This window comes from Microcebus murinus, chromosome 30 (genome assembly GCF_040939455.1).
Source record: "Microcebus murinus isolate Inina chromosome 30, M.murinus_Inina_mat1.0, whole genome shotgun sequence".
In the NCBI taxonomy this organism is placed as follows: domain Eukaryota; kingdom Metazoa; phylum Chordata; class Mammalia; order Primates; family Cheirogaleidae; genus Microcebus; species Microcebus murinus.
The window spans coordinates 5996677-7150109 of NC_134133.1; the positions used below are offsets into that span (position 1 = coordinate 5996677).

The 1153433-nt window shown below is 42.2% G+C and overlaps 3 protein-coding genes, 1 long non-coding RNA gene, 2 other non-coding genes and 1 pseudogene across 7 annotated transcripts; 2 read left to right on the plus strand and 5 right to left on the minus strand.

Moving 5' to 3' along the window:
• Window positions 1-12550: 12550 nt before the first annotated feature.
• On the plus strand, window positions 12551-16507 carry FEZF2 (FEZ family zinc finger 2). Its single transcript, XM_012748375.3, has 5 exons — window positions 12551-12825; window positions 13197-14097; window positions 14440-14574; window positions 14797-14929; window positions 15831-16507. Exons 2-5 carry the CDS (start codon window positions 13255-13257, stop codon window positions 16088-16090), a joined length of 1371 nt encoding a protein of 456 aa, XP_012603829.1. The 5' UTR covers window positions 12551-12825; window positions 13197-13254; the 3' UTR covers window positions 16091-16507.
• Window positions 16508-24625: 8118 nt separating this feature from the next.
• On the plus strand, window positions 24626-112986 carry LOC105862199 (uncharacterized). The gene is made up of 5 exons (XR_001149941.3): window positions 24626-24861; window positions 86684-86762; window positions 89154-89209; window positions 110930-111065; window positions 111720-112986. It is a non-coding gene; the product is annotated as an uncharacterized LOC105862199 (long non-coding RNA).
• CEP15 (centrosomal protein 15) lies at window positions 49506-66885 on the minus strand. The gene is made up of 6 exons (XM_075998839.1): window positions 66674-66885; window positions 65646-65760; window positions 64948-65028; window positions 63477-63600; window positions 51958-52032; window positions 49506-49696 (listed from the first exon to the last, which is right to left on the minus strand). The coding sequence occupies exons 3-6, from the start codon at window positions 64998-65000 to the stop codon at window positions 49562-49564; spliced, it is 387 nt and encodes a 128-aa protein (XP_075854954.1). The 5' UTR covers window positions 65001-65028; window positions 65646-65760; window positions 66674-66885; the 3' UTR covers window positions 49506-49561.
• Window positions 83903-782943, minus strand: PTPRG (protein tyrosine phosphatase receptor type G). 2 transcript variants are annotated; one of them, XM_012748370.3, is made up of 30 exons: window positions 782465-782943; window positions 612311-612415; window positions 385540-385719; window positions 374530-374678; window positions 303885-303980; window positions 254832-254898; window positions 232895-233052; window positions 221740-221932; window positions 199982-200166; window positions 195873-195981; window positions 189963-190012; window positions 187033-187819; window positions 172520-172649; window positions 157104-157190; window positions 143158-143249; window positions 131598-131689; window positions 123626-123722; window positions 117538-117620; window positions 117211-117345; window positions 115944-116078; window positions 113605-113777; window positions 111630-111765; window positions 110912-111058; window positions 108167-108260; window positions 107234-107310; window positions 106631-106759; window positions 100715-100861; window positions 99897-100039; window positions 88895-89030; window positions 83903-88323 (listed from the first exon to the last, which is right to left on the minus strand). In XM_012748370.3, exons 1-30 carry the CDS (start codon window positions 782547-782549, stop codon window positions 88177-88179), a joined length of 4344 nt encoding a protein of 1447 aa, XP_012603824.1. In that variant the 5' UTR covers window positions 782550-782943; the 3' UTR covers window positions 83903-88176. The 2 variants fall into 2 exon arrangements, with proteins under 2 accessions (XP_012603824.1, XP_012603823.1); XM_012748369.2 differs by lacking the exon at window positions 157104-157190 and having other exon boundaries at window positions 782465-782726.
• LOC142865609 (U2 spliceosomal RNA) lies at window positions 110460-110651 on the minus strand. Its single transcript, XR_012915809.1, has one exon. It is a non-coding gene; the product is annotated as a U2 spliceosomal RNA (small nuclear RNA).
• A 225710-nt stretch (window positions 782944-1008653) lies between the features above and the next one.
• Window positions 1008654-1009517, minus strand: LOC142865601 (3-hydroxyisobutyrate dehydrogenase, mitochondrial pseudogene; annotated as a pseudogene).
• A 16425-nt stretch (window positions 1009518-1025942) lies between these two features.
• Window positions 1025943-1026074, minus strand: LOC142865617 (small nucleolar RNA SNORA18). The gene has a single exon (XR_012915817.1). It is a non-coding gene; the product is annotated as a small nucleolar RNA SNORA18 (small nucleolar RNA).
• Window positions 1026075-1153433: the final 127359 nt, after the last annotated feature.

Here is a 1153433-nt window from a genome sequence, read left to right on the forward strand (position 1 = left end):
CTCAGCAAGAGTGAGACGCTGTCTCTACTAAAAATATAGAAAGAAATTAGCCGGACAACTAAAAGAAAAAATTAGCCAGATGTGGTGGTTCACACCTGTAATCTCAGCCACTTGGGAGGCTGAGGCAGGAGGATCACTTGAGCCCAGGAGTTTGAGGTTGCTGTGAGCTAAGCTGATGCCATGGCACTCTAGCCCGGGCAACAGAGCAAGACTCTTGTCTCAAAAGTGAATGAATAATAAAATAGAATATCTGGCCAAGGCCAGAGCACAGTTGTTGGAAGAGGCACAGACCTCCATGGGCTCATTAGCCTAAGGCTCCCACTCACTGAGCTACATCTCTGGCTTGGGTCAGCATCCACGTGCAAGACCTAAATGTAGAGGCGTCAGCAGCTCATTTTCTTTCTTGTTTTTTTTTTTGAGACAGAGTCTCACTCTGATGCCCAGGCTAGAGTGAGTGCCGTGGCATCAGCCTAGCTCACAGCAACCTCCAACTCCTGGAGTCAAGTGATCCTCCTGCCTCAGCCTCCTGAGTAGCTGGGACTACAGGCATGTGCCATCATGCCCAGATAATTTGTTATATATATATATATATATATATATTTTTTTTTTTAGTTGGCCAATTAATTTCTTTCTATTTTTTAGTAGAGACAGGGGTCTCGCTCTTGGTACAGGCTGGTTTCGAACTCCTGACCTTGAGCGATCCTCCCTCCTCAGCCTCCCATGGTACTAGGATTACAGGCATGAGCCACAGCAGCTCATTTTCTGAGTGGGGGTTCTGAAGAGCAGGGAGTTAGAAGGCTTCTCAAGAAAATGTTCGAAACCTAAAGCAATCTGGGATGCCAAAAGAACTGTGACACTGGTCTCCTCTTTCTCTGGATGCTTCTCTCTCTGGGACATCTTTTCCCGTATGTCTGTCTCTCTTCCATCACCCAGGTCTGCACCATTATTACATTCCAAGTTCTCCATAATTTGGCACCTGGGCCAAATTCTACCCTGGGCAAAAAGACATGGGCAGAAATAGCAATGAGATGCCATTTGGGACCTAGCAAATGGGTAAGGATTTTGTAAATGATGATGCCTAGTGTTAGGGAAGGTGCTGAGAAAAAGGAATTGTCGCATCCTGCTGGTTGAAGTGGGGATAAATATGTATCCCTTTCGGAAGGGCAATTTGTCAGTTGGTATCTAACGCTTTAAAAATGTGCATATCTTTTGCCATAGTAATTCTACTTCTGGGAATTTGTCCTACAGGAATTAGCTATGCACAAAATTCATGTGTGAGAATGTTCGTGATGGAACTCCTGCAAAAAATGGTGGAAAACCCAAATTTCCAGTGACAAAAGACTATTTAACTCATGTTAAAGACATACAGTAAAGGCCAGGCGTGGTGGGTCACGCCTGTAATCCTAGCACTCAGGGAGGCCGAGGTGGGAGGATCGTTTGAGCTCAGGAGTTCAAGACCAGCCTGAGCAAGAGTGGGACCCTGTCTCCAGTATAAATAGAAAGAAATTAGCCAAAAAACTGAGACATAGAAAAAAATTAGCCAGCCACAGCTGTAGTCCCAGCTACCCGGGAGGCTGAGGCAGGAGGATCACTTGAGTCCAGGAGTCTGAGGTTGCCGTGAGTGAGGCTGACACCATGGCAGTCTAGCTCAAGCAAGAGAGTGAAACTATGTCTCCAAAAAAAAAAAAAAAGACATATAGTGAAGTACTACTACAGAGAGATTAAAATCATGTCTTATTAGCATATTTAAAACATGGGAAAATATTCATGCAATATTAAATGGAAAAACAGATTACAAAACCATTATCATATGATTTTATCTTATAAATACATGGAAAGAATATACACCAAAGAGGCCAGGCGCAGTGGCTCACGCCTGTAACCCTAGCACTCTGGGAGGCCGAGGCAGGAGGATCGCTCGAGGTCAGGAGTTTGAGACCAGCCTGAGCAAGAGTGAGACCCCATCTTTACTAAAAATAGAAAAAATTAGCCAGGCATTATGGTGCACACCTGTAGTCCCAGCTCCTCCAGAGAGTGAGGTAGGAGGATTGCTTGAGCCCAGGAGTTTGAGGGTGCTGGTACTCTAGCTTGGGCAACAGAGCAAGACTTAGTCTCAAAAAAACCCAAAAAACAAAAAACAAAAAAACAACATACACCAAAGAATTGCCTGTGATTTGGTGGTAGTAGGATTTGCACAATTTTAATTCTCTTCTTTGTAATTCTCTGCTTTTCCCCAATTCTCCACTGATTACATTGTAGATCAGGAAGGAAAAAGAAAGCCCCACCTTATCTACAAAAGCAAGTAAATCAAGTAAAAGCAGAATAAGAAAGAAATATATTTTGTCCCGTTCCCTCTGTCCTCACTATTGTGATTGAAGGACTGTTATCAATCACGATAGTTATTGTGACAACAATAGCAAATGCTCATGAGGGCTTTTTCCACTGGTGCGGAGAACTTCTTGTGTGTTTTCTTTTAGTCCTTGCCACTCTGGGAGTAAGCAGGTATCCATCTTCTGTCCAAGATGGGCAGCTCGGGCTTGCAGGGAAGTTTAGAACCTCACCCATGGGCAAGCAGCTTCCTGATGAGCCAGGCTTCTAACTCGATCTGATTCCAGAACCCACACTGCCTAAAAGACTCTTCACCCCACAAAACCCAGAAAGAAGTTTCATGTTGCCTCATAACATGTTAAGAAATGCCGCACTCTGGGAGGCTGAGATGGGCAGATTGCTCAAGGTCAAGAGTTCGAAACCAGCCTGAACTAAGAGCGAGACCCCCGTCTCTACTAAAAAATAGAAATTAATTGGCCAACTAAAAATATATATATATATAGAAAAAATTAGCTGGGCATGGTGGCACATGCCTTGTAGTCCCAGCTACTCGAGAGGCTAAGGCAGGAGGATCGCTTGAGCCCAGGAGTTTGAGGTTGCTGTGAGCTAGGCTGACACCACAGCACTCTAGTCCAGGCAACAGAGTGAGACTCTGACTCAAAAAAAAAAAAAAAATGCCATGCTCTGGTGAGACCCAAGTCCACCCAGACCAGGATTCGATCACGAGAAAAGGCACCAGGCAAAGAGCTACCTATGGGTGAGTCTAACCATTCATCATGGAAATGCCTGCTGAAACCGGTATGTGTGATTTCAGCCTGTAACTTCTGCTGCAGTGAGAAGTTTCTTAAAACTTTTAATCTCACGACCAAGGAGCTCTTTGAGTTTGTTTGTGTTTGTTTTTTATTTTTTTTCCCCCTAACTCCACCCTCTTTGAAAGTCTTATATGACTCTAGGCACACCCATCATCCATTTTCCAATACTTGGCACCAAACTGGTTTACAGAAGAAAGTATTGTGTTTCCCCGAAAATAAGACCTACCCATAAAATAAGCCCTAGCAGGATTTCTAAACATTTGTGCAATAGAAGCCCTACCCCGAAAATAAGCCCTAGTGCTGGGCGTGGCTATGAAAATAAGCCCTAGTGATGGGCGTGGCTATGAAAATAAGCCCTAGTGATGGGCGTGGCTACGCAGCGCATCTGCACAACCCATACATGTCGTTGCGGAGTGGGAAAGAAGACGAGCAGCCCTTCTCATCTGCACCGTGAGAGCAGACAGGAGAGATTGGGGCCAGTGGTTCTAAAGGAAATAGAGTTGCAAGGCATTCAGGATGGAATTCGGGGTTTGGAGGGTGATGATGATGTTCCAGAAGAAGATGACTTAACTCTATTTAAATCAATGTAGATGGTTGTACTGCACTTAAAAAAAAAAATAACACATCCCCTGAAAATAAGCCCTAAGGTGTCTTCTTGAAGAATAATAAATATAAGACCCCGTCTTATTTTCTAGGAAACATGGTATCTTCTTTCTGTTCTGCACGCCTATTGGTTGAAGGATGGAGTTCCAAAAGGACAAGAATTGTATCTATCTCAGGAAGCACTGCACCGAAGTCTGGTGTATAGATAGCACCCAGTATAGACAGTCTCAAGATAAGTGTGCTGGCTAATTAATGAATGAATTAGATAGGTCCCAGCTCCTCTGTTCTTTCAGGAGAAGAGCACTATCGTTTTAGTCCATCTGAATTGGAGCACCAGATCTTATTTTCTTCTCGCTTCCACCTATATCGCTTTAGTTGTAGGTTCTTAGCATCTCGAAGTGCTGAGCTCAGAGGAGCCACAGAATTCACCATGGATTTGCACGAAGGAATCGCCACGTCTCTGGTTTGGTTTCTGTGTTTCAAGGCTTTTGCCTGCGAAAGTAAACTTCCCCACCCTCTCTCCCAGAGTAAAACTGCTAGTTCTGCTAACTGGGTCACTTGCCAGAGAGCCAAGATTCTGTCTTTTTACCCCTAGGGCCAAGACCCAGTGAGTTGAGCTCTAAGGACTTACCAAGGCTTTCGATGAATGCCAGTTCCTACAAATATCCCGTACCCTGTCCTCCTGCCCTCAACCACATCTTCCACCTCCAAAGGCAACCTGCCAGATAGTGTCTCTGGAAAGTTCGAGGCAGTCCCTAGCCTCGGGTCACTCACCTGGAGCCCTGGGCAAGGGGTACAAGTCCAAGTTCAGAACTGCTGGCCCTCAGCATAGGTCGTGGGTAAGAAGAACATTTCAAACGAGCTGCCTGATTAAGAATTCTTGAGCCCATTGCAGGTTTCCTGGGAAGCTGGATCAACTGCACAGCTCCAAAGACAACCGTGTTAGAAGTTTGGATGCAGCGTGTTTTTAAAAGTCTATACGAGAGGCCAATTAATTGATGTGTTTGTCTGGTCCAGAAATTAAAGGAGCATTACTCAAGAGGTAGGTGAGAAGCAGTGTCTCTTTGGGGAATTAGAGGAAGGGGATAAGTGAAACCAACTCATGCTGATTCACTTATTTGACAGATACATAGATATTATAATGCATATTATAATTATAGATATCATAGTGCATATAATGCATAGATATATAATATAATGCATAGATATTATAATGCATATATGCATATAATGCATATATAATGCATATGTAGAAATGTAAACAAATAAGTATATGTAACAGATATATAGAAAAGCATACAAATAATAAGTGTGCATAACTTGATGATCATTCATGAACCAGAACCCGGATCAGAAAAGAGACTTTTCTTAGGACATTAGAAGCCCCTCTTAAGTCCCCAAATTTTGCCTATTTTGGATGGAATCATGCAGTACAATGTATTTGGATCTGCTTTTGCTCAACATTGTGTTTTTGAGACTCATACATGCTCTTGACTCTAGCAGTAGTTACTTGATTTGTAATGCTTACAGTATTTCATTTTGTGAACATACCACTATTTATGGGTTTCACTCTTCTTCTTCTTTTATTTATTTTCTTTTTTTGAGAAAGTCTCATTCTGTTGCCCCAGGTAGAGTGCAGTGGCATCATTACAGCTTACTGAAATCTCAAACTCTTGGGCTCAAGTGATTCTCCTGCCTCAGCTTCCCAAGTAGATAGCTGGGACTATAGTAGGCACCTGCCACCACACCTGGCTAATTTTTTCTATTTTTGGTAGAGACAGGGTCTTGCTCTTGCTCTTGCTCAGGCTGGTCTGGTCTTGAACTCCTGACCTCAAGCGATCCTCCCTCCTTGGCCTCCCAGAGTGCTAGGATTACAGGCATGAGCCACCATGCCTGCCTGAGTTCCACTCTTGATGGTTATTCAGACAATTTCCAACTTAGGGCTATTACAAATAGTGTTACTATGACCATTCTAGTACATGACGTGTTTTGATGAACATAGCCACACATTTCTGTTGGGTATATACTTAGGAGTAGTATTGCTCGGTCATAAGTAATGCAAATACTCAACCTTAGTAGATGGTCCCATCCAATTTTCCAATGTGTTTGTGCCAATTTTCATTCCACCAGTAGTACAGTGACTTACCTTTGGGTTTTTAGCATGGTGCTTAGGAGTACAGTTCTGAAACCATCTTACCAGCTATGGGAGCTTGGACATGTTACTCAGCTTCCAAGAGCCTCAATTTTTGCATCTGTGTTATGGGAATGTCAATTATATGCACTGGCTTCAAAGGATGATGTAAAAACTGGCTAGGGTGGGTATTTAACTTAGTGCTGTGTGTGGCATGCAGTAGGCCCTCAGTAATAATTTATCATCTACTAATTGCTCCCCTAGCTTCTTTCCCAAAGAGGGAAGGTCTGTATGTGCCAGGAAGACTGCAATAGAAGCTGGAAGAGATTGATTCGCCTTCGGAGGCACTTGCTACAGCATGTTTGGAATTCCCATTATGTTGTTACCTACGTCAGACTCCAAACTCCGGGGGGTGGGGCACCCAGAAATCTTTACCCAGGTAAGAAAAAGACTGGGATTTGGCTGAAAGCTCCAGAGACAGGGCAGGAAAGAACTTTTCCGTTTGCACGCGGGCACACACTAAACCCCCAAGCAAAATAAAACAAACAAAACAGAGCCGAGGAATTCTCTTGCAAAAAAAATGATCACAACGTTTCAGGTTCTTCTCCAATGCACCATCCAACTCAGATCCACGCTGCCTGCCCAGCAAATTTACAGAAGTTTTTTGGGGAAATCTGAAATGGTCTCGTCTCACCCTTTTCCCCCTTCCCATCCCTTTTCCCTGCCGGCTTAACTCCTGCTCTCAGCACTTAACGCTAATACCTTTGGGCAGCCTCCACCTCGGAGTTTAACCAGCTGCCAAGTTAAATAACGCCGGGGATCCTAAGCCGTCTCCTTCCCAGGGAGTCGGAAATCGACCAACATCTCCAAACTATGCAGGATCAGTCACTCACAAAAATGCCCTTTTATTTCGAATATACAATATGTGTGTGTCTATCTGTGCATTACATCTTATACAGAAATATATAATTGCTCTTCATGAACAATTATTTCCTTCGGGCTGCACACCAAAATCACGTAGCAAAAGGAAAACCCAGGCTGGGCAAGACTTTCCCTCTCTGCGCCCACAAAATGCCAGGTCCGCCGGTAAATTGTTGCAAGCGAGTGTTGGATCAGACTTTCGATTAAAAGGCATTTCTGGTGAAGTGTTCTCGACAGTATAAGAGCATATACATGCATGCATATCCACGGCATGCAAGTATAGGTTTGTGATTATATACGATCCATCCAGGGCAGAGAAAAGAGCCCACCAAACTTGCACAGATAGAAACTGTAGATCTGCTCTTTTGGAAGACTCCCTCTGGCCTAGGAGCACTCAAACGCGGCCCAGATTTCTGAAGACGCAGGGAAGGTCCTTGGATGTGTGATCTCGGAGGGAGTTGGAAGGATCCTGAAAATCCTGATTTAAGTTTGCTCCACGGCCCCTCCTCCCCTCCACACCCCCGCCCCGGGCTGCAAAGCCGGTAGCCCCTGGCTATTAGGAGCCTCTGCCGTTCCAGGGTGCAAACTAGTCTGTGGGTGCACTGAGATTTGCAAACCGGTGCCTGAATGCGACCGGTGCTGGAAATCAGCCGCGGGGAGCCGTGAGACTGGTGCTCGGCCACCTCGGCTGCGATCACAGCAGCCTCCCAAAGGATGCAGGCAGATGCAACGGTTCTGGCCCATCTGTCCCTAGAGGCCCGGGCCTGGGACTGTGCTCTGGTGCCCTGCGCCAGTCCCCGGGACCCGGGCGCTCTCTGGCGCGCCCGGCCGGGGTGTCTGGGGCTCTTTGTCTCCTGACAGCACTAATCCCAAGAACAAGGCACACCGAAGGCACAGAGGCCCCTACGTCTTGGACAAGCCTGCCACCGGCAAGCCTGCTCGAATGTTTTCAATAAAATGCTTCCTGGGGAAAAAAAAAAAAGGAGAATCGCAAAAGAATCTCTCTTCAGAAGTTAATCTATTTTCAGCAGCAGTTAAGCGCGGCACCAAGTAAATCAGATTCTAAATGTCCCTCTTGAAAGAAGGAAGAGATGGAGAAAGGAAGGAAGGAAGGAAGGAAGTGGGGAGGAGGAGGAGAAGGACATTCCTTAATCCATAAAGTTTGTTTGGTTTTTGGTTTGGGCTTGGGGTTCCCCCCCCAGAAAAAAAAAAAACAAGTAACGGAGGAGCAGGGTGAAAGAATATCAAATCTGCCCAGTGCAGTGTTTTTCCCAAACTCAGCAGTCCTGAGCGACCCTTCTCCCCCAAGCAGCTCAACACCCCGAGAGACCACATGCATAGGATGATGTGTGTGCATTGCAACCAGATGAGAAAATAATAATGATTTTAAAAAATATAGTGCCCCTTGGCATCCAGAGCCAGCGGGACTGAAATTGCAACACCTTCTCCGAGTGGAAATGCTTGCCTTTTCCTTGGGTGGTGCAAATGTGTGAGCTTTTTGCACAAGAAAGGGATTTTCCTCTGAAGCTGTCTACACTGCCGATGGCGGTCTGCTCAGTAATTTGTCCTAAAGTGAGGGTGATTTCTGGCATTAAAAAAAAAAAAAAGCAAAAAAAAACTTTTTTTTTTTTTTTAAAAAAACAAAAAGTCATCATTACAGTGGTTCGGGTTAGTGACCATAAAATGGCCAGAGGGAAGGGGCGGGGGGGGGGGAGGCTCAGCTCTGGCTGCGCCAGTCATATTTAATATGCTTCCCACAAGAGAAGCTCCTGTAAAATCAATAGACAGCCGCCAGCTGTGCTTAAACCTGCGATTTCAATTAAAACGCTGTTGCTCCAGTCCTTGGGGCTGGGCCGGGATCCGCAATCAGTGGTGTGCCGCTCGCTGGGCCGGGGCGCAGCATCGCACCGCAGTGGATCCCAGAGGTCGCGGCCTGCCCGGGTCCCCGAGGTCCCCTGGGCGCCCAGCTCTGCAGCGTGGGAAGGACACAGGCCACAAAGAGGCTTCAGGCCTAACCCAGGCGGTGTTTCCCTAAGGCTGCCGGGGTGTTGGGGCCACAGCGAGGGCCACATGGCTGGGGCTCTCCGAAGGAAATAGGCCTGAAGCCGAGGCCTGGGGCTGGGGAGCCCCCCATGGCGGATCCAGGCCCCCGGGGGCCTCGAGCCAGGCTGCCTGCGGTGGGCCTGGGTGCCCCGGAATTTTCCATGCACGCCCTGGGAATCTGGCCTGCGTGGTGGAGCGAGCTGGGGCCTAGCAGGCCTTTGCTGGCCTGGCTTGCAGCTGCGACCACGACCACGTGCCTCCCCGTGGTCAGGTGGCCTGCTGGGTCCCCTTCTCCAAAAGGCAGCAGCCCCTCCACAGTTGGAGCTCGTGTTCCAGTCTGGATTGGGAGCGAGACTGAGCCTTCCAGAGTGTCACCATGGCCTGGGCCCGCTTCTACTGGAAAATCAATGGCTTTAAGGGACAGGACTCTTCTACTGGGAAATCGTGGCTTTAAGGGACAGGACTTGTGGTGGGTGGAGTGAAGGGGGTTAGGAGAACTATTTTCATGAATGGATCCACATCCCTGAAACATCTGCTTGTCCCTGGAGCCTTGTATTGCTTGCTCTTCATGTCGAGTTATTTTGGATTTTTCCCCACTGAAAATGTGTTCGCAGAACAGTCTCCTCTAATCCCCCAGACCCCTCCATCACACTCCCTAAAATTGCGAGATTTTAAACATTTCTATAGTTGTCCCTCTTTTCCTAATAAGCAGTTCAGCAAAAAAAAAAAAAAAAAAAAAAAAAGATGCTGGGAATGAGAATGAATTTGGGGGGTGGGGGGCAGGGAATGGAAATCTCAGCTCTGCCTCCACCAAGAGCCACGGTCCTTCAGTCCTCTATTATTCTGCCTGAAATCATCTCGTTTACAGAAAATATTTGTTTGCACTATTAGTTGGTACTGGAGTTAATTACTCAATGTGTTAACGTGAAGTAATATGTATAAAAGTAGGATCAGTGTTTATTGTGTGGGTGAGCTGTTGAGCGGTGCTTGAATAAACTGCAATTAGGGTTAGATAGAGATTAATTAACATGTGAGTGGCAAGGTGTAAAATAGTTTCCAACCCTCCACTTCAATATAATCTGCAAGGGAGGGAAGGGAGAAGTTTGTGGAAGCTAATTAAATACTTTCATAAAAGCCAGTGTATTCACCCAACATTTGGAAAGAGAGGCACATTAGAGGCAACTTGTTTTTACCCAAATGTTTTCTTTCTGTGGAGGTAGCACTCCTTTTGTGATGCCGGCGGCGAGAGAGGGAGATGGCTTATGCAGCCACAAAAAGCGCTAGGGATGATGGCAAGGCAGGTTCATGGGAAGCCCCTGGAAGCCTTTCAGCCGGATGGAGCTTTCAAACCAGCAGATCTTTCAAGCTGCTGCTGCGGAGATCAACAATTACCCAATTTGGAAAAAGGGTTGGGATGCGGTGGCGCACTGGGGCCAAACGGGATCCGCAGTGAAAGTCGGGATAGAAACTCGGGTCTCGAGATGGCTGCAGGGGTATGCAGGGGCATTGACATTGTTTCAATGTCGGGGTGAGTTGGTTTGTTTCGTGTGTGGTGGGGAAGGAGTGATCTGGGCTCTCCTGTTCACAGGGACATAGGGATGGGGGTGCATTAGGGCTGGAATTCCGCCTCTCTGAACATCTCCTAAATTAAATGGGCTGTGTGGAAATACTTCCTCCAAACATGCAGAAACCTCTTTCTAGCTTGGAAATCTGGAAACTGGGGTGGGGGTGAGATTAAAAGAACACACCTAATGATTGCTGAATTTTGTAGGGGGCAGTTTCAGAGTCTGGCAGGGTGACAACATTAACCTGCTGCAGTCCACCTCCGGGTCACTTTCTTCCCAAGGGGACTCCTCTTTGTTCGCCTCTTTGCTTTCCAAATGTGCTCGTCCTTTTCCTTACCTGCTAAGCCCAGATCTTGCCTAAAATTGTCTGCTAAGGGAGCTGCAACTGGATGGGTGGATAGAAAGAGAAGTTCTGAAGGGAAAACGAAGTGATTTCCGTGAAATTAAAACTCGAGCTGTCCCTCACCATGCCTTGGTGGTTTTCTGGAGATGCTTTGCAGAGCAGAGGGGGCCTGGGATAGGACACTCAGCCCCCCCATGACCTGCTCCCCAGTGAAGGAGGGGAGGGTTAGCCTCACCAGCACTCTCTCTCGGGCTGCCCATGATCGTGTGTCTTTGGAGATGGAATTCACTATCAAACCCTCAACCCTGTTTGCTCATATTATACCCACCGTAATCCTCTTAAACTGTGGCTGCGGCCACAAAGCTCGTGGTCTTGCAAAAGCCGGCTGGCAAGATATAATTGTCCCGCGAACAAAACCGGCCAAAAGTTTTCAAAAAACCCCTGCACCCCCTCCTCTCTCTGCCCCTAAACCTAATTCTCTCGCTGGCTCTCTGGCTAGCCACCCCCCCAGCCCCATAAGAACCCTCAGCCTCGACCACTTTTGTTGTAGCCAAGAGCACCCGGCCTGTTGAAAGTGCTGGAGCGTCTTTGAGCAGTTTGTTGTGATACGCAGGTGGAAGGGTCTGCAAACATGAATTCAGCCCCTCCAAACCGAGCGCGGAGCGCGCTGCTTTTGTGCGCCAGGCACAAAACGCTGAATTCCTCCGAACTTACTTGGGGCCTGTCTAGAAAAGGCCCTTTTCTTCCCTCTGCTTGTACCTCTGGCCACACTAAGTCTCTGCCCGCCCCCCTTCGGGGCCCCCCTCCCTCTCCTCTCTGATAATCCTTCTCTTTATTTTAGAAAAACACAAAACCCGGTTCCACGCGGCGCTTTAGTGGGTAAAAGTGAAAGAGCTGCCTTGGCAGAATTCAGCCCTATGAATCACTTCGGAAAATTGGTTCGACTGAATGGCATTAGGAGGAAAAACGTTTTAATAGGATCCAGGGGAGGTTCTGCTGTTTCAATCTGCTCCTTAAACAGGTGGAGATTGGACCTTATCAATTATACAAACAGTAAGTACCCGTCCGCGGGGAGGGCCGCGCTCCGAAGGCTCCCCGCGCGCGCGCAGCCCCGAAACCCGCAGCAGCGCCAGGCTGTGCCTCGGAAACCCGATCAGAAATCAGCCATCCTGATCGATCAGGGTCTCAGATAGTCTTCGGGCCCCCTCGCTGCAGTCCCCCCCACCCACGCCCCCCAGTCTCGGACGCGGGGCCAGCCGGGACGCTGGTACCGCCGGTCCCCGCGCGCGGCCTGGCTCCCGGGGACGCTGCGGGGTCGTCGTTGGGCGGCGGGAGCTCTCTCCCGACCTCCGACGCCAGCCCAGGCGAGCTCGTTGCTCTTGCATAAATTAATATTTCCCCATTAGCAAGTCCCCCCCCAGCCCCCTCCGAACGCGGCTCCCGCGTTCATGCGCCACATCCTAATGAGGTAATTATCTTTTGCGCGTGTTCGGGGCTGGCGCCGGCTCCGTGGGTAAATGGCAGTTTATTAGCACGATGCCCAGCTCGGCTGCGGAGGGCTAAGGGACACTTGGGCGACGAGGCTGACACCCAGAGGGGCCCCATGGGGCGGCGCGCCCGGGACCCCCCCGCCCTTCCCGCGTCCCCCAAACCTGCAGGCCTCCAAAGTTGTGAATCACGCACGGAACTCCGCCTGGGTTTGGGTTTGGGCTCCCCCCCCTTTCCTTCCACCGGCAAAACCATCACGATTCCTCCCCCTCCCCCTCCCGTCTCTTCCCTCCTTCCCGATTCGCAAACCGCTCGCACTTTCCCGAGGGGAGCGCGGGCGCCAGTTGCCTCCTTTTAAAGTTTGAGGGGCGGCGGCGGCGGCGGCCGGCAGGCGCGGGGGAACACAGGGGCCGCTGCCGGAGCTGCGCCGCCACCCATGTCATTCCACTTCAAGTGACTTCATGTGATGTCAGCTGAATGTAAAAGACAGTGATCTCACACGCGGAGGGGAAGATGTTTGCCATCAAAATGTGACAAGAAGAGACACGCTGCATGGCTCGGAACGCATCGCCTTGGTGGTGGGGGAAAGAGGTAAATGCGAGGTGGCTCTCCCGGTCCTCTGTAACTTTGCCCCTTCGCTGTCCAGTCCCCAGCGCGCGTGGCGGAGGCCCCGGTCCAGGGAAGGGTTCAGGGGGGTTAATTTGAGGCTCTTTCGCCCCCCCCCACTCCTTTTCCTTTGTAAACCCTCCCCCTTCGTCCCCTTTTCAAAGTCCCAGGGCAGGGGCTGGTGGGTTCCTTTGCGCGCAGGGTTAATGGGCGGTAATTTGGTACCCTTGGGTGCACTTTGTTCTGCCCCCGTTCATTTGAATGCAAATGGGTGACCCGGGCCCGACTAGGTGCTTATTAAATTGCAGTTTCACCCAGCCACCCACCCACCCACCCCTGCCTTTTCCGGAATGCAGACTTAGAGGAGAGAGGCTGCGCCCCGGCCCGGCCCGGCCCGGCCCGGCTCGGCGCGTCATGGCAAGCTCAGCTTCCCTGGAGACCATGGTGCCCCCGGCCTGCCCGCGCGCTGGAGCGTCGCCGGCCACTTCCAAGACGCTGGCCTTCTCCATCGAGCGCATCATGGCCAAGACGTCGGAGCCCCGCGCGCCCTTTGAGCCCCGGCCTGGAGCGCTCGAGGCGGACGGCAGCCAGAGCAAGAAACTGCTCAACCTCTGCTCGCCGCTGCCCTGCATGATCCCGCTGCAGCCCCTGGGCTACGAGGTGCCGTCAAAGACACTGCTCAGTTACTCGGAGCTCTGGAAGAGCAGCCTCCGGGCGGGCGGCGGTGGAGGCGGCGGCGGCGGCGGCGGCGGGGGGGCCCCGGTGTGCGGCGCCAGCGGCTTGTGCAAAACCAACTGTGGCGTGTGCTGCAAGGCCGAGCTGGGCCTGGCGCCGTCTGCGCTGCCCACGGGCAGGGTCATCAAGCCGCAGGTCATCAACCAGGCCGTGGGGCTGCCGGCCAGCGGCTCGCTCTACTACTTCAACTACCTGGACTCGGCCGCGTACCCGCCGTCTGAGCTCCTGGGCGGCCACCTCTTCCCGTCCGGCCTCCTCAACGCGCAGGCCCCCGCCGCCCTGGCCGCGCACCCCAAGCTCTTTCTGCTGGAGAACGCCAAGCTGGCGGGCCTGGCTGCGGACAAGTTCCCCCACCCGGCCCCCTACCCCCACAAGGAGCGCCTGCCCGCGCCGCTGGAGCAGGTGCTGAAGGAGAACTCGGCCCTGGGCGCCGAGCGCGGCGGCGTCAAGGGCCACAGCAAGCTGCCAGGGGCCTCCGCGGACGGCAAGCCCAAAAACTTCACCTGCGAGGTGTGCGGCAAGGTGAGGCCGGAGTCGGGGAGGGGCGGGGAGGGGCCGCCGGCAGCTGGGGCAGCCCGGAACGCCCCCTTCTCTAGCTGGGGAGCAGCCCAGTCGCTGCCTGCTCACATTGGAAACCTCGCTGGGACTCAGTTTCCCATTCTGTAAAGTGGGGATGCCCGCGTCAGCGGCCACACAGTTTTGGTGTGAGCAGCAGGTTGGGAAACACTTTTTACAAACCAGAGGAGGCTCTGGTTTCTGAAGGGGGGGGTGATGGTTGGGGGAGACGAGGCTGTGATCCCCAGAGGCTGATGGGAGGGCCCTGGGACGGACGCGCCACAAGGTCCTCTCGTGTCTTTCCATCAGGTGTTTAATGCTCATTATAACCTCACCCGCCACATGCCGGTCCACACCGGAGCCAGACCCTTCGTGTGCAAAGTCTGCGGCAAGGGCTTTCGCCAGGCCAGCACACTCTGCAGACACAAAATTATCCACACCCAGGTACGTGGCCCCTGCTCGGGCCCACAGGGTGCCAACCTCCCTCCCACCCCAGCGCCCGAGCCTCAGCGGTGGATGGCGTTGGGGAGAGGTGGCCAAGGAGTCCCCTTTACCCTCTGGGCTTGGGGGGTGTGTGGGGGTAGGGAATGTCCCTTCGAGGTGTGCCTGGGGTCGCCTCTCCAGGCCAGGGGCTCGGCCTCACCGTGCGCGCGCCCCTCTCCGCAGGAAAAGCCGCACAAATGCAACCAGTGCGGCAAAGCCTTCAACCGCAGCTCCACGCTCAACACGCACATCCGCATCCACGCAGGCTACAAGCCCTTCGTCTGCGAATTTTGCGGCAAAGGCTTCCACCAAAAAGGTAACAGGCCACGGCCGAGGCCCGCTCCTCACCTCGGCTCTCGGGCGTCGGCGGAGAGGGATCCGGAGGGAGGCGGCGCGAAGGCTGCGGGCGCGGGCGCGGGCGCAGCTTTTCTTTGGAATCGGGTTGTGCCGGGTGTAGATGGAAGCTCTTCCGGCGGGGTGAGCAGCCCGCGCTGCGTGCAGGCTCGGCGCACCCGGACAGCCCGCATTGGGGAGGGAGGCGGGATGGAAGGAGACAGAGGGAAAGGAAGTAGGGAAAGGAAGAGGGTACAGCTCTATAGGAAAAGGGTCCCTTTGTAGCCGGGACTCCCCTTTCAAATGAAAAAAAAAAAAAAAATTCGAGACCAAATCCAGCTCCAGGGAACAATTTAAGACTCGCGCGCAGCCTGTACGGTCCCCAGAGCCCCCAGGCCTGGTGCCCAGCACGGGATTTCCAAGACACTTTTGGCTGTCCTGGTGGTCGTTGGGGGCCCGAGAGGGAATAACCTTAAAAATTTTTATCAGGGGGGCAAAAAATAAGCGACAAAGCCTGGGTTCGTGCGAATTTCTTGCAGCAAGGCGTCAGCCGGGAGAAAGAGCCGGGGCGTCTCGGGGGCTGCTCAGAAGTGTCCCGGAGCGCGGCGGGAGGGACGCTGCCCGGGCCAGTGTGCCGGGCAGGGCAGGCGAGCGGGGCAGCTCCCCGGGACTCAGCCCTGGGTCCTGTCGAGCGAGCCCCGGGCTTGACGCATACGAAGTTTGACAACTTCTTCACTCGAAGAGGTCGCGCCCGACTAGCCAAGCTTTTTTTTTTTTTTTTTTGCTTTTTTTTTTTTAAATTTTGCGCAGGCACCTGGGACAATCCTCCCCCCGCCCCCCTTTCCATTGCATACCCCTACTTTGTCCTTTTTGGTCTCTTGCAGGGAACTACAAGAACCACAAGCTGACCCACAGCGGCGAGAAGCAGTACAAATGCACCATCTGCAACAAGGCCTTCCACCAAGTCTACAACCTGACCTTCCACATGCACACCCACAACGACAAGAAGCCTTTCACGTGCGCCACTTGCGGCAAAGGGTTTTGCAGAAACTTTGACTTAAAGAAACACGTGCGCAAACTCCACGACAGCGTGGGCCCGGCGGCCCCCTCGGCCAAGGACCCGACCAGGACGGCGCAGAGCTGAGAGCTGCTGCCTCGCCCTCCCTGCCCGCCCCTGCCGTCCCCAAAACAGATCACACGTATAAACTTATTTCTAAAAATTAAAAGAGAGAAAAAAAAAAAACAACTATAGCAGAGAGGCTAAAATCTATTTATCGAAACCAGCATATTTTTGGAAAGCGAAACGTTTCCTCGATGACTGGCAGCAAAAAAACGCGTGGCTCCCACCTTTGTATATTCAGGAAACTTATTTAAACCCGGTGCGCTGAAACATATTTAATCCGAGGCCTCGGCTTCTCCTCGGGCAGCCGGTTGTAACCCCAGCCTGTCACCGTGAGCGCCCCGGAAGAGCTCAGCGCCCCCATTCATCTTTATACAGCCATGTAAATCCTCCTGTACAAGCCAACACGGAATATATACACATATGACTCAATAAACAGAATCATGAGTGCGCGTTTTATTTCCCCTCCGCCCTTTCCCCTCGCCGTGGGGTCAGCTCAGCCACCCCGAGGAACGGGAAGGACACACGCGTCTCTAGGGCGTTCCTTCCCAAATGCACTGGATTAGGGGCGCTGGGGCCAGGGTGAGGCCGGACCAGCGTCCCCGCAGCGTCTCTGTGTTTAGCCTCCCGGGAGCGAGGGCGCAAAGGCCTACAGCTGCCTCCACTTGTAGGGGCTAAGTTTTTATTTGGGGACTGTTCAGACGCTTGAGATTCTGGGCGAGCAAATTAAAAGAAAAGGGTCAAACGCGGGTGCAGAGGAGCAGGTTTCCAGCGCGTCCTTGCGCCAGGGTGAGCAGCCGGGCACTGCCCTGCGGGGGGCTCTGGACACACTCGTCTCCGACTCGGGCGACCTAAGCAGGGTGACCGGCGCTGCCCGTCCCCCCTGGCGGCCAGAGCCGGAGGGCCAAGGATTCCCCAGCGCGCCCTTGAGCTCCGGGCTGCCCGGCCTGCGCTGTGGGGCTGGGTCTGGCCTCCCCGGTCCCGTGCGCCCTGCCGCGGGAGGGCGCGCCCGCGGCTCCCGAGCTCGCCGCCGCGGCCACCACCGCGTCCCGGCCCGATCGCCGCTCGGTTAGCCCCATTTCCTGAATAGCTATCTCCGCCGCCGCCAGCACGCTGGCGAAGTGATCTCACGCTTGCTTTCTAAGTAATGACCCAAATTAAGAGAGAAAACAGAGACCCTTCAAACAGCATTACATTAATCATCTAATCATTCCCAGGAGGGGGCCGGCCGCCGCCGCCCCGTTTGATCCGAATCTGGATAATCAAGAGCTCGGATTACTGGCGCGTCGCGCCTTGGGCCTCCCCCTCCCCAACCCCCCACACGCACTTTTAATATCCGCGCGGCGATTCAGCCCACGTCTTCTGGAACACCGTTCCCCGGCGCCGGGAGGAAGCGCGGCGCGGGCCCGGGGGTGCGCTTGCACGCCACCGAGGGGGCGCGGGGCGCTGGCCCCACGCTCGTTTGCGCAGCAGGTGCGGGCTCTTTGGAGGGAAAGGCCTGGTTCATGCAAAGGGCAAACCCACTAGGTAACTCTGAAAGTGGCTGCTTGAGCGCGGGTTAGCCCCCACGCCTGGTATACAGCAGGCGCTCAGTGGTGAGCGCGCCGGTGGCTTCCACAAGCAAAAAGCTGCCATTTCCCCGAGCGCCTGCTGTCTGCCAGGCACTTGCCACTCATTCTTGTCGAATGGGAACAGCGACCCGCCAGCTGGTGGGTGGTGGTGGTGACTATTCCCACTTTATGGATGAAGACGTAGAGGCAGAGACGAGCTAAGCGACACGCCCAGGGTCACCAGGCTACGAGGAGCCGGGGCTCGAACTCCTGGCTTCCAGGAGACTGACGCTGCCTTCTGGCCTCGTTCGTGAAGGAGGCATCTCTGGGTGGGGCCCAGGGAGGAATGCCCGAGAGCAGGGTGCAGGCTCTGCCGGGGTCCCTGTCCCCGGCCCCCCGCCCAATCCGCAGACCCATTGCGCGGGGAAGGAGAATTGTCGATTTTGTTTGCACAGAGGACCGCGACAGCTTCCTCAGGCTGTCGCGGGGGTATTTTTAGTACCTCCGATTCAGAAATAGGAACGCGTACATTAGAATTCCATTTCCTGAAAGGAGAGCGTCCTCGTTTTTTTGTATTCCTCCCCTTCTCTCCTCCCCCCCCCCCCCGCCCCCCAAGTCTAGGAAGACGCAGCCAGGGGGAGGGGGGAAGAGGAAGCGAGGGGGAATTTAAATGTTAGCTCGTTCTGGCTGCAGTTCGCCGAGGGGAGATTGGGACCCAGAGGAATATGCAGATTTCACTCCGAAATCTCGGTGGATACCACAAACCCCAGGAAACCCCAGGACGGGCGAGGAGGGCTTGGCGGCTAAGGGTATAAAAATATCGCCTTGCTTCTACCAGACATGTATCCCCAGGGAGGCTGCAGGCTGGTTTGAGGAGTCGGCTCCTTCCCTTGTTCGTATCCAGTGTTTTATTAGCGCCTCCCCCTGCCCCCACCCCTGCACCTGTCTGGGAGATCCTGGGTGTCCTATGACGGTCATCCCAGCCAAAGTCCTTTCCTTCCTTTAGAGAGAATCCTTTTCAGATGCGTTTCTTGGAGACCAGACAATGGTCAGGGCAAGCCTACGCTCTTCTTAAATAGCTCCAGAACTTTGGGCAAGGGGCAGACAGACACCATGAAATTGAGTGGCAAAAGCATCCTCTTAAAGAAGTTGGCCTGCACGTGGAAATCATGGTCAAATGCTCCTTAAGATAAATAAAAGAGGGGACACCTCCCTCCCCACCCCCAGGGAAATAATTTTCTAACCATCAAGTAAGAAAACTTTTCTTTAAAGCGAATCTGTTTTTACAGAAGAGAGACTCAAAGGGTCACCCATGTCATAAAAACTGGAGAAATTTGTTCCTGGGTTGACAGTTCTGAAGAGGGGGTAGGTAGGTCGATTGCTTGTTTGCAAACGGGCAGCAAATGCAATGACACTCTGGGTTAGAGTAGAAGTCATTTCTCTGGGACTGCTTATCCCCGCAGTGGAGTACCTGGCTCAGAGGCATATCTGAGCTGAGTCTCGTGCACACTTCAACCTCCTTGGGGGTCGCTTCCTGAGAAGCTGATTGTTATTTAACCTTCACGCTAGCTTCTCACCTCTCACCTGAGAAGGTGTGAGTTCACATCTCGAGGTAATTGTGGATAAACAGAGTTCTGCATCTACTAGGCTTAGCTGTGCTTGCCATGGGTTTGAAGAAGTCTGCTTCCGAAATTCAGGTGTGGGGTGGAGGAAAGGATTCCTTCACCTGAAAAGCAGTGGGAGGAGAAACGGAAACTTCTGCTGTGAATTACTTACTAAATACCTTTCACAGCCAGCACGTGGTCTGAAGCCAACATCCAACCCTTTCACTAACCATCTTAGCTGGGATACTTCTTAGTTATTCACCATGCATCGGAATTGATGGGTGAAGGGCTCTGTTTTCTGATATTTTCCCCCTCCTAATATTAAACTGTTTGCATGGCTTGTGGTTTACAATATTAACAAATGACTTAAACAAGGTAGTCATCAGCTGCATATTAATATTCTAACCTTGATTAAATTGAAGAGGCCGCCCTTAAAAAATATTTAAAAAAAAAATCAAATTGCGGGGGAGGGGAATCCTGTCACAGACACAAAAAAGACTCCAATTATTTTTTCCCCTACAAGATGTTTGTTCTGTCCATGACTGCTCACACTTCAGCAGTCTTGCCAGCAAGACTCAAAAAAAAAAAAAAAAACCTTCTTCCAAAGCCACAGCCTTGTACATAACAGATTGTACAGTCCTATTGCCTTAGGCGGGTTAGAGGTTCCTCTCTGCAAAGAGCGACACAGAAAAGTTGCCAGCATCCAGACACGTTTTGGGGGGCACCGTGTTCGTTCGTTTTTCTGCCTTGGCCGAAGAAGTGTGTCTGTATGGTCCTCATTTTGCTGTTTGGCTCACGAGAGGGTAGCGGACTGCCTAAGCCAGGCCCAATAGTTACAGCAATAAGGTGTCCAGGTGTGATGGTGGCGCATGGCTGGGGGAGAGGAGAGGGGGTGATAGGAGGGAGAGTGGGGAGTGGGGGGGGGCAGCTGCCAGGAGAGGACAGGAGTCTTGAGAAAACGCTGGGAAATAAACAACCTCAAGGCAGCTGCGTTGCCCTTTTCCCTGCACTTCCCTCACAAACGTCTGAGCAACCAGTTTGCTCCTAGAAACATGTTAATTGCCAACGGAGCTCATTAAGGCATGCACATGCAAAACACAGCAAGAAAGATTAAGTGGACAAAAGCGCAATAATGAACTGTCAACAATCGGGCCCATCTACGCGACCAGGATCACTCAAGAATGAGGCATTTAGAGGCAACAAAGGATTGTCTGGGACAGGAAGAAAAGACGACCTAGACTTTTGTTTAGTCAACACAATTGATTACAAATGAGAGATTAACAGGATAGCTTCAGATTTTTTTAAAAAGAGGCAGAAAAGAAAAGTCCAATTAAGTCCACCGAATGTTAACTACATTGCGTTCCATGCCTAGCCCCAAAGAAATTCTCATTAAACCATCCCTGGCGATCCCTTTTGGAAAGTAATTTGTCTCCCTGATGGAGCAGAGAAAGAGAATCGTGTAAAAGAAAGCGTTAGTTCTTGGCACAATGAGCTTAGGAGACACACTGGAAAGAGCCAAAGGGGGAGTTAATGAGCATCTGACAAACTGCTTGGATTCAGGCCTAGAGAACAGCGATGAAAAGATGAAATTGGCCAACAACTATTCTTTATATCAAACATAAAAAGGCCAATCTGAAATGGGGCTGCTCAAAACTGGTTGAAAAGTACATAGCCCAAGAAAAAGGAGCCATGGCCATGTCCCCTTGGCGGACAGTGTGAAGAACTCAACAGGCCGAGAGTGACGAAATAAGCGGAAAAGTGGCCTCTCTATCGGAGAGAAAACTCCAGCCACCGGCCCCAGGCCTTTGGAGGTGCTGATTTGAAGCTCTTGGTGCCCCCACCTCCCACCCTCTGGATGTTTCTTTCATAGTTGAAAACTGTGTCAGGCTAGCATTTGAGGGGTCCCCAAAAGTTCTGATAATTTGGTACTTAGCCCCAGCATTCGCCAAAGCCACTCCCTTCTCTTCTAGACCCCCTGGGGGTACCATATGTTAGCAGCTCACATTCAGTTTTTTCTACTCTCCTTTGTCCTAGTGACCATTCAAAACTCTCACCCTCAGGTGACTGCCTTCCTAATTCTGCCTGGAGCAGAAGTTGGCAAGGAAACCGAAGACATTGATTACACCATGGCTTTGTGGAACAAGTCCTGGAATACTTAAATTATTTCTCATAGCTGTTCATCTGGCTTTACGAAACCACCTCATTTTAATGTTTCCTTTTTTGAACAAAGTAGGTCAATGGTATATGTCTATATGAAACACATATTACATCTTAATTAAACCTAAACGTCTAGGCATCCCAACAGCAGAAGTGTTTGGAGGTTCTTTTTACACTCGGGGTTCAACAGAGCCAGGTAAACAGAATTCTAGAGGTGTGATAGAGTTTTCAGCTTAGTCCACCAGTTAAACAACCCAGAACAAGTTTCCTGGTTTCTTAATGCCTTATTGATTCCATCTTTGAGGTGGATGGGTGCCATCTCAGATACTAGAGTGCAGCATTTAAATCTTGATTCTAGGTTTTGTATTCTTACTCTCAAATTCTTGGTAACAGCTATCACATTTCTGAGGGCTTGGCTTGCACTTCAGGCTTTGCTCATGCATCAAGGAAAAAATATACTGGTGTCTAGAAGTAAGGAAGGAGGAAGGAGAAGTATACCAATTCAAAATAAAAACAGTCATCTAAGATTAGAGACTAGTTCTGGTTTTCAAAGCACAGAGTGTTACAGAACCTAGAAAGGTGTGTTTCAGGAAAAGGAGGCAAAAATGAGAGTTTTCCATTGCAGAGAGGCCAGAGTGTGATGTGATTAGTTTTTTACCAAGGCATCAAGTCAAAGCCATATGACCTAACAGAACTGTCATTGTTTTCCTCCTTTCTTCAGTGATTTTGGTTCAAGGTCGTGTTTTGAGTCTCTTTTCCTCGATTAGTTTCAGTGTCCTCATTTTGCCCCCAAAGTGGCTAGTGGTGAATTGCCTAGGGAAGGATGACATGTTGTCTATGAAGAACGAATAGCTGGGAGCCTGGGATCTGGTATCAGAGCAGCTGAGTTCGAATCCCGTCTCAGACACTTACTGGAAAACAATTTTTATTTCTGTTTCTTCACCTATCTCACAGGCTTTTTGTGAGGATTAGATGAGAACGCATATAATTAGAACTTTAAAACAATTACCAGTACATATTAATATAGACTAAACATTACAGAAGCTAGCCATGATTATTAGAAAACCTCAAGTAGGAAAACTTGAATACAACACTTTATTAAAGGAAACTGCTGGTGTTATCTCATTGACTCTTCATTACATACTTATCAGGTAGTTTTCTTAGCCCTGTTTTTTGTTTGTTTCTGAGACAGGGTCTTGCTCTGTTTCCTGGGCTGGAGTGCAGTGGCTTCATCATAGCTCACTACAACCTCAAACTCCCGGGCTCAAGCAATCCTCCTGCCTCAGCCTCCTGAGTAGCTGGAACTACAGGTGAGCACCACCACACCCAGCTAATTTTTCTATTTTTTTATAGCGACACAGTCTTTGTTGCTCAGGCTGGCCTCGAGCTCCTGGCCTCAAGTGATCCTCCCACCTCGGCCTCCCAAAGCACTAAGATTATAGGCGTGAGATACGGGGCTTGTCCAGCTCCATTTTAAAGGGGAGCAAATTGGATTGATGACAGGCTATAACTCCCTTTAGTTGACATAACTGGAGCATGATGGAGCTAAGACTTACACTCAGATGACTGTCTATGGTGCCAAGGTTCTAGCAGGAATGTGCATAAGAATCACATAGAGATTTAGCTAAAAATGCAGACATCTCGGCCAGGTGTGGTGGCTCACGCCTGTAATCCTAGCACTCTGGGAGGCCGAGGTGGGCGGATTGTTCGAGGTCAAGAGTTCAAAACCAGCCTGAGCAAGAGTGAGACCCCGTCTCTACTATAAATAGAAATAAATTAACTGGCCAACTAATATATAGAGAAAAAATTAGCCGGGCATGGTGGCGCATGCCTGTAGTCCCAGCTACTTGGGAGGCTGAGGCAGGAGGATCGCTTGAGCCCAGGAGTTTGAGGTTGCTGTGAGCTAGGCTGATGCCACGGCACTCACTCTAGCCTGGGCAACAAAGTGAAACTCTGTCTCAAAAAAATGGGGATATCTGGACCCCGTTTATGGAGATGCAGAATCAACAGATCTGGTCTATGGCCCAGGAACCTTCGTTTTGATCTAATGCAGGTGGGTTCTTCCAGACTATGCTTTGAAAAACACGTCTGTGTTCCTTCCACCTCACCAAGCTGCTGCCTTTGAAAGATGAAATAACATCACCAGCTATTCTTAATTAATACATTGGATCATTCGCTCAACAAATATGTTTTGAACACCTTTTGTAGGTCCGGGCACCCCACCGCGTCCTGGATTTACAAAGAAGAGGAGGACACAGCCTCCGCCCAAAACGAGTTTATGGTTTTACTGGTGGAGAGAAACACACACAACAAAAATCCCCAGACAGTGCTTGGTTGAGAAAATGGGATTGGGAATTCAGCGCAGTCTGGGTTGGTGTGTGTGGTGGCCATCCATTATTTTTGCCTACTTATTGATCATCATCATCCTGACTGGTAATCACACCCAACATTTCCTCTGGAGACGTCACCTCCAGCCCCACTCTCAGTCCCAGGCTCCACAAACTACGGCACACGCAGGTATTTTGCCCGTTTGTTTTTCTACTTCAAAATAAGATATGTGCAGTGTGCATAGGCATTTGTTCTTAGCTTTTTTTTTAAACTACAGTCCGGCCCTCCAACGGTCTGAGGGACAGTGAACTGGCCCCCTGTTTAAAAAGTTTGAGGACCCCTGCTCCACATGGTTAAGGCAGAAGCTGGTTCAGCCCTCCATGCTGGGCATGTGACCCAGGCCTGGCCAATCAGAGCTCAGCATCTTCCTGGCCCTGCCGTGAATGGCTCAGGCCTGGGCACCTGACCTGACTGGAGGCCAATGAGAGTCCTGCCCAGGACTGTTACCCGGATGAAGCCTTCTTTCTTACTGGTTTCCAAAGGAGGCTGGGTGTTAGTTAGTCTGGGGGCGTGTCTGCTGTGACGTCAGGAGGGACCTTCCGGGTACTTAGAATATCAGAGGGGAAGAGTGAGAGGAACCGAGACCTGCCCTTTGACCTCGTGGGACGCTGGCGTGGCTGACGCTGCAGGTAAGCGTGCTACTTGCTGTAATGGCGTCTCTCTGCTCTCGCGCCGAGACTCCCGAGGGATGCTGGGAAGGAGGGAGGTGAGTCCGCCATTCCTCTCCAGGGGAAGGGGATGTCCTGAGGAGACTTGGAGGAGTGGCGGGTGTTGGCTATGGAGGAAAGGAGGGAGAGGTGACTCCGGCGGCCTCCGTGCTTTAACGAGAGCCGGCGAGGCGACGGCGGCTAGTCGCAGTTGGATGTGGCCGGGCCGAGTGCCAGTCCATCAGACTCTGGGCCCTCGTTCTGCTTCCGAGCGGCTCTGGGTCTCGGCCCGAGGCTCGCCTTCAAGTCTCGGTTCCCCCTCTGCAAAACGGGCGCGGTCACGTCGGCTGCTCAGGGCTGTTGGTGATGCTCCAGTGCGACGGGTCGAGTTCAGCTCCTGCTCCACTGCAGGCGTTCAGACGCGCGGTTGCGACTATGGTCGTCTGAAGGTGAGGCCTCTCCAGAGGGGAATGCACCGAGTGGAGCTAGAGATGGGAGAACAGCTGCCTGTGCATGAGTGAAGCAGTCGGATGTAGGGCTTTGGAGTCACGTAGACAGCCGAGTTCAGTACTCAACCAGTTGCATGACCGCAGGTGGTTTCTCTTGGCATTCTGAGACCCCAGTTGCCCCATTTTGTTTTTTAGGGTGTTTTTTGAGACAGAGTCTCACTGTGTTGCCTGGGCTAGAGTGAGTGCGTGGCGTCAGCCTAGCTCGCAGCAGCCTCAAACTCCTGGGCTCAAGCGATCCTCCTGCCTCGGTTTCCCGAGTAGCTGGAACTACAGGCATGCGCCACCATGCCCAGCTAATTTTTTTTCTGTATATTTTTAGTTGGTCAATTAATTTCTTTCTATTTTTAGTAGAGACGGGGGGTCTCGCTCTTGCTCAGGCTGGTCTCGAACTCCTGACCTCGAGCTATCTGCCTGCCTCACCCTCCCAGAGTGCTAGGATTACAGGTGTGAGCCACCGCGCCTGGCCAGCAGTTGGCAATTATGGTCGTCTGAAGGTGAGGCCTCTTTAGAGGGGAATGCACCAAGTGGACCTTTGGAGCTAGAGATGGGAGAACAGCTGCCTGTGCATGAGTGAAGCAGTCGAATGTAGGGCTTTGGAGTCAGGTAGACCAGTTGATTTCAGTACTCAACTAGTTGGGTGACCGCAGGTGGTTTCTCTGGGCATTCTGAGACCCCAGTTGCCTCATCTTTAAAATCTTTATATTAACAGGGTTGTTAGAAAAGATTCAAACGAGATAGAATGTGTAAAGCACCTGGCACCTAGGTGTTCAATAAATTATAGCTGTTTACTCTTACTGCTAATTACTGCTGCTAATGTTGTTGCCACTCTAATCTTGGGGTACTTGGCTGGCAGAGCAAGTAGGACTATAGCATTTTTCAGCCAATAAAATGCTATAAGCACTGCAAAGGCAAGGACTGTATCTGCTTTGTTCCCAACGCTTGGCATGTATCAGGTACACGAAAGTTAAGAGTTGGACATCAGCTTCCACTCCTCCCCATGGGTGGTTAGGTTACCCAGCCCAGTCTTGGGGACAGCCATGTTGCACTCCATCCTGTAGCAAGTCAGTCATGAAACATTTATCGAAGGCCTGATGTGCCAGGCATTGGGTGGTGGCATGCAACTGTGAACAAGACAGCCTTTGGCCGTGTGGGTCATACATCCTAATGGTGGGAGACGTGTGATAAACAGACCAAGAAACGTGAAGTAATTTCAGATAATGGAAAGCACTAGAAAGGAAATAAAAGAGGGTGACTGGATAAGATGTGTCTGGGCGAAGGCTAATTGAAATAGGTGGTCAGTGCCACTGTTGGCATAATTAAAGTCCCTAATGCACCCAGAAACTTAAGAGAAGCATAAACACAACTCTACTTGGTCCCTTGATTTAATCCACTTGGATTTAATCAAAAAGCCTCCCCCCCCCCAGCTCTAAATTGTCCATTGGTTGGTCCAGCTCAAATTGCTTGGGACTCAGAAAAAGTGTTTTCCAAAGTATGCCACAGAAAACAAAGAGTACCCCCAGGCAGTGGGTGGTGTAGGCCATTGACCCACATACCATTTTTCCACTGAATGGAATGGTAATTGATCAAAGTAAAAAAATTTATAGAAAGAGATACTGCTGCCATGTTTTTAAACCGTGCATTTCCCAGCCAAGTCTCCAGATGGAATCACCGAAGCAACACATCCTTGACTTAAATGTGACTGTTTAACAGTTATATTGGGTAGGCCATATTTTTCCACAAGGAGGTGGTTGCTTGTCTTAGGAACTTGAGACTCTTAACAGACTTTTGGGTGAGAGCTTTCCAGGATACCAGTCTTTCTCTCACACTTCCTGAAGTCACAGAAGTCAGAGACCTAGCTGGAGTGTCAGGAGAGGGGAACGACAGAGTGAACTGTTACACAAGCTCATAGAATGATGAGGTTTGTAGGATGTCTTAGTGCCAGTGACTGCCGCTAATGAACACTTCCTAAATACTGGGATGGTTCTGTTGTTTGTTTTGGCCTGACCAGCCTCCACCTTGCCCCATTCTGGTTATCAGCATTCTGGTTTTGCTTTAGGGCAGCTGCCCTTTCTGCACTAAGCTCAGACCGCTGGACTTGTGAAGCGAGGCCCTACCGTGCCACTTCCACGGGTCAAGGGACAGACCTGAGACCCAAGCTGGATCATACAGATGCTTTCTCTGGGATTTGACCCTTGAGGAGAGGGATAAGACTGCACATAACTGATGCTCATTCATTCCGAGGAGACTGGATCGTCTTGTTAACTTACATGTCCCGAGTTTCTCTAATTTCTGACCTTCCAAGTCTGACATTACAGCCTTCCCTTTCTGCTGTTAGTACCCTCATAAAATTTAAGTGAATTATTTTTCCACATCATTGGCCAGAGTTGTTTGCCATGGCTTGCAACCAAAGATGTGGACCAATGTAGTAATTTTCCTGTAACCAACATTATCAATATAGTAATTTTCCTGCCGATAACCCATAGCCCACCTTCTCTTTGCCATCCTACAAACGGGACATCTGAAGTTCAAGATCATATTTTCCTTCCCAGCATTGTTATTGTCTACCTGAAGCCCTTCCCACAGTTCTGAAAATCTTTCAGGTGGCATGGCCTAAACATTCAGTGCTCTCCTTTGTTTCTGGAAGAAAATTTTGGAGGAAGAACACCCTTATGCACATTCTACTTTTATATTTAGAATAAAAATGCTTTCAGGGTAAGGTGTGGCTGAGGCTGGTTCTAGCGGCTCAGGGTTGAGAAAGGTTAAAATAATGGGATTTAAGGTGGTTTTGCTTAGAAAGAGCTCGTAGGACATAATCTAGTGGGGTTTTTCCCCCCCAGCACTCCCGTGATGTTAGAAACAAGTTGTTAAATGTAGTCTACTAAAAAAGAGGACATCTTAACACACATTTTAGATAGTTGCCTGAGGCCAAGCAGTAGGATGGGAGGAAGGCTAGCTTCTAGGATCTGAGCCTAGAAGTCTGTGCTTTGTTTATTGAAGAACACAAATCCTAAGACTTGGTACACATTTGGGGCAAGAAGATTTATCCTTTGTTCCTTTCTAAAAATGAGTAAATATAATTTTACCTAGAATCCTATGTATTCAAGAAGGTTGTCAGTATAAATAGAAAATCAAGGAGAAAACTATGCTAGCTACAAAGATTGCTGAGAGAGAGGACTGTGTTTGACATGAAATCTGGTAGCTGAGACAAAAAGGGGAGGACATTGGGTTATATTGTACTGTTATCCTTCAAGAGGCTACAGAAAATGAACAGAACAGCTTCCTCCATCAGATTTTCTTTCAAGTTACCTCTTCCACCTTGAATATTGTGATGTGCTCACGAGCCCTCATATGGGCTCATAAACCTTAACCCAGGCGTCCTCAAACTACAGCCCGCGGGCCACATGTGGGTGTTTTTGCCTGTTTGTTTTTTTACTTCAAAATAAGATATGTGCAGTGTGCAAAGGAATTTGTTCATAGTTTTTTTAAACTATAGTCCGGCCCTCCAACGGTCTGAGGGACAGTGAACTGGCCCCCTGTTTAAAAAGTTTGAGGATCCCTGCAGCTCAACCTTTAAGATCAAATTCTGGTAGGTTAGCACCAGCTGGGTTGTATAACAGCAGTTAGAAGGTGCCAGCCAGCTTCAGTCATGGCACAAAGTTCGTGGAAAAAGAAATGCAGGAAGCCAAAGCTCTGAGTATCGTGGCTGATTCATGAAAAATGCATGACTTTTAGTAAAATTGCCCTCTTGGCCAGAATTTTCTCTCATAAATTTCTCATACCTTAAACATCTATGATAACATTTGCAGGGTTTCTCCGGGGATGAGGGCAGAGGAGAGTTGGATGTTCTGAGTGAGCCAGAGTAAACATGGGATTTAAGCTGTAGGTCTAGGATTAATTTGAAGAAGATGCACAGGGTCTCCACGGTTTTCTCTCAAATCTATAAAATTGACATAAGACCACTGACTATCTACTGCAAAAGAATATTGTGTTGGAAAAAGAATGTACCGGTGTTTGCAATTGCATCCCTCGAGGGGTGCTTTGTATAACTCACAAGTGGCTGCTCTGAGCTTAAAGTACTCATCACATCGCTTCTGGTTAGATCGTGGGAAATCAATAGCTTTGGAAGTCAGTGTTATACATTCCGTCCTCTGGGAAAATAAATGTCGCAGTGTCTGTTAAGAGGGAAGAGACGTGGGAGTTTTCCGTTTCTCCATGAGTTCTTTGATGGTGGCTGATTTCTTCCTTGGTTTGCATTTCCCTCCCCAGTATTTTGTACATGCTGTTCCTTTACCCAGCCCGAGTGAGTGTCGTGCTCCCTCCTCTACCTCACTCTTCAGAGGCTGGCTCCTTCTCATCCTTGGAGTGTAGCCTGTTTCTGAAGAGCCTTTCCTGAAAAGAAAGGAGTTAAATAATACTGTGTAGTTAACGCTTGGAATAAGTTTGTCTTACAAAAGTGGCTTATCGATAGAAAAAGCCTTTGTCTCCCTTCACTCCACCTCATTATCCTGGATATCCTTTCTTTTTCCTCCATCCTCCTCCTTCTCCTCCTCCTTGCCCATTTCTTCCATTCTTTTCCTTCATAGTACTTATCACAAGTCATGCCTTTCCTTGTTCATTTCTTGTTTGCTCCCCAAGTCCACTGGAAGTACCACAGGGCAGGGGCCTGTTGTCACCAGGCCCCTGCCCTGTGTATGTCCAGTGCCAAGCTCCACGCCTGGGTCCTTGTTGGCACTCAACAGGTTTAGGCGGGAGGTATGAATAAAGCTATGTGGGATTTCTTTATTGTGTGTTGTTTTTTTTTTTTTTGAGACAGAGTCTCACTTCTGTTTACCAGGCTAGAGTGCCATGGCTGTCAGCCTAGCTCACAGCAACCTCAAACTCCTGGGCTCAAGCAATCCTCCTGCCTCAGCCTCCCGAGTAGTTGGGACTATAGGCATGCGCCACCATGCCCAGCTCATTTTTTCTATATATCTATCTCTCTCTCTCTCTCTCTCTCTATATATATATATATTAGTTGGCCAATCAATTTCTTTCTATTTATAGTAGAGACGGGGTCTTGCTCTTGCTCAGGCTGGTCTTGAACTCCTGACCTTGAGAGATCCTCCCGTCTCAGCCTCCCAGAATGCTAGGATTGCAGGTGTGAGCCACCACGCCCGGCCAAGCTATGTGTGTGTTGAAAATGATATGTAAGGTTCAGACTGTCGCTGCTGCTGACTGCATGCTCTCCCTCAACCATGGGGGTAGAAACTCCAGTCAACAGAACTTACATTCTGTCATGATAACTGTCATTTATTTGGCACGTACTGTGCACAGGGAATTTTATGAACATTGTATTTAGTTCTCCCAAACCTGCAAGGTGTAAGGGTCATCATTTCAACTAGGTAAGACAGAGCCTCCCAAAGGCTCCAGTTTGGCCCCAGCTGTTACTGGCTGAGTTGGCATTTGAGGCCAGGTCTGAAGAGCCACCCATCACCCCCACCTCCTTGTGGTGTCTTCCTCCTCCTGGATGTGGCCAGATTCTGTGCATCCTCAAAGTATGGTCACAGCCTTTCATCTGTAGCGCTCTCATGATGTCTGACCGTTTCTCTGCCTCCCCAGTTTCATATTTGGGCTCCTGTACTAGCCTGGTTTGGCTCCAAACTCATCCCGTCTCCCTCTCTCCTGCACGCTCTGGGAACTAGCTGGGCTGGTTTCTTTCTGTCCTGGCAAAAGCCAGGCCCTTTTGTTTCTTGGGAGCCCTTGAACATGCAGTTCCTTCAGCCTGGTGTGCTTTCCCCCAGCCGCATATTTAGCTAGAGCTAGCTCCTCTGCATCCTTTTAAGACTCACCTGAAATGTCACCTCCTCAGGGAAGTCTTCCTTGATGTCCCTGTGCCAAGTAAGCTTCCCTGAACTCCTCCTTCACTACGTCTACTCTTATGCAAGTGCCTGAATTTTTTTTTTTTTTTTTTTTTTTGGTGTGATAGCCTTATCAGAACTAGAAATTCTCTCTGTGAGCTGTTTCATTTGTTTTTCGTTCTTTCCCACTGGGATACAACGCCCAGGAGGGCATGGACTGTGTCAGTCTCATTCATTAGTATTTTCCCAGTACCCGAGTATGTGACCCAGCGCAGTGCTGGCCCACAGTAGGTGCTCCGTAAATACTTGTTGGAAAACGTTGGATCAGGCCACTCTTCTGCTCAAAGCCCTCCAGTGCTTTGACCATCGCCACTCAGGATAAAAGGCTTACTGTGACTTTCGACACTCTCAGCCTCCTCATTCCTTCCAGTGGATGTTCTGAGCTCACCTGCCTTCTTCCCCTTGCTCGAGCTACATGGCCTTTTTGGTGGTCCTCGTGCATGCCAAGCAAGCTCCTCCCCCAGGACTTTGCATTTGCTGTGCCTTCTTCTAGAACCCTTTCCTCCCTCCATGGATCGTGCTTCTCTTCAAGTCTTCGCTCAGATCTTGCCCTCTGACATCATGGTAGTAGGCCTTCCCCTACCAATCTATTCGACAAGTGAAACCTCCCCCATGCAAATTTTCCCTCTCTGCCTCTCCCAGCCCTACATATTCCCTGTCTCCATTCCCTGCTTTATTTATTGTCTACCTCCCCCTACTAGACTGTAGAACAGGGTTTTGTTTTGCTTTGTTTGAGACAGAGTCTTACTCTGTTGCCCAGGCTAGAGAGTGCCGTGGTGTCAGCCTCGCTCACAGCAACCTCAAACTCCTGGGCTCAAGCAATCCTCTTGCCTCAACCTCCTGGGTAGCTGGGACTACAGGCATGCGCCACCATGCCCGGCTAATTTTTTCTATATATTTTTAGTTGTCCTGCTAATTTCTTTCTATTTTTAGTAGAGACGGGTCTCGCTTTTGCTCAGGCTGGTCTCAAACTCCTGACCTTGAGCGATCCTCACGCCTCGGCCTCCCAGAGTGCTAGGATTACAGGTGTGAGCCACCGCGCCCCGCTGAGCAGGGGTCTTTATATGTTCTGTTTGCTGCTGCATTCCTCAGATCCCAGATAGAACCTGACGCATAGCAAGAGTTTAGTCAGTATTGCACGAATGGTGGTCTTGCTCCTTCTGACCCACCCTGTTGCTCTTCCTGGCCTCCAGAGTCCCAGCAAGTCTTCATGGAATATCATGTCAAAGAATCAATAAGCCTGACACTAGATACTAAATATTAAATATGGTGCCTTCAGAGTATACCAGACACACTTCATTAAACTGGGAAAGATCTTCAGCAAACATGGACAGGACTTTCAGAGAAAATCCAAGCCCGAAATAATACTGCAGAGCCTTCACTTTTTGCTTTCTGCCGTCATTGATGAGGCTAGCTGATTATTAATTAAGCAAAATAATGTCTTCTTTCGCCGTCCCGTCTCCCCTCCCCACCCCCTGTTCATGGCTGACATCTCATGGTTTCCTGCCTGCAGACTCGGTTTCTTTTTGTTGCAGACCATTTCTGGATTATGTAGCTGGCTTCTGAAGGTGGGGCAGTTCTAGCCATTCTTGGGTTGCATAAACTTTCGGTTTAGCTCTGCCCTTAAGAGGGAAGACAAAAAAAAGCAAGCAGGAGTTGGAGCGGTTGAATTTATGTGAAGGGGTTTTCCAACCTTATTCATCCGAATCAAAAAGCTGCATTTCAAGGGTTACCTTAATTAGTGTGGCTTTTTAAGAGCTTCAGGTCGTGAGGGATGGGATGGCGCGTGCTTTCGTGCCAGCTGGGCTATGTGATTCCAGAGTCGTCTGTGACTTTCGTTGTTGTTTGTTTTAGGAAGCAACTCCTTTCTGTGTCTATAACTTTTCCTTTTGGAGAGCTCTCAGGACCCTTTCCTGTACCCGCAGTCACCTCCCTTCATGCTCTGCCAGCACCTTCAGCTCTCCCCATGGTGGCCCAAGCCTCTGCCACCTTGCCGGTTTCCTCATCTGCCCACCCTCATCCATGGACCTCTTGAGCACAGGGTTAGTAGGGGTTCCACAAGTTCATTGAAAAAAATTGATAAATGAATATAATTCATTGTCTTATTTCCCTTTCATTAATGATTTCAGTTGCTAACTTTCGTTTGACCTAAATGGGAGTCACACCTTAACTACTACTCTTCTTAGATAATTAATGACCATAAAATGTTTCATTTCAGCTTTTTAGGATATGTAGAGAAAAATGTTAGCAGAATGTGTACTTATCTAATTACCTGATTTTTTTTTTTCCTTTTTTAAACGATTATACTGTTAGCACAGTTTAAATGCTTCCTAGGGAGGCCTGATTAGGAATGCATTCTTTATTTTTTATAAAGTATAAAAATTGGCATTTTTTTGAAGGATTAAAGATTAAAAAAGCCGTGAGTTTCTGTGAAAAATTCACTTTCGTTAGTCACAAGTGACCCTTGAGCCAGATAATTGCTAAATCCTGCTCCAGAATTTGCTTCTGTTCGGCACTTAGACTGATCAATTTTCAGAAATTGTAGGAGAAGAAAATAAATTCTGCCTCCAAATGATGTTTATAATCTCATATCTAAATTAAAACATGTCGATTCCACAGCAATAGTCACTATGGAAATAGAAACATATAGGCCTCGATTCTAAATCAAGAGAGTGTTTAGCTGGGTGGTATATATTTTCCATCATGTTTTTAAAAAATCTGTTACAGTGTATGCATTTTCAAAGGTCTAGATTTGATAAGCTTTTAAGAAATAGTACATGTGTGGGTCAGATTAGAATTAAATGTATTTTGTGCTGTTTCAAATATGGTTTATAATGTCCTGCCCCACTAATGAAAATCCTGTTGGATTATTAGATTTATTTTATGGGATTTTTAAAAATAAAAGCAAGAGTGTATTTGAAATAAATCCATAGAAGACTCCATAGCAGGCAGATATGCCTAAACATTATCTCCTTTCAAATTCTTCTAAAATTCAAATGTATTAAGAATACTGACAAGTATAGAATGGATTTTAAAGAGTTTAAATAGAATTGCCACTCACATCTCAATTTACACCTAATTATCAAGCTTAATTTAGTTTTAGAAACTGTTTAAAAATATATTTGCTAGTTTAAAAAAAATTGCCAGCTTTAAAAAAAACCCAAAGGTAATAATAGAAATAATTTATGCTAAAGTTATATCATGCAAAAAAAAAGGCTTTAAACTTATTTAGAAGTTTTAGAAGTTAAAGTCTTTTCCCCTCATTCAGATGAATAAACAACATATCTTCATCCTTTTAAACTTTTTTTCTGGCAATTATTTAACAGATATTCCCTCAACCAATATCTGTGTGCCTACTATGTGCCAGGCAATGTTCTAAAATCGAATGTCACTTCCCAGATCATATAAAACAAACATATGCTGTGATCATTTTGCTTTAAATATCATAAGCCAAGCATATAACTCTTTTACATAAAATATATAATTATTCTCATTTTAAAATTGCATGGTTCCTTTCTTTCAAGGAGCTCAAGATGTTTCTGGAGTCAAAACATATTATCTTCATATTACACCCCCCCCAAAAAAATGGAAACCAAGTCCTACCTACCTTTTCTTTCACCAGGCATGCCTTTCTAAAAATTAGAAATGGAAATGATCAGTTATACACTGGCTTGGTGAAGTCAGAGAGTGATCCAGCGATTATGCTAGTTCTCTATTGACTGCAGAATGATGAGGGTGGCCTAGCCTGTCCTTTACCTTAAAAAGATCTGGTGTCAAAATTCAGTCAATCTTCCCTCTTTTTGTTTTTTATCTTTCTCCAGGTAGTGGATTAGATCAGCATCTCTCCCTCTGCTGATATTTAACTTCAGAAATTGCCTGCTTGTATACATACACTGTGCAGTGCCATGTACTGAGGTATATAGGGCATCCCATCTCATGTATGTGTTCAGAACTTTAGCCATTTGGACATCCTTTTTAGAGTACAGCTTGTCTCATAATTGGCCATAATGCTGAGATCTTTCTCAGTAGCAGCTGACATCTTGCAGTCATGCTTCCAAACGTATTGGGGATAATGATGTGTGAAATTCAGATGTGTGAGGTTCCCCTCCTCCTCCTCCTCCTCCTCGTTCTAATAGAGTTAACTTAGGCATCATTCTTCTTGTTTGCCTTTTTTGCTTGCTCTATAAAGTACCCTCAACTTTTCAGAGACTTGCACCTTTAGGGTCTTTGCTTGACACCCTATCAACTCGTACGCTTGTTTTTCTGTTTGGAACTGAAATGACCAGCTGTCTGGGAGTCATACTAATCCACTCTTAGTTGACTCTCACAAATGGCTTAACAAATAATGGGTTTGAAGTTTTGCCTGAAATTCTCTAAAGTGAATGTGTCCTTTAGCGCTCTTAGTTGCAAGTAACATGCAAATAGCTTAAACACTAAGGAAAGTGATCATTTCATATTACAAGAAACCCAGAAGTAAGGGCCTCAAGTCTGTTTTAGTGTGATTCTATTATAGATTGTTTGTCTTCTGTGTGAGGTTTCCTTGAGGCTGGTAGAAAGATGCCGCTGGAGGTCCAGCCTCACCTGCTGGACCTCAACTCCAACAATGTCCAGGTGAGCAGCCTTCTGTCCCCTTGGAGCGAGAGAACCTTTACCAGAAGCCCTCCTGGCTGACTTATTCTCCTGTCTCATTGGCCAAAATTTTATCCCATGTCTGTTCCTAAACCAATCAATGGCAAAGAGAAGGAGATATGCACGCCTTGTTTAGATCAGTTGGAATGTATCTCCTAGAAGTACCAACTGGGGTGGGGCAGCTTCCCTGAAGCACTCAATGTCTTGGGAAAAGGTGATAGCTGAATAAAATCTAGTCGTAGTTGACAAGAGGGAGATAGGGGAGCAATGAAAGGAGAGCTAGATAGACAGCCAACAGTGTCTGGTACATATGGTTCTGGGAAAACAGGGCAAGGAAAGTATTCATGAAGTCAGAGTGACATTTTAGAACTGACGGACACTTTCCCCTAGGTTAGCAAAAGGAAGGTAGAGAGCAAATATATCTATCTTTTGGATCATAGGGTTCTTTTTTAAATCCCCATCTCAGCACAATAAAAACACTGGGTATAGATAGATTTATTTAATGTTGGAAATTCCCACATAGTACAAAAATAGCATTTGTCTTTTAAAAAATTTTAGGTTATACAGTTTAACTTGCTTTGTAAATTAGCAGCTCTCAGTAACAACAGAAAGAAAGCATTTCACAACCTTTGTGTCCAAAGTTCAAAATGTTATCAATGGGGAGGATTAATTAGCTGAAGTCATCTAAATACACTTTGTAATTTGTTTTCCTCTAAATTTGATTTGACATTTAGATTAAACCCAGATTTTGAAAAAAAAAAAAGTCTTTGATGCTACTTGGCATATCTTTGTACTACATTATGTGTTGCTGCAGAATTTACAAGATCAACATTTAGATGTCACCAGAGAGACATATATCCTTGTACTGTGATAGACATTATCAGGCACTCCCAAAGTAGCAGCAGCTATTTACATTGAACTTAAATAGACAACTATGGAAATGTCAAGAAGCATTACATTTTTAGAAGCTGGAAACACAGAGACTTAGGCTTTCCATTTTGAATTTGCATTCAAGTGACCAAAAAGTGTCTTTTGTGTTCAAATGATTCCGTACGGGCAGAATGGAGGTGGGAGGTAGCTAGCATCTCAAACCGGGCATCACAAGGCTTTGGTGCATCATGAAATTAGCTGGAGGCTCATCACTAGTATTTTTTTTTTCCCCTTCTGTTTTCTTAAAAGAAAAAAAAAAAAAAACCAGAAAAATATCAGAAAGCATTGTTCACAATAAGGGTAAGAGTACGTTCATTTCATTTTAACTTAATTATTTTTTTATTATGGAAATTTCAAACATATTCAAAAGCAGAGAGAATAGCAGAGTGAACCTGCACACACCAATTGCTCAGATCTAACAATTCAGTTTTTATTACCTTGGATTCTTCACATTAGTTTCTCCTTAGCTTAGCTTCTATGTCTTCTTTTTTTTGCAGACATATTTTAAAGGGAATCCCAGATATTCATTTCACCCCTCTATACTTTTGTGTGTATCTTTAAAAAATACAGACATTTTCTTAAATATCCACAATGTAATTATTATCATTGCTAATAAAATTTTGCTATGTCTATATTCTAATTTCCCCAGTTGACTTTTTAAAGATAAATTTTTTGTAGTTTTATTTGAAACACAAAACTTATGTATATATATCTGCCTATATATCTGTTTGTGGTAGGTTATAGTGTGTAACAGATTTCTTTCTTTTTTTTTTTTTTTTTTTTTTTTTTGAGACAGAGTTTCACTTTGTTGTCCAGGCTAGAGTGAGTGCCGTGGCGTCAGTCTAGCTCACAGCAACCTCAAACTCCTGGGCTCGAGTGATCCTTCTGCCTCAGCCTCCCGAGTAGCTGGGACTACAGGCATGCGCCACTATGCCCGGCTAAGTGTAACAGATTTCTTAATGTGGGTTGCACTCAAAAACATTTTGGAAGGCTGGTTGTGGTGGTTCATGCCTGTAATCCTAGCACTTTGGAAGGCCAAAGTGGCAAGATCACTTAGGCCTAGGAGTTTGAGCCCAGCCTGGGCAACATATAGTGAGGCCCCTTCTCTACAAAAGAATAAAAAAAAAAATCAGTCTCAGCTACTCAGGAGACTGAGGCCGGAGGATTGCTTGAGCCTAGAAGTTTGAGGTTACAGTGGGCTATGATGACACCACTGCACTCCAGCCTGGGCAATAGAGCGAGAGACCCTCTCTGAAAACAAACAAAATTAAAACATGTGGGAAACGCATTTCTGGCAAGTTTTTGTTGGAGTCAGGAACAGACTTTTCTTCTTGTAGGCAGGCAGTTTCTACAAATGAAAATAGATGCAATAAAGTAAAAATCTTAGCAATCAACTGCTTGTTTCTTCTATGTGGGGCTAAAGAAATGCTTTGACTTTGTATCAGAATTTTCTTATTTTATGAATTATATAAGCTGCTCATTCTCAGAGGCTATTACCTTGATTATTTATGGTACTTTACTAATTAACTCAGACTAGAGAAGATGCACCCTCAGGTGTAAGAGTCTTATCTTCAAACAGATACTGAATTTGCAACTGTGAAATAGGCTTTTGCAGGGGCAAGATGGCAAGGTAAAGTGTTTAGGTATGTGATCTATTTGTATTCTCTCCCTCTTTCTTGCACTCAGGAAATTAGAGAATAGCAAGAAACAAAAACTGTGTTCTTAAAGGTCCATTGAAATACCAGCATTACACCTTTCCAGCCACAGGGCCTTTGCATATGCTGTTCCATCTGTCAAGAATTTATGTCTTCACACACTGCCACTTCTCCAGGGTTTTTTTTCTTTCATTTTTTTTATTTTTTATTTTTTAAGAGATGGAGTCTTCTTCTGTTGCCCAGGCTGTGGTGCTGCGGTGTGATCATAGCTCACTGCAGCCTCAAACTCCTGGGCTCAAGCGATCCTCCTGCCTCAGCCTCCCAAGTAGGTGGGACTACAGGCATGAGTCACCATAACTGACCTTCTTTTATTTATTTATTTTATTTCTTGAGACAGAGTGTCACTTTTTTGCCCAGGCTAGAGTGAGTGCCGTGGGGTCAGCCTAGCTCATAGCAACCTCAAACTCCTGGGCTCAAGCGATCCTACTGCCTCAGCCTCCCGAGTAGCTGGGACTACAGGCATGTGCCACCATGCCCGGCTAATTTTTTCTATATCTATTAGTTGGCTAATTAATTTCTTTATATTTATAGTAGAGATGGGGTCTTGTTCTTGCTCAGGCTGGTTTCGAACTCCTGAGCTCAAAAGATCTGCCCACCTCAGCCTCCCAGAGAGCTAGGATTACAGGCGAGAGCCACCGCACCCAGCCCGGCCTTCTTTTAAATCTCCAATTATCCCAGCTAATTTCCTTATACTTTAAGAAAAAGGCTGCTAAAAAAAAAATTTAAAAAATAGCCAGGTGTAGCGGCATACACTTGTGGTCCTAGCTACTCAGGAGGCTGAAGCTGGAATGTCACTTGAGCCTCGAAGTTTGAGGTTACAGTGAGCTATGATCATGCCAGTCCACTCCAGCCTGGGTGACAGAGTGAGACCTTGTCTGTTAAAAAAAAGAAAGAAAACAACAAAAACCCCCAAACCCACACATATACATATATTCATGTATTATCTGTAAAATACTAAAGTGCTGCAGATAAATTAGATAAAGTCCCTTTTGACAATCCACCTGCTTTTGTGCCCTCTGACATACAAATATCCTTGTAAGACACATAGTAATATTGTACATTCATATTTTTAGTAGACATGTTATAGCGAATCATTCTGCAAATTTCCCTTTTCACTTAAAAGTGTGTCTTGGTGAGGTGTCTATATTATCACATGTAGATATACTTAATGCCTTATAAATATTATATGTTGTTCTATCATATGACTACAAAATGGGACTTTTATCCATTTCTCTCCTGATGATGTCCAAGTTGTTCCTAATTCTTTAACTATTACAAACCAAGCTTTAGTAAGTATTCTCACATGTTTCTCATTGTCCAACTGTGTTAACATTTCTCTAGGATATAAGTGAAGATGTTAGGTCATACATAGACCAAGGTGTGCGTTTTCAGGTTTTGTAGATGCTACAAAATTGCCCTCCAAAGTGACCATACCCATTTATGCTCCTACCAGCAGCATAGGAAAGAACGTTTTCCCTGTCTTTAGCGACAATTAAATCACACTCCGTTAATTTTTCCAATGCCATGGGTAAGAAATGGTATCTTGGGCATATTCACATTTCCCTGGTTATTGTTGAGATTTAGCACCTTTTCTTGCCTTCATTGACTGTGATCATTTCCTTCTCTCTGAATTCCTGGCTCCTGGCCACCCTCTCTGACTGACTCTTGTTTGGCCTCTCTGCTCTCTTTTGCTTCTTTGATGTTTCTCTTCTTGTTTTTAAGCAGGGTTATATAGGTATTTGCTTTTTTTCTCTTCTACTTTATTAAAAATATACTCATCAAGTGCCTTTTAGCTGCCAGATACTACTGTGTTTCCCTGAAAATAAGACAGGGTCTTATATTTATTTTTCCTCAAGAAGACACCCTAGGGCTTATTTTCAGGGGATTTGTTATTTTCTTTTTAAGTACAGTACAATAATCTACATTTATTCAAAGAGAGTTGTTGTCTTCTGAAACATCATCATCACCCTCCAAACCCTGAATTCCATCCTGAATTTCTTGCAACTCTATCTCCTTTGGAACCATTGGCCCTGATCCTCTCCTATCGAGCACTAGAGCTCTCATGGGGCAGATGAGAAGGGCTGCCTGTCTTCTTTCCTGCTCCTCATGAAATGCATGGGTTGTGCAGATGCGCTGCATAGCCACGCCCATCACTAGGGCTTATTTTCATAGCCACGCCCAGCACTAGGGCTTATTTTCATAGCCACGCCCAGCACTAGGGCTTATTTTCATAGCCACGCCCAGCACTAGGGCTTATTTTTGGGGTAGGGCTTCTATTGCACACATCCTTAGACATCCTGCTAGGGCTTATTTTATGGGGAGGGCTTATTTTCGGGGAAACACGGTATTGACTGTGATAGGGGCTGCTGCTACGCCAGTGACAAGTTAGTCTTGGCCATAGTGGAGCTAACATTCCAGTGAGAGCAACAAACATATTAATAAATGAGTACATGACACAATGTCATGTACATTGTGTTATGTACTGTGACGATAAGGCAGTTTTGAGGGAGGGAGTATCTTATTTTAGAGAGGGTGGTAAGGGAAGGGCTCTACTAAGAGGGGAGATTTGAGCAGAGACCTGAATGAAGTTAGGGAGAGAAGAACCTTCCAGGCAGGTGCGTTAGCAAGTGCAAAGGCACTGAGTTGGGCGGGAAGAACGTTGGTGTGGATGGAGCTCAGAGGTCAAGGGTAATAATGCTGCAAAGGTAGCCAGGATCCAGATCATGCAGAACTTTCCAGGCTGTGATAAAAGGTCTGTATTTTATTTCAAGGGTGACGGGCGGCCTTGGAGGTTTGTAGGCAGGAGAGTGTCATTCAGATGACTCTGTGGTGGAAAGAGGGAGAAGAGTGGAGAAGACTCAGGTGGGGGTTGCAGTAGTCCAGGTGAGGTTGTCCAGGATCCTGGTGGTCATGAATAGTCATATCTGGGACATGTTTTGAATTGGTGCCAGCATGACTTGTCGATGGATTATATGTACGGTAGGAGGCGGACAAAGAAGAGTTGAGGGTGATCCCAAGATTTTGACCGTAGCTGTTGGAGGAGGAGTAACAGCATTTACAAAGATGGAGAACACTGTATGGGAAGAGTAGGCTCGAGGGGGGAAATCTAGAGCTCCATGTTGGACATGTTAATTTTGACGTGCTTATTAGATACCTGAGTATAGAGTGGACATTCATTTGAAGGGAAAAATCAGAGCCGAGGATATGCATTTAGGAGTTGCTCTTTAGGGGATCGCATTTAAAATCACGGACTGGTTAACATCACTGGCTAATATTAAGGGAATGGCTAGAAAGGGGAATAGAGTCAAAGACTGAGCCATGAGGTACTCCAATATTTTATGAGTCAGGGCATAGGAAGGGGAGTGGTCAAGGCTAGGGAAACGAAAGGAAGAAGCCTTTCAAGAATGAGAGGGTGATTGATTGTGTCAGATGCCGCCAAGGGATTGAGAAAGATGAGTGCTCGGCCGACGCTGGCTTTGGTAAGGTAGAAGGCACCGAGGAGCTCAACTAGAGCAGTGTTCCTGGAGAGAGCTGGGGAGGAAGCCAGGGGCGAGGGTGTTGAGACGTCTCTTGTGTGCAAGGGCTGGGTGCAGAGGGAGCGGTGGATCTCTTAGCTGCCTTCTTGAAACCGGAAATCTCCTGGCTGATTTCTGTTCTTCCACTCATCTCTTTTTTTTTTTTTTTTTTTTTTTTTTTTTTTATTTTTTTTTTAGGGGAGTTAATACAGTTGTATCACTCATCTCTTAAAATGTAGCCCAGGTTTCTCTTTGTTCTCTCCCAGCTTCCTTACTTTCCCACCTTGCTCACACCTGTTTCCCAGGTCATGTTAGAAGCTCAACCTCAGTCTCTTCGTAATACTCCACTTGTTTGCATACACAGCTGACTCCCCAGCAATAAAAAGCTGCGAGAAAGGCACACTGTTTACTTATACTCATAATTCCTAGTCCATTCTGGGTCTAAGTAATAAATATTTGTGGAATTAAACTTCTAATTCAATTTTAAAAGGGAAGATGTGGTAGCAGGAAGTTTGGTTCTAATTATGGGAGTTTCTGAATTTGACATCTGTATAGGGGAGTCAATAAAGAGAATAAGATCTGTTAGATGAGTCAATCACCTAATTGATGCAAAACCACCATTTCTCAGGTGATTGGTGTTGCCAATAACACTAGGGCAGGACACTTTGAGGACCTGGTATATTTGTAAAAAAAAAAAATAAAAATAAAAAAAGCAACAAACTTAATTTTGACTGAAGATGTTAATACAAGGGTCTTTGCCCAGAGCCTTCAACTAGTTAGTGACAATGATGTTAATTCCCTCTTGGACTCTGAGCGTGTTAAGGTTATGAAGTTAGAACACATGCTTCGTGAAAGCCGTCTTTATTTGCGACCTCATTTTAACTGGTAAATTGCTTCTCTGTTTCCTCTGGAGAGCCTGTCGGGGTGGTATGAGGAATAGGGGAGAAGGAAAAACTAAGAATGCTGAGTCCCCAGGTAGAAGAGGGGAGCCCCCGATGTGACTTCGACAGTCACTTAATGTCATACTGCTTCCCTTTCGCCATCTATAATTTGATGATTAATAGTACTCATCTACAACGCACTTTTCCTACGAAAGATGCTTTGCTATCGCCAAGTAGGAACGTGACTTCCAGTGATTTTCAAAGTCCTCTGAGGAAAAGCAAACCTTTGATTTCAGTGTCCTGGCTTCATTTTATCTCGTGCTGTATGAAAGCCAATGCCAAATTATTTTCTCTGGCTTGCAGCCTCATGCTGTTTCGTCTTTAATAAATGTTCTCATCAAATGTACTTTAATTAAGAGTCTGGTCAGAATGCAAATCTTGGTTTTAATATTCACCCCAAAATACTTATTGAGCATCTAATTTCTGCTAGGCACTGTGTTTGGGCTTGGGACCTAAAAATGAACACACATCTAAATATAATGCTGAGAACTAAATAATACTCTACTAATATAAACTTTTATTTACCTTTGTTCTCTTACGTTTTGTTGGAAGTATAAAAATATTAAAGTATTTAACCTTTTTACCCAGATTCAGCAATTATGGGCTTCAGTTTAAATAGCAGAGTGGTTTGTTTTGTTTGTTTGTTTATTTATTTATTTATTTATTTATTGAGACAGAGTCTCACTTTGTTGCCCAGGCTAGAGTGAGTGCCATGGCATCAGCCTCGCTCACAGCAACCTCAATCTCCTGGGCTCAAGCGATCCTGCTGCCTCAGCCTCCCAAGTAGCTGGGACTACAGGCACGTGCCACCATGCCTGGCTAATTTTTTCTATATCTATTAGTTGGCCAGTTTCTTTCTATTTATAGTAGAGACGGGGTCTTGCTCTTGTTCAGGCTGGTTTCAAACTCCTGACCTTGAGCAATCTGCCCGCCTCGGCTTCCCAGAGAGCTAGGATTACAGGAGTGAGCCACCGCGCCCAGCCAGCAGAGTGGATTTTAAAAAATGCTTGTAAAGGTCCCCAGAGAATTGCAAGGGCTCTTAAGAATTGTCTAGCTTAATGCTATTCAGTAAAATATGTGCATCACATGTATTTTTGAGTTTTCTAGTAGCTACTGTATAAAAAGTAAAAAAGGAACAGGTGAAATTAATTTTAATATATCTATTTACTGTCTGAAATCTAATGTGTATTTTACACTTGTAGTGTAACAGTTTTCATTGGAAAAACGTGATCTCTATGGATTTTATGAAATTTACAGTTGAAAAAGTAGAGTCACATACCCATGTTGTCCCAGACATACTTAAAATTTTTCTAATAACTGAAAATACATAAATTTAAGTTTCTCAGTTGCACTGGCTTCATTTCAAGTGCTCACTAGCCACCTGTGGGTAGAGGCTGCCATGTTAGGCTGCAGATATAGAACCTTTCCATTGTCACAATGCAGGTCTAATTCAACTCAAGAAACTGAGCAGCAGGTGTGAATTGGGTCTCAACCTTCTTTGTAGGGAGTTTCATAACCATAAAAAAAACCAAAAAACAAAAAACCACCCAGAACACTAACTTTTCAAAAGGCAGGCATTCGCGGGAATTTGAAGACACGGAGTACACGGAGTACAATGTAGACTGTCTAAGTATGTATAGAGACATTTCCCAGAAGGAATTGACCTTGTGTGTATGTATGCTTATATATATGGTGGTCACAAATGACAACATTTCAGTCAAGTAGCTTAAAACATGGAAGTGTTCAGGTTATGTTCAATGAGGGACTTTTTCTTTCTTAATCATGGTAAAACATACATCACATTAAAAGTTCCATTTCACCCATTTCTCAGCATACAGTTCAGTGTCATTAAGCCTGGTCACATTGCTGTGCAGCCGTTACCACCGCCACAATCCATCTCTAGACATTTTTCATGTTTCCAAACTGAAATTCTGTGCCCATTAAATGCTTCACTCCCTATTCCTCCTTCCCCTCAGCCTCTGGCAACCACCATTCTATTTTCTGTCTGTATACATTTGATTTTTCTAGGTACTTCATATAAGCGAAATCATGTACTTGTCCCTTTGTATCTGGCATATTTTCACTTAGCATTATGTCTTCAAAGTTCATCCATGTTGTGGCATGTGTCAGAATTTCCTTCCTTTTTAAGGCCAAATAGTACTCCATTATAGGTACATACGCACCACATTTTATCCATTCATTGTTGGACAGTTGAGTTGTTTCTCTTTTGGCTATTAGGAATAATGCTGCTATGAACATCGGTGTACAAATATCAGTAAAAAGCAGTGAGATTTTGGTTTTTTTACATAAACGTATTCGTTAAGCTTATACAATTTCCAAATAAGTAGCAGTGGAAATGTGGCTTTCACTAGACAACCCCAATTCAAGATCCATGAATAGTGGTTCTCAGTTCTAGTCATATTATCCGAGAGATTATGAAGTCTGCTTGTTTTCTTGCATGGAGAAGACATTTTCCATGTTCATTCTATGTTAGCCCTTCTCACCATCTAATATGCCACATGTTATTTTTTTGTTGTTTATGTTTACCTTCACCCCACTCTCCCTGATTCTTCTGCCGGAACGTACATTCCATGAGGACAGATTGTTTTTACTGTTTTGTTCACTGTTGGATTCTTGGTGCTTAGAACTGCCTGCTGCACAGAAAGCAGTCAGTAAGATATGTTGAATGAATGAATGAGTGAATGAATGAATGGTGCTCAAATGTTACCCACCTCTGTGTTCACTGGATATCATTTCAAAGGGCTGTAGATTTGGCTTCTTTTGCACATCTCAGTATATGTTTTTTATCTGGGGTAGAGCATTCTAGAACAAGGAAATGTTTATAAGTGTTGTAGACCTTATAAATCCATCTGAAAGCAAGTCATGAAAAATAATTAAGTGGTATTGGGATATGAAAGAAGATGGAGATGTACTAGATAAAATACACAAAAGGAATTTTTATCTCCCTCTAATTTGACTGTATTGCCCCCAAAGTGGTATTGTATAAAACATCAGAAAAATCTCTATTGATAACATAGATTTGGGGAGAGATAATAAAAGAGTCCTTTGACCTTAACAGTGGAGGTGAAATGACCAATTATTATAAAAAAGATAGAAACAAACGAAATCATCACTTTCTAAAATATAAGAACATTTAATTGTTTCCTCTCAAGGCAGCTATCTGTTGGTTTTTTACTGTAGTCAGTCTAGAAACTACTTTGCAGAGTCTCAGTCTCTGTCTTTTTTGTGAGAGACACACATTTGGGTTTTAAAAATAGCAAGAATTTTAAAACATTATTATAATTTAGGGGGGCACCTGGTCTCTCTTTTTTTTTTTTTTCCCCTAAGCAGGGAAACTTGACCCTACAAGGTAAAATGACATCGGAAGCAGTTTCAGCCTCTGGTTTTGTTGGAGTGGTTTTTCCTTTGCTTGGATTTTAAGTAAGGATATAATCTCAGTTCCAGTTAGAAAGAGAGATCACAATGCCAGGTGTCAAACCCACAAATCAGTCCTCTCCTTAATTGCCAGAGTTGACATGTCCCCATGTCTGTCCCAGAAAATTCTAAACGCTCTTTTATTGACGATGGGGAATTAAATTTCCTGTGTAGACAAATTAACTTCTAAATTATAAGAGAAACAAACAAAAACACACAGGGTGGACTAGTGGGGGGGTGGGAGGAATGCTTGTTGCAACTTGAAGCCGTCTTAAAGTCATCTCTCCTTTTCTTTTCCTCTCCATTTTTTCCATAGATATTTCCCCCCCTATTTGAACTCATCACCTAGTTATTACCTCCATTGAAGAGTAGGCTTTGGTCTCCAACTCTAAAAAAACATCTCTTTATGCTAATTGAAATGAAAGAGGTAAACCATAGGTGACTATTGAAATGAGGAGCGTTTTAAACCATGTAGCTGTTACTGTACGTGTGGGCAAGGCTTGAAAAGGAGGTGGGGGGCGCCTCAGAGGGCTTGAAGACTTTATTGTGTTTTAAATAAAAGGCCAGCTTAAAAAAAAAGATGTGAATTGGCTTAGAGTAAAAAAGATAAATTAATACACTAATGAAAGAAAAGAATATGTTTTGTAGATAGGCAAATTATGCATTAAAATTTTACACACTAAATCCTGCCTCTGAGAGGGTTTCAAGCTTAATATTGTCCCCTGAAACTGGCGATTGCAAACCCTGGTTTTTGTCACACACACACACACACACACACACACACACACACACACACACCCATGTGTCTCCAATGATCTCAGAAATGAAAATAATCTCCAAATAAGTTTAATTTTGATTCAAAAATAAGTGTGCCCACATGCCCTCTTTATTATTTTTCTGGTTGGAAAAAAGAGAGTGATGCAGAGAAGCCAAGGTTGTGAAGAAAGTTAAAGATTACCCTCATCTGAGCCTTAAACTGACACGTTACAACACCTTGCGCAGGATGCAGAGAAAACCGTGTCCCTTTGACTTCACTGCATTCACACCGCTCCCTATGCACAAGAAAGACCAGATGTCTGATTTCCAGAATATTAGGCGTTTTTTCCTTAGTACTTAAAATTTATTTATTTTTTGAATTTTGAAGAAAAACTGCAGCTCCTTCTGATCTTTACTTTTTAGTGTTTTACAGTTTAATAATTTCATCTACCAGAAGTGTTTCAGCAGAAAATGAGTTTTGAATATTTATGCATTTGTAACAATCCAAAAAAAAAGGCTTGGGAAAAAATTCTTTTGAGTTTTATTTTGAAAACTCTGTTCTAAAGAAAACACAAATTCATAGTTTTCGTGGAGAATAGTGGGCACAATGTAGTGTGTGTGAGGACACTGAACTGGGAGGGGAAAGGTATGAGTAAACAACACTTCCTTTCTCTGATTCCTACTAATTGTAGAAAAAATATATACCTTATATATGGTATTCCTTCCTTTCTTCCAGAAAACAATGTTTGGAAATTCCTGTGTAAAGCTAATTTGCCATGAGAATATAAAGCCCTTTAATGGGACATCCAGGTCCCTATGGGAATTTTTTTCAAAAAAAAAAAAAAAAAAACAGACACCATGTGGTGCAATCTGTTACAGTCTACAAGGCGGAGGTGGGGAGGGGAGCTCCGTAGGGGCCAGGAATAAAGTCATCTCTGGGAGTTTTCGAGGTATTAGCTAAAATGGGGAAAATGGTCCAGCCGAAGCCTGCAAAAACACCTTCCCTTCTGTGCTCATTTGTGTCCCAAGGCGTATTAAACTCGGGCTTAAAAAAAAAAAATTATTTAGCAAGTTAGTCAAATTAGGGGAGAAAAAAACCTGAACCTTTTCTGAGATGGTTACATTGCCATTCATTTTGTATTTTAATCTAACCTACTGGTGATTTAATTTACAGATCTCAAAGGAAGTGTACACTCAAATATTTGAGGACGTTAGCGTATCAACCACTGTGTAATTTTGGAATGTGCCTACTCGCTTGACACAATATTTTACCATCTAACAAATGTTTAGCCTTTTTTTCACTTGACTAAAGAGAAATAAGTTTCACATTGCTTCATTCACCTTCTTATGTGCATATGCTGGGAAAGATTGGATGTTAAAAAAAAAAAACTTCCTCATGTTCCTTTCTACTACATCTAAATCTGTTTACCAATTCAAAGCTGCTAAAAAAACCTGCATTCTCCTGCTAAATCAACTGGATGGCTAGAAACCAAACTGTAATGTAACAGAAAAAAAATTATCAATTTATTTTCATGACAGAACATTCTTGAGAAGGTATAAAATTGTTCTGGTTGCTATGCCAGTTTTCTTTTTTCTTCCTTTCTCTGTCTTCTGTTTTTAAAGGATTTCAGCTTTTAAGCTGATACTTTTTATAGTTGTATAACAGTTCTAATATTTTGTGATTTGTATTGTGACACTATAGATGAAATTGTCATCGGACTGACACCCTGTGCTGTTTATTCCTTAATTACAACTGTTAGCACTGTAGAGAAGTGTGCTAATCTGCCAGCACATATTATGAAAACAACGTTATTGTTACCCACACCAACACCCACTCAACAGGATATTTCCAAGATGGTAGTTTAAAGGGACTTATCGGCACAATGGACGTGTCAGTGTAGTTTTTGTTGTTGTCTTAAGAACACAAACCAGCTTGAGATTTAAAACATTTAATGACAATATAGCATAGATAGATACCTTTTACTAGTGGATACTGCCTGTGTAGTTAGAAAATTATAAAATTTTTTTCTAGTGTTCCAAGAATCTCAAAGCTGTGTAGGGTTGTGACCCAAAGCTTTCTGACTGACAGGTTTTTTTCAGAAATAATGAAAATAGAAGGGAGCAGGAAGGGCAAGTTTAAAGATGAAAAGACAAGAGAGGGGGGTGATTTGCATTCATGGCGTTGGCAATCCTTAACCAACCAAGTCAAAATCCGGTAACCACTCCCAGCTCCAATAGTTCTCCTTTTTCAAAACCATAGTCTTATAGTCCAGTTCTTTCTGCCTCCAGGACTTTTAGAAGGTTTGATTATCTGTGAAGCACAACATTTTATGAGTTTATTTTCTGGGAAGTAATATTATTTTAAAGCAGTTAAGTGTCACTATCTTTTCATGTGTTAAAAGAAACCATAATAGTAAGCAAAGAACAACTTTGATTCTATACCTTGTCCCTTTAATAAAATAACTGAAAAGTGGAGATTCTAGAAAACTTTAAGATCAGAACTTATATAACTCTTTAGAAGAGAATGATTGTAATTTTTTTTTTAAAACACACACTGACTTAAAATAATTTATTTAATAAACTGGCCACCTTTTAATATTAGTTTTGAACATGTCCATGGGTTTGGTACAAAACACACTCATGACCTTGAGAGTCATAGGTGATAGACTGAGACTTCCCAGTACGTGCTCATGTATTCCTGTCATTTAGGAGATGATGGAATAATATGAACATATCCAATTCCTAAAGTCCTTGCAATCACCTACATAGTCTTTAATATTCAGCTTTATTAAACAAGTTTTTTGAAGTAGCATGTGAAGAAGTTATTGCTGTGCCTCATTTTGAATGCTTTTTTCTGCTTCATTTTGATTTTCCACATCAATGGGATATGGTGCTCTTCCTAAAAGAAACTGTTCCCATTTGGGAATATGTTCTTCTACTGATGCCCAGTAACGAGTCTGGAAAAAAAAAATCCAAAAGTAAAAAAGCATATCAAGCAATTGAACTTGGCTCTTCATAATAGTCTAAATGTTTATTCACTTAAGTGTGTGTGTGCGTGTGTATACACACACACACACACATATATGTAGAATGCATTTCCTCTACAGAATATTTTATGTTAATTTTAGAAAAAAATCTGGCTACTTACTAGTGTTAATTTTCAAATTTCTCAGTAAAACCAGAGCCTGGCAGAATTACAGGTTTTAAAATTTTATTGTGATTTTACACGCCCTCTTGTGGCCAACTTTGTGATAATTGCCAGTAGTATGCCAGCTATATGGTTGCTAAATGTTTAATATTCTAAATCCCATACCAAATGATTACCCATACTGAAATTACTTCAGTAAAATTATTTAACATAAATAAATGCTTTAGACTTGACATCAAAAGATTTGACCTGGGATGAGATCAGGAACTAAAATATAACTGGTATCTTGTAGTGTAGGATTCAGATAAATTAGATCCTTGATTGTATAGGAAATATGTATCCACTGTACCTTTTATTTTTACTTCTAGAGAATGAAGAAACCCACTATATCTTTTAAAATAACATTTTGATATGACTAACTTTTTTCTCCCACTTTTTGGTATCAGAAAATAATATAACTTTTATCATTTTTAATACGAGTAGCTTAGAAGTTAAGATTGTGTCACTTGTCTGATGGTAGTGGTCTGTAGGCTATAGAAACTCACGCAACGCTGCCATGCCGAGTCTAAGAGCTTTGATAGTTTCTTGGGTGACTGCCCTAAGGAGGTCAAAGAGAACTGCCAAAAGCTCTGTGTCACAGGAGGGCAATTTATATTAGATCATCACTATCAGTCTCATTTTGGGAAATCCAGCCAATGAGTTAGCATTAGAAACAAGTAATTACTCAAAGAGTTAAAAAGTACGGCAGTTGTGAAAGTTGATCCTATGTATCTATACATTTACGTATGTGGTCTGAGAAGCAGTGCAACATAGCTGAGAATAAAGGTCATCCTGCCGTGCTAGACTAGTTAAGAAACACACCATCTGGGGCCTGTGGTTGGGAGTTTCTCTGCCATTCACAGCTGGATTAACCCCTATTGTGTGGGCCCCCTACGTGCCAGAGTGAGGTATTGGAGAATTCAACAAAGAAAAAGACATGCCCAGGGCACAACTTTGTACCAGTTTTTTTCCTGTCCTTGATCACTGCCTTTTTTTATTACCCTAGATGACACTGAAAATTGAGGGGCAAATTGTCAGCCTTTCATTTTGAGTCTATTCATATCCCTGGTTGGGCAGAGAGCAAAACTGTATTTGAAAAAGGTCATTAAAAATACAAAAGGAAACTATTCTGTATTTAGTAAGTTTCCATTCATCACCAACACATTCATATACAAAATATAGTTTATTTTTGCCAACCATCGTCTCAATCTGTTCTTGAACTGAGCAAAATAAAATGGACAACAGCCATACTACACTGTATGATAATATGCATTTAAATAGCTTTGGTTCAATTGTTGGTGAAAGGACTAAACTGCTACTTCTAACATCAGCCAACAGGAAACGTACTTGGGCTAGGCATGCTGTCATCCTAAGAGTTAGTGCATACTGTCCGTGATGGCTTCGCAGAAGAGCTGCTTCTAAGTGACGAGATGAAGCCACACAAATCTTTATAAAATTTCCACGTGACAAAATTTTTTTAGATCAAGATACTTCTCGGCTGGGCGCTGTGGCTCACGCCTGTAATCCTAGCTCTTGGGAGGCCGAGGCGGGCGGATTGCTCAAGGTCAGGAGTTCAAAACCAGCCTGAGCAAGAGCGAGACCCCGTCTCTACTATAAATAGAAAGAAATTAATTGGCCAACTGATATATATATAAAAAATTAGCCGGGCATGGTGGCGCATGCCTGTAGTCCCAGCTACCCGGGAGGCTGAGGCAGAAGGATCACTCGAGCCCAGGAGTTTGAGGTTGCTGTGAGCTAGGACGCCACGGCACTCACTCTAGCCTGGGCAACAAAGCGAGACTCTGTCTCAAAAAAAAAAAAAAAAAAAAAAAAAAAAGATACTTCTCAATTACCTACTATATATAAAGCATGGTACTGTGGACATATAAATATCAATCAAACACATCTTTATTTAATTGAATAAATAAATCTGGGAAATACATATAGTCATTGTTTAACTTAATATACACTCCTAACAAAACAGGATCTCTTTTTTCCTTAAGATTCCTCTTTGTTCCATAATCTTCTTACCTCAAGAGAAACCACCTCAGGCCGTGGAATTGGGTGAATCCTGGTCTCTAGAGACTTTTCTGCTGCTTCTATATCCTGTAACACATACCAGCATTTTATAACCAAAGTGTATTTGTATAATATGAATGACACCTCTAGTAGCAATATCTGTATCCTAAATTGCTCACCTCAGCTCTTCTCTGGATAATACGATTCGAACTGATGGAGGGACATTTAGGTAGGAGAATTGATCATTAACCCATTTCAAATAAAGAGAACAGGGTTTCTTATTTTAACATAGAAGGAGGTGTGGTCCTTCTAAGTTCTGTCTTTTCACTTTGAATAGCTAGTAAATGCCAGTAATTCATGGCAAAAAGAGCTTCCTCTAAAACTGCTCAGAGCATTAATTTAGCTCTAAAATCACCTAAACACAACCAGATGGATAATTCAGATATAAAAACAGTTAACATACGCAGACTCACCCTGTGCTAACCTTAAAAGTGAAGAGTTCTAGTCTCTCCAGATGATGCAAATGGTATACTAATGGCACACATTTCACTTGTTCAACATTCCGTTTTAAAATTTTACATGTATGCAAATATTCTACACATTTAAAAGAAGCTCAGTGAGGTACCTCAGTGCTTTGTGACAAGAATCTTTTCATTATGCCATGTAGATTTTTTTTAGTACTAGATTTCTAAGTTAATTTCCATGGCAAGTTTTACTGCTAGGTAGTATATCATTCAGCTGATGGCATTCAAGCACTGTGTATTGATTTGTAGTTTAACTCGTGTGTATTTTCTCTTGTAGTTGTTTTAATAAAAACACCAGGGTAACTAAACTGAATTCATACCCTGGTAAAGATTTTTACCCTGATACATACATGAAGCACATGCCCAAAAAGGTAGGACTCTGGAAGTTGTTACCGAAAGCGTTTGAGCCCCATTTGATAAGTGCTCCCCAAATCAGCACGCATGTTGTGTTCTGCCCCTTATTATGTTTGTCAGCTTCACAGCAGCCTCGGGGTCAAAGGCCACATAAATCTTGTCTCTCCTTTGAGCTTAGTGGCTTGATAGAAAAGAGAAAGTCCTCTGATCCATGTACAAGCACTGGAGCAATCTAAACAGAGGGCTGTTGGACAGACGGAGAGAGATGGAAAAGGGCGTGGGAGTGGGGTGTGAAGAAGCCAATGCTGAACAGGAGAAAAGAAATAGCAGATGGTAGCGGCGGGAGCAAGGAATGGGTGTGAAATGTAAAAGGGAAAAACAGGAAATTCCCTAAAGGGACTCCCCAAAGTTGCACAACCATTAATGCACCTGCTGTCTAGAGGAAGTTGATTTGAAGGGGAAAAAAAGCCATCAATTTAGGGATGAGAGGCCGATGTATTAGCATGTCTATCCCACACCAGAAGTTTGCAGCTGAGAAGCGTGCTAAAGAGCTTCTGATGCCTGTACTGCAACCGAAACAGAAGACTAATAACGTCTCTGTGATTACATTGAGATTTTACCAGGTCCTGGAAAAAATTTTTAGTTGTAGAAATCAAAACACAAATAGAATAATCACAACCTGAATTGTGTCATTATTCTAATAACAGTTACAAAGTTAGTGGCAGTTCTAGGTGCCATCAACATTGTAGATGAATATTATAAACATTTTCCTTGGAGACAAGAAAATAAGGATACTGAATATCTATAATAGAAGAGCAGATTTGTGAGCAGAAGAGCAGATATGAATAGGGAACATGTGGTCTGGTAAAGCAAGCCTGTGGTTAGACACTTGACTGTCATCTCTATAGCATTTTGGCTAAGGATTATGACTCTTCTGAGAAACTTCTTCCTGAGCTTAAGTGATATTTACTTACCTCTTTGATTCCTACTTTTCTTTCTCTTCAGCTGGCTCATTTTTCTCTCATTGCTCCTAAGCGTGGGCTTGCTTAAGATTTGTGACATCTGTCTTCATATTTTTACTTTCTTTCTCTCAAGATTGTCTCTTATCTAGCTTCAACTACCTTCTACTATAGAGGGATGGCTAACCTTTCCAGCCCTTAATTTCTCAACCTAATAAAACTATGCTCATCTTATTTCTAATGATGTATTTTTTTTTAATTTTTTTTTTTTTTTTGAGACAGAGTCTTGCTCTGTTGCCTAGGCTAGAGTGCCATGTGGCATCAGCCTACCTCATAGCAACCTCAAACTCCTGGGCTTAAGCCATCTTCCTTCCTTAGCCTCCTGAGTAGCTGGGACTACAGGTGCACACCACCAGGCCTGGCTAATTTTTTCTACTTTTAGTAGAAACGGGGGTCTCACTGTCTCACTCAGGCTGGTTTTAAACTCCTGAGCTCAAGCGATCCTCTCCACCTCAGCCTCCCAGAGTACTAGGATTACGGGTGTGAGCCACTGCACCTGGCCTCTACCAATGTATTGAACAAATCATAGTGGGAATTCTATCCACCCAGATACCTGTGCTGAATCCTCTATCTTTACCTCCTCTTATTCTCTGCCGCTTAAAATTTCAAAGCTCTATAGATTGTTCCTTTGGGATGTCTCTTCTAGCCTTTCCATCTCATTCCCAATGCTATAGTCTTTCTTTCTTTCTTATTTATTTATTTGTTTGTTTGTTTGTTGTTTGAGACAGAGTCTCAACTGTCACTCGGGTTAGAGTGTCGTGGCATCAGTCTAGCTCACAGGAACCTCAAATTCCTGGGCTCAAGCAATCCTTCTGCCTCAGCCTCCCAAGTAGCTGGGACTACAGGCATGTGCCACCATGCCTGGCTAATTTTTTTTCTATATATGTTTAGTTGTCCGACTAATTTCTATTTTTAGTAGAGACAGGGTCTCGCTCTTGCTCAGGCTGTTCTCACTCTTGACCTTGAGTGATCTGCCTGCCTTGGCCTCCCAGAGTTCTAGGATTACAGGCGTGAGCCACCACGCCCGGCCCCTACAGTCTTATTATTACACTTATTCATTAAACAAATACTTGCTGAGTAAGCGCTTACTCTGACTCATGCCTAAAGTACTCTCATTTTATTTCAATCCATATCTAAAATGGGATTGATTAGTTTTTCTAGAGAACTACTTTAAATATGTCCTTCCCTACACTAAAAAAATCATCAATAGCCACTACATAGAGGATGAAGTGTGAGTTCCTTAGCTTGACTGAAAAAAAAATCTCTGCAATTAGATCCTGGCCGTTTGTAAGGCCTTAAAAGTAAGTTGTATCCTAATACTTCCATCTAAAAATTTTTCCTTTAAGACTACATGGGACTATGTCCCATACAACCTCTATGCATCAGAGTATCTAAGAATGCAGGGCTTACAATAGGTACCTTAAATATTCACTAAATGAATAAATTTAAGATGTCAAAGTTTCCCGAGTATAAACTAAAAACTTCAACAACAATAAAAAAAGGCATCCAAGGTGGGGACAGGAAAAAGGGGAGAAAATGAGAGGTGAGGTTTATGTGACTGCACCTTGTTACTTACTTGGTTTTATGGATTTGTCGCTAGACCATTTAACATTTTATATAGGTATAGAATAAATAAGTCATCCCCCCAAATTGGAAACCAAATGAAACAAATCTATTATCTAGTTGGTGGCATAACCACACAGAGAAGAACTACATCAAGGAGTCTTAGAATACAGTATTTACTGGACATGTGCATTATGTCCTAGAGACAAAAAGAATTGTAAAAGTATCTTGCTGAAAACCACTCTCAGTAATCATATTGTTGATGATAGTGATGTCTGTATCATGGAATGATTCTTTGGGCACTGAGATTTTTGGTGTGAGAAAAAGAAGTGAGAGGCACAAGATCAATGATTTTAAGAAACTCGGAATCCTATAATTGAATTGGAAGTACTGATATATGAGCTCTTGATATATTTTATCTTAAAAAACAAAACAAGTTGTAATAAACACCCCCAAGTGTCCAGATTGAGGGCTCTAAATATACTTCCTGACAAAAGGAACCAGGGCTTCTTGGAGCAATGGCCAATTCTAGGTCTGGGCAACAAATGTACACAGTAAGCCTGGAAGAGCTCATCACATCAGAAAGAAAGAAATTATCCAAGACTGTGAGGATCATGTCAAAAGCATTCAGGAGCTAACTTGAAGAGTCTTCCACTTGGGAAAAATGGAACAATCTGAGCATAAATAAGAATAAAAATTGCAAGGGATCAAAACAATTCAGATCCAGATAGATTAAAAACAAAACACTTCATTGGCTACCTTTAGAGAATGGCAGAGAACCAAACAATTATTTTGAAAACTACAGGGAAAGAATCAAACACTAATCGTACTTTTTCTTATATGAATTGTACTTCAGCGTAACCAAGAAAGTGATGAGAGGATTATCTTCATATAAATAATAAGCAATTAAATGAGCAGGAATAAAAGAATATATATGTAGTTTTTGAGGCAGGGTAATCTTACTCTGTTGTCCAAGCTAGAGTGCAGTGGGGCAACCATAGCTCACCATAACCTTGATCTGCTGGGCTCGAGCAGTCCTCCCACCTCAACCTCCCCAGTTGCTGGGGCTGCAGGCGTGTGCCACCACACCAGGCTAGGTTTTTTTCTTTTTTTTTTTTGTAGAGATGGGGTCTCCATATGTTACCCAGGCTGGTTTCAAAATGTTTCAAAATTTGCTATAAAAATTAGTAATTAGGTTGTTTTGATGGTAGTGGGTTATCAGACAATGCCCCACTGCTAAATTTGACTGGCTTTAAGAAAAAAATTAGTAATTAAATATCTTATATTTTTTCTTCCTAAGGCCTCAGAATTCAGTGTGTATTTTACACTTACAGCACATCTTTTTTTTTTTTTTTTTTTGAGACAGAGTCTCGCTTGTTGCCCAGGCTAGAGTGAGTGCCGTGGCATCAGCCTAGCTCACAGCAACCTCAAACTCCTGGGCTCAAGCGATCCTCCTGCCTCAGCCTCCCGAGTAGCTGGGACTACAGGCATGTGCCACCATGCCCGGCTAATTTTATATATATATTAGTTGGCCAATTAATTTCTATTTATAGTAGAGACGGGGTCTCGCTCTTGCTCAGGCTGGTTTCGAACTCCTGACCTCAAGCAATCCGCCCGCCTCAGCCTCCCAGAGTGCTAGGATTACAGGCGTGAGCCACCGCGCCCGGCTTACAGCACATCTTAATGCAAACTTGCCACACTTCAAGTGCCTGGTAGCCACATGAGGCTAATGGCTACCGTTTTAACAGTGCAGAGTTAGAAGTCTGATCAGATTCAGATTCAGTGTTTTGGGCAAGGAAACATAATGCCTGGTTGTCTCTCATTTTGGAATGTTGGCAGTCATTGATGATCACTGCCTAGATATATTCATTAGTGGCTTACAAAAAGTGATACTCACATTCTTTTATTCATATAAAAGAATAGCTCATGCCTATAATCCCAGTGCTTTGGGAGGCCGAGGCAGGAGGATCGCTTGAGGCCAGGTCTCATAAAATATTATTAAAAGTAATTTCATCTGTTTCTTTCGACTTTGTTAAAAGTGGTTACTATAAAATTTAAAATTACATATGCGCTCACATTGTATTTCTGTTGGACAGCACAGCTCTTGATCTATCGATTTATAGGAATTATGGGGAACACAGGGAATATGCTAAATGATACTTCAGTACTGTAATTAGCATTATCCAGACTGGGAAGCTCTAGAGGACAAATGACCTAATCCTGAAACAAATAAAAGGGGGGGGGGAAAGGACAGGAGGGATCTTTTAGAGTATTATAAATCAATTACAATGTTGGATTTTACTTGGACTCTAATTCAAACAAATATAAAAATATGTACATAAATTAATCAGGGAAATTTGAGCCATGATTAAATATTTGATGAATTACTGATAATTTCTTAGATTGGTAACAGTATTGTGATTTGGCTTAAATAGTTCTGATCTTTTGGTGATATACACTGAAATATATACCGTGATGTATATTGAAATAGATGAGACAATATGATTTCTGGGAATTACCTTCAAAATAACTTGAGGGGTTGAGAGAGGGGATGAGGCATATAAATGAAACAAGATTGGCTGTGTTTTGATAATTATTAAATCTGGGTGCTAAGTACATGGAAGTACATTCTTCTAGTTCCTCTTCTACATAGGCTTGAAATTTTTCATAACAATTTAAAGTTTCCAAGGTGGATAGTGGCGTAAATGTTACTGTATAGCAGGATTCAAAAGCCTATATTTAAATGAATTGACTCTTGATTAGTAAAGGTAAAACATGAGCACAGAAAGTCATGTGCTGAGATCTCGTTCTCTCCCCATCCCTACATATGCCCCTGCCTCCCAAACTGCTGTGTTTCCCCGAAAATAAGACAGGGTCTTATGTTTATTTTTCCTCAAGAAGACACCCTAGGGCTTATTTTCAGAGGATGTGTTATTTTTCCCTCAAAGCCTCAGCTTGCAGCACGCACAGGATGGCCGGGACCTGACTGGGGGAGCCGACCTTGTTGGTGGGGCTGCCCGCACCTTTCCGGTCACCTCTGGGATAGTAGCAGTCACAATGGGGCAGATGAGAAGGGCTGCTCGTCATCTTTCCCTGCTATGCAATGACATGCATGGGTTGTGCAGATGTGCTGCGTAGCCACGCCCAGCACTAGGGCTTATTTTTGGGATAGGGCTTATGTTGCACAAATGCTTAGAAATCCTGCTAGGGCTTACTTTAATGGGTAGGTCTTATTTTGGGGGAAACATGGTAGCAATATATTAGTATATATATATATATATCTCACTACAGAGATATATAGTGAACACAGCTATGGCCAGGCTGGTTTTAATCTTTTAATCTGCTGGAGGCCCAATTTCTGGGATAAAAAAATAAGATACTAAAGCATGAGATATGGGGTCACTGGTACAAGGAACACGTAAGCATTAAAAGGAGAAGTATGCCTAAATCCTGACTAGGGAGCCTGCCTTATTCTTCAGTGACTGGAGAAAAGAGGAGGGATGTGGTCGGGTAAGTCACTGGCCATCCTGGGTGGCAATGTTTTGAAGGCCCTGTTTAACTGTCATCTGCCTTGTGAAGACTTCCAGAGTGTTCTCCAGTGGAAGGACTTGGTAGAGTGCTTTCCTACCCTTTCTTACCGTGCAGTGTCTGGCTTCCTCGTGAGATAATGTTACTCGCTACAGAATTTTTCTGTGTAAAACTAAATTTTCTCGCAGGTAAGAGGGGAGAGATGACAGTTTATATCATGGAAGTATTTATACATAAAACAAATCCTCTTCAACAAGCCATGATTTTGGGGTATATAAAAAACAAAAAAAATGAAATTAAAAAGATTTAAAAAAATTTTTTTTTTTTTTTTTTGAGACAGAGTCTCGCTTTGTTGCCCAGGCTAGAGTGAGTGCCGTGGCGTCAGCCTGGCTCACAGCAACCTCAGACTCCTGGGCTCAAGCGATCCTCCTGCCTCAGCCTCCCGAGTAGCTGGGACTACAGGCATGCGCCACCATGCCCGGCTAATTTTTTCTATATATATTAGCTGGCCAATTAATTTCTTTCTATTTATAGTAGAGACGGGGTCTCGCTCCTGCTCAGGCTGGTTTCGAACTCCTGACCTCGAGCAATCCGCCCGTCTCGGCCTCCCAGAGAGCTAGGATTACAGGCGTGAGCCACCGCGCCCGGCCTAAAAAAATTTTTTAAAGTAAAAAAAAATCCTTTTTAAAACCCATACCAATTATGTTTATGTTCTTAAAAGGCAAATAAATCCTGTTTTACTAATACTAATAGGAAAAATCACTCAGCCCATGTTTTCAAAGTTCACTGTCTTTTATGATAGTTACTAAAGGCTGAGTGTGAGTTTTCTTCACTGCTTATATTCACATCCATTCATTTACTAATATGTTTGGATATTTGATGGAATTAGTCTCTCTTTCTTGTTCCTTTTTAAAAAACATTCTTTGGTATTAGATATTATTGCTAGTTTATTTTTCTAAATGAATTTACAGAAATTTTATTGAGTCAATGCTGATTTAATGGGATTATCTTTTTTAAATCTAAAAATAATTTTGTGACAACTGATTTAGAAAAACAATAGTCTCTAGTCAGGATTAAGGCATACATCTTTTTTAAGTTTTCTTTTAAAGCTCCCATTTTAGTGTAATAATTGCTTTTATACCAATCATGCATATCCCTCATTTAGAGCATTCCCAAGTATTTTAGGATTTGATAGCCAATGTGAATATGATCTCTTGCATTTTCCAGCTGTATTTGTAGGATTGCTATTGATTTTTGTACCTTTTATCTATTAATTTTACTAACCATATCATTTCAAAATGCTAGTGTTATATCTTCCTTTTCAAAAGTTCCAGCTCAGGATGGGCATGGTGGCTCATATGTATAATCCCAGTATTTTGAGAGGCCTAGGAGGGGGAGGATCACATGAGGCAAGGAGTTTGAGACCAGCTTGGGCAACACAGCTCATCTCTAAAAAAAAAAATAAAAATTAAAAAAAATTAGCTGGGCATGGTGGCTCATGCCTATAATCCCAGCTATTGGGGAGGCTGAGGCAGAAGGATTGCTCTAACCCCATGAGTTTGAGGCTGCAGTAAGCTATGACTGCACCACTGCACTCCAGCCTGGGTGACAGAGTGAAACTCTGTTTCAAAAAAAAAAAAAAAAAAAAGGCCTCGTGGCTCACACCTGTAATCCTAGCTCTCTGGGAGGCCAAGGCAGGCGGATTGCTCGAGGTCATGAGTTCGAAACCAGCCTGAGCAAGAGCGAGACCCTGTCTCTACTATAAATAGAAAGAAATTAATTGGCCAACTAACATATATAGAAAAAATTAGCCGGGCATGGTAGTGCATGCCTGTAGTCCCAGCTACTCGGGAGGCTGAGGCAGAAGGATTGCTTAAGCCCAGGAGGTTGAGGTTGAACTGTGAGCTAGTCTGACACTACGGCACTCACTCTAGCCTAGGCAACAAAGCGAGACTCTGTCTCCAAAAAAAAAAAAAAAAAAAAAGTTAAAGCTCATTCCCTTTTAATGTTTATTTTATTGATCAGAAGATATAAATAAGGTCAAATAATGGATGTTAACAGAGGTCATTCTTATTTTGTTACTATCATTATAGGAATGCTTTCAAGTTTTACTGGAACCCTTTTAAAAGTGTATGCTGCATTTCTAAAGTAACTATCCTTAGATGTAACTTAACCCCTTCTTGATAAGGAGCATTAGGAGTAGTTACCCTATGGTTTCCTCATCTCTAAGTTAAGGAATTAGTCCAGATCAGTGTTTTTCACATTTTTTTATAGCCAGCCTGGCAGGCAAGAAAAGGATGGACAGGTAGGGCTTTGAGCCAAAGCAGGTCCACTTTTATCTATTTTACATTACTGAAAAAAGTTTTGATGCTTAAAAAAAAATTGGAAACCTTTAGATGAGACTCTGATCTAATATTATATAATTTTTAAAGTCTCTTCCAACTCAAAATTCTATAATTAAGTCCTATTTAACTTCACACGACCACAATGAAAATTATTTCCAAAGCTTAAAAAATTGACGAAAACCAAGATAAAAAAATTACCTATGTGAATATTCAAAGAATGCCAAACAAAAAAAAATTAATAAAAGGGAAGAGACTACATCTTTAGCAGAATGCATTGTATCTGCAATGTGATAGGTGCTCAATAAACATTAAAGTACTGAAAGAAAATATACAAAAATACACTACTTTTTAGATGAGTGGATGATATGGGTATGCTATTTCATCTTCTTTACCCTTTCAGTTTTTTTACAGTGAGAATATATTATTTTGATAAGCAGGGGAAAAAATATACCAAGTTGAAGTCTCAACTATGAAACCAAGTTCATTATCTTCCTTATATATACAACAATGATTTCTTAGCTACCCATCTTAACTCTAGTCTCTCCATTCTTGAAATCACTGTGCATCTAAATAGCAAATGAGTCCTTCTTAACTACCCTCTCATTTGGTTCTTAAATAAATCTATATTTTTCTTTTGCTTAGACACTTTCAGAGTACTCTCTTTTCTCTACATATCAAGTCTCAAAGTCTTTGGTCCCACAACAAATATCCAGTCTTGTTTCCTGTGAATTTCCAAGCTAGTTAGCTCACACTCCCATGATCATTAACAGGGCCATTCATTCTTCTGGTCTTGGCTCTTTTGTAAGAATCCAACAGTATGCCTTGCCTTCTGCCTATCTAAGCACAGCTCAAGCTTAGCTTCCTCTCTGAGATCTCTCAGAATATTCTAGCTCTCCAAGATTTTTTTTTTTTTATTCTTACTCTATAGTCCTGAATCTATTCCATGTAATTTAATGTTTGGTCACGTCAGTCTAGTTGGTATCAGGGAGCTTTTAACCTTCTGTCGTCGACTACACCCGTAATCTCCTTGATATCAAGAACTCTGATTTATACTTATTTTGTTGTCCCCACTTTCTGTCCAGAACTAGCTCAACAGTAAGGACCCTCTGAGCAGTCATCAAATACTTGTTCATTAAAAGGAAAAACACTTGAAAACCAAATATCATATCCCTTGCTGCAGGTAGGTAGCAATCAAGCCTTCTACTTTAATTTTTCTAACTTTTCAGAGCAAATTCCAGATTATCCTATATATTTCCATTTAAAAATAAATATTGCTAACACCATTGGGCAAGTAAGACATATGGCAATATAGAATGCTTTGGTAGCACTATGGCTGTGACTTAAATTACTGTGGATCAAACTGCCAGAAGCTGAGAAGATAACTGAATTTTCCTCTTCCTTTATCCTCTAGTGAGGACAGAAGATAACTATATCATGCCTATCGATGAAAATATTTAACAATAAAAACTGAAAACACTGCTTTATAACTTAAATAATATAGTCTTACTACCAAATGTTTTAGTCATAGACTCTCTTGGAAGCTTGAATGGAAGCAAACTTTAGGGTTTTAATTATGGATGAAGCCATACAATTCTGGAAGCAAAGTATAACAAGCAGCCAAAAATGTTACACATATGATTTTACTCCAAATGGGCACATTGGCCAAATGGTGAGGCCCCACACAATCACACACTTTGACCACCTCCTCCATAACCACCAAAAGGGGGATCAGAGAAATCTGTTATCATAGATATGAATTCTACGTGTTCACTGTGGCGCCAGTGGGGCAGAATCAAATTGTTCTTGTTTTTCTGATGTTTGATAGTTTTGAGTTGGATCTAACTACATTATAGCTATTTAATGGTCTATCGGGATCTCCCTTCAAATAAAAGATGAAAAAGATACATCTTCTATTTCTTGCACAAAGGTGACCTTAAAGTTCCTCCCGTAGTCATTGATTTTTCTGTTTGACTGAAAACATTTAGCTTAAGAAAACTTTTAATGTTTTTCATTTTAATAAATGAGAATCTATATGCTACTTATCCATCTAACATGGGTTTACAAAAAAGATGCTGCATCATTAATTTTACTTATTACTCAGAACAGAGAAGTTATATAAATCAAAATTATAAAATTCAATGGAAATGTTTTTGGAAAGGTGAGAAAAAAATCTCTATACCCAAGTCACAGAAACTTACCTTTAAAAGACTAAGGTTCCTTTTAAAAGCAGTCTCAGCTGCTTTCAGCTGAGATGCCTTTTCTGTGTTTTGATCTCCACATTTATTCTCCATTTGTTGAAGTAACATTAATCTTTGTGATACTCTAGAAAAATGAAGATTATATAAAGTTAAAGAAAAAAGCAAACATTTTATTGCCTGACAAAAACTCATTTCTTAATTGCACTTCAACTCTAACCTAGTAAAGTCAATTACTATGTCAACTAAGAAGACACTTAAAAGCAGGTAGTTCAGTAAGTCTTAAGTCAATTTGGATAAAATTATTTTTACTTTCATTAACATATTCTTTATATATGCCATAAGTACATGCTTCCGTTTTTTAGCCTCTCTGGTCTTTTGAAATTATTTTAGAGTGCTGAAGATATGTTTTAATTTTTGGTGAAAATGCAAACTGTAATACATATCCCTTTGTACACATAGTTATATATACCTCCCGACACATACATTGATATAACTTGCTATATGAAACCTTCTGCTTAACACTTCAGTACCCCTGAATCTCATGTTACACATTTAGAATTGTGCTAAACTTCCATATGTTTGAAGAAGCAATAAAAATATTTTTTCCCTCTTTTTCCAAGGGAAAGATGATAGTTTGATATATGAGTGAGAAGCTGTGTATATGTACGCATACTCACAACAAGGTATAACAGTAATTGCAGAAAGATATAAAAAGTCATAAGTAAATTCTCAAATTACTTTGATATATATAATATACTTTAAAAGCTTCTTGCTGGTCAAATGCTATTTTACAAGCTTTTGGTCCTCTTTGAATGATTAATAAGAAAATATGTCAGATGATTAAAAAAAAAATACATAAGTGGTATACATAACAGTCAAACCATTTCCCAAACAGTTGTGGAGGGTCTCCAGACTATGTTTCACTGGGCTGTCTTGAAAGTAGAACTACAATCTTGGTCTTTGAACAGTCATTTTGTTTTGTAAAGAAAATATCTTAGAATCCAAGGATCAGGGCCTGGTAGTTAATTAAAGAGAAAAATTTGAAGGCTCACAGAGGAGGAAAATGGTTAATATTAAATGTAAGAGCAGGACTGGCTACACAATTTGCAGGGCTCAGTGCAAAATGATTTGAGACTGTGTCATTACAGCATTAAGCCACGTGCAGAGCCTGTGACTGTATAGGTCACATACCCATCAAGCCAGCCCTAAGTAAGAGGGCTAGAAAGGGTGAGAGAAGGGCAAATTTATCTAGATATTAGTAACCAAATGTAAAACAATATAGAACATAATTATACCTTTTAATCTTGGCTATTCTTAAAAGACAATGAAATTCCCTAATACCAAAATCTCTTTAAGAGTCAGAAAATTAAAACGACCCACTTTCCAACATTTGTCTTCTTGTGCACACAGCATTTTACTAATAAAGCCAGTACAATTTCCATATTTGAATTATCCTTTTTAAAAAACTTACATTTCTTCATGTCTTTTAGAAAGGCGAATTTCTTGAACAAACAAGGACGTCATCTTTAATCAAAGCTGTGTTATCAGCTTTCTGTTAAATAATAAAAATATTTAAAGTTACTTCTACCACATGTCCTCAGCTTTGCAATGTTTAATTACTTTAGTACCTCAACCCATTGGTTCTCTCGGAGGGGAAAATAAAACTTAAGATGTAATAAGGTATAAAATGAGAGAATGCAATTAAACTCATTTTTTATTCAGGATGCATAGTTTTTCATATGCCAGATGCATCTTAGAACACCATGAATCAGGTAAGTTCAACATATTTCACATTTTCCCTTCCTTTTTTTCTCCCCAGACTCTAACCTTAATCAGAATTGAAAAACAAACAAGCAGCTGGTACTAAGACAAGTAAACATTTTATTGTATCAACAGACAGAAAAAACATCTACTCTGTAAAATTCAACACAGGAAGACCATCCCTCATGCATGTGCACACACATAGAAAAGCAAACAAGTATGAGAACCAACTGGAAACTCATGGTCTTTCCTTTATTGGAAAACTGCCCAGTTCTACCATCTCTCTTCCAAACAGGAAAGTATTTTTCGTTAATAACTTTGAGCAGAAGCACAATTAAGTACCCTCATCTTACCCTGGCTGCTCAGCACTCAGTCACCTGTGCACACTTTAACCATGAGCAGGCTCACCTTGGCTAAAGAGGCTGGCTGGGCCAATACACACAGAGGTCTAGTGGAAAGCTCTGAAGGCCCCAAGCCCGAAGGCAAACCATCTGGCTGGGCGCACAAGCTGAAGGTGCTTGTCCTAAGGAAGAAGAAGACAGGAATAAAATTCTTTCTTGGAATGAGGCTTTCCTAAATTTTACGAAATGAAACACCGATTGTCTATTAACTGCCTGAGTGTCCAGAGCGGATGGAAACCACACCCCTACTGACTGTGGGCCCTGAACCCCACCTGGGGACCCCTACTGAGTGTAAAGCGTTGAACTTCCCCAGGGGTTCCCTACTGAGTGTAGGACTGTGAACCCCGCCGGGGTGTGGGGGGTCCCTACGGAGTGTGGGGCGCTGAACCCCGTCCGGGGACCCCTACTGAGTGTGGGGCGCCGAACCCCGCCGGGGGGTCCGTACTGAGTGCAGGTCGTTGAACCCCGCCAGGGGGACCCCTACTGTGTGGGGTGCTGAACCCCGCCGGGGGAGCCCTCCTGAGTACGGGGCGCTGAACCCCGCCGGGGGACCCCTCCTGAGTGCGGGGCGCTGACCCCCGCCGGGGGAGCCCTCCTGAGTGCGGGGCGCTGACCCCCGCCGGGGGAGCCCTCCTGAGTGCGGGGCGCTGACCCCCGCCGGGGGAGCCCTCCTGAGTGCGGGGCGCTGGCCCCCGCCGGGGGAGCGGGGACACCGCCCTGCCCTCATCCGCTCTCCGGCTCGGGGCGCGGCGGGCCCGTCGTCAGCACCGCGGACAGCGACGCCACCGGGCTCGCCCCCGACGCTCTAAGGTCAGGTAATTCCCCCAAAAGATCGCGGCGAGCCAGCCTCGCCGCCGTCCCGTCGCTTTCGCTTTGCGGCGGGGCCCATCCGGGCAGCGCGGGGCAGTCCCGGAAGGTCGGCCCGGGAACCTTCCCGCGGGGCTCGCCAGCGGCGCGGCGGACGGGTCCCGGGACCCGAAGGCCCGCCGACGGTCCGCGTCCCCCGCCCTCCGGCCGCCCGGCTCCCGCGTGTACCTGCAGGGCTCGTGACCTCTCATCACCCCGGCTCTTCACCGCGACCTGCAGGTCCTCCGCACACGCGCCCGCGAGGCCGCGGGACAGTCGCGGCAGCCGCCGCCGGCCCTCCCTCGCCGAGTCAGCCTCTCGGTCCTTCCGGGAAGGCGCCGGTGACGCCGCTGACGCCGGCGCCTGGGCGTGGCCGTGCCGCCATCTTTTTTTCTCGCGCGCGCGGCGGGGTGACGTCATCGCAGCTTTATAAAGCGCGGCCGGCGGGCGCGCCTGGCGCGTGAGGCGGCGCTGCTCTGAGGAGCCGGCGCGCGCGCGGCCCCAGACGGTTCATTTACGATCCCCTGAGGGAACTCCGTTTAGCGTGCGGTGGCTCAGTGTCAAGGCCTTTTCCCGCGAGACCTGCATGTTGGGAAGGGGATTCTGACAGGAAAGCTGGTTTCTCAGGAGCCGGGTGTCCCAGTGTAGAGGCAAAACCCGCGAAGGGACCCGAAGGGCTCGAGCGGAACTTTCCAGTTCTTCCAGCGAATGCCCGCACTTAGCGGGGCGGCACGGAGCCCTTCCCGCGCCCGCCGGCAGCCCCGCGGGCCGCATCCCTTCGGCATGTCCCGCGTTCCGTGTGGCGTCACGCCAGGGTCGTGTCCGCGCGCCGTCCCCTGGGGTCCCCGCGGCGCCCTGTGGGCCCGCGTTTGGCCAAGGGGGCGGCCCGCGGCCGGTCCAGCCCGCTCGGCGGCGGCAGCCCCTCTGGTGTGCACGGGGAAGCACGGAGGTTCGGGGCGGGTCGTGCCGTCTCGTTCCTGCAGGTTACTCTGCAGGTGAGCAGAGGGCACAGATTGGGACGCCAGTCCAGGTGTTTCTCATTCTCTCCACCCCGGCGTCTGCGTGAAGCTTAGCTCCCGCCGCAGGGGCTGTTGCGTGTGCTGTCTCCTCCGCTCGGGGCGCCCTCCCCGGCACTCACGCGGGCTCGCTCCTCTGCCTCTCCCTTTCCCATTTCCTCCCTTCCCTCCCCTTCTCCCTCCCGCCCTCCCCCTCTTCCCTCCCTCCCTCCCTCCCCCTTCTCCCTCCCTCCCTCCCTCCCCCTCTTCCCTCCCTCCCTCCCTCCCCCTTCTCCCTTCCTCCCTCCCTCCCCCCTCTTCCCTTCCTCCCTCCCTCCCCCTCTTCCCTTCCTCCCTCCCTCCCCCTCTTCCCTTCCTCCCTCCCTCCCCCTTCTCCCTTCCTTTCTCCCTTCCTCCCTCCCTCCCCCTTCTCCCTTCCTCCCTCCCTCCCCCTCTTCCCTTCCTCCCTCCCTCCCCCTTCTCCCTCCCTCCCCCCTATGCCCTTCCTCCCTCCCTCCTTTCCTTCCTTTCTTCCTCCCTCCCTCCTTTCCTTCCTTCCTCCCTCCTTTCCTTCCTTCCTCCCGCCCTCCTCCCTCTTCCCTTCCTCCCTCCTCTCTCTTCCCTTCCTCCCTCCCTCCCCCCTCTTCCCTTTCTCCCTCCCTCCCTTCCTTTCTTCCTCCCTCCCTCCCCCCTCTTCCCTTCCTCCCTCCCTCCCCCTCTTCTCTTCCTCCCTCCCTCCCCCTTCTCCCTTCCTCCCTCCCTCCCCCTTCTCCCTTCCTCCCTCCCTCCCCCTTCTCCCTTCCTCCCTCCCTCCCCCCTCTTCCCTTCCTCCCCCTTCTCCCTTCCTCCCTCCCTCCCCCTTCTCCCTTCCTCCCTCCCTCCCCCTTCTCCCTTCCTCCCTCCCTCCCCCTCTTCCCTTCCTCCCTCCCTCCCCCTTCTCCCTCCCTCCCCCCTATGCCCTTCCTCCCTCCCTCCTTTCCTTCCTTTCTTCCTCCCTCCCTCCTTTCCTTCCTCCCTCCCTCCTTTCCTTCCTTCCTCCCTCCTTTCCTTCCTTCCTCCCGCCCTCCTCCCTCTTCCCTTCCTCCCTCCTCTCTCTTCCCTTCCTCCCTCCCTCCCCCCTCTTCCCTTTCTCCCTCCCTCCCTTCCTTTCTTCCTCCCTCCCTCCCCCCTCTTCCCTTCCTCCCTCCCTCCCCCCTCCTCCCTCCCTCCCTCCCTTCCTCCCTCCTCCATCTTCCCTTTCTCCCTCCCTCCCTCCCCCCTCTTCCCTCCCTCCCTCCCTCCCCCCTCCCTCCCTCCCTCCCTCCCTCCCTTCCTCCCTCCCTTCCTCCCTCCCTCCCTCCTCCATCTTCCCTTTCTCCCTCCTTCCTCCCTCCCTCCTTTCCTTCCTCCCTCCTCTTCCCTCCCTCCCTCCCTCCCTCCTCCATCTTCCCTTTCTCCCTCCTTCCTCCCTCTCTCCTTTCCTTCCTTTCTTCCTCCCTCCTCTTCCTCCCTCCTTCCTTTCCTTCCTTTCCTTCCTTCCTTCCTCCCTCCTCCCTCTTCCCTTCCTCCCTCCTCCCTCTTCCCTTCCTCCCTCCTCCCTCTTCTCTTCCTCCCTCCCCTCTTCCCTTCCTCCCTCCTCCCTCTTCTCTTCCTCTCTCCTCTCTTCCTTTCCTCCTCCCTCTTCCCTTCCTCCCTCCCTCCTTTCCTTCCTTTCCTTCCTTCCTTCCTCCCTCTCTCCCTCTTCCCTTCCTCCCTCCTCTCTTCCCTTCCTCCCTCCCTCCTTCCTCTTCCCTTCCTCCCTCCCTCCTTCCTTCTCCTTCCTTCCTTTCTCCCTCCCTCCTTTCCTTCCTTTCTCCCTCCCTCCTTTCCTTCCTTTCCCTTCCCCCTCCCCTCCCTCCCTCCCCCTCCCCTTTCCTTCCTTCCTCCTTTCCTCCCTCCCTCCCTCCCTCTCTCCCTCCCTCCCTCCCTTCCTCCTTTCCTCCCTCCCTCTTTTCCTTCCTTCCTTCCTTCCTCCCTCCCTCCTCCCTCTTCCCTTCCTCCCTCCTCTCTTCCCTTCCTCCCTCCCTCCTCCCTCTTCCCTTCCTCCCTCCCTCCTTTCCTCCTCCTTCCTTCCTCCCTCCCTCCTTTCCTTCCTTTCCCTTCCCTTCCCCTCCTTTCCTCCCTCCCTCCCTCCCTTCCCCTCCCCTTTCCTTCCTCCCTCCCTCCCCCTTCCTTCCTTCCTTCCTTCCTTCCTTCCTTCCTTCCTTCCTTCCTTCCTTCCTTCCTTCCTTCCTTCCTTCCTTCCTTCCTTCCTTCCTTCCTTCCTTCCTCCTTTTCCTTCCTTTTCCCTTCCCCTTCCCTTTCTTTTTTTTTTTTTTTTTTTTTTTGAGACAGAGTCTCGCTTTGTTGCCCAGGCTAGAGTGAGTGCCATGGCATCAGCCTCGCTCACAGCAACCTCCAACTCCTGGGCTCAAGCGATCCTCCTGCCTCAGCCTCCCGAGTAGCTGGCACTACAGGCATGCACCACCATGCCCGGCTAATTTTTTTTTTTATATATATATATCAGTTGGCCAATTAATTTCTTTCTATTTATAGTAGAGACGGGGTCTCACTCTTGCTCAGGCTGGTTTTGAACTCCTGACCTTGAGCAATCCGCCCGCCTCGGCCTCCCAGAGAGCTAGGATTACAGGCGTGAGCCACCGCGCCCGGCCCCCTTCCCTTTCCCTTCCTCTTCTCTTCCTCCCTCCCTCCCTTTCTCCTTCCTCCCTCCCTTCCTCCCTCCTTCCTTCCTTCTTCCCTCCTTCTCTTCCTCCCTTCCTTCCTTCCTTCTTCCTTCCTTCCTCCTTTCCTTCCCTTCCTCCTTCCCACTCCCCTCCCCTCCCTCCCTTCTATTCATGATGGCTAAGTTCCTCAATCTTTCAATGCTGGTTCCTCACAGAAGTCATCCCTGAACCCCCAATTATTAGATCCCCACCTCCTGGCTCCCTATCCTCCTCCTTCAGTTTTCTCCGCAAGACAGTAACATTTCTATAATATAGTCACTTGTTCACCATTGCACCCACCATTAGGATTTGAACTTCCTAAGAATGGATATTTTTGTCTCTTTGGTTTTCGGCTGTATTCTTAGAAACTAGAACTGCTTGACATACAAGTGCCCCAAAAATATTTTTGGATGAATGGATGAAATAATTCCCCCCATGGAAAAGCTATCGTAATTTCAGGGAGCTCTGTTCAGGTGATTGGACCTTTGATTTCACTGTTTCACCCCCTTACCACTTAGTACAGATGAAATGTGACCCTTGAACTGTCCTGTGTTCTACGAATGAAATAAGCTTTTGTATGGTTACAAGAATTCTTGTTTGTTTTTTAATGGAAATTTAGAAATAAGGATTTTTCTTAAGTTGGTAATAGGTTGCGTGAAATAGCTGAGACACTGTGCATCACAGCATTTGTATGTCGCTTAAGACAAACTTTCCTGACCCCTTGCTTTGTGTAATTTTGCATAGCGACACAGCTGGGACAAATCCAGCTCTTTTCCACTTTGAGCCCAGCTCTTTTAGGTCATTGTCTGCCTTCGCTGTGAACCAAGGAATACCTTGGGAATTCTCTTGCAGTTTTTAGGAGAGCAGTAACCAGAAATGTACCACACTAGAAGTCAGGTAGATATACTTTGATGATGTATAGCATATGATAAAAGTGCTTGCTCTCTGCTTAAAGGTCTGCTGTGACAGATGCCCTTCTGATGACATAGCCCACAGTCGGTCCTTTCTGTAAGGGACTCGGCTGGTTAGGGACACTCTCTGGCAGCTGCTTCTGTATTTACCAGGTACGTTTGGGTACTTTGTGGAGTGAGGTATTCATGGCTTGCCTTGCAAATTACGACAGCCTACTAAGTGACACCCAACCCATAATGGGACATTCTGTGAATGTGCAGTGAAGTTAATGCTTCCTAACCCTTGGACTAGTTCTCTGTACCAACGTGTTATAATTATCCCCTTAGCCTCATATCATCTTCTGTAATTGTCCCCTTAGTTTCATTATGTAGAAATCATTGTGTCATTTAGTCATAAATTCTATAAAGATGTATTAAAACAGCTGTAAGGTGTAGTCTGGCCTTAAGAACCTAGATCTGGCTGGGCTTTTCAGATACACACAAAAAGCTAGAGGAGGATGCTGACAATATAAAAATAGCTTTTATTGAGTGCTGTTCTGCACCAGGTACTTTGTATGAATTACCTTATCTAATCCTCATGAAAACCCTATGAGCAAGGGTGCTGAACTCTTACCATCCGCATTTATGTAGCTGAGAAAATTGAAGCTTAGAGTAATGATTTCCTTAAGATCACGCTGACAGTAAATGAACTCCAGCCCGTTTGATGTTAGTATTCTAAATGTTCTGTATGTTGTCTTGAGAATGTGTGGTTAGTGTCACACAGAGTATGAGGATGCTAGACAAGAAAGGAGACAGCACTGCAAGCTGGAATAGCATAAACAGCATTTGGGAAGGTAAAGTGGACTTGGAGAAGTGGGAGGGATTTGGAAGTCTGATTTTTGTGATCGTGTGGCAGGTGGCAGGAGAGCGTGGTATGGAATGTTCTAGGTGAAGGAAGCAGTTGCGTGTAATGTGTGCATGAGAGTACATCCGGTGTGAGGCCCAGTAGAAAGGAACCTTTGAGAAGAATGTTTTCTCCTTTTCCCCAGTTTTGAGGATTTGATTTCTAGTGCCAGAAAATTTGAAAATGAAGGTTCGACAGTAGTAAGGAGAAGGCATTATTGGAGTAGGTGAGGCAGGTGAGTAGAGAAAAGAAATGAGAACAGACAAGGCGTGGGGATGAAAAAAGGAAGGACCAGCTTTAAAGGATGGGAGATACTTGAAAGAATTGCAGAATCCTTGACTGTTTCAAAGACCCCAAGTTACTAACAGTAAATTCTGTTATAGTTTATATAGAGACCATCCTTTTACCCACCGTCTTTGAGTTCACTTTAGGTAGACAAGTACTAAGAAAATGAAGGACTTAGGACTGAAATGGAGTTAGTTTTTCTTCCTATTTCAGGAAGTCCTGGATGAAATTTGTTAAAGTGGGTCCAATTGCCTGTATGTCTGCGTTTCTTCACTTTGAAGTAAAATCATTGGAATTTTACCTTGTTTCATACTTGACTGTCCATTTTATTATGGTAAAATATTCTCAATTCAAAATGTAACTGAAATGCTTTAAATTGGCCCTTGATGGATTTTGACCAGAGAGAATTTATAACTAGATACCTCTTTAGGAGCTTTTGTTAGTGAACTAGCTACCAGGCTAGGTCCAATCAGATAAAACACTGCAGTAGAGAAATCATTATCACAGCTGGTGTCTGTGTTGTAGCTATTCTTGGCTCAGAGAACAAGGTCTTGCTTATAAAACTGTGTTCGATCCGAGATTTCTAGTGAGCATTTGCATATGCCTCTTCCTTCCTTGGAAGAGCAAATTATAAACCTCACTGGTTCTAAAATTCACTTGAGAAAGCATTAGAAATTTTAAATTGAAAGCACACATGATAATTCTTAGGAAATCTTTTCTTTTCCCTTTTTTTTTTTTTTTTTTTTTTTGAGACAGGGTCTTGCTCTGTCACCTGAGGTAGAGTGCAGTGGCATGATCGTAGCTCACTGTAACTTCAAGGTGGGCTCAAGTAATCCTCCCACCTTAGCGTCCTAAGTAGCTGGGACTACAGATGTGTACTACCACACCTGGCTAATTTAAAAAAAAATTTTTTTTTTTTAGAGATGGGTCTTGCTATGTTGCTCCGGCTGGTCTTAAACTCCTGGGCTCAAGTGATCCTCCTGCCTCAAAAGACTGGGATTATAGTCATGAACCACTGTGCCCAGCCTGGTGTAGAAGCAGATGGAAAGCTTCCCTTCCGCCCTCTTTGAAGGTTCAGCCGAAATGACTGACAATAGATTAGCAGGAGAAAAAGGCATACAAATTTATTTAATGTACATAAACACGGCAGCCGTGTAAAATATGAGATTCAAAGAGGGGCCTGATGGTTGAGGCTTAAATACCGTCCTCATAAGGGAGAGAGAAATGGAGGGTGGGGTGCTGTAGGCAATTTTTAGAAGGATAGTAAATGGTTTTAGGGAAGGTGAACGGACCCGGGAGACAGAAATATTAGTTTGTAAACGATTCTCTTTGGAATTTGGATGAGCCCAAAAGGCAGAACAGGTGTGGCTACATCCCTTAGTCTTCCTGGGATAGGTAGTGGAATCTCAGGGAAGGGATGGGAGGCAGCTGTGTTCCGTGGTGGGCAGGTCTTAAGGCAGCTAAGGGGATACTAGAGAAAAATTTCACCTTGTGCTGGGGATGGGAGGAGGGAGGACAGGGGAGGTCTGGAAGTCCTTGATTCTGAGGCAGCTTCTAAGGCTTTTCTACTCTAGTTCAAAGTGCTCAGCACCCCGAAGTGCCTTACTTTTGGGGGTGTTTTTTCTGAGACCCAACAGTATGTACGGCAAATATGCACACAGATGCTCCCTAGCTTACAATGGGGTTACCTCCCAATACAAACCCCATTGTAGGTCAAGAAATATCATAAGCCAAAAATGCGTTTAATACCCCCAAAATGCATTGTAAAGTCGAGAAATCATAAGTGGAGCTGTTTTAAGTTAGGGACCATCAGTACTTTTTGCTTCCCAAATTTCAGTAATTTAAAGCTCACACAAACCTTTTGTCTGAAACTGACATCCTTCCAGCTGTTGTATAATTTATAAAAGCATTTTCTTTTGCAATCCTGTCTCCGTGATTTTTCACTGTCTCTCAATACTTTCACTCGTCACTCTATGATTGTTTAACCCAGCCTTTTCTTCAAGGAGGCATTTTTTTCCCTGCCTGTTTTTTTTTTTTTAAGACAGAGTCTCGCTTTGTTGTCCAGGCTAGAGTGAGTGCCGTGGCGTCAGCCTAGCTCACAGCAACCTCAAACTCCTGGGCTCGAGCGATCCTTCTGCCTCAGCCTCCCGAGTAGCTGGGACTACAGGCATGCGCCACCATGCCCGGCTAATTTTATATATATATATATCAGTTGGCCAATTAATTTCTTTCTATTTATAGTAGAGACGGGGTCTCGCTCTTGCTCAGGCTGGTTTCGAACTCCTGACCTTGAGCAATCCGCCCGCCTCGGCCTCCCAGAGAGCTAGGATTACAGGCGTGAGCCACCGCGCCCGGCCTGCCTGTTTCTTTTTTTACCGTGTTTTTTCCCTTTGCTCTTATAATCCTGTAAAAACTTTATCATTAGTCCACTATTGAGCAAGCAATTAAGAGCCTTTTAAAAATGCGCATTATACTTGACTACTGTACTTGGTAAGCATTGTAGTTTGCCGTTCACCATCTTTTTGTGAAGCTCTACCATTGTGTTTATTGAAAACATCCAAAGCTCTTTGCACCAGCCAGTTTTTCATCATTATTGTTTGATATGTGCATCCACTTGAAAACGTTCATATAATTTCCTTTGAAAGAACAAGAGTTGCAGTTTTAGTGGATTGCAACTTCTTTATTTCAGGATCTAATGATGTGTAAAACTACTGTCAGAAATGGCTGTTTTGGCTTAATGCATTTGGGCCGTTAAAAAAAAAACCAAAACACCAATACCCTTTATTTATGTGAGAAGAGCATTAACATGTTTTACCTATTTTTTTTAACACTTTGTGTGAAATACATTTCTTTTGTTAGGCATCAAGTCATTTTCAAATCTGACTTAAGTATCCCTTTTTTATTTCTTTTCACTTTCTTATATCAAAAGGTTGAGTAATTGTACTGATGGTTTATTTTTATAAACTCTGTCCACATTGGGATAGGAATGCCGCTTTTAACATAAGAATATTACAAGGTTTAATTAGTTGAATATACACTTGGAATTTAGCTAATTTTCTTAATCATATTTTTCAGATATAAAAATGAAACAATATCTTTTTATTTGGGTCTGCTTTTCTTGGACTGAAAAAAAAAGTACAAATTATAGGCCATGAAATAGATTGGAAATTAACTCGAACTTTTTAATGTTATTTCCCTAAGTCCAAATGTGTATTAAGTTGTTCCTTGGCTTGTTTAAATGATAAAAAATAGTGTTTAAATTAGTTTAAATGCAAGTCTCAATCTTTAGTCAACTTTAAATATGTGCAGCAAGTGGACATGTTAACAGTAAATTGAAAAATTAGATAAGATTAGCCTTTTGCAGTTTTGTTGTCTGAAGAATATTTGTTTGATATGAAATAGGGATTAAACATGTTGGCTTATGTGGCCTAAAATTTTGAAGAGGAGTAGCAGAGGGGGAGAGAAATGGATTCATTTTAACTCTAGATGGCAGTTAAACACAACTAACAAAGACTAACTTTTTTTGAAATACAGAAACACAAAATAGTAAAACATACATATACACACATTCTGTTTTATTATCCAGTTAATTATATTCTCAAAATGATGTCTGGGATTGATATTCCTAAACAAACATGTATAAAGTGTAATTATACACCAGCGAAATAAATAGTGGGGGCCTGTAATTGCAGGACATTTTTTCAGCTGGTAATATGGCATACACCCATGCCATGGTTTATATTGCTTGTATTTTATGTTGTCACTTTTACTAACATTTAGTTCAGTGCAACTTCATTTTATGTATAATTATTTGCCAATATCAATTCAAACCATACGCCATTGGGGAAACTATTAAACAGTTAATGTTTTGAAATGTTTAAATAGAAGCAAAGCCTATTTTAGTGAAGAAGCATGTCTCATAAAACTCCACGCAAATCTGGCATTTGCATTTTACTTTCCTTTGTGTTCAAAACTGTATTTTTACATATATGTATTTAATTCATAATGTTATTAGCTTGTTGCTTTATGGGGCACTAAAATTATGTTTCTGATAGTATTTATACGGGAAAGGAAAAGCTTGTCAGATCATACTTTGTTCTCATCCTGTGTTCACAGCTGCCTGAATTTATTGTCATATCTGTAAACTTGTAGAGTGTTACTGACTCTTGTTTATGACTACAGTACATTGGCACGATATCTAGCAAATAGTACAAAAAGAACTTAAAGTAGACCTAAAGAGTCTCATCTGACTTGTCAGATGGCTTAGGAAAGGAAAAGATGTGATATATATATATATATATATATATATATATATATACACACACACATACACACACACACACATATATATATATTTATTTATTTATTTTATTTTTATAGAGATGGTGTCTCACTATGTTGCTCATCTGGTCTTGAACTCCTGGCCTCTAGGGTCCTCCTGCCTAAGCCTCCCTAAATTCTAGGATTACAGGTGTGAGCCATGGCTCCCGGCTGTGGGATGTGATATTTCCCAAAGCTATATAATTTATGGTTCAAATGAATTTTGGATAGCTGTGAATGCTTTTGGATTTCCTTTAAGTTCGCAATTTTTTTCTCACTGATAGTTTTAGATATAGTCTGTTGAGAGTACTTATGCAATTTAATGGAAAGGTCTGTGAAAAAAATTAGTTTATAAAAATTTACTTCTCTGCCAACTTTGCTCTATGTGGATATATCCATATAAAATTTCTACTTGATTGGGTAAGGATAGAGCATGTACAGAAAAGTAAATATAAAAGTAGTAAACTTATCTTCCTATCCCAGACATAATAGAAATAACTCAGTTTATGCCATAAAATAGACCTAGGACGTTTAGCCTTTATAATCGAAATGTGTTGGAACCTGGCAGTGATATTTGCTAGAGAGGCTGCATGTCGAAACAGACCTATTACCAGAAGAGAACCTGGGGATTCTAGCTCTTGGTTTGCTACTTAAGAATGCAGTTTCATCACTGGTAAGAAAGGGCAAATAATAGTACCTTCTTTCAAGATACTTATGAGGGCCAAATTAGATAATGCATAGGAAAGTGCTTTTAGAATCTAAAGGCACTATAAAATAGAAGGTGTCCATTTTAGAGTGGGATTAACAGTAGACTAGATCTATTTTATTAGACCATATCACACACATAGTCTCATTAGTAAGACGGTATAAAAACCTTTATTATAAATCATTTAACTTAGAATGTGGATCTATCTCATGGACTTGGTTTTCCTTGGTAGCGAGACTCTGGTGTATTTTAGTCCTAATTTATTCTATGAATTTCCAGTCCGTATCTTTTCAAAGATAATATTTCCTCTCATCTTTGTAATAAAATTAGCTGAAAAGACTGATACATTCTAAAGCTTAGTTAGCATGTGAATAAAGATATTTATACATTTATTTAACATGTAAATAAAGGTGAATTGTTGATAGTAAATCTTAACAGTAGTATCCTTAACTTTACATTTTTTGTTGGGCTTTGTGAACATTAGTCTTTCCCATGTCTTTTAGACTCAAAATTACTGTCTATTCATTTTTTCATCCTAGAACTGAATTCTTAAAATTCACTGATAAGTAAATAATCTAAACTTAGTGTAAGACGTTTTAAAACTCATAGAACAAAGTTTCCAAGGAGAGTAGAATTAACCAATCTATTGAACTTGGAGGTATTTCTTGAAAGCACAGAATTATAATACTATTTAACCCCTAGATGTATGAAACAGATTCCATTGCTTTTGACTTACTGTTTAAAAGAGAGCTGTAATATTTGTATTTAAATTTGGCAGTTATTTTTACAGGCACTTTTAAGTAGAGTGAGCCTTACCTAAAACTGTACAAGAAAATTCTGATCTATGTCTGAGAAGCGATATATTTTCAAGAGAAATATATGAGAAAACTGTACTGACTCAAACTAATAGTCTATTTTATAGTCTTTCTTTGATAGTAATTAATGATCTGTTTGACAGACATTAATGATATACCTGCAGCTTCACTGAATCTCATCTTCAGACAAAGTCCAAACTCTTTAGGTTGATATTCAGGGTCTTCCATGGTATAAACCTCATCTTACTTTTCTAAGTTCTTCTCATTTATTAAGGTGGAAATTTTGTTTGTGCAAGGCTTTCTCCAGCATTCACATCAACAGAAATGTCCTTCATTGCCTATTTGGCCACTCAGTATTTATCCATCTTCTAAGGTCCAGCTGAAGTCTCCTATCCTTTTTGAAGCTTTTCCTCCGAAATCCCGTGGTACTTATTCATGTTAATAGTACTAGTCCATTTGGGACCTAACATTAAACTGTCACGTGTTGTTATTTATCTTTTCAAATCTGTATATATTGTGTGTATATGTTTGTATGGAGACTACGTTGCATTGTTTCTATCTCCTACGGGTCTTAGAACATGCACAGAGAAGTATATAAAGTGTGTTGATTAATTCTTAAAATGGTTGTGATAGTTAGCTTCTTTACCTTCTTGGCTGGAAGGCTGGCTTAACATTTGAGGCTGGGCTGACCCCAGTCGTCCCCTCCTAGAAACTAGGGCATAGACTCTTAGCATAAGAGTACTCTCTCTGCAAAATCATAATTTTGGAAAAACTCTGCAAAAGTGTTTAAAATTTAGGAAAATGAAGAGTACTTAGTGATTAGTTTCTTTATACAGCTCTCAGTTGTTGAAAGCCCCACCCCACATAGTGGTAATTGAGAGACCATCTTCTTGTCGGCTTACAATGTTGAAGGGACACCCCCCACCAAGGCTATTTTTTGATGTGTGGGACATTCTGTCTTTCAGTGCTGGTTTCTCCTTACAGGGTCAGACGAATCTCGCGTCGCCTTTAGCTTCTGAGAGGCAACTAGGCCTGACACCATGAAGGGCAGACTTGGGATTAGTTGTCACAGCAAGAGTACGAGAACCAGGTAGTTCATCTGACTAGTAAAAGTTAGAGGTTAACTGGTCAGAAACGTTTTCGCAGCGACAGTCGCCATCTGAGCATTATTGAATAGCAATGAAGGGGAGGGCGTTCTCAGGGTTGCTTGAGGGCGCGACAGCCGTGAATTCTCGGGTGTGACGGGTGTAAATGTGTGAGTGTAGGAATGAAGCAGGGAGTTTGTGAATCGGTGCATAGATTGGATTGGGCTTGGCTTGAACAGGGGTGTGAGTGGAAGAGGAAATACAAGGTTAGATAAATGGTGGTAGTAAAGGGAAGGGGTGGTACCTTTTAAAGATAAAAGTTGACATTTGCAGGAAGAAAGAACTATTAAATGTTCTAAGGAAGATTGACAAGATTAAATTAGTTGATTTTTAAGGGAGATTAACAGAACTTTGTAGTTGCATTCTCTAAAAATGTTTTCCAAATATTAATACATCCATTAGACATGTTGGCTTTTATCCCTTTTGCTCCATATCTTATGTGGCTTACCATAGCCTGTGTGATGCAAACTTAGCAACGTACTTTGGTTTCTTCAGATTCTCTCCCAAAGTGGTTTTTTTTTTTTTTGGAAGACATACTGGTTATTTATTCCTCAATAGCAGATACAATTCTGAGTTGATAGGGTTTTTTCCTTTAAATATGTCACTGTTGCCTTCTGGCTTGCATGGTTCATGAGAGAATCTCCTGTAGTTCTTATCTTCTTTCCTTTTGGGTAATATATATTTTTTAAATCTCTCTGGCTGCCTTCAAGATTTTTTGTCTTTGATTTCCAGCAGTTTGAATATGATATGCCTAGGCGTGATTTTTGGCAAGGGGAAGAAGGTCATCCTGCTTGGTGTTCTCTTAACTGCTTGGATCTGTGGTTTGGTGTCACAAATATTGGAAAATCTAGGCCATTATTTCCTCAAGTATTTCTTCCACCTCTTTATCTTCTTTGTTTATACAATATGTACCTCAGTCGATATTGTTCCACAGCACTTGGATTCTCTATACTGTATTTGTTCATTCTTCTCCTCTTTGCATTTGGAGTTAGAGATATTCACCTGTCTTCAAGCTTACTAAATTTTTTTTTTTTTTTTTTTTTTTGAGACTAAGTCCTGCTCTGTTTCCCGGGCTAGAGTGCAGTGGCGTCATCATAGCTCACTGCAACCTCAAAGTGCTGGGCTCAAGCACTTCTCCTGAGTAGCTGGGACTACAGGCACACACCACCATAGCCAGCTAATTTTTCTGTTTGTTTTTAGTAGAGATGGGGTTTCAGTCTTGCTCAGGCTGGTCTTGAATTGCTGACCTCGAGCAATCCTGCCTCAGCCTCCCAGAGTGCTAGGATTATAGGCGTGAGCCACCTTGTCCAGCCTCACGTTAGCTATTTTTTTTTTTTTGTTCTTTATTTACGTTAGCTATTTTTAAATGGTCAATTTGGAAACATCTTCAGGATTCATGAGTCATGAAAATGTTAAATATTGGAATATATTTTAAAATTTGTTTAAACACTAAGAGTTATAAGAAAAATAATCATAACTTAAACTAATTATTTCTTCCATCAATCAATAAAGTTTTGGCATAGAAACAGATGATCTTATTTATATAGTAAGATACTGTCCCTATTAAAACAAGAAATGCCTCTGATTCATGCCTACTTCTTCATAATACAATGGGGAGTGGTTAATGAGGCCAAGTAAATGTAGGGTGAAGGATGATGGTTATAAGGGTACTGATCTACTGAAAGCAGTGTGAGATACAGGAGATAAAAACTGGCTGAGGAGAAAGGAATTACCACTATTTGTATTGGTTTACAGGGTTGTGGGGCAGAGACAGAACGCTGCTGCCAGCACTGTGCAATATTCCGTACTCAGTGGTTGACATTAACAAATATTAGGAAGCCTTCTGTTTCACATTTTTGAAAGTATGGAGCTGTTTTCTTTAAAAAAAAAACTTTCTTGGAATGTACTGAGAGATTTAAACAATTAGAAGAGAAATATTCAAGCTTGGGGGCATCATGCATATTTGTCTGTTTCCTGCTTCTGCCACTCTGGTTTCTGGACAGCAGGATCTCCGTGCTGTTTTCACTGCCCGCCGTCTTTCCCACTCGCCTCTCTTGGATCCAGTGTGACTTAGCTTCCTCAACGGTGATGGCAGTCTCTCAGCACTGCTGTTTAGTTGGGCCAGCGAAGGTAGTTGACTTTTTGTTTCATGATTGACACAGGGGCTGCCAAGCAATTAAATAAAGCAAGATTACAAGATGTTTGTAATGGCCGATATTAATTGCTTATTATGTGCTACCCTAAGATCTTCGCATGCATCGCCTCGTTTACTCCTTACCGTGGTCCTAGGAGGTAAACGTTAATTTCTGTATTTCACAGATGAAGAAAATTGTGCTTAGGAAGGTGAAGTAACTTGGCCCAAATCACTGTCAGCGAGTAGCAGGACTGATGGGTACCCTTGGCTGTTTGACCCTGTAGACCTCCTTCTTGAACAGTTATTTCCTCTCTGGGAAAATGCTAAGTTCCAGTAACTAATGTAATATAGAATAAATAGAATTTTGTGAGGGGATTTTATAATAAGAGAATGTGGTTACAGGTCTTACTTGCTCACACTAGTGCGTAATTGTCTTTTATACTGTTTCCCTAAAAACCATCTCTACTATAGTGTCAACTGAATATTTTTTTAATAAATTGAAGAACTAATTTTAAGACTAAATTGTAATATTTGCCTCATTTGACTTGAAATGCCCTGCCAACAACTTTACATTCTAGAGAGTATAACTAACACGTGGCCTGTATTAGACATTCAGAAAATGCTTACGGAATGGATTCTAACATAATGCTGCAGATGTCTTTAATTTAGAATGTTCTCCTAAGCTTTGCAAGACCTAATGGATATTGCCACAAAGCCTGACCTCACACCTTGCAAATGCAGGGTGTGGGGAAGGGAAAATAGTTTATAGACCAGTAATTACAAAAGATTTCAAATTACCACAGATCAGATAAAATTAATTTCTTTTTCCATTTTTACGCAACATAATTATTACATTGAGATAAACTGCTGCACTAATTATCTTCCCTGCCAAATTTAACTTCATAATCTCAGAAGCCAGTCTTAACTTGCTGGTAACCAGCTCTGGTTCCCATCCTCTACTGTGTTTATTTGATTTCACCAATATAGGCAGAAATATAAAGTGAGTGTCTTTAATCCAGTCTCTGAATCCAGGCATGGTTAGTAGTGACTTGTTTCTAAATCTTGAAGTCTGTAATTAGCTGTTTAAAAATGGATCAGTGGCTTTTTGCACTCTTGTTTCTTTGTGCCATTCTTAGTAGCATAAATGATGATTCCTTGTCTCGGGTTATATTCTGGGCAGTAAATGCCACGGAGTAGAAGACTGATTTGTTAATTATTTTGGACAGTCATAACTGGTGCTTACTGGAATCATGTTGGGTGGACGAGAGGTAGCTAGGAACGTAGAAATCCACTTTGCTCCATGTTTGTTGACTAGGATTTTTTAGTGATCGAAGACTGACAGAAATATTTCTACTGCTGCTTTTGGTTGTTGGTTTACCAGTGTGAAATGGTAAATTCAGGATTCTTGCTGTATGTCCCAGAGGCAACTGCTCACAGGACCCAGGCAGGTTAATTAAATGACTGGCGATGGCCAGACATCGGGTGACAGGGAGAGGTGCAGCCTGAACCGGAGAGCACAGACCCCACCTACACGGGGCCATTGCTGCTCCCCTCCAGCTTGTTACTGCCACAGGGGACTCAGAACCTGCTGTCATGATACCACACTTTTGAAAGGAGCTTGAAATCTGAACTTAATGTCAAAGTTTTCTTTTTTTTTTTTTTTTTAATGTTGGTAACTAATGTGAATTTTTAAAATTATGGGCCAGATCTGTGGACTGAACACAATCTACAGGCCACCGGTTTGTGACCTCTGGTGTACTCTGTGATAGAGAGTAGTAAGGTCCCCATGAGTATATGAGGAAGACGAGGGTTGTATCATCAGAGATTCATTCTGTTGTGCTAGAGTTGTTCTTTCTTCCACATAGTCCTAGGAGGGATCAATACATGTTTCTTAAAGTCCTAGTAACTTAGGGAGAACGAAGTATTGGCTCTTATCTCTGAAAAGCAACACAGGAGCCTTGGCAGGAAGAGCTCAGTATCTGATGTGGAGCCACTGGAAGTTCCCAGAGAATGGTGGACCAAACCCGCCAAGATTAGGACTATGTCCTCCTGTTTGGAAATGTCAAAATTCCTTGTAGGTAGAAGCAATTTTAGTGATCCTACACATATTTCATAGATTGCCCAAAAGTCTTGCCTAGATAATCCTTCATCATACATGGTAAATATTAAGAAAGAGAAGTTGCTACAAATCTAGTTGACCTACTGGAAAAAACAGTAATTCTGTTTACAACTTAGCAGCAGTCAGAAAGTAAATAAAGTTTGATTCAATATGTGGGTGAAACTTTGTCATTGTTTACTCTTTACAGGAGAAAGAACATTAATACATCATCCCAGCAAAGACTTCTTTTTGGTTTATTGCCTGTGTAAAGATCACTACTAATGTGCATTTTACTCCCATGAAAACTGAGAGGGCTGGTGATTATTAATGAGATCTGTTAAGGGAGATTAGTAACCTGATTTTATTGGATACAGATATTTTCATAGAAATGCTCAACACTAATGAATACATCAAAAACCATACTTTATTTTATGTATAGCAATACAATTTACATATTAAATAACACTATAATAGAATGATTTGATATAGTTTTAAACAGAAGAAAAAAGGGAAAAATTTCAGGTTACAAAACCCCTCCCCCCGAACAAATTAAAAAAAAAAAAATCACTTTTTCCAAACGGGTCAATGCGACGAATGTATTCAGTGACTAAATATGTCTAATTCCTATTGCACAAATGGTCAATGGAATTAAAATAAAACCCAATTTTCACAATCACTGCCTCAAAGAAATAACACATGTTGGATTCTTTTGGAATGCAAAGATGGTTCTTGCTACTTCAATACACAGAAAGTTGAATTCACATATCCACCACAGAAAGGAAAAAAAAAAAAAAAAACTATGACGGAGTTGAAACTAGAAAAAAATTAGCTTTATATGAAAATATAAAATTCTATGATTATATACCATAGATACAAAGTTCCCAGAAGATGCTTACCCAAGCAACAAAATATTTACAGTTTTAATGATTTTAGCTATTTCAAAACGAATTGAAAGAAACAGGAATCAACATGAAGGCTGAATTCTTTAGAAACAATGGCTGCTTGCTAGTTTCAAATGTTCTAACAAAAAAGGAGTCACTACCCCAAATGTTGGAGAGTTGCGACATTTTATAAAATTGACTGTCTCCTTTTCTGGAGATGTTTATTTCTTAAAACTCAAGATATTTTTCTTGAAATTAATTATCCTCTGTAGAAAATGCTTCCCTTTGCAAATATTTAACAAAAATACTAAAAACAGTTTAACAGCTAAGACAAAGTAGAGGCCAAATATTATTACAATTCCTTCCTATTTGTAGCATGCCTTCTTTCTAGAGATAAGTAAAGCCAATATTGTATGTTAAATGGCAACTAAGGGAAAGCGCAAGGGGTTAAGTGAAATTACAGCTGTTAAAAAAAAACAAAAAGCAGGCATTTCCCTTCATATAAAAAGTCACTGGCACCATTTGAACATAAATTTTAGAACATAGGAGTTGAAAATGCATTTTCCAGTATAACTGTTAAATTCTTAAGACAAACTACACTTTGATTATTTTTTCTTAAATTATGATGAGTTTGGGTTTCTTTTATTTTTTGCTTAGAATTAGTAATATGTATCTTTGGTAAATTGGTATCTATATTTTAATTTTAAATATAGTATATATGCATTTAAGAAAAAATCCGTAACAAGGCAGTTGTGCTGTGTCATTATAAAGTAAGGTTATTTATTGATTCCAATGTCTCACCCTGGGCTAAAAACTCCCAACATCCAGACCTTGAACACCATAAGCTTTCTTTGACGTCGCTGGACTCTCCTACTTGAAATGGACTCTAAGAGCTCCAAGGCATAAAAATGAGGAAAACTAATTAATCTTATTCTTCTTAAAATTCAGAAGTTAGCTTTTTCTTTTTTCTTTTTAAAGATGGTATTGTGGCTATTGGGTGCAAGAAAGAGTTCTCCAGATGGCAGCAAAGGGTCTTTTCTCTGATGTCCAGCATGGCCGTGTGGACAGGTCATTACAATTCGGTTTTGTATGATGTGTACATTATATTTACCTAGAGGTAAACTCCTACACAGAAACAGCTTGTTTTATAAAATAGCACACATGAATTTGCAGTAGCTATTGCCTTTCCCCTTGAGTACAAGTGGTGGTGACCTTGTCATGTACTTAGGCAGTGTGCTCATGTCTCAAAGCAAACACCATCTCTGAAACTCTGCATTCTGGAAAGACACAAGCACATTTTTCCTAATAACAAATTAACCATAGCGAGGATATACTCTGCTGAAAGCACAGAACTGCTGAATGTCACTGTCCTCAGTGAAGAATGTCTGGAGCGCTTTGGCAGAATGGGCAAACAGCAGTCGCTTGCAGTTCTGTAGACTTTGGTTCAAGCCCACCATAGACACAGATTGCTCTCAGAGAACTTCTAAACCATGCGTATTATATTTCTGTCCTATTTACTCGCTGTCTCATTCTTTTATAAATGATTGCGATGCCCACAGAATTGCACTGGAGGGTACGCGTCTCCATGAGTTGAGCCCTCTGCAGATGGCACAGAAGGGAACACTTGTTATTCATCTTCTAACCAATGTTTACTCTTAGTAAGCAAAAATTATTGAGCGAGGGACCATGAACCCTACATTGAACACTACTTTTGTACATCAGGCCAACACTGCCATCTACTAAAAAGAGTCAGCTCACATCAACACTCAGTACAACTAAAATAAACTACTTCATTGACTAAAAAACAAACAAACAAAAATCTAGTTCTTTCCTTCCCTGACTTCCTTCAGCGCCTGGCAGTTGTGCTCCTGTGTCCAGGCTTTGCTCATGCTCGGTGGAGCTTCCCGCAGCACCACGGAGCAGAAGGGCTGCAGAAGGTGTGTGCCATCTAGCACGCACATCAGCAGGCTCTGCTCACTTGAACACCTTGTCTCAAGACTGGCCTACACAGTTCTTGAAGCGCAGACTATTCCGGGTTGTTGAGTCTACGTGATAAAAAGCTGAAACATTTATTGATATGGCCTTTGCATTGAAACTATTGAACTTGGCCCGTAGACTCTCTCCTTAGCAACTTTGGTCCTCCAGCACCATGCTGACAAAGGTCATAGAAAGCCACCTCAAGGTAAATAGAACCTCAGTGTTGATCATAATTAGTGTTTAATGCCTACTCTGATAGTATGATAGCCAGTGTGGCCTTTCTGTTGAAATTTATTGACATAAGAAATAAAACCCTGTTCTTCTAACAGGCCCAGTTCTGGTGATGATTTTACTTCCGATAGAAGCCGCCCCTCAAGAGCAAACATGCAGTAGAAGAAACAGATTTCAGTAAGTAGCTTATTTTTTAATTTAAACAAACTCTACAGAAATTTCTTATTAATGCTCCTAATTTTCCCATTACGGTGAACAGGGTGAATTTGTTTCCAGAGGGTGAACCAGATCGCTTTCTTGGGCTCTCTAATGATTATTGGCATCTTTTACTGAAGTGTATCTGCCCTTGACACTAAACCACACAAAAGCATACAAAGCCGTCTCCCTCTACACTACCTGAAAACGTAGGTATCACCTTTTATGCAAGATTTTAATATTCTCCAAATCAGATTTATCCATGTGTGGGATTTTAGTTAGTCCCAAGACTTTTGCTTATATAGCATTTTCAGTTTAATCTTAAGTAGAAGAATATATATTGTTAAGGGATTTATTATGAAACATTTGGCAAAAAAGGAAAGGAAAGGAAAGATTAACTATATAGGTAGTTTTTATTAGATTGCTATATGACTAATAGGGGAATTTTTAGAGGACTAGTTTCAGAATTACACACCTGCAAAAATTTTCATTCTACCTACTGTAAGGTATGGTATTATAAACCCAGAAGCATTAACGGAGAGTAACTAAAGGGTCTCATAACTGAGTTTTGTAAAATGTTGCCATCTCTCTGTTGTAAAAGCCCTGGTTTTTAGGGTGTAGCTATTTCAGAGAGTCAAAATGGAAATAACACACACTGTCCACATAGCTACTGTGAAAGCTGTAATACAGAGTTATTTATTTTGACACAATTTTTTAAGCTGTGAATATAATTTTGTAACTAATAGGAGATGTTCACATGAAGCAACTCTTAAGCCTTCTAACTTTTTAATGGATCTTTTAACCATCATAAATGGAACTGTTTCAAGGCCACGGTGTTAACAGACCTCCTGAGTAGCTCCCAATAGCCTGCTCATCTGTAAAAGAAAACAGTGCCCATCCACTCCATTAAAATACAGAAGGCGCACAGTATTGAACAGTGCCTTAAGAAACGGGAGAGGAGGACCGAGGAGAAAAGCACAGCATTGCCTGCTAGTAGAATGCAGCTGCTTTAGCAATAATAATAATAATAATAATAGTAAAATCAAGATTCACTGTCATAACAAAGACCTTCACTGTACTCAACTAAAAAGTAGCATGTATGTTGTCATGGAATGTCACATCAGGGCTTGCTTTAGCATCAGATTATAGGCAGTAACACTGATCATATAGTGCAAACTAGGTCAAATTGCGTTTCACGGTGTGAAATGAACAGAGGTGCAAATGCTCAGTAGGATACCATTAAGACATAAAATGGCAAAAAATAAATATCAAAACTTTTATCAGTGTAAAAAAGTAACTGGGTTATTGTATAACCTAGAGTCTGGCAAAAAAGGCCTCAAAAAAGTTCTCAGTCTTCAGAAGTTTACAAATTGTAAGTGCCCTTTCAGGATTCCGGTCACACGAGCGACTCCATGCTCTCGGCAGGGTCTGACTCGTCTGCAATTAGAACAGCACCGTTTCTGTCCACTGTCATGGGGCCGTTTCCATTCTCTTTAGTGCTGACCAGGCTGAGCATTGCCTTATAGACAAATTGGTATTGTTCCTGAAAAACAAGAGGAAGACAGTTTGAGCCAAATGACAGCATAGTCATTTCATCTAAGGTGGAAATACCAATAAAAAAAGTAAGTGTGGAAAACATGCTGGAGAAACAGGAATAGCATAAATGGTATCTAAGAAAATTAAAAATAAAATGCCTTGCATCCTTTAGAATCATGACATACCTTCTTCATGTCCCTTTGATCTCTATTAGCTTGGAACCAATTTTCAATGTTGACAGTTGATAAGATAATGGAACATCCATATCGTGTAATAGAGAACACTATTCTCTAAAGCGGGTTCTCAACCTCAGCACTGCTGACATTTCGGCCCAGACGATCCTGCGTTGTCGGGCCGTCCTGTGCACTGTAGGCCACTTAGTGGCACCTCTGGCCTCCACCCACTAGATGTCAGGGCAACCCTCTCTGTTCACGTTTGTGACGCCTGAAAAAGTGTCCCGACATGGCCAAATGTCCCCCAGGGGGCAAACCGCCCCCAGTTGAGAACTGCTGCTCTACGGTGTGAGTCTGAATTTCAGGTGGTGGCGGACAGGTTTCGCACATAAGCAAAGTACTTACAATGTCTGTGAACACCCCAGGCCTCATGAGATTGATCATTTTTGCAACCTGGAAAACATCCACAGCATTTTCATTCTCCAGCTGCTGGGACAGGGTGGTGAGGGCACATAGCGTCCCTGCTGACACTGCTCCATACCTGGGGGAGAGGAAAAAAAAGAGATGTGATTTCAGACTGACAAAGGGACTGAATGTGTTGGAATGAAATTGCCATCATGCATTTTCATAGAAACTAAGTAGATTGTATTGACGTCTCTTCTAGAAAACGAAAATGAATTAAACGCTGGACAAGAGAGGGATTTGGAAGCTGGCGTAAAGGTAAGATTTGTTTACGAATTTGAAATAGCCCAAACTGGTTCATCAGATGTTTAGCTTGATATCTATGATGAAATGAGAGGTTCAAAAGTAGACTTGGGAGAGCTATAGAAGATTTGGTATTAGGGATGAACTGGGTGGTAAATGAGGAAAAACAATATAAGAGAACCTTAACTATAGGTGATTGGACAGGTAGCCAGTGGCGAAAGGGCTCTGAATTTTTTTTCTTTTTTAGCAATCCTAAAGAGCTAAATTGAACTTACAAAATATGAAAAGGAAAAAAGTGGAAATATATGGCTCAAAAAGCAGTCACAGAATTTTCAAAGTTAGTTACATATTAAGTAATTATTTTTGGCATTGAAGTGGAACTTTCCAAATGAGACCACCTTCTATAGAGTCCTTGGAGAAATAAATATGGTTCTCTTTGCTTCACACAAAAAGGCTTAGAAGGGCAGTAGACTGTTTCATCAGGGCCAGGCTGGCAACTTCATTTTCATAGGAAACTGTGATGGCATATAGTTCTCATATTAGTGGTGAGAAAACGGATGGATTAAATGAATTGTTCAAGGTGGTATTGCTGATTGGTGGCAGAAATGAGACTAGACTTCCAATACCCTGTACCTACTGTTCTCTTAAAAATGAGTCAATATGGAGTTTCTGAATTCATTCTTATGTGAAATAAAAAAATGACATGTTCTGCATCTTTTTTTTTTTTTTTTTGAGACAGAGTCTCACTTTCTTGCCTAGGCTAGAGTGAGTGCCGTGGCGTCAGCCTAGCTCACAGCAACCTCAAACTCCTGGGCTCAAGCGATCCTGCTGCCTCAGCCTCCCGCGTAGCTGGGACTACAGGCATGCGCCACCATGCCCGGCTGATTTTTATATTATATATATCAGTTGGCCAATTAATTTCTTTCTATTTTTATGGTAGAGACGGGGTCTCGCTCAGGCTGGTTTTGAACTCCTGACCTTGAGCAATCCGCCCGCCTCGGCCTCCCAAAGTGCTAGGATTACAGGCGTGAGCCACCGCGCCCGGCCGTTCTGCATCTTTAATACAAGTAAGACCAAAGTCCTCCCTAACCCCCACCCCAACTTTAGAGCAAACCTCTCTAGAGGTAAAAATTGTTTGCACATTTAGATACAGCCTTCCAGGTTCCGGTATATCACAACATTTCAATCCAGCTCATCACTTCATCTGCCGCATGCATACCAGATTCACTCATTTCCCCTTGTTGGGCATTTAGCTTGTTTGTATCTTGTGCACGTTAGCACAGGTGCCATGAATACAAGCGCTGGGGTCACAGGTGTGCCCATTTGTAGTTTTAAAGACACTGCCATAGTTCTTTCCCCAGTGGATGTTACCTGTTCATACTCCTCCCAGCATGAGAATACTGGTTTCTCCTCCTCATTTTAAGTGCTTTTGCCAATCTGATGGGTGAAAGATTGTATGTTGCCACTGTTTTAATTTGTATTTCCTTGATTACCATGGAGGCTGAATATCTTTTTATGTTTATAGATCATCTGTATTTCCTTTACTGAAATTGCCTAATTAATATACTTTGGACACTTTTCTATCCAGGTTGTCTCTTTCAATGGATTTATAGGAGTTATTTTATAATATCTGTAGTACATGTGGCAGGCATTTTTTCCAATCTCTATTTCTCTTAACAATGTGGTCATTTTTGTTATAGTTTAGATGAAATCAAATTTACTAGTCTTTTATTTTTGGCTTTTTGAATCTTGTTTGAGAATGCTTTCTTAGCCTAGTATTTTAAAGATATTCTCCTACATTTTCTAGTTTAATTTTTTATATTATTCATCTCATTCTTATTCTTACTGTGATAAGTAAGGGGGGGTCTGATTTTAGTTATTTTTCTAAGAGATAACCAGTTGTCTGGCATTTTTAATTAAATAGCCTGATCTTTTCTTGTTGGCATGAGCCTCCCTTTTATCCTATACTAAATTTTCATATATGCAGGCCTGTTTCTGAACTCTATTTTGGCCCTACCCTGTATTCTGTTTTTTGTACCTCTCCACAATTGTTTCAATTCCTTGATAAGTCTTGATATCTGATAAAGTTTCTATAATAGTTTTGGGCCTTCATATTATTTTTAGTGTTTCAAACATATATTATTAATTTTCATTCTTTACTTATACACTCGTTTCCAAATATCTCTAACCCTACTCTGTCCTGTTTCATAGTAATTTTGAAGGCAGATTGTCAAGGAACACAAAAAAATTATTGGAATTTTGATTAGGTTGCATTGAATATATAGATGGATCTGAGGAAATTAACATCTTTTCAATCTGGAGTTTTTCTGTTCATGAACATGATGTCTTTTCTCCATTTATTCAGGTCTTTTATAGCTTTTAACTAGGTTTTACAGTTTTCTTCATAGTCTTTGCCAATTTCATTTTAGGTTAATTCCTAGGTCCTTTGGAGTTTCTATTACCCCTAAGAATGGCCTCTTCTTGTGACATTTTCTGTTTGGTTTCAGTTGATGTTTAGGAATGTACTGATTTACACATGGTGAACTTGTGCCTAGTCACACAGCAGAACCCTGTTTACGTTCTAACAGTCTGTGGATTCACCAGGTACTTGGCCACATCTTTATTTGCCAATATCTTTTGCTTTAACGGTGTTGGTTAGAACCCAAATAGTCTTATGTACTAGCACTGAAAACAGGTATCATGTCATTAATGGTCAAGCTTCTAAGTTCTCAAGAGTAAATGAAAATACTTGGTATACAGACTTCTGGTAAATAACATCAAGTTAAAGAGGATGCTTTCTGTTTTTAGTTTACTAAGAGTTTTCGTGGTCATGAATGGGTGTTACGCTATAGTATGCTTTCCAATAGCTATTGCTTTTTTTTTTTGAAATCACTTTAATAATGTCCTGAATTCACTCATAGATTTTTGGTAATATTTAGCCAGCTTTACATTACCAGGATAAATCTTAATTTTTTTTTTCATAATGTGTACTTCTTTTAATATAACGTACTGGGTTTATTAAATGGTATTTTATTTACATTTTTTGCATCCATATTAAAATAAGTAAGATTGGCCTATACTTTTCCATTCTGGTGCTAGCCTTGTTTGTTTACATTGAGGTTGCATTAAATCTTCTCTCTGTGTGTTATTGTTTAAATGTAGCCCTGGTCAGGACTAGTGGGCCCTAACAGTTGGAGAACTCATTCTTTAATTCAGTTCTTGGTAATCACTAACATGTGCTGTGCTCTTACTATGTGCCAAGTTCTCTTCTAGGTATTTTACATGCACCCATTTGATCCTCAGAATAACCCCATGATGTGGGTGCTATTATCATCTCCATTTGAGATTAAAGAAATATGATACATTAAGACAAAGTAACTGGCTACAATCTCATAGTGAGACTAGAGCTTACATTTGAGCTGATACATACAATATATAAGTGGCTCAAAGCAGAGATGTGTTCAATAAATGTTACTTTATGTTTTTATTTGGGCTTAAAGTTTATTAGTGTAAAGTTATAAATAGTCTCAAATGCTTATTTTATTTCCTTTAAAATATCTGCATTATTTTTAGCTTTAGATTATCAGAGATGTTAAACACAAAAGCCCAGCAGTACAGTATCCTTTAGGTAGCCTTCATTCAGTTACAACACTCATCAGCTCATGGCTGCTTTTGTTTCATCTCTCTTTCCTCCCCCATGTATTTTGAAGCAAATCCTAGGTATTTTATTCATAATTACTTTAGTATGACACCCTAAAAGATAAGGACTTAAAAATGGACATATTATCACACCTAAGCAAATTGACAATTCTCAGACATTTTTAACGTAACTGTAAATGGTAGATTTCTTCCTAAGATTAATGTATGCCATCTGAAATTTTTTTTATCTTCATTATATTTTCCAAAGTTGAACTTTTTATTACACTTTATTGCTTAAATTTTACTGTTTCCTTCCCCCACTTCATTACTGTTTGCTTTTGTCTTTTCATTCCTAGGATTTTTTATGGATTTATCTGGTTCTTTTTATGGCTTGAGTTGAAAGTTTGGTTTGTTTATTTTTAACCTTTTCTTTGACAAATATGGTTTAGGCTATAACATTTTTTTTTCTTTGAGTATAGTTTGGCTCCACTCTAGCAGGTTTTGAAATGCAGTACCTTCACCAAAGTATTTTGCAATTTCTGTTTTGATGACCTCCTTAACCCATGAATTATTTGTAAGCAGTTCTAAAGGTAAGGATTTTAGTTTCTAGGTGTAAGGATCCGGGATCTTACTTCATTGTTAGTTGCTAATATTAATGCACTGTAATCATTGAATGTGGCCTTATATTTGTTTGGGGGGAATATATTGGAATTCCATTTATGGTCAATTTATATAAATAAACCATTTGTGTTTAAAGAGACTATAGGTGTCTCCATACAATCTCTCTTCAGTGTAGAGTTCTCTACATCACAGTCAGATCCAGCTATTTAATTGTGGTATTCAAATCTTCTCTCTGCTGCTGTTAAAATGTATCCTGATCATTCAGTTTAATTATTCAATACTTGATTCAATTCTTAGAAAAAACTCAACTGTTATTTGTTCCTGTTTAACCTGTCTTTTGTCTTCTCGTGGATCACTTCTTAGACATACATTAGAACTTCTATAGCTGGCTTCCATATCCTAGTTTTATTTCAGCTTGGTCCATTTCTACTACTAGCCCATCTCTTAAAATTTTAATTTCACAAATTTTGTTATTTTTTCCATTCTTAGGCTCTAATTTGTTCCTGTTTCATAATACATGTTCTTAATTCATTTCGTAAAATTTACATTTTTTGCATCCATATAAGTAAGATTGGGCTATACTTTTCCATTCTGGTGCTAGCCTTGTTTGTTTACATTGAGGTTGCATTAAAGCTTCTCTCTGTGTGTTATTGTTTTTTTTTTGTTTGTTTGTTTTTTTTTTGAGACAGAGTCTCACTTTGTTGTCCAGGCTAGAGTGAGTGCCGTGGCGTCAGCCTAGCTCACAGCAACCTCAAACTCCTGGGCTTGAGTGATCCTTCTGCCTCAGCCTCCCGAGTAGCTGGGACTACAGGCATGCGCCACCATGCCCGGCTAATTTTTTATATATATATCAGTTGGCCAATTAATTTCTTTCTATTTATAGTAGAGACGGGGTCTCGCTCTTGCTCAGGCTGGTTTTGAACTCCTGACCTTGAGCAATCCGCCCGCCTCGGCCTCCCAAGAGCTAGGATTACAGGCGTGAGCCACAGCGTAGCGCTAGTCAGGACTAGTGGGCCTGTTCTCTTAAAATCTTCCTTTCGACCCCTGAGCACATTATTTTAATATCCTATTATGATTGCTTTGTTAACTCTGATTCATTGTTTCTTTTTTTCGATTCTTGTTCATCATTTTGTCTTTCTCTAGATTCTAAAGTGTCCTGAGTTGACCTTCTTATTTTAGCTGGTAAGAATTTAACCTTTGCTTAATCTGTTCTAACAAAACAGCTAGACTGAGGACCGCCCCTGCCCCCATCCTTTTTCTTAACTCTTTCTTTCCCTTTTTTTTTTTTTTTTTTTGAGACAGAGTCTCGCCCTGTTGCCCAGGCTAGAGTGCCATGGTGTAAGTCTAGCTGGCTCCAACCTCAAACTCCTGGGCTCAAGTGATCCTTCTGCCTCAGCCTCCCGAATAGGTGGGGCCATAGGCATGCACCACAATGCCCAGCTAATTTTTTTTTATTTTAATTGACTGGCTAATTTCTTTCTATTTTTAGTAGAGACCAGGTTCTCACTCTTGCTGAGTCTGGTCTCTAACTCCTGAGCTCGAGATCCTCCTGCCTTGGCATCCCTGAGTGCTAGGATTACAGATGTGAGCCACCACACTCAGTCTTTAGCTCTTTCTTAAAGCAATTAGCTACTCAGAAAAGTCAGGTAATGTGTATCTTTGTTGGTAGGAATGCACACTCCACGTGGGATTAGTCTGGCCTTTCTGTGGGTTGCTTTTCCTATAAACAAGGCTATAAATATGGCAAGAAACTATGAAACTGCAAGGCAAATCAATCAAATGTACAGATACTTTTAAATATGCCCTACATACCAAGCATTATAATGAAAGAATAAAGTTAGGAAAAAATAAAGATCATTATCTTTCAGAAGTTTAGGAATTAAGTAGGATTAAAGGGTGTTTTTTGAGTTTCGTGACTTTGTACTTAAAACTATAGGGACTTGGTGCTATAGTAATGCAAGGAATCCATAACACAGATAAAATGAAAGTAGAATATAAATTCACTGGTTTTGGTAGTTTGTTTGCCACTTCCTCTAAGGGTTCCATTAAAAGTAATGCTTGTTTAACTAGTGATATTAAGAAAAAAATCAGAAGTTTTTTCATCTTTCCCTGCCTGTACTCAAAGAAATTAAAGTACTTTAAGTGCCTGATGTACAGTAATGTTGTAAGTGCTCTGTCTATATTCACCTTAAACACATTGAGGTTCCTTGTATAGTCAGTGTACATAATACTTGTGCCTGTTTAATCATATGTTTTGCTATTTAATATCATTACTTACAGTTATTACAGCTTTTTGCTTTTAAGACTTTGTTTTAAAACTCATAACCAAGAATGTAATCTAGAGTTAGAATGCCGGCAGTGTGAGGGAAGTGAAGCTTCCCTCATAAATCAGTAGGGCAGGAAAGAAAACAAAGGATTAAGGCCTGAATAGGTATCAACCCTGGGGAAGAATGGAAGACTTGGGAAGTCGATGAGAAAATACAGTAGGAAAAACTTGAAGCACAATGTGAAGAGGTGAGGGAGACGCGTGCAGGAGGCTCACTGTGAGGACCAGAGGGAGGCGGTGTTCACCTGTGGGGTCAGACATTGATAGACGGTGACCACGGCCAGCTTCCTGGCTGGCCACCCGTGCAGGCGCATCAGGCCCTGGGTCTCGATGGGCCCGACTGCCCGGAAGGGTCCTGCAGTTCGTTTCATGCTCTGCCGTTGCCATCTGGAAATCCTTGACATTTGAGCAGGGGGCCCTGCATTTTCATTTACACTGGACATCACCAGTTATTAACATATAGCTGGGTGTGATATTCACTAACTGCATGTATACACAGGTCCCGGGCAAGTGACTTAACTTCATTCTGCCTAGTTTCTCATATGGAAAGTGGGGCTCCTAAAACGACCTTCCAAGTGGGGTGATTTTGAGGATTAAAAGAAATAACTAAATTAGTTATGATGTGTGGGTGTCTTTGCAGCAGTTGGTATATCTTATAGAATATCTCAGCAATCTCTGAACTCTTTGATCTCAGGACCAAATAAAAAGTTACTAAGGATCACCAAAGAGCTTTTGCTTATTTGGGCTGTATCTATCAATATTTACTCTATCAGAAATTAAAACTAAGGCAATGTTAGAATATAAGAACACATATTAGCCCTTAGGGTGATGATGTCATCACATTTCACGTAGCTCTGGAAAACTCTGTTGACCACTCATGACAGAATGAGACAGGGGACAAGGCATGTAGTACTTTCTTATTGTTATTAAAAGTGGGTTTGACTTCTTGGATCTCCTGGTAGGGCCCTGGAGATTCCACCCTTCCCCCAGTGGTTCTCAGCTCACATGTTGAGAACTATTAATTGAAATTTGCCTGCTGTGATATTCAAAAGGATGACAGATTTATCTCCAGGGTGAATAATTATTTGCAGAGGAAACTATTCTTCATTCTATGAGTAAAGGAAATAATTTGGGTGAAAATCTAATCCACAACTGCATATAAGACTGTGTACGAACCATGCTTATGTTCCAACATCTTCTGTAGGAACATAGGTTGTTTCTAAATTTTGACAGTGATGATAAAGATTAGCCTCTGAGTAGGGTGCTGAGAATGATGCAGTTTGCCTTTAAGCTGTGCCTGTCCTCAAACAGAATGAGGTTTTTTTCTGGTGAAGGATTTTTTTTTCCTTAGCTGATTTATCTAGAAAGGTCATCCATGGGCACATAGAACCCCGAAAGTAGGTGTTGAAATGATCTGTGAAGACCAAATAGATATCATGAAGTTTGTGCACTCAAAGTTCAGCTGTTTCCCTCAATATCGGATGTATACAGGCCTTCTAAGCTTGCTCATTCTCTACTTTTGACAGCTTGAAAACACTTTGTAAACTAGTTTATGGTTCACAGAAGAATTTAAGCAGGCAAAATGACTTTGAACAGTAAATATGAGAAAAAGTAAGGCTCTCTGGGGACAGAAGTACATAATCTTATTTTGTAAGTCATTTGAAAGCACAGTACCCATTCATGCAAATACTTATCCAGCACCCACTCTGGCCCAAGCATGGGGCTTCACCCTGTGGAGACTAGGGTGAATTAGTCAGCACTGCCGGCCTCAGCAGTGCGAGAGTGGCAGCCATGCACACAAATGGTTGTAGCATCACATGATAAACAGGAATGACATTTAGCTGGTATGCATTGGGAAGGATGTGCTATTAATGATTTTGATTGGCACCTCTGGGATGAATTAGAGATGGTGTCAAAGAGGGTGACTTTTGAATGAAATGGTGCTCAGAGGAAGTAGCATCTGCAGGGGCAAGGTGGTCCGCAGGAAGTACTTCAGTGGTGGACTTGGATGATAGTTAGAAAAGTAAATTTAGACCAGACTATAAAAGATTTTGAAAAGTCTGTTAAAAGACTGGATAGCACCAACAAGACAGGGTAGCCAGTTAGATGTGGAGGTGAAGGAGGCTCAAAGAGGACGAATGTGTTTCTGTTTGTACAACTAAGTGGGATAGTGTCCGGCAGGGGAGATGCTGAGTTTGAGGTGTGTGTAGGCCATCAGCAAGGGGTGTTTAGAGGTATAAAAAGTAGGTGAGATGGAAACTGAGAAGTAATGTGTTCAGAGTATTTATTATACTGGAGCTAGCAACTGTTGTCTTGAGTAATGTGGAAAAATAATTTCTATGGAATCAACTTATCCTCTGCAGGTGGAAGATAAATGAATAATACATTTCTATAGGTGGCTTTTAACATAGGCCACCTACATGATATTTGCAGATTTACTGGTTTAGGATTAATATGCTTTTTTCATATTTAGGCTTGAGACAAGGTACATTTAGTTAATTACAGAGATGGCATATTCAGCATGTGACATAAAATGAAAATCACTGAAAAAGATAAATATACCCAAAAGCTGTATATACATAAATGAATCAAACAGTTCTGTTTACTGTTTAACTGGTGATGGTGGTTTTTCTTTCCCTCTTTCCTTCCCCTGATTAGCTGCATTATTGACGTCAGGACAGAATTCCTCAGGTTACTACCATAACATCAAAATTAGTCATGGATCTGGGCAGCAACATTAGAATCTGGCCTGAGTCGATACGAGCTGGTAAAACCCAGAAGGCAGTTGAAGAACAGATCCAGATTGGGGGGGCAGGGAGAATCTCTAGAAGTAGCCCTAACTTTATGCTGTAATTGCCTACCACAAAGTTCCACAGACCAACAGCAGCTACCCGGTTACTTTGAGACTGGCTGTTGGTGGTTGTCTCATTTCCAGGGATCACTTTTTGTGTGCTACTTAATTAATGTTTCAAGTCTAATGCTTTTCTAATCTTAATTTTTAATCTTACTAATTAAGAGTTAGGCCAACATTTTGAAATAGTCACTGTTTCCCCGGAAAGAGGGCAAAACTTTTTGGAAATAGCCAATAACGTGGCTTACTCTTCAGGTAGAAGTAGAAGCTGCTATGATTGGAGGGCAGGGTGCCGACGTGGGCCTAGCGTCTTTGTGGGCCTCATGTCACCGTGTCAGTGCAGGGAAAACAAAAGACTTAGCAGTAAGTTTTACTATCACATGTGTTAATACCTTATGTGACTAGAGTAGCTGGTAATTTAATGAACACAATGGATGCACTGAGAATCTGCTGACCACGGGAGCCACCTTGGAACTAAAATAGAAATGAGGATGTATGATTGGTTCCGTATTGGCTAAAGGTTGGTGAGGTTCTAATGGTCCCGGGTTCCACGATGGACTTACAGGCATGAAGTCTGACTCCAAATAGGCATATCCCATAAGGTATATCGGTGACCCTTTTCAAAAAGGAATACCATTCTTACACTTAGAAACTTTGAGACCAGGTGCAAGTTATTTGTTCTCTTTGAGATTCATATTCTTTACCTTGAAGTCCCAAAAGACAGTACTGTAAACTCTCAAACATATCACCAATTCTAAATATTATCAGTAGTAGCTTTAATCCTTACTAGTGAACTAATCCATACTTTACATGGCTTCCTCCCTGACAAGTATTTGCTGAAATTCAGTGTAAGGATTTTAAGATAAATAACTATTTAATTAATGTAAACACAGTTTTAAAATTAATTATTTACTGTTTATTAGTTATTAAAACATAAAACCTCAAGAAGTACTCAAGTCTACTTTTGCATGCTAAGATATATTAATAGTATCCTCTGCTTTCTAGAACATACACTCTAGAATAACCTGGAGTCTTGGGAGAGTTTGACATATTAAAGTGTATACTGAACCACAATATTAGTACACATTAGAAATAACATGGATACATAAACTAAGAACAGAAATAAAAGAAAAAGTGAAAAAAAAAAAAAAAAGAAATAACATGGAATTGTCAGTAGGTTTTAAAATTCTGTCTTCGCTTTCCTCCACGATAGCAATTCAGCAAGAGAAATGTCTGCATCTTACAATTAAGACACGGATACGTACTCATCATGAACAATGGTGGGGCCATCCCTTGTTAAGGCCTCTTCCTTGATGACATTGATGAGTTCGAAGGTGCTGCTTATGGGGGCATCTGGGTTAGGCCATTTGGGACACTGGAAGTGTCGAACTTCTAGGACATAGTCATCCTGTAACCAAGGCAACACAAATCATCTTCCACCCTTGATTATTTCACATACCTGTACTCTGACGACTGGAGCTTGCTCTGGGGGCAAGCATATGTTATAATTTTGAACAATGTCAGGTTAACCAAACAGCAGCTGGTAAGAAGAATACCAGGGAGGTCTGCCTGCCATTAAAAAATGAGCACGTCATGCTAGTATTTCGAGACCTTGTATCCTGCTCTATGTTCTTATTTTTTTAATTAAAATTAAAAAAAAAATAAGGGGTAGAGATCATTATTTAAATTACTAAAGAGGGATTCCTGCCTTACCCATCCCACAAGAAGGCAGCTATTATACGTCAAAATGTTTACTAACAACAAAAAAAATAATTATCGTCTCTGCAACACACTGCAAGGCTTACGTTTCTGATGGCAAAGAAAATATTGAGGTCTAGTATATTGTTTTTATAATTAGGTCAGTAGTCCTATTTGTATGCATGCTGAATCAAAGGAACTGTTACATTTCATCTAGCCAGCTGGAAAAAGCAAATATGTGAAGGAAAAAAAGGGAAATGTACATATTTAAAATTAAGTCTTAAATGCCTGAGCATGTCTTGAGGGCAGTGAATTACTTAACTCTTAGAAGGATGATCCAGGGCTCAGGTATGTGCTATTACTGAGGAGCTGAGGTTTAGGTTACCTGTGTAGCTTCAAGGATAAAGTCATGGATGATAATTTGTTCTTCATTAGAGAGGCACAGCCTGTCTTTGCTGATAAGGGTGACAGTAAAGGCCTCACAGTTCATGGATTCTTCTCGACTTGGCCAGTACACAAACTCATCTTCTGCCTTCGGGAACCAAAAAAATAAATAAACTTCTGCAGTGCCATCAAACATTTCTTTTTGAATTTTCCTGCAAACTGATTTCTTATATTTGCCATTTCCCATACCACTCAAACCATCGTTTAAATGGAATTCATACAATTATACGCCCATCTAATCATGCCATGTTCAATGGTCATTATATTCTCCTGTAAAACATATTTTGATACTAACCATTTACTAGCACCTCTCACCTGTCACCGTAGCAACCCTAAATACTTCCTTTAAAGGGGATGTATTACCCCCAGTTAAGAAATGCTCTGTAATACAACTGACATAGTAATAAAGGAGACAAAATCTAGGTCAGTTAATTTTAAATTATCATTTCACAATCGCTTAAGCAACCAAGACATGCTAATTGTTATTTCCTAACAATTGAGTAGCATTTTGCAAAGGACTTTCATAAACAGTATCTTATTTAATACTTACAATATACTTTGAAAAATTTTTATTGTGCATGTTTTAACATGATATATGGGATATGTATAGATAGTAAAAAGGTTACTATAGTGAGGCAAATTAACATGTCTGTCATAGATATATTTTTTTTGTGGCACGAGCAGCTAAAATCTCATTTACCGTGAATCTCAAATACAGTGCAATTTTATTACCTATAATCCTCATGTTGTACATGAGCTCTCTAGACTTGTTCATCCAACGTGGCTGTTATTCAGTGTCATCTGGCATCCATCGCCCTATTTATTTCTTCCTTACCCAACCCCTGCCTTGGTAATCGCTGTTTTGTTCTTTATTTCTTTATTTCTTTTTTTTAAAAAAGATTCTACGTGTATGTGAGTTCATGTAATATTTTTCTTTCTGGGTCTGGCTTATTTCACTTAACATAATGTCTTGTAAGCTCATCCCCATTGTGGCATATGGCAAGATCTTTTTTTTTAGGGCTGAATAATATTCCATTATTCATCCATTGTTGGGTACTTAGGTTATTTCCATACCTTAGCTACTGTAAATAAGCTTGCAATGAACACGGGAGAAAAGATGTCTTGATGAGGTAGGTGATGATTTCACTTCCTTTGGGTATATGCCCAGAGCAAGGATTGCCAGATCATATGGTAGTTCTATTTTTAGTTTCTTTAGACATACCATTTTCCATAAAGGTTGTGCCAGTCTACATTACCACCAACACTGTATGAGAGTTCCCTTTTCTCCACACCCTCACCAACATTTGGTATCTTTTCACTTTTTATTAATCACCATCCTCAGGAGTGTGAGGTCGCATATTTCATAGTGGTTTTTTTTTTTTTTTTTTTTTATTGAGACAGAGTCTCGCTTTGTTGCCCAGGCTAGAGTGAGTGCTGTGGCGTCAGTCTAGCTCACAGCAACCTCAATCTCCTGGGCTCAAGCCATCCTCCTGCCTCAGCCTCACGAGTAGCTGGGACTACAGGCATGCGCCACCATGCCCGGCTAATTTTTTTTCTAGATATATTAGTTGGTCAGTTAATTTCTTTTTATTTATGGTAGAGACGGGGTCTCGCTCTTGCTCAGGCTGGTTTCGAACTCCTGACCTCGAGCAATCCACCTGCCTCGGCCTCCCAGAGAGCTAGGATTACAGGCCTGAGCCACCGCACCCAGCCTTTTTTTTTTTTATTTTTTTATTTCAGAGTTTCAAGCGTGTCCATCCCCTAGACACGGTGTACATTGCATTCATTACGTATGTATATTTTCATCCCTCCGCTCTACACCCGATAAATGTGATTCCTATATGTCCTCTTAGGTACTGATCAGTAAAACCAAATTGCTGGTGAGTCCATGTGGTGCTTATTTTTCCATTCTTGGGATACTTCACTTAGTAGGATGGGTTGCAGCTCTATCCAGGAAAATACAAGATGTGCTAGATCACCGTTGTTTCTTATAGTGTGTCTTTTGTTCTTTTGGGTAGATGCCCAGTAACGGGATTGCTGGATCAAATGGTAGATCTACCATTTGTATCACTTTGAGGTATCTCCATATTGCTTTCCACAGAGGCTGAACCAGTTTGCAGTGCAGGAGTGTTCCTATCTCTCCGCATCCACACCAACATTTGCTGTTTTGGGACTTGTTGATAAAGGCCATTCTCACAGGAGATTAGTGATATCTCACTGTGGTTTTGATTTACATTTCCCCGATGATTAGAGATGTTGAGCATTTTTCATATGTGTGTTGGCCATTATTCTGTCTTCTTTTGGAAAGTTTCTGTTCATGTCCTTTGCCCACTTTTTGATAGGGTTGCTTGATTTTTTTTCTTGCTGGTTTTCTTGAGTTCTAAATAGATTCTAGTTATCAGCCCTTTATCGGATGCTTAGCTTGGGAAAATTTTCTCCCATTCTGTAGGTTGACTGTTTGCTCTTGTGACAGTTTCTTTGGCTGTGCAGAAGCTTTTTAATTTGATCAGGTCCCATTTATTTATTTTTGTTGCTGCTGTGATTGCCCTTGGGGGTCTTCTTCATAAATTCTTTGCCTAGGCCAATGCCTAGAAGAGCATTTCCAACATTTTCCTCTAGAATTCTAATAGTTTCACACCTTAGGTTTAAGTCTGTTACCCAGCGTGAGTTGATTTTTGTGAAAAGTGTGGGTCCTGTTTCAGTCTTCTACACGTGGCCATCCAGTTTTCCCAGCACCATTTATTGAATAAGGATTCTTTTCCCCAGTGTATGTTTTTGTCTGCTTTGTCAAAGATTAGTTGGCTATATGAGGATGGTTTTCTATCTGGGTTCTCTGTTCTGTTCCACTGGTCAATGCCCCTGTTCTTGTGCCAGTACCAAGCTATTTTAATTACTATAGCCTTGTAGTATAGTTTGAAGTCTGGTAAATTTATACCTCCCATTTTGTTTTTATTGCCTAGGATTGCTTTTGCTATATGGGGTCTTATCTGGTTCCATACGAAGTGTAAAATTATTTTTTCTATTTCTGTGAAAAATATTGCTGGTATTTTAATAGGGATTGCATTGACTCTGTAGATCACTTTGGGTAGTATAGACATTTTAGCAATGTTGATACTGCCGACCCACGAGCATGGTATGGTCTTCCACCTGTTTACGTCCTCTGTTATTTCTTTCCTACTCATAGTGGTTTTGATTTGCATGAGTTCTTAATAAATTTTGGATATTAACTCCTAGATAAGAGATTTTTATCATCTGTCTTTACAAGTGAGGACAAGAAAACCCCCTGGGGGGTTCCATAAATTGTGTAAAATCACACTGCTAATAACTTGTAAAAAATAGAACTTTTTTTGCAAAGAAGTTGTACATAAATAAATGTGTTGGCTGTAAGTAGAAGGCACTCTTTGAAAGAAAAGTTAGATTTCAGGAGGGAATAGGGTAGAAAGTCTTTTAGCCTTGAATCAGGCAAGCTTTAAATGTTCATCCATTTTAAGATTAAAGCTTGGTACTTGAATTCCATCCCTGAAAACTATGGATGCCTAAGAAAAAGTTAATTGTTGGCATAGGTCGGAGACTGTGAGAAAAATGATGATGTTACCCTCCCCCCAATGTCCTCATCAGCTCAAGTGGCAAACCACAGCCTATAGAAGTCTAGGGGCACTTTCCTGAAAATGCCTAGCTACAATCGTTGAAGTCAGAAATAATTCGTAAGAATGTTCAAAACAAAGAAAGCTTTGTTTAATCTTACATTGTTGCATTAGAAATGAGCCAACAGTCCAATAAGACTTATCACCCTTTCAAGTTTCAATATAGCTTATTGCCAAGTACATTTTTATTTTTAAAGCTCAGCATAAGGGGAAACAGATTAGCAATTGGGTTTAGTCTATACAAAAGAAGTCTGTAACTGTCGTGGGTTTTAATATGTTTTGTCCAAGGAAACAGATATTAAAGACATAAGGTAATGACGGACAGGGCATCTAAATTTAACCAGTATGCACAGATTAAGCATAGGCTGTATCCAGGATAAATTAATTAATCTCTCAGAGCCTTAATTTCCATATCTGAAAAGTGGGAATAATAAAACTACTTACCTAGAAGAAATATTATGATAATATGAAGAGTAAATTATCTAATTAGCCTCAAGGTTAGCAAAGGGATTTTAATTATGATGAAAGAAAAGGCAGAAAAAAAACTTGAATAGATACTGAACTAGGGAATAACAGTAAGAAAAATAAATGCTACTGCTTAATTCAGCAGACACTCTGGTCTCAGGGCTATTTTGCTTACACATATTTTTATAGGTCAGAGATGTCCGCACACCTGCAACAGTGCTTTCTGAGTTAAGAACCAGTGACTTTTGGGCTATTCACAGAATTATGGTCTTATAAAGTTATAGAGTCATAACTAATAATACAAGAAACAAAAAGAATGCAGAGAGATCATCTTTAGGAGAAAACTGTGCAATGGTAAAACGCTGAGCTGAGAGAGCAGACACCGCATGATTCTAGCCTAGCCTCCTCAGAGAAGACGTGGTCCCTGTGTCCTTACTGTCTGCAGAACGTGTACCCACTTATTTGGTCCAGTTTCCCCCACCCCTCCCATATAAATGAGCCCTTGGGTAGATGCTTTATGGTGATTGCCCTCTGTTAAGTGGCACTAACAAAATACTGACTCATCCAACAAACGAGCGTTTTAACAACCTTAAATGCCTCCAATTTCCACATGCCAAGCAGAATAGACCCCTGTTGCCAGCTAATTTGAAAATTTACACTCCAGCTTTTAGTTTAAGATTCTCAACTTTGTTGCCATTCCATCATACAGAAGCAGTCTCGGTACCCTGAAGCTGGAGCAAAATGCGACAAAGTGAAGAAGTTCCTACTGACTGGGCACACAGTCAAACGCATGTCACCAAGACTAGGGGTTCAATCACACGCTTTTCTTTCTTGATTAAAAAACTCATTAATCTGACACACATGGAGGCATCTCCTCATTGTTTTTACCTTGTGGACTCACATGTCCACATAATCTTTGAAGACCCAGCTAATTGTGAAACCGAAGTATACGTAAGATCTAAGCAGAAACATTTAAGTTTATCAACTTGCTCCGCCCTCTATATGGAGAAGGAAGGACCGAGGGAGGGGGAAGAAGTAGTTTAGTCAAAGTCTTAAAAGGGTCTTTAAGTTGGAACAAAATAGCCTTTCCTTTTATCCCTTAGTGGATCTGACACGCCTGTGGAATGGGAAAAAAAATACTCCTGATAACAATTTTTCCCTTTTTTTTTTGCTGGAAAACATTTCTATGATGCGGATAGGATATAAATTATAGTGAAGTGATTAAAAGCATGGGCTGTGGAGACAGATGACTCAGATGAAATCTTGGCTTCCAGTTATGTGTGAGTGTTCTTGGGCATGTTAGTTTCCTTAGCTATTAAATGAGATGATAATAGTACCCAGGTCATTAAATTGCTGAGAGGATTAAATGAGCTACTATATGTAAACAGTTACATCCATGTAACTTTGTTTACATACATGCAAGCTACAATTATTTTTCAAAAGTGACACACAGCAGATAAGAGGTTGGTCATATTAATGGCGTTAGTAGTAAAAGGACCTCTTTCAAAACCTCGCACGCTACTGCCGCGTATGGTACAATTGAAGGGTGATATCAGAGACTCAAATACTGGAATTGACAGGGACGGTATCGTGACATTATGAAAGGAATCTCTTCAGACTTCAGGACGAGGAGTCTCAATTTCCTCCCTAGCATATACGGTTGCTATAGGCCTATGGCAAGGTATCAAAGTAATTTATGCTTGTAGCCTCATGGGCTCATTAATATATAGCAGATGTGCTTTACTTACCAAGCTCTGGTTGTCTGGCAGCATGACAATGATCTGTGCGTTGTGATCCCATATCATTCGCCAGAAATCTTTCGTAGTGTGTGGCAGAGGGTGCTGGGTTATAATAAATTCATTGCTCCTATAATAGCCCTTCAATGGAGAAGATGAAAATCAGTGATTAAAAGCGTTTCATTCTAACTTTGTGGTAGTAAAATATATTCATGAATTAAGACAACACTCTTTTGAGTGCACGAGAATAATTGAGAAAGGCATTCAGTACATTTGGCTAATTTTTAGATCTACTTCTGCTAACACGGGCAGACAATTTTCTCTCCACGTGCAATTCACTTCTAGTTATCCCTGCTGTTTTTGCTTAACAGTAATTTCAACATTTATTCAAAACTAGATGGGTGAAATTAACAGTAAAATTAATTCCTTAAGAAGCATTTTGCTCAATTTAAGCATTTTTGTACCCCCCACTGATTAGGAATGTTTTGTTAAAAGTTTCAAGAGACAAGAAATCTCCATACACATCAAGAATTATTTCGTTCACATAGGTGGTATCTGCTCTTTAACACTTTTCAGTTTGATTGACTTCATTTATAATTAACTGTTGACTCTCACCATGATATAAGAAGCATTAATGTAATCTGTTCCTTTCATTCCAGGCAGTGGCGCAAGACCCACTCGAGCACGCTCAGCTATCATATGGAAAAAACAAAAACACCACATTTGCCGTATTATACACACAGAACCAACCGCTCTTTGGGATTTACTTGATGAATAACATATTCCCCTGGCTTTCCTTTCTGAGTCTTATCTATATTTTAAAATAAACTAATGTTATCAGCTAAAGCAGAATGTAAAATGGAATTTTGCTGCATATACCCAGAAGGACACAGGCATTATAGGAATAAAATTTTACTGTGGGAGAGGTTTTCACAGCAGATCGCTAAGAGACTACTCTGTACAGACATGACAGAGGGTTTTAGGTAGCTTTTGACCCTAGTTTGATATTCCTACAATTGTACCAACATATTCTACTCCATTCTTTTTCCACCCCTTTCTCCCTGCCCATGATGGGCTTAGAGAACAGTGGCTTTTTTCAGCAGAGATAAAGGTCTCCAATGGTCGCCCAAGCCAGTGTCTTCAGCGTGTACACAGTGTCCTGTGCCGTGTCCCAAGTTAGACAAAAGTCGCCACCAATGAACAATGCCTTGATCTCAAGAGGCACAGTAATTTAGTGATGCAGTTCTGGTTGTACATGTTAATCTAAGACTCTAAGTTTTAAAAGTATAAATGCCACAGTGACAACAGCTTTAGTATTGTATTTTAAGTTAAAATACTGTAGAAGTAACCTAATTCTTGCATTTTGAGGTAAACTGAAGCTAGTCTTTGTGTCAGATGGAGCAACTTGCTGTTACTGACAGCAATCTCGCCCAGTTTCATCAAACTGCCTCAGTTGAACTGAGCACAACATTTTCCCTTTGGTAGTAGCTGCCTCTTTACATAGTACAGAAAATCCAGTTTAAAAAAATACTGATTTTAAGATCTTACATGGCACGACTGAAGAGTTTCTGTTCTTTTCTTTGTTACACTCTTTCTGAGCACTAAAGCATTCCACATATTTTGCATTACATTGTGTGACCAGCTGAAAGAAAAGCAACATTTTTAGTCTTCATTCAAAGGTATAATTGATAGCATTTGCTTGAGGCTTTGGCAAACATTCCAATAATCAGATTACTGATGGACAAAAACACTTTTGTGCCCCAAAGAACACTTTTATGTTTCACTAGTGGTACTTTTCTCTGTGACCTTAGTTGTATCCTTGTATTATTTCTACGGTCAGGCTTCTTACAGATAGGTACTATGTATGCAACAGATATTTACTGAATTACATTTTTCTGTTACATGTCACTGCTGTTGTGAATTTTATTTCAGCAATTCCTCACTGGCACATAATACTCAAGTGAGTTTATACCAGAAAAGATTGCTTAATGCTATTAAGAGCTAATCATGGGTGGGTGGGGCATAGTGGTTTATGCCTATAATCCGAGCATTTTGGGAGGCCAGGAGTTCAGGACCAGCCTGGGCAATCTACAAAAAATAGAAAAACTAGCTGGACATGGTAGCATGTGCCTGTAGTTCCAGCTACTTGGAGACTGAAGCAGGAGGTTCACTTGAGCCCAGGAATTTAAGGTTGAAGAGAGCTATGATAATGCCACAGTAGTCTAGCCTGGGTGACACAGCAAGATGGTGAAACTAATGATGTTTCTTGAAAATAAAGAGAACTCAGTAAGTTCTCACCACATTTCTGTTGAACTGAACTGGCATTGTCCTAAGGCTGTAAATCGCCTAGTATTTTGATTGTTCTTCCTGTTTATGTAGCTTGGTTGAGCCATTTTGTTAATCTTACTTTTTGGGGGAGGTCCATCTTAAATGGAGTCTATGGGAACAGTCTCCTTCTCTGAGGGCTTTTGCAGTACTGTCATGTGCCCCAGATGTAATTTTCATTTGAGGTTCTGATTTTTGTTTTTTAGTTCTGAAATGATTGGTACCTGTAAATAAAACCAGTTACCTGGTTTCTAACTAAATAGAGGTGTCTTCAATGAATTTTTTAAAAATATGTGTAAACAAATATTGCAGAAATGGAAATCAAAGGCAGAATTTAAGAAATGTTGGTACTTTTTAAACATTTAAAATGATACTGCTTCAGTCTCCCGAGTAGCTGGGACTATAGGTGCATGTTACCAGCTAAGTTTTCTGGTTTTTTTGTAGAGACAGGATCTCACTCTTGCCCAGGCTGGTCTCGAACTCCTCGCCTCAAGCAATCCTCCCACCTCCACCTCTAAGGCCTTACTATTAATTACCTCATGGTTTTATTGTAGTTAGGATGTTAAAAGGAGAGAGCAAGAAATTTAAAATTATTGTTATGACTGAACTCAGTGAGATTAATCTATTTTTTATTTCAGTTCACTTGTTATAATTTGCTTGGCAGTCTTGCTTCTAGAGCTGAGATTCAAATGAAGGTTTCAGAATCTATGGAAAGTTTTACCATGAAGACTGAAATTGCACAGATTCATTTACTTCTTTCCAGCTTGACACAAAGTGAGAAATTACTTACATATAGCATAATGTGCAAAGAAACAGAATTTAAAAGACTAAATAGCAAAGTACTTTGTAACTGGAGAGACAGGCAACATTAGAAAGTTACAATAAATTCTGATTATCAGATGACTGAGCTTTTCTGATCTTAATTGCTTTAATAGTCCTTTTAGTCTCTCTTTTTTACCTTCACTTCAGTCAATTCCATATAAACTTTAATTGCCTCTAAACTTATGCCCCATCAAAGAAAAAGAACCACCATTTAGGAAAAGCTAACTTTTCTCTGGTATTGTTTAGTAACTCTTTTTAGTTTCTAAGTTATCTTCTGGAATAGTTTTTTATTTTTTATTTTATTTTTTTTTTGAGACAGAGTCTCGCTTTGTTGCCCAGGCTAGAGTGAGTGCCGTGGCATCAGCCTCGCTCACAGCAACCTCCAACTCCTGGGCTCAAGCCATCCTCCCGCCTCAGCCTCCCGAGTAGCGGGGACTACAGGCATGCGCCACCATGCCCGGCTAATTTTATTTATTTATATATATATATATATATATATATATATATATATATATATATATATATATATATATATTAGTTGGCTAATTAATTTCTTTTTATTTATAGTAGAGACAGGGTCTCACTCTTGCTCAGGCTGGTTTCGAACTCCTGACCTCGAGCAGTCCGCTCACCTCGGCCTCCCAGAGTGCTAGGATGACCGGCGTGAGCCACCGCGCCCGCCCTGGAATAGTTTTTTAAATAGGCATATTTTTAGGATGGTATGTCCACAAATAACTGTTCCTAATAAAGGTAAGACAGGAAAAAATATAGAGAATATTTTTTTTGGACTAGAATGACTGAGTCATGTCACTGTGGCCAGGGGCTGATATTAAACTGATAAGAACAGATACTACACTTGATCTTAGCCAAAAGGCCGAGAAGCGATAGGGGCTAATACTTATGTTCAGATGAAGTCAATAAATTTCTCAGAAGAAAATACAGCATTATGGTATCTACCTGAATATCAATGACTCATATATAGGTCAAAACTTGATTTTCCTTTGCATTAATTTTAAGGGGAACGAACAATATAAATAGTAATCCATTTCAGCCTATAGAATTAACTCAAAGAAGACATGATCCCTAAACTCAAGGCATTTAAAAAATTCCTTGCGTTACACCAAAGAAATTTATTCAAAGCACTACCTTGAATTGTTTTTCCAGTCTTGTCTTTCCTCCTACTCCTGGTATGAGGATACTGTTAACGTAGCTATGCAGCTGATTTGAAGATACTTCAGTCTCCTTTCCAAGAATGGCTTCCAACAAGGCATCATGGATGAAAATGTACTGCTCCTAAAAGGTATAGTACACAGTAGTCACTGAGGAGGTGTGAACCATTCATGATGTCTACCTTAGGTTAACTTTGCCCCTAATGGGGACCTCCCAGTGAATCCTTTCAAGCATTTATAGCTAGGCAGTTTGCTCCAATACTCACTCGGTTTGCTCTAATACCTAACTTATTTTAGGGCAGAGACTGTGTTAAACTTAGCTCTGTATTCTGTACTGCACCTAGAACAGTAGGTTCAATGCAGAAAGCAATCGAGAATGTGTTCAATGAAGGGCTTTCGAACCATCCTCTCCTATGTATTTCTCAGACCAGAGAACATGTTGAACTGCCCCATAGTATCTAACATAGCTCTTGATACAGCTTCCTAAGTGCTTGTGTAGTTTTTGAGAAACCCAAATGTTTAAGATCCACACAGAAATGGAAAACTGTGATCCACAATATCACGGTCAGGATATTGTCTAATACAAACCTGGAAATCCCTTCAAGCCCTAAGAATGAATCTGTCTCTTTGGTATCATTCAAGTGTCAGTTACAGCACGTGCCAGAATCTCAGGAGGGCACGGGCACAGCCCCTACCTCAGTCTGGACGAGGTAGTTGCGCTGTGTCCTGATATGCTTCAGGAATCCCAGGATGTTAACTGTGCTTTTGTCTTTGATCTGCTGCAGCATGCTGTCGATTACAATGTAGGTGCCTGTCCTGCCCACGCCAGCGCTGGAAGACAGGAAGACACTCAACTAGTACTTTTTGCTTTGCCGTATTGTTAACTGTGGATTAGAAAGATTATAATCTGATGAATTTAGAAACCACTCCATTGTTTAGATGAGCTGGTATACTTGATGTAGTTTATTCACAAAGATAGCACCTAAAAACTGAATTAGGACATTTCCTACTTTGTAAGACTGCTATTGGACCACAGGAGCCGGAAGAAAAATGTTGTATACTTGTGATTTCCCAGCCTCGTTTGCAGCTCTAGCAATGGCACAGAACTCGGTGATACAAGGGACTGAGAGGGGTCTCTTGTGGCAGCAGCTATCTCTACCCCTCAACCAGACCTGCTGATACGTCCTGCAGGGAGTTTTTCCTTGCTGTTTAGACACGTGTTTGATTCTCCAACTCTCCTGGTGGTTCTGTGAGTACCCACTATCCTTCTAATAAACCCTTTTCTGTACACTTCCCTTAGTTCTAAACCTGTAGTTTATAACTTGAATAATGTCCTCAATATGAGAAAGTTTCTATTTAAAAGGGTGCTTTCTCTTAATAATCTCAGTGTAGAAGGAGATGATACATCTGGAAAATTTGGCCTCTTTTAGTCACATTTCTTAATTGTTACTAAAAAAGATACCCATGCGATCTGAATTCTATGGTACTGAATTAAACAAGCTGCTTTTGGCAGAATCCCCCAGCAGGCTCCCCATCTCAGACAGCTCTGGTGGTATCGAAGCTATTTGATAGACTTTTATCTTTTAGTGATTCCTGAATGGATCAGCGAAACAGCAAATTCTCATGGGATTTCAAGCCAGAAGATGGGCTCCAACTTCTGCAGAGGTCTTGCTTTGTGAAAGCATGCTGTAAGAACAGCCCCAAAATGCTTAGAAAATGCCATGCAACATAAATCACATAATAAGCCACATCTAAGGAAAAAAAAAAAGTAAAGCCAAGAATGTCATTATGAATGAAACACAATAGAAGCACTTTTTAAACAGCCAACTAATGTTGTTTAAGGTAGTTGTGAGGAAACAGGCTTCATATAAGGCCTTCCCAGTGTTTTTCCAAAAGGTATTTTATATGGTACTTACAAACTAAAAAGTTTATTACTATTTAGAAGAAATCTTCAGAAAAGCCATTTACAAAAGCTCTAAATAACTAATGTGGAGAGATTAGACCTTAACTTGTGTTTAAGGTCAGATTTTTATTTATTAGATCAGTGTACAATTTCCCTATACACAATAGGGATTTTATTAATAAGATGATTTTATAAAAACCTTGAGTTTCATCTAGTTAAGCAGAATTCTTTTTAAATTGCAGAAGCAGCAGATGATTTCTTTCTTTTCTTTTTCTTTTTTTTTTGTTGACACAGAGTCTTGCTTTGTTTCCCAGGCTAAAGTGAGTGCTGTGGCATTAGCCTAGCTCACAGCAACCTCAAACTCCTGGGCTCAAGCGATCCTCCTGCCTCAGCCTCCCGAGTAGCTGGCACTACAGGCATGCGCCACCACGCCCGGCTAATTTTTTCTATATATATTAGTTGGCCAATTAATTTCTTTCTATTTATAGTAGAGACAGGGTCTCGCTCTTGCTCAGGCTGGTTTCAAACTCCTGACCTCAAGCGATCTCCCACCTCGGCCTCCCAGAGTGCTAGGATTACAGCTGTGAGCCACCGCACCTGGCCAGATGATTTCTTAATGTTATGGAAATACCGTTACTACACTCTAGGACTGTAACAGGTTTTAGTCGTCCCAGTTTTCAGCGGAAAACTTGGCTCCTAGGTCAAACAGAGCAATGCAGAGCCCAAGTCCACTCTCTGGCCACCTCCCGCCCTGCGCCGCAGCCCACCTGCAGTGCACCAACACGGGCCCCATGTCTGGCGTCCGGGCGGCCGAGGATCTCCTCACGAAGGTCAGGACAGGCAGGGCGTACTCGGGGACTCCCATGTCAGGCCACTGCGTGTAGTGATACTGGATCACCACCCTTTCGTTCTGGCGCCCTTTGGGGTTTCCCTTCTGACCCTAGGAGAAAGATTTAAAAAAAGAAGATGTCCTTAAGCTGAGGGTGGGCATTCTGGATAAAAATGACATAAGGTGTCAAGGAAACATGACCTTGGATCTCATTCACCTTAATCACCGTTCCTAGGCCAGGTCATTTCTCTGTGTGGCCAACTGTCATGCTGTTAAATGGAGACGCTGCCCTGGCTGGATATGAAGCGTCAGTTTCTTAGAAGAGGAGGCTGTTTAAGATTGCACCACGAATGAACATTTAATATTGGTTTTTTGGATTTGGAACTATCCAAAGCACTTTGTCATTTTCGTACAAGGCCTCCATTTCCTGACTTTGTTCCCTGACCCCAGACGGGCCTAGAGCTTTGTCTCTGTCTGCCTACGGGCCATGACTCCGGCTCCGCTGTTCAGGTGGGACCTTCAGAAGCCAGTGTGCTAAGTTTCTCAGTCTCTAGAGTTAGAGGCAACATCTCATTTATCTGTCACTTTCATAAATGACTTTTTTTTTAGAGTAGCTTCCTTTAAGTGACTGAACTTTTTACATTTTTAACTACTTTGAATGACAAATTTCCCCACACAGATCACTTGCTGTGATATATTTTCGTATTACTAATGCCTCTAAAATTTATACTGTTTTTGGATGACTTGAGGTCATTAATCAGTCAACACTGAAGCTTGTAGGGTGTCTGGCCCATGATGGCTTTGAATTTTTAATTCTTCTGTTAACTCTCATTTTTCTACTTTTATTCCTTGTCAATGTGCAAAACACGTAAAGTTCCTACATGACTTCTTCCTCTGACTTTAGCTGTTTCTAAAACAAGACTAAGTAGGCTCTTTTTAAATCCCCGAAGGGTTTCTATGAGTTGGGCTTTGTAAGTTTAACACTGGTTATTGGTAAGAAGGAGCCAGCCAACCGCTCTATTATAGAGAACGCGGTTATAGTGCTGCTGATTTTCATACTATTTCTGCCATTTTTGGAAACTACACAGAAAAGACTGGTAACCTTTGGAGCATAGAATGGGCTTCAGAGCCACTGAACTTGCACATAAAAAAATAAGTACACATGTATTCTTCTGGGGCAAGGAGGCTACAACATTTTCACATTCTCAAAGATATCCAAGATGCCAAAAAAAGATTTAAGATCCCATTGTTACAAGCAACTGCCATACCTAAGTTTCTGTGGGGTAACAATGAGCATTTTTCTAAATTCATGAAGTTACCCCTCATCTTAGGTTTTGCTTTCTTGGGGTCAACCATAGACTGAAAATGCTATATAATATTTTCTGTCTTGAGAGAGAGCGTGCTAGAGCATAGTCATATAATTTTTATTACAGTATATTGTTATAATTGTCCTTTTTTAGTATTAGTTGTTAATTTCTTGCTATGTCTACTTTATAAATTAAATTTTATCATAGGCATGTATGTATAGGAAAAAACATAGTATAAATAGGGTTTAGTACTATTTGAGGTTTCAAGCATCCACTGGGGGCCTTGAAATGCACCCCCCATGGATGGGGGTGGAACTATCATACTGCTGTGATTATCTGTGACTCTTGTAACAGTGGATGTTGAAAAAGGTAAGCTGAGACAACTTGAAAGCAGTATTTCCATAGAGTATGATTATTAGGATATTAGTAGTTCTATAGAAAAGAGTTTTAATGTGAAGTCGCAGTAGAAAATACTAGGCAAAACAGTTATGTAGTTGTCTTAACTCTAGCACTCTGGTGACTTCTGTTCACTGTAAATATCTACAGTTGTGGGGGAGATACGCATTATATAGCATTCACTTCCTATTCTTATTGAATAGCAGAATCAGACTTTTACAGGCCACAGTGGGAAACAATGCTTTAAAGTTGTCAGAAAATTGGACTTAAAAAGCTAAATCAAACGGATGCTGCCATATTTGCAGAGTATTACCAAAACCTAAGAGGACGATTAAAAAAACAAGCCTTGTTTATGAAAAGATTAAGGAACTCAATCAGGCCAGTTAAATTCTATTATGTGCTTTGCCAGTACCTTTCACACCATCCTCTGTTGTCAATCAAAAGAGTTGTGAAAAAATGCTTTAAAAATACTTTTTAAAAACCAAGTTGGTTGTGATATTTGGCCTTGGTTGTAAAGTGATTTTCATACAAGTATAAAGAGACGCCTTGGCCGCCTACCCAGTTCTTTCAATACCTTTTTCACTTTTGTATTTCTGACTGAAAAACGACGAACAGTATAGCAGGCATGTACTTTTGTGCTCTTCAGCGTGACAATAATGTTTCCATACTCCTCACTATTCTCTGTTGGCCAATACTGATCACATTTTCGCTGCAAAAAAAAAAAAAAAAAGAAAAAAGTTGTCAATTATAACTGCCATTTATGGCACAATTCTGTAGATAATGTAATTTCAAATAATGTTAAAATAATAGGTAAGACTTATTTACTTGACTGAAAAAGTAACACATGAGCTGACTTGCTTAAAGGCAGATGTCACCTCTGAAGAGGTTGATTGATGGCTTGGGACAAGATCATCTGAGAAAAGGACCAAGTATTTATGATCATCTCTCTTTCTCTCTCTTTTTTTTTTAGAGACAAGATCTCACTCTATCACCAAGTGGAGTGCAGTGGTGCAATCATATCTCACTGAAGCCTCAGACTCCTGGGCTCAGGTGATATCATCGTCTTTCAATACATGATGTATTTTAAAGAGGGCCTAGGAAAGAAACCTGTATGTCTGACCTCTAAGAAATGAGGGGGCAGGAGATGTTATAAAGGGAGTTTTAGTATCATTTAGAGGCTGGGCTGGATTTATGGAAGGTCTCTTGTAACTGTGAGAATCTTCATGTTACAACTTGGGTCACCAAAGGCAGAACGGGAACTCTATAAAGTAAAGCAACAGTGATTTTGAGCAGGAAACCTGAACCTTAGCCTTTATTCCAGCCTAAGTAAACATCGTCTAATGTGAGCTCATAATTCAATACATTCTACATTAGTCATCATTTTTGTTTAAGCAATTTTCGCTTCCCCTAGTTTGAACTATTAGCAGTTCCTTGGCTATATACCATGCTTCTTCCAACTTCCCTGCTTTTTGTTCTTTCTGTCTCCTATACTAAGAATGCCCTTTCCTTCCCTTTTTAGCCTTTGTAACTCTTCCTCACTGTTTCTCAAGTCTCACCTCAAATATTAGCTCCTTTACAAAAATCTCAGTCCTAGAGGCTGTATTCATTGACTGTACAGCATTCCCCTAATACCTGGTTCATCTCTATCACCACATTTAATTTACTCTTACAATACCATCACTGTCTTCCTACTAGGCCATAAGCAAGCGAAGAGCAGAGAGAATGCTTTTCACTTCTATAACTCTTTACGCCTGCTCAGGTTCCCACCCTACAGCAGGTACTCCAGAAACATTTTTTGAACGAAGGTGCATGATTAAGGTAGTAAACCAAGAGGCTCTTACTCTTCCTTTTTCCACAAGGTTTGTAATCATGATGATGACTCCAGCGTTTTGTTCCCAAATCATCCTCCAGAAATCTTCAAACGTAGACTTGAGAGGCCCCTGGGTGGCAATGTAGGCTTTTGCTTTGTTGTAACCCTTCAGAGATGACATAGCACAAAGTAAGATGAAAGCAGTATCACAGAAGACCAGTTAATAATTCAGGTACCTTCCATATCGAATAGGCTGTGTTTTTAGTGAAAGCTCTGTACAGTATTAAAATATATTCAGCAGTTTCTGCTGCAGTCTTCAATTTCCAGAAACAGGTTTATAAAGACATTTGTGACTTACATCAACGTAGTTTGCATTTATGTAGTCGCTGTGCTTAGAGTCTTTTCCTGGTAAAGGTCTTAACTTCACCCTACTGTGATCATCTATAGAGGAAAAGGAAAGAAAAAAAGCAGAAACAAAAGGTATAATTCAGAAACTAGCAGCATTCTAAAGCACAAAACAAAGCAATCAGGTAATGTGGCATCACCCAGAGTGCCCTGAACCCATCTCAACATTACAGGGCCACTTCTACCCCATGCTGTGACCTGTGAGAATCCAAGATGCAAATTAAGGTCCTTATTAGTTCATGTGAAATTGCAATCCTGTAAAATTTCCTTGTCCTGTATTTTGAAACCCAGTTCAAATGTCTTTGATTACTCATCTCTCCATCCCCTCCCCATTGATTCAAAAAAAAGGTGACTTATATCACGTTCAGAGTATCTATTTCCAGGAAATTCCATTGCCAAGTTCAGCTGGATTCCCTGCCACCTCAATAGAACCCACGTTACTGAGGGAACCAGACTTTCTAAGAGTAATCTCATTACGGGAATCCGAAGTCAGTGATCAGATTTGAGGGTCCGTTTAACCACAGCTTATGAATAACAGGTGGAGGGATGCATGATAATGTGTCTCTAGTTGCCCAACAGAGTGATCCTGGTTTTGAGGATGGCCAAAGGAAATAAAAGGAAGCTGATGTCACAATTTTATTTTCCTTAGCTATAAAAGAAACAGACTGGGCAAAAGGCAATTAAGAAGTCCAATGAGTGGATTAGCCTAGACATGACTGACCTCAGACTACACTAAGCACTTTTTGAAAGCCCCCTACATTCTTGGAATTGTGAATGGCTTTCGTTATTCTGGAAAACTCTCAGTCTAGGGATTACATGAAATAGGGGCTGCCTGATATAAATAGGCCCCAAATGAAAAACTTCTCCTAAGGCATCTGGATCCAAACTGCAATGCCTTAGTAGCCATTATAGTACACACTGTTATTTCTTAGACTGACAAATAATGGGACATACTCTTGAAGTTGCAAATTTCTTATTTAACTAAAAAGTAATAGACAGGTTAATAGATCAATATGGGAGGGTGACATCCACATATGTTTCTGGCACATTCATAGTGTGATTTCACGTGCTTTCATGACATTCCTATGCTATTTTTTGTTTTACAAAGGCTTTAGTATAGGGGTAGATGAAGGCACATGTCATGCCCAGAATGAGTTGCCAAGAGAACACTAAAACCCAACTCTCTGAACTTGTGAATGTATAACATTTAACCAGAGATGATGGGTTTCTAAGAAGCAAAATACCCTGACCCTTGGGCACAACACACAGAAGTTCACACAGAAATTGCTTTGATTTTCTCCTCCTTGGCCACATAATTTTAGCCAAGGCAGTAAGGTCGTTTGAAGTAAAGGTGGCTACGGTGGAGAGATGCCTTATCTACATCACACATGATATGTGTGATGTAGATAAGGCATAGGTATGTATACATTGCTGCCTGATTTGTCTGGTTAGAAAGGAGGTATGTGGATAGACAAATCCTCACAGTCACAGTACAGTGAGCATTGACGGAGTTGGCCAACAAATACTGCCACAATCAATCCATTCAGAGACTAGGGAGAAAAAAAAAGTTGGACTCTTTCTTCCCCGTTCTCTTTTTTACCTCCGTTATATTCTCTTAGATAAGTGAAACAAACAGTCCTATTCAAAAATAACTTTAAAACATTAGTTGGAAGAAGTAAAATTCTATTTGAAGATGATACCATCTTGTATATAGAAATCCAAAAGAATCCACAAGAAATAACTGTGAGAATAAATGGGTTCAGCAAGGTTGTAGGATACCAGATCAATATACAAAAATCGATTGTATTTATATACACTAGCAACAAGCAATCCAAAAATAAAATTAAGTAAACAATTCTATTGACAATAGCATCAAAAAGAATAAAATACTTGGGAATAAATTTAACAAAAGAAGCACAACACTTGTACAATGCAGACCATAAACCACTGTTGGAAGAACAGCCAGGACAATTACAGCTCCCAATTTCTAAAGTTATTGCAAAACTACACAGTCAGTAATCAAGACAGTGCAGTACTGGCATAACGCTAGACATACAGATCAGTAGAACAGAATTGAGAGTCCAGAAATAAACCGTTAGACTTATGGTCAGCTGATTTTCAATAAGGATGCTAAGGTAATTCAACAGACAGTACTAGGACAACTGGATATCCACATACTTAAGATTGAAGTTGGAGTGCTACCTCATACTATATATAAAAATTAAAATGGATCCAAGACCTACATGTAAGAGCTAAAACCATAAAACTCCAAAAACAGGTATAAAATCTTTATGATCTTAGATATGATACCAAAAGTACAGGCAACGAAAGAAAGAAAGAAATTAGATTTCACCAAAATTTAAAAAATTTGTGCTTCAAAGGACACCATTAAGAAAGTGAAAAGACATGTACAGAATAGAAGAAAATATTTGCAAACTATATATCTGATAAGGGATCTGTATCCAGAATATATAAGGAACTCTTACAATCCAACAGTAAAAAGACAAAAGTAATCCAGTTAAAAAAAATGGGTAAAGGGTCTAAAGAAGATATACAGATGGCCAATAAACACATGAAAAGATGTTCAACATCACTAATCACTAAGGAAATGCAAATCAAAACTATAATGACATACCATGCCACACCCATTAGGATGGCTATTATCAAAAAAACAAAATAACAAGTGTTGGTGAGGATGTGGGGACTTGGATCCTTCATATATTACTTGTGGTAAAATGGAACCGCTGCTTTGGAAAACAGTTTGGTAGTTCCTCATTGTTAAACTGAGTTACCATATAATCTGGCAATTCTACTCCTAGGAAGACTTGAAAATATATGTCAGTATAAAGCCTTGTACATGAATACATAGCAGCATTATTCATAATAGCAAAGAAATAGAAGAAACCCAAATATCCATCATATGCTGAATGAGTAAATATTATGCATCCATACAGTAGAGTATCATTCATCCCAAAAAAGGAATGAAGTGCTGATACATAGTACAACATCGATGAATCCTGAAAACATGCTAAATGAAAGAAGCGAGACACAAAAGGTCACATACTATATGATTCCATTTATATGAAATGCCCAGAATATGCAAATCCACAGAGAAAGTAGATAAATAGTTTCTTGGGGTTGGGGAGAAGGAAGAATTGGGAGGGCCAATTAATGGTATAGGTTTTCTTTTGGGAGTACTAAAAGTGTTCCAAAATTAATACCCTTACACTGCTGTGGGACTGAAAATTAGTGCAACCTCTGTGGAAAAGAATTTGGAGATACCTCAAAGAGCTAAAAATAGAAATACCATTTGATCCAGCAATAGCACTCTTAGGCATCTACCCAAAAGAACAAAGGACATTCTATAAAAAAGACATCTGCACCTGAATGTTCATGGCAGCACAACTCATTATTCCAAGGATGTAGAAACAACCCAAGTACCCATTAATTCATGAGTGAATTAATAAAATTTGCTATATGTATACAATGGAATATTAATTATAAGAAATGACAGTGATCTAGCACCTCTTATATTTTCCTGGATAGAGCTTGAGCCCATCCTCTGAAGTAAGGTATCACAAGAATGAAAGAATAGGCTCCACGTGTACTCGCCATCAAATTGGCACTAACTGATCAACACTAAGGTGCTCCCATGGTAGTAATATTCTTCAGGGATTGAGGGGCTAGGGATGGGTAAACTCACAACTAATGGATGCAGTGAGCATTGTAGGGGGGGAAGGGCACACCTCAAATAAAAATGTTCCAAAATTAGATTGTGGTGATGATGGTACAATTCTGAATATACTGAAACCTGCAGAATTGTACATTTTAAATGGATAAATTGTATATTACTAAAGCTTTATTTAAAAACTATATAGTACTGTTCAAATTATAGGTGATCCAATTTAAATATACTATTATATAAAATTCTGTCTTATGTGGTCCTTATCATACTGTATAGTAATTATAATATCTGTGCCCTGGCCCTTAATATCAAAACATACAGCTATCATCTGCCAGTGACTCAAGCCCCCCCCCCCACATGTCCATGAAATGTGGTCATCTAGCCACAAAAGTAGCTTTTGATCCTAGGGATTCTTTGAGGCTTTGTATGAAAAATGCCTATTTGTTTGAGTTCCTAACCTCCAGGATACTCCTGACCCTGGAAATTTGTTGGACAGGGCTAAGCACATGGGCCAGAAGGCCTAGAGGCCCATCACTTAACGTAGAGCCCAATTACTTAGTCTTAGAAAAGACTGCTATAGAGGAAGGAAATTGGAGAGGGCATAAACAGGTGGAAAACCATACCAAGCTCAGGGGTCAGCAGAGTCAATATTGTTAAAATGTTTGTACTACCCAAAGTGATCTACAGATTCAATGCAATCTCTATCAAAATACTAACACCACAGGCTTACACCTGTAATCCTAGCTCTCTAGGGAGGCCGAGATGGGTGGATTGCTCGAAGTCAGGAGTTCGAAACCAGCCTGAGCAAGAGTGAGACCCTGTCTCTAGTATAAATAGAAAGAAATTAATTGGCCAACTAATATATATAGAAAAAATTAGCTGGGCATGGTGGCACATGCCTGTAGTCCCAGCTACTGGGGAGGCTGAGGCAGGAGGATTGCTGGAGCCCAGGAGTTGGAGGCAGGAGGATTGCTGGAGCCCAGGAGTTGCTGTGAGCTAGGCTGACGCCACAGCACTCACTCTAGCCTGGGCAACAAATGAGACTCTGTCTCAAAAAAAAAAATACTAACATCATTTTTCACAGATCTAGAAAAATAATTCTATGCTTCATATGGAACCAGAGAAGACCCTGTATAGCAAAAGCAATCTTAAGCAAAGATTAAGATTAAAAGCAATCTTAAGCAAAGATTAAAAAGAACAAATTGGGAGGCATCAAGTTACCAGACTTTAAGCTATACTACAAGGCTATGGTAACTAAAACAGGTTGGTACTGGCGCAAGAACAGAGACGTAGACCAATGGAACAGAACTAAGAACTCAGATATAAAACGATCCTCATATAGCCATCTAATTTTTGACAAAGCAGACAAAAACATATTCTGGGGAAAATAATCCTTATTCAATAAATGGTGCTGGGAAAAACTGAATGGCACATGTAGAAGACTGAAACAGGATCCACACATTTCACCTCTCACAAAAATCACCTCATGGTGAATAACAGACTTAAACTTAAGGCATGAAACTATAAGATTTCTGGAAGAAAATGCTGGAAAAACTCTTACAGATATTGGCTTAGGCAAAGAGTTTATGAAGACCCCAAAGGCAATCACAAAACAACAGCAACAACAAAAATAAATGGGACATGACCAAATTAAAAAGCCTCTGCACAGCCAAGGAAACTATCATGCGAAGTATCACAAGAATGGAAAAACAAGCACCATATGCACTCACCATCAAATTTGTACTAACTGATCAACACTTATGTGCATATATAGCAGTGACATTCATCAGGTGTTGGGCAGGTGGGGGGAGGAGAGGATGGGTGTGGTGCACGCACCTAATGGGTGTGGTGCACACTGTCTGGGGGATGGACACGCTTGAATCTCTGACTCGGCTGGGGCAAAGACAACATATATAACCTAAATATTTGTACCCCAATATTATGCTGAAATAAAAACAAAGAAAAGACTGCTGTAAAAGTCAGCTTACTTGATTCAATTCCCAATATTTCTATTTGTAGTAAAAACACTTGGCCCTCACAGGTTAAAACCAACATTAAGATAGCCAAGTGACATTCAAACTGTGGCTCCCGCATTTCATGTGAAAACAGTGAAGCTCAAAACATTTTCTTTCAGTCACCTTATTAAGCTCGCTGAGATCTGACAGCGAAATGCAAGACTGGAGGGAAGAAAGTGTCCCCACTTCCTCCTACACACTGCTGAAGACGGGCTAATGAGAGGTTAGCTTACAACCATCATTTTTGGCATCCTGCTTCTGATTGCTTGGCTTTCAGCTTATACCCAGCATGAAAATTTAATTTCCTCGCAGTTGAAGACAGTTTAAAGTTTATTACTCACATGCTAAAATGTTGATGTATCTGTTTTTGTGCTTGTTTTCTGGATGATTGGAATGTTCTGCAGTGATGTTCATATCAGCCGTACAGCGCTGGACTTCCTAGTGAAGAAAACAGTGAGATTTTAGACACAGTTTAGAAGGAAAGGAACATACTATATCTGTCCAAAGGCATAAAGTAGTTACTCACTCCCTAGCCACAGCCACCGTTACCTCCTCAAACCCACTGTCAGATATAATGACCGACATATTCATAACAAGCATATGAAGAATGTGAAAAAGGTATAAAGATTTCATTCTTTACTAATTCGTCAATCATCTACTTTATTCCAGATTTTGACCTAGGCATTGGGATGTAAAATAGTATCTCTTTTTGAATAAATCACAGGTCTGTGGCTGAGTAAAATATTTAAAAAGATAATGCCAGTCAAATATGATTAATGGAAAAGAGGCTTGAAAAAACTGATGGGAGCATGGAGGAACAGAGGAAGGCATTAGACAGCCGAAGATGATTCACCCAAGTCTTAAAGGAGGGACAGGAATTTCCAAGAACTACATTCTCCACCGTGATCTGCAATACGCTGTGGGCCCGACAGCCTCCCTTTATACCCACGAGACTGCAAGCTAATGTAAAGACTCAGTCCTGCAATGACACGAACACACAGCCCAGCTAATTACCATTGTCTAGCTCAGATATGTATGACCACCACAAAGTTATTTGTGAACTCTAATTTTATTTAAATTATCCTTCTTTAGAATAATAGCAGAGGCAGACAACTGTCTTCCATCACCTTGACCATGGATATAAACATCATCCGTTAGCCTAATAGAAGGTTGCTGAAAAGCCAAATTTTTCTACACTGTATGCTTCAAATCCAAGACGGTACTAGAGCTAACTAATAAGGGAAGTCATTAGCAGTGCACAGCTGCTACAAAGAGCAGGAGCAAAGTAACACAAAATTATCAGGAGAAATGTTTTACATGTAACAGATGTAGCAGAGTTTAGGAACATGCAGATTTTTTTCCACAAAGGAGATGCATGGCAATTATGGATGTTTTCCACAGCATTTACATTAAGCATAATGAAAACAAGGAATGGGTTGTCTTTTATATTTACAAAGTACTTCCCAGTGAGGAGTCCCCTTCTCTCTAAGGAGGAACTAACTCACTGTAATCAAAGAATATAAGGTGTAGAGACAAAGGATTTCTGTCTGTTCAAAGACACTATATTCACTGACTGTCCAATGCTTGGATGCTGCGTATTGAATCTTTCATAGCTGTAGGCCTTCCCAGCTGTCCATTTAAAAACAAAAAGCCCAACAGGCATTAATCCAGCCCACCTCTTTGGGGAAAGTGAGATTCATGACAATTCTTACCCATTTCTTTCTCTAACTAAATGTGATACACTCTGATATTTCCTGCTGTATTATAAAATAGTTTATATAACCTGTGGTTTGGAAAACACTGGTTTAAGGAGCCTTAAGGCTGCCTTTGGCTCTAGTCTCTAAAATGAGATAATAGTGTGGTCATAAACGAATTATTCTCTGATAGGTTAACAGGGGTCCTTTTTAAACAGGGGGCCAGTTCACTGTCCCTCAGATCGTTGGAGAGTGCGCACTGTGGGCCTGGGATGAGTCGGCTGCTAAGCAGGACAGGCAGTAGCGGCAAAAACACCCGGAGGGCTGGATAAATGTCCTCTGCGGGCGGCATGTGGCCCGCAATGTCCTCTGCGGGCGGCATGTGGCCCGCGGGCCGTAGTTTGAGGACGTCTGAGTTAGCATCTATAAGAACATAAGCAATGCTAGCCAAACTTGCAATATTAGAACCTGCCTTTTGGAATTGCCTTAAAAGCCTGAGGCATGTTCTTCTGGACAGTTTCAAGGGCAGAGAACTTTTGGAAACGCATTTGAAACATGTTGACATCCTTTTGTTTCCTGGTTTTGAAGGCCGTATGTTTGGCACGTACCTCTTCAGGGCTGCGCTATTTAGGTATTTTATGCTGAGAGACTGTAGCTTTTAGTATGTTAGTCTGAGATTCGCTCTATTGATTTTTTCTTTTCCTGTTGTGTGGATCTGACCACCCTCGCCATGGACAAAGGCTGGGCCTCTGTTATAATGTAATGCAATTGGCCAAGACTGCTTGGGAGCAGCTGTCTGCATTGTTTAAAGTAGTCATTCAATATGGCCAATCAAACTCTTTGTTATCTAAAACCCCTGGTCTGATCTGTTGTCTCTATTTCACTTTTCCAATTATGTGAATGACAGAAAACAAAGAAGAGTCATAAATAATGTTAAATCTGATTTTATAAGAACCCATGGGGTTTGCCTGAGGCCTTCTGATTTTGTCTTGTAGATAATAATGTCATCTGTAATTCCTTGCCATACTGCTTGGCTCATTTAGATGCTGATAATATCTTCTGATCCTGGAGTGGCTTTTCTCCATCAGAACTGGCATTTCAAAGTTAATGTGATTTTAATAGGTGTTAAAACCTTTTAAAGTGACACTGGCCATGGAGTATGTATACTGAAGTTTCCTACTCAGCAGTCTGATAAATAGTTTAAGATTTAAGCTTGTTTGTATTTTACTGTCTGAATAATAATAATAATTATAATACTAGACATACAAGCCAGAGGAGAGGGCCAAAGGAAAACAGGAGGTTTAAAATAAAGTAAAAATCAAAAAATGAACAAAGAACAACACTGAAATTTGATATGCCCCAAATTCTTAGGAGGTGACAGGCTGAATCACCCCCTGCATGGCGCCGCTGACGTGAGAAGCTGTCTAAAGAGCGCTTGAAGGCCAACTGCCCTTCCATTCTGCGGCTCGCTTCGAAAAAATAATTCAACAAAAACACATCTAGAAATCTTTCAGATTACTCAGTTCCACAAAACAAGCTGAGAAGAAAATATTTTGGACCTGGTCACCAAGTATTAGACCGAGTAACACGCCTAGCGTCTGAGTTCAGGCAGCCGAGGCTGTGTCAAGGGCACTGCTGTGCAGAACGGCGACAGGCTGAGGTCACGACTGTGCCCAGTGCTTGTGCCATGTCGGACACAGAGCTGCCCCGGACAGGTGCTGGTTACGCTGCGTCTTTCTGCTTCTACGTGCGCTTGCTCAGGCTACAAACTGCTGCCAGCCTGATTTTCCCCAAATGTTGTGTTGACTTTGTTTTTCCCTTCCTCAGAAACCTCTGGAGAGGTTCCAAATTCCTCAGCCAGCCTTTCAAGGTCCCATCCTCTTTTCCACCAGCTCCCTTCCCGATCCCAGACAGTTTTAACTCCATGCCCTTTGAAAAGCCATATGATTTCCTGCTCTTTGCTTCATTGCCATTTACCTCGCTAAGAATGCCTGTTCTCTTCCCCAGTCCAAAGCCACCGATCTTTGCCTTAAGTGACTGCTTTCCCATCCCGAAAAGCAACCCAGCGCTGGAGGGTGCGACACGGCACCTTATCGTCCTGCAGCTGGTTTTGAACAAAGAATCACGTTTCATGTATGGTTTGTGAATTTGGCTCCCTTTTTTCCTCCCTTTTCATAAAAACCTTATCCTTATCTTAACTATGATTTTCTTGATAAAAATGGTTAAAAAATGTTTTTCCTTTAAAATATTTAAGATCCAAACTGACAATTTGTCACAGGGCTCGGGAAAGTCTAGAGCAGGGGTCCTCAAGCTTTTTAAACAGGGGGCCAGTCCACTGTCCCTCAGACCGTTGGAGAGTGCGCACTGCGGGCCCGGGACGAGTCGGCTGCTGAGCAGGACAGGCAGCGGCGGCAAAAACACCCGGCGGGCCGGATAAATGTCCTCTGCGGGCCACATGTGGCCCGCGGGCTGTAGTTTGAGGACCCTGGTAAAGGGTCGTTTTCTGTCCTCTTGCAGGCCGCAGTCTTTGCACAGCACTGTACCCCTGACCAGGACACCCTCATTCTATGTCAGCAGCAGCCCTGCAAGCCGCCTTTCATTACTTACAGTGATTGTGGCCAGTGGTCCCTCAGAGCGTGGGCTCAGGTGGACAGAGCTTTGTTCTCTTCATTTCTGATGAGCAACCAGCCCAAACGTAGCTCAGCTGGTTAATTGTAATAGGGGCGATCCCCCAAAGGATCTTGTCAGGAGGCTGTGGACCTCATCTCTGCACTCGGCCTTTCAACTTTTGATTCTCCCAAGTCCTGCCTATTAATCCTTTTGACCTACGGAGCTTTGGAGCGCCCTTCTTTCGAAAGAGTATGCTAGCACTGCGCCTTTGGAAGCTTCCTGCCTCACGATTGTGGGGGCCGTGGAGGAGGCTGTCAATCTCTTAGTACTCCTCTGGGAAACCATTGCTTGGGAAGGACAGCGAGGTTGGAATTAGTTCAGGTAGGCGAGGGAACACCATCGTGAGACAAGGATTGATGTTATTTCCACTACTGCAAAATCTGCTACAGGTATGTCGTCACCAGCTTTTCACAGCCTCTAAAATTCACCTGACAAGGACGAAAAGCTAGCTTTCTGCATCACTTCTAGACAAAGACTCAAAATTACCAGTGAATCTTTTTTCTCATTCTTTAAGCAGCTAAGTTCTGAAACTTTGACAGCTTTAACAAAATTTTTTACGTCTAAGACTTTTAAACAAGGTGTGTAAATAGGACTTTTGCTGCAATTATCAATCAAAATTCATAGGAGCTTTTCTTTTCTGCACTTATTCAGTACTTTGTACCTGCATTACAGTACTTATTTTGCTTTGTCCCATTTTCTACTTTAATTGCATATGCTCTGGTCTCTCCTTCACCCTTCAGACTGAACTCTTTGAGGGTAAGGACTCTGTGTCTAATTCATCTCTGTACCTTATATTATGGCCATAGCATGGTAGGTACTCAGTAGCTATTAGATGAATTGTTTTATCTCCTCTTAACAGCCAAATACCAACTTTTAAGTGGTATTTCTCTATAATCTTAGCACTTTGACTAATTTTAGGCCTCTATTCAAATATTGGATAAGATTTTAGTAAGTCAGATTCTCAGCTACTTGAGAAAGCTCTGACGTCCTCAAACTGCGTGCGGCCTGTGGGCCACATGCCACCCGCCAAGGACATTCATCTGGCCCTCTGGGTGTTTTTGCCGCCGCTGCCTGTCCTGCTTAGCAGCCGACTCGTCCTGGGCCCACAGTGCGCACTCTCCAACGGTCTGAGGGACAGTGAACTGGCCCCCTGTTTAAAAAGTTTGAGGACCCCTGGTCTAGACCATAAAGATCATGTAACAGGCACCTCTTAGTGTGGACTCCTAATTTTAGCTGGGCCCCCTCCCCCCTGCCCGCCTTTCCTTTCTTTCATCCTTTCCTTCCTCTCCTCTCCTCTCCTCTCCTCTCCTCTCCTCTCCTCTCCTCTCCTCCCCTCCCCTCCCCTCCCCTCCTCTCCCCTCCTTTCTTTCTTCCTTTCTTTTTTTGCCAAGGCACAGCTGCATGATCACTTTTAAATAGTCTGACAATCTGGTGATTTCTGTTTCTGACTTCAGCTCGATATGGGACATTAATGAAGAGTCCGGATGGCATCAAGGTTAACTGTGTGGCTCGGAGTCAGACAGCCCGAGTCTTAAACCCTACTGCTGCTATTTCAAAACTCAGCCACCCAATGCCTCTGTTTTCTGATGACTAAAGGTCTCTCATCTGTAAAATGGGGACAATAAGATGGCATAGGGTAGATCTGAGGAAGGAGTACAATAATCCATGTGCGGTGCTAGGTAAATGCTGGCCATCATTATGCCTCATGAATGGGTCAGGAAATCTGGGGTTGAGATTACTTTAACTCTCTTATCATAGTACAGTTTTTAAAATTATTACACAAAATCTCTTTCTGCTTGCTCTTTTATCGTCTGTTGTTATCTCTGTTTATAAAACAGCCTTAATTACCAGTTTTCCCTTTTAGCAGAGTTACCGAAGAGGAGCATTACTATTTTAAAATACTTAAAATTTTCGCTTTCTTGTTAAGATGGCAGTATATTGGTGAGCGTTTCTACTACCTTATTCTCCCCTTTATGTTGCTGCTTTGCTGTTTGTTTCAGAAGAAAGGACATTCTTCCTATTCTGAATAGCTCTGATTTTAAACCTTTCAAACCAGGAAAGACTGTGAAATGATAACAGTAGAACAATGCCCCCTTCCTGCCAGCCCTCCCCTAGTCCCCGCCTACAACCATCAACTAATAATACTTGAACTGGAAAGTTCAATGCAGGCAACTAAAGCTTTTAGCCACAGTATTTCTTTCTTTTATTAAGGACAGAAATAGGGTACAGATGCCCAGGATTTGTTAACAGGCATGATTTTGAGGCAGCAAAGCCCATTTTAAGTCAGATCAAGTTTGCAGAGGTGTAGCTGGTTATTTTGAATAATTAAATGGTGTCAAAACCAGCTGTGATGAATAGCACAGGGGTCTCAAATCATAAATAATTGAGAAACCGGAGTTGCATTTGATCATCCTGATCAAATTCTGCTCTCCAGAGGATAAATGTTTGTCCTGAATACCATCAACATTGTTAAATGCCTCAATATTCTTGCTCAGTCATCCGGCCAACAGTCAATTGAACTAAATCACTTTAACACCACACACATTTGCTGTCCTCATGAATACAAAATGTTTGACTTAAACCATGTTCTTTGTAGCTGAATAGGCCCCTTTTCTGGGTAAGCATCTAATAGCGGCATTACATACTTGACATGCTTTAGTTTGTTCCATAAAAACATATGAGTTGGCAGAATAAATCAGAGGTGCTTTCTATCACCTTTGCTTTCGTTTTGCTAAAGAAACAAAACACAAAAATAAGCCCAACCAAAAACTAACAACAACAACAAAAAAAACCAAGGAGAGTTAAATTAAAACGAGTTTGTCGATATAACTGCCTTTATGATAGCCTTTGGGGATTCCAAATTTGCATAGAGACAGGTGCTTACAGTCCTGTTTTTATGTCTCATTGCTCATGCCAGATAATTGCGCCTTCCAGCTGTATAACTCCTACGCATCCCAAAGTGCTTACCTTCCATTGCTTCATTTGAGCCCCATAACCAATTTTGTTAAAAGAGGTGGGCAGGCTAGCACCATCATCATCATTTCCATTTTAAAGTAGAAATGAGACAGAGAAAGGAACCCACTTATCCACAAAGCTAGAAGACAGCTGAGCTGCCATGAAAACTTGGCCTCCTCGGCACAACTCTTGCTGCCAGAGATGTGCCTTAGTTAAGCGCCTCAGTGAAGAAAAGGGCAGTCTGTTTAATAGCTCCTCATTGACACCCTGTCACTGCTGAACTGGCACGGAACCCGGAGTTGGCAGGGTGGTGTGTGCTGCTCTCTACCTTGTTTCCTACACACCAGTTCTTAAAATCAGAAGGCTGTGTTAACCCGTGTCTTCTCCCCAAGGATTAATAGTCATGAAAACAACAATCAACCTTTGCTTGGTTCTTAACACTTAACCCAGCACTTTCAATGATGTTACTCATTTATTTTTTCCCCAATAACTTTAGGATGTGGCTAACATTAGTGCTATTTTTTTAAATGGGGAAACTGGGGTGATTGGCCCAGCGATAACAAAGCTCACTACTGGTGGAGCCAGCACCGAGTTCCAAACCTGCTGTCTCCGCTACACTACGTGCATCTCAGAGAACTCATGGAATCAGGGAGCTATGCATTGTGACTCTTGTTCCTGGTTAGAATTAAGACGAAGAAAGAATCTGAAAAACAATCCTCACCGGTTTGCCTGTTTTCAACCACTAAGTCTGTGTTCAGGACAAATACAACCAACTCTTTTTCACCTAATTTTACTGGGAAAGGAATGCCAGTTAAAATGACAAGTGATACTCTGGTTTCCCTTGAGATCATATAAATCTTTCACATTTTACTAAAACTACAAGTGAAAAGAAACACGATCTTTGGTTACTCTTCGAATACATTCAGTTCAAGTTGACAAAAATCTCTGTAAAACAAGAGTTTTCTGGAAATTAATTTCCAGTTTTGAAACATACCTCAAAATCCTCGGAGAACCCATGCTGGTTATTAGAATAGAGCTCACCGATGTGTTTAACAAACTGTTTGACAGGAATGGCTTCCATGTCATCTGGGGAAATAAAATGATATTCAAAGTCACATAGAATACTTCCATAAAACAAATGACACTGATAAAGCAGATCACACTTACCTAAGACAAATGTTTGATTTGTGCAAAGAGTGATATAATTAATTGTATCACCTGAAGTAGATGTCGTGAAGAAAAGTCTCAGGATTTACTTTATGTTAGGATCTCATTGTGACTTTGAATGTCTATAAGCCAGGTTAAATATGGTTTTGAAAAAAGGTACACAGAGAATTCCCTTTACTTTTTATATTCATGGCAATTTACACGATTAGATTATCACATCGTACTCTTTGCAGTCTGAATTTATCAAGGGTACCTATTTGCCAAGAAATTTTATCGCAACCTAATTTTTTTTTGGTTTTGCTTTTTAGAAAATTGCTATTCAATGGGGTCCAGCTTGGACTGGCAGCCATTAAGTTCTGTTTCCAGTCTTTTAGAAGTCTAAGCAATCTCTTAACCACAATTACAGATAGATGCCATTGTACCAGCTGGCTCCGGGTACAATGCCATCTATCTTTAAGTGTTCAAAATTTTAGCTCAAGACAGCTGTGTCTACAGGATGCCAAATAATCAGTTTGACTGAATTAACTGGATTTTTTTTTGGTGTTGACAGACTAGGTACCGATTCAGGAAGACTCCACATTCCAATCTAGTGTTGTCACTTCAAAAGGACACTTTCAAGTTCATGAGCCCAAAGTATGTTTTAAGCCTGTTTATCCGGTTCTTGTCTGGTAACTCAAGTACCTTTGTAAAACAGCCACACCCGACGAACTGGAGCTCCCCAACCTCCTTCCTCCCTTCTCGCTCGACCCTCCCCCGCAAATATTTCCTTTTAAAAATACTCTGCTGAATTTGAGATAAACAACAGACATGACATTTACTTTATTCAGAGTGAAAGATCTTTGGCAAACGCACAAACATCTAAACTGCCACAGATGCTTTTCTTAGCAAAGGGTATGAAGATCTGTATGTGTAAATGAGGTCCTACTTTGGCAAGAATTTTATAGATCCAGGCCTGACAATCTGATTTCTCTTCATCTGGTGACAGTTAACATTGACTATGTCATTCCTTCTCTTCTTTCTTTCGAGAGAGCAAAGCTCTAGGGTGGCTTTTTGCATCTATTGACATTTTCAAACTTGAATCATTCTTAAGCGGAAAATAGCATCTCTTATACTTTGTTTAAGAAAGGTGACTTCTATGTTCATAATCCAAGTTGCTTAGCATAGAAATGTTACTTATCAAACTGGTGGTGCTCTGTAAGCACAAATTCTTTCTGTGTGAATAATTAAAGTCCTAATCATTTTAATAGGCAACCTTATGAAAAAAAATTGCCAAGTTATTTACAAATATTTCAGAATTGAAGATGTTCATGAATATGCAATCATTTTGCATGCCCAAGAAATCTATAGCTCCCATGATGTAACCAGCATTAACAGAGTAAGCACAGCCAAAATGTTTCTCCAGAATATTTAGCAGAATGCACAGTTCAAGAAAAATTTCCAAAATTATCTGATCACTTCACTTAAAAGGTTTAGAAGTAAGCAAATTCTACAATAATGATCAGTGGCCATGAAATGATCTCGGGTTAAGTTGAGAAAAGGGTTAAGAAGTACAAAGTTCGAGAGTCTCTAATAGATTAACCCAAGGAAAAACTCAATTTCAAAGAAGAGGCAAAATGAGTAACAAATACCACAAAACATCTTAGACTATAGACTACACCAGTTCTCTTCTAGTTATGTAGAAACGAAAGGTACAATAGTTTTCAATGGCAGAGTAAGGTACTTAATAGTGTAACAGGTAAAGAGCAGCAGTAATTCCATCATGATAATTTAGAATTTTAGATGCCCAAGAAACTTAGCCATGATTAAGGACATGGCCTAGTTCAAAGTAAGAAAAAGCCTGTCAGCTTTAGAGCTGTTTTATTCCGCAAGGTAAAAACTGCTGCATTTGAAAGGCCATAGCCTACATTAAATCATTAAAAGAAATGCTTTCAGGTTGACAATTTATTATTTTTTCCTGCAAACTGCTCAACTGTAATATCCAAGCTAATGTCACACATGCCCAGAAATCAGTATGCCTGCTACCCCCATGGCTAGATGCAGCAAAAATCTAGCAGAGCTCAGTATGATAATCATGGAAATATATGACTCACTGGTCTCTCTAATTTGCATCTTTATCCAAGGAAACGTAACCACACCCTCTGGGTTTCCAGGCATGGCAGACAGCATCATAAAACTACCAGACAGGCAGATACACACAGAGACGCGTGCTGTGCCGGCCACTGTCAGCTACCCAGATAACACATTATTTGCCTTTCAATTAAGATAAATAGCCGGGGGTGCATACATCCTTTTTTCTCTATATTAAGATGAATATAAGTCCATGACTAATTAGAAGTCCTAATTGCTTTCCTCTCCATAGTATTTCTATTAAATTCTCTCAACATAAACCAGAGAGTTACAAAATTAATGTAACTAGCAGAAGGCCAAGCAGTTAGCTCTGCTCAGTTTTTATCTGGAAAGATTTTATGTGTTTTAAGAAGATATCCATCCATGAGATGTTATCTCCACCTAAACATCTGAATTTCATTAAAGAGTGCAGAGAATATTAGCAGCACTAAGTAGGCCAGACACTTTCTATGTACATTACATATATTAATATGTACTCTAAGAGATAGGTAGTATTTTCATACCCATCTTACAGTTGAGAAAGGAAGTTCAGAACAGCAGAGGAAGCTGGCTACAGGCCAAAGGGAAACAGACTGCTCTCGGAGACAGAATAGGAAGCCACTCGATGAAGCATTTTCTGAAAACCTAGTACTCAGCCAGATATTCGGAGATGGTGTCTAATCAAGGGCAGCATTTGTGTTGCAGAAGAGATGACCATTATTAAGTCCTTACTGGTTGCCACAGATTGGGCTTAATGCTTTTCACACATTTACCTTCACAAGAACCACATGAAGGGAACGTGTTATCACAATACACATAAGGAAAGAGAGGCAACTTGTCCAAAAAGACACAGTCAGTTAAGTGGCAGGGCTGAGATCTGGACCCAGGTCTGTTGAGCCCAAAGCCCGTGTTCCGGTGCCCTGTGACATACTGTTTGTCTTCATTCTCAAAGCACCGCCATTTCAAGGAAGAACAAGGAGTTAAACAGAATATCTTGGTTAATCTGATAAAATATTACCATATAATTTTGTACCAATATTTTTACTTAAAGAATTTCAAATACCAAAAGTTTAAAGTAGGCAAAAATAGGACCACTACCATTATCACTAAATCATCCCATTATAAGATATTCAGTATAATCGACTGAGAATCAGTAAAGAGTAGGCTTATTGTTATTAAATATTATTATTTATGCTTAGTTCCAAGATTTTAGCTTTTTGTGATTAGAATTAAACTGTGTAAAAATGCCTTTTATTTTGGTCAAATCCACAAAGAACCTTCCTTATGTACCATTTCTCGTGGAGCTTGAAATTAGTCTCTGGTTTGTAGGTACCAAAAGCAGAGCATTAAAAGAGGGTGAATTGATGATAGAAACTTCTACTGAAAAGGAAGCACCAAACCTAAGGTAATGCTGGCCTCAAATGTAACGGTATAGGAAATAAAGAACTGTGCATTTGAACATGTGGAAAAAGCTCTTTCCAAAATCTATGGTTATGTCTCTGCTGAACTTGCACCTTTAAAACTATTAGAGGGAAATCAACACTTTAGGCTTCTAACTTACTTGTATATGATAAATTTGCTTTCTCTTAATCTTAAGGAATGACAGAGATACATAAAAAAAAGTTAGTTTTTTTTTCCTGTAATTTTTGGTTTGATATGATGAGAAAGGAAAAGCCAGCCGCCAAGGCTGTCTCTGAACACACGGAGGAAGGAGCGGCTGGGAGGGCCCGGCCTGGCACGCTGCTCAGGGCTGGCGCTCTGGGCCTGTGACGCGGTAAAACTGCACAGCTGTCACTTTCGTCAGCGCCACTGATGGAATGCATCCCGAGTTTCAGGCACCCAGAGGCAAAGGTATGAGTGGAAAAGCCAGAGCCAGGCTGTGTGACTTCATGTCTCTGTGAGTCCCTTTCCTCATCTGTAAAATGGGAACGATACTACCCAATGCTTAGTGCTATGAAAAGTAAACAAGATAACAAGTAGTGGAAATAGTGCTTGGCATTTAGTAAATATTTCATAATTATCATTTCCTGTTGGGTGCTGCTTGCTTTACACTCAAAGCCCTATGATCTGGGGACCCTGATTACTCCCATTTTATTGATGAGAAAACTCTGGCTATGAGACCAAGGAGGTCGCCCGAGGCCCACTGTCATTATCAAGTGATGGGGCCAGGCTCACGCCAAAGCCCTGGTTCTTCCACATTGTACTGCCCCCCGCCCAGACTGTACATTGGAAAGAAATGTTCTAATGAAGAAAGACTGAAGCGATACATTTTGCCTTTAAGGGTAAGCTTCAATTACCTGGAAAATTTACCTTGGAGGACCGGTCACCTTGATGCCTGGTAAATAAAGTGTCACAGCATTTACCTTCCTGTCACGATGCCTAGCTGCTGGGGCTGACTGGCTTACAGTCTGTTTAAGAAAAGATCCCTTCTTGCTTCTTCTGGAAGTGTGTGGGCATATATATGCAAATACTGTTAAGATTCCGGAAGTCCTTTAAGTCACTGGCTCTGTGAACAATCCCTGTAGAGTTCACTTAAACCCTTAGCAGACCTCCACCCCATCCCAAATTCCAACCAAATCTCCCCAGGCAAGGAGAACACAAAGGCGCTATCACGGTTCTTGGCTCAAATCAATGCTGCCCAGATCTTGCCCGCCCTCCTGCCCTCCTGCCCTCCCGCCCCTGCCTCCAGTCCCCATGCCTTTCAGGTCCTCTTAACCACACCTCAGGGGGACAGACCTCAACTGCTAGAACCCGGCTCCTCTCCTGCTAGAACCCGGCTCCTCTCCTGCCCGCCCTCTCAGCCTCCCAGAGGTCAAGTTCAGGCCTCTCTTTGTGCCTGGTAATACTTCTGTTTCAACTTAGCAAGATAAAGCAAACATGGGATAAAAGAACATTATCAAGATTGTAGTTCCTGAGTTAGGACACAACAAATAGATTTTTGTCTAAATCAGACTCTTAGGATGCAAGGAGGGTTGTAGAGATTGGAACATTTTATTTCCTGCCATAAAAAGAAATCTCTTTTCATTTACAACACAATGAAGTCAATAAAGAAAGGGCTTCATTATAGTCAAAAGACCAATGAATCTCCTTTGGAGATAATCTCTGTATAAATAAAATATGCCAACAAGGTTGGTTTAATCCCAAGGGTTTTAAACTGCACGTTTAAAACGCCTTTATATTCTGGCACCCTGCTGGAGCCGGTGACCTTCAAATTATTAAGATGTATTTTAACTGCTGGAAAGGCATGAATCATTTCTGATCTCTAAGCTAGCGGTTAGCAGCAGCATTTCATTTTGTAATGCTTTTATTAGAAAGTTAGATTTTTTAATTTCCAGAGAAAAGCATTTGGTAAGGACATTTGTGTTTGACAATTTATACATTTGGAAAGCTCTTTCAGTATGCTCTATAAACAGGTTAATTTCATTAGCTAAGTTCCTGATTTTAAAAAGTGTTATGTAAATGAAAGTCTAAAAGAATAAGTAGTGAAATACAGTGAACATCATCTGTGGATGACATACGTAGGTAATGCTTCATCAACAATGGCAAAAGTATTATTTGAGTTTGTTGTTTCAAAAGAATATCCCAAGGTTACCAGATTTTTAAAAGTGCTTGTCAATGTTAAGAAGAATGTGGATCTTAAATATAGAATTTTGTGACCACTTCAGCATCTTAGAGGATAGAAAGCATATGAAGGGACTGTCGGCTGGGTTACTGCATTCAATTATGCCATGTCCTCACACAGCAAGAAACCAGCAACTATGGGACAACATTAGTGAAAAATATTGAGAGTCAAAGCCCCTTTCACTTTGCATGTCAGTTCAACTTATCCCCCCCCTTCTTTCTCACACATCAAACATGGAACAGGCACTACACTTCAAAAATCTTCATGATAAAACAAGTGATGTAGGCTGGACGTGGTGGCTCACGCCTGAAATCCCAGCGTATCGGGAGGATTGCTTGAGGACATGAGTTTGAGAGCAGCCCATACAACATAATGAGACCCATCTATAAAAAAAAATAATAATTTTTTTTTTAATTAGCCAGGCCTGGTGGTGCGTGGCTGTGGTCCTAGCTACTTTGGGAGGCTGAGGCAGGAAGACTGCTTGACCTCAGGAGTCTGAGGCTACAGTGGGAGACCCTGTCTCAAAAAAAAAACAAAAAAAAACACAAACAGCGGACTGATGTCATTTTTACAGGGATTGGAAACCAACCTCAAAAGCACTTCGCTCTTGCTAGATAAATACTCTTACATTATGAGTTCTAACACATCTAACCTTAGCCATCATAGTCACAGTCTATATAACATGTCTACATTATCCTTAAGTGTGGGTGAGACCAGGAAAAAAAAAGCTTCCTTAAAAGACTGTCTTTTCTATATTAAACCACAAGAACATACTGACAATACTAAATTTCAGTTAGAATTAAAAAAAATAATAATAATTCAAGGTTCTCCAGTAAGTCCTATAAAATGCTGTCTCCAAGGGATAAGTATCAAAAAGTTAGCAGCTTTCCTTAATTGCTTGCCTATTTTATAATACTTTTCAAAAGTCAGTGTAACTTACTGATTCCACTTATGCTTTGGGATTTAATGATAAGAGCTGTTTGTTTATGAATTTCAACCACAGCAGAATCATTCAAAAGTTGCTGATTTAGTGTCTGAATTTGTGGAGTATTCAACATGTCTGTGAATTCCTCCCTACGTCACTTAAATCACACAGACCTGTTTTTGCACAGGGAATAGAAGCATTGTTGGATTGAAAATCTTTTTCTTAGGAAGGAAGAGAACAAAAGTAACTAGACAATAGAGATGAGAGGGGAGATTTTTTTAATATGGAGGAAACTTCAACCCCAAAATTATGAAACTCCCTCCAGGAGGACAAAAGAGAATTTAATGTAGAAGCAAATAACTGGCCAGTGCTAGTGAAAGAGACAATGATCAAGAAGTCAGATAAAACTAAGGAGAATATTCACAAGTATTTGAAAATGCCTTGAGTTAATGAAACAATATGCAAATGAGGAGTCTGAAGTCTTGAGATTTCAAAATTGTCACAGTACCATTCCAAGAGGTGGCAGAGCCATTTCTAAGCATCTGTGCTTTGAAGTCACACAGACAATTCCAAAGTTTGCACCACTATTGAGCTATGTAACCTTCAGCTAATTAAATAATGTTTCTGAACCTCAGTTTCTTCTTCTGTAAAATGGGAACATCAATGCATCTGTCTCCATAGGACTATAGTGAAAATAAACTAACACTCGGTAAATGCTTAATAATTGTTAGATAATGATGATTTTTTTTAAAAAAGGCTAACTGTAAAATTAGTTCTAGGAACAAACTATTTTATTATATATTCTACAATCATGACAACCCTGGAGAGCTCTAGTTTTGTAATAGTTTGGTACCTGATTTTTCAGTCTCACCCCATTGCACATATTTTTAACCAATATAATGGTTCAGTTTACTGGTGGTTGTCTGGAAGTATCTTTTTTATAAAAAATCACTTATAGAAAATGAAAAGCGCAAGTGATAAAATAAGTTGATAAATCTGGGGTCCAATACTATTGTTATTAGGTTTTGAGAAAGTATAAAATATAAGTAAAATTGAATAAATATTCCATAAAAGCTCTATAAATCTCATACTATTTATAGAAATAAGAACAACTAGATATCTCTAAGGTAAATCATTTAAAATAATCCCATGGAGATCTCCATAAAGAAGAATTATGGCGAAAGCTTTAATAGAGTGAAAATAACTAAGGAATTTATTTAAAAATTGTATTTTTCTTATGTAAGACACACTTGTACAGCTACAACCAGAAGAAACCATAAATATAAATAGAATAACAGATTGTTAAAAGAGTTTAATGAATTATATTTTATAAATATAACTATTAAATAGGATGTGGGGTTTTATTTAAGAAAAACAAGAGATTGTGATCAAGCTGAAAGCTCTTTTAGGAAAGGTCATTTAGGGTAAACCTTTCCCAGGTAAGTAAGCTCATGTGTTTAGTTGTGCCCCTATTAAGGCTATGCTGTCTATGAAAACCTGAGAAAATAGAGAAAGATTAGCCTCACTCATAGTTTGACTAGGTAAGCCCTTTAGCATCACATTGCCTTACAGCGTTTAAAGTAATTCATTTTTATAGATGTGTTACAAATCATCAAGAATGCATCTCCTATGCTAAGTGAGGTAGAACTAAACACCATGGATTTCTCAGTCAGTGGAGAATCTGAACAAATTTTCTTCCCATATACTTATCCTACCAATGAGTATGAATTAGGAGAAACTCACATTTAAAAGAGGAGAAAAACACACATTTAAAGAAATGCCTTAGGGTTGCATTAAACTTGGTAATTAAATAGGTAGCTGGGAAATGAAGCAGAAAACATTCAAAAGCAATTTCCGGTCTGAGACACCTACTCAGAGGTGTAGCAAGGCAGGCACAATGTATGGCATTTTCAGAGGATTCTAATGAACTGAAAGACTAAAGGCCAACAAACATATGAAAAAATGCTCAATATCTCTAATCATCAGGGAAATGTAAATCTTTAAACCACAAAGAGATACTATTTAAGACTGGCAAGAATGGCTTTTACTAAAAGTCCCAAAACAAATGGTGTAGATGAGGAGAGATGGGCACACTGCTGGTGGCACTGCAAACTAGTACAACTTCTAGGGAAAGTAGTATGGAGATACCTCAAAGAACTAAAAATTTAGACATACCATTTGATCCAGCAATCCCACTACTGGGTATTTACCCAAAGGAAAAAACGACATTCTATGAAAAAAGACATCTGTACTCAAATGTTTATAGCAGCACAATTCACAATCACAAAGATGTGGAAACAACCCAAGTGAGCATCAATACATGAGTGGATTAATAAAATGTGATGTATGTATACCATGGAATACTACTTAGCCATAAAAAATGCTGAATACCTCTTGGATTAACTGGAGGGAACTGGAAACCATTCTTCTAAGTATCACAAGAATGGAAAAACAAACAGCACATATATTCACCACTAAACTGGAACTAATCAATCAACACTTATGTGCACATATGGAAATAACATTCATCAGAAATCAAGCAGGTGGGAGGGGTGGGGATAGGTAAACTCACACCTAACAGGCACAATGCACACTATCTGAGTGATGGGCACACTTATAACTTTGACTCAAACAGTGCAAAAGCAATCCATGTATCCAAAACGTCTGTACCCGCATAATATTCTGAAATAATTAAAAAAAAAAGTTCTAAAGCCCAAATCAAAGAAGAGCAGGGCAAGGGAGGGCACACCCAGTGTATGTGGTTCAGTGTTAGGGACAGTTTTCACAGCAGAGCTGTGCAAGTGCTCTTTCTGCACGACTGACAGTGCCATGATTTGGGAAGGAAAGTTTCAACGGTTTACGATTCTGGCTTAATTTACGGCTGCCAATGTGCTTTTACATGTATTATCTCATGTGATCTTTACAGCTGCCTCAAGTGTCCGGGAGGGCAGGCAGTCCTGTTCACTCTATGGATTCTGGAAACTAAGGCTCAGAGAGGTCAAGGCACTGACCAAAAGTTTCAAGGTGGAGCCAGGGTGGGATCCTGGGTTTCCTGATTCTTAATCCAGTGGTAAAAGAAAATAAAAATTTAAAAAGCAGCCCAAGAAGTATTTCACCATTTAACCTTTTAGAGGTGGATTTCAATTGCACAATCACCCCACAACTGTGCTTGTCAGACAAATCAGGTCAGAGGGGAGAGCGGCTGCCAGGAATTTTCCAGTAGTCAACACGTATTCTAGGTGATTCAGCAAGACGACAATGAATATATGCATGCTACTGTGCAAGTCTGGTAGATTCAATGAAACTACTTATTTCGTGCTGATGAAGACTGATGATTCCTGTCTGCTTTCTCTCCTCTCAAAGGAAGAGTGCAGTTTCCTTCACGAAGGATAAAGGGCTAGGATTAGCAGAGAACGCACAGTAACATGAAACCTATCCCCTCTGTACGGGAATCATTTAGCAGCCACAAGATGATACAGTAGGAACTTAATCAGAGACTTTTCTGTTACCCCTCTTGGTTCTGTGTGACAAGTTTTAGTGAGAAGAGCTGACTAGAATGGACAGAGAACATAGACAATCCCAGCAATGTCTAATAATTTAACAATATACTGACACATAAGAGGCCAGTTAAGTCCCCAACCATAACCACACCTAGTGACAGTCTGCAAACAATAGAAGCATTTCATTTTGGTACCCAAAGAATGACTGTACCTCGGAGTTTCACAGCCATGACCTTTTAAGAACCTCAAGGAAGTCTTGCTGACATTCATTCATGGAGTTAAAGAGTGCCTACTATGTGCCAGGAATTATTCTAGCACTGAGGACATAGCCACTTGTCTTTATGAAGCTCTCATTCTAGTGAGAGCCAACATTCTAGTGGGGGAGCCAACAGATAAGCAAAATATATATCATCTTAGTTGCTGGAAAGTGTTATAGAAAATGAGTCAGAAAAGCAAAGAATAATGTCAAGGGGAGAGATGTATCTAAGATATCTGAAGATAGGTATTTAGAAGCATATAATGAAACCCAGAGGTACAAAGTTCAAATTTGGCGAAAGAGAAGGGATGCCAAATAAAAATGGTGGTGAGATGTTCCAATCCCACATCCTATCAATTGCACCCAATCCACTGCCCAACTTCCCAATGTCTATGGCGTTTGCCAGGATCCACTACAGTGTAACTCCACCAGTCCCTACCGCTAACACTTACACTAAGTGTGTTATCCTTTTACCCAAGGACAATGAAATATACACCAGACCAATAATGTAACATACTTCCACACAAACATCCTGAGAACCAAAACTTCTAACATTAAGTTACATTATTTTCAGAGTAAAGAATCTTAAAAGAAAAATCACCTTCAAAAAACAGTGTCACAAATTGTGACTGGACAATGTAATATGCACAAATTGCCGATTCAAATGAAATTTAGTCCAAGTAGATTATATACATTTTTCGTAAGTTTTCCCTTTTTTTAAACTGTTACTTCCCTTCCCTGCATTGTGACTCTATACCATATTAACTCAGTTATTTGTTCCTCTTGAGGAGGATTTTATTACTTTGCACATATGTAAAGGAGAAAAGATTTCATTAAATTACCCTTAGTTAAGGATCTCTAAGACAGAGCAAGCTTTAAAACGGCTATAAAAATATTTTGTCATGGCTATCACATAAAACTGAAAATACAAGAGAAAAGCAATTAGCGTGCTGGAACTAAGAGTGGAGTCTTACTTACCAGGAATAGGAATAATGGGAATACTTTCATTGGGGACCACCCGAGGGGAATTGCTATCTTCCACGTAGAAATGAGCAGTCTGAAAACATTTTCTGTGTAGATGAAAGAAAAACATGTAAACAATAACATACACTTTTCCGGAATCTGTCATTTTTCAATTCTTCTTTCGCAGAATTTCCCACCTTTAAACATCACACAGCACTGAGGGCAAACCCGTATAAAAGTAACAAGATACAAGAAGGACAACATTCAGCCTATTAGGGGAGTCCCAAATAGCTGAAGAATATCCATTTTTTATCATAACCATATGCAACCGATAGTTAAAAGGGAAAGGGTTAGAACTGAACTACTCAATCCATGAAAACTTGGCACAGAGTAAACTTGCTGCACAAACTGCTAGGATTACCCCATAATATTTCTAAAGTTGACATGTTAGAGAAATAATGTGCTATCCTAAACCTCCAGCACCAAGTTCAAAACCACACTCTGTACCCCTCACGCGTCGTCATCAAAGGGCCCGAGTACACAATGGCACCGCACTGTTCGTGCTTAGCGAAGGTCCCCGAAGCCTCAGGCAGCTCTGGAAGGAGGTCAGAGGGCTCCGGGGGGGCAAGCACTCAGAATCAGAGGCCCTGGCCAGACAGCATCTGAGACAAGGTCCTGAAGCCCTCAAGTGTCACCTGCCTGATTGTTTTGTTTTTACCTGTACTTGAGGCAAAGCAGGGAGCACACACCGGTCATCATGGGACAGGCAGTGAAGAGAAAAGCCATCAGCAAGCAGCTCACTCAGCCCCTGCCTCCCGATGCCGGCCGGCCCTCGGCGTTCCAGCGTCCACGTCACTGCTCCTTGCGGCCCTAATGAGCCGCCGGAAGCACAGGCTGAATATTTAATGAGGCTGCTCAGCGTGAATGGCCATTGTGACCAGAGAAGGGTCCCTGTTCATCTGGCGGAGGGGCTTTACAATGGCCGGCCCCACTGCTGGGGCTTTTAGCCGAGCAGGCGGCGTCCTTCTGGTGCCCGGCGTCCCTGGGCTCCGGCCTCCTCCCCTGGCATCGCACGTCAAGCAACATTTGCACACACTACAGCTCTGCTTTTCCTCGGGGCCCTATTCCAGCTACTAGAGTAAGTCACCTTTTCTTCCGAGTTCTTCCTGCTCCTCTAATCGAACGCATCCTGGGACGGTTGCACTGGATAGCCAAAGAAGGGGTTTTGGGGGGGAGGTTTAAAAAAAAAAATCAAGCAACTCTATAAACTAAAGAAGAACTCTGTGCGAGTAAGGAGATCTCAAAGTTATCCAAATATTTCAGTCTTTAAACAGGGCTATTAGGACCCCATGTAATCAGCACAGTGTGAAGCGCTGTTCTTTAAGCAGTGCCTGTGTTCGGATGGAAGGCAGCTCTAACCAATTGTTCATTTGGACACTGCTCTAGAAGCAATCTGGGTTGCTACTCCATACGCCATTAGGGGGTTTTGAACTTAAATGACTCCAACTCTTGGCAAATATCTCACAGGGCTACTCTTGCTGAGCACTGAGGAAAAATGATTTCTGTCTATGCATTATTTGGCATTTGTGATACAAGCATTGTATCACAAAAACAAGTTTTTGTCCCTCTCACTTAGCTGCCTAAATTTGGGAAGAATATCAATGAGTCAGGCTTAAGCTACACAGATATGAAGTATACGTGATATTATAGGGCTGTGCTGCTAACCAAATCTGGTGAATGTAAAACAATGGAAATCCATGTGAAAGAAACATGATTTAGTTATTTGAGATAATAGCTTCTCTTTCTAAATTAGTCATCTAGTATTCTACTCTTGGATTACTTTCTTCCCCCCTCCCCCCCAATTTGTGGATTTCCAGAATGTAACATTAAAGTCAAAACATGAGTTATGAATTTCACAAATGAGCTAGAACTTTAACCACCCAGTGTCACAGCTAAAGAAAACCTGTTTTTGCTGACTAAAAGGATGACCATTCAAGTACTTAACAGCCCGAAGAATTGCTCTAAGTCATTCAGATGAATGGGAGGAAATTTACAGGGTCAGCCTTTAATAAACAGAAAAAACAAACAAACAGAAGAAATAACTTCTATTTTAAGGCCATAATTCCTACGCCTCTTAAATTTCTAAGATAGAAAGCTATTAGAAAACAGAGTCATTATTGGCCAACTTACTATTAAAGCACAGATTTTTTTTTTCCCTAGAAGACAGGCACACAGTTGAGCCAGTCTCTTGTTACATGTGGAACTAAAAGCTCCACATTATCTCTGAAAAAAAGCAGTGTGTGCTGAAGCAAATCACACTCCAGTGCCCCATGTGCCGCTGTTTATAATGGATTTTCCCTGGAGCAAAATAACTCCGCGATTGCCAGAGAAAAGCACACAACTGGGAATCCGAGGGTCAGAAACTCGGGAGACAAAGCTCTGTACACATCTGCACCTTGCTGCACGCACGCCGTATGCTCTCCTGCCACACAAAGAGTGGGAGGGCAGCGAAGTACTGAGCTTTCGGTGGAATGCCTTCCCTTGCAACAAACACTTCAGTGGATTCAGCAAATGTTTGCACAGCACCCACTGCACAGCGTCGAGTGTGTAGATAACACATCCTCTGCAACTGTCTATAATCCTTAGAGCCACTTCCTGCAGCCTGGCTAAGCGCTGGGGTAATTGATAAAGAAGACTCTAAGTAACAGATGATCTTTGCAGAAAAACGAGGAAATACAAATGAACAGAAAGAAAAACAATCAATTAAAATCCCCTGAAATCCTTTCCCTAGCGATAATCACTATTAGTATTTTGGGGTATATATCCTTCTGCACTTTTCCTCATGTATTTATTGACTGACTGACTGACTTATTTATTTATTTATTGTCAGAGTCTCACTCTGTTGCCTGGGCTACAGTGCCGTGGCGTCAGCCTAGTTCACAGCAACCTCAAACTCCTGGGTTCAAGCGATCCTCCTGCCTCAGCCTCCTGAGTAGCTGGGACTACAGGCATTGCCACTGTGCCCTGCTAATTTTTTCTATATATTTTTAGTTGGCCAATTAATTTCTTTCTATTTTTAGTAGAGATGGGGTCTTGCTCTTGCTCAGGCTGGTTTTGAACTCCTGATCTTGAGCGATCCTCCTGCCTCGGCCTCCCAGAGTGCTAGGATTACAGGCGTGAGCCACTCACTGCGCCTGGCCATATTCCTTGTATTTATCAACCATCTGCAGTGAAGGGCTGGGAGCAGGATAATACGCAAGACACACAAGGCCCCTGCCCTGCTGGCGTTTATGGCTTCATGGGGAAAATCCACAACAAACAAGTAGACAGTTTCAAGTAGTCAAGAGCTATGAAGAAAATACAACAGATTACCATGGTTATAACTGATGAGGGGGAAGGAAGGGATTTCACCAAGGAGCTGGCATTGGAGCTGAGGCCCGCTCAAGGAGGACTGGCCTTGGGCAGTTCTAGGGTAAGACCATTCTAGGCAGATCGAGCAGCCTGTGAAAGAGCCTTAGAGTGGAGGCAGCTTGGCATGCTGTAGAACTGAAAGGAAGACTGAGGCCACAGAGACGGAGGGAAAGGCCACAGAAAGTACGGTTGCAGGTTGCAGAGGGGGACAAGAGCCAGGTCACATAAGATCCAGGAGGCCACAAGGAACCTCCACTGGTGTCTTAAGACCAACGTCGAGCCCATGAAGGGCTTTAATCCATGGAGTGGCATGGCCTGGTTTGTCTCTTTCGAAAAGCTCACTTTGGCTGCTAAGTGAGGAATGGATTAGGGGGCAGCAAGAATAGGAGGAGGTGATCAGTCAGGGGCTATTGCTGAAATCTCACCCCAAAACAGACAGGCTGTTTTTTGGTTTTTTTATTTCTTTAAAACAAAATACACATATCTCTTTGATAACAAATATAGATTGACATCTTCTTTCCTCATGTTTGCATAATCTTCCATTTCATAGGGTGCTACATTGCTGGTATTTAGTTTATTCTTTTAATAAATTAAATGTAGCTTTCCTCTTGACGGGGACTGATAAAGGTGGTAGGTTGCTGTCCACTTTTCATTGCCATTGATGACGCTAAGACGGTCCCCTTTGCATGTACCTACTCTACATTGTTTAATACCCAAGAAAAGCAGCTTGATAGTGCGAGGCATTGTATTTTTAACTTGATCATTTTTGAGAAGTCCCCAGAGAAATTTTGTTTCTTGATATTCAGTGGTATCCTACAATAAAAAGGCAAAGGAAGGATTTTGGAAAAAAGGAAAAGAAAATAGAAGTTTTAAAGCCTCTAAACCTCTAAACGGAGGTACGTTCAAAGAGGCAGTATTGTCTCTCATTTTGAGCTCAGGGGAAGGGAAATGGAATTTCTGAAAGGGCTCAAGTGTGTCACTGAGCATGCAATTTCAATTTTCTCTCTAGGTCCGACTCTCTTTCAACTAACTTACCCTGAACATCCCTCCCTCAATGAAACAGATTTCTAGGATCATGAAGAGCCATTTTCTAAAATTATGATTTCTTTGCAATGAACATTTGCTTGTACAAGGACCCTAAAAAGGGAAAACGATGAAATGGATTATGTTTGAAATGAAAAACTACATTGACAAGTTTAACTATAAATTCTCCCTTCTCCCTACCTCCCCACCTTCCCCTGGGTGCTGTCTGTCTCCTTTGAGGAACTGAGGTCAGGTGACATCATTTTCATGGACCCCAACTGCCCTAAATAATGATCCAAGTTAGTTATCTTCTGCTTCCCCTATCTACATTTGCATCGTCTATTTTTCTGACACTTGCATTTCCCTAATAAAGGTAAAGTGGTTCCTGACAGTGTCCAGCACTGTCACTAAGAAGCCACTAAAAAAATCAGTCTTACATGGCAGTTACCATTAAAGTCCTCATAAAAGTAAGACTAGAATTTATAGGATCCTACATGGGATGGCAAACAGTGGTTAAGACTTCAAGGGGGTTAACATAATCATCTCATACAGAGAAAGAAAACTAGTATTGTATATACTTGAATAAGAACTTGAAGAACTTCTCCATTTCTGTTAGAACCTTAGTTCTAAGAGATGGGATGGCATTCTCTGAAGCTGGAGCGAAGTGTCTGCCTTCACTCAGAAAATCTTTTCTCTAATCACAGAAAACACTTAGATTTCTCAAGTGAAAGTTTTTCCTCCTAAAGCTACCTTGTAAACCACCCTAGTGGGTTGTTCTACTTGTCTCATGGCAAAATTCATTTCAGTTTCTATAAAGCAATGGAAGTTGTCAGTATTAAGTAGTTCACGATGTTCGGACATCCTGAATTCCAAGTGTCCTGCCACTAGAACAAACTGGAAAACCGCTGTGTTGGATGCTTCCTGAAACCCACCCCCGTCAACGAGGGAGTCACTCACACGAGACATTCCACTGAATTCTCCCAGAAGGGAGCAAGAGACAGCCCAGTTTGCACAAGTCAATCCAAACTCAACGGGTACGTGGGCGAGAATGAGAATAAAACAAATGATGGGAATCCACTGGTCCCCAAGCTGGTCACATTACTCGCATGTCTCTCACAGAGCAAGCATCTTGCCACACTGAATGAGAACCCCTGTGTAAAGTACGCATTTCTCTCACAGTGCAGCCCCTAAATGCCACTCAGATGCTTCTGGCACTTGACCAACGATGGCCAACGTATGAGATCTACGCACAGCTCCACAGAAAGTTCTAAGGAGCAAGATGGGACTGAGCTTCCTATATTACTCTTCACTCATTCATTCCTTTTTAGAAAACATCATGGGGCTCACATATTTTAAAAAGAAACACTTGACCGGAAGTCAAGAGGGCAAGGGTAGTGTGTGATACCGTCTCCACAGCTCATCAGATCTGTGGGGATTCTGGTTGGCAGCTGCCTTGGTCGCAAGCCCACGCCCCACAGCTGAGGTCCAGATCTGTGGGGTTTCCAAAGGCCTGGTGGCAGGGCTGTGCACGCATGCACGAGGCTGGCTTGTAAGAAGCCCAGGGGACACGGGAGACTTAACGACACGAGAGACTTACGACCACTCGATCTTGGGCTGGAATTTCTAAATACAACTTTCCATCCTTTCAAACAAGGGAGATATTTGGAGGATAAAGACCTCTCCAAAAATCGAAACTTTTACTCTTGAGAAAGCAGAGTATACGCGTGTAAAGGGCACATCTTCTATTCCAGACGCAGTAAACATCAACCAGCATCAGCTGTCAACTTTGAGTCCCTGAGGTCCCCACTGAACCACACACTGCCAGTACAAGACAGGTCGCAGTGCCTCACTGGCCCTCCTGTCTAATGAAACCCGCTCCCCCAGCTGCTCTGACAGTGCTTTCTATTAATACGTATTCGTAAAATCCAAGTCATAGAGGTTTACTGTTCAAACAAAATGTAAACTGAAAAATCTCTAGACTTCCAAACCCCCATTTCCTGCCAGGAATCTGCCACATTCTTAAGGCAAAATACCCAGAATGACCGAATTTTTGCATAAAGGCCTTCCTTTCTGCTGCCTCTGTTTTTCTAGGTGCCTGTCGAGATAACCTCCAATATGGGCTAACAATTCTCTCGTATCTCTTTCCACCTCTCGGACGAGAACCTGGAAATAGTTTAGGCGACCAACACTTTCCAGAAACAAAGTGCCTGATGTCCAGAAAGACTGAATGATAGAAACGTCTGGAATTCCACTCAGCACTGCTATAGAAGGCAGGCATCCAAACCTGCTTACCCAAAAGGGGGTTTCTGGGTCAATATATAGATCTCTTTCGACAAGTGTCAGATTGTCACGCCGCTGTCAAACAGGGTCCTTGGCTAACGACAACGATATATCCTCCACAGCACCACGACTGCTGGGCACGGGCAGGAAGGGGCATCACAATGTGGTTTCCAGACGCTTATGAAAACCCAGAATTGCAAACTAACCAAATGTTGACATACAGGGATTAGAAACCAAGTCACTGTCTTCAAATTAAACTCAATGGTTTCATAATCACATCGGGGTGAGAAGGAGTTTGTTAGCTACGTGCAGCTCCAAATTCTAATTGCAGACGAGAGCAGGTGGTTGGCTGAGCTGCTGCTGAATATTAATGAAGCAATCTTAACTGATTTATCGACTGCCCTCATTTAAATTTACAGTGGCATGGCCGCTAATAATCCCATTTATTCTCATGCTGTCAAGAACAGAAATCACATTAATATTTACTTCTATGAGTGGATTTGTTGTAGTAAAGCCTGTATGAATAAGAGCCACTTTACCAAGTTGAAAATGTTCACGTGTCTTCAAGAAAGATGTCTGAGAGCTATCTCAAAAAGACATGGATTGATTTATTAGGGCAAGATGTTTTAAGACATTGAAGTGACAAACACAACAATAGAAAAAACAGGCTGTTGATGTTGTTGGGCTTTTCCTTAAAGAGGAGTGTCTGTTTGAAATAACTCTGGGATTCCACTTGGAAAGGAGCCCAATTTAAGTTCTAAGTTGAGATTTTTTTCATACACAACAACTCATTGCTGTTATGTTTCCTTTACTGCATGTTAAAGGCTTCAGTTTATGAAACTCAGTTTATACTTTTAGTATCTTTTCAGGAAGGGATCTTGTAAATAAAGAAAAATTCGGAAACTAAAATATGCTTTTGGTGGTCATATTTTCTAAATCATAAAAGGGGACCTGAGATTTGACAAATGCAGATGTGCTTTCATGTTTCACAGCAGGGCCATCCTGGGAATGGTGGGGCATGTGGTTGTCATGCCGTGGATGAAATGGGCTCATCAGATACGAAGTGGGGAGGAAAGGAAGGGAAGGGAAGAGAGAGCATCACACAGAAGATGGATGGAGCATGAAACAGGATGCAGATATCAAACTTAAAAGAGGAGAAAATGTTTCAAAATATTGTGGATTTCCCATGAGTAAGAGCGAGGTCCCAGTTCACTCTTGTTACAGCTGGAAGTGACAAAAAATTGGATTCCCACAGTGACAATGTTATTGGATGATTCCTATGGCCTGCAATTAACATCTTTAGGAAGGCGGGAGAAAATTAACAAGTTACAGACACAGAAGTGGTCTCCAGACAATATATTCTCTTGCTAAAAGCTGAGTTTGCCAAGAAATCCTTGCAGACACCCAGGGCCAAATGAAGTACTGGTAATATAGTCTCCAGGAGATAAAAGAGCAAAGGTCTCTTCATAAACCACAGTTTGGGGCCTGGTGCGGTGGTTCATGCCTATAATCATAGCACTTTGGGAGGCTGAAACAAAGGGACTGCTTGAGCCCCGGAGTTCAAGACCAGCCTGGGCAACAGCGAGACTCTGTCTCTACAATAACAAAACAAACAACAACAACAACAAACCAAAAACCACATTTTGACCAGACTGAGACCCTGAATATGATGGTTTTTATATTATAGTTGGCTTCAACTGTTGGCTCCCAACGGTAACCTATAAAAGGCGGCTTGCAGTCGGGGGCTTTGCGGCAGGTGTCTTACCCTTCAGACCCTGGCCCGGCGTGTTCTGGACATCTGGCCGGAGCCAGGGGGGACTCTTGACCTCATCTGGCACTGTTCTAAGGCCCTGACATAATCCCCCGCTGATTTGGAAAAGTTAATGATGATGGTTAATAGCCCAGCTCTTTTGGGGAAGGAGGTAGGAAATGAAATTCACATTTTATTTACTGCACTTATTATTCAGTTTTTTTTTTTGTTTGTTTGGTTTTTTTTTTTGAGACAGAGTTTCATTCTGTTGCCCGGGCTAGAATGCCGTGGCGTCAGCCTAGCTCACAGCAACCTCAAACTCCCGGGTTCAAGCAATCCTCCTGCCTCAGCCTCCCGAGTAGCTGGGACTACAGGCATGCACCAGCATGCCTGGGTGATTTTTTCTATATATATTTTTTTTAGTTGGCCAATTTCTTTCTTTCTGTTTTTAGTAGAGACAGCATCTCGCTCCTGCTCAGGCTGGTTTCGAACTCCTGACCTTGAGCTATCTGCCCGCCTCGGCCTCCCAGAATGCTAGGATTACAGGCATGAGCCACTGTGCCTGGCCAATTATTCAGTATTTATAATCTAACATGGTCTGGCAATAGCTTTTTGGCAACTGCTTATTTTAATATACCGATTGACTGTATTTTGCTGTAAGAGTGGTATTACAGGGATCTAATAAGGTATTATGAGCCTCTTCACTGGGCCCCAGATGGCAGTACTTTGTAAATAGCTGGGACCTCCTGGGGAAAAAAAAACGTTGATTCAGAGATCACATTATCAACCAGGTTAAATTCCAAATGACTTAAGAATTTACTATTAAATTTTGAAAACTTAGGTTGGGCACGGTGGCTCACGCCTGTAATCCTAGCACTCTGGGAGGCCAACGCGGGAGGATCGTTTGAGCTCAGGAGTTCGAGACCAGGCTGAGCAAGAGCAAGACCCCATCTCTACTAAAAATAGAAAGAAATTATCTGGACAACTAAAAATATATATAGATAAAATTAGTTGGGCATGGTGGCTTGTGCCTGTAGTCCCAGCTACTCGGGAGGCTGAGGCAGGAGGATCGCTTGAGCCCAGGAGTTTGAGGTTGCTGTGAGCTAGGCTGATGCCACGGCACTCACTCTAGCCTGGGCAACAAAGTGAGACACTGTTTCAAAAAAATTTTTTAAATTTTGAAAACTTAGAAGCACTTTTAAAAAGTAACCTCTGAATGAATAGATTTTTCAAAAGGATAATTCACAATCTAGAACACAAAAAAGAAAACACAGATACATTTGATTCTATGAAAGTCAGAGAAGCAGTATAAATACAGTTAAAAGGCAAACTACAAGTTGGGCAAAATATATTTGCTACTCATATTGCTAACAAGGGATAATATCTCTCTATATTAGAAAAAGACCAATAGCTCAAAGGAAAAATGGACAAAAGATATAAACAGTTTATAGGAAAAAAAAGAAAACCAAATGGTTCAACCTCACTTGTAATATAAGGATGTTCAGCCTTACTTATAATAAGAGACAACACAGTAAAACGACACTGGGGCATTGATTCTTCTTTACCTATGAGGTTATTAGCAAAAAGGCCCCCCACCCCGTCTGGCAACACGCTGGCTCGGCAGACTGCAGGGAAACCCACCTTGGTGGCCCACCTGGGAGGGCAGTTTGGGATCATCCACCAAAATGACAAATGCACACACCCTGTGATACAGCCATTCTCCTGAATTTATCCTACAAATACACTTATGTGCTTGCAAAATGACATACACACAGAGCTATGCACCACAGTATTGTCTGCAATAACAAAAGACAGGGAATAACCAAAATGACAGCCACGAGGGATTGGTTTAGCAAATCATGGCACAGCTATACAAAGGAATACCATGCTTCCATAAAAAAGAATGAGGACACTATACAGGCATAGGGAAAAATTGTGTTAAATAAAAACAGCAAGGCACATGATAGCGTGTGCAATATTATTGTACGCTGTTCAGGGGATAAAGGGGTATGCATATTTGCTTATCTATACATAACACTCTCTGGAAGAACAGACAACAAAGTAGCAATAGCGGCTGCCTATTGGTGAGCAGTAGGCAGCAGGGTGCATACGTGATGGGATGGAGATTTAGGGGTGCATATACTTTTAAACTTTTTGATTTTGAACCATGTCAAGTTACTACCTATGTAAAATTTAAATTAGCTTGATTGAAAAATAAAGTGCTTTGGCCTTGTTTTTATTGTTTCCCCGTCTCCTTTCTGGGGGAGATAATGAGCTACCGTGTTTCCCTGAAAATAAGACCTCCCCATAAAACAAGCCCTAACAGGATGTCTAAGCATGTGCGCAATAGAAGCCCTACCCCGAATATAAGCCCTAGTGATGGGCGTGGCTATGAAAATAAGCCCTAGTGACGGGCGTGGCTACGCAGCACATCTGCACAACCCATGCGTGTCGTCACGGAGCGGGAAAGAACATGAGCAGCCCTTCTCATCTGCCCCATGAGAGCTCTAGTGCTCCACATGAGAGACTGGGGCCAATGGTTCTAAAGGAAATAGAGTCGCAAGACATTCAGGATGGAGTTTGGGGTTTGGAGAGTGAGGATGATGTTCCAGAAGAAGATGACTTCACTCTATTTGAATCAATGTAGATGGTTGTACTGTACTGAAAAAAAATAACACATCCCCTGAAAATAAGCCCTAGGGTGTCTTCTTGAGGAAAAATAAATATAAGACCCTGTCTTATTTTCGGGGAAACACAGTATCACCTCTCTCCTGCTTTTAGCAATTCTCCCTGCGCTGGCCTCACCTGGTCCAGTCCCTTCCTTCCTCGTGGGTCAGGGAGGCGACAGCAGCAGGAGGGCAGGGCAGTGTTAACACACAGAAACCTTGTAACAGCTCTCGCAGCAGTTTGGAGGGTCACAATTTAGGCCTCCCTGGGGGCTTGTCCCCTGATCGTTGGCCACATTTTGGATGGAGATGCAGCCAGGAGAGGAAACGAGAAGGGACAACAGAGGCCAAAGTGGAGGGCAGTCTGGAAGGGCATCCCATCCACAGAAGGCTTCTGAGGAGCAGCAGCAGGATGGCCTGGGGAGGGGACGGGGGAGGAGGGGACAGTGGGCTGGTGGGGAATCAGGAATCCGGAGGCCCTGGGGGAGCAGCGGGGCGGCAGGGGTCAGGAAGAGCAGAGACTATAAGCTCCCCGAGGACAGGCTCTGTATCTGGCCCATCTCTTCCTCGTGGAGCACGTAGCACAGCACTGAGCAGAGAGAAGGGGCCTGAGTCGGGACTCAGACCACGGGAGCAGGGTGACCTAGCCACGTAACCTAGCTTCTCAGAGCCTCAGTTTCCTCATCTTCACCATGGGCAACAGATTTCACACGCTGAGCACTTTATATACACTGCCTCACTGGATCTTCAAAACAACCTCATCAAAAGGAGCTGTCATTACACCCACTTGCTAGATGAAGAAACTGAGGCTCAAAGGGCTTCCCGGTTGCAGAGCCAAGAAGTGGGAGAGCTGCGATGAGCACGCACATCTCCCTGAGCCAAAGTTATCTTTATCCAGTTCATCAAAGTTGCTGCAAAACAAAAACCAAAAGAAAAAAACCCCTAAAAAACAGGTCTGTCTTTTTAGCTGCTACACTATTAAAAATAGTAAAGTAGATTACATGATTCACAATCAGGTAGAGTCTATAAAAACTCGCTATTTCCCAAGATGGTCCCCAACTCCTAGACTTACATGAAACTGACTTGGGAAACCCAAGTTTCCCTCACCAAGAAGTAGGGAAGATATCAGAGGGACTGGGCATCTCTCATGATCTACAATATGTCTGGAACGAGCTCACTCCCACACCGGGGCCAAGTACATAAATGAGACAGTCTAGCAAGCTATAGCATCATTTCTGGGGAGAACTTAGAAACTGGATGTACATTTATCTTTGTGCTCTTCACAAGCTGATGCTGGCTCTTTAAATCATTACAGTCAAAAACATATATTTATAATGGACCGGGCAGGAAAGTTAGGTGCTTAAGGAATGTCTAAGGTCTCCTTCTGTTAAGTTTAGATCTGTGAATGGAACCTACACAGAGGGGCTTCTGTTTTAGCTTTTATCCTTGGAATTGTGAAAGTGTATTAGAAATCAAAGATATCAATAAGCAAAAAGCGATCACAGAATAATTACATTACCAGTGCCAGCAGTTACTGCCTTCCCTATAAGGCCAAATTTGCACCATACAGCTTAAAAGAAGACAGATCGTGGACTCTTTTTTTTTTTTTTTGAGACAGAGGCTCACTCTGTCGCCTGGGCTAGAGTGCCGTGGAGTCAGCCTCGCTCACAGCAACCTCAAACTCCTGGGCTTAAGCGATCCTCCTGCCTCAGCCTCCCGAGTAGCTGGGACTACAGGCATGCGCCACCATGCTCGGCTAATTTTTTCTATATATTTTTTTAGTTGTCCAATTAATTTCTTTCTATTTTTAGTAGAGGCAGGGTCTCGCTCTTGCTCAGGCTGGTTTTGAACTCCTGACCTTGAGCCATCCGCCTGCCACAGGCTCCCAGAATGGATTCTCATTAGTCTGTCACAATTCCTCAACTATACCTTCTCGGATATTACAGGTATAGCTGATTATAATGGATAGCTAAAATTTCATCTCAATAATCTGATTTACCCACAACCAATGGAAACCAATCATTCTATGTAAAAATTCTAACATAACTCCTATAATTGGTTCACTGAAAGTAAAAAGGGACTGTCTTGACATAATATGGATTAGTGAATTAGCCTAATTAGCAATTTAATATTAAAAGATTATCATATTAATATTAAATAGATTTTGCCTAAGATAAGCCTTACAGAAATATTATCATGAAGCTCAAGTGTGGTGATTAAGGCTGTACAATCATGACTTCCAAATGTTTGTTATGAATCTTTCTAGGACAATAATTTTTCCAACTATTCAAATTACCCAGAAATCATGTGTTTTTGCTTTTTAAAGAAATTTCACCCTTCTTATGGGAAAAACACATGGTATTTCCACACCTGCTCACTTCTTTCTCTCCTTCCTACTTTTCATCCCTAACTCATCTATACATTTAGGTGTCTAAAAGATATTTTCCACCAAACACATGCATTATGTGCTATTTTGAAAGCTCTAAAGCATGCAAATATTTGAAAGTTTGGGAAGCAAAAACGGATGCAATACACATACAGACACACAAACACGGAGCACCCCGGTACGCACAAACCTAGAAACAAAAACAGCCCCCCCAAAACCACAACATAAAGCAAAGCAGGCACACAGAGGACAAAGTGTCATCGGCCCCAGCAACCCACAAGCTGAACTGGTCATCGCAAGTCTTGCTTTGGCAAGTTGGGGTAGAGCACGTGGGTGGTCAGCATTGTGCTCTCTGGAAGACTCGAATCCCCATGGCAACAAAACAAAAATTCGGCAAGCCAGTCCCGGGCGTCAAGACCCCCCCTTAAGCTTGACCGCCCCTCACCTGCTCCCCTTCTCTCCTGTCTCCCCAGAAGAAGGCACTTCGCGGAAACGTCTGGGAAAGCCCTTGGACTTTATTTTGTTACACCCTCTGAATGGACAAAAAACAAAAGAGAACAGGTGTAGAAGACAGTATTGTCACACGGCCACCAAGAGTTCCCCACACATGCCCTCCCTCCTTCTGACAACAGACCCAGCGGCAGGACTCGTTTGGGACATTTTCCAAAGAGGATGCTTAGGCACCACAGTGGCTGATTGTATGAACGGCTTTTACGTGGGGCTGCAAGAAACACCAAACGGGAAGTTTGCTCTTACAAACGAATTTACATGTTGGAAGCCTGTATTACCCAGGGCGTTAACAGAAGGTAAGGACATCACAAGCACAATCGCGACCTTTCTCGTTCCTGTACCCACTCTTCCGCCTTTGACACGCTGCCCTGGCAAACGGGGTGGCTTCAGATACCATGGGAATAACAGTACTTGGCAGAAATCTACCAGGGACCATTTGGACCTCCCTTCTGCCACCAGTTTCTCAGAATTTGGTGCCATTAGACAAATCTGGGGTTCTGCCTTTTCCCCACGCATTCCTCTCAGCTCTGGACAGACACTTTCCCGATTCGCAACACAGATTTGTAGAACACACAGGAGAGGCACTTCAGGGAGAAGGGAATAGCAACTGGCAAGTTATTTCTATAGCTTGAGTCCTATCGCCAGTTTCCCCTTAAAACTGAAATAGCCGTAACATCTCTCTTACATTCTGAGACTTGGCCACAGAATTTGCAAGATACACTTTTGTCACACAGTAACACTGGAAAATATCTGTTTAATTATATTTAATCACCCCAAACCACCTGGGCTGTAGGATTTCACACTGTAATGATTCCTGCTCTTTGCAAACTCTCTTGACAGAAGAGCAATGACAAAACTCAGATACAGGGATGTCCTCTTTCTTAGAAGCTCTGTTGAATCCCACACAGAACTCTGAAGTCAAGTGCGGAATTCCAAAGAAGTTAATATTTTGTTAATCTGTGAGTCACATGATAGTCTTCTGCTTCTAGAAATGAACATTCTCTAATTCAGGGGTCCTCAGACTTTGTAAACAGGGGGCCAGCACACTGTCCCTCAGACCGTTGGAGAGTGCGCACTGTGGGCCCGGGACGAGTCGGCTGCTAAGCAGGACAGGCAGCGGCAGCAAAAACACCCAGCGGGCCGCATGTGGCCGGCGGGCTGTAGTTTGAGGACGCCTGCTAATTCTTGAGTGTTTGTTAGGTTTTTCTGCACCCTCCGTACAAGCTTTCATTTATTTTGATAATTATTAGACTTCACATTGGGCAAAAGGGCTTGGCACTGGAAGCACAAATTTGGGGAAGCCAAAACTTGGAAATAACGATGACAAAGGGGAGAGAGATGGCTGTGATTCGGAACTTCTTGTCTCCCTCTAACGAGGACAGTCTGCAACTACAGCAACCGTCCTCCCGACGTCACGGCTGTGCTCGGCGTGGCTATGAACATTAATCTGAAGAAATCACGAGTGTGTTGGAATGTTTTTACCGATGTTCATAAAAACTTGAAATTTGCAGCTTCCTAAAATATTTAGACTTTTTCTCAACCCTTAGCCCTACTCTTGAATACTGCCAGATTCACTCTTTCGGGAATTTTGGAGCCGAGCCGGGTATCTCCGCAGTTTTTCCTCACACACAATCACGGATGCTTAAAACCACCACCCGTAAACTGACAACACTCAGCTGAGAAGCAAATGCCACACGATCGATAACTAATATCTCGACTAATCGAGGGGGCTCCCCGAGCAAAGCAGCAGACACAAGCAACCCTGGGGGGAGAATGCAGTTAATTCTGAGAATTTCCAAAGGAAGGTGGCTGTTCCCCAGAATAGACTTGAGCATAGAAGGAGTTTCCCTTTCCTGAAAAGTGAGCTTGGTTTAAAAATTGACCCACCCACCACTTCCCCCGACAGAATCGGTCCAGCCTTTTAAGTGCCATGGAGCATGTTTAAATGACAATCTTTAGCAATGAATCTCTCTCCCCGCTTTTGTCTGATGACTCTGTGTGAGCTTGTTCCAAGAGCTTCCACCGGCATGTCAGGGCCAACTCGACAGCAGGGGGCCGGTTACTATAACAACGGACAGCTCTCCTGAATTCTGAAAGGCCCCGGAGTAGCCATTTGGGAAACAGTTATTGAGCAAAAAGTTGCCTGGCGTCTGCAGCATTAGCCGCCAATGTGACCCAGATCTCCTGTACACAGTTGCACAGAGAAAGAAAAACAAAAACAAAAATGTGGCCACCTCCAGGAACAGCTGGGGACCTCAAAAGGCTCCCCACCCCCAGTGCTTTTAGCGGCTCAGAGCAAGACCGTTTAATGCCACGGTGTCACCATGCCGCATTCGGGCATCACGAAATGTGCCCGTGCTCTCCCCGCTGGCTCGACACGTTGTCAGGATTTGAAGAGCTGAACCGTAAAAATTATTCCTAATGATTAAAAAAAAATAACAATTCTTGAACTGGAGCCACAGATACAGGTTCCAGAAAGAGAAGAATGGCACAGTCACTAGTCTTAAAAGAAAAAATAGTGCCCAGGACACCTGTGGTCCAGGGAAGGGTCTGTTTGCAGAAAAGATCAAGGTGATCACACAAGGCCACCAAAAGTTACGACTTGGAAACTCAGATTTCTCCAGACTTGAGAAAAGTTTTATGTAAACCTGTTTTTTTTAAAATTCTCATTCTCTCCCTTAGCACAAGAGGACACTGAGCAACTAGGACAGATCCAGTGCCTCTATACATGCAGAACCTTCTAGAAAAGAATCTGATTTTACCCATAAAAACAGAGTTTTCTTTGCACAAAGGGCAGTTTGATGGAGCAATACTGGATGTGCCATGATCCAGTGCTTCCAGATCAACTCCTACACAGTAGCCTCTATCTGGAGCACTTGTCTTTTTTTTTCTTTATTCTGTAAAAATCACAGCCCAAATACCCTCTCCTCCAAGAAGTCCTCCCGGACTGCCTTTCCTTCCCACCCCACCCTGGCTGCGGTCAGAGTGCCTTGCAGAGCACACTGTTTTCCTTTAAGCACCGCCGCAACCCAGGGGAATGCAAACTCCGCCACCCACCAGGGCCACACAGGGGGTGGCAGAGACTGGCAAGTGGGCAAAGGAAAAGCTGCCACTGTGGTTAGCTATTTTCTAGCGACCAGTGACACAAAGGAATCTGAGAACAATGTTGCTAGATCTTCCAATTTACCATGAGAACAGCTGGGGTTTTTGGTCTAATCTATTCTCCAAAAGATTCAAGATTCTAAAAACAACAACACATCAGTGTAATAAAACTGGTCTGCAGACTACCAGTTTTTGACCTGTAGTTGGGGAAACTGTGGTTTACCTGCTCATCCCCACCCCCCACTAAGCTCTGAGCCCCCTGAAGGCAAGCACTCTGTCTCCAATGAAACTCCAGTGTCTGGTCCACACTGGGTGTTTAAGAAACGTTGAATGAATGAACAAAGGAAGGAATACATGGGCCAGCTCTACAGGGTCTTGGGTCAACAAAACAAAATCAAACTCCAGGTGTGACTTATGAGCCATATGGTCCTGGGCAAGTCTTTGCCCCTTCTGGAAACGACTTCCTCTCTGGGGACAAGGGCGATGAGTCCCTGATGCCTTTCGAGCCACACGTGGTTGATGGAGGATGGAATAACATAACGTTCATGCAGCCACTATGGGTGGCGGTTAAGAGTGTGTTGCCTCCTTCCTGGCTCAGCACAGGTACCTGCATGGGACACATCACCCTCGCCACACCTGTCTTCCTTTGTGACCTCTTTGCTGGGGGCAAAAGGGGGCAAACACCCAAACCAAATCAGACATCAGTGAGTGAACTTGGACGTGAGGGTGTCACAGAATGGATGGGGAAGACCGCGAGCTCACTACGGCAGCAATACAGGAGGGATCCGCATCCCAGTGAGGCACACGTGGTCACTCATCCCCGAGCAAGAGAGGGGTGTCCCCACACATCCCGCAGGCATCTGTTTACCTGCAACTCCGGGATGCAACACAAATCTGCCACACGTCGCGGTTTGCATCGCTTCACATTTGTTACACTCTGTCTCCCACTGAACACCCAGGGAAGAGACAAACTGCAATGTCAACAAAACTCACTTGTTCCCATGAATGGCATCCTTGATGAGGAGGCACCGACACATGGCAATGTTTCTGAATATCTAAAGACGGGACGTCAAAGAGAGACCCCTTTTCTTACCTGCTTGTCTGGCTACGCTGGGGTTGTCTGATTGGCCACAAGATTTACAGATGGCTCCGTCACATGCTCAAGGGGGACATGAATCTACCAGATCAGAGTGGGAGGTCCTTCAAGGACCAAACTTCAGCCAAGCTGGGTCAGATGTCACAGTCCCACGCAAAGAGTTTCCAGTTTTCTGTTCCAGAATCTACACCAGGGGTCCTCAAACTTTTTAAACAGGGGGCCAGTTCACTGTCCCTCAGACTGTTGGAGGGCCGGACTATAGTTTAAAAAAAACCATGAACAAATTCCTATGCACACTGCACATATCTTATTTTGAAGTAAAAAAACCAAACGGGCAAAAACACCCTCATGTGGCCCTCAGGCTGTAGTTTAAGGACGCCTGACTACGCGGTTAGCTCAGCCCTGTCTGAACCCGAGAGGTGAACCTATTCTACACTTTGCAAAACTGTAGAGCAGCTTCCTAGAATTTGCTAGAATTATGGTCAGTAAGATACTAGGCCGGGCACGGCGGCTCACACCTGTCATCCCAGCACTATGGGAGGCCAAGGCGAGAGCATCGCTCAAGGTCAGGAGTTTGAGACCAGCCTGAGCAAGAGCTACACCCTGTCTCTACTAAAAATAGAAAGAAATTAATTGGCCAACTAAAAATAGATAGAAAAAATTAGCCAGGCATGGTGGCTCATGCCTGTAGTCCCAGCTACTCAGGAGGCTGAGGCAGGAGGATCGCTTGAGCCCAGGAGCTTGAGGTTGCTGTGAGCTAGGCTGATGCCACGGCACTCTAGCCCAAGCAACAGAGTGAGACGCTGTCTCAAAAAAAAAAAAAAAAAAAAAGATACTAAATTACCAGTAAGAAAATGAGCATTGATCAGCTGAGACTACGACAGATCAAATAGGCTATGTTATTCAACATCAGAGTCTTTTCAAGAGCAATAAAGATATAACTGAGTGGACATATCATTTGTCAGCTTCCAAAACACCTGAAAATAGACTTGCCCCCTGAAGTTTTCTTCCACATGATTTTGGCAAATTGAAGCCACAGGATGGTGTGTATCTGGCCTTCCAAGCCAGCTTACCACCGTGTAGCTGTGAGACAGGCCCTTTTCCTAGAGTGTCTTTCTGATGCATAAACATGCACTATAAAAGCAGGCTGTGGAAGGAATTAAATGCCTCCAGGCACGCTACTCCCATCTAGGCAAGAAAACGTACTGACTAAGACAGAGGGCTACAAAGTCCAAGATGCTGGGTTCAAATCCGGGTTCTACCAAAAATTAACACTGCAACTTGAACATGTCTCCTGATCTTACTAAGCCTCAGTTTTCTGATCTGCAAAATGAACATAATAATAATAAATTTCCTAGTATTTGTAAGCTGATTAGGTGGGGGTGTAATCTGTTGAGCATATTTGGTATGCAAATATTCAATAAGAGGTTCTTGGCTCTATACGTCTTAACCCTTTGCAGTCGCTTGTTTTTTTCTCATTATCCACTCGACAGTATCCACACTCGATATCCGAGTGCAAAGGCGTAAGACGTCCAAAGCCATGATGGAAGTAAGACTTTGCCCATCAGGGAAAGAAGAGCTACCTTTGAAATAACTTTCCTCAGCATTACAGTAAAATGCGAATTTAAAGTATTTCTGTAATATTCACAATTCCAAGTGGATCCAAGGGTCTTGTTTTTTTTTTTTTTGAGACAGTCTCACTCTGTTGCCCAGGCTAGAGTGCCATGGCGTCAGCCTATCTCACAGCAACCTCAAACTCCTGGGCTCAAGTGATCCTCCTGCCTCAGCCTCCTGAGTAGCTGGGACTACAGGCACCCGCCACCATGCCCAGCTAATTTTTTCTATATATTTTCAGTTGGCCAATTAATTTTTCTATTTTTAGTAGAGACGGGGTCTTGCTCTTGCTCAGGCTGGTCTCAAACTCCCAACCTTGAGCGATCCTCCTGCCTCGGCCTCCCAGAGTGCTAGGATTACAGGCGTGAGCCACCGCGCCCGGGCAACGGTTGTGTTGACCCTGGCTACACTGTTCTCCAGCACTGAGGATAAACAAGCTGCACGCTGATTGGACACTCGACAAGTAGATCCTTCCCCAGCATCTACCTCCAATTATGCAAATCAAAGAGAAACCTTCCAAAAATGTTCCTCTGCTCTGAGTGGCAGCAGCTGTGCTGCTCTAAGTCACTTCAGGAACGTCAGCACATTAATGCCACATAAACAGCTTGTCTTGCTGAGGCAGGGGTGGCACTTGGAAGGCACTTGCGCGCTGCAGTAATTCAAAAGGTATGTTTTGTTCACCAGCGTCAGCGGTAAGGACAAAATGGCATGCTTCAAAAACCAACGAATGGATTCCTTCTCCCTCGTTTGCAGTAGCTCTGAATCACTACATGGCAGGTATGGACTGTAGCATTTATAAGGCACACACAGGGTGCCACTGACAAAAGGAGGCACACTGTAATTGTTAGTTGATTTTATTTCCATTAGCTGCCTCCCAATCTTTTTTTTTTTTGAGACAGAGTCTCACTTTGTTGCCCAGGCTAGAGTGAGTGCCGTGGCATCAGCCTAGCTCACAGCAACCTCAAACTCCTGGGCTCAAGCGATCCTCCTGCCTCTGCCTCCCAAGTGGCTGAGACTACAGGCATGTGCCACCATGCCCCTCCGGCTAATTTTTTCTATCTATTTTTTAGTTGGCCAATTAATTTCTTTCTATTTTTAGTAGAGACGGGGTCTCACTCTTGCTTAGGCTGGTTTGGAACTCCTGACCTCGAGCAATCCGCCTGCGTCGGCCTCCCAGAGTGCTAGGATTATAGGCGTGAGCCACCATGCCTCAATCTTGTCGCTTGTCCAAATTCTCTTTGCATGCATCTCTTCCGAGCTTCATAGCAACTTCTGCATTGTTGCAGATTCTGGTTCCTACAGCTCTTCCAGCAAGAAGCATTCAAGGAATAACTGCAGCTTCTAGCCTACCTGTAACATCTCAGCTAACAACATTGTAAAATACATTTCTCCCTACAGACCCATGTTACTGCATGCAAAAATACTGCTCCAGTAGTCCCCAGTGGGATTCTGTGTACCTGAGGTCTCCCAGACATACAGATTGTCTGAAATTTCTACCCCCACATTTTTTATTAATAGCAGGTTACTAAGTATGAAATGTCCAATTTCCTTAAGTACTAAGTTTGACAGTTTCCATCTCTGACATTTCACTTTGGCACTTGTTTTTTTTTTTTTTGAGACAGAGTCTCACTTTGTTGCCCTGGCTAGAGTGAGTGCCGTGGCCTCAGCCTTGCCCACAGCAACCTCAAATTCCTGGCTCAGGCGATCCTCCTGCCTCAGCCTCCTAAGTAGCCGGGAATACAGGCATGCGCCACCATGCCCAGCTAATTTCTTTCTATTTTTAGTAGAGACGGGGTCTCACTCTTGCTCAGGCTGGTTTTGAACTCCTGACCTCAAGTGATCCACCCCTCTCGGCCTCCCACAGTGGTAGGATTACAGGTGTGAGCCACCGCGCCTGGCCTATACCTCTTGTTTTATTTTTATTGCGAAGGTACATTCTTAGTATTTCAAATGCACATTTTGGCTTGTGATTAGCTTTCAAATTTTTTTAAGAGTAATTTTTGTGGCATCACGTATGAGTTTGTAGTGGAACCAGCACCGAGCGGACAGCTTGAAATTATCAACGAAGCATTTGGGAAGGATGTGATTAAAGAATGCACAGTAATGTTGATGGTTTGAGAAGTTCCATTGTGGTGATTTTAATTTTGAAAATGAGCCATGTGGGCGACCTGAGACCAAGGTGGATAATGGTGAGCCGAAAGCTGTAGTAGAAGCTAATCCATCTCAAGCTACATGAGAATGAGCAGCAAAGTTTGATGTTACTATTCCAACAATATTGGGACAACTGAAACAAATCGGCAAGGTAAAGAAACTGGATGGATGGATTCTTCGTGAATTAAATGAGTGTCAAAAGAGAAATCATCTCAAAGCTTGCCTTTCTTTGCTATCACGACATAAAGATGAACCATTTCTACACTGTATTGTTACATGGGATGAAAAATGGATTCTTTTTGATGATCACAAGTGTTTGGAATAATGGTGGGATAAAGATGAAGTGCTGAAACACAGTCCAAAATGAAATATTCATCAAGAAAAGCTAATAGTGTCTGTTTGGTGGTCTAGCGCTGGTATTATCCACTACAGCTTCATGAAATGTGGTCAATCGATTACAGCAGATGTCTACTGCACCCAGTTGGATGAAATGATGAGGATGCTTGCGATGAAGCAGCTGAGACTGGTCAATAGAGACAGGCCAATCCTCTTGCATGACAATGCTCGACCACTTTGCACAAACAACGCTGCTCAAACTACAGAGGCTGGACTTGGAAACTCTCATCCACCATATTCCCCAGACCTTGCACCAACTGATTTCTTGCAAGGAAACACATTCAATTCTCAAGAAGCTTTGGAAATGCCTTTCATGGTTTCATCACCACTTGCTGTTCAGACTTCTTCGCTGCTGACGTAAAACAAGCTACCATTAAGAATTACTTTGAATAGCTGTACTGCTTCTTGTTTGAGATATAATAAACCATGCTTTTGATTCAAAATTGGACATTTCATATTTAATGATCTAATAGTTTCAGCCAAAATTGAAGTAACGAGACTAATAATGGGTCTCCAAAGCTGTCTCTTCCAGGAGACATACATGCAACCCAATGACGCCAATGGGTTTAAGTATCTAAAGATACTAGTGGCAGTGCTATATAATTAGCCATGTGCTCCCCCACCTCATCTGTGTCCCTGGGGTATGTGACCATCTGCGGTCACCAGTGGGTGAAGGCGTGAAGGGTTCACTTCTGGGCCAAGCCACTGGGGGACTGGGGTACGTCTGCCATAGCAGCCGGTGAAGTTTACTCTAGCAAAGATAGCCCTGAATTAATGAGGCTAGTCACTGCGCTTCACAGTTGTTTACCGGAGTCCTGGTGGGAGAAGGGTCACGTCTTTAACCCGGTTACTTAGGGATGTCCCTTTCTGGAACTGCCTTTTGGCCCCTCAGGAGCATTGGCCAAACCAGTTTCATTAGCTTTATAGTCACCCCTTTCCTTTTCTGGCCCACAGTGGTTCCACTCCATTGGTTAACCTACATTTATACTATATTTAGCTCCAAACAGATGACTTTTAGCTATTTCTGGGATAAAGACTTTGCACAACTGAGATCCTTCAAAAGAATGAACCTCTAGAAAGAAATCCCAACAGTTATTTTCAAGCATGTTTTATGCAATGGACCTATTATTGGAAATTGTGTACAGCTACACAATGTGATGACATTTAAGGGAAAACATTCATTTACATCTGTACATGAGATTCTACTTTATTTTTTTTGAGACAGAGTCTCACTGTGTTGCCCGGGCTAGAGTGCTATGGCATCAGCCTAGCTCACAGCAACCTCAAACTCCTGGGCTCAAGCGATCCTCCTGCCTCAGCCCCGAGTAGCTGAGACTACAGGCACGTGCCACCATGCCTGGCTAAGTTTTTCTATATATTTTAGTTGTCCAGCTAATTTCTTTCTATTTTTAGTAGAGACCGGGTTTTGCTCTTGCTCAGGCTGGTTTCGAACTCCTGAACTTGAGCGATCCGCCCGCCTCAGCCTCCCAGAGTGCTAGGATGACAGGCGTGAGCCACCGTGCCCGGCCTCCCAATGCAATTTTAATACCACTAATACACAGTACGTCTGTGCATGTGCTGTATGTGTATCTGTGCTTTGTGCACAAAATAGGTAAATTTTTTTTTAATCTCCCAGAACCAATTCCCACCCCGGGTGGGGTGACAGCACCCGTTAGGAGTACATGCTTTCTGGCTACACTGGTAGAGAGTGGCGGAGCGTGGCTCCAAATCCAGGCTGTGGGATTCTGGGCCATGTCTGGTATTGGGACACAATAGCGCCTTTTTCTGGTCTTGCCCCCCTGCGGCTTCGGCTCCTTTAATGCCTTCCTGCCACCCCCCTCACCCCAGTAAGGCACGTGCCCCTGCTGGTGGCACCAGGCCTTCATGACCTGGCCCTTGCTGTCCACACACACTGCTGCAGCGACGCTGAACTGCATGTTTCTGCTTGTGGCAGGCCAGGCTTTCTCTCTGCAGCCTCGATCCTCCACACCAGGGGTCCTCAAACTTTGTAAACAGGGGCCAGCTCACTGTCCCTCAGACGGTTGGAGGGCTGTTGGTGAGTTCGGCCCACACTTACACATGCGCACTGTGAGCCCGGGGCCAGTCGGCTGCTAAGCAGGATGGGCATCGGCGGCAAAAACACCCAGCGGGCCAGATAAATGTCCTCGGCGGGCCGCATGTGGCCCTCGGGCCGTAGTTTGAGGACGCCTGCTCCATACCCTCGTCCCCTGGCTTACCCGTAGCTGCTTGTGCTGGAAGACCAGCTTGGACATCAGATCCTCCGGGAGCTTTTCCTGAGCCCAGTCCCCTCCCAGCTGGGAGAAGCCCTGCCTCTGTGCTCTTATAGCAACTTGGGCTCAGCCTTCTCCAAACACTCCCCACATGCTATTGCATTTACTCATCTGTCTCTGCCAATGGACTGCAAGCGCCAAGGAACTTCATCCCTGAATCACCAGGCCAAGCACAAGGTGTGGCAGGAGCTCTGTACACAATGAATAAAGAACAGGAAGCTGCAAATGGGGCCAATGCCCACGCAGTAATAGAAGCAGCTTTATGGCTAGGTATGGTGGCTCATGCCTGTAATCCTAGCACTCTGGAAGGCTGAGGAGGGAGGATTGCTTGAGGTCAGGAGCTCAAAACCAGCCTGAGCAAGAGCGAGACCCCATCTCTACTAAAGACAGAACAATTAGCCAGGCGTGGTGGCGTGCGCCTGTAGTCCCAGCTACTCGGGAGGCTGAGGCAGGAGGATGGCTTCAGCCCAGGAGTTGGAGGTTGCTGGGAGCTATGATGACACAACTGTACTCTACCTGGGGTGACAGAGCAAGAGGGAAAGGAAAGGAAAAAGGAAAGAAGAGAGAAAAGAACACAGAGGGAGGGAGGGAGGGAGGGAGGGAGGGAGGGAGGGAGGAAGGAAGGAAGGAAGGAAGGAAGGAAGGAAGGAAGGAAGGAAGGAAGGAAGGAAGGAAGGAAGGAGAAGGAGGAGAGCGAGGAAAGAAAGGAATAGCTTTATAACTTCCTAAATAACAGAACACTTAGCTGAACTAGTACTCAGCATATACTATTCAACACTAGCTGAACTTCTAAAACTAGTCACCTTTCTGGGCCTGGGTGGTTCTCTGGGAAACCACCCCTTGTCTGGCTTCCATCCAAAGTGTTGATGACAATGGCACTGATCCTACTTCTGGGCTCCACAGTTAAATATAAGACACAGGATCTACAAGAACATTCCATCCCTTTGGTGTCCAAAAGACTAGAGATGGACAGATGACCCAAGTCAGTCATAGGAGACACCTTGCTGGGACTCAAGTGGAGCAGTTTGAGAAGAGAAAGTCCCTTTCCACTGGAAGGAGAGATGCAGGCCTGTCGTGGCCAGAGGCCACTGTGTTGGCAGAAAATCTGCCTGAGAGAGAGACCACGTGGGGAGCAGATCCCGGAGACTGAGAGCAGGACAAATAGAGACAGACCAAACCAGCCAGGTCCCCATCTGTGTCCTTGCTTCATCTTCTCAATCCAGTCAGGCCTCATGCTTCTGATCCTTTCAATTCCATGAAAAGGTTTTTCCCGCTTGTGTTTAATGCATTTATTTATTTATTGAGACAGAGTCTCACTCAGTTGCCCGGGTGAGTGCTGTGGTGTCAGCTTCGCTCACAGCAACCTCCAACTCCTGGGCTCAAGCAATCCTCCTGCCTCAGCCTCCCAGGTAGCTGGGACTACAGGAATGTGCCACCATGCCTGGCTAATTTTTTCTATTTTTAGTTGTTTGGCTAATTTCCTTCTATTTTTAGTAGAGACGTGGTCTTGCTATTTCTCAGGCTGGTCTAGAAGTCCAGAGCTCAAACGATCCTCCCACCTTGGCCTCCCAGAGTGCTAGGATTACAGGCATGAGCCACTGCGCCCGGCCATTTAATGCATTTTGAAATGGATTTTTGTCAACTGCAAAAGAGAAGGGCTGTGACCACACAGTAGATGATATTGCATACCAGTTGGCTCATAGCAGGCATTTAACAAATGTGAATTCCCTCTCTCTTCCCTGGTCAAAGAAAGTGGTAGTAATAGTACCTACCATACAGGTTTGTTGTAAGAATCATACAAGACGATGTCACCCAAGTGCTGGGTATAGTGTGTGGAACTCAAAAAGGACTCACTGAACATTAGCAAGCACTGATATCGCTGTACAGTGAGAGTCTGGGGCAGAGACAGAATTCAGAGACCTTGGGTCTAGTTTCCACTATTTCACAAACCTAATAAATCAGAGTCAATAACCCCAAATGAGCATACTCAGAAAGCAGACCAATAGCTGCAAAGGACCAATCTTCAGTTGTGGTAGAAACTGCTGCCACAGGGAGCTGGCTGGAACCCCTGGGTGCCAGGCCTACCACCTGAGGAAATGATCCAGAAGGTCCTGATCTGCCTCAGTGCTCTACTTATGTCAAGTCAGTTTGCCAATCACCTACTCTTATGGTGCTTTGGAATGCAGAAGAGAAGTGCTTTTTTTCCAGCTTCAAAACTGCATTGCCAGCTGGGCGAGGTGGCTCACGCCTGTAATCCTAGCACTCTGGGAGGCCGAAGCAGGAGGATTGCTCGAGGTCAGGAGTTCGAGACAAGCCTGAGCAAGAGTGAGACCCCGTCTCTACCAAAAATAGAAAGAAATCAATTGGCTAACTAAAATTATATAGAAAAAATGAGCCAGGCATGGTGGTGTGTGCCTGTAGTCCCAGCTACTCGGGAGGTTGAGGCAGGAGGATCACTTGAGCCCAGGAGTTGGAGGTTGCTGTGAGCTAGGCTGACTTCATGGCAATCTAACCGGGTCAACAGAGAGAGACTCTGTCTCAAAAAACAAACAAACAAAAAAACTAGTTGGTAAAATACATCTTGAATTGGAAGATTCTAGAGCTGTCTTTATTACATGACACAGCTGTTTTCTCCAAGAACCTCGCCCTGAACACTCATGCTTTGTTGGCCAGCCTGGTATCTAGGCCTGCTCAGCCACATGGTCCTTCTTGGTCATAGAGGGTAGAAGTCTCCAGCTCAATCAGAAACAGCCCTGAGACTTTTTGCTACAACTGCTTGGTCCAAGGTGTGCTTTCTGTGGGGAATGCGGACCTGGTATCACTCAGCGTGCGGCAGCTGTGGGACCCCCTCCCTGATCCTCTGTGGGGAGAGTCCAAGACAAAAACTACCCAGCACCAAGCAGAACCAACAGATGGGCACACAGACCTTTGTCATTTTACATGCTCTGTTAAACTCGCATTAGGTGGCCTTCAGTTTTCCAAGAGGTTCCAGACACATATGTTTGCAAACCACTTTTTCCTGGAGAAGGGATGACACAGAGGTGGGGCCGATGGCCTTGTGCTCACCCCAAAACACGAGGTACTTCATACTCTAGCTCAGGGGTCCTCAAACTTTGTAAACAGGGGGCCAGTTCACCGTCCCTCAGACCGTTGGAGGGCCGTTGGAGAGTGCCGCCCACATTCCACACGTGCGCACTGTGGGCCCAGGACGAGTTGGTTGCTAAGCAGGACAGGCAGCGGCAGCAAAAACACCCAGCGGGCCAGATAAATGTCCTCGGCGGGCCGCATGTGGCCCTTGGGCCGTAGTTTGAGGACGCCTGCTCTAGCTGGTCTGCAGTACTAACAATCCTAAGGTTACTGTCAGACAACTGGGGAAGTCCAAAATGCCCCCCTTCTTTATTTCCCTGATCCAGCTAATTGAGAACAGACCCAACGACACACAGCCAGGCTGTCAGCAGAGACTCTTGCTCCCACCTTCGAAATATTTCTATAGACAACTGATCCTCCCCAACTGCACTGCGCCCCTGTCTGAGCCACAATGACATCTTTCTTGAGCTAGTTCAGTGGTCTCCCAGCAGTCTCTGCTTTTGCCCCTGGTCCCCTTAGGTCTGTGTGCAACACAGCAGTCAGGTAATCCTGAAGTCAAACCACGATACCCTTCGGTGCCTGTCCCCGCTCATCTTAGGAAGAAGACAATGCATTACCAGAGACCCCATGTCCAGTTGCACGTGACTTGATCCTCCTCTGCCCTATCCCTTCCTGATCTCACACCCTCTTCTACCACTCTCCCCCTGTACCCACGTGCTCAGCCACCAAACAACCTCCTGGCTGTTCCCGGAACACACCAGACATGCTCCTGCCTCAGGGCCTTTGCACGTGCCATTTCCTCTGCTTGGAATTCACCCCAGATGGGGCCCATTTGGATCCCTCCTCCTTCAGGTCTTTGCTCACACAGCACGTCTCAGTTGGGCACTCCCTGATCACTCTCAACACCCGGCCCTGAGCCCCCGCATGCCTCGCCCCTCTCCAGAGTGAGTTTTCCCTATTACACACTTAACCCCAGCTCAGAAAGTACACGCTTTAGACATTCACTTTGTCTGTTGCCCATCTCCTCCACCAAAATATGAGCTCTCTGAGAGTAAGGATGTTTATCTGTCTCGCTCACTTTTGTATCACCAGTGTATACAGTAGGAGCTCAAAATGAATTGAGCAAATGGAGAGAAGAGAGAGAGGGAGAGATGAAAATACAACACCTGTTTCTTACTGGTGAAGCTTAATTTTCAGCAAAAGGCTCTAACAAAATTGTAAGGTCAAGAGGAGGAATTATGTGGCTACAACCAAGGAACGCGGCATCTCAGAGACACTGGAAATAATGTGGAATTCATTAACTCATTTTGCAGGGCCAGAAACTGAAGTTCAAGGTGGACATGGGATTTGAATCCAGCAGAGCTGGGATCTGAAGTTTCTGGATTCTCAAGCAAAAGCCTCTTGGGTAGTACTAAATCCCAGATACTCACCGTGCAGGCCTTGACCTCAAAGGCAGCTTTGGCCTGCAGCGCCTTCCAGGGACAAGAGGGTCTCCCAGGAGGTGGCACTAGACACATTCCAGCTACCCCACCTTCCTGAAGGCAGCGGCTGCGGGCTGCCCCTTGTGGGCCCCCGGCCCCGGCGTGCTCTGTGGGCGCCGCCTGGCTTACTTACCTCCAGTAGACGAGCACAGCGATGAGAAGGACGAGGCACACGAAGGTCAAGGCTGACACCACGATCAGAGGGATGATCCACTCCATCCTGCCCGGGGCGGGGCGGCTAATCATTCCAGAAGTGTTCTTTTCTGCAGCAACGAGAAACCAGCCGAGTTAGAAGACAGAGGGTAGCGGAGCTGGGGAGCCAGAGCCTGGTGCAGAGTTCTGCTTCGGTTCTGCGTGGTTTCTGGAGAACCGGGCCACCTGTTCTAGGTGCCCGATGACAGAGGGACAGTCCCAGCCCACACCTTTTCCCACCCTGTCCCAACCCAGGCAAGGCCCCTTCCGCGGGCTGCATTCTGGAACCGGCAGCAGGACGGATTTGCAGAGGTGGTTCGAGATGCTTTCGAAGAGCAACGTACAGAAGTCACAGACGTCCAGCCTTACTCCAAGAACGCCACCCACACAGAGGGGACCCTGGGTGCTCTGAGGACATGTGCTTAAGTCTCTCAAAGGAGCAGGGGCAGAACAGCCACTGGAGAGCCCCTCCTGTACCCCTTCCTGCACTAACAACACCCCAACTCTGCTTTGGGAAATCGCCTCTCCCTAACAGACAGTCACGGTGAGGGGCTTCCTGCTGTCTTGGCCAGGGCTGGCTGTGGGACTCGAGCTGGGGCAACGGTGCTGTCAGCCTGCACTTTCAACCAGGGACGCACAGACTGGCCGGCACAGCCCAGCAGGCACGCCCACGTGATCCTGTGCGTAGGGTCCCCCGCCCAGATCCCCAGGTTGTCCCCAAATCTGGTTCTCCAGCTTTTCCTTCAATCCCATCCCAACCCCAGATCCCTCCAAAAGCTTCTGACATAAACGACACAGGAAGCCACGCCTCACCCCAGTCGCCCAGCACACGTCTGCCCAGTCCTCTTACCCAGGCAGCTCCTTCCTATCACTCTCCAGGCCCCTGAGTCCTTCAGATGTCCCCAGGAACCCCAGCAGGAGATCCTACAGTCCCTTGGTCTGTGGGGTAGATGCCCGGCAAGTGCCAGGTGGCCCAGAGGAAGCTCAGGTCCAGTGCCGGGGTTGGGAAGGGCACAAGCACAGGGGCAATGACAGGAGGCAGGCAGCGGCACAGCAAGGGTTAACTGGGACTGCAAGGAGAAGCCCCTAGAAAAATCCAAAGCAGGCTCTGACTTGTGCTCAAGCAAAGATTCCTCCTGCTCTGCAAAAAAAAAAAAAAAAAAAACAAAAAAAAAAACGAGGCCAGCGTCCAGGCAGCCCAGCTAAACGCAGAGTTAATCAGGCCAGGTTTTCCAGGTGCGGGGAGGTGGGCTAAGGAGGGAAGAAATAATTGGCTTTGGAGCAGAGTTTTAAAGAGGCAACACGCCCAAGTCATAAAAAGTGTGTCACTGCGCGTTTCTCTGGGTTTCCTCTGATGTGCTATTTTATTTATTTTATTTTTACATTTTTTGAGACAGAGTCTCACTCTGTTTCCCGGGCTAGAGTGAGTGCCGTGGTGTCAGCCTCACTCACAGCAACCTCAAATTCTTGGGCTCAAGAGATCCTCTTGCCTCAGCCTCCCGAGCAGCTGGGACTACAGGCATGCGCCAACATGCCCGGCTAATTTTTTCTATATATTTGTAGTTGTCCAATTAATTTCTTTCTATTTTTTTTTAGTAGAGATGGAGGTTTCGCTCTCGCTCAGGCTGGTCTGGAACTCCTGACCTTGAGTGATCCCCCTGCTGCGGCCTCCCAGAGTGCTAGGATGACAGGCGTGAGCCACTGCGCCTGACCCGCCAATGTGCTTCATAGCGAACACTTTCTTTGCTTTTGGGACAGGCCGGTGAAACAGGCGGGGCTCGATTCGTCCCCAACTCCCCCAGAGGACACAGTCCTGCAGGTGGAGCACAGTCTGCAGGAAAGCCACCACTGAGTGCTGCACCATTTACAAAGCGCCCACCCACTGGCCGTGCCAGCCCGTCTCTCAACCCCTTGCTCCAGGTTCCCATTTGATTGCTATTTGCCAAGTCCCTGCTGAGCACCAGGCGTGGGGCCGCGGGGATGCAGGATGTCACACTGGAGCAGCCCTGTGCCCACGGGGTAAGAATCATTCCAGGGGGCCAAGGCGGCATGTGAATAGGTAATTAGAGAACAATGAGTGGGTGCACGGGCAGGCCCAGGGCGCTGTAGGGAGTCGCTGTCCACGCCCAGGTCTCCACAGGATGCCCAGAGGAAGTGGTATTTAGGGGTTTGGGGCAGGCTCTGCAGGATGAAGGAGAGCTGGCCAGGCTAAGACCAGGGAAGAAGTGTGTTCCGGAAAGAGAGTGTTATCAGTGGGAATACAAGAACTCGAGGGAGGGGGGCCAAGATGGGGAAGTAGGAGGCTGATTCAGCTCTTAGGCTGAATTAAGGGACCAAGTCTGGCCAGGTGAGGTGGCTCTTGACTGTAATCCTAGCGCTCTGGGAGGCCAAAGTGGGAGGATCACTCAAGGTCAGGAGTTCGAGACCAGCCTGACCAAGAGCGAGACCCCGTCTCTACTAAAAATAAATAGAAAGAAATTAGCTGGACAACTAAAAATATACAGAAAAAATTAGTCAGGTGTGGTGGCGCATGCCTGTAGTCCCAGCTACTCGGGAGGCTGAAACAGAAGGATAGCTCGAGCCCAGGAGATTGAGGTTGCCGTGAGCGAGGCTGACGCCACGGCACTCTAGCCCGGGAGACAGAGTGAGACTCTGTCTCAAAAAAAAAAGACAAGACTGAGTCTTAGCGCTAAGGGCAGCAGAAGCCGCTGCAGGGTCTTGAGCCGAGACAGACAAGGATCAGACACGAGTTCTCTCCATCGACACGATGCTTTTATCGCAAGGCGCTGGTGGCTGGCCAGAGGAAACCGAGCTGCAAATGAGAATAACTCTGTGGGGTCCCAGCACAGGGGGCAGATCAGCCAGGTAATTATCTGACCAGTAGTGGGGGTATCTCAAAGGCCTGGAGGTCCTGTTAATGGAAAAAAATGTCAAGAGGGCTGATCTTCCAAGCTACAGGTCCAATTAACTTGGTCTCCACCTTGGGGAGCCCTTGGGTACTGTGGGTGTTTCAATGTCTTATTTCTCTACCTGCTCTTTACAGAAAAGGATTCTTGGCTATGCTGCTACCCAGAATGCAAACTCCATGTCCTATTTGACCTAAACCACTGAAAAGGACTCTTGGCCAACAGTAGTCCCTTCACACTTCTATTCCTAAACAGTCAGTGGAAACATCAGCTCCATGGTATTTCTGCCAGCCTAAAACCAGTCAACAGGGACCATTCCAGAATTTTTGGGCCTTAGGAGGGGCTTAAGACTGAATATCTGGCCAGGCACGATGGCTCACGCCTGTTAGTAGGATTAGTAATTAGTAGGATTAGTAATCCTACTAATCTGGAAGGCTGAGGGGGGCGGATCTTTTGAGCTTAGGAGTTCGAGACCAGCCTGAGCAAGAGAGAGACCCCGTCTCTGCTAAAAATAGAAAAATTAGCCGGGCATGGTGGCGCATGCCTGTAGTCCTAACTACTCAGGAGACTGAGGCAGGAAGATCACTTGAGTCCAGGAGTGTGAAGTAGCAGTGAGCCATGATAACGCCACGGCACTTCAGCCTGGGCAATAGAGTAAGACTCTGTCTAAAAAAAAAAAAAAGGCTCAAATCCTGCTCCTGCTCCGCTACTTTGCACATGAGCTTTAATCAATAACTTAAACCAGTTTGGGGCTGGACTTCTTAATTCTTAATCTATAAAATGGGATCCAAAGAACCAACTTTATAGAACTGTTGGGAAAATCCAACGAGAAGATGCACGCAGAATGCTTGGAAGCGTCTCTGGCATCGAGCATACGCTAAATAAGCGTATCATCACCATTGTCATCATCATCATCTTGCGTTGCTCTTACTGCAAACAGCACGCTCGATTATCATAGGTCCCCGAAGGCAGGGCTGATTTCCATCTGCATATGGAAGAACAGTAATAAAGCTCTGCCTCCTACAGGCTTTGCAACTCTGGGCAAGCGACCTAACTTCTCTGATCCTCAATGTCCTGCTGTGTGAATGGAAACAGCATTTCCTACCGCACGGTGGCGCTGTGAGGATTATAGGAATTCGTGTGTCTAAAACACTCAGAAGGTTGGGGGGCACCCACATGGACCTGGTTCACGTCTGCTACTATGATCAGTGACACGCCATGCCTGGCATCAGCGTCTCCACTGCCACCACCACTCTCTTCTTTGTCAACGTCCTCACACAGCACCAGGCTGATCGTGAGCGCTCACTGGGTGGCGGCCGAATCTGGCTGCTCTTTGTGACACCTGAGTGCATAAGTGGCAGTCACACGGAGCTCGGGACAGGCTGGGCATCAGAGAAGGGGCTGCATGCGGTGCCACTGCTGGCGAAGAGCTAGGACCTCAGAGTTGGCCGAGGCCAGACGTGTAGGGGACTGACACATATTTTCCTAGTTTAAGAATTAAAGTTAGTGAGTAATGTACGTGTTCTGTCCAGAGTGTTTGAAAGTAATGTGTTCAGGACAGGGTCCTTGTGATAAACAAAGGTGCTGCCTAGAGGCATAACAAAGGACCTGAGCTGCAAGTAGCAAGAGTGGCCCCACCCCATGGCATTAGGGGTCTGGAGGCTACTCAATAAACACCCCATAAGATGGCTAGTTAGTCAATGACGGGTAAGACCCCTCAAGGGAGGGGCGACCTAAGCCAGGCACAGCCGCTGGAGTTAATAGAAGCTGGGGATGAGAAACGCCCCCTGTGGCTCACCTTGCCCATCCTTGCTAATTTCAGTCCGTGATCTATGCCTACCACCTAGAGCAACCACCTTGAATTTCTGAGTCAGGGGATATCTGCTTCCCTAAGGCTACCCATTCCGGAATTTATGGCTATCGCTGCCACGCCTGGGTGGTTACGTACAAGGAACTAACTTTAATTTTTTAGAGTATAAAAATAAAACTGACCCAGTATATTACTCGAGTCAACCGTTTGTATGTGTGTCTGTGTTTTTCCTTGTGTTCTAAGTTTGTGTTTTGTGTTCTGTGTTCATCCTCCGTCCTGTAAACGGGCCACAACAAGACGAGCTGTCCTTCACAAGAAACACTCATCTGCTGCCTGGCTAATTCAGTGGCCCTAAGAAAATGACAACCTGCTAGGAGCATACAGCATGCTGCGCTGGCAGAAGGGACATCCTCCTCCTCCTTTTCTTGTGCCCTCCGTCCCCCAACAACCTTCCCTACGCCCAGGGCTCCAGAGACCAGAACACGCGATAGCACCCGAGGCCATGTGACAGATTCTGACTCATCTTTCCAGCTGTGTGGCTTTGAGTAAGTGACTGCCCATCTCTGAGCCTCCGGTCCATCCCTCCTCTATCAAAGGGGAACAGAGGATAACACTCACTAGGGGAGTCAAGAGGATTAAACGAGATAATCTATGTGAAGCAGATGGTATTAGCTACGACTACAGAATTTAGGGGCCAGATGCACAATGAAATCATGGGGCCTCAGCGGGAGGATTGCTCAAGGTCAGGAGTTCGAAACCATCTTGAGCAAGAGCGAGACCCTGTCTCTACTATAAATAGAAAGAAATTAATTGGCCAACTAATATATATAGAAAAAATTAGCCGGGCATGGTGGCGCGTGCCTGTGGTCCCAGCTACTCGGGAGGCTGAGGCAGGAGGATCGCTTGAACCCAGGAGTTGGAGGTTGCTGTGAGCGAGGCTCACGCCATGGCACTCTAGCCCAGGCAATACAGTGAGACTCTGTCTCTAAAAAAAAAAAAAGAATCTTGAGCTCAAAAGCAAAAATAATGGTTTGATACATTTCTGCCCATGATCCTGACTGTCCACTAGCCTGGATCAGGGAAGAGGCTGTCTCTGTACAAAGCAGTTTTCTCCAACTCAATTTGTTTTGGAAGAAGTTTTATTTCTCGACTGATTAGAAACTAACCATGCTGTTGCTCTGCCCATCTAACACGGTCCATTCTCCTCAATAACTCTGGGCTTTTTTCATCGTCTTTCTAGAACTGGGTCTTTCTGATCTGTGTGCAGAGGATGAGAATGAGAAAGGGGCTATCAAGTGACTGCCACATCCCCCCAGGGATGTGACGTGCAGATGAATGGCCGCTGGGTCAGAAGATCTGAGGACAGCCAGGGCCCAGGCTCAGAGAATGAGCCTGCTTCACAAACGAAACCTGGGGCAAATGCTAACTAACCCTCTCTGAGCATGCGCAGGAGGGAGGTAAGGTTTCACGACTTCCCCACGGTCTCTTCTGCCCTCCGTCTTTATTTCAGCACCCAGCAGAATCTGAGTAAAGTGCCTCCATTCTGCTTTTAAAAAAAAAAAAGAAAAAAAAAAAAGAAAAGAAAAACAGTTTTCAGTGGCATATGTCATCACTGAATTAATGCTGTTTGCCTTTTACTGGCTTGGCTCTCATCCCAGTAGAAGCAAATAGAAACGGAGTACAATGTACTAGAAATGCGACAGGCAGCGACGCACCAGAGGGACCCATCTGAAACGCCTCCGACCCCCCAGGAAGGGCTGGACGTCTGCTTCAGGACAAGAACCCCTCTGGTGTCAAGGTTAAAGCTAGCTTGGATCTGAGAAGCCACTATCAGGAATAGAGAAAAGCAAGATTCTTTCGTTTGCAAGAAGGATAAAGAGAAGGGCAATCTGCACATTCAGAAACGTATGGCTGGTTTCCATCGTGAGCAACTTCACCAAATTTGTCCTACGTGACACCACTCATTAAAAACTGCCTACATCTGTGAATTAAGGTGGCTGCCTTATTTTTTTAAATTGTGGTAAAAAAGAAAAACAAACACCTCACATAACACAAAATTGACCATCTTGACCATTTCTAAATGTACAGCTCAGTGATTTTAAGTATATTCACACCGTTGTACAACCAACCTCCAGAACTTTTTCATCTTGCAAAATTAAAACTCTATAGCCTGGCTGGGTGCGGTGGCTCACACCTATAATCCTGGCACTTTGGGAAGCTGAGGTGGGAGGATCACTTGAGCTCAGGAGTTCAGGACCAGCTCTGAGCAAGAGTGAGACCCCATCTCTACTAAAAATTAAATGGGCATAGTGGTACGCACCTGTAGTCCCAGCTACTCAGGAGACTGGGGCAGGAAGAGAGTTTGAGCCCCGAAGTTTAAGGTTGCAGTGAGCTATAATGATGCTATTGCACTCTAGCCAGGGTGACAGAGCAAGACTCTGTCTCAAAAAATAAAAAAATAAAAAAGTTCTGTAGCCATTAAACTTTCCATTCCTCCCTTCCACCAGCCTGTGGCAGCCACCATTCTACCTTCTGTTTCTACGACTACACTAAGCACCTTGTATAAATGGAGTCATATAGTATTTGTATTTTTGTGATTGGTTCATCTCACTTAGCTTAATGTCCTCAAAAGGTTCATCCATATTGTAGCATGTAATGGGATTTCCTTCCTTTTCAAGGCTGAACAGTATTCCACTATAGGTACTATATATCACTTATCCACTGTTAAAAGCTTGGGTTGCTCTCAGCTCTGGGCTGTTGTAAATAATGCTGCTGTCACCATAGGGGACCAAGTATCTCTTTGAGATCCTACTTTCAATCCTTTTGGGCAGGAGTCCTCAGACTTTTTAAACAGGGGGCCAATTCACTGTCCCTCAGACCGTTAGAGTGCGCACTGTGGGCCTGGGATGAGTCGGCTGCTAAGCTGGACAGGCAGCGGCGGCAAAAACACCAGGAGGGCCGGATGAATGTGCTAGGCAGCCCGTATGTGGCCCGCGGGCCATAGTTTGAGGACGCCTGCTTTTGGGTATCCAGTTGGCCCTTGAGCAATACAGGAGTTGGTGCAGCAAACCTGGCACCATCAAAAATCCGTGTATGACTTTTGACTCCCCCAAACTTTGCTACCAGTAGCCTACTGTTGACTAGAAGACTTACCAATAACAGTCAATTAACACATATTTTGTATGTTATGTTATTATAGACTGTATTCTTACAGCAAAGTAAGCTAGAGAAAAGAAGGTGCTATTAAGAAAATCACAAGGAAGGGAAACATTGACTATGCATTAAGTGGAAGCAGATCACCGTGAAGGCCTCCATCCTCGCCGTCTTCACGTTGAGGAGGCTGAAGAGGAAGAAGAGGAGGGGCTGGTCTTGCTGTCTCAGGGGTAGAAGAAAATCCATGTGGAAGTAGACCTGCACACCTCAAGTATGTGTTGTTCGGGGGTCAACTGTATACCCAGAAGTGGAACTGCTAAATCTTGTGGTGATTCCATTTTCAGCTTTTCGAGAAATTTTCCACAGTGCTTATCCACAGCAGCGACACCATTTTATACTCCCACTGGCAGTGCCCAAAGGGTTCCCATCTTGCCACATTTTTACCAACACTTATTTCCTATTTTGTTTTTTTTTTAATAGTAGCAATCCTAACGGGTGTGAAGTGATATGGTAGCTGCTCTTTTAGGGCCACAAAACTGGCCTTGGTTTTTCTGGAACCCTTATGTTACCTAAACGACTGCTGCAGAGGAATGACTGCTGGTTAGTTACAGACACATGCATTCCCCTGCAGCGGATGCTGGTACTGTGTTCACACGTATGGGCTGAATTAGAGCGTCATTCGCTTCTATGCAAATCACTGCCTAGACTTCCCATGGGTAAGTGCTCCTTTGCCATCTCACACAGAGCGTAACTCTCCAGACTCAAACCATCCAGCGATAGTCTGCCACCTCTATTTCAATTAGGTGGTGGGAAATCGAGGGCATTTGATAAATCCCAATTTAGTTCCAGGCCCCATAAATCCAGCAAGTCCTAACCCACCAGAGACACTCGGTTGCGACATTACGTGGCTCCGAAGTCAGTCCCGGACAGAAGCTGTATACTGATCTTATATCTAAGCTGCCACCTCGGACAAACTGAATTCTTGCCTCCAACCTGTCTGGAAATCTACTTGTTCTCAGTGGGTTCTGGTTTTCCACGCCAAGAGATTCACAATCTTAGTTCAAAGATTAGTAGGTGGAGAACAGAAACTTCCATGAACCTAGATACTTCCTGGGAGGAAACTAAACCATATTGGTAGCCAAATAATCCCTTCAAGCTAATCCTGACTTAGTTCCTACAGACACGCTAGGAAAAGGGACAGCCTGGAGCAGGGACAAGCAGAATTATAAAGGAACATCTCCTGAAAAAGGAACGCGACCAACAGAACTAGGCTTAGCTGAAAAACTACTTCTGACAGTCCATACAAGTGCCGGATGTAATTTATTTTAAATAACATAGCTACAGTCTTCCCAGTGGGTATCACATTCGTGACTTCTGCGCTATCTTCACAAACCTATACTATTACTTCTTTTTGTCTTTAAATTAACTACTCTTTTTTTTTTTTCACTCAAGTAAACTTCTTCAAAAAGTAAACCTTATATTAATACTCTAAAAATCAGGGTTTCTCAAACTTGGCACTACTGGCATTTCAGACCAGATGATTCCTTATCTGGGGGGCCATCCTGTGCATTATGAGATGGTTAGTGGCCCACTAGGTGACAGGAGCATCTCCCACCCTAGTTGTGACAGCCAAAAATGTCTCCAGATTCTGCCCAGCGTTCCTGAGGAGAAGGACACAATTGTCTCCGGTTGAGAACCTCTGCCATAAAGGAAAAATTGGTCTGTTTTTATAAGCACACATTAAAATAGTCCCTTAATAATTAATATTTCATCTGAAATCACCTTGTGTTGCTCATTCTGGAATCTAGCGCCAAGGCCAAGAGGAAGGGAGCGCCACTGGGTTTGGGCTCTGTGTTGCCATGTGCTGTGTGGCCTTGGCCCCATCCCTTGACCCTGTGAGTCTCAGTTTCCTCGCTGGCTTGATGGCAACAATGACAGCACGGTCCCCATGGGAGAGCTGTAGGGTGAGTGACATGCAGAGGTGGCCTCGAGCAGCACAGGCAGAGCTATCAGCACAGAGCAAAAGGTAACTTGGTGACACTGTTATTTCTATAATCTACGGTTTTCAAGTGGGGTTCCTTAGAGCTTGAGGGTTCCAAAGACACACCTAAGGGTTTGCCCAAAGGGGTGGGGTGCTTGGAGCTTAGCACCCCCACTCTGGCTCAAAGCAGAACAGCAGCCCAAAGTCTCTGTCCAACTCTGTCCATTCTTAGCTCATGGGCCACGAAAAGCAGACGGCCGTGGGCAGCATGTGGCTTATAGGCTAGAGTTTGCCGACCCCCTGAACTGGACACTCCCCTTAGCACCTGGCTCAGAGCTGAGCCAGAAGAGACCATCAATAAACCCTCAGGGATGAATATGGATACACTGGGACTCTGAGCAAGATTTAATCTGGGGGAAAAAAAACAAAAGAGTTCCCCTGACTTAAGGAAACAAAAATGGAAACCCTCAGCACTAAGTGATGCGTTTGTAGACTGTGCCCACTCTGAAATGTTTTTGCTGGAGTGCGCTGGCCTGCACCCACCTAGAACATTCCATGGATGCATCAAACGGCTTCTGGGTCTGCCTCCACATTTAGGATGTGGCTCCCGAGGGAGGGACCATATGCTGAATTTCCACGTAGCACGTGCCCAGCTGAGGGCTTTGCACTAAAAAGATGATATGAAAAGGCCTGGTGACAGGCAGCGACTGTCCATGGGCCTTCAGTCCCCAAGAGGCTTCAAATGCAGTTGCCACTACAGCAATCCACACTGCTGTGGAGGTCGGGCACCCATGGCTCCTACCTGGCCCAGGGATGTGTTTAGTTTGGTACTTTTTTTTTTTTTTTTTTAAAGGGAGAAATTGTTTTTAAAATTTGAACTCAAAAATAGGGGGCTTCTGATCCTGGACTTCTGATCACTGGGTATTCTTGCTGGCAGTCATCGCTGGATTCCCCTCCTCCCTGCGAGATAATACCAAAGCTGCTACTCATAGTACTTAAAGAAAGATGTTATCAAACATCGAAGACATGTAAACAAGCTTTTTGGGGATGCCTGTAAAAATATAACATAGCTTGTAACTTTAAACATCACTCTTTTCGGACACTATTGATAAAAATAATTGTTGTTACTTATTGTAAGGAAAAAATAAATGTAGGCGCAGTGGCTCACACCTGTAATCCTAGCACTCTGGGAGGCCGAGGTGGGAAGATCACTAAGGTCAGGAGTTCGAGACCAGCCTAAGCAAGAGTGAGTGAGACTCCATCTCTACTAAAAATAGGAAGAAATTAGCTGGACAACTTAAAATATATAGAAAAAAATAGCTGGATATGGTGGTACATGCCTGTAGTCCCAGCTATTCGGGAGGCTGAGGCAGGAGGATTGCTTGAGCCCAGGAGTTTGAGATTGCTGTGAGCTAGGCTAACGCCATAGCACTCTAGCCCGGGCAACACAGTGAGACTCTGTCTCAAAAAAAAAAAAAATTGTTGTTACTTATTGTAAGGAAAAAATAAACGTAGTACAGATTGAAACAAAGGTACACACAAAATCTTTAAAAAATAAACCACCACTAACATTAAAATGATGATGTTTTCATTAAAAAGAAATTGGACAGATCGTGGACCAAATCAGGCCACTGCCTGTTTTTGTAAACAAAGTTTTATGGGAACACCATCACGTCCACTTGTTTTACGTGTTGTCTACGGCTGCTTTCGTTCCACAAGGCAGAGCTGAGTAGCTGCGACAGAGACCCACGGCCTGCAACGCTGAAAATACTCTCTGGCCCTTTGCTGAAAGTTTGCTCATCCCTGGCTTAAGTGATCACCACCGCTGCTTTCAAACTTGCACTGCCTGAAATTCTGCAGGAAGAGCTTTCCTGGCTTTTGGAAGAGACAGACTTTCTTGTTGAGCTGAAGGTGTGAGGAAGCAGCCCTGACCTGCCAGTGCTGGGGATGGGCTGGCAGTCCTAGAGGTCACTTTCGACGGCAGCTAATGGGGACCAGTGTCAGCACGATCTCTAATGTCCATGGACAATGGCCAAAGAAAGACCTACTGGGCCCTCCCCACAGTTGCCACTGTTATTTGTGTTGGCATCTTCTTAGTCAACAGCAGCAAGGGATACTCGGTTTGTCTATACCACCTTTTACACTGAGGACTACCATTAACCCACTTAAGAGACAAGGATACTGGACAAAGATGTGCCTGAGGACCCTGAGTGAACATGGGGCAGAGCCTTCTGGGTTGATCCGACCCCAAAAGCCACTCTGCCAAGACCGTAGCTGCCCTCAGATCCCCGAAGGATTGACGCTGAAGATCCACACGTCCCAGAGTGGGAGCTGGGAGTCCTCAAGGTTCACCATCTACTTCTCCATCACTTTCCTTGCAATCTTCCACTCACGTGGAGCAGAGCCGGTCCCTGCCTCTTTCCCGTCTCTCCAACTGAAACACTCCCATCCTAAGCTCGTGGCGGCCGTATTTTCCAGGACCGGGGTCAAGGAGACGTTTAAGAGGCGCAGGCTGGGAATATCACTTTGCTAGAGCTTAACCCTAACCCTCAGGCCAGAGGCTGGATCACTCAAGCTCATAAGCCAATTCCAAGTCCACCACTTGTCCCCAGAGAAAACACTCTGGTCTAAGCTGTCATCACCGTTGCCTCCTCACTGGGCTTCCTGTGCCCACTCTTGCCCTACCTGTCTCATCTCTATGCAGGGGCCCGAGTGATCTTTTGAAATAGCTCACCAGATGAGTGACTGCAGAGATCTACCACTGATTTTCCATGTCCAGTAGAACCGAATCCTCAGCACGGCCCCTGAGCTCTGAACTTCCCCTCCCTTTCTATGGTGGAACTATACTGGCCTTCTGGAAGCTTCTTAACCGATCCAAATTCATCCCCACTTTAGGGTCTCTGGACCTGCTAGGGTCTCTGGACCGCAGCCTGGAATGGCCAGCTCCTTCTCGCCACTTGGGTCATCCTTGACCACTCAGCACGACACCATCCTCCTCCCCAACTCTGCCAATTAAGGCTGTTTAATGGCATGCATTTGTTTTCTAGAATATTCTCACCAAGCTTCCCCACTAGAATGTAAACCCCGGGAGAACTAAAGTCTGTCTTGATCTATGTTCTATCCCCAATGCCTAGTCCTGGGCCTGTTATACAGTGGGCATTCCATAAATATTTCCTTAGTATCTTCACAATGCAAGAAATTCAACGTTGTCACAGCAATTCCCGGAGGAAATGTCACCGTTCGTACAGAAATAGCTTCCCACGTGGCCCCATACTGCCGTCACTAGATTCCACAAAAGGCTATTCTGCACCTTTCCCCCAAACAAACCACAGCAAAACTGAGCAACGCCCACCAGAGACCCCCACTTCAAAAAATTAGTTCATACCAGCTCTAAGAGCAAAGTAAATTCAAAACATGAAAATTTATTCTAAGTTGTATCTTAACATACGAGATCTCAGCTTTAGATGAATTTTAATGTTTACAAGCGCAAAAGCAAATAAATATTTACCAGTTGCTTTTTTTTTTTTTTGCACTCTTATAACTCCACAACAGCTTAGACGCAAAAAAAATTGTTGCTAAACATCTTGTAGTCTGGCAAAAGGAAGAATTTCTTATTAAGAAAACTCCTCACAACAATAACAACGCCTCGCGCTTATGGCTCCCTTGCAGATACCGTCAGGGTGGCTCATCAAGATTTGAGAATATGACAGAGCAACAAAATTGCTGCCGGTACGGGGGTGACTAGGACCGCAAGCCCTGGCCTCACTGTCTGTGAACTGGCTCGTGAGCACAGCCACAGAGAGGCGCCCATCGCTCTTGGGCAGTGACCATGGGACCAAGGGCCAGTTCTCCCCAGACTGAAGCTTTTCATTCTTTAGGATTCAATGTAAATGTCATTTCCCCAGAGTGGCCTTTCTTAGTTAAGGTAGGTCCCTGGCCTCTCCATATATAATTCTCTTGGACAGCATCCTGTCTATTTATTTCTTCTATTACCATTTCACAATCAGAAACTTCCATCAGCTAGCTGGCCTGCTGGCCAATCACTTATCCAGCGTGCCTGCCTCCTGCCTTCCTGCTACCTAACTCCCAGGCACATGCTCCATGCCAGCCACCACCTCTGGGCCGTGACATGCAATAGGCAGGGACTGTGCTCCCTGGGGACACCACCTCACCCAGTGCCTGGCACGATACTGGCCATCCATAAATAGACGAGTTGAATAAAATGACTGAGGAGTGGATTCTTAATGAATAAACTTCTTAAGATCGATGCCTTTTTTATTCATGCACATCATTGCCTGGTTGAAGTCCCTGGAGTTATTTCGAGGCAAGGAAACAAATATCAAGGAAAGACTTATTCCAGCAAAGACGACAGGTTCTTTTTCTTAGAATAAAATAGGAACACACACACACACACACACACACACACACACACACACACACACACACACACACAGAGACAGTTGTGTGCACCCTTTTGATATCAGGGACATATAGGATTCCAAGAATATTAAGCACTTTCTGAATCTGACCTGCGGCTCCTAATTTGCAGAAAAGGGTCCGGGTGTTCGCGGCAGCGCGGAACAGCAGTGACTGGCGCCACTCACCTGGATTGACAGTGATGAATCTGCTGTCCTCGGAAAAGCGGTCGCCTCGGGACGCAGGCTTCTTGGATGGCGCTTCGGGCCTCCTGGGATCTCCCGCTGTGAACTGCTCCTCCGTGGCTGTGGCGGGCACTTGGGTGGAGGTGACCGAACCGGGGCCCAGGCCTGGGCCGGCGTCCCTGCGCCCCCCTGGCCAGTCGGTGGGGACGGCGGGTGTGTGGGCTGGCCCGCGCCCGGGTATAGTCTGGTGCCCCCCGTCCTGGGCGGTCCTGCTGGGGGAGGCGGCCGTGGGGCTGGGCTCCGCCTGGGTCCGCTCCTCGGTGGCCTGGGTCACCGCGCCCTTCTCCTTCTTCTCGGAGTCCTTGTCGCTGTCCTCCTCGTGCTCGCGCTCGCCGTCCTCGCTCTCGCCCTTCTCGTCCTTGCCGCCGCCGTCCTCCGCGCCCTCGCCGTCCTTGGTGGGCGCCGAGTCATTGTCTGGCCCTGGGGAGGCCGCGGCCTCCGTGGTGGCCAGCACCGGCCTGCCCGCCTGCTTGCTGGCCGCCGCGGCCGTGGGCAGGCGCGTGGGCCACACGGTGCTGGGGAAGGAGGAGATGCCGCCGCCGCCAAAGCCCAGGCCGGCCAGGAGCGTGCTGGTGACCACTGAGGCCACTGTCGCCTGGCTGCCGCTGGAGGAGGGGCCCATCCCAGTGGCCATGGAAACGAACGAGAAGGGGATGCCAGAGGACGTCCAGGTAGAAGACCCTGAACTGATGGGAGCCATGTCGGCGGAGGAGGCAGGTGACACTGTGGGCTGACAAGGGTCATCCGGGTGTTTGGAGAAGCGGCGGGAGAGGAAAAAGCAGAGACATGTCAGTGATGAGCACCGGGAACAGGGCCCTGGCTGTGACCCTCTGAGGGTTTCACTCTTATCCTACAGAGATTCCCACAGCATGGTGTCAAAGGTGACACTGGGTGGTCCATGGGTATCCGACTTTTATTTTAATGGGTTTATAATTACTTTGAGCCCAGGAAAAAAAATGAACAGTGTATCAAACTCAACTTTTCACCAATATTACTCAAGGTGAGATAGAGTGGCAAAAACGTAAGTTAGTTGGCTTAATGACAAACAAAGTCACATGGGCATCTGTTCTCGGGGTGACAGAGGCAGGATCCCCTGGATGCCAGGTGTATCCCTGACGCTCCAGGAGAATGCACAGCTGTCGGGGCGGGGAAGAACTGGGAGGCTCTGGTCCAGCTCCACCGTCTCACAGTGAGACAGTGGGTGGCCCGGGGACAGTGGCCTGCCCACATCTGTGGTGGCAGCCCAGACGAGGGAGCCCCACTCTGCACCCCAAGCTCTGGGTGCTGCTTTGCATCTCCACACTGGGTGCCATGGAGTCACGGTCCCTCCCAGAGTGTCTGGGCTTATCCGTGGCAAAATCTGCGTCCGTATAGATGACAACATCATCAACAAGAATAACAAGAGTTGCATTTGACAAGTGCCAGCTGTGTACTGGGGCTTTCTATGCTACCCCGGGGGCAGGCGTGACTGTCACCCCATTTTACCTCGGGGAAACTAAGGTAGAGAGACGTTAAGGAGTCTGCGCATGTGTATAGCCAGGAGGGTGGGAATGCAGAGCTGCCTGGGTGCAAACCTCAGCTCATTCTTCCCACCATACTAAACTGGAGCTCAAAGGTGGGATTTTAATTCACATACAGTATTGTAGGAAAACAAGAAGTGTTGCTTTGAGATACCAGTTTAATAGTTCTTATAATCTGGTATGCAGAATCCTAAAGTCCATCCTGTTATTTATATAGTTCAAAACAATAACTGGGACAGCTTAGGTTTCATGCTTTCTCAGGAAGTTTTACTTTGAAAACTTTGTAAGTTCTGAAGGTGGCTTATGAAATGCCAAAAATCACATAAGAAAAGGTGCTCGCCGGGCGCAGTGGCTCACACCTATAATCCCAGCAGTCTGGGAGGCCGAGGTGGGAAGATCGCTCAAGGTCAGGAGTTCGAAACCAGACTGAGCAAGAGCAAGACCCCATCTCTACTAAAAATACAAAGAAATTAATTGGCCAACTAAAAATATATAGAAAAACGTAGCCAAGCATGATGGCACATGCCTATAGTCCCAGCTACTCGTGAGGCTTAGGCAGAAGGATTGCCTGAGCCCAGGAGTTTGGGTTGCTGTGAGCTAGGCTGATGCCACGGCACTCTAGCCCGGGCAAGAGAGTGAGACTCTGTCTCAAAAAAAGAAAAGAAAAGAAAAAAAAAAGGCGCTTGACACAGAGAAGTCAGCCTGTCTGGGTGTGAGTTGATGATTTCTCACTTGCTTTCTGGGTGATGCCGGAACACATAGCTTTAGCTCACAGAGCCTCAGTTTCCTCAGGCATAAAATGGGAATAATAGGAACATTGACTTTGTGGGCTGCCTGGAGGAGTAAATAAAATAAGCTGTGCCTGAAACTCAGGAAGTGCTTAGTGAATTTTAGGCTATTATTTTTATCGCTGCCAGGGTGATTAGCGTTGTAATTATTGGTTGTACCAAGAATGGGGAAACAGAGATATTAATTCAGGCTCCAGAAACTTTCGGATCCATGTAATTTTGGGAAAGTGACAACCTCTGAGTTTTAGCAAACATCCAATGAAAGGGTTGGAACAGATTAACTCCTTTGCATTCCTGCACTGTCTGATTCCACAGATCATAAATAATTATAATCTGGCAGATTTTTACCTTGAAAAAATTATATAACATAACCCTCTAACACTGTTGCACAGCTTGTTTTCATAAAGTATTGAATTATAAAAAGTGAACAATGTCTTTTTCTCTATTTTAACCTTGTTACATCTAGCAGTTTAACAACATTATACTGCCACCTGGTGGTGACAGTTTTAACTGCATGCAAATTAACAACCAGCTGTGACAAAAGCCATTACCATGCTCTACTTACCACTCCTGTTTTCACAATTCTGGTACCTTGGAATATTCGAGTGGTATTAGCTGAGAAACAAAGAAATTACATTGTAAACAAAATTTTTTGTGATTACAACAAAACAAAACTTTACTTATGGACTCAAGTCCGAATTACATGTAATTTTCACATGTCAAGTCTGGGTGTGGTGGCTCACGCCTGCAATCATAGCATTTTGGGAGGCCAAGGTGGGAGGACTGCTTGAGCTCAGAGGCTCAAGACCAGCCTGAGCAATAGTGAGACCTCATTTCCACTAAAAACAGAAAAATGAGCAGGGCGTGGTAGCACGTGTCTGTAGTCCCAGCTACTACAGAGGCTGAGGCAGGAGGATCGCTTTGAACCCAGGAGTTGGAGGTTGTAGTGAGCTAGGTTGATGCCACTGCATTCTAGCCAGGTGTGAGACTCTGCCTCAAAAAAAATTTTTTTTTCACATGTCAAAATATTCTTTTGTAGATTTTTTCCAACCATTTAAAAACGTAAAACGCTTCTTAGCTTATAAGTCACAAAAACATGCACAGAGCTAGATTTGACCTAGGGGCTATAGTTTGCTGACCCTTGTCTTAAGCTTTTATTTTTTTTTATTGCTTTCTGTTTTATTGAGGTACAACTTACATACAGTAAAATGCATAAGACTTAAGTGTATAGTTCAATTAATTTTACATATGTAAACACTGTGTAACTGCTACCCATATTAAGATATATTTTCTAGTGTTCTGCAGGGAAAAGGTTTGCTTGTGCCCTATGCAATCAATACCCACCCCACCCCTAAAGGAAACCACTATTCTGACCTCTGTCAGAGTTTAACCTATTTTTGAACTTCATTTAAATGGAATCATATTATTCTATTGTTCCTCCTCTAGTATCTCTTTTGTCATAATTTCCTGTATTATCCGTTTAGTGATTCTAACATGCATCCTTACTACTGTTTATCTTAAATTAGTACTTTTTATCTGAGACAGAGTCTCACTCTGTTGCTTGGGCTAGAGTGCCGTGGCATCAGCCTTGCTCACAGCAACCTCAAACTCCTGGGCTCAGCAATCCTCCTGCCTCAGCCTCCCAAGTACCTGGGACAACAGGCATGCACCACCATGCCCAGCTAATTTTTTCTATATATTTTTAGTTGGCCAATTAATTTCTTTCTATTTTAATAGAGATGAGGTCTCGCTCTTGCTCAGGATGGTTTCGAACTCCTGGCCTTGAGCGATCTTCCCACCTCAGCCTCCCAGAGTGCTAGGATTATAGGCGTGAGCCACCTCACCCAGCCTTAAATTAGTACTTTTACTACTTTGTAAAAATGTAAGAACTGTATAATTTAACTCTATGTGCCTGCCTTGTCTTTTGTGTATTATCATATATGTGTGTGTGTCTGTACACACACATACACTAATTTATTTATTTAGAAAGCAGACTCCAACTCTATCATCCAGGATGGAGTGCAGTGGTATGATCATAGCTCACTGCAGCCTCAAACTCCTGAGCTCAAGGGATCCTTTTGCTTCAGTCTCCTGAGTAGCTGGGTCTATAGGCACATGCTACCACACCTGGCTAATTTTTAAACTTTTGGTAGGGACATGGGTCTTGCTATGTTGCCCAGGCTGGTCTCTAACTCCTGGTCTCAAGCAAACCTCCCACTTTAGCCTCCCAAAGTGCTGAGATTATATAGGCATGAGCCACTGTGCCCAGCCACAGATAATATAACATTTGAAAAAGCCATAATACACTGCTTCTTTGTGGGTATTTTAAGAAACAATAATGCTTCATAAACTGAAAATCTCCCTCCTATATACATGGCATCGAAATATTAGCAAAAAAAAAAAAAAAGCTAATTACCAAAATAAATGCCACTTGTAGCTGCTGTGATTTTTTTTTTTTTAATCTAAACTAGAAATGGCAAGTGACCTACATATACTTTTGTTTGGCCTGCAAGCTTTTTTTTTTTTCTTTAAAAAAAACCCAAAAAACAAGTTTTCCACCAACATCATAAACAGTAGCCCTTCATCTAAAAATCCTAATCTCCTGCTTATCTGAAAACACAGTTTTGGCCAAATTTGGCTCACCCTCCCATAGGGCAACAGTTTGTCTGCGGCGCTTGCCGGCTTTCCATTAGTCTTGAGCAATCTCCGCCGGGGTCAGTTAGAGCCCTGGTGACTAAGACGTTTCCACAGGACCTTTCAGATCATAAGTGCTTAACCTGTGGCCCCCGGGCCTCATGGAATTCAGGGATGGGGGAAACTGCCACCTGTGTCCTCACTAAGCTCTCCTGCCACGGTGCGTGCACTTTTTTCTGCAGTGCGTGTAGTCATCCGATCCCAGCTGCATTAGCAGGACCCGCGACTTTGTCTCTGATTGAAATCACAGATATTTTCATACTGCCTCATCGCTGCTGGAGCTATTTTGGAATATCATTGAAGTTCATCACTACTCAGAAATCATGGTAGCTCACAGACAAGCTACTTGTCATTTAATGAAAAAAAGCACATATATTACTACATCCCAAATTTGTTTAAAATATTTTGACAACTGCATTTGAATGTAATTGGTTCCTTTCCTATGTATTTTACTTATTTATTTGAAATTGTTATGAGAGAGGATGTGTGGGCCTTGAGAGGGACGGGTTTGTGGCTGGAAGAACAAGTTTGTGCGAGGTTTTCCATGACTGCTGGGAATTGCAAAATGGCTTTGAACACTTCATCATCAATCTTTTTATCCTTCTGTTGAAGATTTGGAGGACTGGGTAATATTTACTCTCTGGGGTGATCCAGGGCTGTGTATAAGCGATTGGGCTTTGCAGTCAAAAAACCAAACTCTGCTTAGTGGCCGAGTGATTCTTCTTGAGTTACCTGCACTCTGAACATCATTTCCTCGTTTGTAAAATAACACCTACATTACAAGCTGCCACGGAGTGTGGTTCGGATGAAATGATTTATGTGACAAGGCTCTGAAACTGCGAGCCACTCTACAAATCTTGCTTGCTGTTATTATTGTTATTATATTTACCACAGTAAGGTAAATACAACAATATGGATCGTAAATATCATTCTATTTACTATAATAAGGTAAATATTCCATGTGGCTTCCTCATGCTCCCAAGCCAGATGTCAGTTTATTATTGAGAAACCTAATTATTCTGAACAAGGCTTCTGCGGAAATCTCTGTGTTTTTTTTCCTTTCCCTTTTACAAACTTAAGTCTTCATCGTTGATCAGTTTTGTACATGGGCCTCTATTGCTAATGAATTCCACGCTGGCCTACCAGAAAAGGGACGGTTGCTTACCTTAAGATTTGGGGTGGGGGTGGGGTGTGTGTGTGTGTGTGTGTGTGTGTGTGTGTGTTTTGAGTCAGAGTCTCACTCTGTTGCCCAGGCTAGAGTGCCATGGCATCAGCTTAGCTCACAGCAATCTCCAACTCCTGGGCTCAAGGGATCCTCCTGCCTCAGCCTCCCGAGTAGCTGGGAAAACAAACATGCGCCACCATGCCTGGCTAATTTTTTCTATATATTTTTAGTTGGCCAATTAATTTCTTTCTATTTTTTTAGTAAAGACGGGGTCTTCGCTCTTGTTTCAGCTGGTTTCGAACTCCTGACCTTGAGCAATCCTCCCGCCTCCGCCTCCCAGAGTGCTAGGATGACAGATTTAGTTTTTTACACCGCTTGCTTGGACGTGGCAGGGACAAGCTAGAGCCACTGTGGGAAGGTGAAAATAAAGGATCCTGCCCCTTGATCTACACGTGGGGATAAACACTCACATAAATATCGAATACACTCACGTCCACCTCCGAGCAAAGAAAGTCTGCAGACCACGTAGACACTGGCCATTTTCGGCAAGTCGCTGTGATCAGACATTCAGAATATTCTGTGCTTTGAATTTATTAGCTGATCGGGCCTTTTTGAATTATATTATATTACAAACATTTAATTTTTCAAAGTCCACGCAGAAGCTAGGGAGCTCAGGGCCTATTAATCAGGCGAGGCAGTTCTGCAGAGTCGAGGCTCTTGGTCAGAGCACACGGGAGGCCTAATCGTGATTTATGTGTCCACAGTTCCAGGACCTCAGCCTCAGTAAGCACCTAGTCTAGAATCTTCTCTCCCCCCACTTGGCCGGCACAGACCTGGCCTTGGTTTGTAGTCCTTCCTCGACACAGAGAAAGAGACCAGTATATTCAGGGTAAAAGTAGAGACAGTAAGTGTGATTTATTTATGACAAAATGTAGATTGGCTGTTTCCTTTCCTTCCCTCTTTCTTTTCCTTCCTTCCTTTCCTTCTGAGACGGGGTCTCACTCTGTCACCCAGGCTGGACTGCAGTGACATAGCTCACTGCAAGCTCGACAGGCGTGAGCCACTGCATTCTGCCCACCAATTTCGATGAGTTTCAATGGAAGGATGACATCAATGTGAACATTAGCAAAGAATATATAAAATACCAAATGTAAGATTTTCAACCTAGAAGGGATCCTTGGAAAGGGAATCTAGGCTGGAAGGCTTCTTACCCTGGGATCATCATTTATAAACTTTTTTATATCAAACCTAATACTAAGGGGATGTTTCCACGTGGTGGTAGTAGCCGGCTATGCGCACTATGCAAATTACTTAAAATGTGTCACCCATGTCATTCTACAAGGACCCTGTGAGGTTGTCGCTGTTAATACCTCCACTTTTTGGATTAGGAAGCAGGAGCTTTAAGAAGTTAAGGAGCATTCTCAGAGTTGTACAGTCACTAAGTGGCAGCTGGGACTCAGACCGAGGGCCCTCACTCCAGGGCCCCTACCATGCAGCCGGCCACCAGGGCCACCTCACTAAAACTCAGATTCCACCCCCCACCCCGAGATTCTGATGCAGCTGGTCTGGGAAGGGCCTGTGAAGCTTCCAGCTGAGGCTGCTGGTCTACGACCTACACGCCTTCCATGGGCCCTGAAGTTGTATGCAAAATTCTAGGGAAACGGTCCAAATCCTTCCTAAGACCCACGACTCAAAAAGGTTAATAAGCACGACTAGCCTGCTGTGTGCGTTTTTCATTTTATGGATGGGGAAACAGAGGACCCAAGAAGTAAAGAACTTGACCAAGGAGGGCCTCAGGCTGGCAGAGCAGAGCTCTACTTCCACGCTGTTCTTAGCACGTATCACATTAAAGAAACCACGTCAGCAAATTATGGCCCCCAGGCTGGCTGCCTATTTCTGTAAATAATATTGGAGCCAAGACCAGGATTTCGGTAGGGTAGGACAGAGTGCCTCCTGTGCAGCTTTACCTAAAATCTTGATATTTTGTTCCTGAAATGTTTGCATTAATTTTGCTTTAATAAAACAAAACTCCCATTACGGCATCGTCTCTTGATCACTAAGTTTGCTGGCACCCCTTTAAATTTTGCTCCAAGGCAGATGTCTCACTTGCTGCACCTTAGTTCATTCGTAGAACTTTCCATGAATCCCTAAATCAGCAAGACCACGTATCTAGATCCCAGGAATCGCGAAGATCCTGGAAGAAGGGGCTCGTTTGTGTGGCTGAACCGTATCTGTTTGAGGCTGCAGTTCTGGGGAGAACAGCTAACTGACTCATGTCAGGAAATCCAAAGAGGACATTCAACGACACGACTTGGAGGTGATATTGTGATCTGACACAGCCACCGTGCTAGGGGTGAGAGAAAGGTCCAAATACTTGGCTCTCCACAGCTGGAAAATGACAATAAAATAAAGAGAAAATAAGCTTTGCTTTTCCCCTCTTCCTCTGGCCTAGGAAACCTCCAGCCTAAAAGACAAATCCAAATTAATGACTGCGGCTTTCCGCGGGGGGTTTAAAACCCTATACTGGTTGTTAGGCCAGGCTCGCGAGCACCTTGGCAGGTAGGAGGACAAGGCACAGCAAGCGCCCAGGGCACATTCAGGGGAGACCAGCCTCACCTTGAAAGAGCATCGTCTGGCTGAAGTCGCTACGCATGTCGTTCCGACACACAGCCTGCACGCGGAACAGGTAAAGGCTGTCGGGTGAGACGTGGCTAATGGTGGCTTTCTGTAGGTGAAGAAGGACAGGCGGTGAGTTGGGTTTGAAGGCCAGCGCACGCTTTGTATCCTCAAGACAAACCTGGGTACCAAGGCAAAGCCGGACAGAAATGATGTCGCCCTACGGACAAAGGCTCACTTTGGAAGGCCATTGAGACCTTGCGTGTGAATCTGTTTTCATGACTTTGCCTAAAAGCTGTTTTCAATGTCGAAATGTGCAGGATAAGAGAAATAATAGCATCATTCTTGACACTGGCTTAGAATGTGTCTTCAGCCCTCTTTACACTCACAAGGCTTGGACTTCTGTGATGATTACTGTACCTGATAAACTATAATTATTCTTAGACAGCCTCTAGCATCATCAAGTGTACCTAATCTCCAGAGCCATGCAGAGTTTAGAACATCCACGAAATAATCTCTGCGTGTTTCTTTCTTTGCAGTCTAAAGGACTATGGAGAGTATGGGGCACGGTGCAAGGAAAGCCACCAGGCTAGTGGGCAGGGGACACGAGATCCAGCCTTTCACGCCACTCATGAGCAGTGTGATTCTGAGCCAGCTCCTCCAAGTCTTTCAGCCTCTACTCAACTTGAACTGTTAAGGTTCTTGTGAGAACTATGTGACATAGGCCAGGCAAACCTTGCTCATGGATAGACCACACTGAGCAAGGGAAAGACTGCCAACGGTCTAACCAGGGGTCGGGGAGCTCCGGCCACCATCTGTTTTTATGAATCAAGTTTGTTTGTTTTTGTTTTTTATTTTTTTTATTTTTTTTTTTTTTGAGACAGAGTCTCGCTTTGTTGCCCAGGCTAGAGTGAGTGCCGTGGCGTCAGAGCTCACAGCAACCTCAAACTCCTGGGCTCGAGTGATCCTTCTGCCTCAGCCTCCCGAGTAGCTGGGACTACAGGCATGCGCCACCATGCCCGGCTAATTTTTTATATATATATATCAGTTGGCCAATTAATTTCTTTCTATTTATAGTAGAGACGGGGTCTCGCTCTTGCTCAGGCTGGTTTTGAACTCCTGACCTTGAGCAATCCGCCCGCCTCGGCCTCCCAAGAGCTAGGATTACAGGCGTGAGCCACAGCGCCCGGCCTATTTTTTTTTTTTGAGACAGAGTCTCACTCTGTCTTCCAGGGCTAGAGTGCCGTGGTGTAAGCCTAGCTCACAGCAACCTCAAACTCCTGGGCTCAAGCGATCCTCCTGCCTCAGCCTCCAGAGTAGCTGGGACTACAGGCATGTGCCACCATGCCCGGCTAATTTTTTTTATATTTATTTTTAGTTGGCCAATTAATTTCTTTCTATTTTTAGTAGAGACGGGGGTCTTGTTCTTGCTCAGGCTGGTTTTGAACTCCTGATCTCAAGCAATCCTCCCGCCTCAGCCTCCCAGAGTGCTAGGATTACACGCGTGAGCCACCATGCCCGGCCACAAATCCAAGTTTTACTGGCACATAGCCATGGCTGTTTATGTGTCATCTATGGCTGCTTCTACCCTGCAATGGGACTCGCTTGAGTAGCCGAGACAGGGACTGTTTAAATCCGTAAAGCATAAAATGTCTAGAAGTTTGCCGACCTATGGGCAAACATCACCAGCCAAATTCTGGTCCCCATTCCTTAAAGTTTCATTCCAATAGCCTTTAAAAATGAGAAAGAGCTGGGCATGGTGGCTCATGCCTGTAATCCTAGCACTCCGGGAGGGCGAGGCGGGCAGATCGCTCAAGGTCAGGAGTTTGAGACCAGCCTGAGCAAGAGTGAAACCCCGTCTCTACTAAAAATAGAAATAAATTAATTGGCCAACTAAAAATACATAGGAAAAATTAGCTGGGCATGATGGCGCATGCCTGTAGTCCCAGCTACTCTGGAGGCTGAGGCAGGAGGATCGCTTGAGCCCAGGAGTTTGAGGTTGCTGTGAGCTAGGCTGAGGCCACAGCATTCTAGCCCGGGCAACGGAGTGAGATTCTGTCTAAAACAATAAAATAAAATAAATAAATAAAAATGAGAAAGTAGAAAATACCTAAGAAGCAGGCAGCACTCGCTTGCTGAAGAAACAAAAGCAACTGATTTTCAAAGATTCTTCCTAATGGATGGATGTCGCCATCGAAGCATGTATTTTGGGCCTAGTATAGATGCAGCCCCGTGTGAGCTTAGCCACTGCGTGGGTCTTCCTGACACAGCCATTGAAAACCTCTGAACTGGCATTAAAATGTCACTGTGGCCCCACCTGCAGCCGCTGCCTCAAAAACAGCTTCCCGGTGACAGTGGGTAGGTCAGAGTCATGTTATTTCGCTTTAAGCCTCATTTATCTCTTTTGGAAGAGGTGGGTAATGACACCTGCCTCGCAGGTTTGTGGCCAGGCTGAGCAAGAGGGACGCCCACTAGAAAATGCTGCTCGAATGTTAAGCATGACTTTTTAGGTTTCTGGGCCACCCTAACCACAAGTTAGAGAAGAGCTTTGTTGCCACTAAGTCAGCACTCTAGACTTTGAGGAGTTAAGCAGATTCATTTTGTGTGTTCCGAAAGAAAATAACCACCCCTAGAAATTCTTGCAAAAAGAAAGAACTTGCTGTCAAAGCATGTTTTTCTCTACATCTCTTTCTCCGAAACTAATTTATGCCTCGTTTCCTAAACCTCTGACCCCATCTTCCGTTCAGAGCAGAATCTTCACTCCGTCTATCGCAGGGATTTATTAGAATTCACTCCAAGCCGCTATCCATTCATCTTTGCATGTTTAATTATTTCCCACTTAGAACAAGAAACCGCCTAAGCGCCTAGATAGTTTCTGCTGATTAATGCAAGCCATCTTTACTTCAGAAAGGGAAAAATCCCTTCTGGACTTTTCAGTTATGACAAGAGAAAGGTTAAAATACATCATAACCTTGGGTGCCTTTCAACAGATTCCTCTCTGATTTCAGGAAGCTCACCGTTCCCCAATGTGGTCCAGATAACAATGTCTAGTGGGGAAATTGAAAATATAAATGGAAATGAAGTAAAATAATCTTCATCTAAAGAAATATGGAAAGTATTATTCCATAACGGATTGAATGGGCCCTGAGGATTCTGTATGGGGAGAAAAAAAAAAAAACTGATAACAGTCATTAAGAATCCCACTTGGTGCTATTGCATTTTTCATGTGCATATACAATTACGGGTCTCATTATTCCAAAGCCTTCCTTTGATTAACAATAAACGGGAGGCTTCTGAGCCCAAATGTGTCACTTTGAGTTTCTAGGCAAACTCTTCAAGGCTAGCGCTCGCTTGTTGGAGGGTTTGCTTTTACGGGGAAGAAGGTGGCTTCTACAGACATCCGTCCTGAAGGGCCTTTTTGGGCGTTGGACACTAGACATTTGTGTAAATTTTAAGACGAGAAGATGAATCGGGCACGTGTGGCTCTATGTGAGGCCAGACAGTATAGTGTCTGAGAGTCTGAGAGCAGAGATAAAAAGTCACATGGCCTCAGGGACCCAGCAGGTACTGGTGATGCATAAGGCAGGACAGATGTGACAAAAAGGAGTTGTGTGGCCAGTGGACAGCTGCTGGTGCTGGTAGCTGCAGTATAGGAGGAATAATTGTAATAATAATAATAGTTAATATTGGCATAGAGCTCACTATATGCTGGGACCGGTCAAACATCTGTATAACTCAGTTACAATAACCGTGTCATATGAAAAAAGGCTTAATGGAGGTTTTCTCCTTGTTAATATCGAAAGAGAAAGCAGTCAGTTTTGAAGGACCTGAGGCAAAGGGATCACTTGGCCCTCCCGGTCACGAGGCTGGTAAGCGTCAGGTCAGAATGGAGCCCGGGCAGGCTCCAGCCACTGCCCCCCCCCACCCCCCTGGGTCACTGCCAGGCAGCACAGCCCGCCGCGGTGGCACCTGCGCTCAGCGGGCAGCGTGAGGACAGGATGAGGCAGGGGTGGCATGCCGCGCAATGCCTGGCTGAGAGGGCCAGCGGGAGGTCCCCTCATCCCCGCAAGAGCAGCGCGCACGCACCCCGAATCGGAAGGGGGCCTCACCAAGTCCTTGTCGCTGTCCTTGGTGAACGTCTTCTCCTTCTCGTCCTCGTTCTTGGTCCAGCTGTAGGAGATCATGTAGTTCATGATGGGCGGGTGGTAGACGGTCTCGGGCTGGCTCCAGGACACCTGCAGCGCCGTCTGGTTGAGGGGCTGCACCTTCATGTGGACGGGTGGCGAGCTGCAGACTGAGCACACGTACGGCCAAGCTCAAAGGGCTTCTCAGAAGAGGCACCCTTCACCCTGCGCTCCCAAGGACTGCAACCTCGAGACGTTGCAAGAGTAATAACACAGGAAACACACCCCCTTCACCTGGATCCTCCTTTTAGTATTTTGCCCCATCTCGTCTTCTGTCCCTCCCTTTCTACACACACACGCTCATAGGGCTGTTTTTCTGCTAAGCCACTGACAGCGAGTTGCAGACATTGTGACATTTCCCCCTTAAATACTCCAGCCCACGTCTCCTAAGAGTATAAGGACATTCTGCTGTAGAACCGTGATATCACTATTACAGCTAAGAAGCGAAACACGATTTCAACGATTTTATCTCATGCATAGTCCACATTGGCCCAGATTCAGATTTCTCCAGTTGCCCCCTCCCAAAATGCTTTATTACTGGCCCCCGTCCCAACTTTGGCCTTTTATTCCCACGACAGCCTCAGTGAAGAAGCCAGGCCACTGGACCCAGCAGAGTGTTCCAACTAAAACTGGAGAGGAAATTTTACTGCCAACACATGAGACTGTCAATATATACTATTTATTTATTTATTTGAGTCAGAGTCTCACTTTGTTGCCTGGGCTACAGTGCCATGGCGTCAGCGTAGCTCACAGCAACCTCAAACTCCTGGGCTCAAGTCATCCTACTGCCTCAGCCTCCTGAGTAGCTGGGACTACAGGCATGTGCCACCATGCCCGGCTAATTTTTTCTATATATTTTTAATTGGCCGATTAATTTCTTTCTATTTTTAGTAGAGATGGTGTCTCGATCTTGCTCAGGCTGGTCTCGAACTCCTGACCTTGAGCGATTCACCTACCTCGGCTTCCTAGAGTGCTAGGATTACAGGCGTGAGTCACCATGCCTGACCAATAAATACAATTTAAAATGAGACTTTAGGTAATTTTAAAGCAAAGGCGCACAAAACAAGATGACTTTCTCTAGAGCAGCAGACGCCGTGTTATGATTCTGATGTGGGGTACAAAAACAGGTGAGGCTAATTCGTCCTCTCATTGCTCGTGGCTGGGAGGCTTTGAGGGACAAGGTGGCTCTATCCGTGGACAGACCTGTGGAAGTATTGAGAGCTTCGAGCCTCTAAATGGGTTCTTCCTTGGGGTGTCTCTGTCCCAGTGCCCGTGGTCCCTGCATTCATGGGGCCTGTGGTCCAAGGCTGGGCTTAGCCTCAGCACCACTGACCCCTCGAGCCAGACAATTCTTTGCTCCACGAGGCGATCCTCGGAGCAAAGGATGCCAGTAGCACCACAAAGAAGGGAAGACAAGCAAAGGGACGGCAGGAGGAAGGGGCTAGATCCAAATTCTGGCCTTTCTCCCGTAAGCCCTTGGAAGCCACTGGAAAGACCTGAGCCCAAGAACGACCTCATCAGGTTGCCACTATGCAAAGATCCTGAGCTTCAGCCAAGTGTCGCAGGCCCTCAAGAAGCCAAGTGTAGATGGAGGTGCCGTAGACCACCTGCTGCTGGTGGACCAGGGAGGAGCGGAAGGTTCCAGAACTCGCAGCTGAGAGGTGAGACCCAGAGGCCTGGCAACGTGCCGGCTGAGGAGGGAGCGAGAGGGAGGCTGTGAGGACGTCCTGCTGGCGTGGGTGCAGGAGCTGGGTGAGCAGGAGTACGTGCTAGACACACGCCGGGGGACCGTGACTTGGTTCTGACCGGCAGGCGCCTCCTGGAGCCACCTGGAGCCAGACTCCCCCATTCCCTATCCAGGATCCCCAAACCCAAGGCAGCCCTGGGGAGCAGGATGGCTTTCCTGCCCAAGAAGCCCAGCTTTAAGCCTGGCTGCTGGAGAAAAGCAGAGACAGGTTTTGATGGGGCAGCAAACTATGGCTCAGTCGGAGACGTTGAGTGTATGTCACCGAGATAGGAAGGACAGGACAAATGAACGAGGCATTCCTACTGCCCCAAAGAACCCCAGGAGGCATGGCGCTGCCTGCCAGGCAAAAGCCACCAGAGCAGGGACATCATCAAACAAAGAATCTGAAGGGAGAATTCTGCAAGGCACTGAGGGTGAGATGACAGAGCACCGGCACTAGGTGGCGCCAACCTACTATCTTTAAATACCCCAAGTCGGCGGCTTATTATATTAATAATTTCTCAAGACAGAACGTGGGGGGACTGTGGGGGAAGATCAGGAAAACAGTTACACCCTCATCTTTCCAAATACTAATAATGAAGAAAGGGGATTTATAAATTGGGAAGCCACTATACCTCATCATGATGACCATGTCAGATTTTCCTAACTTCTCCATTTTTTCTCACCTCCTACCATGTTCTTATTTATCTTCCTTCTTGGGAAGCCCTTCACTCCCCTGCTCTGATCCATTGTGAGCTGTGGGGGGATGCATTTCTCCAGCAGTTGCATCATAGTGACATAAATAATTCTATCACCCACATGCACATGCAATCATCCTCCTTATTTACTTTTGGAAATGAAAATAGCTGGGTTTTTCGATGTGGATTAAGATGATTCTTGTTAATGATTTTTTAAAAAGAAACCCAAGTAATACAAAAAAGTATGAAGAAGAAAAAAAATTACCCTAAATCCCAGGGGGTCCAGAGATAAGCACTGTGAACATTTTAAGGGTCCAACATGCATGTATCTATCTCTTTATACACACGTGAAGTGCATACACACAACTTGACATCAATGGACTAGGAGAAGTATGGCACTGTAAGTCATTTTGTTGTTGTGTTTTACTCTTTAATTCACTGATATATTTTCCTTATCAATAAGCAGAGCTTGGTATCATTGTCTTGAATGAAGGCAGAGATTCCCCCCGTCTCAATGCATTAAAAAATATCGAATTAACCTCTCAAAGGAGGTAGAGGTCTGGACTCACTTTAGTGGGATCACAGGCCAGGAAGGGAATTCCAGAATTGAGGGGTTGGTTGCCAAAGACCGGGGCTTGTCCTAGCACATCAGACGGGGGGTTGGCAGGCTGAGAAGTCACACCTGGCCTATAGGAAGAGCATTCTCTCTACTCCCCAGCCTGAGCAGTGAGCATTTTTCTAGGCACGTGGGGTTGGATTTGGAGGAGGTACTTGCAAAGTACTGGGAGGACCTAGAATAGTGATTGGCAAACTTTGTCTGTAAACCGCCAAAGAGGAAATATTTTCAGCTATGTGGGGCACACTGTCTCTATTGCCACTACTGATTGTGTCTTGAAAGCACAGAGCAGCATAGATACCATGTAAAATTGAATGAGTGTGGTCATGTTCCAATAAAACTTTATTTATGGACACAGTTTCACTTTCATATGTGATTTTCATGTGTCACAAAATATTCTTTTGATCTTTCTGAACTGTTTAAAAATATAAAAACCATCCTTAGCTCATGGCTACACAAAAGGTGGTGAAAGCCAAGTTTTCGCCTACAGATCAGTAGTTTGCTGATTCCAGACTTAGAAGATAAAAGGAGGCCAAACCTTACTTGAAACATGGTCATCAACTGCATTTGTATTTATTTTTATTTTTTTGAGATGGGGTCTTGCATGGCACCCAGGCTAGAGTGTAGTGGCGTCATCATAGCTCACTGCAACCTCAAACTCTGGGCTCAAGTGATCCTCCTGCCTCAGCCTCCTGAGTGGTTGTGCCTACAGGTCCCCACCACTGCACCTGGCTAATTTTTTTTTTTTTTTCAATAGAGATAGGGTCTCCCTGTGTTGCCCACGCTGGTTTCCAACTCTTAAGCTCAAGCGATTTCCCCGCCTCAGCCTCCCAAAGTGCTGAGATGACAGGCATGAGCCACCCGGCCTGCACTTGTATTCCTGACACCAAAGTCTGCCCCTCAGAACGGCCTGATAGGCCTGCTCTTCACAGGGCTTAGATTCTCCCTAGCACTTACCCCCACACGGTGGAATTACACGACTGACTTCATTGACTATCTGCAATGATCTGCCTAAGTATGGCACCTTCTCTGTCTTGCGCCATACATTATCCTTGGGTCTAAGAAAGTGCCTGTCCCTAAGTATTTGCTGAATGAACGCACATTGGCTGCACGTGAAATAGAATCCATCGTCTTTCCCCTGGTCCACAGGTCCTGTGTGACATGATCCATCACCCCCACTCCCCCCCTGCTTCCATTTTCCTCCTCCCTCACCCACCTCCGGCTGGCCCCCACCGCAGCATGTCCTGCTTCCCCTCTTTGTGCCCGATGGGGCACTGTGTCCCCTGCACCCTCTACGCCTCCCACCTTGCAGTGCCCATCACACCAAGTCCCCATCACCCGCCCACCCCTCTGTCCCTCTGATGGAGCTATAAGCACCTCCAGGGTGGGAAGCAGGAACCAAGTTCCTTACCCCATGGCGGGGGCTCACACTTCCTTGTCAAAATGAGGGAAGGTCTGTGTGTGCTTTTTTTTTTTTTTCTTTCCCCGAGACAGAGTCCCATTCTGTTGCCCGGGCTAGAGTGCCGTGGCGTCAGCCTCGCTCACAGCAACCTCAGACTCCTGGGCTCAAGCGATCCTCCTGCCTCAGCCTCCTGAGTAGCTGGGACTACAGGCATGTGTCACCATGCCCGGCTAATTTTTTCTATATAGTTTTAGTTGGACAATTAATTTCTTCCTATTTTTAGTAGAGATGGTGTCTCGATCTTGCTCAGGCTGGTCTCGAACTCCTGACCTTGAGCCATCTGCCCGCCTCAGCCTCCTGGAGTACTGGGATTACAGGCATGAGCCACCTCTTTGATCAGGATCCCTGACGTTTCTCCTACACAATCAAGTGCCACACCATTCATTCCTGCAGTCACCTTTAGGAGCCTCCTGTGCATGTGAAGATCCTGTCACCAGTCACCTACGCACACATTCTGCACGGGCTCTCTGCCCATCAGAAGATGAATTCAGTCTACGGAGGCAATGAAGACTCCAGAATGCTCAGCGGTGGGGGCCAAGGCACGTGTGCAAACGAGATGCAAACGAAGTCCTGCCTGCTTTTTAAATGATGGAAACCCTTCTTTCCAACAAAACCTCCCTCAAAAGGCCAAATATAAAACAGACAAAAGAGCAGCATTATAATGTTTTATGGCCAAGTCCGGAAGAGCTGGTATAATAAAGAAAGTGTGGGCTTTGGAGCCAGACCCATACAAACCCCTATGTTCTCATCTGTAAAATGGGCGCGTAGGGTCCAGCAATTAACTTAATCACAGGGCTGGGGAGAGGATTATAGGGAACACTTTGGATAAATGAAAGGTTGTGGCCCTCAGGCCCAATGGTGTATACAGGGGAAAGCTATACAGCCCACACTGTGGTTTTAAAAATTGATGTATTTTACATATAAATCTGGATTGTAAAATCCAGCCTGTATGCACACAAGGCAGTGGCCAGCTGGAGCAGCCATCTCTGTTAGACTCAGGGTGTGTGCGCATGGGTTGTTTTTCCAAAGTCCCTACCACTCCGCGTCGCCTCTCCCAGTGGCTGACCAGCCCCCAAGACCAAGTGAGTTTTCTGTTGGTCTAGAACAAGCACTAGGAGTACTCCAGGAGGCATACTGCAGGTGCTCCATTTGCACTTTTCCCACCCTTGACAATGGCCGTCGCAAACCACGCCTAACACAGGAGTCTGCCAGACTTCCTGATACGTCCTTTTGCACAAAAGGGAAGCCTTTTAACCATTTGGGAAGTGCCACGCCCGGATCTCGACACAGATATTCCCTGGGAGGAGCTCTTGACATCAGCCTTTGCCTTCACAGGGGCCTGATTACGTTCCCACCGGCATCTGATTGCTTTTCCCAGGCATCTTCCCTCCCGGGATGATGCTTGTTGCCAGCTCTGAGAGCTTCTGCCTTCACTCTGAACCACCTTTAATTATGATCCCAGGCATCGTTAAATAACGAAGAGGCTTCTAGCAGAGCACCCAGGGGCCTCTGGTCCTAAATCAATGTCAAGGACGTTTTCTCAGTGGTTCCAAAGTAAATGGTAGGTCCCCTGTCTGTCATCTCCCCCACCCCATCCTCTTCATTTGGGGCTTTAGACAAGCGGATGTGATATGCTCTGTCTGCAGGCTGATGCCATTGCCAGGTGCCTTAAACTATTTGGAGGGTAAGGCTCCTCCCTGGTGCCTTCTCCTGGCACCTGTCCCCTCTGAGTTTCACACCTGAAGGCAACTGGCCCAATATCGATCAGGAATCAAGAGACAAAACTGCTCAAACAATGCAGTGTGGTGCAGATTCGCTATTTCGAGATGCTTGTCAACAGAAATGCAACTGCTGCCTCTGGGGTGGCGAGGGGCGGGAAGCGGGGAGCACCACAAGGCATGCAGCGGGTGGCGTCCGAGGGACCCACTCCACCCACTGCAGGGAGATGCCTTCCCCCGAGGGACTGCCTGGCATTGGCAGGGAGAGGGCAGGAACTATCTCCTCTTAAAAGCCGGGAGAACCAGTCAGGTGGAACAGAGCTGAGCCTTGCCTCGGACTGCTTAAATGCCTGTCACCTCTTTATCACCTGGCTCAGCCAGTTCAAGAACCCTCCAACCTGGAATGTGCTAGAGGGAATTTCCAAAGACAAGGGCTCCGGGAGGGAGTTCTCCTTTCAAAGGGCTGTATCAGAGAGGTCTAGGGACACGCAAACGCCCACAGCAGACCTCGTGGGACTTCAACCCTGGGATCTGGGTGCTCTGGGTGTTGCCTCCCCCCTCTCCCCATCCAAGAGCTAATGGAGGGCAATCCGCACTGAGGAAAGACCTGGAATGACGGCCTCAAAGCAGGACCCAGCACCAGCATTTCTGGAGTTACATGTGAATCTTGCCTAGCTGGAGCTGCCAGCTGCCACGTGCGCGCCGTGGGCTCCAAGCGTTCGTCGTGGACCATCCACACACACATAATCACTGAACCCAAGAGGTGGGTTCAACCCCCTCCCATGACAGATGAAGATACTGGGTTCCACAGAGACCACATCACCGAACTGGGATGAAAACAACAGAGTGGGGCGGTTGTGTGTGTTCCCCCATCTGTTTTCCTATCTGCACGATGAGAATAAAGATGTCAGGAGAGCTCATCAAAGAGCTTAAAAAGTGAAAAAGCCCAACAGGCCCTATGCATCCAGCCTCAGCAGGTTAACAATCCCTTGCTCCCCCTTCTCTGTTCTCAATGACACATGAGGGTACAGGGTCTCTTGACAATTTCCAGAGCAGCCTCCAACTCCTTTGAGTCCCTCTAAAACTGGACACAGCCCAGTCATCAGTCCTCACCCAGCGGACATCATACTGAGCTCATGGACCTCAAGCCACCATGGGGATGCAGGAAATAAGATGCATTGGTGGTGGGTGTCATCCCCAAGGCCTTAGCTTGCTGCCTTCTGTGCTGACATATCAATAGTAATGAGTCGTATGTGATGAGCCTGGCTCTGGGTTGAGTCAGTGCATTTCACAAATTATGTCATGAATCCTCAATGTAATTCTGTGGGGGCTGCTGGCTCCATCACCTTGGCTTAAGAGACTTGGATCTAAGAGGGTCATCTACTCACTTACTCTCTCCCTGGGGTCAAAATGCTTTGGTTCTAGACAAACCAGCTGTGTGGTCTTAGATAAAAAGCTTGGATAAAAGCTTTTGAGATAAATGCATGAAATGCACAAATGCACACTGACATACAGCAAGTGCACTGTAAGAAATATCTATTGTTAAATATTTACTGAGCACCTGCTATATGCCAGGCCCTCAGGAAGTAGGGAGAAAGGTGAATACAGGTGACAAGGCCCCCCGATGTCCTGGAGACATTTACCAGACTTCCAACTATATTACAAGGCTACAGTAATTAAAACAGCTTGGGACTGGCACAAGAACAGGGACATTGACCAGTGGAACAGAACAGAGAACCCAGATAGAAAACCATCCTCATATATCCATCCAGTGTGAGAACAGACATCCCCCTACAACAGAGTTCTTAACTTGGGGCTCCTTAGGGGCTCTGGAGAGAATTCACAGAAGTCCGTACACTTGGATTAAAAAAAATAGTACACTTTTCACTAATCTCTAACTAAAATGCAGCAATTCCTTACATATTGAATGGTGGCAACAGACTGCAGTAGTGTTAGCAGGCCCTGTGTTACATCACATTTAGAAATGAGAGATATATTCCTATTAGATTATGGGGTTTGCCAATACAGTTGACCCTTCAACAAGACGGGTTTGAACTGCCCGTGTCCAGATTTCCTTTCACCGCTGACACCCCTGAGACAGCAAGACAAACCACCCCCCATTGGCCTACTCAAGGTGAGGACGATGGGCATGCAGACCTTTACACTGATTCACTCCCACTTAATGAACAGTAACTGTATTTTCTCTTCCTTATGATTTTCTTAATGGCATCTTCTTTTCTCTAGCTTACTTCACTGTAATGATACAGTCTATAATACATATAACGTATGAAATATGTGTTCATTGACTGTTTATGTTATTTGTAAGGCTTCCAGTCAACAGCAGGCTATTAGTAATTAAGTTATTGGAGACTCAAAAGTTAAGTGAAGATTTTTGACTGTGTGTGGGCTAGCACCCCTAACCTCTGTGTTATTCAGTGGTCACTTGCATGTCAACATTTTCTTCATATTCATCATTATTTCAACATTATAATGGTTATAAGACCCACTGCTGGAACTTGTAATTTAATGCCTTCATTAAGAAGTAGATAAATTAGATATTGCAATTAAAAAATAATTTGATAATATCTGAAGGTAAATGGCTTCCTTTGCAATCTACTGTATTTTATTTTATGCACCTATCAATAGAACTATAAATATGAAAAGAGATCTACAGGATTCATCAGATGGCTAAAGGGGTCCCTGGCACCAAAAAAGTTCAATGCTCCTAGCGCTAACAAATATATAATTACATGTTTTTAAGGACTATATTATAGTAGCTCTGTATAAAGGTTTAATAATGGACCCTGAGTAGCCTTGGAGGGTTGGTTAGGGAAGACTTCATGAGCAAAAATGAAGTTTGAACTGAAGTCTGAACAATGAGAAGATGTTCATAAAGTGAGCAAGAAAGGAGGAGGCTTGACTAGGTCACACCACAAAAAAAAAGCTTGTGCAAAGGCCCTGTGATGGGAAAGACTGGGAACGAAACTAGAGCAGCTGGCAAGCAGAGAATGAGGAGGAGGGTAGTCCAAGGCTAGGTTTCAGAGCTAGCAAGTGTTGGAGCCAGGGTCCACCCTAGTCTGGCTCCAGAGGCCAGACTTTGCTGCAAGCCCACCTTCTTCTGATGTGGGAGACCCTGGTGCTCAGCCGCCCCCATGCTCTGCCAAGGGCTAGGACAATTGCTTTCCAAGTTTTAAATCCATGATGTTTTCACTGATGTAACCTATGGACTTTTTTCTATGCCACGTATGCTATGGCATCTCCTCTGGCAAACAAGAGAGTATTTATGAGACGCTGCTCTGTGCTGCAATTACCACGGAAGACAGCAAATTTGAAAACTGTTTCTTAGCCCGTTGGTTGTCTCTGCTGTGCACGGAACCAAGCTCCACATTCAGAAAACAACAAAAGGCAACATCTGGGAAGGCAGACTTGGGAATACAACTCTCCAGTTCTCCAAGCATGTGGTTTTGACTTTCCCACATTGTGGGAAAGTCTCCTGCCTGACCTCTCCTGCCTCCTTGGAGTCTTTTTCCAACGTGATAGCTCTCTTCCTCTGAGAGCTAAAGGCCACGGGATGGGTACACATCCTGGGGAGGAAAGAGCATTGTTCAGCTCCATGCTAAGGGAGGTGACAAAGTTCAGACTGATACATCTTCCCAGCCCCACTCAATAACAGCTGTGTCTTGGATGTGGTGTGGAAAGCTAGATCCCAGGTACCCCAGGGCCCTTGTCTTTCAACTTTACGATGATGTGATTTCCTGCCAAGACAGCTAAGTGGACCAATCCCACTTTAACTGAGCACAGCATACTTTCCACCTGGTGAAATTTCTGAACTTCTGAACTTCCGTTTTCTCCCTCTGCCTTGTGCTAGTCATGGGCTCCAAAGAAAGGTCTAGACCGCAGATCCAGGGTGGGCGAATGTCCAGTCCCTTTGCCGGTCCTTTTTATGATGACGAAACCACTGGGTCCCTTAAAACAGAGCTGCTCTTAGCAGTGCTAAGCCAGTACCTGAATATCATCTAAGAACTAAAATCCTACAAGCTCTCTTTATAAGTGATCCCAACAGCTATGTCAAGAAATAAGTGACCCGTACGAATGGGTTTAGCTAAGGCTTTTACTTAAATAATTGATTGTAGATGATTTTATTGGTTAAGATACCTCCATTTGGACCCTAAAATAATTTCTCTCTTTGAAATAGGTATCACCTAGGCATGGTAACCACTATATAGTAGTACCCTGGCTCTTGCCTTACATTCACTTTATTAGCTTGAAGTTCTCTACTTCTTCCCTGCCACTTGCCACTCTAATTTGTTCTCAGTTCTGGCCGAGTGGCGCAGGGTGGTAGGATGCGCTCCACTGTTTACGTGCCAACCTTGTTTCGATGCTCAGATCTGGCACCTGAACCAACTGGTCGTTTGGTAAACATGGCCCTATATGGTATGGTTTCAGAGTCTCCGTGCCTGGGTACTGTCCTCAGGTAGCACCTACAGGGATTGGACATGGGGATGGACCCAAGAGGGAACTGGGAGTCTGCCACTCACATGGAGACCAAGCATCGCCCCCTAGCGGGCCCAGCTAGAAATCACCAATTCAGCACATGGAAGAGACAGCCAGCATGGGCTCTGGGCTGCCCCTAGCAAACAGGGCCATGTGCTCAGAGGAGCTTGGGCTTTGCAGCTGACTGGTGAAAACCAAGTTTTACATGGTCGGCATGCTCCTCATCGAGAAGGCTCCTCTCCTCCAGGAAGCCTTTCCCGGTGCCAGCCCTGAAGCACAGAGACCAAGAGGCTCCATGCACTTGGTGACACCCGATGGCATTTAATGCATTTAATGTCAGAGGTTCAGGTAGCGCCTTCTCAACACAGGCAGGGATTTGAAAGGTGGCGGCCAAGACATTCATCTCAGTCCAAGCCAGCACTTTGGAGTCACAAGGGACCTATCCAAGACTGAAGCCACAATCGTAATGACCCATGGCTGCGCTGAGAAGGAAGCAGGAAAAGACAACTTGAGAAGACACACGATAGAGCTCCTATATCTCTGTCTTCACGGTTGCTCTTTGATCCTCAGGCCACAGGGCCCGGGGAGGCACCGGTGCTGGTGCCATAAGAAGCAAGGGCTGTGTTCATATTCCTGGACAGGGACCTGGGAAAAAACAATCTCGGCCACCTCGGGTTAGTTTGAGGAATGATGAGTGGGAAGAAGGGGGAAGATGAATCGTCTGTCTCCCAGCTGTTTCTCCTGTGGCTCTGAGGAGAGGCACATGAACACCTCTCGGCCTTGTGTTTCATGGGCTGTGCATGCTGGTTAGGGAGAAAGAGGAGGCATCTTGCTCTGGAAGGATCTATTATTAATTTCCAGATTGTTGTTTATGAGCACCATGGTGCCTGCACAAATAAACCCAATGACAGAGAAGATTTTTCTAGCAAGTAAAGAAAAGCAGGCCGGGTGGGATGGCTCACGCCTGTAATCCTAGCACTCCAGGAGGCTGAGGTGGTAGGATCACTCGAAGTCAGGAGTTCCAGACCAGCCTGAGCAAGAGCGAGACCCCATCTCTAATAAAAATAGAAGGAAATTAGCCAGACAACTAAAAATCTATATAGAAAAAATTAGCTGGGCACGGTGGCGCATGCCTGTAATCCCAGCTACTTGGGAGGCTGAGGCGAGAGGATCGCTTGAGCCCCGGAGTTTGAGGTTGTTGTGAGCTAGGCTGACACCATGGCACTCTAGCTCGGGCAACAGAGCAAGACTCTGTCTCCAAGAAATAAAGAAAGAAAAGCAGAAGCCATGGGAGGGTTGCTAAGTTGGCCCTGAAGATTAAACTTTGCCCTACCTGCCTGGAGACAGAGAGTCTTAGGCAACTAGGTAATATTTATACAGTGTGGAAACGAGCGCTGGCCCCTGGCATCTGCCACCAGCCTCTGCCAAACTGCTCCAAAACCATAACAGCGGTTCTGCCGGGGAACATGCCCACACCAGGGCCTGACACTTTACGTACCCCCATTCTCTGCTTATAGGCTGTTCCTTGGGCCAGGGAGCAAAGCCCTACATCTCCATTTTTTTTTTTTTTTTTTTTTTAGTGAGTGTTTCCATCCCAGGTGTCTTTTGGCCAGAGAGAAAAGAGGGCTTCCCAAATCCCAGGAGCATGTCTGAGCTTAGGAACTGGGAGTGGCATGGAATCCTATTCCAAATGCCGGGCTATGCTCCGCACAGGAGAGCGGCACTTAACCCAGGCTAGATCATAAATACCCCAACTGTGCCAACTCTTGTGGAAAGAATCTTTATTGCTGGCCACCTGGCATGGATGGGTTAGCTCCATCCACCCATGAATGCATGCATCCACCTATCCTATCCACTATCTACCAAGGAGCCAACAGTGATCACAGCACCTCCTGTCCAATTAAAAAAAAAAAAAGAGAGAGAGAGAGAGAAATAAGACAGTTTCACCCCCCGTGGAGCTTATGGGGTGGTAGGAGAGCTAGATATTAGGGCAAAAAAAAAAAAAAAAATCACACACTTCAATGTGAAATTCCAAATGCGATGAGTACCATAAAGGAAAGGTATTGGTGCCCTGACACAATGGCTGGGCCAATGCAGTCTGGAAACTTCCATGAGGAAGGGACTCCTGAGCAGAGCTATGAAGACAGAGGAGGGGTCAGTTAGGGACAGAGGTGGGGCAAGGGCCTTCTGGGCAGGGGAAGAGCCACTGAACTGAAGGATGGCCGGTGGATGCCAAGGGGAGGGGGACGGGGCGTGCCGTGTGGGCCACGTCCTCATGGATTTCTCTGGGAAGGGTGCAGCAAGTGCAAACAGCCTGGCTTCACACTTCCACCGGGAAGGGCGCATAGTCCACTTGCTCTGAAGTGTCTTCTCCAGTGATCGCGGTACAAATAACAGGCTGTCAGAGCACACAGAGACATCACTGCTGTCTTAAGACAAGAAAGTACAATTATTTGTCCAGTACTTTCCATGTCCAAGACCTGGCACTATGCATTCCATAGACAGTCTGACTGACAAGGCCACAGGCTGAGGAAGGGTGTGTGTAATTACCATCTCTATCTTAGAGACAAGGAAATGAAGGCTTAGATATTAACTTGAGTAAACAAACAGGTAAACAGTAAAGGGAGGACCAGGCCCTCAGTGGCCTATGATAACCAGACAAAATAGAGAAAGTCAAGCAGATAAAGACTAATAAGCCCAGTGATTCCTTTTCGGAATCTAAGAGTACCCACAGATCATACTTAGTTTTAAAGCTCCTTTATTCAGGGAAAGAGTGATACACTATGTTGTTCAAACCATCCAATGACATTTAAAACAGTCTACCACTTGTGGATTCTTCTGGAAGCTAGAAAAGAACGATGCATTTGGACATAAGAGGATCTTGGTTCACATCTTGGCTCTACCTCTTGGCTCAGAAGCTCCTACTCTGAGTCTTAGGCCCCCTCTCACCTGTTAAAGAGAAACAATAACCTGCATTTCTGTCTTTATTCACCCCCACCTGTTCTCCATCCAAACTGCAGTAAACGCCTGAGGCTCTACTCCAAAATCCATCCCTAACTAATCGCTTCTACCTCTACACCATGATCATCACATCCAACCTGGAATATTCCTGTCACCTCCTGTGGGTCCTGAGGACCCCACTGCTAGTCCCCTGCACACACAGCCAGAGTGATGGGTTTACACACCTGTAAGATCATCCCACAATCCTGCTGAAAACCCTCCAGAAGCTTCCAACCACCACAATAACACAATCTGAACTCCTTACCAAGACAAGTCCAGACAGACTTGCTCTTGCCCACTTTTCCCCAGTCTCTTCTCTGATCTTGCTTCCCCATTGTTTCTGTGACTTGAGCGCCCTTGAACTTGACCTCGCCCCTCCAGATCTCTGCAGAGCTGGCTCCTTATCACCACCTGCCCCATCCGAGGAGCTCCGCTGCGCCACTTCCTCCTCCGCCCCACCACGTCTCTCTGCCCCACCACTCTTAGTGCACAAGCCACGTGATTTCCTTCAGAACAACAGTGAAGCCTCACCATCAGTTGTTTATTTCACCCCTCTAGAATGTAAACTCCATGATGAGGGACATCTCTCCTTTATTCACCTTTATTTCTAGTGTCTAGAATTAGCTTAGAGTAGACACTCCACAGATATTTAATGAATGAAGAGTGAATCCTGGCAGAGGTTGTTTTGAGGATTAAATAAAGCGTATGAATGGAGAGCTAGCATAGTGCCCGGTATACAAAAACCTCTGCCTACCCTATTTAACCACAGGTGTTTTGGGCACAATAAGCTTTTCAAAGGCAGATGAAGATGTCTGATGCTTGAAAACAAAACTTACTGGCTACAAAATACAAAGAAATATAGTTAGTTAATGCTACACTGAATGTCTATAAAACATCAACATTGTGTCAGCCAATCAAAGGCAACTTATACCAACTCTTATCCATTTATATAAAATTACAGAAATCGTGGGCTATCTGAGCATTTAAAAATGTTTGATATAACATGGCAAGACTTCCCAAAGTATGAGAATTTAGGGTCCTCTAAGGTTTTAAAACAGACCTACTTTTTGCCTTCTTTCTTAACCATTCGTAGGGTTACAAAATAATGGCAAATAAATGTTATATTTGAAAGAAGGGGGTTAAAAATTATCTAAAGAGGCTGCACCAAAAATGTAGTTTTGTTACCACTTTTTTGTGCTGAAAGTTTCTGGAAGTAACAAGATAACTTTTTGGAAGATGTTCTGGGAGGGCAGCTACCTACAAAGGAATTAAGTGTTCATATCAGAACTTCTTTTAGTAAGATAAAGTAATTCAAGCTCATTAATCTGGTGAGTGGAAATGATTAAACTGGAAATAGAACATTATTTTCTCCAAAAATAACGGAAAACCATGATTTCGATGTTAAACTTTTTTTTTTTTTTTTAAAGCAATCATGGACTTCTTTCTTTGCTAATTTGGGTGGAAAAATGTGATGCTCTTTGTCAATGTATCCATATTTAAAATAGGCTAGTCACTTAGGCATTCTCACACAGTGGTGTATGTTCTTTAAAACTGCTTTTACCCAAAACAGGAAGCAATCTTTGGTATGGAAAATGCAGCTTAAAAAGAGATCCCTCCATCAGCAGAAGTAAAAACTGTTCTGCAAAAAACGCAGCATCGGCTCAGGAGACGAGAGGGTGCGCAGGCAGCCCGGTGTCCTCTCAATTTCCTTTGCTTTTATTACATTATGCAGTGTCACTTTAATTAAGCCATCAAATCAAATTATCAGATCAAGTGGTTTTGATTCCACTGTGGTTTGAACAGGTTTCGTTAAATTAATAAACCATATGTTCCATGTTGTTGGAAGGAAAGTTATTTTTTCTCTATTCACCATTCCAAAAGTCTTCACAATGGACAGTATTCAGCACTTAATCATGAGAAGCTCTTCCATGTGCCCGGGATGTGTTACAGAATAACTGAAATGACAGCCCATTAAATCCTCAAGTCTGTCCAAATTATTTACTGACAAAGGGCAGAGTTGCAGATTGGACGTCCCCTGAACAAGCCACCAAGCCTAAATATTGTTTCCATTTACTGGAACTAAAGCTTTATATTTTTTATGGATGACATCCACTGTAAGTCTTTCTTCGGCAAGAATGCAATATTAAGATGACTTCCTCCCCCTCTTCCCTTTGTTGTCATACGGGGCCTATGCCTCCCAGGCTTGCACTGAGAGGCTGACTTCTGTATTCTCTATTCCAGGACATCCAATCACGCTGACGGGGGGGCAGGACAGGGGTGCATTAATTCACCCCCCACCGCAGGGCTGCTCTCATTTCATGATCACAGCCAAGGGAGGGGGTGGCAGGGAGCCAGACTCACTCAACTGAGGCTCCGGTTACCCCTTTTGTGAGAAAGGTGACCAGGTGTTAGGTGGATTGGTAAGTGGTTGGCTACCAAGTCAGTAAATCTCTAGTGGGTCCCAGGGTCTTGCAGTGCAATAGAAAAGCAGAACCAACCAAGTTCACAGTCATGGCCACTGCCATCTTCAAGACAGAAAATACTGATCTTAAAACAAGTCTAGGGGTTTTCACTCAGGTCAAGTCTGGTCTGCCACCTGTTTTTCTAAAGCTTTAGGGGAAGACATTTTCTACACTCATTCATTTACTTTTTGTCTACAGGTGCCTTCTCGCTACAACACGGAGTTTGTACGGTTTGGCCATTGCATCCATGCGTTCTACATCTGTGGCTTCAACTGACCACGGATGGAAAATATTTAGAGGACGAAAGCCACAGTAAAAATATAAATATAGGCTGGGAGCGGTGGCTCATGCCTGTAATCCTACCTAGCACTCTCAGAGGCCGAGGCAGGTGGATCTCTTGAGCTCAGGAGTTCAAGACCAGCCTGAGCAAGAGTGAGACCCCATCTCTACCAAAAATAGAAAAGAAGTTAATTGGACAGCTAAAAGTATATAGAAAGTTAGCTGGGCATGGTGGCACCTGCCTGTAGTCCCAGCTACTTGGGAGGCTGAGGCAGAAGGATCGCTTGAGCCCAGGAGTTTGAGTTTGCTGTGAGCTAGTCGCTGAGCACTCTAGCCTGGGCAACAAAGTGAGACTCTGTCTCAAAAAATTAAAAAAAAAAAAATATATATATATATATATATACACACACACACACATATAAAATAAAAAATAATATAAATTTAAAAGTATAGTAAAACAACCACTTATATTGTATTAGATATTATAAGTAATCCAAAGATGATTGAAAGTATATGGGAGGATATGAGTAGGTTTTATGCAAATGTTATACCATTTTAAATCAGAGACTGGAGCATCCAATAGTTTTGGTATCGTGGGGTTCCTGGAACCAATCCCCTGCAGATACCCAGGGACGAATGTCATTGCAATACAGACCATACGGCCACAAGGACAAAAATATTTACTATCTGGCCCTTAACCAAAGAACTTTAATGACTCCTGCCTTCTGCCATAGAGGAAATAAGAAAAAATAAAAATAAATGACTCCTGCCTTATGTAATTAATTTATTCTTCTTTCTTCTGTGACAATAGCACAATGAATGGAAAAAACACTGCAGCCTTCCTGGGAATTGAAAATTTCCAATACTGACTAGAGAGAGAATGCCAATCAGACAGGGTTTGTTCTTTCTGAATTACCTTAAGATTATAGAATATCACCCTTCTCTTTTTAAATCATTTTTCACAGAAGACTGGAGAAAGAAAACGACTCTTTCCTTGCACTGGTTCTTTATTTGTTTATATCTCTGAGGCCAATAATTGAAGCCCTCCAAGCTGCCTGATGACTGCTAGTCTCTGTGCCTGGCTTTTGGCCAACAGAGCTGTTGAATTATCTGAGTTTTCTTGAGGTGGGGAGAGAGGGGACAGCATTTGATCATTCAGACTATGACTCCATGACGTGTGCATGTAAAAACAAATAGGGCCATCACCAATCATTAAGGAAATGGAAATAAAAACTACAAAGAGAAACTACTTTATGTTCACAAAGATGGCTAAAAAAAAAAAGATGCACAACAACAAGTATTGGTGAACATGTAGAGAAATTGGAACCTTCACACACTATTGATTGAAATGCAAAGTGGGTGCCATTGCTTTGGAAAACAGTTTGGTGGTTCTTCAAAACTGTAAGCAAAGGGTACCATAGGACTCAGCAATTCTACTCCTCAGCTTATACCTAAAAGAACTGAAAACATTTGTTCCCACAAAAACAGGAACATGAATGTTCATAGCAGCATTATTCATAATAGCCAAAAAGTGGAGACAACTCAAATGTCCATATCAACTGATAAAGGGATAAGCTACATGTGGCGTATCCATATAGTGGCATAATATTTACCCATAAAATGGAATGAAATTCTGATACATGCTCCAATACAGATGAGCCTCGGTAATATTATGCTAAGTGAAAGAAGCCATAGATAAAAAGCCATATATATCATATGATTCATTTATATGAAATGTCTAGAATAGCCAAATCCATAGAGACAGAAAGTACATTAGTGGTTGCCTAGCACCAGGCGGGGGAGGGACAGAGGAAGGGACAGAGGAGGGAATGGGGAGTGAGTGAGTGGCTGCTAAATGGTATGGAGTTGCTTTTTGGGATGATGGAAATGTTCTGGAAATAGTGGTGATGGTTCACACAGCTTTGTAAATATACTAAAAACTACTGATGTGTACACTTAAAAAGTATGAACGTATGGAATATGAGTTAAATCTCAATAAAGCTGTTATTTAAAAAAAAATAGGGATACTATTCAGCAATAGAAAGGAATGACCTGCTGACACATGCCACCACACGGATAAATGTTCTAGAACAGGACTGCAGTGATGGTTGCACAGCTACAAATTTACTAAAAATTATTGAATTGTACATTTACAATAGCTGAACTTTATGCTATGTAAATTATGTCTTTTAAGAAAAGGCTATAAAGACATAAGAAATTTTCCTATACTGCTGGCAGAAGTGTAAAATGATCCATCCAATCACTTTAAGAACGGTTAGGCAGTATCTAACCAAACCTGAATGTGTGCGTACTTGAGGATGCAGCCATTTTACTCCTGGGTAGACACTCAACAGAGATGTACGTCCATATATTCATAAAAGGCATGTTCAGAATTTTCATAATCATGAAAACTTGGAAATAATCTACATATTCATGTATGCTGAAATGAAGAAATAAATTCAGGTAGAGTCACACAATGGAATTCAGTAATAAGAAAGAACAAACTGTAACTACAAGTAACCACATAGAGAACTGTCAAAACCAACGCAGAGCAAAAGCAGCAGGATGCAAACCAGGACATACTAGATGACTCCATTTCTATGGAATTTACAAATAGGCAGAGCTAATGGCTGGTAGTAGTTACCCTTGGGAACAGACAGTGATTAAGAGGGTGGATGTGGGGGGAGGTTCTGGTGAACCTGATCTTCTTGATCTGAGTGCTTGTCACTCAGGTGTATTCAGTTTGTGACAATCCATCAAGCTATGCACATATTACACGTGTACTTTTCTGTATGTATATAATTCTCCAGTAATAAAAGCATGAATCAAGATTGCACCTAGATCTCTCTCTGCCTCTGTAAAGATCAGAAAATATTTCATTTTATTTATTTATTTATTTAGAGACAGAGTCTCACTTTGTTGCCCAGGCTAGAGTGAGTGCCGTGGCATCAGTCTAGCTCACAGCAACCTCAAACTCCTGGGCTCAAGCAATCCTGCTGCCTCAGCCTTGCTCAAGCTGGTTTCTAACTCCTGACCTCGAGCAATCCACCCGCCTCGGCCTCCCACAGTGCTAGGATTACAGGTGTGAGCCACCACACCTGGCCAGAAAACATTTTAATATTCACACATCTTAAGAGTCAGCAAGGAACACTACAATAATTGGAAAAAACCTTGCAGGATGAAGAACAGATTCCTCATATTTACGGACGGGTCCATGGCTCTGGGCAAATTCAGAAAAAGCATGTTCGGTGGAAGATCTTGCCCACTTTGACAATTTCATGCAACCGAAACCATTACCGTCTCTAGCTCTCCTGGATGATAAAGGCCATGCATTTTCTCCGTATGGCTGATCTATTATATGCTCAGCTCGTTTTTCAGCAAAGAGCTTTGTGACTGTCATAATTTCAGTAATTCTGAGCTACTAGATTTTGCACTCACTTGTGCTATAAATCCCTCATCCCCCTACATGTCCTCTACACACGCATACTCTCACAAAACAGTCAATGCCCTAGACACCTGATTCCCTCCCCCCTCCACTTCCCCCAAGTCCTCTTGGGATAAGGCCTTCAATTTTGACTACTTTTAAAAAAAATTTTTTTAGCTAAGTTAAAAAAAATTAGCCCATGTGAGTTTTTTTTTTTTTTTTTTTTTTTGAGACAGAGTCTCACTCTGTGGCCCCAGCTAGAGTGCCATGGTGTCAGCCTAGCTCACAGCAATCTCAGTCTCCTGGGCTCAACCGATCCTCAGCCTTCCAAGTAGCTGGGACTACAGGTATACGCCACCATGCCTGGCTAAGTTTTTCTATATATTTTTAGTTGGCCAATTAATTTCTTTCTATTTTTAGTAGAGATGGGGTCTTGCTCTTGCTCAGGCTGGTCTCAAACTCCTGACCTCGAGTGATCCTCCCGCCTCGGCCTCCCAGAGTGCTAGGATTACAGGCATGTGCCACTGCACCAGGCCCATGTGAGGTTTTCTATGCCAGCCCAACCTAAGATATTTTACAGGTCTGAGAGCTTCTTAATTCTCCAATTGTTCCCAGAGAACAATGCCCCTGACAAAAAGCATTGGCCCCAAAGTACTTGAATCTCTGCCGTTTCTCTAGAGGGAACCAGGCCAGACTCACTTCTGCTTGCTAACCTCAAACAAAATCACACAGGCAGGAAGGAAACGATCACATTCTTAAACTCCTTTTCCTCTTCTTTTAGCTCCTTTTCAGATGCATGAGCTTGGAAAATGGCTCACTCTTATCATCAAAGTGCATGCCAACGCAGTTATTTCTGGAATATAATCTCATTCCCCCATCTCTCAGAGATCATACGCCAATAAACCAGTTCCTTTTGTTACGGGTGGGGACACTCTTGAAACAAAGCCTCACACACAACTGACCACACTAACAATACCATAGTCTACTTCCAGTGTTGAAAAATGAGACAAGCTCTTCCTATATTACCCAAGCTCCCAATTTTGAAGAAGGAGAGCACTGGGTTGGGAAATATCCATCTTTTCACACCTAAAAGAAAATTCCTTCTTGTTTCTTCTTCCCTTCCAAGTACTAGGGCTTGCTTTATTCCCCTAAGTGTTTCCTGAGCTCCGGGCCACAATTATGACAAATCCCAGAGCCCGAGAGAAGGGGTGTGAAGGTAGACTCAGACTTTCTAGTTTCCTGGGAGAGAAGCTCATGTTCATTTTGCATGAGAGAATAGAAATGGAAAATACTGAGGTGCCCGAAAAGGATAAACTCATGTTTATCAGATACAGGAATTAAACTGTTAAATAATAGTTGGAAAAAAGCAAGGGATTTTCAGTGGGATTGAAAGCTAGAGTTGTATTAATAGTTCTTGCCTGGGGTGAATGTTACTAAGAATGCCACATACTGGGGTGCTGGAAGTAATTCTAAGGTCCTAATGTCTGAACTCAGAGATAAACACCAGATCAACAGGGAAACAGTTAAAAAGCTCTGTTTAGACACCACCAGTTAGTTTTGAAATTACAAGGTTAAAAATGCGGAAAATGATCTATTATTAGTCAAAAGTCAAAATATCACATCCATCTAACACAAGTTCTTCCCACAGCTGCTTCTATTTATCATCCAGACAAGTTTCTTTTAGCAGAGAAGCATATGCACTTAACACCAAGTTGCAATTCTTGGCTGGCTTTGAACTCCTTTTAATTTAGTAATTTATGATAAGGCATCTTCCTCTGGGCAAGGGCACTTAATCCAAATATACCTTTAGAGGCTTCTGTCCCTAGTGGGTTTTCTAAGAAGTCTGTCATGTCATGGTTCCAGGCATCACGGACGGCGGATTTGGACACCACCCTGTTGTTCAGATCCTGCTGTGGTCGAAAGTTATTTCTCAGATATTCCACCGACTTGACGTGGTCTTGCTGCTCCGTGGTGAAGATGGAATAAAAAGCCTCGAGCTGAACAGAGAACCAGGGAGGGGAGGGAAAAAAAAACCAACATCAATTAGAAAATCTATGTGGTCCAAAGCAGGCAGGGGTGATAAGAACACAAACGGTAGGAAGCGCCTGATGCCAACACTGATAAACCCAGCAGGGCCTGAGGCCGCCTGCTGGAATCGCTGCCCAACAGGTTCATCTGGCTCTGGTTTCTGTCCTGCCGACTGACCAGGAAAACACTGCTTTTGAGGGCTGCACAAAACTCTCTGTGAGTTTGTGTCTCAGCAAGAGTCCGGGTCTCTCTGCAGTACCCACCCGGGAAGACCTTTAGTATTACAGGAAAGAACACGGAGGTGCGGTCAAACTGGTAGGTTCTGGAGCCAGACTGCCTGGGAATGAATTCTACCGTGTTTCCCGAAAATAAGACCTACCCGTAAAATAAGCCCTAGCAGGATTTCTAAGTATTTGTGCAATAGAAGCCTTACCCCAAAATAAGCCCTAGTGATGGGCATGGCTACTCGCGCATTTGCACAACCCATGCATTTCGTTTTGTCGCTGAGCAGCCCTTCTCATCTGCCCCATGAAAGCTCTAGTGCTCGACATGACAGACTGGGGCCAATGGTTCTAAAGGAAATAGAGTCGCAAGAAATTCAGGATGGAATTGGGGTTTGGAGAGTTAGGATGATGTTCCAGAAGACGACGACTTCACTATCTTTGAATAAATGTAGATTGTTGTACCGTACTTAAAAAAAACGACACATTTCCTGAAAATAAGCCCTAGGGTGTCTTCTTGAGGAAAAATATAAGGCCCTGTCTTATTTTCCGGGAAACACGATAGCTCCATCATGCACCCAGTCTGCAAACCTGAACAAACTGTTTAACATCACTGAGACTCCATTCTCCTTCAATAAAAAATGGTGATAATCACAGTATTCAACTAACAATAGGGCTTTTGTCAGACTTAAATACTGACAAAACATTTAATCCATGTATAGTGCTTGAAACAGGTCCTAGCACATAGTAAGAGCTCAATAAATAGCAGGGATTTAATTCTTATTAGCAAGCATCCTGTGACATACCAGGAATCAAGTTCAGCAAAGTTGCCAAGATGCTAAATGCATGACTTGCAAGTTAAATTGCCCATGTTCAACATTTACCAGATGGGTCATCACAGAAAAGCTTTCTCAAGTTTCCTCAACTGTAAAACATACAACAATAGTACCTATCTTATAATGTTGTTGAAAAGATTAAAATCTATGTAAATTACTTGGTACACAGTAAGCTTTCCATAAAGATTAGAGGCTATCATTATTATTAATATTATTAAAAAACACTTTCCACAAGACTGCTGATCAAACTCTGAGGGAATACAAAGAAAAAAAAAAAAAACCAGGGCTCTAGGATCATATTTCTATTAACAAAAGGGATTCTTTGTGGCTGTCAACATTCTGATCATTAAAAAAGGTCATTCTATTATATATGAGGGATGGAGCAGTGATTGAGGCTTCTTCTCAAAGGGTCACAAAGTTTATTCTTGCCACCAAAGAAATGAACCATAACCTAAAATGCCCAGCTGCCAAAAATACTAAGTCCTTTGAGGTAGGAAAAGAAAATGACAGGAGGAAGAGAAAAAAATGAATAAACTGTTTCTGGCAGGTCTGGTTTCTCCAGTGCCGAATAAGAATGTGATCTCAAGGAGAGAATGACAAAGTCAGGTGTCAGAAAGAGGGTTCCAAGCAGGCATTGAGTGACTGCCCTGGGCCTCAGGGAGCCAAGGTAAAACGCCATTGTGTAAAATGAAAAAGAGGAATTTGACTTTCTGCCCATTCTGGGTGGTCATCTTGAAGCCTGGAGCTAACTCCAGTGTTTCTCAGATAGCCAGGAGGATTGCTTGAGCCCAGGAGTTTGAGCTTGCTGTTAGCTAGGCTGACACCATGGCACTCACTCTAGCCCAGACAACAGCAGAGTGAGAATGACACAGAAAGTGACCTGCTTCCAAAACAGCCAGAACCACCCTCTCTTTTGCATGAGAAAGCCATGAATTCACACAGTGATTTTAGCCAAGAAAAATCATTTCAGAACGTGGATTCACCTATCCTTCTACCTCCCCTCCAACTCTGCTGCTTCTGTGAAGTTGTAATAAAGCATGAAACTTTTTCTGCCTTTTACATTAAGACAGGGGTCCTCAAACTTTGTAAACAGGGGGCCAGTTCACTGTTCTTCAGACCGTTGGAGGGCCGTTGGAGAGTGGGGCGCACATTCCACACATGCGCACTGTGGGCCCGGGACCAGTTGGCTGCTGAGCAGGACAGGCAGCGGGGGCAAAAACACCTGGTGGGCCAGATAATGAACGTCCTTTGCAGGCTGCATGTGGCCTGCGGGCCGGGCCTAAGTTTGAGGATGCCTGCATTAAGGCAATAAATAGGGACAGGACCCAGGACGTTCTTTCAAGCAGGGTGAGTCTCTTCACTTCTAACAGCTCATACAGTCTCCAGACAGAAGACTGCCTTTCCATTTTTCTCTCTGCTGTTCCTTCTTCATTTATAGCAGAGAGAGAATGGCAATCAATGACAGAAAAATTAAGAAAATTGGACTGCTTACTCTGTCCAAATGTGACTCCCTCAGATGCAGACAACTAAAGATGTTGAAAGAAATCACCTCTACCTAGTGATGTGGACCCAACTTGGTAGGACTACCCAAGTCAGAACTGAATGCATCAAAAACAAACAAACAAAAAAACCCGAGAGATTTCTGATTTTTTAAGAGAAAATAACTTCTTCAAATTCTATGAAAGGAACCAACGAAGACCCTCTGGAGACAGTCCAGGGAAAGACAAACCAAAATGATGAAAAGGACGGAGAAGAAATCCTGTGATGAAAGGTTAAAGGAAGTGGAATTGTTTAGTCTGAAGACGAGGCGAATAAGGAGTAATTGGATTAAAGGCCCCTATATGTAGAAGATGCTGACTGGCTCTTCTCCATGTCCAGAGGCCAGAGAAAGGAACTGGCTTCCATTAAAGGCTTAGAAGATGTGAGTTGAATAGAAGGCAGAATTCCTTAACTTTATTTTATTTTTATTTATTTATTTATTTATTTTGAGACAGAGTCTCACTCTGTTGTCTGGGCTAGAGTGAGTGCCATGGTGTCAGCCTAGCTAACAGCAAGCTCAAACTCCCGGGCTCAAGCGATCCTCCTGGCTTAGCCTCCCGGGTAGCTGGGACTACAAGGCATGCACCACCATGCCTGGCTAATTTTTTCTATATATATTTTTTTAGTTGTCCAGCTAATTTCTTTCAATGTTTTTTTGGGGGGGTCTCGCTCTTCTTCAGGCTGGTCTCGAACTCCTGACCTTGAGCGATCCTCCTGCCTCAGCCTCCCATAGTGCTAGGATTACAGGTGTGAGCCACTGCACCTGGCCTCAGGCTGATTTTTTAAAAGAAAGGACTGGGCTGTCATACACAGCAAGTTAGACTGGAAATTCTCTGGAAGAGATAGCTGTCTGCCCATGAAACAGTTTAATTTCTGAGATGCCAGAAAAGGAAGGCCTGGAAGACTGTCTTAGCAATAGACTCTGAGGTTTATTTATTCTCTAGAATACTTGCTTCCTTCCACAGCTAGCATTTTAGTTCTCCGAAAAAGTTTATTTCTGATGCCTCGGGAAAGAACAAGTCATATCACTGTAAAAAGAGGCAGGTTCTGAATTTAACACAAAAATACTTTCGCTTAAATTGCTCTTACAGCTTAATGACATCCTATGGCTTAAAAGGTTGGTGGCTTCCCTTGTCATTAACTCAACTTGCCCAAAGATTTTGAAGGAAGGAAGTGATGGTTCTGAGAGTACGCTGATGACCTGAACGATATTATATTGTCAACTGGATCATAGCTTTGCTTGACAGTCACACAAAGGAGGAAAAGGAGGACAAGCTCATCAGATGTCCTTCGGTAGGCTGGTGGCATTTACTAAAACCCCATCATTTCTCTAAGTTGAATGAAAATTGCCAGTGGCCTCTTTGGCAACTGGCAAGCTTGGTCAGTGAGTAAAGACCTCCATGATCCTTGGATTGGTAGAAGGAGCCTGCATTTCTCACTTTTGTCAGATGAGGACAGCGATCATCTGGGCCAGAAATCTACTGATACATCATTACATAGCTGCTTTAGGCTAAGCCTTGACCCTCACCCTTGCCTTGGACTTCCACCTACTGGACTCCAAAGAATGCCACACGACCACCACGAGAAGGTGGCCCCTACGATCATGCAACATGGAAGTCTTGTGCAATGCTAGAGCCAGAGAACAAACTGTACAAAGTTGTGTCTCTCTGGGCCTCTGACCGGTCAACATGGTTGCTGCTGAATCTGTTTGACCCGTGTAGATATGGTTAGCAGCTATACAGTGCTTCCATAAAAATGTACATGAGATTGTGTCATGCCTCTGTTCAATACTTTTCAACAGCCTTCCATTCTTAACTGTCAGGGCCCTAAAGATCTGGCCTGTGCCCAATTCTGCATATTCAAAACGCTTACGCTTGCTACTTGGATTCAAAATCCTGTTTTTAAAACCCTGCTCCCTGAATGTGTGATCTTGGTCAAATTATTTACTCTTTCTGTGCTTCAGTGTCCTTATTTGTACAATGACGATAACAGCATTACCTGCCTCATGTGGCTTTTGTAACTATTCAGTGAGTTACCATATATATATAAAGCATTTGGAATAATTCCTGGCACACAACAGGTGCTCAGCAAGTGTTATTACCACTCCTATTGCTATTATTATTGTTTTATGAGGAATGTGGTAACTATTACTACGATTGTACTCCGAGGTTACAACAACTGTAAGATCTGCTTTCTACTCCTTTTCTTCCTTATAACTCATTTTGATCCAACCTATTATGTACCAGGTACTTTGTTAAGCACTTTGCAGACATTACTTGGGTTTCTAACTTTTCTTTCAAAGCTTAAGATAGTAACATTAAAGCAACATTACGAATAACACTATTATTATAGCATTAACAGTAGCAGCTCGTATTTACTGAGCACTTACTATATGCAAGTCATCATACTTGCATAACACTAAGAGTGTTATGTACTTTCTCTTAATCTTCACAGAAATCCCATAAGGTCGGTGATATTATAATAATGAATACTAGTATTAGTATTAGCGTTATTGACTAATAAGGAAAACTGGGTTTGGAGACATTAAGTAACATGCCTGAGGTCACACAGGAAGCAAGGTGAAGTGAGGATTAGAACCTTAGGTCCGCGTGACTCTGTTTTGCATGATCTCAGCCACTTCATGACACACACACACACACACACACACACACACACACACCCACCCCCGAGCAGGATTGATGGCAAGAATAACACTGTGGTAGAGAAATTGAATTCGTTGATAGTAGAAGTGCCCAAACAATTCCCTTTAGCTGACCCCACAGCCATTCCATACAGGGCACCCAGCCCCGGCGACATAAATCTATGCCTTATTCTGCACTCTGAAAAGAAACCACCCATGCCCCAGCACAGAAAGCACTGGAAGCACAAACAAGATGGCAGGCACAGAGAGAAAATGTTCTCCACCTCCCAAAGCTTCCATTCACCTGACCCTTTTCAAACAAGGGTAACAAACACGGTTGGATTTATCTTTACTTTAATACAACTAATGAAGTCCTTACCATTTAGTAAAAATAAATGAAAGTTTTTATTTCCATAATGTTAAATTGACTCTTAAACTTTCGAAGGGAAAGTGTAAAACATCTCTTTCTTTTTATCCCTGCTTGGGGAGTTGTAATTGTGGTTCAACTGGTGCTGTTTCAAGAACAATTTTAACCTTGAATTGCAAATGTGTTGGCTGGAAGTGTATATAAATCACTTCAACTTAGTTTTTATTACAAAAGTATTACAGAGAATAATTAGTTTTTAATCTGTCGGTTCGAATCAAAGGAGAGTTGAAATTTATTCACGCCACTCATGCGTGGCAGGAGCTGCTGTCCCCAGGACCTGGGCAGGGGACCACTGTGGATGAAGGGAAGAAAGGAGAAAAATCCAAGAGCAATATGATTATGAGCCATTAAAAGGCTGATACACACAATATTTTAAGGGGTGGGCATATAATAGCAATGAAACAAAACCAGAGTCCATTATTCGTGCAATAAGAAAGCCAAGGAAAAGCATTAGGAACTAAAATGTATCACCTAAGGTCATGGAGTGACTTCAGCTCCATCACACATTTGAAGGATGACAGGCTAGGCTCTGTTTTGCTGCCTCATTATTAAACCAGACAATAATGATGGGATATTAAATTCTCAATAGCCTGGAGCATCCAAAGTTTTACTTACTGAACCATAGCTGCAAAAATGAAATCTGAGAAGAGCTAGCAAAACGCATGGCCATGTCCATCCTGCAGTTATGGTATTTCATGAAGGCAATTTAAGGACTTAACCATAATGAACAACAAAATCTCTCTCTTTTGGATTAACGATGGCATCGTCACCACCATTTAAGAACCTTCTTTATTCACATGCACTGCACACTCTGTGATGGAACAGAAACTTCCTGAATTGAGTGACTCACCAGTCGTTGTGGCTTTGAGATAAATCTTTAAGAGCTCTGACAGCTGGTAGCCACACGTGGCTATTGCATTTGGAAATGTGGCTAGCTGCATGTTGAAATGATACCATCATGGCTCTATTGGGTTAAATAAACTATAGTATTAAAATCAAGTTCACCTGTTTCTCTTTTCCTTTTTTTAAATGTAATGTGGGTTTTATTTTATTTTTTTAAAAGATATTTGATATAATTTATTTTTAATGTGTTTTTATTTTTTATGTTAGAGACAGGGGTCTCACTCTTGCCCAGGCTGGTCTCGAACTCCTGAGCTCAAGCTATCCTCCTACCTCGGCCCCTCAGAGTGCTAGGATTATGGGCATAAGCCACCATGCCTGGCCTCTTTTCCTTTTTTAATATGACTATTAGAGACTTTAAAATGATGTATGTGGCTTGTTTTATTACCACTGGATAGTGCTGCCCTAGAAGCTTGGTTATTTTTCAATAACAGCAATAAAAAGCCCACCTAAGTATTTCCCAAGTACTTCCTGTGGTACCAGGTGCTAGTCTAGGTGTTTTTATTATTACCATCAACATTTGCAGATGAGACAACTGAGGTACCAGGTAGAAAAATGAGTAATCTGGCCAAAGAATGAAGCCATGAAACCCAGGCAGTTTGCCTCCAAAGCACATCTTCATAACACCAAAGAGCTGCTCTACTCTTTCCAACAGAGATACCTTTGGTTTAAGAGAGTCATGCAAATAAATTTTTCTGATCCACTCCAGCTTCCTATTAGGGAAAAAAAAAAAAATCAAATGCCCAAAGGGAAATCAACTGGATGCATTCAGACTTATTTACTGCCTTTTTAATAGTACCCCCAAGAAGCACTTTAGTAAAATTCATGCTGGGGAAAATTATAGGCAGTGCCATATTTTAACCTAAAAGCAGCAAACAGTCCTGGCAAGGGAGGGTTGGGTTAGCTGGCAATGGGCAAAGAACCATCATCTGAGAACCACTGTTCTAGAATAAAACAAATCCCAGGACACTGGATACAAGTCAAGAGTGTGTGCTAACCACTATGGTTTATGGAACAAGCTCTCGTGTTCACTGTGGGCAGGCACCCACGCTGGACCAGAGAGAAGAGAAGAAACAAGAGACTTTAGGGGAGGAATGAAGGACTAGGAATGTTTTCTTTCTGATAGAAGAACTGCTCGGCTTTCCCGAGTTGGCTGTTGGCCTTTCTGAGACGAACATTCTGTGCTAACTTCAGAAAGAATGTTGGCAGGGTCAGGGTGGGATAATGCTTGGATGGCTAACGCTTTCCTTTGCCAGGGCGGACACAGCCGTGACCTCTACGATGCTGGCCAGCAATGATCCAGTTTGGCCAAATGAACATGGGTTGTTTCCTCCCTTGGAAGAGAGAGAGAGGGACGTAGGAAGCAGTGTCTGATAAAGCCAAGTGTTCTCCGAAGATGGTTTATAGTAGAGAAACTGGAAAGCAAATAGGATTAGTTTATTTCTTTTCTATTTTCCTGAAAATAGAGAAAACTCTTCCATTATTTCTTCTTGAATGTATGGATGGCAGAGAGTGGGAAGCTAAACAGATCTTAAGAAAGCACTTTTTCAGAGCCCCAGCTACCAAAATGGGGCTCAGAATGCTTCTGTAATTGACGAGACATGCAAGCCCCAAATTCTGTCTTTTGTTAGAACCCACCACGGCTCTGGAGCTGCAATGAAACCTTGTCAATGTTAATGGTCCCTATTTCTTTCCAGTTGATCAACTACTGTGTTTCCCCGAAAATAAGACAGAGTCTTATATTTATTTTTCCTCAAGACAACACCCTAGGGCTTGTTTTCAGGAGATGTGTTATTTTTTTTTAAGTACGGTACAGCAATCTACATTTATTCAAATAGAGTTAAGTCGTCTTCTTCTGGAACATCATCATTACTCTCCAAACCCCAAATTCCATTCTGAATGTCTTGTGACTATTTCCTTTAGAAGAACTGGCCCCAATCTCTGGTGTTGAGCCATAGAGCTCTCATGGGGTAGATGAGAAGGGCTGCTGGTCTTCTTTCCTGCTCCGAGACGAAATGCATAGGTTGTGCAGTTGCGCTGTGTAGCCATGCCCATCACTAGGGCTTATTTTCATAGCCACGCCCAGCACTAGGGCTTATTTTCATAGCCACGCCCATCACTAGGGCTTATTTTCGGGGTAGGGCTTCTACTGCGCAAATGCTTAGAAATCCTGCTGGGGCTTATTTTATGGGGAGGTCTTATTTTCAGGGAAACATGGTACTACCCTTTGCTTCTCCTCTCACCTGGCATCCAGCAAAAAAGGTGCCCAAACCTGTACTTCTTAACTCCATTATCTTAAACATTAAAATCCTCAAAGACAAAAACATTTATCTTAATTGACCAAAAGGAGCCTTAAAAACAAAACAAAAAACAAAACAAAACAAAACAAAAACAACCCTCTCACCAACTCTGTAGATAAAAATATTTGGACTGTCATTTTATTTTTTTAAATAAAACCATGTTGACTTCACTAGTAGGAAGAAAACTCTTTCCTCATTTCAACATCTTCTTAAGGCTGGCAGATCCTGTTCAGAAACCAAATCACCAAGCCCTTCCTTTTTCTCCAGAGTGGAATTAGAAGAAGAAAAAAAAAATCTCAAAGGAAAACGAGTGCCAGCAGCGGTGAGGCCAGATAAATCTATTTAGCCTGGCCCCAACCTACCTACCTTTGTTAGCAGGATAAAGTGTCTCTCTTGCCCCTCCCTCCTTTTAGACAACCTGTTCCATTTGTCCCTAGAAGGGCAACCCTGGATGTCTTAGGAGGCCACCTGGTACCTCTGATGACTCAAGACCCAAGGCCAGCCAATCTGGTGGCTGGCCAACATCTATTCATACCTGTCTCCTTGAACACTTGTCACTAGACCCAGTTTACTATCAGCTGGTAGCCAGCCCTTGTAACTAGTATTAGAGCAATCATATTAGGGGGGGAGTGTCATTCCTATGAAATGCCCTGATATGAACCTGGTTAATGGCTCAAATCTACTTTCTTACAAATCCTACCTATTGTGCCTGGGTCTATTTTGCAGAATTTTTCAGAAGAAATCTTGCTTTTTCTAACTCAGTACATGCTAAATTTTGGACAGCTAATATAACCCTTCTAAGAATTCTCCCCTTCCATCTATTAAATCCTCACACGGTGACTTTTAAAGACCCCTCATCTCCCTGACAGTTCCCCTTCCTCTCACATATCTGAACCCCATCTGCGTTTTACCAATTCCCACCTAAGGTTAGTGTTCAGCCTAAATCCTGCCTTCCTGTGACATTTGCTCAGGCCACACTCAGAGAAGCAGTACAGGACAGCGCTCAGGAACGTGGGTTTTGGAATCAGACAAACCCAGGCTTGGTTTCTGGCTTTGTCATTCACCAACCATGAACCTCCGGGCGTGGTACCCAATCTCCCCATGCAGTGACGTCCTCTGTGAACCACGGTAGCGTGACACCCGTCTTTCAATGCTGTTTTGCCACTGACTCAGTCGACATGTGTACAGTGCTTAGTGAAGAAGGGCTTGGCACACAGAAGAATCCAATCCATGGTATGTTTTATTTCATTTCTTTATGTACCCAAATCTCTCTCTTTTCTGAACTGCGGGCTGGCTTAGTGGTCTTTGGGATCAGGCACGATGGCTTGGTTACCAGCTATATGGCCTTGTGTCTCTTGGTCTCCTCTATAAAATGGGGGTGCAAATAGTACCTACCTTGTAAGGCTGCTCTTCATGAAGATTAAATGGTGAACGCATATAAAGAGCTTAGAAGAGTCTCTGGCACTAGATGCCATCATTGCACACTTTAATTATTATCCTCTCCTAAGACAGAATACTTAATCAACATATAATTTTATTACATTTGAGATAGGGTCCCATGCTGTTGCCCAGGCTGCTGGGGTGCCATCATAGCTCACTGCAGCCTGGAACCCTTGGGTTCAAGTGATTCCCCTCACCTCAGCCTCCTGAGCAGCTATGACTACAGGCATGCACCACCATGCCTAGCTAATGTTTTTATTTTTTTTTTGTAGAGATGGGGGTCTCACTATGTTGCCCAGGCTGGTCTCGAACTTTACAGGCTCAAGCGATCCTCCTGCCTCGGCCTCCCAAAGTGGTAGGATTGCAGGCATGAGCCACCGCGCCTGGCAGTATCTAATGCCATGCCTGCAATTTCCCTCAGCTGGTTAATTTGCAACTGAGAAACCGTGTCTTAGATTTTACAATTCTTGGGTTCAAAAACATGTTTGTTGGAAAGACGAAAGCAATCAGTGAAGAGCAGAGTGTCAAAAAATAAAATAAAATCCACACTGGTGTATTCTAGCAATGGTAGTTCAGTTGACACAAAACAAGCGAGCACGGAAGTCCCGTTTGAGGAAGAATGTCTACCTGGTGGTAGGAGATGGGGACGGGTCTCCGGAAAACTATCCACTCCACGATCTCGCTACACGGCGGGGTGGTCAAAGAACCTGTGTACCGGTAATAGCTGCCCAGGGACGCGGGCAGGAGGTCCCGGAGGACGAAAGGATCCAGGAAGGTCTCTTTCTCTGTTGGGGGAGAAAGGGAAAAGAAAAGCACACTGGTAAGTCGCACCATGCCGCAGACGCACAGTCAAGCATCGCAAGCCTTATGTTTGTTTACATCCTGGGAAGCCTAGCATTTGGCGGTGGGAGAGACTCAGAAAACAAAGCCGCATTTCTCAGGGTGTGTTCTCAGCACTCAGCACCACATTATAATTCACAGAAAACAGGTTCCATGATGAACACCGCCAGGTACCATGACCTTTCCCTCCCCGCTCCCCAGGAAATAGAACACTCTAGCATAGTCGAGGCTCTGAAAGTCATGCAAAAAAAGAAACAGGCCTGACTGTGTTTAACCCACCCCTTCCCAATCTCGTTTCACCATAGAACTCTTCTCTAGCACCATGAACTCATAATCCATGGTACACATTTGGGGACATAACGAGGTCATCACTGTAAAAAGAAAAATGTCGGGCCACTGGTGATGTGCAATACCAGACCTGGCTATGTGTCACTATGATTCCACCCGAGCCTCATCCAGATCTAAGTGAGACCCAACCAAGGCACAATCCTGAACTTGAAAAAGACAGCCCCAGAAATAGGCTGCTGCTTTTTTTTTTTTTTTTTTTACAAAAAATAGAGTTATCTCCCCTTAAAGGGAAGAAGTGACCGTTAAGCTGAGACACAACGATGTCATGGAGTGGGTTAGTGTCTGCCCAAGGTCACGCAGCTCCCAGGAAGCGAAGCTGGATGTGCATCCTGGCACTTTGACAGCAGACACTGCATGGTTCTGACATGACATTCATTAGGTGAAAATTAAATAGGAGCAAAAAGGTGAAGAACAACATTTTAGGTAGCAGGGACAGCATGTGCAAAAGGCTTGTGGCAGAAGGAACAGTGTAAAAGAGAAGATTACTACGGCTACTGTCTTATAATGCTCCCAAGCAGGCTCAGAGATCAGCCAGCTTCCTTCATGAGTCAGAGAAGGTTCTAGTCGCTGAATGCATTCTCCAGAGATCTAGCCCTGAATTTAAATCTGGGATTCTCTCTTCATCCTTGTTAGGTATATAACAAGACTATCAGGGTCCCACTAATGGGTTAACTTAGCTCCTAAGTGGGCTTCCACCATGGCTTCCAGAACATTCCTAGGCCACCTCAGGACTCTAGTGACTGCCCAGGCACACCTGTGACTATAGGAATATTCCTCCCAAGCTTGATGCCTCCTCTCTCCTCTGCTACCTTCCACGAAGAACAACCAGCACAGATGTTTGGGCAAATGTGTACCACTGCACTCTAAAAGTCTAAGCAACTGGGGGATAATGCAAAAACCCCAACAGAAATCAACTAGAGTAGAATAATTAAAATTTCAATTTCCTTTTGGAAGAGATTAGTTGAGCAAGACTTAATATTTATTTAGCTTTTCGTATATGCCAGGCACTTGTTTGAGAATTCATAAGCTGCAAACATTTAAACAGCCCTTACTATAGGTGCCAGGCCCTGTTCTAAAAGCTTTATAAAGATTAATTTATTTAGTAACTTAAAATAGTTCCATGAAGTTAGTTCTATTATGATCCTCAAATTATAGAGCTGGGATACAAAAACCAGGTAGCTGAGTTCAGAATGCAGGATTTCGTTATTTACTTCACTATGTTCTCCTATTTTACAGCTCCATGAAGTATGTACTTTGAATACTCCAATTTTACAGATACGGAGATCAATGCACAGAGAGGTTAAGCAACTAGGGTCAAGTTCAACAGCGAACGGCGGAGTAAAAGCAGTTATCCATGAAGCTCACGGTCCCTGGCTGATTCCCACACAGGCTTTTGATTCATTTTTCTAAAAGGAAAAATTTCCTATTAACTGATCAACGCAAAAGTCTTCAAATCATAGGGTTCTCTAATCAAAATGACAAAAACAGTTTCTGTCAGACAAAAGGCTGCAAATAACGGAATCACCCCTCCGCCCACTGGCAAGTCTGGGCTTTAATTTAAACCTGGTCACCAGTGGCCCTAATGACAGGGGAAATCTCTGCAAACGTGCTTGGCTGCAAGTGGTCTGGCCGGGAGGAGAAAATATTTTGGCCTTTGCTTGCACTCTCTGGGCTGTGTCAATAGTCAACCAAAGCTCCAGCCATCAGAGGATGCACGCAGGCTTGGCCACCACCAGCTGCAAAACTGCCACCTGCACGTCTCCCTTGTGTTGTAGGTGAACTCAGCGTCATGTAGCAACACAAGGACCTACCTGCCTTAGGATTAAGGGCTCCAGCTGGATTGACTAGAAAATCTGAGGGGTTCTCCCCAGGGGGCCTGACCCAATATTAGGGTTGCAGTTACACCGTGTATGCCAACAGGAAGCGCCGAGACAATCCCTGCAAGACCCCAGGAGCCAAGCCCCCATCTAAAGCACCCACTCTTAGAAGCATCTTTAGCCTTAAAGAACATAAAAAGAGAAAGCAGAGACACCTGCCCCACCAACAGGAGACTAGACTTCAAAGGGGAACGCTGATTCAGCAGGATCAAGACTCTTAAGCAGGGGCCCTCAAACTTTTTAAACAGGGGCCCAGTTCACTGTCCCTCAGACCGTTGGAGAGTGCGCACTGTGGGCCTGGGACGAGACGGCTGCTAAGCAGGACAGGCAGCGGCGGCAAAAACACCCGGTCCTCGGCGGGTTGCATGTGGCCTGCAGGCTGTAGTTTGACGACACCTGCTCTTAAGTGACTTCTTCTTCTTCTTTTTTTAGACATAGTCTCACTCTGTTGCTTGGGCTAAAGTGCTGTGGCATCAGCCTAGCTCACAGCAACCTCAAATTCCTAGGCTCAAGCGATCCTTCTGCCTCAGCCTCCCAAGTAGCTGGGACTATAGTCATGCCCCACCATGCCTGGTTAATTTTTTTTTATATATTTTTAGTTGGGCAATTAATTTCTTTGTATTTTTAGTAGAGACGGGATCTCGATCTTGCTCAGGATGGTTTTGAACTCCTGACCTTGAGCGATCCTCCCACCTTGGCCTCCCAGAGTGCTAGGTTAAGTGACTTCTTGTATGGGCTCATGATTTGGCAGGCACTGATGGAACCCCCAAGCCTGACCCCTACTGCACGTGCAGAAGGACTTCCGGAGGCAGGTTCTGGCTTTCGGTGATTAGAGAACAAAGTCAGACCTGTGGGCTGGGTAGACTGGTGTCGGGTAGGGGAGGAGGGCCTGGCTTCACTGCTTCTTCCTCCCTCCATTATCACCGTCACTGGATCTGAGGACTCTGCAACCTGCAATGGCCTTAGACAGCCCCAGCTCATTGGCTTTTGCAGTCAAAGAAGCGTTTCTTCAAACAAAATCCTGCCTGGGAGCCCAGGAACTCAAATGGCTGAAAGTGCAGCCACTGTGGTTGAAGCTGAATTGGGGACTCCTTTGAAAGCCACCAATTTAGTCTAATTCTTTAATTTTAGGGATAGGGAAATGGAAGACCAAAGTGAAACAATAGATCCAAGGTCAAAGATATGAGGAGTACGCAAAGACTTGCATGGGATTCTTTCTTTAAGGAAATCACCAAGGCTTTATAACAGTATGCCTGGAGAGCAGCTTCTCAGACTGCCTGAGTTCAAATCCCAGCTCTACCACCTGTGAGCTGTGTGAGCTTGGGCAGGCTATTAAACCTTCCTAGGCTGCTGTGAAGATTAAATAAATCAATACAAGAAAAAGGTTCAGAAAGACCCTGGAACACAGTATACATCTCATAAATGATAAATATTATTCTTATAATTATTATTACTTTTGTTATTGCTGTTATTATTTCTCTAAACCACCAAGGTTTTACCATGTGCTTCTTTTAATATTTTGTGCATATGCCTTATTTCTTTTTGTAACTGGACTACTAGTGCCTTAAAGGTATACCATGTCGCTATATTCTCCATCAGCATGACCGATATAGTATAGGTTAGAATTTTCTTTGCCAAAGCTCTAGCATGGGCTCTGAAACCAACTGACATTTAAAGGCTGTGTGACGTTGGGCAAAGACCTTAACCTCTCTGAGGCACTTTCACTTTCTGTGAAATGGGGATAAGCAGAGTATTTACCCCCACTGTTGCTGTGACAATTGAGCGAGCTAACAGACGTAAGGGGCTTACGTCTGCACAGTACCCGGCCCACTGTAAGCCCGATTTATTAAGGCAGCACTTGGCTGAGAGCAAGCCCGGCTGAGTTACATGCTGGCTCACTTTGGGTGTTAAGGCAGGGAATAGCAAATGTTCTCTCTAAAACACTAGATAGCAAATATTTTAGGTTTTGCAGGCCAAAAGGCAAAATCGAAGATGTTATGTAGGTACTTAAATAGGAAACACACTTCCACAACCTTATTAAGCATATTCAAAATGCTAATAATAACTGAGTACAATTTTCAAAATATATGTCTACTTAATGAGAAGAACAGAATTCTTTTTGGGTAGGAATAACATCTCACTGAATTAGAGACAGAACACACAAACTTTTCTTAGCTCAGGAACATATGGAAATAGGCAGTGAAATGAAGTTGGCCCCGAGGTCATATTTTGCCCACCCCTATTTTAACACAAGTGTTGGGGAGGGATCACAAGGATTAAAAAGTCGCCGTGATGGGCACAGCCAGACTTTTGGGGGAGGGAATGGTACTACATGTTCAGGTGCTGCCATCCTCATACAACACTTTCTTTCGTGAACGTGAACAATATATATTATAGAATTAACTCTTGAGTTGTTTTTGCCCCCTTGGGTTTTTGTGGTTCCAATTAAACATCAGTTTACACTGATCTTTCTGAAAATTCCATTTCCTGCTCAGTCCCATAGGCAGTGCTCAAATGACCAATGGGGTGCTCAGAATGCTTAATTATAAATTAGAAGCAATTTTAGAAATGGTAGACGTATATTTTTAATACCGTCCATGAAGCCAGCTTAAGCCATATGGGCCTCAGCTGACCAGATTCAAGGCTGGGAGGTCCTCAGTACAGCCAGTAGAGAACTTCTCAGTTGAAAACTTAAACTCTTCCATTAAGAAAATCTTAATAGGCTGAACGTGGTGGCTCACGCTTGTAATCCTAGCACTCTGGGAGGCCAAGGTGGGAGGATCGCCTGAGGTCAGGAGTTCAAGATCAGCCTGAGCAAGACCAAGACCTTGTCTCTACTAAAATTAAAAGAAAAATTAGCCTGGCATGGTGGCATGTGCCTGTAGTCCCAGCTACTCAGGAGGATGAGACAAGACAATTGATTCAGTCCAGGAGTTGGAGGTTACAGTGAGCTATGGTGAGGCAATGGCACTCTAGCCCAGGGCAACAGAGAAAGACCCTGTCTCAAAAAAAAAAAAAAAAAAAACAACAACAACAAAAAAAGTCTTAATAAATGTAGATATTATAAAACAGGGAGAAGTACTAGGGGTATGCTCCCTGGATTGGAATCCTAACTAGTCTACTTAAAGACTGACCTAATACAAGTTATTTAATGTCTCTGTAACTGTTTCTCATCTGTAAAACGGGATAACAGCAGCACCCACCTCCTAAGGAGGTTCTGAGTACTAAATGAGTTAACAAAGTAAAGGGCCCAGGAGAGTGTGTGGCACATAAGTGCTTGTTAAATAAATCTTTTCATAAAAGGGCATTGTGACTCCATGCCCATCCCACCTTCAACTTTCATCCTAATTAGTGATTTGAATTCAAAACATTCTTATCCCAGCCACTTACTGGTTAAGAAAAATATTTGAAACACTCTACTTATACCACCATTCATTCTATTATGCCATAATAAGCAAGTACTGTGCATAACTACATAAAAGAATTGAAAAGGAATGACTCTCGTATTCCACTTCCCAGGATCTCGGGTGCTGTATGCAGACAATATTGTATTTTAATAATTAATTGTTCATCAAAGAAAAAGATGAGGAACAGGGATGCTAAATTCAAAGTTATTCAAATTGCAAAAATGAATAATGTATGACTTTTATATTAAATACACACTGTATTAAGTAGTCTACATTTCACCCAACTCTGTCTTTCATTTTTAAGCATTTTGAACGACAATATGAATAATCAGTTAGGGGAGGTTTATTTAGAAAAAGAAATACCTTATTTGAATGCAAACGGATTATAGCTGAAGATGATTAAATTTTCTTATCAATTAGGAAATTTTGTATGAGGGCTTTAAAGTCATGGTCAACCACTAAACCCAGCGCAGGCCAGTTATCCTTTGAGTTTCCTTTCAACATTAAATTATATCCGGCTGATTCTGTTCAATTTCTTATTTCTGATAGCTGTGCCAGGAGGCAATTTTTAATTAAAGAAAATTTGAAAGATTCAAACATGCATAATTGGATTAAAAATGTGATCATTAAAACATTAGATGATAATCAGCTGATTGATTGCATTTTTCAGTGTGTTAATAACCTAATATTTTCAATGCTTCGGTTATATAGGGAAAAGGAGAGCTCTTTATAAAACACGATGAACGATCAACTAATAGAAGAGACCTGTGCAAGTAATCAAGAATTGTGGGGAAAAAAAAAGAATTGTGGAATTATACTGAACACTCACACATACATGCGCGACAATGAACAAAGTAGTACGCTGGAAGGTGTTTGCCCAGAATGTGGTAGTTTATAGTGGATAAAAATCTGCAGTATATCCCCAAAACAAGAGACCCACTAATTTTAGGGAAGGGTATGAGAGCCCAGGCTTCTAGTTTTAGCACAATAATTGTTTCATTTCCTCAGGGTTTCCCCCAATTTTTTTTTTTTAAGGAAAAGCGATTAACTTTTCTTTAAATGCTTAGGATTGCTGGGGCAGGACTGGCCTTCTGCTTGTATTGGGAAGGGAGGGAGGTGGGAAGAGGTGATAATGGAAAGAATTAGGCATAAGTCACTCTAAATGGAGGAAAGATTTATGACTGTGCTGTTCAGTCTTCAGCGTGCATGCAAATCACCTGGGAAGCTCGTTAAAATGAAGATTCTGCTCTGGCAGGTCTGGGGTGAGAGCTGAGATTCTGCATTTTTAATGATGTTGATGCGGGTGGTCTGAGGACCACCCTCGACTAGCGAGTTCGTACAAGGACTATTATCAATGGGCTCCTTACACCCTCTGCAGCCTCATCCACTTCTGCCTTCTGATTCTTAGGTCTAGCCACACTGGCCTCTCTGTTGGCCCATGAGCACCCTACCCCAGGCCCTTTGCACTGGCTGCTCACACTGCCTGGAATGCTTCCTGGCTGGTTTCAGACCAAACACTTTGCAGCTGCTGACAACTTAGTCATATATGAACGACCCCATTTCTCAATGAGCTCTACCCTGACCACTGTTCTGAAAATACCAATTTCAAGAGCAGAATCATAGAGAAGGAAGCATTTGATTAAAAACCTGAAGGCAGTGAGGAAGTAAAACACGTGGCTACCTGGGGAAATGAACATTCCAAGTAGAGGGAAAAGCCACTGCAAAGGGATTCTGCCTGGCACGTGGCTGGAGCGAAGTGAACAAGAGGGAAAGAAAGAGGAAAGGTTCAACAGCCCCAAACTTCACAGGTTCAAGTGGGGAAAACCAGCTGCCGGAAAGCGCCGTTAGTAATTTGGCTAAAAATTATGCAGAGGCTACTGAGTGGAGTGAATCACCAGACATGGAGTCAGCAGCTCTGGGTTAAGTCTAGACCTGCCATGAATGTTGCTTGACACCTGGGAGGGTCTCAGCTCTGACAGCCCACCGGTTACAGGAGGGCTTGCCAAACACAGGCGTGGGACATGGTAAATCAGGAGGAAATAAAGAGTCTGACGGTCAGAATCCAGAGGTTTTAGGACTGTAGCACCCAGAGAGCTTCAGGGAGGTGAGAAAGTATTATAATTAAGAAGATTATAGGCCGGGTATGTGGCTCACACCTGTAATCCTAGCACTCTGAGAGGCTGAGGCAGGTGGATCGCTCGAGGTCAGGAGTTCGAAACCAGCCTGAGGAAGAGCAAGATCCCGTCTCTACTATAAATAGGAAGAAATTAATTGGCCAACTAATATATAGAAAAAAAATTAGCTGGGCATGGTGGCATATGCCTGTAGTCCCAGCTACTCAGGAGGCTGAGGCAGTAGGATTGCTTGAGCCCAGGAGTTTGAGGTTGCTGTGAGCCAGGCTGATGCCACAGCACTCACTCTAGCCTGGGCAACAAAGTGAGACTCTGTCTCAAAAAAAAAAAAAAGATTATATAATGAAGATGGTAGCTGACGCCTCCCAGAGAGAGCCCAGAAGGAGTTAATTTTATGATCTAAATACAAGCAAACATACTCACTCTGTATAACTGGATGGTGATTATCAGAGCATCTCAACTCTCGGCCATCAATGAGGAAGATGAAAGGGGAAAAGACAGGGCAGGGGACAGGGCTGTCCTGTTTGTGAGTGCAGCCATCTGCCCCAAGTCCTCATGGTAAGTGATTTTTAAGGAACAAGCACTAGTCAGAGGTTATAATGATTAGTTGATCCTGGGCAAATCACCCAGAACCACAGACAACTGCTGGATCCAGAAAGTTCTAACACATTTTACAAAAGGAGGTTTAGAGAGGGAAAGAGAGTGGACAAAGGCCACACACAGTGACATGGGAGGGGCAGCTGGGTGTCCTTGACACCCACCGTCCTACCACCTCATTCTGGAGCCCTGGGCTCTAAGTTTCTCACTTGCAGCTAATGTAAACATGATTGGGTAAGGGAATCTCACTGAGGACTGAAATTCTCTCTGTTATTTTAACATAGAACGAATTCTGACACTGCCCAGCTTAAATCTTCCAGTGGCTTCTCACTTCATTTAGAACACAATCCAAACTCCTACATGGCCATGGCCAGGAGGCCCTACATGATCTGTCCACCCCTGCCGCCTATCTCTCCCTGTTGACCACCCACCTGCCGCACCTTGCCGTTCCCTCTGCCTAAAATGCGGATCCCCTCTTCCATCTGGGCGATTCCTTTTCATCCTTCAGGTCTTGGTTCACATGTCCTCATCCTGAGTGCCTGCCCTGACCAGCCCATCTCAGTATGCTGCCTCTGCTACCACCTGTCTATAGCATACCCACTTCACTGCCTTGCTAAGAGTTCTTTACTGTCTCTTCCTCAAGAGCTTGATTATTCCACGAGGGCAAAGACATGCCTGTAAATATATCCAGCAGCTGAAACACTTCCCAGAACACAGTAGGTGCCTAATAATCATGCGAAAAGAGAATGGAGAAGCAAACGAGCACAATAGCAATTGGCATATTTTAAATAACCGATAAATCCTAGATACTGTATTCACCATCAGTCACAAGATGCATCATTATTTCAAATACCACTAATAAAGGCAACACGTTGCTAATTAAACAATGATTTGCTATCAACTCCAAGATGCATTCTAATTGTAGAGCTGTTAAAGTAGAGTCACAGAATTGATGAACTAGGATATTGATACGACTCAACAGGACTCAAAGCATAGGGTCCCATCCGCTAAGTCTAGAAGCAGCAGAGCCTAGGGCTCATTTGATGTGATCGCAGAGCAGGACGACCCTAAGGCCACGTGGCACAGCACACTGACTCTCATCTCTATACTGACTGTGCTCTCCGGCCTCAGTTTACCTTTCACCAACCTTTCACCCCAGGACTCCATTCTGCGCTGTGGGATGTGCCTCGGTCCACCTTTCACCAGTTCACACTTAGGGTGCCAGGCACGGCTGTGGCTTTTCTCGAAAGGAGGCCCTGTAAGCCCAGGAAGGAGGCATCCACATCGATGAGGGCTGAGAACGCACCAGGTCTGGGTTGTACAGACCTGGGTCTCGCTTACAGGCAGTGCGACTGGTTAAACCAGGGCTCCTCAAACTTTGTAAACAGGGGGTCAGGTCACTGTCTCTCAGACCGTTGGAGAGTGCGCACTGTGGGCCCTGGACGAGTCAGGTGCTAAGCAGGACAGGCAGCGGTAGCAAAAACACCCCGAGGGCCGAAGAAATGTGCTACGCAGCCCCCATGTGGCCCTCGGGCTGTAGTTTGACTACGCCTGGGTTAAACAGTCTTGCTGGCAGGCTGGAGGCTGAGACAGCAGGAGAACCATGCCTCCTGCCATACCCTCAGCACCCAACACACAGCTTTAGAGAGCAGATCCTTTATATACGGCTGAAAGAAATTGATCAAACAGAGTCACTAAGTAACTCTAAGACAAAAGTAGGATAACAATGGCCCACAGGCCAAATCTGGCCTAGTGCCTGTTTCGTGAATGAGGTTTTACTGGAATACAGCAATGCCTGTTTGTTTATACATTGCCTGTGGCTGCTTTCAGGCCACAACTGCAGAGCTGAGTATGTGCAACAGAGAATATATGGCCAACAAAGCCTAAAATATTAGCTGTCAGCCCACTTATGGAGAGAGTTTGCCAACCTCTGCTTCTACATCAAGGGCAGGGTATTTAACAAAGAAGGCCAGGTGTGGTGGCACACACCTGTAGTCCCAGCTACTTGAGAGGTTGAGGCAGGAGGATCACTTGAGCCCAGGAGTTTGAGACCAGGCTGGGCAACATTGCTAGCAATAAGCAATCTGATTAGAGCATAAATAGGGCAAACTACACATAGAGGTAGAGGTGTGGAGCTTATTTTTGCATCTGAAACACTCTTCACCTCCAGCAGAGGATTAAATGCATGCCTCCTGGCCTTCCCTACAGGCAGAGGCCAGAGGAAATCCCAGAGGCCTACATTTGGGCATGAATAACTATTGTCGTGGTGTGGTATGAGCAGGGGTAGCTTGGGAGGGGGAGAAAGCCGACCTGATTAAACAAGATTCCCATCAAGCACCTGGCAGGCATGCTCCAGGGTCATGGCAAAGCCACCCCATGTGGTTCAAAGACATCTAACCTCCTTGAACTTTATGAGTGGCTTCAATGACCGAGTGTGGAACTGTGACTTAAGGGTTGATGTTTGAATGAAACCTATGTTGACATTAATATTTCCAAAGAGAAAGTACATAAAGATCACAGTCTTGTCGACAATTAAAGAAATGAACATGACATTGAAATGATACTGAGTCACATAGTAACAAAAACCTAACTCAACAGTTGTCATTGATTGTCTTTCTCCCCCAAGGGGTTCTGGTGGCCAGAACTGACATGAAGTGTACATTCTTTTTGCTTCCTTTTGACGCTCAGTCAATGACCTAATTCACAAAGGAGAAACCAAGGTACTTAAGAGCTAAGTGATTTTGACAACAATCAGGAAGTCAGCTGTTGCTGGAACTGATAAGCTGGCCCAGTAGAGTGGACAGAAAACACATTTCAGAGCCGAGTACAACTGGGTTCAAACCCTTGCTCGACTGCACAGCTGGGACAAATTAGCCAATCCCTCTGATGCCTCAGTTTACCCATTCTTAAAATGAGATTAAAAATGCTCATCTCCCTGAGTTGCTGCTGCAATTAAATAAGAGTATAAATCTATAACACACAGGCAAGGTTAGGGACACAGAGAAGGGTTAAGAGTTGAGAGGCTGCTGCTTCTTTCTTTCATGTACCTCTTGGTTATCTGTCCACTAACTACCCTTCTCTCTGATCTCAAAAGGACTGGCTACCCCAGAGCATTTTTGTCATCATCATCTTCAACATTTTATTTTTGTATCATACCACTAAGTCAAGCAACATACATTCTATTTCTTTTTTGAGACAGTCTTACTCTGTTGCCCCAGCTAGCGTGCTGTGGCATCAGCCTAGCTCACAGCAACCTCAACTCCTGGGCTCAAGCGATCCTCCTGCCTCAGCCTCCTGAGTAGCTGGGACTACAGGCACGTGGGCACCATGCCCGGCTAATTTTCTCTATATATTTTTAGTTGGCCAATTAATTTATTTCTATTTTTAGTAAAGACGGGATCTCGCTCTTACTCAGGCTGGTTTTGAACTCCTGACCTTGAGCAATCCTCCCACCTTGGCCTCCCAGAGTGCTAGGATTACAGGCGTGAGCCACCGTGCCCAGCCCATACATTCTGTTTCAACAGCCAGGTGGTGAGGGTGGCAGGACTCAGAGCTCCCCAATCATCTCCTGTCATTGCAAGGTCCCCATGCTCAAGTCGACATGTGACAATGATAATGACAATGATGGGCCGGGATGGTGGTAACAGCTGACAACTGAGCACTCACCAAGTGAGCACTCACCACGGGTCAGGCACAGTTAGGTACAGGAAGTCATTGAAACCTCAGGATAAACCAGCTAGGCTGATGCTGTTATCACCTCATTATACAGCCGAGAAAACTGAGCCCCAGAGAAGCCAAGCGCGTTGCCCTGGTTGCACAAGTTGTCAAAAGCAGACCTGGGCCGGGAGCAGTGGCTTACGCCTGTAATCCTAGCACTCTGGGAGGCTGAGGCGGGTGGATTGCTCGAGGTCAGGAGTTTGAAACCAGCCTGAGCAAGAGCGAGACCCCGTCTCTACTATAAATAGAAAGAAATTAATTGGCCAACTAATATATATATCTAAAAATTAGCCGGGCATGGTGGCACATGCCTGTAAGTCCCAGCTACTTGGGAGGCTGAGGCAGAAGGATTGCTTGAGCCCAGGAGTTTGAGGTTGCTGTGAGCTAGGCTGACGCCACAGCACTCACTATAGCCTGGGCAACAAGCGAGACTCTGTCTCAAAAAAAAAAAAAAAAAAAAAAAGCAGACCTGGCATTCAACCCTGATGCCTGTGCTCTTGGCCACTAGGCAACAGTGCCTCTCCTATGATAGCCAGGTGACATTTGCATGGTGTGCAGGCAGGGTCAGAGGAGCACGCAAGGTACCTCCAAGTACTTTTGTGTAGACAAAGGATATATTTTTAAACTCTATGCTTCTTACGTCCCATTCAATCAGCCAGGAAAAAGGCATTTCCTTGGATTTCCACCAGCCCATTCCAGTGATAAAATACTGACGAAGAAGCTGGGCCGAATGAGAACCAGCCTCAAATTCAAATCTAACCTCAAAGGAATCACTTTTGATGTCTTTTTACGTCTTAACGTTATTGTTAACCATACTATTAGCGATAAAAGTCGCACATTATCCCATTTCCTGGCTATGAAAAGAAATGGAAATAGCTCACGTCTAGGGTGGTGGTTTAGATACACTGAAATCCCGGAAACTGTGGAAATGGCTTAAGTGTGCCTGTTTCTAGAAGATTCTGAGATCAAAAGTGTTCAGATAAGCATCAGCCCTTCCTGGATTCTTAACAGACATGAGCCAATTAGCCGAGATCAGTGTGCTGCATATTTATAGCACACTTCAGGAAAGTTCCACGTAATTAAATGCCGGAAACATAAACTTCAAACGGGAAATTTTGTCGCATGTTAAGATGTTCAAAATTGTCAGTGAGCTGCAGATAATAGAACATTGGGTTTCCCATTCAAAGGAGGAATATGATTTGAATGATTTCTTTAAGTTAAACATTAAAACAGAGCCTTCATTAACTCAGTTGAAACACATTTGGATTATGTGATGATCAAAACTGAAGCCTAGGCCGGGCGTGGTAGCTCACGCCTGTAATCCTTGCACTCTGGGAGGCCCAGGTGGGCGGATTGCTTGAGGCTGGGAGTTCGAAACCAGCCTGAGCGAGACCCCATCTCTACTAAAAATAGAAATTAATTGACCAACTAAAAATATATATACAAAAAAATTAGCCGGGTGTGGTGGCACACGCCTGTCCCAGCTACTCGGCAGCTGAGGCAGGAGGATCGCTTGAGCCCAGGAGATTGAGGTTGCTGTGAGCTAGGCTGATGCCACGCACTCACTCTAGCCTGGGCAACAAAGTGAGACTCTGCCACAAAACAAAACAAAACAAAACAAAAAAAACCTGAAGCCTACCTTGGTGAAGTCTAGCAAATGGTAAGTAATGACCTGAGCGGGTATTTACATTGTCCCAACATAAACACATCACTGGGTGAGGGCAATATTATTATTAGTAGAGCTCTTACAATTGCTACAGTTTAGATGAGGCAGGGCTGACAAACTTTCCATAAAGGGCCAGAAAATCAATACTTAAGGCTTTGCAGGTTAGAATTTCTGTCACAGCTACTCAACTCTGCCATTGCAGCCCAAAAGTAGCCATAGACAATATGTAAACAAACGAGTGTGGGTGTGTTCCAATAAAACTTTATTTATAAAAACAAGCAGTGGTCCAGATTTGAGTCAGAGATTACAGCTTGCTGACCGCCAATTTAGAGGGCACTAGATACATGCCAGGTACCCTTCCTTCTCTGTTTTCCCTGTCCTAATGTATTTAGCAGTAATACTCAAGTTCCCTCAGAAACTCAGGGACAAAGAGAGTCAGCAATTGGTACAGGATCACACAGCTCTTGAGTTGGAGAGCTAAATGCAAACCCAGTCCAGGCTGAACTCTGCAGCATTGATCTAGAATCTTCATTTAGTTGTGTTCTTGAGAGTCAAATTTCAAGCAAAAACATAACAAAATTCCATGTCTTTAAAAGTATTCCATAATGCAGACTTTTTGGAAAAGCTTGTTCCAAAGGAAAGTCCAACTGCTTATTTGTGTGAACACGAGATTACTTTGCATGCAAATAACATCAGTCTTTTTAGCACTAAGATGGCAAGGGCCAAAAAAAAAAAAAAAAAAAAATTCTGCAGGAGATTAAATTTACCCAATTTAGGGACAAGGGAAATCTTGTTCATTTTGTCCTTAGCACCTTGACTAGCACTTACTAGGCACTCAATGGATGGAAGGATGGATGGACGGACAGACTTTACCACGATAGGAGTTCAAAGTTCACATACACAAAACAGGCAAGAACCCCTCAAACTGCATTCACTCACATCTGCTCTATCTTCTTGCTGCTGGGTTATAATGACACAAGACTACCATGTCTGCCTACTGGATTCATTTTTTTTTCCCCAAAAGTCCCTTGTTCTATGATTGTCTTGTCTTCTTCTTCCAAAGTCCCCACAAGACGTTTTCAGAAACTTGAGCATTTAGCCTAAGATAGTTTATTTCATGATCTTAGACCCCCAGGACAGTCACAATGGTGCTGGAGTGACAATGACAGATTATGGTCCTGTTAAATGTGCTCCTTCAATAAACCCTGTATGACGAGCCTCAATCAAAACAGAAATCCATGGGCAGGGATCATGGCAGAGAACAGAGCGGGAGACGGCTTACGAGTAACAAGGGCCAGTTTGAAGTCACGAGGACCTTGGTTTGACTCTGGGCTGGGTCACTTCTTAAGGTGTGGCCCTTGGGCAAGTCACCCGGCCACTGCCTGCTAGAATCGCCTTTCTGAACAACCCTCAGAGGGTTCTAGAGGGGTCGGTGATGCCTGGTGGGCCAATCAGACGCTTAGCCAGTGCCCAGCAAGTGAGCGCCAGCACAGAAGCAGGGAGGGGCCTTCTGTCTTTTGACTTGTCCCCTGCCACCCCATCCCCTTTGTTTCTGATTTCCTTTTTCTAAACTCCACAAGGAGATATTTTGCTTCCAAAGTCACTGCTTAATGATACAATTCCAAGGCAGCCACAGTTCTTTCATTGGCCTGCAATCAATTTGCAGAGAGAACAAACAGCTTGTCAGGGGTAGTTATGTTAAGAAGTTTTTAAGAAAGTGCTGTCACTCCCCTCTTTGCTTGCTGTGAGGCCACTTGGTACACGATGCGTCCCAGAGGAACGCGCGCTGTCTGAATCTCTTACTTTCTAACCCTAATCGTTGTCTTCTTTGATTGTGAAGTCGAACACCCAGGCAGAAGGGTGTGCACTGTAGAGAAATAATCCTGAAATGAACCCTGGTGTGTGACCCCCCACTCAGAAGAAGAGGAGACCAGGCCACCCCTCCCTGGGCCAGGCCCTGGCCACTCTGCCATCCTGCCCTTAAGAAGTAATCGCCAGCCTCATTTTGAAAGAATCATTACTTTGCATTCCTTTTATTAATAGTTTTACCACCTGCATGCACATTCTTGAGCAATACAGGTTGGGTTTTTGCATTCTTTTAACTTGATGTTGAAGCATACACAATGTCTTCCACAGAATCTTGCTTTACTTGCTCAATCTAGGGATCTCGGATGCACCTATGTTGTTGAGTGGCCGTTCTTTCGCTCGTAGTGAAATGACTCCGTCACGCTGTATTTATTCAGCCTGCTAATGAGGGGCGTCGGAAGCATTTCCGGGTTTGGGCAGTTAGGACATGCAATGCTACAAACATTCCTGTACATAGCTCTTGGCATGCTTACATCTGTCCCTTCTGTAAGGGACACACACAGGAGTGGGACTCCTAGATCAACGTTACTAGATACTGCCGAACCGTTATCTAAGGAGTGGTCATACTAAGTTATCTGCCCAACAGTGACGTATGAGAGTTCCTGCATTCTTATCTTGCCAACGCTTAACACTGTCGGGAACTTTATTATTTGAGCCTCTGCTGCACGCTGCTAGATTTTGTTTTTAAGCTTTGTGGCTATAACATCCTTGAGAAATTAATGTTTTTTATATATAGGCTATTCTTTCATTTACAAAGAGTCAAATGCACAAATCTAAGGGAACGGATGGGTAAATTTGTACATACCTATGTAATCATTCTCCAGATCAAGATATATTTAATACATTTTTATCACTCAAGATTAATTCCCTTGGGTTCCTTCTCACCAAATACGCCAACACCCCACTATTGTGACTTTTACTGCCATGGGTTAGTTTTATGGATGGACCTGTTCTTGAACTTCGCATAAGCAGAGTGATGCAACGTGGGCTGTTTCATTTTTGCGTAAATCAGTCGTTCATTATTTTTAATTGCTGTATAATATTCCACCATATGGATATTCCACAACTTGTGTGTCTATGCTCCCAGTGATGGACTTTTGGGCATTTCCAGTTTGGAGCTATTGTCACCAAAGCTCATATGTAACAAATCTTTTGTGGACATTTTCCCTGGGATAGTCCTACGCATGGAATTGGTGGCTCAGAGGGACGGCACGTATGTGACACTGGCAGAAATGGGCACAAGGCCTTCTGAAGGGGCTGTGTTATCCACACCTTCCTGCAAGGCTGGCTTCTTTTTCAACAGTGTATCTGTGGCAAGTGGTACAACACTAGCCATGTAAGATGAAGGCCACCCACTGCTTTAGAAGGTATTCAGAAGTGTACCAGGTCTGAGACCCTTCCACGTTACTCTTTATTGTGGACACCTGAGTCGCAGCAGGTGGAACAGAGAAAAGAACTGATGTACAGCTTCTTAAATAGTTCTTACCACGGGTCTGAAAACTCTTGGCCGGGCAGACAATACATATTTGCAAATTTATTTCTTCTCTTTCTGCTAGAGGCCTGCAGTGCCTGTAGCTATTCTAGAACTTTGTCCATAGATTCAGCAAGGAGATGATGAGTGTCACAGGACTGGGAGAAAAAGGCGGAGGGTGGGGGGCACCCCCAGAGGTGAGCCCATTGAATAAACTAGTCACTCAGAGAAGCTATTTCTGCAAGGAAACTGTTGATCTTGTCATAGTCCCAACTTCCAGTGCTGAGTTTTGACAAGAAAAGCTTGCAAGAGCCTCATTTTGTGACATTAATAAAAGGGTGTTCTCAGGTGATAATGTATTTGGTCGTTCACTGATAGCTTTTCTTGAAAGGGCCCAGGAGGGAGGACAGGGAGAGCAGCCGTCCAGCTCTGACCGGTGGAAGATTTCGCTGTGTCTGAGGCGATTTCTAACCATCCCCGTCACATTTTCTCTGAAAGAAAAAGAAGATTCCCTGTGCCTCGCTAAGGCAGTACATCCAGGGGAGAGGAACGTGATGGTGAGAATTGGAAAAAGAGGGACAAACAGACAAAACTCAACAACCAAACAATTGCCACTGGCAAAATTCCTTTCAAGAATAGAAAAGAGGTCTTTTTGTTGTTGTTAGACAGTCTCACTCTGTTGCCTGGGCTAGAGTGCTGTGGCATCATCCTAGCTCACAGCAACCTCAATCTCCTGGGCTCAAGCTATACTCCTGCCTCAGCCTCCCAAGTAGCTGGGACTACAGGCATGCGCCACCACCATGCCTGGCTAATTTTTTCTATATATTTTTGGTTGTCCAGCTAATTTCTTTCTATTTTTCGTAGAGTCGGGGTCTCGCTCTTGCTCAGGCTGGTGTCGAACTCCTGAGCTCAAGCCATCCTCCTGCCTCGGCCTCCCAGAGTGCTAGGATGACAGGCGTGAGTCACTGTGTCCAGCTAGGTCTTAATGGTCACGTTGTTAGAGACACTTCCAACCCTCTGGTCTGAGTCAGGTCTGCTGCTCCGCACACGTTGATGTCACTGTGTGCTTAACCACGTGTCTCCCCCAAGAGCCTATCAACACAGTGAAGGGGAGTCCACGTCCCCAACGCTTAGCCTTGTGGTGTCCTTAGATTAGGCACCCAATGACTGGCCCAAAGTAACCAGCATTGCTTGTGAGCATCTCTGAACATTTTAAAAGTGAGGAGATCCGGCAGAAGAACCTTTGGGAGCATGAGCAGGAGGATGTCTTGGAAGGAAGACACGGAGCTCTGTGCCAGTCACAGAAGAGCATCCCTGGGATGAGACCTTTCTTCTAGAAACATCTTCCCTCAGGAGGGTCATTTAGCTGACAACAGCCTGCGGCACCTGCACCTCCAGGATCCACCAGTGTCCATACTCAGGCTGCTCTTCTGGAATGTTTCAGCCAACCCAGGGCGCCTCTGGGGGACAGTCTTTGCTCTGGGGTTCTCTGATAGCCTGGCCAAGGCCTCCTTAGAGCCGCCTTCAGCCAATGCTCCCAGCGCCCCTCTGTCCTTTTGAGGGTGTCAGAGTCCTTCCCTGCTGAGAATCTCTCTTGCCCTTAAGATGCCCCCTGGCGTCTGCTGTACCAGGACCCCACTGACCAACGGCCACCTACGGTCGGCAGGTATGACCGCGCTGCTTGCTGCTGTTTCAGCTGAAGGAACATTGAAAAAGACATTCTTCCTTTTTTTTTTCTTAAAAAAAAAAAAAAAAACCTCACTTAATGAGAAATTAACATTTGAAGATACAACTCCCAGAGCTGAAGAAATAAAAGCCATTTCTGAAGCGCAACAGAAATCCATATTGATTTTTCTCTTTACACATCTCTGTCATCCTTCCCAAGCAGGAGACTCTGTGAAGGGCGCAATTATTTATGTCCCTTCAAATTAACAGATCATTCAAATCCCTCATAGGACCTTCGACTGAAAAAGCTTACAGTGCCAATAAAAGTTTTTTTTAAAACTATTTCAAATGTCTATCCCATTCTGGAAGAATGACAGACTCCTACTCCTTTCTCTTCCCAACCAAAGCAAAACTCGTGTGGGCTTGAGTTCCTCTTCGCCTCCACCCGATTTTATATTTTGATATTTTCACTTATTGATGTTCACTTGATTCCATCACTTGCCTAGTATTTGCTGAGCACCGACTGTTCGTCAGGTACAGCGGGCCACAGAGACACGGCCTCCCGCCCTCACGAAGCTGACACTCCAGTAGGTGACACGGCAGCGAATGGACAAACATGTCACTCCAGACGTGTTTAAGTTCTTTGAAGAAACAAACTCGGGGCGATGTACCAGAGTGATGGAAGCGGGCAGGGGCGAGTCACTGCACAGGATAACTGAGAAAGAACTTTCCAAGGAGGCAAGATCTGACCTGAGACCTGAAGGCATAATAAGAGGGCGACACTCTCGGTACAAGCGAGGGAGGAGTTGTCCCAACAGAGGAAACAGCAGGTGCAAAGGCTGGGAGAGGTGGCACCAGGCAGGCTGGAGGAAGAAGAAAGCAGCGCTTCGCCTCCATTCTAGGCCCATGAGGGCTGGCCTGTGTCTACATTTTATTTTTTGAGACAGAGTCTCACTCTGTTTCCCAGGCTGGAGTGTCCTGGTGTCAGCCTAGCTCATAGCAACCTCCAACTCCTGGGCTCAAGCGATCCTCCTGCCTCAGCCTCCTGAGTAGCTGGGACTACAGGCATGTGCCACATCACCCGACTAATTTTTCTATTTTTGGTAGAGACAGGGTCTCGCTCCTGCTCAGACTGGTCTCAAACTCCTGACCTCAAGCGATCCTCCCGCCTCGGACTCCCAGAGTGCTAGGATTACAGGCGTGAGCCACTGCGCCTGCCCTTTTGTCTGTATTAATAAATGCTCCAATTCCCTGTTTTCACTATGCAGTTTGCAACATATTTTGGCTGAGTAAATAAGTGAACTTCCTTTGTAGGTAATGACTTTTTGCAGGTGGCCTCTGACTTAAGAGAGTAGGGCCAAAATCCCATCCCAGGTATCCCCATAACCACTCCCAGAGCCAGGTAAAGTATTCCCACATGTAACAGCCTATACCATGGTCTGAGTGTGTTCCCCCAAATTCCTATGTTGAAATTCCACCTCCCAAGTTCAAGGTATTAGATAATTAGGTCAAGAGGGCAGAACTCTCACGACCAGGATTAGCACTCTTGCTGAAATTGCGAATGGGAAAGAAGCAATGGAAACTTCCTGCAATGAAAATGTTTGTGGGGTGTTTTGGGTTACCCTGTTTTCCTTCTTTCACTAGGTTTATTATTGTTACCTGCTGCGTGAGTGACAATTTTTTTTGGAGACACTCTCTTGCTTGGGCTACAGTGCTATGGCATCAGCCTAGCTCACAGCAACCTCTAACTCCTAGGCTCAAGCGATCCTCCTGCCTCTACCTCCCAGGTAGCTGGGACTACAGGCACACGCCATTGTGTCCAGCTAATTTTTTCTATTTTTAGTTGTTTTGGATAATTTCTTTCGATTTTTAGTAGAGACAGGGTCTTGCTCTTGCTCAGGCTGGTTTTGAACTCTTGGCCTCAAGCAATCCTCTCACCTCGTTCTCCCAGAGTGCTAGGATTACAGGTGTGAGCCACCACACCCGGCCTGTGAGTGACAATTTTGAGAACAGAACAATCAATCCAAAAATCTTACTTGCTTCAATTGAACCCTAACAACTCGTTTTAGTTTCCCTGAAAGAGAACGGGGAAGAGGTTTGCTCAGCTCTACGGAGTTGGCTAATGTCTAAAGACAATCCTCCCCCAAAGGTGTGAAGACATTTTATTGCAGCTGCGGAGATGGAGGGAGATTTATTATGGTTCCTAATGCTATTTCTGTCAATGTCTTTGGAATTCTAATTAGACTGTTAAAACTTTGCAAATCATTACATCTAGACTCCATACCTCACTAAGACAAGGATACTTTTGAAATTAGAGGAACCTGCTGTCACAGGTAATGATGCAGTGCTGATAATGAAGTTGCAGGGAGATTCTTCCAATAAAAACCAGTTGGAAAAGACAGAATCCATTTATCTTACTTTCTCTCCCAGCTTCATGCCCGGGGATAAGAGGTCTGCCGCACCGAACAGCAGCCTCGCCTTTCTTTCCCATTCTAGCAGCTGCATGAGGTTTGTTCACACGCTGCAAAGTTTTTAATAACTTCTTAAATAAACTTAATAAACAAAGTTTTAATAACTTTCATGGATACTTAATTTTTTCCCCTACATCTGAGACACAAATGAAAAAACTGTATAAATGAAAAGACAATGGAAAGAAGGATATTTTGAGGGGAGAGATAGGAGACCCATGGCAAGCTCAACGCATAGGAATAGTACATCTTAGGACATTTTGATTTATAACACATGCATTCGAAGCGGTACCTGAAGAGAAACAAATTGCTCACTGTTCACCCAGACCCATTTGCAGGTAATAAATGGGCGTGCTCTTTACCCATCAAATAATGGCTCTAATGCCCTTCAGCATCAGTAGATGAGGAATGGGTGTCACCCTCTGTCTTCTGCAAGATAACCTGATTCCTTTAGGTGGGGATCTGAGCCCTTCACATCCCAGCAAAAGAAAGTGCATGTGTCGTACTCACCGTGATGTACGACGCCCTTCAACCCATGGATAATAGGATCCAGTGCAGAATTGTCCCTTGGACTGACCTACATGTAAAGGAAACATGATTGGTTAAATCTATTCTGGCATCAGACACAACAGCCTCAGTTTAATCTTCTAAAGAGAAGGGGGGGGTGGAAATAGATGTTATCAAGCACGCTGCGTGGATCTCACATATACCATGGCGCTCACCAAATGCAGGAGATTTATGACATAATAAAATCAAGTGAGGAAGTCTAAATCAAAAGAGAGAAACTTCTCAGAATACATTATAAGAGGAGAGAAATACCATAGTCCTAGCAAAATCTTAAGAAGTAACTGCAAGACTTTCTTCTTGCTTTGTTTTATTAAAAGTAGACCCTGACGGGCGAAAAAGTCATTGGAAGTCATCAGAGAGCAATCCATCATTGACTAAATATTTCAGTACCTTCTGGCGATTGTGTTTTCCCTTTCTTTGGAGAAAATGGATCAGTTCTCTGCTAGCCTATTCTCCTTTGGAAGGACCCTGGTCCTCTGGGAAAAGTCACACATTCTAAGGGGCATTTCTGAGAGTAACGCAAAACAAGAGAGAGTGCCTCCCACCTTCATTTCCTTCTAGGGTCTTTAATCCCCCCAAAAGTCAAGCCTCTTTGGTCTTAATCCCACCCAATTTTCCCCCTTAACTTTCTCATACTACTCAGCAGAAGCTCTCAATCTTGTCCTTGTTCTAGAAGATTAAAATTCTACGTGCATATTACAGTTGTGGCTTTTGGCTACTTTCATATATATATATATACACATACACACACATATATACACACACACACATATATAAATATATATATATGAGAGAGAGAGAGAGAGAGAGAGAGAGAGACAGAGAGACAGAGAGAGAGAGAGAGATTTATAAATGAAATGAAATATCTAGAATTTGCTTCAAAACAATATAAGAGTGAACAGCAGGGGGAGTAAGTGGGGTACAGATGCCACAAGATTGCCCTTGAATCAATCATTTAATGACCTTGGGTTATCAGTATACGATGGGTCATGATACAATTGTCTCTAGTTTTGTGTATGTTTAATTTTTTCCAAAATTAAAGAGTTTTTTAAAATCCATCATCTGTGGTCAGACAACTCCTGCTCCCCCCTCTCCCCCGGCCGCCCCGCCCCAGGGATAGTGTTTCCATCGACTCCACTTCTAACATAATGAACTTGAGATATTTTTTTTTTTTTTTTTTTTGAGACAGAGTCTCGCTTTGTTGTCCAGGCTAGAGTGAGTGCCGTGGCGTCAGCCTCGCTCACAGCAACCTCAAACTCCTGGGCTCGAGCGATCCTTCTGCCTCAGCCTCCCAAGTAGCTGGGACTACAGGCATGAGCCACCATGCCCGGCTAATTTTTTATATACATATCAGTTGGCCAATTAATTTCTTTCTATTTATAGTAGAGACGGGGTCTCGCTCTTGCTCAGGCTGGTTTTGAACTCCTGACCTTGAGCAATCCGCCCGCCTCGGCCTCCCAGAGAGCTAGGATTACAGGCGTGAGCCACCACGCCCGGCCTGAACTTGAGATATTGATGAACCTTTCACTGTGTAGCTTGACCCAATTTGATGTTTCCAAGTTAGTTCGGAGGAATCCAGAGCCATCCCTAGGTTGAATTTTAATGTGGCTGGACATTCTCTATGCCCTTTCTCACCCTTACACAATTTCCCTGTTGGGTTGCTGCCCCTTATTTGTTCTCTCTGACAATAACCCATACTCCTCCACTCTGCCTCGGCATCTGTGGGTGACAGCAGTGGTTCTCAACTGGGGGTGCTTCTGCCCTCCCAGGGGGACATTTTACCAAGTCTGGAGACAGTTTTGGTTGTCGCAACTAGGGGGAGGGAGAGGCTACTGGCATCAAGTAGGGTAGAGACCAGGGTTGTTGCTGAACATCCTACGATGCTTGGAAAGACTCCCAACACAAAATGTCAACAGCATGGAGAAACCCTGGTTAGATGCTCTGTGAATTAACAGTGATTATAGCCTAACGTCTGGAGCCCTGAGTTACACCTAAATTCAGAACACAGGCGTCATTATACACAATGTCATGTTTATAGACTAATAAAGTCATGTGGAATTTGGTACTATATCGTAAACACTACAAAAAAAAAAAAAAAGGATCAGTAGATGGGAACCTGGTGTATCAGATCACAAAGGTTGAATTCTGGGAGCTGGCAGGAATGTACATCCAAATGGCCTGAGGGCAAGCTCAAGCCAGGGGTTAAACACACTGGTTAAAGCATGAAACATTCTGGAAAAGGCAAACATGCACCACAGAATGCACCAAATAAAAATCATATTTGAAGAAAAATCATATTTGCACCACAGCAAGTATTTGATCAAAACTCAAAAACATGGTCAAAAAATGCAATCACAACTCCAGAGTATAAGATAAGAGAATCTAACCCGTACATGTGGCTAAATTTCAAAAGGCTAGAATAGAATAATATAAGAGCCCAGAGAAAGATTCTATATCAAATTGAAGTTGTAGGCAAAAAGCTGGTCTCTTCGATTCATGTTCATGCCAGTAGAATTACCTGTAGTTACTGTAATATCTGTGGGAGTTAGAATAAATGGCCACAAATTCCTCCCATTCCTGTCACATGCACCTGTGTAATTTGACTTTGCCCTGCCCCATCAAGAGTGTATGTGAACTTCTGAACCCTTTGAAACTGGGCTTGCCCACAGGACTCGCTTTGACTAATGGAAAGGGAGTGAACATTGCAGACAGACACTTGCAAAGCACTTGGATTCTTTGGAATCCTGAGAAGACCAGGTGAAGGATTCCAAGTTATCGTACTGAAGGAAGAGAGATCACGTACAGAAGACACAGGCTGAGGCTGTTCTAGACTCACCAGCCCGCCAGCTACCAGACAGGTGAGTGACTGTATTCAAGACCACCAGTCTCAGCTGAACCCTCTGGAGTCCACAGAGACAAGCTGGGCTGACCCTAATCAGACAAATTGACTAGACAACCTACCAAATCACAAAAACAAACAAACAAAAAAAATGATTTCTGTTTTAACCAATTGGATCATTTGTTATGCAGCAAAATTTAACTGTTAGAGTTTCTTTAAATGTGTGTAGAGGTGGAAGATGGGGGACAGGCCATGATATCAATAATTTTTTTTAACCGATACACTTTGCTTATGGTTCGTCTTAAAGGTTTCTCAATGAAACTACACATCACAGGACTGAGCATTTGCTATCCACCTGACCAACTCACACGGTCCTCCAAAACTACGTTATTCCTCCTGTATCATGGCAACATTTCTCAGATACTCTGATCTTCAATCCCAGCCGAGGGCCTATTTTGTAGTCAGGGGTTTGCTATGGTTTGGATGCATCCCCTAAATTTCATGTGCTAGAAACAATCTCTAACACGACGGTGTTGAGAAGTGGGACCTTCAAGAGGTTATTAGGTCTGAAGGCTCTGCCCTCATGAACAGATTATAGGCATTATCTCCAGAGCAAATTTGTTATAAAAATGAGTTTGGCCCCCTCTTGCTCTCTCTCAGTCATGTGATGCCCCTCCATCATGTTTGGTTATCACAACTGGGGTGCTGGGTGGGGGCTACTGGCATCAAGTGGGGTAGAGACCAGGGTTGCTACTAAACATCTTGTGATGCTTAGAATGACTCCTCACAACAAGGAATTACCTCTCCCAAGATGTCAATGGTGTGGCAATATGGCCCTCACCAACGCCAGCACCATGCTCTTGGACTTTGCAGCCTTCAGAACCGTAAGGCGATAAATTGCTGTTCATTAGATATTACCCAGTCTGTGGTATGCTGTTATGGCAGCACAAAATGGACTCAGATAGGAACTTTTAAATGCATTTATTCTTATCTGATGATATGAAGGCCCAAAGAAAGTGTTTCTATTCCTCCACGACTAACACTCACCAATAACATTTATAGACCATGCAAAAGGAAAATAAGAGGGCAACCTAGCTACTCCAGGTTCAATTTGTGGTCACTTCTGATTATAGCATCTCTGTGCCTGATACTCAGACCTGGCCTCATCTGAGCTGAAGGATTTGACCCCAGATTCTAAATGGAAAGACTTCTACAATGTCCATTCAGCTCCACAGCTGGTCTGTATGGCTGGGGTTGAGAAGAGGGATGAGGAGAAAGGGAGAGAAAATGGAGATTATTGGCTGGTCAAAGGAACTTACTAGTAATACTGAGCTCATTCTCCGGTCTATGTCTTGGTTCCAAAACTCAGGGTGGGGAATTCAAATAGCATGCTAATAAGTGGATTTGTTCCAGTAAGGCATAACCCTAACTGAAATAATCCCTTTCACTCACTGTTTCAATCAATTTGCCACTTAGGAAAAAAAAAAATTCATGAGCATAAGCTGAGCAATTTTGGCAGCTTTTAAACATGACAACAGTGAAGAAGGCTGTTTGAGCAACCTGTGTTTGCATTTCGTTCTCCATCCAAGGTGGAGGAGGCCAAGGAATAAGGGAAATATGGAATTCGGAGTCAGGCATCACCCTTCAAGCTTCAGTGTCTTCATCTGCAAAATGGGGATACACAAGCTCATAAGGTTGTTATGAGGATTAAAAGTCTAAAGCTTTGAGTGCAACACTGACTAAAATGCAGCATCCAATGAAGGGGAGATAATATGGGCAACAAGCTAAACACTCAAATTTAAATGAATGTCGAATAACATCGGTTTTATCCCTGAGCCCATCAATGTGCTTGGCTCTAAAAGTAATACCTCCTTGAGTTCAACTTTCGAAAGAATTAAATTTTATGTTTTATTTGATATCCACGCAATTTTGTAATATGCTGCTCCTTTGAAAGCCACACGAGGCGTTTTCCTGGCCCTTGAAATTTGCTTCCTTCCACTTTAAGATCAAAGGAGTTACATGGTAATACTGAGAAGGCAGCAATTGCACAAATGAGCTTAAAATGGACTGGAAGAAACAGACACCCCCTTTCCCTGCAGAGTTAGTGCTCTCACTGCAAAACTTAGCTCCTGGCACTTGCACTTCAGAGGAGCTTTCATGGCATTAGTCATCTTCAAAAGGATGGCACGCAAACATGAGAGAGGGCCCTGAATTAAAGCTTGTCAGTTGTCTTTAGACAGAGCCACAGCACACAGAGACACTGACGACACGGAAAACCACAACACGTCAGGCTGGAGGGCAGCTCTGCCAACCCCTGCCCCACCAACGCATGCTTCAGTGACAAGCAGGTTTGGATTAAAGGCCACCGTCATATAAATGGGGATGAAATCTAAACTTCGTAAAATTTTCTTTTCAATTAATAGCCCGCTGCAACGATCCAACCAATTATGAAATTAGTAGCCAAGTTATCAATAATCTCTAGAGATATGTTAATAATCCAGGCCCTACAGGAGGGCTGGTATTTATTCCCGCTTGAAGCGAAATGAAGTGGAGGCAGAGCAGGCCCCACGGGACCGTATGTGCCTCTGTGCTGCCTGCTGTCCCCTCTGCTATCTGGCCCTAGACTTGGAGCCTCATACATTTCGATCCATCAAGTCCTGGACATCTGCTAAATAGGATGGCCACGATAACCTGCTTGCCTTGAATCCGACATCGCCAGCTGCTCCTTTAGTCCTATAAACATCACATCCAGCCAGTAACACCTTGTGTGGAAAAAAGATTTATGCCTGCTGAGGATGGAATGGCTACACCGTTAACCACGGCCGTGGAAGAAAGTGACAAACAGTGGGACCAGAGAGTCTACGCAGCCCTCCTGAACAGCAGAGATGATGATGGCCTGCTCCAACAGGTGGCAGGTAACTGCGCATTCAGAAGCCAACTTGTCATTGCAGGCAAGCAAGTCCCAGGAGATCTGATTTCTCATCTGATTCTCCTTTCTATCCATGGCTCTTACCTAAAGAGCTGTGTAGCAAGGATGTGGCAGCTTCTTCCATTTTAGCTTCAATATCCTGGTTACCATTCTCCAGATTTTCGTTCAAGTTGCTATCAAGAACTTTCTGGCACAAACCGTCCATAATTTGGCTATCTTCCGCCACTACATTTCAGTTTACCCTTACCCAGAGACAGAGGACTAACTAGCTTCCTTTATTAATAAATTAAACACTTGTCAATAATTTAGGGAATGTGTCTGTGTTCAAGAAGACAATCCTAGGCTGGGCACAGCGGCTCACGCCTGTAATCCTAGCACTCTGGGAGGCCGAGGCAGGAGGACTGCTCAAGGTCAGGAGTTCGAAACCAGCCTGAGCAAGAGTGAGACCCTGTCTCTACTAAAAACTAGAAAGAATTTAATTGGCCAACTAAAAATGTATAGCAAAAATGAGCAGGGCATGGTGGCGCATGCCCATAGTCCAAGCTACTCGGGAGGCTGAGGCAGGAAGACTGCTTGAGCCCAGGTGTTTGAGGTTGCTGTGAGCTACATTGATGCCACAGCACTCTAGCCTGGGGAAAAGAGTGAGACTGTCTCAAAGATATAAAAAAACAAAAATAAAAATAAAAGAAGACAATCCTAGCATGAAAACCACTAACCACTGAGCTGTACTGAAAACACCCTCCTTTTCCTGACTCTTCTTTTTAGAGCTCGCAAATATTACTTTTCTTCTTGTACAGGCTGTGGTCTGTTTCTGATGTGGACATTTTTTTTTTTTCCCTTCTGACATCCCAGCATCATTTTCTATCCTCTTCTGACCGTTCCTGCTGCAATGGGATCCTAAAGAACGGAATCAGAGGTGTTGGTGCATGTAGCATCGCAAACTGCCACGGAATGAAGTCAGAGAGGAAAGCGGAGACACAGCGCAGAGTGCGGCATGCCAAGGAGAAAAGGAGTTCTGCAAAGCTGTAGGAGTTTTTGTACATTTCAGCTAAAGGCAAATAAGCAAGTGTGGATTCCTGGTCAGGAGGAGGCTTACTTTAAATGTGACTACCCACATTCTACGATCACACATCATGAGGCTTCTTATAGGAGAGGAGCGAGCCCCTGCCCAAGGGGTAGCGGATGGCCCTGTGTCATCATCTGTTCTCTAGCACTTGACAGGGACAGATGCCTGGGACTGGTTTCCATCAGCAGATGAGAAAAACTCTTAATTCCTCAGCCACGAGAAGGGATTAATATGAAAAGAAAACACAATTATAAATGCTAATAGGATTCACCGACCCTTCCCTTCAAATGGAGCTTGCGCGCTGGCATGGCTTGCTTACTGCTAATTCACAGCATTAATGGAAACTAGTCAGTTCACAGGTTATTCATCTCCAGAGAATTGAAAGTCATGGCCACGAAGGGCACTGCAGAGATGCATTTTATGCTCTTGGTCTACTTAAACCGACCATTCTCTGTCCCTCTGCCCCTACCTCCCTCCCATGCCACCAGAATATTTCCCAGCTAACTGTCAGACTTGGCTTGGAGGAGATGCATTCCTGGAAAAACCAGCCCCTGCAGGGTGACGGGAGGCCAGGAGTGAATCTGTGCACTGGCAGGTCCTGCCAGCAGCTGGCTTGTCTTGTCAACTCGGGCGATCTCTCATATTCATGAGGATCAAACTGTCCTGGGCTGGGTATACAAATCCCATTTCCTCTGGATTTAGACTCACTCACCACTCCATTTCAAAGCCAGAGCAAGAGAGAGGGAGGAAGTAGGCAGGCTGGGGTTTCCTGGCAAATGGTGCTACCAGAGTGGCCACATGGTGATTTTCGTCTTTTTTTTTAATGCATTGTGTTTCTCAGCCAAGAATGTGGTGGTGAAGCCTTTGTAAGCGGTTCAAGACAAGGTCCCAGAACCTGCCTTCCCCATTCCTGCCAGTCTTCTCCAAGCACAGGTTGTTCTTGAACAGGAAAGAGGCAAGAAAGAAATTGCAATCTCGCAAAGCACAACCTAGAGAGTATTGAGCTACAATGCAAACCATTTCACACAGATGTTGTCATGACCTTTGAATTAAAAAAAAAAAAAAAGTATGAGATCCGGGGGAAGCCTGGGGCAAGAAAGGCTTATTTCAGGTTCAGTGACTTTCCTGCCAGTTTCTCTCCGGTCGGTGTGGCAGCGCTGGACTCTCCCTCGTTAATAATCGTGCCATGCACTGATCGGCCCCAACAATATCAAAGGCTTAGCGGAGAAAGCAGAGCCGACTGTTTTCACACATAGTGAGTGACTTCAACCGCAACACATTAGGTATGAACTCTCACCTTGTTTTTTCATTCCCTCCAAGCAAAAAGCTGCTCGGGGCACTCCATGTAAAAAGACTCAAAATCCAGAAAGCATAGAGTGGGGACTGCTTTAAATCCCTGCCATGCATGCAGCAAGAAAAATACAAGAGACGAGGCATACTGGATCAAAGGGGTTGCCAGACTGATCCTTCTGTTGAAAAAATTCCTCCCTGGGAGTAGGTAAGATCCTCATTTTGCATTGTTGGTATGGGGGAAGACTGTAAATATCATGTAGGTTTCACATATGAAATATCAAAATGAACTGAATGACCTTAAACATCCCTTTACAGTTGTATAAACAAATGACAGAGGAAAAATGGTATGGTGGCTTCAGCCCAAATTATTAGCACCCAGCTCTTTAAGCTCATTCATTCACTCAACAAGTATGTTCCAAGTGTCTACTGCGGCAGGGGCAGGCTGACTGTAAGGTGGTCTCCAATGACTCAGGACCTAGGTATTTAGGACTTTGTGTAATCTTCTCCCCTTGTGGGTGAGTTACATTGTGAGGCAAAGGCAATGGGATGTAACTTCACTCCTGTGATTAGGTTACAAAAGATTCTAACCCCCATCTTGCTAGCAGGTAGCAATTTCTCCCTACTCAGCTTGCACGCTCTGGAGGAGCCCACAGTACAAGGAACTGAAGGTGACATCTGGCAAAAGCTAAGGGGGAAACTCAGCTCCTTAGTCAAACAGCCCTTGAGGAAGTGAATTCTGCCAACAACCTTAGTGAGGAGCTTGGAAGTGAATCGTTCCCCAGTTGGACTTTCAGATGAGACCATAGTCCCAGACGACACCCTTTTTGGCAGCCCTGTGAGAAACCCAGAATCAGAGGACCCTAGAAACTGTGTGATGACAATATGTGTGTTTTGTTTTCTTTATTTTTTTGCAAGGTGGGCACCCTATGTGTTGTTTTCAGCTGCTCAGTTTGCAGTCATTGGTTACACAGTAATAGATAACCACATGCCAACAACTGGGTATCGGAACAGGATATGCCACTGAAGGAATCACAGCTGACCGTCTAATTCTAGCTCCCACAGAAGAGTTGTGGATCCTGGTTTCTGAATTCACACATCACCATTATTATTATTATTATTTTTTTTTTTTGAGAAAGAGTCTGGCTCTGTTGCCAGGACTAGAGTGCCATGGCATCAGCCTAACTCACAGCAACCTCAAACTCCTGGGCTCAAGGGATCCTCCTGCCTCAGCCTCCCGAGTAGCTGGGACTACAGGCATGCGCCACCATGCCTGCCTAATTATATATATATATATATATATATATATATATATATATATATATATATATTTTTAAGTTGTCCAGATAATCTCTTTCTAATTTTAGTAGAGATGGGGTCTCGCTCTTGCTCAGGCTGGTTTTGAACTCCTGACCTCAAGCGATCCTCCCAGAGTGCTAGGATTACAGGCATAAGCCACTGCACCCAGCCACCATTTTTCTTACACTGCTGCATCCGCTATCAAAAGGCAGTTCCCATCCTTCTAGATAAGTGCTTGGCCCCCTCATGGGCCTCTGTTGCTATGCTACCTCATGGCTATGAAATGAAGGAGTAAGCTTAGAATCCAGGCTCCAACCAGGAAAACTTGGGCAAAAATAACAAGCAAACCCCAAATGGAGTCCATACACATTGATGATTCTGGGCCAAAGCATTTCCAGTAGCTTTTAAGTTCAAATAAACATAGAAAAGCAATTAATTGCAGCACTCAACCGAAGGCCTTCATCATGCAAGAGGTCGCTGGGCAAGGCACAGGGCGTACACAGTGGCGTGAGCTGCTGTGGGTTCAGATTCCCAGCTACCGAGTTAAGTGCAAACTGAGTATAGACTTGAATGCTTTTTTTTTTTTCCTTTTTTTGGAGGGGTATTTTGTACTCTGTGCTTCCTCTGGAGCCCTGAATGATTACTTCCATAATGCAGTCTCTGAAGAATGATTAAGTATCAATTCACTCTCTTAAGCAGTACCTCATAAGCCATTTCCTATTCTAAACCGTGTGCTCACGTAAAGGGTTTGGTGCCTGATACTATAAGACGGACTTAAGCTCCCTGTCACTGTTCTCTGAAATAAGCCTGTTGACGCATCTAAACATTACACTTCATTCATGGACAAATCAATGAAAATTGCTTTCGGGGGGCTACGGTGAAAACTATCAGAGCACCTGATTTAGGAGCCTTAATTCAGCAATGTTGGAGAGGGGCAGGGTACAAATGGCTTATTTAAATGGACAGACATCTTTAAATCCACAAATTAAGAGAATTCCTTTCTAGTAAGTTGTTGTCTAAACAAAGGCCAGCCCCATCTCAGGGAGGATACAGGGTAATGCCAACAGAACAGTGTGGCTTTGTATTTAAAATGCACCTGAGTTCAACAGAGAGTAAAATTAAATTGCAACAAGGAAAGGCAAAATCCTTCCCAGCAGGCTTCGATGGATAAAACGTGCCATTTGTAGCAGAACAAAATGGAAAACCAGAAAGTTTGTTCCCAGCAATCACTGCCTCAGTGGGCTCTTTTTCCTATGAGAAAATAATATGATTTCTTCACAGAGCATGTAGTCTACTTATTCAAGCTACAGTGCTCAGGATCTTTCAATTCCTCCAGAAGTTCAGTTGGAAAACAACTGGTCCTAGTGGGGGCAAAAAGGGTAGGAAACATTTAGGCAGGGAGAAGCTGATCTTGTGAAAACTGCCATTGACAATAAGCTAGGATAAGATAAAAACGCAGATGGATCTCCTGTAGTTATTTGCAATTAGCTCATCTTCAACAGCAACTTTAGCATATGAGACTGGTGCAGTGGCTAAGTGCAGGGTTTTTGAAGCCAGGTGGCAGACACTCATGGTCACCCCCAACCCCACCCCCCAACTTAACAGCTGTTCGGTCATGGGAAAGTTAATTACAATCCAGTTATGCCTCAGTTTCCTCATCTGTAATGTAGGGATTAAATCCAAGATCCTTAAAAACTGTAGCTACAGCCATTCTTTCCCCCAAAGAGGCAGGCTGGTACCCAACCAGGCATACACAAAGATCCAAATACACTTCTAGTTCTGGTTACAGACTGACCAATTGTTTTGGGATCCTGAGCCTAAATTTAGTCAGTCATGACCCCCTCACCCCCACTCCAATCTTTCATTTTGATAGGACTATAACATCTTTTCACCATGCAGATCAAATCCCCAAACCTAGGAGTTATTTTGATTCCTCCCGTTCTGGCCACACAGCAAGTCTGGAAGATTCTACCTCATGAACATATCTTTAATCTGACACCACGTCTCTCTAGCTCCTCCATTCTAACCCTAACCTGAGTCAACACCACCTTGAACCTAAACAACTTCCAACAGCTTAACCCAGAGGTCCTCAAACTTTGTAAACAGGGGGCCAGGTCACTGTCCCTCAGACCGTTGCAGAGTGTGCACTGTGGGCCTGGGATAAGTCGGCTGCTAAGCAGGACAGGCAGTGGCAGCAAAAACACCCGGAGGGCCAGATAAATGTGATAGGTGCCCCGCATGTGGCCTGTGGGCCATAGTTTGAGGACACCTGGCTTAACCAAACTGGTTTCCCTGCTTCCCCTGCTGTACCCTTCGACTCCTTCTCTGCCTAACTGCCCAGCGGTTCTCATCCTGGGTGCCCCCACTGGAAACATCTGCAGTCAGCATTAGACAACAAGCAAGCAAACAAACCAGCAAAAGCAGATGACAAAACAAGGTTCTGATCAACCTGGGGTGTGGCCTTGGCATCTGGATGTTTAAAATCTCCGCAGGTTATTTTGATGTGCAGGGAAGGATGAGAACCACTGGGCCAGAATGATCTTTTATACAATAAACCTTATCACAACACATGGCTGCTTAAAAGCTCTCACAGATCTGGGCCCAGCCAACCTCAGATTCTTACTGCCATGACCCCGAGGGTTCACTATCAGGCCCAGGGGAAGGAGGCCCCCCTCCTCTTCCTCTGAGCATTTCACTGCCTCCAGGCTTGTTCCCGTGGCCTGGATTGCCCCCTCCTCAGCCCCTTGCAGGGCAGATTCTCAGTCTTCAGATTTCGGCTCGATGTGACTCCTATGAAAATCCTTCCCTGGCCCAACCCCAATGTTTGCCAAGTCAGCACCAACTTCATCTTGTCGATTCCTGAAGCAGGGTGTAGCCCAACGGGTTGGGAGGCTGGAAGGTTCTGGAAGTTTAAGCAGGTCAGCGGTCTTCATGCCCATAGGTGTCACCGGGGTACCACCTATAACACATCCTCTCATGGCATTTACTACATGTCACTGTAATTACCTGCTTCCCTGAGTGGCCCCAAATCTCTCCTGCCTGATTTGGTCTGAGCTCACATCCCCAGCTCCATCTTACTGCTGACAGTGGTCCTGGTGCCAACCAATGTTTGTTTTTTGGAAAGAACAGCAGGTGGCTGATTAAAGAGGTGAAGAAGGAGAAAGAAACCAAGGGGAAGAAGTTAAAAGAAAACTTTAGCCAGGGTATCTAGAGAGTTGAGAAAATTCTGGGCATTATGGCCAAAGAATCTGATTCGAGTCCTGGCTATGCATTGGCTGTGTGACCTTGGGTAAGTGACTTAACCACTCTGACAAACGGATAATGACGCACACTGCTGGGGTAGTTCTCCAGGGATATAGTGACACAGGTGTTAGTCCCCGGATCCTACCTGCTGAATGTTTCTGTTCATAAAGTTTTATTGGGACGTAGCCATGCCCACTTGTTTACATATTGCCTGAGGCTGCTTTTGTGCTAAAAGAAAACAAACAAACAAACAAACAAGAGTTGAGCAGTTGGGACCGAGACCTCATGGCACGCAAAGCCAAAAATATTTACTGTCTAGCCCTTTAAAAAAAAAGTTTGGCAATCCCAGTGCTGTACAAATAAATTACCTAACTTGCCTAAGCCTCGGATTCCTCAATCTGGAAAATGGAGATATTAACAGTACTTCCCTTATAAGATTGTTGAGAGACTCAAAGGACACAATCCACACAAAATACTTAGCACAGTGCCAGACACATAGGAAGAATTCAATAAATATTAACATTAAATATTACTGTTCCAATTATCAGTGCTAATCTCCATCCATTCAACCATAATCCATTCATTAATTCACTAATTCATATACTCAACAAATAGTAACTAAGCACCTAATAAGTGCCAGCAATTGTACTAGGATATATTATACTGTATCTCTATCAGTTAGATGCACAAAAGCAAAAGAGAAACATAAAATGAATTTTTTCTGCCTATTAGGTGCTCAAGTCTGTAAGATATGTGATAGTGATATAGGTATTAGTAGATACAGTATTAGTACTATGGCAACTAGACTGTGAGTTTTGTTTTCTTTGAAATGTACTACAATAGAAAGCCCAATCCCTCTTCCACAATAAGCCTTCTTATTATCTTTGTAGAATGACTGACAGATTGATGGTTGTGACAGAGGGTTCAACTACCAAGCAGGGAGGCTTCTAATGATGGTGCAGAAACTGCCCCGGTTTTATGGCATAGTAAATGAACTGTATCTGTAAACATCACATGAAAATCTCCAAGAATCTAGAAACAGCTTTTCACGGGTGGTGATTCAGATCTTGGCATCACGGCAAAAGTAACTCAAAAGACTAAGAGTGCCCTGAGAAATGTGAGGGTTGTTTTAGAACATTAAGTTTGCAAAGTTCATCCGTGTCATATGAAGCACAGTGCAGTAATTGTGTTGGCAGAATAGTACAGAGAATGAGCCATATTAAAGCAGTTTCTCATCTCACTGGGAGAGGTCCCCTTTAAGTTCTCAAACTTTATTCTTATATTTCCGATGAAACCTTTGTAAAAGGTATTGCATGCTTCCATGCATTCTTAAACATAACCAAAGTCTCTGTAGATGACTAAAGGCGGTCTTTCTGAATAATAACTGGGTGACCAGGTTCTGATAGAGCAAAAGTCTTAGGGCATATGCTTCTGTGCTAAGTGTCACACAAGGCAATGACACCGAGAACCTTGGAGAACCCTCTAGTGAACAGAGTGCATGTGCTTTAGTGTGTGGACACAGTGATATATAAATTGATTCCTGTGAACCTTCAAAATTATTTAAAAATTACTGCCTGCGCATTAGCTTCTCAAGTTGGCAGGTACATGACCCACCTAAGTTGGGTGACAATAAGAGGTCTCATTAAGAATCAACTCTAAAACACAGAGGTCCTTAGTTTAAAATGGTTCCCATTAGACATTGAGGGCCCAGATGAAATGTATATTGTGATTTGCTTTTTAGTTTAATTTTTAATTGAAATATAACATAAACCAGTAAGGTACACAGATATTAAGTATATAGTTAGATGAATTTCGTGTATGTATATACCTGTCCAAACTCAGCCAGTTAAGACAAATATTTCCAGAACACCGAAAGGTTTCTTTAAGACTCTCCATGGATACCCCCATATTCCATGTATTAATGGAATTATACACCAGTCTGTGTCACCTGACTGCACTCATCATGGTATCTGTGACACAATGTTTATTATCCATGAGGCAGCAGTTTGTTTTTATTGCTCTAGAGACTCTCATCGTATGAAAATACCATGATTTAGTTATCCAATGATTTGCTATGTTACATAAACCATCACCGGCTTGATGCAGTTTATGGAAGGAAGGTTTTCAAGCAATAAGGCACATCAGAGTAGGATACAAACATTTCAGGAAAGGAGGCAGCACAGCAATGATGTTGAATTTGAACTTGATCCAAATGGTACCACCAAAAGGTATGCCTGATTCTAGACAGGTTCTCCATCTGTCCCATGACCACGGGAGTCAGCAGAGCTCCATGGTTAAGCGCAAGGACTGTAAGAGCTGGGCAGACGTTGGGCAAGTCACTTAACCTCCTTGAGATTCAGTTCCCTTAACTTTGAAATAAAGATAGCACCAACGATAACCTTATAGGAGACATGAGAATTGATACAATAACCCAGTATCAAATAAGTACCCCCAAACACTGGCTATTACTGTAAAGCAGGGGTCCTCAAACTCTGGCCCGCTGGGTGTTTTTGCCACTGCTGCCTGTCCTGCTTAGCAGCCGACCCATCCCGGGCCCACAGTGCGCATGTGTGGAATGTGCGCCGCACTCTCCAACGGCCCTCCGATGGTCTGAGGGACAGTGAACTGGCCCCCTGTTTACAAAGTTTGAGGACCTCTGCTGTAAAGGAAGAGTTACTTTCAATACACCCAGACTTTGATTGGCTAATTAAAAACATCACAGTAAGCTTATTTTTTGACCAATCCTCCTACTTATATTCTCTCCCACTATTAGAATGTGCCTTGGATCAATCTATACTGTGTCTGGTACAGTCATACTCTACAGTCTAAGTTGAAATTCTTAGATAATGAAAAGAAATTAATAATACTGACTTCAAGCAGATATCTAAGTGACATATTAATTCTCTTCTTTGGGCTTAGCTGTCAGTAAAGAGCCAACGTGAGCCTCATGCTCTTTCCTCTGTTATCAGTCGCTTTTCACCAAGTGGAACACACCTGTTTATATTCCCAACCCCTTGAAAATCTCTTGATATACGTGAGTGAACAAAATTTTAGTTGGGAATCTGCACCAAAGATAAACACTCTTTTTAATCTCCCGAGGGAAAGAGGAATTTTTCATGTGTGATTTCAAGTCATCTGCATTAATGTTGAGAAGATAAACCACTAGGAAGGTTATCTATAAATTTTAGATACTCTCTGCACTGCCTCCCATGAAACCTGCGGGAGATTAAAATTCTGTCTGGTTGGTAGTCCAGCCACTAGGGCACGGTATCAGGAGGTAGGGTGATAAGAAATGAGACAAATGGGATGATGGCCCCAAAATCTGTGAGCAATCCACTGTACGTCTGTACAGCTGAAGCATTCAGTTGAATCCTATTTTAGCAAGGCTGTGTCGACTAATACTAGCCCCCAAATATAAATTACCATATTTATTTGGGACTTTAAAAAATAGTTACTTTTAAAAATCACTTAGCATGTATACAGGTCAACATTCCTTATTCTCTTTCTTACTGATATTTTCACATAACGTAAACAGCTGAAGTGTGTGAAGTACTTTGGGTGTCGCACATAGAAAAGAGAAAGAATGAGATTCAATAATAACACAAGAATGAACCCCGAGAGTTAAAATAATGGCCCTAAAATAAAAAATCCTCCGTTCTAATGAGGAAATGGTCAGCTGGGTACCAGCATACTTGGTTAGAACAGTTATGATGAGCAATAGCCTTTCTAAAGTTAAACTGGGCATACTTGTTGACCCAGGAAATCTACTTCTAAGAATTTATGGAAGGAAAAAAATATGGCTAAGTGGATAAGGGCAGAAACATGTCAATACAAGGCTTTGATGTTGTTCATCATAGGAAAAAAATCTGAAACCATTCAAAAAAAATCTATTAATAGCTAACTAACTAAAGAAATTATGGTACTCATTCAGTATATAATATGAAGTGGTTAAAAAAGGATAAGGAAAATCTATATCTACCAACATCCAGATATAACTATATCATATTACTAGAGTCAAAACCACTTTATAGTAGAGTTTTAGCCTATTGAGGTAACATGTATTTATAAACACTTTTAAAACTTCTGACAGCAAAACAAGAAAAAACATCAGTGGTCCCATCCAGAGGGTGGGATCAAGTATATTCCTCGTGTCCCTTTTCATTAATGGGCCCTTCTGTTACTTGAAATTGGTATAAGAACCAAAAAAAAAGTTATTTGCTTTCTGAAAAAAACATTTTACTCAAATGTTGATATATCTGATACATCAATTTTGATATATTTTATAATTTGTATACAATTTGATATATTTGCATACATATAAAATTTAGGCCAGTCTTGGTGGCTCACGCCTGTAATCCTAGCACTCTGAGAGGTCAAGGTGGGAGGATTGCTTGAAGTCAGGAGCTCAAGACCAGCCTGAGCAAAAGCAAGACCCTGCCTCTACCCAAACCAGAAAAAATCAGCCAGGCCTAGTGGCGCATTCCTATAGTCCCAGCTACTCGGGAGGCTGAGGCAGGAGGATTGCTTGAATTTGAGGTTACAGTGAGCAATGATGATGCCACTGCACTCTAGCTAGAGCGACAGAGAATCTGTCTCAAAAACCAAAAACATTTGATATGCATTTTTTGTGGAATTCATCTGTGTATATGTCAAATTTGGCACAATGATATCAAATACTTAAATGATAAATAAATTAATTTGTATATGAATATATCACAGCAAGTGTTTCAGTAAAGAGCCACCCAGGGCAAGTGGCAGGAACTATGCTGCCCTGGTTTCCAGCCTGGTGGTTGTGTTTCTGACCACATCACATGCTGTAAAACCAGAGCTTGACTTCTTGGGGGTTGGTAATAGGAACAGGCCACATTCTCATAAAACCAGTCTTTACTGTGGAGCTGGCTGGGGACAGGAGGTGTCGATACTGAGTATCTCTGTGGACTTCAGAGCACTGGCCTGAGCAGGGAACACAAGGAAATGTTCTCCTGAGCATAAAAAGCTGTTTTCCCAAATAGGCTCAGAATGAAATCAACCCTCAGATAGGAATCATGACTTTTTTCTCATGAATTGTGATGCATGTGATTCTCTATAATCCCAGGATTTCAAGTGCCATGGTCTGCTCTGAGAGGCGAATAAGACCTGAAGAAATACACCCTGAAGTGAGCTCTGGAAAAGCAGTCACAGAGGAAGGATCGGGTGTGGACATCTGGCTGGGCGAAGTGGCTCACACCTGTAATCCTAGCACTCTGGGAGGCCAAGGCAGGAGGATTGTTTGAACTCAGGAGTTTCACACCAGCCTGAGCAAGAGTGAGACCCCATCTCTACTAAAAATAGAAAGAAATTACTTAGACAGCTAAATATATATATATATATAAAATTAGCCAGGCATGGTGGCACACGCCTGTAGTCCCAGCTACTTGGGAGGCTTGAGGCAGGAGGATTGCTTGAGCCCAGGAGTTTGAGGTTGCTGTGAGCTAGGCTTATGCCACGACACTCTAGCCCAGGCAACAGAGTGAGACTTTGTCTCAAAAAAAAAAAAAAAGAGTGGACATCTGATGTCAAACCGAAATAGCAACATCGGGTATGACTTGCTGTTTTTCTTTCCTATTCCTCCAGGATCCCTGCTCACAGGTACAAATGCACCTGCACATCTTGGGGACAGGGTGATGTTTCCAGTTTAACCTGGTATCAAGTTACAGGTTCTTTCATTCCATCAATAGGACCTCTGAAAACTTAGTGTGAGTGACTAGTCATTGCCTCTAATGTCCAGGCAGGACTTGCAAAGGACTAGCCCAGAGGCTGGGAGCAATTTGTTCTTTAAGTAATAATAATAACAGCAGTTTATATCTGCTGGGAGCTTACAAGGGGCCAGTCACTATCCTATGTGCTTTATACTCATCATTTCACTTTCCCTACCACCACCCCATGAGGAAAGAACAAGTGATCTTTCTCATATAACAGCTCTAGCAACTACAGCTTCGACAGAACAAGTGTTTGCCAAAAGTCCAAGCTAGAAACTGGTGGTCACAGGGGTTGAACCGGGGCTGTAATCATTCTGGTACCACCCAAGCTGCTGTCTACCTCATCACAACTCTTCCACCTCGTATGCATGGCTTCCCTTCCAGGCCCAATGACCATTTCTCTAATTCCTTGAGTCCTTAAGGATTGCAGGGACCACCAATTATTTTTTTCAAGTCCTAAGGATTCTCTCTCGCTCTTTCTCTTATACATACAAACACATATGCATAGACACACACCTCCAAGAGGTAGGTGAGGGCTTTGAGGATAGATACACAGAAACAACAATCAGATTTCCCAGTTAGTGTACGAGAAACAATATTTCGGTGGGACAATTGATATTTAAGGGGAAAAAGGACCTAGGCAGGAGTCCTAAAATTTTTAAACAGGGGGCCAGTTCACTGTCCCCCAGACCTTTGGAGGGCCGTTGGAGAGTGCGGTGCACATTCCACACATGTGCACTGTGGGCCCGGACGGGTCGGCTGCTAAGCAGGACAGGCAGCGGCAGCAAAAACACCCGGCAGGCCAGATAAATGTCCTCTGCGTGCCGCATGTAGCCCGTGGGCCTTAGTTTGATAACCCCTGACCTAGGGTGAGTAACATTTCAGGAATAGGATGTTAGAAAATGACAGGTTCCTTTGGCTTCAGGATTTATCAGAGAGCCTTTACTATTTTAAACCATATTGTCAGTTTCTAAAAGGAAGATCTACCAGACTAGACAGCTCTTTCCAGGACTTGATCAAGCTTGAGCATCTTCCAGGATTTTTGCTCCTTGGAGTGTGTGCTGGGAAGGGCTGGTATAGCAAATTCTACAGCATCACCTTCATCAATGGCTCAGCTCCAAAGATGCTGCCTGTCGACATGATTTGACGTTCATTTTAAGAAGTGTACAGAGAAGGGAACACAATTCCACCCAAGGGACTCACTAGAACAATTCTGGAATGGCAACATCTCATATACTATTCTGTACAGTGCACAGGTATGAAGAGATGCGAGACTCCAGGCATTCTGGCTCCAAGAATCTTGCCTGTGTGAAGCTTCCAAAGCTAGAAGCCCTTCTTACAGAGCCTACAACCTCCAAACCAACATCATTTCACAGAGTATGCCTGCTTCATCCCACAGAGCTTGCTTCCAGTAATTTATACAGTGAAAAAGATGCCTTTTCAAGACCCAAAGTGTGCATATTCAGATACCATTTTAAAGATCTAGTGTCAGAGACTATCTATTTTCATTGATTACAGTGGACCTACCCATTTATAGCCCTTGCGATCCCTAACAGCAAGTATTGTGTAGGCAGAGAAAATGGGAAACAATCGAAAAGACAAATGAACACCCATGCTTTTAGAATGGTGAGTGGATCGTACAGAAGAGAAGACTGGTGTTCTGCAGCGTTACTTAGCCTAGAAATAGGAAGCAATACAAATGCTAATGGGACTGTCTGCTGCCTCGCAAGCTCTACTGCATTGTTGGTTAACTTTTCACACACACAGGTCCCGTCTCCCTGATAGACTTGCAAGGCAGGACCAAAGTATCATTCCTTTCTTAGCACCTACTCCAGCGCCAAGCATGCAGACGCTGCTGAATAAACCTTTGCCCAGTGGATAAATGGCTTTATAGTATAGAAACATAAAAGGGTATTTACTTATTTTGTACTCAATGCAGTCACGTGTGTGAGAATACCCAGCACCTGATTATGGAATGTCTCATGTTGTCCATACTCAAATAAGATCGGTTATGGAGCATGCTGAAGAAAATGGGTGTTGGTCACGAGCTGATAGTTTAGGGGCAATGAATTATTTTCATGGGTGGCTTTTCTCTTTCAGTTGGGGTCCTGTCAGGAGACAGAAACCATACCAGTGATTTGGACAGGGAAAGTTTAACATGTAAAGAATTGCTAACAAGTAAAAGGTAGCTAATTCCCTTCATTAACCCCCCCCAAAAGGGGAGGGGGGAAAGATGGCTCTAAGGGGTACAGGAAGAGCTAATGGCTATTATTACTAGAAGAGTGAGAGAGAATGAACAAGGAAGACACTAGGAAGTCAGACAAGGGCTCTGCCCACAAGGCAGGTATTCATTCAGACCTTTGCAGAAGGCATGAATATCACAGGAACATGCTACCTGTGGCTGGGAAATTGCCAGAGGGTGGGCTGGGGACAGTCCGCAAGAATGGGCCACTAGGTAGTAAAGAAACCAGCAGTAGGGAGAGCTGGCTAGAGCGAGTCCAGAAGAGTGGGTCTTTGGGTTATGGAGGTATTTATGTATTTACCCAACAGCGTAGCCTCAAGCAGATGCAAAGGCATTGCTGAGAGGGTGGTGGGCTGGACTTGGTCAGGAGGAATTTGCTGGAAGACTAGGGCTGCAGCCCTTGCATGAGCTGCTGAGATGAGCACCTCCCTCTTGGTGACCAGCTGCCCACAGGGCCCTCAAGGAGCACACGGGAGGGGGGGGGCACCTCTCATGGCCCTCTGCGCCACCCAAAGCTTCTTCCATTGACACAGCTGGCCACTGCACCAACCAGCTACCAAAGAGGAATATTTACAGGGTTCAGCTCCATGACCACAAACTTAGGCAAAAAAAAGAAAAAGAAAAAAAAAAGCTGAATTTATAACTGGGCAGTAATAGGGGTAACTGGCATACTTTGCACTAAATAGTTTGAGTGAGAAAGCAGAGACTTCCATCAACTCATCCTCAACAGATGCTAAAAATTCCATAAGGCATCGATTAAAAGCTTTCTCTCCCTATAACAGAAAAAATATTAGCAGTAAATACTTAGTATAGGCCGGGTGCGGTGGCTCATGCCTGTAATCCTAGCACTCTGGGAGGCCGAGGCGGGAGGATCACTCAACATCAGGAGTTTGAAACCAGCTTGAGCAAGAGTAAGATCCCATCTCTACTAAAAATAGAAAGAAATTAATTGGACAACTAAAAATATATAGAAAAAAATAGCTGGGCATGGTGGCACATGCCTGTAGTCCCAGCTACTTGGGAGGCTGAGGCAGGAGGATAGCTTGAGCCCAGGAGTTTGAGGTTGCTGTGAGTTAGGCTGATGCCACGGCACTCTTACCTGGGCAACAGAGTGAGACTCTGTCTCAAAAAAAAAAACAACACAAAACTTAGTACAATAGCTAGCACAAGTAGGTGCTCAATAAATACGTAATGAATGAATGAACACATGTTCTCACTGTTCTGTCTTTGACCATGACTCTGGTTAGTTTGCCAGTTTCTGAAACAAATATCAGTAATCAGACAGTGGGATATGTACTGTGCACATTTTCCTTGTTACAAGGTCAGTTAAAAATTTTCACTAAAGCACGTAGCACACATTAGTCAAAACTCAATTCCACGGGAAAAAAAAATGTCCAGAGTGGTCTCAATCCATTTTATACACTGGTGTTTATAGCAGAAATAAACATTTCTTCAAGTTATCAGGTTACTGGCTAGGACATGGAAACACTCTGAGTTATAAAAGCTATCATCATCATGGTATCTGTTGTTACATACTATATTGTCACTATAGGTGACACTATAGGTCTATCAATGTACTTTTAACAGTCCAGAAGCTTCCTTTTTATGAAAATTTTGGGACACAAAAATTTCAAATTAGGAGGTGATTAATCATGGTATGGAAGTATGCTTTATGGGATGAATGATTTACCATAGAGATCATTGGCACAATGGACTCCCATGATGCACCACAGAATCTGTTTCTATTGATAGAATTTTGATTAAAACGTAATCCATCACAGGCATGCCACCTGTGAAAAGTGAGATATAACCAACCACATGTCTGTCATTTCTATTTCTATAACTATTTCACGTTTGTCTTGTTCTCAGTCTTGATTGGAACACCTTGAACACCCCTAATTTATAGGTGAGAGAGATCCTGGTTCAATATAGGAAATCAAGTTCATAACGTTGTCAGTAGCCTGCCATTGATATTTCCAGAGAAGGTAATCAAGAAAAGACAGCTACCATTTTTCTCTTCAGTAAAGTTCTTGTATTAATATCAATCATTATCTTCTTTCCATGGAAACCATATGCTTCCTCCGAAAGGAGACTGAATATAAGTTATACACCCAAAGATATTCAGTGCTACAGAAACTGATTAAGTGAAAATGATTTTAGCGACACAACTACTACATTGGAGGGAGCCATGCAACATGAAACACACAAGTATCTGTTCCTATTCCTGGAGGAAAGCATAGTTTTACTGAAGACATGAAAAGGCCTTTAAGAGGTTGCAGGGGACCAAACACATCAGGAGTAGGACTAGAAGAGAATTATGTATTATTGCCCCAGGGCAGACATTTAGCTGCTGCATGCCTGGCAGAGTTCTCCCCTCTCTGATCTCACTTCCGTGCCTGTGTGATGACTTTCAGCACTGCCCTGCTTAGCGCTGAGATGTTCCACAAATGTGCTATCTAACTCCAATGCTGGAGTCCAATGACACAAGGAAAAATCACTCACCATGAATTCATGACACTATCCCTGACCCTCTCCAAATTTCACCTCTGTCTGCATGATGGCAAGACTATGGAATCATAAAATCTGCCCATATCACACCCTTTCCAGTTTTCCTGTACATATTCATAATAGTAGGGTTACCATAAAAATAAAATTTGAGAATTATATTTTAGATAATGACTATACAGTAAAGGTCAGTTATTGTGATATAGTCTTGACACTTATAAGAGAGGTAGGAATAACCCCCAAATTTATGAATGTTACTATGGAAAATAATTCCACCAGAAATCCTCACAATAAAGCAGAAATTGCACCTGCCATGTTCACTGATGTACTCTAAGCATGTACTACACGCAGTGCAGTGTTCTTAGGCATTTACTAAATGAATGATTAATAAACTGGAGAAGAAACCTAGAGATCCAAGTTGATAGATGAGTGTTGGGCAACATGTAACCAACCGGATAACCGACTCTGGATTTCCAAAGGACACATTCAGGCTTCCATGTTATCTGTGAAAGTTGTAGAATCTGTGACTTACGTACCCCTCAAGCTGCCAAAACTGGAAATACTAAACCCACCCATCCTGAGGCTCTGCTAGTTTCTAATCCACCGATACGCAATTCCATCAATCTCTTCCCCAGAATGTCTTCAGGAAACCTCCTAGTCTTAAATGCTTCTCTAGGCAGGTAAACTACTGCAGCAGTCCCCAATCTTTTTGGCACCAGGGACTGGTTTCATAGAAGACAACTTTTCCTTGGGCTGGGGGGGGGGGCGGGGAAGGTTTCAGCATGATTCAAACACATTACATTTATTGTGCAGCCAATGATGCACAATGATGATCTGCCAATGATGATCTGTGTTTGCAGCCGTTCCCCAGCACTAGCATCACCGCCTCAGCTCTACCTCAGATCATCGGGCATTAGACTCGCAGGGGTTCTCAAACCTTTTAAACGGGGCCAGTCCACTGTCCCTCAGACCGTCAGAGGGCCGTTGGGGAGTGCGGTGCACATTCCACACATGCGCACTGTGGGCCCAGGAAGAGTCGGCTGCTAAGCAGGACTGGCAGTGGTGTCAAAAACAACCGGCCGGATAAATGTCCTTGGTAGGCTGCATGTGGCCCATGGGCCGTAGTTTGAGGACACCTGCAATTAGAGTCTCATAAGGAGCGTGCAACCTAGATCCCTCACTTGTGCAGTTTACAGTAGGGTTTCAGCTCCTATGAGAATCTAACGCCTCCGCTGATCTGACAGGAGGTGGAGCTTATGCGGTGATGCAAGCGATGGGGAGCGGCTGTAAATACAGATGAAGCTTTCCTCACTTGCCACTGTGGGGCCCTGTTCCTTACAGGCCACGGCAGGGGCTTGGGGATCGCAGACTAATATATATCTGAAGAAAAGTGGAAATCAAAATGAGGCTTCTCTGCTATGCCTATATGAGAAAAATCTTTACTTTCGTATTGACAGTATGATTTTATAGTTGTTTATTTTAGTTGTCTATATTAGAAATTCATCTGCGGCAACATAATTAACACTAATCTTGAATTTTCTCGAGTTTTATTTGCTGGAAAAGAAATCATGTCAAAGTCTAATAAAACTATGACAGTAATTAACTCAAATCACACACCAGAACATTAATATAGCTATTTGGCCACTGCTGCTAATACAGATGCCCTGGAAATACAATGAATTTCCCCACTGACAATGAGTAAAACATGTTATTTGTCTTAGTGTAGATCCAGTCATAAATATCTGTGGACAACTGTTTCAGCTCCAATATCATGCTATAGCAATGAAGTTCTCAGATTAATAAAAAATACTCACAATTCCAAAATGACCACATTTCTTTAATTGAGGTGCTTTTCCCTTGAACTATATTGTTTAAATGATGATGATTTCTTTATTATTTAACTAACACATATTAATTGTAGGAAATTAGAAAATACTGATAGGCAATCTAAAAAAATTTTTTTATCCTAAATAGACATAAATAATGTTACTGTTTTGGTTACTAGACTTCTAGTCCTTTTTCAATGCAATGATCCCAGAACAATGCAATAATCTGAGAATAATCCAAGGCTAAAAATATCTGCAAAGCTCTTAGGTTTTTTAACACATGATAACACATGACCTTGAAGACTGTTAGTCTCAGCTTCATTCCCGTTAGTAGTACTGTATATGGGAGGGTCTATTCCCAATGAAACGTTTAAGTGAATTTTGTTTCTCACCAAAAGCAAGCCTAATAAAGAAGCAGAATTAAACTCGAGTCCACTATTTTAAATAGTCCTTGATTGCTATAAGCACAAACAACAGTATACATTTCTCCACTGGACACTGCAATTGCTATGAAACCGCCTAACAGTGCCTGCTGCATACTACATGCGTCACTGTAATTTACTAAGTGAACGACTGAAGGAACAAATAAATAAAGCCAAGATAATTACCAAGAGAAAGACAATTTCCTGATAACAAGGCAAATACTGAAAGCCCTGCAGGTTGGACTTCTCAATATCAGGGAGAATTGAAACTTAATTTTGGCTATTAGAATAGTATTCTGGAAGTTCTCAAGCTGTAGGACTTCATGCCCAGATCTCATACTTTGCGACAAAACAAAGCGGAAGAAGACAACCACAAATCACGAAACACCAGGACGGGAGGTGAACGGGCTACATGCTGTAATTTCACCATGACACTGTGCCTGAGTCCATGAGTTGTGTACGACAGTACCATAACAATGTCCTTCTGCCATCGGCAATTACAACATAATCCCTAGAAGGTTCCAGATCAGTGTTGTCGTAAAGTGCATTTTGTGATTTGGCAGGAAGTAAAGCAAACAAGGCTCCCTCCCACGTAGCAGGACGCTTAGGCTCAACAAAGAAACAAAAATCCACCTGATATTCTAGAGAACCTGTGCTAACCATGTTGGTTAATCAGAGGCATGGCATAATGCTGACTGCGCTTTCCCTCATTTATGATTTTATTGCCACAACATTCTACACCTGACGGTGAGCATGGCATGCAACAGAAAATACGATTCAAAGTACGAGCAATGCTTTATAAAATGTGGGTTGCGTAAAGATTTGAGTCTTTAATTACATCAAATTACATCAAAGCTCTGGAAGCGATGGAGAACACAACGCCACTCCTCAGCTGGCGGGTCTGCAGGTCGCTCACTTCCTCTGCCTCGTCCCTGGATGCTGTCTCAGCCTGTGTGCTGAGATGCTCCAGTGACAGGTGCCATCAAAACGCAGACACAGATATGCTGCCACCTGGCCTGGGCTCGATGCTTCTATTCGCCATCTGTCACTAAATGACATCAGAATGAAAAGAAGATGATCTGCAGGAGAAGGCAGTGTGGTCTTGAAATTGCTTCATGGGGACCAAGAAGACAGAACCAACTGGAAGGTAATTACATATTCCTTTCCAAAGTTGGCCTTTCCAGGCACAACTCAAACTATGGAAACAGGAAAGAGGTTTAAGAACCACTGGACTAGAATCTCAGGCATTGCAGTTGTATCACTCTTATTTTGCTCTTAATTCCTCTTTTAGAAGAATTCTAGTTACAAGTGTGGGAAGAGAAGGCAAAACTCTGCTTAGGATGATATAACTGTGTGGACCTGGTGAGAGCTGAGTGCCATTAACATTTCATTAAGTGTTTCATGTGATGGACATCAGACCCAGAACAATGCAAAAGATGGGCTTCGGGACGCGATGAAACAGCCCGAGCACGCACAGAAAGATCATAGATCACCTCTTGTATTTTCCTGGATAGAGCTGGAACCCATACTACTAAATGAGGTATCCCAAGAATGGAAAAATAGGCACTATATGTACTCACCAGGAGAGATTTTTTTAAAAATAATAACACCCACTGCTCATATGTATATGGTGAAATGGGCACAGTTATACACTTGGTGGGAGTGCAAACTGGCACAGTTGTTTTAGAAGACTTTGGAAATAAGTATCACAAGTTTTTAAATAGTTAATTCTCTTTGGACTATGTGGTTCCATTCCTAGGAAGTGGTTTTTGGTAGAAGAAATCAATCTGCAGGGGTAGTTTGGGCCAGATGAAAACATCTGGATTTTATTCACAGGCTATCAGATTTTTATTCACAGGCCACTGCCAAAATTCTATAGGGGAATAATGATGAAAGAAAAGTGCTACTAGTATCATGTGAGCCTGTAGGATGTCCTAGAAGGCTGAAAGTCTGCAAGTAATGTGAACATTTCAGATATTTTTACAGTAGTCAAGGGTAAAACAGTAAGGTTTACAAAGGGATTGAAGTTCAAAAGCCATAATTAACCATAACAAAATCAATTATATTATTATCATAAAATTAGTTAAGTTGAAACAATCAATCAAATTACTCTATGGCATGGTCATGTATGCAAATGATGTGATGGACAGTTGGAATTTTTATCATCCCAATTGCTTGTTTCAGCATTTTATAGACTAAAGTTCCATGTAACTTCCCTGAAAATCACCCTTCCAAACTAAATTTATAGCATCTTATGATGCAATTGAATCACTGAGACAGCAGTTAAATGGTTGCTTCTTTTATTTTATAATTTTTCAACATAAACAAAGGTAGAAAGCATAAATCTAATAAACTCCTGTGTATCCATCGCTCAAGTGTCATGACCAGCCTTCTTTCGTCTATATCCTCACACCCCTCCAATTATGTTGAAACAAATCCTCAATCATATTTTATTAAATATTTTCAGATGTATTTCTAGAAGAAAAGGATTCTTCTAATGTCTTTTAACAGGTTCCCTTTGCATTTTGGGTGCCACTTTACAAGGCAAATTTACTTCACAGGACATGTAAATATGAGAGAAGGTTTAGCAGAGAGGTAGGGAAAGAACTAAAGAAACCTGCATCTACTTTCAGCAACAAAAGACCAGAAAAAAAGACAGAACACACACACACACACACACACACACACACACACACACACACACACACAGGCTACATCTGAAATAGCTTTATAAACAACCCATCTGTCCTAGCTCAATGGAAACAGTGAACCATTTGAAAATGCTGCCCATTCTTTATTCCATAAAGTCTTTACTATTATTTATTCCGTGGCTACAATGCCCAAGCATTTAGCCAAATTGACTAAAAAAATGATGAGATGGGAACTCAGGGATCTAGTTTTTGGATCACGCACTCCTGTGTGCCTTGTTTTTTTTTTTTTTTTTGCTTATGATTGGAAAGCAGAAAAACATCCATGCATATTTGGTATGTGTTCAGACCCACTTTCTGATTGAAGTGATACCAAATCAGTGATAAAGAAAGCTGATCCCTGTGGGTTCACTGCTCAGAAACTGAAAGACATGAAAATGACAGCATAGGGGTGGGTTTCCACTCAGCAACAAAGAAATTCTGGGAGGTGTAAAAAAGGCATCCATTTATTTACTTAAAATTGCATGATGTTCTAACAGCAGAAGTAGCGTCTGCTCTCTGTGAGATACAGAGAAGACTACAACAGGAAGGAGCCACCCAAATCCCCAATGTGCTGGAAATTGGGTCACGTGCCCTTCCAAATGTTTCACACACTCACAAGCACATTTTGCACCAGGGATGAGATCATTGTTATGCACCTCATGTTGGGCAAAAGAGCAGCAGTGGCCAAATTTCGAGGTTCAAATCGCTGCTTCCTCACTTATTAGGTATGTGACCAGATTCCAGTTTCTTCATCTAAAAACTAAATTACTAAAAGCATTTATCACTTAATTATTATGGCTACTTACCTCAAGTGACTTGATATATATTAAATGCTTAGATGAGCACCCAGTAGTAAGAATCATATATGCATTTGCTATTCTTAATTGCTGTGTTTGCCTGCAGTATTAACATTTTACCAATAATAGTATTAATAAGGTAACTCATGTCATTCAAAGTCTCCATAAAGCATAATTTTTAATGGTCACATAATATTCCAACTTCAGGATGGGCCTAATTTATTTAACCATTTCCAAAATGTTGGGCATTTGGGTTTCTTCCAACAATTTTCACTACTGTAATATCAATAGTGTAATAGCAGAATCAACATTTTTGTGCCTTGAAGCTTTTGAAAGTTGGAATTATTTTCTTAGGATTAATTTTCAGGCCTAAAGTACCATTTTGAAAGATAAGCAGAGATGGGTTGTGAGGAATCAAACAATCAGATTCCACAGCGAGGGTTTGCTTACACGAGAATTTGTGGTGAAGCAGAAATACATGGTTACAACTTTGGGTTCTGCTGCTTTACTCTGAGTCAAAAGTGCAGGCAAATCCTCCTAACATTACCAAATCACAAAGACTCCAATTCTACCACCAATGATGAGAATTCCTGAAAGGGGAACTTTAAAGGCAAATCAGAAATACAGCTCTGTATGTAAGCAGGTGGCCATCCGGGCCCCTTGTGATCTCAACTCTAAATTCTAAATCAGGATAAAAATCCATCGTCTCAGAATCTGTTTGTCCCATGACACTGCGCTATGCCTTTTGTTTCTAAGACATCCCACACTTCACATTCCCATCTCTGGAGTCAGAACATACTCTGTGGCCACAACCTTCAAGTTCGTGGATTCAATTTGGTTCTACCATCTGTTAATCAGGAGCTATTAAGCACGAAAGGTTAGTAGGTACTGAACTTTGCTATCTCCTTGAGAATAAATATAAAAATAGTTAGCATGTCTTCTAGAATATTCACTGAACCTGACCACTCATGAAACCTAAGAGAAGGCAGACAACTATAGAAAAATCTGCTTTTCTAGAAGACAGTAAAGGATATGGGAATAGAAGCTACAGTTCTGGGTGCTAGTTTCTGCTAAGTCACCTTGTGCAAATCATTTAACCTCTCATCTTTTCTCCTAAGCATGTTAAGAAAAAAAGCTGGAGCCAAGGTGATGGCAGGATGAACTTCATAATGCCTTATGTGCCTAAAGGCATCTCTTAGTACTCACAGGAAATTGGTTTCAGGACCCCAATGGATACCAAAATCCACAGATGCTCAATTCCCTTATATAAAATGATGTAGAATTTGCAGATAACCTGCCCACATCTTTCTGATTAGTTTAAATCATTTCTAGATTACCTTATAATACCTAATACAATGCAACTGCTTCACAAATAGTTGTTATACTGTATTTTTTTATTATTGTATTATTATTTTTAACTTTTTTCAAATATTTTCAATTCCCAGTTGGTTGAATCCACACATGTGGAACCCACAGATATGGAGAGCTGACTGTACTTGTCTTAAGGATCACATAAGTAAGGCACTTGATAAATTGTCAAGTCTACAGAAAAATAAATTGATATTACACTATTTTTTCTAGTGCTTTTATCAATCAGCCATGTACTCTCTCAAAAGCTTAGTATCCACATTAAAGATAACTTTGAATTAGAATTATTAAATTTCTGAGATAGCAACTGCTCAAATCTGGGAAAGTATGTATTAGATATTGGCAGTAATTATTATTCTGAGATATTTATCATTCACTTTAATGATTGAAGTTAATTTCTCAGCATTATATTGTGTATTTAGAAAGTACTTTCGAGAATCTCAAATGCCTCCTCTTCTAAAAAGTGCTTCCTGAGATAACGTTTGGTCATGCTTGTCATCCCACTACATAATATACTTTGTGTACCTTATAAAATAATAGAAAAGTGAAAGGGGACTGAAGAAGAAAATCAGCACCATTTCTTTGCATTAATAATGCACAATTTATGTTTCAAAGCAGAATAGTAGAACAGAAATTCCTCAGAAGAGATATTTTGGAATTTCTAGTTTTAACATATTTTCTGACCATATTAGTCCATATTTATTATTTATTAAATACATGATTTGATATTTTCATTAATATTTCATGTACATGGTAAAGTGAATTTAACTATTGGATTACTGGGGTTCTCTGGAAAGTTCTATTTTCTGAGCATGCTATATAAATGGTACAAAAGACTGAGGGAAGTTTATTCCATACTAGGGATGTCATATTTGTTTTTTGAATAGATCCCTACTATGCTAAAGTGCTTTCTCATTTTAAGGAGGAGGAAAGAGGAGTCCTCTTTCGCCCCAAAAGAAATGTGCCCCTTTTTTCACATTCATATACCAAATAACATGAGTGTGTCAAAAATGTACCATTACTCATGAGTGTTTGTTTATTTACATGGAAATACTTAGACCAGGAGTTGGCTCTTTAATGAACCCTACATACTGCTGTGAGGCTTATTTAGGTTTTCCTTTGCTGGGACGGACAGAGGTCTGGAGTAATATCACCTTTGGCAGAACATCCTGAACTGCATTTCACAGGAGTCACATTCTGACTTCTCCGCTGGAAGATTACATGAGCAAGATCTAAAGGCAGGGAGAAGGCCGCCCTTTACCAAGCCTGTTTTATACCTTTAGGTTTTACGACCAGTATCTTTATGGTACACTAAGTGGAACAAGGCAATCCATTACAAAGAGACTCTGAGTTTGCCCTTTGCTTAAGTGTGTGGTCATATTAACGGCTGGCTGGGGGGTTTCCTTTGTGTTTCTGACAGTGAGTTTCCTAACGGTGTCATCTTAAGCCAGCTTGGCTCATAATTTCACTTTTGAGATGGCTGGCTTTTTGCTTTGTGTTTCCGAGATGAGCTAGTAAACTGTGTACATTTAAAAATCCTTCTGTGCTACAAATGAAACCCAAATGGAAGGTCTTTGGAACTGTAAATTGTAACAGAGTACGAAATGTGACTGGCATTAAAGGCCACTGCAGCTAGGGACCATCCACCTAATTTGTTCTTTCATTCAGATAATTATAATCAGGATTTAACCTGGTCATCAATCTGTCCTGAAACCCAGAGGGTGGATACTGTGAATGACAACTGTAATTTTTATATATTAGACATCTATGGGCTATTTTCAGAAAGACACTAATGAAATCCCCAAGAAGTTCAATCTATGGGTTTACGGGGTTTACAATATGGCTGCAAAATTAACTTTTACAATGCAAAGCAGTCAGCTGTGTTTGTAGAGGTAAACACATGGCAAAACACATGCATCAACCGATCACCATAATCCTGCCCCAGTCCAGCTCTCCAAAATGGAAATGGAACCAGAAGAAGACAGAAGGCCCATTCAATAGTCTCATATAATGCGCATAAAACAAGGCAGGAAACAAACACGACAGGAGAAAATATCAAATGAGAAAAGCAGCGAAAAGTGAGCTCAGAAAAATTGCCAGTAACAAAACAGCAATGAGGATACTTCTATAAATCCGATCGTGAGCAGCATTTATAAAACCCCTCATGACCTGCTTTCCCACCCCAGAAGTGTTATTTTCATTAGTCACCAAGTTGCTTCAAATGCATGCTCCCAGAACCTGAAACTAATTTTCTTCCTCCTACATAAGAACATAAAATCTTTACAATCTTGGTAATAGAAAGAGATCATTTTTCCTGAGGTCCCAGCTACCTCCATCCCTTCTCTTTACGACAGATGGATGCCGAGTGCCTTCTCCCTTGCTTCTCCCCAGCTCAGCTCTCTCCCTGGTGTGTTCCCAAGCTGCTGAAAATGCTAATCAAGTTAGTTCCCTGGCCCTGCCACTTCTTCCAAGACTTCCCCAGAAAAGCCCAGAGTTGATGACCTTCAAGGCTTTTGGGGGTCCAGTGAGGCCAACACTCTAGAGTTCCGTCCCTTGGTGGCTCTCTCTCAGGTCCTCAAACACTCAGTTCTCCTGCCTTGGGCCATCACACGTTACTCCCCCCAGCGGTTGAGAACCTTTTCTGTTCAGCCTCTGCTTTCCGCCCTAGTTAACCTCAGCTCAATGCCGTCTTCTTCCAGAGAGGCTTTCCTGAACCTAAAATGAGGCTGCCCCCACTGTGTGCTGGCAAAGTACTCAATGCCTCTGTCCTTCACTGTACTTAACACAGGTTGAATCACGTCCACTGGCACATTTGTATGATTAACATCTATTCACCTAACAGACTGTGACATCCGGAAAGACCAAGGCCACACAGTTGTGTCCTGGCCGGAGTAGTCTTGGTGCCTAGTAGAGCACCTGGCATGCAGTTGGCTACAAGGAGTATTTGATGAATGAATACTGAAAAGGGCCAGGTTATACAATTTTCACAAGGCTAGACAGATCTCGACTCTTCTTTCCCTGGGAGTGCAGGGTGCGACCGTTCTCCTGTACTGGTGTCACGCCCAGCCATTGTCATCTGTATCCCAAAGAGCCTTGTAAGTATCCAGCGAGGCTGTATCCATACCAAGTCACAAAAATCTCCTTTTAGACACCCTTCCTTCATTTCACTGAAGGCCACACAGGGGCTGTAAGTGTTGACATTCTCGGTAACTGATAGCAAACCAAGACTGCCTGCTTAACAACTGGTGACGGTAAACAGCACTCTCGCTTTGCTTTATGGCCCACAATTTTTTTTTTTTTTGAGACAGAGTCCCATTCTGTTGCCCAGGATAGAGTGCCGTGCCATCAGCCTAGCTCATAGCAGCCTCAGATTCCTGGGCTCAAGCGATCCTCCTGCCTCAGCCTCCTGAATAGCTGGGACTACAGGCATGCGCCACCATGCCCGGCTAATTTTTTCTATATATTTTTAGTTGGTCAATTAGTTTCTTTCTATTTTTAGTAGAGACAGGGTCTCACTCTTGCTCAGGCTGGTTTTGAACTCCTGACTTTGATCGATCCTCCTGCCTCGGCCTCCCAGAGCACTAGGATTACAGGCGTGAGCCACCGTGCCCAGCCGGCCCAAAAATTTTTAAATGAAGCTTTTACAACAAGAATGTAATTGAAGGCATGGTACTTTGGCGAGTATCTGGGATGATTTTACATGTTTGCACAACAACAACAACAAAAAACCCACTGTGCAACATTTCATCATTTACAAAGCTGGAGAGAAGATTATCATGTCGGTGCTCTGGAAGATAAAGGCATGGAAGGTGGATTGCCATTCCACATGGCACAGCCAGCCTGTGCACAGAACTGCTCCTCTGTGGCTGGTCACAGCCTTCCTGATGTGGGAATGTCAGAAAATGCCTCTTGGCAGAACACAGCCAGGCATGAGCAGAACAACTGCTTCTGGGTTTCCAGAATGTTCCAGCAGCAGCTCAGGGGTTCATTAGCCTCCTGAGAACACCCTGATCCCACCCAGTCTCACAAGATGAGCATCTTTCTTGGCCCGAGGGAGAGATGAATCCTCAGCACGGGCCCTGGATGGCCTCAGTGGGGACATTGGGCTGGAAGAGGTTTGGCTCTGGGTGACTGAGCTGTTTAGCAGGTGCTGCCAGGGCCTGGAACAACCCAGCACAAAACATCCAAACTCTCTTACTGAAGCAATGGGACCCGGGGGGAGCCGCGTGGCAACGACCATCAAAATCCAATTTGTATTAGCTTGAAGGGAGGTTCCAGAGGTGGCCACCTGAAATGGTGTGCTTTGGAGGCAGGCTAGTGGAAAACACAAAGCTGGGCATGGTGGTCCATGCCTGTAACACAGCAAGATCCCATCCCTTAAAAAGCAAAAAAACTAGAACCCCCAGAGTGAGGCCTAAATGAATCATCAACCGCCTGAGCAGAGAGCGGTGGGGGCAGAGGGCAATTAAGGGGGGCCATGGGAGCCCTGATGAGCCACATCACTGGCTGTACTAGGAGCTTCTCCACCTGTGCTGCACTACCTGGAATTAGGTGAGTAGAAGGTAAACATAAATCAGTGCAGGTCACCTCCTGGACCAATTACACCTAAGTCCCAGGGCTAGAACCCAAGCGTCGGTGTTACTTAAAGCTTGGTAAGCGATTGCGACATGCAGCCATGGTTGAGGATAACTGTTCTGCACTTCTCAGCCCACTGAGTTTGGAGGCCAAGAGATTAAAAAGAAAAAAAAAATAGATCCATTACAAACGGTTTAAGGTGAGCATGCCTTTCCTCTCTAACACAACGCAGGTTAATGACTCTTCCCTCTGCGCAACTTTTGCGCTTGGTAACTCACTTTTGTGTGTGTGACGGGTACATGTTATTGCTTAAATTTCAATGAGAGCTAACCTTTACTGAGAACCTGCAATGTACCAGGCACATGTTCATTTCACCTGTATCCACTAATATCAACCTCACAGCTCTCCAAGGTAAGTTTCTTATTACTGGCTCCACTTTCCAAATGAGGAAACTGAGGTACAGAAAGGGCAAGTGGAGACCTAAATAAAATTTACTGCTATTAATGGGCAGAACAGGGATTTAATTTAGCGATGTGGATCCAGAGACCATTTCATTCATCCAGCGGACTCTCAAGTAATCTCTTTTATTTTTACTCAATATCTCTCTGTGATAGACATTGAGAATATTAACACCAAACAAGCAGAGGCCTTGTCTTAAGATGCTTTATAATGGGGAACGGGGGGCCTTCCGTGATGATAGGGACCATGTTTTATTCCATCCTCTGAACACTGTGCTGACCACTGTATATGGGACACCATAGTGATTCCACCACTTTGCAAAGGAAAACAACAAAGAAGGCAAGAGAAGGAGGGAAGGAGAGGTGTGTGTATGGGGTGATCTCATCACTTCAGACAAGGGCAACTAGACCCCAAACTGCCACACACAGAAGACGACCACGTCTCCCACCCCTAACTCCCACCTTCCACCCACATCAAACATCGGGATTAAGGAATCACCAGAATGGATAATAATTCACATGCCACAGTATGTTAAAAACTCCACTGATCACATCCTCCCAACCAAGTACCATGTTTCCCTGAAAATAAGACCTACCCATAAAATAAGCCATAGCAGGATTTCTAATCATTTGTGCAATAGAAGCCCTACCCCGAAAATAAGCCCTAGTGATGGGCATGGCTACGCAGCGCATCTGCACAACCCATGCATTTTGTTGTGGAGCGGTAAAGAAGACGAGTAGCCCTTCTCATCTGCCCATGAGAGCTCTAGTGCTCGACAGGAGAGATTGGAGTCAATGGTTCCAAAAGAAATAGACTCGCAAGAAATTCAGGATGGGATTCGGGGGTTGGAGAGTGATGATGATGTTCCAGAAGACGACGACTTAACTCTATTTGCATAAATGGATTGTTGTACCATACTTAAACAAAATAACACATCCCCTGAAAATAAGCCCTAGGGTGTCTTCTTGAGGAAAAATAAATATAAGATCCTGTCTTATTTTCGGAGGAAACACAGTAGACACTCATAAAGAATCTCACAGAAAAGGATATATTCCCAGAGAAGAGAAGGGCACGTGAAGGATCCTTGTTTCACAACTTTGTCACTGGAGAGGAACTCATTGCTGGCAATTAAGCAGGTCCTAGGGACCCAGGTGAAAATCTGATGGGGCCTTTTGACTTCCACATGGGCTCACGGTTACCTGCAGGCATCAACGTGTGCCTTGTCTCTCTCTCCACTAACTGGCTGCTCCAATTAAATAGCTATTTATTTCACCAACCAAAGTGTTACGACTAATTGCTTTAGCTCCTCTTTAAAGGAGTAAGAGAGACATGTAGATGCTCCTTGAGGAAATTTGAATTCGGTTACCTCCTCCTGAATTACTGAGTTACAACACCAATAACAACCACTTAAGGCCTTGTCTCCCAGCCAAGGCAATCAGAGACCTGAAGTACCCTCTACCATAATGCATGCAGGCTAGGAGAGGATGTCTATATTTGGCACACAGAAGCAATGTTTATTTTAGTGTGTATGTTCTGGGATAGACTTCAGGATATGGGGAAATAATAATTCAAAGTATTCCCTTTATTAGTCTGGCATTGAAATGATGCCTAGTCATTGCTAGTTAGCGTCTGCAAAACTATTATTATTTTAACAATTTTTATAGAGTGCTTCAAAGACTTCTCTCCGTAGTGCTTTCATATACATTATCTCATTTGAAGTTCACAATAAATCAATCATATATCAGCATTTGTATTTTATGAACAAAGGAATTGAGGCACATAGTGATTAAATAGATTTGTCCAAAGAAACAAGCCAATAAGTGGCAAGTCAGAATTTATGCACAGAATATCTTACTCCAAAACCTTAGACAACTGATTTCAAAATCAAAGGGACTTAAAAAAAAAAAAAAATCAAAGGGACTTTCAGCAACTAGGGAAGGTTATGGAATTCGAATCTCCTTTTCAGGGGGCTGTTATGAGCATTAAATGGGATAATGTATGTAGAATGCTTAGCAGAATTGGCAGAGGACCTGACCCACAACCAGAGTCCAAAAATACCACCTATTGTTATTTTTAGTATTATTTACATTCAGGGAGAATCAGACTCTGGAAGTATCTTTTATTAAAGATTTGGGATTTTACCTGTATGAACTGTTTTAGTGGGATGTGGACACCTTTCACCTGTAAAATTCAAAATAAAGATGAACCACAAAGCTTTAGGCTGACAGAGGGGGGGGGGGGTTGAGCTACCAAGTTCAGATATGACTCCGAACATTCATATCCTTTCCTAAAATTTGATTTAGGAATTGGCTTTGTGTTAGTTAGTTGCTTGCATTTTTGAAGCATCTGGCACTAAACCCTATAATCGGTTCAGTTTTTTAAAAAAACAGAACTAGTGTCTGGCAGCCACCTTTGGAGAGTGCCTAAAAATAGAAATAATTCACTGAAACTTCATTAGAATGGCATTCAAGGATGCCAACCTACCAGGGAAAACACAGCAGAAAGTCAAGTAAGACCACAGCAATATGGATGGAGAAGTCCCCAGAAGGGGATTATTAAAAAGTCAGAATTGAGTATTGTTTCAGAGATAAATAATTTTATTTCATTATATGTGGTGCAATCCTATTACTGGTAGTGTGATTTTAGGAGTTCCCCTCACCAAAATCCATTTATATAAACACATAAGAGTCCTATGTTAAAACCAAAGGGCTGTATTAAATGACTATCATGTAAAATGGGTTGATAATGCTCAGTTGATACACAGATTAAGCAATTTCTACCATTGCAATTTTATTTATATGACTGATGAGCCTATTAATGCCTTCTTTTTTTTTTTTTTTTTGAGACAGAGTCTCACTTTGTTGCCCAGGCTAGAATGAGTGCCATGGCATCAGCCTAGCTCACAGCAACCTCAAACTCCTGGGCTCAAGCGATCCTTCTGCCTCAGCCTCCCAAGTGGCTGGGACTACAGGCATGCGCCACCATGCCCAGCTAATTTTTTCTATATATATTATTTGGCCAATTAATTTCTTTCTATTTATAATAGAGACGGGGTCTCAATCTTGCTCAGGCTGGTTTCGAACTCCTGACCTCGAGCAATCCGCCTGCCTCGGCCTCCCAGAGAGCTAGGATTACAGGCGTGAGCCACCGCGCCCGGCCCTATTAATGCCTTCTTAAAATGTAAGTCTTGGCTTACCTCAACTTTGGATAAACTCAAAATCCAAATAAGCAAGATCTAGATTAGTTAGCTCTACTATATTATTTTTATACATAGCAACCTAGAAATTTGCACATGACAAAAATCATATAACTTAACACATATTCAGAAAACACAATGAACTAAGAAAAATAGAATCTGCTATACCAGCGTGTCCAGGTGAGTCAATGCATAGGTATGTTTTATAGCTCCCATCAAATCCCTAACAAGAAGATGTGATGCTAAAAATTTTCCCAAAAGACACCTGTACAGTCATAAGAAAGAAATGATGTGAGCTCCAACTACTGTGCCCTTTTACTATATCACATTTGGATTCTTACCTGTAGCAAGTTAAAAGGCTGGAAGAATAAAGTATTTCTATTATGGAAGTTCTCCCAATAGACCCTGTCTCCTAGCCCCTCACAAACCACAGGAATGACAGTCTTGAAAAATATCCCAGTTGGCAAAACAGTGTTACCAAGATCAAGGTGTTACAGAAAAAGAGAGATACTAGGAAAATCAGAAAAAGTCTCACGTGTATAACTGTGTTTCTTCCAAGTTGGCTATCACATCATGGTGACAGCAAAATGGTGGAATGGATTTCCACTAAATCAGAAAGATCAGTGCAGACTGGTGTGTCTTAAAAGACAATCCATGTGGTGGGCGTGACATCTGCTTTGGGAGTATGGGTCATAAGGGCACTCAAGACAGAGACAGAATCATCCAGAACACACTGAGAAACAAAAGCCCTGGGCTTCAGATGGGCGCAGAGGTGTCATATACATTAAGATGCTATAGAAAGAGAAAACAAACAGCAGTTTCAATGTATACTGTTAAATACAAAATCAAAGGAGATTTTGCAAGCCTCTCCTCCAGTGGGCAATTCCACACAGCAGGACCACAGGTGCGTGGCATCAGGATTCATACAGCTAAACATGGATAAAAATTCTGGCCATCAATGCCTAGATGGCCAGATCATAAAAAGATTTCAGAAGAGACAATAACAACCCTCCATAACAAGTCAGCATGAACAGCTTTAAAATCCTGCCTTGGGACAATCCTTCTACAGCATTATGGGAACAGCGTGGTGCTGTGATTCGCAGAAGCAGGTTCTCCAATGAGGGAGTTTCATTGACCTTTCGAGTTTTTCAAACTAGCTCTCACTGATTTCAAGTTCAAAGGCATTTGTACATGCTCTTATCTCTGTTGACTTTTCTACATCTAAGTGAATGTTCTAGTAAATTGGTGCTTGTTTAGAAAAAAATCATTGCAATGTCTGGGAACAAATACCCGCGTGGGCTCTTTAACTCAAGGGGATTAGAGGTGAACCGAGGATATATAGAAGTAGGGCAGATTTAAATATTTTGACATGCAACTCTTTGCACGTTATGTTGGAATCCCAGTTTTTCAAGTGTTGGTTAGCCAGGGACTACTAGGCTTCCTGAGCTTGGGATTATTCATTAATCTTATGGTTACCAGGCTGCAGAATAGCCTGAACAGCCCTCACTGAGCCCGTCTACTGAGACTCAAACATTCCAGCGTCCTCAAATCACTTAGCTGATAAAAGCAGAGTTGCTCAACTTCAACCACGCTGACATCTTGGGCCTGCTAATTCTTCAAGATGCAGCATTACTCTGTGCACTGCAGCAAGTCTGACAGCATCTTAAGGCTTTGTCCATCCATTAGACGCTAGTGGCACTTCTGCCCTGGTTGTCACAACCAAAAGTGTCTCCAGACATGGCCACAGGTCCCCTGATGGGGAAGAACAAATGCCCCTTTCTTCCCTCCCCCCATGAGAAGCACTACATACAAAAAAGTTAAAAAGGACCATTCAAATCTTTATGCCATTCACTCACACTATCCTTATCTAACCACACCATTCACTCTAGACTCTTTATAGCTTTTTTATAAAAGGGAAGAAGCTAAAGAAAAAGACTGTCATCAAATGTAAAAAATAATTACAGACACAGAGCCTAGGAGAATTCAGGATTGAAAGTCTTAGCAATGGACAAAAAGAACAAGAGCACAATTTTAAGTTAAAAGAAGATAATTATTTGGGTACCAGCCAAATTAAGAGAGGCCTTCTCTCCCTTCTTCAACAGAAAACCCAACTTTGCCAATTCAGTTTGCCACTGAGAGCACAATGAAATGCTGATTCCAGCATTTACTGGCCCATAGAATTCTGAGTAATTTATATTGAGAGAAGCTCTGTGTCTCAACTTCCACATGTGTAAAATGGAGGTAATAATATATTGAGGGGTCTCAGTGAAGACTAAATAAGATAATATGGAGTAGGCACTTTGTATTAGCATTTTACATGAATTAAGTCCTTAATAAATGTTAACTTTTATTAGTAGTGTTCGTCCTCTACTAAGAAGCATCTTTTCAATCAGTTAATGCAGAGGAGCGGTGGGCGAGGAGAGCTGCCACTTCCTTCTAATGCAATGTGCTTTATGTTTGGAGCTCTCCCAAGAGATCGTATCAGGAAACGCACCCTCCTAGATCACATTCCAGAAAGACCAAGTTTAACAAAAAACAAGCAACTGGATTGGGAGTCATGAAACTCGAATTCTTGGCTTGGTAGATTGCAAAAAGCTATGGGACCATGGCCAACCATTTAACCTTTCAGAGAGCCAGGCCAGAGACATCTGTCATAAGGGGTGGGAGGGGGACCACTATAGAGTACGTAAGCTCTTCTCTCAGTCTATGACAATCAGATTCTATGATTTATATGAGGACTAACAGCCAAAACAATTCTAAACTATCATTCAATGATGTACCAAAGCAAAGTACTTGGTAACTGTCCTTGAAGTGTAATGATTTAATTAAAATAGATTTTCACATGGTCACATTCAAAGAACTCAAAGTCTCTTAATTATGTAATGCTTCACCAATAATTAAATAGTCCTCTATAATGTCCACTAAGAGGAAATTTGAATTACTGGCCATTTGCACACAGGAGATGTTCTAAAAACACCTGATAGGCTATAAATTCAATGTTGTACATCCACAAATCTATTCCAAAATTGCATCTGAACATTAAGAATGACTCTGGCCTTTGCTTAATGGAAAGTCCTATGAAATCAATTAGCTGTTAAAATAGTTTAATTGGAACATATGTATTTTAATTTTTGTGTGTGTATAAAAAAACCTTCTTACTCAACCCAAAACATTCTGAAATGGTACTTCTAGGTAATGTAGTGAAAGAATTGAACTTATAACTGGATAAAACCAAGGATGTGGAAAATATCAGAAGGATGATATTCAAACACCAGCAACTGGAAAGGAATAAATTAAGAATCATATTAGTTTATTGCAATTATCCTGAAAGAAAGTTTTCAACAATCGACCACCACTCTCTGACCCAGACTCACATGTTCACAGACCCAAAAATTGTTTTTGGTTTTTTCTTTGATGGATGGGGGGTAGAGTTGGCAGATGGGTAAATTACTAATTGGTTTTTCTCTTTCTCCCTCTCTTTCTGGAGTAAGGGACCTTATCTCACACATTGCTAGCAGAACCAGTGTGAAGTAAAATCACAATTATATACAGCAATGCTAGAAAATTTATTCATCAAGAAAAGGAAAGGCTCCTTGGGGATGGTTTAAAAAAATTAAAAGATCAATTTAAGCCACCATTAATAAAAGGAATGATTTATATTATAATCATGGTGTTTTGCTTTGTAGAAGAGAAGAAAGAAGAAAATGGAGAAGAAAGAAAAAGAAAGAAGAAAATGCAGAAAGGAAAGTCCAATTCTAAAATTCACAACTAGGAGCTTTGTACTCTCAAAATAAAATATTTATAATTTTGAAATTATGCACAGATATAATTATTGTATTTTTCTATTGATATTTATCTGTTTGACCTAACTTGTCCTCCCTTATCACTCAATTATAAAATGATACTACTTTTAAAGAAAGAAGTCAAAGCCCAACCCTTCTCAAAACTTACAGTTTTCCAATTACTTTGGGGGTAGGACGTAATTCTGAAGATATCTTTGCAATTTTTATGGAGCACAGCACGGAGATGGTGCTTAATAAATATTGCAGAATGAACAAATGAGTTAGCAAATGAGTGCCTGAATGAATAAATGAGAAAATCTTACATTTTGTTTACTTAGAGAACCTGAAAAGGGGGGAAAAGGAAGAAAAACAAACTATCAAGAACAGCAAGAGCAAGAAAAAGCAAAGAAACATACACACAGATGCACTGAAATACATAGAAACTAACCTATCCGCTATCACAGAGAAGCCCTAGAAAGAAAAAAAAAAAATGCAAGCAAGAGGCAGAGGCAACCAGAAAGAAAATTACCAAAATAATCCAAAAACAAACAAACAAACAAAAAAACCACTCTTCATCCACCATTGACTGAGATAAAAGCATTTTGGTGGGAAACTCTATAAAAACATAGATATATGTTTATATATATATATGTTTATATATATAAAAACTCTATAAAAACTCAGATATATTCAGATATTCCTGATACTAAAATACTCCTTTTAAGGCTTCTGAAGTTAGACGCAGATCAGGGAATTCCCACCCTCAGTCACATTCACAACCTTCAAGAGCCTGACACTTCCGATACAAACGCCATCTTTTTTGGGCGAGTTTACACAAGCCACCTAGACGCAGGCTTTTCCAAAACCCAGATAATTAATGATGTGCTAGGACTGCCAGAAGTTCCCTTTAACTCCATCCTGCCTAGCACATTTTTCTTCAGCAATTAACTGAGGTCCAGGCACTGCTGGGAGGGCTGAGGAAAGGCAGGTGGGTGGGATACAAGGAGAAAAGGAACAAGACAGAGACCTTAACCTGGAAGAGTTTATATTCTCATATTTTCAGGTCCTACATCCTCCAGGGCCTATTTCTAATACTCTGGAGCTCACAGGCGTTAAGACTGTCCCTTTGCAACCAACCTACAGTAGAGCCTACACATCCTTGCACTAAATTAAGTATCTGCACCATCAAGTCACAATATGAACCACATGCAAGAGGCACAATGAGGTATAAAGACCCTCAGGCCTCAATGATCTCACAATAGAAAGGCAGCGGGAAACAAGTGAAAAAGAACAGCTTTCATATGAAATGCAATGCTACGAGTCACAGGGGGTCAAAGGAAGGACAGATCATATCTACCTTTGGGTGGAGGGGGGAGGTGAAACGCAGGGAAGTGGAGAAAAAGGCTTCCTCGCCAGCCCTGGACGGATGAGTCATCAAGAACTCCTCCTGCCTCCTCAAGGTCTATAAATAATCCCAGGTGCTGCCATTTCATTTAATTACTAAGCCTCTCCAGATGGAGAAAAATAATTAAGCAGTCTGTAGCACCGACATGATATAAAGAATGGGTTAGTAACTTGCAAAACATTTGAGCTCTGAAGTTTCCATTCAACTACGAAATCAGGACAGAAATGAAAAGGGGGCAAATGACTAACAGACCTTAGGGAAAAACCAAATGACTGCAGACATATTCTGGGTGGAATTTAAATAAAAATGGAAAAAATACTGATGCAAAGGAACTCAGCTCAACTCTTCCAGTAGAAGTAGAACTGCTAATGTTAAATGAAGAAACCTCAACAGAGTTGTTGAAGATAGGCTGTCAAAAAGAGATACTTGTGCCAGGCACAGTGGCTTGTGCCTATAATCCCAGCTACTCAGGAGGATGGCTTGAGCCCGGGGGTTCGAGGCCAACCTGGACAAGCATATTGAGACCCCTCATCTCGGAGAAAAAACAAAAGGAAAGGTTTAAGGATGATAACCTACAAAGAAATCAAATGCAATTTATTTATTTCTTAAATGTATAAGAAATACACCTATTGACTGGGTCTCTGGATACAGACATGATAATTTTATACTTTGTTTCTCATGCAAAGATTCAGAAGTGACTACATCCAAAAAGAAAGCTTGGAAAGAATGTCACATGAGAAAAGTTTCTAAATGTAGACACTCTCACAGTATCATGCATTTATAATTCCAAAGTTCAACCAAATATAAATTTCAAGCATGCAGAAGACAATGGCAGTTGGGTAATGAAATGAATGGGATATTCCACCTTAAATCATAAATTCAATGTGCTTCATGAAAAAACACAATCAAACTCGAAGAATGGGGATACTAAACTTCGACAAGCATCAGATTGAAATTACAGGCCTAGTTAAAAGTAAGGTCATTCTAAGTATTGGGTGTTTTCACTCTATAAACTTAAATAGAAACCAATGAAATCATTTTGTGAATTACAGTACTTTAAGAGCAAAGAAGTATCCTTCCACAAATTGCCTAATCACGCCACTGATTCAGTTTCATGTAAACATGGGTTTTTATATTTATTTGTTCAACTAGGTAAGCCACACAGGATGTTATTAGAATATTGACTAGAGTATTTTAAAAGAGTATTTTAGTAACTTTTGGTATCTTACATTTTTACAGGCATTCAAATTAGGTTAACAGTAGAGAATAGGAGAGGTTCTACTTTAACAAATGGAGAATAATTATTTTTGTGTTTATAACTTAAATTAACAACTGTTTATTCTCTTGAGTGGCTCAACCACAAATTCCTCCATCCTTTGCCAATTTCTAATTTTAAATTTCTTTATTTAGAAAATCCTTGAAAATCAAACTTCGCTCTTACCTATCCCGGGAACTTCCTCCCCTAAAGGTGATTCGTGTGAATAAACTAGAAAATAGGTAACCCTTCTTCCAGACACTTGACTACTACATGTTGGGAAAATGTAATAAGATTTCCACTCACCATTGGCTACGAAGTGAGTGAACCTTCTAGAGTTAGGTGTGCCAAAATGTGCACAAGCAGCAGTGGCTGCCTTCATTTGCTGTCTTCCACACCTGGAGGTGTGGTCCTTCATGCGTGGAAGACATTTGTGCTCACACAAAACACCTGGTTGCCACCTTTCAGCACTGAGACTGGCTCTCGACTCTGTTACCCAAATCTATCAACTGCCATTCAAATTTACCGAGGTCCAGGCCAGGCATCATGATGTTAAGATCATGTTGACCAGAACACATGGAGAAGGCTGCTTGGCGATTGTGTTGCAATGAGAAAGCACACCTCCCCCAAAGTAGACAAATTAGGCCACGAGGCAGATCCTGATGACTGCTACCTCATTAAGACTTTTAATGTAAAACCTTCCATGTTTAACTGAAGAAAAGAATTGTAAACACTACGTAGGTTCAACAAATCATGTTTGCAAGGAACATCTAGTCTAGGCCACTGTATGGTTCCTCGATCAGCCACGTGTCTATTACATTGGTGCTTGTTTTGGTGTATTTTGGGGCAACATTGTGAATTTTATCACATCTAATCACAGTAGAGGCAGAAAGAGAACCAAATTTACCTAAAATAACAGGCACATGTTGAGGAAGAAAAAAAAAGCAGAGATAGTGAAAAATTGAAACTGTTAAGAAAATTATTCCAGTGTATGGAATAAATCAGTATCCAGATGACCACAGAACTTGGCCTTGCCTAGACCTGCACTTATGGGTCATTCACATAATGTCACTCTGGATAATGAAGAAGTGGGTTTATGAGCACCAGGTGAGAGTGCAGCCTCTTACAAGAAGCTGAGTCATCTGCCAACAGAATGGTGCCCACAACATGAAAAGAGGACATGTGCACCGATGCCATTGGAGTCCCCATCCCATAGACACAGATGGATAGATCTAGAAACTTATTACTTGGCATTTACCAGGTGCCCACTCTGTTCACCTCTTCTTAGGCATTATCACCATGACTGACAGTGCAGTCCCAGTGGACAGGCGATTATGTTTATTGTGTTTCACTAGCAACTAGTAACCATTCCTGGCATCGAATCAACGCTGAATAGATGATAAATACTTCTTTAATACCAAAATGCAAGATGCCAAGTTTAAATTTGGAAATACATATCGAGATTTCTCTGGCTATTTTGGGGAAAAATACCAAACTGTCAAATTCATCAGTCTTATAGAAAGACTCAAAATATGAAAATCTCAAAATATGAGATCTAACAAAACTATCACATTCAAATAGCAATACTACTTGTTTCTTTGCACTGTATGACACCGTGGGAACTCAAGTGTATAAACACAACATGTGTGGACTTATAACAAACACAAAGGAAGCAGCTCAATACAGCTGCTATCTAAATAAAATTCTGTTCTATTTTTAGTACCTGCCCTCTACCCTGTGTCTACTGGATAGCAAGCCAAAATTTTAGAAAAGGACCTACCAAATGAAATTCCCATTAAATTTCTTTATATGTGAGCTAGAAGCCGTGTCCTAGAAATACTTTAAGAATTCAAAACCGAGATTTCCCAGCGAGGTATTTTGCTAGTTTGCACACACCAATGTGTCTTGCCTGCTTTAGACTCTAATTGGTCTTACATTTAAAAAAGAGTTTACAGAGCTGGAAAAATAGGAAGCGTCTAGGTAGAGCATGTTGTGAACTGGTCATTCTAGTACTCATAAAACATGCTTAAAATTTTATTTTTCTCAAAGAAAGATGCCCTGTAGAGGAGACCTGGTTGGCCTGGTCATAGGTGAGCATGACAAAGAGGTGAGGCTAGATTTGATGTCAGGGCTGCAGGAGCAGCTACAAGAAAAGCAGCACAAGCCCAGGGAACAATGACAGAAACAAGGGGTTAGCCATGTAGGTGGGAATCATGTAAGAGTAGTTTCTGTGACCCCATTGTTGCCAAAGACAAACCAATAATGGTTAAGAAGTAGAGGTGGCCAGACAGAAGCCGAGTCATCTGCCAACAGAATGGTGCCCACAACATGAAAAGAGGACACGTGCACCGATGCCATTGGAGTCCCCATCCCACAGACACAGATGGATGGATCTAGAAACTTATTACTTGGCATTTACCAGGTGCCCACCAAGTGCCAGGAACCATACAGGGGACTTGATGTAATCACCACAACAGTCTGCATGATATATTAGTTGTTATTTCCGATTCACAGATAAGGATCCTGAAGTTGGAAAGTTTAAATAACTACATCATTATTATTCAGCTGTTGAACAGAAGAGGTGGGATTCAAAAGCAAATATATAAAACACTATGCTCTAGTGAGGTTCATGAAAAGTAGTAAGAGAAAAAAAGTGTGTTGGTGACCCACAGTAATACACATTATTTCATGACCCAGTATACATCCAGTATGCATTACTGTGTATAAACAACTACAAAAAGTTCTATAAACATATTTTACCGTTACTGTGCGTGATACACTGATATTTTCTGATTTTTTTTTCCTGTTCTACATTCTTCTATTTCATTATTTTAAAAATGATGGTCAGAACTCACTGAAATAATCTCATGGCCCAATAAGAAGTCAAAATCCACAGTTTGAAAACCAGTGCGATCAATGATCTGAGTTGATGACCAGCGTTCTTATGGTTTTATGACATTAGGTAGAATATTAAGCTTTTCAAATTTTCACACATAATCTCCCACTTGAGCCTTTATCCAAGGACAGAAAAGGGAGAAAGGGTAGTTAAGAGGGAGAGATAAACCTCAGGGAGAATTGTCAGAAATGTGTCCCCTGCTAAAAAGGGAGATGGAATTAAGATGCCCCAAACAAGAATGGCTCCATCCCAGTGACAAAGAAGCATGCTGAAAAAGGCGGATATTAAAGACCTACACTGGAGAAGGTTCTCATGTCTTTAATGTTATTCTGAGTGTCAGAAAGACACTTTTTTTTTTTTTTCAGCAGTGACTCACTAGTCAAAGGAATACCTGTATGCAGTCTTTGGGCAAATTTTAAGACTGAAAGAGAAATCACATGCCTACTATTCAGGTTACATTTGACACAAAAAGCACCACAGTCTCCTGCAGACGACTTGGTCAAGGCACTCCATGATCAATGCTACTATCATCTGATTTGATGCATTAAAAAGCGTGGACAGTATTATTATCTGTGGAAGGATGCAAGGTTTGCCTTCTATGTACAGAATTAACACTGAACTATGAACATTCATCAACATAATCACATTAAAAGACAGAAAGAAAGGATGGGAATTCATAAATGTACTAACTTGGAAATAGTCTCAACAGAAACTTTAGTTACCATGGGGATCTCTGGGAAGAAAGAAAAGGGGTCTCTTTACAAAAGTGACTGATTCTATTTATTAATCTACTTGCAAGTAATGTCAAATTTTAAAGTTGCACCAAAGAAAACCACCTTTTTTTCTTAAACATCAGACTCTTAATATGCTGAAGGAACCTGTTCAAAACGCTTCAGCAGTGAAGTAACTTAGATGATAAATGTGTTCTTCAATCTGTGCACCAGTCAAGTAGCCATAAAATCAGAATAATTCATGCAAAATTTTTCATTATGTTTCTAAACATACTTATTTACATTTTAAATCACACTTTAGACAATATGAAATATCTTTCATTTAGACAGGTGTGAACTAGAAAAACAGATGCATTCATTAAACATGGAACAATTCGGCGAATTAAAATAAAAAATACTCAAAGAACTCTCCAGTTGAAGTACTTCAGCCACTGTTAACTTACTTGAAAAAATATGGCCATGGCTCCGATTATTCTGTTCTCAGAAATTGCAGTTTGAAAGCTGTCAAAGTCATCTGGATTGTAAAAGAAAATCTGCATCTGTAAAAGAACAATTTAAAAAAATGTGTTGGGAAAATTTTCAGACATACACAAAAGTTGAAAGAATAGTATAAATGTAGTACAACGGACCCAAATTCCCACTTACTAAGATTTTGCCAAATTTATTCATCTACCCGTATTTTTTCTTTGCTCCACATATTTAAGAGCAAACCCAGAAATCATGTACTTTTATCCCTACATACTTCAGAATGTATCACATCTTCTTGCATAACTATAGTGCATTTGTGCCATCCAAAATATATAACACCAATGCCTTCTTATGGCCCAATACCCAGGTCATGGTGAAATTTCCCTTTTAAAAAGCTCAAGTTTAATGGAGTTAAACACTGTGAAGGAGAAAACTAAGCCCGTGAGATTCAGTCTAAACATTAAAATCACAAACACTTAAATGGCCACATTTTTATAAACAACTCCATTTTATAAACAACTCCATTTTTATAAACAACTCCATTTTATAAACAACTCCTGATGAGAATTCAAAGGGGTATCTCAGTAGCTTTGAGAAATAGCCCAAATGGCATATTTCAGTGAATTCATAAAGACATAGAATAGAAGTGATAACAATAATGCTTTACATTTTATAGTTTGCAAAAGGCCAACTCACATATTATTTTGCTCAATTTGTTCAACATCTCCTATAAAGGTAAGGGAGAAATTACCAAACTTAGTTATAGAGAAGGAAAAAGTACTTCAGAAATTTGACATTGATTTGCCCAAGATTAAACACTGAGGTCTAAAATCCAGGTGTCTCATCCTAACTTTAAATATCTCCTTTTATGTTTGGCTAGAGCAGTTTTTATTACTAAAGAAGAACACAGATAAATCAACTTAAAATCATTATACAAATTTAATGCTTGACCACGCCTTGAGATATATATATTTGGAAACAGTGTCTTGCTCTGTTACCTGGGGCAGAGTGCAGTGGCATCATTATAGCTCACTGCAGCCTTGAACTCCTGGGCTCAAGGGATCCTCCTACCTCAGCCTCCCAAGTAGCTGGGACTATAGGCGTGCACCACCATGCCTGGCTAATTTTTTCTATTTTTAGTAGAGACTCACTATGTTGTCTAGGCTGGTCTTGAACTCCGGGTCTTAAGCGATCCTCCTGCCTTAGGCTTCCAAAGTGCTGGGATTATAGATGTGAGCCACCTTGCCTGGCCCACATCTTGATTATTTTAAAAAATTCAAAAAACAAAAACGGACCACAGACTAACCCCAAGAGACTCCACATGTGATAAAAAGAACAGATCTGGGTTCTTATTCCAGCTTCCCCATTTACTTGCCTGTGAGACCTGAGGCAAGGTTATTTTCTGAGCATTAGCTTTCTTGTGCACAAAGTATTTCCCCTCTACGATGTAGTCATGGGGCTCACACAAGTCAATATAGTACATGGCATGTAGGTAGACTTCATGCTTAGACCTCATCAGTGCTTAGCAAACCACCACCACCACCACCACCACCACAATCATCATCATCAGAGCTTATGGGTAACATTTTGGCAGACATCTTAAAATCTCTGGGCCAGGCGAGGTGGCTCATGCCTGTCATCCTAGCACCCCTGGGAGGCCGAGGCAGGAGGATTGCTCAAGGTCAGGAGTTCGAAACCAGCCTGAGCAAGAGTGAGACTCCATCTCTACTAAAAACAGAAAGAAATTAATTGGACAACTAAAAATATATAGAAAAAATTAGCCGGGCATGTAGTCCCAGCTACTCAGGAGGCTGAGGCAGGAGGATTGCTTGAGCCCAGGAGTTGGAGGTTGCTGTGAGCGAGGCTGATGCCATGGCACTCTAGCCCGGGCAACAGAGGGAGACTCTGTCTCAAACAAACAAACAAACAAACAAACAAAAAACAACAAAAGAATTTCTAGTAAGAGTAGATTTCTCTGAGTCTTTCAGCATGACTCTACTTCTTACAGACAATTGAATCTCCCATATCATTTGCTCTCTTTCATGATTTCTCTTTCTCCACTTTGCCAAATGGGATGATGTCATTTTTCTGTAGCAGACTAACCAACCACCTCCCAGGTGGAGTTTAGAGATTTGACATTGAACAATGAACTCCTGGCGAGCAAAGCGAAGTCAGAGTGAGAAGCGGAAGTAAAGGTCAAAGGTAAACGGAGTTCTGATGACTGAATTAACCAAGAGGCTAAGAACATGATCATATGTCTTTTCTGAAGGTTGAAATCAGGTAGCTCAAATCAGGACACTTTCTAGGAAAACTCAGGTACCTAAGTGGATGGGAGAAGGATGGAATGATTCTTTTGGAGGATTTTCTTTCTTAAAGAGAATTCTTTTCCTTAAGACTCTGAATTCACACTGATTCTGGCAGTTTCTTACAAATGCTTTGCCTTAAGGTTTGGACAGCTTTAGATATCATGAATTTACACTAAGAAAAAAATCCGTTCAATGGGGTGTGGATTAAAACAGTTTAATACTGGGTGAATTGCTTTGGGTGCAATGCTGCTAACCCAAGAAAGGAACACTATACAAGTATATTCAGAAAATTACTTTCCTTCTAAAACTCAGGCCTTCAAATTAAGTAAGTTCACAGAATGCTTTCCTATACCCCACCCCACAAGCAGGGGCGGCATTGTTTAATGCATCACCCGAATAGTGTGTGATACAAAATACTTTAAGACCTCTTCAAGGGCATTTTCATTTACAACTGGGGAAGGAAATGCATTTTTAGAAAATGTTTTTGAGTCTCAGCTCCACCCATCTGGATAATAAAATGTCTCATGAAGAGAACGGTAGCACAGGTCTGAAATATCAATTCTCCTTGTTATCGCTCTCAAGTTGTACTCTACTGAATTATGGTAATGTTTGAAGCTACCTAAAATACGAGTAAATAAGTAGATGGGGTTTTACTGAGTGAACTGGACTTTAACATTTTTTGTTAATTGTTGATGGGCCAGGTTTGGACAGAGGGTGGAAACCTATTTTCCAAAAACATCTTTGGCAACTTTGTGAATTTACCCTCAAAAGCCATACCTAGAGTCCTCCCCAAAGAGTGTTCATTTAATAACGTGCATCTAAGTGATGCTTACTGTATAGCAATCCCCCTGCCTAAGAGACATGGTGCAAGTAAGCTGAAGAAAAGATACGGAAAATCTGGCAATAAAGAGATCTATGAACTCTTTCCATATATCCTTTACCCAGTACCACCAATTATTTACATTTTATCCCATTTGCTCTCTCTCTCTGTGCACACACAAAAAAACTTCTTTTTCTTTCTAAATCATTTGGGAGTCAGTGGGAAATAATATGCCCCTTTACCACTAAATACTTAAGGTGTGTAATTTCTAAGAATAAGGACATTCTCTCACGTAACCACAGGATAATTATTAAAATTAGCAAACTTCACATTAATACTAGTATTTATTTCACAGTCCATTTTCAAATTTTGGTAAGAGTCCAAATAAAGTCCATGACAGATCATTTTTTGGTTCTTGTTCTGGGATCCAATCTAGGGTCAAACTTTGCATTTAGTTGTCACGTCTCTTTATGCCGACCCCTCTCACTCCCCACTTTCATCTAGAACAGTTCCTCAGCCTTTGCCTTTCTTTAGTCTGAGAATTTCAAGTATACAGGACAGTTATTACAGATAATTCAGGTCTGCCTCGTGGATTCTCATGATTAGACTCAGTAGATGCTGAGAAGGTGACAACAGGAGTAACATTGTATCTTAGGGCATCAGAAAGCACGTTACCTGGGAATGTGGGTTTATCCCAATATTAGGGGTGTTCGACTTGATCTGTTGGCTAAGGTGATTTCTGCCAGGCTCCACCACTATAAAGTTATTAATTTTCCTTTTGTAATTAAAAAGCACTCTGTAGGTAAATACTTTTGAGATTACATAAACATCCTGTTCCTCATCTTTTACTCCCTAGTTTTAATATCCATTGATGACTTTCTAACTCTATCATTCCTTTTATATTCATTGATGGCATTCTACTTTTTTCTTTTTTTACATCACCTTTTTGAAACCTAATTATTGTTGGCATTCTAGAGTAAGGAATAGCTTTCCCTTCCCCACAGTTTATTCATTTATTTATATCCACATGGACTGATTTGTGTTTCTTTTTTATTCAATCCATTATTATATTCCATTATTAACATCATTTTGATGCTCAAAGTGTCCTAGATTTGCCCAGTAGGAGACCCTTCAAAAGGATTCCTTGGTCACTCTGCCATTTCCCATCATTTCTTGTTTCACATCACCTCCTTCCTACCAGGCACGGATGTTTTGGGCTCATCTTGTATTTCCCTGCCCCAGCTCTAGAACGGCCCATTTCTTGAGTGAACTATGGTTCCTTTTAGTGGAAAATGTCATTCAAAGACTTAATAACTTGAACTCAATATTTTCCAAATATATTTGAGAATAGAACACTTTGGTATTTCAGGAAAACTATACAGCTTAAGGGTCGGTGATTCCATTTCAACCAGAATCCACTTTTGCAAAGGAAGGAAAGCTGGATAAACGTTACATAAATGGATGTTCCTCCATCATACAGAGTCCCATGAGAGAGATACGTCTCCTCAAGAAACGAACTATATAACACTCAACTAAAAACTCATTGATAGACTATGCAGACCAGGGCACAATCACGGGACCAGGTCTGCCAAATTTTTCAAAGTCATGAGTGAGAATCATTGGTCCAAATGGATCATTCAACTCTACCTTGGGGAATGGCTTGACTAGAAAACCCTTCAGACAATTCTCTAGCCAGATCAAGATGATGGATAACCTAGCATAATTTGACATTTGGAAAATAGAATTTTACAGGGAAAAACCAAATCACATTAAAAGCATCACCATCGAACAGGAAGGATCTCCTAAAATACAGATATGGCAAATGCCTGCATGAATATGGCAACACTACTGAGCAATGGTGGTGGAGCGGGCACTGTGAGTATAGGACTGATAGCAGTTGCAGGGTACTAGCATGATATACACAGAGTCACAGCAAAATGTCCACCTACCTTTCCTGTTTTCCTGACTTGTGCAATTTTTCCCCTTATATTTAACATGATTCCAGTTGCAATTTGTTTTAAAAAAATTAAAATATATACATATGCCTGGTTCCCAAGATGTATCACTGTTTGTGTTAGGTTGCACAAATGCAACAAATCCAAAAACCAGGGCCTTCTATGCTATTATTAATATTATTGTTGTTTGTAAAACATTTAGTGAGTGCCTGCTGTATGCCAGGTACTGTACTATCATTCATTAACACTTGTAGCACCGTGATCTTCTTATTACAGACAGGGAAACCAAACATTTCCAAAATTCATAATTTCCTAAATTTCCAAAGCTCTTAAGGAAGGAAAGTGGGGTTGGGATAGAAAAATTGTCTTTCCAGAGTTCAAGGTCTTGATCATTGTGCTTTCTTCCAATTGGCAAGAATATCTGCTGAATGCCTATTCTGTGTAAGGCATCATAACTGATAGAGACACAGTCTGTACTGAGGAAGACTAAAATGTCATTAAGGAGACAAGGTTAATTCTGTTTTTGAATGCCAAAGTTGAGTAAGTGTATCACAAAGAAGCGTAAGGCAATAAATGGCTTATGGTCAAGTGAGGCCTCTATTAAACAAATACTACATTAATACAGGCAATGGCGAAGAAGGGGCATTTTCTTGAAGGTCAACTTCCTATGCTCTAATGTTACAGTTGTGTGCCTAAGTCAGCTCTCAGGTTGCTGTGATAATGGGGGCAAGAGGAAATGATCCCATCGCAAGAGTGGAAAACCCAACAGTCACTTCTATGCCGATTTAGGAAGCTCTACATTTTATTTCCTCTCATAAAAACTTCTATTTCTCCCACATGCCCCCCACGCATGGCCCAAGGAAAAAAAAATAATGATGCTTTAAGTAAGAAAACAGCATGCAGACAGCTCAGAGGAAAGGCAATCTACTGAAAGATTCAGCAGACATTTCCAGGATACTGTTGGGAATTTTTAATAGAGTGGAAGAACACACAGGCAAACGCTACAGAAAAGAACAGATGGAGATGAGATGTAAACAGGATGAAATAAAGAAGGTAACGAAAAAGGCAACAGCAGAATTAAAAATCACATAGGAGGCAGCAGACAACAGAACTGAAGAGGTGGAAATATATGTTTCTAATCATGCTCAGCATTTGCTTGCCGCAAGCCAGTTGGGAGTGCGGGGGTGGATGAGGACCAGCCACCTAAGAATAAAAATGTGCAGTGAGGGTAGAGTAAATATCTAAACACAGCTCATCGGCGGGTTCTACTTTTTTGATGCTTTGCACAGGGCCATGTCAGAATTGAGCTTTTTGTAAAATAAGTTCTTGAGCTAACTTGCTTTTTAAATTATGTTGTGCCTTAACTACTATTCAGCCAGACTGCACACAGTCTGACATCACGTTCCAACTCTTTCATTCTGCCATTGCCATTAGACAGGAAGACGCTTGCAGGCAGGAAGTCAGTCTGCCCAATTCAAGGCTGTGTCCCTAGCATGGGGCTGCTCACTGCAAATACTATTGATTCATTCCTGGAATGAGTGGGAGCTGTAAGTGGCTTGAAGCAAGGACAGCCAAATGATTAGCAAGGTCCTTCTATCTCTTAGAATAATAACAGAGTGAGGGGCAATGAGGGATCAGGCTACTGGAAAAAAATGAAGGCATTTAAACCGTGAGAGTAAATGCTCAAAGAGGTAGAAATATAGGACAAAATCACTATGCAATGGCTAAGAGACCCAGGTACAGTTCTGCTAAACACAGATTATATTCTTTTCTCTTTAATCTACATGAAATCCAAACCATTTTATAACTAAGTAATTTTGGCCTGAAATTTTAATGCTCCAACCAAAGAAGATCAATTCATTTAAATGATGGTGAAAGATGATAAATGCCCACAATATATGTTACAAAAAAATATGTAACACAAACACTGAGCAGTTATCTTATTTTATACGAATGAAGTTTTTTATTCCTAGTTACTTTTTTAAAGGATCATTATTATTTTTTTGTGAAAGCGTTTTATAAAAGTATTTTTTAGGTGTGATTGACATTGAAATCAGTTGAATTCAGAAGCGAAGCAGATGCCCCTCCATGATGTGCGTGGGGCTCGTGCAATCAGTTGAAGGCTGGAGGTCACCCTAAAAAGAACGAGTTCTACCTCTAGATTGTTCCCTAGAAATTCTGCCCGAGTTTGTAGCCTTCAGACTCAAGATTGCAACATCAACCCTTGCCACGGTTACTTAGTTAGAATGAGAATTGATTAATTACAGGTGGGGTCTGGAGGACTCTTAGTGGTTCTGTTTCTCTGGAGAACCCAGACTAATATACCCCCCCCCAGTCATAACTAGTGTTAAGCAAACACATTATAAAACTGCTTAGTAATCCAGTTACTTTGTGAGCTTCTTTCAGCCTTTGACTTTTGACCTCTAACATCATCATTCACCTCTTCCTAACAGGCTTCGCCCACGGAAAATGCAACCCTGCTACAATCCAGTTCACTCTCATGCAGCGGTAGATGAAGATCTAAGAGCACTTGCTACAGAGTAAGACCTGATTTATATATGGAAGACATGAGAGATTTTTATGGCTCAGTGTTCCTGTCTATAAAACAGAGGCAACATTTACCTCTTGGGACTGTCGCAATACTTTCACTAAGCACATGCTTTGGAAAAATAAGAGCAAACCAAACAGCACTAATTTTTCTACTATTACATATCTTCATTACTCTCTTTATGACCCCAAGGTATATGTAAATCAAGGTGACAATAAATCATTCACAGGGGCCAGGCAACGTCCCAGTGAATCACGCCACAAGGTGCAGCAAAGAAACCTGTAAGTGGTCTTCACACCACCTTCGCTGTAAGAGTATTTTTAGAAGAACCAAGCTCCAAAGAATAGTAGGTATTCAGCATCTTTGTAGGCAAGGTGGCGTTTAAGTAAACATTCTGAAACGCTTGCTTTATACAATATCATTAATCACAGAGTGCGCTAATCCTTAATTATTTCCTGTTTTCACTTGCCCTGTAACATGGAATTATCTTCAACTATTATACAGCAGGAATCCAAAGTTTTGCAGCAGAAGGACCCAAAGTGCACACTAGAGCTACGGGCCGTGCAATCAGGTGCCAGGATGTTTCTGGGACCCCTTTTAGAAGTCTCTGTGTGTGACTTGTTTGTTCCATTATACATCTATTTATTAGTCAATCTGCAGGATTTCCAGTTCAGTGGTGCGTCTGATTCGTCAAATACATTTTAAATCTTTGCACTTTTCCCTTGATAGGGAAGAGTTCAGGCTCTTGCTTACAATAGTTGAGTTTTTCAGGGATTTACTATGTATGATTCATGAGTTATTTCTTACAGTTCAGCATCAGTTTGGACACAAATGAGGTAGATTCAGAATCTAAGACACCCTTATCATATGCCCAGGAAAGAGGACAGTAAGCTACAGTTCTCCCATTTAATAGCTGTGTGACTCAGTTAAAGTTAGTTCCCCTCTTTGAGACTTAATATCCCCGTGAGTAAAATAAATAAAAAAAGGTCACTGGATTACAGCAAGGAGTAAATAAAATAACTCAAGCAAAGCAGCTTCCACTTGTGTGGCACACTAAAAGCCACCAATTTGTTCACGTCTCTTAATATTAAGAGGGAAAGAAGGAAGAAAAAAGGAAAAAAAAAAAAAAACACCAGAAAATAAATTAGTGAAAGGGCTATTTGCAAATATTCCCAAATGGGAACCTACCCAAATGCTAACCAATAATGGATTGGATAAACAAATTATGACTTAGCCACACAGTGGAATACCAAATGGAATGCACTAGAACTAAAGTAGACAATATAGATGAACCTCACAAAGATGACTCAAATGAGCCCGACATAAAAACAAGCAAACAAAAAACCCCAAAACAATATACTGTGCGACTCCATTGGAAAGAAGGATGAGAACAGGAAAAACTCAGGCAGTTAGAAGCCAGCACCGTGGTTACCCCAGGGGGCAGTGACTGGAAAAAAAGGTCTGGGTGTGTGGGTAAGTTCTCTCTCTTGTGGTCTGGGCACACGTGATGAGAATTCGTTCAGCTGTACACTTATTATTTGTGACTTTTCCTCTTTGTATATGAGACTTCTGTAATGAATAAATAGAATGGGGGAGGGGAGGGGAGGGGAGGGGAGGGGAGGGGAGGGGAGGGGAGAGGGGAGGGGAGGGGAGGGGAGGGGAGGGGAGGGGAGAGGGGAGGGGAGGGGAGGGGAGGGGAGGGGAGGGGAGGGGAGGAGAGGAGAGGGGAGGGGAGGGGAGGGGAGGAGAGGAGAGGAGAGGAGAGGAGAGGAGAGGAGAGGAGAGGAGAGGAGAGGAGAGGAGAGGAGAGGAGAGGAGAGGAGAGGAGAGGAGAGGAGAGGAGAGGAGAGGAGAGGAGAGGAGAGGAGAGGAGAGGAGAGGAGAGGAGAGGAGAGGAGAGGAGAGGAGAGGAGAGGAGAGGAGAGGAGAGGAGAGGAGAGGAGAGAGGGAAGAGAGGAGAGGGAAGAGAGGAGAGAGAGAGGAGAGAGAGGGAGAGAGGAGAGAGATGCTTCTGAAACCAAGATGAACAAAAGTATATGCTTCTCACGTACTAACAGAGCAGGGCCCAGTATTCTTGCCTGTTCTGCACCCATCTGATTTGAGATAGGCTACTTTTAAACCTACGAATAAGGCTAGATTGCATTTATCTGCTTGATAGAGCAAGTCACAGCGACTGGCCATGAATGTGCAGAATCACTCCACTCCAGGACCGGATGACAGTAACAATGACACCAGCCAAGCACCTCGCCCGCCTCCCCTGTCCCCTGGGCAGACACTGCAAGAGAGGCCAAGAGGCAGCCTCATGCATCAAACCCTCCAGGAGAATTGTTTGAATGTATCCAATTCTTAATAGTTTACATCATTTAATTCCTTTACTCCTTTCTTCTACTTTCTGGGGGAGATACTATTATTTTCCCTATTTTATATAAAAGGAAATCAAGGCTGAATTACTAGGTCTTGTCTGAGAAGTAATAACATGGGATTCGAACCCAGGCACCTACCTGCCCAGCCCACACACTTAAATTCCCACTGGCAATGAGAACTACCTACTAGTTATATCTAGGATCCTAGTGCAAAGCTTCCAGAGCAGTGTTTCCTAACCAGAGGTGATTTTGTACCCTGGTGGAAATTTGGCCATGTCTAGTGACATTTTTGGCTGTCACTTCTTGAGAGGTGCTACCAGCATCTAGCGGATGGAAGCCAGGAATGCTGCTAACCATCTTGCACGGCACAGGATTAGCAAATTATAGCAAATAATTATCATGCCCAAAGTATCAACAGTGCTGAACTGTCAACAGGGAACATTGTCAATGGATATGGTAAAAGCACTTTGCTTTTAATTTCCCTTTCCCATGACTACTGAACTTTGAGAGGAGAGGAATAAGTTGTAAGAGAGCTTGACTTAGAGCAGAGGTCCTCAAACTTTGTAAACAGGGGGCCAGTTCACTGTCCCTCAGACCGTTGGAGGGCCGTTGGAGAGTGCGGCGCACATTCCACACATGTGCACTGTGGGCCCAGGACGGGTCGGCTGCTAAGCAGGACAGGCAGTGGTGGCAAAAACACCCAGCGAGCCAGATAAATGTCCTCCTCGGGCTGCATGTGGCCCGTGGCCCATAGTTTTAGGATGCCTGCCTTAGAGACTGGGTGGGCAGTTACGTCCCTACCCATAAACCAGTAACTTCAAGAAGGCTTTCACCTATTCTTGAGGTCACTGTATTGCCTTTCTTTTCTAATAAAACATTGTTTCCTTGCTTGCATAGCTATTTTATATGTAAGGCTGGTTCTAAAATGCAGTGGAGCTTAACACCTTGGACACGGTGGAGGGGGAGGGGGTCCCTAGGTACATCTGGAACTCATTTGTATTTCAAAAACACGAAAATAACCACCACACTGTTTGTGCTCTTTGTAATATGAAACTTTTTAGAAATTGCTTTGTACTTGGGAGTAACAGCCACATGATTCACCATGAAATGAAGTCTGGAAAATCATTTTGGATAAATGGACCTATAAATTCAATAGAATTTCCATGACAACACAGACTGCAACACTCCACCACAAATAAAAGGTTATAAATCATTCAAAACCAACTAGGAATCAGCAATACGTCTCCCGTTTTGAAATACAAGAAACCTGATATATAGTTTAGCTGTTACTTACTCAACCAAAGTTCCCATTATAGTTCTTTCCACGCTTCTGATATTGTATTTTCTATCCCATAACAGGTTTTGGGGGCAATGATGATGTCATGAATTTGCAATTAAACTAAATGAAATTAACACAGGTGTAGAGTTGGTTGTATCCCCTCCTCTTCTCCCAGCCAGAGGCCTCCAAGAAAGCTTGTTCACAAAGACAAGTCAGGCTGTTTCATCCAGAAAACTGCATTTTGCCCTACACTGCTGAATGTTGCCAAATCACTCTTCATAAGGAAAAGGTTGATGCAAAACACTTCTGAGAACACATGATGTGCATGCAAGCAAGGCAACCTGGAGGCCTCGCAAATGCTTCTGAGTTCTATAAATCCAAACCACACCTCTAATGTCCTCAAGACAACCGTCACAGTGAAGCATTTTTAAGATTAGTTGGGTCAACTGATCTAGAACATCTGTTCTTTTAAAACTCTGCTTCTGGCCAGGTGAGGAGGCTCACACCTCTAATCTTAGCACTCTGGGAGGCCGAGGCGGGAGGATCGCTCAAGGTCAGGAGTTCGAGACCAGCCTGAGCAAGAGTGAGACCCATCTCTACTAAGAATAGAAAGAAATTAATTGGACAACTAAAAATATATAGAAAAAATTAGCCAGGCATGGTGGCGTAGGCTGTCGTCCCAGCTACTTGGGAGGTTGAGGCAGGAGGATCGCTTGAGCCCAGGAGTTGGAGGTTGCTGTAAGCGAGGCTGATGCCACGGCATTCTAGCCTGGGCAACAGAGTGAGACTCTGTCTCAAAAACAAACAAACAAACAAAAAAAACCCCACAACAACAAAGAACTCTGCTCCTCAAGTCATCTTTTCATTTCTGGCAGAGGTCGCCTTATGACAGGCTCTTCTGGATACTGTATCATGTGGCCTCTTCCATGGGGAGGGTGCGTACAGGGCTAAGCATGTAGCACTCATTAAATGATCATGGGGTGAATGAATGGAAGTTATTTCTCACATGGGAGGAAATGCATTGTATTACTCCATTCAGATCTTTTCTCATTATTCGGTTTGCCTTAAAATAACCAATAGCTTTGGGTAGATGACTGAGGGAGGGGGAAGAAGAAATTTATTTGGTGTAGCTTCCAGCAGGGCTGTACATCCCTGAAATACTGCCAAAGGCTACACGTGCTGCACAGGACAGTGTTGATCGCTTCTCATCAGATGAACTCTGGTGTCTCCATCTGTGACCACGTGCTGAGAACTCTTCAAGACATGCTTTTAGTTAGCCCTGATCTCATACGATATGACTGTGGCTTTCGTTGGAATCTTCAAGAGCTCCATGAGCCAGAAAGGTTAAGAATCACTACGACTAAAAAAATCTGTGAACATGCCTCCATGAGCACAAAATTCCTTCCCTGAAACAGGTTCATATGAGACCATCCCCTGAAAAGAGTACACACCTTTTATACTACAATCAACAATATAGGAAAATACTGATTTTCCTATGCCATTGCTAACGCTGGATTCATGGACCCTTCTTATGTTTTTAGCCCCTGGATGGGCACTTCTGTTCTCATCTTAAAAATTTCCTAATAATAAGAATGAAGACATTTACTAATTTTTTTTTCTAATGATTTCCCTTTCTAGTATTTAAGAAGACTCTTTATTAGAAACATTTATGCTTTGCCATGAGTGCTGCAAATACAGAGACAAATATACAAGTACCTTTGTTCCACCATTGATGGGATCAGGGAAAAAAACCCCTGATATGCATAATAAATAGGCGAGTGTTGAAATAACCTATCAAGGCAAAGAAATTGATCAATAGGCACTAACACTGAAAGTTCTCAAAGATATATTGTTAAAGGAGAAAGTTGCAAAATAAATACAGCATGATCACATTTGATTTTTAAAATGCCATACAAGACGATATTGTATGTGTTGTGTATATATATATGCACAGATACACAGAACTAAGGCAAGGCTCAGGTCTGGAAAAATAAAACAAACTAACAGTCGTTTTCTCTGGGGAGGGGGACTCAGATTGGTTTGGGGCCAGGCAAGTGGTTTGTTTCATTGCAACTGTTTATAATACTTGCTGGCTCTAAATAATAGCTCCTCTGGAAAAAAAAATCCCCTTCGGAATGAGAAAAAAAATTGAAAAGGAAAGAACAAAACCAAAATCCTACCAGTGCTCCAAGTGAGAGGGGACAAAGCTAATGGATCCAGTTGGTGACCCGACTTAGAACACCAGCCTCCTAGCAAAGTAGTCCAAAGGAAGGAACCTGCCAGCCCCTAGCAAAAGACATCACAACATCACACAGGGTGTGACCTTCCTTTATTCCTTATCTCACTTTGACATAGTTCACTTCTCATTTATTTCTGACAGCAATGAAACACACAACTACTCAAGCTCACTAATGCTCCAAAGGAGGCAGAAGTAAAGATTGAGCTATTGTTTCAGATCTACGCAGACTTTAATTCACTTAACAGAGCTGCTCTGTTGAAAAGTGTATTTATTCAGACTAATAACTTCCCACCCACCTGGCTATAAAATTACAGTGTACACTGTCATTTCACTTTCCCTTGAATAAACACAAAGTGATAATCCTCCCAGACCGTATCTTTGGTCAGAAAGACACGAGAGAATTAGAAAGCAAAACAAAGCTGCCCAAAGCTGGGCAAAGCACCAGCCCTGCCCATATACTGGGCAAAACCCAACACAGCTAACTCAGTAAGGGGGACAGGGGACTGCCACCACTGCAGCCTTGATCACAGGTCAGAATGTTCTTGGCTGACTGATCCTCCTCCTCTCCATGAATTCCCTGGAGAAGGACTTTGGATTTCAGAATCTCACAATCAGAGAAAACACATGAAAGAGTGGGGAAAAATATGACTGGAAATGGAAGAAATGGGTCTTCATTTCCATTTATGGAAAAGTGACATGATGTGTTATTGGGTTAGTTTGGATGATGATGATGATGACGACGACGACTTAAAAAGAGGTGTGATGACTGAATATAACCTTGTACACAGTTTGGGGTTAGGATTTAACACCACAGGGAAAATAAGAATGCCACAAACATCCACGTTGTCTTCTCCATGATTAGTATTATATAAAAGTTTTTTTAAAAACATAGATGTCTGTGTTGAACTGGTTACTTGATACTGAATTTGTTTACTGTACGACTTCAGATCAAGTCCTTTGTTGATCAGATTTTCCCAGTTTCACATGCTCCCCCCTCCCCAACATTTTTCTCTCTTCTTTTTTGAGACAGAGTCTCACTTTGTTGCCTGGGCTAGAGTGCCGTAGCACCATTATAGTTCAAAGCAACCTCAAACTCCTGGGATCAAGTGATCCTCCTGTCTTAGCCTCTCGGGTAGCTGGGGCTACAGGCATGCACCACCATGCCCGGCTAATTTTTTCTATATATTTTTTCAGCTGTCCAGCTAATTTCTTTCTATTTTTACTAGAGACGGGGTCTCACTCTTGCTCAGGCTGGTCTTGAACTCCTGACCTTGAGCGATCCTCCCATCTTGGCCTCCCAGAGTGCTAGGATTACAGGTGTGAGCCACTGCGCCCAGTCCCCAACATTTTATTATAAATAAACTTTAAATGTAAGAGCAAATTTGAAAGAATCTGATGCTTTATCAAGCAACAGTCCATCCTTTTAGTCATTCATTTAATCAGGTACTAAATTTTAAAGAAAAAAAAAAAAATCAGTGCGCTCCAGCAGCCAGCCATCATAAAACCAATAACTTTGGCATCAAGAGAAAGGCAAGCAATGTTTTTCAGGCTTTGGGTCCAAGCCAGAGGATGCCCTGCTGGTTTGCAAAGGGGTTAATAACTCTATTAATGAGAGCGTCTTGAGACTCTGATAGATAAATCTCAGCAGGGAACTGTCAGTAATTTGGAATAAAAATGGAATTTAAAAGAGAGGATAAAAACAACAAAATATCAAAACCATGGCTTTATGAAACCAAGCTACTACAGGACACGGTGTCAACCAATAATCATGTTATCGACTGGCTCCATCACGACCCATCCTGGTTAGCTAACATAGAAAACATCCAGAGAAACTATACCTGAAATATAACTGTACTCAGACATTTGTTTCTTTTAATTGTCTTAGATCCGCAATACATAATGTAACAGTGAATATCCAGAAGTCTGCCCAGGAAGCCTGGTTTATTATATCCAAACTTGAGATTCAGCCATCATGAAAAGTCATGCCCATAGAAACTCTGGCCCAAAATCTTAATTTTAAATAAGCTATTAATATTTAAAATCAAAAGATGCTTAAACTGGCTGCCTGAGTCTCTGCTGATCTGAGCAGTGTTACATATGTTATTAACACAAGGGAGATTCAGGGCATTCAAAAAGTGTTATTTATAATAGCAAAGGACTTAAGCCAAGTTCACTGTCAATCAATAGGAGAATGACTAGATAAATTAGGGTAAATCCATACAGTGGAATATTATGTAGCTATTAAAAAGAATGTTGTTGATTTTGTACTTGGTATGAAAAGGATGCCCATGATATACTGAATCAAAAAGGCAACTTATGGAACACTATGTATATGATCATCCCATAGTTCATGTAAAGGAAAAATAGAGAAACATACACAGAGGGGAAAAAACTGGAACAATTTATAAGAAATTTAACTGTGTTACCTTTGAGTATTGAAAATGCAGGGATAGAGATAAAATAATGACTTCACTTTTCACTCCATATATTCAGTACTGTTTAAAGGCTTGTCAACGAGAAGAATGTCTTTTGTAAATATTTGAAATAACAAGGACATGACGACAACCACAAAGCAAAACTGAAACAGGAACCAAAGAGCACATGACAAGATTTCTTTTCAAAGTTTGCTGAAAGCTGACATACATAGAGAACAGTGCACAGTCGTTAAGTGCAATAGTGAGTGGCCTCAGCGAAGTGTCACAGTGGGCACGCCCATGTAACCTGCATCCAGAGGAGGGGACAGAACATTTCTCGCCCCTCCGGGAACCCCAAGTTCTCTTACCTGGTCACTAAGCCCAACCAACAAACAGTAACCATCTCCTGACTTCCAATAGCAGAGATTCATTCCCCTGACCATATGGCTTGTAAACTCATCCTAAACGTGAGATTCTATGATGCTCTCAAACAAATTCACTTTTTCACATCAGGTCAGAGGCCACATCTCTTACAAAGCCGACAGCTGTAAGATCAGAAGTTGAGTTTCCATTCCTGGTTGATTTTATGGACAATGAGGTGTGTGGGAATGGTATCGGAGCCTTCAGAGGGCAAGCTTTAAGCTATCTGCAAGCTGATTGCCAGCAGGGAGATGGAATGGGGTTGCAAAGCTAGAATTTGAGAGATTGCAAGTTTAAAAAACATAATATGTAATTTTGTGAGCTCCACATACAAAATAGTCCCAGGAATGTGTGGTTTATGAAGACTAGGGAATTTTATCTTCAAGACAACTCGCCATGGGGGGGTGCAATGGTGATCCCCATTTTAAAGACTGGCAAAGGGAGGTTTACGAAAGGCTGAGGAACTTCTTCCAGAGCACCACTGGCGAGCAGGTGGGTACCAGACTGATTGTGCAGTCTGTGCTCCATCAGGCCGGTCAGACACTGGAGCATCATTCACCTCTGCCCACGCACTGCAGACTTCTTCCTTCCGGTGTGATGATCACTCACAGGCAAAAGGCAGGACACATCCTGAAGACATCGGAAAAGCGTCCTTCCCTTGGGACCAGAGCTCCACTTCAGTAGGTTCTGATCGCCGAGGCTCTGTACTCTTTCTTCAGGGAGCCTGGATCAAGGGTCCTCAAACTGTGGCCCACGGGCCACATGCGGCCCGCTGAGCACACTTATCCATCCAGCGCGGTGTTTTTGCTGCCGCTGCCTGTCCTGCTTAGCAGCTGACTCGTCCCGGCCCCACAGTGCACATGTGTGGAATGTGCACCACACTCTCCAACGGCCCTCCAACGGTCTGAGGGACAGTGAACTGGCCCCGTTTAAAAAGTTTGAGGACCCCTGATAGTTTGTCTCAAAAAGTGCTTTGATAGGACTTCAAAGCCCTTTCCTACCTACTGGATGCTGTTAACAGTGAATTCACCCGGTCCCTACTGCTGACCATGGTCACGCAAACCAACAGCATCTAGGCGTGGACTGCAGCCCACTACAGACTGCTTGCCCACACACTCAGCACATACGCTCTCTAGATCCATAAACACAGGGTAAGAAGCCATAGGAGATATGACCAAACAAAACGATGGGGGAGTGGGGACAACAAGCTTTAGTATAAAACATGTGACATATTTAAAGTCAACATCTAAGTGTCATCATTTTATCAAGCTCCCTCCTAAAATTATTAAGGTGAAGTTAGCAAGGGGGTTGCATTGCATAGCACACGATAAAGATACAGAGCTTAATGTGAAGAACTATGGCTAGGCAAACACAATTTTCCAACCTCCTTTCTGAATCACACAGAGAAAGGCAATCAGGCTGGATCCACAGGGATTTGCGTGCTTGGGGAAACACACCCGCACATGCATTGTTGTGTTTTCAAAGGGGTCTCTGGTAGGGGATGCATTTTTATTCTAAGCATTGTATTCCATCTTAATATAGCCCCATGTCCTGGTCTGAAGGTTGGAGCATTGGGCTTTATTATTTCTTCAAACGCCTACACCCCAAGTATTTTTAACACACTGGCTCAATAATTCCTACCCACGGATTCCTCCACGATTGTCTATTTGCACTTCACGGAGATACCCTGTTTTTTGTTCCTAGTCCGGGAGCACAGAGTGGTGTACAACTCACAGCTCTCTGAGTTTTCTGCGTCTTAACAGCCCATTAGGATGCATCTGGAGTTCTTGCCTGTTACCTTTTTGGAATGATAAATGCATCGCAGATGGATTTTTTCCATTTTCTTTCTTGCTTGCTTGTTCTTTTTTTTTTTTTTAAAGCATTCTACTGGACTTCCAGGACATCGGCCCTGTGGCTCTCAGAGCTGCAAGCCAGTCCGGGGCTTTGGCAGAGTTCTTTTTGCTAGCTGGCATTTTCTTTGCAGTAAAGCTCTGAGTTCATTTTTCAGTTTTTTGAGCTGTGACCAGTGTACACAACCACATTACTGGCTGGGGCCAAGAGAAATTGCACTGACTGGGTTGGGGACATGGTAACACCACCGTCTAAGGTGCAGATACCCTGACATGTCTCAAAAAACAGCATCCTTTGGGAGTCTCAGCAAGGCAACCGGCAAAGAAGCATTTCTTTTGAAAAGAAGAGTGATACTTCTCCATGTTCTTGGGCAGCAGAACACAATGGGAGCTGGAGGATGGAGGACGTGGGTGAACCTTAAGTGAGACTCTCTTGACAGTGCTCCCTGGCTGGTTGACAGTGCTGTGGGTTCTCACCATGAAGATCAGCGTTAAAAACCCACTGGTGAGGCCAGGCATGGTGGCTCACGCCTATAATCCTACTACCCTGGGAGGCTGAGGCTGGGGGATTGCTCAAGGTCAGGAGTTCGAAACCAGCCTGAGCAAGAGTGAGACCCCGTCTCTACTAAAAATAGAAAGAAATTAATTGGACAGCTAAAAATATATAGAAAAATTAGCTGGGTATGGTGGTGCATGCCTGTAGTCCCACCTACTCGGGAGGCTGAGGCAGGAGGATACCTTGAGCCCAGGAGTTGAAGGTTGCTGTTGAGCTAGGCTGACGCAATGGCACTCTAGCCCGGGCAACAGAGGGAGACTCTGTCTCAAAAAAAAAAAAAAAAAAAAAACACAAACAAAAAAAACAAGCCCACTGGTGTAACCAGGGTTAACTATCTCCTTTCCTTGATACTTAATGCCCACTAAAAGTCTGATCTCAGTTGCAAATATCCCCCCAAAATGGTACGTAAAAACAGTCATTTGCTTTTCTCCAGAAACAGGGATAATCACTTGCTGTTCAGAGGAAAGATCTTTACTTTTATCTCACATTTATTCCAAAACCACTATCTTGCTTTGAGAAATCAAGTTGTTCAAACAGCATGTGTGACGTGTTTTCAGTCTTCTCCTCTCCGTTCCATCTGTCACTCTCCTTCCGGTGCCCATGGGTGCCACCGAGCCTCCAGCAAGTTCAATGAGGATGGCTTGTCCCTCACACTCTTCCCAAAGCAGCCACCCCCAACAGACACGACGTCTAGGCAAAGCACAGAAAGTGCCAGGCTGGCACGGTTTACTCACATAACATTCTGCCCTTTCTAAACCAGTGGTTCTCAAACTGGGGTGATTTTGTCCTCCAGGGGACCTTTGGTAATATTTGGGGTTATTCACAACTCTAACAGGGGTGCTACAGGCATTTACTGTATCATAAATGTATTAGCCTAAGGATGCTACTGAATCCTACAATGCACATAACACAACAAAGGATTATTAAGCATAAAATGCTGAGGTTGAGATGCTCTGTTGTCTGCTTGGACTAAACAGAAGACCACTCGTAGGCCCTTTACGCATATAGACTGAGGCACGTAACACGTATCTCAGACAATACCCCAAACTTCCAGTTCCATGACAACTGGATTAATACTTCTTACTAGGGCATATTCCCAAGTCAATCCTGTCTGCACAAGATGTTTGTATCGTGATGTTTGCCTACTCACCACTGAATTAAGAAACACGCAATATATTTGGATGCGAATGCATTTCCCTAATGCATGACTGCATAGTTTTTCAAGCTGTGGGCTGTGCACTTGGGTTTGAATCTTCTCTACTACGTGCTAGCTAGGTGAACTTGGGGGATGTTAAGGTTTGAATTGTGTCCCCCCCCTCCAAAAAAAAAAGATTTTAAAGCCCTAATCCTTTCTACCCGCAACTGTTACCTTATTCGGAAATAGGGTGTTTGCAGACGATCAAATTAAGATGAGGCCATTAGGATAGACCCTAATCCAATATGACGGTGTTCTTATAAAAAGGGAGATATCTGGACACAAAGACAGACACGAGGAGCATGCCATGCGAGGATGAAGGCAGGCGATACATCTCCAAGCCAAGGAATGTCAAAGATTACCAGCAAACAAAGCACCAAAAGCTAAGAGGAAAACACAGAAGAAGGTCTTCCCCACTGCCCTCAGAAGGAAGCAATCCTACTGACACATTGATCTCAGATCCCCAGCCTCTAGAACTGAGGGGCAGTATATCTCTATTGTCCCAAGCCACCCAGTTTGTGGGACTTTGTTAAAGCATCCCCAGGAAACCAACACAGGCAACTTCGCTTGTGACTGTTTTCCATATCTGAAGAACAAGATTAAACATAACAGTTCCTAGTTCTTGAGGTTGCTGTGAAAAGCAATTGTGATCGAGTGAACCAGAGTTACTGGCCCATGTTAGCAGCTCAACAAACAGAAGCTGTCCTCTCATTAGCATGCCCGGCCTCAATTATTCGAGCCATATTAGCTCTGCCTCTGTGGCACTCTTACCATTTTTTTCCCCCTAACACATTTTGCAATTCTAATCCCAAATGTAGAAAAGTATATCATCTTTAAAATGAGTATAATGCTATAATAATAGTCCTAATATTAATTACTGCTTTAAATTTTGCAATGCAGTGAAATCGTGGACTCAATTCTGCTCATACTTGAAACCTAATTGGGCCTTAATTACGATATTAACCACAACAGCAATTTATGATGAGAGTGTATCAATTCAGAACAACCAGAAGCAGGAAAGCTCGAGATACAATTTTACCTGGAAAACTCCTACTCATCATCTTTCAAGATTCAAATTAAGTGCTACCTGCTAAATGAAGTATTTCCCAGCCAATGAGAAATCACTCTCCTGCCCTGTTTCCCCACGGAACCCCAAAGCAGTGATTACTTTTTGCTCCCAATATAGCCGATAATTCAGTCTTTATAACACATCTATAAACTTATTAGGCAACATACATGTGTCTCCCATGTGAGCACCGTCCTGTCTGAATGTCCTGACATATACTACCACATACTTGATAAATGAAGGAATAATGCAGCTCTCTTAAGACTGCAAAATGTGATTAAGAAAAGGTACAAATACGATAAGGATTCCATTTTTGCTTCCATTTCCACACACCTGGAAGAATCCACATGTTCCAAAGGGACACATGATTAGGCAAACTTCCTCAACCTCTGCTGTTAACCTTGCCTCTTCTTCCTTACAGTCTTCCCTGGCAACCAGGTAAGTTAGGTGACACCCAGTCAGAAGAACCATTGACTTTCTGATTAATTCTTTTCATCAAATTACTTGGCCTATGTCTTGGTCCCTAGAGGCCCTACTCACTGTTAGAAAACAGCAAGCTAATCAGATCACCCGATCCTTATAAGTGCGTTTGTAGACATTAATATCCTAAACAAGCTATTCCAAACAGGTGACATACAAATTGAAGACCAACTGGAGAGAGAAGACCACGTGGGAGGATAAAACCATTATTCAAAATAGTGGCTTATAATGGACACCTCAAATATTCCAGAAGACCTACTGGAAGATTCTGGAGGCAGACAGGCCTTTTCCTTTAATCAGAGAGAGAGACATTTTAGAACTATCCTATCCCAAGAATAATATTCTAACACAGTAAGCACTGTAAGAGCAATAGCCATTATACCTGGTCATGAACAAACAAAAGGGGACAGAAGAGGGCTAGAGTCAGCATGGTGGTGGCTTTTGGGTGAGGATACTCACTGGGCAGGGGAACCAGGAGCCGTTTGGGATGATGGATGTGTTCCAAATCATGAGCTGGACAGTGGTTACACGGGTGTACACACGTGTAAAATTCATCAGGCGGTATTTACTTAATATCTGAACATGTTATGGTGTGCAGGTGATATCTCAATAGAAAAGTTAATACATTAAGCACTGTGTATAAACAGCTGGTTTGGCAGAGTTAGATCTAACCCCCATCTGTGCCTTGTGACCCTTTAAAATTCCGGGTGGGGAGAAGGAGTCTGTGTTTTAGTTTATATTTAGATGAGAAGAAATCGCAGAGCAGAGACACTGCCTGAAGATCAAGCCAAGGTCCCTGAGTGTAACCTATTGCCTACTCTTCATCCTCAACACCACAGGCGTGAAGCAGATGTCCCGCTTATCTTTCCCACAGCAAACAAATCCACGCCTTCAGAATATGAACCACCAAATACAGAAGTTGCAAATATATTAAAAGCAAACCAGTGAAGTTCAAAATACATATAATCGCTTACAAATTACTGATTTCCTTTGGAGGGCAATTACGTTTATAAATATGAACACAGTCTATATTAAAACCATGAAAAATGACACTTAAATATCTGTCAAGAGTTTGATGTACCCTTAGGGAAAAAAATTTCAAAGCCAGGGGAATGCACACTAACACATTCCTTTTGTCAAACAGTATTGAAACTGGAAAAGCAAATGGATTCAAGAGACTTGGTGATCTAAAGAATAGTTTAAAAATTAATGTGTGTTGTGAGCTGAACTTTCTGAGTACTCTGGGTATCTCCCCCTTTTCTACCAACAAAGCAACTTGCAAATGAATCTGAAACAGAAAGAAGGCAATTATTAACACGTAAATATGAATGAGGTATTTTTCTTATGGCCAAATATAACACTAAATGAGTTTATATTTCCTCTCTCTCTCTCGTCTTTTTAAAGTCAAGTAACAAGGAAATAAAAGGCTAACCAGAATATGGGCACAAGAATTCTAAAGACTGGCTGTTTCTTTTTTGACAGAATAGTGGTCTCTACGTTTTTTAAATCCTGTACTATCCAACTGGTACAATGTTTTTTGTATACATAGCTTCCCAGTGTTTTTCTTTATTGATAAGCCCTATACCTATATTACTATACTAATGCAATATATTCATCCTAAAACATACATCAAAGTAGGAACAAAAAATAGATGATGGCAAAAGTAAAAAAAAATTATTTCAAAAGATCATGCTTATCTTTATATTACTATTTGGCAATAATTCACAACATATATTTCGGATAAGGCTGATGGTTAATGACAGAGACATAAATCAAATTGTCTTGATAATTTATAATTTTCATGCCCAGCTTCATGTCAGATCTGATTAGATCCTCCATGGTTTTTTTTTTTTGCTCAGAAGATGGCTGACGGAGAACATGTTGATGAAGCCATTTGTCTATTTGGGGAGTGGTGGTTTAGTTACAAACATAACATTGACACACAGATTGACGTATAATAGGCAAATCTAAAATGCAATTGATCGCAATATGCTTAAAGCAACTGAATGCTTGTGCACTTTGGTATTCCCATTCTTCTATTGGATACCTGCCAACTAAGACATGTAACCACCTGGCACACAGACCATGCGAGGGTGCCAGCTGCAATGTATATTTCAAATATTAATAAAGCATTCTCTTAATTGCTAAAACACAAAATTAGCTTCCTAATAAACACTTTCCTCTGAGCCCCAATGATTTGATGTTGTCTACCCCACTTAATTTTATCATGTATCAGAATTCAACTGGGTAGCTTAGAGAAAATAAAGATTCCTAAACACAAGATTAGAAATTTGAATAGGTCTAGCGCGGGGGCCCTGGAATCTGATGAGTTTAACATGGTAATTCCAAATCAGGTATTTTGAGAAACTCCAACCTGGTTTGCAGGTATGATAGAAATCATCTGCAAATGGCATTTATAAGACATTTATTCATGTTCAGAGCACGGAATTCCTGTACAGTAGTTCCTCAAGCCAGCTGCACAGTGGCGTCACCGGGAAGCTTGTTGAAAAAGCAGGTTTCTGGGTTCCCATGCCAGAAATTCCGATCCAGTAGGTCCAGGGCAACTTTGCCAAACAATTCTCACAGCAGCTGGCTTTGGAATTCATAACCAGAGCCTCTCCAATCCAAATTGAAATCAATTTGACCGTGAGACTCTTGCTACTTTCTCTGTGTTGCTCACAGATGACACTCAATGAGTTATTTGTTGCATTAATGGTCCCAATGGGAAGAAGGGCAGCCTGAGGAGCAAGAGCCAGGAAACCTGGAGGTACACCTCAGTGATGCCCCTAAGTGGCTTTATGTGCTGTGTAAGGAACCTCTGTTGGCTTCACACCCACCTCTGACAACCAAGTTCTGGCATCCTTTAGGATAACAATTTCTTCCTCACCTTTAGCAGAAAAGCTTCCCAGCCTTGGACTACAGGGATGCAAATGGGATCCATTTAGACAATGTCGGGGTTCACAGAGACCTTTCCTGGAAATAGTCACAGAGGTATTCTCTTTCCCACTAGACTTCAACCTAGGAGGACGTAAGATGGAGTGGCTATACAGGATCCCAAGAAGACAGCCTGCTCAAAAACAGGAGCCCACCACAGAAATAGATCTTACAACTTGTCTCTAAGGTTGGAAACCACTCCTCCCTTGGACTTTTCAGTTATATGAGCCACTAAATTGCCACATTTTTTCTTCAGCTAGATTGGAATGGATGTACTGGTTTGCAACCAAAATAATATAAACTAACAAAACTGTGCAAGCTACGTAACATCCCTGTCCTTCAATTTCCTTATCTAAAACCGTATTCCTACTGGGCTATCTCTCGAGTCCCTTTCAAGGCTGTATAATTATGTGTCGCTTCATCACTGTGTGAACATCACAGAATGTACTTACACACAAACCTGGATGGTGTAGCCTACTATCCACCTAGGCTATATGGTAGAGCCGGTCACTCTTACACCACAAATCTGCACAGCATGTGACTGTACTGAACACTGAAGGTAATTGATAACACACTGGTAAGCATCTGTGCATCTAAACATACGTAAACAGAAACACTACAGTAAAAATACAGTATTATTACTGTATGGGACCAGTATCATACATTCTATCACCCACTTAAACATTCTTGTGCAGTGCTTGACTGTATTTCTATTATTCTCTACATAAATCAAGAGTCTCTCTCTTATTTTCTTTCATATGACAGATTTACAGTATTCTGTTTTACATATTGCTCCTCTTTTAACAATTTCCATGTTTAGATACTATCCTTTTTCTGATACTGTTAATATCCACTAAAATATTCAACAAGCTTAATTTTCCAATCCATTGGTAGCTTTAAAAACCTCCTTGGTGTCATCTTAATCACACATTCAATTATTTCTAGTATTTTCCCAACCACTTTTTTGAAGTTTTTTGACGTCTAGGAGAAACAGCAAAGTGTGAGAAATTCTTTAGAAAGTCACATGACTTTCTAAATTACTCCCTAACACCCCTTTATTTCAACCAAGCAGTTTTAGCGTTCCTCAGAATTTATCTGAACATCTCAGTAACATCTTTCTTCTCTACTCTGAATTCCCTTTGACCTACCATGTGGGGTGAGTACTGGAGAACTCATAGAATATTCTATGTGTAAGTTTCACAAGAAGTTTTCCCATCAACACTGTTATGGTATTCCAAACCTATGCAAGTTCAAAAACAAATTACCTCCTAGCATCTTTTGCGACTTACCTAGCCATTCAACTCCACTCAATGATTTTAATGGGCATAAGACAATGAAAATCCTACACATCACTTAGAAAGTTACTGAGTAAAGATGCATCTGATTATGTGAAACAGTGAGTACTATTCAAAGCAAACGTTCATTATACGTACAATGCAATTTCAATATTTCAAATGGGAAAGACATTTTTACCAGACTGAGACTTTCAAAATTACTTTTGAATAAACCCTTCTCTACTCAGTATACGAAATGGCTAACCACCTCATTAATTTATTAGGAAGTGGAGAATCCTACAAATGAAAACTCATTTTCAAAGTGAAAAGTACCCTGCATAATAAGTGATACAACCTTAAAACAGCAAACATGCTGCTCACGTTACATACATCTGAAATGGACAGGGAATACTTTGAGTACTGAGTCAGCCGAAGGATACAAAAGAGCTCTGGTGAGAGAGGTTTCCCCCCCTGGCTTTTGTTCTTTTTTTTTTTTTTTTTTTTTTTAACTTTCTAGAATCTTCACCTTCCCATTCTGTTTCAAGGTTATTAACTTTAAATTTGTGTCAGTCATTTCTTCTTTTTTACATTTCCTCATTCCATTCACAAAATACTCAGTAATATATTATATCCCTTTTCAAAGGGCCAGAGAGAGAAACAGGCAGCAGGCCACTTGTTCAAGCTTATCTCAGACTTCCTTTACTTAGCACCTTTAATTAAATGAAAGTTATGTGCCTTCACTGGACCAATTTTTGAATTATACATATTCTCCAGCTTTGTGCCTTACAGGAGGGGAAAAAGAACATGTTCACCTTTACAGATCAAATAAAATGTGATGACACAGCAATTATATAATGCAGGTGACTTGTATACTTCTAGGTAGAGAATAAAGAACCACACACATTTTTTGAAGACAGTAATAGTCTGCTCATAACATAGTTTACTTCAATTTCAGTCTACAAGCATTCATAGGGCCTCCCAGGCACTGAAAGAGACTGGGTGATATATTAAAAAGGTGGTAAGAAGACATAAGTTTATATAAAAGTTTGTCCTTGCTGTTGGTAACACTACAAGTGTTTCCTTACATCTCAACTTTACCAGGAGTAAAGCTATTACTAATAATAGCTATTGCAGTTTTCCATTGCATAGACAGATTTACTTTCTTTTCGTTTTTTGAGACAGGTTCTCATTCTGTAACCCAGGTTGGAGAGCAATGATGTCATCATAGTCCACTGCAACCTGAAACCCCCGGATTCAAGCAATCCTTCCACCTGGACCTCCCAAAGCACTACGATGATAGGCCTGAGCCAAAGCACCTCGTCCAAGGATTTATTTTCTGTGTCTCAACTACACTTGGAGGTCACAAAATACATATCTTGGAAGAAATAAGGCAACATTCTAAACTGTTTTTCTTCCATGCCAAAGACTCAAAGGCAAGTAGTAAAAAAGAAAAAGAAACCTAACTAACTTTCTTTGGCTTGTTTAGACACTGCCTCACATGGGTGTATTTTCTCTGATTCTAAGAAAGAGCAACATTCATTGCCTCCTTGTTTTCTTTCTTTTCCTATTTTTTTTTAAAGTAGGCTATCATTGGTATACAATGCATCCTCTTTTCTCCATAAAACAGCATTATCATGTTAACATGTTACATTAAATATGAAACACTCAGAGGTAGCTTGCAGAGGTAATTGTCTTACTTTCAGCAGGCTTCTAAGAAAAGCAAGTTTAGCTTCCCAATGTGAAATATAGTAATTAATGGAGTGTCAGGTTACTAATGCACATTTTTACAAATATGAGTGAAATTAGCTATGCATCCCACTGTTTTAACGCAGACTGGAGCTAAATAACTGTGCTGGCTTTTTTGCAATCATGTAAATCCAAATCTGAAATTCGGTTTTAAAAGGCTGGGTGAGGAGAGAGTGGTAAGAAAAAGAGAGAAAAGCTTATTGCATTTATGAACTCAAAAGCCTGGAGTTGGAATGATTGTGCTGGAATGATTTCTATCTAGGATGAAGGGGTGCTACCATCCTGAGGCATGTACTATCTCTGAGGAGCTCAGCATTGACATCCAGCATTAAAGGAGGGGGAAATGCATATTACACAAGGTGACAGCTGAACGGGGTAGAGAAATCTTACATAAAACTTGAACTTCATGCAAGTCAGGAATCGTGAGCAAGGCATTCAGGGACACTATTTAAATAATAGGAAGTTGGACCTGTGAACTGGGGAATCCACATAATCCCTGCATTCTAGAAGCTGCTTTCACATATACAGAGCATAGGGCAATTATATAGAAGGAGATGGGGTTATATCAGGTAGCATGTTTTAACCAGAGAGACTATGACTTAAATTTGAAATGAAGCTTGCAAACCTGGCAAAAATGCATTCTAATTCTAGCTTCCACTTGTGGCTCTGTACTTACACACATGGGCAAATTATTCTCTCCAAGCCCTACTTATATCATCCATAAAATGGAATGGTAATATTACCTACTTAGCACATTTGTGAGAATTAAATGACATAATGTTCATAATTAGCTCAACACAGAATCTTGTAGCCTATAAGTGCCCAATAAAGAGTAGTTGTTATTAGTGTTGTTATAATTTCCTGCAGGTCTAAAATCTCTCTCCATATAAAGAAGAGTCAAAACAATCCAGATAAATAATAAACATCTGCTAAACTTAAGGATATCTTCCCCAAAGGCTTTTTCAATATCTTGCTTTAAATGAAATCACATAAAGCGTTTTGCACGGGGAAATGTGACTAGTTTAGATGATAGGTGATACATGAATTCTGAAAGTTCAATTTTTTAAAAATCAGCACATAATGGTAAAAGACAGAAAGTCCCCCAGGCTAAGCGCAGGGAAGAAAGACTTTGGCTCAGATCAAAGGTAGCAAATAGGTTTAATCTAGCATGCGGATGCTGACTAAATGGAGGTGGCTGCTTTGAGAAGGATTAGGAAACCCTATCAGACTTGGGGGAAAGAATTCTATGAACAATTAGTGAGGTCTGGCGTGGGCTCAGGAGGTGCACAAATAAGGTACTCGTTACTCTTCTTTTATACACTGCTGTCACCCTCCCTAAAGAAAGAAAAGGTCAGTGGAAGGCAGACCGTCCCATGGAAGGGAAAGAAACTTACACGAAATTCTGCAGGGTCCATCCCTAAGTGCACCTTCCAAGCATGGACAGGACAGAGTGGATGAGAGAACACGAGGGTATTATCCTTTGGGGGAGACAGACTGACTGATGCCATCAATGATCAGAAGCATCCAATTTAAGTCTTGCTCCAATTGTACTCTTGCCTAACAAGTTATAAGTGGCCTCTGTGGAAGATTCATAGTGGGCAGGGGGTCCCCTGGGGAGGTAAGTAAGAGTACCCCAAAGTTGGACAGTCATGGCCCCCATATAACAATTAAGAGAGGGGAAAGCTGCTTCATGCCGCCATGTCATAGGTGGGTGGGGAGCAGAGCACATCTTGGAGAGGTCAACCACCTTCTACTGAGGAGTCCCAGACTGTGGTGGTCCAGCTGGAGCACTGTCCTTGAGACGTCCTGGCTGAATGGCCACCCAGTCCCGCCTGGCCCCACCACTTGGCCTCCTCACCTTTGCCTGTCCAAATGTAACTCGGTCTCATTCCAAAATATGTCTATGAATTAATGCAAAGCTTGCATTATGAAAGGTTAACACTTGAGTGTGTAGTTTTCCGTGGAATACTATCGGATCTGGGGGGGAGGAAGGAGCTCAGAACCATGTGTTCTGATCTGTTAAGAGCAGACTTAACACATTTTATTCCAGGTAATGACTCGTGCTGGGTGACTGTGCTGGGTGACAGTTACCATTCTACGCATACTAAGCTACCTTAACTAATGACTAAGAGCACATGACATGATATACAAACAGCAAGCTTTGAGGGCAATGCAATCTACTTCTACATGCCATTTATATGCTTCTGATTTGCAGAGATTTAAATCTAAAAGCTGGACAACACTGAAATTTGACTCTACATAATTCATGTCTGTTGAAGAATTAAAATGGAAAAAGAAAAAAAAGGAAGCGAGTCCAGAGAGGAGAAAATTGCACTGGTTTCCTTCTGCTTCTTGGCTAAGGGCGGTACAGCTAACTTGACACCAGCTTTGTATCCTCCAAATGGGCAAATTTAAATTTCCTTCAGATAAATGTTTTCCCAAATGAGAAAATGCTATTTTTAATGAAACCAAATAGCCTTAATTGGTTGTGATGGGAAGTAAACTCAGAGATAAACACTGCATAAATAATTCAAGGCTTTCCATCTGGGGAAACTTCTTCCTGAGTTAGATAACGAATATTCGACCTAAGAGAGTATGCATCATCTAAAAAGCAACAACTAGACATCTAAGCTAACTTCCAAACTCATGGCTAAAAGTCAAGGTAGTGTTCTGGAACAAGTGCCATCAGTTCAATGAAGGCAAACTAAAACATGCATCCAAGTCACCCCCTTTTATCCTCTCCTTACCATCAATGCTGTTTAATTTGAAATAATTACTATGTTCAGGCTTGTTTAAAGGATGGGTAAGAAATGCTCCCAAGTTTCCAGGACAGACATAATAAAATCCATTAAGTATTAAGGGTACTAATAAACATACAGAAAAAGTAAATAAAAATACAGAAGGGTAATTGATTGCAATGGGTGAAGAGGGAAAGCTTAATGGAAAAGCTGCCATTTGGGCTGAGCAATGACATATCTGAGATTAGAAGGATATTAATAATAATGACAATATGGCTGCACAATTTATGTTATTGATTATTTTCATCTTTTATTAATAGTCACAGCTCAGATTTCAGGAGTATTTACCATATTAACTGCTTTAACTGCAATAGCTCTTTTAATCTGAGAATAATCTCGTGAGCATCACTATTAAAGCCATTTTCAAGATGCAGAAACTGAGCAGACAGAGGGTGAGTGACTTGCTCGATACTGAACAGCGAGTTAAGGGCGAAGCTGGGAATCTGTGCACAGAACCGGATTCCTGCAGTCCTGCTTCTGCAAACAGCAAGCATTTGAAATGAGACAGTAAAGAAGAAAGGTTCTAAAGACACAGAGAGGAGAAGAAAAGTAAGAGTGGTCACTGCCACACAGAAGTTGCTGACTCCATTGTCATTAGGAGCAAAAACTATCTTTCAAACACCTTAGCTGAGAAAACTAAAAAAATTCCACCTTAATCTTCCATGTTTGCTTCTAGCTCTTTGCACATGCTACTTGTGTGCATTGGGCCACTGTGATTTTCATTAGCTGCACCGTTTTCTAATGGTCTCTGATGGAGATCTCAGAATTTTCTTTTCCTGACAACTTTGTGTCTTCATTAATGTAATTGTTTCCTAACTAACTAAATTATACCATCTCTTGGACAGGGTAGGTTTTCTACTTTTTTGGAACCCAAGAGAGTTTATCTCGGTAACAATCATAAAACTGGCATAACTTTAGAAAAAAACTTGACCTGTAAAACAAGGTAGTTAATCTATACCTAAACCAAGATGCCCTGACTTTCTGCAGCACACAATATGTTCCCCTGAAATGCCAAATATTTATTTTTATTTTTTTTTGAGACAGAGTTTCGCCTTTTTGCCCAGGCTAGAGTGAGTGTCGTCGTGTCAGCCTAGCTCACAGCAACCTCAAACTTCTGAGCTCAAGCAATCCTACTGCCTCAGCCTCCCGAGTAGCTGGGACTACAGGCATGTGCCACCATGCCCGGCTAATTTTTTCTATAAATATTAGTTGACCAATTAATGTCTTTCTATTTATAGTAGAGACGGGGTCTCGCTCTTGCTCAGGCTGGTTTCGAACTCTTGACCTTGAGCAATCTGCCCGCCTCGGCCTCCCAGAGTGCTAGGATTACAGGCGTGAGCCACCATGCCCGGCCTGAAATGCCAAATATTTCAAAGAAGTATAAAAAGGGGTTTTTAAAACAGAGGATAATATTTTATCTATCCTTTTAAAAATCAAAGAACTTTATTTATTTATTTTTGTCTTCCTTTATTCTCTCATGCAAAGGGTTCTATAGTGATTGCATAAGGGGAAAAATTCTAATGGCATTATCCCAAGGCAGATATAAAAACTCTTTAATAAAATAAACACAACCACATTAAAACCATTCTGAAATACTCAGAAAAACCATTTGGTGATAATGGAATGTTGATTTAAAAAGTCTTGATGTGTGCTGCCGGAGAGAAAAAAATAGGATATGAAAATAAACAATATCACATTTTAGAGAACACTAGAAGTCTATCTATAAAGTGGATTCTACAAAATAAATATAGAAACCTAATACAGAAACACAAAGGAATTCTTCATATATGTTGAGATCATTCTTATATGATCAAATTCAACAGCATCAAGGAATATGATCAAATTCAAAGAAAAGAATTAGTTTTGCCTTTCTGTATGCCTTCTGTCTGTTAAAATGACAATTTCAAACTGATGAACTTACCCCCACCTAGCCCAATGACCTTGGCACACGTCGCTCAACCAAACAAATTTTAGGAGTATTTTCCAGCTGGAAATTTATTTTTACTCTATGTGGTTAATTGTATATAAGTAAAGGATTTGATCCTTTATTAAGATGTAGGTCAAAGGATAAAGGTCATAACACTAAATTCTGTTCTGTGCTCCTTGATGTGTTTCTGAAGTACAAGCATGACATGCATTCATGAAAGGTGACAACCAATCTTTACTGAACACCTGCCTGTGCCAAGATATGTGCTGAATATTGAGCACACAGGGATAGATAGGGCCTAAAGAATTAGCATCTCCATGAAGCTCAAGGTCTTGTGACAAAGATAATGGCCAACATGAGCACTTCCAGCAGAGAGCAATAAGAAGCTATGAAAGGAGAAGTTGCCACAAGAACACCTAGCAGAATCAGAGTAGAAGCTGGAGGAGATCTGGAGCCTTCTAGGATAAAGCAATTAAGCAGAGACCCAAAGGAATATTAACAATAAAAAACAGTCCTGCAGGGTGGGTCAGCAGGAGGTAAAAAGTTTCAGCCAAAGGAACAGCATGCTTAAAGATCAGTAATGTAGAAAGAGAGCAAGACCTAGAATAACTGCCACATAAGAAAAGCTAAATTCAGAAAGGGTCTCAACATAACAAAGACACTGCAGATCTTTAATACATGGACACTGGGCCACCCTGGGACTTGTTCTGGAGGCACATGGCCACTTGGATCCCAACAGGTTTATTTCACCATTCCTGGAAATGTCTCTATGAGAGGCCAGGACAAGGTTGGAAGGAAATTCCCAACTCTGACTCTGTAATTAGCATGGAAGCTCCAGGTCACATCTGTGCAGCTCTGAGCTTGCCCGGATTCCTCTGAGCGCCAGAAGTAATGGCACGCCAGCCACACGAGATTTTCTGCGACCCTCTGAGAAACAATAGGCACAGCAGGTAAGAGCTGAGGCAGGTCTGGGTTCTGACCTCAGCTCACCATTTCCTGGGTATGACCCTGAGTAAACTAAAGCCTGCCCATTAAAGAAGGGTGAATGTGATGCAGAATTAAGAGGGTTTGAGGGTGAAATGAGATAGATAACGCGGGCAAAGCACTCGGCACTGTGCCAGCCGCATGGTCACAGCCAGTATAAGGAGACTGCCAGCATCACCATCACCTACTGTCACCACGACCACACAAACCACCACTGCCATCATCAAAATCTCCATCACTATCACTGTCATCTCCATCACAGCCATTAGATCTGGGCATCTGAGGTCTAGTAGGAGATTTTGCAGGCAGAAATGAGAAGCTCCTTTTAGTCACCACTTTAATCCTGGATAATATCCCAGAATGCCAGATGTGGCATTTCTAAGCACAGTGGGAGAAATCTAAATATTCAGAGTTAGGGGCGACAGGTTGTATCTGAAGGAAGAGGCTTTACAAAATTTGTACATGTTAGTTACAGCAAGAGAGAAATTCAAGGACATGCTCAATCCTTTGTTAATTTCAGACTGAAAGTCTTTGTCCTGTATGTTTCCAGAATTCATAGATGGTATCATCTCAACCTTTAGACAATCATCTGCTCACCTATGAAAAAATACTCAGGTATTCTTCAAGTGTCACAAGGGAAGAAATAATGTTCTGTCTTCTGGAATTATCAAACTTGGCACCTGAGGAGGCTTCTAAGTCTGCAAGTCATCCCTTCTCTGTAGCACTGAGACAGAGAACTAACTCTGCTAGTCAATCACACAGAAAAACAATACGATAACAGTAAATGTTTAATAAATACTTAATACACTCTGGGTGATGGAGGCAGACAACTTCAATATGCCTCAGCTCCTTTACTTTTCACAGTGACAAGAATCACATATTACTGCCCACATTTTACAGAGTAAGATGCTGAGAAACTGAGAGGTGAAACGTCTTGACTCAGAATCAACTAACCAAAATGTTTGTACCCCAATAATGTTCTGAAATAAAAAAAAATGCTGACGTTTAAAATAAATAAAACAGGAAGAAAAAGAAAAAGAAAAATGGGCAGAGCCAGGACTCAAAGCTTGATGTGTTTAAGTTCATGAACTGGATCGAACCTGCCCATTTGCTTATACCCCAGTGCTTAGCCTAAGTCACCTACCCGGTTAGAGCTGGCAGAACTAGTGAACTCCTACCTATATAAAGACCACACCCAGGCTTTGTGAGCTGTATACGACAGAGGTGCTCACTCAAAACAGAAATCAAAGTATGTCCCAGCTCTACCCGCCATTACTGACCAAGCTCCTACACTTCACTGCTCTATGTTTCACTTTAAAACTCTGCGCATGAGAAGCCTGTACAACTTCCAACAAACTCTGTGAAGACAGAATAATTTTTCTGTAGTATCTTGGAGAGCTCCAGTGGAACAGAACATTGAATATCTTAATCATTACCTACGGCGCATTCCCCATAGGTCCTCAATGCTGGATAAATACATTTCTTCATGCGTGCCTTCGTTGCTGGCGTCTTACATGACATTAAAACTGAAATTTGGGGTAAAACTGACTCCGGTTTGTGGAACTTGGAATCTGCTTTGGTGTGTGAAATATAAATATGCTTAGAAAGAAAAGGAAAATGCTTTCTTCTTATGTTTATTAGGAGGAGTCTTTCAAAATTTAGAGGCAAACCTCATGTTATATTTCACACACAGATGCAGCAGGCAGCCATAAAGGCAACTTTTTAAATATTAAAGACTTAGAGCTGATTGTCGGCTGGAAAAGTAACTACCTATAAAAAATACTTAACACTGAAAACCATCAGAAACCGACAATTTCTTATTAAATCTATTTAATGTCAAGAGTGTCTCACTGAGTGGAGTAAGTTTTTAAAATATTTAACACATAGAGTCACTTGGAGGCTGAGCTGACTTTTTTTTTTTATTAAACATACTTAATGATTAGCACTACTCTAATGCTAGGGGGAAGAGGCAAGCGCTGTGACTGTTGCAAAGCAAAGGCGCCAAGTGTTTACAGCTGTGCTGGCAACAGACAGGATGCCTCAGAGAGCATATTTAAGGCTCAGCAGCTGTACGAGTGCCTACGTGGCTAATCACCCAAACACGTTCTTAAATCAAATTTCACACACGGCCGCTGTGGTCTAGCTGATCATCTATGAAATTAACTCCTAGGGATGGCAAATAATAGTTCTGTTCATAGACTCTCCAGATCTACCAAAAAGTGGGGCTTGAAGTTTAAATTTGTGTACAAGATCATGACCGGCTTTGAGAGAAGGAAAATGTGGGATAAATAAGAGCCATAGTATTTGGAAAATATCCTATGCTTTCATGTAGCTATTACTCATCTTGTTTCCACAATTTTATTAAGAAAAAAGATATTTTTTTTTCCTGTTGCATGAAAACACTTAATTCTTACCAGAGATGGTAAGGAACTTTCCAGTAGTTTCTTACTAGCTTAAAATTTTTTTTCCTTTTACTTAAGTTGTACATATAAACACTTCTACTCTTTAAAAAAAAAAATCTCTTTCTCTCTCCTTCTATATGTACATGTACTTCTGCCTCACATGGATTGTGACACTTATGGTCACTAAGAAATAAAATATTACTATTCCTGTCAGTATTCACTGGATAAACTATAAACTATAATGCAGTTAATCAAATGCTCTGCAAAGGCCAAAGGCTTTTAATTTAGTGTGTTTTTCTAACTTTGAAGATGGGCCTGCATCACCCACTTAGAGTATAAAAGATTTCTGGAACAAAAAAAGAAAACAAAAACTTCTTTCCTGTTAAAAATTACACATCTTGGGATAGTTTATTTCATTTAACTTCCCAAACAAAACCCCTAAGGCAAATAGTTTTATCCCTGTTCAGCAGGTCAGGAAATAGGCTGAAAATGGTTAAATAATTTGTCCAAATAATAGAGCTAGAACAGGAGCAAACTCTGGTCTATTTGACTAGATGCACTTTCTGGATATCCTTCCAACATAGTAACGCTCAGTGTTAATAGACCGAATGTTTGTTCTCTCCACCATCCCCTTAACCCCACCAAACCCGTACGTTGAAGCCCTAACCTCCAATGCGATACTATTTGGAGATGGGGCCCTTGGGAGGTGATTAGGGTCAGATGAGGTCACGAGGGTGGGGCTCTCAAGATGGGATTAGCGCCCTTATAAGAAGAGACACCGGAGAGCTTTCTCTCTCTCCAGGAATGCACAAGCAAGAGGAGAGGCCTCAAGAATGAAACCTACCTTTGTCTGCATTTTAACCTTGAACTTTCCAGCCTCCAGAACCGAGAAATAAATTCCTATTAAGCCACCAAGTCTGTAGTATTCTGTGCTGTCAGTAGAAACAGATTAATACACTCAGCCACAGCTGAACGTTCCTAGATGGAGTAGACATCTGACTAGAGATGAAGAGTTTGATTGTGATATATAAGAATCATTCTATGTAACCTGAGCAACCTGATGAGAGGTTCTCAAATGGGGATGCTTTTGTCCCCAGGAGACATTTGGCAACACCTGGAGACGTTGTGATTGTCACAACTTAGCGAGGGCCGCCATAATGGCCCTGCAATGCAAAGAACAGCTGGGCAGGGAGAGGCAGATTAAAGGTAAGAACTGAAAACTAGAGATGTGAATTTAGCCAGTCAGGAAGTACAACAAGAGACATATCCCACCCACCCTATGATCTGGCATCATGGCCGAAACAATGATGTATCTATACATGGCCGAATGTATTTACAGGACCCCTAGGGCCATCCTGCCTGCATTCCCACCCCAACCCCATCTTAACTAGCTGCGTGTGCCCGGCGTCACTCATTTAACCACTCCTGGCCTCAGGTTTGACATCTGTAAACTGAGGCACTTCCCTGATAAGGTTACTGTGAGATTAGACAAGGTACCCGCAGATTACTGTCATTGCATAACTATTATCCCTGGCTGCTGTGCATTAGGGAACACTGGGTGTGCGGCACTGATGTCGGGAAGTGGCGGCCATCGGTGGCCACGTCATCCGAGTGCAGAGCTACGCACAGGCGTGTCATCTCATGCCCACGACAGAGAGCAATGGAGAGTGCCCCGGAGGCCCGATGATTTGCTCACAGCCATTTAATCAGAGGATGGTACAAATTACCCAGCATTTGTCTTCTGGCTTGTTCCAAAGCACACTGCCTTAGCTACTTTTCCTGCCGTTTATTTACACTGTTTCCTTTTGGACCGAAATCTCAGTAAAACTGCTCTAGGGACACTTTTATCTTTTTCCTTCCCAACAAGTTGCATATATAAGTGAGCCGTTAGAACTGATTCAGGTCAGTGAATCACGCTGAACACCAATAAAAGTGAGGTGAAAGCATGCCTGACGTCAACACCCTCCACTAAAGTCTTGAATGAATTTTGTGAGAAATTGTAAGTGTCACACGAGTATAACATTCTGAGTTCTCCTGGTTCCAATTCCCATTAGAGTGAGTAGCAGCAGGAGGGGTGGCGACCACTGCTCCCAAACAATGCCAGGGCTCAGACAGGAAAGAAAGAAGGCTCAGAAGTTGGGGAGAAAAAAGGGAATGCATTTTCGGTTTGCAACAACCCAGGATTTATTATTCTCCAGTATGGATTTCCTTTTTCTCACTTCATCTGAAATTCCTTGTGGAGTTCTGAGATATTCCAAGTCAGACTCAACCTCCTTCAATGCTATGCTTAAATGTCACCTTCTTAATGAGGACTATTAGGCTGTGAGCCCCAACCCCCAACAAATCTGCTCTAGCTGATTTCTCTTAACAAACGCTATTCTTTTTCCCCCAAAGCACTCTTCACCTTCTAACATACACAATTATTTATAATGTTTTTCAGCCTGTCTACCCCTTGGCTAGTATGTAAGCTCCACGGCTAGAGGCAAGAATTTTTTTTTTTTTTTGTCACTGACACACTTCAAATGCATAGAGCAGTGTCTGGCACATAGAAAGCACTGGATAATATGTTGGATACATCACTGCATTGCTGCGGCATCAACCCTTCACCCATAACCTACAACTAAAAACGAGCAGTCCTCCTACCAACTGCTGGACATAGGCCTATAGCCACGTGGGGCTTGAGTATCACCCAGCACCGGTGAGACAGCTACTCTCAGCACGAACTGCATTTGCAATGCGGAATCTCACATAGGATGCACTCCCCAACTTTCCACCTAGAAGCTATAAGCCCCTCCATTAGAGGATGATAAATGTCATTGTCATGATCAGAAATATTCCGTGGTTTTCAACGTGCCGGCTTTTATGTTGAGAGCCAAAGCATTAATAAAGCAATTGAAGGAGTGGGATTATCAGTCTATGAATGTCAGTGGCATGGCTTCACATATGTCACTTTGCAATAAATAAAGGACTTCGGAGAGAGTGCTGGCGACTGGGCCCAACAGGACTACTTGTATTTTTTAAATAGAAGATAGTGAAGACAGGACCAAAAGCAAATAAATGAGAAAAATGAAAGCAAATTCAATTAATCATTCCACCTATGACACTTTAATGCATTATTGTTACAATTACCCTGGAATGTCCTGGAAGATTCTTCACACCTTCTCACCCCTCCCCACCCCCATCCATTTCTCAGGGCAACCAAGCTGAACTGCAGCCCTGCTGATTGGCTTTTATGTCTGAAAGCACTAGCCTTTGGTGGTAGGGTTTTTTGAAATCCCAGCCTAACCTGATGACCATGAATTCATGCCACTCTCGTCTGGCGTTAGCCTTCACTTGGAGAAAAGTCTCCAAAGGCAGAGTTTGAAAACGGCACCATTTTTAAGCCCCAAAGCAGAGCCTTAACATTCAGATTTTCAGAACTTAACATTCTCATCCATCACCTGGATCAATACCGTGCAGTCCTGCCCCCCAAGAAGGAGCCATGGACGAGGACAGCCACACGGACTAAATTAATTTAAAAGTATTACAGCGAGATTGCTCCCATTACATTTATTGAATAGGCACCTCCAGAGGATGGCTGCTGTGGTCGACAAGTCCACTGCAGAGACTCATACGGAAAAACCGTCCAAGCCATGGCTTTGATTTTATTTATTGTACAATCATTCATCATTTTCTCTTGCTACCATGACATTTAAAAACTTTCTTTTTTGGGTAGGAGGACGCTGACTTACCACTGCTCTAATGACTCTCTCAATCACTCGAGTATAGCCATCATCAGATCAGAGAGAGGTACACCGACTGTTAAGAATTTTAATGGACACCTACGATGAAGTAAGTGTAACTGACAAACTAGGAAGACCACAAAAGGGGAGGCTTTGAAGGACCTTCTATCAGCAGACTTGCAGTTGGCTGTGAGCAACTGCCTTTCAAAAACATCCCACAATCACACCTCACACAGAGGGTCTGGACGGCATCAGCACCACTCACTGCACTTACTAGCTGGGTGATCCAGGGCTGCTTAATCTCTTTGTACCTCAGTTTCCCCATATCATGTGCATGAAGACAATATCAACACCATAGGCTCCCTGGGAGGATAAAAATACAGTTGACTCCTGAGTAACATGGGTTTGAACTGCAAGAGTCCACTTATGCAGACATTTTTTCAACCAACAAATGAAAATTGAAAATACGGTATTCATGGGATGTGCAACTTGTATACATGCAGGGCCAACTTTTAGTATATGTGGGTTCCCCAGAGCCAACTGCAGGACTGAGTATGCAAGCATTTCAGTACTTGGGGATCCTGGAACAAATCCCCTTGACCACAGAGGGATGACTGTCATCCATATACTTAGCACACAGCACTCAATAAACATGAACTTGTATCATCATTGTCTCTATGAGAATCATCAGAATTCTATTCTGATGTATTAAGTATTAAGAAGGGTCTCTGGAAACCTCAAAAGAGCAGTCAAGGCTGGGCGTGGTACCTCACACCTGTATATCCCAGAATTTTAGGAGACCAAGGCTGAAGGCCAGGAGTTACAGACCAGCCTCAGCAACATAGTGAGACCATATTTCAATCAATCAATCAATCAATCAATAAATAAATAAATAAATAAGAAAAGTTAGTGGGGTGTGGTGTCATGATCCTGTAGTCCCAGCTACTTGTGAGGCTGAGGCTGGAGGATCGCTTAAGCCCAGGAGTTTGAGGCTATAGTAAGTTATAATTGTGCCACTGCACTCCAGCCTGGGGGACAGAGTGAGACCCTGTCTCTGGAAGAAAAAAAAAAATTAAAAACAAAAACAAAAAATAGTAGTCAAGGTGGCTGTTATTAAATTCTCTACCTCACTATATTTTAAAAATAGAGACAGGGTCTCGCAATGTTGCTCAGGCTAGATGTGCACTCCTGGGCTCAAGCGATTATACCCCAGCCTACCAAGTTAGCTGCCCCTGGCTCCCACTCTAATTTGCATCAACTCCAAAATGTATAGGGGACACTGAGAATAGACAATGGGAAACCTGACTTCAGCAAGGAACTGAGAAAAGGCTTCCTCCAAAGGTGACACTTGAACTGGAACTTTCAATAAAGAGGAGTCTGCTCAAAGGTAGGACAAGCGAGGAGAGTAGGTTCAAGAGTCCTGAGGTGGAAAGAGGCCACGGCCTTTTGAAGAAAGGAGGTCACTGAAGCTGGAGCAGAGAGAACAAGAGAAAGACCATTTCCAGATGCCACCGGCGTGGGAGGCAGGAGCCGGGTCATGCACATACAATACTCTAACAGGACATCTATGCTCAGCATGTCACAAGCAAATTGAACATCCAATGTGAGATTAAAACAAGATGAACTCATCGTGTTTCTATCTCAGAGCTAGGTCGGTCATTCAACCATTTCAATATTATCTCGTGGGAACAAATTTATAGATAAGCCTGTGCAAATTCTGCCATCTGATTCCCCTTAGTATTAATAGTTCCGCCTGGCAAAACCATCTGCACCGGCCCAGCACTCCGCTCTTTAACTCTCTTACACGTGAAGAGGCATCATGATTTTTCACTGATCTGAAATTAAAATTTCCAGCCATAAAAAATATGTTTAGATCCAAGGCTACATGTCACTCCTGAAATCCTGTCATTTAAATCACGTTAGGTGTTGAATGAGATATAGGTGAAATTTAACTTTCACTGCATTTTAGTCTCGATCAGGGCAAATTTATAACCCAGGAGTAAATCCTGCTGTCAAAGAAAATGTCTTCACTAAATCAGATTTGTTGCTTCCCTCCTTCCTTCAATACTTTTGTAAAACTGGAATGCTCTTCGATAAAATCCAGTTGTTTCATCTCCTCCTAGCCACAAAGTCTCTATTGGATTTGCCAGTTCAACCCCTGGAAACTTTGGAACTTCCTGTAAATAGTATATTCAGTATTCAGGTTTGCAAAGCAAATGGTATCTTGCATATTTTTGTTCAAATCCATATTGACTAAATCTAAAGCAATTGCATGGGGATAGTTACCAATAAGCTTGGTCGTAGTGGAATTCCATTTCAGTGGAATTACCCCCACATGACTTTGATGGAGTAGCTGGCACTACTGACCAGGACTCGTGTATTACTCTAAGAGAGTGTGTTCTTTGGCTTCTGTGAACACAGGTTTTCCTTCTACTTCTCCAGCTATTTCATCCCAGTGTTCTTTGCAGCTCCCCTTCCCCTAGATATTTCCTAAAGGCTGGCATAACTTACAGCTCAACAACGGGACCAGTACACACTCAACCCAACTATCCCCAGTCACTCTCATCAGCCTTCAGGCATCAATTTCCACGTGCAAAGGAATGCCTCTCACATCCTTATTTTCTGGTTTGATTTGTCTCCTGAGTGGCAGATCCACCACCCAGCTGGTTTCATAGACATCTCCGATTGGACATACTCATGTCTGTGGAAAACAGAATTCATCTTCTTCCTCCTAAACCCACCCCTTCCACGGGGCTGTCTCCATGGAGCACTGCCTGGGACCAAGTTTCACAAACCAAAACCTTGACATCATCATCTCTCTCTCTTCTCTCCATATCTAGCACTAAGACTTGTCAACCTCATTTGCCAAATATCCCTTAACTCAGTCTTCTTTCCCTGGCCCCTGCCCCCAGTCACATCTAGATAAGTATCTGATCACTTAGCTGTAGTACTTTAAGAGCCTCCCAAAGTGGCTTTAGACCACAGGCCTCCTCAATCCCTCCCATCACCCTTAGCACAGTCGTAGTCATCTACCTAATGGATAACTCTGATCACACTGCTTCCCTCTTCAGAACACTTTTGTTCTTGTTTCCCTTAGTGTCAACTCCAAGTTCATTACTGTCATATCCCCTGTCTACCTCTCTAGCCTTCTCTATTATCATGATCATCTGACTTTCACACTCTGTGATTAGCCATCAGGACTTTTGCCTCAAAGGTGTATTTTTCTCCCTAAACTCTAGGTCTTGACTTAGTGTCCCCCAGAACACACCTTTCCCCAGATGGCCCTATCCAGCTCTTCTACATTCTGTACATTGCAGGGAACACATAACTCCTTAAGAAGTTACTCATCTCATTTTCTCCCAATGCAGCCTGCAGATCACCTGCTGTATTACAATCGTAATGAGGGTGTTAGTTCTACCTCATTCACCTTGCATATGGGCTGGTATATAGCTGGTGCTACATACCTACTGGTTGACTAAGCATCACCCAGGCACTGGGGGTCAAACTAAGATCCCACTCCACACCATCGGGGAATCAGCCTTCATGCCAAACAAAGTGAATAACAATTCTTTGTCTTGTTCGGTTTTATTTATTTTTTGTACAATTAATCCCATTATAGAGATCAACATCATATCCTCAGATTTTTGTCTGTAATTAGACATTCTTTATTTGATACTCTTTGCTTTTCATTAACTGTTCACAAGTGCATCTCACCTCCCAAACTGGATTTTATGATTTATGAATCCCCTCCCGCTCCAAGACCTCTGCCTCCTCAATACTTGCTTGTTGGTCAACTGATTCATCAAAGATGGCATCTCCAGTAATAGCTCCGTCCGCTCTACCGGTAATCATGAAACACGCTCCAGCTGACTAATACCGACTGAATCACAACTCTACAATAAATCCCTACACTGAAAATTTCAATTTGTTGAAATGTTGTGTCATCTATTAAAATATACTAATTAGTCTAATGCATATCTTTTTCTTCCTCCCTATTTCTAAAAGTCCCTTCAAGCAATATTTCAATGGGACAATTTACACAAGCAACTAATTTATGAGAAATTTCACAGGTTATTAGGATACTAGATAAATATCACTAACAGCAGGATTAAAAAAAATCAACTAAAATTTTTTGGAAGTGGGGGAAATGTTGTCAATATGACCTTGGTTCAAAAAAATGTAGAAAGTAACTTAAGTTTAAAAACACAGGGAAAAATCTCCCATCATTTGAGAACTGGGTGTATATGTAGAACACTTCTCTGCATAAAGTTAAACCTGTGTTTGGATATACATGATTTCACTAAAAGCCTTATGCAATTTAAAACTTGAGTAACTTAAGATACACAAATGATAGAGGCAAATTGTAAACACTATATTTATTCATCAAACCTATATCCTTTAACAGAACGTAAGGATAATCATGAAAGCAATTTATGAAGTTATTCAACCAGAGCCAGAAAATGCAAGTTGGAAAATCAGATTGGACAATGTCTATGACAGGTGGAAGGTGGCCAGGCATTATGAAATGCACTGTGTTATTTTAGGAATGTTACTCTTGCTATCATCACTTATAATAGAACGTTTAAAGTAAACGCAAGGTCTTATGAAGGAAGACCTGATCTCACCAAATAAACAGGAGCAGGTGCATCAACGTGTGTGTATATTTTCCCTTTTTTCTCTCTTCTTTCAGCAGAACAAGAATGGCAAATGGCTGGCTGGGATAAGAGGGGTTTGAAGGTCACTCATGATGTAGTCAATTTGCCTTGGGTTTTAATTTATGTGTTTTTAAAATGTGGACCGCATCCAGATGGTAAGTTTTCCAATGGAGACGGATAAATTAATAAATAAATAACCCAAGCATCCCTTCCGAGGACATGCTGCTATTTTGACTCGTTCATAAATAATAGCTAGTGTTTTAGCAGCTTTTAAGGGCATGCCAGGAATGTGAATCGTGAGAGGACACCCCTGGTCACCTTTTGATAATGAGCCCATCTTTAAAAACCAGACACCTTTCTCTGTGTTCTGGGAGGCGAATTCGAAGCGTATGAAAGTGTTTATGCAAGATGTATCTGTGAGAATGAAGTAAGAAGTGTCTCCAAATGGACTGTAAGTCACACCCGTGTTGGTACTGTTTTGTTCCAGCACCGTACCATGTCCAGATGACACATAGAGCGTTCTTGCAAGACCACGACTGTGGAGGTTTGGTGCCAGCCCAGACCCATATGGGCTTTTAGATGTCAGAATTAAAAAGTTCTTAGTGTATCAGAGGAGTGTCAGCTGGTGTCTGCCATGTGTGTTCTGTACTCCATGGCTATCGCCACGTGACCTGAGATGGACCAATAAGGTTGTCTTTCCTGGGTCTTTGGCATGAGGCCAAAGGACTGCCAGTGAGAATCAACTTATAACCTGCAATGTCAGGAAGTCTTAGGAACCAGACTGCGTGACACCACCTCACAGAGCCTGCTCATAGCAGGAGATACTAAGGAAGAAACCATAAAGACACGAACAGAAACTGAAGATGTAAAAAAAGACTTCTGTCTACTTTCCCTTTCGGACCACATGTACCCTTGAGTTTAATGAGATACTCCCATATTTTAGAAATAAACTATCCTTTTACGTTTCAGCTGACTCGAGTGGGTTTCTGTTACATGCGACCCAGGTGTGCTAACAAAGCCACGGTGGCCAACAGCATTCTACTGCCAAATGGTGACCTGACTTCCTTCTTGACGGCCAACACGCAACATGACATAACATGGTAGAGAGGCTTGACTTACGGATGGGAAGGTCCGAGCAAATTCAGAAATGCAATCATAATACCTCAGCTCTCTTGTTCCTCATCCGAACCAAACAATTTTCTTCCAACTGAATTAACAACGTGATTTAATGAAACCACACATTTCATAATGCGTTTGGTCATGCATTTCAGTTTTGTTTGGAATCAGAATCACTCCTCTCCTAGAATATGACAGATTAAACTATTAAAAATGTATAGGCAGTAATTAGTGTATCGTTGCCAGGAACACAAGAATATTTTCCAGTGTAATGTGGATGTCAGCACAGAAAGATCATTTTGAAAGAACTCTTTATGATTTTAAAATAATGCACATCTTTCAACAGGATATTAAAGGGGTATCTTTAAAAAGTGGCTCTCCTTTCTACCCAAGACTCCTTTCTTCCCTTCAGAACAAAGAACATGCAGATTCTGACTTCCAGTAAACCACTGTCTTATCCTTTCGGTAATTAATGGATGCTTTGATACCAAGGAATCCTAAAGAACATTTTTCAAGCCTTAAATGCAGCCTGGGCTGATTCACACATAGCACATCTAAAAAGATCTGGGGAATAAATAATCACGAGTTGCAAACACTTGCCCGGAGCGCATTTGGGCACCAAGCACACTTCCAACAAGTGATGTGATTTTTTATTATAACAAGGAAAATTACTTACTGAAACACAAAAAAAGTGCCTCTCTTCCTAACCCCCAGCCTTGTCCTACTGATGAACACACACATTTCCCGGGCGATCATTTAGCAAATCCTTTTTTTAAAAACAGAAAAAAAAAAAAAATCACACTGGCTCTGGGGCACATTTTTTGATGGATTTAGAAATCTGTGCTCAGGAAGGAAGTTTATTTCTTTGGCTAGGCTTCTGACTAGGTTAAAATCTGATTAAGCTAGCCTACAGGTAAATTTTTGTCAGCTGCTTGGTTTAAAAAATGCGAGTCGGCACTCGAAAATATTTGGAGAAATCAGATTTAGCATGGTGTGGAGGCTTTTTCAGGTAAGCAACAAATTATTTTTAAGCAGACACTTGCTTTCAGCTAGGATCCTGAATAACTAAGACTCTGGCTGCTGAGTGGGGTATCTGTGGCGCTGATGTATGTGGACATGGCCCACTGCATTGGGGTGCTATAGATCTGAAGCTGCCAGTCACCTTCTATGACCAGAATCAAAATCAAGTGCAGGCGCTGGAGGTCATTTTAAGGGAGACAGTCCAGGGGACAGCCACAGTGCCAGATGGGCTTCAGGCTTCCTTGCCCCCAACCCCAATGATCCTAGAAACTAGATCTGCCCAGAGTATAGGTCTTCTCTGCCCTATTCATCAGTGATTTTTAAAAAATCATTGGCAGAAAACCCATTTTAGATGAATATAATTAAGTTTCATCCCAGGTTTCCCAAATCCATAGCTAGAGGAGAAAGGGGAACTATGATAAAAGAGAAGGGGGGGGAACAGAATTTAAACAGTAAGGGACCCCTTCCTCAGAGACCATCCATGCTGCGAATGAGCCTTGCTTTGACTCGGTTGTAGTGACAACAATAAATGCAGACAGCCAGGGCGTGGTGGCTCACGCCTGTAATCCTAGCACTCTGGGAGGCCGAGGTGGGCGGATGACTCAAGGTCAGGAGTTCGAGACCAACCTGAGCAAGATCAAGACCCCGTGTCTGTACTAAAAATGGAAAGAAATTAATTGGCGAACTAAAAATATATAGAAAAAATTAGCTGGGTATGGTGGCGCATGCCTGTAGTCCCAGCTACTCGAGAGGCTGAGGCAGGAGGATCGCTTGAGCCCAGGAGTTTGAGGTTGCTGTGAGCTAGCCTGACGCCACGGCACTCTAGCCCAGGTAACAGAGACTCTGCCCCCCCCCCAAAAAAAAAGAAAAAAAAGAGTACAGACAACAACAATAATAATTCCTACCATTTATTTGCCTATATGTCAGTCATCTTGCCAAGTTATCAACACAGTATTTGTTCTGTCTTACACAACAATCTTCTAAATTGATTTTTTTGGACCTATTTTTAAGATGAGAAAACTGAGGCTTACAGAAGTGGCCTCTCTAGGTCATGCAGTGGGTAACAAAGGGGCACGCACTCAAACTCAGGCACAAGTGTAGAGTTCGAACTTCATTCTCTGACTCACTCTCTTGTTCTTTGCGCCTCTCAGACAAACATACAGGAGGTGCCAATGGTAACCCTAATACTCTATTGAGATTACAAAGATAAATGAAATATAAGGACTGGTCTAAAAAAAAAAAAAAAAGAAGAAGAAGAAGAAGAACAAGTAGTTAATATAAAAAATACCTGAATGTCAAAAACACTGCATTGTCAATCTTTAAAGCATGAAGTTTCTGTAACCAAGAAAGACTAAGGCTAATCAAAGGCCAATGTTTAATACAGTCATCATCAAACCCTTGTATGTGATAAAAGCTGCTTCAGCCTAAGAAATCAATTCCATTATGGCTATTTATGCAGCGACGCTAGTAAATCTATGAGAAATAAACTGGCCTCCCTTACACCATTGATTATCCAGGTTTAAGACGGATGGCATCGCACACTTTAATGCATGGCTTGCAAAATCATTTTTCTCTTTAATAACATACCCTTTATTGAAAAAGAAATCATTTAAACATCATGACAATAAAGCATCGCAATTTCTATTAACCTTTTCAAAAACTTGTGATTAGAAATGTATCAGGAAAATATGGGAAAGAATATAAAAATGGTTTTGCCTTCTAAAAGCCAATAATTGAGGAAGCCACTATTAAGAGATTTTTCTCTTCTAACTCTGATAAACATTAGTTAGGCCATCATTGAGAACTGTAGATAGCCTACTCGCAATGATTTTTTCCAATCAGATTGTTTTTTTGAGACAGAGTCTCACTATGTTGCCCGGGCTAGAGTGCCGTGGCGTCAGCCTAGCTTATAGCAACCTCAAACTCCTGGCTCAAGCAACCTTCTGCCTCAGCCTCCTGAGTAGCTGGGATTACAAGCATGCACCACCATGCCCGGCTAATTTTTTATATATATATGTTTAGTTGGCCAATTGATTTCTGTCTATTTTTAGTAGAGACGGGGTCTCGCTCTTGCTCAGGCTGGTTTTGAACTCCTGACCTTGTGAGATCCTCCTGCCTCAGGCTCCCAGAGTGCTAGGATTACAGGCATGAGCTACCACGCCTGGCCAATCAGATTATTTTTATTGTGTCTTTATGGTAATAAAACTCTTGTAATTATTATATCAGTTTGCAAGAGCATTTTTCTGAGACCTTATTTTTTTTTTTTTTTTTTTTTTTTGAGACAGAGTCTCGCTTTGTTGCCCAGGCTAGAGTGAGTGCCGTGGCGTCAGCCTAGCTCACAGCAACCTCAAACTCCTGGGCTGGAGTGATCCTTCTGCCTCAGCCTCCCGGGTAGCTGGGACTACAGGCATGCGCCACCATGCCCGGCTAATTTTTTTTTATATATATATCAGTTGGCCAATTAATTTCTTTCTATTTATAGTAGAGACGGGGTCTCGCTCTTGCTCAGGCTGGTTTTGAACTCCTGACCTTGAGCAATCCGCCCGCCTCGGATTGCTCAAGGTCAGGAGCTAGGATTACAGGCGTGAGCTAGGATTACAGGCGTGAGCCATAGCGCCCGGCCGAGACCTTATGATTTTTAAGGATAGGTAGACACTTGAGGGAAAAACCACTAGAATAACGGAGGTCACATGAAAAGAATTCAAAGGGAAAACGATTATTCCATAATTTTACAGTGGTCAACAAAACGCAATCTTAGAACCCTTTTGAGATCTCAATAACGCAATCAAAAAAATAATAGATGAAAATTTTGTTTCCATAAGAAAGGAAAAGTAGTCATTAAAAGAACTGAAAAAAAATGGCTTTTCCATTGTATTGAATTGGAGATTCCACAGAAATAATTGTAGATGAAGGAACACAAAGACTACATTTTCTGAGTCCTTCCCAGTCCTTCTGCCAAGATCACAGAACCAAAGTCTCAAACAACAAAGCAAAATATAAAGCAGAGTTCCCCATAGTAACATTAACACATCTGCATCAAGAATATGCGTGGTGCTATATATATGCATTCAGACCTATAATTTTTTTTTTTTTTTTTTACAATAAGTTCAGCTCTTAAGCACAGAGGTGGGCAGCGACAGCTACGACACCACATATTAAAAATGTTTAGTGCTTCATCTCACTCCCTGTTACAGTGTCTAACTCCGACTTCGCTGCCCACACGTGCAAACCTTCTGGCCCAACTCCCAGCTGATTACATAAAGATCTCCCCTCCAACTGGGGTCACGGGTGTGACTTTCACACTCCTGGAAGATAACTCTTATACTAATAATAAAAAGCAAGAAATTGGTAATGTTAGGTCAACACAACAGAGACAGCAACCTGCTTTTAAAGATAGATTATTAGTGAAAATGTGGTTAAATAATTTCCTATTATCTGATACCACTGAATTAGAAAATCTAGGGTAGAAACCTGCACAACAAAGCCCTATTAAATGTCCCTAAACCAAGTACTATGCATTCGAAGGTAAAGCATTTATCAGATCTACTGAGTTTAAATTCATTCATTTATTCATTAATCCGTATGTATCAGATAACACATTAGGGGTTAGAGAAGAAAGGCTTACACCCAAAAATTTTTACTTTCTTCAAAAACCCACTTGATATAATGGGTAACAAATGGTGAAATGGCCAAAAAGGTTCTACAGAGATGTGACTAAACAGGAAAATGCACCCACAGCTAAGGAAACTCAGACCAACTTGGACTCAACTCTACTTTTCATTCTATCTCTACGTACCACGGGCAGGGCAGGCCACCTACGTTTGATGAAACAGAAAATCAAAATCAGTTAATCACAGTAACCGTGCCGAACATTCTTTTGAAGCTGTCTGGCACTAAAAAGCTTATGTTCTATACTTTTTTCCTAACAAAACCCCCACAAAGATAAAGTAGTGAACTTTCATTATCACTATTGCCAAAATAATTGCATCATGGGAAAGCAGGGGAGGCGGCAAGCATCTTCATAGAAAAATTCATTGCTTTCTACCACCAGGTTGGGTTAACCCAAAATACTGAAATAAGACAGGAAGGACTCGCAAAAGGATGAAACTGGGTGTCTCAAAAAGGGTTTGCAATGTATACGTTGACTACCTTGATTTAGCCATTCCACAATGTATACATGTATCAAAACATCATGTAGTACAGCAGAAATATAATTTTTTCAGTTAAATAATATGCAAAATTTTAAAAAGACAAGAATCAGCAACCACTACACCAGGGGTCCTCAAACTTTTTAAACAGGGGGCCAGTTCACTGTCCCTCAGACCGTTGGAGAGTGCGCACTGTGGGCCCGGGACGAGTCGGCTGCTAAGCAGGACAGGCAGCGGCAGCAAAAACACCAGGAGGGCTGGATAAATGTCCTCGGCGGGCCACATGTGGCCCGCGGGCCATAGTTTGAGGATGCCTGCACTAAACATTCTCAAAACAGCCTGATTTCATTTGTCTTTCCAATAATGACCAAAAGTTGGGCTTCTTTGAATCCCTTCTTGTCTGAAAAAAATAATCAAGATCTATCCTAAGATAAGCTGTTCGCCAAGGAGTCAAGTATTCCTCTATAGCAATGTGGTTAATAACACTGTTATTGAAGGACTGTTGCACAGTATCTCATAATCTTAGCAGTATTTTTGATTAACCTTACAATTACCCAGGGTTTAACTATGTTCTGAAACACTATCATAACCAGTACCTTCCCCAACGTTTGCCACAGATGAGAAGAGTAGGTTTTAATCTCTTCATATTCAAGACTTGGCATTGCCAAAGTTGGCCATGGAATCTCAGATCAATCAATCCCCCTGGGTTTCCATATTAGTAAAAAAAAAAAAAAAAAAAAAAAGCAGATTTGAGATACATCTAAATTTCAGGAAATTTAGCCTGTTTTGGCAACTATGCATGGAAAAGACTTTTTTGTTTGTTTGCTGGGGAGTAAAACAAGGATGATGAGTAGAGAGGAAAGTCACACATACTCAAAAATAATACTTGGAGGAGTGCATAGCAATAACAAATATTTCAAACCAGATGGAATGCTTATTAACAACTTTAGGAGAAAATTGGTTGGAGAAATCCCAGCAAGAAGGTGTAAAGAGAATTGGTAGAAATAGCGTCTTTGGCTGGAATTTTCAAATACATACCAGAGAGATACACATTCATATTAACAGTGCTAATGAACAGTTGAGCTAAATGTCACCATAACTGTTTTTGGTCAATTCCATCTTTAGCTAAGGAAAGGTTCTGACTTCCTAATGTTTTCATTTGTACTCTGAGGGTAAAAACCATGATATCTGCTCATTAATAATATTTATATCTGAGGTTGATTCAAGGTTGTATTTAAATATAACACAGAAGTATAATTTACTGATAATATGTGTTATTTGTTTTATTAAACTATCTAGAACAGGTAATTCAATCAACAGATATAGCAGTAAAGTTAAGCGGCAGCATTTTGAGGTTAAATTTAATTGATCAGTGATACATCTTCTTAAGTAATGAGTTCATTTTGTTTCGAATTTATTAATTACATTATTTCAATAACATGCAGTAAGACAGCTGAAGAACACATTTTACAATAAGAATGCTTTCCCCCCCAAAATAAAAGGCTTCAGATAAACTATATCGCCAAGAAATCAATTATCCATTTTTATTGAGTAAAATAATAGGTTTTTTTATTCTGTAGAAATACTAGTTCTACAGAAAAGCCACTTATAGGTTATGTACAAAATACCTTTGAAATGCAAGTGCCACTAGGTTTTGTTATCTTAAGCTGTTGCTAGGTGAATTTCAGACCCAAAAGGTATATCATTCCGGCTCTTAGCAAATCGATTTACTAATCCACCCAAGACTCCATCAATCCTGGAGCCAATCTTTCTACCTATCACCAAAAACCAGGGGTCTGTCGTCATTCATAAGAACATTAGACATGTCAAATAAATTGTAAGGTCCTATTCAAATCCCAGCTTCCTGCCAGTTTTGATCTCTACCTCCATCGTTCACACAATAATCTGCTTAAATTGAATAAAGCCTGTTGGGTAAGACCTGCCCAACCTTCAATCCTCTCCTGGGCCAAGAGCAGGGGACATGCGTCATGCCTGCCAGTCAGTTATGTCAAAACAAAATGGCCACCTACACAGGAACGGGTGTGCCACGTCCTGGCACAGGAACTAAATTTGACTAAAAGACACAGACGCTTTACAGTCAAATTCTTACAAACCTGAGTCAGAAGAGTCCTCCTATGTTGAAATTAACTAAGATAAAGAGCAGTGGATTCATTTTTTTATTCGACAAAAAATTTAAATAGGTCCACCTAAGATTAACACGGTACTACTGTACTCGGCACTGAGGTTACAGAAATGAACGAGACAGCAGTCTCGTCCCTACATAGGATGCTGGTAGAATAGTCATTTACAGCCTTCACTGAGTTTTCAGACCTCTAGAAAATTCATGAGACCAGTAATGAGGTTATGAATAAAATTTTATGTAAATCATATATATGTATTCTGTACATCAGACAGTAAAAGACAAATTTGTCCTATAGAAAAAAAAGAGTATGTTTCTCTCTCTGTCCAGATACTTTACTTTTTGGGGTGCACTGGAGAAGGAATCAGAAAACAATACTAAAGTCTGAATGAAACACCAGATGTAAAAAAAAAGAAAGAGGAGAGAAGAAAAGACATCCAAACACACAAGGCGGCGTTGGTGGTATAGTGGTGAGCATAGCTGCCTTCCAAACACACAGAATTTCACATATTTTTTCAATGAATTTATTAATCTTGTATTTATAGTAGGAACATTTACAGGGCTTCCTGGTGAGGGAACGTAATTATTATGATAGACAGTTTCAGAATCTACATAAAGCTACATCATGTAATATCTAACTAATTAACTTTTACTATAGCATCCTGAACACTCTCAAGTCATGAAGGTAAAGGTAGATACAACAGTGAGCTGTGACACAAAAAAACTCAATTTAAGATTAAATATCCCGGATATGAAAACTTAATGGATCACCAATTCTAGCCCATAGGTAAGTCGAGAAGGCTGAGACAAAGTATTTTAACATAAAAAGTGTGTTATATGTATATTATCTATACACACATACATAATACACACACTCTTTTGGCTTTTTCAAACGAATCTTCCTAGATTCTTTTGAAAAAGTCAAATATTCTGAATAATGTTGGCTTATATTCCCAAATGTCAATATATCAAGTAGCATTTCACACAACTCCTACTGTCCAAGTTCATGTCGCATACCTGGCCCCTACAGAACTTGAGTTTATCCCAGATACACGATCTACGCAGCTGTAATATTTATAACAGGGACCAATGGAAAGAATCAAAATGTCTACCACCACATGCAAAAAGAAAAGAAAAAAAAATCCCATGTTGCTTCCACACCATAGAGAGAACTAAAAATTTATTGATCACCTACTATCTGATGCTAAAGTAGGCACTTAATTAAAATTACAATTTTCATTTCCATAGAAACTCTTGTCAGGTCGACATTAGTATTAAATGTCATTTTACAGAGGAGGGAACAGGTTAAACAGGTGACCAGAGTCACACAGTTGCTAAGTGGCAGGGAGGAGATTTGAACCCCAGAAATCTGGCTCCAGGGCCTCAGCTCTTCAGCCTTGAAAACACAGAGAGGAACCTCTGGTAAGCAGTTGCTGCTGGCCTCAGGCCTGCTGCTGAGCTCTAGGTGTAGATAGCTACATACTGACAATCAAAGACTTTCATCACTGAGTAGGTGGAAATGATTTAATGAGACCATGTATAGCGTATTTGCATTTCTAAATGTGTTATGGGTTTGCAAGAAAAATACTTTAACTCATACATTGTTTGAATTACTTTGTAATGAACATACATTACTGTGATAATCAAAAGACCATAAATGATTTGCATTTTGAGAAAACAATTATTTTTATGATTTTATATGCTGCCTCTACACTTGTTCCTGCTTAAAAAAATAAGATCTCATTAAATTACACCCATTGTTTTGTTATGTTCTTTGTGATCTTGAAATAAAATGTGCTCATTGTGAAAAATCTGTAGAATGCAGCAAGGTAAAAGAAAATTAGAATTCATTGTTGAAGGACTCAGGAATACTACAAAACATAGAAAATACTCATAATATGCAAAGTGATAAAGCAGGGTAGGAACGTATATTCACTCTGATATTGACTAAATTTCTATCTCTCCTCACCCTCTGCCACATACTGGAAGGAAATGAGTAAAAATGATAACAGATCACTCTGTGATCAATAGAAAATGGCACCTAAACTCAGCGTACCAGGCTCCTTAAATGATTTCTATCAAGACAACATTAGACTCCACTGACAGTTCTATCAGGATCACCACTTTTATTTCAGTTTTTTTTTTAATCTGAAAAATAGAGATACTAGTTATTAACTGTTCTTATAGAAAAATGTTTTAAAGAAGTGACGATTACATGACACAATGCATGTAGAGTACTTAAGTATACACTTAAGTACTTTTAAAAAATTATCATTATTATATCAAAAGTTGCTTTGTTTTAAAAATTCTTTTAAATGGACAAATAAAAACTGTATATATTTTTACTGTACAACATGATGCTTTGATATATGTATACATTGTGGAATGGGTAAATCAAGCTAATTAACATAAGCATACCTCACGTACTTATTTTTTTTTTTTGGTGGAAGTATTTTAAAATCTACTCTCCTAGCAATTTTTAAGTGTACAATACATTGTTATTAACTATAGTCACGTTGTACAATAGATCTTCTAAACTTATTCCTCTTCCCAGCAGTTGATTTTCACAGAACATCTTTTACTTCTCGACACCTGATCAGGAGGTCCTTAGAGCGACTTACGGAATTTGATTTTGAAAAATCCTCCCTGAATTATGTAAATGAGACAAGCCCCTGTTTAGCACTCGCTCTTGGCCTGGGCCACTACACCCCATGCTGGAACCATTTTCTTTAGGTGCTGTAGGTCCTGGTTCCATTCTAGGGCCCCCAAAACTAAGTTGATTCTTTCTTCTAAGAGACTCTTTCAAAAACGTCAAGACCCACAATCATGGCCTACCTGCACACCACTGTCCATTCCAATCACTTCCTCTAGAACTGGGGCAGGCTCCCTCACCATCACCAGTAAAGCCAGCGTGCCTTCTATACCTAATGCATCCTCTCCCCAGACCGCACCCTGACTCACACCAAACTTGGGCCACCCCCCTTCTTCCCTAGGAAGTCACTCAGCCAGGACTACCCACGTTTTGTCCTATCAGAGTCGATCTGTGCATCTTATTGGGAGGGATGCCTTGCTCTTTGCAATGCTACCACAGGAGCATTATCTGGTAAGTTTGATTAATGTATTCAATACAGCTAGAAGTGGTATCTTGCTCTTTCCTTCGATCACCATTTGAAGAGGCAGCAATACCTTAACTCCAATGGTGGAATCTTGGGAACTTTTGTGATTGAGTTGGTGACTCTGAATCATTCCAAGAGACTGGCCTCATGAAGAGAGAGACGGATGTCATCCCAGAGTCTACGAATCCTCTATTATTTGTCTCCACTTCCTGTTTATGTTGTGAGACCTAGTAAACTTTGGAAAGGAAATCTTGAGAATCTGAGCATCATGGAGAGGCATGGTATTCACATCGAAGATACATGGCATTTTCTTTTAACATGCAAAAACAGACTGTCAATTGAGTGCTTTTGTTTTTGTGTTTATTTACTAGAAATAAAAAATGAACAAAAATGACTCAAATTTGATTTTATGAAATAAAAAAACACCCATTTGACTTTGATGTAAATTCTGGTTAAGAATCACTCTGCTGGTCACTTAGGTTCCATGAGGTCAAGGAACTTGTTTGTCTTGTTTACTCTGAAATCCCCAAATGTTCAGCATGACGCCTGGTCGTCAAGACATAGAGAATACCGGTCTTGGATGACGTGTGGTTGGGACCAGGTTGAAGAATCTGGCAACTTCATAACCCTTTGTGTGTGGACACATGAGAAGCTTCTAGTGAACAGACCTGCAGAGAAATGCAGCACATAATTCTCATGGTTTCTGCCTTAGCTCATGATTGAAACTGATAATCTCAATCTAAAATTCCCAAAGGCATGCCTTTTAACTGTGCTGCAGTAATTGCTCATGTACATATTAACAGCTCTCAAAAACGTGGACCTCATTGACTAATTGGAACAATCTGTCTTGATATGTAGATGTAATGGCTGTTAATATAAGAGCTGCACTCTGGAAGAACAGACCTTAAAAAGATCATTTTCTGAGCTGCGCGATTAACCCTCAGCCTCACAGCATGAGGCAAGAGGAAGAATGTGTTTATTTGAGAGTAATTAATTTATTTGGGTCTTTCACATTCTTACTACAAGAGATAGTTTAGGGGGAGGATTTGCTTTGTGTTTTGATTTTTTCTATTTTTCATGCATTTACCAGTCATGATTTGCTTTTTTACACGTCCTCTTTATGAGCGAAATAAAAGTTTTCATTCTCAAGAATTAGGGTTTCTGGCCGCTCACGCCTGTAATCCTAACACTCTGGGAGGCCGAGGCGGGAGGATTGCTCAAGGTCAGGAGTTCAAAACCAGCCTGAGCGAGACCCCATCTCTACTATTAAAAAAAAATAGAAAGAAATTAATTGGCCAACTAATATATATATATATATATATATATATATATATAAAATTTGCCAGGCATGGTGGCGCATGCCTGTAGTCCTAGCTACTGGGGAGGCTGAGGCAGGAGGATTGCTTGAGCCCAGGAGTTTGAGGTTGCTGTGAGCTAGGCTGATGCCACGGCACTCACTCTAGCCTGGGCAACAAAGATAGACTCTGTCTCAAAAAAAAAAAAAAAAAAAAAAGAATTAGGGTTTCTCACCTTTTAAACCAGTGGGCCCTTAAGATGAGAATATAATACAAGAACGTTGGGTGTTTGGTTTTTTTTAGAATATTGCAGGGGTATAAACGTTTTGGTTACATAAATTTGCTTTTGTACCATGGGAGTCAAAGTTATAAGTTTGCTCATCCCCAAGATAGAGTGCATTGTACCCATTAGGTGAGAATTTACTCATCCCCTCTTCCCCCTCCCACCTGCTTGATTTCCGATGAATGATATTTCCATATGTGTACATAATGTTGATTAGTTCCAATTTAATGGTGAGTACATGTGATGCTTGTTTTTCTATTCTTGTGACACTTCATTCAGAAGAATGGTCTCTAGTTCCATCCAGGTTAATTATTACAAGAGGTATTAGTTCACCATTTATTTTTTTAATGGCTGAGGAGTACTCCATAGTGTATATATACCACATTTTATTAATCCACTCATGTATTGATGGGCACTTGGGTTGTTTTCACATCTTTGCAAATGTGAATTGTGCGGCCGGGCGCTGTGGCTCACGCCTGTAATCCTAGCTCTTGGGAGGCCGAGGCGGGCGGATTGCTCAAGGTCAGGAGTTCAAAAACCAGCCTGAGCAAGAGCGAGACCCCGTCTCTACTATAAATAGAAAGAAATTAATTGGCCAACTGATATATATATAAAAAAAAATTAGCCGGGCATGGTGACGCATGCCTGTAGTCCCAGCTACCCGGGAGGCTGAGGCAGAAGGATCACTCGAGCCCAGGAGTTTGAGGTTGCTGTGAGCTAGGCTGACGCCACGGCACTCACTCTAGCCTGGGCAACAAAGCGAGACTCTGTCTCAAAAAAAAAAAATGTGAATTGTGCTGCTCTAAACATTCAAGTGTAGATGTCTTTTTTATAGAATGTCTTTTTTTCCTTTGGCTAAATACCCAGCAGTGGGATTGTTGGATCAAATGGTAGTTCTACTTTTAGTTCTTTGAGATATCTCCATACTACTTTCAGGACAGGTTGTACTAGTTTGCAGTCCTACCAGCAGTGTGTGAGTGTTCCTATCTGTTGGCTTCCACATCAGCATTTGTTGTTGTGGGACTTTTGATAAAAGCCATTCTCACGGGAGTTAAGTGATATTACACTGTGGTTTTGACTTGCATTTCCCTGATGATTAGAGACGTTGAGCATTTTTTCATATGTATGTTGGTCATTACTCTACCTTCTTTTGAAAAGTTTCTGTTCAGGTCCTTTGCTCACTTATGAATGGGTTTGTTTTATTTTTTTCTTGCTGATTTGCTTGAGTTCTTTGTAGAATCTAGTTATCAGCTCTTTATCAGATGTATAGCAGGCAAATATTTTCTCCCATTCTGTAGGTTGTCTATTTGCCTAATAATTGTTTCCTTGGCTGTGCACAGACTTTTAAATTTTATCAGGTTCCATCTATTTATTTTTGTTGTTGCTGTGATTGCTTTTGGGGTCTTCTTCATAAATATAAAGCCAACAACACCTTCGTACCAAAGCTAGGCAAGGACTCAACAAAAAAAGAAAACAGACCAGTGTCCTTTATGAATATAGATGCAAAAATTCTCAACAAAATACTAGCAAACTGAATTCAGCTGCTCATTAAAAAAATAATCCATCACGACCAAGTAGGCTTCATCCCACAGATACAGGGATGGTTCAACATACACAAATCTATAAATGTAATTCACTACATAAATAGAAGTAAAAACAAAGACCATATGATCCTGTCAATAAACACAGAAAAAGCATTTGAAAAAATTCAGCACCCTTTTATGACAAGAATGCTTAACAAAACAGGCATAGATGGAACTTACCTAAAATAATAAAAGCCATATACAACAAACCCACAGCCAACATTATACTGAATGGAGAAAACCTGAAAGCTTTCCCGCTTAGAACTGGAACCAGACAATGTTGCCCATTATCACTTCTATTCAGCATAGTGCTGGAAGTCCTAGCCAGAGCGCTCAGACAAAAGAAGGAAATCAGGAGTATCCAAATGGAGGCAGAAGAGGTCAAACTATTGCTCTTGCTGACGATATGATCTTATATCTAGAAAACCCCAAAGATTCTGCCAAGAGGCCACTGGAATTTATAAATAAATTCTGAGGTTACAAAATCAATGTACACAAATCAGTTGCCTTCATATACGCCAACAACAGTCAAGCTGAGAACCAAATCAAAGACTAAATGCCTTCCACAATAGCAACAAGCTAAATAAAATATCTAGGAATATACTTAACTAAGGAGAAGAAAGACCTCTACAGGGAGAACTATGAAAACATTTGAGTAAGGAAATAACAGAGGCCTTAAACAGATGGATAAACATACCATGCTCATGGATCAGCAGAATCAACATTGTTAAAATGTCTATATTACCCAAAGTAATCTACAGATTCAATGCAATCTCTATTAAAATACCAACATCATTATTTGCAGATCTAGAAAAAATAATTCCATGCTTCATATGGAATCAGGGAAGACCCTGTATAACCAAAGCAACCTTAAGCAAAAAGAACAAATTGGGAGGCATCAATTTATCAGACTTCAAGCTATACTACCAGGCTATAGTAGCCAAAGCAGCATTATGTTAGTTTCTTAGTAGGTATCGCTGCTTACCTTGTTATGGGTCTGCAATCATTATCAGCTAAGATTCAGTAGTGACCAGCGGTGACAGATCCCTCTCCTCCAAAAGCCTATGTTTAGTATATGGGGGTGAAGGATGGAGAGGTGAGTTAATAAACAAGTAAACAAACAAATAAGTAAATAGTTTCAAAAAGCAATGGGTGCTATCAAGAAAATAAAACTGGGTAGTAGCAAAGAAAGTAACTAAGTTGGGAGGCGAGAAGCAAGAAATTGTATAACAGATAGGTTTAGGAAACGAATGAGCCACGAGGAGGGATAATCAGGGAGAGAGCATTCTGGAATGGAACAAAACCCAGTGAAAACAAGGTGGGAGGAAGTTTGCATGGAGGATAAGGGAAAACTGAAGCCAGATCAAGTAGGGCCTTGCAGGCCAAGTTAAGAGCTTTGGATTTATTCAACATGTGACTGGAAACCACTGGAAGAGTTTAAGCAAGGGAAAGGTGTAATGCAATTCAAGTCTTTAAAGGGAAGCTTTGCTTACTGGATAAAGAGTGGACTGTGGGGTGCAAGAGAGACTTTTAAAGAAGCAATGACTATTAGCCAGGAGTGGTGGCATGCGCCTATAGTCCCAGCTACTCAGGAGGCTGAGGCGGGAAGATCCATTGAGCCCAGGAATTCTGGGTCTAGCCTGGGCAACATAGTAAGATCTCATTGCTAAGGATAATGTTTAAAAAATATTTTTAAAATGTTAAAAATGTTAAAAATAAGACAGATAACTGAGACTGAGAATGTTCCAAAGGCTTCCCATCTCGCTGCAGTAAAAGCCACAGAGTTTCCCATAGGCCACAAGGCCTCAGCATCTGCTCATGTAAAAGCCCCTTGTGGCCAGAAAGGACACTCTGTGCCCCCCCACAGACAAGGCTCTGTTAATCAATGGAATGAACACGCACTACTGATCACTTAGAACTGTCTCTGGAGAAGAGTGTCAGGAAGTCCTGTGAACATTCTGTGCACCGTACCATCGGGGTTCCCAGTTAATGAAAATCAGGGTTTCCCTAATGGAATATTTCTCAAGATTTTTAGTACATTAGCTCATTACCAAGTTGCAAGAGGAAGACATATCATGTGACATTTCCTAAATCACTTTTTATGCGGAGCATTTTAGACTTACAAGAATCCAGAAAGCATACCAGGGGCATATTTTGCTCAGGGTGCTGCCTACGTGTGAGTATGATATTTCAACTCCCACTTACACTCTTCGTAAATGACACAAAGAGTGATGAGGAAGAGAGAGTGAGAAGACAGAGGCAATTCAAGGACAAGAGCAAACACAGAGGCTGGCTGAGAATCAGTAGAGAACCACCGGGTGAGGTTTCTTTCACTCCACGTCCTCCTTGATCAGATGGTGAAACTGACGCAGAAAATTCAGAAAACTCCCTGAAACGCTGAACTTCATGAGTCAACATGGTGAAGGTTTTAAGAGGGAGTTTCAGAAGTTGAAGCTACATCGGTTATGGTAATAGCAGGGATTTATAAGTTATTCTATTATTAACCCAAATATCTTCCATGTATTAACCTGAATTTTAAGGGATACTGTCTTTTAAGACATGTGCAAACACTCAAGGCATGAAATTTATATTTTTAAATAAAACAGGGTTTTGGTGAATTTGCCCAGCTGGCCTCCGGATGTCACAGTAAATGCAACCACAGCAGTGTCTGTGCTCTGTACAGCACCAGGCCACACAATCTTGACAGGGAGGCTTTAGAAATTTCCTTCCCATTTCATTAAAGGTAGATGCAATGAAATTCTATGCCAGGGATTTAAAGGGTAAAAAGGAAATAGAGTTTCTTTCAAACTTGACTTCTTTCAATTCCTTATAAATCTTTCTGACTGTCTCTTATGAGTGACGGTGGCACTAAAGAACTTGCTAAAGGCTTTAGATTTAAGATGGCTTGAAGCCTTCCCGCTCAAATTTTGACAGGACAAGAAAAAAGGGCGGCTGGTGGTGGCACTGAGCCCTAGGTCCATAAATCCCCCTGACCTGAACTGACAATACGTCTGTGATCTGCTCACCTGCAGTCTCTACCTTCCGCACACAAAGGTCTCCCCGGCCAGCTTTATTTGAGTTCCTGAGCTTGGAAGTGGATTCTGAGAAGAATAGTGCTCAAAGCTCCAGGAACAAATGTTGTAAAAAAGAACAAAAGAAAAGGGGGGGTGGGTGCTGGATAGCAGTCTGGACTTAAAGCTTATAAAGAAAAAACCTGCACTGCATCTAGATGAAGCCTTTTCAACAAATCAGACCCCAATATAAAACTGAACTACTATGTATACATATATTTTTAAAATGTTATTGTGCATATTTAACACGATACTATGAGATACACATAGATCATAGAATGGTTACTACAGTGAAACATACTAACACATGTACCATCTCACATAGGCACCCATTCTTCCCTGGTGGCAAGACCAGCTGTAATCTACTGCTCTAGCAAATGTCCTGATTACAATTCACTCTTACTATCTACAGTCCTCATGTTGTACATTATTTCTTTAGGCTTGTTAGTCCTATACATCTGCTACTTCCTGTCATTTGATCCTTTGTTGTTGTTGTTGTTGGAAGATAAGTCATCGAAATTGCCAAAATTTCAGCACAAAATTTGCTCCTAAAAAATTTCTGTTAGTTTTTTTGGCTTTTTCATTAACTAAATTTCATCATTGTGATCCAGAACCTGTAAGTCTGCATATGGCTACTATGTATGTGGAATATGACTGTGGCCAGCCTACACAGAGATAGGATGCAACAGTTTGTATTTTACAAACTGGATTCCACAGACTTAGCATAAAAACAGAATGTAATGTGTCTCATCTATAACTTGTTATATTGATTTTATATTGAAATAATATTTCAAGTATTAGGGTTAATGTCATAAATGATTGAAATCAATTAAATTTTAATTGAGTTCATAATTATAATATATAAATTATGTTGTATAATATAAATTATACAAAATGAAATAAAATTTTAAAATAAAACAAAATTACCTATTTCTTTTTACCTCCTTTAATGTGGTTTCTGAAAATTTTAAATTACTATGTGTGGCTCACACTGTATTTTCTATCAGACAGTGTTGCTCTCACAGTGATTTAAATTAGACTGAAGTGGTCAATCCAGATAAGAAGTATAGTATTTTCCACAGATTGCTCTAGGCAAAGAGTTGACAACATTTTCTGTACCCTTCATATCTTTTTGTATATTTTATTACAGGTTCAGCAATCTTTGAACATTTGAAGCCCTTTGATTTTCTTCTTTCGTATCAAAGAGGTTGAACATCCTTAAATCTGAAAATCAAAAATCTGAAATTCTCCACAATCTGAAACTTTTGAGTGCCAACCTGATACTACAAGTAGAAAATTCCACATATGACCTCATGTCATGGGTCACAGTCAGAACACTGTCACAATTTTGTTTAATGTATAAAATTATTAAAAATGTTATATAAAATTACCTTCTGGTTCTGTGTATAAGGTATATATGAAACATAAATGAATTTTGTTGTGTTTAGGCTTGGGTCCCATTCCCAAGATATCTCATTGTTTATAATATTCCAAAATCCAAAATTCAACACACTTCTAGTCTCAAGCATTTCAGATAAGGGATACTCAACCTGTACAATAAGCACCAGATAAAATTCTAACAAAGTCATATCTACTGCACTGGTGGTTCTAAAAACGACCTAAAGCAGTGATAAGGAAAACAACAAAATTACTTGTCAAATAAAAAGAATCATTGTTAAGATTTTGGAGACATAAGAGCTCAGATTCTGAATGACTGACAGTCAACTTCAGCCAAGCCACTTAGCCATCACGGAAGCTCAGTCATTCCATCTGTAAGATGGGTATGGTGAGAGCACCTCTCTCCTAAGGCTGATGTGAAAATTAAATGAGGAAGCATCTGGAAAGCTCTTGACACAGGTAGCATTTGTTACCTGGTGTCTATGATGCCATCACTATTACCACTACCACACCAGCACCACTTCCAGCCACCACTCTACCGCCCTGAGCCTTCTCTTTGTTTGTCTGAGAGCTCCCAGGGCCACCAACTTTCCACATGGCAAATATCTCCAATTTAACCAGGTTTTTGTTTTCTTTGCAGGGAGTGTCATCATCTTCACTGGAATTCCCAGTATGATTCAGTGCTATTGGCACACCACATGTTGGTGACACACCATCAGAGTCCTGAGCCAAGTTCACATCTAAGGATGTGAATTTCTAAGTTCACATCTAAGCATGTGATGAGGACTGCGAGAAATCACGAAGATCTACCACACAAGGGACTGGGGCTGTTTGATCTTATAAAACCTGCTCTCTGGCTTTGTAAAACCAGGCACTGACTTCTCCACTTAGCACTCACTCAGTATCAGGGCCTCCTCCAATGTTTCTGGTAATTAACAAAGGACATACACATAAAAGATCAGCCAGATGGAGATTAAATATTTCACCAGTAAAGGGATCACACACTCTGCTCTAAAATGGAATCTTCATTTCAATAAAGTCATTAACTAAATCTCAACCAATTCCCTCGCCATTTGATGGCAGTCACTATGGAGCAAAACATGATCAGGGACATCACAGAACAGCAAACATCAGATAACCACAGAATGATCTCTGACACTTCCAAAGTTCCTCAAAGAGGCAGAGCATTGTCTCAAGTGGAAAAAGCAACTTTTCAGAGAACCTGTAACAAATCCAGGAATTTATGTGATGTACATGACGTGGAAAGGGGGGAGAGGAAGTGTGATACTAAAAAAGTTATTTTTAATAGAAAATGTCTCAATCCCCTTCTAACGACAGTTCCTTGTAATGATAAAGCAAGATAGTATCAAGTTCATAATGATGCTAAAAAAAGTTGTATTTAAACAAGTCAAGATGTCTTTATAATTTTCTTTTCTTTTCTTTTCTTTTTTGCTTTGGAGAAAGGGTCTTGCTGTGTTGCCCAGGCTAGACTCAAACTCTTAGGCTCAACTGATCCCCTTTCATGTCAGCCTTCCAAGTAGCTGGGATTACAGCTGCACACCAGTGCACCCAGCTTCTAACAATTTTCAAGATAACTCAAATGCCAAATGACTACTGGTATCCTCAAAAACATTTGACTAGACCCCTTTTCTTACATGGACTAAAGAAAGACTAAAGGAAGAGAGGAGAAAATTATAAACCTGTATTTCCAAAAGAGTGAAATTATAGTACTAACTGTTCCATGAAAAAAGGGAGAGAGACAGAGGTCATGTGAGCTTTCAAAAACATCGTATTACACATCGTGTAAACATTTCTTCAATGGTGGAGTCTTCAAAGCCCTTAATATGGCAACATACAACATAAATCTTCCAGAAGGCATTTCATAAGCCTAAATTTACTTCCAGCTGAAAATGAGGGTTATATTAATTTCAAAGCGGTGATAGCCTAATGCAACGTTTGGCCTATACTTTGGAATATCAGGCTGAAGCCTGGGATCGATGTGAGCTCAACCTCCAGATAGGCTGGTCCACATGAGAGTTGTGCTTTAGCCTGCCATGCATGCGTCAGCGTGGAGAGGGTGGTACCACTTCAGGCCTGCGGTGTGTCCCGATCGCATGAGCTCACCAGGGTTAGAAAGAAGGCAGAGAGGCTGGTCACGTGAGCATCCTAGAGGTGCTCAAGATGACCGAGAGGTCATTACAAGACGACTGTCTAGTCAGAATGTAATAGAAACATCTCTGGGAAGAACCAAGATCCATTTCATAAAACGAACAGCAAATCACGAGTCTTAACTCTCAGAAGGCAGGCAGGATCTGAGCAGACAGGAGAGAATTTGCGAGAATGGGTCAAGGGAACACTCTGAAGACACGCATAGTGAAGACAACAGCAGGCAGAAAGAGAATGTGAACATGAAAATCGATCACAGAACAAGGTCAGCCTAAAACCAGCAACTCTGACCAGAACTATTGTGCAGTATCACAACCAAGAAGGGAGGAGGAAGAGAGAAGCACCTGGAAACATCCAGCCTTACAGATGGACAAATACTTCAACATGACTGTGTCATGGTTATAACCACCCAGTGCTCTGTAGGACATAAACCACTGAGGCCACACAACGGACCCAAGACCCACACAATGGTATTGCACACCTAAGACCAAATGGTGTTTTGTAGTTCTCATTTAAAATTTGTGTGTGAAAACTTATTTGGTGGAAAAATCTGATGTGAAGAAATATGAAGCTATTTAGAGCACTGATGTTCCCGTTTAGTGTGACTATGCATCTGCTTGCAATAGAAATATTAATGCATTGAAAGGGTGCAGTTCCAGACCCTACTGGGTGTCTTCAGAAATATACATTACATATGTTCTATGTTCCGAATGCCAAAACATCTGGCCTCCAGGGTTTCAGATAAGGAAGTGTAGACCTGTAACATACGGTAATGTGTACATGGTACATATTAGGAAAAACATCTTTGCTTCTATTCATTCACTAAAATGCTCTAAACAGAGCTGAAATGAACCAGCTGTGAGTTTCACTGAAAAGGGCACACACAATCAATTTGCATCATTTAAGCTTATTGAAGACTTCAACTCATAAAGCACAAGTCTGAATCAACAACTCCTGCGATCTATTTTTGTGATAAATAAGATTTTAATTCCCTTGGACAACAAGCATGCAATGAACCTCTACTATAATGGAGCTCCCGGAGGTTTTACCTGGAAATTTCTCTTTGCGTTAACTCCAACTTCAGTGGAAACACGGGATGATTTGATTCCTATTAGTGTCATATAAATCTTTATTTACATTACCAACCACAGAACAGGGAAATAAATGTGGAAAAGGGGAAAAAAATTAGCATAGGATAGAAGCCACCATAGACAACTGTGGGTGGACATACAACAGAAAGCTAAGTAGTCATGGAAGAAGTGGAACAGGATATCACTGTTTTCGTCATTGGAATATTCTGAGCTTTTTGACTTTAAGGACACTTAATCACATCATAAAGTAACATATTCATAGGTTCCAGGGATTAGAGTTGACATTGGGGGGTGGAGGGCATTTTCCTGCCTACCAAAACCCTCACTGACCTCTCTTTATTCCTTAAACTTCCCAAATACTTCTACCTCAGGGCCTGTGCATATCCCTGTTCTACCAACAGACTCCAATTCATCTCTCCCATCTTCCTACATGTCACTCTCTCCACAGAGACCTTCCATCTTTTGGCAAAAGTCTGTTCTGCTTCGGAGACTCTATCACAACTGAAATCACACAGCTATTTATGTGATCACTTGCGAAAATTTCTGTGTCAGCACTAGACTGTAAATACCTTGACGGCAGAGACTGGGAATTTCTGGTTTTACCTTTGAGTCCCAGCACCTGTAACAACAGAAGACACCCAAGAAAAACTTGCTGCTAGGCGAGGAACAAAACCGAATTGCAGGAGGCAAGGGCATCTGAGGATCCACGCTGGGCCTGGTCTCTGACGCTAGGCGTTGCAATCTGACGCCAACTTTCTTTTCCAACTTTAACTGAGCTGTAAAGAATGCCAGCTATCGAAGAGCTTTTGTTTTGTTTTGACAAGAACTTTGCTCTTGTTAACTGTTAGAATGGATGTTTTTAAGTATAGGAAGTACAACATCGAGTCCAGAATTTGAGTCAGGAAAATGCGGAGAGGTCTAATTTCTGGACGCCTACAACATTGTCTTAGATGACCTTAAAGAATTCCTGGGAAGCAACAAAACCTACGAAGTTGGGTTTGTTGCCATTCACCCTCAGGGAGCAGATGCAGCTTCTTGTGAGGCATATGCTTAACATTCAGCCTGCAGAGCTGGAGCACAGAGGGAAGCTGCTAGAATTCCCAAGGTCACGCCTGCATCTGGAGTAGAACTGAAGGAACAGGGACCCACAATGCTGTCACGCAAAAGGCAGGTACATGTCCTTTCTGGAAACTACAAGAGGATGGAATGACTTCTCAAGAAACAAACCCTCATTATTCAAATGTATTAAAAATGACGCCACATAGGTACAGGAATGTTCCATTCCACTAAGCACACTGCTTTCTCTATCCCACAGTCTCACCTTGGTGACATTAGTGACTCTGGGGGGCTGGATAATTCCTTGTAGCGGGAGCTCTTCTATGCACTGGGATGTTTAGCAGCATCTCTGGCTTCTCCCCACTGGAAACTAGTAGCATATCATTGCCAGCAATGGCGACAACCAAAATGTTTCCAGATTCTGTCTAATGTCCCCTGGGGAGGGGGGGGGCACTGTCCCCAGGTTGAGAACCACTGCTTGTATTCTACCAATCCTTGTACAATCTTCAACAATGATTCTTCTGTAGCCTTTATACATGATGCATACAAAACAAATAAATAATATCCGCAAGGCTGATAAATTATTCCATGAGAAATCAAGTGTTCTTACTTTCATTCTAGTTTCTTGTAAAACAATGTAGTTACAAGAAAAGAAATAAACCAAGCCTGAGATGTTTAAACAGGGTAAAAAAAATCTCAGGGAGAGCTGGTGTTAATGAAGAACTCAAGTACAGCAATTTAGCATAAAATATTACAGACGTGTTTTGGGCAAAAGTAAGCAACTTTCCTGTGCCCATTTTAAAAGTAAATTTATTCCAGTTACCTTTAAGCTCTGAAATCCAAGTTCCTCCAAATATACGAGTAAGTAATTTACCACATTTATCACACTGTAAAAGAGCAAGCTATGAACCAGATTGGCTTCGTTGAGGGACCCAGTTAACATAGGCAGGCCTACCATATGACATTACTTAAAAGAAAAAAAATCCAAACACTTGATCAAACAATAAGTCTATGCACTGCAGCTGCCATTTCTGATTAGATTCAGAATTCACTAGCTCTCTGTGAGTAATGGAAAACTAAAAATATTCATTTTAAGTCATAAGGATTCGAAAGAACATACACCTCTTCTGTGCATTTTTCGAAAATCAAGCATCAAGAGGGAAGAGGTCATCTTGGCATTAGGGACTGTGACTAAGAATGGAAGAGTTCCCAGGTCCCAGCTCAAGGACTTCTTTTCCAAGGTAGCTATCACATTAAGTTCTTAAAGCTTTCAGGACAGGTCTTTTGTCCACAACAACATTAACTGAACAAATGGCAACCCAATTCTAAGACAAAGAGGCTTCAGAGAAGGGCTGGCTGAGCACAAACTACCCCCTCAACGCACCCTGCCAATGGGAAACTGTCAGCATGACCAGAAGGAAAACCCCACACTTACAAGCATGATGTAATTTTACTTCTAGGAATCAAGTTTTCCAAGTACAAATAACGCTAACACTTCTAAGAAATGATTCATTCTACTTAAGGGGTGGAGGAGAGCCCATTAAGAAGAAACCCTACTTACTCACGAGACATATAATTAGTATGACTGAGACAGGAAGTCCCACAGAGAGAGGAGTCCTAATGGAGGGAGGGTGTGGGTACTGAGAATCTGTCAGTTAAACTAGAAAAAATTTGGAGCATTTTCTCAGAGCTTCTGAAAAATCCATAGTTTCTCCAGAAATAGTGGATTAGAAATAAATCTAATACCCATATAATCACGTATAAGCAAAAAAATACTTTTGATTTTTCTCATCTTGTTGGGGTTTCTTCATCTAAACTTCAAGGATACACAGAGGGTTCATAAATGAGCTTCAGGAACCAGGGAGAACGCTGAAACCCCACCAATTATATGCAAATCTATGTGTAGACGCAGAACAGGTATGCTTCTTTGTAAAGGGGATATCAATAATATATCAGATTATAGCACTCTGGGAGGTCCAGGAGGGTAGACTGCTCAAGGTAAGGAGTTAGAGACCAGCCTGAGCAAGAACAAGACCCCATCTCTACTAAAAAATAGAAAGAAATTAATGGGCCAACTAAAAATACACAGAAAAAAATTAGCTGGACATGGTGACACATGCCTGTAGTCCCAGCTACTCGGGAGGCTGAGGCAGGAGGATTGCTTAAGCCCAGGAGTCTGAGGTTGCTGTGAGCTAGACTGATGCCACGGCACTCCAGCCTGGGCAACAGAGTGAGACTCTGTTTCAAAAAAAAAAGAAAAAAGAAAAAAAGAATATATCAGATTATCAAAGCAGGATGTGACTTAGTATAAGTTATTAAACACTATGAGTTGAAAACCCTCCTCCTAGCTCAGCCACTTGGCTCCTTTGATTAAAACATGCTACCATTTCAAAGTCACTCCATAGTTGAGTACAGCCACAGGCTGGAACCACACCCATTTTGTTCTTCCGCAAACTTGTAAGGCTTACTACACGCAGAACCAACCAACCAACATGTTTATCATGATGAAAGAATATTCACACACTGATCATGATTAAAGGAAAAACTTCAGTTAGTAACAGATGGGATGTGCGGTCTCTATCCAACATTAATAAAGGAGTTGAGGGGTCCTCCCACCCTCATCCCCACTCAAGGCAGATACACATCAGCACCCGACCCAGTGTACCCTCACCCTTCTGTCCGGCAGAAGCAAAATGTCACCATCGATTCCAGCAAAATTAATCTTAATGACTCATACTGCCAATGGTCACAGCCTCTTTCTCAACAGCTGGCAGTAGCAAAAAGAAAAACAAAATAAAACAAATCTTAAAACAACTTTGCTACTGAGAAAAGGTTCTGACACTCCTCTTCATATATCACCGAACTTTATTTCCTAAAGGATGAAAATGAAGTCAAATCAAGTTTCATATCAAACGTCACCTTCAGAAAGCAGGGTTCCAGAAACAGTGCAAAGAAACTGTGTCAGATGAAACAAAAGATGAGCAGGGGTGAGTCTAGTCAAACTGTAATGCCTGTGACTCTTGAATGTTTCTCTGGTTGAACAAAGATGAGAAACTTGAGGTTGGATATGCACCTGCCATGCTATACAGGATTTCCAGAGAGACAAAATGTTAGGTACTATGTAAGTTTGATTTGCAAAATGAGGATAAGGACATAGCATCTAATTAACATCAGGACTCAAAGCACAGCTACAGTTCTTCTCACCTCAACAGGAAACCTCCTTCCGTTGATGCTGTGTTCAGAGCCTGCTGAGCCATTGCTGTGGCCCCAGTGAAATTCCACCTTCTCGGCTTTGAATCTGCCGGGCAGGCCCGCGCCACTGACAAAATAGTCGTCTTTCAGAAGGATGGCAACTGCAAAATGGAAGGGAAGGGAAGAAAACAAAGTAAGTTTCAAAGCCAAACAACTGATTTCTTCTGCTGCTTCTAATACCGTTCATGATTACCACGATGTGAATGAATTATTTCTCATGTACCTGTTAAAAAAACAAGTAAACAACACAGGTCTGAATACCTTAGTATGTTCTCTCTGCAGAATGCTCTCACATCACCCCTTGGTTCTAAATCACGACGCTTCCCAGGGAATTATCTCAGAATTACTTATCCATTTAACAGAATTTTTTTTTTAAATGGAGACAGTGACAGGATAAGTTCCTTAGCATCAGTGTCTGCTATATCTGCTTGATGATCTAGATTATCTGGAGAGCAAGATGTTTCTTTTCAAGCACTGTTTCTTAGAGCTACCCTAAGGATTCAAGGTCTGGAATGAGATTATATATTTCTAGTCATCATGTATATTTCCATGATAAGACATAAGCAAGAGACATGTTTCTCTGATCAGAAAACCTAGGCACGATATGGGGAAATAAAAAATTTGCGGGTTCTTCCTAAACAAGTAATAGCGGGAAGATAACTGGGAGTCTTTGTATTCAATAAAAGTGCCCAGCAGAGTGCAGTACAAAATCTACTCATGGAGTCACTCAATTATTATTGGTTACTGGCAGATAACCAGGTATCCCTTCCTGCTTCTTTTAATTCCATGCAAAAGAAAATTTCCCTTAGCCCATTAGAAAGAACAAATGAGAGCATCCCCAACATAAGAAACCTCGACCCATTCAAACCCTGAACTTCAAAACACACCTTCCTTCCTTGAAACACAAGAAAGATAAATTGAAAATAATTTGGATTTATACTAACAGAAAAACATTTCTCCAAAAGGAATGTAATAGCTACATGCATAAAAAGGCAGATTTTATTCAACTGATACATTCCCTTTTTTTCCACCTAAAGTGGATTCATTCATTCATTCAATAAATATTGGCTGCTAAATAGATGTAAGATGCCAACTAATAGACTAAATGGTTTGTGATCGAAAGCCAAGCTTGGGTAAGCCATGGGAAAGCTCTCATATCCTAATTGTTGCCTCTTCCTAAAGAGATCCCATTTAGAGCTTTAGAGAGAAATCCTGCATGAAAATCAGGTCTCCATAAAAGATAGGCACTAGACTAATGACCCATTTCTAGAACAGTGCAATTAGTTTCAGTACTTCTGTATATAAAGGAAGCATTAAAAGCAAGTGGAGGAACCCTTTTCATATAAATCCCTTTTTATTGCATTCAAAAGACACTTTTTCTCCAACTTCTGAAAAAATATATATTGAATGTTCAATTAGTGGGACAACAAATTAAAAGACAAAATGAGGTAAAAGCAAGTGTTTCTTGCGCCAATTAAACATGCTATGGCATTGTTTCACCTTTACTCTGTGCTGGGCACGTTTTATTTTTATTATTAGTTTTTGAGACAGAGTCTCACTGTTGCCTGCGCTGGAGTGCCGTGGCATCAGCCTAGCTCACAGCAACCTCAAACTCCTGGGGTCAAGCAACCCTCCTGCCTCAGCCTCCCGAGTAGCTGGGACTACAGGCATGTGCCACCATGCCTGGCTCATTTTTTCTATATATTTTTAGTTGGCCAATTAATTTCTTTCTATTTTTAGTAGAGACAGGGTCTCGCTCCTGCTCAGGCTGGTTTCGAACTCCTGACCTGTAGTGATCCTCCTGCCTCAGCCTCCCACAGTGCTAGGATTACAGGCATGAGCCACCGAGCCCGGCCGGGGCACATTTTAGAACAGGAGTTGAAGGACCAGTTGTTAAGTATTTTAGACTTTGCAGGCCACGTAGTCTCTTGTGCAAATACTTTCAATCTTGTCTTTGTATCACAGAAACAGCCAAAGATAAAATGCAAATGAATGGGCGACGCTATGTTCTGATAAAACTTTATTTAACCACACTAAACTTTAAAATAATTTTCATATGTCATAAAATATGATTCTCCTTTCGATTTTTAAAAACTATCTATAAATGTAAAAACAGGCAGGGGGGGCCTATCATTTTGTGACCCACTAAAATATCCTAGTAAATATTATCTAAAATATTATAAAATTTATATATATACAGATATTTTAAAATATCTTCCAAAATGTTATATTTTATCAACCATGTACCTTCAGTTGCAACGTCAAAACAGCCAGGCATTCGTTGAGTGGAGTCTTAAGTACTGTTGATTATTCTCAGCTGGTTATAATTTCTATACATAACATTTTACATCCAAAGCATGAAGGCAAAGCATTTTGTGTGTATCTGTTACAACACACCCAGGGACTCAGCAGAATCTTATAAATATTTGATTTTCCCTAAATCATTTATATCTCTGTCAGGGGTCATTTTACTTGTTTTACATGAATAATTAAAAGCATAATTAGGGAACTGTACAATCACAAACGTTAATCTCATTTTTCATTTTACAGTATTTCTTACCAGAGTACACAGCATGCTACATGTACATACATCCCTTCCCAAAATTGTTTTTGTTTGTTTACATATAAAACTAGGAAGAGAGAATGTTCCCAGCTGTCACGTGACAGTTTTCTGATGACCACTGATCACATTGTACCATTCTGAAACAGAATGTGTCACAGGTTGTTGTCCCATGTCGCATGGAAGCCCATTCTGCCACTTAACAGCGGAGTGACCTCAGGCAGGTTACCTGCCTTCTGTGCCTCTGTCTCCACCACTGTTCAAATGGTGATAGCAACAGAGGCTACCTGGCGAGGCCGTTTTGACACCTGAAGGAAATCACACTGGGAAAGCACTTACCCACTGCCAGGAACCCAGCAAACACGTGCTCAATGGCGGTTATTGTCTAATTCATTTCTTGAATCAGAGTGGAGCTCGTGGGCAGCACACAATGGTGGCCACGCAGTCTCCATTTCCAGAGAAAGCTCTATTTTAAAGTAATATTGTCTTTTGCATGAAAAAATAATATTAGGTCATTAAATATGAAATGTCTGATTTTGAATCAAAGATGTAGTTTATTATTTAAAAACAGGATGCACTGCAATGAATCAAAGTATGCATCTAAACTATCAACATGGTTTTGCCATTATTATTATTATTTTTTGAGACAGTCTCACTCTGTTGCCCAGGCTAGAGTGCCGTGTTGTCAGCCTAGCTCATAGCAACTTCCGACTCCTGGGCTCAAGCAATCCTCTTGCCTCAGCCTCCCAAGTAGCTGGGACTACAGGCATGCGCCACCATCCCTGGCTAATTTTTTCTATATATTTTTAGTTGGCCAATTAATTTTTCAATTTTTAGTAGAGACAGGGTCTCGCTCTTGCTCAGGCTGGTTTCGAACTCCTGACCTTGAGCGATCCTCCAGCCTCGGCCTCCCAGAGTGCTAGGATGACAGGCATGAGGCAACAAGCCTGGCCCAGTTTTGCCATCTTAATGGTAGCTTGCTTATGCCAGCAGCAAAGAAGGCTGGAGAGTGAGTGGAGATAAAATTGGGAAAGGTGTTTACTACAGCTTGTGGAGAATTGAATATTTTTCTGTGCAAGAAGGGGTAGTCAGTTGGTGCTAGGTCTGGTGAATATGGTGGATGACAGAGTGTCATTAGTCAGGGACAACAGAAGGGACAGGTATGTCCCAAGTACTAATTGGGAGAACTAAGTGCTGAGTAGGTGCCTTCAGTTCACTGCAACAAAGAGTAAAAATGACATTTCCTTTTCTTAATGATTTCTACCTTTTTGATCACTTTAAGGAAAAGAAAATCTCACTTTGGTCCTAATATAACCTGCATATTTCCCTGGTACTCATTTGTTTCCTCCCTTTACCCAAGAGTATTAAGCTAAAGTTTAATAACATGAGTAACTTTGACTTATTTTCATAAATTATGGACCTATTGCTAACAGTAAGACCATCTGTGTCAAACAGCACTGGTTGCCCCATTTGTGGTATGGATAAAGTTGATAAAAAGGCCAGGCAGGTGTGGTGGCTCATGCCTGTAACCCTAGCACTTTGGAAGGCTGAGGGAGGAAGGAATGCTTGAGGCCAAGAGTTTGAGACCTGCATATGCAAGAGCGAGACCCCATGTCTACAAAAAATATAGAAATTAGCCAATCATGGTGGTGCATGTGCCTGGAGTCCCAGCTACTCAGAGGCTGAAGCAGAAGGATCGCTTAAGCCCAGGAGTTTGAGGCTGCAGTGAGCTACAATGACACCACCGTACTCTAGCCAGGGCAACAGAGCAAGACCCTGTCTCCAAAACAAACAAAGTTGATAAAAAACAGTAAGTATATAATATTACAAGAATAATAAATACAGATGAGTTTTAACCTCTATAGAGGTTATTCTTTTTGGGAGAGGATCCACAGCTTACACCACCTTCTGCCTGTGTCTGACCCCCCATCCCCAACGTAAAGAACTCCCGGCTACACACAGGGATGGGGCAGGGAGGGAGATGGGTCACACGGTCACATCTTGAATAAGGGATCAATTTTCTCCTGAGCTTAAAAGGATGTACCTGGCATTCTTGGTGGGATATCCACCAACTGTTTATAAATTAAATTCAACATGGGTATGTAACGCAGGCTAAAGCAAATGTTCACAGCAAAATCCGAGTAAACAGCAGCAGGTGCTAAAATTTAAAGAAAAATGGATGGGAGGAAAACCAGCTGCTTACTATCTTACCCCCTTGCTCTCCATTTTCAACACTGTAAAGTGAATCAAGCATACCATTATTGGATCTTCCTGGTGGGACCCCCCCAGACCACCTCCCACCATGCCTATGTCCACCAGAGGATGCCTTGGGGTTCTTGGTGAAAGGGAAACACTTGTCTGAAAGTCACAGCATGCAGGCACTCCACCAGTTAGTCTTCCACTGACTTCCCTACTGCTATTGGCATTTCTTTTTTCAAATAGTCAACAAACATTTACTGAGTAATTACCAGGGAAGAAAAGGTAGGTAAAACAGGCCCAGCTCCTGCCATCACGGAACCTAATGGCTGGTGGGAAAGACAGGCCCCCAAGAACAAGGCAGACGACACAAGCAAACCTGCAAGTGGGCCAAGTGGTGCCAACTGAGCATCCAACCCCAGATAAAGGAAGGGAGGAGCATTAAGGCCTAAGCTGAGAGTCAGAGGAGCTACCCAGGAGAAGTATCAACAGGAGGGGAGACTCTCAAGGGAGAACCAGCTCATGCAAAAGCCCTGTGGTAGGGGTAGTGAGGAGGAAGCCGAGTTGAATGATATCCAGAGAGCAGGATGGGACGTGAGGATAGAGAATGAGGCAAGGACAGTGAGCAGTCTGTCTTTGTTCTGAGAAAAATGGAAAGTCCTTGATAGGGTTGAGAGAGAGGATGAGAAAGAAAGAAAGACAGATGGACAGACAGACAGACAATCAGAGTAAGAAAATGAGTAAGATTACTCTGGCTGCTATATGGAGAAGACCGGAGAGGATAGCAACACTGGTTGATAAAAACAAAACTTAGGAGGTTATTGCAGGCACCCAGTCAAGAGACACTGGACAAGCTGAGCTGGAGCAACCTCAGATAACCGAGAGACGACAAGCCACAGTCTCAGTTAACTCCCAGCTGAACTGAGCAAGATGAACAAAGTGGATTAGTTAAGACTTTAACCATGTAATATAAGATGGATGGAGGAGTCTAGCAGAGAATTACATATCCTAAAAAAGAGTTCTCCAAAGATGACCCTCAAAGTTCAGGGTAATTAGTTAATTAGGCTTCTCTACACAGAAATTATTAATAGCTCCTACCACCTGAACACAAGGCCTGGGCTATGGGGATGACAGAAAGGCAATGGAGCTTAGCAGACATGCAGCACAGCTTGTATTCTGTGTGGCTAAAAGGAGACCCCACGAAAAGGCTCCAAGTTCAATGCCAAGATTCAGGTAAGACTGGATAGTAATGATTTGGTAACAGGTGAGTTTGGAACCCCCCCGAAAAAAAAATATACCTGGACAATCATTCATGTATTTCATTTGTTCAGGCCTTCCCCATCCAACATTATCAGGGATAAGAGAGGTTGTATTAAAATGAGAATATACTTAATTATTGCTATAGACACCAAACTTTACTCCACAGATACAATAAACAAAAAACATCTTTTACCATTCCGTTATCATTTGTGGCCAGCTCTAAGGAAGGAAGATAGGAAGAAGGGAGAGAAAGGGCCGGATGCCAGGGGCAGAGAGTGGAAACAGGCCTAGCGACAGGTGGGAGAGAATGAAACTGCAATAAGGTAAAGAATTCATGGGGAGATCTGTGGAGAAAGACACATCTGGACCAAGAACAAAGTAGAAAGAATTGAAACAGAATAAAAATGAAAGAATAGAAAGACCAAAGTGTCAGAAAGATATGAAGACACACAAACACACACACTTACTTCCTGGAACCTTCCTTGTTATAAATCTCAAGATCGCTAAAGGCTTCTGCACGCACGTTGCCCGTGGACAACCATGCTGGAATTGTGGAATCGTATCTTGACTGGGGCTGAGCATGGAAATCCATCAGTTTGGGAAGGAAATCAAACATCATCATGAAGATCACCACTGAAAACCCTATATGACGCTCATATAGAGTGGCAGCCCATTGAAAACCCTGCAGGGCACCCATATAGAGTGGTAGCCTATTGAAAACCCCATAGGGCACCCATATAGAGTGGTAGCCTATTGAAAACCCCATAGGGTGCCCATATAGAGTGGTAGCCCATTGAAAACCCTATAAGGCGCCCATATACACTGGGAGCCCAGTGATGACTCTCAGTGAGAGTCACATCCTCGTCTCCCCAGACGCAGCAGTTAGAGCCGTGAACTACAATGAACCAAAGAACACAAAGTGTCTTTCAACTTCAGACATCGCTTTACCTTACCCCCGTCCCTAAGCAGAGTGACAAAGCCACATCCTCCTCTGACAGGTACCTGGGTCATATCCTCAGTTCAGGAAATAGTGTGTGGAGGTGACCGAGGTCGTTAAGATTTTATTTTCCTCTATGCACCTGCCTGTGATTAGTTTGTTCTTCTCTTGGCTCAAGTCTGTGTGCTCCTCTGGTGCTATTCTACTGGAAAAGTTCCAAGACCCCTAGGGAAAATACAGTAAAATGCCATGGTCTCCTAATCCTTGTCTCAAGGTTATGGGCTCAGGGACATTCTAGGAAATGGCTCCTGACCTACCCATCCTCACCTACTTTCCCTGCTGTCCACTGTCTTCTCTAATTTAACAGTCATTTCTTAACTCCATCTGGGCCAAGCATTGTGGTACACACAGACAAATAGGAAAAAACACAGGCAAAGAAAAAATACAGTTAACAAATGTAAAGTGGGAAATGAAAGTAATGTGCATTACGGCAAACACACTTACTATTTGTCCTTGGTGTGGGATGTGAGAAAAGGCAGTCAAAAAACAAAAGAAAAAAAAAAAAAGAAAAGCCCTCTCAATAGTTAAAATTCACAGGAGGCCATGGCTTATTAACATACATCAGAAGCACCATCTCAGTCTTAAATTTTGATCATTTAGCTGGAAGCTAATGCTGGGAACAGCAAGATTGTCTTGAAATGTTCTTGATGAATGCATTATCTTCTCATTCCGCAAAAATGAAAGAAAGGGAAATAACTTTAGATGAAATCAGATGGGAACTGGCGCAAGAGATAGTTATGGCTCCTTGGGAAGAAAGAGAGAGATGCTATTTGTCTTGTAAAGATGTTTTAGACAGCTTCCGAGAAGTGGGCCAGGTACAACCGAGTCACTCTATTGATTATGCTGGATTGGATATACAGCACTCTCAGGGGGTTAAGACACATCTGAGCATTTAAATTGTTTTATGAGAAACTTACTGTCTGTATGCAATAGGCCACTTTAAATATTAACTTTCTCTATTCATATTTTAATATACAAAAGGCAGAGTCTATTTTACAGAGAAGTGACCTATAAATTTCCATCAGAAAAAAAAAATACTCCCTCCTGAATTTATTTTCTGGAACTATAAGGTCCAAGTAAATACTTTCAGAGAAGAAAAATATGTGTTGCTTAAAAATTAATGATATAAGAAAAAGAAGTGTTTTCTTCATCTAGGCATGTTAGATATAAAATGAATGACTGCAAAAAAGACAGATCATGTGGTTTATGACTTTTTAAAAACTAAAAAAATTATTAAAAAAATTAAAAGTTTACTTGTAGTTGTAAGAAATAATGCAGAAAGATACTGTGACTCCTATACACCATTTCTCCTAACTGTGACATCTTTCAAATTTGAAGTACAATGATGAGGGTTTTCCTTTTAAAAACTGGAATTATCTAGGTTGCCTATCAATACTATATTCGTTGTAAAAATTATCAACCCCACCTTAATTTAGCCTGCACTGATAGGTACTCCTCAGTTGACTTTGTATGATCCAGACAAAATAAACAGAGCAAACAAATCCTTATTTCTCCAAAATGTTGGAAAATTTATGAACTCACTTGGCATTTTAAGATCTGCAGAACAAAAGAAGTTACTAGATTTGTTCTTAAAAAAAAAAAAAATTACACGATTTGATTTCCGCATCCAAGTTTCTAAATCACCATAAGTTGAAACTCTATCAAGAGATCAAAAAATCAATTCCATGTTCTTGTTTCAAATTGCATATAACTGGTTGTCACTTTTTAAAACCGCTCTTATAGAATCCTCTTAGAGTATTTATGAGATATTGGCCTAATTTCATGTCATGAATTTTACAGTAATAAGTAGTTTGAGAAGTAATGAAGATTTATTTCTGCTTCTCAGAACACTATGCTTCTGGAATCTTTGAGGCAGACAGGTTCGTATTTGCAGATATGTGCTAAAAATCAGACACATGTACTCAGAGATATGCAACAGGTTGTGGATCACTCTAGGAAGTCATCAGAATGACAGAGATTGATAATCAGCTTCTGGAAGACCAAGGTCATGAATCAACTTGCATTGAGTGAACCCTACATACGTCTAAAACCTGTCATGGGTGATACCAAGCTGAAAGCTGTCACTGAAATGTGTTATCTTTGCAGAAGGCTGTCAAGCGTTGCAAGTCAAGTAGAAAACCGTATCAGAGAGCCCAGCGAATTGCCTTTGGCAGGCTTCTGCAACGTGGCACCAAGGCAGCACTCAACTCCAAGCTCTGATGGCGCCCAGTGTGGCAAAGCTCTTATCCGCCACATTCAGATGGTCTGAAGATCATATTCCCATTGGGGTTCTCCAAAGAACACCCGCATTTGAAATATAAAGTAGGATCAGACCATTGATAGATAAATTCTGAATTGTAACAGTAAGTACATAATCTATGCTGTGGAATTAGAGAGATGGGGATGGAAAAATGCTTACAAATAACATTACAGGCTCACAAGTTGTTCCTGAGCAGCTAGCCACAGGGATGAATCAAGGAACAGAAGAAGGTACCCTGCTATCCTATAAGACAGGGAGAAGAAGTATTTATGGGGGCATTATACAGAAGAGCCTAAAGCCCCAAATCACTGTGCTGTGTGGGAAGGACTTCTATGAACAAGCCTGGCAAACTCTAAGCAATCAGCCATGAATAATCTGAGACAAATGCTGGTTTAAGGAAAGAAAATGGTTCCTCAAGGCTGCTGATGCAGCCAGCTGGGTTAAAAGAAAAGGGCAACCCTGTGACCTGCGACATGAATGGGACAAAAGGGCCGGGCAGGAAGTCCTTTTAGCCCAGCACCAGGGCTTCAGGCAGCCCAGGCTCCTGAAAGGGATTAGGAAGAGTGGTTTACAGTGGCACCCTTGGTTATAAAAGGTTTGTTTTAAAAAGAGACAGAGAGAGAGACGGAGAGAGACGGAGAGAGAGAGAGAGAGAGAGAGAGAGAGAGAGAGAGAGAGAGAGAGAGAGAGAGAGAGAGAGAGAGAGAGAGAGAGAGAGAGAGAGGAGAGAGAAGGAGAGAGGAGAGAGAAGGGAGGGGGAGAGAGAAAGAGAACGAACGAACTTGTTTTAATGGGCTAAAGTTACAAGTAGTCAGGTAATAAGAGTGAAAACCCTAGGCAGCACTAAGCAGAGATGTAATATACCAGCCTTGTGCTTATTTTCAGACCGGACAGTGAAGCTCAGCACAGCGTTCTCTGCTCCTTCCGTGGACAATCTGCTAAGTGATATCTGCACAATAGTAATTGACTGGGAGAAAGCTGTCTGCATCAGCAATGGCAAAAAGATGCTGGTGCATATTCGCACATCCCAGAATGGCAAGTGGGCAAGTAAAAGGAAGCGGAAGAATCAAATTGCTGGTCTGATCCACAAAGGGGTGAGATAGTTCATCTGCACTCTGATACAATAACAAGTATTAGCAAAGCAAAATCTTGAGGAAGAGAAGAATTCCAATTGCACATGTAGTACAATAGACAGAACCGGCTGATAGAACTTTCTAGGACGATGGGATGTTGCCTATCTGTGCTGCTCAATGTGGTAGTCACTAGCCACATGTGGCTGATGAGCACTTAAAATGACCCCAGGACGACTGAAGGACTGAATTTTAATCTTATCTAACTTTTAATTAAAACAAATGGAGCCACATGAGGCTAGTGGCTGCCCTACTGGGTAGATTTCTCAAAGTCCATTCTATGCACCTCACATCTTATTAACTCATTTAACCATAACAACCCTAGGAGGTTGAGACTATTTTATTATCCACATTTGACATCTTTTTTTAAAACAAAGCTGCACGGAGTGGTTAAATAATTTACCCAATGTCACACAGCTGATTGTCAAACCAAGGGCTGATTTAGGCTCCCCCCAGCAACGTGCGTTATTTTAAGGAGCAAGTCATGGTTAAGGTCAACACCAGTGACACTCAAAATTATTTCACGTTGACGTGGACAAGTAAAGAAGCCACAGTCTACCTGTTTTCCCTGTGTTTTTCATCCAGGTTTTGTTAGAAGACTCGTTGTCGAAGCCATCAAGTTGCAGTTCTTGGTACTCTTCCCCGACACGCGCATGCTGGTCTAAAATGTCTATAGGAGACTGGTGACGGCCCCCACAGCTGACGCTAGACGTGACCCAGTGTTCAGGACCATAGGCACCTGTTGAAAGAAAACCACACTTCAAATCTCATGGTCAGGGATGGAAGGAACGAGACTTAGGAAGGGGAGTAAACCCCATCTCCCAGTGGGTCCCCACTCCAAAGAGGTCAGTGTATTGACAGCGATGGATGAAAGCCATTTGCTTGATGTGGCAAGAAGATCTCAGAAAAGATATGTTACTTAAGATAGTTTTGCTCCTTGATTTGCAATCAAACCTTTGCTAACTTTATCTTTAATCAGATTAAGGGAATTACACAGAAGGGCTGTCAGTGTTGTTCGCATTTCGGAAAATTTTTAAATAAGTTTCCTAAAATAAGCAAAGCATTTAGACACAAGGAAGCATCTTAATCAATTTAGCATGTTTTGCTATTGTGAATAATAGCCTAAATACAACTTTCTTCTTAGCTCGTAAGAGTTTGTAAACTTGAAAAGGGGGGCAGGGGAACCGACACAACACAGGATGGGAGTCATTACAAATGAAGGAGGAAATGAGACAGGTTTTTCCTTTGGGTAATGGTGTGAGATTTTTCAATTTGGTGTAGCTTGCACACTTGAGTATTAAGGCATTCTTCTCTCTTCCTCAATTCCTCTCTCTCATAGGAGGATGGAGTATAAAGTGACCTTTAGATCGGGCTCAGCACTAACATAAATAAAGCCTTTTGGGGGGACATAGGCCACAGAAATAAAGGACGAGAGTGCCACCATAAAGCATAGTGCTAACGGGTACCAATCAGGTGTAAGTACAAAAAACACACTGCATCTGCCTCTCTGTCCTATGTGGAAATGAAATACTATGGGAGCAGCGTCTATATTAAGTTGATAACAAGCTCTTGGATTTTTCTGCACCCTACTTTTAACCTTCGTCACATAACAAAGCAAGAGGAGCCGGCTGAAAAGAAATGACTTTGTGCTGAAAAGATTAAGATGAATCCTTCTTTGAGAATTAGATACAGAATGCATTGAAACGCCACAGTTTTTAGAAGGTAAAATAGGCTTCCTGAGCAAAAAGTTTAGAGTATGCATATACATACACATCTCCCCTAGGCTTTTTAGCTTTAAATTTCTATGTTTAATATGTGTACATACCTATATACAAAAATACTGGTTGATGGGTGGGTATTTTTGTGCCTTACTATATACCTAGCGTTGTATGATGGAAGATACAAGAAAATCTTGTTTAGTTTAGTAGTAAGTCAGTCTAACTACTAATCTTGTTAGCTTAGTAGCAGGTAAGAGCTACCTAGTGACCGTTCTGCCACCACGCAATCACGTGCCATGGCTTCCCCACGTCCCCTAAGTCTGATACAGCTCACGGAAATAAACAATGGTACCATGAAAAAAGGCACAATCACAGGAAACCTTTCCAGTCATTGAAGCTTCATGGCTGCAAGAGCAATTGACATAGCTCCTTACAAATGATTCATATTCTTGCCATCTGGCAAATACTGCAGTCTCGCTCTAATTCCTGGGTCATTTTCCCCAATCCTCATCCCAAAAACGAAGGTAAAAACAGACTATCAAAAAGAACATGTCAGCTGACTAGGAAAGGTCTAGCAACCTTAGGGCACATTTACAAGGGACATAATACTATCTAGCAAAAGTTGACGTGACCATTTTCTTTACCGTAGAACTCCAGTTATATTAGGAAATGTTAAGGACTTCTTGCTGGTGTCTTTTCACTGCTTTGTAAAATCCCCTCAGACTGTGATGAGTCAGATAGGGACAGACTGTGCATTTGCATTTATTTTAGCCAAACTTTATTTTCATCTTGAATCTATCTATTTGTAGGAAAAAAAGGAGGGAAAAGGGACATAATGAAATGTCTCTGATTTTCCTGTCCACAGTTTAAATTTTCTTCCAGATGCCAAAAGAATCCATTGAAAAACTGATCCGTTGATATACCGGATCACTGACCAAAATACAAATTTTGGTTAACGATGACTGGGTCTGTATGTCTGAATTATGGAGACTAATGTTTTAATACTGTGTGTGAATGTGTGTATAAGTAAGATGCCTTCTTGTACCTTACCAGTGCAATAACATCACATTGAATGGAAAAAAATTGTATGGGACACAATAAAATAACTCCAAATATATATGACTCCAACTAATAAATGCAAGTTATCATTTGTAACAAACACAGTTACCTGACAATTATCCTACGACTAGTAATAATTTAACAAAAATACTCTGCAATGTCAGAAAAGTACTTGCCATTCATACTATTTCTCATAACCTTCCAGGCATAGGTGAAATATAATTTAGCTCTCTATAAAAATATAATCGAGGTTCATACCAGTGGGATTCATTTATTCACTGGTAACAATCTGAAGATTTAAGCCGACTACATGCTTGCTTTCACACTTCTACCCAATATACGTTCAAGTGCAATTTTAATTGAAACTGATCTTCCACTTCAGATTTTAAATTAATTCTTCTTTGGAGTGCTTCATGCTCCAGACACCCTTGCCTTGCAAAAACCCCTCCGTCATTAGTGGAGGAAACAGAACGCTTTTTCCAAGGTATTGATTATCTATTCTCACATCGAAGCTCCATTGCCATTTCCACACTGTATAAATCTCTTTGGTGCTAGGACATTTTATAAAAGACTGAGAATTATATCATTCATCATTTGCAGTTGCACAAGTCTCACGGTATTGGATGCTTTGTTTTTCAGAACTTTGAATAAATGCTTTCAAGTAAAAAAACATGACACCAAGTAAAGACTGTGGATAACTGAAACCCAGTTGGTGCTGGCGGGGGTAGGGGAACACTTACCAAGGAGCCTTCCTCTCTCAGGTATGACATTACCCATAGAAAATGAGGAAGATAAGTCATTTGTAGTTTCCTCTTACTGACTCTTTCTTAGCACAAGGTGGATACGTGCATTTTGCTAGTGAGACTTCTTTTGAAGAACTCACCAACTCCAATTAGACTACCCAACGTACAAAGCTACATTCTCAAAAGGGAAGAGGAAGGGGTCATGGTAGAAACCACAGGGCACTTTGGGCTGCCAAAAGTAATTTCCTGTTCACCTGTTAAAAGTTTTATAGGAAGTGGACAAAGGTGATGGAGATACACTGTCAACCTACAAGCACCCTAGGAATCTAAAGGTGTTTCTCATTCAACTTAGGATGAAAAATATTTTCTATTTAATGAATTCAATAAATGCATCTGAAACCCCTGGCTAAAGATCTGAACTCATTATCAATGTCCCTTTGTCCAGGACATACAGAGGTTCTTGGTTTCCTTTGGACTTTATCATCACTACTGCAATTTATTGCTTGTTTTTAAATATCTGTCTTTCCCCCTAGCGGTAAACTCTGAGAACAGCCTCCTCCTATGTCTTGCTCAACTTCATACCAATGCCTATCACAGAGTTGTAACATATATTTTTTAGGTGCAAATAAATGAATTAAAAGAGATTGAAGAGCAGCAGAGTTCTACCTTCTTAACGACACTACAGTATGCTATTTGTGCACTATTTTAGTTTTAATTTTACACATCTGTCCGCTGACTTCTTACTAAGTATTCTTCACTCGCTTGTCTCCAGAGTTAGCATGTAGACTTCAGAAATAAATACTCCTTTTCTTTCTTCATTAATCTATTAAATTGGTTTGAACTGTGACAAGGTAAAATAAACTGCAAATATATGATATACATGAAAGAATCTGTGTGCAAATGTAACAAGCCCACCAAAGGCAACTATGTTTTTTTTTTAAAAGAAAGGGTGCAGGAGAACCTTTTCTTTAAATGCCTTTTGTGAAGTATAATTATTTTCAAAGCTCTCTTATTTTGTCTTTGCTTTAACAGACCTCTGTAATCAAAGAGCATCAATAAAAGAGGAAATTCCGTCTTATTTATCAATCCAACACTGTATTCACTTAAATAAATATACACTCAATGTTGCCTAATACCAGACATAATGCTAAGGAATGGACCCTAGGGGGCAGAGTGCCCCAAGTTCCCCTTGGGGTTCCCTTGGACAACTTGAGCTGCCTGTGGTTCAGCCTCCTCATCTGTACAAGAGGAGGTGTACATATCAAAGGGTAGGGGTGAAGATTATATGAGATAACCCACTGAAAGGAATTTAGGGCATTATCAAATAAGACAAGCTTAGTAAGTATTGATAGAGCCTGCTATGATCACCGCCTTGGTGTACAAAACATATGACGGGCTCTCGAGAAACTGGCCATACAACAGACAGAACAGATACGCAGCCTAGGAGAGGGCTAATGTAGGTGGATGCAGGTATTTCATAGTATGCAAAGAGGTGGTGGGGTGGGGTGTGGGGAGGGGGACCGGGTGGGGAAGGGGGTGGCTACCTACAGAGGAGCAAACACTTGAGTGGAGTCACTTCCGGAAGTGTAGAGAAACTTACTAGGCCCTGGGCATCTTGGCCACTTGGGCAGAAGCCAAGAGTCAACAATACAGTTGGCCTCCCTGGGAAGTGGAGCTTAATCCCATCTCTGGTTGAATTTAGTGACGTTCTTGTAAAGAATTAAGTAGAGAAAGAGAAAAATAGTAACTTCACAGTGGAGAGGCCATCCCTGGAGATACTGCCAGGTCCGGCCTCTTATTCTGGTTGTTTGGCTGCCTGCTTGGAAGAATCACAAGCAGAACTGGTACAACAGAGTGACCCAGAAGCAATTCCACACAAGAAGTTTTTATTACAGAGACAAAGGGAGCTAGGTACAAAGTGAAAGTGAAGAAGGAACCTATAGCCATACAAAGTGAAAATACATTCCTGAGAGAGGTTTAACTCTCCAGGAGTGGACAAAGGCGTTGAGGACCTCAAAAGTGGCTTCCTTTTGTTAGCCTGGTCCAGGGAGGGCTTACAGATGTGGGATATTACTAAATAATAACAGTTGTTCTTATATAACAAGGTTGCATCCGCTTACGCTCCATAGGTGTGTAAATCTCAAAAGCTCAGATTCCTGGTTTTTCGTTAACTGTGTTTTCCTGCAGTCTTCGGCCCCCAGCCTCCCAGGAACCACCCTCTGTCTGCCACCTGCAGATGTGATCCCTGCCTAACGATATCATGTGACTACCATGGACATCCTGATAAGATGTGATAAGATTATGGACATCCTGATACGATGTGACAAGGAGGGCATATCACCTCCTTGCTAGTCTTTCAGAAAAAAGTCCGTAACCCTAGTCTAATCATGAGGACTACATCAGACAAACACAAATTAGGGAGCAGTCTACAAAACACTTGACAAGGACTCCTCAAAAACTGTCAAAGTCATGAAAAGCAGGAAAGATTAAAATGAGTCACAACAATAAATATGGAGTTGTAATTTGAAGAGTGGAATCACAAATGGAAATTAACGGAAAAACTTGTAACGGCTCAATAAAGTTTGGAGTTTAGTTAATAGCAATACAGTTGGTTTCCTGGTTGATCCTTGTCAAAAGGTCATTCTTTAGTGGTTTATTCTGTCAACAAAATGAAAAAAAAAATTATAAACCTGCACAGAAGCCAAATAAAACCTAATGTTTGTTATGTGGGTTAAATTTTAACATCCAGATTTTACTGGATTTACTAGTATGCAGTTGGAGCATATCTATGGCATACCAGATGAGGGAGATGGGCACTGATTTATGGATAATACCGGAATTGTCGTCAAATCCTTCCTGTACAAAAGGAATCTGTGCAAAGATGAAGGAAATGAGGGACGAGGCTACAGAAAAGAACCAGCAAGCTCGTGGGTGATATTTCACTATTTAAGGTTACATAAAAATCTATAATATATAAAGTTTGAGAAATTCTCTTTTAAAAATTGTGGTTAAGAAACAACATTATTAGCTTAATTTATGGCTCATTTGTGCACTAAAATAACCCACTTCTACCTCCTTAGTGTGCCATTATCAAGACACTGTATTTTTCTCATTTTGAGATGCTACAACTCAGTTGACAAGCATCAGGAAGACGTATTTCTACAGTAGGGAGAATAAATCACAGAACTGGAGATTAATTCCAACTAGCCTGTTGAAGGCAGACATAATTCCCCGCGTGAAAATAATGGCAAATACTGTGAATTCGGGCTTAAGTCTGAGACCCCACTTAATGTTCGGTGTTTCTTTCAGCAGAGTTAGCTCAAAGAACTTGGGCAACACGCATACATTGTAAGCCAATACGAGCTATTCTGTTCAAACAAAAATCAAATAAACCCGGACGTGGTGGCGCACACCAGCTACTTGGGAGGCTGAGGCAGTAGGATCACTTGAGCCCAGGAATTTGAGGCTGCAGTGAGCTATGATCATGCCACTGCACTCCAGCCAGAGCAACAACTCTTAAAAAAAAAAGAAAAATCAAATAAAAATCTGAGAGAAACAGCTTAATTTTGTCCAACCCTGATCCCCAGCAATATTAACTAAAAAGTCCAAATAAGAACAAACATAACTAGTCAGCAATGACTTTTCTACAATTTAACTGTCCCACTTCAATATAATTCTCTATTAATAACTGACCTGAGATAAAAGCTGTATTTTCAGAGCATATAAATCATACTTTTGCCTAAAAGCAAGGATTTCAAAAACCCATCTATGATTCGTGTTCCAAAAAAATGGTTTCTTTAAATATATAAAAGGTACTTTGCTGAAAATAAGCATGCACCTTGAATTTATTCTACCACAATAGATCCAAATAATGGTTTATATTCACTAATGAAAAGCCATTAAAAGTAATGAATTCTGTCTAAATCTAATTAAAAACAAAACTAATATACATGTTATGTGCTGTTTCTAGTCAAATATGCTTATTAATGCCACCCTCAATAAACTTATATTAAAAGTATTACCTGGATCTAGGCTTAATATTCTGCATCTTGTTGTCTACTTTTAACCAACAGCAACAATCCAAAAATATATGTATTCATTTTTTTACCTACTACTATAATGAATGCTTTTTCTTCCAAATCTAATATACATCTTTAAATTATTCCATTTTTTAATTAAAAAATTTTATGGGGTTTGGCTTACAATTCTTTTGCATTCTCCAGCACTGGTAGCTTAATTACCTTTTTGTACATTTATTCTTGTGCATATGAAAAAGTGCTAAAAAGGCTTTCATGTTGTTGCTTGCCACTATTTTAACTTTATTCATGTTTAATTATGAAGTTGTTCAACTTTGCTGATAGAAACACTGTAATTTTTAAGCCAGTATTAAGAAAATATAAAGTTATCTTCCAGATAATAAAATATGCTTCCAAATTTTTTGCTTTTGAATTCTATGTGTAAAAACTTCATTCTTCCATTTCAAATCAATAGTGTGCTTTAAGGAAACTATTGATAACTACCATAATACCAGAAATAATACCAGACAGTAACACCAGGAATAAAAAACACTCTGTTTATTTTTTAATACCAACTATTATTTGTCTAATTTCCCACGGTGTCTATTTCAGAACTGGATGTTAAAAACTAATCTCAGGTAAAATTTGATATAGTACTGATCTCTTAACTGGGGGTCTCAGATTCCAACCCTGATGGTGAAGCCATCAGGAGTCTATTTTACTATTCTGAAAAAAGAGGGTATTACAAAGAATGAAGACAGAAATAATGGCTGCCTTTTAGTTATGAGCTACAGACCTTGAGTCTGAGTAGAGGCTCATTGACTGGTTAGCAATGCCTACATGGGTGTGTTATACACAGTATTAAAGCATGCACCATCAACACACATGCAATTTACACACTGGAGCGTTTTGAAGAGCCTTCAAAGACATAAAGTCTGTGTCTATGCATGTTTAGATACACGAATCTTTCAAGTCAAATCTACCCCACGTCCAAACATTCAATAACAATTTCTACCACTGACTGGGATTGTTTATTCACTCAAAATCTAACTAAGTGTGGCTCAAAGTGGGGCCAACTTCATTGCTGCTTCTTGTAGATACACCATGGAATTGGTTACAAGAAGCATCTGAGCTATTAACAATTAACAAGAATAGGATAATTCCTATTGCCCAATGCCAGAAATCATAAATGCTTATAAAAATGGAGAGAAGTTGGTTCTAGACCTGAAGTTTTCAGCTTTCAAGTCAGGTACTTGAAGAAATAGTCAACACTCTTTATTTGGCAAAGATCTGTTCTCTTAGAATTCTGATTATCTGTTAAAGACATAACAGAAACAATTGTCTAAGGACTAAAAAGGTCACAAAGAGCACTGGGAAAGGATCGGCAGCTCGAGTTCTATGTTGGCTCCAAAGGACTCACAGATTGTAAGACGAGTCACCGATAAAGACAAGATCAGTCAGCAATGTCTACCAAGGGGGACAGCTATGTCACATGTTTGCTCCTTCCATTCCAGTTTTCAATCTGGAGACTGGAGATAAATGGGACAGAGGTCACGTTTTATAAAGATTCCATTTCCTTCCACGCAAATTACAGAGTTACGTTAGATCATAAAAAAACCCCTGAGAGTTTTAAATTCCATAAGAGCACTTCCTATAATACCTGAAAGAATCAAATAGGCATATAGAATATTTGCTGATAGTTCACCCAACCTCCAAACTCCACCCAATACCTTCTTACAAGTATACACAGGGATGCAGTTGTTTGTTTTTTTATTTGTTTGTTTGCTTGTTTTTTGAGACACAGTCTCATTCTGTTGCCTGGACTAGAGTGCTGTGGCGTCAGCCTAGCTCACAGCAACCTCAAACTCCTGGGCTCAAGTAATCCTTCTGCCTTAGCCTCCCAACTAGCTGGGACTACAGGCATGCGCCACCATGCCTGGCTAATTTTTTCTCTATATATTTTTAGTTGGCCAATTAATTTTTTTCTATTTTTTAGTGGAAACGGGGTCTCGCTCTTGCTCAGGCTGGTTTCAAACTCCTGACCTTGAGCGATCCTCCTGCCTCAAGCTCCCAGAGTGCTAGGATTACAGGCATGAGCCACCCTGCCCGGCCTTGGGATGCAGATGTAAACGATTAAATGAGTCATTACACTGAGAGCATGTTCCACGAACATGATTATCTGTATTATCCCCTAGGAACCACATGCAAACTCTCAGGTCTGGATGGCATGACCCTAGAAACACAGGGGTCATAGGATAAGAATTCATGAAACATTTAATGGGAACACGCTGCCTCTCAAACTGACGTTTTCTGTCTTAGACACATGCCACAGCTCTAGTTATTACGTGGGAAAGGCTCACAAAGTGACTGTGCATTATTTTGGAAGGTCATATAGCTGCATCTCAGAGAGCAAAACAAAACTGATCCTTACAGTCTGGTTTTAAGGTGGTTGAGATTTCCTGTCTTTGTAAGGAAGGGCTTTTTCACACCATTGCTCTAATATCCACAAGGTTTTGTTTAAATAGAAGTTGCTCCAGCTCATGAAAAATTTCTATTACAAGGAGAAAATGGAAAAAAATTCCCAGAGACAGGAGTTTGCTTGGGAGGGCCAACAGTCTGTGTTCTAACCCACTGACATAAGGGCTGGGACGGGAAGACCAAGAAAACAGAAACAGCAGAGGGGCCTGGTGTGGATGGCACATGGGACTAGGAAAGAAACACTTCAGAGGGTGCCGACAGGATGATTAACACCCTTTTTGCGACAACTATGAAAGGGGGGACGTATGCTCCAAAAACATATTCACTATTAAACGCTATCTGGGGAAATGTCTAGACCAAGTGTCCTCAAACTGTGGCCCGGGGCCACATGTGGCCCACCGAGGACATTTATCCGGCCCACCTGGTCTTTTTGTCATCGCTGCCTGTCCTGCTTAGCAGCTGACTCATCCCGGGCCCACAGTGTGGATGTGTGCAAAGTACTCCGCACTCTCCAACGGTCTGAGGGACAGTGAACTGGCCACCTGTTTAAAAACTTTGAGGACCCCTGGTCTAGACATAAAGCGCCACACTTATGAGGTAAAGCCAAAGCAACACGATGGATTCCGTGTAGGTTTTACACTTCATTCAGATCACAACAGAAGATCGTCTTTGCTACAAAGAAGTACTTGCTTTGTGCACTCTTGTGAATGGAATCAGGGGAATAGATATCTTCAACAACTTCCAAGATAAATGTCGTGAAGTTGGACTGAATTTGGTAAATTTGGTGAGCGTACGTACAGACAGTGCACTTTCCATGACAGGAAAACATGAAGAGTTTATTACGCAGATTAAATAACAGATCCAGATGTTCTCATTTCTTTTCATTGTATCTTGCATCAGCAAAATCTCTACACTAAAGCTACTATTTTGAGTGACACTTTGCAACAAGTATTGTTAACTATATTCCTGCAAATGCAATAAGGAATCATCAAGTTTTGTAACGTGCTATAGTTCAATGATGAGGTATTCAGTGTGGATTTGCCTTATCATTCTAAAGTCTACTGGCTCTCAGGACAGGTATCAGCCAAAATTTTACCTCTGTTAAGAACAGATAAATTTTATGAAGAACAGAATCAGCAATGTCAATTATTAAAAAAAGATTTGTATGGGAATGCAGTATTTCTGTGTCATATCATGTCGAATAAAAATGTCTTGAATATTTTTTTGCAAGGCAAAACTAAATAAGTCTATATGATATGTGGCAAAAAATCCAAGCATTTTGAAAAAAGCTATCCTTTTTCAAAATACTTCTTCTAAGAATCATAACATCACTCTCAAATTAGCATTTCAGCCTCACCTAACTGAAATCACCAAGGCACCTAAAGAACTATAGATGGAATTGATTGAGCTCTCAGTAGATGATATTTTGAAGTCTTGTTTGATGCTAAGAAAGATCCAGTTGAAATATGGAAAAATACAGAATACCTACACCTTTGGCAACATGCCCAAAAATGCTTTCTTGCTTTTCAACCACTTACTGCTGTGAACCTACATTCTCCTACCTAAACCAAATCAAGACGCCCTTAAGGTCACAAATGACTGATACCCGTCTAGAGGATCAACTCAAACTGTGGACTTCCACGCTGCAACCAAATATGTAAATGTTTTCTAACAAACAGCAGACACGACACAGTCATTAAAAGGTTAACTTTAAAATTAAAAAATAGTTTTCATTTTTGAAATTATTAAGTACATAGCAGACTTTTACAAAATAATGTACATTTTTAAGTATATCCAACTGGTTTCTTGAATGCAGCCTTATTTGATTATAGTTAAATTAGTGATAACTTCCAACACGCAAAGTTTCCCCACCCCTGCCCTAGTCCTAGCTCTGCTATTAAATGACTGAGCAACATTTAAGAGTAGGCATCAACAGAATGACATTAACAATGCATCATCCATTTGGAGATACAATATTATTATATTTACAGTTATAAAAACTTTCTACATTTTATCTTCTTTGATCCTTTCAACACCTTGTGTCAAGTATGTATACCATTTTACAGATACAGAAGGCTAAGGCTCAGAAGCAAGGAAATTTGCCCTTACATAGTGACAGATCAAGGATTCGACTCCAGATCTATGCTCTACAAGAGGGGTTTGCATACTATGGCCTGTGATCCAAATCTGGCCCTCCATCTATTTTTGTAAATAAAGTTTTATTGGAACTTGGCCACATCCACTCATTTACATTACCGTATATGGCTACTGTCATACCATAACAGCAAAGTTGTAGAGTTATAAAAGAGACAGCAAAGCCTAAAATATTTACCAACTGGCCCTTAAAGAAAATGTTTGCTGACTCTGGCTTTAAAACACCACAAAATATTGCTTCTCTGACAGCAATGTAATATAAGTAATATACATATGTGCATACTCTAGACCCCCCAAATTCTAACATAGATGTTTATAAGAAAGCATATTAAATTTCAACAATCTTTATAACATGAAACAATTGGCGATAACGTAAATATCAGTTGGTACAGACTTGCTAAGCAAACTATGTACATTACATAATACTATACAATAGTTCAAAAAGTAGGTAATTTTAGGATAAATTCCAAATGGGTTAAATATTTAAAATAAATAAATAAAAGTGGAAGAAGCAGTTGTGGAAAAATTTAGAACAAGGGAAGCATTTGTACATAAACCCAAAATCAGAAAAGACTGATAAAATATATTAAAGGGTATTTAATTTTCTGCGTTGCAGAAACTACTGTAAGAAATATCAAAAGACAAATGAGCAATAAAACACATTTGTAATTTATACCATAAAAATCTCTTAGTATACCAAGAGATTCTAGAAATCAATAAGCCCCAAACACCTTTTAAAAATGGACAAAGATATGAACCAACAATTAAAATAAAAAAAGGAAATATAGTTTGGGCTTGGTGGCTCAAGCCTGTAATCCCAGCACTTTAGAAGGCCAAGTTAGGAGGATCACTTGTGCCCAGGACTTTGAGACCAGCTTGAGCAACATAAAGGCACCCACTCTTTCTATAAAAAACAGAAAAATTAGCCAGCTGTGGTGGCATGCAGTGACAGTCCCAGCTACTCAGGAGCCTGAGGCAGGAAGATCACTTAAGCCCAGGAGTTTGAGGTTGCAGTGAGCTATGAAGATGCCACTGCACTCCAGCCTGAGCAATAGAGTGAGACCCTATCTCAAAAAAGAAAGAAAGAAAAGAAAGGAAAAGAAAGGAAAGGAAAAGAAGGGGAAAGAAGGGGAAAGAAGGGGAAGAAAGGGGAAGAAAGGGGAAAGAAGGGGAAAGAAGGGGAAAGAAGGGGGAAAGAAGGGGGAAAGAAGGGGGAAAGAAGGGGGAAAGAAGGGGGAAAGAAGGGGGAAAGAAGGGGGAGAAAGGGGGAGAAAGGGGGAGAAAGGGGGAAAGAAGGGGGAGAAAGGGGGAGAAAGGGGGAGAAGGGAAGGAAGGAAGGAAGGAAGGAAGGAAGGAAGGAAGGAAGGAAGGAAGGAAGGAAGGAAGGAAGGAAGGAAGGAAGGAAGGAAGGAAGGAAGGAAGGAAGGAAGGAAGGAAGGAAAGAAAATACACATGGCTCTTTGATGTAAGAGCTGGTATACCTCATGAATAATGAGAAACACACATTAAATGTATCTAGGTGAGATTTTTACCTACTAAATTTGCAAACATCAAGGCTTTTGATTACAAACAGTTAGCAAGGATATATTCACATTAGCACTTTCATTTATCACCACTGGGAGACTGATGCAATCCTTATGGAAAAAAATTGACAATAACTATTAAAATTATAAATGTGTACTCCTTTGACCTGGTGTTAATTCTAAGATACACTTGCATTTGTACAAGGTTAAGTTTAGTTATGACAGCATCATCAGTAATATTCACAATTGGAAACAAGATAAATATCAATCACCAAAGGGTTAGTTAACTAAATTATGGCAAGTTAACACAATGGAATGGTTTGGAATTCAGGGGGAAAAAAATTTTGTTAAGCTAAAATGAAATGGCCTCCACGTTATTTTTTTAATTGAAAACCCCAACATGCATTATAATGTTACCAATTATATTTACAAATGAGAAAATAAATGACCATTTATGTATATATTTTTATGTCCACAAAATATTTGCAAGCATATTTAATACACTATAACACTAACAGAAGAGGAAATAGTAAAGGGCAGTATTTTTACTCATTTTTTATACTCTTTGAATGCTGAAATGTTTACATATATTACTTATTTAAAAGTTAAATTTTTAAAAATGCATAAAAATTTAAACCAGAGGTAGAAGTAAGTGACACCATTCAGTGGAAAACAAGCTCGCTGCATAACTATTATTACAGAATTACATCATTTCATGTAAAGAAAAAATAAATACCAGTGACAGAACACACACAAAGTTTAAGAGGAAACTTCCTAAATCATTAGTAATGATTATACCTGGGATGGGAGTCAGAAGATGCCAGTGTGATCTACAAAGACACTTATTTTGAGAATACGCTTAACACTTCTGTTAAGCAATTAACCAAAAACAAGTATTAAAAAAACTGAACACAAACACTCATCAGACCTTGACCTTGGAACATTCTTGGCAGAATCCGCAACTCCACAGGTCTTACCACATCATGGCATGTACTATGACGGGTGTGATACTGCCCCCAATGGGGTGCAAGTTCGTTTTGGGGGGACAAAAAACCTTACTCTTTTTTTAACTTTAAAGCGCAAATATACATAGAGTATAGAATCAGATATACAATCTAGCTAGTATTAAAATTTCATGGGCTGGGGCGATTAGGGAAAAAAGTATCTGAAAAGGCTCCTGGGAGATGGGCAATAATAAGCACCAAGGCTTAGAAATGATGCATTATGGAATTATGCGGAGAAAAAAGACCCTAAGGTGTTTTTCGTGTGACGGGTAAGTCAGATCCATAATAAAGCAGATACTCTATTTTCAAGTAAAAATGAGACAAGCTCTAAAAAGAGAAGTCAGTATGTTCCTCCTTGTTATTTTATATGTTATCCCCATATGGAAACCCCCATAATTTACTAATAGACCCATTAGCACAAATGGACAAGGAGACTCACTCACTATTTGTGTGACTGCCAAAGCTGTGGTTAGGACCAAAGTCTGTGCAACTTTTCCGTCTTGCTGCACTACCTGTGGCTTCTCTCCTACATTATATTTAATTTTCACCCACCCTTCTGACCTCCCAGGAACAGGGGAGATTCTCATTGTCATCCAATTTCTGACCCATGTCTCCCAGAGATATGTCATTCACAAATTCAATAAATCCATCTCCTTTGTCAAGTTGTTTGATAAAAATGCTCAAAAGACCAGGGCCAAAGATATACCTCTCCATCATTACAGTGGTGCATTATCTAGAATTCCCTGGGAAGGCTTTTTCAATCTATTATGATTCCTCATTTCTTGATGTCAATGCTGAGAATATCGAGAGACATTCTGTCAAGGCTCTTGCTGAAATACAGATACCCATGTCGGTTGCACTTGAAAATCTAGTCATGTTCTGTAACACACTGCAAGATCCTACAACAGGGGTAAGAAGGAACCTCCCTGGTGTTCTGTAAGAACATATTTTTTCAAGGTAGGACACACAACTTCCTCACCTTTGTACCCCAACACCTGGCAGAGTGGGCACCTGATAAATAAATGTCACATGACATAAATGGGGTAGACAAGGGAGTATAAAAAAAAGGGCAAACCAGTGACAACACAAAACTGGCCAGCTTTCTTGTTTCTCATTGGGTCTACATTTGTGATCAACACAAAATGCTCAATGAAAATCTTTACATACCTTAAGAATCATTGTACTTTCAGGGGCTACATAGATCATTGATGGAGAAGAAATAAATGCAACTGCAAAAGCTAGAGAAAGGATATATCGACAGCAAAGTGGTCACCATAAAATGCCTACAGACTTCTGCCTCAGCCTCCCAAGTAGCTGAGACTACAGGCATGCGCCACCATGCCCAGCTAATTTTTTCTATATATATTATTTGGCCAATTAATTTCTTTCTATTTATAATAGAGACGGGGTCTCAATCTTGCTCAGGCTGGTTTCGAACTCCTGACCTCGAGCAATTCGCCTGCCTTGGCCTCCCAGAGTGCTAGGATTACAGGCGTGAGCCACCATGCCCGGCTGTAGGTATCTCTTTAGAGGCGCTGGTTCTGTAATTCTTCAACTAGATGTTTAAGTATCACTAATCTCATGAGCAAAAAACATCCCTGACAACATTTGTAGGTACATTATTAGGAAAGCAGAACGTGATCTGACAGTTTTGTGGTGGGCTGCTACATATCTGGAAGGGTTGTTTTTGTTTTTTTTTTAAAGGAGAAGAAACAAATCATTCTTTTAGATACTACAATGAAAAATCCTATCTGGCAAGATGCATAAAAATAGGATTAATAGGAAACCGAAGTTAAGATCCACAGCTTGTATCTGAGCGGAACACAGCACATATATGTTTCCTTTTAGATTCTAAACCTAAACCCTGAATGTTGCAAGCATATGTCGATTCTTGTCCTCCATACTGATGAACTTTAGCTGGAATACTTTCCTTGGGAAGTTCCCATTCCGAGAAAATGCTTAGTGATTTCCAAAACAGTAGGATCCCAGTTGTGAAAAACAAGTGCTCTAATTAGCAAATTAGAAGTCCTTTCCTTGCAGATAAAACTGCTAATGCAGACAAAGCTTCAACCAAAAATCATCATTTTCAGAAGATGTTGGACAAATACCTGCTGTAATCAGCTTTCATTCTTTTTGTAGCCTTGGTACGCAATGGCAGGACTACTTTTTAAGAGGAAATTTAGACCTTTTGAGTGTTAGGCAGGAGAGCTTGTTTTCATTTATTAGGATTAAATTCTCTCCCTAACTCCTTCCAAAACACCTAACTCAGAAAAACAAGGAAGACAAAATATTTGATAAGAAACAGATATTTCTTTAAGTAGCAGGCTTTTAACCATGCTTGCTGAGCTAGGTCCCAGAAACAGACGTCTAAACCATTGTGGTTCTAAGCATCATTTAAAGTACTGTATTTATATTGCATTTGGAATTTCTTTTAGAATAGACCAAATTAGAGTAGCTCCCCTCTCTTTGAGTAAGATCCCAAAGAGAAGTCAATTGCAGGACACTGAGGGAAATCAATGGAACGACTCTCTATCAAAGACAATATTGAGTGAAACTCTATACTTACACAGCTCTTGGCCTGAAAGTAGAAGTCCTCATTTGTACAAAGTGTCTCCACGATGTGCAAGCATATGCCTTCTGAGATCCGGGTAGATAAAGGGATCCCTGGCACTTTTAACCTAAGGAACGCTCTTTTGCAAGTTTGCAATGCTGCTGTTCTGGAAGGGGGTGCTGGTTCAAAGCCCTCATGACATGCCTGCAGAGAAGCCACAAGTCCTTCGGGACATATAATCCCAAAACCCTTGTCTCGAATCCGGCTGCCTGCCCCATATCTCCACTGCTGGTTACCAGGCACCTCAGATTGTACATGTACAATCCTGAGATTCCAGATCCTTCTTCTGTCCCAAACTTGGTACACACTGTGGTCTCCACCATCTCCTGGGCATCCTTCTTGTGCTCAAGGCAAAAAAACTTGGTGTCATCTCTCACTCCTTCTTTATTTTATTCCCCAAGTTACCACAGCAAAACCCAGGTTGCACCTTCGTAAAAAGAGATCCAGAAGCTACAACTTCTTGCCATTTCTAACTGCTAACCAACACTGTGGGCCACACAGCCATCATCTCTCCTACAGATTACTGCAATTGTCTTGGACTCAAACTTCCCTCCCTCACTCTATCATCAATGCAGCAACCAGTGATCCTGTTAAAATGTAAGTCCGATCGTGTCATACACCTGTGTAAGGGAAAATTTTTCCACTACTTTTTTTTTCAATCTCTCTTTACTTTTTTTTAAAATTTATTTTCATTTCATCCCATTTTTAAAGTGTAATCCATTCCCTTCCTAACAGCAACATAACTGCAAACTAGCATGATAAGCAACTATTCAATAACACGTGACTAGTCTTGTGCAGACTTTGTAACCATTCGCTTCTGTAACCTATAAAAGCCACCATGCTTAGACCCCATCTTGCTCAGAATTTGGAGGCGAGACTCCTCTGAGCCCACCGGCATAATAAAAGCCTGTCTTGTAATATTCTCGTGTGGCTTTTGGTTTGTTTCCCGGTCTGCTTTGCCGTAACACTCGCACAAAACCCTCCAAGAACATCTCACATCCATTAGAGTGAAAGCCAAGGACCTGAAAAACAGTCTATAAGGCCCTGCACCTCTGTTCCTTGCCCTCAGTTTACCTTCCTGATCATAGCTCCTAGTTCTCTCCCAATGGGTCCTACAGAACCCAGATGGGCACCTTGAACATGTCCAGCATTTTTTGTCATCTTCTCGGCCTACCTAGGGTAACAGGCAACCCCTCAGCTTCTTACGATCATTATTCACATGACACTTTTTCAATAAGAACTACACTTCCACTCAAGTTAGAACCCCCTTCCAATGTGCTTTCTTCTTCCTTTTATCTTCTCCTCCATAGTGCTCACTTTATATATAGTGACAGGGAAAAACCTTAGATTTTGATTCCCACCCTTTCACCAAAAATGGGAAATTATCCAGACAAATACTGATGTCCTGGCACTGCCTCTACCAAATGGGGAAAAGATTTCCTCCACTGAACAGCTTGATACAGTCCCAGTGAGACGAGGTTCTTCAACTGTCCTTCACTTAGATATGGCCAGGTATGTCCTTCCATGACAATAAGCCTACATTCACCTTTAGAAACCAAGTGCTCCCTGAAACCCCCATTCACTAATATTCAAACCACACTTGGACATTAATGAAATAGTGACAAGAGCAGAAATAAGTTAAGCAACATTGCACTCTTCAACTCAGGATTTTAGAAGGTTTCAGAAGTAAGTAGCAGATATAACTTTTCATATATGAATTCACTTGGTTCAAATTCCTTTAATTGGGTGTTTCTTTCCTAAGCTGCCATTGTAGATGTATGAAGTTCAAAGCTAAGAATTAAATAAGACTTTAAGACATAGCTCCAGAGCCTGGAATATTTTGAGAGTTCAAATCAATTCTAAACATCCACTTTAAAAATCACAATTAAGGCACCACTAACTAATCTACTTCTACTATTAATTATGCCAAACAACTCCTTCTAATCTCAAAGGTTTTTTTCCCCTTGCATGTTTATGCATTATTTGTTATACATTAACAACTAAAATTTCAAAACAAAACACACATCAGGTATTTGTCTTTTCAAGTATTACTTATGATTTGCAGGCGAAGCTATCAAATTAGCTTTCAAAAGAAGCAAACATGAAAACCAAATTTGAAAATAAGGTATAACTGTGTTTTCTTCTGGCCTCATTGATGTTTCCCTCTGTTTTCTACATTTCTTTGAGGATAATTTTTAGAGACAGGAAAAAAGGAAAACTCCTTAAGTATGGTCTTCTTCCTAACACTAAAACACAGACAGAAGTCAGAAGATGACAAAGGAATTAAAAGCATTCTTTTCTTTCCCTCATGAGATATGGAGTTTCTCAACACCATCTAAAAAGCCACCCAATACCCTAGGCTGGTGAATCAAATTAACTTGAGTTGACATTAGAAACACAAACAATCAGAAGATCTATCTCACATGGGTCAAAAAAGTGGCATTTCATTACCTTGCTTAAGAATATTTATGACTGAAGTCAAATGAACAATTATTTGTGCTAAAAAGGAATGATAGGAATCTCTCTATGACTGAAGATTGATCTGCCCCACAATTTAACTCAAAATGATCTCAAACTCATTTTGAAATGTCTTAAACAAACAACAACAACAACAAAACCTCATTGATTTCATAATAATTTACACTCCCATATAAATTAGTCTGTCTTACTCATGTGACAGAGAAGGTGCATGGCCGTGTATCACCCCTCCAGTGCAGCTTTCCAGGGTGACAAACGTAATCCCTGTATCTCTCCTCCCACATCCCAGGCAGGAGACCCACCGGGCCAGGTGATCTGCTCCCCAGGTTGGCCATACGCAGCAGGTGTGTGCCAGGTGTTTTAGTCCCAATGGTCAGATGTGCACACCAGGGTCCAAACAAAGCACATGCAAGATGGAAGGAACGAGGGTCACTGAGCCTGCAGGGTATCTGTGCAAATTCCTTTCTAAAAGGTGTTGCTTGCAATGCTCAGACTCACGTCCCCTCCTTACTTTATCATTCCCTGGTCACCCTCCAATGACCACCTGGCCCAAGTCCTACCTCTTTGAATGAAATCTTCCCCATTGCCTTACATACTTTTTCTGAGAAAGATAATTGAATTATACAATTCAGTAGTGGACTACTGTATGCCCCCCAATTATTTCATATATTTAACTAAAATTCTCTAAGAAAAATTAATTCATAAAATATTTATTACACTACTCCTGTTATACATTCATTGATGTACATATTCACCCAAGGTTTTTTTTTCAGGCCTCATGTATCCAAGACATGTTGGAACACAGTTGAGGGACAAGGCTCTCCACCCTAATGAAGAACACATTCTCCTGCATATACCTACTCTCACTTTTGCTGTGGCCATTGCAACCTACCATTAAGGAACCATTCACTGGGCCAGGCAGAAGGCCTGTATTGTTTCCTTTTCATCTTCATCCTATCTTGTGTCAAATATAGTATTGTGCTCCCATTATACAGATGTGTGAATTGATGCACGAAGGAGTTAAATCGCATGGAGTAAGAATATAAAGTCTAGTGAATCTGAGACTCAAGTTAGTGCTCTTAAATCATTCATGCCATCATCTTTTCAGTAAAATGTACAGTGTCAAGACACCATGTCTCAAAAAATTTAGGGATATAAACAAAAGTGAGCTAAGAGAATAATTACCCTACAAATGTTCTTTCAAGTTGATGACCTGTGTTCACATATGTTTTCTTTGCATAATCCCCTGAAATATCATCATTAATCATAGGAAGTATTACCCTGACCCTCCTCATTCACCATTCCCCTCCCTACCTCTCATTCAACACATGAGGAAAGTAAAGTTGAGAAGGCTTAAATGAATAGCCCAAAGTCAATCCAAAAAGGGTAGCAACTTGATCTTATAGATTTTCAAATCCGTATCAAACAGATCTATAAGGAGCTACAAATGACCAGGGTACAAGGGCAGAAGTACCACCAGATAGTACTAGAGGCAAAATTTACCACAAATATTTTGGGGACAATTCTTGCAATTATGTATTAAATATTTAACAATTTTTACGCTTAAACCCAGTGAGTCTACATGTCAAAATCTAAGAACCTAAGAACACCCACCTCGGGAAAGGGGTAGAATTATGCCCAGATGGGCTTCATATCCTTATTTATAAGGTAAAAAAGGGCCTAACCAACTGCCTGTCCCAACAAATGAGAGTGTAGAATGACTCGACGGAATATAACATAGCTCTGAAATACAGAGCCAAAGTCCATTAAACCAGTGAAAAGACTATGAAAAGAAGTAAAAGCAGAATATGAAATTATATACCCATGATTGTAGAAACCACCACACCACAAATACTTGATGAAAGTCTTTATGCTTAACAGTTCAGACCAAATGTAGTACTTGTTTATGATCAAAACGAGACAACCATTTAGCTTAATGTCGGAAGCAATTATTTCATTGAAGAATAAAATGTCATCGTGATGAACTTCTCCTTTTTCTGACTCAATTTCCAAGTAGGCATGCTTGATATATTTTAACATGTGCTTTTCCCATCTCTATTTCCCCATGGAAGACCAAGATCTTATATCTAAAGATAGTCATGCACCATTTTTATTATTATTTAAAATACTTGTTTTGCATGTTCACTAGAGAAAATCTAAAACCCATTTGTATATATACAAATATACAGGTATTCAGAAAAACACATACTTTGTTATACATACACATCCTTAAAAACATCCATTTACTTTGACCCAGAAATTTCACTTTAAAAGATGTGTTCCTACCATAATAGTCAAGACAGACACAACCGTCTTAACCAACAAGGCAAGCATTTATTCAAATTAGCCGAATTTATAGTCATTGTCCAGTGGCAGTTATGTGCACTAAATCCAGAAAAATGCCACTCATTTCTCATTAGAAGGTCATGATTATAAATTATGATGTCATTAGCCCTTTTCTGCTTTTAACTATATACCTTTTCTTCCCTGTAAGGGAATGAATTTAGACATCTAAAATGCAGGTAATATAAGTCTTAGGGTTTTGATGCATTACTAACATTTCAAATGAGGCGTGAGGCCATTCCTATGGTGGGTTAATATTTCTTACTACTTCTGACAAGTACAATTGAGATGAGGGAGTTGAGAAAGCTGAGATGAATCAAAGGTCTTACTGATAAAATGAATAATAATAAAATGTTTCTAATAGAGCTTTTTAATAGTCTATTCTGCCTAGTTTGTTAAAAAGCCTTCACAGTTCAATGCAAGGAATCAAGTCACCAACAGTCAGAAGCCCCCATGGACAGGCCCATCTTCCTCCCAGGAGCATGGGGACAAGTCAGCAGTGTGATGCCGGGGACCAGCCCTGCGTGTGGTCTCATAACATGTCCAAACTGGAGCACAAGTGTCACTCTATCAAGGAAGTCTTTCTCCAGCCCCCAATCCCGATCGGTTTACTTTGTCCTAAGCTTCAGAAAACCACATGGCTTCCCTTTGGGATCCCTGATCTCGGTTTTACTAACCCACCCAAAAGAAATGTTGTTTGTGACAACTCCCACCAGCCCAACTGCAAGTTTCATGGCAGCCCCAAGAGCGAGCGGAGAACTTTGGCTGTGGACCTTCCCAAAGTGCCCTTAAGAAACATACAAGTGAAAGCAAAATGCTTGCTGTGTCACAGTTGCTTCCAGACAAATCCTGGTAGTTCCAACTTCAACCCACACTACAGTGGCTGAATGTTACATCGAAATTCTAGAGCCACCTGTCTGTCTTGCTCCTCGTCACTCCCAGAAAGTGTAGCCAGTGTTGGCACCTAACAGGCACCCCGTAAATCCTTCTTTAATGAATAAAGTGAGAAACAAATGAATGGGAGCTAAGTCAGCAGGTCTCATCATCTTAAAACACGTCCTTCCTATGATACTGATGAGGCATTATAAATATGGAATCCCTGTTAGATAAGTCACAGGTGCAAGCAGAGGACGACCTCACACCAGCACACCCCAGCTTAAAACAACAGTCGGGTTCACGATCCATTGGCACTGCATCGGAACCACCGCTCCATCAGAACACCGCTGTGCTTGCCTTTCTTGACATCCCCCGTCTCCCACTCATCAGGATGACTCATTAACAGCCCCGTCTCGGGTACCTCAAGTAACGTCTCACCTCCGCATCGCCATCCGCCTGATCCGCCTGCTTGCAGCGCTGCCTGCTGTGCACACAAGTAATTAACTTGCAATGCTTCACTGGCTTCGACACATCCTATGGCATCGAAATATCCACCTGCAGGTAGTTAAGCATGCAAGGTGCTTCCCAAGTTAAACTCAATAACCAAACATCCCATGTAAGTGTCAGTCAATATGGAAGACCTTGTTGACACGCAAGTCACGTGTCACGTGAGGAGGCACAGTAACTATGTTTCAATCTCCTTCCTTTGAACTCCATTAATTGGGAGCCTGTGGCAACACAGATGGAGCTAGAATCAAGACTTGCTTTCTGCTACAGAAGAAAGGTTTGCTTTGAGAGTCCTAAAAATAACACTGCATGGATCAAGTTCGACTAGGTGACAAGTTCAATAAAGAAAGAGATCATACATAACATAGTGATAAAGGCTACAAGTTCTGGAACCAGATCATTGAATCCCACACCTTTGCCACTCAGTACATAAGTGGCCCTGGGCAAATTACTGAGCTCTCTGCACCTCAGTTTCCTTTTCTGTAAAATGGGAATAATCACAGTACCTAAGGTGTAGCACTATGCAAAGCAAAGGGCTTTAAATGGCACCTTGCAAACAGTGAGCATACTACAATATTAGGTACTAGCTATTATTACTCTGAGCATTATTATTACCCAATGCTGAATACACAGTATTGATAGCCACAGCCATGACAAATACTTGTAGAAGAACGCCTGAATGAGCAGACCTAAAACTATTTTTGCAAGCCCTTTAGAAGAATCCCTTTAACTCACACATTCTCTGCTAATTAATATCGGTCCATTTTAAAGGTTTTAATTTAATATTGTAGTTATCCGGGCTCCTTTACTAACTACACAATTATTTCATTTTGATTGCATTTCTTTAAAAATATGGCTGAACAATTCAGAGAGATTCATCTAGATTGCCTTTCCATCTAACATTCTAGGTCAGGGGTCCTCAAACTTTTTAAACAGGGGGCCAGTTCACTGTCCCTCAGACCGTTGGAAAGTGTGCACTGTGGGCCCCGGAAGAGTCGGCTGCTAAGCGGGACAGGCGGTGGATAAATGTGCTAGGAGGCCCGCATGTGGCCTGCAGGCCGTCGATTGAGGATGCCTGTTCTAGGTCAATGAGACGACGTGTGATCCAATCACAATAGCGTGGGCTGGAACTACCCAGCGACTCACGAAAAAGGCTTTAAAAAAGCAAAGGGAACAAGGCCTGAAGCTCAGGCTGAGCCACACGCGTAAAGCCATGACACAACAAGGACAGACAAAGGAACTATAATACAGAGAGGAGAAAGCAGAAGAGGCAATAAAGACAAGAGGAGATTCACATGAATGGAGAATTACTGGCTTTATAGGTGCCTGGAGAAAGGCATAACAGGTCGTATCACTTTCACTTCCAGTGAACGGCAGTTCAGCGATTTGGGATTCAACAATGTCTGATACGGGTTTTCAACACGCTCAGGTGGTGGCGATGGTGTTAGGTCATTAACTCACAACCCTACAGTAAGCAAAGGCATGTGACAATGCTGCCCAGGAGTGGACGCCAGGAAGGGAACCATCCAGTATCCAAGAACGGATAGCATGGTATTTCCCACCTCGTTGGTGGGAAGTGCTTTCCACTTCAGTGAAGATTACTGATTAGTTTGATCCTTTCTAAGTCATGGTTTATGTCAAGGGTCCTCAAACTATGGTCCGAGGGCCACATGCAGCCTGCCGAGGACATTTATCTAGCCCGCCTGGTGTTTTTGCCGCCACTGCCTGTCCTGCTTAGCAGCCAACTCATCCTGGGCCCACAGTGCGCATGTGTGCAATGTGCGCCCACTCTCTCCATCGGTCTGAGGGACAGTGGACTGGCCCCCTGTTTAAAAAGTCTGAGGACCCCTGGTTATGTTATAAAGCCATATCCTGCCAATATCTTTGGGAAACTATCCAAACCACTATAGTGATTATGGAATACAATCGTACCCTCCGTCCCAACAACTTAGTTCAACATTCTTGAAAAGGTAACACATTAGCCACTGTGGTCTATGTCTTCTTTGGAAGCAAATTCCACGTGATACCTGAAATTGTATTTACAGTAACGAAGTTTGTTTTCCAGCTAGCAGTGTGGTCCATGGATACATTAAATGAGCAGCTGCTAAGGTACTGTACAGAATCCCATCTGGAAGAGTATGTAGAGTTACATCCACTTATTCCACATGCTTGTTCAGTGCCTCTCTCAAAAACAGAGAGGAGCACCACAAAAGCACGGATCTTGTCTACACAGCTCTCTGTGCTAGCCTGGCTTCTAGAACAGTGTCTGACATATTGAGCATTCAAAAAATGCTCACTGAAAATGATTCATCATATATAAATACCTATATATAATTAATGTATGATTAAATAAATGGCTTATTGATTCATCAATAAACAAGTTCCCCACTTTGGACTATACTTCCTAAATAGTGTTTGTTCTTCAGAAAAACTTGATAAATTTGATCGTGGGTACAAAAAAAAAAAAGAACCTTAAAGCTAAGGAGAAGCTTTCTATATGCACACCATTTACTGACCCCATGTCATTTTGACATAGGTTGTATTAAACCCATTTCACAGATGAGGAAAGTTGTGCCCAGAGAGGTTCAACATGTTCACTTAAGCCATGCAACTGCAAGAGCAATGATAAGATTTCACAACCAGGCGCACTCGATTCTAAACCCCACGGTTTTCCAGTGTACTTAGGAAAAGTTGATTTCCTCATACCTTCAGGAAGAAAATTAACACATTCCTTTTAGACAGTCTATTACCCTGATGTTGGCTTGAGAGTCAACATAGCTGTCAACAGACTTCTACGATGTTAAACACACTCTCAGAGACACATCCCTCTCACCGTGTATTTCTTAGGCTTAGAGGAGCTTAAGGGACTTAAGCGAGCTTAAGGTGTCAGATCTATTGAGGCAGAACAGAAATCAACACACTTACAACCCAAACCTAAAATCCTGAACAGTCTCTAGATAAGAATGCCTACAGGAAGCACCAGAAAAGTGACTGAACTCAGAAAGCGGAGCTGGGTGTTAGGCAGCAGAGAAAAACAGAGACTGTAGAAAACATAGTCCTAAACTCTACCTGAAACGTGGGCATTTCCTGGGGGGCCTTATAAAAGTTGCGACACCCCCTAAGTTTCTCATTTAAAAGCCTGGGGACGGCTGGGTGTGGTGGCTCACCCCTATAATCCTAGCATTTTGGGAGGCCAAGGTGGGAAGACTGCTTGACGTCAGGAGTTCAAGACCAGCCTTGAGTAAGAGCGACACTGACAACAAAAAGCATAAAAATTCTACGAAACACTCTACAAAAAAATAGAAAAAAATAGGTGGGTGTGGTGGTAGACACCCGTAGTCCCAGCTACTTTGGGAGGCTAAGGCAGGAGGATCACTTGAGCACAGAAGTTTGAGGTTGCAGTGAGCTATGAGGATGCCACTGTACTTTAGCCCAGGCAACAAAGCGAGACTCTATTTCAAAACACAACAAATTAAAAAATGCCTTGGGGTGGGGTGTGGAAATCTATGTTTCTTACAAGTCCCCAGCTGACGCTGCTGGTTGAGTAACCACACTTTGAGAACAACTGGTCTATAGAAAGCAGTTTCTACTCAGCTTGAATCAGTTGATGAAAATGAGAAATGAAGACCCAGAAAAAAACCAAAAACCTAAGATTTTTCAAGCAAGATGGGATTTTCCCCATCTGTTTTTTTAAAATGGTGTGCAGATCAAATAGAATAAGACTTCAAAATAAGAGCATCCAATTCCCTTGATGAACAATTGTGCCTAATTGTCTTATTTAGGTGACTAAACATAGCATCAAGCCACATTTACCCTGAGAAAACAGAAAGCATTCTGACCTAAGCAGAAAAATGAAGTGAAATGGTTTACTATTCCATTATTTGGTCAACTAAGAATTTTGAGGTGTTCATATGTACTGCAACCCCAAAGCAAGCCCTGCTGTGGAGGGAAAACTGCACACACACCTGTCCCCCCGATACTCCAACCTAAAGCTCTCATCAACAATAAGGAAAGCTAAACTCCAAGCAATGCATAATAAATACATCCATGTGTAGGGAAGCTTATCTTGCCTAGGATGTTTGCGGGTATTAGCACCACCCTTTTTGAACCCTGGCAATGTCCAAGCCAGTCTTGAAGGGTCTCCGGGAGAGATGAGGTTGATGATGATGAGGTTAATGATGGTGATTGGTGATGCCAACATTTTTCATCACATTACTGCCTGTTTGGCTTTGTGTTGTGAACACATATCATGGTTTTTTTGTTCGTTTTTTTTTTTTTTTTTTTTGGCACAGTGTCACTCTGTTGCCGGGGCTAGAGTGCCATGGCGTCAGCCTAGCTCACAGCAACCTCAAACTCCTGGGCTCAAGCGATCCTCCTGCCTCAGCCTCCCAAGTAGCTGGACTACAGGCATGCACCACTATGCCCGGCTAATTTTTTCTATATATTTTTAGTTGGCCAATTAATTTCTTACTATTTTTAGTAGAGACGGGGTCTCTCTCTTGCTCGGGCTGGCCTCGAACTCCTGACCTTGAGTGATCCTCCTGTCTGGGCCTCCCAGAATACTAGGATTACAGACGTGAGCCACCACACCCGGCCTAACACATACCATCTTAATGAATCTGTACCAGATCCCTGCTCAGATAATACTATTGTTATCCCTATTTTATAAATAAAGAATGGAAGCTAATGGATTAAGTAACTTGCCCAAGTAAATACAGCCGATCAGTGAAGGAGCAGGGATTGAAGCCCAGTTGCCAGTGTACGACTTTTTCATGCACACTCCTCGCTGCCCTTAACTGTAGGAATTTTAGAAGCAGAGGTACCTGAGTAGAGGGGATACTGGTCAGGACACAGGGATACGAGTGATACCTCCCATTATAAAGCTGTAATCTCTTACTACCAAAAGCAACAGGCCTAAAACCCTCTTGTCCTCTGATCCAGGAACAAGGTGGGTAAAACTGCCCAAATTGCTCATCCAAAGCTCCCACCCTTGTCCTATCTGGCTGATTAGATCTGCATTTGGGAAGCCAAAACAATGACTCCAGCTGGCTGTCAAGCAGAGTATATTAAATTCCTTGTTCCTGAGACAGATCCCATTGATCAGTTTTACTCAGCCTCAGTCTCCAGAGTAGACTTCATAACTTAGGTTTATGACTTGATCAAATGATGCAGAAAAACAACCCCAAAAGCTAAATGATTATATTATGCACATTACAGTGCCATGTTCACGGTAGGGCAGCTGACTACACAAACAGGGAATTTATCACCCTGATACAGATGGCCTCACGAGGGTTCAGCTTCAGTCGCTGAAGAAGGAGAAGAGGCCGTGTCGCACCTCCAGGAGATGCAGGAAAGCCAGACACTGCACGTTAAAGAGACATTTATGGGGCTCCCGCTGGGGACCGAGTGCTGGGATTCAAGGAGAACAAGGCAGAACGGCCTTCAGGGGTTCCCATTCCAGCAGGGAGAAACGCATGACCCAAGTAAAATAGAACAAACTTGCGTAAGTGCAACTTGTGAATGGGAATACAGAATGACGGAATGTGAAGTCAAAATACCATGGAGGGCTGGGCGTGGTGGCTCATGCCCGTCATCCTAGCATTCTACGAGGCCGAGGCAGGAGGATCACTCAAGGTCAGGAGTTCGAGGCCAGCCCGAGCAAGAGAGAGACCCCGTCTCTACTAAAAATAGAAAGAAACTAATAGCCCAACTAAAAATATATAGAAAACATTAGCTGGGTATGGTGGCACATGCCTGTAGTCCCAGCTACTCGGGAGGCTGAGGCAGGAGGATCGCTTGAGCCCAGGAGTTTGAGGTTGGTGTGAGCTAAGCTGACGTCATGGCATTCTCGCCCGGGCAACAGAAATGAGACTCTGTTTCAAAAAAAAAAAAAAAAGTACCAGGGAGACCCTACACGACACACAGCCTCTCAAGGAGGTGACATTTAAGTTAAGCCCTGATGCATATATAAAGATGAGGGGAAGGGCATTCTGTACACATGGAACAGCATGAACAAAAGCTGCAACATAGAAGACCAGAATGAGAATAGCACAGGAAGTTAGGGGGCAGAACAGGGCTTGGCCAAAGCAGATCTGAAATGAACAGAACGTCTCATTCTCTTAAAAAGTGTGAAGAAAGGCAAGTTCACAAGGGGCTTTTGTGGTCCAGAAAGGTTTCTCGCATAGGCGGGGACGTGATCAAGCATTAGGGTGCAAGTGGTATACTCCAGAGAAGAAAACACAAGTTTTTCAAGGATAAGAAAATTTGAGAGGAACAACAAAACCAGCATGGTTACTATTTTCTCCCACCCAACTATGGTCATCTTCCTGCACCTTTCGGTGGCAGGACTGCACCGAAGACATCAAGAGCTCGTTTCCACCAATCATTTCTGCGCATCCATACCTATCCCTTAGGGAACCTGTCTGCCTGAGGACAGGGTAGTTCCCCAAATCAGGTGACCGTCTCTTAAATGTCTCCCTTTCCCCAGAGCCTTGGCTGAGTGATGGATTCTTGACCCAAAGAAGGCCCACGATGTCCTCTTTGCAGGGATTTGAAGTTGGACACAGAACTGTAATGAGGCCTTGGACGTATGGGGTCTGGACAAAACACCATTCATGATAGGTCATTGTTTAATGGAAGAGAAGAGAAAGCTCTATAGGCTAAGTCAGAGTGACAGATGCTGAGACCACGGCACTTCAATGCCATCAGTTCAAGAGACAGACAGTGGTGCAGTAGAGTGGCATTCCCAGGACCTTCCCATCAGTGCATCAGTGGTTCCTTTCTCCCCTAAGGCCTGGCTGCCTGGACTGCCCAGCCTTGAGTCTTAGGGACACTACTGTACTCTCCACATAAATTCCCTCCTTTGCTTAGACCAAGTTTGTGTGGATTTCCTTTCTTACCACCAAATGATCCCTGACTGATACAACAAAGGTTCTTTCAGAGGGTGTTTAGTCTAGAAAAATGACTATGTCCAATTTAACAAGTAATTAACAAGTATATATTCTGTGTTTGCAGAGTGAAGCAAAGATGAAGACGGCTAGATTCCTGTCTCTGAAGACTACCATCCAGGAGGGATGACAATCATAAAGGGAACTTATGTAAGGCAGACTCAAAAGACAAAACAACAAAGGAAAAAAACCCTAACTATGGAAGAATATAAAGGAGGGCAATTAATCAAACCAAGAGAATCAGAGATGGCTTCATAGGAGAGGCAGTGTTTAGAACCTTCGACCTTTACCTGTCCTCAAATACAGCAACATCACTAGGTTGCTGTGATTTTGACCTGATTCAAGAAAATTCCTTGAACGCTGGTGGCCAGCCCAGTGAAAGGCAGAAATAAAATAATAATAATTAAGTCAACAACAGTTTGCTTGGGGGAATGGTAAGGGTATCCCAAAACCAGCAAAATATATTAACCTCATTAAGGCAAATCCTCCAAACCAGATAATGAAAGGAAAGCACAAGAGTCACAGATTATTAACTGGCCACACACATCTGCTTTCAGCTTCATAAAGGGGTGGTCAAACCCCTTAAGTGTCATTGTTTCAGCCCAAAGACTCTATCCAGGTCTTTTAGGTGGCGTGACATGATAGTGCAAAACTGGCTACTGCAAGTCAATTCAAATGGAATTACAGGAAAATAAGGGCTCTTTACAAACAGATGCAATGGAGAAATGCTAAAACTGCCTGCCAAGCACAAGATGAAGTTCTTTTGACCAGCCACCGCAGGACCATGTGGGATGGATTTCTTCCCTCCTCTGCTAAAGAAGCTACTGAATGACACCAAGACGCCGAGAGAGGAGACGAAGGCATCTTCTTGGAAGGGTCACCTAATCGTCCCTGCGGATGGGAAGAATTGGCAATTACCTATACCAGAAGACCTATGTTTAGCGATTGCATGTTTGCATAACTCTCTGTAAAAATGCTGCATCCAAGTCAATAAATTTGCGGAGTACATTATACAGCACGGCGCATCATTCACCTAGAACCGCACAGCCAAAGAAGCAGAGCAGATGGCAAGTGAGAAAGAAATATTGATCACCATGAATAATTTTTACTAAAAAGCATATAAAAACTGGATTTTAAAATATTTCAAAATAATTTATGCACTGCGGTCTCACTGTTTTACATTTCTGTTTATAAATATTTACAATGCACTACCTTCATAAAATAATTATTATTCAGTGTTCACAGTAAAGAGAGAGGCATCAGAGACTGACTGTTTGTGTGTCTGCCTCTACTAATCTGTGTGACAATATTTTAATTTAGCATTAATTCTCAACTCTCCCGGTTAAACATACATGGCTTTATTTGTTCACTGTTTTAGGTGATATTTATAGACAAGCAACATGCATCACGGTACTAGTTTTTATTTGTAGTGATTTAGCGATACAAGGGAGAGACTTCGAGTTAATATTAATGTGGAATACTAACGAGTTTTCAACCCAGAGTCCTATGTACCTTAAACAAGTCGACGGAATAAAAGAGTCAAATGATCATGATGGGTATGACTCAAAGTAATTTCATTAATGAATGTTTTGAAGGAATCAGAAACACTCTGTGGTACTATTCCAGCATGAAGAAATAGCAAAATAGCCCAGCACTAAGAGCCTTCCTGGGTGCCACATGACCTGTCCAATCAGAAATGTTACCATCTCCTGATATGGCTCTTAAAACGAAGGTGTGCAATTATATTCCTCCCCTCCATTGCTGACAGATAAAAATATCAACACGTGGATATCTGAAGACTTAGTACATTCTTTTGTTTTAACTTATCAATAACTGTCCTTTTGGTCTCACTTCATCTTCCTTATTTTCTTACAACTGCCCTATTTTCAACATTTAGATTTAGTGTCTGGCATATCTATTGAGTTAAAGGTTGAGCTGAATTTTAGAATAGGGATTAGTAAATGATCACTCCTGGATCTCTTTAACCACAATAGGACCTACTGGATCCTCATCGAATATTTTTTTTCAAGGAGTAGTGAGGCTGAAGTCTGACCAAAAGGTCTGAGAAGAAGGTTTGGAAATGATTCTGAATATAACTAGAATATTAGTATCTCTGTCTCTTCTTCTATGACTTTTCCCCTGTAAAACGAATGTGTGACTAGGTAGTAAGCGTGTGTGTGTGTGTGTGTGTGTGATCGAGCTGAGTGCTGCATGTTACAGTGATATTCATACACTGTGTAAATAATTAATGGAATGAAAATTAAAAATAATTCCTCGTGGCCCTTTGGAAGAGGGGAATCACATGTCTGTTGGAGATAAAGACATACGCGACAACTCAAAGACAGAACACTCCATTTTTAAATAAATATATTTCGTTAGTTCAGATGCTCTTTCATTTTCAGGTTCAACTAAGGAGTTGGTATTTGTTCCTTTCCCCAGAAATAATGAATTTGGCAATTCTAGCCCTGAAATTGAAATTCTGTTCTTTAATAAGCATATTATGTTGTGTCACACTCCTATTTTAGGAGTGGAGGAAAAAAAAAAACAAGAATTCTGTGACACTCCACATAGTGATATGAAATAAACTATTTTTATTTTATTTCAGACAATATTAAAATCATCTGTTGTTAAAGGAGAACTTTCTCGAGTACATCTGTGTGCACATACAGATATGTGTATGCCTGGGAATGCTATAATCTCAGTGAAACTGAAACATGATATAAATCTTTAACTCCCCAGAGTAACACAGTATGATAATCACCAAGCTCATGCCTCTGCCAAAGTAAATTTAAGACAAGGATATTTTTAATAACGGGTAGGGGAAGAATTTGACATTTAGTTATAATTGAGCAGGCAGGTTTCTAGCCAGATACCTATATTGCTCAGAATCCAAACACATATAAATAAAATTAAGCCATAATTGTCCTTTTATACTGTTTTAACACTGGTGCCTAAATAACATACATTTATGTAGATGTTCACAAATTTTTTGCTAAGTTCAAAGTGAGAGAGCATAGCATTGCACGTTCTAAATATTATTTTAAAATTAAAAACAATTTGAACATTACCATTGTCATTAGCTAATGGTTTTTATCTTCCTCTGGGACAATAAAAGCATTAAAATTCAATTTATATAACATTTACTTCTCATAAGAGAAAAAAGATGGCCATTAACATTTTCCAGTTAAAAACATTTAACATCCTATTCAGTCACAAATAATAAAGACTTGGCCTCATAGATGACAGTCTGAAAAAGACTGGAGGAGAACGAAATAAAGTTTAAGGGTATGACGAATTGTACATAGGTCCAAGGCAGTCAGAAATTCTATTCATCACGTTTTCGGTCTAAACCATAGTTTATAATTAAGAACGAAGGTAGGGGTTAATGTTAGATTAACTGCTGGGAGATGTCATTAAGTATGGCCATTAAATTGAAATAATACTAGGGTTATAACGATTTGTCACAAGTTGATTCCATCAGACAATTATCAGGGAAGTTTCCTTGCTTCCCCAGGACACGTTGCTGTTGTCCAATGCAACTCAAATGCATGCAATCCCTTTTACCTAAATAGATTTCTCTTCAAGCTTGTCCTTCCCCATCTGATTTGTTAAGTCCTCCACTCCACATCTCACTGAGATGTTCATGCCTGTACATCCTGATCTTTCTACTTTATGCAGCCTTATTCTCATAATTTCACCACAAAATAGTTCCAGTGGACCACACCTGCTATAACTTAGTTCACAAAAGAAGAATGGATGTTGTTGGGGATTTTGTAAGGGATAAAGGGAAGTATCTTACAAGTGGCAGTATCTGAAAAATCTTCACCTTAAATTCTCCCATAGCTTTGCTTAAGTCCAGTCTCCCTTCTCAAGTCTTGCCTGCTCAAATGCTGCCGTTTGTCAGGGCTATAATAAATATCTTCCAAAGAATCTCTGCACATCCCTATTGCTTGTTTCATTAAATAGAGAAGTCCTACAAGCCAGCCCTTATACAGACCATCAAGTAATGGTAGTAGATAGGGTAGGGAAAAGCTGTCAATGCTAAGAGTCCAGAATCCTGTGTTCCAACACCATTGCTTGCCCAAGATACCCCAGCACATCACCACTAAGGGTTATAAAAAAGATTCCTCCAACTAGAGAAGTTTAGTAGGGAACTATACATACATTCGCAGCCTGACAATGGGCCAGTATATTTGAGAAGAGTGGTGGGAAGTCAGGCATGGATGGGATTTAGGTGCTGAGGTCAGCACAAAATGTGAAACCAAGCAGGGTATCATCAAAATGACCTTCAAAAAACTCTTCTGGAAGACCACTGAGTCTGTCCTCTTCCCAGATTTCCAACCCAACATTCATTGTCCAAGAAGTTCTATATAAAGCAGCTGGCTTGCAACTTCGTCTTATGTAGGAAGTAGACTTATCCTTACATTGAGAATCACGTGACCAAGTCACTACAGGAACAGGATGCAATGTCTTGAGACAGTAGCAGATTGCTAACAGTCTCTTGTATCTTCTCTGGAATGTTTATGCTTTAGAGTGGAAGAGCTCCATGCTCTACGTGCATGGAAGGGCCTTTGCTTCCTCCTCTGGCCTTTGCAGAGTGGAGTTGACTAGGATGAGCTAAAAGAATGTAGGGGGAATCACCCTCCTCCTTCTATATTGGAGGAGAAAGTGCAACAGTGAGCCCTGGGGACAGAAATTATGTTAATTGGATGAGCAGCAGGGAAGGCACCCAGCCTGTGGGAAGAGTCGCTCCTCCCCATAGAACAACCACAACAATCACATGTATTACACTGCTTAATTTCCATTGCAATATCCAACCTTAATTTACTGGGGAGCCCTTGGGTCACCTTAGAAGTGCTGCCTGGTGTCCAGAAGGGTTCATGTTCCTACACTGATGCTAGGATCTGCCTAGGTTTTTAAGTTTCCTCTCTTCCCCAAGACATATTGCTGTTGTCCAGTCAAAGTCAAATGCATGCAATCCCTTTTACCTAAATTGATATCTCTTCAAGCTTGTCCTTTCCCATCTGGTGGGAAGAGACCAAGAGACAAAGTCAACACGGCAAGGTTTGCCCGCAATTCCTTTTCTAACCATTCCCTTGGCCTGAATGCCCGCACCAGAACCTGGTTTCTATTTTAGCCCCTTTCAAGTAATCATAAATTGTCAGTAGCAGAGCAAAAGTGGGTAGGAGAATAGTGAGGCTCTGAAATGATTTGGGGGCAAAAGAAGCCTCCCAAAGGAGGTGATTCAAGCTGAGCTCTGTTGTGCCAGCTAGAATTTAACCAGGTGACCAGGTTGGGAGGAGGGAAGGGGTTTCTGAGTAGACATAGCAGTAGGTGTGGGCTCGATGTGGGGCAGGAGAGGTAGGCAGGGAAAGAAATGATGTTCAGAGGCTTCTACAGTCATCTAGGCAATCTAGGATTGAGTGGTGACTGCTGAGTACAGGGGGAAAATGGATCAAGAGACATGGAGAAGAAACATCGGCATGAGCTAGCTGTTGATTAATGTAGATGGAGAAAGACAGCAACCCCAGGTCTAATGCAAATGGATGTAGGTTCAGCCATTCATCAGGACAGAAAGGACTAGAAGAACAGGTTGGAGGAGAGGAGCAGAAAGGGGGGCAGGGCAGACAGTGCACGTGGTTTTAAGGTGCCCTAAGAACCCCACTTCAAGGAGGAAGTCGGGTCTAGAGGCCCTACCCTCAAAAGGCAGATGTCAGCCAGAAATATCAATGTGAGAGTGCTCTTGGAAGGGCCATGAGGGGCTGCCCGGGGGAGACAGCGTACAGAGTGAGAAGAGACAGGGCCTCCAGATGGATCCTTAGAGGACTCTCAACAGTTAATGAATTTAATGAATGACAATGACTCGACCCTTTTATCATTCAAAGCATTGTGTGGATAAAATGATAGCTTGCCACTCCCAGATCACAAACCTGGAAAGAATTCTCCAACACTGCTTAAAGCAAAACTGCCCAGAAAAACTTCAAAATGCTGTCTTCAAGGCCAGATGCCAAAGTGGCCCTACTACAAGGTGAGTAATGGCTTTCTGGGGCCCTGGGTTTGCAATGTGCTCCAGGCTTGTAAGCACGCGCTGCCCCCACGCATGGGGTGTGAGGAGCAGGGGGATTCTTACTTTGTCATTTCTGATTTGCGTTTATTTGTTAATATCACCCAGACAGAGATGAAGTCATGGAACCAAATAAACAACTCCATCTGCAAAAGAGCACACCCTTCCTGTACCCTATAAAACAGCAGTAGGTAAAAAGTTAGCTGTTGCCAAAAAGAAATCCAGACACATTCCTCAAGAAACACTTGTCTACGGAACGTCTCAGAACCAGGCACTGAGACAGGAACTGGGGATACATGGGAAAAGGAGGTGAGTTCTCTGCCCTCAGGGAGACCAGGCAGGGAGGCCACTAAATGATCCAGACCTAAACAGGCAAACAACTCCTACAATCACACCAAGATGAAGACTCTTTCTCTAACTGGACTGTTGAACGGTAGCTTTCAGTGTTCAAGCAGCCAGCCAGTCCAATCAGAAAGGATATCACACCTCCTAGATTGCTTTAGCAGAGGCTTAGCGGAGGCCTTCCAGAAAACCCTCAACAGGCTGGATGAGAAGCGACAGTCTGCTGTGACAGTCACTAGGAGAAAGAGTTCAACTGCGGGGAGTTAGTTACATTCCCAGTAAAAAAAAGTGGGTCCCGTAGGCAGGGGTTGTTGCAAAGGATAAAAAAATAATAGAGAATAGAAAATAATAGAAATAAAAGAATATATAGAGATGAAGGTATAGTTTTATAGATTTATAAAGAAAAAGTAAAATGGAGTTACTTGGGGGTCCCAACAATATTTCCGTCAATTGTAAAGCCAGGAGTGAAGTTTTATATGGGTATTTATAGGGATAGTTATTGGTTGTCAGTGGTAACAGATTTATATAATAGGTAGTTGTTCTAGGTTAAAAGTTTCTAAAAAGACTTTTATAATTCCCTTAATTAAGTCTATATAAATAAATAGTTATAAAAATTTGTAAAGGCAAACTTTTAAGTTCTAAGGTATAGTTATCACTTAACAAGAGGGGTACACAAAAATATAATAACACCCATATTTTTTAATCTAATTGTTATAAATAAAAACAAATAGTCAAAAATCAAATAAAAACCGTCCCTTGGACTAATTATTTTTAGTCACAGGTGTCTGTCTCTCAAGCGGACACTCTTTAATCAACTGTCATCCGGTAACTCCATATAAACCTACTTTATCATTTAACATAGACAAAAAAACCCACAAATTTAAAACTGTAACATCACCTTAAAAAATAACTATTACCAAACTTTGAGATGCTATCCCGAGACAAGACAGCCTTTAATATATAAACTAACACGTTTACATATTCCTTCAAGATAAAGCCCTACAAGACTCCCAAAATCATTTATCTCTCTAATAAGAGACATTTCAATAAAACAATAATTTTATAAAACAACATTCAACTGAGACAGAAGACAACTTTTCCAATACAAAAAATGAGCTCAGAAGAGGCTTGAAGAAAACTGAAGGATTCCTAAAATCTGTACGAGTATGTATTATCACATCTGGCAGTGAAAGGCTACTATCTTTAAGAGCCATAGGACAATTTACAGCCCCATGTACTACTCAGGAAAATGATTTTTTAACCAGTTCCAAGTTCCTGCAATGGAAATTCTGCAGAAACAGTGAGCTGCGAGGGAGAGATGGCCTGGCTTGGAGATACCTGGGTTCATCTCCAGAGGAAGTACTTGTCCACACTGCAGGACAAAGGATTATTGCAAAGCCTCCATGATTTATTCCTGAAATCCTGTTCTTCAATAGGATGGTGTTTATGAATATAGTATGCGATACAGCAACTGGGCTCTCTTCCCCTCTCTTCCCTCTTCCTCTTTATATTAATAATTTAAACTGAAAGATCTAAATGCAACCACTTTCATATTTCCTACGGCAGGCATAAATATGGCAAAATAATTGAGAGGGCTGAATCAGCCAGTTCAAGTTTAAATCAAGACTTACCAGGTGCATAAAGAGTTCTGTATCCAACTATCAGAGGTACAAGAAAACAAATGCAATCTTCACTGAACACATCCATACACAAAGAACCTACAGCCAACGATGTTTTAAAATATTAATAAAAACCACTGAAGGAATGGTTGCTCCTTCTAAAGTTCTACTTGGGTCTTTGGTCTGAAAGAAATATCAAGAACCACTAACCCTCCCAAATCTCCATTTGCACTTTTTCTATCAGCATTCACTTCCCTGAACACCAACTATGTATTAATAGAAAAACCATGGGGGTGAAAAAAATAAGATACAATTTCTACAAGACTGTAATTCCCAGAAGCTCCCACAGTCAAGCATTCAGAAAGTATGTAATTTGGAGGCATAATTATCATAACAGAAATATAAGCAAAATTACAGGACCACAAGAGGAAGCAAGTAGGATGGGAAAGAGTTGGGGACAAAGAATGTCACGAAACACAGAGGAGTTCAGGGCAGGTCTGGCAACTGTCTGCAGAACAAGCTCAGAAAGACCTTGTAATCTACGCAGAGTAGCTTTAAGACTTTAAATGCAATACCATTGGGGACTGAAAGGGTCCTGTTCACCTTTGCTATGTTTACCACCTGATTTGAAGTACTGAAGGCAGTGGTTAAAAATCAAAGAATTAAAAAAAAAAAAAGCCTGCATCAGATCCTTTCCTTCATATCTGTACCCCTCACATTTGTCTTTGATCTTCGTTCTGCTACCATCGACAAGAAAAACTGCATTGTTTTTATTTTTCCATCTGTTCATTTAAATCCATTTTTCCTTCAGTTATAAATACCCCTGTCACACCCGGTTTTATTGTCTGTTTGGATGATTGGTTTTGGCTTTTTGGTGGTTGTTTTATGAGCTATCATGTCACACTCTAAGGAAGGAAGATCTTTGGGGGAGAAAAACCAGGGCATCGGTGAGACCATTTGAGCATTCCCATTAAAAACCGCCACATGTTAAGGTCGCCTGGCATTCCTTTTTGTTTTTGCTTATATTTTTCGCTAAGTGCCTTTGCCTCTTCCTTGGAGTGTTAGCAAGTTGAGCTCTGCTACTGAAAGTGAAGAAGAAATGCCTTTCTCTTTCCCTGACAGCTATATTCCCACTGTGACAAAGATAATCATAGACATTAACAGTGGTAACAAGCTATTAGATCATCAACTCGGTGCTTCTTCCAGGGCAGGCAAAGCATCTAAAATAACACAGTATCATGACTACATTCTCAAAGGTAAATACATTAACTCTCACTCCCAATTAACAAAAAGGCTCTTTATACACCTACGCTAAATCCCTCTGTGCATGAAAAAATACTCCAGGTATCCAAAGTCAGTTTCCTCCTCAGAGGCTTTCAACCTCTCTCCATTCTTTCCCTCTTTTCTCTCACACACCCAACCTCCTGATGCCTTGATTCCTTTTCTCACTCCAGAATCAGTCAACCCCTCTGCCCTTGATCGTAGCCATAGCAACCAATCACTCCCTATCTGGAGAGCACATCCCACCATGGACACCCCTAACAACAGCATGAAAATGTTACAAACTAAATGAAGAAAGGGATTTGGAAGTGTTTTGTGCACTGCTGAACTCCTGGCACCTAGAACAATGCCTGGCCACAGTAGGTGGTCTGTAACTCTTTGTATAAAGGATGAGTGAGTGAGTGAGTGAATGAACGAACGAACAGACCATAGTTGCTTTCCTTTGTTGTTGCCCAGACTGGAGTGCAGTGGCATGATCACAGCTCACTGCACTCTCAAACTCCTGGGCTTAAGGAATCCTCCCATCTCAGCTTCCCAAGTAGCCGGGACTACAGGCATACATCACTATACCTGGTTAGTTTTCTATTTTTATTTTATTTTTTGTAGACATGGGGTCTAGCTATGTTGCCCAGGCTGGTCTTGACCTCCTGGCCTCAGGTGATCCTCCTGCTTCAGCCTCCCACAGTGTTGAGATTACAGGTGTGAGCCCCCATTCCCCGCCCACAGTTTCTTTCTCAATTTCCTACTTGATAGGTATTTTTTTCCCCAGCCAGTGTCTATTCTTCTCAATCTGATGACACACTCAGATGTCCTTTTGGGAAACTGTTCCCTCAATCTATATTCAGGCTTTCTGGCATAAGGACCTCTTCTGGAAAAGGAGACAGGAAGAAATCTGACCTACAAATTGATTCAGACAGTGACTGGTCCAAGGAAAAGTCCCTTGGCAGGACATTTTAGGGACAGGAGCTCTTGTTCTATTGCCATAGCAACTAAGGATGATTTAAGCCCAGCAATGCTGTGGACCACTGCAAAGAAGGGGCCTGCTCAGGAGGGAAGAGAATCCACGCAGAGGCAGGAAGCTGAGAGCCAGAACCAGCCCCAGACTGTTCAGTTACTTCTGTCAATTCCAATTTTCCTCCAGTTCACGGGTCCTCGAACTTTTTAAACAGGGGGCCAGCTCACTGTCCCTCAGACCATTGGAAAGTGCAGCACACATTCCACACATGCGCACTGTGGGCCCGGGACGAGTCGGCTGCTACGCAGGACAGGCAGCGGCGGCAAAAACACCCAGATAAATGTCCTCGGCGGGCTGCATGTGGCCCGTGGGCCATAGTTTCAGCAAACCTGCTCCAGTTTATCCTGGATTTTCTGGTACACACACCTGAACAAGTCCTAACACATACGTGCTACTTTTATCTGGGTAACCTCCAAAGCTTCAGGTTTCCCATTCATCACTGACATGGCTTCACTGAGTATCTCTTTGCACTTTGTCTCGATCCGTCATTGCCACGTCGCCCAGGCCTGGCTCAGAACCACTTCTGCTGAAATGGATCCTTCCTCGTATCCTGTATTTTACACGTATAATGCCTCAGGTATAAACTGAGTGCTCTCCTTTACATTATAACACGGCTCCACAAATTGTTGTACATTTTCAAACAAATATTTTTTATGTACTTTGAACAGATGCTCATTAGGCAGGCCCACCACAAAACTGCCCTTTCGTCCACCTTGGTTTATCTCCTTTCAAATAACCACAAATTAGCATGGGATCAAAAGCCCAGACACCCACATGGTTAAGCTGGGCTAATTATCATTGCTAATATAAGTGCTGTCACCCTGGTCGGTCCACTTTGGTGATATTTTTTAAAAAATCCTGGGCCTTTTTTATAAAAGAATCAATCTGCTGAGAACTTCTGGAAACTCTTCCTTACTTAACCCCAAACACACATCCCCCAAGAAGGGATTTTAGCAGAACTCTCTTTCTTTTACTAGGAGCTGTCATTTCTCATCATACTATGTCTAAATTTGCTCAAATGTTTTCACTAATTTTCAATAATTCTGTTAAAAGGTTCCAGGAGAGAGAAGCTATCATAAGGAACATGAATGGAAGAACAAGCTCATGTCCTACAAATTTAGTGCGCTTGAAAAGGTCTTTGAGAGTTGAGAGTAAACAGATGTCTTCAAGTTTCTGCAACAGAAGAGAGCAGTGCCAAAATAGCACACGGATGCAGTAAGCGACACTAATTACCGAGTACAGGTATTTTTGGCCTCTCATTTACAAAATGAAGACGGAGCTAAACCCACTGCAATGGCATAGCATACCAGTGTTTGGCTTACCTGGAAATAAGCATCTCATCTCAATTAAAATACACACAGTGCGATTCAGAGGCCACTTCTGAAGGCACGAGCAGCATCGCTATCAAACAGACCGACAGAAACGCACACAATCGTGGCGCCTGCTGCTCTCCCTTCAATCTTCTTAATTATAACCTAAGTCTTTATGAAATCATTTCTAAATTAAATCTTCCTCTGCTCCCTAAATTAAATCCTTCTCTGTTCCATCTTCCAAACCTCCCAGGCGTGGCAGGAATTAACATTTTTATTTATCACATTTAAAAAAATATGTATTTTGTTTCTCAGCTTCTGCCAATTATGGAGTGACTGTCAGAGCACAGGCTTGATCACGTCTGATAGACGGAAAATTTAAAACATAACATCCACTGTGATTTTATTTACTGCTAAGCAAGGAGGAGCTGACTTAGGGGTTGTACAGAGGAGGATCGGAAATACTAATCCCCAGCTGTGTGTTCGCCACCATCCAGCGATGTTTTTAATTCTGTGCTGTCTGAATAATTAGCAACTAAATCAACAAGTCCAGTATCAGAAGCAACAATTTATAGTTTGATACAAAGAGAGAGACAATAGTAAAATAAATAAATAATGAATCAATCAATCAATCACAAAACTTGGCCGGGCAGAGAAACGCTCATTTCGACAGTGATATTTAATAAGCACAGAGCTTGGGCAAGCCACTTCATGTCTCTCTGCTTCACTTCTCTCACCTATGGGACAGGAATAGTAATCATGCTGCAATGCTGCCTTTATGGTCTCTGTCACTTTGCATTCTATAGTCAGAGCTTTCTGAAAAGTGCCTAGGTATCAATAAATGGTACCCCTTGTTAATCTCATTAATTTACCAAAAGTACTTGAACAGAGATAACAAATTTATGTTCACAACATGCCATCATACTCTACCAAAACCAATTTGTAGATTTACCCCTTTCTGGCTTAGGTGAGTTCACTCAATCTTCCAGCTGTGTATGTCTCCATGTAAGTTTTCCTTTTAAAGGACTTTTAGTATCAGTTGGATCAGACGTTGGCCAAAAGCACACAAAATATCCTACAAGATTAGGAAGTTCCTGGTACTTCACTCACCATTTGTTGGCCAAGACTCCATGTCTTCCATGTACTGATACTCTGTTTAATGGCCACTCACTCTGTTCTGCCCCACAGGGACATTACACAGAAGAGTCAGGTGGAGAAAAGAAGAAAAAGCAACACACAAGTGCACAGGGGCCAGACTTGCATAAAATTCTGTTCTCAGCAGAACCACTGCACCACCATAGTACGCATAAAAGCGAGCACCTTGCAAAACATCTCTAACGCCACAGGGAATTTTAGCGCAGGTGGGGTGGGGGTAAGCCAGCCACCCACAATGAAACCCTCCTGTCTGCTGGAGTCCCAAAAGATTTTTGTTTAGTAGCTTAAAATCATATAGATAAATACTAGACCATGAGAGTCATTTCTTTAAAAAAGGAAAAAAAAGTTTATCGCCAGTCCTAGTACATTCAAGAGTAAAAGACTGTTGATTGAAAAAAAAATTATTTTTTGCAAGATTTTACTTTGGGGCAAGGCAGAGGCCGACAGACATCCCAGCCATTCCCTGATGAATCCAGAGGTCTTGAACTCACAGTTTGATTGTCAGGTAGCAGAAAGCTGTCTGGTCCTGTGAAAAGGGGGATTTTTTCAGGCATTGATAAAGTCATCGAGCTCTCTGAACTGACTTAAGGACTTAAATTCACCTTCATCTAAGCCCCACATTTCCACCACACCCAGGTGACTGTGAGCTCTGAGACAAGGACAGGGGAACTGAGAACGGCGGGTGAGGCACTCTCTACAGTGCTACATGCCAGGAAGAATCGCCCTGCTGATCCTAGCCACAGGAGGCCACGGGCTGTAAGATGCATCCCGATGGATCACAGTGGCATCAACACTTGAAAACTGTGCATCACACAACTCAGTGGCTGTAACACGGGTGGTTCTGCTCCCCAGGGAGCATTTGGACAATGTCTGCAGAGATTCGATGGTCACACGGGGAGGTGATACTGCTGGCACCTAGTAGTAGGGACCAGTGATGCTGATAAACACCCAGAACAGCTCCCCTAATAAAGAATTAACATAGGCTGGGCGCGGTGGCTCACACCTGTAATCCTGGCACTCTGGGAGGCTGAGGCGGGAGCGATGGCTCAAGGTCAGGAGTTCGAAACCAGCCTGAGCAAGAGTGAGACCCCATCTCTACTAAAAATAGAAAGAAATTAATTGGCCAAATAAAAATATATAGAGAAAATTAGCCGGGCATGGTGACGCATGCCTGTAGTCTCAGCTACTTGGGAGGCAGAGGCAGGAGGATTGCTTGAGCCCAGGAGTTGGAGGTTGCTGTGAGCTAGGCTGATGCCACGGCACTCTAGCCAGGGCAACAGAGTAAGACTCTGTCTCAAAAAAAAAAGAATTAACCCAATGAAAATGTCAACAGTGCTGAAGTTGAGAAATCTTGATATAACAACTGATAAAATATGGTATCTTTTAGCTGCCGGAGCCCAGGCATATAGCAGCTATTCAATAAATATCAAGTGAAACAAAAACATGAAATTACTTTTAGTATAAGTGAACTGAAGCAAGTATGAAGCCATAATCCCAGATATGAGACTGCCACCTGAACTCTTGGTTCTCTGTTTTATCTTCCAGAATAGGGAGTAGTGATGAGCTCTATCCCCTCAGTTAAACAGCAGTTATCCAATCCTCTGCGAGTATGGGACCTGCCCTTTCATTCATGCTTTGTGCAAAAGAACCCACACTAAGTGACTGCTGCTATAAAAAATGTCCACGCATCCATCAGAGAATGGTGCTATTTCAGGGCATGATCATGATGAGGGCAAACCAATGACATGATGGAAGCTCCTCTGGATTATTCTTCAGTCTTATACAGGCAATGTAAACTGACAAGATAAGAATTACATGTATTTTTATTAGCATTTATATATTTTTATTTTTAGAAAGCAGACTGATATCCGAAAAGTTCCAGACTAAAGACACTAAGGTTAGGCCGAGGACTTGAAAATTCCAACCTCCAATTCAATTATCTTCACAGTGTAAGAATCTGTATCTGGTTTTTTTTTTGTTTTTTTTTTTTTTTTTGAGACAGAGTCTCGCTTTCTTGCCTAGGCTAGAGTGAGTGCCGTGGCGTCTAGCTCACAGCAACCTCAAACTCCTGGGCTCAAGTGATCCTCCTGCCTCAGCCTCCCGAGTAGCTGGGACTACAGGCACAAGCCACCATGCCCGGCTGATTTTTATATATATATATATATTAGTTGGCCAATTAATTTCTTTCTATTTTTATGGTAGAGACGGGGTCTCGCTCAGGTTGGTTTTGAACTCCTGACCTTGAGCAATCCGCCCGCCTCGGCCTCCCAGAGTGCTAGGATTACAGGCGTGAGCCACCGCGCCCGGCCTGTATCTGGTTTTTACACAGGGATTTCTGTGTATTTGGTGCTTAAATATCAGGTAAAAAAAAACAAAAAACAAAAAACAAAACTGTAATGAAAACACAAAGTCTTGTATATAACTCACTTGAACACTCAACTTTAGAATGACCCACTGGCATACATGGGAATACATGTTGGGTATGTGATATGCCATTCAGTCAGCATTCTGCACTTGGCATGTAGATCAGCTTCCAGATGCAAGACAGAAGACTGTGGACACCGGTCTCCATATTTCAAGGAGAATACTACCCTTCTTCATACTGGCTAACAATATTCTGAAAGCCTGTAATGTCTACTTAAAGGACATTTCACTCCTTACTTCTCATTGTATTTTATGTTTGGGAAGGAAGTTTGCTCTAAGTCTTATATAAAAACCACATTTCCTAATGCAGGAAATAGTCATAACCTCCCTCCCTCCAAACTCCTGTATTTCCTATTCCCTAGAACAGGGGAAAAAAAGATATTTAATAGACAAGTAATACTTTTGTTTCAAGATTTGGGGCAGAGTTTCTAGGTTGTAGTAAAGATAAAAATAACAGAATTGTCCAGGTCTGGGTTTAAGGCCTAGCTCTTCTGGTTAACAGCTGTATTATTTGAGGCGAGTTCACAAAACTAAGTTTCTTCATCTCTTAAAAAATTGAAGAAATAATCATCATTGTTCTCTATCTCAAACCCTGGTTGAAGGAATTAAATGAGATATTCAGATGTACCTAGCACAGCTCTTAGCATAAAGTGGACAATAGACATGCCTGAGTGTGATCCAATAGTAAGGACAAAATGACAAAAAGGGCCATGAAGTAAACTCATATGAGTGAACAGAGTCAAGGGAAAAACTGAGTGCTCCTGGTCTCATTTTTGTTTTTCCTTCTTTAATATGTATATGAAAAAAGTGGGCATTTCCCAACCCTGCCGTTTGGAAAACAGCAGCATGTGTGTGATGACAAACAACAGCTGACATTCGGACTCCGAATCAGGCAGCAGGGACAGAGAAGGCTCATGGCTAGGGGGAGAGTATCTAGGTAAAGGTAACAGCCCCAACACGGCTCTGGCTGATTTTTCTCATATGCAAAGTATTCCCACTTTTTCAGGAGGAAAAAAAAAAAAAAAGATCTGTTTTTATATATTGGTTAGCACATTAAACATTTCTTTAAAAACAAAGTATAAGCCAACAGAGTATGAGTCAAACTGTTTAAGAACCATATACAACCAAGATGGCCGATTTAAAAACTGCTTTTGAAGGAGGAGAAGGAGGGGGGGGTGGTTATTAGTCAAATTTAAGTGGTTAATTCAGCACAAAGCCACATGTTAAAGCACCAAATAATCATCGGCCTTTTAACTGACCATCTGGCCCTTTGTAATTACCTGTTATAGAAAACCTTAATGATGAAAGTCATATATTTCAGGCACTGGGCTAAGCCCTTCACACAAATGAAGCATGATTGGCGATTAAAACACAATGGTTCTTGCACTATTATGACAATATGGCAATTATCACAGAGTCATAACTGACTATTATCTTTGATCCACCCAAGTTTGTGAAGTGGCACTTTTTCTTCCCATTTTATACCTGAAAAAGAATGTGCAGAGCTGTTAATTACTTTGCCCGAGAAGATCCAATTAAGTCCTGGCTGGAGTTGGGAGATCAGAATGCTAATCTGTCTGACCCCAAGTACAGAATTCCTTCCATCAAGACCACATCTGTTTGACCATCATATAAATAAGCATCTACTGGAATCCATAGGAATCAATAAAAACCAGAGTAAAATTTCCCTAGGGAGATGTATAATCCTACCAAGAGAACAAAACAAGAAATCATCACAAGACACACAAGCACACATGCCAAATCAAATGCAGAACGATTAGCACAGAAACCAGCAAATGCAGAAGTTGGAAAAAAAAATCTCCCCACTTTTTTCAGAGGATTCTCACAGTTATGAGACAAGTGTTCTAAAGCCAAGCATTCCTCAAATTTCATTCATTTAAGCACGACCTTTGCAATTGGTGCATGACCTATCAACGGACTATTATTTACTCAGTACTGCCCTAAAAAATGATTTTTTTTCTTCTTAAAAAAAGTACAGAGAAATTAAGCAATGCAAATACATCAAAAACAAAAACAAGTTAGTAATGAAATCCCAGACATGCGACCAGTCTTTCTTTCCACTCAATTTTCAAAAGCCATCCAGAATTTTTTTAATTCTTTCTCTCTGTTAAACCTGGGTGGGCACCAGCCTATATATTATGGCCAGGAGGCAGCAAATGGCAGTTCTAGGTGGAGAAGCCCCATCTCTTCAGGAATGGGCAAGGTAAAGTTTTCTATTTAGCTTTCTAAAATAAATGATTATTTCTCAAATAATAAAATTAAGCATTTTATTGGACCCTTTGGATCAAAGCAGGAGGATAAAACTAAACATGACTCTGAAAGCATTTCATATACTATTATTAAAAACTAGAAGCCCGTGATTTCAGAAATAAGAGTATGGGTTATCTTCTCCAAAATGCTGTACCTTGTTCACACGGCTAAACCTCAAACAACCTTATTAAATCTTAGGCAATTTCTCCATATTTGCCTGGCATTTTCCTATGACAACAGATCTAGCAATTTATCTTCACACTGCGATTTCATTAAGCATTGGCTTTTTCTTTAGGTCCCATCACTTATGACTTTTTATGAGCCCTGTGCATATTTGCTCAATTTGGTTGTGTAAGCATCTTCTTTTTAAACGCATGGGAGGCAAGGAGCTTGTTTGAAGCCTGCTTCGAAGCACTTCATGCCAAGTTATTTCCTTGGGCTTTGCAATCCTCATGGGAATAAAGATAGAGCTGCTTTGTGTCAAGAAAGAGTTTTTTATTTTTAAAACTTTCCTTAATTTGTGCAAAAAATGCTCCCAAATACACTGTAAAACTGTGACTACCGATTTTGGTCTAATCTGAAAAGGATCTGAACTGTCAAAATGGTGAGTGTGGACATTGTGGACCAAATTCCAGTTTTCCCAGTTGCATCAATAATTTCTACATATAATTGAAATAGCACACACTGAACTGCAGTGGCCCAATTCAAGCAAATATTATTGATGTCGGAATCTACTTTCCTATTCATAAAGATCAGTTTTTACATTAATTATAAGGGAAATTAATAGCCACTTACAAAAGTTTTCATCCCCTAAAGCAAAAATCTGGAAACCAATAATACCTGGATATTGAATGAGGAAAATGTTAAGCAATGCTAATACTTCCTCTCCTTCCAGGAGATGTGCCTGCTCATTTCTCCTAGCAAAAGAGACAACTATAATGGAAACTACCATTTTCCATTTTAGACTTGGTTTATAAGGTTTAAAAGTTAGATTTTGTATAAAGTATACGCAACAGCAAGTATTTCAACTGACCACCACATCATAAATAAATAAAAAATTGGTAAAAGCTTTCATTAGCAGATACTTCTGAAAGGTTATCAGGAAAAATAACTAACAGAGGTGGAACGTTTGCACATTCCAAACATGGTGATATTCATCATGGAGTGCAGAATGCTAAATCAATTTCCCTTCTCTACTGGCATTTACAGATTCCTCAAGAACACCTAAAATTGAATTTGATTCATAATAAATTGCAATTTACATAAAACTCCAGGGAAATATATCAGGCAGACCAAAAGTCCTTTTCCAGATCAGAAAGTTTCTAATTTGCAGGATAAGATGGCGCAAATGCTTTCTTAAATCCCATTTTCAGAGTTTATGGTCATACAAAAAAAGTTTATACACCCATATCATGTGGTTATTCAACCAAATATGGAAATTCTTTAACATGCAAAAAGTAAAAGACAGGGGAAAAGGAAAAGAATGACAAGCTGTCCAGAAAAAAAAAAAAAAACATGCATATTAAAGCTTTGATAAAAATGAGTCATTCAGATTTAGTTAACTACAGAAGAAAGAAATTTAAATGAAAAGGAAGAGTATTTTTAAAACCTTTACTAAGATAAGATAGATAACTTCAAATGCAGTCTTAGAACAGTGGGAAACTTTAAGTCGAGACAGAAGGAAAAGGTGGTATTATAGTTTAAAATTCCAATGAAAGCACTCATGGCAAAATTCTATTCTTAGATAATTCACTGAAGATATATATGAAAAAAAAATCCCAAGATCAAATGCAGGATTGTTTTTCCTTTTCATTTACAGCTTAAAAGCTTCTTGGCAGCACCAGTAATCTGTCAGAAAGGATGAAAAATTGTGCTTAATAGATAATTTTAAGACTTTACTCAAAAGATGTTAATAAATATACTGAAGCTGGGAGTTGGAAGTGGCACCCGCAGTTCGATGAGCACAATGTTCTCCTTTTGCCGTCACCTGTTATAAATCTAAAAATGTGATCACTCTGACTGCATGTTTCTTGCCTCTAAAATAAGCAAGAAGCTGTGAAAATGTTTCTAAGTTTCCAGGCCTCAAAGAAAAGAACAGAGAACTTACAAAGCGTGATGGCTTCAGCTGCCTTCACCAAGGGCAAGCTGCTTTTGCATTTTTAAGCATTTGTTCCGAATAATGGAAATATGATCGGCTTTAAATCCTCAACGAGGATAAATGTGTCGCAAATGGCTTCTAGACTCTGGATCTGATAACCGATGTCTAGAGATGGCCTGGCCCACAATCTGGGCTTAGTTGACAAGAGGACTGCAAAGCATGATGCCCAGGATGTGACACAGCGCTGCAAATCTCGCTTCAAAAGGACAGTTTGCAACAGCGGAGAAGACAGGGTCAAAAAGAAATGGCCAGCAATTCTCACATTAAAAGGAACCAGCAGGGAAGTTCGATTGGGTGGGCATATTCAATCCCTTTACTTGCCCAGACTGACTCTCCAGAAAGCGGTCCCTCCACACAGGTTAGGTCTCCTCCACGGCTTGCATCTTTCAAGGAAAGACTGAGCAACCGAATATTCTGAGCACTTTCTTTTGATTCTACACCTCATCTAAATGACAGGGCAATGGAGCACTATATTTAGAGGACGCGATTCCTGTTTTAGTTCACAGCATCTCTGAGGGATGCCTCAAAAGCAAGCCTCGTCTGCCTGGTCATTTGATTTGCAAGATACCTGTGAGGATTAAAAGCATCTCTGCAGTGCACATCACTGTTCTGAACTTCTTCAAGGATCAGGTTTTGCTTCTAAGCCCAACACCATGTTCCTCTCCCATGGCCTTTATAAGGGGATGTTTTCGCGGTGGTGGTTTTTTGATAAAGTAAAACTACAGAGGGTATTCCTTCTGTATCATTGCTTCCGGTGATTCTCTTCATGTGTCAGCTATAAATAACACATGATTTCCACATCCAACACTTAAAGCTCTGAGATGGTACAACTCAAAGCCTTTGCAGTGTTAGCATGAACTCGAATGCAATTATCTCCATTTTGCAAGGGACATGGGAAGGCAATGGAAAAAGGCATGATTAGGTTACACAGCTGCAATAAAATCAGCGCCTCTCAACACAGAACTCCCACTGTGGCCTTCACTTGTACGCCCAGTAGACTGAGCACAGCTCTGTTTTCACTGGGGTTGGGGGTTGCTGTGACTATCTTCTGGCTTTCATTTAATCAAGGCACAGTAAACTATGATGACAGCTGTGAGTCTCCCTGGTCAAAGATAAGCTTCAAAGTCACAGGTGAATACAGTTGAGCTCGATGACTGCTCAAGAGCATGAATTCTTGAATCAAACCACCTGGTACTGAATCTCATCTCCAAAAATTAGCCTCAGTTTTCTCAAAGGGGCTCGAAATGGCACCTATTCTACAAGGTTTTTGTCTTCATCTACCTGCACTGCTATAACAAAACAACTAAAACACAGTCATTTATAAAGAACAGAAATCCAGTTCTCATGGTTCTGTAGGACGGGAAGTCCATGACCAGGGCACTAGCAGGGCAGGTGTCTGGTGAGAGCTGTCATCTGCTCCCACGATGCCACACCCCTTGGAAGAGATGAAACTCTGTGTCTTCACAGGGTGCAAAGAACAGAAGGGCAAGAGCACGAGCGCTCCTTTCAACTTCGGTCCCTTTTTTAAGGGTGCTAACATGACAGGGCAAAACCGTCAGGTGCCGAGACGCACCCACTCCACATCCCCGCAGGCCGATGCTGTGCTGGCCGGCTGGAGGCCACGGTGGGCATATGTGTGCCAAAGCCCATGTTCAGTGCTCAGCCACCTGCTCCCTTCCTCTGGCTAAGCTGGCTGCGAGATCTTGATTGGATGTTAAAGCTTGTTGCTAACTGGATGTTAAAGCATGTTGCTGATTGGATGTTAAAGCATGTTGCTCATTGGATGTTAAAGCATGTTGCTCATTGGATGCTTTTAGAGTCCTACCAAGGGTATAAAAACAGGAGGAGAACAAGGAAGGGGGGTTAGAAGTCATAAGTCAGCTGAGCCCACTAGAAGAATAAAGACTGTTCTACTTTTCATGTGCTGGTCAAGCGCTGTACATACTGGCTGTTAACACTAGCTGTAACACTCGCCACAACAAACATACAGAGTGACTTTTTGGAATTGAGACATCTTGTAAATACGTAGAAAGTGTAACATTTTTTTTCAGAAGGTGAGGGCATCTAAGAATGAAAATAATGAAAAAAAAAAGATGGAGTCAGTAGCAAAGAAAGTCAGGGGTCGAAATGAAACTCCACAGGGGCTGCATGCAGCACACTAAGAGTGGTCAAAAATGTGCCAGTGACCGCTGCCCATGATGCTTAGACTCTCTATATGGCTGAAGTGGTTTTGCTTCCGGTTTCTGGAGAGGGATCTGCTTGCTCTGAGGTTTATTTAATGTGTATTCCTGGTGGAGCAGGCTGTGTGGGTGGGTATGTGTGCACGTGCATATCTCTGCCACTCTCCGTGGCACGAAGAAAGAAGCTGCAATCAAGAGTTTGGAGAAGAGAAGGTGTCCATCAAAGGCACACGAAGCAAGACGCGTTCTGTCCATCTGTTACTTGCAAAACTGAGAAGCTGTGCTCCATTCTGTAGATCACACTTTTAAAGAAGAAATGAGCAAACTGGAATGTGTCTGGAGGTGAGAGACAAGGATGGGGGAAGGCCCCCAACTTATGGAAATGCACAACAGTAAAAGGGACTGTGGGTGCCGGGCCTGGTGCAGAAGGAAGTGGGGAGCGGGAGTCGCACGTGGCAGCATGTGACGACCAAGCAAAGGTGCATACGTGGGAGGGGACAGGGATGTCTGTGAACCCCCGGGATGGAAAGAAGAGAAGGAAAGGCAGGTGAAAGGCAGTTACTGAGAACCCCACACTCAGGAAGCTCCACAGACGAGATGGGTTCCATTTTATTCGTTCATTGACGCAATACATTTCATGCATGGATGACACATCCACCACTGATCTGAACACCAGGGCACAAGACACTCAATAGAACGAACAGGCTCCCCATGGTGCGAAGATTATATATAGAATTTGTCAACTCATTTGAACAAAGTGAGTAACACAAAACCCCAAGTTTTACCAAGTTTAAGACCACATTTCCCAGCTTCCCTCACAACTAGGTACGCACATGCGAATAAATTCTGACTAGCAGGGCAACAGTGGGACCAGCACATGCTCTTAAAGGGAATGGGACATACTCTATCCTTCATGCCTTCCCACTGGCCCCAGCTCCCACCTGGGATCACAGATGGGTGGCGGGTGGCAGAGTACCAAGGCAGGAGCAGTCTGGATCTCTGACAACGGCCACCGTATCAGCCCTCAACTGCCCGAGTGCAGACTATTACACGTGAACACAATTCACCAAATGGTTTAAGCCAACGTTACCTGGGCTATTGCTATAGCAGATGAACAGGATCCCAAATACACATGCCTAGAAAAGATATTTTGATTTTGTGAATGGCAGAGTCAACATGAGAAAATGCAAGTTTTAGAGCACACGCAAGAATATAACCACTCTGCAGATCACTTAAGTATTCATCTCCTTAGGCATTCTGACATTCATCAGAATATGCAGTGTCAGTGATTCTGATTCTAATTCATATATATTTTAAAAAATATACATACACATATCTGTGTATATATATGCATATATCAAACTTAATGGGATGAGCGCTATGCTTAAGACTGACACCTTCCTTTTTGTTCTAGCTAGAATACACATCCCCCTTCCACTGGGAATCTCAACACCCAGCAGAACCAGCTAAATGTTCTCACAAAGCGAGGAAATTGTAACTGCATCTTTGAGCCCATAAAATATTCAGGCGCAGAAACACAGGTGCAAGAGTGAAAGCTGCGCCCAGCCTGACCCACATGTGGCTCGCTCGCAGGGAGGAAATTCGCTTTCCCTGGGCTTGATGGCATAGATATCTAATGGGGTGAGTTTCTGCAGCAGAGACTATTTTCAAACTAGCTGATCTGCTGATTATATGTTTGATATAAATGGCAAAGGAGGAAAAAAACTGGTATCATTGAGGAAGCAAGGCAGAAATCTGTTAGATTATCTCATCATTTCCTATGGCTACTGGTGAGACACAGTCTAAAAACCACTTTAGAAAATGCAGAGAAACAGCAGGACTGGAGAGCAGTGGAAGAAGGAATGGTCCCCACGGTCAGTATGAGTCACACTGTGACCGTTTTAGAGCATCTTTTCCAAAAGTGTATTGCTTCCAAGTAAAGCAGGAAGGAACGACATGGTAATAATCAATTCATCAATTAGAGGAAACTATTAACACCATCTTTGTCATCACTTATACTGGCCAGACACGATAAGCAAAGTGTACTTTGTGAACAATCTCATTTTATCTCCTGAGCTGTCGACTGTTATCATGGCTATTTTAAAGATGAGGAAACTGAAGTTGGCCTGGTGTGATAGCTCACGCCTGTAATCCTAACACTCTGGGAGGCCGAGGCGGGAGGATCACTTGAGATCACGAGTTTGAGGCCAGCCTGAGTAAGAGTGAGACCCCATCTCTACTAAACATAGAAAAAAATTAGCTGGGCAACTAAAAATAGAAAACAAAATTTAGCCGGGCGTGGTGGCTGATGCCTATAGTCCCAGCTACTTAGGAGGCTGAGACAGGAGGATCGCTTGAGCCCAGGATTGGAGGTTGCAGTGAGCCATGATGATGCCACTGCACTCCAGCCCAGGCAACGGGTTGAGACTCTGTCTCCAAAAAAAAAAAAAGAAACGAAACTGAGGTTTACAGAGATTTGTTCATGCATTCACAACATACTTAATCAGTACGTATCAGGTGCCAAGTACAATTACTAGTTGAGAACAAAAAAGAAAAGGTCTCTGCTTTCATAGACCTACATACGGCATAGACTAGTATCTCAGCGTCACTTCGATTGGCCAGCAAGGTTTTAGGATTCTGTGATTGTTACTTTTTCTTAACCTTTAAGTTGAAGAGAATGCACGCTTTTCCCCCCTTCCATGTAGACCCAGGCTCCACCAATCCCTACTGTCTCATACCTCCTCTGTTTTGCATATTAATAATCTCAGGCCAGCTCTTAGGGGCATTTGCTTCAGGAAGCCCCCAATCATAGAACTGCAGCAGAGCTATGCTCAAACAGTTTTACTTGTCTGACCACAAATTCTTAGCCATATGGGTTTCCTAATTGGCAGTCCCTTCTCCAGACAGCCAACTTAACCATTCTGGGCTTTAGCGTCTTTAGCTAAAAGCGAAGTTGCAAGTGGGGGGTTTTGTTTAGTTTTTTCTAGTCTTGGTCAAGATTAGCCTTCCTCATGGCGCTCAGGCTCTGTCTGCCTCCCTCCCGGGAAATACTGAGACGAGGAGGACAACATGAGCATGCTGTGCTGGAAAAATCCTCCGGGAAAAGCCAAGCAAGATCAAAGAAAAGATGAGAGAAGTGAATTGTCTCTGCCTAAGTGACCAAGATTTCTGTGTAGTTGGTTACGAGTTTCGAGGTTGAAAGACACGGGTTCCAGACGCATTCCTTTCCCTTACTGTTCCATTTTGCCAACTCTCATGACCTCCTGGCTTCCATTCCGTCAGTTGTGAAGTGAGAATACAACACACTGCAATGCTGGCTTGAAGTCCAGCTGTGATAACGTAAATGAAATCATAAAAACAGTGCCTTGCACAGGGTAAGAACTCAGCAAACAGCAGTATCAGATATCTTTATATTTGACCCTCTTAAAGGCTAGTGCCGAAGGCACTTGGTCAGCTCATGTAGGGAAGCTTATAATATATTTAAGTATTCATATTTTTCTACATCTTCCTCTCAGCTAAGACGCCCGAGGCTGCCAGAAATAATCACGCTATTTGTGATCCTATGTTTATGCAACAGAAATGAAATGGAATTTTATGGTCTACTGTGTTCAACACCGATGCCCACATTGGGATAATTCCATGCAGCGCTCTGTTACAAGAATCTGTGCAATCTCCAGTCCCAAGATGCAGTGCTGAGGCTGACAACGCTTTACCAACTACTGGCTTAAGAAGGGAACAAGCCAGTCCCTCATCTATGACCTCATGTGACACACACTTCGCAGTACATATATCATTGACCTAGAGAGTAAATCTTATTCATTTTTCAAATGAAAATTTCATTCATTTTTCATTTTTCATTCATTTTTCAATGGCAAACATTTTGGCAGGGGAAAATATTTTTAGCACAGGGCATGTTTTAAGTAGCAAGAAATAATGTAAAAAAAATTAAAATACAAATGATAAATAAGTGCCACATTTAGGGGTATAATAAATGCTGCTACGTCATAAGGCAGACAACATAGAAGAGCCACGTTTTAAGCAGGAGCTTTAAAAAACTTCAGGCCCCAAGATCTCACACTTTGGAGATAAGAACAGGATGACCATGTTGTTATTAAAGGCGAGAGTTTGTTATAACATCCGTCCAGCAAATCACTTGGATTAGACATTGAAGAATGATAATACGGTCATCATTCATGAACAATCTACTGGTACTCTTTTTGTGAGGGGACGTGGATTGCTGGGAGAATATTCCTTTTTGTTAAGCTACCAGAAAGTAAACAACATTGACTGTGTTGTTAGTTTGATTCTCCTCAAAAATTTTAATTAGGGTGGATCACCAACTTAAATACCATGATCTATGGGCTAAGGGAAAGGAGGATATAGCAAGCTCAGAGGCAGGTGGGAAGGCAGCTACAGGAGGAGACAGAGGGCTTGACTTGTACTTGAGCCAGGCGCACGCACAGCACCTTTCCAGAAGATTCTGGGAGTTTAGCTGAGCTCTGCAGGTGGCAGGGAGGGTGACGAGGCCACAACTTAGCAAGGCAAGAATCTAAAAAGACTGTGGACAGGTCACCACTCACAACATAAAATGAGATAGAAAGGCAATTTGTCTGTGCTGAGCAATATTCTATTTATCAAATACCATTAAGCAAGAGTTCAGGAAAAAATCTATCTACTCTTTTACTTAATCAATTTAGGCTAAAAACTTATTCCTTCAACAAACATTTATTGAGCACTTACTACATGGGGAGGGGATAAGAACATAGGGGGCTACAGAGGGGTAGAGTGAAGATTAAGAGTTCTCTCTCTCTCAAAGAATTTACATTCCTGAGGAGGAAATGCAAAAAATAATTCTAAAGCAGCTAAAAGTCAGCAAGAGTAACTTGGACTTAGCCATGACAAGGAATGAAGCTTTAAGGAGAAATGGTGAGGGTGAGAATGAGCTCAATACCTCCAGAACCTTCTAGGCACAGGGAACAAAGAACAAAAAGAGCAGATCAGAATAAAACAATGTGGCACAGCAGTTAGTCCTGCTGAGGCCTCAAGAGCCGGAGAAGACCAGGTTGGGGAGGACAGCACGAGCCACACTGTATGGCCCACCAGGCACAAAAGGGCTTTGGGCCCCTGTAAGCAATGAATTCTGGGCTGTACTGCCTTCTTCTACGTGCTCTGGAGAGAGCACGTAGAAGAACTGAACTGTAGTGGGTTCAACAGCAGTATTACCAGTCTCCTTTCTTTAACCATAACTGTCATGTATGTTTAAGCACTGCAGGTGAAGCCCATGATGATTCTTGGTTATACACACACACACATGCAAAAAAAATCACAGACCACTATGCACTCAGAGCTTTGAGGTCTTGTGTTTTTCACACACCTTTTCAGTATTCTCCATCCTTTCCTGCTTGTAACTTGTCTCTAACTGGCAGATGAAGAAAACAGTTGTTCATAGTAAGTCAAAGTAAGAGGAAACACGTAGGATCAAGTCCTCCATCCCAAAGCGAACAGATGTAATCATGTACGTGCTCTGAGACCCCTCCGCACACCTCTGAGAAGAGAGAGGGGCCCCAACTCTGACCTCCAGGAAATCACTGGCTGTCTTCCCTACGGAATTTGTTCAGACTAACTTTCTGCTCTTCCTGGGTCAACATGTCTTTCAAAATCACCCTTGAAGGTCCAAAGCCACACAAAATACACAAAAAAATTCCTACAAATGTGAATCTTTTATATTCACATCTTCCTAAAAACACACACTGCTGATACAGGCAACATGGCTGTCACTGTCAAATTTTGTGTGTACAGCTGTATTTATAGATATAGTGTAGGTAGCTCCATCTTTATCTTTCTCTATAAATACTTATACTGGCAATTGTCAACTAGATCTCAGAGAATTTAAAAGCAATTTGTAGGAGTAAAAAAAAAAAAACACGCATTCTCTGTTATTATACCATTAAGTATGTCAACATCCACGTACCCAGGGCAAGAAAGAACATTACTAAAAACTTTACTGACAATTCAACGCCCTTTATTTAGTCTAAACTGGTATTCGTGTCTCTGTATTTGTATGATACAAAAGAGATAAAGAAAAACAGAAATCAAGAAGGTAAAACTGGGCATATTAAAACTTGAATGCAGTTCAAGGTCAAAAAGATGTTGTCATGTTGCAAAGAACCCATTGCTGGCTCTTGCTCCACAATCACTGCAGTGCACAGGGCTAGAGCAGGAAGGAATGAATGCATGTCTGTGCTAACTGTGAAGTGTGATGCTCACACTGACCCCTAAACAACCTGTGCTTCATTTTTCACATGTATTTCTGTTAATATCTCTGGTCACTTATAAAATGAGTTTAGCAATTTAACTCATCGCTTTGTTGGGCAGTGATCCACAAAGAAAAACTCGCATCCAACAGACAATTTGGTTCAATAACTGGGCTTTTCCCACAAGAACCACACAATAAAAAGCATATGGAACCAGAATGGGCTTTTCATTTTACAATTAAACATTGAGTTCCAATCGAGGAAAGGAACTTTAGGACTAAATATGGAGTCGTTTAGAAATCACTGGATTAAGAGAGAATGGCCACTAAAGAAATAATCTTATAAAGGCAATGTAACTTTTGCAAATTGAAACGTAATTCTTCAGTCAACTAGAATTTTATAATGTGAAATAGCACTCAGTCTTCATTCCCAAAGAGAGAACCACCTCCAGGAAACAATGTGGCTTAGAAGTCTCACATCTGCTATTTAAAAACAAAAACAATGCTTTATGCATGTGTTAAGTGGCTGATACATTTTTGACATGTTTTTGGTAATATTAAATGTCACATTAAATACCAAAACCTCAGGGCAGGACATTTGGTTTGGGTTATGCTACTCCGGGGTTTCTCATTTTTGGCTGACTACTCCTTTGTCATGGAGCTGTCCTGTGTGTCCTAGGATGTTTGGCAGTGTCCCTGCCTGGCCTCTACCCACCAGATGCCAACAGTAATATCCTCCCACTGTGACAACCAAAATTGTCTCCAGACATTGCCAAATGTCCTCACGAGTAAGAGAAGAGAAAAATCACCTTTAGCTGAGAAATACTACACTATTCTAATCAATTATTTCATAATGAAATGACATTTTATTACATCTACAGACTGCTACAATATATTTGATACCTTTCTATAAACAGATAGCAAGCCTGAAAAGAGGTAAGACATTTTCAACACCCCCTTTCTCCAACATCTTTAGAAATTAAATTAAAGACTTTTAAAATAAGGCCAGGCGTAGTGGCTCACACCCGTAATCCTAGCACTCTGGGAGGCCGAGGCAGGAGGATCGCTTGAGCTCAGGAGGTCAAGACGAGCCTGAGCAAGAGCAAGACCTTGTCTCTACTGAAAACAGAAATATTACCCTGTAGTTTCAGCTACTGGGGAGGCTGAGGCAGGAGGATCGCTTGAGCTCAGGAGTTTGAGGTTGCTGTGAGCTATGATGACACCACTGCACTCTACCCGGGGCAACAGAGCGAGACTCTGCCTCAAGAAACAACCAACCAACAACAATAACAACAAAAAAAAACCCTTTAAAATAGAAGTAAAAACAAAAATAGTAAACCACCAGTATCTCGTGTTAGTCATATTATCACCATAGTACAAAAGCTTTCAATTTATGGAGACTCTCCAACAGCATCCTATAATTTAAAAGCTCATAAACTTCAGCAACTTGCTCTAGAAAATATTGGCCCCATCCATGAAAGATGAATAAATCCTGTCCTCATGGAGTCTGACAATAGCTATGATTTTTCTTTCAATAAATCCAAGTACTTTCATCTTTCAAATAGGGGATTTAAAAAAATGGACTTGGAGGTAAAATAATAACATGTTTGATTTGGAAGATGTGATTGGGTTTTCATTCTACATTCACTTGAGATGGGAGATTGTCACATTCTAAGGTCTGGGTGGGTAACAAACACATGACCTCTCATGGGACAGTCGCCTTATGCTGTATGTCACAACGTTCAAGGTTTCTTGGGCATGTTCCCAGCCCACGAGGAGAGGGAAAGAAAACCTAACAGGGTATGGACACCCAGAAGGATCTTGAAGGCCACTCAACTCTCTGCTTCATCTTCCCAGTGACAAATGAAGTGACTATATGTGAGTCACTTAACCTCTCGCCTCATGCGCCTCATAGCAGAAGAAGGATGGTGTATAATCCATCATCTGGCTAATTCATCTTCCCCTCAACTTCATGGAAAATTCTCCTTTGGGTTCAGCTGGGTGGCTGAGGCAGGCGGCACACCTGAGTCACAGATGGCTTCCTGACCATGGCCACCACCCTCTGTCCCTTCTTTGAGCACAAGTCTACTTTACTGGGAGAGGGGGGAAAATGCCCAACTTTCCCCTGCAAACAATTATGAAATATTTACAGAGGAATTTCACCTGTGGTTTCTATTAAACACTAAACAACTATTCTTGCAAGAAAATAATCGGATTTACAAACCATAGAAATGACACAGATTTCAAGGAGGACTCAATTTTACAAGCAGGAAAATCTTACAGTGAGCTTTTAACCCTTACAGACAAACCACAGCAAATGCAGCTCCGGGGTTTTATTTTGGCCCAGTCATGCTTAAAAGGCATCATTTTGCAGACTCAGATGGTTATTAGCAACAAAACCACAGCGAGTTCCCAAATGGAATCATGCACTTCTCAAAACCCAGCCAGCAAGTCCGCAGAAATGGGACACAGGGCTTCTGGCTAACACTCCCAGCCAAGTTCATCCTGTTTCCACAGCACAGGATATAACCATTCTCAAAACAGCCAAGTGGGAAACCTGCCCAGCTGGCAGAGACAGTCTGCAATCGGCCTCTCTCCATAGTCAGCTCAGGACAGCACACCCAGTAATGAAGTTCCAAGGGACAGTTGAGAGGTCAGCCTTCGAAGGTCTCACAAAGGTGACTACAGGCACAGAGCTGTTGTTCAGGACCTGAAGATATACCAAGAGACCAACCCCATTTCCAGTTAGCCAAACGTTTATTTCCAGGGAAGCCCTTAGTGTTTTAAGCAGAAGATACAGCTAGGAAGAAAAAAAAATTCTCCATGCTTTGGAAGCTTAATATGCCTACCGATGAAGAAGATCAAATGAATAGAACAAAAAATAGAAGCGGAATTCTGAAATGGAATCTGGTTGCTTAACTCTGGAGTTTCCTGTCGTCAAAAATAGAGTCCAGACACTTGACAGCCATACATGCTCATGCAGCTGTGCGTGGCGAATTATTTTCAAAATAAAGAGCAGAAATGCCACGTCACCTGTGTGCACTACAACACAGGAACAAAGGACAACATTTACTGACTTTTGTGTTCATCCCCCTGGAGTTTTTGTCTTTGCTTTTTAAATTTTCAACCTCTTAACATTGTGAACGTTTGCTGGAGGCAAAAGGGAATGAGAAGAGTGTTCTAAAGAATTCCTGTCCACTAAACACCGTAAAATGTACCAAGATTTGGATTCAAGTGGAATTATAATGGCATTTTAAGAGTGGGCGTCAAGGCTACACTATTGATCACTTAATCTACTCTTTGTGCAGGTCTGAGTTTAACCCTGGATTGTCTTAAAATGGCCTTCCTTGACCCCTTTAGACCAGCACTTCTCAAACTTTAACGTGTCTGCAAATCATCAAGGAATCCTGCTAAAATGCAGACTGGATTCTGATTCAGTGGTTCTGGGTGGGGTCTAGGGTTCTGCAGTTGTAACATGCTGACAGGTGACCTGCTCTTCAGAGGACCATGACATGAGTAGCCAGGAGCTCAAGTTCCTATGGAAACCCTATTGGGTACCTACCAACAGACTGCCTTTTTCTAATGGCTAAAAGCACCTTGATTTCGTTGGAAGAGTAATGTGCTCAAACCAAGGGCTGAGTCATGGCTGGGCCAAGCCAGTCACAGAATACTAGAGTCCCTGCTAGCAATCACGAGGGGTGGGCAGCTGCTCCAACGCTGACCAATGGCTTTTAAGAAGTTGGCTGGGCTTCCTGTGATGAAAGGTTGTCTTCCTTCCTCCCATAGCTCCTGCTTTGGTCTCTACCATGTGACACTGGGTCACATGAGGCTAAGGGAGCCACCTCGGAACCAGAACGTGGCAAGGATGGAGACAAAAGAGCACACGGAGGACAGCAGAGTGGGGGCAGAAAGACCGCCGAGATCGTGGGTCGGCACTATAGCCCTTAGGCCAAATCTAGCCTGCCATCTGTTTCTGCAAATAAAGTTTTCCTGGAAAAGAGCCATGTCCATTTGTTTACAGACTATTTATGGTTGCTGTCTTAGTCAGCTCAGGCTGCAGTAACAAAACGCCATCGACCGGGTGGCTTCAACAACAGAAATTTATCCCTGGCAGTTCTGGAGCCTGGGAAATCCAAGATCAGGGAGCCAACACTCGCAGAGGGGTGCTTAACATAACCATCCTGGCTTGCTGACACCCACCTTCTTGCTGTATCCCCATGTGGCAGAAAGAGAGATCATTTCCCTCGTGCCTCTTCTGATAAGGGCACTAATCCCATTCGTGAGGACTCCACCCCCATGACCTCCCAAAGGCCCCACCTCTAAATACCATCACACTGGGGATCCGGGCTTCAACTTAAGAATTTGGGGGCAACACAAACATTCAGTCCACAGCAGCTGCTTTTGTACTAAAATGGCAAAGATGAGTAGTTGCAAAGAGACCATACAACCCCCAAAAGCCTAAATTATTTAATGCCTGGGCCTTTTCAGAAAAACTTTGCTGACCCCTGGCCCAGAACACTAAATCACCTACCAATATATATCACTCCTTCTTCCCCTTTCATCTCTGTAGTTCTTCCAGCATGAGCAATAATTTCTTCCACAGTCATCTTTGCTGATGAATGGTCAACTCCATACCTGTCTCATTCCCTACTGTATGCCAACACTTAGCACCATGCCAGGCACGGAGGAGATGCTGGATAATTTGTGCAAACCGTGATAAAGCTCCTACTTTTTAATCAAGATGTTTCAAAGTTTCCATTCCCTTCTCTGGCTCTCCAATAGAAGGCATTTATTTAGAATGCGCTAAAAATGACAATTCTTAATATAACCTCCTGTTAATAACAATAGCCTGGTTTTTTCATCCTCCACAAACTCCACTTCCTTCCTCCCTAGCTGCTGGTAGGTAGGACGGAATCCAGTTTCCAAATTTGGACCGGCCATATCCAGAAGCAGTTGAACTCGTGACCTGGAAGTGTGGGCCAGAATCCGCGTGGCCACCGGACCAGTCTGGCCAACAGCGGGATGGGCAGGCTGACCTCCAGCCAACTTGAGTGCACAGCACAGGGCGAACACACAGCAGCGGGCAGCGTTTCGTGAGCCCAAGAGGAAACATAAATTTGGAATAAAGGAAGTAAAGGAAAAACAAGGAGATCCAAGGATGGTTAAAACAAAAAACTCAACTTCCTATAGCATAAGAACTACTATAGGCTATCTTAAAAGAGACCTTTAAAATGTTTATAAAATTGTCTTACAGCAAAATAGTATGCTGGACATGGAAGCTTATAAGTTATTTTCCAAGACGAATAGTTTCCTTGATAAAATTAGCAGTTAATACATTCACTCTACTCTATTGTGTAGTATAATAGCACAGTGATGGGAGCAAGCAGGCTGCGGAGTCAGCTCTTGGCTGGAGTTCCTCCTTGGGTGTCTGAGTCAATTATTTAGCCTTTCAGAGCCTCAGTTTTCTAATCCATAAAATAGGCACAATAATGATACCTCCCTTTCATATTTGCGACATGGAATACTTATTAGATCAGGGGTCCTCAAACTTTTTAAACAGGGGGCCAGTTCACTGTCCTTCAGACTGTTGGAGGGCCGTTGGAGAGTGAGGTGCACATTCCACATGTGCACACTGTGGGCCCGGGATGAGCTGGCTGCTAAGCAGGACAGGCAGCAGCAGCAAAAACACCCAGCGGGCCGGATAAATGTCCTCGGCAGGCCGCATGTGGCCCACGGGTTGTGGATTGAGGACGCCTGCATTAGATGGTAGCAAGATATTATTTCCAAATGGAATGTCCCTCTCCCCTCTTTCCTTTTCTTTTCCCTCAGACATCCTCCCCTCCTATCTCCTCTCTTCTCCTTCTCTCCTCCCCTATTTTATTTATCTGTCCCTGTAAGGATATTACATGTAACATACAAGCTGGTCAATTAACAATCTATTGCAGGCTGTCTCTGGATATTCCTCCTCAAGGAAACATGAATAAGAAACACAGTTTCAGTATGAGGACTCTGCTTTTGTGAAAACCCTGGCGATTTTGCTCAACAAGTAAAAAAATCCATAGAACAGCAAAATATCATGTATCTTTAAGTCCATTCTTAGCACTGTTCTAAAGCTATCACTTATCACACAGCTCAGGGCCTCCACCTATGCACCTGCAAAATGGAGATTAGTCTTGCGATGTTTGGAGAAAACACACACAAATAGTTAAAGAGCTCAAATCATGGAAAATAGTTTAAGGGCTCAAATCATGGAAAAGACTCAGTAGATATGTCAGCATTAATTACCTTATTAAAATTTAATCAGTGCCTACCAAGCTCTAGGCAGTGGGAAAATAATGGGGTATAAGGAGTTAAATTCTACTGGAGAGAGTGAAACAGCAAACATACAATGGCTGGTGGGAATAATTTGTATGAAGAAAAGTAAAGGAAAGGGGGAGAAGAAATGAGAGCAGGATAGAAATGCTGGTTTAGAGAGGCTTATTTAGGCCAGGCATAGTGACTTCTAGTTGTAATCTCAGCATTTTGGGAGGCGAAGGTGGGAGGAACGCTTAAGGTCAGAAGTTTGAGACCAGCCTGGACAACACCGCAAGACCCCACCTCCATAAAAAATAAGAAAAATCAGCCAAGCAATCCTGTCTCTATAAAAAATAAGAAAAATCAGCTGGGCATGGTGTGGTACACCTGCAGTCCAAGCTACTCAGGAGGCTGAGACAGGAGGATCACTTCAGCCCAGGAGTTGGAGACTGCAGTGAGCTGTGACCAGGCCACTGTGCCCCAGCCTGGGTGACAGGCAGACCCTGTCTCAAAAAACAAAGAAAGAAAATAAAGAATTTTATTTGGTGGGCAGCTCTGGAAAGATGCAATTTGAACACAGACCTGAATTGAGTGAAGGAGCAAATTATACAATAGGGTAGGGGTGAGAGACGGCATGTTCCAGACAAGAAATAGTAAATGCAAGCTCCTTAGCCTATACCAAAGACAGGTTCCCCTTGGGTCTGACAACAACACATGTGCATGACCCCCTCTACGCACACACATTCCTACACAAGTGTACACACCTCTCTGTGCTCCACTGGCCCCTTTCCATCTTTCTACCCAGACCACGTACCCTTTGAAGGCATGAAGCCTGTATGCCCAGCCTTTAGCACAAACACTCATAGCATGTTTGTTGAATGACTAAACAAACTTTCTACATGAATAGGCAGGGAAATTATCCAGGAGAAAAATGTTTTCCAGGATTTTTTATAAATTACATTTTACCTAGGACTCAAGTCCATGAAGGTGATTTTTAGCTGAGGAGTAGTAGAATGACACTGGAGAGAAAGAGTGCTTAGAGCAGATCACATTCACTTTACCTGGCTCAAAAGTAGGACATGCCTGCAGAAAGAAGCTCAACGAACTGCAGTATGTTGACTAGTTGAGTAAAATTTATATACATACATACATACACACACACACACACACACACACACTTACACACACTTTGAGACAAAGTCTTACTCTGTTGCCTCAGCTAGAGTACAGTGGTATCATCATAGCTCACTGCAACCTCAAACTCCTGGGCTCAAGTGTTCCTCCTGCCTCACTCAGCCTCCTGAGTAGCTGAGACTACAGGCACGTGCCACTGTGCCTGGCTAATTTTTCTATTTTTAGTAGAGATGGGGTCTCGTTCTTGCTCAGGCTGCTCTTGAACTCCTGGCCTCAAAATCAAACCTCTTGCCTCAGCCTCCCAGGCATGAGCCTCTGTGCCTGGCCAAAATTTGCATTTTTAAGCGAACTTTCCCTATACTAAATCATATTTGATATTAATACAATTAATAAGAGATCTAGATACTTAATTTATCATGTTAGATAAAGAGAGGCTATAGAATCTCAAGTAAAGTAACATACATAAATGTTAAGATATGGTTGAATTAAGCTAAATATGCATATACTCTGCCTTTTGCTTTATACAAAGACATTATGGAAGGAAATACATTTTCTGACCTTTAAGTACAGAATCTAGTATAGGATGAGTTACCCTTATTTGAAATACAATGCTTCAGATTTTGAATTTTTTCAGATTTTGGAATATTTGCACATACATAATGAGATATCTTGAAGATGGGACCCAAGTCTAAACACAAAATTCATTTGTTTCATATATACCTATACACATAGCCTGAGGATAATTTTATACAATATTTTTGATAATTTTGTGCATAAAACAGTTTTAACTACGTTTTGACTGTGACCCATTACATGAGGTCAGGTGTGGAATTTTCAACTTGTGATGTCATGTTGGTGCTCAAAAAGGTTCACTTTGTAGCATTCTAGATTTTGATTTTTTAGTTATGCATGCTTAATTTGAAATACTACTAAGCGAGGGCTAATAATTTAGCTCATTATCCATTACATTCAAACATGCCATCTCTTCCATTTCATCTTTCTGTCAACCTCTCTAACACTTCATATATGTTCCCTTTCCTTTGTCATTTTTACAATAGTTAACTCTTCATCAAGATTTATCTTTACTAGTATCTTAATGATTAAATTACAATGAAAGAAAATAAGACTTTCCTGGAAGCTGAGTAAGCTGTTCTCAATAAGGGAGGGAGGGAAGGGAGGGAAGGAAGGGAAGGGAGGGAGGGAGGGAGGGAGGGAGGGAAGGGAGGGAGGGAGGGAGGGAGGGAACTGAAAGAAGAAGAGAGAAGAAAAGAGAAAAATGAAATAAATTGATTAAGAATTTTAACAAAATCCTCATCCGCAACACAAAGTGTCTATTATAAGCCAAGATTTGTGATATTCAGAGGAAAAAAAGAAAGCCTACCATTAAACAGAAGCCAAAGTAAAACGTATTTCACCAACTCTAAGACCTCATCAATTCAAAATCTGCTTTTATTAAATGTATTATTAAAATTTTTAAAGTATGGCTAATTCTTTAATGAGCAGCACACCCATGTTTTAAAACGGAACACATTTAAAATAGCTGAAATATGAAAATATAGGTCAGGCACAGTGGCTCTAAGCTATAGTCCCAGCTACTCAGGGAGCTGAGGCAGGAGGATCCCTTGAGCCTAGGAGTTGGAGGCTGCAGTGAGCTGTGATGGAGCCAAAACACTCTAGCCTGGGCAACAGAGACAAATCCTGTCTCTCAAAAAAAAAAATTCTATCTAAGTGGGCATATGGACAATCTCAGTACCTTCCTCTGAATTTTGCTATGGACCTAAAATTGCTCTAAAAAAATGAAGTCTTAAAAAAGTTGTCTATCTTAAACCGGAGATTTACAGCTATCAAAACTCAGCGGAAGCCCGTCCATGTACAAACTGCAGCATTCAAACATTTGAAAGGAGCCTGCACATGGTGAAAGATGTATGACATTTCTAGAGATGAAGTTGGAAATACAAACGGGGAAAGTGTATTTGACAAGTGAGGGAGGGTTTGTTCTGGAACTGAGGTAGAGGGGCGTGCAGGCACGCATGATCTCGCTGCGGAGGAAAACATCTTGTCCGGGGGTCATCTGTGTCCTTCTTCCACAAATAGAGTCTGCCACACTTTCCTCTAGTTTCATACCCATCACCCCTTCTGGTTATGGGTGAGAATCAAAAGAATTTGCTAACTTGTGCCTGGGATCCTAGCACCATCATATAATGATTTTTTTTTTTTTTTTTTTGCTTCTTCTCATGGGTAACCAATACGATTAGCAAACAGCAACTGCTGGTCATTGTTTTCAAGCACAAAGGCATGGTGCACCTTTCCTAAGAACAGGTTACAGAGCTGAAGGGGGAAGAGTGGAGGGAAGCACATGTAACAGTATTTGTTTAAAAACACTATGGATAGGCCGGGCGCTGTGGCTCACGCCTGTAATCCTAGCTCTTGGGAGGCCGAGGCGGGCGGATTGCTCAAGGTCAGGAGTTCAAAACCAGCCTGAGCAAGAGCGAGACCCTGTCTCTACTATAAATAGAAAGAAATTAATTGGCCAACTGATATATATATAAAAAATTAGCTGGGCATGGTGGCGCATGCCTGTAGTCCCAGCTACTCGGGAGGCTGAGGCAGAAGGATCGCTCGAGCCCAGGAGTTTGAGGTTGCTGTGAGCTAGGCTGACGCCACGGCACTCACTCTAGCCTGGACAACAAAGCGAGACTCTGTCTCAAAAAAAAAAAAAAAAAAAAAAAAAAAAAAAAAACACTATGGATAGGGACAGGTGCGGTGGCTCATGCCTATAATCGTAGCACTATGGGAGGCTGAGGGAGGGAGGGTCGCTCAAGGTCAGGAGTTCAAAACCAGCCTGAGCAAGAACAAGACCCCGTCTCTATGAAAAATAGAAAGAAAATAATTGGACAACTAAAAATATATAGAAAAAAATAGCTGGGCATGGTGGCACATGCCTGTAATCCCAGTTACTCGGGAGGTTGAGGCAGGAGGATCGCCTGAGCCCAGGAGTTTGAGGTCACAGTGAGCTAGGCTGATGCCACGGCACTCTAGCCTGGGCAACAGAGGAGACTCTGTCTCAAAAAAAAAAGAAAAAAGAAAAAAGAACATTATGGATAGACAGATCAGTGGATAAGTAGGGTCATAGATAAATGAATAGAGAGAAACTCTTCTCTTAGAAGGGATACATGAAACAGAACATCCTTCCCATGATTAGATGCAATCATGATTCCCTAGGGAACAGAATAGGACAGCTAGAGCCATTCTCATTGCCCATCTTCACTGCCCCAGATGGAGCAGTTACTCCTACTGCACTATTAGGCCTATGAGCAAAACCCTCCTGTGGTTCATGGCCATCATCCAGTGGGAAACACCATCTTGGAGAGATGGATGGAGCTGTTTAATCCAGGAATTCCACCTACGGCAGAGAAATGCACCAATTGTGGATGATCACCTGGCTATTTTCTGAATTTACTTCATATTTATTGCAGAATAAACAGGGAGTAACCATTTGACCATTCTCTAGATGTATTGCTATTTCTGGCCCATCCTAAGTTTCCAGAGGCCAAAACACTTCCCCACTATGCATGACCAACCACATCTGTATCTCCAACCTCAACACAGCACCTGGAACGAAGCAAGAGATGAGCCAAAACCTGACAGCTGGACTCTACATAAAAACAACACTCCTTTGCAGCTTGAAAGAGCAATGATTATCAGGACAGTAGTAGTTCAGGAATTGTGAGAAGAATTACAACAAGCACCAATGCTCTTATTTGGGGGAACATTTCAGGTACATGGAACCAAGTTCAAAACCTACTGTGATCGAGGAGCATACTACAGGGATTTTCTTTCCCTTTCTCACAACCTCTGAACTTTTCTCAAGAAGCTGTTAACAGCAACTACAGAGGGATGAGAGCATATTTACAGAACCAGGCTTTTCCCAGGAAATGAGGTCGCCTTTTTGACTCACACTGTAAAATAAACCAGTAGGGATCTGTTGGGTACCAATATAAAATGTATGTTAGACAAAAGGAAGGAGAAGTAGAGAGAAATGGTTTAAATCACTGCCATAGGAAGGGCGCAGTGGCTCACACTTATAATCTTAGTGCTCTGGGAGGCTGAGGCGGGAGGATTGCTCAAGGTCAGGAGTTCAAAACCAGCCAGAGCAAGAGTGAGACCCCATCTCTACTAAAATAGAAAGAAATTAATTGGCCAACTAAAAATATATAGAAAAAATTAGCTGGGCACGGTGGCGCATGCCTGTAGTCCCAGCTACTCGGGAGGCTGAAGCAGGAGGATCGCTTAAGCTGCTTAAACCTAGGAGTTTGAGGTTGCTATGAGCTAGCCGGATCTCACAGCACTCTAGTCTGGGCAACAGGACTCTGTCTCAAAAAAATAAATACAAAAAAAATAATAAATCATTGCCATATGCAATGGATAGCAAGAGCATGTCCCACCCCTACTCCCCAATCCATTCATGGTGTCTAGTCCAAAAACAGCCTTTTTAAAACCATAGGGGGGTCAAAGAAGCTATTCCAGGTAGCTTCTTTGTCCATGTGATTTGTGAGCTTACGGATGCAATGAATAGACATTTTCAGATTTTACTAAATACAAGTATAGCTTTTATATACTATTTCCTATCGTCAGTACTGCTTGTACAAGAGGAAATCATTGTGATTTTTAGATTAGGTTAAGAAAGATTCTTTGGTAGACCTCAAGGCCATACAACTGGAAAATGATAGAGCTGGAGTCAAATCTAGGCCTGTTGATTCAAACACCCAATGATTATTTTCAGAGCACTATGAAGCACCATAGTGCAATTACACATAAACACACATACAAATATATAACATATGTATATATACTTTCTCCTCCCTTCTAGCTATATATGTTCCATTCAATAATTACTTTATTCTCATTTATAAACCTAATGAGTATTAATATATCTGTGTCTAAATGTATCTGCATTAGGAACAACTTGTACTTAATTCTCATTTCATTCTGAGTTAGTCTCCCAAGAATGCCTCACTTTCACATTGACATAAAAATTTCCATCACTCTATCCTGGGCTCAATCCAAGGAATTTTTGTTTTGTTTTGTTTTGTTTAGCATCTTCCTTGGAACATATCTCTACCATCCTGCCTTCGTCCCATTTCTTTCCTCTCTTCTGTCACTGGCCAAGTTATGGGGGTTGGGAAATACAACAGCTCTATGAACCACTTCTTCTAACTTCTGTTTTACTGATCTCAAAGCTACATGATCTATTAGTTACAGGATGCTGCCCTGTCCTTTATCAATCAATGCCTGTTTGGGTTCTTGACTTCAACCCTAAAAGCAATCTTAATTAAAAATCCCTTGTTAGCAGGACATGTAACCAAGATTTTAAGGGGTGTTTGTCTAGCTCTCAGGATCTTCCAAATACTGGCATATCCAAAGTAAAGGTGTGTTGCTAAACTTCATACATGGCTCACACTAAGCTAGGGCGTCATTTTAGCAAGGCTCAAAGAACCTGCAAGACGACGATGAGTTAGACGCGGATAACTGCCAGGCAACGTGGCATGTTCATCGCTTAAACACTCCATTTCATTCCAAGGTACCAAAACGATAATAGACTTTATTCTAATTGGATTGTCTGCAATGAGCCAATTTAAGTGCTAAATGCTGCGAATTATTCAGCCTGACATAGCAATGCACTGATGTGAGCCACTGCAGGGCAGGAGGTTTGTGCAAAGTGTGAACTCCTGAAGCATAAAGAGGAGCCACACATCTAACTTGGCTGACGTCCACCACACAGATTCCTATTGTCGCAACAGCTGTGGAGAACCCAGAAAGCACTGGCTGCCACCTTGACCCAACATGCAGCTGTCATCATCCACCCCAAATCACTGGGACAAAGACAGGTTGAAGTCTTCATAAGAAAATGGCTTGGAAGACAAGGAATGGGCATCATTCACCATGAATTTGGCCCCGTTATTTTAGCATTTCTAGAGTGTTACAATGTTTAAACTTATATAGTTGCTGGCAAGTGTTTTACAAATAGTGATTAAAAGCTTGAGATCTGAAACAGAGGAAATGGATCTACCACATACCAGTTAGCTGACCCCAACGCAAATTACTTAATATTTCTATACCTGTTTCTTCATTTTACAAATGCACACGATAATAGTCTCTCTATGACAAGTGGCTTTTAAGAAGATTACATATATACAGGGATTTTGAATATGCATGAAACCCAACCCAAGTTAGCAATTTAAAATATATAACGATTAAAATATAAATATATACATAACAATAACCTATACTTACATGTTTTCTCTTAAAGAGATTTAAAGAGAAACAACTCAACAGATATTTATGAAATTCCACCTTTAAGCTAAATGATCCCAATCTCAGAATAAACATATTAAAGGTCTCTGATTTGAACGTGAGATTTTATTCTCAGCACAGTTTTGTTCAGCTTCTCCTCAAGAAATCATTTATTTAAAACACACAACACAGGGGAGGGTTAACATGGATGGTCTCTTGGGTGCCATGTAAGACTAAAAAGTAGGGTTTGCAAAATCAATTTATAACTATAATCTTATTACTAAAAATACTTTTCAATAACACTGCCCTGTATCTGAATCAAACTGTATTTTCATTAAATAGGATGGCTCTATACACATAGCCAAATATAAGTCTAGAATCCTGTGAAAAACTTAATTTACAATGTAAACAAAGAAAAATATATGGCCAACTTTTAATGGCTCAAGAGGAGACTGTTGCCTCAGCTTCTTGACTAAAGAGTAAATTAAAAGTTCTCCCATGGTAAATGCAACCAACTGCATTTGAGCCAAGAGATTTACATGCTATAATATTCATATCTAACTTAACAGTGCTCTGGATATTTTTTATGCATAAGAATTAACAACAGTTGAATAGTTTATTTGACAACCTTTCCCTCATACGTGTTAAGTGACATAGGCTCAGACACATTCATTCCAGAATAGGCTGCAATTATTTGTGCTCTTCAGCTAGGAGTTATGCAAGTTATCTTAAATTCAGTGTCACTATTTGGAATTTCCTGTATCATTCAGGTTCAGGCGTTTCACTTTAAAATCAAAGGATAATACTATATAATACTCTGAAGACTCCAATAATACCCCCTAAGATTTCACTAAATCTTGATGAAAATTTAATTTCCATTTACACTGAATATCTGAAAAATCACCAGACACTTCCTGAAGGAGGAAGAGGAGATGGAAGGGGGAGGGGGGCTCCTACATGGCCAAACTCAGCCAAGGCTCCAACTGCAGCTTCTGGAACGAGGCTTCACAAACTTTATTGTACTGATCTCCAGAAACAGGCTAAGGAATAATAAGCCGATGACAAATAAGATATATTTCACAGCTCTAATTACAGATCAACAACGCCTGCCTCTAGCTGGAAGCCGTCTCTTGCTAAAAGCGGTACAGAAACGCGAACACTTCCACATTCATCGGGATTTCAGCTCCACTCCCCCACTGCTGCCATGCCCAAGTCAAAAGCAGAGTGTCCTGAAATACTCAGAGCGAGGAAAGTGGGTGAGAGAGATGGCCCCGCTTCAGAAGACGCAAAGCAAAGGAAATGAAGATTTTTTCCAAACCTTGCTCATTTAATTATTATGTAAGTAATAGATGTGCATTTTAAAAGACTCAAACAATATGGTGATGTTTGGAGAAACACAAAACGCATCCCACGTGAAACCCACATATTCCTCCTTCTCTCTTCCCATTCTCCTCTTCAAAGGAGAGTTAATGACAATTCATTTGTTTTGTGCATATTCTTCCTGTCCTCTTTCTGTAAATTAAAATGACTTACATATGGAGGTCATCAGACCTTCTCTTTGGGGTCAACATTTCACTACCTGGATAACGAGGAAGTAGGAAGAAGATGGAGCGAATGAGACCAGGAAGACATTTTACTCTAAAAAGGAAAAACTAATATCACTTCAGAACAACATCTTTATTCATAAAGACCAAGACCATTCTGACTAATTTATGAAGAATACTTTCAAGATGCTTAAACTTGGAACCGAAAACAAGGAGATGGGCAAGGATCCGCCTCCTACACTGCCGTATTCATAGCAGGAGGGAGACGCAGTCAATGATGACTACCAGATGGCAAGGAGCTACCAAATATGGCTGGGAGTCACATTTCCCTAGAACATTTCTCCAGAAATGAGCAGGGAGCAGAAATTCAAAGTCCCCAGGGGGGAACAGATTTGAACTTAGGCCTTCAAGTAGAAGACTCATCTCCAAGAATATCAATTAACTTTATATCTTATGCCAGCAGCCAACATAGAGTCACAACAAAGAAATGTGAAGTCAAGTAAATGAATCCTCTCCAAGGCAGGAAAAGTGGGTCAAGGAAACCAAAGAGCCAGAGACCAGTGGAATCTCTCTGTTGACCTTCCTTTGATTTCCAATTGTAATGTCTATCACAGAACCATTTGCCTGAGGTCTTGTTCCACTCAAGATAGGGACTGCAGATGAGAAGAAAGGCAACTCCACAACCCAGGGTTTCCACTCAGATGGGAAATAAACCAGAGCCTTTGTGATCTCACTGTGAAACAGACTCAATTAGGCAGAAAAGGGGAGGGGGTTCTTTTGTTGTAGCCCAGACACAAAAGAAGACTCTTCAGCAAATTTGTCCTAATCTCTGAGAGCTGAGCTCTTCTCTAAGACCACACCTCTCAGTTTACAAGAGCTTTGAAAAACCAGAAATTCACACTGGTGAGAAGAAAGTAGCATGAAGAACTAAAAGCTGGCGATTTTTCCCTTAGAGATCACTAGCATAGTTGAGTACGTCCACTTCAGGTTAAATGAATGAGATAATGCTGCTCCAGCCAAGGGTGCTGACCTAGTAAGAAACAGGCTATCAATAGAAAAAAAGACACAGACCACTTGATTATCTTTTTTTGGAGACCACAAAAGCAAGCTTACAAAAAGACAAAGGAAAAGCAATCCACATCAAAATAGAAAAATCCGAACAACTACTAAAGTCACACATGGAGATGCCTATAGCTCATAGAGCACATTTGTGAGAATTAGGAAAAGGTGTCCCTTGCTCTGATATGCAGCCACCATTTGCCTCCTTGTCTGGTGTTTTCTCACAATCAACAACTTGCTCCACTGTCCATTGCAGCCCTTGATGTGCACATATTCACTTTATTTTCAGCATGAGAAAAACAAGTAAAAAGAAATTGAAGAAAAAAATATTTTTTAAATGGTGGGGGGAAAAAAAACCCAAACTTAAAACCTCAACATGAAGCCATGACTTGACTCAAATCCATGCAGTCCATTTCCTTCCAATAAACCAAAATACCCATATCAAACCACTCTTGAAATGATTCTAGGCTCTGCATAATTTACATGCTGTAGAAAAAAATCCTAACTGCATGGAGAATGAAAAAATGCCAACCTCCCAAATCTAGCTCCCAACTGACAAGAATAAGGGGAATTAAATATCAAAACTATGCAGATTATTCAAGAATATCAAACAAAAAGGCAAAAGATCAAAAAACAGCCATAAAAGTTTTGAAAAGATTGTCAGTCTTTTGTGCACAAGAATCGATCATAATGACAAATTCCAATGGATATTTTTCTTTGCTTTTTTCCTACTTTCTTTTCCTTTTTTTAACATTAAAAGGTAATTGAGTTATGCTTAAGTGAGGCTTTGCAGTTTGAGTCCAGTAAGCAAAGCCTAATTCTAAATGATGCTGAGATGGTATGGAATGCAAATCCATTAATAACTTTTAAGTTTAAAATGGAACCAAGAAAATATACTCTCCATTACATGAATTCCTCCCATCTTTTCAGGGGACTATTTCTCACCCAACTGAAAAGAAATGTTACTGTTCTGATCTTAGCTGTGGTAAAAAGACATAACCACATTTAAATGGAAATCATGCATAATGAAGGAAAGCTGATTCTAAAGCTGATTCTATGCTGTTGCATATTTTCTAAGAGTATCCAAAGGTACTCTTATAAACAAATCCTGTAGGGCTCCAGAAATACTTCAAAAAATAGTGCTCAGTTAGATAAGATCCTGACTACTACTCCTTATCCCACTCACAAAAAGATTTGATTTCATTAGGAGAACACCAAAGGACGCAGCACACTGACAATTTAAACAGAGGACACTCTGTAAATCACCCTGGTGAAAAATACACAGGTTTGCCAGCAGTGAAAGAAACGCAAATTGCAGTGACTTTAAAGTTACACTTCAGAGCTATTAAAATACAATGAAATTATAAAACTCAATTTTCGCAGAGCTCTAGATAAACAGGTACACACTGCTAGCAATGAAACCAACTTCAATCTTTCTAAACAATCTAGCAGCCTTTAATAAGAGCTGTTCAAATGCAGTAATTCCAAAGAAATAACTCGGGGAAAAAAAGAAATTAATTTAGACCAGGAAATATTACACTTCATTATAAAACAATAAAATTGAAAACAACTTAAAATGCTTCAAAATAGGGAAATGATTACATGAACCATGGACACAGCAGTACAGTCTATAATGATATTTAAGCTAATGATGTGCGAAACACATCCCCTATTAAAAATAAACTTGTAGACAATGTTAACAGAAAGATGTGTATTTAAGTATATTTATTTAATCAATAAGATTAAGTGCAGTTAAATGTACTTTTATAGTAAATGTAAAAAAGTAGAATCAAAAGTAGTTCCAAATGGACGAATTGGTCCAAATGCTCAGTAAAAATGAGACAGGAAGCCAATGTGATGGAATTATTATTCAATACACTTATACTTTCATCTCACTGGCAACAAATAAATATTAACTACCTTTCTATGTCTCAAGAGCTTGGCTGGTTACGTGAGATACAGTAGAAAGAAACAAAGGCATAGGTACCGACCTCATGGCCTTCACAAATGCCTCTGCCGCCCCCCCACCCTCTAGGCTTGCTCTGTTGCTCAGGCTGGAGTGCAGTGGCACCATCATAGCTCACTGCAGTTGCCTCAGCCTCCCAAATAGCTGGGACTACAGACATATAATGCACCATGACTCCTGGCTATTTTTTAAATTTTTTATTGAGATGGGATGTTGCTATGTTGCCCAGGCTGGCCTCAAACTCCTGGCCTCAAGTAACCCTCCCAATTCAGCTTCCAAAAGTGTTTACAGGCATGAGCCACTGTGCCTGGCCCCACCTTTGTCTTTAAACAAAGCATGTACTAAATATTAGTTTATAAATATTTAAGAGTTTCAAAGAAGGAAGTAGAGGTTATTATAGGTGGACATAGAGAGATCTAATCTAGTACGAAGGCCTAGGAGGGCCTTCCTAAAGATGCTATGAGAAACTTGAAGAGTAGACATCATTCAGGTGAAAGAGGAGGGAGAGAAAACAGCAGTTAAGAGCAGAGGAAACAAGATGTGCTGGCCTAGAGAAGGCGCTAGAAAGATGAGGAAGTCATCTGTGGCTGGAATCAAGGAGAGGACCAGAACAAGGATTAAATCACAGTGGAGGAGGCTTGAGACCCAGCAAAAATTGAGACCTTCCACCTAAGGGCCAATACAAACCACTGACAGTTTTAAACACAGCAGTTACCCAACATGGTTTGTTCAGGTTTCCTCTAGGCTGCATTGCAGACAGGCAGGAGCTTCTGCGAAGAAAGCAGGTTTGGAACAAGGGCAGACAGACCAGGGAGACTTTGGGTTGTTAAAAGACAAAAAGAAATGCTAGGAGTAGCCCCAGGTGGTACACCTCATAGTCACAGAGTCTGTGCCAAGTCCTGGAAGGATATCTTCGCCCTAAGCTTCTTAAACATAGTTAAGAAAATACAGTTGCTAACATCAAGGAAAAAAAGAAAAAAGAAAAAGAAAAGGAAATACAATTTTTAAAACAGGGACAGATTGAAATAGGCAGTTTCCAAGAGGATAAAATTGAGTGGTTAAAGATATAAAATGATATTTAACCTCACCAGCAACAAGAGAAAGACAAAGTAAGTTACCATTTCATACCTACTGGGTTGGCCAACATCAGAATACCAGGCAATGTGAGTTTTTGGTAAGGTCATGTGAATCTTTATATATAAATGATGATGGTGCAGAATGAGAGTATAGTCATTCTAGCAAAAGAAGGAGCAGATTTTGGTGAAATTCCTTACAAAAGAAGGAGCAGAGAAGGTGAAATTCCTTAATAACCAAATCCACTCAATTTGTAAAATTCATCAGTTTGTCAAAAATTCAAGAAACCCAAATATGGATGGATGGATACATACACAAATGGACATATGTATGGATACATACCTATATGGATACATATGTATGGATACATACACACCTTTATATATAGGTGTATACACACCTATATATAAAGATCCACAAAGCCACAGGTATAAAGATGCTCATGGCAGCACTGTTGTGTGGAAGTGAGGTGTCCCTCCCTGTGGGAATGGGTAAGATCTGGGATGCATGGATACATGGAATGCTACACAGCAATCGGTAGCAATGAACAAGATGTCATAAGGCAATGTGGACAGATTTTGAAAGACTGTGTTGACTTAAGGTGCAAAATAACATGATGAGAAATAGAACACAAAAACCATTATATGAATTAAAAATACTACTAGTAAAAAACCTTTGGATAAAAAAGAATGAAGGTAGCAACTAATGAAGTACAATCAAACAAACCACAAGGGGCCCCTTCACAAACCAAAGATGACAATATACCACGAAGAGTATGACAAATAAACTCTCTGAACCTCATGTCTAAATTGTTGTAAAAATTAAAAATAATTTTTTACATTATAAAAAATTATAATGTAAGACTCAAAACTATAAACCTACTAGAAGAAAACACAGGGGAAATGCTTCAAGACATTGGAACTGGGAAAGATTTTATGAAAAAAACATCAAAATTACAGACAATAAAAAGTTTAATAAATGGGATTATAGGAAACTAAACTGCTTTCTGCACAACAATCAATCAACAGTGTGAAAAGACAACGTATACATGGGAGAAAATAATTGCAAACTACTCATCTAATAGGAGATTAATATCCAGAATATACAAGAACTCAAGCATCTCAACAGCAACGATAAAGAAAAAATACAATTTAAAAATGGGCAAGTGATATGAACAGACATGTCTCAAAATAAAACATACAAATGGCCAAGAAAACATATGGAAAAAATATTCAACATCACTCATCATCAGGAAAATGCAAATCAAAACAATAATGAGGTATTATCTTATGTCAGTAAGGATGGCTATTATCAAAATGTCAAAAACTAGCAAATGGATGTGGAGAAAAGAGAATTCTTGGGAATGTAAACTAGTACAGCCACTAAGGAGAACAGTATGGAGGTTCCTCAAAAAACTACAAATAGCACTACCATATGATCCAGCAATCTCACTACTGGGAATTTATCTAAAAAAAAAAGAAAACATTGTATCACAGAGATATCTATACCTCCATGCTCACTGCAGCACTAGATATGGAATCAGCCTAGGTATTCGACAACAGATGAATAAAGAAAATGTAGTATATAAACAATGAAATACTATTTCAGCTATAAAAAAGAATGAAATCCTGTCATTTGTGGCAACATGGCTGGAACTGGAGGCCATTATCTTAAGTGAAATAAGCCAAGAACAGAAAATTAAACACTATATATCCTCATTTAATATGTGGAAACTAATAAAGTTGATCTCACAGAAGTAAAAAAGTAGAACAAAAGATACTTGAGACTGAAGAAAAGCAGGGGGAAGGAAAAGTGAGGGAGAGATTTGTCAAAGGATATAAAATTACAGTTAGATGGGAAGAATAAGTTCTAGTGCTCTATATACCACTGTAAGATGACTACAATTAACAATAAAATATTACTGTAGTTTCAAATAGGTAGAAGGAGGATACTGACTATTCCCAACACAAAGAAATGATGAATGTTTGCAATGATGGATATGCTAATTAATTACCATATACAAACACTACTATTATCATATCAAAACACTACTATGTACTCCATGAATATGTACAATTATTTGCCAATTAAAAAAATTTTTAAAGTATGTAGAGATTTGAAAATCAAAAAATTTAGTAATTTTGTAACAAATTAATCTTTAAAAATACTTTTGAATTTAAAATAATCTCATTTGATATTTTATCATATAAAATATGGCAGCAATATTAGCAATTATATTTCTGTAAAAAATCTCATACATTCTAGAGCATTCTTATTATTAATATTATTTTGCTACCATTCACATTTAAACTGCAAGGCCCCAAAACTCAGGATTTAAAAACCTGACTTGACAGGGATTCGTATTAGCTAGCTGGAAAGGGTACACATAGCCTGAGAGAACATCTTCCTTTATTGGCCAAGAAATGCTTACGTAACACGCATCATTTGCTTGACATCTTACAACAGGAAACCTGGGATTCTTGGTAACTGATCTTTGAAGTTCCTACTGAAGAACTACCACTGAGCATGTGCTCAAAAAATTACCTCAAAATTGGCCAAGGAATGAAGCCAAGAATAGCCCTGCCATTAAAAGTGCCTGGGGTTATCAAAGGGGGTAGAAAAATACTCTCTGAAAACCCAAAAGCCTTTTTAGTGTTTCTGAGAAAAGATGGCATTATGTAGTGAAAGGGCAAGCCAGTGAAAGGAACAGTATGGAATCTCACTTGGGAGAGGTGGAGCAACGTTCAGACCCCTCTGTCGTATCTCAGCTTCCACGTAACATCCAACAAATTCAGGAACTTGACACTCATGTGTAGGCCTAGGACCTGAAGTGATTTAAATCTGCAATCGCAGCAACACAATTCATGCTCTTTGTTTTAATGTCAGTATTATTCATTTTTATATAGATTGGTGGTGAATTCTCCCTCACCAACAGGTTCTCTTTATGTCTGCTTAAGCACATAAAATCAAATTAATTCGTGTTTGCTTTCTTTCTATCTGCCCTTAATTCCTGCAGAGGAGAAGCACAGAGGCAGAAGGTTCTGGGGTTTACTACTGTGTTGAGTCACTAAATTACACAAGATGAAATCACTGACCCTAAATTCCTCAAACTCTAACCATGTCCCCTCCCAAGCTTCCATGTGGAGCTGGGGCCAAACACAGCCAATGACCTTCCGACATATATTTTTCACAACTAGATTTCTGTTCCTAAAATACTGATTTTTAATGTTGCTTCAGACATGTACCTTGGTCTCTGCTCAAAAGTTGCAAATAAGAAAATTATGACAATTAAGAAAAAACTTCCACTGGCAGTCCAATTTCAGGTAAAATCAGAGCCACCGAGGAGTTTCCTAGGCTGACTAGGATCATCCATGTCCTCTTAATTGCAGAGACTTTAATCTGCATTTTGCTTATGGTTCTACTCAGTGTTGGAATACTCTTCATTACTAGAAATCTAAATTCCTAGAAGAAAGGATTTTCTGTACTTTCCTTCAGCACAGGTTTTTTGCCCATTGAAGGACCTTCAATAAAAAATAAATAAATAAAAATAATTTAAAAAACCCTCTCATTCAAGGATGACAAAGAGGTTCCATCTTGAGCACCAATTTGACATGACTGATGGAGGTGGCTTGCAGAGCAGTCCTGAGAAGAATCAGGAGGGCACATCTGGGTCCTGCTAGGAGGACGGCCGGATGGATTAGTGATGTCTCCCTTGATCATGGAGGCAGCTGAGAGAGACCACGTGCTTGCAGATTCAGAATGAAGGCTTCCCAATTGTTGGGTTTAGAATTAGTTTTGAGATCTGAGAGGCACCCTGACGCTTTTCACTGCACGAGCACAAACCCAGCATACAGGAAAACCCAGGACAGGCTAATAGTGATTACATTCTATAATGAATGCTTATTATGAAACATCATCAATGTAAAAAAAAAAAAAAAAAAAGGAGAGAGAAATTAGGGAGGAGGAAAAACAAGTAGCACGCTGTAACAAAACGTTAACCAAAATAACAACTTCTTGAGAAAAGGCTGTATAAATTCAAACTCTGTGCGTTTTAAGTTGTCCAACTCAAAAATGCAATTAATTCATTTACTGGTTCAATTAATTCCTTTTTCTATGAAGGAAGAAAAATATAGTTCTTTCCCAGAAAGAGAGCTGGAACATTTCTCTTAATGTTGTAGCCAGAGAGTTTTAAAAACCTAACTCAGATATGTTGTTAATACATTCCTCAATATACGAATACAATCTCGTCAATTTTCAATCCCAGATCTTAAAATGTTTTCTTCAAACATAACTTTACTTTCTCTATAGCAAAAAAGAATCCCTCCAACTTTATGGTTATCACATGCAATTTGGGAGCTAACTAAAAACCTAAAAAATAAAACTAAATGTATTCATGACTCTCTAGAAATAAAATACATTCGTGAAAAAATTAATATTTACATGATTCTTTTCATCAGAGAATATTTTTTCCAAAATAAAAGTGACCTTCTTCCTGGAGATATATTAAATGTGAAGCAAGTGTTAAAATATTAAATGCTCTATTTCATCCAGAGGAGTATTTGGAAAGTCAAATGGACAGAGTTAACGGATGAAGAACCTGTGGCTCCTGCTTTTATTAATGGTTCAGTTGACAGTTTTTTAATAGTACCTCTCAGCTGTCTCTGTTTACTCCACCATAGAAAGAGTGAAGACTCAACAAAGTTGGGCAAATAGATGAATCTGTTTGGTTTGATTTCAGAAGCTCTCTCTTGAATTTGCAGATCTTTCATTCAAACATGAGCAAAAACACAGATTGTTCTTGATATGCATTTGAGATGCTCCTGGGGAATGAATTTGTGGTAAGTATACAAGGAAGAAATAGATGAACCAGTAAGATACGCCGAACAACTGCTAAAAGACCACCTTTAACCTGAGAAGATGTAAGTTCAATACAGGAAATGAAGTTTGGAAGGCAGACAAAGGATCCTAAGGATTGGATGAAAAGTGTTGAAAGACAGAAGGAGAAGGGAGCCTTACAAAACTGCCCGCCCACTAGATACAGTCTTAGACAGCTGACTCATGGAAAGGACATGGCAAGACTCTTGGGAATATTGGGTTCAACACCTACTTGGAATCACACGTTCAAGCTTCTTGTATACTTCTAGCCTCAGTTTCCACCACTAAAGCATATGCCCTGCCTAGCCCTCACTGCTAACCTGTGTAAGAGTAATAGGAACTTCATGGATCAGGACAGTCAGATTAATAGAATAACCTTGTGATTACTGCATCTGGTTTTCAATTATCTATTACGTATCAATATCAATCTTTTGAGCAGGGAGAAGCCTGTTTCTTCAAAAAAGCAGCTCCCTTAAGGTATTCTATGGGCTAAAAACAAAACAAAACAAAAACTCCTTCTTCCATTAAAGTACAGGAAAAGGCAGACAGCCTGAACCAAAGGTACAATTTTCTACTCATTTGCAACTTTGCTTATGAGCATCCCAAAACAAAAAAAAGTCTTTTGATTAAAATCAAAGATCACTTTATACTTTGGTCATATTTAACAATTTACTAGAATGAAAACAGGGTAAAATTACTAACCTGATTTTTGTCAGCTGGAATAAATACACTTATGTGAAATTTTAAATGCAACTGTACTCATATATGCCTTTCATGGATTTTATAGACCGGATTTATACCTTTTTAAAACCAACTAGGCTAGGGGATAGCTTTTTAGAAAGACTGCATTAAATTCTGAGTAACACTTTAAATGCAGTGCATGCTTGGGGATTATGTGAGAGTTAGAAAGCTGACCACAAAACCAGGTAGATATGAGCCAGAGGCCTGTAAGCATCTGACAGGAAGGTTTTAAATCCTGTAATTCAGCAGTCTATAGTCATGCTGCAAACAGTGAAATGACACATCACTGTCACTCTCAAAGGTCCTGGGAGGCTGGCTCGGTCGGCACTGCCCACGTGTGCTCAGGGCTGCTCAGGGGGACGGTTTAGTCAAAAGACATAAAAATACAACAGCAGAAACCACTGACCCTGCTTTAGAGGTGGAAAAGAGGGTATTTGCACTGCTTTCTCTTGGCACCAGATCTTTTCCTTTTCATGAGACTTTCACAGTCTCTTGAGTCTGGAGGAAAAAAAAAAAAAAAACCCAGCTGCTTCTGGATGGAGACTGACAATCCCAGTGGAACCCAGTTTCGAGTGGTGGGTACTCGCAAGTTCAAAGCGGATGAAGGGCGCCACAGCTGCTCTTGGTTGTTAAAAACCAGGAAGAACAGGATGAGGTTATGCCAGAGACAAGGCAGAGAGCGGCACACGCTGGATCTGTCCCCAGGATGGAAAAAAAAAAATACCCAAAGCTCATCAGATTCCCTACATCCCAGCAAGAGAAACTGAACGCCCAGATGTGAAAGCGACTATTTACAGAAGCATCCCTTCCTGCCAGTACCTGAGTGACATCCATCTTTCCGGCTGACAAGTTTAAAGTTGGTCCAGAAATGTGAGAAGACAGAAGAGATCCATATAAAAAGGAAAGGGGTGGGAAGAGCCATCGGTGTTTAATTACACGCTTCCTGCTAATAAGATATAAAAATAATTAAGCACAGACTGCCATGTGACCTGACTGCAAGCTCCTGGACCTAATTTGTTTAATATACAGAATATACATGTATGTAATTCAGTGTGACGTGCATTAATAAAAATACGTACCTTTGGCCTGCAATTATTGTTAATTGGGCTTCCTGCAGAACCTTATATCCCCATGAGAACACTACTGTCTTCAGCAAGTATGTTAAAGAAGCAAACACAAAGTGGTACCATGGGGAAGGCCCAAAGAGGTAAATTATATACTCCAATGGAAGAACAAGGAGAGGAAACAGGAGAGAGGTAGCTTCTGGGAACTTCTGGGAAGCTGCATGTTCATGGCTAAGGATAAGAAATATTAGATGGAGAGAACAGCACAGCACAAGGTCAAGGGAGGGAGATGTGTCAGGGCATGGTTGGTTTGACACAAAGGACACCATCAGCTTAGCTGGGGGTAAGGTACACAGAACACACTGGAGGGTACTGAGACTTCAAGGAGCTTGGCAATTCTTCTATGTGTATGTGCGACTGACACACATGTGCAACCTAAATGACAAGGCCATGTGACAGTTCTTTCTGGTGGGAAAGGAGAGTGGAGCTCAGGGGTGGCTCTGCTGGTTCCCAAGGTGATAGGTCCTTGTTACATGCACAGGCTAGAGTACAAGCTTCACCAGAACTAGCATTTGCGTCTACTTTGCTCATTGATATATACCAGAGACCCAGAAGAACAATGAAGTATATATACTATGTGCTCAATTAGGACGAAAACACCACCAGGTGAGAGGGCTTGGGGGAGAATGTTCATGATTACTGAGAGCTCACTATGAGTTAAGGCACCGCTGGTATCATACAGGTATTAACTAATGTGGTCCTTACAAATTTATGATATAATTGCTTCCATATTTTATGACTTACATCTTTCTCTCTCTGAAATCAGGACAGATCCTGTAATTGATGATCTCTTGGCTACACAGCACAGTTTAATTGGTAGTGAGTTTTCTTCCTTAGTGGTACATAAAATGATGGTAGGTCTTATAATCAATGGTGTCTCCAATGTGATAAAATAAAAGCATTATTAATTTCAAAATACAGGTGATGAAAACTGAGGCTCAAAGAATTAGATTTGTTCACTAGGGCCTAGATACACCTGTCTCCCACCCACCTGCTCCTCAGCCTATTGACCCTAAGGTATTGAAAAACCACACAACAGAAAGTAGCTCATCTAATCCTTTCCACCCAGGCAGGCAGAAAAACTCGTTTAGGCCACGCCGATGGTCATGACCAACCCTTTCTGTTCCAATCAGCCTGGGAGACAGAAGAAAGTGGCATCTCTCCAGGCTCCAAGAGCAGGCTAACAGTCTGCATATGGCGCCCTCCCATGGTGAGAGAGAAAGGGACAGTCCATAAACAATTCCTTGTATACCTGACATGCTCTTTCACTCTTCTTTACCAAGCTGGAAGGACAAGAGAGTAGCTTCGCACCCAATCTCTTCTTTATTACCGAGTTTTATTACAAGACAAAATCTTCTTCAAAGAAAAGGAGGGGAGGGCATAAAAATGGGCAACCCTATCATATAATATTTGGTAATATCATTGTCATCATTAAAAAGATTCCTTTTGCTTTTGTAAAGGTCTAGATATCTGGCAATAATATCAATGTTACAAAATAAAAGAAAAAGAAAAGGCATTCTTCAAAACATGCATCCTGAATTTACCTAAAATCAGATGGTTCAGACCCCAGGAGCAGGTGGTCACCCTAGGAGAGCAGTTGGCAAATTGGCTTATCTTGGAAGCAGTGTGAAAAGGCTCTAGGCTTGCTAGATGGAAGAATCTGGGACACTATTAGCACTTAGCCAGTATTAATGGGCAGCGCAAGACATGAACGCTTCTCTGTGGGTTGAGAGATCTCCAGCTGAAATTGGGGAGCATACACGTTTTGTATATATCAAGGAAATTCACCTTCCACTTTTCAACAGAGACATTAAGGGCAGAAAGCCATCCAATAACTCTCTGCATAATAAAACTGAAGAATGGAGGCAGCTCGTTGCTTACCAATCCAACCTTCATATACCTTCAACTGAGAAAACACATTATTAAAAAGGATTTAGGCCGGGCACAGTGGCTCATGCCTGCAATCCTAGCACTCTGGGAGGCCGAGGCGGGAGGATCGCTCAAGGTCAGGAGTTTGAAACCAGCCTGAGCAAGAGTGAGACCCTGTCTCTACTAAAAATAGAAAGAAAATGAATTGGCCAACTAAAATATATAGAAAAAATTAGCCAGGCATGGTGGCATATGCCTGTAGTCCCAGCTACTCAGGAGGCTGAGGTGGGAGTATCGCTTGAACCCAGGAGTTTGAGGTTGCTGTGAGTGAGGCTGATGCCACAGCACTCTAGCCCGGGCAACACACTGAGACTCTGTCTCAAAAAAAAAGGATGCAAAAAGTATCACCATTCTGTGTGGTTTTATCTGTATAGAAAACTAGAAACATACACAGGCATGGTAGCAAAACATAACAAGAAAAAATCTAGCAAAATGTAAGGCATACCTGTAGATAAGTTCATTGGTATCCGGACTCAAAAATTTCTAAATGCAGACTCTTCAACCTCTGAAATCCACATTAGTCCACTTAGTTTGCCTTCAATTCCTACAACGGCACCACTGCCTCTGTCCACAGATAAGATTGCTCAACTCTTCTGAATACGTAACATATGCCAGGCACCACAATAAGAATTTTCTATGCTTATTTCCACTGACCTTCATAGCACCTTTATGAGATTATCACTGTTAGCATTCCCAAATTACAGATGAGGTCATGGAGGCTTGGCGAGGTTAGATCCCCTGCCTAGAATGACAAAAGGAGTAAGACTTGTACCTGGCCGGTCCCACTCTGGAACCATTCTATACTGCCATCTACATTTTTTGTGAAACTACAGAAACATATAGAGTGACAGGTGCTTAAAATAATGTGTTCTGAGTTCCCACGAACTCTGCCCTCTAATGTGCCTGATATTTGCTACCATGTCAACAATCCTGCCACCAAATTTTGAAGTGGAAAGCGAGCTTGCAATTTGTGAATCCTCAACCCAACTCACGCACCTTGGCATTACTGGGCCTCCGACTGTCTGATCCTTGGAGACAGAGGGGACCAGGAGCTGTACTCTGGGAGACACAAAGAGGAGGCGTCTCAGGCAGGCCTGCGGAGATGGAGGAATGACAGAAGGACACACCTTGCAGCAGAGGACGGGACTAACACAGCCTTCGCCAACTCTGCAGGTGTGGATCAATTTACAGACATCTAACAGATCCGCAGATGTGTCTCCGACAGGAGGAGCAGGCTTTTAATTGAGAGATCGGGAAGGAGGGAGAATTAACAACACAGCAGCAATGGTAGAAGTCATTTATTTTTCTAATTAAATTCTCACATTGGTGGGAGCAGCCTATTAAAAAGACAAAACAAAACAAACCGGAAAATGCGGATGTTAGAGGTTAGCGTCAGCATTATTTTTTAACAGCGATAATAGATAAGACATTACAACCTTCTCTTGTTTCTTTATTGCCTCTAACTTTGAGTATTAAAGAAAAAAACAACACTATTTCTAGTCATCATACCATGTCATTTGATACTTGTAATTTGAGCTGATGCACTCAACAAGACTATTTGTGTTTAAAACTCTTAGAAAATTACATTAAAAAAAACAGACATTTATAGAGCAATTTCTATTTGCAAAGTGCTTGGCAGTCATTTTTTAAAGTAATTCTTAACAGCAACCATGTAAAGTAGGTCAGAGTTATTATCCCTTATGCCTCCTCTTTCAAAAGGCTGAGTCAAGGAAGGTACAAAAAGGTTAAGTGATTTTCCTGGGGTCGCACGCAAAGTCGGTGGCAGAACTTAATACGCGACGACAGCTGCAGAACCCCACGTCACCTCAGTGGATCCCACTGACCTCTTGGCCCCGTTTCAGAATTTCCTGCGATCTTTGTCATAAAGAATATACACAGACTCCTGTCACCATCCCCCAGTGTCTACTGAATTCGAATCCAGAAATAGGGTCTGAAAACCCAGTAACAGATGTTCCCCAGATGAATCTGCAGGAAGAAAGTCCCAGAAGTCTGGTTTAGGACCCGCTACTGGTGAGTCACCTGGAAGGTCACCCTCACTCCCACAGGCCCTGCTACGACACACAGCAATGCCATAAGCAAGACCAGAACCACACCATGGTAGACACGGACAGCTCTTCTCCTGGAGGGGCCTTTAAAAAACTCATTGGAAATTGCTTTTATTCACATGTTTTTCTCCACGTACACTCTCAAATGAAACTATCTCAGGCATTTTGGCCTCTTTCCTGAAAATACTGCTCTTAGGTTCCTTTAGCCTAAAAACATTAGCGATTCTGTCTCAGCATACATTCCAAAACAACCTTGTACTTTCCATTCTTCTTCTCTGCCCGAATTCTTCTGCCACTCCATGTACAGCTAAGGATCAGAAAAACCCCCATTTATGAAGAGCACACGAGGTACACAGGTACTCACTCGGTAGAGTGGCTGACTTGTTTTCTTTCGTTTAATCCACTCTGAGAGAGACAGAGAGAGAGATCATCATTTCACAAATCAAAAAAATGCATAAAAGATGGAGCAAGATGCCCAGAGATGCACTATTAATAATTCCCAGAATCAAGGTGATCAACCAGATCACTCTTGCTCCAGAGTCAACACAATCATTTCCCTTCTTTTGTTTCTTTGTGAATTCATCTTCATTCCTCTGTATTTATTCACTTCAACAACAAGTGGGCAATCAAAAGAAGACTCTTTGCCATTTAAAGTCCTCCCCTATATGCTTTGGCCAATGAGAAAAGAGAATCCATCCAAAAATGATACAATGGGGAGAAGCAACGCCTGGGGAAAACAATGCATTGTGATGACAAAGCATTCTTATTTTCACTGCCAAATCAGAAAAAATAGGTTTAAATGTGACCACAGATGATTCACATGTCTCACCTAACAGAACGTGCTCCAGCCTGAAGCATAACCTATAGAGATAGAACAAGAGAAACAAGGATAAAGTCAGAACAAGAAGGAGACAGAGAAATTCAAGAGGCATGAGGGCAAAAAATGAAGCAAGTACGTTTCTGTGCAATGTTGAATAAGATATAAACTATATAATCCTCCATATCAACAAGGTAAACTGAAAAAAATCATATGATCGGCTGGGCACAGTGGCTCATGCTTGTAATCTCAGTGCTTTGGGAGGCCAAGGGAGGAGAATCACTTGAGACCAAGAGTTTAAGATCAGCCTGGGAAACACAATGAGACTCTGTCTCTACAAAACATAAAAATAAAAACATAGGTAAGCATGGTAGTGTAAACCTATAGTCCTAGCTACTCAGGAGGATGAGGTGGGAGGACTGCTAGAGCCCTGGAGTTTGAGGCTGCAGTGAGCTATGATTGTGCCACTGCATTCCATCTGGGGTGACAGAGTGAGACCTTGTTTCTAAAAATAAGATCATATGATCATATCAATTGACATAGAAAGCATTTGACAAAATTCAGACATTCACTGCTGATCAAAAACTATTATCAAGCGATAGAGAGGAATTAACCAAATTTCATAAAGAGCATCTACAAAAATCCTGCAGCTAGCATCATACTGAATAATAAAAGACTGAATGTGTTCCCTTGAAGATCAGGAACAGGCAAGGATGTCTGCTCTAACCACTCTTACTCAACACAGTACTGAAAGTTCTAACCACTAAAATAAGGCATGAAAGAGAAGTAAAGGCATACCGGGGAAAAAAAGAAGAAATAAAACTATCCCCATTTGCAGATGACATTGATTGTCTATATAGAAAATTCAAAGGAATCTACCAAAAGATTAAAAAAAAACCCTCCTAGAACTAAATAAGTAAGTTCAGTAAGGTTGCAGAATAAAAGAACCACAAAATCAATCACATTTCTGTATATCAACAGCGGAACAAAGAGAGTAACATTGATAATAGTACTCCAAAGAAAATATTTAGGTATACACGAAACAAAACATGTAATCTATATGCTGAAAATTATGATGTTGAAAGAAACTGAGATGGACCTCGAGAAATGGAGAGATCTTCCCGTCTTTAGGACTCAATGTAGAAAAAACACCAGTTCTCCCCAAACTGATCTATACTGTTGGCACAACTCCTATTAAAATCTAAGCAAAGTTTTTGTAGGCAACAATGAGATTATACAATTTATATGGCATAGCACAGGCCCTTAGATACCTAAAATAATTGTGATAGAAGAATCAAGTACAGAATCATTCTACCCAATATTAAGACTTAATGTATAGCTACAATAATCAAGACACTGGGATACTGGTGGGGGGACAGGCACATAGATCAATGGAACAGAAGAGAGAACCCAGAAATAGACCCACATAAATACGCTTACCTCTTTTTTGATGAAGACTTGAAATGAATAGAATAGCCATTTCAACAGATGGTACTGAAGTAATTAGAAACACATAGGCAAAAAAAAAAAAAAAGTAAACCACCAACCTATACCTCATATAAAAATTAACTCAAAATACATCATCTATTTAAACATGTAAAATTATAAATAACTCTTAGAAACACATAGGAGAGAATCTTTGGAATGTAGGGCTAAGCAAAGAGTTCCTAGACTAGATACCAAGACCATGACCCATAAAAGGAAATTGGGCCTAATCAAAATTAAAAATTTTTGCTCTGAGAAAGCCCATAAAAACAAAGTCACAGAGGATAAAAAGACAAGTCACAGACTAGGAAAGACACCTGCAAGCCACAAATCCAACAAAGGATCAGTATTTAGAATATATAAAGAATTCTCAAAATTCAGTAGAAAGAAGAAAAAAAGTCCAATTAGAAAACACAGGGAGAAGATATAAACAGATATTTCACAAAAGAGGTCATACAGGTGGCAAATAAGCACATGAAAAGTTGCTCAACGTCACTGCCCGTCATGGAAATCTGAGTTAAAACCACAATGAAGTATCACTACACACCTATCAGAAAGGATTAAGTAAAAAACAGTGTCAGCATCAAAAACTGGCAAGGATGCAGAAAAACTAAACTGCTTCTACATTGCTGCAGGAACATAAAATGGTACAGCCACTCTGGAAAACCATTCGCCAATGTCTTGCAAAATTGTACATGCAACTACCATAAAACCTAGCAACTGCACCCTTGGACATTGATCTCAGAGAAATGGAAACTTAGGTTCACTCAAAAACGTTTACAGAGATGTTCACAGCAGCTTTATCTGTAACAGCCAAAAACTGGAATCAGTCTGAATGTCCTTCCAAATAAAAGGTTGTACCTTTTACTGTACCTTAGAATATTACTCAGCAATAAACAGGAACAAACTACTTATATACACAACAACTTGGAAGAATCCTCCAGAATTATAATAAGCAAAAAAAAGAGACATCCAATTTCCAAAGATCAAGCACTGTATGATTCCATTTATATAACTTTTTCTTTTCTTTTTCTTTTTTTGTGACAGAGTCTCACTCTGTTGCCTGGGCTACAGTGCCATGGCATCAGCCTAGCTGACAGCAACCTGAGACTTCTGGACTCAACCAATACTCCTGCCTCAACCTCCTGAGCAGCTGCGACTGCAGGTGTGCACCACCATGCCCAGCTAATTTTTTCCTATTTTTAGTGGACACATGATCTTGCCCTTACTCAGGCTGGTCTTGAACTCCTGATCTCAAGTGATCTGATCCTCCCAGCTCAGGCTCCTGGATTGCTAGGATTACAGATGTAAGCCACCACGACCAGCAAATTTATATAACATTTCTGAAGTGACAAAAGTTTTCGAAATGGAGACAGATCAGGGGTTTCCAAGAGTTATTGTTGGAGGGAAAGAGAGAGAGAGGGAAGAGATTTTCCTTACAAACAGGAAATCATGAGGGATCCTTACAGGATCAGAACTGTTCAGTACCTTGACTGTAATGGTACATACATGAATCTATGCAAGTGATTAAACTGTATAGAACTTATACACACGGACATGCATACATAGTACACATACAAATAAGTATAAGGCCAGGCACGGTGGCTCACGCCTTTAATTCTAGCACTATGGGAGGCAGAGGTAGGCAGATTGCTCGAGGTCAGGAGTTCAAAACCAGCCTGAGCAAGAGCAAGATCCCGTCTCTACTATAAACAGAAAGAAATTAATGGGCCAACTAATATATATATATAGAAAAAATTAGCCGGGCATGGTGGTGCATGCCTGTAGTCCCAGATACTCGGGAGGCTGAGGCAGCAGGATCGCTTGAGCCCAGGAGTTTGAGGTTGCTGTGAGCTAGGCTAACGCCACGGCACTCACTCTAGCCTGAGCAACAAAGCGAGACTCTGTCTCAAAAAAAAAAAAACAAAAAAAAAACCCCACAAATAAGTATAAAATTAAACTCAGGAAATCTGCAAAGATCACTAGACTGTATGGATGTCAATATCCTGTGATACACTACAGTTTTGTAGAATGTTACATTTGGGGAAACTGAGCAAAGGATATAAGGGATCTCTCTGTATTATTTTGTACAACTGCATGTGAGTCTATAACCTCAATTAAAAACAAAATAAAAGGTAAGGCTGCTGACCAGTACAGAGATGTTAAATGGTGGGAACCCTGAAATATAAAAGTCATCACTTTCAAACATATCAAAGAGAACCAACTCTTGTTTATCTGTAGCAACAGGAGACCAGGACTACGTTAAAACTAAATCACATCGCTAAACTCCATTTTTTTTAATCAATTGTTTCAGCCCCTATTCACAATGCAACTTTGTCTTAAACTGCTACCAAGAAGCCCAATAATCACATATAAAAACACAAAACTTGAGTTCCAAAAACCAAATGTCCTCCTGATGATATTTGCAAAGTCAAAAGGTGGCCTCCTCTGTCTTAAGACATGTGGATAATTGCTCCTCGGTTTATAAGGTCAAAGTCCTACACATTTATATGCACAGCATGTGATTTTTACAAGCTAGAAAACCTGGAGCAAGTCATTAGCTGAACTGTAAACTTAATCACTAGCAAGATAGGCCAGCTGCACAGGGATCCTCAAACTATGGCCCGCGGGCCACATGCAGCCTGCTGAGGACATTTATCCGGCCTGGGTTTTTTGCCGCCGCTGCCCGTCCTGCTTAGCAGCCAACTCGTCCTGGGCCCATAGTGCACATGTGTGCAATGTGCGCCACATTCTCCAACGGTCTGAGGAACAGTGAACTGGCCCCCTGTTTAAAAAGTTTGAAGACCCCTTGGCCAGCAGATCTAAGGAAAACTAAAAGGACAGGCAGGAAAGCAGTTTCATACCCAAGAAGGTACTTGCGCTTGTTGCTAAGTAGCGAGCACAGCTGGCTTATAGGAAAGGGTGTGAGGTTCAGCTCTTTGTGGCCATTTCCCCTAAAAGTATGGTCCAAGAACGACCGGACAGCAATCACTCTGTAGATTCCTTAGCTCCTGCCCAGACCAATCAAGTCACAATAATGCTCAGAAAGAACCACTCTGACATGGTATCTAGTGACTCTGCTATACACAGGAGCTTCAGAACCCCCAGTAAAATACTTACCTGTTTATAACTTAGTGTTATCTTTTTCATAGAGAATAGTGGTTCCCAACAGGGATGGATTCTGCCCCTAGGGGACGTTTAGCAATGTCTGTCTGGGGACATTTGGTTGTCACAACTGTGTGAGTAAAGGGACCAGGGAAGCTGCTAAACATTGAAGAATGCACAGGATAGCCCCCTACAACAAAGAATCATCCGGACCAAAATATCAGTGGTGCTGGGGCTGAAACTCCCTGACACAGAGGGACACTTGCCCTGGGTTTACCAAGAGGATCACTAACATAAAATGACAAATATGAGAACAAGGTTAATAACTTAGAGCTACTAAATGGAAATGATCTCCAAGGGCAAAGGCAGCTGCTATGCTCTCTTGATCTTCTTAAGTCTGACTCATCCCAAGGAAGAAGATTTTCTTTGGGACCATTATATTTTAAGAGCCACAAAGCCCAAGTTGGAATCCCAATTTTGACATTAATATCTTGGTGACATTAAGCTAGACAATTACCTCCGGTAAGTCTCTATTTATTATCTGTAAAGGGGAATTAATAATGGCCTCTGCACTCTAAGAGCTGCTAGAAAAATGAAAACAAATAAGATATGGCTGTCAAAGACCATAGCATAGATCCCAGACAATAAATATGTTTTATTATTATTAATGAACTCCCATTCTCACTCCAGTCTTTTCGTTTCTCAGTTGCCAATGGGGTAAACCATTGCAGATGCTCTTCTTCTTCAGATTAAATTTGGTTACTCTTTCAACTAGTTTCTGTTCCTCCAGCACCAGGTAAGAGGTGACCATTTCTAATTAGCCTTTAAACTTAGTGCCAGTTGGTTTCTCTATAGATAACCTCACCAGCATCTCTATGAGCCACTAATACCCTTACATCAAGGATAACCTTAACAATGAGGAAGCCACTATTCCAATAAACAGCAATCGACATGTTTACCACACATATTCTTTAAGAGTTAATGTTAACAAAATGTTTCTTTTGGCCCTTAACCACACAAACTACATGCCTCAGCTCAGGAATCCAAGTCCAGTCAATAAATATTTATTGTATCCCACTGAGGGCCTGGCTATGCTGCGGGTTAAGGATAAAATGGTGAACACACAAGCACAGCTCCTGCCTTCCATGAAGTCATGGTTTAGAAGGAAACGTTTGTTCTTAAAGACTCTGAAATGCACCAGGGCAATGGATTAGATGAAAAAATCCCCTTCTATTAAAGGAAACATCACCCCATCTTCAAATGGATGTCTGCATGAGCCATCAAAACTGCGGAGGCAGCTGAGATACAGGAGTTCAGAACACAGACACGAAAGCCAGATTACAGCTTTTCCACCTACAAGCCATACAATCTAATCACTTTGGGTCTAATTTGCTCAAAATGCTAAAAAGAGATGTTAACGGTGCCTACCTCATGGGGTTTTTATGAGAATTAAATTAGTTATTACATTTAATTCAGCTGAGCAATGCCTGGTACTCAATGATTAGTGGCTATTCTTATTCTTGTTAGCAAGAGAACTGGAATTTCACAACCTCACCAACTGTAGTTCTTGATTCTTCAACAAGTCTACCAGAATATCTTTCAGAAGCTCACAGACACACTCACTTTCCCAAAATATGCTACCTCCTCAAACGCTGATAAGTTATTAAATTTTCCACACTTGGATCATTCCAATTAGCTCTTCCTCCCCATCATACATGGCTGCCAGCAGCACGCATCTGCACTTCATCGGCAGTCGACGATAACGACATGCCACCTATCAAGATAACAGTCTACACGTAAGAACATCTGTTATTCCCTGCCTTGGAAACTGGGAAGGAATGTTTTGACTGCAGCAAGTTTGATGCTTATTCTGCATTATACCTTCTCTTTAGTTAGTAGTCAGCCTAAACCCTTAAGATGGACTTATTAAAACCTGAACAAAATGCACCCAGTGTTTAATTTAATTTATTAATACATGGATATATTGATACCAGAGGGCCCCAAGTACCAACTTTGGTGTTACAATTGCACAGCACGTATTAGAAACCTGGTTTTGCTACTTTAGTTGGATGGACTGGACAAGGTTCCATAACCGCTGAGATATACAGTCTCATTTGTAAAACAGAGGTAATAATATTGACTAATTCACAGTTATTGAGAAGGCTGAATGAAAAAAAATCTTTCCTCAAGATAGTCCAGTGCCTGGCACGTTATCAGCACTTAGTAAATCTGAGTTATTATTATTTTCCTCATGGAAGCTATGAAATTATTTTAAAGATCAGCTAAATTAATTGATGCTGAAAAAAATAATCAGTTTGTGATTTAGTGAACTCACACAAATATTATTTGAGAAACATTAACTTCTAGGACTGACATGGGTGGGTGAACATTTTACACAGACTATCTTCATTAAAGTCAGAAACTGAGTCTTCCCATAATAAGTTAAAGGGTCAAAAAAGTTTCAGTAAGCACCTAGTATAAAATGGCTTAGAAAATACATTAGCCTCTCTTTAGGAATCTAAATAAATCTACCTTTTCTAGTTTAAAACCAACCTCTAATTGTCTCCACTGCTCAGTTACCCCATGTGCTTTCTACAAGTATCTACCTTGACCTTGAACTTCATTCCCCGAATCCTGTCTCTGTTCATCATTATTAGTGATCAGTAGGTCAACTCACCAAAAAATGGCTACAACAGAAAGAATTCTCTTAAGAGCTGTGTTTCCACTAGCAGATAAAAATAAATGGTTTACACATAGAAAACCTCCAGGTAGACTTGCAGGGGATTCAGAAAAATGGTCTCTGAGGGGGTGAGGCTGAGCCAGCTAAGATCAAATGCAGAGTAGGATGGAGGATGTGAAAGGTCACTGAGATTAAATTTTTAAAATTTTAAACAGATACAACAGATATTTGAAAAAAAATCCCAGTTCTGATCCATAAAAACATCAAATTTCTAAGAACCAAGTGTAACATTAAATTCAAAGTTTGCAAAAGTACTCACTAATTATAAAACAAAGAGCTATCTTTTCATATTGATATCAAAGTAATACTTTAAACACTATTTGCAGAAAGCTCCTCAGTCTCTCTCTTAATTACATAAGCAATGTCCTCTGAGACCGAATGGCAGGTGGAAACTGCCCTATCTATGGTCTCAAGAGTGAGCAGTGCGGTGTGCATTTCAAAACAACAGGCTGGAGGAGGACTCAGGTTGGGTGTAGATCTTTTTAAAAAGTCAGGTTTTTTATACTGAAAATTCTTTCTCAAATTCAAGAGTTGAAGATGTAGACTGGATTTCAACTCCCTGAATGTTTAGAACAGGAGGGGCTAGAAAGTAGTAAAGTAGCTATTTCAAGGAATGTCTGTAATTTCCTTGTTGCCAAAAGCTTCCCGGAGACTTTTCCTCAAACACAACAGAGTTTTGAGTTAGGACCTGGAAAGAAAATTGACAAAGTCTGACCATGAAAAGGCTAAAAAACCAAGAACAAAAATAAAATGATAAAAAAAAAAAATTCCCACAAGTATATACATCACCCATTGCCTTACGTGGTAAATGCTGGGCTTGTAAATCTAACAGCTTAAGATGTATTTGCAAAAAAGGGAGACAAAGAGAACCAAAGAATGGGAAAGACAACATCTTTTGCTAAATTTTTTCCCATAGTTAAATTAAGCAATTCAGTTAACCTTAAATATCAAGCTATGGGTTATTTTCCATCCAATAAAGACCTTAAAGGTAATAATTGAGCTCCAAATCTGACCTTCAGACTGCAAAATGAATCATACTCTGTTACTAAAAAGAATGCAACAGCTGTCCCCATATACCCTACAGCAAAGCTTAAGTGGGAAAAACTTAAAATATCTTTGTACAAAAAGTATGAGAATAGTTATGTGCAAAAAATCTCATGATTCGGTGGCTTAACAGAATACTTGCTAAAATAATTCCATGTGTTTCAGGGAGCATACCCCATCACCAATTTCTCTGACAGTCTTGATTTGTTTGCAGGTATGTCTCTGTATTATAAGTCCCTAATTTTAATTAATTCCAAATTATGAATATTGGCCTTCTGCCGAAGTGACAAGGGAAATAAGCTAAATATTAAAAGAACAAGAAGAAAATACACACTAAATCACACCTGCAGTTCATTACAGAAATAGTTTAAGAGAGTATAACTGATTTCTGGGGCAGTGTAATACCACCCCCCATAAAAACCATCCAATTACTGGAAGATTCCATTTTAAAACAATATAAATTAACTTTAAGTAGACTGTAATATCTAATCCAGAAAACAACTCAAACATACAGAGCAAAAATAACAACAACAGCCTTTTGTATGAGTGATGTAAAAATACTGACGGACAGAACACAGCAACATTTTAATAATTAAGTTTTCACATTACAGAGCATATAAATATTCCAATATTGTGTTAACATTTATCTTTCCTCATCAAGTCAGACATAATATGGACAGGTACAAATGACACAGGGATCAGCCTGAAAGGATCTCACTAGCCAAATCTGGGATAATCAACTTGAACATCAAAATAATACTAATAGATCATAAACCACTGGATAAAGAATACCTGAGCACAAACGACAAAAGTCAATGAATGAATAAATAATTGGAGAAGAAATGAAAGTCCCCCCCCCCCAAGAGAATGCCAAACAATGAAAATAAATAAATGGCAATCACCAACAATTATCAATGGATAGTAAAATGAACGGGTAAAAGTTTGATGAAATATAGGATACCTACACGGATTCAAAGTATCGCACATTATTTATTAGTAACAACTCAGGAAAACAGTAGCTTTACAGTTGAGAAATTTTACAAATTGACATCCAGTGCCTCCTGAGATGCACTAAAAAAAACCCACATCACCTTTAATTATTCCTACATGACCTAAATCAAATCATAAAGAAATATCAAGGAAATAGTTGAGGGATATTCTCAAAATAACTTCCTTATACTCTTCAAAATGTCAGTTTCACAAAAATTCACAGACAGACTCAGGAACTGTTCCAGATTAAAGCAGACTAAAAGGACAGGACAACTAAATGTAATGAGTGATCCTGAGTTGGTGAGAAACCACCTACAAAGGGCAGAATGGGGACAAAGGGAATTTGAATATGGAATGTGGATTTAGATGCTAATATCATACCAACACTGAATTTCCTGATTTAGATCATTATACTTTTTTTTATATAAGAAAACACCATTTGTCCTACGATACAGATAGTGAAATATTTAAAAGTAAAGTGGCACGATGTCTACAATTTCACTAAGTAAATAATAATCATGCACGCACACATAAAGTAAAAGAGTGATTTAAAAATTGGTGAATCTTTATCAGGATCCTCAAACTACAGCCCGCAGGCCACATGCTGTGCCCACTACCCACCCAGTGTTTTTGCTGCAGCTGCCTGTCCTGCTTAGCAGCAGACTCATCCTGGGCCCACAGTGCGCACTCTCCCACGGTCTGAAGGACAGTGAAATGGCTCCCTGTTTAAAAAGTTTGAGGACCCCTGATCTGTATCAAGGGTATACAGATGGTTTTCATACTATCCTTTCAACTTTTCTCAAAGTTTGAAATTACAAAAAAATACAAAGGTACCCAAAACTTCTAAGGGTATAGAGAAAGACATGAACAATTCAGTCATTTAACACCTAGTTGAGTAGCTTCTGTATCTCTGACTCTGTTTGGCTTTATTTTTTAATATATCTCTCTTATTTGATCTCACTTTAATCCATTTTGGTATTCTCCAGAACTCTGATTGAATCTATAATGTTCCTATGAAAAATTAGATTTTAAGTAATGTTCCTCTAATATCTTTGCATTTCCAGGAATGTGATCTCAGCAATATTTAGGTAAGTGATGTATTAATTTTTGTTTAAGAGTAAAGAATATATGCAAAGATACTCTGAGGTCCTCTTTTTTTGCCTTAAATAAATATGGATTTAACCATCAGGGTTTTGTTTTGTTTTTTAAACTTATTGAAAGCCATCATTCATAAATAAGGTCTGGTAATATTTTAAATAGATGGCACAGAATGTGCAAAACAACGGTAGTCAAACCGCATAATGTGATTACTGCTTAAAACCACCACACAATGATCACAAGGTTACACAGCAGCTCACATCAAAAGTCCCAAGAATTCCCTTAATTGGTAAAGAAACTTCCTTTCTGTGGTGTGTGTGTGAGGTGTGTGTGTGTGTGTACGTATTCAGTGTGGTTTTTTTGTTTTGTTTTGTTTTCCTAGCCTAAAGAAATCTGAATACACTTCAAGACTGGGGACGTGTTTATAAACAGTGCGCTGGGAAATCTCTAAGTGAGAAAATCTTCAAAGTTTTGCTGGACTCTTTATTCTTAGCGTGCATTTTCACTGTCTAGAGGTCTCGTTAAAATTGGTTTAATGGCTCTGGGTTAGGGCAAAGAAATGACTGCCAGGGGCTTAAGAATCACAGTGAGTCTTGTCTTGTGGATTTTTTGTTGTTGTCAACTTTCCTTCCTCTCCTCACCAAGGGCTGAATTTGTTTTACCAGGCTGAAATGAGTATTTAATGATGGCTCTTAAAAATAAGATGCTATGATTATTTATACTTTAAAAATAGTATTTACAGATAATGTTTAAGTGGAAAACAATCAGAAAATTGGAACGAGAGAGATTTTTCCTCTTATTAGTAGAGCACACAAGATGCTTCATTGGTCTGCTTGATGGTCCATGAACACCGTGCTCTGTGTGACTTCATCCCTAATCAAAACTGCACTTAAAAAAAAAAGTCCAGTCCTCTTCTGATCAATTTCCAACAGCGGAAAAATGCCACAATACTCAGAGTCTGTGAAGCAAACATGTAATCAATTGTTTACACTCAATTAAGCAGAAAATAAAACCCTTCTATTTGGAAGATTATCTATAAAACACAAATCTGAAAAGAAAGAGAAAATAGAAAGGCTAGTTAATGTAGTTCAGAGTGGTCTTGGGCTATGACTGACTATGAAGTACACACTCAGCAACATGTCTTGTGTCAAACGGCGCTCCCGTCAATTTCCCATCTACTTGATTCGAGCTGTCTACTTTTCCATCTTTAACTTCTGCAGATCCTAATAGCAATGCGTGGGCTCTAGCAGGCACATAGGACAAGAGGTAGATCAATCAACATCAGGTATCAATGTCCTTGAACACCATCCTATTTACTCTCGGTCACTGATCTTTGCAATGGTTTCCCGGTGATCTCAAACCAAAATATTCATTTAAACAAACAAAAATACCCCTCAGATAAAAGGGCATACAAAAATACAGTAAGTAAATGAACTAGTAGGTAGTCATTAAACATATCATTTCGATGTGAAAATTTAACACACAAGGCTTCCTTTTTTTATGCGTATCCTCCAGCAGCTAGGGAAGATAATGGTTTTATCTCCCATCCCCTGTAAAAGGGGAGTTAAAATGTCTATGACTCAGTGTACACACACTCCTTTTCTCCTAGGAAGGAAGATGGCTTTTCTGATTTGAAACAGGAAGAAAGGATCTAGCAGGTATTGTGAAATTTCTTCCAGGTTCTCTAACTTTAGGAATAACTTGTCCACGATGAGGTCTCCTCTCTCTTTCCCCAAGAGATATAGGACATATTATATAGCAGGGTGGTGCTCTGGTTGTCTTGAGTCAGAGTCCAAGGTTTCTGTGTGTGTGTGTGTGTGTGTGTGTGTGTGTGTGTGTGTGTGTGTATGTGTGCCTGTGTGTGTGTGCACGCACCTCTATCTGCCCTTGTTCTATTCTGAAGGCACTGTGAGTGTGAGAAAATGACTACCACTATAGCTGGCTCGATGAGGATCTATACTTCATGCCCCATTTCTGCATGGATAGGTCCCCAGATTGAGACTCAGGCAAAATGAATATAAATGTTCCACTATGCCTGTAGATCTAAGCTGTGCTGTCCAATTCAGCATAACCATTGCTAAAATGAATAGTTTGATCTTTATGTGACACCCGGGCTTTATGTTAATTAGTGCAGACTTACTGGGGTAAGAGGATAACAAGAAAATAGGATAGCAAGACTATACACACACAAGTCCCCACAGGACTTAAAGTGAGTACGTACACACAGAAAAAGAAAGTGGGAGAAAAAACACACCAATAGAGGCTAGCTTTTGGTGGTGGAAGTATGGGTGATCATTTGTGTACTTTCCAAATATTCTACAGTAGTAAAAAGAAACCAACACAGGTGTTTTGAAAAAAAGAAACAGCAGAATAGAGATTTGCAAGCAAAACTCAGAACACATTTGGCCCGGTGTCTGGTTCTAAACAAAACTGTCACAGTGTACCCTGTTATATGATCTATGAAATTTACAAATTGGGTGAAAAGACGGCAAAAATCTCACCTCTACACCTCATCTACTCGTATTTTCATAAAAGAGCCCAGTTTTCGAATTGGCAGAGTGAAATAAATGACATTTTACTCCAACCGACAATGAAAGCAAACACCACATGTCAAGATTATTTACTGGGCGCACAGGCAGGACAGATCTGTAAGCGGCTCTGGGTGTAAGAGCAGGTATTCTTATTAAACCTGAAGCATCCCACTTTCTCAAGCTTTAACCATGTTTTTCCTCTGGGGTTTTCTTTTGCTCGGGGCATTTTAAATCTGTCAGGAATCAAATCTGAAGATCACTCCCTAAGAGTTTAGTAGAAGCGGCAAGTGGAAAACTTGAACCACAATGTAGCCTTGTATAAACACTTGCTTTTCAAAATCAAAAAGCAATGAGGCCCTTCAAAGGTAAATAAGGTTCATGCCTTTAAAGAGAATTTCAACTTTTCCAAGGGAAAAAAGTTATTATTTCAATTACATAGATATTCCTCACTCTTTTAAACACATCAAGTCATTGCTAGCCCTGAAGTCTCTGGGTCCCCCTGCCAGGGACAATGCCCTACCATAACAACCAGAAAACCTTGGCTCTCCTCACTTTTCGTAATTCCCCTTAAATACAATCTCAAAAGAGACCTTCTGTAAATTTTCCTTTTAGGCAAACCAACTGTCACAAAACTTTCTTTCCTCCGTAAGTCTTGATGCAATGTCTAAACATTCGATATATTTGTTGCTTTATTTACCTCTTGCTATCTCCCACCTAGACTGAACTCCCTGAGGGCAGATCCAACACCTGCTCAGATAAAACTCATTTCCCCTAACTGGTATACCATGTGCCCTCACAGTAAATGAATAATACCAACTTTAACCCAATTTCTAAATCAATATTCTGTCGCCTACAGCATTTGATTACAGTAACATAAACATAATTTAGCAACCATACAGATAGTTTTCAAAAGGGAGAGAGGGGAACAGCAGGAGGAAAAAATGTGAAACTCCCAAAACAATTTAGTAGAGGCAAGAAGAAATGTCCCAGAGATGTCCTGGATTTTCCCTGTCTTCTGCCTTTTCAATCACCAAAAGCTTATAAACTAAGGTAAAACGCTTATAACTAAGAACACAATGAGGTAAAGCATTTCAACCCATAAAGTGTCGCGCCCGCCTCGCCAGCAAGGAAGACGCGGCAACCGGAGTTCTTCTGACAGTGCTTTAATGGGGTTCCCTTTAGACTTACATGATGCGGAAGACCCAGCCCTGCAGCGCGCAGGCTGCTATAAACCCCAGAAGCACAACCCCTAAGCTGGGATAGGCCGCTCAGCTGTCGAGCCACCAAAGCATTAGTCCATATCAGGACCCTTTGTTTGCATGCTTGCGCCATAGGGCAACCGACAATTGTGCGTGCGCTGAACTTGTTTGCTGCTCCAGGCAAAGCCGAAAACAGGCGCCAACTTGTAAATGGCGTTGACACCGCGCCCCACAATAAAGGGTATTTCAAAGTTTATGACATGCATTTGTATATTAATCTCATTTCTGGCCCTGTTTTTTATCTTAACTCTCAGAGTTTTTGTCCTCTTGGAATTTTTATTAACACTCACATATTCCTGTAAGCTATTTTAATTCCTTCTCTGGAACAAGGTGAGTTTTGAATTACTAAATGAGGACTGTTATTTTAGAGGTGTTTCAAAAGGACATTCTAGCAGGAGAGATTATTCTGCCTGGAACAATTAGGAACAGATTTCCAGCTAACAGGCCTGTGGAACGGGTCAGAGCTCCCCAGATGAAGGACCACAGGGAAGGGCACACACGAACAGGAACAATGAGCTTGCCCGGTGCAAGGCGAGCTCGGTCTACGAACCTGAAGACGGGCATTGGGGTGGCCGACCATTATGCACTTAGTAGAATCCCCCAGCCAAGATGGCAGAGGCCTGAGAGGACAACAGGGGACACGGGAAATGAAGGCTGACTACTGAAGGAGGCTTTGGAGGAAGAACAGGAGACTGGGCCACTCAGTCAGCAAACATCTCCCGTGGAGCTAGTCTTTTTGGAAACATGTACGATACACAAAGTGACAAAAACACTTGCTCTGGACTACACAATCTAGTGGGAAAGACAAGCACGTGAATAGGCAATGGCAACACAGCGTAACAGGGATTCTTACAGAGATAAACCCAGTGCACCCGAATCCACAAGATGAACACGCTAAAAATCAAGAAGTAGATATTTATATATGTAATTCCAAGACTTATCCCTTTTGACATTCATGAAAGCATGTAGAAATTTTCTAGAAAAAACAAAATAAATGAAATGGTACACAGCTTAATAGCCCTTAGTACCTCATACTACTGTGTTAATTACCAAGATTGGACAAAGCCAAATCACCATCTAAGATCAATGATTCATTTATCAACCGCAACGAAGAGGTACTCCATAGTAAGTGCATTAATGTAATTCCAAAATACGTCGTACCAGAATAGTTTCCAAGGCATTCTGGCTTCTCAATATAGAGTATAAACCTACTTAACAAAGCTAGTCTTTTTGAAAGCAAATCCCTCTGAGCAAGCCATTCGGTTCACAGGAAACAGCTTTCCAACTAGTCACGGGTGCGGTGTAAACAACACATGAAAGTGACTGACCCACAATTTATGAGTTACCCAGATGCTCTTTAATTATGTTTCCAAATGCCAGATGATTTTTCCATTCAGAAGATTGTTCCCAGCTTTTTTTCCTCAGGAAATGAAAGATTTGGCATTTACTTGCTTAAGGAGGAGGAATGCTGTCAGTACTAATGCCATGCAACTAGGAGTTGATCACACAAGAACTCCCTCCCCATAAGCTCTTATGCCCAGCCTGAGACTTACGGGGTGTGGGGGGGGGGCAGCAGCAGCTCTGTTACATGCATGTGTTGTCACGTGTGTGTAACTGAGGCTGGGGTAGGAAAGTACACTTCATAGGACTGGGTAAAAAACACTTTTTTGAAAAGACTTTCTTGAAATGTTTAGAAACAGCCTATACAAAAAAAAAAAAAAAAAGAAATTAATTCAGAAATAAACATCCTACTGAAAAATCGATACAATCTATTGTAGTATCAATACTCCCTCTTTTAAAGGCCAATCCCTTGGAAAAGGAAAAAAAAACAAAAGAATTGAAAAAATAAAATAAAAATTAAAAATACTCCCTCTTTAAGTTCTACACTGCCACGTGCTTTACCTATATTTACCTTTGTGAGTCCTATGAGGAAGGTATTAGTATACTCCATTTTTACAAATAAATCATGGAGAAGCCAAACACATCAGCCTCTAAAGTTGATGCTTCATCATTCAAAACTGGTAAATATTCCTGTACGTAAGCCTGAAAAGGCATAACCAAATTCCTAAAGGCAGACCCCAAGGTCCTCAAGCAGGGCTAATATTGACCCCCCCCCCACCCTGGAACATTTGGCAAAGTCTAGAAACTTTTGTGATTGTCACAACTGATATTAGCATCTAGCAGGAAGAAGCCAGCAATGCTGCTAAACACCCTACTCTCCCCACAATAAAGAATTATATGGCCCCAGATCAAGCTCAGTCGATAGAGCTGAGGTTGAGAAACACCATCATGGAGGAATACAGATCTCTGAAGAATACTAAAGCCATGATTTTCCACATGTGTCCTATGTTTGGGGGCCCATTGGCAGCTATCTGAGACAACAAAAAGGAAGCCAAGAAGGTACCTGGGCTAAGGTTCTCTCTTCCTTTCTATATACGAAAAAGGAAACGGGCAGTGTAAACGTATGTGAAGAAAGTGTTCTGTACCTAAAAATAAACCTAGTCAACCCCATGGGAGCTGTCATCGCTTCTGCTATTTTACTACTGCTACCTTGCTCATGAACCACCCAAATGGCTAGAAAAATCCCCCTGTAAATTGATATGACAGGGACACAAATGATATAAGGATGGCAAGAAGGCAACAAATGAATGAAATGGAGCTCAACAGGGACTGTGGCCAAAAAAAAAAAAAAAAAAAAAAAAAATTTTAATAAAAACAAAACATAGCATGGTCTTTCTAAAGAGGTCAGTAGAAAGTGACCCAGTAGAAACCTTCTGGTATAAAAAGACTCAAATCTGTCTCACTCCAACTTCCATTATCAGTCACTATTCTGAATGTTAATCAACATGTTACCCCATTCATAGGACAAATATTCGCAACCAGTATCGTGCAACTTCCCTCCTTCTCCTTCGTCCCCAGATATCAGGCTAAACATCATGCCAATCATTCCCTCACTCTTTTAGCTCTTCACCACATGAAATAGATTCAGATCTTCTCAGCAAGCCATGAGTCTGTTTCTGAATGCATTTTAAAATACAAATTCTAGAAAACATGGTGGTGAAAAGGTAGTCTAAAAAATTTTACATTTATCAACTTAATTGTTAACTTGTCTGCCTCTCACAACTAGACTCTCAATTTCTTATTAACTGTTATTTCTCTAGAACATTAATTTATGCCCGATATTTGGTAAGTACCCAATAAATATGCGATGAATAAATGAATTAAAATATCCTTACTAGTTTGCCAGATTTGACGAATCTATTAATGCAGCCAGAGACTTGGTGGGCCTCTTTTTCACACCACAATGCAGTGAAGATGTACAGAAAAGGAACTGTTGATGGAACCATCGCTAGCTCATTTTTCAAGTGATGATTTCATGTGAAAGACCATGGGCTGCAGTAGCAACAACCCGTGGTTCAGTTTTCCACATTCTCAACTAGAAAATGAATTTTGCTTTGTTTCATTATAATGTAAAGCAGCAGTCCCCAACGTTTTCGGTACCAGGAACCGGTTTCATGGAGGACAATTTTTCCATGGATGGAGCGGAGGAGGGGAATGGTTTCAAGAGGATTCAAGCGCATTACATTTACTGTGCAGTCAAACCTCTCTGCCAATGATGATCTGTATTTACAGCCGCTCCCCAGCACTAGCATCACCGCCTCAGCTCCACCTCAGATCATCAGGCATTAGATTCTCAAAAGGAGCCACAACCTAGATCCTTCGAATGGCATGCACAGTTTACAGTAGGGTTTTAGCCCCTGTGAGAATCTAATGCTGCTGCTGATCTGACAGGAGGCAGAGCTTATGCAGCCATATCAGCGTCGGGGAGCGGCTGTAAATACAGATGAAACTTCCCTCCCTTGCTGGCCCCATTCCTAACAGGCCAGGGACCAATACCTGTTTGGGGCCAAAGGGTTGGGGACCACAGATGTAATGGCTTATAAAAAGCACCAGGTAGGATTGCATATACATTCTGAGCTATGGTTAAATATATCTATAATACAGAAACAGTAACAGAAAATACACTCTAAAATACATTAGGAAAACAAGAACATCCACTCTAACCAATTCTGTTCAACATTGTACTGAAGGTTCTAGCTGGGGCAACTAGGCAAGAAAAATAAAAGATACCCAAATTGGAAAGGAAGAATTAAAACCACCTCTACTCACAGATGACATGATCTTATATACAGAACCCATAAAAAACAACTATTAGAGATAATAAACTAATTCAGCAAGGTTGCAGGATACATAATCAATACCCAATCATGATGTACCAAATAACATTTCAGTCATTGACGAGTCACATATGACAGTGGTCCCAATAAGATTTTAATGCATATTTTTTAATTATACCTTTTCTATGTTCTGGCTAAACATCATGGCAATCACTTCCTCATTCTTTTAGCTCCTCATCATGAAGAAATGGATCCAGTTTAGATACACCAATATTTACCACTGCGTTACAGTACTCCGTACAGTAACGCACTGTACAGGTTTGTAGCCTACAAGCAACAGACTACACCATATATACTATGTGTGTAGTAGGTTACACCGTCTAGGCTTGTGTAAGTACACTCTAAGATGCTCCCACATCGATGAGGTCACCTAACAATGCTTTTCTCACAATGGATCTCTGTCATTAAGTGATGTATGATTTTATAAAACTCAGTTATTTTTCTACATGCTAGCAATGAATAATCTAAAAATGAAATTAAAAAAAGAAAACAATTCCATTTAAAAGAGCATTAAAAATACTTAGGAATCAATTTAACGAAAAAATACAAGAATTATATACTGAAAACTATAAAACACAATGGAAATAAATTAAAGACCTAAACAAAAGGGAAAGACAGCTCATCTTTATATACCAAAAAACTAAAAACTGCTCTCATATTTCATTCTGAGTTGATCATGAGGACACAGAAAAACACACTCAGAAGCATACAAAGAAAGCTGACCCTCTGGTTTTCATCGCCTTACTAATCAACACTCAAGGGTGTCTCACCATGTAAAGCAAATAATAGCCTTGTAAGTCCTAGAGCTCACACTGCCCAAAGATTTTGGTAAGGAATTTTTACAACTTTGGTTCATCACTTATCAAAAAAAGGAAATGCTGTTAACTCCACAGGATTTATTCCTGGGTAATTTATGTTGGTGTCTTAACGATCACTCCTTTTCAGTTTTTTACACACTGGACTAGATTTTTTCCATTATTATAGGAAAGCAGTTGAAAAGGATCAAAGAATCTGGTATGCACGGGTTAGTGATCTTAAAGCAAAAGATGCGCTGGTAGTAAAAACCATGTAACTTGATGCATATACAAACTGTCAAAGTATATTAAAATATACTGTACTCTGACTCCAAAGTTATAGGAGTCATTGTGTTTTATCAACCTGGGAAAATATCAAGTCACAACCAAAACAGAAATGCAAGCTAAAGAAAATTGGTGTTCACATTTGACGTTACTTATCCTGAGTCGGCAATCAACAATTAAACAGAACTCCAAAGAATTACATCCTACCCACTCACATCTACAACTGCTATTGTATGGGGAAGGCTCCACAGGATAAATGGACCTATCACTCAGAAGTCTTGTCAAATCTTCTAAAACATCTACTACTGCTATTGTATGGGGAAGGCTCCACAGGGTAAATGGACCTATCACTCAGATGTCTTGTCAAATTTCCTGAAATTAATTTCTTCCCACGTGACCCAGCAAATTCCCCAATATTCATAAAAGGCTCCATCAATAAAACAGAAAGTGTTAAGTGTTTCCGTGAATTCTGGTGATAAATGCTAGAATCTGAGTGACAATTCTGATACCTGACACTTCTACTGAAAATTGTCTCATACAAAAAGTTCCAGATTTAACAACAGAGATCTCAGGAAGTACTTCTCTCACGTAATGAGTCTGGGCAGCATTTCAAATTAAACACTCTATTGTGCAAGGAGCTAATTATGTTAAGATTAAACCCAAAGAATGATAGGGACGTTTACTGTACTTTGAGTAATTAGGCTGGCCTTCTATAGTCAAGAACACAATTTGTTCTTCCTAATTCCAAAAGGTCACTAACTCAAGAAATTCCACAAAACATAGCTTGTTTGGAGTTTAAATACTTTGGAACCAAAGAGATTATTTTCTTTCATCAAATAGTATTCATTTCACATTTTCTCCTTTTTACTATTATCATTTTCATTATTCCAGTCCCACTGCACCATGTAAGTTTCCATATGCAAACATGTTAATATCCCACGAGCATGTGTCTGACATGCAATTAAGTAGTTATTACTTTTTCTACCAAGGCATACAAAAAAATACTGACATTTATCCTGCTTAGTATATTTTTATTAACCACTCAATTATGATTAATTTCTGTAAATTGTTTGGTCAGCTGTTTCCTCCCTTTCTGGTCTAATGATAAACTACAGAACATCCACATGTAGGCACCTTTGGGGCTTCTCTGTGGTTTACTTATTAACCCCCTGCCAGGAACCTAAGCATTTGGACCACAGTTTAAAAACCCAAAATTAACTTCTGAGGGACAGGCCAGCATTCCCATATGCCTCTCCACTGCTACATAATATCCACGTTCTCAATATTTAGGGAATAAATATCCAAATGCTAAGGCCTGTGCTCCCTGCATAACCAAAGTGATCCCCCAAAATAAATAAAGGCCACAAACTGTAGGATTTAAATCTGATTTTTCTTCTTTGTAAATTAAAATGTAAAACGTTATATTTGGACCCAGATGATTGATGGCTAGGAAGCTACACTTTAGAAACTAAAGAAATAAAAAGGAATACAAAGATTGCACAAGGCAAAGGCCTCAGACTCTCCTTCTGACACAAAAACGTAAGCTATGTTTCTTTTTATTTTTTAATCTACCCAAGGTAGTATTTCAACCAGTTATATTTTTTAATGTCAAAAGATGGGAGAAAGGGAGGAGTATAAGAATGTTTAACATTTTATGAATGAACTCTTACAGATTGTTGCTAAAATTAAGTCCTGAATTTGTCAATTTTGACAAATACAAAAAATGTAATATTTTTACACTAGATACATGATATTACATAGAAAAATATGTACTGAAAAAAAGCCACAAATTACTGTTAATAGGGTGGAAGAAGCTAATTAATAGGGCTTATACAATATGATCCCAGTCTATTTAATATATATCATGTAGACTCAGGTTTGTGAAATAAAAATCCGGTACCTACCTTCATATTGGGAGGTAGCCTGGTGACAATGGGAGGAACAAGTGAAGACATGAAAAGAGTATAATTCTGAATACTATAATACTGAATAATATAAAGAATACTTTATATTGTTTACATTTTTACAATAAGCCTGTTACTTTTGTAACAACAAAAAATGCCAGGTACTAACATCAGAAAAGTTTATTAATGTATCCTTTCAATTTTAAAAATTAATTCGTCATTTAATATTTAAAACCAACTCTTTCATGGTTTTGTAACTCATAAAGTGAACATATTTGTGAACTGCTATTTAAATTGCTATCTGGATAAGAACAGAAAATGCTTAACTGATTGGGTTATACACATTAATTATTGCTTTTTTAAAAACAGATTTGTATTGAACAAGGTTTGGGTTTATAGAAAAGTTGCAAAAATAGTACAAAAAATTTCCATACACCCCTCACCCAGGTTCCTCAAATGTTGATATCTAGCACAACCATAGTAGCACAATGACCAAAAACAGAAAGTTAACATGGGCATGATCTTATATCGAATGACAAACTTTATTTGTCTTGCACCAGATTTTCTCCTAATGTCCTTGGTTCAATTCCAGGATCCTACACTGCATTTCATTATTATTTCTCCTTGGCCTCTGCCAATCTATAACAGTTCTTCAGACTCCTGGTCTTTCATGATCTTGACAAAAGAGTCCTGATCAGTTACTGGAGAATGTTCCTCACTTTGGGTGTGTCTCATATCATCCCAGGATTGGAGTGAGGTTATACATTTGTTTAAGAGTAACACAGAAGTAATGTGTTGCATTGGCAGACACTGGACTATCAAATACTCATATCTAGAGGCCCTTATTTGTAATGCTTTTTTTTTTTTAACTGCTTTTAGTCAATCATGATGAAGACCTTCAAAAGTAGAGAATGGGTTTCAATTAACAATATCTCCCCAGTACTATCTGGGTCCTTCACCATGGGTTCTTATCCAAGTAGATAAAAATTGAAATGCAATGTGGCCTGTACCTTATCTTAATTCCAGGCAGAAGGTGGGAGTGAAAAAAAAAATCCAATCGCCTCTGCAAGCTTTGCTCTCCAGTTATATCTCAGTGAGAAATGATGGCACTCTTAAAAGAGCAGAAAGACCTTCGCAAAGGCACAAAGATGGTCTTGTAAAGGGTGTGTGTGTGTGTGTGTGTGTGTGTGTGTGTAGCTAAGGCATGACTCCAAGCAGACAGCCCTCCATCTGATAGATGTCTGAATCGTCAGCTACCCAAGTCCCCAAATATAAATACAGAGCAAACAGCTCTCCTTCAAGCCACTAGGTACTCTTCATTTTGAAACACTTCCCAGTTTGTCTTATATATAAAGATGGCACTTTACTGATTAGTCAAGTAGCCTGTATAATTAACATTAAAAACATTATGATTCCTTTAAAACAGGATCCTCTCTCTCTCGCAAAGTATTTCGCATCGCAGATGGAATCAAGTACTTCTAACACCATCCCCAAGCAGTCCCAGGGCTCTTCTGAAAACAGCTCCCTGAATGGTCTCAATAGGAAATAGCTCCTCAAGTGTTGGTTGTAGAACCGGAACAGGCCGGAAAGAAGGCTCCCAGCCTCTATTAACACTCTCCATATTCTAAGCAGGTTTGTGCTTTGATATGATTTCTACACACTGAAAAGAGAAGAAGAAAATGAGATGAGAGATCAAAAAGCCAGAGCAAAAGATTTCCTGCGATCTTTATCCACTCTGCATCTCTCTTCTTTAGATAAGGGCCCATGGCAGAGGAAAGAGGAGAAAGAATTTTTAAAGGAAACAATTTTCTATTCCTGCTCATCCTTGCACAGCTGACAGAGTCCTAGACTATGTGGGACTCTCAGGTTTGCTTCTCTCCTGGCCTGCTTTGTCTTTCAGGGCCACATAAGAGGAATTCTTTCATGCTGGATTTATGAAACACTGAACCGCCAACGTAAAGAAGTCTTGGAACTTCAGTTATGGGCATCAGACTACGACTCTCTCATTAGGCTCGGGTAGGGATCCTCAATTCCAGCATTATTAATATTTGGGGTAGATCATTCACTGTTGTAGGGAATTGTCTTGTGCTTTGTAGGCTGTTTATTGGCATCCCTGGCCTCTAACCACACTAATGCCCCCTTGTCCCACACTGTAACAATCGAAATTGTCTTCACACATTGCCAAATGTAAGGCCAGTCGTGGTGGCTCACACCTGTAATCCTAGCACTCTGGGAGGCCAAGGCAGGAAGATGGAATGAGGTCAGGAGTTCGAGACCAGCCTGAGTGAGAGCAGAGTAAGATCCCATATCTCCTAAAAATGGAAAACATTAGCCAGATGTGGTGGTGTGCACCTGTAGTCCCAGCTACTCAGGAGGCTGAGACAGGGGGATCACTTGAACCCAGGAATTTGAAGTTACTATGAGTGAAGCTGACACCACAGCACTTTAACCTGGGCAACAGAGTGAGACTCTGTCTCAAAAAAAAAAAAAAAAAGCCAAATATGTCAGCGGGGAAAGGGAGCACTCGTGCTTAGAAATCAACCACTATCCGAGACAGAGACAGACGAGAGACAGACGAGAGACAGACGAGAGAGAGAGAGAGAGAGAGAGAGAGAGAGAGAGAGAGAGAGAGAGAGAGAGAGAGAGAGAGATTGATTGATTATGTGTAGAAAATAAGTGAAAAGGGGAGGCATTTACTGACTCAAAAATTACTCCAGCCCAGAATTGCCTACAAATTTGAAATTATCCTGGTGACTTTACCCAATTCATCCACTCCACTGAAAAGACATTTGCATTGGCTAGATATATCATGGAGAGAAATACATTTGGTGAGAAATGGTCAAACTTGAGAGCTTGAGCTTCCCCGTGGGGGCTAAGGGAATCCAGCAAAAAGTACTATAAAGCCACCTCAAAGTTTCGGGAGGGGAGGGGAGGGGAGGGGAGGGGAGGGGAGGGGGGGAGGGGGAGGGGAGGGAGAGAGAGGGGAGGGAAGGAGGGAAGGAGGGAAGGAAGGAAGGGAGGGAGGGAGGGAGGGAGGGAGGGAAGGAAAGAAAGAAAGGAAGGAGAGGAAGGGAAGGAAAGAAGGGAAGGAAAGAAAGGAAGGAAAGAAAGGAAGGAAGGAAAGAAAGGAAGGAAAGAAAGAAAGGAAGGAAAGAAAGGAGAAAGAAAGGAAAGAAAGAAAGAAACAGAAAGAAACCAGAGAGAGTACCTGGTGATTACACTGCCCAGCCAGGGCTTGAGCTGCAAAGACGGCAAGGAAATTCTTGTTGCCATGATAATCTGGCTCAAGCTTCTATTGCCAAGGCCTTAAGAACTCTGTGTTAGAGTTCTTTTTCCCATATCAAACTATAACAATAAGAAACAGCTAACATTTATTCTGTGTCAAACACTGTCCTGTACTTAAATCAGCAGAAATAATCCCAATCAGCCCCCACTATTGTCCTGGAGAGTTTTCTAGGGGAAGCAACAGGACAGAAGGGGGTTGAACCTCTTGCCCCCTGTACCACACTTAGTGACAAGAGGAGTTGGACATGACCCAGAAAGGCAGCTTCAGGTGCCCTGATCACTTAGCTACTCGTTGACACTACTTCTAGAACCATCACTCATTTTTTTCTCACATCAGAGAGCTAATGGGAAAAATGGTAAGCAGAAAATGGAATGGAAAAAACTACTCCCCATCAAAACACCCACATCCACACAAAACTCTTCATTGGGCCACACAAGACCAACTTATTTTCCTTAAGAGAACAGTATTTTATAACATAAATGCCAAATGCAGCCCATAATCCATCCCATAGTATTTTTCTTCTTTCCCACCAGCTCTCCCAAATTAAGAAATGTTGCCAGTGCCCAGAGACAATGTAACGGACAGCCATGTAGTCACTACTGCATTTGACAAGATTTAATGTGTTTTGCTATTTTTGCTTCAGATCTGTTTTAACATTTAAAATATGAAATCGTATAGGTAAAGGAAAAAATGTATCCATGTTGTTCTGTGGGTCCTATTTCTTTATTTTAGCAATTGCACGGTCTCCAAAAGTATGTGAACAAACCACAGCAAAGTCACCTATTGTCTGATAAAGGTCATTTGGGATGTAGCCAGGTTTCCTCCATCACAAACTGTTGGCAATATTCTTGTAGATGTCACCCAAGCTCCATGGTTCAAAATTTCTGTAAGTTACAAATGTAATTACCTGACCCAAAAACACAGAAATCTTCAACTTTACTGAATTACTATGTAGCTCCCCCAAATGGCTATATCAATTCATTCCACCCAACAGCTCTCCCAAAAGAAAAAAAAAAGTCACACTTTATGATTCTCCTCCATTCTCTGACTCTTCATTCCACTGATGGTGGGTCTGATCCACAATCAACTCCTCAATTGTTTTAAAGATGGATCCCAAAGGTAGAATGTCATTTCAAGGACAGAATCTCTGTATCCAAATGTAGTGTTTTTACCAGGCTGGGTACTTTACTTCTGCCATGACTTCTGAATTATTCTGGGAACACATGGCCTGGACATGCGAAAATCTCACATCCAAACCAGCCCAGGGACTGCTCACCTCTCAAGAGGAGCATACTAATATAGCCCACTGGGGCAGAAGGTTTGAAAAGCTCCCCAAGAGAAATAACTGTGACCTTTTCCATATATGAGATACTACACTGCATGAATGGTCATGGAAAAAAAAAAAGAAAAACTGAGATTAATATTGAATGAGCACTTACTCAGGGGCCAGGCAACATAAGCACTTGCCTCCTCCATAAGCTATGCTGAGAACTAAGTGTGATTCCCACTTTACAGATGGGTAAGTTGGGGCTCAGACAGAATAAGTAGTCCAAGATCACAAAACTAGAAAGCCACAGAGCCAAATACTAGATCCAATTCATTCTAACTCCTGAACCGACATTCTTACTGCATTTCAAATACCACGTGCACTAGACAAGACTGTCCTTTTGTGCAAGTACACGTTACTTTCCAAAGGAAAATATATTTATTTGGCCCAATCCTGTCCATAACAAGACATTGTGAAAAGTGGTTCCCTGACTGAGGTTTCAAGAGTCAACGGAGTAGAGGAGAAAAGCCCTGTTATCCTAGAAGCAAGCTTCGCTGCCCTGGCTCAATAGAGCAAAGGGGGTATTCAGCCATCGAGAGAGCTTTGGCTCTGAAAGCTCTGGCTCTGAGCTTGGCTTCTGAAAGGTTAGACAAGAACACTCAGCTCTAAAACACAGATCCCTGGATCCTTAATGCCTAAGGCCTTTAAAGTTAAACAGCCTTGCTGAGAAACAGACAAAGAGAGAAAGAGTAATTTATCTCCTTTAAAAAGGAAGGCAAGCTGGCAATGTCGCCAGGGAGCTGAAATTCCGAAAGGCCTTGGTGCCTTCCACACCCTGCTGCCCTGACTACCAAAGCCACCGTCCCCCATCAGTGGGAAGAGGAATACAAGATGAATTCTAAAATATAAGGCCAGAGAGAAACAAATCTTCCCATCAACAAACTTTCTTCATTTCATGGAAGCTACTGTAGATTCTATCAAACGATTCTGACCATGATCCAATAGGGCCGACAGGAGAACATTTTTTCCATTACAACCAAACACCCAGGGAGAGTTAGCATTTTTATGCTTTAAAAAAAAAAAATGGGAAAGGACCTTCAAGACACTCTGTTGGTTGCCCCTCCACATTCTAGGAAAAAGAAACTGACAGTCTTAAAAAAACGATACTCAATTTTTCTTGAAACCTCCCGATTTCAATGTCATTTGTAAGTAATTCTACCTTGCTCCTGATTTCTAAAGTGATTTTTAAAAAAATTTATTAGTCATACTCATTAATTGAGCTTTCAGTAAATGACCTAATTTATTTCATAAACAGGAGCCTAGCATACAACTCAAGTTATCATTACTATGATTGTCTCCATTTTAACCAACATTTCAATAGAACTTTAAGGTTTATACAGACAGCATTTTCACAGATTTTATATAATCAACCTGATACTCAAAACTGGGAAGTAACAATTATTTTTCCAAAAAGAAAAAAAAGAATTATTTTTCCTACTTGACATTGGAAAATTTAGCATCAGCAAAGTATGTTACGTATAAAAACTACAATATATATGTGTGTGTATGTTTATCTCCCCCCCCAAACAGCAAGAAAACAATGATATTTTATATATGCTAGTATAAGGGAGAATTTTTCCACTCCCTTCCTAATAGCAGGGTAACTGCAAACTAGCATGACTAAGCAACTAAAGAGTGACCTTTAACTAGATCTCAGTCTTGTGCATAATTGCAAAATAGCATGACTAAACAACTACAGGGTACCATGAGACTAGACCTTACTCTCGTGCAGACTTTGTAAACATTTGCTTCTGTATCATATAAAACCCACCATGCTCAGACCCCATTTTGCTCAGAATTTGGAGGTGAGACCCCTCTGAGCCCACCAGCGTAGTAAAAGCCTGTTTTGCAGTACTCTTGTGTGGCTCTCTTGGTTTGTTTCTCGGTCTTGTTTGCTGTAACACTAGCATCTCCGTAGTATATTTTTATCCTAGGATCATAGAAACAATATGCCAAATACTTCCTACTGCTATGGACTAAATGTTTTGGGATCTCCCCAAATTTGTATGTTGAAACCTCAAAATTCCTATGTTGAAACCTAACCCCCAAGGTGATGGTATTAGGAGGTAAGGCCACTGGGAGTTTAGGCCTTTGCCAGGTAAAAACTAAAGACATGGTGACGATGACAAAGAGAAGGCAAGGGAGGAGGGGAGGAGGAGGAGGGGAGGAGGAGGAGGAGGAGGAGGAGGGTGGCGCTAGGGGTAGCAGAGGTGGAGTCACAGGAGCATTGAGGTACTTAGTCAAGAACGGCACCCAGGGCTTCTGGGCACAGCACAATTTTGGAATGGTCACAAGTTGAGCATATTAAAGAAGTGACTTCAGCCATGTGAAGTATATGCAGTCACCTAACTAAAAAGCAAATATTCATTCTGAGTTTTCATACTTTTTGAGTCATGCAGCCAAAATAACAAAATGTGATTTTATTTCTCACAAAGATCTGCCCCACAGACTGGCCACACAATGGTCTTTCACCTTGTCCTTCTTGCAAAAGAGGGCCACACCCAGTAATTTGTACAAAGAAACCCTGAAGTCAAAATAGGAAATAAATTCTGAATTGCATGAGACAACTTCAGAGATGTAGGAAATCCATGAAGAGAGATCTGGGTGGTGCTACTCATCTGAATCCAGTCTGCCATGGGCAGACTGGTACAATTCGAAGGTACAATTGACCGTACAGCTATAAGGAATGAACCAACACCAGAACCCTCAGAGCTAAAATAAAATTAGCAGCAAGAAAGGCCATGGTGTTCAGCTAGTCAAATCCCATCCCCCTAACAGTCTACAAAGCAGACAAGCCACATAGAAGGCCAGACTTGCTTTAGGAAAAAGTTTGGATGGAGCTGACCAACCCAAAGGCCAGAAGATCTCATGATTCTGCTCTAAGTCTTAAAAAAAAAAAAAAAGTTTCTAAGCAAGTCATCCAACAGATCTTGTTATAAATGTGCACACTGAATTAAATATGAGGCTATTTCAGGTACAAAGACCAATGCCCAAAGGAGTTCAAAACAATAGGAGAACCAGAGAGGCTGGCCTCAGAAACCTTGAGAACTACAAGGAACGGTATCTGACCCCAACCCTGGATGGTTTGCTTTCTTCCTGCTTACTCAAACAAAAAACTATCCCTTTACAAACAATTTGCTGTTACAAATTAGCCTCTGGGTGATTCTATAGGCCAAATGTGTCTGCTTTGCCCAAGAAAACCTTTGAAGTTTAACTCACACAAGGAAAATTTAAAAGAAAGAAGAAAGAGACAGGAAAGGAGCAGACTAACAGGGAAGGGCAAGGGGAGACCAGAGAGAACACTGAATGCCACAGTGCATCAAGGAGAGGCAGGAAGGCCAGGGGGTCTCTGGGCAGAGAGGTAGGAAATGAAGCCATCAATATAACCAGGGGCAAGATGATATAATAAGGCCTTTCTTCTGGCACTTAGGGATTTTGGAGTCAATTCTGACAGAGGCAAGAAATCATGAGATGGTAGCAAGCCGAGGTGTGACATAAACCTTAAACTCTCTCATCTTGGGGCTTTTCCCCCAAGTTTGAGCCCAAGGGCTCAGGCTCCCTGCAGAAGAAAGCCCACTGTGCTCAAACTCTACAAGCCATCCCTACGCCTCATGGGCTTCATGCAATCTTGGGCTCCCCTTGCCTTACAAAGGACCAGAAGCATCTGCATGTCCCTGTAAGTCAATTTCGATAAGGGAAGCCCTACGTCCTCCATCTCTCAAACTCCACTGCCAACTGGCACAAGGTATGTGCCCGACAATCCCTACGGAAGAGAAGACGAGAGAGAGGGAGAAAAGGTACAAGGTGAAGAGCTTGGACTGTCCAGTGAGAGGGACCTGCCCTGGACCCCCTTTCTGCCACTCAGCAAAATGTGTGACACTTTATTTTACCTCTCTGGGCCCCAATTTCCCTATTTTTAATATAAAGATAAGAGTCATGAAAGATCAAAGGAATGACAGGAGAAAGAGTTTAGTGCATGGCTCATAAAGAGCAAGGAATTATTAAAGTTATTATTATAAAATAAAAAGTAGAGAAAGAAGAGAAGGGAAAAGCCTCAGTCTGGAAAGGTCACCGGCTTGAGCTATGCATGCACAGCCTCGTACGCTAGCTGGTTACCCAGCAGGCACCTTCTTCCCTTGGCTTTTTCCTTCCATCAATTACCCATCTAACCATCCTCGCTTCAGGCAACCAAGTCAGCTCAACAGGGGCCGCTGGTATGTCTCCACACGCAAATGCGCCTTGGCCATGGAGGAGGGCGGGCAGGGGGTACGGGCCCATGCCAGGCACCCGATGGGGCCACCATCAACACCTGCTGTCACTGAATCACAGCGACAAGAAAAGTCCTGCTCAGTTCCAGAAGGAACTTCTGGGGCCAGGAGGCCATCTGGTACTGATCTCTTTCCAGTCCCAAGCAATCTGACAAATAACTACTCCTGACTGGAAGGATGACGTTCTCCCCAGCTGACAAGAAGCCTTGAAACTCCTAGCAAACCCTCTCTGAGCTGCGGCCCCAGCACTCACGTAGTCTCTCCTCCACAGCAAACACGAGTCTCTGTTAGGACAAAAGAACAGCCAGTTCCAAGGAGAGGAAAATTCAGTATAAATGGCATTTTTACAGGAAGGAGCTATGCTCACTTCTCTTCTTCAACTCCTAGCCAGGTGTTCCTGGAATGTTCCTGGACTAGAATGTTCCTTCTGGTCCTCAGCCACAGTCCCAACCCCACACCAGCCTGGGCAGTAGGGTCAGAGGGTCAGAAGCCTACCAGTTCCTGACCAGCACCCCTTCCTGCTCTTCCGTGAGGTCAAAGCCCAGGATCGTGGTCACCCACAAACAGAAGCATGTGTTACTAGGGGCAAAAGGAAAAGCATTTCGATCTGTGTCGAGATGGGGAAAGGGAAGTACAGGCGTTTAACAGGCAATGTCAAATAATGAAATGATACCTGCTGAAAGTATCTGGAGGCAGCAACCCTAAAGAGCAGACAGATCCAAGTCAGCCCATTCCAGGACGCAGGACGGGTGGCACTACATGAATTACCCATACCACATATGAGCAAGCACAGAGGAGTCCCCGGTTCAATTACACCATCCCGCTGGGGCCTTCCCAGTGTCCCTACGCTGGCCCATCAAAGGCGTCACACATCATATCTCCAAACAAACCAGAGCCCATGTGACTGGCAAAGGAAGCCTGTCTCTTTGCTGACTTGACTATGAAGACTTGTCACAGCGACAGCCTACAGGATGATAATGAGACGTCCCTGCCTCTGAACAACTGCTGAATCTCAGCGTTTTCTGGAAGGGTACAGATGCAGCCAGCAGAAAACAAACAGCAGCACAACCCTGCAGGCCTTCTGCGGCTGCTCTGGCCACGTGGCCATCAGAGGAAATACGTTTTCTTCCAGGGCAGTGGGCTAGGAAATCTGGCAACGGTGGCACAAGACACATCGGCAGAAAGGAAAGAGAATGACCCAATGAGAAAGCTGAGGGGCTCCGTCACGCTCGTGTGGCAGAAACAGCTTGCTGCCACCTGCCCTGTCAGCAGGAGAGGAGACCAGGGCCAAGAAACGATGATTCTATTATGACCAGGTATGAGGACGGCACACCTAACCCATCTACTCCACAGCTGCAAGAACAATCAGGGAACCAAGCAGAGTCAGTACAAACTTGGGGACCAGGTCGAGGTTCCTTGAGTTCCAATCTTGGCATCACTATCAATGAGACACATGCTTTGGACTGGGATCTCTAGCATCCAGTTTTATCAAGCAAAACTTGAGAAAAATAATACTATGTTCCTTGTGGAATTTTTGGAGAATTAAATTAGATGCTCAAATGAGGGTTTAAACGTAGCTTTCTTAGTGGTAACTGCTATTATTATTATTACTGTCATTGTCACTATTGCTATAGAAGTTTGATATGCACGGATACGCTGAGAACAGTGACTGACAGCACTCTAATCTGCCCAGTATTAACCCCACAAATATCCAAGGCATTGGATCTCCTGGCCACATGACACAAAGCAACTACCAGTTTGCCTCTGGACAAAAGCACTGTCATCCTTACTGAGCAGCAAAAATGACGACAGTCTCCAGACACCAGACACCGCCAAATGCTTGGACACGCAGCACAGGAGGGAACAAAGCATAAAGTGGCCTCAGACTGACGGGGAACACTGTCTGGCGCCAGGACGTGGCCGCTCCCCGTCTCCCCGCCGCTCTGCATCTCCGTGGGCCGGTGCTGTGCGGGGCCGGCTGGAGGTTGTGGCCGGTGGGCTTTGCTGGGGCTGGGCCTCCCGACCGTCCCATGCCCGCTGTCCGGGCCAGGCTCGGCCACACTGCTCCCGTGATCCTGATTGGGTAATTTTTGAATCCCACTGTTGCTGATTGGATGTTAAAGCTTGCTGCTGATTGGATGTTAAAACCTGTAGTTGATTGGATGCTTTTTGAGTCTTACCAAGGGTATAAAAGCAGGAGAAAAGGGAAGGGGGGTCAGAAATCAGAAGTGGAGAAGAGAGAAGATCAGAAGTTGGCTGTGCCTGCTGGCTGAATAAAGGCTGTTCTCTGACTCTTTGTGTGCCACTCGGTTCTTTCCCCAGTCAAGAGCTGTAACACTAGCTGTACACCTTGCCGCAACAAGACCATGCGAGCAAAGGAAGGACTGAATGTGGTCCAGTGACCGTGGCATGCTGGCCTAGTGGGCTTTTCTAAGACACTAAAAAATAGTGATGGAGCTTCTGCTGAACTATTTAAATGCCTACTGTGGGACAATCTGGGAAGAATGAGAAAGCAGATACTCCCTACTACAAGAAGATGGAACCCCTGGTCTTCCCTGCCTCCTTCCCAGTGTATTCCTGAACTCTTCTCCATTTCTAAAGCACAGATGTAGAAGTGAAAACCTTAAAATCCCAGGGCTATTTGAACACTCTGGTTGGCTGGCAAACTGGATTTAAAGACGGCAACAACAGCCAGAGAATTACAACTGCAAGGTGAAAAATTAAGAGCTGCAACAAATTTAGTTCACCATGCAAAGCAGAACTTGATAGTTGATTAGAGGATCAAGTGACAAGCACACTGACTCTGGTGTCCTAATCTCCTTGAGAATTGCCTTAATTCTCCCAGAATCCTCGAGATGATCAGTTTAGCTCCCTTGCTTGCAAGTAGACAGAATTAGAAGGCTGGGGATGACCTCCACACCCAGTAATCAGGGACACAGAGGCTCTATCCCACTGAGCCATCTGTCAAAGACAGACATCTTCAGAGATCAAAACTGTGAGACAGGGTCTCTACATTTCTGTGAGGGACCAGGATGCCTTTGTCTCCTGGGGCATGAGACAAAACCCTGGGTGAATAAATAAAGGGGTACAATGATAGAACCAGTTCTGATTATGCAGCAGGAAGAATTCTGCAACCGCAGGTAACATTTATCAAGAATTATCAAAGGCAGGTGCAAAGGGAGGATTCTGAGTTTGTTCTCATAACAACCCCATGAGGGAAGTATTTTTACTATCCCCATTACACAAATGCAAAGAACTGGGGATTCACAAGTGACTTGCCTAAAGTCCCGTATCTTAGGACAGGGTAAGATGCAGGGTTGGGACCCAGAGCTACCTGGTTCCATTGCTGTTGTCCTTCACCAGCATGAACCTAAACTTGGGCACCTTGTTCAGAATTGGATTGATAAGTGAGCTCTGCTGAACATGGAAGACGACACTGAGGTTCATAGCAGGTCACTCACTCTACCTACTGAACTGTTCCCTTTTTCATTGGAAATGGGAAAAGGTTGAACTGCAAGTGCAAAACTAGCCTTTCTTTTTACCGGTTTAAATGACAGAATTCTATGATGGCCTGGAAAAAAAAAAATTTAAGTCATCCAAGTCTTGCAAAGAGCAGCAGGGAGCAGAGCTCTGTCTTAGGAACCCAGAATTGCATTGCCCGAGGTCACCTGGGGACTCACTCCTAAGGCCTATGCTGAAAAGCTAGGATAACTTTCTCGCATTGCGAACAAGCAGAAAAGGTGACAAGAAAAATGAAGGGACCCTTCCCTCAGTACAAATTCCTGCCCACCGACAACTGACGTGTCAGAGCAATGCCAGTCTGAGAAGGCCAGGAATTAGGTCTACACCACTGGGACCTGTAGCTAAATACACACTCCAACTGACTTGTTCCTAAAGTGTAACCAGTTAAATTCCCACTAAATTATTTTCCCTATCTATCACTATGAAATGTTCAAAAATACAACAAAGTTGAAAGAATTTTACAGGAAACACCCGGAGATCTGTCACGGGTCTGTCTGTGGCTGGACTTTGAAGTGTTTCCCCAGTTTTGGGGCTCCTGGCTTGGAGGAATCCCAAGCCTTGGCCTCCACGATGGAAAGAGATGACACTCAGCAAGTATGTATGAAGATTTCATTGTAAGCAAAGTTTAAGAGTTGCAAAGCAAAAGTACATTTCCTAAGGGGAAATAGGTCTGTCACTCCCAGTGGAGAAGACACTGTCTTCTTCTGTTTTTCCTTTTATATGCTAGTGGCACATGTTGATGTAAAGGTCAGTTATAATTATGTATGCCTATACATCACAGGTTTTGGGGTCTGGATTTTTCTAGGTATGGATGTAACTGAAAGGTTATGTTCCAGACATTCCTTTCTCCTATATGTGTGATGGTCAAAGTCACCATTTATGGTGTTTTTCTATTTTCTGATTAGTGGTCACTATTCCATGGTCTAATTATCCCATTCTTTAAGACTGAAATAACTGTTTCCCTTGGTTATTTTTCTGTAACTATTTGCATCTTATTGCTTTTCTTTAACTGTTTCCTCCTCCTTCCTTATTTTTCTGCTCCTATCATTCTATTATCTCTTGTTTTTCTGTCCCTAACAGATGCACTGACCAAAACGCTTTCATGACCACCACCAATGAAGGCCAACAGGTGAAGCTAGGTCCTAACTAAAAAATAGTGAGGAAAGGTGATTCCACAGTACCAGTCCACTGTCAGCTCCTTCCTCAAGGAGCAGGAAGCCTCCTCTGTGCCAGGCCCCAAGCACTGGCAGCCCAGCGAGACATCCAACTGGCTCCTTTCCTTTGTTAGTTCTAGAATCTGCACATCCTTGCGCAGTGCATGCAAGGCTACCGCACTGTACAATCAATCTCTGCTCAAAGGCACCAGGTCTTATGTTTTGTACTCACAGGTTTACTATTAAAACTGGAGGAGAGTTTAAGGGTCATCTAGTGAAATCTGATCTTTTGCTTTTAGGCTAGAGGCAATTAAGACACCTCCTCCTCCTAGAGGTTAAAGGTCATGCCCAGGGTCACGGGGTAGGAGGGGAATTAGAACCTTCCAATAAACCACTCTGAGACTTTGGTTCCTCGGCCAAAGTCTAAGGGAGGCCAGTGTTCTAGGTGACGGTGTCGCAAAATGTGAATACATTTATTACATGATGACACAACTTGAAAGTATCAGAGCATTTGCCCCTTCCGCCTCTGCTTGAGCTGCATCTTAATTCTGCCCTCGTAAGGTTCTTTCAAACTGTTTTCACAACTCATAACGCATCTCTAAAACAGCAGTATGCTCCTACCATCAGGATGCATGGCAGAAAATTCAAGTATTAATAGTACAATAAAACCCACTGGGCATCAACACGCATTAACTGCCCTGCTGTAGCAATGACACAGAGGAATGCCCTCTTGCTTCTCCAAGGAACTCTGCACTGATTGATATGCTAACACGTGTCCTCCTCCTCCCCTCTTGGACTAATTAACACCACTCTAGGCCTCCCTACCAGGCTTGTGAATTCTCCTGCCAGAGATCTGGGCTCACCTGGAGCTGAAAATTACTTTGCCAATAGCAAAGAACAATAATTTCCACGTAAACAACAACAAAGACAAGCCTCTCTGGTAGCCCCTGTTTTCATTTTCTTTTATGTGAATCATTTCTCCAAAGCTTTGAAGACAAAGGACAGAGAAGTCTACTAACAGCCAACTGATGGCAAGACAGTCAAAGAAAGACAGCATTTTCTGCCCTCTGGGGCAGTCTCCTGCAATGATGCCTTTGATCAACATCTTCATGGGATTTTGGTTTTGGCTGCCAGTTTGACAAAAGCTTTGAGGAGCAATGACCACGACAATTTTTTTTAACCAAAAAAAAAAAAGCTACTCAGTGGATACTCTGAAGAATAAAAATCATAGCAAACAACCTGCCTCTATACCTTAAGTCACTGAAACTACCTTAATACAGGCTTGCTTCTTAAAATGACATTCAGTATTTTTCAAAATCAGCAATAAAAATAAATCACCTATTGATCATCCTCAACAATATGGATAATGTTCCAGAAAATGTGACTGAATGAAAAAAGTCAACCCAAAAAGGTTACTTCCTAAATGATTCCATTTATGTAACACTTTGAAATGACAAACTTTTAGAGAAGTAGGTAAGATCTGTGGTTGCCAGGGGTTAGGGAAAGAGCCAGAAGGACCAAGCGGAAGGTAGGTGTGCTTACTTACAAAAGGGCAACACTTGTGGTGTTGGACTGTCATGCGGACACACAAACTTACACAGGTGAGCAAACTGTATACAACTTAATACACACACATCCCTGGGAAAAGCTTACAAAAGACCACACTGCATTATTTCATACAACTGCATGTGAAACAACAGTTATCTGAAGTTTTAATTAAAAAAAAAAAAAATTGGGCATCTTTCTCTGCCCTGGGGGGAAGAAGTCTTAATTTTCCCCCACCATCTAACAATGGCTTTTTAAGGCACAGAAGGAATCACCTAAGGGATTGTGGCAGCTGAAACTATGACAAGACCAACTGTCAACAAGATAGACTGTGATAAAATTTAGGGGAAGGATTTCCTTCTCAGTCCACCACTCTTATCATCTGTTTCAATTTTACAATCCACCTGGAGGAAGAACTTTTTTTTTTTTTTTTTGAGATAGGGTCTCACTTTGTCACCTAGGCTGGGAGTGCAATGGCATGCTCACAGCTCACTGCAGTCTCAGACTCCTGGGCTCAGCGTCCTGAATAGCTAGCACTACAGGCATGCATCACCATGCCTAATTTTTTAAAAATTTTTTGTAGTGATAGGGTCTTACTGTTGTTGTCCAGGCTAGTCTTGAACACCTGAGCTCAAGAGATCCTTCCACCTCAGCCTCCCAAAGTGCTAGGATTACAGGTGTGAGTGACCACACTCTGCCTAGAACTTTTTACCCTGAAATGTACATAGAATATTTCTTCCTCTGTACCTCAACATCTTTAGTAATGCGACTAAGAAATCACACATGATTTTATGGACTGGTGAATAAACTTGAATCCCTCAGTGTTTTTCAGGGTTGACTAAATTATAAAGGAAATGTGGTTAATAAATGATACAGCCTATTACTGATCAAAATTAAAAATGTCACAGATACAAACAGTTCCTTATGAAAGAATGAAACATCAGCATTTACACAACTTTTTACTGAGCACCTAGCATTTATGATAAACTATATTAGGTGCTAGAAATATATAGGGGACAAAGGAGTTGGTACTATAGTGTAGGGAAAAAAAACTAGTGAAGAATAACTAGTAATTAGCCATGTAGTTTAAATGCCATACTACTTAAAAACTGTCTAACAGAAAAGTAATCTTAAGTAGAGTCTCTCAAGAGACTTGGGGTCAGGACATTAGTCATCCAACTACTTAATATGGCGATCATTCACTAACCATTCCATGGTTCAATTTACTTGCTCATTAGAGAAAAAAAAAAAATCAAGAGTCTGGGGCAGTTCAGTGGGTTGGCAAACCAATATGCTGAGGGACTAGCAGATGTAACTATGGACTATCAAACCAGGACCTCAAATAAGGAACCCCCCTTGTGTTGTACTTGGGGCTTCCATATAATTCTGCTTAAAGTTTTCCATAGGTAAAGAGAAGAACAAAGGAGGGGAAGAGACACAGGAGGAGGTAAGACTCTAGTTCATGATGGTACTCATTTTTCCTTGCTGTAACATCCTATGATTTTAGATAAGGTGTAATTCAAAACCAGACCTAGGTTTGAATCTCAGATCTGTGACTTAGTAACACTTGGACTTGAGGTACATAATAATTCTCCTTGGGATACAACGTCCTCACTCCTAAAAAGTCACTGTATGGATTAAAATTTTTTAAATGTCCCTAAGGTCTTCAGTGATATCCAGTACATATTAGGTATGTAATAAATGGTCAACAGTATTCTCATGATAAAGGACTCCAGCATCATTAAGTATTTTAAAACATTAACATTAATACGCATATAAAATACAAATATTTCGAAAAGGAACACTATCGCTCCTGTTGAGAATCTCCACTAGATTAACCTTTATTCTACTTAAAAAATTTTCAAAGTTGAGCCCTAAACAAGTCAGAGACACGGCCATAAATATAAAAACATTATTTAGGAATTTTTCAGCTCAATCTCTTAATTCTGTTATTATGCCATATATACATTAAACATTGGAAGTGATGTTTACTAAAGAAATAAGAAAAAAGAGAAACTATTTATGTTTAAATTTATGGGTAGACAGTTTATTAAAAGGAATCTGTAATGAACTAGACGATCATGTGATCATGCTAGCCATAAGCACCAGGGTTATAATCTTTAAATTTCAATTTATAGTCTTCTCTAAAAACACACTAAGGCATCATAATTAAAAGTTTAGGAGATTTTTTACTAGGAAAGAAGACACTGAGCTGCCCTAATTTCAGCTCCTCCCCCTTGGCATCTGACCTGTTTTCCAAGGAAGTCATATCTTATAAAAGTGTGCTTCTAAACTAAAGCATAAACAGAGAGTAAACATCCAGTTATTTGTTCCAAAAAATTACACACAGAACACTTAATATCCCAGGAAAGGTAAAAAAAATGTTTTTTCCTAATGCACTCAGAAAATAACTGATATTAAAGTTAATGTGGTTTAATCCCATAATTATACAACATTTCTATTATAAACATTATATTGATTACAGGTTTGTTTTTGTAAACAGAATGGCAAATTTGTGCTCATTTTTTAAAACAAAATTGGCTTTGGAAGCCCTGTTAAAGCAGAATATCCTTCCCCAAGAGAAATAAAAGGAGCTGGTAACACTGTTAATAAAAATGGACTGAAATACATTCTCTTGTAAAACTGTCTCCTCCATCCACTTTCTAAACCAGGCTCTGGTAGTAGTGTGCCACCTATTGTTCTAAAATGAACTTCTATACTTGTAGTTTTCCTATTCGGTGCTACAAGGGAAAAAAAGCTTCCTACTGTCTTTCTAAAGATAATGAGTGTTTTCTTTTTCCTTCATGTTTTTCTGTCACTATTCCAACACCTGCAATACATATGGGCCAGAAAGAACCTTTAAAAAAATTTACTATAACCCACTGAAAGCATGCATCGGTTTAACCCAACCACTCTCACACAGGGCTGATTTTGCCCCCAGGAGAATTGGGCAATGACTGGAGAAATTTCCAGTTGTCAAGATTGGGGGCAGAGGGAAGGAGGGAGGTGTTACTTTCTTCCAGGAGGCAGAGGAAGGGATGCTGCTAAACACCAAAGGGCAGCAAAAAAAAATTAACTACTCTCAATGTCCAGAGTACTGAGGTTCTGGTAGCTCGATTCAACCCACCTTATGTTATTTCTTACAAAAACAAACAAACAAACAAAAAAAAAAACCCAACATATTTGATTGCAGAAAACAAGAAGCCGATTTCACAAAGCCAACATTCAACGACAATATACTAATAAAAGTGATAAAATATCAAAGACTACATTTAGTTTTTATGAGAACAGTATAAAGACTACGGTAACAGCACTAATGAACAAGTTATAATTCAATCACTTAAAAAAATTAGAGCAATTGTTGGCCAACTAGTCTCAAAGCCTAGTGATACACAGGACCTCAGCCTGACTTTATGACTGGTCCCCAGGCTGACTCAAACAATCCTTGAAATAAATCTCTAACCAGACTCGAGAATGGTCACTGTCAGGATGCCGTGGTTAGGCAGGGGCAATTGTGGCAATGTGTGCCACCACTCGGTCTCCCTAGTCCCCTTCCCCTGGCCTAACACCCATTCATGACAGACTCATTCATCGATCAAAGGATCGGACTCATTCTCACATGGCACTCTGGGCAGCACTACCAGTCAGTAGATGGAGTTGCCATGGGAGGTGTTGTGTTTCTGGTACCCATGAATTTAGGAGAGGTGGGTTCAAGTCTTACCTTGGCCACTGGAGGGCTGTATCAACTTGAACAAGTCACTTAAACCCTCTGACTGCATTTCCCTCAGTTGTATAAGATGCACCAAGAGATCCTCATAGGACTTTCTAATTCTAACTCTACACAAGATTTCGCAATATGAGATTTCTGGAGTAATGAGGTATTTGTACCTAAACTGCAAAACTGCCAAATGCTCAATGTATGAGGCTATGTGAAGGGAGTAAAGAAGAGAGATTAGACACACACAGGAATACCAGAGTGGGATGGGAATTGATCAGAAAAAGAAACGGCCAGCATAAAAGGCAATTTATTTTTAACAATAAAGGAACAGCATTTGGAGAGAATCCGCTGGAATTAGACTCAAAAGAGGTCAGTGTAAGTGACAATGTCGCAGGGCAGGGCCATTTCTGTGACTCAAGATAAATGATTTACCCTCTGAGGTTCGGTGCCCTCACACACAAAAGGGGCTAATTCCACCTGCCCAGCCTTCCTCATAGATTAATTACTAAATCTCCAAGGGGACTCCAACAGGAGCATGATTGAGTGATTTATGAACTATCCACACTGCAAAATATTCCAGAGCTGGAGACATGCTAATAAAAATAAGCTCATAAAAACCTAGTTGCAGAGAGATGTGTACATGATAATACCATAGTAGGATATTCTTCAAAATGTTCTGGTAAGGATGAACAACCAGAAATGGTAAAATGAAGAATGAAACCATGGAGCAGAATGCAGGCTTCATTTCAGTGTAACCTTGTTACTTTTGGCTTGTTCTTACGCTACAACTTAGAAGGTAAATCTTATCCTTTTTCAAATGCCTTCAAAAAATTTTGGTCTTAGAAAGTAACTGAATGGTTGATGGTGAGTGACTGTTTGAAATGTATGGGGTTTCCATGTGGGGTGATGAAAAAGTTCTGGGACTAGGTAGCAGTGATGGTTCCATCCCACTGGGAACGTATTACATTAGGCCACAGAAGTATACAATTTAAAAATGGAGGAAAAAAGAAAGAGGCCACAGTTATCTCCTGGAGAGGTACCTTTTATGTAAAGGATTTCCTGCCACCCTGTATTAATTAGCATGTTTTGCAACCAAATCACCCCAAAGTCAATAACTTAAAACACCAATAAACATTTGTTTTCTGTCACCATCTCCACAGGTCAAGGATGTAGCAAATGGCTTAGCTGTGTGGTTCTGGCTCAAGGTTTCCAATCAGGTGGCAGTTAAGATAGCAGCAGGGCCTGCGGTCACCTGAGACTTAACCCAGGTAGAGGATCCATGTCCAAAGCATTACCATTCCCATGACAAAAAAATGCCAGCTCTTGGCAGGAGCCTCAGTTCTCCCCATTGTCCTAATGATATGGTGGTGGGCTTGCTCCAAAGGCTTGCTCCTAGACATCGGCCTGGGCAAAGAGTTTATGAAGAAGTCCCCAAAGGCAATCACAGCAGCAACAAAAATAAATAAATGGGACATGATCAAGCTACAAAGCTTCTGCACAGCCAAAGAAATAGTCATGAAAGTAAACAGACAACCTACAGAATGGGAGAAAATTTTTGCATCCTATGCATCCGATAAGGGACTGATAACTAGAATATACTTAGAACTCACGAAAATTAGGAAGAAAAAATCAAATAACCCCATTAAAAAGTGGGCAAAAGACTTGAACAGAAATTTTTCTAAAGAAGACAGAAGAATGGCCAACAAACATATGAAGAAATGCTCAACATCTCTAATCATCAGGGAAATGCAAATCAAAACCACAATGAGATATCACTTAACCCCAGTGAGAATGGCCTTTATCAAAAAATCTCCAAACAATAAATGCTGGCGTGGTTGCAGAGAGAGAGGAACACTCCTACACTGCTGGTGGGACTGCAAACTAGTTCAACCTCTGTGGAAAGCAATATGGAGATACCTTAAAGCGATACAAGTGAATCTACCATTTGATCCAGCAATCCCATTGCTGGGCATCTACCCAAATGATCCAGTGACACTCTACAAAAAAGACACCTGCACTCGAATGTTTATAGCAGCACAATTCATAATTGCAAGGCTGTGGAAACAGCCCAAGTGCCCATCAATCCAAGAATGGATTAATAAAATGTGGTATATGTATACCATGGAGTACTATTCAGCTCTAAGAAACAATGGTGATATAGCACATCTTATATTTTCCTGGTTAGAGCTGGAACCCATACTACTAAGTGAAGTATCCCAAGAATGGAAAAACAAGCACCAGATATATTCTCCAGAAAACTGGTATTAACTGACTAGCACCTAAGTGGACACATAGGTACTACAGTAATAGGGTATTGGGCAGGTGGGAGGGGGGAGGGGGGAGGGGGGTGGGTATATACATACATAATGAGTGAGATGTGCACCATCTGGGGGATGGTCATGATGGAGACTCAGACTTTTGGGGGGAGGGGGGAAATGGGCATTTATTGAAACCTTAAAATCTGTACCCCCATAATATGCCAAAAGAAAAGAAAAAAAAATGGGTAAAATGGTAAACTTTATGTTATGTGTATTTTGCAATTTAAAAACCTCTTGATCTTACTATTCCACGAGTACAAGAGACTGAGGTGGTCACTCTTGACCTCTATCACTAGCGTCTCCACCAGCAGATACTGGGACATTAAAGGACATGGGACGAGAGGGAAGGAAATGGACCATAAAAGCTCTGCTAGGGGTAGGAAGAGGCAGGAACTGAAGGTGTGTGGCCAGAGCAATACAGAGACATCTGCGTCTCCCTGACTCAAAGGAAACCCACCCCAATTCCTCAACGCCCTGATAGCCAGGGGCTGTCCCTCCCTGTGTCCCCTTGGTTTAATGCCTGTCAACGCTGCAAGGTCCCAGAAACCCCAGAAAGACAGTGTTCAAACAACTTAACGCTTTCCACTTCAGCTTCCTAACGTGAGGCCGGAAGCACTATTCAAAAGCCAAGAACATGAGAACTAAGAGAGAAACAGAAGTAAGAAATTGTTATAATTACCTATGTGCTTTACTTTAGAAAGGTCTACCCTATCATATTATTTTATATCCCAAAGTAAAACGTTACGGAATTATAAAGTCTACTTTAACGTGAACTTTCTCTAAAGTCATTTCGAGTCTTTCTTCAAACGAAGTTTTGACGTTTTACATGGAAGACCAAAATATAGAAAGTCAAACTCCGTAAGACTCCGAGGAACCACAAAATTCAACAACGCGCTTTGAAAACCACCAGACCTGGCAAGAATCCCGGTGTTTGAGAAGAGGTGTGAAAACATCTTGATCTACACCATGGAAGTGTAGGGGCGATTAGTTACAAAGACTGGAGGTGTAAGTTGTGACGAGATGACTACAAAATCCAAGGTTCTGAAAGAGCCTCTTGGGAAAAAATTCCTACCGAAAAATAAAGGGCAGAGATGCACTAGGACAAGAACCCAATTGTGAAAGTTTTATATATCACTACTTTCACTTTCTAGGCACTATGTCTTAAGGTTAGCAGCTGCAAGCCCAGAGAGCTTTTAGGGGCCTAAGCAGGATAGCGTATGCACAAAACTGGCAAGGGAGAGGTTTGTTGTCAAAGAGGAGCAGCCCATGGTATTTGTACTCACCTCCTAATGCGGTGAAAATAAGACAAAAATCACAGCCACCTCCAAAAAGACTATGAGCCACTATAAATACTATGCATACCACTATAAACCAGCTGCACTCCAGCTTTACTAGAAAAATTAATGCAAATATGTGATTCATACACCAAGGGAAAAAAAAATCCTAAAACATAGAATTTGAAATCTTATTTAATTCAAAAGTGTAGCATGCAGTTTTAATTGATTATCCAGAAATATAAACTGTTCTTCTCCATTGCACCATTCAAGCATTATCTGTCTCTGCAATGCCCACATTACAGATCGCCAGGATGACATGGATCTCTGATACTCTCGCCTGACACCAGGTTTAAACCTTGGGTAAGAATTACCCACTCAGAGTGCTCTTATTACAGGAAAAGACATTTCTGGGTCTTATCTATGTCTAGTCCACAAGCATAGTTGCTGATAAGCCTGCGAATTGGCAATGCTGTGTAGACACTACAGGGCACTAGGACAGTTTTCCTAAATAGGGCAAGTTTTTTAAAAAAGGGGTTTATGCACACGTATGTACATGTATATATACATGTATACATTCAAGCACCACAGACTGTAAGGAGAAAAAAAAAAATTAAAATGGGCTACAGTGGCTGGGCACGGTGGCTCACGCCTGTAATCCTAGCATTCTGGGAGGCCGAGGCAGGAGGATTGCTCAAGGTCAGGAGTTCAAAACCAGCCTGAGCAAGAGCGGGACCCCGTCTCTACTATAAATAGAAAGAAATTAATTGGCCAACTAATATATATAGAAAAAATTAGCCGGGCATGGTGGCACATGCCTGTAGTCCCAGCTACTTGGGAAGCTGAGGCAGCAGGAATGCCTGAGCCCAGGAGTTTGAGGTTGCTGTGAGCTAGGCTGACGCCACAGCACTCACTCTAGCCTGGGCAACAAAGCGAGACTCTGTCTCAAAAAATAAAATAAAATAAAATGGGCTACAGTATTACGGGAAAGGGGAATAGAGAAAACAGAGAAACCAAAGGAATCTTTAACTTTTGTCCGGGTACTTCACCTACCTTCCCTCATTAACTTCTCACAATACATAGACCAAAGGAGGTAAAATCAGACCCATTTTATAGATGAGAAAAATGAAGCTGAATGTTTTTATGACTATGGTAAAAACAAAACAAAACAAAAAAAACCCTTCAAAATTCTGGGTTGAAAGTATCCTGAACAATACCTCTAAATTGTCCTAAACTAAATAAAACTAAAGGACAGAGAGGTTTATCGTTTCTTATAACATATAAACGTTCAGGGCATACCTTGTGTACAATAGGTACAGTAATGCTAAATTCAGGGATCAAATCCTCTCATCAGATCTCATTCTCTCTTCCTGGTGACTCAGTTCTGCTTTCCAATGCTGGCTTCACTCCCAAACAGGCCTTCCTCTCTTGATGTGCTACTAGTAACTGCTAGCTTATGTTTACTTTTCTTTCTTTAAAAAAAAAAAAAAATTTTCTTTTAGAAACAGGGACTCACTATATTGCCCCGGCTGGCCTCAAACTCCTGGGCTCAAGCAATTTTCCCTCCTCAGCCTCCTGAGTGGCTGGGACTATAGTCATCTACCACGAGCTTGTTTATGTTTCTATACACACAGAGCACAAAAAGAACTTTGACATGGCAGGTTGAAGAAAAGTACAGAACTGAGTTTTATTACATGGGTCTTGGCCACATGCCCATCTCTGATCCAATCAAAGCAGTCTTAGGCACATGAATGATCAGCTTTGGATCACAAACCCATTCTTAGAACCCACAGAGAAAAAAATAGCTCACCCCGAAACATACCAACTTGGAGGAAAAAAGAAAGAGGCCACAGTTATCTCCTGGAGAGGTACCTTTTATGTAAAGGATTTCCTGCCACCCTGTATTAATTAGCATGTTTTGCAACCAAATCACCCCAAAGTCAATAACTTAAAACACCAATAAACATTTGTTTTCTGTCACCATCTCCACAGGTCAAGGATGTAGCAAATGGCTTAGCTGTGTGGTTCTGGCTCAAGGTTTCCAATCAGGTGGCAGTTAAGATAGCAGCAGGGCCTGCGGTCACCTGAGACTTAACCCAGGTAGAGGATCCATGTCCAAAGCATTACCATTCCCATGACAAAAAAATGCCAGCTCTTGGCTGGAGCCTCAGTTCTCCCCATTGTCCTAATGATATGGTGGTGGGCTTGCTCCAAAGGCAACAATCGCGAGACCAAGGCAGAGGCACAACTCCTTCATGGCCTAGTCCTGGAAGGCATACACTGTCACTGCTGCCATAGCCCACCCATCACACAACCCAGCTCTGACTCTTTGCATACAAAAACTAGAAGAGAGTGAGAGTACCTGCAAGTGACGATCCCTGGGGGCCACCTGGAAGCCAGTACATACTTTCTCTAAAAATTTTATTTTTTTCATACTTCACAGTCCCCTTTCCCTGCTTTTCATTGTTTCTCCCTTAGAATTTATCACTATGTAACTCCTTGTCTGTTTCCCTCAGAAAATAAGGGCCATGAGGACAGGCATTTTTGCATGTTTTGTTCACTGTTCTACCCCTGGCACCTGTCAGAGCAGCTGGTACAAGGAATCATGCAATAAATGGGAGTCAGAAGAACACAGAAGAAAGGACACTACGTGGGCGGCAGAGATAAATGCCTAATTATGCATAAAGCTGAGACCTTTGAGAAGTCCAGCTCTTAGGACCTTTGCAAATCCACGCATGGATGTCCATATGCTTTGTTGTGAAAACATTTTTAAAACAGGCCCCAGGGAATTGGGCTATTTCTACCAAGCAAACTGGTCCACGGTGCTATCACACACGGCAGTCAAAGCCCTGGGTCCTCAAAGCCAATTTGAAGACGACAAAAGGCACAGGCACCAAGACACAAAGGGTACCAAGTAACCCAGCAATCTGCAGTCTCCGATTCAACTCTTGATTCTGCCTCTCCACTGAACGCTCAATCGCCACACGGCTCTGGGACTCCACTTAGATGCTCACGAGGAACAACATATTTGTAACAAAGACCTCAGCCCACTTATAACACCTCGGAGGCTGGAGGTTGATGGTATATGCTCATATGTCTTCACAAAACTGTTCAGGTAAGAAAATCAGATCCATGCAAGTGAATGTGTCTGAACAGAGATCTGCATCTTAATGTCCATTTCCATTTTTAAATTGTTATTCCAAAAAGTGGGCCCACCCTATAATCATTGTTCAACATGCTTGAAATACAATCTCCATGACACTTTCTGCAGAATAATTGTCATTACAATTTTATAACTGACCATAAAAGACAAAGTTGGTATAATGAACAAGCAAAAATGCCTCTTTTTCAAAGGTTAAGATGAGAGAGAGAGAGGGGTGGAGAGAGGGAAAAAAATAATATCTAGTATTGTCTTTAAACACCTTAGAAAGAAAGAAATACAGGTGGTTTTGCTAAACTCCCTAAAATCAAGTTCCAAAAGCATTAGAAATATTTTACAGAAAAAATAGTCCCCACTGTATTGATACTGTTTTACTTATATGTTGCTACGTCACAAATTACCTCAAAATTTAAGTTCCAAAAGCATGGCTTCAAAGTACTGATACTAATTTCATCACAGTTTCTGAGAGCCAGCCAATAAAGATCACCATAATTATAAAACATTAGAAAATTATGCTCCAAATTAAAATGACTATTTAACCTGAAAACTACTGTCTTAACTGCACCCTCTCATTTTTTACTTTCAGTTAATGCCACTGAATGCAAAAGAGAAGAAAGGGATTGTGCTAGAACCGTAATCAGAACACATCTCTATCATTAGAAATAAGTGACGACAAATCCGTCAAGAATAGTCTAACAATTCCATGGATCCTAAAGACAATTCTTAAGCATTCTTAAATATAAATGTGCTTTTAAATGTAAGTATACTGGGCCTTAATCTAATTCTCTGAAAATAGATATCTAATAATACAAACAATCCCTTCCCCACTATGCAAATAAACAAGTATTAGAAACCAAATTCTGACAATGTTAGGTAAGTTTATACTGCTGAAGCATGCTATGAGACATACTTGTAAATTTATTTGGTAGCAGCGGATATTGAGTATTTTCTGGCCACCCTGAACCTGCATCCCTAAAAGCAGCTGGATTTTCTTTCACGTTAATGTTTTCCCAACTAGATCCCTTCTTCGTGAATCATTCAAGTGGACTATTCACCCTCCCCTAAAACAGACCCATCGTACAACGAAGAGACTTTGAAGCACAGGCAGTGAAAAAGGGTTCAGATCAGATTCATCCCTGAATCTAATCCTTTCTGAGCTGGCTTTTTCAGCTTCCCCAGTGAATTCACCAGCTCCCTGTCTTTCTCCAACAAAGTCCATCTTTGCTTAAACGTAGCCAGAGGAGCTTTCTATGGTTTGCAACACTGACAGCAAGTTAATTCTGTGTTATTTGTGGACTCAATCTTAGGACCATAACATGGTTGTTCAACAGACAAGAGCAACCCGCTATTATCCAGTAGGTGAAAAGAAGAGTTAATATTAACATTCAGAGACTCCCACCTAACCTGACACCTATCTCTTCAGTCCTGGAGCCTCTAAGAAACCTTGTGGCAGGTGCCCATGTAAATAAACTTCCTCTTACCAGATACACCACAGGGAAGCAAAATTGAGATCTACCTTTAAATATATCCTATTTCATACAAAGGCATATTTTGCTTTGCAAAAACGATCCCTGAGATTTGCTTAAAGATGGTGCTTTCGTGTTTGTGGTGTCTATTAAAATTTTAAATGTGCCTACCCTAAACAGTGGCATATGGGTACATGGAGGAATGTAAACAGATGTTCGGTAAAGTATCAATAAAATATAAACAATCTAAACATTTAGTAATGGAGAAGCAAATAAATAACCATTGAATAGCCACAATGAGAAAATATTTTACATCAGTTTAAAACACAAATAAAGCATATACAAACTAATACAGATAACATATGCAGGCACAGATAGGCGAAAGTCGGTTTTTAAGCATATTATTTACACACATCCATGCATACATACAAATAGTAATAAATGATCATCTTCCATGTTTCAAAACAAAAGAACAAGGATATTAAATATTTCCCAAGAGGATATGAACATACTCACACATTAAAAGCAGACCAGTAGTATATGCATGAAACCAAAGTGATAGCTTTTATTGGAGAGAAAGGGGACAAGGTTCTGGGATTAGGGACTACATAGGGGGAGACGGTTTGTGCGAAACATTTCACTTTTTTGCTAGGAGAATATAACCAGGTATTGCTGATAACAATTAAAATATATAGTAGCCTTAAAAATTTCAATTTGGTATAAGTTAGTTCAGCCGTGGGAACTTTACGGAAACAGACCTAAAATAAAGAGTTTGAGCTGCTAGATGATTCGAGGCACAAAGTCTGGGGTTCACTAGTTACGCACCCCAATCCTTTGGGGTATACGTGGGATTTGTTTTGTGTGTAGTTTTGACTATTCCACTATAGCTTCAAAAAGAAAAAAAGAGAACAAAAAAAGACGACTCCAATGTCTAAGTGCAGTTACCTTTTGATTACCATATAAGAGACTTCCCGTACAATGCATCACCTTCTACTTTATTAAGTTCATCACATTCTCTTGGTCAACATTTAAACAGCACTTGGGATTCACTTAGCCATAGGAAATCTCATTCCCATCACGTTTGGTACCATACCCAGTTGCATTTCAAATCCATTTTCCAGTGAAAGTTTTCAAATAGCTGGAATCACACAGCACTCTTTTTCCTCAACAACCCATATCCTTTCATTACATTACCAGTTTATAAAATAAAAACTTGTAAAGTTACTCCTAACATTTCCCATGCTGCAGGTTCCAATAATTTGCCCAGGTAAGAAATGAGTAAAACAAACCATCTCCCATTATGTTGATTCGAAAGCACTAATTGTGGCCATGGTTTTATGAAGAATGTTATCTATTTCCATCCTGTACAAATTTAGGAGAAACTGTGGTTTCCTGTTCCAGGGTGTTGTCCAAAAAAACGACTCCACAGAAGTCTGCAAAAATAATCCTTGCTGTTTTGTTTCAAGAGGAATACTTGGAATGTTTCCCACTGAGAAAGGAAATGGGCTTGTCCCGACTGCAAAAGGCCCAGTGTACTCCAAAGACTGCAAGAAAAAACACAATTTTGGTTTGAACAATGTTTAATGAAATCACCATTTCACAAGCACTCTGGGCGGGAAACTGCTGTGAGGTCAAGCAAAGTTTTATTCTGTTCTCCAGCTGAGTGACCTGTTACAGGACCTCCCTGAACCTTACTTTCTTCGTCTACAAAATGGAGATTAATTGAATCACCTGCCTCTTCCTAATATTTATTATAAGGATTAAAATAAATACACTGTTTAGCAGAGCGCCTGGCACACAGTAGGAACACAATAATGATAGTTTATACACACACTTATGTACATATGTATGTTTTTCTTAAAGGATTAGACAGTATAAAATAACTCAAGATACAGTATCCTGAGCAATTTAAAGAGAAGTTTCTCATGTTGGAACAACGTCAGATTAACAAAACACTTAATGTAATAATAGGAATACTCTAAAATAACAATTCTAACATGAAAAGATAAAATATATTTTCAAGATGAGACGGGTTGCTATAAAAGGTATATTAAGATACTCCAAAGGGTAACCCCACTTTTAAAAGAACATCCTTAACTCGACAAGGTAAAAAATGCGAATGTCCTTCCAGCATTTCCCTTTAGTTCTGACTCACTGCAGGTGAGGTTTGCCAACAGAGGCATTTCAGGGCCAAGAGGAGCTGCTCGGAGGCCAGACACACGGAGGCCACCTTGCCACCAAGGCACAAGCTCATGAACAGGGAGCAGAGGCTGCAGAAAGCCTGGCGATCTCAGCCCCACCACAGGTCACGGCAACCACAGGCAAGTTCGAATCCCAGTGGGGCGTGCGGGGCACCCACCGGTGGGATTTCACCTCTACTCCAGGACTAGAAGGCTTTTCACTGCCAGTGGTGTCACAAGGCACTCCAGGACACACTTCAGCCAAAGGAAAGGGTGCACAAGAGATCATAACACGTCCTCAGCCACAGCTCGGAACTGGGAAAGGTTCTGGATCTTTCCACATCCAGAGCACAAATCCAACCAGAATAACAAACCCTTCCTCTACTTATTTACAGCTCACGGCAGGGAGCAAGGAGTCTTTGCAAACATCTTTATAAAGTCTGGAGAAGAGGACATGGCAAGAAGCAGAGCTGGATACAAAGAGAAGCTCTATATATAGAATGCAATTATGTAAGAGTTTAACCATGAAAGTTCAATCAGAGATCCATCCCTCACGAGAGAGAGGCCGCCTTAGCCACAGTATCTGCCTCTCCCACAACAGGAAGTCCCTGTGAATACTTGAACATGTTGACCAGCCTAGTTTTAAGGTAGGTTTTTTTTTTTTAATCATTTATGCATTTTGCTCTGGATCACAGAGCAAAGAATGTACTTCATACAATTCATTCAAACCTTTTCTATATTTTCAGCCTGAGCTTTTAGAGCTATGAGCAGCCCGGGATCACCAAAAGAGAGTTGTCCAGTAGAACTTTCTGCAAAGATGGCCACGTTTAGTATCTTTATTGCCCAAGGCAGTAGCCACAGGGCTACAGAGCCTTTAAAATATGGGTAGTGACGCTGAGCGTAGCAGTGTGCTAGGGCTGTGGTAACAAAGTATCACAAACTAGGAGGCTGAAACAACAGGTACTTGTTGTCTCACTGTTCTGGAAACCAGAAGTCCTAGATCAAGGTGTCAGCATGGTTGGTTCCTTTTGAGCCTCACTCTCCTGGTTTCTGTGGGTTTGTTGGCAACCTTGGGTGCTCCTTGGCCGATAAATGCATCACCCTGATCCATGCAGTCAAGTTCATGTGATGCTCTCCATGTGTACGTGTGTGCGTACGCATGCACACACTCCTGTCCCTTGGTCCTAATCTCCCCTTTTGATAAGGACACCAGTCATTCTGGATTAAGGGCCCATCCTACTTCAGTATGGTCTCATCTTAACTCACTAAATGAAGTTCTGCAATGACCCTATTTCCAAACAAGTTCACTTTCTGGGGTACTCTGGTTAGGGCTTCAACATATGAATGGGGGAAAAGGTGTGCAATTCAACTGAAAACACTGAAGAAGAGAATTCCTAATTTTATTGTAAGTTAATCTGCATTTGAATAGCCACGTGTGTCTAGTGGCTACCTTACTGGACAGCACAATCCCAAATTATCTTCCTTCACTGCGCTCACTGACCAAGACAGTGTTCTAGGCACCATGGCAAGCTCCATGAATAGGAGGCACTGTTAGCACCAGCTACCCAAGGAGGAAGCCTAAGTTTAGAAAGGGTAAGGACTTGTATTTCACTCAATGTCAAACAGCCCCCAAGCGACAGCATCAGAGTCAGAATGTCAATCCAAACAGGTATTTTTTGGCTCCAAAGCCTATTCCTTAACCTGTTCCGGCAGCTGTTTCATTTATAGTTTATTAAGAAACTATCTTGGGACATGCAACAGTCACATGGATAGCTACATTCCTAGCTGCCTCTTATAGGTAGACAATTCATCACTCAGATATTAATTGCTATTATACAGATTAATTACTTGCCATTGTAGCTTTGAGTCTTAACAACGTTAACAATAATTATCTCTTTCAAATTATAGGTAAATAAAATATAGCAATTCAAATTTTTAGAGCCTTTATCAGGAGTTAGACACTGAAGTAAGTACAAAAAATAAAGATCGTCAATCCTCACAATAATTGCTATTATTATTCCTATTTAACAGATGAACAAACTGAGGCTTTGAGCAATTTGCTCCAGGCCAGAGGAATTGAATGGTCCTTCTGGGATCCAAACTCACATCTGCTGCTATTCCATAACTCTTTCCCTGGACCTCCCTGACATTTGACTTTATATTATACAACTTACTAATGCATATGCTTGTGTGCTCATAAAAATAATGGAAAATACATTCAATGACATGATGTATTTCACAGCCTCCAAAGGGGTTCACCTTGGAAAGGGTCCATCTCATGTAACAGAGAACTGAAAAGGCTTTCTTTCTATTTTCATCTTCCACAATATACACCCTTATACCGAGAATGCCCCTTAAAGACATTTCTGGCAAGAGAGGTTTAGCTCAAGTAATGGCTTTGCACGAGAGTTTAAGGATGAAGTATGTGATTTTAAAAACAGTATCATGGGTTTTCAAGGGGAAAATTGAAATGTTATTTCAAGTCCCAGGATAATAAGATCAATAGACAACTTCCCAGTGGAGACATTTGCCTTTGACTGCCTAAAGCACGGTCTCTGCTGTTGTCCTCAAGAGGCCACCCCACGGTTTAATCGTCCTCACTGTTAGTTTATTTGTCCTCATCTGTCGCCTAAAATTCTCTTTCTGTTCAATTTCAACATGGTAACCACAAGCTGCTGCTCTCCCAAATAATCACCCTCCCTCAGTTTTTTGTACCCACTAAAAATCCCTGATCGGTTAATAGTTCATACACAGAGTCCCTGCCAGGTATCTGGCAGGTGCCTTTTAAATCACTAAGACTTTAAAAACACAAAAGAAGAATATGAAACAACCTCCACCCACAAAATGGCTTAAAACAGGCTGCTGGGGAAAGTGTGACAAACCTAAAAGAAACAGAATGACAGAATGAATGAATCTATTTTCCCTTTATTCGTAAACAACCATGTAAGAAATGAATACTTTAGCACCTATGTGCCAAGCACTATAATGAGATTAGGAAAAACAAGTTAGCCAGATACAGCCTTGCTCTGTTTTATAGAGTCAGAAAACATTTCAACTATTGCAATTATTTGATGTGAGTATCCCTAAACTATCTTACCATTTAATATCCTCTTAAAATATGATGAAATATTTCTATAAACTCAGATTGCCAAACTCAGCAAATAAAATAAAGATGCCCAGTTAAATTTGATCTTCAGATAAAAGACAAATGATTTTTTTTAGGATAAGTATGTTATGAATATTGAATGAGACATACTTATCCTAAAAAATTATCTGCCTTTTATCTGAAGTTTAAATTTAACTGGGTATCCTGTATTTTATCTGGCAAGCCTAATGCATTGTTTGGCCCCGTGATATTAAGCCGCAAAACAAACATGAAATACAGATTTTTGTGCCAGGGCTTTAAGAGTTAATAACGTCAGGCAAATTACCCATAAAAATCTGCATGGTAGAAGCATGGAACAAGAAAACCTGGGTCACCACCCAATTCCATGACCTTGGAATTCCACCCACCTTCCAGGCCTTGTGGATCCCCCCCTCCAGGGGGTTGTGTAACATAGCAACCCTGATGAGTAAAAAATGGAAGGTTTAACTAAAGTTTTCTTTTATGAGATTACAACTTCTGGTTTTATTTGATAAATGTTTTTAAAGGCACCAACGCAGCACTGAACGGGGCAAGAGATAAATAAGCCTGTCTTTGAGGATGTTATCATACCCTATACCACATTAATCCAAAAAAAAAGGTCAAGGTTAGCAACCTGCCTCTCCAAACATCTCTCAATTCTATGTGCATCCATCACTCACCAGCAATAAAATTTCTTACTGTCTCTGAACAGAATGCCATATACTTGAAAGGCGGTAGATTCACTGCAATACACACATGCACACACTTATATGTTCTCACCCCAGTCTGGTGCTTGTCTCAATCTTGACCTTAGAAAGCACCAGAAACGCCACCAAGGGAAGACAGTCTACCTTCACTACATGCCTCACCTGTATTCCAGGGCTAGAGAGGAAAGATTCTGAAGGCCTGTATTAAATCAACCAAACAGGACGCTTATTTAAATTACATCATAGCAGAGATTTCTACTGCTCCAACAAAATTTGTTTCCTTTTCTTCTGGATGACATAGATTTAGTGGATTTCCCAAACTCCCTAGGTGCAGTGCAGGTGTGGACAACAAGAAAAACAATGGAATGTTACCAAGATACACGGGATGGCAGAGCTACAAGACGAAAGGGGCCTGGGTCCCTGAATGGCAACATAAAGGAGGACTGCTGACCAACCACACCTGCATTACTAACGTCCCATGAGCTCAAAACAAACTTTCATTCTGTTGAACCACTGAGATTTGAGAGCCTGTTATAGCCATCATCATTTATTAATATATGCCCAAGCCATTACAAACCAAATGGAAATCCAAATTATATCTCTTACAATTCTGTTGCTCTGGCCTAATTGAGAATACTTCCCACTTTCTAGAAAAAGTCTCTTATCTCTCAGTTTCACATTGATTCATTTTGAAAAGAAAATCCAATTTTGCTGCATGTCGATTTAAATTTTCATAAGCCACATCACCACCAGTATCTGGAAATGGCTCTGTCTCCAATTCATCCGAAGCAAGAAACACCAGAAAGAATTTGGGAAAAAAACAAAACAAGAAAAGATCAAGGGTTTGTATTACAAGGAAAAAGCATTCTCTAAAGTTAGTATCGGAAACAGTATGGTACTGCCAAAAAGATACATACAGATAAATAAAATATACATGCAAAGCCAAGAAACAGACCTATGTACAAATAGAAAATAAGAGAAATATAAATGAATACAATATAACATAATACCTACCCCTCAGGAAGTATTTTGAGACAACTCATAGTAGGGAAAATTCATTGAAAATTTTGGCAAAACAGCAGCTAAAACAATGACTGAGTTTGTATGTCAGATACTTTGGCAGTTCCCAGATTCTACAGTCTTTCCCAAATCTCAGAGGTATATCCTTGGGGAAATTTTCCTCTCTTTTTTATTACCATACCAAAAATATTTATTCTATCGGCAGGATTCCATTGACTAGAAAAGAGTGTTTTCTTTACAACTCTGAAATCTTAAATCCTTCTCTAACAGAGCTGAAGTGCAAGATGTTATTAGTTGATGCCAACACCTGCTACCTGAAGTACTCCAAGCAGAAAATCTCTTAAAATTGGATGTTTCTTAAAAAAAAAAAAAAAAGTTCTCCAAGTTATCAATTCCATGTACTTAAGATGCTACAAAACTCAGGAGTAGTAAAATAACATTGTAGTTTATGTTCATGTCATCAATAGCTTGGGAAATTCATATTTTATAGCTCTTAAAAGGAATACCTTTCCAAACTCTCCTTTTAGGCATAACTTCAAAGAGCAGGGTAAGGAGGTCTAACTATCTCTCATTTTCATTTTAAACAACTTGATTAATGTATAACTTACATACAATAAAGTCTATTCATTTTAGGCATACAATTTGGTTATTTAATAAAATACAATCGTATAACCCATGTAAAAATCAAGATACAGGACATTCCCATCCCCCCGCTGTGTACCTTCATGCCATGAATTGTCAATTTCTTCCACACCTTAGCCTCCCAGTGCATGAAGACCATCCATCTGGTTTTCATCATCATAGTTTTATCCTATATTCATCTTGTTTTATCTTGTATTTTGAATTTTGAATCAGTGGAATCCCATAGGACATCATTTCTATGTCTTGCTTCTTTCACTCTGCATGTTTTCGGAATTCATCCATGTTGTTGTATGTATCTGTAGTAGGGTTCCTTCTATTGCTCAGGTGGACTTTTCTGTATGGACGTACCACAAATTGTTTATCTACTCACCAGTTAATTGAAATTTGAGTTGTTTCCAGTTTTGCCAATTATGAACACTCACGTACAAGTTTTTCATGAACCTCATGGTTTTGATTCCTTTACAGTAAGTCATCATACCAGAGAGTTTGAGCCCTCCAACTCTGTTCTTTTTCAAATTTGTTTTAGCTCCTCTAGGTCTTTTATATTTCAGACATATTTTAGAATCAGGTTGCCAATTAGCTATATAAAAAGCCTTGATGGCATTTTGATCGGGTCAGCCTAAAATCTATATATAATTATCTAGCTCTAATTTTAATAGATTTTGATATATGGGTTTCCAATTCCATCCTGCCCTTCCTCTCACGCCTCTGTCCGCCCTGACACTATGCATTTAGACACAGTTGCAAAACAGCCGGGCTGACAGGCGGTAGGGGAAGCTCTGGGCATCCCAGAAGGCTGCACGCTTCTCTTCCAGTTCCCACGGCAGACCCAGCCTTGCGCAGGACGTTTGCACTTCCCCAGCCAAGAGTGGCTTTCACTTGGCTGGCAGCCCCTACTCCCCTCCTTGGTACTGTAAGAAATACTTGATCCACCCTAACTGAGCCTCAAAAAGTTCCCTGGTGCTCTGGCTTCCTCTGCCTCCAGCATTTCAGAATTGCTTCTCAAGAAGACCATGCCACCTATCAATCTCACACTGAGGCAGGCAGTGAGGAGAACTGTCATTCCTGCCACGCTCCGCTCCCTTCGCCACATGGGCTCAGGTGAGAGGCTCCAGCCTTGTACTGGCTCATCCATCCTTCCTTTTATTTCCACGTTTATCTCTACTCAAGCCACTTTTCTATTCCACAGCAGTACTCTCTTTCTCTCTTCCTTCTGGTTTTTTCTGCTTAGTCAATTGCCAGTGGATGGAAGCACATGACTGTTCTTTTGTGCTGCCATTTCCTAAGCATGAACACATTTCTTAAGGGCAGGAGGGAGAGATGGAGGGGGGCAGTGGATGGGGGCTAAGTTTAATCACATCTTATTTGACCTGACAGTGAAAAGGATTCAATAAAAAGGTTTAAAGAGAGTCCACCTTGTACCTCCGGTTAGTTCAATGCCCCATTAGTCCGGGTAATGACTTTATACCTACAGGACAAAGATATTTTTTTCTCTTTCTTTTAGAAGAAAGAAGAAACCTCACAAAACTACAATCCCCGTGAAGAGAGAGAAATAGGCTCTTCGTTTCTCCTACTCGAGAGTGCGCTGAAAATCCTGGCTTTAACTCACATCTTTTTGACAAACATCTGACTTGGAAGACCAGGCAGATAGTTCCTGCTCCCTTGCCTACTATAATACGATTATGTAAAATATTAACACATGAAACACCTCTATAACATTTTTTGTTTCAACTCCTATAACAGTCACAATATATGAGTTGATTTTTGTTAATTGTTTCTATTTGTTGAACTTGGTAAAGTAATCAGTGGGTAGAAAAAGCTATTATTCAGGTAGATCCCTGTCTATCTGAAATTGTCTATATCCTGTACATATTTTTTTACTTACATTATCATCCATCTCAACACCACCTCTCGATCTCCCAACATAAACTCCAAAAGGATATAAAAAAAATCCTCTATCTCATACATCCACAACACCCAGAGTGCCCAGCCACTCAGTGATTCTTTGATAAAGAAAAGAATATTTCTTTCTAGCATTCAAATTGGCATGATCAAAGCAAGAACTTGTTACACAGTTCATACTCTCAACATCATTTGTAATAAAACCCAAATCATCCTCATTACACACTTATTAACTGCTTAGTAAATCACTTAAAGAGATGAAAACCTAATCTTTTGTTGCCCTAGAACAATAAGATGCATTTGTCCAAATCATAATTCAATGTGTAAGACATTCGCTTCTTGAATTATATGGGGGGACAACCCTCAGTATTTGAAACTTTAAAGATTTAGTAACTGGGAGAATACAGATGAAAATGGGTCCTAGATATTTAGACAGAGAATTAACAAAGAATGTTCTTAAGAAAGTTACAGTCAGTCAAAAACTTAAAAGCAAGCAAAATGACTAACTAAAGCAAGATCATATTAATTAAGGCAGAATCATATAAAATAATATGATTTAGACATTGCAAGTGACTAGACCTTAACACTACTAGGAAATGTTTATGGTATAATATCAAGGGGGAAATGCAGGAATCCATCTCAATATATATGTGCATATAAACTATAAGTGCATACATAAATATATGTGTGCTATATTCCCTAAATTCTAAGACTCCATGAATTCTGAAATACAGTCATTTTAATAGCAGCTTTTTTTGAAGGAAAAAGAAATAGCAGCACATAAAATACATACAACCCCAGGATGCATAAGGATTGCAAAATTAAACCAAACAAGTGAGAGGTATGAGTTTTATAATGAGGATAAACGCTGTGTAGGTAGGGTAAGGAGGTCTAGGTTGAAGGCGTAGGGGACCAAAGGACAATATAGGAAGAAAAGATACAAAATGTCAAAAAAAAACTTCCCTAATGTGTCATTATTTTTATTTCTTTAAATGTTTGTTTTCTGACTTCTCTATATTGAGCACATGTTGCCTCTATCATGTTAAACTTCATCAAAAGCATTTGTAAAGCATTTTTCAAATAAAGTCACGCTGCTATATAAAGTTGTATGATAAGGTGAATTCCTATCTTTTCAGTTCAAGTCCCAATTCTGTTCGTCTCGGTTTTAAATGTTTTAGGCCATGCCCTAGCTCTTGCAGCTTGGTCCTTCCTAGAAATTCCTGTCTTCTAGCAGCGGGAGAATATTCACCATTTTGCTTGAATGTGTTTTTGCATTTATCTTCCTTGCTGGTCTGGGGCTTCCAGGAGCAGCTGGACAACATTTTTTAAAGAAGAACAGTATCATAGAACAAACATTCTCCAATGTCTACTGCTTTCTGTACATCAAAAATAACATCCATTCTACATCCATTCTAACATCCATTCTACATCCATTCTACAAACTCAGATCTAGCTAACAATAAATATTTTTCCGGTATAATCAACTCAACAGCTATTTAAATATATTTAACGCATTAAATAAGCTTTTCCTGCCACCAATAAAAATAATTTTCTGTGGAATTTCTTTTTTCAGTGATGGTTCTAACTTTAAAGCCCATTAATGAAAGGCTATCTATTATCTTAAAGGGTAGACACCTTTTTAGATTTAGTTTTAGATTTGCTTATGACATTAAAAATTCTCTGATACTAACATGTAAGTCAAAAACCTACATGCTTCTCTCAATCCTTACTGAATTCATAAAGCCTTGGCTTTTCAGACATTTTAATTAATATGTGCTAACTTCACACTATTGTTCACTTAAAGACTAGCCCATTAAGCATGAAAAGCTTAGATTTTATATAGCTCCTTTTAAAATGCAAACTCTCAGAATTCTGGAAACAAAGACACTAATAATATGCTATCAATTTTATTTACAGAAACACAAGACAAGAACTAATTCCAAATGACAGTTTTAGCAGGAGAAAGCAAATGAAGAAGAAAAAGCCCACGGGTAGTGGTAAGAATCCCAATTTCTCACTTTTTGACCAGTCATTTGAGTATTATGGTATTACTTAAATCAAACTTAGTCAACTACCTTTTAAAAGTTTTTCCAACTTGGTATTTGGTTCAAAAGGTCCAGTCCACACAAGCAAATTTAAGGCATTACTGTATTTAAGAAATCATCTTTACTTAAGGGATTCACAGAAATAAACCATATAATTTTAAAAGGAAAGCCTGATTTTATTCACCATGTAGGCCAGAATATCACATTGGAGGCACTCTGTTCAACCATTTTATTATATATTTGTGTTAGCATTACTATTATTACTACTACTACTTTCAGAGATAGGGTCTTGCTGTGTTGCCAAGACTGGTCTTGAACTCCTACCATCTCAGCCTCTGGAATAGCTGGGGCTACAAGTACACACCACTGCACCCAGCATCCTGCTCATTGACTTGTAGGCCAATCATTATAGAAACAGTGAAATTTACTGAGTCACGCACATTGAAAACTCAAAGGCATGCTGAAACCTACTAGAATGTTAAATTTGGCAATCTTATTTTGAAATTAAGACCAAAAGGGATCTTTCAAAGGAAAATTTTTTTAAAAAGCCAGACGCAGTGGCTCACGCCTATAATCCCAGCTCTTTGGGAGTTTGAGGTGGGAGAACTGCTTGAGGCCAGGAGTTCAAGATCAGCCTGGGCAACACTGAGAGACCCTGTCTCAATTAAAAAAAAAAAAAAAAAAAAAAAACTTTTAAAAAAATTAGCTGAGCATGCTGACAAACACCTGTAGTCCCAGCTACTCAGGAGACTGAGGTGGAAAGATAGCTTGAGCCCAAGAGTTTGAAGTTGCAGTAAGTTATGATTGCACCAGCCTATATCTGATAGATAGATAGATAGATAGATAGATAGATAGATAGATAGATAGATAGATAGATAGATAGATAGATAGATAGATAGATAGGCAGGCAGGCAGGCAGGCAGGCAGGCAGGCAGGCAGGCAGGCAGGCAGGCAGGCAGGCAGGCAGGCAGGCAGGCAGGCAGGCAGGCAGGCAGGCAGGCGGAAGTACCCATGACTCTATAGTCACCGTCAACTTCTACGATTAATCATTTAATACAAAAAACAATTCTTCAATTGATCTCAGGTAGGCAGCCCAACAGTAAAACCTTCCCAAGCTAATTGCTTCTCACATACCCAGCTCATGATGATTCTGGGCAAATGCCTTCACCATTTGCCCTAGAAAACTGACTTCTTAGCTCAATTCGCTCCCACTCATACATCATAGCTAGAATTTTAGTCCAGTAGTTTAATGTCCCCTGAATTGTGTCTAGTCACCCCTCCCTCCTTCCAGCATTCCCATGTTGAAGCCTTAACCCCCAATGTGACTATATTTGAAGACTGGGCTTTTGAAGAGGTCACATAAGGTTAAATGTGGTCACAAGGGAGGGGCCCTAATCCAACAGGACTGATGTCTCTATAAGAGGAAGAGGAAAGGTAGGAAAGGCCCCATGAGGACAAAGTGAGAAGGTGGCCATCTGCAAACCAAAGAGAGAGGCCTCAGGAGAAGCCAAATTTGCCAACACCTTGATCTTGGACTTCCCGGTCTTCTGAAATGGGAGAAAATGAATTTCTGCTGTTTAAGTCACCCAGTTTGTCGTATTTTATTAGAGCTGCCCTAGTGGACTAACACACCAGACTTCAGTGTCTTCACCAGTATTTGATGATCCCACAAAATTGATCATTAAAGGAAGCTCCAAGTTGAAAACAAGGTATACGTGCACCTATTGAGACAGTCCTGATCCCTTTCCTTCACGTCAAACACACACACAAAAAATCAACGCTAAACTCATACTATCATTTAATTAAGATGCTGCTGACCCACCCTTGTTTATGAGTTACTTTTCGGGCTGTGCTTCCGTATTCAGCCTTTAATAATCTACTACCCCTTCCATCCCCAGCTTTCAGCAAGACATAAGTACACAGGAGTTCTGCTTGGGAGTCAAGTACCACGATGTCCTACACTGTCACACAGTCAGTAGGTACTAATGGGGAACTGTCAAACAATCAAGGTCTGAAGTCCGAGGGAACTGGATTCAAACTGAACTTCACTCACTTACAAACTGTGTCATCCTGAGCAAGTTAATAAAACTCACTGTACCTCTATTTCCCCAACTATAAGGCGATAGCAATAGAGAGCTTCATGTCACGCCTTGATGTCAATAATGTCTGAGATGCGTTAAGCAAAGTGTCTGGAAGGTATAGTAAGAGCGCAGTCAACAGTAGCTGCTATATCTTATTATCACTATCCCTAAATAAAGTCCATCACCAGGAAAGACAAAAGCCTAGTAGCTTGCTCTGGAATTGGGCCTACCATCCTTGGTAAACCAACAAGAGGCCTCAAAATTTTAATGACCCCCAAAACTGCATTCACTTCAAACGTTTCCCAAGCACTTACTATGTGCTACACACTCAGAAAAAAAGTGGAAGGTGAGGGGTGCTTGCACTGGACACGTAAGAGAATATTGAACGGAAACAGACAAGAGGTGCACACTACGATAAAGGCATAAAAAAAGAACAATGGTTTGGAAAGGAGAGAAGAGACTGGGAAGGTAAAGACTCACCACTGGCTCCCACATAAAGGTTTAAGAACAAGGATCAGGCTCAATGCCTAAATACGCCCAAAGAGCCATGGGCCTCAGGTGTGTATATTTTTTAACACGTGCCAAAGTAATCCTGATAGAAAGGCAAGTTTGAAAAGCACTGATGTAGACTTAAGGCTGCCAACAGGGCCAGACCATCAAGGACTCGAATGGTGGCAATGACATGCTCCCACTGAATAAGAACATTGACTTCACCATTTATGGAGGAGCCTGGAGCAGGGAAGGGTAACACTAGAGGCAGGAGGGGGTGCCCAGAAGCTGAGTGCAAGATCCTAAGCCCTTTTCTCCCCAGAGATCATTGAGGTGGAGTCCTGCTAATGACCAAAAGCAAGGCACCTGGAAACGACCAAACCTGACAGCATAATTCTGAATATAAGTATAAATACTCTTTCAATGGACCTAACCTTTATGATGCTGGATTCTTAGGTGTGTTTGGACTTTATTTTTACATTTAGCTGAATTAAAGATGGAAAGCACAAAGGGATTATAAATATAAAACAAATCCAAAATCATAGTAATAATACGCCTACAAAAGTAAACCTTCATTGGCTTGGACTGACAATTTGGCTGAAATAAAACCCACCTGTCTGAGGCCTGGAGTCCCAATATATCCACTTTAAAAAACTTTCAGGATGGGAAAACAAAATCACCCCTCACGTCGGAACCAAATTTTTAAAGCAATGAAGTTCAATAATAAAGAATGTTCTGTACTATAAATTGCCCTACTAGGAGAGTATCTTTGAGAAAGAAATAATCTTAAGGCCCAAAGAGAAATTTTGATGAACAAACTTGGCAATATAAATATTCCAGATGATTCTGAAACCAATTTTTAGCAAAGCTCAATCTAACACAATTGTAACTGTAGGAGATTTTTTTTTTTTTTTTTTGGTGAAGAAATGACTCAAGGGAGGCAACATGTCAAAAGAAGACTCTATAACAAATCATTTCCCTTCAAGGCAAGTGTCTTTTTTGACAAATAACCTATAGGAAAGAATATAAGAATAAGCTATCTGTTAGAAAAATATCTTCTGAAATCCTAAAGCTGAGATCCATTTTATTAATCATATTAAGTTACTGTGCTATGACTAATTGAAGCAGTAAAGTAGATAAAAAAAAAAAAAAGAATGAAAACCCATAACCTTGTGGATAAGAATAGCTACCATGTAGACAGAGCTCTCCCTACAAAGATGAGCTTCCATAGAGAACACTTCAACAGGGAAGGAATGTCACACAGAAGGGAGACACACAGGGGGTGAAGGCTCCACCAACACACGGGTACATGTGTTCCACACATCCTGGCAGGGACAATCCATTAGGTCTAGAACTGCCACCAACTAGAGCCCAACCATAAAGCAATTGAGCTTTAATCTAAATTTCTGAGATAAACTACATTAAATCAGTAAGAGCCCTTGAGATTTCCTCTGCAAGCTTTTAAGTAGATTTGCTGTATCAAAAAGATGCACGATTGACATGGACAGGTGTAGCAAATCATCCTGCAAAACTGTGGGCATTAAAGTATCTGTCCTATAGCACATGGAGGGTCTCATGCAGAACACAATTAGAAACTCTCAATCAAGAGGCTCTACCCTGCACATTGGGCCAACTCGATGCTACCCTTCAAAGAAAAGGAACCAGGAAAATACAAAAGATAAAAACGCCAACTCTTTTGTCCCAATGGAATTATTCTGAGTCTCAGTTGTCAGGGCTGTAAAAGGGAGGTAAGAGTGGCTAACCTATAGGAGCAAAGAGGAAAATAATAGATGAGAGAATCTGGGATAAGGGCCTGAGACCCCAAAGGCAGGACACAACAGCAGTGAACAGAGCTAGTTCCAAAGCCAGAAAGCCTGGGTTCAAATCCAGGGCAATCTCTCACCAGCAGTGTGCCCCTGACCCAAATGCGTCACCCTTCTGTGCCTCAAGAGTTCCTTCTGAAGACTGTCACGGGGTTGTTATAAGAATTAAATAAGTTTAGTGCAGGCAAGGGGTTTTGATCATGTAATAACATTCACCCCCACACAAAAAAGTTATTATTTTAGGCAGCAAATTCAATATTCCAACTCTATTTCCAAATTCAATAATTTTGGAAGTGGAACTTCTCTCACCATGTCAAAACCAAAAGCACAGCTGTGGGGAGAATGTGCCCACCACAGCTAAATGGAAATGTGAATTCATTTGCATGGAATTGTGCATGCAAAGCACCTCCTCTTCCTTGTTAGGCTGAACAACATGATTACACTTATTTTGGCAGATATAATTTTTTGATTGACTCTTTCTGAGATATTTATAAGATATAAATGTATAAATCAATGTACAAATGAAATCTTTCATCTAGAAACATTTTTAAAATATTATTTTAAAAAAACCAAGCAACCAGAATAAATAAGATGTGAATTCATCCTTTTTTCTCTTTTAATAAGTACTTTAGTTTTATTTGAAGCAATTAGAAAAATTTTACCACCATCAATATCTATTTCATATATGTGTGTATGTATATGTGTGTTTAGCTGTTATCTATATATACACGTTTGAACCAACAATTCTTATTAAAAACTATTTCCTTTTTTCAACCAAGGAAAAGTCTCAAAAGTATCATTTCCCCATAAGAAGGAAAAGTCAAGAAACATCCAAAATTTGGTAGAGTTTTGTCTGTTTCAATGGTCATTGGCATATTTCTAACTTATCCATTTCTGAAATCCCCAATTTATTAATGTGAGACACAATTACAGATGACATAATCAGATTAACACAGTAAAAAGGTAACAGACGATGCTGTCCACAGCAGAAGAATGAAGGGTAGCTTGAGTGTGATTCCACTTTGACCTGAGGTGAGTCACAAGCAAGGGACGTGATATGAGGGAAAAGAACAGGTGTCAACTGAAATAAATGATGGAACAAAAGGTTCTTTCTGTGTGCAATGTATTTATAACAGACAAAAGTTACTCCAACAATTTTATGCAAGTCATATGACTTAAAATTGCTCACTTTACTTTGCTCTCCACCATAAATGGGTATTATGTTCTTTAACAAAAGTTATAAGACAATCAAGCACACACATTATTAATATATTTCAGTGCAAAGTCACCTAGGAGTAGCCTGGGCTCTGCCTTAATGATCCTACCAGAAAAATAGGACAGGTACATACATGGCCCTACGGCAGTGAGATTAAGTATACAGTTCATTAGAGAAATGTACTTCACAGTGAAATGTCCATCACTCTCCTGACAGTCCTGAAAAACTTGAGAATATCAGACTGTGTGAGGTAAGGCTTCAAAATGAACAAGCCTGTTGGTCATACTTAAATATTCTCATTAGGTATTAAAAAAGAAAGGAAGCCACCAAGCATGAGCAAAGCACAAACTTCACTTTGGTTCCACAAATGACAACATGCTGATAAGCTCTCGATGACGAGAACCATCACTGGTTTTAACTACATCAAAGAGAGAGAGAGAGAAAAAAAATTGGCGACAAATCTCTGTCAAGAATCAGCAAAGCTAGAGAAATCCCTAAAGTTTGTTTTCCATTTTAAAAAAGAGAGATTGATAAACAGATAAATAGATGATAAAAACAGTTAAGATTTCTTTTCTGGGTTTTATGGTTGAAATACAATCACACGAGTAAACGTTTCAACCTAAAAGATGATAGTCGTCTTCATTACAGGGATAGTAATTCCAAAGCATGGCAGTCTCGAAATTCACACACAGTGAAGTTTCCAAAAATATGGCATTTCTGATTTGCTACACAGGTTTCCAGAACTGGCGGTGTTCCCAGGGTTATGCCAGATGACATCACAGCATTTCTCAGAGCTGGCTTTTCAATGCATTTTTAAGTGAATAAATTTGACCAGCGCTTGATGTAAATCTAACTTTTAAGGACAACTACTGTGTGTAACAAAGGCGCAGCCTTCACACTGCAGTATTTAAATCATCACATGCAAAGAAGGGTTTTTTTTTCTCTTCTTTTCTTTGACCTATGTACCACATGGAGGATACAAGAAGCTTAATGGCATTATTAAAACTAAAATGAACAAAGCAGTTGTCTTCAGTTGCATGCTAAACCAACAAGCCCAAACAGATCACAAGCATGACAACCTCCCCCAGAACTCCCAACACACACGCGGGCTCTCTGCCTCCTTTCACTCCAAGTTCAAGACCATGATACGCCAGCTCAATGAAATGACTGAGTGATTTTCTGGACTTTATGCCTCTCACTTGAAATACGATAGAAATCTGCATTGAAAACAAAACAAAACAAAAAGGAAGCTGAGCCACACGATAACAACAAAATCCTGCAAGAGTCATCAGTGTTGGAAATACACTTATCTTGTGGATTGATACACTCTTCTCGACAACACTGTGTAGTGATGTGATCCAAACTGTACCAGTATCAAATCTCGGGGTGAGGGGAGGAGACAGGCAGGAAGGGTCAGAGAGTATTTGCTTTTGGAGTAGTTAACCCACGAAGACTTAATACACCTTAAGCCCGAGTATTTCCCTGGTAGCAACATTCAAGGCAGTGACCGGGCTAAGTGAGGCATGATAAATGGCTCCGGCCTGCACCCCCCTCGGCAGAGGCCCGATGGGCCCCGGCTGCAGAAACAGAAAGGTCATTCATTACCCAATGTGAACAAACAGAGTGCACGTTTGTGATAAATAACGGTCATTATTGAACTATAACGCTCTCTGGGAATTGCTCAACACTTCCCTGACATTAATGCACTATTCGTGGAGGGCCCAGCGAGGCCCTCTCAGTATTATTTAGTGCTTCGTGTTTTACGTGGGACACCACAACGACATTCACGTTTCCTTTGTCGGGATGCATGAGTCTGAACAAACACAGAATATCTTCTCCTACGTCCCCCGCCAAGTCTGTTCCCCTCTCACGCGCACACGCACACAGGCACACACTGTGTGCTAAGGATACATATGTGCAAATAGAAACTAACAAGATATATACTAAAAATACCAAATAAATGTTCCGTCTGTGCTTTGACCTCTTCTGAGCACAGAATCAGCCACGTGGGTAACTGTCTGAGACCCATGACCGGGAGGGAAAAGAAGGAAATAGAAAATTTGTTGGCCAAAACAAATAGATCCTTCAGGAAAATGAAAACCAGTGCTCCCCTCTTGTCACACAATCCTTGCCACTGTGCCTTCACACAAGCTGCTGTCACTACAGGCAAGACTTGTCACCTTGTCCCCTGGAGGTCTTCACCAAGCCAATTCCCACTAGCTCAAATCCAATACTATCTCATCTGAAGCCTTTCCAACGCATCCCACCCAACCACATGTAGCCACCCCCTCCTCTGGGTTCACGCAGTCCCCTCCTGAAAGGACACGTGAAGCACGGTTGGTTCTAAGTACACACAGTCACTCTGTCACTGTTTGGTGTTAGCCATGTGCCTGGCCCTGTGAAAATCGAAGGCCATGCATAATACAGACCTCGTCTACTTTATTCCAGTCTAGAGGCGTCCTCCTCGTGGAGTTGCTAGAACTCAGGACTCTTCAATTACATATTCCCACATGCTGCTGACTATACCTAGTACATTGTAGTTGCACAATACGCATCTTTCTACATGGAAGGATAGTTATGTAGATAATACACACTGACTGCCACCCTAGAAAAAAATTTATTTTCATTGAAGCCATGGTGTTTTATTATGAAAACAGAAAACTTCAAAAGCAAAATGATCATTTCTAATTTAATGAAAAACTTGTTATTTTTTATTGTTTTATGTGCGTTGAGTTACATGCAAACTTGAAAAATAGTTCTCACGGCTCCCAAGGTGAAGAGACATGTGAGTTACATATGCTTCACAAGGCCCCGGGCACAAAACTAACACGAGTTAAAGACAACTCACAGAGAAGTTAATGTGTTAAAATCTTCCCTACTATGTCACTCAAGTTCGACTACATAGGGGAAAACAACTCACCACTTTGCTTGCCTCAAATTTTATACTTTGTAAATGAGAGTGATACCTATTTTATTTCATAGAAATGCTTGGAATATAGAATCCATGGAACATGCCTTGATATCCCAAGAAGTGCACACAGAAGAAAAAAATCACATGCCACAGAAATGTAGCAATGACTTAGTACTAATAGCAAAACAAAAACTAATTACTGCACATGGAGTAAGAGTCAATAATGCTTAACTGACTTGATCTAAGAATCACTAGTCCATTTAAGAAAAAATATATTTTAATGGTAAGAAAAGTACCTAAAACTTCTAAATAAATACAGTAAGACTAAGTATATCTTTTTAAATAGTATATATGAGGTCACGTGCTATTTTATTATCTCTTATTATAGATATTTTTAAGGTACTATATAATGAGCAAAGTATGCGCTCTATTCTTGAAATAAGTTTACAAAGTAGATAATATCTTATCTCCTTAGATCTCTAAAGTAGTTATACAAGGATATGGCCACCAGTGATAACCTATATCTTAGAATAGAATATCTTATATTTTATCTACTTGATATTAATATTTATATCATTTTGATATCTGTATAATCTAATGAGGTTAAACACTGGACCTTCCCAGTTATTCAGAAGGAGATATATGCCCTTCTTGATAGGTAAATACAGAAATAGAGATGTATGTCTGCTCACTATGGCCAGAGGCATTTTCACAGATGGACAGAAAGATAAGGGACGTCACAGGATATCATAGGTCACCTGAGTGTCTCAACATCTCCTTACCCAGGTACCCAGGCTAAGGGAAGCTCTACCTTCCCTGCTGGCAGAAGACAGAAAAAAGGTACATAGGAAAGGCTGCCCTTACTCTTAAACTTCCACTTGAAAGTAACAAACACTCATTACACTCACTCACATTCCAGTTGCCCAATCAAGTTTGAGAGTCATTCCTAACTTAGAAAAGGGCAGGAAGTATACCATGTGCCAGAAGATGGAAAACTCAAAATATTTCTTGAAGCATAGTAATTACTATTTCAATCACCAAATGACTGCAGAATTAGGCTTTTCCACCCAATGACCAATTAAAAGATATTCTCCATTTTTAGAACATTTTATGTTTGGCTATCATGTCTACTGGACTCTCTGTATCTACAGTACTTAAACAGATGAGAAACAGAGTCAATCATCTTAGCTTGCAAAAAAGATTATACAGGGAGGCGTAAGAAGAAAATGGTAGTGTAAGACCCAAGTATTTTGCATCCTATTAATTAAAAAAAAAAATCATACTTAATGCCACGCTGCCACTAACACAAACATTAAACATCTGACCATTCTTACATTTTTAACAAATTAGCAGTCACAAAATGCAGGGAGGTGGAAAATAGTGCAGACATTAGATTTTCAAGTTTCAGAAGATGGAGGAAGGGACTGGGTGACCCCAAATTACTGTCAAACACTTTTGTGAGGGGAAGAGGGTCAGGTGAAAGGACAGATGCATTTCCTTATGATTCTTCAGTGACCTGGATTAATCAACAATGACCTCATGTCATTATCACGTCAGTTCCACTTAGCATCACTGCAGGTTGGTCCCCCTGTGCCTCCAGGATTTGACTGTATCTGCATCGATATTCACTATATGCAACACACCATGGAGAAAAGGGGCCCTCGGACAGAAGAGGGGATGAGTATTTTTAGCAGATACAGCCTAAATCTCGAGGAAAGAAACAAATGAAGAGGTTTCCTCCAGTTACTCCATGCGAAAACCATATATCCAAATATATGTGGGTCTGTGGGTAAAGGCTACTTATACTCTTATTAAGCACTCCAGAAAGCAAACAAATAGAAATTTAACTTGACTTTTCAGCAGAACTAACATGTTCACCTATAAATATGACAACTATTTTCCGTAGAAAAGCCTAGAAAGTATTTTAAACTAACTCAATAGGAATAGTTTAGTCTGGTTTGTAAAACTGTTGAAAGTCTCTCACTCACATCTCACAACTGTGAACTAATTTATCGCCATCATTATAACACTGATATTTATCATAGGTACATTTGGTGGACAGACACATCCAGGAATTAAAGACATTTCTCCCTTCTTCTACATTATCAATTTCTACTTGCATTGTAGATCCATGTGAACTTTAACTTCAGGAAGAACCGGGCTGGTGTTTTTATTTAACAGCTAGTCTAGAAAATAATAAATATGACCACAATGATCTTAAATTTTTCACTGCTTCTGCTATGTTAAAATCTATTCCATTTTAAATGCACAGATTTCTTTTATCCTTCCCAATCTGTATGATTTTATTATTTTTCTTGCACTGTTGCATGGGCTAAAAACCTCCAGTACAACACTGAACAGAAATTGTGAGCAGCGACAGTATTGCCTTCTCAGTCTTAGGAGAAAACATTCAGTCTTTCAACATTAATTGTGATACTAGCTGTCAGAATCTTATAGATGACCACTGCCAGGCTGAGGAAGTTATTTCTACTCCTAAATTGCTGAGCAATTTTACCATAGATGTGTGTCAGCTTTAAGTGTTTTCCCCCCACATTCACTGAGATGATCCCATGATTTTTCTTTCTTAATCTGTTAATATGGTTAATTATATTAATTGGCATTTGAACATTAACCCCACCTTGTATTTCTGAGATAAAACCCACTTGATTATGACATATTATCTTTTCTTTTTATACATGGCTGAATTTTATTTACCAATGTTTTGCTTTTTTTTTTTTTTTTTTAATACAAGATCTCACTCTGTCACCCAGGTTGGAGTGAAGTGGCCTGATCACAGCTCACTATAACCTCAAACTCCTGGCCTCAAGCGATCCTCCTGCCTCGGCCTCCCAAAGTGCTAGAATTACAGGCACGAGCCACTGCACCTGGCTGCTAATTATTTTTGTATCTATGTTCACAAGGAATATTGACCTGTATATACAGTCAGCCCCCTGAGTTCCACATCAGATTTCTTACACAAAAAATGCATACCACAATTGAGCTTTTATTGCTCCTCTGCACTGAGCAATGTGACTTTGCTAATTAATAACCCCTGTGCAACTAACTGGTCTAACAACTTAAGCTCCATCAGTCTGCCAATGGGTCCAAACTTTCCGGTGCAAAGTGCACATGGGATGGAATGGAATGGGTGGTAGAAAATACGGAGCCTGGGGTAATGAAATGCTGCAAAAACTCCTAACTAGGAAATGCAGACAGTGACGACCACAGGGATGCTCAATGTCCCCAGCAGCAGACGATGGACACTCACTTATCTTTGAAAAGATGCACAGGGACGCTGTTCTCAATCACCCTTGGCCATGCAAAGAATCTCAAAACAAATACTGCCTTTCCTATGTCTCCTTTTTTGGGGAAGGCATGAGGACACTGTCCCAGAGGAAAGTCTCCTACTACATGTGGCTGGAAGAGTGAAATATTTGACTAAAAGGGTAAAGGTTGCCACACCAAGGACTAGCAACTATTTCAGCACCAAAAATATCCTATTAATGACCATGGAAAAAATAGCTTCCCATTGGAAAATTCCTTCTTGCTTAAATTGGAAAGAAAAATCTCTGGGCTATGAGAATTTTTGCAAATGTAACACTCTCAAGGATGGTGCTTCTGTCCTTCAAAAGCTTGATTTATTTTCCTTGTCCACTTGGGTTTTCCAAACAGAAGGATCCCTCTGAGGACAGAGAAAGGATTTTTTTCTTCTCTTGTCTACAGAAGGTCACTGTTGTGCATTCATTCCCAGAGCTGGCTGTGGGTACTTCCATCGGTGAGTTATTGCGAATAAAGTTCAGGGACAACATTAACATGGTAGTCCTCATTAAAGAAAAAGTGAAATCTAAAGTTGAAGAGACAAGAAAGAAATTCTCTAAACATCAAGCTGACCTCCCCAACAAGCTAGGATTATTTTCAGGCTGGCTTTTTACCTTTTTGTCATTATCATGTGAAAGCCAATCCTTCCTTACTTCATATTTGGGATGTGGGTGGAAAGAGAAGAGGCGACCAATAAGAAGCAGGCATGGAAGTCAAAGAAACAGTACTGAAAAGGCAAGAATGTTGCCTCAGAGGAGCTATTCCAAGAACAATCTCACTGAGCAGAGTCATGATATTTCCCAGCCAGGAAACGGAGATTCTCTCCTTGGCTGGACCATTGACTGAAAGGCAGGTATCCTTAGGTAACGTACTTTCTTGTCTGGGGTACAGTCACCTAGTCCCTGAGAGATGAGGGAGTAAGACAGATTACTAATTACTGAATTACTGGATTACTAATTACATGAATTACTGGGTCACATGCTCCTGCAATAGCTTGGCCAAGCCTGCCCGGAGCAAGTTATATAATATCCTCACGACTCTATTTACTCATCTGCAAAGTGGAGTAAATAACTGTGGCTGCCTCATAAAGGTGCCCCGAAATACAGTGATATAGTACTAAGTAAGGCTCTTAACATACTTCCTGGGAGAATGTTCTTTCTTGTTATCATATTTAGTATTGCCGTCATTAATATCACCATTCATACTTTTATGATACAACTTACTTCCTACTGTTCATACATCTTTACCCCCTCTGACTCTCCCCTCTTCTGCTTCTGTCTTGTACCCTTGGGGTGGTCACCCTAGCTGTCCCTCATTAGCTTAGTAACTCATAGCACGTCACTTAGCATTTACAGCCTCATCCTCTGGCATGCAAATGAAAGAAACGCTAGCTCCCATAAAGGATTAAATAATGCAAAACTACTTTTCTGTCAACCTGACAAGAACATACAAGTGACAACTGATCATAACAAATAGGATTTTGTGGTGTTTTTATTAATTATTACTGAAAAAATTCAGACTCATAAGGCTAAAGAAGTCACTATCAATGGCTTGGGCAAATCTACGTGGAGGTGAATACTGTAAAACGTGGACAAAGTCCATAAAAAACAAGGCATTATACAAATTCTGGTTAAGGAAAGTGACACCTGAAATGCTGGCTGTAGAGAAAAGAATAAGCCCATAAATGCTCACAGTGAATCAAAAAACATCATTTCAAATACAGGTGTTAGACGTAACAAGTAATCAAGTTCTCCAGAGTGGCCAAGGAACCCTAGGAAATGTCACATACAATTTCCCGCCACAGTAACAGAGAAAGTGTGAAAAAGGAACCCTGAGGATGAATCCTGTGGCTGTTACGTGAACAATCCTCAGCAGCCAGAAACCTCATCTACTGAACAGTAAAACCTGCTTTTTCCATTTTGATAACCACAGTGATTGAACACCAATAAATTACTGCTTGATCAACTACAGCCACAAGAACAAAAGGAACACAGGAATAAGCAATTTCAAAAGGAACATTTCCTGCTATGACGGGTAATTTTATGTGTCAACGTGTCTGGGTTGCTCCGATGACCAGTTAAACGTTATTTCTGGGGGTGCATGTGAAGGTGTTTCTGGCTGAGATTAACAAATTGAAGCAGTAGACTGAGTAAATTTAGCAGATGGCCCTTTGCAACGTGAGTGGGCATGATCCAATCTCCTGAGAGCCAGAAGAGAACCAAAAGGCAGAGGAAGGGAGAATCCACCATCGCTCTGCCTGAGTGATTGAGCGGGGACGCCAGTTTTCTCCAGCCTCAGAAGCAGGTGAGCATTCACCCCATCAGCTCTCCTGGCTCTCTAGCTGGCAAAGGGAAATCACGGGACTTCGCAGCCTCCATAATCACATGCGCCAATTCCCTATAATAAATCTCCATTTTCCATATTGCTTTTTGGTTCTGTTTCTCTGAAGAACGCTAACTGATACATCTACTAAAATTTCAGATGAGTTATTCAGCATCTTATGTTCACTGCTTTGCTACACAAACCTTTTTTCCTCAATCTATTCTTTTTCATTATAAATAAGAAAAGCCAAAATATCACAAAATACTTAAACATATCTGAATTATCAATTCCCTAAAATGCAACATTCACCTTTCCCAATTACATTATAATATTTTCCCATTTTATAATGTGTTTGCTTCAATCAGGATCCAAATAAGATCCATATGTTAAGATAAATCAATGTTCTCTTTAATCTCTTTTACTCAGTAGGTTCCCTTTTATCTCCTTTTACCATGTTTGTGAGCAAAATAAATTTTACCTGCTTTGTTGTGTAAAGTTTCCCATGATCTGAATTTTGTCAGTTTTGCTGATTGCATCTCCGTAGTATAATTTCACATGTTACTCAGTCGATTTTGTGTAAAACTGATAGATCTAGAAAGCTTGATCAGATTAAAGTTGTACATTTTCTTGGCAGAATTACTTCATAAGTAGTATCATATACTTCTATCAAGACATAAATAAAGTCCAGGGAGTCTCTCTGTGTGTGATGCTAGTAGCCATCAATAATTACTGCTCAGGTCCATAGATTTATCCCAGATTGCAAAAGTATGTCATCACTAGTGCTATCTTCTTCCCTAAATTCACTGGCACTCTAATCCTGATGATTTTTTTTTTTTTGGGGGGTATAAATTTATGGGGTACAAGTGTAATTTTGTTACATGGATATAATGTATAGCAGTGGAGTCAGGGCTTTCAGTCTATCACCCAAATAATGTACTTTGTACCCATAAACTGATTTCTCATCATCCTCCCTACTCGCACCCACTCACCCTTTATGATGATCTTAAACACAAAACAGTGGCCTTAGTAGCTGAAATACTTCTCTAAAAGGAGAGACCCTTCATCAGTCATTTGGTTATCTACCTATACTCACATCATCAATGCTTCCCCAAGCTTCGAGGAAGCCTAAAGCTTGTTCTCTACTAGTTCTCCAAAAGGAGATCATAGGAGCAATACTGTCTGATTTCTGGCACATTCACAACTGTCTGCTGCTTTATTCTTTAAGGTCAATTTGGAATAGTTCTAAAAAATTCATGGTTCCCATATTTTTCCTTGAATTTCTTAAACATGATACTCCACTGACTATTGTCAAAAAAAAAAGTTTCACAAGAATCCACATTTCCTTCCCAGATAGTGATAAAGTCTTTTTGCTGGGATGTGCAAAGGATTTACCTTCTTTTCATTAATGATCCATACTTTTACGATATTATGTCTCAGAAATGATTTAGGTCATTTTCTAAGGAACACAGTGGTCCTTTTGACAAACACAGCTTTAAGGACTCTTAATAAATTTTTCTTGTGGTATTTTATATACTTTTTTCTGTTTACTTTCAATTTCTTCTTAGAGGAGTCCTATCACACATATTTTGGTTCTCCTTTTGGTTGCCTCTATACAACTTTTTCTCAATTTTTTAGTATTATATTTCTCTTAAATTATTAAAACATTCAATCTCCTTCCTCTACTTTTCTCAAAATATTAGCAATCCTGTTTATTTGCTCTTGCATTTTTTGCGTTTGCTCTTAATTTCTAAAATGTTGTTTACTTTTATTTCTACCTCTTTCCTGAAATCTGCCATCCTTCTTACCAAATCCTCATTCCTATGTTTCTCTAAAATTAATGTATGATGTATAATGCTCTTTCATTAACATGTTCTTAAGATTTGTGTCTCATTTTAAAGTATCAGGTATATACTTTTCAACTATTTTATGAGTACTTCTCTTTATTCTCTTTTTATAAATTGGTATGGGATTCAACTATAATCTTTATCTTTTGCCCATTTTTTAATATAGAATAAATATTTCCAAACATGGGGGCAAGGGCAAGTAATTGAGCTTTTCCAGTTGTAAACATGTAGGTCTTCCACTTTTATAGAGTGATTCCAAAAAGTATGACCTTCTGCTTGCACAGATATGTCTTTTCAACTCCCAACTTTCATCTGAACCTTCTCTTTCCTTGGCCCTCACTGCCCCAACTTGCTCCATTTGAGTTCTACTCCCAGCAGTTCTTCCCACTGCCAAGTTTCGCCTTAGATAGGAGACTGACTTTGTTAGTTGGGTAAATGGTAGAGCCAAATCACCACCACCAAATCTTGCTCCACTGCAGTGTCCTTGACCTCATCCAGGGTGTCCTGTGGACCCATTTTCAGTCCTCAGTGGATACCCTAGATGGGCCCACCCTATCACCCACCAGTATCTGCGATCTGCAGTTGATTTGGGGGCTCAGCTCTTCCATTTCTTCCCTCCAGAACCAACTCCTCACAGGTCCTGTAGCTGTAGGTAGTTTATCCTATTGACCTGTATTCTAAGACTGACGGGGATACTGCATAACCTCGTCTTATTATAGATATTTTTTATGGTTTCACAGTTTAGCTTTCCTAGTTGATTTTTTCATGGAGGAATCTGAGATTTGAAACCCACCTCCATTGGTGTTCCCTACTCAGAATTCACTGACACCTCAAATTATAATGATTCTAAAGCCAAAACAATCAATTAAACATTTTATTTTTCTTAGAAGTATTAAAAGGTACATTAAAATATCTGAAAACTCTCCCTCTAAAATTAAAAACCCCCATCTAACAATGTTTTCTGTAAAATTTTTCAAGCACTTTTTCCATGAAAAAAATTTTCAGGATTTAAAACAAAAACATTTGGGAATGCTTTTAGATTATCAATAGCTCTTTGTAAATATATCATAAAACATATATACAAAAAATGGAACCGATTACTGAAACTCTCATTATCTGCCAACAAGCTTCACAGCATTAAATTTACTCAACAAATTATCTCTAGCAAAATCTATATTTCCAAATAATTTACATGTGAAACTGCTTCTAATCAGCAGAAATGTCAATTCGATCTCATCAAAGTCTTCAAATCTGGTCACTTCTCTGTATCGCCCTCAGAATCATCCTCAACCACATTTCACAGCGTCTCACCAAGATCACTGCAAAAACTGCCATCCATGTCTCTCTCTGATCCATTTTCAAAGACTACACGAACAATTTAAAAATACGTGGCCATGGCATTTTTCTGGGGAAAGGATGTCCAAGGATTTCTTGGCCCTCAAACCCTTAAGAACCAGTAGAGCTATAAGTATCTAGTAGCTGATGGGGCACAGTGAACAATCCCCCATTTTTTCTGGCATTTGAAACTCTTTTCAGGAGTGCCAAGACACAAAACAACAGCATGTCACAATTCCTACTCTGAATGGAATTACCACGCTTTTTGAACTTTCTCCTGGGCCTCAATTTCCTCCCCTCATAAATGTAGGAGCTTGACTGATTTTGAAGTCATCTCACAGATTTCATAACAAACGTAAGAGAGTCACTCAACAGCAGGCAAAGAATACCCATCAAACTAAAACCATTAGTTCCTCTATCAAAAGATCTTCATTCACAGTAATATTTTCAGGGGTTAAAGATGGCCAGTAACCAGTGATTTGGGCCAAGAAAATAGCCTACAATGAAATAAAAATGAAAATAATGAGAGGTCCATTCTAGAATTTCCAAACACTGGTTATGTTTTTAGGGCAAATCAGGAATCTGGTCTTTGTTCTCTCCTGTATCCCCAGTACCTACAGCAGTGCCCAGAATGTAACAGGAGCTTTATAAATATTTATTAGATGGATGCATGGGCCTCCCTTAACCTAATAAATGACCACTATATCTTTCATCTTGCTTGGTAATCACTGAGACTATAGAGCAATATGGTTCTCAGTAAGCACTTGCAATAAAGAATGGATAAACTACTTTTGCTCAGTAAAACAATGAAGCCCCATCATCTCAGTCCCTACAATCTCGCCAATATATAAGCGCGTATTCTGTGATTAGCTCAAATGAGAGATGACACTGAGAAATGGTTATTCCCATTATAATGTATTCCATCTCTAAGGCTACATTGGAAACAGGGTTACAGCCAATTGAGACAGCAAAATGAAACAATAGGATTTCTTTTAATAATAAACAAAACTAAATCTGACAAAGCAGCAGCCTTTAACGATCTAATTAGCAGGCAGGTCACACAGAACCTGAGTCTGAGGCAGCTCTGGAGCAGGGAAAATGTACTGGATTTGATGTTAGGCAGATGTGAGTTTAAACTCTGTCTCCACCACTGGCCAGCCTAATCCTCAGTATCTTTATTAATAAAATAGGAATAAAAACTGTTGGTTCCCCGATAAAGTTGCTGCCAGGGTAAATGAGATCAGGTATGCAAAGCACTTAGCACAAAGCAGGCATGCAATGAAATTTATTTTCCTGAGCCCCTTCTGAGTTACCCTAGATGAATAAAAAGAAGAAAAAGGTGAGATAGAGGTGGAAGGCAAGAGAGACACCCTGTAAGGTCACCCAAGTTTTAACATATGTTCTTCTCCTTTGGCTTATACATAAAATAAAAGAAGAGGGACCCCAGGTAGCTAACCCTGACTTGATAGAATTTTAAGCAGCATTCCATGTAACTCATAGTTCCCTGAGGTCTGAGGAAATCTTACAAGCAGATCTTAAATTATAAACAAACAAACAAAAAAACAAGCACAAGACACATGGGGCTACTAGAGAGAAGCTGAACTACAGTAAGTCAGATATCAACTGAGCAAGTTACCACTAAACATAGGTCCCCTGGTGGATTTGCTCTCTGTTAAACACAAGCAAAGCCTGTCCTTGAGTCTGTTCTTCCATAGAAGAGGTCGAATGATGCAATGGTTACAGAGCACAGCTCTTAAGCAAGATGGTACAAGAGCCAGAGGGCCCAGTTCAAATCCTGCTTACCCACTTACTAATGGCTTTGGACAGGTGGGTTAACTTTTCCACATCAGTGTCCTCATTGTAAAAATAGTATCTCAGAAGGTTTCTGTAAGCATTTAATATGTGAAAAGCACATATGTATTACAGTGCTACATAAATGTTCAGGACATAAAGAAATCACTTTGAGGCATTGCTTCTTTTGTCATATGAGACCATTAACAGCCCCTTCATCATAGGTTTGTTAGGATAAATCATAAGATGCTCCATAAAAGAGCCAGGAATCTAGTATGCATGCAATGAATGATAATTACTACTACAACTACTAGGATTACGTTAAAGGTATCCAGAACTCTTCAAGCCATCATGGCTGAAAAACCAATACAACCATACATACACACACACACACACACACACACACACACACACACACACACACGGCGGCAGGGGGAGATTTTGGTTCTTAAAATTCTATACTTTCTCTAAAGCCTTAGACCCCCATCCTCTACGATTAAGTTGAGGCTCACACAATACCTCATGCTAGAGAATCTTTACTATGTTCTATCTTACTCATCTGTCCCAGATTCTCAAGACACTGGTCTCAGTGTCAACTGTAACGGATAGGAACCTGTTTCAGGTAATCTAAGCAATTATTCATTGCATTCAACAATACTGTTTACAGGATTTAAAATTTAAATGTCTCCATCAAGTATGGGCATTCAAGACCCTAAAGGCAGTTATGCACATTGAGATGACTCTAGCAGCCTAAACCAGTAGGTGCACATTAAATATTCATCAAACCAGCAAAAACAGTTGTTCCCAGCGTTTCTCTCTGTCTCAACGCCCTCAGTCACTTCCATAGGCCCATCTGCACCACCAAGATGACTCAAGAGCTGGACCAACATGGGCAGGGCTACTGGGGGTGGACGTCAGCTTAAAGGCACACACACTTCTTTAAAGACCAGGAGCTATTTTGTTGGTCTTGTTGTCCCTTCTGAATCTCTAGTGTGGAAGACAGCTGAACAAGCACATGGAAACCTAGGAAATGTAATGACAAATCTGAATCTAGGCTGGTTTTGCAAAGGCATGCAAGTCTGCTAAGAAGAACACTCAACCTCTATTGTGCAAAAGCAACTAATGGAGCCATTAGCAACTAATTAGGAATTATGTGGAACCTTAGAAAATTTAATAACAAATCTGAGTTTGAATCGGTGGGTTTTCATTAGACTGCAAAAATGTATATATCCATATTGGATAATCTTTAACCGGTATGAAAGATTATTATGTACAAAAGAAAAATTGATCATGCCCTAAAAAGGAGAGAATAAATATTTGTTGAATGGCAGACACATAGATTGATAAAGAAAATGAATGAATGTCAGCACCGTTGCTCAATTACCCTCAGATAGTAAATATAAAATTATGTTCTCGTTCGTTTTCTCTCTCTCTCTCTCTCTCTCTCACACACACACACACACACACACACACACTCACACACACAAAGAAAGAAAAGAAAAAAAATCAACAGCAGCTACCAGAAAAGGAGTTGCCAGAAAACCTGTTCTTTGCAGCAAGGATGCACTATATCAGGATATAAGCATCTCTTCATCCTGTAAACCACACACATTTTTAAACCTGTTATATCCTAGCAATTTTATCCTCCTAAGACACTAAGGATAGATCCGTGGTTCTCCCCACTATGTCCTCAAGCACATTTTGAAATAGAAGGGTTTGGAGGTTTTTTTAGTTTTTTTTTGGAACACAGGCCTACTAATAAATTAAATTATTTCTGTTATGCCACAACTAATGGAGAGAAAGCGCAGAGCTCAAGATGAACAATAATCTAAACCATTAGATCTGATTTGTAACCTAATGATATTCTGCTACTGGCAGAGGAACAAAACAAAACGCAAGCTGTAATAACAGGCAAGGTGTGCTGTCAGCACTCTTCAGGGAATTTTTATATTTTAAGCCTGTGGGAATTTGGAAAAGGTCCACGGTACTATTTTTTCCCTTATCTGACTGACATAGCTGATTACACCTTTAAATTAAGTCTCATAATGTATGTTGCCTTTGTTAATTAGAATAAGAATGTGTATGAACAGTATATGTGTTCTATGAACATGAATATGAACAGTGTATTGTGTTATATGTTATGTGTGCTAGATGTGTTACATGCTATGTGCATTATGTGTGCTATATGTTATGTGTGTTACGTGAAAAAGCAGATCATTTAACAGTACTGAATGCAGGCATGATCGAATAGCACACTTCACTGAAATTCAGCTTTGGTCAAATGGAGGGCAGACTGCACTACCCTAGACACGACTCAGTCATTTCCCATAACACTGTCCCGTCCTGGCTCCTCTGTTTTCTGGTCAAAGAGCAGATATAGCAGTCAACCTGTCTGCTGTACGGGTCAGATTTATGCTATGATAATACTGTTTAGCCAAAGGGAAAGGGAAAGGGAAAGGGAAAAATTTGGGGTAACCATGGATAGTTCTTTCTCGCTAGTATTTGGATGTATCGGGTGACTGAGAGTTAAGCTGCAGGTTGGGGCCAGGAAGCTCCAGGACCTGCAGCCACTATGGTTCGCTTTGCTCATGGCAGACAGCCGAGAGGCCAAGTAAGGCCACGCAAGCATATTCAAGACCTCTATCCATGTGCCTTCAACTACACTCCACTGACCAAAGAGAATCCCAGAGCCCAGCCAGAAGTTAAGGGGGCAGCGAGATGTCCACAATGGGCTCAGATGGGAGGCATGGCAGAGTCACACGGTAAAGGGGCTGCAGGGCTGTGACAGGGAGGGGTGTCACATCTGAATAATCGTCAGGCCTACCGCACCTGAGCTGCCAAATTCACCCTCATCTGCTCTCCTGCTGATAGCCTCTCCTTCCCTTCCACAGGTGGGCAGCGGAAATCTCTCATTGGCTGGTAGGTGGCCAATCAGATACTCATTGTCTCTCTGTGGCATCGCCTTGATGGGGGGACACTAAAGTAAAGGCCCACAAAGCAAATTCAGCTGCCCTCTTTATAGCCATTCTTGGGGACAAGGCTTCTCCATTTGTCCTGAATTACTTATAATAAATGCCTATTCATTCTCATTTGTTTCTTTGGGTCCCTGTTACTTCCCAAAGGCCACAGTGGGGTCAACTGAATTATACAGAAAAAGGTGAGATGAGATCTCCATTCTGAAGAAGGGGGAGTAAGGAGGGGGGACCCCAGAACTTGCATTTCATCAGGATCTGCATTGCAAGCCCATTTCTGCTTTGACTGCAGTCATGTGCCTATGGAGGCCATATAGAGGTTTAAACAATGTTAATTAAATAAGGTACCCCTTGGCATGGTCATTGCTAATCAGACCCCTAAAAAAAAAAAAAATCATTCCCTATGGCTTCTTATTTGGTTCTTGTCCATCCTTCTCTAATCATTCCTTACTTGGAATTCTTAGAGTTCCATTGTAACCTTCCATGGACGAATGATTCCCAGATCAATACCTGCAGTCTAATCCTAAACCACTCCTGCCTATGGATCGCTTCTTCCTGGATATCCCATCTGCACCCTGAACTCACTTTGAGTCTACAAGCGAATTTGCCAGCTTTTCATGCAAACCTCTGCCGTTCCCTGTATTTTCTCTATACTAGTGGTATTGTTTTTATTTTCTCCAACACTCCCTATTAGAGTACACTTTGGGCTCCAACATGCTCTTCTGCTCCCAGTGTGGTATCACTGGTGGCCTGGCCACAAGCCAAGAGCCATCTGTGTTGTGCACACACAGCCCACTTCCAGCTACAGAGGCTCAAAAGGCTAAACATTTTCCCAGCCCCTCTTTGCAGCAAGAAGGTAGGCAAAAGCCCAATCCTAAGCAGAGACCCGAGGTGAAGTGTGCAACAGGGCTTCCGGGAAGGTTTGGCCTCCTTGATGAGAAAGAAAGGAGTAGGGGAGAAATTGTTCTGCTTCTGCTGAATTATATTGAAATCATGTGTGCACAAAGCTCGGATGTCTATGCACCTGGTCAAAAAGCTTCCATGGCTCCCAAGTGTTAAAGCGAATAAAATCCAAACCCCTTAGCTCAGGATTAAAATGCCTTCCTTATCTGGTCTACATTGGTATTTTCGGTGTACATCTTTCTATGCCCCTTCCTATGAATGGAGAGTAACTACATTATTCTCTTTTTGAGTTTACAGTGTGCAGATAACCTAAGCACGACAGAGGCTCACGTACTGCATCTGACCCCACATGGTGGGTGCTGTAACACCCATTTTACAGAAACAAACGGAACCAGAACTCAAATGAAAGTTTCTCTCCATAAAGCCCTGTGCTTTCTACCCACTCCTTCTTGGCTATACTGCATGTGCCAGACACTATTACACCATACCATCTTCCTCTTCCAGTTGGTTCTTCTATCTGTCCCACTCTTTGAGGCCATTCCCTTCTGGACTCAGCTCACAAAGTTCTTTTCATGTGCAATGCTTCCCTTCAAAAAGCAGCAAAAAGCCATCAGCAACCATGTCCTCCTCTGAAAAAAGGGCAATCATTTGTCTATTCTTCTCTTAGAGCTTTTAGTCCTTTCCTAAATGTACTATGGTAATATATTAATAATTACACCTTACCTCAAATTTGAGGCTGCAAGCTCTTGATAAAGGCAAGGTCTGCTACTTATTCACTTTGTAACCGCCCCCCTCCCACCCCATAATAATAAGTGACAACAGTTATTGAGCCTTTACTATGTGGAACATGAGGATCTAACACTTCCCACATTTTTTTTTTTACTTATTCCTACCATAGCTCTATGGATTCCATTACCCCCATTTTGCAGGAAAAGAAACAAAGTATGTCAGTGTTAAGTTATCTGGCTCAAGGTCATATATCTAATAGGTATCAAAAATAGATTCAAACCCACAGGTCTAGTAGAAATAATCTGAAAATTTTAAATGTTTTCATCAACTGAGATATACCAAAGGTCTAAACTTTAAAGCATTTCAATCAAAAGGCTCCATTAGGAGTGGACTCAAGTTTTCAACCCTTTTTTCCCTGCCGGATTTGAACAACAGGCCAACTTCTACATGGGAGAGCAGGAAAGGGAGGAGTTGAATTCAGTATTATCTAGGCCAGAGGACCCATGCCCAGTGTAATATACATTCCAAAGATTGCAGGCCTAACCTGAAATCTCTGTACATTTTGTGAAAAGAATGGTCTGTCCTACATAATTGAATCTGCTTGTACATCCAATATCATATCATGGAATTTAAATGGCTTACACTCAAAGAAATTGATTCCTGCCTGGGAAGGATATAATGAGGTTGAAAACCTATACTACAGGTCCCCAAACTGGACCAAGGGACCACCTGTGTAAGAATCATCTGGAGTGGATGAAAAAAAAAAATTGAGAGAGATTTCAGAGTTAAAGATAGGGATGAGTTCTACTTAGAAAGCTCACCAGGCATGTCTGATGAGCTGCAAGACTTGATAACCACTGGATACCAATCCACTCCATATGTAAACAGCTAAACCAAACAAACAAAAACTCAGTGGATATTCTCATAGTTTCTGGCTTTAGTTTCCAACAATGGCAATGTGGAAAAGCTCCAGACTGTGATTATGACGTTTCCTACGTATTTGGTTATATCCACATAAAAGCCTTCATCCTAAGGAATCTTTTCTGTGAATTTCAGTAGTGCCTGTTGAGAATCCCATTTGTATAATAATAGCAGGATCATGCCTGGTTAGGATTATATGAAGCCAGGAGTAGCAAGCACATTCTGGGGAAAGCAGCCTGCCCCTCAATAATCTGATAAACAGGCCCTCACAGAAGCACCGCAAGTACTGGAAGCCTGAGTCTTCGAGCCTTTGTTGAACTGTAAGTCAGAGTCCTCCTAGCTCAGCACAAGATCAAAAACGTGGTCTCCCAGATAAAGTCTCTCTCTGAGCTCCTTTGCAGGAACAGGAAGCAAAGAAAAGGCTTTGCTTATAAGAACGGTATAAATGGTCTTGATACACACAGTTCAGAGTTTGAATGGTTAAAGCGTCATCCGGATAAGATTCGATAATACATATATATAAAAATATATGTACACACACCCACATATATATATGGACACACATATGATTCTGTTACCAAGATGGTATTTATACATGTGTGCATGTGTGTGTTTATAGGCTATACACACACACACACACACACACACACACACACACACACATGTGTATGTATTAGTTATTGCCTGGGATTCTTGGATTATCTCAACAACTTGAATCATTATCAGCTAAAAAATAATAATAAAAAAAAAAAACAGATACAATCCAGCCTACCACTGGGACTTCATCAAGATTTGAGACACAGAACTGATCCCAATTTAAAAACATACATTCATTTCTACATGATGAAAGAAGACTAGGGAGACGGTGACAGAAACACACACGGCTCCCAGGGTCAAGTCTAAGTTTGACAATGTCACTGGCACGCCACACACCCTGGCCCAGGGACAGAGAAGCTGCAAACGTGAGTAATGGCAAGTAACTTTAATTAAACTCTCCATCTGCTTGTAAGTTTGATGAACTCCAAAATGTACTTGCTCACCAAGTCGGGGTCTCTCAGAGCAGTAATCCTTTCTTATTAATCTTTGGCAAACTATTACATTTCCCATTTTTGCCTTGACCAATGGTAGAATGCCCTCTCTCCCTGTGATTTACAAGGCGCCTCAGAAATTAGAAAGTGATGTGCAGCTCATCCAATTCATTTTAATAGGAATTTGAATGGCTCCTCTCTCCCTTTTTCAAAATACAATATCCTGAATTGTCCTATCCTTCCGTGTGATAAATAACGTGGGTGCAGAAAATAAAGAATTTTTAAATGGCAAGATAAAAGGCATGATTCTGTATTCTTTGTTTGTGAAGGGCCTGCTCTTTGAAGTGATCAAAGCTGAGGCCCTGCTGTGTTTCCACCTGCAAAACTCCTATTATATCTAATAGAACTTAGAGGGGTACACAAGCCACCCAGGATAAAACCTAATTTCCATCTCGGTTCATTTGATTTCCTAAAATTACATCAACAGAAAAATCAGATAGATGGTGGACGCTGGTTTTACGAGGCTTCTAAAAGGTAAAACTCTATTTTAGTATTTAAAGAATAATTGCCACTCTGTGACTTAGCCAGGGGCCTATCAGAGACTATTTTTGTCACCCCCCTTCCCTTCGTTTCCCATAGACAGAACCGACACAACCCACTAACTACTCTATCATATTTTTGAGATAATTTAAGAAGAAAAAATGATATTCATATTAAGGCGCACTGTAAACTCAGAAGCACAGAAATTATAAGAATATCCACGACTCAGAAACCAAAGGGACTTAATCATTAAATTCAATTTTCCACTCACTGCATCTAAAATGAGCCACAGAGCAGACAGGGCGTGTGTACTTAGAACTTGGACGAAAATGATGGTGAAGTGAAGTCTTTAACCCATCCATTACAAACACCCTTTGAATTATCCCAGGGAGACTCTGCCTGAATGCACTTCTGCAGACAGATCTGCAGGCTCACTAACTTGAGAAACCCAACTTTGTTTCTCGCCAGCACCATTATTTCCCACAAAGTTCACTCTAAGATCATTCAGTCAAGTATGCTCGCTATAATTGGATTATCTCTCTCGCCCCCTCCCTCCACTCTGAAACACCAAAATGATAATGCTGAAATATCATTTCAGTTTTCCCTGCCTTATAAGCTCAGGCTAAAAATGGGATTCAAGTTCTAGTAGAAACCTAGGCACCAAACAGAATTCTATTTAGTGTATATCTGCTATTTGTCGATTCAAAAGAAATCGGCTCCAAAGGCCTGTGCCAGAACTTTAGTATCCATCCCACTGAATTCTGTCCCCATGCACTGAAACCCACAAAAAAAAGTGTGTGCTGTGTTTTTTCTCAAATAGCAAAGACAGAATATGATCAATGGCTTAATAGAAAACACAGTCCACGGTACCAAAACCAAAGGTCACATCACACTTTGCCAACTGCAAGATTTGTAAGTTTATGCTCTCTCCCCTTCTCACCACCTAACATCTACCTGCACAAGAAATCGCATTAAACTAAAACACAGGAGTTTTGCTCTAGGTAAGAATTACTAAAGAGCACTCCTTTATTTCCTTCCAATCAGAAAGAAAATAAATACAACATGAGATTTAATTGTGGTGTATGCTATCATCTATCCCAGCGGGGTGGCTCATCTCAGGGCAGAATCAGTGACAGCCTTGAACTTGGACTCCATGACCTTCTGGGCTGTGTTAATTACCCTAGCCCAGAAAACCGTCCTCAGAGGAAAATGTCAGCAGTGGGCGACTTGTACCATGGGGACACTTTGATTTTCTGTCTTTCTTATTTTCAGGAAGAGTGAACCTGAGATTTTTCTTTAAGAGGCAATTTATTAAGAATACACTGCGTAGATGTTGACTTGATGGCATATTTTTCTGAAAGAAGAAAATGAGAAGAAAGAAACACACAGGCCACAGTCTGATTCTAGAAAGCTCCCGTACAGCAGGGTTTCTTAACCTCAGCCGCTATTAACAGTTCAGGCTAGATAATTCTTTGTTGTGGGGGATTGGCTGTGCTTTGTTGGGTATTTAGCATGCTTGGCCTCTACCCACTAGATGCTCGCAGCTCCCGTCCTATTGTAATAACCAAATGTATCCATAGACATCGCCAAATAAAATCACCCTAAGTTGAGAACCCCTGCTTTAGAGCAAAAGAAAGAGCTCCTTTCAAATAGCTCGGGTCAGCCCTGGCGAGGCTGGAGGAAGAGTGTTGCAAATCTGTCCTGCCTCCGTGGGTGTCTAGCACCTGTGGCCCTGTCTGTCACCAAAGAAGCTGGGAGCCACTATAAACAGCAAATACATCAACAGACCTTCATCTTAAAGGATCTGTCAAACTCTTTGTACTGTGCTATCATAAACCCAAAATCCAAAAGAGGGAAAATGCCTGTTTTTACAAAGGGGGGCGGTGGGAAGTTAGCATTTATACATCAGGAAAGGAAAAATCCTATGCTTCAAAACTGCTGCCCTGGCAAATGCCTGACGCTATGAGACCTATTTTTAAAACAGGGCAGGGGCAAAGAAACAGAAAAGTCAAAGTATGTTTAGTCTTTTCATCTTTTTGGCATATCAATGAAGTTTTTGTTTTTGTTTTTGTTTTTTTTTAAGAGAGACAGAGAACAAGAGACGGGAAAAGAAAAAGTCAGTAACCCTGCAGTAAAAATAAAGAATGAGCATGTAGGCAAACATGGCCAACCATCAGCACTTTTAAGCCATCCTTAAACAAAAAGACACTTATGAGACAGATTTATTTTAACCCCTGGGCAGAAGAGGTCACTGAATACGATCTATCACAAGGTACCACTGGAATAAAGAAGGTTCCAGTTCCATTTGGGGGATATAAAAGCAAACCAAGTCTGGCATCTTGGAAATGAAGACCTGAGATTCTTCAAGAAATTGAGTTACTAAGGTGCCAGAGCTCACGCCCCAGAAGGAGGATATAATCTGGTCCTGACTATTAACCCCAGACTGCCCCTCAAAGTTGGCATCTTTTTAAAAAGAGAAAAAAAGTGGTCCTGGGTAGGGCGCCTTTGTCCATCAACCTTAAACAACGACGGAGACCTGAGAGTAACCCAAAAGTACTTTTTAATAATGAGTTGGCGCAGGGTAATTAACATGGCTCCTCTGCTTTTGTGTGTCAGATGATAGAAAACCAACACAGAAGACAGCAGATGGATGTTTGCTTACAGAGAGCCCATTTAAGAATTTAAGTGACCAAAGTCTTTCTCCCAGGGGCCTTGGAAATTGATATTCTTCACTTTGAACCTGCCCTTCCACTCTTTCTCTATAAATGAACATGGTCTTGTTTGCACTCAGCATGTTCCAGAATTTCCCGCTGAACCGTAAATCAACTCCAAAGGAAAGGTAGTGATTAATACAACAAATGGATCCTGCCACGATAAATTTTTCACACTTGACAACTGTGTCCTAGAGGAAGCATAAAAGGCCCTGGCATTGCAACTTTTAACTTTCCAAATGCTTGGTGATTATTCTACCAGACCCATAAGATCTATGGCCAACAGATAACTTTAAATTCCTTGAGGAAGAAATGACTTTTGAGTACCAGAAAGCTAGTAGATGGTGGTGTGGCACCCAGTGTGAGCACCTAACTGACTACAAGATGTGACCACCGGCTTACCAGACCACCAGATCTCAACACAACTTTTTTGTAAAAGAGCAATGTTCAGGAAGCAACAACTAAAAATCTTTTGGGGAAAAACAGCTCATCGAGTGTGCAATAAAACACAAACCGAAGCTGAAATGGCACCGTGAGATACCACAGCTCAGAGAAATGTTGGAGTCATGCTTTCTATTACAGGAACCACGTTTTCCTAGACAGTGGCTATGGGACATGTGGCCAATGAAGCACTTAAAACATGGCTCAGTCAGAATTGAGACGTGCTTCCAGAGCACATACAAACTGGATTTCAAAGACTTAGCAGGAAAAAGAGAACGTAAAAGATCACTAATAATTTTTTTATTGATTGCAGGTTGAACCGGTACTATTTTGGAGCTAATGGGTGGAATAAAATATACCATTAAATTTAATTGCAACTTTTCCTTTTTACTTTTGTAGTATGACCACTAGAAAATATTAAATTACACGTGGGACTAGCATGGATGACTCATATGGTATTTCTACTGGACAGCACTATTCTAGAACTTTCTGGGAGTGCCTGATGGGGAATAGTTTAGGCTCTGGCTGTCTATGGTGCTAGAGGAGCCATGGATAATATGCACACAAATGGCTGTGGCTATATTCCAATAACACTTCATTTACAAAAGCTTTAGGCTGCTCAGTTTGGCCTGTGTGCCCTAGTTGCCTACCTGGCATCTAGAACATTAGCAGTTCCCTATATGCAAGATGAACATACCCAGGGCCTGTGATCTGAATTTGGCCAGCAAATGTATCCAGCACCCATTTTACACACATCTGAACTTGAAATGCCTTTATACTGGATGTGGGTGTTCCAGGTTTCCACAGTCCCCGTCATCCCCCCTCCGCCCCCCAGGCACTTGGGCCTTCACACAATGGCAGCCAACGTTAGCATCCCTCCTAAGTTGCTAGTGTCATACAAAGAAGCACTCCATGGACAAAGTCAGGGAGTTAGATAATGTGTGTTTCTATTGAGGACTGGTAAGTATGTTAATCACATAATTTACTGCCCAACCCAAATCAATTTTGAGAATGAAAAGAGGGGCAAAATAAATAATTATTTCTGCAAAATAGGCTTCAACGACAATGCATACATACAATTATCCTGGCAACAAAGGAAGGTAGATCTGCCATAAAATTACTGGTCAACTTTCCCCCAAATCCAGCGTAAACAATTAAGGAAACTGCTGATAACACTTCACAACATTAATACAGCACACTGTTACCAATGTTAAACAAACTGTTCCTCTAACATATCTAACAGGGCTGGGCTCCCTTGATAATATCTGTGTAACGAACACTGTGGAGGGTTTCCCAGGCTTCACTTCATGTTCTCTTTGGTCACTTTACCAAGCTCGATTTTTACCATTTCTGGATAACAATCTTGGTTTTAGTCTGGGTGGTTATACCTTCCCTATCCGAATCATGGACTGATGATTAAAAAAAAGTTCCACCGATGCTGGGTAATGAGAACACAAGGCCTCATTCTCCTATTCCTCCTACTTCTGTATTAATATATTACTGGTGATTTCCATAGTTTCAAACAAAAAATGTTTTCCAGGTTCTGCCCAGACTGTAGGCTGTGTATTACTACCACAGGCCGAACATAACAAACAATGGAGCTAGCTAGGAGGTGACTGACACAACCTCAAACACTGGCCCTCTGGGCCTTCTGAGAAAGTTCTTCCTACCAAACTGCCCTTGCTATGGACAGCGAAGTGCCCACCACCATGGAGAGCCGGTATGAGGATAAGCTTCACACACTGTGGATGGCAGAACTTGGAAACAGGAAGAATCTTGGGATGCAGAGCCCAATCAACATTGAAACCAACACAACCTCTACTCTTTTCCATTCCTGCTGAGGCCAACCTGCGGTGGGGTTTCTGTCACTTGCACCTGACTTATGGGTTATTTGCTAACTGTCACCTTCACCTTCCTCCCTCATTTCATCCTCCCCTTCCTTCCCTCCTCCATTCCTCTTTTCTGTGTGTGTGCGTAGACAGTTTTACACTCATAAGCACACACATATAAATAAGTCCCCAGAGGTCTGTACCTGCGGAGTATATAGGGGCAGGGTAGAGTGGGGGACTGTGTAGACTGCTAAGGGCAATCATGAAAATGCCTGCAGCTTCTGAAGGTAAATTAAGCACAGTGGGAAGCCTTTCCCACCTCACAAGCACTCCCCTGAGCTCCAGGGGCATCTGTTTCACAGCAGCAGCTGGTGACACACTTTTTACCTCTCCAGGAAGTCATTTCCCAGAGGGAAACTGCAGCAGGCAGTGGCAGGGCAGCGGCTTCAAGCCAGAGCACTGCAAGCAAAGCTTCAAGGGACGTCTACTGCCTTCTAATTCTCTCCTCCCATAAAGGAACCGTGCAGAGTTCTGTCCACACCCCAAGTCACTCTACTACCTCCACTCCCATTACCCAAGGGAAACGTGGCTTTCTTCACTCAGCTTGAAATGCTAATCCTAAGAAATAGGACTAAGGACTGTGCCACCCTCCTAAGAAACTCTTTGTCTCTGCACACAAGGTGGGTACCACCAAGAACTAGCACCAATCTCCAAACCAGCGAAGACGCTGAGAAGCATCCTTGAGAATCTCCCTGAGATCCTACACGCCTTCTAATAACCTTCTAGTAACAATTCTTTATTCTATACCAGTGCTTAGCATATTTCTGACCCGCAGAATTACTTGTTTTTTATTTTTGAAATTGGTGCTGCGACAACAGATCACCTGTCTTCAAATCACCTGGAAAACCTACCACCTTCTACAAAACTGCCTCTATGGAAAAACACACATCGATTTAAAACTAATAATACACCTGCCACACCTTACCCATCCAAACTGCTTATTTACATGATCACAACAATATTTATTATGCCATTAAAATATGGACTAAGCACTGTACCATAGATTATGTCATTTATTCTTCACTGTGTTCCCATTATTAGATCCAGATTACAGATAAGGAAACAAAGGCATGGTCTAACTTCTCCAGGATACACAGCTAGGAAGTATCAGGGTTGGAATTCACATGCAGACTGGTCTGGTTTTGTGTCCACATTCATAACTGTGATAGTGTATCATCTCCCAAATTAAGACTCCAACCCCTTGCTTATATTTACCATTCGAGGGGGAAACTGTGATGTCTACACTCCAAGGGGTAGAGCCTAACTCCCTGCTTGGTAAGTGTGGTTGCACATAGTGACTTCCTTCCAAAGAGTAGGGTACACAGAAGGGCAGGAGGAGCAAATTCACAGTGGAAATCCTAGCAAGCCCTACGGTCACCCAGGAGATCCAGGTCAACATTGACTGTCACAAATCGTGTTGACACCATGTAACCTTGATCCGATGTGATAAAAATGGCACATTACCTCTGTTATCTTCTACCCAAAACATATAACCCAGTCTGATTAGGAGGAACAAGCCCAAATTAAAGAACATTCTATCAAGTATCTGACTGGTACTCAAAATTGTCCAGGTCATCAAAAATGAGGAAGTCTGAGAAACTGTCACAGCCCAGGAGATCCTAAGGAGACAGGCTGACTAAATGCAATGGGGGTGTCCTGTCTGGGATCCTGGAATAGAAAAGGACATCAGGTAAAACTAAGGCTATCTGAGTAAGTACGTACTTTAATAAAAATGTATCAATTTTAGTTCCTTAGTAGTGATACATGTATCAACCTAATGTAAGGGGTTAACAATAAGGGAAAACTGGATATAGGCATATGGGAACCTCTATATTTTCACAATTTTTCCATAAATCGAAAATTATTGAGAAATAAAATGTTAATTTTTAAAAAATGTGTATGGCCCTAATAGTTGGCGGGAAGGCATAAAAGACCAAGAAATCCTCAAAGTTTCGGGCTCTAGCAATGATAAGAATTCTCCTTAGGAACAGAATCCTGCCTTTGTACCGTCAACAGTAAACCACATCGAAGCCTCATCATGCCTCAGTCTCTACTTGCTGCTCATCCACAAAAAAGCAGATTATTTAATTCACCAGTCAACTCCTTGCTTCCAACTCTTAAGTTACCAGATTGATTGGTTTTGAGCCAACTCTTAACAGAAGACACTCACGAATGAAAAGTCCTTCATTAAGGGCCTCTTCCAATGCAAAGGTAAAAATGAAAGGATTCAAAATCATCCAAAGGTTTCTTTAAAAAAAAAATAGCAACTACAATACTTTGAATGCCTTTTCAGAGTAGTAAAGAACAGGCTGTTAGAAATGCAAAGTGACTTTGAAAACTTTTTTTATTTCTTTCTGGGAAATATTTTATCTGAAATGAAGAGCAGTGAGTTGTAAGTGATTTTGACAAGCATTACACTGATAAGTAATTTCACACCTGATACTATTTCCAACACCCAAAAAGCCCTTCTTAACCTACCAAAAGAATTAACTAGTTGTCATTTACTGCCACATACAGTATTTTGGTGGGAACTTATGGGGCAGGAGGGTAGGAGCGCTAAAATGTTGAGTTGACATTTTGGCATTTACAGATCCAGTTGTATCCCTTACTTCCCACAATCATCTGAAGTGTCTCTTTCCTACATCACAGCTAATAAACCCTTTAAAAGCCCTGTAGTATGCTGGGCAGGGTTAGTCTTTGCAGAAAAACAGTTTATTCCTAGAAGAGATAATTCATGCAATTATATGTACTAAAATACAGACAAGTACTTCAAGAAAAAAGAAAAAAAATCATGTGACCATAACTGGCCCAACACAATTACTACATGCTTGGATTCAGCAGACAGACTCAAAAATCTCTGCTTTCCTTTATTTTATGCTGGGAAGAAAGTTCCATTGACCCGGTTTTCCTGAAATCTTTCTCTGTCCCTGTCTCTCACTTTAGGTCTTTCTTTTATTCTTCTTCCCTCCCTCCTGCAACTCTCTTTCCTTCTTTTTGACGTTGAAAATTAGACCCCAAGGTCAGGGAGCACTCAATGATTCTAACACCAAACTACAGACCCAGGGCTCGGCCTCACAATTCTTCCAAGCACAGAGCTCTCACGGAGCCACTGGCAATCCGAGGCACTAGTTCCCTACCTAAAGAACCAAAAACTTCAATTTGCAAAGGAAGACAGAGGGAGGGTAAATGACACCAGTAACTGTCATCACAAGAACAAGAAGAACCCAGCCTCCAAGTTCTTCTCAGTTCTGTACTCCTCCTTCCATAAAGGCTCCTTTCTTTCCCATAGTGATGTTTGTATCAACACACCTTTCTGATCCTTTGTCATCGAGGAAAAAGATAACTCACATTGGGTGTATACATAACACCAATATGCCTCCCATAATTACCTTATTTCAAGACGTCAGACACCATGGATTATAAGACTCATCACAATTTCAGTGATATTCAAATACGAAAAAAAAATCCCAACAATTTTCAAACATTACTAAATGAAAATTACATCCTGATTTCCAACATGTTAAAATGTAAAGGAAAAAAAAAACCTTAGCATCAATGTAATCTGCCAAACTGTTTAACCCTCAAGGGAAACCTATAACACAGTGAGCGTCATTTCTGCATTTCATAGAGTAGATGATGGAAATCTTAGCCCCTGGGAGTAATACAAACATACACGCACTACCTGGCCTCTGACAAGCTGATGGAACAGGGAACTAACGGCTCCACCTTCTCCTACGGTCCCTTACTTGATTTTTTATTTCCAAGCCTTATAAAGTTAAATCCAAAAACTACCTCTTCACCTGGGCAAAAACAGGTAAAGACAATGGCTTCATAAGAACACATGGAATACACCATTAATTGACGTTCATTCTCTAAAAACGTTTGGGTGCTTAGTATGCGCCACCAAGTCCCTATGTTAGGCCAGAAAAGATAGTGAAGAGAGAAACAAAATCTCCACCTTGATGTCTAGTAAGAGAGACAAAAACAATAAACAAGTTAATACTAACAACACAAGTAAGGCAAGAGTGCTCTGGGAAGAACACACTTAGGAATCAACAGGTATTTTATAATCTAGAGCAGGCATTGTGGCCTGACGAGGACATGTATCCGGCCTGCTGGGTGTTTTTGCCACCGCTGCCTGTCCTGCTTAGCAGCCAACTCATCCCAGGCCCACAGTGCACATGTGTGGAATGTGCGCCGCACTCTCCAACGGCCCTCCGATGGTCTGAGGGACAGTGAACTGGCCCCCTGTTTAAAAAGTTTGAGGACCCCTGATCTAGAGAGAAGGATTCAGCCATGAAAAGAGGAAAGCAGAGGGAACCAGGCACACAGGGGCCACAGGTGTGGCCAAGAAGGACAAAGGAACAATCTCTCCCTCATACCACCCTCTGACCCTTGCCAAAACGGTCAACTCACACATGGACTGCCATGCAGGCTTCTGTCCTGCCTGGGCTGCTCCAACTGCCTGGAGGAACCATGTTCTGCCCATTGAGGCTCTTACACCGGCAATTATCAGCTCTCCTGGCTGCTGACTCCTCTTCTATAACCCCAGGGGTCAGAGCTGCTATTTATTACAGTCTTCTTTTGTTTTGAGAGTCATGTAAGAGGAAAACTTATCAATAATCTTTGCTCCAGGACAAGTTGCTGCAATCTTCTTTTCTATCTCTGCAGCCAAGATTAAAGGGGATACTTAGCAAGCTGAACAGGAGTTATCTGAGAGTAGACCATCCGATTAACACCACCTACCCTCAGCCTCCCGAGGTCATCTGTCTCTTTAATCCTGCTCAATAGATAACATTTGGGAAAAGCTCCCTTGTCTCTCAGAGACATTATTTTCAGTTATAAGCTACGAGGACGTCCCCTCTAGTCATCAAATTTAATGGGATGATTATTAAAGGGAATTTGCTAATATTAATGCCCACTTTCAACATGAGGGCCTGAGCTACAAATTTCTCCTCGTTTTGGCTGGTGGGGAACAGGCCAAGGACAAAATCTGAATAAAGTTAAGGGGATATCTGCCGCTGCTCAATTATTTAATATATCACGTAAGGCAAAAGCAGTGATCTATTATCAACCCCAAGATATGATTACACTCAAAGCCACAGTGAACTTTTACTGCCCAGAGGCCACTTTGTAATGCGGGTGGGAGGCACAGTATATACAAAGTTTTAAGGTTTAATAATAATTAACAGCCTTAATAATAAAGAAATTAGCCGATATTTACTGAGCACTTACCAGCTAGGCATCTGAGTTTTGTCATTTAACCTCTCAATAGTGTGAAGATGAATACTGTTCCCACTTAACTTTTTACAGATGGAAAACACTAAGATTTAGTGAAGTCACATCTTGACCTTCAGAGCCTACACTCTTAAACCACAATGGAAAAATGCAACTTGGTGGCCAAGCCCATGAGCAACAGACTCGGATCACCAAGGCTGAAATCGCTGCAGACTACTGCTTAGTTGTCTGACCTTAGGAAAGCTGTTTAGCTGTTCTAAGCCTCACTTCTCTCATCTGTAAAATGGGATAATCACAGGGATCAACATATAGGGCCAGCTGAGGATAAAATGTGACACTGGGCACAGTGTTAGGAATATATTAATTGGGATTCCTTTTCTAGCTAGTTTCCTGCCCTTAAAGAGGGTAAAAATGAAACTCATCTCATAAAGTTAGTGTTAGGATAAAATGAAATCTATGTATTACCCCTAAGTATGCAATAAATGCTGGTCATTAACAAAACTGTTCCTGGTGTTACCAATAATAGTGATGGCTCATTCCTAGTTGACTTTATAACACCTACAGCTTACTTTTCATATATTTTAGCCATTCATATTATGACCAAACAAGTTCAAACACCATAATTAATGTAATATGAACTCAGGCTGGGTGTGGTGGCTCACACCTATAATCCTAGCACTCTGGGAGGCTGAGGTGGGAGGTGGGAGGATCACTTAAGGCCAAGAGAGATGAGCCTGAGAAAGAGTGAGACGCCATCTCTACAAAAAACAGAAAAATTAGCTGGGTGTGGTGGTGTGTGCTTATAGTACCAGCTACTCAGGAGGCTGAGGCAGGAGGGTTGCTTGAGCCCAGGAATTTGAGGCTGCAGAGAGCTATGATGATGCCACTGCTCTCTAGCCAGAACGACAAAGCAAGACTCTGTGTCAAAAAAAAGAACCAGAAATTAGAGTATAAAACACACCCGATTCTTTTCTCATTCCCACATGGAAGCCTGCGTCTCTTGCCAGGTAAGTTCCCATGGTTGAAAACCAATTCAGAGCATAAAAACGCCAGCTTTTAGATATGCTCCAGACTCAACAAAAATCTTCATTATAACCTGATGAATTTACTCGTTTTTCAGAGTACACAACCTGTAGATTATGGTTAAAATGCATAAGGGAATGCTCCATGTTTTAAAGATGTTTGCATATTCAACTTGTAAGCAGCAATCTGCTCTGGTGTAAGCAAAGCATGCTATCACTGACGTCTTATATTTCAATTTTCTTTGCACCAAAACAACAAAATATTTAAACAGTTAACATCTGCTCAAAGACCTAAGAGATGAAAGAACTTCGGAAAGCATGGGCGATGTGTTGACTACGGAAAAAGTCAAATTACACAGGGGCCAGATTTTTGAAAGCCTGACCTATTGTGTCAGAAGAGGAGAGCCAAATGCCAGGAAATGTATGGAGAGAAAACTGAAACCGTAAACAATCTGAGAATATTTAAAAGAAACAGATGGCAACAGAAAAAAACAAGACAAGGAAAATTTTAAAAATAATAGTAATTCTAACATGTCCTTAAAAAAAAAAAAACTCAAGTCCATAATAATAACCATCATAAATTCCATTCTGATTTTTTAAAAGTAAAAGGGGGTAAGGGTGAGAAATGGGGAAAGCAGTAAAAAGAGGAGGATTTAGATAAAAGCACTTGTGCAAAATGATCTGTGCTCAAACACGGAGGCAGCTGGGCAAACTCAACACAAAAGTGAGCCTCCAGCACGAAGCAGATACACCAAGTCTGTGACATTACCCACTTCCAAGGATGTCACCTCCCCTCCAGCAAAATCAGTTTGCTCCAACAAAATATCTGGCGGAAACAACTTCAACATGCCGCGGAAAAACATCAGTTTAGCTATAATTGAATAATCAAAAAGATGTTTATTTCTATATGGCAGGGAGAAACAGAGAACAGATGATTCTCACAGTTTCTTTTTCACAACCTAGCCAAACTCGGAATTAATTTTGGTTCTTTTAGCTAAAAGGAAACTGGCCAAGTGGTGGTGGCAGTGGCCAGAGAAAAGACAAGGAGACAACATCCGGAATGCTGTACTGTACTGGGACTGCTGTGAACTTGGAGGTGAAGGCCTTGAACTGGTTGGTAATAGTACTTTGTTATTATTTTTTAAATCAGTAAGTAGCTTTTTGTGCTCTTTTTCCCAGTGTATTACTTGAGTATCATTTGATAGAAAGAGACATAAATCGAGGTCAAATAGATAAATGAAAAAAAGAAAAGCAATTGAGTTGAGTTAAATAATTTAGAAGTCTAAGGAACATGGCTTCAGGTCCAGCTGGTTCAGGCATCACCATGGCTCTGATACTCCTTCTACTTCTCAGGCCAACAGGTGACCTTCACAAAGCCAAAACCACAGCACACTCTCCTTCAGATGAGAACACACCCAAAAGAAGAAAAATTCTCTGTCTGTGAGGGGAACTCAGAGAAGACACTCATCAGTCTTGCGAAGGACACCTGGCCAGTCTTGATGCCATCACTGTGCTAGCTACTCTAACAAGCCTAGGTGATATACCCATTCAAGTGATCAAGACGGAGCTGGGTAAGTGGCCCACTGCTCATCTGATCATCATGATGGACTGAGCTACTGGAACTCTGAACAGTGAGTAGACTTAGGGAAGGGATGGGATGGACCAATAGAGACAAATCCTGAGAAGCACCCAATACTTACAACTATTCAACCTTGGAGACCTTCCCTCCACTTGTTTAAATTTCCTATCTGCTATTTCTTGGGCCACCCTCAAAGCCTTTCTGTTAGTTTACTACAATATTTAACAGCTGTATGGCAAGTCATGGAGTAAAAGAGAAAAATGATGTTTAAAAAAAATTGTCATGGGAAAAAGAATGAAGGAAAATGGGGCAAAGCATCCCCAAGATGTGAACCCAACTTCCTGAATTCATGGGTGGAAGAGGCCAAGAACTGAGAGGAATGTAGCATGTGTCAACATGAGTCCACAAAATCTAGGCTCAAGGGCAAAAGACAGCCATAAAGCCTTGTATGCTAAGGAAGGGGAGGGGCTTAGCACCCACGTGCTTCCCAGAATCCCCTTTGTTGACAATGCACCAACTCTAAGACTGCAGACCTCTCCCCTTCCCTGCTCTGTACACTCTGAGGCCACAGTAAGCTAAGCAGAAAGATGAGTTCTAAAGACTAAGGCATTCCAGTATCTAAAACTAAGGATCCACTTATTATTCATGAAGATGCATTAAATATGGACTTCCCTGCTTTCCTCTTCTCTTAAACCTCTGCAAATCATTAATAAAGTCCAAAAAGTGAGATGAGCTTAAAATAAATTTATTAATAAATAATAACTCTGAAAACAAGACAGCGCCTTAAACAAAGTCCTAACTAGCACAGAGACTTGCAGTTTGTAGAATAGTAATTGAGTAAGTATTATAAATAAAATTTATTAGAAATATAGCACTCCTGGGCACTGGCAACTATTACAAATATCTATCCAACCTTTGCCTCAAAAAGGTTATCTAAGTAATAGGATCATTTTTGTCCCTAAAGTTACTTGGGGATGTTGAATCAAAGGCTGGAGCGACATGTCTCAAAGAGCTCATCTCTGCAACAGAAAATAATTTCCCAGTCTCTGTGGGAGCAAGCCTGAATTATGAGTGCAAGAAATAGCACGTCGTAAGTATCCAAGGTAAATGCTGACTTTGTTTTTCCTTCCTGCCCACTGAGAAATGATAGTTTCTGGCTTCCCAAAAGTGTCCTCAAAGCTTGAGATCTAATGGCTCAGGATCAATTATATATAAATACATGTGGAGAAGTCAAGTCAAATAATAAAAATTACATCATACTTCTTCCCTGTTTCATCAATAATTTAGCAACATGGGAATCATTGATTGGGCTATTGTTTTAAAACTGATGACTGATGTCTTAACACAGTAAGACGGAAAAGAGTTATTAACTTATAAAGTATATATTATTTATATTATATATATTATAATAATTCATTTTAACCAAAATTTCCTTGCTAATGTACAATGGATAAAATTTAAAAAAAAAAAAGATTTTATCCTGAATGTTTCTTACAAAAACAAAAAGGAAAAAAAATAAGATTTTACATAGTTTGTCTTAATGATATTCAAAGTATTATCAACAAATCAATCATTGTACCTACTTATGTCAGAGATGAATGATTACTAGACATATTTTCCTACAGAAAATAATTAAATCACAATATCAATAACTGAATTTCAGGAAAACAGTACCCACTCCTCCACCCCCCCTCCAAAACCAAAGAAGCCAAAGAATTTTAGAGATGCAAGGGATTCTGAGACTGAGAAGTTATCTCATGATGCCTCAGTGAGGCTATTTGTGAAAGCAAGGGCCAAATTAATAGCTATAAAGGTTCTATTCCAGCACTTCATCATGCCTATAGGTAGGGAAAGTATAGTTTATAACCCTACATATAAACTTAGCCAAAGAGCAAAAGAATATTTTATCCATAAAGTTCAGTTAAATATCGGCAGCAATTTTGTTCTCCACGATGGTTCTTATTCTAACTCTGAAAGCTCTATTAAACTCAATGGTGATGTTTTCAGTAAAACAGCACATGGTCTGCGTTTTGTCATCAAGTTTGATTTTAATGCAAACCAGTGGACCAAAACACTTTTTGTTCAACTGCAAGTCTGTAATATTAAATAACTGGGTGCCCAAGATAGTTATGGAGACAGGATGACTCTCATTTGTACCCTGTGGTTGAGGAGGGGAGGGAAGAAGGCAACCACCCTAATGATCCACCACCACAGCAAATCAGCAACATAAGGGGACAAGATTTTCTATATTAACAGAAAAACAAAGAATCCTCAGGGTTCCCCTGGTACAGGTGTGAGATGGGGAGAAGGCCACCACCCTTTGCACTCCTAAATAATGCAATAGGATCTCAACTAGAAGAGAATATGCCCCTTGTGGAAATTCATACCATCACAAAATTCACCTCCCCCATTAGAGGACTAGGTTTTAAACATTACCTTTATCCCACCTCACAATAGAAGCTTATAATAACCACCAACCCATTTGAAACTAAGTACATGCAAAGTAGCTATTATCGTTATCTGTGAAAAAACTTCCATTACCATAATCTAAACACAATTTCTGAACTCTTCCCCCCTTTCAGATAAAATACTTATTTAAACATAGACATGGTGATCTTCACATGTACCAGGTCATGGAAAGAAAAAAAACCCTATCCATATAAAATACTGAATGCAAAGCACTGAGAGGTCTCCTGAAGGAGTAATATGTTATTATTTTTGTCCTCCTCATTGTTCCAGCAACATTTTATGCCTCAATAATTGCAGCAATCATAGCACTTTATTTATACTTACCCATTTATGTGTTGGTCTACCCAACTAATATGAGGTTCTGTAAGGGCAGAGAGTATATCTTAATCATCTTTGTATTGTAAGAAACTAGACATACCAGTGCTCAACAATACCCGTTAAATTAAATGTAATACAAAAGTACGGTAATGAGAAAAGACATGTAAAATAACAATGAACCACAACAATGATAAGGTCTCGAAGTGAGGATGTGTCAGCCTGGGTAGGAATCAAGTCTTGGCAAGAAAAGCATTCATCTAGAAAAAGGGTCAGCAAACGGTGGTCCATGGGCCAAATCCAACCTTCTGTTTTTCTCAATAAAATTTTATTGGCACACATTGTGTATTGTCTATGGCTGTTTTCATGTGGCAGGGTTGGAAAGCTACAACAAACACGATATGGCTAATGAAGCCAGAAATGTTAACCATGTGGCCCTTTACAGAAAAAGTTTGCAGCTCATGGTCAAAGAACAAACTATAGCTAGAATTCCAGGGATTTGGGACTTGCAATGAATTATTTTCAACAATTTCAAATCGGTTGTTGAATTTAGCATTTAGCATTTCCTTCCATTTATGAGTGTTAAGAAAACCCACGGTACCATTAGCAGTACTTGAGAATTCGTCATCATCAGAAATCACTCACGTTACAGTTGCTTCGGGTATTTCTAAATGTCATACGCACTCATGACAACTTTAATATTATGATAGTTATTAGATCTGCTACTAGAGCTCATGTGTTAATAAAGTGTTCATGTATTTGTCAATCACAAATTTTAATATTTTGAAAATTAAATCGGTATAATTAGGTCCCTCTGTAACTCTATGTACTCTGGTTGGTACAGTTAAAAAAAACATTTATTGTACATCTAGGAGGCCCAGGCACCTGAACTTTTAATACCTAGGAATGAAGTGGAAATCTCCACCTTGACATTTAGAAGACCCTGTGCAGTACACACGGATGCTGAAAACAACAGTCTGAACTATGAGAACAAATCACTATTAAACTTAGAAAGGGAAAGAAGTTGGTCAACATGGTCAATTTTGAGGACACAGGAAGAAGTAAGAAGCAGGATGGTCTCAAACTGGGAGCTACCATCTTGGAGGCTTTGAGAAAAATAAAGGATCTGCAGGAATATCCAGACTCACAAGTTGGTAATCTCCCTGATATCAGGAACCATCTTCAAGAAAAAAAGTACACCAGCCGAAACAGTATCCTTGGGGGAGTAATGGCCTAATTTCAAGACTTTTAATGGGACCCCACTGGGTAACAAGGGATATCACTAAAGCCATCGTGGCCACAAATGCCTACCTAAGAAGGTAATTCTCGTAATAAACGGAAACTGCTTTACAGCCCATCAAGTCAATAAATCGGGCTTTTAAGAAGTTTCTAAGAACAAATTGACTTTAACAAGTCCATAGGAACCATTGTGATATAATTGTGTCCATCATACCAAAATTAAAGGCTTCCAATAAGGAACGAACGTTAAGGTCTGGGGTCAGTGATCAAGCATTTATGAGCTTCCCAAAAAGACCTAATAAAGCAGACTATGGTGATTCAGTGACAGTCTGTGCTGTCCTGAGTTACTCAAGGGCTCTTTACTTCACAGATCACTGATAAGTGAAACAGTAATGGTACCACTTGGAATCCTTACCGACTCAAACACCAATGAGATAACCCATCCGCTAAAACTAAGCACAGCAAAGTTTTTCAAACAGGGACAATGTGATTCTACCAAAATTGCCTTAGATACATTCAGGAACAAGGCAGAAAGGCAGTAACAGCATAATTACATAAATCCTACAATGGAGTTTTTCTTGTTAGTGGGTTCTTTCCAAAGTAATTTTCCTTTAACTTGGATCATTAACATGAAATACAAACACATTAAAAGGCTACTAAGAAATAACGATCACCATAATTCCTTCTTTATCAATCACCTACATGGTGGCAGGGTGAGGGAGATGGATGGAGTTGAACTTGGAAGTTCAACTCAACAAGCTATTTGTTTCTTAAGTTAAAGAACTCTTTTTTTTTTCTCTTTTCACACACACCATCAAGATTTTGGCAAAATATTAGAGATTCTTTTAGTGTATGTTATAAAGTGCTTTTGAAGAAGCATACTAGATCACAAACTATTTTCCCTGTTAACAACCCAAACTGTCCTTTGCTTAGAAACGTTGGCAGTGAGACAGGGAAGATCATGGTGGTGATTCAGAAAGAATTCAGAAGACACCTGCTCCCTCCTTTTGAAAGCAGCTACAGTGCTTACAGTTTCTATTCCCAGGGGGACATTTCAAAGACACGACACTAATTTTCCTCAAATTTAGCATATTCTAAATCTACACAATCTAATCAGACAGAGAATAATCATTTAAAACTATATTAGTTCCAAAACTTGATAGACATATGTCATTTCTGGTGTTTTAAAAAAAAAATCATCATGAGATATGAGTATAAAAATAGAAGAACCACAAAGGTGAAAGTAGGCCTTTTCTCCAAAAATAATATTCCTGCCTGCTTCTGACACTACCTACCAATGACATACACCCAGCTTTTGAGGTGAATTTCTTTCCTCTTTTCTAACTCCTCCTTACCTTGACATTTCAACCACCCTTGAATTCCCGCAATAATTACGATAACCAGTCTAGTTGATTTACAGTTTTTCTTAAAGCCCTCTAAAGATAAAGGACGATGACTCGTGACCAGCTTATAATGAAACACCACACGAAGTTCAAGGTGTCAGGTCAACCCACAGCCAAACACTGTACTAAGTTTGGTTCTATCATGGGCCGTCCACACCATGAAGTGAGCCCAAGCCACAATCAGTGTTCTTTTCACACATTAAAAGCTAGGAACACTCAAGGACGAAGGAAAAAAATAAAATAAAATTTTTAGAAATGAAAATAAAGTGTCCATTGCCTAAGGCAAATCTTTCTCTTAATATCTGAACAACCAACCTAATGGGCACATCTAACACCACACACTGCACCCACCTGAGATTGTATACACACACACACATACATATATATGTAATTTTACACACATATTTTTTTTCCATACTGAATGGTAAGAAAAAAGCCAGGGGCCGGGCGTGGTGGCTCACGCCTGTAATCCTAGCAATCTGGGAGGCCGAGGTGGGCGGATTGCTTGAGGTTAGGAGTTCAAAATCAGCCTGAGCGAGACCCCATCTCTACTAAAAATAGAAAGAAATTAATTGACCAACTAAAAATATATATACAAAAAATTAGCTGGGCATAGTGGTGGGTGCCTGTAGTCCCAGATACTCGGGAGGCTGAGGCAGGAGGATTCCTTGAGCACAGGAGATTGAGGTTGCTGTGAGCTAGGCTGATGCCACGGCACTCACTCTAGCCTGGGCAACAGAGTGAGACTCTGTCTCAAACAACAACAAAAAAAAACATAAAAAGAAAAAAGCCAGGGGCACATATGATTTAGGAAACCTACATATAACATTCATTTAAGGTGGTTTGCCTTTGTAAGTCTGATTAGTGGTTGTCACATTTTGTTTAGAAAGGGGACTACAGAAAACATATCCAGGATGCCATTTGGGGAACAGAGGTGGTCACTGACAGGCCAGGGGATGGACAGGAATCAAAGGAAGAGTAAGGGTAGGACAGAACTGATCCTGCTTCCCTTGAGAGACAGAGAAAGCCAGAGACAGGGAGGGAGACAGGGAGGGGCTGGGGGAAAGGAGGGGAGGGGGGAGAAGGGAGGGGAGGGGAGGTGGTGAGGTAGAATATAAGGCAGGTTGTTTGTTAGGATATTATTCTCATGACTCTACATATATGTTTAACTCTGCTTACATGAATTCTTATGAATTCTCTACTGTTGTCAATGTGTATCTGGATATAAAGACCATGATGTGTTCTAAAATGACTTTATCAATGAGTACCATCATGCTTTCAATATGACACGCACTGTTTTACATTTCTCATTTGTTTATCAAGAAGGCCCTATCAACTAAAGCCAGATCTACACCAGCAAAAGAGAGCAAGACTGATAGAAATTATAAAGCTAATTGAACACCAAAAAATCTGCTTTTACCAGAAACATGCGGCTAATGAAGACCTAAGGATTTGGGAAGGACTTTAATTAGCCTGAATTATCTGGATAATTACATTGATTTTTGCTCAAGTCAATTCATTCTTAATTGCTGAGGCTAATTATATAAATATATACATATCTCTTTAACAACGTTCTAGATTTTTCAAACCAAAGGGTTTTTGGTTTAATTTTTCTAGGTAGGTGCTAAATTGCACACTTTATTTTTACATCTGTATAAACAAACCCCTGGTGTAGACATGACCTAAAAAGGCATGTTTATCTCCTGAATTGTCCTCCCTCTAATTGCATCATCTAAAAACCAAATACAGCGGAGGTTAATGTGCAGAACCTATACTTAATCCACAAACATGGCTTGGAAAAATGGTTAGTAGTTGCCTGTTAGAAGCATAGCCATGAAAATTTCGGTAGCATTTCTGCATGTAATTAGCCTCTTTTTTCCCCTTAGCTATTTATAAATGCATAAATATACCTGTGCTCTACGTAACGATGACAGACAGTGACAACATATTGATATACAGTGCCACTTTGTACTTGGAAATGAATATTTCATTAGCTAAGTTATCACTGCTGGGTTACGACCTTCAGCTCTCTAATTTTAAATTCATCCGTTTTCAGACTATTAAGCTGTTCTTGAGCACACCACAGAAATTACAGATGTAGAGGTAAATTTTCAAGATAATTTTTAATTTCCAAAAAGGTCAAGGATATGCATACTAAATTCTTTAAAAGAATTGTATCTCATAATGAGAACAAATGGGTCATTTTGGTTGTTAATGATATTTGCTTCTCCATGTAAAAATGGAAAGAGAAAAGAAACAGATCATAATCACTGAATGAAATTATCAAGCTCCTAATTTCCCAGTACCGTGCACGAGAAACTTAAAAAAGAACAACTACCCACAAGATCAACTAACTACACACCTAGCTCGAGCCTCATGGAAGTTTAGATTGAGATACATATGTCAGCTTCTAACTCAGCCTCAATTTCCACAGCCACAGTACCCTGTTCAGGGATGCAACTCTATGACTCGTTGCACACATACAAATATACACATACTTTTTCTCTTTCTCTGAAGTTAAAAATATGACTTTATAGAGTAAAAAATATTTACATAGTACTGTGCACATTAAGAAATCAAAATCTGGCCAGGTGTGGTGGCTCATGCCTGTAATTCTAGCACTCTGAGAGGCTGAGGCAGAAGGATTTTGTGAGGTCAGGAATTGCAGACGAACCTGAACAAGAGTGAGATCCCCATCTTTACAAAAAAAAGAAAAAATAGAAAAATTAGCCAGGTGTAGTGGCATGTGCCTGTAGTGTCAGCTACTAGGGAGGCTGAGGCAGGAAGATCACTTGAGCCCAGGAGTTTGAGGTTACAGCAAGCGATGATGATGCCACTGCACTGTAGCCTGGGTGATAGAGCAAGACCTTATCTCAAAGGGGGGCGGGGAGGGGGAGAAATCAATATCTGTAAGAAATGAAGGAGAAAGAGAAGAAAACCATTAGTTGAGTGACAGTTGCCTCTTGCCCAATCCAACACTGTCTAACTCCAGCCCCACCCACCAACATTCAGCACATAGCCTTGCCCTTCACTGAGCTGCTGCTGGCCACAGGACAGCGGACTCCTGTGTGTGGCGCTCTCTGACACCACTGATTACTCACCTCCTTACAACTTTTGGAGCAGTTTCTGGCTCACCCACCACTCTCAGTTCATTGTGCACTTTCCACCACTCCTAGCCTTCTCTCTGTAAGTTCTTCTTCCTTTTTTGGCTCCTTACATATCAGTGTTTCTCGGAAGGCAGTGCTCTAAGAAATTTTCCTTTATTCATTTTAGCTAATCTCAAATCTTTGCGCCATCCCAATCTCAAATAGCCAATGACCAGCTGCAACAGTACATCTGCCTGGCATCTCCAATGATCCCAACTGATGTCTTCCACCACTCTCCATTTCAGAGTCCAAAACATGACATGAAGGCTCTCCATGGCAAGGCTCCTGCTTGGCAATCCAACCTCGTCTATGTCTCCAGTGCCCATCTTCGAATTCCTTTCAAGACTGAGGACCACCAGCATGAACTATGGCAATTCCGGCCTCCACACCTTGCCTGTGTTTTGCCTACTGCACCAATAATAGGCTGCTCGAAGCCCCTCACCCCCACCCCAACACAATGATAATCTCACCCTTCAATATACACCCCATCTCAACCCTCGTCACCCACAGCACATACCACCCCAGACACACAAAAACCTTCCCTGTCCCCCAAGCTACACCGTAGGGTAGAATACAGATGGGTCCTATTGCAACGTGTACATTTCCTTACTATTGCAGTTACCACATGATGGTACTATGGAACTGTCAACCCTGTCAATTTCACCCTCACTGCAATGAACACTTAAGTACTTTAGTTCCCAGGAGACTGCCTAGCACAAAGCAGACAATCAATACATATACTCTAAAAAGTGAATTACAAATGAAATCAGCAACCACACTCGTGCAGTTATTATCATGGAAGGAACAGCAGATCCAAGATCCAACCTTTAGCTCCAAGATCACGCCGGCAATGAAGGGCTCTAGGATACCCCAGGTGAACCAGGTTAAGTGTTCCTCTTCAGTCTTCTCTTCTGGCCCTTGTCTCATTAAAGCACTCTGCCTCAATCAACAGCAGCAATCACCCCCACCCCCACCCTTAAAATCTCAGTTTCTGGCTGGCTCACCCAACATGCTCGCCTAGCTGCACACCAAACTTCTGCTGCACACATCACACTTTCAAATCAGTGACTGGCGAAATTATGTGTCGGATGTCTGTCTTCCATATGCACTATGTTTTGTCAAGGCAGAGTGCATCAGCCTGGCTGATGGTTCACTCTCAATTTGCTGAGTGATTTAACACATGACTAAATTGATGAATGAAGTATTGTCTTCATCTATTATTAAATTAGCATTGATTGGTTTGTCAAATTAGCCAAGTGATACCTTGGAAAATAAACAACATCTGACATTGAGGAGATGGTAGATTAGACAAGTCCATTTGAGTGAGCTCATCTTTAAATAAGGTTAATGCAAGCCAAAGGAAGATGGAAATATTAAATACCTTTCCTCTTGGTCTTAAAGGTCTTAAAGTCATGGTGGAACTCTACAATGGTGTTTCCCAATATTTTAGAGCGCCTACACAAAATAACTTACCCACCAGTTGTTTTTGCTTAGACCTGGGGCTTATACCCATTTAATGAGGTAGCCGTGGTCATGTTGTGTTAAGCTGAAGCTCTGACACATTTAAATGACATTTATTAAGAAAAATGGGAAGAGTAACTAATAATAAATTCAGTTAATTTAGTAATCAATATCCTCATAAGAATTCAATTGAAAATTTAACTGTCTACATGCAGAGCTGAATAGTGGTATCATGCTGACAAAAACAAATATTTGTACATCAAATGCAGCCCCAATGAGAGACAAATCCAGTTTGCCCGTGATTTAGTCTCATGGGGGGAAACTCGCAACAGATGATTAAACATGCTCAAAATTTTTACACAGGGGAGGGGTGAGGACATGGGAAGAGATGACATCCATCCCCGATTCACTAACCCACATAACACAGAGTGGACCTCATTAGTTTCAAAAATACAATAAATTAGGCCAGGCTTGGTGGCTCACGCCTGTAATCCTAGCACTCTGGGAGGCCAAGGCAGGAGGACTGCTCAAGGTCAGGAGTTCGAGACCAGCCTGACCAAGAGTGAGACCCTGTCTTTACTAAAAATAGAAAGAAATTAATTGGCCTATTAAAAATATATAGAAAAAATTAGCCGGGCATGGCGGCACATGCCTGTAGTCCCAGCTACTCAGGAGGCTGAGGCAGGAGGATCACCGGAGCCCAGGAGTTTGAGGTTGCTGTGAGCTAGGCTGATGCCACGACACTCTAGCCTGGGCAACAGACTGAGACTCTGTCTCAAAAAAAACACACAAAAAACCCCCAATAAATTAGAAATAACAATTGATCAAAGGACCGTCATCACACTGAAGTTATACTTTTTATCTATTATTTATTTCTAAGAAAAGAGACACTAAATTCTCTTATAGCCAGTCATCTCTCCATGCTTTATCTAAAAGGCACCCACAAGTAAACCTATTTTATATGAAAACCTGGGCAAATTACATTTCATTTGCTTTTCTCCTCCTAAAGGTTCGTGAACTTTTTCAATGCAGTGTAGAAGAAGAGTTAACACTGAATTTCCCAGTAGATACATAACTAAAGAGACCCAAGTCAAATACTCTCAGTGCCACATAATTACAAAAATCCCTCCCCATTCCCTCTGGAGGTGCCAATGTAAGAGAGCTGTTTAAGCTACTCGATGTTTTTGTTAACAAAATCCCATTAACTTATAATATCAGACCATCAAGTACATCACCCTCTAAAACAAAGAGTACGGACACAGGCACACATTTTAATTTCATATTCATATTTAAAGCTAATTGGCAGAAGTGCTTAAGAATTAGGTTTTTCAAACAGTTAATAAACCGAAAACAAATTCTTAGATCATAGATGCAAATTCAACTGTCTCCTGGGACTAGGCAGATAACAGGAAGGGCTGAGGCCAAGATATTGCTTACTCATGAGTAGGGACTGAAGAGAAGGTACTGCTGTCATGTAGGAATACAGGCTCCCTGTCGCACCGCTGCCTGATTTTACGGTCTCAAGAACACGTGTACTGTGACTTTAAGAAGATATTCATATTGGCCTCTTAAATTAAAATTCCCAGTATTTAAATGTTGACAACAAATTCAAAGGAACACTGGATACACAAACAAAATATCTGCAGACCTAATGCAGCCCACATCAGAGATAGATCTAGTTTGCCTGGGATTTAGTCTCTGGCAGGAAACGAGAGATAGTTTGTTTCATTAAGCCTTCTCGAAATTTCTTACTGAGGGCTTATGTGTCTGCTTGTCCTCTACTCAAGATTTTGAGATTTTCCAGCTTCATAAAATGATCTGTCCCACCAAACAACAAAACACGGTCTGATTGTCATTACCCAGAGCTGCTGATTAAATGACTAATTTCAAGTAACTTGTCATCACTTGATTATACTTTATATAGTAATGCTGACTTTGTCTTATTCAGAGAAACACATTTGGGCTTCATATGTGACTTCCGTGTCTGGCCATTAAGTTCTTGTACCAACTTTTCTTAAGGTAGAGTGTTTTAGTCTGGCGTTCCCCAGAAACAGATCCTGAGACAAAGATTCCAGTATTTTATTTGGGAGGTGACCCAGGGAGCAACAGGGAAGGAGGAATAAGTCATTTTCCAAATCTGACCAATCATCACTGGCTCAAAGCTGCTAGTGAAGGGACATGAATTCCCTCAGCCTGTGGCCCCACAGAGCCCTTGGGCAAAGAATTGCCAATGCCAACAGGTAGACAGACAGCAGGTCAGCATGTAAAAAGTTAAAAGTGAAAAACTAAGTGATTGGAAATGAGAAGAGAAAGCGTGGGCAGAATGTTAATAGCATCTGTGTGACTTCAACTTCTTGGAATACCCTGCCAATACTGAGCAAGGACTGAAACAGGAACATTTAAGAAACCAACTTTCCTAAAGCTAGAAGGTGTGGTGGAATGTCTACTCTCTGAGGTGGATCATGCCCTCCTTAATGCCTAAAAGACCACCTACGTAAACATGCATCCTTCAGCTTCTATGTGCATCTTCCCTGGCTGGAGGGCTGCACAGAAAGACTTGGGAGATATTTTAGTCTCACCTCCCCAGGGCCAAGTCATCTGTGATGTACAGACAGTGCCAAGCACCAAGTCTTTAGCCCCCAACGCCACCATGAGTAATTAGGAAGGCAATTAGGAGAAATCACACTCTTCCAGCCAATTACTGTCTCTTGCAGGGAGGCTCACGCTGAAAATTAGACCTGGAGTAAAAACCTACTTGTGCAGCATTCTATCCTGGCTCTCCCAGGATCCATCAGAAGTTTCCCCCATGTATTTAGCTTCAAGCGTTCCCGAGAGAATACAGAACACGGTGCAGTTTCTTAATGGATTCTCACCTATGGCCCAAATGAGGGTATCTCAAAATAGCAACGTGACTGCCCATAAGAAGTGTTCAGTCACTTCTAATATGGACTAAAACTTTACAAACTCTTCTCTCTTAAGGAGGAAAAAATTTTTCATGAAATGATTTCTCATCATGCTTAGGATTTTTATCTCTGTAGTACATCCTTATGTGACTCCGCAGGTCCAGCTCCCTCCTCCCCTCTCAGACCTCATCTCACACTGTCCCCTTGTCCCTCATCCTAACCCCAGCCTCCATGGTCTTCAGGCAGATGCTAGAGCAAGTCACAAGCTTTCTCTGTAACGTGATCTTGGTACTTGCCACTCTCTCTGCCCCAAAATCTTTCCCAGACTCATCACCTGACCAGGAAAGGTCATTTGTCACGTGACTGGCAAAGGTCGCTTATCACGTGACCTTCCCTCATCATCACCTAAGATAGGCCCTACCGATGTTATCCACCACAGGCCCCTGAATTTCCCTCGTGGCTACAACAGATCAGTTTTAGCTGCTGATGCGGTCACTAGTGTCTTGGCTGACTGCCCCAGTAAGACAGGTCTCATGGGAACAGGGACCAAGTGGGTCCCAAGTGGGACCAGGTATCTGCTATTATGTATGTATGTATGTATGTATGAATGAATGAATGAATGAATGAATGAATGTTTCCCATGCATTTTCCATGTGACAGGTACTGTGCTAGACACTGGAGAACCAACTATAAGCCAAACACACCTCATACCTAAAACCCTGGAAATTTAACAGTGTTGGGGCTTAGGGTCAAAGAAATGGACGAAGGAGTATGACTTCACTCTGCTGTTTATGGGAGAGACTTTCTTTAGGATAAAGACATGGTGGGCAGGTCACTGGATCATGCTCTGCAAAGCTGCACATATCTAGGCACAGACTGACCACTGACGGCCTCCTCATCATGGCCCATAAAGTACATCCATGTCGGGTGACCCTCCTCTGTGACCCTCCTTGACCTCTCCAGTCTCGCCCCATAGTGTCAAGGTTTTGGCTGCAAACGATCCTTGGCTTTTCTGTGTGTCCCTAATTCCCTGCTTATCCTGACAGCATCACATTTACTGCCCCGTATTAGTGAGTGATGGGATCTCGTGGGTCCCTCTACAGTACGGCGAGAGTTTCCCCAGTCCTGGAATTAACCGATGCTTCTTGGTATCCCCAGGGCCTAGGAAATAATAGATGCTTAATAAAAGTTGCTGAAAAGAGACAGGAAAAGATGGGAACAGCTCATTTCTCTGCTTATGCTGTACAATATAGTACCCACTAGCCACATGTGGTTATTTAAATTTAATTTTTCATTTAATTTAAAATGCAGTTTCTCAGCCACACTAGCAATATTTCAAGTGCTCAAGGATCACCCGTGGCAAGTAGCTAGCATGTTAGACGGCACAGAACACTCCCATCACTGTAGAAAGTTCTACTGGACAGCAGTAGTGTGGGTCTTTATAAAATAAAGCTAGCAAGTAAACACTTTATTATTTATTGACAAGAAGACATGTCATTTCTGACATTCCACTGAGACACATAATTCCATAAAACACTTCATATATTCATTTAGGAACTTCTCCAGATGTGGTACCAGGATAGGACCAGAAAAGATTCAAAGAGGAGTTAAGACTTGAACTTTGACTCTCAAAAATTTCACAGCCCAGTCAGTCTGCAAAGCAAAGCACACCAACCAGTAGTTGGCTACAATGGAGTGCAAAAAATAATAAATAAGGAAGGTCATACAAGCATGTCATAATTAATTCAAATTGTAGGGGTGGGGGACAGAATGAAATTAAAAATCTGGCCACATTTAGGCAAAGAAGTGGTTTTTTTGAGTTATTCTTAAAAGATGAGGAGGATTTTAACAAACAACAAGAAGCACAATTACACATGATTACAAAATGTGTATAAATTAGGATTCAGCTGCAGGAAAAATCAGAGAATGTTCAACAATGACAAATGTCCTTGGTGCTGAAGTATGACGTATGAGACATACTGTGGACGATACAAGGCTGCAGATCGCTGCAATCAGACAGCATCGAGAACCCAGAGGCCCCCGTTAAAGGGACAGAATTTCTCGTGTAGGAAACTGGGTGCCTTAGTAAGGTTCTTAGGATAGAAGGTATCTCCCTAGTTTACTATCGATGATAACTTGCCTAAGTTTTCTGAGGTTGGGGAACTGCTTTGACCAAGAGAAGATAATAACAGACACAAACTGCTTCTTCCCATGACCATCAAAAGTGACACCAAAGATCTCTAAACATGCTTGCCAAAAAAAGGGGAAAACACCTGTGTTGATATTAATCTGTGCAATAAAGCTAAATTTAAAATTCCAATAATAATGGGAACTCAGGGTCAAAAAGAAAATCATACAACCTTTTAAGGAAGTAAGTCATGCTCATGGCTGTCATTTATCCGGAATAAAAACTGGCAAAGACTTGGATTGACCAACAGTTCCACTCCCTTAGCAAAATATTAATAGTGTTCTTTAGGCTCCAAATCATTTCCCATTTAAAAATTCTGGATAAAAACCTAGAGATGTGTCAGACCAACTCAATCCACTGCCTGATATTGGAACCTTGCATTCCTAGCCAAGACCTTTGGTGTTTGTTTTACATGGAAATTCACTCTTGACATGAAGCTATTTCTAAGACTGTTTAAGATTGCATAAAACTTCGTCTGTCTTTCAATATCAACTAAATGACCAAAAGGAAGATTTCTATTATGAAGTGAACATTTCTCTTGCAACATTATTTTAATATTCTTAAAAAGATACGCCCATATTCAGGACATAAAGCAGGCCACATTGCTTTGCAAGCTTTGCTACCATCTTGCAAGTTTAAAACTGTTGAAAGAATTTTCTTTAAGGAATAAAATGTCACATGCAATCACAAATCGCTCAAAAATATTAACTAGGGGTGGGGAAGCAAGTCGCCTGCTGGGAATTGAGAAGCATGGAAGCACCGGAAAAGGCCCCAACTTGGAAGAGAATATACCAGGTGTTACAAAAGAATAAATCCTCCAAAATCAGACAGGTGAGACTTAGTGCCACCACCCCTGGGGCACTTAGGCATCCAATCCCATCTTGTTTTCACCAATAACGTTTTTAGGATTGTTTTCCTAAAAACCTAAAAAGCTGCTCACTAGCCACATGTGGATGGGGAACAAGGCAGAGACGCCGGCAGGCAAGTACCATACATTCCCTGCTGCACAAATTCATGCAAAATTCCCCTTCTGTCGATTATATCGATGCTAATTATAAAACAATGATTTTAACTTTGAAATCTCCAGAGAGTGATCAAAGACATTCAGCCTTTGAAAGAGAAAACAAACTGAAACAGACTTGCAATCTGCATCCAACTGAGGCTGCCAGAATCCAAGTTACCAGGGTTGTCCCCTGGTGCTACTTTGTGTCCCCTGGTTAGGGCACGGCTGACCTGACCCCATTCATAAACTATTTGGAGTCTTATGCAACAGCTCTAGTACCAACTCTCACATCACTTTTGAAAAAGTCAAATTTTCAAGCGCCAGCAAACCAACTGCAAATGGAGTATTTATATCCATGCGCTCATCTGCAAAAATGATTAGCTGGATGTATATAAATGAATAACTACACAGCCTGGCCCAGGCCTGCTTTCCCAATATGCTGCCCAGACTAACACGAATGTCTCACATTCTGGAGACCTCTCAGTCACCAAACTCATATGTACTTTGTCCTTGTAAATGACTTGGGTTTTAGACACGATCTTCCTTCAATGTCATGCTGTGCTGTGTTCTGTGTGGTCAACTTTGGAGGAGAACTGTGATATCTTAGATATTCCCTAAGCCTGCGATGGATAGACAAATGGCAAGGTAAAAGTTTTTACTTAGGCAACAATTTTTTTGTTAATAAGCATCTATTATTATGTGGTAGGGTCTCTTATAGGATCTCAGAACACAGCAGTGAGCTTTGCAAGTTACTTGACTCCATAACTTTTGACATTCATAGCCATACAATCACAACTATCACCATATTGTGCTCTGATGACAGAAATTAAAAGACATTATTCATCTAAAATACCATTATACAAAGTAAGTACTAAATAAATTATGACATATTCAATAACCACCTTCAATCCTCAAAGTCTCTCACTATTTATTGCCATATCTTCCAAAGCCACTGCATCCCTGGAAGTATCCAACGTATCTTTCTACCAAATTGGAATCTTGTATACTTCGTTTAGGCATTAATCTTTCCTCTTTTTCGTCTTCTTATGCTTAAGAAATGGATCCCTTTCGTTTCTTAACTATTCTAGCTGCTAAAATTCCACATCCTAAGTTTCTAATTCATCACTAATTGTCACTGTGTTGTCTTTGTCACTTTTACTTTTTTTTCTGAATAATTTCCACCAGACTGCATCTATCAGACATCCTTCCAAAGATTTTATAGGATGCATTCAATCCTTCTCCCCCCGCCTCCAACCTGCTATCAAAACTACCACCACCCTAACATCACCCTACCCTACACACCAACCCTCAACACATACACTTGCAAATATGCACCTCCATGTTTGGATTTTCAGCTGGGCAAACCAGCATCTGATGTTTTAAATGTTGTCTTGTCTCTCTTGTCTTTCAAATGTTGCCTATAAAAGCAATTCTTTCATGGTTGATCAATTCACTTATTTTCAGTCTCTACATTATGGAGTTGTTCCATTTGTGTCTCCCATTCTTGGTGATGGAGAAATAATCACATCTGAAAAGCCCTGTACTAAAAAGCCATGGGAAAAAGTAACAGCATACTCTTTGATCTAGCAACCCTATTTGATCATCTCTCCCATAAAAACAAAGCACTGGCACGTGAGGATGGATACCACAGTGCTTTGGAAGTGTGAAAATGCTGGATACAAGGATATTCATCAACAAGGAAATGTTTCAATAATGTATGGTATATGCATACTACAGAATAGACATGGTTATTTTTAAAAACATGGATTTTTATGTATTGACTCAGGTAGATATCAACTCTACATTGTTAAGATTATGATGTCACCAAAGGACAAATGGCTAAAAAAAAGAAGAGTGTGTATGTGTACATGTACACAAAGATTACAATGGTTATCTCGGGAAAGTAGGCTTGGAGGAAAGGGACAGTTGATTTTCATTACCCATTTTTCCACTGCATGTTTTCTAATAAGCATGTTATAGAGGAAATATTTTTAAAAATTAATGATAGAAAAATTAGACATTAAGGAAAATAAGTAATGTAAATGGGTCGGTGATTTGTAACACATTTTGACAATCCTGTACATCACCATAATTGGCAGCAACAAAGACCAGTATTTCCTAAACTCCTCATTCAACACTAACTAGGGACGTCACAGACTCCGATAGACAAAGCAGTGTCAAAGAACATACTTCACTCCTCTCTGTTCAACTCTCTGCCTTGATTATGCAATTTCCCAGAAATGCCTGTCTCTGTCCCTAATTGGCCCCCAGGGGAATTGGTAAAGTGAGAACATGAAGATGGTTCATAGGTCATCAGAGTTTTCATACTGCTCACCCAACCTCTTATAGTTCCTGAGAGAAAAAAGGGGGAAGAGGATATCATTTTTAAATTGTTCCAAACAGAGACAGTTCACTGGAATAGAAACACATTAAGTCAAGGTAGGGCATAGCAGCTTCATAGACACAGTAATTATTTTTGGTATTGAATTTATATCTCATCTCCATAGTAATTGAACTGTAAAAACAAGTTACGAGGGATGCCAAATAATTCAAGTAACGAGCCTAAGCATTTTGATGATCTTTAAATGTGATATAACACACAGACAGAAGTCACATGTAATGATCATCTTGTATGGTATAAAGGAAAGTCAAAGAACTATTGAAACATAAAATTAATATGCCTTTTGACTTATACAGGAAGTTAAAAAAAATAAAAAAGACAAAAGTGTAGCCAGGTGCAGTGTTATGTGCCTGTAGTCCTAGCTACTTGGGAGGCTGAGGGAGGAGGATCACTTGAGCTCAGGAGTTCAAGACTAGACTGGGCAATACAGTAAGACCCCATCTCAAAAAAAAAAAAAAAAACAAGGACAAAAAGATAAAAGCTTTCAAGCTTCTGCAACCCTTTGTTTCTCTCATCTTAGGTGTCAGAGCAAACTTGAGCTAAATGAACATAAGAGTAAGAGACCTGGCAGACTTTCTGACCTCCATTCAACATTATGGGAACTAAAAGCTTCATTATCAAAAAGTATCAAAGCTTCATTATAAAGCATCTTATTTTCTCTTTGTACTGATTTTTTTCAAAAAGGCATTGTTCTGTCTAAAAGAGATAAGAGTCCACTTTCTTCTCACTGAATTAGACTCTACCCACTTTGCCAACTGCTTCAAGAACAAAAGATGAGTAAAAAGTGAAATAAAGAAGGCAACAGTGAGATGTAGTTGACTCAGGATGGAAAGAAGAGCCAAAAGAAGGGATAACTTCTCTAGTGGAAGATAAAGGAGGAACAGAGAAAAATCCCACCAAACAGAATTCAGAAGCCCAGGACACAGGGTAGAAAGTAAAAAGAAAGGGCACTCTTTTATTGTCTATGTCAAGGGGAAAAAAACATTGCTTGGAGGGCAAAAGAAAAGTAAGACAATCTTCCGTTCTGCCTCGAAATTTAAACAACCAACTTTTAGTTGCACTAGGATATGAATTTGAAAATAATGGTTAAGAGTTATTAAGTTATAATTCTAGATAAAATTCTAACCCAGATAAATGCAACTTCCATTTTTAAGAGTCTATCTCAAACCACAGCCTGTTGCAAATCATTTATCAAGCCATTTCCACAGAAATTAGAGATGGTCTGAATGAAACCAGATCAAATGAGGGGAGAAAAGAAAGTATATGCAAAATTAAGAAAATCATTTAAATAACTAGTCCCACCCTCATGCAAAAAAATTACATGTGTATGTATATTCTACAGTCTAACATATTCCATTAATTAACACTATGATCTTATCTAATGTTTTGATTTAATCCAGGCAGCAATTTCAATTCTTCACATAAGCAAATGTGGGATGAAGCTCTATCAACTGTAATCCTGCTAAGGTAGCCAATGTCTAAAAACAAACCTAATCACTCATCCCTAAGTATTAACCTTAAACAATGAATTACACAGACTGGGGACCAACACATTAACTAGGCAACTCCTGACTATTCATCATTTTCCATCGGAGCCACAATCCACATCACCCATGCTTTCCAAGGCTGACGCAGCACAAATCCAAGGGAAATAAAATCCATTCTGCCGCATTTGTTACAACAAATGGTAAGAAACATTTAAAAATCTGCCTACTTGCAATAAGGAAACTTTTAGAATTACCTAAAAAAAAACTTACTAGGTCAAAAATCATGGCCAATCCACTCATTTACCATCTAGTAATTCCATACTGCTCTATGCTACAGGGTGACTTTTTGTATCACTACCTATTATTATTATTTCTTCCATGCTCCATAGCAGCAGTACCTTCCCAAGGGACATGTGGCAACATCTGAAAACACATTTGATTGTCCCATTGGGGGAATGTGCTATTCCTTACAGTCAGCAAGAACTAAAGGACAATTAGAGGATCACATCACCATCTTTTATTCTCTTCCCACACTCTGTAAGCCCAGTTCTTTCCTCTTCCCTCTTAAATTTTAATTTTCAAACTTAGTCTTCTCTGGTGCCCTCACTGCTGAAGTCCAATCATGCGTTGTCTGGCTTGACAAAAATCTTTATTTTCTTATTATCAAAAATTCAGTTCTTAAGAGGTTTATTCCTCTCATCAAACCACAATGTGGGTGACAATTCTTTTCTTCCCAGATTCGATGCAAAATAAAACCACCCCCCACTCTCAACTGTCATCACCCTCTTACAGAAGGTATTATACAAAACTCATATCCATAAGTTTAAGCAAATATGTCATTTTTAACAAATATTTTTCTTTATGGTGACTTGAATATACATATTGCCATCACATTAAACTAAATGGTGTTTTATTCACCCAAGGAATTTTCATACACAAAAGATCCATTTTCAGTAAATAAGGAAGAAAGGAGGAAATCTTTCTGGTGTACACTGGCATGGTTTTTCCTTTTAAGGCTCCATAGTAGGCATGGGAATCATGCGCAACTCACCTCAAGACCGAAATCTCCCTGTCACCACACTGCATGACACCAGCACAGCCTCTTAATGCTGTTAGGGAATCGCTACGACAGCAGACACTGAGCCCACTCATGAGAATCCACCCTCTATCTCCGCCGCCTCCCTGCGCAGACACAACCTCCCACGCACACCCATTTTCCTCCTTCCTCTTTCTCACAGAATGTGTAAGTGCACAGTGAAAGTGAAGTTTCCAATCCTTTATTAAGAGTGGACTATTAAAGGCTCTGAGAAGTCCCACAACAAAGAAACCTACATTACTGTGTTTATATCAGCATTTCCCAATATCTTGTGGCCAAAGAACCCTCGCGCCATAAGAAGTATGTGAACAAATAAACACAATTTTAAAAAATCTTAAAGCCTGTGAACAGCCTCAACTCATGTTCCAGACACAGATTTTGAGAAATACTCTCGGAACAACCCCCTGAATGTAGCCCCTTGCTAGAAACTTCCAACACCAAGACTCAGTACTGAGGTTGTCAGAGAGGAACTCAAACAATTCTGTACCGGTGATATTCTTTCTGTGTAGAGAAACTCTACTCACCAAGGCTAACACCAAGAAAACAGTAAAATTATTTAAAATCTCTAGGCAGCTAACAGTTAAACGGCTATAAAAGTCTCCCAGTCTCTGAAATTAATTCCTGTAGTAAATGTCCCTACCAAAAAAAGACATACATCACACCTGTGAGTTACAGAGATATAAATTCACGATTAGTTGTGATAAATGATGTGACTAGTGGCTTTTTGATGAATAATTCTCTGTCTCAATCAAATTCAAAGCCTATAAACATGGATTCTAATAACTATATTTATGATTAGTATTTCACAGACAAAAATCTAAAATCAATTAATATATTTCTAATTATTATATTTCCTATCCTCCCAATGCATAAATCTATTCTGTTCTGTAAGGAGAGTTCAAAATAAAATATCAAATATTCATCTTAACTTGAATTTTTTTTTCCCCCCTGAGACAGAGTTTCACTCTGTCCCCCAGCCTAGAGTGCCGTGGCGTCAGCCTAGCTCACAGCAACTTCAAACTCCTGGGCTCCAGCCATCCTCCTGCCTCAGCCTCCCAGAGTTACAGGATTACAGGCATGCACCATCGTGCTCAGCCCATCTTTACTCAAATTTTAAGTATTTTTATAGCCCACTGAAGTGTCTGTGAACACTGAAAACATATTTTTCTACCTCTTATCTTATCGCCTTACCTGATTTATTAAAATAACATGAAACATTTAAATGCAAAGCAATTAATATGAAAGAATAATTTAAATGCTCTTAACATCCTATAAAATATATTCTGCAAAAGGCAGTGCTCAGCTGGATTTACCTCTAGAAAAATTATTTAAATGAGAATCTATACATTTTGGGGGTGCCTATATGAGAAAAATCAGGAAAAGTAATTTACTACAAGACAAGAAATTAATTATGTATTTGAATAAGCCAAAAGGACATAGAATAAAACAACATGACGTAAGTTTCTGATTACTAACAATTATTGAGTAAAGAAATTGGAATTTAGCAATTCTTGTACTTTCTAAGTAACATGTTTTATAAGAAACATTTTTAATTAGGAAAACATTTTAATATAATAATGGTGCTAAGTAATACATTTGTGATATGTACATATTTTCCTTTTTATAATGCAGTCTTTCCACAAAAGGGATTTGAAATCCCAAATCTACTCTTTTTACATACAAATGGAAATCTGGAAAATGTGTTATCAATTGGAGATGTCAGAATCACAATCTAAGAAAGAAAACATAAAAGGAAAAAACATCTCCAAAAATAATGTCTCTTTGTCAAAAGCACAGACCAAAGAAACTCTTTTGGAATTACTCTGGGATGTGAGAAAGAAATCCAAGGTAGAGAAAAGATGTTAAAATAATGCCAACATTTCTTTGAGCAAAAAAAAGTGCTTTTCACATGACCTTCACCATCAATAAGCTTCTGGATTTGAGTTCCAAATGACAGAGATGAAGGAAGCTAGAATAACACACACTGCACACAATTTACATGGCTATGTCAATACTTTAGTCAGATATTATCATCCCAGTTTATATAAAAAATACTTCTGAGCTACCCTGACATATGAAAGATCTTACACCTTTGCAAACTCTTTGTAGACTTACAATAGAATTATCGAGATATTCACATTAGATCTTGGTGCATTTAACCTCCAAAGTCAGTGGCTACCAGTGAGAATGAAACAGTCTCATTTTCAAAAGAGAAAAGAGAGAAAGGAACTTTGAGGTCCCTAGTGCCAGTGACCACATGAATCCATCTTTTTATTCAAACATGTACAAGAGGGTTTGGGACAGAACATACAACAACCATCTGCTCTGCAGTGGAAAATTAAGGGCACCCAAACATGTGTAGATAAATATACACATACTTATACCCCAACACAACAGACCTTTTGTTCAATCTACACACAAAGGTGAGAAATCTACTCTGGGAAAAATCTGTGGCCATTATTACAACATTTACATAACTCTCATCAAATACGAAGGTGCTGACATTGACAAAAGGCTGGATCGCGATGGCCTGTCCATCACCATGCCTGGCCTTTCCACTGCTCTGTGAAAGGTGATCACTTAAGAAACTCTGCTATTCCCTGCCAGCCCTGAAGTGACTTGTCAAGGTTTACAACTGGGTAACTGTAAATTTTCTTATGGTGCCGCAGTGGCTTGGTCAGCTAATTCTTTAAGGCCCTTCATGGCTATAGCAATACTAAGATGGATATTATTTCCTAACAGCCTCTTAGATCAAAGAGTTGACACATGGAGTAGTCACAAGGGACCTCAAAACTAAAACAATAATAATAAGAGCAATCTCGCCACCTCTTTACTGCAGCACAGCCACCATTCATCACCTTCACGTGACATAAGAGGTGGGCTTCTGATCACAACAAGACGTGTGACCGACTCCCTTATGATTTTAGGCACAGATTTCCGGAATGGTCAACTTGCCAAGATTTCCATTTCTACTCTTCAATCTCCAAAGAGGATTGACCACCATGCCACACACTTGACTCTTTAACACCTGTCCTGCACAACCCGGCTTGCTGTGCTTTTGCCACAGAATAGTCACTCGATTAAGGATTTGTATCAATAACTGGCCAGAAAGGTGGAATTCTCACAGCATCATGGTGACCGCGTAAAAGCGATGGATTCAGGTGGGTCTTCAGTACTGGGTTTCTCAGCCTTGGCACTATTGGCATTTGGGGCCAAATAATTCTTTGTTGTGGGGGCTGCTCTGTGCATTGTAGGATGTTAAACAGTATCCCAGGCCTCCCCCATTCAATGCCAGTTGCCCAGCCAACCACTTCCAATTTTGACAACCAAAAAATGTCTCCAGACTTTGTGAAATGTTTCATAAAAAGGAAAAAAGTCAGCCAGGCGAAGTGTCTCAGGCCTGTAATCCTAGCACTTTGGAAGGCCAAGGCAGGAGGATCTCTTCAGCTCAGGAGTTCGGGACCAACCTGAGCAAGAGTGAGACCCTATTTCTACAAAAAAAAAAAAAAAAAAAAAGGAAAGAAAAATAGCTGGGCATGGTGGCACACACCTATAGTCCTCAATACTCGCAAGGCTGAGGCAGGAGGATCACTTGAGTCCCAGGAGATTGAGGTTGCAGTGAGCTACCATGACATTACTGTACTCTAGTTGAGGCAACAGAGCCAGAGACTGTCTTAAAAAAAAAAAAGGAAAAAAAATAAATCACCAGTTGACGACTATTTCTCTAGCACAATGGGAAATTTATTCTAAGCAAGAATATTAGGCCAGAACGTTCTAGAATGAGGCCTAATTAAAATTAGCAGAGTGATTTGAGGTACATCATTTTATCTTTTGAGTTCCATTGTTTCCCCTCTTCCTTCTGCCTGTAATGCTTACCCACATATCCACAGGGCTCAGTTCCTCATTATACTCAGGTCTCTGCTCAAATATCACTTCATCAGAGAAGTCTTCCCAGGCTAAAACAGCTCTTCCCTTCCCTCCATCATGCTCTACAACACTACCTCACTTTACACTTTATTTCACAGCACTGTGTGACAACATTACACTTTGTTTCGTGTATGTGTCACTGTTCACCTCTACCAGGTAGAAATGGAAGGAACGTCATATATTGTTGTCTATTGTAGACCTAGTATTTAAAATTGAGCTCCACACCCAGCCTGGGTTTGATAAACGCTCTCTGAGTATGATTTGATGAATGAAGACTGGCAAGAGGAAGCTCTCGCCCCTCCCTACCCCCACACTCTACTCACTGCAAGTCCCTGATTTATTTAGCCAAAGACTCAGACTTTTGCAAAAACAATTCTCAGGATCTATACCCTAGCTCAGCTTCCCAAGATCTCCAAAGGGAAGAGAAGTCTACATGGGGCCCTCCTAGGTTTGAGGTCTCCCTTCCCTTATACACTTGGGGCATTGTGCAAGCTTTCCAGAAAGACCTTAAGTCAACATCTGCACCTAATGCTTTCTTTCTATTCAGGAGAATGTTTGTAGGTATTAGACTGCCCCACCTCCCAAACTTGGCTTCAGTGGCCGGAAAGGCAGAGTGGGCAGACAGGTGTCAGTGCTCAAGAGAGGTCTCTAACTTGCTCTGCAGAAAGCTACTTCCCCAGGAACTTTTCCCCTTCTGCAAAAGGGGCATGTCTCAAGGGGGTTGATGTGAGCATCGATTAACACAGTGCAATTAGCGCAGTGCCTTAGACAGAATCAGTACTCAATATGTTACCTGCTGGTTCCTCTATAACATCTACTTCCTCTGAACAGCACCATCTAATAGAACTTTCTGCAAGGATGAAAATGGTCTATATCTGTGCAGAACAAAAGGGTACTCACTAGCTCCCTGTGGCTACTGACAACTTGAAATTTGGCTCTTGTGACTGAGGAACTGAATCTTAAATTTTATCTCATTTTAATTAATTTCAATTTTAGTAGCCACTTACGACCTGTGGCTATAGAACTGGATAGGGTAGCTCTGAATACTTTAAAGGACTCTAAACTCATGGAGCTTTATTATTTTATTGGCCATGATGTCAGGTTTCTGAAAACAAATTTACATTTCAAAAGTAAGCATATTTCTTTCCCATAACTTCTTCCCTTACTAAGGGCTATAGGGTTGCTAAGCCTTTAAGACCTGAAAAAGATGACAAGGGTAGCAGCCACCATGGGCTATTTACCCAATACCCATTCTCACTGCTACTTCCAGGGTAAATCCTGATTGGTCTGAGGCAATCATGCTGATTCCATCCCTCTTGTTGGTGATTGGTTTAAGCATGCGTATGTGATCCAAGTCTGGCCAATAGAATATGAGGAATGATTGGCCAGGTGTGGGGGGTGCTTGGAAGAACATTTTACCTGCTCTTTTAAACAGAGACACAGTAAAGGTACACTTTCCCTTCCTTCTCTGGACTCTGTAACTCAGCATTTGATTTTTGGAATTCCAGAAGACACATTAAGACCACAAGGACCAAGCCTACCCACTAAGGATGGCAAAGTATAAATAACATACGACATGCCTTAAAGATGGCCGAGTGCACAGATGTTGCCCAGAGGTGTTCTACCTCCAGATGTTCTATGTAAGATTAAAAAACTGCCTTTATGCTTAACCCAGGAGAGTAAGGGGGTCTTTCCCAGGGGCTAAAACTGATCCCAAAGCAAATCTTTGAACATGCTCCTGGAAATGACTTCTGTGAAAATTTGGGAGAAAAATCCTAGTGATACTGCTAGCCATGGCGCACTCAGATAACAAAGGGAAACAAATCTCCACTAGTTCTTACTGGCACCGCAGGTACACAGCCCAATTGGCCCTGAGTGTTGAAACTTCCTTTTCACACCCTAGTGGATGGTGAGAGAAGAGATAGCTAATTAGAAGTTGGTGTAAGAATGTAAAAACCACAGGACCATCAAGAAGTGTCAAAATCACTCCCCAAGAGGAGAGTGTGGATGATGCGCTTAACAACAGTGAGAAGAAAATACTTCCCATTATCACAGTGAGCCCCAGAAGCAGAAACACACAGAAAAATGGCTTTGCTCTTCTTTGCAGGTGCTAGTCTAACAGCCTAGAAGAGCTTCCTAGTGCATTTTCCTGCTAAATTTCTCAACAGCCAATCAATATCGACTGTACTAATAGCATGCACGCACTGCTAAAAGGAAGAACGTTGTCCTACTAACACTTGGAACTAGGAGGAAGGGATAAAGAAGAAAGGGCTCCAGGAAGAAAACAGGCCAGCGATAATTGAGGCAGAGTGACTCAATGATATCTCTGGGAGCAGCAAAAACTTCATGCAGCTTCAAGAAGCTTGTTTTCCTCCCAGGGAATGGACTTCAACCTTAGAAAACGGGGATCGATATAAACAGGAAATCTCCATCAAGTCGCTTCCCACGCCCGGGGAAAATCTCAAGATCAATTCAATTACAAAAGGTGGGCTGCAGGGCATAAAACATATCCTAAAACACCATTAAGTCATCCCTATCCCCTTCAGAAATTTCCTCCATCGGGATAAGCAGAAATGGCATTTAAAACATTTAACGAATCACAGACTATGAGCACTCACAATGGGTGGCAGAGGATGGGTGCAGAGGTCTACCATAGGATTTTGGAGAGGATCCAAAATGGAGAAATGAGTTTCTAGGGCAGTGATGGAGGAGGAATGCAGAGGATGTGGGCCAAGTATGTATTTTAGGATTTCTAACAATCTGTATGGCTAGACCACAACCAGTACTCACAATGAGACATAGTTTTTGAATGAGGACACTATTTTCCTTGATTTTTAAACCAACACAAGGAAACTCTATATACCCCTTTGTAATTTTTCACATCACAGATACAGCTTGAGTATATGTCACATAATAACAGGCATTTCAATCCCTGCCAAGATGGTGGTATCTCCCATAGAAGACAACTTATTTTGCCATGTTGGAAAGCCAAGCTGTACTGCTGCTTGGCTAAAATTTTTCTTTTAACTGGCTCACTTTTCATAAAATCTTAAATATACTTTAAGAGGAAGCGTAACACACCAAAATGGAACACTAGCATGGCTTGCCATGCATGAAGTCCATGCAGGACATAATGAAATCCAATGAGATCAAATTCTAAGATACTCTCCCAGCTGAGGACTCTGAGGACAGTTCTGTATCTTTTTGTTAAAATGAAATATTAGCAAGTGATGAAGAGGTGTTAAAGACCTATCACTACTACCAAACTGTTTTTCTTTGATTAAAAAAAAAAAAAAAGGCCGGGCGCGGTGGCTCACGCCTGTAATCCTAGCTCTCTGGGAGGCCGAGGCGGGCGGATTGCTCGAGGTCAGGAGTTCGAAACCAGCCTGAGCAAGAGCGAGACCCCGTCTCTACTAAAAATAGAAAGAAATTAATTGGCCAACTAATATATATAGAAAAAATTAGCTGGGCATGGTGGCGCATGCCTGTAGTCCCAGCCACTTGGGAGGCTGAGGCAGAAGGATTGCTTGAGCCCAGGAGTTTGAGGTTGCTGTGAGCGAGGCTGACGCCACGGCACTCACTCTAGCCTAGGCAACAAAGCAAGACTCTGTCTCAAAAAAAAAAAAAAAAAAACTCAAGAAGAAATAACTTTACTATGTTAAAGTCAAATCCCTATATCACAGTAGAGTCATGTTTCATATGACATAAAATCCCACTCAATACTATACTCAAGAAAAGCATTATTACATACCATAGTGGTATTAATGAAAAGTGAGGATTCCTGAAGTTGCTACAAAACATTTGTCAAGAAGGCAAGGTTATATGTTACATATATGCCATTGGTATGTTTTTAAACCTACATAAGGTCTCAGTTATATAATAGAAAATGGGGCTTAAAGCAAATAAAATATAGGACAGGTAAGTTTTAATAGCAAGAAAGACTGGTATTAGCAAGAAACACCAAGGCTGGGTGTGGTGGCTCACGCCTGTAATCCCAGCACTTTGGGAAGCCAAAGCAGGAGAATCGTTTGAGGCCAGTAGCTTGAAAGCAGCCTGAGCAACACAGTGAGACCCTGTCTCTACAAAAAATTTTAAAAATTAGCCAGGCCTGGTGGTGTATGCCTATAGTCCCAGGTACTCGGGAAGCTGAGGCAAGAGGATCACTTGAGCCCAGGAGCTTGGAGTTGAAGTTGCAGTGAGTTGCAATGACACCACTGCACCGTAGCCTAGGCAACAGAGCAATCCCTGTCTCAAAAAAAAAAAAAAAAAAAGACAACCCAGAGGATAACTACCTTTAATGCTACTGATCTCAAACAGGGTCATAGGAGATTACCCACTGAGAGATAGAGGTAAGGGTCACTTCAGGATAAGCCAACAAACCATTGAAGACTAACATCACCACTTTACACTCAAAGAACATGCCAGGTAGACTGACTACAATAGGACCACTTGAGACATGTGACCTTTGCTCAGGTACAAGATTACACTTAACCTTATGACTTAGTTGCTGCAGTTAAATAAACAGAGAAAATTCCATCGTTAAGCATATATTAGGCACTTATACCAGGTACATACTTGGCAATACTGAAAGTTCACAATCCAGTGAAACAGCTCTTCCTTATTTTCTTCTTATTGCTACCAAGACCATCCCGCCAAGAGAAGCGACAAGATAAGGAATGCTAGTTCAATTCAACTTAATAATTTCAACAAGGGAAACTGCGGCCAATAAAGTGTTACTCAGCATGATATACACCAACAATATTTTATTTGCCAAACAAAATTCTATATAACGTAGCTTAACAATATCCAGAGGGGAAGATAGAATGTTCTCCTATTTTATATATTCAGAAAGTGGGATTTATGAACCAAATCAGATGTAATAAATGAATATATTTTGTTAGGTTAGAAAAGAACAGTAGACTTTAAGTAAATCATATACTTCATGCAAATAATGACTCTCCAATTATCAGGCATATATTTGGCTGTGTGCATTTTTCCTTTGAATCTTTATATTAATCATGTCCTTCTACCCACCCACACACCCCTCTCCCTAAGAAGGTAGTTTCAAAGGAGAAAACATCATCCTTCCAAATTTATGACCAGCAAAAAAGATGTTTGACTTTGATCCATCACAGATAAGAAAAAATATATATTTATATATAACTCTGTATACCTTGTGTTGACCCACTAAATTTATAGATTAATGAATATTTGGATTTATGTTATGTCAGAGTAAATATTGACCTTACCTCTACCTGGGTCAATATTTACTGCTTTGCTCAATAAATCTTGATGTTCATTTTCAAACTAAGTCAATATCTGTTCATTAATTTCTGCATGGTTCATATCAGCATTTTATAAAATCTGAAATGTCAGTGAAAATGTTTCACCTAAAAAATTTAGATAACAGCCAATTAAAGAGACAAAAAGGCTTTTGCTTTCCTTCTGCCTTCCCTTTTAGGTTTTTCTTTTCTTTTTCTCCCTGAAAACTGTTACAAAGAGAACTGCCCTAATTTGATAAAATTTACTCATCTATTTTAAAAGGATCATATAAAAAAAATGGCAAGGATATATTAGTATAACAAACTGAAATATTCCAGATATACCAGTAAAAAATATTAAAATATTATAGTAATATAAATATAAAAACGCAATAGCCCTCATTTCTCACTGATAACCACAATTAACTTTTATGTGTAGTCTCCAGATTCCTCAGCTTTATTCATTAATGGGACAGTATTACCCATATTATTTTCATTTTAATATATCTTGTAGATCAATCTACTTCATTTCAGTGGATATTTAGGTAAGCATTTCATTATAAGGCTGTATTGTGATTACTCAAAGTTCTACTGACAATCATTTAGGCTGTTAAACACAATGTTACTATGGCAACAGGTACCTGTGCTTCTGAAAGACAAATTCCTAGAAGCAGAAGCACTCGATGAAAACTATCAAAATTTACCATTTTCACATAAATGGCCAAAGAGTCTTCCAGAAAAGCTCATCAACCCACTATCTTTCAGAGTCGATTTAAAACCCAAACTCTCAGCTTTCCATTAACCCATGTTTTAAAAGCCCAATCATAACAACAACTGAAATTGTTACCACTGATAAGTATCACTTGATACTAACACAATACTGAACAGTATTGCATCTTCCTAATATACTTTTCCACAGGCCACATGGGCCCTTGGGAATGTATTTATATCTTCTTATAATATACGTTAGCATCCATTACCTCTATAAACACTTGTGAAACCATCTCCAGAGAGAAGATGCCAAGGAAGTTTAGAATTTGAGTGGCAAGGATTAGAATAAAATTTTTTTAAAAAGAAAAAGAAAACATCTCTAAGTTGAGAGAACAATTTCTTTTTAACAGTGGAAGGGAAAAAAAGCCAAATTCAGCCAAGTATTGAAAAATGCTCAAAGTACCTTAAGCATATGGCAACACATTTTTCTCTTTTATACATAAATCTCTGATTACTGTGTGACCATATGTGTTTTTTATCACACAATCTATCCTTGTAATCACAAACCAAGTATAAAAGAAATAGAGTGCCTATAGGAAGAAACAGTTTATTCTACAATTCATTCCCTACTTGAGGCCCTCCTGACCAAAAACATTTAGATAGAAAAGAGAAATACAAAGATTAATCACAAAGGTTCTACTTCAAGAACATGAAGTCTGAATGGCGTAAGAAATGTGGACAAAACACTATATATACTACATCTTAACAAGTTCGAGTTTAAATGCTTTATCTTTTCAACAAACCCACCACTCTCCTCCTCTGCTGTTTTAAATTAAATGCAACATGCCACCTTCAATCATCTTGGGGATAGTCCTAGACAAGTCATTTTGCTTTCTCCTTGTGTGCAAATGATAATGATTTCCCCTGGGCTCTTCCTTTTATCTCTCAAAGCCCAGTGTTAATATTGTTAACAGCCTCATCATTTTTCACCCTGCCCTCTTCCTCCTACCAACCCATCCCTAACCCAACAACCAGAGGTTTTCAACATAAAACCAACCGTAGTCCAAATTGAGCACAAAACCCGTTAAATGACTCACGATCTCCCCCAGAAAGAAGTTCTACATAGACTCCAATACTGCGAATAATTCCCTTAAGGTTCTCCATCCTACCATATGCTCTAGACCATTCAAGCTGTTTCTAATTCCCCAATCGCTGCCAGATTATTTCATGCCCAAGGCCATTGCATGTCCTGGCATACATCATCTGCCCATCCTTAAAGGCTAGGATCTTCATAGGTTATTATTCCTCATAGGACGTGCATCTGGCAACAACAATTCTATGAGGAGCTGCTCTGGCCTTTCCCATTACAGCGCAATGCCAGGCATACAATAAGCAATTAATAAGTGTAGTGAATGAATAAATGAAGAACTTCCAGTTAGAAACAGTAAACAGATAAATAGGGATAGGTAGAAAAGATAAAAATTATAAGAAAATAGAGATTGAGGAGTTAAGTGAGAAAGGGGTCGGTCAGGTTAAGCATCAAAGCACAGGTAGCCTTTGAGCTGGGACGCAGGAGGGTGAATCTCAAGGCTGATTTGTCCCCAACGGTTCCATCACATCAGAAGGTCTCTACTGTGGCGGGAATATCTCTAGGGAAATGATTTTTCTAAGACACTTCACAGGAGGCGTTGGGAGAGGGGGAAATAATACAACAATATTAACCTTAAAACCTGAGGTTCTACTGTGCCTTTCATTTTTCTAATGACAAAAGCAGATTTCTGCAGGCATGTATATTTTGCTTTATCCTGTACAGACATTCTTCAAAATAGGAATGGAAATGTAATTTTAGGGATTTAATTATATTAAGTTCACCAGGGGAGCTTGTTACTTAAAGGGATCCCACGGTGAAACCTTTTGCAAATCACCCACTAATTTATCTGAATTTCATGGCAGGACCTCCCTTAGTGAGTTCCCAAGCATAGACTCTGGCATGAGTTAATTCATCCATCCATCCACTTGCCCACTTGAGAAACATGCACCAAACAGGCACAAAACAAGATACTCTGGCACACTGCAGGAGAAACAAGGAATTATAACCTATAATCCTTGTCCTCAGGATTCTACATTTAGCTGGGGAAATGAGACACATGTCTATACACATGCAGGTGTTATAAAACAAGATGTTTGTATGCATAGTGTAGTGAGGTGACAGATAGTTAAGAGCCGAATAGGTAATACTACTCCACTCCAGGGTGGAAGCCAAAAATTATACCAGGTATGTACAGATATTACCTCTAATCCTCAAAGCCATACTGGCCGGTGTGCACGTTTATCTACATTTCCACACAGCTGAGCAAGTCATCAAACCCCAGGACAGTCAGAAAAGACCTTGGATGTCCCCTGGCCGAGGTAGAAATGCTTCCTTGAATAATCCTGCTTGACTCTCACCCAGCCCAATGCCAGTCACTTCTTGCAGGAAATATTGGTCATCACACTCGTCAATTTTGAATTCCTCTAACAATGAGAAATGTCCCCCTTATATGGATTCTTAGAAGCTCTTTCTACACAAAAAGAACATAATATAGAGATTATTAAAAGTGCTTTAAAAATGCAAAAAAATCAGCCAGGCACTGTGGATCATGCCTATAATCCTAGCACTGAGGTGGGAGAATTGCTGGAGGCCAGAAGTTCAAGACCAATTTGAGGAAGAGCAAGACCCCATCTCTACTAAAAACAGAAAAATCAGCCAAGCGTGGTGGCATACACCTGTAGTCCCAGCTACTCAGGAAGCTGAAGCAGGAGGATCACTTGAGCCCAGGAGTTTGAGGGTCAGTGAGCTATGATGATGCCACTGTACTCTACCCACGGCAACAGACCAAGACCCTGTTTCCCAAAAAAAAAAAAAGCAGGTTGGAGGGCCACACAACCTGTTTTTCTCTAAGTTTCTAGGGGCTGGGAGGAATAGGTAGCTTTATATTAATAAAAATGCCTCAAATTTCCAAATGAACTTGCTCTAGATTTGTTTCTCATCTCCCTTTCCCACAAGAATGACCTACCTAGCATGCATTACTTTTTGTGTAATAATTACAGAAGTTCTGGGCAAACTCCAAAATTCCTAAGCTGTCATCACCTCAAGTAACATGGAAAAATATCTACATCTTAGTTGAGTAAAAATAATAAAAGAGAAATTGTTTTAATATTTGCAGGGAGATACGTTTAAACCATTACTTTAATTACTTTGTTTTCAGTGTAATTCTCCATGAAATACATAGAGGTCATTCTCATTTTTGTCTACATTGGTATAAAAAAGACATCCAAAGATAACACAATGCTATTATTAATAGTTAATAATATCTTATATTTATCTTCCACTTCGTATCTTTTATGGATGATGGTTTCACATTAAACTGAGATATTATGACCCCCTTTTTACAGTAATTAAGTAATGAAATTAAGAACCAGAGAGATAACCCATCTGCAAATGACCACAATAGGACTTGCACACCTATCTCCAGGTTCCTTGATAAACAGTTCTCTCTCCTATAGTTCCAAGTATTCAGAAAAGTATTTTCTGATAAGCCTACAAAAGTAGTCTAAACATTTCAAATATATATGGGGTGTCTGTATTATACAAGGTGATGCAATGAAACTGAAATGAACTAATCAAGTTCTAAAGTAAAAAGTTATTCTAACTAATGAATTCGTAGCAGGGCGATATCCTAAAAACAAGCCATCCACAGCTGGAAAACTCATGTACTCCCTTCAGTGAAGAGGGGGCAGATACCACTGGAATAACAAGGTCAGCACTGTTTATCAAACCCCACCCAACACAGGTCAAAGTTGACCCAAGGAGCAGAACACAGTAACTAACCCACAACAGCCAACACCCACATCCTCCCCTCGACCTCATGCACCACAACACGAACATTCATCCTCACTTCTCCCAAGTTCTTTCCAAAAGCAAGATCACCAGAAACACTATGAATGCTACCTCGGAGATTTGCTGAAGATATCCCAGCTTAAGGAAAATAAAACTGTCTTCCAAATCTCTCAAACAATTCTATACATGAGTCCAACTAACATTTGCTCACAAACCCATGCTGTATTCATATAAGCAGGAGCTGGCTAACTTTTTCTGTACAGGGCCAGACAGTAATGTTCTAGGCCTTTTTGGTCAAAAGGTCTCTGTCACAACTACTAAACTCTGCAGTTGTAGCATGAAAGCAGCCAGAGACAGTATGCAATGTGATCGGTAAAGGTACATTCCAATAAAACTTTATTGACAAAAAAAACCAGGCTGCAGCTTGTAGTTTGCCAGCCTCTGAACTTGAGAGTAGTCTGCTTAACCCTCATTCCCAAAGCCCCAAATGGACAACACCTGTGAATCATGGCTGATAGACTCTAACTTGCTCAGCTCTCAGAATTATCTAGTAATCACCCCCATCAATCAGGACTACCCACTGAGAATTACAACAGCAACATCAACAGCAGCAAAAGTATTATTAACTACTTATTTCGTGCCAGAAACTATGTCAAAGTTTTCACACACACCATCTCACTTCATCCCAGTAACAAGGGTACTAGGGAAGTGCTATTAATTATTCCCACTTCACAGATTGGGGAATAGGCTCCAAGCAATTGAACAGCCTTCTAACATCATAAAGATAGTAATTGACAACACTTAGATGTGAACTATGGTCTATACGACTTCAAAATTTATACTCTTGTACACCCCACTCCTAACGGACCAATGGCATTATTTTAGGAGAAACTAAGAAAAATGAGAGAATCACAGGTACAAGATCAAAATCTAGACCACTAAACCAATCTTTCAGGAATGGCTCCTTCAGCTTTACTAAATTTAGAAACATTTCCCCAAGGGAAGAATTGGTTCTCCTAGTCCCAATTGTCAGGCAACATTTATATCTAGAGGAACATATAGGTCCACAGTTGGTTTGCCATGGTTTTAAAGCACTGGTCTGAAGTACCAAAAGTGACAGGCCCCAAATCCTACTACTTCCTGCCCTTTTTCTTATCCAATGGCCAAAGCTAAGGAGTGTCTCCAATAGAACCCAAGTTTTGTTTTGTTTTGTTTTGTTTTTTGAGACAGAGTCTCACTTTGTTACCCAGGCTAGAGTGAGTGCCATGGCGTCAGCCTAGCTCATAGCAACCTCAAACGCCTGGGCTCAAGCGATTCTGCTGCCTCAGCCTCCCGAGTAGCTGGGACTACAGGCATGCACCACCATGCCCAGCTAATTTCTTCTATATATATTAGTTGGCCAATTAATTTCTTTCTGTTTATAGTAGAGACAGGGTCTCGCTCTTGCTCAGGCTGGTTTCGAACTCCTGACCTTGAGCAATCCGCCCGCCTCGGCCTCCCAGAGAGCTAGGATTACAGGCGTGAGCCACCGCGCCCGGCCGAACCCAAGTTTTTTTGACATGAGAATAAATATTGCACGACTCCAGCATGAAGCAACCATTGATATCGTAGAATTTTGAGGAAGAACTGTTTCAAGCATATGAACTGTATTCCATCAACTGATAACCTGTTTCACTCCGCTATTTTTCTTTTACTCGTAATTTTCTCTATTACACCCAGCAAATGACTTCACTGGTTCTTCCAAACCAGTCCACATCCTGCTAAGCAATTCCTCATATCACTGTCCTAGCTGAATCCCAGAAAAAAAATAACTAGAATAAGGCTGACAAACTATAGCCTATGGACTTTATAAAATCAGCTACATGATTTGCACAGGCTGCAAAATAACAATGGTTTTTATATTTTTAAATGGATTGGAAAAAAAAACAAGAGAAGAATATTTATTCCCTTACACATGAAAATTATACAAAATTCAAATTCCAGTTTGCATAAACAGAGCTTTATCAGAACACAGCCAATCTGTCCAGAGTTGTCTATGGCTGCATTTATAATACAATGACAAGAGTTGAGTAGTTGTAACAGAGACCATATGGCCTGAGAAACCTAAAATGTTTACTATCTGGATCCTTCTAGAGAAAGTATGCCAACGCCTGAACTTGAACCATTGGATCTTCCACAGAAAGAGGCATGCCCAAATCCAGACATGATGCATTCCAGAAATACAAATTAATTCCTCCAGAATTAAGAACATCAATAATCACTGCATCAGAAAGATGGTGCCACTTAATGCACACTCTTAACTAAGTAATGGGATAAGTTTTAGGCCTTTCATTTCTTCACTGCCATTTGCAATTGGAGAGGCTGATGGGACATAACTTCCAATCTTCGAACAGCATTATTATTCTAAATTGATGAACTGTAAATAGCAGGCCACTTTATGCCTCCTCCTGACTGATACCAGAACCACAAAGTACAAAATGATAAATTTTCTTAGGGTTTCTTGGCAAGAAGCTATATATATGTAATTCTGGCTTTCATCTCCCCATTTCCTTCATTTATCAGAAATGGTGACAAAAAGGCTCTAATTAGATAATTCTAATCACAAGGAACTGGGTGTGATGGAAGACTTCAGAATCACTATCTATTCATTGCAAAACAAAACAGATAGACTATTCTCCCAGTAGGGGCAGGAGATTTATCAACAGACAAAAGGATGCAAAAAGCCAATTGATAAGACATAATTAAAGATCAGACCTATAAATTTTACACTGACATAAATTTAACAGCATTTGCAGGTAGAAATTCAGGATTTAAACCAGAGCATCATTATGAAATGGAAACTTTTCAGTTCTATATGCAACAGCATTGTATAAAACATTGCATAATACATAGATTTATTATTAAGACTAATACTCCCAGCCTCCAAGCCCTTTCATACAAGGAATTTGAATTATTCAGTGCCAAAGTCATTTCCAATGTGGTCTATCTTCCTCAAGCACTTCTCCTTAATTAGCTTTAATACATTTTCCCTCTATTTTTGAGCATCAAAATCTCTTTTAGCAATAACAATCCACCTATCGTATCTCTGGTAGTTGTGAGCAGCAGAATCCAGAAAGGTGTGTATATAGCTCTAGTTCTTCATTTTTTTTCCCCCTTGAAATGTAAGAAAATTCTTTCCAATGTTATATTCAACACTGCTATAACAATACTCTCTCTCTCTTCGCTGGCTCAAAGGCTAAATGTAAAAATAAAAATGACAAGAACTGCAGAATATCGTAGAGGGCTAAAATATATTCAAACAAGACGATTTAAAAATAAAGTTGCATTTCTTGGATTAGAGCATAACAGACCATTTTGATATCTGACGTTTGTAATATTTAGCAGACCATTTAGTAGCTCCAGACTAACCCTATATTTTCTGCTCTCCGAAATCACAGCCACTGAAAAGACAGAAAAGAAAAAGCTGTGTCTTTCAGAAAATTATAAGTTTGGTACAGTAACTCATTAACAAGTAAAATTCAGGAATAAATGCAAATTGAGGGGAAAAAAAACAAGATGAGAAAAACAGGTGGGGGAGATAAATTAAGGTACTTATAACCTTGAAGAAAAACAGGCTTGACGATTCCCCAACTTTTAGTGAACCAGGAAAGGTTTGAACAAGTAGAACTCAGGCGTGAAAGTAAGTAAAGGTGTGCTTTTGAGTGAGTTTAATGGCATGTTAACTGGCCTCTCTGCTCCCAATCAGAACCACTGGACTTACCAGAATAGGCCCAGTACGGGTCCCCCGAAGCCTTGCGCCTGCGGATCTGCACAGAGCTGCCGTGTCTGTTTTCGTGCAGGGCCCCGGTGTAGCCTTCTGTCAGCGCTGAAACAGACGGAGACCCGCAATGAGACCAAGTCATCACCCCCCTGGACAAATGAACACAGCCAGGTGACTTCACAGAGTCACAGATCTTGGGGATGACAGAATAGAACCAACTTATTTTACCAAAACAAATGAACCCTGTTAAGATAGTCTAGACCAGGGGTCCTCAAACTTTTCACACAGGGGGCCAGTTTACTGTCCCTCAGACTGTTGGAGAGTGCACACTGTGGGCCCGGGACGAATCGGCTGCTAAGCAGGACAGGCAGCCTCAGCAAAAAACACCTGGAAGGCTGGATAAATGTGCTAGGCGGTCCACATGTGGCCCTCGGGCCATAGTTTGAGGACGCCTGGTCTAGGCAGATTGTCATGATTATCATTACTATTAATAATCACTTTACAGTGAACCTTTGCTTTGTGCCATAAAGCACAGCACACTAAACACTTTATATATATATATATTCTCTTATTTAATCTGCAAAACACCACCAAGTACCAAAACAAGATGGTCCCAACAATTGGACCATTCTAAAGATGAAGCTTCCATAGGTGAAGTAACTTTAATTTGCCCAAGGTCATACAACTAGGTAGACCTGAAACCCATGATTTTGGTCCCACCTGCATGTATGAGCTTATGTCTTGGGTGTAAAAGCCCTCTGAATACTAGAGGTTATTCCATCTCTTTTACAAATGAAGGAATGAAGGCTAGAAGACTTCAGGAACTGGCTCCGGGTCACCCAGGAAAGCATGCAGCAGACCAGAAAACTGAACAAAAGCATCCTGCACCAAAGCCAAGGCCTCTGCCACCCAAATGCAGCACAATCTGAGGCCAGAGAGACTTTCATGATCAGCACCTGTCTTCCACATATCCTTCCATATTCTTCTGGCCACTCACAGTCACCTGTGATACCCGGGGATATGAAACAAGAAACCCTCCAAGGCCAGCAATGCTCAGAAAAGGAACCTGCTTAATGATGTATATTTGAAATTGCAAAATTTATCCAATCCACTAAGTGAAAGCAAAAATATTCTTCACCATCATGGAAATCTCCCATCTGCCTATAGTTCTAAGTCCTCTCTTCACAGATGCAAATTTCTTTTGTTGTAAGCCCACACCCCGAATGCAGTGAGAAGACAAATACTACAGGTGCCCAGAATCCAAAATGAAATGGAATTATACTCAAACAATATACCCTAGTTGACTATGTTAATATTTAAATGCACCCAAACAAAATCAAGTGTGCTTTTAAAAGCAAAGAAAGTGGTTTGGGGAAACTGTATATTCGATTTAAGATGAAGATAGTACCAGAAAAACATGATACATTCTCTATTCCAAATTAGTCAACATAATAATAATAATAATACTATCACCACGATAGCATTAGCTTTGTTGACAACATGACAGCCATCAAGAAAAATTAGGAAACCTGTAAAGTACACTTCATGACTACATTTTAGTTGCAAATACTAGCTTTAAGAGAAGTAACACTTGAGCAAAGATTTTCCAGAAAAGATGAACCCTATAGGGAGCAATGAGAATCTCATAAACTCCAGATACACATGTAAAAATAAACCTGGTGTCATTTCTATTCATTGGACCTGAAGGAGTCAAAACCTAAGCTACTACCCATTTTTAAAGTACAACGAAGGCTCTGGTACCTACCATGCAAACCATCCCACAGCTATGCAGATAAGCCATTCATATATCCCCAGGAAGTTGACCATTATAACCTTCTAGGGATCAAAAATAAAACTTCCCATCTCCTTGTCTATTTTTTTTTTTTTTTTGGAGACAGAGTCTCACTCTGTTGCCCAGGCTACAGTGAGTGCCGTGGCGTCAGCCTAACTCACAGCAACCTCAAACTCCTGGGCTCAAGCGATCCTCCTGCCTCAGCCTCCCGAGTAGCTGGGACTACAGGCACGCGCCATCATGCCCGGCTAATTTTTTCTATATATATTAGTTGGCCAATTAATTTCTTTCTATTTATAGTAGAGAGGGGGGTCTCACTCTTACTCAGGCTGGTTTTGAACTCCTGACCTCGAGTGATCTTCCCGCCTCGGCCTTCCAGAGTGGTAGGATTACAGACGTGAGCCACCACGCCCAGCCTCCTTGTCTATTTTTTATTAGATTTATTTACCCTTAGGATTATTTTCTGTGCACATGGAAAACTTTTTAAAGTACCTGTTTACTGAGCTTCAAATAATTATCCCCACTGGACAATGAATGAATAAAACATTCTCTTCATCATCTGAGTCACAAATGTGGCTTCCATGAAGGTGTGTATTACATACAGTTTCCCTGTCTGTAAGATAGAGCTAAAAAGTACCAACCTCGTGGGATTGTTATGAACACAACACAAACGACAGTGACAAGAGCTCCTAACTCAGCCCTGGGGAAGCAGTATTTTTTAAATGGCTGACAATACAGTGGAAATCTGCTGTAGAAGCTCTGCTCTCGTAATAATCATACCCAACTCTGCCTACGTATGTGGCATGGATTGGGCAGCCACCTTCTGTCACCACCATCATGGCCAGCTCTAGCGTTGGGCCTTGTTCGGCGTAAGCCAATTATCAATCACTGTAAACCAACCCTTGGCCACAGTGACGTGTTCGGGCATGGACACACTGGCCCCTCAGAGATTCTTCTTTCTTCCCGAAATCATCTTATGACATGAGCTGGAAACCTCAGGGGATGATTGGGGATCAGGTAAGGGATCAAAGGAGGATATGAAAACTAGAACCAAGCCAGAGGGGGCAAAGTCTATAGATCAATTCTGGCGACAAAATTTAAACCCTGGACAAAGCCTATGTGAAGCTAGCCTTTTCTGAGGCTCTGTAGTTACATGAACCAATTACCTGCCAAAGCACATTTTTCTGTCTCTTGTACACAAAAGACCCCCAAATGATACTGATGGTGTCCTTTAAACCACCACTTGAACTCCTGATCATCAATTTCTCCATCCATAAAAGGCCATTGTTGGATGAGAGCTCTAACTCTCAATCCTGGGCAGCTTTAAAATAAATAAATAAATAAAAAATAAAACAACAACAACAACAAAATAAAACCTATGCCCTGGACCTCACCCAGCCACACAAACACATCACACTGTGGTGTGAGAGATGGGAGCCCAGCGGCAGAACTGCCTGCGTCTAAAGTTAATTCACCTAGGACAAGATGGGTACTGCTGAATACAGATGAACCAACAAGAGGTACCAGAGGGGACAGGGCCAGCCCGAGGAGGGGGTTAGACTCGTCTTCCACACATGGCCCAAAGTATTGAGGTGCAAGGCGGGTTTTACACAGCAAGGGCAAAAATGGCAGGAAACCTTTCTGAAGGGCTCTAAGCTACCTGGAAATGAAGAGCACATGTATTCCCAGATGACTGTCAACCTGCCACCCACAATGGAGCTCAACACATGGTACATGTTTATCAACAGTGAGTGAGTGAATGAATGAATACGTGAATGATACACAGGCCAATGATGTCTGCATGGGGGGAGGGGGGAAAGTGATGGTAAGAGTATGTATTTGTATCTGTATGTACGTGTGTGTGTTTTTGAAAGCCACAGGCAAAATCACCATCTTCTCCTTCACCAACTCTTTCTAGCCACAGCCTACCTATCAGACACAGCAAATACTAAAATCATGAAGCAAGAAGGGAATGATCCTGAGTCCCTAATAAGCAATTCTTTGGGGAGGCAACTCAGAAACGAACAGGAGAGCAAAGGACTTTATGACTCTGCCACCAGACTTTTATTTCCCCTACAGACAAAATACTCATTAAAGGTAACTATATTTAGTTTTCCCTTTCATTCCCTCTATGTCAGTAATGTGCAATTTCTTTTCCCCATCAAATAAGAACGTAATCACGTATGGTCATGACACTACATAATATTGTTTTGGTCAATGACAGGTGGTCCCATAAGAGTATACTACTGTATTTTTACTGTACCCTTTCTGTGTTTACACAGGTTTAGATACACAAATACCTACCACTGTGTTACAATTGCCTACAGTATTCAGTGTAGTAACAGGCTGTACAGGTTTGTAGCCTAAAAAGGTAACAGGAGATAGCCTATAGCCTAGGTGTGGAGTAGGCTAGACCATCTAGGTTTGTGTAAGTACACTCCACAATGTTCCCACGACACAATAGCCTAAGGACACATTACTGTATTACCAGTATTTGCATAATTTAAAAGAAGGCAACTGTGTCCTCAAATGCATTTTAATCAATGATGAGGCAATTTTTAAAAATAAAAACCGATTATTTGAATAGCAGTCAAAAATGTATAGAGAGTATATTAAGCAACTGAATATTTTATTGGCAAGGAGCAGTCATTTGCAAATAGAAACAAGTCTGTGGTTCCCAAGTAAAGATTCAGAGTCAGCACACCAAACTCAATCAATTTTAATACTCTTTTGTACTCTTCTAAGCTCAAAGAGCCAACCAACTGCAGTGTGGCGATGATATGGTGTGGCTATGAATCATACTATTGATTCTCAGTATCTTCTGTGCAGAAAATTAAATTATGCAAATGAATGCCTTTACAGATCCTCACCTTAATGTGAAATTGCTGACTTGCTTATGTCAGCAACTTAATTACACAATTAAAAATGCAGTATGCTTATGAAAATACGTAGTTTCGCTCTTCAGAATAGACAGTAAGTGTAAATCTGCCTATGGTTATCGTGTGAATAACAAGAGGGAGGAGACAGTGTCATACAAACATATATTCTATCAAGTGCTACAGCACCAAGCCCACTACGGTTTCTGGAGCTGAAGTTATTTGTCAGCGGAAAGCTCAGGAGGACTTTCACTCACGTTATAATGTAGTAAGTAATTGGACTATGAGTTATGTAAGACACAGGGATGCCCAGTAGTCTATTCTGTATGTACATTGCTGCATACTCCTCCTCCAGGAGGTTGCCTCTAGTGCCACTTAGCCAACACACAGAGGTACACAATGGGCTGACAAACCAGGACATGAGTAATATGAAATTGAAGCAATCTTCAAGGGTCTGGATAATACAACAATGAAATGGGTTTAGAAAGGCAGAATCTAGCTACTCCCATCAGACAGAGAATTTGAGTCTCTCAATTTTGACAAGATGAAAATGGAGATTTCAAAACCAATAGTATTAACTAGCCAATGATGCTTACGTCTCACTCAGCAGGAGGAATCTTAAGTCAAGTTGGTTGCTAGGCAGAGAGCTAAATGAGTGACAGGTATTTTCATCAGGGAGTTTTCATAAACTCTGTCTCCTCTCAGAACTTCTACTGAGCCTACCTCATTTCCAGCCTGAAGTGAAAAAGATAAAAATGTTTCTAGACCCAAAGGCCCAATCCTTTCCTATAAAAATATCCTAAGAGTTACCTACCACTGAAGATATTAACGAAACTATTTGCTATGTGCATGACTTAATTTCCCAGAGCCACCGGACATAGTTTATAAGAATAAATGTTTTTATTCTGGGACTATAAAAGCAGATGTGTAACCCATCTGCCTTAAGTATATCTTCAGGAGGATTCTATGTAATCCTTACTCTCGGCGCTTCACAGAAATTTTGACTTGAGGGGGGAAAAAGACTTTCAAGCTGTATTAACTCTTCTGTGTTAATTTGCAGGCTAAACATTTTTCATGCAAAGAGCCCAGCTCCTTTGAACACTACATTAAACAGTGTTCTTGACGCAAATTTATTTTCCTAAGTTTTACTGTCAGAGAGAAGAAAGGGTCACCATGTCTACATGGGATAAGAATAAATGTTGTTGTATATAGATAGAGAATATTTTTATTCCAAAATTGCAAATGTGTGAATTGAAATTACAGAGTATAGCTAATGTCTTACTTGTTTTAACAAAGGTGGTCTGCTTACAATGCATTTGTATACCTGAATGTGAGTGGGAGTCTGAGGTCCCTCCAAGAAAAGAAAAGGCATGGCCACCAAGAATTCCAAAGTAACCATTGCATTCCTACAAAATATTGTTTCACTTTACCATATTGAACCAACAATGTCCATGTGATCTCGGCTACATCTTGATCTCCCCTAGGGAAAAGTGGTCATATGGCAAAGGTTATATAGAGGTGAACTCAGAATAAATTTATGATAAGGACATCCCAAAGCAGAACATCCATTATAAATGGTTACAATGTGGTTACACATCTTATACCTAGAGCAAAACAGTACAGTAACACATGAAGAGTATTTCCACTGTATGCTCAATTCTAGGTCATTCCAAAGGACTTAGAAGCCTGGGAGAATAGGTCAGCTTCCATCCAGAATTGAAAACATCAGAACAAAGAAATTCTGGTTTCCCAGTGCCAAAATGAAAATTACTTAGGATGATGGATGGATGGCTCTCATCTAAGGAGTCCTAGTTCTTGTGCCAGAGTTACTGCCAAGAAATAAGCCCACTAAAAATAAGCAATAGGCACTCACATTTTTAAATACAGAAGGCAGATTTCCAAAATGGCAGCAAAGCAGTTAAGCAGGCTGTTTATATCTATTATAACTACTCACACAACAAACAAATTAAAGATCCCTAAGGGATGGCGAAATCTCCATCAAGCACAATTTTCTCTACATTTTAAAGAGCATTTAAGAACATTAAATCCCACACAATAGTCTAAAATGAATAAATCTTTATCTTTTTTGTGCCTACAATGGACAAAAGTATCAAATTATAGTTAAAAGTAATTAAATATTCTGATCAGCCTCTCATTTCCTTTGTGCCTGTATTTCAATTAATTGTCATAAAATATACTTTATGAATGTCCTAAAAAGTAGAATCAAGAAGTGTGTTCCTTTGTAACTACTACATTACAAATGGTCCCTCTAGTTGTTTGTGATACTGAGCTAACCTCAAATACAATAGATTATATTACAGCAGATTACCTATTATGTCATATTCAAATGTACTTATTGTCCCAACAACAAAAATAATTTTTTTCATCATCTAAAAGGATACAAAGACCTAATATAGAGCCATGAATTTTTTTTTAAGTAAAATAAATTACAAAATCTCAGCGGCAATCCAAGGGAAAGAAGAATCACACAGCAATGCTGTATTTTAAGGGGGAAAAGAAACACAAAATATCCTCGTAGCAATGAGTTAAGTCAGGTAGAGAAGCAAAATATTGAACTTCTTGCTCTTCATTATTTTACTTTAAAATAACACCAATTCCAAAAGCAGATTCTATTTTTCAAAATCAGGGCTAAAGAGGACCAAAAATTAAGGCCTTCCTCTGCTGTTAACTCTATCATAGTTTAAAACTTCTATGTTTTTAAATAAAAAACACACACTTTCCAACATACCTGAGAAAAAATATACTTAGAAAACTGATTTATAATAGGGCTCATTATATATCTGTGATAAAAATCTGAAAATTACCGTGGTTCATTCTTTCTTGGAAGCATCCACCTAAAAAAATTGGGCTTCTGGCTTCAAGTATATTATAACAGACAGAAATAAAATGACCACCCCTTCCCATCTATTTTAATACTGTTTGGTTCTCGAAGAATCAAGTCTCTTGATCAGGGGTCCTCAAATGTTTTAAACAGGGGGCCGGTTCACTGTCCCTCAGACCGTCGGAGGGCCGTTGGAGAGTGCGGCGCATATTCCAAACATGCGCATTGTGGGCCCCGGACAAGTCGGCTGCTCAGCAGGACAGGCAGCGATGGCAAAAACACCCAGAGGGCTGGATAAATGTCCTCAAAGGGCCGCATGTGGCCCGCGGGCTGTAGTTTGAAGACCCCTGCTCTTGATTCTGTAATATTACCAGGAAAAAGAGAATTAGTCATAGATAGTGTTGTAGTAATGTCAAATGCCACAGATCTGTACTTTCAATTTTATCCATTCGATTTTACCCACCATTTGGCATCTCTTTTGCTTCCCTAGTAACCGACAAAACTGATGAGCACAGTCCCGAGATTGGCCACTGGCAGCCGCCACGCTGAATGCATCCACTCATCAGAATGTTTTGTTTCACCCACTGTATGTGTGTATGTGTATATGTGTGTGTCTGTGTGTGTGTGTTTCATTTGTTGCCAGTGTGGGAAAACCCAGGAGAGAAAACCAGTATCTGTATTTTTATTTTTTCAGTAGGACATCTGGACCTTTTTCCCAAATGGCAACAATATGCTATGTGATAGTGACCAGCTCTTTGGAGAATAGTCATCAATACATAGCTAGACATGGTCTCCGCCCAGTCCCATTTGAACATTTGTATTTCTTTTTTTATTTTGGAGACAGTGTCTCACTCTGTCAACCAGGCTAGAGTACAGTGATATCATCATAGCTCACAGAAACCTCAAACTCATGGGGCTCCAGTGATCTTCCTGCCTCAGCTTCCCAAGCAGCTGGGACTATATTTCTTAAATAAGCCCTATAGCCATTTGAGTTTGTATCCGTGACCTGGCCCAACCATAAGTTATTTACTAAGTCGATCATTGCCTATTTGGCAGGCTCTATTAAAAGTACCATCAGTACACTGGCTCATTTAATTCTTCCAACAGCCCTGTAGTTTGGGTACAATTATTCAAAAAAGAAACGTACATTATTTGCCAAAGAACAGATAGCCCTGAACCAGATATTGCTCCCAAATCCATACAACTGACGCTCTACTTACAACTATTCTTCACAAAATTGAATTTTAGGCATCATAAAAATATCTGTGAGTTAACAATTATACTCCACTTGCTCAAAGGTAAATAAATATCACAAATGAAAATGTTTCTACTTGGGAATCAGAAAAGTAAAACTGTATCTCCAGATAAACAGAACCAAAAGGGGAAAAAACCCTAAAAACCATAATAAAAATGTAATAGTATAAAAAGAAAAAAGTTATCCAGGTTATTCTCCTACCATTACTGGTAATTGTCTAAGACAAAATTATGTTCCCAGTAGTACAAACAGAAAAAAATGTAGTGTGATTTTTCTAACTTGATGTAGAGAATACCCAATTACGACTATACAAACTTTGGTTATTGATTATAAAAAAAAGAAAGTCACTTCCATGCCAAGCAGAAATAAACATCAAGTTGGTCACAACCAGTTACAGATTTCTTTGTCTCTTCTCCATTCCCACTGCTTCACTTGATTAGCCTTAAAAAGATAAAAATAAAAATAGGCATCAAGTTATAACTTGAGTTAAGGAAACAAGATAGTGATATATTACTAAATTCTCTTCATTCATATTTTCTTCTGTTTCAGATGTGTAATTGTGACAACCTGTTTATTCTATCCATGAGAAATAAACTTCACAACATGGGCCTTTTATACAGCTGAGTCATTTATACACACATATTCCATGTGAAATATTGAATGAAATAGATAGTTTTTAATAGAAGTAGACAAAGATATCCTATTTAAATGTGGTTCTGGGCCCATTTGAAAACCTTAACATATCCACTAACTCTAGCCAGCAAGTAAGTGATTCACAATTCTAGAAGTTGGAGATAAGCTTCACAGTAAAAAAAACATCCAACAAGACAATCCTCAAACCTGGTAGACGGTAGAAAACACTGTAGGCACAAGCCCTGTGTTTGGGGGTCAAATACAGAGGGACATGCACCTATGTGTACACCCCTTTGCTCAAGAACCTTTGCATCTCGATGAGGGTACACCTGATTCCAAAACCTTCCACCTGGGAAACCCAGAGCCCTGCGACTTCCAGGACCAGGTCGAAGTCGCCACTTGAATCCCGGCTGGCTAGCTACTCAGTGGCCCGTGGCCATCAATTCCTCAGAGCTTTGCGCTAATGATCAGCAAACTATCTATTGCACCTCCACACACCATCTGGGCTTAAGTACTTCCTAACTCCTTCTGGCCAAAAAAGAGAATTTCAAGGGAGTTTGGTAAGATTGAGGCGAGTATTCATGGGCTCTCCACAGCAGGCTGCTGCTGTTCCGAGTCACTCAACAATGTATACTCACATCTCTCCTGCCCTCTGGGAGCTCTCAGTCCACTGGGGGGGGGGGGGGGCAATCAGTAAATACAGAAATTCAAAGTGTGTGTATGGTGAAACAAATGTGAAAATGATATGAAACAAACATGATATAGCCAGAGAATACAAGTGGGGAAGGAATGTCCTTAGAGAAGAGAAGCTAGTCAGGAAGGAAACACTAGTTGAGGGCGTTGGCAGGGAGGCAGGACAGAGTTCAAGACCGGAACGACACCCATGAGGATGTCAAAGCAGGAAAAATCAAGGCATATGGTGGCCAGCCTGGATGAAGTCTGGGGAGCTGCTAGAGGTGTGGGGGTGGGGAGGAGCTGCCTGAGGATCCACAAGGGCAGAATCATGCAGGACCTTAGAGGAGCTTGGGAAGGCAATGAAGGACTCCAAGGTAACAGCCCATATGGGCTGATACATGCTTCCCTTTCAAACAGCATTAATGAGATATAATGGTTTTAAGTATCATTACAGAGTTGGGCAACCATCACCATAATCTAATTTGCAGAACATTTTTACCAATGTGTGCTTTGAAAAAAATGACTCCGCTGGGCAGGGAACAGATTGGAGGGAGGCAGGCAAGAGCAGAAGCAGCGGCTCATCACCCTGGCCCCCAAGGGTGAGTCAAGACAAATCATCATTAAGTGTGTGCTTGCACCTGCGCATGGGGGTGGCTTGCTCCTGGAAGCAGAAATCACGAAAGCAAACACATATCAGCCTCATCTTTACCTCCTCCTGGTCAAATGCCTCCTCGACTTGTCTTTAGATGTATTTTGATATTATTATCTACAAACTTCACCTTTGCCCCTTCTCATGTGAATTAGGATTGGTTGAAAAATGAACTCGTTATACTTAGCAATTTTTTTAAAAAAGGTGACAAGAGTCAAGGAGAATCAAAGCAAACACAATTGAGTATAGAGAAAATGAAGAAAGGAAAGAAGGCAAGAACATTCATTTATCACTCTTATTTTCCCTTAGCTACATTATCATACAAGAAAAAACAGTACTTGCCTATATGATAACTTGTAGAAGTATAGAGCACTTTACTATGGATTTCAGAGGTTGGTGATTTTATTTTTTAAAACAATTTTATTATTGTTTAAACATGAAGGTGAACATGACCTTAATCTCAACTCTGCCTCCCAAAAGGATTCTTTAAAAAAAAAAAAAGTCTTCCACAAGTAGGTGTGAACAAATGGAATCACAGTAATCGACCTAAGTAAAGGCTAATAAATTCTAATAAATTAAATCTGTGCTAATTCTTTCCTGCACGATGATAAAGATTTCATCTTTACCAACTGTTCAGGATTGTCTGTAATCATAGAAATATATTCAGGAGCCTATTTGCTTTGGGGCTGGTAGGGAGAAAAATATCAAATATACTGCTCTCTCCCTCATTCCAAGTCTATAAGACCATTTCTCCCTCCCTCAATACACTGAAAAACAGGCCTCTCGTCGGCTTTGTTTGATTCAATCAATATAGACCTGTTCCTGGCATTTCAAAGAAAAAAAAATAACCCAAGGAATTGGGGTTAGTATTGCCCAGGCAACCACTTTAATGTTGCTAGTCAGAATATCCCAAGGCTACAAGTTCATTTTTGTTATCTCCATTTTTATTAGGTGTTAGATTTGCTTCCTTTCCAGCAAGAGTGAGGCTGGCTTTGTTCTCCTCAATTGCAGAAAAGAAATCATCAGAAGAAATATCTTGCCTTTTGCTTTGCTTGAAGAGAGTTATTAACTTGAAATAACACAATACACGTTGCAAGGAAAATAATTTAAAAGGGCTATTACACTCTTAAATAAAGTGATTTAATTAAAAAATTCTAACCACATAAAAATCTTCCCTAGATTACATCAAGATGGCTAAAGAACTTATCTCTAAGTCTGTTTAAAGAGCTCTAAAAGCAATTTCTTCAATTAATTGATATGGCAAAAAAAAAATTTTTTTTTGCCTTTTTTGGAAAAAGAGCTCTTTAATCAAAGTCCTTTCCTGATGAAGAAACTGCAGCTATTAAAAAAGCAGGGCTTGTTTCTTTTTCTTTTTTGGTTGTGCTTTTTCTAAAACCTCTGGCTCTGACCAGTTTATACTGCAAGACCCATCTGAAGAGTCAAATAGAAAAGAAGTTATGACTTCAAAAAGCTCAAATCCAAAATGGAAAGTCTCAGTTCAATATTTCTTTTTTTCCTTTTCAATATCTATTTGTATACGAGAAGCTGAGTGAATCAATTTCAAGGAGACTTCTCAACTCTGAATTTAAATCCTTTTATGACTCTACAATAAAATCAATCAAAGTTGGGATAGGGTGGGAGAATAAAAAGACAGATACCCCCCCCACTTTTTTTAAATGAATACACTGATGTTGAAAGGAAATTTTGTATCTTTGGGGGCTTCCCTGTCAGGCAAAACTGAATTAAACAAATTGTATTTTTGATTTTTAGACAGCAAATGAGAAAGCCACAAGCATATACAGGGAAATATTCTGGAACAAATTGGTAGAACAAGAGTGCCAAAACCACAGAACTGCAGATTACAGAAATCCTGGGCAAATTGTGAAAAATAAACACTCCTTTAAACATTACTTCCAAAGGTTTATTCAACAGATTTGCTCTTAAATATCACCTCTGCATAATTAGTGAATGAGTATTAAGTGGAAAGGTGAGAGAAATGGATGGTATCAGCAGCAAGTGGAAATCTCAGGTTTTTCATGCTGGTCAATTCATGTTCTGGTTTATCCATACTTTTATACTTACTACAATGAAACCAAAAACTAGAGGGAGGGAGGGAGGGAGACGGAGACAGAGACAGAGACAGAGACAGAGACAGAGACAGAGACAGAGACAGAGACAGAGACCGAGATCAAGACCAAGACCGAGACCGAGACCGAGACCGAGACCGAGACCGAGAGAGAAAAGTCTGCAGATTCTAGGTGTTTCAGAAAGTATACCCGGTATCTGAGGTTTATCCAGGCACCAATGTTTTAGAAAAAGCAAGAAAAAGAAAAAGTACTTTGTAAAATGTGTTTTGGACTTTTCTCAATAGTGATCCTCTAACCAAAGAGTTCTTACTAAAATAATTTACCCAAAGGGAAGAGATGCTCAATCCCAGGATAAAACAGTGGAAAGGAATGGGGAAATGAAAGTAAAGACATTGTGGCAGAAACAAAGATTTTTAATGTATGCTTCAGGAAGAAGTAAGAATTTTTTTAAAGCTCCATCTCAAAGCCAAGAAATAAATCCATTGTTAAAATTCCTCCTGCACAGCTTTAGTTGCTAAAATTCGCAAACACAATGAATAAAGATGCTAGTGAGAGCTAAAAGTCTTCACCACTTAACTATGGGGACAGCAAGCACTGTGCTGAGTGTTTCAACTAGATTATCTCACCAGAACTTTAAGGGATAAATTTCTCATCATTTCCATTTAAAAAACCAGACAACTAAGGCACAGCATGGTTAGGTACATTGCCAAAGTCACACTTGGACAAGACAGCGAAAGGAATTCAAACCCAGATACTCTAAACAGAGGAAGGGAAATGAAGCTCCCTTCATTTGGTGCAGATCTAGTTCTTTTAAAAGCATATATACAGTATAAAGACCCAAACATAAAATGCCAATACAGAACCTGTTTGAATTGATACCAAGTGACCTTTGAACTGGAAAATCTCCGAGATAATTCTGATTTTACATATTCTGTCTCAAGGACTCTACTAGGTACTTAGATGCCCAACCCTGGGTCCCAAAAGAAACAAAATTTGTTTTTGACTGTCCTTTTAAGAGATTTCACACTGTAAAAGAAATCTCTAGTTGCACTAAAAATACTATAATAAAAGTGATAATTCCTGAAAATTATTACAAGGCTTGCAAAGAGAATTCTAACACTACAGCCTACACAGGAAGGCATTATGCTAACACCAACTAACTGCTGAGAAAACAATTCACTTTCTCTAAAACAGAAAAAGGGAATGTTCCATGCAGGCATATGTTCACATTTTAACTGAGAAGTGGGGCCTTGAAGAAGCCTTTAGAACTAAGTGCACTGTCTGACACAGTAGCCCCTAGCTAAAACAGGATTTCAAATACTTAGGGAGAAAAAAGAAGGTAAAATATCTCATTAAGATTTTTATTTTGATTATGTGTTCAAACGATATTTTGGATGTACTGGATTCCATAAAATAAATTATTCAAGTTGTGCTCACCCGTTTCTTTTTTCTTTTTTATGATTGCTACTAGAAAAGTTAAAAGCACCTATGTGGCTCACGTTGTATTTCTATTGGACAGTGCAGCGCTAAAAAAAGTGGAAGAAGGAGGAAAGGAAAGAACTCTCCTTCATCTACAATGTCTGAAATGCACTGCTTTAAAATCTTGCACACTGCTGCGAAAAGTCACTTTCTGTGTTCTCTTTCCTGGCACACTTTCTACTAATGCTGCTGCCCCCGCCCCCCAGCATAAAACTTCAGTCAAACCATCCCCCCACTTATTTCTCTCCTCCTACCCCATTTCCACAAATTAGGGGAATTCAGCTTCTTCTCTTTTCCCTCTTTTTCTATTCAAGGGATTGGTAACTCAGTGGGGGAGGGGATTATTTTTATGGCAGCAACTCCTTCTCTGGTCTATTCAGGGCTTTAGCAATGGAAACCCAAGGCTCATAAATCCATCAGGAGGCCTAACACCTTGGCTTGGCAGCTGAAGAATACAGGAACAATAGCATAGTGTTCAGCAGTTTTTCAGAGGCAATGGGAGTTAAGGAGGTACATGGCACATACACAGGGAAGAGGACAATTTCATTTTAGCCAATGCTAAAAGTGTCCTTTTGGGACGCTTACCCAAATGCCCAAATCACTGGTGGAGGTGTACACCCCTAGGATCTTGATTCTACTGGACTGCTGTCAGGCTCCAGAAAAAACTTTTTTAATAAACTCCTTCTGGGAACAAATGCGAGTAGTCAACAAACCGCATTCTGAGCAACACTAATAGGCTCAAATCTTTAACAATGCAGATCCACTGGCAAATGGAAGACAAGTAAAATGAAAATCTTTTACAAAATCAGTTTAGAAAAATATTTTTAAATAGGCCCTTTCATACGATGTCGTTGATGAAAGCCTAGAGATTAAAAGGTGGGTTTTGTATTTCTTTCTGCTTTGGGTTTTGAAGGTCATAAGGACTCACAACAGATGTGGCCTGGTGTGAGCCATAATGGTCCGCATGGCTAATGACAGTTAGTGTAGAAGCTCAACAGCTGAGGCTTGGAGCTGCAACAGTTGGTGGGCTCCAGCCCAGCAGGACAAGCCCCCGGGCTCTGCCAAAACAGACGGTGTCCCAAGCTGCCCAGAAGTGGGACCAGCAACTTAATACCCCATGGTGATTGCCAACCCATTCAGTCAAAGAAATCACTGCAGACCTAAGGAAGACCCAACAACTTCCTTATCTAAGTTGCAAAATAAGACTGCACCATCATTTTCCTGGAACAAATGACCCCATGAACCATCACGTGCCTGGCAACAATCTTGGGGCCATGAAACTGATCAATAATCATAACAGCACACATCTAGGCTTTTCCATGATAAATTCTTTTTTTAATACCATTTACTGCTTTTCCTGATAATAAAAGCAATAAATATTCATTACAGAGGCACATTAGGTGAAGTACATTAATGAGCAGAGTACATTAAATAGACTAGAGAGTACATAAAAAGCAAACAAGAAAATAAAAATAACCATTGCCGCTGTTCAAATTTTGTTGTATTTCCCGCCTTCATTCCAATAATCGATAGGCTCATTTTTAAAATGGATTGTTCAAACATGAGTCTGTGTTAAACCTTATAAACCCCCAAAATGAAAGAATGTGGAAAAGCAAAGCTCATTTCCATGAAAATTTAAAGTACCACCACTACTACCAAGCCATGTGACTTTGCTCAAACCCAACTGCCTGGTCTGTAAAAGCAGGGGACTGAGGAAATGACTGCTTTGGTTACTTCAAGGTCTGACATGGTCTACATTAAACAAATTACCTTTCCTGTTGAATAATGTAAATCCAGCCACAGTAAATGTCACAACCTGGTCGCCAACTATATGGAACTCACAAACCTAGAGTATTTTTTAGGTCAGTCAGTTGCCAATATTTACAAAGGGGAAAGAACACATGACAATGCAGACTTCAGTCTTTTCTTAAAATTTTTCATAATCAAGCCATACTGAACCATATGGCAACAACTGGCTCAGAGGCACAGTCATAGACCACCCTCCCTTAGGGTAAATGCTCCCCTCTTTGCCATGGCCCCTACCAATCCCTGTTCCTTCCCCAGCTGGGATGCCAGGTATCAGCAGCCAGTTGTCCCTAATCCTATGCATAATTTTGTAAGCCCTTTCAGTGATTTACAATGTGCTTCCCTGGTCCTTTTAAGCATATAGGTTTGTAAAACATTTAGAGCATCTAGGGTCTGAATTAACAAGATCCATCTCCCCTCCAAAGAAGAGTAAAGCACAACTTAGAGATCATCCTAATTGAAAACTTACTATGTGCACTGGTTTTAGTACTTTCATCCTCACAGTAACCCTTCAAAGTTGGCATCAGTGTTCAGCCAATTTTAGAGGACGAAGATGGAGGTTTAGAGAGGTTAACCAGACTTGCTCAAGGTCACGTTGGTAGTACATGCAGAGGCATATTCCCGTCACTCCATGCACAGAAAGCAAAGAAAGCAAGGCATTCTGGACTCTGTAACTCAGTCTTCTCCAACAACAAATTAAGAGGCAAACGAGAACTCTAACAGGATAAAACAAAGAAGAGAGAATGGCAATGGGACTAGAAGTGTCAAATGTCAAGAGAAAGAGAAACGCAATGAAAATATCACAAATAAAACCCAGACGTTGTCAGTCACATCATGAGGCTTTGCAGATTGCTGAGGAGAATAATCATCCAGAATTGGAACTCAGGTACAGAGAATGTAGCATGCCCTTTCACTGTCATGTTGGTGAGGATTTTAGCAAGCTCACTCCAAATTACTTCATTACCTAGGAGAATGCACCATTGTTTGACTTGATATTCATTATGATCAAAGGCAAGACATGGTGAAATTACACATTAACCTGTAGCTATATCGTCCACTTTGAAGAAAGAAAAACAGGTTACAGTGTTATTATCCTGTAGGACATTAACCAGTGTTGGTTGCTAACCTAGCGATCAAATTCCAGGATTCCTTTAGAGCCTAGGAATACCCAAGTTCCTCAAAATGCCCTTTAGATGGGCTTTACCATATTATTGTTTGCCTTATTAATGATCTGACTTTGACATGTTTTCATTTTATTTGTATAATAGCCATGTTTTTAATTTTTTGAAAATTACAATTTTATACTGCAATGACTTAAACCACTTTCCCAAATAACTTGGGCTACAAATCTATTCATCTCCCCCCTTGCACTAGAAACTACCTTACTTGGAAAAATGCCACAGAAAATCAAAATTAAATTCAATAACTCAATCTCAGTAAGTAGGAACAGCTTAACATATCACAAACTCAAGGGAACTGTCAATCTAACACAGAAGATTTCTGGGGATGCAAAAACACAATAATAATAATCCTTAATAGTGAAACGTTAGGCATCAAAACACAATTTAGAGGGCATACATTGGGGGAGATACAATTCTACTAGCAGTGTTTAATGGATTATTAAATGGCTTTATGGTTATCTAGTATGTCCTATATAGGAAAGCACCTACATACAGTAATATTTAGCCATTATTTTGTGTGTTCCATTTAAGGGCAGTATATTTCCATTATAAAAATTCTCAATACAAGTGATTATCTAATATTACATTCCCCCCAGACTAACCCAATTTCTCTAGATATACTCTAACAACCAAATCCTATATATTTTCAACCATTAACCCATACACATCTCTATCCACGGTGAAAAAAATCCCAGTAAGTCATAAATCAAGAGACCTTTTCACTTGAAAGAGATAATAAACAAGTAGACAGCAGGATATGCGGAAGTCCAAAAAACAAAGCCACTACACATAAACCACAGTAATGAAACTTGACTGAAGTCTGAAGATAAGAACTGCAGCTCCGCACAGATTTATGTTACAAGGTCATCGAGCAGGATGATTCATCGGGAATATTTAAACTGGAGAGGTTAGATTAAATGTGCGGGGAAGGCTTGTTCTCCACCACCCATCTCAGCCAGCCATAAACTTCCAGCTAACACTCAACAGTGCCTTATTTGACATCAGCAAAAGCAAAAAAAAACAAAAAAACAGTATTATGAATACCAGGTGCCTGCACTAAACCCAAGGCAGACAGGACTCCAGGATCAGAGCATGCTCTGCTGAGCTACCCCTTGCCCTCCAACTCCTGCTCAGAACTGGAGTCTGGAAAAACCATAAAGCAGATAAACAGAGGCTACCAATTTGTTGGACTTGGTCCTCAGGTTAAAATGTGCCACATGACAGTGAGGACTTCTCATGGAGCAGTGTGGTCACTGGCACTGAATACAGTGGTCATTCCAAGCAATACATGAGTGGGAGGGGGAGGTAATCAAGACTTCAAAAGAAAAACCATCAATCACAAGAGAAGGATAGAGTGGGTGGAATCACTCTATCCACATTTAAGACTTGTTACACAGCTCAAGTGATCTAGACTGTGCAGCACCGGCAGAGAGACAGACAGGCAGATAAACGGAAAAGAATAAAGAACCCAGAAGGAGACCCACAAAGTATGGCCAACTGATTTTTGACAAAGGTGCAAAAGCAATTCAATGAAGGAAGAATAGTCTTAACAACAAATGGTGCTGGAACAACTGGATAGCCATGGACCAAAAAATAATAATGATAATTAACCTCAACCTAAATCTCACACCTTATACAAAAATCAACTCAAAGTGGATTATAGACTTAAATGTAAAAAAATGAAATTTACTTTAAAGGATAACACAGAAGAAAATCTTCTGGATCTGGAGCTTAGCGAAGAGTTTTTGAACATGACAGCAAAAGCATAATCCAGAAGAGAAGAAATGAATGAAGTGGATATGGCTCAACATGAGAACTTTCGCTCTGTAAGGGGCATTTGTAAGAGGATGAGGATACAGGCTCTAGACTGAGAAAAATATTTGCAATCCATAGATCTGACAGACGACTATTCTCCCAAGTATATGAAGAACTCTGAAAACTCAACAGCAAAAAAAAAAAAAAAAAAAAACAAAAAAACACATAATCCACTAAGAAAGTGGACAAGAGACACAAAGAGAAGACAGCAAATGAGCACATGGAAGGATATCCAGCATCATTACCCATCAGGGAAATGCAAACTGGGCCCACAAGGAGATATCACTGGACCCCTAAAAAATAGGCAAGTGCAGTGGCTCACACCTGTAATCCTAGAACTTTGGGAGGCTGGGGGTGAGGACTGCCTAAGCCCAGGAGTTTGAAGTGACAGTGAGGTAAGATTGTACCACTGCACTCCAGCCTAGGTGATACACAGTGAGACCTTGTCCCTTAAAAAATATATTATAATGACAACACCAAAACTTGGGGGCAAGAGGATGCAGAAAGACTGGATCTCTCGTACCTTGCTGGTAGGAGCGTGGAATAGTAAAGGTCCTCTGTAAAAGAGTATGGCAGTTTCCTTTTATTAAGAAAAAAAAAACAAAAAAACGAGACATTCACTTAGCGTACACCCCGGCAATGGTACGGGGTGTACATTTATCCCAGAGAAGTGAAAACACATCCACCCCAAAACCTGTACACACTGTTAATAACGGACTTTGTAGCAGCCAGGAAATGGACATAACCAAAATCTCCTCCAAAGGATGAAAGGTTGAAGAAACTGGCACAGTCAGGCGTGGTGGCTCATGGCTGTAATTCTAGCACTGTGGGAGGCTGAGGGCGGGAGGATCGCTTGAGCTCAGGAGTTCGAAACCAGCCTGAGTAACAGTGAGACCCCGTCTCTACTACTATAAATACAAAGAAATTAATTGGCCAACTAAAAATATATAGAAAAAATTAGCCGGGCAAGGTGGTGCATACCTGTAGTCCCAGCTAGCGGATCCGAGATTTGGAGATGGTAGGGTGATAAGTGTGTGTGATTATGCAGGGATAAAATGAGGGAAATCTTTGGAGCGATGGAATCATTCTGTATCCTCACTCCAGTGGTGGTTACATACACATCAGATAAAGGGAGGCTGAGGCAGGAGGATCGCTTGAGCCCAGGAGTTTGAGGTTGCTGTGAGCTAGGCTGACATCATAGCACTCTAGCCCGGGCAACAGAGTGAGACTCTGTCTCAAAAAAAACCAAAAAAAAAAAAAAAAAAAAAAAAACCAAAAAACCCCCAAGAAACTGGCCCATCTGCAACATGCCATCCTGCTCGACAGTAAGGCCAAGGGGACTCCTGGTGCACACAGCGTGGATGGAGATGAGGGCATCACGCTGAGCGAAAAAGGACAATCTCAAAATGTTGCATACTGCACGAGTCTATGTATATAACATTCTCAAAATGACAAAATGATAGGGATGTGAAGCAGATTAGCGGATCCGAGATTTGGAGATGGTAGGGTGATAAGTGTGTGTGATTATGCAGGGATAAAAAGAGGGAAATCTTTGCAGTGATGGAATCATTCTGTATCCTCACTCCAGTGGTGGTTACATACACATCAGATAAAATGTCAAAGACCTGTAAACAACACATATTGGGCCAATGTCAAACTCCCGGGGCTGATGCTGTACTATAATTACATAAGATGGAACTACAGGAGAAAACAAGATAAAGCATATATGAGGCCTCTGTGTACTATCTTTGTACCTGCCTGTGAACCTATCATTATTTCAAAATTACAAGCTAGCTATATTTTTAATTATATATGCACATATATTTGTGTATGTGTGTAAATATGCACATATACACACACATTATGATAGTCTAACAACAGCCAGCATTTTTGCTTTCTATCCAACCCATTTGCATAGAAACAAAGAGACATCATACCAGGAGAAATGTATCAATATATTTAAAGATAATGAGACAACAGGGCCTTTTCCCTTTTCTTGCTCCACCAAAGGTTTTTGTGTTTTTTTGTTTTGTTTTTTTTTAAACAATAATAATACTAAGGGAAAGGGGGGGGAGGAGGATGAGAGCTAGAAGAAACTTAGCAACTTCTCAGAAAGTTATCGCCACAGATAATCGGATCATAAAATTAACAATGTTGTGACGGGGGAAAAAAATTAGAAAAAGCCACCATGACTTTAAATCTGTAATTTCCTGCTGATCATCTGATAAAATACTGGGAAATAAAACAAAAATGTGTTGCCACACATTACCAGGCCTTTGAACAATGGACCACTTGAAGGATGGATTATATAATTTCTACAACAAAGACATTTCCTGAAAAGAAAGCACAGTCCTAAATATGTGACCTAGCTTGAATACTGAATAGTTCTTAACCCAGAAATGGACTCCAAAACCAATTCCTTTCAATTAATCATCCACATCTGCCTACCCCCACAAATGCACTCCCCCCAAAATCCTTTAACTTCCATTTTTTTTCTCTAATCATTCAAATTAAAACATCACTTTCATAACTCCAAACTATTTGCTGGCACCTTATGCAGTTCTAAAGAACACAAAATACATTTCCATGATGAAATAACTCTGTCTCAAGCGCTGGTGTGTCAGAAAGTATACTAAGTCTTAAGGAAAATTTATAAAGCAGTCCGTATAAAAAGTTAACCAAAATAAACAAACAACATAAAATTCACTGCTATGAATTCCCTAACCCAAATAACAATTTCACTGTGAAGTTGCTGTACTGAAATTAACCGAAAACAGGATGAGAAATTTGATACTGACTTTCATATTTCATATAGTTGCTTAGAATATAAATCTTGGGGGGAGACTTACGCATAAAGAGGCCCAAAGCCTAATTCCAATTCTAGCAAGTGGGCTGGATGTCCGTTCCATATCCACTCCTGATCCTTACCTGATCTGCTTCCTCCTTCAGATCAGAATCTATTCGGTCCCTGAATTCCCCTTCTACCACTCATCCACGTACTTTACTACGATTTGAAGGTGTCATCGAAGTTCATATGTTAGAAACTTGATCTCCAATGCAGCAGGGTTGGGAGGGGGGACCTCATGGGAGGTGTCTGGGTTGTGGGAACACCTCCCCCATGAGTGGATTAATGCCATCATGAAGGGAGTGAGTTCATCATCTGGGGAGTGGGTCCCTGACAAAAGGACCAGTTTGGCCCGTGTGTGTGTGTGTGTGTGTGCGTGTGTGCGTGTGTGCGTGTGCGTGTGTGTGTCTGTCTGTCTGTCTGTCTGTCTGTCTCTGCCTCACCCTCTCCTTCCCCTTCCACCTTCCACCATGGGATGACTCAGCAAGAAGGCCCTCCCAAGATACCGGTGCCTCAGTCTTGGACTTCGCAGCCTCCCGAACCATGAGGGAATACATTTCTGTTCAGTTTTAAATTACCTAGTCTGTGGTATTTGCTTATAGCAGGACAAAACAGACTGAGAAAAGCTTCAAAGGCTGCCACCTAAATTCACAGCATGGGTTGAGTGCTATGAATTGGCCTGCCCCTTTTCCTGCTGGTCTGGATATGACATTTCATGTTGTTGCACCTTGTCATCTTGAAGACAAATCTAATACACAGAAGACAGAGCAGAAAGATAGAAACAATCTGGGTTGCCAATGGAGTTGTTTGGTCACTGATTACCTGGAAACACACTACCTCTAGACGCCTGGTATGTATGCTAACTTACTTGTTTAATCATTGCTTTGAGATGGGTCTTCTTTGTACTTGCATCTGAGAGCATTCTAAGTAACACATGGGTCTAGCATGATTGGCAGCCCTAGCTAGGCGGTGGTCTCCATGAGTTTTAAGGGATGAAAATCCTCTAGGCATTTCCTGACTTAGGGAACTATGCAGAGCATGGTGTTAAATACAAATGACAGGACAAAAAAAAATTTATCCTAAAATATATATTGTTCTTCTTGATTTTAAATGACTATAATATTGCATTTTTTAGACAGTCAAGCCCCATAGTCAGCTGATATGATGACTTTGAGCAAGTTCAAAAAGGTATACCCCCTTCCTCTGGACACTTCTTTGCCATCTTCCAGGACAAAGGCCCAATAACTGTACTTATCAATTACACAGTGACTTTGTAGTGAATGGCACACCCTGGAGTTTGTAGACATGTCTACACCTGGAGACACCACTGACCCAAACTTCTAGGAAGGCACTGTATCCTTGAACTCATCATCCAATCTCAAATGGTTAGCAACACAATCAAATCTGGTGACACTCTATTTATTACTTAAAGCACTAAAACAATTCAGGTTGCAATTCTAATGTAGGCACCCAGCTGGAACAGTAATCAACTCTCAAACAGTACAAGTGAGTGACCAGTGACCAGAAACAGAAATGTACAATAATTTCAGGTAGGAAAGAATCAAGACTAAAGGGTAAAATTTGGTGCAAATGTATCATGCTTGGTTAAATTTACAATGTAGCTGAAAGACAAGAAGTAGTTAAATAATCCTGTAAGACAATCACCAGAGAGATGTCTGATTAACTGCCAGCAAATAGAACAGACAATAAATTAAAATTACGACCAAGAAGAGTAGACTTAAAGAGATCACAGGTAAAAACACTTAAACAATCAAGGCCAATGCGGCAGAAACAAGTGACAAATCTAATTGTCTAAGTTATAATGGCCAGTATCTTGCAACTGGATAATACTTCAAAAGTCTAGAACTGCATTTTCCAATGAATAGGATTACTCCTTAAATAGAGATTGGCTTTAGAAATCTAGCCGCATCAGATGTACAGGTTTTTCTCCCAATATTCTTTTAATTCACCCAATCAATGTGTACTTTGTGCCTACCCATGCGCTGCAGATACAGCGCTCAAAGAAACTGACAGAAACTTGCCATCCAAACTCATCTATGAGGTCAGAACTCAGGATGGAATTAGCCCTCAAAGTAGCAAGAGGGGTGCATGATGAGTACGCTGGTCAGGGGACTGGCAAGCTCTGACTTCACGTTTTAGCAGCAATACCCTGGCAGCTATTGATTCCAGATACCGGGAAATCCTTTTGTCTTTAATAATGCAGATCAACTTTCACACTGACAGCGCTATAGACACTAGAGTGTTAATGAGGAACACAAAGGCTCCCCATTTATAATCATTTAATTCAGCCCCCTTATTGATCCACTTACTTGACAAAGAAGAGAGGAGAACCAACATGAAAACACATGTTTCCTGACTCGGAGTTTGTATTTTCTTGCACCATAATTCCTTGTGTAATTAGACAAAAGTGTTGTCCTTCCACTTTTCCTTGATTTACGCATTACACATGTATTTATGGAAGTCCACTATATCCCCGGCATAAGAGAATTATGCAGGGGGGAGGAGATGGCCCTCAACGTCAACAATAAGCCACTGTGACTCAGGAGTTCGAGTTCTTTCACCCAAGAGGCAGGTACAAGCGGAGGAACATCTCACTAAGCTTGAGTCACCAAGAAAGGCTTCCTAGGGGAAGGAATGCCAAGGTGACGTTCAAAAGACAAGTGGCTTGATACAGGGGGGACCAAAAAAATAAAACAGCACATGGCTTGGTACAAAATAAGTGATCAACCTAAGTGATCACAGATACTACAAACTGGATCACCTTGTAACTCCAAAACTCCTACTCTTATGAGTCCATATAATGCTGGCGGAACAACACTGTGGATTATTCGAGTATCTTTCTCTAAATGATTCATCATTAAGCATGACTCCCAAGCAATAAAGTCTCGGATTGTGATTACACTAGTCTAGAAATTCTGGTCCTTGTGGGCAGCGATTAGATTGGTCTTATCTAGAAAGAGAGTTTGCAATACAAGTTAAAAGGAAAGTGATTGACTAGTTTAGGAAACCAGTTTCATACACTTCAGATGGCTAAATCAGCGAATGATGCGTGCAAGACAGCGTTCTGTGTTGCGCAGGGAGATGTTTCTGTAAAGCAGGGTTTCTCAACGTCAGCACTACCGACATTTAGGGCAGGACAGTTCTTTGTTGCGGGGGCCATTCTGTGCATCGTAGTATGTTCAGTAGTTATCGTTGGCCTCTACCCACTAGATGCCAGCAGCAAGGCTCTTCTCCATAGAAGACAATCCCAAATATTTCCAGGCTTTAGCAGATGTTCCTGGGGTAGCAAAATCACTCCCAAATGAGAAACACTGCAGTAGAAAGGAAACCACAGACCTGTTGAAATGTTTCTAAAGGAATATTAGCAAGAACTAAAGCAAGTCAAGGAAAAACTGCTGCTGCTTCTGATCCACTACACTTGTGTCATTCAATAAAGAAGCAGAAAAAAAGGTCATGTGCAGTGGCTCGTGCATGTAATCCCAGCACCTTGGGAGGCTAAGGCAGGAAGATCGCTTACTGCCAGGAGTTTGAGATCTGCCTGAGCAACACAGCAAGATCCCATCTCTACAAAACAATTCAAAGCTTAGCTAGACATGGTAATGCACACCTGCAGTCCCAGCTGCTCAGGAGGCTGAGGCAGGAGGATTGCTTGAGCCCTGAAGTTCAAGGTTGCAGTGAGCTATGATCACACCACTTGGTCTACAGCCTGTGTGACAGGGTGAGACCCTGTCTCTTAAAGAAGTGAAACGAAAAGAAAAGAAAAAAAGAGAGAAAAGAAAAGAAAAACTAGAAAAGTAACAATCAAAGAAACTCAATTATTAGCCCCATTTTTCCAACCCTTAAATACACATGGGCTCAATTCAGAGACAAGACATCAGATTTGATGAACATAAGTGCTGGGATGCAGGGACCGGAAGAGGGCCTGAGAAGTGGACAAAGAGAGGATAAGGACCCCAACAGGGAAGGATGGGCCACTACACGGGTTTACTCCACCTTCTCCCTGTTCCCTTTCTCTGCCACTGCCAAGCCTGCTGCCAAAGACACGACTGCAGGCTGCACCAGGCAGGAGGACTGGAGGCATGGAGACCCAGGAGAGCTGGCCGTGTGAAGGACAGAAAGGAGGGACAGTCCTCTGAGCAGGCCACTCCCCAGACCACTTCAGCAGGAAAAGGCCTCCATGTAAACAGCCACCCCCCACCCCCAAATAGAGGCCCAAGGCTACAGGTGCTCAGCAAATACTTGAGAACATGTGCAGTCTTCTCTTCTAATTAAAGAAATTAACCCCAGGGCCTCTCCTCTGTTACATCTTCATGTATAACACAAGTCAACAAATTCTTTCCCCAAAATTTCTACAACTCATACGCAATTGCCATTATTCTTTCTCCATGGTAAGACTTTATGGTTTGGTTGCAGGCAAAGCCACACTATGCTTCACATATGGAATCTGTGCTGTTTGTGAAAGCTTTTTGCAAGAGCAGAAGTGGAAATTCTTGCCTAAAATAAGCTTTAAGGATTTCTAAGACGTTCAGTAAACCAGATGATGGCTGGTCTCTGTACCATTCATGACAGATCATTGGACAATTCATGAAGCCAACAAAGCTATAACAGGTAAGAATTCAATGTTGATTATCTCTCCACTTTCAGCTTAAGAACCAAACTCCAAATTCACTGTGCACATCACGATTCAATGACTGCTTGAAGTCAATGGCACTGAATTCCATGCTTCTGTTACAAATGGGAAAAGACTAGATGGGAGCAGGTGTCAGGCCAAAAAGGTTATCAAAACCACGCTTCCAAGTCCAATTCTACCTAGTGAGGTCATCCACCTGTCCTACGAGTCTCTGGGCCACTTCAATGCCTGCTACCTGCGCTTCCAAAGTCCCTGATTTCTCATTGCTTAGGAAAAGTTACTAAGTCACAGTAGCCCTGAAGTCGGAACACAGGCTGCTGTTCAAGGTACACTGAATTCCTGATTTTCAATGCAACAGAGACACAAGGCAAAATTCTTTCTTCCATGCATTCTGCTCATCCCCAATAACTAATATAAAACAGTCTCAGGTATTAAAACTAAAGTACACTACCCAAATGTCACACCATTGTGTCCACTGTCTTAATCTGCTAAAGCCAAAAATGCATTAAAGTGGATCCATAACTTCTCCAGCAAGCGGTACTAATCTATTCATATTTCAATTCATTTCTATGTACCATTGCAGCCGGCTAAAGTGAAAAGTAGCTAAGGATATGAAAGAAACTGTCTAATAAAATAAGTGATGTCACTGACCTAGCAAATTCTTTCCTGAACATAGCAGGTCAACAGTAAGAAAATGAAGTTGAAGTTTCTAAATCTGTCATGGTTCTCCAAGTCTTACTTTTGGCAAAGCTATGTTTGGGTCAAACAGGAGCTTAATATAGTCTAATGCCTATAATAAAACACAAATCGTTCCTTACAGTAATACCTACTAGTTCTCCTTCAAGTAAAAAAGTGTACATATATAAATCTACTCATTGTGGGAAAACACAAGGGTGATTTTGAGGCAGAGATCTCTCAAGCTCTGGGTCTGCTGCCTTTGACCATGAGAACTTAGGCCTTAGTTTCCTCATCTCTAAAATGGGGATAGTAACAGTATGAACCTTACAGGGTTATAGTCAGGATTATACATTGCATAGAGGAAGCACTTTAATAAGTTATAACCATTACTATTATCACTACTATTCTTCTTTCATTTGTACATTCTGAGATTAATCAGAAAAAAAGGCTATTAAGGACTATTTGACTTAAGAGGCACAGACACCTTTTATAACATGCTATTCCAAGAAATAATTATATAAAAATTGAGTAAGAACACCAACATTTCTTTTGCAGTAAGGGATAGCTAACAGAGCTTAAGAAAAAGAAACAAATCACCAAAATAGGTTACAGAGTCAATGTCCCTGGGAATTTTTATTAAACATTTAGGCAAGTATTTTGCATGGTGGTTTAAGTACAGGTTTGTCATTTATCCCTAAAATGCTATGACACAGGACACTTTATAACCTAATAACAACAAGGAGGACACATATGACAAGTGTAATAAATATACCATTTTCTTTATGAGAAGGGATCATAATTTCTTTATCTATCCATTTAAGCTCTTGACTTAAATAATAATAATCCAAAATACTTATAAAACAGACTGTTTTCCCACAGGGTAGATGATCTTTTGCTTTGTAATAGGAAATTGATTTCTCTCTTCTAGTTGAGATACACCCTTGATAAACACCAAAACTCACTATCTTAACAAGATATCAGGACTCTGTGGATAAATAATTCATAAAGAAAAACCATAAAATTACCACAAAACAGCACTTCAGAGGCAGAAACCTACTTCGGCAGGGTTCAAGATGACATTAGAAATGTCTGAGAGTTGAGACTTGATCCCCAATTCTGGGAAAACCAGCCAAACGAAGTCTCTAAAGAGTCACAAAGCATGGGCCAGCAGCAGTGGCAGTGTGCTATGACTTCACGGCTATTTCTGCACTTCTGGCTATCCTCGATGCCATTACACAAAAGGCATCACGGTGCTCCAAGCACCCCACCACCAGAAGGACCTCTCCCACCAGCATGTCATTATGACCCTCTCACATCGAGCTCAGTACCCTATAAAAAGCAAAGTGTCAGTAAGGATCTTCTCTCTCTCTTTTTTTTTTTTTTTTTTGAGATAGAGTCTTACTCTGCTGCCTGGGATAGAGTGGCAGGGCGTCAGCCTAGCTCACAGCAACCTCAAACTCCTGGGCTCAATCGATCCTCCTGCCTCAGCCTCCCGAGTAGCTGGGACTACCGGGCATGCAACACCATGCCTGGCTAATTTTTTCTAAATATATTTTTAGTTGTTCAGCTAACTGCTTTCTATTTTTAGTAGAGACGGGGTCTCACTCTTGCTCAGGCTGGTTTCGAACTCCTGACCGAAACTCCTGATTCGAAACTCCAAGCTGGTTTCGAATCCTCCTGCCTCGGCCTCCCAGAGTGCTAAGATGACAGGCGTGAGCCACAGCACCCAGCCAGTAAGGATCTTCTGATCGACCCATGGACTAATAAATACTGAGCTAGCACTTACATCTAGATGCTAGAGATTTAAGTACCAAAAAGGGAGAAAAGGCTATTGGTGGAAACCCAGCACACACGCTATTCCATTTCCAATCTTGAAAGCACACGAGTGTGATCACAGGTCATCACTGTTGGCTTCTTTTATTTTGTTCTCTTTTTCTCTTTTTTGGTTGTTCAACCTTCACCCTTCATCGTACCAGCAGCTTCATTTCTTTTTTGGAAAAGCACACTCTGTCCACAGCAGGCATGAGACAGTCACCCCAGCTGCACACACTCCCCCTATGGCAGCTGGGCGCCAAGGTCCCAGGGCCTTCCTCCACCCACCCCAGCAGAGTCAGGGACGAGACACACAATCCGGGCCTTGCCAAGGGCACACTGTCCTCTGGACACTGCGGGATCAGAATGAGCTCCTTCTGGAGAGAAGACAAGTCTGGAGGTTTCTTTCCCCATGGCAGGAGCTGTACCTCTGGCCACGCCACCCCAGCTGGGACTGTGCTGTCCTCTAGCACTTGTTTCCCAGCCTCTGGGATTTCGTGCCCACGACCAATCATGATTCTTCCATTTGCCTCTTTATTCTAGGAGCTCTGGGTAACCTTCCAAAAAATTTAATTGGCTTAAGTTATGCAAATGTGGTTTCTGTTGTTTAAAACACAACCAAAGTGACCCATGTAAAGAAAAAGGTAGTGATACATTTGTCAGGATTAGGCCTAGGTACCAGTAATGGAAATGCCAAAACAAGAGTGGCTAGAACAGGATATCTCATAACCTGTTACTTCTCTACCGTGAGTATAGCTCAGAGGTAGGGAGGTCTGAGAAGGTGGGACATTTCATAGTATCAGGGCACATGTGGCACCATAGAACAAACTAGAAAAACGTTTCCCTCCAGGCGAAAGAAGCCCAATGGTGCATGTCTTCACAAGCACACGATCTTTGTGAGGAATGTAGAAGTCCAAGCTTTCTACCGGAATACAACTTGAGGCAGCTCCTAGACTGAATTTCAGCCCCTGACTTATCCCCTTGGTTAGATCTCTTCCTGCAAGAAATAGTCTACACAACTGAGTATGTGCCCAGGTTGCTTCTATCTGGTGGTTCAGCCATCTTGAGCACATTGTACCAACTGTCGTGATGAGGTTCTAGCCAGCAGGAAAAGAGAAAGAGATTAAGGACACGCCCCCTGCCACCATTCCCACTTACCAATTGGAACTTAACATCTCAGCTAACTACAAGGGAGGCCTAGCGCTTGGTCTTTATTCCTCGCAGGTCTGGGCCCACCTAGAAAAACACAGCTTCAGTTCTTGAGATATAAGGGAAGACAATCAACAACCTCTAGTCTACTATCCAACGTTCAGTTAATACACTGGTGTATGACTAGGGGTAGGCTGTGGCCTCTCCTTGAGGTTTTAAAAAGCGTAGCGCAGTTGACATGTCACGTACTGTATTAATGGTCGTAGAGCTCATACTTTAAAAAGCCAGAAAAGACTTACTAGAAAAGGGTTTTAGAGATCATTCAGTTCAAATCTCTCATTTGGATATTAATGTTTCATAACATACATCATTTTGCACAGATATATAATGCTATATTTTTAAAATACGGCATTATCATTCATTTGTAACCTACCAATCTCTTTGTTAATTATTACAACAAACGCTTTAATGCCTTTTTAACATTTAAATCACCCGTGCAATTAGCCCAATGTCTAATAACAAATGGGAATGGGCGCATACCTTTTGCAGGCCATTTAATAAGAGTGTGGATGCCTCATTGCCACATAATAGATAAGGTGACCACCTTCTATGAACCAAATATTGGGACATGCTGTCTGCCACACACAGGAAGATGGTTAACCACTGCTGAATGCTGAGGCCAGCATGCAAAATCTGGGACTCCACTTAATTACAAGTATTACTAACTTCGAGAAAAACCATATTATACTAAATTTGGAGGGGAAATAAAAACTTGGAATAACCCGAACATAAGGTTCGTGGGGAAGGGTTATTTATTTATTTAACTGTCTCATTCTCTACTGTAACCTCCTTGTCTAGCCAAATGTCTGGTACATAGACAAGCTTAAAAATATTTGTTGTTTAAAAGAATCTGTCAAAACTCTGATAGGAACTTAAAGCTCCGAACACAGAGACATGCATTCTAGGAATCTGTGAGACACTGGAAAATCTAAACAAAACATAAAAAAATCTGGCTAGTGAAATGGGGTACTTGGGGTGCTAGACAGGAACTCCTGAAGTTGGTTTGTTATTAAAACAATGCCTACAGACCCCTTGGGAACAACCAGGAGCTCATTCTCTAATCTTATCACTTCCCACAAAGTACTTATTCAATAAATGTCAACACACCACTGATTGTAATGTCATATGCGAAAGCTGCTATGTGCAATTTTCCAGGCATGTTTTTGTAGTTTTGCTACCTAGATAAATATGCAAAATAAGATAGTACTATGGGATAGGGAAGGAAGGGATATGAATATTTAAGGACTTTAGCAATTCTCCACTGTTTTCTCCTTAAAAAAAAAATCTTCCCCTGGGAGATGGCTCACACCTGTAATCCTAGCACTCTGGGAGGCCAAGGCGGGTGGATCCTTTGAGCTCGGGAGTTTGAGACCAGCCTGAGCAAGAGTGAGACCCCATCTCTACCAAAAATAGAAAGAAGTTAACTGGACAGCTCAAAATGTATGGGAAAAATTAGCCCGGCATGGTAGTGCATGCCCGTAGTCCCAGCTACTCAGGAGGCCAAGGCAGGAGGATTGCTTGAGCCCAGGAGTTTGAGGTTGCTGTGAGCTAGGCTAACACTACAGTACTCTAGCCCAGGCAACAGAGTGAGACTCTGTCTCTTAAAAAAAAAAAAATCTCTTAAATAACTATGACAAAATACTAGCATCTGTTAAATGTCTGGTATACATTCTGTATGTAAAAATTTTGCATAATTCAAATTTTAAAAAATAACTGATGACAGGTCAACTAGAAGTAAAGGATGAATGACCCTCCTACTGGCTTTGTCCCCAGCATGCAAACTCTTTCCTTAGTGGCCTCATCTGCAAAATGCAGCCAACAGCAGCTCTGACTCAGTGAGACCATGGGAAGGACAGAAACAATGAATGGACTAAAAACACAAAAAGCTCCAGCCTAGACATGCACAGAGCTAAGGAAATACACCTGTTGCTGGCTGCACTGTTTTTTACTAAGATCCCAGTAGTGTCTGTTTCCTTCTTACAGACTTGCTGAATAATCCAAACATGCCAGACCTTGAGACATTTCTGTAATTACCCTGTTTTATTTGTGTTCTTAGGGCAAGTCTCCTCAAAGGTGGTTTAGAAGCAACCACATGAAAAATAAGAAAGTTTCCAAAACATCTTTTAGAAACCCAGACTAGTATTCTCCATTCACAACTAACATTTTATACACTGCTCAAATTAAGACTTGTAGAGAGCCAGCTCATTAGGAAAGACCTAAGACGCCAAGGTTTTGGTGACCTAATGACACACCCGAGCAGAAGTGTGAAAGACACCCAGTGTCCTGAAGCTTCTAGAGACACTCCTGGAGGCAGGTCACTGCTCCAGTGATGACTTTAAATGATGCACCCCTCACTAGTACAGAAGACTGATGATATTCAAGTTGCCCCAACATAGTGACTCAATGTGTTTTTTAGCAGACTTAGATCACTAGTTGGCTCAGATGTGCAGAAAGGACAGTCCTCCCATAATGCGCTGGTGGTACCAGTACAAAGTGACATTACATTTTGGGAAGGCAAAGTACCCATTAAAAATAAAAATACTCTTTAATACTACTGATGGCCAATTTTGTGTATCAACTTGACTAGGTCATCGGGTGCCCAGGTATTTGATCAACCATTAACCTGGATTTGTCCGCCAGAGTGATTTTGGAGGAGATTAACATTTGAATTGATAGACCTATTAAAGCACATTGTCCTCGCTAACATGGGTTGTGGGTTGGCCTTACCAATCACTTGAAAGCTTGAATAGAACAAAAGGCTGACCTTCTCCCTAAAAGGAGGTTAATTCCTCTAGCCAGACTGTCTTTGGAGCTAGGATGTTGATTATTTTTTTCCTGCCTTCAGACTGAAATTGAAAAATCAGCTTTTCTTGGTTCCTGAGCCTGCAGGCCTTGAACTTGAACTGCACCATTGGCTCTCCTGGGTCTCCAGCTTGCTGACTACAGATCCTGTCACCCCCACCCCCCATAATCGCACGAGCCAATTTGTTATAATAAATCTTTCTATTTCTATATACATCTATCTCATTGGTTCTATTTCTCTGGAGAACACAAAATAATAGAAATACTAACTACTAAACTACTAACTACTAAACTTCGGTGTATTTAATCATAGATGAAAATGCACATGGGCATGAAGATGCATGTACTAAGTTTTATTTTTTTCACTGCAGCATATAACTAGGAACAGCTGCATGCTCTATAAACTATGGAATACTATGCAGCAGTTGACAATGATGAAGACACTACCTCTGGAATGACATAAACAGATTTCCAAGAGATATGAAACAGAAAAAAAGAATAGGCTAACAATATAAAGATACCACTGGTATAACATGAAAGTTAGGTATGTCCCCATGTGTAAACACATAGTAAACACACAAAATTCACAACACTGATCCCTGAGACGGGACAAGAGTTAGGAGGGATTGGTCAAGTGTGTTTCTGTATTTGTAGAATTTTTCAAACGGCAATGTATTCATAAATATTTTTTAACTAAAAGTAACAAAAATATTAATACACTAGCACAGTAAGATGAAAATCAAAGAAAGAAAATGAGTTAATGTAGCTTCTACACTCATTCCCAAAGCAAGAAATTAGCATCTTAGCTTTATAGGTACTATAAAGATATATAATTTTATATATATTATATCACTATATATATTCCAATTATTAGCAAGAGAAGTAGGTCGGGGCCTTGATTTAAACTGAAGACACAGCTCATACTAGGCACTCACTCAATAGGACAGTGCCCAGCTGCATCCTGTGTATTCTCCCAGGTGTGTTTTACAGGGGGTGTGTGTTTAAAGACAGGGAGCCCCCAATTGTAAAAGCTCTCTTTAAGTCTTAGTGCCCAAGGCATCTCTGAGTGTTGATAGATTACAAGCATTTAATCTTTTCTGCATTAGCAGGGATCACCTTCCTCACATTCAATCAGCCATCTCTCTCCAGATCTGGAGTGGAGGGACTCTTGGGGGGCTGGCTCCTTTCCAACATAACTGTCTCTTAGGGCTCATGTAAATGAACCCATAGCAAACAAGCAATGTCTTGCAAATGGGAATAGGCTTGTGTATTCCTACAATCTTGTCGGCCATGTAGGGAAAGTTCAAAAGCAAAGGGTGGGCAGAGGAGAGCAGGAAGGATGGGGGATGAATGCATTGACAATGGCACCACAAGAGGACAATCACAGTCAGCAATGCCACCACCAGCTTCTGCTCAACCATTAGTCCCCATCAAGAATGAAGAACGTGGGATAACACCTTTTATTAATTCAGTCATCTAAGCTAGCGGTCCCCACCCTTTTTGGTACCAAGGACCAGTTTCATGGAAGACAATTTTTTCACAGACCAGTGGGAGGGATGGTTTCAGGATGATTCAAGTGTATTACATTTATTGTGCAGTCCAACCTCTCTGCTAATGATAATCTGTATTTGCAGCCACTCCCCAGTGCTAGCATCACCACCTCAGCTCCACCCCAGATCAGGCATTAGATTCTCATAAGGACCGTGCAACCTAGATCCTTTACATGCACAGTTTACAGTAGGGTTCATGCTCCTATGAGAATCTAATGCCACCGCTGATCTGACAGGAGGCGGAGCTTATGCTGTGATGGGAGCCATGGGGAGTGGTGGCAAATACAGATGAAGCTCCACTGGCTTGCCCACTGTTCACATCCTGCTGTGCAGCCCAGTTCCTAACAGGCCACCAACTGGTTCGTGTCAACGACCCAGGGGTGGGAGACTGCAGATCTAAGCACCAATATATGCATTGAGTCCTACTAAGTGCATCCAAACAAATGGTGCTAAAGATGGCCTCTTTACCTGGCCCTGGTGAAATAGCAAAAACGAAGGCCCAATGACAACCTCCCATAACATAAAATTCATTCAACGTAAACGACTCCTCTTTAGCCTACTGGTTATGCTTCTCCTATTTTTTTGGTGACAAAACATCCCTTCTTTTATACAATGATAGTGACTGTAAATGGTATCTTTTTTCCTTTAAATATCCTCATCAGACAAACTTAAAGGTCATTAAGTTCACAGGAACCTTCCAGTTTTATTTTAAACTGGCTCCCGGAAATCCAAAGCCTGAAACCACTGACAAAATAACATCCTTGAACAAATAATAGAGAAGAAAAGAAGTATCAGAATCCATCCAACTCTCTTTCCCAAACTCCAACTCCCTCCCCCCAAAATCAAAACCCATCAGACACTTCGATTTTGCTATTTTCCAAGTGCTTTTTTCAGCAGGGTAATTTCCACCTATTCTTCACACCCATCACACCTTGAAGTTGCTAACTTAACTTCAAGCCACAGGTAACTCAAAGACTGCCTTCTTAGCTGACACCTCACGGGTATGTGGTCATGAACGGTTACAAGCCAATATCTAGGGCTCAGCCACCCAAAGCCCTTCAATGTGTGAGTCTTTTATGCCAGTCAGCTAAGCTCACCCATGCCCAGCACCTGTGTGCATACCTCCAGCAGGCTGGACCTCTCCCAGGAGCGGCGTGACTTTAACATGATTTAACACGACTGCTCTGAGCAAGGGCCTATTCGCAGGAAGCCAGGGAAGCTGGGCTGCAAATGGCCAGGTAGCAGAAAACCGTCAAGGCGTAGCAGCCAGGGGCAGGGGCCAGAATGTATGCAGTTCATCTGCCAAAGCATGTTAATAATTCAGTAAGCAGGGGAGTGGGAACAAACAGACTTTTGTTACTCAGGCTTTGTTAGCTTTTTGTTTTTGTTTCCATCAGTGGGACACCAGGTAGGGAATTGTGGCTTATTCAGAGGAGTTTTTCCTCAAGGCATCAGTCACCAGGAATTTTTACCATAGCACTTTGAAGAGAACTTAACATAAGACTGGTGGTTTTCAATCTGGGAGAGTGGAGGTGAGGGAGTGTGATTTCCACTCCCCAGCTCCAGGGGACATTTGGCAATGGCTGGAAAAATTTTTGGTTGTCACACTGGAGGAATCTAGTGAGTAGAGGCCAAGGATGCTGCTCAACACGCTACAGAGCACAAGACAGTCTCACACAAGGATGATCTGGCCCAAGTGTCAAATATGGCAGAGGTCAAGACACCCCCCCCCCCGCACTGACTCATTTAAGCCCCAATGATCCTAAATGGTGGGTACAGTTGCTTACCCTTTATACAGATGCACAGACTGAGATAGGGAGGTTTCAATAACTGGCTCACAGCCATTATACTACCCGGGCTCCCAAACAACAATGTTTTGCCTGTGTTCTTCATAGCTTTTCACCAAATCAGACCTTCTCCTATGAGGGTGCAGGTGGAGTGTGGCTTGTTCACCTCTCCACCCTCACAGCACAAGGCTGCCCCAGAGTGACAGTCCACAAAGATAAGTGATCTAAAGTGTGATCAATGGTGCATCCAGCTCTCTTTTGTTGCAGGAAGACCATGGAGTATCATTTTCATTTTAGCTATGACAGCATGTATTGCTGTCCAGAACAGTAAACCTGATGTAATAAAATTCTTGCCCAAAATGCAGAGTTGAACTTTCACTTAATATTAGAACTGGAACTATCCTTTATCATCAAGGAATCCTGACCTAATATGCATGAGCGAGCCTATGAAATTTTACACACATCTGTGCTTGTTTTTCAGAGAGTCAGCCATCCTTTGCCTTCCATTTTACAAATGAGCAAACTGAAAAGAAGCTAAGGGCCTTCCCAAGGCCACACAACCAATTAGCACTAAGGGAGAATGGGAAAATGTGGCACCAACTCCCTTAGCACTGTGGAATGTCTTGGAAATACTGTTTCTGGTTTCTGAATTAGTACCAATACTATTACATCCGATAAAGCCAAAAGAGAAAAGGTGTCAGCCTAGTTAAACACAGCTACTCTCTCAACACCAATCTTGTGAAATCTGATATTATAATAACTGAAATTTCTCTTTTTTTTTTCTTTTGAGAGGGATTCTCTGTTTCCCAGGCTAGTCTTGAACTCCTGGCCTCAAGCAATCCTCCTGCCTCAGCCTCCCGAGCATCTGGGACTATCTATAGGTGTGAAACACCACATCCAGCATAACTAAAACTTATTTACAATCTTTTATTTATTTATTTATTTTTTTGAGACAGAGTTTCGCTTTGTTGCCCAGGCTAGAGTGAGTGCCGTGGCGTCAGCCTAGCTCACAGCAACCTCAAACTCCTGGCTCAAGCAATCCTCCTGCCTCAGCCTCCCAAGTAGCTGGGACTACAGGCATTCGCCACCATGCCCGGCTAATTTTTTGTATATATATTAGTTGGCCAATTAATTTCGTTCTATTTTTAGTAGAGACGGGGTCTCACTCTTGCTCAGGCTGGTTTCGAACTCCTGACCTCGAGCAATCGGCCCGCCTCGGCCTCCCAGAGAGCTAGGATTACAGGCGTGAGCCACCGCGCCCGGCTACAATCTTTTAAACTCAAGCAATACTGAGAAGATGCATTCTTCCACTGTCCTTTATCTGTTTTTACAGAAGAACATTAGTCTAAAAATGATGGGCAGTTTAATGGTCTGGTACCTATACAAGTGGGGCGAACACAAGCTGCGAAGAAACATCTCAAAGTGCCAGTTCACTGAACTTTCATATAAAAACATTCTACAACTTCATCACCTGGAGAGCAACACACACTTAAATTACAGGCAGCAGCACAGGGTCGTGGTAAAGTGCCAAAGCTCTGTAGACAGGTAACCAAGTTCAAATGCAAGTTCTGCACCCACCTTATGAGTAAGTAGCCACCCACAGCAACTGCATACAAATGTGCACCCATAGGTGTTTACAAAATTGCTATTTACAGCTTCATTCCTAAAAGACTAAAACTAGAAAGAACTCAAAGGTGTAGCAATAGCAAAGTGGGTAAACTGCTAACCATTCGTGTCATCAATGAGAACTAAAGAACGAGTACTTCACAGCGTCATGTGTGGATCTCATAGACACTATATTGAACAGAAGAAGCCAGACACAAAAGAGTATATATGGTGTGGATCCATGTCTATATATAGCGAGTGAAATCACACAGTGGTTACCAGGCAGGGGGTTGGGGAGAAATGATCCATGTGGGTGTTACACTGGAAATGTTCGGTCTTGATCTGGAAGGTAGCCAATGCAGGTGAAAGTAGAAACACTCCTATATAAATGTATCCATAGGCAACAACAGCGGGCTTTCGGCTACGTACTTTCATAGAAATTGGACTCCTCAAAAAAAAATAAATAAATAAAATAAAAATAAATGTATCCAGCCACACACTTAAGATTTGTGCAATTTAAAAAATATGCATGTGTTTTTTAACTCATATACAAAAAAAATTTTAATTGCCTAAAAAAGTTAAATAAAAATGTAACTCTGCCCCTTATTCACAGAGGGACTTCGGGCCAAATGCTTTATTTCCTTGGCTTCAAGTCCCTCTTCTCTAGAATAAAGATGATAATAGTCCCCATTCTCATCAAGTTGTCATATATATTAAATAAAATAAAAATGGGTGAAATCTAAGCATGATGCATCAAACAACATATGCTGCTATTACTTCTATAATCATTATTATAATTAACAATTCTTATAGACACTTTTGCATTTACTTCTTTTCATTAATATATTGCACAGGTAAGAATTAGCCACTGAATGTAGGCTTGGGTTTTTCCCCCCACCCTACCTTTTGCCAACAAACAGTTTTCTGAGTACAAATTATTCTAATAACATGAAACTAGAGATGCAACATAAATAGGAAAATGTGACCCGGGCCTCCTCAAACTCAGAGCTACCAGAGATCTGAAAATTAAACAGCGCTCGCCCGGCGGACTCCTGTGTCTTGCATCCAACGTGATATTGAGGAGTTGTCAGATACCTTGTTAGCAGTGGGTGCAAACGTGAGAAGTATCACATTGCTATTCTGCATGTTCTGACAAGATCAGGAGGAAACACAGTCCCCAAAGAATCAGAGAGCCCAGCATGCAACCTGATTAATCACCAGAGGAAAAAGCCCATATGGCGTGATGGTGGAGCTCTCTCTCCCTGAACGCACAGGAAGAAATATGTAGCCAGCCTTAAACAGAACAAAGGGGCATGCAAAGAGGAAGGGGGAATAACAAGTACTAAATCTCTGGCTGTGTATGTTTCCAAAAAAACCAGGAGCTTTCCCTCCTAGACTGTTTTCACTTCCCTGCTAATTGCTGGGATTCCTTATTGGGTAGGGCCTTTTGACCTGGATAGAGGCAAAGCTTACAGCTGTAGCTAAATTATAGGGATGCACATTTGTTTCCATCAGAGTGGTTAGAATGTTTTACATGTATTTCCTGTGCAGTATAAAAGAAACAGATGTAATAAATGAGGAAGGAGTCTAGGCACAGAATGAAAACCACAGACAAGCATGAGTGTGAAAAAATGGGGGCATTTCTCCTTCTACGTTCAGAAGAGAAAACCCAAAAATGTGAACATTCTGGAAAGAGGGTAAGATTGCTTTGTTGCCTTTTGCTTTTTTTTTTTTTTGGAAGTCCTAGAAGCCTAAAGACAGGCAAGTTCACGCCACCACCTTCCAAGTATAGTCTCACTGAAGTACCACAGCTATACGCGGTAAATTAAACAGAAATATGTTATAATGGGTAATAAAAGTAGGCAACCAGGGAATTCACTGAGCCCAATTTAGTTATAAATTTCCTTTAAAGTTAAGCTAAATATAAAGAAAAGGCAATTAGGTACAAGCTTTTAGCAGTGTGTTGAATTACTTTAATATTCATTTCTATCTAGTCAGGGCAATGAGAAATCTTACTGTTGAACATTCTCGGTTTATTTTGCAGCTTTATCCCCCAATCTATTTACTCACAGGTATCTAAGAAGAAAACAGATCTGGATAAAATAATTTTGCTTTTCTTTATGAGAAAAAATCTCACATATACAGGCTCATATGAGGATCTCACACCATCGTTTTGGCAATGTGAGTCAACTATTTATTTCCTGGTTGAAATGCCAAGTTTTACCAGCATATGGAAACCCTTGTGGGGTGGAGAGAGGAATAGGGATGTTGGGTATGAAAACTCCTATAGTTTCCAGATCAATTCCAAGAGACCATAGAGACACCCTGCACCCCCTAAAATTACAGAGTTTCAGGCATCTGTGCCCTGAGTTCAAGGGCCCTCAAAACTTAAGTATGAAACATTTGTTCTTAAAAATCCTCCTGAAAAGTTCTTTCAAAAGCAGCCAGTCTAAGGTTAAGTCCCCCTTTTGTATTTAACCTTATTTTCATGGAGCTTTTCAAGTGCTTCAGTTTTATGCAAATCATTCTTTGGGCTTCTTTGTCATCCCCTGCATTTTCCTGTTCTGAAGCTAGGTTCTTTTGTTCCCCTTTACTCCAATGAATTCAGACTATCTCCTGGCTTTTGTTTCTCTACAGTAGTAAAACTCTATTGCGATGCAGCGGCAGACAATTTAAGCTAAGGTGACAATCATTTCAAAAAATAAAGCAAACCTGCTTTCATAAACTCCTGCCACATGACTAAAATATGCCTTCTATGGCAGGGGGAAGGGAAAGAACACTGCAATGTTCACTTTTAGCTCAGAAAAAAGATGACAAAGGAATTCAGAAATAGGGAAAAGCAGCTGGCATTTACCAGGTAGTACCTAATTCTACTTAATGATGTCTATAGAACAGCGATTCTCAAAGTGTGGTCCGAAGACTCCTGGTGGAGTATTCAAGAGACTCCATGACTTGTAATATCACAACAGATTGAATGCAGAAACAGTCATGAGAATCTGTCTTCTGCTGAGCCAGACATTAAAGAGATTTGCAAAAATGTTAAAAAAAGAAAATGCTAGTCTTCCCGCTAAAATTTCTTGTTTTGGGAAATAACTCCTTTTCATAGAAATGTGTTCTTTGTGTTAACCTGCTATAATTGTATTAGTTATTTGAAAGGAATTAGTCGTTTTTAAATGTTTCATTTTTTAAAACAGTAACTATCAACAGATATGAGCCACATAAGCAAAAGCTCTTTTGGGTCTTCCTCAATAATTTTTAAGAGTTAGGTAAAAAGGAGATCTGAGATTAAAAAGTATGACAACCACTACTATGTAGGGATCAGCAAACTATGTCCCACGGGCCAAATCTAACCTGCCAGGTTTTGTAAGTAAGGTTATATTGACACACAGAGACATTTGTTTATATACTGTCTATCTGTTCATTTAAATAAAGTTTTATTGGAACACAGGCACGCTCATTCATTTACACACTGTCTATGACTGCTTTCCTCCTATGAGGGCAGAGCTGAGTAGTTGTGACAAGACTGTATGAACTGCAAAGCCCAAAACATTTACTGTGTCGGCGCTTTATATAAAATGATGATAAGGATGATAAACAATTTTAACTGACCGTCTCCAATGAGCTTCATGACACTGTGTCATGGTGATTTTAAAAGGATCAAATTATAGGGAAAAAGAAATATCTTTCCTTCCCATATTAGGTTCATGGCTGAAGACCCTGTAACAAAAGACAGATTAAAAAGGGAAAAGCATACAAATGTACTAAATGTAAGTTTTATGTGACAAGAAAACCTTCATAAGGAAATGAAGATCTTAAGAAACAAGCGGACTTATGTATTTTTATGCTTAAGTTTGATGAAGAGTGGACAGTTGTAGAGAAATATGATTGAAGGACAAAAGTCCATGATCTAATGGTATTAATAAGAAACTGGGAAAAAATTAGCAAGTCCTGTTTATTCAGATTCTTCTTGGTGTTGTAAGGGCAAAAAGGACTTTCCGTCCCTCTCTGAAGGTTCCAGTCTGCTGAAAGAAACTGACTATAAACAGATTAACGGGAGACAAGGCGTACACAGTTATTAATGTGCCTAAGCACTCGAGCCATACCAAGTATGACACTCAAAGAAAGGCCAAACAGTTGAGACTTAACTACCCTCTCTTCCTAGACAAGAGGGAAGTGGGGGGCTGTCAGCAATTTTAGAGGGGTAGTAAACGAATTTTAGGGGGGGATGAAGGAGCCCAAAGGACTGACAATAGTTGGTAAATGATTATCTTTGGAAAGGCAGCAGGGACTAGATACTAGATAGCCAGGGGCAGAACCTCACTGTGAACAAAGGCTACCTAATTATGGAGATACCATCTCCCAGGTAATCCCTCAAAGCTGCCTTCAGAAGAATAGACAGAGGAAAACTCCATCTGGGCATGGTGACTAATTTTAGTCTTTGCAATGGTGGTTAATCTTTCCTGGTTATTTGATGAGATTCCCAGGGAGGGGGCTTTAAGATGGTTGCATTTCTTTTGGAAGAGAAAGTTTTCAAGTCCTTGGTTCTGGAGCAGCTTTTAAGGCAGGGGTCCTCAAATGTTTTAAACAGGGGCCTAGCCGTTGAAGAGTGCAGCGCACATTCCACACATGCACACTGTGGGCTCGGGACGAGTTGGCTGCTAAGCAGGACAGGGAGCAGTGGCAAAAACACCCAGTGGCCCAGATAAATGTCCTCGGCGGGCCCCATGTAGCCTGTGGGCCGTAGTTTGAGGACCCCTGTTTTAAGACCTTCCAATTTCTTTGAATTCAGAAGCACTCAGCACGCCAAAGCACTGTGCTTTGGGGTATTGTTCTCTGGGCCCCAACAGTGTCTCTGTGTCTTCAGAAATAAGGAGGTGCCCTCCTATGGGTACAGGGAAGGCACCTCTGGAATGAGGGTCTTACAATTTGCTTCAAGGGAGAAGGGTGCAGGGAAGGTGATGGTGACATCTCTGCTTCTGCTGTTTTCTCAAATGCCAAGATGCCATATTTGGGGGTATCATGTCTTGAAACCTATTAAAATCAATCTTCCATCTGGGCAAGGTGGCTCACAACTGTAGTCCCAGTTACTTGGGAGGCTGAGCCAGGAGTCCAAGATTAGCCTGGGCGACATAGTGAGACCTCATTTCCAAAGAAAAAAAAAAAAAAAAAAAACAATCGTCCCAGTAACTCCATAAGGGAAAGCCTGTCACCATCCCCAATACATAGAGGAAAACATTAACGCTCAGAAAGTTCAAGGGACTTTCAGGTCACAAGGTTGCATCAGTGGAGAAGATGGCATTCGAATCTGGGTCTCACTCCAAGATCAACCACTTCCTGACTAAAGCATGAAAAATAAACATGACAACTCTTCAAGAAAACCTTCTGACACTCTATCCTACACTGGCAAAAGCCAGAAAGGGATTTCTCCATGGAAGAGAGCACAGAGCTCCAGTCACTTCCACTGCAAAGACTACTTCTGAGGTCCAGCTAGCTGCTCCTGTGTGCAGCTACGCACCAAAATACCTACACAAGAAAGCGTGTTCGCATCAGTGAGAGAGCGTCAAACTGTGTAAGGACTCACATTGGAAATAAGCATAAGGTTAGAATATTTTTTAATAGATATCCACTCAATATGTCAATTTGTAGCCCTTTACAACAATAAAAAAAGTAGTTAGCATGACCCCCATAAGCATTAGGGAGAATTTAGGGGCACTACAGTGTATAGAAGAACCATGTGATAAGGTTGGGTCTCATGGCAACACCCTCAAAGTCTTAGTTGTAAGAACATCCAGTTATATTCCTATCAGCTCCACCCCACACTATGCCAAAGGATGTTCTCAAAACATTTCCTTAAATCCCTGAATCCCTGTGCCACTCCCTCCCCTTTGCCAACACACACACTCATCACTCAATCATCTTAATGTTTTCAAACGAGGCTAGGGAATATATTTATTAAAAGTAATGTATATTTAATATAGCATTGTTTTTTAATCTCAAAATGGGCTGACTTCTGTACATCAAATAACTAATAACATCTCTGATCACAATTATTGTTCACTTGGCAAAACAAAAACATAAAATTACTCTCAAGCTACACCACTGCAACCTGAAACAAGTCATCCTGCTGTAGAACTCATTGTATTTTCGGAAGAAATGTCTGATTTTGAAAAAAAAAGTCTCTGAATTGTCAAAAATCTAAAAAACCTAAACCCAACAAAATCAAATCCAACCAAATTGTAAAATCTCAAATTAATGCCTAAAATGCAGGGAGTATATAAAGGGGGACCCTTCAAGGTACTAGATATCAGAGGTGGCAAAGGAACAGAAAGATCCTTTAGTCAAAGGAACTTGTTTTCAGAGGAAGAAAACTGAGACTTAGAAACTATCAATTTCGGCCAGGTGTGGTAGCTCACGCCTATAATCCTAACACTCTGGGAGGCTGAAGCACGAGGATCGCTCAAGGTCAGGAGTTCAAAACCAGCCTGAGCAAGAGCGAGACCCTAGCTCTACTAAAAATACAAAGAAATTAACTGGCCAACTAAAAATATATAGAAAAAATTAGCCAGGCATGGTGGCACATGCCTGTAGTCCCAGCTACTCAGGAGTCTGAGGCAGAAGGATTGCTCAAGCCCAGTAGTTTGAGGTTGCCGTGAGCTAGGCTGATGCCACGGCACTCTAGCCCTGGCAACACAGTGAGACTCTGTCTCCAAAAAAAAAAAAAAAAAAAAAACTATCAATTTAAGTAGCAGAGCCTTTCACGATAACCTGGCCTATCGCAATGCTCTGAAGACGTCAGGAAGCATCATGCTAATGCAGGAATTTTTATTTTTAAATTTTGAAAAACTGCAGGACTCCAAGCAGTTCAAAGGGGTATACGATAAAACGCAGGTTTTCTCCCCAGAAGCTACCTTTGCTAACAGTTTCTCCACATCCTTCCAAAGACAATACGTGTGAGAGGGAGAGAGAATATGTTCCTCTCTCCCACAATCTTAAATAGAGTACCATACAAATTCTGCATATGGCTTTTGTTCACTGAATATGTAAATGGAAAATCATTCTCAGTAAGTACACAGAGTTCCTCTTTTCTTGTAAATGGCTACACAGCACTCCATTAGAAAAATGTCACAATTACAAAAATTCCACTAAATATGAATATTTAGGATGTTTCAAGTCTCATGGTACTCCAATAGTTGCTGCACACATACACCTTTTAATACTTTGTTCTGTAGATTATACCTTTGTCTGTCTTCCTAGAACATTCGAGCATACCTTTCTAGGGCAAGGACTCAGCTCTCTACTGTGCTCATTAGCACTAAGCCTAGCCACCTACTGGGCCGAAAATGCCTGCTGAATCTTCTGGAAACTGGCTGACAGACACTACTGATATGAACATATATTCAATTATAACACATTACCCAGGCATTTAACCATAAGAGTTCAGAATATATTAGAAAAAGGACTATAGTGCCAAGTTTACAGACACCTCATGGGTAATAAGTAGAACCATTTGAATTTTCTCTTACATAAAATATATTATTTCCCATCACAAAACCTAATGGGAACATAAAAATCATTTATTCTAACAAGTTTTGGACGGGTATTAAATCCATAATTTCTCATATATTAATCATTTATACATCTTGCTAAATAGCTGGACCTTCATATGATGCCTACCTCTCCATAAAAATGAAACATCTGATATAATGAATGGGCAAATTGCACTTTTAATATTCTTTCACTGTTAATCCTTTTTACATTTTTATTCCAAGGAATCGTAACCAATTAATAAAAATTCTTAGTTTCACATTATATTCAATTGCTATAAAAACAACTATTACTGAAAGGGTTGGGAAGATATTGGAGAAGAAAATGTACAGCCACAAAAAATTGCAATATGTGCTTGCATAGACGTACCTAACTTTTGCCATAAAGTTATCGATTCTGCTCATTTCCACAGTATACTATATGCCAATAACAGCCAATATCTCTCAAAGAACATGTGCCACAAACAGTAGCCTACATCATTTTTGTACACTATTTCATTTAACACATCACTTTAATAAAATTAAGTAATTTTACAATTCACATTTTATAGCTAAAAAGCCCCAGCTAAAAGCTTCATAATGCTAGGCTGTATTGCTACTAAGTTGTGCAATGGAGACTGGAATACTGGTTTGTCCAGTTCAATGGGGCATGTGGGGGGGGAGGTTATTTGCAAAGTATTTGATACGTGCAACATTAAACTCTTCATCAAACCACCCTTAACTGGCACCACCCTCCTCCTTGAGGAGGAGACACTGCATGAGAGCAGGAGAAAATTCATTATTTACCATATATTATTCACCGTTTAGCACTGGAATGTACTCGAAAAATAATACAAGTCAGAAATGAAGCATAAATACCCATTCTTCATTCTACTTACTGAATGTACTCCCCACAGCCTAAAATACATTTATCTTTGACTTGTGAATATCCCCTTTCCGTCTTCCCATCAGTGAGTTATTTATGAATCAGAAGTTCAAACCTAAGACCTCTTTACTTAACATGACTCTATTGTACTTATCAGCCTTAGAAAAGCCCCGTATGATTTTGATATTAAAATTTTACTGAAATACTTGATGATACCATCTGTTCTTAGTGAGAACCAAAAAGGTGGCCTCAGGGAAAAGTACTGTCCGCTTTACAAACGTGGTTGGGATAGTTTCCGGAATTTGTATATCTGTAGCGTATTAATATATTCTCCTTGCATGAGATAAAAACAATACATAGGTTTAAACAAAACACAGTGGTCATTATTCATCCCCTTCCACCCAATGCTGCCTGAGGGAACAGAGTTTGGTTCAAACCTTCCAGTCATTTTTCTAAGTAATTACACATACATACACAGAGATACAAACACATATTTAGGTTGGTCTTCACGCTCATTTATAAAGCACAAATAGGATCACACTCCACTTCACATACTGTTCTGCAACTTGCTTTCTATCACCAACAACATATCAAACATTTTTCCATGCCAATATATACAAATATACAACGTTTGAGGGTGCCTAATATTCCACATTTCTGGTGTGCTGTATTTTATTTAACCATTCCTCTATTGACAGATGACGTGGTTTTATTTTTTCTATGTAAAAACACAGCAACTCTCTCCAAAAATCAATCACTCTCTGAGCAGTTTCTTTTGAGAGATGTAAAGAAACAATAACATGCCTTTCGAGGAAGACAGCTCTGAGATCTAAAACTGTCTGGCATTGAGTGTATCATCTATTAATTTCCTTGAAAAAAATCACTCTCTAACAAAAGCCTGACACAAGCTCAAAAGCCAACAGAGGTTTGCTGTTATTCAAAAAGCTTTGTTTCTGGCCAAATACTTAGAAGGGCATTTCAAAGAGAAGAGTTGTCAACTACTAGAAAGTATTTGAGTGAATGGCTTTCTCTTAGGATGTGGGATCTACAAATTGCACAATGCTGGCCTTAACGCATGGTGATGAGGAGGGAAGACACAGCTACCCCTTCATAGACCTTCAGGACAAAAACACACCAGGTGTTTGGGGACCCAAGCTTTAACCTGTTTTTGTGCATATTTGATGAACCTGTCTTCTACTCTTTACTGCATTTCCTCTGCTTTGCATGTGTCGGGTGTCCAGGAGATAGAAAACAAGGCAGACAGGGTCCAGAAACAGCTGTTGTACATAACACATGTCCACATCAAGCACAGGGACAATTAAGCAACTGTCTTTTGTCCTGGAGAGAAGCCACAAATGAGCCACCCTGCATACACACTCAGAAAGGGATCTGACGCTGCCTTCTGAGTGGGTCTTTGCCATCTCACACTTTCTCCCTTCTTGGGTTTAGTGGCCTTGAAGAACCAGAGGCCCCTGCACATTTTCAAGAACTGATAGAGACCAACTGTAGGAAGAATCACTGCATTTGCATTCCAGGCCATCTGCTGCATACAATGAGGGCTGATGACACTGTCACAACAAGTAAAGTCAGCTGCCTGGCTGGAGCTCATGCCAGAATGAAGTCCAGCAAAGCTCTCCACGGCTGTCACCTAACCCAGGGGAGGACCTGGACATTGCCCAGAGTGGGGAGGAAAAATGGAAGCGGAACAATAGCATGAGAAAAACAATGAGACTGGATAGAAGGTGCCCCTTGCTGGCACTACTTCCAACAAAGTGCTTCCATTCCAACGCACTTGAAAGGAACACTATTTATTTCTAACCTCACTGAAGCTGACTAGCTGGAGAATTTTCAGAACAGGAACTGAAATTGCAAAAATGCTTCCAGTATAAAATAAATGGCAATCTGGTTAAGACCTCAATTTCTCTAATCAACTAATCTCAATGATAGGATAAGCATGATCTAAAATGAGATGGACTTCTGTTTTGTTGTGATCCTCCTCCTTATGATTATCACACCATTTTGTCCTCTTCCATTTCTTGAGAAAGTTACTCCCCATCAATAAATATAAAGACTAGAATCCCAAATGCTACTTCACCTGAGCTACACAGAAATGCCCGAGAGAAGCAGATCTGATGCAATTCACTTTTGTCCTTGCCGATGGAGCTTTGGTGCCCAAACTTCCGACACCACCACATTCCTCAGCCATCCTGTAACAGAAATGAGGTCTTCCCAGCCCGGCAGCCTCACAAGCCTCTCACTGTGTCTCAGTTTCACCAGCTCTAGAGAGAATGATTGCCAATTTATATATTTATTATAGGTATTCGCCCAAGGCTGCCTCCAAAGTGAAATTCATACACGGCACAGTCTACCTTTTAAGTTAAACCATCATAAATATGCAACCAATTTTACCAAAAATCCTTCTAGAGTTTTTGTAAGACCCGGTGAACAAATTATCGTGTGCGTCGGTTTGTATGTGTGTACACACTGTTTCAGCTACTCTGGATGGCAAGGGAGCAGTCACATGAATCACTCCCCCAAACAGGTAATTGCAATTGCCAAATCCCTTCTGGCTAGTTTATAAGGGATTTCTGTTATAGCAGCCCTAAATATGAATTGCAAAGTATATTTTTCTTACGCTAATAGTAAATACCTATTGTCATCCCTAGAACCTAAAGAGTAATGGATTAGTACAGTAAAAACGATTGTCGAACAGGAATCAGGCTGCCCGGGCTAAGCAAGGCCTGATTTGCCAACATCAGCTCCTTAACCAAGTGCAGGTGCATATCCAAACTTCCTGAGCCTCTGCTCTCTCGGTCAAGTTCAAGGACACACCAGACATGTAGGATACTTTCCCTGATGTGCTGAGAAGAGAGACAGGACAGTTCACAAATATGGCAAGGCCGTCAAGGTCAAGCTGCCCTCTGGAAACTTCTGCCACTGACAAGGCTCAGGGCAGACGACCCAGAAAAAGGAAGCTGGGATATGGCAATGTTTACCATTTACTAGGCAATGACCCAGAAACTGGAAAAGGATACAGAATGTAAAGCAGCAGCAGCTGACAAGGGCACTGACAATTGAATTTTGCAAACAGAAGCCTTAAGTCTTTTGGTATGGAAAACACGAGGGGGTGGTGGAGACGTTAGCTCCTTTCTTTTTCTCAGGGTTGCCAGCATCTTGCTCAGCAAGGAGCCAGATTAGCCTGCTCCCATCCACCAGAGAGCTCCAGAACAGAGAGAAAGGCGAAGAGCCTTCCCCACAGTGCGGCTAATCACCAACAAAGCTCAAGACCCACTGCCACAGCTGGTGGCCTCTGAGTCTCTGGAAAAACAGAGGCGACCAAGGAAAGAGGGCCTCTGATGAGCTCTTGCTCTATCTGGCTCTGATTCCTCAAAGAGTCCCAGCTGGGACGACAAATGCCTGGATACAGAGTCTAGGCTTCCACTTGGCGACCTGCTTCCTCAACTGGTCAGCATGCAGCCACCCCCCTCCCCCTTTTTGGCTCGAGGTTTCAAACAATTTTGCAGGGCAATACCTGTCTAAATCCTGGTGTCTGTCTAATCCCCTGTAAATAATATAAATCTGGGTGGAAGCATGGGTTACCCCAAGGGAGGCCTCTCTCTCTCTCTGCAGACATCCTACCTGGCAACGAACCTTCCCTGACAACCACCTCCACACGTAACCAAGGTCTCCAAAGTGATGACAGCCACACTCAGAAAGGCCAGACACTCTTTAAGAGAAGGGGCTGAGTGGGCACACCTCCAAACCACGTGATTACTGACTTCTGCTAAGCACCAGCTTGCAAAAGCCAGGTACCCAATTCCTCTTCTAGAAGCATGTCTGAGTTTCCCACACCCCTAGCCACATAATGGCACGTGATTAAACTGTCTTATTCTGTTAGCCCTTGAGCAGACATGAAAACAAAAAAAGTCACAAGCCTACCATAAAACTGTCACATTCTGAGGGCTATTTAACAAATTGGTTTCCCTGAAAAAGCAGGTATTGCTGTACATTTTATACGCCACCCCCACAAATGTTTCTCTAAGTGAATGCAAATTGGCCTCTAAAGAATTTGTCTAATGTGTTAATAAAAAGATTTCTCTGACCAACAAAGCTACAAAGGCTTCCTTAAAAAATAATTCACACTTTCCTAACTTCTCATTCTTTTTTCATACTTTTGTACAAATAGAAAAAACTCATTCTTTTTCATACTTCTGAATAAATACAAAAGTTAATAATTGTGTTTTTTCTTCACTGCAATCATATGGTTTGAGAGGAATGAAGAATATTAACCAGCAAGCAGCACGTGCCTGGGCAACATAGTGAGACGGTGTCTCAAAAAATAAAAAATAAAAAGACTATAAACTTCCAAGAGGGTCCCAAAGCCACATTTAGTCAGGTCAGGCTAGGCCAGGTCCCCTAATGTCCAGCACAAAAGTCCACTTACAGCCTTGATAATTTATCAATTTACTTTATACCTGGAAGGTAGATTCTCCAATAGGACTGCCCAGAAGAATCACTAATCACTAATTGCTTGCTGTTACCCTCAACAGGGTAACCTCCGCTACAAATCTGAGTCTTTGGGTACCCTGATGGGTGAATGGCTAAGGACCAACTTGAGGTCCCACCGAAGGCGCCCTAAATCAAATTCCAATGAAGCCAGATAAGATATTTCAAGTTGAACCATTCCCAACATTTCCTGCAAATTTGGTGAAAAATTCTTAGGTATTTTCCTCTCCACTGGAAATATTAAGTACACAGATACTTTATTTTAGGGTAAGTCTATCTACTGTTAAGCTTTATATGACTACTTCTTCCCTGGTCCTAAAGGCCTAATTCATTTTTGGTTAGTTGGTTTGGGGAATTTATTGAATTTAATTTTCTGAATTGGTGATTCATGCATATATTATACAAGTCAAAGTCAAAGATATAAAAGGATAGACGTTTTCCCTCACTTCTTCCCATACCTCAAGGCAATGCCTCTTACCATGATGCTACTGATAATCCTGTATGTGTCCTCCCCTACAAAGGAATCTAATTTAAATACTGTTGTACACGCTGCTTTCCCCCCCAATTAACATTAAATACTGTTGTACACCTTGCTCCCCCCTCAATTAACAAGATATCTAGGGAAATACAGATACAGATATATAGACAAACATATGTATCCATTCACAGGGAGATGCTTCACTGATTGTAACAGCTGCACACATGCCATTATTTAGCATAGCACCATTTATTAAAACAGCCCCTATTAATGGGCTGTCAGGATATTGCCAGTCCTTTCCAAATCCAAACACTGCTTCAATGAATAACCTTGACACAAGTCATTTTGCACTGTGCATAAGAACATCTGTAGGGTAAGCACCTGGAGGCAGGGTTTGATCAAGAAGTATATGCATTGTAACAGACCCTGGGCTTAGTCATCTTCAAGGAAGCTGTACCAATTTTAAGACCCCACTAGTGACGTCTAAGATCACTCATTTCCCCACAGCCTCACCAACTATTCACAGCACAGGCCACTTCTAAAAGTCCACAAACACTGGGACAGAGAACAGTGAGATAGATGTATCAGAGGGCTAGTGTGGGATACCTTCTCTGTCCATCCATTCCCTGACTCCCAAATCTGTCTGCCACATAAATGAACAATTAAGATGACAGGCTTGGAGCACAAAAAGAGTGAGGTCCCATCTCTGCCACTCTTGAGGATGAGTGTCCATAGAGAGTCTTAATATCTAAGTTCCCTACAGCTCGAGGGAAACGAAATCTTTCCAAGCTCAAAGGAGAGATGGTGGCCAGAGGACACCTGGCATCTGAGCCCACCAGTGAGCCAGCAGTCAATTACACCAACAAGGGCCACACTCTGGAGGCAGAGATTAATTGGATACATTTTTTTATTACAGTTGATGATAAAATGCTGTAAAGGAAATAAACAAGATAATGTGATAGAAATAAGATAAGCTAGGGACCCCAACTTAGACTGTGAAGTAGCCCTGGGGGGGCACAGCTTGGAGCTCCCTTAAGGACATAACTTGGGGCTCGGCCGCAGGCAGCCTTCGGAACCTAAGAAGATTCTCAGTCAAGGTGAAGCTCTCCCCAGCCAAGGGCTGCACACAGTCGGGGTCCAGGGATCCGTCTGGTTCTGTCCACCGTGTCAGATTCACCCTGCCCAATACTGCTTCCTCCCTTCCTTATGCCACAGACCTTAACCCCCAGTAAACCCCTCGCACTGCTAGCTCAGCGTCCTCATCCCTGAATCGACACAGATGAGACAGACAGATCCACCTAGGGACCACCAAGGACACTCCTAATTTTAACCAAATCCACTTCACTTCCCTGGTCAGACCTTCCTTATTAACCAAGCTAACCCACCACCCACATAATAGGCAACGTGGCAAATCCTTCTCCATCGCCAGGCTCCCTGTCTTGCACATTTCCTGCCTCCATGGATAATTTCAAACTCTCGCTTGAGTAAGTGCATGCACTTTGCCCAATTCTTCACATGCACTGTTTCATTGAATCCTCATAACCACCTGATGAGGTAGGCAGGCACTCTTGCACTTAAGAAAGAGAGAGAAAGAGAAGAGACAGAGAGATGGAGGACACTAGACTTGGGTTAAATAGTTTGTCCCAAGATCAGTCAGTGGCAGGGAAGGGACTCACACCTAGGTGTCTCTGGTGACAAAGATCATGGTCACCTTCACCACTCTATTACTGGTTCTTTGAAAACCTGGTTCCCAAACTCAACTACTTCAGAGAGCCTTCCCCAGTGAACTATAAAGCTCAGATCCCCAAGTCCTTTGGAATCTTACAGGCAAGTTTTAATCTGCATTAATCCTTATTTGCTGATTCTTGGTTTTGAAACTGTTCTCAGCCAGATCACATGGTTGGCTTCTGGCTCCCAACCTCAGCTATAAATGCTCCGGGATCAGAGGCCACAGCTTTTATGACTTTTGTGCTTTCCACAGCCCTGGGCAATGGACTTCCCACAGGAAGAGCCACACTGGTTTTCCCAAACCAGTCCTGTCACATGGTAAGAGACAGCCCCTCTGGGCTTGGACACGTTCTCCTTGTTTCTCCCAGTATCACTGGAGTGTGGCAACTACTGGCTCAGAGAAAACCCACACGGAAATGACTGCATTTCTGAAAAGGGCTGTAAATGCTCCAAACCAAAAAAAAATGCCAAAAGGAAAGAACACATGCACGCTCACCTTAAAAGAACAGGAAATCACCCCTCCAAAGGGACGCACACAGGTACATAGATGTGTCACACACCCCAGCCTGGAGAAGAGCTGACAGCAGTACACCACCATGGAAACAGCCAGAAAACACCCCTACCAGGACACACAGATCCACACATGCACCAGGACAGGCTGTGTCTGCCCAAGAACTCAGGAGGCAAAACTTCTGTCTGAACTACTCTTAGCAACACAGAAAACATGGCCTTGAGGAAACCAAGGAGAAAACAGTGGCCAACAGAGGAAGGACTTTCTCATAGCTGTTCTGTCTCCAGGGACAAGGCCATGTTCATGTCATGCTTCCTGGTACCACGAGTTGCTCTCTCTAAATGAGTAGCTGCTGTATCTAAACCGTTACCCATTTCTAGATGTTACCAATATAGCAACACGTTCTAATCACAGCCCCAAGATAATAATCACATAATTTCTACTTTGTGCATAAAGGCTATTATTAAATGCCTAGACTCAAATGGGAAGTCTCCTTTATAACTAAATTTACCATGTTTTTTTAAAATGTGGGTTTATTTGCTTTGCTGTTGATGCCAAACGGTTAGCCTCAAGTCTATCACCGACATTTTTCGAGAAGGCTTCCAATATTCAAGTGAGGGTTAAGTCATAAATCGAGAGAGAGCTCAAGTGCAGAGAGAACTAAATATAACAGACCGAAGAAAGGAACACTGTGTACCGTGAAGAGCAAAAACAATTCAAAGGGATTTCCAGTTTAGTTTGGCTACTGAAACCCTGGTTTTACAAAAAGGCCACAAACTCAAAAGTCCCCCTGAAACAGGCAAATAACCCCAAGGGTAACGGAGCTGGTAAGTGTCATTTGCATTTGGATGCTCGATTAAGGGAACAGTATGGGAACCACACATTTCCTAAACGGGGCAGGGAAAAAATACATCCTAGACTTGGAATTGAAAATCGCAGTTCCACAGAGAATTGACTGCTATTTCTAGGCCAATCCACAGCAACAGCTGCTACCACTGCTTCATTTCCGTGTAACCCATTCAGAAAACTGTCCTGAGCGACGATCCCGTTCTGGTTGTGCAGGCCTTGCCCAGGGTTTCCAGGTTGGGACGACTGTCAATTATCAGCCCAGCTGTCTTCAGCCATCTTGCTGATCTTTATGGCCTGACTTTCCCAATGCTCACTGCAAAGAGCAATTCAACTTTATGGAAAATAACAACACCTCAGTGAGTCCACAATGACCCACTTTTCAAGCCCAGGTGTGACATCCCTGCAATTAGTCAGCAAGACACCTTCTTCAGCTTTGTTGGGCCTAAAAACAAATCCATTTATCTACCATAGAGGAGCTATTCATACCACATGGAAAATTAAGTAAGGAAGAGAGAGAGGAGTGTGGAAAAAAGCTTTCCACTTAAAGACAATTTAGCTAATAGATCACATATGTTCTGCTTTGTCTTTTCTCTTGCCTTTTTCTGGTTTTAAATTTTATTACCCGGGGGCATTGGCACCAAATAGAATCTTCTTCGTTGCTTAGGAATTAATCCACCCCTGCTGTTTATTCCTCATTTGAGTCATAATCCTCCATTTGTGACATCACAATTAGCCACTTGTGGTGATGATTATAATGTCATGAACAAAGGATTATGACTAGGGGCTGGAAACAAAACAGCAGGGGCACTAAATGCTGGGAAAGGAACATCCGTAGGAATCAAGAATTGAAGGGTGGGAAGGAAGAGAAGGATGAGGAAACAAACTGACAGAAATCCACCTTTGGCCTTGGGAAGCTCTGTGAGAACTGAACAGTAGTTTTACCTGGTGAATAAACACAGAACATTGACCAGTTACATTTTCCCTCACCTACCCACCTAATCAAAAACTTTCTTCTACACTGAATATTACGACAATATTGTATTACAATATCAATGTATTGAATATTACAATATTACAATGCCTATATACCCATCACCCATACCCATTATTGTCAACATTTAGCAGCATCTGCTTTATACCTGTCTATGCACACATTTTTTCCTCAACCATTTGAGAATACTTTGCAGAGATCATGACCCTTCAACCCCAAATACCTGAGTGCCTTTCTTAGGACAAAGACGTTCTCTTACATAATCACAGTACAATTATCCAATTCAGGGTATACATGATCATATAATATTATCATATATCATATCATATATTATTATCATTATTATCAATATTATTATAATATAATAATATGATCATATAATCAGATCATATAATATGATCTCATTGACAGCCCATACTTGCATTTTGCAAATTATCCCAAAAGTTTATTTTATGTCATTTCATTACCAGAGCCCACTTTTCAATAATTAAGAAAATGAATGATAGATTGTTTTTCAGCTTTCCTCCATGGTCAACATTACTAACCTGAAATTGGGGATCTTAGAAAATTTAAATCCACAGCAAGGAAAAATCATAACGGCTACCATTTATTTGGTGCATACTATGGGCCCAAATCAAACACTTCCCATGAATTATCTCATCTAAATGCCATAAAAACACCATGGGGCATGAGTCCTTCTAATCCACACTTTATAGAGGAGGAATGAGAAACCACCTCCAACGAATGAAAGATATATTGGGAAATATATCAAGGTGAACCAAACAGCCCAGTCCATCTACCTTGGACAATGTGAGCAGAATTCAAGCTGGTTCTAGCATAGGACAATGCTTCCTCTGAAAGCTGAATTCAAGCTGGCCGTAGCAGGAAGCCTGACATGAATAGATCACAGAGATCCAGTCAACCTTCAGGACAAACTGAAAGCAGATCAATACTCCACTGTAAATGAAGACTGCAATTAAGAACGCAGATTGCAGGGTCAAGGCTGATTGTAATGTTTCAGCATTTGATCATTACAGAATATTCCAGTACATGTCTTGCTCTCTGAGCATGTTTTACAGTTGGGTGTGGAATGGGCAGCTTCTGTGGCATTATTAACTGCCTGTTTAACCGATCCAGGAATGCCATTTATTCTAAACACACAGTGGAGGTTTTAAAAGCAAGAAAAGAAGCTTTTCACAAGCTAAAAGCTTTCAGGACCGGATGGACCTTAAATTGCCTATTTCACAGAGACAGAAATGGCTCCAAGGAAGCTTGGACATTGTCACACTTTTTTTTTTTTTTTTAGGAGAACATTAAGATATAAGATTAACTAAACCTGACTCAAAACCAAAGCTGTTCATGTAAACTGGTTGTAGAAAGGAAGAAAAATTCACAACCTAAAAGCCACGACCACATTTGAAAATAATTACTTCTATGCACCCCAGTTCCCATATATAAAACACATCCCACGGTGCACAATGGCATGTGCCACACACAGAGTCACATCACCCAGCAAATCACACACCAAACGCCACCTGGGTGCCAATCATTATTTTACTGCGTGCTGTGCCTTTACTCAGTACCCTACCTGCCCTTCACCCCTTGCACCCTGCACCAGCACCTGATCATCAGAAGAAGCAGCTGGAGAAAAAGTTTGCTCACCCATGTCACCCCATAGCCTGTGCCAGAGTCTGGTGATACCCTTTTTTCCACCTTCATTTCCTGTTTTGTTCGTTTGAAGGACAGAATGGAGAACTTCATTGCAAAGCAGCCAACAATCACCCAAATATTTTGCCAGCCTTCCCCCGCATAGTGTTTTTATAAATGTGAATAATTAACATGTTAAAATCAGAACTAAAAAATCCCAGTTTCTGAAGCTGTTGGGGCCATAGTGGGTGCACACTCACCCAGGGCAGCGCTGGTGGCGCCCAGTGCCAGACATGAGGCCTCTCCCACCCACCCTGTGTCCCTCCCCACTGCTCAATGCCTAGGGCAACCTCATAGTTAACTGTCTACCCCAGGACACTGAGAGAGTGAAAGGGAGCAGTGTTAATAATTACACCAGGACAAGGTGGCCCTAATGAGACACATGGCCACCCTCCTTGGGTTCCCTGTTTTGGCCCTGGCTTCCATATCCTGCATCAGGTATGTCTTTGTTCTTTTCTGCCCCAACTGCTTTGGTCTGCTGTGCTCATCAGTTTTGCTTTGGGATTGAGAGGATAGGAAGTTTTAATGTCTAATTAGTAAATCGCTTAAGGGGACAATCAAAATCAAGAAGGAGAAAACGTTCTAGTAGGGGGGCAGCTGAGGAAAAGTGGGACAAGTTGAAAGGGGGCAAGGTGTCACGGATTTTACTTCTCCTTGAGATCACCCTTTACTTCCCGTGGGGTTTCATTCCATTAAACCCTGTGAACATCTGACCCACTGCGGTTTTACTAGCTGGAGTCTAATGAGGAGACCTGAAGACCAGACAGTTAAGGTTCTTTGTGTATTTACCAGGGTCACTCTGTCACTTATAAGCCTGTTTTATGGAGGGGGTGTACCTTTTAAGGAAAAATAATACAAAGTCCCCTGAAACTCAAAAAAGAAGCATGCATTCCATGCCGATGTGCTATCACCATCTCCTTTCATAATGAACCAAAGGCACAGTTGACCTCTTTGCCAAATGTGGCAGCCATGAGTTTGAAAACAGTTTGCAATGCTCAAGCTCTGCAGTCATATCATCAAAATCAATTAATGTACCATTTGGGAGTTTGTACGTACATTCATCCCCAAGGCAGCAAGCTTTCTAAACTCTCCTATTTTGACCACGCCACAATCTTGCAGGATTTCTATCAGTCTCTCCAATCATGTCAGACTGGTTCTTTCCCTCTCCTAGTCAAATAAACCTCTCTTAGGAATGACTGTCTTCAATTAAGGAAAAAAATCTAAAAAGCCATGATTGCAGAAAAGCCTTCAAGGAAGAAAAAAGAAAAAGAAAAAACTATATCTAGTACAGATATCCTTAATGAGGGGTGGGCATCGGGAGGCATCCCAGATCTTAGGGGTGGAAATGTAATCTGAAATGCCTACTGGGCATTGCAATGGGCATTTGCTTTTGGAGAAAAGAAACAGATTTCTACTCAAACAACCAATAGACAGGGATGAAATTTTTTTTTTTTAATTACTAAAGTGGGACATGGTTGTAACAAGATTGCAAAGCAGCTAAGGCAATCTTTTTCTAGAAACTTGGAAGCCAACGTGGGAAATTCACATTGAGCTTGGAGGCAGTGATCTTTCTGTCTGGGAGGTAAACAGCCACCTTGTCAGGGGACACTCAGAGCTGGAGAGATCAAAGATACGAAGAGGGGCAAACTACCATGGACTGCATTTCTTTCCAAATAATTAGGGGATGAGGGGAATCAACATCAGGCTGTGCCCACCAATTCCTATCCCACCTGACTCCTTCATTATGCATTCCGTCAACTCTATCTATAAAGACTAGACCACTAAGAAGGCACTTTAAAACACATGTTGAATATTTATTTTTCCCTGAACAAAACATGACTATCTATTCCTTCTTCTTTCATTTATTTAAAACCCACCAGGCTACCAGTTCAGCTATTCGGAATAGTATTTTCCACTGCTGGTGTTCAAGTGTCTTTTAAAATGACAGTCATTTCCCATTCATCATCTGTGTGCTCTGGCTTGGGGGAAGGCAGTCACACCAGAGCCTCTGATCATCTCAGCCTGGGCCCCTTACTTCGTGGTTGGCCAGTGCTGTTTGTCTAATGATGATAAAGCATCCTAATCTATCCCACACCCAGACTCTCCACCCAGCTCTGCACACAGCATGCTGGGTTTCCAAATGCAGTGTCTGTACCTCTGGGTATCGAATTTCCCAAACAGCTTTGATAAATTTTAATTCACGAGGAAGGGCTGCACAGGAGCCACCTTTTGAAACTCTACAGGTCACCCTCCCCCTTCCCTGTTGCCCCAAGGCCCAGCACTCATAAGGACTCTTTACGACTGACTTGTGAGCTATACGTGTTCCACCTCAAAAGGGGCTGCCCACTGTCAGAAATTGCTAATGTAAGAAATGTATCAAATAAGCCAGCCGCTCTACCATTCTAGAACCCTGTGCGTTTGAGACTTGGTTTGTTCCAAATCAAATTAAGGAGGACAGAAAATGATAAGTCAGCAAAATTTAGGTACTGAGGCACAGGCAGGAAAGAAACTTTTAAACACATAACCAACAGGAAAGGCAGGTTTTGATCACATGCCTTTATCTAAGGCTTTCATTTGCACATATTAGAATTAATTAATACACATTTACTAAAAATTCAGCACTGATTTATGGGATCTTGATCTGAGCCAATAAATGGGTTAACTACAGTGTCCAACTACAGTGTCACCAGTGCTCTGGTGACATGGAGGAAGCCACACAAACGGCATCTCCTGAGTGGCACCACGTATGCCTCCTTTGCTGGAGTTTCTGGGGTTTCCTTTTAAATAACACAAGCTGCTGTGAGTATGGCTAGGCTAACTCACAGAGGAACTGCTTGGAAGCTCTTGGAAGAAAGTCACAGTGTGAATACAAGACGCCATTGCTGCCTTCATTATGTTCTAGAAAGTTGTATCTAGCTGTATCTAGCTGTGATACAACTAGATAAAACTAAATCTAAATCTGTATCTAGCTGTGTGACCTTAGCTGAACCAGTGAGTTTCTCTCTCTAGGCCTCATTTCCTCACTTCCATAAAATAGGGAGGCTAATTAGACACTGGATAAAATAGGTGCCTAGTATAAAAGACCACCTTGTCCCATCCTGAACACATATAAGAGGTAGTGATTAATAATGTATTATTCTTATCCAGACTAACTTGGGGCTCACAGAACAGATAATTCTCTTCACTCAAGATTCTCAGTCTAAGTGTGGAAGCCAAAAAGGAGGAAATTGCTGGTCCACATGTGAACAGTTATACGACTTCTATTCTATCTAGCTCTACTGTCCTTGCCAAGGAGAAGGCCTAGATCAGCACTCCGCTGAGAAATAGGAATGAGTTGCTTGTGGTACATAAACAACACAAAGGTGACAGACCATGCATGAACTCTCCATTCTCCACCTCCCAACCAACGCCTCCAGAAGAGTCCCATGCAATTTCAGCCTGTTAAAACATATCAAGGCACCAAGACATCTGGCAACAAAAATTATTTGATGGGACTCAATTGTGTGTGTGGGAAATCACAAGATTCATTTGAATTATAATGAAGTATTCCTAAAGTTCACTAATATCACAGACTTTAAGAACTTTTCTAAATAAAGATTTTTGTATATTAACAAGGTAAACTACCTGCCAATCTCTTCAGTTATCATAACTCCAGATTCTTTCTGGGTGATGAAAAACTAAAAATTTAACATACAGAGTCTTAAGAACATGACCCAATTTTTATCCATTTGCAAGAATGGTCTAAAAAACTGAGAACAAAGGTATTTAACAAGAGGGTATTGGTTAAATTACGGTCCATGTTACAATGGGATGACACGTGGCTCCTAAGAATGATGACAATGATGTAAACGTTTAGACCTGGGAAGAGGTTTATGACTGATGGACATACTAATACATTTTTTTCTAAAGGAAAACTCAAAATGTATGCAAAAGCAACGGAGTATAGTAAACGCTCATGTACCATTACCCAGCGGCAAAACTTATCCTAAACTTAGGGCTAACCTTGTTTCAGTTGAAAAACTAGTCACACCCTTGCCCTTCCCCCCATTATTTGGAAGCCAATACCAAACACCATACCAATCATGATATTCTACTGAATGGGAAAAAGAGACATAAGACTGCCCATAAAGCATAATCCTGTTTTTAAAAAATAGCTAAAGCCAGGCACGGTGGCTCACACCTCTAATCCCAGAATTTTGGGAGGCTAAGGGGGAAGGATTGCTTGAGCCTGGGAGTTTGAGACCAACTTGGGCAATAGAGAAATCCTATTTCTACCAAAAAAAAGAAAAAAAAATTAGACGTGGTGGCATGTACCTGTCCTCCCAGCTACTCAGGAAGCTGAGGCAGGAAGATCACTTGAGCCCAGGAGTTTGAGGTTGCTGTGAGCTAGAAGGATGCCACTGTACCCTACCCAGGCAACAGAGTGAGATCCTATTTCCAAAAATGTAAATAAATAATAGCCAAAACAACATATATACTAGGAAAAAGTCTTTACCTACAAATTAGGCAATAGTGGTATCTGTGGGTGATAAGAAGTCAGGGCTCAGTTTCTAGCTGATGCATTTTTAACTAACTTTTTCTACAATGAACCATATATTAGTACTTGCATTATAAAGATAAACTCAAACACATTGTGTTTTTAAGAATGTTTCAATACTAGAAATGAATAAATTGCAACTATCCTTCCACTAATAATATCCAAACTTACTGCTACATCTCGTTTTCTTATATTTCTCTAAACTTTACTTCTAGCCTAACCCTCCCCCTATCCTCCCAAAAAAAAAAAAAAAAAATTATCCAAGCCACCAACGTAAAAGTATCATATCATCAGGGAGAAAAACTACACAAAGGGACACAGAAGTATAGTTTGTGTCAAGAACATTGCTTACTATAACTCACGTGCTAGTTTTTACTAGAAAAGAAATTGTTTTTCAAAAAATGTTAAGAGTCAATGCAAATTTATTGGGCGACAGCACTGAGTGACAGACATCTGTGGTAATGCTAGGCTGTTTCTTGCTTTGTTGATTCAACAATCAGCACTGAATGTCTCCTGTTCTAATTTATTTTAACTTCTGCTTAATTAAATGCATAAAAGAACTAATGTGTTGGATTTGGGGATTTAAAATGACTTTCACCCAGCTGTTTTTAAATGCACTAGGAAATTTCTTGAATATAATTGTTCTTTTAGAGGCAAAAAAGCAGACTGTAACCATGACATTCACACAGAGGGGAATTATCACCTAGTGACACTGGCTGACAACTTGTAAACAGTAATTCCCACCCAGAGTTAGAAAGATATTCCAGGACTTTTCCAGCTACCTCATGAGGTGATGTAAAAGTTACAAAAAGAAAGGTCAAGATAAAATTATTTTAAATTCATTTTCAAGCAATTCAACAAACAGGTACCCAATTTGCTTAAACAGAGAGAATTCCATGGCATATCAATCTAACTTTTTGGAGAACTGGAGAATCTTCTCCTCCTACCTCCCATTTAAAAAACAAACAAACAAAAAGAATGTAGTATTCATGGAGCCCCATTATGGGTTTAAATACATTAGGTAATAGAGTAAGATCCAAAAATGACAGGGCAAGCCTGGGCACAGTGGCTCACACCTGCAATGCCAGCACTTTGGGAGACCAAGGCAGGAGGATCACTGGAGCCCAGGAGTTCTAGACCAGCCTGAACAAAACGAGAGACCCCCATCTCTTCAAAAAAATACAAAAATTAGGCAGGTGTGGTGGTGTGTGCCCATAGTCCCAGCTACTCAGGAGGCTGAGGCGGGAGGACTGCTTGAGCCCAGAAGTTCAAGACTGCAGTGAGCCATAATAATGCCACCATACTCTAGCATGGGCAACAGAGAGAGACCTTATCTCAAAAACAAAAACCAAACAAAAATGGGAAGAGAGCAAGGAGATGGAGGTCAATATGCAGAGCTTTCTACTCAAGCTGACATTCAAGTGTCTATCTCTGAGATGTTCAATGGCTTTTTCTCATGCAAAGTCACATCTTTTTCCTACCACATCCTAACATAAGGAATTTACATTCTACTTACTTCCAACCCTCCCATCCAATTAACTGTTGTTCAAAGTTCTCTATTTAAAAAGAAGAACATGCAGGGATCTATTTCCTATTCAGTCTGATGCCTACTGCCGAGCAGACACTCAATAATGACATTTAATTCCACTATCTAGGCTGTAGCAACCTCATTTTGCAGACCAAAAAATACCTCAACAAGAGCCCAACTTTGTGAAGTCTCAAACTGGTGTTTTATCCCACGGGACCATTCAGGCTCTTCATTATTTACCAAAAAAACTCTAACCCAGAGTTTTCCAAATTACCTTTGCCAAGCTATCAATCCATAAAAACTTCTATGACTTTCAGAAAGCATAGAAAGTTTGGTTCACGTGCAGGGACAACACTTATATCATTTTAGACTCCAAAATATGAGGTACTCCAGGAAACAGTTTTTTTTCTGCAAGGCTTGTTCATGCCATGTCAGCAGAAATCCTAAGACGTCAAACAAAATAAACTACACGGAAAAGTCATTGCCTAGAGACACCTAAGAATTTTTTCCCCCAATCTGTCTCTCCTGGACCCCATCACAGTCTAGAAATGAGCACTATCTCATTCTCAAATTGAATCATGTTCTCAACTGAAGCCAACGTAAGCACTGCCTACCCTCATTGTCCCAGTTTTGTGGTGTCTCTACTTCACATCTGTCCCCAAGTCAGGGCAAGAGCTGGGATTTCAATGACCACAACACAAAACAATGGCAATGAAGGCCTCTTTCCTGTGATTCTACTTCATTACATGTCAAAGAAGTGATAGTTTTCAAATAATAGCACAAACTCAACCACGACAAATTCCCCCATGTTGTGAAAACTTGCATCAAATCTAATGCCTATAACTGAGGCTCAGGAAAATGCAGTGAAGCTGAAAGAGATTTTAAACACTCTGCCTCCCATAGCTAGTCCCCTTCCGGAAGGTTTGTATTTTGTGTCAGGGAGGTTAATGAGTTAGAGGGTCTGCTCCAGGTCTAGCTTGGGAGTGTGACCATATGGGAAGCATAGATAAGCAAAGACAAGATGTGGTATTGATCAATATGAGGGCAGATAATTCCATTTTGAAAACAGATTACAAGTCCACGCTGCGCTGTAACATAATTTAAACAAACATCACAGAATGGATCCCTACCAGGCAAGGTGCTCTTAAGAATAACTCAGATATGTATAGAAACCACGATGACATTTTAAGACCCCTGGGAACCAGTTAATTCGAAGACATCCTTCGTTGACACCTTACTGGCCTGAAAGAATTAGCAAATTTTCAAAAAGAACCTGATTTCAGGATAAGTCAACCCCCTCCTGGGTCTTCCCAAGTTTCTGAACATAAGCCACTGATGACATACTGAGTCCCAATGCGATTCAATCAGTTCACATTCAACTAAAGAAAAGTTAACACTGGGCATTTACTGCCTACCAGGCCCAGAACTGGGCTTTTTAACATCTTCCCAAGGGGCTATGTATAAAGTAGGTGTTTATCCCCATCAAAGAGACAAGGAGACTAATAATGCTCAAAGGGGTTGAATAAAGTGGTCCAAGGTCAAACAGCCAGAGAGCCAGAATCCCGGCAGAAGTCTAAGTCAGCTGGACTCCAGAACTGACATTCAACCGCCCCATCAAAATACCTGTCTTCCAGGAAAGAGCAGCCCCACGTGACTGCACCTGTTGATCTCCACCTGCATTCAAAGACGACACACACTCTGGTCTATGACACCTCCTCATCCCGCCTGTCACCACGCCAATGCCCAGCCAGTCAGCCACAGTGCCAGGTGTGCCACAAGCCCTTCTCAATCTGTGCCAAGCTGTCTGAAATACAACTGATCTCTGCAGCAATGGAGGACACGTATCACAGAAAGTAATGTGTGTGTGCCGGGCGCGGTGGCTCACGCCTGTAATCCTAGCACTCTGGGAGGCCGGGAGGGGGGTAGGGGGGTGGATCACTCAAGGTCAACAGTTCAAAAAAGTAATGTGTGCCCTACGGAATGTTAAGATAGACCTTGTAATGTGGTTCCAAGCAGGAAATCCCTCACTTTAAAGAAAAAGAAAAATCAAAACCTAAGCAAGGGTGCCAATAGTAAACTGAAATTGACTATCTTAAACACATGGGACTATAATTAACAGTGGCTGTAAGATCCAGGAAGAGAAGCAAAGGATGAGAGAGACAGGAGAAGATGCCCCTGCACACACTGTAAAGCATGTGGCTGCAGGTGTGACTGACTGTGCTGTCATCACTTGAGCCTCTTAATATGGCACTAGCATCTTAGCACACTGTACTCTTTGAAATCGGTCCTTCTGGCTTGATTCTGGGTGTCTCAGTGAGCAAACTCATGAGCCTCAAGCTCTAAGGCATCAACCCCCACAGGAAATGAGGCACTGAAAAATCTCTGCCTGAAACAAACACTTCTGCTCACACTTTTTGTTTTCATCTATACACGCTCCATCCGCTCTCAAGCAAAACTCTGAGTTAAAATAACCAATGCGACAGAGCAGCCCGGCATCCTTCGCTCACAAGGGCCTAGGAAAAAATGTCAATAATAAAAATGCAAAGCACGGTGTTAGTTTCACCAGGGGACAAAATCCTAATTATAAAGCATTCCTATATTAACTAAAGTTCAGTATAATAAATGAGCTTTTAAAACTAGGCCACCGTTGATTTTAGTATACACTAAATAAGTATTCTGTGAATTTGGTGTGAGCAAAAGGATTTATGTCGAAGCTCATCGTAATTTCAAAGAGGAACATGTGTGGCAGAGTGAATCCTCCTAAGAAATGACAGCCTCACTCTAAAATACTCTTAGCCAAAGATAATACCATCTCTTGAAAATATTTGAGAGTCACATTTGTTGTTATTCTACTCTAAGATCTCATTAAACTTCAGGAAGTGCCTACAATGTTCAGCAGAGGGTAATGTTCACAAAGTAACCTTTTTTAAAAAATATGATAAGCCCATAAAACCAATTAAAGCCTTACACATTTCCTCTAATACTTTTTGTAAAATCTGCATAATTTCTGATTTGACGAAAGAAACTCAATTCTTGGGCTCCCCCTACTTAACCTTGAGTTGCTGTGTTATAAGGAGCTACCCACACATTGCCATTTGCTTTCTATAAAAATGAGCCTGATAAAAATGGGCCTGTCAGTTTCTACTCTGAAGCTATTGCAGAAAAACACAAGTAGAATGGAAACTTTAAGAGTGCTATTTTCAAATTTTGCAAGTTAAAGCCCCACTTGGTAGATTAATACCGTACACACTCTTTCTTTGCAACACATTAATTGCACAAACGTCCACCAATCTGTCTTGTCATGCTCTCTCTCATTTTTAAAACATTTTTTAAAATTAATTAACTTGGCCGGGCGCTGTGGCTCACGCCTGTAATCCTAGCTCTTGGGAGGCCGAGGCGGGCGGATTGCTCAAGGTCAGGAGTTCAAAACCAGCCTGAGCAAGAGCGAGACCCCGTCTCTACTATAAATAGAAAGAAATTAATTGGCCAACTGATATATATATAAAAAAAAAAAAAATTAGCCGGGCATGGTGCCGCATGCCTGTAGTCCCAGCTACTCGGGAGGCTGAGGCAGAAGGATCACTCAAGCCCAGGAGTTTGAGGTTGCTGTGAGCTAGGCTGACGCCACGGCACTCACTCTAGCCTGGACAACAAAGTGAGACTCTGTCTCAAAAAAAAAAAAAAAAAAAAAAAAAAATTAATTAACTTTTTTGAGACAGGATCTTGCTCTGCTGCCCCAGCTAGAGTGCCGTGGCATCATCATAGCTCACTGAAGCCTCCAACTCCTGGGTCCAAGGGATCCTCCTGCCTCAGCCTCCCTAGTAACTGAGACTACAGGCATGCACCACCATGCCCAGCTAATTTAAAATAATTTTTTTGTAGAGATGGGGGTCTTGCTATTGCCCAGGCTTCTCTCCTACTTTTCACATGTTTATCTGTTCCCTTCCACTCTCCCAAATACCCTGAGGAAGAAGGGTGTCCCATAAATGTTTTAACATCCATCATAACACTGAGAATAGCACTAAATACTTGAACACTCACTGTATAAGATGAATTTTAACTAAATCTACTTGAAAGTTTTTGTAAATGTCCTACCTTTCTGGACTGTATCTATAGATGAGAATGGTTTTGTGTAGAAGTGGGAAGACTTTTTCTGTAAAGAGCCAGATGGTAAACATTTTAGGCTTGGTGAGCACCTCTGCTGTTATAGCAAGAAAACAGCCAGAGACAAAAAGCCACAGAATAGAGGCCATGTACCAATAAAACTTTATTTACAAAAACAGGCAGGGGGCCAAATATTTGCCTATGGTCCATGTTTTGTCAACCACTAGTCCTGTGGATCAAGTCCTAGAATCAGCAGAATAAAGTTAAACTAGCAGCCAGGCCTACATTCATTAACTGGGTAATCCTGGACAAACTTAACTTTTCTTTGCTTCAGTTTCTTTGTATATAAAATGCAGAGGGAGAGACAGGCATAAGAGAATCATAACATAGGAGTGTTCTGAGAAACAAATGAATTAAAATAGAAAAAGTGCTTAGAGTAGTAGTGGGAACACATTAAGTTGTATATAGGTTTGCTACAAGCATTATGTTCTATTTTGTATTTTTTTTTTTTTAGAGACAAGGTCTCCCTCTGTTGCCCTGGCTGGAGTACAGTGCGCCATCCATGATCATAGCTCACGGTAACCTTGAATTCCCGAGCTCAAGGATCCTCCTGCCTCAGCCTCCCCAGTAGCTGGGACTATAGGAGCTCTATACCATGCCTGGCTAATTAATTTTTGTAGAGATGGGGTCTCGCTATGTTGCCCAGGCTGGTCTCAAACCCCTGGCCTCAAGCAATCCTCCCGCCTCAGCCTTTCAAAGTGCTGAGATTACAGGCATGAGCCACCACACCTGACCTGCAGGCATTATTTTTTTAAATGATTAATGTCATTATCCAGAACCAGTAATGTCAAATACACATGTTTCTTTCTGGTTTAAGGCAACAGGAAGGAGTAGATGCCTGGGCCTAATTTTAAAAGCACCTTTTATGTCAACAATTTAATGAATGGGGGGGGGGGGGTAGGGGCACTATCATTATATAGTTTCTTTACTAAATGTAAAAGCAGTTATTAAATTGAAGTCACCCAGGTGGCTCACGCCTGTAATCCTTGCACTCTGAGAGGCCAAGGCGGGAGGATCGTTCAAGGTCAGGAGTTCGAAACCAGCCTGAGCAAGAGCAAGACCCTGTCTCTACTTAAAAAAAATAGAAAGAAATTAGCTGGACAACTAAAAATATATAGAAAAAATTAGCTGGGCATGGTGGCGCATGCCTGTAGTCCCAGCTACTTGGGAGGCTGAGGCAGGAGGATTGCTTGAGCCCAGAATTGGAGGTTGCTGTGAGAAGGCTGACGACACGGCACTCTAGCCTGGGCAACAGAGTGAGACTCTGTCTCAAAAAAAAAAACTGAAGTCACCCATTCATTTCACATTCTACAACCTTTTTTGAACAAAGGAAAAACCTGACGTCAGGTTTCCTTAAGTACATTTCTATCAAGTGGTCAGGGACAAATGTGCCTTGAGACACCTCTAGTGTCACAGAAAGGAGGGGTGTGCCACCAGCATCTAGGATGGAGGCCAGAGATGTTGCTGAACACCCCACGTGATGCACAGGATGGTGTCCCACAACAAAGAATTATCCAGCCCCAAACGTCAGCAGTGCTGAGGATGAGAAACCCTGCCCTTGACTTAGAGAAAACCAGTAACAGTCAAACCACCTGCCTGGCACTTGGTGTTTATCATCTCATTTCACCTTCATAACAACCCTGCAAAGACTGGTTTTCCTTCTGTCCTCCGGCAGATGCCATAAAAAGTGACACAGAGAGGTCAGGCTGCCTGTGCCAGGCCCCACAGCCCCAAAGCAAAGCAGAGAACTGAACACGAGCTTGTGGGGCTCACCGCACACCCTTGGCAGAAGTGGAAATTATTTGGCAAATGAAGGCTCGGGTTATCTTAAGGCAAATAAGACATCCAAAGTCTCTGAGCTGCTATCACATGAGAATCCACATCTCTGTTGGGCCCAGAAGTAATTCAGACAGGGAACAGATAGCAGGAGAAGAGAAATCTCATCACCTTCGCCCTTGATCCTCACCAGCCAGCAGAGAGGAACAGGGCTTTTATGGAGCACCTGGGAGTTTATTACACTCTGCAGCTCTTTCTCCTTTATAGGATTTTCTGCCCAAACTCAATAGTTCCCAGCATTCTGGAGAAGTTAACATCATTCTTTATTTACTGAGTAAGACACACACAGCTACCTCTTTCTGCTTCCCAGTATAATTACCCACCTCATTTGGCAAATGAATGAATGAATGAATGAATTCATGCATGCATGCATGCATGCATGCATTAAGAGACAGAATTCTAATCCTTTCCAATGCAAATCTAATTTTATTTCATTTTCTGAACCTTTCAACTTCATATATAAAATTCCAACTGAAAGAGTTACAGATGCATATTTCATTTTTAGAAAAACAAAATTATTAATGTCTATATTTATTCATTTTAAGAAAGGAAAAAAAAAAAAAAAACCACACAGTATCTTTGCTTGGGACTTTTTGAGTCACCACTTGGCCCAGACTTCAGAGATAACTCTCAGCCTCCATAAACTGTGGACGTGTCTCTATAAAAGAACCGTTGACTCCAACAAACCCATTTGTCCGACTTTGTGCAATGGATTTAAAGCCGTATTTGCAGGAACAGAATAGTGAAAATACACACATAGCAAGTACCGCAGAGGGCCGGACCATGTATTTCTTGGATCCCATTTCTTAGCTCTTCTATGTCTTTAGTTCTGAATGCCAGAAGTATAGGCGCATATGTGATCAAGATTATTTCCTACCTGCCACACAACATTTCCTTTCCTCTCGGCATTTCAGCTCAGATTACAGCCCAGCAACACAAAACAGAACAAAATCTGACATGAACCAGGAATCCCCTAGTGAGAGCTCCTATGCAAACAGGGGTGATACTGACAGAAGCACTGAGATTCATCAGAAAACTCCACTTGCCCATGGTACCAAAAAAAAAAAATCTAAACAAAAACATGGGGTGTCCAATTCCTTAAATTTCATATAATCCTTCAGATAAAAACTTCCTACTCAGTATCTTCCTATACTACCACCCATAAGTATTATTTACAGCACAAAGGTAGAATTGAATTGTTTTTATGGAACATCCAGATTTATACAAAGTTACTTTGTTAGAACCATCTCAGTGAAAGAAACAAGTAATTTTGACATGCTCTTGCACTGCCTGACCATCAGTCAGATCTAGAGCTCTGTTCTCAGCCACCCGTTCAGGGAGTCCCAGGAATGTGGCTTCCTGCTAGAGCACTCTGACTCACAACTGTAATGCTATCTTCTTGGAAATGAGAGGGGCCTGACATCAGCCTGACTACAAGAAGCATGTAGAGTGGGGACTTGGCAATAATCCACTTAATAAGATCCAGATGTGAAGGCAAATCCAACAGTTCATTTTCTGAATGCACCACTGACAACTTAAGGAACTGAATTACTCAGGACTATTTCTGCCAAAACGTAAAGTACAACATGATCAAAATTTCACATGCATTCTCTCACCATCATAACCGAATTAATTCTGAAGATAGTGAAAAATGCACATGCCTGCCTACTGTAGTAGATGCTTTAAATACACTAGCTCCGAGCCTTACGATAACCTTGTAAGAATCTTCTACCTTACTAATGTTCATTAAAAGTGAAACATTAAGTCCAGCCCCTGGTTAATGGGAAGAGAATTAAGCCCCAGCTTTTTAAAATTTAAATAACATTTGAAAAGAAACAATAAGGGATTAGGTTTGTTTTGTTGAGTTGTTTTTTCTTATCTTTTTTTTTTCTGACAGATTGGTATCCTTAAACCGAAATCATTTTTCTCTTTGCCACAATCACATTTCAAAACTAGCTTATAGGTGCTGGGTTTTTGTGTATAGGGCTGCACTCTTGATGTACGAATGCTGATATCTATGCACAAATTGGTATCTCTCCTTTCCTCCAAAGGAAGGGAAAAAATAAAAAAAGTGATTAAGAAACAAAGCTCTTTATCCAATGCAAAAATAAAGGGAGTAAAATGTATAAACAAAAACAAAATCAACTGTTATTTAATTTCTAGTGCATGTTAAAATGTCTCAGCCTAGAAGAGTCATTCACCAGAGATGCTATAATTCTAAGAAATATTTCGTTGCATAAATGCTTACATATTCTAAACTGCCTCAGGCAGCCAGATAAATAAGATATATACACAAGAAAGAGCATACAGACACTAAAGGAGAAATAAAGTATTCACCAAAGTCAAGGTTTCCTATTCCTCTACCCAGAAATAACTTCTCTCTGAAAAGATATTTTCTAAAAAGCTAACTTTTACAAAAATAAGACTTCACAGTAATCTCAGCAATCAGTAAGTCTAACCACTCCTTTTTAAAAACGAGGGGAGAAAGATGTTCAAACCTGTTTAATGAGCTGTGTAAGGTTTCCTATATATAATAGTCAGCATCATTGGATACTGAACCAGTGCTGTTGTAGAAGCTTCCTCTGTAACGGCCCCTTTAACCCTTGTACCAACACCATGAGGTAGGTATCATTAATATCATTGCCCCTATTTTAATAAATAGGAAACTGAGGCTCAGGAAAGTTAAATACATTTACCACTCACCAAATGTGAACATGGGTGAGGGAAGGGGGCTCCAACGCAAACAATCCAGCGTCAGCATTCACCCTCTCAACCACTATTCTACCCTGCTGTTCACACCCTAGACACAAGGCCTCTCTCAAAGAGAGGGCTTCGGGAGGCTTTGGGTTCAGAGTGACCTCCTGGTCAAAAAAAAAAACATGCAGCTTACCAACAATGTACCATCCCTGTACTGCCTTTAAGAATCACAACAAACTAGGCCAGGCATGGTGGCTCACGCCTGTAATCCTAGCTCTCTGGGAGGCTGAGGCAGGTAGATCGCTCAAGGTCAGGAGTTCGAGACCAGCCTGAGCAAGAGCGAGACCCCGTCTCTACTAAAAATACAATGAAATTAATTGACAAACTAAAAATATATATATACAAAAAATTAGCTGGGCATGATGGCAAATACCTGTAGTCCCAGCTGCTCTGGAGGCTGAGGCAGGAGGAAATTGAGCCCAGGAAATTGAGGTTGCTGTGAGCTAGGCTGACGCCACGGCACTCACTCTACCCTGGGCAACAAAGTGAGTGAGACTCTGCCTCAAAAAAAAAAAAAAAAAATCACAACAAACTATAACTGCATTAAAACCCCCAAAACAATGTTTGCAGAATTTCACTCTTTCTTATAGTATGTTCAAAGTTTCTGCTACATAAATACATCCCCTATACTCTAATTCATTCTTATTTTTAAAATTCAACTCATTTCTTCTAGTTAAATTAATTTCTTTTTACAAGAAACTTTATATCACATCCAGAAATAAAAGATTAGTAAACAGTTCACTAAAATAAGTTACCATCAATAATAATTCTATTATGACACTTTCCCACTGGGCCCAGATATGACTTCAGAATCCTTCTGAACACAGTGTTCTAAACAGTCTCTACCTATTAATCAGTAATGACATTAAAATGAAAACTACTGGCAACACCATACTGAATCCAATGTAATCTTTAAGCAAAGAAGAAACTTGGCACTCAAAAGGTTTTTAAAAAAATGTTTATCTGCCCAAGCTTTTTGGGGGAATGAAAGTTCAAAATCAAGACCCAGTCTCCTAACTTGTGACCGTCCTTCCTACTACATCCCACTGTCTGGAGAAACCTGGAAAGGCTTTTTTACTTTTAAGAAGTAGACAGGAGTCCAGGCGCGGTGTCTCACGCCTGTAATCCTAGCACTCTGGGAGGCCAAGAGCCAGGAGGATCACTCAAGGTCAGGAGTTCGAAACCAGCCTGAGCAAGAGTGAGACCCCATCTCTACTAAAAAAAGAGAAAAAAAGAAAAATTAATTGGCCAACTAAAAATATATAGAAAAAATTAGCCAGGCATGGTGGCACATGCCTGTAGTCCCAGCTACTTGGGAAGCTGAGGCAGTAGAATCGCTTGAGCCTAGGAGTTTAAGGTTGTTGTGAGCGAGGCTGACGCCACAGCACTCTACCCCGGGCAAAAAAAAAAAACAAAAGCAGCAGCAGCAGCAGACATGGTTTCATCAACCCATCTTCTTCCTCAATGAAGCAGAATACAGTCAAGAGTTCCCGAAAATTGAACTAGAAAATACTCAACTGAGCAGCTCTGTTTGGACTTGCACAATCCCAGCCTTTGTCAAGGAAAGAAAACATACATTTCGTGTGCGTGTATGAAACCCTGAGAACTTCTAATCAGATTGACAGCTTTGGAGCTACAAGAATAAAACAATCAGCATCCTGTCTTTGATGTTCATTGGGCCATGGCTCAAGGCCCTTAAAAGCAGGGATCAGTGAGTATTTCAGGCTGAAGGAGCCCCAGGGCCCCCCTGCCAGGCTTTGGGCCCTGCCTGGGAAAGGGGAGCAGGGGATGGGGCAGGGGCAGGAGAAAATACAGCACAGCTCATGCTCTGGAGTGGAAAGCTGTTAGCAACAATTCCAAAACGCATTCCTCTAAAGCAAGACGTGAGCACAAGCATTGCACTCTTGCTCTGAAAACAGACTCAGGAGTTTAGTGCTCAGGGCATGATGCACAGAATCTATAAGGTCTAAAACTTTTAGTCATATACTACTGAGCTCTTACTCAAAGATGATCTTTTCTTGGCTGGGGCCAAAAAAAAAAAAATTATATGGGCCAGAGAGCACAAGATCGTGACAACAAGCTTCTAGCAAACTCATCCTTTCATCCTATAAATACTTTACTTGTTAGGTGCTCAGTGCTGATGTAGAGAGTGAACAAGATGAGTCAAATCCCTGACTCTCAAAGAACTTGTACCCTAGGTTAGGGAAATAAACAAACAAACAAAAAAATCATACACTTATCTCAGGAGTAAGTGACAGAAAGGAAACAAGATTTGAACATAAATGTGTGATGGGGATGAAGGTGGGGAGAACAGAAACCAAGGAGCTAAAGTTAGACTTTAGATCCCTATTTTAAAGATGGAGAAATGAGCTCACATTGTCACCCAACTTTACCTGGGTCAAAAAAATAGTTAACAGCAGAGCTGGTATTTGAACCCACAGCTACCTGACTGCAGGACCGACCAAGCTCTCAATCGTGATTGTGCACTGCCTCCTCTAACCCTGTACCTGCTCCTGGAACCTCACCTAGTCACTCTCCTGGAACATCCTCTTGTCAGGGATATCTGAATCCATAATGACTGACTGTAGTGTGACAAGCCTCAAACACACAGGCACTGGTACCTGCTTGGACCAGGCCAGAACATTCCCATTCTGGCACCTTTCACAGCCCCTGAGCTTTAAGCCAATCAAACGGCCAAGTATATGTCCCAAGAATGATCTGATTCAAGATAAACAGTGCATGAAGACTCCAAATCGGGAAGTTAGAGTTAGGTCCTCTTTGCATCTCATCCCAGGGCCTGGAGCTCTTGTAGTTGTCAAACCTCTTCTTCATGGAGCTGCCTATCCATGGGGAGGGCATCCACTGTGAGTGCCCAGGGAAGCCCTATGACCACTGTCCAAGTGCACACTCACATCACCACCAGCAGCACAGCCAGGGCCAAGCTGACCCTGGCCACTCAGCAGCCCTCTTTTTAACAAGCAAAGTACAAAGCATCCTCCCCGCTGATGCTTGCTATTGATCAACGTAGGGACAAAGAGAACCAGCCTCCACGCTCAGCAGCCACACCAACAGCACTTTTTAAGGGAGGGAAATCTAAATGCTCAGTGGTGAACAACTGCTTTAGAGCTTGCTCAATTCACTTCATTTTTAATTAATTGATTGCATTTTGAGCAAAGAAAGTTGAAGGAATAGGGGATGGCATATACAGGAAACACTAGGGCATAATGACTCCCAAGAAAACAAATCAAAGACATATATAGTGATTTAGCTACAAGCATGTGCTGGGGTTTAGGACACACTACCCCAAAATATGGCACCTTGGCATTTGGGAGAATAGCAGAAGCAGGAAGGTCTCTCTGACCATCTTTCGCCTCTTCTCCCCTGAAGCCAGTCATAAGCCTAACTGATCTTCCCCTGAAAATACATCATAAGACCCTCCTTCCACCAGTCCTCCCTGTATATGGAGGAAAGAAATGGCCTCACTGCTGAAGATACAGAAACGCCAGGAAGAAACTGAACACACAGGCCTTGCTACGTACCCCTAGTTTATTACCACCAGACAATACCCTTCTGTCCTGCGATCATACTTTGACACCACTGTCCATGAAAATACAAATTTCCTTGTTTCTTTGGGTCTTCATTTCTGAAGGCTCCTATGGCATGCAAAACTTCTCTCTTGTTAATCTGTCTTTTGTTATAGGGATCTCAGCCACAAACCTTGTGGTAGGTGAGAAGAAGAATCTCTTCTTCCCTGCTTGTGTCCTAGCTCTCTGAGGACAGGGATCTGTTTTGTTCACTGCTCTATCCTGTTGCCTGGCATATAGTTGCAAATAAATATCTGGAGAATAAATAAAAACATTTAAAGGATGTGAGACCAGAAAGCAAAGAACAAGAAACCCAGGGAAATGTCTTCAATATACAAGAATGTTGGACATAACCCAGGCAACCCATCTCCTAAAAAGCAAAATTAACCTTCCAGAATCCTATAGATTGTGAATCCCAAATCCATCAAATAAACCAGTGTGGGGCGCGATGTTAACGCCACTGCAAGATGGCGCCGGCTTCCTGGTCACACCCATACTACAAGACTGATAAACAGGGTGAACCACGCAGGTGTAGGGGATTTTCCTGTCTCTCATCAAGTATGCTAATGAGGGCTCTTGCGTGAGCCAATCAGATTCTGCCTAATGAACTTAGTGCCTATATAAGCCCGCTCCGAGAGCTCCTCGGTGTCTTCCGCATGTAACCAGTTAAGCAATCCCCATTAAAGCACTGTCAGAAGAACTCCGGTTGCCGCGTCTTCCTTGCTGGCGAGGCGGGCGCAACAAACCAGGTAAATGAACTGTTAGAAAGTTGAACTAAGAATACACTCGGCGAAGTTTCTAAGAGTCAATTTTAAAAATAATGTCGCCAAAGGGGAATGACTGGTGTTAGTACCAAGTCACTGGCACTGGTATTTCAGACTGTGCCTCCTCCATCATGGGTGATGGAAATTCACCCATCACAAGATGTCTTCCTAAAAAGATGCATTACGGGTTATTGCTCATTTTGTGGGACTGTCAGCTCTTAACTATTCACATGTAAATTGGGGACTGGAGAAGCATTCCCATTCTAAATCTGCTAATAATCCCTGAGACTAAGACCACTTCTGTGACACCTCACCTTTTGTATCAGATGAGGGATGCTGACCATACTTAGGAAACAAAGCAAATCCTTTCATGAAATAAATGGTGCCTATACTTAAGAGTGAAACAGTCAAAATGTGCAACCATTCATTAGCACAAGTAACTTGAAGACACCTTTGAGAAAAATGACTCACTATAACTGACACTCCTTGACTGAGATGTGTCAATGATATATTCATGCAATCCATATTTTTAAGCACCTACTATATGCCAGGCACTTCTCTTACGACCATGTGATACAAGAATGAATAAAACCGGGCACGGTGGCTCATGCCTATAATCCTAGCACTCTGGGAGGCCAAGGCAGGCGGATTGCTAGAGGTCAGGAGTTCAAAACCCGCCTGAGCAAGAGCGAGACCCCCGTCTCTACTATAAATAGAAAGAAATTAATTGGCCAACTAATATATATAGAAATAATTAGCCGGGCATGGTGATGCATGCCTGTAGTCCCAGCTACTCGGGAGGCTGAGGCAGGAGGATCGCTTGAGCCCAGGAGTTGTAGGTTGCTGTGTGCTAGGCTGATGCCACGACACTCACTCTAGTCTGGAAGTGAGACTCTGTCTTTAAAAAAAAAAAAGAATGAATAAAACTGATAATAGTCCCAGAAGATCTTACTCTACAGGGTTGAGGAATATCATGAACAGGTCCAAAAATAAGTGAAAAATGTAACTTATGAATGTGATTCAATGCTGAGAATACAATAATCAGTGATGAGATACGAACAAACAGGAGAGAAGAAGATAACATCTATTTCCCATCGAGAGGCAGCGCTGTGCCCCTGCACAGCTCTGGCTGGGCCGGGCTAGGCACGGGACTCAGAGACCCAACAATTCCACCTGCAGGATGACTAGGTGACAAGGACTCCGCCCCACATCTCAACAAACTAATAATCAAGCACGAGTGAGGCCTCCTCTGTCACCAGCAGTCAGTTCAAACCACAAAGCCCAGGGCTGAATGCAAGAACCCAGGAGAGAATGGTCAACAGACCGGAAAGATATTGTAAATGTGCATCTCACCTACCCACAGAGTCTCAAGCCTGCCAGAATCCCCCCCTACATCCCCCGAGGGTGCTGTGAGGACTTGAGGACACGTTTCAAGAGTCTGGCACACAGGAGATACTCATAAAAACGGTAACTCACAAGACTTCCTACAGGATGGGTAGGTAAAAGGGCTGCCTTTTACCTTTTACCTTTTAACAAGGGCTGCCTCTATTCTCTCACGTGGTCCCCACATCCCAGACCCCACGGCAGATGCTAGTGCCACATCTGATCTAATTCTTACAACAAGAAGCACAGGAGTAAACTGAGATCTGAAGAGATTAAGCAATTCACCGAGGTGGAAGAGCCCAAGAAGGAAACGTAATGCCATGCCCGCTCTGTGCCTCCCAAGCGCTGCATTGCTCCCATTTGGCAACTGGGAGCAGCTGGAGCCAAGGGTAATTCTAATTTCACAGGCAGTAGATTCTAGAGCTTCCCTTTCATAGAGGCTGGGCCCTAATGCAAGAAGAGATTCCCTGATGAGCAAAGAAAGTTGAAAAGGGTAGGGACAACACATGAGAAACAGCAGGGCACGATGAATCCCAACAAAGCAAAGATAGATGCAATGACTTAGCTTCAAGTATGCAGCTGGGCGGTAAGATGCATGAGGGCAGGAATCTGCTTTGTTTACTACTCTATGCCAGGTATCTGAAATAGGAGTGCCTGGCACATAATACAGTAGAAATAAATATTTGGGACTAAATCAAAGTATTATTTAGAATAGGAAAAAAAAAGAACAAAAACAAAATGTCCAGCATCAACATGACAGAAAATTAGACAGCGGCCCATTGACGATTACCATTGCAGCTATTAAAACTGAGGAGGAACAGGGCACCAGTGTATTGTCCACTATGAACTATGCTGAAAAGGGGGATTCAAAGAAACGGGGACATGTTCACAACACAGAGTGAAAAAGCAGATTGCAAAACATCACAGACAGGATGTCTCAACTGTCTCTGTATACACAGCCTATCTCTCCTATACATAATACGTACGGCGGGGAAAAACTACAAGAATGCAGTGACATCAAGTTGCATTTATTTCTAGATAGTGAGATGAGATGATTTTTTTTTAATGTTTTTTTTTTTTTGCTTATAGTACTTTTTAAAAAGTTGCCTTTCCCCTGTTTTATATGTACTTATTAAGTGTTCTATAATGAATATAAATTTGTTGGTTGGCAGAACTTCTACCCCCACGGTATAGAGTGGTTGTGTTGTAAATCTCCCCTTCGTGGCACTTTGACAGAGACACTCGGCAGCTGCCCAAACAGGCTTCTGATCTTTCCCTCAGTGACAAATAGCTGGCAGTTACTTTACAAGAATGGTTGTCAACTAGGGGGCACATTTGCCCCCCAGGGGACATTTGGCAACCTCTGGAGATATTTTTGGTTGTACCAACTTAGGGGGATGCTAGTGGCACCGAGTGGGCAGAGGCCAGGGACGCCTCTAACCCTACTACAATGCACAGGACAGCTCCAAAAACAGAATCTTCTGGCCCCAAAATGTCACTAGTGTTGAGGTTCAGAAACTCTGTTTAGAGGTACTGGAATAAAAATCATATATTCTTATGAAGTGGGGAGCCGGAGGACCTGCCTTAAATATAAGAAGAAAAATTATTAACAATACTCAAAATACTATTTCCAGAGGAATAAGAGAAGGAGAGCATCTGTTCCTCTGAGCATGCCTTCACCACAGCATGGTCCATGGCACAAAGCAGGGTTTCCCCAAGGGTGCTGTCAGAGAACAGAGTTGCATGAAAGATGAAATTCCAACTTTAGTCCCACCAATGGCTAACATACTCTGCATGTGCAGAATGAGGACCATGGTACTAATTATTTAATTCTTGTATGACTCATATGGATTGATGTATATAAAGCTTCTAACACTGCCCAAGACATATAAGAGGGGCTGTATTATCAGGTGGCCTGCCAACGTATATATGCAAAAAACTTCCAACATGTGGGTGCATGTTGGGTGCATGGGGAAACTGCTTAGTTTCAAGCTCAATACCAATGAATCCAGGGAAAGTTAATTCTTACAGGGACCCGTTATTACCTGCTGGAGAAACCTATGTCCTCCAAAGCAAGCCTAGTCCTCTGACCTCATGAGTCCTGTTCAACTGACAACTACATGAGGACATAAATAGCTGCTACCATCTATCACAGATTGTGTGTGTGTATGTGTGTGTGTGTGTGTGTGTGAAATTGCTAAAAAATAAAAAAAAAATTAAAGATTAACAATGGGACAAAATATAAACTACAACTTTCTTTTAGAGCATAGAGATCCAAAGAGGGTAAGATTACCTCCACTGAGACTGAAAATCAATACACAAAAACTTAATCGACTAAACCCTACCAAGATACCAGATGGCTTCTTAAGTATTTTGGGGATTTTTCTCTTACAGCCAACATACCCATCTGGTAGCATATAGAAATTATGTTTTTCCTTTAAAAAAAAAAAGAAAGAAAGAGAGTGTCCAAATAGAACCATATAATTGAGGTTGATGAATAGGGTTCTAAAAGTGTAGGCAGTGAAGAAAGAAATATAAACACACACACAGATAAATGCGTAATTTATCTGAGCCATTAGAGTCAGCAGAGTCATATAAACTTTTTACTAGACAACTCCGCAGCAAAAAATATAGGTTCAAATTGCTGCATCATTGTTCAGATGTAAATAGGATTGCTAAAACTTTTATTGGTAGTTAAAATTAGTTTACAACATGAAGTAAACAAGCAAAGCAAGCAATAAAGCCAAACGGGGGAAAGACCCTTCCAAATGCACACATTTCACAAAGGAACTCGTTTGCAAAGTAAGAGTTCAAACGATTGAAAATGGTCACATTGGAAAATGAAAACGAGCATGTTAATAAATTTTAAAATAAAACTTGACTATGCATTTGATGATGCAAATGTTTATTTAATTTGATTAAATTTTCCACAGGAGTGTTGGGAAACATTCATTCCCAAGAAAAGAACACTGCTGGTTAGGAACACGTGGGTTCTAGCAGAAAACTTCTTCCTTGTTCAGACATCACTCAGAGATCTTAGGATCTTCCTTATGAAAACCACAGGCACATCCAAGGGTTGGATAGCTATTGCATCTAATGAAATCAGGTGCCAATTTTCCCTTATCCTGGCCAGAGCTCAATCATTCGTGAGCTCTTTTTTGGCTGCTTCTCAACAGTTCTGTGCAAGAACTCGACACTTATGTTCTTCGAACACGAGTCTCATTCTACAAAAATCTTGTATTACACATTCCCACTGGTGTTCCTGGGTGCGTGGCAATGGCCAATTCCACAATACTATGCTGGCATTCGACGTTTTCAGGATTACAGTACAGGGAGCCCCCACCCTTGGCTTCTTGATTCAGTTTTGTAACCCTTGCGCATTAAGAGATAATTTCTTGGCAGTAGCATACAGCTCTGGTTTTCACACTTTCACTATATATCACTGCATTTATACAGGGGGAAAACAATTACCAAGCATTTTAATCCCTGGTGCTTATGGGTTTTATTTTTCCTTTCGGGAAGAATAGGGGAGAATTAAGAACAAGGAGAGAGAGAGAGAGAATCCAGAGATGCCCTCTATTAAGGTTAGCAGTAAAACTCAGTGCCATGCTTATTAGACCTTCAGGCTACTGTTTGTAAAAGGTGCTCTTTATAATCTGCTTTTGACAAACGGGAAACATTTGCACTCAGGGATGTAACAAAGTAGGATCCAAACCCCAAACTCAGCCTCTACCCAATTTCAAGCCCTGTCACCAGTCACATGATCTTGAGCAAGTAACTGAAACTTTCTTAAGTGTCAGTTTGCTCATCTATAAAATAAGACAACCCATTTCTCAGGGGTCAAGCTATAGGCAAAGTATCTTGCACTCTACTTAAAGCAATAAATCCCAGTTGTATCATTCTGACTGACCTCTACTATGGTTTGACTGTGTGCCTTCCAAATTCAGGTGTAATCAATGTATTAAGAGGCAGGCCTTTAAGAGGTGATTAACCCATGAGGGACCCTTCCTTGTGAATGGGATCAAGGTCCTTATAAAAGAAGATTCAGGCAATGTTCCCTTTGCTTACCCTTTCACTTTCTGCCTGGGAGGACCCAGCCATCCTCCCCCCTGGAGGACACAGCAATAAGGTGCCATCTTGGGGCAGAGAGCAGCCCCTACCAGACAGTCCAACCTGCCGCCACCTAGACCTTGCACTTCCCAGCCCCTAGAACTATGAGAAATAAATTTCTATTGTTTATAAATTACCCAGTCTCAAGTATACTGCTGTAACAATGCAAAACAAATTGAGACAAGCCCAAAGTTGCCATTAGATGTTTTATCCTTGGTAATAAACTCATATAGGATTGCTCTTTAACATTACCATTGCTATACCATATTAAACCTGTATGCATTTCTTAACTTTCAGATTTCCTGAGACAGTTCAAGGAAGAGGCATCCTTTAATTTTTGTCCTCTTTAATCTTGTGGGTTTTTGTAAATTTTGACATCCTTTGTTTTTTTTTATGTAAATAAACAATTGATTCAACAAAGATCAGAATCAATAAACTGGGGATTCACTAACCAGCCCCTACCACAACCACCACCATCATTACTCTTCTTATTTGGAGCTTGAAATATACAAGCAGCACATGAAAACATTCTCTTGGGAAACATTCAAGCAATGTGCCATTATTCTTCCAATACAGGGTAACAGAACCTAATAGAAAAATCCCTATCCCCTTCTCCTTGAACGTATTACACATGGCAACAAAATGTGTGTGTTCTGCAGAAGCAAGTCTAGGAGGAGCAAGCATTAGACATTCCTTGGTCGTTAGCCCGGGGCTCACACCACTCAAACACCCTGCATTTAGCTTCTGACACAAAATGACATATTTTGGTCTCAGGATAGAGGAACTGATTTATTTTAAGATGTGCAATTCCTGAACAAAATCTCTCTTTTGCTGCCTGGTTTTCGTTCCGCCTTGTGATGAGCACGTGTGCTCTGCTACGGGCGCTGGCTAAGTGTCTTACATCTGGATCCTCACATCAGAATGGTGCCTAGAACACGGGGGCATTCAAGAAGGAAAGAACGAGTTCCTTGGAGATGCCAGGGAATCCACAGCAGGTGTATACTGACAAGTCCAGCTGAGATTCAGTCATGAGACCTTGCTCATGAAACAAGGATTAGATGGATAACACATCTACAACTATGTTTACAAATCTATGTCAATTTAATCTCGGAAAGTCTCCAGCCCCAGTGTGGTCCACTACACCCTGCAATAGTTTCCTTTACAAATTTCACTGTTAGGATATTCTCAGGTGACCCCATGCATAGGACCAGTTTCATCAAACGTTAAGCCTTGACTTACCGTGAAAGTTATAGAGTTACCTTGAGCTTCAAACACATCAAAAGCAAGAGAGAAAAATGAAATACAAAATGGCAGAGGACTCATGAATGGGTACATGGGGATAGAGCAGGTGGACAGGTGGGCCTTGAAGGGCATGATCATAATAAGGACACTTTAGGGGGGGAAAATTTCAAGGCATCCATTGCATCAAACATTGAGTTATGTTTCAGAAAGGCAGCCTAGCGAGGCGGTTAACAATTCTAGCTCCAAAGTCAGTGAGAATACTTAACTATTAATGAGGTGGATGAACTTGAACAAGTTAATTACACACTCAGTGACTCAGTTTCCTTCTCTAGAGAAATAACAGTATTGACCCCTCTCTGGGGAGTTCTCATGAGGCTTAAATTACATAGTATGTGTACGGTGCTTAGTATAATACATGGTATGTAGAAGAACTTCATTACTGTTTTGAGAAAATTAGTCCAGATAATAGTGTAAAAGAGACTAAAATGAAGGATAGCAAGAGCTGTTCAAACACTGCTGATTCAAGTTGTTATGTGCCTAGTTAAGGAGTAAAGTTTGGCAGTTTCCTATAAAACTAAACATGTGTTTATATTATGACGCAGTAACTGAGCATTTATCTCAAAGAAATGAAAAGTTAGGTTCACTCAAAAACCCTGTACACAAATGTTCACAGGCAGGTTTATTTATAATAGTCCCAAACTAGGAAAACTAGGAAAAGTCGAGATGTCCTTCAACAGATGAATGGTTAAACAAACAGCTACATCCATACCACGGATTAGTGCTCAGCAATAAAAAGGAACAGACACCTTGGATGGGGCAGGGGAATTATACTGAGTGAAGAGCGCCAGTACCAAAAGGTTATGTAATATATGATCCCATTTCTGTAACACTCTTGAAGTGACAGCAAATTAGTGATTGCTGGAAGTTAGGGACAAGGAGCTGGTGGCTATTAGGAGGTAGCACATGGGATCTTTGTGGTGATAGAACTGTCTTATATCTTGATTTGGTGGTGCTGGTTATACACATCTACACATATGGCAAAGTGCTGAAGGAAAAAAATCTTAACCCTAGAATATTATAACCTGCAAAAATATCCTTCAAACATAAAGCAGAAATAAAGACTTTCCTAGACAAACAAAAGCTGAGGGATTTCATCAATACCAGATCTGTCCTACAAGAAATGCTAAAAGGAGTTCTTCAATCTGAAAGAAAAGGCAATAATGAAAAATAAGAAATCACCTGAAGGTATACAACTCACTGGTTAACAGTAAGGACACAAATACAGACTACTCTTATTGCCGTAACTATTGTGTATAAACCACTTAGATCTTGAGTAGGAAGACTAAAAGACAAATCTATCAAAAATAACTACAACATTTTCAGAGATAGATAGTATTAAAAGATATAGATGGAAAACAATGAGAAGTTAAAAAGCAGGGATGGGGGGATAGAGTTAAAGGGTAGAATCTGTTAGATTTCTCTTTGCCTGTTTATTATATTTGTTCATTTGTAAGCACAGATGTCATATGTTTAAAATAATTAGTCATAAAATGTTTCTTGGAAGACTCATGGTAACCTCAAATTGAAAAACCTACAACAGATACAACCAGAAATCAAACAACAACATGGCAGCAGTAAGTCCTTACCTATCACTGAATGTGAATGCACTAAACTCTCCAATCAAAAGACAAAGAGTAGCTGAATGGATAAAAAAAAGTAAGAGCCAACTGTATGTTGTCTGCAAGAAACCCACTTCACCTATACAGACACACATAGACTGAAAATAAAGGGATGGAAAAAGATATTCTATTTCCAATGGAAAACAAAAGAGCAGGAATAGCTATACTTCCATCAGATAACATAGATTTTAAGACGAAAACTGTAAAAAGAAACAAAGAAGGTCATTATATGGTGATAAAGGGGTCAATCCAGGAATAGGATATAAAAATTCTAAATATGTATGCACTCAACACTGGAGCACCCAGACATACAAAGCAAACATTATCAGAGCTAAAGAGAAAGACAGATCCCAATACAATAATCATTTGAGAACTCAACACTCCACTTTCAGCATTGGACAGATCATCCAGACAGAAAATCAACAAACAAACATTGGACTTAATCTGCCTTATCGACCAAATGGACCTAATAAATATTGACAGACTGTTTCACCCAACAGCTGCAGAATTCATATTCTTCTCCTGAGCTTGTGGATCATTCTCAAGGACAGACCATACGTTAGGCCACAAAACAAGTCTCAAAAAATTCTAAGAAATCTGAAATCATACCAAGTATTTAATCTGACCACAATGGAATAAAACTAGAAATCAGTAACGAGAGGAATACTGAAAACTATACAAACACGTGGAGACAAAACAATATGCTCCTGAATGACCAGTGGGTCAGTAAAGAAATTAAGACTGGATATCAGCCAGGCGCGGTGGCTCACGCCTGTAATCCTAGCGCTCTGGGAGGCCGAGGCGGGCGGATTGCTCAAGGTTAGGAGTTCGAAATCAGCCTGAGCAAGAGTGAGACCCCGTCTTTACTATAAATAGAAAGAAATTAATTGGCCAACTAATATATATAGAAAAAATTAACTGGGCATGGTGGCGCATGCCTGTAGTCCCAGCTACTAGGGAGGCTGAGGCAGAAGGATTGCTTGAGGCCAGGAGTCTGAGGTTGCTGTGAGCTAGGCTGACGCCATGGCACTCACTCTAGCCTGGGCAACAAAGCGAGACTCTGTCTCAAAAAAAAAAAAAAAAAAAAAAAAAGACTGGATATCCACATGAAGAAGAATGAAATTACACTCTTACCTCTCCCCATGTACAAAAATCAAATCAAAATGGATTAAAGACTTAAATCTAAGACCTGAAACTATGAAATTACTAAAAGAAAACATCAGGGAAACACTTCAGGTCACTGGTCTGGGCAAGAACTTCTTGAGCAATATTCCCAAAGCACAGGCAACCAAAGCAAAATTGGACAAATGGGACCACATCAAGCTAAAAAGCTTCTGCACAGCAAAGGAAACAATCAACAAAGTGAGGAGACAACCAGATGGGAGAAATTACCCAACTGAAAAGGGATTGATACTAGAATACATAAGGAGCTCCAACAACTCAATACAAAAAAAAAAACAAATAATCCAATTAAAAATGGACAAGGGATCTGAATAGACATTTCTCAAAAGAAGACACACAAATAGCCAACAGGTATATGAAAATATGTTCAACATCATTAGTCGAGGAAATACAAATCAAAACTACAGTAAGATATCATCTCACCCCAGTTAAAATGGCTTTTATCAAAAGGACAGGCAAGGAACATTGATGAGAATGTGGAGAAAAGAAAACAGTCATACACTTTTGGTGGGCATGTAAATTAGTGCAACCACTATGGAGAACAGTATGGAGGTTCCTCAAAAAAACTAAAAATAGAACTACCATATGATCCACTGATCCCACTTCTGGATATATATCCAAAAGAGGATAATCCTGTATATCAAAAGGTATCTGTACTCCCATGTTTATTGCAGCACTATTCACAATAGCCAAGATTTGAAATCAACCTAAGTGTCCATCAATGGATGAATGGATAAAGAAATTGTGGTGCATATACACAATGGAATATTATAAAGCCACAAAACAAATGAAATCCTGCCATTTGCAACAACATAGATGGAACTGGAGAATATTAAGTGAAATAAGCCAACCACCAAAAGACAACATACTCTCACATGTTCTCACTTATAAGTGGGCGCTAAATGTTGAAAACAATTGATCCTACAGAGAGTAGAATGATGGTTTCCAGAGACTGGGGAGGGGAGGTGGGGGATAAAGTGGGGATGATTAATGGGGGCAAAAATATAGTTAGATAGAATGACCAATATTTGAGAGCATGACAAATGAATATAATCAACAATAAGTTAGGGTGTACTCTAAAATAACTAAAACCACAGAACTGGAATGTTCCTAACACAAAAGAAATGTAATACCTAATTACCCTGCTTTGATTAATTCACATTGTATGCCTGTATCAAAATATCACATGTGGCCGGGCGCTGTGGCTCACGCCTGTAATCCTAGCTCTTGGGAGGCCGAGGCGGGCGGATTGCTCAAGGTCAGGAGTTCGAAACCAGCCTGAGCAAGAGCGAGACCCCGTCTCTACTATAAATAGAAAGAAATTAATTGGCCAACTGATATATATATAAAAAATTAGCCGGGCATGGTGGCGCATGCCTGTAGTCCCAGCTACCCGGGAGGCTGAGGCAGAAGGATCACTCGAGCCCAGGAGTTTGAGGTTGCTGTGAGCTAGGCTGACGCCACGGCACTCACTCTAGCCTGGGCAACAAAGTGAGACTCTGTCTCAAAAAAAAAAAAAAAAAAAAAATATCACATGTACCTTATAAAGATATACAAGTATTATGGTTAAAAATTTAAAACAAGAAAAAACTCAGGAAGGGGTTTCAGACAGCAGGCAGGCAAAAGCACAGCACAGAAAGGGTATGTGGAGTGTGGACAAAGCTATTAACCACATCCCAACTGGGAGAGTTTTTATTTTCTGTGGCTCAACTCAAACACTGGGTTTTTGGCCAACTTGACCAGTAAGAGGTGTTAATCGTTGTCAATATTTGCTAAGCCTGGGCTTCTATTTGTTTACTTTCATCTTCAGCTTTTCCTTATATCTCTTATACTTATATTTTTATCCCTGGGTTGGAAATGCTTAGTTTTTTTTAATGTTCTTAGTTTGGTAGGAGAAAAAGCAATATCCAAGCTCAGAAGGCTCTTCACTTGTGTGCATTTATGAAGCTAATTTTAAAAGACAAAGCAAACGAGGCAGCCCTAATGTCCTAACAACTTCCTAGCAGCAAATAGATCCTGTCAACCATAAAGCAACACCTTCTTGTTGGATGTGACTGTAAGACAAATGAGTATCTTGCCCATTCAAAGGAGGAGGGAAAGAGTTCCAGCAATCTAGAGCTTACAAGTCACTAGAGAAAGGGGAAAGGGTAGCATTTTCAATAATGATCTCATTCAAAACAACTCTTTAAAATTTTACAGGGTTGCATAAATCTTAGATATTGCAGATCACATTCCTAGCATCCTGGCTTGCAACCAGGATTTCAAACTCAAAGATTTATTCCAGTTAACGAAAGCCAAAGTATTCCTAATTGGGACAGAGATGGAACAACTGATTGAGGGGAAGGGAGCAAACATGAGATCTATATCCTTAATGCTGGAGCTCCGTCTTGCAAGATCCAAGTTCAAAGCCCTTCAAGATTAGAGCTATGTCCCAAAACATACCAAAACCCACTCTGGGCTTCACAATCACTCTTGAATTCCCTTGAACAGATTTAAGTTCTTCCCTGGGTTCTTCTCTTAGTTCATTTAACTCTCTGTCTCCCCAGAAATGAAATACTATGGTCACATACTGGCCTGCTCCCTTGTTGGAAAATGGTACATAGAATTTCTCCATATGGGAAGTCACATCTGTTTCACACGAAGTTTCCACAAGGCACAAAAAAAAATAAAACAAAGACTTGTGGGAAATGATATTCAAAACCTAAAGCTCCAGAGTTAACTTTGGCACATCTGCCAAAAATGATTTTCCAGAGCTGAAAAGACAGAGGCCTGACACAGTAGGTGACACCTCTTTATCAGCTCCAAGAACTCCAGGGCACGTAATTAGCACCCAATTAGTTATTAATAACTTAATATTCACACATCTGCTGAAACTCTGTAGGTGCACAGTATAATTTCAATGGGATCTTGATCCTCTGTTAGGGTAGGTGCTATATACATAATGGATTTGGTTCCACAGAGCTGGAAGGAGAAAAAAATTAAAGCCTAATCTATTCCTTTCTACTGGGTTCAAATGGTCAAGTCAGAATAAAAAGGGTAACCTAGTTTGCCTTCAAGAGTTAAATTAAATATTATAATAATCAAATTGACCATTTAACGAGCATTTGCTGACTGCCTACCATACGCAATCACCATGGGAGATTAGATGCATTAGCATACTCTAGTAAAGCCAGAGTATCAATAATAATTATTTATAAAGCCATTATTACATGCCAGGTGCTGCTCTAATCATTTCAAACATATATATTACTTCATGCATTATTTCATTTATTCCTCAGAGCCACCCTGTGAAGTAGATGCTATTATCATCTACCATTTTACAAATAGGGGAAACTGAGGCACAACTTCACGTAGTTTGCCAAAGACAACAAACCCACGTGTGGCACAGCTAGGATGAAAACTCAGTTCTGTCTACGCTACAAGCCTTTGCTTTTAAAACACAAGCCTAGAGTTAATCTCTTTCCTCTAACACCTTTTACAAAACTCCTCTTACAAGGCTGGGCAAGCAGTCTACTGGCCTGCCTTCACAGAATGGCGGGGCACAAGTCTTGCTTTCATTAACACTGTGTGACTATAGATGAGCCACTTCAACTGTGCTTCATATTCTCATTTTTAAAACAGGAACTCCTGTGAGGGGAAGAACGAGCAGTTGCGCGAATATCCAGACAAACTTACGAAGCACAAAAGAAACTGAAAATATGGGCCCTGGCTTCAAGAAGCTTATGATTCTGGAAGGAAAGAGAAATAAATCCTCTCCAAAGAAAGCTAAGAACATTTCCTAAGCAAAGCACACGAGCAAAGGTAATCTGAAACACTGGGGGTATATACTGCCTTGGCAGTTCCAAGAAATTTATTTTAAGGAAAGAAGGATATGTGTTGAGATTTAGTTAGAAGGATTTCCATCACAGTGCTCCATTAAAATATCTAAAATTGTGTCATTTATTTAACAATAAAGGAATAGTTAAATATTAATTAAATCATGGTTTAAGCATTAAACTCAATATTTCTCTACAACTGACTGTAACAGTTTTAGAAGAATATTTAATGGTCCAGGACAATACTGAAAATAATCAGTTCAATGAAAATGACAGATTACAACAGTGTACAATAGTATTCATTTACATTTTTTTAAACCTAAGATATATATGTACAAACAAATATATCAAGGTATTCAAAGTAATTGAGATTTATTTCACCTATGTTTATTAAATAAATTATTTTTAAAAATCAATAAATCAAAAACACAAAACTATTATTACACCTCAATAATTTCAACAGTTTCCTAATACTGTATCATTTATAATCAGGGTATAAATCTCCAAATGCCCTCTTTTTACTAGTTGGTTCATTTGAATCAAGATCTAAATAAAATACATCTAGAGAATGGTTAGTATGTCTCTCTCTTTTCCCTTTTTTATTTTTTCCTGTGACAGGGTCTCACTCTGTTGCCCAGGGTGGATTGCAGTGGCCTCATCACAGCTCACTGCAACCTTGAACTCCTCGGTCGAGTGATCCTCCTGCCTCAGCTTCCCGAGTAGCTGAAACTACACTACAGCCCTGTACTACCATAACCAGCTAATTTTTCTATTTTTTGTAGAGACAGGGATTTTGCTGTTGCACAGGTCAGTCCTGAACTCCTGGCCTCAAGCAATCCTCTCACCTCAGCCTCCCAGAGTGACAGCATCTCACTGCATTGCCCAGGATGGACTCAAACTTCTGGACTCATGCAATCCTCCTATCCCGGCCTCCTGAGTAGCTGGGACTACAGGTGCCCGGCTTTGGTTGGTATATCTCCTAAACTCTTTAATCTATAGGTTTTCCTCTCCATCTCTCTTTTTCCTCCCTTGCAATTTACGTGTTAAAAAAGCAGATCTTCGGTCACTCTGGAATATGCCAATGGCATCCCTGTAATGTTGCTAACCATGTTTCCCAGTCCTCTGAAATTCCTATAAATTGGTACTTGAACACATCATGTTTGGTTTTGGAGGACTACTTCCTTGAAAGTAAAGTGTCCTACCATCAGGGGCAGATAATAGATAGCTGTCATTTTGGGGGATGTTACCAAGTGTTCCTGTCTCATACTTAGGTCCATCAATCCATTAATGGGCTGCAGAATGGCAAGCCTTTATTTCTGTCACTTTGTCTTCATTTTTAGCTATAATGATTTTATAGAGGAAAAACTTCCCTTCCTCTATGACTTGGTTACTCAGTATGAAAAGCTATTAATTCTTAAAATACAGATATACTACACATCTAAGCTTCCACTACATAGAGTACTGCCAGAAGCCACAACCAAAAGCCTCGCTGTTTTCTAGACAAATCTAGGGTTCAAAGAATTCCTCCAAAGAGCCAAGATAGACACACCTGAGTCTATGTCCATTCAGTACAAAGGGCAGCAAAGAGAGCACATCGAGTCTGAAGAGAACTCCAGCCTCTTACTCTGCTATGCCGGGGGAGGGGGGGGGCCACAACACAGATGCCTTCTGGGGACGGTGGGCCCAGCCACCAGCTCGTGGGACCATGTCACTCCTCAGGTGCTTTCCGAGAAATGTCAGAGGACCCTGAACTGCTCCCCAAAGCTGCAGCAGGCATCTGTGACCAGCACAGTAGATCCCCCAAGGCTGGCCAAGAAAGGTCCTTGCAGAAGGGCAGGACAGCAGAGCAAATTGACAAACTATACACAAGAAAAAAGGAATCAACAGTCTGAACTCAAGTGAACGACAGCTTTACAAATTGGAAAGCTGATGGGCCCAAGGCGGAGAAAGGCAAACACCTCGGGCCAGGGTCAGGGCCTGTGGCCAGTGGGCAGCTCTGTGGCCAAGCAAAATGGCCAGAGGAGCCGATGTAATACCTCAGGGTCAGTACTTGGGTTTCTGCCTTGGTCCTTTGATTCTTAAACTAACAATCTAGACAAGTGGGTAGCAGGAAAACAACTCCGCGGATCAGGCATCTGCACCAGGTTTCTCTCTGGGGCTTCCAGATGGGGAGCCTAGGCGCGCCCTCCTTATTGGCAAGGTCTTTTCAGAAGACCTGCATTAGCTAAATGTGCACCAGCCCACAGGAAAAGGGGCCCAGGCCATTAAACATAAATGCAAAACAAAATTAGACCCATCCATTCTAAATCTCCTGTCTTTGCAGCAGGCAAGATTTACTTCCTGCTTTTCATTTTCCTAAAAGGCATAAGCACTCAAATCATGGCCCGGGATTGTGCTTCTAGATTTGGACCCACTCCTCCCCAAATCAACGAAAGAAACTGATTTTTCTAATAGCTGTCAGATTTCACAAAGACATCTGTTGACACTCCTAAACCTGGATTAAGTTTCTATATATGTAATGGTGACCCATCTTCCAAGCAGAACCTCAAGCCCATCTGTAGTAGGACAAAACACAAAAGCTGATAAGCCTTAAATGGAGGGGAAACATTTACCTAAATGAGAGTCACAACTCAAGAGATTTTTCTTTAAAAATAGATCAATAAAAAGGGTGGCACAGAAAAAAGGCAAGGAGAAATAAACATTTGAAAACTCTCTTCCCTAGATTAATAAGAAAATTACTTCTTAACAAACTACTCACTGTAACTGCAGTCCACAGGACAACCATGGGCTGGGCTTCTTGCCCTCCTGAGGTTTCTGTTTTGTCCTACTGACAGAAGCACCCTCTAAGGGCAAGAGTTTTCTCTATTTCTGTTCACTGCTGTACCCCCAGAGCCAAGAACAATGCTTCATGGTGGGTGTTTTATATATATTTGAGGGAGGAAGAGGTAGGAGGAAGGGATGAAGGAGGAGGCAGGAATTTTATTCATTTCAATGGAACCTGGAGTACTTCAGAACTAACTAGATACTCCAAGTATGAGATGATGATCAAAGAGTCAAGCTTCAGATTCTTCTCTACAAATATGCCTCTACTCTCTTGTAATCAGAAAATAACCTACGTGAGACTTCCCCTAGCCAAAGGTGGAGGAGTCTTCTCCTGATCTCTTCCCATCCCCACACCAAGTTTCCAGAGACCCCTCCAACAGCATGGGGTACCACACAATCTGTTGACTTTTCTCATCTGCAAACACCCTCCCACTTAAAGACTGGGGCCCTGCTTACTGCAGACCCATTATATTCAGACAGTAACCCAAGAGGAAACCAGAAGTAGACACTTAAAATACCTAAAAATGAGTGGATCTTGAATAAATCACTTCATTGCCTTTAAAATAAGTGCAGTTGTTTTTGAATTCATCTCCTTAAAACCTGCAGGAGAAAAAGGAGGCAAGGCTGTTTAACAATAACCCTCAGGCTCTGATCTGGCAGCTCAGATCCTTACTAGACAGGTCTTAGACATGTATAGACCCTGCTAGACCCTGACTTAGATAGGTCACCTTTTCCTCTGTGACATTTGTGTCATCTGTTAAACGGGATGATAACAGTAGCTGCTCCCTTTTGGGGCTACACGAGGATAAACATGGTAACATGCAAAAACCACTGGGTACAGAGCCTGACCCTTGGTTTACGTTGTGTTTACGAGAAGGAAGACAAGGAGGTGGATGGGCGACACTTAGCACACACTGGACAGAAAGCCCATGTGAGTGTTGGAGATGGCCAGGCTATAGACCCCAGGGGTCCTGCACTGATCTCGCCATAGATCAGCTTTCATTTTGGGAAAAGACAGCGATTCCTCTCCGTTGCCCACCCACTGCATCAGCTTCCTTTCTCCCTTAAGGCTGCTGTGAATCTTCATCTTCACATGAAGTGTTCAACCAGCAAATCAGGCTGTCCATCACGGGTCGTGGGCAGGACTCAGAGGGCAGAGGTTGGTAAGAGCTCCGAGCAGGAGGGGAAGCTCTTGGACGGAGTCTCCAGCAGAACGCAAAACCCAGTTAAAAAGAGACACAGTGTCTGCAATGCTTTGAAAGGTATCCAACCAGGCCCACCTCATACCTAGTTAGGTGCTAAGGTTTTATTGAATGAAAACCATAAAATGATGCAAAACAAGCCCAATGCATCACCTAGTTCCCTAGAAGGAGAAGTGGTAGCTCTTGAGAGTGAGCTATATTCTTCTGCTAAGTGTCCAGCGCTCTGTGTTAGTGCTTTTGCCTGCTAGAAGCAATCTAGCGGTCTAGGTTATGGTAATGGGCTAAACAGTAACCCCTCCAACCCTCAGAAAAGATAAGTCCACATCCTAATGCCTGGAATCTATGACGCTCACCTTATATGGTAAAAGAGTAAATACATTTGTCCCTCAATGTGAGGGGGACTGGTTCCAGGACTCCAGAGATACCTAAATCCCCAGATGCTGAAGTCACTGAAATAAAATGGAATAGTACTTGCATATAACCTATGCACATCCTCCTGTAAACCATGTCTAATGGTTAGCCTAGCCATCTCTAAGCTACTTACAATAGCAACTACAATGTAAATGCTATACAGTTTCTTTATTTTTTATTGTTGTATTGTTATTTTGGGTTTTTTCCTCCAAAATATTTGCAATCATAGTCAGTTGAATTCCACAGAGGCAGAACCCACAGGTTCATGGTGACTGTATGAACTTAACATGGCAAAAGATATTATTAAGTTAAGGATTTTGCAAGAAGGGGGGTTTATCCTAGATTATCCAAGTGAGCCCTAAATCCAATGACAAGTATCCTTATGAGATCATGGCCAAGAGACATTTGACAGGCAGAAGAGGAGGCAGCAGGGGGACCAAGAAGAGACAGATGGAGCCACAAGTCAAGGAATGCCAACGGCCACTAGAACCTAGATGAGGCAAAGAACAGATTCTCCCTCCCAGCCTCCAGAGACAGCATGGCCCAGCCAGCAACTTGATTTCTGGTGTCAGGTCTCCAGAACTATGAGAGAATAAGTTTCTATAGTTCAAAGCCACTAAGTTTGTAGGAATTTATTGTGCAGCCCTGGGACACTAAAAGCTACCTCACTTCACATACAAGTACATGCCCAGGTAACTGAGTTGAGGACTCACCTCCTCCTCCTTAAATGGTCCAGAAGTCACAAACTGAACCAGGCAAGCGTCAGATTTTGTCAGAAAGTGACAAAGCAACAGTGTAGCTCAAGGTGGTTGGGGCAACACAAGAATGTAGGCCAGCCATAGATGGCTCACACCTATAATCCTAGCACTTTGGGAAGCCGAGGAAGGAGGATCACTTAAGTCCAGGAGTTCAAGACCAGCCTGAGCATGAGCAAGGCTCTGTTTCTACAAAAAAATTGAAAAATTATCCAAGCACAGCGGTGCACACCTGTAGTCCCAGCTACTCGGGAGGCTGAGGCAGGAGGATCACTTGAGCCCAGGAGTTTGAAGTTACAGTGTACTATGATGGTGCTGCAGACAGTACAGCACAATTAATTATCAGATATTTAAGGAGCTGTGGATGTCAGTGGTAGATAAGAACACCTGATATTTGGAGTTATTATACACACACAAACACACACACACAATTTTGTGTGAATTACTCTGCAAACTTCCAACCTCTACTTTACAAAATCTAAGAAGAAAAGATCACGTCTTATAGTCCGACCCCCAGGACTCATAAATGTGCTAGCTGCTACCTCCTGGAGACTACCAGAGCCCTCATTTTCTACCTGGGGCTCATCTCTGGGCCAGGATTTCTCAAAATGGGGTTCGAAGGCCCACCAAGATATTCTCAGGAGTCCACAGTTCTGAATTTTTCCTTTCTATGACAACCTAAAAATAAAATATTCTCGTTTATGAACACCAAACCAGACAAGAACTCTGATAACTGGCAGTCAAAAGACACTTTCATTAAAAAACCTTAAGTATCTTTTGTTTGTGGGGCTTGGAAAAAATTCATAGGCTTCTTGCAAGGTGTTTTCCCCTACAATAACGGGTCTATACATAAATTTGAGAAACATGCTACACAGTTCAGTCCTGACATTTTGTAAAACAGAATGAAAACTGCATACAAATATTAAATTATCCTCACAGTGGATGCTCTTGAATATGAAAAAAAAAAAAATCAGTGTCATCTCCACATCAGCATCTGAAGAGAATTGGCAGTAAGACGCCTGTCTTCCCTCAGTCTATTTGATTTTTATAAGTCCACTTGTGAATACTTGCAAATAATAACCTTGGACCACAATTTTTTAAAACAGTGGCTGAAGGCTTAATGAATCTAAGGACAACCATCCCTTATTGAATGGCAACCAAGAATGGTTTCTTTTTTAATTACGTCCTTAAAATTCCTCAAGACTGAGTCACAGCTCCAAGTGATAACTAAAATCCGATTATGAAGCAGAGATTACACACAGTTCTCTTAACAAGATTATTCCAGTCTGAATATATAATAATTCACAGACTGGAATGATAAGATGGCTATCCTCATTCACCAACATCACAGGGTAGGTGAGGCTCTCTAGGGGCTGGACTATGTTTATGGACAGGAGTTTTTTTCTCCAGCAGAGTTTTAGATGTGACTGATTTATCTTTGTTTGTGGTGTGTGACCTACAACGATAAACACACACACACACACACACACACACACACACACGAATTCTGTTCACAGCACTGTTGAGGAAGGGACAACAAAGAAGCGATGCGAAGCAACCCTGGTCAACTCCTAAGAAGCCGGAAGTTCCACAGATACATGTGGAAGTTCCATAGGGACATGTTCTGGCAACACCGCCAGCTTCACTTCCTTCAGAAACCACAAACAGGGCTGGGAGGAACCGCAAGTGTTCTGCTTGACCTGGGTAGCTCCAGCTCTGTCACTGAAAAATCACAGAAAACTCTCCAGCCTCTGTTTCCCCCCTTGAAACAAAGCCCTTACCAATATGTCTGGTGCAGGAGGAGGACTTAACATGGACTTCTTCTCTCAGTGCTCTCAAAAACCCTGTCAGGTAAGTCCTACTACCATCCTCATTATCCAGATGAGAAAAATCAACGTTAACCTTCAAGTAAGTTGCCCAAGGTCATTCTGATAACAAGTAGAACAAAAGCCAGAATTAAAATTCTGGTGTGAGCTAGTGTTTGAGACAACTAACTAACCTGACTAGAGATGAGCAATTGGCATAGATAATTCCCTAACATCAGAACATCTTGGTGCTGGTGGAAATATAAAGGGTGTTTTTAGAATCTAAAATAATTCATATTGTTAATAACATAAAAACATTGGTCTCCCTAACTGCACACCAATGGCTAAGAGGAGATGGCTCAGTCCCCCTTCCCTCCCAACCCCCCACCCCCGACAGCAATAAGCAATGTGGTAGACAGGCGACCCTCACTCTACAGTATAGTGATCTCTGATTTGGATGAACACAGATAATGGAAGATTTCATCAACTGGCACAGTACCAAAGGCTGAAATGAACCGATCCTGCAATCGATCAAAGAATCAAAATGTCAAACTTCCAGCAAGTTCGATTCAGACTAACACCAGCAATATGAGATTTTACCAAGTAAAATACTACATTCAGGTTAACCAATAAGTAACACAGTGCAAGAGCAGACAGAAACCAACTTTTCAGTCAAAAACGCATTTGAGATAAATGTTTATACCGGCACTATTCATAATAGTCAAAAAGTGGAAACTACACAACTGTCCATGAAGTAATGAATGGACAAACATAAAAAGAATGAAGTACTCATACTACAAGATGCCTGAACTTTGAAAATATTAGGCTAAGTGAAAAATGCCAGACACAAAAGGCCACATATTAAATGAAATGTCCAGAATAGGCAAACCTATAAAAATCAGAGAGTAATTAATAGTTGCTTAGGGCTGGGGTGTTCAGGTGACTGTTAAAGGCAACAAGGTTTCTTTTGTGTATATAATGAAAATGTTCTAAAATACAATGTTGCACAACTCTGTGAATATATGAAAAACACTTTAAATGGGTGAACTGTATGGTATATTCATGTTATCTCAAAAACAGTTACCCCCCCAAAAAAAGTAAGCAATTGGAACATTTAGTAATCTGTTTAGAGATAGCAATATATAGCACGGTAATTGCTAGGAAAGCTAAACTGACCTCCAGGATGGCTCAAAATAAGGAAGAACTTATTCAATAACAACCAAAAAATGCCAACATGAAGTAGTGAGCTCTCCAGTGCTAGAAGCATTCAAGCAGAGGCTACCTGACATTTTTGGTCAAGAATACTACCAAACAGATTTATTTCAATTTAGGATTAAGAGCTCCAAAGAACCATCTCTAAGATATAAAAATTCTAGTATTTGTCAGATGACATTTAAAGTGACTAAAGAATTAGTCATTGAATTAGAATAAGTTTAAGAATACAAAATGTGGATATAGGCTACATGGAATCAAATTCATACTCTACATTAGCCTGAAGGAAGCAATCAGCCTATGACTGAGTTTTTGTTTTGCAAAATAAAGTCAATAATAACAACAACATAAATTAACACTTTACAGGGTAATTGGTAAGAACTAAACACTATAAGGCCCTTCTCATAGCTTCTCATTGGAACAGGATTTTTAGTAGCACTATAGGATCTAAATACAAATTTCCAACTAAAACAAAAATGCCATTCACCAGCATTCATTGATTAAAAGGGGCAGGAGCCTGTCCTAACTACAGATCCCAACAATAGGGCATATAGCCTATTTTCCAATCAATATCCAAAAGTTCTTTAAAAAAAAATTAGTGCTCTTTTAATATCTTAACAAAGGCATGCTATAAAAATGTCAGACAACACAGAAATTCTCCCAACAAAAAACTAAGATGCCTCCAACTACTGAGATCACTAAATTAACACAATAGAATTTTACATATGTCCTCCTATTTTTTCCTTTACTGTCATGCTGGACAGCTTGGTTTTCACCAGCTCAGTTTGGTGAGTTGGTCCCACGCAACCAAATCACGCCTGTCACATGGCTGTCTGACAGGCTCCAAATAAATAGAAGTCAAGTCTTTATTGCACGCTCAGAAGTTCATATGTGTATTTTACAAGGTCTCAGCTCTCCTTCGAACCTTGTCTATTATAAACACAGGCTTTAGATATATTATTCTCACTTTGAGATCACCGCCACCATTGACTATTCACAGGGCAAAAGAAGGCAATCAAACGCTAAAGCGTCAAAGAGATTAGAGAACTGCCAAGGTCTGAACTGTATCAACAGCTTGAGATCGGCTCACTCAACAGTGTTGTGACAATATTACACCTGCAAAACAAACACAGCGACGGTGTGCACGGCAGATATGGCATCACATTCTAGCAGTTTCTTTCTCAAACTTACAGAGAAAGAAAGATCCTGTCCTAAGAGCTGTTCCCAGAGGACGAGCATAGGCATCCTTCTTGGACAGCTACCACTGTGAAAAACAGTCAAGTACCTCATGGGAGAAAGGAGAAAACTCTCAAGCCTCTGGTGAGCGGGGTCAAGTTACCCGCACCCCATGTTTACTTACAGCACTATTCACAATAGCCAAGATAAGGAATCAACCTAAGTGTCCATCAATGGATGAATGGATAAAGAAAATGTGGTGGCCGGGCACAGTGGCTCACGCCTGTAATCCTAGCACTCTGGGAGGCTGAGGTGGGCGGATTGCTCAAGGTCGGGAGTTCGAAATCAGCCTGAGCAAGAGCGAGACCTCGTCTCTATTATAAATAGAAAGAAATTAATTGGCAAACTAATATATATATATGATATATATATATAAATATATAAAATTATATATATATATAAAATTAGCCAGGCATGGTGGCACATGCCTGTAGTCCCAGCTACTTGGGAGGTTGAGACAGCAGGATTGCTTGAGCCCAGGAGTTTGAGGTTGCTGTGAGTGAGGCTGATGCCACGGCACTCACTCTAGCCTGGGAAACAAAGTGAGACTCTGTCTCAAAAAAAAAAGAAAGAAGAAAATGTGGTGTGTATGTGTCTGTGTATATACATAGGTGTGTGTGTGTATGTATATGCACACACAATAGAATACTATTTAGCCATAAAAAATGAAATCCTGTCACTTGGAGGTCTCCTGGGTAGCTGGGACTACAGGCATGGGCCACCATGCCTGGCTAATTTTATATATATATAAATAAATTAGTTGGCCAATTAATTTCTTTCTATTTATAATAGAGACGGGGTCTCGCTCTTGCTCAGGCTGGTTTCAAACTCCCGACCTTGAGCAATCTGCCCACCTCAGCCTCCCAGAGCGCTAGGATTATAGGCGTGAGCCACTGTGCCCAGCCACCATATTTTCTTTATCCATTCATCCATTGATGGACACTTAGGTTGATTCCTTATCTTGGCTATTGTGAATAGTGCTGTAAATAAACATGGGGGTGCGGGTAACTTGACCCCGCTCACCAGAGGCTTGAGAGTTTTCTCCTTTCTCCCATGAGGTACTTGACTATTTTTCACAGTGGTAGCTGTCCAAGAAGGATGCCTATGCTCGTCCTCTGGGAACAGCTCTTAGGACAGGATCTTTCTTTCTCTGTAAGTTTGAGAAAGAAACTGCTAGAATGTGATGCCATATCTGCCGTGCACACGTCGCTGTGTTTGTTTTGCAGGTGTAATATTGTCACAACACTGTTGAGTTGTAGGATACAAGATTAATATACAAAAATCAATCATTATTTCTATACATTAGCAATGAACAATCCAAAAATGAAATTATTTAATGAAAATTGGTGTCTCACATACCCTGTCCTAAATCAATTCCAATTTCCAATTTTTAAGCTGGCTATTATAAAATCATTCCAATGACTTTCATTTCCAGCTCTTGAAAAACTACCTGAATTGTACCTTTATCAACTGAAGACTCATTTATTCGATTAATAAATACTTACCAAAGTGCTTCACATATCCTTCCTACATTCCAGGTACTGGGGAATCAGCAGCGAACATAAATATCCCTGCCACTCCCCATCATGAAACTCACATTCTAACTGGGAACACAATAAAACAAACAGATGAACAACAATGGTAACTTCTGACAATGTTAAGTGTCATAACAAAAATAAAGCAGGAAAGAGATATGGAGGCTGATGGAAGAATCAGATGTGTTTCAGACACAAAGTTGGAGAAACCTCCCTGAGGAGGTGACATTCTAACAATGAGCCAAGTTGACGAGGGGCGTAACAACGATGGCTTTGTATGTAGCTGGAACAGCATGTGTTGAGAACCCTGGAATGGCAACAAGCCTGGTACATTCCTGAAACAGCCAGTATGCAGGGTAAGCAAGGGGACTAGTCCTGGGGGAAGACAAGAGCCAGATCGTGGGGAGCCCTGCAGGCCACAGTCCAGAGTGAAAGCTGTACCCTCTATGGAATGGGAAGCCATGGTCAGGGAGAAGAGAGGGATGAAGAGAATGAAGGAAACTGATGTAATGTGATGACTCTGGTTCTTTGTGGAAAAAATGATCAAAAATGTGCAACTCAAATGCACATTCATGTAATCACAGGCTGTGTGCCTGTGGGCAGGTTGCCCTACCTCTCTGATCCATTATCTAATTGATCACAACTGTCTCCCAGATTTTCCAAATGGCCAGCAGATGACAAGCTTGAAATCTCTTTGCAAACTAAAAATGACTACTGAACATACAACAACATTATCATCATCCTCATTGAGGCCTTCTCTAATCTTCTAAAATACAAGCAATTTCTTTCTCTGAAAACCAACAGCCACTTTATCTACCTCCTTCAGGACCAATCGTTTCCTATCCAGTAATATCAACATGATCTATATGTCTTATCACTTCCTCGAGACTATAAATTTTTGACCCAAATCTCACCTCTGCAGAAATGATCACTCCCTATTAAGTGGCTCCCACTGCCCCAATCCAGACTACAATCAGAGCATCCATATCATTTTATTACAATTGATTATTTACATGTTCCTCTTTGTCACTAGATTATAAATTCGGTGAAGGGAGGTTCCACATTTTGTTTATAGCTGTATCTCCAGTGCCTGTATCACAAAACACCAAGGGGAGGCTTTTCATGTGCTTGCAATTTACCTTTTCTCTACTGATCAAAAAAAGAGTCTTCCTCAATAAGTAAACATTTAATAGTATTTAAACTACTTAAGAAAATAAAAGGCTTAAAAACTTTGGCAACATGGATTTGTAGATAACAAATACAATTTTTAGAAAATAATATACAGTAGTCTCTCCTTATCCAAGGGAGATAAGTTGTAAGAACTCTAGTGGATTCCTGAAACCATAAATAGTAACAAACTATAAATACTATGATATCTCTGTATATACATACCTATGACAAAGTTTAGCTTATAAATTGGGCACAGTAAGAGATTAGTAACAATAATAAAATAGAACAATTATAACAATATGCCATAATCAATGTTATGTGAATATGGTCCGTGTCTCTCTCTCCCAAAATATTTTATTGTACTGTACTCACCGTCAGATTGTGGTTGATCATGGGTAACTGCAACCTTGGAAGTAATACCTTAGATGTGTGTGTGTGGCGGGGGGGACACACGACTATACTCCTTTAACAAATCTAGAAAAATTTTTAAACATGGGAAGAAGTTGCTAGCCATTTTTTTTCTTACTATACAATTTCAAGATAGCAAAAACTACAATGGTCAGTTTTGATTCCTCGATCCCAATAACAGTTCCTTGCTTCCAATAGTCTGAAGATTTGAATTGTAGTTAATCTTAAAGATACATTTTTTTAAGTATTAATAGTTGACAATTACTATAGCACTCTGGGGAAAGTATACTAACATTGCTTTCTCCCTTGTTGTCAAAGAGACTTCAGATGATAAACATTTTGAACCATGCCAAGCCACAAACACACTACAGTTAATGCCAGCTGAACTGAAAAATTCCTTTGGCTAAGCCAGTCTTTAAAAAGATCTCCTAAAGAGCTCGCCCCAAACAGACAGTAACCTTTAGTTTTCTGATTGGGTGAGGACAACAAGAAAAAATATCCAGACTTAGAAAAAAACCATATTACTCGAAAAGCACAGGATATTGAAGTATTAACCAGGTTATTGTATAGCTCAGTGCTTAAACACTAAAGAAAACCTAAATGTTTTATTTCTATGTGATTTTCATATTCATCTAGGAAGGTGGAAAGCCAGAACAGTGGAATTTGTTCACGTTATGTGAATTCACTCAAATCAACTCCTTGAGAATGAAGTTCCTGACAACATCTTTAACTAGGTTAATGCTTATCTCAAAATTTGCTCTGGGCAAGAACTCCATAAAAAAAGATCTGGAATATGGTCCAGGAAGAAGGTCTACAGTTCCCTCCTCGTCAGTTTATTTCGCACCAACAATATCCATTTAAGCACACTCCTCCCAACCAATGGCCAAGAAATCCCACCTAGATGCACATTTCAGTCACAAGCTGATGCTCAGTGTCTTGGGGTACAATATGGCCACCTGAGTAACTTCTCCAATTCCATGATTTATTGTCCATCGCTTGAAAATGCTGCTCTCCATCCGCCTTCTGTTTAACAAACATTCTGATTTAATATCAGACTTCACTTCCGACAGGGTGGCTCATCGGCCGGACAAACGGGCCTCAGAAAGGCATAAGAGCCTAAAGCCAGAGACAGGTACACTTGTCACTCCAGCTACCATCCACAGTCTCCTGGAGATCAACCGGAATATGACTTTTATTATTACTTCACAAACGCCACACGCCTTCCAAAGAATCTACAGTAAGCCCTGACCCTTTTTATCTCCTTCCTATCTGAGACCACAAAAGTAATATCAGCCACAAGGGCTAGGAAGATAGTGCCTTCCTGTCACTGCCTGCAGTGGGCAAGAAGCTTTCTTCACAAAGATCTCTCTAGAGCACGTCATGGAAACTTTGTCAACCTTGAGTTTAAAACAAAGCAGCAATACAGATGAAGAGCTGGCCAAGTCATTTCACAGTAACCGAATCCGACCGTGTCTCTCTGTCCTTCCTGGGCCCCTCTTTTACCCAGAAAACAGTGAGGTAAAAATCTTAATTTAGGGGCCAGGCGTTGTGGCTCACATCTGTAATCATAGCACTCTGGGAGGTCGAGGTGGGAAGATCGCTCAAGGTCAGGAGTTCGAGACCAGCCTGAGCAAGAGCGAGACCCCATCTGTACCATAAATAGAAAGAAATTAATTGGCCAACTAAAAAAAAAATATAGAAAAAATTAGCAGGGCATGGTGGCACATGCCTGTAGTCCCAGCTACTCGGGAGGCTGAGGCAGGAGGATCGCTTGAGCCCAGAAGTTAGAGATTGCTGTGAGCTAGGCTGACGTCACGGCACTCTAGCCCAGGCAAAAAGTGAGACTCTGTCTCTAAATAAATAAATAAACAAATTAATTAATTAATTAAAAACCTAATTTAGGTAACCTTGAAGTTCATGCAAATGCCCTAAGTGAACTGCTTGAAGGCACACATGCCCCTAGATTTCCAAGTGTCCCCTCCTACTTGCCACTGAACTTTTGGTATGAAATCAATAAAGAAGTAACATCACAGTGGAAATAAATTTCAGGCCAGGAGCGGTGGCTCGAGGTGCTGTAATCTTAGCACTCTGGGAGGCCGAGGTGGGGGGAATCACTTGATCTCAGGAGTTCGAGACCAGTCTGAGCAAGAGCAAGACCCAGTCTCTCCTATAAATAGAAACAAATTAGCCAAACAACTTAAAATAGGAAAAAAAAAATTAGCCAGGCACTGGGTGGCACTTGCCTGTAGTCCCAGCTAGCCGGGAGGATGAGGCAGGAGGATCGCTTAAGCCCAGGAGTTTGAGGTTGCTGTGAGCTAGGCTGACGCCACAGCACTCTAGCTGGGACAACAGAGTGAGAATCTGTCTCAGTCAATCAATCAATCAATAAAATTCAAAAAAAAAAAAATTAAATTCCAGGTGTTTCATTGTAAAACTGCCCCTATTACCTACTGCCCTGGAGAATATACATGGCATGTTTGTTACAAGCACAGCTTTACACAGACCTGGGTGTTTACAAGCAAAGATGCTTATGAATCACAGTGGCTCACACCTGTCATCCTAGCACTCTGGGAGGCCGAGATGGGAGGACTGCCCGAGCTCAGGAGTTCGAGACCAGCCTGAGCAAGAGCAAGACCCCGTCTCTACTTAAAACAGAAAAATTAGCCAGGTATCCTAGTGCATGCCTATAGTCCCAGCTGTTGGGGAAGCTAAGGCAGAAGGATCACACTTTAGCCCAGGAGTTGGAGGCTGCAGTGAACTATGATGATGTCACGGCACTCTACCTAGACGAGAGAATGAGACTCAGTCTCAAAAAAAAAAAAAAAAAATTGCTTATGAGCCATAAGACCTTGATCAAGTTACTTAAGCTCTCCAAGTTTCCTTTTCCTCCTTATAAAAGGGGAGTAATTCTTATCTTGCCGTGTTTGGGGCTGGAATAAACCAGACGTGTCTTCACGCAGTACGTGGCAGAGAGTCAGAGCTGAATCGATGACAGCTGTTCACCTCCCCCTACATCACACCACCTCCAAACTTCTTCCACATAACCATGCCTTTTCCCCAAATCGAGATAATTTACCCTCACTATGGACATTACTATGTTATTAGAAGTTGATAAGGCAATGATGCTAGAAAAAGAGAAAGGTAACAAGAAAAGAGAAGGGAGGGGTGAGAGGGTGAAGATGACAGTTTATGTTCAAGCTAAGACAAAAGAGCACAATACATATAATTCTTGTTTGTCTTGTTCCCGAGTGCCTAGCACACAGCTGAACATGTAGTAGGCACTCCAAAATATTCTTGCAGCAAGAAAAGAAAATGTAAACATGAAAATGATGCTTTACCACTGGGGCTAGGGATACATGTGTTCATAAATCCTGGCTTATCTCAATTATCTAAACTTAAGGGCTAAGGAAGGTATGACCGAAAAACCTTGGCACTGTTTCATTGAAGCTGGTGTTCTCTGCACTCAGGAATGTCTGACCAAAGGGCAGAAAGATTTTCCTTTGGCTCCATTTACAAGGAAGCTGCAAAACATTAAACCACACCTCATTTGACCTTAATAAACCCAGGACATGAGAGAATGGATTTATTCATTTCCCCCAAGTTCTCCCACCATTTGATTCTTTCATATTTCAGGCTTCTTTTAATGACTTTCTACTGCATTCAGCAAATAAAGAATCCTCCCATTGATAATTAAACACCTGCTAATTCCTACAAAAGCATTCTAAAATTGAAAAAGTGAAGAGTCTGATGAATAAAACATTCCCTTTATTCCATAGGGCTGAGTTCAAATAAAGAAAAATGGGTCATTAAATAAAACTTGTCAACTCTGCGAGGCTTGGCTGCTGCAGTTAGTGACCATGTTTATACTTAGATTACTTTGAGGTAAAAAGGTTATATGTTCAAATATTCATTACCCCAAGAATACTTAAAAAAAATTAGGCCTTGTAAAGTCAGCAAGCCATCATGAAGGATAGAACACAGGTAAGTCATTATTATTTGTTAACTTTCTATTATGAAAATTTCCAACATTCAAAGATAGAAAAGTCCCCACATACCCATTCTCTACTTCCAACAATTAACACATCACATATGGCAAATCTTACTTCTTTTTACCCCACCCCACTCTCTGCTCCAACTGAATTATCTTAATGCAAATTCTTGACATAATCATTTCCCTTATAACTAATTCAGCATCTGTCACTAAAAGATAAGGACTCTTTTATACATAATTCCAACACTATTATCTTGTCTACACCTAACAGGTGGCAATAAGTCCATAAATCAGATAACATAAAGTATCCAAATTTCCCCCATTTCTAAAAAAAAAAAAAAAAAAGTTTTAACATCGATTTGTTCACATCAGCATCCTAAATCCACATACTGCATTTGGGTGATAGGTCTATTAAATCTCTTTCAATCCAAAGGTTTTTCCCTGCCTCCTTAAGCCGTTCGATACATGCATTGAATAAACAGGGTTATTTTAAGTGTAGAATTCCCCTCATTGTGGGTTTTGTTGACTGCATTCCAGGTGTATCATTTTACATCATGCTCTATCCTCAGCACTGGATCTAGAAGCTTGATCTGATTCAAGAATACATCACAGGGGGTCATGTGGATATAGAAATGAAATTGGGTTACAAATGTAAAAAATGGCTCTGATGATTGGCCAGGCAGCATTGGCACTCCCCTCCCCCACCAGCCTTGAATCCTGACACTGCTGGGAAGTTTGAGAATTTGCCCACTGTGGGCACCCAGCAGTAGGATGCGGGAAGCCACAGTGAGCAGTGGCAATCGGACTTCCCTGGCTGTGATTCTGAGATGGTTGATATTAACAATTTGGTGGATGCAGACAGAACTAACCTCCCAATCATCTTCCCATCTCAGACTGAAACGTTCCGATTCCTTGGCAGAGGTGGTTTCGAATGGTAATGCTCTGAGTGACATATTCAAGTCACCTACCCAGGCCACATTCTGCCAGTACAGAAAATGTAACCCCTTATGTCTTATGTTAAATGAAAAATGGAATTCAAGTTCCCAAATCCCTTTTTTAATGGCACATCAGCAAGCAAATACAGATTTTCAAGCATAAGCGATTTCTACGATCACTGCTAAGAGAGGTTTAAAAAGAAAATAACAAAGCAGAACCAAAGTTAGGCTTTGTGTTTTGCTGCTGTCAGGATGGACAATTAAGAGTGCAGAATAATGCATTTTAGTTCTTAAAAAGCTTTATCGGGAAATAGGCCACCATAAAGTAATTCATCTATAAAGCAATAAGAGATGTCATCAATTTTACCTTACACTTGAATCACACTCTTGATTCCTATTCTGCTGTATTTCAATTATGCTTTTTATTTGAAGAGAAGCCCCTACAAACACATAATGTCGCCTAAAAGTGATCTTCAAAAAAACCCTGTTGGGACAGGAAAGTTATTTATTTAATGCATAAACTACTCTGCTTCACTCAGGAGGTAATGGTCTCAATGCTTGAAATATTTGCAAAGAAAAAGCAAGCAGCTGTAAGAACACTGCTCAAAATTTAAAGGCAGTTGAAGAAGTTCTGCAACAGTAGAAACTTCATGCAGCATTTTCAAATTTTTATGCACAGAATGTGATTTAAACAAGTCCCACCTTGGCTAACTTATATTGGAGGCTGAATCGTCAGACACTTTAAATATCCTGAGGCAGCCTGTCTTGGGCTCTCTAGAAGCTCATATGATGTTCTAGGATGCCAATGGCTGATAAATTCACCAAGAGCAACAAACAAATTTATTCTAAAGAATCCTAAGGCATGCAGAATAACAAACAACAGATCAAGGGCTTGAAAATCCAACCAAGTGAATACTCAAATCCAAGAGCATCATAAGAGCTGATAATTAACATCCTAAAACTATACCTTGAAATGTAATGGCCCCTTTATAAGCCCTTAAATCCCAGTAGAACCTAGAGATGCAGGCTAAAAAATCATTTATTTATACAACAGGACAAATTTTTTTGGTGGGAGCAATTTTTCATAAAGACAACATATTTGATTTTTTTAATAAAGAGTTTCTGTTACTCAGAAAAAGGGTGAGAGACTCAAGCTTCACTGATAATATGTTACATATGCACTGTTACAGAATGAATTGTATCCCCCTTAAAAAAAGATGTGTCCTAACCTCCCAGTACTTCAGAATGTGACTTTATTTGGAGATAGGGTTTTTAAAGAGGTAATCAAGTTCAAATGAGGTCATTAGGCTGGACCCTAATGAAATATGATGGTGTTCTTGTAAAAAGAGGGAACACAGACACAGAGACATGCTTAGAGGGAGGAGGATGCGGAGAGACAGGGAAAAGACGGCCACCTGCAAGCCAAGGTAAGAAACCCGGACAGAGTCGTCCTTCTCAGTCCTAAAACAGAGCCAACAATCTCAGACTTGTAGCCTCGAGACCCGTGAGACATTTCTGCTGTTTGAGCCTCCCACTTAGTGGTACTTTGTTATGGCAACCCTAGCAAACTAATGCATGCACCTATATGTAATGTGCAATAATTTATAAAGTAAAGTAGCAGCTCCCAGTCACAGTGGTAAGCAGTTGGCCTGTGCTGTCACTGAGTCCTCAGAATGACCCTAGAAGGTAAGTACTATTATCCTCATTTTGCAGATAGGGAATCTGAGGTTGGGTATCAGAAACTGTATTCTAGTGCTGGGTTGGTTTTCTTTCATAATAATAACAAGAAGTCCACAGGTAGGTGGCTGCAGGTAGATAGATACTCAGCAGCTCACAGATGCCCAAGTCTCTGCAGTTCCCTTAGCCTTTGCCTTATAGTCCCAAAATGGATGCTGCCATCACATCTGAAATGCAAATTGTTAAAAATCTAAAAGATTTCCCCACCTGAATGAATAATCCCTTTTGAGCAGCATTCTTGGAAGCTCAAAACAACTTGTAAAGTACAAGTATTGGCATGGAAAGCTGGGAAATGTAGTTTTTAGTTGGGTTCATTGCCACCTCCAATAAGGCAAGGATTCAGTTAGAAGAAAAAGGAGGGAATAGATTTTGAGTTAGCAAGTCCACGAGAGGCCCAAGGAAGTTAAAAACTTGCCCCGGTTCACAGCTATTAAGTGAAAGAGTTAGGATTCAAATCCATGTTTTATCTTAATCCCAAACCCACACTGGGACTGGGAAGTACCATGCTACACATTGTACTCTCAGCAAACCCAAAACCTTTATCAAAGAGTGGTCCCAAGAGAAAAGGAACTGGAGAGGGTTTTGAGCTGCTCCTGAGCTCAGTGGCCTTTCTGAATTTCAAGGTAAACTGAGAACTTTTGAGCACATGAATCCAAGGAATATAGTCAAGCCAACAGAGCCTTTGATGCATTTCTAAATAAACACTAGAGGCTGTATCTGGTGCTTGGTAGTAGAGTTTGAGAACAGACTTACCCTGCTTTCTAGCAGGGTAGTCATAATCTATTCTGTTCCTTTGGATGTTTTATTTCTTCAAGTGATATTTATAATGCTCAATAGGTGAAGCCTTTCACAGGTAGTCCTGTGCTTGGCTTCTACAAACAGCAACTGAAGGTTTTCTTTGTGTCTTCTTTAATAGCTCCTTTCCAATTATAGGAAGCCTATATTTATAGGCTTCCACTCTACCACACTGTCAATACTTTATCTCTGCTAACAGAAAGAGATTTTCTTTCCCAATTTTAGATAGCATCACTCAGGAAACCAAATTCTCTAGCCTGGTACACAGGTAAAGAAAACCAGGCAAAGGATCCACGTGTAGTCCCAGCTATACCGACCTCCCGAACAATCCACTCACTCACCAACCAGGGCTTTCACAAGAGATTTGGGAGCCACTTCCTGCTCCAACACTTGATCACTATGATCAAAACCCTGCACCAGATAGCTTAAAGAAAGGAAGCTCTGGCTGCAATTAATCTCATGGTCTCTTCCCCTCCAGTCCCCTAATTTTCTTCTTCCTTATTCATGCTGGCATCCTGCCCTCCCCAGCCAGGCTACAGAATCTCTCCCAGGAAGGCATCTGAGTCTTGGGAGTGCCATCCCTAAAAACAAAACAAGGCAGGAACCAACTCACTCTAATAATACCAGTTAGCCATTAGCTCCCACTGTCCTGGTTCCTGCTCTTTCCAAGGTTTGGTTATCTCACAATTCCTTCACTCCAAGAAAAAAATGTATAGTACCCTTCCAATTCCAAATGTTGGCTTAAGTCAGTCATAATCTATTCTGTTGCTTGCAACCAAGGAAACCCTGTTGTATCGGGTGGGTATGCATATGAGATAACTCCCCTGACATTAGGTACACAGTGGAAAATTAGTCTCTTTTGCATGTTTACAACGTGGTACCTGAAATTCTACAACAGGAATATAAGGACATCATTACTTTTACTAAAAGCAGGAAAATAATACTCTCCCTTTATTACATTTAGGGTGCAAATGTGCCTTCCTAAAGACAACTTGGAAAAAAGGAAGTGACTGAAGCACTTAATCTGATTCATTAAGAAGCAGTCACTAGCTGGAAATAACCAAAATATATTGCCCTTCATCTTTGCTCATAATCCACACAATTTAAACTTCTTCCCTATTAAGGTAAGACTATTACTGAATGCTCAAAACCAGAAAACAGATTCTAAAAGGCATGAAAAGTTTTACTTCACTCAGTTATAGGATTTACAATTATTTGTATAATAAATCAGAGGAAAAACACTTTCAGTTGCAAGAGGACAGTAATTTACAACATTCATAGGTCCCTGTTATTTAGTAAAATTAGGTCTTTACCTGCAGTGTCTAAAATTCCGACAACATAATCTTTCAAATCAAAGTGGGTGGCAGGTCTTAAAATATGTACTGCAATCTGTCACTTAAAAATAATAGCAAAAAAAAAAATTATCATCCAAAGTGACTGACAACAGAAAACTGCAGAAACATACCAACTTCTGTTAGGCACTAATTACAATTAGCAAACTCTCCTTCCTGAAATCCTTCCAGCTCCCCCTTCTCCATTCACACTCTGTAATTTCAAAGCAAGTCTTCTGATTCAACCAAAAGCTAAGGGTTGAGAAACACAAAAATGCCTTTTTACCTGACAATTAAAAATCAGTTCTTTGATTACCCACTGAACAAGGTGCTGGGGAGGAAGGCAAGAAAGCCAACCACAAAAAAAGTTAAGACTTGGTTTCTAACCTCCAGAAACTTAACTTACTGGGGCAAAGAAAAGTAAAAAAAAAAAAAAAAAAAAAAAAACACCTAAGTGAATGATCTGTGTCCAGATCTGATCTCCACAGATAAGAAAACAGATAATTGGAGGAATTCACCAGCTTGACTAAGATCACCTAACCAGCATAGCTGGGTTACCAAAGGATAACTGCACTGATTCATTCATTCACTCATTTAAATACTGTAATTATTCTAACTTCAGATGCCATGGTTTTTGTTTTGTTTTGGGGAGGTTTTGTTGTTGTTGTTGTTTGTTTGTTTGTGAGACAGGATCTTTCTCTTTTGCCTAAGCTAGAGCACAGTGGTGTCATCATAGCTCACAGCAACCTCAAACTCCTGGGCTCAGGCGATCCTCCTGCCTCAGCCTCCAGAGCAGCTGGAACTATAGGCACATGTCACCATGCCTCACTAACTTTTCTATTTTTAGTAGAGACAAGGTTCACTCTTCCTTGCTGGTCTTAAACTCCTGGCCTCAAGTGATCCACCCATCTCGGTCTCCCAGAGTGCTAGTACTACTGTCAGAAACCACTGCACCTGGCCATAAAATCCCATACTTTTTTTTTTTTTTGCTTAACTCAGGTGTCCAACTATAGCCCGCGGGCCACATGCCTCCAGCCTAGGACATTTATCCGGCCCACTGGGCGTTTTTGCCACCCCTGCCTGTGGTGCTTAGCAGCTGACTCATCCTGGGCCCACAGTGCGCACTATCCAACGGTCTGAGGGACAGTGAACTGGTCCCCTAAAAAGTCTGAGGACCCCTGGCTTAACTAATCAGAGAATTTATTGCCCAAAGCACCTCAAAAACCCACAAAGAATTCAGGCCAGGCTTGGCCGAGCAGCCAGTCCATGTCTCCAAGGTCCAATCCCTTTACCCCGTCTTCTGCAGTGTTGTTTTCGCTCTGAGGCTGACTCCCACATCCAAATCCCATACTTTTAACCCAGAACTCTCTAACTGTCCTCAGAAAAGAAATACATTTGGAACACACAGTACGCACCAGCCTACCCTGGCACAAAGACAAGAAGGAAGGGAGTGAAGGAGTAAGGAAGAGATAGCGAAGGAGGGAGGAGGAAGGGAAAAGAAATAAAGAAAAGTACTGAGATGAATCAGGACATAAACTTCTAAGGCACAGTACCCAGGTAAAACATAACAGGTAAGCTTTAGTTGACAATCTATTTCTAGCTTACACCTCACACCTCTGGAGAAGAATTACTTCTGAATCTTTAGTATCTATAGCTCGGACCACATGATCATAGTGAAGGTTCAAGATTAAGTCATTTGTTTTTAGCAAGATGCCTCCAGGATGGACGGAAGGGCAGCCCAATATTCTCCACTGCCTTACAATGTCACCCTAAGGCAGTGTTAGCACTTGTCATTTCCAGCACTGAGTACCCAGGGGGTCATAAGACAACTGACCAAGCACATGAGAAAAAGTATTTAACCTTCTATATCCGTAATATTATAGTTCTGACTTCATGCTTTACTTTTTTTGTTTTGGGTTTTGTTTTTGTTTTTAAGACAGGGTCTCACTCTGTCACCCAGGCTAGAGTGCAGTGGCATCATCATAACTCACTGCCACCTCAGACTCCTGGGCTTAAGCGATCCTCCTGCCACAGCCTCCCAGAGTGTCAGGATTACCAGCATGAGCCACCGTGCCTGGCCAATGCTTGACATTTTTAATGTTTTATAATTTATATAAGGTTTTATAATAACAACACATATACAAAATAAAAATAAACATAAACATATTGGGGGCATGGATCCAAATTTTTTTTTTACTGATAAGACAATGAGATCAATGAAGACCACTGACCCAATGCTGAACTCATTAAAAGAGTTAACTGTTAACTTCAAGCATATTCCATTGCCAAACCAAATGACATGACTTTGGAACCGCTTCATTCATTGCAGGGGAAAAAAAAAAAACTCTCAAGTTTCATTTCAGTCTCTCCTCAAAAGGTATTTAATTCCTAGCTGGTTCTGGGCACAATCAACGGCTGACCATTACAGATCTGTGGGGCCACCTCATTATGAGTTCATACGGCAACCAAATCCCATTTTCCCTCTGCAAATTCAATTCGCATCAATAGCCCCATATATCACTGGCTACTGCTGTTGGCTGCCTGATTTTGAAACATAAAATTTTTTTTGAAAGATTACTGCCAACACATAACAGGCAAACTGCAATTTCAATTCCCCACGCATGTGCCTGAAGGAGGGGGCTGCACAAGCTACAAAATGTAAATGAAGCCTGTTGTTATCAGCTGTTTATACGCCCCATGACATTGACCTCCCTTATTCCTCCAGTCACGTAAGGCAGGAAAAAAACATCAAAAGTGCCACCATTCAAGAAAGTCCTTTTATTATTCTACTCAATACTAGTTCCCTGGTCTCTTAATTTTCCGAGCTGTGTATACAAAATGCAACAAAATTAAGCAGCAGTCGCTGTACACAGCCAATCTTCATTAGGGAGAATTCGGTGTGAAAGTGTAAGACAATTGTGAGATGTTATCATTTATTAAGATGTTTTCATCGGCACCTTTTTAAGAATCCATCACTTATAAGAGCTAACATTTAAGGAGTCACATCTACACTAACAAAGGTAGATTTCCTTGGGGTCAAAGCAGGTCCCCAAAGCCCATGAACAAATCCACTACCTGGCCTCTTACAAACTTCTGTCTCTTTTCATGATGCCATTTACCTGATACATCACTAATTCATCATTTACTTTCCTTGTTGACTTCTTCCAGGAAATATGATTTTTTAATTCATTCATATTTAAGGCTGGGCATGGTGGCTCTTGCCTGTAATTCTAGCACTCTAGGAAGCCAAGGTGGGAGGATCACTTGAGATCAAGAGTTTTGATCCCAGCCTGAGCAAGAGGGAGACCCCATCTCTAACAAAAATAGAAGTGTTAGCTGGGAATGGTGGTATTCACCTGTGATCCCAGCTACTCAGGAGGGTATGACAGGAGGATCACTTGAGGCCAGGAATTTGAGGTTGCAGTGAGTTATATGATGACACCACTGCACTCTACCCAGGGCAACAGAAGGAGACTCTGTCTCCAAAAAAACCCAAACAACAAAAAGAACCTCACATTTAATATACTACCTAACGATACCCACCAGTACTGTAATTGGAAGATAAAATACATTACGTCCATGGTGAATCCAAGCCCATTTTTACAGTGGGAGACCACAGAAGGCAATGGAGGCTCAGTGTTTAGTGTTGGGTTTCTTAAAAGCTGCACTAGTGACATTCTGGATTGGATAATTCTGTGGGTGACTGCCCTATGCACTACTAGATGTTTGTTTAGCAGCAACCCTGATCTCTACCTACTGAATCCCAGTAGCACCCTCCTCCCAGCCCTGACAATAAAATATGTTTCCAGACATTACCAAATGGCTCCTTGGTGGAGGGCAAAATTGTGAACCCCTGGTTGCAAATAACTAGTCTAGTGGGTCTACATACCCACCAACAGGCAGAAATTGTGTATATATGGAACTCTATACAGAAACTCGTTACAAACTCTCATGCCCATAATCCTTCCTGAAACGCCGAACAAAGTCAAGTTTGCCTACGAAACAGAAGAAAACTATGCTAATTCTGATCACTAAAAGAGTATACTGATGGTCAAATGTACTCCTTATAATAAAAAAGAATACTGCCACTTTATTACTACATTAATTCATCCAGAGAAAAAACACCTAGAAAATATCTGCCATGAGTTTTCCATATTCATCAACATAAAGCCCCCAGAAAGTTCAGATTTATGGACCCAAATTCTTTATTTGATCAATTATTAGGAAAAGTCTTAAGAAAAATTTCTTCAGAGCCAAATCCCTTAATAGAAGATAGATATGCTGTGATATTTAGTTTAATAAAGAGGTGAATCTTTTTTTTCCCTAAACAACCACTGCTGAACTTCCGCAAACCAATACTAAAAAAGACAATTTTTATTTAACAGTTAAAGAAACCAGCTTCCAAAAGCTCAATTGCCATCTGCAATTATAATCAGGCCTAATTTAGAATACCCCACCATGTTTTAGTCTTAATTAAAAATGGCACATCCTAGCGAGGGAATGCAATGTGAATGCACAATTCAAATGTTAGCAGGACACACACACACACCCCTAATGTTGGAGTTTAGGCTTGTGAGACTTAATTATTTTCCAGTTTCTTAATGGATATAACTTCAGTATAAACTTTAAGTTTCATATTTTAAATTAGAAAGGCATGTGGATTATGGTGAGACAATTTGCCAGAAATACAACTGGATTTTTTTAAGCCTGCCGTCTTTCACAAAGCACATGGCTGGTCCTGTATTCCAGCCACTTATTATCTTTACTTTGCATAAAAGGCACACTGCTTCAGCGTAATATTTCCACTGATGCAAAAATAGTTTGTCCACCATGCCAAATAATAAGATTTACCAAGTACCACTTGGCCTCTTTGTAAGCTTAATAATTAGTTATAATGTGTCCCTGCACATTTATAATTCAGCATAATTTTTAATTATAATTCCTTAACATGGTCTCCAACACTATCAGGCCTTTGCCTACAGTACATTAATGCAGATGTTATCTGAAAAACACTATACAAATTCCTACTGTCCGTTAAAGCCATTGAAAATGTGATACAACAAAGGAGGCACAGAATGCAGGACCTAAGAACAGCACAGGTACACCTTTAACTCACAGAATTAAAGAGAAATGTTTTCATACTGATCCACTATGGTGACTCCTTGTAAAAATCCAACTTCATCCAAAATTCTTTAGTGTTAGATTCAGGTCCCCCTGCTGGAGCAAGAGCCTCTGGCAAGGAAGGCAAGAGGAGGGTGGAAAGCTGTGAACAATAAGTTTGCCTCCCCTGTAAGCCTATTAAATTAAGCCTCTCTCAGTTGGACAATTAGTTCTATAGAGCTAATCAGGAAGAAAGAAATGAAGGCCATCTGGTTCTTGGAAGTTCTGTATCAGCTTAACATCACCGTCTTAAAAGAAAACTTCCTATGTACAAGAAGGCAAGAGAAAGCAGACAGACAGGAACACCCTTTTAAATGACCTATACACCCTGATAAGCCACATGCAGATCAAGTTCCTATTTTATCCAGAAGTAACATTAGAGTGATTAAATGCCGACACCCAGCTCAGGGGTCCTCAAACTTTTTAAACAGGGGGCCAGTCCACTGTCCCTCAGACCGTTGGAGAGTGCGCACTGTGGGCCCTGGACGAGTCAGCTGCTAAGCAGGACAGGCAGCTGCAGCAAAAAAACACCAAGAGGGCTAGATAAATATGCTAGGCGGCCCCAGAGCAGTTTGAGGACGCCTGCAGATTCTACTATTTATTAGCGAATTAGCCTTTGGCAAACAAGTTGACCTCTACAGTAAACTGGGTAATCAGCCCCTGAATCCAGGTCCTGTCAGGCAACTCTGCAGTTCCTCCCACTCAGTGTACTTCTCTGTCCCTTGACTTGGGGCTGGACCGTGTCACTTGCTTCAGTTGGTAGCTTCACTTCAAGACTGAATTTATTATTGTGTAAGAATATGGGATTGTCCCTCAAATGCCAAGGACAGGGATGCAGCTAGCCTCAGATACAAATCAGGACCAGGCACCCAATCCTTCTATAAAACCAACAGCAGTCCTCTTTCTCGATTTCTTCTCTGTGCATGTACTTCATTCCCCTCTCACTGAACAAAATTTTCTCTATCTTCCAGCATCAATGGCAGTAAATAAACGACCAACAACCTTTCTCAGAATTCCTAGGTTCAACACAGCAGCATAGCATACCTGCAGCCATAATGCCTCAATCCCAAGGGGGGTGAGGAAGCCACTATAACCGATCAACTGTGGGGTGGGGGTTTTGGTAGAGTCATTGGGGCTGCCACATCAAGTTGGATACTTCATGTACAACATAAAGGTATCCTGTCAATTACGAGCAAAGAAATCCAGCCTGTACACTCCCCTTGCCAAGCCAAGTACTCTGGCATAGGGCTGCCCTTCATCAAGAGGAAGACATCTCTTATTGTGCACAAAGGTACCGTTCGTTGTTCAGAAGGGGTAACCAAGTGGGAAAATGAGGATGTCTGCACACAGTGAGGAGAAGTGCTTAGCATGGAGTGTTAGTGTCTAAGAGAACAGAAGAGGTGTCTTCATGGAGGAGTGATCCAGCGTGCAGTGGAATCGACTAACAGAATAAAAGCCTGAGAAACTGGTCCAGACCTGAAGCAGACTGACAAGTGACATAGGATCCTAAATGGTGCTTTTTGTTATTGGAACAATCCGGACATATTTGAATAGGGTCTGAGGATTAGAAAGTAGTGTTGTATCAAAGTTAATTTCTCAATTCGCATGGATGTATTATGATACTGTACTATAGGAGAATGTCCTTGTTTGTAGGAAATACACATTCAAAGTGTCCAGAGGCAGGCCGGGCGTGATAATCCTAGCACTTGGGGAGGCCAAGGTGGGAGGATCACTCAAGGTCAGGAGTTCAAAACCAGCCTGAGCAAGAGCAAGACCCCATCTCTACTAAAAATAGAAAGAAATTAACTGGCCGACTAAAGACTTATAGAAAATATTAGCTGGGCATGGTGGCACGTGCCTGTAGTCCCAGCTACTCGGGAGGCTGAGGCAGCAGCATTGCTTGAGCCCAGGAGGTTTGAGGTTGCTGTGAGCTCGACTGACACCACGGCACTCTAGCTAGGGCAACAGAGTGAGAATCTGTCTCAAAAAAAATAAAAAGGGCCCAGAGGTGATGGGGATCGGGGTGGGGATAGGGGTGGGATTATTCCATATTGTTGCAATTTTTGCCTTTCGTTTTTTAATTTTTTAAACCTACAACGGGTAGATTGCAGAGTATGTATGGAAGGGGTAGGTTCTTTCAGAAGGTGGATGGAGAAGGTCACTCAGAAAGACAACACTTCAGCTGAGATGCTCAAGAGAAGGCGCTGCCAACATAAAAACCCAAGGGGCAGAGATAACAATTATGACATTGATTTTATAACAAAACGTTACCATCATTTGTACAGTGCTTACTGAGTGCAAAGCAATGGTCTAAATTCTTCTTGTATTTTAACTCATTTATTCCTCAACACAAACATAAGGAGAATTATTATTATTATTATTGAAAAGTAGAACTATTATCACACCCAACTTAAGGATGAGGAAACTCACGCAAGGTTGCAGGGTTGGTTAGTGGCACAGCCAGGATTTGAACCTACCAGATTGGCTCTAGCATCTACACTCAACCTCTGTGCCATCCAGGCAACCCAAGAAACTACCCGTGAAGGACGGCAAGGCAGGATGGAGGCACTGAGTAAGTGGAGAACAGTACAGGAAGAGGTGAAAAGCAGAGGCAGGTCCACAGGTGAAAGTTTCGATTTTTTAATGTGTTAACAGGAAGATGTTTTCTAAAAGCAGGGTGACCACTGAGGGGGCTGTCACTGTATTTTGACTCGGGGAGGCTGGTGGCTTCCCATCCAGCAGCAGTAGACATGGAAAGCACTGGCCAGAGAGATTCGGGATTATTTTGGAGGCAAAGCCTGCAGGACTTGGGTGATGATTCTAGAAAGCCATGGCACGAGACCACCTGTTAAGTAAAACTATATTCACCATCCAAATTCCTTAAATTAAATTCAATATACAGAGGTCACAGTACATTGTTGATGGTTTTCTGTTCTGGTCACCGTATGATTCTTTGGGTGGAAAAAAAAAAAGCACAACAGCAAAAACAAAAACACCCCTACCCTCTATTCCAGGGGTCCTCCAACTTTTTAAACAGGGGTCCAGTTCACTGTCCCTCAGACCATCGGAGAGTGCCCACTGTGAGCCCAGGACGAGTCGGCTGCTAAGGACAGGCACAGTGGCAAAAACACAAGGGCGGGCCAGATAAATGTCCTCAGCGGGCCGCATGTGGCCCACGAGCCATAGTTTGAGGACGCCTACTCTACTCTCTTCTGAGGCCTCCAGTCACCCAATAATGGTTTGTATTTAAAAGTGAGACTACACCATGTTCAACTTCTGGAACCACTTTCTTCCCATAATAAACAACCTCCAGTTCATTCCAATCTCATAGCTTTCCTTCACACAAAGAGAGAGATTTCTCTCACAGATTAACTCATTTGTTCTACCTGCATCTCATCAAAGATTGTACCTGGCACTGTAATTGGAAGGGTTTTAAATAGATAATTTAACCTTGAGAGGATGTTCATTTCACTCAACACATCTTTCCAATCTAAGAAACACACAAATTCCCTTTCACCCCAGCATGTCTGTCTTTAATTGTGACAGCAGCGCCGAGAAATTCATTTTCAAAGAGCTGATTGAGCCACGAGGGAATATTAATACCTAAATATTGAAGCAATCCTGATGCTTTGCTTAAAGGGAAGCTGGCTTTGATAGATGAAAAGGTTCCAAAATGTCTCTGGTCTATGTCTTTTTAAAAAAACATGTTTTTTTGGCATATTTTCATCTCTCTGCATTAAGTCAGAAAAGTAAAAGGTACAGTTTATTTCTCTTCAAAATAGAAAAAGCCCTTTCTTTGCTTCCTACTGCCAGCAAATGCATTTGCTAGGATGCCGCTAGGTTTCTGAGTGTCCTAGTCTAAAGGGTGTGATTTTCACTTTTGAATATGGAGGCATAAATGTTCTTTTGACTCTTTGACAGCCGAAGTGGAAGCCATTCTGCTGTGCTGACTGTGGGTGGCTATGTAGAAAGCATTTCCCATCCAAAGCGAGCACAGACAGCAAGGGATGGAAGGAATGTTTGGGGCAAAGCTGACCTGTCCTTTGTCATTCTCTGGTTCACAGTAAAGGCTGTTCCACCAAATGATTACAAGTACCAAAAAAAAAAAAATTAATTCCAGGAACCAGAGGATTCAGAAGGAGTAATAGGATCCCATTCCCCCGAAGCTGATATCATCAAATTCTCTCACATGATTTACAACCTGGCAATCTATCTCTTTCCATTGATTATCCTGCAATTGTGGAATATAACTGCTCTCTGCCCATTCCAAGAACTCTAAAGTGTTGCACTGAGAATACACTAATGCACCTTTAATGTAGAGAAGACAGGGGAGGAGAAAAAAAAAAAAAAAACACGAAGGTACAAAACAGGCCGGAGAATGCATAAAGCTGAAGATCCTTTCAAAGGAGGTGGAGAAGTTAACAGCTTTTCAGGGAGGCAATCAGGCAATTCATGCCCAGCAGCTACCTGGGCTCACACTGCTAACTGGAAATAAGCCACCTGTTCAGCACTGCTGAGAACTACCTGGGACTGAACTGGAGGCACGTGTGTGTCTCACTTTGGGCAAAGGCCGCCCAAGAAAACAATTTCTCAACGCGATGGAATTGTGGAGTTCAAGCAAATGTTACAGAAAGATGCTTCCCATTCCAAGATGCTCACCGGACAAGCACTTTGAACGAGAGCCTTCCCAACTGCACAGATCACACACGACAATGCAGTATCTAAACCAGGCGTCCACAAACTACAGCCCACGGGCCACGTGCGGCCCGCCAAAGACATATATCCAGCCCTCCGGGTGTTTTTTGCCACCGCTGCCTGTCCTGCTTAGCAGCCGACTCGTCCCGGGCCCACAGTGTGCACTCTCCAATGGTCTGAGGGACAGTGAACTGGCCCCCTGTTTAAAAAGTTTGAGGACCCCTGAATTCTAAACCTTCATGCAGGGGCCAGCAAAACCCCACCCGCTGCCTCTTTCTGTATGTTCCTCAAGCAAAGAATGTTTTTGTTATTATTATTTTTAAATGGCTGGGGAAAAAATATCAAAAGAAAATATTTCGTTACACATGAAATGTATATGAGATTCAAATTTCAGTGTCTATAAATAAATAAAAGTTTTATGGGAAGGCAGCCACGCCCATTCGTTGATGTGTTGCCTGTGGCTACTTTAGTGCTACAATCCAGCAAGTAGGTCCAAGACATGGCTTGCAAAGCCAAAAATGTCTACTATCTGTCTCTTTACAGAAAACGTTTGACCCAAAAAGTACTATTCAGCTTTAAGAAACAACGGTGATCTAGCACCTCTTGTGTTTTCCTGGCTAGAGCTGGAACCCACTCTACTAAGTGAAGTATCTCAAGAATGGAAAAACAAGCACCACATGGACTCACCAGCAAATTAGTATCAACACTTAAGTGGACACATAGGAATAACATTTATGGAGTGTCAGGTGGGGGAGAGGCCGGGGGGGGGGGGCCATGGGCAATATCTGTAACCTTAACATTTGTTAACTTTAACATAATATGCTGAAATAAAAAAAAGAAAGGAAAAGAAAGAAAACGTTTGCCAATCCCTGCCTTAACTCACCCACAAATTTCAGGAAAACAGCTCCAAAAAAACTAAAGGCCCACTAGAAAAATGCAGTTACTAACAAAAGAAAAATTGTTCTTTTCCTTCTAAACAGGCGTCCTTCTCAGAAAACACCACCAGAAAGGTCAGCACAAACGGCCTAACATAAAGTCTCCAAAAAAGCTTTCAGGTTTTTTACTTTGGTAGCCAATATGGTGGTTAGAAACAGAGCAGGAGAAAGAGGAAAGTCAAAAATGATGAGAAAGGAACTTTACATACATCATCCCATCCGATCCTCACAGCAAGGTTCTGAGGGATGCTTATCCCCATTTTACAGGTGAAAAGACTGACTCCAAGATAAGCTGAATCACATCCTCATGAGGTCACAGCAGCACATGATGTCTTCAGAGCCTCAGCCCAGGTTTTAGTGGCTCTAAATCCTATCCTTTCAACTATTACAAGATGGTTAAGATACCTGGTTCAAAAATTTGCTTTTGCCATTCACAGAAAGAATGACACAGTGAGAGAACAAATAATGCTTAAGTGAATGACACAAAAGAACTACCTACCTGTAAAAGGAACGGTCATGGGTCATGTCATAGAGACATGTTTCTCTTATTAAATGCTGTATACGCTTTAGTGCCGAGCCCTTAAGTAACATTCAGTTCCTGTTCTTACTATCACCCCTAGTCCAGCCAAATCATCGTAGGCAAAAAAACTGTGTAATCTCTTTATCCATCTGCTACGAAGACTGCTGGCCACAGCCCAGCACCCTTGCCCCACGCGGGCTCCTCTTCCCAAGCTTACCTCCCAGGGCAATTTGTTATATCCAGCAATAAATCACTTATAATCTAAGAGACACTGACAATACAGCTACCAAATGATTCAGGACTTTCAAATTCTCTTAACAAAGACAGATGATGCAGCTGGTTGCAGTATTGCTGATTTTATTGCTGTTATTTTTGACTATGCATAAAAGTGACCACACACAACACTTACTGCATCCCAGGCACTTTAAATATTCTAATGCATTACAAATTGTTAAGCCTCCTTTCCCTACAAGGTTAGTGCCATAATCATTCTCATTTTAAGACTAGGAAACTGAGGCACAAAAGATTAAGTGATTTGCCAGTAGTTGGTGGAGCTGGGATTCAAACCCAGGCAGTGTGGCATAAAAGTTGACACTCCTTATCATATACTTCACTGACTCTCCTTACCAGATACAAATAAACATATTTAAAGTGTGAAAATCAATTGTATATGATCAAGATTTATCTCCATTATTAATAGAAGGGCAGTCTTTAATTTTTATTTATTTATTTTTTTTGAGAGAGAGTCTCACTCTGTTGCCCAGGCTCAAGTGAGTGCCGTGGCGTCAGCCTAGCTCACAGCAACCTCAGACTCCTGGGCTCAAGCGATCCTCCTGCCTCAGCCTCCCGAGTAGCTAGGACTACAGGTATGTGCCACCATGCCCGGCTAATTTTTTTCCATATATTTTTAGTTGGCCAATTAATATCTTTATATTTTTTTTAGTAGAGACGGGGTCTCGCTCTTGCTCAGGCTGGTTTCAAACTCCTGACCTTGAGCAATCCGCCCTCCTCAGCCTCCCAGAGTGCTAGGATTACAGGCGTGAGCCACCGCGCCCGGCCTAATTTTTCACTAATTGGGAAAAGACTGGGAAGAATAACCTGCATAAATTGATAGAAATAAGAAAAGAGTCTCTTAAAATGCAATGTTATTTCTTATTCAAAAAAAAAAAAAAAAAGGCCGGGCGCGGTGGCTCACGCCTGTCATCCCAGCTCTCTGGGAGGCCGAGGCGGGCGGATCGCTCAAGGTCAGGAGTTCAAAACCAGCCTGAGCAAGAGCGAGACCCCGTCTCTACTATAAACAGAAAGAAATTAATTAGCCAACTAATAAATATAGAAAAAATTAGCCGGGCATGGTGGCGCATGCCTGTAGTCCCAGCTACTCGGGAGGCTGAGGCAGGAGGATGGCTTGAGCCCAGGAGTTGGAGGTTGCTGTGAGCGAGGCTGACGCCACGGCACTCACTCTAGCCTGGGCAACAGAGTGAGACTCTGTCTCAAAAAAAAAAAAAAAAAGGAAGAAGAAACCTGCTTAGAGATACAGGGTGCTTCCAGGTGCTGGACAGCAACCTCTTTCTATGTTGTCTTCTTTCTAAGAGCCTGAAACTTTACGCCCAACTCAGCCTTTCCTTGAAGGCCGAGGCTCTCTCGAAGATGAAGGCGTATCGTTCTGAAGAGCAATCTAAGCGGCAAAGGCCGTCGTTTAGTTGGTATTAGTCCGTGTCTGACCCTCTCTAGAGCGGAAGGGCATCACCACCGGGATGTCCGGGCTGCCCAACCTCAAACCCGGACGGCAAACACAGGGCACTCCTCAGGCTGCGCCACCTGGGCAGACAGGAGAGACCGCGGTCTTCCCCCCGGAGCGCAGAGCTCCCTCTCCACAGACGAGGGACAATTCTCCAAGGGACCGCTGTAAAGACACAGGATGCAATCCGACAATCACCTAACCTTGAACTGGTGGCAGCCCAGCCCGCATCAGGGAAGAGATTCTTTTTTTTTTTTTTACTTTTTGAGACAGAGTCTCGCTTTGTTGCCCGGGCTAGAGTGAGTGCCGTGGCGTCAGCCTCGCTCACAGCAACCTCCAACTCCTGGGCTCAAGCGATCCTCCTGCCTCAGCCTCCCGAGTAGTAGCTGGGAAGACAGGCATGCGCCACCATGCCCGGCTCATTTTTTTCTATATATTTTTAGTTGGCCAATTAATTCCTTTCTATTTTTACTAGACACGGGGTCTCGCTCTTGCTCAGGCTGGTCTCGAGCTCCTGACCTCGAGCGATCCTCCCCCGCCTCGGCCTCCCAGAGTGCTGGGGTGACAGGCGTGAGCCACCGCGCGCGGCCAGGGAAGAGCTTCTTCGTCACCGACAGCTCACGGGGTCCAGGAACGGCCTGGGGTCTGTCCCCTCGTCTGCTTCCGAGGCAGACTCGCCCTGCCTCAGGCAATAAGGAATGTATTACCTCACACGACAGAAGTCCAGCAGGTGGCCAGCCAGGCTTCCACAGCCAGCTCATACAGCAGCTCAAGGACGTCAACCGAAATCCAGGTTCTTCCGTCCCCTTCCATGCCAGCCCAGCCCTCCGCAACCTCGCCTTCCCCCTCAGAAGGACAGCAGCGGCAGGTGGCAAACCCTGGCGACGCCCGGGGCAAGCAGCACAAACAGCTTCCGGCGGAAGAGCCACCCCCTACACACATCCTCCCACGCCATTGGATATGGCAAGATCACATGATCTGTCTTGAACCAATCACTAACAAGGGCGGTAAATCAAAGACAGACAACCCTGGAGCAAGCAGCACAAAAAAGCTTCTGGTGGAAGAGCCCACCCGCCCCCCCACACACACACACACATCCTCCCACGCCATTGGATATGGCGAGATCACATGATCAGTTGGAACCAATCACTAACGAGGGCGGTAAATCAAAGACAGGCAACCCTGGAGCTAGGGTCTGTCTTCTTCCGGGCTGCTTGGCTTCATGGCGGAGGGCGGACGCCTGTACAAAAGTGAAGCTCTGTTAGGAAGAAAAAGGAAGCTAGAAATGACTGCTGCCAAGGCATAAGACAACATCCCCAACATGCCCTCTGCCCCAGACAGGATGCAGACCAGAGATGAAAATTGGCCACCCATGGAGCAGGCCTAGCCAAAAGACAATTATTTCAGCTCCCATGATTAATAAAAGCTGAATGCATTAGCAGAATTTAAAAGATGGGAGGTAATTAGGTGACATTTCAGATCTCTAAGATTCTCTTGAAATATCAGAACGATCTAGCAACCCTAACTCAAATCCCCACAGTGCGACCCCCAGCCCAAGTCCTGGAGAAGAAGCGAGTTGTGTATGGTTCTTCCTGCAACTCTGCTCCCTCCCCTCCGTCACTTTACCTGCCTGGGCCAGATGGCATTTATTTGGGTTTGCGATCTCAGTACCGGCTATCACAGATGCCCGAAGAAAGTGAGCCCTGAAACTCACAAAACCCAATAGCTAGAACTTCCACCCCTAGAGCTCCTCCTCGGAGATAATTTACTTCTAAGGAGAAGCAGGAGGGGAGATCAGGTGAATAATCAAATTTTCAGCCACATTCTGGTATCTTTGTTCAGACACCATCCCCCTACCCCAACTACCCCAAATCAACAGAAGCAGGAAAAAAAAAAAAAGTGTTGGGAACTGCTTTTTTTTTGTGGGAAAGAAAAACCCTAGGAAATGAGAGCAGCATTTGATGCATCGAGCTAGCATGTGGCCCCAGGCATTTCAGTTTTAACGAATCCCAAAGAACACAGTTTGATCTGACTTCTGAATTCACAGTGGCATTTTCTCAGGATACTATTAATAAGCATTTAAGGGATACTCATGTCAAGAAGACGGAAGATTTACACCAAAAGGAAAACTTAGCAGGAACTGCCCCTTGCCCACAGCATTTATGTCACAGGTGGCCGTCCACACCACTTTGGTGTCACCAGCGGCAGTGCTGAGGAAGGGGGGACAGGATATACCAGTTCTGGATCCCTGGAACTATACCAAGTTAATCAGTATAGAAGGTGTCAAGGCACTCTAGGTTCCAAGAGTGCCTCTGTCATTTTTACCCACCCAACTTTCTTTCCTTCCTTCTCTTGGCAAAGACCCTCCTTTCCTAAGAGAATGCCATTCTGTGAGGCTGGGGTGGGGGCTTTCAATGCTTGCAATGTTCCCCTAATTTTTGGAAATTAAGAACATTAAAATAATGGAAAACAGGCATCGGCCGGGTACAGTGGTTCATGCCTGTAATCCTGGCACTCTGCGAGGCCAAGGCAGGAGGATCACTCAAGGTCAGGAGTTGGAAACCAGCCTGAGCAAGAGAGAAACCCCGTCTCTACTAAAAATAGAAATTATCTGGACAACTAAATATATACACATACACAGATATATATATATTTATATATACACACACATACACACACACACGCACACACACACACATATATATATATAATTAGCCGGGCATGGTGGCGCACACCTGTAGTCCCAGCTACTCGGGAGGCTGAGGCAGGAGGATCGCTTGAGCCCAGGAGTTGGAGGTTGCTGTGAGCTAGGCTGACGCCACGGCACTCTACCCCGGGCAACAGAATGAGACTCTGCCTCAAAACAAAACAAAACAAAACAAAACTAGTTAATAACAAGCCCTCAGAATTTCTAAAAATACCACAATCAGTTCTCAGGAGCCAGCACAAGCGTGACTCAGGAAGGAAGCAAAGAGCAGAAGAGAAGCGCTCCAAGCCCAAATCCTCCACCCTCACAGGTCTACACCACGCCCGGCCCTGGGAGGATCGTCTTCAGAGCCAAGCCCCCCTCTGCAGAAGTGGGGTCACGCCTGCTGTCTGGTGGTAATAGACAGTGTCCGGTTAATTAAGCAGGTTTTACTGCAGCTAAAACCCTGGGCCTATCTTCTCTCCCTGATTCCATAAAGCATTCGTGGCAGTTCGGTTTTAACCAATACAGGAGTAATTTGAAATCAATTTCCTCTCTCCTTGATGAGCAATGGACTATTTAGTGTGACCCACAGAGAAAATTACAAGGCCATGTTGGTGAGGCAGTTACCTGGAGCCCCAGCTGACTGGTACCAACCATGAGGATGCTGGCCTTACTCCCCTCTGGACTCTGTTATCACCACTGGCTTGGGTGTTTGAACCTCCCCCCCTTTTTTTTGAGACAGAGTCTCACTCTGTTGCCCGGGCTAGAGTGCCGTGGCATCACCCTAGCTCACAGCAACCTCCAACTCCTGGGCTCAAGCAATCCTCCTGCATCAGCCTCCCAAGTAGCTGGGATTACAGGCATGCACCACCATGCTCGGCTAATATTTTCTATATGTTTTTAGTTGGCCAGTTATTTTCTTTCTATTTTTAGTACAGACAGGGTCTCACTCTTGCTCAGGCTGGTTTTGAACTCCCCACCTTGAGCGATCCACCCACTTTGGCCTCCCAGAGTGCTAGGATGATAGGCGTGAGCCACCGAGCCCAGCCCCCTTTCTTAATTTTAAGGGGGCAGGAGCCATCCTTGATCCTTCTGGTTCAATCAACACATGTACAATGAGCAAAAAGTATGAGGTGGGCACTCTGAGACCCAAGTAAGCATGGAAGATACAGCCTCAGCTCTTGTGGCACACACAGAGACGGGCAAAAGGGTCTGAAACAGAAGCCTAAGAAGGCTCCCATGAATGCAGTCACATAGAGACCTTTGTCTCGTTAGCCAGCTGCATCTCACATAAAGCCACGTGCAGGCTGGGATTCTACCAGTATTTCCTAGCCACCGGATCCTGGACAACTAACTGTAGCCTGGGCTCGATGTTGATCATAATATTCCTGCAGGGTTCTTGTGGGGTCCAAATGAGACTGAGCATATACTCTCTGCTCCCAGATACTACACGCTCCTCGTGGTTTTGCTCGCATGCCAACGTTTCACGATGACGTCCATTTAAAAATACGTGGCAACCTATCCAACCCCCTCCCCCACTTCCAACAACTCCCAATTTCCTTTTCACTCCTTTCCTTTTTCCTGTCACTTGCCACCTTTTAATGTGTCCCCCCTGCCTACTAAAACACACGCTGCACAAAAGCAGGTATTATTTGTTAGTTTTGTTCCTTTCCCAAATATCTACGACAGCAACAAAACAAACAGCAAACAGGAGGCACTCAATAAATAAGAAGTGGAGGTGAATGGATGAATGGATAGAAACTAAGAACTCTTATGGAAGAGACTGTAATCTGAATCTTTGAATCTCCAACATCTTACACAAATTCCACTCAATTTTTATTGGAAAAATGAATAAAAGAATATATCATGAGCACTGATTTGAGCCCATAAATAACCTGAGACTACCCGAAGGATATAATATCCTTACTGGTTGCAATTTTCCTCTAGGTGCTAAAACTCTCATCACACAGCACAAACAAACATGCTCACACTCTACAGTTTTGTCTCAGTGTTTTCCCCAACTGTGTTCTGCATGAATTAGCTCAAACATCGGTGGGCAGGGGTTGGGTTGAATAGAAGCCTTTAACTCTGATTCAATCAGAAAAGTGCTTTTTAAAAATCTGTGGGGTTTTAGGGGGGCTTCTTTTGGTTGTTTTTTTCTTGAGACAGGGCCTCAACCCTGTTGCCTGGGCTGGAGTGCAGTAGCTGTCCTCACCATAGCTCACTGTAACCTCAAACTCCTGGGCTCAAGCGAGCCTCCTGCCTCAGCCTCCTGAGTAGCTGGGACTACAGGCCTGCGCCACTACACCTGGCTAATCTTCTAGTTTTGTAGGGATGCGATCTCGCTGTGTTGCTCAGGCTGGTCTCAAACTCCTGGCCTCAGGCGATCTTCCCACCTGGGCCTCCCAAATCACTAGGATTATAGGCATGAGCCACTGCACCTGGCCAAAATCTGTTTTATAGACTGAGATTTCAGGCAAATTTTATTTGCAAAATAGATTCCACTGCTAAAGGGAAGTTTGAAAACACCTTTAAGACATTTAAAACAAAACAAGAAGAACATTAAACTTTAGTCATAAGTCAAAAGTCAGTGCACAAGGTTTCACCCAGAGTCAAATTATCCTTAACAAACCCCTTGAATCACCCAAAAAGCACGGTACATGTTTTATGTAATGATACAGTTCATGTTTTGGGTAATGCCAACATTTGCCACCCACTGATCTTGATTAAAATCAAAATCTTCATGCAGGTGACTGAGGATTAGAATTATTATGCTTTTTAATACTCAGAAAAGAAAAGATGAGTAAAAGATTCTAAAGTGTGCCTGCTCTTCTATCAGGGTTCATTCTATTGCATTTTTTTTAGAAAGCCTCTACAACTTTCAAAAACCTGAATGCATCTGTTTGCTGTGGTAAGCAATGTAGGCTATGAAAAAGTTTTATCATATAGTAGGTGTTTACTAATTTTTATTTATTTATTTTTGAGACACAGTCTCACTCTCCTGCCTAGGCTAGAGTGCCGTGGCATCAGCCTCACTCACAGCAACCTCAAACTCAAGGGCTCAAGTGATCCTCTTGCCTCAGCCTCCCAGGTAGCTGGGACTACAGGCATGTGCCACCATGCCCGGCTAATTTTTTCTATTTTTAGTTGTTTTGGTTAATTTCTTTCTATTTATAGTAGAGACGGGGTCTCGCTCTTGCTCAGGCTAGTTTCAAACTCCCAACGTTGAGCGATCCTCCCTCCTCGGCCTCCCAGAGTGCTAGGATTACAGGCGTGAGCCACTGCATCCGGCAGACTGGAGCCACTCTTAACGAAGATTTCAGAGACTCAAAACTAGCTATCTTCCTACCCACTATGGGTTGAATTGTGGCCCCAGAAATTCGAATATCCAAATTCCCAGGGTCTCAGAATTTAACCTGATTTGGAAGCAGGATCACTGCAGGTGTAATACTTAATTAAGAGTGGGCCTTAATCCAATACAACTGGTATCCCTCATAAAAATGGGACACAGACTCACACATACAGGAAAAATGCCATGTGGATCTGAGGCAGGCACTGGGGGGGTTGTTTCTACAAGCCAAGGGACACCCAAGATTACCCGCAAACCACCAGAAGTTAGTGGAGAGGTACAGAATAGATTCTCCCTCCCACCCCTCAGGAGGGACCAACCCTGCCCTCCCCTCAACCTCAGATTTCCAGCCTCCAGAACTGTAGGACAACACACTTCTGTTGTTTGAGTCACCAGATCGGTGTACTTTAATACAATGGGGCCTAGCGAGCTGACACACCACCTGAGCTCACGTTTTATCCTGTGGCCCCACTAAATGGACAGCCCACCCCAAGCTCTGGTCTCTAACAGATGGCTGAGTTTAATGAGTGTGTGCGATGTCTCTTCATGCTATCTATCAAGTAATAAACTCCCACAATAAGACACAGGACAGGGACAGCACAGTATGATCAACCTCACATCCCAGTTCAGAGGTAAGAAAAGGAGTCTCCAGGGTAAAAAAAAAAAAAAAAAAAAAAAGACAAGCGCTAGCTGCACTGTCTCAGTGAAGCAGGAAAAGCTGTTCTTCTCAATTTCTCTACTTTGCTGGCCCACTCCTTTTCTTCCCGTGAATAAAAACACCCAAGGGGAAATGCGGACCCATTCATCAACATTCCTAGCCAGACAGCGAGCTGCTTAATGGCTTTATCGATTCCTTGTTGTGCTCTACATTTATGCGTTACATTGGCTCAAGCAGTCCATACAAGAAGAATCAAGACGGTGTTTGGCAAAAAGGCATTATTTCATTTTAAGCTTGTTACCACTGAGACCAGCCAACCCTGAACAGTAAAGTAGCTGAGTTTCAAAACAAGCATGTGCAAAACTTCTATTCATTCAGTGCCAATAGCTCCTTCCCATGGCCAATGCCCCTTGGTTTCAAAGCTGTATCTTGGTTGGTAAAGAAAAACAAACTGTAGCAACAACTGTGCCCTTTAAGTGGATTTTTCATGCTAGAATAACGTTTGGTTTTGTTTTATACTCCATGACAATGGTTCAAAATGCTTTAAGAGGATAAATTTCATATTAGTAAAAGGACCCTAACTGCAACTAACACAAATTGCTGTGTCTATCCCTTTTCCCATAAATATCAATATGTGGCAAAAATAAAGTGATTAAATGGTTCGTAAAAACCTGTCAAAGAAATACAGTCTTCAGCATCCTTGCAAATTTATCCATCTTCATGGATTAAATTAAACATGACATAAGCCAACAACACAGAGGACGTTAAAACTAATTTATAAAGTTTGAGACAATGACCTAACACCAGATTCTACATGGTAAAAAGATTATAAATCAGACCTTTTAACAAATGAACTTGGATGTCCTGGACAAAGTAGGGAGCTTGCAGTATCCTAAGCTAACAGAACAGAGAAAGTAAAATTCAACATAAAATGTTCTACAATTAGCCCTCCGTTATCAATGAGTTCTGCATCCTCAGATTAAACCAAGAGTAGACTAAAATCCAAGGAAGTGGGTGGCTGACCATACTGCTCCATTTTATTTTATTTTATTTCATTATTTTTTTTTTGAGACAGAGTCTCACTTTGTTGCCCAGGCTAGAGTGAGTGCCGTGGTGCCAGCCTAGCTCACAGCAACCTCAAACTCCTGGGCTCAAGCGATCCCCCTGCCTCAGCCTCCCGAGGAGCTGGGACTACAGGCATGCGCCACCATGCCCGGCTACTTTTTTCTATATATATTAGTTGGCCAATCAATTTCTTTCTATTTTTATAGTACAGACAGGGTCTTGCTCTTGCTCAGGCTGGTTTTGAACTTCTGACCTCAAGCAGTCCGCCCACTTCAGCCTCCCAGAGTGCTAGGATTACAGAAATGAGCCACTGCACCCAGCCCATACTGTTCCATTTTATGTAAGGGACTTGGGCGTCTGCAAATTCTGGTGTTTGGGTCACACACACCCATCCTCCACCTCATCAGATGCCAATCTTTGACTTCCCGGTCCCCAGGACCATGCACCAATAACTCTCTATAAGTTATAAATTACCAACTCTCAGTATTCGGTTATAGCAGCACCAAATGGACTAAGACCCACAGTTACTAAAGTTTAGGTCAAACTGAAAATAACTATTCGCTTCTGAAAAGCAGTGGAGACACTTCACTCACATTCATGCAATTAGCATTACTGTTCATCACCTTTTCTGTCAAAGGGGAAACAATCACAAATAACAATTGAGAGAGGGGTTTCAAAAGCACTAAACTGCCACTAACTCAACTCATTGTGACCTTGCATGGGTCAGACCCTCCGTGTAAGGCTGGTGACAGGCCCCCCTCCCTTCTCCTAGATCAAAAAGAAAAGGCTCACGAGACCAGACTCACCAAGGACAAACTGCCAGGCCTGGCTGAGAAGAACCAAACCCAGGTGTCCACTTGGATAAGAAAGTTCTGGCTCCTAGATTCCACAAATACCGCCAGCCCCTCCTATTTCTCAATGACCACCAAAGGTCACCCCGGCTCTTCTCGCCAAAAGGCCCTAAGCTGGCCCAAACAGTATAAAGGCTCGCACCCCCTCCAAACAGACTCAACTTCTCGGGTCCCCCTCTCTTGGGACCCAAGAACCTCATCCGGGAACGCATAATAAAGCCACGTTGTTTGGCCCCACTCTTTGTCTCTCTTTGTTTCTTTCGCCACCAGAAAACTTTACACTCTGGACTTCAGGTTCCTCATCAGGAATGAGAGAAGAGTTGTGTTGGATCAAAAACTACTGTCTAGTTTTAAAGCCTAAAATGGCAAGAGTCTTGCTGTGCTGCCCCCCAATTACCTGTCAAATAAATAACTCACACTACATGTTTCATGCACTGTGCTCCAACAAAAAAGCCTCAGATTTGAAGAAAAGATTCTGTGTTTAAAAAAAAAAAAAAAAAGTTTGAAAAAAACAAATGAAATCTAGTCTTGGGGTTATATTTGTTTTTTTGAAAAACGAAACACTTTGCTTATATAAATGGATATGTATATTGTCTCACATTCACAATAAAAGTAATGCGAACCTAAAGTAAAACTGCACTTAATTTTAAGCTAACTGTGCATACTTAGTGTCTGCTTACAAAGGGAAACAAGTTGGGACTGATTTTAGGGGATATTCAAGAAGGAGGTGGGCCAGGTGTGGTGGCTCACACCCGTAATCCTAGCACTCTGAGAGGCCGAGGCAGGAGGATTGCTCAAGGTCAGGAGTTCAAAACCAGTCTGAGCAAGAGCGAGACCCCATCTCTACTAAAAATAGAAAGAAATTAATTGGCCAATAAAAATATATATAGAAAAAAGTTAGCCAGGCATGGTGGTATGTGCCTGTAGTCCCAGCTACTCTGGAGGCTGAGGCAGGAGGATCGCCTGAGCCCAAGAGTTTGAGGTTGCTGTGAGCTAGGCTGACACCACAGCACTCTAGCCTGGGCAACAGAGAATCTGTCTCAAAAAAAAAATAAAAAAAGGAGGGGAGTAACCACACATAAATTTTTACTTTAAGCATTCCAAAGATAAACAACTTTTAAAGAATACTCTCTCTTTTAGCCAAAGTTACTGAAAACTGATCTAAAAAGTATACATTTTTCCACTTCTAAAACCAAATACAAATGGAGACTGTTCAAATTTGGTTTCAAAATGAACCGTCCTTGTACCTGTATCGATTTGTGCCTTGAGGGCAGGCTATGGATAAATTACGTGAGGGGAGGAATTTTCTTTTCAAAATGTTTCCAAGTCTTGTTAAAAAATGGGGCTAATACTTCAGTCTGTAGCTGCTTCAAACTTTGCTGACTGAGAGAAACAGAAGTATAAAAAGAAATACAACATATAAATTATACTAATATTTTACCCTGGTGTGAACATCAGCTACACTTCTTGGATGTTATATAAACCCATTACCCAAACCTATAAGATCCATAAAGCCTCTAAAAGACCCAAATCAGGCTGTATATGCAAATCTTCTACTGGGGGTAGGAAACCCGCAGCCTTAAGGCCACATGTGGCCTTGTAGGTCCTTAACTACAGCCTTCTGACTGAATCCAAATTTTACAGAACAAATGCTTTTATTTTTGTTAAGATATTTTTGTCTTTTACATTTTCATCTTATTTTTTAAATGAACATATTTAAAATATCAAACACTAGGCCAGGCGCGGTGGCTCACGCCTATAATCCTAGCACTCTGGGAGGCCAAGGCTGGAGGATCGCTCAAGGTCAGGAGTTCGAAACCAGCCTGAGCAAGAGTGAGACTCTGTCTCTACTATAATTAGAAAGAAATTGATTGGGCAACTAAATATATATAGAGAAAAAATTAGCTGGGCATGGTGGCGCATGCCTGTAGTCCTGGTTCTTTGGGAGGCTGAAGCAGGAGGATCGCTTGAGCCCAGGAGTTGGAGGTTGCCGTGAGTGAGGTTGATGCCACGGCACTTGAAGCCCAGGCAACAGAGCAAGACTCTGTCTCAAAAAATATATAAAAATAAATAAATAAATATCAAAGAATAAAATAAATTTCAATGAAATAAGCTTCCCAGATTGACCGGCACAATTAGAACATTATTAATAAGCCACAAGGGCTAACTTGATAGCAGCTACACTCATGATTTAGTTCGAATGTCCCTGACCCGAATGATGCCACTAATGCACGAGGCTGGTTGGTTGGAGTTTATGGGGGTCAAGTACGCCAGTCCATTATCAGATCTTGACAACAGTGAATTGTGTTTCTGTTTGAAGTGGAATTTGTGAGTAGTTGCACACAATTAATTCTGTCTACTTAATCATGTCATCATGTAAAAGACCAAGAGTAAGCTGAAGAAGAAAAAAGATTTTTAAATGCAGACTGGAAATTGCAATATTATCTTGTTTCTGCTAAGAATAAGATGATTTGTTTGCTTTGTGATAATGCAATACAAAACTTTAAAGAAACTCAATGCTCACCATCATTATAACACTCACAAGGGCCACAGCTATTTTAAATTTGAGGGAGAGGCATGAAAGGTGGTACTGCAGAAATGAAAAGATGAAAAGCAAAAGCAAAGACGATTCTTTCAAGCAGCAATCAGGCCTGGAGATAATGCCACTGAAGTAACTTACAAAGTAGCTTATATACTCAGGGGAAAAGGAGAATCCATTCAGTGATGTAGATATTGTTGAAGTTACAGGATGCCTAGATGCCAACAACATTTCAAAGTACAAACAACTACCTCTTTCAAGACCCACAACTGATCAGCAGCATGAATGAGCCTTGAATTTAACAACTTCATGCAGTACTTCAAAAGGAAGATACATATTATTCAATTGCTTTGGATGAATCAACTGATATTACTGGCTTAATACAGGTTTTATACATCATTCAGGTCATAAGAGAATCTCTTCTTTGCTACAAAGAGTTACTTGCTTTGGACACTCTTGCAAACAAAACAAAGGGGGGGGTGCAGGGAGAAGACATAACAACTTTCAAGATAAATGTCGTGAAGCTGGACTGAATTTGGTAAATTTAGAAAGTTATATGTATAGATGGTGCACCTTCCATGACAGGAAAACATAAAGCATTTATTGCACACATAAAAAACAAATCCAGATGTTCTCATTTCTTTTGATTGTATCTTGCGTCAGCAAAATCTCTGTGACACTTTGCAAAAAGTTGTAAGTATTGTTAACTCTATTCCTGAAAATGTAACATATAATCATCATTTCGTAACATTCTAAAGTTGCAGGGTGAGGTATTCAGTGTGGATTTGCCATAGCATTCTTTTTCTTAATTTTTAAATTTTATTTTTTTTAATTCAAATATAAAATTTATAATTCCTTTTTTCTTTTTTTACTTTTTTTTCCACTTTGCAGATGGAGATTTGCCATAGCATTCTAAAGTGTGTTGGCTATCACAGGAATAGGTGTTAAACAAAATTTTTTTATCTCCCTGAGAACAGATCAATTTCATGAAGAACAGAATCAGCAATGTAAAGTATTGAAAGATTTCTGTAAGAATGTAGCATTTCTGTGTGACATCATGTCAAATCAAAATGACTGGGTATTTCATTTCAGAGGTCACTGATGAGGATGACATATATGAATCATCTGAAGAACACCCAACTGTTAGAGTCTTATTAATTGGAGAATACGATGAAAAGGTACACTGACTTTGAGAATCCTTACATGGCGCTCAAATTAGCACTTCATCTTCACCTAGTTGATATCACCAAGGCACCTAAAGAACTACAGATGGAACTGACTGAGCTTCCAGCAGATGATTTTATTCATTTATTTAGTTAGTTAGTTAGTTACTGACTTACTTACTTACTTATTTTTGAGACAGAGTCTCACTTTGTTGCCCTGGCTAGAGTGCAGTGGCATTAACCTAGCTCACAGCAACCTCCAACTCCTGGGCTCAATCAATCCTCCTGCCTCAACCTCCAGAGTAGTTGAGACTACAGGCATGCGCCACCATGCCCGGCTAATTTTTTCTATATATTTTGAGTTGGCCAATTAATTTCTGTTTTTAATAGAGACGGGGTCTCACTGTTGCTCAGAATGGTCTCAAACTCCTGACCTTGAGCGATCCTCTGGCCTCAATCTCCCAGAGTGCTAGGATATAGGCGTGAGCCACCGCACCCGCCTAGATGACATTTTAAAGTCATTGTTTGATGCTAACAAAGATCCAATGGACATATGGAAAAATGCACAATACCTACACCTCAAAAATGCTTTCTTGCTTTGTATTCCTGTGAATCTACATTCTCCTACCTAACCCATATCAAGACGCCCTTAAGGTCACAAATGACTGATACCCATCAAGGGGATCAACTCGAACTGGATCAACTCCACGCTGTAGAACCAAACATTCAAATGCTTTCCAACAAAAAGGCAGACACAACAAGATCATTAAAGGGTTAGCTAACCTTAAAATGAACAAACAGCTTTCATTCTTTGAAATTATTATGTACATAGTAGTTAAGATTTTTACAAAATAATGCACATTTTACACTCTGGGAGGCCGAGGTGGGCTGATCGCTCAAGATCAGGAGTTCGAAACCAGCCTGAGCAAGAGCAAGAGGCCCCGTCTCTACTATAAATAGAAAGAAGTTAATAGGCCAACTAATACATATAGAAAAAATTAGCCGGGCATGGTGGCGCATGCCTGTAGTCCCAGCTACTCGGGAGGCTGAGGCAGGAGGATCGCTTGAGCCCAGAAGATTGAGCTAGGCTGACACCACCACGGCACTCACTCTAGCCTGGGCAACAAAGCGAGACTCTGTCTCAAAAATAAATAAATAAATAAAATTATGCACATTTTAAAATATATCTAATGTAACTTTCTTGAGCGTGGCCTTATTTGATTGCAGCTAAATTAATGTGGCCTTTCCAACACGAAAAGTTTCCCCACCCCTGTCTTAGATGCAGTCCCGCCAGAGTCTGACAGGTAGTGTGTATTTAAATGGTACTTCAGCCTACTAGCTTATGGGCAAACTGTTAATTATTTCATTTGGAAGGGTCAATGCCTAGGGCCAAACTACTATACCATCAAACTGAAATTCTTTACCACCTTTCCTTAGGTGGTTCTAAGAAATGTCTTCTTTACCCAAATTCTGACATCCGCTCCCTTTCCTGGAACTGCAAACCCTGTTGCCACTCATCTTGGAGAAGAATGCAAACATCTGAGGACGCATTCCTCAAACAGGAAAGTGTGACACCTCAGAGTCCCCATCCTTTTTTTTAACTCCAGCAAACCTCTTTCCGCAGCCATGTGACACCACCATATATCAGATTTATTTCCCCTTCTGGAAAAGACAGAAGTACAACGAATGTCTGTAAATGTTATTAATAATATTAATATACTGACTGTGACGATCCTATCATCCACCCAGCACAGAAACAAAACGGGTTCACCAGCAAACACTGACTGCGAAGTTGCTACATTCAGGGCACAGAGCGTCTGTGCAGGGAGGTAGGAGACTATTGCCACTCTCTGCACAGATATATGCAACGTGGTTCCAGATGGGAACCAAAAAATGTAGGCTGTCATCTGTGTGTATTGACAAAATGACAAACATCTATAAACCAGTTTTTTGCACTTTTCATCTGGATTAAGGGAAACTCCTCCATTTTCCCACCAGAGACTAAGAATGGTTACAAAAAAAAAAAAAAAAAACAAACAATGCACTAATTGTAACAATTCCCTGTCCATTTCAGACCTTGCCTGAAGATCAGGCCAATTTCATTGTAACAAATCCTGTTCCTTCCTGGAAACTCTTTGCCCAAACATACTGTGCAGATTCCTCTGTCATGCTTTATTGATAAGGGTCAGGCTGGAAAGCAGATTATTAGCACAGTGAAATTACGATGCTGATGGATGTCACACCAATGGGTACAGCCCAACCCCAGGCAGAGTTGAGACTCAAACCAAGGACCTGGCACAAAGTAGATACTTAATAAATATTTGTCAAACTAAGTAACACTCTACCTAGCAAACATTAAGCACTATCAGTCCTGGGTGTGCTTCAGCAGAAATAATTGATTTGGGCGAGGGAGGGAGCAAAGAGAGACAGAGTGCTCCTCCAGTCCTCTCAAGTTGCCTTTATCCTGTAAATAAGCTGCATTTGCAATCGCTGCCTCTCTTCTGCACGGACTCCCAATGTCTGATAGCCACAAGTAAGACCTGACCTACTTTACCCAAGCCTATCTGCACCCTGGCCGCCAAGTCAATTCATGCTTGATCTGCTCCGAATTGGAAGAAATGCCCATGTAACTAACAACCCACAGCTGCAACCTACACAGAGGCACGGATGCAGGGCCCCGCATTGTAATCCACCCAGCGCCCTCCTCTTCCGGGTGAGCATTTCCATCCCCTCTTTGTGTTTAAATCCATTTGGGCCCACAGCATTCCGATTAGTCCGTGCCAGGCAGAGGACAGGCCTCCAAACACTTATTCATCATGCAATCCAATCATTCGGGAACAGGTAGGATATTCAGTTGAGAACCAGACCTAGTATATACTTTAGACCCTGCTTTCAAAATTATACTTTTTCAAGAAATAATTCTAACAATGAATACACATTCATTACATGCCACGCTGAACAACACCCTGAGATGCATTTTATTTTTTAAACACAGCTGCCCATCTGCTGCCTACATTGCTTTATCAGGCTCTAAGTGATTAAGGAAAAAAGAGAATTCGTTTGCTGTGATAATACACAGATCTGTGTATCTTTCCAATTGCCTTCAAGGTTGAAAGAAATGAGGTCTTGATGAGTACCAGCTAGCTATTAATTAGATTTGGTAGCAACAAAATATTACTTTTCAAGCACTTTAAAGAACTGAGAACAGCTACCGGGCTCAGCAGAATTTTCTTTCTGTTTTTTTGGTTTCTCTGACCCCCTTTTTCTAACTCCTTTCCCTCATTAAAAATGCCTCCATCTTAAAGGAAATGAAGAAGAACAGGAACAAGAGCTGATGAGCAAATGCAAGCGATTATTATAAAAACCTCATTCATCTCCAACTTTTGAAACCCAGTTCATTTTGTTTAGCTAAGAAAAGGAGAACTGTGTACACAGCTTTATTTTTAAGGCATAAGATGTGTAAGCCTTTAAGCAACAATCCCCACCCATGTAACCACATTTCTTCTAACTGTGAGGAAAAAAATTGGGGCCATCTTTTTTATTTTTGTAAATCTCATCATTTTTACCTAACAAAGGAAATGCTGATTCCTGGAGTAAAGGAAACTACAGGGGCACCTAAAAGTCATTCACCATAGTGGGGCCTCTTCTTGACATACAGTTTTAGGGATGTATGGACATGGGCCATGTCCCCCTGACCTGTCCCAGTCCTATGCGTCTCAAATTCCAGTGTGCAGAGGATCTTGTTAAGTATAGGTTCTGATCCATGAGTCCCAGGGTGGGGCTAAAGAGTCTAAACTTTTGCATTTCTAACAAGCTCCCAGGTATGCCTGTGCTTTTTGGTCACAGGACGACACTCTGAGTCCTAAGACACAGAATATACTAGAACACCCTAGGTCCACTCAGAACCCATGCTCTTTTTTCCTACCCAGCATCCATTCTCCCTAGCAAACCACCTCAGCACATTCCCTTGACCACCACACTTAGGTCAAAGATGGGGCCATGCCCCAAGGGAGTCTAGACAACAGTCAGCCCCAGGGTTCTTGCTGGAACTTGTGGGGGACCTGGATGGCTTCTGAACAGGGCCATTCAACCTGCGGAACACAAGCATGTGGGGCTGCCTTCCCTAGACCTCAAGGGGGTGAGGCCGGGCGCGGTGGCTCACGCCTGTAATCCTAGCACTCTGGGAGGCCGAGGCGGGAGGATCACTCAAGGTCAAGAGTTCGAGACCAACCTGAGCAAGAGCGAGACCCCTTCTCTACTAAAAATGGAAACAAATTAATTGGCCAACTAAAAATACATAGAAAAAATTAGCCGGGCATGGTGGCGCATGCCTGTAGTCCCAGCTACTCAGGGGAGGCTGAGGCAGGAGGATCACTTGAACCCAGGAGTTGGGGGTTGCTGTGAACGAGGCTGACACCACGGCATCTAGCCTGGGCAACAGAGTGAGATGCTGTCTCAAAAAAAAAAAAAAGAAAACAAAAAGGAGGTAAGAGGATGATTTTCAGAGACAGGGGTGAGTATTGAGAGAGAACTGGAAAGATTACTCCCTTTCCTTAAAAAAAAAAAAAAAAAAAAAAGGCAGGGGCTTATTTTCACAATTACCACTAACAAAATAATCTGCAACTATTTCCGTGAGGCATAACTTTATATGAAAACAAAAAGGGCATGTTGCAGTATCCATTGACTCTGTACAGTTTAAGCTCCAGAGAAAGGGGAGAGTCAGTCATCATTTTTAATCCTCCAGTGTCTCAGAGAAACTCCAAGCAGTTTGAGCTCATCCAACGTTTAATTTATGCTCACTTACTTACACGGCAGTTTCTAGACTGTGTTCGCTCTGGAGGCAAAAACGCATCTTAGTGGTCCTTTCTAGAACCCAGCACAAAACTGAGTGACTAACAAAGAGCAGAGAATGAACGATTAGCACCTACTAAGTGTCAGCACCTCGTGTGGCACTCAGTATCTGTTATCTTCCGAAATATCCCCTCTGTCCCCTCTGAGGACAGTTCTCAAGGATACACAGGGAAACCAAACCAAGGTTCAGGGCGGATTGACACACTTAAGCTGGTTGCGCCTAGAAACAAGATTCGAGGGCCAGGCGCAGTGGGGCTCACGCCTGTAATCCCAGCACTCTGGGAGGCCGAGGCAGGAGGATCGCTTGAGCTCAGGAGTTCAAGACCAGCCTGAGCAAGAGCAAGACCCCATCTCTACTAAGAAAACAGAAAGAAAGTAGCTGCACAACTAAAAATATACCGAAAAATGTAGCCGGGCATGGTCACACATGCCTGTAGTCCCAGCTACTCGGGAGGCTGAGGCAGGAGGATCGCTTGAGCCCAGGAGTTTGAGGTTGCTGTGAGCTAGGCTGACGCCACAGCACTCTAGCCTGGGCGACAGAGTGAGTCTCTGTCTCAAAGAAAAAAAAAAAAAAAAAAATCGAACCAAATCTAACTACCCAGTCCCAAAGCCCATACCCCGTCCCCAAAGCCCTGCAACTCTGTCGTGGTGCTTTGGTGAATATTTCTAAACAGGAGTATATCACACCTTTATTGCCACGTTTAAAACCTATGGTCCAGGCTGGGCGTGGTGGCTCATGCCTGCAATCCTGGCACTCTTGGGAGGCCGAAGTGGGAGGATCGCTTGAGGTCAAGAGTTCGAGACCAGCCAGAGCAAGAGCGAGACCCCATCTCTAGTAAAAATAGAAATATTAGCTGGTCAAGATGGTGCCTGCCTGTAGTTCCAGCTACTCCAGAGGCTGAGGCAGGAGGATGGCGTGAGCTGTGAGCTAGGCTATAACACCATTGCCCTCTAGCCTGGGCAACAGAGTGAGACTTTGTCTCAAAACAGAAAAAGAAAAAAAAAACACCTGTGAGCCGCAGAATTTTCTCGAGTTTCTCTACACTCCTGACTATCCTCTCTTCCTACTGCTTCTCCAGCTCATTTCTGTACCACCGGCCTAGAGGGAGATGCCACAGGCCCTCCTGGTGAAAGGCAATTTAGCCATTAAGGCCGGGATGCCCTGGCAAATCCGATACATCTTTTCTGTCACTCCCCAACAAAGACAGGGAAGAAAACTCATTGCAGGGCAGAATGACACAGCGTGTGGCATGTCCCTGGATTTGTGTGCACTTGGCCTACAAATATCACAGCAAGCGCAACCCTGTGCCCTCCCAACCTCCGAAATGAAAGAAAAAGAAACAATATCCACAGGAATCGAGGCTAAGAGGACCAGAGGAAGGGAGGGCGGGCCAAGACCTTGCTTCTATTATCCTGTGACCCAGCAGTTCCAATTCTCTGTATCGACCTTAAGCAAACAGTGGCGAATGTACACAAGGAGGAACAGGTACAGATTGTTCCTCTGTGAAGTAGCCTTAATGACCATCAGTAGGAAAATGACTCATCAGCTCTGGGACTTATTTTTCACAATAGAATACTATACTGCAATTAAAAGGACTACGTTGAGGTAGTGGAGATCAACAGTGAAATTTTTTTTTCTTCTTTTTGAGACAGAGTCTCACTCTGTTGCCCAGGCTAGAATGCCGTGGCGTCAGCCTAGCTCACAGCAACCTCAAACTCGTGGGTTCAAGCAATCCTCCTGCCTCAGCCTCCCGAGTGTAGCTGGGACTACAGCCATTCGCCACCATGCCCGGCTAAATTTTTTCTATATGTTTTTAATTGGCCAATTAATTTCTTTCTATTTATAGTAGAGACGGGGTCTCGCTCTTGCTCAGGCTGGTTTCCAACTCCTGACCTTGAGCGATCCGCCTGCCTCAGCCTCCCAGAGTGGTAGGATTACAAGTGTGAGCCACCGCGCCCGGCCAACAATGAAATACTTTTAAAAACCATTCTCAAATGCAAAAAGCGAACACTGCCATGATAAATCCAATATATTATTTATCTTAAAATAATCTCTGTATAAATATATTTATGTAAACCTAGCTTCATATTCTAGAATGGCAAGATAAAAGGGAAGTAGTCAACAGATTTAAGCTTTAACTGAAATGTTCTAAGGAGGAACATATTCATATATTATACATCGTTAAAAAAAATAATAAAAGCCAGCGGTGCCTAACCCAGGAGTTGATACTCCTGGTCCATCCATCCCAATCAGAAACAGAGATGCCACCAACCTGAGAAGGCACATGCCTGAGTCTAAGCTCTCCCAAAGAGCTACGACGTCACACTCCTTTCACCATAGTCTGATGCCCTCGTGGCTCCCAGCCTCATCTCTGGCCTAACCTCCTCAACTTTTTGCCACTGATTCCCTAAAGCTGTGGTGCTCTTGGTCTAGCTCAACTTGAAAGGACTGTTTTCTGGAAATCTAATCTAGCAACAGACCACTAACCACACGCCTATATTCTAACTTCCATTTTCCATGCTGAGTTTAGACATCATCTAGCCGGCCACCCTTCCACCCTTCAACAAGGAGCTACCACGTGCCCAGCGTCCTAAGGACTTAGCAATGGGCAAGGCAATCTTGACCACCCAGACCAGCCTGGTGGCCTGAGCCACCCACACTGACCACCACAACTCACACCACCAGCCACCTGAATTCTGAAAGTTCACAATGACCTTGAATCACTGACAGCCAGACTGCAAGAGTTAGTTTCAAATCCCAGTCCCACCACTAACCAGCTCTATAACTGGGGGAAACTTTTTCTCCCTGTGAGCCTCAGTTTCCTAATTTCTAAGGTGGAGACAATATCTTAGAAGCAGATAGCTTAGGAGACCCCCTTTTCTCATGGGGGTATAGTGAGGACTAAATTAAAATACGCGACATGCTGAATTCAAGACCTGGAACACATCATTCAACAAGTGATGGCCGGGCACGGTGGCTCACACCTGTCATCCTAGCACTCTGGGAGGCCGAGGCAGAGGGACTGCTCAAGGTCAGGAGTTCAAAACCAGCCTGAGCAAGAGGGAGACCCCATCTCTACTATAAATAGAAAGAAATTAATTAGCCAACTAATATATATAGAAAAAATTAGCCGGGCATAGTGGTGCGGGCCTGTAGTCCCAGCTACTCAGGAGGCTGAGGCAGGAGGATCGCTTGAGCCCAGGAGTTTGAGGTTACCGTGAGCGAGGCTGATGCCACGGCACTCTAGCCGGAGCAACAGAGGACTCTGTCTCAAAAAAAAAAAAAAATGAACAGAAGAACAGTCAAGCATTAGCTTCCTTTCAGTGACTGGTGGTGGCCAAAAGCCACAAGATCTGAAACCATCTCCAATTTCCCTGCATTGAGAAGGTGCTAACTAGTTGTCATATCATCTTCATACACCAGAGCCCAATCCCCAAACCCTTACATGAAAATGACCTGCTAATTGGGTCCTCAGTGGCTCCATCACAAACAGATACTATAACTGGCAGTGTAATTAGCAAACCTCTGCTGCTAAGACAACCACCCCCTCCCCACCTCCCACCTCCCCCCCACTGAAGAACTTGTCCTTCCCGACCTTAAGTTTCAAATCCTAGGTATCTAGGGACGAAAAAGGTCTACTCAATCAGCAGAATCTATCACTTAATAAAACCAATTAAAGTAGCAATTAATTCAACATCCGTACTAGCAAAACAAGGCAAAGAAAAAAAAGAGAAAAGGAAGAAAAATTAAGCAAAAAGCAAACTGTATTAATAATTTCCTTGGCCTCAAGTCCAGAGGCCGCACCAAAAATGCATGTTATGAACCCAACCACCGTCTTCCTTTTTCTTCTGTGACCAACTTGATGGTTCCACAAGGCAGGCAGCAGCACCTGGCGCACAGTAGGTCCCCAACAAATGAAGCAGATTTGGGAGAAAAGGAGGCTGCTTAATTCTTTAAGAATATTCTAGGCCGAGCACAGTGGCTCACGCCTGTAATTCTAAGCACTCTGGGAGGCCGAGACAGGAGGATCATTCAAGGTCAGGAGTTCCAGACAAGCTTGAGCAAGAGCAAGACCCTGTCTCTACTAAAAATAGAAAGAAATTAATTAAAATTAAGGAAATTTTAATTAAATTAAAAGAAATTAATTGGCCAACTAAAAATATGTAGAAAAAATTAGCTGGGCATGGCGGCACATACCTGTAGTCTCAGCTACTCCGGAGGCTGAGGCAGGAGGATCACTTGAGCCCAGGAGTTTGAGGTCACTGTAAGCTAGGCTGACGCCATGGCACTCTAGCCTGGGCAACAGAGTGAGATTCTTATCTCAAAAAAAAAAAAAAAAGAATTTTCTGCTATTGACCAAAGGGAGAACTTGGACTTTCATCATTCATCTCCTAAGAATCAAGCTGTATCTTGAATAAAAGATATTTTAATATTCACAATATGATTCTAATGCTATTTTTAAAATCAACAACCCACCAAAAAGCTATAGACCAAATGGCAAATCATTATTTATAACTAAGTATTGAGGTTACAGATGTTTTTCTATTTTCCTCCAGGTATCTATCTTTATGAATTCCCCCATTTTCTATAATAAACATGTGTTACAACTCTATTATCACTGAAAAAGTTACCAAAAACATGGAGATTAAAATGATATTCCCATTCAAACAGAAAGAGCACTCTTCACACTCCAACATCCACCAAATCACCTGGAGATCTTAATGTGGTATAAATTCTGATTCTACCGGTCTCGCGCGGGGCCAAGATTCTGCATCTCTCACACGCTCCCACGGGAAGACTGGACAAAAAGCAATGGCACTTCGATCGCTAAGGACCTATGAAACATGAAAACAGTTGAGATACCAGCAATACTGGTGTTAAAGACGTGATGATGGCAACAAGGCCTTAAATCAAAGCAGGGCAACATAAGAAATGTCTTACAGTGAAAAATTAATGCGTTTGGGGCATCAGCCAGAAAGAGCAAAAAAAAAAAAAAAAAGGCAAAAACAAAAACTTGAACTTCACTTGAAAGTACAGCACTCTGCTGGAAGCCCTTGTCTTCGTAGTTAAAAACAAATGAAATTGCTTCTTATTGATTTTAATTTAGGCTAGAACGCTTGCTGTCCAATAACGCCAGAAAAGGAAACCGAGAGTGGGGACAAGATATGATAAGAGAGAACTCTGGAGGTAATCAGACACTCCGCTGACCTCCCGTCTACTCAGTAGTTCCAACGTCACAGCAAGGAATAGGTGTGAACAAAATATACGCCCAGCCGTACAGCTTTGCATTAATCTCACCCTCTGGGGCCTCTTACCATTATGGACTCTTTTTATTATTTTTTTAAATTCAGGCTCTACATGTTGTTCAATTAAGTTTTTGCTCGTTTCCTTTCAGATCCTTAGGATTCTAATTTACAAATAAAATCAAGAGAAGCCGTTAGCGCTAAGTGTTATCAGCACGTCTCCTTAAGAGAGTCCGTCCCTAGCACCAAAATAAAAGTCCTCGATTCCTGAAGACAAAAAGCTCAAAAGGAATGAACTCGGAAAAGCCAAGCAGCAGAGGAGCAGAACCACTGTGAAAGGACCGTTTTGGGCAGGCAGGAGAGAAGGCACCTGTCCTCAGCACACCTAGTTATCTGCCCTTTCCTGTACTTTCCAGTGGCTATTGACGCCATCTGAGTGGAAAGGACCAAAGTCAACTCTTGGTTAACACAGGTGGAAAAAGAAAGTACTGGGACAATCTTGGATATCTGGAAGAGTCCAATCAAGAGCCAAACAATCTGGCTTTCAAAGTTGGGGTGAGGATCACAGCAGCAGTTCCAAGGATTCGGGGAGATGGAACTGAGAAAGGTGATGGCGTCCCTGTGTCACCTGGCTCAAGCTACCAGTTCCGGGGAGAAAAGTTGTGGGATTTGTACCACCCTCCACAGGGGGTGAACAGAGCCCCTGATCAACACAGAATCCCGTCAAGACCATGGCGAAGAGAGCAACACCCAAAGAGCAGCAAAGGTGCTATTAGCAAAAAAATGATAAAAGAGATGAGGGGCAGGCAGGAATAAGAGCAGTACGATGAGAACAATCACCATGGGGCTTGCTTGGGACCAGTGTTTTCCTCACGTTCTCATTTAACTCTTACATCAACTCGATAAGAACCATTATCCCATCCCACAGATAAGGAATTTGGGGAACTAGGGACACACAGCCATGCCTCCTTGAAGCAAGGAGACACCACAGTCTCAGTTTACTAGAACAACCGTGAGAAAGTCCTTGAGCCTTGTCCTGTGCCATTTTACAGTTTACACGGACAACGGAATCAAGTCCGAATGCCCCAGTCTAGCACTCGGGGCCAGGCAATGCACCCGACATTGGCTACCACGCCCCTCAAATCTCTGCAGCGTCCACGTGCAAGCTGACAGTCACTAGTGGCTCTATATCACAAGGACCCTATGACTAGGCAGACATAGAGTCCATGTCCCAGAAATGCAAGACTTTGCCTTAAGAATAAGCCCATTTACCTACTGGTCAACTACCCTAGGCTCATGACTGCCTCTGCTCACTTCAGTTTGTACACATAAAATGCCGTGTTTCCCCAAAAATAAGACCACCCCATAAAATAAGCCCTAGCAGGATTTCTAAGCATTTGCACAATAGAAGCCCTACCCCGAAAATAAGCCCTAGTGCTGGGCGTGGCTATGAAAATAAGCCCTAGTGATGGGCGGGGCTATGAAAATAAGCCCTAGTGCTGGGCGTGGCTATGAAAATAAGCCCTAGTGGTGGGCGTGGCTATGAAAATAAGCCCTAGTGATGGGCGTGGCTACGCAGCGCATCTGCACAACCCATGCATGTCGTCGCGGAGCGGGAAAGAACACGAGCAGCCCTTCTCATCTGCCCCATGAGAGCTCTAGTGCTCAACAGGAGAGATCAGGGCCAATGGTTCTAAAGGAAATAGAGTCGCAAGACATTCAGGATGGAATTTGGGGTTTGGAGAGTGATGATGATGTTCCAGAAGAAGATGACTTCACTCTATTTGAATCAATGTATATGGTTGTACCGTACTTAAAAAAAAATAACACATCCCCTGAAAATAAGCCCTAGGGTGTCTTCTTGAGGAAAAATAAATATAAGACCCTGTCATATTTTCGGGGAAACACGGTGCCAGCCAGGCCACTCCCAGGAAAGTATCTTATCTCATGATCCTGTTGCTCTATTGCTTCTGAATACTTATGTTCTGAAGTCTGAATCAGTATTCAGCATTTATTATCTTCAGCCTTACACAGGGATACAAACTGTATTAGGGACTTTCCTCTTATTGCCCTAATTTACACACATCTTTAGAACCCCCCCCCATAACACCAAGTAAAGTGCTAACACATGGAGTTTCCACTGATAGTTGCTACAGACGCATTATTTTCCTGGCAATAACGTGCCAGAGTGATAACTCCATATAGTTAAAAATCATAATGCCCCACTGGACAGCTCAGGCACACAATAAGCTCCAGAAGTCAACAGTGTCGCCCAAGAGTCAGCCTGGTCATCCTTCTCTTGCAAGCATCCCAACAGACAAAAGAGTACAACATGGTGGGCCGGGCGCGGTGGCTCACACCTGTCATCCTAGCACTCTGGGAGGCCGAGGCGGGCAGATTGCTCAAGGTCAGGAGTTCGAAACCAGCCTGAGCAAGAGCAAGATCCCTGTCTCTACTATAAACAGAAAGAATTTAACTGGCCAACTAATATATATAGAAAAAAAAAATGAGCTGGGCATGGTGGTGCATGCCTGTAGTCCCAGCTACTCGGGAGGCTGAGGCAGGAGGATCACTTGAGCCCAGGAGTCTGAGGTTGCTGTGAGTGAGGCTGACGCCACGGCACTCACTCTAGCCTGGGCAACAAAGCGAGACTCTGTCTCAAAAAAAAAAAACAAAAAAAAAAAAACAGCATGGAAAGATTCAACACAAATTCCACCCTGATTAAACAAAGCAAAGGCTTTCTGGGTTCAAATTACACTGCTTGCTGCCTGCGGTCACCTCGGATAAACTGTCCCACCTGACACTGTCCCCTTTCTCTCCCAGAGAAAGCAGCAGGGACCCCAGGGTCATGGCAGGAGAACCAGAAACAATGCACTAGCAATTGTAGCCATCTTGGCCACATGTGGCTGCTACCCTTGCAACTTTCAACATGTATGTGTTATGACGTATATAAATATATATTCAGCATCCTCAGAACACAGGATCTGCCACGATCAAGAAGCAACTACAGGTTTTCTTCATTTACTCTTTGCCCTTCTTCCCTCCTGCTACCCTCTTACATCCTTGTGGCCACATGCTCTGAAACCCAACGTCACACAGGCAAAAAGCTCCACTCCACGGTTGCTGCACTCAAACACAGCTAGGGAACCGAGGGAGGAAAAACATGCCAGGAAGCCTTTACTGCTAAAACAAGGGCTTGCATTAGACAGACAGCTGATCTGACCTTCCTTCTTACCCCTGGGCTTTCCCACTTGAGTCTGATTAGCTAGTGTCTGCAACTAATTAACAGGTGTGGCAAGAAAGAAAGAAAGAAAGAAAAAAAAACCTTGGCAACTTTCTCGCAGGGAATTAATGACTCTAGATTTACAGTCCCTCCTCTAGGCTAGAGCTAACTGAGAGCAGTTAGAAGGGATTCATTATTCAAACAGTATCAACCTACTCAAGCTTTGAAAAGTATCCACAGCCAAGAAAAGTTTCAAATTCATCCCAAGCCACTAAACTGGTGGTTTCCCTGGCTGACAGACGGGTCCAAAAGATACCACCAAACACACAAAAAAAAGTGGACCAAGCTCTGACACCTTTGGAAAATCAGAAGGCAAGAAGAACACATGTGGGCTATGCTCTGGGTCTAAGATAGCAAGGAAGGAAACACAAATATTTCCCCCTCCACGAAAAGACATTACTTCTCTTGTAATTATTCGGAAACTTCCAGAACCCAGGACAAATCACACACTACCTTGCTAACATGCTCACTTGTAGACCAGGCGTCCTCAAACTATGGCCCGCAGGCCACATGTGGGTGTTTTTGCCCGTTTGGTTTTTGACTTCAAAATAAGATATGTGCAGTGTGCAAAGGAATTTGTTCATAGTTTTTTTAAAACTATAGTCCGGCCCTCCAACGGTCTGAGGGACAGTGAACTGGCCCCCTGTTTAAAAAGTTTGAGGACCCCTACAGCATAGACAAAGATTGTAATTATAGCCTGTTACCCAAGGTAACTTGAGAAGAGCTCCTAAAGGGTTTCTACAGCCAAAAGAAAATAAAAATATTAAACCCTTTTATTTTATTCTTGGCCACAGGAATAAAACACATTTACCCAGTAAGGTTTCTTCCTTACTTTTATTAACACGTGTAGCATTTACAAAGTTTAAAATGCATTCTACAATCACAAAGGTGTGGAAACAACCCAGGTGTCTGTCAATCCATGAGTGGATTCATAAAATGTGGTATATGTACACTATGGAGTGCTATTCAGCTCTAAGAAACAACAGAGACATAGCACCTCTTGTATTGTCCTGGATAGAGCTGGAACCCATCCTACTAAGTGAAGAATCTCAAGAATGGAAAAACAAGCACCACATGGACTCACCAGCAAATTGGTATTAACGGATCAACACCTAAGAGGACATACAGGAATAACATTTATCGAGTGTCGGGTGGGTGGGAGGGGGGGCATGGGCAATATACATAACCTTAACATTTGTACCCCCATAATATTCTGAAATTAAAAAAATGCATTCTAGGCCGGGCGCAGTGGCTCACGCCTGTAATCCTAGCACTCTGGGAGGCCAAGGCGGGCGGATTGCTCAAGGTCGGGAGTTCGAAACCAGCCTGAGCGAGACCCTGTCTCTACTAAAAATAGAAAGAAATTAATTGGCCAACTAAAAGTATATATACAAAAAATTAGCCAGGCATGGTGGTGCATGCCTGTAGTCCCAGCTACTCGGGAGGCTGAGGCAGGAGGACTGCTTGAGCCCAGGAGTTTGAGGTTGCCGTGAGCGAGGCTGACGCCACGGCACTCACTCTAGCCTGGGCAACAAAAGTGAGACTCTGTCTCAAAAAAAAAAAAAAAATGCATTCTAGCATTTCACTAACTATAAATCAGGGTACAGGGGACCATTGAACAACTAGGGGTACTGACATCCTCCCAAGTCAAAAATCTCTATATAACTTTTGACTCCCCCCAAACTTAACTACCAACAGCCTACTGCTGATGGGAAGCCTTACCAATAACAGTCAATTAACATATTAACAGTATCTACATAGATCTTATGCATTTATGACATATATAAATCATATGTCTTATAAGTGAGAAAAATAAGTGGTATTTATTGTTTCATTCCTGAGATTCTTCACTTAGGATAATAAACTCCAGTTCCATCCAAGTTGCTGCAAAAGACACTATTTCATTCTTTTTGGTGGCTGAATAGTATTCCATGGTGTATATCTATACACCACATTTTCTTTATCCTCTCATCAGTTGATAGGCACTTAGGTTGATTCCATATCTTTGCAATTGTGAACTGTGCTGTGATAAACATCTAGGTGCAGGTGTCTTTTTGATATAATGACTTCTTTTCCTCTGGGTAGATACCCAGTAGTGGGACTGCAAAATTAAACGGTACGTATACTTTTAGTTCTTTGAAGAATCTCCATTCTATCTTCCATAAAGATTATACTAATTTGCATTCCCTCACCAACATCTATTGTTTATTGACTTATTAACAATGGCCATTAGAGCCTGGCGCAGTGGCTCACGCCTGTAATCCTAGCACTCTGGGAGGCCGAGGCAGGCGGACTGCTCAAGGTCAGAAGTTCAAAACCAGCCTGAGCAAGAGTGAGACCCCATCTCTACTAAAAATAGAAAGAAATTAATTGGCCAACTAAAAATACATATAGAAAAAAAAATTAGCCGGGCATGGTAGTGCATGCCTGTAGCCCCAGCTACCTGGGAGCCTGAGGCAGGAGGATCGCTTGAGCCCAGGAGTTTGAGGTTGCTGTGAGCTAGGCTGACAGCACGGCACTCTAGCCCAGGCAACACAGTGAGACTCTGTCTCAAAAAATAAATAAATAAGAGAAAGGATGTGCCTTGGTATCTTGGCAAGGGATAACTTGCCAAAAAGCTCTTATGTGAACAGAAAGATCTGGAAGACTAGTCTCTAATAATCCCTCTGAAGTCTGGCTCCACTGAAGTGTAAGAAGAAGTCCTAAGAGAACTCTCCTTCCCATTTCCACGTGGGCATGCACAGCTGCTCTTGGAAGCCCTCCCCTGAGTTTCCAAGACAGGCTCAGGGCTGGGCCTGAGGATGTCCAATGTCCCTTCAACACCCTAACCCAGGGGTCCTCAAACTTTTTAAACAGGGGGCCAGTTCACTGTCCCTGGAGAGTGCGCACTGTGGGCCCGGGACGAGTCGGCTACTAAGCAGGACAGGCAGCGGCGGCAAAAACACCGGGCAGGCCGGATAAATGTCCTTGGCGGGTGGCATGTGGCCCACGGGCTGTAGTTTGAGGACGCCTGCCCACTTACCACTAAAACCCAGATTCTTACCACCTGCACCAAACAAAGGGCTTATATCCACCCTGCCAAACATTCCCTGGGAAGGAAGCATTCCTACTGGGAACAGGGATGAGGTTTTCCCAGCTGCCCTCTGCTTCCCTCCCAAGCACCAGCCACCCCTGCCCATGTTCTTGGCCTGTGGACTCTCTTGGACACAACAGGGCCCACGCTAGAAGCCCTTCTAGGTAGTCCTATCTGCTTCTCACATCCTCCCCATTTTCCTTTCCAAATTAAATAGCCAAATGGAGAGAGAGCACAGAGAATATTTAATCCACATGGAAGAGCCACCCGTTTTAACATTCTGTTGGAAAAAGGAACCAAGCACCCGAAGAGTGGGCTTTTGGATGTCTCTGGACTATACAGATGCAGAGATTACCACCCTATCCAACTGACCAAACAAATCCACAGCTGCATGAAAGCCTGGCCCACTGGTAACGAACAGGAGATCCAGAGCTGGGATCCTGTGTGAGCCTGGCCAGGAAAGCAAACGCAAGGACCCGGGGTTCTACAAGGCTCCTCCCACCAGGCAGGAGGGACTGGGTGCTGTGATGGATTAGCACTTTGTCAGGGAGCTTCTGCGAGCCACGTGCAATCTCCGAAGATTTCGAAGGTCCCTTCTGCCTTCCACATCGCTGAGCATGAGCTCAATCCGTGTGATCAAGGGATGATTCTAAACAGTCCCTGGATCTGCGGCTGTCCACGGGTACCACGATGCATCACCAACAGGAACCAGAGAAGGGAGAAATCAACGCCTGGAACTTCCCAGATGCCCAACTCATGAACCAGGAGAATAACAATAATGGCTATTATTTTCAACTGATCACTAGATGCCAGGCTTGTGCCATACGCCTTAAGTGGCTGACATCATTCACGCTCCAACAATCTCATGGAGCAGGGCTGTGATCCCATTTCACAGACAGGCAAACAAGCACCCAAAGCTCAATGATTCTCAACTGCCTATCACGATATACCCGGAATGTCCCAGTGACAGTACCTCCCAGAAGGCAGCCCTGTCATCGAGTGACAAGAGTTCTGAATGGGGAAGAGGGAGAAGAGGCAATCAGTGCTGCACAGGGGACTACAAACAAGAAAAGCTCTTCTGGAAGGTGACATCAGGTGGCACAGAGCATTCTAGACCAATGATGCCCGATAAAAATACAATGCAAACTGGCCAGGCGCGGTGGCTCACGCCTGTAATCCTAGCACTCTGGGAGGCCGAGGCGGGCGGATTGCTCGAGGTCAGGAGTTCAAAACCAGCCTGAGCAAGAGTGAGACCCAGTCTCTACTATAAATAGAAAGAAATTAATTGGCCAACTAAAAATATATATAGAAAAAATTAGGCAAGCATGGTGGTGCATGCCTGTAGTCCCGGCCACTCAGGAGGCTGAGGCAGGAGGATTGCTTGAGCCCAGAATTGGAGGTTGCTGTGAGAAGGCTGACGACACAGCACTCTAGCCTGGGCAACAGAGTGAGACTCTATCTCAAAAAAAAAAAAAAAAAAAAAAAATACAACACAAGCCACGAATGTGAGCCACATGCATAAATTTAAGTTGGATGATACAATGAAACAGTAAAAAAGAAACAGGTGATATTAAGTTTAATATTTGCTACTTAACATACCTAAAATATTGTTTCAATAGCCACGGAAAATTTTAATGAGATATTAACATAATTTTTTCCATGTCTTTGAAATCCAGTGTCTATTTTATACTAACAGCACATCTCGATTTGGACATGACAAACTTCAATAGCCACATGTGGCTAGTGGCTGCCACCTTGAACAGAGCAGTTCTATAGACAAAACAGAGTAAATAAGCTAAGGCTCGCCATTAAAAGGGATTTCCTTTTTTTTGAGACAGAGTCTCGCTTTGTTGCCCAGGCTAGAGTGAGTGCCGTGGCATTAGCCTAGCTCACAGCAACCTCCAACTCCTGGGCTCAGGCAATCCTCCTGCCTCAGCCTCCCGAGTAGCTGGGACTACAGGCATGCGCCACCACGCCCGGCTAATTTTTTCTATATATATTAGTTGGCCAATTAATTTCTTTCTATTTTTAGTAGAGACAGGGTCTCGCTCTTGCTCAGGCTGGTTTCGAACTCCTGACCTCGAGCAATCCACCCACCTCGGCCTCCCCGAGTGCTAGGATTACATGCGTGAGCCACCGCGCACCGCCAAAAGGGATTTTTTTAGTGGGTAAAAATTCATATCCAGGAAACAAATACAGGATTACTTGATGTCATCCAAGTATTTGGTATATTACCAAACACCGAAAGAAAAATTTATCTGATGGCAGCTTCACAAAAGAATTTCCTTTCACCTTTCATTCCTACTCCCCAAATGCCTTATTAAAAATAACACTGATGAGAAGACCGCTCAAATTTTGAGAAACAAGCTACCCTAAAAGTAATGACGAATTCATTCGGAGTAAACACAAGACACTTTCCTGGGTATAAACAACAGGGGAAAGGGGTCCATTGACTCAGTCACGGTTTGAAAAACTGCTTGCTGTCACCAAGCCCATTCTTAACACTTACTTAAACAGCCAAGAATTCAGAGAGGTGTCACTCTGGAAAACAAACAGTCCTGCAAGTGCCACAATCTGATGCAAAACCTCTGGGCTTTGAAGAAAGGAAAAATAAGCAAGTAATTTTAGATCCCTAACCTCCATTAGTGGACCTCACCAATTAGAATATGATGCAACCACCATCAAGAGACTAGATTCTTTCTCCTGAATAAACAAACGTTGAGTCAAATACGAATCCAAATCGATTTTATGCACCAGGAAAAACCTTAAAAATTGCCCATGTAGCAGCACACCTATTTATAAGAATATACGAGCCCCTTTGGATATGCTTCTCTTTATTATTTTTAAAGGTTGGCTAATCTTAGTATAGCACCGAGCTGGCACAAAAAGTCCTCTCCCAGGCCAACCCTTGCAAAGGATTCTAAGATCTAGTTCAGGCCTCAGCAGCAAAGAGCTCTGCGATCAATTAGCAATGTCTGTCACAGCTAGCGGAATGGGAGCCATTAGCTCAAATGCCAATCTCCAATCCCTCTGTAGAAAAACTGCAAAATAATACACAGGGACAGGAATAAGACATGTGCTTCTGACTGTCACTGAACATCCCTATTCATAGGGACCTAGGGGTGTGACGGGTCCCACGTTGACACAGAAATACAGGGCAAGGCACGAGCATCCTGCTAACACTGGTAACTTCAGCAATGAGAATACCAAGTGTAGCTATAAACCCGCTCCTTCAAATTGGGGGATATGTAAAGGCAAATTAAACCCTAATAGCCATCTTTAATTAGTCTCTGTCAGTAAAATGTCCCCGGTGAGCCACGTGAGCCTGCAACTCAGCCACCACCTGCCCTGCTGGCAGGGGAGGAAGCATGACAGCATGCATGGTGTCGGTGGCATTCTGACTCTGTCACTCCATCAGCTGCAGGATGTCCACTCTCCCTGGCTTCCAGCTTTCCCACCTCCTCACAGGGCTGCATGGCATTAACTGGGCACACATTCCTGCAAGCATTTGTTTCATACATCTTGAGCAATGGCTATTAACACAGGTGCCACGGGTCAGGCGTGGTGGCTCACGCCTGTAATCCTAGCACTCTGGGAGGCCAGATCGCTCCAGGTCAGGAGTTGAGACCAGCCTGAGCAAGAGTGAGACCCTGTCTCTACTAAAACACACACACACACACACACACACACACACAAAATAGAAAGAAATGAATTGGCCAACTAAAAATATATAGAAAAAAGTAGCCGGGCATGGTGGCCCCTGCCTGTAGTCCCAGCTACTCGGGAGGAGGCTGAGGCAGGAGGATCGCTTGAGCCCAGGAGTTGTAGGTTGCTGTGAGCGAGGCTGACGCCACAGCACTCTAGGCACTCTAGCCTGGGCAACAGAGTGAGACTGTCTCAAAAAACAAAACAAAACAAAACAAAAACATAACCCTACTGTCCTGCAGATATTTGTCCTCTGATTAGAACAGAATCTTATTTTTGGCAAGAGATACTTCAGTGGCCAGCCACAAGTACAAATTTAGTATCTCCCTTATTATAGATGGACTTCAGCCACCATGACAATATATACACTCTCAGTTCTCCTAAGGAAGATGTGAACCTTGAATCTCCTATCTCTTAAGAGGATGCAATATACAAATGTGAGATTTCCAGAAACTACACGCAATGATATTGCTGTCTTGTAAAATGTCCTGAAATCACTCTGAAGAGCATTATCTGTCAGTCCTCAAATATGTCCACTGCCACCTAAATACTGAAGATACAGCAGACGGAAGGAGGAATCCGGGCCTGCCCTCAAAGAACATACAGTCTAAGTTTGGATTTCGATCATACACAGGGAATGTGTGTAAATGCACCATACATCATAGTGACCACTTAATAAACACGTGCTGAAATTAGGGTGAAGGAATCATCGCCCTAAGTCTTCTGTCTGTCCAGGCCAAAAGCTAGCCAGTCAATACAAAGTTCAGGCTTTCATATTTTGTTGTTGGCAAAAATTAAGATATGCAGTATTTCTATCATTTATTAGAAATCCACATGCAAAAATTAGGGGGGCAGGGATACTGAAAAAATTAAGTGTCAAGGAATCCACTAAAAGGCATCTCTAGTATTAATTTTCTCAGATCCTACCGTGTAAGTCACTGGCCTTCTGTCTTGTCCCCGCATCATTCATCCCTTTTCTTGGGCCATTTGGTAGCAAGAAAGTGACCAAGACAGCCAGTTCTTAAATCAAATGAGAGTTGTTTTCTTTGTTTTTTTTTTCCAAAACACCAGTTTTTTCTAAATGAAAAAAAGCTCCCAGAAATTTAGATCACCAGCAGAAGTCAACACATTACTGTGAAATAAACAGACAAGCAGCAGGCCACTTGGAGAGCCAAGAAAGGCCACAAGCAGGATAGCTGAGCTTAAGCTTCCTCTAGGGCCAGACAGGCATGAAGTCACGTCATCAGCCAACAATGCACACGCTTGCACTAGCACACACACACACACACACGCACACACGCACATTTACCCACAACCAGTCCAAGCAACACAAAACCCCAAACAGGCCAAAAAATTAAAAAAAAAAAAAAAATCTCTCCCTCGGGTAGAAATCACCTATACGTGGGTGACAAACACCTCCAGGGACCCAGCTGAATATTGTAAATAACCACTATGGGGCAGGCGTGTGTCCAATCCCAAGAGGCAGCCACTATTAATTCCAGCTTAGTATTGTTGCCAGGCAAGAAACATAGGAAGGGGCCGGGCGCAGTGGCTCACACCTGTCATCCTAGCACTCTGGGAGGCAGAGGCGGGCGGATTGCTCGAGGTCAGGAGTTTGAAACCAGCCTGAGCAAGAGCGAGACCCCGTCTCTACCATAAATAGAAAGAAATTAATTGGACAACTAAAAATATATATACAAAAAATTAGCCGGCCATGGTGGCGCATGCCTGCAGTCCCAGCTACTCGGGAGGCTGAGGCAGGAGGATCGCTTGAGCCCAGGAGTCTGAGGTTGCTGTGAGCGAGGCTGACGCCACAGCACTCACTCTAGCCTGGGCAACAAAGTGAGACTCTGTCTCAAAAAAAAAAAAAAGAAGAAGAAAAGAAAGAAACATAGGAAGGTATAGCAGTCCAGGGCCTATTTTTCAAGAGTAACCCAGACTTTTCTGGGAAGCTTACAAGAGCAGGAGCGCCCATCTGTTCTGGTCACCACTGTCTCCCCGGGGCCTAGAACAGTGCCTGGCACACTCCAACTACTCGGAAAACACTTGTTGATGGCATGGATGTGAAATGACCAATTTTTAATATTTTTCTTTCCAACATGGTACAGCCCAACAGAGCACCTGCTGGGCACCAGATGCCTCCTGCAGAACTCCAGATACCCCAAAAGCCTACTCTCTCTCAACGTATTGCTCTTTTCCAGACACATCCAGAATGAGCTTTGTGGTATTTCAGAAAAAGACTCCAGCCTCCACCACCCCAACCACAAATCATATTAGTTTTTTTGTTTGTTTGTTTGAGACAGAGTCTCACTGTCGCCCAGGCTAGAGTGCCGTGGCGTCAGCCTCGCTCACAGCAACCTCCAACTCCTGGGCTCAAGTGATCCTCCTGCCTCAGCCTCCCGAGTAGCTGGGACTATAGGCCTTGAGCAATCCTTCAGCCTCGGCCTCCAAGTCATATTAAAGGCGGGCCGGGCGCGGTGGCTCACAACTGTAATCCTAGCTCTCTGGTGGGAGTCCCAGGTGGGAGGACCACTCGAGGTCGGGAGTTCGAAACCAGCCTGAACAAGAGCGAGACTGCATCTCTACTAAAAATAGAAATAAACCAATTGGACAACTACAAATATATATATATAAAATTAGCCGGGCGTGGTGGTGCACGCCTGCAGTCCCAGCTACTCGGGAGGGATGCTGAGGCAGGAGGATCCCTTGAGCCCAAGAGTTGGAGGTTGCTGTGAGCTAGTCTGACACCATGGAACTCTAGCCAGGGCAACAGAGTCAGACTGTCTCAAAAAAAAAAAAAAAAAACTATAATAACAAGCCCTCAGAATTTCTGAAAATATAACAATCAGTTCTCAGGAGCCAGCACAAAAAAATAAAAAATAAAAGCCATACATTAGATAATTTTAAAGCCCATATATTACTTTCTTGGCATGAGCAAATCTCCATTTTTTTTTTCAAACCTGGACTCCAGGAAAAATAAAGTTTAATGTTTAAAAAATAGCTTTATAGGCATTCCATTAACCAAGATCCACTTACCACCCAGTTTGCTACTTCCTGGGGATATTCTGTAGCAAGGTGAGCAAGACAATGGAAAGGTCCTCAGTGCCTTAGGAAGCAAATTCTCACAGGAGAGAGTGCACCCCACAAATCATGATGTGTAACTCAGCATTTGACTAGCACACTGCAAAAAGGCCACCACCTTTCCCAACCGTCCAGCTTGGGATCAACAATCCCTAAAATTCTCCAGAAAATGTTTATTTTATTTATTTATTTTTTTTTTTTTTTTTCAGACAGAGTCTCACTCTCTTGCCCAGGCTAGAGTGAGTGCTGTGGAGTCAGCCCAGCTCACAGCAACCTCCAACTACTGGGCTCAAGGGATCCTCCTGCCTCTGCCTCCCGAGTAGCTGGGACTACAGGCATGCGCCACCATGTCTGGCTAGTTTTTGTATGTATGTATATTTTTAGTTGGTCAATTAATTTCTTTGTATTTTTAGTAGAGACGGGGTCTCACTCTTGCTCAGGCTGGTTTCGAACTCCTGACCTTGAGCGATCCTCCCGCCTCAGCCTCCCAAAGTGCTGGGATGACAGGCGTGAACCACCACGCCCGGCCCAGAAAAATTTTAGGAGCCATTTAGTGAAGGGTGAGGAAAACAATCCAGAAGAAATTTTGAGGGTCTTGCCCAAGATCCCACCACAGGCTGGGCCAGTTCTAAACACTCCAGAGGCAAATCCAGAACCCAAAGCATGTCTTGCCAAGCACAACTCCCTCAGACCTTTTACTGAAGTTATGAGTCACAGCCTGCAGCCCACACCGAGATGATATATATGGGACAGTAAAAATGCCATGTTATTACAAAGTAACCATATTTGAAGCCTCAAATAAAAAAAGTTCTCAAATTATAAACCAAATCAACTTAGGTTATGTTGAAGAGGAGGAGAGTGGAAGAAAACCACACCACCAACAAATTCAGGCTCCATGCACAGTTATTATCAGCCTATTCAGAAGCTAAAGTAATTTGCTGAGAAGTCCTCTCTTCGATGTAACCAAATAAAATCCCACACTAATTGTGTTATTTCCTTATTTAATTGTAGCAAATACAGGAAGACACCTTTAGTTCACACAGAGTTTTATGGCATTCGCTGACATGGGAAAAGTAACAGGTTGGAAGACTATAGAGTTTGGGTCTGTTTTTAAATTGCTTCTTCTGTGCAATTTGGAAAAACAGCTTCCAAACTTGTCTTCGAACAGCAACTGTTCCGAAATCCTAAATGATCCCAAGAGATGATTAGACAAATATATGATAGCCACCCCCACACTCACCACCGAGGTGATCTTGGACAAGTGACAACCACCTTCACCTTTAGTTTCCTCACCCTAAAATGGGGATACTCATGGTTTCTACTTTCAGGGAGGATTCCAGGCATACGACATGATCAGGCACAAGGCCTCAAGTCACAAGTGCTCGGTGGTGAGCGTGGGCTATTTTAACCAGTGTTCCCATTTTAGAGATGAAAACACTGAGGCCCATCTGCCCAAGGTAACCGCGGCAAGACACTGAGAATTTCAACCCAGTTCTCTGGGGTCCTGGTTTCTGAGTAAGAGGTACATCTCATCTGGAACTCCCAGACCCTTAGTACCACCTACCCAATTTCCCCAAGAGGTTGGGCAACCCACCCAAGCCAGCCAACTCCCCAGTGACAACTACAGGGCTCTCAGCTTCCACACTCACCAAACAGAAACACTTCAGGAAAAGTGTTTTGTTTTGTTTTGTTTTTTAATGGATAGAACTCATTTATAAATAACCAACCACTGTTTTGTAAATGAATCCTTTCTGACAATTCTTAAAAAGTTTGTTAAAGGCAATCTTAAAAAGTCAGTATTTACTCACTAATCTCTCTACTCTGCTTTTATGCCTGGTACATTGCTTGCATGTCCAAATTATTGCCAAATTAATGAGTTATCTGATTGAAGTGCACTGCAGGATTTTTTTTTTTTTTGAGTCAGAGTCTTACTCTGTTGTCCAGGCTAGACTACTGTGGGGTCAGCCTCGCTCACAGCAACCTACAACTCCTGGGCTCAAGCGATCCTCCTGCCTCAGCCTCCCAAGTAGCTGGGACTACAGGCATGCACCACCATGCCCGGCTCATTTTTTCTATATATTTTTAGTTGTCCAATTAATTTCTTTCTATTTTTAGTAGAGACGGGGTCTCGCTCTTGCTCAGGCTGGTCTCAAACTCCTGATCTTGAGCGATCCTCCCGTCTCAGCCTCCCAGAGTGCTAGGATCACAGGCGAGAGCCACCGTGCCCGGCCCACTGCAGGATTTCTGAGGCAGCAATGGTATGAGAACTCAGATCCTTCTTATGATCATATTCATACTGGTATGAATTCCTCAAAAGTATACCCACTGCCTTATAAACCAACCTGCTTCACTCACTCAGAAAGATAGTATCACAGACCCAAAAATACGACCAGTTGTCCTATTTTCTCACATGGAAGTGTTACATATTCCATGAACTATGCTTTCATTTCTTCTTTTTTAGTTGCTAGATTTCAGCAGCCAACTGTGTCACTTTGCTACTCCCCAAAAATAGCTCAACTGAAGAGTTTAAAATCACATTTTCTTGTTTGGCCAGAAAACCATCATGCTGGTTTCAGTTTGCAAAAAAAAAAAAAAAAAAAAAGACGAGAGGGCAGGAGCCGTGCATGGTGTGAGGTTCTCTCTTGGACGCTCCGTGGGTCTGAAACCACCAAAATATGGATGTGTGTGCAAGCAAGGGTCACCCAAGTGCAAAATAAAAACAAACACCCAAATCCTGCTGTTTATTTCCCACTCGTGGCACCAAATGACAACCGAGAAATGACAGTTCCAGGGCAGACCGATTTCCCTCCTTTTACCAGGCAGCCCACAAGGCCTAAGAGGAATAACATCTGGGGGAGGAGGGAAGGCATGCACAAAAAACCTTTTTTTTTATTTTTTTGAGACAGAGTCTCACTCTGTTGCCCAGGCTAGAGTGAGTGCCGTGGCGTCAGCCTCGCTCACAGCAACCTCAAACTCCTAGGCTCAAGCGATCCTCCTGCCTCAGCCTCCCGAGTAGCTGGAACTACAGGCATGTGCCACCACGCCGGGCTAATTTTTTCTATATTTTTTTAGTTGACCAATTAATTTCTTTCTATTTATAGTATAAACTGGGTCTCACTCTTGCTCAGGCTGGTTTCGAACTCCTGACCTCGAGCGATCCTCCCGCTTCGGCCTCCCAGAGTTCTAGGATTACAGGCGTGAGCCACTGCGCCCGGCCCAAAAAAACTCTTTCTACACAGGGATTTGGGAGATTTAAGAGGAGCACTTTAAGCCTCCAAAAAGCATTTTTTTCCCCATTTTAAGCTAAGAAAGCAGAGACCTCCTTTGCAACATGCGCTAGGAGTTATCTGGGACCCACTGAGGCTTTCCCGCTGCTTTAATCCCCCAAATGTAACCATTTCACTAAACAGCAAAAGGCAGGTATGGAAACCCATCACACATGCATAGAGAAATTTTTAAAAACTTGTTCATACGTACAGTTGTCCTTTTTTTTCAGTTCTATCTTCCTCTTTTCATATATTCCTATGCAAAGCTCTTAAACAGACACAAGGTAAAAACAGTTCATTTATTGAACACTTAGTATATGCCATGCCCACTGCTAAGTCCTTAACATGCATTCTTTTTTTTTTTTTCCAAATAGTTGAACAGAGATTTCAGCTAGTACTTACTGCAAGAGACACAGAGTTTCACCCAAGTTAACTTCCTACTTAAAAAAAAAAAAATCAACACCCTTCGGAGGAATATCGCAGAATCCAGAGACTCTACAACATGTCATTCACAATATCCAGGATAGCATGCAAAACCACCCCACATACAAAATTGGCAAATGTGACCCGTACTCAGTAGGAAAGGCAGTAAAGATCAATCCTAAAATGATCCTGATTCTAGAATTGGCAGGCAAGGATTTTTTTTTTTTTTTTGGAGACAGAGTCTCACTCTGTTGTCCGGACTAGAGTGCCATGGCGTCAGCCTCGCTCACAGCAACCTCCAACTCCTGGGCTCAAGCGATCCTCCTTCCTCAGTCTCCTGCCAAGTAGCTGGGACTACACGCATGCGCCACCATGCCCAGCTAATTTTTTCTATATATTTTGAGTTGGCCAATTTATTTCTCTCTATTTTTAGTAGAGACAGGGGTTTCATCTTGCTCAGGCTGGTCTTGAACTCCGGACCTTGAGTGATCCTCCTGGCTCTTGGCCTCCCAAAGTGCTAGGATTTCAGGCAGGAGAGAGCCACAGTGCCTGGCCTTAACATGCATTCTTCTTCAAACCTCATAAAGACCTTAGGAGTGAGGGTTCTATAACTACCCCACACTTCACAGAGGAAGAACAAAAAAAAAAAAAAAAAGAGGAACAGAGAGGTTAAATAACTAGCCTGAGGTAGCACAGCTATTTTAATGACAATGGTAGAGGCAGGATGGCTCTGGGAGCCATATTCTTACCTACTTTGCTATGCTCTGTACAACTCTCAATAGCAACCTGGTTTAGGGAAAAAATAAAATAAAAAGCATCAAGAAGTTCCAGGCTCCTGAAAGATTTCTCCTTGCTATGTACTGACAAAACAGTAGAGTGACTCTAGTCTAATGGTTGACAAGATATCAAATTTCTCATTCAATGTATAAGTAACCACTCACCCTACCCACCCCAGTACAACAGTAACCCCACCCAATTCAGTTAGGGGAGCTTCCAAAAGAAAAACCAGGCACATACAGAAGCCCATCATCAGCTGTTATTCCTCCACCCAGCCCTAAAACAACTTTTTAGATTTTTTTTAATATAAATAATCATATCAAGTGCTGCAGTCATAAAACCCTTGAGCCTGCATAGGCCCAGCAAGGCACCTCATAGGCCCAGCAAAGCATTTTCCATCAAAACACCAAACGTTTCGTACAAATGAGACCACGAGACATGGCCCCTCCAATTATAGGCGTCCATATAGGACGGGAAAAACTACTCAGGGAGCCCTCCAACTACTTAAACCAATCTTGCGTGGCCACCATTTACAAACCCAACAATCCTTTTCACATGAGTAAACCACGAATTAATCTGTTACCCACTGCAATAATCAACAGACTTTTCTGAAAGTGAAATACACCTACAATCAAGACTGTTTTTTTTTTTAAGAGACAATAACAATCTGTGGTCTCAGAAATGTAAGATGGAAGAACTGCAGGAAAAAGCAAGGGGAAGTAAATACAAGTTTTTGAAACACATACTTTTTTTTGGAGTGATTTCATTGGTTACAACTCCACGTAAACACAATACCAAACATAAGTCCAAGCAAAGACCCTAACAGATAACTCCTTTTTATAGATGTGCATTTGATTTCCTAAGGGCTCAGTAACCCTGGGTTCAGTATTTTTTGAGCAAGAGGGTCGCTACCATTTCTCAGGCTGGGAAATGGAGGTATTTGATCTTTTAAATCATTTGCACAGGCAGCTTCATTCTGGAACAAATTCTGAGAGCCTGTTGGGAGCAGTCCCTTCTCAGAACATTTCTCACTTTCCTGAACCCCTCCATCTACCTCATCAGTGGCTAACTCTACCTAGATCAAGCTCGGGTAGAGAATTAAAAGTGGGGGCAGGCACACTTCACTGCCTTCCATTATATTAGCAGATACACAGGCCTAGTATTGCCTGCACAAATGCATCCCAAAATGCAATTTCAGTGATTACCACCCAGCATCCGACAGTGGTGAATCTGTAACCAAAGAGGATCAAGTGCTTATTGGAAGGTATCAAGGGCTTTGGGGGGAGGTGGGATTCTAGATGCTCAAAATTTTTCCCCTAAGCTCTGGGGTTATGAAATGTGACCGCATGAAAGATGTACCCCAGAATGAGAGTATCCATCATAATGTTTTTTAATCTCCCAAATCAGAATGCACAGCCATATTGTCATCTTCATCCTGCTCAGAAATGACATTTCACTGGCCCACATGCTAGAGGTAAAGGGATGAATGACAATCCAGATTTAGGAAAAACAAACAAGATTTCTCCGCAAAAGGAAAGTGTGAAATCAACAGCCCACTAGCAATGCCCAATTTGCTTTTTGCAGCTAGGTAAGGCTTATTTAACTGCTCAGACTGTCTCTTCGGTTAAGAAGTCTCCAGGGTTACCCTATAGGGATAAAACTGGAAAACATAAAAAAATTAAAAATTAAAAGAAATAAAAAATTAAAAAAAAAAAAGAAGAAGTCTCCAGGAAAGGGGGAAGGGGGGAAAGGAGGCAGAAGAGTCCCCTAATAATAATTGCTCCAGGGCATTTTAAGTGGCAAGAAAGTTCCTTTCAGGTGGTACAAGGGTATGACAGATTATGGGGTTGTTAACTGGTGACTTTTTCAGAACAGAAAGTGAATCTGAAAGGGTTTTTGTTTTCTTGCATGAAGTCATCAAGCATAATCCGGACCACTTCATGTAAACAAGGCAACCTTTTATTCAATGAAAACAGGTCCCTAATTATTAAGAGGAGACACTCAAAGCTCCGCTATCCAAGCTTCTCGTGGGGTACGTACACCACCTTTCCTACTCAAGCTTTCTTCCGCTGAAGATAGCAAACTTCCCCTACTTCCAAAAGGTCCTGTGTGTGCCTATCTGTATTAACAGTTCTAACTTCATCGACCCTCCAATGCAGGGGTCCTCAAACTTTTTAAACAGGGGGCCAGGTCACTGTCCCTCAGACCGTTGGAGAGTGCGCACTGTGGGCCCGGGACGAGTCGGCTGCTAAGCAGGACAGGCAGCGGGGCAAAAACTCCAGGCGGGCGCGATACATGTCCTCTGCAGGCTGCATGTGGCCCGCTGGCCTTAGTTTGAGGACCCCTGCTCTAACACTGTTTAGAGGGAGGTATCAAAAATTTTTATTCCGTAACTGCACCAAAGGAACCCAGTTTAGAGAATGGATAAAGATGCTTCATTTTCAAGTGAAGACAATTGAAAGGAAAAAAAAAAAAGAACCCTGTATGATCTTCCACCACATTCCTGCCTTTCAAATATTACTTTTGCCTTTTTCTCAAAAGGCCATCAGGCATGACCATCAGGACTAAAGCGCACACATGCAATCGCAAGAGACAGCTCCGGGGGACATCCAAGGCACACAGCTGAGCTCACCCGTCTGAAGTGTTTCCAAAGGCAGTCTCCTAGATGTAATGTAATTATGGTACAAAACATACCAGAACCAGAGAGAACAGTTTCACAGAGAACCGAACGACAGAAGAAATCGATAGTTAAAAAAAAAAAAAAAAAAAACTGCTGAATAGCTAGAGAATGTAAAATAGATAAAAGGTTAACCCTCTCAAGGAACATATTTTATATCATGTCAGAGGCAATTAAATTCCCAATGATTACAGACTTAAATGAATGATGTGCAGGATTTGCTTTAAAAGAATAAGGAGCTGGGGAGGGAAGAGATGAGAGAAGATGGTGTTGATCACTGTTGAAGCTGGCTGGAGGGGTCTCCAGGGGTCCATTAGATTTTTTTTTTTTTTTGGCGTCTGTAAATTTTTCCACGGTAGCTTTTAAACACACGTAGGAGAATGTAACATGCCCAATACCATGTTTGAGAACACTTCTAGCTTTGCACTTGGCAAGCGTCACTCAAAGCACTGACCCTCGTATGCAGCCCACACCTGCCATAAGGCTGTGGTTGACAAGACTAAAAGCCACTGCTTCCCATCTGCTGGGGAAAGACCCCTGACCCAGGACTGCTTCCCCAACCCTCCCCAAGTGGCAGCTCCACTGTATACTGAACAGGAGCCGATCACCACCACAGACAGGCCATGCAACTGAAAAGTTCATGGGATCCTGGGAGGAAGCAAATCAAGTACCAAGGGACTTGGGCTAAGACTTCACAAGGACCCTCCTCCAAAGCCAGAAGCATTTTTATATCCTTTGGCATCAGAATAAATGCTTTCGAGGTGAGGCCAGGCAAGAAGGGGGTCTCCAAAGGGAAGCCCAGCCTCTCCCACCGGTTCCCCCCCTACACCCGATATTCGAGAAGCCCTGGAGCAGCACCGCCTCCGTGCGCCCAGGCGGCGTCCGCAGTCCCCAAACCCCAGGACCCGGCCACCTGCGCCCTGTCCCTGGCGGCGTGGAGGTGGCCAAGGAGCCCGACCAGCGGAGGTGACAGGCGCCCGACCAGTGGCTCGGGGGCGCCCCCTGAGGTTCAGCAGCACCCTCTGCAAATGCAAAGCCAGCATCGCCAGCCCTGGCATTGCAACTTCGCCTGGCTCCAAAACAGGCAAGCACCCTCTCCGGCTGCACTTTTGCAAACCGACACCCCCTCCTCTCTGTCTTCCCTGCGCCCCGCGCCACTGCCCCATCTTCCCCTTTCCCGACACCTCTCGGCTCCAGGACGAGGGCACAGGGGCCGTTTACCTCGCAGCGTGGGCGCAAAAGGAAAATGACAAGGCGAGCTGGGTCCAAGCCCCGCGGAGGCAGGATCATTTTGCATTGCAAAGGCCCATTTTGCAATTGCAAGCTTGCTTGGACACCAAGAAAAAAGAAAATCGCTGCACACACCCCCTCCCTCCCCAAACGTGGGGCGGCCAGAAGTGTAATCACAAATTCCTCTCCCATCGCAGGGTCGCCCTCCACCGCCCCCATTAGAGCGTGGCCCCAGCCAAGCGCCACCTGGGTGCACCTGAGCCCGGCCGGCGAGTCTGTGGCTAAGAAGGGGCGCGCAGAAGGGGGTGACAATTAACACACATACACACTGAGCAGTGAGGTTTAAGGGAAAGAGGGGAGGGGATGTCCCCACGGCCTGGACACCCTTGCAGAGGCAGGACCCCAGGGGGAACACCCCAGGCCTCTGGGTGCGTGTGGATGCACGTCCTCGCTCGGCCTGGGTTTCCTCCGGGCTGTGGCTGGAGCTCCGAGCGGCTCCCCTGGCGGGAGGATGCGCAGAGAGCAACTGGGGGTGCAGAAGACAAGACGGGCTACAGGCTTGGCCTCTCTGCCCCTCGAGGCTAACCCCGAACCTGCAAAGGCAGGGGGCACTCGCTGCCAGTCCCCCCCCCACCACGACCGTAGCGCGGGTCCCCGAGGGCAGTGAGGGCGCCCGCGCCCTGCTCCGGGGCGCACGACGGGGACCCGCTGCACCAAAACCAGGCGCTCTGGGTGCCCGGGGACAGGCAGCTGTCGCCAGGCAGAGCGGAGACATCGGCACGTTCCTCTTTCCCTCGATTCAGACAACCTCCACCTGCGGGTGTCCAGGAGCTGGTGGGGGAGAGAGAGAGTAGGAAGCCGGGGCGTTTTCTGTTTTTAGGGGAGCAAGAATGAGAAGCGAATTGTCACCTTTCTCCCAGCCCTCTCCCTGGCTAGAGCAGGGGACCTGTCCTCCATCCCCAGGGTGGAGCCGGACGGACAGCTTGGAGGTAGGCTCCAGGCTGCAGCCCAGAGCGCCTGCAAAAGGGGACGGAGGAGGGGGCCCTGCAAGCGGAGGGTCGCCGAGCCGCACACCGTTACGCGCGGTGATTTATTCTCGCCATCGGTGGGCAATATCTTTCCTGTCTTAACCCGGCCAGAAAGGAGCGGGTCTGGGTCTGCCAGCCGCGGAAAGCCTGCAAAAAGGGCAGAGAGGAAGGTGGGCAGGGCGCTCGAGGCAGAAAAAGAAGCCCAGCCCGGCTGGCACGGCGACCCGGCGGCCGACCCGCCCCCCGCGCCCCGACCCCGGCAACCCGGCGGAGCGGAGTCGCGGAGGGAAAGGGCCGCGGGGCCGGGGCCGGGGCCGGGGCCGGGGAAACCGCTGGTCTCCCCAAATCACCGGCTCCATGCCCGCCTATTGAGCCCAGGGAGGCTGCCTCACGCCGGCACCGAAGCGCAGCCCGCGCGCCCCAGCCCCAAACGGGCGGGGGGCGCCCCCGGCCCCCCAAAACCAGAACGCACGCAGCTGCTCCCCACATCCTCGGGGCTCCGCGGCCAGCCTCGGGCTTCCATCGCCCCCGAACCCCGGCCCTCCCGAAGGGTCGAAGAGCAGCAAAGCGAGCCCCGCTTGCTTCCGAGCTCCTTCCATCCCCGCTGGAGCGAGGGGCGCACCCTGGACCCCCCAAACCCACAAGAGGCATCCTCCCCGTTGCCCCAGTCTCCCCAAGCCGCCTCGCAACTCTAGCTCTCCCGATCAGCGGCGGATCGGCAAAGCGAGTCCCCTTTTCTCCCTATGCCGGCTTGCCAGGCCCCCCCAAACCAAAGCGGGGACAGCCCCCGCGTCCCCCGTCCCCTCCCCGGCCGGCGCCCACCTCCACCCTTCCGGACCACCGGCCTCCCCAAACGCGGCCAGAGCCAGCGACGCGGATCCCCCTTTCCTTCCCCGGGCGCCAGGCCACCCCCCTCCGCCCTCTCCGGGGTCCCGGGGACGCACGCCCGGCGCCCCGCGCCCCGGCGACAACTCCGCATCCCCCCGGCCCAGCGCGTCCCCTCGGCGGCCCGCACTCACCGGGGAAGCACACGACATAATGGAGCACAGAACTGGTGATCTTCAGGAACAAAATCCACCAACACGGTTCCAGTAACCTCCGCATGTCCGAAAACGCACATCGAAAAGCGGGACGCAGGGGGGTGGGCGGGCGGGCTGGGGGGTAAACTTGTTGAATAAGTTCCTGCCTCCGCGCGAGCCTCCGCGGAGCCCGGGGGCGCCTCCCCGGCTCGCCCGCGCCCCGCGCCCCCCGCGCGCCCGGCGGCCCGAGCGCGACCGCGGACCGGCCAGCCGCCGAGCGCCCCCCGGAGAGCCTCCCAAAGTGGCCGGGCGCGCGGCGCCGCGCTGGGGACGCTCCTCCCGGCGGAGAAGGGCGCGGGCAGGGCCGCCGGGATCCCCAACTTGAGCCGGCCGAGCGCGGCGCGGCGCCTCCGGGCTTCAGGCAGGCAGCTGCTCCCGGGGCCCCGGGAAGGAGGGAGGCATGCCTGCGGGCGCGGGCGCGGGCAGGGGCGCGGCGCGGGGAGCGGGGCCCCCCGGGAGCGGACGCGGCCGGAGGGAGCGGGCGCAGACACAAAGGATCCCGGCGGGGCGCGGGGCGACGGCGCCTTCAGTCCGAGCTCCCGAAAGTTGCGGCTGCGGCGCGGGCTGGCGAGGACCGGGGCGCGCGGCGCTGGAGGCTGGCCATGCCTCCGTGCAGGAAGTAACATGTGAGCGCGGATCCTGGCAGCGACTTTAAAGCCGGCGAGCGAGCGGGCGAGCGGGGCGCGCGCGGCGGCGGCGGCGGGGGCGCGCGGGGAGGACCGCGGGGGCGCGCGCGCGCCCCGTGCTCTTAAAGCAGCCGCGCTCGCCCGCCTCCCCGCCTGCACGCGGGGCCCGCGGCTCGGCCCCGCCGGGGTGGCCCGGGAGGTCGCGGGCTGCGCTGGGGGCGGCTCGGGGGGCTCGCGGGGGGCGGCGACCCTGGCGCGGGCCTTGCAAGGACGAGGGCGGCTGCCGCCTCCTGGGGCCCGCGCGTCTCCTCGCCAGGTTCCCGCCGGCGAGCTCTTAAAGACGCCGCGCGGGTCTGGCGAGGTCCCCCCTACGGTCCGCGCAGCTCGGGGACCCGGGACGGGAGGCGCCCCTGGCCTGGGTCTGGGCAGAGGAGGAGGGTGGCCAGCCGCCTTTTTTAGGGCGAAGTGGGGGGGTGGTTCCCGCTGGGTTCACCGCGCCGGCAGTGCCGCGGCGGGGCGCACCGCCCGCGCGCCTTGTTCGCGCCCCCAGCCCGGCGCACCGTCCCCCGCCGGCAAACAAAGCCGCGCGGCCTTTGCACCCGGGGCGCGTTGCGATTTAAATTTTTTTTTTTTCCCCTTTTCGGGCGGTCCACCGGCCAAGTCCACGGCTGCGGAGGGGGGGAGGGGAGGAGTATCGATCCCAGGCTTGCAAAATCCGGCCCCACAGCCCTTCTCCCGGCGCCACGAAGCACCGGCCGCGGAGTTTGCCCAACTCGCAGCTCCTCGGGGGAAAGAGGGTCCCCGCACCCCGGCTCGGCCGCGGGGAGGGCGCAGGAAGTGCGCCCCGGACCCCTGCAGGGCGAGGCCGGTTTCCTGGCGGGGCTTTCGCTCCGGGGAGCGGCGTCCTGGGGACACGCGAGGACGGGGCTTGTCTGGTACGAGTGTCGGCCCCTGGCCCCCGGCGCGGGGTCTTAGTCGCTCAGCCTCTTAAGCGCCCCATTCCCCGCACTGGCGCCGACGGCGGGGGCGGCGGGCTTTTGATTAAATGTGTAACCGAGCCAAGGCAATTAGCCGTTCGTCATTTTTGCCTAATTTTTCTGCCTCTCGTTTGAAAGCGATATGGACGCGTTTCTAACCCGCGTGCCTGCTGCTTTTTCTTCCCGCCACGCCAGGTCCCCCCCACCCACTCACCCACCCAAACACCCCAGCCGGATGCTAGGCTTTCAAATAATAATACGCAGATGTTCGGAGATCCTCCCTCAACGTGCGATTAGGGAAGCAGTCTCGCACCCACACTTCCAAAAAAAAAAAAAAAAAACCCTTTGCAAACTTACTGTCTGGGATTGCAAACTACTAAAAGCCAGGAAGTTCCCGGGGCAGGGCCCGAGCTCTATCTTTAGCTGAGCTGGGGGTGAACACCCACCCCCAGCCAGGGTGGGGGAGGAGGCGAGTCTGTTTGCTTTGGAATTGGGTCCTTCCTGGTTTTGTTGGAATCGTGACTCCCTGATAAATGCTTGCGAGGGGCCAGTTTTCTTGAAAGCGTTTTATGTAAGGGATAGTCACTGGTCGTAGGGGGTTGGAGGCAGGTTAGAGTCACCCCGGCGTGCCTGACCCCTGGGGACGCGTGGGTTGGCATCCTCAGGTGAGTTTCCTCCGTCAAAGGGACATCATGAAAGCTGCCCTTTGCTACTGTCGACCAGGCACTGTGCTAAATTCTTCCCATAAACCGTTTGCTCATTCAACAAGTGAGCACCTACTGTGTTGGGGGGGGTACTGGGAACACAGCCATGAGCAAAAAGGGGAGTAAGGGGAGCTTTTTCCGAGTTTACTTTGCGGGGTACACGCTACGTTGTCTCCTGGAGTCCTTACAATTCTGCCAGCTGTAAGAATTATTTCGCTCGTTTTATGGGCAAGGAAATATGCTTAGAAGAGTAAAATGATGCAGCCCCAGCTAGCGAGCAGCTGAGATGCTGAATCCAGGCCTGTTTGCCTCCACAACTGTGAAAAGGCAAGAGAAAACGATGGTTTGAGAAAACAATGAAACGTGGGATGCAAAGAAACAGCTTCTGAGTGTGTGGGGGGAGGAACCTCACATGGGTTTGGAGAGTGAACGATCACGACCATAGTCACTAGTGGCCACGCTAAAATGTCACAGCAAATTATGTCTGTTGTCTGGGCTGGGGACTGTCGTAGGGCCCCAGGCTGAGGTTTACCCCGAGACTGCTCTTAGAAGCACAACCCAGGCCCTACCAACCAGTCCCTACAGAAGAGGACAAACACCCAGATGCCTTTATTCATTCATTCTACAACCAATTACAGAGCAGCTCATACACACCAGAGGGCTGTTTCACTTGCAAGACAAAGACGACCAGGCAGTGGCCCTGCCATGTTCCCACCAGTGATCACAACCCTCAACCCAAGTGACTTGGGCCCATACGATCCAGGGAGCAGAGTTAGCACTCTGGGAGTGCTAAAAGGAGGGAGAACCGAGCTACCCAGATAGGAGGATAGAAGGCAATCTGGAGCTAGGGCTTCTCTTCCAAGCTCTTTCAGGTTATTGACATAATTCAGATCCTCGTGCTTGTAGGACTGAGAATCTTGCTAGCTGTAGGCCAACCGTTGCTATCGGTTAGAGGTCCAAGCCTCAGGGCCCCCTCACAGCATGGCAGCGTTCGTATTCAAAGCCGACAGGAGAACCCTCCTACTGTTGGCTATGAAGGAGCCTTGAGACATCAAAGCGATGTAATGTCTCAAAAGTGAGCCATCACTTGTGCCATGTAAGGTAACCCAATCAAGGGAATGACCAGTTGGTCATATTCACAGATCCCACCCACTTTCAAGAAGAGGGGATCACACACCAAGGGATGGGTGTCTTGGGGCACCTAGTGTGAGTATAAGTCCACTTGGCTTCTGATGTTACTGACATCTGTATGAGCATAGGCAACCTGGCCACTGTGTGCCTCAGCTTCCTCATTTGTAGGGTGGGGACAGTGCAATGACTGCATCTATTCCTAAATTGAGAGGAATAATAGAAATTAATATACATAAAGTACTTAGAGCAGTACCAGTCACCTAATAAGCACTTAATAAATGTAAGCTATAACTATTATCTGTTCATCCAGTCTATGTGATAAGGAGTGAACATCTATTATTTTTTTTACCTGCTCCACTTCGATTTCCTTTCTTTTCGTAATAGCATCTTGATTTTCCTTTGTGCCAATCTCTCTAGATGTGTTGGTAAGTCTTTCTTTGTTCCCTCAGCTCTATTCTCAGCCTCTCCACCTCACTGGCTCATCATGGGCACATGCCCCAGCCAAACCCATTTGGAGCTTCTAATCCCTCTGTCCTGACTGGCCTAAAAATGGGCCACATGTTTCTAGTGGGTCCAATGAGAGTGAATTTCCTCTTGAGTTTGCCAAGCCGGATGAACCTGAACTGCAGGGAGAACCACACCTGGGATAAGCCCCCCTTTAGCTGAAGCTGACACACAGAAGAAAGCAGAATGGAGAGGTGGGGGCCAACAAACCCCTGATACCATCACTTGAGTCCTTGAATTGAGTCATACCTGAAGCCAAAACAAACCTTGGACTTTTCAGTTACTTGAGCTGATAAACTCCTTTCATTTCGGTGGCCTCTTTGAGTTGGGTTTTTATTCGTTGAAACTAAAAATCTGAAACCTGCAATCAATGGTGACAGATTAGTAAAATATCCACATTTCACGAAGAAGGAAACAGAGGCCGTTAGAATTAAGTGATTTGGTTGAGGTGACTGAGACTGCAAACAACAGAAGACTCAAGCTTCTCACACTGCATCTACTGTAACAAATCACTCCAAAACTTAGTAGCTTGAAACAGCAAACATTTCATTTGTTCTTGATTCTGTAGGCAGCAGTTGGGCTGGGCTCAGCCAGGCAGTTCTTCTCCTGGTCTTTTGTGAGGTCACTCATGCAGCTACAGCACCAGCATCAAAAGGCTCAACTGGGGCTTACTGGTCTAAGGTGGCCCCACCCACAGCACTCATTGGTCCTGGCATTGACTGCAGCACCTCAGACCTCATTTATTGGCCTCTGCAGCTGCCTATCAGATTTATTCACAAAAAGGTCTCAGGGCAGTGGAAGAATGAGAACGAAAGTTACAAGACATGTAGAGACCTACACTTACCAATTGTATGATATTATTTCCACTACATTTGATGGGTCAAAGCAAGGCATAAGGCCAGGCAAGATTTAAAAGGGGGTGGAAATAGACTCCAGTTCTCAATGAAAGGAGCAGCAAAGGAACATGAATGTAAGGAAGGGAGGAACTGTTGTTGCCTTCTTTGCAAACTTCATCTACTGTTAAAACTAAATGGTGCTTTCCAGGTGAGGTGGCTCATACCTGTAGTCCCAGCTACTTGGGAGGCTGAGGCAGGAGGATCGCTTGAGCCCAAGAGTATGAGACAGCAGTGAGCTACGATCATGCCATTGTACTCCAGTCTGGGCAACAGAGCAGGCCTCCCTTTAAAAAAAAAAAGAAAAGAAAAGAAAAGAAGAAAGAAAGAAAACAAGACCAATAAGGCTCTTTCAGTTATAAGTGACAAAAGCCCAGAATGAACCAACCTGGTGGTGGAAGTAGGAGTCACTCCTGATTTTCGGTACCTTAGGAGGACAATGAGTAGGAGAAGGGTAGGCAGGAAAACATTAGCTACAGTAGCATTGCATCCTTGACAACAGTCCTCTGAGGTGGTAACAAATAGTATCCCTATTTTAAAGAAGTGAAAACTAAGGCCTCAAGAGGTTAGGTAATATGAAGTGAAACTATTAATGCCAAGGACTGGGAAACAAGGCAGGAATTCATCGACTGGATACCCTAGGCCCATAAATAAGACTTGAAGCCTAGTTACCAGACCTCAATGCTAAAGTCACAGCCAAAATCATAGAAACATGACTCACAAACATTGTAGGCCCAGAATAATCAGAGATGATGATAACAATTTACAAATAGGATTTTCATCCCAGTATTTTCCGGCTGAAAAAAAATGTCCAAATATTAGAGACCAATTAAATAAATTATATAGCCATTTAGTGGAATACTATTATTCTGAAATTTGCAATGATGCTTTTGAAACTGAACATGTTAATATTTAAAACAGTTTTTATAACAGTTAAAAAATCCTTTATTGGGCTGGGCGCGGTAGCTCATGCCTGTAATCCTAGCATTCTGGGAGGCCGAGGCGGGTGGATTGCTCAAGATCAGGAGTTCAAAACCAGCCTGAGCAAGAGCGAGACCCCATCTCTACTAAAAATAGAAGGAAATTAATTGACCAACGAAAAATATACATAGAAAAAATTAGCCGAGCATGGTGGTACATGCCTGTAGTCCCAGCTATTTGGGAGGCTGAGGCAGGAGGATCGCTTGAGCCCAGGAGTTGGAGGTTGCTGTAAGCTAGGCTGATGACATGGCAAGAGAGTGAGACTCTGTCTCAAAAATAAATAAATAAATAAATAAATAAATAAATAAATAAATAAATAAATAAATAAATAAATGTGACGCAAGGTATCAGTCTCCTGAGCAAGATGCTACCACTACCTACAAAGTAATCTTAAAATGTTGAATGTGAATCTGGTCAAGCCTCTAGATCTGTCACTTTATCGCAAATATAGAAGAAAGAGGAACATGTTAAATGACGTCACAGCAATGAAATCAGCAAAACCCAGACTGTGAGAACCACAAGACATCTTTATTTCTTCAACAAATGCATTGCAAAGAAAAAGGGGTATAATCTATAGATTTAAAAGAAGATTTAAGAGCCATATCCAAAAAGGATGACATTTATGAGAATAGCAGATATTTGATTATATTAAGGATTGTGTTTATGCCTAAATAATATTTTCTTTTAGAGATCCGTACTAAAATGTTTACAAATGAAATAATGATGTCTAGGGCTTGCTTCAAAGTATCTCTGAAGTTGGAAAAGTAGGTAGGGATATAGATGAAACAGGCTTGACTATAAGTTGATCATCATTGAAGCTATTTGATGGGTACATGGAGTTAATGGAGTTCGTTACATTTATTTGTCTACTTTGGTATATGTCTAAAATTTTCCATAATAATTTTTTTCTTTTTCTTTTTTCTTCTTTTTCTTTTCTTTCTTTCTTTTTTTTTTTTTTAAGAGAAAGGGTCTTGCTATGTTGCCCAGGCTGGCTTCCAACCCCTGGGCTCAAGCAATCCTCCTGCCTCAGCCTCCTGAGTAGCTGGAACTATATAGACATGAGCCACCTAGCCCAGGTCCATAATAAAATGTTTTAAAAGTGCATGTGAGGGGTAGATTTAGCTGGTGCCTTTCTTTCTTTCCCTTCTTCCTAACTTGGAAATGGATGCAGTGCTGGAGCTTCCTGTTACCATAAGGCTTAAAAGCATGAAGATGAGAATGACAGAGCAGAAATACAAAAACACCTCCTGGGTCTAAAACATCCATAACCGATACCATTACTATGTAACAAAATCTGACTTTCTCAAAACTGAGGTTTCAATTTCCTTTTCCACTATTATATAACATGTATCAATTTATCATTTAAAAATTATACATATTTGTTTATTGAGAGTTTATTGTCATGCAGACTAATTTATATATAAATTATATATCAAATATTGCTTAAGAAATATGAAGACACAGCCACAAATTCTGATGTGGAAGATAAAACTGTGCCATCCAATATGGTAGCCAAAAGCCACATGTGGCCATTTCAATTAATAAAAATTAAATAAAATTTAAAATTCATTTCTTTTGTTGTACTAGCCACATTTCAAGGGCTCAATAGCCACCAGTGGCTAATGACAACCATATTAGAGAGCTCAGATGTAGAACATTTTCATCATTGCAGGAAGTTCTATTCGATAGCACTGGTCCAAGAAATATTTCACAAAGGTGCAAAAATAATTCAGTAAATTAAGCATAACTTAACAAACTTAAACATAACTTAAACAAATGGTGCTGGAGCAACCAGACATCTCCAAGCAAATTTTTATATAAATATAAATTTAAAATGACCCTCTACCTAAACTTTATAATTTATACAAAACTAAAATGGATGGTAGACTTAAATGTAAAGGTATAAAACTGGGGGGGAATAAAAAATAAGCTACATTAATCGAGTGAATATGGTATTGGTGGAGGTTTAAACACATAGAACAATGAAATAAAATAGAGAACCCAGAAATAGGCCCACAAATATAGCCAAATGATTTTTACAGAGGTGTGAAAGCAATTTAATATAGTAAGGATAGTGGGGTTTTTTTTTTCAACAAAATGTATTAGAACAATTGGACACCCATATGCAAAAAATAATTCTCAGCCTGCATCTCATATCTTACCCCAAAATTGAGACTCAAAACAGAACACAAATCTAAAGATAAAACACAAAACTATAAAAAAATTTAGAGGAGAAAATCTTTGCATTCTTGAATTAGCAGAGTTCTCCAACAAGACAGCAAAAGCCCAATCCTTAAAAAAATAAATAAATAAATATGCCTTCGTCAAAATAAAAAATGTTTACTCTGCAAAATACTGTTAAGAGAATTAAGACAAGATACAGATTTGCAGAAAACATTTGAAAATTACATATTCAACAAAGGACTTGTAGTTAAACTATTTAAAGAACTTTCAAAACTCAACAGTAAGAAAAATGAACAAAAGATACAAACAGACATTTCACTAAAGAGCAACTTCCAACTCCTGGGCTCAAGAGATCCTCCTGCCTCAGCCTCCAGAGTGGCTGGGACTACAGGCATGCGCCACCATGCCCGGCTAATTTTTTCTATATATATATATATATTAGTTGGCCAATTAATTTCTTTCTATTATTTATAGTAGAGACGGGGTCTCGCTCTTGCTCAGGCTGGTTTCGAACTCCTGACCTCGAGCGATCCTCCCGCCTCAGCCTCCCAGAGTGCTAGGATTCCAGGCGTGAGCCACTGTGCCCGGCCTATAAACTATAAATTCTTTGAAACCAAGGAGTCTGCCTTATTTTTCTTTTTTAACTTCTAATACCAGACACATTTCCTTCTACATGGTAGGTACTCAATATTACTGGTAACGCGCATGACCGAGTGAGAGATAACTGTTTATCAGAATGTTTATAAAACTACACATTTGTATGTACATCAAAGCCTCGAAAAGCACAGGTTTCTCCCCAAACACATTCATAGCCACATTCCCGTTCAGTCTGCTTCCCTCTGCTGAGGTTTTAACATGTACAGCTCCGATGCCCAACAATGGCAAATCAATCATTACATCGGCATGCATCACGTCGGAGTTCTCAGTAAAGAAGGTGTCTTTCTTTCCACATTAGCAATTTGGGTGGGCGACAGAGCCATAAAGATGTATGACAGAGGACTGGAGAATTGGATTAAACAAGGTTAAACGGGATTCCATTTTCTGGGTCCCTCTTTGCTGCAGGAATTTTGTTGATTCCCCAGAATGAAGGGGCCAATTGTTTGCAAGTTCTTTTCTTCAAGCCCGCAGAAGAAAATTGGACTGAATCATTTCTTGCTCTGTTATTTGGAATAGCAGCGAGCTGGGAATAGCAACCATAAGCAATGACTTGTTTATTTTTAAAAGTTATTAAAGGAAATGCCTTATGCGCCTAAAATCATAAATCGTAGTAGCTACTGGGGTCTGGGTTAATTGTTCCAAAGTGCCACAATTAGGTGGGCTTATTGCCACGGCCACCAAATCCCTATAGGACTTGGCCTCCGCCTCTAATTTTCCATCCACATCAGCCCTCTGCCTATTTCTCCACTTAACAGTTAATTCTTATTCCTGGGTCTCTGCGGCTGCCCCTCCCCCTCGCTCAGGCTTTTGTACCCTCGACACTGTTGACATTTTGGGCCAGATAATTCTTTGTCGTGGACAGCTGTCCTGTGCATTGTAAGATGCTCAGTGGCATCCCTGGCCTCTGCCCAGTAGATGCCAGTTAGCACCCCCACTCTACAGTGTCCTCATCCATTGCCTAATGTCCCCCTCCCACCCCCCGCCTGCCAGTTGAGATGACTGTTTGGGCTGGATTTATTTCCCTCGGCTCTTGGTTATTCTGTCTTCATTATTCTGAGCTCAACTTCACAGAAGGCTGTCCCTGACTACCCTACCTAACTGGTCACTTTCTATCACAGTACACTGTCCCCGTCCTAGTAAATTATCACACTGTGTGTGTGCGTGTGTGTGTGTGTGTGTGTGTGTGTGTGAGATTGTGGGGGTGCATTTAATCATTGCCTTTCTCCTCCATGAGAGTGTGAGCCACATGCAGGCAGGAAGCTCACATGCCTGCATTGTTCTGGTCCCCAGAACCTAGAACAGGGCTCAGCACACACAGTTGAATGTGTCCAGCACGCACAGTTAAATGTGTCCAGCACACACAGTTAAATGTGTCGGGTTGGCCGGGCACAGTAGCTCACGCCTGTAATCCTAGCACTCTGGGAGGCAGAGGCAGGCGGATTGCTCAAGGTCAGGTGTTAGAAACTAGCCTGAGTAAGAGCGAGAACCTGTCTCTATTATAAATAGAAAGAAATTAATTAGCCAACTAATATATATAGAAAAAATTAGCCAGGCATGGTGGCGCATGCCTGTCATCCCAGCTACTTGGGAGGCTGAGGCAGGAGGATCGCTTGAGCCCAGGAGTTTGGGGTTGCTATGAGCTCGGCTAACACCACGGCACTCTAGCCTGGGCAACAAAGTGAGACTCTGTCTCAAAAAAAAAAAAAAAAAAGTGTCAGGTTAGTGAAGGAGACAGGGACGGTTTTGCCACCAGGACTTTTACCAGCTCAGTCACTGGCATTTCCACTGCTGAGAGTTTCTACTTCTGAATTGCTCTTAAAATTTCTCGGTGTCTCTATCTTGGACGTGGAAGGAATTGCAAGCATACAAATTATTCCCTAGATAAGCCCTGCTGTACCTGCCTCCACTCCGCTCCTTATAGAATCTCTTGAGCCTGAGTGTCTACTGCCTCATTTTTACTTAGTATAACTCTTACTAGATTTGGAGGCCTGACTTAAATTTACCTTCCTTCAACAAGCTCGGAATCTGTGGAGTACAAGCACCGTCTCTTAGACTTCAGGTCAACTCACTCCCAAATTAGCCTCTCTTTCTCTCTGTCTTCCTCCTCCTCCCTCCCTCTCTCTATTTTTTTTTTTTTTTTTTTGAGACAGAGTCTCACTCTGTTGCCCAGGCTAGAGTGAGTGCCGTGGCGTCAGCCTAGCTCACAGCAACCTCAAACTCCTTGGCTCAAGTGATCCTCCTGCCTCAGCCTCCCGAGAAGCTGGGACTACAGGCATGTGCCACCATGTCTGCCTAATTTTTTCTATAGTTTTTCTTTTTTAGTTGGTCAATTAATTTCTTTCTATTTATAGTAGAGATGGGGGTCTCGCTCTTGCTCAGGCTGGTCTCGAACTCCTGAACTTTAGCGATCCTCCCTCCTCGGCCTCCCAGAGTGCTGGGATTACATGCGTGAGCCACCGCGCCCGGCCCTCCCTCCCTCTCTTTCATTCAATCATCAAGCCCCTGTTGTGTACTATGCCCTGTTTGGACCATAGAGATGCTGCCATGAGGTTTCCAACCTCGGAGTGTTTACAGCCCTACCAAGCAGACAGACAGTAGGCGACTAATTATAACACAACGGATAATATTTGCATGGTGAACAGAGTGTACAAGGAAAATTGGACCTAGGAAGGCTTTGAGAAACATCTTTCACATTGTGCTCATATTAAAGGTGCTCCCACATGCAGATTTCTCTCCCTTCCCAGGTTTTCAGGTCCTTGGGGACAGGGACTTTGTATTTTCATTATTTTCATCTCTGTAGGTTCCTTCCCCAGCACTCAGCATGGTGTTTTTTTTTTTTTAACACAGCAAACACCCAATAATTGCTTATTGAATCAGTTAATATTAATAAACAGTTTGCTTTTAAAATACTGATATGGAGAGGCTGTATCTTTTTTTCCTCCTCTAATTTGAAAAGAAAACACATTTACAGTCACTTTACTGAGCATAAGGACATCTCTACAGGGAAACGAATAAAAAGTCTTTTAATTTATTTGATCCCTCAAAAGACACAATGGGAACTTGAACTTGAGAGGGAGTCAGGTGCCTGAATGAAGAGAAATAGACAAATATTAAAAGTAATTCAGATAGGAGAGGGCTGTTGAACTGGAAAACTATTAATGGTGTTAATCAGTTTCCACTGTGAACTGTTAACACTCAGAACAAAGCGAAAGCACCTGGAAGCTGCATCTGTGCAGCCAGGAAGCCACTGCTGACATTTTTTTTTTTTGTCTGTCAACTTTGGAAAACAGAACACATGCAAACTTCTTTTCAATGTGAAAAAGTGGGAGTTTTGGTTTAGTTTACCCAGTCATGTGATTTATAGACTTCCAAAGTGTTGCAGGCTTGGTGGCTTGGTGGCTCACGCCTGTCATCCTAGCACTCTGGGAGGCCGAGAAGGGCAGATTGCTCAAGGTCAGGAGTTCGAAACCAGCCTGAGCAAGACCACAACCTCCCCCCCCCCGCCCCCCGCATCTCTACTAAAAATAGAAAGAAATTAATTGACCAACTAAAAATATATATACAAAACAAATGAGCCAGGCGCATGCCTGTAGTCCCAGCTACTCGGGAGGCTGAAGCAGGAGGATCACTTGAGCCCAGGAGTTTGAGGTTGCTGTGAGCTAGGCTGATGCCACGGCACTCACTCTAGCCTGGGCAACAGAGTGAGACTCTGTCTCAAAAAAAAACCAAAAAAAACCAAAAAAACAAACAACAACAACAGCAAAACAAAGTGTTCCATACGGTTAAAAATAGAGGATCTGAACTTGTAGCTCATAAGTTACCTTAACAGAGAGTTGCTTTTCTCAACTCAAGACGGATGGGCTCCTCCGGGCGTTTGTTCCGAGCACTGAAATCAGGGCATGGAGGACCCACTGAGATTCAGAGGTGGGGGCAAGCCCGGCAGAGGGCGAGAAAAGAGGGGCTTTATTTCAACCTGGTCACAGAAACACGTGGTGCCGGCTGTGATTTATGATGACAGAAAGCCGATTCATCCAGAGCACGGGGGAAGCAAAGTGGGTGGGAGACCGATCAGAGGTAATGAGGATGAGAAGTGAGCAGACGGCGCAGGTCATGGATAACCTTAAATTCTGCTTTGCTAAGCAGAAAGCCCAGCACAGAGCAGAGGAATATGGATGTTGGCCTCGGAATACTTATTTAAATGCCCTGATCTGTCGGGTTTTAACAAAGGGTCCGCTAGAAGGCCAGACAAACTTCCTGGAAATGATTTAGCATCAGTGGGCAAAGACCTTCGAGAGGCTCCACATCCAGCTAGGCTTTCTGTGCTGCTCGCAGCAGCCAAATAGGGTACCATGTGCTGCACACCTGGCGCGGGATGGGGTAGAGGTAGGCATTATTATCCTCACTATTTTGTGAGTGAGGAAAAAGGCTCAGAGAGGGGAAGTGACTTGGCTGAAACCCACACAAGCTAGTAAAGTTGCAAAAGCCAGAATTCAAAGACAATTCTTTGCGAGGCCGAGGCAGGAGGACTGCTCAAGGTCAGGAGTTCGAAACCACCCTGAGCAAGAGCAAGATCCCGTCTCTACTAAAAATAGAAAGAATATTAATTGACTAACTAAAATATATATAGAAAAAAATTAGCCGGGCATGGTGGCGCATGCCTGTAGTCCCAGCTACTCGGGAGGCTGAGGCAGGAGGATCGCTTGAGCCCAGGAGTTTGAGGTTGCTGTGAGCTAGGCTGATGCCACGGCACTCTAGCCGGGGCAATGGAGTGAGACTCTGTCTCAAAAAAACAACAAAGACAGTTCTTTCTAGTGCCATACTGCCTGTCACCCATCTATACGCTTGCTACTCAAACCGTGGTCCCGGCAGCAGCAGTATTACCTGCAAGTTAACCCAGATTTGCAGAATTAGAATCTGCATTTTAACAAGATGCCCGGATGATTCATATGCTCATTATAATTTGAGAGGGAATGTTCTAGATGTCAATCTTCGCTGCACATTAGAATCACCGGGGGGAGACTTTAAAATCAAAGACACCAAGGCACACCCCAGAACAATTGCATCAGATTCTGGGGGGTGGGGTTGAGGATGGATGTTGGTATTTTTTTTTTTAGGCTCCCCAGGTGACTCTAATTCTTAGCCCAACACTGTCCCTGAGGCCCCTTCACAAGGCCAATTCTAAAATGAAAAAGAAAAATCGGTGAGACTTACCAGCGTGTTCTAGGCTTTGCTCAGGAATCTGTAGTTTAACCCTGTCTCTCAGAGGATCGTGGTGAATAATTCAGTGATTTCTGCCCCCGCTGGAGAAGTACACCTTCAGGATAAGGAGGTGGAGAAGGCCTGTTCTGAGGCCCTGATGGTGGCCAGAGTTTGTCTACCCCAGTGGTCCTCCATCCTTGTTGCATGCCAGAACCTCCCAGAAGCTTATAAAAAATCCTGGGGTGCAGGCAATACCAATTAAATCAGAAGCTCCAGGGGAGAAATCCGGGCATCGGTAATTTTTAAAGCTTCCTTGGCCTGGCGTGGTGGCTCACGCCTGTCATCCCAACACTCTGGGAGGCCAGGGAGGGAGGATCTCTCAAAGTCAGGAGTTCGAGACCAGCCTGAGCAAGAGCGAGACCCCGTCTCTATCAAAAATAGAAAGAAATTAATTGGCCAACTAAAAATATATATAGGAGAAATTAGCCGAGCATGGTGGTGCATGCCTGTAGTCCCAGCTACTGGGGAGGCTGAGGCAGGAGGCTCGCTTGAGCCCAGGAGTTTGAGGTTGCTGTGAGCTAGGCTGACGCCACAGCACTCTAGCCTGGGCAACAGAGTGAGACTGTCTCAAAAAAAAAAAAAAAAAAAAATAGCATCCTCTGGGAGCTTGTCACAAATGCAGACTGGAGCCCCATCTTCAGTACTGGGATCTGCATTTAACCAAGGTGATGCCTCCGCCTGCCTCTCAGTCTAAAACCCAGAGACTCAATGACCAAGGCACTCACTTAGTTCATTCCCCTGCCCCAGGCAGCGCCGCGTTCAAACTCTCTAAGTGCACCACCACCAGCAGCAGCCTCATCATCAAGTTATCTGCCTTTCTGCTCAGTGCCGGGAAGCAGAAAATTTCCTCCTCTCCTAACCTCTTTCCTACCATGTAAGCCTTTGATTTCCAGCTCTGCTCTCAATCACTGTACAACACCAGTTACTATTTTTCTTTGCCTTAGTATTTCCTCTTCCAGGCCTTCTTTAGATTTTTATTTTCCTTTTCTCAGTGGATCCCATCCTGGTTGCCATTTCCCAGCCCTTCTAATCATCCTCTGTCCCTTCCCCAAGGCACACTGTGCCCCTCAAACACGTTCACCAAATGCTGGGCTGTCACCAGCCTGTTCTTTTTTATTTTTATTTATTTTAATTTTCTTTTTTATTCCTCTTTCTTTTCTTTTTACCCACTGCTTATCTCGTCTTAGGAAACAACCAGCCCGTTCTTCATGTAAAATCTGAAAATGGCTGGTGCCGGGCAGATTGCTCTGGGAGAGAGGACTTTGATAAATATTCCTGTCTTTGGAAGGTCTGGACAAAAGGAGTAAGGAGGGGCTGAATTCCCTGGGAGACCAAACAGGAAATGGTAAAATGAAGTGCTTTTGCCTGGAATGAAGAGGGGTCAGCGGGGCAAGGAGAAGAAGGGGCAGGAACTTAGGGATTCTAATTTTGGTTCTTTCATTAGCTTGTCACAAGCTCAGGACAAGTCAGTCGCCAAAGCCCTACTGCCCCAGTTTCCTCCGGCCAATGTGGATCATGTTATTCTTCTACCCCACAGAGCATTTTTTAAAGGCTGTGATCTAAAATAAATAAATAAAAAGTAACAGTCTTTGACAACTAAAACACAAGTCAGTGTCCTTGTTCATTAGCCCTAACATTTATTTCCAGGTGGGCTGTGACAGCTCCCCCACCCCACCCGCCTTGGGGGTTTCTGTGTTAACTTTACTGGTCAAATGGATAAGACTTCCATTTTGAGAAGCCAAATAGTTCTTTAAGCAAGTCATTATTCTAGAACACCTCACTGGTACAAACCAGCTCGTAAAATCCGTTCCATCGATTCGGTGACTCAGGGACCCTCCCTTCCACAAGCGAAATGAGCAATTTTAGCACTCGACGGAGAGCCCCCGAGTGACAAAGAGAGAATTTGAGTGCTATTATTCCCATATTAAAGCTAGAGACATTCAATAGTGGAAATCTTTGGAAACCGGAAACGAATTCATTGTACTAAAGGGATCTCAGAGAGAAAGCAGTCCTATAAAATTCCTAATTCCTTTTTTTTTTTTTTTTTTACTTCAATTTTGAAAAACTTGCCTCATCTCCTGAGGCCCTTCTTAGCTCTGCTCGGAATGAACCCAGGTCTCTGAAAGCTGAGCATTTCCACATTTCCACCACCATATAATGTTTTCCTGAAAAAAAAAAAAAAAAGGCATTAAGACAGTTGCATTCTCTCCGCAGTGTGATAAAATTCCAATGAACTTAACATTTATGTTTTACCCTTTAAAAATTAACCATATTCTGCATTTCCAAAACACTTTTACTTCTACTAATTAATATCACAGTTGGGAAAAGTGACTTTTTATTCTTTTCTCCAGGCAGACGAGCTGAGAGTTTAAGTGATTTACCCTTTCTGAGAGAGGGGGCCTTGGACAGGATTCCAGGATCTGAACCTATAGCAAGACCATTAAGGCAGTTTTTCAGGGACTTAACAAATACCCACCTGGTGATGTTAAACTACCTTCGAAGAAAGCGGCTGTTGGCCCAAATTGTGGCCTACAAGGAACGCCTTGGATTTTAAGGGTAAGAAAGGTCTTTATGACATGGACTGACTTCCCTCCCAGGAGGCAGCCACATGGAAGGCATGTGTCTCTGTGAACAACAGCAGACATTTACTGGGCATTGGCAGTGTGCATGGGACTTGCATAATCTCATTATCTCTGCAATACTTGGAAGTGTGTATCTCATTATCACCATTTCACAAATTAAAACACAAAAAGCTTAGAGAGATGTAACAACTTGTGTGAGGGTCAGAGGCTAAAATTTGAAGCAAGAATCCAAAGCTAAACATTCGTGTTCTAACCAACACCCTCTTGATATAAATCCTGTGTTTATGTCTGCGGAAGTCATTCACCTTCCTAAACCAAATTTCCATACCCAATCTGCTTCATTTACAGAATGTCAGACGTAATGATTTCTTATTTAAATTTGAAAGCCTGGTAGATTAGATCTTACTGACTTCAAAGTTTATATTATTAAAGAAAGACATGCTACATCACCATTTTTATTTCTCAGTTGTAAATTGCAGACTTACAACAGAATAAATAATTTTGGGGGAAAAAAAGGAATGATCAGTTAAGAGTATTAATATCTCTTATTTATTTGTTTTTTTGTTTTTTATTTTTTAGACATACGGTCTTGCTCTGTTGTCCAGGCTGGAATGCAGTGGCATGACCATAGGTCACTGCAGCCCTCAACCCCTGGGCTCAAGCGATCCTCCTGCCTCAGCCTCCTGAGTAACTGGGACTACAAGCATGTGCCACCACACTCTACTAATTTTTTTTTTTTTTTAGAGACAGAGTCTTGCTATGTTGCCCAGGCTGGTCTTGCACTCCTGTGATAGCTCTTATTTTTAAATCACCAAAAGCAACAAATTGGGTTCAGGGCATATTTATATCTTTACCTTATTTCTATTTCTAGCTATTTTTTAAATACTGTAACTGTTTTATTTTCTGTAATGGGAAAGGGCAGAATGATCCACGATGTTGCATACTTGATTGTCAATCCATTTTATTTAAATGCAGACTGTACCAATTGCTTTCATAACACCATTTTTCCTACTTTATTTCCCAGAGATTTTTGTTTTTAAACTTTAAAATAATTACCAACATCATTTTAAAATAGAGGAATTCATCAGAATTCAAGTCATCAATAACACTAATAGGAGAGCTTTTATCTAAACTTCCATCTGAGTTTTTATCATTTTATGTGAATATTTTTGTCTATCTGTATTTCTATACGATGGCCTCATCTTTCAATTCCTCACTGAAGTGTTACCTTATCATTTAGACTTGTTCTTTCCTTTAGACTGTTATTTTGTTTCCATCATCCTGAAATCATCAGGGTTTTTATTTCTTTTCAAGCCTAGACATTATAAAAATGGTGAACTTTGGTTGAATTAGGGCCACTTTTTTTTTCCTTATAATGTTTTATAAACAGTTGAATTAATAACTAACAATACAATTCTGGAAATTTTACATACATGAATGTATTGCTAAGGTCTCTTGAAAGATCAGAAGGTCTGGAAGTATTGAGCCAATATCCCCTGACAGAATGTGGGAGGGAATGCCTTCTTTAGGCAGGAAGGTACTCTCATTTCGCCACTGTCTCTGCTGTTTCACCTCCTGACACCTGGCTACTGTCCCCAACTGCACTTGGGTTTCTTGTTATTTTTTTTTTTTTGAGACAGAGTCTCACTCTATTGCCCAGGCTAGAGTGAGTGCTGTGGCATCAGCCTTGCTCACAGCAACCTCAAACTCCTGGCCTCAAGGAATCCTCCTGCCTCAGCCTCCCGAGTAGCTGGGACTACAGGCATGCGCCACCATGCCCAGCTAATTTTTTCTATATATTTTTAGTTGTCCAGCTAATTTCTTTCTATTTATAGTGGAGATGGGGTCTCACTCTCGCTCAGGCTGGTTTCGAACTCCTGAGCTCAGGTGATCCTCCCCGCCTTGGCCTCCCAGAGTGCTGGGATGACAGGCCTGAGGCACCGCGCATGGCCCTTGGGTTTCGTGTTAACTGGCTGTGTCCTCCATCCTGCCCACTTCTCTGCTGTGTTCGGCGTTCTATGCCTAACACCCACAGCAAGGCCTGGCACATAGTAGGTGCTTGGCAAATATTTGTTATAAGAATATGGAAAACACACAACAAATTCCATTTGACTTGCAAGAAGGAGACTCCAGTGTACTCACGGAGATTTAAAAATTTGTCCACAAATTATTTGGCATTCCTCCCTATGAAAGGTAAAGACTATTCCCCTCCCCTTGAGCATGGGACAGACTTAACCACTCACAGCTGATGAATACCGTGTTTCCCCAAAAATAAGATGGGTTTTATATTTATTTTTCTTCAAGAAGACACCCTATGACTTATTTTCAGGGAGTGTGTTATTTTTTTTCAGTATGGTACAGCCATCTACATTGATTCAAATAGAATTAAGTCGTCTTCTTCTGGAATACCATCATCACTCTCCAAACCTCAAATTCCATCCTGAATGTCTTGCGACTCTATTTCCTTTAGAACCATTGGCCCTGATCTTTCATGTGGAGCTATAGAGCTCTCATGGGGCAGATGAGAAGGGCTGCTCGTGTTCTTTCCCGCTCCGCCAGGACATGCATGGGTTGTGCAGATGCGCTGCATAGCCACGCCCATCACTAGGGCTTATTTTCATAGCCACGCCCATCACTAGGGCTTATTTTCATAGCCACGCCCATCACTAGGGCTTATTTTCATAGCCACGCCCAGCACTAGGGCTTATTTTCTGGGCGGGGCTTCTATTGCGTACATGCTTAGACATCCTGCTAGGGCTTATTATATGGGTAGGTCTTATTTTCGGGGAAACATGGTAGATGTGGCAGTGACAGTATGTGTGATTCTTGAGACTGTATTATAAAAGACATTGCCACTTTCACCTAGCTGTCCTTGGATGAGTCACTCTGGGAGAAAGCCAGCTTCAGTGTCCTGAGGACATGTAGGCAGTCCTACAGAGAGATTCACATGGTAAGGAACTGAAGCCTCTTGTCACCAGCCAGCTCTATCCTGCAAGGTAAGTGAGAGATCCACATTGGAGGCTGGTCTGCCAGCCCCACTCGAGCCTTCAGATGGCTGCAGGCACAGTTGCCCTGACTGATAGGGTCTTGCTCTGTCACCCAGGCTGGAGTGCAGTGGCATGATCATAGCGTACTACAGCCTCAAACTCCTGGTCTCAGGCAATCCTCCCACCTTGGCCTATAATCTGCCACCACGCCCGGCCCCAGCTGGCCTCTTGACTGCAACCTCATAAAAGACCCTCAGCCAGAACCACCCAGCTAAGCCACTCCTAAACATGTGATCTGTGGCGATAATAAATGCTCATTGTCTTAAGCCACTAAATTTTTGAGTTATTTATGACAAAGCAATGGACAAACTAATACATACCTCATATTAACCTAAATAAAATTTCATAACTTGTGTGTTCTTTTTTGATGGATATTAATATCCTCCAATAATTAGGGTAGGTGAGGGCTCTAGTTCTTCTCCTTAACAATATTACTGAATCAAACAACTCAGACAAGTCTTAGATCTAATTCTGGCATGCAAACAAGCAGACACGAAACAATCACACATCTAGTCTTGTGAACTCCCTGAAGTTGCCACTCTCTGTCATTTGAGGCACTTTGATAGCATTTTTGCATGAAAGGTTTATTCTGAGACAAATGCAACCATGTTGTGATGACAGGATCCACTATCTTCTAGTCAGATCGGCTGAAAGAATTTTCCAGTAAGTCAAGATGATGCGGAATTCAACTGAATTATAAACTTTCAGTGCCACTCAGGAGGCATTAGGCTTCTGGGCTCGCCAGATAATTATACCTCATCCATGCCAGAGTGAAGATGCCTGTACAAATTTTCCTGCCAACTTCACATTTCACACATGAAAACTTATTTTTAACATCTCCTATGCTAATTAATAAAACTTCTGGTGCTGATTCAATAGGGGTATTTGAAGCTCTTGGGGAAGGGGGCTTCTCTGGGGCACTGATTCCTGATTAAGACCCTTCAAATGCCGAGGGTGGATTCCTGATCAGGGCACTTTGAATGTTAATTCGCCACACCCAGTGTGATAGGGTAATGCATGTTAACTTGCACATACATTACACATTGTTGCTACTGATGTATTTTAAAACAAGTTATAGACAAGATAAAAATAAGGGATATTGTGTGAGAAATTTCCTTGATGCAATGATAGCTTCCAAATACACTACCAGGCAAGCTAACTAAGAAGTCACTTAACGGAAAGACTCACAAACCAAGTTGAGATGTTTAAATCGAATGGTTTATTGAAGCAATTTTAAACGCAGTGTGAAGCAAAGGGAAAGATGGGCTAGGGTAACTCGCTGCATATAGGGTTATCCTAGGAACAGGGTGAAAGGCTCACATTATCTGAATTTTTGAGTGTTTATATTCCCTCCCTTTCCCCTTCCCTATCCCCTCCTCTTTCTCCCCCCACCTTCTACCGTGTTTCCCCAAACATAAGACTTACCCATAAAATAAGCCCTAGCAGGATGTCTAAGCATTTGCACAATAGAAGCCCTACCCCGAAAATAAGCCCTAGTGGTGGGAGTGGCTATGAAAATAAGCCCTAGTAATGGGCGTGGCTATGAAAATAAGCCCTAGTGATGGGTGTGGCTATGAAAATAAGCCCTAGTGATGGGCGGGGCTATGAAAATAAGCCCTAGTGATGGGCGTGGCTATGCAGCGCATCTGCACAACCCATGCATGTCGTCGCAGAGCGGGAAAGAACACGAGCAGCCCTTCTCATCTGCCCCATGACAGCTCTAATGCTCAACATGAGAGATCGGGGCCAGTGGTTCTAAAGGAAATAGAGTTGCAAGACATTCAGGATGGAATCCGGGGTTTGGAGAGTGATGATGATGTTCTAGAAGAAGACAACTTAACTATATTTGAATAAATGCAGATGGTTGTACTGTACTTAAAAAAAATAACACACCCCTGAAAATAAGCCCTAGGGTGTCTTCTTGAGGAAAAATAAATATAAGACCCTGTCTTATTTTCAGGGAAACACGTCATTTCTCTGCCATATCAGTCTTTTCAGTGATGCTATGTTTAGGAGGACCACAGGTGAGGTTTCAGCAAAGCACCAACAGACAAAAGGTACCTGGACCATAACACATCCTTGCTCTACTGGAAACCATGCTTGCGGTACCCCTGGCCAACATCTGTAGCTTGCCAAAAAGCTGATAAGAGACCTACATGTGTCTTGGGCAGATACCTTGGGGCCAGGATGGGCGTCACCAATAGGAGACAATTTACGACCTCGCATAGACTGAATAACGAATGCCTCATGTACTTGAAGGCAACCATTGCATTAATGTCATGTCCTACACAACATCCCTTTTCAGAATGTTTCTACCTTGTGTAGGAGGAATATTTGGAGCCTCTTGGTCTTTCCGGCCCTTTCTATCTATGGTTAGCACATGTGTTGCTCCACCTTAGTGATGTCTAAAATGTTTCATAAGCTACTTGCTTTCTATGCTTAGTTTCATCTCTTCTTGATTAGTTTATTGTCCACTGCAGAATTGAATAATCTTAAATAGTACAGCAAACACACATTACAAGAGATTACTATAGAATTAAGAGATTTTGGGAAAAAAAATATTTGTTTTAGAATATTGATGATGGAACCTATTGTACAAAATTCATTTAGCTTATCTATCTTTGGAAAGTGCCAAGGGAAAAAACCCTTTTGTTGGTGGTTTGTTTATCTAGGAATTTTACCTCTAAAAAGAGAGGGCTTTGAGGAAAGCAGACATTGCAGAATTAATTTTTTTTTTTCAGAATTAAATTTTAAATGGGTTTGTGCAAATGAAAACTGGAAACAGGCTAATTCCATTAATTTCTGCTCATGCCATCAGTGAGACAGGAACTCAGAACATCAGAGCAGATGCAAGAAACAGAGCAAAGTGGGATGCGGGAAACCAATGACTTCCCCAGAATTCCAGATACGACAACCATCTGGAATATTCCTGGTTGAGTTGTGTGGATCAGCTCAGTACCAAGACCTGTGGCTCATCCAAGAGGCCCACACCTGCCATAGGAGACATTCCACAAGGGGGAGCCGATTTGCTTAAATGAGTGAGTTATTTCACTTCATAAATCACTCTACTGGAAATCCACCTGTTTTTCTTGAAACTCAGCGCTCTTTCAGCTTTTTCTGAAAATTCTATATTGAATACAAAAATGGGCTCCCTTGGCATGAGAATAGTAAGAGTAGAAAGCAGTTAGAAGTAAGTTTTACTAGTGCAGAATCTCATAAATGAATTCCCATTATGAGACTCAACTGGACTGTTTATTGAAATACACATTTCTGAACCTCACTCCAGACCTAACCTATTGAATTAAAGTCTCAGGTCTAGGAATCTGTAATTTTAGTAAGCTGCAAAGGGGTTCTTCTGCACATTGACATTTAATCAACAGACCTAAGGAATTATTTTAATAATACAAGGATAGTTTTGTTTGGATATGTGTAGAGAGTAAAGCTGTTTCTTGTAAATTTGACCCTTTACAATTAGAACCACAACTGGTAAAGCTGAAGTGCAATGAATATGTTTCCATCTTTATCAATAAGACAATGGACCAATAAAAAATTCTTTAGGTGACAACTGTGATTTTTTTATTTTTAATTTTTGTAGAGACTGGGGTCTTGCTATGTTGTCCAGGCTGGTATTGAACCCCTGACCTGAGGCAATCCTCCCAACTCGGCCTCCCAAAGTGCTGGTTTTACAGGCATGAACCACTTCACCCAGCCTGTTTGGGTTTTAATAATTCTTTTTGATTGAGTTTAACACATTGACTAGAAAACTTTTTTTTGCCCTTGAGGCCAGTGTTTTATTACAAAAATAGAATAAAAACAACGAACACAAAACAATCCTTTCTAACTGAATGAAAAATTTGTTATTGACTTCTATTCATTTAACCCACATTTTTAGAATTAAATTGTCAATATTAATTGTAACAATAAGAACATCAAAAAGCACGATTTTCACAAACCAACTGCAGGGTTTTGCCTGGGGTTTTGCCTCACAAGACGCTGGGCTCAAAACCAGCGTGAGTTAAATACAACTCACATGACAGTTAATGTGTTAAATGACAGAAATTGGAAGCCAATTTCCTTTAGAGTAGGGCTTGTTCCTCCTACTTCAAAGCCTAATGATTTTTAAAAGGGCTAAAATAACATTTCCAGATTGAGATTGGATTACTTAAATGGCGATTTCAAAACTCCTTCCTGTTTCTTCAGCTCCCATTAGCTAAAGAAAAGCATTTGACTCTTCAGCAAGTTACTAACCTCTTTGGGCTTTGGAACCCTCATCTGCAAAATGACAGTAGCACAGAGCTCACCTATTATTGCTTGTAGGAAGCTGAACAGCAGCCACCAAACTTATGGTCCCTGATCTGCAGTTCTTGAGTTTCCTTCCTTGGCTTCACCCACTGAGGGTGCAACTCATTCTCATCAAGATCCAGGAAATCAGCTGGAAGATTTTTTTTTCTCCTTTTTTTGAGAAAATAGTAGGTAAGAACCAGGAACCTTGCAATGATCCATTTGTCTCAAGAAGTTAATTTGTATTCCAGCAATTTGCCCACCTAGGTGACACCTATTTCAAAGGCTTGCCAGCTATGGAAACAAGAACTGCCTGGAGGGCAGGGTTTTCCAAACTTCCCTGATCAGAAAAATCACCTAGAGCACTTTTAAAAAAAAAAGTAAAATACAAATGTCTGATCTATTCTTGGATAATTTGATTTAGTAGGTCTGAGGGAAGAGAGTGCAGGCATCGTATTTTTAATGAGCTTCCCCTAAGACTTGTCCATTGAGAACGTTGCCTGGGGACACTACTGTCCCTTATTAATCACAAAACTTATTTTTCTTGTAAAAACATCAGCATCCAGCTGTTTTCTTCTTCTGAGACCAACTGGCTTGAATGGGATTGGGCAGGTGGGGGGCCTGGCCTTTTTATTATTTGACTTTGACCCCTTCTGGTGTGATCTCCTGCCAGGGTCCATTCCTCAGCTGATGACAATAGAGGTAAGAGGACTTCATGCGAGGGTATGAGGAGGTTGAGACACCTTGGCTGAGGGTACACATTTAGTAACAGGAGTGCTAATGGTTCTAGGTGTCGTCTGGGCATTCATTCATTGGCAGTTTCTCAGAGATATGTTCAAAAGGAGCTCTTCTCCTTCTGCTTTGGCCAGCCAGCCTCATGTGTGGATGCCTCTATGCCGTGGCCCGTTTGCAGGACGGGGGATGAACACACAACACAAAGAGACACAAAAAGAAAGACACAGACACACATAAGGCGGTACAAGGCTGCAGTGCAGAAGGCACTAGTTGTTTTATTTTTATACCCTAAAAAATCAAAGTTACTTCCTTATATGTGACCACCCAGGCATGGAAGTAATGGCCATGAATTCCGGAACACGGAGCCTAAAGACACAGATGTCCCTCGACTCAAGATTTCCAGGTGGTTGCTCAAATCATAGGTCACAGGCTGAGATAAGCAAGGCTAAGCGAGGCAGCCACAGGGGGCGCTTTCCATCCCCAGTTTCTCCTGGCTGCCCCCTGCCCCCGCGGCTGTGCCTGTCTTAGGTTGTTCCTCCTCAAAGAATCTTACCTGTCACTGACTATCCAGCCATCTTACAGGGCCAAACAGCAATAATAGGAACAATGTGCTTATCGTGTGGCCTCCAGGCCCCTATTAACGTGGGGCTGGGAAGCTCTTGCCTGTTTGCAGAAACTCAGACCCTTTGTTACACCTCTAAGCAGCGACCTTGTCTGGAGCACATTACTCTTAAACGCCCTGGGCAGAACTTGTACACTGCTCACTAAAGTTAATTAGTTAATTAGTTAAGGTTAATTAGTTAATTCCTCTAAACTAGATAAGTATTTTATTAGTCCCCAACACCCCTAGCATTCCAGAATGAACCATGTCCTGTGATGTTAGGATGGGCTGAGGGAGTCCCATCCCCCCACGGTGCTCACTGTCATCCTCACTCTGTCAGCTCGCCGCTTGTGATTAATAATGGCCAGTAGGTAAACCACATTCCAGAACTCGCCTCGTGTTCTTTGATGTTAGTTGACCTTGGGGAAACTATTCTGGGAGCCAGACATGTCTTCTGCGGCACGTCCCAAGCTCATTTGGCAGGTGGCAGCTCTGGGCACCATTCCCACCCAGGCTCCTTCCCTGACTTGGTCTCAGTGACTCCGTGTTGCCTGCTGGGCATTCCAAAGCACACGCTGACCTTTTCCAAGCTAATGGGGGGTGGTGACAGAAAGAGCACTTGGGCATGGTCGGACGGATCCGGATGCCAGGGACACGTCTGTGATCTTACCTGTGTGACGTAGATGTTTCTAGGCCTTTGTGTCCTCATCCGTAAAGAGGAAGAGTGATGCCCCACCCCAGGTTCTGAAGATTGAAGGAGATAAGGTATACAATGTGGCTGGAAGACCATCAGCAGCTGGAAGACACCACAATTTTAGTTGTTCTTACTATTACTGATTTTATCAATTTTGACACATATATTTTTTTACATTTTTAATCACTTTTTTTTTTTTTTAGACAGGGACTCACTCTGTTGCCCGGGATAGAGTGTCCTGGCATCAGCCTAGCTCACAGCAATGTAAAACTCCTGGGCTCAAGCAATCCTCCTGCCTCAGCCTCCTGAGTAGCTGGGACTACAGGCATGCGCCACCATGCCCAGCTAATTTTTCCTATATATATTTTTTTAGCTGGCCAATTAATTTCTATTTTTTTAGTAGAGACAGGGTCTCACTCTTGCTCAGGCTGGTCTCAAACTCCTGACCTCAAGCCATCCTCCCATCTCAGCTTCCCAGAGTGCTAGGATCACAGGCGAGAGCCACTGCACCCGGCCAACCACTTTCAAGATGAGGGTGCATCTTACACATGGTGGCATGTCACAATTTAATTGGCAGCATTTATTTTAGCAGTCTATTAAAAAGTGGCCTGTCTTACAATTGATGTTGTCTTAATTTGGGTGACAAATGACAGCAGCCATAGTCATCACAATAGAGCTCGGATGCGTGACCTGCGGGTCCATGTGTGTTCACATGGACATTGAGGTCTACATAGGTAAGTTTTTCATGTTTTGGAATGGTGGTTTACCAATGAACTTTGTCTCTCTTTGACTTATCGATAAACCTGCAGAATGACTCAGAACACTTCATTCTGGGTGCCCTTTCCCCAAAAATGCTGTTGTCCTACCGGAGGGCTTAAGTTCCTCTCTGAAGGAAGCAGACTGCTCTCTCTGCCTACAGGGACCTTTCTTCAAGCTCAGGACTCTAGCATGACACCTGATTCCTTGTCACTCCCTCCAGCAAGAGGCCATAAAATGAGTGAATAAAACAGGTGTGGTTACGGAGCCCTGCGGCAAAACGAGGGAATGGGTAATTGGTTGTGGCACAGACTAATCATCATGCCTCCTGCTCACCTGGAACATCAAAGCGCCCCCAAGGCCTGTGAGCTGGCTCATGTCAATCCTGTCTAGAGCCTGAGTTACCCATGTTGACATTCTTGGTCCTGGAGTTAGTTACAGGGATCCTCAAACTTTTTAAACAGGGGGCCAGTTCACTGTCCCTCAGACGGTTGGAGGGAGGACTATAGTTTATAAAAAAAACTATGAACAAATTCCTATGCACACTGCACATATCTTATTTTGAAGTAAATAAAACAAACGGGGCCAGGCGCGGTGGCTCACGCCTGTAATCCTAGCACTCTGGGAGGCCGAGGCGGGTAGATTGCTCAAGATCAGGAGTTCCAAACCAGCCTGAGCAAGAGCGAGAACCCGTCTCTACTATAAATAGAAAGAAATTACTTGGCCAACTGAAATATAAAAACATAATTAGCCGGGCATGGTGGCGCATGCCTGTAGTCCCAGCTACTCGGGAGGCTGAGGCAGGAGGATTGCTTGAGCCCAGGAGTTGGAGGTTGCTGTGAGCCAGGCTGACACCACGGCACTCACTCTAGCCTGGGTAACAAAGCAAGACTCTGTCTCAAAAAATAAATGGGCAAGAACACTGGCATGTGGCCCTCGGGCCGTAGTTTGAGGATGCCTGGTCTATAAGTACTTATTTATCTCACCTACCTCTATATCCTCTCATCAAGCATCTACATTGTCTCACTTAACTTTCCCAACAAGCATGTTAGGTGGTGGGTGTAAGTGTAATGAGAATTATGTAGAATAGTCATAAAGACCTGGGTTCAAATCCCAGTTTCGCCACTTACGAGCTGTGTAACTTTGGGTAAACTACTTAACCTCTCTGAGTCTCAGATTTCTATCTTTAAAACAGAGGTAAAAATGATAACTGTCTCTGAGAATTGGTGTGAGGATTAGGTATCATTATCCCGTGGGCTACTAGGCACAGTGCGGGGGCTCTGCCATCACTCAATGGAGGTGTCCCCAAAGGGGTTCCTCCTGTTTCCACAGCAACCCCCCATGCCACTTGGCACACAGTAGCTACTCAGTAAAAAACTCTTCAGAGAGAGACAGAAAACTACAAGAGGCAGTTCATCAGCTAATCAATAAGCAGGAAGTATCGCCTCTAAGCTTAACCCTGTCCTGGGAACCGCAGGGTCCAGATGAACAATAACGACAATTATGTATTTACATATGACAATTATGTATTTGCATTGCATTTTACAGCTTACAGAGCACATTCATTTTTTTTTTTATTTTTTTATTTAAAACTCCCAATAGGCCCAGCATGGTGGCTCACGCCTGTCATCCTAGCACTCTGGGAGGCCGAGGCCGGAGGATTGCTCAAGGTCAGGAGTTTGAAACCAGCCTGAGAAGAGTGAGACCCCTGTCTCTACTATAAATAGAAAGAAATTAATTGGCCAACTAATATATATATATATATATATATATATATATAAAATGAGCCGGGCATGGTGGCGCATGCCTGTAGTCCCAGCTACTCGGGAGGCTGAGGCAGGAGGATCGCTTGAGCCCAGGAGTTGGAGGTTGCTGTGAGCTAGGCTGACGCCACGGCACTCACTTTAGCCTGTGCAACAGAGTGAGACTCTGTCTCAAAAAATAAATAAATAAATAAATAAATAAATAAATAAAACTCTCAATAACCCTAAGATGGAAAGGGGCATTCTTGTTAATGTCTCTCGGGGTACTGAGGCCCAGCCTGGTAGGGCCCCTTAAGAGGCTCCCACAAATGAGGGAGAACGATGACAGCAGAGGTTGAGGGTGTAGCAGTCAGGAGGCCCTTGGTGACTTTCCAGAATGTGCGCTCGCTGGAGTGCTGGGGACAGGAGCCAGAGCTCAGGGAAAGGAGGAAGCTGCGGGCTGGGCGGGGAGGAAATAAGGATCAACCTCCTGGCAGCAAAGCAAAGGAGAGAAATGGGACCGGAGCAGGATCAAGTGACGGCTTTTGCAAAATAAGAGTGACCTGTGCGTGGTTATCCCTTGGAAATGACTTGTTCTGGCTGACTCGTGACAACCCAAACTTAGAAAGGGATAAATCATGGAGGCTGAAGGATCACCTTGAAAAATGATTCTCTGCCTTGTGAAAGAAATTCTCAACAGAATCCAAAATGGCTGGGAAAATACACCCAGCCTCCACGTAAAATCGATACTAGTTAAAATGAGAATGGGATGCCATTTTCCCCTATTTGACCAAGATGAAGCAGTTTGATGCCACGGAGAGGAGGTGAGGGAGTGGGAATGCAGGGATTGTTGAATGCTTTTGTTGGGAGTAGAAGTTGTTGCACTTGTTTGGGGGGAATACACTTTGAGAACGTCTGCCGCATTTGATATGCACATATTTTCTTACCCAGCAATTTTGCTTCTGGGAAATTATCCTATAGGTATACCATATATTATCATATATATATATACACACACATGTATATTTGCATATATGTATAAAGATATATTTACAAGGATATATTTACCAGGCTGTTCATTGGAGCACTGGGGTGTGTTTGTGTGTAAGTGTGTGTGCATGTGAGAGACAGAGAGAGAAAGAGAGGGAGGGAGAGAGGGAGAGAGAGAGGGAGAGAGAGAGAGAGATGGAGAGAGAGAGGAAATCACCCAAATTTCCAAAAGTAGAGGAATAGTTAAAATAGACTATAGTACATCCAGTTTGCCATTGCAAGAATGAGAGGGCCTCTCTCTCTCTCAACATGAAATAGTGCCCATCATGTATTGAAAGGTGAAAAAAAAAAACAACCCAGTAAATGGATTTTATAAAATCATGGTGGAATATGCAATGAAAATGGATGGGAAACAAGAAAGGTTAAAATTGATTTATTTGGAAAAAAATAGATTATTTGAGAGGAGCTGGAAGGAGAAGAAGTAACTTTTACCTCTCATATTATCCCTTTCTCTACTGTGTGGATTTTTTTTTTTAACTCTAAGCATGCACTACATTTAAAATAAAACACTGATTTGAAAAATGCCCCACAAGATTCTTTTAAATCTCTAAGTGTCCTTACACACTTTAAAAAATTCCATTTATAACAATTTGATTTATGTACTCTTTTTTTCTGAAACACATCTGCTGCATTAAGGTACACCAATGAGGTTAAATGACCCATCACCAATGGGTTTCCATAAGGACTTTCTTCTCCACTGGCCATTTCCTCTCTTATGGAGACTAACAAATTGCCAGGGAGTTGAAGAGTCTTCCAATCTGTCACTAGAAAGCTTTCAACAGCCTCAGTGCAATCAGGCTCGTTGGAAATGACTTTTATGATTGCAAAAGATTGTTTTCAGGACGCTGCCCCCTTCTGGATTAGCAGATGGAGTCTCGAAATCTGACTGATCACTGGATCACTCCAAAGGTACTTTTTAAAAACAGACAGGCTCCTTTATCACCCCTCCCCCATGCTGACCCAGTAAGTCAAGGTTGCTGTCCTGAACCTTTTTTTTTTTTTTTTTCAGTTCTCAAGATGATTCCCATACAGAGCTAGGTTAGGGAACTCCTGTTTGGAAATTCTCTCTTTTTTATTTCTTAGAAATTACTATGCAGTGGTGCAAGCCATTCTCTCTAGAAAGGGAGTCCCTATTTATTGGCTCAGCAACTGGAACATGTTTACAGCTGCCAGAAGTCTACTGACATGCAGAGGGAAGGCCCGAGCGAGACCGGTTTTCCTCAAGCTTCTCCCATCGCATTTCAGCCACAGAGAACGCCTTCTAAAAGATCGCAACGATGACATCTGCTAAGGTATGATTGTAGGAGGCAGGGCGGATGAGAGTGTTTAAAAAAGCAGCACTTCCCAGTGCTCTAAAGACATACAGAGCCTGTCGAGGCAGTTGACGTGGAAATAGGGGCCTTTGCTAAAACAATTTCCCCTAATATCCACCTTTGTCAAAGCCTTGCTTATGGTTCACTTAATAGCAACAGACATCAGCCTTGCAGGAAACCCAGTTTTGTCTTGAATGTAGATACCTTCCCTCCCCTCTTCTATCTACACTGTGTCATCTTCCACGTTATCCAGGGCTTGGCCCACACTGGGCTTGGCATCCAGAGAACTGCCTCTCAAGACCTTTGTAGTTTTTTTCACCGCTGGTAGAGACTTAATCTGCCTTTCTTTGGCTCACACTCATTTAAGACAAACAGTGCTTTCTTACTGCAAGAAAGCATATTTGCTGGCCCTGTCTCTCCCTTCAGATTAATCGCTCACTGTCCCCACCATTTTCGTCCCCTTAGCTCTGACCCTTCTGAACTGTTTGTGTTCCGGCAGGTGTGCAGCAAGTGTCGGAAAGAACTGAGGGGTGCGCAGAGAGTTGGCAGGCTCAGATGGGCATGCCACCAAATTCTGAGCACCACTTCCTTATTTCTGGTTTTATACACTTCTTGGGGTTACACACAACCAATCAACTATGAGCATGAGGAGTTATCCAATCAGCGGTGGGATTCAAAAAGCATCCAATCAGCAACAAGCTTTACATATCCAATCAGCAACAAGCTTTACATATCCAATCAGCAACAAGCTTTACATACCCAATCATCAGTGGGATTCAAAAAGTATCCAATCAGCAGTGAGTTCAGCCATGGGGCCCAGGGATGGGGGTTTTTCCCTATCACTTGCAGTTCCCTGAATACTCCAAGCTGCCTCCATGCTATGCCTTTGCCCTTTCTTGCCTTTCCAGCTTGGTTAACCCCTACCCTTCAACTCCGAAGTCAGCCTCCTGGGGGGGCCTCTTTTAACCCTTGCACCAGGTTAGGGCTCCTTGTACCTCTCCACCCTCATCTTCAGTAATTATCATTTTACTTTCTAAAAATTCTATTTATTTGTTGGTATTTGCATAGAACATCTCTGGACTGTATACTAGAAATAAATAACAATTGTTTGGACAGTTGAATGGCTGGGAGATGGAGTGAGAGATGCTTCATTTTCTACATATACTTTTTGTTCCTTTTCGACTTTTATGCTTCATAAATGTATTCTGATAAATACAATTCAAATTTATAAACAATAACAAATCTCAGCTGTAGAAGAAATTCTGTTCTGTACTATTCTCAGATTAACATCTTTTAGGCAGATTTCCATATCTGCCTCTTTTTGGAAAAAAAAAAACACTTTATTTTTAATTTCACAATATGTAAATTTTCTCCATTGTAAATGCCAGTGCAAATTCGTCTTTCTGTTACCAGCCTTTTCTGACACAATACTCATGTAATTTCCATTCTGGTCTTAAATGTGTTTTAAGTATATATATATTTTTAGAAATGTCTTGAATGTTATTACAAACCCGAAAAGGGACAATTGTTTACAAAATGTGGACTTGAGGTGCTTTTAAATTAGGATTGTTGGGTTTAGCTGAAAAGTGTAATTAGAGTGACTAACTATCCCAGTTTTCCTGGAACTGAAAGGGGACCCTAGGCTTTCAGTGCTAAAACTGGGGAAGTCGGCCAGGCGCGGTGGCTCACGCCTGTAATCCCAGCACTCTGGGAGGCCAAGGCGGGAGGATTGCTTGAGCTCAGGAGTTGGAGACCAGCCTGAGCAAGAGCGAGACCCTGTTTCTACTAAAAAAAAATATAAAGAAATTAATTGGCCAACTGAAAATACATAGGAAAAATTAGCTGGGCATGGTGGCGCATGCCTGTAGTCCCAGCTACTCGGAAGGCTGAGGCAGGAGGATCACTTGAGCCCAGGAGTTTGAGGTTGCTGTGAGCTGGGCTGATGCCATGGCACTCTAGCCCAGGCAGCAGAGTGAGACTCTGTCCCAAAACAAAACAAGACCTGGGGAAGTCCCATGCAAACAGGGATAAACTAGTCACCCCAGACATTCAGCCAAACAGAACAAGGTCCCTAAGAAGTGAAAGTGGACACTGGCCCAAAGAGATGTTTAATGTAAAAACTCACACTGGGTACTGGTGCGTGGCAGCTGATTACCAGCCTTGGTTTTATAGCTCTTTTCTTCATCTTTCCAGAAGCATTGTTCATCAACTCTATGACATTTTTTAAAAAAAGACCTTAAATTCTACTTTAAACTTCATAATGAAATAAGTGGCATAAAGAAGGAATTTCCATGACATTTGGCGCTGCTATGTTCTTAATTGAAGCTTGGAGATTTATCACCTTTAATGGTGCATGCAAAGTAAATCTTATATTTAACTTCAGACCCCCTCAAAAAATACCATTCTGACCCTTTTTTTTTTCCTTTGAAAATAGTCCAGATTTTTCTAAGAACTACTGAACACTATTGGGACAATATGGTAGAATAAAGTAATTAAAAAGTAAATTAGCAGATGAAAATAATGAGTTTGTGAGTGGGAGGAGCAGAAAGGCCCATAAAAAGTATTCAAGCTGAGAAAAAAGTGAAGATGATTAATTTCAGTTAGAAGTTGATGTAGAAGTTCATTGCGTTTTCAGCCTCATACTGCAATGCATGCTGGGTAAGACTGCTCTAGACTTCATCAACCAGCGATCTATGTACATAAGAGTGGCACTGAGCAAATAAACGCGGTGGAGCAAAATAAATAAGATTTTCAAAATGAAATGTCTTTTAACAGTAGTGAGCTAATTAGGTAAAATGACAGAACTCCAAAAAAGGGGTTCTAGGAAGAAGTTTTCCCGTTTGATGTTTTCTTCCTTGCTCACAACTTGATCCCCTCATTTCAGGAACCTACAAATAAAGGGGGCAATTTCATACATTCTGTGGTTCATTTCAAAAGAATGAAGGCTACAGACCGGAGGCTTTGTGTACAGGTGGGTCAGTCGGATCACACAGAACACTTTAAAGTCGTTTGCCTTGGCCATTTCTGCTAGTTTGTGGGGGGACCCAGAGTAGGAATTTCTTTACCTTTCTGGAGGCACAAAGCCATCTGAAATTATCTGCGGAGTTTTGTGTTTATGTATCCGTGTGTGTTTTCCTGCAGAAGTCTTCAGCTTTGTTTAAATTCTTGAAATTTAAAAGCTTTCTGTCATCCCCAGAATGTTTAGTAAAAACTGAAGTCCTATACAAATCACTCCAATATCTGCATGCTCTTGGGAGTGCATTATCTCTCCCTCTCTCTTTCCCAACCTCTCCCATTTTTTGGTGAAAGGGTTTGGTAGGGCTTTCTGTTTGCTTTACTTGATAAGGGCTGAGAACCCAGCTCTGTAGAAAAGGAATGATACTCTTATTCCTTCCCCATTGTCAAACAGATAAATGCAGGCTATAGATAAGTAGATATATCACACCCAGAAGGCTTGCAGATTGCTGGGAGGAGGTGGGCAAATTTGCATATGGTCCAAGAAATCTTCAGGGAGTAAAGAAATCTAGGTCCCAAGACTTTCTCTTTTCAATTTAAGTACATTTTTAATGGATTGGGGTGGCCCTGAACAAGGCCAGCTGACTTAAAAAAAAAAAAGGCAGTGGGGAAAGTAACCTTCACTAAGGGTAAGGTCTGAACTGGTAACCTGGACTCTCTATGATGTCAGGAAAAATACTCAAAACTTGGAGATCGGGAAGAGATTACTGGATGTTCTTTTTTTTGCCGGGTTGACTTCCTGTTGTCAGGGCTAATTTTATAACTCTCAGGGGCAGAGGTTAACTTGTAGATTTTTGTCTGATAGGGTTTAGCAAGATGAAATTAGTTTCTATAAGGTGGAACAGATAACCTTAAAGGTTACAATTTGTGGCCCTGTTGGACATTAACCAATTCTTTAAAAAGTTGTAGTAAAATTCATAGAACATAAAATTAATCATTAACAATTGTAAAGTGTACAATTCAGTGGCACTTAGTATATTCGGAATGTTGTTTTTGACTGTCACCTCTAGCTTTAAAACATTTTCATCACTCCAGAAAGAAACTCTGCATCCATAAATTAGTCATTCACCTTTCTACCATCCCCCCAGTCCGCAGTAACTCCTAATCTGATTTCTATCTCTATGGATTCTCTTATTCTCTTATAGATGTTATACATAAATGGAATCAATGAAATCATCATATGTGCTTTTGTGTCTTGCTTCTTTCATCTAGCATAATGTTTTCAAGGTTCATATGTGTTGTAATATGTTATCAGTACTTCATTTTTACGACCAAATAATATTTCACTGTATGTGCATACCATGTTTTGTTTATGGTTTCATCTGTTGATAGACACATGAACATTCGAGTATTTGTTTGAATACTTATTTTCAATTCTTTTGGGTATATATCTAGGAGTGGAATTGCTGGGTCAGGTAGTTATTCTATGTTTAACTTTTTGAGTATGCACCAAACTTTTCCATAGCAACTAAACTCTTTTAGACTCTCACCAGCAATGTACAAATTTCTCCACATCTTTGTTACAACCGACGTTCTTTTTATTTTGTATGGTCAAACTTGTGGGGATGGACTAGTATCTCATTGTGGTTTTAGTATGCATTTCTCTAATGATTAATGACATTGAGTTTGTTGGCTTCTTGTATGTCTTCTTTGATGAAATGGCTTATTAAGACCTTTGTCATTGGCTGGGTGGAGTGGCTCATGCCTGTAATCCTAGCACTCTGGGAGGCTGAGGCAGGCAGATTGCTCCAGGTCAGGAGTTCGAAACCAGCCTGAATAAGAGTGAGACCCTGTCTCTGCTATAAATAGAAAGAAATTAATTGACCAACTAATATATATAGAAAAAATTAGCCGGGCATGGTGGTGCATGCCTGTAGTCCCAGCTACTCGGGAGGCTGAGGCAGGAGGATTGTTTGAGCCCAGGAGTTTGAAGTTGCTGTGAGTGAGGCTGATGCCACGGCACTCACTCTAGCCTGGGCAACAGAGTGAGAAGACCTTTGTCATTTTTAAATTAGATTTTTTGTTGTCGAGTTGTAGAAATTCTTTATATATTTTGGATATTAAATCCTTATGAGGTATATCATCTGGTCAGATCATTGGCTTATGTTTATAATCCCAGCTTCTTGGAGGGCTGAGGTGGGAGGAGAACTTGAGCTCAGGAGTTTGAGTCCAGTGTGGGTGATATAGCAAGACTCCATCTCAAAAAACCAAAAAAAGGATATGTGATCTGAAAATATTTTCTTCCATTCTGTGGGTTACCTTCTCACTCTGTTGATTAAGTCTAATTTTTCTATTTTTTCTTTTGTTGCTTGTGCCATTGGTATTATATCTAAGAAAAAAATTGCCAAATACAAAGTCATGAAGATTTACTCCTATGTTTTCTTCTAAGTTTTATAGTTTTAGCTCTTACATTTATGTCTTTAATCCATTTTGAAGTTTGTTTTTTTTTTTTATTATGGTGTAGGATATGAGGTAAGGGTACAACTTCATTCTTTGGCATGTGGATAACCAATTGTCTCAGCAGCATTGTTGAAAAACTTGTTCTTTCCTCACTGAATTATCTTAGCACCCTTGTTAAAAATCAATTGACTACAGATATATGGGTTAATTTCTGGACTCTATTCAATTCCATTATATATATGTCTATATTTAGGCCAGTCCCACACTGCTTTGATTACTATAGCTTTGTAATAAGAGTTGAAATCAGCAAGTGTGAGTCCTTCAACTTTGCTCTGCTTTTTTAAGATTGTTTTGGCTATTCGGGATTCTTTGCAATTCCTTGTGAATTTTAGAATTGGCTTTTCATTTCTTTGAAAAAGGCCATTGGGATTTTTGATGGGGATTGCATCGAATCTGTAAATTGTTTTGGGGAGTGACATCAACGAGTTCTGTATCTAAACACAACAACATTATGCTGACATTGCCTATAAATATTTAGCTCCTCAAATGCTCTTTGAACTGACTTTGACATATTACTGGCTCCTTTATTGATGAGTTGAATAAATTTCACACATTCATTTTATATTTGCATAAGAGCCATAATTTTACCTTTCTGAAAATGATATTTTAATAATGAGGTCACACATTATTTTAGGGAAGTGGTTCTCAACCACATTGGTCTCACGAAGGGGCCGGGTACGGTGGCTCACACCTATAATCCTAGCACTCTGGGAGGCCGAGGCGGGAGGGGCAGGAGTTCAAATCCAGCCTGAGTAAGAGCGAGACCCTGTCTCTACTATAAAATAGAAAGAAATTAATTGGCCAACTAATATATATAGAAAAAATTAGCCGGGCATGGTGGCACATGCCTGTAGTCCCAGCTACTCGGGAGGCTGAGGCAGGAGGATCGCTTGAACTCAGGAGTCTGAGGTTGCTGTGAGGGAGGCTGATGCCACGGCACTCACTCTAGCCCGGGGAATAGAGTGAGACTCTGTCTCAAAAACAAACAAATAAACAAACAATACTATTGCTTGGGCCACACCTCCAGAGATTCTGATACCACAGGTCAGGGGCGTAGTGTGGGAGCTGTCTTTTTGTTTTTGTCTTTTTAAAGCTCCCCAAGTGATTCTAACTGCATCAGGGTTGAGAATTACTGTCTCAGGGGAAGTTCTAGTGAAACTGCTTCTGATCCAGTCTCAAGGATCCTGAGGGGTCCTCACTGAGAAAAGTGCCTCTAAGCAGGTGTCACTGAAGAGATGTCATTTCGGCAGCCCACTCTTCTGTTGGCTGTGAGCATCCTTAGGGGAAAGGAACACGAGGAAAAGAGGATATTTTTCTTGTGTATCTTCCCACCCCTGTTTAAGAAAACTGAAACTGAATCCTCGTCTCGTGCCACCAAAAGGATAACACCACCCACTGTCTCCAAAACAATGACAAGAAAAACAGCAACCTAAAAGTCAGGTCTATCGGGCAGTGAATACATTATTAAACAAACAAATAAAATGTAATGAAGGAATGGACGGAGCAAAAGTAGGAGCTTTGGGAGAACATGCTGGTAACCTTGTAAACTAGTGAGGGAGACAGTTTGACTGCAATGCTGCCTTCTCTGTTTTTGCAGAAAGAAGAAACATGGAGAGGGTGTTGGACTGACTTGGTGACACAGGACAACTTACATTGTTAAATCATTTCTCCACTTGTAGCCTCTCTCTCTCTTCCCACACTGTCCCTCTGCGCATCTGTTCTTTGGGTTAATTTCTCTCTTTTGCCTCTCTCCTTATTCTAAAGGAAGCTTATTTCTAAAAGGAAGTTTTGTGTAGGATTGGGCACATGGTCTTTGGAGCCAGACTGCCAGGGACTGTAGCCCAGCTCTGCCGCCTACTAAATGTGAGAAGCTGGGTAAGTTACCTCAGGCCTTAACGTCCTCACCTGTAAAATGGGGGCACTGATAGTATCCTTTTTATAGAATTATTGCTAGTACATGAAAAAGCTTAAAAATAGCATATGGCATAGAATGAGTGCTCAGTAAGCGTTAGTATTTTATTATTATATTATTATTATTGCCTGGGAGTTAGAGCCCTCAGCTGGACTAACAGTTAGGTACAGAAGTCTGCAGGGCCTTGGTGGAGGAAGTCTCTGAAGAAGAATTCTGGAAGGAACCATGGAGGATATGCAGCCTTAATGCTAACGATGGGAAATTCTGCATAAAAAAAATGACTTGTAAAGTAAATAGATTGAATGGATTGGGCATCTGCTGTGAACAGCCAGACATGTTCTGTCTCACTGCGAGTTGGCCTGGAAGATGCAGATCCCCCTGGGAAATGGGGCTCTGTGTAGGGGAAGGGCTACAGCCCTCCCAGGGGGATTTCATCCTCTATTTCCAGCAGCCATGGTTCCAGGACTTTCCTGGACCACAAAGGGTGACTCAAAACTTTTCCTTGTTCACACTGTAATAATTCTGCTGTGACAATATGGTTATCCTGTTAGCTACGCCAGTGGTATGGGCAACACCCAATCCCTTCTCTTTGCCCATGATTGCCGCTCGACCCCTGAGCAGGTCACAGACCTCTCCATATCCAGGGCAGAGCAAACAGAAGTACAGAAGAAGGCGATTCCAAGGTGGGATTCCCAGTGGACTGATGAGCCCAGATTTTCTTTCTTGCTTGCTGCTCTGTCCTCTTCAGGGTATCAGTGACGTGTGTTTCTTCATAGTTACAAGATGGCGTCTGCAGTGGCAAAACCCAACTATGTCTAAAAGTAGGAAGGATGAGAGAGAGAGAGACTGTTTGCTCATTCATTCTCTCTTTACCCCTGGAAACACTCGCCTTCAGTCCCACTGGAGGGGCGTGGGTCACATATCTGCACACGGACTCAAGGAGGATGGTAAGTTGCCTATCTCTGGATGATTTTCAGCTTCTTGGAATGGGAAGAGGACTCTACTAGCAAGAAAGAGGGCAGGAAAATAAAGGGTGGTTAGGTGTCTGCCACACAGTGGTAATACCCCTTCCTGGTATTTGATTGCTTTGCATTCTACATGACCACATGCGCCGAGCAGGCTAACATATCTTGTTCGGACACAACAGATTTGCTTAGAGGTGCTGCTGTCTGCAAGCAAACACTGCCTCCCATCAACCGCCCCATCAAACCCGGTCCCGATTCAGCGTTGCAGTGGCTAGGGAGCCCTGCGCGTCTTCTTGCTTTAGGCTTCTGTAGAATTTGTGATTCCCTAAGAGCCAATTTAATTTAATTAATCTCATAAAGGACAGCACAGGAGAAGGCTGCTATTGTGCTACAATGCTCGGGAGGTAGCTTTGTGTTTGCTTACTTTTTTTTTTAAGTTTGATTAAAAATCCAATAGAACAAACAGGTTACAATGTATAATTATCATTAATCTCAGAGCATATTATTTTCATGAATTTGTGAAAAAAATACGCCAGTAATCTTATCCAGCCTTCCATTATACAGATAAATTTCACTGCGGAGTTCTTCTTTGTCTTTCTTCAAGGTTCTGGTCTGTCCCAATATTAGAAAGTTTACCTATTTTTTTTTTTTTTAAGACAGAGTCTCACTCTGTTTCCCGGGCTAGAGGGCCGTGGCATCAGCCTGGCTCACAGCAACCTCAAACTCTTGGGCTCGAGCAATCCTACTGCCTCAGCCTCCCGAGTAGCTGGAATTACAGGCATGTGCCACCATGTCTGGTGGATTTTTTCTATATATTTTTAGTTGGCCAATTCATTTCTTTCTACTTTTTAGTAGAGATGGGGTCTCGCTCTTGCTCAGGCTGGTTCCAAACTCCTGACCTTGAGCGATCCGCATGCTTTGGCCTCCCATAGTGCTAGGACTACAGGCGTGAGCCACTGCACCTAGCCCAAGTTTAACTATTTTTTAGTGCATATTTTCCACTTTTTTTGTCAGTTGTTTTATGTTCAAAATTTAAAACCAGAGTTCTTGTTTAACCATGGATGCTGGTTATAAAAGAAAATACAAGTAATATAAAACTACAGAAAATTCCCTTTCCCCACAAACACCCCACTCAACCTCCCATTCTCTACCCTTCCTGCCAGCCAATTCTCCATTCTGAAGTCCCATTCCCAGAGCTGTCCACAGTTACCAATTTCATTCTTGATCCAGACCTGTACAAATATACATATATACATGTATACCTATAGAGCTGTGTGCTTTTTAAAAACTGCATTACATATTATTCTATAACTTTCTTTTTTTCATTTAACAATATATCCAGGTCAACTTTTCATTGGCTTATGTATAGATTTAGAAAACATTTTTTACCATGATTTTATATTCCATACAATGTACCTTCTACAATTTTCTGAATATTTTTATTTCCCAGCCCCCTCTTTTTTTTTTCATGGAAAAGAGCTCCCTTTTACGATAATGACTTTAAGGAGTTTTTAAAAACAGCTCTAATGAACTTTACTAATACTAAAGTCTTGACAGACCACAACCTTCTCTAGCACAGAATGGGGTAGAAGAGGATGCGATCTGATTTTATAGTGATGATGGTTATGATACATCCTACTTGTGCTTATACATTTTGAGACAATTTTCTATAAAAGATCTCATTTAAACTCCATCTAATACTATCTTGTTTTAAAGTGCCTGCAGATTCTCCTGATAACACTGTTTTTCTTGTAATAAAGTCTTACAGCATGAACCAGGAACAGCAAGATAATATTGTTATTACTATCCATACAATTATTATTTACTAAAGATGAAAATTAGTAGCTCCAACATTACTTTATGCCCAGCCTTACCCAAATTTGAATGTAGATTTCCTGACTGTTTGCAGCTGTTTCCTACTTCTAAGCCTCAAAATACATGAAGAAGAATTGACAGAATTAAAAGGAGAAAGACAATTCTACCACAATAGTACTGAATGTTAATACTCTTTCACAATTGATTGAAAAACGAAGCACAAAAATCAGTAAAGACTTGTACAATTTGAATAACACTACCATCATGATCTGATTGATATTTATAAAATGCTATATCAGAACTGCTAAATATATGGCTTACTAGGACATAAAACAAGTTTCAATACATTTAAGCAAATTAAATCATATAAAGTATGCTTTCTGACTACAGAAAAACTAAAAATTAATAACAATACCTAGAAAAAACTTGAATATTTAGAAATTAAACAACATATTTCAAATAATTCATGGGTCAAAGGAATCAGAGGGTAAATCAGAACGTATTTTGAACTATATGATAAAGAACATATAACCTGTCAAAATTTGTGGGATAAAGCTAATACAGCATATAGAAAGAAAGATCTAACTTTAAATTCTTGTATCAATGACCAAAGGTTATACATTCATAAGAAGCTGGAATAAGAGGAACAGAGTAAACTCAAATAAGTAGAAAGAAGAAAATAAATGAAATCAATGAAAAAAAAAAAAACCCAGATAAACTATAAGGAAAATTAACTAGTCAAAAAGTTTGGTTCTTTGAAATGATCAACAAAATTGACAAACCCCTTAGAATGATCAAGGGAAAAAAATAAAATACAAATCGCCAATATCAAGAATTAGGTAGGTGTTTATTGTTACAGATCCTATAGACATTAAAAGGATAATACACTATTATAATTTTAGGCTGGCAAATTCAACGAGCTAGATGAAACCAACAAATTTCCTGAAAAATACAACTTACTTAACCTAATACAAGATGAAACAGAAAATCTCAATAGCCCTGTAGCAATTAGAGAAATTAAATACATTATCAAAAACCTTCCCACAAATAAAACACTCTCTGGGCCCAGATCATTTTGCTGGTGAATTCTATGAAACATTCAAGGAAGATGTAAAGCCACTCTTACACAATCTTTAATGGGAAGGAGAGGAGAGAATACTTCCCCACTCATTTTATGACGCCAGCATAACCTTAATACTCAAACCTGAGAAAGACATTACAAAAAAAGAAAGTTATAGATCAATATTCCTTTGGCTGGATGCGGTGGCTCGCGCCTGTAATCCTAGCACTCTGGGAGGCTGAGGTGGACGGATTGCTCGAGGTCAGGAGTTCGAGACTAGCCTGAGCAAGAGCGAGTCCCTGTCTCTACTATAAAATAGAAAGAAATTAATTGGCCAACTAATATATATAGAAATAATTAGCCAGGCATGGTGGCACATGCCTGTCGTCCCAGCTACTCGGGAGGCTGAGGCAGTAGGATTGCTTGAGCCCAGGAGTTTGAGGTTGTTGTGAGCGAGGCTGACGCCATGGCACTCACTCTAGCCTGGGCAATAAAGCAAGAATCTGTCTCAAAAAAAAAAAAAAAATTCCTTGGAACATTAATGCAAAATTCTTAGCAAAAAATTAGCAAATTGGATGCAACTTCCAAGAATGCAAGATTGATGTAATATTCAAAACTCAATCAATGTCTCATTTTCCCTGCCAGACTTGAGCCTATTCATTTCTGACAAGAGACACCAAGGCAGGCATGTGGATCTTGCAGGAGAGCCCCAACCATCTCAGGTGGCCTGGTTCAAGGAGCTTCTTTATCCCCATGCTTCAAAACTCGCCTCCCTCATCCAGAAACACGAAGGCAGATGGGGAACACCAGCAGGTAGATCCCACCACCCACACCCTTCTCTCATCAAAAGCCATCTGATGGCTGGGTGCGGTGGCTCACACCTATAATCCTAGCACTCTGGGAGGCAGAGGTGGGAGGATCACTTGGGGTCAGGAGTTCCAGACCAGCCTAAGCAAGAGCAAGACCATGTCTCTACTAAAAAATAGAAAAAAAAAAATTAGCTGGGCAACTAAAAATAGAAAAAATTAGCTGGGTGTGGTAGCACATGCCTGTAGTCCCCGCTACTCAGGAGGCTGAGGCAGCAGGATTGCTTGAGGCCAGGAGTTGGAGGTTGCTGTGAGCTAGGCTGATGCCACGGCACTCTAGCCTGGGCAACAGAGCGAGACTCTGTCTCAAAACAAAAACAAGACAAAAAAGACATAAAAACAACTTTATCCTCATAAATTTAGCAACTCAGAAGAAATGAACCAATTCCTCAAAAAATACAACCTACCAAAACTCAACCAATATGAAACAGATAATCTGAATAGCTCTATAAGTATTAAAGAAATTGAGTACATAACTTAAAAGCTCTTGAAAAATAAATCTTCAGACTTGGATGCCTCACTGGAGAATTTTATGAAACATTTGAAGAAGAATTAATCTCTATATTATATAATGTATCCCAGAAAACACAAGAGGAAATACTTCTGAACTCATTTTCTGGGGCTACTATTACCCTGATACCAAAACCAGATAAAGAGAAGACAAAAAAGAAAAAAAATTATGAATTAGTATCTCTCATAAACTTAGATGCAAAAGTCCTCAACAAAATATTGACAAACTAAAAACGTTTAAAAAATCTACACACCATATCTAGAGAGATTTATTACAGCTATGCAAAGCTTATTCAGCATTTGAAAATCAATGTAATCCACCGTATCAACAAGCTAGAAGGGAAAAATCATGTTTATAATATATATGCATATGTAATATATTAATATAAAATATATTTTAATATTTATCAAATACATTTTTATATGCTAAGAAAATAAAACTTAAATTTCATTTATAGTAGTGCCCCCAAACACAAAATACTTAAAAACCTGCCAAAGATTTCTAAGACTTTTTTTTTTGAGACAGTCTCATTCTGTTGTCCAGGTTAGAGTGCTGTGGCATCAGCCTAGCTCACAGCAACCTCAAACTCCTGGCCTCAAGCAATCCTGCTGCCTCAGCCTCCTGAGTAGCTGGGACTACAGCCACGTGCCAGCATGCCCGGCTAATTTTTTCTATATGTATTTTTATTTGGCCAATTAATTTCTTTCTATTTTTAGTAGAGATGGGGTCTTGCTCTTGCTTAGGCTGGTCTCGAACTCCTGAGCTCAAACGGTCCTCCCGCCTCGGCCTCCCAGAGTGCTAGGATTACAGGCGTGAGCCACTGCGCCTGGCCATCAGATTTCTAAGACTTTTACACTGAAAATACTACTGAGTTTTTAAAGAAGATCCGAATAAATGGAGATATATACCATGTTCATGAGTTGTAAAACTAAGTATTGTTAAGATGTCACTTCACTCCAAGTTGATCTATGTGTTCAACACAATTTCAACCTAAATTTCCCTTATGAAAAAAAAATTCACTTATCTTTTTAATAGAAATTGACAAAACAGATTTGAAAATTAAATGTAGATGCAAACAAACTAAAATTGGCAAAGCAATTAAAGAACAAGGTTGGAGGCCTTACTGTACATTAGATAAGAGAGCTTCTATGCTATTTCTACCATATTATTGCATTCATCATGTTTCACTGTAATTACTGTTAATATAGTGTGTGCTCCTTGAGGAAGGAGACTATGCATTAATCATCTCTGTGTCCCTTAACACAAGCACAAATATTTTCAGTAAAATGTGTTGAATTGGTTAAAAGTAATTACCATTTTTTATGTATGTAACTTTATTTTGAACAAAAAACAAAGACTGGGCATCTCAAGCACTGAACAGGTGGACAGGACTCTCTGGTGATAACATGAAAAATGTAGCCAGCTTTTTCTCTTTCCAAAAGCAAGATCCAGCACCTTGGGACTGCGGTTTCCATGTAACACACGGGGAACTTCCCTTGAGGTTATTCAGTGAGTTTGGTTTTACATCAAGGAATTACTTGGAATCTGACTTCAGCCAACCCTAGATTTAATTATTCATGGCAAATATTGCTTGCCAATTAACATCTTTGTTTATGTTGACTAATGATTCAGGTCTTCAGTCAGGTGGTTTCGATACTTGGAACATTATGCAACACTCAGCCCTCCAAGGTGAGACAGAGCACCCCCTTTCAACATGTAAGATGAACTCCTTAGTTCTGGGCAACATTAGCCTGTGGATTTTACATCTTGCCAATTCTCTAATACTTTATTCTTAATCCATAGCCCTGTGGGCTTTTATAAATAGCTTCGATAATTCCAAAAGGCCATCCACTTTTTCTTAACCGAAGTTGCAAATTGGTATCAGTCCATGTTTGTGTATTTCCAACCATTATTCCTACCCAAAGTTGTTTATGGGTGATGAGATTTGGTCCAGTTTAGTGTCCAACGAGATTATCCATAATGACTTTTGAAATCATCTGTTTTTTGACTGTTTATCTCCTGGAAACTTTACAGCACACTATTGAAGCCATTCCAGCCAAAGCCTGTTTTTCCTCCCATTAGGTCATTAAAGACAGCACCAAACCAAGTATAAGAAGAAACTTTTTCCATCCAGAAAAAAACAAAGATGCTCCTATTTGGTTTTCTGGGTTTCTCATGCTCACATTTTCTGATTAAGAAAATTTAGACAGTGTCAGGGTTATACAGAATACATAATCTATTCAGAAATCTGCCCAACAATGTCTATTCTGAGGGGGGAGGGGATACAAAGTATATGCATTGAATTATCAGATTCAACCTCACAGGTGTCATCTACAGGTAGATGCGGTAGTCTACAGGTACCACCCAACCAGCCAATGTTTGTTGAGCATCTGTAACATGCCACATTAGGTGCTCTGAGGATTCCAAAGATGACAACGGTAAAGATCCTAGACATACACATGCGACTAAGGCAAAGCAATATATGATAAAGGTCAATAAAAAAGCATAAATTAATGCTATTGAAACTGAAGAGGGGGAAAAAACAACCTTTCAATTGGCCAGATTCCAGGAGATTTCAAGGGGAAATCAGGCATTTGAACTGCACCTTGTAGAAAGGATAACAGCTCCATCAAGAAGGAAGGATAAACCATGTGGCTGAAATAGCACACGTAAAGGCCTAGAAATCAGAAAGTCACAGGCTGTGGGCATGGTCTTCTGGTCGGCAAAACTTCAATATTCCAGCTGCTTCATTCATGATGGTAACGAGATAGGAAGCAGGTGTTAGGTTTGATCAAGAGTTAACTCTGTACAGAAGCCATCTAGAAACTGCTTGCTTGAGGGAGTAGGTATTCCTTTTCCAAAAGTAGCTCACTCACTCAGTAGAATCCAATCCATATGTAAAGATCTTGCCTTGCACATTATACTGGGTATATGTTTTCTCTTTGTTGAACAGGTTTGAGGGAGTCAGGGCATAATCCTGCTTTGACCTACGCAGGGTCTAGTTGTCAGGTTGGTCCACAGGCAAGGGGCTTGCCCCCAAATGGGGACACAGCTTTAATGATTGGTGCCTGGTACCAATATGAACTTTCAGAATCACAGCATATTAGAGTTGGAAGGAACCATACTGACTGTTGAGTCCTATGCCTGTACTCTGTTCAGGACAAAAATGAGCCTTGGGGCAGTAAAGTGACTTGTCCAAGGTTGCCCTGCAAGGTTGATGAAGAACGTGACATCAAATTGAAGTCCTTCAAATTTCACTTCAGTCATTATCCATAGTAGGGAAGGGATGGGTAACATCAATCATTCTACTTGAACTTGGAATGTGATTTTTGTATCACCTTTATACTGTTTTCATATAATTTAGATAGTAGAGGTGACTTACTAAATCTTGTTTGGCTTACGCTAATATTAACATTAGTTTGCAAATTCTGAGCTTACTCTTCAGATATGGCCATTAGGGGTGGGGAAGAAATGTTATCAGGATTGTATTGAATGAAAAGTAGATGCAATTATTAATGGGTGGTATTCATGAATTCATGTCTCCCAGAGTTGCTATGAGCATTTCATGAGTTAATACATGCAAAGTGCCTACCTCAATGTCTGGTGCATAGTAAGTACTCAATAGACGAGAAAAACTATTATTGGGAGACGAAGGTACTTGCCTAGAGTTGTACGTGGCTAGGCTGACTAAAGAGTGCCATATGCTGTTAACCCTCATAATAATGAGATTTGTTGTTTTGCTTAATTTTGCTTTAGAAATCTTAACTTGTATATTTTTACAGACCAATAAAAGTAAAATTCGAGTTCCATACTAAACGTATACAAAACTAAACATGGATGAGTCCCTCAGACACTGCGGCCTGAGCATTTAGAAAACATGCGCGCTGCACCCATGTGCACAGCAGCATCATTCACAGTTGCCAAAAGGTGGAAGCAGCCCTAGTGTCCATGGATGGATGAAGGGATAAACAAAATGTGCTACCGCCATACAACGGAAGCATCACAAAGGACACGTGCTACCAAATGGGTGTTTGTTGAGAACATTCCAAGTGAATATGCTAAGTGAAATGTGTCAGCGACCAAAGGACAAATACTTTATGATTCCACTCATATGAGGTTCCTAAGGAAGTCAAATTTATAGAGCCAGAAAGCAGAATGGTGGCTGGTTATCAGGGCCTGGGGAACGGGGAGGAAGGGAAGCCGTTGTTTAATGGGCACAGAGTTTCCGATCTGCGAGATGAAAAAGGTTCTGGAGGTGGACGGTGGTGACAGTGGCATGATAATGTGAATGTACTCAATGCCACCAGACTGTACACTCAAAAAGAGTGAAAATGGTAAATTTTATCTTAAGTATATTGTATGATCACTTAAAAGACATGCGCAGAGAAATTGAAATTCTGTATTTTTAACACAAATGCAAAGGGCCTCACAGTCATTACAATAAAAAATGTGGTATTTTTAAAAACAGGTAGGCTGGGTGTGGTGGCTCACGCCTGTAATTCTAGCACTCTGGGAGGCCAAAGCGGGTGGATCGCTCGAGGGTCAGGAGTTCGAAACCAGCCTGAGCAAGAGCGAGACTCCGACTCTACTATAAATAGAAAGGAAATAATTGGCCAACTAAAAAAATATATAGAAAAAATTAGCTGGGCATGGTGGTGCATGCCTGTAGCCCCAGCTACTCGGGAGGCTGAGGCAGGAGGATCACTTGAGCCCAGGAGTTTGAGGTTGCTGTGAGCTAGGCTGATGCCACGGCACTCACTCTAGCCTGGACAACAAAGCGAGACTCTTTCTCAAAAAAAAAAAAAAAAAAAAAAAAAAAAAACAGGTAGAAGCCATTTCCGTCCTTAAACATTGGTTGCTGCATAATAAACATTTTGTTTGTGTTGAGTATTGAAACATATTAATTGAGGCCTTCAGTAGTGAGCAGCTGAATGCTGAGTTTCTATAATCCTTTTCTCTGCTGTTTTTCTAATGTTCTTATTTCTAAAATCTAATTTTCCTGGGGAATGTACTACTATTCCCTTACAGCAGGTGAACAGTTTTTATAATTTAAATATTCAAAAATTTGAGGCAGTTATGGGTGGGAAGCCACAGTAGGGAGAGATGCTATTAGCTTAGGGACACTGTATTAAGAATAAATTGAATTCTTCATTCCCTTCTAGAAAAAGGGATGAGAACTAATATTTTTTTGAGCACCCATTAACACCCAGAGTTTGAGCAACCATGCCGGGCACTTTGTATATGTCATTGTATTTAATTTTTATGGCACAGGGATAAAAGAAAACATATGAAATTATAAGCGATTGTAAGTGTTTCCTCCCACCTCAGTTCCAAAGGAGAAGGAGTCTTGCTTCCTCATTAGTCGGGGAGTTGCCTTTGCTGTGGGAAGCAAAGCAAGAGATGGAGAACTTCAGTTGATCTACGTCACCAGACCTTGACACTTTGGGCAAACAGTTCTTTGTTTTGGGGGGCCCCCGAGTATTGCTGGATGTTTAGCCACATCCCTGGCCCCCACTTGCCAATCAGACATACATGTTGAAGAGCTGAGGCCTGGAGGGACCACGGAGTGAGACTAGAGCAGTCACAGAGCTGGATGTGGAGGACAATTTCGTGGGGAGAGAGAGAGAAAGGGGAATTTGGGGTGGAGGCTCCCCTACTTTTCAGCTGATGAATGTGAGAAGCCTCAAAAGGGTTTTTAAGAAATTATCCCTTTTTTTGTTTGTTTGTTTTTTGAGACAGAGTCTCACTTTGTTGCCCAGGCTAGAGTGAGTGCAGTGGCGCCAGCCTAGCTCACAGCAACCTCAGAGTCCTGGGTTTAAGCGATCCTCCTGCCTCAGCCTCCCCAGTAGCTGGGACTACAGGCATGCACCACCATGCCCAGCTAATTTTTTCTATATATATATTAGTTGGCCAATTAATTTCTTTCTATTTATAGTAGAGATGGGGTCTCGTTCTTGTTCAGGCTGGTTTCGAACTCCTGACCTCGAGCAATCCACCCACCTTGGCCTCCCAGAGGGCTAGGATTACAGGCGTGAGCCACCGCGCCCGGCCAAGAAATTATCTCTTAAGAGTACATCTTCCCCTTTATAATTTTCTTGAATGTTTGAATGGCTCTGAATTGTGCTTTTCTATCTGATTGCTGTTTCTTTGAATGTGATTCTGTGTTGAAACTGGACCATGCGGAAGGGGTGTGTGTAGGTTTTATGTGGGTTATACTTATAACAGTCTTTTGAATTGGCATTATTCCCGTTTTTATAGCCCATGCCCTGACCTCTTGGAAAGGCCGAATTGCACATTGTACCGTTCATTCTGCCACCCCTCTTCCCTTTACTGTCACAAAAGGACATTTTGCTTTCTTGACCTTGTAAAAAGACCAATAAAAAAAGACACTTCCTCTCCCATTCTTTTAATGATGCTGTGTCTTTTTTTTTTTTTTTTTTTTTGAGACAGAGTCTCACTTTGTTGTCCAGGCTAGAGTGAGTGCCGTGGCGTCAGTCTAGCTCACAGCAACCTCAATCTCCTGGGCTCAAGAGATCCTCCTGCCTCAGCCTCCTGAATAGCTGGGACTACAGGCACGTGCCACCACGCCCGGCTAATTTTTTGTATATATATTTTTAGTTGGTCAATTAATTTCTTTCTATTTTTAGTAGAGACAGGGTGTCACTCAGGCTAGTTTCGAACTCCTGACCTTGAGCAATCTGCCTGCCTCGGCCTCCCAGAGTGCTAGGATTACAGGCGTGAGCCACCACGCCTGGCCAATGATGCTGTGTCTTACACTCAGGTAATTTTATAAATACATAGGACCGTCGGGTGATTCAGAAAGGTCTATCTGCAGGTTTCCTATTGCTGCTGTAACACATTGTCACAAATTTAGTGGCTTAAAACATCACAAACTTGTTATCTCACAGTTCTGCAGATCCAGTACCAGTCTTGGTGGGCTAAAATCAAGGAGTCGGTGGGGCTGCATTCCTTCTGGACGCTTAGATGCGATTGCATTTCCTTGCCTTTTTGAGCTTCTAGAGGCCCCTCCATCGTTTGCTCATGGCCCTGCCTCACTTCGACCTGTTTCTCTCATTACATCTCTTTCTCTCTTTGACCTGCCCACCTCTCTCTTAAGGACACTTGTGATTAATTACATCGAGCCTACCTGAATTAATCAGGATCATCTATCGCAAGATCCTTAATCACACCTGCAAAGAAAGTCCTCTTACCATGTGAGGTAACATATCACAGGTTCTGGAAACAGGGTGTGGACATCTTTGGGGAGCCATTATTTTGACTGCCACAGTAGGGGTATAGGAATGTGCAGAATGTGTGTTCTCATTATGATGACATACCTGAGTTCTTCCATTGGCTTGATTTTTTTTTTTAAACGTGCAATCTTTAGGCTAGTAGAGATTCAATTTTCACATCAAAAAAGTAATCAGAATTATTCAAATGATAATGCTGATGGAGTACTGATAGAGTTTTTAAATAAAAACTCAAGTTCCTCTTTAACCTCATTCCTAGCAGCTGATTAATAGGTCCATCAAGATGACTAAAGCAATGTCTACAGCAAGTTTGATGGTTTTCCTGAAACACAGGCCATATCTACTAGTTCTATCTAAGGAATGAATCTTCTTCCAACAGATCCAAAAGGACTCCTTGCCTAGCATAGTACTTGGCACATAGGAGTGTTCTGTGAGTACTGGTAAAATGATTAAAGGACTAAACAATTCACCAGGTGTTTTTTGTTTTGTTTTAAGAGACGGGGTTTTGCTGTTGCCCAGGCTGGAGTGCAGTGGCCCAATCAAAGCTCACTACAACCTCCAACTCCTGGGCTCAAGTGATCCTCCTGCCTCAGCCTCCTGAGTAGCTGGGTCTACAGGCATGCACCACCACACCTGGCTAATTTCCTTTAAAAATTTTTGTACAGATGGGGTCTAGCTATGTTGTCCAGGTTGGTCTCAAACTCCTGAGCTCAAGCAATCCTCCCTCCACAGTCTCCCAAAGTGCTGGGATTACAGACATGAGCCACATGCCCCGTCCACACCAGATTTTATTACTGTTGAAATATGTTGGCAGGAGTTGGACTCAAAAGCTGTTAAAAATTATTTGGCATATACTTATGGATAATGTGATTTGACCGGCACCGTCTAACTTCTGGAGAAGCTAATGAGTCGGGTATGTTGCATTATGGCATTTCATTTCCCTTTTTCCTTATTAACCTTATGCAGAAGCTGTTTTCTCTTAGGCCTCTTCTCTTTACTCAAAAAATTTTTTATTTTTAATTATTATGAATACATAATAATTGTATATATTTATAGGGTACATGTGATGTTTTGATCCAGGCATACAATACGAATTAATCAAATTGGGGTAATTGGGGTATCTGAGGCCTCTTCTCTTTACTTACTTTTGTGTTTTGCTTAATGAGGCAGAATCCTGTGTGCTTCAGAGCAGCTCTTTTTGGAAGTTCAGTCGGGGCTGAAGGGAACGTAGTCTAGGAGTTAAGAGCGTGGACTCAGCAGCCAGACACAGTGCTCAAATTCCATCTCTGCTGCTGGCCAAGAAGCCACAGGGCCAGCCCTTTCCCTCAGTTTACCTATCAACACATTGGGTTGTAAAATAGGCCTTCTAGCATTTTCCTGGCTCCATGACTATTCTGAGGAGACTTTCTGGGAAGAGCCTACCCAGATAAGAGCCTACTTATGTCTCATCAATTTTTGGGAAGAGGTGGATATAAATAGATAAGAAAATGAATCTGTCATATGTACAAAATACAATTACACAAGAGAAGAAGCTCTGCCTGGTTCTCACCCTTCACCAAAAGATGCTGGCTAAGAGTGGAATGAAAACAACAACCTGCTGATAATGCCGGAGCTCCTACTACGTGCAATGCTTGTCAGTGATAGCTGAGACATCCCGGATATGTGTGGAGATGCAGACTGTGTTGCTCTGTATCTTCACAGCTTACTGGTCACCTCCTGTGAGCTTTATCTCTAATCGCCATAATCTGCAATGTTAGCATTTCCCCCCACTTCATAGAAAAGGAAATGGAGGCAGCCCTGGGAGGTGAGGTGATACTTCTGTTTATAGCATGGTTTACAGAATATTTTAAGCCCAATGTTGAGACCCACTGCTCAGAAAAAAAGATGACTTTCAAAATATTACTGCTCATTTTTTTTTTTTTTTGAGACACAGTCTCATTTTGTTGCTCAGGCTAGAGGGAGTGCTGTGGTGTCAGCCTAGCTCACAGCAACCTCAAACTCTTGGGCTCAAGCGATCCTCCTGCCTCAGCCTCCCGAGAAGCTGGGACTACAGGCATGCGCCACCATGCCCGGCTAATTTTTTGTATATATTTTTAGTTGGTTGATTAGTTTCTTTCTATTTTTAGTACAGACAGGGTCTCGCTCAGGCTGGTTTCGAACTCCTGACCGCAAGCAATTTGCCCACCTCGGGCTCCCAGAGTGCTAGGATTACAGGTGTGAGCCACCGTGCCCGGCCTATTACTGCTCATTGACACAATGCACCTGGTCACCCAAGAGCTCTGCTAGAGATGGGCAAGGGGATGAAGGTTGTTTTCATGACTGCTAACTCAACATCTATTCTGCAGCCTCTGGATCAATAAGAAGTAACTTTGACTTATGAGTCCTATTATTTAAGAAATATGTTTTATAAGACTCTCACTACCATAAAGAGTGATTTCTCTCATGGGCAAAGTAAATTAAAATCTTATAGGAAGGGATTCACCATTCTAGATACCATTAAGAATATTCGCGATTCATGGGAGGAGGTCCAAATACTAACATGAACACAAGTTTGGAAGAAGTTGATTCCAGTCTTCGTGGATGACTTGGAGGGGTTCAAGACTCCAGTGGAGGAAGGACCTGTGTGTGATGGAAACAACAAGAGAACAAGAGTTAGATGCAGATCTTGGAAATGTGACTGAATTGCTGCCATCTCATGATAAAACTTGAAGGCATGAGGAATGACCGTTTATGGATGAGCAAAGAAAGTGGTTTCTTGACATAGAATCTTCTCCTGATGAAGATGCTCTGAACACTGTTGAAATGACCACTCAGGACTTACAACATTGCATAAACTTAGTTGATCAAACAGCGTCAGGGTTGAAGAGGACTGACTCCAATTTTGGAAGAAGTTCTACTGTTGGTAAAAGCTATCAAACAGCATCACATGCTACAGAGAGATCTTTTGTGAAAGGAAATGTCCACTTGCTTGTTGTCTTTTTTTAAGAAATTGCCACCGCTACCCCAACCTGCAGCAACCACCACCCTGATCAGCCAGCAGCCGCCAACAATGAGGCAAGACTGTGCTCCAGCAAAAAGAGTACGGCTTGCTAAAGGTTCAGATGATGGTTATTAGCATTTTGTGCAATAAACTGTTTTTTTTTTTTTTTTTTTTGAGACAGAGTCTCGCTTTGTTGTCCAGGCTAGAGTGAGTGCCGTGGCGTCAGCCTAGCTCACAGCAACCTCAAACTCCTGGGCTCCAGTGATCCTTCTGCCTCAGCCTCCCGAGTAGCTGGGACTACAGGCATGCGCCACTATGCCCGGCTAATTTTTTATATATATATCAGTTGGCCAATTAATTTCTTTCTATTTATAGTAGAGACGGGGTCTCGCTCTTGCTCAGGCTGGTTTCGAACTCCTGACCTTGAGCAATCCGCCCGCCTCGGCCTCCCAAGAGCTAGGATTACAGGCGTGAGCCACAGCGCCCGGCCTAAACTGTTTTTTAATTAAGGCCTGTACATTGTTATTTTAGACATTATGCTGTTGCACATTTAATAAACTGCTGTATGGTGTAAATATAATTTTTATATGCACCAGGAAACCAAAAATTTCATGTGACTCTACTGCTAAATTCACTTTATTGCAGTGGTTTGTAATTGAACCACAGTATCTCTGAGGTATGCCTGTACCCGAGAGAACTGAAAATAGGTTTTCCAACAAAAATTTGCTCATGAACATATATAGCACCATTACTTATGGTAGCCAAAAAATAGAACCAACCCAAATGTTCATCAACTGCTGAATGGAGAAACAAAATGTGATATATCTGCATAGTGGAATATTATTTAGCCATAAAAGGGATAAAGTACTTAAACATAGTACAACATGGATGAATCTTGAAAATACGCCAGACAAAAAGGTCACATATTGTATGATTCCATTTATATCAAATGCCCCTAGTAGGCAAATCCATAGAGACAGAAAGCAGATTAGTGGTTGCCAGGGGCTGGAGGGAGGAGGGAGGAGGGAATGTATTCTTAATGGGTACAGGATTTCTCTTTGGGGTGATGAAATGTTTTGGTACTAGATACAGGTGGTTACACAACATTGTGGATAAACTAAATCCCACTGAATTGTACACTTAAAAATGGTTAAAAGGGTGAATTTTATGTTATGTGTATTTTACCACAATCACAACAGCAAAACATAGGATGATCTAAAGGTCCCCTTTCTTCTGAAATTTAGGACACATAGATATTGGGAGAGTATGAAAATATTTTCATAAGCATCAGCTAGAACTTAAAGGAAATTGGAAACTAAAAATTTCAGAGAGAATGCTCTTAGTGTCTCTTCTGTTTATTTTTTTTAAATTAAAATTAAATATTTCATTTAAAAACTATCTAAAATAGACCTGATTTCTAGCCATATATCTAAGCTGTTTATCAAACAATTAATTAATCTATGTAGCCAGCTCTCCATCTGTGCATACAGAAAAATTTCCACAATAATGTTCACCTAATATAAATAATAGTAATTTCTGCGTGGTGGAATCTGGGTGGTTAAAATGAGCTTTCCTCTTACTTTTCTGCACTGTTTGATTCTTTATCATGAATGTCTATCATTTTTATGAGCACTATTATGTGATTTTTCTTATATAAACCAACTACACTCATAAGCAAAGGGAGGTGAATATACCGAGATGGAATGATAATTAATTCTGGGGGATATACATTTCATTGTTCTTTCTTTCTTTGTACTTTTGTTGGGTCTTTTTTCAATTCCCATAGTAGTATTTTAAAAATTCATAAAATTTTAGAAAAATTCATAAAATTTAGAAAGAGAAACATTAAGAGACTTGCTCAGGCCGGGTGCAGTGGCTCACACCTGTAATCCTAGCACTCTGGGAGGCTGAGGCGGGTGGATTGCTCAAGGTCAGGAGTTCGAAACCAGCCTAAGCAAGAGCGAGACTCTGTCTCTACTAGAAATAGAAAGAAATTAATTGGCTAACTAAAAAAAGAAAAAAAAAATATATATATATATAAATTAGCTGGACATGGTGGCGCATATCTGTAGTCCCAGCTACTGGGGAGGAGGCTGAGGCAGGAGGATTGCTTGAGCCCAGGAGTTTGAGGTTGCTGTGAGTGAGGCTGATGCCAAGGTGCTCTAGCCCAGGCAACAGAAGTGAGACTCTGTCTCAAAAAAAAAAAAAAAGAGACTTGCTCGATGACTGTTAGAGGTGGAGCCGGCTGGAGTTCACATTCAGGTTTCCTGGACTCCAAAGCCTGATTGTCGGCCTCGAGTTAATCTTGCCATAAGTAGCATGGCTTTGTTTTTCAAAAATTCAATCTCAATGCAATTTCCCCCTGGATTCTAACTACTGACTGAGTCCTACATCTGTCCTTCAAAATGCCAAGACTGCAGGGGAGGGCATTGTCTGTGCTTCCTCTCAAGAACATGTTCCAGTTCCAGGAAATTATCCACCTACTACAAAAATGTCCAGGAACAGAGCATCTGCTGTGTACAGGGCACAAATAAGATGCATTGCTCAGTGACTCTGGGTCTGAAGTTGTCGTGAATTAAGATGCCCAGTAGCCCACTGTAGAGGGGGATTTGTGGTGTTCATTTATCCATTTGCTCACTCTTTATGGAGTTCCTGGGAACTATTAATATAAATGTAGATCCCCAATAGTCAGTAATGTTCTCCTTAAGACATTTTTGCTTGCAAGAAACAGAAACCAACTTACACTAAGCTAAAAGGGAAACTTTATTACAGGAATACTGGATAGTGTTACACGATCCAAAGGGAGAGACACATCTGAACCAGGGCAGGAAATGGCACCAGGGACAGGACTTGGTGGTTTAGAGCAAACGGGCTGATGTCAGATGGTGAGGATTTGAATCTTTGCTCTGAATCTTACTAGCCCTCTGACCTGGGAAAATTTGCTTAACCACTTGGTTAACTAACCTCCAAAATGGTTATAATAACCGTGTTTCCTCACAGGTAGTTCTGAGCATTAAGCAGTTAATGCACGTAAAGGACTTAGCCCAGAGCTTGCAATTTAGTAGGGACTCAATAACTGTTAGTTCTTTGAATTCTTGTATCACCGAAGACTTGATTTCTTAACTTTCCCATCTACATAAGTAAGAATGACCACTCAATCCTACTGATTTTATATGTTCCTGGTCTAGTCTTAGGGGACAAATAAACTTGACACACTCTTGGTTCTAAATCCATATTTCTAGAGAAGAGATTGATTGGCTTAATGGAATATATATCCCCTTCCTGGTCTAATAAACTGAAGCCAGTAAGCAGGGGTCTGCTACCTACTCATGACTGCCAGGAACCCAGCATTGTAAGCACATGGAGGGAGGAAGGGGGACGGATAGCAGACACTGGTTAGACAAACTGAGACGTGTACAGCACACTAAGAAAATATCTTACTGGACTACTGTTTTGGTGGCATTCAATAAGAAAAGGAAAAAGTGAAAAAAAAAAATTGTTTTCTTTATCTTGGATGTCCAAAGAGTATCTACAAGAATTCCTATCTGTCTTTTTAAAGCAAACAAATAAACAAATAAATGATGTTCTTGGATTAAACATTTCATGATGGAGGCTTTGAAAATCGCCATGGAATTTTGCCATGGAAGAAATTATTCACTTGTTCTTTTTTGTTTTTTTCTTCAAGGCCTGTGCATAAGAATGGGCTGAGGTATTAGTCTTAGCTCTTTTTTCATGGTAAAGTGCTTTAACAAAATGTGCCCCTCTGCAAGCAATAATAGATTTTTCTATATGTTAGTGTTAAAGTCTTTTCATTGTAATAGATTCAGCATCAGGCTATAGTTGCTTATTGAGAAAGATACTCTATGCTGTCTAAGTTGTGAATCTTTAAGATATCTGGATAATTTTATTCAAGTCTGGTTTTTTAAAAAGATGCTTATCTTTAATATGGTTTCAGTCTCAATAATTAACTAGATTCATTTGGTTGCAAGTAATAGAAAACCCAAGTTAGAATAGCTTAAACAATAAGGGGAATTTATCAGCTTACTTAACTGAAAAGTTCAGTGGTAGGGCAGGCTTCAGGTATAGATTGATCTAGTGGTTCACCCATATCATGAGGGTCTCAGTTTCTTTTTGTTTCTCCATATTGTCTTCCTCCTCATCAGTTTCATTTAAAGATTGGCATCCTTCATGGTCACAAAAGGCTGGTAGCAGACACAGGGGCCACACTGTTTTGTTTCAGCAGAGAAGAGAAAGTATTTATTTATTTATTTATTTTGTAACTTCCACAGAAAAGAGAGAACTTCTTTCCCAGAATTCCTTTAAAAAGCTACTCTCTCTTGCTGGGAAAAGGAGACACTGGTTGACGTAAGCCAGTTAGGGCCTACCCTCAGATTCTTGGGACAGTTTAATTCCAGCCAAACCTCATCACAGAGAAGTTCAAGGTCCTATTAAAAAAGGGAGAAGGCTAGAAGGTATGGAGAGGAGGTTACCAATAAATTGTTCTCTCCACAGTGCTTCTTTTTATTTCAAGAAACACTCCTTTTATATCCTTCCCTAAATTTCAACACAGTATAATCTTTTTGCCAATTTTTGGTGAGCGTGGCTAAATGTCTGACTTTAGTTGGAGAACAATCATCCTCTCGCTTTTTATAGACTGCCTTAGAAATAAATTAAGAGGGTAGCTCTAGCTTTTCCTATTGTAGACTTCCATCAGAAAAATCAGATTAGTTCTGATTTATCAAATAAGTGCCTTTATGTTTAATGAAATACTATGCAGACCTATTATCATTGTTTGAAGGGAATCGTGCTGAGACATCTTGATTTCCGGTTTAAAATAGTCCCCCCTGCCTGACTACGGAGCCCCATTCCTATAATAGAGCCACTAATTATTTAGGCATTGGTGAGCATTGCCCTTACCTCATTGTCTGTCAGAGCTAAATTTATGGTGGTGCCTGAATGGCTTGACATTGTATATAGAAGGGGCGTCTGCAAAACAGGAATGTTGAAGAGCACACAAACTGTGGGATAGAGGGGAAAAAAATCAATTTAGACGAAATTTAGAGCCTGACTATTTAAACGACGCTTTATGGCCTTTGAACAAATAAAGCATAATTCGAACATCTGGAAGACTGAGGTTGATTGCCAGAGGAAAACATTGATATGTCAATATAATTGTTCCCTTTATACTCCTTTTCCCTAGTGACCTAAATATTTACCAGGATCTAACTTCTTTTCATTTTGCCTACTTAATTTGTAAAGGCTTTTGAGATCTTCCCAGTGATAAATGCTTGACTAAATCCCACGGCATCCAGAAAAAGTCTTATATCATTCCTGGTCAGCTTGAATATAACAGAATTAAAGAAAACTATTGGTTGTCATTCACTTAGCAAATTAGCAAAGAGTATCATATCATCTTGTTCCAACATAGCCCCAAAAATTTATCACATTTTTTCTCATGTGAAAGCTAAAAACAGAAAAGCAAAAAAGAAGAGTTAAGCAAATAATTAAAACAAGCCATTCTTTACATTATGCTGCTTTAACCATTTTGCTATCATAGGGATTCTTGGTTGCTGTCCTTAAAACTCTGTATGATTTCGTATGAACTCAGATAGATACATAGAATTTGTTGAAAATCGTTCATATGCTTTTTATTCTTTTTTATATTTTCAGGTTTTTTTTTAATATGATAGGTGTAATAAAGAAATGAAAGGTTTTTTAAAATTGTTGTAGTTCTAGATATGAAAAGATGCAACCTTAAATTATCTTGACCTACTTTATATTAAATTTTATTTGGAAAGTATTTTGGGATCAAACAGGTAGAATTCAGACTGCAAACCCAGGTAGGTGAAGGCTGGCCTATAGTTATAAATTGTCAGGCGAGGCTTTTTCTCTGCCATGACTTAGAACTATTTTCTTCTGGTTCCTATCAGTACACTAGTTTTATTTCTCATTGCTCCTTGTACAGAGGGTATAGCCTGTTGGGTCTCAACTTTATGTGGGAATATCAAATTAGCTCTCCTCTGCACCCCTACCCCTCAGACAGTCACTCTGAGCAGCTGTATGTGCCAAAGTTCAAGGTCTCCAGTCTCAGAGAAATGTTTCCCAGGGACCTTGCTTTTCTGTTTTTGGCCTCTGGAGAATCCTTCTTCCCATCCCAGCCCAGGGAAGCACTTACACAGACATTTTTATGTTTTTAATCCAGCTTTTCACTTGCTTCATTCAGCAGTGTTGTTTATCTACTGTCTGCCCTGCTGACATAAAAGTTTTGAATTGCTTTCTAAAATGGTCTTTCAAAGAGTTGTTTACAAATAATCTGACTCTTGGATTTGTGAGGTTACACATCCAGCAATAGTTTATGAATCTGTGCTAAATCTTTGTCCTTTCTTTTTTTGTCTGGACTGCAGTGGTGTGATCATAGCTCACTGCAGCCTCCAATTCCTGGGCTCAAATGATCCTGCTGCCTCACCCTCCTGAGTACTTGGACTACAGGCAAGTGCCACCACATCTGGCTAATCTAAAAAAATTTTTTTAGAGTCAGGGTCTCGCTATGTTGCCCCGGCTTGTTTGGAACTTCTGTCCTCAAGCCATCTTCGCATGTCAGCCTCCCCAAATTCTGGGATTACAGGCATAAGCCACTGCACCTGACCATTTGTCTTTTCATTTTTTAAAAAATATGACAGGTGACTCCATAATCATCCGAAACCAGCATTGCTGAAGTCAGTTTTTGTTAAGTAATCCATTCTTCAAATTAAAGAATTTGAGTGCATGTCCCATAATGAGAGACTTGGTAAGGACACCCTTCTTTCTGGTGTATATATTTTTGATAAAATAAAAACTTGCTTTATATTCATGCAGACATAGTGTGCTTACACAAATACCCATTAGAACACTCTAGTTTCTACATAGCTGGTCTGTATAGGTCTTTTTTTTTCTGACAGAGTCTCTCTCTGTTTTCCGGGCTGGAGTGCCATGGCGTCAGCCTCACTCACAGCAACCTCAAACTCCTGGGCTCAGGAGATCCTCCAGACTTAGCCTCCCGAGTAGCTGGGACTACAGGCATGCGCCACCATGCCCGGCTAATTTTTTCTCTATATATTAGTTGGTCAATTAATTTCTTTCTATTTTTAGTAGAGACGGGGTCTCGCTTTTGCTCAGGCTGGTTTCGAACTCCGGACCTGGAGAAATCCGCCCACCTTGGCCTCCCAGAGTGCTAGGATTACAGGTGTGAGCCACTGCGCCTGGCCTGTATATTCTTGATTATTTCCATGTTACTGTTCATCCATTCTGGCCATAATTGGAGCCTGAATTTCCATCCACTCAGCAAGCTATGCATTTCCCCCATCATCTGTGCATAAGCATGAGAGAAAACCGATGGAAACAGTAAAAGACTCACCTCTCTGGGCTGACTATAACTTCCCTCTTCCTGCCAACAGAGGTAGAATAATTTGCTGTTGTCACACTCTGTGTCATCCTCCTTATTCCTCACCAGGACCCGGGTTTCAGGGATAAACAGGTATATGTTTACAAGACCACCTGGAGGGCAGGACAGTAAATCTCACCCTTACCTTTGCATTCAGTTGATGCCAATTAAAATGCTCTTGCCAGGCTGGCTGCATTCCCATTCCAGGCCTGGCCCACAGCAGTCACTCCCAATTTAAAATGAATGAATGAATTCACATGCATCCCTAGAGAAAGAGAGAGAAAAGATTATGTTCAAATGTCCCAGCAATGCCACTGAAAAATGAAAATCTCAATACCATTGCAGAAAATCACATTGAGAACAAGTTAGCAGTTTTGCTCTTGTCATCAATAGGGCCATTAATAATAATAATGATAATAATATTGACTAGTTGTTTTGAATGTTTATGATCCATGTGCTAAGTACTGTGCCAAGCACTTGGCATATGTCCCAAGTGGGGTTCTTCAGAAGCAGATGCTGAGATGGAGTTTGGGGTGCAAGATGTTTATGAGGGATCAACACAGCGAAAGGGAGGAGGAAGCAGGACTCGGCAGCAGAAGGTGAGCTGTGATTCTGGCCCCCCAAATTCTCATCCAACCTTGTTGAGGGGTTCTGAGTAGAGTATTAACCCTTTGCACTCGCTTGCTTTTTTCTCGATTCCTTTATTCTACAAGGGATTTAATTTTTTAAATACCCCAGATTTTACAAAGCGCAGCAGTAGATTAAAAAAACTAGAGTTTCTTTTCATATAAACTTATTTATTTGGATTTTTTATATTTCAAATTATTGATGCATTCAAAGAGTAATTTTAACCTCTATCATTTTTCATGGTATGGTATGTTTTGAAGCATTCACCCACACGAAGACCTGGTTTACATTCACATGTTTTGCAAATATAAATCGTCTCTCTTCTTCCTCCTTTGATTTTTCTGTTAGAACAAACAACACGATCTTTGTGTTTTTTGTTAGGGTGGGGTGTGATTGTATGGAGCTTTCCATCTAAACGTTGCTCTAAGTCAGTGGATAATAATCCACCCCTAAGAGTTAGTGGACCATCTCTGCATTTACATTTTATTTGTCCTTTCATGCTAATGAAAACAAGATACTGGAAAAATAGACAAAAATCCTCCCCCCTCCCCCCGCGGGAAACTACGTGTCGAGTGTGGCTCCACATACGAGCTGCTACCGATGCCAACCGTGTCGGGTCACACTCGACATCCGAGTGCAAAGGGTTAACTATCAGGAGGTTCTGCATTAGGCTGAAATACTCACAGCTTTTTTTGGTTTTTTTTAAGAGGGTCTTATTCTGCTGTCCAGGTGGAGTGCAGTCTTGTGAATATTGATCACTGAAACCTCAAACTGCTGGGCTCAAGTGATCTTCCCAAGTAGCTGGGACTATAGCTGTGTGCCACTACACCTGGTTGTTTTAAATTTTTATGTAGAGAAGGGGTCTCACTATGTTGTCCAGGCTGGTCTCCAACTCCCAGCCTCAAGTGATCCTCCCACCTCAGCCTCCCAAAGTGCTAGGATCACAGGCGTGAGCCACCGTGCCCATCCTCGCCACATCTTTATAGTCATACCTTGCATAGTCATGGAGTACAGGCGGCCCCAGGCAGGGCCTGACCTTCAGTGACAGGCTCTCTACAGCTGAGGCCGACTCGGAGAGAATCAACGCCAGAGAAGCTGCTGCCTGTGCTCCTGGCAGCTGGACACCAAGTTCTTCCTTGAAGGGGATGTGAGTAGCCCATCTCCATATTTTTACCATGGCATACGTTATTAGATTTAATCAGCACAGCATCTCTATGATCTGAGTATTGTTGATCTCTCCACTTTTCTAATAAGGAAATTGTGGCCTATGGCTGGGCGCGGTGGCTCACGCCTGTAATCCCAGCACTCTGGGAGGCCGAGGCAAGTGGATTGCTCAAGGTCAGGAGTTTGAAACCAGCCTGAGCAAGAGGGAGACCCTGTCTCTACTAAAAATAGAAAGAAATTAATTGGACAACTCAAAAAAAAAATATATATATATAGAAAAAAAAAATTAGCCGGCACGGTGGCGCATGCCTGTAGTCCCAGCTACTTGGGAGGCTGAGACAGAAGGATTGCTTGAGCCCAGGAGTTTGAGGTTGCCATGAGTGAGGCTGATGCCACGGCACTCTAGCATGGGCAACACAGTGAGACTGTCTCAAAAAAAAAAATAATAATAATAAAGAAATTGTGGCCTAGAATGATTAAGCAAGTTGTCCAAGTAATGGAGCCAGGATATATATGTCAAGGTCTGTCTGACTCCCCAGATTTGGGGCATTGTTATACTATTATAGACTAACCCAAAAGACTGAATATTTATCAGATTCTTAAAATCTCATATAGGGAGGGCACCATACACATCCTTACTGAAGTCAAATGCTAAGACAAAATTCTCGGTGAGGACTCTCCTAACAACATCTCCTAACAACATCTATCTTTTATATAGCCTTTGCCCACGGAGGCACAAGATGGATGATTAAAGTCAGGGGTGGAGGGTGAGAAAATGATGTTAAAAAGAAATATGTTAAAATGAACTTTTAAGAGAGGGACTATGTGTCCAGCGTTCCAACCAGAATAACGCAATTCCTAAAAGACATTTCCGCTTGCTCTTCATCATTCCAAAAACCCTGATTGAGTGCCAGTTCTATGCACTTGCTATTCTGGGTGTTGACAGTACCATGGAGAACAGAAGGAACAAAGCCCTGCCCTCACGGCTCTTATCTTCCAGTTTGGAAGGCAGTTATTAAATAATTACAAGAGAGAGACATTTAGATTAAAATCTCAACTCTTTACCATGATCTGGGCACCCCCTACGACCTTACCCTAGGTGTCTTCAAACTACGGCCCGCGGGCCACATGTGGCTCGCCGAGGACATTTATCTGGCCCGCCCAAACATTTGCCGCCGCTGCCTGTCCTGCTCAGCAGCCAACGCGTCCCGGGCCCACAGTGCGCACTCTCCAACGGTCTGAGGGACAGTGGACTGGCCCCCTGTTTGCAAAGTCTGAGGACCCCTGCTAGACCATCCTCCTTGCTCTTCCCAGCACAGCCAGTCATTCCCAGCCAGGACCTTCGCATTTGCTCCTTCCTCTGCTCCTGCTCCAGGTCCCCACTCCATAGCTCCTTCCCGTTATTTCGGCCTCAGCTCAAATGTCAACGCCTTGGAGGAGCCTTCCTTAGGCACGCTGTCCTGTCCCGTCACTCTCTTTTAGGTTTTCCTTCCTTTTTTTTGTTACACTCTCAAAGATGGTAGGCAGTGGACTGCTCCAATAAGGAACAGTGAGGCCATATTTGCTATACAGACTTGGTCTCTTCGTTTGTATCAGCTACACGAGGACAGAGGCTCTGTCCTTTTTGTGCGTGCCGTCCATCTCCAACACCTAGGAAAATGCCTGGCACGTGGTGGGCGTGCAATGCGTTGTTAGTGGACGAAACACGGAATGATTACATGACAGGGAAGTGCTGTAAGCTATGAGAATCCTTAAAGGAGTCATCTACCTAATTAGGGATCAGGCAAATGCTGGACATGGGATGTGTGAATGACCTTTTTCTTTAGGTTGAATAGAAACCCCTGAAAGGGAGGAAGTTTATTTTATGTTTTTTGGAATCTTCTGCCAGCACACAATAGCATGTTTGAAATACCGAAGGTGCTTACTAAAGGAAAGCTCCTCAGTGTTCAGAATCCGGAACAGAGACTCTGTAACTTTTGAGCCCTTCTATAGTTGAGCTTATCCTGCTTTATTTCAATTTTTAAGTTGTATATTTGCATCCTCCTCTCGTCACTGAACCTCTTGGCATCTTACTCTGTTGTGTATCCCAGAGCCCAGCAGAGCGAATGAAGAAATGAACGCCCTCTAAGATGATCTCTCCCCAGCTCCTTTGCAAAGTAAGTTAGCCATCATTATACCCAGTACATGGTGTGTGGCTCCTAGGAGATGTTTAACAAATAGTTATTGAAAGAATGAATTCTGCCTCCTGGTGTAGCCTGGAGAATAAGTATGACGCATCTATTATACAGGGAATGGCTCGAGACAACATGTTTTAGAGACAGGTGAGGAATCCTGGTTCTAGTCTGGTTCTGCTCCAGAGCTGTGGAGTGACTCTGAGTAGCCTGATGACCCTCTGCTTCTCAGTTCCCTCATCTGTAAAATTGTATGCCTGACCTGAGGGCCGATGGGGTCCTCAAACTGCGGCCCGCCGAGGACATCTATCCAGCCCGCCCAGTATTTTTGCCGCCGCTGCCTGTCCTGCGTAGCAGCCGACTCGTCCCGGGCCCACAGTGCGCATGTGTTGGTATGTGTGCCGCACTCTCCAACGGTCTGAGGGACAGTGAACTGGCCCCCTGTTTAAAAAGTTTGAGAACCCCTGTGTCAGGGCATCTGGAATCTGATTTTATTCCACCATTACTAACACCTGTAATCCTTAGGCAAGTGCAACCACTCTGACCCTCAGTTTCTTCCTCTCTAAAATAATAGTCCTAACTTTCGAAGACTGTTACTGGGAATAGGATATGAAATTGAGAGAGGTGCCAAAAAACTCATCAATCAAGTTAAATAATATTTTAATACCATATTTTAAAAATATCAAAATTAATGCAAAAAAATTCATGAACAAACTATCAACATTTTCAATAAAACAGGATCAGTAACAGTGCCAAGCCATATTGGAGCCTGAGGCAAAAAGAAAGAGGGTTAAATGAGATCACGCTGGTAAGGTACTTAGCACGAAGCCTTGTGCATAGCAAGCATTCAAAAAATGTAAACCAGTATTATGAAATAACCTCTGAGGTTTCTCCTACTTATGAAATTGCTTAGCTGCCAATTGTCCCCACATAATTTTGAGTCTTTTAAAAATTGGCAACTACTGACTTAACTTTATGCAAAAATTCTGTAGGGTTGGTGCAATGCCCACCATCCATCTGTAAAAATGTAGAATTAGTACTAGCGAAAAATAAACTACACTCTAAACTCTTATGTGCATGCAAGATACAATTAAATAAAGGCATACCTCGTTTTATTGCACTTTGCAGATATTATGATTTTACGAATTGAAGATCTGTGGCAACCCTGAGTTGAACAAGTCTGTTGGCGCCATTTCTCCAACACCATGTGCTCACTTCATGTCTCTGGGTCACATTTTGGTAATCCTCACAATATTTCAAACTTATAATTAAATCTGTTATGGTGATCTGTGATAAGTGATCTTTGATGTTACTACTGTAATTGTTTTGGAGCACCATGAACTGTACCCATAGAAGACAGCAAACTTAATCAATAAATGCTGTATTGTTCTGACTGCTTCACTGATTAGCTGTCTCCTCATCTCTCTCCCTCTACTTGAGCCTCCCTATTCCCTGAGACACAGCATTACTGAGATTAGGCCAATGAATAACTCTACAATGACCTCTCAGTGTTCAAGTAAAAGGGAGAGTCCCACATCTCTCACTTTAAATCAGAAGCTAGAAACGATTAAGCTTCTAGGAAGCTTAATCGTGAGGAAGGCATGCGGAAAGCTGAGAGAGGCTGAAAGCTAGGCCTCTTCTGCCAAATTGTGGTTAGCCGAATTGTGAATGCAAAGGAAAAGTTCTTGAAGGAAATGAGAAGTGCTACCCCAGTGAACATATAAATGATAAGAATGTGAAATGCCTTATTGCTGAGATGGAGAAAGTTTGAGTGGTCTGGACAGAGGATCAGACCAGCCACAACATTCCCTTAAGCCAAAGCCTAATCCAGGGCAAGGCCCTGACTCTCTTCAATTCTGTGAAGGTTGAGAGAGGTGAGGAAGCGACAAAAGAGAAGTTGCAAGCTGGCAGAGGCTGGTTCATGAGGTTTAAGGAAAGAAACCATCTCCATAATAGAAAAGAGCCCGGGGAAGTGTAAGGGCTGATGTAGAAGCTGCAGCGTGTTGTCCAGAGCATCTAGCTAAGATCGCTGATGAAGGTGGCTACACTAAACAATAGATTTTTACTGTAGACAAAACAATCTTCTATTGGAAGAAGATGCCATCTAGGACTTTCCTAGCTAGAAAGAAGAAGTCAACGTCTGGCCTGAAAGTTTCAAAGAGCAGGCTGACTCTCCTGTTGGGGTTTGTGCAGCTGGTGACTTTAAGTTGAAGCCAATGCTCATGGACCATCCTGAAAATCCTAGGGCCCTTAAGAATTATGCTAAGTCAACTGTGCCTGTGCTTTAGAAATGGAACAACAAAGCCTGGATAATAGCACATGTATTTACAACATGGTTTACTGAATATTTTAAGCCCAATGTTGAGACCTACTGCTCAGAAAAAAAGATGCCTTTCAAAATATTACTGCTCATTGACAATGTCCCTGGTCACCTAAGAGCCCCCCTGGAGATGGACAAGGAGATGAATGTTGTTTTCATGCCTGCTAACACAACTTCCATTCTGCAGCCCATGGATCAAGAAGTGCTTTTACTTGTGAGCATTATTACTTAAGAAATACATTTTGTAAGGCTACTGGTGCCACAGACAGTGATTTCTTTGGTGGATCTGGGCAAAGTAAATTAGAAACCTTCTGGAAAAGATTCACCATTCTAGATGCCATTAAGAACATTCATGATTCATTGGGAGGAAGTCAAAATATTAACATGAACAGGAGTTTGGAAGAAGTTGGTTCCAACTGTCATGGATGATGACTTGGAGGGGGTCAAGGCTTCAGTGGAGGAAGGACCTGTGTGTGATGGAAACAAGAGAACAAGAGTTAGAAGTGGATCCTGCAGTTGTGACTGGATTGCTGCCATCTCATGATAAAACCCGAACACAGGGAGGAGTTGCTTTTTATGGGTGAGCAAATAAAGTGGTTTCTAGAGGTGGAATTCACTCCTGGTGAAGATGCTGTCGATATTGTTGAAATGACAACAAAGGACTTAGGAAGACTGCATAACCTTAGTCGATAAAGTAACAGCAGGGTTGAAGACAACTGATTCCAACTGTAGAAGTCCTACTGTTGGCAGAATGCTGCCAAACAGCATCACATGCTACAGAGAGATCTTTTGTGAAAGGAAGAGTCACTGACGCAGGAAACTTCCTTGCTATCTTAAGAAATGGCCACAGCCACCCGACCCTCAGCAACCACCAACCTGATCAGTCAGCAGCCATCAACACTGAGGCGAGACTGTCCACCAGTAAATAGAGTACAGCTTGCTGAATGTTCAGATTATTCTTAGCATTTTTTGCAATAACGACTTTTCAAATTAAGGTATGTACATTATAAGTTTAGGCATATTGCTATTGTACACTTAATAGCCTGCAGTATAAGTGTAAACATAACTTTCATATGCACTGGAGAACCAAATGATTTGTGTGAGCCAGTCACAGTGGCATAAGCCTGTTGTCCCAGTTACTTGGGAGTCTGAGGCAGGAGGATCACTTGAGCCTGAGAGTTCAAGTCCAGCCTGGGCAATATGGTGAAGCCACCATCTCTTAAAAGAAAAATTTGTGGCCGGGTGCGGTGGCTCACGCCTGTAATCCTAGCTCTCTGGGAGGCCGAGGTGGGCGGATCGTTTGAACTCAGGAGTTCAAAACCAACTGAGCAAGAGCAGGACCCAATCTCTACTATAAATAACAAGAAATTAGGGCGGGTATATACATGCATAATGAGTGAGATGTGCACCATCTGGGGGATGGTCATGATGGAGACTCAGACTTTTGGGGGGAGGGGGGGAAATGGGCATTTATTGAAACCTTGACATCTGTACCCCCATAGTATGCCAAAATAAAAAAAAAAAAAAGAAATTAATTGGCCAACCAAAAAAATATATAGAAAAAATTAGCCGGGCATGGTGGCACATGCCTGTAGTCCCAGCTACTCGGGAGGCCGAGGCAGGAGGATCGCTTGAGCCCAGGAGTTGGGGATTGCTGTGAGCTAGGCTGATGCCACGGCACTCACTCTTGCCTGGGCAACAAAGTGAGACTGTGTCTCAAAAAAAAGAGAAAAATTTGTGTTAGTTGTTTTATTGTAATGTTCACTTTATTGCAGTGGTCTGGAACCAAATCTGCAATATCTCCAAGGTATGCCTGTACACTGAAATGTTAACCAAATTTCAAACACAAGTCTAAATATGACCAGAAACAGAGTTAAAACCAAGCACAAATATACCCTGGTTGCTTCTGATCACCCAAGTGCCCACCCACCTATTCAAAAAAATGCATATTGAAGGCCTATTATACTGCACTGCACTGCGCTAGATGCTGGACCTATGGAATTAGATTAAAGAGGCATAGGCCCTGTGCTTGGAGTCTCTACTGGAGAAGTAAGATGTGCCTACAAACATAGGGGGTCTGGATCACATGTTAACACTATATCCCAGGAAAAATGCAACTCACAGTGCAAAGACTGATAATGGGAAGTTCTTTCTATAAGAATTATTTAAAAAAATCTAGATACATACTCAGAGGCACACCATGCAATACTTTTGATCCATTAACACTGACCCAAAATACATTTCAAAAACACTTAAAAGGCATTATGTAAATACTGAAGAAATAATAAAAGGCCATGTGCAATCGTTTGTACCTTCAAATGTCGCCCCTTGACTTGGCAGAGGAATTACAGGGAAACGCTACGTTGCACAGTGCATAATATCACGGCCACGAAAAGTCTGAGTGATGAGGAGGAGGAGGTGGGAAGAGCATAAGGATTGCCCAGAGCCACCTCTTTCAACTCTGCATCTGTATCAACTCCCCTATATATATAGAGAGAGAGAATGGCTGAGATGTAGATTGGGGGTAAGAAGGGGCAATTTAAGGAGGGTCCAAGAGAAGTTCTTTCTTCCTTTATATCCATCTTAAAGACAATAGAGAAGGAATACACTAGGCCAGTCTGCAAAGGCTATGGGGCGTATGACCTTCATGGAAGGCTAAGACTGTGGCGACGGCCATAAGATCAGAGGTTGCTAGGGACTGGGGGAAGGGGGGAGGACTAGAGCACAGTGGATCCCTAGGGCAGAAAATCTACTCTGTATGATGCTGTAATGAAGGATACCTGTCATCACACATTTGTCCAAACCCACTCAATCTACAACATCAAGCGTGACGTACAATCCCAATGGACTCTGGGGGATAATGGTGTGTCGATGTAGGTTCATGGATGGTAACAGATGTACCGGCACTTCGCTGGGGGTGTTGACAGTGGGGCAGGCTGTGCCTGTGTGGGGGTGCAGGGGCTACATGGGAAATCTCTGTACCTTCTGCTCCAATTTTGCTGTGAGCCTAAAATGGCTCTAAAAAAAAATAAAGTCTTTAAAAACAAGAAGTAATAAAGCATCTGCTGCTTTTTTAATCTCCAATCTTAGAGTTGCATGTTAGAAGCCTTGCCATGCTTGTGATGCGGTGCTGGGTGGGGATGGCCGGTGAGGAGTATGGGGTCGTCTCCCGACAGATTTGGAGAGCGGAGGCTCACCCGGCAGCCACTCCCGCTGTGCACAGGCAATGCACCAGAAGAAATGTCTTCTTGGAGAACCAGAGTCTCCCTTTTATTGTACTGCCACAAAAGTTAACGTGACCAGAGTTACGCAGAGAGATGCCTTTGGACCCTGTTGTTTACTGCTGCCCCACATTTCCGGAGCTGGGTTAAACACCCTAATTTTTGTGCTTTAGAATCTCACCTGAGCGACCCCTTGTGTTTCACTGTCTGTGACTGATTTAAAATTACGCCAGCAGAGAGAGAGAGTGATCTAAATATGTGGTTGGTTAGTTTTAAGCTGTACCCTCGGAAGAGACCACCTCTCTGTTTGGAAATGGGATCCAGAGATGTCCGGCTTGCACTTATTCAGATAAGACCACACTCCAGATGAGTTTAACCACCAGTGTTTCAGCTACTGTACATTTATCCTTGACCAGTACCAAGGTCTTGTTAATTAGCATAATAAATACCAGAAGTGGGTTTTCATTGGTAAAATTACTGGTGTGTAAGGTACATAGATTGGCTAAGATATTTTAGAGTCGCTCCCCAATACTGCAGGTATAGGATATAAAAATAGTGAGCTTTTTACTCTTCAACTTGCAGAATGGTGCCTAAGGCTTGGTTCTAATATGGTCCTACCTCCATCTACTGACTTAGATGATGCTGGTTGTCGAATGTTGGCTGTGAGGTTAACTGAATTCTGCCTCAAGAATGTTGTTGTGTCTGGTTTAAGAGAACGTTTCACGGAAATACCTAGAAGGACTACCTGTCTAGGAATACCTATAAGGACAGAGAGCTGAGACTTCATGGAGCCTGGAGATGATGTGACTGTTTTTGTGCCTGCTTGCTATTAATAATAAATGTTTATCTAATAAGTGTTTGTTTGTGTGACAGAATTTGGTACGAGACTCACTTTTACTGCAGCAAGGTTTGGGGCAGGGTAGTTTACAGTGACCTACCTCTAACTATATAGTAAACAATGGCCGAACAACTTCCATGTGTCCTCTTGGAACTAATATTTTATATAAAAAAACCCCAAACCCAGGTATTTGTACTTAACCAAACTGGCCTGAGCAGTTAGTTCACACTGTCCTGCTACATCCTTCCAAGCTGGAGACAGATACATTCCAGTAGAGAGTTTGTTCAGACACCAATGGTTATCATAAAACATATCCTCTGTTTTCCCTTCTTTCTGGATTTTATCAGTACATGAATCATTTAACTTATAGGAGAAAAAAATACAAGAATGCACTTGAGATTTGAGAGTTTGAGCATTTATATTTTAAGGCTGCTAGGCTTTCCCCAGATTCTCCATGGGAAGGTCTTGCTCACACTGGTACTCTGCTCACAGGCCTTCCCTAGCAGTGAGGGCTGCTACCCAGTGAGAAAACTCTGTAATGCAGTGACTGCAAAATACGTTCCATATAAATGAATAATGCTGATTTGTAAAATATCAGGAACAGAGGAAGGGTAAGTTCACAAAGTAGACCACTCTAACTGCAATGCAACAAAATAAGTGTGTGAAAAAGATGTAGAAAATCAGATGAGAATTTACAGGAGGGAGTCATTATCTTAAGCTGAAGATGATGAAGAACAGATTCATGAAGTAGGGGACATATAAGCTAGTCCTTAATGAGTGACTAGGGTGTGTACAAGCATCTACCCACCTACACTTGTTTCCCCTTATTGTTACAAATAAAGGTAAGAGATGTGGAGGTGTTAATGTGAGTTTTTCAAGACAACCATTCAATACAGTCACATATAAAATATGGTGACTGCTCTTTTCCCTGATGGCAAGATCTTCTGTAGAAATCAAGGTGGTGTAGAGAGACATGGATGGTATTACAGTACACTTGTTAAGCCTATTGAACAAAATATGAGGCCAGCAAAAAAGAGAATTAAGTAATGTTGAAGGGGAAAAAAAAAGCAATTAAAGAGCATGAAAAGGGCTTTTAGTTGCATATTAGCACTGTGGGATGTATTTGAGAAAATGGGATTTGCTAATAAATAAGAAGGGGCGTGAAATTCATGAAGACTTGGTAAATAGCTGAGGCATTCACACCTATTTTTCTGATCACGTCTAATAAAACTAATGGAAAGGAAGAATCTGAAAAATAGGGAAAAATTGCAAAAGGGATGTAGAAAAGTAGGTTTCTCCACTTACTTTTGGTAGGAGTTTGGATTGGTAATTTGCAGAACAATTTGGCAGAGCATCAATCAGTTCACGCCACAGTAACTAGCAACACCTAAATGACTGTGGCGTAAAACAACAAATGTTGATTTAGCATTCCTGCTGTGGGTTTGTACCAGCTCAGCGGAGGCTCCATTTCACACTGGACTCACTGCAGAACTCAAGGTGGGGGGGCTGCCACTGTCTATAATACTGCTATCACCATGGCAGAGGATAAAGAAGGCTCTGGAAGATTTCAAAGTGGCAATATATGGTGATGACATACGTCTCTTGCACTCACAACTTACTGGCCAAGTCACACAGCTTCTGCGACACAGGGGCAGCCTTCTGAGGCTCTGGAAGGCAGAAGGCTGGGAATATTTTGGGGAGTTCAACAGAACTCCTGCCTTGGGCTGTAACTACCAAAATCATTAAAACTATTAAAATGCTTACACCCATTGACCCAGCAATTCCATTTTTGGGACTTCATCCTGATAAAATACTTCATAAATACATAAAACTTGTATGTTCAAGGATGTTCCCTCCAGTGTTGAAAATCTGAATTGAAAGCCTAAATAAGCACCAATAGTGGAATGATTAAACAAATATTGGGGATGCCAAATGCACTGGAATTCTATAAAGTCATTAAGGAGAATAAGATAGTTGCTCCAGATAAATTGATGAAAAATTTACCAAAGCTTATGCACAAACTGATACCATTTATGTTAAAAATTATACATTATATTATTACTACCTTTGCACAGAGGGAGGATAATACAAAGCACTCAATAGTAATAATAATATCCCTGATATAGCTACTGTTTATTGAGCATTTAGTACAGTCAGGCACTGTAGCAAGTGTTAAATGCTTCATAAGCATGATTTCCACCTGAAGTAATAAGAACTACCATTCCCATTTTACAGACGAAGAACCCAAGGCTCTGAGAAGTCAAGTCACTTGTCCCAGGTCGCACAGATAAGCAGCCCTGCAGCTGGAGTCCCGGTCTGTCTAAGAGTAACGGCTACCTCCAGGGGTGGGTAGGGTCACTGGCAGGGCAGTACAGGAGGGAGGACTTTCACAGTCTACTTTATGGCGTTTCATGAGCTGGTATTTGTTTTTCTTACAACAACTATGCATTCCTTTTGCAAAAATAATTTAAAAATAAATGTGTTCTTTAAACATTTGAAGTGATGCAAACAAAGGGAAAAAATAGAAATGGCGTAGACAGGATGGAGATAGCCATGTATAAATAGAAGCTGAAGATCCATGGGAAAAAATTTACAGAGGTACTAAACCCCCATCCAAGTATGTGAGTGACAGCGGCGGTAGGAAGGAAATCTCACATCAAACTGACCGAATATCTAAAACAAAGACAGGGTGGGGAGGCTGGTGAGGGACACTGGGAGCAAGCGTGTCTCAGCAGGGCAGGGTGGCCTGGCTAATGGCCGCTGAGTGTTTGTAACAGCGCAAACTGTGAAGGCCATCTTGAGAACCTTCTGGTAAACACTGAGGACGATGAATCACTTGGGAACAAGCAGCAGGGTTCATAAGGAATAACTCATGTCAGGCAATTTGACAGCCCTTTAAAAATAGAATTATTAGGTTGGTGAGTAAAAGAGCCATTACGATCCTCTGCGTCTGGAGTTCAGCGGGACCGTCTCGAGAACTCCACCCATGTAATTTTTCTGTGTGAGCTGGTGCCAGTGACAACTGTGTGAATTCAGAGATGGGTGGAAGATGGTCATTTACGCACTGAAGGACGCACGTACGGGGATGTTCATCATAGCACTGTGTGTCACAGGAAAAAGCTGGAAGCCATCTAAATATCACCAACGGGGCATCAGTTAAGAGTATTTTGGAATATGCACAGAACGGACTATTATGCAGCTGTTTAAATCAGGGCTTGGCAATCTATGACCCACGGGCCAAATCTGTCCCCAGAGTTAAGAATGATTTTTATAGTTTTACATGGTTAAAAAAATTTTAAAAAGAAGAATATTTAACAACACATGAAAAGCATATGAGATGTAAATTCCGGCCTCCATAAATAAAGTTTTTTGTAACACAGCCTGCCTATTCACTGGTGTATAATCTCTGGCTGCTTTCACACTGCAATGGCAGTGATTACAATGCAGTGATTGCAAAATAGGTTCCATATAAATGAATAATGTTGATTTGCAAAAGGAACACAGGAAAGGTAAGTCCACAAAGTAGACCCCTCTAACTGCAATTCAACAAAATAAGTGTGTGAAAAAGATGTAGAAAATCAGATGAGAATTTACAGGAGGGAGTCATTATCTTAAGCTGAAAATGATGAAGAACAGCTTCATGAAGTAGGGGACATATAAGCTAGTCCTTAATGAGTGACTAGGGTGTGTACAAGCATCTACCCACCTACACTTGTTTCCCCTTATTGTTTCAAATAAAGGTAAGAGATGTGGAGGTGTTAATGTGAGGTAGACATAGGTGTGAGGTAGTTGGGGTAGAGATCCAATGGTCTGCAAAGCCCAAAATATTTACCACTGGGCAGGCCCTTCACGGAAAAGGTTTGCTGACCCCCGTTGTCGAGCAGATCATCAAATGAGATCCTTAAGAAGAGCAGATTCATTTTAATCCCCTTCCCTTCCTTACTTGTCCTTTTCATCATGGCTCTTTCTCAGCCTTCTTTGAACTGATTTATTTATTTTTTGGATTAGTTTTGTGTTTCCCCTTGTTCATCTGCCTCTGTCTTCTAGTTGTTGCAGATCATTCATTACTCTAAAAACCAAAATTAATTTTTTTTAGACTAGTGACACCTAATAATTATCAAAAACAAAATCCAGCCACATGGCAGTATCGAAGACATCTTATGTCGCTTGCTGTCGCTGGGATGAAAACTTGCTGAGGGCAGGGACTCTATCCTCATCATATCCCCCGTACTCAGCACAGGACCTGGCACATATAAGCCTTCCACAAATGCCTTTTAATCAATTATTGTATGAGGGCATCAACGGTAGTTTTATATATATGGTACCTTTTGCAGCACACCGTTCTGCAACGTGCTTTTTCCTACATGATATATAGAGCACATTAATACACATAGATTATATATATCGGATGTGTGACGAGAAAGAGTGTTTGCCTTCCCTTTTGGCAACAGAAAACACACCCCTCTGCCTAGTGGCCAAGGCCCTTTTAGTAGCTTGCCTTCTGTAGGGCTCAGATGTGATCTCAGGCAAGCAGAGAGGATCAGTCAGGAAGCATTTTGCTAATCCTTTTTGGAGGCAACGCTTGGGCAGGGACTCAGGAAAACTGGCCTGGAGCATTTCCTAGACCTTCTTACTGAGAAGGGTAATTGTATTTTTGTGCCATGAGCACAAAGCTATTCTCTCTTCTCCCTGCCTGTCCTCCCTTCTTGTTTCCATGTTTTGGATTTGCCAGTCTGGCGTCCCTTACCTATCTCTTGCTTTTTCCTAAGATGCTGTGCACAGAGGTGAGTTAGCAACACGGTGCTCCAAGGGAGTGGGTCTATCCATCGTGGCTTTTGAACCTCCGATTTCTCAGATTTATGGATGATGCTGGGCAAGTTTGATGACCCTGTTTTACAGATAAGGAAACTGGGGCACGGGGAAGTTGAATAATTTGTCCCAGGTGGAGGTCGGGCTCTGGAAGCAGTGCCCTAAAGCACTTTGCTAGGCTGTTTCTCCAGCATGTACATCTTCTGCCTCCTACTCCAGTAGATCAACAGGGCCTTAGTTGCTTCTGTATTCTCAGTACCTGGCAGAGAGCCTGCACCAGGAGGAGCAGACACTCTGCCTGTTGAACAGGTGGATTAGAAAGCTCTTTCATACAATGGCTGGGGGTGGCATAGGACGTACCTGGTTAGAACTTTCCTGGAGAGCAACTTGGCAATATTTAGCAACATGTCCCTATATTGGGCAACAGCAATTCTACTTCTAGGAATTAAAAAAAATTTCTTTTTAATTAAAAATTTGTTTTTCTTTTCAAGAGAGGGTCTCGCTCTGTCACCCAGGCTGGAGTGCAGTGGCATGATCATAGCTCACTGCAGCCTCAAACTCCTAGGCTCAAGGCTCAGCCTCCCAAGTAGTTGGGACTACAGGCACGCACCACCATTCCTGGCTATTTTTAAAAATTTTCTGTAGAGATGGGGTCTCACTATGTTGCCCAGGCTGGTCTTGAACTCCTGGCCTCAAGTGATCCTCCTGCCTCAGCCTCTTAAGTAGCAGTGCCACCACATCTGACTTTTCTAGGAATTTGTCTTCAGGAAATAACCACAGATGTGTGTGCAGACATATATATATATATGTTATATATATCTATGTTTATATATATATATATGTTAAGCACGGTGTTACAATAATAAAAAATTTGAAATAGTCCAAATGCCAAACAATAGATGATGTTACTTTTCTATGATGGAACATTATACATGCAGAAAAAATCATTTTCAGTGGGCAAGTAGTTACCACTGGAGAATGGGGGAATACCACTCCAGAGGTATATATGTAAAGCTTCAACTCTGTTTGTAATGATTTTTTTTGAGATAAGTGCTCATTATATTATTCTTTATACTTATTGGTATGACTGAAATATTGATTAAGTGAAAAAAATTTGAAAAAATCATGTTTAGAATTTTTAGTGATATAGAAGAATGATCATAAAATATGTTAAAATAAACAAGTCGTGATAAATAGTACGAACAGTATCTAGATCCCAACTATCTAGAGCAGAGTGTACATTTAGGCATAAAAGAAACATCTTAAACTTCTAATTGTGTTCATACTTGGGAAGTGTGATTTCAGATGATTTCTATTTTCTACAATGAACCAGTATTATTTTTGTAAAAAAAAAAAAGTAATACTTTTTAATTTATCAGCTCTTATCCATGGCTACTGTATTTTCTACTTTATGCCTAACTTCCTAAGCCAGAAACTCCAGCAGGATTTCCAACTTGTGTTTTCCTTTGTATTCACACAACCAGTGATTTTACTATTTTTTCCTCTACATTTTTTCAAACTTCTTTGTCTCTAGCCATTCTGCACAAGATTTCAGACTTTATTTTTGTCGTATATCTAAAGCAGATGACCTTGGAACTATCTAGACCCTGATCTGGTGGTACTGAAAACCCCTATGTGTTTCCTGTTAACCAATTTGAGTTTCCTTTTAAGCTCCTTGGGGACAGAGATCACATGGTTTGGCAATAAATTGCTTGTAGGGAGTCAAAGATGGCAAGAAGCTGCAAATTGACTCTATAACTTTACACCTGTGAGCCATGTTGGGATACTCAATAGTTCTATCCCATCACATGGGAAAGAGTATTAAATATTAATAGACTAGTGTCCCTCACTGGGGTGTGAATGCACTAAGGGGCAGAGTGTGCCTATCGGGATGGGCTCGGAGAAGCAGCCCTGACCTGCCTTCTCTTTAATTCGTTCTGCTGGAGAACTTGCACGAGGTATTAGATGGTGGTGCTAAAGCTAACGACCTTGGCCTGGTAGGACTTTGTAAAGAAATCACAACTGGAAGAAAGGCATCAAGGTTCCAGGGGAGGCCAGGCAGTCCACAAAAATTGAAATGATTTCCCGAGGAAAGAGAAACAGCAGAAGTCAAGTTCATTTGGAGTGTTTCAGCATATGTTCTGAATTTGAAAACATTGTGCAGAAGGAAGGCAAGAAAACAAGGTTTTTTACCACATAGCTTAGGAAATGTGTGGGAAAGTGTTTGCAGCAGGAGGATTCAATTATAAAAGCTTCCTGTCCTTTTCTTATGCCTGTATCATTTTTCTTTCTAGACCAGAAAGAGTAGCTCAGAAAGTTCCAGATGAATGGAATAACAATCTCATCAAATAACCTTTGTGGAGGTCGATCTATTGCTTCCCGTGTACATCAGTCAGGATTTTTGTGGTTGTAAGTGACAGAAACTCAACTCGAAACCAACTTGAGCAAAACCAAAGAGGAGGTTGTTGGCTGGGTGTCATTGAAAATCCCAGTGGGTAGTGCTGCCTCAGTCATGGCTGGATTCAAGGGCTTGCATAGTGCCACCAGGAGTCTGTGTTCCTCAATCTTTTGGCTTACGTCTCTCCTCTGAGTTGGCTTGATTCTTTTTTAATTAAAAAAATTTTTTTGTCCCGTGGGCACACAAGAGAGCTCACAGAAGCCCCTGACCACCCCCAAATATGGAGCCCTCTGAGAATCCCCAGCGTGGCACCTCTGTCAAAGGTTCCCACACCGGCCCCTCCAACAGCCTCCAGCAAGCGCCCTGGGGACCCCATCCTGAGACAAGCTCAGTCTCCTCCAGTGGCCTCCCCAAACCTCACCCCATGCCTACGCTCTGTTCATGTGTGAGCAACGCACACAGTCTCCCTCACAAACACCAACAGTCACGTCTTTCTCGGTTTCAAAACCCAGTCCCCAACCTTTTTGGCACCATGCACCAGTCTCATGGAAGACAACTGGCCCAGGAGTTGGGGACCACAGCCCTAACACATCCACCTCTCAAAATTGCCCTAGAGACCATGATTTCCTCCTGCTTTAACTTCCCCCAAAATACAACCATGACTCCCTAAAAGGTGTTGTCAGCTATTTCCTAATGTCAATGTCTCCCTTTAAGAATCGGCGGGAACAACTTCCCTCTAGAGTGCCCCCCAACCCTGCCCAACTCCCCAAGGCTCTAAAAGTGCTCTTCACAGACCTGTTGGACCCCAACACACACCTGAGATCTGCCCAACAACTCCTTATTCAAGCCAACTCCACATAACTCCATCCTCTGGGACGACTCCTTCAGCCTTTTCTGCTGGAGACCCTCCATAAGGGACCCCCTGGGCACATTCCTTGCCCCAGAGACCTCTAGGGACAGGTCAGACTTGGGTTTGCAGCCCAGCTCCAAATGACTCTGGGGAAGTTAATATACTTCTCCCACCTTCAGTTCTCACCTCTGAGAAATGGAAATTACCCTAATCCAAGCACCTCCCAGTGGAGACTCAACTACTGCTAGACTCTGTTTCCGAAGCTGGGGAGATGGAGGTGACCCAAACCATCGCATCTACTTCTGGGGGAGACTGAGAATTAAAGGAGACCATGTCTGTGAAACGCTCAGGCTGGAAGGAGTGAGACTCTGGGGTCTCCCCTACAGGGGAATGACAAGGTTGTGGGTCCCCTTATGACCCCACAAGGCTACCCTGATAGGACCCCTCTGGTGGCCCCAATAAAAGTGTCAGATGTCCCTGACCATTCTCACGTTGATCCTAGAAAGACCTCATTCCACCCCAAAACCTTCTCAAGCTTCTGTGCCTCCTCAGGCATCCCAATGCCCAGTGATGCCCTCAATCTCAAAGTTACCGCGTTGGCAAGTCTCATGGCCTTCTAGCTCCTTCGACTCCGAGAATGGCCCCGTCTGCTCCACCACCTCCCCCAGTAATCCCTTCCCGCCTCCCCCCAGATCCCAGCACCGAGGGGCCACTCCTGGCAAACCCAGTGACCAGCTCGTCACATGGCACACGACCTCCCGGCGCCCCCCACCCTGCGGGACTCCCCTACAACGCATCTGTCTCATACAGGAGCCCTCCATGGCTGCCCCAGACACCCCGGTAATGACCACACGTCACTCGGTGAGATTCCCAGCCCCCCATGACCCACTGGGACAGCCCCCAGTGACCTATGACCTCCCGGCGCCCCCCACCCTGCGGGACTCCCCAACAACGCGTCTATCTCACACAGAGCCCCCCATGGCTGCCCCAGACACCCCGGTAATGACCACACGTCACTCGGTGAGATTCCCAGCCCCCCATGACCCACTGGGACAGCCCCCAGTGACCCTATGACCTCCAGGCGCCCCCCACCCTGCGGGACTCCCCCACAACGCGTCTATCTCACACAGAGCCCCCCATGGCTGCCCCAGACACCCCGGTAATGACCACACGTCACTCGGTGAGATTCCCAGCCCCCCATGACCCACTGGGACAGCCCCCAGTGACCTATGACCTCCCGGTACCCCCCAACCCTGTGGGACTCCCCCACAACGCGTCTGTCTCACACAGGAGCCCCCCATGGCTGCCCCAGACATCCCGATAATGACCACAGGTCACCTGGTGAGATTCCCAGCCCCCCATGACCCACTGGGACAGCCCCTAGTGACCTATGACCTCCCTGTGCCCTCTGCCCTCCGGCCTTCACCCTCGGGCCCTGCTGGGGCTCACCGGTGGCGGCGCGTCGCTGATACTAGCGCTGGCGTGGGCTTTGCGGTGGCAGTCGGTGTCTTTGGGGGTGTCCGAGTACTGACGAAGGAGCCTTGAGGCATGGTAGCGCACCCCACAGGCACCTCAGGGGTTCCCCGCCTGAGGGCTGCTGCCGCAACCTCTCGCGAGACTTCCGTGCCCCCCTCCCCCCAAAGCCTCCTGGGACTTGGTTCTTCAATGGCGGTGAAAATGGCCTGGGTCTGCCGTGTTTCCCCGAAAATAAGACAGGGTCTTATATTTATTTTTCCTCAGGAAGACACCCTAGGGCTTATTTTCAGGGGATGTGTTATGTTTTTTTAAGTATGGCACAACCATCTACATTGATTCAAATAGAGTGAAGTCGTCTTCTTCTGGAGCATCATCCTCACTCTCCAAACCCCGAATCCCATCCTGAATGTCTTGTGACTCTATTTCCTTTGGAACCACTGGCCCCAATCTCTCCTGTCAGCCATAGAGCTGTCATGGGGCAGATGAGAAGGGCTGCTCGTGTTCTTTCCCCGCTGGGCAACAACATGCATGGGTTGTGCAGATGCACTGTAGCCACGTCCATCACTAGGGCTTATTTTCATAGTCACGCCCATCACTAGGGCTTATTTTCGGGGTAGGGCTTCTATTGCACAAATGCTTAGAAATCCTGCTAGGGCTAATTTTATGGGGAGGTCTTATTTTCGAGGAAACACAGTAACCAGTTTATCAAACTCAGCAAAAAGCACCATCTTCTCAATGGCTCCAGCAAAGACCAGCTCTGTGTCTCACTGGTCTTCTTGTTACAGCTGCAGGGGGATTTGGCCTGGGCCCGGTCACTCATAAACACAAAATCCAATCCTTGAGACAACGAAGATTGCCAAGGAAGAAAGGAATTTTTAAAGATGAAAGATGGGAGACATTGCCTCAAATCCATCTCCCCAACTAACAGACATCATGAGCTATTAAAGGAGGGGCCCACATGCCCTGGGGCAGGTCGTGGTGTCACTAACTAACAAGGGGCTACCTGCATTGGGGGCAGGTTGTGAAGGGATGGTGAGTCTTGGAGTCAGGTAGTCTCCCCTGGGCCTTCAGAATTTCAATTCCTTTGTCTTGCAGAAACAACTCAAAAGGTCAAGTCTTTAGTTAAGGGAGAGGATTATGAAGAATATATAGGGGTCGTTGAAATTTGCATAGGGCTGGTTACAGTCTGGCTTCTGTCATGTGTCCATGTTGACTCTATCAGTGTGGTCAGGGACCTAACTAGGCCTAGGTTCTGTGCCCACCCCTGGAACTAAGGAGGTGGTGCCAACCCCACTGAAACTACTGTGGGGGCATGGAGGTCTTTCACAGGCATACTGAGATGCCCTTCTCAAAGAGGGAAATAATAATGGACACTGGCTGGTCAAACGTCTCAGAAATCCACTCCCCACCGAAGTCCATTCTTCTTAAGAGCAACATAACTGCTGCCTCTAGAACCAGTTTGTTAACAATACTGCATAACACCAACGTACATAACATTGCCTTCGCTGGGAAAAGAGGGTCACAGCCCTTATTCTGTTCTGCTATAATTTGTTCTGCAATGACTAACTCTTTAGCCAGAAATCTGTGACCAAGGGCTTATTACCATAGAAACTTCCTTTGAGGGGACAATTAGCATCTATTGTTATCATTGGAATGTCATCATTTCATCAGGAGTTGCTAATAATGGTGCTCTTTTGGCTTTCTATTCTTTCCTGGAGATCATTGTAATCAGTTCCCTGAGGTCAGGGGCCACATCAACACACTACCAGGCAGCTAATTAGTGGCTTCTCAGATGTCCGCTTGGTTCTACCAACTTTTCCTCTACATTTAGACTCACAGAGGCTCCTGAGGTGCACGAACAAAGAAAAGCTAGTGAGGGTAATTCTGGGTTTGCCAGCCCAAGAACAGCATTTTGGAGTTCTAACTCAATAGTGAACAAGGTAGGGGGAAAAAAGGTCCATATTGTATGCAGAGATTACAAGCATGGTATGCGAAAGAGGAAGAATGCAATATTGTAAAAACAGGATCTCCCTATGCTGTTGAAAGTATTTGACAAGTTGCTTATATAGATATGATAGCTGGAGACAGTGAGTAGAGTCGGCATACCCTTTCCCCAAAATAATCAAGTAGGCAAGCACTGGAAATTCAAGGCAATATTTCTCAAAGGCTGGCCTTTAGAGAGCTAGCGTCAGAACTGCCTGAGATATCCTGGAGTATCACTTTGGTTGCAAACATTGAAAAGCGACCAGCTAACTTGAGCAAAAAGTTGATAGTTGAAAAGATATTTGGGCAAGTAGGAAGGGAGTTCTAGAATTGAGAGGAACCTGAGTGACCAGGTAGTTACCAAGAAAACTCTGCCACCAATAAGCAGAAAGCACCCTCTTGTTTGGAATGGGACGCCATTGGTGAGGGTTTATAGCATTTCCACTTGTTCCCTCAATCGAAAGTCAAAGTCTTGAGAGAGGGCATGTGATTGGCTAAGCTTAGGTCACGTGTCAAGTCCTTGGACACCCAATGGATGGTGAAGGGGTGTGGCTTCTACAGAGGTGAATGCCTGGAATTGTCCTCCTACCAAGCTCATAATTTATTTATTTCCTCCAACTAGAAGTGGGTTAATTTTAGGTCAGGGAATGAATGACAGGCAGCTATAAAGTAACAATTAGATCTGCTCTACCTACCAAGTGCGTTGAAAATACAGATGCCAGGCTCACACCAATGTTATGGAATCAAAATCTCAGAATGTGGGGCCCTGGCATTTATGCTTTGAATAAACTCTCCAGGTGAGACTTATGCACACCAAAAGTGGGGAATGGGACATTGTGTGAAGGGGTGTGGGCATGTAATAATACATGCATCTGCAAAATTGTAGTACAAAGTCAGCCCTTTGTATTCATGGATTCTGCATCTGTGGATTCAATCAACCGTAAATTGAAAATATTCTAAAAAAAAAAAATAGATGGTTGCATCTGTGTTGAACATATACAGACTTTTTTCCTTGCCATTATTCCCAAAACAATACAGTATGACAACTATTTACACAGCGTTTACATTATATTAAATGTTATAAGTAACCTAGAGAAAGTTTACAAGAGGATGTGTGTAGGTTATATGAAAAATATTACATCATTTTATACAGAGGACTTGAGCATCTGTGGATTTTGGTATCTGTGGGGGTTCTTGGAACCAGTTGTCTCTAATTATCCCAGTATATATTGAGAGACAACTGTGATTGCTGAAACATGAGCTTGAATGAGTTGACAGAAAAGATTGGTGTAGGCTGGGCTCGTAGTGGCCCATGCCTGAAATCCTAGCACTCTGGGAGGCCAAGGATGAAGGATCCCTTGAGCTCAGGAGTTTGAGACCAGCCTGAGCAAGAGAGACCCATCTGTACTAAAAATAGAAAAATCAACTGGGCATGGTGGCACATGCCTGTAGTCCCAGCTACTCTGGAGGCTGAGGCAGAAGGGTTGCTTGAGCCCAGGGAGTTCAAGGTTACAATGAGCTATGATTATGCCACTGTACTATAGCCAGGGTGACAGAGCAAGACTCTATTTAAAAAAAAAAAAAAAAAAAAAAAGGCTGGTGCAGTTAGCAACCAATGTTGTAAATATGTATTTCCTCTTCCCCGCCAGAATTTGCTAGGGAGCATTAAGGACGTACTCTTGGCAAACATTTAAAGATTGCAGGAATTCCTTGAATAAATGGCATGCAATCAATCCATAATATTACCTAACAGACTTATTGAAGGTTAGGTTTGATAGAGGTTTCATATCCATTTGCTCTTCACTTACATTCACAACATTCATATTCAGTCATTTAAAAGATAGTGGAGGCTGGGCACGGTGGTTCATGCCTGTTATCCTAGCACTCTGGGAGGCTGAGACAGGTGGATCACTCAAGGTGAAAAATCAACTGGGCATGGTGGCACATGCCTGTAGTCCCAGCTACTCGGAAGGCTGAGGCAGAAGGGTTGCTTGAGCCCAGGGAGCTCAAGGTTGCAATGAGCTATGATTATGCCACTGTACTATAGCCAGGGTGACAGAGCAAGAGCGAGACCTCGTCTCTACTAGAAAGAAATTAATTGGCCAACTAAAATATACGTATAGAAAAAATTAGCCAGGCATGGTGGCGCATGCCTGTAGTCCCTGCTACTTGGGAGGCTGAGGCAGGAGGATCCCTTGAGCCCAAGAGTTTGAGGTTGCTGTGAGCTAGGCTGACACCAGGGCACTGTAGCCCGGGCAACAGAGTGAGATTCTGTCTCAAAAAAAAAAAAAAAAAAAAGAAAGAAAGAAAGAATAAAAGGTAGTGGAGTTCAGTGGCTAAGAGCTTGGGTTTTGAAATCAGGCAGAACTGGGTTCAAACTGGGCTCTGCTAGTTCATTTGGTGATCACGAACAAGTTATTTAACATCTATGTCTCACTTTCCTCATGTGTAAAATGGGTCTAGTAATTCCAACCTCACATGGTTGTTCTGAGAATTAAAATGAAATAATAGGTGTGAAATTCTTAGCACAATTCCTTACATGTGGTCTGTGCCAATTAAGTAGTAGCTATTATAATGAACTAATACCAGGTATTTGTGGATTGCCCACAGGCAGTCTAAGACCAAGAGATGTCCACTGTCAGGGTCTTAGAAGGGGAAGGGAAATAGAAAGTCACCTGGTGGTTTTTGAGGAGCTCTGTAATAGGACACTAGAGAGCCTTCTCATTGGTCTTCCTCCTTTTTCTTTCCATTTATTGTACTCTCCAGGGTCCTGGCACTGGGCCCTGGAGCTTCTGAGTGCTGTCAACAACTTCAGCTGGTGGTAATAGCACATCCTTCCCATGCTTTGAATGAGGGAGCTTTCTGTTCATTTGGATTCACCAAAGGGCAGCACCTCCAAAAAAGTCAGCCCTTTCTGTTACATTAACATCTCCTCCGAAAATGTCTACTCTTTTTACTCTATTTTCCCAAAGACTGAATCTCCCTAAAGCTGACAAGTGGAGCAAAGCAAAGAAAATCACAGCAGACGTCGGACACTAGAGAAACATTCCTCCACCAGTGTAGTATTAAAGAATTTCGGCCAGGCGTGGTGGCTCATGCCTGTAATCCTAGCACTCTGGGAGGCTGAGGTGGGAGGATTGCTCAAAGTCAGGAGTTCGAGACCAGCCTGAGCAAGAGCGAGACCCCGTCTCTACTAAAAATAGAAAGTAATTAATTGGCCAACTAAAAATACATATAGAAAAAATTAGCCGAGCATGGTGGCGCATGCCTGTAGTCCCAGCCACTCAGGAGGCTGAGGCAGGAGGATCGCTTGAGCCCAGGAGTTTGAGTTTGAGGTTGCCCAGCACTCTAGCCCGGGCAACAGACTAAGACTGTCTCAAAAAAAAAAAAAAAAAAAGAAAAGAATTTACTAGTTAGTTGCAATGGGAATTGTTACTAGCAAATAAAAATAATAGTGAAACGCAAGTTGGTGCTAAATGTTAGAGAGGCTGAGGAGTAACTGGAACTTGTATACACGGCTGGTGGGGAGGCAATATGGTAAAACAAGTTTGGCAGTTCCTTTAAAAGATAAACATACACCTACCATATGATCCAGCCAATCTACTCCTAATTATTTACCTAAGAGAAATGAAAGCACATACCCACACAAACATTTGCACAGCAATGTTTATCATGGATTCACTTATAATTGCTCAAAACTAGAAGCAACCAAGGTGTCCGTTAACAGATGAAGGGTTGTACAAATCCCCGCGGTATGTCCTTACGATGGACTACCATTCAGCAACTTAAAGGAATGAACTATGGATACACACAACACGAATGGATCTCAAAATAATCATGTGAGTGAAAGAATCCAGCCAAAAAGAATATATACTGTATTCTTCCATTTATGTAAAATCATCAAAAATGCAAATTTAGGTCAGGCGCGGTGGCTCACGCCTGTGATCCCAGCACTCTGGGAGGCCGAGGCAGGGGGATCGCTCAAGGTCAGGAGTTCGAAACCAGCCTGAGTGAGAGTGAGACCCCGTCTCTACTTTAAATAGAAAGAAATTAATTGGCCAACTAAAAATATATAGAAAAAATTAGCCGGGCATGGTGGCGCATGCCTGTAGTCCCAGCTACTCGGGAGGCTGAGGCAGGAGGATCGCTGGAGCCCAGGAGTTGGAGGTTGCTGTGAGCGAGGCTGATGCCAAGGTACTCTAGCCTGGGCAACAGAGTGAGACTCTGTGCCCCCAAAAAAGCAAATTTAGAGTGATAGAAAGCAGGTTAGTGTTGGCCTAGGAATGGAGATACAGAGAGGAATAAAAAGGCATAAGGAAACTTTTGGGGGCAATGGAAATATTTATTGTGGTGATGGTTTCACATTTGAATGAATGCATGTGTCAAAATGGATCAAATTGTATACTCCAAGCAGATGTGATTTAGTGTATTTTATACCTCAATAAAGTTGTTTTCTTAAATAATAGGAAGACCATCAGATTAGGAATCAGAAGCTAAGAGTGCACCTCCTGGCTCCTACACAAAGTGACTGTGTGCTCTTGGGCAAGTCTTTTTACCTTTCTGTGCCTTAATTCTTTCTTTCTTTTTGTTGAGACAGTCTCGTTTTGTGGTTTAATTGCCCAAGCTAGGGTGAGTGCAGTGGAGTCAGCCTCGCTCACAGTAACCTCAATCTCCTGGGCTCTAGCAATCCTCCTGCCTCAGCCTCCTGGGTAGCTGGGACTACAGGCATGCACCACCATGTCTGGCTAATTTTTTCTATATATATTAGTTGGCCAATTAATGTATTTCTATTTATAGTAGAGATGGGGTCTCGCTCTTGCTCAGGCTGGTTTCGAACTCCTGACCTCCAGCAATCCGCCCGCCTCAGCCTCCCAGAGTGCTAGGATGACAGGTGTGAGCCACCGCGCCCGGCCTGTGCCTTCGTTCTTTTCATTTTTAAATTGAAAGTGATAGATCAGTTTATGTTTAAGGTCTCACCTTGTTGTAAAATTCTGATTATGTAGTGGCCTTGGGGCCAATAGGTGAATTCATGACGGTATCAGTTTCTTCAATTGATCTTTTAACTCTGTGGCAATTTTTTCCCCTGGGTTTCATCGATTTACTCAATTTTTCAGATCTCAAATACAACAGACCAATATAGAATGAACTTTTTCAAGCTTGATGTGAGATCAATAGAAGCCTAAGGTTTTCATGTTAAGTCTGTTATCAGTATCTGCAGATTCATAAGCACCTCTCAGAGGAGAGATGGAGATTGACAATAACTCTGGAGGGTGAGACTCACAAAGAAGGATGCTCACATTTCCTTAACATCAGCTTAAAGGACGTACAGCAACCGGATGATCTTATGCACTCTCTCCACTCCAAAACCTCCCCAGAGCCCCTCTGCGGGACTCACGTCTCTCTCCTAGAATTCAGAAGCACATTGGCCGCCGGGAGAGGTGGCTCACTCCTGTCATCCTAGCCCTCTGGGAGGCCGAGACAGGAGGATCACTCAAGGTCAGGAGTTCAAAAACCAGCCTGAGCAAGAGGGAGACCCCATCTCTACTAAAAATAGAAAGAAATTAATTGGCCAACCAAAAAAAATATATAGGAAAAATTAGCTGGGCATGGTGGTGCATGCCTGTAGTCCCAGCCTCTTGGGAGGAGGCTGAGGCAGGAGGATCGTTAGAGCCCAGGAGTTGGAGGTTGCTGTGAGCTAGGCTGATACCACAGGACTCTAGCCTGAGCAATAGAGTGAGACTCTGTCTAAAAAAAAAAAAAAAAAAAAGAAGCACATTGCCCCAATTCTTACTGTACTAGTGTGATCTTGGGCATATATAACTATTCCATGCTCCTGGTCTGTAAAATGGATATGATAACAGAGGATAACAAGGTTTAGTTAGAGAAGATATTCCATGCAAAATATTTAGAACAGTCTCTGGTGCAATGTAAGTCCTCAAATAAATGTTAACTCTTCTTCGTCTTCTTTTTTTTTTTTTTGAGACAGAGTCTCGCTTTGTTGCCCAGGCTAGAGTGAGTGCCGTGGCGTCAGCCTAGCTCACAGGAACCTCAAACTCCTGGGCTCAAGCGATCCTCCTGCCTCAGCCTCCCGAGTAGCTGGGACTACAGGCATGCGCCACCATGCCCGGCTAATTTTTTCTATATATTTTTAGTTGGCCAATTAATTTCTTTCTATTTATAGTAGAGATGGGGTCTCGCTCTTGCTCAGGCTGGTTTCGAACTCCTGACCTCGAGCAATCCGCCCGCCTGGGTCTCCCAGAGTGCTAGGATAATTATTCTAATTAACAATGTCACTGGGTAATATAGTTATTTAGGTACAAGTATCACCTCCTCGAGGCACCAATGATCGCTTTGGATTCAGCTCTGTGTCTCCCGGGGCTGAACGCACAGTGGGTGGTCGGTGAATATTTTTGGGGGGATAAAGGCATAAAATGATGACTAATAAAATGTAGAGGGACTCAGGATGTTAATTTCTTCGTTGGACATGCTGCCTCTGTACGCATCTTGCTGACTGCAAAGGAAATGTCACCAACTGTCAGAGATGCGACAACACATTGCTCAGACATATGTGGCAGGAAAGCCAGAAACTTGTTATTGTATGTGTGAGAAATCCACCACCAACACAGCCAAAGAAACACGCTCGGCTTCTTCCCTGGACTCCAGCAAGCTATTCACACGCATTTCCTTCTCTCGTGAGTTTACAAGGAACGTTTATCGCTGTGCACGCTTGGGACCAGGTCGTGGGGCAGGATAATAACTCCGGCTGGGTGGTGTCCCTCCCACGGTGCTTTCTCGCTTGTTCTGGGGGGCCTTTCTCTTCCCCCAGGATTGAGTCATTCACTTTGGAAGCAGCAGCAGAGGCTTTAAGACGCAGGGAGAGAGGCTTCGGGGCCAAGATTTTTTTTTTTTTTGAGACAGAGTCTCACTCTGTTGCCCAGGCTAGAGTGAGTGCCGTGGCATCAGCCTCGCTCACAGCAACCTCAAACTCCTGGGCTCAAGCGATCCTCCTGCCTCAGCCTCCTCCCCAGTAGCTGGGACTACAGGCATGCGCCACCATGCCCAGCCAATTTTTTTAAATATATATATATATATATATATATATATATTAGTTGGCCAATTAATTTCTTTCTATTTTTATAGAGACGGAGTCTCGGTCTTGCTCAGGCTGGTTTTGAACTCCTGACCTTGAGTGATCCTCCCGCCTCGGCCTCCCAGAGTGCTAGGATGACAGGCATGAGCAGGCCGGAGATTTTAGATGCACGCTTGAAGGATGAGTGTTTCTACTCTTGAGAACTAGATAAAACCTCTGGCTAGGGAACAGAGAAGAGGACATGAGGGTGCTATTCCACCTGGACATGACTCAGTACCAAGGTCATTTAGGGTCCCTGTCCAGGGAAAACTGTCTACTGCCAGTGGACACAGACTATCTGCCACTGTGTCCAGCTTGAACTGACAGTTGTGGGTGCCTCAGAGACACTGGCTGGTTCTACTGCAAACCTCTCCCCACCCATGGCTTGTAGCCAACCCTCAACTTTCCGTTCCAGGAGACCCTTCAAAACTCTCAAATAGGCCGGCACAGTGGCTCACGCCTGGAATCCTAGCACTCTGGGAGGTCAAGGCAGGCGAATTGCTCAAGGTCAGGAGTTCGAAACCAGCCTGAGCAAGAGCAAGACTCTGTCTCTACTTAAAAAATAGAAAGAAATTAATTGACCAACTAAAAATATATAGAAAAAAATTAGCCAGGCATGGTGGCGCATGCCTGTAGTCCCAGCTACTCGGGAGGCCGAGGCAGGAGGATTGCTTGTGCCCAGGAGTTTGAGGTTGCTGTGAGCTAGGCTGATGCCAGGGCACTCACTCTAGCCCAGACAACAAAGTGAGACTCTGTCTAAAACAAACAAACAACCCCCCCCCCCACCCAAAACAAAACTCTCAAATAAAGAGTGGGAAGCATGGGTGTGTTTGGGACTGGTTGTATCACATTACTAAAACCTTGATGAGAGTGGAACAGCATAGAACCTGCTGGAATTCACCCTATGAGCCACGGCACTTGTGGGCATATCTCTTTCTTTTTCAAGCATGAGGAGAGTTCTTAGAGTTAGACCATATCGGTTCTAATCCTAACTCTACCATTTTCTAGCTGTTATGACCTTTTTTCAACCTGTTTTGTCATCTTTTCTTTTCTTTTTTTTTTTGAGACAGACTCTCACTCTGCTGCCCGGGCTAGAGTGAGTGTGGTGGCGTCAGCCTCGCTCACAGCAACCTCAATCTCCTGGGCTCAAGCGATCCTCCTGCCTCAGCCTCCCGGGTAGCTGGAACTACAGGAACGCGCCACCATGCCCAGCTAATTTTTTTCTATTTTTAGTAGAGACAGGATCTCGCTCTTGCTCAGGCTGGTCTCTAACTCCTGAGCTCAAGCAATCCTCCTGCCCTCCTTGGCCTCCCAGAGTGCTAGGATTACAGGTGTGAGCCACCGCGCACAGCCTTGTCATCTTCTGAATGACAATTAATTTTCTTGAGTTGTAAGCAATAGAAACTGCCTCTAAATTAAGCAAAAAGGGTTGACTGGAAGGATGTTGGGGGCACATAGATTGGAAAGAGAGAGAGAGAGAGAGAGAGAGAGAGAGAGAGAGAGAGAGAAGAAGAAGAAGAAGAAGGAGGAGGAGGAGGAGGAGGAGGAGGAGGAGGAGGAGGAGGAGGAGGAGGAGGGAGGAGGAGGAGGAAGAAAGAAGAAGAAAAAGGAGGAGGAGGAAGGAGGAGGAAGGAGGAGGAAGAAGGAAGGAAAAGAAGGAAGAAGGAAGAAGAAGAAGAAGAGGAAGAGGAAGAAGAAGAAAGAAGAAGAAGAGGAAGAGGAAGAAGAAGAGGAAGAGGAAGAAGAGGAAGAGGAAGAAGAAGAAGAAGAGGAGGAAGAGGAAGAGGAAGAAGAGGAAGAAGAGAATTCCCGGGAACAGGCGCTGCCAGGGCATGTGCTCCGAGGCCGGAGGGCGCTTGCTGGAGCCCACGAGGCTGAAGGAGGCGGGTGCTGGAAGCAGGGCGAGCGGTTTGAGGCGGGTCTGCAGAGTTCAGTTGCACGTTCCCTCCCCCAGGGGCCGGTGGCCACGTTAGGGGGTTTGGTCAGCGTGGATTTCAATCAGGGACATGCCGCAGCATCGTTCGCATTTAAAAAGAGAAGAGGGGTTGGAGGGAGGCTTGGCGGCAGCACTCAGAGTAATGACTGCGACTCAGAAGTCTGCAGAGACATGTCCTGGGTTGGTGCGTGGAGCAGATGACGTCTGTGGTGAGCAGCTGCTCCACCAGGCATGTCGTCTCCCATCTATCCCCAACATCTGATAACTGACAACTCAAACACTGCCTCCAGTTCTGGCCTCTACGGAGGCCTCATTAGCAATTAGAGTTCTATAACGTCTCTTAAATAGATCACAGCGATTTCTGTAGAAAGAAATGTGAATGAGAAAAGATGCAAAAAGATAATAAATTTATTACGATTTTATTTTTATTTATTTATTATTTGAGACAGAGTCTCGCTTTGTTGCCCAGGCTAGAGTGAGTGCCGTGGTATCAGCCTCGCTCACAGCAACCTCAAACTCCTGGGCTCAAGCGATCCTCCTGCCTCAGCCTCCCGAGTAGCTGGGACTACAGGCATGTTCCTGGCTAATTTTTTGTATATGTTTTCAGTTGTCCAGATAATTTCTTTCTATTTTTAATAGAGATGGGGGGGAGGGTCTCGCTTGTGCTCAGGCTGGTCTCGAACTCCTGAGCTCAAATGATCCACCCTCCTGGACCTCCCAGAGTGCTAGGATTATAGGCGTGAGCTGTCCCACCTGGCTGATCTTACTTTGTCTTTTTTTTCTTTTTTTTGAGACAGAGTCTCACTGTGTTACCTGAGCTAGAGTGCTGTGGCATCAGCCTAGCTCACAGCAACCTCAAATTCCTGGGTGCAAGCAATCTTCCTGCTTCAGCCTCCCAAGTAGCTGGGACTACAGGCACGTGCCACCATGCCTGGATAATTTTATCTATATATATTTTTAGTTGTCCAGCTAATTTTTTTTTGTTTTTTTAGTAGAAACTGGGGTCTCACTCTTGCTCAGGCTGGTCCCGAACTCCTGAGCTCAAACGATCCTCCTGCCTCGGCCTCCCAGAGTGCTAGGATTACAGGCGTGAGCCACGCATCCAAACTGATCTTACTTTCTTGATTATTGTTTTTGGGTGTGTTTTCTCATGTTGATGTGGACCTTCCTCCGGCAGATCCCTGAATCTCAGCTTCATCCTGCTTCCCTGCCCCCGGTCTGGTTGACCACCCCAGCCTCAACTATGTAGTCACCTCTCATTGGACTGCTGATCCTCAACGTAATAGTTACCCCTTTTTGTATTCCTCACTGGGGGCCACATAGAAACATCTGGAATCCTCCAGCTCATCTCTTTGCTAGAAACACATCACGTTTCCTTTTCCTTCACTGTTGTACAGTTGTCAGGGGCAGTCTGAAAAGTGGCCTCCTTCCAGAAGTACAGATGGAGAGCTGGGCCCAGATCTCTGAGGCTTCCAGCTCCTGCCCCAAGCTCTCTGGCATTTTCCCTGCCTCTCACGCAGCCCCACCCAGGCTCCGGACCCTGTAGAAATCAGTGCCCTTGTGCCGGACCTCCCTTTCCTCATCTTCTATATCCCCCCCCCAGAGTCTCGAACACCTTCTCCTTCCTGTCTGGGACATTGGGAAATTTCCTAATGAAATATCCTGATTTCCAGGTTCCTCTGGCTTGGGGTTCAAATCTTTTATTAAAAAAAAAAAATTTTAGGACAGAGTCTCATTTTGTTGCCCAATCTGGAGCACGTTAGTATGAGCATATTGATGGCTCATTGTAACCTCGAATTTCCGTGCTCAAGCGATCCTCCTCCCTCAGCCTCCTGAGTATCTGGGACTACCATCTTGCCCGAATAATTTTTCTATTTGTTGTAGATATGGGGTCTTGCTATGTTGCCCAGGCTGGACTCGAACTCCTGGCCTCAAGCGATCTTCCCACCTCGGCCTCCCAAAGTACTAGGATTATAGGCACAAGCTACATCACAGCCTCCCTCAGATCTTAAAGCTTTAGTTTTGTTATGTTATAGGGAGATTTTAGAATTCCTTTTTTTGCTCAACTCAGTCTGGCTTTCAAGATCATTGTTTCACTGGTGTATGTTTTTTTTTGTTTGTTTTTAAGACAGAGTCTCGCTGTATCACCTGGGCTAGAGTGCTGTGGCATCAGCCTAGCTCACAGCAACCTCCAATTCCTGGCCTCAAGCGATCCTCCTGCCTCAGCCTCCTGACTAGCTGGGACTACAGGCACGAGCCATCATGCTTGGCTAATTTTTTCTATTTTTAGTTGTTTGGCGAATTTCTTTCTATTTATAGTACAGATGGGGCCTCACTCTTGCTCAGGCTGGTCTCGAACCCCTGAACTCAAGCGATCCTCCCACCTTGGCCTCCCAGAGTGCTAGGACTCCAGGCGTGAGCCACCGCGCCCGGCCCTCACTGGTGTTATCTTTATCCCAAAGGGATGCTGATTGATGGAAACACCAATAGATGAAGTTGGAGCATGTAAGAATCTTACGTGGTAAAGGATGTGGAAACAGACTGCTAACTCGAGCCGAATTTGTCACGGAGTGCTCTCAGAAAGATGGCTTCTCGGGGTCCCCAAGTTCTTCACAGGGACTGACAGCAATGAATGATAGCATCTCAAGACTCTGGCCTGCCAGGCGTGCCATATATATATATCGGTGCAATATAGTCCCATCACCTTTTTCAGTGCTCACTGTAACCCTAAGTGAAGTGAAGGTCAATTTTAAGATCTACTCATCCATCAGCCTCTGAGGTCCCCTCCTGTAGCATAAAACTCTAAACCCAAATTGCATGGTTATAGCTCAGCAATATTTTTTATTGTTTTATTGCAGGATTTCTCAACCTCGGCGCTATTCATATTTTAGGGCCAGGTACTTCTTTGTTTTGAGGGTCCATCCTGCGCCACTGTGTGATGTTTAGCAGCCCTCCTGGCCTCCCCCCTTCAGATGCCAGTCAAGCTTTCCCATTGTGACTATCAAAAGTGTCCCTAGATATTGCCAAATGTCCCCCAGAGGACAAATTTTCCCTGGTTGAAAACCACTGCTTGGGCCGGGCGCCGTGGCTCACGCCTGTAATCCCAGCACTCTGGGAGGCCGAGGTGGGCGGATCACTCGAGGTCAGGAGTTCGAGACCAGCCTGAGCAAGAGCGAGACCCCGTCTCTACTATAAATAGAAAGAAATTAATTGGCCAACTAAAAATATATAGAAAAAAATTAGCTGGGCATGGTGGCGCATGCCTGTAGTCCCAGCTACTCGGGAGGCTGAGGCAGGAGGATCGCTTGAGCCCAGGAGTTGGAGGTTGCTGTGAGCTAGGCTGATGCCACGGCACTCACTCTAGTCTGGGCAACAAGGCGAGACTCTGTCTCAAAAAATAAATAAATAAATAAAAATATGTACAAAAAATGAGCCAGGCATGGTGGCGCATGCCTGTAGTCCCAGCTACTCGGGAGGCTGAGGCAGGAGGATCGCCTGAGCCCAGGAGTTGGAGGTTGCTGTGAGCGAGGCTGATGCCACGGCACTCACTCCAGCCTGGGCCACAAAGCGAGACTCTGTCTCAAAAACAAACAAACAAAAAGAAAACCACTGCTCAAGTGTGTATCTGCTCTACCCAGGAAACATTGAAACCATTTACTCAATAGAAGAAAAGCACAAGGCACATGATTTAAGTGAAATTTTTTTTGAAAAATCTTTGTTTAATAATTTAAAAATATTGTAATTGTTAACACTATTAACATTTGGAAATTTTAATGGAACATTTACGGAAGGCCCTGCATATAGTTTTTTAATGGCTATTGTAAGGATTTTGGACCTAATCCAGGAGGAAAGAGGATTGCCATCGATGGTTTTTAAAGCAGGGCACTGACAATATCAGATTTATGTTTTAGAAAGGGATCCCTGATGGTACTGTGAAGGGTGGATCGAAGGAGGTAAGGTTGGTGACAGCAAGATCAGTCTGCGTTTAGCAAGAGAGTCTGGGCTGGATGTGTGTAAATATACTGGCTGGAGCCGAGATAATTAGCTCCAATCAAGCCATCATTCACACAGTCTCTCTGGAAAGACTGGAAGTCCAATGGAAGGACCTCCAGGCAAACAGGTTCTGTTTGTGGGACGTTGTAGCATGAAAAGCTGCAACATAGAGGCGCTTTCTATTTTTAACCCTGCAGGTGGACCAGACTGCAATCATGAACATTTAAACTGTGTTAATATTATCACAATTCATTTCTTAAAGGTGGCTTTCTGCAGCTATAGTAACATCACTCACAATGCCCGGAAGTCTCTTCTTTGTTAGCTTAGAGTATCTCACTGGAAAAATCATTTTGAGGGTTTCTAAGGGAGAAATGATGGCGCTGGCATCTTTTTCTATGTCATCATTTACCTGCTTTCACAGAATACTTGGCTTCTAAACATCCTACGACATAATTCCATTTCGCTGCCTCGTGCATTTTGTATCTGTTGCATTGTAGGGGATGAGAAATGGCTATGGTTGCTGCTAAAATGAATTTAGAGCTTGCACGGCACATGGATTAGTAATCTGTTTTGAAGAGAGAGGTGCAGCAGGAAGCTCAGTTCTGGAAGCAGTAAGTGGTGTTTCTGACAATTATAGACTATAACTTGTGCATGCTTTTGTTTCCATTTTGAACTGGTAACATTTATAAGACTAGCTGCTTATCAACGGTCAATGGTTGACAGACACAGTGAGGCCATGCTCTCATTAGATTTGTAGGTGTGGTTTTCAACAAAGGACAATTCCCTTTCTCCTTTTGTGTTAGGAAATTGGAGGGATTTTTTTTTCTTTTGGGCTCTGCCATGTCTCTCTCCAACTTGCAATTTTTTTTTTAACTCTCCCCTCAATAACTAGAAAAATGAGCTCTGATGATGAATTTTCTCTTAAATTATCTCCAAGAATGTTCCCATCCAGATTGCAATGTTAAATGTCTTCCTAAAAATCAATTAAGTCCATGAAAAGTTTCAGTGCACCGAGAGAAATGTTATAAAGAAAAATCACCAGCATTTGCCTCCAGAGTTTGATGTTTTCAGAACTCACTCTTCCTTTACACTGTACAAAACAAATCTCTTAGGTTTTGCTTATGCTGTACTGATTTGCCACTTTGATTTTTTATTTAAGCCCAAACTAGCTGATACCCTGCTGCTCGAACCATATAGCTCTTCTGATGCAGTGCCAGGCAGTCCTCTATATAAAAGTCATGTCTATAATCCACTGGCAGGCCACCCAAAGTGGTCTTTTGATCCAAGTTGTTTTATTGTATAGTCCCAGCCTCTGGCTTCATAAAACACAAGTTTCATAACAACTGTAATTGCTAAGTCCATTTTTGTCTCATACACCAGGCCAAGGTTTTCTGGAACATCTTGCTTTTCCCAAATTAACGGGCTCCCATTCTCCCTCAGGTCTCACTCCCTGACTCCTTCCTCCCTCCCTCCCTCCCTTCCTTCCTCCCCCTCTCTCTCCTCTTTCTTTCTTTTCTTTTTTTTTTTAAATGGAGTCTCACTTTGTTGCCCAGATTAGAGTGAGTGCCGTGGGGTCAGCTTAGCTCACAGCAACCTCAAACTCTTGGGCTCATGCGATCCTCCTGCCTCAGCCTTCCGAGTAGCTAGGAATACAAGCATGCACCACCATGCCCGGCTAATTTTTTTTGTATATATATATTTTAGTCGGCCAATTAACTTCTTTCTATTTTTAGTAGAGACAGGGTCTTGCTCTTGCTCAGGCTGGTCTTGAACTCCTGACCTTGAGAGATCTTCCCGCCTCGGCCTCCCAGAGTGCCAGGATTACAGGCGTGAGCCACCGCGCCCAGCCTCCCTGACTCCTTTCCATGTATTGGAAACACAACTGTAGTAAAATAATCTCAAGGAGAACATAAGGCTCATGCCTGCTGGAGAAGACAGCAGGGCAGATGGCATTTGCATTCTCGGATGATGATGATGGTGATGGTGATGATTATGCTGTTGTTAATGGAAACAGCTAATGGCCGTTGGGGACTTATTGACACGGAAAACGTCGGGCGCCAGGACGTGGCCTCCCATGCCCCTCATCCCCGTGGGCCGGTGCGGGTTGGAGGGCACGCTGCGTGCTGTCAGGGCCTGCGAGCTGGCCCCGCTGGCTGTGTGATCCTGATTGGGTAATTTTCAAATCCCACTGTTATTGATTGGATGTTAAAGCTTGTTGTTGATTGGATGCATGTTAGTGTTTGTTGCTCATTGGATGTTAAAGCTTGTTGATTGGATGCATGTCAGCGCTTGTTGCTGATTGGATGTTAAAGCTTGTTGTTGATTGGATATTAGAGCTTGATGCTGATTGGATGTTAAATCTTGTTTTTTTTTTCTTTTATTTCGGCATATTATGGGGGTACAAATTTTAAGGTTTCTATAAATGCCTTTCCCCCCAAACCTTGTTGCTGATTGGATGTTAGAGCTTGTTGCTGATTGGATGTTAGAGCTTGTTGCTGATTGGATGTTACAGCTTGTTGTTGATTGGATGTTAAAGCTTGTTGCTGATTGGATGTTAAAGCTTGTTGCTGATTGGATGCTTTTTGAGTCCTACCAAGGGTATAAAAGCAGGAGGAGACCAAGAAAGGGGGGATCAGAAGTCAGAAGTGGAGAAGAGAGAAGGTCAGAAGTCGGCTGAGCCTGCTGGCTGAATAAAGGCTGTTCTCAGACCCTTCGTGTGCCGCTCGGTTCTTTCCCGGGTCAAGAGCTATAACACTAGCTGTGCACCTCGCCGCAGCATTACCAAATGCCATGCTTGGTGTTAGGTGATTCACGTACACCACATTACTGAACCCTCACAACAGTTCTATGAGGCCCTATTACTATCTTCTTTCTTTTTTTTTTTTAATAATTTTAAAAAGTTTTTATTTCTTTTACATTTTTTTTATCCTTATCTTTATTTTTTAGAATGAGAACGAGTTGTTTGAGGAGAAACTATTCTCATTTTACAGATGAGGAAACCAGGAGAAATTATGAATCAATAGCGATCAGAAATAAAGGGAAGAAGTAAAAGTTGTCCTGGATGTTAATAAGTAAAGGCAGGCTGGCCGGGCGCGGTGGCTCACGACTGTCATCCCAGCACTCTGGGAGGCCTAGGCGGGAGGATCGCTCGAGATCAGTAGTTTGAGACCAGCCTGAGCAAGAGCGAGACCCCATCTCTAATATAAATAAAAAAGAAATTAATTGGCCAACTAAAAATATATATAGAAAAAAATTAGCCGGGCATGGTGGCGCGTGCCTGTAGTCCCAGCTACTCGGGAGGCTGAGGCAGGAGGATCTCGTGAGCCCAGGAGTTTGAGGTTGTTGTGAGCGAGGCTGACACCATGGCACTTACTCTAGTCTGGGCAACAAAGTGAGACTCTGTCTCAAAAAAGAAAGAAAGAAAGAAAGAAAGAAAAAAAAAATATATATATATATATGGATGAGAGGGACCTAAGATATAAGGGGAATAAAGGGATATCCTATTTTTTTCACCTGGGTACTAGACTAATGGAACCTATATTCTAAGGGATGGTACAACACAAATATTTCCATGTCTTAAAAAAAGGCTATGTTGAGGTTTATAAATGTCAACCACGGAAAGCTGCCATTTGAATTTGATGTCGGTGACGATATGATTTCTTGGAGCAGTTAGTAGCCATACTTTGTTGAGCAAATACTACGTGTAGGCATTATGTTATGCAACTGTTTGAAATTACATATATGCTTTTACCCAAGCTCCTTTGTCAGTAGTGTTATGGAAGCGAGGGGGCTGTACAATCATAGAGGTTAAAGAGTTTTTTCTCTTAGCCTTTTCTATAAAATGAATGAAAGAAAGAAGCCGATGTACAGCTCAACATAGCTATGGGGAAGTTCATTGCAGTGTTGTTTTGTGTGGCTGAAAATTAGAAACAACCCAAATGTCAAACAATAGGGAATTTGCTAAATAAATTATGTAAAATGTAGTCATGAAAATGGCAATGCAAAAGACATGGGGGAATGTTCACAAGCAAATTCCTAACAGTATGTACAAGAAGATTCCATTTTTAAAAGTTTCATGTGTGCACAGAGAGTTGATTAGAAAAGACATATTTTAAATGTTAGCAATGACGAAAATTAATGTTAACCATTGTTATTATCTCCGGGTGGTAAAATGATGGATGATTTTATGCTCTTTTTCCCCCCCTTACTTTTACTTTAAAAATATCCTGCAATATGGAGGCCGCACGTGGTGGCTCACGCCTGTAATCCTAGCACTCTGGGAGGCCGAGGCAGGGAGGAGGATCGATTGAGGTCAGGAGTTCGAGGCCAGCCTGAGCAAGAGCGAGACCCCGTCTCTACTAACACTAGAAAGAAATTAATTGGCCAACTAAACATATATAGAAAAAATGAGCCGAGCATGGTGGCACATGCCTGTAGTCCCAGCTACTCGGGAGGCTGAGGCAGGAGGATCGCTTGAGCCCAGGAGTTGGAGGCTGCTGTGAGCTAGGCTGATGCCACGGCACTCTAGCTTGGGCAACAGAGTGAGACTCTGTCTCAAAAATAAATAAATAAAATAAACAAATAAATCCTGCAATATGGAACTGGAAGCTGTCATCCTAAGTGAAGTATCTCAGGAATGGAAAAAGAAACACTGCATGCACTAACTTATCAGTGGGAGCTGAGTGATGGGAATACGTGGTGGTACAGAGTGCTGTAATAGATTTTGGAGGCTCAAAAGGAGGGAGGCTGGGAGGGAGATGAGGGGCCACACGTTACCTATCAGGCACAATATAGACTATCTGGGTGAAGCACCCAAAGCCCTGAGTTCACCACTGTAAACTTCATCCATGTACCCCCAAATCACTTGTACCCCCTGAATCTATTGAAATAAAAATCTTACAAAAAACATACATTACTTTGGTAATTTATGAAAATAGCAAAAGCTACAAAAAAGACAGGGAAGGAAGAAAGGAAGGAAAGAAGGAAGGAGAAAAAGCTAGTTAAAAGGTTTTAAGACAAATGAGGAGCCCAGGAAAAACATAAAAACCCAATGTAATTCAAATAAGTTAATATTTTTAAAAAATCGGAGAACAATATTGTCCGCTTATGACTTAACTTTTCCTTCCTCTTGCATTTCTTAGGTTCATTTTTTTTTCTTGAGACAGAGTCTCGCTCTGTTGCCCAGGCTAGAGTGCTGTGGCGTCAGCCTCGCTCACAGCAACCTCCAACTCCTGGGCTCAAGCGATCCTCCTGCCTCAGCCTCCTGAGTAGCTGGGACTACAGGCATACGCCACCATGCCCGGCTCATTTTTTCCTATATATTTTTAGTTGGCCAATTAATTTCTTTCTATTTTTAGTAGAGATGGCATCTCGCTCTTGCTCAGGCTGGTTTCGAACTCCTGACCTGGAGCGATCCTCCGGTCTCGGCCTCCCAGAGGGCTAGGATTACTGGCATGAGCCACCGCGCCCGGCCTAGGCTCATTTTTTGTGGATTGCATAGTTTTGGACAGAGAGATTTAGTTTTGACTAGGCAACTAAGTCTTGCGGTTTGTCCTGTGTCATAAATTACTTGACCCAAACATTGCTCTGCTAGGGGGATATCTAATAGGCACTTTATAGATGCTTCGCTCACAGGCACCATTTCTGAAATCCTGTTCACAGTTTACAAACTTGCAGAATTACTGAATCCATTCGCTGTGCCACACCACTCCCCGAGTATAAGCGGAATGCAAAAGAAATAAAAAACAATTATGGTGACGAGAATGATTATTAAATCACACAAAAATAAAATGATAATAGCTATTTGACTTGAACCCTGGAGAAACTTAATTTAGTTATAAAGGTGGGGGAAAATGTGTGCTTTTGAGTAGAAATTATGTTGAAATTAAAATATGGAGGCTGCTAGAATGTCAGTTTTTCTAAGTATTCATGTGCTCGGGTGGCTGAAAATTGTGTCGAAGCGGAATGCGATTAGAAAAGGGGGAAGGTTTGTGGAGCTGGAGAGGCTGAGTGGGTGGTGGTGCAGGTCCAGCCACATAATTTGCAGGGCTCCTTGTGCAAAACTTATTATTAATCTCGAGATTGTGATAACAGAGACTAAACCGAGTGCAAAGCCCTTCTAAGCAGGTGGCCCTGTGTGGCTACTTAGCTTGCAAACCCATGAAGTCAGCCTGTGTGGACATACCAGAGTACTGGTCCCTTTCTGTCATCAACTTGGTGACTAAGCAAGTTATAGATTCCCTCTGAACTCTATGTTCCTCATCCTTTCTTTTTTGGAGACAAAGTCTTTCTCTGTTGCCCAGGCTAGAGTGCCGTGGCATCAGCCTAGCTCACAGCAACCTCCAATTCCTGGGCTCAAGCGATCCTCCTGCCTCAGCCTCCCGAGTAGCTGGGACTACAGGCATGAGCCACCGTGTCCGGCTCATTTTTTATATATTTTTAGTTGCCCAATTAATTTCTTTCTATTTTTTAGTAGAGACGGGGTCTCGCTCTTGCTCAGGCTGGTCTCGAACTCCTGACCTCGAGCGATCCTCCCGCCTCGGCCTCCCAGAGTGCTAGGATGACATGCGAGAGCCACCGCGCCTGGTCTATGTTCCTCATCCCTAAAGCCAAAAGGGTATTTTTCAGGAAAGGCTTTGTTGTGAGTGACAGAGATCCAACTCCCACTGGCATAAGCCGTCAAAGGAAGTTTTCTGGGCTCGAGTAACAGTTCAGAGTATTGGCTTTGCTCTACAGCAGAGACGAGGGAATCTTTTCTTGCAACAGCCAGACAGGAAGTATTTCCAGCGTCGTGGGCCTCATGGTCTCTGTTGCAACCGCTCAGCTCTGTTGTAGCACAAAACAGCCACAGATCCCGTGTAAATGAATGAGCGTGGCTGTTTTCCAGAAAAACTTTATTTGTCGGCACTATATATGAGTTTTGTGTCATTTTCGCGTGTCTCGAAGTGTTATCATTCTGTTGATTTCTTTTCCAGCCATGTAAAAATGTAAAAAGCCATGCTTAATTCTTGTGTCATGCAAACACAGGTCAAGGGCTGGATGTGACCTGTGGATTTAGTCTGATGACCGTGTTCTAGAGACAGAAGGCATCGTTAGGTGTTAGTGCTTCTTGTGTTGTGGATATGGTCCTTTTTCACTATGGATGGCCTTCCTCCATACCACCAGGGGAGGAGAGGGGAGACCCTCCACATGACCAGGTGAGGGGAGGGGAGACCCTCCAGGTGACCAGGGGAGGGGAGGGGAGACCCTCCACATGACCAGGTGAGGGGAGGGGAGACCCTCCAGGTGACCAGGGGAGGGGAGGGGAGACCCTCCACGTGTCCAGGTGAGGGGAGGGGAGACCCTCCAGGTGACTAGGGGAGGGGAGGGGAGACCCTCTATGTGGCCAGGGGAGGGGAGGGGAGACCCTCCAGGTGACCAGGGGAGGGGAGGGGAGACCCTCCACGTGACCAGGTGAGGGGAGGGGAGACCCTCCAGGTGACTAGGGGAGGGGAGGGGAGACCCTCCACGTGACCAGGGGAGGGGAGGGGAGACCCTCCAGGTGACCAGGGGAGGGGAGGGGAGACCCCCCAGGTGACCAGGGGAGGGGAGGGGAGACCCTCCAGGTGGCCAGGGGAGGGGAGGGGAGACCCTCCACGTGGCCAGGGGAGGGGAGGGGAGACCCTCCAGGTGACCAGGTGAGAGGAGGGGAGATACTCCAGGTGACCAGGGGAGGGGAGGGGAGATGGGGGTTGGATGGCCAAGGAGAACTCCATCCTTGCCATGCCAGTTCGGTTCGCCATGAGGAAAGGTTCTATCTTTGGTTCCATCTTCCAGCGTCTACACGTAAATCCTCTCTGAGTGGATTTACTGGGCTTTTGTGCCTTTCACAGGTCAACAGAGGGGATAGTCTGATTGACCAGCCTGACGTCTCGTGGCCACCGGCTCCTGTGGCAGTGGTGGGGGCAGATTCCACACATGGGCCACCCCTCTCAGCACCACATGCAGTGGTCCCCAACCTTTTGGGCACCAGGGACCATTTTCCTGGAAGACAGTTTTTGCACGGACTGGTGAGGGCTTCAAGATGCTTCAAGCTCATTACGTTTATCGTGCACTTCGTTTCTATTATTATTATTACCTTGTAATATGTAAGGAAATAATTATACCACTCACCAGAGGTCGGGGACCCCTGATTGGAGGATGGATTGTTCTTCTAAGGTGTGAGGCAAGGGATGTGAACAGAAAAACAGTAGATCGTTGCTACAAGGATGATGAACAAAATATTGGTTTTTTATTTTTGGAGACAGGGTCCTGCTCTGTCTCCCTGGCCAGAGTGCAGTGGTGTCATCATAGTTCGCTGTAACCTCCAACTCCTGGGCTCAAGTGATCCTCCTGCCTCAGCCTCCCGAGTAGCCTGGACTACAGGCATGCGCCACCATGCCTGGCTAATTTTTTTAAAAAAATTTTTTCTAAGTCCCCACACTGTTTTAATCATATCATGCCTCCTGTGCGCTTCACTCTCTAATAAAGAGGATCTCTGTTGCCCATCTATTTCTTTCTGATCAGAATGCTGTGTATGCAGGTGATAAACATTTCTCATTAAAATGCAATAAAAACTTTAAAAACTCTCGTGCACCAAAAGACAATAACAGGCCGGGCTCGGTGGCTCACACCTGTCATCTTAGCACTCTGTGAGGCTGAGGTGGGTGGATCGCTCAAGGTCAGGAGTTCGAGACCAGCCTGAGCAAGAGCGAGACCCTGTCTCTACTAAAAATGGAAAGAAATTAATTGATCAACTAAAAATACATATAAAAAATTAGCCGGGCATGGTGGCACATACCTGTATTCCCAGCTAGAGGCAGGAGGATCGCTTGAGCCCAGGAGTTTGAGGTTGGCGTGAAATAGGCTGACGCCACGGCACTCTAGCCCGGGCAACAGAGTGAGACTCTGTCTCAAAAAAAAAAAAAAAAGAAAGAAAAGAAAAGAAATGCAATGGGATCAAACTGCATTTGCATCAAATGCATCGAATCAAAATGCATTCCAGAGGACTTGAATGCTCAGTGTCGCCTCTAGGAGTGGTGGTATAACACGGTACCCTCATTCCACAGAAGGCTGGCTGCAAAGTTCAAGCCCAGCCTTGTCACTTATGAGCTGGGTGACTTTGGGCTGGTAACTTGCCTCAATGAGCCTCCCTCTCCCCAGCTCCAGAACTGGCATGGTAACCATGGTAACCGCCCCGTGGGCGTGGTTATGAGGATGAGACAAGGATTGCAGAACTCTTAACCAAGTGCCCGGACGGCAGCACGCTTTCGGTGGGCTAAGGTATCATTATTGGGATCCCACGTGCTTTACACGTGCTGAGTAAAGGAGGGCAATTTATGGAGCTTCTCAAGGAGCTCTTTGCCTCCTGGGCTGTCATCTGGGATGGAATCTCTGAGCAATCATCCGTTTTCGTGGGTGTGCAGAGAGTCTTTAATATCTTCGCTTTGCTCTAGCCTCACTCCCCCATCATCTGCCTAATGAACTCAGACCTGCAAGGGGCGAGTGAACCGGACAGGTGGGAATCGTCAGCCCCCCTTGGCGGAGATCCATGACAGGTATATCAATTTGCAGGCTGTGTTTGTTTGTTCTGCGAGTTTCCACCGTATTTTGCAGCCCTCATGTGCCTGTGCGCACTTGGGCTCATGCTATTTGGGGTGCGCCTTGTGATACCACTAAGCCAGAGGCTACCTGGGTGTTATTTAATTAGGAAAGAAGTGTTTGCATTCCTCTGGACAGGCTGTGTCTGCCCTTGCTGTGTAATTCCACAGAGCAACCCTGAGGGTCGAGTTGTTTCCTTTGAGCTTTGCAAGAGGTTTGTCCTCAGATAAGCACCCCAGTTCTTGGAACAGGAACAGAAACTAAGCCCCTTTTGGGGATCACTAAATAGTGTGAGTTAAGAAAAAAATCCAATGTCATGATATAGTAGCGATGTGGAAAAACTTGCTTTAAATATGGGGAAGAATATGTTAATCTGCCTTTATTCGTTAGGAATTTGGACAAATTTAACCTTTCGGAAGTTTACCTTTCTAAACTTTTAAGTGAACTTTTAAATGAACTTTTAAATGAACCATGATAAAGATAAATACCTTGCATATAAACTCTTAAAGACAGACACCTCAGTTTCAGACTTTATTTTGTTTATAGCCAAAAAATATTGGTATCAGATATTCTCATTATTTATAATCCCATTAATCCCCAAGACATTGAATCTATGAAGTATGGGTTATTAAGTAAATGAGCCAGATAAATAAGATAGTTTAAGTAAATGTTTAACCCATTTTTGGAATCAACTTTTTTTTTTTTTTTTAAGAATTTAACTGGGCCAGTTTCCAGGAATTCTCCAGAATCCTTTATTCTAGTTTTTTTTTTTTTTTTTTTGAGATACAGTCTCGCTTTGTTGCCCAGGCTAGAGTGAGTGCCGTGGCGTCAGCCTCACTCACAGCAGCCTCCAACTCCTGTGCTCAAGCAATCCTCCTGCCTCAGCCTCCCGAGTAGCTGGGACTACAGGCATGCGCCACCATGCCCGGCTAATTTTTTTTTCTATATATATTAGTTGGCCCATTAATTTCTTTCTATTTCTAGTAGAGCGGGGGTCTCGCTCTTGCTGAGGCTGGTTTCAAACTCCTGCCCTCAAGCGATCCTCCTGCCTCAGCCTCCCGAGTAGCTGGGACTACAGGCATGCGCCACCATGCCAGGCTAATTTTTTATATATATATATAATTTTATATATAATATATATTATATATAATTATATATAATATATAATACATATAAATTTAATATATAAATATAAAATTATATATGATATATTATATATAATATTATATTATATTATAATAATATGTATTATATATATAATTTTATATATATAAAATTATATATATATAAAATTAGCCGGGCATGGTGGCGCATGCCTGTAGTCCCAGCTACTCGGGAGGCTGAGGCAGGAGGATTGCTTGAGCCCAGGAATTGGAAGTTGCTGTGAGCTAGGCTGACACCACGGCACTCACTCTAGCCTGGGCAACAAAGCAAGACTCTGTAATATATATATATAATATATATACATATATTAGTTGGCCAATTAACTTCTCTCTATTTATAGTAGAGACAGGGTCTCACTCTTGCTGGTTTTGAACTCCTGACCTTGAAGCAATCCTTCTGCCTCGGCCTCCCAGAGTGCTAGGATGACAGGCGTGAGCCACCGCGCCCGGCCTTTGCTTGCTTTGTCCATCTCTAAGTCTTGCTTTCTTCTCTATTAGCTTCATTCTCCAGAAACCTCTCCAGGTTTGTGTTATTATCCTTACAGCTAGTAACTACTTCAGAAAGAGGCCGTCTCCTTCCCAATAGTTCCAGCAAAACTGGAACTAGTTCTCACCGGCTCGGTCTGTGTCACCCCTGACCAATGACCACAGAAAGCAGATGAAATATTTTGAGAAGTCCAGCCTGGGCCACATGCCTACTGACCTAAACCCTGTGGACCATCAGGGAAGGGATGGTGGCAGGAAGAATAGGGCAGGTTAACATAGAGGCTGGCCTACAGGAATGTTTGTTACCATAATTATTACTTTGAAAATGGTTAAATTGAAAATAACGGTCAGGTTTCCCATTACAAAGAAGATAAGCAGTAAGCGAGAAGAGATCGGGGTGGCTGTCCAGCAGCAGTTGGACAAGACACTGAAGAAGAATGACTGACAGTTCTGAAAGTGTCACTGGATAGTAGCACAGGGCAACAACAAATACCCATAATAATAATGACTTTTCATGAAATATGGTCTTTTGTAATGAGGGAGTCTTTTGTGAAGACTCTGTATGTCCAATACCATTTCAAAAACTATTTGACCTTCTAATAAGGTAGGCTACTCAAGAACTTCATTGGTTCCCTAAGAAAGTGGATTTCAGGTATAGCTGAATCCAGGAGACTTAATGTTATCAAGATTCTACTTTCTTTTTCCATCTCTAAGTCTTCTTTTCTTTTCTATTAGTTTCTCTATTCTTCTTTTTCTTTCTTCTCTATTTTTTTTTTTTTTTGAGACAGAGTCTTGCTTTGTTGCCCAGGCTAGAGTGAGTGCCATGGCGTCAGCCTCGCTCACAGCAACCTCAAACTCCTGGGCTCAAGCAATCCTGCTGCCTCAGCCTCCCGAGTAGCTGGGACTACAGGCATGCGCCACCATGCCCGGCTAATTTTTTATATATATATTAGTTGGCCAATTAATTTCTTTCTATTTATAGTAGAGACAGGGTCTCGCTCTTGCTCAGGCTGGTTTCGAACTCCTGACCTTGAGCAATCCACCCGCCTCAGCCTCCCAGAGTGCTAGGATTACAGGCGTGAGCCACCGCGCCCGGCTTCTTTCTTCTCTATTAGGTGAGGTCCTCGTATGTTTCTTTGATGTCCTTCCCATCATTTTTTTTCTTTTCTTTTTTTTCTCTTGAGCTGTATCTTCTCATCATTTTGCACATTGGTGGGCATGAAGTAAGGAGCTTAGGAAACACTTGTGGATTAATCTAAGTGCAAAAAAAAAAAAAAAAGAAGAAAGAAAAAAAAATTAATGTACTCTTACAAGTGAGTCTAATTTAGCAATTAACACTAATTCTAACATCTGGTCCAGTGCTTTGTTAGAGATTTTTTTTTTTTTCTCATTTCAGGGGCATGTGCTGAAAAAAACCATTCATTTTCTTTGCAATATTTTCCTGTTCATATTTTACTAATTTAGACGAGCCTTATCGTCACTGATCCAAATTAGTGCAATTTTACAGTCTGCACACACTCTTGAATACTTATTCCTTCGTTCCCACAATAATTTAAAAGCTGTTTTCCTATTTTAGTTTTTCGAAATGTGATTATTTCCACCTCTTCCATTTTAAGCTCAAGTGTCTTTTAAATGAACCATGATAAAGATAAATATCTTGCATACAAACTCTTAAAGACAGACACCTCAATTTCAGACTTTATTCTGTTGATAGCCAAAAAATATTGGTATCAAATATTCTCATTATTTATAATCCCATTAATCCCCAAGACATTGAATCATGAGCTTTTGTGGGTTGATTTTTTCCCCTCCTTTTTTCTCTTTTTTCCCTGTTAGTGCAGTTAAGATCAGTATCTCAGCTTCTGAAAAATGTGTTTCAGGATCTATTTCATTTAAGAAGATCATATGATAAACAGGAAGTACAGTTTTTTTTTTTTAAATCAAAATCCTTTTATTTTTGCAGTGAACTTTTAATAAGTTCAATTGATTGCTTTCCATCCATCATGCTTTAAGGAATATGTTCTGCTTGATTTATGATGTGCAAAGTTTATTACTTTCCTAAGTTATAATCAATACTTACAAGGTGCACTGGTTAATTAGGAAACATTTGATCATTTGCTTTTCCATTTAGGAATCCTTAACTTATTTCTGCTCTGGATTTTAGCGACCGTGGCTGGTATTTTGGGGGTTTTCACTGTCTTTTGGTGTGTTTATTCATTTCTTTTCTACCTGATTCTCAGCCCTGTTCTATTGCCTTGAAAAAATATCTTTCATAACAGCTCCTCTCACTATTCTAGCTGCCCATGACTATATTTTGCAGTTGTTAGGGGCTTACCACAGGGACTAGTCTAACATTTATTGGCTCAGTTTGGTCAGAGAACGAATCTCACAGGTGTCATACCACCTAGAGTAGTTGTGTAAAAAAACATTTACGCACACACAATGTATATTAAAATGTTTATTTTTTAAGGGAATCAATAAGCTTGTCCGGAAAATCCATAAGATATTTTAATAAAATAAGGAAGTCAGTTTTCTTTATCTCATACCTGGCATAATTTATGATCTGTCCAGGAAACTGGACAAAAATTTTAAAAAAATTGTTTTTTGAGCAGAAGTCGCTTTGGAAAACGGTAGAAAGGTGACTTAAGGTCATGTATTTAAGCACCATGGGAGTGGCAAGGATGGGGTTAGGATCACTTGAACGTATGAGAGTGATTTTTTTATTCAGTGAGAAAACTGTCTATAAAATATAGAGATCTCATTGTGATATTATTTTTTTAGAATTGTCATTTCTTTCTTTCTTTCTTTTTTTTTTTTTTTATGAGACAGAGTCTCACTGTGTTGCCCAGGCTAGAGTGAGTGCCGTGGCGTCAGCCTCGCTCACAGCAACCTCAAACTCCTGGGCTCAAGCGATCCTCCTGTCTCAGCCTCCCGAGTAGCTGGGACTACAGGCATGCGCCACCTTGCCTGGCTCTTTTTTTTTTTTTTTTTTTTTGTATGTATATTTTTAGTTGGTCAATTAATTTCTTTCTATTTTTAGTAGAGACGGGGTCTCACTCTTGCTCAGGCTGGTTTCAAACTTCTGACCTTGAGCGATCCTCCCACCTTGGCCTCCCAGAGTGCTAGGATGACAGGCGTCAGCCACCGTGTCCAGCCTAGAATTGTCATTTCTTGTCTATGGCCATACCACCCTGAAGACAACAGATCTCATCTGATCTCGGAAGCTAAGCAGGGTCTGGCCTGGTTAGTATGTGGATGGGAGAAATGTCATTTCTTCAACATCACCCTTTCTTTACCACTCAGGAAAAAGGAGAATACTTGTGGCTGAGAAACATTTGGGTATTTCTGTATCTTTATTTTATGTCTTCTCCAGCTTTAACCCCTTCTACCTGGAAAGATTATCTATATCAAAGAGCTTGTAGAAGCCTCACAGCCGGGCACAGTGGCTCACGCCTGTAATCCTAGCACTCTGGGAGGCCGAGGCGGGAGGATCGCTCAAGGTCAGGAGTTCGAAACCAGCCTGAGCAAGAGTGAGACCCCGTCTCTACTAAAAAAATAGAAAGAAATTTATCGGCCAACTAAAAATATATAGAAAAAATTAGCCGGGCATGGTGGCGCATGCCTGTAGCCCCAGCTACTCTGGAGGCTGAGGCAGGAGGATTGCTTGGGCCCAGGAGTTGGAGGTTGCTGTGAGCCAGGCTGACGCCATGGCACTCACTCTACCCTGGGCAACACAGTGACACTCTGTCTCAAAAAAAAAAAAAAAAAAAAGAAGCATCACTGTGTGTCCTAGTGAAGAATGTAATGTTAAGCACTCTCCATACAGTGATGCTACATTTTATGTTGGGCAATTACACTACGGTTTTTATGGATGCCTAAAGTGACCAGCTGGCTCTATTTTCTTGGGCAAGCAAATGGTCCATATAATAACAGTATGTAATATCTCCCCAGATAAGTAAATTGTCTATATTGTAGGGATTGGTTTTATTGGCCATCTTAAGCCATGAAGATGCAGGCGAGGCCACCACTACTGTCTTAGCTTTAGCTGGCGACACTATCTGGACACAAACAGGTCAGTTGCTCTTTACAGCCCAAAATGGATAGACTGACCACTTTGATTTTGCTGAGATCATTTTTTTAGCACAGGCTTGATTACCCAGAGGATGTGAAACTAACAGCGAATTGAGAAGACAGAGGAAAATAAAATTAAGGGTCAACTAAAGGGTCTTCGTTATCTAAGATAACTTATATATGGCCATTTCTAGTCCCGGAGATTTTTTAAAAACACCTTTATTGAGGTATACTTTACCAACCATAAAATTCACTCACTTTAAGTGTATCATTCAATGATTTTTCAGGCAATTTGCAGTGGTGTGACCATCATAACAATCTAAGTTTTGAACATTTTCATTACTCTCCAAGGAAATGTGCATTGGCAGTCACCGAGTATGACTACAAGTTTTCATACCCATCCTCAGCCTGACATTAATCTACTTTCTCTTTCTGTAGATTTGCCTTTGGAGAATTATTTATTTATTTTGAGCCAGGGTCTCAGTCTGTTGCCCAGGCTGGAGTGCAGTGGCATCATCATACCCCACTGCCACCTCCAACTCCTAGGCACGAGTGGACCTCCTGCCTCAGCCTCCCGAGCAGCTGGGACTACAGGAGCGCACCATCATGCCCAGCTAATTCTTTTTATTAGGGATGGAGTCTTGCTATTTATTGCCCAGCCTAGTCTCAAACTCCTGGCCTCAAAGAGACCCTCCCGCCATGGACTCCCAGATTGCTAGGATTATAGGCGTGAGCCACCATGCCTGGCCCTGTGAACATTTTATATAAATGCAACAATACAATATGTGGTATTTTGTATCTAGATTCTTTCACACAGCATATTTTGGGGATTCATCCATGTTGTAGCATTTGTCAATACTTAGGTCATTTTTTTACCATATTCCATTTTACAAGTATATCACATTTTGTTTATCCATTCACCAGTTAACATGTGTTTGGATCGTTTCTACTTTTTGGCTGTTATGAATAATGCTTCGATGAACATTTGCGTGCAAGCCATTATGTGGACACATAATGTTTTCAGTTCTCTTGGTTAGATACCTAGGAGTGATTTTGTTGTGTCATACAGGACATTTATATTTAATGTTTTAAGAAACTTCCATACTATTTTCCAAAGAGGCTGCACTATATTATATTCTTGCTAGCAGTGCATGAGGGTCCTCTACACCCTCATTGGCACTGGTTATTGTATGTCTTTTTGTTTACAGCTATTCTTGCATGCATGAGATGGTATCTCATAGAGCATAGTGGGTGTTTATTCTCATCCACGCATCGTTCAATTGCTCACCAGATAATTGCTGAATATCTATTATGTATCGCCCTCTATAGTAGGCACCCAGTATACAAAGAAGAATAAAATAACTTTCTCAAGGAGTTCATAGACTACTAGAAGTACAAAAGTACTGCATATGTTTCTTTTTTTTTTTGAGACAGTCTTACTGTGTTGCCCAGGCTAGAGTGCCATGGCGTCAATCTCAAACTCCTGGGCTCAAGCAATCCTCCTGCCTCAGCCTCCCAAGTAGCTGGGACTACGGGCATGCGCCACTCATGCCCGGCTAATTTTTTTCTCTATATATTTTTAGTTGGCCAATTAATTTCTTTCTATTTATAGTAGAGACGGGGTCTGGCTCTTGCTCAGGCTGGTTTCACACTCCTGACCTCGAGCGATCCTCCCGCCTCAGCCTCCCAGAGTGCTAGGATGACAGGCCTGAGCCACCGCGCCAGGCCTGGATGTGTTTCATTGTCTGCCTCACCCTCGGAGCTTTCTAGATAATACATCAACCTCCTTCCTTGTCCCAGCCACTGCGATTGCACTGGGGACGGACACCTGACTCTAAAGGGGCCACTGCATTTGCTGGCCACCTGCCTATGACTTCAGAGACATTGTCCAAAGTCAGATGAGTTTGGCTGAGACTCAGGTTACCATTGAAGATGGGCACGGAAGCAGACAAGTCACGTTCTCTGGGATCTGAGGACGTCATCGCTGGACTGTGCGTAAGATCAGTAGCAGGCAGGGAAGCTACGTTGACAAAAGATGAACGAGTTGGCTCCAAGATGCGGAGATGAGAACAGCCATATAGAGAAATCTCAGTGGCTCTGCTCTGGTGTGCACAGTGTTCCGGCTATTCATGTTTTCTGGCTGGATTTTGTGAGGTTGCTGTAGGATTACAATGAACCCCCACCTGGTATTTTCTTTATATCTTTTTTTTAAAATTTTTTTATTTTAGTATATTATGGGGCTATATATTTTAAGGTTTCAAATAATGCCCTTGCCCCCCTCCCCCCACAAGTCTGAGCTTCAAGCATGACCATCCCCCAGATGGTGCACGTCTCACTCATTATGTATGTCTATACCCGCCCCCTCCCCCCTCCCCCCTGCCCAATACCCTATTACTGTAGTTCCTATGTGTCCACTGAGGTGCTGCTCAGTTAATACCAGTTTGCTGGTGAGTCCATGTGGTGCTGGTTTTTCCATTCTTGGGATACTTCACTTAGTAGAATGGGTTCCAGCTCTAGCCAGGAAAATACAAGAGGTGCCAGATCACCGTTGTTTCTTAGAGCTGAGTAGTACTCCATGGTGTACATATACCACATTTTATTAATCCACTCATGGATTGATGGGCACTTGGGTTGTTTCCACAGCTTTGCAATTGTGAACTGTGCTGCTATAAACATTCGAGTGCAGGTGTCTTTTTCATAAAGTGACTTTTGATCTTTTGGGTAGATGCCCAGTAGTGGGATTGCTGGATCAAATGGTAGATCTACTTTTATCACTTTGAGGCATCTCCATGTTGCTTTCCACAGAGGTTGCACTAGTTTGCAGCCCCACCAGCAGTGTAGGAGTGTTCCTCTCTCTCCACATCCACGCCAACACCTATTGTTTTGGGATGCTTTGATAAAGGCCATTCTTACTGGAAATAAGTGATATCTCATTGTGGTTTTGATTTGCATTTCCCTGATGATTAGAGATGTTGAGCATTTTTTCATGTGTTTGCTGGCCATTATTCTGTCTTCTTTAGGAAAGTTTCTGTTCAAGTCCTTTGTCCACTTTTTGATAGGGTTGTTTGATTTTTTTCTTGCTGATTTTCGTGAGTTCTAAGTAGATTCTAGCTATCAGCCCCTTACCAGATGTGTAGGATGCAAAAATTTTCTCCCTTTCTGTAGGTCGTCTGTTTGCTTTCATGACTGTTTCTTTGGCTGTGTAGGTATTTCCACTCGAGCGACTTTGAGCAGGTTTCTGCTGCTTATAATCCAATGAGCTTCGAGGAGAACAGTTGGAAGGCCAGCTCATAGTCATTCTGTGAGCTTTCTCACTCTTAGGTTCCTGTACACAAGGTTCCAACTTGGCTATCATTAATCACTTTTTTCTTTTCCGACGACGATGGCCTGATAGCATTTAATTATCCGGGTTAGTAAAAGTCGGCACTGAAAGGTGTAAACCAAATCACAAGACCATCTTATCCTCTCGGATTTCACATTTCACTTTTTTAGTGTAGTCCATGTGATTAAAAAAATAAATAGTAGTGTACCCAGAAGGCTTGACTATTATTTACTCCACAAAATTGTCGACCACCTAGACATTGCAGACATTGTCCACACTGCTGGAAAGAAGTGGCCTAGAGCCACACTGAGTGACATGGGTTAAAAATATTGTGAGGCCGGGCGCGGTGGCTCACACCTGTCATCCTAGCACTCTGGGAGGCCGAGGCGGGTGGATTGCTCAAGGTCAGGAGTTCAAAACCAGCCTGAGCAAGAGCGAGACCCTGTCTCTACTATAAATAGAAAGAAATTAATTGGCCAACTAATATATATATATAGAAAAAATTAGCCAGGCGTGGTGGCGCATGCCTGTAGTCCCAGATACTTGGGAGGCTGAGGCAGGAGGATCGCTTGAGCCCAGAAAGTTGAGGTTGCTGTGAGCGAGGCTGATGCCACGGTACTCTAGCCCAGGCAACAGAGCGAGACTCTGTCTCAAAAAAAGAAAAAAAAAATATATATATATATATACATATATAGTGGATAGTTCACAAAATGGGTACCAGAAAAGAGATGGTCTACATTATTGTGCCACATCAAGCACGTGGTGACGTCATTTCTCCCGTGAATGATGCTGCAAGTGAAGACGGTCTCCTGAGAGCCGACGCATAGCCCAGCCCTTCCTCAAGGCCTGAGGGGTAAATTGTGGTAAAAATGGACAAAAGTAACTCACCCACAGCAACCGAACAAGCAGAGGGACTTAACTTCAGGCAGTAAACTCACAGCAGGGAGGCCCCAGGGAAAGAAAAACCAAAACCAAAAAACCAAATAAAACACCAAACAATAAATAAATAGATAGATAAAAAAAAAAACACCCTCCAAAGTTCTAGAGCAGCGGTCCCCGACCTTTTTGGGCACCAGGGACCGGTTTCATGGGAGACAATTTTTCCGCAGACTGGGGTGGGGGAAGGGCGGAACTCAGGTGGTGATGCCACCCAGTTCCTCACAGGCCCCGACTCCAGGTCTGGGGACATGTACCATGTTTTCCTGAAAATAAGACAGGGTCTTCTATTTATTTTTCCTCAACAAGACACCCTGGTAGGGCTTATTTTCAGGGGATGTGTTATTTTTTTTTAAGGATGGCACAACCATCTACATTGATTCGAATAGAGTGAAGTCGTCTTCTTCTGGAACATCATCATCACTCTCCAAACCCCGAATCCCATCCTGAATGTCTTGCGACTCTATTTCCTTTAGAACCACTGGCCCCGATCTCTCCTGTGGAGCCAAAGAGCTGTCATGGGGCAGATGAGAAGGGCTGCTCGTGTTCTTTCCCGCTCCGCGACGACATGCAAGGGTTGTGCAGATGCGCTGCGTAGCCACGCCCATCACTAGGGCTTATTTTCATAGCCACGCCCAGCACTAGGGCTTATTTTCATAGCCATGCCCATCACTAGGACTTATTTTCATAGCCACGCCCATCACTAGGGCTTATTTTCATAGCCACACCCATCACTAGGGCTTATTTTCATAGCCACGCCCAGCACTAGGGCTTATTTTCATAGCCACGCCCATCACTAGGGCTTATTTTCGGGGTAGGGCTTCTATTGTGCACATTTAGACATCCTGCTGGGGCTTGTTTTATGGGGAGGGCTTATTTTCAGGGAAACGCAGTAGGTCTGTCTGCCTTTGCTTCTCTCTTTACCTCAGCAAGTTTGAAACCGTGAAGGCAGGCAGAGGAACTGGACTTCATGGAGCAAATCGCCTCCGGCTGGATTTGAGGGAATAACCGGAAGTATCAGAGCACCACTTCCGGCGTGGGCTGTGCCTTCTCCGTGTTCAGGTTATTCAACCGCAGTGGCGAGAGGCTCACAGTATGAGGATTCTCTTTTTTTTTTTTTTTTCAGACAGAGTCTCACTATGTTGCCCAGGCTAGAGTGAGTGCCGTGGCGTCAGCCTCACTCACAGCAACCTCCAACTCCTGGGCTCAAGCGATCCTCCTGCCTCAGCCTCCCGAGTAGCTGGCACTACAGGCATGTGCCACCATGCCCGGCTAATTTTTTCTATATATATTAGTCGGCCAATTAATTTCTTTCTATTTATAGTAGAGACAGGGTCTCGCTCTTGCTCAGGCTGGTCTCGACTCCTGACCTGGAGCGATCCTCCCGCCTCGGCATCCCAGAGTGCTAGGATGACAGGCGTGAGCCACCTCGCCTGACCACAATCATGATCCTTAACATCCCTTAAGCTTCTCCAAAATTAAACAGTGCACCGATCCTGTTAAAAACTCCTGCAAGGGTCACATGTACTGGCTAGTAAATTCTGCTGTGGGAAGGAAGGTTCTAGACCCACTTCAGCACTAACTTCAGGACCTGATCGTACCACAACTCAGGGATGGAAACCTTGTACTTGTGAATTTGCTGACCTGTTTGAGACGAGGTGGGAGAAAAGGCTTTTAATATATGATGCTCCTTAATCTTTGGTATGTTACTCAGATAACAACCAGTGAATGGAATCACAGTCCTTGGGCAGTTTAGCAAGATTTTTTTTTGAGACAGAGTCTCACTCTGTTGCCCAGGCTAGAGTGAGTGCTGTGGCATCAGCCTCGCTCACAGCAACCTCAAACTCCTGGGTTCAAGTGATCCTCCTGCCTCAGTCTCCCGAGTAGCTGGGACTACAGGCATGCGCCACCATTGCTGGCTAATTTTTATAAACATACATATTTTTTAGTTGTTCAGCTAATTTGTTTCTATTTATTTATTTTAGCAGAGATGGGGTCTCGCTCTTGCTCAGGCTGGTCTCGAACTCCTGACCTTGAGCCATCCTCGCACCTCGGCCTCCCAGAGTGCTAGGATGACAGGCGTCAGCTGCAGCGCCCGGCCTAGCAAGATTCTTTATGGCAAACTTGGCTCCTAGCAGCGGACTATCACTCTAAAAACACTCTGGGAGCAATTGCACACGCAGCAACCCCTTGTTAAGTGGCAATTTTATCTGACCTTGCCCGTTTCCTTCTGAGCGTGGGAGGGAAGGGAGACATGCATTAAAGCCCGTCGAGACGGTCCCTATTCTCTGGGCGTGGCCGGTGCAGAGAGCAGTGGTGGCACGATGTACTGCAGCCACGCCGTGCCCAAGTTGGGGGAGAGGGGGTTTGGGCTAACACCTCCCACCCTCCCGCCACCCACTCTTCCAATCCGCCCGGATTCCCAGTGCTGTCAGAGAGCAGGGGGGAGTGGGAGAGAAATAGCAGCCTCCTGGCGCCCGCCCCGTTCCAAGTGCATGCAGTGTTAATCCCATTTCAGAGTGTGTGTGGGGGCCTTAACTGGAGGCTGGGAACAACCGAGAAACAGCACGAGACCGATTCCCTGGAGAAGGGGCGATCAGCTATTGCTCTGTTCCTATTTCATTTTAATTCTTTATGGTAAGATTTAACAATTTTCCTGAACAGACCTAAATTAATTTATGACAGATTATACCTGTGTAATTGGTGCTGAAATAAAATGCGTACAGATGGGAGATAAAATGGATAAAATGGGAGGTAGAAGATCCCAGAATAATACATTTAAAGTATTTTTACCGGCAGGGCGCGGTGGCTCACGCCTGTGATCTTGGCACTCTGGGAGGCCGAGGTGGGAGGATCGTTTGAGGTCAGGAGTGCGAGACCCCGTCTCTACTAAAAAAATAGAAATTAATTGGCCAACTAAAAATATATATAGAAAAAATTAGCTGGGCATGGTGGCGCATGCCTGTAGTCCCAGCTACTTGGGAGGCTGAGGCAGGAGGATTGCTTGAGCCCAGGAGTTTGAGGCTGCTGTGAGCGAGGCTGACGCCACGGCACTCTAGCCCGGGCAACAGAGTGGGACTCTGTCTCAAAAAAAAAAAAAAAACAAAACACCCAACATTTTGGGTTTTTTTGTTTTACCAACATTTGTTTATGTTTAACATTTGTTAAAAATGTTTTACCAACGTTTTTTTTTTCCTGTATAATGAATCCAAATTACCTAATGAGAAACTTGTTTTCCTTTTTTTTTTCCATTCTGCTTTATTTTCGTAAAATTTATTTATTTATTTTAAGAGACAGAGTCTCACTCTGTTGCCCAGGCTGGAGTGAGGGGCACAGTCATAGCTCACTGTAGCTTCGAACTCCTGACCTCAGTGGCTCTTCCTGCCGCAGCCTCCTGAGTAGCTGGGATTACAGATGTGAGCCACTGCACGTTCTGTTTTCTGTATAGTCCCTGGCCACTGAACAATTGAATAAAGAATGTAAAAGATATAATATAAAACATAGGCCGGGCACGGTGGCTCACGCCTGTCATCCTAGCACTCTGGGAGGCTGAGGCGGGAGGATTGCTCAAGGTCAGGAGTTCGAAACAAGCCTGAGCAAGAGCGAGACCCTGTCTCTACTATAAATAGAAAGAAATTAATTGGGCCAACTAATATATATAGAAAAAATTAGCCGGGCATGGTGGCGCATGCCTGTAGTCCCAGCTACTCGGGAGGCTGAGGCAGGAGGATCGCTTGAGCCCAGGAGTTGGAGGTTGCTGTTAGCCAGGCTGACGCCACGGCACTCACTCTAGCCTGGCCAACAAAGCGAGACTCTGTCTCAGAAAAAATACCCAAAACAAACAAAAAACATAAAGGATATTCAATAAGGAATATGCTTAGGATCCCTCCTCCTCTCCCTTAATTCTAAATCTTTGCTATCATTTTCCCTTGCCCTTAGTTCTGGCAGGTTTGTTATCAACAATCATGAGACATAATAAGGTATTTTTTTCAAGGAAAAAAACTAAATTTTTAATTTGTTTACTTTTTTTCCAGATCACTTGTTTTAAGAGTTGTTTAGGCTATCCAGTGTCCTGGGAGCGGGCTACTTGTCCCTCCTTGTCCTGGTACTACCACTTCCTGGGTGAGTTTCTTAACCCCTCTGCTCCTGTTTCATTTTATTTTTTTATTTTATTTATTTTTTTATTTCAGCATATTATGGGAGTACAAGTGTTAAGGTTACATATATTGCCCATGCCCCCCTCCCCACTCAAGTCAGAGCTTCAAGCGTGACCATCCCCCAGACGGTGCACATCTCACTCGTTGTGTTTGTATACACCCATCCCCTCCTCCCCCTCCCACCCGCCCGACACTAGATAAATGTGATTCCTATATGTCCACTTAGGTGTTGATCTGTTAATAACAATTTGCTGGTGAGTCCATGTGGTGCTTGTTTTTCCATTCTTGGGATACTTCACTTAGTAGAATGGGTTCCAGCTCTAGCCAGGAAAACACAAGAGGTGCTAGATCACTGTTGCTTCTTAGAGCTGAGTAGTACTCCATGGTATACATATACCACATTTTATTAATCCACTCATGGATTGATGGGCACCTGGGTTGTTTCCACAGCTTTGCAATTGTGAATTGTGCTGCTATAAACATTTGAGTGCAGGTGTCTTTTTTGTAGAATGTCATTGGATCTTTGGGGTAGATGCCCAGTAGTGGGATTGCTGGATCCAATGGTAGATCCACTTGTATCACTTTAAGGTATCTCCATATTCTGTTCCTGTTTTCACCTGTCCAAAGCAGGGAAGGTAATGGTCACTACCTATGTGGTGGATAGGTAGTGGTTATGTGGATGCAGAATAATTCCCTTGTGGAAGTCACTAAAGACCATACCCGGCCATAGTACACCCTGACTGAAAATTAACCACAGAGTTCACTTCCTCCACCAACATTTCTCGAGTACCTGCTGGTTCAAGGAGTTGGTACCGACGTGTTTAAAGATACAAAGATGTAAAACTTGCTTCTAAGACACTCATTTTAAAACGACAAAAATATCTTGGGAATATTTCCTCATTTTTATCAAACATCATTTTATAGAACAGGCTGCACGGTATTATGTAATTCAGCCAATCTGTTGTTCCATGAGATTGTTGGTTGTTCCCCGTTTATCTGTGGAGGTAGCTGTTGTAAACATTGTAAGAATGGTCATTCTTTGGTGTTACTTACATGTTTGCAGGCAATTCTGTCTTTTAAAAATATTTTCTGGCATGTTGTGATACATGTTGTCAAGATAGGGGTGGCTCCCTAACTTGATTTTTCAGTGGATACAAACTATTCCAAGAAACCCTTGATACCTGCACTTTGTCTTGATTTTCTTTTCTTCATAGACGTCTGTTTTGTGTGTGTGTGTTTTTCCATTAAAAAAAAATTATAATAGAGACAGGGTCTCCTGGTCGCAAACTCCTGACCTCAAGCTATCCATTAAAAAAAATTATAATAGAGACAGGGTCTCCTGGTCTCAAACTCCTGACCTCAAGCTATCCTCCTACCTCGGCCTGCTGGAGTGTTAGGATTATAGGCATGACCCACCGTGCCCGGCCTGTTGTGGTCTCTTCTTTTTTACCTTTTGTTGGAGTGTACCTGAAGGGAGTTAGGTGGCTATCAGGGCTACAGAGGATGAAATAACCTCTCTGGCACCAGTCCTCGATCCTGTTGCCATCTGAACCACCCAGGTGGGACCATAGGCCCCACTCCAGGTTCTGAGAACATTCTAGATTCTCTAGTTGAGAGAAATAACTATCACCAAAGCTCCACAACTCAGTGCCATCATGCTACTTGCTTGTCTTCAAGTTTTGCTTCTTGTTTTTTTTTTCCTGTGACCTCGTCACCTGATTTGAATAGCGAGTTCCCTGCCTTTGCCACCTGTCTGGGTCCCCGCTTTGTGTCTGAGTTTGGCAAGTCTGCTTCAGGGTTTTGTGTTGCCCCCCCCCCCCCCCCCGGACTTCATAGGGCCTGGTCCTCCATGATCTCCTTGGCCAATTATCTAGATTCTAATCCTGCTCTTGGGCTTACCCTAATTGCTTATTTTACCCTGCAGGGTCAGGGGCATTTCAGTCCCATCTGATATGAAATGAGAAAAATGAAAATAGCCAACTCACTTCTTATCCCCTTCTTTTGGTTATCTATTTGTAACAAATCACCCTGAAACTTAATGACTTGAAACAACGATAATTATTTTGTCTTTCATAGTTTCTGTGAATTTGGGAAGGGCTTAGCTAGAAAGTTCTGGATTGGAGTCTCATAAACTTGCAGTCAAAAGGTGGCTGGATCTGGAGCAGCCAGGAGCTAGCCACTCATTTCTTTCTCTTTGTGTAGTCTCAGGGGTTCTCCATGTGGCCTCTGCATGGCTTGGGCTTCCTCACAACATGGTACCCTCAAGGCAGTGGGAGTGCTTACATGTCTCAGGGCTTCTTGAACGTTCTGGTGAAAAGGGCAGAAATGCAACTTTCGGATTTAACCTTGCAGGTAGGGCTGCCGTACCCTGTGGGTTGAACTGGTCGCAACAGCTAGCCTGTGTTTGAAGAGGAGAGGCTTAGATTCCATCTCTTGGTGGAGCATGTGGCCATCTTTGGAAAATGCAATCTGTAACACCCTTCTGGTGGATGCTTTTCTCCCGCTCCCCTCCGACGTAATACATTAAATATTGTCTTTCATGGATTGAAAGACAATATTATTACGGTGTCAATTCTCCTCAAATTCATCTATGGATCACATGCAGTCTCAGCCAAAATCCCAACGGGCTGTTTTGTTTAAATAGCCTAATATACTTTGAAAATGAAGAACAGAATTGGAGAACTAACGATACCTGATGTCAAGAATTATTTTACAGCTACAATAGTCAAGATAGTATGGTATTGGTACCGAGATAGACAAATAGATCAGTGAAACAGAATAGAGATTTCAGAAATAGACCTACACATATTTGTATATAGATTTTTGAGAAAGACAATTCAAAGGATATTTTTTCCAACAAATGGTTGCTGGAACAATTGTGTATTCATGTGTCTTTGGAAAAGTGGATAGGCAATACACACTCCCTCCTGTGTCTTCTTCCCCCGGGGAAGGAATGCCTGCTCGTTGGTAAAACCAAGTCAAATCCTTCTCCATCCTCTGTGAGGCCTTCCTCAACTCTCCGTAGTGTCTCTTCTTCTGAGCTATAAAATAACAAAACATAGTGCCTTGTGTTTTACAAATTATAGCCTGACTATTTCCCTTTGTGTCTTTATCCATACTGCGGTAGTGTGTGATTCCCTTCCCCTGCCAGTGGGGGGGTGGGGTCATGTCTAACGGGCTTGATGTCCTTTCTCACCCCTACCACCACCCTAGCGCTGAGATCCATGGGTATTTGTTGAGTGAATGAATGGAGACAAACAAAAGACAAGCCAAATTAATAAGGAATCATGCTGAAAAAACACCATAGTTAACCAAGCAAACTTGGGGTTTAAATGCCTGTTTTTAAGACTGTTGGAGGTTTTAGATGTGCTTTTTTTGGTGGGTGGTGGCCTAGTCACAAAATTGCAACTCTCCTCCAAGCTAGGCACTCACCAGAGATACCTGTTATTTACTCCGAAGGTCCCTTGGCCTGTGCTGCCTTCTATGCTCAGCAGACCAGTTAAAAGCAGAGTTTCTGACAGACCGAAGTGTAAATTAAAGGGCTGGGCTACATCATTAGACATATGGTCCCCTAGGAATTGAGATTTTCCTGTAGTAGGTGGAATTTGTAACACTCTGGCCTCTAGGACCATATGGTTGTATTTAGAAATGCCAGCAGAAATACATACTTGACTTTTTATGCAAGATTCTTTTCGGCTCATCCTCCCCCACAGCCACCGAGAAGTTTCCTGCTGCAAAATCTAAAAGCACAACATTAATAATTGATTTAGGCTGGGGGTGGTGGCTCACGCCTGTAATCTCAGCACTTTGGGAGGCTGAGGTGGGAGATCGGCTTGAGGTCAGGGGTTTGAGACCAGTTTGAGCAGTAGAGTGAGACCCCGTCTCTACAAAAAATAGAAGAAATTAGCCAAGCCTGGTGATGTCCCCCTATAGTCTCAGCTGCTCAAGTCCCCGAGGCAAGAGGATCGCTTGAGTCCAGGAGTTTGAGGTTGCAGTGAGCTACAATGACGTCACTGTACTCTACCTGGGCAACAGAGCAAGACTCTGTCTCAAAAATAGGTAAATAAATTTATTTTAAAAAGATATAAATAAACAGAGAGGTATACTCTTTCATGGATTGAAAGACACTATTATTACGGTGTCAATTCTCCTCAAATTCATCTATGGATCACATGCAGTCTCAGCCAAAATCCCAACGGGCTGTTTTGTTTAAATAGCCTAATATACTTTGAAAAGGAGGAACGGAATTGGAGAACTAACGATACCTGATGTCAAGAATTATTTTACAGCTACAATAGTCAAAATGGTATGGTATTGGTACCAAGACAGACAAATAGATCAGTGAAACAGAATAGAGATTTCAGAAATAGATCTATACATATTTGTATATAGATTTTTGACAAAGACAATTCAAAGGATATTTTTTTCCAACAAATGGTTGCTGGAACAATTGTGTATTCATAGGCAACAAAGTGAACTCTAACCCATAACTCACGTCATACATAATACTTAGCTCAAAATGAACCATGGAACTAAATGTAAAACCCAAAATTATAAAACTTAAAAAAGAAAACATTAGAAAATCTTTGTGACCTTGAGTTAGACAAAATTATCTTAAATATAACACCAAAAGCATGATCCATAATAAAATTGATAAATTGTACTTAATTCAAACTAAAAACATCTGTTCTTTATTTTTTCAAATTTATTTTTCATTTCAGCATATTATGAGGGTACAAATTTTAAGGTTTCAAATAATGCTCTTGCTCCCCCTCGCCCCACAAGTCTGAGCTTCAAGTGTGACCAGCCCCCAGAAAAACATCTGTTCTTTAAAAGACACTGGCATGGGTATGAAAAGATAAGCCACAGGCTGGAAGAATGTATTTGCAAATCATATATCTGAGAAAGGATTTATATATAAAAATATATAAAGAATTCTCAAAATATATTAATAAGAAAACAAACAACCCAATATAAAAATGAGCAAAATATTTGAATAGATATTTCACCAAAGAAGATGTATGGAAGGCAAGTAAGCATGCGAAAAGATGTTCAACATCATTATTCATTAGGGAAAGGCGAATTAAAACCGTGAGTAAATATCATCACAAATATTACCATGGGTGAAGCTAAATACTTGATGTACTGAGTGTTGGTGGGGACCTAGAACTGGAACTGTCACACAGCTGCTGGGGGGCATGTAACGTGGTATGATGGCTTTGGAACACAGTTTGGCAAGTTTCTTAAAAATTTAAATGTGTACTTACTAAGTGATCCAGCCACTCCACTTCTAAGTATTTACCCAACTGAAATGAAAGCGTATGTCCATATAGAGATTATACACAAATATTCATAGTGCCTTATTCATAATAACCCCAAACTGAAAACAATCCAAATAGTCCTCACCAGATAGATCGATGAACAAATTGTGCATGTCTGTGTACTATATATGTGTGTGTATATAGAGTACAAATAGTCATCACCAGATAGATAAACAAATTGTGTATGTCTGTGTACTATATATATATATGTGTATATAGAGTACAAACAGTCATCACCAGATAGATAAACAAATTGTGTATGTGTGTGTACTATATATATATATGTGTATATAGAGTACAAACAGTCATCACCAGATAGATAAACAAATTGTGTATGTGTGTGTACTATATATATGTGTGTGTATATAGAGTACAAACAGTCATCACCAGATAGATGGATGAACAAATTGTGTGTGAGTGTATACTATATATATGTGTGTGTATATAGAGTACAAATAGTCATCACCAGATAGATGGATGAACAAATTGTGTATGTGTGTGTACTATATATATGTGTGTGTATATAGAGTACAAACAGTCATCACCAGATAGATGGATGAACAAATTGTGCATGTCTGTGTACTATATATATATGTGTATATAGATAGACTACAGTATATACTACTTAGCTGTAAAAAGTAATAGACTACAATATACACAATATTATAGATAAATCTCAAAAAAAGTATGCTGATTTAAAGAAGGCAGTAAAATAGAATGCATATTATCTGATCCCTTTTATAAAAAATTCTAGAAAATGCAACCTGATCTCCAGTGACAGACAGCAGATCTGCAATTGCCTGGGACAGGGAGTGGCAGTAGGGAGGGGAGAGGAGTGGATTGAAAAGGGTTCAGGGCCGGGCACGGTGGCTCATGCCTGTCATGCCAGCACTCTGGGAGGCCAAGGCGGGAGGATCACTTAAGGTCAGGAGTTCAAAACCAGCCTGAGCGAGAGCGAGACCCTGTCTCTACTATAAATAGAAAGAAATTAATTTGCCACCTAATATATATAGAAAAAAATGAGCCGGGCATGGTGGCGCATGCCTGTAGTCCCAGCTACTCGGGAGGCTGAGGCAGGAGGATCGCTTGAGCCCAGGAGTCTGAGGTTGCTGCGAGCTAGGCTGACGCCACGGCACTCACTCTAGCCTGGGCAACAGAGTGAGACTCTGTCTCAAAAAAATAAGATAATAAATAAATAAATAAAAAGGGTTCAAGAAACTTAGGGGGTGACAGAGATGTTCACTCTTTTGACTGAGAGGATGGATTCACAGGTGTATGGCCAAGCCCAAAGTTATCAAAGTGTGAATTTTAAATGTCAGTTATTCCTGAATAAAGGTATGAAAGAAAGAAAGAAGGAAAAAAGAAAGAAAGAAAGAAAAAGACTCAGAGAAAGAAACCCAAGAGAAGCAGAGACCAACAGCGAGCTCCAGACGAGCGACCCCTATTGAGGAGGCCGCAGGATGACCGATGGCTAGATCCTCCGTGGCTCCCAAGTTTGAGCCACTCTTCAGTCCTGGTGGCTACTGAGGGTCAAGTTGACTGCTCTTTCTCTGAGATCCCCGTTTCCCTCACTGCCATGTGTGGCCCTGCAGTCTTCTCAAATTACTAGAAACAGCTTCTGTACAGCCCAGAGAGACGGACGGATGTGCTAGGAGTTCAGTCCCCCTTACCACTTTCACAGGACGCGTCTTGCACAGGTTATTTGCCACATAAACTCAAATTGAGTTTTTTTTTAGTCTTTCTTTCTCTCTCCCTCCCTCCCTTCCTTCCTTCCTTCCTTCCTTCCTTCCTTCCTTCCTTCCTTCCTTCCTTCCTTCCTTCCTTCCTTCCTTCCTTCCTTCCTTCCTTCCTTCCTTCCTTTCTTTCTTTCTTTCTTTCTTTCTTTCTTTCTGATAGGGTCTTTCTCAGTCACTCAGGCTGGAATGCAGAGACATTCTCCTAGCTCATTGCAGTCTCAAACTCCTGGGCTCAAGCGATCCTCCTGCCTCAGCCTCCCGAGTAGCTGGGACTACAGGCTTGCGCCACCATGCCCGGCTAATTTTTCTATTTTTTTTTTTTTTTTTGAAATGGCGATCTGGCTGTGTTGCTCAGGCTGCTCCCAAACTTCTGGCCTCAAGTGACCCACCCATTTCAACCTCCCAAAGTGCTAGGATTACAGGTGCGAGCCACCACACCTGGCCAGTTTAGTTTTTATTTCACCCCTCTCTCCTCAACTGAGCTGTATTTTCATCTTGCTAGCTCGTCTATCCAGTATCAGGACTGGGATATTTGTGACTCCTTACTCTGAGCTTGCAGGTGAACCTGTAGACTTGGAGAGAGAATGGAGAGAGAGAGAGAGAGAGAGAGAGAGAGAGAGAGAGAGAGAGAGAGAGAGAGAGAGAGAGAGAGAGAGAATGGAGAGAGAGAGAGAGAGAGAATGGAGAGAGAGAGAATGAAGAGAGAGAGAGAATGGAGAGAGAGAGAGAATGGAGAGAGAGAGAGAGAGAATGGAGAGAGAGAGAGAATGAAGAGAGAGAAAGAATGGAGAGAGAGAGAGAATGGAGAGAGAGAGAGAGAATGGAGAGAGAGAGAGAATGGAGAGAGAGAGAGAGAATGAAGAGAGAGAAAGAATGGAGAGAGAGAGAATGGAGAGAGAGAGAGAGAATAGAGAGAGAGAGAATGGAGAGAGAGAGAGAGAATGGAGAGAGAGAGAATAGAGAGAGAGAGAATGGAGAGAGAGAGAGAATGGAGAGAGAGAGAGAATAGAGAGAGAGAGAGAGAATGGAGAGAGAGAGAGAGAGAATGGAGAGAGAGAGAGAATAGAGAGAGAGAGAGAATGGAGAGAGAGAGAGAATGGAGAGAGAGAGAGAGAATGGAGAGAGAGAGAGAGAGAGAATGGAGAGAGAGAGAGAATGGAGAGAGAGAGAGAATAGAGAGAGAGAGAATGGAGAGAGAGAGAGAATGGAGAGAGAGAGAGAGAATGGAGAGAGAGAGAATGGAGAGAGAGAGAATGGAGAGAGAGAGAATGGAGAGAGAGAGAATGGAGAGAGAGAGAGAGAATGGAGAGAGAGAATGGAGAGAGAGAGAGAGAATAGAGAGAGAGAGAATGGAGAGAGAGAGAGAATGGAGAGAGAGAGAATGGAGAGAGAGAGAGAATAGAGAGAGAGAGAATGGAGAGAGAGAATGGAGAGAGAGAGAATGGAGAGAGAGAGAGAATGGAGAGAGAGAAAGGAGAGAGAGAGAGAATAGAGAGAGAGAGAGAGAGGAGAGAGAAAATGGAAGCATTTGAGTGCTGTGACTTTCTCTGGATGGATGTTCAAACGTTGAAGCTGGTTGATCTCTCACCCATGTTTATTTGCTGTGGCATAAGACTAAGAACTATCGAAGGGCCAAGGACTACGTTTTGATTATCTTTGTGCTTAGTACAGTAACTACCATAGATAGTTGCTCAATAAATGTTTCCTGAGTGAACATTCGAAAGCAGGAGAGAAATTGCCTCATGTTAAGCCACAGGAAAAGTTTCCAGCCACACTGTCCCTAGCCAGGCCCTTTCTACAATGGGCAAAAAATTATTTCCATGTCATCCATGTGAATTAATCACAGCTCCTTCTGTTGCAAGTTATTTCATTTTATTCATTCCACAAACATTTGCTGAGCACCTATTCTGTTCTGGGCAGCCATTCAAGGTATAGGTATGAGCAAATAGACAAAAAAACCTCTGCCTTTATGGCCTTTACAATTTAGTTGGGGAAATAGAAAATAAATGAGGCAAATATGTAAAATATATTAATGTTTTAGAGGGTATAAGTGCTTTGGGAAAAATAAGCGAGGGAAGGGGCTTAGGGAATATCAGGATGAGTTGGGGGTTGTAATTTTATATAGGATGAACAAGAGAAGCTCTATAGAGAATGTGAAGGCCTTGCTTCCAATTTGACCTGTTTAAAAGACAAAGGGAATTTATTGGCTCACAGTGTGTACAGGGTCCACCCCTAGCACAGCTGGATGCAGAGCTTGAAGGGAAATTTTCTGAGGTCTATCTCTTCCTCTCTTGGCTTTGTTTTCTTTTCCTTGGCTTCAACCTCTGGCTGGTTTCTTCCCAGTGACAGGATGGCTGCTGGATTTACTGCAGCTGCTCAGCTGAGAAGCCCTAGAAAAAAAGAGAGGTCATCTCCATTGGTTCCAACAAATGTCCTCAAGTTGAGTCCCATTGCACCGGCTCGCATCACATGGAACTGGGAATATGCTAATTATCCAGGGTCGGCCTCTGGGAGAGCCCTGGGGAAGTGGGGTTTGCTGTCCCAAACCACAGGGATTAAAGGGGACGGGGGAGGTCCCACAGAAAGGAAATGGGTTATTTTCAGCAAAAGGAGGCTGCTGACTCAGGGTCACCAGGCACCTGCCATGCCTGAAAGGAAAGAGCAGCCTTAGGTCAGAGCCCCAAGTGGAGTTCCACCTCCAGGCAAAACTCTGCTCTACTGGAAGCATGCAAACATGCCATGCTGAGAATGCTTAATCCTCGGGACCTCAGAGCAATTCATTTCCAGGTGACGTTGTTTTTTTTTTTTTTTTTCTTGAGACAGAGTCTCACTCTTTTGCCTGGGCTAGAGTGCCGTGGAGTCAGCCTCGCTCACAGCAACCTCTAACTTCTGGGCTCAAAGCGATCCTCCTGCCTCAGCCTCCCAAGTAGCATGTGCCACCAAGCCTGGCTAATTTTTTTTTTTTTTTTGAGACAGAGTCTCACTTTGTTGCCCAGGCTAGAGTGAGTGCCGTGGCATCAGCCTGGCTCACAGCAACCTCCAACTCCTGGGCTCAAGTGATCCTCCTGCCTCAGCCTCCCGAGTAGCTGGGACTACAGGCACACGCCACCATGCCCAGCTGGTTTTTTCTATATATATTAGCTGGCCAATTAATTTCTTTCTATTTATAGTAGAGACGGGGTCTTGCTCTTGCTCAAGCTGTTTTTGAACTCCTGAGCTCGAGCGATCCTCCTGCCTCGGCCTCCCAGAGTGCTAGGATTACAGGCGTGAGCCACCACGCCCGGCCTGGCTAATTTTTTATATATATACTTTTAGTTGTCCAGCTAATTTCTTTCTATTTTTTTTTTTTTTTAGCAGAGATGACATCTCGCTCTTGCTCAGGCTGGTCTCAAACTCCTGAGCTCAAACGAGCCTCCTGCCTCGGCCTCCCAGAGTGCTAGGATGACAGGCGTGAGCCACCACGCCCGGCCCAGGTGATGCTGTTTAAATGAGAATTTAGGTGTGTCTGAGGGAAGGAATGTGTGTTCTATTTGGAGAGGATTGATGCCAGGGACAGGCTGTTGACAATGAATTCCTTAATCCATCCCCGCTGGGACGATTCCCAGATTGAAAGTGACTAGTGTTCAGGCAGGGATGCGAGGGGAGAGGACTGCAGTTCCGTAATCCTTTTCTGTTTCCACTCCCAAGAGACAGGAAGGCACAGTGGTTAAGGGGATGGATTTGGAGTCAGAGAGATCAGGGTTGAAAGCTCAGCCCTTGCGCTTGTCTAGATTTTGCTTTACCGTCCTGCCTGGGATTTCTCATCTATGAGATGGCCCTCACATCTGCATCATGTGGTTCTTGAATTGATACATATCAAGTCAAGTCTAAAGTCTTAGCAGTTAGGCCGGGCGCGGTGGCTCATGCCTGCAATCCTAGCACTCTGGGAGGCTGAGGCAGGAGGATCCCTTGAGGTCAGGAGTTCGAGACCAGCCTGAGCAAGAGCGAGACCCTCATCTCTACTATGAATAGAAAGAAATTAATTGGCCAACTAATATATATAGAAAAAAAAATTAGCCGGGCATGGTGGCGCATGCCGGTAGTCCCAGCCACTTGGGAGGCTGAGGCAGGAGGATCACTTGAGCCCAAGAGTTTGAGGTTGCTATGAGCTAGATTGACACCATGGCACTCTAGCCTGGGCAACAAAGCGAGACTCTGTCTCAAAAATAAATAAATAAATAAATAAAGTCTTAGCAGTTAGCATCATTATGACCATCACTGTTTATGACCCAACAAGTAGCTGCATAAGGAATTAACCACCTGGTACAATTTGGGGACGGTAGAAAGCATGCACTCAAAGACATTTTGCTGCATTTTTGCTGCAAACCTCTTTTGGGATCTGAAGTTTCCATGTCTTGTCACACATTTGGTTTAAGAAAGAGCTTGTTTAATTATATTCTAGGAAAATGTTTTTATTTTTTTGAGACAGAGTCTCACTCTGTTGCCTGTGCTAGAGTGCTGTGGCGTTGGCCTCATTCACAGCAACCTCCAACTCCTGGGCTCAAGCGATCCTCCTGCCTCAGCCTCCCGAGTAGCTGGGACTACAGGCATGCGCCACCATGCCCGGCTCATTTTTTTTCTATATATTTTTAGTTGTCCAGCTAATTTCTTTCTATTTATAGCAGAGACAGGATCTTGCTCTTGCTGAGGCTGGTTTCGAACTCTTGACCTTGAGCGATCCTCCCGCCTTGGCCTCCCAGAGTGCTAGGATGACAGCCATGAGCCACTGCGCCCAGCCATATTTTCTGATAGATTATATTATGATAGTTTGTTGGACAGAAGAAGAAAGACGTTTCCAGCGATTCAAGCTCTTCCTGCAATTCATTTTTGGGGGCAGTGATACGTTGCTGTCCTGGAGATGTCCCTGTGAAGACTTCGGGCTGTCAAAGACAGGACCAAGGGGCTTCCATCCAGAGCAGCATGATGGACTGTGACCGCCAAGATTGCATCCAAACTCTAAAACTCTGTGATCCTGAATAACACAGCAAGCTATTAATGTGTTCTGCCCCAGTGAATGCCTTGGTGAAATTTTATCACCTACATTAGATTCTGAGAGTGTGCTTTAAAAGAATATGCCATAGGACAGTTTCATTTTGAACTAATTTGAGGTTTACAGAACAGTTTTGAAAATAGTCCCTTTTTCATGGCCCCTCACCCAGCTTCCCCTAATGTTAACATCTTACATTGGCCGGGCGCGGTGGCTCATGCCTGTCATCCTAGCACTCTGGGAGGCTGAGGCTGGCAGATCAGTCAAAGTCAGGAGTTCGAAACCAGCCTGAGCAAAAGTGAGACCCGTCTCTACTAAAAATATAAAGAAATTAATTGGCCAACTAATATAAATAGAAAAAATTAGCCGGGCATGGTGGTACATGCCCTGTAGTCCCAGCTACTCAGGAGGCTGAGGCAGGAGGATCGCTTGAGCCCAGGAGTTGGAGGTTGCTGTGAGCGAGGCCGACGCCACGGCACTCACTCTAGCCTGGGCAACAGAGTGAGACTCTGTCTCAAAAAGCAAAAACAAAACAAAAAAACCCCATCTTACATAACCATAATGCAATGATCAAAACCAGGAAATTAACATTGGTAGGATACTATTAGCTAGATTAAGGACCTTCTGAAATTTCATCAGTTTTTCCACTAAAGTCTTTTCTCTAATGGTGAGAAACCTGGTTCTTATTATCTACAATAAGTTTAGTTATTTAATCACTGCTAGTAGAAGTGACATAAGGTACTTTAAGATGTATTAACCCATACTCTTGTGAGAAACTCATGTCCTGAGTATATTATACCCCTGTTATCCAGAATTGTAGAATTGTAGAGTTTGGGTGTAATCTCAGCAGTAGGTCCATCCTTTTCTAGTTGAAGGCTCTCTTTGCTATTGTTCCCAACAGCCTGTCTTGGGGGAGGGAACTACCTAAAGGGGAACTCTTTTTTTTTTTTTTTAATGCTTTGTAGTTTTTTTTTTATTAGTCATTTTTATTTTGTGATTCAAAATAAGCTAATAAAACATTACTGGGGAAGGTAAATTTATTGATCAGGGAAGAGTTATTTATAATTAGGTGTTTTTTTCAGCATGTTATGAGGGTATAAATATTAAGGTTACATATATTGCCCATGTTCCCCCTTCCCCCCTCGAGTCTGAGCCTCAAGCGTGACCATCCCCCAAACGTTGCACATCTCACTCATTATATTTGTATACACCCATCTCCTCCTCCCCCTCCCACCTGCCCGACACCCGATAGATGTTACTCCTATGTGTCCACTGAGGTGTTGATCCGTTAATACCAATTTGCTGGTGAGTGCATGTGGTGCTTGTTTTTCCATTCCATTGGGATACTTCACTTAGTAGAATGGGTTCCAGCTCTAGCCAGGAAAACACAAGAGGTGCTAGATCACCGTTGTTTCTTAGAGCTGAGTAGTACTCCATGGTGTACATACACCACATTTTATTAATCCACTCATGGATTGATGGGCACTTGGGTTGTTTCCACAACTTTGCGATTGTGAACTGTGCTGCTATAAACATCCGAGTGCAGCTGTCTTTTTTGTAGAGTGTCATTGGAGCTTTTGGGTAGACGCCCAGGAGTGTGGAGTCTTTGGCATGGTTCTTCCTTCGGAACGATGCCGTCATGCATGCCGTAGACATGTCCTCGCACCTTTCTATAGGTTCGTGTCAGGCTCTAGAAGTGCAGAAGTAATAAATATGACTCTTGCCTTCTAGAAACTTGTAGTCCAGGAAGAGGCAGAGGAGGAAATGGGCAAATGTAACGGAGTGGAACATGGGCTAGGGAAGCGAGAGTGAATGACAACGCTGCATGGGATAAGTGGGATGGCAGGGACAGACACCGGGAATGCAGAGAGAGGGCAGCTCAGCCGTCCTGGACTATCCGAAAGACTTTCTGGAGAAGATGGTGAGTGAGCCCAGCCCAGAAGGAGGGCGTCCTTGGCCTCAATTCCTCCAACATCTTCTCCAAACCTTCCCACCCCCAAGGAGTCTGATTCCGAAAGTGACCAGAGGATCTACCTGTGTATTCAGTAAACTATTGTATCATGTTTGTAAGGTTGTTTACTAAGGTGGCTTTTTTTTTTTTTTTGAGACAGAGTCTCACCTTGTTGCCCCAGCTAGAGTGAGTGCTGTGGCATCAGCCTCGCTCACAGCAACCTCAAACTCCTGGGCTCAAGCAATCCTCCTGCTTCAGCCTCCCGAGTAGCTGGGACTACAGGCATGTGCCACCACGCCCAGCTAATTTTTTCTATCTATATTAGTTGGCCAATTAATTTCTTTCTATTTTTAGTAGAGACAGGGTCTTGCTCTTGCTCAGGCTGGTTTCGAACTTCTGACCTGGAGTGATCTGCCCGCCTTGGCCTCCCAGAGTGCTAGGATGACAGGCATGAGCCACCACGCCCGGCCCAGGCCTGTCTTTTAACTGGAAGTTTCCATGGACACAACAAGTTTCCATGTTGTTTTCCCCGACAGCCTCCATTTTCTTTTCTTCTAGCAACAATACCTGCTTTTCTTGTAGAGATTCATGCCTTCCCCGCTCTGTCAGTCTGTTTGCTTCCAGTAGGCTCCTGCCCTCCAAGGGTGTGATTCCGGTCCAGTCAGCATGCCCCATTCTCCTGGCCTTTGTGGTCGGTCCTCCATTGAGTGCCTGGCTTAGTTAGATGTTGTGCGACACAGTGAGTGAGTCTCTTGCTAAGAATCCGGGGAGAGAGGCCGAAGGAGCTGCTGCTTCCATTTTACCATCAGGAGGGACAACTTTAAGCCTGAAAAATGGAACCAACCGAGCAGAAAAACAGACCCAGAGAGCACTGAATCTAGCTGTCCCTGAAGGTTGCACCAAACCGCTGAATTTTGCTGTGAAGTAAGGCCCAGAATTTTATTTTCAGTTACATTGTGTTGCGTTGGATTTTCTTTTCTTTTCTTTTCCTTTTTTTCCTTTTCTTTTCCTTCCTTCCTTCCTTCCTTCCTTCCTTTCTTCCTTCCTTCCTTCCTTCCTTCCTTCCTTCCTTCCTTCCTTCCTTCCTTCCTTCCTTCCTTCCTTCCCTCCCTCCCTCCCTCCCTCCCTCCCTTCCTTCCTTCCTTTTCTTTCTTCCCACTCTGTTGCCCAGGCTAGAGTGAGTGCCGTGGCGTCAGCCTCGCTCACAGCAACCTCAATCTCCTGGGCTCAAGCGATCCTCCTGCCTCAGCCTCCCCAGTAGCTGGGACTACAGGCATGCGCCACCATGCCCGGCTAATATTTTCTATATATTTTTAGTTGTCCAGCTAATTTCTTTCTATTTTTAGTAGAGACGGGGTCTCGCTCTTGCTCAGGCTGGTCTTGAACTCCTGACCTCTAGCAATCCACCCGCTTCGGCCTCCTAGAGTGCTAGGATTACAGACGTGAGCCACCGTGCCCGGCCTGTGTTGGATTTTCTATTACACCAAAAAGAGTCCCAACATAGACAATGACCCTTCACGTTTTTTTTTTTGTTGTTCTGGATAATTTTAATGCGAATCTGGGTTTAAGAATAAATATAAGGCAGTGTCACAGTTACTAGAGGCTGTTCCATGCATCCCACACTGTACTATATGACACCCCTTGAGAGAACAGTGTTAGCGATATTCTAGCGTAACATAAAGACAATTAACGTGGTGATCAGCCGTAAATGTCGTAATAGGGCAGCTGAGATTTGTGTTTTAAACACATTCTTGCACAATTACTTCCCCATTAAATTCATACAGAAAGCTGAGGTTGGAAATCAAGATTGATATCACATATCCGCTAAGTGGCTGTCTGGGTAGAAAATGAAAATCGTGCCAGAAGTTAAAATCCACTGTTTGACTGAATTGACAAAATAGTAAAATTCCAATTGATCTAAATTCCCAGTGGCTGGTGCTGTTGAAACTTTTCTTAACGAAAACCATGATTTGGGAATTATGGAGTTCTCTCTCCATCACTGAGAGTCGGCTGTTCTTCTTTAATGCCTCTATTTCAACATAATTCTTGGATTTCAGGTAATTGAATGTTAGAATGCGAGGAGGATCTTAGAGAACGCGACTTTAAAATTAAGAATTTTAAAAGTCAGCTCTTAACCTCGCTTTCACTTAGGAAATTCAGAACCTGTTTTCTCCTAAGATATAATAAGAGTATTTTTCTTTGGGGTAAGGGCTTTATTGAGATGTAATTCACACGCTATAAAATTCACCCTTATAAAGTGTTCAACTCATTGGTTTTCAGTATATTAACAAAGCGGTGCAGCCATCACCACTGTCTAATTCTAGAATTTTTTCGCCTTCACTACTGTTTCTCACCCCAGCACCTGGCAACCGCTGATCTCTACGGATTTGCCTCTTTAGATACTGCATACGAATGGAGTCACACAATAGGTGATCCTTTGCAGCTGGCATCTGTCACTTAACATAGAGTTTTCAAGGTTCCTATGTTTTGTAGAACAGGACATCTTTTGCCTGGGCTTGAAAATGAACAATGAGGACGTCGGCATAGGTAAGATGCTCAACTCTCCCCAAGTGCCTTCCGACCAGCTTTGCCAATCACTTCTCCGCAACATCGTCAGAATGGGCTTTCTTTCTTTTTTTTTTTTGAGACAGAGTCTCACTTTGTTGCCCGGGCTAGAGTGAGTGCCGTGGCATCAGCCTCGCTCACAGCAGCCTCCAACTCCTGGGCTCAAGCGATCCTCCTGCCTCAGCCTCCCCAGTAGCTGGGACTACAGGCATGCGCCACCACGCCCGGCTAATTTTTTCTATGTATTTTTAGTTGGCCAATTAATTTCTTTCTATTTATAGTGGAGACGGGGTCTCGCTCTTGCTCAGGCTAGTTTTGAACTCCTGACCTCGAGCGATCCTCCTGCCTTGGCCTCCCAGAGTGCTAGGATGACAGGCGCGAGCCACCTCGCCCGGCCCTTAATCACTCTTTTGCACAGCGTTTATTCCATTTGTAATCATACCCCCATCATGGTGGCTGTTTCATTCATTTTATAAACCCCACCCCCTCCCAACTAGACCATACGCTTTCAAAGAATAGAGATCACGTCTGTGTGGCTCTTGTAAGGAAACCCATCATTCCCAGTACATGGGAGGTGCTTCCTTTGCCTCGAAGAATCTCTAAAATATTTTAGTGTAATTTTTGTGTTCTGTGTGTTTATTAATAGTGGAACACTTTGAATATTGGAAGCTCTGTCAACCAGAATATTGGATTAGCCTTTGTCTGACCAGGCTGTGTAATAGAGTTCACTGTTTTTTATTTAATGATGACCACACGGATCAATATTAGTGGGTTAGAATCATGCAGAGAGCAAAGGAAATGGGGAGTTAACATAAAAACTCCCCAAATTTTAGACTTAAAATAGCCCCGCCCTTCCTTCTCCCTTTCCCTCTCTCATCTTTCTTCTCTCCCTCCCTCTCTCTTAGCTGGAGAACAGCTTTCAAGTTAAATTATAGGCCTCCTTCCTTTACAAATGAGAATAGGCACATATATATATGTATTTTAAAAAACAACCCTACATTTTTACAGAACAATAAATGACATGGTCTCATCTTTTTACGAGATAATTACGTTAGAAAAACTCTTAAAAGTTTTACATACAGCGGATATAAATGCCTTTAGGAACATGATAAACTGGCAGATTTGTTCTTAGAAAGGATAATTGATATCCCGAGGGACCACATGAAACGTTATGGAAATCTCTGTCTTCACAGGTGTCATGAAACTCAAAGTTGACCTCGAAGCTCAGCCTATGCCAGTGGGCAGTCTTAGCCCTCACACACCTCCCTGCCATGTCTAGGGGACATTGAGCAATGTCTGGAGACCTTTTGTGTTGTCACAAATAGGGGGTGGGGAGCTACTGGCATTCAGGGGGGTAAAGGCCAGCGACATTGCTAAATACGCCATAATTAGCTCAGGACACTCCCGCAACCAAGAATGACCCAGCCCAGGTGGCAACAGTGCCAAGGTTGAGAAGCCCCGGTCTATACAAAAGAAGTGTTTCGAGCTGTTATTGAATTGCAACCAAATGGTTATTTATTCCTTTGTTAATGAACAGCTTGTGGAACTTTTTTTTTTTTTTTTTTTGAGACAGAGTCTCACTGCATTGCCCAGGCTAGAGTGAGTGCCGTGGTGTCAGCCTCGCCCACAGCAACCTCCAACTCCTGGGCCCAAGCAATCCTTTAGTCTCAGCCTCCCAAGTAGCTGGGACTACAGGCATGCGCCACCATGCCCGGGTAATTTTTTCTATATATTTTTAGTTGTCCAATTAATTTTTTTCTATTTTTAGTAAAGAAGGGGTCTCGCTCTTGTTCACGCTGGTTTCGAACTCCTGACCTTGAGCAATCCACCCAGAGTGGTAGGATGACAGGCGTGAGCCACCGCACCCAGCTGAAATTCTTTTTTTTTTTTTTTTGAGACAGAGTCTCACTGTGTTGCCCAGGCTAGAGTGCTGTGGCGTCAGCCTCGCTCACAGCAACCTCCAACTCCTGGGCTCAAGCGATCCTCCTGCCTCAGCCTCCCAAGTAGCTGGGACTACAGGCATGAAATTCTTAAATAGTAAAATATTCCTTCCCTTCTTCACTTAACCAGTATTTCTTTAGCAACTACTTCATGCCGGACACTGGGCTAGGCACTGCAGATACACGGTTTAAAATACAATGCAGTATCACTCGGCTGCTCACAGTCAGGGAGACAGACTCGTAATCTGGTATTTAACATATACGAGGAAAGGATTATGAGATCCGTGTGCTCAGGGTGCTGTCTGCTCACACATGCAAAGAACACGTTGCTTCACCTGGGACTCAAAGAGACTTAAGGGTGGGTGTGATACACCTGGAATGCATGCTGAAGGTTGAGAAAAGGTAGGCAGAGGAGGAAGAAAGGGCATCTGGCAGAGGGACTAGCGCACCAGAGGAGGGGACTGCGGGCCAGTGTCTGTCTGCAGGCACTATGACAGCACTCGAGTAGCATTGAGGCAAGAGCTGGGGCCGAGGGCAGGCTGGCTAGGGCAGGTGGCGGGGGTCTCGCGTGCAGATGGGGGAACTAGAGGGGAGGAGAAGCAAGGCCCGGGTTTTAAAGCAGCCAAGCAACGTAATGCAATTTGCGTTTTGTATAAGTAGCTCTAGTTGCCCTGGAAGCCGTGGACTTGAGGGGTCAAGGCTGGATGCAGGGGGACCAATTAGCAGGCTGCTGCAGCGGCCCAGGTAAGAGCTAACGGGGGCTCGGACTTAAGCGGTGGCGGTAGGATGGGGAGGAGGAGGAGGAGGAGGAGGACTCAGATGGAGACAAATGAATGACAGATCAGTAGGGTGGTGTGATTGATTGCATGTGACAGCTGAGGGGGAAGGAGCCCTCAGGGACGACTCCCAGGTCTCTAGCTTGGGTGTCCGGGCAGAGTGGTCTTTAAGTGCAGGGTGGCGATAGAGCAGAAAAAAGAACCCAGTGATACTCTTGCTGTGGACGTGCTAAATGGGACGTTCAGCAGGAAGCGCATCTGAAGCCTTTGACAGGCCAGGACTGAAGACGTGGGTCTGGGATGCTGATTTCAGCACAGAAGGGGAGCTACGCTCTTGAGAATAATGACCCTGGGCGGACAGAGTGTGGCAGCCTGCTAGGGCTGCTAACAAAACAATAGCTCACTGGCTGGGTGGCTCAAGCTACAGGCGTTTATTTTCTCTCGGTTCTGGAGGCTGGAAGTCTGAGAGCAGGGTGCTGGCACTGTCGGGTGCTGCTAAGGGCCTTCTTCCACGTGTAGACTTCCCACTTCTCCTTGGATCCTTGCACTGCAGAAAGAGGACAGGAGAGCCCCCTGGGGTCCCTTGTATAAGGGCTTTGATCCCATTCATGAGGGCTCCACTTTCGTGACTTAATCACCTCCCAAAGGCCCCTGCCAACAAGTTGATTTCAGACTTCTAGGCTCTAGAACTGTGAGAGAATAAATCTCTGCTGCTATCGCCTGTCATCCTAGCACTCTGGGAGGCCGAGGCGGGCGGATCATTTGAGGTCAGGAGTTCGAAACCAGCCTGAGCGAGAGCGAGACTCCGTCTCTACCAAAAATAGAAAGAAATTAATTGACCAACTAAAAAAATATATATGCAAAAAATCAACCGGGCATGGTGGCACCTGCCTGTAATCCCAGCTACTCGGGAGGCTGAGGCAGGAGGATCGCTTGAGCCCAGGAGGTTGAGGTTGCTGTGAGCGAGGCTGACGCCACGGCACTCACTTTAGCCCAGGCAACAAAGCGAGACTCTGTCTCAAAAAAAAAACCATTAAATAAATAAAATAAATCTCTGCTGCTTTGAGCCCCCCGGTTTATGGTACTTTGTCATGGGCCACCCCAGGGAACGAACACACATGTCCACGGGAAGACTATTTAAAGATAAAGTAAGATAGAGAGACGGCAAGGTGTTAAGTGCATTCACCTTGCTGTTTTCATTTCACTCAATATTTTGGAAATCTTTCTACATCAGCACCTACACAACTGCCTCTTTCTTAAGAGCCGCCGCTTCCCAGCGGGAATGCCAGTGTTGGGCGGTTGGACAGAGAAAAAGGAGAAGAAATCTTCAGAGAGGTAGTGGGAGAATAAGGTATGGGCAGCATCTCGGAAAAGAAAAGGATCCAGAAGACAGAAGTAGGCAGCTGGGTCCAATGAGGAAACAGGTCTAGGAAAATCAGGGCTGAAAAAATGTCCTGTTATTGGCACCCTGGAAGTCATGGGCCATCAATGGAAGAAACATTTCGGGGGAGTTAGAGTAGCCGAAGCTAAGATTAAGGAAATAGTATTGTTCTCAGGTGCCCATTCTCTGAGACAGGCCAAAATAATAGCACAGAAGGATACAAAGGTGAGTGTGAGGCACAATGGTGGAGTAGAGGCAGGAAATAAGTAATTATAAAAGGCCATCTTATTTTTATTTTTATTTTTTGAGACAGAGTCTCACTCTGTTGCCCGGGCTAGAGTGCTGTGACATCAGCCTTGCTCACAGCAACCTCCAACTCCTGGGCTCAAGCGATCCTCCTGCCTCAGCCTCCTGAGTAGCTGGGACTACAGGCATGCGCCACCGTGCCTGGCTGATTTTTTTCTATATATATTAGTTGGCCAATTAATTTGTTTCTATTTATAGTAGAGACGGGGTCTTGCTCTTGCTCAGGCTGGTTTCGAACTCCTGACCTTGAGCGATCCTCCTGTCTCTGCCTCCCAGAGTGCTAGGATTATAGGCGTGAGCCACCGCGCCCGGCCCATCTTATTATGTTTTAATGTGGCTTCAGAATTCAGTATAAGTTATGCACCCACCTTGGGCTCTGTCTGAAATTGTCATTGGTGAAGGCGTCAGCAAATAAGGCTTTTAGACTAGTGTATTCCACCTCTCATAAAGTCGACGGCTGTCAGGGTCAATGATGATGTTTAACCAGTGTATAAATATTCCCTCCTAACATTTACAGAGAACTCATTACAGGCTGCGCCCTGTGCCCCGAGGGTACCTCCTTTAATTCTCCCAACCACTCTTTAAGGCAGGTCCTTGGTATCTTCATGCTACAGATCAGGAAACTGAGGCCCACGTAGAGGACTCTTTCGAAGGTCTCTGTTAGCAAGGGGAGGTGCTGGAGTGTCGCTCGCGGGCTTGTGCCATCCAGAACCCAGGCTCCTAAGCACTAGGGCGGGAGAGGAGAGGGCGTTCCCCTGGCATTGTGAAACTGTGACTTGCTGGTCCCTGGGGCTGAGTTCCAGCCGCACTGCGGGCCCCAAACAGCACTGCCCAGCCAGACTGAACTCAGGGAAAACGGAGGAGAAGGGATACCTTTTGGCCATGTTTGCTCAACTACAGGTAAAACAACGGTTCGCAGAGACATCCTGGACTGTTGTCATATTTAAATTTGTGTAAATGTCTGATGCACTATTATATAACATTCTTATTGCCTCCAAGAAAAAGTGAACCATCAATGGAAGAACTGAGGTCAGTCCTGAGACCCAGAAGAGATAGACTTCACAGTTTCACTCTGTTACCCCAACTAGAGTGCCGTGGCGCCAGCCTCGCTCACAGCAACCTCAGACTCCTGGGCTCAGGCGATCCTCCTGCCTCAGCCTCCCGAGTAGCTGGGACTACAGGCATGCGCCACCATGCCCAGCTAATTTTTTCTATATATTTTTAGTTGTCCAATTAATGTCTTTCTATTTTTAGTGGAGACGGGGTCTTGCTCTTACTCAGGCTGGTCTTGAACTCCTGACCTTGAGCTATCCGCCCGCCTCGGCCTCCCAGAGTGCTAGGATTACAGGCGTGAACTGAACTTCTTAAGAGGGGTTGTAGGAGTTCAGAACCTACTGGGACCATGAGCACAGACTCCTTGATATTAGTGGTCCCTTCCATTTTATAAGACAAAGCGAAATTCTTCGAGCTACCTGTTTTACTTTAAAAAATATTTATATATGCACGCTATTTACATATGCATGCATGCACACTATGTACATATATACATGTATATACATGTGTGTGTAATTTCAAGCGTATAGAAAAGTAAAAAGAATAAAATAGCAGACACTATGTCAGCAATGGCATGTGAAATGCTTACCAGCCACAAGTCATCAGACAGTGAGAAGGGGGTTAGCCAAAACAAGTGCACAGGCTTATACTGGTAAACAGAGAAACTATAAGCCCTGCCCTCCCATCGACTAACGCCTCTATTCACTTAAAAGAAGAGCACGCATTGAGATTAAGCTAGTGTTTTTATATGCAAATTTCTTTACTCTGCCTGGTATATTATTAGCATTCAGTAATGGTTTTTCATTTATTATTTCTAATAAGGCATAGAATAAATAATGCATATATTAGTTTTAAATTAAATAGAAACACAGACTCTATCTGCACAGGGCAATTTCTATGAATTGCATTGTCTCACCTAAGACGTTCCTATCCCCTCCTCTTGATTCTTGATCTTCTAGAGGCCGGAGAGAGGATTAAATATGAGGAAGAGTTAAGAAGGAGGTGAGGGCCGGGCGTGGTGGCTCACACCTGTCATCCTAGCACTCTGGGAGGCCGAGACAGGTGGATTGCTTGAGGTTAGGAGTTCAAAACCAGCCTGAGCAAAAGCGGGACCCCCGTCTCTACTATAAACAGAAAGAAATTAATTGGCCAACTAATATATATATATAGAAAAAATTATCCAGGCTTGGTGGCGCGTGTCTGTAGTCCCAGCTACTCGGGAGGCCGAGGCAGGAGGATGGCTGGAGCCCAGGAGTTGGAGGTTGCTGTGAGCTAGGCTGACGCCACAGCACTCACTCTAACCTGGGCAACAGAGTGAAGCTCTGTCTCAAAAAAAAAAAAGAAAGAAAAAAAGAAAAGAAAAAAAAAGGAGGTGAGGAAATCATGGGCCAGTGCTATTGGACTCACTTCTGAGAGCTACCCCCATCCTGGCAAGACAAAATTGGTTTGTCTAGAGATCTCCACTTCAATACAGTAAAACGAGGGTAATGTATTTATTGCTAATTTTTCTAGTAAAATATTTTTAAGGAAAATCTGACTCCCAGGGTAAGAAAGAGTGGCCCTGGCTCTCATGATACATACTGGTTTATTCATTCCTCCAGTTTTTGTGAATCACCAGATATAGCCGTAATACTTCTCTCTGGATCCATGAACCTTATCATAAAAATCGTAGTGGTAAGAGTGTTAGATAAATCTTGGAGATAATGAAACCGGACTTATCTACCTTACAGGTTTCTTGGGAGGGCAAGATGAAATAATGTATGTGAGCATGTTTTTAAGAAACAAAAAGAGCTATAAAATTCAAGGGAGTGTTGTTTTGTGCCTTGGTTGCAAAACTGTTTCCCATCATAGCCACTGTTTATCAACTCCTCTCCATATATATATACATGCATACGAGAAAACCATTCACAGTTCTCTTGCCCTGTCCTCAAGGAATTAGCAATTTCTTTCCTCTTCCTTTATGAAGGTAGTATCACTTAGATTTTAATAAAATTCTCAATTCCTCATTTATTGTTTCTGCACTTTGCAGGGTGAGTTTAAGATAAGTACATAGCTCACTCTCTGAGGCCTTGTAATCTTTTGAGCAAATCTAAACAGCACAAATGACAGGATCTCTCTGGGAGTAGCATCTCTAGTCTGCCTTCAACACTTCAAGATCAATCTCTTGTTAAATTAACACCGTGATATACCAACATATTATGTCACCCACGGGGATAATAGCATATTTGTACTTAATTTATAGATGCCTCCCTTTTTTTCTCCAAAATGTGGGCTACAATGATTCCAGACTCCCCTATTCAAATATATCCTGTTAGTCTTTCTTCTAAGGCATCATTAAATTTTTTTTTAACTTAGCTAGTAATTTCCTTAGTAATTTCTAATAGCTGTCCATTTGTAAAAGGAAGATTGGAGAAATAACGTAATAATATATATTTGAATGGTTTTCATTTTCCAACGATGTGTAGCTTTTTATAAATAAAACCAAAGACATGAAACTAGAAATAAAATGAAAATGTGGGCTGTATATATTTGTCTCTGAACGCTACTCGGATAAGAAACGAGTCCCCAGATGAAAGTGATGTGAGTCGTTTCAAATCTAACAGCCTCATATTATCATAAAATTGCGTTGATGTATTTGTAAAAATCCGTGAAGAGTTCTATAAGGAACTTTTGATCTTGGCAGGATCCAGGGGTAGGGTAGGGATGCAGACTGCAGAGGGGATATTTCTGTTCTTTTTTTTTTTTTATCTAGCAGATTCTGCAACAGTCACATTTAATTTACTAATAAAAGGAGTATCTGATTTGTTATTTGTTTTTTTTTTTGAGACAGAGTCTCGCTTTGTTGCCCAGGCTAGAGTGAGTGCCATGGCATTAGCCTCGCTCACAGCAGCCTCAAACTCCTGGGCTCAAGCGATCCTCCTGCCTCAGCCTCCCAAGTAGCTGGGACTACAGGCATGCACCACCATGCCTGGCTAATTTTTTCTATATATATCAGTTGGCCAATTAATTTCTTTCTATTTATGATAGAGACAGGGTCTCGCTCTTGCTCAGGCTGGTTTCGAACTCCTGACCTCGAGCGATCCTCCCGCCTCGGCCTCCCAGAGAGCTAGGATTACAGGCATGAGCCACCACGCCCAGCCTATATATTCTTTATTCAGGAACTTTCTCAGATATTTTCACCCCACCTGGGGCTTGCCTTTTCAATTTCTCTACAGGGTCTTTTGAAGTGCTGATGTTTAAAATTTTTGTTGTAGTCTAATTTATTAATTTTTAAATTGCAATTAATTTTTTTCTTGTCTAAGAAATTTTTGCCTATCTCAAGGTTATGAAGGAATTCTACTTTTTCTTCTAGAAATATCATAATTTAGTTTTATGTTTAGATCTATGATTCATTTCAAGAAAATTTTTGTGTATAATGTGACGGAGGGCTGAGTTTCATTTCTTTTTTCCATACACTATTCATTTCATCCAGCACAATATGTTGAAAAAAACCTATTCTTTCCCCATTGAATTATTTTGTCCTGTTTGTCTTAATGACTGTAGGCTTATAGTAAGTCTTAAAATTAGGTGATATGAATCTTTCAATTTTCCTTTTCTTTTTTTTTAAAGATTGTTTTGGTTATTCTAAACTCTTATTCTAAATTCCAAATACATTTTATAATTACTTTGTCAATTTCTACGAAAAACATCCCAGACGAGATTTTGATGGGGTTTGCGTTGAATCTATAGATCCCTTTGAAGATAGTTGACATTTTATTAATAATAATACTGCATCTTTCAGTCCGTTAAGATAGTACGCTTCTCCATTTATTTATGTTTACTTTAATTCCTCTCGTTACTGTTGCATTGTTTTCAGTGTAAGGATTTTACTTTTTTCTAAATTAATTACTATGTGCATATGTTTTTTGATGCTATTATAAATGGTATTTTGAAATTTCATTTTCTGATTGTTGCTAGTATAGGGAAATAAAATTAATTTTTGTATATTGACTTTGTATCCTGTAATTTTACTAAATTGACTTAATTCTGGTAGTTTTTTTAAAAAAAATAGTTGCTTTTAATTTTCAGTGTAGACAATGAAGTCATCTGTAAATACTGTTTTCTTTTATTTTTTTTCAATTTCTCTGCTTTTTCCTTGCCTTTTTTCTTTTCACCTGTTGTACTGAGATATCCAATTCTATGTTTAATAAAAGTGATGAGAGTGAGAATCATTGCCTTATTCCTGATCATAGGGGTAAAGTGTTTAATATATGAACATTTAGTATAATATTCGCTGTATGTTTTTCATAGACACCCTTTGTCCAAATGAGGAGTTTCCCTTCTATTACTGGTTTTCTGAGTATTTTGCTTATCAAATGATTTTTGTGTACTTATTATAATGATCATTTGATTTATTTCCATGATAATGTGCTAAATTACATTGAATTGATTACTATTTGAATATTGAGTCAACTTTGCATTGCTGTGATAAACTTCACTTGTTCATAATACAGAGTTCTTTTCATGTATTTCTAGATTTAATTTACTAATATTTTGTTTAATATTTTGGCATCTGCACTCATGAGGGATATTGGCCTGTAATTTTATTTTCTTGTAATGTCTTTGCCTTATAAAAGGAGTTGCAAAGGGTCTTTCCTATTTTCTGAGTGTATTTGAGGGTGTTATTATTTCTTTCTTAAATATTTGATAGAATTCACCAGGGAAGCCATCTGGACCTAGAGTTTTCTTTGTGGGGAGACTTTTTCTTATGGATTCAAATTCAGTTTCTTCAATAAATATTGGGCTATTCAAAATTTTATAATTTTTTTCTCTACCAACTTTTCTCTACCAAGTTGCGTTTTTAAAGAAAATTGTTCATTTAATATAACTTGTTAATTTTATAGGCATAAAGTTGTTAGTGACATTTCCTTATTATCCTTTTAATGTCTCTAGGACATATGATAGTAACTTTTCTTTCGTTCCTGATACTGACAATTTCTGGGCTTTTTTTTTTTTCTTTGGATAAATCTTGCTAGGGATTCATCAATTTGATTAATCTTTACAGAGAATCAACCTTTGTTTTTGTTTATTTTAAAATTATTTTTCTGTTTTCTGTCTTATTAATTTCTTATCTTTATTATTTTCTTTTTAAAATTTACTTCGGCTTTAATTTGCTCTTTTACTAGATTCTTAAGGGGGAAATTTAAATCTTTGATTTTAGACTTTTCCTCTTTACTGGTGTTATCATTTTAAACTACAAGTTCTCCCTTAACACTGCTTTAACTGCATCCCACAAATCTTCATGCATTTTAATTGTTTTAATTTGAAATATTGCCTAATTTCTCCTGAGATTTCTTCTTTGACCCATGGGTTATTTATAAGTGTATTGCTTAATTTCCAAATTAAAATATTTTATTGTAGAGCTGGCAAATTTTATTAATAGAGTGGATGTGGAATATGAGAGAAAGAGTGTAATCAAGGTTGATTCCAAGGTTTTTTTTTTTTTGGCTCTGAGCAACTGGGTGAACGAAAAAGTGTGATATACTGTCTCAGGGAATGCTTGGATAGTAGCAAATTTAGTGTGGGAAATCAAGCAATCAGTTTTGGACATTTTAAGTCATATTGGTGAATGTATATTATGAAAGTCAGGGAATGACCGTCTCCAATATTCTAAAAGAAAGATACTCTAATTTCCCTTATGCTGGAGTGATGCGCATGAAGCAGAGAAAGAAGAGTTCAAATAAGGAAGTGCTGACTAAATATAACACCATCAGAGAGTGTTTACCATCTTCCTGACTAGGAGTACAAGACATTTTCAAAAATTAGTAGTATGATTCACGGTCCAGTTAAGGGTCATACGTAAGAAAATGTAAGAGAAGGCATTGAAGTGCACATGGCGTGCATTGTCAGTTATGGTAAAAGTCAGCAATGAAATTGTGTCCCATATGTCTGCCATATGATTCCTTGTCTGGAAGAGTGTCAGAAAAATAAAATAGTGACCAAAACAGAAAGAGTGGAAATAGTCATAGATGTCGGTGGCTCTATGTCTCCAGGATGTGATGATAGTTGTTACATGGAAAAATCTAGTACTTTATAGCTCAGTACATCTATTTGTCTAGTAGAAGCCATGTGAGATAAGATGGAGTACTTTCTGGTCTTCTTTTCTTTTGGAAGTTAGATACAAGCTCAGTTAAAAATACTTTAAAAATTCGATTATTTTTTTTAAAGTTTTGCCATTGGTTTAAAAAAAGTGAAATAGGGTGAAAATCTCCCTTTTTACTCCTCTCACCCATGGGTCCACTTTTCCTTGTGTCCAGCAGAATCCACACATTTTTGGGGTGTCTTTCTAGAGTTTCTTTATGCATATATAAGCAAATATTAACATTCATTATTTTTCTCCCCCTTTTTATATTAATATGTAATGGTAGTATATTACACATCATGTTCTCTGTGTTCTGCTTTTCTCACTTAAAAATACATCCCTTAATTTTTTCCAGCTGAATATTATTCCCTTATATGGATTAACATGTATTATACGATAATTTATATGATCAATCCTCTATTGTAGACATTAAGATTTAAAAAAATATTTTTCTATCAAAACTAATGCTGCAATGAATAGCCTTATACATAAATCATTTCTCTCTAGGGTAAATTCCCAGAGGTGAAACTGGTTGATCAAACAGCATTTGCATTTATAAGTCGTTAGGTATTGCTAAATTGTCCTCCACTAGCAAGCCCAAATATTTCAAAATTATTCATTTCTAGAGTCCAGTACTGTGTTAAACTAGCTGCAAGAATTTGTCTTCATTAGACCAGAGGAAGAAGGAAGAGAGGTAAGATATTTTGAGATTATTTTCATAAATAATTTCAAACTCTTTATGGAACAAAGAAAGAAAATAAGAGAAAAAAAACATTTAAGTTTTACTCTGTATTGTGTATTATTCTTAGTTATTTGTGTAGATAAATCCTACTATGTGAAGTTGGTTTCATTTTTCTTAATCAAAGATGGAAAATTAAGTCTCAGAAAGGTTAAAATATCCCATCCAAGGTTGTGCTAATGGTTGTTCGACAGAATCCAAAAGCTTTTTTTTTTCTTCTTTCTTGAGAAGAGGGACAAGTCTATAACTGGGGAGATTCTCTCTCTTATCGGAATTAGGGTCACATGCCCTGTGACCCTAAATCTATCTCACCCCTGATTCTTGTGTTAGGTTGAACTGCCGGGACTAAATGCGCTTACCATTGGGTTCTGATTCACCCAAACTTGGCTGAACTGTGAAACTCACTGTCGGAAGATGGCACAGAGTTAAATTCTTTGGAATGGATACATTTCATAGTTCTGTAGTGTATCTTATCTAATAATAGCATTTTCAGTTATACAATGTAAGATAAGGCAATCAGATCTTTTGCTTGAGGATATAAATTAATTGCTGGCAGAAGTCAGTCAAGAGAAAGAATATATGTTTGACTAGGGTCCAGGAGCAAGAAGTCTTTATTCAAGCAGGCCACTGATTTCTGGATGACACGAGGCAAGATATTGAACCAGGACTGTTTTCAGCACTCCATCTGCAAAACGGAGGGTCCTTATAGATGACACTGATCACTAACAGTATTCTTGGCATAAAATTAGTCATGATTTCTAATGCAGCATGAGATAGGAACTGGGTAAGAAAACAGACTTTGCAGCCTTTTTCTGCTTTTTAAAAATTATTTTATTATTTATTATTATATTTTTATTATTATTTTGGCATATTATGGGGGTACAAATGTTAAGGTTACTTATATTGCCCATGCCCCACCTCCCCCCTCGAGTCAGAGCTTCAAGCCTGACTTTTTCGGCTTTTTACTGAGTGTGTGTCTTTCGAAACTTTAGTAATTTTTCTGTTTTTTTACCTGAAAAATGAGAATATCAGTAGTATCTACCTTGTAGGCTTGTTGTGAAAATTAAATGAGATCACATGGATAAAATGCTTAGCACAGAGCCTGGGACATAATAAGTGCTCATTAAATGGTAGCTGCTATTATTGCTTTGTGTTACTATTCATTTATTCTATCCTGAGATATTTTTAGCGCCGGCTGTTGGGGCAGATTTCTCTACTGTAAAGAACCAACTTTGTATGTTTGATATGGCTTTCTGCTCAGCTAAATCAAAACACAGAGGCAAAGCTCCACCTGACCTTGTTAGTGATTAGCTTTTGCCTTTTCATGCGTGAGATTTGATTATCTTTATCATTGTCTTAGCTTGTGTTACCTACACATCATAAAATTATCCCAACCTTTTAATATCCTGTCACAAACATTCATCTTTTTGACCTTCAGCGGAATTGTGGTGAGACTACCTGCTCTTGAATGCATCTGTCTAGCTCGTGCAATGCGAAAATTATCAATGTTTAAAGTTGGATATTTACGCCATGGTCACTTAAGATGCCAGGAGCTTTGATTCATCCTTGCCACCAGATGGCACTGCAATAGAACACATTCATTATAGTCATCATCTGTTACTATCTGGGCAGACATGCCATAGAAACAGAAGCCAAGGAGGAGTCATCCTCCTTGAAGGTGGGAGGGCTTGGAGACAGGGACCTTTCGTAACTGCAAAAATTTAGTGTTTGAGTTTTATGTGGTTTCTGCTTCTCCAAAATAAGATCATGGGAATGGGAATGAGGGAGCAGGAAGGATGAGATTGAAAGAATCCTTATTCAGTAAATGGTGCTGGGAAAACTGGACAGCCACATGCAGAAGACTGAAGCAGGACCCACACCTTTCACCGCTCACAAAAATCAACTCACGCTGGGTAACAGACTTGAACCTTAGGTGTGAAACTATTAGAATCCTAGAGGAAAACGTTGGAAATACTCTTCTAGACATTGGCCTAGGCAAAGAATTTATGAAGAAGACCCCAAAGGCAATCACAGCAGCAATAAAAATAAATAAATGGGACTTGATCAAATTAGAAAGCTTCTGCACAGCCAAAGAAACTGTCACGAGAGCAAACAGACAACCCACAGAATGGGAGAAAATTTTCGCGAGCTACACATCTGATAAAGGGCTGATAACTAGAATCTATTTAGAACTCAGGAAAATCAGCAAGAAAAAAATCAAGCAACCCTATCAAAAAGTGGGCAAAGGACATGAACAGAAATTTTTCAAACGAAGACAGAATAAAGGCCAACAAACATATGAAAAAATGCTCAAAAATGCTAATCATCAGGGAAATGCAAATCAAAACTGCAATGAGATATCACCTATCTCCAGTAAGAATGGCCTTTTTCAAAAAGTCCCCAAACAACAAATGTTGGCGTGGATGCAGAGAGAGAGGAACACTCTTACACTGCTGGTGGGACTGCAAACCAGTGCAACCTCTGTGGAAAGCAACATGGAGATACCTTAAAGCGATACAAGTAGATCTACCATTTGATCCAGCAATTCCTCTACTGGGCATCTACCCAAAAGATCAAATGACACTCTACAAATGGGACACCTGCACTCAAATGTTTATAGCAGCACAGTTCACAATCACAAAGCTGTGGAAACAACCCAGGTGCCCATCAATTCATGAGTGGATTAATAAAATGTGGTATATGTATACCATGGAGTACTATTCAGCTCTAAGAAACAACGATGATCTAGCACCTCTTGTATTTTCCTGGCTAGAGCTGGAACCCATTCTACTAAGTGAAGTATCCCAAGAATGGAAAAACAAGCGCCACATGGACTCACCAGCAAATTGGTATTAAGGGATCAACACTTAAGTGGACATATAGGAGTAACATCTATTGGGTGTCGGGCAAGTGGGGGGGGCATGGGCAATATACGTAACTTAAACATTTGTACCCTCATAATATGCTGAAATAAAATATATATATATATATAAAGATACAAAAAAGAAAATATATATATATATATATATATATATATATATATATAAAGATACAAAAAAGAAAAGGAGAACCATAAGGGTGATGCTTCAAGACTATTGCTGTGGGCAACAAGGGCTTAATTATACTAGAACCTTCCAGGAAGCACAAGGAACATCTCCCAGAATTGTCTGCACGATGGTTGGAAGGCCAGTGCTTATTCATTAGCTTCTGTCCCTTGGTCAAGATTGCCCCCTGCTCTTCCTCTGCACATATGTATGGGCCAGGAAGACTCCTGCTACAATCCAAGACAGCTACAGAGCAGAAAATAAAGATACTGAGTGTGGTCTAGAGGTGGGATGCTATCAGGTGAAACAAATCTAAGATGGCATCGATTTTCTCTTCCAGTCTGGTTAAAAGCAGAGGGAGGGCTAGGCGGATGTGACTCAGGGCACCAGATGCGGCTGGTACAGCGACCTAATAAATCATGTACTCTGTAAATTCTTCCAGTTGAGATAAACAAGGAATCCTAATGAACCATCTGCATCTCCAAATCCTTGGGGGCCACCCAATGGGTATTCTGGCAAACGTTTTGCGAATAAAATTATAAATGGTTACTTTATGAAATTCTGAGAAAGGAGATATTTTGCCCTTTATATCCTAGTAGAAAAAGGTTTTCAATCTTTTTATCCTGGTGTACTAGGACATAGAAGCAGGAGGCATTTGCTAATAGGAAAAAAACCTGGGTCAGGCAGTCCGTAGAGAGGGAATTGTATTGGACTAGGAGTCAAGAGAGTTTAGGGTCTGCCAGTGATGTTGGATCAGTTACTTAGGTCACCCTACACTAACTTTTAGGACCCCTGTGTATAATGGGTATATATGTGGCTGAATTCAATTATCTCTAAGATTTCTTTTAGTCCTAAGATGCTATAAAAACTATACATATAGAAAAACAGTTGAGTTTTGTGAATGGGTATATTGTACTTATATATACATATATATATATTTACATTTGCGTATACGATATGATGAGTTTTTAGACATTAGAATTGATTATCCGCTTGAGGATGTGGAAATATCCTTGATCTTTAGAAGCAGAAAAGTTTTGTTGGATTCTGAATGGTGTGTCAGACTGCAAGTAAACAGAGGAGATACTAATTCTGAGACTTGCACAGGTAATATAAATGAAATTTTTTTTTTATTGTTTAGCCATGTAAAACATCCTTTGTTCTTATAATCCAAGTAATTAGTGGTTATTTTAATGGAGGCAGGAAGAAAGAGAAATTGCCTTTAGAGGTGGAAAATCATGTAGTTTGTTGTACATACTGTACACTTTTGAAGGTAAAAGGGGCACTGGTAATAACTACTAATATATTTAAAGATAAGAGACATCACTCAGAATCTTCCTAGGAAAACTGGGCATAGTATCACCCTATTTAAAGGTCGATTTCAGCTTTCTTAGTGGTTGAGAAAGTGGAAGGGTAAATTTAAACCAAATTCCCTAGGAATTAACCCTTCCACTGAGAACAACTATAAAGTCTCAGTAAAATGCAAAATAACAGCCTGTTGAAGCCATCAGACAATGACCAGGGTTGCCAAAACTTGAGTGGCCAGGATCTCAAAGGGAAAGGAAAAGCAGAAGATGAGCCTTGAATTTACTAATGCTTTTCCCCTTAGAACATTAGTTAATTTGCCTTGTGGGGCATAGAGACGGAAGAGAATGCAGGAATCTAGAACTTACAGTGATATCACTAGGGAGAGGAGACCAAAAATTGAACTTCAGAGCTACTAAAGTACCCAGAACTTAAGGGTGTCAAGATTCTGAAGCAATGGGAATTCCAGAAAGGTGACCCCAGTATTCTCTACATATTATAATTTCCCTCCAAGTCATTAGCTAACGAGAGGCTATGAAACCTAGAAAAAAGTAGTTGCTAAAAGGCTAAAGAAACCTAATTAGAGCTTTTGGCAGTCTCACAGTGCTGAGGAGAAACAAAAATTATAATTTAGAACCCGCCAAGGATCCCAGTAAATTCTCCAGACTTTTAAATGAGAACTCTGAAGTGTTATGACTGATGACAGGGATAAATCAGTAATAGATCAGCCTTCACGAAGTCTTAAAAATAGCCTCCAATTATTCCATCCTCTGATTGGATCTGGGTTTCCTGCCTTTTAGGCAGAAGAAAATAAAATCTTCTCTGGAGAAATATAATATCACCCAGAGTCTCTACAATCATTCATGCACAGTGTCAGCATTCCATCTAAAATTACCAGGTAGGCCAGGACACAGGACCGAAGGACAAAAAGCCAAGAGGAAAAAAAAAAATCAGCAGTAGAAATAGGCCTGTCGGTGATATAGTTATTGAGGTGTTTTTTTTTTTTTTTGAGACAGAGGCTCACTCTGTCGCCAGGGCTAGAGTGAGTGCCGTGGCGTCAGCCTAGCTCACAGCAACCTCAAACTCCTGGGCTCAAGCGATCCTCCTGCCTTAGCCTCCCAAGTAGCTGGGACTACAGGCATGCTCCACCATGCCTGGCTAATTTTTTTTCCTATATATATTAGTTGGCCAATTAATTTCTTCTAGTTATAGTAGAGACAGAGGTCTTGGATCTCACTCAGGCTGGTTTCAAACTCCTAACCTCGAGCAATCCTCCCGCCTCGGCCTCCCAGAGTGCTAGGATTACAGGCGTGTGCCACCGTGCCCAGCCAGATATTGAAGTTTAAAAGACATATAATTTTAACCAAATATAATTAATATGTTAAAGTAGACTTAAAAATAGAGAGTATTACCAGAAAATTAGAATCTATGGAAGCATAATCAAATGGAAATTCTAGAGCAGAAATGATTAGGAAGTCAAAAAATGAGTTCAACTGCAGATTAGACAACAGAATGGAGAAATCAGTGAGCTGAAAGGAGGTAAGTAGAAAATATTAAGTTTGAAGTGCAGAGAGAAAAAAATGAATGGAAAGTACAGATAGCATAGAGCACATATAAAACTTGCTAAAAATGTGTAATATACATCTAATTGAAGTCTGGAAGGGGAGGAGAGGAAAAATAGAACAGAAGAAATATTTGAAGATATGCTGGCCAAATAATTTCCAAAAGGATATCAAACTGCAAATTCATGAGGCTCTACAAACCCCAAACAGAATAAATATAAAATATCACAACAAAAAGTACTAAAACCCATACATAGAAAATCTGAATCATATTAGAAAAAACAAGACAAATTCCCTTTAAAAGAGCTGTAATAAACTGACAGTTGACCTTTCAAAATAAATAGTGAAAGCTAGTAGATAAAGGAATGATATATATAAATTGCTCAAATGCGATAATTGCCAAATAAAAATTCTATACAAGTGAAATAGCCTTCAAAATTGAAGATGAAATAAACAGATTTTCATTCAAATAAAAAAGAAGAGAAATTTTTGCTAGCAAACACACACTAAAATAGGCACAAGGGGAGTTCTTTACCAGACAGTTAATGATTTTAGATGGAAGCATGGAAATGCAGTAGGGAATGAAGAGAAGTAGGAAAGATAAATGTATGGGTAAATTTAAATATTGACTCTTTAAAACAATAATAATAAGATCTAGTGGAATGAAAATATATGCAGAATTAAAATACATGACAACAATAGCACAAAAGGCAGGAGGGGAGTAATGAAAGTGTTGAGATTCTTGCATTATCTGGGAAGTGTTACAATTACTAGTCTAAGATAGATTATTAAGTCCTGGATGTATGTTGCAGTATCTAGAGTAACTATTAAATGAAAAAGAAAAAAGTTTGATGAATAATCTAATAAAAAGGAGCAAATGTAATGATAAAATAATTTCTTGGTTAATCAAAGAGAATGCAAGAAAGGAGAAAAAAGGAACACAGAAGAGGTGAGATAAATAGAAAACAAATAGTAAAGTGGCAGATTTAAATCCAAATATGTTAGTAATTATATTAAATATAAATGGACAAAACATTTCTATTAAAAGCAAAGATTGTCAGACAGGATTTAAAAAATAAACCAATAATATATGCTTACTAGAGACATGCCTTAAACATAGAGACATAGAAAAGTTGAAATTCTAAAGATGAAAAATGATATGACATACAAACACTGACTAAAACAAAGGGGGTTTATCTATACTAATACTAGAAAAAATAAACTTTGAGACAAAAATTATCACCAGACATAAAGAGGGGCATTTCATAACAATTAAACTGACAATTGAACAAGAAGATATAATAACCTTAAATTTGTAGGCACCTAATAACACTTGAGTCTATGACAAATGACAAAAAACAAAAAAGGCCGGGTGCAGTGGCTCACACCTGTAATCCTAGCACTCTGGAAGGCCAAGCTGGTAGGATTGTTTAAACTCAGGAGTTCGAGACCAGCCTGAGCAAGAGTGAGATGCCATCTCTACTAAAAAATCATAGAAAGAAATTAGCTGGACAACTGAAAAAATATATATAAAAAATTAGCTGGGCATGGTGGCGCATGCCTGTAGTCCCAGCTACTCAGGAGGCTGAGGCCGTAGAATTGCTTGAGCCCAGGAGTTTGAGGTTGCTGTGAGCTAGAATGATGCTATGCACTGTAGCCCAGGCAACAGAGTGTGACTCTGTCTCAAAACAAAACAAAACAAAACCATACAAATAAAGGAGAAATAGACAAATCAGTAATCATCACGGTGAGAGATTTTTAACACATCTATCTCAGAAAAAAAATTTTGTAGAGATACAGAATATTTGAGCAGTACCCTTAACAAACTTGCATATGTGTGTGTGTTGTATAGCACTGCATCCAACAAACACAAAATATGCACATTCTTTTTCAGGTGGATATAGAACATTTATTAAAATAAACCATATGCTGGGTCCTAAAGAAAGTGTTGGCAAATGTCAATGGATCGAAATCATACAGAGTACATTCTCTGACTGCAGAGAATATATATAACATATGTGTATATATCATCCAAATGCAGGATTTGTACCCAGAATTCATTAAAAAACTGTAAATCAAAAAGAAAAGATGTCCAAAGAATAGAGTATGGAAAGGGAAAAATAACTTCACAGAGTGGTAGAAACCTGGTAAACACTACCTTAACCAAGAGATCAAGGTCAACATTCAGCAGTGGTAAGTCACATTGATATCATATAACCCTGATAGGTTATGGTGAAGAGAGCACTCCACTGGGCGATTTTCTTTACCAAACCCCAAATCCCCATCTAATCATGAGAAAAACATCTGACAAATCCAAATTGAGGGACATTCTACATTCTGATTGATAATTCTCAAAACTGCCGAGGTCGTGAGAAACAAGAAAAGACTGAGAAATTTGTTACAGAGCAGAGGAGGTTAGGGAGACATAATGACTACACACAATGTGGTATCCTGGTTTACATTACGAAAGAGAAAGAAGGCGTGATAGTGGAAACATTGGAAAAATCCACATCAAGCCTGAAGATCAGTTATTAGTAATGTACCCATGCGAATTTCTAAGTTTTAACAAATGTATCATGGTAGTGTAAACTGTTAACATTACATGAAAATGGATGAGGCGTATACAGGCATGCCTTGTACTGTCTTTACAATGTTTCTGTAAATCCAAAATTATTCCCCCAAAAAGTTTATTAAAAAGCAAAAGAAAAAAGAAAAAAAAAAGCAATAGACAAATGGGCAAAAAACTTGGAACATAAAAAAAGATGGCATCAAAATGCCCAATAAGGACAAGAAATGATGATCAATTTCATCGATCATGAGGAAAATGCAAATTAAAACCTCGATGCATGATCACTACATGTCCGCCATCATGGCTAACATGGAAAAGACAGAATCAACAGGGTTGGAAGGATGTGAGGTCGCTAGAACTCGTCTACTGCTAGTGGGGGTGTGAATTGATAACATGGTCGTGCTGACTTTTTTTTGGACTGCGTTAACTAAAACTAAATGTATACCTACCCTACCATCCAGAAAACAATGTACACGTGCGTGCTAAAAAAACATGAACAGGAATGTTCGGTGTCACTTTACTCATAATAGTCCCAAACTGAAACGACCCATAGACAGATAAATGTCAATAATTTGTGTCGCAGGACATACAGTAGAATACTATCCATTGATTCACAAGTTAGGAACGACTGTTAACATTCAAAAAATATGGATCAATCTCACAGACATAATGTTAAGGGGGAAATCTAGACAGAAAAGAGGGCGTACTTTATGAGATCCTATTTATTTGAAGTTCAAGAGTAGATGGAATTAATCAGTGGCGAGGAAGGGCAGAGTAGGGGTTACCTACATGGGAGGCAATGACTGACAGGGACTAGAGGAAGCTTTCTTTGGAGCTAGTGGTGTTCTCGATCTCCACCTCAGTGTTGGTTATAGGAGTGTGTTCCTGTTGTCACAATTGCTTGAGCAATGCCTTTAGGATGTGTGCACTCAACGGTAGGAATATTAGATATCAACACAAAAGACAAAACCACAAATCCTCTGGAAACCTGAATTTCAATATCAAAACAGGTTTTCACCCTGCTTTACAACATAAACTACAGCATGACATTTTTGCAAAAGTTCTGTAAGTTTTGGAAACTGAGAGCCCAGCTCATATATTCTTCAAAGATAATAGAGTTTAGTGTCAATTCTTGTGTGTGTGTATGTGTGTATTTATCTTTTACAAATCAAATAGATACATAGAATGCAATTATTAGGAAACAGCTGCACAACACTTTGATAACTAATTAACTGGTCTTCTGTGCTCTGGGGTTTATTTTATTCACTGCATGAACGGATCTAACTAAAGCCAAATTAGCCAAAGGACCGTCTCAATGTTCTAATATTTCGAAGTGTGCGGAGAACTGTTTGAATGCCCAAGAAGGCTTTTTACAAAACTTGGGGACTTCATAATCAAGGGAAGCAAAGATTAATGTTTATGAGACATTTAACTAAGAGAAAATATAAAGGTGAGTCATTATCCCTGAGAGGAGATTGAGAAGTAAAGAGAGCAAGCCAGAGGGTGTTTTAGAGCTGTGGGATTCCTTTTCTGAAATGATTATGTATATATATATATATATATATATATATATATATATATATATATATATATATATATTCTATGTTAAAATTCTCACAACAACTCTGAAAAATATTCTTTCTTTTTTTTTTTTTTGAGACAGAGTCTCACTTTGTTGCCCAGGCTAGAGTGAGTGCCGTGGAGTCAGCCTCGCTCACAGCAGCCTCAAACTCCTGGGCTCAAGCGATCCTCCTGCCTCAGCCTCCCGAGTAGCTGGGACTACAGGCATGCGCCACCATGCCCGGCTAATTTTTTCCGTATATATTAGTTGGCATATTAATTTCTTTCTATTTATAGTAGAGACGGGGTCTCGCTCTTGCTCAGGCTGGTTTCCAACTGCTGACCTTGAGCGATCCGCCCTGTTCGGCCTCCCAGAGTGCTAGGATCACAGGCGTGAGCCACCGCGCCTGGCCTGAAAAATATTCTTGTTATTCTTCCATTTTGCAGATGTAGAAACTGAGACTTCGAGAGATTAAGTTGCTGGCTTAAGTTGCATGGATCCTGTCCGCGAGTGGCAGGGCCATGATTCAGACTTAGATACGGCCAACTTTAGAGTCTGTGCTTTTATTCACAGCAGCATTTCTCAAAGTAGGAATCAAGCATGCAGATCGCAGGGGATTGCTTGCCAGGTGTTGATTCCCAGAGCAGGCAGGAGCTCTGGAGTTGGAGTCCATAAGTCTCGATTGTTCTTAAGGGCCCTGGATAGTGGTTGAGAACCACTAGTCTATGCTGTCGTGATTTTGAATAGGACTATCTTATCCACACCCAACCCAGCAAGTACCAAGTTTACCCAAATATCAAATAATACAAGAAAATAATGCTTCTTGCTCCCATCCACTATTTGTGCACCTGAGATTTTCAAGGATGTCCTTTTTCAACCATTTTCAAGCCCTTGATATGTTGAATACATACAAAGGAAGCACTGAGTTTGGCTACAGAGTAGAATATATGCCTATTGATTCTTTCCACTACATTCTAAATATTAAGTTGAAGCAATAAATTCATCAGAAGGATTATTATTCTGCCTACACAGTTTTCTGTGTTGAACCCCATGAGACTGGTAGAAATACCAAATATGGTGTGTGGCATATGTTTTTTCAGTATCAAATACGATACAAAAAAGCGATGTGGAAATGATCAGATAATACGTAATGGCCGATTCTTTTAGCCTTAAAGAAATTATTTTAGGATGTCTCCTTCCCCAAAGCCTTACTGTCTTGGAAAAATGAAGAAAAGACAGGTAAAAGCATGAATACAGGATGTTAAGACTTGAACCTTGCTCTTTTTTTTTTCCCCTTTGCAGTCTTTAGAAAAAAAATTGAATATCATGTTTTAAAAATTTCTTGGTAGTGCAGGAAGCGAAAAGCAATAGTAAGTAAGAAGCTTAGTCTTTGGGGTTTGAGGTGCAGTGAGACCTTATCGTCTTTGTTTTTAGTTTCCTCCTTTCCTATTTAACGGGACTCAGAATTCCATGAAATAATTGCATTGTGCAATGGGGGATAGCACAGTGCCTAGAACCCAGGAAAGCATGTAAAAAATCATTCGCTGTTATTGTATAATAACCGTTGGTGTCTATTTGTTCTATGATAGTTGCCATTTATGTTTTAAAGAAAATTTTCTTTTGTAGAAACTAAATATGAAATACATTATCACAAGTTTTCATGAGTTCAGGAACTGATGAAATAAAAATACTAGTTGGGGTGGAAATATTTTGAATATTAATTTATTTTTAAAGATGCAAGATAGGACTTTGTCCAATGTATTTTTGTAAATGCCTTTCAAAATATTTGTCTTTGGTAGTGCTTCTTTTGCTGCCACCAAATTGATAAGATGCTATTAAGATGTTTCAATAAAGAGTTTTAATTAAAAAATAAATAAATAAAAATACTAAGAGGCTGTTTAACATTTCCAGACTTAGGTGATTTTAAGAGCTCCGCTGTGCCAGGTGTATGCTACCTTTAAAAAGTTCCTTATTATTATTATTTTTTTTCCCTGAATTGTGCTGCTGTAGAGGTTTCTCTTATTTTCTTCGTGGAGCCAGAGTTGCTGGTTTCTTTTCTGGGGATTCGCAACTCCCACACCACCCAGAGATAAGGTTCGAGACACAAAAATAAAGTTGTCTTGTGGTATTGAGGAAAAGTTGATGGAAACTAGCTAGCTTGTCAGACCGGTATGTTTTCTGAAGATCTGCTAGTTCTGGGGTTCCTACGTGCAAATCGAATGCAATGACTTTTTTTTTCTCTGCTGAAAAAAATATTTTCCTCCTTATACAAAGAATGCATATTTAATATAGGGAAACTGAAAAAATAGCAAGGTAAAAACATGAAAACAAACAAATTTCTAATTCTAAAGAAAATTACAGTTAACAGTTTGGATTGTTCCATTATAGACTTTTTCCCCTTACTGTGAAGCTATATATATATATATATATATATATATATATATATATATATATATATCTTTCTTGTTAACAAAACCGTGTAAAGAGTTTTATATTGTCTTTTCTTCCTAGGATAGTATCATAGATATTTCCCATCATTGTATATTTCCCAATATAGTTACTTTTTTTTATTGGCATCTAAAAATACATTTCGAGAGAATTAGAAAAGCCTACCACTCGGGTGTGATTTTGTTATATTTTAGACTTAATTTTTTACTTTTTTTAATTCACAGAGTCCTCAAAGTTTTATAATGTGCCTATACTATATGCAAAGTATCCGATTGGAACATTTTGTGGGCATGGTTCTTGGTGGCGTTCACCTCTACCCTGCTGCCTAGAACTGTGTCTGGCAGGTAGAGGTGCCCAGCCGATATCACTGAACAAGTGGTCATTGGGTAAACACATTCGTATTTCTATTAGACCTTACCCCAACCAAGGGTTGAAGTTAAAAAAAAAAAAAAAAGCCACACTACTGTCATAAAATTATATCTTAGCCATTTCTGAGGTTGAATTCTGAAGGTGTGAGGATGACAAGTTTGATTCCATAATTAGCTTTTCTTTTGTTCCAAGGTCTAGGGGAAATGGGGCCCAGACTCAACTTGTTTTATGGTGTTTGTGACAAAAAGGATCTTTGCACCTGACATTTTTGTGTATGTGTGTGTATTTAGAAATGTGCTTTCAAAGCTCTTCACATATACACTTATTCTTTGAGCAGAAGCGTATTTGCATTTGGTCTGCTGAGACCTCTCAAATGGCTCCCATAACCTCCCCTCATCTAAATTCTCCTCTCAGCCTTCCAAATACTTCCTCCAAACACAGTGCCCTCATAGTAACATGGTTCAGAGGTAAACTCTGGCTGGAGCTAGGTAGAAACTGTGGTTTCTAGTCTGCAAAGGTAATTTCGTCTCTCGGATTTAAGATCAAAAAATAATGGGGGCCCAGGAGAAAGGTCTGTCCTACAAGAAAAATGACTTCTTCCCTTGTGATACTTTCTTGTTGAAGGAGAGTTAAGAGTAGGAATTGGCTGGGAATGTGGGTAGTGGGAGCAAGTGGGTGTGTGTGGGGAGGGTAGAGAGGGACCCAATGTCAAACTCATTTGGGTCAACTCATAGACATGACCATTATCTGTAGGAAGTCCTACAGCAGCAGATGAATGGTACATCATGGACCCCGGCTTTTGGCCTTATCTGTACCTATAAATATGCCTATTATGCTATGCCTTTTTTTTTTTTTTTTTGAGACAGAGTCTCACTGTGTTGCCCAGGCTAGAGTGCTGTGGCGTCAGCCTTGCTCACAGCAACCTCAAACTCCTGGGTTCAAGCAATCCTCCTGCTTCAGCCTTCCAAGTAGCTGGGACTACAGGCATGCACCACCATGCCCAGCTAATTTTTTCTATATATTTTTAGCTGTCCAATTAACTTCTTTCTATTTTTTTTAGTAGAAACGGGGTCTTACTCTTGCTCAGGCTGCTCTTGAACTTTTGACCTTGAATGATCCTCCCGCCTCGGGTTCCCAGAGTGCTAGGTTTACAGGCGTGAGCCACTGCACCTGGCCAATCTATGCCTTTTAAGTTTGTCCAACAGGGATAGACATAACTTGTAATATTTCTTTGTTAGCTCAGTATTATTTTTAGGGCTAAATCTGAAAAGAGAAGAGCTGCTTCTCCTGGTTGGGGAAAATGGCCTGACAGCCATTCTATTGCTAATATATAGATATTTAAAAGTTTTATATATTTTTATCAGAGTAATAGTCATACATGGTTTAAACAATTATTTGTACAGAAAGGCTCATTATGAAATGCAATTGTCCCCAGCTCTGCCCCTCCCCCTCCCTAGAAGGAAACCCTTTTAACCATTTCTGTTTTCAGGTGGTTACCTCAATATTATCTCAGTATCTCTAAGTGATTTTCATTTCCTACTATGTTTTAATCAATCCACTTTGCATTGTTAACTGCCAACTCCTCAAAAAGGACCACCGGAAAAACCTGTTGATCAAGGAAAGCTACGTTTCTTAGACTTGCTCGAGTAGGAAGAATAATACCTTCACAGAATCTTCTAGTGTCTCAGTGGGGAGAAGTCAGGGAGAGATGTTTATTAAGGCCAGTCTTGCGAGGCATAGAGCAATTGGAATGGGGCTGAGTTTATGGCATACTAATTTTTGATTGGTGGGCAAAAGATAAAATTTTGAAGCAAATGTTGGTGTTAGTCTTGATAAGTCAGCTGTTTGGTTAGTTCAGAGTCTTATCTTCCAGGAGCAGGTATTCTTTGGAGCAAGCAAGTTATTAATATTTATCATTTGGTCACAGTATTGTTTAGTACAGAAACACAAAGCAGGTTTAGTGTGGGTTCTTAGAGCTGTGTTGAGTGACTTCTTGCTATGATCATGATGATTGAATTAGATTATTATTATTATTATTTTTTTAATATCAGCATATTATGGGGGTACAATTGTTTAGGTTACGTGTGTTGCCTTTACTCCCTTCCCCCCACCCAACCACCCCCCGGAGTCAGAGCTTCAAGCGTGTCCATCCCCCAGATGGTGTGCATCACACTCATTATGTATGTATATACCCATCTCCTCCTCCCCCTCCCATGTGCCCAACACCTGATAGATGTTATTCCTATATGTCCACTTAGGTGTTGATCCGTTAATACCAGTTTGCTGGTGAGTCCATGTGGTGCTGGTTTTTCCATTCTTGGGACACTTCACTTAGTAGAATGGGTTCTAGCTCTAGCTAGGAAAATACAAGAGGTGCTAGATCACTGTTGTTTTTTATAGATGAACAGTACCCCATGGTATACATGTACCACATTTTATGAATCCACTCATGTATTGATGGGCACTTGGGTTGTTTCCACATCTTTGCAATTGTGAATTGTGCTGCTGTAAACACTCGAGGGCAGATGTCTTTTTTATAGAGTGTCTTTTGTTCTTTTGGGTAGATGCCCAGTAACGGGATTGCTGGATCCAATGGTAGATCCACTTGTATCGCTTTAAGGTGAATTAGATTATTTATACCAAACCCCCTTATCCCTCAATACTAGTTCCTCCAAGGACCAACTCTACTCTTTCAAACAAGAAACACAAACTTCCTATTTTTGTTCCATCTACATAAATAATGTCTCTTTAGCCTCCCCTCCCCTTCCCTCCAACTTTGTAGCACAAATTTGTTCTATGATTCTTCGTTACAAGGGAACTTACATTTCTTTAGTTTGCCAGATTAAACGACATCTAACTCAGACCTCAGCAATCTACTGGGCACGGTGTCTAATCAGTTCTTTTGGGAACCCCCTCCCTCCAGGGCTGGAAAATGGTCCCAGGACTTAAAGAATGTCCACAAAAGCCAGTTGGTGGTGACTGTTGTGTTTATCCTTAATCTGGGTTCATTTGAGAGAGAGTAGTTCTGAAGGCTCCTCTTCCATGCTGACTTGGCTACTGGGATTTCATACCATCTTTTAAAAACATTAAGCTCGGTGCTTAGTCTGTAGGGACCCACGGGGGGCTCTCTCCATTAAAGAGAGTGAGTGGGTTTTTTCAACTCACAGGGTTCTGTGTGGGAATGGGGCATAGGTTTTCACCCACATTGAGCCTTTCCATTCCCTGGTTTTGGGGGAATCCAGCTTTCTGTGGGTTCAGTGTACTTTCCTTCCATTCCATTTTTTTTTTTTTTTGAGACAGAGTCTCTCTTTGTTGCCCAGGCTAGAGTGAGTGCCGTGGTGTCAGCCTAGCTCACAGCAACCTCAAACTCTTGGGCTCAAGCCATCCTCCTGCCTCAGCCTCCTCAGTAGCTGGGACTATAGGCATGCACTACCATGCCCGGCTAATTTTTTCTATATATCTATTAGTTGGCCAATTAATTTCTTTCTATTTATAGTAGAAACGGGGTCTCGCTCTTGCTTAGGGTGGTTTCGAACTCCTGACCTCGAGCAATCCTCCCGCCTCGGCCTCCCAGAGTGCTAGGATTACAGGCGTGAGCCACCGTGCCCGGCCCATTCCATTTTTGAAAACCTCCATCTCTGGCCCAAGCAATCCTAACATGTAGCAGTCAAGGCCACGGGTTCTATAATCAGACGTCTCAGGTTGGAATCGTTACTCGTCCCAGAGCTACCTGTGCCTTGGCTCCCTGAGCTTCAGTTTCCTTGCAAATGGGAAGGACAATGAATCCTGTTTCGTGGGGTTGTGGTGAGGATGAAAGAATTGTCATAAAGCATTCATTACACCATGCCTGGCACTTAGTAAGCCTTCAGTAAATGCCAGCTCTTATGGCAATTATCATTGTGTTGTTCTGAAATTTGATGTTTTAAAAACAAAGTCTTCAACTCTCCCCTGCAGCAAGGGAAGCTAAGTTCTCCAGGAAAAATAAGCCATGCCCCTTCTCTAGGGATGAGAGAGAAAAATACAAGAAAAGTTAGAGATAGATGATTGTCAACTTGTTTACTTGGTCACATAAGAAGGTTTGGTTCTAAGATCATACAGGGGCTCCCCCAGACCAGGAATTGGCAAAGTATGACTGGCCGGGGCCCTTGCCCGATTTTATAAACGTAGTTTTATTGGAACACAACCATACCTGTTCATTTTAAGTTTTATTGTAGCCTGAAAGCAGCCATAGACTATATAAATCTATGTATGACCCACAAACCTAACAAGATTAATACTTGTCACTTTTAAGAAAATGTTTGCTAATTCCTGCCCTAGACCATTTCTGTGGACTTAGAGAATTTAAGTTAATGTACATTAACATACATTTAAATAATGTACATTGAAATAGGAGTGAAAATTGCTGGGTCATATGCTAACGCTATCTTTAACTTTTTGAGGAGCTGCCAAACTGTTTTCCAAAGTGGCTGCATTATTTTACATTCACACCAGAAATATATGAGGTTTCTAATTTCTCCACGTTTTTGCCAACACTTGTTATTTTCTGTCTTTTCGATTATAGCATCCCAGTGGGTGTGAAATGATACCTCATTTTGGTTTATATTTCCCTAATAAGTAATGATATTGAACATCTTTTCATGAGCTTATTGGCCATTTATATACCTTTTTTTGAGAAATGTTTATTCAAATCCTTTATTTTTAAATTGGTTTATTTATCTTTTTATGATTGAGTTGTAAGAGATTTTTATATATTCTAGATATAAGTCCCTTATCAGATAGATATATATGATTGTGTAGGTTCTTGGCTGGGCTGTGTAAGAAAAGACAGATTAACAAGAGAAAAACAAACAAAATTTATTAACATGTGTATCTTATAAATATAGTGGAGAAACTGGTTAATTCAAGGAGGTGGCTGGAACTAGGGCTTACATAGCGTCTTTTTTTCTATTTTTTTGAGGCAGAGTCTCACTCTAGCCCGGGCAATGGAGTGAGACAGCTTAGCTCACAGCAACCTCAAACTCCTGGGCTCAAGCAATCCTCCTGCCTCAGCCTCCCGAGTAGCTGGGACTACAGGCATGTGCCACCATGCCCGGATAATTTTTTCTATATATTTTAAGCTGGCCAGTCTTTTCTTTTCTTTTCTTTTCTTTTCTTTTCTTTTCTTTTCTTTTCTTTTCTTTTCTTTTCTTTTCTTTTCTTTTCTTTTCTTTTCTCTTCTCTTCTCTTCTCTTCTCTTCTCTTCTCTTCTCTTCTCTTCTCTTCTCTTCTCTTCTCTTCTCTTCTCTTCTCTTCTCTTCTCTTCTCTTCTCTTCCTAGAGTCGGGGTCTCGCTCTTGCTCAGGCTGGTCTCGAACTCCTGACCTTGAGCGATCCACCTGCCTTGGCCTCCCAGAGTGCTAGGATTATAGGCGTGAGCCACTGTGCCCGGTCCTTATATAGCATCTTAACAACAACAAAAAGCAATACATTTTCAGAAAAGCTACAAGACAAAGGGAAAAGACTTTGAGTTTCTAGGGCAGCAAATTGTGGGAAGACAAATAGATGAGAGAATAATGGAAGATAAGGGTTAGTCAGTTGAGTTAGGTATTTAGAGTGAACTAGTGCTGTCTTGGGGCTGGTAAGGGTCTAGGGTTGATTAACTTCTGTACAAATGCATGTCCTGCTTTTAGGCGATGGTGGGAGAGAAGAGAGCTTTTCTTATATCTGCTTCTTCTTAATTGCCTTTAGCTCAAAATAGTCCTTATGCTAAAGTGATGTATTTTGAGGTGGTAAATTCTGCTATCTTTCAATTGCAGATAATTTCTCTCATTCTGTGGGTTGTTGTTTCATGTTCTTGATGGTGTGCTTTGAAGCGCAAAAGTCATAATTTCGATGAACTCTCATTTACCTACTCTTCCCTTTGTCATTTGTGCTTTTGCTGTTATGTCTAACAAGGCTTTGCCTAACCAGAAGTCATGGAGATTAACTCTTATGTTTACTTCTAAGAGTTTTATACGTTTACCTCTTAACTTTTATGTCTATGCTCCAATCCGAGTTAAATTTTCTGTGTGGTAGGAATCAAACCTCACTTTGGATATGTAAATATCCTAGCACCATTTGTTTAAAAAAAAAAAAAAAACCTACTGTTTCCCATTAAATTACCTTGGCACTCCTGTGGAAAGCCAAGTGACTATAAATGTGCACTTTGATTTCTGGATTCAATTCTATTCCACTGACCTATGCTTTGGGTTGGATATTGGACTCCTCCAAATCTCATGTAGAAACTTGATCCCCAGTGTTGGAGGTGGGGCCTAATGGGAGGTGTTTGGCTCCTGGGGGTGGATCCCTTGTAAATGGCTTGGGGCTGTCCTCATAGAAATGAGTGAATTCTAGCTCTGTTAGTTTCTGAGAGTTCCCCAAGAGCTGGTTGTTTTTGTTTTTGTTTTGAGACAGAGTCTCACTCTATTTTGCCCGGGCTAGAGTGCCGTGGCATCAGCCTCGCTCACAGCAACCTCAGACTCCTGGGCTCAAGCGATCCTCCTGCCTCAGCCTCCCGAGTAGCTGGGACTACAGGCATGCGCCACCATGCCCGGCTAATTTTTCTATTTTTTTTTTTTTTTTTTTTTTGAAATGGCGATCTGGCTGTGTTGCTCAGGCTGCTCGCAAACTTCTGGCCTCAAGTGACCCACCCATTTCAACATCCCAAAGTGCTAGGATTACAGGTGCGAGCCACTGCGGCCGGCCAAGATCTGGTTGTTAAAAAGAGCCTGGCACGTTCCCTCTCTCTCTTGCTTCCTTTCTCACTCTTTGGTCTCTGTGATTTCTGCACACACTGGCTCCCCTTCCCTTCTGCCCTGAGTGGAAGCAGCCTGAGATACTCACCAGATGTAGGGGCCGGAGCCATGCTTCTTGTAAAGCCTGCAGAACTCTAAGCCAAATAAACCTCTTTTCTTTATAAGTTACCCAGTCTCAGGTATTCCTTTATAGCAACACAGATGGACTAAGAAAATCTATATTTATCCTTAAAGGCATATGTCCCACTGTCTTGATTACTAAAGTTTTGTAGTTAGTCTCAAAATTGGGAAGTATGAATCCTCCAACTTTACTCTTCTTTCTTCAAGGTTGTTTTGGCTATTCTGAGCCCCTTGCATTTCCATATGAATTTTAGTATCAGCTTGCCAATTTGTGTAAAAAAAAGCCAACTGGGATTCTCATAGTTATTGTTCGTTGAAGCTGTAGATCAATTTGGGGAATATTGCCATTAACTATATTAAATCTTCCAATACATGAACACAAAACGCTTTTCCATTTATTTAGGTCTTTCATTTCTTTCAAAAAATGTTTTCTAATCAGACTTTTACATTTTGTACTTATTTTGTTAAATTTAAGCCTAAATATTTTATTCTTTGTGATGCTATTATAAATGGAGTTGCTTTCTTAAATTTGGTTTTAGATTATTTGTTGCTAGTGTTTAGAAATACAATTAATGTTTGTGTATTGATCTTGTATCCTGCAACCTTGCTGAACTTCATTATAAGTTCTAATAGTAGTACTTGTGGGTGTAGTAACCACCCACAAGTCCTGGGCTTGAACCCTGCCCTGCCCAGCATATTTGTGCCACTATGCAGTCTCACAGATTTTTAGCATTCAGGCTGGAAGACTGATATTTTTTTTTTTTTTTTTGAGACAGAGTCTCTCTTTGTTGTCCAGGCTAGAGTGAGTGCCATGGCGTCAGCCTAGCTCACAGCAACCTCAAACTCCTGGGCTCAAGCGATCCTCCTGCCTCAGCCTCCCGAGTAGCTGGGACTACAGGCATGCGCCACCATGCCCGGCTAATTTTTTATATATATATCAGTTGGCCAATTAATTTATTTCTATTTATAGTAGAGACGGGGTCTCGCTCTTGCTCAGGCTGGTTTTGAACTCCTGACCTTGAGCAATCCGCCCGCCTCGGCCTCCCAAGGGCTAGGATTACAGGCGTGAGCCACAGCGCCCGGCTGAAGACTGATATTTTTTAGCATTCAGGCTGGAAGACTATTCCCAGATATTGGCTGTAGGACCTTGAATGGGATTGCGGTTGATTTCTAGCTCCTAAATATTTTGACAAGTCATGTGGTCACCAACTGCACCCTTTCTCCTGGTCCCCAAAGAACAGGGGTGGGTTTGTTTTCTATATACAACTTTACTCTTTCACTCCCAGCCCCACCACTACTTACCTGCTTCTAGTCTGATGCGTTTCATTCTGTTTTTTAGACATCCATCCTTTTGGGTTAAGGCCTTATTCCTTTAAGCCTCTTTTATCAGGGGCAGTTTGCTCAAATGAGGCTGGATGACTGATGACTTGTCGGGCACAGTATAAAGTAAATGTGATTAAACTAAGAACGTGTCTTCTTCTGGGTGGTGGTGGTGGGAAATCATGATCACAGTAGCTATAACATCTGCCAGAAATGAAAGATAAACTTTGCTTCCCCAAATCTTAATTCAGGAGAAAGCCAGGCTTTTCTCCAAAATGATTTTCTCCCTTTTTCCTATCCGTTTTATTTTCCTGTTTTTATTATTTTTATGATGTATTAAATCGAACCATTTACTTGCAGCGTGCTAGTTAAGACAATTTCCTTAGCATTTGCTGAATGATTTGGCAGGCTAGACGTCCTAGAGCTAAATTGTAAAATCCCATTAAAACCTAGTCATATAAAAATAAAAGATGCTGCCCGGTGCACTCCATGACACGTTATGGTGAGGTCTCATCACATTACAATAACAAATGCCCAAATGAAGTGACTACTGTGTAATAGAATATGATGAAGAGAGAGAAGTATATTAGTGAGGCAGCCAACTGCATTTAATTAAATCCTATGTCCAAATTAGTTCCCTGATTGGCATGTAAAAAGAAAACATGTTTACTATGATAGTTTAAGTAGCACGGTTGTTGTTTTAGCATTCAGGCTTTTTAGCCCTTCCCTCTCTTTCTTTTTTTATCTCCAAGTGTCTTGCCATCTCAAGGATGAAGTAGATATTACTGAAGTCCCTCCTGTCTCAAGTGAAAAGGAAACAGGCTCACATTGGGTAGGTAGCTTGGTTCTTTTGTTAAATTTAAGCCTAAATATTTTATTCTTTGTGATGCTGTCATACATGGAGTTGTTTTCTTAAATTTGGTTTTAGATTATTTATTGCTCGTGTCTAGAAACACAATTAACGTTTGCGTATTGATCTTGTATCAACTAATCTTGTATCAGTTCCAGCTGCTAAAGAGCAGAGCTGGAATACAAACTTAGGTCAAGAAGATTCCAGAATCCGTTCCCTCTCATCTGTGCCGAAGCTCGGCAAACTATGGCCTGTGGGCCACATCTGGCCAGCTGCATGCTCTCTCACAGCCCGAGCGCCAGGAATAGGTATTATATTTTTAAGGGGTTGGTTGAAAAAAATCAGAAGAAGGATATTTCATGATGTTTGAAATTTATAAGGAATTAATGAATGAACATTTCAATGTCCATGGATGAAGCTTTGTTGGAACACAGCCATCTCCATTGATTTATGTATTGTCTACAGCAGCTTTGGCATAGCAGTGGCAGAGTTGAGTGGCTGCAACAGAGATTATGTGGCCTGTGAAGCCCAAAGCATTTACTATCTAGACCAGGGGTCCTCAAACTTTTTAAACAGGGGGTCAGTTCACTGTCCCCCAGACCGTTGGAGAGTGCGCACTGTGGGCCCGGGACGAGTCGGCTGCTAAGCAGGACAGGCAGCGGTGGCAAAAACACCTGGCCAGCCAGATAAATGTCCTTGGTGGGCGGCATGTGGCCCAAGGGCCGTAGTTTGAGGACCCCTGATCTAGACCTTTATAGAAAAGGCTTGCCAACCTTTGATCTAGCCATGCTTCTTAAGCCAAGTTAAATTTAATCATTTAATGTTAAATTAAACATTCAGCTGAAGGTTGGGGGCCCCCGGGGTCTGCATGTTTAAAAATAAATTCCCAGTCTCATTTTGAGTATTTCCCGAAGTAATTATTATTATTACTGCCTTACGTTGTGATTATTTGTGTATTTCCTCTCCTTCCTTATGAATGGTCCTTGAGGACCAGGAGCATGCTGAAGTATTTTTGAATGAATAAATGAGAGTGGGGCTCGTATTAATTCATTAGGCATACACATCTGGGTGTCTACTGGATGGCAGGTCCTCTTCAGTGATAGAACAAAAGACCTACAGTCTCAGGGAAGACAAATCAAAGGGCCAGATAAGATGCCCACATTAATTCTTTTTTTTTTTTTTTTTTTTTGAGACAAAGTCTCACTTTGTTGCCCAGGCTAGAGTGAGTGCCGTGGCATCAGCCTAGCTCACAGCAACCTCCAACTCCTGGGCTCAAGCAATCCTTCTGCCTCAGCCTCCTGAGTAGCTAGGACTATAGGCATGTGCCACCATGCCTGGCTAACTTTTTGTATATATATATTTTAGCTGGTCAATTGGTTTCTTTCTATTTTTAGTAGAGGCGGGGTCTCGCTCAAGCTGTTCTCCAACTCCTGACCTCGAGCAATCCACCCGCCTCGATGCCCACATTAATAGATTAGAATTGTACTTGCTATACATAATGGTAACTCACAAGACCCTTCGAGTTTCCAAGAATAAATTATTCTGGCTCCATTATAGTATTGGATGTGCTTGTAGAATTTAAGAGTTTTATATGTTAGTAGTCCAAATAAGAAGCTATAAATATGTAGGTGTTATTGGAATTTGGGGACCAGGCAACAGGGTGTTAACTATGTTTAGACTGGAATGGTGAACTGATGTGAATCTGCAAGACTCCTTTGCATAGCTGTTGTCTGGCTATTGGAAAAAAAAAAAAGACCAGATGGATGTCATTATGTTGTAGATGGGACCAGATAAAGACCCACTTAACTTCAATAGGACAGTGTCTAGAGATTAATTTTAGCACTGGGTATCATTGTGACATTACAACGCTGTGCTGAATAAACCCAATCGATTTAAAAGTATTTTTTTTTTAAACTTTGACTTAATTAGAACTTTTTAAACTAAGTCTCCTTTTGTCAATATGCCAAGGTAGCATATTAGAACAGGGAAACAAATTTTCGGTTTTAATATTATCTCTACCCATTGGCCATGGAAGAAGCAACTGTTATCACATTACCAAAGCAGTTTCAATTTTTGACAAATACATCCCACGAAGAGCAGAAAGTAGAAAATGATGATGCTATAAGGAGAAAAATACCCCGATAACTTAAAAAAAAAAACACTTTTCTATACATTTATATATTGATTGTCTATGGCTGTATAACACATTGCCCCCAAATTTAGTAGCTTAAAGCAACAAATATTTATTTATTTATTTATTTATTTATTTATTTCAGACAGAGTCTCACTTTGTTTCCCAGGCTAGAGTGCTGTGGTGTCAGCCTAGCTCACAGCAACCTCCAACTCTTGGGCTCAAGCGATCCTCCTGCCTCAGCCTCCCCAGTAGCTGGGACTACAGGCATGCACCACCGTGCCCGGCTCATTTTTTTCTATATATATATTTTAGCTGTCCGATTAACTTCTTTCTATTTTTGGTAGAGATGGGGTCTTGCTCTTGCTCAGGCTGGTCTCCAACTCCTGAGCTCAAAATAATCCTCCCGCCTTGGCCTCCCAGAGTGTGAGGATGACGGGCGTGAGCCTCCATGCCTGGCAACAAATACTTATTATCTCATAGTTTCTGTGTGTTAGGAATGTAGGCACAGATTGGATGGGTGACTTGGCTCAGGGTCGCTCATAAGGTTTCGTGATCAGGGCTGTGGTCATCTGAAGGCTCAACCGGGGCTGGACAGTCTCTTCTGGGCTCTCTGACGTGGGTGTTTGCAGGATTCTGATCCTTAGGTGCCTTTGGGCTGAGGATCTCAGTTCCCCACCGGCTGTTGGCCAGAGGCCTCCTTCTGTTTCCTGCCACCTGGACCTCTTCATAGGACCTCTTTACAGCATGTTAGCTGGCTTCCACCAGAATGAGCAGGAGGGAGAACAATCGATGGAAAAGATGGAAACCCATGCCATTTGTAACCTACCCTCAGTGGTGACATTCCCTTAATTTTCCTATATTTACGTTCTCTTCATTAGAAGTGGGCCACTAGTTCTAGCCCTCAAGAGGAGGGGCTTAGCCAGGGCATGAATACCAAGAGGAGGCAAACCACAGTGTTCATTATTTGTGATTATAAAAGTAATACAGACATAGCAAAGTCAACCATTAAAGAAACAACATTCATCGGTAAAATATGTATTGGGTGCCTGCTATGTGCCGGGCGTGAGGGATATGATAGTGTTCAAAGCCAGCAAGGGTCCTCGCCTTCATGTAGCTGACTTTATGGAGGAAACAAACCACGGAGAAAGCCAACTATAGTGCCTGGTCCATAATAAGGCTCTCGAAAAAAGATGTTAGTTATTTTTATTTTATTCTTGTTCCAGGAACAGAAACAAGCTCCCTAGTCTGTGGTCTTTCTCTCACGTATGCTCATAAGAGGCAATTCATGATATTTTGCAATGCTACCCATTCATAACTGCCTTTCTCACGTTTGTGTTTTCAAGTGGCCTTTGTCAGTAAAACAAAATAAAAATAAAAACCACTGAAGAGTCCCAAGGAAGTAGCTGTCTTGGTAGCTTTCCTGGAGTGCCCTGTTGACCATGGTACCATTTTGTACTCTGCATGCCAAGCTGACCCAACATCTTCCAGCTCTAAATTATTTTAATTGGTTTTTTTTTTTTCCTAGATGCATCTTTTCAGTCTCTCAAGTGCTCTCGAAAAAAATGGCTTCTTGAACTACAAACAAGATTTCAAATGTGTGCCTGGTTATGCCAGTATTCTGCAGTTGCTTTCTCTAATTAATATTCCATATCTCAAAAACCGTCTCAAGATTTTAATTGACTTTTGTCACCTCCATCTCATTCAAGTACTGTGCTGGCCATCCTTGTACATTATTAATAAACCATGAAAACTGTGAGTTCCCCGCCCCCCCTGCCTGATACTTAGTTCTTTCTTGAACTTTGTTTTGAATGGCAATTGAAGGATAATTTATTGTACTGGGCTTCCAACACAAGTACGATCAGCTATAGTTTGCTGTGCTAATTAGTAAAAAACTGTCAATCAAAGAAGTTACTCACTTGAGAGAATAGACATAGCTTATTTGCCTTGTACTTAACCTCCTTCAAATAGTATAGAACTAACTTCCCACACCATTGGGAGAAAGTACACTAACAAATCTGGGTCATAAAATATTTTTTATAGAAATATTGATTTAGTCCTCTCAGGTATAAAAATGGGTTTCCAAAATATAGTAAAAGGGTAAGAATTTTTTTTTTTTTAGACATAGTCTTAATTTGTTGCCCAGGCTAGAGTGCCGTGGCGTCAGCCTCGCTCACAACAGCCTCAAACTCCTGGGCTCAAGCGATCCTCCTGCCTCAGCCTCCCGAGTAGCTGGGACTACAGGCATGCGCTACCATGCCCGGCTAATTTTTTCTATATATATTAGTTGGGCAATTCATTTCTTTCTATTTATAGTAGAGACGGGGTCTCGCTCTTGCTCAGGCTGGTTTTGAACTCCTGACCTCGAGCAATCTTCCCGCCTCGGCCTCCCAGAGTGCTAGGGTGACAGGCGTGAGCCACCGCGCCTGGCCAAGAATTTTGATGAATAACGTGATTGTTTATTAAAATGGATTCTTCGAAAGCATTCTTCAAAATGCTTACGTTCTTCTGTTCGTCATTTTTTTGTTGTTAATTTTCCAGATTCTGCCATCTGAAGCTTTCTTCCATCCCCTTTCCGATGTATCAGAAATCTCATGTGGGTTGCCACCGAATGAGCCTCACTGGTGCAGTGGTGTCTATCTGAAGCTTGTTGATCCTCTATGTGGTTTAGGATTTGCAGGTATAGAATAGCCATTTGTAGGCGTGTTGGGTTCTCCCAGTTCAAAGAAAATTTTTGTAGTGTTTTGTTTTGTGTTTTTTTTTTTGAAACAGGGTCTTGCTCTGTCACCCAGGCTGGAGTGCAGTGGTGCAATCATACCTCACTGCAGCCTCAAAATCTTGGGCTCAAGCAATCCTCCTCCCTGAGCCTCCTGAGTCGTCAGGATTATAGGTTTGAGCCACTGCACTTAGCTGTGTAGTGCTGCTCTTCTTAAGTTGATATAACCATCTAAAAGTGGAAGCACATTCAAATTCTACTGAGATCACCTAAGTACTGTACGTGGATATTACTATACAGGCAGTTACTTGCCCTTATGAATGAAAAAAAAAAAAACATATCACAAAGAATCCAGCCCCATGAAGAGCAATTGCCAAGGGAAGCATGCCTAATACCTTCAGGGTGACTTTTTTCCTTCAATTATCAGAACACTGGGGTCTAAAGCTAAAATGCAGTTACAAGAACAAATATTTTGGGTTTATTATCTTCCAAGCTAGGTAGGCAGTTACAGCTGCAGGAAAGCGGATGGATTTTAAGGAAATTACCTGGATGTGTTAGGGTGTGGACGGCTGGGCTTCCTCTTTCTCCAAGTACACTGTGGGCCAGGCAGGAGTGATATTTTCCTGTGGCCTCTGACATATTTGCTATGTTCTTGCTGTTATCACACACTTATGTTAGGGCTTTTTGCATCCAAACCCATAACAGCTCTAAAATAGCTGTTCATCCATGTGCCAATCTCCTGCCTGTTTCCCTACCTCCTTCTGCTCCGCCCGTGTCCAGGATGCTGATCCTTGTAAATGATGTGTCTCTGGGGCCCTCGTCAAGTGACTTCAGGCCGGGTTTGGCCACTGGGAGGCACTAGCAGGGCCCTGGAGAGAGACGGGGGAGGGGAGAGGCCAGGGTATTTTTTTTTTTCTTTCTTTTTACCTGCGGTGGTGGGTGGCTGCATTTCCTTCATTGATTCAAGCCTTCAGTGGTCCAGTTCCTTCCGCTTTGGTCCAGTCTCCCACTGGGCAGCTCCAGTCCTAGCGTGACAGCACTTCCCGTCATCACAAATCTTTGGGCTGCGTCCCTGTACCGTTTGGCTTTTCACCTCATCCAGCCCTTTGTAACTAGTTCCCTGTATTCAATTTTCTTTTTTTTTTTGAGACAGAGTCTCACTCTGTCGCCCAGGCTAGAGTGAGTACCGTGGCATCAGCCTCGCTCACAGCAACCTCAAACTCCTGGGCTCAAGCGATCCTCCTGCCTCAGCCTCCCGAGTAGCTGGGACTACAGGCATGCGCCACCACGCCCGGCTAATTTTTTCTATATATTTTTAGTTAGCCAATCAATTTCTTTCTATTTATAGTAGAGACGGGGGTCTTGCTCTTGCCCAGGCTGGTCTCGAACTCCCGACCTTGAGTGATCCTCCCGCCTCGGCCTCCCAGAGTGCTAGGATGACAGGCGTGAGCCACCGCGCCTGGCCAATTTTCTTTGTAAAACTGCCTGACGTGTATATACTTCTGCTTCCAGGAATTTGGAACAGACATGGCTAACCCTATTCCTTCTGCTGAGTATAACTAAAAATTCCTGGACATTACATGTAAAACAAATGAGAGAAGACTTTGAAAGAGGGACAGAAGAACGCAGACAGGCTGGGGACATGAGGACCCCAACAAAAACATGGGAGTAAGTCTCCTGGGTTTTCTTTCCCCCCCAGATATCTGATGCTAGATACTGGTGAAACTGGCAACCCCAAATTGCCAATGGGCACGGATGAAGCAAAAGGGCAAGACAGAAGAAGCAGTTTTATTTTATTTTATTTTATTTTTGAGACAGAGTCTCATTTTGTTGCCCAGGCTAGAGTGAGTGCCGTGGTGTCAGCCTCGCTCACAGCAACCTCAAACTCCTGAGCTCAAGCGATCCTCCTGCCTCAGCCTCCCGAGTAGCTGGGACTACAGTCATGCGCCGCATGCCCGGCTAATTTTTTCTATATATATTAGTTGGCCAATTAATTTCTTTCTATTTATAGTAGAGACGGGGTCTCGCTCTTGCTCAGGCTGGTTTTGAACTCCCGACCTCGAGCAATCCTCCTGCCTCGGCCTCCCAGAGTGCTAGCATGACAGGCGTGAGCCACCTCGCCTGGCCAGAACAAGCAGTTTTAGAAAACAACTGTTCCACAGCACTCAAACACTGCATAAAAAACTGTGGGCCCATCCCTAGCTCTATTCCCTGCAGCAAAGACTGAGTGGGCAGCCAGGGGTCCTGTCTGCACCAGGCTGAAATGGAGATGCCCGATGCCAGAGCTGGAAACTATGTGAAGCAAAAAGCGATAGAGCTAAAAGGAAACACAGGCGAATGCACAAGCATTGTTGAAAATTTCAGCACCCCTCTCTCGACAACTGATAGAACAACTTGACGGGAAGTCAACAAGGAGGCAGAAGAACTCAACAGCATCAGCCAACAGAATCTAACAGCCATTTACAGAACACTCCACCCCACAGCAGCAGAACACACACTCTTTTTCAGGTGCCTATGAAACGTACACTCAGATAAGCCGTATCACGGGCCATAAAACAAACCTCAACACATTGAAAAGAACTGAATCACTCGGAGCGTGTTCTTGCACCACCATGGAATGGAGACTAGAAACCAATATCAGAGAGATAACAACAACAAAAAAAAAATCCCCCAGCTAAATTGAAAACTAAACAACACACTTCAAAATTATCCATGAGTCAAAGAGGATCTCTCAAGGGAAATTAAAAAAATACACGAAACTGAATGAAAATGCAACATATAAAAATTTGCAGGACACAGAAAAAAAAAAAAAAACAGCACAGAGAGGAAAGCTTACAGTGCTGATGCTTACATTGGAAAAAAGGAAGTCTCAGATCAAGAATCTAAACTTGGGGCCGGGCGCGGTGGCTCACGCCTGTCATCCTAGCACTCTGGGAGGCCGAGGCAGGTGGATCGCTCAAGGTCAGGAGTTCGAAACCAGCCTGAGCAAGAGCAAGACCCTGTCTCTACTAAAAAAAATAAAGAAATTAATTGTTATAGTTGAGTTTTATATTTTAAAATAAAATAAAATAAATTTATTGGCCAACTAAAAATATATAGAAAAAAAAAATTAGCCGGGCGTGGTGCCGCATGCCTGTCGTCCCAGCTACTCGGGAGGCTGAGGCAGGAGGATCGCTTGAGCCCAGGAGTTTGAGGTTGCTGTGAGCGAGGCTGATGCCACGGCACTCTAGCCGGGGCGAGAGAGTGAGACTCTGTCTCAAAAACAAGAAAAGAATCTAAACTCCCACTTTAAGAGCTTAGACTGTTGATAAGGGTCAAGGCAGGGTTAAAGGAAACCAGCAAGAGTTGGTGCAGCTCTCAGGTTTAGCAGCAATGGAAAGTGCTAGCACTCCGGAGGCCCGAAAGCACAAGAGGAGGGAGCTTTCGCTGAAAACTGGCGTGAACCGTGGCCCTAGGATGAGACAGTCTGGCAGGAGCTTGGTATCTGCTGCAGTAAGGCAGCCACTGCCAACTTACAGAGACAGAGCCAGGGGCTGCATGAGCACCCGGACTCCACTCTCTTTCTGCCCTCTGGTCTCCTATCGTGCTGCCCATCGAGGGAACCCCTTGAGGAAGCCAGAGGGCAAAAGGAAAACTTATTGGTCCGGACAGGCCTCTCAAAGAACAGGATAAGCTGGAGAAGGGTGGAGGGCAAGTTTGGAGGGACAAATGGAGAAATTGCAGCACAGTTTTGTTTTGTTTTTCAAAGTTATTAAATAACTTCAACTGGTAGCCAAATGTTCTCTAGAAATATCTCTGAACCCCCTTAATAAATTAGAGAGCCATTTGCAATGAACAAATTTGTAGGCATTTGAATAGAGGTGTTCTATTTTAAAGCGTTTGAGATATTTGAAAATGGTGGCCTTACCTTAATAGCTGCCTTCCCCCCACTTCACCTCATACTCTGTATAATCAATAGTCTATGAAGGAAATATTGCTAAGCAATAGCAGATAATCAGCTTGGGTTTAGAAAGATCATAAGCAGACTGGTGTTTGACTCTGCCCTTTTTCTTGCTGAGCGACCTTGGACAAGTTACTTAACCTCTCTGAGCTTCAGTGTACTCATCTGCAAAACATATGTGATACTATCTCTCTCCAAGAACGGTTGCGGTAGCCAAGAGGATTAAATGAAAGATGCATGGGAAGGCACCTGGTAGGCACTCAATGCATTCTGATTGAATTTGAATCACAAATTCCAAATTAGTGGCTTCAAAATTCATGAGATCAGGCCACAAGTCAGAATTAAGAGTGAATTTTTAAAAAGAGAAGAAAATCTGTGTTTAGACTGTTAATGTCATCCATCACTCAATCAACAATTATGATAATACGATCAGCAAACTGTTCCCGATTGATGGGCTTTTCGCCATGTTTTGAGTTTAAATGTGAAATCTCACTAGACCCAGCTTGTATTAGGAATTCAGTGAATTTCTTAATTACCCGATAAACTGCAAGTCTCCCCCTAAACCCCCACAAGCAAAACCAAAAAGCAAAAGCAAGCCCTTTGTTATAGGATGCTGGTTGCATGAAGACCTTGTGCTTCTCCCACTTAGTCAAAGGCGAGCGTTATTGGTGAGTATCAGCTATAGGGGAGCTTAAGGTACATCCTTGGCAGCCCCTCTCAACCAGGTTGCCATGGTAATGCTGACAATCGTAAACTCTTAACAGAGACTACTAAGGGTGTGGGGGGAAAATAAATATTGCAGACAGAGAGTTCTGATCCAGGAATATTTTAATTTCCGTGGTATTACTAATGAGTCAGGTTTCCTTTTCATCTGCATGCTCGGATTTGGCTACTGTAAACATTTATCAATTTGAGCAACCTTTGTTTCTATCAGTTATCGTTTTATTGGCATACTTGTCAGGAACAAGCCGGCTGTCCACTTCTAAAAGGCAGGTATATTTCGTACATACGCATGACCCTGCTGAGTCAAAGAGCTGTGCTCCTTGATCTTGCCTTTGACAGAGGCCCTAGAATCCTATCAATTTCCTTTCCAAAGCAGGTTTACGTAAGGATCTGCTACCACTAGATACATATATATATATATATATATTTAAACAAAAAAATAAGGGGTTATCTGTGTTTAAATGGTCAAAATTTTTAGCAGTAGAATATTCCCCCTCTGCACACACATACACACACACACACAAAATCTTGTGAATAATTATAGGCACCACGAGAGCAGAACCCCCGTTAGTTCTGTTTGCCACTATACTCCTCGTGCCTTGAACAGTGGCTGGCGCCTAATAGATGCAGTACAGGACTGTGGTTTAGAGCAGGAGTCAGTGAACTCTTTTTAAATAAAGCCCCAGATAGTAAATATTTTAGGGTTTGTGGGCCATATGATCTCTATCACCTCTACTGTTGTAGCAAACGCAGGCACTGATAACATGTCAACGAATGGGCTGTGTTCCAATAAAACTTTATTTGCAAAAACAGATGAAGGACTGCATTGGGCCCATGGGCCATAGTCTGCCAGCCCAGTCTGCCGGCTCTGGTTTAGAACATGGACTCTGCAGCTGGACTGCCAGGTGTTTGTCCTGGCACTGCCACTCACTAGCTGTGCAATCTTTTTTTTTTTTTTTTTGAGACAGAGTCTCGCTTTGTTGCCCAGGCTAGAGTGAGTGCCGTGGCGTCAGCCTAGCTCACAGCAACCTCCAACTCCAGGGCTCAAGCGATCCTCCTGCCTCAGCCTCCCCAGTAGCTGGAACTACAGGCGTGTGCCACCATGCCCGGCTAATTTTATATATATATATATTTTTTTTTTTAGTTGGTCAATTAGTTTCTTTCTATTTTTAGTAGAGATGGGATCTCACTCTTGCTCAGGCTGGTTTCGAACTCCTGATCTTGAGCGATCCTCCCACCTTGGCCTCCCAGAGTGCTAGGATTATAGGTGTGAGCCACCGTGCCCAGCCTAGCTGTGTAATCTTGTTACTAAGTTATTAATATGGGGAGATATTCAGTTCTCCGTGCCTCCATTTCTTCATCTGTGAAAAGGGGTTAATGGAGTGAATATGTATGAAGATCTAGGACGAGGGCCTGTCTTGTCTATCAGAATACTGTAACATTAGGCCGGGCGCGGGGGCTCACGCCTGTAATCCTAGCACTCTGGGTGGCCAAGGTGGGAGGATCTCTCAAGGTCAGGAGTTCGAAACCAGCCTGAGCAAGAGGGAGACCCTGTCTCTACTATAAATAGAAAGAAATTAATTGGCCAACTAAAAATATATAGAAAAAATGAGCCAGGCATGGTGGTGCATGCCTGTAGTCCCAGCTACTCGGGAGGCTGAGGCAGGAGGATCTCTTGAGCCTAGGAATTTGAGGTTTCTGTGAGCGAGGGTGATGCCATGGCACTCTAGCCTGGGCAACAGACTGAGACTCTGTCTCAAAAAAAAAAAAAAAAAAAAAGAATACTGTAACATCAGCATTCGTTATTATTATGGTTTGCTGAATGGACATCAAATAGAGAAATCAGTCTTTACCACTACAAAACACAAGTATGCCTTTAAATATATAGCATTTTACTTTCTTTAAAAGTAGTCAGTGGCCGAGCAAGGTGGCTCCCGCCTGTCATCCTAGCACTCTGAGAGGCCGAGGTGGGAGGATCACTTGAACTCAGGAGTTCGAGACCAGCCTGAGCAATAGCGAGACCCTGTCTCTACTATACATACAAAGAAATTAATTGGCCAACTAATATATATAGAAAAAATTAGCTGGGCGTGGTGGCGCATGCCTGTAGTCCCAGCTACTCGGGAGGCTGAGGCAGGAGGATCACTTGAGCCCAAGAGTTTGAGGCTGCCGTGAGCGAGGCTGACGCCACGGCACTCACTCTAGCCTGGGCAAAAGAGTGAGAGTCTGTCTCAAAAATAAAAAAAGTAGTCAGTGCTAAGCCGGAGAAGAGCCAATGTGAAATTGCAGATTTTGGATAAGTGTCACAATTTTCTATTGGTCCTAGCACCCTGTTTACGTCATGTGCTGCGTAATGACATTTTGGCCAATGGATCGTGTATGTGACCGTGGTCCCCTAAGACTGTAATGGAGTTGAAGAATTCCTATAGCTCAGTGACATCGTAGCACAAAGCATGTGCTCGTGGTGACGCTGAGGTAAACAAACTTACCGTGCTGCCAGTCGTATAAAAGTCTAACACACACAATCACGAACAGCACATGATACTTGATAATAAATGACTATATATTACTGGCTTGTGTATGCTACATTTTTTATCATTGCTTTTGAGTGTAGTCCTTCTAGTTATAAAAATTAGCTAACTGTAAAATAGCGTCAGGCGGGTCCTTGAGGAACGGTGTTCCAGAAGAAGGCCTTGTCATCCTGGGAGAGGACCGCTCCATGCACGTCATTGCCCCTAAAGACCTTCCAGTGGGGCAAGATGCCGAGGTAGCAGACAGTGATATTGGTGATCCTGACCCTGTGTAGGCCTGGACTCACGTGTGTGTTTGTGTCTTTGTTTTTAACAACAACAACAACAACAACAAATTTAAAAATTAAAACAAAAAAAATTTAGTGGAAAAAAGCTTATAGGATAAAGATAGAAAGAAAAAAGATGTTTTTGTACAGCTGAACGATGTGTTTGCGTTTTACGTTGTTATTACTGAAGAGTCAGAAGCTGAAGGAAGTCAAAAGCTTTTAAAGTGAAAAAGTTACAGTGCACTAAGTTAATTATTGAAGAAAGAAGTATTTTTTGGGGGGGGTTAATTTAGTGCGGCCTAAGTGGACAGTGTCTATGAAGTCCACAGAAATACCGTCCTAGGCCTTTGTATTCACTCAGACTCACCCAGAGCAACTTCCAGTCCCGCAAGCCCCACTCATGGTAAGTGCCCTACACAAGTGTGCCATTTTCTATCTTTTATGTTGTATTTTTACTGTGCCTTTTCTAAGCTTACATATGTTTAGATACACAGATGCTTAGCAGTGTGTTACAACTGCATACAGTGTTCAGTACAGTCACATGCCATACTACTTGTGTGGGAGGGTGTACCATCTAGGTTTGTGTTAAATACAGGCTATGATGTTTGCACTGTGACAAAATCTCCTAACGGTGCATTGTTTTCAGAGCATGTCTGCATTGTTAAGGGACGCATGACTGTATTTTGTTCTGCTTTCCCGGTATCAGGGAGAGCCTAAAAGTGTTTTTAAATGGTGATGGTGTTACTAATCAGCTCAATCTCAGGAGACTCCTCAAATAAGCAGGGATAGTAAAAGAATTTGAAATCTAAAGTTTAAATAAAAATGAGTTAATCCGAATGTACCAATTAATATAGTAGATGTAATTTTGGAATATAATATACCCTGTTTCCCCGAAAATAAGACAGGGTCTTATATTTATTTTTCCTAAGAAGACACCCCAGGGCTTATTTTCAGGGGATGTGTTATTCTTTTAAGTACGGTACAACCATCTACATTTATTCAAATAGAGTGAAGTCGTCTTCTTCTGGAACATCATCATCACTCTCCAAACCCCGAATCCCATCCTGAATGTCTTGCGACTCTATTTCCTTTGGAACCACTGGCCCCGATCTCTCCTGTCGAGCACTAGAGCTCTCACGGGGCAGATGAGAAGGGCTCATGTTCTTTCCCGCTCCACGACGACATGCATGGGTTGTGCAGATGCACTGCGCAGCCACGCCCATCACTAGGGCTTATTTTCATAGCCACGCCCAGCACTAGGGCTTATTTTCATAGCCACGCCCACCACTAGGGCTTATTTTCATAGCCACGCCCAGCACTAGGGCTTATTTTCGGGGTAGGGCTTCTATTGCGCACATGCTTAGACATCCTGCTGGTGCTTATTTTATGGGTAGGTCTAATTTTCAGGGTATCTGTGTGTGCCTATTGCTTTTTTTTAAACATTTTATTTAAAAATATATGCATGCTAACAAATGTGAGTCTGTTATGTATAGATTCTCTGGCTGCCTTATAAATGGACATATATATATGTGTATACGTGTATGTGTGTGTAAGTATGCACACATGCACAGACACACACAAAATGGAAATTGGTTATGCTCAGGTCCTCCAGATGCTCTCTGGAATCTTCACCTTCCCTCCAGTTGTCCTGGGGAAGGCTGTGTCGCAGCAGGTCACTGTTGCCATTCGCTCCTCCCGGCCTCTCACCTGTCCTGCGCACAGTGGTGGTTTGAGTGACCCTAAAATATGCACCAGCTCCTGCCCTGCCTTGCTTGGTAACAGGCTTCCCCGGCCTCTCTCAGCAGGAGCACCTCATCCAAGCGCCCGACCGCACCCCACAAGGCCCCGTGTGACCTTGCTTCTGCCTGGTTCTCACCGCCACCCCTTGTGCGTCTTCTCACCTGCCTGTGCTTCGGCTCCCACCTGGCAGGTGAAGGAGCCGAGGTTCCTTTCTGGGCTTTTTCTGCACATCGAGGCCCCCGCCCTGCGTGAGTTCTTCGCCTCTGCTCACCCACCCGCAGCCTGAGCCTTCCCCGCCAGGGTCTGGCCAGGCCGGCTCCTCCTCTCAGCCTCAGGCCGCATTTAAGGGCCACCTTCCCCGATGGGACCACCCTGGGTGGTGGAGTGGCACCTCCTGGCCCCCATGGACTTTATGGCATCACCTCCGTTTGCTTGCTTTTTGTTAATTTCAGCATAGTATGGTGGTACAAACTTTAAGATTTCAATAAATGCCCTTTCTCCCCTGCCCCCACAAGTCTGATGTTCCAGCATGACCATCCCGCAGACGGTGCACATCTCACTCATTATGTTTGTGTATACCTGTCCCCCTCCTGCCACCTGCCCAACCCAATTAATGTAGTACCTATGTGTCCACTGAGGTGCTGATCAGTTAATACCACTTTGCTGGTGAGTCCATGTGGTGCTCGTTTCTCCATTCTTGGGATACTTCACTTAGTAGAATGGGCTCCAGCTCTAGCCAGGAAAATGCAAGAGGTGCTGGATCACCATTGTTTCTTAAAGCTGAGTAGTACTCCTTGGTATATACATATATCACATTTTATTAATCTACTCATGTACTGATGGGCACTTGGGTTGTTTCCATAGCTTTGCAATTGCGAATTGTGCTGCTATAAACATTCGAGTGCAGGCATCTTTTTGCTTTCTTGATAGCGTTCATCATTACCTGTAATTACCTTCCTAGTCCCTTGCCTGTTGTTACGTTTCTCCCGCGTGGACTGGCCGGGCCTCGAGAGCTTGAACATCTTGCACCGTTGATCCCTCTCGCCCAAGACAGCCCCAGCACACTGTACGTGCGTATTTATGGAACAGATGCCTCCAGGCCTAGCAGCTACATTATTCGCAGGGCCCAGCGTGAGATGAAAAGGCAGGTCCCTTGTGCAAAAGTTATTAAGAATTTCAAGCCTTGGCGACAGCAGAACATTAAACCAAGGGTAGGGCCTTTCCAAGGTCACAAGACTGCCCTGCCTTGAGGCGAGTTCCTTCATCTCTCCAGACTCAGATTCCTCCTCTGGAAAATGGTAAAAGGTGGCGGTACCCCTTGTTGGGTGCTTGGGGGCATTCAAGGTGAGCACGCAAGCGCAGGGCTTAGCTGCCTCAACTCGTGCTCTGTGTACACAAGAGTATTGCAATTAATTAGCAGCCTCCCCCATCTGAGACGAAAGCCCCCTAGCACTAATTTCCCAGCGTTCTTCCTCTCTGAATAACCTCCCTAGCAACCCTCCCAGTTGGGTGACTAACCCAACTCCCATCAAATGGGACAGGAAATTGTGGGCGTAGCTTGCAAATTATTTTGACACATTCAAGGTATGGACCGACAGCAGGTTTGGCTTGCTGAAAGGAAAGTGTCACACGGAGTTAGGCTGTTATGAAAACTCGCTTGACAATAGGTAAATCATGTCACCCTCTCGGGCCCACCAGTGACACTGGCATGATAAATAAGATCTGCCACCCACCTTCCTGACAAGAGGGAGGCGAGCAGGAATTGGATTAAGCAACCAGTCGAACGCTTTTATTTTCTTGGAGAGAGGGCTCAGGCAGACACTGCTTGCTGGGGCATGTGAGCATTGTCAGCCGCCCTGTTTACTTAGTCCGTGACTTTGGTTACCGCGTGCGTCGTGTAACAGATCAATTGTACCTTGAACGGAAGCCGTTCGCAGACTCTCATGTCTTGATTTATTTTCGTGGTGCAGCAGCAATGCAAGTGAGCTCAGACACGCAGAGAGGAAGAGCAGCGAGTCTTGGACGTTTGTGGAGAGGCGCTGGGAGAAAGCCCTGGACTGGGAGATGTGGCCGGACTCCTTGGGGAAGGGGGTCGCCTTAGTTCATTGCCTGGGGGAGCACCCTGCCTGGGGAGGGTCTGGACGCTGATTTTATCCCTGATCTTCTCTCTTTGCTCCTGGAAGCTGCAGTGGAGTGGAATCAGAACATCTGCAAAGCATGCATGACATGCGAGGAGCTCTGCCCGGTGTGGTTGCTCGCTCTGAGGGGTTGGATAGTGCAGTGATTCAGGACATCGGCTCAGGCCGTTGCCCTCTGCTTCCTGTCCAGGTTGGCCGATGGGGTTTCCTGTCACAGCTAGGAAGAAGGGACCAGACTGAGCTCAGGGTGTTTATTTCCCAGCATCCCTCAGTTCAAGATGGTCTTCGGTTGACTGTGCTCTTGGCCAAATATCACCGGTTCTGTCAAGTCGTGGAGACCACCTTTATCCAACTCTCTCCTTGGCCCTGCAGGGTGGTGGGCGGTAGCTGTCTGCTTCTCCTCCTAGCCTCGGCTTCCTGTACCTCGCTTGTGGCTATCTGCACCTAGCCTACGCCTTTACTAGTATCCTGTCTACACACAGGCCCTCCTCAAGCGCTTAGGCTTGAGCATGCTTTTTTTTTTCCTGTTGGGTCCTGGCTAATATTTGGGGATATTCAGAATAGCCTCCTCCTATGGTTGGTGTGACGATTAAATGAATTTACATATATACCGTGTTTCCCCCAAAATAAGACAGGGTCTTATATTTATTTTTCCTCAAGAAGATACCCCTGTAGGGCTTATTTTCATGGGGTGTGTTATTCTTTCTCATCTGTTGCCCAAGCTAGAGTGAGTGCTGTGGCATCAGCCTAGCTCACAGCAACCTCAACCTCCTGGGCTCAAGCGATCCTCCTGCCTCAGCCTCTGAGTAGCTGGGACTACAGGCACGTGCCACCATGCCCGGCTAATTTTTTCTCTATATATTTTTAGTTGGCCAATTAATTTCTTCCTATTTCTAGTAGAGACGGGGTCTCGCTCTTGCTCAGGCTGGTTTCGAACTCCTGACCTCGAGCGATCCTCCCGCCTTGGCCTCCCAGAGTGCTGGGATTTACAGGCGTGAGCCACCGTGCCCGGCCCCTGGCTCCTTGACTGTTAGTCTTTTGACTGAATCCAAATTTTACAGGACAAATCCTTTTACTAAAAGGGATGCAGCAGAGAAGAGTGAAGCTTCTCCTATCCCCTTTGGTGCTTAAGAAAGAACAATCTTGAAATCGAGAAAGGCCGCGGTGGCCCTCGCTTGGCTGACCTTGGGCAAGTCATTCTCCAGCGAAGCCTGTTTTCCATCGGCAAGGGGAGGCGGTGGGAGAGGATCTGTCCTTTCTGACTCTGACATTCCGTGGGCATCTGCATGGGCAATGCAGACCAATCTCTAAGTCGGTCCAGCCTCTTTGGTCAAAGGCTAATGCAGATTCGTGCCAATTAAAAATAAAAATGGAGCAACCCAACTCATTAGTACAGAGATGCGGGGCATTTTTTCCACCTTACATTAATTTCCTCTAATTCCCGCTTCCTGACATCGTTATGCCCCACGTTTTTTTCACTTTAGCGCATATCCTCATATAGGGTTCCTGATTTCATCCCCCGTTGGAAAGTCTCATCGCCTTGAAAAAACAGTCGAGGCAAGTTGAGGGCAAGGCCCGCTCTAACGGTTTCGAGCGCTACAAAATCTAATCTCTGTCCCCATCCTGTCTCCTGCATGTCCCTCTGGCACTTTCAAAGCGACTTTTCTGCAGATAAACCTACTTTTGTTTTCTCTCTGAATCCCGGTGTTCCTCATTTTGGTGAAAGCACCGCTATTTACCCAGCTGGTCAAATCAGAAACTAGGAAACCTTCCCTCCTGCCCATTCAGTCCTGATTCTGTTTCCTTAAGGTTTTTTGTTTTTGACTTTGTATTCGTTTTCTAGAGCTGCTATAAACAAATCAACACAAACTGGTTGGTGTTAAGCAGCAGAAATCTGTTTTCTCACCGTTCAAGGGTCCAGAAGTCAGAAATCAGGTATCAGCAAGATTGGCAACTTCTGGAAGCCCCGAGGGAGAGCTGGTCAGTACTTCTCTCCTAGCTTCCGGTGGTTGACGGCAGTCCTTGACGTCCTTTGGCTCGTAAATGTGTCACTCCAGTCTCCGCTTCCATCTTCACATCACCTCCGTCTCCGTGTCGCTAGGTAGCCACCTTTTATGTTTCTCGTAAGGATATTCTCGTTGGTTAGGGCCCACCTCAATCCAGTATGGTCCATCTGGATCCTTTTAATTCCCTCTGCAAAGGCTCTATGTCTAAACAGGGTTACAATCTGAGGTTCTACTTGGACTTGAATTTGGGGTTGGGGGGCATCATTCCACCTACTAATAATACAAAAACTTATTATCATCCTTCACACTCTTAAGTTCTGGCCTTTTCTACGACAGCCTCCTGACAGTAATCTTTCCGTCTCCAGCTTTGTTTTCCTCCCACCCCCAATCTTCCCTTTACTTAATTTTCAGGACTTTCCGGCCCTCCCCCCCTTCTTCCTTCTGCTCACAGCCCTGGATGGTTAGGGACAGCCATGGGCCCCCGCTATAATTTTAGGCACCAGCCTCTCCAGCAGTTGTTGCTTTTGTGGGATGAGTGGCATCGCTCTGGCCAACGAGAAAGCAGTAGTGAGATGGGACTTCTGGGAAAGGTAGGCAGATTTGGTTAGTGCATGATTTTTGTCTTCGCCTCCCTTTTCTCCCCACCTGGTACCCGGATGAGACGCTGAAGTTTGGGCAGCCGTCTTGTGAACACAGGGGTTAAGTACCTACTGAGGGTGGCCAAGCAGAGCTAGAGGAGGTCCCTAGGTCCCTCATGGCACCATGCGTCAGCCCCAAACTGCCTACCCTAGGAGTCACTGTTTTATTAGAAAAATAGAAACTTATTTGTTTAAGGCACTCCTTGCAGGGATGTGTTACTCATGCTCAAATGCCGTTCCGTACTGATTTTTTTTTTTTTTTTTTGAGACAGAGTCTCACTTTGTTGCCCAGTCTAGAGTGAGTGCCATGGCGTCAGCCTAGCTCACAGCAACCTCAAAGTCCTGGGCTCAAGCGATCCTCCTGCCTCAGCCTCCCGAGTAGCTGGGACTACAGGCATGCGCCACCACGCCCGGCTAATTTTTTTTCTATATATTTTTAGTTGGCCAATTAATTTCTTTCTGTTTATAGTAGAGACGGGGTCTCACTCTTGCTCAGGCTGGTCTCGAACTCCTGACCTCGAGCGATCCTCCTGCCTTGGGCTCCCAGAGTGCTAGGATGACAGGCGTGACGTACTGATTTTGATGCGTCTCCAACGTCATCCTCTACCTTTCCAAGTTCGTATTCTAAATTCTGGCCATACTGACTTACTTCATGTGCACTAAGAGCGCCATGTTGTGTTTTCCACCTCTGGGTTTTTGTGGACAATATTCCCTCTGTCCTGGAATGCGATTCCTTTGTTCTGGGCCCGCTAATTTCTGTGTATCTTTGCAACTCAAGTGCCACCTTCTCATGGGAGCTTTCCTAACCTTCCAGGCTGGATTTAGTATTGCTATTTTTATCACTCCGTATACATCTACACCCTAGGTTTTTTTTTTTTTTTTATTGTTCTGCCTTGTAATACCCTGTTTTCTTGTCTGTCTCTCCCCCAAGTCCCTGAAAGGAAGGGATCACACCTTTCTTTTTACACCCAGTGCCATGCACAATGTCAGGCACACAATAGATATTTATTTTTATTTTTTTAATTTAATTTAATTTTTATTTTTTTGAGACAGAGTCTTACTTTGTTGCCCAGGCTACAGTGAGTGCCGTGGCATCAGCCTCACTCACAGCAACCTCAATCTCCTGGGCTCAGGCGATCCTCCTGCCTCAGCCTCCCGAGTAGCTGGGACTGCAGGCATGCGCCACCATGCCCGGCTAATTTTTTCTATATATATTTTTCAGTTGTCCAGCTCATTTCTTTCTATTTTTAGTAGAGACGAGGTCTCCCTCTTGCTCAGGCCGATCTCGAACTCCTGACCTCAAGCGATCCTCCCGCCTCAGCCTCCCAGAGCGCTAGGGTGACAGGCGTGAGCCACCGAGCCCCGCCCAGAACCTTGATTTTTAGCTGGGCACGTTTCACAGCCCCCTGTGCAGGTAGGTATCCCCGTGGGAATAAACTCTGGTCAGTGAGACGTACACAGAGGCGTCTCACGGGACTCCAAGAAGTCCGTTTGAAAGGACGGGCGTGCTCCTCTCTGCCTTTTCCTCCCTCGGCTGCTGGAATGGGATATAACGCAGAGATCAAAGAGCCATGTGGGACTAGGAGGAGGGTGGGCCTCTCTCTGGGCATGTCTGCGAGGATGGACGCAAAAAACCCGGTTCCAGATGACATGATGATTGTTATTTTTGAGTGTGGACCTGCAGTCAAGTGACTTCCTCCTCCACGAGAGAGAAATAGGCTCTTTTTCCCTTTAAATGATTGTCACTTGCGGGTTTCCTGTCTCCTGCGTGTGACCCTAATCCTAGGAGGGTGGTACATCACCCCACGTCAGTGCCATGAACGTCGGGCGACCAAGGGGAATTTTCCGCAGGGCCGGCTGTTAATCCCGGGCATGTTCAAGTCCAGGAGGGTCTCTCTGTCCCTAGGACTGGCTGGGGAATGAGCCCCAGTGTCCCCAGCCGCCACCACCCCACCCCTTCGATGCCCCTGCACGCGGTCCCTTTCTGTTGTCAGGATGTCCCTAGCTGGTCACCACGGGGATCATCGGTCAGGAAGTGACGAACATGGCGGTCATTGCGAGTTCTCACACCATCTTCACAAGGAGCTGCAGTCGCTCCTTGATGCTCCCTAGTTCATTCTCTTGGAAGTTATCAGGGAATTTTTTTTCCTTTTTTTAAAATATTTTTTTCATTTATTTTAATTTTTTCTTCTTTTTTTCTTTTTTAACCAAATAGGAAGTGAGTCTTACTGAATGGGAATTTTTTAGTTTTTTATTGGTGCATACTAAATCGCACCCCCCAAATTAAGCGGCTTAAAACAGCGAACTTTCATTACTTCATAGTTCCTGTGTCCAGAATGGGGACATGGGTTAGCTGGGTGCCTCCGGCTCAGGTCTCTCATGGGGTTGCAGCCAGCCTGTCTACACTGGCTCAGGTCTCTCGTGGGGTTGCAGCTAACCTGTCTACACTGGCTCAGGTCTCTCATGGGGTTGCAGCCAGCCTGTCTACACTGGCTCAGGTCTCTCATGGGGTTGCAGCCAGCCTGTCTACACTGGCTTAGGTCTCTCATGGGGTTGCAGCCAGCCTGTCTACACTGGCTCAGGTCTCTCATGGGGTTGCAGCCAGCCTGTCTACACTGGCTCAGGTCTCTCATGGGGTTGCAGCCAGCCTGTCTACACTGGCTCAGGTCTCTCATGGGGTTGCAGCCAGCCTGTCTACACTGGCTCAGGTCTCTCATGAGGTTGCAGCCAGCCTGTCTACACTGGCTCAAGTCTCTCGTGAGGTTGCAGCCAGCCTGTCTACACTGGCTCAAGTCTCTCGTGAGGTTGCAGCCAACCTGTCTACACTGGCTCAGGTCTCTCATGAGGCTGCAGCCAACCTGTCTATACTGGCTCAGGTCTCTCATGGGGCTGCAGCCAACCCGTCTACACTGGCTCAGGTCCCTCCTGAGGTGGCAGCCAGCCTTTCTCCACTGGCTCAGGTCTCTCATGAGGTTGCAGCCAACCTGTCTACACTGAGCCCCAGCTGTGGGAAGGCTCACAAGGAGGCCCAGAGAATCCATTTCCAGTCTCCCTATGTGGTTGTTGACAGGCCTCTGAAGACCCACTTCTAAGCTTCTGGGCATGCATGGTTGCTGGCAGGCCTTCGAGTTTTTACCACGTAGACCTCTTCCTAGGCCGCCCAAGTGCCCACGGGGCATGACAATGGTGGCCTGAAAAAGAGAGGGAGAGAAAGAGCGAGCATGCCAGAAAGAGACTAATTCGGAAGCCGCAGTCTTCTCAGTATCTAATCTTGGAGGTGACACCCTGTCTTCACTTCCTGCTGCATTCTAACCTTTAAGAGCAAATGAGTGAGTCTTGGCCCAGCATCAAGGAGAAGGGGTGACATGGGGGACATTGTCATCAGGAGGTGGGACCCTTGGGGACATCTGACAGGTTGCCTAGCACAGGTAAACTCACTTGCCTTCCTGCAGGTGGTGTCTCTCCACCTCCTTAGAAGGTTTCTTTTCTGGGTTGGTAGGCCCAGTGGTATATTCCAGGCGTCCTCAAACTATGGCCCGCGGGCCACATGCGGCCCACCGAGGACATTTATCCGGCCCACTGGGTGTTTTTGCCGCCGCTGCCTGTCCTGCTTAGCAGCCGATTGGCCCCGGGCCCACAGTGCGCACTCTCCAACGGTCTGAGGGACAGTGGACTGGCCCCGTGTTTACAAAGTTTGAGGCCCCCTGCTCTAAAGTCTAGGGGGAGGCCTGGAGCACAACTAGGTGGGAACTCAGTATGTTTTGTCCACCCCTCTGGATAGGAGCAACGTGGGATCGTCACACATTTTGTCTTGGTACCTCTAGTCTTCATCCTCCATCTTCTCCAACTTGTCACCGAAGGTCCCCTGGACTGCAGTGACTGAATGAATAGAGACTTCTTCTTCAGCCAAGACCTCCCATCGGAAAAGTGCTGCTGAAGGTCGGCAGGGAGGGGACTTTCTGGAATAGGCTTGGGTTCTAACCCCAGCTGCACCGCTTCACCTGACCTCCGTTTTCCTAATCTGTGAAATGGGAGCAAGAATTGTCTACTCAAAGGGTTCTCACGAAGGTCGAATGAGAGAACACGCAGGTAGAGTAGTTGGCCCAGAGTCTGGCAGATGGCGGACACTCAGAGGGTGTCAGCGACTCTGAATCGTTGCTTCGTTGTTAATTTCACTGCTGCTATCTATTTGGAAGTAGGAATCAGCATAGCAAACGAGTTTCCTCCCCGGGTAATCCCGTCCGTCAAGTCGTGTCTGAGCTACCGCAGATCCTTTTTGCAACAGGCAGGGCTGGGTATAAATAAATTAACTGATGAAGAAAAGGGGGTGTGTATTTTGACTTTGTGTAACTGTAATCCTTTTAGCAATTGGGAGATAATCTCTCAGTAAACAGGGAATGCGGAGCACACTCGGACTAATGAAGTTTTGTCTAAATGGTCAAATATTTAGCATGCCTGATAGAAGCGACAGCCAGCCCCCGGCGCTCTCCGGAGTCTGTGTCCCCCACCCTCACGGCGACACGTGTGCTGGCTTCCAAACGTGCACCAGCCTCTCCAGCGCTTCCTGCCTAAATGCAGTCCCGACTCTTCACACATGCGCACACGCTGGGAAAGGATGGACGGCAGTTTAAAAACACGTTGCAGAAATGCCAATTTCCAGATGGATTTGTTTTGCTGCAGAGCTCGTTGACACTTGATGCGCGCAATAGCGGGTGCAGAGGCGGCGCAGGGTGGGTGCCCGCACCCAAGCAGGGCGGGCCTGCCAGGGAATGCGCGGCCAGAAAGGAACTGAGAAAACGAAGCCAGCACTCAAATAATCTTCTGGGGGTAACTCATCCAAGCTATGGGGAGAAAGGGAAAGGCAGGAACCAAAAAGGCGTGCAAGCTGGTGGGTAAATGTTAACCCTTTTTAACATTAAAGCTGTAAAATAAAGCTGTGATCTAGTTCTCTCTGAGACTGCCTGTTTCGTGACTGCATGGCTAGATACGCATGGTGGAACAAAAACTTTCCATCTATTAGACCAGGCGGCCTCAAACTGCGGCCCGCGGGCCACATGCAGGTGTTTCTGCCCATTTTATTTTACTTCAAAATAAGATATGTGCAGTGTGCATAGGAATGTGTCCATAGTTTTTTTTTAAAAACTAGCATCTGGCCCTCTGACAGTCTGAGGGCCAGTGAACTGGCCCCCCCCCCCCTGTTTAAAAAGTTTGAGGACCCCCCTGCATTAGACGGTCCCCTTCCCTTCTCTTCTTTTCTTCTTCAAAAGAATAACATGTCTTGGGAAAGGCACCGCCCAAGAAGATAGAAGAGTGTTTAGAAGGATCCCTTCTCACGCAGCAGGCCCTTTCTGGATTTAGACATGCTCTAATTTTAACCCTGAAAACGCGGGGATGCCGTTTGCTCTTTTCCTGTTACGCGGACGGGTTGGGTTGCCTTTCCCTATGAGAGGTCAAAAGGTGGTGGTAAAATAGCGACGGTGACTCCTGGGAGCCGTCCGGGCTGCTGGGCTTGGTGCTGCTGATGCCATCTCTGCTGCTGGCTGCACATGGGAAGTCAGGATGGCTGCCCTCGGTTTCCTTCTCCTCGTCCATGACACATGTGCCTCGCTGGGTTTCCGCGATGATCGTGGCATAATCCACTGAGTCTATAAGCATTTTTTTTTTTTTTAGACAGAGTCTCGCTCTGTTGCCCAGGCTAGAGTGAGTGCCGTGGCATCAGCCTCACTCACAGCAACCTCAAACTCCTGGGCTCAAGCGATCCTCCTGCCTCAGCCTCCCAAGTAGCTGGGACTACAGGCATGCGCCACCATGCACAGCTAATTTTTTCTATATATATTAGTTGGCCAATTAATTTCTTTCTATTTATAGTAGAGACAGGGTCTTGCTTTTGCTCAGGCTGGTTTCGAACTCCTGACCTCGAGCGATCCTCCCGCCTCGGCCTCCCAGAGTGCTAGGATGACAGGCGTGAGCCACCACGCCCGGCTGAGTCTATAAGCATTTGTTGAGCAACTACTATGTGCCAGACCTGATCCCAACAGCGGAGATACAGAGAAGGCCAAGATGAAATCCTTGCTTTCACGGAGCTTATAGTTTAGTGGAGAAGACAGACAATCAAATGAAAAATAAAGGTCTAAGTTATGCAAACATTTCTTTAGAATAAATACTTGCAGAATTAATTGCTGTTGTATTGACAAAATCACTCTTAATAACGTCTGCTCCCTGCTTCCCTTCCCACTGGCAAATGAGGATTCTTGACGCCTGTATCCCCACCAACTCTTACCATCATCCAACTTTGTGATTTTTCCAGGCATATAGATTAAATTTAATGTTTTTCTAATTAGCAATGATATTGACATCTCTTCATGTCTTACTAGTATTCCCTCTATTGTAAATTGCCTGCTCATATCCTTTGACAATTTTCCCATGGGAATTGACATTAGAAATTATTAGTATTGATTAATATATATAAATACAATAAATAAATATAAATAATAAACAATAATAACATAATAAATAAATATAAATATATATACATTATTATTGTTGATTATTGATCATTATTATTATTTTTTTTTTCTTTTTTGAAGTAACCAGATCAGGTGTAATGATCATTATTATTGATTATTATTATTGATTCGAAGGAATTTCTTGTGTGTTCTAGACCTGTGCTGTCCGACACGGTATCTGTTAACCCATGTGGCTTTTAAGCACTTGAAGTGTGGCTAATCTTCTACATGGAGACTTGCCATAAGTATAAGCTACACATGGGGCTTTGTAGATTTCCTAATTTAAATGTGTAAAATAATCTCCCCAGTAATTTTTACCAGAATTACACGTTGAAAAGATTGATGAAAGCAACATACATTATTAAAATTAATTTTATCTATTTTTTCTTTTCTTTTCTAGCGTGGCTATTAGAACAGTAAAAAAGACTACCTATGAGCCTTTATTATACTTCTATTGGACAGTGTGACATACAAATCCCTTGTTGGTTTAAACATTGCAAATATCTTCCCCGATCTGTCGTAGATCTATTAACTTTGCTCAAGGTGACCTGTGTTATAATCACATTCTTCACTTACTTTGCCCTGTGGGCTCTGCTTTTGAAGTTTAGTTAAAGAGGCCCTTATCCACGCCTAGGTCATGAAGATATTTTTACTACATTTTTCTCTTGCTACTTTTATTGTGGTAGCTTTCACATCCTTTCTATGTGGTGTCACATCGGGATTCAGGTTTATTCTTCTTCGGAGTGAGTTTTATTTTTCTGCATATGCTGAGCCAGTTTTCCCCAACGGCATCTGCCAAGCTGTCTGTCTTTCCCATGTTGATCTGTGCTGTTCTCCTTGGTTATTGTCTGCTAACGACTGCACTATCGTATTGCACATCTTGGAGACATACAATATTGTGTATGTTGGTATGCTATTGTACATTAAGTTCTCTTACATGAAATTCAATGTAATTAGCTGACAACATTGGAACTTTGGGAGATTTCAAATAAGACTTTGGATTTCTAGTCTCCTTGGAGAAACCGGAAGGTCTGGCAGTACTGGGCTTGCTTTTCCCAAGGGGTGGTCAACATCTGCCCCTGAGCCGGGGCTGCTTCTTCAGGGGGCCGGACGCCACGCTGCCCTGCAGTCCCCAACAATTCCCAGTGGCTCCTGACTCCGTAGCTGAGGCTCAGCTGCCATGTCTGGTGGCGTGGGCATTGCTGTTTCTCTGATGGCAGAGTTAAGAGGAAATGGAAAAACCGTAATCCCCTGCGCCTCAATGGTGGAGAGAGATTGCTAAAGTCTACTTGGCACCTTTCCATTGCTTTACGAGCTCCATTGGTTTTGAGTTTGTCTCTTTGTCTAGACTAATATATATATATATATTTTTTTTAATTTCAGCATATTATAGGGGTACATATTTTAAGGTTTCAAATAATGCCCTTGCCCCCTCTCCCCCCACAAGTCTGAGCTTCAAGCGTGACCATCCCCCAGACAGTGCACGTCTCACTCATTATGTATGTCTATACCCATCCCCTCCCACCTCCCACCTGCCCAACACCCAATTAATGTAGTTCCTATGTGTCCACTTAGGTGCTGCTCAGTTAATACCAGTTTGCTGGTGAGTCCATGTGGTGCTTGTTTTTCCATTCTTGGGATACTTCACTTAGTAGAATGGGCTCCAGCTCTAACCAGGAAAATACAAGAGGTGCTAGATCACCGTTGTTTCTTAGAGCTGAATAGTACTTCATGGTATATACATATACCACGTTTTATTAATCCACTCATGAATGGATGGGCACTTGGGTTGTTTCCACAGCTTTGCAATTGTGATTGTGCTGCTATAAACATTAGAGTGCAGGTGTCTTTTTTGTAGAGTGTCATTGGATCTTTTGAGTAGATGCCCACTAATGGGATTGCTGGATCCAATGGCAGATCCACTTGTATCGCTTTGAGGTATCTCCATGTTGCTTTCCACAGAGGTTGAACCAGTTTGCAGTCCCACCAGCAGTGTAGGAGTGTTCCTCTCTCTCTGCATCCACGCCAGCATTTATTGTTTGGGGACTTTTTGATAAAGGCCATTCTCACTGGAATTAAGTCATATCTATTCTTACTTCTGTTACTTCTCTGTATCAGGCCAACCACAAATACTGAAAATGATGAAAAAAAAAAAAAAAGGAAAGGGAAAGATAAATCAACTTATAGTTCCTTTTCCTTGTGATCCTTCCTTACTTACCTGTGAGCCACTGGTAGACAGTATTGGGATAATATGTGCATTTCAAGAAGTAAAATAAAACACAGTTGAGTTAGTTTTGGGCAGCATTCCCATTGTTTTAGAAAGAACAAAATATATACACATGTACGGGCTACGACATATAAATTGCTTAATTTCGGTGATTTTGCATATTAGTTAAGTGCTCTTACATTTGCATTTAAAACTGCATTCCTTATCCAATAGAGAGATAAGTGGTACAATTCATGCTAATAATTTAAAATTTTAATTTTTCTTTACCTAGAATAACACTAAAAACCAAATTAAAAACAAAACAAGACACCATGACGAGTTAAAAGAGAAACCACAGAAGAAAGGAAAGAGTTTTATATTTTAATGCTGTCAGTAAGGAAAAACTTTTTTTCCCTACACTCTTGTGTCTATTGTTTGGGGGCCTGCAAATTAAACTGACAAAAGACAGATAAGCAAGGGAAAAGACAGATTTTTATTTACGTAAGTTTGCAGGAGTGCCCAGACACATGTGACTGAAAGAAATGGCAAGAATTTGGATCTTCTGCCAGGGGTCCTCAAACTTTTTAAACAGGGGCCAGTCCACTGTGCCTCAGACCGTTGGAGAGTGCGCACTGTGGGCCCGGGACGAGTCGGCTGCTAAGCAGGACAGGCAGCGGTGGCAAAAACACTGGGCGGGCCGGATAAATGTCCTCGGCGGGCCGCATGTGGCCCTCGGGCCGTAGTTTGAGGACGCCTGTTATACCATCTTATAAGGGAATGGGGTAGAATTTCAAGGGACAATCAATGGTGGGAAATGACTGAGACATATATGGGGGATATTAATGGAAGGTTGTTACCAAGCAGTCAAAGGGCACATGGAAGCCAGTACCATGGCGCTGGTCTTTGAAAAGAAAGCTTTATTGCAAGTAGACTGGCAAGGAGACAGAAAGAAAGATTCGAGTCTGTCTCCCTGAGCTTGGTGATGCGTCCAGTTTTATAAGTATAGGGTAATGAGGTGTGATCTGATTGGCTCTTGCAACAGGGTGATGGCAGGAGGCATATTCCGATTGGACCATGCCATAGGGTGTTGCCAGGGCTCCATCTGATTGAGTCCTGGATCCTGCCAGGTGGTGACTGCATCTTAACTCATCATTGCTCCTCCTTCTGAGCACATGGGTTCCACCTGTGGTTGCATGCTTGGTTCATCTGGGCATGCTCAGCTTATGTGACCTTCAACCTGGGGGTCCACGGCAACCGAAAAACAACTCACAACTGTGTAACATAGAAGTTGAGCCAGACTGGTCTGGTGCAGTTACCAGGGGAGGTTTGTTTTAATCAAGTCTGCTTATGAAATTTCTCGAATTTCCCAGCATGGGCTTCTCATCTCTGGTGACCAAGAGTCACTCTTTTCCTTTGGTACAAGAGTCCTCCCCTGAGCGGGGGATTTATGGCAGTGGATGAGGCAGGCTGTGTTTTAGGCAGAAAAGGTGAGTTCAAACAAAGCCTCTTTCTTCCTGTATCTGTTGATTTTCAAATGTCTTCAGCTCAAAATATTTTTATGCCACAGTGGTGTGTATTCTAGATCCTTTAAAAAATCATGCAATTTTCCCCTACTTTTATAGCAAGGGACCTCGCATTTTCATTTTGCATTGGACTCTTCCGATTATGTAGCTGGTTGTGGAAATAGGGTGGAAGGTTCTAGAAAAATCCAGAATCCCACCTAGTCAGCCTGCCTCTATCATGTGTCCAGGAGGGTATGCTGGTAGAATACTGGGCCTCTACTGATTTAGACCAATAAAATGGTTGGATTTTCCCCTGGCTTTCTTTTTTGTTTCATTTTGTTTTTCTTTTCTTTTTTTAGAGCAAGAACCATACGTTCAGTAAGGAGCAGAACATTCCTTGCCTGCAAGGCTGCAGGTTGAACAACTCCAGGGGGCGCCATTCATAGAGATGGTGCCCTCTAAAAATTGTGCAGCCCAGTGGCCCCTTATTTCTTTTATAGTAAGGCCACACGGAGGGGTCATCAGAAATTTGGTAACAGAAGCCAATGTTAGACTTTTAAGCTTCAATTCTCTTCCTCCTTTCTTGACCAACTCCAATGCCATTGCTTCCAATTCCTCTCCTTGATTTCCATTTTAAGTGACTTTCTCTCCCTCTTCTAAATTTCTCTATGTTGTATTTCTATCCTCTTTTTAAACCCACATTTTAATATTTTTTTACTTTATAAAAAATGTGTGTTTATTGTGGAAAATATAGATGAGCTAAAAAAAAGTAAAAAGAAAGTAAAGAAAAACAAACATTTATAATTATAGCACCAGGAGCTACGCATTGTTAATCTTTTGATAAATCTTTTCTCTCTCCCTTATCCAAACACACCAATTTAAAAATATTTTTTTCTTTCAAAAATGGAATCTCACTGTAAGTATTATTTGGTTAGCTGCTTTTTCACTTAATATTTTATCAACAGTTTTCCAAGTTCTTAAATATTTTCTCTAACCTCCTCTTCAATGGTTATGAACTATTCCATCATTATTAACAGGTACTTTTTTTTAAAAAAGTCTAATTCTTAACTATTCCTTATTAGGACATTTTTTCACTAGAATAATGTTTTCATAAAATCCCTATAGGCAACTCAACTTTTTTCACACCTCTGTGATCATTTCCCGAATGTAGCTCCCTTGTTTAATATTATAGATGCACAAATCCTTTCTTCTATAAACCAAACTTTGATCTTCTTGAGCTCCAAATTCAGGTTGGTGGTCCATCTTTGTTTTCCTCAGAGCACTTTAAAATTAGGGGACCTGATCCAGCAATCCCATTACTGGGCATCTACCCAAAGGATCCAATGACACTCTACAAAAAAGACACCTGCACTCAAATGTTTATAGCAGCACAATTCATAATTGCAAGGCTGTGAAAGCAGCCCAAGTGCCCATCAATCCAAGAATGGATTAATAAAATGTGGTATATGTATACCATGGAGTACTATTCAGCTCTAAGAAACAATGGTGATCTAGCACATCTTATATTTTCCTGGCTAGAGCTGGAACCCATACTACTAAGTGAAGTATCCCAAGAATGGAAAAACAAGCACCACATGTACTCATCAGCAAACTGGTATTAACTGAGCAGCACCTAAGTGGACACATAGGTACTGCAGTAATAGGGTGTTGGGCAGGTGGGAGGGGGGAGGGGGCGGGTATATACATACATAATGAGTGAGATGTGCACCATCTGGAGGATGGTCATGCTGGAGACTCAGACTTGTGGGGGGAGGGGGAAAAGGGCATTTGTTGAAACCTTAAAATCTGTACCCCCATAATATGCTGAAATAAAAAAAAAATAAAAAAAAAGAAAAGAAAATTAGAGGGCCTTCTAAAATGTTGGTCAACGAAAGAATTTATTGGTATGCCTTCTTCCTTTTTTTTTTCTTTGAAACAGGGTCTCGCTTTGTTGCCCAGGCTAGAGTGAGTGCCGTGGCGTCAGCCTAGCTCACAGCAACCTCAAATTCCTGGGCTCAAGCGATCCTCCTGCCTCAGCCTCCCGAGTAGCTGGGGCTACTGGCTTGCGCCACCATGCTCGGCTAATTTTTTCTATATATATTAGTTGGCCAATTAATTTCTTTCTATTTATAGTAGAGACGGGGTCTCGCTCTTGCTCAGGCTGGTCTCAAACTCCTGACCTCGAGCAATCCGCCCACCTTGGCCTCCCAGAGTGCTAGGATGACAACTTGCGTGAGCCACCGGGCCGGCCCTGCCTTCTTCCTTAAACAGAATAAAAAAGACAGCAAGGCATGAAAAGAGGTCAAGTTAGCTGACTATGGCTGACTCCGAAAAACTTCTCCTAGTCTTCTGCCAAGTGGGCTATCTTTGGGGTTTTCTTCCTCTTCTATCCGGTTATCTTTTTATTTTCAGAGTCAAAAACATCTGGCTGCATTTTAAATAGATTCACACAATTTATTCCGACAGCCTCTAGGCCCCAAACAGTTTCTAGCCATGCATCAGTGTCTGCAGTGGAAGTCAGTGGGGGCTCTGGGAGAAAGCCGTCTGCCCTTGAGTGATTATGTTAAAATGATTCCCCCACACTGAATCGCTGAGTGTGAAATAGCATTGTTTGCATTCCATTTACTCTTTACTTTCTTAATGAGAGTGACCTCCAGCCTGAATCCACCAACTGTTGGATTCCATTACATCTTTCCAGGAGTCTCTCCTGTAATAAGGTTAACTTTAAATAACTGCATTTCCTCAAGGATGACATAAAATCCAGTCTCCTTTAGAGAAAATAAATCCAAGTCCTAAGTAAATGATGTCAGGCAGAATTTTAGGAATACGGAAGTCATGTATGTGATTTTGGACGGTTCTTCCCTTCCTCGCTGCATATAAATAGTGCTTTAAAGCTGCAGCACTTCGCTCTTGCTCAGGCCGGTGTTGAACTCCTGACCTCGAGCAATCCGCCTGCCTCAGCCTCCCAGAGTGCTGGGATGACAGGCGTGAGCCACCGCGCCCGGCCCCTCCTATTTCTCAATGACCACCAAAAGGTCGCCCCAACTCTTCCTGCCAAAAGTCCCTAGCCCAGCCCAAACGGTATAAAAAGCCTCACCCCCTTCAAATGGATGCAACTTCTGCCCGCCCCCCCCCGCCCCTCCTTGGGACCCCAGAACCTCGTCCGGGAGCACTAAATAAAGCCACGTGGTTTGGCTCTACTCGTTCTCTCTCTCTCTGTGCCTGTTTCTTTTGCCACCGAAAAACCTTACAGTAAGAGCCCGCGGACCATGGACTGGCTGCGGTCAGGTTACAGAGGCTGAGCAAGGACATGCCTCTGTTTCCCCTTTGGATATATATAGAGCCTCATTTTAATGCATTTAAATGTTTCCACCCCAAGTCAATATGGGGCATATGTATGTAGCACGCATGTCTGCTTACCATGTGAATATTCATAGCCCTTCCTATACCCCATTGAGTATGCATGCTTAGCCCGCCCATTCAGCCTAGATTCCCGTCGTTGTACCCTTCCTTCCTTCGAAGGGCCTGCTTCTGTTTTCTGCCCAGTCTGTGCTTCTCAGCCTACAGGCTGCAGCCCTTCATAATAAATAAAGCTCTCCCCTCCCAGTGTATGAGCCTCATGCTTCTTTGGTCGACACTTTCTGCACCTATAAAGGAAAACTAAAACACAGTGGTGGGTAAGACGTATTTGAGAAGAATATTGTCTGGGTTGATGAAGGCACCTGATCTTTTTCTTTTTGCCTCTGGAGCCAGCTCCACCCACACCCTCCCTGGTTTTCACACCTAATGTGTGACAAAAGGGTAAGGCTGAAGGGATGAAGTGGCCAAAAACAGTTGTCGAGACTCTTTCCCCCGAGTCTCTGGAGGGTCGGATAGTGTTTACTTTGTAAGTGATGTCCGCGGCTGCCGCCTCGTCGGTTCCTCTTGCTTGGCCTGATGCTTCCAGGGTCTCCTGACCTTGGATGTCCCGCGTCTCCGGCAACTTGGAACCTCCGCTTGCTTGTCTGGGAGCTCTAGTTTCTTCCCCGCTGCCATCACGGGGGATGCCGATTCCACTGGAAACCCCCGCAAATTCCGAAAGCCTGAGCACATAGAGACTTCACGACGTCCTGTGCAGCATGGCCTCGTCTACCCTCCCGCCCCTCCACCACGTCTGCTGTGCTCACATTTGAACGTTCTAAGGGTAAAGTTTTTGGCGGCGGAGAAAAGAAAAGATAGACAGAGAGAGAGAGAGAGTGGGGCCAAACAACGTGGCTTTGTTGAGCGCTCCCGGGTGAGGTTTGCAGGTTCCAAGGTGGGGGGCCCGAGAAGTCATGCCCATTTGAAAGGGGTTAGGGCTTTTATACTGTTTGAAGCAGGTTTGGGGATTTTTGGCAGGAAGAGCTAGGGATTTTCCACTGTGACCTTCGGCGGTTGTTGAGAAATAGGAGGGGCTGGAGGTGTTTGTAGAATCCGGGAACCGAAACTGTCTTACCTGGGTGGACACCCAGGTGTGGCTGTTCTCAGCGGGGCCTGGCAGTTGTCCCTGGCGGGTCTGGTCTCGTGAGCCTGTTCTTTCTGATCTAGGGAGGGGAGGGGTGCCCCGCCACCAGCCTACGGTAAGCTCTAAGGAGCGGGGGCCATTTTTGTGTGTCATTCCCTCTCTCTGGGGTGTTCTTCACCACTCTTCCCAACGCCGGTTCTTTCTCGTGCTTTAGGACTCCACCTGAAGCGTCACCTGTTTGCCGAGACCTTTCTAGACCACCAGGAGCGATGCCATTCATAGGCGCAGGCCCCCTCCAATCAGAGCAGACTCCAGTGCTAACCAATATGGTCTCTTTTCCAGCGTATTCCCCAGTAGTCTCCATGAGAGCAAGACTTTTCTGTGTTTTGGTCACTGTCAGGGAGGGAAAAAATGTTTCCTCAATCCTCTTACGTTCAGTGCTTGGGAGCCCGTGAGCTAAACCAGCAAAAGAGGGAAGCATTTTGTATTGATGTATACACATGGGAGTTCACAGAAAAATGTGACTCCTTGAGTGGCCAAAGACAGGGGCTTTATAACCGTGTGACAGTGCATAAGGGATGGGGCAAGAAAAGGGTTCCGTGGAAAGAAGTGCCTTTCGGAATGACGAAAGGGCTTTTAAGGAGGACAGAACGGGAGGCAAGAGAGTTGGTGACAGCATTTGCGTGTGCAGGCGCAAGTGGTCTAGCCCACGTTCTTTCTGGCCACCATAAGCTCCCTGGAGAGAGGACGTATTCATCACCTATATGACGTGCGTGGATTGGTGTCTGGCATAGACCAAGTGCTCCCGTGAACGTTAACTATGATGGTCGGTAGGTCCAGTCTCTGAGAGGAAATATTGGACGAGAGATAGTTCAGGGAGAAAGTTGGGGAAGAGGGGAGAATGTGATGAGCCCAGTTTGGGGCAAGAGCTTGCAGTGCTCTTGAGAGATCCAAGAAGCGACATCAGCTCAGCAAGTGACAATGATAATGGTGACGAAGCCATGACAGCTGCTGACCGCGGTCCACACCCGGGGGTGTATGTATCGTTAGCCTGGGAACAGGCGGCTGCCTGGGCTCCGAGGGTGCGGGCAGGGGTTACTGCTCAGCTGGCTGCTCTCCAAGGGTGAGCAGGCAGGGTGCTGCTTTCTGGAACCCAAGGCTCCCAAATGCCAGGGAGTTGGTGTCTGCATGGTGAGACAGCCTGCCTCCACCCTGGCGTGCCTTCCTCTCTAGACAGTTACTTCTGCTTTTTTAAATTTTATTTATTTTTTTATTTTATTCATTTATTTATTTTTGAGACACAGTCTCACTCTGTTGCCCAGGCTACAGCGAGTGCCGTGGCGTCAGCCTAGCTCACAGCAACCTCCAACTCCTGGGCTCAAGTGATCCTCCTGCCTCGGCCTCCCGAGTGGCTAGGACTACAGGCATGCGCCACCATGCCTGGCTAATTTTTTGTATATATATTTTTAGTTGGCCAATTAATTTCTTTCTATTTTTAGTAGAGATGGGGTCTCGCTCTTGCTCAGGCTGGTTTTGAACTCCTGAGCTCGAGCAATCCACCTGCCTCGGCCTCCCAGAGTGCTAGGATTACAGGTGTGAGCCACCTCTTCAGTTTTTTTCAGACAAGAGTTACCTGGCTTTTCAGCCTAGGGCTTGGGAGGTGGTGGCAGTAGGGTGGGACCTAGCTTTTGCTTGCCTGGGGGACGGGGGAACTTGCAGGGGAGTATGGGAGCCACCGCACTGCTTGCTCCAGGGCTGGGGAAGGGACGGTGAGAGAGGGAGCTAATGGAAACAGACCTTCCAAAGGCAATGCCGATTAACCTCTTTCTTGTTCCTTCTCTCTGTTGACTCTGCCTGCCTAGACTCTGTACCTTCTTTGTGTAAGGTTTTTCGGCGGCGGCAAAAGAAACAGACAGAGAGAGAGAGAGAGAGAGAGAGAGAGAGAGAGAGAGAATGAGTGGGTGGGGGCAAACCGCCTAGCTTTATTATGAACTCCTGGACGAGGTTCTGGGGTCCCAAGAGAGGAGTGGCCCAGAAGTCGCCTCCGTTTGAAGGGTTGAAGCCTTCTATACCGTTTGAGCAGGGCTAGGGACTTTTGGCGGGAAGAGCCGGGGCGGTCATTGAGAAATAGGAGGGGTGGCGGTATTTGTGGAATCGGGGAGCCCAAACTCTCTTATGGGGGTGTGGTAGTTTTCAGCAGGGCAGTCATCCTTGGCAGGCCCTTGGTGCGTCTGGTCTCACGAGCCTTTTCTTTTGATCTAGGGAAGGGAGGGGGCCGCCACCAGCCTTACACTTTGCAGCTCTCCTAGCAATTGTCTCCTTCCTCCTTTGCAATCTGCTCCCACTGCCCTCTGCCCGCTCTCTCATCCATCAATAGGGGCTTCCACTTTCCACCCGTCCATCAGAAATTCGGTGAGGTGCCCCTCTCTGTGCTTGTCTTGGTTATGGGTTCATTCTTTCACTGTCGCTTACTGGGTCTTGGCAGGGAGAGACGATGCATGCTTGTGTTCGGGTCCCTGTTCCTAGAGGGTGCATTTCCACAGATGTCTAAACATGCCCTTCACTTGAATATTCCGTCTCTAAGAAAACAAGCTACTCTTTGGTGTCAGAAGTGAAGGGCAAGGCTGTACCGCTAGCAGAGAATTATCTAAATCAAATAGGAGCAGTGCTGGCTGTCCAGGGCATGTTTCTGTTATCGTTAAATACACTTGGCCGCTGCTTTTGTTTATGGCTTTAGCAAACATGGGCTCTAATGCTGGCATCACGCGGGCTGCTGAAGATATTTCAGTTTGCTCTCTGCCTAGCGGTCTCAGCCAGCCTGAGACGAAGTTTTCTATCTTTTTTTTGTTTGTTTGTTTCCGAAGATATTTCATTTTATTTTCCATAAAAATATCATTGTACAATGCTCTTCAGAGAGAAAAGTTCCTTCGCTGCTTCCAAAATACCATGTGGTTTAATAGTAATCGTCCTCCTTTTAAAAGACTAAATATGTAATTGATAATAAGCAACTGATTTCTTGTGAAATATATAGCATTTATGTTTTCAAATCTTCTTTGCCTTTAAATTAACTAAAGGTATGTAAGTCCAGCTTTAACCTATATTTTTGTAATTAGCCAAATCAAAGCCATCATAATTCAAAGATGATAAAATGCTACGTAGTGATGCTGATAGCTACTGTCAATTAGCTGTTAAACTGATATGAATTCTGCTGTAATACGATAGTTCTGATTTCAATATAATAGATTTTAGATAAAATAGAAAAATTTTTTTAAAGAATTTCAACTATATACTAAAAGTTGACCTGGTCAAACTTACTCTATATTATATTCAGTTGCTCTAACTTACAGCAGGCTGATGCTAAGATAATGAAAGACTAGGACTGGTCTAAATACAAATATGTTTTCCCCCTTAGCACCTGAACGCGCCCGATCTCGTCTGATCTCGGAAGCTAGGCAGGGCCGGGCCTGGTTAGTACTTGGATGGAAGTTTTCTGTCTTTTAACAAAGTTGATTCGAAAGGCTCGCATTTTCCAAATACACGGTTACCAGCGTTGCTTCCTAACTCTCACCTTTCAGTTTTAGAACGATCAGGAACCTGAAGTAGACTCAAGATCATTTGTGGTCAAACGTACTCAGGGGAGCTTAGTCCCTGGCCTTGGGTGTTGTTTCTTGCTTTGGTATTGAAAAGCAGAGAGAAGTGGAGGGAGGGGGAGCCTAATGAGGAATAAACAATGGAAAAAGGGCGAAAGGAAAAACTCTTTGTTTGTAAGTGGATCAGACCTTCTAAACTTAAATAATCGACGGGTCATTTCCGTGGTAGACGCGACAGCTCCAGAAGAGCCACTGTGCTAATGTGGCAGTTGACAATCTTGCACAGAGTCTGCATGCGAAACGCCCCGATGAAATTGGGAATGGAATATGGGAGCCGAGCATGGCCAACAACCATCTTTAAAACTAATGAGGTGCTGTGCCACCTCGCTCTGCCACCACCCTCCGCCGAGATCATGGGGAGCCGAGTCAACCTAATGAACTAATTGGCTGAAAATGCAATTTACGTAAACCCCCTACAAAACTCTGTATTTGTAGCAGGAAAAAAAAAAGAAGAGAGAGAGAGACCAAACCAAGCCCAAAATCAGGCTCCTATTTTGAAGCGTAAAACGTGTTTTTGCACTTGGAGGAAATGGGCGAGCTTGCGCCACTTCTCTTTTCGGCAACTGGTGTTTAAGCCTCAGAAATGAACTCCCAGACACCCTGGGTTTTAGAGCAGGGGTGGAGGTGGGAACCTGGCTTTGCCAAAGCCCTTTGGGCCTAAGTGGCAGCACCCTGCTTGGCCATGCTGGAGAACAGACTGCCAGTCGTGCCAAATTACATGATGCTTTCGAGATGTGCGCAAATAGCCCACTACACTTTTCACAGCGTTCCTTCATTAAGCCCGCAGAATCGCCTCTTTATGTTTTCCTCGCTAATCGCTCCTGAAAGGTCAAGAATTGCTTAGCTGACTTTCCGGTGCCCTTCGGGGAATAACGCCGTTAACCATGTGAGGCTCCTGCCCCTCGGAGCTGACCTCGCTCCAAGGTCTCCCTTTGGCTGGCGAGACTGGGTCCCCCTAGCCAGCACATGTGCACACACACATGCACACACACATGCACACACATGTACACACATGCATGCACACGCAAACACAAACATGCACATGTGCGCATACATGCAAATACACACATGCACACACAAAACACACGTGCACACACGCAAACACACATACAAACACACATGCACACACAAACACACACACGCACACACATATGCACACAAACACACATGCACACACACAAACACACACATGCACACAATGCACTTACACACGTGCACACACATGCAGACTCACAAACACACACATGTGCACACCCACACATGCACACCCACACAAACACACATGCACACACGCAAACACATGCACACACATACACACACATAAACACACACGTACACACATGCATACACACATGCACACATGCAAACACATGCACACACACGTAAACACACACGTACACACATGCATACACACATGCACACACATACAGACACACACATGTGTGCACACACACACACACACCCTTAGGTGGGGATAGGGACTAGAAGGAAAGTTCTGGAATCCCTGCCAGTGGAGACTCTGTTAGGCTTTCTGTTGACAGCTGATGTTAGGTCTGGTGGCGTCAGGGGAGCCCCGGTTGTGAGAGAGGCCCTGGACCCAGCATCCCGCAGTTCGACTCCACACCTGCTCCTCCTGGGGCGGGTGACCTGGGGCAAGCCGGCTCCGCCCTCAAGGGCTCCGTCTCCGTCCGTGGGAAATGGCGTTTTGCTGGCACCGCTTCCAAAGGCGCTTCCCTGGCACAGAGTGAGCGGTAAAGGTCGACTCCAAACAGCAGCCAGTAGCCTTGGACACCAGTCAAGGGCAGGCCTCCACCGGTGACACTGCCTCACGTAGGTAAGGTTTTCTGGCGGCAGCGAAAAGAAAAGACAGAGAGAAAGAGTGGGCCAAACAACGTGGATTTATTATGCGCTCCTGGATGAGATTCTGGGGCCCCAAAAGTCGCCCCGTTTGAAGGGGGTGCGGCCTTTTATACCACTTGGGCGGGGTAGGGGCTTTTGGCGGGAAGAGCTGGGGCGACCTTGGGTGGTCACTGAGAGATAGGAGGGGCTGGCGGTATTTGCGGACCCAGGAACCCAGCGTTCATATCTGTGGACATCTGGGTGTGGTTCTTCTCAGCGGGCCCTGGCAGTTTGTCCCCGGCGGGGGTCTGGTCTCGTGAGCCTTTTCTTTTTGATCTAGGGAGGGGAGGGGGGCCCGCCACCAGCCTTACAATGTGCACCCTTCCATGGTCAACTGCTGCCACACTCCCGGCCGTCACTCAGATTTGTACGGACACAGTGACATTCATCGGATGCCTTCTATGTGCCAAGGGCTTACATGTGGTTCTCATTGAATTCTCTGCACTCTTCCTGTAAAATAGGTGTTCTTGCTGCCGTGTAAGACATGAAGAAGCGGATGCTTACGGGTAGTAGTAATGGCTATTGTCTACGTCCATGCTCTGTTGCTTCTAGCAGAATCCCCGAAACGGGGCAATTTATAAAGAGAAGGGGTTTGCTTCTTACAGTTACGGAGGCCGAGAAGTTCAAGATCAAGGAGCTGCATCTGGTGAGTACCACGCCTCTTGGCTAGAGTCCCCAAAGGTGGCCTGGGACATCACGTGGGAATGGGGCTCAGCATGCCGGTGAATGGGGACTCTGGGGGAGTCCCCAAAGGTGGCCTGGGACATCACGTGGCAGTGGGGCTGAGCATGCCGGTGAATGGGGACTCTGGGGGAGTCCCCAAAGGTGGCCTGGGACATCACGTGGCAACGGGGCTGAGCATGCCGGTGAATGGGGACTCTGGGGGAGTCCCCAAAGGTGGCCTGGGACATCACGTGGCAACAGGGCTGAGCATGCCGGTGAATGGGGACTCTGGGGGAGTCCCCAAAGGTGGCCTGGGATATCACGTGGCAACGGGGCTGAGCATGCTAGCTCAGGTCTCTCTCCCTCTTCTTATGAAACCATCAGTCTCACTCCCATTAGTCCATTAACCCACGAACCCATGAAAGCATGAATAACCCAACCACCTCTCAGTCCTGCCATATGGGGGTTAAATGTCCACATGAGTTTTGGAAGGGACAAACATTCAAACCATAGCAGCTACCATTTCATGAGTCTTTTTTTTTTTTTTTTTTTTTTTTTGAGACAGAGTCTCACTCTGTTGCCCAGGCTAGAATGAGTGCCGTGGCGTCAACCTCGCTCACAGCAACCTCCAACTCCTGGGCTCAAGCGATCCTCCTGCCTCAGCCTCCCGAGTAGCTGGGACTACAGGCATGCGCCACCATGTCCGGCTCATTTTTTCTATATCTATTAGTTGGGCAATTAATTTCTTTCTATTTATAGAAAGAAAGTAGAGACGGGGCTCGCTCTTGCTCAGGCTGGTTTCGAACTCCTGACCTCGAGCAATCCGCCTGCCTCGGCCTCCCAGAGTGCTAGGATGACAGGCGTGAGCCTCTGTACCCGGACTCATGAGCCTTTATCATGTGCCAGGCAGTGTCTTAGGCACTTTGATCTTTTTTTTTTTTTTTTTTAAGAGGCAAGATCTTACTCTGTCACCCAGGCTGGAGTGCAGTGGCACCATCATAGCTCACTGTAACCTCGAATTCCTGGGCTCAGGGGATCCTCCTGCCTCAGCCTTCTGAATAGTTAGGACTACAGGTGTGTGCCACCATCCTTGGCTAATTTTTTGTGGGTTTTTTTTGGTAGAGAAGAGGGCTCACTATATTGCCCAGGTTCAAGCGATTTTCCTGCCTCGGCCTCCGAGAGTGCTGGGTTACAGGTGCTGATCTGTTTTCTCGTCAATGAGCCTTGCAGGTTTTTGCCACTATGAAGAGTGCTGCCGTGGACTTGTTTGAACGTGTCTTCATGGGCACAGGAGTGTGCTTTTCTCTTGGGAATACAGTAAGGAGTACAACTGCTGGATAGAAAGTATGTGACTGTGCAGGTCTACCCGGGAACATGAAATTATTTTCCAAAGTGACTGTAATAGTTGATCCTCCTGCTGGGGTGCGAAGCCTTCCCATCGAGCCACGCCCTCCTATACATTTGGTGTTCTTATTTTTTTTTTTTTTTTTTTTGAGACAGAGTCTCGCTTTGTTGCCTAGGCTAGAGTGAGTGCCGTGGCGTCAGCCTAGCTCACAGCAACTTCAAACTCCTGGGCTCAAGCGATCCTTCTGTCTCAGCCTCCCAAGTAGCTGGGACTACAGGCATGTGCCACCATGCCCGGCTAATTTTTTCTATATATATTAGTTGGCCAATTAATTTCTTTCTATTTTTAGTAGAGACGGGGTCTCGCTCTTGCTCAGGCTGGTTTCGAACTCCTGACCTAGAGCAATCCGCCCGCCTCGGCCTCCCAGAGAGCTAGGATTACAGGCGTGAGCCACCGCGCCCGGCCCGATTTGGTGTTCTTATTTTCCCTAAAGTGATGGGTATAAAACAGCATTCTGGCCTTGATCCATGCTTCTCTGATCGCTAGTGAGGTTCATAATCTCTTCTTATATTAGTTGGCCATATATGTTTTCCTTTTCTGTGAAATGTCTATTCATGTCTTTTCCCCATTTTTTTCTATTGCATTTGCAATAGATTTGCATTCCCTTACTGATTTGTGGGAGTTCCTTATATTTTCCTCAGACTAATCCCTTGGGGGTTGTATCAGTGCAAATATCTTCTTCATATGCGTGTATTTCTTTTTTTTTTTTTTTAACTTCCTTTTGGGTGTTCTTAGTTTAAGTTCATGGTTTTAATGGACTTTAGTTTAATGACTAGCACTCTTTGCATCTTGTTTAACAAATCTCCTTCAGTCTTCTCTGTTTTTTTCTAAAAGTTTTACTTGTGATGTTTAAGTCCTTAATAGATCTATAATTGGCTTCGGGATATGATTTGAGGTAGTGATCCAAAATAATATTTTTCTATTACAGAAAACTGTTTTTTTCCAGCTCAATTTATTGAATATCCTGTCCCTACCCACCACCCTCTTCAGCACATGCTGTTGCCATTACTTCTGTCATATATCAAATTTCCATATATATTTCTGGGTTCTCTATGGTGTTCCATTGGTCAATCTGTCTATTCTTGAATAAATACATTAACACTGGCTACTATGGCTTTATAATAAGTCTTCTTATCTTGTTGAACAATTTCTACTCTTTTTCATCTTTTTTCCCCTTATTATAAAAGTGACAAATATCCATTTTAGACAATTGAAAAAGTCTAGAAAATTCCGGAGACGTTAACATTTATTTAAAACGTCATCATTCAATGATAACAGTTAAAAATTTGAGTGTTTATTTTTCTAGAATATACAAGCACATATTCATATGAAAATACATACAGATATATACACACACTCATACTTTAATAAATTTAAAACAAGTATTTATTGTTTCTTATATGCAAGGCTCTATGTTTAAGGCTTTATTGTTGCCAAAGCTGAGAGATAATATGTAGGAAATATGATAATGCTTAAGGTACTAATAACAGTGTTAGAAGGAAATTTGTTTTCAATTTGGCAGCTAATATAATTCCTCTTTGGGTACCTTAGTCCAAAAAGGCATTTATTTCATATCCCTCAGCTTTATTACTGCCCTAAACTAAGGAAATAAATCACTCTCTATCCCTAAAGTAGCACACTTATCCTCCAAGCAAACCACTATCAGCTCGTTTAATAAAACAAAACATTGCGTATTGCATTTTTAAAGAGCTAGACCTTGGCCTTAGAGCCAGATTTGGGTTGGAGTCCTCGGTCTGCTACCTATGAACTTTATGACCTTAGACAAGTCATAGAACTTTTCCTCGGAGTCTCAGTTTGTTCGTCTTTAAAATGAAGCTAATCTCTGCCTTGCCGAGTTGCCAGGCGTGTTAATGTATTTTTTTATAAGCCTCATAAAACGCTTTTGCCGATATTTGCTTTTTGCATTTTTAATTCGTTTTTGTTTTATTATAAACGTAATATGAGCCTTCTTGGAAAATTTTCGATCAGAACAGAAGGGTATGCAGTGAAAAGTGGAAGTCCCTCCCTCCAGATGGACCCCGTTCTTCCTCTCAGTCAGTCTCACTGTCCTGAAGAAAAAACATCAATTTCTCAAATCACATCATTATTAACATCCTAACGTCCCATTACAGGCAAAAACACTTAAGATCCTGTGTAAACATACCACACGTAAGCAAAAATGTCCAGAACATTTCATGTCTTTGATGGCTTTTATTTTTAAGGTTTTCCTATTTTTCAAACAATTTTAGGAAAAAAAATAGAAGATAGAAACTTTCCAATGAAGACATGGGAGGAGTTGATCAGAAGCGAATCAATTCTAATTTGAAATGGACAGTGAACTTTTAGATATAGGAGTTTATTGTTTTAAGAATTTTTCATTATAATGATAATGCCTGCTGATGGAAATGTCAAACAGTTGCTAGATGTATAAAGTTAAAAAATAAAATTTATCTCTCACATTCCCCTAATATTACTCCCCAGAAATTACCACCGGGAACAGTTTTGATATCTTAACTTTCTTATTTCTTACTCACCAGACTTGAAAATGCCTTAGCTTAATTGCTTGGTTTCACTCCTTTCATGATATAATTACTGATTTTGCTTTGGTTTGCGTGGTGCTGCATTCATTCATTTCTTTTTCTTTCTTTCCTTTTTCTTTTTGAGACAGAGTCTCACTGTGTTGCCCAGGCTAGAGTGAGTGTTGTGGCGTCAGCCTCGCTCACAGCAACCTCAGTCTCCTGGGCTCAAGCGATCCTCCTGCCTCAGCCTCCCGAGTAGCTGGGACTACAGGCATGCGCCACCACGCCTGGCTTATTTTATATATATATATATATATATTGGTTGTCCAGCTAATTTCTTTCTATTTTTAGTAGAGATGGGGTCTCATTCTTGCTCAGGCTGGTTTCAAACTCCTGACCTCGAGTGATCCGCCCGCCTCGGCCTCCCAGAGTGCTAGGATGACAGGCGTGAGCCACCGCGCCCGGGATTACTAGATAACTGCTCTGGGCCAGGCACTGGAGCAAGGTGCTGGGGACTTTGGAAGCATCAGGCCCAGTCCTTGTCCCCACCTCTAGTAGATAAGTGTAATATCGTGTCATCCGTGCTTCACTATAGTCAGCTGTAGAGAATGCTGTGGGACCGTGTAGGAGAAACACCTAACCCAGGTGATCCAGGAAGGCTTCCTGGAGGAAGAGGTCTGTAAGTTGAGAACTGACAGCTGAGTTGGGCATTAGGCTGGTGCAATGGTTAGAGTCGTGGACAACAGAGCGGTGGGAGATGATGAGACCAGAGGGACTGAGGAGAGCTGTGCAGGCACAGGGGGTGAGGATGTTGGCTGGAACATGAAGGACTTCATGCATCCTAGGAAGGCCGCACGCCAAGGGCAGATGGACCCCACGAAAGGGTTGCAAGCAGGGGAGTGACGTTGCCATGTTCGCGTTTGAGAAGCTCCCGTCTGCCTACCGTGGGGAGGAAGATCTGGAGAAGCTACACCGGGAGACAGGGGCAATAAGAGGCCGCAGGAGGAGGAATCGAAGTGAGAAATGATGGGGGTCTGCATTAGGATAGTGACTGGGAGTTGGGCGGGGAAAGTAGATAGATTCAGGAGTAGAAGAAGATCTTCTCTGGGCAACGACAATTGCTACCTGGCAGAATGTGACTGAGAGCAAAGCCTAAATTTAATGCAGGGCCATATTTTTTCCAAGTAGATACTGGGGGCAAAAGACTTGATTAAAACTCAGCTCGAAAAATTAAACGAAAATTAGCTTTTAAACCCTGATTTCTACATCATCAAGAATTATTTAGGTTATAATCACAATTGCGAACTAACGTTTCAGATGAGGAATAAATCGGGGATTTGGGGGGTGGGCATGAGTTTTCAACACCCATTTTGGAGCAGCGGGATACTGACATGTTTCACCTTGTGTTTGAGTCTAGCAGCAAGTTCATAATCGAGATCATTTTGGGAAAAACATTCAGTGTCTCTCAATTTCCCCAAGGCTCTCTTCCTTTGATATTCAGATCATTTTCTTTTTGAAGTGCTATTATGTCATCTCCCGTATGAGTTTTCGCTTTTCCAGCTGTTGACTAGTCTAACTAGGCAAGACTGTCGTTTGCCAAAGGCATTGCCTGTTTTTTTAGAGCACTTCTCCCCGATCACTTTGATTGACTTCGTGAAACTCTGCATCCTTTACAAGATTTGCAATTTGTCTAGGCAGTTGATTTGCTTTGGGTTTTACGGTGTAGTGTAAGTAATTTGTAATTCCAATTTGTAACCTGCAAGGAATTTTAAAGCCAGGGGTAATATTATAAATGGTAAGTTCATTGGTAAATATTTTTGTGTTATAATGACTTTTCTATGCAACCTGTTGCCTCACAAGGGACTTGGGTAATAAATATTTAGGTAATGAGAATACCTGACAATTATTAATATCTATTCGCCAGGAACATACCCCACCAGGGAAGTGTGGAACCAAAGCTCTTTTCAGGGAGAAGGAAAACAGGTAAGGTCTTCATACTCTAGGACTAAATTCTCTGTGTACATGGAAGACACAACAAAGGAGACCATGAAATGTCTCCTCCAGGTTTCCCTTCCATGCGAGCTCGGCTTGAAGGTGTTTTCTCACCAGCGCTCACATCGAAGGCCACGGGATTTGCTGGCAGAATCCCTGTCACTTTCTGGAAGGAAGCTCATCTCTCATTACTAATAAGACAGCATCATCTTAGGGGACTGATGTTTTCTGAAGAAAAAAGAAAAAGAAAAACAAACAACTTTCCACTTCCTTGATGGGAGCACGGGATTCTCTCCACCCACTCCCCGGCCCCCATACCCATCCCTAACCAAAAGGATCCAGAGACTCTTGATTTATTTTATTTTGTCTTCATCCACAGGAGGATTTAATATACCGGGTTCTGCACATCAATCCTGAATTTACATCAGGGGTCCTCAAACTTTTTAAAATTTTTTTATTTTTTATTTTTTTTATTTTAGCGTATTATGGGGGTACAAGTGTTAAGGTTACATATATTACCCATGCCCCCTGCTCATCCTTTTTTTTAAATTTTTTTTTTATTTTAGCATATTATGGGGGTACAAAGATTAAGGTTATATATATTGCCCATGCACCCTGCTCATCCTTTTATTTCTTTTTTTAATTTTTTTTATTTTAGTGTATTATGGGGGTACAAGTGTTAAGGTTACATATATTGCCCATGCCCCCTGACCCCTGGAGTCAGAGCTTCAAGCGTGACCATCCCCCAAATGGTGCACATCTCACTCGTTGTGTTTGTATACACCCGTCCCCTCCTCCCCCCTCCCACCTGCCCGAAACCTGATAAATGTTACTCCTATGTGTCCACTTAGGTGTTGATCTGTTAATACCAACTTGCTGGTGAGTGCATGTGGTGCTTGTTTTTCCATTCTTGAGATACTTCACTTAGTAGAATGGGTTCCAGCTCTAGCCAGGAAAACGCAAGAGGTGCTAGATCACCGTTGTTTCTTAGAGCTGAGTAGTACTCCATGGTGTACATGTACCACATTTTATTAATCCACTCATGGATTGATGGGCACTTGGGTTGTTTCCACAGCTTTGCAATTGTGAATTGTGCTGCTATAAATCTCAAACTTTGTAAACAGGGGGCCAGTCCACTGTCCCTCAGACCTTTGGAGAGTGCGCACTGTGGGCCCGGGACGAGTCAGCTGCTAAGCAGGACAGGCAGCGGCGGCACAAACACCCAGTGGCAGGCCGGATAAATGTCCTCAGTGGGTCGAGTGTGGCCCGAGGGCGGTAGTTTGAGGATGCCACTGCACTCTAGCCCGGGCAACAGAGTGAGACTCTGTCTCAAAAAAAAAAAAAAAAGATATATTATTATTATTTTTTTTACTTTCTTTTTTTTTATTTCAGCATATTATGGGGGTACAAATGTTAAGGTTACATATATTGCCCATGCCCCCCTTCCCCTGCCCGACACCCGATAAATGTTACTCCTATGTGTCCACTTAGGTGCTGATCCGTTAATACCAATTTGCTGGTGAGTCCATGTGGTGCTTGTTTTTCCATTCTTGGAACACTTCACTTAGTAGAATGGGTTCCAGCTCTAGCCAGGAAAATACAAGAGGTGCTAGATCACTGCTGTTTCTTAGAGCTGAGTGGTACTCCATGGTGTACATGTACCACATTTTACTAATCCACTCATGGATTGATGGCACTTGGGTTGTTTCTACAGCTTTGCGATTGTGAATGTGCTGCTATAAACATTCGAGTGCAGGTGTCTTTTTCATAGAGTGTCTTTTGATCTTTTGGGTAGATGCTCAGTAGTGGGATTGCTGGATCCAATGGTAGATCCACTTGTAACGAAAAAGGATATATTATTGAGCTAGTTCTTGCAGGGGACAACTAGGGCTCAATCTCGAGGGGACTCTCTGAGGAATTACGTATAACACCCCCTGGAATTGTCCTTCTGAAGGACGGGAGGAGGGGACATTTGTCCATCAGCTCCCCTCTTGGCTGAGGGCTGCTCCCAGGCAGCGCTCCTTGCTGAGCAAGCTCCTGCAGAGGGAAGCTCCGAGCGAGCAGGAGGGGCAGGCTGTGTGTGTACAGGCTGGGGACTGTCACCGCGGCTGGGCCGACCTCAGAGGAGAGCTGAAGGGGCCCAGCCTGGGGCATCCAGAGCGGAACTGCTGCAGATAGCACCGTCACAGTTGCGTTGTCATCGCTCCTTCTAGTGCTTGGTCTCCTCCATGGAGTCATGAATTCCACAAGGACAAAGACAGCGTCCTTCTCTCCGTTTCCCCAGTGCCCGGCACCGCCCCAGCCTCCTGGGAACCGTCCAAGGGACTCATGGAAGAACCAGGGACTGAAACCAGAAGCCTGAGTTCTAGTCCCTGCTGGGTCTCAAATTTCAGAGTGACCTTGGATATGTCAAAGCCCCCTTTACTTATTAACTACAAATTCCTGTTACTATATATATATATATATATATATGCATATATATATATATATATATATTTACCCAAAAATTATGGCAAAAGGGGAAAATGCCGTGTCAGTGACTGACCTTAGAATAAAATATTATTGTCTAACTGCACGGCTCTCGCTGATTCTAAGGCGAGTCCCCTCTGAGGTGGAAAGATGAGCACAGGTGAGGCAGACAAGGTGTGCTACAAAGTGGGTTACCTGAAAACTGTTTCATTTTCGGCTGGGTACGTGGTCCGGATAACCCTCCCCTAGCAGTCTCGAGTGAAGAGTGATAGAATGCTAATTTCCCACAAGATTCATTATCGCCATGAAAGAAATTGTGGGACACCTCACAGGTAACTCTAATGTGCAAATGTAGAATTTGACAATTTGAGTTTCAGCTGCCTCATGTTTTTACACCTCTGTCAACAGGACCCTCATTAAAAATGTTTTTCCCCCATTATTTTACTTGAAAGGAAAACTGAAGAGAATATTATTATAATATCCAGGATGGAGAGATGTAGTTTCCAGTTTCCTTTTATCTATCTATTTATTTATTTATTTTTTGAGACAGAGTCTCACTCTGTTGCCCGGGCTAGAGTGAGTGCCGTGGCATCAGCCTAGCTCACAGCAACCTCCAACTCCTGGCCTCAAGCAATCCTCCTTCCTCAGCCTCCCGAGTAGCTGGGACTACAGGCATGCACCACCATGCCTGGCTAATTTTTTCTATATATATTAGTTGACCAATTAATTTCTTTCTATTTTTAGTAGAGACAGGGTCTCGCTCTTGCTCAGGCTGGTTTTGAACTCCTGACCTCGAGCGATCCTCCTGCCTCGGCCTCCCAGAGTGCTAGGATTACAGGCGTGAGCCACCGCGCCCGGCCAAGTTAACCTTTTATGAAGGGAGTTTATCTATCTATAACTATAATATATAATATATATATATTCCTAGTTAGTTTCTTATCTAATCACAAATATTTATCATGTTTGGCCCAGAGCTAGGTCCTGGAGGTACAATCGTGAAAAAACTCACGATCAGTCCCTGCTCTCGTGGCACTTATAGTCTAGTGGAAGAGGACTATATAATTAAAATGAGTGTGAGATTACATTCTGTGATAATTGCTTCTGGGAATGAAATGTGGTTTTATCAGAGCTAAGTACAGTGGGAATCTTATGTTCTTGGAGGTCAAAGATTTTCCCCCAAAAGTGGGGTGAAATCCACTTTTCATGGAAAGTGGAAGGCTGAAGAATGAGCAGGTAGAGAGGAGGATAGCATGTGCAAAGGCCCAGTGGCAAGAATACCAGGAAGTCTTGGAAGAACCGAAAGAAGGCCAGGGTAGCTGGCTCGCCCAGAGCAAGGAATGTGGTGCCAATGATGCTAGACAGGTGGTTTAGCAAAAGTAGCCTTTGTTTTCTTGGGCATACCACCCTCTTGTATTGCAAAGTTCAAGAATAGGCAAAACAACTGTGGTGACAGAAGTCAGAGGAGTGGATACCTCTGGGGGCTAAGTATTGACTGAGGCCGGACTATGTATGTCTCTGCAGCGGGCCAGGGACCCCGAGAAATCATTGAACAGTTTCAGTAAGATATGCTGCCATGGTCAAGTCTTTGTGTTTTATAAAAGGTCCTCTGCTTTCATATCCTTCCAGATTTTCTATAATTATATGAGCAATTCAAGCAGTCGCATTTGTTTCTGCTTGAATTATCCTAATAATTGCATACACATACACACACACACACATATGTACGTCACTTTTCTGAAAGGTATCTGTCCAATGTGCTCCAAAGTTATCAGTATCTTTCCCTCTCATCTGGATAACATTTAGTTTGTGCTTCTGGACACTGACTCTATTTACCCAATAAATAAACTCCATGCTGGGATATCGTGAGGAATGAACAGAGAGTCCTATCCCCAAATATTAAGGGTGCAAGTGAAGTAGCTCTTCTCTATTGGAAAGGGTGACAGTAATAGCCATTGATTGCATCAACAAGATGGGCCCAAATCTGGTGGCATTTGTAAGGCCTCTCTAAACTATCTCTATAACCCAAATTTCTTAGCATATCCAAAAGTGGATTAAGTTGCTTTGACAGGCTCCATTTTTTATGAACCTCTCTGGCTATTACTTACTATGTTATTTTCCTCAAGGTGCTCGTGGGCTGATTTATGATTTCATTTAGGGTTTTGACTGGTAGTTTGGATACGCTAACTAGCCCACCTTTTCCCGGATCTGCTTTTGGCTGCTTTATTTCCAACACTAAATCAGCCTGCTTAAATTTTCCCTGGTACATAAGTCTCTGCGACAAACACTAGTATTGCAGGTACGGGCCTTAGCCGGTTCGTCGAATATGTTCAAATGAATCTCGCCCAGCTCTGCTGATTTATAAATATTTAAATTGTGTAAGTATTCTTTTACCTGCCTCTTATTAATTCTGTTTCTTGACATTCCCAGAGACTCATTAATATTTATCTTACTGAGCTCCTGCTTCCTTCATTCTTTGTGCTAAAGGCTGAGACAAAACAGTAGCTTCATAGTCACTCCTTGCAGCTTTCATCCTGTTCTCTCACCCCTGGTTTAGCAAAAGTAGCCTTTGTTTTCTTGGGCATACCACCCTCTTGTATTGCAGAAGCCTTTGCCATAATTTCTTCCTTCGTTTGCTTCTCTAATTCTGCTCTTTCAGCCACTGTCTCCTGGAGTTATATTGTCTTCATACTGAGTATTCTTTTCCCAAAACCCTGCACAGTTGGATTTTTGCTTTGCCCCCACCTGCAAAAGGAAACATTCGTGCCTTAAGCCTGGTATGTCAGAATATGCCTCTAGTTATATAACAGTACCCAGCAGCCACTGGTGTGTTCTTTTTTTAGAGGATGTACTTCAACGCCCACACCCATGTTTCTTCTCTCAGTAGAACAACACGAGTAGTAATCATTCAGTTTCTGAAAGATGGTTGGATGCAGCCCATTAACTTCAGGGCATGTCCACAAAATTGATCTGAAACAAACAGCAAGTGCATATGAAACCAAGACCAGGGATTTCCAATAACGAAAAATTAATAATAAAAACATTTTTGGAAGAGTCCAGGAATCTACCTCATTAGAAACATGTTGGAAATTTTGACGTTGATTCAAAAGAGTGCATACTACATACCACAAAAAAAGGAAGAAAATTAAGGAGTATGCACTGTATTGTTATATTTTTGCAAAGTTCAAGAATAAGCAAAACAACTGTGGTGACAGAAGTCAGAGGAGTGGATCCCTCTGGGGGCTAAGTATTGACTGAGGATCTGGAGGATGCAGGCAATATTTTATATCTTGAGCTAGATGGTGGTAACCTGGATGTAGACATATACATATATATGCAAAAATTCATCAACCCGTGCATTGTGATTACTGCACTTGAAAAAAAAAATCAGTGCATTTTACCGCACGTAGTATACCTCAGCTAAAAAGTAAAACAAAACAGGCGGGGCTTGGTGGCTCACGCCTGTAATCTTAGCACCCTGGAAGGCCGAGGCATGTGGATCGTTTGAGCTCAGGAGTTCGAGACCAGCCTGAGCAAGAGTGAGATCCCCATCTCTACTAAAAAAAATAGAAAGAAATGAGCTGGACAACTAAAAATACATAGAAAAAATTAGCGGGGCATGGTGGCGAATGCCTCTAGTCCCAGCTACTTGGGAGGCTGAGGCAGGAGGATCGCTTGAGCCCAGGAGTTGGAGGTTGCTGTGAGCTAGGCTGATGCCACGGCACTCACTCTAGCTTGGGCAACAGAGTGAGACTCTGTCTCAAAAAAAAAAGTAAAACAAAACAAATCATCATTGTGGTTACAGACCCAGTTGCTAGAAGCTGTAATAGATATTTTTCAAGAGCTATGGGTATGTCTGAGGCTATCAGAAATATTATTTTTAAAATCTGGCATATGCTCATCGAAATCTATGTTATTGGACAACCTTACCTGCTTGGTAAGCTAGCAGAAGGAGAATGGCCACGGCGTGCATTTCCTGAGTAGTTGCAGAGTGGTGGGCACTGAGCCCACAGTTTGTCATGTCAGTGCGGGGAAGGTGTCATTATTTCCATTTTCCAGATGAGAACATGGAGCCAGAAAGATCTCAAGTATTTGCCAGAGAACACATAGCCAAGAAGAAGAAACTAGAGAGTTAAACTCAAGTTTCTGAAACCCCAAAGTCTATGGTATAGTTTGCCCCACTCTCTGTGGCACCCAGAAACCCTAGATGAGGACCTGTTAGTATTTTTATTTGTCTTTTTACTATAGGCCAGGTACTTTGCTATGTGTAGCTTTCAAATATTTGTGTATCTTGTTGTAAGAAATAAGTGAATCTGGATACACTGAAATAAGTTATAAATAACATTAGCTGATATTTATGTGGGATCTAGAATGTGTCTGGTTCTATCTCCAAAGTATCACCTAATTTAACAAGCACAGGAAATCTATGAAGTAGAAAAAAATATATATGTATATATATATATATAAATATATATAATATATTTCTATATAAATGTATATATATAATGTATTTATATATAAATTTATATAATATATATAATTTATTTATATAAATATATATAAATAATGTATTTATATTATATAAATTTATATATATATATATTTTTTTTTCCCCATATTACAAACGAGGACACTGAGATCCTGAAAGATCAGATAGCTAGTGAATTTCAGCCTCTGGCAGTCTGACTTCAGAACTCACATCCTTTACCGGTCCATATACTGGGTGTTATTGATTTTTGAAGAATGTAACTAAAAGAAGACGTACACGAATCAATTTTCTAAAATCTGAAAACAATTTACAAGAACAATAGACACGAGTAAAAGGAATATTTGTCAGATTTGCATCTGTTCTTAAGATGAATTTGAGAGACCGTATTGCTTTGTTGGCTCTTTCCTGCTGTTTAGAAAGCTTATGAACGGAAGAGTTCAGCAACTGCATGACATTAGGCATTTTTGGAAGGGAGCGTGCAATTGACGCCGATGCTTATAGAAGTGGTTGGAAGGTCAGGTTCCCAGCTCTGCCAGTCATGCCTCCCATAGGCTTGTCACCTAAGACGACAGGTACAGGATGTCTCATCCTTTCTCCTGACTTGCCTTCGTGAATATTTCTGGCACTTCTGTAGCTGTCTTGGAGCATTTCACTCTAGTTCTGTTATTTTTAAGGTATTTTCTTATATGTAATAAAATCTATATATAATAGGTGCTACAGTAATAGGGTATGGGCAGGTGGGAGGGGGGTGGGCATAGACATACATAATGAGTGAGATGTGCACCATCTGGGGGATGGTCATGCTGGAAACTCAGACTTGTGGGCATTTATTGAAACCTTAAAATTTGTACCCCCATAATATGCCGAAATAAAAAAAAAATCTATCTATCTATCTATGGTCAAATATTATCTCTATGAAGATGACTCTTATGTGAATGTTTTTCATCCCCAAAGAATTTTTATATGATTTCATACACTATCAGATTATCATATTCTCTTGTGTCCACATCTTTATTTTATTTTATATTTTTTTTGGCCATTTCTCTCCCAACAGGTTTGAAGCTTTTAATCATAAAGGATTTCCCCACCCCCGCTTTTTATTACTAACGGAAAAGTTGCAAGAACAGCCCAATGATTAACCTTATACTCTTCGCCTAGATTCATCAATTGTTAACATTTTGTCACATTCTTTTCTTTATCTATCTCTAGATAGATAGATAGATAGATAGATAGATAGATTCTATAGATAGATAGATTTTGTCACCTTGTTTTATCTATCTCTTTATCTCTACATATGTATGTATGTGTATATATATACACAGGTATATGTATATATACACACACATAACTCTTTTGAATCATTTGAAAATTAGACATTGTTGCAGCAATGTGGCAAATACTTCAGCAATCGTCTCTTAAGAACAAGGAAATTCTCCTACATAATCACAATACAGTGATTCTATTTGGGAGTTTAACTGTAGTTTAAGATCATTATCTAATACACTGCCCATATTCAAATTTTTCCAATTGTCCCAATAATATCCTTTATAACTACTTTTTTTTTACGTTTTTTTAAAAATTTATCTCAGCATATTATGGGGGTATAAATGTTTAGGTTACGTGTGTTGCCTTTTTCCCTCTTCCCCACTGGAGTCAGAGCTTCAAGCGTGTCCCTCCCCCAGTTGGTGTGCATCTCACTCATTATGTCTGTATATACCCATCCCCTCCTCCCCCTCCCACCCACCCGACACCTGATAGATGTTATTCCTATATGTCCACTGAGGTGTTGATCCGTTAATACCAATGTGCTGGTGAGTCCATGTGGTGGTTGTGTTTCCATTCTTGGGATACTTCACTTAGTAGAATGGGTTCCACCTCTATCTAGGAAAACACAAGAGGTGCTAGATCACCGTTGTTTCTTATAGCTGAGTAGTGCTCCATGGTGTACATATACCACATTTTATTAATCCACTCATGGATTGATGGGCACTTGGGTTGTTTCCACAGCTTTGTGATTGCAAATTGTGCTGCTATAAACATTCGAGTGCAGGTGTCTTTTTTGTAGAGTGTCATTGGATCTTTTGGGTAGACACCCAGTAGTGGAATTGCTGGATCCAATGGTAGATCCACTTGTATTGCTTTAAGGTATCTCCATATTGCTTTCCACAGAGGTTGCACTAGTTTGCAGTCCCACCAGCAGTGTAGGAGTGTTCCTCTCTCTCCACATCCACACCAGCATTTATTGTTTTTGGAATTTTTTTTTTATTTTCAGCATAGAAATTTATTTGAATTCAAAATAATATGGTTATATTTAGCATAATGTAATAATTATCTAAAGCAAATATCATCATTGGCTCTGAAACAGGTCTAAAGATGTCATTCTTTTGAAGTCAAAAAATATGTAGTAAGAATGTACAGGGAAGCAAAAAAATATAAAAACAAGTCTGCTGAGTGTTGGGAGTTGTAGGGGACATATAAGACACTATCACTGAGTCCACATTATAAACATGCAGCAAAAGGTTGTTTTGCCTTATCAACTCCCTAGAAAATAAAGCAGTAACCTCAGCAATGCAGTAACCACTTGGTTAACAGGACAAACTTCCTGAGGGGACACAGGTAATAATTCACTATACTTCTCTTCTCACACCGATTCTTTTCTTTCCTTTAAGATGGGTTTCATCCTGTTGACAAAATATTTGGCTTATTTGTAAGGTAAATAATATCCTGATTGAAGTATCCAACGATTTAATTGAAGATGCTCAGGGATCAAACTTTTTAAGTTAAGGTCAACTCAGCTAGTTAGCAGAGACCATCAGTGGATGTAGGAAAAATTTTTTCAGATAATATATATTTGCTAAAAAGACAAAGAATAAGCAGTTAAAAATGGGTGAAAAATCCTAGGGACTAGTGTGACCTCAACAATCAAAAGCAGACAGGTGACCTTTGATTAAATCCATTTACTTGCGGAGTGAGCTAGAAGGAAGTGCCAAGACAGAGTTTGGTTCCCAACAGTGTCCATGGCCCAAGGGTTCACTCAAAAGATCTCCTATTCTCGTAGAAACTGGAACACAGATGAGAAGTCTTTCTTCGAGTAGCCCTTTGGACACATCATCCTGTAGAGCTGATGGGCCAGACTGCCCAGAAGGATTGGACTCTTTGTGCTGGTAGCAGAGTCTTGTGCCAATCCCAGATCCTTAGCCATGAGTGTTGTTCCAAATCCACCCTGATAATCATTAGCTGAGGGAACTCCCTCCATCACTCCGGGTACAGGTTTATAAGTAGCACTTGACCAACACCGTCCTGAGCTTATATTTAGGATTTTCGCCAATAGTTTTGGGTCAAGCCCTAACCCGATTCCAAGATTCATAGCTTCAGCAGTTCCAATCATACTAATAGCCAACAGCATGTTGTTGCAGGTCTTTGCAGCCCGCTCCGTGCCAACAGCCCCACAATACACCAGGCTGGAGCCCATGTACCCCAGCAACTCCTGGGCAGCAGCAAACTCATCTTCGACTCCTCCCACCATAAATGTGAGGTTCCCCAAGCGAGCTGCTCCTACACCACCGGAAACAGGGGCATCCATGAAAACTGCTCCCATTTTCTCAACTTCTTTGGCCAATTCTTTTGAAACTGCAGGATCAATAGTACCGGAATCTATTAATAATGAGTCTTTCTTCACTTTTTTTTAGAATTCCGTTTTCTCCAGAGTAAGCTTCTATTGCATTGATACTGGTGGGCAGCATTGTAATAATTCTGTCAGTTTTTTCAGCTACATCTGCTGGGGAAGACACTACCTATTCACCCGCATCTTGAAACTCTTTGCATGCCTCAGGGAACACATCATAAACAATAAGCGGATAGCCATGTTTCATGAGATTTTTTGCCATTGGATTTCCCGTGTTGCCCAGTCCAATAAATCCAGCTGAGTCTTAGGAGCCAGTGACCTAGAACACACAGCTGCAAGGCCGGCAGCTCTAGTACCGGAGGCTGGAGGCAGCCTCTGGGAGCCTCAAGGAGGCTGCCATGCTGCCCCCTCCCCACGACGACCTCTGCCACCTCCCGGCTGGCCCACAGACTCTTTTAGGAATTTTTAATAAAGGAGATAAATGATATCTCATTGTGGTTTTCATTTGCATTTCCCCGATGATTAGAGATGCTGAGCATTTGTTCACATGCGTGTCGGCCATTCTTCTGTCTTCTTTTGGAAAGTTTCTGTTCACGTCCTTCGCCCACTTTCTGCTAGGGGTTGTTTGATTCCTCCTTGCTGATGTTCCTGAGTTCTAAATAGATTCTGGTTATCAGCCCGTTATCGGATGTGTAGCTCGTGAAAATTCTCTCCCATTCCGTAGGTCGGCTGTATAACTACTTCTTTTCAATCCAGGATTCGGTTGAGGATTCCACGTTGTGTTTAGTTGTCACGACTCTTTAGTTTCCTTTAATCTAGAACCGTCCCTCAGGCTTTTTATTGTTCCATGCACAAAGGTCTTTAAGCGTCTTCATTCAATTCCACGCATGGGTCTAGGTACACTCCTGACATTCTTGATTTGTTTCCTATATTATCCCAGTTTAGCCCTGTAAAAGTAAAATAATTAAGTTAATTTTTGTGCACTCTGGAAAAGATGGAGATGACTTTAAAATACATGTTAGAACTTCAGGGATTCTCTGTTGTTCATCCAGTAAACACATTATCTAGACTCAAAGGACACAGAGAAGAGACAGAGGCTTTCCACCTGAAAACCTCTTTCAGTTGTAGATGGTTTGGGGGTTTCGTGCCATCCTGGGTTTACAAAGAAAGCAAGGCTCCAACCAGTCCCTTTATTACTAAAGTCTGCTAAATTGTCAGCAATCAGAGGCACCACAAATGGCATGCTGAGGAAGAAAACAAGTCGAAATGCAAAGTGTGACTAATAATAAAACGTTATTTTCCCCAAAGTTTCTGTGGCGAATGTTTCTATCATCATCATACACAGTTTCTTTTGATACCAAGATGAGCCTTTTGAGAAAGCAACTGGGGCTTCCTCACAAAGCGAGGAAATTAGTAAATGTTCAACGACTGAAAGGACAGTTGTGTGAGAAGTTGCCATAACGACATGACGAGGCTATCCGTGTGGCTTAATTTCAGTCACACCGAATTGGGCTCCACGTCGTGTTTTAAAACATGAGTCAATATTTTAGGAGTTTAGCACAAAAGACGTAAATATGGATTGTATGGACTGAGTCCTCTTCTGAATGCAGGTCTTGCCAGGAGGAGAGTTTCCAATTTAATCTGCTCGTTTCTGCAGCAAGCACAAGTATTTTTCTTTCAAGTGGAGCTTAAATGCTGTTTCTGGAAATCTACTTTCACTGCACAGAGAATTTGATAAACTATCAGGTTACACACTGCCATTAAGCAAATCAATACTGGGTCTTTCATCCATTAACAAATTAGTAGGAAATCCAAGTGTGTATTCCCCAAATGTTGAAGGCAGCGTCAGCCATGAGCATTTTTTGAAGATGCATCTTTCTATTGGCTAAAATAGAAAACTATCTGTATGATAAGATTTTTTTTTCTGTCCTTACTATTTTGAGGAAAATATTGCAATAGCTAATATTTATACTTCGGGTTACACTGTACGATTGACATCTTTTATGTGAATTTTTTTCACTTGATCACCATGGAAAATCGAGGACGTTAGATTTTATGTTATCATCTTTCTTTACAGATGAGGACTTGAAACTCAGAAAGGTTAAGTAACACATTTGGTTAAATGTTGGAGTGTGATCCAGTCCCGGAGCTACCTGTGTTGGAATCCAGCGCCAATTCTAATTCAGTAGGTGTGGGCGGAAACTGAGAACCCACATTTTAAAAAAAACCCCAAGAGCTGCTGCCACTGATGGTTCAAGAACCATACTTTCGGCCGGGCGCGGTGGCTCACGCCTATAATCCTAGCACTCTGGGAGGCCAAGGCGGGTGGATTGCTCGAGGTCAGGAGTTCGAAACCAGCCTGAGCAAGAGCAAGGCCCCATCTCTATTATAAATAGAAAGAAATTGATTGGCCAACTAATATATATAGAAAAAATTAGACAGGCATGGTAGCACATGCCTGTAGTCCCAGCTACTTGGGAGGCTGAGGCAGGAGAATCGCTTGAGCCCAGGAGTTGGAGGTTGCTGTGAGCTAGGCTGATGCCACGGCACTCACTCTAGCCTGAACAACAAAATGAGACTGTGTCTTCAAAAAAAAAAAAAAAAAAGAACCATACTTTGAGTAGCAAGGATCTAATCTAACACATAATGGTTCCTAGACTTGAGTATTATATGGATTCTTTGTACAAGGAAAAACTAGTGGAGCCCAGAAATACATCTGAAGACCTTAACTGCAAAAAACACCAGTGATAATCTAGAGTCTTATTCTGTTAAACTGCCTTTCAATTAGGATATAGTACAGCAAAAGTTGTTTTCTTTCCATAACTGGTAAATATCTTTTAGATCGTAATTTAAGTGACAATATAAAATACTAGTACAACTCACAAACTGCAGTGTGAAAACTATGAACTCTTGGAAGTCCATGAAATCCAAACAGAAATGGTATACTACACGTTACATGGTGGTTTGTAAATCAATTGCATTGAAAATTCATACTTATGGAATAGCTACTCTTCAAGTTTTGCTACTGTGTTTCCCTGAAAATAAGCCCTACCCATACAATAAGCCCCAGCAGGATTTCTAAGCATGGGCGCAATAGAAGCCCTACCCGGAAAATAAGCCCTAGTGATGGGCGTGGCTATGAAAATAAGCCCTAGTGTGGGTGTGGCTATGAAAATAAGCCCTAGTGCTGGGCGTGGCTATGAAAATAAGTCCTAGTGATGGGCATGGCTATGAAAATAAGCCCTAGTGCTGGGCGTGGCTATGAAAATAAGCCCTAGTGCTGGGCGTGGCTATGAAAATAAGCCCTAGTGATGGGTGTGGCTACGCAGCACATCTGCACAACCCATGCATGTCGTCACAGAGCGGGAAAGAAGACGAGCAGCCCTTCTCATCTGCCCTGCTAGAACTCTAGTGCTCGACAGGAGAACCATTGGGGCCAGTGGTTCAGAAGGAAATAGAGTCACAGGACATTCAGGATGGAATTTGGGGTTTGGAGAGTGAGGATGATGTTCCAGAAGAAGACGACTTCACTTTATTTGAACAAATGTAGATGGTTGTACCATACTTAAAAAAAAAATAACACATCCCCTGAAAATAAGCCCTAGGGTGTCTTCTGGAGGAAAAATAAATAGAAGACCCTGTCTTATTTTCGGGGAAACACAGTAGTTGTTGCTACATTGGTTAGGGGGAAAAAAAGGCTACTACTTAGAAATCCTTCCATTGATCAAGATTCTTTCCAAGCAATTATATTGAATTATTTGCAAAATAATTTTTTGTTATTTTCATCATCGTATTGTAGGTTTTGTTGCTGTTCATTACACAGATCGGATGCCGGTCATTAGGCATTGGGATGGCTGCAAAGATGAACCATAAATCCTAGCAGTGACATGTACGTATAAATCCTGGGGAGTCAACACATAATTTGAGTTGTCAGGCTGAAATTTCTGCGGGATGGGGCCACATGTGGATCATCCTGTCCTGACAGGCCTGTCCTACAGCAGGGTTGATGGCGACATCCACACACCCTAGCACGGCTCTGCGTGAAAGTGCTTCTTGCCGAATGATTTTCGCTGTCACCAGCCAAGTACTTTATACCTGTCGTTGGCAATTTGCAAACAGGCGTTGAGTATCCATCTACAATCCCACAGGTGGAAGAATGATTGCATGTCTTAATTTTCCTAAATCTTTCCTTAGGTTTTTCTCACCCTGAGAGGGAGGGCCTACTTTCAACCTTGGTGGTCACCGGGACGCTTCTCTTCCTCATGTTTCCTGTCCCCGACCGTCCCCTGGGGGTGGGCTGTGCAAAGGTGTCCTGGGTCTGCCTCACACGGGCCCAGGGAGCACACGAGGGGACCATGCTGACACCCTTTTTGTCAGCCTGCATGCCCTTCCTGGGCTCAATGCCCTGGAATGGGGGCTGAGGTGGCACCCAAGTGCCTCGCTCCTGGTCTGCATAGGAGCATCTCAGAGCAGTCCCCTCTTAGGTCTTGGGGTCCCCAGCGTGCGGCCACGATGGATCTGAGGTCCCAGCCATCTAGAGCAGGGGTCCTCAAACTTTTTAAACAGGGGGCCAGTCTACTGTCCCCCAGACCGTTGGAGAGTGCGCACTGTGGGCCTGGGACGAGTCGGCTGCTAAGCAGGACAGGCAGCGGCGGCAAAAACACCCGGAGGAGGGCCAGATAGATGTCCTCGGCAGGTGGCATGTGGCCCGCGGGCCGTAGTTTGAGGACGCCCCTGATCTAGAGGGTTCCACCAACCTTTGTCTTCTTCCCCATCTTCCCTGAGCAATGCCTCCCTCAGCCTTCGAAGTTACCCTTCACCCTGTCCCCACCAGCTCCCGAAAGCCCCGACAGTCCTTGTTTCTGGGTGTCCACACAGGGCAGGGATTGAAGGTGACTTCACGCCTCCCCTGAGACAGGGAAGCCCCAATCCTGGCTCTCTGTTTGGAATGAGGGTCACCAACATATCGGAAGAACCTACAGCAGTGAATTCCATCCCCAAGTGACCCTGCGGTTGTTCAGCTGGTTGGTAGTGTCTTTCCTCTGCTTGATTTCTGAGCACCCACTGTCTACCAGGCAATGTTCTGGGCGCTGGAGATGCAAGAGCAAGCCATCTAGAAGGACAGAGGTGGGATGTCCCAAGCGGTGCGGGAATCCCACAGGTGCGGGACGCCAGAGGCTGCAGTTGCTGCCAACTTGGCCACGCTATTGCTTGACACGGATGAAACTCACCGTTGCTTTTATTTCCTTGGGTGCTACTTGTGGAGGAGGCAAAGCTTGTGAACATGGGACCATCTGGAAGTCACAACAAATAGTCGTGAGGGCTTTCTTGAGCTAGAAGTTCCCGGCTGAAGGACGCTACTTTTGAAAAGTGGTGGCACTGACTGATTTTTGTCACTGCTTCTTGGGCAGGAGGAGCCCTATTTTTCTTAGAGTTTTCTTTGAGGAGCTGGAAACTGGAGGCCAATTCTTTAACCAACACTTTTTCTGACCTCCCAGAAATCCCTGTGTCATAGTTATTACTGACGCTTAATTACATGTGAATAATAATTTTTTTTTTGTCCTTATTTTGGAGTTGTTTTTTTGTTGTTTTTTTTTTTCAACAAGAGCTTCTTAAGGATACAGACTGCATTTGTGTCCTGGGCTCGCTCTCACACAAATACTTAGGGAATAGAACTATTTGCATTTGTTTGCAAGGTAGACTTGGGAGGATAGCAATTTTTTTATACGCTTTCATGTGCGGTATGCCACATTGTATGTGCTACGTTTAGCTCCCTTGCCTGCTTTAGCTGTTTATACCTAAATTGCCTCTCTGTGTCTGAATGATGATTCCATTTTATTTTTCAGTCACCCTTCAAGGAAATATATAAAGAAGTGACTTCAGGCTATTGGCATGCAGTAGATGGCTTGGCTGGGTTTCTGAAGAGAGAAGGCAGAAGAGAGAGACAGGGAACAGAGGCAGTAACCAGCTTCAGCTTGTCGTTTCCTATTTATCTGTAGCCCAAATAGCACACAATTTATTTGTAGCACACAGTGGCTACGTGCATAAGAATTAATAAAAAGGAAACAGAGATGCAATCCGGTATGGCATGTAAGAACGTGGGCTTCGGGATTCTGTGGGCCTGTGAGTTGCTGTTCTGCCTCTTCGTTGCTGGGTGACCTTAGGCTGGTCACTTTGCCTCTCTGTTCCTTTGTTTTCTCATCTCTGAAATGATGACATATTGATATCTATTTCAAAGGGCTGTTATGAGGATGAAATAAGGTAACACATGGAAAGTGTCTAGTACTAAATCATTAGCTAACTGTTATATCCATTTTGATATCTTTCTACTACATCTCAGGCATTTGATAAAGTTCCCAGAGCAAAGCTACGGAATATTGGAACAATGAACATGAACTCTGGTGCTTTGGGGACATCAGTAGATATTTAAACCAGTTGACCGGCCGGGCGCGGTGGCTCGAGGTCAGGAGTTCAAAACCAGCCTGAGCAAGAGCGAGACCCCGTCTCTACTATAAATAGAAAGAAATTAATTGGCCAACTAAAAATATATAGAAAAAATTAGCCGGGCATGGTGGCGCATGCCTGTAGTCCCAGCTACTCGGGAGGCTGAGGCTGGAGGATCGCTTGAGCCCAGGAGTTGGAGGTTACTGTGAGCGAGGCTGACGCCACGGCACTCACTCTAGCCTGGGCAACAAAGTGAGACTCTGTCTCAAAAAATAAAAATATAAAAAAAATAATAAACCAGTTGGCAATTAAAAGAAAAAAGACTTTGGCTAATATGAATAAAATCAACCTTACTGCCCTTCCCTTCTCTCGCCTTGCCATATTAGGGGGAAGAAGATAAACTTACCCTCTAGCTCTCTTCCCTGTATGGTTCATGCCTACTGAAGATTTTGTGCCTTCTTCAAGAATGCCCCGCCCCACCTATGGTGGTTAGTTTTATATGTCAACTTAGCTGGGCCACAGTACCCAGATATTTGGTCAAATACTCGTAGAGATGTTGCTGTGAAGTTATTATTATTATTTTTAAGATGAGATTGACATTTAAGTCAGTAGACTTTGAGTAAAGCAGGTTACCTTCCATAATGTGGGTTGGCCTCACCCAAACAATTAATTGAAAGTCCTAAGAGGAAAGAGCTTGACCTCCCCCAAGGGCATTCTGCCTCCCGCTTGCCTTTGCAGTCTGCAGCCTCAACTCTTACCTGGGTCTCCAGTCTGCAGGCCTCCCCTGCAGATTTTCTACGTGCCAGTCTCCACAATCATGAGTCCATTTCTTAGAATAAATCTCTCTCTCTCTCTCTATATATATATATATACACATCCTATGGGTCTATTTCCCTGGAGACTAATAGACCATCCCACCCCCAATTTTTTAAAGCCAGATCCCAAACTAAGTTTTATATTTAAACAGAGCAAAGGGGAAGGAAGGGTGTGAGCATGGCTTGTATTTCCTCCTATGCTCCCAAAATAGGGCCTTTTTCTGTACCTGGGCAACTGAATCTTTGCTTTGCGTTCACAGCTGTGTGTGATGGTCAGTCATCCAAAGTGACAGATTCTCAAGGGAAGATGAAATTGAGCACACTCTCCCTAAAAGGGAAATCTAGGAAGAATTTCAACAATAAGGGATTTCAAGGAGTGCAGGGATTTGCAGTCAATTAGATTAACCAGAAAGTGTCATTCCTGGAGTGGACTGGTTAATCCACCCCTTAATCCATCTTGGAAAATATTTATAAGGGACTTTGAGAGTGTTGAAAAGAAATGCTGCTTTTGAAAGCACAAGAGCTAAGTGACCAACACAAGTTTTTCGTTATGACCATGTTCGTACAATCTTCTAAAAACCTGGCCTGTTTCTTCCATTGCAGATTTTACCAGTGAAGTTTACTAATGTATATCTCCTGTTTTTAAGACTAATTAAAAAAAATTTTTTTTATACACCTGATTTCAACTACATTGGAATGGCTTGCATTTCAAGGTGTGTAAAGCTGTTTATTTTCTTAAGAGGCAAAATTTGTTCATAGGTAAGCTTGTTGAACACTGACACATTCTAACAATCCAACACCCACTTAAGTGGGTTTCACACAGTGTGGTTAGCACTTCCACTAACATATTTCCTAGCTCCTTAAAAAATATGTATTTTTAATGTTTAATTTAGATTAAAATAGGATTCCTTTCACATCAAGGTAATGTAGCTTAATAGGATATGATATTTGTTGGGGCGGGAAGAAATCTTGCTCGTCTTTTAATTTCTTGTTGAGCTGTGTGCATGGCGTTTCTATTAAATACATTGATCAAAGTAATTATTTCATAGCAAACTGGGAAGAAGAAATTAATTAAAATTTTTATAAATATAAGTATAAAATAATTTTAAAAAATACATTGAAATTTACTTGGAGAAAAAACACTCCCTTACAACCTGCATTTCTTTCCAGAAAGGTTACTAGAGTATTGCTGAATTTAGTGGGCCGTCATGACTGCTCTTACGTATTATTGACTTTCATCAGTATTTTCTGCGTAAGCTCTCTTGGGGATGGGTCTCTAGATTTTCGATGCAGATAGGAAGGAGCAAATATCTGCTCGACTGGTAGCTGTGTGCAGAGATGAAAAAAAAAAAAAACAAAAACGCTGTATGTTATAATCACAGAGGTGGCAGTAGTGAAAAACAAGAGCAGGAGGCAAGATGATGAGGTCCCAGTTTGAAGAGAAGCGGCTCAGGGTGGTGATGCTCACGTGAATAGAGGTTCTTCTAGCAAATAGTGCAAAGATCAGACAGAAAGAGAATACGCACTTCTGAGAGGTGCAGAGATACATGTTTTATGGGTTTCCCAACTTCCCTGGATTATTGGTTTTAGGATAACATGCTTTTTTTTTTTTTTTTTTTTTTTTTTTTTTTTTTTTTTTTTTTATTGATGCTTTGGAGCTAAATACAAAGCAAACTACATTTCCCATGCTCCTCTGTTCCGGGCAGCCTCCCAGTCCCCCTTGGCAGGAGCACTCATTTTCCTAGCACCTGGCTCCATGAACGAATGAGGTAGAACTGGCGAAGCCAAGAGGGACAATAAAAATCTTGTGCTGCTTGGAGGGATCATGGAGAGAAAAATCTTTAGGTTTAGGTTTTCTGCGTCGCGAGGTGTTGAATATAAACAAGGAAAGAGAGCTCTTCTACCAGACACTGCACTAGGCATAACATGCTTGCTCTCAACAGACTCTGCTTGGCTTGAAACCGTCAAGAGAGCAAACAGACAACCCACAGAATGGGAGAAAATTTTCCCAAGCTACACATCTGATAAAGGGCTGATAACTAGAATCTATTTACAACTCAGGAAAATCAGCAAGAAAAAAATCGAACAACCTTATCAAGAAATGGGCAAAGGACATGAACAGAAACTTCTCAAAAGAAGACAGAAGAATGGCCAACAAACATATGAAAAAATGCTCAACATCTGTAATCATCAGGGAAATGAAAATAAAAACCACACACAAAAAAAATCACTTAACTCCAGTGAGAATGGCCTTTATCAAAAAGTCCCCAAACAATAGATGCTGGTGTGGATGCGGAGAGAGAGGAACACTCCTACACTGCCGGTGGGACTGCAAACTGGTTCAGCCTCTGTGGAAAGCAACATGGAGATACCTTAAAGCGATACAAGTGGATCTACCATTTGATCCAGCAATCCCACGACTGGGCATCTACCCAAAAGACCAAAAGTCACTTTATGAAAAAGATACCTGCACTCGAATGTTTACAGCAGCACAATTCACAATCACAAAACTGTGGAAACAACCCAAGTGCCCATCAATTCATGAGTGGATTAATAAAACGTGGTATACGTATACCATGGAGTACTATTCAGCTTTAAGAAACAACGGTGATCTAGCACATCTTGTATTATCCTGGATAGAGCTGGAACCCATTCTACTAAGTGAACTATCCCAAGAATGGAAAAACAAGCACCACATGGACTCACCAGCAAATTGGTATTAATTGATCAGCACCTAAGTGGACACATAGGAGTAACATCTATTGGGTGTCAGGTAGGTGGGAGGGGGAGGAGGGGATGGGTATATACAAACACAACGAGTGAGATGTGCAACGTCTGGGGGATGGACACGCTTGAAGCTCTGACTCGAGGGGGGAGGGGGCATGGGGAATATATGTAACCTTAACACTTGTACCCCAATAATATGCTAAAATAAAAAATAAATTTAAAAAATGAGGTTGCATTGGAGAAACACATTAATTAAAATACACACGTCGACCCTTTCTTTGCTTCACGTATTTGTATTTGTTTTCCTCTCTTTACAAGAAAGTAAAGAGGTTTTTTTTGGCTAAAGGGAAAAAAATGAGTCTGTGCCCCAGTGTGTTTGGTTATAGCCATTCATTCGTGGTCTGCTTTGCGAAAACACTGTCGTGGTCGCTTTCCTTTGTCATGAGGACTTCATTGTTAGGGCAAAGCGTGGTGATGTTGGGAATGGGAAATGAAGAGAGCCCGTGGCAAGTTGAGACTTTCTGTCCTTGTCACATCTAAAGAAGTAGGACTTCTTTCCTCATTGTTTCTCCCCACTTCTTTCTTCTGTTAAGTTCTAGAACCCGAGTTCCTAGCCCTACCCTTGGATTGAGGTGAGACGGTGTAGATCGTAAGCAAGACTTCCACCTTCCTCATGTCAAACAATCGTAGTTTTCAATGTTGGAGGAGGAGAAACTTTTTCCTGTCCCCTCTCTCATGGTCATTACCTGGGGGGTAGCCCATGCATTGAACTGATGGAAGGAAAAAGAGTTTATTCCTATGTGTGCAGGAGCTTACAAAGGAAGGAGCTGAATAAATGATAAATGGCTAAAGTTAAGGACTTAAATATTTAGTAGAGAAAAGAGGGGGAGAAAAGGCCTCTATTTTGGACTAAATGGGGCTCTTTAGGAAAGAGGAATGGGTTTCCAGAAGAACAAAGCGGAGATAAGAAAGTTTGTGGCAATGCCTGCCTATGCTGTGGTCTTTCCATTCTCTTGATGGCCATAAACTTCCCCCGGAGAGGACATTTGTCATAGGTTTACTCTTGGTCTCCTTCCTGGGAATAAAAGCTGCCCTGAAGAGGGAATTTATGGCAGTCTCATTTCCCAGAAGTTTCTGCTCTTAGTCAGATAAGGGAAGCTCCAAGGAGGCTTCTTCCTGCATCTGTTTAATCCCAAATGTCTTTAATGTTAAATAATCTTCAGGCCGGGCGCGGTGGCTCACGCCTCTCATCCTAGCACTCTGGGAGGCTGAGGCGGGAGGATCGCTCAAGGTCAGGAGTTTGAGACCAACCTGAGCAAGAGCGGGACCCCTGTCTCTACTAAAAATAGAAATTAATTGGTCAACTAAAAAATTATATAGAAAAAAATTAGCCGGGCGTGGTGGCGCATGCCTGTGGTCCCAGCTACTTGGGAGGCTGAGGCAGGAGGATCGCTTGAGCCCAGGAGTTTGAGGTTGCTGTGAGCGAGGCTGACACCATGGCACTCACTCTAGCCTGGGCGACAGAGTGAGACTCTGTCTCAAATAAATAAATAAAATAATCTTCATATCAACTCTGGGGTCCTAAGTGGGCCCTCACACTATCCTTAAGCGTATGGCTCATTATTTTTTGAAATAGTTCATTAAACACCATGTATCTCTTTTTTCTTTTCTTTTTTTCTTTTTAGAGACAGGGTCTCACTCTGTCGCCCAGGCTGGAGTGCCATGGTAGGATTGCAGCTCCGTGGCTCAAACCATCCTCCCGCCTCAGCCTCCCAAAGTGCTGGGGTGACAGGCAGGAGGCAATGCAGCAGCCCAAACACTACATACCTTGATACTGAGTTTCGTCACCTCCTTAAATTTTGCTCCTGAGGCACGTGTCTTGCTGACCTCCCCCTCGTCCTGCTATTTCCTGGCTTCTCAACTGCCTTTGAGAAGAAAGCCTTCATATGCCGAATTGGGGTGGCGGTATTTATTAACCGACTACTGACCTCTTTGGTTGAGAGTTGCCCTAGAAGGAGTTAATTCCTGACTCTTCTCAATAATGCTAGGAGGTAGGTGCTCCTTGGAGTCAGGACTAGGGTGAGGTGAGCGAGTGCCAAAGAACTCAAGTCATCAAGATGAATAATATTTTCATGCAATACTTCAGAAACTCAAAATTAATGCAAAAAAATTTAGGCTAAACAAAATGTCAACATTTTAGCCGAAGACACAATGCAACCCTCTTCTTGCAGGACTCTACCTCATTCACCTCACCCTCATGCTGGCCTTGGTTCCAATTAAATTTTCTTCTTTCTTTCTTTCTTTCTTTCTTTCTTTCTTTCTTTCTTTCTTTCTTTCTTTCTTTCTTTCTTTCTTTCTTCCTTCCTTCCTTCCTTCCTTCCTTCCTTCCTTCCTTCCTTCCTTCCTTCTTTCTTTCTTTCTTTCTTTCTTTCTTTCTTTCTTTCTTTCTTTCTTTCTTTCTTTCTTTCTTTCTTTCGAGTGGGTGGAGTGCAGTGGTGCAATCACAGTTCACTGCAACCTTGAACTCCTGGGCTCAGGCAATCCTACCATCTTATCCTCCTGAATATCTGGGACTACAGACATGCTCCCAAGCCCAGCTAATTTTTCTATCAAAGAGATATGGAGAAGATAATACTGATCTTTGGCCTCTGAGCTAGCACCAGTGGTCCCCCGGGTTCCCAGGCCTTCCAGCCTTGGACTGAGAGCTACACCATTAGCTCCCCTGTGTTCTGAGGCCTAAGGGGCTTGGACTGAGCCACCACTAACAGCTCCCTGTTTCCCCAGTTTGCAGGAAGTGTATTGTGAGCCTTCTCAGCCTCCATAACCATGTGAGCCAACTCTCCTCGTAAATCCCCTCTCATATGCCCACCTACCTACCTGCCTACATACCTATATCCTATTGGCTTTGTTTCTCTACAGTGCCCTGACTGGAGAAGATGGAGATAATACTAGGAGAAGATAATACTATGGAGAAGATAATACTAGGAGAAGATAATACTATGGAGAAGATAATATTATGGAGAAGATAATATTAGGAGAAGATAATACTAGGAGAAGATAATATTATGGAGAAGATAATATTAGGAGAAGATAATACTAGGAGAAGATAATACTATGGAGAAGATAATACTATGGAGAAGATAATACTAGGAGAAGATAATACTATGGAGAAGATAATATTATGGAGAAGATAATATTAGGAGAAGATAATACTAGGAGAAGATAATATTATGGAGAAGATAATACTAGGAGAAGATAATACTATGGAGAAGATAATATTAGGAGAAGATAATACTAGGAGAAGATAATACTAGGAGAAGATAATATTAGGAGAAGATAATACTAGGAGAAGATAATACTATGGAGAAGATAATACTATGGAGAAGATAACACTAGGAGAAGATAATACTATGGAGAAGATAATACTATGGAGAAGATAATACTAGGAGAAGATAATACTAGGAGAAGATAATACTAGGAGAAGATAATACTATGGAGAAGATAACACTAGGAGAAGATAATACTATGGAGAAGATAATACTATGGAGAAGATAATACTAGGAGAAGATAATACTATGGAGAAGATAATACTTTGGAGAAGATAATACTATGGAGAAGATAATACTAGGAGAAGATAATACTATGGAGAAGATAATACTATGGAGAAGATAATACTAGGAGAAGATAATACTAGGAGAAGATAATACTATGGAGAAGATAATACTATGGAGAAGATAATACTTTGGAGAAGATAATACTATGGAGAAGATAATACTATGGAGAAGATAATACTATGCAGAAGATAATACTAGGAGAAGATAATACTAGGAGAAGATAATACTAGGAGAAGATAATACTAGGAGAAGATAATACTATGGAGAAGATAATACTATGGAGAAGATAATACTAGGAGAAGATAATACTATGGAGAAGATAATATTATGGAGAAGATAATATTAGGAGAAGATAATACTAGGAGAAGATAATATTACGGAGAAGATAATATTAGGAGAAGATAATACTATGGAGAAGATAATATTAGGAGAAGATAATACTAGGAGAAGATAATACTAGGAGAAGATAATATTATGGAGAAGATAATACTAGGAGAAGATAATACTGTGGAGAAGATAATATTAGGAGAAGATAATACTAGGAGAAGATAATACTATGGAGAAGATAATACTATGGAGAAGATAACACTAGGAGAAGATAATACTATGGAGAAGATAATACTATGGAGAAGATAATACTAGGAGAAGATAATACTAGGAGAAGATAATACTATGGAGAAGATAATACTTTGGAGAAGATAATACTATGGAGAAGATAATACTAGGAGAAGATAATACTATGGAGAAGATAATACTATGGAGAAGATAATACTAGGAGAAGATAATACTATGGAGAAGATAACACTAGGAGAAGATAATACTATGGAGAAGATAATACTATGGAGAAGATAATACTAGGAGAAGAAAATACTAGGAGAAGATAATACTATGGAGAAGATAATACTTTGGAGAAGATAATACTATGGAGAAGATAATACTAGGAGAAGATAATACTATGGAGAAGATAATACTATGGAGAAGATAATACTAGGAGAAGATAATACTAGGAGAAGATAATACTATGGAGAAGATAATACTATGGAGAAGATAATACTTTGGAGAAGATAATACTATGGAGAAGATAATACTATGGAGAAGATAATACTTTGGAGAAGATAATACTATGCAGAAGATAATACTAGGAGACGATAATACTAGGAGAAGATAATACTAGGAGACGATAATACTGAAGTCTAAGGGCAGGAGAAGAAGGGTGTCCGGCTCCAGAGACAGAGAGAGCAAGTTCCCCTCTCCTTTTGCCTTTTTGCTCCATAATATGGCCCTCAACAGATCGGGTGGTATGCGCCCACATCGGGGAGGCTGATCCTACTCGCTCAGTCCTCTGATTCCAACGCCATCTCTTCTGGACACCCCTCGCAGACATGCCCAGAAATAACGCATTGCCAGCTATTTGGGTATCTCTTAACCCAGCCACGTTGACACCTGAAACTAACCATCCTGCGGTAGAAGCGATATGCAGACCCCACCTCTGCCTGCTCTCCTAAGCTTTCACCTAGTTTGGGTAAATTTGTGAGTCCTTGGTAGATAGCTTTGCAGGAAAAAGCACAGCAGAGTTAGAATTGTATAGACAGTTCTACCCCCCCTGGCAGCTTTTCACACTACGTGTAAGATGCGGCAAAGTGAAAACTTGCCAATTACGTGAAGGTCTATTGAGACGCTGCAGCTGCGTGTGTTTATTTCATACCTGTAGAGTCAAACCTGGGAGTGTGTGTGTGCGCTGCAAAGAGAAAAGTTGGACATTTTATCATTTTTCAATATCTGATAATTGCACATGAATGCACCTGATTTTCCCATTAGCTAAATGGAGTTGCCAGAAAGAACTAATGAATATCGAATGGTTTGAGCTCTGTCACTTTTTGAAGGAGGGACCGGACACGAAATCACTTCTTTTAATACGGAGACAAAGACGAGCAGCTTTGCAATTTAATGAAAGGCTGCAGATTGGAAAGCTGGCTACGCAGCCCCGCTTCCTCTCTGCGTGCAGAAGGCTCTCGGCGTGGGTTTTGTTGATTGATTGGCAGTCGAACTGACGGCCTGCTAGGCACAGAGCTTTAGGGCAGGTGTCTTCAAACCATGGCCCACGGGCCACATGTGGCCCGCCCAGGACATTCATCCGGCCCACTGCTGGGTGATTTGCCGCTGCTGCCTGTCCTGCTTAGCAGCTGACTCGTCCCGGGCCCACAGTGCGCACTCTCCAACGGTCTGGGGGACAGTGGACTGGCCCCCTGTTTGCAAAGTTTGAGGACCCCTGCTTTAGGATATAAAGCAGGTACATTGTACAGGCTGTTACAAAGCACCTTAGAACACACCCAGCTGCTTTGTTCTGGGTTCTTCACAAGTGCTGAGAGTGTGGGCCAGGGATTTTTCCTGCTGAGAATGTCAGCCATGTTGTTGTAGAATTCCAACAGACTTGGAGAAAACTTCTTCTGGAATTTCTGGTTTGGCTGTTTTCATGGCAAGACTTATTATTGGCGGTTGCCAACTCTTCCTCTTCACTGTTGACCACGCCATGCCATTGTTTTCCTAATGATGGATGCGAAAATATTTCCCCTCTTTTTTTTTTTTTGAGTATAAAAAGTTTTTTTATTATGGCATTAAGGCAAAATTATTTAATTTTTTAAAGTCAATACATTTTTATTCAAGGAATTTCACAGATGATTCCTTCCACTGTCCATATCAAGGTAGCCTTAGTTCCTCAAAGGCTGGTGGTCTTTGAAGATTTACCTTCAAGATGGCGCTTTTTAGAAGAACTGATCCTCAGTCCATAGTTATCCTGTCAGCCCAGAAGCTGCGTGCCACAATTCTTTTTATTTTGGCTTCTTTTATCTCCACTTAAATATGGGCATAATGACGAAAACTTAAACTCCCCACCAAGAAATTTTGGAATCTAATTTCTTCGAGCAAGTTACTTCAGGGTCATTTTTAGAGGACATGGATCTGCCCGGTTCTCAATTTGACACCCTCTTGGAAAAGTGAATGAGTTCCAATCATTAGCACCTAAAGCCATCACACTCAAGAATAGTACAGGTCAGTGGGATTTGCCAATACCTAAGGTAAAAACAAATTAATAGGCGTATCATACTTTTAGCAACTGTCTGGTAGTTTCTTCCCACAGAGTTAACAAATAGTCCTGTGAGGAAAGCAAAACCACAGTGTTACTCTATGAGGCGTTTCCAATGACATATGGCTACAGAAAAAGCCCCACCAAGATAGACCTCAATATTTCCCCTGTTAATATTCATGCAGTGATATTTTTATGTTATCTATCTGGATAGGCATATATATTTTTTTTGCCCTTTTACTTAAAATCCAGGCTCATAAGACAACTGCTTTTATCACGTCTCTACCGGAGATTCCTTGGTGGAGAGATGTCCATTGCTTGGCCACAGGTTGGGTTTAGGACCAGCTTTTTAGCAGCGCGACATTCATTACCTACTGAGTTTCTAAAATTAATTTGAGATGTTGGCCATTAAAGGGACAGAGAACAAATGAATCCTAATGCACTTCAGGGGCATAAAATTAAAATGGTGTGCTTGATTGGCAGCAGTCTAATGTTATTAGCAATCATCTGGTTAAAAAGGGAGGGAGGGGCGGCATGTTTCTTCGAAGGCACAATCTTCATTTTCGTACTCGGTAAATTATTAACCATTCTATTAGAAAAATGATGAGGAGCTGCAGATTAAATGGCAAAGGCACAGTTAGTAAAAAATGCCTTTTGATAACTTTGACCTTGGGAATGTGATGGGTGTGGATTGGAAACAGACGGGTTGGTCCCTCATCTTAGTTCTTTTTACTGCCTCATAAGGTAGCCCTGGCTCTAAGCTCGATACAAGAACAGTAAGACTATTCCGCCAGCCTAGAATTAAAGACATCGTAAAAGGATGGGAAGTGTCAGAATAGGTTTAATTAAATTTAACAAGTATCTGCTGGAGGACTACTGTGGGCAGAGTATTGTGCTATGACCTTGGGAACAAAGAGAATATAAGAGCTTGTCGTTGTCAATGAGGAGTTTACTGTCAGGCTAGGGAAACAAACAAAAGTATGCAGCACTCCATGGTATACATATGCCACATTTTATTAATCCACTCATGGATTGATGGGCACTTGGGTTGTTTCCACAGCTTTGCAATTGTGAACTGTGCTGCTATAAACATTCGAGTGCAGGTGTCTTTTTTGTAGAGTGTCATTGGATCATTTGGGTAGATGCCCAGTAGTGGGATTGCTGGATCAAACGGTAGATCCACTTGTATCGCTTTGAGGTATCTCCATGTTGCTTTCCACAGAGGTTGAACTAGTTTGCAGTCCCACCAGCAGTGTAGGAGTGTTCCTCTCTCTCTGCGGGTGTATACATACATAACGAGTGAGATGTACACCGTCTGGGGGATGGTCACGCTTGAAGCTCTGACTCAAGGGGGGAGGAGGGGCAAGGGCAATATATCTAACCTTAACATTTGTACCCCCATAATATGCTGAAATAAAAAAGAAAAAAAAAGAAATATATATTCATCCATACGTCCTTTCCAAAAACAAAAAGAAGTATGTAGCAGACAGGCAATTCTCTGTGTTTGCAACACATATGGGTCAAATGAAGTGCTAAATTGTATATTGGAGATAATTTGAGAATAATGGTATTTTTTTTCTTTTCACTGTCATTACTATCTCTGTCTGGAAAAAGCTCACCCCATGCCTATGGCTTCAATAGGCAGGTGTTTCAAAAATTGACATTTTCAGCCTAGATGGCTCCTCTAACTCCAACCCATATATACCCAACTGCTTCTTTGACGTTGCTTCTCACATGACTCAAAGGATGAAAAGAGCACGTGCACAAGACTGGGATTAGGACTTAATTTCTTTCCACACTTGGTCTCCTTCCAAAGTCCCCTAGCTCAGAAAATGACCCAAGTATCCATCGGACCCACCCAAGGCAGATGAATGGTAGAAAACTGGAGATCACCTCTGACCCTCCCATCCTTGTTCTCCCCACACTATTCAGTTCAAGGTCAAGGCCTGGGAGTCCTGCCTCTTAGAAACCCGGCGAGCATGACCACACATCTCCATTGCACTGCAGTCTGCGTCCTGTTCCTTATCTGCTTCCTCTCACGGAGTCCCCTCTTCCTCCTTCTGTTGCCCCTAGTTGGTAGTTAGTAGGTGGTTGCATCAGGCGCAGCTAGTTCATTCCCACGTTTTCCCCTTAATAACCAGATCTGAACCAGGTTCAGGTGGCCGCTCCTTCCTGCTTGCCTGGGGGAAGGCGACCGCATTTCCGTCTCATCGGTGAGTCCCCTTGCCAATGAGCGGTTAAGAGGTGGGCACGGAACCCAGTCTGGGCCCAAAAAGGGGTATGTGCCAGGTGGCTTTGGAGACCGTATTTCTTGCTGTTAGGAAGAAGATCTGGAAGGAAACAGCCCGTTTTCTGCCTCTGCTGGCCATGATGAGCTGCCTAGGACAGCGTCGGTCATCCCGATGCCAGCCGGAAGACGGAGCCCACAGGAAGAAGAGGAGGCTCTGAGTCACCTGCAGGCAGGTGAAGCCACCTTCCTGCCTGACTGCCCACAAGAGGCGGTGAATTGCCTGTATTGGTTTTTTGCCAATCGGAGGTGAAGACTTTCTGTTACTTAAAACTGGAGCTAGGAGTCCACTTGCTCAAGGCCTCTTGGGAGTGGCTCCGGGTCATGGTCCTCAAATTTGGCTCAGAATAAATCTCTTTAAAATTAAATAAAAAACAAAAACTGGGGCTATCTTAATGGACACCTTAATTCCATTCTCTTTTTTTGTTTGTTTGTTTTTTTTTTGAGACTGAGTCTCGCTTTGTTGCCCAGGCTAGAGTGAGTGCTGTGGCATCAGCCTCGCTCACAGCAACCTCAATCTCCGGGGCTCAAGCGATCCTCCTGCCTCAGCCTCCCGAATAGCTGGGACTACAGGCATATGCCACCATGCCCGGCTAATTTTTTTTTCTATATATTTTTTAGTTGGCCAATTAATTTCTTTCTATTTTTAGTAGAGACAGGACTCTCAGTCTTGCTCAGGCTGGTTTTGAACTCCTGAGCTCAAGCAATCCGCCCACCTTGGCCTCCCAGAGTGCTAGGATTACAGGTGTGAGCCACCACGGCTGGCCCCTAATTCCATTTTTGACTGAATGACTCTTTCAATAATCAGAAGACCAGTCCCCCAACTAGACACGTCTATATCTGATTTCCTCACTGTTAGAGTCTCTGTATGGAGGACCATGTCCACGCATAGCCCGATTCGGGGACTATCTGATGCATGAATGAATGCCCTAGCCATGGAAATCTTATTTGAGCAAGAAAAGTGACGACACTGAATGATTTTAAATCAATGCCAGTGACCGGCATGGATGTAATTGTTTAGGAGGAGCTTGGGAGAGGCATAAACCGGAGTGGTCTAGGTGATTGCAGTAATCTTAGTAGAGGAGGTAAACTCTAAGGTAGTCTTCTTTTTTTTTGAGACTGAGTCTCACTTTGCTGCCCAGGCTAGAGTGAGTGCCGTGGCATCAGCCTCGCTCACAGCAACCTCAAACTCCTGGGCTCAAGAGATCCTCCTGCCTCAGCCTCCCTAGTAGCTGGGACTACAGGCATGCGCCACCATGCCCGGCTAATTTTTTCTATATATATTAGTTGGCCAATTAATTTCTTTTGTATTTATAGTAGAGACGGGGGTCTCACTCTTGCTCAGGCTGGTTTCGAACTCCTGACCTTGAGCAATCCGTCTGCCTCGGCCTCCCTAAGTGCTTCTAAGGCAATCTTTAAGCCCTGTCTGGATTTGGAGAGACAGACAGAAATGGTGGCAGAAGGGCAAGGGTACAGCAGGAAGGGATCCAAGGGCAAGAGAGTAGAGTAGGATTGGGCACAGTTTGGCCAGCGCCTGAGCTTGAAATTTGAATGATGTTGCGTGTTAATGACGGGTGTCTTTGAAAGCGTGATATTCCAAGTGTAGACGTGTCTTGCAAGAAACGGAGAACCCTTAGAGATTTTTGATGAGGAGCGTGACCTGACCCTATGTATCTAGCTGGTACTTAACTCCTGCGGGAGGGTGACCCTCACTTTACAATGTCCAATTATTAGAGAAAGAGAAGGGCCCTGCGTCCATGATTGTACAATTAATACATACAATGGGCTGAGTAATTAAAAAAAATCTTTCCTTTTAAGCTTTTAAAAGCATGTCTCCCTAGTTGAAATTGAAAGAATAATTACATGCACCGTGTCTTACCTATGGGCAGATTTCATAGTCATTCATTTTCAAATATCTGATGTCAGTAATTTAAGTGAGACTTCCAGAACATGATTCCTCCGTGTTATAATGTCGGCCACTCAATAATTTCCAGTTGATTCATTGCTACTCCTAATGGAAAAAATTATTTTAAGTACTCTAGCTATTTTCCCCAAGGGAAAATGCTTGGGGAGCCTGCCATTCAGTAGTTCTCTTGATGTCATGACTTGGTTTCACATGCCTCTCCAGTTAGATTTTTAAGGGATTTGGAGTAGAGCTTTAGACATGCTCAGATGCTAATGGGGGGAGCCCAATGTTTTTGAAAGTTAATTTGCTTTGTGCTTTAAAAACAGAAATTTCACAAATAATAATTTTTTTTTCTTGGAAATGGTTCATTTGAAGTACAATTGACCTTTGAACAACAAGGGTTTGAACTGCATAGGTTCACTTATATGTGAATTTTTTTCCACTTCTGCCACCCCCAAGAAAGCAAGACCAATCCCCACCCCCCCTCAGCCTACTCAAGCAGAACACAGGGATGGAAACCTTTATGATGATCTTTTTCCACTTAATGAATAGTAAATATATTTTTCTCTTCCTTGTGATTTTCTTAATAACACTATCTTTTCTCTAGCTTGCTTCATTTTAAGAATACAGTATATAATACATATAACATACAAAATATGTATGAATCAAGTATTTATGCTATTGATAAAGCTACTGGTCAACAGTAGGTTGTTAGTCATTAGATTTTGGGGATATCAAAAGTTATATGTAGATTTTCAGCTACATGGAGTGTTGGCACATGGTTCAAGGGTCAACTGTAGTTATAAATGTCTGCTTATTTATTTATTTATTTTTTGCTAGTTTCAGGACTTTGTGATATTTACAAAAATATTGGTATATATTCTTTTAGAAAAAAATATATATGTATGAATATACATATATTATGTATTATATATCTATATTATATTATATTATATTTATTATATTCCTAGCCATACTTCTTAATCAAAAACCAGGTCAACATGTAGAAACTGCCCTGCTTTTTGAACTCCTAACTGTTGACATTTCTCAGACCTTTATTAATTTGGCTTCTTTAGTTGCAAGTAATAGAATGGGCATTTAGATAACTTAAGCCAAAAAAAAAAAAAAAAAAAAAAGAGGAGGGAGGTCTCAGAATCCAAAGAAGAAGAGCTGAGGGCTCAAGAGAGACAAGAAGGGGTTGAGGGGTTGTCGGTGACAGAAAATAGTGCAGTCACCTAAGGACACTGCCATAGTGGTAACGTGGCACCATGCTTTTTATTCTGTTTGTCCCTTTGCGCAAATTCCAGGGAGAGAGAAAGATTTAGGATTAGCCTAGCTTGGAGTACCCTGCCCATGTCTTCCCCCGCAAGTCTGCAGCCAGTGTGGACGGGCCTTCCCTAAGGGGAATCCAGGTGCTCTTTCTAAAGACAGGGGGCCACCTATGGGTGCGGTTTGGGGCACCAAGTGTCACTTAAGGCACCCCCCGCCCCCCACCTGGGTTCTTTGCTGCCATCTCTTTCCAAACGTGTTCTCTCCCATTCAGCCTTCACACTGGCTGCCAGAGCAACGCTTGTAAAACCCACATGGACTCTCGTCCTTCCTGGCTTACCTCCCGTCAGTGGCTTCTTGAGGACCCGATGATTTTTTTTGGTGTCACTTCCCTCAACCTGGAGCTGACGATCCAGCCCCCCATGCGGCTCAAACCATCTCCCGCCTCAGCTGTGAGCTGCTCTCCACGCCACTCGGGGACAGAGCCCGCATCTCTGGGGTCCCGCTGCATGTATGTCCATCCCCGGGTTGGCCACGCCGTTCATTTTTGCACCTCTGGGTATTACACGCCACCTGGCTTTATCATTATTTACGTTATCGCCCAGTGCATTCTTGCTGAATGAGTAAATGAGTGACTGAAATATACTCTTCCTTGGTGTTCCTTCACAGAGGATGACACTGATGTCTGCAATCGCCACCCTTTTGGAAGCTAACTGGCTTCCAACACTTGTTTACTGTTCGTCCACGTTCCTTTAATGGATCATTTTTTTTTTATTTCGGCATATTATGGGGGTACAGATTTTAAGGTTTCAATAAATGCCCATTTCCCCCCTCCCCCCAAAAGTCTGAGTCTCCAGCATGACCATCCCCCAGATGGTGCACATCTCACTCATTATGTATGTCTATACCCGCCCCCTCCCACCTGCCCAATACCCTATTACTGTAGTACCTATGTGTCCACTTAGGTGCTACTCAGTTAATACCAGTTTGCTGGAGAATATATCTGGTGCTTGTTTTTCCATTCTTGGGATACTTCACTTAGTAGTATGGGTTCCAGCTCTAACCAGGAAAATATGAGATGTGCTATATCACCATTGTTTCTTAGAGCTGAATAGTACTCCATGGTATACATAGACCACATTTTATTAATCCATTCTTGGATTGATGGGCACTTGGGCTGCTTCCACAGCCTTGCAATTATGAATTGTGCTGCTATAAACATTCGAGTGCAGGTGTCTTTTTTGTAGAGTGTCATTGGATCATTTGGGTAGATGCCCAGCAGTGCCCTATTTCCACTGTGACAAGGCCCCTGTTTATTTCTATTTTCTCAAGTTTGTTTCTTAATAGTTTTCCTTGCTATTTCAGAAGGGTAGAGATGAAGGTGGACACTTTCATAGCGAGGGGCATATTATTAGGGTACTTTTCCAAAGTACGAATTGGAAAACCATGAAGTGATTTGGGATAACTTACACTAGTGCATGTATTATCCTGCTTTCTTGGCACGAGTAATTTCATCTTGCCCTTCTTCTAGAATATTTACCTCCCTGGTTTGTTTTTGTTTGTTTGTTTGTTGGTACTAGCACCACATTGTAGGCTCTTGTGAATTTGTTGTAGACTATCACCCCCAAATCCGCTTAAGCCTTTTTGCTCTTTAGAAGAATTCTCAGTTTATGCCTGGGCTTCAGAGTATTTTTCCCAAAGTGTATTGTTTTATGTTCTTGTAAATTGAACTCATCACACTTAAACTGGTGTGCCTCTCCAAGGTCTCTGGATTATTCCATACTGTTGATCTATTTTTCACTGTTTATGATTTTCCGCAAGTTAAGAATAATGTACAATTTGTCTTTGTGCTTCAGATCATTAATAAGGATATTAAATAGCATGTGCTTCAGTGTTTGCCTTCTGGCATCCTGCTTTTCCCAATTTGATTCTGGCCTGCTAACAGTTATTTTTTATTCTGTCAGAGGTTTTTTGTTTTTTTTTTTCTTTCCCCTTTGGTTCTTGTTAAAATATTATTGTAATATTTTTAAACAGAAAGTAGCTTGTAACTTTTTGCCACTTCATCACCAAGAAGCAGATAACCAAGATAAATTATGTCAGAAGATCCTTTTATTTTCATCTGAAATATATGTGTTTTGGGGGCATGTCAGTGGATCGTTGTAATGCTTATTGAGAAGATGCTATATTAATAATAGCAGCTAACACTTACATAGTAACTTGCTGTGTTCCAGACCTAGTCTGGGTATCATGTGTGAACTAGCTCATTTAATATTTACAGCAACCCTAGGAGGTGTATGGATGTCAGTGTACCCTTCGTCTTAGGAGATTAGAAATCTAAGACTCAAATGAACCTGGTAAGCTTCCTAAGTCACACAGCTAGTAAGTGGCAGAACTGGGACTCTAACCAAAGCTGTTTGGCTTTGTGATCCAAGCTCTTAACCGTCCTGCTATCTTAGATCCAAACAAGGCCTCATTAAGCGAGAGATACGGAAAGGAACCAGAAGTGGGTCCTACCCCAAGATTTGCGAATCAGCAGCCTGTATCTCCCCCTTTCTCCCCCTTCCTCCTCTCTCCAGTCAACAACCAACTTTTACCATCATGACGTTTCTTCTCTCCATCCGTGTTACCGAGACTTTGGTCAGGACATGATTATTGCATGCTGAGAGTCCTATAACCATCTCCTCAACTGGTACCTCTGTTTTCCTCCTTGGGCCCCTAAAACTCATTCTCTACAATGTAGACCCGCTTACTTTACAAACATTCAAAAAACGGTCTTGTATCTTCCCTTCCTACAGCCTTCAGATGGCTCCCAGGAAAAAATTCCAAACTCCTCAGCAGGCACACCCAAAGGCCCTATCCCTCCCTTCTTCCCACTCCATCTCCTGAAATCCACCCTCCATGGGATTCATCCTGTGCTCACCTACGTTAGCCCTTAGAACAAACTGCTGGTCCATTATCTCCACCGCGTGTGGTTTCCTCACCGTCTTTCTAGAATGTTCTGACTGGCAAGACCTGGATCATGCACTCACATTGGAACTGAGGAGGCAGGAGTGGGATCGACCCCACGTGAAATGTAGGGCCTGAGAGTGAGGAAGGGGTGAGTCTCCCCAAGGAGAATAAAGACTTTGCTTCCAGAATAAGGTGAAGTGGGTGCTGGTCAGGAAAACCCAGAAGATGCCCACATTCTAGCAACAATTCGGAGGGTATGAAGCATGTAATCGATATCCTAGAGGGCTCTTTATTTGAACCTCTCCAATTATCAAACTAATTTATAATTTTGGTGAACCTCTCTCTCTCTCTTTTTTTTTTTTTTTTTGAATAATTTTGATTAGCCTCTTGTAACTGGTAACTTGAATTCCACCTGATAGGTAGAGAAAATGATCTAGGAAGAGGCGAGGTGATGGAAAATCATTAAAATGTCTGCAAGGAAGAAATTTGAATTTTCTTTGCAACAGAACATCTCTGAAGCAGTGCATTGTTCGTGTAGAATGTTACAACTCAGGAAAGGTTCTTAAAAATCACTCCTTACCCAAAGGACAGGTGGGACTCCCTTGCTTATCTGCTTCAGAATTTATCACTGTAATGAGACAAGTGTCATGAGTGAACCGGACCCAGAACTGTAAAATTCAGTCAGTCTGTTTTGCCTGAGTTCGTGCGGAGGTTATCTAAATGGATGTGGTCAGGGTGCTTTGCCATTTATCATTTGAAATTGCTCCCCTCTCTCAGGAAGTTCTTAGCTTCGTTGGCAAATCAAGTGAGAACCGAAGCTCATTGAATCTATCTAATCAGCTCACTTTCACGCAGGATAAATTTAGGTGTGGGGCTTAAAAATGTCCTACCACAGTCGGGTATGTGGAGGAGCTGTGGACCATTCACCGAGTTTTAACATAAACTCTACCATCTCTAGATGTGACTTGTGTTATTAGCCTTAGAAAGGGCAGTGCTTAGGTGCCAATACAAAAAAAAAGACAATCTTTACTCTGACCTCAAATAATGTGGAGAATGAAAAATGTTTAGGGATAAGAAAAGACATGAACATAATATTGGTGCTCAAGTGAGGTATTTCTACATAGTCAATATTCTCAGACCCTGAGCATGTCCTGAACTATGGCTTTCTCTGGGCCAGTTTCTAGCTAAAGTGCTATTTGTTCAGCTTTTGTGAATGATCTATTGTGTTGGATGGTAAATGAGACCAACAATTGTTCTTGAAGTTATTGGCACCCCAGCCCAATCTTTTTTTTTTTTTTTTTTTTTTTTTAGCTCAGCCTAAACTCTAGATTTAAGTATCAGTGGAGTATTGAGAACCCAGAAGTATCACAGCAGGTTGGAAAAATACCAAATACTTTTTTTGTTGTTTTGAGACAGAGTCTCACTCTGTTGCCCAGGCTAGGGTGCCGTGGCGTCAGCCTCGCTCACAGCAGCCTCAAACTCCTGGGCTCAAGCGATCCTCTTGCCTCAGCCTCCCGAGTAGCTGGGACTACAGGCATGTGCCTCCATGCCCGGCTGATTTTATTTATATATATATAAATATTTATATATAAATATATATTTGTATACATAAATAATTATATATTGATATATGTAATTATATATAATAATTATCTATAATATATAAATGAATATATATTTATATATATACATATATTTTAGTTGTCCAGCTAATTTCTTTCTATTTTTTTTAGTAGAGACGGGGTCTTGCTCTTGCTCAGGCTGGTCTCAAACTCCTGAGCTCAAACGATCCTCCTGCCTCGGCCTCCCAGAGTGCTAGGATGCCAGGAGTGAGCCACCGTGCCCGGCTGATACCAAATACTTTTTAAGGAATAAAGATTGGTTGCTGATAGTAGAATTTAGGGATATTATATGACAGAAGCATTATATATATATATATATATATATATATATATTTGTTTGTTTTGTTTTGTTTTAATGATTTGTATACAGGGATGATTTGATTATTACTGCTATGCAACAGATCACTGCAAAACTGAGTCGCTTAAAATTACCATTTCATTTTGCTATTTAGTGGGCCAGGAATTAGGGAAGGGCTTAGTCAGACAGCTGTCATTTGGGATCTCTCTGCGGTAGCAGTCGGGTGTCAGCCAGGGCTGCCGTCCTCTGGAGGCGGCACTGGGCAGGATGTCCAAGGTGGCCAGTCCCTTGGCTGCGGTTGATGTGAGTCTTGGCTGTGAGCTCAGCGAGGCTGAGTCCCCTGTCTACCTGGGTGCTCACGCCTGGCGTCTCCAGCGTGGTGGGCTCAGGGTAATCAGCTTTGGTACACAGCCCTTGGCTCCCCCGGTGTGAGCATGCCAAGAGAACAAAGCAGAGGCTGCCTGGCCTTTTCTGACCTAGCCTCACAATTATGCAGCTTTCCTTCCAGTGCATTCTCTGGGTTGCCAGAAAGTCACTAGGTCCAGCCCAGATTCAACGGTGGGGGATATAGACCGCACCTGTCACGGGAAGAGTGGTAAAGAAGTTGTAGACGTGCTCTAAAATCATCACAGAAGGCCGGGCGCGGTGGCTCACGCCTGTAATCCTAGCACTCTGGGAGGCCGAGGTGGGCGGAATTGCTCGAGGTCAGGAGTTCGAAACCAGCCTGAGCAAGAGCGAGACCCCGTCTCTACTATAAATAGAAAAGGAATTAATTGGCCAACTAATATATATAGAAGAAATGAGCCGGGCATGGTGGCGCATGCCTGTAGTCCCAGCTACTCGGGAGGCTGAGGCAGGAGGATCGCTTGAGCCCAGGAGTTTGAGGTTGCTGTGAGCTAGGCTGACGCCACGACAGTCACTCTAGCCTGGGCAACGAAGCGAGAATCTGTCTCAAAGAAAAAGAAAAAATCATCACATAGGTCTGCAAGTGGGCCCTTGGAAATATCTTCTTGTTGCCCCAAGATAATTTCTAGGTATATCCACTGTCTTGATACTTCAACATTCTTCATAACGGTGAGCATTATGGAGACACGATTTTGGCTTTCTGCTCCTCTCTGAGGCCCAACAGAAAACACCAATGCATTATTTCTATTCTGAAGCAGAGCCAAGAACTTTATCCCAACTGCTGTATGGGGAGAAGAATAAAAAACTGAGAAGTGTTTGGATCCGATTCAAAAATTGGGATGTTAAATCCACCTGTAATGCAAAACCAATCTTATCCGGTGCTCTGTAAATTCTCTACTGAGTTTGACAAGATTTTATTTTTAACCCGGCAAATGAAAAACCCATATGAACGACTTTGTTCTGGAATGGCCACATATTAAAGATAAATATGAGGCTATGAATGATATGTTGTCTACTTTGTAAAATCAAGAGAATACAAATTGTGCAGCCTTTTTTTTTTTTTCATAAGCAATTTCTTTCTATAGACTTTAAATACTAGCAAATCTGTAAAGGTCTATTGCTGACCTAGATTATCCTATAGAAAAATGAAATCTTTTCAAAGTCAACATTAAAATTCACATTATTCAGGGCTTTCTTTTTCAAAGTTTATCTTAGAGTGCCTATGGGAGCTGTTTTGCTCCATGTACAATAGTTATCACTACTGGCTTTAGCTCAGTTGGCCTTATGGTGTTATCCATTCTACAGAAGAGTTTGCTAGTTCATTAATAAACTGATAAGGGCTCAAATACCTGTCCTCAATTTCATTTCTCTCCTCTGAGAGACAGTTTTCCAGAGATTATACGATTTGTTAATGATATTCTACATTTCAAAGTAAGGGCACTTGCTTCTTCACAATTACAGCAGTTGGACTATTACTAAGCTCTATGAAGACTGAACCTCAGAGTAGGCACATACAGGATTTATTTTAATGGCATCCCCATTAAGGATGGGTTTTATGTTTCAAGATAGAGAATTAGAAGAGGTTGTTGCATTTGTATCTGTTGAAGGAAAACAATTCTCCTTGACTTAGTATGTGGAAGTTAAGATAACCATGAAAATAATTTAATATTGCTTCTGGTTTTCAGCTGGAAGGTTCTGTCTAAGGTCCTTCTATTAATGTGTTTCCTACCATGTTTATTAAAAAGCAAAGCAAAACAAAACAACCCTTTCTTTATTGTTTCTATGTTCCTCTTTTTTTTTTCTTTTTTTTTTTTTTTTTTTTTTTTTTTTTTTTTTTTTTTTTTTTTTTTTTGAGACAGAGTCTCACTTTGTTGTCCAGGCTAGAGTGAGTGCCGTGGCGTCAGCCTAGCTCACAGCAACCTCAAACTCCTGGGCTTGAGTGATCCTTCTGCCTCAGCCCCCCGAGTAGCTGGGACTACAGGCATGCGCCACCATGCCCGGCTAATTTTTTATATATATGTCAGTTGGCCAATTAATTTCTTTCTATTTATAGTAGAGACGGGGTCTCGCTCTTGCTCAGGCTGGTTTTGAACTCCTGACCTCGAGCAATCCGCCCGCCTCGGCCTCCCAAGAGCTAGGATTACAGGCGTGAGCCACAGCGCCCGGCCTTGTTCCTCTTTTTTAAATGACAAAATATTTTTTAAAACATAGTAATTTTTCTAATGGCAATGCTATGGCAATTTTTCTAATGGCAATGCTATGGCACTTTTCTAATGGTAATGCTCTAAGCAAAAAGAGGATAAGAATAAAAAATAGCTCCTTATCTCATGGTCCTAAGACTATATGTTTATATCATTTCAATTAATTTCTCTAATACCTGTATATACATACACACAAATTATTTTTGAATAAGTAATGCCGTCTCATGGTTCAAAATTCAAAAGGTAAAAAGGTTAAAAAGTAAAAAAATCTTCTTTCATTAGAACCACAGCTGTTTGGTTCTATTCCATAGAGACCTCAATTTCTCTGATCTTGCAGAGATAATTTAAGTGTACGTTCCAATAATTATATGTTTATGTTTTCTTTTTACCCCTACTCAAATGGTAGCTTAATATTCAAACTATTCTGTGCCTTGTTTTTCATTTAAGCACCTTTCTTGGTGATATTTCTATATTAATATAAACAGCATCTTTTTTTTACTGATGTGTAGTATTTAATATATAAATATATATATATTAAAAAATTCGGCGTGGGAGGAAGTAATACAGTTTATAAAATGTTACAATGAAGCCCATGATTGACCTTTGGCTAGTAGAAGTTTTAAATATATTGTTAAAAATTTGTAATGGACAGTCAAAATAAATTATCAGAGAGAGAAGCTTGTGAGCTCATCAAACAAGGATTTCATTGTAGATTTTATCTTTATCAAATGAACTTACAGGAACAAGTGACAATTAAAGTTTGAATGGAAGAGCCGGCCCTCCCCCCCAAAAAAATCACTATACTTTTAATTTACTTAACCACTTCTCTATTAATGGTTATTGAGGTTGTTCCCAGTGTTTTATTTTTGCAATTCTGCAATGAATAACCTTGTTTATTAGTTTGCTAGGGCTGCCATAACAAAGTACCATAGACTAGGTGGCTTTAACAACAAAAATTTATTGTCTCACAGTTCTGAGGCGAGAAGTCCAAAGTCAAGGTGTTGGTAGGGTTGGTTCTTTCTGACGATGGTGATGGAAGGATCTACCGTGTTTCCCCAAAAATAAGACAGGGTCTTATATTCATTTTTCCTCCAGAAGACACCCTAGGGCTTATTTTCAGGGGATGTGTTAATTTTTTTTAAGTACAGTACAACCATCTACATTGATTCAAATAGAGTGAAGTCGTCTTCTTCTGGAACATCATCATCACTCTCCACATTCCAAATTCCAAATTCCATCTTGAATGTCTTGCAACTCTATTTCCTTTAGCACCATTGGCCCTGATCTCTCCTGTCGAGCACTAGAGCTGTCATGGGGCAGATGAGAAGGGCTGCTCGTGTTCTTTCCCGCTCCGCGACAACACGCATGGGTTGTGCAGATGTGCGGCGTAGCCACGCCTGTCACTAGGGCTTATTTTCATAGCCACGCCTGTCACTAGGGCTTATTTTCATAGCCACACCCATCACTAGGGCTTATTTTCATAGCCACGCCCAGCACTAGGGCTTATTTTCATAGCCACGCCCAGCACTAGGGCTTATTTTCATAGCCACGCCCAGCACTAGGGCTTATTTTCATAGCCACGCCCAGCACTAGGGCTTATTTTCATAGCCACGCCCAGCACTAGGGCTTATTTTCATAGCCACGCCCAGCACTAGGGCTTATTTTCATAGCCACGCCCAGCACTAGGACTTATTTTCGGGATAGGGCTTTTACTGCGCACATGCTTAGAAATCCTGCTAGGGCTTATTTTATGGGGAGGGCTTATTTTTGGGAAACATGGTAGGAAGTGGCAGAGTTTGGATCTGAAGGCAAATCACAGGGATGCCAGAACCTGAGCTCTTTGAATTCATTTTCGTGCCTCGCAACAGTTAGCTCAAGCTTTCTTTCGGAGAAGTGGGAAGTAAGCCTGTAAAGAGAAGAGGCAGAGGATAAACAGTAAGCAATAGCTGCTTTAGCAATGGAGGGTAGCTCACAGCTTAGATGCACCATGTTTTTTTCTTAGCCATGGTTGTGTATATGAATAACTATGTCTTCTGTAACTATATAACTATTACTAGTAACTATATAACTATGTCTTCTTCAAACCAGAACAACAAAATATATAAATATACAAGTAACCTGCCACATTGTAAATATCTGGATCTTCCAGCCCTAGCAGATATTTTACATGAGTGCAGTCCTGGCCAATGTCTTTATTGCAACATCATGAGAGAAGACCCTGGGGTAGATCCACCCAGTTAAGCCACTTCCTAATCTCACACGCCCAGAAACTGAGACAATAAATGTTTGTTGTTCTAAGCTGATACATTTTGGGGTAATTCATCCTGTAGCGATGGATAACTGCACTGATTATTTCACAGATGTGTTGCTTTTTTTCTCTATTTTATCTTACATTGGTAACTTATCTTATGCTCATATTTTTGTAAGCCCCTCTAATCATGGAAGGTTTTTTGTAGAGACGGGGGTCTCACTCTTGCTCAGGCTGGTCTCGAACTCTTGGCCTTAAGCAATCCTCCCATCTTGGCCTCCCAGAGTGCTAGGATTCCAGGTGTGAGCCACTGCACCTGGCTATGTATTTTTTAAATAAGAAAAATGTTTTTTAAAATGTCATGCCTCTGGTGGAAAATAGCTATAATAATATTTATTGAATACCTGTGTGTGTGGCAATTATAATATTATAGTTATATATTACATAATATATAATTATATATAAGAAATTACATATTTATATATTATTTAACATAATTATATCTATTATGTTGTATTATAAAATTATTTCATTTCATCCTTATCACAGCTTTTGTAGTTGCTATTATCATTTTATAGAGTAGAAATTAAATCTCAGAAAAGATGAACAATTCATTAATAAATGGCAAATTTAGAACTCAAAACCAGGTTGTGGACGACTACATTTTATGCTCTTAAGAAAACAGATTCGTTTTTTAAAAAATTTCCACTTGAAATGATCTAATAAACACATGTAAAGTTTAAGATTAAACATTTATCGTATCAAAGTATCTCACAGGTTTCTATAATATAGCAATCAAGAGCCTAAATTATTACTAATATATTATTGTCTTCATCCATTTAGGTTGTTTCTATGTCCTGCTAACACATTGTAACATATCAGACTGATACGGAATCTGTTAGCTACACCCCAAATTTTCCTCCTGTGGTGAAATCTTTTATATTATAATGAGTTCACTGATACCATTGCTTACCAATTTCATTCTCTATTACTCTCACATAGGCTATAAAAATCTTAGCAAGTTGTTGGGGAAAATTAATTCAAACATCTATATCATTAAAGGTAAAATAACGTTTCTACAAAAATCTGTCTCAATTTTTGAAATAAGCTATGTGGAAAAGCATTAAATCTCAGCCTCAATAGATGTGTTTTTCACCTTCAAAATGATCTTCTAGATAATTTAGGTTGAAATAATGCAATAAAAAGTGTTGAATTGTTGGATTGTTAAATTTTTTCAAACCGCTATAATTTTTTCACATCAAAAGTAACAATTAACCATGGCTTCCCACATTCATAAGTGAATGATTTTCTCCAGTTTCTAAAATAAGTGACCCAAAATGAATTATTACCAGAGAGCTATATTATTGTGTTTGTTTCTGTAACTTCCCATTTTCCCAATTCAGAGACTTAAGAGGATTTTTAAATTTCTCAACAATGGGTCTCGGTGCCTTAAATTTTTATTGGTAGGATTCTTCATAGTAGCAGATTCTTTTCCTTTCTCATTTTCAATTTGACTCTCCAGACTGTTCAATTTGTTGAAAGACAGAAGGCTTAAGAAACACATTAATCTGTTTTTCCAAAACTGTGGGGCTCTACAGTCTCCTTTTGAAATTTGCATAATAAAATGTGCATCTGTAGTGTTTCTGAGAAATAAAATTTTTCCCAATTTAGTATTAGGAAATGTTTTTTACACTGTTCCTTATAAAAGAACTTAGTAAGTGGGAGAGAAAGCTAAGAAAACCCAATTATTACATCATTTCCTCTACCCTTTTACTCGTAATGGGTCTTGGAAGGACAGTTACTGTCTTATATCTTGCTACAGAATTATTTGTGTAACTGCTTTATTTTCTTCCCCAGTAGATTATAACTAGTATATAAGCAAGCATGTTCTTTCAAATGTTTGGATCTTCTTAACCAAGTCTCTCGAATTAAGCCTCTCTCAAGTTTAAAAGTCTTTTATGGGACTTTTTAGAGCCCTGTAGGACTTTAGAAACAATGTTAACAAAATAACAATGGCTTTGGTCTCTGTATGAAAATTTTGAAATTTGTCACTTATATCCATTCTGGAAAGGTATCTGTGGTAGATGAGATGATCAGTTCCAATTCCTCACTGTCTAGTGATAGAAATACACATGAAATTCTACAGTTCTCTCCTGTTATGAGAGAAACGTACATCCCTGCCTTGTTAATATCAGACTTGGTTTCTGACATACTCAGTTGGCCAGTGACGTGTCGATGGAGGTCTTAAATGTGTTTGCACAGCTTGGTTTACCTCTTACATTCCTGCTGTTCCTCAGGAGAGGAACTTTCTGCAGATGGCTGCAGGTGGTTTAAACGGGGATGAGAGACATATGGGACAGGTCTAGAGCCAACAGGTAGGTTGGATTCAAGCTCAGCTGCTGCTAGCCAAGCACAGCAGAACCCTAGCCAAACGTAGATGTGTGCAAGACAAAATTAAATGCTTGCCATTAAAAGGCACTGAGATCTGGGGTAGCTTGTTACATAGTGTTATTGCCGCTACAGCTGTCTGTTACAGTGTCCCTGCCTCTTGCCTCATTGGTTCTTCAATCTTTGTTGAAAAGATTAAATGAGGCTGGGTGCCATGGCTCACGCCTGTAATCCTAGCACTCTGGGAGGCTGAGGTGGGAGGATCGCTCAAGGTCAGGAGTTCAAGACCAGCCTGAGCAAGAGTGAGACCTCATCTCTACTATAAATAGAAAGAAATTAATTGGCCAACTAAAAATATATAGAAAAAATTAGCTGGGCGTGGTGGTGCATGCCTATAGTCCCAGCTACTCGGGAGGCTGAGGCAGAAGGATTTCTTGAGCCCAGGAGTTTGAAGTTGCTGTGAGCTAGGCTGATTCCACGACACTCTAGTCCGGGCAACATAGTGAGACTCTATCTCAAAAAACAAAAAAAAAGATTAAATGAGTTAATACATTGCAAGCACCCAGTGTAGGTTGTTATTCGGCCTAGCCCTACGTATGGTTATAAGCTGTAAGTTGAGAGATGCAAGACCCAAGACTATGTTGCCCACTACTCTGCCATACATAGTAGGGCCAGCCACTCCAACTTACAATATGGTCTAGACCAGGGGTCCTCAAACTTTTTAAGCAGGGTGCCAGCTCACTGTCCCTCAGACCGTTGGAGAGTGCGCACTGCGGGCCCGGGACGAGTCGGCTGCTAAGCAGGACAGGCAGCGGCGGCAAAAACACCGGGCGGGCCGGATACATGTCCTCGGCGGGCCGCATGTGGCCTGCAGGCCGTAGTTTGAGGACGCCTGGTACAGTGCCTGGCACAATTGATCTCGGAGACAGACACATTTTGTTATAGGAAACTTGGGATGTAGTACAGAGTAGAAATCTGAATCCAACCTTGACTGCTGAGAAACAAATTTCTTGAAATCACAGGCAAGCATATTTTGTAGGGGGAATAAGAATAGGAAGGTTAAAAGGTAAAGCATTAATATGACTCTATTTATTTATTTATTTATTATTATTATTATTATTTTATTTTTTTTTTTTTTTGAGACAGAGTCTCGCTTTGTTGCCCAGGCTAGAGTGAGTGCCGTGGCGTCAGCCTAGCTCACAGCAACCTCAAACTCCTGGGCTCGAGTGATCCTTCTGCCTCAGCCTCCCGGGTAGCTGGGACTACAGGCATGTGCCACCATGCCCGGCTAATTTTTTATATATATATCAGTTGGCCAATTAATTTCTTTCTATTTATAGTAGAGACGGGGTCTCGCTCTTGCTCAGGCTGGTTTCGAACTCCTGACCTTGAGCAATCTGCCCGCCTCGGCCTCCCAAGAGCTAGGATTACAGGCGTGAGCCACAGCGCCCGGCCTATTATTATTATTTTTTAGACAGAGTCTCACTCTGTTGCTCAGACTACAGCGAGTACCATGGCATCAGCCTAGCTAACAGCAACCTCAAACTCCTGGGCTCAAGTTATCCTTCCACCTCAGCCTCCTGAGTAGCTAGTACTACAGGCATGCACCACCATGCCCAGCTAATTTTTTCTATATATATTAGTTGGCCAATTAATTTCTTTCTATTTATAGTAGAGACAGGGTCTTGCTCTTGCTCAGGCTGGTTTTGAACTCCTGACCTTGAGTGATCCTCCCGCCTCGGCCTCCCAGAGTGCTAGGATAACAGGCATGAGCCACCGTGCCTGGCCATTATGACTCTATTTAATTATTAATACAGCTTCAAAAATCTATCTACAAAAACCAGAAGTTAATTTCTGTCTCAGCTGTGCACAAAGATTTATGTCTATAGTCTTCTCAGCATTATTTTAGAGGCAGAATGTTGGAAACAACATAAATACACAGCGGAGGACCTAATTAAGTAAATTTTGATATAGGTCTACAGGTCTATAATGGGATAGTATGAGGCCATATAGCTTTCCTGTTGTGGAAAAATATTGAATAACAAGGAAGGATTCCACTATATGTTGCTTAAATGGGGAAAACAAGAATTAAAAAATGTATTTGTCATTTGGTTTCATATTTTTTTTTTAGAAAACATATACTTAATAATGTGAACAGATACTCAACTTCACACATTTAAGGGAAATGCAAATTAAAATTACATCAAGAACCATTTTCACTTATTAGATTGTCAAAGACCCAAAGCTTGATAACATTGTATGGTAAGGAGCTGAGGAAGAAGACATGCTCATGACAGCTGTAAATTAGTACAACTTGTACTGAGGGCAATTCGACAGTATCTATCAAAATTACGTGTGCACAACTTTTGACTGAGCGATTCTGGATTCCAATTCTAGAAATTTATCCCAAGATACATTTTTATTATATGCAAGATAACAGAGTCAAGGTGTTTGGGGTTGAATTGTGTGCCCCCCAAAATTCATATGTTGAATTCCTCAAGATGTCACCTTGTTTGCAGGTAGGATCTTTATAGACATAGACAACTTAAAATGAGGTCATTAGTGTGGACGCTAGACTGATACGACTGGTGTCCTTGGGAAAAGGGGAAATTTGGACATAGAAACAAAATCATAGAGAAACAACACAGGAAAACATAGGGAAAAGATGACCATCTACGAGCCAAGGAGAGAGGCCTGGAACTACCGTGTTTCACCGAAAATAAGACCTCCCCATAAAATAAGCCCTAGCAGGATGTCTAAGCATGTGTGCAATAGAAGCCCTACCCTGAAAATAAGCCCTAGTGATGGGCGTGGCTATGAAAATCAGCCCTAGTGCTGGGCGTGGCTATGAAAATAAGCCGTAGTGCTGGGTGTGGCTATGAAAATCAGCCCTGGTGTGGGCGTGGCTATGAAAATCAGCCCTAGTGCTGGGCGTGGCTATGAAAATAAGCCCTAGTGATGGGCGTGGCTATGGAAATAAGCCCTAGTGATGGGTGTGGCTATGAAAATAAGCCCTAGTGCTGGGCTCACCAGGTGGACCTCTGCAAAGGGCTGCTGGACTGTTTTCATGACATGACACCTGGTTCCCTCTGTAGGGGGAAAATAATAGCCCCCATCAGTTCATAACTGGAACAGACCTCTGTTCCAAAAGACCGATTAACAAGAGAAAAACAAGCAGACGTCCATGAACACGTGTATTTCATGTATAGATGGGAGACACCCAGAAAAATGACTAGGTCTCAAAGAGGTGGCTTTGAATTCCAGCTTGTATAGCACCTTCAACAAAGAATGGAACATTTTTAGAAGAGATGAGGCAAAGGAGAAAGACTTTGAGTCTTTTTAAATTTATTTTTTTATTTCAGCATATTGTGGGGTTACACATTTTAAGGTTACGTATATTGCCCATGCCCCCCCCGCCCCCCTCGAGTCTGAGCTTCAAGCGTGACCATCCCCCAAACGTTGCACATCTCACTCGTTGTGTCTGTATACACCCCTCCCCTCCTCCCCCTCCCACCTGCCTGACACCCGATAAATGTTACTCCTATGTGTCCACTTAGGTGTTGATCTGTTAATACCAATTTGCCGGTGAGTCCATGTGGTGCTTGTTTTTCCATTCTTGGGATACTTCACTTAGTAGAATGGGTTCCAGCTCTAGCCAGGAAAACACAAGAGGTGCTAGATCACCGTTGTTTCTTAGAGCTGAGTAGTACTCCATGGTATACATGTACCACATTTTATTAATCCACTCGTGCACTGATGGGCACTTGGGTTGTTTCCACAACTTTGCAATTGTGAATTGTGCTGCTATAAACATTCGAGTGCAGGTGTCTTTTTTGTAGAGTGTCATTGGATCTTTTGGGTGGATGCCCAGTAGTGGGATTGCTGGATCCAATGGTAGGTCCACTTGTATCGCTTTGAGGTGTCTCCATGTTGCTTTCCGCAGAGGCTGAACTAGTTTGCAGTCCCAAGGACTTTGAGTCTTGAGGGCAGCAACTTGGGGGAAAGGCAAACAAATAGCAGATAAAAGAGTTACTAAAGTTGTTAATATAAATTCCTCTGGCATCATCTCAAGCCTGGTGAGGGTCTAAAGCTGTCTTCAGTGCTTAACCAGGGTTGTTCTCCCTGGAAGAGGGCAGGAAATCTATGTAAATCTATATCCTGTTTTTAGATAAATAGAGGGAGGGCAGAGAACTAACTCTTCTGCATCTGCTGCTTCTTAATTGTGTTCAGCTCAATAATCCTTCATGTTTCGGGGAGACATGTTCTGGTCTCCCACACCCCAAAGGAAGTGAGCAACGTGGAGAGAGCAAAGTGGAATCTGCAATGAATTTTATGACCCGATCACGAAAGTCACACACAGGCAGTTCGGCATTATTTTATCTGTTAGAACTAAGTCCCTAAATTCAGCCTCCATTCGAAGAAGGAATATAAAAAAAATTGGAGGACATATTTTAAAACCACCATAATCAGTCCGCAGAAAGTATCACTTGACATAGTGTGTTTTTCTCTTTCAGTTTACTGTAATTTTGACATGCAATTGATAAATAAAGCGAGGCGTAAGGTTTAAAGGGCGATGAGAATTTAGCAGAGCTGATAAGAATTACTTCTTAGGTAGCAGGAAAGTTAAGAAGAGGGTGAGCACTAGAGTCTCAATTTGTCAAAATAACCAAGTCTTCAGTTTCTGACATTAGAGAATTGGCAAGTTGGTTATTTACTCACTCACAAATATATAATAAATCAGTTTTAAAAAGACAAGATGTCCCTTCATCGATGACTTCAAAATAAGATCAGCAGCAGTGAAGCTGTAGGAAAAAGTCTTACTTGTACCATCAAATCCAGAAGAAAAACTTGAGATTATCTAACCATCACACATAGGATGGTTTTACAAAGTTGCATTTGAGAGATTTTTTAGATAGGGAAGAAGAAAATCTATAGGTTAAATGAATGTCTCAGGGAAATAGAAATCAGACATTAATTAGCTGTCCTAATCAAGGGTGTTTGAGTTATGCGGAATGTTTTTCCACTTGGCTCTGGGTATTATGATTTAGAGAATTTACAGTTCTTTTCTGGCTCTAAATGCGTTCTAAAATTATTATCAGGAGATTGCTTTCCCCGGTTATGTGTGAATTAAGGGGTTTTGAGTGGAGGTGGGTGGGTGCAACGTGACACAAACGGAGGTCACCTGTCCTTAATATTCGCTTCAGATTTGCACTTGCCATGTTGGGATTAGTGGAGAAGGGTACTGATATGTGCAGGGTCTAAGTTACAAAATCCTTTTTTATTTTTTTAGAGACAGAGTCTCACTCTGTCGCCCAGGCTAGAGTGAGTGCTGTGGCATCAGCCTAGCTCACAGCAACCTCCAACTCCTGGGCTCAAGCGATCCTCCTGCCTCAGTCTCCCCAAGTAGCTGGGACTACAAGCATGTGCCACCATGCCCAGCTAAGTTTTTCTATATATATTGGTCAATTAATTCCTTTTCTATTTATAGTAGAGACGGGGTCTCACTCTTGCTCAGGCTGGTTTCGAATTCCTGACCTCGAGCAATTCTGCCCGCCTTGGACTCCCAGAGTGCTAGGATTACAGGCGTGAGCCACCGCGCCCCGCCCAAAATCTTTTGCTATCAAGAAAAAACATTATATAACCACATGGAACATGTAAATAATAGGGGAAAATCTGGAAAGGGAAAAGCAAACATTCTAAAGAGGACACGTTCAATTGTATGACTTCGGAAAAATGATGCAACTTCAAACGTTTTTTTCTTTTTCTTTTTTTTTTTTTTTTTGAGACAGAGTCTCGCTTTGTTGTCCAGGCTAGAGTGAGTGCCGTGGCGTCAGCCTAGCTCACAGCAACCTCAAACTCCTGGGCTTGAGTGATCCTTCTGCCTCAGCCTCCCGAGTAGCTGGGACTACAGGCATGCGCCACCATGCCCGGCTAATTTTTTATATATATATCAGTTGGCCAATTAATTTCTTTCTATTTATAGTAGAGACGGGGTCTCGCTGTTGCTCAGGCTGGTTTTGAACTCCTGACCTTGAGCAATCCACCCGCCTCGGCCTCCCTAGAGCTAGGATTACAGGCGTGAGCCACAGCGCCCGGCCTCAAACGTTTTTTTCTTAATTTGACTTGAACATGATACATAAGGGGGGGTGGCAAGAAAGACAGCAAAAATAGTAAGACTGCCCTTCTGACTCCATTGAGATTTGGTTTTTGAAACTTGAAAGTTTCCACACACACACACACATATATATGTATGTTAGGGGGTTATAATAAATCGGTGGGGAAGAACGAAGATGTAGACTCCATCCTACACTGGTAGGGCGGACTCCAGTCTGTTGGCTTTTCCTACAGCTGTGTTTATCTGCAGGCAGGGGGAGCCCTGCCTGGGACTTTGTCAGCAGGTCTGCTAGCCACAAATTTAGTGCATAAAGGCATGCAGTGGTAGGTGAGGTCTATTGTGGAAAGCATTTGCCTTGGTCTGCCCTGATTATGTTTGCGATAAAATTGAAGACTATTACCAGGGTAGGAAATCAGCTGAACGCTCACAGATAATTGGCCAAGGAGGTGGCAGTGGTGCCCAGTCAACAATGTCATTTTTGTGGTCAGTGGTGTTCAGGGAGTGCCCACTGGGTGCCTGGCATAAAGGAAGCAAAAGCCATGATTCTGAGGGAATTACTGGAACCAGTTTCCTAGGGGCTCCATTATGCTTTGCACTGGGAGTGCCCGATTTCTTTGTGCCTTTGCTACTGCAAAAATAACCTTCCAGCACTCCCCGGCCACCCCCTGCTTCCTTCTCTCATCGTGTGAGAAGCTTAATCCCCCTGCTGCTAGCTAAACTTCAGTGCGTGGGGCTTGCTCTGCCCTTGGTCGGTGGGGGTGAGAGGTCAAGGTCACTGCAGCGGTGTCTCAGTCTCTCTGCTTTGGCTCTGAGTCAATGGCAGGGGACATGAACCTCTACACCAGGAGTCCTCAACTACGGCTCTTAGGCCACATGCAGCCCACCGAGGACATTTATCCGGCCCTCTGCCAGGTGTTTTTGCCACCGCTGCCTGTCCTGCTTAGCGGCCGACTCGTCCTGGGCCCACAGTGCGCACTCTCCAACGGTCTGAGGGACAGTGGACTGGCCCCCTGTTTAAAAAGTTGGGGACCCCTGCCCTACACGACCGACACTGCCTCCAGCTTTGGGATGCTCAGGAAACTCCCACTGTTTTTTGATAAATAGAGGGAGGGCAGAGAGCTCTCCTGCATCTGCTGCTTCTTAACTGTCTTCAGCTCAATAATCCGGATCCTCAAACCTATAGTCTTTCCCTGTGGCCCTCTTTCTTTCACACCCCAAACCCAACCCGTCAGCAGGTCCTGTTCACCTGCCTTCCAAACACTTTCCCAATCTGGCCACTTCTCCCCAGCTCCAGGGTTACTCTCCTAGTCAAGCTATTGTCATCTTTTGCCTGGACTACTTTCACTCTTAACCTCTTATACCAGGGGTCCTCAAACTTTTTAAACAGGGGGCCAGTTCACTGTCCCTCAGACTGTCGGAGGGCTGGACTATAGTTTTAAAAAAACTATGAACGAATTCCTGTGCACACTGCTCATATCTTATTTTGAAGTAGAAAAACAAATGGGAAAAACATCCACATGTGGCCCACGGGCCGTAGTTTAAGGACACCTGTCTTATACAATCTGTTTTCCAAACAGTGGCCAGAATAAGCTTAAAAAAAAAACAAAAAACTATCTCTATACTTCACTGTCACTGTTACATTGTTATCCAATGGTGTATTACCGTGTTTCCTGGAAAATAAGACAGGGTCTTATATTTATTTTTCCTCCAGAAGACACCCTAGGGCTTATTTTCAGGGGACGTGTTATTTTTTTTTAAGTACGGTACAACCATCTTCATTGATTCAAATAGAGTGAAGTCGTCTTCTTCTGGAACATCATCATCACTCTCCAAATTCCAAATCCCATCCTGAATGTCTTGCGACTCTATTTCCTTTAGAACCACTGGCCCTGATCTCTCCTGTCGAGCACTAGAGCTCTCATGGGGCAGATGAGAAGGGCTGCTCCTGTTCTTTCCCGCTCCGTGACTACACGCATGGGTTGTGCAGATGCGCTGCTTAGCCACGCCCACCACTAGGGCTTATTTTCATAGCCACACCCATCACTAGGGCTTATTTTCATAGCCACGCCCATCACTAGGGCTTATTTTCATAGCCACGCCCATCACTAGGGCTTATTTTCATAGCCACGCCCATCACTAGGGCTTATTTTCATAGCCACGCCCAGCACTAGGGCTTATTTTCATAGCCACGCCCATCACTAGGGCTTATTTTCATAGCCACGCCCAGCACTAGGGCTTATTTTCATAGCCACGCCCAGCACTAGGGCTTATTTTCATAGCCACGCCCATCAAATCACTGGGATGTCAGAACCTGAGCTCTTTGAGTTCACTTTTGTGCCTCACAACTGTTCAGCTCAAGCTTTCTTTCGGAGAAGTGGGAAGTAAGCCTGTAAAGAGAAGAGGCAGAGGATAAACAGTAAGCAATAGCTGCTTTAGCAATGGAGGGTAGCTCCCAGCTAAGATGCACCATGTTTTTTTCTTAGCCATGGTTGTATATATGAGTAACTATGTCTTCTGTAACTATATAACTATTACTAGTAACTATATAACTATGTCTTCTTCAAACCAGAACAACAAAATACATAAATATACAAGCAACCTGCCACAGTGTAAATATCTCTGCCTTGTTTATCACATACTGTGTTGGTGTTTTCCATATATGCAAAGGTGGAAATTTGCATATCTAATTATGCAAATATTTGCATATCTACATATCTATTCACACACATGTGCACATACGTGTGCCCTTGCACACGGCCTCTCATGGTATTGCCTGTCACATCCAGGGATACTGCAACTCGGGAGCTGCTTATAATTTAAAAATCTAAAAACAATTCAACAAAATCTTCTTATGATGCTTGCTTTCAGTGATGAGGTATAAATGAAATAAGAAATATGCAATCTTTTTGAAAAAGGGAAGTCCAAAGGATTCTATTCAGGCCTGGGAAATATTACAAATAATGCCACCTATGTTTTCATAAGAGAATCACATAATCTCAGTTAATCCTAAATTAATCCCATAGTTAATCTTAATGGTAGGGACTATTATCCTATTATAGATTAGGAAACCAAGGCACAGAAAAGTTAAATGTTTTTCTAAAGGTCACACAGCAAGGAGGCCTTCTATTTGCAACAGAAGGATGAGAAATACCCTGTTATTTGCTTTTTAGTAGGAATGAATCTGTTGCATCAGTTCATATTTTATTTATTGCATTTTCTGCAGTAGAATATTGGAGATGATATTTTAATTACAGTTCAGGTATAAGGTCAAAGATGTTCTTGCCATTTCTTTTTGAAGGAGGTAAAATTATCTGAATGTGATTTAGTTAAATGAAGTTGCAAATGATACAGAAGCAGTACAAGGAATATCAAAGTGAATTCTGAAATTATATAAAGTAAGAAAAAAACCAGTCACCTTCTGGGAGGGAAACTCTTATTTGCTGTATGTAATTAGGAGTTTCTGAAGCAAGATCCAGGAGAGCCGGGTGGGTGAGGAGGTGTCAAAGGAAACTAGACTCTGTAGTAAATGAGAGAGAGTTGCAAAGTCCAGGCCTTCCTCAGATGATCAGTGGAATAACTCCTTAGCCACCTTCTCTTCCAGCTTCTGTGATTCTATCCAGAGATATAAATGTTTCATGTGAACTTTGCTTACATTTGCCTAGAATGCAGGATTTTCCTTTATAACTTTTTAATAAGAACTGTGAAGAGCACCATTTCATTCTCACCAAGCATACAGTGGATTTCCAGAGACTCGCAAATTCTATTTTTCATTGAGCCAATCGTGATGGAAACAGTATAAGTTGATTTTATAAAACCTGGTGTGTGTGTGTGCGTGTGTTTGTGTGTGTGTTTATAGGATTATTTCAGGATCATTGTTGGTACTGTCAGGTTTGAATGGACTGACCCTCCTTTATTACATGTTCTGCTTCTCCTAGGTTCTAACGTGCCCAGGCATTAATGGGATCAATCAGTTGTTTATAGAACAATAAAGAACAGTTTTGGGTGGAGCTCAGAAGATAGAATTTTCTTGGATTGACTATTTCCTCAGATAGTTGGTAAAATGTCCTGTAAAAAAAAAATCTGAATTTCACCAACTCTAGGCTTTAGAGCAAGGTCAACAATAGTTCAAAGTAAAAATGAAAGCTGGTACTAAATTGCTAGCTACAAATTACCTAAGATACTGAAATGAATTTAGAGGAAAAATAGCTTGTGAAACCTTTTTGTAGGTAAATTTTAAGTCTAGACTTTTCCAAAGTTTGCTCTATTCGAGAAAATAAGTCGCAAGTTTAGAATTCTACAATTTGGAGTATTTGGGGCTTTGTAGGCTTCTAAAGCACATAAGATTATTAAAGTACACTTACAAGCAATACTATTCCTTAAAGTAGTATCAAGCACAAAAGTCATTCGCCACATTTCTTTTCAAGCAAATCTTTACCCTAAACTGTTATATTGTATAAACCATTAGTGGATCCCCATAAAGAAGTGTCCACACTACTTTGCAAGCTTTTTCAGTCTTCTTTCTACCTCTTCATCTTGCAGTACATATTTACTGACATGCAGCAAGAAGCCATAAGCATTAAGACATGATTCCTGCCGTTAGGAATATTTAGCTATTTAGACCAGCAAATTAATGAAAACTTGGTGTATTACAGTTATCCCTCCATAGCTGTGGGATTCAGCCAAATGCAGATCACAAATATTAAAAAAAAAAATTTCCACGAAAGTCCAAAAAGCAAAACTTGGCATTCGCCATGTGCCAAGTACTACATTGAATCCCCGTGAACGAAGTGAGTTGTGCAGGCATCGCATTGGGTGTTGTGAGACATCTAGAGATGATTTAAAGTATACAGAAGGACGTGTGGAGGTCATAGGCAAATACTACTGCTTTTCACAGAAGGGATTTGAGCAGATGCGGATTTGGGTATCTGCAGGGGGTCCTGGAACCAATCCCCTATGGATGCCAAGAGATGAATGAAGTTATATAACGCCGGGTGACAAATTATCCCCCCGAAATAGCATCTTCAAACAAACATTTGTTGTATCTCACAGCTGTTGTGGGGCAGGAATCTGGGCAGAGCTCAGCCTGGTGGGGTAGCTCAGTGGCTCTGATGAGGTTGCAGTGGCTGAAAGGTGTGACTTGGGCTGGAGGCGCCACTTCCGGTCTCTCTCAGGAGGCTGTCGTGGGACTCGGTTCTTTGCTGGCAGGTGGCCCTGATGCCTCAGGTCCTCCACACCTGGGCCTGTCTGCGGGGCATCTGAACATCCCAACTACATGGCGGCCGCCTCCCCACAGTGAGTGCTCACCTCCGCAGGGGCGTAGCGTCACTTCTGCAGTGTCATAAGTGGTAGGGCACTAGCAGCCTGTGCAGGGGGAAGGGATGCGGGGAAGCATTGGGGCAGGCCTACGAGGAGATCGGCCACTTCTCCCCGCGGAGCCAAGTCCCTTAGATGGGGATAAGGAAATTGATAGGAAATAGAATAAAAGAATACGCAGAGACTAAGGTATAGTTTATAGTTTTATATATAAAAAGATCAGATATAACTCAGCGGGGTACTCAGGAGACTGGGCGTATCCCCGTGAATGTCCAGCAAGATGGTTAGATTCACACAGGCCTTTATAATCACAGACATCAATGACCAGTTGTCAGGGTAACACATTTGCATATCAGGGGATGCAGTTGCTAGGGGAGACAGGTGGTGGGTTAGGGTCAAAAGTCCTCTCAAGGGGCTTCTAATCCATCTAGGTGAACCAATAGGTACGAAGTCTTTCACGGGCTAACGTCTATGTTCTAAGAGGTAGTTGTCAATTAACAAAGGTATAACAAAAGAGGTACAGTGACTCTATATTTCTTCGATTAGTTATTGTGGACTGAAAGGTAGACAGACAGACAGGAGAGAGCAGGAAACCCATCTCTATAAAAAGGGTTGTTTATAACCACCGGGGTGCTTCTCTGGGCAAAGGGCACTCATTGTCTCCGGCTCCCATCCTGTGGGCCATGTTTGCCTTGCCTTGTCTTTCAAGACACAGGGAAGCTCACAGATTTTGAGATGCCGGGAAGCCTTCCTGGAAAACATCCCTACCGTAGATTTGAGAGCTCTCCCACGATAGCAGCCTCTGATAAGTGAACCATTGAGTCCACACATTCCTTCAGGGCAAAACTCTGCAAACTCCTGTTTCTGTCTTTAATACAGCAATATTAGGTTATACGATTAAATAATAGTCTCATGAGCTACATCTCATTAATTCCTCAATCATATTTTCCCAACAAAGGGAAGTACCCAAGCGTGAGAATACCAGGAGGTGGGGATCATGGGGAACCATCTGGAAGGCCAGCAGACAAACGGGTTTTTCTGAACATCCCTTGTCCTGAATGGCACTACTACCGTCACCCAGTTTCTCAGGGCAGAGACTCTGGGCTCATTCTTCAGCCACTGTCTCTTACCCGCCGTCTTGATATTCTTTATTGTTCTTATTGTTATTGCTTTAGTTTTGGCCTCTCTGCATCCACTACAAGGGCATTTTCAATGACCGTCTCTGGTTTTATTTTATTTCTCTTTTATTTATGTAGCTAGAATCATATGGAATTGTCACGTTTGGAGTCAGTTTTGGCAGTGTGTTAGTCAGCTTGAGCTGCCATAACAAAATATCATAGGCGAGCTTACATAGCAGCCAGTCTACTTATTTTCTTATAGTTCTGGAGGCTAGAAGTCCATGGTCATGGAGCTCAGAAACTGATGAGGGCTCCCTTCCTGGTTTGTGGATGGCTGCTGTCTGGCCACATGTTCATGTGATCTCTTCTTTGTGTGCCCAGGGAGAGAGAGAGAGCTCTGGGGTCCCTCCCTCTTTTAGTAAGAACATTAATCCCATCATGAAGGCCCACCTGACCCTCATGACCTCAGTCCTCACCTAAACCTAATTATTTCCAAAGGTCCCATCTCCAAATACCATCACGTTGAGGGTTAAGGCTTCAAGGTACGAATTTTGAGAACAGGGGACACAGTTCAGTCCACAGCAGGCAACTTGTTTGCAAAAGTAGTACATGTTCATGATAGTGAATCACACACACACACACGGACCAAACCCAAAAGATAAAAAAAATATGAAAATAAAAATCACTCATAATTCCACCACCCAGAGATAAGCAGTGATTACATTTTTAGGCATTTCCCAGTTTTTAAATGCATATGCCTTTCTGAAGAATGGGCTTATATCCTATATGTATAGTGTTGTATTCTGCTTTTTCACTTGCCATTAATTCTTGGGCAATCTTCCATGTCATTGAATATTTTTGGAAATAAATTTAAATGACAGTGACATATTTCATTTTACTTAACTGTTACTTTTTTGGTTGGACATAAAAATGGCTTCTAATTTTTCAGAAGTAAGACTGTAGGAAGGAACATCCCTGAACATATCTTTTTGTCTGTATTTCTATTCTCTTAACATAGATTCCCTACAAATAGAATTATTGGGACAAATGGCATGAACTTTTTCAGCATGATACTAAAATTCTTTACTTGATTTACATTATTGCAAATAGCTTTTCAGAAATGTATCAACTTATATCTTACCACCAGGGGTATTATTTTGTTAAAATTTTTGGTAATTTACTGGGCCCCAAATTTTTTTGTCTAATTGCTAACAGTGACGTGCTTAGTGATCTCCTTCCTGGAATCATATCACACTGTGATCAAGCCTCCAGATTTTTCTCTAAAATTCAAACTTGATCATATCCCTTGCCTGCTAAAACCAATCACTTGCTTCCCACTGTTGGTCACCTCGAGCCGTGACTCTAGAGAATGTTTCCATCAGCTCTTGCATAGCCTGGCCTTTGTCGACAGTCCCAGTCTCGTTTTTAACCTCTCTCCTACTTCTCCTCTCTCCAGTAACATCAAACCACGTACAGCTTCTAACCTGCCTTGTTTTAGACTTTTCACTTTCACGTGCCCTTCCTCCTGTCTTGAGTGCCTTTCCCCACTCGCTCCGTACACTGACCAAGTCTGTTTAGAAAGAAAGCCCGAGATGGACGTGGGGATCCGTTCCCAGAAATGGGAGTGCTGCTGCGATCAGCACTGTACGGGCTCTTCCTGTCATCGTCCCCATGAAGATGTGCTCCAGCCTTTCACATGGCAGCCACACGACTGTTCTCTTTCAAACCCCTTACGCCAGGGGTCCTCAAACTTTGTAAACAGGGGGCCAGCTCACTGTCCCTCAGACAGTTGGAGGGTGCGCACTGTGGGCCCGGGACGAGTCGGCCGCTAAGCAGGACAGGCAGCGGCGGCAAAAACACCTGGCGCGCTGGATAAATGTCCTAGGCGGGCGACATGTGCCCCGCGGGCTGTAGTTTGAGGTCGCCTGCCTTACACCATAATGCATCTTCTTACAAGAATTTCTTCTAAGTCGCTTTCATACGATTTTTGTTGATTGTTCCTGCCTGCAGCAGTGTTTACGCTGCCCTTCAAAATGCCCCATTTCTGTCCCTGTTCACCTGATTCTTCTTTCTTCTCCAATATTTCTTCAAGGCACCCTGAACCTCCGTAAGACTTGCATTCTAATGTCTAGCACGATGCTGTTGCTTTGTTTGCGATGGCAGATCTAGTATGCAAATATCACTTGCATAACTTCTGTTACGTAGCTTGTGTCAAAAGTGCTTTCAAAGACACAAAATAAATTGCCAGTACATAAAATAATGGCAGAAAGATGAGCAAAAACTTGTGTTGTGGAACATTCTCAACTCAAGATTGAATGGTGAGAGGGCAATAACAGGGGGCCTCCCTTTCACTGGCCAAAAGTATCTGGTGCACACTGCCGTGTTAATGGTTGTTAGCTGTATGTGTGCAAAAACACTCAAGATCTGAACATTTTAATTCATTTACAGTACACTTTAATAGATTGTTATTATGTATTTACATATTTTTTAAAAAAATATATTACAGGGACAAATAGCTTCTTGAAGAATCAGCTCTGAATGGAGCATCATTCAACATGGTACATGGGACATAAACCAAGCCCTATTTGTATTTAAAACTGGTGCGAGTTTTAATCCTCTCTAGGAAATCTCTTCTGACACTTCCCTTCCTTTGTGCCTCCTTTTATAGGATTGATCTGTATTGATTTTTGATTTACTGAAAGGTTGAGGTGACTTTATAATAAGTTACAGTCATGTGCTGGACAATCATGTTTTGGTCAGCAATCGACCGCATACATGTTGGTGGTACTGTAAGATTATAACACTGTATTTCTACTGTACCTTCTCTGTGTTTCGATATTTTTAGATACTTACCATTGTGTCACAATTGCCAACAGTATTCAGGACAGTCACATGCTGTACAGGTTTGTAGCCTAGGATCCATAGGTTGCCGCTACACCATACAGCATGGGTGTGTAGTAGGCTATTCCAGTTAGGTTTGTGTACGTACACTCTATCATGTGCACACAACTTCTGCACCTAATGACAAAGTTCTCAGAATCCATCCCCGTTGTTAGGTGATGCTTGACTGTACGTGCATGATCACCATGACCAAACTTTGATTGAATCCAGCAAATCATTGAGTTGGATAGGATCTCAGATGTCGTTTTTGCCCAACCCTCTCACTCAGCAGAGGAAGGGGCAGAGGGTCACATTATGCTGGCCAGGATGGCTTTCATTGTTGGAAAAGTTATCCCTCATGTACAGAAAACTTCCTTTCAGTGATAAGCACTTGTTGGTCTGACTTTTAACTCTGAAGAATGAATCCAACCCCTTCGTCACAAAGTAGACCTCCACACGTTTGAGCCGGACAAGCACATGTTGTCTTCTCTTTTTTAGGCTACACATCTTCAGTTCCTTAGATGACTACCATGGGGTGCCTCACGTACAGTTTTTGTGTTCTTGTGGAGAGAGGCCAGTGCAGCTTTGGGTCTGGAGAATTCCCAAACCATGGTAGAATGGGAGAGTATTATCCCTTTCATTTCACCGTCCAATTCTGAGTAGCTTAAGAGTTTATCTGTCGGCTGAACTTTGTGGATTAGTCAGGACTCCTTTGGCTGCCAGTAACAAAAACCTACTTTGAACCAACTTAAACAAGAAAAGGCTCATGTATAACTGGCGAATCTGAGGGGTGGTTTCAGGCACAATGGGATTCTGGGATGCAATGCCAGCTGGGCTCCATTCTTTTCTTCATCTCCTCTTTCTGCTTGCCTGTTTGACTTCATTCCTGGGTAGGCAAGATAGCCAGCAGCCCCACACTTCTTGTGCCCTCATTACAGCTCCTGATTGCAGAGAACGAGGGGCTATCTTCTTTTTAAGAGCTCTCTGACAAAATATCAGAGGAGATTGGTTCAGCTTGGGCCATGTGCCCATCCCTGAACCAGTCACTGGGGCCGAGTCGCATGGGGTGCAGTGGCCGAGCTTGTGTTCTGTTACTCCCCCTGCTCTGCTCTCCCCCCTCCCTGCCCCTCCCCACCTTAAGCAGGTAGAACCGAGAAGGATTACTGTGAATGGGGTTAGGACTGGCTCTCCAAAGGAGGTGGTCCTGGGAGGACAAGCATATGTCCACTTAATGGGCTCTTCTAGAAAGGCCGGGGCTCAAACATGCAAAGTCCAAAATGCAGAAATGATATATATGGATGGCTGCAAACAGAAGCAGTGGTCAGATGGAACCCCTTTTTGTATCACGCAGGCCATTTGCAACTCCAAGTTGCAGCATCAGGACTTGAACTATATTTTACTGAGAAGCTGCCTACATCGTGCTTAGGTTTTTAATATTTGTAAAAAGTCACTTTTCCCGAGTGGCATGATAGTCATAATGTTTATAGTCATAATGTTCACGGGCTCACATGTTTGAGTTACACTTCACTGAAGCCAGGTCATACAGCGTGTTCCCGCTTCTAAATCTATTCTGATTTGAAAGATTCCCTGTCGTGAGACTCTTCTTTATGATAGTTTAAAAAAAAATACGTGGAGAGATGGAGGCTGAGCTAGATTAACGTCGTACAAATCTGATTAACATCATCTGCTCTGTTTCAAAGGTCAGGTGCACTCAACGAATTTACTTTGAAATTATTTTGTTTATTTTGTGGGCATATACATCACGAGCTTTCTAAAGGTCAAAAGTAGAGTTTGTTCTTGGATTCTAAAGCAATCTGATTTCCATTTACAGTACGCTTTGGTGACCCTAAATGCAGAAGCAGGCCCAGTTAAGTCATATTTCCAGTTTGCGTTTGCTTTAATTTTCTCGGGAAAGAAAATCCTTGCTAGATGGAGGCAGTGCTGAAATATCATTTTCCCTAAATTACTTTTGTTTTTCAACTAGGTTCATAAGAGGATGCTACTCGCAAATGACATCTGAACTCTGAATGTTGGTTTCATGCCCACTTTGTTTTCAAAGATGTGGAAAGCTTCTTAGTCAGCTAGTTTCTTGCTTGGAAACTGGAGTAGGGGTCAAAAAAGTTAGGACTCCTGGGTTTTATTAACATTTACCTGGTAGGGGTCCTGAAGCTTTATTAATTAATGTTTGTAAAATCACTATGAGCTTTCATAGAGAGGAAGCTCCAGGAAATTATACAGTCTTATTTACTGTTCAGAAAATCAAGAATCTAGTTATAGACACAAAGTATTTTTTCATTAATTATTTTAAAGGGCTTCCCCCCCCCCGTTACCATATGTACTTTACTAAGATAAAAAGAAAATCTCTCAGAGTATTTTGTATTCATGTTCATTAACATTCCAGTGGAATAATAAACCTCAAAACGATTCATGTATGAATCAGTGAGGCATGGCTAATTACAGTATTCAGCCACACGGCCAATAACATTCACCATGAAACGTGGTGTCTGTTAAATACATCTCTTTGATTTTTTTTTTTTTTTTTTTTGGTCGGGGGAGAGTGGTAGGAAATAGGGAGGTGGCAAATTGCAATTTTAAAAATGTCTAAATATTTTAGGGGCTTGTACATTATAAATATCTTTCAGGCAAGTATTTATCACAAGCATGACATCCTGTTATCAAAACAGAAAAAAAAAACAAAAACCCTACAGATTTGCCTTAAAAACAAAACTAAACAGAACAGAAACACCACAAGTCCTGAGAATGGACCATGTTCTATCAGGAAAAAAGGAGAAACTTCTTTGGAACATTAGGAAATAAAAAATCGCCATGAAATTTAAAAACATATTTTATATTCAGTTTTATAAATGAATTTCCTACTCCTTACAAAGTCATCTTTATATTAGGATTCTCTCTAGTCCACAAGCATATTTAAAAGACAAAAAAATCTGAAAAGTATACAGAGGACACAGTTTGTTGAATGTCATGGCTGAAATACTCAAATTCAGAATCAATTTCGTAATGCATATTCAAAATCTTTTCTATTCCTTTTTTGTTTAAGATATTTTCCCTTAATACAGCCTGTTTTTTGGAATACCCAAAGACTACATGAACAAAGCACTAATGTCCACATTAAAAAAAAATTTTAACTGATGTTCTTTCAGTGAGTAATAGATGGTAAAAAAAAATAATATTCAGAATATTAGAAAATAGAATAAATATTAGAAAATATTAGAAAAATATTAGAAAATAAATATTAGAAAATAGAATAAAAGGTCTTCCTACCACCAAGGACATCTCACTCCTCTAGCCATTGTTTGCAATCCCTTGGGCTGCTCCCTGAGGTTTTCTACACAAGTGCAAGTACAGGTTTACAATCCCTTCTCTGCAGTTGTCAAATCCAAAAAGCTCTGAAAACTAAAAGGTTGACCCGAAGTGAGTCTACAGATGTTTATTTATCCCATGCATGTTTAGTTGCAGACATACTAACATGTCTGGGTGCTGCCCCAAGACAACTCTAGGAGTTTTATATACTGGAAGAATATATAGACATATTCTTTTTTAAAAACCAAAACAATTTATTAATTTCTAAAACACATCTGTCCCAAAAGTTTTAGATGAACAATATGGACCTCAATAATTAAGTGTGTATGTATAACACCACAATCCTTTTATGTTTACACAAATGGATCCTACTGTATATACTATCTGGCAACTACATTTATGGAATAGTTTAACATTTTCCCTTAAGATCTTACCATGGCTGACACAGGTCTACAAACATGACCTGGCTTCTGGTAACCTTTGACCTCATCTCGTTAATTTTCCTCTCTTCTTTAGCCACGTGGGCCTCCTGGCTGGTCTTCCACCACGCTGAGCTTGTTAGCATCTTAAGGATTTTGCACTTACTGTTCCCTTTGTTTGGAACTGTCTTCCATAGATTTCGCCATGCCTGGGCCCCGCTACTGCATTGAGATCCTTGTTCAAATAACACTTCTTCAAAGAGGCCTTCCCTGATGACCTCCATCTAAAAGAAGACCACCTAGCATTTGTCATCACCTAGGATATACGTTTGTATATTAGTGTATTGGTCTATCTTCTTTACTGGAAGTCCCACGAGGGTAGGAATTTTTTTTTTTTTTTATGATTTATTACTATTGCATCCCTGGCTCCTAGAACAATGTCTGGCATATAGTATGTGCTCAATTAATATGTGTTGATTTTTTTTTTCCTCCTTTTGCCTCCAAATTAAACAATTTGTCATTACAAGGCTCCCATTTGCTTTTACGGCAAAATAAGGAGTATTGCCTATGAAACCCTAATGAGCTGACCGTCGGGACTCTTCCAGCCCCTTCCACCCCCTTCCACCGCTGCTGCCCTACTTCCACTCCAGCTTGTAGGCTGATAAACCTGCCCTGTCTGAGCTCTGGTGCTTGCAATGTACCATTGCTCCTGCCTGGAGCCCTCTTTCTCCCCTACAGTGGAGGAGAATCCATTCCTTCTGGCATTGGCTCACGTGGGGCTTCACACTGATTTGTTCACCTGTCTCCAGGCTTATAAGATTCACTACAGTACAACTTCTCGGACTGTGGCTGGCACAGAGTGACCCTTGATAGATGAAAAACTGAGCCGAATCACAATTACATACCCTTCTGCACTAAGTCCTCTACGATGGAAATGCATACTTTAATTTTTAGAAAAATGCTTTTAATGGATTTTTATCTTCTAGAATGATGAAATGCCTCCAAGCTGCAGTGAAACCAGGGCAGTGTGTTCAGAGGCATAATTTCTTGAAAGAGAGTGATGAAAACTCATGGCTTATCTCTGAGCTACCCCAGTGAGATCACAGCTTGGACACTGAGCTTAGTTTTATGCACCTTATGTTCTAGGTAACTGGAAGATGATTGCAAAAGATGGCAGTAAGAAGGATTAAGTGTGATTATTTATGAGGCATAGTTAAAAGGAGACAGCATGCATATGCTCACTAACTATAGGGAATAAACCGATCTCTAAATATCTGATGAACAAATCTACCCAAGGAATACATTTAAATCAGAACAACAAAGGGATAAATACGAGGAGAGAACACAAAAGATAGGGGGAAAATTTAGAAAATTTTTAGCTTATCATAAGATGGCTCTTACCAGCAACCAGAATTCTCTAATAGCAGCCAAAAAGCTTAATGATGAGTTGAGAAATTTGTGGAGAGTACAGCTGAGTTTCCCAAGCTTTCTATCCTTTGTATTACAAAAACAATGCATCGTTTTTCCTTTTTCGAATATAACATTTTCATATTAGATATAATTTTTCCAAATTAATCCCCCCAAGATTCATGTCTGAGAGTCTGGATTATGGCCTGTGACATACGGCTGAGATGAATTATGCAGAGGGTTGAACTCTTAGACCTCTAAGGCCTTCCTAGTTTTGAAATTCTGTTTCCATGGTAAAGATTTCCTTGTAGATCCTGTGTTCTTGGAGAGGACGCTGTTGGGAGGGTTCGATTAGAGAGCAAGAACAGCGATGTAACCACCAGTTTTCCACATACAGAGATGTTCCCAAGCTTTGCGATGATGGGAGGTTAATTTCAAGGTTACCTGTGCCTCTTTAATTCACGCCTTAGTTGAATTCTACAAGTGGCGCAAACTTCAGGCTCTTTGAGCACTTACCCTATTTGCTTTTTGTGGCCATAACACAGCCATTCATTGACCACGTACTTACTGAGTGCTTACTACTGAATAAAACAAAAACGAAGTTCTTGGTTTCAAGGAGCTTACATTTTGTTTGGATCAGACAGATGATAAACAGGAGGACAAGTACATGGTGGCTGTAATTTCAAGTAAAGCTATTGCTAGGAAAGAAATGCCATAACAGCACAACCCACACAGGTCTTTTGCAAAACTGTCTTCTAAATCTAAAAGATCTTTATGCTACTCTCTCAAAACATCCAAGCTCTTTGCTTGTGTTTCTTTAAGATCATGAAATGAAAAAAATACATTGTCTTCAGCAACATTTCTTTAAATTTTCTTTTCTCCTTTTCTTGATATTCTTCCTGCTCTCCCTACTCTACCCTAATCCTCCTGAAGTCCCCTTCTTAAGTCCCCAAAGAGTTCCTATTCCCTAGTATAAATGAAACTTTTGTTATTGTTTGGCTTGCATGTCTTAGTGCGATTTAGAAAGTAAATCTCTCTTAATGGTTCATATGATGAGTGATATCAGGTGGTAAGTTGCTTGGGTTTTTTTTTTTTTTTTTGTATATATATATTCAACTTTTGAATTATTTTCATTTGCTTTTCTCAGTGACATGAACTTGTAGTGAACCAAAGCCACCTGTAGCAGATACTATCGGTGCCCTGCCAGCACCCTCCATTCCTTTACTATTTTAGTGGATACTAGCCTGACTCTTTTTTTTTTTTTTTTTTTTGAGACAGAGTCTCACTTTGTTGCCCAGGCTAGAGTGAGTGCAGTGGCGTCAGCCTAGCTCACAGCAACCTCAAACTCCTGGGCTCAAGCGATCCTCCTGCCTCAGCCTCCCGAGCAGCTGGGACTACAGACATGCACCACCATGCCCGGCTCATTTTTTCTATATATATTAGTTGGCCAATTAATTTCTTTCTATTTATAGTAGAGACGGGGGTCTCGCTCTTGCTCAGGCTGGTCTCGAACTCCTGACCTTGAACAATCCTCCTGCCTCGGCCTCCCAGAGTGCTAGGATGACAGGCGGGAGCCACTGCGCCTGGCCCGGCCTGACTCTTGATGGCAGTACCTGTATCTCTGGCTCTCTCTGGCCACTGAGGCAACTCAACTCCCTTGTGCACCATGGCAGATAAGCCAGGGACTCAATAGTCCCCGAAAGCAGCCCCCAGCCATTGACTGATGGGAGTTGGTGTTTAAACAATCCCGTTCTCTTGTCCCGTTGGTGGGATAACCCGATCTCATGCATGTCGGGTTCCACATTATTTCCTAGAGCTCTCTAGGCGGGTTAAGCTCCATTTGCCCCTAGTGTAACATGCTGTATAATAGAGAGAGCACTTTTTTTGTGTCTGTCTTCCCCTCCCTACTCTCTTACTGATATTTCCTACAATGGCCTCCTAAATAAACTACTTGCACTTGAAAACCTGTCTCAGGAACTGCTTCTGGGAGAACAAAAACTAAGGTGATCATAAATGCAGTCACACTGCAGATCAGATAGTAACCTCCCACGCGTTGTCTCGGCACTTGGAGTCCTGGGTCCAGGGCGAGTGGCAGGTCTTAATGCTCTTTGTGAATGTATGCACTGCTCAAGGTCATGAGTGACCTTCAGCCAGCTCAGTATCACCCACAGCTGGAGTAATACCTGGAAGCTCACATTAGGCTGTCCGGCAACGGTGTAATAATCATTAGACACCACTGTTTAGGTACTGAGTACATTCATGACATTTGCTTCTTGACTGCTAAGTAGAAGATGTCATGATTACAGGCTGATACTTTATCAGGAGGAGAGTCTAGTTTGTTGAGCTTTTCAGCTTCATGTGGTTCTGATTTTCTCCCACGTTTAGTCTGGCTGCTGACACGTGTGTTGAAATCGCTCATGCCAATCAGCTTGAGAAAAGCAAGGACTGCTGAGCTAAGTCGCTCATAAAAGCTAGAAAGAACTGTCGTATTGTAGGAAACAACCCCAAATTGACAGAGGATTAGGCTAGGAATCCTGAACAAAGGTTTTAATCCCTATGCACAAAATTAGCCTATACACATATTGATCATATTCCTGCTGTCTTAACTGTAATTGTTTTCCATTTTTGCCTTGTTATTCACAATTCTGTAATATGTTATGTGGCTATAAAGTCTGTGTGATGACCTACAATCCAATGTGACATTCACCGAGAGTCCAACTTCCAAGGATATCAGTATTTCATACCCGCACACTTTGTAGGACACTTTGCTGTTCTCTGTGGGGTTCAAACATCAGAAAGGATGAGAGATCTAAGACTTGGTGTAATCACCTGCATGTAACAAATACGGCCAAGGAAAAAGTGAAGGAGGGGGGGAAAGGAAATGGAGCTAGGGAAAATACGGACACATCTTAGTGTTTGTCCACATGTAATTGCTCTTTGTTTTGGCCCTTTAAAAGATGACTGGCAAATTCTCTCTTCTTCCTGGGTCCTAGGAAAGAGGAAGGGAAGGGAAGTAAAGGAAAGGGGGTATCTTGAAGAAGAGAGGTTGCTAAAAGAAGCAGCATGGTGTCAGCAAGAGTCATGGCTGGGACTCTAGTCTCCGTTTAGGAGGTGCACGACCTCGTGAAATTATTTAGCCGTGCAATTTCTGATTGCATTCATTGCAAAATGAAGTTCCCTGTTCACAGTCCACTAGGCATAAAGCGTCTCGAGGTTAGAAGTTGGGTGTGAATCCATGATTTCCCCAGCACCCACATGGCATTTGGCACAGAAGAGAATGATTTGAATTAAATCACTGAATTAATCATTTGAATTAAATCATTAAACATAGAAGAGAATGACTTTAAATTAACCCTTTGCACTTGCTTGCTTTTTTCTCAATTCCTTTATTCTATTCGAGATTTCATTTTTTAAATACCCCAGATTTTACAAAGTACAGTAGTGGAATAAAAAACTGAAGTTTCTTTTCATACAAACTTATTTATTTGGATTATTTTTTATGTTTCAAATTACTGATACATTCAAAGAGTAATTTCAATCTCTATAATTTTTTATGGTGTGATATTTTTTGAAACATTCACCTACATGAAGAGGTGGTTTACCTTCACATGGTTCAAAAATATAAATCGTTTCTCTTCTTCCTCCTCTGATTTTTCTGTTAGAGCAAACAACACAATCTTTGTGTTTTTTGTTAGGGTGAGGTGTGATTACATGGAGCTTTCCATCTAAACATTGCTCTAAGCCAGTGGGTAACAATCTACCCCTGGAAGTTAGCGTACCATCTCTGAATTCTCCAACAAGATCATGTACTAGTTTCCTAATAAATTTCACATGCATTATCGGTTTTTCATTTTTTTCTGTTTTGGCATTCTTTGTACAATATATATGACATACGTGTTGAGTGTGGCTCGACATATGAGCTGCTACCAATGCCAATCATGTCGAGTCACACGCGACATCCGAGTGCAAAGGGTTAAAAAGAGAGCGAGTACAAGGGACCCGTGGTGGTCAGAGGTGGCTTTCATTGATCCGCATCAGATCAAAGGAAAAATAAAGGGAAAGGTCATTCTAGATTTCATCCAATTATTTAAAAAAAACCAAAAAAACCCTAGTATATTTACTATGTGCCAGGCACTTTTCTAGTTGGTAGAAGTATTGCAGCGGTCAAAACAAAAAATCCACTTCTGCATGGAGCTTGTATTCTGGTGGGCAAGTAAGATGATGAAAAAAGGATGAGCAGGGCGCATGGGCAATATATATAACCTTAACCCTTGTACCCCCATAATACGCTAAAATAAAAAAAAAAAAAGGATGAGTAGGGGGCATGGGCAATATATATAACCTTAACACTTGTACCTCCATAATACGCTAAAATAAAAAAAAAATTTAAAAAAGAAATAAAAGGATGAGCAGGGGGCATGGGCAATATATATAACCTTAACCCTTGTACCCCCCATAATACGCTAAAATAAAAATAAATTAAAAAAAAAAAAGGATGAGCAGGGGGCATGGGCAATATATATAACCTTAACCCTTGTACCCCCATAATACGCTAAAATAAAAATAAATAAAAAAAAAAAAGGATGAGCAGGGGGCATGGGCAATATATATAACCTTAACACTTGTACCCCCATAATACGCTAAAATAAAATTTTAAAAAAAAAAAAGGATGAGCAGGGGGCATGGGCAATATATATAACCTTAACACTTGTACCCCCATAATACGCTAAAATAAAATTTAAAAAAGAAATAAAAGGATGAGCAGGGCGCATGGGCAATATATATAACCTTAACCCTTGTACCCCCATAATATGCTCAAATAAAAAAAAATTTAAAAAAAGGATGAGCAGGGGGCATGGGCAATATATATAACCTTAACCCTTGTACCCCCTTAATACGCTAAAATAAAAAAAAATTAAAAAAAGAAATAAAAGGATGAGCAGGGGGCATGGGCAATATATACAACCTTAACACCTGTACCCCCATAATACGCTAAAATAAAAAAATTTAAAAAAAATGAGCAGGGGGCAAGGACAATATATATAACCTTAACACTTGTACCCCCATAATATGTTAAAATAAAAATAAATTTAAAAATAAAGGATGAGCAGTGGGGATGGGCAATATATATAACCTTAACACCTGTATCCCCATAGTACGCTAAAATAAAAAAAAATTAAAAAAAAAAAAGGATGAGCAAATTTCGTGCAAGGCTTGCTAATGACAAAGGCTGAGGAGGAGAAGAACACAGAAAAGAAAGAAAGAAAAGGAGGAAAGGAAGGTTTCTGTGAGTCCCGTTCTGAGAGAGAAACATTACAAAAAAAGGAAGGCTTAAGAAGGGAATCAAGAAAGATCCAGAATGGGGAAAGGAAGTGAAAAGAAATCCTGGGGGGGAGCAGGGGGGAGTCGTGAGCACGTTTTTTGAGAGAAAAGGAGGAACCAAAAGCGCAGCCCTGTATTTCCTTTCACGTGAAAAGAACCAGGTTTCTTTTCCATGTGGAAAAAGCCAAAAGATTGCACGGTTTACGCCAAACATCTCCTCCCGAGGGGCCTCCTCTCACCTCGGCTTCTCTCCCGCGACGGACAGTCTTTCCCGCCCCTGAGTCAGGGAGCCACTGCGGCTCCCGATTGGCCCCGTGGAGAGGCGTGCCCTACGCCTATTGGCCTCTGTTCCTGTCCGCTGACGAGAGGCCATCTTGGGTCCCGCCCCTGGCGCGGGGCCTTCTGGGAATTGTAGTTTTGGGCCCCCTTCCCCTCTGTGTCCTGTCACGGGACCTTTCGCCCTCTCTGTGCTCAGGTCCTTCGGGCCACCCCAGTGGGCGCACGCCCGGGCGACGCTCCGGGCCGACCCCTCCGTCCCGCTGCCGGCGTCTTGGATGGTAGGGGGCGAGAGGTCAAGCCCAAGCGGAACAGTGTTTCCGGGGCGCGGGGTCCAGGTTCCCACGCGCGCAGGGCCATTCATTGCCCAGGTGGCCAGGTGGCCAGGTGGGGCCGGGACTGGGCAGGCGGGGCAGGTGGGCGTCCGTCGGGAGGACTCTTCCGTCCCCACCCCGAGCCTTCTCAGGGTTGGGGCTCAGGCGCCCCCATCCCCGCCGTTAACCTGTCCCTCCTTCCAGTGCACTGGACAAGTGGGGAAACTGAGGCACGGGGCCAGGTCCTGGGGATCCACTGTTGGGGTGCACCGTACATGTCGTGGCCAAGCAGCAGGAGTCTCTGCCCCAGGGCAGGTCTACGCAGCCTCCTCTGGGGTCCCCAAAGCAGGGTTCCGCGAGGGCACTATTTGGGAGAGAATGTTCCATTGGGCGTTTAGAGAAACACTCGAGAAGGTTGGGAATTCCTCGCATCTCTTTTGCGGTTTACTGTTTGTGCTTTTAGAGTCCAGGCGTCCTCAAACTAGGCCAGTGGCCCACATGCCGCACACCTAGGACATTTATCCAGCCCTCGGGGTGTTTTTGCCCCGCTGCCTGTCCTGCTTAGCAGCGGACTCGTCCCGGGCCCCCAGTGCGCACTCTCCAACGGTCTTAGGGACAGCGGACTGGCCTCCTGTTTACAAAGTTTGAGGACCCCTGGTCTAGGTTATTCAAAGTGACAGAGGAAGACCCAGAAGCAGCGTCTCTCCAGGTGTGACCCTTGGACCACCTGCGTTAAAGTCACCTGGGGTAAGCTGTTTAAAAGGTCGGTCAACCCACACCATCCAGAGACTCTGATTCACTACATCTGGGGTGAGGGTCGGGAAACCTGCATTTTAACAGGTACCCCAGGTGGTTCTGAGGTACCCCAATGTCTCGGACTCACTGACGCCCAGTTTAAGGAAAAGAGGAAATGGCACATAGACAAAGTGCTTATTTTCCTTCTTGGTTTAACGCATTCACACATTCACTCTTACTTCTTAAAATAGCTTCTGAGATAACCGGTGAGCATCAGCAGGGAGTATACCCCCAAGGTGGTTGTTAAAACTCAAGATTTCTGGACCCTTCCCTCAAGACTCTAATTCAGGAGATCTGGGTGGGGTTTAAGGTCTTCATTTTCAAAAAAAAAAAAATCACAGACGACTCACAAACCACGAGAAGCACTGAGCTGCAAAGTGAACAAAAAAAAAAAGCCAAATCCTATGCCTAGACCAGGCATCCTCAAACTACGGCCCACGGGCCACATGCCAGTGTTTTTGCCCGTTTTTTTTTTTTTTTTTTTTTTACTTCAAAATAAGATATGTGCAGTGTGCATAGGAATTTGTTCATAGTTTTTTTTTTTTTTTTTTTTTTTAAACTATAGTCCGGCCCTCCCACGGTCTGAGGGACAGTGAACTGGCCCCTGTTTAAAAAGTTTGAGGAGCCCTGGCTCACAAGCGGGGACTGCACAGGTGCGTCCAATGTGTGGGGAGGGCAAGGCAGGTGAGTGGGCCTCGAGCTGCTCCTCTCGGGCAGGTTCACATTTTGTTCTACTCTTGCCTGGGAACAGGCACTCGCAGCCCTTAGCTGAGAAAAACAGAGCAAAACAGAAAACCAAGAAAAAGAAAAATGAACTTGAGGTTCCCTGTTTTGACAACCCACAGCCTGGGAGAGAATTTTTGCAAGTTGCACCTTCGATAACGGGCTGATGACTAGAATCTACTTAGAACTCGGGAAAATCAGCAAGGAAAAAAAAAAAAATCAACCTTGTGAAAAAGTGGGCAAAGGACATGGACAGAAACTTTCCAAAAGAAGACAAAATAATGGCCAACACGCATATGAAAAAATGCTCAACATCTCTCATCACCAGAGAAATGCAAATCAAAACCACAATGAGATATCACTTATCTCCAGTGAGAATGGCCTTTTATCAACAAGTCCCCAAACAATAGGTGTTGGCGTGGATGCAGAGAGAGAGGAGCACTCCTACACTGCTGCAAACTGGTTCAACCTCTGTGGAAAGCAATATGGAGATACCTCAAAGCGATACAAGTGGATCTACCATTGGATCCAGCAATCCCACTACTGGGCATCTACCCAAAAGATCACATGACACTCTACAAATGGGACACCTGCACTCGAATGTTTATGGCAGCACAATTCATAATTGCAAAGATGTGGAAACAACCCAAGTGCCCATCAATGCACGAGTGGATTAATAAAATGTGGTGTATGTACACCATGGAGTACTACTCAGCTCTAAGAAACAACGGTGATCTAGCACCTCTTGTATATTCCTGACTAGAGCTGGAACCCATTCTACTAAGGGAAGTGTCCCAAGAATGGAAAAACAAGCACCACGTGGACTCACCAGCAAATTGGTATTAACAGATCAACACCTAAGTGGACACATAGGAGTAATATTTATCAGGCGTTGGGCAGGTGGGAGGGAGGAGAGGGTGGGTATATACAAACATGAGTGAGATGCGCACCATCTGGGGGATGGTCACGCTGGAAACTTAGACTTGTGGGGGTGGGGAGAAATGGCATTTATTGAAATCTTAAAATTTGTACCCCCATAATATGCCGAAAACAAAACAAAACAAAAAACCTCTGACTCGTGGGGAGAGGGGAGCATGGGCAATATACGTAACCTTAACATTTGTACCCCATAATATACTGAAAAAATTTAAAAAAGTAAAAAAAATAAAAGGTTCCCTTTTTCAGTGGCCTAAATTGAGGTCGTGCTTGTGCAAGTTCACCACTTGCAAATTCACTGCTGTTTTTACTCTGGGGTCTCAGAAATGTGCTGGGACCTGTAGAAAATACCCCCAGCGGTGGTTGTTTTATTAACAGAAAGGCTCTGACGCGAACGCTGGGCCCAAAAGCTGCCCAGGTCGCCCTGACCCGCACCTGTCCTTAAGCTGGGTGCACCTCTTCTCGGCTGCATCTTATCGTAGAGGCTTCTGGGAGTTGTAGTCCCGCCCCTTTGTTTCCTGGCCGGCTGGTACTCCGCCTGCCAGCGCGCCATTTTGCACGGCGCGATGTCTCCTGGGAAGTGGAGTCTCACTGGCTGCCGTTCTATGGGGTAGCCGCTGGACTGGGAACTACAACTCCCATGGGTCCCTGCGTTCTTGGCTGCCTGCCTCTGTGTCCATCACCCATGGCCTAGGACTACAGATAGGTGTTTAGTAAAGATGAGTGTGTGTGTGTGTGTGTGTGTGTGTGTGTGTGTGTGTGTGTGTGTGTGTGTGGTTTTTTTTGCCTTTGTCGTTTTTATTGATTGCACATGCTCTTTCAAGTATTAGATATGGGATTGTTGTAGACAGTGTTTCAAGTATTAGATGTGGGATTGTCGTAGACAGTGTTTCAAGTATTAGATGCGAGATTGTTGTAGACAGTGTTCCAAGTATTAGATGTGGGATTGTTGTAGACAGTGTTTCAAGTATTAGATATGGGATTGTTGTAGACAGTGTTCCAAGTATTAGATGTGGGATTGTTGTAGACAGTGTTTCAAGTATTAAATGTGGGATTGTCGTAGACAGTGTTTCAAGTATTAGATGCGAGATTGTTGTAGACAGTGTTCCAAGTATTAGATATGGGATTGTTGTAGACAGTGTTCCAAGTATTAGATGTGGGATTGTTGTAGACAGTGTTTCAAGTATTAGATGTGGGATTGTCGTAGACAGTGTTCCAAGTATTAGATGCGGGATTGTCGTAGACAGTGTTCCAAGTATTAGATGTGGGATTGTCGTAGACAGTGTTCCAAGTATTAGATGTGGGATTGTTGTAGACAGTGTTTCAAGTATTAGATGTGGGATTGTTGTAGACAGTGTTTCAAGTATTAAATGCGGGATTGTCGTAGACAGTGTTCCAAGTATTAGATGCGGGATTGTCGTAGACAGTGTTCCAAGTATTAGATGCGGGATTGTCGTAGACAGTGTTCCAAGTATTAGATGCGGGATTGTCGTAGACAGTGTTCCAAGTATTAGATGCGGGATTGTCGTAGACAGTGTTCCAAGTATTAGATATGGGATTGTTGTAGACAGTGTTCCAAGTATTAGATGCGAGATTGTTGTAGACAGTGTTCCAAGTATTAGATGCGGGATTGTCGTAGACAGTGTTCCAAGTATTAGATGCGGGATTGTCGTAGACAGTGTTCCAAGTATTAGATGTGGGATTGTCGTAGACAGTGTTCCAAGTATTAGATGTGGGATTGTTGTAGACAGTGTTTCAAGTATTAGATGTGGGATTGTTGTAGACACTGTTCCAAGTATTAGATGTGGGATTGTCGTAGACACTGTTCCAAGTATTAGAGAGGGAATGTGTGTGCTTTCGAACACACCTAACATTGGACAATTTACACAGTATGTTTACGTATCTCTTGATAATATTGTATTTCCCATTGGTAGATAAGAAAAAGCTTGAGACAATGGTTTGTCCATGGCTATACAGCTAGTAATAAAATATAATATATATTCATTAATAAATATATGTGACTATAATGTAATCATCATAAAAGCTGTATGAGAGAGATAACCAGTTTTTATATCCATTTTACAAATTAAAACACTAAGGCTAGAGAAGTTAAGTAACTTGTTCAAGTTAAATCAACTAGTGAATAGAAGTAGTGGGATTGTAACTCCTGCCTGACAGTCTGTGCTTAGAAAAAAGACCCTACTTTACAGAGCTGAGAAGGACCCCAACATTTCGGACTGTAGCATTTGGAATCTTTCCATTATACCATGTTGCCTCTGTAGTTAGACAATATACACTATAGCTTCAAAACCTCTGAGATCATTTAAATCCAAGACAAAGATCTTGGAACAGTTCCTAGCATATAGTAAAGGTCCCACAAATGTTAGCTATATATAGCTTTACAATACCTTTGTTTTAGAGATGAAGAAATTGGCCCAGGTGGTAAAGTAGTTTGCCCAAGGTCACACACAGTTGGTTTGTGTCAGAGATGAGACTAGACCCGAGTGTCTTAATTCCAAGTACAGGGTTATTTTCGTTCTACCAGCAGTCAGCTGGCAGGAGCACCAGATGTGTAGCTGTTTAGATAATGGTTTCTCACCTAATTTGTTCTTTCTAGGCCACCGACCAAGACTGATTGTTTTAACATCTCTTTTTTTTTGTTAGTAGTGAGGTTGTAGTATTTCATTAATTCAAATAGTTTTTGAATTTCCTTGTATGTTCATCTCTCTTTTTTTTAAGTGCAGGGACCACATAGATGGAAAAGATCTAATGGGTTAGGGCTGGAAGGACTTCATAAATCATCTATCTGTTTCATTTTGTAAATGAGGGGAGTAAAGTGCAAGTAGTCTGCAGTCTTCTTCTCATGCCCTGTGTCAAAAGCATCTTGTTTCTACAAGGAGCCAGGTTTCTGGAGGGCTTACAGAACTGTATGTGACTTTTTGAGGCTCACCCATTTCTCCTTGCTGTCCTCATCCTAGCCTCCTTCCTGTATGTGTTTGATTGAATGCTTTAGGAAATGGTTTTGTGTCTTCGTCTCTATTCGCATATACATTCAGCTTCAATGTGCTCCTTTTCTAATTTGGGAATTAGTCTTGATTTGGCTCCCGATACTCTTTTCTCTTTTGTGATTTCAGACCCTTGAGAGCAAATTCTGACACTGTTTGCACTCACACTTGTTAAAAATCTAACGTCTGTTATAAAATATCTGAAATGTAATGAGTTACATAAATTATACAAAACTTTCGTTTTAGAAGACATATTGGCCCTGTCAATTATGTATTCACAGATAATAAAACAGGTAACTCGCACCTCTTCTGTGTGTAAGATGATTTCTACATAATTAGATAATAAAGTAACAGGTTTGTAAATTATTGGTTAAACATTCCTGAAACAGTCACTAGTTGAGAAGTTCTGCCGATCACCCTGTGACCCCTTACCTCTGCCACTCTTGCAATACCCAGGCGTCCTTAAACTACGGCCCGTGGGCCATATGCAGGTGTTTTTGCCTGTTTGTTTTTTTCCTTCAAAATAAGATATGTGCAGTGTGCATAGGAATTTGTGCATAGTTTTTTTTTAACTATAGTCCGGCCCTCCAACGGTCTGAGGGACAATGAACTGGCCCCCTGTTTAAAAAGTGTGAGGACCCCTGCAATAGACAGTCTGATCATTCACCGTCCAGCACAATGCCTGACCAAGAGGTAGACACTGAAAAAGTGTTTGTGGGATTGCATTCATTAAGCACCCCTGAGCTCTGTTCCCACATCTTATCCTTGCATCTCAGTTTTCTCTTATTTAATGCAGAAATGGAGCTTTGAAATACAAGCTGTAGGAGGTTACTTTCCTTTCAACATGTACGTTGCAGGGAAAAATCTCAGGCATTGAGGTCATTCTCCAAGGGACTGTCTCTTTGGGAATGTCCACGTCTGTGACTTCTCAGACGAGAAAGCGATGCAAATAGCAAAACATAGCAGAGAAGCAATAGAGTGGTTGTCTGGAGGCCTATGATTTAAATCCCAGCCCTGCCTCTTAGACAGGTTACTTAGCTCCTGTTTTTTTTTTTTTTTCCCTCTGTAAATAGGAATAAGAATCATTTCTGCCTCACAGAGCAATGATGAAGAAGAAAATGTATTTAAAGCTTTGGGGCATGTTATTGGGCTCTCAATCGGTTGCAGCCAATAGATAAATAGTAGCTCTTGTTTTGTTATTAATGTAAGCTTGATATATGAAAATTCAGATTTACCCGAGATTTAAGCTTGAGGCAGATATCTATTTTATAAAAGGGTTTGCCATTTGTTTTCTTAGAGTAGCAAGCCTGGCCATCACGTTTAAAATATGAAGTTACCCGCGACTCTTGATAACCCATCTTGTCAGCACAGCGACACTCTCACGTGGGCAGAGAGATAGTGAGCCTTTTGCCTCGGTACTGCCTGCTGGGAGGTCCATGATCTATGGTTCCATGTATGTATTAAATCTTGGATTTAACAGTGTGGCCTGTTACTGTTAGTGGGGTCCTTCTGCCCACCTCTAGAAAGGACTGGGCATCTCCTGTCCCAGGAGCCTCAGGGTTCAAGTGAAGCAGCCGTCATGTAGTGGGTGAGCAATTCTGGGGCAGTGGCCGTGGGGAGAGGGCAATGCATCTTTCTAAAGCTGACAACTTCAACAGCCACGAGGTTACTGATAAGGAAGCGAGTCATTGAAAAAGAGTGATGGAGGGAACAGGAAGGAGAAACAGGAATGAGCATCGTAGCAAGAGCAGAGGGGCATGGGCAAAGGAAACAGCGGAGGCCCTCCTCGTCTTAAATGTCTTTATTCAGCACTTTCATCTTGCACCTAACCCTGTGCTAGGCACCGCACTCTGCAATGGTCGGAGGGCAGCGAATGTAGCTGGTAGGGAGTTGGCGATGCAGGTGAGAGGTGGTTTATTCTAGGCAGGGAAGAGCTTAGTAGAAAAAAGAAAGGAAGGAAGGAAGGAAAGGAGGGAGGAGATCAGGAGACGGGGCTGCAGAGGTGGGCCTGGGCGATATTATGCCGGGTCCAGTAACCTGTATTTTAAAAGAACTTTGGACTTTATTCCAAGGGCATTGGGGAAACCATTTAACAGTATTAAGTGGGGAAATGAAATGGTCAGATTTGTTTTTATAAGAACGGTGGATGCATAACAATGTATTATAGACTTGCAAATTACTAAGAGAATAGATTTTATTAGTACTTGTTCTCACCATAAGCAAAGGCTAAGTATGTGAGGTCGTGCATATGTGAATTAGCTCCATGTGGCCATTCCAAAATGTATACATATTTAAAAACATCATATTGTATAATCAAGTGTATGAATGTATACACTTTAAAAAAATTTATTTTATTTTATTTTATTTATTTATTTATTTATTTTATTTCAGCATATTATGGGGTACAAATGTTAAGGTTACGTATATTGCCCTTGCCTCCTCCCCCTCCCAGTCAGAACTTCAAGTGTGACCATCCCCCAAACATCGCACATCGCACTCATTGTGTTTGTATATACCCATCCCCCTCCCCCCTCCCACCTGCCTGACACCCAATAAATGTTATTCCTATGTGTCCACTTAGGTGTTGATCCGTTAATACCAATTTGCTGGTGAGTCCATGTGGTGCTTGTTTTTCCATTCTTGAGATACTTCACTCAGTAGAATGGGTTCCAGCTCTAGCCAGGAAAATATAAGAGGTGCCAGATCACCGTTGTTTCTTAAAGCTGAGTAGTACTCCATGGTATACACATACCACATTTCATTAATCCACTCATGTGTTGATGGGCACTTGGGTTGCTTCCACACCTTTGCAATTGTGAATTGTGCTGCTATAAACATTCGAGTGCAGGTGTCTTTTTTGTAGAATGTCATTGGATCTTTTGGGTGGATGCCCAGTAGTGGGATTGCTGGATCCAATGGTAGATCCACTTGTGTCGCTTTGAGGTATCTCCATATTGCTTTCCACAGAGGTTGAACCAGTTTGCAGTCCCACCAGCAGTGTAGGAGTGTTCCTCTCTCTCCCCATCCATGCCAACACTTATTGTTTGGGGACTTTTGAATGTATATACTTTTTGTTTGTAAATTAAAAGAACAAATGCTTTCTTAAAAGTATGGATGCAACGTGGATACTTGTTAGATGCAATAGTCGATGCAGGAAAACCAGGCAGATCTGTGCTTCTTTAGGGCTCATATCTCCTGCTGATCTTAAAATACAGATTCCGATTCAACGAGACCTGGAATGGATCAGAGATTCAGTTTTTCTAATAGGCTGGTGCAGTGGTGGCCCATGGAACTATACTGTGAGTCTTCAGTGGTCTAGTTAAGAGATGATGGTGGTTAAGAGAGAATGGATTAAGAGAATGGATTGTAGAAAGCAAAAACCCTGGACTTTCATCTTGGTCCCACCACTTACTGTATGTATGTGATTCTGGGAAAGTGTCCTAATCCCCTGAGCCTCAATTTCCTCATCTGTGAAATGGGGGCAATACTTTTTTTTTTTTGCAGAAGGATGTTTTCAGTTTTCAATGAGGCAAGTAACACATTGAAAGTGCTTAATACGATAACTGGTACTTTTCAATGGTAGCTTTTGATTTTACTTTTAGTATTGTTAACAAAAATCAACAACTTTATACATCCTGCTCCATATTTCCTTGTTTATCATGTTTTGAATGCCAAGTGGTATAGATGACCTTTGATTCTACTGTTTTTGTTTACCTCTCACATACGATGTCTGGAACTTCTTTAGTCCTTTGGAAAATCTTGAGTATTATGGGGTACAGGGGAGAACTATCTTTCTCTCACCCATCCAGGGTCATGGCTGAGGCCCCTATAACAAACGACAGATTAAGAAGAGAAAAGCATACAAATTTATTTATATAAGTTTTATATGACAGAGGAGTCTTCATAAGGAAATGAAGACCCAAAGAAATAGGTAAACCTGGCCGGGCGCGGTGGCTCACGCCTGTCATCCTAGCACTCTGGGAGGCCGAGGCGGGAGGATTGCTCGAGGTCGGGAGTTCGAAACCAGCCTGAGCAAGAGTGAGACCCCGTCTCTACTATAAATAGAAAGAAATTAATTGGCCAACTAATAAATATATATAGAAAAAATTAGCCGGGCATGGCGGCCCATGCCTGTAGTCCCAGCTACTCAGGAGGCTGAGGCAGGAGGATCGCTTGAGCCCAGGAGTTGGAGGTTGCTGTGAGCGAGGCTGACGCCATGGCACTCACTCTAGCCTGGGCAACAGAGTGAGACTCTGTCTCAAAAATAAATAAATAAATAAACGGGTAAACCTGTGTATTTTTTTAATGCTAGGTTTGATGAGGAAGTGGATAGTTGTGAAGTATTGTTAGGTTTTAGTCTGAAATGTCGGTTTTTGGCATGCTCATGGCTGAAGAATGACCAGACGCAGGAAAGCAAAGGCAAGCACGAACATGAGGTCTATTGAGGAGAGAAAGACGGGGTTATAGAGCAAGAGCAAGATGTAGGTTTATAGATCATGACACAGACACGCTGCAGATGAGGACCGGATCGACTGTCACAGCAAAGAGAGAGGAAAAGGAAGGGCAAAAAAAAAAAAAAAAAAAGTTGGTTATGGTTTGCGTCTTGTTTTGCAGTTCCTAGACTGGGACTCCGCATGGTTCAAATGTCACCATGGAACCACTCTGACTGGACAGTGGGAGGTAAATGACCTGAGTCTTTATTGGGCATGCGGATCTCCCATGAGCCTCTCTGGAAGCCCAGTTGGGGGTGCTGTGGTCAGTCCCAGCAGCACCCACTGTTGTCCCCAGGAGACCGGGAATCCCTCGCTAACTACCTAACAGGATGGGTGGATAAATAGGCATGACCCGGTGGCAACAGACTGGAGTAAACATAGCAGGGCGTGTTCTCTGCCAACCACCTGCAGAGGTGAGGGTGTTCTTCTCCTCCAGGTATGGGCATACTTTCCACATAACGGTCACGGATCTGCTTCAGGGGAAGGTCAGAAAAATCCTTCCTAGGTTTTACGACCAGCTTCAGGGGAGAAGGGTAGGGGAGAGTGACCTGCCTGCTTCTGCTGTTTTCTCGAATTCCTCCAGCTTAAAATATTTGGGGGGCATCGTGTCCTGAACCCCCTCATGGGCAGATGGATCTATCTGAGCCCCTGCACTTGAGTCTCTGTAGATTTGATGGACAAAATCTGGGACCCTTAAATTAACCCTTTGCACTTGCTTGCTTTTTCTCTCGATTCCTTTATTCTACTTATTAACCGTGTCGAGTCACACTCGATATCCGAGTGTAAAATTCCCATCTGGTTACCAAGATGGGAATTTGAGGCACCTTGCCTCCTAATGTAAATTTATTCCTTCTTCTTTTTTTTTTTTGAGACAAAGTCTCACTCTGTTGCCCAGGCTAGAGTGAGTGCCGTGGGTCAGCCTAGCTCACAGCAACCTCAAACTCCTGGCCACAGCAATCCTACTGCCTCAGCCTCCCAAGTAGCTGGGACTACAGGCATGCGCCACCATGCCCGGCTAATTTTTTGTATATATATATTTTTAGTTGGCCAATTAATTTCTTTCTATTTTTTGGTAGAGCGGGGGTCTCGCTCAGGCTGGTTTCGAACTCCTGACCTTGAGCAATCCGCCCGTCTCGGCCTTCTTTATACAATTTTAGCGTGCTTGGATTGCTTGCTTTCTAGTGGCTCTCAGCCCTGGTTATAAGTTAGAATCACTCATATGTTAGAATGGATTGGTCCTATTCAGATAACCTAAATGAGGGTAAGGAGGGGGAGGTAAGTGTTAGTTTTTAAAAAAATGTTTCCCAGGTGATTCCAAAGTACATTTAGGATGGAGAGCCACTGATTCTAACAACACAACGTGATGGAATGAATCAGGTATAATCTAATAGGTAAAAGGTCTGGGTGAGGAATGACATCTCTAGAAAGTAGTATTTTGAAGGCTTTGGGAGTGAAAGAGTTGAGACGTTTCATCATAAAGTTCTCATATGTTATATAGCCGGGATTCACAGGGCCGAGGGACAGACAGACAGAGTCACCGAGGCTGTAATTATCAACAGGAGTTTTATTGTCTAGCTGGAGCTGGGGTCCGAGCCCCCAGAGTGCCAGGCAGTGGCCTCTTCTCTGGGCAGGGACCCCCCTTGTGTGCTAGTGACCCTTTTATAGCTAAGCTGTTTACACGCTGGCCATGCATCCGCCCCACAGTGATTCTCACTTCATCCTGCCCCGGTAGGCTCCAACCTGTCCCGGGTCCTAGCCGAGAGACTCCGGTTTCCGCGTTCTTTGTCTTTCTCCTCTGCATCCCATAATGTACCCATAATGCCTTGCGGTTAGCACGCAAGCAGTAAACAGAAGCTGGAAGGTGTCCATTGTCCTTATAGCCCAGTATCTTACACATGGAATTTGATAAACCAACTATAGGTTGTGCACTGGGTTATCTTTGAGATGAACTACCAGGAACACTCTTTCTTGTAGGAATACTTCCCTGGTGTCTCTAGCTGTGCTTACCCGACTCGTGTTTCTCCTTATAGAGAGTTTCAGGTTGTGTTTCTCTTCACGGTATTTAGTTTGTTCCATTCCTCATAGCTGGAGAAAAAAGTATCTGAACGTTTAGAGCCAGGTTCCAAAGAAACTGAGTCCCATGCTTTCGTGATCCATGGCAGTGTTATTGAAAAGGTTTCAATGATTGTTCAGATAAAATACAATTCACTTTTACTAGTAATGTTCTTACATTCTAATTGAGTAGTTTGAAATGAACCGTTGCAATGAACCACATCTAGAAATGCTGCCTATTATGAAGTTTCCTTCCTTCCTTCCTTCTCCCATCTTCCCCCAAACCCCTCCTTTTCAGGGCAGGATAATTAAGCTAATTTGATTTAATATCTTTAATTTAATCTTCTGGATTATTCATAATATATGGGGCCCGAAGGGGAAGAAAAAGAAACTCTTCCTCTTGTCCTCTTAGGTTCTTCTCCTGGGCCTTGGAAATTAAACTGACAAAAAAACAGATTAACAGGAGAAAGTGTTTTATTGCATATACATGCACAGGCCTTCATAGAAAAGGAGTGAGGACCCCAAAGAGGTGGTTAGACCCAGAGTGGGGCTTTTATACCATGTGGAGAAGAAATTGGACACAGGAAAAGGGGATTTGTGTTTCTGGGGAGAGGGGATACATTCTTAGAAAGTGACTAGGAAAATGTACGGTAAATGAAGATTGTATAGGTTGGGTGTGGTGGCTCCTTGCATTTTGGGAGGCCGAGGTGGGAGGATGCTTGAGGCTAGGAGTTTGTGGTTGCAGTGAGCTATGATTGCACTCCAGCACTCCAGTCTGAGTGACCCAAGCCCCGGCCTGTCTCAAGAAGATGAAAGAGGTCGTTTAGTAAGATGTGTTATGGAGAAATGAGTTCTTTTCTTCTTTCAGACTGGGAGAGGGGCACACTTTTGCAAGTGGAAAATATGGCACCTTTTAGAAAGGGAAATTTATGCCCTGCTCTTAGTTAGATGGAGGAGGGCAGAGAGCTGGGTTTTTCTTTTGTCTGCGTCTGCTGTTTCTTAATTGCCTTCAGCTCGAAGTAACCCTTACGCCAAAGTGGCACATTTGGGGGTGGCGTATTCACATCCCCTTCAGCGCCCTTTCCTTTTCAAGGTTTGTTTGTTTTCTTTTTTCCCCTCATAGAAAATGCATACACTTAGGTTAGTTTGAAATTTATATTTAAAACCTTATATCAAGGGTCCAGGAGTGTTCTGAGCCTGAATTTATATTACCCAACACCATAATTTCATTTTTCAGCATTTCCTGAGTCTCTCCACTCACCAGGAGGTTATTTCACTGGTGATTTTATTTTTCTAGTCTGTTGACTACAGGAGAGAAAAACAGAAAGTGGGGGGAAAAAAAAGAGTGTTTTTGCTGGAAGGTGTAATACGGTTAAAAAATTACATATTTTAAAGGTAGTTTCTATATATGCCTGTTTTTTCTTTTAATAATGAGTAAGTAGGAACAGAAGAGAAAATTGAGAAACTGGTTAAGCAGTTCACAAAAGGCACACAATGACAGTATTCTGGAACTTAAAGACTTTTTCTGAGTCTTTTTATGTGTTTATTAGTGTTCTTTGTTATGGATTTACCTCTTTTTTTTTTATTAACAATCGGGATTCTATTAAAATTCAGTATATTTTGCGGTTTCTCAGGCTCACAGCTACTGGAGTTAAAAACCATCATAGATAATGTTGAGGCATCAGTACTCCCTCATGAGGTTTAATGCGTGCATATTTTAGGTAGGCCCAGGCTGGAGGTTGCGTCTGCACTCATTTAATCAGTGGAGTTTGTGGTATGTGGGAAGAACAAAATTTTTATTTTCTGTGAAGTCTTCTTTCCACATCTTCAGTTTTGAAAAAAAAACAAAAAAAGAACCAAAACAAACAACTCACTGCTGTTTTCAGACTCCACAGTAACTGAGGAGCAGGGTCTTCTTATTCATGCCAGGAGATGTTTAAGTGGTGCCCAAAGGCGCTGGTTTATGTATATGATCGAGCCTTGGGGGCAGATGGAAGGGAAGGTTGGAAACCTGCCAGAGGAAGGGTGTTTCAGCCCTGCGGTTCTGGTGATTTCTGTTCAACCTTTCCCAGGAATGAGCTGGTGAGAGAAGGGTAGCAATCTCAGGGAGAACAGAGCACAGCAAGAGAGAGGTAGAAAGAAATGCAGAGGTTATCAGGAAGGTATAATAAGAAAACATGGATGGGTGGAAGGGGAGAGAAAGATTTTCGTTTTTACAGTCACCTGTGTACATAAAGTTAGTCTCTGCCTGCCAACTGCTACAGCAGGTGAAAGAGACAGGTCTAATTTTCACTGAATTTGGTCTACCACTTTGGGTGGCCTGCCTGGAAGTATAGACCATGAGACACACATACCGTATTTCCCTAAAAATAAGCCCTACCCCTAAAATAAGCCCTAGCAGGATTTCTAAGCATGTGCACAATAGAAGCCCTACCCTGAAAATAAGCCCCAGTGATGGGCGTGGCTATGAAAAAAAACCTAGTGATGGGCGTGGCTATGAAAATGAGCCCTAGTGATGGGCGTGGCTATGAAAATCAGCCCTAGTGCTGGGCGTGGCTATGAAAATCAGCCCTCGTGCTGGGCGTGGCTATGAAAATAAGCCCTAGTGATGGGCGTGGCTACGCAGCGCATCTGCACAACCCATGCATGTCTTCTCGGAGCGGGAAAGAACACGAGCAGCCCTTCTCATCTGCCCCGTGACAGCTCTAGTGCTTGACGTGAGAGATTGGGGACAGTGGTTCTAAAAGAAATAGAGTCGCAAGACATTCAGGATGGGATTCGGGGTTTGGAGAGTGATGATGATGTTCGGAAGAAGACGACTTAACTAAATTTGAATCAATGTAGATTGTTGTACCGTACTTAAAAAAAATAACACATCCCTGGAAAATAAGCCCTAGGGTGTCTTCTTGAGGAAAAATAAATATAAGACCCTGTCTTATTTTTGGGGAAACGTGGTATATGCCACTCTGGGACACATCGAGAATGAGTAGTCACACTAGCAGAGCTGAAATCGAAGTACCAAAACCTGCACCACCACCAGCCCCTCCCAAATTAATTGATGCAGATGAGACCTGCTCTAGGTGATTCTCAATTGTAGCCCATGCTGAAAACAACTGGCTAAGAAGCAACCCTAACAGGTTAAAATGACATAAAGAAGGGGGCACTATAATTGGGCTAAATAGGTTTCCTTTAGGAAGCAAGGTGCCTTATAGTCACATCTTAACAATCATGGATGAAGATAATAACATGTGACTTTAAGGATCCCAGATTTTTTCCCCATTAAATTTAGAGAGACTCAGTTGTATGGGCTGAAACATATCTGTTTGCCCATAAAACCCCAATATTTACAATGGATTGAAGGAGTTCCAGCTTGGGTCATATGCCTAGCACCTGAACTTGTCCCTGTAGCCTGCGGGAGGGGCACTGTGAATGGCCAGGCGTGGAGCAAATGCTCACCCACGCAGAGGGGAGGCTTACCCAGAGAAGTGGGTGGGGTTGTCTCACCCTTTACCATCTGGGGCCACCATTCATATCGGAGTGTATGTGACTGGTGCCCCGTGGAGTTGTCCTGAGCACAGCTGGCCTGGCTGTACACACAGAGAGCCCCTAATTAATCAATGGCAGGTGCAGATGCCTTCAGAAGAGAGGAAGTGATACGAGGGCTACAAAAGCAACAGGTGGCCACTGTAGTTTGAAATCCCGGTAGCTGGGTTCTGCCAGCTTAGGGGGTGAAAGCCAGGCCAGGGACCTTCAGTAGCCAGTGGCCACAGAGAAATCTGCACCTGACGCCCTCCCTTGGCTCCTCTTGTTAGGGACCGACCTTCCACAGCCCCACCGGACAGAAAAGCAGAGACATCGAGGATGCAATCACACAAGAGGAGGTTTATTTTCTGGCTAGCCAGGGTCCAAGCCCCAGAGCACCAACGCAGTGGCCACTCTCGCAGGCAAGGACCCCGACCGGGGTCGCAGCGTGCCTTTTATCCCTATGGTGCATACGCTACGCATTGGCTGATCACGTGTGGATCATGCATTGACCTTTAACATGATTGGCTGGCTGGTAGCCCCACTATACAGGGGTTCAAACAATGCAAAGTTGGCAAGCAACAGTTTCCATGGTGCAGGCAAGCAAGCAGCAGTTTCCAGAAGCGGACGTCTCGGTTAGCCTGCCCGGATGTTGCTTCCGGCTTCACTGGGGGCGCAGGGCCTTGCAGGTGTGCAGTGACTTAATCCCTCACACTCTGAGCAGGGGAGAAAGCCTCTTCTAAGCTAAGGCTTCCTGGATAACCTCTTGAGCTTCCAGGAGGCAGCAGCCCAAGGTTTCCCTGGCCTAGAGGAGTAAGCCATGTTTGGCTCCCTGATGGATTTTACTCTCTGGGTAATGGTTGTGTCCCAGAATCTCGGTCCAGTGGTTGGAGCCTTGCTCTCTGCTGTTCAGACCTCCCTTCCGCTGTCCTGCTTCTCCACCGAGCACCTGCTTCTAGATAGTTCTTCCTTCTTGCCAGAACACCAGTTACCACCCTAGCTGATGCCTCCCTAATGCCTACTCTCACCACGGACTGCTCTCTCCAGACACCAGGAGATAAAACCCAATTCCTTCTCCTTTCCTTCACCTGGGCTCGGCCCAGAGTGTCTCTTACCCCCACTTCTGCCCCCAGTGGGATATCAGAGCCATATCCTTCCCAATGTGACTTCTCTGCCCTGTGGCAGTGACAATCAAAAGCAAAGCCCTTGCTGTAGGGGGCAGATAAACAGAATGAAAGGGACTGAGAAGGAAGGACAGTTTGGGATATCTATTGATTGGTGGAAGGAAGAAGAGATAAGATACAAATTTTCGTATGCTGTCATCTTGGCTTCAAGGATTTTTTTAAAAAGAGCGTGAAAGAAGCTTGTCGAATGTATCTAGTCTACTCCCCTTTATTTGGATATTTGGAAAACTGGTTCTAAAGAGAGGAAATGACTTGGTGTGGGTCACAGATGGGGCCAGTGGCAAAATGGTGACCTTCTTTCTTCGTTTCCTATGGATTAGACCAGGGGTCCTCAAACTTTTTAAACAGGGGGCCAGTTCACTGTCCCTCAGACCGTTGGAAGGCCAGACTATAGTTTTTTAAAAAAACAACTGTGAACAAATTCCTATGCACACTGCACATATCTTATTTTGAAGTAAAAAAACAAATGGGTAAAAACACCCGCATGTGGCCCGCGGGCCATAGTTTGAGGACGCCTGGGTTAGATCCTGTGTCTTTAGCTTCTTTGACTTCTTATACTTTTTAAAGCTTTTATTTAACCATTAATTCTTTTTTTTTTTTTTTTTTTTTTTTTTTGAGACAGAGTCTTGCTTCGTTGCCCAGGCTAGAGTGAGTGCCGTGACATCAGCCTAGCTCACAGCAACCTCAAACTCCTGGGCTCAAGCGATCCTCTTGCCTCAGCCTCCCGAGTAGCTGGGACTACAGTCATGCGCCACCATGCCCGGCTAATTTTTTTTCCTATATATATTAGTTGGCCAATTAATTTCTTTCTATTTTATAGTAGAGACGGGGTCTCGCTCTTGCTCAGGCTGGTTTCGAACTCCTGACCTTGAGCGATCTGCCTGCCTCAGCCTCCCAGAGTGCTAGGATTACAGGCGTGAGCCACTGCGCCCGGCCTAACTGTTAATTTTTAATCAATACCTTTCTTTCCTCTGGACTGTAAGCTCTGTGAAGGGCAGGAGTAGTGACTATTTTGCTGGGGGCTGTCTTCCCCCACCTGGTCCCTGTGTGGGGGTAAGTGGCTCCTGTTAGGACCCTAACTTATTACAGAACTCAGTGTTGCACATTCTACCATACCACACTCCTCATGGGCCGTCCTCCACTGCTTGTTGCAAGTCATCTCTCTGGTTAGCTGAGTCTTGTCTGCATGGGGCGTACAGGCAAGTGAAATCTGCAGAAATCTTAGACTTCGGCCCCTCTCACCATTTCTCTGAACTTGCATAGCCTCCCACTCCCTTCCCATATTGGGGACAAGGCCTTGTTTATTGTGTTAATGTTGTCCATCTTCCCTCTCTAGAAAGTTAGCTCTACCAGGGCAGGCACATTGGTGCTTCTGTTCATTGCTCTTTCTCCGTGCGTAGAACAATGCATGGCCCAGACAGAACGAGTTATGTCTCATTACGGCCATCAAGATCTGAAGGTCAGGGTTGTAAATAGGTTATTTATGCTGTATAGATAATATAGGATTTTTCAAATGCTGGGGAATCAAGGAAGGACTCTTAAGGTGGGGCCTATAAAGAAGAGTCTACTGTCTTGCTCTGAGGGTGCTCTTCTGGCTTTGCTTTTCGTTTGCTGTGTCATCTTGAACGAAGCACTCAACATCTCTGAGCTTCACTTTTCTGTCAATGGAGGTGATAATACTGCCCAGTTCTCAGAGCTGTTGTGAGGATCAAGTGAAATCCTTGGTGTAAATTACGCCCCATAGAGTGGCCGACGGTGCCATTAAACCTGGGACGTTACTCTGTCTACTATTATTGGTCTACTGTAACTGCTATATTGTGTAGCCGTCTACTATAACTGCTAAATTGTGTAGCAGTCTACTGTAACTGCTACATTGTGTAGCAGTCTACTATAACTGCTATATTGTATAGCAGTCTACTATAACTGCTAAATTGTGTAGCAGTCTACTATAACTGCTAAATTGTGTAGCAGTCTACTATAACTGCTATGTTGTGTAGCAGTCTACTATAACTGCTATGTTGTGTAGCAGTCTACTATAACTGCTATATTGTGTAGCAGTCTACTATAACTGCTATATTGTGTAGCAGTCTACTATAACTGCTATATTGTGTAGCAGTCTACTATAACTGCTATATTGTGTAGCAGTCTACTATAACTGCTAAATTGTGTAGCAGTCTACTATAACTGCTATATTGTATAGCAGTTACTATAACTGCTAAATTGTGTAGCAGTCTACTATAACTGCTATATTGTGTAGCAGTCTACTATAACTGTTACATTGTGTAGAAGTCTACTATAACTGCTATATTGTATAGCAGTCTACTATAACTGCTAAATTGTGTAGCAGTCTACTATAACTGCTATATTGTGTAGCAGTCTACTATAACTGCTATATTGTATAGCAGTTACTATAACTGCTAAATTGTGTAGCAGTCTACTATAACTGCTAAATTGTGTAGCAGTCTACTATAACTGCTAAATTGTGTAGCAGTCTACTATAACTGCTATATTGTGTAGCAGTCTACTATAACTGCTATACTGTGTAGCAGTCTACTATAACTGCCAAATTGTGTAGCAGTTATACATGTGTGCCAGTTTTCACTTTGAGAGTCCTAACTAGCCCTTTCCCATAGTGCTATATTATTTGGTGAAGTTTCATGTTCACTTTGGTCATCGAATAAACGTCGAGATCGTTGGTTCTGGCTATGTATAGTTTGCTGAAAATGCTGAAGAACAACAACCCAGGATTCAGCACACACAAAAAACCCAAATGCTGGGTGATGGTAAAGACAGGAATATAAATCAGAAAACAAACACATCCGCAGTACTGTAATATTTAAATGCCTTCTCATAAACACTTAAGATTCTCATTAGTTCAACATCAGAAAAATGATAAATATTAATATTTGTCATCAAAGGAAAGCTTAGAAATCAAAGCAGAGTAAACAACTGTTGTATTTCAAGTATTACATAATACGAAATGCATTTTTAATTTAATGTCCCCAAAACTCTATTTTTTTAAAAAAAAAAACTCCGTATGAGATAGTTTATTTTTATCCAGTGCACAAACCGAGAAAGATGCACATGTAATCAGGAAAAAAATTCAGGTGATTCGCTGGTCCCGAATCATGTTCTCAAAGGCAGGTTGGCTGTGTTGTGTTTTATGTCTACAGAAGAGACCTACACGTGTCTGAAGCGGCCCTCCTTTTCCATTGATCTCTGATTCTATTTCAGGACAATTGATTGCAAATGGGCCGAGGTAGATCATGAAAGGGCACAGGTGCTTCCTGTCTTTGCTGTGGGTTCTCTTCCCCGGGTCTCTGCTTTTCTCAAGTCACCATGCTGCTGCTCTGAACGTGCCCAGAAGTGCATGCAGCGGCTCCTAGGGTCTGGTGGCAGCAGGAGAGAGGACAACGAAGCTTTCAGACTTTCGCTTCCTGCTTTTGGAGAGACTGAGATGGCCGAGTCAACACGGGAGGGCCTTGTCGTGTCACCCCCAAGAGCCCGGTACTGGCAGTCGGGAGACCTGGGTTTTAGTCTGGCTCTGCCGCTGCTTTAAGCGAGTGTCTTCCTGTCTGCACCTCCCTTTCCACACGTACAGGTCCGAACCCTGTAAAGTGAGGGTTTGGACCTGATCATTGTGAAGTCCTGCCCCTGTCCAACGTCCTGGGTGGAGAGCTTCGGGGATCTGATGAGCCCTTTCCGCCACCCTCTGTAGAAGGGTGACGCTGGCGCGGCTGGCTTTGGGACAGACAGATCTCTGTGTCTCGTCTTCCGTAATTCTCTTACGTTCCCAGTTTCCTCATCCATTGAATGAGAATAGTGCAAGGTTGTCGTAAACATTAAGAGACGATGTTTGGAAAACATCTAGCACTCTGTTTGTTAGATCATGGGGATTTACTGATGATGCTATTAGGATGCTATTGTATATATAAATATATTGTATTATGTTATCACATTATAATATATAAATGCAGTAAATGCAGTGTGTCCATTGTAATAAAATGTATTTATATCTTGACTTAGCACTTTTCTGGCCCTTCATACCTGTTTCCTCCTCTAAAAAATAGAGATAATAAGAGAACCACCTCACTGGTTGGTTGTGAGCATTAAATGAGATAATACATGAAAACCCATAGGATACTTCCTGGTACATAGTGGGCATAGGAAACACTAAGTAGATGATGTCCAGTCTGTACGTCAAAGTCAAGCATTCATATCCAACGTGGGTTCTTAAACCAGGATGCTGGGGCCTCTTCAGAATCTGACGTTTCGGGTCCTTGTTCTCACCTCCACATAAGAATCGAAAGTGAGTTAGAAGAGACCTTACTTGTAACCAAATTACTCTGGGCCAGAGCTTTGCGTGGACTCTTCTCATTTCATGCTTGTAGCAATTCTATGAGGTAGGTGCTCTTGTCATCCCTGTTTCACAGATGAGAAAACTGAAGCTCAGAGAAGTTAAGTAAGTGCTCAAGGATGCCCAGCTGGCAAGGGGCTGGGACATGAGCTGGTAGGGGCTGGGACATGAGCTGGTAGGGGCTGGGACATGAGCCCAGGCCGTTCAGCTAGGGAGCTCAAGCTCTGTTAGCTAATGTCCTTAGCTGGTAAAATGGTCAGACCTGCCTGGTGGTTATTTTTTTCTGTATAATGGAGTCTAGCGAATAAGGACAAGAATATAAATGGACTTGATTTTCATCAATGACATAGCAAATTAACATTCATTTTTGTTGTTTTCAAGATCATTCCATTTCAAGTAAGTGGATGAATTTCAATGCAGAATAGACTTATTTAAGGAAACATCAATATTTTTCTCAAATAGGCGGCATCAAAACTGTATTTATGGAATTAAAGAAAACATACTGTGTTTATATAATGCAAATTCACTTGGAAACATAAAATTTCTTTATCATTTTCTGTAGCAGAGCTTGCTGCTGTTGGCATCAGTCTATTTTTAAAACACGAAAATAAATTGTTTCTTATTAAGTTCATTGGATCTGCAGGCAGATATTATACAAAAATTGGAGTGGATGAGTCTAACATCATGGTCAGAGTGCCCAGAGTAGTCTATAAGAAGGTGCTATTAGAAAAAAACCCCACAAAGCTTTTCTTAACAATGGCATAATAAAATAAATTTATTTTAGAAGATTTAAAAAATACAGAAATGCTCAAAAAAATAATATTGCCATTCCACCCTTTCATGATAGCATTATCAATATTTCAGTGTATACTTTTTTCATCATTCTTTATCATATATATTTGTTCTGTTTTCTAAATCTGGATTGTACTTTACATATAGTTTTGTTTTCTGTTTACACTCATCCATGTATTATCGTGTGCATTTTCCCATATCATTAATGTCTACGGAGTATTCCACTGTTACAATATGACAGTATTTTTTAACCTATCCTAATTGATTAACATTTAGGTTTACCCCAACCTTTTTTTTTTTTTTGGATAGATTTGCATATGCATAATTACATCCATGATTCTTTTCTTAGGATACATTCTCAGAAGTTGGAGTGCTGGACTACATTATAAGCTGTGGCTAGTAGTAGCTGCCTAGTTTTTCTTCAATGCAGATAGTGGTCCCCTGGGAACCTAGAATCCTCACTAACAGCTTTTCTGGGGCTCTGCTTCTCAGGAGCTTCAGAGAGGAGACTATAGAGTCAGAAGCTGGTGGAGCAATTAACCACATGAGTCTTCAGGCTCTGCTCGTGGATCAAATTAAACGTTTTGGATTGCCTGCACCAGCCTTAATGTGTCATGTATTATTTAGTAGGTTACCTTGTCAGCTTGGAGTGCTTTCAGCTGCAAGTAACAGAGAACCAGATTTAGGGTGGCTTAAAGAGAATAGAGGTTTATTTCTTCCACATGCAAAGGAATTGAGAAATAGGTGGCTGTGGCTTTAGTTCAGCAGCTCAGAGATGTCATGGTGAGTGTATCTGTGCCATTACTGGCCTTCCCGTAATGGGCATAGGATGGCAGGGGCTGAAGCAAGTGTCATGTTGATATTTAGGGAGTCAAGAAGAGGGGAGAAAACAGAGAGAGAGATGAATGACATACATTCATTTTTTATTTTAGTGTATGATGGGGTACAAATGTTAAGGTTACGTATATTACCCATGCCTCCTCCCCCCTAGAGTCAGAGCTTCAAGTGTAACCATCCCCCAAACGTTGCACATCTCACTCGTTGTGTTTGTATACACCCGTCCCCTCCTCCCCCTCCCACCCACCCGACACCCGATAGATGTGATTCCTATATGTCCACTTAGGTGTTGATCTGTTAGTACCAATTTGCTGGTGAGTGCATGTGGTGCTTGTTTTTCCATTCTTGGGATACTTCACTTAGTAGAATGGGCTCCAGCTCTATCCAGGAAAATACAAGAGGTGCTAGATCACCGTTGTTTCTTGGAGCTGAATAGCACTCCATGGAATCCATATACCACATTTTATTAATCCACTCATGGATTGATGGGCACTTGGGTTGTTTCCACAGCTTTGCAATTGTGAACTGTGCTGCTATAAACATCCGAGTGTAGGTGTCCCATTTGTAGAGTGTCATTTGATCTTTGGGGTAGATGCCCAGTAGTGGGATTGCTGGATCCAATGGTAGATCCACTTGTATCGCTTTAAGGTATCTCCATATTGCTTTCCACAGAGGCTGAACCAGTTTGCAGTCCCACCAGCAGTGTCCTGCCAGTTGCTAACCTGATTAAAAAAGTAGTGCTTCTTTTGCATATTGCACAAGCAATATCTATCCATTATAGAAAATATATTTCGCCTTTGATCTCGCCACTCATGGGTAATCACTGCTCTTGTTTTGGTGTCTAGCCTTCTTATCCAGTTACAAATACACAAATGCACAGAAGAGTGGTATTATCCATTTTCTGTTTTGTAACTGGTCTTTTTACTGCTCTGTAACTGGCCTTTTTAATCAGCAGCCAACTGCGTGCCTCGCACCTGGTAGACGCTTTGAAAAATTCACCGAAAAATTAATGAATCATGTAAAAAAATGTACTATGGATATTTTTCTATGTCCCTGAGGGTTCTTCTAGAGTGTATGTTTTACGGCAGCGGCCCCCAACCTTTTTGGCACCAGGGACCAGGCTCCCCAGCGCTGGCATCACCGCCTCAGCCCCACCTCCGATCATCAGGCATGAGATTCTCATAAGGACCGCGTGCAGCCTAGATTGCTCGTGTGTGCGGCTCACAGTAGGGCTCGCGCTCCCGTGAGGATCTAATGCCCTGCTGATGTGACGGGAGGCGGAGCTTGTGCGGGGATGCGAGTGACCGGGAGCGGCTGTAAACACAGATGAAGCGTCGCTGGCTCACCGGCTCACCTCCTGCTGTGTGGCCTGGTTCCTAACAGGCCACGGACTGGTACAGGTCTGCAGCCCGGGGGTTCGGGACTGTAGTTTCACAGTATAATTTTTAACAGCTGCACATTGCTCAGTTGTGTAAACGTTCCATAACTTCCTTCATCAGTTCTCTGCTGTCTTACATGTAGATACCTCTCAACATGTCAACCATGACAAATAAGTATTCAATGACTATCTTTGTGTGTGTATCTGCGTGTTTGTGTGTGTACACAGGTCTCTCGTTATTTCTTTAGATAGATTCCTTTTAGAGGCCGGGCGCGGTGGCTCACGTCTGTCATCCTAGCACTGTGGGAGGCGGAGGCGGGAGGATCGCTTGAAGTCAGGAGTTCGAAACCAGCCTGAGCAATGAGCGAGACCCCATCTCTACTATAAATAGAAAGAAATGAATTGGCCAACTAATGTATATAGAAAAAATTAGCCGGGCGCGGTGGCTCACGCCTGTCATCCTAGCACTCTGGGAGGCTGAGGTGGGAGGATCGCTCGAGGTCAGGAGTTCGAAACCAGCCTGACCGAGACCCTGTCTCTATTGAAAATAGAAAGAAATTAATTGACCAACTAAAAATATATATACAAAAAATGAGCCGGGCATGGTGGTGCATGCCTGTGGTCCCAGTTACTCGGGAGGCTGAGGCAGGAGGATCGCTTGGGCCCAGGAGTTGGAGGTTGCTGTGAGCGAGGCTGACGCCACGGCACTCACTCTAGCCTGGGCAACAGAGTGAGACTCTGTCTCAAAAAAAAAAAAAAAATTTTTTTTTTTAGAAGTGGAATCGCTGGGTCCAGGGATATGCCAATTTTAAGATCTTTGATGGATATCACCAGATTGCCCTCTTCAAATGTGTCACTTTGCACTACCACCAGCAAGGAGAGTTATTGTGACCTTCTTTTAGCTCTTAGTTTTTAATAGACTTAAATTATTTTGAGTAGGTAATCTATTCTTCATCTGGTTCAAATATCAAAGTACAACAAAGTAGGTATAAAGGAAAGTTTTGTCCCTGCTTGTTTTCCCATGCTCTTATCTCTGTCTCCGTCTCTCTTTGGGTAGCCACTTTTATTAGTTTCCTTTATATTTTTTCAGTGTTTTTAATGCATATAGGCAAGTATTTATATGTATAATTTTCCTTCCTTTCTTATACAAACAGTAATGTACAACATACATTATTTTATACCTTTATTTACTTGGACTGCTGTATAATGTTCCGTTATGTGACCATTCCATAATTTTATTTATTTATTTTTTTTAGAGACAGGATCTTTCTCTGTCACCCAGGCTTGTGTGATCAGAACTCACTGTAGCCTCAGACTGCTGGGCTCAAGCCGTCCCACTGCCTCAGCCTCCCGAGTAGCTGAGACTACAGGCATGCCCCACCATGCCTGGCTAATTTGTTTTGTAGAGATGGGGTCTTGCTATGTTGTCCAGGCTGGTCTCAAACTCCTGGCTTCAAGTGATCCTCCAGTCTCGGTCACTTAAAATGCTAGGATTACAGGTGTGAGCCACAGTGCCCTGCCTCCACAGTTTTGTTTATTGGTTCTCCTGTCAAGTCTTATTTGAAACCTGTGTCTTTTCAGCCAAACGAGGCCCAAGTGAACCACAGCATTCTGGTGCTCAAGCTCTGCCTGATAGGAGCAGGCAGCGATCTCCCAATTTCCTATCTTACTGCCTGGCCTACAGCACATTTCGAAATTGCCTCCCAGGTTGTAGTTGGCAGTATTTGAAATATCCTGACTCTTTCAAGAAGGAAGACAGTTTCAAAGTTAGGTTTATCCTCTTGAAGCCCCACTGTCTTGTCCCCCCTTAGCTTTGGTTGTGAGATAGTTTCATGTTCTAGTTGGGGTGCAGATCCAACCCCTCTATTCTCGTCCAAGAGGTGGTGGGCTCATATGGGAAGTTATTGCCTGTGTACCCGTAAGGAATTTACTCTCACAGAGTGGCAGGTCCATATGTTTAATTTTACACTCGGACAATCTTGTATTGCCTTCTTTGTTAAAGGGAAATGTCGACTTTGCTTTTTCCCCTCATTCCTTTTTTTTTTTTATTGCTCCAGAAGAGCAGAGTCTTTCTTGCCCTAGTAAGAGCACACCACACTCGCAACCCAAAGCACCTTCTTCCATTATTCAGAATTTTTGCCAGGTCAAGAATAGGGCTATAAGAGATAAAGGCATGTCCCTATGTCACCATTTTCTTTCCTTTTTTCTATTTATTTATTTATTTATTTTATTTCAGCATATTATGAGGGTACAAATGTTAAGGTTACATATATTGCCCATGCCCGCCTTCGCCATCCCCCTGCCCGACACCTGATAAATGTTATTCCTATATGTGTTGATCCGTTAATACCAGTTTGCTGGTGAGTCCATGTGGTGCTCGTTTCTCCATTCTTGGGATACTTCACTTAGTAGAATGGGCTCCAGCTCTAGCCAGGAAAATGCAAGAGGTGCTAGATCACCGTTGTTTCTTAAAGCTGAGTAGTGCTCCATGGTGTACATGTACCACATTTTATTAATCCACTCATGTACTGATGGGCACTTGGGTTGTTTCCACAGCTGTGCAATTGTGAACTATGCTGCTATAAACATTCGAGTGCAGGTGTCCCATTTGTAGAGTGTCATGTGATCTTTTGGGTAGATGCCCAGTAGTGGGATTGCATTTCTGTGGCTCATGTAGGTCCCTGGAGCTAAATTTACCTGACTGATATGTGTCCTTTATTAAAGGGTTGAAAGTCACCTCATCAGTGAAGTTTCCTTGATCATCTTAACAAATTCCTCTCTCTGTTTTCTACCTCGGCCCCTTCTTTTCTTACAGCACTTGTTCTGACTTGCCATTATTTGTCTGTTTATTTTATTTTTATTTTTTTTGAGACAGAGTCTCACTTTGTTGCCCAGGTTAGAGTGAGTGCCATGGCATCAGCCTCGCTCACAGCAACCTCAGTCGCCTGGGCTCAAGCAATCCTCCTGCCTCAGCCTCCCGAGTAGCTAGGACTACAGGCATGCACCACCATGCCCGGCTAATTTTTTGTGTATATATTTTTAGTTGGTCAATTAATTTCTTTCTATTTTTAGTAGAGATGTGGTCTCGCTTAGGCTGGTTTCGAACTCCTGACCTCGAGCAGTCCTCCCGCCTCGGCCTCCCAGAGTGCTGGGATTACAGGCGTGAGCCACCGCGCCTGGCCTTGTCTGTTTATTTATTGCTTTTCTTTCTAACTAGACGGTACTTTCTGTGAAGGGAAGGACTGGTTTGGCCAGCAGACTCCAGGGGCCTAGCATAGTGTCTGGCACATAGAAGATGCTCAATAAATATTTGCCCAAATGAATTGCTCATAATAATAATCGTTCGTATACCATGTATAAAAGATGGTTGATTACATTTACTGAGCTTTGAATCTGACCAGATTAATAAACACAGTCAAGAACTTTCAGAGCCCAGTGAGTATTTTTTAACTGAAATTTTTATTCAGATAGTTTTAGATTCACATGCAGTTGTAAGAACTAGTTCAGAGAGATTCCTGAGTACACACTACTCAGTTTCTCTTCATGACAACATTTTGCAAAACTATAGTGTCCTATCCACAACCAGGTTATTGACATCAATGTAATCTGCTCATCTGATTCAGATTTCTCCAGTTTTACTTTTGTGTATATGTTGTTCTACCTAATTTTACCAGCGAGTATTTTTAAATTCTGAAAGGATGACTTCTCACTCCTGAACATTTCTGTGATGTCCAGAGTCCATAGTTCTTAAATGTATTTAAAAAAAATCCCTGCATAGGCTGGGCATGGTGGCTCATGCCTGTAATCCAGCACTTTGGAAGGCCAAGGGGGGAGGATTGCTTGAGGCCAGGAGTTTGAGACCAGCCTGTGCAAGAGTGAGACTCTGTCTCTACAAACATTAAAAAAAAAAAAATTACCAAGCATGGTGGTGCATGCCTGTATTCCCAGCTATTCAGGAGGCTGAGGCCGGAGGATCGCTTGAGCCCAGGAGTGTGAGGTTGTAGTGAGTTGTGATGGCAATGCTGTATTCTAGCCTTAGCAACAGAGCGAGAACCTGTCTTAAAAAACAAAATGAACAAACAAAAAAAAATCACAGAATATTAATGCAAGAATAAAACTTTAATAGATTGCTCTGTGCTGTGTCAGTTCCAAAACTTTAGAATTTCGGAGTCTATAAACATTATTTTTGAACTGGGAGGTGAGATGGGGGGGGGGGAGCTGACCTAGGACTGCTAACTTTTAATTCTGCTAAGCAAAGAGACATTTAAAAATTATCTCTGTTTTTAATTTTTCCCATTTTGTCAGGAACTGGTTAAAAGCTGTGCTATGTTCTGGTCCTGGTTTGTCTACTAGTCCTCAGGAACCCCCAGTCTAATCTAACGGCTTCATTTTTTGAGGGTCAGAAAATTTAAATGTGGGGTCTAATCATTGGTCTTGTGTCACAGCATTTTCAAGGAAATACCTGAGAGGAGATCAGAACATGCGTCTCATTTTACAGTTGGAGACAACAGGGCTCAGGGAAGGGTGAGTTCTTTTCAGGGTGGCAACAAAACCCTGTGTCGGTACCTCAGTTTCCCTTATTCGGTTACCTCGGAGAAATGATTACTGGGTTGATCTGGAAGGAAGTATAGAGCATGTTTATTCCAGCCTACCACATTTCATAAAGATTATTCTCTAGCATGTCTGGAAAATGATTTATCTGGTTTCTACTTACATACGTTCAATGGTGGAGGGATCCCTACTGTATAAATTCACCTTTATTACACCTGTTGATACATTGCTCTAAGGCAGGCGTCCTCAAACTAAAGCCCGCGGGCCACATGCGGGTGTTTCTGCCTGTTTGTTTCTTTACTTCAAAATAACGTATGTGCAGTGTGCATAGGAATTTGTTCATAGTTTTTTTTTAAACTATAGCCCGGCCCTCCAACGGTCTGAGGGACAGTGAACTGGCCCCCTGTTTAAGAAGTTTGAGGACCCCTGCTCTAAGGTCTATTAATGCTTCCCAGTAATTCCAAACTCATAAATAGTAACAATAATATATACTGAGAACTCTGTTCCAGGCTCCATGCTGTGTACTTGGCATATCTCCTTAATCTCTTATTGTCTCTTATTGACAATAATACCCTTATTGTCTCTGGTCTCCTAATGAGGGCCTGATTCCCAGAGGGTTAGAGTTCCTAGCACTAGGTGACAAAGCTAGTGAGGGACATGGGCTTTGTATTGGTTTCCTGGAGCTGCTGTAACCAATTACCATAAACGTGTTGGCTTAAAACAACATACATTTATTCTCTTGCAGTTCTGGCAGCCAGAAGTCCAGAATCAAGGTATCTGCCAGGGCCACACTCCCTCAAAAGGCTCTAGGTGACAAGCCTGCCTTGCCTCTTCGGGTGGCTCCAGACATTCTTTGGCTTGTAGCTGCATAACTGTTTGCTTCCTGTGGCCTTCTCTTCTGTATCTTGTCCCCCTCTGTCTGTCTCAAATTCTCCACTGGGCTTCCTTTTATAAGGCCACTGGTCATTATATTCACAGCCCACTCAGATAATCCAGGATGATCTCATCTTAAGATTCGTAGCTTAATTACATTTGCAAAGACTCCTTTTCTTATACTAATAGTAATATTTGCAATATTTGCAAATAGTAATATTTTGCAATTAATTAATTATTAATATAATTAATATATTGCAATTCGTTTGCAAATTAATATTTGCAAATATTAATATTTGTAGGCTCCAGGGAGTTTCTGTAGGCATTTTTGGGGAGGGGGCCCTCATTCAATGCACTATGGGCTTTGACTGTAGTGCTCTGTTTCTGGAATCTGTTCTCTGCTCTGCTACTCCATGCCCCGAGAAGTGCCACGGACAAAGTCCATTTTCTCTTCCACGTGATAAGAAAAGGCTGGAGCTTCCTTGCTCACGTCGGATCTCCATTACTTTGTACAGAGGAACTGCTCCGTAAAACAGAGTAGCTTGGTCGGAGAATGACCTGTCCCATACATGAAGGCAGTTTTCCTGTCCCCTGTCACTTTTCTCCAGGCTGAACATCCTCACGTTCCTCAAGTCTGAAGTCCAGAAGCTCCAGCCATTCTACTTGCCCTACTGATAAGTATTTTCTAATTTGGTCACTATTCCTCCAAAAATATGCTTTCCAGGCTGAACTCTAGATAAGATCTAGAAACAGGTAGAGGGGAAACAAAATTTTGCCTTTACCTTCCTAGGGTTTTTGACTGGGCTTGAGAATTACACTGACATAAACAGATGAATAGGAGGAAAGCATACAAATTTATTCAATGTACATTTTTGTGACATAGGAGCTCTTATAAGGAAATGAAGACCCAAAGATACAGTTAGGGTTGAGCATCATATACCGAATTGGATAAATAGTAGTAAATTGTGAAAATGTGATAAGATAAAAGGCCAGGGTAGTTCATTGGGTGCAGAATTGGCTAGGAGGATAAGGGTTGGTTTAACAAGGTTGGTTTGTACAGAATTCTCTTGGTCTCAATTTCCTGTCCTTCATGATAAAAATGTTGCTTTGCTTCTGGTATAGGGAGGACATCTTTCTGGTAGGGGTTTTACCTCCTGCATTTGGGAAGAAAAATGGGATGGTCAGAGATCCCTTCTTGCACCTGCTCAACAATAATCCTTATGGCAATGTAGCGTAGTTTGGAGTGGCACGTTCTGCCACCTTTCACAGGGGACAATGTTAATTCTTGTGGTTTGTATACTGTATTTCTTTAAAGCAGCTGTAGATTGTGTTCATTGTAGTGCAGCTGCTAAAGTCATTGCTGGTAATTAATAGCTAAAGATATTTAAAAGTAAACCTCTGCCTGCATAAGTAGCCCTACTCAGTCATTGAGTTTTTAGGGTCAAATTCAACCCTCAGTTACGCAAGGGCAATTTTTTATTGAGTTTTGGATTCTGGGGATGGATTTTGAGTTTGGAGCGAAAATAATCCAAACATTACACTCTGGGGTTTAGTAGAAAGGGCAAGCATACTCATGAATATATCTGGTTTCCCCTCTTTGTTCCAATTTGTTGAGCCCATGGAAAAAAATTCATGTGCTGTAAGAGAGGTGAATGATGATCCAAAACAATTTTCTGCAAGAACAAATCAGGATTTTCATGACCAAATATTAGAGAAGAGAGAGACTTTCTTCTTCATTTCTACCCATTGTGGCATATAGTTACAGTCTTTTTTTTTTTTTTTTTTTTACCACATTTACCAACTGCTTGTGTTAATTTCTATGTACTTGTACCCTGAACGAATTTATGCTCTTAGTGTTGTATGTGCTGCAAGTTTCACTGCTGTCAAAACATATTTTTAAAAATAACCCATGGGTTTTAACCAGTACAGTCAAGCTAAATTAGATTTTTTTTTTAAAGTAAAATCTACCTTACTATTTAGGTCAGCCAGAAAATGTGATTATGATTAACTTTTGCCCTTATGTGGCAAGATAGGACAGAGTTGTACTAATGTCTAAAAATTTGTATTAATTAATTTTTTTATAAACTAAGGGTCAAGAGAAGGAAAAGATAATAATTCCCAGTGGTAGACTCTATGGCTTCATTTACCCTCTTATACTTTGTACTAATGGTTTCTTTGCATGGAAACATTTTAAGGAGAAAAGGCCTCTGCCTATTACTCTCCCCTCTCACCTCTTACTTGCTGCCTCTAATTATACTTGAGTCCTGAGCTTAAATGTCTCTCCCATAGAGAAACCTTTTTTGACCCATAAAACTTGGTCAGTTCTTGTATCATAAGCGCCCTTGTACCTTGCACTTCATTTTTGCTCACTCTCATCACATTAATCTCAATTGCTTGTTAATGTTTGTCCTTTATCCTAGACTGCAAACTCTAAGAGGTCAGGCCTGTGTCTGTTTTCAACATTCTACGACTAGTACCTAGCTCTGTGTCCAGCTCATCCTAGATCCTCACTAAACATTTCTTTGACTGATTGGCCAGAAGATGAAAAAGCCACTTAGGGGTGTATGGGAACAGTAATTTCAGCAATATTTGCATTTGTGTTTGTGTATGTGTGGATATTAAAGCTAATAGCAGCGAACTCTTCTTTTCTCTGCTTTTCTGTGTGTGTGTGGGTGGGTGTGCACGTGTATTCGAGTACCACTGCATCAGATTACTGAAGTAGAAAGAACAGTTGACATTCTGTTTTAAAGTGACCGTGTATCTGACCCACTTCTTCTCTTAGTAATGTCATCACGATGGTATCTCATTGCTGTCGGTTCTCGGAGGCTGACAGGCGGAACAAGTTGCCGCAGCACACGGTCCTCATCTGTCACCCAGAACAGCTTGCGGATTCTTATTATGTGAATGAAATATGGAGAGAAGGATATTTTTCTTCCTAAGCTATCAGGGTAATTAAAAGCAACCGTACCAGGGCACGAGGGGGAGAATGCAGGAAAACAGACTGCAGCTCCGAATGCAAAGGCTTGGGAAGTGTTTCCTGTCCTCAAAAGGCCTGAGAAGTGCCACAGACAAAGTCCATTTTCTCTTCCACGTGATAAGAAAAGGCTGGCTTCCTTGCTCGGTGTCGGATCTCCATAGCCTTGTACAGAGGAAGTGCTCCGTAAAACAGAGTGGCTTGGTCGGAGAATGACCTGTCCCATACATGAAGGCAGTTTTCCTGTCCCCTGTCACTTTTCTCCAGGCTGGACATCCTCACGTTCCTCATGTCTGAAGTCCAGACGCTCCAGCCATTCTAGTTGCCCTACTGATAAGTATTTTCTAATTTGGTCACTATTCCTCCAAAAATATGCTTTCCAGGCTGAACTCTAGATAAGATCTAGAAACAGGTAGAGGGGAAACAAAATTTTGCCTTCACCTTCCTAGGGTTTTTGACTGGGCTTGAGAAGTAAACTGACATAAACAGATGAATAGGAGGAAAGCCTGTTTTGAATAAGGAAAATGCCTTCATGCACCTCACCCCCCTCAGCTTTCGGATGAGGTGTGCTTTGCAGGCCCAGCTATGGGGCGATGGCACAGGGCTTTGCGTGTGTTCCTTAGCCAGGCAAGAAAGCTGTTTTCGTATTCCAGATCAATACATGGTGGTAGCAAATTGGAAATGCGCTAGGAAAAATCATTCAACAGAGAAATTTCTACTGTTCCTGAGTTCTGCATCAGAAGAAACAAATAACCCTCGACTGCTCTTACGGTTACTATTTTACAAGGCTGGCCCTGGTGAAATGGAATATCAGATAACAACACTTGTGTCCATGACACTTTGCCTTCCAAATGGCTTGGTTCCGTAGATAGAAATTGTGCTTTATGGAATTGTTTTAGTTAACAGGAAGCTTTTTACTTAACTCGGGTGAAAAGTACTAACGTGGGGATGGAAGGCAAGGTACAATGCAGCAATCATTCAAGTCATGACTTTGTTTTATTTTGAGATAGCTTTAAAATCACTTAGTCGAATAAAATTCTAAAGTACTCTAACTGCCAGGTTGCTGTATCTAATTTATGAAGCAAAGGCAAAGGAATCAACAATAACCCTCCATTTACTATTATTAGATTAGCTATTACTGAAACCGCAGAAAGTATATAACCCTTTACTTTGTGTTCACTTGAATTTGGTTATTAAGCTTTGATGGAACTTTCATTTAACCAAATGCCTTTGTTTACAACAATAAGCATGTTAAGTATTTTGTGTTCTGAATTTGATATGACCATTTTATAATAGTACATGCCTCCCACAAAGGCATGTTCAAGTTACAGAGTCTTTTCATTTGGGTTCTGTCAAACGTTTCCAATTCAATCTGGATCTTGCTTTTCTTCCAACTTTCAAAAATACATTTTTTTTTCTTCTATTAAGGCTCCTACTTCTTCAAAAATATAACCAGGCATTAACAAACACAAAACGACTCGCAGTAACTCCATAAAAATTGATTTTTCAAAATTAAATAAGCATCTGGTGGTCTGAAAATGTTTTATACCTGATATTTAAAAGATATTTTGACGATTGCCAAAAGGAATCAATTCCCGCATGCCGTTTTCCCTGTGAATGCCGTCTTATGTCACAGCACTGTGTAACACACATGCTCTTGAGCGAGACAGACTTGGATTTGCACCTAACCTCTGCCACTCCCGTGCCTGTGACCTTGGCCTTGACCTCTTAGGAAGGTCAGTTAATTGTAGCTGCCCTTTCCTCAGTGTGTGATAGAGTTCAAAATAGTACTCATCTTGTAGTGTTATATATATGAGAGAGTGCATGTACCGTGTTTCCCTGAAAATAAGACAGGGTCTTACATTTATTGTTCCTCAAGAAGACACCCTAGTAGGGCTTATTTTCAGGGGACGTGTTATTTCTTTTAAGGACGGTACAACCATCTACACTGATTCAAATAGAGTGCAGTCGTCTTCTTCTGGAACATCATCATCACTCTCCAAACCCCGAATTCCATCCTGAATGTCTTGCGACTCTGTTTCCTTTGGAACCACTGGCCCCGATCTCTCCTGTGGAGCCATAGAGCTGTCATGGGGCAGATGAGAAGGGCTGCTCGTGTTCTTTCCCGTTCCGTGATGGCATGCATGGGTTGTGCAGATGCGCTGCATAGCCACGCCCAGCACTAGGACTTATTTTCATAGCCACGCCCACCACTAGGGCTTATTTTCATAGCCACGCCCACCACTAGGGCTTATTTTCATAGCCACGCCCATCACCAGGGCTTATTTTCATAGCCACGCCCACCACTAGGGCTTATTTTCATAGCCACGCCCACCACTAGGGCTTATTTTTGGGGTAGGGCTTCTATTGAGCAAATGCTTAGACATCCTGCTAGGGCTTATTTTATGGGTAGGTCTTATTTTGGGGGAAACACGGTAAGCCCTCAAAGACATGACTGTTATTATAATTAATGTTTGTGTGGTGTGTGTCCATCATACTCCATAGGTACCTGTCAGCTTGAGTGAAACCCTATTGATTCTAAATTGGTTTGTGATGGTGGAAATACCATCATCTTTTCAGTGCTTCATGTTCCGGTATCCCGGCTGTATCTAAAAGTAACACGAAGCATAGTTACTGTTCTGGATCTAGCCAGAGCCACAGCTCGAAGACGAGTCACCAAGTAAAGGTGGCTATTTCGATTGCTGAGATTGGAACCCGTGAACCAAATCCTTACTCCAAGGAAGTATTAGTTTTAAAATGGAACTTCTGTTCTTTTGAATTGATGTAAAAGCTAGAATAAGGAGTGCTTTAGGTATATGAACTAGAAATATATGGCCCTTCCAATAAGAAGGGATCCTATACTTTGTTGTCAGTTTTTCACTGACTTTGTTTCCCAAGTCTACTAAGCTTCTTATCTGCCTTTTCTTTCTTTGCATTTTTCAAATGCAAATCTTTGTCTTTTATATCCACATTTTTGGGGTAGTAGAGATGGGTTTGGAGAAACCCACACTATTTCACCCCGTGCCCTTTAGACCACTAGCCCATGGAGGAGGAATAGGAAGTCAGGCTTGGAGGTCTGCTCCCTAACAGTTTCCAGCAAAGTCACATGGTTCGTATGGGCGTAGAAATTTTCTCCTTGTCTGTACCATATTCCGTTGGCTTGACTTGTGAGTCACAGAAGAATGAAGACTTCTTTAGCTGTGAACGTTTCAGCAAGAATAAATGTTAGCCCCGTGGTGTTAGTGTAATGCAAAATAAGATAGCATTTAAAGACAGTCTCTGCTTAGGCATCATATTGACAATGCCCCTCGCTTGAGTCAGGGATTGGGGACTTAGTGAGATACTCCATCTGGCAAAATACGGAAGGCCAGTCTTGTGCCAACTGAAAAAGCTGCAGCAGTTCCAACTCTTGTGTACTTTGCACATTATTGGATGCCTTGCAAAACGTTTATCGCTTTTTAATTACAAAGGGCTAAGGGATTTTAGTACCCCAAAGAAAATGTCAGCAACCCAAAGATAGCAAAATTATCTGGTGGATCATAAGGGGCGGTAAGTATTTAACTTTGAGCTTGCACAGGAAATATGAGGATGGTTTCGTACCAGGATCTTTTTTGCAGGATGTGAGGGTGGGATGTCCTTGGTCTGTCTGGATGGAGCCGGAGATCTGGTCTTTCTGTTACCCTGGCAGTTCCCGAGCTTGTTTCTTCCGCAGCGTGGCCAGTCTTTGAAAGCATCTGCCAGGAGATCAACTCTGTTCTGCTTCTTGGCCTATCATGCACACTGTGGCCTGTCATGTTCATTAAAATGAAAATTTGTCGGATGGAATTTGCCCGACTGGCAGAATAGTTTAAATGTCAGATGTTGTTAAGGCCTGGATATAAATATTATGTTTCTATTGTTAATTAATTGCAGCGCCTCAGTACCAGTGATCCAAAATCCAATTTAGTCTGCAATAGGCCTGTGGATAAGGGCCAGAGATAATGAATGCAGAGGAGAAAAATTGTATTCAGAATTTCCATTGTATCCGTCAATGTCCTCTTAGAAAAATAGCACATTTTGGTGTGTCACTACAGTTCAAGAGGTGGGAAACAGTACAGAATTAAGACTCATTGTCTTCTGAAACCTCTTGAATGTTACTTACTGTTGAATCTATCCCACTACTAGCCCTGAAACCATCCCGACATCAAAATTCCTGACACATGTGGCCCTGCTCCCTTCCCTTGATTTCCCTCCATGGTTTGCACCCCTAAGTCTGTTATGTTCATAGCTCATTTTAGAGGTGTGGGACTGTGGTATCTAGTCCTGTAATCCTCCTCGTTTCTCTTCACAGTGTTCACTGTCTTCTCTTTGTTTGGCCATCAACCTCTCCTTTCCTTTCCTTTCCTTTCCATCCTTTGTTTTGGTCCCCCCCCCATCTCAGCAGCCTGTCTATCAAGTCTGCCACTGTTTGTTAAGATCATCTTGCTTCCAAATTGAGCTGGTAGCTGAATATCGCTCAGGGTAACACTGCTAGAACTGTCTGCGTGAGAAAAGGGAGCAGAAATCTTGCCGCTGGTGCCCAGACCTCAGAACTGACGGTCGTTGCAAAGCCGTGAGCCAGCAGGCGTCTGTGACCGCCATTCTCCACCAATATTTTGTTGGATGCTTGCTGGGAGCATGGCATCTTACCCGGCCACCTCCCCGGAGGTGGGTGTTCCAGGCAGAGGAGGACTAATTAAGACTTCGGAAGGCAGGACTAATGTGTTCCAGTGGTCAGAGACCCTCATTTAATTCCTGGCATCCTGGTCCACGCCAACCTCGTTCTGCCCCCGCGATCGTGCCAGCCGGGAAGCGGAGAAGGGAAGATGAACTTTGGTCTGCTCTGAGCTTCCCCGTCCAGCAGTGTCTGTCAGATTAAAAATGAGAGGGAAAGGAGGCCAGAGAATCTTCCAGATGGAGAGTTCAGAGGAGGGCACGCCAGACTCCCTCTCCGCCGTGACCATCCGAGCTGGGCCATCCGAGCACTGGGCCGGGAGCCAGGAGCACAGGCTGCTGCCGCTGCCTGACCGTGCGGTGCAGTCGGGGCCCGGCATGACGGTCGCCCTTAGCTCAGGCTGGGAGCTAAGACTCAGACCAGGGGCACACACAGAGGCCACGTGGTGGAGGCAGAGCATTTACCCCCAGGGCTAGGTCAGTCTGGTTGGAAGCTGGGTCCCCCCACCCCCATATTCCCGGACTCCTCTTAAGGGTGCTTTCCCCAAGTCACACGCGGGCAGAGTTGGCAACTGCAGAACCCAAATGGGGAGTTGGTGTTCCCCAGCTTCTCTGTTTCTGGCCTTTAGAAAGAGGCAGCCATGCATGGAAGGTGACCTTAGTTGGGCTGGAGGGGGCAGGAACAGCGGTGGCCCTGCGTCCTTGCATGGAATCGCGTGTGGACAGCAGTGTGGGTAGCAGGGGTTTGCTGAGGCCACAGTGCACTGACGGTCACTGTCCACGCCTCTTGCTAGATCAACTTGATGACCGGTTTCTGCATTCCTTGAACAGTATCCCGTGCAGGATTTTGCTCAAATGAGAACTTGTTTTTTTTTTAGGCTAAGGCTGCCTGGGGTCTATGTCATGATGGAAAGGTAATGATCGAGTTTACACACTAAATATCTGGTTTGCACTTCCTCAAAAGTGGATCTTTTTTTTCTTCTTTTTTGGGACAGAGTCTTGCTTTGTTGCCCAGGCTAGAGTGAGTGCCGTGGCGTCAGCCTCGCTCACAGAAACCTCCAACTCCTGGGCTCAAGCGATCCTCCTGCCTCAGCCTCCCGAGTAGCTGGGACTACAGGCATGCGCCACCATTCCTGGCTAATTTTTTCTATATATATATATATCAGTTGGCCAATTAATTTCTTTCTATTTATAGTAGAGACGGGGGTCTTGGTCTTGCTCAGGCTGGTTTCGAACTCCTGACCTCGAGCGATCCTCCCGCCTCGGCCTCCCAGAGTGCTGGGATGACAGGCGTCAGCCACCACGCCTGGCCACAAAATGGATCATTTTAACATTGCATCTGCATAGCCTCAGTTTCTCCCCGAGATGAACCTCTTTTTCTCAAATGCAGGCTATTAGAGTTTGGGGAGGGCCCGCGCTATTGGGAGCAGAGCCGTTTGACTGCAAATGTCATCCCGTTCTGAGCAAACATCCTGGGGGCGTGTTAGGGCATCCCTGTGCAAATGCCACGGCGGCAGAGAGTGGGCCACGGCGCTTCCCAGTCCTGCCCGGTGGTCGCACGATTCACCGCCTCCCACTGCCGCAACCCCAGCCCCCCGGGTCATGCTCCCCTCCAGGATTTCACGGAATTTGATTCATCTGTAACTCTAGGAATTTTTCAAACGCTGCTTATTGGCCGATTGGCATTCTCTTCCTCAGATGTCACCTAATGATTTTCCAGAGCTTGTGCCACTTGGCAAATTTACTTTTTTGATTCCTGGCAAATATGACAGCATTGAACAGGTGTGGCAGGGGTGGTGTGTGTGTGTGTGTGTGTGTGTGTGTGTGTGTGTATGTGTGTCTCGGGCCACAGAGGGGAGGCTTCCGTAGACAGAGATCTTTTCATTTTATGAAAGCCTAGAGTACAAATTAAGGGAAAGAATGAAAAATAAGAACAACCCCCCCCCAAACTAACCTTAGCTTAAGAATTCTCCATCAGTTTTCACTCTTTTTTTTGTTTTTTTTTTTTGAGACAGAGTCTCACTCTGTTGCCCAGGCTAGAGTGAGTGCCGTGGTGTCAGCCTGGCTCACAGCAACCTCAAACTCCTGGGCTCAAGCGATCCTCCTGCCTCAGCCTCCCGAGTAGCTGGGACTACAGGCATGTGCCACCGTGCCTGGCTAATACACACACACACACACACACACACACACACACACACACACACACACATATATATATACATATATATATATATATTAGTTGGCCAATTAATTTCTTTCTATTTATAGTAGAGATGGGGTCTTGCTCTTGCTCAGGCTGGTTTCGAACTCCTGACCTCGAGCATCCTCCCGCCTCGGCCTCCCAGAGTGCTGGGATTACAGGCGTCAGCCACCACGCTCCAGCCTGAAAATTGACTATCATTTGAAAAGATGTTGCAATAATTTGTCTGCAGTAACAGCTCACTGTTTTCAAAAATGAAAACAAGGGCTGAATTTATTCGGTGTCTTTATTCTTGTACCTGAAGGGACAGACTCTTTCCTAGGCATGTAAATAATTGTTAAAGACTTAAAGGTTAATAACCAGTCCCTTCCCATGGCCGCTAAGTGAGAGGAGGGCTGCAGCATGCAATGATGGACGCAAACCCCTCGGTCCCACGCAGAACGTTGCTCAAAGTGAGTTGCAGCTGGAAGGTTCTCGGATAGGTTCCAGTTGGGAGAAGGTGAATCACGATCAAAGAAGGTTTCTGTATTTGGGAAAGATGTTTGTTTAAGTTCAGACCAATTTTAAGGCAGCTGGGGACTGCATCATGCACTGAGAGGCTTGGGGTTTGTAAAGATTTTTCTGGAAGGCTATAACTTTAAAATCTTTTTTTTTCTTGAAATATTAATGTTTATTATATGCAAATGACTATTTCGTAGCTACAGTCTGGAAATGGATTTGTTTATGATATGTGTTTACTATTTTGTATGTTGTATGGTTAAGTGCAATAAAGTGTTTGCCTTATGTTCTTTATTTTTTAGTATATGAAATTTAAATGGTCATAACTTATGTGATAACCTAGAAAGTTCACAACGCATTTTCTACCTCTGCAATTAATTAAATATTCTTTAGTGCTTGTTTTAAAGCTTCCTTTGGTCTAATATACATGTATGCTTATGTATATACAGGTATATGTATGTGTGTGTCCATGTTTATATATTTATGTGCATATTTATATATTATGATTAGTCAATACATTGTTTAAGTGTAGTACTGAGCTCCTAATTCTTTCTAATATAACATTTAAGAGTAGTAATGTAAATTTTAGAATGTGTCTGCTACATAAAATGTATTATATTCTGTATATCAGTTTATATTAACAGAAAAAAATTGTTGAAAAAAAAAAAACCCCCACCAAGATAAACCAGTGTGTTATTGGCCTAGACTGCTCTGCTCCTATGTTGATTTCTTTGAGGAGCAGCCGAAGCCCAGACCTATTTGGATTCATTTAAATCTAACTTGTGTCTTGCAGGAGGTCATATGAAGGATACAGAGATTGTCTGCTCTAGAACAAAATGTGGATGAGTTTGGCATGAGGAGCGTTAGGAAGTGACATAATATTGTAGCTGTGGGTGAAAATGTTTTCGTGGACTGTAGAATTTTTAGCTCCTTAGATTTTCAAGTCAAGGAAAACATGGGAAAGAGAAGGCTCATTTGAGGAGCTATTCCTGACTTTTGTCTGCACATACGTACTCTAGAGCAGTGGTCCCCAACCTTGTTGGCACCAGAGACCAGTTTCATGGAAGGTAATTTTTCCATGGATTCGTGGGGGATGGGGGTTGCAGGGAGGAAGGGGGATGGTTTCAGCATGATTCAAGTGCATTACATTTATCGAGCAGTCAGACCTCTCTGCTAATGATCGCCTGTATCTGCAGACGCTCCTCAGCACCAGCATCACCGCCTCAGCTCTAAATCACATCCTCAGGCATTAGATTCTCACGAGGAGCCACAACCTAGATCCCTTGAATGCGGCAGTTCACAGTAGGGTTCAAGCTCCTATGAGAATCTAGTGCCGCTGCTGATCTGAGATGAGGCAGAGTTGTGATTTCATTCTGATGTATCTAAGTATGGATTTGCTCTTAATTATCTGGTTGAGACCTTGGGTGTGCTTTTTCAAGAGGACTCATCTATTCCATTCTAGAAAATTTATGTCCATCGTATTTTCATGTTAGATTCTTTTCTATTTCTTTTGAGCTTGGAGATATATAAGTAAATAAATATACATACACACACTTGTATGTGTATATGTTTGTTTGTGTGTAATATATATATATACACATACATGTATATGTATACATGTGTATATATACACACACACATACATTTCAAATCATCACAATATTTTATTTAGCATTTCTGTGTTGGAAGTGAAAAGGAATTCAGCTCAATCTCCATATTGTCAGACCATAAATCTCTCAGATTTTACAAAATGCAATATTATACTATTTTATCTAGTCTTCCCCAAATTATGCTTCTCCTAACTCTATTGCAACCCATATAACCCAGGAGGAAGGAGATATTTCTGATGCTGTTGCACAGAGGAGCTTTTCGTCCTGCATTAAAATTCTAAGATTTATATCACAGTCCATAAGTCTGTTCTTTAGTGGGCATGCATGAGTGGTGATGGGTTCTTTGGTGGGATAGGGGCATGTGGAGGGAAATAGCTCAGTAAGAGCTAAAGCAATCACTTGGGATATTGAATGGGGGAAGAAAGAACCATGGGAAACCATGGAGTAGGTGGCCATTCCCAGCTACCTCACCACCACTCAGAGATGTCAGGACCTAGCCAAAAATGAGAGAAAGAGGCGTATTCCAATTATTTTTGTATGAGTAATGTTGGAGCACTAAAGAATCAGCCCATGAGCCCTTACATTATGACTATTGCTCAGCAGCTATAGTTTTACAGATCTTCTATCTCATTGACTTGCATGTGGGCAGGGCATGGTACATATGTTTTGGTCAGAGGGAGCTGAAGTTAACAAGTCAAGATTTGATTTGAAATGTCAAGTTGTGGCTTCCTCTGTACTGTGTGTTTCTTCTGAGAGAAGGCTGAACTCTCCCCAGGGAAAGGGTGTTGGTCCCTGTAAGCATGCACACACATACTGCTGAAGACATTGTAGTAAGGTGTGGATTGGAAGGACAGAACGCCTCATAGAAATGCAATAGGCTTCCTATTGCATCGTAAAACTTTTTTTTGGGGGGGTGGGAGAAGTGGAAATAGAGCCTGCAAGAGAGATGACAAAAGGAACAAGAAAATAAAATGCTTCATCAGATTGGGTATGTCACGCGAATGTTTAATTTGATTTTCACCTCTCTGCTCTGTAAGCTGTTCCCATTCTGTTGGGGAGTCCACACCCCAAAAGATTTGGCCAGGTTTGTGTGATGCCATTCTGGGCAGATGTGTGTGTCATTTTCAGTTTATGAGTGTGGAGTGTTTTTTTTTTTGTTTGTTTGTTTGTTTTTGGCCTCTTGTGCAGGAGGTATGAGGCACAAGTTTTGTCAATGGTTTATTTGGCTAGCACCACACACCACGCACGGCATATGGAAATTCTATTTAGAGACACGGAGGGAGAGAAAGCGCTTGGTGTTTTACTCACAGACGACTCTGTCTTTCGTTTTTTATCTCTTTGTAGCTTTGAAGCTCAGCAAAGAAGGGAAATCCACTGAGAACAGTCTGTAAAGGTAAGTGTATTTATTGCTTGGCCTTGACAAAGATTGCCTTTACAACATTGATTTTTCTTTTTATTCAGAGATTTAAACACTTGGATTAAAGATACAGCTGACAGGACAACTTCCTTAACCACCTGCCTGTCCTCCCCCATCGGCAAAAGTGCTGAGCAATAGTTAGCAGGAAGTGGGAGGGAATAAGATGGTGTGTTGAGGGCAGCCAAACGCAATTGTGTGCGTGTTGACTTTTGCTTTCTTCTAGGCTGTTAAGGCGTTCCAATGGAGCCAAGTTTACCAAGATTAATGCTAGATGGAAAAAGAATGCACTTGTACCAGTTCTAGTCAATAGTTAAAGAAAACTAGCTGGCCAAATAAAGCATTTAAAATCAAATGCAGAGTGGCATTTCAATTGGGTTGGTTGAAATTGATCACGGAAGTCAGTCGTGCAGTTGCATGGAGGAGCTAGCTTTGTAGAAAGGGAAAAGCCAGCCAGTTTGGTGTAGCTCATTTCCTTCCACCCACTCTGGACCCTAAGTGAATTACAGAAAATGAACTTCCAAGCTCAAAGCAAGGGGAAAAGTACCTATTCGGCCTCCTGTGAAACATCACAATCGAGTTGGTTTTTACTTGGGAAAATGTAATTGTTTCCTCTTTGCTAGGTATATTTATAAGCACACCTCTGTACAGCATTGTTCTTTGATTCATTGTTTAATTTCTGTTCTGCATGAAGTATTTTAATTTAAAGAATTCATTCTGGGCAATTATAGGGCTGCAGTTTCATCAAGAGTCTTTGGTGGCCAGGGTGAAATATGCTATAATTTTACATTTGTTTTCATCATAAATTATGTTTCTGACACTTTTAAGGGCTTTTTCTGTCGTTTTTATTACAGCAATCATGACTATGACCACTTTAGTTAAAGTTGAAAAGCCATTTTGATTTACCTTATATTTTAAGTTATTCCTAACTTTATGACAGATATACTTCTGGAGCTGAATTTTTAATGTTTATTTTGAGGGGAAAGAAGAATTTTACAGGGAAATTGGAGAACACCCCTTTTGAATAATCAAAACATGAGCTATAAAAACTCTGTTCCGAGGATTGCTTTTGGGTGACTAAACTCAGGTGCATGAAAACTGGTTGGCTTGGGATTTTGCTATGTGGTAGTCCATCAGTGAAGAAAATACCGTCATGAGAAGTAGGTAATTCTTATTTTCAGCCATATAACTTGCATATCTCTGGGTCATTGAGCCACATCTTAAAAAGAAGCAGTACTTGATAGCTGTTAGGAATAAATTCTCATAAGTTATTAGTGATAGTTATGATGTAGCCATCTTAAAAAACCCTGTAATCTTTAGGTGTAGCTGTTGTGCTTGCATTCCTTTTGTTTTCTCATGAGCATAGTGCATTTTCTCTATTCTGAATAGAAATCCTTTATTGAATCGGTACTATGGAGTCAGATGTGGGTTTGGTCATGGTTTGGCTTTTACTAGCTATTGGAGCATGGACAACTTATTCACTCTCTCTGTGTCTCAGTTTCCTAATCTGTAAAATGGGGGTAATAATATTGTCTGCCTCATATGGTTGTTGTGGAGTTTAAATGAATTATATATGTTGAGGGCTTAGAAGAGGTCCTGGCCCATGATTAAGTGCTCAGTAGATGTGAGCTGCTACTGCTCTTGTTAATATTACTAGAAGCAGCGGCAGCACCCTTATGACTTTATTCATTAGATCTTTTGAGAAGGCTATTCTTTTATAGAAGCTGCAGCATAATGTTTCCAAATGAGCATATTGTTATCAAAGAAGGGCAGATTCCACTCGGTCCTTAGGAAGCAAATGAAAAGGTAACTTTCAGGTGATATGAGAAGTGAGGCCCCTTGGAAGTGAAAAGTTGTCAGGTTCAAGTTTTTTGTAGGCGTCAGGGAAAACACCTTCTTTAGTTGTGTGGGGTCAATCGCTAATAAATATGATCTTAGGAAATGATAGTCTTAAGAAATTAGCAATCTACTGAATTGCAGATTAGCAGTCTACTGCTAGGTAGATTCTTCAGGAATTTTTGAAGAAAGCCTTGGTAAGTAGAGAGGAACACACACTCCATCCTTTGTTTTTTTCCTGTCCTGTGTCTGTTTTCCCTTCCTGACCGCACCTTTATTTCTTTTTGAAGTAGTATAGTGGGGCTGTAACCACAGGCCCTACCCCGGGGCCCATACTCAGCCTATAGAAGGGTATATGAGCACAAGCTTGGCTAAGTGGCTGCTCCTTTGGAATTTGAATCTTCAAGAGGTTCTTCTTTGCCCTGGGCAGGCATTCTGATCTGCCAGAACTTGCTACAAGCCCACTGCGGCAGGTCCTGTTTTCTAGCCTCCATGTCTGCCTTGGCTACTAATGGTCTCCAAGCCTTGATTTCCAGTCTGCCGTGGAGGGATTCTCTGAGCCTTCCGTTTCCTTCTGATAATTCTTCTTAAATGAGTCAGTTGGTTTCTGTTGCTTGCGACCACAGAACCCTAATTAATAGAGTAGTTTATACATTAGGGAGCTAGATTTAGTGTAAATGGGGCATGTTTGGGGGGTTTACAATTAAAATACTATCCGTTACTTTCTTCCATCCTATATAAGTAGCTGAACGTTTTGCAGTAGATTACAAAAAGTACAGAGTTCTCAATTAGACCCTCAAAAATGTGGTATTTTGCGAACTTCCCAGTTCTTCTGTGTTTGGTACAGCGAAGTCAGTCTTGGCTGGTTCTCTAAGCTCTCAGTGTGTGTGCAGGGGTGAGGCTGGAAATGAGGAGAGAAGCAGAGAGATCATTCACCCCTCCAAATTTCTGGGGGCCTGGTCTCTTTGTGGCTTGTGAAGGGACTGCAATTTCCTTCTATTTGCCCCAACATCCCAAAACAAAGTAGGAATACTCTTTAAATATTTCTCTACTTTTCCCTGAACTTTTATTTCTCTTTTGATCACTCTTCTTGCCCTACTGAACACTTTCTTTTCAATGATGTGTACAATGTGATTGAAAACTCAATTACCTCTGTTTCTGCCGTTGCTTGTGGTTTCCTGAGATTGGAATGGGCCAATGTTCTCTGTTTACCCTTGTGTCTTGTTTGCTGACTACTTCTGTGTTCTGCGCAGTGCCTAGAACGAAGTCGGTTAATTATTTTTTTTTTTTTTTACAGGGACATCAATTTTGCACTCCCGCTGTGAATGAATAGCGCGACAGCATTGTATAGTGGGAAAAGCCTTAGCTGGAGTGTTAGGAAACTTGACTTCTAGGTTAGGCTCTGCCACTTGCTAAGTTTTGTGACTCTGGGCAAGAGTCTTTATTTTTTTTTTTTTTTTTCAGAGACAGAGTCTCACTCCGTTGCCCTGAGTAGCATGCCATGGCATCATGCCTCACTCACAGCAACCTCCAACTCCTGGGCTCAAGGGGTCCTCCTGCCTCAGCCTCTCAAGTAGCTGTGACTACAGGCATGTGCCACCACGCCCGGCTAATTTTCCTATTTTTAGTAGAGACGGGCTCTCACTCTTGCTCAGGCTGGTCTCGAACTCTTGAGCTCAAGCAACCCTGCTGCCTTGCCTTTCAAAGTGCTAGAACTACAGACGTGAGCCACCGTGCCCAGCCTCTGGGCAAGATTCTTAACCTTCCTTATGGACTCAGTTTCCTCACTTGTAAAATCACTTGTAAAATAACCCTTGCCCTATCTATGGCACAGGGCTATTTTGAGGATCACATAACGGCATTACATGTGAAAGCGCTTAGCAAATTGTGACAAATATATAGCACCAAGGTATTTTTTTTCTTTTTTTTCTTTCTTTCTTCAACAAGTATGTTTTAGCATATTATGGGAGCATAAGTGTTAAGGTTACGTATATTGCCCATGTCCCCCTCTCCCCTCGAGTCAGAGCTTCAAGTGTGCCCATCCCCCAAATGTTGCACATCTCACTCGTTGTGTTTGTATACACCCATCCCCTCCTCCCCCCTCCCACTTGCCCGACACCCAATAAATGTTATTCCTATATGTCCACTTAGGTGTTGATCCGTTAATACCAATTTGCTGGTGAGTCCATGTGGTGCTTGTTTTTCCATTCTTGGGATACTTTACTTAGTAGAATGGGTTCCAGCTCTAGCCAGGAAAACACAAGAGGTGCTAGATCACCGTTGTTTCTTAAAGCTGAGTAGTACTCCATAGTATACATATACCACATTTTATTAATCCACTCATGGATTGATGGGCAGTTGGGTTGTTTCCACAGCTTTGCAATTGTGAACTGTGCTGCTATAAACATTCGAGTGCAGGTGTCTTTTTCATAAAGTGACTTTTGATCTTTTGGGTAGACACCCAGTAGTGGGATTGCTGGATCCAATGGTAGATCCACTTGTATCGCTTTGAGGTATCTCCATATTGCTTTACACAGAGGTTGAACTAGTTTGCAGTCCCACCAGCAGTGTAGGAGTGTTCCTCTCTCTCCGCATCCAAGGTATTTTTATTATGCCCTATATCAGGGGTCCTCAAACTTTTTAAATGGGGGGCCAGCTCACTGTCCCTCAGACCGCTGGAGGGCCGTTGGAGAGGAGAGTGCGGCGCACATTCCACACATGTGCACTGTGGGCCCAGGACCATTCGGCTGCTAAGCAGGACAGGCAGCGGTGGCAAAAACACCTGGCGGGCCCGGATGTGTCCTTGGTGGGCCGCATGTGGCCCGCGGGCCGTAGTTTGACGACACCTGCCCTATATATTTTTAAACAGATAAAAAATGGAGAGGCTTGTTTTATGAGAGTGAGCAGATATATTAAAGAAACGACAACCACCCTGTATAGGGCTTGAACTGCATGTTCTCCGTTTGTGCTTCCAGCTCCTCTCTGCTGTAAAAGGCTCCATGCACCAGGTGGCTAACCCCGATGATCAGCATTCTGTGGGCTCCCTTGTTTGCTGGCTGTTTTATTAGCCAGTGGAAGGTTCCAGACAAAGATCTGGGAATGCAAGTTCGAATATTCTTCCCTTCCTTCCTCCCTGCAGCACTGTGGGTTGGCAGGGGCTGCACCCTCTCCAAGGGAGGCCACGGTTCCTGTCGGAGGTCTCTCTTCCGCAGCTGTAGCTCTTTCCACTGTCTGGTAATTGCTTTTTCCCTTTGCTCCTAAGAGTCTGGAGTGTGAACCGAGTTTTTGCTAACTCCAGGGTACGCCTGGGCCATCCCTTGGCGGTTTCCCTTAACCCTGCCTTCACCCGGGGGAAGTTGCCATCTCCTTCCAGCTGTGACCCTGATTGGTCAAAGAAACTTTATTATTTATATATTTTTTTCCTGCCATCCTCAACTCAATTCAACAAGTATGTTTCTAGGACTTAAGGTGTGCCAGGGAAAAAGTGTCTATTGTACACTTTCAAAGAACTGGACATTTTAGTGGCACAGCTGGAGGTATTATATTAGTTTTTTTGTTTTTTTTTAAAGCATATTTTGGTAAATTGAAATACTTTATATGAATGCCAGTATATAAATAATACAGTATTGTATTTATGCATATTATGAATTATCCTTAAAAATGCACTTTTATTTTTATCAAAGCAACGTATCTACATTGTTTAAATAGAGTAGCATTAAAAAACAATTATTAAAACATTGCAATATCTATCCCCTATTTCTACCTGTCTCTCTTTCTTCAGATTCCTTCCCCAGAATTGACAACTTTTAACGTTGCTATATCTGGTGTTTACCTATTCTTTTCTTTCCTTTTTTTTTTTTTTGGAGACAGAGTCTCGCTTTGTTGCCCAGGCTAGAGTGAGTGCCGTGGCATCAGCCTCGCTCACAGCAACCTCCAACTTCTGGGCTCAAGCGATCCTCCTGCCTCAGCCTCCCAAGTAGCTGGGACTACAGGCACGCGCCACCACGCCCGGCTAATTTTTTCTATATATTTTTAGTTGGCCAATTAATTTCTATTTATAGTAGAGATGGAGTCTTGCTCTTGCTCAGACTTGTTTCGAACTCCTGACTTCGAGCAATCTTCCTGCCTCAGCTTCCCAGAGTGCTAGGATTACAGGTGTGAGTCATCGCGCCCGGCCAGAACTGGACATGTTAGTGGCACAGCTGGAGGTATTATATTAGTTTTTCTTTTTTTTTTTTTTTTTAAAAAAAGCATGTTTTGGTAAATTGAAATACTTTATATGAATGCCAGTATATAAATAATACAGTATTGTATTTATGCATATTATGAATTATCCTTAAAAATTCATTTTTATGGATAGATAGAAGCAATCTATCTACATTGTTTAAATAAAGCAGCATTAAAAAACAATTATTAAAACATTGCAATATCTATCCCCTATTTCTATCTGTCTCCCTCTCTCCAGAGTCCTTCCCCAGAATTGGCAACTTTTAACTCCGATATCTCTGGTGTTTACCTCTCTATTTCTAAATAATGTACATATATTATTTTTTTCCTAATATGTCAACTTTGGCAACAGCTCTCTGACATCCTCCACTCCTACCTACTTCTGGCCCCCACAGCCTCCTAACATAGTCAGATTACAATTTTTGTTTAAATCAGTAAGTACTATTTACCTTATATTGATTTTAAATTTTTGTACTACTAGTGAGCCAAGTGGTATAGTCTGGTTGGTTATATTTTCTTTAACACATAGATTTTTGTCTTCCTTGGGACTAAAAAATTTGCTTGCTTTCCTAGGCACCTACTTTATGAGATAGGTAGTAATAACATGTCAGTTTTATACATGGTCACATTAGTATTTCCATTTTATAGTTGTAGAAATTGAGACTTAAGGCTGAGTGTTTTGTCCAGGTCATACTGCTAATAAGTGTTAGAATTGGGAGAGGATAGCAGCGGGTCTGTCTACAGAGATTGCATTCTTTTTTCTTTAGATTGATTATTGATTGATTGATTGACACAGTCTTGCTCTGTCGCCCGTGTAGACTGCAGTGGAGAGACTGCATTCTTCATCATCACATTATTTACAAATACGGTCACTTCCGTTGTCATCCTAATGGCTACGTTAATAAGAAAATCCTGGATTCTGTCTTCAGAGATTCAAAAGCCAGTAAATCTGAGATGGGAACCAAGAATCCACAATTTAAAAATCTGCAGAGATGATGCCATTGATTAACAGGTTCGAGAACTCTGGCCATCACGTTCGTCACCGCCATCGTCATCGTCATCACCATCACCACCACTGTGCTCAGCAACCGGTGACTGTCTAGCCCGGTGCTCTCAGTAGGGGAGTAGAAATCCCAGTGTCTGTTAATGCGGCAGCCCTTTGACCTCACAGGTGAGATCACACTCGTGGGGGACTCAGGTAACGATTCCTCTGGCCATTTGTAGGTTTGGCAAGTGCTTTGGTAGGAACTGTGCCCCGTAGAAGTGGACAACATTATTATTATTATTATTTTTCAGTTTAGCTGGTTGTTGCTCTGGTACAAAAGCAATGAGAACATCCTCCTACTTAATGTTGACCTCAAAGGGACTCTTTTTTTTTTTTTTTTTCTTTTTTGGTCTGAAAATTCTCTAAAATGACATCTAGGGGAATACGAAGTCCTAGAAAAAGAGAAACTTTGAAGTCTTTGTTCTGTTTGATGTCCATCCCCGTCCCCCCATGCTTATGGCATTTCTTATTTATCAGGCGGGAGGGAAGCAGTGAAATTTGGCCTGGGGTTTTTCTCATCCCTAGGTGTGAAATTATTTCAGAGCTATAATAATAATACTTTGCATTTCTACAGTGCTTTTATTTGAAGATCTAAAAGTGTTCTGTCGGTGATAATAGAGATTTCCAGGACCCTCTGAAGTAGGCAAGTATTATTAGGGAATGTTTCCTCGAAGAATTTTTTCGCTTCACCTTCCACGTGTGACTTGAAAATGCTTTTGTATTACTTGGGGATGCCAACTATTTAGAGTGCCGTGCATAGGGGGCACTTCTTTTCTTTATATTCCATCTGCATTAATTCTCAGCACATTGAGGGAACTACAGCAGCTTGCCATCAATGGGTGTGGCATTACTTAGAATTAAGATAGGAGCAGGCTGTCATTACCTTTTGTTTGGAAGTTTTGCAAATATTTGATAATATTCATCAGCTGCGGAACTGTCTGTTGCACAGTTAGTTTTCCTTTTCTCAGGTTGCAGAACTTGCAGGAGTGAATATGTCGAATAATTACTGGTGTTAGAGGTCAGAACCCAATGCCCCAAATTGTGGCCCCTTGTCATGCTAAGTCCTTTGAACTGAAGGAAACTGAAAAGGGTTCAGAACCAAGGTCTCTCTGTGACCTGCTCCTTCCCCCCTGTCTTCCACCTTTCTTTCTCCCCCTGAGCAAGTGGTACAAACCAGACTTCCTTTTCCCCAAGGTGGGTCATGGAGACTAGAATCCCACTTGCTCAAAGCAAGCTGTAAAACCTAAGAAGGTCACTCTCTTTCTTCTGTTTTGAAGACACTCATTGCAGAGAGGTCTTGCTCCATAGCTGGGGAGAAAGAATGCCACAGAGAGGCCAAGAAGAATCCAGACAGGCCTTGCCCCCAATCTGTTACCATTAGATCATACCCTTTTTTCCAATCACATCTCTACGTGGCTATCCATTCTGTACCAAAGCTAAGCATAAAAATAGAATTTTCTCCCTGGGTCTTTGGGTCTTCATTTCTGAAGGCTCTCTCATGTCACGTAAAACTTTCATCAAATACATTTGTTATGTTTTCCTCTTGTTAACCTGTCTTTTGTTATAGGAATGTCGGCTGTGACCCTCACTTACGGTGAGTGAGAAAATGTATCGCACCTTCCACCTCCCGGTGGGAAGTCGGCCCGGGGGCGTGGTATCCTTTGGGAGCTCGTGATACACGTGAAGCCAACTAAAAATACAAGTTGAGGTTGCATTCCGAACTCCTGACCTTGAGTGATCCGCCCACCTCGGCCTCCCAAAGTGCTAGGATTACAGGCGTGAGCCACCGCGCCTGGCCTGCATTCCGATTTAAAGGTTCCATTTTGAAAAATTACGTTGAATGTTGCATGCGTGAGTTTTAAGCATGCATGCGTGCATACTTGGTTATATATTTTTTTCTCTAAAGCAGGGGTCCTCAAACTTTTTAAACAGGGGCCAGTCCACTGTCCCTCAGACTGTTGGAGAGTGCGCACTGCGGGCCCAGGATGAGTCGGCTGCTAAGCAGGACAGGCAGCGGCAGCAAAAACACCCATAGGGCCAGATAACTGTGCTAGGCAGATGGCCTGCGGGCCATAGTTTGAGGACGCCTGCTCTAAATGTTGGGAAGTTCTATCTTGGTGGTGTTTGGGGTTTCTGCTCACTTAGGGTCTTTGATATAAAAGTACTGCAGGTCTGCCGTAGCACAAAACATTTGGTTTTTTTTTTTTTTTTTTTTTTTTGAGGCAGAGTCTCACTTTGTTGCCCAGGCTAGAGTGAGTGCCGTGGCATCAGCCTAGCTCACAGCAACCTCAATCTCCTGCACTCAAGCGATCCTCCTGCCTCAGCCTCCCGAGTAGCTGGGACTACAGGCATGCGCCACCATACCTGGCTAATTTTTTCTCTATATATTAGTTGGCCAATTAATATCTTTCCATTTTTAATAGAGACGGGGTCTTCGCTTTTGCTCAGGCTGGTTTCGAACTCCTGACCTCGAGCATTCCGCCTGCCTCAGCCTCCCAGAGTGTTATGTTAGGGTTACAGGCGTGAGCCACCGCGCCTGGCCAGCACAAAACATTTGGGAAAAGGCCCTCAGAACTTTAGTCCACGCTGGTCACCCCGAGAGGCTCCTTGTCCGTGCAGTGCTGAGTAGCCTTGTTGTGTCTGCAAACAAGGCTGGGATCTTCACTGTGGCTTCAAGGCCTCGCTTTCCCAGCGTCCCCATCAAATTTCCTGTCACCTCCCTAGAGTTCTTCCAGGGAGCAAGGTGCCAGCCTCCACTACTGTAAGGAACTGAAAAATCCCCAGCTTCTCCCCAATATTAGGAAAACCCGGTTCTCGCTCTACTGCAACAGTCCACCTAAACAAGCTCAGAGGAAACAAAATCGCTTTAAGTAAAGCAAAACAACCCAAACGTGCGTTTCTCCCTTTCGTTTCTCCTGGCGTCTAGCACATTCCCCTCAATGAATTTAGGCCTTTTGAGGGAGGGGGAAAAAAAAAAAGAAACATCTTCAATGGAGACTGGATTTGTAGGAGTCAAGGATTACCTTCTAGTACCTTCTGCTTTTGGACATGCCCTTGGAACAAAGAGAAGGCGATGTCTGTTGAAGTTTTTGAGATGAGAAAGGGAAAGTTTACACAGGAGTGGTAAAAAAAATACCTATTAATATTTTAAAATGAGGCTGCCCCTCATTCAACAGAGACAAAGCGATGCTTCACCATTTGTGGGTTGCTTTACGATTCTCATGCTGAGTGTCAGATGATCACATGATTCATCTTCTTTTCTGGCATCTTAGTTGTCTTTTGTTTCTCCCCTGGGTACAAAATTCACTTAAGACCCATCATCCAAAGATTTTGGGGGAATGTGGGCAGAATTATGAATCCCTGCACCGTTTTCTCCTGAGTCTTTGCCCAAAGGAGGCCACATAAATTTGCTGCTGATTATGTGAAGATGGATTTATCACTGACGATGCTTCTGCGTGTAAATAATTAAAAATGCATCTCAAAATGGTTTAGAAAGTAAGGGAATTAAAAGAAAAAAAGTTTTCCACCCTCTCTGTGTCTACCCGCTGAACCCCGCGGGTGCCATGATTGATGGGAAGGCGCTATAGATTCCTGGCTCTGAATGCCTGGCAGCCAACCACAATCCACTGTTCCCTAGTGCCCAGCAACTAGGGACCCACCAGGGGGCCTTTGGTGGTTGTCACTGCACAGCAGAGAGAGCATTCCGAGCACCCAGCTGTTGATAGATTGCTAAGCACTGTCTATTATTTTGTGAATTGCTTGACCACCTTATGTCTGAAAATCCACAAAATAAAGCCCGTCAGAGGAAGACAAATGAATCTTCTCAAGGAATAAGATCTCCTGGGGTGTGGGCCAGGAGTGCCGCAGCTCCAGGTCTTGTTAACTCGGTGGCTCAACAATGTCATCAAAGTCCCCATTTCTTGCTCTTTTTCCTTTGCCGTCTTCAGTGTTTGTTCTTAGACTTTGTGGTTCTAAGGCGGCCGCTTCGTTTCTGGGAGCCACAGGCAGACACTGGCAAAGGAAACTGCCTGTTCTCCTGGGCCTCTTTTCCAAAGCAAGGAACTCTCCCCACAACCCCCAGCAGGCGTCCCCTCAAGTCTTATTTGACTGCCTGCAGCCACGTGCTCCTCCCGGAACCAGAGGCTGGCAAACAGCAGCAGGTGGCTTAGGTTGGCGCTTCCCCACTTTGTTCTTGCGATGGCTGTATCGATAATTAATTTTATCAATCGCTGTGCACACGGACGTTTGCAATTTAAGCTCAGTCTGCAGCTCAGTCTGCACCACCGCAAGCCACACCAGTTTTAGTTCTATTTATATTTACTAAGGGGAAAGAGGAAAAAAGGGAAAAGAAAGGAAACTTATTAACGTAGCACAGCAGGAGAAGAACCTAAAGGGAGTCATCATGCCACTAGGATCTCATTGTCAGCACCAAAATTAACCATCACGGGGTGGGGGTGGGGGGGTCCCAGCACCGGCACCAGAGCTAGCCATCACGGGCAAGTCTCGGGCAGAGTTGAAGGCAACAACACGCTGGGATGTCAAGCAGGCAGGCCCTGCACGTCCAGATGTTAGATAGAAGAATGGTGGCAGCGGAGAAGTGGCTCCAGGACTTTCTCATACTGTTTATAGAGTGGTCTAAACAAGGAAGGCTCGGTGCCCAAAAGGCGTTATGCTCTGGTCCCGGATCCGGCCGGGTGCCTGTTTTCTCATAACGACCCTGGGCGTGAGTCTAGGATGAGCGCTCACAGCCAGCCCTGGATACGCATTCGCAGGCGGTCTAGGGTAGACACTCCCACACCCATAGGCCAGAGTTATCAATTCCCATTCCCTCAAGAAGTGGCCGGCTTCTCCAGGGGATGGGTGCATACCTTGAGCCTCATCAACTTATATGACCCCAAGCAGGCCTTTAATATTCTGTGCCTCAGTTCAGATGCATACACAGAAAATAAAGTTTCGTGAGCACACAAAATAAGCACAAGAGGCTGCTCACAGCTGGAGGTGGCGGGTGTGTGACTGTGTGTTGGAGGGGGAGGTGGGGACTTTGGCTGCTCTGGCCCTGTCCAGCTGCCCTTGGGGCTAAAGGGATGGGTAAGTGAGCAGCTCTTATCCTTTCCCTGTGTTAAACGAATCAGGATTGATCCCTGAACTGGGATAATCTCACCTTCCCCGGGCACGTGGCTTAGCGGAAGGAGGCCACCCCCAATAAAACTGGGGCTTGTGTTACTCGGGGTTCACCAGAGAAAGAAAAAAAAGGATATGTATTTATTTTTATGTGTATTTATTCATCATGAGGAATTGGCCTCCTTGATCGTGGAGGCTGAGGCGTCCCACAGTCCACTGTCTGCAAGCTAGAGACCCAGGAAAGCTGGTGGTGTAGTTCAGAACAAGGCTGAAGGCCTGACGGGAGCCGAGGGTGCAAATCCCAGCCCCAGGGCAGGAGAAAAGGAGATAATACTGTGTTTCCCCCCAAATAAAACAGGGTCTTATATTTATTTTTCTTCAAGCAGACACCCTAGGGCTTATGTTCAGGGGATGTGTTATTTTCCCCTCAAAGCCTCAGCTTGCAGCATGCACAGGACGGCCGGGACCTGACGGGGGGAGCTGACCTTGTTGGTGGGGCTGCCCGCACCTTTCCGGTCCCCTCTGGGATAGTAGCTGTCACGTTGGGGCAGATGAGAAGGGCTGCTCATGTTCTTTCCCGCTCTGCAACGACATGCATGGGTTGTGCAGATGCGCTGCGTAGCCACGCCCATCACTAGGGCTGATTTTCACAGCCACGCCCATCACTAGGGCTGATTTTCATAACCACGCCCATCACTGGGGCTTATTTTCATAGCCACGCCCACCACCAGGGCTTATTTTCATAGCCACGCCCACCACCAGGGCTTATTTCATAGCCACGCCCATCACTAGGGCTTATTTTCATAGCCACGCCCACCACTAGGACTTATTTTCATAGCCACACCCAGCACTAGGGCTTATTTTCATAGCCACGCCCAGCACTAGGGCTTATTTTCGGGGTAGGGCTTCTATTGCACAAATACTTAGAAATCCTGCCAGGGCTTATTTTATGGGGAGGTCTTATTTTCGGGGAAACACGGTATGTCTCAGCTCCTACAGGGAGGCAGAAAAAAGGGGCAAATTTCTTCTTTCTCCTTTTGTTCTGTTCAGGCCCTCAATGGATTAAAGAATGCCTGTCCACATTGGGGAGGTCATTCTATTTTACTGAGGCCACCTGTTCATAATGCTAATCTCGTCTGGAAACACCCTGGGCAGAGACTCCAGAAATAATGTCTAATCTGGGCACCCCATGGCCCAGTCAAGTTGACACATAAAATTAACCATCACAGGCCTTTACCCATAAGGCGGAAGAGGGGAATTTCTGTTTGACAGGCCCTTCTCATTGTCTGCTGTGTGAATGTTTCTTGTCTCTGCATATGTACCTAATCTCCTCCTCTGAATCATTAGTTCCTTACCAAGAAAGGACTAAATCTTGCATGTTTTAAGTGCTCAGTAATTATTTGCATATTGAATGAATATATTTGACTAACTGATGCATTCAATCCCATTGACTTCTTGTAACGTGCCAGGAATGTGCTGTGTGCGGTACAAGAAACGTGGGCCCTGCCAATTGATTTTACACCCTAGGAGGGAGGCAGATCCTACCTAGTGAACAAAGAAAGCATGCATAGTTAAGAGCTACCATGTTTCCCTGAAAATAAGACGGGGTCTTATATTTATTTTTCCTCTAGAAGACACCCTAGGGCTTATTTTCAGGGGATGTGTTATTTTTTTTTTTAAGTACGGTACAACCATCTACATTTATTCAAATAGAGTTAAGTCGTTTTCTTCTGGAACATCATTATCACTCTCCAAACCCCGAATCCCATCCTGAATGTCTTGCGACTCTATTTCCTTTAGAACCATTGGCCCCAATCTCTCATGTCGAGCACTAGAGCTCTCACGGGGCAGATGAGAAGGGCTGCTCGTGTTCTTTCCCATTCCGTGACGACATGCATGGGTTGTGCAGATGCACTGCATAGCCACGCCCATCACTAGGGCTTATTTTCATAGCCACGCCCATCACTAGGGCTTATTTTCATAGCCACGCCCATCACTAGGGCTTATTTTCATAGCCACGCCCATCACTAGGGCTTATTTTCATAGCCACGCCCAGCACTAGGGTTGATTTTCATAGCCACACCCATCACTAGGGCTTATTTTCATAGCCACGGCCAGCACTAGGGCTTATTTTCATAGCCACGCCCAGCACTAGGGCTGATTTTCGGGGTAGGGCTTTTATTGCGCAAATGCTTAGAAATCCTGCTGGGGCTGATTTTATGGGGAGGTCTTATTTGGAGGGAAACATGGTATGTTAAGCCCTATTTAGGAGGCAAAACGGGGCAGGGCTCTTTATTTGGAGTGGCCAGAGAAGTCTCCTCTGAGTTAATGACATTTAAGCTGAGATCTGAGAGAAGGGCAAGAGGAGGAAATCAGCTTGTAATGAGTGGGGGAGGAGAGTTCATATTCTGAACTTTGGAACTCCGTCATAGGAATAATTTGTTCTCAAGAAGAAAACAAAACAGCAACAGAAACGATGAGAGATAGGGCTTTTGCTATAAGCACAGGACTCCTTACTGATTTGAGGACAGGCTGCACAGAAAGCCTCTTGAGGCATTCCAGGCATCCTCAGAGTATGGCCCGAGGGCCACATACAGCCCGAGGAGGACATTTATCCGGCTCGCAGTCAGGTGTTTTTGCCGCCGCTGCCTGTCCTGCTTAGCAGCCGACTCGTCCCAGGCCCACAGTGCGCACTCTCCAACGGTCTGGGGGACAGTGAACCAGCCCCCTGTTTACAAAGTTTGAGGACCCCTGCATTAGACCAAGACATGGTTGATCAAAAACTAACAGGATTGGGATAGGAAGATGGATAAACACACGTGCTACACACTCGGCGCCAGAGACTCTCAGGGTCTCCATCCTAAAGAGCAGTCGGCTCTCTCAGGAGCTGCTAGCCAGTCCCCACTTCTGTCTGCAGGCTGGCCTCTCTGCCTCTCTCTGCGTCCCCAAGTCCCACCGGGCCACCCTTGCACCTCCCTCTGCCCCACTCAAGGGGCTGATAGAGACTAACTGGAATTCCCGTGCTTCAGTTCTTCTTTCCTGGGGGAAAAAGAATCTAAACGACTTTGATGTAGGTCAGGTGCCCAACCTACCCGGAGTCAGCTGTGGCCCAGGGTCGCCCTGGCTGGCTGCCAACTCAATTCTACTTCGTCCTACTCAGCAGGATTGGGACACACTCTCTGGGAAGCTAGATGGATTAACATCCCTGTGAAATGCTGCTTTTTGGGTTCTCCAACCTTGGTGACGCTGATAGAGTCCTAGTGATGTCCACAACTGAGTTGCCACCTGGCTGATTCAGTTGAGTATAAATACCTACCACGGGGCACTGTATATATACAGCAGATACTTAAGCAGTAGTGATGGTGGTAACAGCAAAGCTGAATGCAAGCTATGATGTAGTTCTTTCTCAGTAGTGCAGGTTGATAATTTTAAAGAAAACGCTCCTTTGTTTTGCAGATGAAAAACTCTTTTGTAAATGCCAGTTCTGTATCTTTAAGTCACTTTATATGAATAGCTACTTTATTCCTATCACAAAAGTAATGCATTTGCATTTTAAAATATTTGGAAACCAGATTAGCAAAAGGGAAGAAAGTAGAAATTGCTCATAATCCTGATGCCCAGAGTTGACCACCGCAAGGGTCCTCAAACTTTTTAAGCAGGGTCCCTCAGACCGTTGGAGAGTACAGCGCACATTCCACGCATGCGCACTGTGGGCCCGGGACGAGTCGGCTGCTAAGCAGGACAGGCAGCGGCGGCAAAAACACTCGGCGGGCCAGATAAATGTCCTTGGCGGGCCACATGTGGCCTGGGGGCCGTAGTTTGAGGACCCCTGAGTCCTATGGCATTTTGGTGTATTTTTTTTTTTCCAGTAAGTTCTCTATGTAGATAGGCTGTTTAAGAAAATGCTTTTTCCACCTGACATTATATTGTGAACGTTAAAAATTCTACTGCCTCGTTAAGGGCTGCTCCGTGTTCCATCACGTGGGTGTAGCGTGTAGAAGTGGACGTGCAGATTCGAGCACGAATGTGGTCCCTAGGCTGGTGTGGTTTGGCATGCTGAGACGTCTCTGCAGCTGTGTAGACACTGCCTAATTGACTTCCAGGAGCGGGGTGGTTAGAAATTGAGTTTGTGTGATAACGATCACTCTTGTCTACTTGGCCACCACTTTCCTGAGGGTGATTTGAATGAAGCTCATTTACTGCTTTGCAAGGAGGATGGCTCAGCTGAGCGTCCCTGGAAGGAAAAAAATAATCAGCATGCCTCTCGGGGTTCTGGGAAGCCTCTTTGCTGCTCAGGTCTGGGGTGGCCCCGCAGTCTGTGCTTGGTTCTTCTGATAAAGCAAATTGCAAGCATGCCAAATTGCTTTGCTCCAGCTTAACCCTACTCGGGGATGAATCCGGAAACGCTACAAAAGGAAAGCTTATGAACATATGCTACACAGAACTCAGAAAACGTCCTGCCTACTTAATCCTTTTCCTACTTCAGGGAGGAAAAAAAAAATCTGTTTATACTTGAACCGAGAATTGAGGGATCACAGAAATGAAGATTGGATGCCATGCTAGAAATCACCAGTTGTGTTTTCTCATTTTCCCGAGAGCCACGGCGGGTTGGTTTTCCAACACAGCCCTGTCAGTGGGGAAATTTGCCACTCTTTCCAGTGTTCTTAGATTCGCTCCCAGTTACGGGACTGTGTCTAATTGCCCTTTGAGGAAATGCAAGTTCGCCTTGTTTAAACACAGGGTGTTCATTATGGTAGATTCTGGAGGCTGGAGGCCACCTCTTGAGCTCGTCACCCCTCCCTTCCTCCTCCCACGACTCTACATTTCGGTGACAGCAGACGGAGAAGGGCACTTTTCCAGTTGTGTGTTCTTGGACAGATTCTCCCACAGAGAGGTGCATAGAATCCCAATAGAAGCGCACCAGCTCGGAGGGTCAGGAACTTGCCCGGGGAACTCACAATGCATGCTGGTCCTTCCAGTTCAAGATGACGCCCCTGCCAGATTGTCAATCTTTGTCCTCAGTGGCAGATTTCTCATTGACATTCACAGAAGCTGCTCTGGAAAACTTTCTGACCCCGAAGTGCCTCATATTTCTGATCCTGTGCTCTTTGCTGTGAGCCATCCCACAGTGGAGCTGGGCAGGGCTCTACCAGGTCGGCTTGGGTCTCTCTGTCTCAATGTCCCTGCGGGTGTCTTATTTAATGTATGTCTGCGTCTTCCAGCTGTCTTGAACTAGAGGTCTACGGGTCCGTTTGGTCTGACACCGAAGGCACTGTGTGTGGATAGCCAGTCATAACGAATAACCCTAAACATGCGTAGATGCTTGCCCACAGGGGGTGTTAGCCGAGAGGCGTGTGAATCTGCTTGGAGGGGCAACAGCTGAGATGTCAGAGTAGTTTACCATCTCCTGGGCAGAGGCATTGGGGGAATATTTTCTGTCTGAAAAATATTACAGGCATCAGGTCCCAAATTTCCCCATTCTGTGGCTGCAGGTCTTCATCACTCTGATTTAGGGAAAGAGGAAGGCTCTACGGGTACGAGAAGTACAGGAGATTCAGACGGAGAAAGAAGTGAAAAATGGAGGTGCCTTGAAAATGGGGATGGATTGTGGTCATCTTTTAGCCTGCGACACACTTGATAAGGTGCATTGATGAACAACAGTTGCACATGATGCTTTGCTGCTTAATGCCACTGGGACTAATCCACTAATCCACTCCATTCTTTCTGTAATCACAAAATCCCTGATCCTGGCAAACAGGGTCGATGTGAGAACAGCAGAATGAAAGGATGTGGGTGTTCCGTTATAACAACGTGGACCATTATTCCATTGATTTTTATCGTGGTGTTGTGATCTGGTGCAAAAATGTAGCCAGCGTCTTTGGCTTTTGATATATTCCACGCAATGTGGTAATTGATCACTTTTCTTGAACTCTCTCAGTCTTTATCACAACTCATGGGGCAGATATTCTTCTTCGGTATTTAACAGATAAGGGAATGGACCTTTAGAGAGGTTAAGTTGACCAAAATGGCACACCTTCTGAAAAGGAGTCACTTTAAGAGAGAAAGAGTGCAGCAAATCTTTGTCTAGACAGCAGGATGAGGGGAGATGAACCTATCATTTCTCTGAAAAGGAGAGGGATACCAGCAGATTTGTGCTATGTTCCTTGCTAACTTTGGGTGTGGCTGGGATGATTTGGGGAAATGCCTTAGGCATGCAGGTGCTCCTTTCTGTGAAGTTGGTATGTTTTCATGCATTGGTGCATTCATTCATACACAGTTGACTCATTCAGATTTTCTCACTCTTTCTGTAAATTGGGCCCCTGTTTTGCTGAGAGCTAGGGTTAAGAGCAATAGAAAGATGACCAGAGAATTGACAATCTGATTGGAGAGAAGAATATAGACAGAGAGAGAGAGAGAGAGAGAGAGAGAGAGAGAGAGAGAGAGAGGGAGAGAGAGAGAGAGAGAGAGAGAGAGAGAGAAAGAGCTAGAACATATGGCATTTGGTGGTGAGTATGGCAGGAAGCAGCAGAATGGAACTCATGGAACAAGGAGCTTGTTCCATGAGTTCTTGGAGTGACCTCTAGGTAGTGGGTCTCCTCCCATTGGGAATCCCAGTTAGTATTCTAGTAATCTGTACCTCTGCACAGGGGCTGGCATTTGTTCTGCACTGTCAGACACAAGGAAGAGACCTATTAACAGCATGCGATTTCTTTGCGATGGATAATTTGTGAGCTCAGACGTGTATGTCTGAAAGAGATGGTGCCTAGAAGGACCTTCAAATGAAAACAGCACAGAAGACTTCCTCTATGCCACGTGTTCAGGGACAGCTCCAGAGAAAAATAATTGTGAAGTGGGTCGCTGCTGTTTTGTATTCTTACTTCTTGTAGCTTGTGACATCTGACCCCACACCCCAAGTCCCCAGCCTTAAGCATGTTCCATCTGGTTCTAGTGCCCTGCCTACTCCTTTTGATGGTCCCTCAACTTTTAATCTCATTAAAAGGACAGGATGGAGAGATGTTGAGAATTCTAATATTATTCACTTGCTGTCTAGTTTGAATGTAAACCAATGATTTATTACAGTATTCCATGTGGTCCATGAGATGAGATGAATGAACACATTTTTGGCTAGTCACATTAGATTTTTCAGTTTCCTTCTATATATGGCAAGTGATATTGGCTATATATATTTATATGTAATAGATATATAAAATTGACACTGGATATTTATGGTGATATAAAATCATCTTCTTCAAAAAATTAATTTAGGTTGGCAAAATCAAGTTGATTTAAAGAAAATAATGTGTTAATGGTATAACGTCAGTTTTCGTAGATATCAAAATCATGAAAGGGGTATGTAAATGGCTAAAGTTCTAAAACAATTGAATCATTTATTTGGGTATGTGTGCATTTCACACTTTATCTTTAATTGTGAAATACTGTGTTTTGTCTCATGAGAAGAGAATTTAATTGATCAGGGTGGGAAGAGGATCCCTGAAATCTTATTCATAGATGGGCATCTACTTCACCTATCAATACTGTGATTCACCCATGTTACAGATGACTCCAGTCTTACTGGGCTTTTCTGTTTCAGTTACATTTCAGAGCAAGTGATTGCTCCTTCGTAGTTTCCAATTTCGTGTGACTATGAAGTGTGTATCCACAAAGTTCTTTGCTAAATGCTCACGTGGGCATGGACTATTGCTGGTTAGCATATGTGAGCTAGACTTGGCATCTTCAGCAGCCACGATGAATAGTGGCCACCATTTAAGCATACAATTATAGAACCAAAAAGTAATAGAATAAACAGAATATTTATTTCATGCACCAAAAATAGCACCTGAATCTATTCCTGAACCATTTTTCTAAGGGACAGGAGAAATTGTCAAAGAGGGATTTTTTTCTATGAGAATAGTAATTAGGCTAGGAACAAGAAGAAGTCATTGCAATTTTAAGTGGGTCTGATGTAGATTCTGGGGCTTGCTAGCATTAGACTAATTGGACTACTTGGTAGCGTTTTTTGGTCTTTAAGTGGGTCTATCTTCAGGCAGAGCCAGGAGAGGGAACCCAGGGAATATAAAATATGATGCTGGAATTAAATGAAATTTGTTGGTAATCTGCACGTTTTAGGCCAGGTGACAGCCTGGGCTCCCTGTAGCCCTATGATTGTGGATGATTTTTTTTCCAGCCCCGCAATATATTTGTTTGATTGGGTGCTTCCTGCAAATTCCAGAATGAACACCCATTCCTAAAGGTCTGTTGTAACATTTTTTTCCTAAATGCAGTGAAGAGATTATTATTATACAAAGTAATTTGTTTGTCCTTCTTATAGAGGGAAAAACTGGCATTTTCACAGTATTTATTTATTTGCTATAGCCTCTTTTTTTAAAAAAATTGCTTTATGGATCAGAGAATGCCATAGCCTCTTGATAGTTGGCAAACAAGAGACAGAAAGAAAGTAAATAATGTTATGATTATTGCCATTCTTGGTCATTACATGGTTGGGATTTTTCATCTAGTTTGGGGGCCAAATTCTTCTTTCTGTTGACAAGGAACAATTATGCCTTCAGATAATTTAGGATGTTGTGTCCTAAATTCGTAGGTAATTCATGAAGCTAAGAGTATCACTTTAACTTAAGAACATGTACTTTCCTTGTATTTGGTATGAGTGAGGGGAAATAACCCAAACATTTGAATTCCTCATCTTTATTTATTCAGTGGTAAAAACAATGGGGATACATGTACTTAGAAAACATATATCTTATAAAACTATTAGAGTTATAATTGTCTTAGTCCATTTTGTGTTGCTATAAAGGAATACCTTTATAAAGAAAAGAGGTTTATGTGGCTTACAGTTCTGCAGGCTTTACAAGAAACGTGGTCCCAGCATCTGCCTTTGATGATGGCTTCAGGGAGCTTCCAATCAAGGCTTCAGGCAAAGGGGAACAGACGTGGCACAGGGCAAGAGGGGGGCAAGAGAGGGAAAGGGGGAACCAGGCTCTTTTAAACAACCAGCTCTTGCGTCAACTAATAGAGACAGAGCTCACTCATGACCAAGGGGAGTGCACCAAGCCATTCATGAGAGGTGGCCCCCACCCCGACCCAGTCACCTCCCACCAGGCCCCCACTTCTAACAATGGGGATCAAGTTTCAACATGAGATTTGGAGGGGAAAAAATATCTAAACTATATCCATCATCTAAAGGAACTCAGACCTAAATGGTAACTATCATTAACTTTCCTCCACTCGGCATCCAGATTGACTGGCAAAGTAAATCATTCAGTAAGCAGTTCCTTCCAATGCTCCTTCTATAGGTCTGCTGCCTGCTGGGCATTCACCTGTTCACATCATTCGTAAGATCCCTGCCCCATAGTTCTTGTGATAGAGTTTTTTTTTTGTTTTTTTTTTTTTTTTTTGAGTCAGAGTCTCGCTTTGTTGCCCAGGCTAGAGTGAGTGCCGTGGCGTCAGCCTAGCTCACAGCAACCTCAAACTCCTGGGTTCAAGCGATCCTTCTGCCTCAGCCTCCCGAGTAGCTGGGACTACAGGCATGCGCCACCATGCCCGGCTAATTTTTTCTATATATGTTAGTTGGCCAATTAATTTTATTTCTATTTATAGTAGAGACGGGGTCTCGCTCTTGCTCAGGGTGGTTTCGAACTCCTGACCTCAAGCAATCCGCCCGCCTCGGCCTCCCAGAGTGCTAGGATTACAGGCGTGAGCCACCGCGCCCGGCCTGTGATAGAGTTTTAAATAAAAGCAGGGTGATTAATATCAATAAATTAATTAGTATATTGGTTGGTACTTTTTTTGTGACCAAATCAACTTATTTCTTGAAGTAGCATATCAGTTTCATTCAGGACGCTGGACAAACAACCTTAGTATTTGGTCTTAGAAGACATGCAAAACATAATTCAAATCTGTGCTGCCTGAACACTGGAAACTCACAGGAGAAGAGAAACTGAAGTAGGAACCCCCCCCAACAATTGTCTTTACATTTCTCATTTATAGAAACTGAAAACAAAACTAGGTGTAACCTCCTATTTAAGGTATTGATTCTTGACAGGGGGGAAAATGGAAGTCTATTTAACATAGTATCTCCTGACTTCCTGTAAAGTGAACTAAACCTAATCAGTACTGGTGTTTCAAAAAAACAAATCAAGTGTTTACATCTTAAATGCAATTGTTAATGAGCCATCATTATGAAAGTTCATCGCATTGCTCTAAATCACTTGCTGAGCCAGCCTTCAGAGGTCTCCATCCCAGCAAACATTTTCTGGAATTTGTAGGGCACTATTATGATTGACTACAAATCTCCTCATACTTCCATTACAGGAATTAATATAGTGAATTGCTATATAAATTGATGCTGCGAAGGAAAGGCATGCTAAGAGGTTCTATTAAGACTGTGTGCTCAAGTTTGCAAAATCAAACTTCTAAGTGCCTACCCTCTTGGCCAGTGTATGTTTTCTTCCTGGTCTAGCTAGCAAACTGCTGAAGGGAGAGAATGTATATTTTATGTCAACTTTTTAGAGACATAAAATGGGATTTTTAGGCTGGAAAATCCAAAGCATACACCTTGAATTTTCACAAAGCAATCCTGCCCAAGGAACCAGCATCCAGAATAAGATCTAGAACATGACCCTCTCATTCCATCTTCCAGTCACTACCCTGCTTCCAGCATAGGCTATCGCTATTTTGACTCCTAACATCACAGATTGGTTTTGCCAGGTTTTTGTATAATAAATAGAACCATACAGTATGGACTCCTTTGTTTGTAGCGTATTTTACTCAACGCTATGTTTGTGAAATTTGGAGGAATTTTTTTGTGTTTAAGAAACAATGTAGGCCCACGAGTGTCAAATGAAATGATAGGGTGTGAAAATACTTTGGAAACTTTAAAGTGCCTTGCAGATATAATGATGGGTTGGTTGAGAATTTAATTAATTTGAGGTATTTTCATGTATTTGGGGAAAAATTTTGTGTTATTTAATTACTACTGACTAGTTCAGCTGTACAATTTGCATGGGAAAATTTGACAGTGATTTACACCAGCTAACTCATTTAGATCCTAATAGATAAAATGGTAAGATTTTTTAGATATTAGAGTTCCAAAGGTCATTTTAGAAATGTACTCCCTGAGGTTTATTCTCGTACAGGTTAGTGGATAATTTCTTATAATTGACTAATTAAATGAAAGCTAGAGTATTTTTGAACCTAAGGCTATATCTTAATGTTTCTATCTTTTTATATTTAATTGCATAACTGTATGAATAATCTATAATGATAACTTTTCTTTCTATGTCACAAAATACATAGAATTTGGCTCAGCGGTCATACCATATGCGGGATTACTGTCTTTTGGAAGGCCAAATATATAATGGTTTTCCTGAAAAGCGTAATTTTTTTTTTTTTCTGAGACAGAGTCTTGCTCTATCACCCTGGCTAGAGTACAGTGGTGTCATCACAGCTCACAGCAACCTCCAACTCCTGGGCTCAAGTGATCATCCTGCCTCAGCCTCTCGAGTAGCTGGAATTACAGTTGTGTACCACAACACCTGGATAATTTTTCTGATTTTGTAGGGACTGGGTCTTGCTCTTGCTCAGGCTGGTCTTGAACTCCTGGCCTGAAGTGATTCTCCTGCCCTGGCCTCCCAAAGTGCCAGGATTATAGGTGTGAGCCACCCCACCCAGCCAGAATAGAATACTTCTTACCCATAATATCCCTCCCCACCTCACCCCATCAAAACCAAATTAAGCCCCTTCTTCTTAGCAACACATTTCAGTGGCTCAGAACATGGGGTTGGGGTCTTTTGAGTGTGTGAATGGGTTCCTTAGCCAGCATAAGGCTCCTTTCCTCCTCAGAAGTTGAGGATAAAGCAATAGCAACTCTCACTGATGGTTTTTGGGAGTCCAATAACACAAGACAATTGATCACAGTGCTCAATCTAAATGCTCAATATATACCAGTTTTGTTACTAACATTCTCTTTTATAATTTCCTCAATACATAGCGATTCAGTGATTAAAATCAAGCAGGTGGTTTCTAAGAAGAATTCTTTCTTAAACTTTAAACCAAAACAGAACTCCCTACTCTGTCCCTCAGGTAGAACAGACTCATTTAAGCTCCATCCAGACCAATGGGATGTATCACTGATAGATTTTTTATTTTTATTTTTACAGAACAAAAAACCCCCTAGAAAGTGGTGGTGTTTTAATGCTGGAACGAACACAGTATCATTTTTCAATGTCTATCTGATGACAATCTGGTTATTAGGTTGTCAGAATTTTTTGACAAAATGTAGTGTTGGACTACCTAATTATATTGCTTTGGAGTCCAGTGGGGCCGCTGATCTGTTTTCTAATAATTTTTGGCTGGAGTTGTTTTGTTAAAGGCAAACGTATCAGTCATGTGAGAAATGTTTGCTTTTTATGTTTACTAGCCTAAACATGAAAAATCCACTTAGGCCTGCTATTGTGGGGAGGAGTAATAATACACAGAACTCGGATGTCCCATTCATCAGAAAGTTTTAAGTCACTGGGGAAGAAATGTCAAAGAGCCAAAAGTTTCGCAGGTTTTATTTTATTTTATTTTTTGGTATTGGGAAAATACATAAGGAGATCGGCCATCTTAAAGATGCACATTTCAAATCACTTTTCACCTCCCCCTCCCCAACTTTTATTTTCTGTATTTAAAGGTGAGGGCTTTCCTGATAGATTGAAAACATGAGCAGTGGAGAGAGTACAAACAAAAGAAGTACTTTTACATGCCTTTCCCTGTATCAGGGTACATTCAGATTTTGTGGGATTAGAAGCTCATGCAATTTGGAGGGTCCTCTTTAAGAAAAAGAATAAAACGTTGTGAATACAAAATTATATGCAAAGGTAAGTATTTCAGGGAGTCAGTAAAATGATTTGGTTCCTTTTCTTTTGAGATCTCTTTACCAAATGCTTCTTGGTGTTTCCTCCCACCTAGAACGCTGACTTCTAAGCCCTCAGCACTCCCAAGACCTTGGCAATAGGGGCCCTGAAGTTTAAGTTTTATCAGCGCCATGCTAGTCCTTTTTTGTCTATTCAACTGTGCTGCTGAGTCAGTGAGGATATAACTGGTTAGATGATATCTAGAAAACCGAAGAGGACGTTTAGTTGGAATTAACTGTGAAATTGAGTTTCAAGTTAACCTCGAGGTAGACATTATAAATTCTTAAGTGAACTGAAGAGGGGAAAAAAGTGTTATAAAGTACAAAGCTTTAAAGATAGTTCCCAAAAAGTAGAATCATTTTGGGATACTTCACCTCTCTGAATAAGTTGTTGCAGTGAAAGATTCATTAGAAAAATGTACCAATAAAAAGAAGAGGTATTGATGTTTTCCGGATAGCTGTATTTCCAGCAGTGTTTATTGTTTTGTGTGTCTCACGCTTGGCCTCGACATCTCTTGTTAATCTTTATGCTGTTTTTGAAATAAGATTGCACACTTGCCTATCGTTGGTGGGGCATGAGTTGCTGATCCATTATTTGATGGCTTGAAGCATGCCAATCATTGTTGTCACCAAAGTGGCTCAAACTCTGGAGAAGAGTTTCGGTCCTTGGCCATGGTATCCCCGACAACCCAGAGGAAGCTGAAACCAGATCAGCCTTTGGATTCTGAGTGTTTGTCACTCATCTACACACTTATTGCCGGTCACTTTGTCAAGAGCGCTCAGAGATACTGGTGTTTGCCAACTCTTATTTGCTTATGGGAAGATGAGAAGAAGTCTTGGCTACTACTGCTTTATCTGTGTAGTTCCAAAGGATGTCAGAAGCCCACTAGTTTGGAAACTTAGATTCGTTTCCTGTTGTCTTAGTCTGTTTGTGCTGCTATAACAAAATACCATAGGCTCAGTAAATTATAAACTATAGAGATGTAGTTGTCATGGTTCTGGAGGTTGAGAAGTCCAAGATCAAGGTGCTAGTAGGATTGGTGTGGGGTGAAGGCTGCTGTCTGATGCCAAGACGGCACCTTGTTGGAGGGAAGGTATGCTGTGTCCTCACATGGCAGAAGGAACAGAAATCAAAAAAGAGCTTTCAACCTCAAGCCCCTATGTTATATTAGGGTGCTAATAATCCCAATCATGAGGGGTTTGCCCTTGTAACTTAATCACCTCCCAAAGGCCACACCTCTTACTACTGTTGCATTGGGGTTGAAGTTTCAATATGAGTTTTGGAGGGGACACCTTCATTCAGACCATGGCACTTATGTTGTAAAGTCATGTTAAGTCAATAGTCCATGCCATATGCTCATTATTTAATGAAAATTTTCCTAGAGCTCAGTTTGGTGACTTTGGTGGAGGGGGTCAAGCTGCCATCTGGGTGGAGGGTAAATATTGAGAAGGGCAGAGATGGACAGAGAAGGTTTTTGGAGAGTTTGAGGTGGCTTAGGAGTGTATTTACCCGTCTGTTATTGCTTTAAGAGAAAATACAAGTTTAAATTACTCGAACTACTTTTAATTATTTTTGCTTGCTTGTTTTTGCTTTTTGTTGTTTTTTTAAATATGCACTTTGTGCGACAGGTTTTTTTTTGAGACAGAGTCTCGCTTTGTTGCCCAGGTTAGAGTGAGTGCCATGGTGTCAGCCTAGCTCACAGCAACCTCAAACTCCTGGGCTCAAGCAATCCTTCTGCCTCAGCCTCCCAAGTAGCTGGGACCACAGGCATGCACCACCATGCCCGGCTAATTTTTTCTATATATATTAGTTGGTCAATTAATTTCTTTCTATTTTTAGTAGAGACGGGGTCTTGCTCTTGCTCAGACTGGTTTCGAACCCCTGACCTAGAGCAATCCACCCGCCTCGGCCTCCCAGAGTGCTAGGATTACAGGCATGAGCCCCCACGCCCGGCCGTGGCATGTTTTTTATATGCATTACTGCTTTGTTTTCCTTCCCTCTTCCTAATAATGGTATGTAAACTGTTGTCATGCTCTTTATTCTTTTCTCAACATTGCGTCTGGGTTTTATGGCAGCCCCCTTAGGAACTAGATCTTCTTCTCTTCATTTAACAGATGAGGAATTGCAAACACAGGAAGATGTTCTTTTTTGGCTTCTCCAAGATCACAGTGTGCTCTTCACTGACAGTGGAACCCAGCTGCCTATATCTCTAATGTTCTAGAAGGGCAGACGAATAGGCTAGTTTGGATAATGGAGCCCTCACATCATCTTATTGCGAATGTGTACTATGTATAATCGCATAGTGACATCTTAATTGCCCATTTAGTTTATGTAGGAACAGCATTTTCAAGGTGTTTAAAATATCAGAATAGCCTGAAATGTGTTCACATAATCTGCTGTAATGAATGAATGGAAAAGACTTAAAGATATGCCAGTGTCTTAACAACTGAAAACAAAGTTTGGCATGGGTATAGCATGTGAAAAATTTACTTCCTACAGAAAATACCTGCCAAATCAAGTATTTTGTTTTGGAAGTTAACCAAAATTTGGGCTATAAAGATGGAATCCAGAGTTCTCCCACTCCCCAGAGTAAACTCTAAATAGATCAAATTCACCAAGGTAGATGGACCATGCAGGTTTCAAAATCCTTTCCTGATGCTTTATATTTAATGATATGCCTATTTATTTAGAAATTTAAATTGATATTTACTCACATGAATTATAGCAGTAATTAGATATGTCTTTCCTCGGCATTGCGGTGTAATCGTTTTATCATGGTGGTTCTTGGTTTTGAGACTCTGTTAGAGTTGTCGGTTGTTGTATTTACTTTGGAGTTAGACTATAAGCAATGGATGTGGATTTTGCATGTATCACAAGATCTTGGATTTCCTAATCTGTTTTTATGTTACTTAAGCAGAATAGAGGGCATAAATAGGTGTAAAAACCGAGCCCGTGTATTCTAGGGGGAAGAGGTACGTTGGGACCTTTTTAGCAGCTGCAGTTTCCTTTACCCACTCTTCTGTATCCTGTTTTTAGGAGGGGGACCCCCTCACCCACATCAGCTTACATGGGTATCTTGGGGTCCTTATGTAAATTCTCAGTTATTGCAGGTAGAGATTCAATCAGAATCTTTTTCAATTGCAGTTTGCTTAAATCAGGGGTCCTCAAACTTTTTAAACAGGGGGCCAGTCCACTGTCCCTCAGAACCTTGGAGAGTGCACAGTGTGGGCCTGGGACGAATCGGCTGCTAAGCAGGACAGGCAGCGGTGGCAAAAACACCCGGCGGGCCAGATAAATGTGCTTGGTGGGCAGCATGTGGCCCGAGGGCCGTAGTTTGAGGACCCCTGGCTTAAATAAAGGAATCTTGCAGTCAAAGTCCAGAGCACTACAGAGGCACAGAGTGATAACGAACAGGATGACAAGTTAGAAAGGACATGCTGGCTCCGACGGCTCTGTAGGTCCTGGAGCTTAAGCAAGGAGCAGTGAAGATCGGAGATCAAGGCTGCTGTTAAGATGCTTTGTGTAAAGCTACTTCTCCTTGACCTGGCTGGTTGCCCAAACCTCCTGCTAAAAGAGTCACTTTTAACTGTTCAATTTATCCCTCAATTTTCTTTTTTATAGCCTCATAGTCTCTTTAGGTTCTCACAGGGTAGAGTGGTAGGAAATTTGTATTTTTTTTTTCCATGAAACTTTTCTTCCACCGAAAGCTTGTTAGAAAATGAGAACTATGTTTTGTAAATAAACCCCAGAGGTATAATGGATTAGGTGTGTGTATATTCTATGGAATGCAGTGAAATGCTATCCATCAGAGGTGGCTTGCAGTTCATACCACCAAAGACATCAAAGGTGTTCTAATAATAATAAATGTCACAGGTCTTTAGAACCAACACACATACACACACACACACACACACACACACACACACACACACACACACACACTGTGGTTGCTTTTAGTCCTTAGGCAAGCACAATTACTGGCACCTTTTGAAGTGCTAGATAGATCAGCAAATTGTCAAACCTCCAAAATATAACTGAGTTTTTAAACAAAGAGATATTTTTTTCTTTTCAGCAGCTCCAACCAGAATACAACAACAAGAGAAATTTTCTTTTTCTTCTTTACTCACTCAACATTCTATTGAGAACCAAGAGAAATTTTCATCCTTCCCTAAGAGAAGAGATGGCAGGACACATTGGGAACTGGTGGCCTGAGGGGCCCATCCAGCTGTACATGTATTTTGTTTGGTCTGCACAGTGTTTTGCAAAAATTAATTTAAAATACAAGCATTTAAAAATTGAGTGAGAAGTGAGAATGGCCCTTATTAACAAGTCCAAAAACAATAAATGTTGGCATGGATGTGGAGAGATAGGAACACTCCTACACTGCTGGTGGGACTGCAAACTAGTTCAGCCTCTGTGGAGAGCAATATGGAGATACCTTAAAGCGATACAAGTGGATCTACCATTTGATCCAGCAATCCCACTACTGGGCATCTACCCAAAAGATCAAAAGTCACTCTATGAAAAAGACACCTGCACTCAAATGTTTATAGCAGCACAATTCACAGTTGCAAAGCTGTGGAAACAACCCAAGTGTCCATTAATACATGGGTGGATTAATAAAATGTGGTACATGTACACCATGGATTACTATTCAGCTATAAGAAACAATGGTGATCTAGCACCTCTTGTATTTTCCTGGATAGAGCTGGAGCCCATTCTACTAAGTGAAGTATCCCAAGAATGGAAACACAAGCACCACATGGACTCACCAGCAAATTGGTATTAACGGATCAACACCTAAGTGGACACATAGGAGTAACATCTATCGGGTGTCGGGCAGGTGGGGGGGGAAGGGATGGGCATATACAAACACAATGAATGCGATGCACACCGTCTGGGGGATGGACACCCTTGAAGCTCTGACTCGAGGGGGGAAGGGAGCATGGGCAATATACGTAACCTTAACATTTGTACCCCCACAATATGCTGGAAAAAAATAAAAAATTAAAATAAATAAATAAATAATGCAAAAAAAGAATCTGGAAAAAAAATACAAAAAAAAATAATTGCGGTACTTAAAATAAATGTATCAAGTTCTGGTATCCGTGGATAGACAGGGCAACATCTGGATCTCTTTTCTCCAGGGCAGTATTTCCTTGCTGCAGAATAGACTCTGCCCTCGCGAGTCTGGGCACAGGGTGAGAGCTCTGCACTGCTCGTTTTGTCCGGGCCGGGTCTGTTTTACTCATTTACATTGCCCGCCTGCCCTCGCTGGCTGCTTGTGACCCCCGACTGAGGAAAATAGCCTTTTTGCAAGTGTTTCCAAAACTCAGAGAGGCAAGAGGCTTACTTCGTGTCGTGGAGAAAGATCTGGCGTCAGTAAGGGCTGTGTGTGTGTGGGGGGAGGGGCAGTGGGGACCATTGTAGGGACGTGGACTTCAGCTCCAGTGTCAGAATGGATTTTAGACACTTGACTTCTCAGCCCTGAAACTGTCACAGAAAGCATTTGCACCCAGTCAGGGAACCATCTGTGCAGGAAAACGAAGAAGGCATTCCTCCATTACCTTGGGAACTGTGCTCTTCGCCCTTGTAAGCAATTCTTCAATGGTTAGGTCTAAAACAGTTATTATAATCGGGTAATGTGACCACCTAATTCAAAAGGTGTTAAAAGGGGACACAGTGGAAAGTCAGTCTGACTCCACTTCTGTTCCCCAAGCCTTAGCTCCGCTCTGGGTGGTAGCCATTGTGTGTCTTTCTTTGTGACTCATTCCAGAGATGTTCTCTGCGTACACACAATTATGCACTTTTCCTTCCATGAATAATAAGTCATTATCCATAGTGAGCTACCCTTGCATTTTTCCCCCCTTGCATATTTTAAACTAAGTTTATCTTAGAGATCTTTGCATATTGATACACGGAGAACGACCTTGTTCTTTTTGATGCCTTCGTTGTATTTTCTCATATAGTTGTGTCATAGTTTATTTACTATATTGAGTGCATGTACTATATGTATATAATTGAGACTGCTTCCAATCTTCCAATGATAAAAATCTTTTTTATCCACAATTTTCCCGTTTCTGCATCCTCTCCTTTTCCCCCATGACTTTAATTTTACTCACAAGACCAAATGGTCAACATGAACATGGAACATTTGGTCCACCCCCAGGCAAAAATATGGGCAACTTGGGTCACAATAAAATTGTCCTTTCTCCCTCTACCTCTCCCAGAAGAGAAACTACTATATTTAGTTGCACGAAAAAGGGATAATTGAAGGAATGTTCTAACAATTCTAGGGGTAGTTATGTTTCCCACACATCTGGATCAGGTTCTCAAAAATTAAAGTTTCTCAAGCTTTGATGTGTATAAGAATTTTCTGTGGATCTTGGGACAGTGTAGATTCTGATTCAGCAGGTGGGAATAACAAGCTTCCAGGTAGCTGGGTTGGCAGACCACAGGTAGAGGTAAGGGGAAATTTACCCTTTCCTCTGAAAGTTTTGTAAACTAAAATAAAATTTTAAGGCTCACCCCTCCACCCTCACCAGCTGACTGAATGGACCCCCTAGCGTGGCCAAAGGAATATCCTAAAATTAAATTGTCTGCCAGGCATGAAAATATCCTGGCATGGAAACATCCTTTGAAACCCATTAACAGGCCTAAGGGTATGCAAGACACCTGGTCCTCAATTTACAGAACAAATCTATATCAGGTGGCTTATCTCTGATAACAGCTCCTTATGTTAAAACATTGCAAGCCTTTAGACAAAGCTTCATGTCTTTAACCAATTACAAGCCAAAGAATCTTTAAACCCACCTATAACCTGTAAGCCCCCTCCCCCTTCGAGATGGCCCACCTTTTTGGGCCAAACCAATGCATGCCTCCCACATATTGACTTATGACTTTACCCATAATCCCTGTCTCCCTGAAATGTATAAAACCAAACTGTAACCCTGTCACATCGAGTCCACTTGCTCAAGGCCTCTTGGCAGTGGCTCCGGGTCATGGTCCTCAAGTTTGGCTCAGAATAAATCTCTTTAAAATTATTTTACAGAGTTTGGCTTTTTTCCGTTGACAGTTTGCTGAAAGATCAACTCACAATGAAGGCAGATTAATAAGAGAAAGGTTTATTTATTGTGTGTGCCTGGGAGAGTCACAGAGTGATTACCCAACATCCCAATGAAATTCATACATTTTTATACTTGTCCCTTTGGAAGGAAGGGCGAGATGAGGGGTACAGGTAATTCTGTTTAGAGGGAACAAATAGTGCTAGGGAAGATAAATGGATGGGGGGAAACAGACTGACTTATAAATGATTCTTTTTGCAAATTAAATTAACCTGAGAGACAGGCATTACATTTAAATGATTTGGGCCAGGTCTGGTTGCATTCTTGATCTTCCTTCCCACAATGTATTGAGATAACAGGGAGAGGTAGGGAAGTCGGTTGTCCCTGTGATCTTTTGATTGGTCACTTCGGTTTATGCAGTTGCAGGGAAAACCCCTTCCATTGCTTTTTGATCTCCAGTGGACTTTAATTCAAAATAGTCTTTACACCAAGGAGTCATATTTTGGGGTGAAATTTTCTGAGCTCCTTCACACACTTTGAGTAACAGGGCTTGTAGAACGTTTTTTAACGTTTTTTTTTTTAACGTTTTTTTAGTTGGTGGTGTTGCTTAGATTTCACAAATGCCTTTAATCATCCTGTTCTACAGGCTGGGATTGGTAAATTTGGTTGCATTTAGTGGTATCTTTTTCTAGGATAAATAGTTTATGCTTAGTTTCTGTTTCAGTACATTTTTATAAAATTCTTGATTTAGGTATATGATGCACTTTAAGTGGTATACTGTCAAATTATTGTTTCAGTCTCTACACTGAGATTATAGAGATAGAAATAACTTTTAATTTCTCATTTTAGTTTTTAAAACAGGTTATTTACATATGGATCCATCTGGGGATAAAATTTAAGTGCAAATTAAAACCAAGGAAGTTTTGTGGTGACTCATTTATCTCTTTTCACTAGATTATAGATTCCTTGGGGACAAGAATTGCTGACTTGGATTGTTTGCAAATTTGCTTTTGCCCATAAGACTCTCTCCCTGACCAAACTTTATTGAGGATCATCTGAGCCCTCTTCTTGACTAGCTCTCAACCTTAGTCTTGGTCCCTCCTCCAGTTTTTGGTCTGCATACCCCAGTTTTAGCAAGAATACTGTTAAGTGCTAAGTTCCTCACCCATCCCCTAATTTCTAAGTCCTTAGCCTGCCTTTAACAAGAATCCTGTTAGGACTCATTTAACAAGAATTCCCTTATGTTTCTTAGTAATTTTACATCCACCAAACACCTTGTCTGTTCTAACATTGGCTATAAATCTCTGGCCATCTTTGCTGTGTTCCGAGTTGAACCTGATCTCTCTACCCTGTTGCAATACCACTATTGCAACATTCCTTAATAAAGTCTTCCTTACCATTTTAACAAGTGTCAGAATAATCTTTTGTTTAACACCTGCTTCTCGCCCCTCTGAACAATTTCTGTCTTGCATCATTCTAAAAGCAATAAAAGGGAACAGAAAAAAACTTTATTTCTCATCACATTTCATTTTTGTCTATGTGATTTAAACTAATTTAATATTACTCACAACTAAATTCCTATTAGAGGTGAATATCACTCAGAATTTCAAGTTTTTAGCGTTTGAAATAAATCTGAATTCTTGCCAACCTTTTGGGTCGTTAAAAGATAATTTTCAGAAAAAGGTAAAGTCATGACTCATACAGGAATAAAAATGAACACATGCTCAAGATTTTATTTTACTTATATGATTTGAGGGAACTGGGCAGATGTTATAACTGGCTCAAAGGAAAAGTTAAACAGCACAAATTTATATGGAGTAAAGGAATGTTGAGACGAGTTGCAAATTGCGATAAAACTGGTTTTTCCACGGTGGGAAAGAAGTCAATTAAAATCACTACCTGTCAGGACAGAATTTAAATGTATCTATCAGTTACCTACAACTTACAAAGTGGTGAAAAATAGCCCAAAGACAGTGTACAAAGCTAGAGTCCAGCAGCTGGGAAGGCTGTGCTATAGATGATGTATAGTTTTCCACTGAAATGCGATATTTTTTTTTCTACAAAGGTGAAGGCCACCTTTGACTTAGGAGTATGACGTGAGTATCGACTTGAAGTTTACCTTTGACACAATAATTGAGGGTGACCATACACAAGTTAATGACAAAGAAGACACAGAGGGCAACATTTTATGTATTTGCACAAAACATTAAAAAAAAACCCGGAGCCATTTTATTGCACATAGCCTATGGCAGGCGTCCTCAAACTATGGCCCATGGGCCACATGCGGGCCACCTAGCACATTTATCCAACCCTCTGGTGTTTGTGCCACCGCTGCCTGTCCTGCTTAGCAGCCGACTCGTCCCGGGCCTACAGTGCGCACTCTCCAACGGTCTGGGGGACAGTGAACTGGCCCCCTGTTTAAAGAGTTTGAGGACCCCTGGCCTAAGGCCTTCACCCTTGCAGCCTGAAGACTAAAAGGAAAAAGAAGTATCTTTCCCTGTACTAGAAAACTCCAACTTCATGTTGAGTCAACCACCCACCCGGATCAGGCTGTTTACGAGAGTTCATTTTCATAATTGAGCATACTCCTCACTTATAAAATAAAATATTTAGGGAAGATAACAAAGTTGGAAATCGACAAAACCAGTTGGAAACAGTAACAGAGAAAATGGCCTAAAAAAAAAAAAGGGTATAAATGTTTTCTGTCTCTTCCAAACCCCCTTCACCCTTTTCGAGAACTAAAACCTACATTGCTGGCTCAGACCAATGGTCAGGAGGGGCAGGGGGGTGTCCTTTGTTCTTTGGCTCAAGGGAATTGTCCAGGTGGAGGTCAGAGCGGAAGATGAGACGGGATTGACTGCAGGTCACGAGATTGTCTCAGCCAAAGACGGGACTGATCAGATCTGTGCTTCTGCTCAGAAGCAGGACATTGGTCCTTGGAGGTGCGAGTCTGCCAGCTTCCTCATCTGCCAGCAAGTTCAATAGACTTCTCTGTCCTTTCTCCTCAAGCCACTTGTCCTCGTTCTTCTGATGCGGCCTCAGGGACAAGGGCCAAACTTTTTGGTGACAAAACCATGCGTGGAACTAAATTGGTGTTGTTCGGGGAACCAAGCTGAGCCCATGAAGGCAGGATCGGGGACGCTGAGATGTCACGGTCACGAGAACGCCAGTCGGAGCGTGGCGCCGTTCAAGTTGAGACGTGATAAACCCTGTTGTGAGGTCGACTCAGGTCTTCCTTGCTGGGAGGCAGGGCCAGAAAAAATGAAACTTCCAGGTGAAATTGAGAAAGTAGTGCCTCAGGCAACTGCCATAGGGTTAAATTCTTTCAAGGCCTTGTGATAGCCGGGCTTTGCGTGTTTCTGTCAGTCGTGTTTGAAGTAACATTTCTAAGAGTGTTTGTTACTATCTGTAGATTCTTTTCTTTTATTTCTTTTCTGAGACAGAGTCTCGCTTTGTTGCCCAGGCTAGAGTGAGTGCCGTGGTGTCAGCCTAGCTCACAGCAACCTCAAACTCCTGGGCTCAAGCAATCCTCCTGCCCCAGCCTCCCAAGTAGCTGGGACTACAGGCATGCGCCACCATGCCCGGCTCATTTTTCTCTATATATATCTTAGTTGGCCAATTAATTTCTTTCTATTTTTAGTAGGGGCGGGGTCTCACTCTTGCTCAGGCTGGTTTTGAACTCCTGACCTCGAGCGATCCTCCTGCCTCGGCCTCCCAGAGTGCTAGGATTACAGGTGTGAGCCACCACGCCCAGCCCGTAGATTCTTTTCTTTACCTCAGAGGTTATCAAACTTTTTCTGTAAAGTGCTAGAATTCAGGCATCCTCAAACTATGGCCCGCGGGCCACATGCCACCCACTGAGCACATTTATCCAGCCTGCTGGGTGTTTTTGCCGCCGCTGCCTGTCCTGCTTAGCAGCCGACACGTCCCGGGCCACAGTGCGCATTGTCCAACAGTCTGAGGGACAGTGGACTGGCCCCCTGTTTACAAAGTTTGAGGACCCCTGTGCTAGATACTAAATATTTTAGGTTTAGGGACCCTACTGATTCTTTGACAACTGTGCAACCCCACCTTATAGCATGAAAGCAGCCATCAACAATAGGTAGATGTGGTGGTGTCCCGCTGGCATTTTATTTATGGGCACTGAAATTTAATTTTATATCGCTTTCAGATGTCATGAAACTTTTTTTTTTTTTTTTTTTTGGAAATTTGTCAATGCCTTAAAAATGTAAAAATCATTCTTCGTTGATGGCTGTACAAAGAGGCAGCTGTCTACATTTGGCCCCGGGGCCGTGGTGTGCTGCCCGATTCCTGCCTTATGGAATGGGCAGGATGTAATTGCCGGATATAGATCAGATTTTTATACTGTGGCTCTGTCACTCACCAGCTGGGAGATCTTGGGCAGATAAGCCTACCTCCTTGCAGCTGGGCTTCCTTTGTTGTAAAATGTGGATGGATGATACCTAAATGTAGAGTTGTTTTATAGATTAAATAAATTGTGCCAAAATGTTTAGCTCTACTCTTGGGCCTTCTTCAAAAGCAGTGAGTAACTGTTTTATTTCTCCTCTATGTTCCTTTCTACTTCTTAGTACCTTATTTCTTTTAGTTTCTGTCTATGCAGGTTTTGGGCAGTCGCTGTCTCATTTTGTTATGAATTGAATTTTTTTTTTTTCAAGACAGGGTCTTACTCTGTGGCCCAGGCTGGAGTGCAGTGGCATCGTCATAGCTCACTGCAACCTCCAACTCCTGCTCTCAAGAGATCCTCCTGCTTCAGCCTCCCAGGTAGCCGGAACTACAGACGTGTGCCACCATACACAGCTAATTTTTCTGTTTTTTGCTGAGTCGGGGTCTCACTATGTTGCTATGGCTGGTCTCAAACTCCTGGCCTCCAGTGATCTTCCTGCTTTGGCCTCCCAAAGTGCTAGGATTCCAGGCGTGAGCCACCGTGGCAGGCCCTGAATTGAATATCCAACTTTTATATTTATAGTAAACATATTTATTTAATAGGGCTATGAATATAAAATATTTAGATTAGGAGAGTGCTCAAGAAAAAATCCTCTACTGAATTCTCATGTTAAAGCGGATAACCAACTTCTAACTCACCCATTCTGTCAGCTCCTCTTTCCACATATTGGATTTTCACATTAGACTTTCTGGAGCAAGATACACTTTGGTGTGGTTTTTCTGCAGAGTGAGAAGTGGACTCCTGACCACTCCCTCTGGAGTCCCTCTCTGGCTTCTCTAGCCCTTGCAAGATGCATGCGTGACCCCTGCTTTATCATTTTACCCCTCCATGCTTCACAATGGCATTACTAGAGTCTGTGGCTATTTCCTTTTATTTGTTGATTTTATCATTGCCCGGCTCTCCCACTCTTTCAGAATGTCAAATACCACTGTCTGTCTTGTTTAATGCTCAGCACCTCACACAGTGCCTAGCACAGAGTAGGCACTTTATGCATACTCGGTGCCGGAATGGATAACGTTTACGAAAGTGGCCATGTTTTAGAAGCAGGGAGGGTGGTCCGTAGCTTTCTCTATTACAAGTGCATATTTGGAAAATAGATTTTTTTTTTTTTTTTAGAGAGGTTGGTGCCAAACAGAATCGAGTTCAGCATTAAATAAGTATCTCTATTAAAAAATCAAACAAACAGCAGAAGGGACCAATTATTGCTAATGAGGAGTTTAAAATATAGCCTGCTCCTTTAAATGTGAGGTTTATAAGCAAAGACAATCAGAAGAACCATATGCCAGGATCCAAGCAGCGCTGTAAAGAATGTCAGGCCTATTTTGTTCTACCGTCTGTCTGGCGAGGGTCTGCTTCTTGGAGAAAGTGCTAGAAGTGAACACAGAAGTATAGTCAGACAGGAGTAGAGGAAAAAGCACTGGATTTGGAATAAAAATACCAGGGTTCAAGTTCTGGATCTTCGGGTAACTGGGAGGACTGGCAGTGTGATTTGAGCAAGTCTGCTAACTTCTCTGAATGAAACAACGGCTCTCAGGTTGTTTGTGAGGATCAAACTTAGCATGGGCGCTAAGCAGTCGCACAACCTCTTAAACTCTGTGCCCATCTACGATAGTATATTTTAGTATAAATTAGCGACCAAAAAATGGTGGCAAAGTAATGGTGCACGATTTTGAATTCCTCCTGCCCATCTCTGAGAGCCCCAAAATGCAAGCTCTGTTGATTGTCCCAGGCAAAAGAACTACAGTCTTTTTCTACCCTGGGGTTCTAGGCCTTAAGAGTCTAGACCAGGTGATGATGATGATGATGACATGAATGTTGACTACAGTAGCAGCTATTGTTTAATAAGTATCCATTCTCTGTTAGTCTGCTTTCTAGGCAATTAATATGCATTACTCAAAAAAATCTCTTACCACTTAGCCCTGTGTGGTAGGACATTCCTTTTCCTTTTCCTTTGGTCATCTTTGATCTATTTTTCTTTCTCAAAGGTCATCCAGATCTATTTTTCTTTTTCATAGCAGGAATATTCATAGCCCAATCTATCCATTGATCTCTTGCTTCATTGATGCATGCGATTGTAGAGGAAGAAGAAAATATCTTTCTTTCCCATCACTAGGGTCGTGGCTGAGGCCCCTATGAGAAAAGACAGATTAATAAGAGAAAAGCATACACATTTATTTAATATACAGTTTTATGTGACCCTGGAGCCTTTGGAAATGAAGACCCGAAGAACCAGGGGACCTGTGTGTTTTCAAGTTAAGTTTGTTGGGGAGTGGGCCGTTGTGCCAAAGCATGACTGGGCAAAGCGGATGGGATCTAATGGTAATAAGCTGGGGGGAATTTAGCAAGGCCTGTTGTCTAGATTCTTCTCTTTGTCTCTGTGTCTTCAGAGCTGAGGACATTCCTTCCCTCTGGTCATGGGGGGGGTGGCTGGTACCCCTTGGATAAGGTCTCAGGACCTGCTATAGAGGAAGGCTGAGAATTCTTTTATGGCCTGCCCCAGAGGAAAGGTGTGTGAAAAGATCAGAGAGACTTCCCTGTTGCTGCTGTTTGATCAGATGCCACACGCCGTTTTATTTTGGGGTGACGGGTCCCGAACCCTATCACAGCAAACACTAGAGCCTTCTGTATGCTGGACGCCTAACTAGAGCTGGGGCTCCAATGGAACACAAAACCAGATACGGTCCCTGCCATCAGGGAGCATTTATCCTAGCGAGGAAAACATGTTAGTCTGATGGTGTTGGGTGCTATAAATACGACCGGGAGATTTGAACCTGTTGGTGGAGAGGGGGTGGTCAGGGAAAGTTTGTTTATGGAAGCTATGATTGAGTCTGGATCTGAAGGAATTAACTAAGTCCAGAAGCTCGAGTGGGGAGGAGGGAGGAATATTCCAGGCAGAGGATTGGCATGTGCAGAGGCCATGAGGGGAAGGAGTATGGCATATCCTACGACTTAAGTCTCTAAATGGGAGATCCTTAGTCCAAGATCTATCTATACATGTATTAAAGGATAATTCTCAAAAGAAAAAAAAAGGTGAAAGCATGAATCTCATACTGACATAAAATGGAAACATGTTAAAGATTATATCAACTCATATAGGCAAATATTATAACCAGCCTAAAGAGAATCCAAAGTACAAATACATTTTATAGATCAGGAATACTGGAATGAATGTTATTAATACAAATGATGGCAAAACAGGTTTCTGGGAATGGGTGGGGGTGGGGGTTAATTGAACCTTCAGGGGTAGGACAAAATTTGTTTGTCTATAGACAACAATTATATTGCATTGCTATCCATTATCTCTAATTTATTTATTTATTTATTTTTTGATACAGAGTCTCACTCTGTTGCCAGGGCTACAGTGAGTGCCGTGGTGTCAGCCTCGCTCACAGCAACCTCAAACTCCTGGGCTCAAGCGATCCTCCTGCCTCAGCCTCCTCCCAAGTAGCTGGCACTACAGGCATGTACCACCATGTCCGGCTCATTTTTTCTATATATTTTTAGTTGGCCAATTAATTTCTTTCTATTTTTAGTAAAGACGGGGGTCTTGCTCTTGCTCAGGCTGGTTTTTGAACTCCTGACCTTGAACAATACTCCCGCCTCAGCCTCCCAGAGTTCTAGGATTACAGGCGTGAGCCACCTCGCGGGGCCTGTTATCTATAATTTATAAAATAGTCCTTCCAGAATGAGAATGTGATAATCTGATAACCAGAAGGTGGTTTCTTTTATAGTCTAGACTCTGTGTAGTTTTCCATTAAAGCATAGTTTTTTTTCCCTACACATACTTCCATCATGAATCTATTTTTCTGGTTTAGAGATAGTTGGATATGGTTTTAAGTGGCCCGTAGCTTAGATGTTGGACACTGCAAAGGAGTATGGGGTAGAATTTACTGCTAGACCATT

Bases quoted from the DNA above. Each gene is read 5' to 3' on its own strand.
- FEZF2 (XM_012748375.3), top strand. From the start codon at position 13,255: ATGGCAAGCTCAGCTTCCCTGGAGACCATGGTGCCCCCGGCCTGCCCG. The intron at 14,098-14,439 runs GTGAGGCCGGAG...TCTTTCCATCAG, and splicing joins CCTGCGAGGTGTGCGGCAAG to GTGTTTAATGCTCATTATAA. The intron at 14,930-15,830 runs GTAACAGGCCAC...GGTCTCTTGCAG, and splicing joins CAAAGGCTTCCACCAAAAAG to GGAACTACAAGAACCACAAG.
- CEP15 (XM_075998839.1), bottom strand. From the start codon at position 65,000: ATGACGTCCTTGTTTGTTCAAGAAATTCGCCTTTCTAAAAGACATGAA. The intron at 63,601-64,947 runs GTAAGTTTTTTA...TCATTTTTCTAG, and splicing joins TCTAAAAGACATGAAGAAAT to AGTATCACAAAGATTAATGT. The intron at 52,033-63,476 runs GTAAGTTTCTGT...TATGTGTTACAG, and splicing joins GGAACCTTAGTCTTTTAAAG to GATATAGAAGCAGCAGAAAA.
- PTPRG (XM_012748370.3), bottom strand. From the start codon at position 782,549: ATGCGGAGGTTACTGGAACCGTGTTGGTGGATTTTGTTCCTGAAGATC. The intron at 187,820-189,962 runs GTAAGTAGAGCA...GACCCTTGTCAG, and splicing joins GAATTGTGAAAACAGGAGTG to CCCACAGTGTCACCTGCCTC. The intron at 100,862-106,630 runs GTAAGTAAAGCA...TGGTTCCCGAAG, and splicing joins TGCCAGACAACCAGAGCTTG to GCAGAAGATGAGTTTGTGTA.